Source organism: Sciurus vulgaris (assembly GCF_902686455.1).
Source record: "Sciurus vulgaris genome assembly, chromosome: 16".
Lineage (NCBI taxonomy): Eukaryota > Metazoa > Chordata > Mammalia > Rodentia > Sciuridae > Sciurus > Sciurus vulgaris.
Window position 1 is genome coordinate 41,339,522 of NC_136477.1, and position 1,153,433 is coordinate 42,492,954.

The following is a 1,153,433-nucleotide window of genomic DNA, read 5'->3' on the forward strand; positions in this document are numbered from 1 at the left end:
TCTATATACGTACATACATATTTTCCAATAATTTGTCAACTTACAATGACATATTATTGATATTTGACATCAGAAAATTCTGAAAGCTCTGTTTTCAAAGTAGGTTGATAATTGGACCATTTTTCATCTCATCTACTCTCAGTAGACACCCCTGTGCCTCCCCTGAACTTCCCTTAGCATTCTAGCTGGGCTTCCTGCTTCCTCATCTGGCCCTCACTATCCATTCTCATTGAAGTATTCACTTTTGTCTTTCCTTAACTGGTGTCTTCAATAGCATCTCCTTCTGCTGAAATCTACAAAACTCCCCATTTTATCCTTACTAAAAGCAACGTTACTTGGGATGACCTAGAAGGTTTTCAGTGATCTAGCCTCCTATTGCCCCTTCTTCTAAAACCTCTTTCCCACACTCATTTGGCACCATCCATACTGTCTCCTTACTCTTCTTTAATGCACCAGGCATTTTCCACCTGGAGGCCTGCCTGTGAACTGGCTTTTCCTTCTTCCTGGGATACTCTTTCTCTCATACCATCCTCACCTTCTGCCTTTGAATCTCTGCTCAAAATGCCCACTAAAAGGAGGTCTACCCTTGCCACCTGATTTAAAGTTACCTACCCTTTCCCCACCAGCATTTTAAATTAACATCTCTTGCATTATTTCTTCTTTATCATTCGTTATAATAAATAATAGGTACTTAATACTATTTGTTGAATGAATGAAGTAAATATATTGTTTTTCTCAGAGCCTCTTGAAACTGATGTTTAACTTGTTAGCCAGAACAAAAAAAAAATTATTTTAGGATTATGGGAGATATTTCATTCCATAAATCTAATTTATACATAAAGAGAAAAAAAACTATTTTGTTTCATTAATACCATTTTGAACAAATAAATTTATAAATGGTGAATGCTTTATTGGGCAGCTGAGATTAGATCATGCATACACAATCATTGTACTAAGTAAATTTATTGAATTCACTGGCATGGGTGTGGAGTAACAGATAAAAATATATATTTCCACACTTTGATAATGGCTTCAGTTATTTATCTTCCCTTGGGTCAGGGTGTGAACTCCATTTTAGCACATCTGAGTGAGAATCTGACTGAGATGTCCTTCCCTTCTAGATTAGCCTTAGAAATTCTTCATATCACAAAGCTTTGATAATCACTCTTTTTGTTCAGAAATGTTTGGATGCAGTTGTTCCAGAGGAAAGGGAAGTGGATTTATTGTGTTTTAATCGGACTTCACATCAGTCTTAGGAATGCCTCTAAAAGTTTATTGTTTTATTGTCTTGATTTCTATTGCTCTAAATAAATTACTGCTCTTTAATGCACAGTGAAACAAATTCTGTAGGGTTTAACAATCTTTTCCTTGTACAAAATAATTATTAACATAGTTACTAACAGAGTAACTTAAGATATGTATTGTTATAAACATTTCTAACTTGTAAAAACATTGGGATTGAAGGTAAGTGAACTCTTGAAGTTTCCAAACAGAGTTATTAATGTGCATGTTTATTTTTTAGTGCCCATGTTTGGGAGGGAGATTTGGAGGAACTGAAAGTCATTGCCAAGATGCTACAGAACAGTTTTGTGACTTGCTTTGTTTTTTTTTTTTTCCTCCATTCTGAAATGTAGTGGTGATTCTAGTGTGCAGTCATATGCAGTAAGTTACACATACGAGCAATTTAAAAAAAAAAAAACATCCAGATGTAGTAATGTCAATTCTAGCTATGAAAACTTAGCTGTGTGTGAACAAGCATAACTTTAGTCTCTCAGAATCATCATTACTTGAGCATCTGGATGTCATTACCCGTTTGGAACACCCTGGGCTTGTTTGTTAATGGTCACCTTATCAGCAACACTTGAACACCTCGCACTTCTTAACTTCCATCTGTCTGAATGTTAGAATTCTAGTCTTTTTTTTTTTTTTATGTTTTCTGCTCTCTTATTTATTCAACAGTTGTTTATTTAACACACACTCAGTTTAGGATTCCCTTAGAATTCCTACGCATTCAACTCAGTTTCTTGGTTTCTCACACACTCCTAGATGTGGTCCTTTTCATGATGGTGGCAAAGTCATGTATCTGTACTGCCCATTATGATAGCTGCTAGCCACTTTTGGCTGTTGCATTCTTGATGTATCTCTCTCCTGTTAAGCTCCCAGTCATTTTGCTTACTGTGGGCCACTGCTTGCCCTGTCATCAGTCAGCTCCTGCATCTCAGGATGGCCACATGGTATTGCCCCTGGGACCCCTGATGACCTTGGGCATTTTGCAGTCTACACTCCTTCCTGCATGACTTAGTATTTATCGCTGCCTCGTGTTTTCCCAGACTTGTTTCACTTCTGGCCTGTCTGGACAATTCAGTGTCCCAGAGTGAGGCAGGTTCTATGGAAATTTTTAAAGACCACATAATGTAGTTCCACTACCATGTCCACAAAACCAATATAGAAACCAGTTGGATGAGTTCTATTCTTCGTTTTATTACAAAATGTATTGAAAAGATTCACAGGGTGTTACCTAAAGTATTCTGTCTTCTACATTAGTTTATAAATGCTGGGCCATATCCCCTTATTTAAATTCAGTTGCTCCATGAGTATATGAGAGACTTTATCTGCACTAGAGTTACTCTGTGTAGGAGGTTTGTTTTTACACCAAATTCTTATTAAAAACTTTATTCTTTACTTCTCTCTGCTTATGTCTTTTTAGCAAGGGCAATGGATATTGGTAGAATGAGGCGTACATGTGTGGATTTTGTGAGAGGGGACTTACTAGATTTTATGGTCCCATGGGCCTTAACTAAGCTAGTGTGTATGAAGTCTGAAAAATGCTCACCCCTCTCTCTAGCCCAAAATAAAAATAAACAAAACTAAAATGTATCATATTCATCAGGGCACAATCTCTTAGCACCAACTTTTTGAAAGGAAAACGTAGTCAGAGGGCTGGTGACAGTCACCTCTCATACTGCATTCTGAATTTTTTTTTTTTTTCCAGAAAACCCATTGATTCCAGTCCATACTCCTCTCAGATTCTTTTCCTCACTTACAGGAATTTTCTTCTTCAGGGCCTCTGTTCCTTTTAGCAGCTGCCTTTGGCAACTGTATTTCCCAAAGCCCCAATTTGTATGTATTATTTTAATGTAAATTGTGAACGAAGTCTAAGGTCTTTCCCATAGGACTTGTGGGCTCCATGTAAATTGTTGTGTATTGACAGAGGTTTCACTATCCCTGCCTTGGTTATCCAGCCCTGTCTGCCTAATATAGCATCAGACCTATGACTGGTTGTATTTAACTGCACGATGGGATGACAAACCCATCAGAATGTCAGATTTGGCTAAGACAAAATCCTCTATCCTACAAAATTTTAGAGTAAACATGCACGTTACCCTGTTGCTTTGCCCCCTCCCACCTAACATTAAAGTAAACCACAAATATTGCTGTAATGACATAACTTATACATATTCTATTAAGAAGATCATAGATCTGATATAGACTGAATAGATCATACGACTGTGCCCAATATGTTTTTACTCCTTTCTTAAAGAGACAAACAATAGGGCTGGGGAGATAGCTCAGCCGGTAGAGTGCTTGCCTTGCAAGCACAAGGCCCTGAGTTCGATCCCCAGTACCGCCAAAAAAAAAAAAAAAAGAGATTAAACAATAGAGTAAAAAGAAGAGCAAATGCACCCATGAGACAGTTTCATATAACTTGACTTCCTCTATATTAAAAATAAGTTTATCTAATGGAAAAATTTTAAAAACCAGTAAAAATAAAGAATACAATTCTATAGTTTGGGTTCCTTATTAACATTTTATCCTGAATATAACCTCCATATTGAGTTTCTTTTCATTTTGTTTAATGAATCTTTCATTTGGTACTAGGACCCCTTTAGGCAAGTTCTGATAAGTTGACTGGAAATCTCTCCTTTTTTTGATAATGAAGTCTTATTTTATAGAGAATTTGAAATAAAGGTTACAAAAATGTAGAACTCCTTTCAATAATATCACAACTCCAATTGTTAGAAACAGCTCCGGCCTGGCAGTCCCTCCCTCAATGGCCTCAGCATGTAAGTGTCAAATTTGTTCAGTCACTTATTTTTTATTTTATTGGGGGATATTGTTCTGTCAGGACTGCAAGATGCAAATTCAAATTAAGTCCTGCTGACTTGTCTTCGCTCATTTCCCTTTATAGTCATTGTCAACACAAATAGGACATGAGCCTGTGAGAAAGACAGAGCTTCGCTTCAATGTTCTTGTCTCTGTTCTGCACCCTTCAATGACTGCTGCCTGCTTTTGCTCTTTCGCAAACAAGATGCTGGTGGTGTGCCGTGCTGATGGGCTTTCTCAAGCCCTAAGGTGCATGTAATGGAGGGAAGAAACGAGGTAATGAAGAGTCTCCTTAGAACTGGCAGAAGGGTTATTCTTCCTCCTCCCAGTAGCTGCACCACCTTGCTTAGTGGGGCATCATTAAATGCATATGCACCTTAAGAAAGTTGCTGCCGCGGGAGAAGATATATGTGCAATAAAGACAGGTGGTTTCTCTTGCTATAAAAAGAGAGTTTTAAAATAATGGCATTCCATTAGCCTATGACTAAACTCCATGTGGAGGCTCCTATGGAGTATATAAAATCACAAAAATATTGATGGGAGAAAGACAGGGTGGCATAATGGAAAGTACATCGGAACAGGTGCCAGTTTTGCCTCTGATATGACCTTGGGAAAAATCGCTTTATTTCTCCAAGTAACTATTTTTTACACTGTCAGATAAAGTCAATAATGCCGTATCTGGCTGGCTTATAGGACTTGTGTGTAGAGCAAATGCAGAAGTACTTTAAAAACTATAAAACACTGCAGAAAAGTATTATTAAGGTAATTACAGTCATATTTGGGGTATCTCATCTGGAGAACAAAGAGATATTGAGTGTGCAGCATCCTTTATTTTAAAATAATCTTTTAATTTGAAGGAACATAAATTTAATAAGATAGATTCTTCCAGGGAATAAATTACATCTTGAGAATTAATTGGGCATTTTGGAAGCCACATAAATTTAAACAGTAATTTTCTAGATGAGGTTCTGGTATCCTACTCTACTTGATGCAGCTCATGAATGGGTCAACTTATGATTCAATCATAATTTCTGGATGAGAGAATCTGGTACAATAATTCAAGTTCATACAGTCAATTAGTCAGCAAAATGAATGCAGTGCTCTTTAGGTTAGAATTGTATTAGACAGTAGTGAAGCACTAAAGGATAGAGTTTGCACCTAATGAAAAACGTGCTACCTCAGGAAAAGGCTTAAGTCATTTAAAAAGAAATAGATGAGGAAAAGTCAACTAATTTAATGTTGAAGATATAGGAAAATAAAATCGAGGCTTGTCAAAGCTTTTGAGGGGTGACTGTTAAAAAAATGTATTCTGATCTTTGTTGTGACCGCAAAGAAAGTTTTTTTTTTTTTCATACATGAAACCTTCTTATGATTTAGGTGGTTTTTGATTATCTACTTACTGTTTCGCGGAACTACCATGGGCATTGGGGAAGGGTAGCTTATATGGCTTGGGGAGTGTTCACCATCTATAAGATTGAACATTAGGACAATAGAGTAGTGAGGCCCTGGTTCAAGATGCTTAATCCTATTAGCTTCCTATTTACAATATTAGCCGAGACCAAGTTTGGAGCCCACTTTCCCTCATGTTCCTCCAATATAGAGAAGAACTCAACATTGACACTTCTGCAACTTACTGAGTTTTACCACATTCTAAATGTTTGTCCTAAACAGTGTTTTCCATATCAAAATAACCATGCCTGGAAATCTAACCCACAGAAATTGTTGCTTTCCTGAATAAATCTCCTCACTTTCCTAAATAAACCTCTGCTTATGCCTCTTATTGACACATTCTGAAATTCCTTTCTGCTGTGTAAAGTCAAGAATCTGTCAGGGTAGAATTAAGGTCTCCATTTGAGATACACACCACTTTGGGCAAAGATTTAAAAGAGCTATTATAAATATTACCCAAGATGAAATGAAAATAGAAACATAAGAAGAAAAAAGTAAATATATAAGAAAGGGAAGTGGTTCAGTGGCAGAGTACTTGCTTAGCATGCATGAGGCCCAGCCTGGGTTCAATTCCCAGCATTATAAAAAAACAAACAAAAATTGCTAAATTTGTGGTAATTTCATGCTCAGAGGGTGATACAGGAGGACTGCAGGTTCAAAGTTAGCCTAGGCAACCAAGTGAGACCCTGTCTCAAAATAAAATTCAAAAAAGGGATGGGGATATAGCTTAATGATAGATTGCTTGCTACCCAGCATACTCAAAATCCTGGATTCAGTGCTAAGTTCTGCAGGCAAAGAGAGTAAAGAGAGGAGAGGGAGACAGAAAGGAGAGAGGGAAAGAATGAACATGAGAAATATGAATTCCTCTATCTTTTGGCAGTACTAGGGATTATACCTGGGGTGTTCTACCACTGAGCTAAATCCCAGACCTTTATATATATATATATATATTTTTTTTTTTTTTTTTTCTTCACATAAGGAAGTTTATTAAGCAAACAGAGTGTCTCCCTGCTGGGTAAGAGAGAAAATGAGAGGAAAAGAGAAAGGAAAAGAAAGGGTGCGTGCTAGAGAGAGTGGAAAGCCAACAGGATAGACAAAAGTGAGTAGGACAGACAGAAGAAGAATCTACATTTTTTATTTTGAGATAAGGTTTTGCTAAATTGCCCAGATTGGCTTTGAATTTGGAATTCTCCTCCCTCAGCCTTCTGAGTACTGGGATTATAGGTGTGTGTTCCCATCCCCCATTCAGCAGCAACTTTCAATGTATTCCCTCAGAAGAAAATAAGAGTTTAGAACTTAACAGGAAATGTTAATATCTTACCAAAAGTCCTAGAACTTTCTGTTGAATGGATGACTCAGTTGGAAAAGACAGTAAAAAAGAAAGGGAAACCTGTAATTACCCAAAGAACCAAATCCAATAAATAAATGCTTAAATAAGTAAATCAATGTTAAAAAAAAAAAAAGAAAAAGAAAAGAAAGTGAGTTACTAAGTGTTAATTTTAAGCTACTGAGTTTGGGGGTCATTTGTTAAGCCTCAATTGATAACTCATACAGATATAAAGAAGCCCAGAAGAATACTTCTTTTTTTTGTTTCTGATAAAATTTATGTTGAACTTTTGATTACTACTTTAGGTGACTTTCATGAATTATATCAAATATGCATGGTGTTCTATACTTGAGGTACTCTTTAATATCCAAATAAGGGAATACTTTTGCTTAACAATTGGCATCGTGATAAATATTCTTTTGGAAAGCATCCTCATTTTTCTGTCGTTTTTGGACAGTTATCTCGTATTGATTTTCTAGATAGCCTGAATTCTCCAGGTCCTGGTGTCATTTACTTCTGCACATGAAATCTTTTTGTTTTCTCCAGTCATACTACCAGGCACTATCATCTTGCTCACTACATGTAGAAAATGAGTCCCAGAGTTAGTAAGTTTTAATAGAGTAAGGATCTGATCTCAGAAATGACTTGTTTTGAAGCCCAGTAGGCTGTGCTTCTCTGGGATACTGTATTTTGTGGTCCTTATAAAGCACACCTTAGCAAAGAATTTGCATGTGGCATTCAGTATGGAGAAAATTCCTGGGACACCTGCTTGTGAATTTCTATGCATAACCTGTTCAAGGGTGCCTTTTGTGATTAAAGACTTGAAGCTAATCCTAATCCTTAGATTTCTTTCTTCAGGCTTCATATATGCTATGGGGGTTGAAGTAAATTAGTGCAAGGCCTGGATGCAGATGAAATCATACTGGATTCTGTGTCTAACTTAAGACCTCAGTTATTCTGATAGTAATTTAGGAAATCTATTGACAATTCCTTTTATTTGGACTGTTTGGATGGTAAAGTGCTTGTACTTTTGATTTTTTTTTTTTTCTCCTGGTGTAAACTTTGTGTTTTCTTCCTCAAAGATATCTGTGCTCCCCCTTTCTGTGATCAGCAAAATCTTCCCTACAAACAAAATTCTGCCTTATACTTGTAGAACAACACCCTTCTATGCTATCATCTCATTGGTAGGTAAGTTCCAGAATACATGGTTTGTCCAAATCATTTTGGTTAAGTCCTTTGTTGAGAAAATACAGAAGTTGTATTAAACATAACAATAACCAGTATCCGTGTTATACATTCAGTAATCTGCATTCTGAGTATTTGATACTTCCAGAATTTATAAAATTCCTGTGTTTATAATGATAATATCAAATAATATGAAATAAAACCAACCACTGCTTTGTAATAATTTGTAATAAAATTTAATAAGTGCGACATTTGAAATTATCTCTTCTTTGTACATACGATTGCATTTTAGAAATCCTAAGGAAGGCATGGGACTGGTGTCTGGGTTAGATGTTCTATAGGGTCTATTTCCAACATTCTGGTCTTTGCTTTCCTTCCCTCAAATATAAGGCACATTATAGATTACCTCTTTGCAAACTTGTTTATTACGTGAGTGTAGTATAAGCTGCTTTTAAAATTTATCTGGCATGTAAAGATATAGCCTCTGCTGCCTGGTGCTTTTATGGGACATTATAAATGTTGTATTTATTTCAGCCAGGATTCATCGCTGGAGGGTTGAATAGTGAATTTCACATGAGCCTGCAGTTCATCATTTATGGAGCTCCCAAATTTCATGGTTTATACAGATGGTATGGATGAGGAATAGTAAGTTGAGAATGGAGAGTATAGAGCCCTATTATTAATCATAAGATTATTTCATTTCAAACATGTCAAAAAATGAATGAAAACTCAGAAAACTTGAATTATCTTCTCCCCCATTCTTTGACATTTTCTAAAGCAAACAAACTTTCCCTTTTTACTTGTTGCCTATGTGTAATCATGTTAGCAAATGTTATTAGAGTGACTGCACTTTGGTGTCTTACAGGATGATAAGGACTAAAAAAGGAGAAGATCCTTTGGCCAATTTGAGTGAGAAATTTTAAAAACCCAAACAGTTATAATATTTTTATTTAGAATAAAGTTTTCAAAACAATAGTTTTGTGAGGGTTAAATCAGAAATATCAACATGAATTTATCACCTTTAAAATTGTTTTTTGTTACTAAATGTCTATGAGAAGTGTCACTTTTTTAAAAACCACCACCGATCATATGGAACAATTTTATTTGCACTCAGATTTTGGTGTCTTATACTGACCTTTACCTGAAATGAATCAGGGTTTCTTATGGCAGGAAATTCAGGATGAGACAGGATATTCTGATTGTTTCCAGAGAGGAAATAATATTTTTAAAAATTGGTGGACATTATCAAAATCACATAAAAATCAAATCAAAAGGGGTCCCATGGGTAAAGGGGTTGTAACTTAAGCATTGTAAAGAAAATAATAATTCCTTTAGGCTGTGAGCCTCTAAAAATGCCTAGAGTTTGCCAAAATAGGTATTTTAAAGGGAACGCACAATACACTTCCAATAAACTATCATGAAAAAGTTTTAAACTCAACATTGTGTGTGTGTGTGTACTTGTGTGTATGTGTGTGTATGGTCCTGGGGCTGGAACCTGGAGTTTCACACATACCACTGATACCACTGAGCTGTACCCCCAGTTCATATACTAAATAACTTGAGGAGATACATACTACCTTCAAGTTTCATTAAACATCTGAAGTTCAAGTCTCCTTGCAAAGTTTTATAGTTTTCTGTGGCATCTTATTATTTGAAAAAACATACTGTTTCACATCAAGTGTCATCTGAAGATTAGGTCAGCTCCCTCCAATAACTATGTTACCAAATACCCAGGTCCTTTCCAGGTCATTTTATCATGAAAATGTATCAGCTTTCCTACAAGGCTGGTCAGCTCATGATTGTAAGTGACCATAAAACAGCTTCTGACTGCAATTGGAAGGAGGAGAACCTCTTGGCAGTTGCTTTCTTTGGGTCTGCTTGGGACACCTTTAACCCTGCACTTACCTATGTGACAGCGAGCACTTCCAGGAGTCTATCTTTGTTCCTATTTACTTAGACTCCTTAGGTGACACCCTTGGATTTAAAGATGGAACACATTCCCCTGACTACCTGTGAGGTTGAATTTCAGAAACAAGGAAGAATTTGATGACTGGATGACTGGTAGGTAACTAACTGTGGGCACTCCAAGCTGTAAAATGCTGTGACCCAGATGTGGTACACAAAAGACCTGGAAAGTCAAATTAAGTAACATCATGTTGTGATAGAGGATAAAGAATAAAGTTGTGAAAATAATTATAAAAGGGAGTAATGATTATGTCAGATGAATACCTAAGACCATTAGAGGATCAGAGGATACATAATGCTTAATTTGGAAGAATGGACATGGTCTTGGAAAAATCAATTATTATTAGAGCATTAGCCATAATATTCCAGTTTTATTTTAATTATTTTGAAAGGTACCTGGTTTTCTCTGTCCAAGTTATGGCACTCTGATTTGTAGTTCAAGTTTGTAATTATATCCCAGACCTCAATTTTCTACTGATCAGACTTTGTTGAATTTGAGACTGTTAATTCTGCTATCTGTGAGTATTACAGGACCTTACAATTTTAGTGAAAGTAAGGATAGACATGATGAATAAATGACCTAAACTCATTTAGTTCAATTATAATTTTATTAATAATTTTTCAAAAACATGTTTCACACATTTTTTCTATTTATTAAGATGCTTTGAATCCATAGGAAAACTGTGACTTAAATTTTTTAGGAAAATTGTGTTGAATATGTAAATCATTTACTGGTATTTAATCAATCCGATAATGGTTACAAATGATTAAGTCACATGAAACTGTCAGAGTTACAAACTCATGAAAGAGCAAAATGAGTGTTTTTAATTTTGACCAAAATATTGCTTAGGTTTATAAATAAAACAGCAAAATTTTTAAGTTTATCTTTAAGAAATTAAGTTAAACATCATTTTAAAAATCATAAAAATTGAACTGGGGTTGCAGCTCAGTGGTAGAGTATTTGCCTAGCATGTGTGAGGCACCGAGTTCAATTCTCAGCAGCATGTATAAAAATAAAAAAATAAAATAGAGCTATTGTGTCCATCTACAACTAAAAATTAAAAAATCATAAAAATCACATTTATAATTTTAAATGTAATTAAACATAGTGATTACAAAAATTACTTTCTCCTTATAAAGCTCATGCTTTGGCAAGCAATGAATAAAGAAACAGTTTAGGGAAAGAAAAAAAAAATATATATATATATTTATTTCTCTCTGAGCTAGTATAGCTAATGCTATCTATGTAACTTTGAGTTTGGATTTATGGCCTGAGGTGATAAGGAATCTGGCTATGAGTTCCTTGGTGGTATAAATTTTGGAAATCAAAGGGCATGATAGGGCCCCTGAGTAAGATAAATATCAGAAGCACCTCTTTCTTCTCTCTTTATTATATAGGTGGTGATAAGGTCAGAAAGAAGAAATTGGAAGGGGCTGAAGACTAGATTGCAAAAATGGAGCTTATAAAACCATAAATGCCTTCTTTCATTCAGTCTTGTTCCCAGGCTGTGTTGGACAGCATGGTATGGAAGATACTGTGTAGTTGAGATGTGTTCCTGTGAGTTGCCTGACTTTGGCTTCCTCTAGAGTTCTCCTGAATCCCACAGGCCCTGGGTTTGATTGATGAGAACAGGAGATGAGACTGTCGAGTCCTGATACCATTCTCATGCAGCTGTCTATACTAATAGGAAACTCACACCCATGGGTGTCCCTTGTGGCATTTCAAACTCACTCGTAGCACATGTTGAAGAGTTTAGAATGTCACATGTCTGTCAAATATCTTGTTTCTCAGTGAGAGGAGGTTGTGGGGGAAGGATGGTAAAGGCATAGATGAGGCTGAAGATCTACTCTCCATTGAAGACTGGACTCTGATAACAGATGTTCCTCTAAACCTAAGAAGCAACTCATATATCCCTAGAATGGGCCAAAGGCTTTGAAGTAGTAAGTTAATGTGGTTCTATCTCAGAGCTTGAGAAGGCTTTACACTGCTTCTACTGCAGCTCTAGTAGGATCCTTCTCTCCTGGAGTAGATGTGGATCATGCTACTGACTAGATTAATTAGGACAATTCAAGCTTTCATCAAAAGTTTTTTTCCCCCTGTAGCAGTACCCTAAAATTAATTCTTTCCCAATTCCCACCAACACTAATAATAGATGGTTTTCCTAATTGAAAGAAAATGAGAAGCTATATACAGGAGTAACAAGACTGAAAATGGTTTCATCTGAATCACTCTGGGAATTGCATAAATCTAATGGGAAGAATCAAGATACTGAGAATAGGTAGAAGTGGAATTTGAGGGATAGACTAGTTAAAGCAGTGCTTCTCAGACTTTATTGTGTGTACACATCATCTGAAGAATCCTCTTAAAATGCAGATGCTGTTTAGTAGGACTGGGGCTCTGTATGTCTAACGAGTCTCAGGTGATGCAAATACAGTGTCCAAAGTATGTGGTAAATTAGGACTTGGCTGAGACCAGAAAAGAAACAGATAGTCCCCAACTTACAATGGTTTGACTCATGACTTTTCCACTTTGTGATGATGTGAAAGCAATGCACATTCAGTAGAAAGCATACCCCAAATTTTGATCTTTTCCCACGCTAGTAATATGCAGTATGATACCTTATCTTGATGCTGGGTTGTAGCAAGTGAGCCACAGTCCCCAGTCAGTCAAGTGATCATGCTATTCTACAGTGTTGCCAGACATTTTTAGACATTGTGCTTTGTGTGTTCATATCCCACCATACCTACAAATGAAGGTGAATGTCAGTGTTCTGAGCACGTTTGAGGTAGGCTAAGCTAAGCTATGATGCTGGGTAGGTTAGGTATATTAAATGTATTTTCAACCTATGATATTTCAACTTAAGATGAATTTATTGGGCCAGAGCCCCATACTAAGTTGTGTATCCTTATGTGATTAGAGATTATACGGTGAGTGGGAGAAAGGAGACACCAGCTATTGATAACAGTGTGTAAAAATAGGGTAGCTTCTGCTTCAGGACATGGGGTATGGATCCCCCAACAGGGTGGACAGGTGTGGGCACTGGGATTCAGTATTAGATTGTAGGCCAGAGAGAAAGAAAAGAAATTTGGTTAACCTCATTTTAGGTCTAAGTGACTTCAGTAAAAGCCCAGTGTGATCTTCTACAAGTGTAATTTGGGTTACATAATTTCTGGAGCATTTCTCCTCCAACTGAATAACAATCATTTGTGGGTCATTCCTGAAAGATGCAGAATACATCTTTATATATTACTTGTTTCTCCATTTAGGTATCCTCCCATCCATCTTTCCATCCATCATCTATCGGCAACTTTGCATTGTTATTTTCTTAGCATAGAAGGCTCTATCCTTTACTTTTTAAATGACAGTCTTCATTGTCATTTAGTTGTCAGACTAAATGTCACTTTTCTTAATAGCCTTTTTCTTATCCCCTATCTGTAAGTTTCTCTGTTTTTTCTTTTCTTTTCTTTTTTTTTTTTTTTTTTTGTCACAACATCCTGTTAGTCACCACCTCAGTTCTTTGTTCCTTTTTTGGGGGGTTTGTGCTATTTAATTAATAAGTATTTATTGCACTCCAACAAACAGAAGAATGTTTGTTTTCATTTGTAGTGCTTCATTTTCCTTGTAGCTTCAATTAAAACTTGAAATCATTTGTTTTAATTTTTTGATGATTGACATATTTTATTGTAAACTCCTTGACTCTAAAAACCACAAATGTATCCACAACGTATGTTGGATAAGTTAATATTGAACGTGGAATAATAGTGAGTAATGGAGTTAAAATTTTCCCATGAAGATATACAATTATACAAGGAAATTTTAGAGTGAGGATTTTAGTGGGACACTAGCAATACCGTAAAATAAGATTTCTTATTCAAGGCTAATGGGTGGTTAATGGAAACCTTATTCAAGGAAAGTCCTGAAAAATAACAGGATGGTACAATTATAGATGTAGGGAACAGCACACTGAAAGGTCTGGAGCAAACATAAAATGTGATTCATTTGTTATTTGGGAAAAAATATGGCCTTTGCAAGGAAGGAGCTGGCATGAGATAAACCTGGGGCATGGAGAGAAGCCAGTATATGAAAACTATGCTAAGAATCATGTTAAGGACTGAGCATTAGGTCAGCAGTAGAGCACTTGCCTAGCACAAGCCAAGCCCTGAGTTCAATGCCAGAACCACAAAGAAACAACCACATTAAGAAGTCAGAATGAAAAATGGTAGAATGAGGCAGACATCATTACCCTATGTACATGTATGATTACATGAACGGTATGAATCCACATCATGCACAACCATAGAAACGAAAAAATGTACCCCATTTGTGCACAATGAATCAAAATGTAGTTTGTAAAAATAAATAATAATAATAATAATAATAATAATAATAAAGACTATGTACCAAAAAAAAAAAAAAAAAAAGAAGTCAGGTCTTGAAAATAATATTAAGACACTTATACTTTATTCTAGGATCAATAGACTGGCTGAAGACTTCTAAGTGGCGGCACTATAAGTTTAGATACATGTTTTAAAAGATCGCTCACTGGATACACTCTGAACGATGGGTTGAACAGAAGCAAAACTATAGACAAATTTGAAGGCTGTTGCAATAATCTAGGTCAAATATATCTTTAAGAACTAATAAATGAGTTCACAAAGTTATAGAAGATCAATATATAATATCAAATGTATTTCTATACATGAATAATGAAGGATTATAAAATGAAATTAAGAAAATTCACTTGCAATAGCATCAAAAAGGATAAAATACTTAGGAATAAATTTTATAAAGATATAAAATAAACGTGTAAACTATAAGATATTATTGAACAAATTAAAGAAGAACTAAATAAATGGAAAAGGGCTATACCCTTCAAATTCATGTACAGATCCAAATAGTCCCTGATAAAATCTATACTGGCCTCACTGATATAAAATTCATATGGAAATCAGAATAGTAAAACAATTTTGAAAAATATAACTAATTAGGAGAACTCACATTTTCTAATTGCAAAACTTTATAAATATAAGCCTATAGTATCCAAAATTCTTTGGAACTGGCATAAGGATATACATATAGATCAGAAGAGTAGCAGTGAAAATTTAGAAATAAACTGTCACATATATGATTCATTGATTTTCAACATGAATGTGAAGGCAATTCAATGGGAATAAGAATAGTCTTTTTTAATAAACAAATTACTGGATACATACATATAAAGGAATAAAGTTGGGATGGCATCAAGTTAAAAATTTTCTTACAGCAAAGGAAACAAATAATAGCATGAAGAGAGAACCTTAATGGGAGAAAATCTTTGCCATCTAATCCTCCCACAGAGAACTAGCATTCAGAAAACTGAAAAAAAAAAAAAAAAACCTAAAAACACTTGAAACTAAAAAAATCCTAAATAACCCAATCAAGAAATGACCAAGTGACCTAAAAACAGAACTTCTCCAAAGAAGTAAAAATGGTCTACAATTATACGAAAAAGTATTCAACATTTTTAACCATCAGGAAAATATAAATCAAAACTATACTGAGATTTCATCTAACCTCTATTAATGGCAATCATCAAGAATACAAACAACAATAAATGCTGGTGAGTATACCAGGGAAAAGGAGCTTCTCTACATATTGGTGGAAAGTAAATTAGTACAGCCACTGTGGAAATCAGCATGTGGGTACCTCGAAAGACATCATATGACCTAGCCGTCTCATTCTTTGGTATTTATCCAAAAAATTTAAAGTCAGCACACAATAGATACATGCAAACCCATCTTATAGCAGCACAATTTACAGTAGTCAAGTTATGAAACCAGCTTAAGTGTGCCTCAACAGATGAATGGATAATAAAAGTGTGGTATACATACCCAACAGAGTTTTATTAAGCTATGAAGATAAAAAATATGTCATTTGCAGGACAATGGATGGTACGTGAAAGCATCATATTAGATGAAATAAGCCAGGCTCAGAAAGTCAAGGGTTGAATGTTTCCCCTCATATGTGAAAGCTAGAGAGAAAAACGGGGAAAAAATAGGATCTCATGGGAATAGGTCAAATAGAAGAAAGACCAGCAGCGTAGTAGAAGGACACGATGTGGAGACAGAGGAGAGGGCAAGGAGAAGTATTACAGAGTGAAATTGATCAAATTATGTTAGTACTTGTACAATCATGCCACAATGAACTAGGCCTTTTGTATAATTATTATGCACCTATAAACATGTTTTAAAAAAGAACAAAGTTGGATACCTTTCTTACACTATCTACAAAAATTAACTAAACTGAATTAAAGATTATATGTAAAAACTGTTATACGTAAAAAGTATGAGATCCTTGGATGAAAATATAGGCATCAATCTCTGACTCAGATTGGCAATGCTTCCTTCATATGAGGCCAAATGCACGAACAACAAAGAAAAAGCAGATAAATGGACTTTATCAAGATTTAAAACTTGTGCTTCAAAGGACAACAATAGAGAAGTAAAAAGATAATACAGAATGAGAGAATTCTATTGCGATTCTACACATGACAATAGACTTGTATCTAGAACACATAATCAATGCTGAAAACTCAGTTACACAGAAACAAATAACCTGATTAAAATGGGGGAAAATTCTGAATAGACATCTGTCCAAATAAGATGTAAAAAATGACCAAGAAGCAGATGAAAAGATGGTCAACATCATTAGACATCAGGAAAATGCAAATCAAAATCACAATGAGAAACAACTTTGTATCCAGCCATAATAACTCTGTTGAGGATGTGGAGATATTGGGACCCTAACCCTTCACCGACAGGAGAGTAAAACTATTGAGGTATTATAGGAAACAGGTCCTCAAAACATAAAGTTATCATGTAAGATAACAGTTCCACTCCAGTTACATATCAAGGAGAAATGAAAATACATGTTCCCATAAAATGTATACATGAATATTCATAGAGAAATTATTCATAATATCCCCAAAGGGAAAACAACCCAAGGCCCATCAATTTATGAATGGATAAATAAAATGTGACATATCCATATGATTGAAGATTATTCAGCATTAAAAGGAATAAAGTACTGAAACAAGCTGCAAAATATGTGAACCTTGACAACATTAAGCTAAATGAAATAAGCTCCAGAATAGAAAACCAAAAGTTGTATAATTCTATTCATATGAAGTGTCCAGAATAGGCAAACATATAGAAAGAGGAAGTAGATTAATGTTTTTCAGGACTAAGAATATTGAGAGTGAGAATGAAGAACAATGCATTCTGAGTATGGAGGGTTTTTTTTTTTTTTTTTTTCGAGGTGAAGGATATATTCCAAATTTGATTAAGTTAACATATATATAAAGTCATTGAATTATATATTATGACATGGTGCTGTAATTATATCACAATAAAGCTGTGGCATTAAAAATGAGAACGAGGCAAAAGTGGCTACCTTGTTAATGACAAAGGGAATAAATTCAGGGAATATTTAGGGAAAAGGATCAGCTAGACTTAGATAAGAGGAAAACAGTAGTGTGTTAGTTCAGATAGTCTGAGAAGCAGAAGGAAGCATTGGATTAAAATGCAGAAGTTTCATTAAGTCAAGCACCTGTGTGAGAGAAAATAAAGAAGGAGCTGAGTAAGGTTGGGAGAGCTAGCAGATCCCTTTGCAAGTCTGACCCCAAGCAAAGGAGTGAGAATATTAGGTGGAAGTGTCCTAAATTGCTACGCAGACTGATAAATTTTCTACGAAGTTTTTTGTTAGGGAGTTCTCAAACTGAAGTTAACCATCTGAAGAGTTCCTTTCTCCATTAATGATCCTACCTGGGATCTCTGATGGGTTCTGTCATTGGCTTTTGGGTGTCATGACCTCAGTTCAAACGTGGGGATGGATTTCAAAACGTGTTATCTGTGTCCCTGTCTCTGGTGATCTGTGAGTGCCTTCTCATGGGTACCATGGATAGTACTGCACTTGATTCCCAGGTTTTTCACTTGAGCATTGGGACAGTCACACACACGGCAAATAGCTAGGGAAAAGCTTGTTCAGCCTCTGGGGAAATGTCTGGGGGCATAAGAAGTTCAGGCTTGGATATGGCTAAGGCACATATAAATAGACAATTTAGAATTAGGATATGAATATTAGACCTAGGGATATGAGACAAATGGAACACAAATGAGCAGCACAGTTTGGAGAAAAAGATTTGTTCATCACAATCAGATAGTTGGTAACTATCTGAGGTGAGTTCTGTGACAGATGAGTGGAAGGCTAGGGTGGCTAGGGTTATGGATTCCCAGGGAGATGATTCCTGAGCTTGAATGATGTAAAGATGTCAGCTAGGCAATTAGGGTAGAGCAGAAGTACTCAAGACTGCAGTATCACCCTGTGCAAGGGTGTGCATCAGGCAAGTGCATTATACGTTCAAGGCTCTCTAATTTCTTTTGGTGAAGGTACATATGAAAACACAGACTGAAATGCACTAGACTGCCAGGCATGGTGGTACACAACTGCAATCCCAATGACAATGGAGGCTGAGGCAGGAGGATCACAAGTTCAAGACCAACCTCTGCAACTTAGCAAGGCTCTGTCTTAGAAAGTAAAAAAAAAGCTGGGGTTGTAGTTCAGTGGTAAAGCACACTTGGGTTCATTCTCTAGCACCAAAAAAAGAAAAAAAAAGTGAACTAGACTAGTAGGCAATGGGAGGTCATGGGAGATCTCTAATATCTTGTTAGAAATTGGATTTAAATTATTTTAGGTAGAAGAGTGACAAAGCATTTTAGAAGGTTGTGCTGGCATTGTTGTGGATATAGGGAGTATGTAAAGATCTGGTAATCTCAAAGAACTAGAGAAGTTTGCTCTGTCTAAGAAGCCAAAGTTTACCAAAGATATGACTTTTAAAGAAAAATTGTGAATCTAAATTTTTATGGGAAGCTATTATAAAAATTAAGGCCTCTGACTCATATGACTTTTGTGTGGGACAATTTTCTATGCCTTGTACATTATGATTCGGGTAGAATACAACCCACAGGTTTCACTTTGTAGCCTCTGGAACCATAGTTTCAGGCATCAAAATTGCTCTGGTTTGTAGGGTGCTTTACACTAGCTGACTTATCTCTCTTTATGGATGCAGTTAGAATCCTGTCCTGGGTCCTCTCCATCTTCTCATCCCACTTCCCAGCAATTCAAATCCCCAGCAACGTGGATCACTTCAGTGCAGAAACACTTGTCCTTTTCGGAATTGTCATTCCCTGTTCTTTTGCCTCAGGGTCTGATAGGTCTAACCTTCCGGTCATCCTCATTCTTCTGAGGCTTCTGATTTTTGACCTTCTACTTCTAGCCCTGATGCTCAGGTCCAGCCCTAGCAGGGGTCGTAGTGGTCACAGGTGAGGGAGTAGGTGTCGGCGAGGTGGAGAACAAAGCAACACAAACTCAAGGAATGGATGCTAAGTTCTAAATTTTATTTTTCCCAGCCAGCTTTTTATACATTAAAAGGTTGACAGTTACACATGTTTTTCCAGAACAGAAAAAGATCACAAGGAAAAAAACAAAAATATTTTGTATGATCATTACTAGACTAGATAATGAAGTATTCTAATTATTCTAGTAACTGTTTACTTGTGATAACCTATAACTAAACAATAAGACATATTAATATTTAACTGATCATAAAGGTTAAAGCAAGTTCAGTAGGGTTGAATAAACGTCAGTCGTGTGACTACTGCTGTAGTTCATAAATGTTAGACATTTTAAGCTAACAAATATATGATATCATCTTATACTGTGTGAAATTAACATTGAGGAACACTTTATTTCTTCTGTTCCTGTTATTCCTTCCTGATGGGGTTGGAATTATTTGCCTACATGTTTCAGGTCATCTGAGAGTAGTCAACAGGGGACCGGCAGCTAGAATCTGTTCTCGTATTTTCTCATAGCAATCTTGGTTACTCAGAGTTTCATAGCAAATGAGTAAATCTGAAATCACTGCTCCATAAGAAGTCTGATTTTTATGTTCTAACCCTGGTTCTGTTAAGACCCCTATTTCAGGGAAAACACATAAAACATTAATAGTAAACCTACACATATTAAGCAAGCAAGGAAGGAAAGCCCGCAACCCAAATTCCCAATGAGATGAGACTTTGCAAACATCTTTTTTATTCAGTGGAATCCTTGTCAAGCACTGAGGGGAATCGCAGGTGGCGTAACACCCTGATGCCACTTCAGTCTGCCTTTCTAACTGCCTTCATCTTTTGTATGCATTTCTCCTCCTCCTCTTCCCTCTCCTCCTCCTCCTTCATTGTCTTTTCAATCACTCAGATACGTGAGTTTCCATGTCATCCAACTTATAAAAGGAAGTGGAAATCATTATGAAACTTCCATGATTTCTGGTTGGTGAACAAAACATCCATAGTAGATAATAAGATAAATTTCACGTCCACTTTTGTGTTGGAAAGATTAGAATATGTTATTAAGAGTACATTCTCTGCAATCAGTTGACTTGAATTCCAATTCCATGTTAACTACTGCTTAGTTGCTTAACTTGTACATGTTTTTATTTAAATCCTTTCAATTTCTCCTTTTGCAAAAATTGGGGACATTCTTAACAATGATCTTATAGGATCAGTTTGAGGAGCGAGAGAATTTTGTGAAGTATTTATGTCAGTGCCTACAATGATACAAATGTTCAATAAATAAAGATTGATTTTATTTTTATTATTATGATTTTCCTCTTTCAAGTTATTATAGTATGCTTCTCTTCCTGTCCCATTCTTTAGTTTTTAAATTTAGAATCATTCCAGAAACTTTGAAATATTAGAGCAGTCTTTAGCATAAATCTGATTTTTCTTCTCATGTATTTTTGTTTTTTTTTTTTGGGTGCTGGGGATCGAACCCAGGGCCTTATGCTTACAAGGCAAGTACTCTACCGACTGAGCTATCTCCCCAGCTCCTCTCATGTATTTTTTTATGGAAGGGGTGTTGGTGGGGTTAATAAGAACTTAAATTATTTCTGGATCTGTAGAACAGTGAGCTGCATTACAAACTGGTTTCCTGATAACACTGGATATGGACTTGCTAGATCCTGAATTTAGCCACAAATATTTCTTGAGGAAAGGTGTGATGTCAAAAACAGAAATAGATTAGGAATCAAGAAATGGGGTTCATACAATGTTGTTTTAGAGCAACCAATGTATACCTGCTTGCGTTAGTCCATTCTTATTTAATCTAGCTGAGTCTAGGTAAAGATAGGGCAAAACTATACTTCCTAATAAGGCATGCCCATAGCACAAGACTTTGGGGTGCCATGTCTATGAGAATATGAGCGATTCCATCAGATTAATATGGTTACATCTTCTGCAGTGCATTTTTTTTACTGAAAGATACATTATCTGAATAATGATAGTAAAATAAATATATGATCAGATTTTTAAAGTAAAATATGTGACTTCAAAGGATTTGGAATTGATATCTTTACTTCTTTCAACTAGTTCCACAGAAACATTGGAAGGAAATTTGAAAAGTCCCAAGTCTCTGTGTCTAAAATTTCTGGATGTTACAATACCTATTTTGATGGCTGTCTGCTTTTATACCTCCTTCTTCTTAATAATGCCTTTCATTGAAGAGTCCTGGTCCTCAAAAAATTAATTGTAGTGTTAGTTATTGTCATGTTATATTGTCATTTATACCCTTTTAAAATGGTTTAGTGTAAGTTGCATTTTAAAAGATGTAAAATAAAATAAATATTTAGGATATGTTATTTATTTGCATTTTGTATTTTGGGACAGAAAATATGATCTTAGATATCTTGCATCATGTAAGGCACATTCCTTTCTGTAAGGTATTTTTAAAAATCCAATTAAACAAAGTTTACCCATAAAACTATTAATTATCTTGATTATACCTTTGTACTTTTTAATGATGAACTAGTATTCATTTCCCAGTGATGCGTTAGGGGAATAGTTGTGTCATTATATTTTATAATTGCAGCTTGAATTGTTGAGTTTTGCTTTAAGCTATTAATAAAACAGGGTAGGTGAACAATTATAATTTCCCTTTTCAAAGAGTATTTGAATGTTTGTAGTCAATTCTCAAGAAAACTCATTCAGGAGGTATTGTGGACTCTGATCTTATCAATCTACATTATTTTAATTACTTTTTGGATCAAAAGAAAAGTTCTAATAGACTTCATATAATGAATAACATTTTACTTTGTGTTATTTATAAGTTGTCATATGAATTAATCTTTGGCATATTAAACATCCATTGTAACAATGTTCACCCTAAACATTTCCTTTCTTCTCAGGTAAAAAAAAAAATATTAGGAAATGATGCTACTGTTAAAAACAAAACAACAAAACAGAACAAAAGAAAACATTCAAAACCTATGATAAAAGTTGTAAATGTAACAGTAAGACTTTTGTTTTCAAAGAGATCAGCCCTTTAACCTAAATTATTTGTCGTATAAAAATGTATAGCAGCACAGAAAGAACAAAATTCTAAGTCATTTCCTGGTGATCATTTATATAACAGTGGTTGCTTTTAGTTTATGAAAGATTGTTTATTAACCACAAAACTTGTATTAGGCAATCATGAAATTTTGAAACAACTGTTCTCCAAGTACTGTGCTACCATTTTGATCTATCTATGTATATGCCTCATGATGCTTGTGTCTTCATATACAAAGTATAATTTTAGATAATTTTGGATCTTTGAGGTCTAAGAGTATCTTCTGAAATGATGGTTGCTATGAATTTCTGAAATTGTATCATTTGTTTGTTTTCTAGGTTACTTCCTGCTAGACTATAACACATAACATTTTTTATGTGAAGACGAAATGAGAAAGTGCATGTGAAGGAATTTGTGATCTGTTGGGTAAGCATATGGTTATCATTGCCTTAACTCTGCGCTAGGTCTTTGTGTGCTGATGGGCATGCAGAAATAGGCATCAAGATCCTAGAAATATGTCCTATGAAGCACATGAATTTTATTTTCATAAATTATGTGCTTAATTGCTAAAGAAATAATATATGTTACCTTCATTTACAAATTATCTTCCTTTTCTGGTTAATAATTATATGCTTTCCAATAAGGAATATATATATATATTCTCACCAGTACATTTTTATGTGTGACCTGGACCACTGAAAATGTTTTTATGTTGATATTTGAATGATTTGCCATTTGTGTAAAAATGTACCAGAGCATTTTTGGTGGACACACTGATTTTGCAATTATACTTATTCTCTTATCTCTCCACCTTGGGGGGGGGGGGAGGTTGATTGTTAAAAGAACTAAAAGTTCATTTTCCAAACAGAATTTACAGAGAATATCTATGTGTGTCAGGGTTTTAATAGTTAGGTTTGTTACTGAATGTTGAGTCAACTGTTTCAATATGAAATATATTTGAAAGTAAGAAGATTAATTTTTACAAATAAGATAATATTCAGGCAGGCAGAACCTGATTGGAGATAAAGGTCAGTAGCCATCTGTTCCTCAGTCTTATTTAGAAGAGCAGAAGGTGTGGTATGTCATACCCAAGCTGTTTTCAAATGTGTGATAACAAAAAATGTGAAATTATTTGGAAGGTGAATTCTTTGAAATTTCTCCTTGAAGAAAATTGCTCCCTAAGATAAACAAAATAATAAGTTTCTTTTCAAAAATTTCTCTCCAGAATTGACTTTAACCCAGGTGAGTGCATTATAGACTTAATCTTGTTCAACAAATTATAGCAAAGACAAATACTGAAAGACAGAAGTTTGAGCTCTGTACAGTGACCATTATACAGATTTACTGATGATTGGTTGACTTTTCATATAGAAAAGTCTGTTCATTAAATGACTTAATCATTTCTTGTTTATTCTTATTATTATCATTACTTACTAAATCTGGGTATGCATGCATCTTTCTGGAATTTTTATGAGAGCCCATGGGGGCCATACTTCTGAGTTCTGATATCAGCTGACAAACCAAACTTATTGAGGGTTCTAGGTGGGTGAGGGCCCTAAAGCATGTAAACATGACAATTCTTTTTAGCTGCATCAACTCTTTTTGGTATTCCCACAGCCGATCTCAATTTTCTCTTTTTATAACAACTCAGTAAGGGGTTTTACCAGAGCAGACAAGCATGAAATTAATTTTCCATAGAAGTTTACTGATGCTAGGAAACTTGCTGGTCAGTAATATTGGTATAAATCCTGATGCTGGCTTGCCTTTTTCATTTCTCCTTTTTAATTGCAATGAATTTTATCAGCATCGATTCTACAAAATACATACTATGCAAAAGCTTTAAGGGAAGAAATGCATTTTTTTCATATTTAACCTCTTAATTTTGAGCAAGATTTATATCAGCACAACACTCATTCTGGTTTTTATTGTTAGTAACAACACAAGTTCATAATTTGTCCTGGCACTTGCTGTATCTGACATGTAGAATGCTGGAGCGAAGAACTTACCCCAAGGCTCCACTGAGTAGTGAAAAGGGCTGAGACTCCTCTTACATTTCTGCAGTGACAACATTCTTTTTCAGAAGTAGCAAAACTTGCATACATAAACTTAATTTGGATTATTTCTATTCCACGAAATGCTTCTTGTGTGTTGGAAAACTGATGTAATTGTTGCTTCAAAGTAATTACTTATTACTTGTTTTAAGGATATGAATTTGAAATAAACAGATGTAGTCATCCCTAATTTTGTGGATCTAAGATTTTCTAGTCCTTAGCTCCTCTCATTCCAAGAGGGACTTGTAAAGTGTCACACCATCTGGGGGCTTGTGCTAAAGGTGTGCTGTTCAGCAGTCCTGGTCTGGCTAGGGGCTTCTGGAGACTGGTCATCTGGATTGCTCTTGCACAGTGCTGCCCTTTAGGGCACCTGCCTTATATTGTCACTGCCAGTTGTATTATTTGCTTGTCTTGAAAAGCTTGGCTTGGTCCTTCCCTTTGCACCAGGGATGTGAGTCCCTGCTGAGTTTCTCACTCCCTGCTGATAACATTTTAGGAAGAAAAAAATACTTCCCTTAGCTCTTTTGATGAGTGTATGTTTTGTAAATGGAGTTTCTGACTACCTTCTGCAGTGAAGGTTTTGCAGATGTATTGAATCTCCTGCTTGTCCACTCCTCCAGAGAGGTAAATGGGGTGTATTATTTGAGTTTTTGCTATTTAAATTTGTTTGGGAGCTAAGAGACTGGATGTGTAAGAAAAGGAAGATAACCCCTTTGGAAAGGTATGTCAGGTAGAAGGTGAGGTCAAAGGAGAGAGCTTTCTGATATCCACCCTCCTGGCCCTGCCTTACCCAAGGATGAGAATGGTTTATACCTTAACCAATATGTATAGAACACTTTTTAGGTACAAGGCACAGTACTAAGTTAAGAGATGCTGAAAAAAATAAGAACAACAGCAGCAAAAGTCTATGCCTTCTAACCTTAGGAAGCTCATGGACTATTCAGAAAAAGTACAGAGGCACTTGAACCAAAAAATAACATGTGAAATTATAATAGTAGCTAGGCAAAAAAACATTTATTGAAGGTTTTAAATGCTCATTACATGCTGATGACTATCTCATGTGGAAGGTGATTTTCTGGAAGTTGAAGGGAGGTTGAGTAATTTGCCCAAGGATGTGCAATTCTTAGCAGAACTGGAATTCGAACCAAGGAAAACCTGGACCTAATATCAGTATGTTTACCTATTAGCTGTATCTTCCCCTTCTCCCTTATAATGCAGAACAGCAGAAGCCCTTATGTTCATTTTTGTTTTGTTTTGTTTTTCTACTAGAGATTGAATTCAGAGGCACTTTACCACTGAACTATACACCTAATCCTTTTTATTATTTATTTTGAGACAAGATCTCCCTAAGTTGCTGAGGCTGGCCTTGAATTTGAGAACTTGTAATCCTTCTGCCGTCCATGTTTCACGGATTACAGGGTGTGCCACAGCACCTGGTCCTTGTGAATTCTTAATTAAGTGGTGAGCTGGTCATGGTGGTACACACCTGTAATCCCAGCAACTTGGGAGACTGAGGCAGGAAGATTTCAAATTCAAGGCCAGTCTCAGAATTCAAAGAGGCCCTAAGCAACTCAGTGAGACCCTGTCTCTAAATAAAATATTAAAAAGGGCTGGAGAGGTGATTCAGTGTTTAAGTGCCCCTGGGTTCAATCCCAAGTACCCCCGAAAAGAAAAAAAAGTGGGATTAATTTCGTCTAATTGTGGTATTTTGTCTAATTGTGGTTGCACAGTGGAGTGAACCAAGTTTTGAAGAGTAAATAGAATTCTCCCAACAAGACAAGAAGAATGATATGGTGGTGTTACTATTAGCGTATCATTTTCCAGATAGAGTGGCCAGAGAATGGTCAAACAGAAAGGAAATGGGGACTGAGGTTGTAGCTCAGTGGTAGTGCGCTTACCTAGCATGTGTGAGGCCCTGGGTTTGATCCTCAGCACCACATAAAAAAAATTCCAAAATGATTTTTAAGCCCAAGTATTTTGCCATTACTTTTAATAGGTAAAAATTTGCTTAATATGCGATATTAATATTTAAGATATAATGTTATCTTAACACTTAGTGGACTTTAAATGTGGTTTATTAATGGCACAGTTACTGCTTATACTATTTAGTATTATTTACAGTTCATTTACTTACAGTCAAATGGAAGTTCTTTGTATCAGATTACTTGAAGGATTTTTGTGAAAATCTATTACTGAATAAACTTCTATTTAAAAAATAAATAAAATAAAGGTATTATGTCCACCTATTATATTAAAATATACTTTAAAACATATTAAAAAAAGAAAGGAAAGGAAGTTTGACTTTCCTGTATGAAATACTTAAAGGGCAGAAAGAAGCATGAGATAAAGTTGGAGAGGGAAGCAGGGGCCAGTGGTGAAGAGGCTTGTAAATAGATGAGAAGATTAGGGTGTGCCTTAAGGAGAGCATATCAGTCAGGGTCTACCAGGAGAACTTTAGATTATGTAGAGGGAAATGAGAGGGTGGGTATGAAAAATGGTGGAATGAGATAGACATCATTACCTCATGTACATGTATGATTACACGAATGGTATGAATCTACATCGTGTGCAACCATAGAAACGAAATGATGTACCCCATTTGTGTGCAATGAATCAAAATGCAGTCTGTAAAAATAAAAAATAAATAAAGAAAAGAAGAAAATAGAAAAGACTTCAAGTGTTTACATCAGGAGGAACTTCATATGGGATTTGCCCACACTAATAATGTGGAGCTGAGAGTCAAACATAGGACAGTGAGTGAGGCAGCTCAGATAATCCCACCAACAAACTGAGAATAAGTCCCCGAGGCTGGAGGCACAAGGAATGCAGTGGGGTCACTAGACCCCAAGGCCCCACATTACTGGTGGAATCTGGGCCACTGGAGCCTGTCCCCTTGGGAGAGAACACAGCTGCTAAGAGAGATGCTGCTGAATCATGAGGGCGGGGCTTGGGGGAGCAGTTCTTCACGCTCTGACCTGTCTCCTGAAGGACAAGCAACACAAGCCTGAGAAACCCTGTCTGAGTCAGCCCTCACAGCCTCCCATATGGATCCAGCAAGAAAGAAAAGGAATGAACCTGAGGAGGCAAAAGATCTCAGACCAGCAAGGTAGGAAGGGTTTCACTGCACAATTGTAACACGTTAGACAGGAGCTGGCTGCATTTGGGAAAGAAGATTTAAGAGTAGAAAATTGTGGAGTCACAAAGGTCAGTAGGAATGCTATATTTGGAGAACTTAATAAGGGTAAGGAATTAAACCAAGCACTGGAGGAATGGAACAGTCACTCTCATTATGACTTCGTTGTAGGGAAGGATTACATAAACAAGAAACAAAAATCACTGACCATCAGTAAAATGATAATAAATGTGATAATATTACAATTGAATGTTCCATTTATCAACAGACAATGTAAAAAACTGAGATGAGAGTTACAGTCTGGGAGGAGACAATACATATAACCATTGAAGCATTAGTTTTGAGAATAACAATGCTACAAATCAATACAAAAATGAGAGCAACCAAATAGAAAAACAGACAAAAGACATGAACTTGCATTTTACAGAAGAGAAAACCTGAATGGCTAATGAACATATGAAGAAAGAAGCTCAATATCAGTAAACAAGGAAATGCAAATTAAAGCCATCCTGGGATACAGTGCACACCAAACGGATTGAAAAAATTTATAGTCCAATGACACCCAGGAGGGTGAGGATACAGAGAAATGGGAACTTTCACTCACTGATTCTGGGAGTATTCATTGACATAGCTGTCTTGGAAAACTGTGTGATATTACTTTGGAAAGCAAAAGATATCACCCAGCTGGTAATCATATTACTAAGCTCACACCCAAAAGATATCCCTGTATATATTGTCAACAAGATAGCTATAAAATAATGACCAGTAATTTTTTTGCAATCATCAAAGTAAAACAATAAAACAATCAGAAGCTACTTAGAAGCCCATTCTTAGCAGAGTAAGAAATATACTGTCATATTCAAATAATGTAATTTAATACAAGGAGAGTGAGTGAGCTATAGTTCTATAAACACAATTGAATTTTGAAAATACAGGGTTTACTAAATATACTAATCATGGAAATACATATGCAATATGTTAAAATATAGAAAACATAGAAAAAAAAAATTCCGCCTGGCCTCTATTGACAGTTTCCTTAATTGCTGAATGAAGAGCCTGGACCAGAAGTTTCCTTCCAACTTTAAAGTTAAAAGGTTGGTGATGTTGCTGTAGAGATAGATTCATCATCTGCAGTCCTTTCCACTTTTATGCATATAAATAGTTGTTTCTGTGCCTGAAATCCCTAGTCAAATCCTGTCTTTTTTGCATAACTGATAGCAGAGGGTTTTTATTCTACTCAAAACACCTTATTTCTGATTGCTGTACATCAAAGTGATGGGTCTGCTGTAATTTCCCAGCTGTCAACCTGAATGTTGAATGAGGACTTCGTGTGTCCTTGAAGTGCTTACTCTACCACCTTAGCACTGTATATAGAAAATAGAGAACATGTGGTACTTGCTTAAGAGTCTAGGGTATTTGATTTTGTTTAGCATTTAATCAAGTATTGAATCATATTATGAGCTAACAAATTTATTTTTAAAATGCATTTTATTGAAGTCTTGAAGAAATAACTCCCAAGTCCAGTCCACTTTCTGTTTCCATCTGATGCCAAAAGAGAAGATGCAAATACTCTACTTTTATGACTTTACACTGGTATTTATTACTAAATAATACTACTTATACTTTTTAAGTGTCCCTATTTTAGGGACAACAGTTTGACATCTATAATTCTTTCTGTAAGTCATAAAGATAAACTTCTTGCTAAAATAGGTCTCTCCTTTCTGCATCATTCTGTTCAGAACATTCTAATTTAGAGAAGTGAAATACCTGGTCCTGATGTGGATGCATTAGAGAAGGACATCATTAGCATCAAAAGCTGTTGAATTTGGGTACAGACAGTGGTGATGGCTGTGCACCATGAACTTAATGTCACTGAGCTATATGCTTACACATGGTGAAAATGATGCATACTCTGATCTGCATGCTTCATTACAACAAACAGTCACATCAGCAATAAAACAGCTGTGACTGACCTGCCCATGCCATTGCTCCCTGCTGTGAGGCATTTACTCTATCTCTTACATTTTGAATTGCCTGTCTTCTATTCAACAGTTTTGTTCTCTGTTTTCTTTTTTTTTTTTTTTTTTTTTTTATTTTATTGTAAACAAATGGGATACATGTTGCCTCTCTGTTTGTACATGGCGCAAAGGCATACCATTTGTGTAATCATAAATCCACATACAGTAATGTTGTTTGATTCATTCTGTTATTTTTTCCCCTTCCCCCCACCCCTCCCACCCCTCTTTACCCTCTATACAGTACTTTCTTCCTCCATACTTGCCCCCCCCAACCCTAACTCTAACCCTAACACTAACCCTTCCCTCCCCCCCATTATGTGTCATCCTCCACTTATTAGCGATATCATTCGTCCCTTGTCTTTTTGAGATTGGCTTATCTCACTTAGCATGATATTCTCCAATTTCATCCATTTGCCTGCAAATGCCATAATTTTATCATTCTTTATGGCTGAGTAATATTCCATTGTGTATATATACCACAGTTTCTTTATCCACTCATCAATTGAAGGGCATCTAGGTTGGTTCCATAGTCTGGCTATTGTGAATTGAGCAGCTATGAACATTGATGTGGCTGTATCTCTGTAGTATGCTGATGTTAGATCCTTTGGGTATAGGCCAAGGAGTGGGATAGCTGGGTCAAATGGAGGGTCCATTCCAAGTTTTCTAAGGAATCTCCACACTGCTTTCCAGAGTGGCTGCACTAATTTGCAGCCCCACCAGCAATGTATGAGTGTACCTTTCTCTCCACATCCTCGCCAACACCTGTTGCTTGTATTTTTGATAATCACCATTCTAATTGGGGTGAGATGGAATCTTAGGGTGGTTTTGATTTGCATTTCTCTTATTACTAGAGATGTTGAACATTTTTTCATATGTTTATTGATTGCTTGTACATCTTCTTCTGTGAAGTGCCTGTTCATTTCCTTAGCCCATTTGTCGATTGGATTATTTGTATTCTTGGTGTAGAGTTTTTTGAGTTCTTTATAGATTCTGGAGATTAGTGCTCTATCTGAAGTATGATTGGCAAAGATATTCGAAGTAGAAGAGGTCATCAAAAGCCTACCAACAAAGAAAAGTCCAGGACCAGATGGGTTCTCAGCCGAGTTCTACAAAATCTTTAAAGAAGAGCTCATTCCAATACTTCTCTAAGTATTCCATGAAATAGAAGAGGAGGGTACCCTCCCAAACTCATTCTATGAAACCAATATTACCCTGATACCCAAGCCAGACAGAGATAAATCGAGGAAAGAAAATTTCAGACCGATATCATTAATGAACATTGACGCAAAAATTCTCAATAAAATTTTAGCAAATCGCATACAAAAATATATTAAAAAGATAGTGCACCACGATCAAGTGGGTTTTATCCCAGGGATGCAAGGTTGGTTCAACATCCGGAAATCAATAAATGTCATTCACCATATCAATAGACTTAAAGTCAAGAATCACATGATTATTTCAATAGATGCAGAAAAAGCATTTGATAAAATACAGCACCCCTTCATGCTCAAAACACTAGAAAAAATAGGGATAGTGGGAACATTCCTTAACATTGTAAAGGCCATCTATGCTAAGCCCATGGCTAATATCATTCTAAACGGTGAAAAACTGAAAGCATTCCCCCTAAAAACTGGAATAAGACAGGGATGCCCTCTTTCACCACTCCTATTCAATATCGTTCTTGAGACTCTAGCCAGAGCAATTAGACAGACCAAGGAAATTAAAGGAATACGAATAGGAAAAGAAGAACTCAAACTATCCCTATTTGCGGATGATATGATTATATACTTAGAGGAACCAGGAAATTCCACCAGAAAACTGTTAGAACTCATAAGTGAATTCAGTAAAGTGGCAGGTTACAAGATCAATGCTCATAAATCCAATGCATTTTTATACATAAGTGAGGAATCCTCAGAAAGAGAAATTAGGAAAACTACCCCATTCACCATAGCATCGAAAAAAATAAAATACTTGGGAATCAATCTCACAAAAGAGGTGAAAGACCTCTACAATGAGAACTACAGAACACTAAAGAAAGAAATCGAAGAAAACCTTAGAAGATGGAAAGATCTCCCATGTTCTTGGATAGGCCGAATTAATATTGTCAAAATGGCCATACTACCAAAAGTGCTATACAGATTCAATGCAATCCCAATTAAAATCCCAATGATGTACCTTACAGAAATAGAGCAAGCAATCATGAAATTCATCTGGAAGAATAAGAAACCCAGAATAGCTAAAGCAATCCTTCGCAGGAAAAATGAAGCAGGGGGTATCGCAATACCCGAACTTCAACTTTATTACAAAGCAATAGTAACAAAGACGGCATGGTACTGGTACCAAAATAGACAGGTAGATCAATGGTACAGAATAGAGGACACGGACACAAACCCAAATAAATACAACTTTCTAATACTAGACAAAGGCGCCAAAAATATGCAATGGAGAAAAGATAGCCTCTTCAACAAATGGTGCTGGGAGAATTGGAAATCCATATGCAACAGAATGAAACTAAACCCATATCTCTCACCCTGCACAAAACTCAACTCAAAATGGATTAAGGACCTTGTTTTCTTGGTTTCAGTCTCATCCCTGTTTTTATAAACCAGGAAGGCTACATTGACTTCTTAGTTTCTGGAGGTCCTTGAATGTTTGTGTTTGTGGTTCTGGAAGGTTCAGTCCAGTTTTCAGAAGGGGCGTGGCTTTCAGATATGCATCCTCACATTGTTACCTGTTTTGCTTACCTGATCCCGCTGTGGTGTGTCTTGGTGTGGAAATATTCTCTATTGCTAATGCACAAGTTAGCCCTCTGATGTCAAAACAAATAGTTTTGTTTAATTTATTTTTGTTTTTATCAGACACATATGCAGGCTAGTTACAGCTACAGGAAAGTGATTAGAAGATACATATGAATGAAATTATATATTCAAAAGAAAAGCCTTTGTGATTAAAATCTATGCATTCATTCATTTATTCAACAAATATTCAGATACCATCTACTCTGTGTCAGTCATTGTGGACACTTAGAAACTGGTGAGAGTACTGGACCAATCCCCAAGACTATTCTCACAATTTGTCCAGGAGTTGGAAATAAAGATGTATTCTTTTCTGAAAGTTTCACATCAATCGGGAGTTTTAACTCCAAAGTAAATACACAGAAAGAATGAATGACAATAACTTCCCATGGGATAATTTTCCCAAAAGAAAACCATTGAGAAGTCAAGGTACCCCACCAGGATGTGGTCTCCTAATTGTTTGAACTGAATTTTAGAAGAGCAGTGATCTAAGTAGAAGCCATAAAATATGAAGACCTGAGAATATTAGCTTTGCTCAAAAAAGCATTAGAGGACTTGACTTTGCAACTGCAGGTATCTGGCAGTGAGATATAGCACTGCACTTCAGTCTACATGAGGAATTTGCATTTTATTTCTTAAGGTTTTAAAATTGTGGAGTTTGTTTCAAATCCTGAAGATGGTTGCAAGACTCAAGAGTTTGACTTCTGAAGTCATGTTGCCTGGGACCACACCTTGGCTCTGTGGCTTCGAGTGAAGTTTGCTTTGCTTAGTTAATGTCTCAGTTTCTTCGAACAGGGAAAATAGCAGTGCTGACCTCACAGGATTGTCATAGTAGAAAATGAAACAATGCAGGTGAAGTACTAGTATGGTGTCAAGGATGAAGTAAACATGCACCGAGTATTAATTACTGAGTATTAATCATCCATTACATACATTACTTTTAACCAATTAGATCATACAAGTTTAGTCTTGGAAGGGATCCACTGTGTTTTCAAGAAATTGCTGGAGAGTGATTGGGTACTCACTACTTCACCGCATTCTGTTTTCTTTTGAATGAGTTTAATCATTAGAAAATTCTTTTTTTGTTGCACCAACATCTGTGATCTCTAAGTTCCACCTATTGTTTCTGCCTCACAGAGCACATAACATCTGAGCTTTCTTCCACATGGCAGCCTTTAAGACAGTATTTAAAGACAGAGATCTCATTTTCCATGTTTTCTCATTTCCAGGATAAAGCCGCTAAATTGTTGGGATTATGTAATAATCCTCAGTTTATTTGAGAATGCTGTTGGCTGACTAATCGTATCCATTCTCAACTCCCTTTCTCCCTTACCTGCCTCCAAAATGAAATCTGAAAAGTCTTTTCATTCCTGTGGTAGCCAAGGATAGCCGTGAGACAGTTCTGACCAATGATATGTACGGAGAACTCAGACTGGAGACTTCCTGGGAAAGCATTTAATTTTGTCACAAAAGTGGTAGTCTCAAATGCCTTCATCCATTCTCCTTGTATCTCCTTTCTTCCTGTCTCCATTGAAAACATAATCATGGGGGCCGCAGTAGCCATATTACCACCTTGAGATAATGAGTTTGAGGGCATAATAGTCAGCAAGGTAAGATCACACGAGTAGAATAATAGCCTAGCACCTGTTGACCGTATTCAGCAGCTAAACATGTGCTGCAAACAATTATCTCCATCTTTTTTGTAGATTAGATAATAACTATATCATTGAAATCAGTGATTCTTAAACTTGAGCATGCATCAGAGTTACATGCAGGGATTCTGCACAGATCCCTGGGGCCTCACTCTAGAGTTCTTCCTGTTTCTGTATGTCTGGAGGGGAACTTGGGAATCTGCATTTCTATTTCTAATGTAGTGGTGGGGTTATTGGAGGACACTTTGAGACCTCCTGTTTTAAATCATTATTAACCCGATTTTCTTTGCTGTACAATTTATGCCCTTCCTTAATTAAACAAACAAAAATTCATTTGATTTTGGAATTGCTCTCTGAAAGTGTTTCATCAATGTTCAAAAAAGACTTTGTAAAACTCTTCTGCACCATATTAGGTTACTCTTATCAGACCACCTACATTTCCATACCACTTAGTGTACTTATGTGTGTTGCACTTTAGCAAATCAATTATTGTATATGGGATACTTAGTAAAATTTTATTATGCAAAGGCCATCATCATGATTCAAGAAAAAATAAGATATTGCCACTCCTTCCCAAAAGCTTATCATTCAGATGAAGTTGTTACACAAAGATACCAGACCACTCCATATTTGTATTGGAGATTACCATTCAAAAGAGTCTTGAAACGTTGGCATATTCAATACTCAAGATAATGTAACTAGAGACAATGTTATCATGACCATTTACAGAAAAATTGAGGTCCACTTGTTACATAATGAATCTAAAAAAAAAAAAACAAGTAAGAACCAATAGCAAAAATCAGACCTAATAATCACAAAATTGAATCTAACAATAACAAAATAAGATCTAGGAATTTGAACTCCTAATTTTAATACCTAATTTGATGTACAACACATTAGACAAATGCTTGTAATTGTCACTTCCATCTTCTCCCTTTTTGGGACAATGTAAAGATAAAACTAGTTTTATTATTCAATTACTAGTTTGTGGTCAAATTTATCTCTCAACCATTTTGAAAGACGACTGGCTGTTTAAAAAAAATCTCTTAAAAACTTCTACTAGTTTGTGGTCAAATTTATCTCTCAACCATTTTGAAAGACGACTGGCTGTTTAAAAAAAATCTCTTAAAAACTTCTTTAAGTGAAAATTTTCAACAGATGCGAGATACTCAGGGCTACTGGGTACATTGTGTGTAAATTTGTAGAAAGATGACCAGTTTAGGTGACATGTGGAGACAGAGATTCCAGCTGTGTGCCCTGCCATGGGGCTACATCCCTCAGAGGAAGGGGATGTAAGTCATCACTTTCAAGGCAGAGGCAGTTAGTACCTACTTGCTGCTCTTCCCCCACAGTGCCATAAAAATAACAAACTTCCCCTGGAGTTGGATGCCATCTTGAAAGGATTGTGGAACAGGGAGATAGTTTGACAGGAGAAACAATCTTAAAGGAAATCAAACTGTGGTTGGCTCCATATTTACTCAAAGGAGATTATTTGAAACTAGAAGACACTGAACTAACTTTGATTTGGAATCTGAGTATTCCACCCTTTTCTGCCTGCCGTATCTCAGGAGTTCTAAACAAGAATGCAGACACACAAGAGAAACTTTAGGCTTTTAGGAAGTAGACAAGTTATATCTTCTGTTGTCATTTCTTTGTTTTCATATTCTTAATTGCAGAGTGTAAGTTTTCTCCATACCACATATGTAAAATTTGCTACCAATTTCAAAGTATAAAAATTAATCCCAATGGTGGGAATTAATATTCAGTCCAATATGGCATGTATAAAATAAAATAAAAGTTACAGTTTTTGCCCTGGAATTGCTTGCAGTCTAACAAGACACTAACTTTGATATCAATGTTTGTGAATATAAGTAAAGCAATTCTGAATTTATTACAGTTAGTGAATATTGTTCATTTGCACAATAAAATTTATGCAATCTATTCCTCAATTATCTTTCTCTATTTTAGACATTTTAAAATTTATGAGATATAGCAACAAATACAATAAATAGTTTCCAGTTTAAAAAAAAATTTAGTTACCATGCTATAAATAAATACGGATTGAGAACCATGCAGAGCAAGAAATTTAAATAGAACAGTTGCTTTTTTTAGTATGTTATTTTAGGAAAACATTCAAAATGTAAACTTAATTTCTGTTCAGGGTTGGGATTCTAATTGAAGTAGGTTGCTGCCTATATGGTATAATTTGCATAGTAATATTTTTTTTTTCTCTTTCTGATGATTGAAAGTCAACCATTAGTGATTCATTCTTTAGGTGTAAGCATTGTGGTCTTTCTGTAGGCCTTTTAAAATGCAAATGAACATGAAAGAGTGCAACCAAATTAAGTTCTTTATAATTTAGCATGTTGCAAGTAGATGGATTTCTTTTTCAGCAGAGCAACATAAATGTTTATAAGTGTTTGGAGTGGAGTACAAAAAGAAAGGCATTAAAAGTGGGGAGGGGGGAAATTTTTCAAAAAGCCAAGTGGAGAGAAATATGCTAAAAAGCCAGCATTTCTTGCTTCACGTTTCTGCCTGCAGCTACTCTGATTTCGTTATTCCATTCATGTGTTTGTTGGTGCTCACTAATTGCTGTGGTAACCACATCATCTCCTGAGTTTATCAATAAGACACTTAACTTCATTCCAACAGGATGCTTGGCATGTGTTAGCTGTTAGATCTTGGGATCTTGTCATTTTCCATTGTTCCTCTGATTCAAATCTACAAATGATAGGGTAAGGTGGAAGAGAGAATGGGCTAATGTTTACACAAAAATCCTGGAAACCTTTTGGGGTCAATATTTGGGACAGTGTCTTCAGTTAACATGTCCTTGACCAGAAGTAATCATAGGGCATCTTATAGATGCTAAGCAGCTAGGAAAGTTGTTTTTCCACTTCCCTAGAAGGTTAAGTAGATGGCTTATGAACATACAGCATTTTTTTCTGCCACCAGTAGCTTTCCAAATTATTAATAGGACTAATCCTCTTAAGGGTGAAAAGCCTTTAATATTTGAAGTAGAACAAATATTCTACTTCACATGGCACTAGACATGATTTCCCAGGTAGGAGCAAGTCATGTAAGAGACCTACACACTTTCTTCTCTATTCTTGACCTCTGTCTACAGTAAATCAGTAAGCACCGATTGAATACCTGTTGCACCATATAAGTGTTATCATCACTGTTTTCTATGCTTGTTGACCTCATGCTTTATGTGAGACCCCATGCTTTAAAATATACAGTTAAGTACATAAGTATATTAGGAATTCTTCTCTGAGGTGATGGGATCAGTAAGTCAGTAAAAGTCGGGTAAAGCAAGGAATATATAACTGAGACGTTTTTATTTTTAGCTTAATACATATGAATGTACATTCACTCACTAATTTTTAAATGTAGGGCAAAGATCTTTCCTTCAGTGTGGGTGTTTATCATCATATCTTGCATAACTCAGGAAGCATGATTGGCGTGGAGCACACTGTACTGATCCTCCAAGAGCTACTCCACTTTTCCACGTTGCCAAGAGCCCCCCCACTCCCCAGGTATCTTTTTAGTCCCAATTGAATTGGGTGATTCTCTACTTTTCCTGTGAATAGAATTAGGCATAAGACCTGTTTCTGGAAAATGAAACACAAAAGAAACCTGGGGAGCTTCTTTGACATAATTCTTTGCTCTTAAAAGTCATTGCACAGACAGAAGTTGGGGTGCAAGAGTTCCTTTCTGTCTTTGGTACCTGATTTATTAAGATGAGTTTCCTTACACTATCACAGTGATTTCCATTCTCCAAGGATGTTTACCAGTAAACTGTAAATGGTTAGGCAGAAAGGTGGAAAGGGCATGGGATGATTTGATTAAGCTGTTGCATTTAACAACCCTGGAGCTTTTCTACCTCAGGACTTCTGGCTAACAGGAAAGATAGTTCCATTATTCCTTGTAAGCCATCTAAGTAGAATTTCTGTTACTTTAGGCCAAAACATCTTAATTAAAACACCACAATACCTAGCTTGGGTTTCTTTAATCTGCAATATGACATTAAGGACATTTATTAAGACATCCCTTGTGAGCAATTGCTTCCAGATTGTTATGATTTTTCCAGTCTTTTACAGCTGTCTCACTGGCACCTAATTCAAGAGCAGGTTTTTTGTTTGTTTTGAAACAACTGATATTTTGGAAAATTGAAAAGCATTAAATTTAGTTTTCATAGATGCAACATGTCTTTTTTCCACACTCATATTTTGTCAGTTTATGCAATTTTTAACTAATATGCGTAACTACAATAATAAGTCAACAAAATTGGCTAAGTTGTAGTGAATACATAACTCATAAGAAGAGTAATCGCAGGCACACTACAAATGGCCTTTGGTCTGTTGACAGCTTTCAGAGTCAGAGGGCATCTTGTTCTGATACGAGTAGGGAACTGAAAACTGCTGATGATTGATGATTAATCTATCCCATTGTTGAATGGTGGTCAATTAAGACACAGGTATTGGTTTTAGGAATATAAAATTGCCAGTTTTATTTCTCAAAAATGGCCAAACAGTGGCAATTTCATATGGGTCAACCTAAAGAAACTCACAACATACCTTTGATTCGCCAGGAGTTCAAAATCCAGTTAGAAAGCTAAGATACATCCCCAGAAAACGTCTTCACGCACACATGTGAATAGGCATGTTGCTGTTCTACCGATAGTCTCTCAGATCCCCACACATCTGTGATTCATTTTCATACAATCACTCTTGGACAACTAGAGTCACTTTACCCAGTTATGCAGAGAACGGGAAGTGCCTGACAATGTACACCCTCCTGGGAACCTTAATCAGTGTTGAATGGCGGGTGTGGGACTAGAAAAGTCCAGTGTCCTTGTCCAGGGTTCCCCTACAGGATGAGGCTGAAGTTACTCTCTCTACGACATCACCTACATACTTGCTTGGCTTCCTTGTCTTTTCCATTCATCCCACTCTCCTACTGACTTCTTCCAGAGAATTCCCTTAATAAATCAATTGCATACAAATTCAAAGCACTGTTAGCCCAAGGTGCTTCTGCAAAACTGGTGATCCAACAACAAGGAAAGGGGAATATAGACTGAGCTGTGTAGAGGATGTGTTCGGAAAATTTTAGAGGTGAAAGTTGTCACAACCACTGGGGCTATTAGGAATGGTCTCAAATCTAATAGAGACAGGGTTTCCTAGGTATTTATGCAGTCAGCAAATGATGTGGAGTGACTGCAACATGCCAACTATTGGTCATGGCAATGGAGGACTTGCTAGGCCAGTGGTCCTCAAATGATGGTCCCTGGGTCACTGGTGGAAACAACTGGGAATCTGTGAAAAAAGCCCATTCTTGGAGCTCAACCCACAACTACTTTATGAGCAACTCTGGGCTGAGGTCCCCTGCAGTCTGTGTTTTCACCCTCCCCTACGTTCCCTCCCCACACCCAACCTGGTCAGTTCATTCTCATCCTGCAACTTCTGATCCATTGATCAAAAAGGATCCAGTATCTCCAGAGAGAATAAGGATGTTCTGATTTGGCCATTTCTTATTTAGCATGTACTATAAGCATTTTCTACCAACTGTAGTCCCCTCCTCAATGTTGAAGCTCTAATTATTTTGAACATTTTTTGTTGCAGTTTTACATACATTTATGTATATATACATACATATATGTATATATAGCCTCTCTGGAGTTTGGCTAGTAATGGAAAAGGGCTTTTTAGGTTTCTTGTTTGCTTTTTGTCATGGAAAAGCATACTCATCAGGGCTGTCTTTCTGACACCCAGGAAGTTCTTTCTAGGGATATTTTCTGGTGTGTTAATTCTAGTGGAATAGACACACTGGTGCTGTGGTATCCCACATCCAAAACAAATGGAAGGAACTTTGTGTTAAAGATTAATCCTGAAAAATTGTTCAAAGACATCTGATCCATAGTGGAGTATAGCAATGTTTCGTGCTGAGTCCTGTGGTCAGAGGCAGGCTGGAAAGATGTTAGTAGACAGCAATCACACCCTCTAGAGTTAGAGAAGCAAGCTACATCAGTCAGACATTTACTCCAGGAGGAAAATATGTTATTGAAACAGTGCAACAACGATTCTCAAACTTGAGAATGTATCAGAATCATCTGCAGTGTTTATTAAAACAGACTGCTGAGACCTACATCCAGACTATCTGCTATGGTAGGCCAGGGCCAGAAGCCAGGAATCTGTGTTTGTAATAAGTTACCTGCTGCTGCTGCTGCTGCTGCTGATTCACTAACCACACTTTGAGAAATGTTGCCTTAAAGAGAACATCTTCCAAAAAGAAAGGTTAAAGTTAGGCAGGAACAAGAAACAGGTTTTTGGGCTTCTGATTTCTTCCATTTCAATTCTTCATAAGTTTATTTTTAGAAAACATTATTTTGTTCAGATGTGTAGTTTGCTTAAAATTTTGTCTTCATTTTCTTCTAAATAAAGCCATAGTGATTAACTGAGAATTTAAAATATTCAATCGTATTCCCAACCTGTCACCTGTATCCTTGGCAATAAGTTCATTTGCTGAACTTAAAAAAAAAACAAACAAAAAAAAAAAACTTAGACTCCATTCCTTGTGCATGTCTCTTCTCTAGAATGTTCTTATCCTCATCATTGCTTTTTTCTTTTCAAAGTCCAGTGCATTCTTCAAGACTCAAGTAAATTTCTTCTCCTTCATTAACCTTTCTCTGATACAGTGATAGCTTCCTACTATGAACTCACTGTAGATGTGTTTGTACTTCCTTCATTTTTATTCTTGGCAAAACTTTTCATTGCCACCTATTGTACTTAGAAAATAAAAAGTGAATACTTTGATAGGACTTATTTTATGGTAGACTCTTAACCCTCATATCCACTCTACAAGGTAGATACCACTGTTGTAACCATTATAGAAGTTTAACCTCTATATATTTCATTTGCTTCTCAATTTAAATTATATGATCTCAAAGATATGCTTTTAAATACATTGGTGTTCCTCCAAAGGTTCCATGCTTTCCAAAGAATATTTATGAAAGTAATTGCTGCATACCAGATAAACATCTTACAGCAATGATAAGATGCTCAATTCTAAGGTTAGGTCTGCAAACTACAAAATGCATTCAACTCTGATTATTATAAATGACTGATGGATGCAATGATAAAAAGACCTAGTTCTCTGCGATTGTTTCAGGATAACAAAAGGGTTGATCCAGCCCAGACCTCTCCAGGAATTGGCTAAGGCCTCTGTTGTTCACCTCCCTCTTTTACCCAATTTCTATGTCCTCTGTTCTCATAGGTCTAGATCCAAAAAGCTCTCTCCAATACTCTTCCAGCACACTAATTTCCATGTGTCCAGAACCTGCTTCTTAAACAACCCAATTTAAGAGAAAATGAATATGAATGGACTACATTTATTAACTGTATTTTAATGATTTAATAATGGTATTTTAGATTGGAAATTGTACATGCTTTATAACCAGAGGTGGGAACTGATGAGATGTGACTTCACATAAGTCACTTAATCTCTCTGAGCTTTATTTTCTCATCTCACAGAGGAGATCTTATTAGGGTTAAAGATGGCCCATATAAAGCATCACCATGGCATGTAACAAAATACAGGTGCTCTATACATGGAAGGCCGTAAGTGAGTAAAGTTGAATCACTGGAAGGCTAAGTGTTTAGAGCATTTCTTTTTAACTGCTTCCAGATGTGCATTGCATTCACTATGTTGTAATGTCATGCCTGGATTCGTAATTGAAGGTTCTCACTTCAAAACACCATGAGTTACAAGTTACCCAATACTGCATAAAGAAATTTCCTGCCAAGATTGAGATTTTTTTTCTTTTTTTCCAGCACAAGAGACTGGGATTTACAGATGTTCACCTCAGGCGATGGCAGCTATGTGATATGACATGACACCTGCTTCTCCATGGCTTCTGAGGCCGAGATCCTGGCTCTGTGTTCAGCTACAGCAATAGTGTTGACCATCTCTTTGATATATCTGACATTCTTCCTGTGACCCCTTTTCTTTTCCTGTGATCTGATTTTCTTGTTAGGTCTTTGTGTTTCATTATAAGTGACCCTTTTAAAAGATATTGGATGAAATATAAATTGATCTCCATAATTCTAAAGGGTTGAATTTTCTCCTCAGTTAGAACCTCCTGATCTTTGAATTTTTTTCTCACAACTTCCCTCATATTAAATATAATCTTCAATTTTATGACCTTCAAATTCACAATCTCTCTCAATGATCCCTTTCCATCACTTATCTTCAGGCTTCATTTATATTCTTTTGAACTTGGACCCTGTCTTTAGCTATCATACGTGAGCTGACGATAACTTCAAACACTAGCTACTGTGCATTTAGTCCCTGCTGTGTACCAGGCATTTTGTTACATGCTTTCCACCAGTGGTTCTCAAAGTATGGTTTTCCTGCCAAAAACTGCAGCAGCAGCACCTAGGAATTTCTAGAAATAGATTCTGGAGCCCCATCTTAGATCCAGTGAATTGGTTACTCTAGGGGAGGAACCCAGGAATCTTGCATTTTGACAATGTCAGCAAGTGATTTTGATGCATGTTTAAGTTCAAGAGCCACTACTTTACCAATATTATCTTATTTAAATCTCAAAACCTGCGACTAGAGGGTAACCAGTCTTATCCCAGCTTTCCAGATGAAAAAACAAAGGCTCAGAGAGTGTAAGTAGATTGTGCAAGTTCCCACAAACTGCAGATGGGCAGCATGGCAAAAACACACCAGATCTGTAAGTGTCCAGAGGCCATGGGATTAAATTCTAGGAAATCCCTCACTTGCTGAATGGCCTATAATTCCTACTTTGCTGTTTACTAATCTTGGGTAGAGCATGTTGTACGTTGTATGCTTTATTTACTTCTCTCTTAAATATTACAGGGCAGTGTGATAACAATGATAGTCCTCATTATAATGAGTGCATAAGTTTATCCAAAGGCAGCTTCCCATATGACAATAATTTCTTCTCATTTTTTGTTGAGTCACAAAGATATTCCTTGTTATAACTTTTTTTCAATTATTTTCATAGTTAAACTCACAGTGCTTTATCTTGTTGATAAAAAGGTAACAGCAGAAGGTCTCACGTCTGTTTTCCTGGAGATATTGGGGCAAAATAATATGTACATTTTTCACGTCCTTTCACTCCACTGTAAAACATCAATATATACTTGTTCTTTTCATTTGTTCTTGCTTATAAGAAAGGATTGCTTCCACTCTTGGTTCTCTGCTGAGAAGGATTGCTTCCACTTTGGTTACTAATGGTTCTCCATTCAGATATTGCTCAATCAATTGTCCCCTTCTGTTTCCTGAAACTTCTCTCCCACACTCTTGGCCCCTTACCCTCATCAACAAAGTGTGTTTAGACTTTACTAAGGAAGAAAAATCTTTTCTCACTACCAATCTCTTTCTCATCTTCAGTTCTTAGTCAAGTTTCTTTAAAGAGTAATCTATTGTTCCTCCTTGAATTCCTTTGCTACTCACAATCTTGATAGATCTCTAGTGCAACGTTTTCTTCAATGCAATTGGTTAACTCTTAAGTCAGATCTCCTTCTAAAACAAAATCTTTCTCAATGTGTATTCATGTTTCTCTGCATCCATCTGTAACCAGTGACTATCCTAGTAACAAAAAACTTTTTCCTAACTTGATTTCCATGATATTGAAATAACAAAACCCACTTAGCCATCTCTTCCCATTTTTTTGGTTGTGTTTTACTCTCTTTTCTAATTCTTACTTAATAATTAATCCATTATTTAAATACTTATAAATTTTTAGTATCTACTTTCTCCCAAGCATTGCATTGGGTGTTAGGGCTTTTAATGGTCAGCATGATACATACGATCTCTGCCTTCTCAGACTGAACAGGCCAATGTGATAAAAGAGGGAAGAAGCAGCACAGCATTTTACTTAATCCTCATAGCCAAACTTTATGAGAAGGGGACAGTAATACATATTTTACAGATGAGAATACCGAGGAGCAGGAAAGTCATGTGGAACAGGAAGGTCATATAATTTCATGCTTTTGTCCATAGCACTTTAAATTCATTCTCTATCCTACCTCACCAACCACTTACTTTCCAGACAACCGAATTCCATATACACACTCAGAGCTGCCAAATACAAGAGCTAACACAAGCTCTAGCATAGAATCCACTTCCTCAGAGCAAGGCTTACATTTCTAATTGTGCAAACATCTCCACCTGAACATCTCCCTCAAACCTCCAAGTACACGTCCAAAGAGAACTCATCTGATAACCTTTGCCAAACATATATAAAAATCAAACCAACCAACTCCAAGTTCTTTTTCTGAATTCTCAATTTGTAATGACATCACCATTTCCAGTTCTCCAGGCATAAACTTAGAGATATCCTGAACACATCCCTCTCTTTCATATAACTGCTGTATACTGTTAATACCATCTTGGCAATGACTTTTTCTAAAATCCTTATGTTTAATTTCCACAGCTGTTATCCTTGTTCCTGCTCCATCCTTTACTTGGGGTATTCACTTGGTCCAAATGCTTCCTACAGCTCCATTAATTTCTGGTCATAGGTCACCCTATTAACCTGTTATGCCAGAGTTTTCTTCCTGGTATATTTCTGGTAATGGTAGTCCCCTGCTCAACTCTGCTCAGGCTAGCAATCATAGCCCCACTTGACATGGCCTCTGCCAATCTTTCAAGCCAATTCTTCTACCTTCTCCGTGTGTTGCATGTCCTGGGCAGAATGGTACATGACTGCTCCCTTGTTCCCCAGCTTTTTATCTCTGCCCGAGGAAATCCTATGATGTTAAGGTTCATCTTGAACAGCCTTGCTTCCATAAAGTCTCTCCAGGTCTCTCTACATTTTGAACTTCATGGCAATGAGTTTGGTGTTCCCTTCTGGTATACATTCTGCCTAATATGACATTTGTTGGTATACTGTCAAAATTCTCTTTCAAAGCATGCATACGGGCAGATTTTGCTCATCCTAGGAAAAGTCTTTACCATGGTAAAGCCTTTGCAAGTACTTGCTGAATTGCAATGCAGAGATGAGTGACTGAATTCAGATGAAAGCATGGGTAGGGATGGGAAGAATGTGCCAAACTAAACAGTCACACTAAGTCAAAACAACACATCTTTTGGTGCATTGACTGTTTTTCTCTATTTCTTCTTCTTGGCATTTTCTCTTCTTGGTTTCCATTTTGCTAGCTTGATAAGCGATTTAACTGCTTAATACACACTTGAACAGTGCTGCAATCTGTGAAAGTCAACTTGCTCAGAGGAGGAGGACAATGCATGTCAGAGAATATTATTTACATTTTCTTTCTAAATGATGGTGTTTGTTAGGTGATCCCTGCTGATTTTTTTTTTTTTTCAGAGCTTCTCTTGAGAACAGGTAGAGTGGTGAGTTGTCAACCTCTCCACCTATGAATATTAGTATTCATAATGATGTTATTAAGAGTAATTAGCGACAACAATGAAAGACTAGCATGTATTGTATCCTTGGGGACTGTGTTCATGGTTATAAATTATTTTGGCCTCCACAGCATCTTGAAATCCCATGAAAAACAGTATCTTAGTGATTTATTTCAGATTATTGTACAAATGGCTCAACTGATATCAGAAAACAGTTTTATTTTGTTTGCTTCTTTGTGCTTCTGCAATTCAAAATGTGGTTCTTGGATCACAGCTGCTACCAAACCATTAAAAATGCAGAATCTCAGGCCCCCCTCCGAACTATTGTATTAGAATCTGAACTTTAGCAAGATCCTAAGGTGATTCCTGTGCACAGTAAAGTTTGAGAAATGTACATCTAAGTTCCAGCACAGATCAGTAGTGTTGTTGTGTCTGTGTGCACGCTGGGGGTGGATAGGAGGGAGGGGGGATATGAATGGGAGAAAAATCAGGTAAGGGAAGAAAAATCTGAGGGATTTGTAGATGCAGGACTTCCCTGTATATTTGCAGTAGCTTCATCCAATCTCTTTCAGCTGCTGCCTGAGGTTGTTGAGGTTAACTATTGAAAAACAGGGTGGGGGAGTTGTTAGGTACTGCACCCAATTCAGAAGGATAAAAGACTTAGGCACAAAAGGTAAGCCCCTTTTCTGAGCCTCCAGGAGCAGCTCACTAGGGCTCATTTTCTACATCTCTAGTTTCTGGATGCATTTCTCCTCGCATTTCCCCTTAACACTCTCGACCCACTCATTCCATTAAAGGTACTTCTCCTCTAATCCATCTCCCTCTCTCCAGCGCCCCCCAGGCCGGGCCCCTCCCTCCACGCCAGCTCGCACCTCTTCTCCACCCGGTGCACCTGGGGCTGGCGCGGGCTCAGGACGCGTGCGGAGCGCCGCGAGCGCGGCGGAGGCAGAGGCGCGCTGACTGCCACCTCCAGCCCGCGCCCCAGGGACAGCTCGCGCGGAGCAACGGGCACCATTCTCCGCGGCCGCTGCTCACCGCTTGCCGCGACCATAGCCGCCGAAGCTACCGGCAGGCAGCGTGCGTCCCCGGGACAGACAGCCCAGGAGGCTGCTCCTCCCGGATGCCAGGGCCAGGGCGCCGGGCGACCGGCAGCAGGAGGATGAAGAGCTCAGCGGGTGGAAGGAGAGAAAAGCTCCTGGGGATGCCTAAAGCTGAGCCCGGCCACGGTAAGTTGAGCGCAAAAGGAGAAGGTGTAGCCGCTTGGGCGGTAGAGTTGGCTGGGGCGCAGGGCGTGGGGCTGGGGTTGCGCCCCTGCAGGATGCGAGGCACTCAGTGTTGGGGGGCGCGTTGGGGGCGCCGAATGAATATTTGCATTACCCAGACACTGGACCACCTCCGCCGTACTGCCCACTATGGGAATGGGAGTCCTGCCTCTTGTACTCGGTGCCAAGGATGAGAGATGTGAGGTTGTGGGGCTAGAGTGGAGCTCCAGGTACTCCGTCACCATTCGCTGCTGCGGAGCACCAAGGGGCAGAAGAGACAGCGTTGGGGCGAAAGGGCCAGCCTGGCTCTGGCCAGAGTCGAGGACCGTGTAGCCAGAGACGGACGCCCTGCTGGCTGTCTCCTATTGGGTGTGTGCGGGCGCGCTCTCTCCTCGGGAATCCTGGCGAAGTTGTTGGGATAAGGAAGCACAGCGGGCCAGCTTCCTGGCCTCTTTTTTCTTCTTCTTTCTTTCTTTCTTTTTTCTTTTCCTTTTATTTTCCACTTCATTTTAACAATAACAACAGCAACAATAATAATAAAACCTGTTCAAGATGCACACGATTTGAAGGCAAGGTGAGGAGCTATTGAGTTCCAGGAAACCGCCCTTCAGGAGAATCCCTTTCACATTTGGGGTGGAGTTGGAAGGGCACCTATAAACCAGAGCCCCTGAATTTGATTGTCCTATTGGCCAACTGGTAGTTTGGACCCAGGGAACCAAGTTGGAAGAGAGTACAGGGTTGGCATACCCTTGACTTCTTGTACCAATAGAAGTTTTCTTTTAAGTGTGAATTGGGGTCAGGTGATACCCGCAGCCTCTAAAATGGTGCCCGATTTCCAATCTGTCGGGATTTCGTGTGTTTCTTTGTAGCAGTGTTTGTCTGCTTTAGCTTGAGCTGTTTGTGATTTCAAGCAAGTAATGAGAGCTCCCTGGGCTGTTGAAAATCTCCAAATTCTGGAACCTTGAAGAGACCGCTAAGAACACCCTACACGCTAGCTGTGACCAAGGACCCTGGAGCTAGCTGTGTTCTATGACATTCCTGTAGTGCTTTTTGGGGGATGTGATAGGGAAAACTGTTCTCCTCGCTGAAGCTGTTTGCTAGTTGGTCTGTTAAATGAGCCTTTCAAGTGTCCACTCAGTGTTCTGGTTCACCATTTTTTTTTTTTTTTTTTTTCCTTAAATTCACTGGAAAGGTTTCTCTCTCTCTGGCTTCTCCCCACCCCCACTTTCCCCACTCTTCCCCCTGGAAATTAAAAAAAAAAAAAAAAAAAAAAAAAATTGGCTTTTGCTCTGTAATTCAGTCACACTTCTTTGGTCTGTAAGCATGAAAGGCAAATATGGGTCATTTCAAATTATGTAGATTGATGCAGCACAGCATGTCTGGGGTTTGCAGCAATTTCTTTACATTTCTTTCCAGATGTTCCTCCGAAATGAACTTGAGCACTGTATTCATGGTGCTAAAATATAGACAAGGCGAATGGGCAAACATCTTTAGTCAATATACTTTTTCAAATTAAGAAAATGAAGGGTTGAAAGTTGTCTGTTTTAGGAGGAACACCTTTAAGTCCAAAACTAGAGCTTCGTGGAATATTTTTACTCTGATACAGCCGCTGAGGGACTTTTGGAATCATTTAATAGCACCCAACCCTTGTTCTTACTCTCTGTGCATCAAACTTTATAGCTCCCTGTTAAATGCACGACAACCCCAAAAAGGTGGTATTGTGGTTACCGTTCCCACTTTGTAGATAAGGAAAGGGAGTTTTAGAGATGTTAAATTGGAAAAGTCCCAGAGTTAGTATTTTGGAACCCAATATCTTGATACTCCAAAGCCGGTTCCATTTAATACCATATAACCTCTTCGAGCCTCATTGGAAAATTGAGAGGACTGGACCTCTAAGTCTCATGAAAAATCAGGTCAGTGATGGCATTATCATAGATCGATTTATCCACAATCATTTCGGATTTTTCATGTAACTGTATGGAACGTGAGACTTGAACTCAAACAAATATTATGTGGCGTTTATATAATTCAACCTGCCAACTCTGGACAGGGCTAAACTCTAAGATCTTGGTGTTCATCTTGATGATGATCTATGAGTTGCCTTATGCAAATCTGGGGGACTATGTCACAGCTCTTAATGATGTGTAATTTACAACATCAAACGTGTCTGATGCTAACGTCGCATTGGCATGAGTCTGCAGAGTTATCCTGAGGTGTACATGGACACTCGTATTTCATTCAGAAAGTTTATAATTAAAGCACAGAGCCTAACAGAATGTGGAATTTCTATTAAGTGTTATGAATAGCTTGTTTTAAATTGTTTTAAATTTTCAATGGTACTTTCAAAACAATTACTCCCCCTACTGTGATTTGCTATTTAACAGGTGCATCAAAAATTCAATAATGAAAAATGTTTGCAAATCAACAAAACAGTATTTCTTCTACAGCAACAGTAGCCCACTCACATGTAATTTAGGGTTTATTTTATTTGAAATTTAATTAGAAGGTTGCATTTCTCCTTGCAATGTGTATTCAGGGAGGTGAGTAGATGTCATTCTGTTATTTTTCCCTCATAATCATCAAATTCATCAACTCTTTATTCATGTGTTCCTTAGATAAGTTATATTAGTGCTTGTGTAAAGATACTGAGGTTTTAAAGCAAGGAGTGAGAACAACAAGAGAAGATACGTTTGTCCTGTTTCTTCACAAGCTATAATGATTATTGTTTGGAAGTGATAGATTGTAAGTCACAGATTTGATATGCTGGCACGTGAATTATCAAAGAAAAGATGGTCAAATACATTGGGACATTAATGCTGTTAATATTCCAAATGTGGGACCAACTTTGGAAAATAGAAAATCTAAAGTTATCAAAGATATTTTACTGTATTTCTCTGTACTTGCATGAAATCTTATTGTGCTTTAAAATAAAACTGAAATTTTCTGTCCCATTAAGCTGTTGGTTATTGCCATGGTTTCCCTTTTAGGGTTAAATTGTGTTTCTAGTAGTAACATAGCATTGCAGGAAATACAAACTTTTGTGCTCTCTCAATGTATTTGGGGTCTTAATGGGTCATATTTTGCCTACCATAAATATATTTCTAAATATGTAAAGGTTTAACAGAGGCATAAAAATAATGTGATAATATATGGAGATTTGTTTATTTTTTGGCAGTAGAAACTAGAGTACAGTATTAACTAATTGTCAAATGATAAAATTGCAAAATATTTCCTGACAATGGGAGTCTTGTAAATGTTTAACTATATCACACAGCTGTATTTTCTGTTGTGTTTTGAGAATGTTTAAGTTCCATATTTGCACAATAAGCCCAATATTTTTAGGTATTATTTGGTGATTTGAACAACCAGACCTCTAGAAGGTAATTTAAACTCTAAACATGAAACACATTGACATCACAGATTGAAGACACTAATAGTGGAAAGGGATTTGCAATTTTGAATGTTTCAAGGGTTTGAATCTCAAGGTAAATGGCACTTCTTATTTTTCTGATGAGAGTTTTAAAATGAGAGTTTGAATAAAATCTGGGTTGAAAATCAAGCAAGCACTTAAATAACACTTAGGAAGTTGAGATGAGCTTATGTAGAGTACATGCCTGAAATTTGCTAGTATAATTTATATTTCGAACAAGTAGATAACATATTGGAGATTATTTAAAATTTTTCAGCACATTAAAATGTATATATCTTCTGAGGTCTGCTAAAATTAGTGATCGTTCTCTGTTGTAGATTGAATATTTGTGTCCTCCCAAGTTTCTTACCTAACTGCCAATATAATAGTATTTGGAAGTGAAACCTTTGAAAAGTAAAGTTAGATGAGGTCATACGGGTGGCACTCCATAATGGAATTTGTGTTCTTATAAGTTGAGCGAGAAACCAGAGACCTGTCTTTCTCTGTCAGGTGAGGATACAGTAAGGCAGCAATCTACAAACCAAAAAGAGGGTCCTTACCCATCCCTGAATCTGCTGGCACATTAATCATGGTCTTTAGGGTCTTTAGAACTGTGAGAAATAAACATTAGTTATTTAAGTCACACAGGCAGCCCAGATGGATGAAGACATTCCCCTTTTGGGGAGAACTCCATTCTTAAAAAACAAACAACTTGTAATGAGAGAAAATTTAAGAACCCTAATAGGCAGAGATGAACCAAATTTCTTTACATAGCCTTTATCCTGTTTTAGATTTTTTTTTTTCAGATAATTCTGTACCACTTATAGTATATTGCCTAAGTTGGGGGTGTTTCAAACAGTCTCATTTCTATTCCTCTGATGAGTCAATAGAGACTATTGAGACAGAGTTCCAGTGTGGTAGAGTGACATTTAGACCATCGAATGTCTTTAACTCTTTATCTACAGTGTCTTCCAGCTCTGCATTTTATTGTGTGCCTTATTTGGAACACAATAGGATAGTTTGCCCCAATCTCTGTGGAAATACATCGACTCAAATAATCAAGCACACAGGATTTCTAAACTGGTCTTGTAGGTGAGAGCTTTTCAGCCGAGGATTTTCTTTCTCCATAGTAGTATAGCCCATCTTCTGGGCACAGGACCCATCTTGGCATGCTATGCTTGCCCATTAAAACCATATGCACCCACGAGATAAAGAAATACCATTATTACACTACAGCCTTCGGGAGCTCCATGTGAGGATTTTCCCAAGGGTCTTTTACAACGTGGAGTCAGACTTTGTGATCTTGTTATCTACTCCACTTCTATTATGAAGTTACTGTAATTTTTGTAGTGTATTACTACAGTTTGTTACAGATTTCTTTCTCTTTTACTCTTCCTTCTGCCCTCAAGAAAAATGAAAGAAAAAGGAATGAAATATTGACAGAGTATCTTTATTTTTGGGTGCTCCTTTTACATAGGTCTAGCATATGAAACTGCAGAAGGCATCCTGAAAAATCTAGGTTTGAAAAATGCATTTAGTTAAGTACATTTCTTTGGAGCACGTCTGCTTCCCAAAGTCATCCAGAGCACCTGGAATTGGAAGAGTAAAGGCTGCATGTGTAGTGTGGAGATCTCAGATGGCCATTGGTTTCCCATGCGTGGTAAAAAATCTGACATTAAATTCATAGAGACAAAATCATCATTAAACATGGTGTAGCATTTAAGAGTGAGCTTGAGAACTAGAATGTGTTTGGATCGAGTCACAGAATTTGGTCAGCTTACTGCATGTCTCTCTGTTGCAGTGTCCTCTTCTGGACATGGTGGTAATGAATCTCCGGGTTGAATAAAGACTTGGCAAGGTAATATATAAGAGTGCTTCAAGTAGTGCCCAGCGTGTAGTGGATAAGCCATGGGTTCTGGCTATTTTTACCATTATGTCTTAGTTTCCTGTGGTTACTGTGTTCAGTACAAATTATGTATTCCTATCCTGCGTCACCTGCACCAAGCAAATTACCACAAATATGGTCCACTTGAAACAGGAGACCTGTCTGAAAACGGCCAACAGCGGACTGAAATCAAGATGCTGGCAGGGCTGTGGTCCTTCAGGAGGCTCCAGGGACCAGTCTTCTTTCCTGGCATCTTCCAGTGTCTGTCATTCCTTGCTCTGTGGTCCTATGGTCACTGCCATCTCTGCCTTTTTCTTCTGTGTGTGTCAGCTCTCCATTTTCTCTAAGAACACTTGTGACTGCATTTAGGTTCTACCCTGATCATCCGGGATGATCCCCCCCTCAGTTCAAGATCCTTCATTTACTCACATCTCTGGAGACCCTCTTTCCAAATAAGGTAACACCTACAGGTTCTAGGGATTAGGAATGGACGTATTGTTGGCAAGGGATGGGAGCACATTGGGGGTATGTGTGCATTATTTTGTGTACCACAATCATCATCTTTGTATTTTTGCATTATGCTAGTTGTATGAAACTAGCTGTATGAAACTGAAAAATGCAGAAATGGCCGTTAAGTTTAACACATTTTAAAAATGTGTTATTGTACCTAGTATTTAAATTTTAACAAATTTTGCATCAAATACTTGCAGGGCAATCAATTATTTTACATTCTCTTAACTATAACATACTGCAGTTAATAAATATTTGAGTCATTACTGTGTTCCTGTAGAATGCTAATGCTTAGGATATCAAAGTTGACAGGAGAAAATAGACCCTATCCTTGTGCAGTGTAAAGTCTAGGGTATAAATAATAGCATCACTCAAGACAATTGCTGCCTTATTTTATTGAGATGTTCTGGTTAATTAGACTGGTTTAATCGAAAAATTAACCATTTTCTGAAATTTTGATTGTTTTTTACGTTCATTTCTAAAAAACATTAGTTGATTTTTCTGACCTTAGAGACTAGACAATGTTCACTTAATTACTTACTTTATCTTTGCAATTTTTGTATTAAAAATACACATAACAAAAATTGCCATCATAACCATTTCTAAGTGTGCTGTTCAGTGGCATTAAGTACATTCATATTGTTCTACAACCATCAATACCTCCCTCTCCAGAATTCTTTTCCTTTTGCAAAGCTGAAATGCAGTATCTATTAACCAATCACTCTCAGTCCCTTATTCCCTTCAGACCCTGGCAACCACCCATCTACTTTTCTATTTTTTTTTTTTAATTTTTTTTTAGTTGTCGATGGACATAATACCTTTATTCATTTATTTTTATTTTCTTGTGGTGTTGAGGATTGAACCCAATGTCTCACACGTGCTAGGCAAGTGCTCTGCCACTGAGCTATGATCTCAGTCCCCCTTCTACTTGCTGTCTGCATGATTTTAACTCCCATGAGTACCTCATACAGGTGAACTCACACGGGGTGTGTGTGAATGTGAGAGAGGGAGGGAAAGAAGCACATGCATGTGACAGGATTGCTTATCTCCTTCAGGCCACTCATGTTCTGTCATCCATCTGAACTACCTTCCTTGTTAAAGCCAAATGATCTTCCATTATACTGGGGTTTCTTACATGTGAATGATGCTGCTGTGAACATGTACAGTTGTCTCCTCAAGACTGCCTTCAGTTCATTTGGTAGCCCATGTCAAGTGAAATTTCTGGCTCATGTGGGGTTTCAAGTGAAATTTCTGGCTCATGTGGGGTTTCTATTTTTGACTTTTTGAGGGATGATCATCCTTTTGTTCATGTTGAACTTATCATTTTTTTTTTTACATCCATAGAACCCCAGGTTTCCACCCTCCCTACATTCTCACCAAGGTTTACTTTATTATTATTATTATTTTTTTTTATGATAACTATCCTAATGGGTGTGAGATAGTACCTCACTACCATTTTGATTTGCAGTTAAAGGTAAAGGTAATGTTGAGCTTCTCCTGTGCATAGCCATTTGTACATCTTTAGAGAAAGTTCTGTTCAAGTCCTTTGCCCATTTTTTTCAACTGGGTTTTATCCATTCAATTTTTAGATTTATATGTATTTTGTAGTTACATATGTATTTTGATAATTCCTATTAAATTTACAATTTGCAAATATTTTCTTGTACTTCATTGCTTTTTTTACTCTGGGTAGTGTGTTTTGTTGGACAACATTTTAAAATTTTCATCAAGTACAATCTGTCCATATTTTTTTCTTGTTGCTGGGCATTTGGTGTCACAGTTAAGACATCATTGTTTATTCTTAGCCTTTGGGGAGAGTAATATATATAAGATACCTTAGAAATGATTATCAGTAAATTAAAGACTAGAGTAAAAATGAATAAGCTATAATTTAGACTATGAGATGTTCATGTCATAACCATAATATTGAACAGTAAGAGCTACAAAACTCAGATAGCATGAGCCCATTTACATAAAGTTCACTGTTGAGTAAGGTCCATGTGTGAACTCGTCTCCATTACCTTTGGGCAGGTTGAGGCTCTTGGTATTGGTTACATGGGTCTATAAATTTGTAAAAATTGAGTTGTGCACATCTTATCTGTTGGGCACTACTCTGTATTTGAATTGTACTTCAGAATAGTGAAAGTTCACAGTTACTCACTGAGAAACTCACGATGATGAGAAATTTCTGTAAGAGTAGGAAAGGCAAGTAATGAAGTCCTGAAACCCATTGTCTGTGGGGCTATGCACTCACTACTCTTGGTCCATAGATGAGGCCGTGAGATTTTAAATAACCATCAGACTGAAAAAAGCAGACATAATTGAAAGTATATTTATCTAGGAAAAAAACATTCCTGGAACTGAACCTAGAGAGATTTTTTCCCATGAGTTTTCTTAAAGAAGGAACTGAATGGTCCAGGGAAGGACATTGTTAATGTAGCAAACACTTTCATAAGAATGGTTACAGAGTATACAGCAATTCATCTCCTGGAATGCCTTCTGGTCTGGCTTAACTGCAAATATTTCACAGTTTCTAGAAGCATGAGAGGGCTATGTACCCCTTAGACAATGCCCTATCAAGTTTGGTCCCTTTAATGATACTTCCCATGATGCTTGTGGGGCACTGAGCTTGAACTCACAAATTCCAAGTGCTGTTCTTCTATGTGATGGGTTAAAGGCTGGGGTCAGCTTGACTCTTCAGGGAACCTGAGAAGATAGATAAGTCCTAGGGAAGATATGCTTCTCTCTGAGATGGCAGTGGCAAGTGTAGTACAGACCCACCTTAAATAATAAGTAGGGCAGGTTGAACTCAGATTTTCCTTGATAATTCAGTCCTTACAAATCTCCTTGAGCATCAGAAATCTAGAATGTGTGCTCCATTATGACCAGAGCTGTATCTTATTAATCTGTCTCCTGCAGTGAAGAGATACCTTGAAACATTTGTCGAATGAATAAATTATTAAATTCTGCTATGTGGTAGACATAGAAGTTGTAAAAAATTGAGTTGAATAGCTATCAGAATCTAAAGACGCTCTGAAATTTGCCTTAAAAGCAGCATAATAATTACTGGATTTTGATGTGCCTTGTCATTTGTTCTCTCCTGAATAAAGTAACACAGCTCAATTACTGGTTAATTGAGAGTTTCTAGTAGGATGACTAAAGTATTTGGGATCTTATAAAAAAGACTTTGTCCTTAGAAAATTGCTTTCAAACTTCCATTTGTTAGTTCTGGTGGAATTTGATCAGCACTTTGGATTTGTAACAAGTTCTTCTTAATTAGTGGCATAATTATTTATTAATCATAGATTATCCCTGATGCCAATTATCACTCTGATGCTACATAAATAAAATATTGATGCATGTTAACCTGAAGAGGTGGTACTTGGAAAAATAAGAAATAGTTTGTCTTTTTACATCATAAATTAGAACATGTCTTAATTTAAGTTTTTAATGTTGAGAATAAGGACTCTAAAGAAAGACAAAAGAAAGAATTCATTTCTAAAAAGGTTGCCCTTAATAAAATCAAACTTACTCCAATTAGGATTGTTTTAGTATGCTAAGAAAATTTGAAAATATAATAGCATAACAAATTTGATAATGTTAGTTTTTAAAATAATGTAATTTACATTTCCAGGTCCATTTTGAGCAAAACTATATTCATCTTTTCCTACTAGTTTATGTGTGGAAAGATTACATTGCAATAGTATTTCAGAGAATGCAAAAAGTAGACATGTAATATTTGTTTCTTCCTGCAGATTAGATTGCTAGCCCTTACCACTAGGTATTTTTTTTTTTTAAAGAGGAAAAAACGCTATGAATGTCAGGTTATTTCTAAGGCAAAATAACTTGTGGGTGGTGAAGGTGGATTATGAACTAACCACATCTGAGTGAAGTCTGATGTTCTCTCTGCTGCCCTGAATAGCCCCCCCCCCTCCTCTTTTACCATCATTCCATACATTGGAATGATGCCCTGGGGGACAGGGATAGTAAATGAGTGGGACAGAGATGAGAACAATCAGTGGCAGTATGAAGGCAGCAATAATGAGACTTTAATTCGAAAGTTGCGGTGAAAGGTGCTCCAAGATGGGCTTTCTAACCATATTCCAGATGTGACGTGAAGACAGACTAATTTTATGCAAATGCTGAAGTGACTTTAGCAACTATTTTATATACCTCGATGTGGTCCTTTAGGAAAATTGTCAGGACCATTACTGTCTCTAAATTGATTAGGCTAATTTGGTACTCTAAAAGACATCTTCGTGTAAATTAATGCTGCCTTTTACATTCTGATTATAGCAAATGGCTTGCTTCCTATTCCCAAGTTTGAAAGTTTCCTATCTCTGCATTCTGTGCTTTCCCAGTTGTTGGCTTTCCTTTTTTGTTTCTTGCCACATCAGAACAATGAATCATCTTGTCCATTAGCTGAATTTGGAAATTTTGTGTTATTCAATGAATTTGTTTTTACCTCACCCTTGATGATTTGAAACCTGGGAACTTAAGTACTTTCCCAAATGTGTTTGTGATGCAACATCAACTAGTTTTGTTTTGAGCAGCAGGAGGCTGCAGTATATATATTTTTTATCCTTATAAATCAAATAACACATTTTAGTAATCGCCATTGCATTGTGTGTTTCGGAATAATGAAAGTTTGGGGATAATAATGGTGATCTCTAGAGGGGCAGCATAATCAAATCATATGAGAAGGCTCTCGATTTTTATAACCTGAAAGAAACAGAAATGTGCCAACTGAGTGATCACCCTGATTAACGGCATCTCCTAGGGATACAGGTATTCAGTTTTATTTCATGAATTACACTAAAGACTCAAAACATTCAAGTAGGAGCTTTGTTCCTTCATTTCTAACAGTCTTAAAGTATGGGGCGAACAGAGGGACATGCATATGCCAACACTTTGTGCCCTTATGCTCCCTACCGGGAACAGTGCAAACACAGGCATTGGAATTTGCTCTATTTCAAAAGAATTTTTAAGACTTCAGATTATTGCTTTGTCACTAAACAGCAATGATTCTTGGAAGTCAGCTCTTACTGATATGTCAAGAAATGGAGTCTAATACCTGATGATGGTAAGAAATTATTGAAGTTTGGTTCCACGCCATAACGTTTGTGGAGTGAGGTATGCCCTTCAACATACTGCCAAGCACTGCACAAGACAGATCATGCCTGGAACTTGAACAGTGCACTGCCCTGGTGAATATGTCTGTGTGGGTATGGAGTGGAAGGAGTAGATGCAAACTAAAAGAGTTTAGAAGTCATTGAGAGGTTAGCCTGAAGATGGCTTGGCAGACTATCGTGGAAAATCTAAAAGTAGTTTGCTCCGAAAGAGTAAGATGACCAGGCACATATTTTAAAGGAAGAAATCCTGCTCTTAAAACAGAGCAGCAAAGGTTTGCTTAGCTTCTGCTTATTAGTTCCTGAAATGTTTTAGAAAATGAAACAAGTTATAAGAATTCAACTGTGAAGACTTTCCAAGTTAACATCAGAAATATCCCCAAGGAAGATATCATGAAAGCTAGTCAAGTAGCTACAGCTGTAGTAATCCCAGCCTCCCTTGTGGCCCATAGTTCATAGCTTTTTCTCTTACTTTCCATTCAAGTCTAAAAATTGGGCCCATAAACAATATTAAAAACTCCATTATACACTAAAATTATCTTTTATTGAATATTGTGCTGCCTTAGCCCATATATTAGATTCTCTCTTTTAACGTAGATTAAAAACATAATCATGTAGCCAGGCAGCATAAGATGTCTTAACATAAATGATATGTGTGTATAATAACTCTTTTGGATTTATCTATTTCATAACTAGTTCTCTTATGGATGATTGACTGCCCCTGTAGGACATCATTTCTTATCACCTTTACTATCGTTATTTCAAAATATGTTCATCATTTCACCCCTTTTTAACATGACTCTCTTTGAGCATTAAGGCTGTGGATTTAGCATGTAGTTCAGTGGTAGGGCACTTATCTAATGTGCATGAGGCAGTGGGTTTGAGCCCCAGCAGCACAAATATCCAGGCTGTTTTTCCAGAGTTTTTCTGTACATTTTAAAAGTAGATAAAATCTTAGAGTTACAATGATTGCTTTTTTTCTTCATTATTAACAAACACAGGGGAACCTAGAGGCCCTATGTCTATATTTACAAGTTTTGGCAGATCTCAACAACGTTAAGACCAATGTCAGATTCCATCCACATGCCCAAAGTAGCCTCTGCAAACATTCCAGGAAGGCTTAACTTTAGTTTTGAGCAAGACACAAAACTTTCCTGTTTCATTTTTCCTTCTTTTACAAAACTGCTACCAACTTATTTTAAAGGAGGTATTGGAGTTTATAAAGGCAGAAAAACATGTGTTGTATAATAATTCTTGTATATATAAAGTTATCTGAATCAATTCCAGCTTCCTCCTAGCATTAACCAATCATAGATTTTTAAATGGCCACGCAGAGAAGTTGTGCCACTTCACATTTTCTTTTTGTTTCCAACGTAAGTCAAAATATTTCACCATTGTCAAGTACTCAAAGCATTTTGCTTTTTGCTTTATATTAGAAAGGGGTCTTTTGCTGGCATTTCCTGAGTGCTGGACCCGGATGTGTAACCAGAGGGCTTATAAGGTCAGAATATCCATCCATTAAATTACATAGATGGTGCCAGTAACTGGTCATGAGTGTTTTCTTTGACCATTTAAAAATTAAGCTCCAATTAAACATCCATTCTCAATGCCACTCAGCCATTCTAATCTTGAAGAGCTTCCTTACGACAGAGGCCATTCTAAATTTTGCCCTGTTTTTCATGTCCTCTTCCCAATTCCTCTCTTACATTCAGAACATTATCTGGTTACTGCTCCTCAAATGAAATAAAGACCATTAGCAGGCACGTCTCCAAAATTTACCTCTTTCATTATAAGCCACAGCTTTATTTGTAACTATCTGGATTCATCTCTCTCCATCTCCAGAGGATGACTGTCCCAATGCCCGCTTACCTATTTAATGATCCTACTTGCTGCTGGGTGCCTCCTAAACATTTCATCAGTTGCTCATCCTCTCTCTTCAAAGTTCACTCCTTCCATCTTCTCTCCCTCCAGACTTGCTGCACTGTTTTCCATATAGAGCATCTTCCTTTAAGCTGCTGTCTAAATCTCTCCTTGGGATTATTGTCAGACTTGTGAGAAGGGCTGTCTCCATTGCTTTCCGTTCATTTTCTCACCTCGATTTGTCATGCCCCTGAGATTCTTTGGGAGATTACAAGGGAACTTGAAGTGTCAAATCCAGGAGTCTCCTCTCAGTATTAACTATTCCTGAACATGCTGAAATATTTGACAGTGCTGGCAAATATTTTTATTCATTCAACAAATATTGTGTGCCCAGAAATGCATAAGGTACAAATCCTGCAACTATGGATAGGCTTCAATACTTTCTTACACAAACCTTAGTGAAAACTGGGAAAGAAAAAAGACCACTCAAAATAAGGTATATGACATGCTTGCAATGATTAGAACTGTTTACTAATATTCCTTGTTCTCCTCCCTCATTACCTGGAAGAACTACAGTTTTCCAACTTCTTGAAGTCGAATCATTCTAGAAGTTACGTTTTGGCGATAGCCAACAAAATGCAAGTGGTAGTCATGTGCTGCTTTCTGGCAGAAGACTTCAAAAGCTGATATGTGAATTGTTATCTTCCTTTCCTTCCATCTCTGGGAGGAAAATATCTGTTTAGATATTGAAAGTTTTGTGAGCCTGTGACTCAGCAAGAATAACTTGGAGCAGAGGACCTGCTGACCTAGTAAGAGATGTTGTCTGAGCAAGAAACATGTCTTGTATTCCTTAAGTTCTAAGATTTTTTGGTTTTGTTACTTTGGCATAACCTAGCATATCCTAATACAGTGCTATACCGTTCGAATGTTAAGTAAAATACCGTCAATATGTAATTCTGTACCTCCAAGCATTTCTATTTATACTTCTAAACTTCCTACTGGGTTTTTCAAACTAGATGTTCCAAAGTCACCTTATACTCACGTATCAAGAAGAATTTCTTAAAAATATTAAAATGTTTGTAAGGACAATAAGTGATAGTGGGTTTCCTTGCTTTAATTTGATAGAGGGTCCCTGGAAAAAACCAATCCACAATCCATCATATGCATTTCTTAATGCACTTATTGTAATTCGGGACTACACTGAAGTTTTTATTTCCTCCTCCACAAACTTCTTGAAACTTAAAAACAATTCCAGTTCACTTAGAGATCTGCGGATAATGATATGCTCTGGTCTATTTTTCTTCCTATCTGAAAGCTTCATTGTGTTAAGACTGGGAAAGCACTATGTAATTATGTGTGTGAACTTCTTGATAATCTCAATGATGGAATTTTCTTTTTATGTGCTAATGCTTATTCCTGCACTTTTCATATAATTAATACACTCACAATAATGTAGGTCTTATTATAACTTTCTCTCTCATTACCTATACATACTGAAGATAGGGCATTGTCTGGATAGTAAATGTTTTGCTCACTTAATGGTACCCTCTGATTTTATTACCACCCTCACCTCTCATTCTTGATATTTTATCATATTTTCTCTTTTAAATATTTCTCCAAAGACTTAACTCTGTAATATGTTGAATTTCGTGTAATTGGGAATAACTTTGAATTGACAAAATGCAGAAATACACCATTTGGAGGTCTGTGCTTGAATTGTGTTCCTGTATCTCACAGGTTCCTGTGTTCTCTTAAGGGATTAAATTCTAGTCCCCTGTGTATACATCAATCCAATTTTGATATATACAACCATTTCTTTACATTTCCTTGAAATCTTAGCTATAAAAAGATGATCATTTGGGAAACAGAATTCTAGCATAGGAAATCTGCTAGAATTTCATTAACATAGAGGTTTCTATACCCAGGAGGAAAGGATGCCTTTGTGTTTGATTTGTCCTCTTTTCTCTTGGCTTTCTCTTGGCTTCCTTTCTTCCTTTAGGCCTTCCCTCCTTGTGGTTTTATATATATATATATATATTTTTTTTTAATAGGTGAACACAATACCTTTATTTTATTTTTATATGGTGCTGAGGATTGAACCCAGGGCCCCACACGTGCTAGGCAAGTGCTCTGCCACTGAGCCACAACCCCAGCCCTCTCCCTGTGTTTTGATCTACTTCCAAGAACCCATAACCTAGCATATCCTAACTGATACATAACCCAGTACTTCCAAGAACCCAGTATAAAAGCCTTTCAGTGTGATGCCAAAAGAGCAATCACATAAAGATCATATTCGAAACATCAACATAGGCAAAATGTTACAATATCTATCAAAAAACATTTCTGTGTGTTGCTATTTCATGTATCAACCATTTCACACTCAATACTAAGGGAAAAACAGCATCAGTGATGTATAAGCATAGATGCTTTAGTATTGTAACATTTGCATAGTTTAGATTCTGGCTTTTTGCATCCAGGTAATCCCTATTAAAGTAGTTAAATCTCAAGCTTTTTAAAACATGAGCGTGTGCTCACTCAGACCAACACATACTTACTCAAGAGTTTTTTTTTTTTTTTTTATTCCACATTCTTTTTACATGTTTGATCTTAGTAAAGAAGTCTGAAGAATTTTCAGCCTATGTGCACACAAGTGCTTAGAAGATAACATGGGAATTTACTGAGTTATGTGTCTGTTTGCTGTAATGTCTTTTCTGTACTTTCATGATTTGAAAATATATTGTTACTTATTAATGGACTCAACTGTTAAATTCGTGATGTGATTGGGTAGTGAATAAAAAATACATCTTAAGTTATTTCTTAGGTCAAGGGGAAATCAATTCTTATATTTTATAGGTTATTCATTGCCTGGATTCTTATTTAGTTTCTTGAAATTTTAGATCTCTTCTTCATATCATTGTGGGGTTAACTGACTTCTTGATCTCATTGCTTTCTAGCTTTCTTCAATACTTGCCACTTTAAAATTGTCTTTAATTTTTGTACACTCCTATTTTCTATATTTTACATCCTATGCTATCATTTTTTTGGATCTGGCTGTCATTTTAGTAGAACATAACAAGTAACTGTTAGAGAAATGTGTGTGTGTGTGTGTGATATAAAATATGTCAATCTTTGCAAACAACTTGAAAGCAACATATCAAGAACTTGAAAAACATGTGTCCTTGGATCTAACAAATCAACTCCTGGGAATTTCTTCCACAGTGTATTTTTAAATAAAAATATTTCAGTTCTCTTAAGAGTTAATGATAAACTCATAGTGGCAACTGTTTTTGCAAGACAGTGGCCACTATATAAATGACCTTAAAATGCAGCTCCGCAACAGGATTGGATATGTGATGTTGCAGAATATTGCTATTGATGTTGACATATACACACTGCATTGTAAGTAAACACAGGAGTCTCAACAAATGTATGATAGATATCTGGTTCTTTCCAATTTTATAAATGTACATAATAAAGGGTGTGGACAGTGCTGTGCAGTAAAACTTTCTGCAGGAAAGGTACAGTGCTCTATATTTGAGTATTCCAATATGGTAGATACTAGTAACATGGCTATTGAGAATTCAGAATGTGATTACAGCAACCAAAGAAATAAATTTCAAATTTTTCTTAAATAACCACAGTGCCACATTCTCCAGGGTGCTAATAATAGTTGTTTCTAGTAGGACTCATTGATTATATATTTTCCTGATGTTCTCTATTCTTTTCTATGCATTTTAAATGAAGTTACAATCAAAATATTATTTTGGAGATACCCTGCTTGGTGGATATTATTACACTAAAATTATGATATTCAATCATTCATAAAGTTTTTAATAATTCATAAATTATTTTCTTTGTAGCAATATTTCCATTATATTACAGATATTGTTAAATTTGAGTTGTTTGTGTCCCTTGGATTGAATTTGGGTTTTTTAAATGATAGAAAACATTTTTAAAAACAAATAATAAAAGCTGTGTCAGGTACTACTTTATGTGTATTAATTTACCTAATACTGGCTCTATTTTAAATATGTCCGAAATAATGTTATTTTCTAAATCTTACATGTGAAAAAACAGAAAAATGTAGATATGGATAACTTACATATCTTGCCTAAGATTTCTCAGCTAGAAAATAGAGGTGGGGCGGGAGGAATCTGACTCCCAGTAAGGTAATAGAAAAAGGCAATAATCAGTGTTTCTCCTTCCACTTTCAGCAGGGGACACTAGCAAGAAGCAGGTAAAGCATTAGACTGAATAGAACTGTGGTTTGACCAATTAAGAAAGGAGACAAACCAAGGGAACAAAAATAAAAAGGACTGAGGATGCATGTGTGTTCATGATTGGAATGCTAATCCTTGGAATTTATATTGTACAAGAAGGGAAAGGAGGAACTCCAAAATATGGTGGGGGTAGTGATAATAGTTGTTCCAGTACTGATATTAGAACATGCAATCAGGAAAGATGCGGATTGGAAAATGCAGGGAGTTTGAGATTTTGGAAGGTGTTGATTTGTTCATGGATTTCATGGCATGAAGAACAGTGTGTGGCTGAGGTAGGATGGAGGATAAATAAGGTCATTCTGGGTTAAGAAGGTGAAGAATAGGACTGCAGAAGGGATATATGACTGCATGTTAAAATCACCATGAATTATGATGCAAGTGGTTTTGGAGAGAGTAATTGTGAAGCAGAATCTTAAAATCTTGAAGGTGTTCATGGATGACTGGGACAAGGATAGAGGGTGGTGCTGTAGGCCAGTGACATATGATTGATCACTGTTTTCCATTGTTTGTTGTAATGCCAGGATCTGGTACATAGTTAGCCATTGTATCAGGATGTTGTGAGTTCAAGTTGGGCATGTTTCCTGCACTTGGTGGGGTGGGGGCTGCCAAATAGTACAGAGACTAGAATAATAAATCAGGGAAGAGTGATTGTATCCGGTATGAAATTTTCTGAGTCACTGACCTAGATGACAACCTGATGCTGCTTGGGCATGGATGTGGTCCAGGAGACGTGGTGGAATTCAGAGAGGGAGTGCCAAGGGCACAGCCTGTATTTCTACTATTTGGCATGACACAGACGAGAGAATGGCCTCGTTTTCCATGACTAGGGGGCCATCCACTGGAGGAGTTTCCAGCAGCAAGAGACTGTGGCAGGCCTGATGGATTTAGGTAGGATCAAACCTCCCACACCAGGGATTTGCTTGAGGTGAGACAAGTGAGGAATAACAAATGCTGTCCTCTAATATGCTGCCCTCAGAGGAAATCAACAGAAGAAATCCATAAATACAGCAAGGGCTTGTGGGACTGTTCAAGGAACAAATAATCATTAGGAAAAGACAGCCAAATCTCCACTGGCTAGCACAGCAGGAAACATCTTTTCTCCCTCATCTTCCTTCCTCCCTCATCTCCAGTTAAGACACCATCTGGAAAAAGAGTTGTGCCTTCAGATGAGGCCTCCTTTCCCTCCAGAGCGGAAGGAAGGATGGGAGCCATTAACCAAACAGGAGACTGAAGTTTTAACCCAAGTATGAGTGACTCCTGATCATTTGAAAAGGATGGACAGATTTTAGAATTAGACCAAAATGTGATTAAACCAGCTTAAAGGAACTTTAACATTTGGTAGTAGTTTTTGGAAAACTTTGTCTTCCTACTATTACCAGCTGAATATTTGTGGAATAAATGAGCAGCTCTGACTTGCTTATAAGTCACCCTTGCTTGCTTTAAGACCTGAGGACCTTTATAGATAAGTATTTAGTTACAGGAAATTATAGAGACCTGAATGGTGGCTATATCCTCATCAGGTCCTGAGGAAGCTACTCTCTAAATATGCGTTAGAGATGAATGATATTACAGGAATCAAATATCCAAAGAAACGTTTCAACTTGAAATCTAAGACTTTTAAGGTTTATCTTCCATCTGGGGTGTGATTCACAGCTCCTCTCAGAACATGCAAACCTTGGTCACGCCATGTCATGTGCAGGGACAGAGATCTTGTGTGAATGTGAAGGTGTGGCTCTGCTCACGTGGATGGATGTGAACGCCATCTAACCACCTTGTGCTGGTTGGGTGAACTCTGCTTGTATTGTGCCTAATTGAACATGTTCACTAGTTTACTGAAGGAGGAATATGAGGAACTCCCATCAAAGATTCTTAAAGACGAAACAGGTAACTGTTATCTTACTTTTTCCTTCTCACATTTACTGTGATGTGTAGGAACAGTAAGAATTGTGAACTACCTCTGATTTGGAGGTGTTAAAGGATTCTCAGCATTGCAGAGTGGAGGACAGTCTGTGATGTTCATTGTGCTAGGGGATCATTTTTGTCTTGCCTCTGTGTAAAGGAGTGTGTGTCAGGGATGCTGGCCTCTGAGGGCCCCCGGAGGCGGGCACACCCTGGCCTGATCTTCAAGATGGCGCCTGGCGCAGTGCCAGAAAAAGCTTGAAGCTGTTAACAAGTTTCAGGAAGTACTCCTGACTGGCTGATGTACCTTGTGCTTGGCTTGTGTACAGTACATGTTTTAGGTGTTTACTTGATGTGTCCATGCATTCGCCACAGGGACAACTTTCTGATTGGTCCCTGTATTCTTTATAACCTGGAGTAGTTCCGCATTGAGAGGCCTTTTGTCCACATTAAAGAGAAGAAGCCTCACTGCACCAAAAAAGGTGTAGGTGTTATCATTTCCTCCGCGGCGGGGGGAAGTGATAAGTGTGGACTGCTCAGATGAGGAAATGTTGATGTATTCCTTTTATGGTGGCTCTGAACAATAGGAGGCAACAATACAAAAGATACATGAAAGAGGACCCCACTTAAGGGTCAGTAAGAGGGGCACAGGCAATTCTTTCCTTTCTCTTCAGGTTGGCATCATTTTCTTTCTATCTTTGGAAAGAAAGCTAGCTTAAGTTCAGCACTCATACTTAACCTGATTTTTGAATTGTATTTTTTTTTTTTTTTCCGGGCAGGGAAACAATTCAGATTTTCTGACTATGAATTCTGGCAACCCGTAACTGTACTATTACTTAGAATCTATGTTGAAGATGTAAGAGTTAATTTTAAATGTGCTTTGTGCTGATGGGCATGGACTGAACGACATGTGTATATCGTTACTGGATTGTTTGTGATGGTTTTCACTTACACTCATTATCCAAGTTCTTGGATATGTTTGTGTTTTCAGTAATTTAGTTATGGCAGCAATACTGCTTATACTACAGTTTGGATGAAAATTGGATTCAGATTTATGAGTTGCTAGAATCTGGAAAACAACCCTCAAAGTATTTCTTACCCAGTTTGGCCAGGTTCATATAATAATTGTTCTTGATAATTTTTAGTAATTGTATCTTTGAGCATGCCTTATCTGTATCACCTGCTCATTTCTGAAACAAACTACTCACTTCCAGAAGATTCTAAAGAAAAATAGTGGTCTAAGGACAAAAATAGGTGAATATTATATTGCAGTGCTTTTTAGGAAAGGGCTTTGGTTGAGTCTTAGTGACTTTAGAATGCAGTGTATTCATTTAGCTGAACTAAAATTGTTTTGTGGTAAACAACACTTCTGGCTACTTTGCATTTGTTTCATAACTTGAGTGGTTATTTTATCAGGCTAATTACACTTTTAAGTTAACTTTTTAAATTTCAAGATAATGGTAGATCTACATGCAGTTGAAAGAAGTGATACTAAATGATTTTTGCAGACATCAGTGTAGCATTGTGGGTAAGAATGGTACTAAGCCACAAGGAGGAAGTTGGCTGAACCTGCTCTGACATGTCCTACTTATAGGACATTAGGTAAGTTATGCAGATTTACCAAGATTGAGTTTCTTATCAATGCAATGTGAAAAATAAGACCTCCCAGGATGATTTTGGATGTGGCTAAGTACAGGGTGTACCTTTTCACTCAATCAGCAGTTGTCCTCTTTAACAATAATGCTAAAATGCTTAATGAATCCTGGCTACCATTTTACTCCATGGGTGTACAGATCTCCTTCATGTCATAATGCAATGGAAAATATTACCTAGTACTCATATATTCTGCATGGGCACTCTTTGAGCAAATTGATTCCAGAAGAAAGTCATAATTGCATGTGGGAAAACAATTTGAACATTGGTCTTATTTTCAAAATATATTATCTCTTTGGACTGTTGTTAATTGAGTATATGTTTATCTTCAGATGTTGGTTAAATAGAATTTTGAAGACTATGTGTTCTCAACAAATACTGGTTGAATTATGGTTGTGTCAAGAATTGCCAAGCCCCAACTCACAAAATGTCTTGGTCTGTTGCTCTGAATGCTCAGTTTGAAATTAAATCACGAATTATGGGGAATATTTTTCATGGTGAAAAATTTATTAAGCTATCATCCCAAATTTGGGCTTAAGAATGAATACTTGAACACATGAGTAATGCTAATCTAAAGGGTTAGCTGCACTAAAAAATTTTTACTGAGATATTTCCCAGTCTCACATCTTTTTTCTTTTTATAAATAGTATCGAAGTCCAAGTGAAAAAGTAATAAAATAATGCAAAATGGAGATGTAATTATAAACAACAAGACATGCTAAAATGTTTTTCTAGTGTAAACCACAAGTAGGGTAAACTAAATTTGCGTTTGAAATACTGGAGTCATGGATAAGCAGTACAGATGTATTTTGGACATTGGCAATTTGCAGGACAGGAAAGACTTTAGGAATTTCTGCTTAACGTTTTGTGATTATATCCTGACCAATTGAATTGAAACATACATAGTTACAGCACAACCAAACTTTAGTTCACATTTTACACAAGTGCATTGTTTTTGACCATTATTTAATATTCTTTGGCTTTTATCTTAGAGTTTCATGAGTGATTGCATCTTACGTTATTAACTGGTCAATATCCTGTTCTACAATTCAGAACATTAAAAGAAAAATGACAGCAGTGCCTAAAAATTCATAGAAATTAATGGTCCTCAATACAGTTTTGAATCTTCATTTTATTTTCAAAGTCAGTGTGGTTGGTTCTATACCATAAATATTGCCTTAGAAATTACATAAGAGTTCAGGTGTCCTCTTGATTTATGGTCCACTATGTTCATTATCTTTCACCTATCCTTGATCATACATGCCTTCCAGTTTTTATGAAGAAGAATTGCCAGAAACAGTAAAATGTTGGGTTTGGTCCCAGAAATGTCAAATCTCATAAAAGATGTTTCACAAAATATGTTCAATTGCATTATCTTGTTTATTTCTCATTCTTGAAGAGTATGTATGAGGTAGGGAAAGCCACTGTCACCAGTGTGGCATGATGCAGGAGAGGGGGGCAGATAACTAACATTGAAACTCCTCACTTCTCACTCCACATCCAATAGTCTCCCTACAAAATCAGTTTCTCAAAACAGGAGCCCTGAAGACCAATATCTATTCACACCATGGCAGTGAGCATGGTGAATGAGTACCTCATATTGTAATCATCCAGGTCCAACTCGATGTTCTTCCGCTCCGTCAAACGAGTTCACTTGTGTTCCACTTCATAGGTTAATTCCATTCTTACAGCACTATCTTCCAGGTGCTGTGTATGTTAAATTTAATAAATAGTAGTTTTCACCCTTGAGAAGCGTACAGACCAGAGAAAGAAACAGACTTCTGGATTTTAAGAAAATATTAATGTGAAGGAAGATTGATTAGATAAATGAAAGATAGTAAGATTAATTGCTGCTGCCATGAATGAGAGGATTTGCTCTGGTTAGAGTTCCCTGCTTTCCAAACTACCCCAAGGAACATGATATGTAGCTCTGCCATTTTGGTGGCTTGCTTTATCTGCATGCTTGTGTTAGTTTGCTAGGGTTGCCCTAACAAAGTTCAACAGACTGGGGGGGCTTGGGCAACAGAAATTTATTCTCTTAGAATTCTTGAAGGTGAAAGATCCAGTGTCTCCAGGGTTGGTTCCTTTGCGGCCCCTTTCCTTGGTTTGTCAGTGGCCGCCACTTCCCTGTGTCTGAGCTTGGTTTCTCCTTCAGAGGTGTCTCTGTCCTCATTCCCTCTCATTATGAGAAGAGCAGCATGTAAGGATGAAGCCCAATGTGATGACCTCATTTCAACCGAGTTACCTCATTTCAAGATTCTTTCTCCAGATATAGTCACAACCTGATATTAGGTACTTAGAAATTTCAAGGGGACAAAACTCAGTCCATAACTTTGCCTTTATTTTTTTTAACAATGGACTTATATTATTTATTTAAAAGCCTATTAAATAACTAGTTACTTAACTGTTTTCTTCTCATAATAAAGTCTCCAAAAGAGGCATGGACCAGGTGAAGAACATACGGTATAATTTATGCTCTAAGTATCTACTTTTTAGATTCCATACATGTTGTAATTGTCAGAATTCCAGAAACAGGTAGTACAGTTGCTGCTAGAATTTATATTTCAGTTGAAAGAAGCCAAAACAATCATATTAAAGGCCAACCTGTAGATACTGTACATTCCATTTTATCCAATGTTATTTGGTGTATTTTTTAAGAAAAGATCTTGGAATTTTATTTACTCATATGTAAAATTGAAGTTTTTATCTTTGAGATACTATATAGTCTGGTATGATGTAGTTTTGGAAAATTTTCCCATAATTTCATAGCTGAGATTTTTTTCCTTCTCATTCTTTTGTGAATCTTACCTTCTTATGACACTTATAAAACTAAGCTATCACACCATTTTCTAATCTTACAGATAATTTATCCTAATCTTTCTAATGAAACTGTCAAGTTGTAGAATCTATTTCTGGATTCTCAGAATTTGATTTTGTTGAGCACTCAGTGGCCTAAGCTTTCACTGCTATGTCTGTTGTGATACTGCATATTTTTTTCCGATATTAGCAGGCCTGCCTTAAAATTGACTCAGCACCAAGTTTGCTTTCTCTTCCTTGGGGGCTGTGGATCAAGTGCAGTTTACTACGATGATTCTTGGAGAGACTTTTTGATACTGGTTTAGAACTATATAGATCAAACCTCATGGAGAGAAATCCTTCTTCCCTGCTGTGGTCTGACCTCAAGTAACTGTGTTTCAATGTTAGCACAGTAACTTTTTTTTTTTTTTTTTGTAAAGTGTACTTTTTTCAAAGATACTTAAAAATGTCCATGATAAATTTAATTAAGCTCATCGCTTAAATGTAAATATTTGAAATATGATCAGTTATGAATAAACTACATGCTTTCAGATTGACCAAAAATGCATTATGGAAAGAATAATGAAAAAATATGACATAGCATTAAATGAGGTATTTCTCTTTCCTTATGTCATTTCCTCTTTGCAGTGTCTTAATATTTGAAATCTCACTGCTTGTTTCAACATCATACAGTTTGGAAGTTTTTCTAGTTTATATTAAAAGTCCCAAGTGGACAATTCCTCAGGTAGATTTCTGGCTTTGTGTTGCCCCACTGGAATATTAACAACATCTGACTGATCATGAATCAGGACAGAATAAAGGAGACCATTATGAGAGTGGATTATGCCACTCTGGAAAAAAGGAGATATTTCTTTTTAAAAGTAGGTGAAAGTGGCAGATAGTATTAGAAATGTACACATTTGAAAACTTTCTTGTCTTTATTTTCATGACGAGAATAAAATGCACTGGGTTCCTTTTAGGATGGGAGATGAGAGAGATTTTTTAAAAAATAAACTCATAATCTTTATGATGGTTTCCAAATGGTATAAAAGGCAAATGATGATTAAGGGTCAGGTACCAAGGACCCAGGTTTAAATAAAAATGTAAAAACGTTCTGGATTTGAATTGTTGGACACATTTATTTACACCCATTAAACCTCAGTTTTCTTCTTATTATAATGGGATAATAATTTGTAAACCTATAAAGTCATTCTTGGGAAATAACAAGTGTTAAAGTACTTCCCATAATAATGGACATGGCAAATATTCTATAAATGTAGTTTGCTAAGAGTGTCGAGTGTTATGAAGACACTTAGAATAGAGTGAGGGAAATTTCCCAGTACAGTACCTCTCATAATCCAGATTCCCTTTGCTTTGAAAACATATATCATTATTTGTGTTTCAGGCAAATATTTTTAGAGGAAGAAATGAATATTTGCAGTAAGTCTGTAGTCTTTCCTATTTTTTTTAAACAAGTGGTAGGCATGAATTCATTGAGAACCTGGCTTATAATTAAGACATTCTATAAACATAAAGGCTAACAGGAATGAGGAATATGAAATAAATTCTAGTGTGTGAGGGGAAGCCAGGATAGTCAGGAAAGCATTCAATTTCCATTTCTAGCCCATTGCAATTGGATTCCCAGACTCTAAGAGATTAGTGTGAAAGTTTATGGAGGATTAAAATTTTGGAGGAAGAGAAGAAAGCAGGATGAACTATAATCTAATCACACACATGAAAAAAAGGGTTTAGCAAACCATGGGGAAATATAGAACTCAGGGTGTCCCAAGTTGGGGCAAGAATTCACCTTTATGTCCTCTCAGTTAGTGTATTCTTGTACTCTGGGAAAGTGCTGTGATCTTGGGCCAGGGGGCTCTCCTCATGAGAAACACACTTTATTATTGCATATCAAATTATTGTCTGCCCTTCCACCAGAATGAAAACTCCCTCAGAGTGGGGAATATGCCTATCTTACCTATGTCCATTGCCTAAAATAGTGCTTAGGACACTGTGATCACTTAATGCCATAAAAATTATGAAAAAATATTTTTAAAATATTTTGAAGCATTTGTGTTGTAAACATCAAGATTTTACTTAAATAAATGAGTAATTGCATAGCTTTCAGTCATGGGACATACAGATTCATTTATTGTTGAAATCCAAATAAGGTATTTATTATTGTTTAACCAAACCAAAAAGCTGGAAACGCTAGTTTATTATCTGCACAGCAAAATGATTAGGTTAGTGGAGAGCCACTATAAAATGCAATCCACAATAAAAAACATTACCATACAATATGTAGTATGATTAATAGTATTGACTACTATTAATATTGCTCCAAGTATAATTAAAGCAATAATGTTAATGCAACTTCTTAACTTCTTAGAAATGCATAATCTCAGGCCATACCTCAGATCTGTTGAATCAGAATCTGCATTTTATCAGGACTTCTGGTGATCTTATGTACATTAAAAGTGGAGAATAACAACCTGAAGGATAGTCAGGGGCTGTTGTTGCTATTATCAAGAGGATAAGAGGATTAAGTTAATAAACCTACAGTAGAGTCGGACTGTGAAGTTCCTCCATTTCAAGACTAAGACATTAAGATTTTCATCGTCCAATAACTTATCAAAATCTTAAAGCATTTTTCACACAAGTTAGAATAGGAAAAAAAAATGCTATTGAGAAAATAATTTAAAGGAAGCACTTGAAGTGATTTCTTTTAAATTATTTTTTGTGATTGTAGATGGACAGAATTCCTTTATTTTTATGTGGTGCTGTGGATCGAACCCAGTCCATTTTATGTGCCAAGGCAAGCACTCTGCCCTTGAGCTACAGCCCCAGCCCGCTCCAGGTGATTTTGATGCATGTTTAAATCTGAGAACCACTGAACCAGGGGCACTGAAGTGATTGTTTCCTGATTTTATAAAAAGTACTTAACGTTCCTTCTTGCAAACAATAGAAACTTACTTTAGTGAGTTGAGCAGGATGGAAATTTTTTAGAATATTAGGAAGCTTACAGAATCGATGAGATGGTTAGAGAGTAAGGCCAGGGAAAGGAGCAGGAATCAAGTGTATCAGATTACCAGGGAATGTGGCCAAGGTCAAGCACAGGTACTGCCACTGATACTGTTACCATTAGGGGTGTTCTCCTCTCTGCAGGTTAGGTGTGTAGTTCTCTGTCCCTCCATTTCCAAAACTCTCAGTAGGAGTCTCTTACGAACTGAGTTGAGGTCACATGTCTCCCTCTAGCTAGACATAAAGGGAATAAAGAGAAGGCATGCCTGGACATCTTTGGCTTCCACATTGGAAAATGCCCCTAATATGGGATATGGGAATGTACATCTGTTGTTGGTTTTGTCCTGTGAATAGTTTTAAACATACTAATGATTTGAATCATTGTTCTTTATATCAACTTGTATACTAATGTTGTCAAGTAGAAATAAAATGCAAATTATACATACTTTAACGTTTCTAGCAGACACATTAAAAAAATGGGAAAACATTAATTTTAATTAAATTTATTTTAACCTATAATCTAAAAATTATTAGTAAGTTATCGGTCTAATTTTAATTGTCTGAAATCAGGCATGTATTTATTTGCATTTAACAGCACATCTGAATTTGTACTAGTCATATTTCAAGCACTTAGTTACTTGGAGCTAGTGGCTACTACTACTGAACGAGGAAGCTTTTGGTTGTTGGTTATTTTTAATTGCAATTTGGAATACTCAGGGGGCTTTGGACATAGAGTTCTCTTGAATACTTTCCAAAATGATTTAAGTATATGACCCACTGAAGACATTTCTATAAGGCTGAAGTATTATGTCCTATATTCTTTGCTTGTTGGTGACCTAACTTAATTCCTGGGAGATCGTTCTGGAGAATGCATGAGGATTGATCTCACTGATAGGTAGATGATGACACATAATGGGGGTGGGAGGGGGGCAAGAATGGAGGAAGGAGGGACTGTACAGAGGGAAAAGAGAAGTGGGAGGGGTGGGGGAGGGAAAAAATAAAAAAAAAGAATGAATCAAACAACATTACCCTATGTAAATATATGATTACACAAATGGTATACTGCCTTTACTCCATGTACAAATAGAGAAACAACATGTATCCCATTTTGTTTACAATAAAAATAATTTAAAAAAATAAATAAAAATAAAAAAAGGGGAAAGAAAAAAAGGCAGTAGTTGGCAAGTCAAAAGAATCCACTCCCTTCCCTGTTGACAGGCTCAGGTCGCCTTCCAGTCAACCAAAGCAGGCAGTGATAGCAGTAGGTTCTGGTTTTCTTCTTTCTCTTTGTAGGTATAAAACTAATATGGTCCCCTTCTTTCCTGTCCTTTTGAAATGCTATGAGTCCACACAAATAGAAAGGAGAAAGTAAAAACAGAAGCTAGAGAAAAGCAGTGAATTGTTTTTGCTGTTTGATTTCCATTAGGATCAAACATCTCTAAAGTCCATGAAAAATCTCCACTTATGAATGACTACTATTTTAGCTCTTTTGCCACTGTCGCCAAAGACCTGATAAGAACAATTATAGAGAAGGAGAAGTTGATTTGGTGCTCCAGGTTTCAGAGATCTCGGTCTATAGATGTTTGACTCCATTGCCGTGGGCCAGAGGTGAGGCAGAATATCATGGCATCTCAGGACATGGCAGTCAGGAAGCAGAGCTCTGCTCACCCGGGACAAAATATCCCAAAGACATGCCCCAAGCAACTTGTCTCCTCCAGCCACACCCTACCTGCCTGCATTTAGCATTCAGCCAGGTGAAAGCACTCATAACTCATTCGTTTTACTTCTAAACTTTCGGGCATTGTCTCACACATGAGCTTTTGGGGGACACATCATATCCCAACCATAATGACTACTACTCTAGTTGAGAATTTTGGGTAGGCACCAGTACCAAGAGAATATCTTAAATGAATTTATTTTGATAAAATATGAATCTAGTCATATTCTAGTAATGAACAGAGCATGTTAGGAATAAAAAGTCATGGAAAAAATTAAATTTTATTTCCAGATGTTGAAGTAATTCATAAAACACCATTGAAATGATTTACAAAGTGTAACTAAATGTGTAATTCTTAATGACTTTCTACTCTTTGGCATAAGGTAAATGAATGGGCTTTTATGACTCTAATTGAAGGTAAGGAAAGCTACTAGAGGTGTTCATTAAAGGTACATAAAATTTCCTTTCATACTAATACTATGGTTTTTTCCTTAGAACAAAATAAAGCACTCTTTGCACAATGGTTTCATGAATGTCACACATTCGCATTATGTCTGTAATAAAACATTTAATGCATAGGTGGCATTTTCCTTACACATTCAGGTGCTATATATTAAAGCTTAGTGTTTCAAGATTACCAACATATTATGCTAAAGTTTGTTATAAAATATGGCTTTAAGAATGCTATAATAACATGTTTTTTAAAAAATAATAGGAATGATACAGAAACACTTTTGGTATAGTTTGGTTTGATTTTACCATTCACAAGTGTGAAAATTTGATGTGTAGTAGAAATACTTGATGAGATGCTGTAGAAAATAGCTATCATGTGTGACAAGATAAAAATAGACAATTTCCTCTGCAGATCACCAGCTTAACTTTTGAAAACAGTGATTTGGATTTCTTCAGTGAAAGTCAAAGGGAATGAATAAATAGCCTGTTTCAATTGATTAAAAAACTCAGAAAGCACAAACTAACTTAGAGTTACTGCTGAATAAAGTCAGTTCCGTAAAACTATTTCTAAGATGATTTAATATTTTTAACTGCAACAAATAAATTAGGTTTGATTTATTTTTATCTTTTAATACCATTGTAGGTATCACTCTAGAAGTATAGCTCTGCTTTAAATATTATAGCTAAAGTTTAACATTACAGTTTGATGAAATTTATCTTTGGCCATGTGTTTAAAATTTCTGGATTTTATTCCTCACAGTATCTTTCCACTTGAACTATTTTATCATTTAAGCCTTGAAGACAAACACATTGTCTGAGTTTCTCTGGAGGTGAGAATGAGTTGTAATCTTTCAGATGACTGAATCTATATCAATAAATAAGCAGATTTAACCCTCAACATGTGACCCAGACATTTTTTTTAAATTAAACTGATTTATTTTAGTGGACTCTGAATACTGAGTACATTTACATTTTAGAAAAATTAGAAAATGCAAAAAGATACAACACGAAAACATAAATGGCCCCAAAGCCCAACATTTAGATACACTTAACATTTCCACTTTGGCAGAACACACCAAGGTCACCACAAGTTGAAAGAGATATTATGCTATATACACATTTACAAACAGGCTAATAAAGATTCACCAATCATAATTTATGTGTTTAATAGAAATATGGAAAATAAAAAGAAAAAATTCTCAGAAATACCTATGATAAATCTACTTGGTATTACAGTGGTTTTGCCTCCACACACATAAACATACATGTTAGTGCCCTCTAAAGACCACCAGAAATATAACTGGCATTGAACAAACAGGGTTTATTAGCTGCTGCAACAAGGGATCACGTATAACATGGATGAGGAGTCTTCGGGCATCTCTGTAAGAGGGTATTTGAAAGAACTGATTATAGAATTTAGGCTGTTGCTAGGTGACTTGAAGGAGGGTTTATGGAAGTAAGCCTTTGGTGCAAATTGGGTGGTGTAAGGAGGCAGGGCTAATTCTGTAAGTAACTCAATGAATCTATTTAGAACAAAGGTCACCTAGACCAAAGCTAATGCAATTGTTGAGGAAGCAGAAGTCAATACATTAGAAAGGGTAGAGAATGAAATGTTTGGTCACTTGGGTGTACTAATGATTTCCACGATTTTTCTCAGTTCAGACCACCATTATCACAGAATGGCCTTTTCTGGTGTTGACACTGTTCATGTTCAGTAAGGGCTCATGTCCTACAAGATCGACCTGTGAGTTCCAGGCTTTCGATTAGGAACATGGCCTTGCTATTAGATCACAGGGGCTGCTTTTCTCCTTCTCACATGTTATACTAATAACATATTCATATAAGTTATTCTCATACTCTTTGACAGCAGAATGTTGTAAGCATTCACTGCTGATCTTTTCAGGAAAATAAAACACATAACAAAGCTGCTAAAAATGTGAATTGAAAATCTTCAAAGCAACCAGGGTGGAAATCTGATTTTCAACAAAAACCATCAAATTTGAAAACAATGGGATGACACCTTCAACGTTCTGAAATAAAATGGAATTCTATATGTAAGAGAATGTTTTAAAACTATTTGTTCATATATTGAAATTATCAGACAAATAATAGAATTCATCAGCAACATATCCATGTCAAAGAATAGACTGGGGGTGTTTATCATGCCAAAGAATAATACTAGATACAGGCATAGAAATATGGGGAAAATGAACAGCAATTACAAAAAGTGTGGGTTAAATTAATCGATTTTTATGAAATTTTAGAACTTAACACATACACAAAATTTAAAAATATTTTAGGGTAAATGGTGTCAAAGTAATCTGAAATCCTTTCATTCTTAGGGTTTGAGGCTTTGATAAATCAGTAATTTCTTCCTTATTTCCCTTGTCTTTTTTTTTTTTTAACATATACAAAATTGAATTCAACAGTACTTAACTACTAAACCCCATCCCTAGCTGTTTTTAATTTTTTTTATTTTTATTGTAAACAAATGGGATACAAGTTGTTTCTGATTGTACATGGAGTAACAGCATACCATTTGCGTAATCATACATTCACATAAGGTAATGATGTTTGATTTATTCTGTTATTTTTTCCTTCCCCCCACCCATCCCACCCCTCTTTTCCTTCTATACAGTCCTTCCTTCCTCCATTCTTGCCCCCCCAACCCCCATTATATGTCATCATCTGCTTATCAGCAAGATCATTCTTCCTTTGTTTTTTTGAGATTGGCTTATCTCACTCAGCATGATATTCTCCAATTTCATCCATTTGCCTGCAGATGCCATAATTTTATCATTCTTTATAGCTGAGTAATATTCCATTGTATATATACCACAGTTTCTTTATCCATTCATCAATTGAAGGGCATCTAGGTTGGTTCCATAGTCTGTCTATTGTGAATTGAGTAGCTATGAACATTGATGTGGCTGTATCTCTGTAGTATGCTGATTTTAAGTACTTTGGGTAGAGGCCGAGGAGTGGGATAGCTGGGTCAAATGGTGGTTCCATTCCAAGCTTTCTGAGGAATCTCCATACTGCTTTCCAGAGTGGCTGCACTAATTTGCATCCCCACCAGCAATGTATGAGTGCACCCTTTTCCCCAGATCCTCGCCAACACATATTGTTGCTTGTATTCTTGATAATCGCCATTCTAATTGGGGTGAGATGGAATCTTAATGTAGTTTTGATTTGCATTTCTCTTATTACTAAAGATGTTGAACATTTTTTCATGTTTCTTGATTGCTTGTAGATCTTCTTCTGTGAAGCGTCTGTTCATATCCTTAGCCCATTTGTTGATTGGGTTATTTGTATTCTTCATGTAGAGTTTTTTGAGTTCTTTATAGATTCTGGAGATCAGTGCTCTATCTGAAGTATGAGTGGCAAAGATATTCTTCCACTCTGTAGGCTCTTTCTTCACATTGCTGATAGTTTCCTTTGCTGAGAGAAAACTTTTTAGTTTGAATCTATCCCAGTTGTTGATTCTTGCTTTTATTTCTTGTGCTATGGAAGTCCTGTTAAGGAAGTCTGATCCTAAGCCGACATGTTGAAGATTTGGACCTACTTTTTCTTCTATAAGATGCAGGATCTCTGGTCTGATTTCAAGGTCCTTGATCCATTGTGAGTTGATTTTTGTGCAGGGTGAGAAGATAGGGTTTTAGTTTCATTCTGTTGCATATGGATTTCCAGTATTCCCAGCAGCATTTGTTGAAGAGGCTATCTTTTCTCCATTGCATATTTTTGGCACTTTTGTCTAGTATGAGAAAATTGTATTTATTTGGGTTTGTGTCCATGTCCTCTATTCTGTACCATTGACCTGTTTTTAATTTTTATTTTGAGCCTGGGTCTCACTAAATTGCCGAGTCTGGCCTTGAACCTGTCACCCTCCTGCCTGCCCCTCTGCTGGGATGACAAGTGTGTGCCATCACACCCAGCTCTTGCCTTATGTTTCTGGTAGTCATCAAACACATAATAAATGAATGAAGAACTATAAATCTAAAAGAAGTGAAAAATGGGTTAAGAAAAGGAGGTAATTCAAGAAATCCAAAAATGATGAGAAAAAGTAACCTAGAGTGTCAACAAATCGAAAGTAAGAGAATTGAGATACTAGCTGCTTTAAAACCAAATAGTGATAACAATAAATGTTTGAGAACTACTACAGTAAATAAAGATTGTCTGGATTAATAAGGGACATACCTTAAGTATATGAATGTACAAGATTTAAAAAGAAATAGGTAGAGTTTCTACTCCAGGTAAGAGGAAATAAGTGGAAGAGACCCCTTGTCTTGTCTGCTGAGTATATAGCTATAAAACCCACAGAGAATGTTTGGAACAACCGTTTGAAGACTTGGACAAGTAAATGGCAATGGCAAGATTAATACAGACTGGAATTTATAGTGCCATCCAATTTATCTTCTTTTTCAACTGGCCTGGAAACACCATGGCCTGAAAACGGTGTCACTCACCAGCTCAGGTGGAGATAGCTCCAAGAGAAAGATCTCGTTCACCATCGAGGACTGTGAAAGGGGTTGTATTTCAGTGACAGCAGTTGCAACAAATAGGGATGAAAACTGGTAAAGTGAATGGAAATGTTCATGAATGAAAGAGAATTTATAAAGGAGAACCAAATGGGAAACTTTAGAACTGAAAAGTAAAATAACTAAATAATAAACTCTCTGGATGAACTAAATATCAGAATGGTAATAATAGAAGAAAAATTCAGTACAATAGGAGATAGATCAGTAATAATTATCTAACCTGAACAACATCAATTAAAAAATTGAAAAAAAAAAGTGAGCAGAGCATTAGCGACTTATTAGAATTGTGGTTGTTTCTTTCTTACATCATAAAGCACCAGAAGAAGAGAGTACAGTAAAATCTACAGGTGAAGAAATACTGGTAGAAAATTCCCTATATTGGAGAATAGCTTAAACCTGCATAATTAAGCAGCTGGGTAAAAATCAAAACAAAATAAATCGAAGGAAATTGTGCCTAGGCATCACACACTCCTGAAAACAAAAGAAAAACTTGAAAACAGCCAGAGAAAAACTGAGAGGAGGACAATAATTTGAAGTACAGTAATTTTTTTTATCTGAAATCATGGAGGTCAATGTAAAATGGCACAATATTTTTAAAACACGGGAAAGAAATCAACTTTCCAACCTGGAGTTGTATTTCTACCAAGAAATGTCCCTGTGAAATGAAGTAAAGATAATTCTGTGATGAATACAAAGGAATCTGCAGCAGACATGCTTTAAAAGAATTAAAGGAAGTTCTGCAAATAGATGGGACATGTGACCAGAAGAAAATGTGAACCATAAGGAGAAATAAATAAATAGTAAAATCTGGATAAGTAGAACAGACTTCTTCATTTAACCAGATACAGGGGACTATACATGTTTAGGTGGGTTTATTTCCAGAAACATGTAAAATTCTTAGTCTCAGACCTTTAGTTACTCCTTCATAGTATAATCATTAGCATTCCATAGCAGTTCGCTTCTACATCCTAAATCAAATTCCTGTATTTTTTTTCTCCACAGGATTTAAATTCATAATCTACAAAATGAGTTAAGGTCTATCTTACCTTCCAATTCACTGCTGTTGCAGGTTTTCCCTGTAAGCCATTCAAATTACTTTATAGTTTAGTCTTGTGATAGTGTCTTATAAACTGTTTTCCCCTGTTGTTTTCAACACATAATTCACAGCTTCCATAGATGCTTCTGTCTTTCACAGTACCAAAAGGTCTCCGAAATATTTCCACAGAAACAATTTTGTTAAATCATTTTGTCGTTGGATGTTCAGACTGTGTTCAGACTAATATTTCCTGTGTGCAAGAAAAGTGCTATGTCCATACTAGATGAAAACCTGTTCCTAGGAATTAAAACAGTAGATTTACAAGCAACCTGCTAGTAAAGTTGTAATTCTGAAATGGGATTTTATTAGCCCTCAGGTGAACTTACAGTTGTAGAGGTAGTTGGAATGAGGGAGAAGGTCAAAAATAATCAACACATTTTGAACATTTGTGTACTAGGTCCTAACGAATCTCATCTTAGTCAATGATGGGTAAATAGACTATTAAAATTTTAGGAAAAGATGCATTTTAGAAGTGGTAGATAGGAAAGTTGGCTTGATGACAAGTAAGATTGTAACTCAGGCTCAACTTATTAAAGCTTTCTTGAGTTTTGTATTTTCTGCAAATTAAGAAACTTTCCGTAAGGTACATCATTGGGATTTTAATTGGAATTGCATTGAATCTGTATAGCACTTTAGGTCATATGGCCATTTTCACAATATTAATTCTGCCTATCCAAGAATAAGGTACACTCATACATTGCTGGTGGGGTTGCAAATTAGTGCAGCCACTCTGGAAAGCAGTATGGAGATTCCTCAGAAAGCTTGGAATGGAACCACCATTTGACCCAGCTATCCCACTCCTTGGCCTATACCCAAAGGACTTAAAATCAGCATACTACAGAGATACAGCCACATCAATGTTCATTGCTGCTCAATTCACCATAGCCAGATTGTGGAACCAACCTAGATGTCCTTCAGTTGATGAATGGATAAAGAAACTGTGGCATATATATACAATGGAATATTACTCAGCTATAAAGAATGATAAAATTATGATATTTGCAGGCAAATGGATGAAATTGGAGAATATCATGCTAAGTGAGATAAACCAATCTCAAAAAGCTAAAGGACAAATGATCTCACTGATAAGTGGATGATGACATATAATGGGGGGTGGGAGGGGTTAGCATTAGGTTTAGGGTTAGGGTTAAGGAGGGTGGTAAGAATGAAGGAAGGAAGGACTGTATGGAGGGAAAAGAGGGGTGGGAGGGGTGGGGGGAAAGGGAAAAAAATAACAGAATGAATTAAACAACATTACCCTATGTAAATTTATGATTACACAAATGATATGCCTTGACTCCATGTTCAGAGAAACAACATGTATCCCATTTGTTTACAATAAAAAAAAAGAAGAAGAAACTTTCCTGAGCTTCAAATAAAATCTAATAAGTAGTATTTAAAACAATGAGATCACCAATTTTAAATCAAGGGCATGTACCAAGAGTCCATATAAATCAGTTTTCTGAACCTTATTATGGACATTATCTAAACTCAAATGAAGTTTTTAATCTGGTGATTTCAAACTCAGTCATTATTTCAGTATATAAATATTTCCTGAGCTTAGTAGAATTTTGAAAAACAGATAAAAGGAATTCTCAGTAACTTTCTAACACACATGGGGCACCTATTTCAATCATCTATAACTGATATAAATTTCATTTGTGTTTCTGACGTGCATAGAGTTTATTCTTTGTACAGAAGTTCTGTATTGAGTAGACCATTTTGCGTTTTCGAAAACAATTTAAATTTTTGTGGTATAATAGAAGCATGGGAATTGATGAATGGATAAAGGAATTGTGGTATATATATATATATATATATATACAATGGAATATTACTCAACTATAAGGAATAATAAAATTATGGCATTTGCAGGCAAATGGATGAAATTGGAGAATATCATGTTAAGTGAGATAAGCCAATCTCAAAAATCCAAAAGAGGAATGATCTCACTGATAAGTGGATGATTACACTTAATGGGGGGTGGGAGTGGGACAAGAATGGAGGAAGGAGGGACTGTATAGAGGGAAAAGAGAGGTGGGAGGGGTGGGGGGTAAGGAAAAAAATAATGGAATGAATCAAACATTATTCTATGTAAATTTATGAATATGCAAATGGTATGCTGTTACTCCATGTACAAACAAACAATATGTATCCCATTTGTTTACAATAAAAATAAATTAAAAAAAAAAGAATTTTGGAACAAAAAAAATAGAAGCATGGGTATTAATGACAAAAATATGTTTATAAGTATACACTAGATCATTTAATTTCATGAAATAATGGCAAATGATAATGGTGGTGGTTATGTATAATTACTAAATAAAAATTTGAAGTCTGGTTTCATTTGTATTGCTACATAGAAAAGTTGTTAGTGTCTATAATTGATATTAATTGCTTAGAAATACAAGTTAATTTATTAATGTTTAGAAAAATATAGACTTGTAATTCTAATTGACAGGTTTGCATGGGCAGTTTGACGCTTTCTGGGCTTTAGTATCACTCATTGCATAATCTAAGTAAAACCTTTTCATCATAAAGCATGACATGAAGTAAAATATAATAAATGGCTAGTATTAGTGAGGTCCAGAAAAAAAATGCAGTAATGCATTTGTCATAGGAATACTTAATGAGTAGTCAGCTTTTAAATCAACTTCTGCTAAAGTTGGTTCACGAAATTTAAGCTTTGATAAATCTTCTCTCCTGCAAACAATGCAATGAGATGCATTTTATGTGTATGTGTGTGTATAAATATATATAAATATTTACGTACAACTCAAAACATTTAGGAGGAAAGAGGTGCATCGTGTACTGATGTATATTAATGATTACATAATTTTATTCAAAAAATTTTAAGAGCAAAAAGACATGTGTAGCAATACAATAAGGTGAACCTACTCACAAACCAGAAAAGAGAGACATGCTAAGCCAAAATTTGGACTGATGGTTGCAGGCCTTCCAACCTCAGGATTTAAATCTGGAAAGTGATTGTTGAGTATTTCAAATGTGTGGGGTTATAGGGACAGAAAGTGCAAGAAAAGCCCGGCTCATATTCTGAAACAAGACTTTGACAGAATTCTCCATTTATTCAATAGTTCATTCAACAAATATTCTAGAGTTCTTAATATTCTGGTGCTGAGTCCACTTTTGTGCATGCACAAATCCCTGCTTACGTGAAGCTTGTATGCAGAGGATGTCATGGAGTAGATAGAAGAACCAGAGTGAGAGGAAAAGTTGGAAGAGAACATCGTGAAAAGAAGCTGGAGACATTTGACAATCATCTGCTGTAGCACAGCAGAAGGGGACCTGAAATAACATTCTGAGACTTGATTTTCAAATACGGGTTCCAGGGATGAAAGTATCCACAAAAATAACAAAAGATAAACACCTACCTAAATGATCTTGCACATGTAAATTCCAAAACATTTGAATAGTTCTGCCTATAGGTAAGACAATAAAACCAAAAACCAAGCAGCAGCCAATACAGGAATTTATTCCAGATAAAATTGATTTTATGGAACAGTCTGACAAAGGTTTAAAATAAGAATTTTTAGAATGCTTAAATGGTTGCATGCAGGCTTAATTTCTCTTTAAAGTTAAAAATGAAAGCATGAAATAAATTCAGTCGAAGTGAGACAAAAATAGTTCCTGTAAAATGCATTGATTAGACATTGTGGAAGTAAAATATGCAGTCACAGAAATAAAAAGTTCAGGAGATAGACAAATACTGAAGTAGCCTCAGTTTAAAGAAGAATCAGCAAATTTGCCACAGATCAGAAAAAAAAAAAAAAACAATTAAGAGATACAGAAAGTAGTTTTGTGGTTTATAACCTATACTTAAAAATATGATAACTGCTAACCACCTGTGTGACCAGTGAGCATTTGAAAATGTGGGTAGTTTAAATTCAGACTGACTATAAGTGCAAAATATATATATATATATATTTGATATATAAATGATATTACAATTAATACCACCTGTTTCTTTTTACTTGTAGTTACATAAGTAATTCTTATATTGCATATGTGGTCTGCATAAGATTTTTAGTGGGCAGTTTCAGTTTCTTTAATATTTACTGTGTAAGTTTCAATAAATAATACCAGATGGAGCCTGGCATAGTGGCACACACCTGTAATCCCAGTGACTTGGGAGGCTGAGGCAGGAGGATCTTGGGTTCAAAGCCAACCTCAGCAAAAGTGAGGCACTAAGCAATTCAGTGAGACCCTGTCTTTAAAATAAATGCAAAATAGGGCTGTGGATGTGGCTCAGTGGTCAGGTGCCCCTGAGTTCAATCCCTGGAACAAAATAATAATAATAATAATAATAATAATATCAGAGGGTGTGGTGGAGGAAAAACTATTTGAAGGGATATGAGTGTAACTTGTTTTGTACAGTTGAGTAAGAGATTTATATAATCATGTCAGCATGTTGTTTTGGGCAATGGTTAGCATAAATAAAACTAGTGAAGCCATACTTTAGAACTTTACAGCAAACCTAAAGAACTTCAGGTATAAATAGAACAATTTTAGAACTGTTAATCTGTACCAACAAGTGGCCTATGAGATAATAACAGTTGGTCTGATTTTAGGACAGACTGCTGGGCCACAGATAATGAAGTAATATATTTAAATTGGTAAGCAAAAATAGCTGTGAACACAAAAATGCTATACTAACCCTAACCATTACTGGAGGATAAGTTAAAAAGATGAAAGAAAATAATACTTTAGGAAAAAATCATTCAGTGGTTTATCATTCATGGATCCTCACTAAAAGAGTTGTTGAAGGACATCCATCAGCAGGGACGTGAACATGGAGGCGTTGGCATATAGGAGAGCAATGAGCACATGAAGTGATCAGATACTAGTAAATTTACTTAATTATTTTTATTATCTCCTTTTAATTTAAGAATTTAGATAAAATTGACAGATCATGGTAATGAGGTATTTGTATACTTAAAGAGTGCTAATACTAGGAATATTGAAATAATTTAATTTGTGTGAGACTGATTCATAATTAAGAATATGAATTGTGAAATTAAGACTAATCCTCTAAAAAAAATAAATGCAACAAATAGTTTCCAATATAGAAAAAAGAGGAAAAAGAACTCCATTAAAATGCATTAATTTAACAAAAGCACGAAATGAATAAAAATTAAGAGGGAGGGAAAACAAAAATTAAAGCCTACATGTATCAAACTATATATAGATAAATACTCCAATTAAAGGAAGAGATTAGGCAAACTATATGTAAATAGATTACATATTCCAATTAAAGTAAGAAGTCATCAAACAAATATAACTTACTTAAGAGGCATATGTAAACTCAGATATAATGCAAAATGAAGGTCCATGAAGAAGTCTATAGGAGAGTGCTTACCATATACTAGGCGTTCCATAAATGTTACTTATTTCACAGATTTTTTTTTCCAGATGATAGATGTTTTCATGTTCAAATTATTAGGTTCTTTATTTTACACCTCAAGTATTGAAACAGACAAAATGAAGAGAAATGCCTTCAGAAATTGCAATGTTCTCTTCTGCACAAGGTCACCATTTACAAAGCACAGGGGTGAAGGCGATAAATCACAGCTATGCAGCATCACTGAAATACGGCTCTGTTCCCCTTGCCCAGAGCTCAGTTAAAATACACATCAGGCAATTCCCATCTTCCAGGCTCCATGCAGTCAGTCACTGACTGTGCAAAATGAGAAAAGATGGCACCACCTGCCCTGTGGAGACTGCAGTCTGGGGAAGAGATTCTTAACCAGCAGAGGGACCACACTGGAGATTCCACTTCAGGCTTCAGGAAAATCTTGGGCTTTCTGAGATAATTTCTTTTTTTTAATGTGGCGAAACATACTTTTCAGTGTTATAGGTCAATAACTTTCATTATATTCTAAAAGAGATTGATGCCTCTTCAAGTTTTTTTAAGCCATTTTTAGCTGATATATAAAAATATAAAAATGGTACCTATTAATAGGATACTGTGCAATGCCTTGATGTACAACTGCACAGTGTTCAAATCAGGTTACATGTTTACCATTTCTTTATGATGAAAACTTTCAAATTTTTTTTTCCTCTAGTTTTTTGAAATGTCCCCCTACCGGTTGACTGTAGTCACCCCATTGTGCCATCGATGCCCTGACTTCTTGCTCCTATCTGCAACTCAGCCCCTGAAGTTTTAATACCCCCCCCCTCCAGGACCAGTCAGTTAGTGTAGGTCCATGGAAGTGAAAGGCGCAAACAGAATGGGAGAATTTCACACATTTTGACTTTTCCTACTTATAATTTAACTTGGGAAATTACATTTCTTCTTTTCCAGTAATTGTCATTCTGAAAGATGGTTTTCTTCCTACACTTGGAGGTAAAGCTAGCCTTACAGAATCCAACTTGTAAAGTTTAATGCTCCTGACAACCCGTTTTCAAATTGACTTTTATGGTCCATTCTCAATTATACTTGCAAATTAGTAAGAGTGGCTGAGCGATAAAAAGAAACTCTCTGATAATCTTCAGACCTCATTTCAGCCAATAATTTTTGCACTTTTCCCATTTTTTTTTTTTTACAAGTACTTAAAATAGGTTTCAAAAATAAGTCATTTGGGTTTCACTTCCATCTACTGTACCGCTCTCCCCTACAGTGAAGTGTTAATGACCCAAAGCAAAAGACCTGGAACTCTGTAAATGGCTCAAGGAGTTTAAACATGAGGTAATTTCCTATTTTTCTGGCACCCTGGATGCTTTTTATCAACTTGTTTTTGGTCTGATGATAAATGCAGACATAGGTATGAATAAGTAATATAAAATACTTTTTGTGCATTTTGATTTCTTGAATTTCTCAGAGAAAATCTAGGTAAAAGTTGACATAATAAAAACAAGTATTTAATGTTCCGTTGGAACTTCATGTGATATGGTAAGCCAAAACATCAACTGAAGGAGGTCTTCCGTTGAGCAATTACATCACCCTGTATGTGCCTCTAGGATTAGCCTCACCTTGCTAAGTCCAACTTCTGGTGATAATTTTGTTACGATACAGTTGAGTACAAGTGGAGTACCTTTTAGTGAGCACCCTGGGAATAGGCTATCTAAATTTACATCTCAGCAATCCTATTACTTGTACTTCGTGGACTGGGTCATTTATATTTTTCTAAGCCTTAATTTTCTACTCTCTGAAGTGGGCATCATTGTCATTCTCACCACCAGTACCATCAGGACTTACAAGGTCATTGTGAGGTTCAAATGAGATAACTGTGTGAACTGTGGAATATAAATTATCAAGACAGTACTATGTAATGAAAGAATTTTCCTCTTCAGTATCTGAACAGCGCCATTCCTTCCTTTTTCCCAGTTAGGGCAGCAAATACAACAATCAGTGTCCTCTTAAACATTTATGAGGATTCCTAAAAACATATTTATTGGATGCTATAAAGCAGTGAGGGTGAGCTATTTGTTACACGCAAACTAAGAATGACTGTCACACACACGCGCGCGCACATACACAATCACACAATATTGAGTGAACAGGGCCAGATAAAGAAAATTACATAGAGCCTGATTCCCTTGATATAAAATTTAAAAAAAAAAAAGACAAAAGTAATTTAGTGGTTTCCCGGAGTGAGGTAGTTAGCAGTTGGGGCAGAAGCGGATCTTACACAGGCACTGGTACTGTTACATTTCTTGATGTGGGTGCTCCTTACACGGGTGCGTTGAGTCTGTGTAGGTTTATCAAGCTGAATACTGATGATCAATCTACTTTATAGGCATATTGACTAAAAGCTTTGAAGTCAGAGGTGGTCACTTTTAAAATCAAAACTCCACTTAGGTGTTATTTGTCAAGTCCTCTTGACAACTTGTCTGCGATGGCTGTTCCATTCTTGGCTGGCTTCTTCCTGCTTCATTCTACTTTGCCCTGAATGTGAATTCAGACTACTCCCTTTTGTGTCCAGCACATGGAGTAGAACAGAATAGAATAATCATTTCCCCTTGGCATGGGAAACAACAGGAGAAAATTAAACTACGTATAGAAAATACCCATGAGATAGGAAAGAGCTAGATCACCTCTCTGCCATGCTCCTGGCTGGGTCTTTGTGTGGCAGAGCAGTGGCATCAAGCCACAGAGCCCAGACCTCTGACTGTTCAACATCACATGTTCCCGTTCCTCTAGCCTGGGTTCTGGTATGGAGAAGGGGGTTCCTCCCTCACCTTCCAGATTCAAATATATCCCAAAAGTTGGCATGATCAACATGGACAAGAACTTTGATCACAATGGAGACACCCCCGTAAATGGGATAGGAATACAGTATTTCAAATGTAAGCATTCATAAGACTTGACACAAAGTGGGTCAAGGACCTAGGCATTAGGCCAGAGACCCTGCATCCAACTCTCCTCATTTCAGCTTATGAACCAACTTCCTCAATAAGACTCTTAAAGCACAAGAAGTAAAATCAAGAATCAAATGGGATGGTACAAAACAAAAAAGCTGCTTCAGGGCAAAGGAAACAATCAAGAAAATGGAGAGAGAGCCTTCAGAATGGGAGGAAATCTTTACTACCTGCCCCTCAGAGCATAATCTACAGGTTATACAAAAAACTTAGTACCAAAAAAAAAAAAAAAAAAATTACACAACCAAATAACTCAATCAATGAATGGGCAAAGGAACTGAACAGTTCACAGAAGAAGAAATACAAATGGTCAACAAACATGAAAAACTATTCAGCATCTCTAGCAATTAGAGAAATGTGAATTAAAATCACACTGAGATTTCATCTCTAGCCAGAATGGCAATTATCACAAAATACAAGTAACAATAAATGTTGGTGAGGATGTGGGGAAAAAGGTTCACTCGTACACTGCTGGTGGGACTATAAATTGGTACAACCATTATGGAAAGCAGTATGGAAATTCCTTAGAAAACTTGGAATGGAACCACCATTTGACTCAGTTATCCAACTCCTTTTTTCTATACCCAAAGAAGTAAAAATCAGCGTACTACAGTGACACAGCCAATCAGTGTTTATAGCAACTCAATTCACAATAACCAAGCTATGAAATAGACCTACATACCCTTCAACAGATGAATGAATAAAGAAAACATGGTATGTATACACAATGAAATATTACTCAACCTTAAAGAAGAAAGACATTATGGCATTTGCCAGTAAATGGATGGAACTGGAGAATATCATGCTAAGTTAAATAAACCAATCCCCCCAAAACAGAGGCTGAATGTTCTCTCTGATATGTGAATGCTAACCTACAACAAGGGAGGTGGGGGAGGAGGAGAATAGAAGTCCATTGGATTAGTCAAAGGGGAATAGGGGAAGGAGAATAGGAATGACAGTAAATTTAACTGGACATAACTCTCCTTTCTTTGTATATGAATACATGATCAGTGTAAGTCAATATCATGTATGAGCACAAGAATAGGATCTTAATTAGAATAAGTTTTATTTTAGGTATGTACAATTCGTCAGAATATACTGTTGTGTATATCTAAAAACAAAAATATAAAGATGAAAAAAATTGTAAGCATTCATGGCCTTTCCCCTGGTTGTGAATCGAATGGAAATGCAGACTTGAGTCCAAACGCAAAGAGGGAAAATCAAGTTACATTCTTTAGAAACTGAAAGGAGAGAAGCACAGAGAGAAGGATGGGAAAGGGGGGTGACCAACCTTTACGTTTAGAAACTAGAGCTAGGAAGGAGGGAAGGGAGCCAGTGGATCTGAGAAAGGAGGGATGGTGTTACTACTATGAAGTGTAGCGCTTCCGGAGTGAGACTGATGTGATTGTGTTTAGGAACTGTGTGATGAGAAAATGCTGCCCTTTGTGTTATAGGGTAAATACCTCTTTTCACCTCTCAAGAAGTTTTGTGGGTAAGAACTAATAGACCTTCAGAAGAAAAAATGTGTTTGTTTTGTTCTCTCATAATTACAGGACTTGCCTTAAGAGAAGGCACGATAGCTCAGTTTATCACATTGTATTGTATCGCTAGGTAAAGATCAATAGCATTTTCCAGAACATATCTATTGAGACAGAAATTTGGCTTTGTTGTTGTACAACTAAATGACCAGTTAAAGGCCTCGTCTCATCCGCCTCTTCAACACGCTGAATAAGAACAAAGGGGCATCTAACATCCCCTGACCCTCTAAATGTGGATTTACCAGTCCTGAGCCTGCTGTTCTCTAACTAGTTTGTATTGCATTTCCAACTTGAAAGTTTCCTGGAAAAAAAATTTCTAGTAAAACTCGAGGTCAGAACACTTGGGTTTCCCTTCCTTCAGAATTTGTCATAGTAATAATCAGAAGTAATATTTATATTGGACTCTGTAGTGTGCCCTATACTGAGTGCTTTACATTTTAATTGATTTTATCCTCACAACAAAGCTATGAAATCGGTAGTGTTATTATAGATCTAATCCTCATTTTACCAAAGAAGAAACTTATGCACAGAGAGGCTACATGACTTGCTCAAGGTGACACAGATGGTAAGTGGTGGAGGTTACCTTGAACCCCAGACAGTTCCATTGTCCCAGGATCCTGCTTTTGATCACTATTTTTTATGTCATTTGTTCTAATTGGATGTACATGACAACAGAATGCATTTATACATTTTGATAGATCATACATAAATGGAATATAATCTCTCATTTTTCTGATTATACATACTGCAGGATCACATCTGTCATGCAGTCATACATGTACATGAGTTAATGTCTGTTTCAATCTACTAACTTTCCGTCCCCCATACCCCTTCTCCTCCCTTCACTCCCCTCTACCTAATATAAAGTAACTCTACTCTTCCCTATCACCCCTGCTTATTGTGAATTAGCATCCGCATATCAGAGAAAACATTTGGCCTTTGGTTTTGGGGGTTTGGCTTATTTCACTTAGCATGATATTCTCCAACTCCATCCATTTACCAGCAAATGCCATCATTTCGTTCTTCAAGGCTGAGTAATATTCCATCATATATATATATATATATACACACACGTACATACATATGCATACACATACACACCACATTTTCTTTATCCGTTTACCTGTTGAAGGGCATCTAGGTTGGTTCCATAGTTTAGTTATTGTAAATTGATGTGAAAAAGATACGGTCATATGGTTACTTAGAAACTAGTGATAGTAGGTCAAAAGGAACGTGAAATTTAGAAGGTAGCACGTGCCGTGAGGGAAGGTCAAGTTGTAGAGAGGCCATAAAAGTTTTCCTTGTTGAGAGGCTCCATTGTGTTTTCTTTTCCAAAGGCACTTTGGGATTAGGTTGTCAAATTCCATTTTTTAAAAATGCTGTTGAGATTTTGGTTGTAGTTTCACTGAAAATATAGATAATTTGGGAAAAACTGAAATCTTCAGAACACTGAAATAGCTCATAGGATCATGAAATACCTTTCCATTTTATTTTCTCTTACATTAGTTAATTTGTATATTCATCTGTGCTGTGAATGTTTGTTATTTAACCTAGTTTTATTTGTGTTGCTTCTCTGAATGGACTTCTAAAGTACTGTAAATCCTATTATTGGTTTATAGAATAGTCATTAAATTCCCCATATTTATTTGGCAAATGGACCTCTTACTGAAATATCTTATTAGTTCTAGTAGCTTTTTTTCCTCTTAATTGTTGTGTCTTATTGTTCTACTACTTGTGTTCACCATTAGTGATTATTTCATTTTCTGTTCAAATATTTATATACTAATTATCAATTTTATAATGTGCTGAACAGTACTGATGATAATTAATGTCCTATTAGAAACAAAATTATCTCACTGTCATGTTGCTTCTCAAATTGAGTTAGAAGTTCTTTGCCATTTTAAGGAAGTATTGTCCTTTTCTTTTGAATTATAATTATTTGTACAACCATGGGATTGTACCAATCCCATTTTTGGAGATTTTGTGATCTCTTAAAACTCTTTTCCTGTGAAAACATTTAAATGCATCCTGTCCTCACTAATGGACCCTGAGCTCATTCCTAGAATAAACTCATGTTGTGGGTGGTACATACTGAGGGTAAAATCTTTGATGTCTGGCAGATTCTATTATTCCAGCAAATATTTAGTTATGTGATCTTTGGCATATTTCCTCACCTTCCTGAGCCTTACTAATATCACATGTAAACATAGATAATACCAATTCCTTCTCCATAGGGTTAGTTGAGTAGGTAATTAATATTCACCCCTTAGCACATGTCCTGACTCATTGTAAGCACATAATACAGGTGTTGGTTTGGATATGGGGTCTTTCCCGAAACCTCCTGTGTTGCTGCAGGAATGTTCAGAGGTACAGGCACTAGATTATGAGAGTTGTAACATAATCAGTCCATCCCAGTTTGAATGGACTAAATGAGTGGTAACTATAGGCAGGAGGGTTGTGGGTAGAAGAGGTGGGTCATTGAGGGTATTCCCTGGAAGGGTCCATCTTTTCTTTCCCCTACCCCTTGATCTCTCTGCTTCCTGGCTGCCATGAGCAATGCAGGGCTCCTCCACCAGGTCCCTCTGTCTGGCTGTTCTGCTTCATCTTTGGTCCAGAGCAATGAAGTCTGCCCACCATAGACTGTATCTCTGAAATCATGAGCCAAAATAAACTCTTTGTCCTCTAAGTTGTTCTTGTCAGATATTTTGATTAGAGATGGAAAGCTGACAGCACAAGAGGTTATCTGCTATTGTATTTTATTAAGATGCAGATTCAGGTTGATATTTTATGAATAATTTTTACTATCTATGCCCTTAAATAAGATTCTGCAGGACTTGTATTTTACTTTATCTTAAAAAAGAAAACAAAAAACAACTTTGTTTTCAAGTAATGTTTAAGAATGAAACAATATTTAGTACTCACTCCATGGAAAATAAAATATTTAGCAGTCTTCAGATAATTCCACATTTGATCTTTTTTTTTTTTTTCGAATTCCAGTTTTGCACTCTAGAGATTTAAAATCTAGATGACTATTACAGCTAAATGTCTCAGCATTATGAGCTACCAGCTAGTGATCAAAGGCGGTGTGTGCGTATGTGTGTGTGCACGCGCAAAATATCTCTGCACACTGTATGCATGTGCTAAGGAATTTGAGTGACCTTCTCACCCTTTCTGTTCCATTCCCTACTCTTATCATAAGTTTTGAGGTACCTTGTGAAGATCAGCAGCATTGAGAATTTTTTTCTCAGCTATGATCATATCTATATACCAGCAACAGGGTGCCCCTGGATAGACCTTAGAAAGAGCTTGACCCATGGAAACTTATAGGCCCGGATGTGGGAATGATTGATCCCAGTCTCCCTGGAAGCCAAGAGGCCAGTGGCCTGTGCCATAAGAATACGGGAAGACTAGAATGCAAGAGAATTCTCTTGTAGAGGTCTTTTTACATATCTGCTTCATGGGGTAGGTGATGATTGCCTACGGTCTGTCATCTTCAGAAGAGTGTCTGTCTATAGGCCTACAGTTCCCAGTGAAACAAAACAACAGAAGTTAACAAAAAATGAAAATAAACAACAACAAAAAAAATCATTTAAAGTGACCTAGCAATGTGAAGAAAGCTCTCAGGAAAAAAAGAAACACCTGGCCAGAGGTACAAGCATATGGCATTCTGACTGAATAAAAGAACTTAGCTGTAAAATACTATGAACTCGAATAAAAACCAAAGGTGATTTCCAACTTAACAGGAGAAGAGTTAAAACAGCAAAATGGGTATGGATAGCATAAAGGAAAATATTTGTTTGATACTTAGTGAATGTTTGCAGTGCATATTTTATACAACCAATTTTATTTCATTAGGAAAGAATAGTATATAATAGATAAGAGACCAAAACTAAATAATAGACTAAAATATCCCTAAACTGAAGAAATATCTGTGTAGAAGAAACCCCTGGTTTGGTAAAAAGACTGTGATGAACTGGCAGAGTCACTAATGTCTATAAATATGGAGGAAACCTTATGAAATTCTGCAAATTTATTTTAAAAATTAATAGACCCACAAGAGGAGTGTAGAAATCGATAGACTGAGGAGCACTAAAGGGATTGAAAATTAAGTATTTTCAATTTTCAGTATTTTCAATATTTCAACAAGTATTTCTATTTAGCAAGGGAAAGAATGAAATGAACAGTGACTTTTTAACCTCTAAGGAAAAGGAAAAATAGGAAATAGCACTTGAAATTATAAAGTGATATTACTTGTATGGAACAAAATAAAGTATCTGTCATTAAATATAAGTAGTTCGAATTCCCCTTCCTCCATTAAAATGTGGAGACTTGTTGAAAAATAATTACATGTTGTTTGATGGGACAAAAGGTTGATTATAAGTAAAAGAACAAAGCGATGGCAAGGGTTGAGAAGTAAAATCAGCAGTGTTAATATCAAAGGAAAATGCAAAGTTAAAATACAAACAATATTAAATGCGAAATTAATGACAAAGTACAATTTTTAAAACAACTGCAAAAATCAGAATTTTGTACACCAAACCACATGGCATATTACACATAATTTGTTTTTCTTGTAATTTCAATGAAGTGTTTAATGATATTGTTGCCATTTTTGTTTGAAAAATAGTCATAATCTATACCAGATATAATCATAGTCAAAATATGCAAAAATATATTTTCATAAACAAAAATTAATGAGGTACTTAAAATTGAGAAATCATTTTCTGTAAGATCAAAAGTATTCCTTTAAAATATTTATCAAAAATTAACCAAATAATACTTAAAGAAAGCTAATACCTTAAAATCAATTTTTGAAAATTAAATTTTAAAGTATTTTAATAAAAGTGAATTTAATGTTCAGCCAGTTGGCATGATAAATGAGTAGACTCTTAAATGGATATTACTTATACACAAATGTATTTACATATGTATAAACTTAAAACTGATATGAATTATTTAATATAGTAAATATTTCCTTACTGTCTTGTAAAAAAATTGTGACTGTGTTTGGCACGATCTGTGCATTAATTTGTGAGTCTATCTGCAGTATGAACTGGAACATGAATAAAAACAAGGAAATAAGTTATGGGACACTAGGGAAGTGATCCTTTGTACAAGAGTTTATTGCACTCGTAACAACAGAAAGGAGAATATTTGAGACAAACTCACTTGTCTTTTCCTTACCAGAACACTAATTCCTCTCAAATTCTCCTTGAGCTCCAAAGAGGGGTTCATTAGCTCCAGTGTCAACAGGGTTTGTAGGGTTACCAGCTGCTAAATAACCCACAAACCCTGTTGACACTTCCAAGGGTCTTCTGTGGTCTCAGGACACAGGGTAGGACATGCACAGAAGAGTTTCCCCTTAGGAACTTACTAGGGTGATGTCAGGGTGGTGAATAAATACCGAGCTTCACATCCCACATAAAGCACATGTGTACTCTTTAAGAATATTGTGTTCACTTGTTTTGTGAAATGCAGAATTCTTCAAAAGAAAGTTGTTTTGGTCAGCTTTTTCACTGTTGTGTCTAAAAGACCCAACCAGAACAAATGTGGAGGAGGAAAAGTTTTATTTGAGGGCTCACAGTTTCAGAGATCTTAACCCATAGACAGCTGGCTTTATTCCTCAGGTCTCCAGGTCAGGCAGAACATGATGGTGGAAGAGTTTAGTGGAGGGAAGTAGCTCACATAATGATCAGGAAGCAGAGAGAGAGACTCCACTTGTCAGATGCAAATATATACCTAAAGCCACAACCCCAGTGACCCACCTCCAGCCATACCCCGCCCCAGCCTTCAGTTACCACGCAGTTAAACTCTATCAGGTAATTAAATCACTGTTTGAGTAAGGGTCTTGTAACTCGATTGTTTCTTTTATGAACTTTCTTGAATTGTCTGATGTAGGAGCTTTTGGGGGACACCTCCACATCCAAACCATAACAACAGTGGTTCCTCTTGTCTAGGTCAAAGAAAGTTTCTGATTATAGCATATATAATGACAAACATCAGAACTCTTCATAAAAAAACCTGTGGGACCTTGTAGCAGATACACTTCAACAGTATAACTGAGATGCCACCACTGATAAGTATCAGAAATTGAAATAGCTTTAAGGTCAGCTCCTTGATGTCCAAATTAAGGAAACTTGTCTACTATCTCAGTTTTGCACTTGCTGTGACGTTTTGATCACCATCTTGCCCTTGTGCTTTTGAATTAGAGAATGTTGTCCATTACTTTTCAGGATGTTATCAGATTACTTCCCAGGAGCACAATTTTTCTTAGTATGACGTTGGGAGTGAATGTCTCAGGATTCATAGGAAAGAACCCAGTCTCTAGGGAAACCTGTGCAATTCTGACAATAGGAAGCAAAAGTCTACATTTGTGCTTAATCACATTTTTCATGAATTTGCATGTCATCTTTGATCAAGGGGTTCTGCTGATCTTCTCTATCTGATTTTAGTACGTGTGCTGCGGGAATGAGCATTTGATTTTACTTCTTGGAGTCGGGGGATCTGTGGTTTCTCTCATTCTCAAAGAGATGAGGGAGGTAAAATGCTAATGTTGATGACATTTGAAGACATTCCTAGTGACCATTGTGGTCATTTGCCAATCTTTCCCTAAACTTTCAGTCTTCTTTTCTCACAAGTAATTGGCACTAATTTTGTCTCAAGTTTTATAATCATAGGAAAACTATTTTAATATGGCACATGACTTAATATTTAATGTACTAAATATTTAGTATTTTGTCTAATACTGTGTAGTAGTAGTCCATGTAATTCTAGGCATTTTAGGTCATTTATGAGGTCTTTGGTCATTTATGAGGAAAACATTCATGCTTTTAAAAAGCAAAATGTTCTACCTTTTCAGAAGTGCATTCTAGAGAACTGAAACTGAATATCTCTTCTAGCTCAAGCTATCAAATTTTCATCTACAGATGTTGTGTTGTGATGCTTTAATACATGAATTTTCATTCAAAGGAAATTTCAAATAATACTTCAAACAGTCCCTGTATTATTTGTCAATGTCTGTAAAGATCTGTACCTACAGCTAAAAGACAACTAAAAAAGTAATTTTGACCCCCCTCTTGAAAACTACTGTCACCTTCCATGCTGTCTCTACGGGCAGTTACATAGTTAAAAAGGTAGGTTTTGCTTTATGGTACTCTTTGGCATATTTTGTGGAATGGAGCAATTTATAAAAGCCTGCCCTGGCGTCATTTTAGGTAACCTCTTCGGTCGTTATGAGGAAAATATTCATGCTTTGAAAACAAAGTGTTTTACCTTTTCAAAAGTGCATTCTTCAGAATTTAACCTCTGAATATCTCTTTTCTGACTCAAGCTACCAAATTTTCCTTTTTCTCAATCACCAGTGAAATTTTCCTTTTTCTTTATCATGACCTCCGGTTCCCTAATTGTGTTTTTTCACAGTACATCTTCCGTTCATACAGTGCCTTCTTCATTGTACTTTCATACAGCACTACTTCAACAATGGTCAGTCCAATAGGCTATGATTCCTTTCTCAAACATTGGGGGTTCCTGGGGTCTTTTCATTCTAGTCTTGTGTTGCTGATAATCAGGGACCACTTAATATTTGCTTATTCCTTGCTACTTCCAAAACATCGCTGAAAAATGTCAGGCAGTGGGCCATGTTCTTCAACCACCAATTCACTCAGTGCCAGTTCTTCTTGGCTCCTCTCTCAATCAAAAACAGTTGCGCTCAACTTAAAATTGATCTCTGAATGTATTTTCCTCCTCTCCCATTCCATAATTTTCCATTTACCTCAAGCCACTGACCTCACTTTTCATCACACTGGAGACAAACTCTCTGATTCTTCATCCATCAATCAAGCACTCCTGATGTTAACTCCTGTGATGTTAGCACTCCTCCTGGTTTTCCTCCCTGCGTTGAATTTCCCTCTTCATCCATTTTCTCAATCTTGCCTCTTGCATGGATAAACAATTTCATTTCAGCCTGCTTATAGCTTGCTTTTCACTTTGGGACACTCAGTATAGTCTTTGTCTACTTCCATTTGCATCTAGCTATGTCAGTGAATCTCCACCACTGGACTTTTCAATGTTGTAATTTCCTCAGAATTCTTCCACTCAGTTAAAAAATAATAGTGTCCAAAGCATTGTTTCCATGTACCGGCACTGTACATTTTACATTAATTATTTAATTTGATTGTTACGATAGAATGGAATCCTCTATGGCAAATGCTGATGTTAATCCAATTTATGCATGAGCAAGTTGAATCTTGGAGAATCTGAATGAATGGCTCAAGATCATGCAAACCTTCACAATGGGGACTTAAATTCAGGCCAAACTCGGAAGTCAATTTCAAAGCAAATGCTTTTAGGCATCTAGTTTCTATACTATTTCTTTCCTTTTACTATCAATCTTATTAGGTCGGAAAACCTACCTCTCTTATTTCAGTTGTTTCCCTCTTGGCTCTCTGCTTCATCATATTAATGTAAATAAGTTCAAATAGTCCTACATGTGACCATTAAAGACCTTCTGCATTTAATATCCTGTCTTAGCTCAGATTTTATGATGTTTAACATTACTGTTACTGAGGCAATTCCTTCCACTTTGATTTCTACCCTACCCTGATACTGTGGTTTTCAAATGTCAGTCCTCTAACTCATTTTCTTTCTTTCTCCCCAGACAGTGTGCTCCCCTGGGTTCTGTAATTGGGTATTGTATGCTGTGTCATCTGTTCTTCTGTGCCCCTTATCTGCTTCCAAGTTCAGTGTCTCCCATTAGAGATTTCACCTTGATGTCTTTCTTAATAGCCAAACCTGAATGTCTAGATTTCCCATGGTCCTCTCTCCCTGAAGATCTTAAGGGTAATCAAAATATCCATTAAACAAATCATTACTTACCCGAGCCCTTCATTCACCCAGCCTGACTTGTCATGATTACTGGCATTGCCATCTGCTCAGCTAAGACTTTTTTTGGCTTCTACTTTATCCGCTCTAATCAATTGGTCACCAGAGTTTATTTTGTTGAAGTTCTTTGTTGTTATCTCTCCCTTTATCTCTGCCTGTACCTCTGATTTCATCATCACTTCTCATGACAACCTAGACTGCTTGCCTCTGGTTGTGCCCTTATTCATGCTTCTGCCAGGGTCACTTTCCGTGAACAGGAAGACCCAGATGGGATGGATCTATGTTGTTTTCTAACCCTCAGTCTACATCCATCTACTCTCTTGATCACTATACCACAAATTTCCATTTGCTGCACTATTCTTTCACTGTCTGGTTTATGTGGTATGGACTCTGTCTTCATCTGCAGGAGAGCACATAACCCAGGTCTGGCTAATCTCAATGGCCTGGATGATTGAGTTAGAGCTGGAAGACAGGTATAGATACACTCAGCTCTAGAGCCAGACAGACTGCAAGCAGAGCACATATTCTCAGTGGGGATAATATCATACCTAGGGGATTGGAAATGGGTTCTTGGGGGAATAAACAAATCTTAGATATTACAGTGACTCGTGGTTCTCCATCAACCCAAACCTACCTGAAACAATCTTATTCCTTAACTTCCTGGGCAAAGGACCATTGGGGAGAATAATATGTTAAAAGTCACTTATGGGGAATTGATAATGAATAGAAGACTGAGAAACACTGAGTTAGGGTAGGAGAGAGAGACACACACACATACTCACACTAACATTTCTTCAAGAATTAGACTCTAATACAAATCCAGTTGGAACATCTACAAAAGGATTTCTGAGAGCAGAGCCAAAATAAGAATGCACACCAAAGGATGAAGAGAGGAGGCTTGGTCCTGAGGACATCGTCTCCATCTCTAAATCCAGTTATTCCTGAAGTAAGAGCTAATCCTGGGCATTTTAATTATGTAAGCCAACAAACTGTCACCTTTGCTTAAGCCATTCTGTGTTTGTTAGTTTTTTTTAATTGCTATCAACTTCCTGCAGGAACAGACCTTGAGGATATTCTTACTCCATTCCATGTTTATAGATACTTCCCTGTGAGTCATCATCTCTTTAAATTTTATTATTGTGAATTAGACATTCATATCACTTTGTTTTTCATTTACATTTTTACCCCCTTAGCCATAAAGTTCTTGAGAGGTCTGCTTTCGTACACTTCCTTTTAAGACAGGTTAAAAATGACATCTATTTGATAGTCTTCAATGAATTTCTCCCACACCAGAATAAGTAGAAATTTATTCATAAGTTAATCTTAGTACTCTTCGTGTTGTATTTCTTAAGATTTTGATATCTATATCCAAGTGAGATTATGAGATTTATGCTTTTTTTCTGAACACTGTTTTAATTTTGTATCTCCAGGCTCTAATAGACTGCTTTCAAAATAGAATGTGCTCAAGAATTGATTTAATTGCATTTTCACTGGGAAATTGCTGTGCATATCTAATTGTTTTTCTCAACACTTCCAAGTAGAAGAGGGAAGTTCATTATCAGAATGGTAGCTACATAAGCTGAAGAAGGAACTCTAACCCAGAAGGAAGAGACTAAGAATTCCCTGAGTGTTGAATTAATGGAATCCCTGCATGTGCAGGCATTTTTGCTACGTTGGAGTGGGTAGTGTGAGGATTTGCAGTTCAGTGGTCAGAAGTAGAGGTTGATGCTAAGAAATGGATAACTCTAAGCTACAATGCCCAGAAGTGGTGTGTTCTTGAATAATACAGTACAGCGGAGTAAATTCGTGTCAGATTTGATCAGGTGAAAGAGTAGTATATCACTTAACAAAATTATACATGTATAGCAGTGTTGCTGGAAATACTGATTCCATAGATTAGCAGGTTATAATAGTAACAATCAATACATCATTTGTCTTTCTGAAGTTTTTACTAGGTTATATCATATTATGAGGTAGCAAACCATTAGCATTATCTCCTTATTCTCCACTGTTTTTCATGTCTTCCACCAGAATTAATATTTAAAGTATATATATATATACAAGCTGAATATGAAAATATGTAAGATATATATTTATATATTTAATTTCCTTGGTCTTCTGACCTTTTAAAATTAGAGCATTATAATTATACAGAGTAGCTGGGTTCATCCCTACACAATCATACATGTATGAAATCTAACCCAGTCCAGTTTAGACCCCACTCCTCTATCCCTCCCCACCCCTCCCCACATAACCACTCCTCTCCACCATCCTGCCCTTAGTCATCCACTTATCCAACTTACTATTTTTTTTTTTTTTTGTACCAAAGACTGACCCTTGAGGCACTTATCCACGAAGCTACATCTTGAGCCATTTTTATTTATTTTATTTAGAGACGGGGTCTCCCTGAGTGACTTAGGGCCTTGCTGAATTGCTGAGACTAGCTTTGAACTTGTGAGCCTCATGCCTCAGCTTCTAAAGCCACTGGGATTACAGGCATGTGCCACCATGTCCGACTATTTACCCAACCTTGATTGATGCTTTCTACACACACACACACACACACACACACGGGTGAAAATTGCTGCTGTATATTTACACATGTACATAGTATGATTAAAAAAAAATCATTCTGGATTTCTTCCCCATTCTCATCCCTCCTCCCTCCCTCTCAATTTCTTTGTAGTCCACTGACCTTTCCTATATCTTTATGATATTTGATCTCTGCATGCCTTCTTTCCCTTACTTTTCTCTAGCTTCCACATGTGAAAGATAACATTTGATTTTCTGAGACTGGCATATTTCACTTAGCATAATGTTCTCCATTTCCATTCATAATGACTTTCTTTTTCATGACTGAGTAAGACTCCATTGTTTATATATAACACAATTTCTTGATTCATTCATCTATTAATGGGCTTCTGGCTTCTCTATGATTTGACTATTTTTAATCATGCTGCTATAAACATTGAATTGGCTGCATTACGATGATATGTTGATTTTAGTCCTTTGGATAAGTATCAAGAGGTGGAATATTTGGGTCACATGGTGATTCCAATCCTCATTTTGTGAGGAATCTCCACACTGCTTTCCAGGGAGCTATACTAATTTGCAGTCCCACCAACAATGTATGAGGGTACTTTTCCCTCTAAATCCTTGCCAATATTTATTATTGTAGCCTTGATAATTGCCATTCTGACCAGAGTGAGATGAAATCATAATGGAGTTTTGACTTGCATTTTTCCTGAGTACTAGAGTTGCTGAACATTTTTCATATATTTGTTGAACATTTGTGTTTCCTCTTTTGAGAAATGTCTAGTTATTTTGCCCATTTATTGATTGGGTTTTTGGGGATTTTTTTTCCTTTTGATGTTAAGATTTTTGAGTTCTTTATATGTTGTGAATATTAATACCCTCTCAGAGAAGCAGTTGGCAAAAATGTTGTCACATTCTGTAAGGAAGTCAGTACCTGCAACCAGTGTATAGTGGCCTTCTTTGTCCTTCTGATAAATTTTTTATTTGCTCTGTCAGATATGAGAATAGCTATTCCTCCTCATTTTTGAACTCTATTTGCATGATTTATTATTTTCCATCCTTTTACCTTTAGTCTATGGGTGTCTTTGCCTATGGAATGAGTCTCTTGCAAATAATAGTTGGATCTTATTTGTTGATGAATTCTGCTAATTTATGTGTTTTGATTGGTGAGTTGATAAAATTTCATTCAGTGTTACTATGGATATGTGTTTGTTATTTATTGCCATTTTGATTTATTTGCTATATTTAACTGTCTTGAATTTCAGTTAGTTGGTTGCTCTTCTAGTCATCATCTATTTGGTACCTTTGTGTGCAGTTTATCTGTGAGTATTCTTCGTAGTCCTGGTTGGATGATCATTAATTCTTCTAGTTTATTCTTGTTGTGGACAGTTTTTATTTCCCCATTGATTTTGAAAGAGAACTTTGTTGGATATAGCAACCTTGACTGGTAATTGGCTTATCTTAGAGTTTCGAATATCTCATTCTAGGGCCTCCTTTATTTTAAGGTCTGAGTTGAAAAGTCAGACATGAGCCTTACTGAGTTGTCTTTCAGTGTGACCTGACATTTTTTTTTTTGTTTTCTGCCTTTTCCTCTCCTCAGCAACAGCCCCTGGTAGCCAAGCTGATACATGTCTAAGGCATTATTTTTTATTTTCAAAGTTTCCGACTTTGTGTCTCTGTTTTTTTGTGTGTGTGGTTTTTTTTTTTTTGTTGTTGTTGTTGTTTACTGTCCAGTATTAAATTTCAGTGAGTTCTCTGTAGAATTTTAAATTAAATGCTCCCTTCCGGGGGACCATTTTAACAGTAAATACCAAAATATTTAAAGATACCTGTTTTATTTGATTCAGTTCTTCTAAGACTTTAACCAGCAACTAATCAGAAATGCAACCATAGGCTTGCAACAGTAATATTTATAATAATAACCTAAATAAATGTTAAAAAATGACAAATGGTTACAAACACATGGTAATATAGCTATAAAATGTATTATATTTTCACAGATTTTAGTTGTGTAATAACAATGAGAGGTACTGTGTAAGGGCCATATACTGCGTTCTTGGCCCTTTCATATGATAGATCTTTTCATTTTCACGGACATCAGGAAAGATAATTTTTTCGTTTTATTCTTAGCGTTATTAAAATCAGAGAAGTTAAATTTCTTGCCTTGTGCTCATGCCAGTAAATTTTGAAACCTCAGCAAAAATCCAAGAGATGTTCTGTGGAGTGTACCGTTAGCGTGCGTCTATACTATACTACCATCAAATTTTTCGATGATCACAAACCAATATTGTGAAATGAAACACTGGATTATACAACACATAGTGTGAAATCCAGATCAGCAGAGTGTTTAATGGAGGTCTCATTTTTGCCTGGATCAAACTTCATCTCAGTGGAAACAATTCTGATCTCTGAAGCAGAATACCTTTCCTTCAAGAATTTTCTGGGAATTCAACGGTTTTCTCCTGCTTCGGTTGAGTCTTACAATGTTGGTTCCCAGTGAGCAGTGACAATTCCACTCTGCCGACTGTTGCTACTCTGTTCTTCTCTTGGCTATCAAGGCGAGTTCACAATGATGAAGAGACAGGGTGGGAAGTGGAAAAGAAGGGAAGCTAAAGTATGGAGAGTGACTTTTGACAGGCTAATTGTAGGGAAAAGAGGGACAACACTGTTTCCAAAAGAGTAACTACCTTTTGAGATTTACCAAAAGCAAGACATAATTCAAAAGTGAGTTTTTTCAGCATAACCGCTGTCATAATTGATCTTTCAATTTTTTTTTTTTTAAACTTTGTGCAATTTTAGTTTTGTTCTAAACCTGATCATGATATCTCTGGGAGTCGGTCTTCCACATTTCATGTTTATTTTTTCCACATTTCAACTCTTTGTATAGATTTCAGTACCTTAAGAGCATATGTGTTTGACCTTATAATTGTATTAATACTCTCTCTATACATATAGCCTAGAACAAAATGGTGTGATATCCTTATTTTCACCTTTAGAAGTGAGAAACTGGGACAAGGTCATGCCCTCTTAAATCCAAGAAGTGTTTTATTTATTCTTGCTTCTTTCCTTCCTCTGAATGCTTTATGATAGGCAGGATTAGTGCATGAATAATTAAAGTTATAAATGTATGGGGCAGAGATAAGTAAATAATTACAAGCAAAATCCCATTTTTATTTAAAGTAAAAGCAGCTGCAGAGGAGAACTGGGGTTAATGTGACCTTTCTTATGAAGGACAAATTTCTCCTTCCTTTTTGCATTTTAGTGCCCTTTTTCAATATGGTGAATGGCCTGCAGGTTTGCCCAGGGCCTGCTTTTCCCTCTTAGGTTCAGTCCATTAGTGGACTATCTTGGCACCCTCAGAGTTGGACACTATGGTTTTCTGGGTTATAATTTCCTTTCTGTATTTTAATGTAAGTACAGAAAATGGAAACATTACCTTTATGGCCTCCTATTTTACCATAGAAGTAATTCAGAGATGAATCTATTTGCAGATTTTAAAAAATTCCCTAAATTATTAAACTTTTGAAATTTATTAATGTGTAAGCTGCAGAAGGATGTTGACTCCATTCACTTGTTCTGTTGCTAAGGGAACATGGAAACATTCCATGAAGAATGGATTGGACCCAAATTCGTATTCTCTATGGTAAGGTTTTTCCAAAAATCATTGTTTAAATCTCCACATTTGATTTTCCAACACGGCTTCTCTTTGCCACTACTCCCCAATCCCCCACCCAGCTCTCGGAGCATTCTGAGTCTCACCCAAGTTCTACTTTTAGTGAATTCTAATCTTGGTGATTGTTCCTCCTATTTTCTGTTGTGGTTTCTCATATACGTCTGTACGCCCTCTGAGGTGCACCCAGTGATGATCCTGTGTTCCATTCTTAAGTAGCTTTCTACTTTTTCCATCACAAAGTTTTCTTTCTTGTTCACCGGGTACCACTTACTGGAAGTAAAGGCCTCTTTTCCTTCATCTCCTCCCGCTTTGGGCTCCCCAGTCCTCTCCTTGGTCCCCTCACCTTTACCCTCTCACCTTCTTTCTCTCTCAAAAAAGGTAGATTTTTGTGTTCTTACAATCTTTTTTTTTTTATTATTATTATAACAAATGGTTTTCTTTAAATAATTTACTAAATAAGGATGGTAATGTATACTCTTAATATTTTGGAACTGATGGGAAAAAATCATGAATTCATATGCATGAAAAGAGAGAAAATGATGATTTAGATTATAAAATTCCATTCAGAGAGATAAGTAGTCACCTAAAATAAAAGAACAAAATGCAATTTAGAGCAAGCGATTTTCTAATATAGTGATTATTCCAGCATTTTTGGCACTTAAAAGTAGATTTTCTTTGTGCTTTAAATAATGTACATTCTTTTGGAAGTTGGAGTCACTCTTGAAATCACTGGAGAGCTCTAATTCTATTTGAGTGCTTTACACTACTCTGCCTCCTGCTCTATTCTTCTGACCTGGTCATAAATGGAGCTTCCCAGTGGCCTAAAATATAATATGAAGTTTGATTATACATTGAAGAAAATCTGATTCAACTAGCTCAAAATTAAGGTTAATTTTAATTTTGTTTCACTTTGAAGAGCCTCATTTGCCTTTTACAGTTTTCCCCTTAGAAATATCAGAGATCATTGATATTACAAATCTTCCCCACAGTTAAGCAATGTTGCTTCTTTGCCTATGTGTTATATGTGATTTGCTTTAAAATTTGGCAATTTGAAATTATCTCAAGTATGTGCATATGCTTTCTTTTTAAATGGAAAGACTAAATTCTAGGCATGTGAAGAACGTGGCAGTTACAAAAAGTAAATAAATGCTTCTTAGTGCCCGTGCATATGCTTTCCATGTCTCACAAACATACACAGGTGCACACAGCTCCATTCCTTGAAAAGGTGAGTACGCCATACTCCATTTCTTTTACAATTTCCCCCAGAATACCATGTGTTACATGGATGAGCTTGGATGAATGGCATGCACGCACACATATATGTACATGCATTGTACTTATGTACTCTTCACTTTTCATCTCTGAATGTTTGGCTTTTTCATTATTATTATTATTGCATGCTGTACAAATTAATGAGCTTAACTGACATTTCCAAACATGCATTTATTAGATGATGGTGTCCACCCTCCCTTCCACTCTTTTTCCACACTACCTTCCTGTCCCCCTTCCCCTTTGTTAATAATTCTTTAAAGTCATCTTTTACTTTTTTTCTCCTCCTCCTCTTTTCTTCTTCCTTTAAAATTTTTTAGTTCCCACGTATGTGATAAAGCACACAGTATTTGCCTGTGTCTAGCTTATTTTGCCTAACATGATGTCTTCCACTTTATTCGTTTTGCTGTAAATGACGTGATTCCATTCTTTTTTATGGCTGAATAATGCTCTACCACATATCTATACCATATTTTCTTTATCCACTCAACTGTAGACTTCTTTCATACTTGGCTGTTGTGAATAGTTCCACAATAAACATGAATATAAAGGTAAATCTTTTGTATGCTGACTTCATTTTCTTTGTATCGGTACCCAGAAGTGGGATGGTTGGATTATATGGCAGTTCTATTTTTAGTTTTCTGAGCGATCTCCATACTTTCTTACAAAGTGGCTATATCAATTTACATTCTCACCAAGATTATATAAGGGATCCTTTTCCCCACAACCTTACCAGCAATTTTTTTCTTTTTTTGTCATTGCTTGTAATAGTTATTCTGACAGGAGTGAGATGGAATCTCAGAGAAGTTTTGATTTCTCTGCTGGCTAAAAATGGTGAGCATTTTTCATATACACACACACACACACACACATACCAGTATATATCGGTCATTTGTACTTATACTTTTGAGAAGTGTCTGTTCCTACAGTTTGTTCACTTGTTCATTGTATTACTTAGTCTTTTATTAGATGATTTGAATTTTTTATATGTTCCATTTGTTAATTTTCTTTCAGATGTAGAGCTGGAAAATATTTTCTCTCATTTTGTAGATTTTGTCTTTACTCTGGTGTTACCTCTGTTGTGCTTAAGCTTTTTAGTTGGATATAATCTCATTTGTCAATTCTTTCTTTTCTTTCCTGGTCTATTCAGGAGATTGTTGCCTTTGTCATTGTCTTAAAGTATTTACCCTATGCTTTTTTCCAATAGTTGTAAAGTTCCTGGTGAAGACCATGAAGATCTTTGATCCATTTTGAGTTGATTTTTTTACAACATGAGAGATAGATGTCTAGTTTCGATCTGCTAAATGTGGATATTGAGTTCTCTTTGCACCATTGTTGAAGAGGCTATCTTTTCCCCAATGTTTGTTTTGGCACCTTTGTGAAGAATTAGACGGCTATAGGTGCTTGGGTTTATTGCAGATCCTCTATTCTGTTAAATTGGTCTTACGTGTTTTTGAACTGTGGTATATTTTAAAATCTGGCTCTGTAGTAGATTTTAAAATCAGGTATGTGATGCCTCCAGCGTTGCCCCTTTTCTTCAGGATTGTCTTAACTATTCACAGTCTTATGCTTCCATATGAATTTTGGTATTTTTTTTTCCATTTCTGTCATTGGTATTTTGATGTTTGACTTTGACCCATTGCTGTCATGAAGGTTTCCAAAATCTACACCTGTCGTACAATGGCTCTCCCAAACTTCAGTTCTTTGATCAAAAGCTCCATTATATATGCTATTAAGCTTAAGGTCTTCATTGTGGCCTTCAAGGCAATCTTCTTATGACTCTAATCTATTATTGAAGACTAATCTTCATTTCTGTTCTTCCTATTCCGATTAAATAGACTCTCAAACACCTCTTCCTCATGATCCCACAAGCATTCTACTTAGGCCTCAACTTCCTGTCTGTCCCACTTTAAAGCATGAGACTTTTAACTGTCATGCTTGGGAGCCTCAGGTCTGTCCCTGAGGTTTAAAATTTAGTCTCTAGTGGAATAAATGGCATTGAGTTCAATTTTATGATTTTAGATTAAATCCTCCTCTACAGAATTACAGTGGAATATCATTTCTACCTCCTTGGAACTCAGTGCTTGTGTGTATAAGACTTCTGAAAACACTACAGGCACCCTTACATTTACTTGTGATGTTGTACTTTTTCCTCATCAGCGTGAAGATGCTTGACCACAGTAGTTTTTCTGAACTATGATATGTAATGCTGAGCTCATTGTCTTTATTTTTAAACCCCTCACCCCATAAGCAGATGATGAACAAATCCAGTTTTTCCATCTAGCACATATCACATTCATTTACCTTACACTGCAGCCATATCAGAATAAGGGACATTGTTATGGTTTAGATAGGAGCTGTCTCCTGAAAGCTCATGTGTTGAAATAATATAAGGAAGTTTTGAGGCAAAATAATTGGATTATGAAAGCCTTAACCTAATTAGTGCATTAATTCTCTCATAGGGGATAATTGGGTGGTAACTGAAAGCAGGTAGTGTGTGGCTGGAGGAGATGGGTCATTGGGGGGTAGTCTTTGGAGTATGTGTTTTGTCTCTCTGAGTGGAGTAGTCTTTGTGTGTGTGTCCCTCTCTCCCTCCTTCCTTCTCCCTCCTTTCACTCCCCCTCCTTTCCCTCCTCCTCCTTTCCCTCCCTCCCCTCTTCCTGGTATGATATTCTGAGTCGCTTTCCTGTACCACACTCTGCCACCATGAGCCCAGAGCTATGGAGTCAACCATCCACAGATGAAACCTCTGAAACCATCATCACCAAATAAACTTTTCCTTCTCTAAAATTATTCTTGTCAGGTCTTTGGGTCATAGCAGCCAAAAATCGTGCTAAACCAGGCATCTCAAGGATTTCCCACTGTGCTAAAGCATCTTTCTCCCTGCATAGCCCCAGCTGCTGCTCCTCTTGCAGCTGTCTAGATTTTTAGCTACATCTTTACTTGATTATGAGAGTAGTTACTCAATGGATCCATTGCCACCACTGACCCCTCCCCAAATAATCACGGGCACATTGAAGGACAGACAAAACAGAGGGAAAGATAGACCAGCCTTGGTGAATAAGAATGTCACCTTAATAATACATTATTCTGTTGAAGAAATGTACTCAAATTGAGTTTGCTTTAGATTCTAAAATAGGACCTAAGTGCCAAAAAAGTGAACTTTCTTAACCCCAAGAAAAGGGTGTCTGCATAGAGCTGTGCTGTGGATTCTTGTAGTGGTCCCTAGTTGTTCATGGCTATTTTTTTTTTTTTTTTTGTCTTTAATCTTTCTGGACACATTAAGGGAAATGTGCCACTAAACCTCCTTAAGTTAGGTGTGGCTTTGCAACTTGATGAGGCTACCAAGAAACAACCATCATGGCATGCATCTCTTCTGGACAAGAGCTTTCTCCTGTGCTGTGACAGCTGATTCAGGGCCCCATCATCTTGAGACTGAATGGGGATGACAAGAAGCAGAACTCATCACTGACTGTAATGCACACATGTGGTATGAGATGGAAGCCATCTCTTGCTGTTCCAAGCCACTAAGAGTTTTGAGGTTGTCTGGTACTGCATCATAACCTGACTAGTTATAGTTAGTTGGTAATCCCAAGAACAGTTAAGTTTAGTAGTCATGCAAGGACAAATGAATTTAAGGAAAGAAGTAAAAAAAGAAAAAATATAACCTATGAGAAAGCAAGATAACAAAATGGTGTAATATTCTAGTAGCCGATCAATGGCAGCATAGTAGTGGAGAAAAAAAGTAGAATTAGAAAACACATTTAGAAAGCATCTTCTCTGTTCTCAATAAAAATATAATAAACAGTAATTTATGAATAAATATGTTGCAAAAATAAAGATCAAAGGAAACTGTCTTAGATGAAGGCTGAGATCAAAAGTGAAGTGGAGGATATAAGAAAAATATTTTGAGATCAAAATGCAAAGCGAATTGAAAATCTTTACTGGATATAATAAGGAACAAAATTGATACAATAAGAAAAGGGAAATAACCCCGACTAACCATTCAATGCTTTCCTGATTAAATAAAGAAGTAAAATATATGAACAAATGATGTTACTAAAACCAAAAAGCAGTATTAAATTTAAGAACTATTGAAGGAGATGTGAAAGGAAATATAGGGAACAAAGATGGACCAATGAAGAAAATATTTGGCTACTTAACCATTCAGAAATGGGTCTTCCAATGCTAAATCATGTAGAGAGAGAGAATTAATACCTATTTTAAGCAATAAGAAAACTAATTTATTTCTAAATATGAAAAGAGAATACTATGTGTAGTTGAAAACCTTCTTATACACTAATTGCTATCCAAGAAAAGGTAAATAATCAAAATTGGTGCTAGAAAAATTGATAAGCATGACTTTATCAATAATCATAAAAGATACTAAAAATATATCAAAGAATTATCTCCAACAGGGGACTTAACCTCAAAAGGATTCAAAGGTTATTGATTTCAGTATTTCTGGTACACAATGGACATGGTGGTACATGACTGTAATCCCAGCAACTCAGGAAGTTGAGGCAGGAGAATCCCAAGTTTAAATCCAGCCTCAGCAAAAGCAAGGCACTAAGCAACTCAGTGAGACTCTTTCTCTAAATAAAATACAAAATAGGGTTGGGGATGAGGCTCAGTGGTTTAGGACTCCTGGGTTCAAACCCCAGTATCAAAAAAAAGAAAAATTCTGGTACATAGTCTACACTGAACTTTATAATATTAACACAGTATTAGAATTAATAGAAGAAAACAATAAACTGCAACCAAAATCAGGTAAAATGTAGAATCAAAAATCTTCAATAAAATACAGTAACTTGAATTCAGTAGAATATGTCAGTGAACTAAGATTATTGCTTGTAAATTTTATTTATTAAATAATAAATTTAATGTTGGAAACACATTCCTGATAAAAATGTGAAATAGGAAAATGCATACTATTGAAAAGACAAAAAAATTGCTGCTCTCAGCATTTTTATTAACAATGATACTGGAAGATCTATGAAATAAAAAGGAAGCAAGTGAGTGTCAAAAACAATGAAAGAAGAAAACCACATGGTGATTGAGGTCATACGGTTTTCTACATTAAAGATATGCTATTTATTTATATGCAACATGAAAAGACAAGATCAATGATTTGACTTTAATTATAGCAGTGTGGTTTAGTACAAAAGCAGATGAACTCTCCCAGAATAGAAAAGCTAATAAACTGGATAAGAATGTATTTTGAAAACCACTTTGTATACAGAAACAAGCTGATAAGTCAAAGAAAACCCCTCATAATCCCCCTCCCCCTCAAAAGTCAGTTAAGGAAATAATTGCAGAATGAGCATGTCTGTCTCCTGGGGACACAAGCTGGTCCCTGAGGGATGCAACTTTTGCTTTTAATATACTGTCTGTTTATGGAAATGGAATGGGAGCAGGAGACAAAATCCAGGCTGCATGCAAAGTAGGGAATTCAAATAAACCTGCCTACTGGGAGGCAATGCGTCTTGCTGAAAGGCAGACCAGGACACATGCTCTTCATCCTCAGCAATGTGAGCAGCCAACAGTCTTCATCCTTGCAGAAGAGAATGCAGCTTGGCAGGAATTAGCAGTATTTTTGTGGGGGGTCCAGCTTCGATGACTGTCAGACAATTTATATGCACAAATTGTGTTCTAATCAGAATATAATTTGGCTAGCAACATTAACAAAAAAGATTAACTGTCATGTTTAAATTTTGGAATAGATAATTAAAATATTTCATAATTAAAACTCTTAAAGAACTTAGAAGAAACTCCCTGTCATAGCTACCATAAGACATTTTATATTTTTTAGCTAGAAGAATAATAAAATTTCAATTTCACTTAAAATAAAAACAAATATTTGGTAACAATGCCTTTGATGTAAGACATGTGAGGGAAAATATTAATGGGAAAATATTACAACTAATTGGAAAGATAATTAGAAAATAGGTAACTACAGATAGATGCATGTGAAAATGATAGGAATCCTAATTCTCTCCAAGTTAATCTAAAAATTCAATGAAATCATGCCCAAAAAAGATGTTCATCCAAATTGAAATTTTTATTCTTAATACCAGTAGAAGAGCGAACAGAAAAATAGCCAAAATGGCTTTCAGATGTGAAATGAAACCATAAATCTTGAATGGAGACCCAATTATAAGTGTATTTGTAGCAAAATGGGAAACTAAAATAGGTAGGAACAAGACATTCATATTTATTCATGTATATATATAATTATTTTATGAATTATATGTCTATAGATTGATAGAAATACAAATTAAAGTCATGTTGAGAAAACAACTCATCCACAGAAATAGAAAACAAAAGACATTTAAGCTGTGACTGTATTAAGGGTTGGTTGAGGACACAGAAATAGAACCTATCCCAGATAGCTGCTGATTGGTGGGAGTTTCGAAAACAAGTTTGGAGAAAAATTTGTTCAGCAACATTAGAATTGAAAATCAGCATTGCTAAAGTTTGGAAGTGTGAGTTCAATTATATGACTTAGAAAAACTCTCATGTGTGTAAGGAGACATGAACAGAAGTTTCATACAGACATGGTTTACAAAGTATAAATGTGGAAACAACATAAATGTCAATAATTAGGGTGAATAAATAAGTTGTGCTCTGGATAAGTAATTAATATATACTAGTGAAATGAGATGAGAGCTTATGCATTAGTACAAAATAGAATCTCAAAACTACAATCTAAAGATAAAAATAGCAGAGAATACATGTAGTATGATGTCTCATGTAAGTTTTAAAGTATTCAAAAAATCATATGTTGCTAAATAATATGTATTCCTGTATAAAGCAGACTACAGTAACTTGAAGTCATGTATCCTGAATTCATAATGTGCTCCTTGGGATGCAAGGGTAAGGAATGTTGTTAAGGTAGAGATTCAACTCTATTCTTATTATTTCACTGAAGGTTGTAGGCAAGTACAAAGAAGTTTTTCTTTACCTTTTTATATGACTTCATATTTGTACACCAAAATAAGTTTTTATTAGTATTCTTTAAAATCAATTTATTTTAATCAATATAAATCATATTTTGCATGCACTATGATATTTTAAAGTATACATCGTGAAGTGACAAAGTCAAGTTAATAACACATAATAACCTTACATATTTTTTGTGGTAAGCACAAACTCAGCTAGTGATTTTTAAGAATGTAATGCGTTGTTATTAACTATACTCACCGTGCTATACAGTAAATGAATTGTTCCTGGTGTTTTGCATCTTTTGATCAACATCTCCCAAACCCCTGTCCCATCTCCACAGAGTGGTAATCTCCACTTGTAATTTGGATTTGGTTAATTTGAATTGTTAACTTGATTGGATTAAGATATGTTGGTGATTGAGAGGCTTCTGGGTGTGTCAATGAGGGTGTGTCTAGGAATGATTGGAATGTGGGATAGTGAATTGAACCCTCCCTAAGCATAGGCAGCAAAGCCCAATAGGATGGCATAAAAGTTGGAAGAACAAGTAAGCGGATGCAGATGCAAGCTCAGCTCTTTTTGAATGTAACTTTGATCCTCTGAGGATATTGGGCTCTTGCTTCTTTACTCTTCCAAAGTGAACTCTGCCAGTGATTCCCCAGGTAGTTTCCATAAACTCTGGTCTCAGACGAGGGTAGCACTGTTTATCCTTCCTGTTCTGGGGCTTCTGCCTCTTGGACTGTGTGCAGCTGCTGGTTCTTTCAGCTTTCCAGCTGCAGATGACCATTGCGGACTATCCAGCTTCTGGGACTTTAAGCCAATCTAAATAAATCCCCTTTTATAACCATACTTCCTGTTGATTCTGTTCCTCTAGAGAACCCTGACTAATACACCATTCTATATCCTAGCATTCTATGAATTCAACAGTTAGATTTTACATGAGTGAGATCATGAATAATTTATCCTTCTGTGGCCAACTTACTTGACTCCAGGTCCTCCCGAGACATCCATATTATCGCAACAGACAGAACTTCATTTCCTCCTTAAGGCCAAGTAACATTTCATTGTGTATGTACTCTTTATTCACTTGTTGATGGACACTTCGTTGATTCAATATTTTGGCTATTGTGTATTATGCTGCAAGGAAGATTGGGGGATACATCTCTCTTTAATACATTAATTTCACTTAATTTGTATAATACAAAGTTGCTCCCCGCCCTTTCTGCTACATCACAACCCAGCTTATCATTCTGAAAACTGCTCTCCCCCGCCCTTTCCGCTGCAGCCATTTCCCCGCCCCCCAACTACTTGTCAGTCTGTGAACATCCTAGCTAACTATTGGTTCATCAGTCAGCTTGCAAGTATCCTTCTCTGTTATTGGTCCCCTGTTAGCCCCGGGGAATTCAGCTGCTTAAGGATAGCTAACCTGACATCTTTTCTCTTGCTTTCTCTCTCCTACTCACTCTCTTTCTCTCTCCTCCTGGCTTTTCCACTCTCTCTAGCGTGTGCATCCTTTCTCTCTTCCTCTCATTTTCTCTCTTACCCTGCAGGGAGACACTTTGTTTGCTTAATAAACTCCCTTCTGTGATTTCCTGTGTCCGGTGTGGTTTTCCTGGGTTTCTTACAATTTGTACACATGCCCAGAGGTAGGATTGCTATACAAGAATTTCTACCACTTAGTTTTTGAGGAATCTGCATACTGTTTTTTTTTTGTAATGGTTGTACTAATTTACATTTCCACTAACAGTTTGCAAGGGTTCCCTTCTGTCCACATTCTAACCATCATTTGTTACCTTTTTTCTTTTTGATGATACCTATTCATCAGAAAAAGGTATCTGTGACTGTGAGGTGCCATCTGCAAGGGGTCTTAATTTTCATTTCCCTGATTAGTGATACTGAACATTTTTTCACATAACCTGTTGGCCATATGTATGTCTTTTGAAAAGTACTTATTCAGGTTCTTTGCTCATCTTCTAATTAGATTTCTTTTTTTTTTTTTTTTTTTTTTTTTTTTTTTTTTTTTATTTTTACTTTTGAGTTTAGTTTCTTATATATTTTAAATATTCACCCCTTATCAGATGTATCTTTTGCAAATATTTTCTCCTGGTTCCTAGGTTATCCCCTCTTCTGTGGATTGTTTCCTTTGCTGTGCAGAAGCTTTTAGGTTTGATGTATCTTGTTCATCTGTTTTTCCTTTTATTGCCTTTGCTTATAGAGTTAAAAAAAAATCATCGCTCACATAAATTATAATCTTAAGAGAAGCAATACTCATTTCCACAGAAAACATACATAGATATTGATATTTTATTAGCTATTAAATTTTTGATCAACCTGTTTAATTCTGCAGATCCAGTGAACCCTGAAAGCAATTTGAGAAGGAATGCCAGTTCATTATTGATATTCCCCTGCCATGACTCAAGCTTACAAAATTCAAATTATGGTGAAAATCACTTTTAATATGATTTAATCATAAAATGGTCTTAGATCTGCCTCTCTTCCCTCTGCCAAACTATGTTTTCTTTGAATTAAGTGGAGTCAAAGAACAAGAACACTGCAGTTATTTTTTTAAATAACTGGCTAATACAATGCAGTCATAATTGCATTGAGTGTGGTGGAAAATAAAGAGTACACGTTCATGTCCAAGTATGTTGAGGGAACATAGCATTAAGGGAGGTTAAATACTTTGTTGTACTGTTTCCCAGAGCTTTTTATCATCTTGATGCTGTGAAAATACAATCTCCAAAATGGAAATTGGGTCATTTCACAATCTTTTAATTTTAATTTTTATTTTTTTGCTTATCTTTCCTTTGGTTGTGCTTTATCCTTATTTTATTTTAGGCATACCCTTCACTCACAGTCTTTTCCACAGAACTAACTTAAGAAGTACTGATGTAGCACTCTAAGAAGAATGTGGCCTGTGAATGATCACACAGGCTGCTTTGTCCTCACTCTCCCCTATCTACATTTGGCCTTCACTTATCTGTTTAAATGGCATATTGTACAGTGTCCTTTAAGTCACCAAATATGATGGCCGTTCCTAAGTCTATATTCTCTTTGTAGTGTGCCTCTTGAAATTCTTAATGATCTTTAAAATTTTTTCAACTCTGATAGCTTACAGTTTCCTCAACTTATTTTTCTAAAGTATGGAAGACACATGAGAAGCAGCTCAGAAACACCCCCTTCCCTGATTCTTCCATCATTGTATTCCCCAGATGTGATCACTCTTAACAGATTAATCACTAGCACTATTCAATTGTCATGACCAAACAAAACTGTAGAAAGATATTTATACATGTAGAGATGTCTTTTGGGGTTTGTTTCAGTATCGATAAATATTGGACAAAGATATGCATTTTAACTTTTTAAGGATAACCTTATGTCAGATGATTATAAGTCAATAGAGATAGTTATTCCATTCACTATTTTAAATATTTGTGGATTTTAATGTTAACCTTATTATATAGGAAAATTCACAATCATTATACATTTTCCCCACTTATGTTACCTTTGGTTATTATATTGTTCCAAAGAGGAATGAAGGAAGAAGAGAACAGGAGATCAGATTACCCACTGATTGACTCTTCTTGACATTTCTTATTTCATTGCCTAGTATCACTTAGTCAATACAGACTTCTACTCTAGGCATTGCCTGTAGAACCCTCTTCTGACTGTGCCTCCTTCCTCTATAAGGTTAGAAGTTTGCAGATCAAGGAACTTGCCCTTCTATAGCCCTTCTAGACTTAGCTGTGGGTATGCATCCTGGAATTCCTCTAGGGCCTGAGTCTCTTCCCCAGGATATCCCTCCAAAAGCACACTGTGCTAGAGATCCGGCCAAAAGATGGTTTCACTCAGAAAAAGGATAGTGAAGGAAGTGGATTGATTTGGGGTGTTACTTGAGGTATGCACATATGTGTGTGATAGACCTTACTTGAGGTATCTGGGGTTTGTTATAAAGGTGCATTGACCTAGTCTGGGAGCTAGGGAGTGAAAATCACTTGAGTTCTCTGTACTTCTATATTCTGGGGTGAAAACCTGAAAATTCTAAGAATTCTAAATTTGAACCTGACCTTTTAGATCCTTAGGGGAATTATATTTGCCAAAATGGGATAGTACAGCATATTTTAATAGTATTCTAGTTTGATATGTAACTGAAATACAATCTACAGCACAAATAATTGGAAAGTATGAGGACACTAATTTATACTTGTGCTTCAGATCCTGAAAAAGATGTTGGAGTGGGGCTCTCAATACTTCGAGTGGTAATAGAATCATGTGTTCTCATGTGGACAATGGCCCTTGTGTATTCTTCTTCCTCCTAAATCTTGACTGGTCTTTTGATCTTTTTGTCCAACAGACCATAGCAGAAGTGAGTTGCTACACCTAAGGCTTACGAAGGCCTGGCAGCTTCCGCTTGTGTATTCCTGCCACCAAGCCCCTTCCAAAAGGTATTAGCAAGAAGTGCAGTTAACTGAGAGTTGCTAGGTGTGGCCATTTCTGTGACACATGACAAACTTTGCTCCAGAGCTCCACATCGGGTTGACTGGGAGTTTGTCAGGTCTGTACAGCAGTCAAAAGCTCTCCACACCCAAGTTTTTGTCCTACATTCTATCCTGTTGGTGTGAATGTGTCTTTTGTTGGTGGGAAGGCATTCCCTGCCCAATTCTGCCTCTCCTTCCCTTTTAACTTTGATAGCCATCACCTTTCCCTTTGACCTTAAGCTGCTTGCAATCCTAATGCATCTCGGCATCTTCTGGAAGACCCAGCAGAAGCAAAGTGAGGAACTAGCCATCAGCAAGAATCTATGACCCAGTCAAGTGACACTAGTTGAGTCATTACAGCCAGCGTCCAGACCTTGAAACAATTCTTAAGTGATGACACATGTCCTGCCACGCCCTGTCCAAAATGTACGATTCTAATAACAAATGATAAAGACATTGCTTTAAGTCCCATAATTTTTAGGTGTGGCTTATAGCATTAGATAACTTAAAACAGAAATTATTACCCAGAGGTGAGATTATAATAAAAATTCTAAAACCTATGATGTTGCCTTGATTTGCACCTTTATGTGTGTAGATATTTAGATATCTGATATGTGGACCTCCATTTGTACTTTTAATTAGGCCCTTCAAGAGTCATAGATGGACCTGTCTTTGGATCTTATAAAACTTTGTTATATGTCTTTCCCTTCACCTTGAAAATTCCTGTTGTCTTTCTCCTCATTCTTTTCTGTCAGCTAAATGTCAGTCCCTTTCAAAGATAAGTCTATGTATCTCTTGATCAGCAACTTCATGGGGCAGAGGGCTTGTTTTCTCTGATCACATCCTCCAAAGATCAGTCATCATTGAGAAGCTGATGGAAAATATTAGATGAAAAATGTTCAGTATGTGCCTGAAATGTCTGAGATTGGACTGCGAGTTAGGCTGACAAAGGAATTAAAGTGTGATGAATTTTCTTGTATGTTTGTGTTTTTCCACCCACCAAAGAAAGGTTCAGCTCCACCTCTGTGAACCTGGTTCCTGCTGACAACAGGAACTTCATCAAGTTTGAGTACGCTCTTGAGTGTTCTATTGTAACTTTTTGATGACTTGAGCTATACATAGACATGCATGTCTAGTTTTACTTTGCAGATATTTACCTCTATTTATTTTACATGATTTTTATTTGATGTGCTTCTTCAATAGGAGTCAGAGCTAGATCACAGCCTTTGGCTCTACTTAAGTCAGGCTCTCCCAGCAATTTCTCTCCCTGCTGTGTGAATGTTGTGCAGTCTGTTGTATATTCCGTGTATTTGCATCAAAACTAAAATTTTTTTCTAAAATGTCACCTTTATTTTATGCAAAAAGTCTATCTTAACATAGTAGAAATGTTTTAGTACTATAATTTACCCAGCCTTCGAAAGACTGCCAAGTGATTACAGTTTGTTATTCAAGTGCAGAGAAGGAATTTATTATTATCTATGTTATGTAATTCCAAACACATGTTATTGTTATTACCAGCATGATGATTTTCCCATTAATAGAAACACTGGAGTTTTCCCACACACACACACACACACAAAAATAGAAATTAATGGGCCATAAATAAACATTTCAAAACCAATTATAGTCCTACAGTGAAAGGTGTTTGTGTGTGTGTGTGTGTGTGTATATATATATATATATATATATATATATATATATATATATAAGCAGATACACATAGATAGTTATTTCCTGTCCTGTAATAGAAGCCAGGTAATTTTGGATTAATACATCGAATGCTCCTTTTACACACAAAGTATATCTAACAGGAACTGAACCTTTTTAACTTTACAGTTTAGTAATTTCATTATGAAAGCTAAAATGAATTGGATTCCTACCACTTTGACTTTTAACTTAAATTCTTGAAACAATTTAGAAATTTGCTTCAACTTCTGTTGCAAATGAGAAAGTAGAGGCTTAGAGATCTTAGGTGGTATACACATCCACACTGAGTCTGTAGCCATCAATACTAGCCTTCAAATTCACTTTCTCTACCTCTGAATTTTGTTTTCTTTTATATGATTTATTTTAAGCCTTGAAGTCTTAAATTGAAACAGTGGCCTCAATTTAACCAACCATTTATGATCAGGAAGGAAGAGAAAATGTGTTTGTGTATGTGTTAATGTGTTTGTGTATGTATTAATGTGTTTGTGTATGTATTCTGTAGTAATGAAGTAAAAAATCCATAAGAAGAGTTTTCTTCTCAGAAGAGATCCGGCAGAAAATAAGAGTTAACACTGGAGGCTCGTGGTGGGAAATTGTACAAAGAGGTAAAGTCTGGGATCTGGACTGTCCGCCAAAGGCTCATGTGTTAGTTGAAGGCCTGGTCCCCAATGTAGCCAATGATCATAGGTGGAGCTCTTGTAAGGTGATTGGATCCTGAGAGCTCCACCCTCATCAATGGATGAATTCACTCATGGGTGTGTTACTCATGTCATTTTTGAGAGGTGGTAGAAACTTTAGGAGGTAGAGTTTAGTTGGGAGCAGTAGGTCATGGGGTGTGTGTCCTTGAAGGTGATTTCTTGCCCCCAGATCCCCTCCTCTGCCTTCTGTGACACGTGGTGTGCAGTTTCCTTCTACCACCCTCTCCCCACCTCATTGCAGGCCTAGAATTGGTGGAGCCAGCTGATCACAGACTAAAACCTCTGAAAACAGGATTCCAAATAAATCTTTATTCCTTTGAATTATTTTTCTCAGGTATTTTCTCACAGCAATAAAAGGCTTACTGATAAAGGCATCAATGGGAGTAGTAAGCTGTGTAGGAAGCAAAAATTGCATCTACCTCTTATTGAGGTTTTTTTTTCTCCTGCAAGTTTTGCTTGTTATACCTGTCGAGTAGTTTTCTTCTTTGATAACACTAAGTAGTATGTAACAAAAGTGCATATCACAGCATCAAAGTTATATTTATGATGACCTTGAACATATATATCCAATACTACTTCTACAAATATTCAAGAGAATGTAATGAGGAAATTAAAAGATCAGTGCTGCAACCTAAGGAGAAATAGAATTTTCAAGTCTGGTGAGGATAACTTGTTGACCCAAAATTTAATACAGGTTAAAAAACAAATATGCAGGAAGTGGGACAAATCCAGCCAACCCCTTATATTAGTATTTGCAACCTTTAGCATTTACCAGAATCACTTGGAGGAGTTGTTAGAAAGTACTGCTGGTCTCCACCCTCAGGGTTTCTTACTCATTTGTTCTAGAAAGGGGCCCATGATTTCACATTGGTAGAAAGGTACCCAGTAATACTGATGTTGAAGTTGACGCTACTGGTCTTGGGACCTGCTTTCAGAATCACATCCAGCATGAAGATTTGAGAATGAGGGTCTTGCTAGACTATGGAATATCTGGGGAGAATATCCAGATAGCATTCATTTTACAGGAAAGATAATGTGTGGTGCCAAATATGTATATATTGACTGTGGAATGTATTTCTAGCTTACACTGAGCCTAAATGTTACATGAGGTAACTGTTAAAATCAGTCTGTATGCAGAACAATTGATGAGCAGGCATCAGTGACCAAAAATTAATCTATTGTATTGTCTCAGGGAAAAATATCAGGGGTAGTTGTTAGAAAGATTATGTCTGAAGTTTCTAAATTAAAAGTAAGATGTATAATTTATTAAAATCTTGAAAGAGAGAGAGAGACTAAAATAGGAATTCATGTGACCACTAATTGAGGTGAGCCAAGGACATGGTTGGAGTTTAATCAAAAGTAGCAAAGGTTTTCAATGTATTTCTAACTCCTGGTTGCCTTAATAATGGGACTTGCTTTCCAAGATAGTGAAATAATAATGACATATGCAAATGAATATTATAATTAGTATCACACATGAGGAATTTCTGTAGAAGCTTTTTGGAGGGATTTATAATATTCAAATGATGACGGTATAGGATTTAACTATAAAAGGGTAAAGTGAAGCATACCCATTTAAGAGAGCTTCTCAGTGCTACTTCTCAGTGCTTATAGCTTCTCCAAGTAACTGTGTTGAAAACAATGGGAGTAATGAATCATGTAGCTGCATAGATATTGTGTTACTCATAGGTATCATATCTGGTGGTAAAAAATAACCTGGGATCCTGGGGCAGAATCAGTGCAAAAATATGTTCTTTTGGAGATCTGGAACTGGGACAACTAAAGCAGCTGCTACTTAAAAATCATAGCTTTACTTTTTTCATTACTATAAACTTTTCATACCACAGAGAAGTGGAATTAGAACAGTAATTGAAGGCAAGCAGAAATGATTTTAGAGAAAGAATAGAGCTCTAGCACATTCTTCACAATCTAGAAGTACCAAATACAGAAAACAAATTGTTGATGGAAGTAAAACTCTATGACACTGTTATATTTTATGTGATGATTATATTTATTATTAATTATATTAATTGAAGACCTTTCTCACATTGATTAAAACCAGTAGATCATGAACTTGGTCATGTACAGAAAATTGTAAATTTTTCATTTTGAAACTCATCTGGCCATGTTGTTTTCAAGCAGAGGTATGCAGAATCTTTTATGCAGTTCTTGAAAATAGTGTCAGTCAAGGGCAATCAAGTACTAACTTCCATAAGCAAGAACTACCAAGAAAACGCCGAGACCAAATTATAACCTGTACTATCTTCATCTACCAAAAAAAAATTATATATATATATTATATATAATTTATATATATTTATATATATATTATATATTTATATATATAATATATATTTATATATATATTTATATATTATATATATATATGGTCTTGGACTTGGGAAAATATCAAAAGCATGAGATGAAAATATAATAATTCAAGTTTCTAGCATTTTATTTTATATGTTAAAAAAATAAAAAGTTCCTGAAAATACAACCATACAACCCCTCCAAACCAAAGCAAACTCACAGAAGAATATTGTAATTCACAATGTAATGAAGTTGGAAAATAAGGGAGGTGATAGAAAGTGCAATGAATATAACAATTATTTAGTTAGAAACCAAAATGAAGACTTCACCCAGTTCTCAGGAATAATGACAAAAATAAAAATTAAGAGTCTCCAATATTCATATCATTAGGAAAATTATAAAGCACATAGTATGTGATTGTCTTTTATGAAGAGGCCAATTCCCAAATTGATTTTATGAAATCAGCATGATTAAGATATTGAAATCTGAGAAAGATAATGAAGGAAAAGAAAATCTCACCAGTTTCACATATGAACACTAATAAACATGTAAATTAAGAGTATTTAATTCTTACATAATAAGAGCATAAAAAAGTAAGATTGATTCTAAGAATGCAAAAATGGTTCACATTACTAAATCTAGAATAAAGTATCACATAATTTGATAGAAAGTATTTCTAATAAATGAAAAAGCAAAGATGTCCATGATTACAAATCCCACAGTATTTAAAATAACAAGTTCTTCATAACACAATATGACAGTGAAGAAGTATAATATTAACTCTTGTAGAGAATAGTATACAACCATCATTATTTGTAAAATCTTTTGGCTAGTTCAATAAGATGCTCAATTATAAAAGATGTACAGGAAAGTTATTAATGTTGATATATACTACAATACAAAACTAAATAGAAAAATATTCCATTTAATAATTTACTATTAATGTACGTTGAAATAATGTTATCAAGAAATATGAAAGACTTAAATCATGTTTTAAAGTGCAAAAACTCATAAAAAAATAAGCCTTAAAGATTAGATGTTTTATAACAGTATAACATTTACCTGCATATAAAGTACATGTTTAGCACAATCACAAGGAGAGTTTCAGTTTTTTGGGGGAGGGGCATTGGGGATGCTTCACAGAGTAAATATAGAGTCCATTTAAAAGGAGAATTCAGAAAATAGTGACGACTATTTTGGCAAAGCCAAGAGTAATGAGAGTATGAGTTAGAGTGTTAAGGACTCCCACCACCCCTAATGTGATGAAGTTCCATCCCTCGATGCACTGGTATTTAGAGATGGGATCTTTGGCAGGTGATTAAGGTTAGAAGAGGTCATAAAGGTGAATCTTTCATTATGTGATGACTGCCCTCATAAAAGCACACCTGAAAGCTCACTTTCTCCCTACTCATGCACACAACAAGGAAAAGCACATAAAAATATACATATTGGTTAAGAGGCTCCCAAAGGGAGAATTACATCAGCAACATGGAATAGGAGACTTGACTCCTCTACTTACCAGTGCACACAACACACATCTGCACAGAGAACAGTTCCCTCTGAAAGAAAGTCAGAAGTGAGTTGAGGGAGACTCCTTTGCACTGGGCAACTAATACCACTATTCAAAAGTTTTTTTTTTAATATTAAAAATTTGGAAAAATCCTTAGCTAGATCCTTAAGGAAATTCAAAATCAGAAATCAAAAGTAGTGCTATTACAACTGATAAAACAAATAGAATCCTAAGAGAATACTGTATATAACTATATACCAACCAAATTGGATAAACTAGAAGAAATGAATACATCCTGAGAATACAACCTATTGATACTGAATCATGAGGAAGTCTAAAATACAAATTGACCAGTAATTAGTGATAAGATTGATTCTGTAATGAAAAATTTTCCACTAAAGAGAAGTCTGGGATTGATTTCTTCATGACTGAATTCTATCAGGTGCTTAATAAAGAACTAATGCAGGTAGCTCTATAGTATGCTGACTTCACAGTGAATCATACAGTAGTTTGGATTCAATCTCTCTATATACCAATTTCCATAGTGGTTGTACTAATTTTAATTCTTAATGATATTTAAGGATTACTTTCCCCCCACATCCTTGACAGCATTTATTGGTTTTGTACACTTAATAATAGCCATTTAGACTGGGCTACAATGGAATTTGTGTAGTTTTTTGTATTTCCTTGATGGATAAAGACGTTGAACATTTTTTCATATAATTATTGAATATTTTTACTACTTTTGAGAAATATTTGTTCATTTAGTTTGCCCATTGACTAGGTTAATTTTTATTAGTGTTACATTTTTTGAGTTCCTACTCTAGGGGGAAAAGATGACATGAAAGTAAGAGGGAAATTATAGAGAAAGAGGATTAGAGAGGGCAAGAGAGGGATAAGGGGATAAAGGGGGATATGATCAATGCATAATACCTTCAGATAAAATATGTCATAATGAAACCTATTAATCTGTATAATTAATATGTCCTAATAAAATATTTTTTCATCTTAAGAAAAAGAAGAACTAAAGCTAACCCTTCTCAAAATCTTCCATAATAGTGAAGAGGCAGAAATACTTTCAACCCATTCTACATGGCCATCTTTTCCTGATGTCAAAACTAGACAAGGAAATTAGAGGAAAATCATAGGTTAATATCTCCGGTAAACATAGATGCAAAAATCCTCCACAAAACCAAGCAAACCAAATTCAGCTGCACATTTAAAAGATAATTCTCCAAGATCAAGAGGGATTTACTCTCTGAATGCAAGGCTGGTTGAATATAAACAAGCCAACAAATATGATTTACTTTATTAACCAGAAAGAAGTACAAAAATTATATTATCTAAGCAGTTGCAAAAAAAGCATTTGCCAAAATTCAGTACCCATGAATGATTTCTAAAAGTTAGGAACAAAAGCAATGTACCCCAACATGATAAAGAGTATATATTATAAACCCAAATCTAATATCTTATTCAATGGTGAAAGTTGAAAGATACTCTCTAAAATCAGGAATAAGAAAAAAATTCCTTTTCCTACCACTTCTATTCAACATAGTAGTGGAAATGCTAGCATAATTGGGCAAGATGAATAATCTTCAGATTGGAAAGAAGTTAATTTTGTTTACTGACATCTTGACCTTACATGTAGAAAGCCCTACAGATTCTACTAAAATATCACAACAGATAAATGGGTTCAGAAGAGTTTCAGGAAACAAAATAAAAATAAAAATTCATTAGTGTTTCTATGTACCAACAATGAAGTATATGGAAAAGAAATTAAGATATTAATCCTATTTATAATAGCCAAGGAATATATAAAACATAGGGGTGAAGTTAATTGAGAAGATAAATTTATGCACTGAAAATTACATAAAATGTAATTTTCATAAAAGGAAAATGAGGCACATCAATGTGAAGACATCCCATCTTATGTTCATGGATTAGAAGAATGGACATTGATAAAATGTACTACCCCAATTTGCAAATTCAGGGTAATCTTTAACAAAACACCAATGACATCCTTTCTAGAAATAGAAAAAATATTTCTGAAATGGGTGTGGAAAAAAAAAATGACCCCTGCAAACAACCTTTCTTGAACAAAAAGAACAAAGCTGGAGACATCTGCTATCTCTGATAATTTTAATTTCAAAATATCCTACAAGCTCAGGATGACCAAAACAGGATGGTACTGGAATAGAAAGAGATCTATCTGCCAAAATAAAAGGATAGAATACCAGGAATAAAATCAAATTGATGTTTCAACAGCCAGAAGAATGGATTTGTACTTTTATACTATGTCAGAATCAATTCCAAATGGTTTAAAGATTTAAACATAATATCTGCAAGTAAAATTACTAAAGAAAAATCTGGTTTGGGCAAAATTGAGGCAACAAAAGCAAAAATACATGAGATTGCACAAACTGAAAAGTTACTGCACGTGAAAGAGATCCACAGAGGGAATTAAAAAGAATAATCTACAATCATACATATGGAAAAGGGCTAATATCCAAAATATACATAATAAGGAATTGAGACAACTAAATAGCAAGGAAACAGACCAGGTTAAAAATAGGCAAAGATTCTGACTAAATATTTCCTAGAGGAAGACGTAGAAATGAGCTACAGGTATATGAAAAAGTACTCAACATATCTAATCATGAGAGGAATGAAACTCAACTATGGACTGAGCTATCGCCTCTTATCTCTTACAGTGGCTCTTAAGAAGACAAAAGGTAACAAACACTTCTGGCAAGAATGTGGAGAAAAAGGAATTCTTGCCATACTGTTCGTGAGAATGAAAATTGGTACAACCATTAGGAAAAACAGTATGAAGTATCCATACAAAAGAAAAAAAGACATGTGATCTATCATTCACATTTTTTAATAAAGGAATTGAAATCAGTATGTTGAAGAGAGATCTGCAGTCTCATCTTCCCTGCTGAATTATTGGCAGTAGCCAGGATATGGAATACACCTAAGTGGATGAATAGATGATGAAGTTTAGTACACACACAGCAATACTATGCAACCTTAAAAATACAGCACATTCTGTTACTTAGGCCAATATGGATGAACCTGTATTGCATTAGCCTAAGTGAAATAAACCAGGCACAGAAAAACAAATTACGTATGATCTGACTTATGGGCAGAACCTAAAATTGTTGAGCTCATAGATGTAGAGAGTAGAAGAGTAATGACTAGAAATTGGTTGGAGTAGGATCAAGTTACCAAGAAAAGGGTGTTACTCAAAGGGTATAGTTTAATTTGGGTAATAGAAGAAATGAATTCTAGTGGTTTATTTTAGGGCATGGTGTTCATAGTTAATAATGTTTCATATTCCAAAGCTGTTGATTTTAAATATTCTTACCACACATAAATTAGTTGTTTGATGGATTTATTAATGAGCACAATTTAATTGTTCAACAGTGAATACATGTATTGAAACATATTTTTCTCCGTGTGTGTGTGTGTGTGTGTGTGCACGCAAAATTTATATTAATTAAACTACACAGCCTGGGGGCCTAGGTTAGTGACAAAGTACTTGCCTAACAGGTTCAAGGCCTTGGGTTCAATCCCTACCCACAAAATGAGATAGTAAAAAAATAACTCCCAGAGATTTCAAGATATAAAATACCATTGCATATTGTAAGCGGTAATAGACTTCAATATAACATATGTGTATATATATATATATATATATATTATCATTATTTCCATTTGATAATATGTTGGAGAACTTTTTTTTTTTTTTTATTAATGAAGCACTAACTTACTTTGCTTTGATAGGTGTGTACATCCTACAAATCTCTTCTCATACCCAAGTTATGCATTTGCCACATAGTGAACAGGGATATAGGCAGACCTGAGGTTGGTGGAAAACCTATTAGTATTCCCCTGAGGTGAATAAAGGAATATAAAAGGCATATACAGGTTGTGCACTGTCAGATTTTACAAGATCATCCTAAAATGTGGATAAGTGAGCTGCTCTCCAAGGGATTTGCTCATTTTAAAATTCTGGAGTTGTCTTGTATCCTTTCCTTCCCAGTCCTCCTCCAGTCACCATTGCACTGCAAGTAAGAAAGATGCAGGATAGGAATGGTACCAGGGTCTTCTTTGCACCTGGTAGTAACCAAATGATTTAGCTGATGAGGTGATTTCTTCCCTGCAGTTTGTGATCCACTGTTTTGCTTCTAGCTTTTCACAAGTGTCTAGTGTGTGATTCCTGTTTCCTTTAGTTTGGTGAGAATTTATAGGTTCATAAAATTTCATAAGTGTCTTAGGAAATAGACTTGAAATTAGGAAAGCTACCATGCTTGGGATGGTTAGAGAACTGTGGAATGTAATCTTACGGTCAACTAAACACGTGTGACATTCAGTATGAAACTTTAAACTTAAAGAACATTAAGTTTAAAGATAAGTGATAACTTAAAGAACATTATTTAGAGTTTCAAAAAGATAACAAATATTCTTTTTTTTCTTAAAGGGAATTCTTAGAATTGCATATTTGGCTGTTGTAACACAAATTGTATGCTGTGTTTAAGATGATAAATGTTTTAAAAACATTTTCTGTGCATTTTTGATATATAATACCACCCCTGAAAATGAAAGAAAATGAAGGGAACTCACTTTTTATTTTCTTTTTGATTTGACATTAGGCAGTGTGTTGGTCAGGATATTTAAATGTGCACCCGAAGTGGAGAAACATGACAAAATAACATTCCTCTTAATTCTTCCCGGCAAACCTCATTGCACCCTTGAAACTTCAGGTGTGTTCCTATTAAAATACTAAGATGTTAAGAATATCACATTAACAAGAATTTTCAATTTTCCTCTTTCAGGATTGAGTTAAATCAGAACAAAATAAGCACATATTTCAGGTCACATGTATTCACACATGTGTATGTGTATCAACATTTTAGAGATTGCCCTGGGAAAGTATTTCTTGGTACTAAACTTCTGTACCATTATATCTATATCTATAACCATCTCTGATGTTTACTTTGAGTCTGAGGGCACTCAAAATCTTTTAGTCTGCAACAATAATACCCACAACAAAATTTCACAAACAGCCTTGACGTTCTTCTTGAGTGTGAGGATAGTGAGTAAAGGATAGTGTTTGAGATAATTGAAACAAAATGGTTGTTTCCAGAACATTCAAGGATTTAGAGCTCCCCTTTGTATGAGTGGGGTTTTGTTTTTTTTTTTTTTTTTAACGTTTTGTTTGTCATATACTTTGGATGAAAGACTAGGTATTAGTACAGTTTTGTAGAAGAGAATTAGAGCTCAGTTAACTGATCTTAGAAAACATCCTTGCCGTGTTGTATTTGAAATTAATAAATAATAATGTTTAATGTCAGCTTTGCATCCCTGTGACCAAAAACTCCAACAAGAAAATCTTAGATTAGGAAAAGTGTCCTAAGAGCTCATGCTTTCAGAGGTTCAGTCCAGTGTCAGCCAATTCCATAGCTCTGGGCCCAAGATGAGGCAGAATATTATGATGGAAAGGCATGGCAAAGGAAAGCTGTTTGGATCATGACAGCCAGGAAGCAAAAGAAGAGAGCTCCACTGGCTGGGGACAAAATAGAAACCTCGAAGGCACACCTTCAGTGACCAGGTACCTCCAGCCATGCCCTACCTGCCTACAGTTACTCACTAATCCCTCAAATTGTTAATCCACCCAGTGGATTAATCCAATGATTGGGTTACAACTTTCATAAAATCTAGTAATTTTGCTCTGAACATGTCTGCATTGTCTGACAGACTCGCTTTGGCTGGGGAGGGGGGGCATCTCATATCAAAATCATAACACTCTGTTCTTGGACCCCAAGATCTCATAATCATATCACAATGAAAATATATTCCATTCCCAAGAGTCTTAACAGGTACAAGATTCCCCAAAAGTCCAAGTCCTAAATCTCATCTGAAATTCAAGAAATGAAGGCAAACTCTGAACTGTGAAGCCTTGTAAAGGTGAAGCAAGTTACATATATCCATTATAGGATGGCACAGAGTAAGTGGTTAAATTCCCAAAGGAATGAATAGGAGCATGGAAGAAATGGATAGTATCGGCATCAGATCTGCCATTTTTCTGCCACCATTATTCTGCCCTCCCCACGCACCATCCTAGATCAACCTAGATTGTTAGCATGCAGACTTCCTCAGCAGTTGTTGGTCCGATTGTTATTAGCCTGCAAACTTCCACCACTTAAGATTAGCTCCCTGTCATTCATTCTCTCTCCCCTCTCCCCTCTCTCTCCCTCTCTCCCTCTCTCCCTCTCTCCCTCTCTCCCTCTCTCTCTCTCTCTCTCTCTCTCTCTCTCTCTCTCTCTCTCTCTCTCTCTCTCTCTCTCCCTCCCTCTCTCACACCCACCCTTGATTGCAGATACTCTGCTCGTCTGCTTAATAAATCTCTTGTGTGAGATTCTGGTGTGTGGCGTGGTACTTGGCCTCTGTTCAGAAAACTTGCCATGTGTCCTTTCAGATAGGACCAAAATAAGACCAAAATCCAGGCAGGCAAACAAGTCCTGCAGCTCAACCCCTTTGGCCTTTCTAGTTACAACCTACATGAGCTCTCTTTTGGCTTGTTCTTCCTCCATTCCTGCAGCTTGCCTTGGGACATGTTCCATGTTACTGGCATCCCTCAATCCAGGGGATATCCCCTACAACTTTGGCTTTCTTCTCACATCTTCACATACCACTCTCTCAGGGGAAGTCTTTAGGGATTCTGACTTTGATAGACTTTGCCTGACCTCGAGAGTTTCTTTGAAATCTTGGTAGAAGCACCCATGATCCTAAAACTCCAACACCCTGCATTCCTGCAGAACCATCAGTATGTGGACAACGCTGAGGTCTTCTGTCATCTTCAGCAATACCCAGATGTCCGAGAATCATGGCTATAGCAGTCTCTGGTGCTTGGGTGGCTGAACATGGCAAAACAACTTCCTAACCTCCTTGGGTAAGCAGGATACCTCTATCATCTTTTCTCAAGGGAATTTTTACATTTTTACCCTTTTGAATTCCTGACATGCCTGTAAGCCATATTTCCTATTGTCTCTTTGTAAAGTATTTATTATCTCCTTAATGGATATAATCTCTTCAGCAACAACAACTTTCTTACCACCAGTTTTACATGTACTTTTCTGATCAAATTGCAAGTTTTTCAGATCTTTCCACTCTACTTTCTTCTTCCAATTATCACAGTAAACTTGGTTAAAAGCTGCCGACTGTGCCCATGCTACTGCCCAAATGCTATGCTGCCTTGAAATTTCTTCTGTCAGATGAATTAGTCCATCACCTTTAAATTGACCCTCATAGAAAGTCTCAGGTATATGGGCAAAATGTAGACAACAACTTTTCCATCATGTGACATGAATGACCTCTAGTCCATTTTCCAGTTGTCAGTTCTTCCTCCCCTATGGAACTTCATGAGAACGTTTCTGGTCTTCTGAGTTCTCACCAGGTAGCCTCTGAAGCCTGTGGTGACAGCATTCTAAGGTTTCTCCTGTATCTCCTAACTTTTCTAAACTTTTCCAAACTTCTTCCACAAAAAATTTCCAAATACTGCTGAACCACATTTTCAGGTTAGTCATAGCAGTTACCCCACACCTGCACCAGTTTATATGGCAGTCAGCTTTCTATTGTTGTGGGAATCAAGCACGAAGCAGCAAATGGCACTGGAGGAGTGGGAGAAACCAAACTTTATTTTACCCTGGTGGACCCAGAGGAGATCAGCATTCCAGATTCCGATTGCCCATTACCAGTTTTTCACAACATTTATAGGCTATCTAGTGTCATACATTTTCTAGCCTAAAATGATACATGGTTGTGCACAAGATTTCAAAAAATGATATATGATTGATTGCAATAATTTTCAAGCAGTCATCAGCAGGAAGAGTAAAGCAGGAGGTATCACAATACCAGACCTTAAACTATACTACAGAGCAATCGTAATAAAAACATCATGGTATTGGCATCAAAATAGGTAGACCAGTGGTACAGAATGAACTCACATAAATAGTTATCTCATACTAGATACAGGTTCCAAAAACATACAATAGAGAAAAGATAACCTCTTCAACAAATGGTGCTGGGAAAACTTGAAATCCATTTGCAGTAATAGGAAACTAAACCCCTGTCTCTCACCCTGCACAAAAGTCAACTCAAAATGGACCAAGCACCTACGAATTAGACCAGAGATCCTGCACCAAATAGAAGAAAAAGTAGATCAAAATCTTCATCATGTCAGCCTAGGACCAGACTTCCTTAAGAAGACTCCCAAAGGATAAGAAATAAAAGCAAGAATGAATAAATGGGATGGATTCAAACTTAAAAGGTTTTTCTCAGCAAAGGAAACAATAATGTGAAGAAAGAGCCTACAGAGTGGGAGAAAAATCTTTACCACATGTACTTCAGATAGAGCACTAATCTCCAGAATTTTTAAAGAACGCAAAAAACGTTTAACACCAAGAATACAAATAACCCAATCAATAAATGGGCTAAGGAACTGAGCAGACACTTTACAGAAGATACACAGGCAATTAACAATTATATGAATAAGTTTTCAACATCTCTAGTAGTTAGAGAAATGCAAATCAAAACTACGCTAAGATTTCTTTCATTCCAATTAAAATGGCTATTATCAAGAATATAACCAACAATAGGTGTTGCTGAGGATGTGGGGAAAAAGAGAACTCAAAAAACTCTAAAAATACAAATAATCCAGTCGACAAATGGGCTAAGGAAATGAATAGACACTTCACAGAAGAAGATCTACAAGCAATCAACAAACATATGGAAAAATGTTCAACATCTCTAGTAATAAGAGAAATGCAAATCAAAACCACCCTAAGATTCCATCTCACCCCAATTAGAATGGTGATTATCAAGAATACGAGCAACAACAGGTGTTGGAGAGGATGTGAGGAGAAAGGTACACTCATACATTGCTGGTGGGGCTGCAAATTAGTGCAGCCACTCTGGAAAGCACTGTGGAGATTCCTTAGAAAACTTGGAATGGACCCTCCATTTGACCCAGCTATCCCACTCCTTGGCCTATACCCAAAGGACTTAAAATCAGCATACTACAGAGATACAGCCATATCAATGTTCATAGCTGCTCAATTCACAATAGCCAGACTATGGAACCAACCTAGATGCCCTTCAATTGATGAGTGGATAAAGAAACTGTGGTATATATATACAATGGAATATTACTCAGCCATAAAGAATGATAAAATTATGGCATTTGCAGGCAAATGGATGAAATTGGAGAATATCATGCTAAGTGAGATAAGCCAATCTCAAAAAGCCAAAGGACGAATGATATCGCTAATAAGTGGAGGATGACACATAATGGGAGGGAGGGAAGTGTTAGTGTTAGGGTTAGAGTTAGGGTTAGGGAGGGGGGCAAGTATGGAGGAAGGAAGGACTGTATAGAGGGAAAAGAGGGGTGGGAGGGGTGGGAGGAAGGGAAAAATAACAGAATGAATCAAACAACATTATGTAAATTTATGATTACACAAATGATATGCCTTTATGCCATGTACAAACAGAGAAACAACATGTATCCCATTTGTTTACAATAAAAAAATATATATTATTAAAAAAAAAAAGAATATAACCAACAATAGGTGTTGTTGAGGATGTGGGGAAAAAGATATGCTCATACATTGGTGGAACTGCAAATTGGTGCAGCCACTCTGGAAAGCAGTATGGAAAGTCCTTAGAAAACTTGGAATGGACCCACCATTTGGCCCAGCTATCCCAAATTAACCATTACAGTCACAGTCATCCAATTGCCCATGCTCAGAGCAGAGAGGGGAGGCCGACAAGGTTTTCCATGAACCAGGACCCCCTGAGGGAGCCAGAGTGTGGATCACTGACCAAGGCAAGGAGTTGTTAACCAGGAGAAGAGGATAATTGTATGGTTTCTGTGAAACAAATTTGGCTGAGTTCCTCTAATCCCATTCTGAAAGAAAGGGAAGAGAAGTAAAAGGTTCTGGGAAGGAAAAATGAAGAGTACAGGTACAAATTCTCCAGCTTTCTACCTTGGGCACACGGTTGACTGATACAGGATCCTGAAGGAAGAATTAAAGAACTGATGGATATAAGTTCAGAATTTTCACTGGATAAAGCAAATTGGGTTGTTCAATACTTGAATTATTGGCAAGTCATTGGATCTGCCCAGGATAATGTTAGAGAACAGAAAAGGAGAGTGGGGCCTGGAAGTTTTATCCGTAGTAGAGCACATGCTTAGCATGGAAGAACAACTGGGTTCAGTCTAGAAAGAGAGAGAAGATCAGGAAACAGCATGATGATAGGGGAGAACAAAATAATTGGAGGGAAAAAATAACAAGCACCTTCATGAGATTTGGATTGTTCACTGAATCAGTTACTCAAGGTACCTAAGGATCTCACCTGTTCCTATATTAGATACTGGCTTCAGATAAGAAATACATTATTAAGGTAGTCATGATGACGATACAGAATGGTCAAAATTAGCTAGTTTTATTAATTTGTGCTTTTTAGTTTCACATTTATATCCTTAATGAATACATTTATAACTGTTTTTTCCTACTCAGTAATTTATTGAGTTGCCTAAATTCTTGGTATTGTTGTAAGCCATTGGATATAACTGTATGACTTGCTCTAATTAGTTCAGTGATGCACAGCAGAAAACATTTAAGTAAAAGGTCATAAAGTCTGGTCTGTATAGTGATGCAAGCACATAGAGTTTTAGCATAAAAGAGGGCCCCCTAGCAAATGAGCAACAATCAGGAAGTCTTCTTAGAGGAGGTGTGCATTAAAACATTTTAGAGGAACTCCTGCTGTTTTTCTGCACATTAGCCATACTGTTCTTAGGAAACGCTAACCCTTAATCCATATCAGGGCCCTCCCACATGCTTTGAACACTCGGTCTGGTCTTCCAACATCTAAGGCTTAGCCCCAATTTAAAACTCAGCAGGAATGTCGCTTCTTGAGAGAAATGTAAACTGAGTTGTAAGTGTAAAAAATGACTGTTATTTAATCAGAACCTGTTTCCTTCACATCTTGTAATTTTAAATGACAATTATAGCAATATAATTGTAAATAGCATCTGTGCTAACATTACTAATACTTTTATTTCCCTGAAATTATAAGCTTCATGAGACTGAGGCTCCTGTCTCTTTTCTTCAGTATTGTACTTTTAGCTTCTGGTTAGGAAATGATAAAAATTTGCTACATTAGTTTGACTGACATTATTTGTGGATTCAGTAATCAGCATGTGATTATTTTTGCTTTTAGCATTTTTTTCTTGACTTGCTTTCTTGAATTTGATGGGTTTATTGTTTGTGAGCTACTCCGGGCCTGTCTGAATGGGTCTCTTCCTTAAACGACAATTTTCCAGGATGAATCTCAGATTCTGGCATTCCAGAAAAAGACTCCTTTACCTATATGGGGCATGTGCAGGGCTTCTGTGCTTGCCTCTAGAAAGTACTTGAATTCCCTGTTGACAACACTTTTTGAAATATTTATCTTTCTTTGAAGTGCAATAATTATGTGCATTTATTGAATACAGTAACTGGAAGAGGTAGATCACTGGGGACGTGCCTTGGAGATTTGTAATTTGCCCCTGATGAGCATCTGATTCCTGAATGTCATGGCCCTAGTTATTTTCCTCTGACATATGCTTCTGCCCTAACCTTGACGTTCTGACTGACCTTGGGCAGAGCTACAGAGTTGCCAACCATAAAGGGAACCTCCAAAACCGTGAGTGAAGATAAACTTCTTGGCTTTTCTGTTGTTCTTATTAAGTATTTTGATCTCAAAGTTTACATCTAACATCTCATACATTTATCATTTCTTTGAGGTGAGAATATTCACTTCTACTATCTAGAGACATACCTTATTAACTGTAGCCACCTAGCTGCAGTGGAAGACCAGGTACCAACGCTTAAATTTCTCCCATCTACATGTAAATGTGTACCCACTGATCACCCTCTCCCTGCTGTCCTTTTCCACCCTACTCCTCTCAGTCTCTAATAACCACTATTCTACTCTCTACTATGAAGTCAACTCTTTTTAGACTCCACATATGGGTGAATCGTACAGTATATGTCTTTCCATTTCTGTCTGATTTTTCCTAACATGTCTGCCAGGTCCAACTACATTGTCACAAATGTCAGCACTTCATTCGCTTTATGACCGAATACTATTCTGTTGTGTTTGAATACCACATTTTCTTCATTGATTCACTGACTGTTAGACATTTAGGTTGATTTCACATCTTGGCTACTGTGAATAGCGCTCCAGTACACATGGAGTTCAGATATTTCTTCAATTTAATGATTTCATTTTCTTTGGATATGTACCCATTAGTGGGATTTCTGGATCATATGGTGATTTTATTTCAATGTTTGGAGGGATTTCTGTGTGGCTTGCCATAATGGCTATACTAATTTACAATGTCATTAAGTGTATGAGAGTTTTCCTTTCTCAATATTTTTGATAGTATTTGTTATTTTTTGATTTTTTAATACTAACCATTCTAATTGGGGTTAGATGATATTTCACTCTGGTTTTAATATAATTGTTACAGGTAACCAGTGAGACTCAGTTTTGACTTTAATAATATATCTTTTGGTCATTTGTAGTCTTGTTTTGAGGTTTGAGAAATGTCTGAATATTTGGGTTTTTGTTGTTGTTGTTGTTTTTGGTACAGGGAATGGAACTCAGGGGCACTTAACCACTGAACCACATCCCTATCCCTTTTTTATATTTTAGAGACAGGGTCTCACTAAGTTGCCTAGGGCCTCGCTAAATTGCTGAGACTGTCTTTGAACTCTGGATCCTCCCAAACTGCTGTGATTATAGGTAAGCACCACCATGCCCAGCATCTGTTCGAATCTTTATACTTTGCATATGTGGTGTCCCTCAAAAGTTCCTTTGTTAGTGTAGGAATATTCAGAGGTGAATTGATTATCTCATCCTTTGTAAGAATGAAGAGATAGGCACAAATAATTGCATAATGTAATGCAATGAAATAAGATATCTAAAAAAAAATTATGCCTGCATTTTCTAGTCTTTCTTACCAACAATGTAAAACAAAGTATTAAGAGAATGCATGTAGCTGAAATAACTGATTTTTTATAATTTCTGACAGTTTTATTTATATGATGTATTTTCAGGTACACAAACTTTAGGATAGAAAACGAAACTAAAGTTTTACCCTTTATTATTTGGTTACCATTTCTAATTCTTGGCCTTGACATCTTCACATTGATAATTTTTGTTTTCCATGAGACTATCATCCATAAGCAGCAAGGCCAAGTACTTTGATTTGGGACACTAAAATCTAGCTCTAAATACTCTGTGGCTATTTTTATCACCAGTGGTGAAATATGTAATGATTAGAAAAATCTTACATCATAGGTATAAGCACGGGTTGCATGTCATCAATTTTCAGATGCAAAACTTGCCTGAGCTTTTGTGGTTAAAGAGTTGGGGAGGACAAGGTCTAGATTGAAGAACTTACGGTTCTTACTCCTCTACCTCTTCATAAGTTTACTGTGCCAAGAACAGCATTGTCAAATCATTTGCTGGATGTATAGATGAGAAGAGTGGGTGTTATTATTCGTATGGTGGCAATTAAAGGAAAGACTTACAGGAGGGTGGATCTTCCTTAGTTAAGTTCTGAACTTGCATGCCAAGGACTGGTTCCTAGTGCATCATCCGTAGACATTCCAGAAGTATTGAAACATGTTGCAAGACACATTCAAAGTCCTTCATGATGAGGGAAGTCTCACTGTGCCAATGCCTTTATTGTCACCATTTCATGTCTTACATTTCTTTAAATACAATGAATATGCTAACTTATTGAAAGTTTGGAGTTTTGTCCTGAGTTTTTTGATACCATCAGATGTAAGGATGTGGCTTTTCTGTATTTATTTTAAGTTGATAAAAATATTATTACCTTTTCCCAGTTTCAGACATTTATGTTATCAATGTTGAAATATGATATTTTCTTAGAAAGAATATTAATCTGGGGTTATAACTCTCAAAGTGGAGAACAAAATCTACAACACCAGGATTGGTAGGGTAGGATGTTGCCTGCCTCCCCATCCAACTATCTATCTATCATCTATCTATCTATCTATCTATCTATCTATCTATCTATCTATCTATCTGTCTATCTATCTATCTATCTATCTTTGAACCTAGGGGTATTCTACCACTGAGCTACATGCCCATTCCTTTATTTATTTATTTATTTTATTTAGAGACAGAGTCTCACTAAGATGCTGAGACTCAAACTTGTGATCCTTCTTTATCATATTCCCAGGTTGCTGATAGTACAGGCATATACCAGCATGCCTGGCTGGGATGGTGTATTTCTTCAGTACAAGTGAACAGTGTTTTTAAAACACCTTAATCTTATATCAATAAATAGATTATAAACTTGAAATAATTGTTGTACTATGTAGTTACCTTGATTAAAAAAGAAGAAAGGCTTCACAGCAATTGAAGGGCTCTCAAACTCGCATGTGTTAATAGCTGGTATAGCTCTGCTTTCATTGTGTAGGTGTTGGTGAAGCAAAGGACTAGTTACACCTTTCTGATAATCTTTGATTAATATCCTTGCCCCTCTTCTGCAAAGAGCTAATCAGATCTTTAATTTGCTAGTCAGGATTAATTTTGATGACTGCCAGAGTAATCACATGAGGAACTGGAATGCAAATAATGTGTCCCCAGTTGAAAGTTTGTTTCACCACTCTAGATGAAGTGTTTTTGCGTTACTCCTAGTTATATGCGACTTAACTGTTGGAGACATGACAATGAAGTGATACTACAACTCAACTGACTAACCATGACTTTGTGACAAGTCTTGGTCCAGAGGTGAGCCTGCCTTTAGGGAGTTCCAATGTATCAGGCCCAGCCATTCACACCAAATAGCAAACAGAAAAGGAAGTGGTTAAGATGGGAAGAATTTAACATTCAGTCTAGGCCTACAGAAAGATGAGGAAATTAGTGTCCTCGGTCCTGTCTTCATGAAGGACCAACATGAGCTTCAGGTTTAAATAGGGGAAGAAACAAAAGTGGGGGGTGGGGAGGCAAAAAGTGTGCACAGTCAAGCATTCTTGGTCAAACTGTGGCCTGGCTGATCATTATCTCAGAATGGTCACCCAGGACCTTGTTAGTGATTGAATTCTCCACTGTTTAGAGGGTAGTGCTGGCTGTTGTCACCAGATGTTCATCCATCAGACCTGTTGTTCTTGGAACCCATTGTTGTCTGCAGGAGGGAATACCTCACAGAAAAGACCATGTAGAAAGGCAAGACAGTCTTAGTTCCTTCAAGTTGAGGGCAATGACTGGAGATGTCTAGGTGCTATTCCTGGAGTATGAAACAGGATGTTGGAAAAGCTGGCCTTTGACATTCTGTCAATTATGTCCCTGCCAATCTTGAAATTATCTAGGTTATTGTTATCTAGGTACCTTCCCTTTGCAGAGGGAGGATGATGAGCAGTATCCAAGGCCTATGATAGCAAAGGAGACAAATGCAAAATGAAGCAGGGATGGTGAACTTTTGTCCTGCTTTTAATTACCCCTTGAACATCTATAGTTGCAAGTGAAGAGTCAGTGCTTTTAGCCAAAGCTGTCTCTAAGAGTCTAAGACTGCTTATTGCTACAAGAGTATGGGATTCAGACTTAACAAAAGACCCTTTCAACAATACCCAACAGCAATTGCCTGAGTTTCTCTTACCCCACAGTCAGTTATAATCAACTCATTGTATACATACCTCTTTTTATTGCTTTATTCAAATTCTTTATCAAATTCAAATATAATTGGCTATATTGTTATTTTTTTCCAGACTTAAATGTTTTAAATTCTGATTATATTTTTGATAGCTCTGATATTCAAGTTTCTTAAATGTTTTCAAAGATTTCAATATTTTAATTAAAAAGAAAAAGATTTTTTAAAAAATGAATATTGTCTTTCATTCTTAGCCATGCTTTTTCTTTCTAATGGGTGATTCAAAAGAAAAGATGATCTTAAGTGCAAAGAGTTCCATTCAAGCATACCTTTTGTGAAATTTAGTAAAAGGAACACATTTGTATCATTGACTGGGAAATATTATTTTCATGTTCCATCAGCCGAACATAAGAAGCCAAATTTAACATCTTGATTACAGTGGACTCTTGACCAACCTTGGTGAAATAGTTGACACATAAATGGTAAGATGGTGAGCCATTAAAGATCCTAAGTGATTTATATGAAGTTGAACTATCCAAGCTTCCTTAGGGGCCTATACTGAATGCTTGTAGTAGTCTTGATTAAGCTTACTATCTCAATCATTATTTCCAGGCTGGCCATTTTCTATGAATCATTAATTTGTCCTCCATATGGATTATTATGAGATATGATACTGTCCTCATTGTTAGATTATAATGAAAAATGATCTCTTCTTCCATAAGTTCCATTTAAAAAGACCAAATGTTTGGTTCTAGCTTTGATAGTAGGCAGAGAAATATGTTTTTTTTTGTAATGTAATATTCTTTTCCTTTTTCCTACATTCTGAGTGAACGTATTTGTTGAGGTGGAGGTAGAGAGAAGAAAATGCAATTTAAAAATCTGTTTTTGATATGCATGTTCCAAGAGAAGGGGATAAATTAGAATCTCAGGTAAATACAAGTATTGCTTGTGTGTTGATTGTTACTGTTTAGATATGAGGTGTCCCCTAAAAGTGCATGTGAAAAACAATGCAAAAACCATTCAGAACTGGATATTTGGATTGTGAGATGGATTGATGGACACAGATTAAGTAGGTGGTTATTGTAGGCAGCTGGGGAGTGACCAGAAGAGGTGGGTCACTGGGGTTGTGACTTTGGGGTTTATCTTTTGTTTCCAGTGAGCATAACTCTTATTCCTTATTGCCATGTCCTGAGCTGCTTTCTTCCATCACATCTTCCTGCTATGATGTTCGACCTCTTTTGGGTCCCAGAGGTATGGAGTTGGCTGTGTATTGACTGTGATCCCTGAAAGCAGGAGCCAGATAAACTTTTCTTCCTCTAATTGTTCTTTTGAGGTCTTTTGGTCACAGTCATGAAAATGCTGACTAAAACATTGACTAAACCCATTATTTGGTGAGTACTACCCAAAAGCCACCAGAATATGCTTGGCCAGTGATAGTATTTAATGGTGACGAGCATCTCTACTCTCACTTTCCCTAGTTCTGTAGTAAAAATAAATGTGCACTTCAGTGGACAGCTAGTCTTTGAACATATATAGCCTGACCTAATTCTGATTCAGTGGGAACTCTTATTTAATTCCATAAATTATAGATAACTTGTGCTGGGCCAGTAGACATGACACTGAATTCCTTCTCTGTCCTGTGAACAGGGTTATTTGACCCCACTTGCCCATTCATTTCAATCTCTTGATCTATAAGTATGTTTTTGTTTTGAATTCACTTTCTAAATGACTAAAGTAAATTCTTGAGAGTATTAATTTTATGTTTATATGAGGATGATGATTTTGTCCTTCTCTGAAAATGTTATTTTATTATTTCTATCTCTAGGGCAGGTGTTTGTATCTCTGGAATTTGGTACTGGGCATTTGGGCAAGGTAATTAATGCTTAGTTACCTATGCTTAGTTGTGAGACCTATCCTGTGAGTTTTAGGATGTTTAGCAGCTTTGCTGGACTCTACCATTAGATTCTAAGCAGCACCATTTAGAAATACCTCCAGATATTCCCACCAGTCTTAGCTAAGAGTTTTTAATATCCCCCCACACCATGATATAGAACAGATGAGGATGGATACTGTAGGAATTTTCAGGAAACAGGTTCATTTAAACTATAGTAACCAGAGGGGCTAATGCCTAAAAATCTCTGGACCCGGAGTCTGGAAATTCTTTTAGATATATACTCAGTGGGGTGATTGATTACATGGCAGTGGGTGGGAACTTAAGTTACTTTTTGTCCCATATTCTAAGGCTAGACAGAGGTTTCACAAGGTTTTACCAAGAAAACAGATAGTATCTTTAGCATAGCAACAAGCTCTCTTCCAGACAGACTCTGTCACACCTTTTGTCTGCAAACCTGGCACTTATAAGAAAGACAAAGCTTCAAACCACATTAAGCTCTCTGCAGAACTGCTGTGAAATCCTGTGACATCCTTTTTAAAATCTTGGTGACAAGAAGCATAATTATGAGGAGGGTCTTTGGAGAAGCCTAGTTATGGTGTGGGTATTTTGGGTGGGAATACCTGGTCTGCTTGACTGACTGAAAAACCACTGCTTTGGCGTGTGTGTGTGTGTGTGTGTGTGCGCGCACACACACACACACACATACATACATTCTGCTTATTGTTTACTATTAATAGTTTATGTGTGTATTCTAGGTCTTTTGGATATTGTTGTAAATAAGGTCAAACACGTTTACTTTAGGAACCTTGGATCTAATTCCATTTGGTATCATATCCTGTTCGTACAGATTCTTGTTGTCCTTTTGTTTCTTGAAAACATATTTTGTTACTTCTATAATTTTTCTTTATTTTGCCCGTTTTCTTGTTTCCTCTCTCTGTTTCCATGGCTTTCTCATTTGAATACTGACCTCAGTCATGGTACAGGAGTGCACGATATGCCTAGGAAGCAGAGTCTGCAGTAGATGTGTGCCTGAAAACAGTCTTCATTACTGTCGCTCTCTGTTATCCTGATGGTTCTGAAAGCCAGTCACTGTGGCAATCCACACATGAAACACAGTCAGGCTCTGCACAATAGAGTCTTCGGCCAGAAATGGATCAAATATGTGAAAATGGTCCCATGATATTAAGATGGACCCAAACAAATCTTCTCACCTGGTGACCTCCCGGCCTCTGTAATATCTTAGTGCAGCACATCACTCATGCATTCATGGTGATGTGCTGGTGTAAACAAACTTGCAACATCAGTCATGTAGAATTGCAGCACATAGAGTTACATAGAGCAAATAATACTTGATCCTGATCGCAGACAACTGTGTTGCTGGTTAATGCATTTAATACACTATACTTTGAATCATTATTTTAGCCCAATCCTTTGACTTTTTTTTTAAGGCAAGTTTATTAGAAAAGAGGATTCTGTGTTACAACAGCAACAGCCTCATACATCTCCTTTACCACATCTCTTGATTGGATCCATTTTCTCCTGTGCTTGATTTAATGTCTGTTGTTTTACTCATTGTGGCCCCTATGTGAACAAAATGCACTGCTAATATTTCCATTAAGAGGCTGTGTCAGATCATTGACCTAGAAATAAAATTATAAGTGAGTAAGGACCACAGAGAAAATTGGTGGTGGGTCCTGTTTGCTGATCAGATGTGTCCCATTCCTCCAGAACTGTGATCTTGAACAATAACAAATGATGGAACACATTGACTGACAACAGGGAGAGTAACAAAACTTGGAGATGGACTTGTATCAGATAGAAAGAAACTTTGCAATGATCAGGATTGAAGACCAGACACAGAAGGATATCCCATTCAGCCCCATGACACTTGTGGGTAAAGCAAAATGTTTGATTGCAGTTTCGGGGAAAAAAAAAAAAAGATGCAATTAGGATGTTGAATTTTCAGGTAATTCTGGGTGGTTTAAAAAATTCAAGAATTGTTACTCATTATGAAGGGTGAAAATGAAGTGGTGAGTTTGCTGGTGCTGATGTGAAGGCAGCTAAAGCATTTTTGGAAAATCGAACACAAGCTGATGGTGGAGGAAATTACTTGCCAGAGCAAATCTGGCAGGAAGAACCTGGCAAAGCAATGCACAGCAATCCAGAAGAGCAGCAGGCTATCCTAGAGTCTTGGTGGGTAGTAGTCTATACCATTATAGTTTTCTGTATGTTCTGTGATGTTCTCACAGCCTTAAAATTACCAAACTGCATTTCTCAGAAGTCATCCGTGTGATAAAGCAAGATGTGATTGTATTGAGTGAGAAACAGAAAGAGCGCTTAGAATACACTTTGGCACATGGTTTGTAATACATGTCAGAAAAGGACAGATCCAAGATGCTATAGCTTAACATGCTGGTGAAAAAGCAAAATAGGAAATAGAATCATTTACCTCTGGTTCAAGGGAAACAAATATATAAGACTGTCAGTGTAATAAATTTTCTGACATTTATCCCAAGAGTAGAGGGGCATCTCCCACAGTAGAGAAAATATGGTAGATAAGGTCTGGGCAGTGCTCTTACCTGAACTCAAATTACAAAAATATGTCGTTGCTTCCCTTCAGTATAAAACAAGAACACAGGCCACTGCTCCCTGTGCACCTCAGTGAGCTCACTTCTGCAGGGGCATGGGTAAAGTATGTGAGTTCTCTGGGCAATGTCCTGGATTGCAAGAATTTAAACTTAAACCATAAGCAGACCTGGTACCCTCAAGGAGCTTATATCCTAAGGGAAAAGAAAGACAATAAACTACAGATGAAAAATAAGGTAATACCAGCCACTGAGAAGGGCAAAAGAAGATATAAAATGAGATAAGACATTTGAGCCTCAGGGAGTGTTTCAATGGGAAGGGATAAGGAGACAGAGGATTCTCTGAGGATAGGACATTTGAAAGAAAAGCCAAGTGATGGAAAGGAGGTAGGCTTAGGCATCAGGGAATCTTTAAGGCTTACAGAACAATAAAAGCAAAATTTTGAGATAGGAATCAAGTAGTTCAATTTCAGGAAACAAATTCTGTGGAGCATGGCTGAGGTCAACTTAGGGCATGGGTACAAAGTTATGATGAATTTAGAGATATAGGCTGGGCCAGGTGAAGTAGAGACTTGTAAGCTGTGATAAGAAATCCAAGTTTTGGTCCAAGAATAATTTCTTTCTCTCTATGCAATCAGGCATATTCTTCTTGTTTTTATGTTGAAATGAATTATGGAAACCTTTTAAAGGTTTGAATGAAAATATATGCATTGGGAAAAAAAGTATTTTCAAATGTGAAAGTGATCTACAAGATTATACGGAAAATGAAACCCAAATTTGTCTTCTTTAACATCTTTGTCTTTGACATCTTCATTTTTCCTCTCCTTCCTCCTCCTCTTCCTTCCTGTACTATAAAGGAAGGCTATTAGTGCTGTCTCTTGACTATTTCATCCCATAGAGAGTGCCCAATGTCCTAGTATGGGTGTTCCTACACTGAATGTCAATAGATATGCTTAAATAAGTGAAGAGAAGACTGCGTAGACAGGTAGATGAGAGGATCTCTGGCTTACAGCAGGGCATGTCCCAGAAAAGGACTTTGAGGATTGGGAGCCATAGGGTGGTAATCTGGCCAAGACATAAGAGTGCTATATAGACACCAAAAATGAAAACTGTCAAGAGGCAAAATGAACAAAGCATGTACCTGGGAATTATATTCCAATGGGTCCAACATGACAAAGAAGATACTATTCGTTTTGGACTTGAGAATTTCAAAGGACATCTCAAACTTAAAAAAAAAATTACAAAAGTATGCTCAATCCATTTTTAAACATATGCACACTTAAAATCAAGGTAAAATTCAGCATACCTCATAAGAGGAGGTGTAACATGAAAAATGAAAAACTAGCACAAATTATGAAAGTTTTAAATTCAAATAATGGACTTTTATATAATGAGACTTTATAGTTTCTATATGCTTCCTTACTAAATAGCAGTAGAATAGATAAATTTTATTATATCTAGAAAGTATTATAATTCAGTCTATACGATGCTACAATTTATCATGAGAAATGGGTACTGCCTCTTAATTTAAATACAAGCATATCCAACAGGGAATAAGCTCACATTAACATTTTCAAACATATTGAAAGAAAAAGTGAGAAAAAATATTGGATGATTTTAGCTAAGAAAACATATTAGTTTCTCATTATCAAAATAAGAGTCAAAAACTATTTTTGAAAGTTCTGACGTACTGTCCTAAAGTCCCTATTTGTAAAAAGTCATTTAGGTGATGGAGAACAATTTTGGATCTTTGCATGAAGTTAAAGTGGATGGAGTAAGTGACCACAGTGTTTTGTTCGTGAGCCAGAGAGGAGCCTAATGTTAGAGGAGTTTAATATTAGGCTGCAAATAAGAATTATTTGTTCTCAACTCCTTTGTTCCTTGCAGTGGGACTCATGGATCTTGATAGAGATTCACACTTGAAGAGCCCATTTCAGGTCTTCTGAGCCAGAGTCTGCATTTAAGGTGCCTAGATGATACACATCCACATTAAATTCAGACAAATGTTACTCACTACCAAAGAACACTGGAGAAAGTTCACGTTGAGTTGTCAGCACAGAATATGATAGCTGATTAGCAGATTTTAAGGAAACAATACACATGACAGCAAGCCAAGGTTTGCCACTTGGGGCTTATTGGGATTTGGGATTATCACTGAGATTCAGACAAGTGGTGGGATTAAAGAATATGGAAAGATGACTCTCTAATGTGGTGTTAGAAGTGCACATTAATTACCCTACCCCAACAAAGAATTTGCTCAGTTACATTTTATCTTTTGAGACCTTGAAGGTGGAAAAAGGTGTTTCTCTGCTTTGTCATTTAATTCCAGTTTGACCTTTTAATCTGTTCTTTTTCTTGGAATCTTTTATATCCCAAATTGAGAGCACTCTCTACCTTACCGCTCAAACTGTTTCGTACTGAACATGACCTATGGAATGTCATTCTGAAAGCTTGAGGTGGAACCTCACCTTCCTGGGCAGTATCCTAGCCCAGGCATTAATTCCTTATGAGGTATATGTTTATCTTTGCTGTCCACACCCTGATGGCTCTAATTTCTGGCCTGTATCTGCTTGGTACTTCACTCTGTAATGGTGCCTTCTGCCTTTATCCAGTCAAACATACCCTCTTCGGTTACTCTAGGAGGGCTGTTCATTGCCATGGTCCTTAGCCACCAGGGATGTCTGTGTTAGTTGTTCCCGGCATAGATTCATTCAACCATTCCTTCCCTTACATTTCACAGTTCCCAGCTATTACATTAGTCAATGGCTTTGTACTGGGATACACGAATAAATAACCCTCAGGCATGGCCCTTGGGAACTCAGAATGATTTCATGCATATAGATCTCTCATATTCTGACAATGCATAATCTGTCTCTGCTTATTTGTTTATTTACTGTTAAAAAAAAAGAAGCTGGAAAATATGTATGGACCTTTCTTTGTTTCCTCCTGAGAGGTTGTAATGTATGAAAATGAACTTTTATGATAATAGCAAATATTTATTTAGTTCTTAATATTTACCAGGTTATGTTTCTGGCTGGATTACCTACATTAACTTATTTAGTCTTCACGATAACCCATCTGCTCCCACACCCACTGTTACCTAGATGAGAAGAGTGAGAAAATAGTGGCAAAAGGCCCTGAAGCCAGTAAGTAGAAGTGTTTCAGTGCAAACAGTCCTCACAGTACTCACTGCATAGAGTTCACTCTGAAGTACATTGTAGCCTATAACATAAAGTCTTGCTCCAAATCATTTTGATAGATCAATGTAATATCTACCTTTTTATATTCTAATGCTGCTTCCTGCTCTCTTCCATACCAGAAGTCTATGAACTATGGCCTATACCAAATGTATTTTCAGAGTAAGATCTTATTAGAACACAGCCATGTCTATTTGTGCGCATATTGTCTGTGACTGCTTTTGTACTGCAATGTCACCTGGTGAGGTGTTGTGGCAGAGACCTTCTGACCTTCAGAGCCTAAAATATTCACTAGCTGACCCTTCACAGAAAAAGGTTGACCCAGCTTCTGTTTCAAGCAAAAAGAAAAGAAACTAAACAACTAATATATAGCTCATTCAAACAAAATGAGCAATGATATTTGCATACCCGAGTACAACATTTGTAATGGAAGAAAATAAAGACATTCCGTTTATTGCAGTCATATAATTTTAAAATAGCCTTGGTGAGAATCAGCTGATAAATATTTCTTTGTTTCCAAGAGCATGACTCGTTTGTGCTTTTGCTGTGTCCCTATAATGGCACCAGAATGACTCTGGTGTGGGACAGCTGGAGTGACCACTCACTCAGTAATGATAGTTGGTATTTCCTTTCATGGTTGTTTCATGCCCCAGAGCCAAATAATACATTTGTTTTAGTTTTTAGCATAATCTGAAACTTCAAAGTAAATTTACATAATCATTTGTCTGTTGTAGTACACACTTATACTGTAATTGGAAAAGGGAGAAAGAATATTTGCCGCCGTTCAGTTATTAGAATGCCAAACCTTGAACTAAACAACCCAATATTGTCAGTTTTTTTAACTTTAAAAAGAAATGTATTCAATATTTATCCTGTTCTGTCAGTGCTTTTTATTGCCTTTTATTTCACATGAAATATGAAAAGTACTCATTGAGTATATATATTTTAATACTCAAAACTTGATCTGCTTTTAATAATTTATAAATGAAATCAAAATAGAGCATTTGATTGTGTTTTCATCCTTTTAACTTGGTTGTGCATTTAGTAAATCAATTCCAAAAAAATTGCATTACAAATTAAAGTATAATTAAAATCAAAATAATGGTGTTTTAATGAAATTAAAGGGAATTTTATTCTGCTTTTGCTCATCTGGGGTTCTGAGTCATATTTCTTTCAAAAAGTTTCAATTTGATGATTCTTATTTTCATGGATGCTGTAATTTGAAAGTGGAATTCTTAAGCCTTTCAAAATAAGAAAAAATATGATTACTGTTATATGTAAATTATTTACCATCTAATGCTTGACAGAAAGTGAGTTAATATGCAGTTTTTAAAAATGTTCTTTGGTAAAAAGTAATGGAAAACAGTGCAGGTAAAAATTGGGAATTACAAGATTGGATCTTTTAGATTATGACAAGAAAAGAATATGAATTTAAATATCTAAAACTTACACTTTGTACTCTTTTAGACAGTGCATGCTATTTATTCTTTGAAGTTTGTTTAGTTAATCGGGATGGATACATAGCATCTACTTCTTCAGCAATTTTTCCTACTCACATTTGATAGTAGTTGAACCTTCTTTTCAGGCCCTTCCCTAAAGAAAGTCATGATTTAGTTTAGTTCTTTATGAAAGCATTGATTATATAAACTGAACTGTTTACATCTTACAAATTAATCAGAGGAGAGTTGCCTACTCTATTTGTGTTTTGCTTGAAAGAATGCACAGTGAGCTTCAGATGTTTGGAATACAATGTCAGAGCACCAGGTACTGTATTTGTTGAAAGTTCAGTTTGCTTTGTTTCACCTGGTTTTACAAACAGAATGAAAATGATGAATGACACTGTCTTTTCCAAGAAAAGAGAACATAGCTCTGCTTGGGTATCTGTGCATCATCACATCTTTAGGAACTTAATCCCAGATAATATTAGAGCATCTTATCAAATACAGATAAAACTAAGACCTGTGGCCAAGTAGAGTGCTGATTTGGAACATGAAATATAAATATATAGCCATTTGTAGAAATAATACATGTTGCAACCAGAGCAGGAAATTTCCATTGTACTTTTTCTAACCATTGACTGGCCAACTCTCCTAAGACTGCTACATTTTGTTTTTCTCCCTTTTTAATTTTTTTTTAAACTTTATTTTTTCATAAACTTTTTTTGAAAGTGATAGATATTTTTAATTCTTTTTTTCATAAATGTATATAGGATAACAATATCTGTCTCATTCTGTCCTTCCCATCACCACCTGTCCTACCCCTCCCCTCACTCTCCCCTGTACAATTCAAACCTCTTTCATTCTTCCCTACCCATACCGCATTATGAAGCAGCATCCGCTTATAAGACTGATGCTTTTAAACAGACCTGTCTACTTTGTAATTGTCGTTTCTTGTGTGTCTCAGTTATTTTCTCATTGTTGGTTAAGAACATCTTAATAATGTCTTCAAACGAGTATAAGATGGCACTGAGCCAGCCAGTATACTGTACATATGTGAACAAGAATTCAGATCCACCTGCCTCTTTAAACCTGCTGGTTTGGTTTAAGCTCTTATTTTGAGGGAGAAAAGCAGTTAATCTTGCTTTTATGTTTTGATCAAGAGGAATGAATTAAGAGGTATTATGAGCCAAAGTGAGCAGTTTCTCGATTTACTGTTACTTTGTACAATGGACACACTTAGGGGAAGAGAGAATGATAAGGAATTTGCGCTCCTTTCCCAAATAAGAGAGGTGGTACAATTTATTAAGGCCCAAGTGGGCAGGTTTGTTACTGTTTTTTTTTAATTTTTGTTTTTGTTTAAATTATAGCACTAAGACAGTTATGAAACAATTTGTGGGAAGTATCAGTTCTTGACAGAAATTCCAGAGGTCTAAGACATTTCTGAGTGAATTTAAGCTTGATCACTCCTTCTATGAGAAAAAAGGGGAGGCCAAGTTGGACTGTAGAGTGAGTTGGTCCCAATACAGAGAAGAAAGCAGGTATTATAATCAAAAGAAGCAAACTTCAGAGTCCTGTTACTGGGTTCAGATCATGATTTCTTCACTGACTAGCTAATGTGTAGGTGACTGACGTATCCTCTGTGTTACCCTGTTTCCCTACCTGCACAAATGGAACCTACTATACACAGACCTGAAATGAGATTGCAGATGTCAAGAATACTTAATCCTTTATTTAAAAAAAATTAGTTTAGCTACACATGACAGTAGAGTGTATTTTGACAACTTACACATACACGGGGCATAACTTACGTTAATTAGGATTCCATTCTTGTGGTTTTACATGATGTGGAGTTTCACTGGTCACATATTCATACATGAACACAGGAAAGTTAGTAGTTTTTGATAGCGCCTTCCTTTTCATGTCCATAATTTATATAATTCATATCACTCAATAAGTTTAGACTGCTGAGTCACAGGCCCTGTGTCATAATACTTTTGGTGACAAAAATTGATTAGATTGCGTGTGTTAGGTTGACGGCAACAAGGTCAATTGAATTCGATTTGCTTTTCTCTTTTAAGTAATCAACTTTGTTCCTCTGGTATGTGGCGACCTTAAAAGGCCTGGAGACTTTTAAATGTTTCTGCTCTATAAATGTTTATTATTTAGCTACAGAGAGTTCATTTAACCTCATTTGACAATAATGTTTCACAAAGAGATGTTATAATTTCATGATGATAGCTTAAGTGTGTTTATTCATTTAAAAATGATTACAGAGCTGGAAAATGACTCTTCCAATATTCTTAAATGCTCTTATTTTAAATATCACCTTTTCAGGAAGGTATTAGCAAATCAAATTATCTGTATACATTGCCCTTTACTCTCTGTCCTTGGTTGTGGGTTTTGTTTATCTTCTCATGGCACCTACTACAATTTGCAAGTCTATTCCTTAATGCTTGCTTGCATTACTAGTTTGTAAATTCCTTGAGCATTAGGGCCAGGTTTAGTTCATTATTTCTATCCCAAGAACCTAGGTCTCATCATGGCACATAGAAAGTGTTCAGTAAAATATCTCTTGGATGGGGTGGGGAGTCCATTAGCTGAGGTATTTGAAGTACAAGGAAGGCAGGAAACAGTTTGGAGCTTTGGGAAATCCTTGGCCTACTACAGAAGGCAGGTTGGAAGCATACTTGGTTTGAAGGGGCTCAACATAATTATTTGAATCTTTTCCTTCTATACGGGAAAGACAGTGGAAATGTAGATACCTGAACATAGACTTTTCATAATGAAACACTTTATATTCCTGTGGAAATTATTTTTGGGTGTGCTTCACTAAGTTATTTAAGAATTTATTAACCATTCAGTTTGTAAACTGGTTAACCACTGCAAGGATAGGGTTCTTCCTCCTGCAGATTTCAAAGTGCCATGGGTGACCCACATTTATCAATAAACATATACATGAATTATATCACTATATGTGTTAGTACATATGATGAAGAAACCATATGAAAAAAAATGTGAGAAAAGTAGAGTCTCACTGAGGTTTTTTTCTTTTTTCTTTTCTTTCTTTTTTTGTGGGGGAGGCAGCAGGGATTGAACCCAGGGTCCCTCCACCACTGAGCCACATCCCCAGCCCTATTTTGTATTTTATTTAGAGACAGGGTCTCAGTGAGTTGCTTTGTGCCTCGAATTTGCTGAGGCTGGCTTTGAGCACTTGATCTTCCTGCCTCAGCCTCCCAAACCACTGGGATTTCAGACATGTGCCATTGCACCAAGCTCACGAGGTTTCTTCTAAGGAAGAAACATGGGAGTCTTCAGTCCCACTCTGCACCAACCCATGCATTATTGGGTTCAGATCCTGACTCCTTGCTGTAAAGACACAGACCTGCCACTGACCTATTATTCTGAGTCCTAGTAGACATTCGTCTCTCCCACTGGGATTGATAGTCTCCAGCAGGACCTTACCAACTTTTTTGCTCTCACTGGTCCTTGTGTTGGTGGTCCTTTTACTTGAGGTGAAGCGCAATGTTCTTGGGGAGCAGCTGCCAGTTAATTTCCTGTAGTGGATTAATCGATGAAATACTTGACTCTGTTTGCAGCCTTGTTTCACCACAGGCTTCCTGAATTTGTGCCAGGGTGCAGTCCACCTTTACCTTGTATGTGCCTTGGGTGTGGTATCAGAATCAGATTCACCTCTTCCATCTGTCCTCTTTTGTCCTACCTTCTTCCACTCTGTTTTGTCCCCCTCTGGGCCTCCTGTGTAATTATTTGCCTTGCCCACACCTATGCATTTATGACAGTGGGAAATGAGCAAAGAAACAAAGGAAATGATTTCTCATTAGGAATATTTTTTTTCTCTTACGAATTTTAACCATTAGATGAGAGTTTGTCAGACTCGTTACTATGGTCATCTTAGGTCAGATATTTGCTGTGAGGAACTGTCCTGGACATTGTATAGCGTGTGGCAGCTCATCTGGCAATCCCTACTAGATGCCAAGAACATCTCTTGCCAGTTGTAAGAATGAAAAATGTGTTCCCACACTGCCAGTGTCTCCAAGGGTCAAAGTTGACCCTCGTTGAGAACCACTGTTTATGAATAATCAGGATACTTTCTGCTTGCTCTTTTATTCTTCTCTAAACCCATCCAACAAACCCTTATTAAGCACCTACTTGGTGTCAGAAGCTGTTCAATGCTTTGGGACTACAACTGTAATAAATAGAGACAAAACGTGTGTCCTCGTAGAGCTCGCATTTTTATACAGGGAATATATAATTAGTAAAAATGTGTAGTATAATGTCAGTTTATGAAAAGTGCAGTATATAGAAAGAAAAAAAAGCAAGAAGTCAAGAGCACTGTTTTAGATAGAGTAGCCAAGTCTCTCCAAGAAGTTAGATAGCTTTCAAGCAAAGACAGGAAGGAAGGAAGGTTGAGAATTTTTGTGAAAATTCTGGACAAAATCAATGCAGACAGATGGAGAAACACTGTGGAAATTCTCTTGAATGGGAGTAGTCAGGTTGTGATTGAGAAGCAACAAGATGGCCAGCCTGATCAGGGGTGAGGGAAGAACGACTGGATTGGAGAGGCGCAGCCCAGGTGTGATGGGAAGGCTTTGGAGGGCTGTGAGCCAGGCAGTAATGGAGTCTGATTTTTAATCTGGAGGATATGTTTTAAGTGCTGTGGATGCAATGAACAACAGCAGGGCTACCAAGAATGGAATTACAGAGACTTGTTAGGAGGTTACAAGAAGGTAAGTGTAAGAGTAAGTGTAAGGTAAGAGTAAGGGTGGCACAAACTGGGGTCATCAGCGGTGGCAAGAGGTTGGGTTAAGAGCTGTCCGTCAGAGGTAGGTCTGGCTGCACCTGCTGAAGGACAGAGTTTTGAGTGTAACAGAAAGGCCCAAGGTGACTCAGAGGCACCAGTACATAAGTGAATGTTGATACCATTTACTGAGATGGAGAAGACTTGGGAGAGGAGCTGGTGTTGAGGGAGCTTAGTTTTAGACATTAGTGGGGCTGTTGAAGTTAAGTAGTCAGTTTTATCTGAATTATCTGTTTTTGTCATCAAAACCATCCAGAAAGTATAAAAAGGTAGTTAGTAAAAGCAAGTTTGTTGAAATGAAGAAACTAAAGCTCAGAAGTCCGGAGTGAACTGTGATGTGTACTAACAATTTCAGATTCTAAATCAAGGCTCTGAAAGAGTATCATAATTTTTCATGTTCTTAGGTTACAACTGGGCAACAAAACATATTTGCTATTATGATTTGCAGTAAATAGAAAGTATGGAGACAGAAAATACATACCTGTGAGGCACTGGTATCTAGTTTTTTTCTGTTATTCCTTATTATTAAAATCGAGGATGAAATTATGGAAAAAAAATAACAATCAGACTTACCACAAGATAATCTCATCAACTTCCTCCAAAGACTACTTTTGAGTCCTGGTCTTTTTTTTTCTTGCCCATTCACTGTGAATTAGCTTCATGTGTCACTTGAAGATTTTCCTGAATTTCCCCTCATTTTAATGCCTTTGAACCCCATGACCTACAGTGTGCAGTGATGATTGACAGAATAGCTGAGGTCTCCTTCCTCAAAGCACTTCTTTACATTTTTACTAAAATGTCAGTGCCCTCTACTTTGTCTTTCTTGACTCCTGCAAAAGACAAGATGTAAAAAAGGCATGATAACCTTGAAAAATAATACCAGAGATATAAGTCAAAGAGAGAGTCACTATTGGTGAAATGCTTTTAGAATATTTGTGTTAAATACTTTTGATGACAGCATGCTAGAATTTAAAAACATATCAGCCGACAAGTCCATTCTAATAATTCTACCAGTCAGGGTGGCCGTAGGAAGCAGATGGCCCACTTGATTGGGTAATTAGACTTTAATGAAAAGAGCAGGGTTAAGAGGCATTAACCAGGGTTGGGAAACACCACAGGGCTAGAAGCATAGGAAGACATTGCCACTGTGAGACCAGAGGGCCAAGTGAGGGATGGGTTTCAGAAACTGAGAGTTCCTGTTGTTGTTGAAGAAGCCAAAAGACAGACACTATGACCTTTGGTGGAGGCACAGAGCATGCCGAAGACAACACACAGGGGCAGGTGATGATTGCTACCTTACTCTCCGGTCTCCTGTGATGTCACCTCTCTTACCCACCATTGCTTCAGTCTTGGCAAAAGACAGAGCAAGAGGCCCATGGAGACAGTTCATGAAGGTCAGACTCCGTAGCACAGGGCAGAGTAGGGACAAGGTGGAGTGGTGGTGTTTTTGCAGGGGGTAATCTGTCACATTCATTGACACTTTTTTTTTTTTTTTTTTTTTTTTTTCTTTTTTTACAATATCCTAGCTCTGAACCCCTTTGTACTGTTACGTAGATGACCTTGTCTTCTAGACAGGCAGTATTTTTAATGATAGTTTAATGCACCGGTCTTATGAGGCTAATCTAACCACCTATTCTTAATCCAGATACCAACCAGAGCATTTGGCTGTTCTGCCTTGTCTTGAATTATTTCCCATTTTCCATCTTTCGCTATGATGTTGTAGACTTTCTGAGTGATCGTCTCTCTGTCCCAACTATTTAAATATACCCCAAAGTTTCAACTTATCCTTCCACTGCACTTTGCTTTAGGAGAGGTGTGGACCAGCATTTAGCTGAGCATAATATATGAACAGATATTTAGGAAGGTTGAGCGGTAGATGTATAATCCAGAGGAAAAACACTATTAGTTAACTTAATTTCACTCACTGCCTGCACATATTAGTCAAATAATTATTCCTATTTAAATGATACTGAAATGTCACTTTTAATTTTAAGTTTCTGAACTCCATGATAAATGTTTCAATGTCATTTTCAAATACTAGTATGATTGCTAGGTCTATTAAACTTACTGCTTTACTGAAATTATTTTTGTGGAGTAATTGGTAAAACATATTTCTTTAGAATTAGAAAAATATGATTATGGTTTTATGAATTTGATAAATAAAGAAATATCACATTTGCTGTTTAAAATGAAGACTCTACCAAAAAGTTATAGTGAGTGATTTTTATTCAGGGTGAAATGTGAAGATACTTATTATTTTAAATAAAAAAATTTCCTTTTTGAGAGGAGGCAGATTGAGGTCCACTTGACTAACAAAAGTTTGTTCAGTATTAAATAGAAATTTTAAAATGCCTATTAAATTTATATTCATTTTGTTCTTTTTATAAGAAATTACAGCAAAGTGTGTGATCTATTAAGATCAATTCTCATCTAATTTTTATTTGTGGGATAAAATATGCACGATTTGAAATCAGACTATAATTTCTCTATAGGTACCGAATGTCTAAATGCAGTATGTTTGAGAAACTTCTTACATAGAGCACATTGAAAATAACCTAATTAATTGTGCCTTTGTTATTAATAGTATATGCATACTGTTTTCACACATTCACTGTGTCTATTTTCTTTGTCTTTTCCATGTCTTGACAAACCTTTTTTATGTGGATTTGGAGGTCATGACAGTAGATACGCAGATGTATAATGTTCTTTCAAGGAGTATGAGAGTGGAAAATGATTTTCATAATGGAAGTGGAATTTTTATTTGCTCTTTTTCCTGTCATTGATACTTGCACTGATAAGAAACCGTGCTGGGGCATAAACTGCTGGCACCTCAATAGGGTACTGAGGTCGGTGTACTCTTCACCACCACGTGAATCCAAACAGCAGCGGCAGCAAATGCCTTGTGATGGACACTGTGATTTATCACCATCTGATTTGTAGACAGAAAGAGATAATATTGCTCCCACCTATGTAGATTCCAAATCAGAGAAAATACAGCCCTTGATCTTGAATCGGAAAAGAACGGTTTGGAGCATGACATTGTCGGCAAAAACTCAAAAGAACTGGTAGACTAGTTCTCTAAAAACGAATCTTCATATGTCATGATAATCAAAAACCTCCCTCATTAGCGAATTTGAAATACAAACGACAAAGCATTAAAAGTGGTTGTGATACTTTGGGAAAATCTTTCTCAATGACAAAAGAACCTTTATAGATCAGTAAGGAAACCTGAGTTCCAATTAAAAAAAAAAAAAAAAAAAAAAAAAAAACCTGAGTTAATGATATGAAATTTAAACTCTCAAGAGAATAAATTCAAACCATTAATAAATACCTGTAAGACTTTAGCACTTCTTAAAGACATCTGTATTAAATGGACAATGTGATACAAAGCTTTTCTTCTCAGACTGGCATTTTAAAAAAGTGTTACACTGTACTTTTAACAGGTGCAGGTATGTAGAAATGTAAAAGATGGCGCCATTTTGGTAGCTAACAGGCAGTGTGCATCAAAAGACTTGAAAAAGCTATTGACCAAACAATCCTACCTTCCAGAATTTTTCTTAAATAAGTGAAATGTTTACAGGGAGATATTTAAAATGATTTATCCAGCACTGTTGAGAAGAGGGAAAAAAAAAAAAAAAAAAAAACAACTCAAATGTTTAAGTCTTTCAACAAATTATCCAGTATCTATAATATGAAATATATCCAGAATTAATATAATATATGTGTATATAGCCACATTAAATAACTGGGAAGAAAATACAGCTTGACAAGGAATACTATGATTCTCTTTTTGGGGGACAATCTTATAGGGCTGTAAAATGTCAGAAAGTTGCTTCAAATTATTGTTGAGTAGGCTTTGTTGTTCTTGGTGTGTTAAAGTTCATACAGAACATCTACTTGTGTATTTAGGAAAAAATGCATATTATGAAATGTTTAAATGGAAAAATAAATAGCATTAATATAAACACATAGAAGATATTCGGTAAGTTGAAAATGTGTAGCTTAAATACTTCTGATAGTGAAAGTCAAATTATTCTTTAGAAGGACTGGAGGGGACTACCAGTATGTATTTACTCTGCCTATTCAGAGAAATAAAACTAAATATATGTGTTCATATTTGCCAGTTGAGTAAGCAAATTACCAATTACTGCTTTAATTTGCATAATTATGATTACTACTAAGACTGAGAAGTTCTGAAATATTTATTGCTCATTTTCATTTCTTTAATAAATTGTATATGTCTCTTGCTCCATTTCTTTGTACAGAAAATTTTCTCTCATTGATCATAAAGGAACTGTGTGCATTAAGGCCATTAATTTTTTTCAGGTAATACACACTGTAAATATTTTCCCCAGTTAATTATGCGCTTTTTACTGTGTTCGTGTGCCCTTTTTTGACATACAAAAAAATAACTTTTATGTGGTCATAGCTACCAGCTTTACAATTTTACTTAGGGAAGAATTTAGTTTTTAATTTGGTATGTTAGATAAAAAAAAATTTCTGTGTATTTGAAATGCTTCTTTTATTTAATTTTTGTTTCTGGAGTTCTGTCTCTTGTTCTAGCCATGTCTGGCCATTCTGTGCCATTGCTTCACTGCTTCAGTAATTTTATTTTCATATGTGTTCATTCTTGTGATATTTTCCTGGTTATTCATATCTAATTATTCTTACAGTTCAAACTTTGAATTGCAGATGAAAATTTCTAAATGACCTCATTTGAGGTTTCAAGTTAAATTGCATTAAATACATAAAAATTTAGTACCAGACACTTGGAATCTTGTTGTTCGTGATTCTTCCCACACTTACCACCTTCAACATTATAATGAGGAAAATTTCTATAATCTTTATAATTGAAAATGTGGCTGATAAGAAGATGCCTTTAAAATTTACAATGACCAAGATGTTGAAGTTGGAATTGAAATTCAAATCCTGTGAACTAGTCAATTTAGCAACTTATTTTTCCCTAAGTTATCTTTTTTCTAATTGTTTTCTCAGTTAAAACTAACCATATGGTGTCAATTAACATCGATTTTCTAGTTCTAATATCAGTATCTTAGTCCTTACTGCTCTCTACCAAATTCAACCATATATTTACAACAATCTTTTGAACATCCCTTCTAAGAGTTGGTTATAACTTTTCTACTCACAAATATAATTTTTGGTGTGTATTCTTTATCTCAGTTACTTTCATCACAGTCTATCCATTGCCCTAGGGAGGACTGGTATAAAAACACCTCCTCATCCCACATCTCCCAACATCTATCAATTATCAAATTCCCGTGCACTTCAATTCAGGTTTGCATTCAGGTGCCATTAAGGCCACCTTTGTGAGAATAGATTTTAGCATGTCATGCTGGGGCTCCACGCAATCACTTGTTATTTACTGACGCTAGTAGGATAAAAAAAAGAAACCCTTTTTTAATCTGAAATGGAAGAGGTTTTTTGCAACCTTGCCAATGTGCCTCTTGATTTCATTTCTATCTTCTCAACTCAGATATGCACCTGTGCTTCAACCGCACTAAACCTGTTAAACTTATTCATACATGTCTCAGCTTTCAGTGCCTAGGCACAGATGTTATTTCTTCGTGCTGAATTGCACTTCTTTCTGTCTTGGTCTGATGCGTAAGTATTATTCTTCATTTACCAATGCCCACTTCCGCTGCTTTGCTCATGCAAAGCTCTTTGCTAAGGTAGTTAGAGAGTGTTGATAAAATGAGATAAGGCATGCTAAGGACTTAGCACAGTGCCTAGCACCCAATAATCACCAAGTAAATGGTAATTTCCCTTAACAGTAGTAATTTTCTTATGTGTACTCCCATGGATGCCACTCCTAACTTAGCATACCAATTATTCTATAATGCGACATTTAAAGCCTCCCCTCACCTGAAGGTCAGGATTTGTAGGAGGGCAGGACCTGTACCTTAAAGATCCTTCTGTTGAATAGAGGATACGGACACAAACCCAAATAAATACAATTTTCTCATACTAGACAAAGGGGCCAAAAATATGCAATGGAGAAAAGATAGCCTCTTCAACAAATGGTGCTGGGAGAATTGGCAATCCATGTGCAACAGAATGAAACGAAACCCATATCTCTCACCATGCACGAAACTAAACTCAAAATGGATTAGGACCTTGGAATCAGAACAGAGACCCCGCAGATTATAGAAGAAAAAGTAAGTCCAGATCTTCAACATGTCGGTTTAGGACCAGACTTCCTCAACAGGACTCCCATAACACAAGAAATGAAAGCAAGAATCAATAACTGGGATAGATTCAAACTAAAAAGCTTTCTCTCAGCAAAGGAAACTATCAGCAATGAGAAGAAAGAGCCTACAGAGTGGGAGAATATCTTTGCCACTCATACTTCAGATAGAGCACTAATCTCCAGAATCTATAAAGAACTCAAAAAACTCTACACCAAGAATGCAAATAATCCAATCGACAAATGGGCTAAGGAAATGAATAGACACTTCACAGAAGAAGATGTACAAGCAATCAACAAACATATGGAAAAATGCTCAACATCTCTAGTAATAAGAGAAATGCAAATCAAAACCACCCTAAGATTCCATCTCACCCCAATTAGAATGGTGATTATCAAGAATACAAGCAACAATATGTGTTGGCGAGGATGTGGGGAAAAGGGTGCACTCATACATTGCTGGTGGGACTGCAAATTAGTGCAGCCACTCTGGAAAGCAGTGTGGAGATTCCTTAGAAAACTTGGAATGGAACCACCATTTGACCCAGCTATCCCACTCCTCGGCCTATACCCAAAGGACTTAAAATCAGCATACTACAGAGACACAGCCACATCAATGTTCATAGCTGCTCAATTCACAATAGCCAGACTGTGGAACCAACCTAGATGCCCTTCAATTGATGAGTGGATAAAGAAACTGTGGTATATATATACAATGGAATATTAGCCATAAAGAATGATAAAATTATGGCATTTGCAGGCAAATGGATGAAATTGGAGAATATCATGCTAAGTGAGATAAGCCAATCTCATAAAACCAAAGGACGAATGATAACACTAATAAGTGGATGATGACACATAATGGGGGGTAGGAGGGGTTAGTGTTAGGGTTAGAGTTAGGATTAGGGAGGGGGCCAAGAATGGAGGAAGGAAGGACTGTATAGAGGGAAAAGAGGGGTGGGAGGGGTGGGGGGAAGGGAAAAAATAACAGAATGAATCAAACAACATTACCCTATGTAAATTTATGATTACACAAATGGTATGCCTTTACACCATGTACAAACAGAGAAACAGCATGTATCCCATTTGTTTACAATAAAAAAAAAAAAAAAAAAGATCCTTCTGTTGGTCTTATTTCCCCTTGGCACACAGACCACATACTCTTTTTCTGAAGAAGCACAAGAACATCAAGTAGTTTCTTTTAACCTGGGGAAAATACACTATATGGAAATAAAACTAAAGACCAGAACTCCTCCCTTCAATTTCTCTTGAAGCGAATACACAGAAGGATAAGAAACATGCAATTGAATTTTCAAGTTAGTACTCGGAAATTCCGAGGCATTCATTTACCACTTTACAGTTTGCATCCAAATGAGGAAAAACAAAAGTCTTTGAGTTTGGAAACGTGTCACCCTCCCTCTCTTCCTTCCCTGAATTCCTGATTCTCTTTTATTGATCTGAGCTAGTTTGCATTTCAGTTGCACTTTTAAAGTAACATTTATTGAATGTTTAATATGTGCCAATTACTAAGCTAAGCACTTTGTAAGCATTATCCATTCAGTTGCGATCACAGTCCTGTGAGGTAAACCTCCCAAACCCTATTTTACACAGGAGAAAACTGAACTTTAAAGAAGCTGCGTGAATTTCCCAGGTCTTGACGATATCTAAGTGACAAAAATGGAACCTGAAATAGTGTTGGGCAGATCTTAAGCACTTCTCTGAGCCATTGTGCTGTGTCAGTTCATTGTGTGCAGAGAAAGCTCTAAAGTAATTATTCTCCATGGATATGGGGTGGGAGGCATCTAGTGGGTAGAAGCCAAGAGATGTTGACTCAGGACCAAGCCCATGACAACTCCGCACAACAAAGAAGTGTTAAAATCAGCATACCACAGTGATGCAGCCACATCAGTGTTCATAGCACTCAATTCACAATAGCTAGATTGTGAAACAAACCTTAAATGCCCTTCAGTCGATGAATGGATAAAGAAACTGTGGTATATATGCATGATGGAATATTACTCAGCCATAAAGAAGAATAAAATTATGGCATTTGCAGGTAAATGGATGCAGTTGAAGAATATCATGCTAAGTGAGATAAGCCAATCCCCAAAAAACAAAGGCCAAATGATCTCTCTATAAGAGGATGATGCTACAAATGGGGAGGGTGGGAGGGAAGCAAGAATGGAGGAAGGATGGATTATATAGAGAAAAAAGAGGGGTGGGAAGGGGTGGGTGAAGGAAATATAACAGAATGAGACAAACATCATTAGCCTATGTACCTGTATAATTACACAAATGATGCAACTCTACTTTGTGTACAACCAGAGAAACAACAGTTGTACCCCATTTGTATACAATGAATCAAAATAAATTTTAAAAAAAGTACAAAAAGTGTCTAATCCCACCTGTCAGTAGTGCTGAAACTGGGAAACTCTGGTGTAAGGTGAAGGAAGAGACACTTATAAAAATAGGAAGTCCCTTACAAATACAGACGTCATTGATGGGAGGACAGAGGCAGGGTGGACACACACAATGAAGTCTGGAAAGAGATGGTGTTTGCTTTCTGTGAAGATGTCCTTAATCGGATGTGAAGGCGATCTGGCTGCGACATCTGTCACCCCATTGATCGCCAGGGTTGATTCGGCTGGGCTAGGTGGGTGTCCCCTTCCTCCCTCACCGCTCCATGCGCGTCCCTCCCGAAGCTGCGCGCTCGGTGGAAGAGGACGACCTTCCTCGATAGAGGAGGACCTTTTTTCCGTCAAGGGTACACGAGTAGCTGCGCTCACCTGCTGGAACCTCCAAACAAGCTCTCAAGATATCCTTAACCATGGAAATACTGAAAGTGGAGTGCTTACTTCACTTTTAGAACTTAAGAAAGCATCTTCCGTGGTTTAGTGAAGAAAGGTGACAACTCTTGCGTGAGGACATGAAAAGGAACGCTTTTCCAGTATCTACTTTAGGATTCCAGGTTTTCAGGGCGTATTACTTGACGTCTAGATTGTTTTAGCAAATGGATATTGTCTACATCTTTAAAGCTGAGTGGATAATTTTCTTTAATCTGAATTAATATTGATTTTGCAAGGGGCTCAAGTCTACTGCATTTTTCAGGCTTGGTATTTGCATTTTGCTAATAGGAGAAGTGATTTTTTTTTTTTTTTTTTTTTTTTTTTTGTCATTATTCTGATCCCAGGCTGCTTGAGGGGGAGGTCTTTGGAAGGATAGATCTGTGTGGAAGCCCATTTTGGTGAAGCATTGGGTACATACTTTAAAAAAAAAAAAAAATCAGTAAATTTCTTTTTTTTGTAATTTAATCTTATTTTTATTATTACAGACTGCATTTTGATTCACTGTACACAAATGGGCTACAATTTTTCATTTCTGTGGTTGTACATGATGTAGTTTCGCACCATTCATGTAATCACACATGTACGTAGGGTGATGTTGGTCTCATTCCATTATCTTTCCTTCCCCTCCCCCCTCCCTTCATTTCCCTCTACACAATACAAAGTTCCTCCATTCTTTTACCTCCCACCTATTGGCATCAGATCTGCTATTTTGCTGCCGCAATTTTCTGCCTCCCCCACACCACTTTACAACCCAGATTGTTAGCCTGTGAACCTCCTAGTCAGTCATTGATCTGTTGTTATTAGCCAGCAAAATTATTCTACTGAAGAATAGCTCCCCTGCCATTCCCCCCCCCCTTTCCCTCCCTCCCTCTCTCTCTCATTTTCTCTCTCATTTTCTTTCTCTCTCTCTCTCATCCTCACCCTGGGGGCAGGTAGTTTGCCTGTCCACTGAATAAAATCTCTTGTGTGAGTTACTGTGTCCGGAGTGGTTTCTGGGTCCTTTCTCTCCTTTTGTTATGTATCATCATCCTCTTACCAGAGAAAACATTGGCCTTTGGTTTTTTGGGATTGGCTTATCTCACTGAGCATGATATTTCCAACTCCATCCATTTACCTGCAAATGCCATAATTTTATTATTCTTTATGGCTGAATAATATTCCTTTGTGTATATATACCACAGTTTTTTTTTTTTTTTTTTTTTTAGTTTTGTTTTTTTTTTTAAACAATGCTTTTATTCCTTGAGTACATACACAAATTTATGCCACCAGGGCAGAGGCTGTGGATGACTTATATTTCCAATGTGGGGAAAGGACCCACTTGGTCTTATGGAGCCAATCAGTGAATTCGGCTCTCCATTAGAATCAGGTGAAATTTAGCATCCTTATCCTTTCTATTCCTTTCAAGATGCTTTTGAATAGCAACTGCTTTCTCAGTTAATGATAGAGATTCTCAGGAAGGTCAGGAGCAAGTCCTTTGGCCTTAAGAATTCTCAAGATTTTATTGCCAGTTACAAAACATACTTGTGCAACACCATGTGAGTCCCTCAGTATCACACTGATTCATGAGGGAGTCGGACCCTTCTTAGCCAGTTTGTACATCTGCTCCTTCATGTCATCAGATGTCAACTTCAACCAGGTATACCACAGTTTCTTTATCCATTCATCAATTGAAGGGCATTTAGGTTGGTCCCACAATCTGGCTATTGTGAATTGAGCTGCTGTAAACATTGATGTGGCTCTATCACTGTAGTATGCTGATTTTAAGTCCTTTGGGTATAAACCAAGGAATGGGTAGCTGGGTCAAATGGTGGTACCATTCCAAGTTTTCTGAGGAATCTCCATACTGCTTTCCAGAGTGGCTGCACCAATTTGCAACTCTACCAGCAATGTATGAGTGTGCCTTTTCCCCCACATTCATGCCAACACCTATTATTGCTTGTATTCTTGATAATAGCCATTCTAATTGGATGGAGATGAAATCTTAGGGTGATTTTGGTTTGCATTTCTCAATCAATAATGTGAAGAGAGCTTACAGAGTGGGAGAAAATCACTTTCATTAGTAAATTTCTTAAGGAGTTTTTGGATTCATGGATTAAAGTTTTCTTGGCAAAAAAAGGCTCAGTTTTAAAACCACATAGTTACCCCAGATGCATGCTGGGACTTTCTGCTGACAGTGCATTTTCCCCTTTGCTCATCTGGTCTCTGCAGTGTTCTGTACATACTTCACAGCCAGGGATGTCTTGATGTGTGCACCACCTACGTGCTGGCCAGGGGCTCTGTGCATAGAAGAACCTCAGGCTGTTTAATGCTCTTCTCTTCTCCTTTTGAAATTCTTAACTTTTTTTTCTTTTTTAAACTTTTTTGGTTCTGGGAATTGAACCCAGGGTTCTTAACTACTAAGCCACATTCTCAACCCTTCTTTATTTTGAGACAGGGTCTCCCTACACTGCTTAGGGTCTCACTAAGTTGCTGAGGTTGGCTTTGAACCTGTGACCCTCCTGCCTCCACCTCCTGTGAAATTCTCCACTTTGGATCCCCAGGTCCACGTTTTCATTTTGTACTGGATCCCAACATTATATTGTGGGTTCATCTGCAGCAGGTACATTTTGCTTATCTATCGTCAGGTTGAAGCTGTACAGTATTGGGGCAATATTCCAGTGTACTCTTACTGGATCAGTTAAAAGCAAAATCATTTCAATCTAAATAAATAGCATTAATATTTTTTACCAGTAAAAGAGAAGAGAGCTTGGGGAAGGTAGATACTCAGAAATATTCATAGCATATTGTGTTTGTTAATATCTAAGTTGATAAATCTGCCTTAGGATCTCCATTCAAAACAAGAATAAACAAATAAAAAGTGCTATTTAAAATTTTTAAAATGCGTTATACAGCTCATGCTGAAAATAGTGGTAATTTATCTAAGAAAAGGCTTCATTTCTTTCATTGTATCTGACATAATTGCATAGCACTGTTTTGGTACATAGGCATCAGAATTGGAGAAAATATTTCAAATGAACATATTTTTGCCTTGTTCCTACCCAAATAACAAATTTGAGTGTGCATGACTATAAATACCTGCAATTAGTCTTTATTTAAATGTGCTACATGAAGATTGAGATTGATTCCTTTTGACTAAAGTTTTCATTCTGAGTACTTGCTTTCCATAATTTGATAACATTCCCCTGGTGAAATACGTAGTGTATGTTGGTCTCAAAGCAGTGATCAATATCCTTGTAGCCTGGATGATGGAGAGTTTTTTCTGAGAAGGACAAAGCTGACAAAGGCATATACATCCATCTCTTGCTTCATTTGGTCCTAAATATAAATAGAGGCAGCACAGTGTGAGCCTCCAGTAGTTGGAAGTTGAAACTCAGCATGATTTCACATAATGCGCCTTTCCCAAAGCTTTGAGAGGGCTCGTCATAAACTCTTGCTGTTGTTGCTCTTTGGTTATTTACGGATTCATCTGTAGTTTATCAATTTCTATCTTTAGTAATTTCCAGCATAACAAATCGTCCTGCCTGACCTCATCCCTACCGTAAGAGTGCTGCAGGAGCTCTCTCCATTGCATCCTCCTTCTGACGCACGTTTCTTAGAATGAAATTCCATATTATTAGATTTCTTAAATACTGATCAGGATTATGATGCAGGAATGCCTTTGAGGTCGTGCAAAGTTCCTCAAATGCTCAGGAGGCTATCAAGTAGGTGGCACTGCTTCTGAGCTCCTGATAAGCCTATATATAATGAAGATATCTCCCTCTGGTTAGTGCCTCCTTTCTTCAGGACACAATACTGTCTGCTTTACATTTAGGATGAAAGTTGCTAATACTTGTGCCGGGGATTCTGATTGTGTGTTGCAGCATTTAAAAATCACTCCAAACCTTAATGGTGAAAACTGCAACCATTGCATTTATGCTCATAAATTCTAAGAGTAGGGATTCAGAGAAGGGATTTGGAATTAGATGTGGCTGTTCTATTCAGAGTGGACTACTAGCTGGGGAGACTCACATGGTGGGAAGGAAATTAAATACTTCGGATGAAACAGTCAGGGCTGGAGTTTCTGCTACTAAGATGGCTTTTCTACTCACATGGGGGTCAAATGTGCTAGAATCATAAATCAGATTTTTCAGGAACATCTCCCAGATTGGGCTTTTGCCAGTATGGTGCTGCCTTCTGGGAGAGCCTGTCCTGAAAGGAAGTGTCCAAGAGAGACAGGTGTACCCTTCACGACTTGATCAGACCTCCCTTGAAAAGCAGAGTCACTGCTGCTGTAGAGGTCACAGCAGTCACTGCCTAGCCTCTTCAGGGGACTTGGGCCAAGAATATGCAGTCCTGTTAAGAAACCCCTGCAGAGAGGAATTAACTCCCCTTTTAGAACTGAGGAAGAAGTGACTAAGAGAGGTTGAAAAATTTGCCTAAGTCACAGAACAAGGAAATAAAAAAAGCAGAATCAAAACTGCAAAAGCGTGTACCTCCTGAAGAGGAATGTTAGTTCAGAGGCCCCCTTTATACTTCTTTATCTTCGAACTTAGTTTTATGTATATAATTAGTTGTGAACGTTCTATGTCCTTGTCTCTACACTTCCTGAAAGGCAAGAACTGTATCTACCTCCTTCCCCTAGTATTCCCGGTGCTTGACCACGTTGACTGCCACACACTAAGACCTGAATAAATTCTAGTTCTGTGAAGGAAGGAAAGTTCAATTTCATCATGCTTAAATACAGCATAGTTTTTCTTCCCATACAACTTTGTGTCATGTACAGAGTGCATGGTCCTTATCTACCCTGCAGGTGATTGGTGATGGGTTTCTTTCCCATCAGCAGAGTGAATGATTAACTAGAATAACCTTGATTACACTGGAATACTAAATGTTGAGATTTGCCTGATGCCAGGAAGCAGAATCTTCAGAGGGCTTTTTTTTTTTTTTTTTTTAAATCAGCTTGACTAAGGACTGCCAAACAATATTATTTATTTTTTTTTTACAGACTTAAATCTCTACCACAAGCTTTATGTGAATTTATTTGTGTGTATTATATGGTAAAACTTCTGATGTAGATTCTCTGAATCTTTGGAAAATTTGCTGTGCAAATTGCCATATGAGAAAATTTTGCAAATTTTGATGTATAAGTAGCAACTGTTAAATATTGAAAAACAAATCAAAATGTTTAATTTGCATGATTTTTGAGAACTAACACTATACGGTTCTCAGAACATATCTAACAAATCTTCACCAGAATATGAATTTCAGAGTTCTCGTATTTTTTATACTCTAATTGTTAGTGTAAGTTGTCTGGAGCTTACATTAGTCATCAGCAACAATTTTTCATATAGTTTAAATATTTGGTTTACAGTTTGTCATATTTAAATGTTAAGCTTGTTATAGTTAAATGTTAAGTATGCATACTTCTGTTTTCACTTTTGCTTTTAGATGTAGTTGAAGAGAAACTGTTTCTAGTTTTTCAGTCACCTATGACATCAGTCGGTTTACCATATTAAATAGTGATCTAAAGACCTTTCAGATTGTCTTCAACTTACGGATTTATGATTTTTCAACTTTACAGTGGTGTGAAATAATGTGCATTCAGTCGAAACTGTACTTTGGATTCTGAATATTGGTCTTTCCTGTAAGTGATAATGCAGTATAGAATCTCTTGATGCTGGACAGTGAGGCATGGCTCCCAGTCAGCTGCAGGATCACAGAGATAAACCACGGATACTCTACAGTGCACTGTGCTGCAGAGTTCAGATGCTTAGTAGGTTAGTCATATTAAATGCATTTAAACTGTATTTTCAGTATACTACCAATATACTGGTATGTGACCCCATCATAAACTGAGGTACTTCTAAATTAATAAATAAAGCTGTACTTTTGGCTCAAGATATTTGAATGAAGTAACTAGCATAGTTTTACTTTCAGATGCCCAGGAATTTAAAATCAAACAGAAGACTGCTCACACTTTGTGTGTGTGTGTATAAATAAAACTGGGTGTTAAAATAAAATGTGTATAGGGTAGGGGAGCAATTTCAATTGAGTGTATACTTGAATAGAACTCTGTGTGTATGATTGACAAATGTACAATGACATTTGCTGCCAATATATCTACACAGAGATTATTAATTCTGGAAAAAAAATCATTGAAAAGTTAAGCCTGATAATGGAATCAGTATTTCTAAGGAATGATAGGCATTGTGTTTATCAGAAAAATGTGAAAAGAGCTTGAGAATAGGAGTGTTTAAGACACAATGAGAGATTTAATTGGTAGACTATCTCAAAGTCATTTCTGAAGGATTTCCTTTTTCCCTATCTTCATCTTAGGATTAAAAGTTGCAATAATCTTTTTTCAACTTTGATCATAAGGTAGAAAAATCAAAGCTGCTAAAGCTTTCATTTGGACTGATTTAATGTGAAAGTCAAGCAGTTGAGATACTAAATCTAATACTATGTCAAATCTAATGTCATAAAGTTAAAAAATACTATATCATTTCATTTAGTTTTATAATAAAACTCAGTTGTAGTATTTGAAATAAGGGAATACATACCTTTGTAGCACATCACTGTGGTTACGAGTATGGTTCTCACTTGTTGACTGGTTTTCCTTTGGTTAAGGTACCTGCATAGATTTTGAGTGACACCTACACAGTCACTTACTTCACCTCTGCTGATGTTGAGAAAGGTGTTTATAACATGCTAGAAAAATTACTTAAACTGAAGGAAGTTACATGCTTCAGAGTAGAGAAGTTAGCAAAAAAATGTAGTCTTTCTGAAATATGGACTGAAAAATAATTTTGCTATTAATCACAGAAATGCATAGATATGGTCAAGAGAGATTCTACAGGAAGACAGAAGTGAAAATAAGTTTCTTATTGAGTGAACCATTAAAATAATTATAACTGAAAGCTTGAGTAAAGTGTGACATGTAAAGTATTCCCTCATTTCTGTGGTTCTATGAACCTGATCCAACCATCTATTACTGTTTAGATTTCCTGGCCATATGCTGTATCTCAGGAGGTAAAGGTAATGACAGGCTGGTTTTGTGGTAATCACTGAAATGGGTTGAAATTGAGACTCCCTTCTTCATAGAGAGCTCAGATGGAGATATGACATTTAATCTAAATCACTTTTGAATTCTCCTGGAAATGGTTCAGAGTGATTATTACTTGATTAGAGTGGTTCTTTGTGTTGACTTCAATTACAATTCCTTCAAATTTGTGGCAGACTCAGGAAGTCTGTCATCCCATCTATTAAGACAGGTGAGACTAAATATTTTCCACATAAACTTCTTTAAAAATTTTTTTAAGTGAGGAGGAAAGGAACGATTGGTTGAATCATCTTCTGCACAGTTCCCAATAAATTCTTAATAGTTATGCAACGCCCATCCCTCTATTGTCTGTGGTGGCAAGCTGTTAAATCTGAAACGGTTTTGTCATTTTAAAGTTAAAATGTTTTAATTGGATGATTTTAAGATGACAGTTAAAGAAAAGAGGAAGTGCTTTCTCCTTTATTTTGGTTTATCCTGTCCTCTAGAAGTCACATAGCTGAGTCATATAGCACTGCCTCCAAATATTTTGGGAACACACTGGTTGATAGAGAGTTTGCTGCAGTGAAACCAGTGGTATTCTTTTCTTGGAAGGCAAGAATCACAGCTGGACCAGCCCCAGGATACTCATGACATGCAGTAGGAATGTCAGGGCCAGAACATTAGTGAAATAAACCAGTATATACATCCCATCTCTTTTTATAATAACATTTCTTTAGTTAAAAAGGAATGTACATCAACAATATGTATAATCAGAGAAATGAGATTTTTAACCTCTATTTATGTATGATCTATCAAAATGTATAAATGCATTCTACTATCATGTACAACTAATTAGAACAAATAAAATTTAAAAATTAAAAAAATAAAATATGTGCATATGTTGATCATAAACCACACTGTGTGCCTAATAGTAATAGTAAACTGAAAGAAAAGAAAACAAATATAAAATTACTCAAACTTATTTATTTGTACTTTCTTCCAAAACACTGGATCCTCACAATTTTCATGAAGGTGATACGTAAATATTTCTAGTTTGCTACTAAAAAAGAACTTAAGAGAAGACAGATCATCTTCTTACTTAGAAGTCATTTCTTCAGTTCTTTGGCAATTCTGATGAAAATGAAGAGAACTTAAAAAGAATAAGGCAGGCCATGTTGGACCTGGAGAAAGCCAAGGCTACAGATCCTCTAGCACAAATTTAGAAAATCACAGCTGATCTTGAGACCTTGGGAAACTCAGTGATCTTATGTTTGTCTAGCTGAATTTCCTGCCAACCCAAGATGTGTATATATAATATATGAATGTTAGATAAACTAAGGAAATGTCCAAAACATTTCCTAAAATTAACAGCTGCTTCTGGAATATTTTTAGTACTTGCTCTTACTTTCAAATATACCTGTGAAGCATGAAATATCTACTTTCAAAATGTTTGATGAAATAGTAAATTGACTATAGGGTTGCAGACTGTGAAGTCTTTTGTATTTAAGGGGTATTAAACACAGTTTTGAATCCCATCCTATTTCAGACTTACCAGTTGTACTTTGGGAGCTGATGTCTCTGAAAGGGGAATTAAATATTAATCATCTAAGCATCTCAATTAGATTTGATGATCCCAATTTAAAGTAGTAAGGATTTTGCTTTGACTGGAATATGTGTTAAGAAGCAAAAGATGAAGAATTTCTACTTCCTGTATTAATAATAAAAATAGGCTTTGTGTTTATTATACTTTGCTTTTCTGATTTTAAAATTTTCCATTTTTTTCATGTTCAGTTATCTAGTACCACTTTGCTTCAAAGCTAAGTAGGAATATCTCTTGAAACTCTTCAAAGACTAACAGTTTCAAGACAAACCACAAGTCTAAGGCTGTTATAACAAAGCCACACATTATGGCAAACCACAGGTTTTACAAACCCTGGAGCAAACGTTTAATAATGGTTAATTTATTTTTTCCTTGAAGAAAGTTCTTACACATAGTACTAATAATTTTTGGAACTATGGGTTTTGTAGAGGTTCCCTGCCTTCAAGAGGAAATAAAAGATACCTCAAGGTTTTTTAGTACTATTTTCTGTTGAGTGCTAAGTCGGTGAAGAGACTTACTAAATTGAAAGGTTGACTGTTGGCATGGACTATAAATTTCTAGTCATTATTATTAGAAATATATAATAAATTTCCAAGGTGTTCTTGCCTATCTCAGCTTAAGTGCCATTATTTTTGAGTTGCCCATTGGATGTCTCATTTGATGGAGCACTGAGCAGCAAGCTGGATTTGTTCACAGTACTAAACATCTGTTTTCATGTCTAAACCAATCATCTTCAGTACATCTTAACCCCACTTCCCCATTCCTGAGAAGAGGATCCACTATTTTTTCAGGCTCAGTACCTGAGATTTGGCTTCCCCCTTCTCTTTCAAACAATTCAATTAGTTTCTGCTTTTAGGTTTTTCTTGCCTTTCACATCCTCTGAAACCTTTGGACTTTGAATTCTACTTCCTCCATCTTGTCCCAATTCATGGTATTTCCAATGTCATAATAGTAGACTAATTATTCTCCCTGTTTTCTGATGCAATTCTACTTTCAAAAACATAGCTTTTATTGTCTTACTCCCTAGACTGAGAGATATTCAATAGCTTCCTATTGCTACAGGATATAACTACATTTTTAGTATCAAAACATTCAAGTTTGACACTTGACAGTTCACTGTTTCTCCCTGGAAAATAATGATTTATCTACTGCTATTTGATTTATAGCATGGACATAGGTGTAGATACATAGGCAGTTTGGGCATGTTTGATCATGTTCGGTGACTACTAAATGCCTTTATTTGATGATCTAAATTAGGGGAAGGTCACTGTGAGTAACATAAACAGATTGATGTATTATTCAGTACTTCCTGTGATGAGGGGCTCTTTATATGATAATTCCTCGAGCTGGATTGGATGATGTAGTCATGTGGAGTGGACATGTGGCTGGCCAGAATTGAACAGAGAATCTTGACAACTCAGTAATACTTAAGGCTCAGATTTATTTAATGAAGAGATACAATCGTAGATGTACATTCAGGGATTTATGGGAATGCATACTCATATACCACATTAATGCAGTTTTCCCCAGTACAGCAATGAGCTACATCCATTGCTAATGAGGTATAACACATTGAGTATATCTTGCCATATAATTGAATTTACATATTATCAAATAATGTACAGAAGTGATTTATTATTTTTCCTCTGTTTACATACATTTTGGGTATAGCTTAGAATAATCTTTGTCTTTCACCCAGTTATCAAGTTTTTCTTTCCTTTTTTCCTCAAAATTTGTTTTCTCTATGAAATCTTCCTGAGTGACTCAGCCTCGATTAATGCACTACACTTCTGCAGAACTTACTGCTTCATTTGTGGTGGGATATTTCCAAGTAATAACTAATAAATGTGATGTCTGCCCTATTGGTTTTAATTATTTTCTTCATTTGTACTTGCCAGCGCTCCCCACTTCCTCACCATGCTTTAGAGAGTTAGGTAGGAGTCTCCAAGAACTTTTCCAGATGGCAGTCATTGTAGGACCACAGAATTTAAAGTACCAGTTCTCAGCTCTTAATTATAAATGCTGACAACTTAAGGGTCAGACTGAAAGAAATGAGTAGACATTTGGAACATGAGTTTTACTTTTCTCTGTGTATTCAATACTCTGAGGGCTAGAGGAGAAGGGAAAGACTAACCATGCAGAGAACAATGAGAACATCACCAAAATTCTTCCTCAGTACTGTCTCGAGGGGTCCTTCTTTGAAAGCCGCCAGCTTGCTACCTACTGACCATCAGGAGGCCTGAGGCCAGTTTGTATCATGAGATTTTCTCAGTACGCTGTACTTTGAGGGCAGCCTGTCTTCCAGAGGCCAAGAAGTCTAGAGTTATGTTTCTGGAAACATCTGTAGTGAAGGACCAGTTATTGACTGATGTTTTTATTTCCGTCTGATACTTTTGTAAAACATCATAAAACTAATGACAACCAAAATGGAATGAAAAAACAAAGACATCAAAAAAGCACATCCAAATACATTAGAAGAATCAATACCCAGGTATAATATTATCTTATTGGGTTACTGTACAAGTTTCTAAGTGCTAATGAGCCTGGTCTAATTCTCTATTACAGTAGTGCGGGGAAATGTGTGTCTGTCTGTATTCTTAGCTTTACATTTGTTCTAAGGTAAATAGAGCACAAAGTCTAGAAAGTAAACTACTATGTCATTGGCCTCTGTTTGTACAAGTTCTTAAGTTTCAGTGTTGCTCCTGACTTTGCTGGTTTCTAGATGTCTTTTTCAAGGCTGGACTGTCTGGAGCCGGCAGGTCATGCCCCCTGCCTTGCCTCATGCTGAGCTAAGATGGGGCCTGCCGGATGCTGGTGGGGCGTGCCTCTACCTGCACACACAACTGTCGGACTATACCAGGTGCATCAGACTAGATTGTGTGGTGCTTCAAGATTGGCCAACTACACTTCCTTATTCGAGTTCTGGCATGAGACTAGTCTTGCCTTCGCGCGCTTTCCCCTGATTGGTTTTTGTACTTTATATTAACTGTGTTTATTCCCCTAATAAACGAGACTTGATCAGGCTTTTGTCTTTTCTCCATTTCCCGTGTCTCTTGTCTCTCTCAATCCCCGCTCCCCCATCCAGGTTCCCGTTCGCGCGCTTTCCCCCGATTGGTTTTTGTACTTTATATTAACTGTGTTTATTCCCCTAATAAACGAGACTTGATCAGGCTTTTGTCTTGTCTCCATTTCCCATGTCTCTTGTCTCCCCAAATCCCTGCTCCCCCATCCAGGTTCCCGTTGAAGTCCTGTGGGTCGGGACAATTGCTCCCGCGCTGATCAGTAGTGGGATCGCACCTGTGACCGGACGGTACATATGAATGGTGCCTGTTAAAGAAGATGTGATTATCCACACACCTGGGTGTAGTGGGGATATTTTCTGAAGGGTTATGGAAAATAATATTCCTACAAGACAGCTCCCACAGAAAAACAGAGGGATAGTGTGACTCGGGAGAAGGAAGGGGAAATTAACCAAACATTAAACTTCTTCCAGTACATCCTTTCTGAGTAACCACGAGCCCTGAGGAACAAAGCAAACTTTCATCACTTCCCAGGTTCATCCCCAGAGTCTCCACCAAAAGCAAACATTTACCCCTTCTACCTTAGTAGATCTTGAAAGAAGGAGGCAAATACTGAATCACTGAGCCCTTGACTTTGACCTTTTCCCCTTGCAGATGGGTCCTGGAAGGAGAAAAGCAAATAGTGAAGCTCTAGGTAACAATGGGTCCTGGAGGAAGGAAGACAAGCAGTGAACACTGAGGTGTGAGCTTTTCCCAGTTGACAAGAGTTTCAAACTTTTTACAACTACCTTCCTGAGTTAAAACTTTAACCACCACAGCTAGGTCCCTGACTGTCCAAACTGCACGTCCACAATCTGCAATGATTAATTTGCCCTCATTGTAAACTGTAAAACTTAGACTCCTTCTGTAGTCTGGGTGCCATCTCCATACCCAGAAAATGAACCCTCTTGGGTTTGATCGATTAACTTTAATGCAGAATAAAGGAAAGCTTGCTGATAGAAGGTTTGCTTCCCATCTCCTGCCTCCTTCATTTGTGGGCCATGAGCTTAAATTCTCTACTCCTTTCCAACTTGCTGGGTCACAGTGTGAGTTCTTGCTGTTTTTTTTCTAACTGGAATCTACATCCTAAATGCTCATTGCTTCTTTGCCCTGAAACTTTGATATCCACAGCCAACTCCTTTAGATTCTGCAACTCTGTCACTGCCTTTGTTTTAACTTGAATTCAGAGCTCTTGATTTACACATTTTCTTATGCTGTGAATTGTTTCTTTTGCTAATTACCCATTGTTCTTTTGGATGAGGAAGCACAGCATTTTTACAGGGGTTGGCAAAAGCCAGGGGTTGGGAAAATTAGAATTTGGCTGGTCATAAATATTCATTTCACAGAAACACAACATGTTTATTTTCTTAACTGACAAGTAGAATGCTTCTCTGTGGAGAGGACCAGCTCACTGCCTTAGTACATTTTGGGTAATAACCCAATGTTTATTAACTATTTGCCCTGGTCTGCAAGATCAGTCATCTTATGAACTTTATTTTAAAATACCTTCTGATATTGTACAACAAAATCTTAAATCAGCCATATAAAGAGATTTCCTGACATTTATTAATAGGCAACACTTCTAATACAAATTCTGAGTTTTTTCTTCTCTTTTTTAAAGTTGTTAGGCTTATAGTTAGCCCAGAGTTTCTGTGCATCTCTTCCCTAGCTTTTTTTATATGCACATCTTACATAATCTTGATTTCTCAAAACTAAAATATTAAAAATTGGTATAATATTACTAACTAGCATAGATATTGTACACATTTTATTTTCCATGTTGTCCTGTTGCAAGAGCCAATCTAAGATGCCATATTGTATCTCTTCAATCTATAGCAACTCCTCAATCTTTCCTTGTTTTCACGCCCTTGACATTTTTCAGAAGTACTGATTAGGTATTTTGTAAACTGTTCTGTGTTTTGAGTTTGATATTTTCCCGTAATTAGACTGGAATCATTGACTTTGGGGAAACTTCTGAGGCCAAGATGGCTTTCCATGGCTTCATATTGAGATTGACATGATATCAGGAGAGCTTATTATTGGTGATTTACACCTTGATCATTGGGTTAAGGTGATGCCTGCCAAGTTCTCCACTGTGAAATAATTTGAATTTTTCCCCTTTTCACAGTACGTTTGTTATAAGTGAAGCACTAATCCAGCCCTTACTCAAGGGCAGGTGAATTTACCTCCACCTCCTGCAGGAAGGAAGATCAAAGAATTTAAGACACATGTTGAAGTCACCATACTAATTAATAAGTACCTTGGGGAGACATGCTAGAGCTAAGCAAACAATCTGCTCCTCCTCAGAGCTTTGCCCACTAGTTTTAGCAATCACCCATGGATTTTGCCTCCAGCAATTGTTCTTAGGGTGATCCAATAATGTTTCTATTCTATTTTGCCTCATTTCTTACCCATTTGTTATTTGGAATTCTTTTTAAATGGGATTCATTCCTTCTACATTTATTTTTATTTGTTCTTTATAGTTATATGTGACAGTACAATGTGTTTTGACATGTTATATATACATGGAGTATCACTACCAATTCTCGTGATTGTACATGATAGAGTTACGATGGTCGTGTATTCCTATATGACCATAAGCAAGTTACATCCAATTAATTCTTCTGCCTTTTCTATTCTCACTCCCAGCCCCCTTCCTTTCATTCCCTTTTGTCTAATCCAATGAACTTCTGTTCTGCACCTCCCCCAACTTATTATGTGTTAGCATCCACATGTCAGAGAAAACATTCTAAAGCCTTTGGTTTTGGAGGACAGGCTTGTTTCACTTAGCATGGTAGTCTCCACTTCCATCCATTTACCTGAAAATGTCATAATTTCATTCTTCCTTATGGATAGTGATGTTCCATTGTGAATATATAGAACACATTTTCTTTATGCATTTGTCTGTTGAAGGTCACCTGGGTTGGTCCCATAACTAGCTATTGTGAACTGAGCTGCTGTAAACATATGCGGATTTTAAGTCTTTGGGGTACATGCTGAGGAGTGGAATAACTGGGTCATATGGTGGGTCCATTCCAAATTTTGTGAGGACTCTCCATTCTTCTTCCCATAGTGGTTGCATCAATTTGCAGTCCCACTGGCAATGCATTAGCATACCTTTTTCCCACATCCATGCCAACATTTATTGTTACTTGTATTCTTGATAATTGCTATTCTGACTAGAGTGAGATGAAATCTCAGTGTAGTTTTAATTAGTATTTCTCTAATTGCTGGAGATGTTGAACATTTTTTCAGATGTTTGTTGATCGTATTTCTTCTTTGAACAGTCCTTGTCCATTTCCATGTACTTTCTGCTTCTATCATTTACTTACTAAGATAAGTGTATGCATGTTGATACTTACTTGTTAGAGACTATACCATGATCATTGGTTTAATTGCCCCAATTTTTCTAGCCTTGTACACCACGACACCTTTTATGTTGGCACACCCTTGTCCTTTTTTGTTAGTTTTTTCATCTACACTCTTCCTCACTTTCTGACACTTTAAGATGTTCCGTGCTCATCTGCTTATTTTCTTTTTCAGCTCACCGAGCCTTAGAATGAGCCATTTCTCTAAAGAGTACCAGGACCACCTTCTTTTTCTTTTTTTTCGAGAAGTATATTTAGAAAATAAGATCTGTGCTGAGGTACTTAACAATGTCATTGCTTTTCATTTTACTCAATTTCCTGAGCTAATAAATACATTTATGTCCATTAAATCAACTACCTGTACACTCGCACATGTGAGATGTGTGTGTGTATGTATGTGTACGTAGAACTACCATACACACAGATGTGTGTATGTATGTGTATGTAGAACTACCATTAAATCAACTACCTGTCACAGATGTGTGAATGTGTGTGTATGTAGAACTACCATTAAATCAACTACCTGTATACCTGCACATGTGCACACGTACACAGATGTGTGAATGTATGTGTATGTAGAACTACTATCTACGTTAATCTAAAAATAATGTCATAGTTACCTCTGTGAGTCTCCTTTGGTTCCACAGAGCTTATTCCAGCCCTCCGCCTTTGCACATTGGTAACTTCTTTCTTTGGCAGCAGTGAAACATGTCTTCCTTTACTACTATTTACATAACAATTTTTCACCCTGATATAAGTAGTAATTTCGTAACAACTAATGCTTACATTGTCTACATACAAATCATTTTATCTTTAACCTTACAGTATTCCAGGCAAAATGCCATTCTCCAAAACTACTTAGGTCGTCTCCTGTTTGCTCCATCAGCTTTGGTTGGGGTAAATAACACATCTTCAGTACACTTAGGCTCATCTGAAACCATCTACCTTCCATCCTGGAATCCCCTGCCATCTTGCTTGATTTTACTTTTTCACATTTGAATAGGACAAAGTTCTTTCTTCTTGATGTGTAGTTCTAAGGGTTTTGACAAATCATTGCACACCCTAAAAATTCTTTTGTGTGGCCACATGGTAGTTAATCCCGTTCTCCCAAATTCTGGCAACTGCTGACCTGTTTTCACTATAATTTTCCCCATTCCAGATGTCATATAAAATAAAATAGACAACATGCACCTTTTGGGTCTGGCTTCGTTCACTTAGCAAAATGTATTTAAGATTCATTGGTGTTATTGCACCAACTAATAGTATCGCCAGGATATATAGTAAATGTATGCTTTACTTTTTTAGAAAAGAACCTTAAAAATTGCTTTTAAAAATAGTTATATTGTGCATTCTCGTCAATAGTGAACAGAGGGTTAATAATGCAATAACACAAGTCCCTGTGGTTCTGCAATATTACCATTTTTGTATTACCAGTTTTTACTGGCTTATTTTTAAGCAATTCTGATACAACTGCAATCATATATAATTTGCACTTTAGACTAGCTAATGAAGCCAAACAACTTTTTATATGCTTATTTTTCATTGATTTACCCTCTCTGGTAAAGCATCCGTGTAGATTTTTTTATTAGGTTTTCTATTCAGATATGTGTTCTTTATATATTCTGGCTATAAGTATTTAATATAATTTGCAAATGTTTTCTTCTAGTCTATAAGTTGTTTTTCTATGCTTCTAATTGCATGTTCCATGGAGCAAAAAAATTTTAATTTGGGGAAAGTTCAATTTGTGAAATTTTCTCCTCTTAAGTCTTGTTCTTGGTGTCATCTAAAGTCCTAAGGTTACATTAATGTCTTGTTTTCTTCTCATAGTTTTATATTTTCACATTTTACATATAAATCCAAGATGTGTTTTTGGTAAGTTTTGTATATGATGCGAGGAATGTGTTAGGGTCCATCTTCTTACTGTGAATGTCCAGTTGTCCTAGGATCATTTGTTGAAAAGATGACACTTTCTCCATTGAATTTGTACCTGTGTTTATATAACTGAGAAGCAGTACTTAGAGGGAAATTTATTGCATGGAGCGCATTTAATAAAAGAAGTAAAACTCAACAAATAAACAACCTAACACTACAGCTCAAAGCCTTAGAAAAAGAAGAACAGAACAGCACCAAAAGTAGTAGAAGACAGGAAATAGTTAAACTCAGAGCTGAAATCAATGAAATTGAAACAATACAAAAAATTGACAAAATAAATAGTTGGTTCTTCGAAAAAATAAACAAAATTGATAAACCTTTAGCCACACTAACAAAGACGAGAGAAAACCCAAATCACTAAAATTCGGAATGAACAAGGAAATATCACAACAGACAGGATGGAAATACAAAACATAATTAGAAGCTATTTTGAAAATCTATACTCCAACAAAATAGAAAATTTCGAAGACATCAACAGGTTTCTAGAGACATATGAATTGCCTAAACTGAATGAGGAGGACATAAACAATTTAAATAGACCAATTTCAAGTACTGAAATAGAAGAAGTCATCAAAAGCCTACCAACAAAGAAAAGTCCGGGACCAGATGGGTTCTCAGCCGAGTTCTACAAAACCTTTAAGAAGAGCTCATTCCAATACTTCTCAAAGTATTCCATAAAATAGAAGAGGAGGGAACCCTCCCAAACTCATTCTATGAAGCCAATATCACACTGATACCTAAACCAGACAGAGACTCATCAAGGAAAGAAAATTTCAGACCAATATCCTTAATGAACATCGACGCAAAAATTCTCAACAAAATTTTAGCAAATCGCATACAAAAACATATTAAAAAGATAGTGCACCATGATCAAGTGGGTTTCATCCCAGGGATGCAAGGTTGGTTCAACATCAGGAAATCAATAAACGTAATTCACCATATTAATAGACTTAAAGTCAAGAATCACATGATTATTTCAATAGATGCAGAAAAAGCATTTGATAAAATACAGCACCCCTTCATGCTCAAAACACTAGAAAAAATAGGGATAGTGGGAACATTCCTTAACATTGTAAAGGCCATTTATGCTAAGCCCATGGCTAATATCATTCTAAATGGTGAAAAACTGAAAGCATTCCCCCTAAAAACTGGAACAAGGCAGGGATGCCCTCTTTCACCACTTCTATTCAACATCGTTCTTGAGACTCTGGCCAGAGCAATTAGACAAACCAAAGAAATTAAAGGGATACGAATTGGAAAAGAAGAACTCAAACTATCCCTGTTCGCTGATGACATGATTATATATTTAGAGGAACCTGGAAATTCCACCAGAAAACTCTTAGAACTCATAAGTGATTTCAGTAAAGTAGCAGGTTACAAGATCAATGCCCATAAATCCAACGCATTTTTATACATAAGTGATGAATCTTCAGAAAGAGAAATTAGGAAAACTACCCCATTCACAATAGCCTCGAAAAAAATAAAATACTTGGGAATCAATCTCACAAAAGAGGTGAAAGACCTCTACAATGAGAATTATACAACACTAAAGAAAGAAATTAAAGAACACCTTAGAAGATGGAAAGATCTTCCATGTTCTTGGATAGGAAGAATTAATATTGTCAAAATGGCCATACTACCTAAAGTGCTATACAAATTCAATGCAATTCCAATTAAAATCCCAATTGTGTACCTTACAGAAATAGAGCAAGCAATTATGAAATTCATCTGGAAGAATAAGAAACCCAGAATAGCTAAAGCAATCCTTAGCAGGAAGAGTGAAACAGGGGGTATTGCAATACCAGATCTTCAACTCTACTACAAAGCAATAGTAACAAAAACGGCATGGTATTGGTACCAAAATAGAAAGGTAGATCAATGGTACAGAATAGAGGACACGGACACAAACCCAAATAAATACAATTTTCTCATACTAGAGAAAGGGGCCAAAAATATGCAATGGAGAAAAGATAGCCTCTTCAACAAATGGTGCTGGGAGAATTGGAAATCCATATGCAACAGAATGAAACTAAACCCATATCTCTCACCATGCACGAAACTAAACTCAAAATGGATTAAGGACCTCGGAATCAGACCAGAGACCCTGCAGATTATAGAAGAAAAAGTAGGTCCAAATCTTCACCTTGTTGGTCTAGGACCAGACTTCCTTAACAGGACTCCCATAGCACAAGAAATAAAAGCTAGAATCAACCACTGGGATAGATTCAAACTAAAAAGCTTTCTCTCAGCAAAGGAAACTATCAGCAATGCGAAGAAAGAGCCTACAGAGTGGGAGAATATCTTTGCCAATCATACCTCAGATAGAGCACTAATCTCCAGAATCTATAAAGAACTCAAAAAACTCTACTCCAAGAATTCAAATAGTCCAGTCAACAAATGGGCTAAGGAAATGAATAGACATTTCACAGAAGAAGATCTACAAGCAATCAACAAACATATGGAAAAATGTTCAACATCTCTAGTAATAAGAGAAATGCAAATCAAAACCACCCTAAGATTCCATCTCACCCCAATTAGAATGGCGATTATCAAGAATACGAGCAACAACAGGTGTTGGCGAGGATGTGGGGAGAAAGGTACACTCATACACTGCTGGTGGGGCTGCAAATTAGTGCAGCCACTATGGAAAGCAGTGTGGAGATTCCTTAGAAAACTTGGAATGGAACCACCATTTGACCCAGCTATCCCACTCCTTGGCCTATACCCAAAGGACTTAAAATCTGCATACTACAGAAATACAGCCACATCAATGTTCATAGCTGCTCAATTCACAATAGCCAGACTGTGGAACCAACCTAGATGCCCTTCAATTGATGAGTGGATAAAGAAACTGTGGTATATATATACAATGGAATATTACTCAGCCATAAAGAATGATAAAATTATGACATTTGCAGGCAAATGGATGAAATTGGAGAATATCATGCTAAGTGAGATAGGCCGATCTCAAAAAGCCAAAGGACGAATGATATCGCTGATAAGTGGAGGATGACACATAATGGGGGGGAGGGAAGGGTTAGAGTTAGGGTTAGGGAGGGGGGCAAGTATGGAGGAAGGAACTACTGTATAGAGGGTAAAGAGGGGTGGGAGGGGTGGGGGGAAGGGAAAAATAACAGAATGAATCAAACAACATTGCTCTATGTAAATTTATGATTACACAAATGGTATGCCTTTACGCCATGTACAAACAGAGAAACAACATGTATCCCATTTGTTTACAATAAGAAAAAAAAAAAAGAGAAGCAGTCTCTTCAATGCACAGTGAATTGTTACTGTTTCCATCCTAAATTTTAACTACTCACCTATTAAAATTCACAAATAGCCCACTTTCTAAGTAGTGAATATTTAGAATAATTGTCCCTGTTTAAAGCTCCTTCATAATAAATATTACCATAGTAAAATATCAGAATATGTCCTATATTCAGAATAACACTATTCGGGGAGGGATCTGAATATGGTGTTGCAATCTCAAATCATGGACTTTGCCTTGTAGAACACTATTTTTTTCCCCTAAAGTAAAATGTTTTCTTTAAAATCCCTCTCTTCAGCCTCAGCTGAGTTATACCAATATGGAAGCACTTTGGTCTCCCCTCCAGAATAATATGAATCTGGAAGATAAAATCGTGTCCTGAGTCCAAAAGTCAATGAATTCATTAAGGGCCAGAGGGCTACAAGCTTTGAAATAATAAATCCAAACCTGAAATAGGCAAAATTCAAATGTATACTAGAGTCTAAACAGAGCACAGAAACAATCTTGACCATGATTTGGAAGCTGGGTCAGAGGATGAAGCCAGCCCAATACTTAATCATCCAGACAAGAGAACAGTGCAGGTAAGGGACTAAGAGCCTGAGTAGACTGAGATCAAAGGTAACAGAATTGACAGGAAGGGTAGGATGTGAAATTAGGAAGGATGACTGTGGAGGGACAGTGCCCATACAGGTTGGTGCTATTTATGAGGACCGACTCTGCTCCAAGGTTGCTACCATATTCATCTCTCCTTCCCAGTGTTGTGCATGATATTCTGAGAACATTATTTGGCTCTTATTATGATGAAAGGGGGAAAAATAAAATGTCTCAGAGGTCTTGGAAGGAGAGTTTATCCATTTATTCATCCATTAAACATAGACGGACGATTTATCACCTAGGAGCTCTTCAAAATGCATAAGTGTTCAAAATGCACACATTTATTTATTGAACAGACATTGACTTGTTGCCTGAAGTGTACCTGGGGTTGTGAAAAAGCAGGCATGCTAAATCTGATAGAAACAATGGATCCAGAAGCAACCAAATTGTACTTCATTTTGACCAGTAGTAATAGAAGCACATACTTACAAGGGAGGCGCTGGAGACAAGGAAATGATTAGGTCTGTGGAGGTAAAGGAGGGACCAGAAAAGTATTTTGTGAAAAGATGCCACCATATAGTCTGGTTAGTGATTGGCTCATTTTTTTTTTTTTTTTTTTTTTGGTATTCCAGATTATAGTCTGCAGACATATATTTACTGTTCAAAGTGACACAATGGAGAGCCTTAGAAAATAAATAGAAATTCAGAAGAGTGGGCAAGGAGAGAAGGGATAGGATGGGGTGGGGGAGAAGAGAAAGGGAAGGATAAAGACAACTAGGAAGAAAGGAAAATAGAACAATGATTGAAATGAAATCCATCACAATTTGAAAATCATAAACTCTGGGTTACTGGATTGTAGATTTCAAGCCTCCTATGTTTTTCTACTTTGAAGTGGAAAAGTATTAAAAGTTCTCGAAAGTTCGCAGAAAATGGGGCAGAAGATCCAGCAAAAAACCTTCTAAGGTAGCAGAGAAAAAGGGAATTTTCATAGTGTATAAAAGTTCCAGAGGCTGCCAGTAAGAAGGCAGTGGGGGGCTGTAATATTTCTTTACAAGAACACACACCCCCATGAATGAACTCTTACACTATAAATACATGCATGAGCTCCAACCACTAAGCTCTAACCACTATGCAAACCTTCAAATGTATTATTATGATGGAGATAATAGAATGATTTTTTTTAAAATCTGTGGGAGTGCTTATTAGTTTATAGAGTATAATTTTAGAGAAATAGAAATGATAAAATCTGATATAAATGGCTATTAAAATTCCTCAGTAAAGGACTAGTGTCAAGTGAGGAAATTAAAAGGCAATAACCATTTCCGCTTTCTCATTTGGAGAGCCAGAGACTGGACAAGCTGAATGTTATTTTGCATTCATTCAGTGTGTTTTGAAATCAGGAAGCATGCCAAACTCCTGATGCTGTGTAACTTTAGACTAGACAATTGTTTTGCTCAATTTTTCTTCTTGGATCTGTCTTCCTTGTGCCTCTTGTTGGTTGGTATGTATATTTAGATGGAGGGCTTCCAGTTTTGGTTTGAATAAAATAATCTGACCATAAATTGAAGTATCCTTAGAGTAGTATGGTGATTTGTGAATCTGGAAGGAAACATTTCAGGGTAAGGGCAGAATTTTACTCGTTTGGTTATTTTATCTTCTTACAACACATTCTCCTTTATGAATTCTTTAGTCAAAGTTTAAAATTTGGAGAATTTTTTGTAGATTTTTTCCTCTTAGCAAAGGGAAATTAATGCTAATAGCTTTTTTTGGCTCAGAAAAAAATGGGGATACACTTAAACTTACAGTAGACGAGGATGTTTTGGGCAAAAAGGAAAACAGTTACTCAAATAACATACTTGAAATCACTACTTACAAGTTTTTAAAATGCTGAAAATAACTAGTGTTAAGTTGTTGCCATTTTTTGAGTGCCAAGTGATTTATTATTCAAAATTAAATATTCTCAATAAAATACAGATATATAATATTGTGAGGGTCTGCATAAATATTATTTATCACTTTGAAAAAGTAGAATACAGAAATATGATGAGAAGAAAGTAGAAATCTGTAGGATCCTAATGCAACTCTTAATGACATTGTCTAGAATTTATTGAGCACTTATCCTGTGGCAAGCACTGATTGATGTGCTCTCTGTGTATCTTTTAAAATTTCTTCTAGTAACTTCATAAGTATAAAACAACTATCAAAAAACCCATTTGTAAGTTAAGAAACAAGTACGATAAAATATATTTTCAAGAAAACACAGCAAGTTGCCTAAGATGTCACAACTAAAGTATCAAAGGAATTTAAACTCTAGAAAATTCCAGCATCCCTCTAATGATCCATCACCATCCTATATCTTTTTCCAACCACCTCTATGCTCAACATTTTTGTATATTCCCTTCTAGGTTTCTTTCTGCATCTACACATGTATTTAAACAAATGATATTATAGTTTATATATAGCATTTTGTTTCCTTTTTCAGCTTAATATTCTCAAATTCTTTCTGTGTGATTGACTTTTTGGAAAACAATTTTGAGTCTGTTATATGGCTAAACTACCGCTTATGCAATCATTCTCATTTAGATAGGCATTTGTGAAACTTCATATACTTGTTAACATACTCTTTTGAATTTATAATCAGCGCAGGTAAATATTTGTTCACTTCTTTCTTTGTCAAGAATCGCAAATGGATGAAATTGGAGTATATCATGCTAAGTGAGATAAGCCAATCTCAAAAAACTAAAAGACGAATGATCTCGCTGATAAGCGGATGAGGACATATAATGGGGGATAGGAAGGGTTAGGGTTAGGGTTAGGTTTAGGGTTAGGGATAAGGAGGGTGGTAGGAATGGAGGAAGAAAGGACTGTATAGAGGGAAAAGAGGGGTGGGAGGGGTGGGGGGGAAGGGAAAAAAATAACAATCAAACAACATTGCCCTATGTACATTTATGATTACACAAATGATATGCCTTGACTCCATGTACAAATAGAGAAACAGCATGTATCCCATTTGTTTAAAAAAAAAAAAAAAGAATCCATACATCTCAAACTTACACACTTGGAAGGATATTGTCAAATTGTCCTCTGGAATGGGTGTATCTTCCCATGGAACTATTCAAGAGTATTAGCCTATAAACTCTTGACACCATTGCCAACTGTTCTTGAAATTTCATATAGAGAAATAGTTTAGTATTCTGATTGAAATATCTTTGATATTAGTGGGATTATTTATAGTTTTATTATCTAATGGTAAATTCTATTTTGTTAAATTCTTTGCATTTCTCATTTTTCTTTTTGATATGTAAATCTGTATAAACTGTGTTTCAAATGGTTTCTTCAGATTTTTAGTTTATAATTTTTGTTATTTTTAAAGTTAAATTGTATAATGCTGTTTGCTAAGATTTTTGGAAATGAAGACATGATGCAGTGCCAGCCCAAGTTCAAATTATTTTCGTATAATTCACCAATTCCCTCTTCCCTATTAATTCTTCGTACTTCTTTGATCATCTGCTTCTTGAGTTAAGGTGAAGATGATGATCATGTTCAGATGGAAGCATTAGTCTTTTCAAAGGTGTTTGAATTGCACCAGTTTATAAACATTAAGTGTAGGAGTATTGGATTATTAACTCTTTAGCTGGAGTGATTAAAGACATTTTGCATTAGTGAAATCATCAGTAGTATGTCTTTGCAGTAGCATTGTTCTGGCATCCTGTCTATAAAGCTGATATTCTTGAGGTCTGTTTTACTGTAAGCTATTTAATGGACACATCTACAAAGAGACACATTGAAATCAAGGTTTTCATCTGTTATATCTTCCTATACAGGATTTGCATTTCACACTGTCAGTAGATTCTAGGAGTCTTTGTAGTTTTCATTTTGCCACACTCTCCCTTCCTCTCAGGTACTATTCATGTTCTTCCTTAAAGTCACTCATCAGAGAGACAATTTGTCTTTTTCATGAAGTAGGGACAATTCTCTTTTGCAAATAAATTGTCCACTTTTGATGAACAAAACGAATGTGCAAAATTTACAAACATTGATTCTTTTAATTATGGGATTTCACGTTGGAGTAATGAAAATCTTGTGAAATTAGGTAATGACTATTTTTCTTTGGTAAGTGAATAGCTGCAAACTTGATTTTTTACCTTTTGACTTGGAGTATTCTAGAACATTGTTTATTTGAATTTTTTCTTTTTAGAAATAAATTCCCAGCATAACACATCATTTGCACATTTTTTTTCTTACAACTGTCATGTTTTGCAAAAGCTCTTTAAGAAAACTCGTTAGCATAAGACTTGGATATTCTGTTACTGGTTGTCATCTTGGTATTGTTTTGGGTATTTTGGACATGCTGAAGACTGTAATATTTTGGTTCTATTAATATTTTGTGGTTTCTGTTTTTTCATATTAAATATCATTCTTCCTCTTTTTCTCCTGAGTAGCTCTTAATTTTGTCTTCCTTGAGGATTACAAATTCACACTTAGTTTCCTATAGGTTTCTTTTTCACATTTTAATCATTATTCTGGTGTGAAGTCAGAAAAAATCTGTACAAAATATTCACTCTTTTTTGAGAAAACAGTATGCTAAGTCCCTGATTTCAGATCAGACTGAAGGCAAGGCTCTAGATTGCTATAAAAAAAATAGTTTTCATTCTTTGCTATAGTAGCACACATCCTCTCTCTGTAAATACATGTACATATTTTCCTTTAATCAACTTAATGATTTTTTTTTTTTTTTTTTTGCTAAAAAATGTCTGCTTTGGGTTTTGACTTATGCCTTTGTGGTTAAAAACCTTTTTGTCAATACCTAAAAGCATCCTTTCAGGTAGTTAATATTTGGTATACAAAATGAAAGGAAGAAAACATACTCACTTATTTGGTATCACAAACATATTGACTTGGAGGTATTTTGTTTGGCAGTTGTCAAAAATAATCTTGAAGACATTGGAGATCTAAGGATTATGCAAGATTTGGTGAAGTGTCATTTGGTTTCCATTTTTTATTGAGAACCTACAATATGCAGGTCCATGTTAAGACTACAAAGAAGAGGTTGCCAGGGGCTGAATATTCAAACTGCCTTGAGCGCATTGGGATGATCTTGGTGGCTTAATGGGCTGGTGAGTGCGACAACCGGGTGATAAATCTGATGGCAGTGCATTGAGGTGATGCAGTTAGAGTCCTAGAGTGAAGGAGACCAGCTGTTTTGATAAGAAAGTAGGTAAGAGTCTGAGATGGACATATGAGGAATACTGAGTAAAACATAAATTTGAAAATAAATCCAAATAATGCACTTGTAAAACCTCGTGTATGTTGGTGTGAATGGGGAGAAAAATTGGTTCTGAAATTGATGATTGGAATGACTGTAAAATAGAAGCTAAATAGGCGATTTCAGATTTGAGACAGTTGTTTTCACCTGTGTGAACTTTGGGGAGAAATTCTGGCATACAGATTGGGAGATAAGCAAGTGGAGAATGTGATCTTAACACAAAGCAGAGAGAGAGAGACTGGAGACTAATTGAAGTCTTAAGAAAGAAATTATAATTTGTGATCAAGGTGATGGGTGTTAAATGGAACCAATAAGTTGCTTCTAAATATCCAAATAAGAGTAGAGGAATGAGACTTAAGGGAAGAGATATAGAAGCAGTGTTAAAATAAGAAAGAATTTAATTCACTATTCTCTAGAAGTCAAAAGAGGGAAAAATTGGAAGAAAGTAGAGACTAGAGGAACTCTTTGTGACTCTCATTAGAGAGGTTTTACAAAAGTGGTGAGGCCGAAGCTACGTAGGTCCTGGGGGTTAATAATACAGTTGTGGCATCATGTATGCAATACATGGTGAATATTTCTTTTCTTTTTCTTTTTTCTTTTTTTTCCCACAGTGCTAGAGATTGAACCCAGGACCTTGTTTGAACACAGGATCTTGATTGAACATAGTGCCTTGCACTGTGTTATATCTCCAGTTCCTATGGTGAATATTTCTTGAATCATTTCTATTCAGGCCTAAGTGCCAGGTGATATTATTCACCCATTTTTTTTTGGGGGGGGGGCTTTCTTACTTATTTTAAAAATTTATTTTTTTCTAATTGGTGTACGTGACAGCAGAATGCATTTATACATTTTGATAGATCATATATAAATAGAGTGTAATCTAACATCGGTCATGCAGTTATACATGTACATGAGGTAATAATGTCTGTTTCACTGCACTGTCATTCCCTCCCCCACACCCCTTTCCCTCCCTTCACTCCCCTCTACCTAACATGTACCCATTTTAAGTATGCAGTTCAATGAGTTTTGTTGTATGCAGACACCAATGGTATGGCCATCACTCTCAAGACATCCTTCCTCCAGACGGCCTTTTTATGACCCTGCTCAGTTCAGTTCTCTCACTTGTTGCCACAGGCAACCACCGATAGGCTTTCTTTCACTACAGATGAGTCTTTTTCTAGAATTTCTTACAAGTGGAATCACACGGTACCTGCCCTTCTGTGTTTGGCTCTTTGACCTCAGCATGATTTTGAGATTCATTCAGATTCCTTAATCTGTTTTCTTTTGCTCAGGAATATGCAGAATATGCTTTTGAGCAGGATTTTTTTTAAAGCAAGGTAGAGATTATGAGAGACGCATATAAACCATTTCTTTATCTTTCTTGCTTTCTTGTTTTTAAGATAGCAAACATCTGAAGGTCTGAATAAGCAAATAAAAGCACACCCCCCCATCCTGCAAAGCAAAACTGAGGACACTGAAAAGATATAATCTATAGTACAATATTCCTGGAGGATCCTGTGTCGTAAGAATAAAATCAGAGTAGAAATAGGAAATTTAGCCTTGGGGCTTAAACTAAAACCAAAGACCTGTTTCTTCAATCCAAGTGAAAAAGTTGAGGTGAATTAAAAAGGCTCTCATAAAAGTGAATCTTGAGGATGTAAAGAATGTGTGAGGAACTGTGGTGCCGAAATTGTACATCAAAGAGCCTAGAGTGCCTCTGTAGGAAGATGAGGCCAAGGTCTGAGAAATAGAACTTGGGGGGCTTGGGTTAGAAATTTGAGGAAAAGGGATAATAATGTTTTATTATCATGACACAACATCAGCTAGTTATATCTAGTATACCAGCAACGTTCTTGGTTATCCTATCAACATTGGAGAGGTATTCACAGAGAATTCTGTATTGGGGAAGTGTGTAATGGGCAGAGTATGAGGTCAGGAAGTGAGGGAATTCAGTGTGCTTGAGCATCATTTTAACCTTACCTCTGGGGTTGAGATGGAGAAGGGGAGAGGTTTTTGGTTGAGGAGAATAAGAAGAGAAATGGATAAGGGGGAAAAGTGGTCAACCTGAAAACACCTAGTCCATTGAATCTTGGTAAGTGCAATGAACCATACATCAGAGACCAGCATTTCTTCTCTCAAGATACATTTCTTGGTAACTGATGCTCTCCTGTATTGGAATGGAATTCTCTGAAGGCCCTTTGGACTAAGTGACAAGGGCCACTTGTTCTGCAGAAAACCTGGGTGCTGTCCAGCATGTAGTCCTCTCCCTTTTCCTTTGGAGCTCCCAGAATGTCCTTCTAGGATGGTCCAGATCTTTGTATTTCTCTGTGAGTACCTGGTCATTTCTGCTCCACCACTTGACCCTGAGCCAGTACCAATTATCCTTGGGAGGAAAATGTTAAACTTGTGGATTTTTTCTAGCACATTAGCATCTTTGTTACCTTGAGAAGATTTTATATACCTATGAGTAATGGAACCTCTTATTAAATACAAGTTCTGATTCAACAGCTCTGGGATCATTCTCAGATGAGAATGAGCATTTCTAGCGAAGTACAGGAATATGCTGAATGTGCTTGATTCACACTGTATCAAGAATGTAGCCTGCACTTGTGCACATTAGCCTTTGTGGGCAGGGACATGTCAAGGAAGAATGAGCTCAAAGCTATGGCTGAAGGACTGGGGATATAGCTTAGTTGGTAGAGTGCTTATCCTGCATGCACAGAGCCCTGGGTTCAATCCCCAGCACCACAAAAAAACTGTGACTGAAGATTGAATGGAGAGAATATCAAGGGCATAGGAGTTGCCAGCCTTGCACCACTAGTTAGGAAAATCAACACAGGTGCTAATAATGCCGTACAGTCAAATGACAGATGATGCGGTAGAGAGAAGCAAGACAAGTGGAGAGGAGGAAAGAAGGCAGTAGAAATAAAAACATGACTGACAGGTACGTGGAGTGGATGCTGTAAATGGATGAGCTAGACTTCAAATGAGTGAAGGTTGAAAGCTTGCCTAGGGAAAGAAAATCATAGCAACATATATTCTAAACCAATGAAGCTCCTGTTCTGCCCAGTGACTTTAATCATGGGCTCCTAAACAAATAAAACATAATTATTACACGTGTGCTGCCAAGGTTACTGTTTTCACAGTTTAAGTGTTTTCTCACTTATAGACTGGAGAACAAAACAGCTGAGCTTTGGAAGATAACTTTTTGAAGGCTCTATAAAACAATCTCCTAGAGATCAGAGAATCCGGGGCTATTTTCCGCTGAGCTCTCTTTGCTGGCACTGTGTCGCCCTCTCAAATGGCAGTCCTTCCCATTGTCTGTTTATGATTCTAAGAGCTCACCAGGCTGTCATGCTGAGGCCCCATGCTTCCCAGCGCCTTTATCACTGCTGAGAGCTTGCTTATGATTTTTGCGTCCAGCTGTGGTAAAAGTGAATACTCTCAAAAAAGGAATTGAGGATTTTTTTTTTTCCTTTCTGTAGGATCCAACTTGGAAAAGGGAACATCAATATAAAATGAGCAGCACTTACCCAACTTGTTTTTTCAAGTCCCATTTACTTGGGAGGAGATAAGATTCTTTTCCACTTACATTTTCTTTCTGCATTGAGTCCTGCCGTGAAGGTACAATGCTGTGCATATGGAAGTAGTCAGTGGGGTGTTAATTTCAGTAGGAATCAAAGGTGGGTTAAGGTCGAGGGAGTGGCTTGAAGAACTCTTCCTCTGGTCTTTGTCATGCAGCATCAATTACTGAGAAGAGGAGTATGTGCGCAAGTCCAGCTGAACTACATATGCCAAATGTGTTAGCACTAACAAATTAGGAATTCTGGCAAAGATCACTGGATAAATATGAACAAGATCACTTCCATTTATTACCATATCTGGGACACCCATGGACATTTGATATCACTCTGTGTTAGTTGGGGTTCCCTTAGAGTTAGACTCTGTGACAAAGATGAGAGGTTAAATAGTTCATTTGGATACTGAGACCAGCAAATATGGGTAGAGAATCGTAGAAAAAAGAGAAACGTAGAAGTGGGACAGGGTATTACCATGAAGCTAACTGGATGAAACCACAGGAGCCAGGGTAGAGCACATTACCTCCCAAAGCTCACTGTTAACTCCACACCTGCCTCACCACAAGCACATCCATATTAAGGGACAGGGAGCCCTGCATACTCATCAGCCTTTGGATGAAGGCTGCTTTCAGTGGGGAGGGAAGATTTAATTCTCTGGCACTTCTGGTCTTCCATGTGGGTGCAGGCAGGGCTAGGGTCACAAGAGCACTTTAGGCAAAGAAATGCAGCAGTAGCTGGACCCAAGGCCAGTGCACAGTGACAGAGTCAGGGCCAAGGGACAGAAAACCAGTTCCATGTGCCACTTACCTCTTACAGGTTTATGCACAATTGTGTTAGAATGTTAAGAAGGAAAGTAAAGAGGGCAAGTGATTACTACAGAAAGTCAGGAATTTAAAGATACAATAGTGTGACAAAGAGCTTTCTGAACATGATTGTACCTGTGATTGTAAGTGCACATCCATTATTAATATAATTAGGGTTTTATCAGACTTCTTTTTTTTTTTTTTTTTTGAGAGTAAGAGCTACCGGAAACATGACTTTTCTGAAATAAGATTTTACGATTATATGTTTTTATTCTCTGAGAATATAAGAATATTTAGAAATAGGTATTCCTGTGTGGGGATGAACTGAGTTTGTAATCCATTCTTGTGAACAGAGGTGCATAGGTGACTCCCAGGGTGGGCTGCGCTGCCCATTTAGTAGGTTTTCAGCCTTCTGGAACCAGAGGACCTTGCTTCACCTGTCTGTGAGTAAGGAGATCACCATAATGGGAAGTTGTTCAACTTTGGACCTCGCCATCACTTGCTGAAAGGGGTCTCTCTCACCCTCCTGCCATCCCTGTGATGTTTCTTTAGTCCCCGGCTTGGACATCACTGTGTCTCAGCTATGTTTCCCACGGGCCTGCGACCATGTCATTATCTTTTGCCAGTCAAGTTTTCTTGCATAGACGCCATAGGTTGTCCACTATGCCTTCAGGTTTAGAAGAAAAATCATCACGAGGGTCTTGAAGGTACAGAGAGAGCACCTGGGATGAAATGGAGAGTGTTGGATTCAAGGAAAGACTTTTGCACTCACATATTTTGGACACCCAAATAAAAAACACGTGTGGGTTATACTAAGCTGGTGAGTGGCATGTTGGTGACTTACATTAAAATTCTAAAATAAAAAGGTTTTAAAAAAAACAGTAGGAGACCTTAAAAGAAGAACTCATTCCAATACTTCTCAAAGTAATCCAGAAAATAGAAAAGGAGGGTACCCTACCAAACTCATTCTATGAAGCTAATATCACCCTCATACCCAAACCACGCAAAGACACATCAAGGAAAGAAAATTTTAGACCAATATCCTTGATGAATATAGATGCAAAGATCCTTAACAAAATATTGGCAAACTGTATCCAAAAACATATTAAGAAAATTGTGCACTGCGATCAAGTAGGGTTCATCCCTGGAATGCAAGGATGGTTTAACATCTGTAAATCAATAAACAATCCATCATGTCAATAGACTTAAGGATAAGAATCATATGGTTATTTCCATTGACGCAGAGAAAGCTTTCGACAAAATACAAGACCCCTTCATGCTCAAAACACTAGAAAAAATAGGGATAGAAGGAACATGCCTGAACATTGTAAAGGCTATTTATGCTAAGCCCATGGCCAACATCATTCTTAATGGAGAAAAACTGAAACCATTCCCTTAAAAAATGGGAACAAGATAGGGATGTCCTCTTCTACCACTTCTTTTCAACATTGTCCTCGAAACTCTAGCCAGAGCAATTAGGCAGACTAAAGAAACTAAAGGAATACGAATAGGAAAAGAGGAACTTAAGCTGTCACTATTTGCCGATGACATGATTCTATATTTAGAGGATCCAAAAAACTCCTCCAGAAAACTTCTAGACCTCATCAATGAATTCAGCAAAAGAGCAGGCTATAAAATCAACACGCATAAATCTAAAGCATTTTTATATGCAAGCGACGAAAAGCAAGCCACGAAACAGCTGAAAGGGAAATGAGGAAAACAACTCCATTTGCAATAGCCTCAAAAAAAATAAAATACTTGGGCATCAATCTAACCAAAGAGGTAAAAGATCTCTACAATGAAAACATCAAAACATTGAAGAAAGAAATTGAGGAAGACCTTAGAAGATGGAAAGATCTCCCATGTTCTTGGATAGGCAGAATTAATATGGTCAAAATGGCCATACTACCAAAAGGGCTATAAAGATTCAATGCAATTCCAATTAAAATCCCAATAATGTACCTTACAGAAATAGAGCAAGTAATTATGAAATTCATCTGGAAGACTAAGAAACCCAGAATAGCTAAAGAAATCCTTAGCAGGAAGAACGAAGCAGGGGGTATCACAATACCAGATCTTCAACTATACTACAAAGAAATAGTAACAAAAACAACATGGTATTGGCACCAAAATAGACAGGTAGATCAATGGTACAGAATAGAGGACACGGACACAAACCCAAATAAATACAATTTTCTTATACTAGACAAAGGGGCCAAAAATATGCAATGGAGAAAAGATAGCCTCTTCAACAAATGGTGCTGGGAAAACTGGAAATCCATATGCAACAGAATGAAACTAAACCCCTATCTCTCACCCTGCACAAGAATCAACTCACAGTGGATCAAGGACCTTGAAATCAGACCAGAGACCCTGCATCTCATAGAAGAAAAAGTAGGTCCAAATCTTCAACTCGTTGGCTTAGGATCAGACTTCCTTACAGGACTCCCATAGCACAAGAAATAAAAGCAAGAATCAATAACTGGGATAGATTCAAACTAAATAGCTTTCTCTCAGCAAAGGAAACTATCAGCAATGTGAAGAGAGAGCCTACAGAGTGGGAGAATATCTTTGCCACTCATACTTCAGATAGAGCACTAATTTCCAGAATATATAAAGAACTCAAAAAACTCTACATGAAGAATACAAATAACCCAATTAACAAATGGGCTAAGGAAATGAACAGACACTTCACAGAAGAAGATGTACAAGCAATCAACAGATATATGAAAAAAATGTTCAACATCTCTAGTAATAAGAGAAATGCAAATCAAAACTATACTAAGCTTCCATCTCACCCCAATTAGAATGGCGATTATCAAGAATACAAGCAACAATAGGTTGGAGAGGATGTGGAGAAAAAGGTACACTCATACATTGCTGGTGGGACTGCAAATTAGTGCAGCCTCTCTGGAAAGCAGTGTGGAGATTCCTTAGAAAATTTGGAATGGACCCACCATTTGACCCAGCTATCCCACTCCTTGGCCTATTCCCAAAGGACTTAAAATCAGCATACTACAGAGATACAGCCACATCAATGTTCATAGCAGCTCAATTCACAATAGCCAGACTGTGGAACCAACCTAGATGCCCTTCAATTGATGAATGGATAAAGAAACTGTGGTATATATATATACAATGGAATATTACTCAGCTATAAAGAATAATAAAATTATGGCATTTGCAGGCAAATGGATGAAATTGGAGAATATCATGCTAAATGAGATAAGCCGATCTCAAAAAACCAAAGGATGAATGATCTCGCTGATAAGCAGATGATGACACATAATGGGGGGTGGGAGGGGGCAAGAATGGAGGAAGGAGGGACTATATAGAGGGAAAAGAGGGGTGGTAGGGATGGAGGGGAAGGAAAAAATAACAGAATGAATCAAATATCATTACCCTATGTAAATGTATGATTACGCAAATGGTATGCTGTTATTCCATGTACAAACAAACAACATGTATTCCATTTGTTTACAATAAAAATAAATTTTAAAAAAGAATTTCAATTGAATTATCTTTTCATGATTGAAATACCATCCCCCCCTGAATTCTGCTATTGTTGAGTATATTTGTATTTCATTTTCTCATTATAAATGTCCTTTCTCCTTATTGTTGCTTTTGAGGATAAAGTTTATAATCAGTTTATCTTTAATTGCCTCAAAATATTTAATCAAGTGTCTTTCATATATTTGGGATGAGTGGGAATTTATTCATTTTCTAATGCACTCATTCATGATACAAGTATTGATGGAATTAAACCATGATCCAGGAATCAAATGCTGGGGATCGGCAGTGTATAATGGTGAATGAAATGAGGAAGTTTTTTGACTTTATGAAATTTTATTCTTTAGTGGCTAATAATAATAATAATCCAATCAACAGACTCATTAGAATGCTTTAGGAGTTAAATACAAATGTATACCATCTTGTGTAATTTCACCAATAATAAATAAAAATAATAATAATAATAAAAATCGTAACAATCATTTAGCATTCAAAATTGTTCAATACCCCATTTCATATGGACAGATTCTTAGACATCATCATTTCTTGCTTTCTTGCATCTGACTTGTTCAAAATTGTTACATTTAGCATTAAACATGGTAGCTGGCACATAGTGTGCTTTCAGAAAACACTATTGCTGTTAAATACTTTATATTCTGCTAATGGTCAGGGACCTTACTGAATACTTTTGAAGCAACCCTATATAATTCTCATAATGATCCAATTATATTATCACTTTTGTAACTCCAATTTATCGATAAGGAACTGGAGGTTCAGAAAAATGAAATCATATGCTCAATGCCATACCATTCCACAAGTAAGTAACAAAGTGCAAAAATAATTCTGTTTCATTTCAGAGCCCACATTCTTAAACTCTATGTAGTAATTTGTAGTAGCTTAGTTGTTAAGAAGTCATGATTCCACCTATGAAAATTGCTGATAATACACATAAGAAACAATCCAGGGGTAGAAAACATGAAGGGAAGGAAATAAGCACAGTATATTAAATCTCTCATTGCTTATCTCTCTGCTTTTCCACTTTAAGAGGGACTGAACACACTCATAATTAAAGCCTAATTATATTTGCTTCTGAAAATTGAAGGAGAGCTAATGAGAAACCAGAGACCTGAAATACAATTATCATAGTTCTTACATTCAAAACTTTAGTTGATATTGTACCTAAATTTATAGGATGGTGAACCTGAATCTCTAATGTCAGTTTTCCAGCACCGTAACCAATTCCTGAGGTAAGTCAACTTATAAAGAGAAATGATTTATTCTGGTTCCCAGTTTTGGAGATTTCACTGCATGTTTGATTGACCTGTTGCTTAGGTCCTGAAGAGAAGCAGAACAGCCTGGCAGATTCCATGGAGGAAGGTCACTCACCTCAAGGCCACAAGGAAACAAAGGATGAAGGAAGAGCCAGGGTCTCACTATCCCCTTTGAGGGCACAACCCCTCCAAGACTTAAGACAACCCACTTGGGCCCTTTCTTAATGGTTCCAACATCAGCTAATTGAACTACATTGAGAACCAAGCCTTAGCCAGCTGGAACATTGGGAGACTTTAAGTTCCACGTGATAGCATGTAATGTTTTAAAATGACATAACTAATTGAACTAAGTTGGGAAAAAGGGTGGTTGCATGAGGAATTACTTCAGAGGTAATTTTTAATGATTTTAAAAAGCCACACCAAAATGACAAAAATGTGTTAGCGTAGTTATATAACACCAACACAATGTCTAATATTGGGATTAGTGCTATCAGCAAAAATGACTTTAACAGTCTTAATATTTTCATTGTCATTTAAGAACATCTTCTGTGGTTCTTCTTTTGATAGCAATACAGAGCAACATTGTTATCCTTTAATCTCTTTTAGTTGCTGCATACTCCAAATTGCCTAATAATAAATAGAAGTTCACAATTTACTTAGGGTTTTATAACTTTAAAAAGCACATTATTATCCATTCTTTCTGCTTTTTACAATTTGGAAAGTAGGTTTTTGTTCCTGTATTATGCACGAAGCTACTGAAGTTCAGACTGGTAAGTTGTTTGAGCATCCTTATGTAACTAGTTCAATATGCTCCTAGTCCCTGTCACACAAGCCCAGTTTGATTCCAAAGATTTTAAGCAAAATCCGAATGAAGTTGACTGTTACTCCTTACTGGTATTGTTCTTGTGGAGATAAACAAAACAATGACCTTTACTTGAAGGCTCTTAATTTGAATATCTTTGACTTCAGAAGTTTTCTTTTTAAAAACAAAGTCTTTTAAAATAAATGGATACAAATTTTGTTCATTCACTAGACTATAATCCTGGACTCTCTTTTTTTTTTAAAGATTTGGGTCTGGATAGTGAGGACTGTGTGGACATTATGGTCAGTGGAATTGAGTTAATTAAATCTGTACATAGAGTTTTCAAAATAATCCTAGAAAATGTATAGTTTCTCTGTATGTTCATTGAGGGCATTGACTGCACAGTCAGGGAGATACAGTTTTGATGAATAAGGAAGACAAGGCTTAAACTGAATCAATCACATAAAGATGAATTACATTTAAATTCAAATTTTTCAATACTAACACCAGCTTCTTGTGCAAATACTCTCTAATTTAGTTATTGTCAGTCATGGAAACTACCCACTACTAGGATGTCTATATTAACAAGCTGAAAAGAACAAATCATCTTTTTTATTAAAAAGATAAAAAATACTCAGCTACAAAAATATTTATTTTCTATAAACTCTGAAGTACTTAAGAGTTATATAAAATACAGCAAAGTTAAATTAAAACATCTTTTCTTAAATTGCCTCTGCATTTGAAAATTAGTGAAGATTTTTGTCTTAAGAACACTTAAACAATGCTTGTCAAACTTTAACATACATAGAGATGATCATATTTATAATTGAAATGGCATGATACCTGAGATAGATTTTGAAATAAATGAGGTTGGATATTGTGTATTTTAGGGGTGTGGATGCATGATGATTGGCTGTAAATTGATAATTGCTAAAAATTGGCAGCATATACATAGGGTTTATTAAAACAAACTTTCTTCCTTTATGTGAAAAGTTAAAAAAAAAACCTGAAGTTTATCCTCCTACTGGTGTTTATATAAACATTAATTGCACATGTGTATGGGTTGTATTTATATGCAGAAAATACTTTTATGCTTCTGTGTGTGCATGCATCACTTCCAGTTAGGTAGCATGAATAAATGAATAAATGCTTTGTACGTGGTTGTATTCTGTTGCTGCAGTGCTCTAGAAAAAAAATAAAAGTAAAGAAAGGAGACTTTATTTTTCTTTCTAGAGAATGACTTAATTGTCTATGTGAGAATTAATTCTTTCTAAGGGAAAGTGGAAAAAAATGAAAACCATTTTCCAAATAATATCTTTAGGGAATATATATCATACAGGTGGTAGTAGAACAAAAATTATTAAAAATTAAGATGTTTTTAAGAACAGAATATCCACAGTAGCGTAGTAGAAAAAAATAGTTGGTGAAAGTGATGGCGCATCACTTAAAGTTTAACAGGCATTGTTTTCAAGTGTTAAGTGGTTCTATGTGTGGATGAAGGTAAGGTTTAGAGGTACAGAGATTTAACACAGAGAGACCATAATAGTTGATGTGACCAGGGTTAAAGAGGAATTCTGTTTAGAAGCTTGTGATGCATAAGAGGACCCATAACTTTGAAAGAGAATGATATATGTAGAATATTCTAAAACTAGACTGATATGATGTAGGAATAGTGTGTATATTAAACAACAACAATGAAATGTACAAGAGAAAGATCCAGGCGATGAGGGATTGTATTCTGTCTCTGGATTCCATTAATGGTTTTTAAATAAAAAGTGATATTACCAGTTGAGTTTTAGATGGTTACTGTTGGAATTATTGCTATGAAATTCTGATTGCATATTGGAATGAACAGGGTCAGCAATAACCCTGAGGAAGTCACCATAACTTTCCAGGTGAGAAAGACAGAGCTCTAATTAAGGCATTGATACCACTGGAGAAATCGAAGGGACACGTATGAGTACACAAATGGTGTGAATCGCCAGTGTGCACAACCGTAGGAATGAAAAGTCGTACCCCATGTGTGTACAATGAATCAAAATGCATTCTGTAAAAATATATAAAAAAAAAAATTAGTCCAAACTAATATAACTGTATGCTAAAGAAAGAAAGACAGGAGTTATCTCATCTTCTCATTATGGTGAGAAAAGAGGAGGGATGTATGAAAAAAAATAGTTCTTTCAGGTTCCTAATATGAGAAAAGGAGTATAGAGATTGGGTCCATAAATCACTCAAAATTCCAAACTCTCAAAGGAGCAAAATATTCGTAGGGTTGTTACCACGACTTTCTTATTGTCAAACCATTACTTGAAATGATTCAAGACTGTTCACAATCTTTATTTCAGTTTCTCTGTTTTCTCGTGTTTAGTGTAGAAATGTTAATGTGTCTAATTATAAGCCATTGCTCTAGAGGGAACTTAGAGTGTTGTGTGCAACTCATTATCTTTACGAAATCCAAGGAAGGACAGCTAGTCCCAAGGGTTTCAGATGGAGATTATGGATCTGTGCTGCTATTTAATAAGATCTCATAAGGTGCTTTTCACTCTCTTAAAAGATAAAATAACTCTATGAAATTCAAGCATGACCTTTCTAGTAATTCCCTGGAGAACTGGTTGTAAAATGTGTATTGTCAGGGCAAAATGATCAATGATTGGCTCAAATGTGGACTCAAAAGAATAGACTTTGAACTTCCCTATTTCTAGTACTCAGTTTATTCACATTCCCCTGACCGGAATACACATGAATACATAGAACAGAGGGGAGTTATGAGATAGAAATATGAACAAAGACTAAAATATCAGAGGCACCACTAAGAGAGCATTGGAAGAACAATTTCTACAGAATTTGTTGCAAATCACCAAAAAATAACTCTTTCTCATAATTAACTCTGGTATATTTTAAAGAGAGAAAAAAAATCTGTCTCTGCCAAAAAGAGTTACAATGAATAACAGATCATCACCACAGAGTTCAACTGAGTTAGGTAAATGATTTGCTTTACTTGAAGTTTATGCTTTGAGAATAGTCTATTGTAATTTCTATGAATAGAGGAATTGCTGTATCATGAAATATTTGTGCAATATAATTTTATGCAGTATGAACAGAGGGATTGAGGAAGATTAACTGACATGGAGTGATACAAAAAGTCTGTTTTTTAATGGAAGAAGTGAGGCCTCTGCTAATGGATGCCCGGAGAGCTCAGATCAACCTTCTGTTACGGACAAATGAAAATTTGAACAAAATCAGTGTTTAAAAAAATTCTGCTCAAAGGCAATAAAAACCTACCAAGTCAGTAAAAACTTACACTGCCAAGAGATAGGAGAAAAGAATCTGTAATGGTCAGACAATTACTGGAACTCATAGCCTGTTGAGAATAGAACTGAAAAGAATCTCTTGGAAAAAACAGGAGAGGCACAAGAAAGATTCCAATATTGTCACTTAAGCTCAACACCACACCGAAGGAGCTGATCTGGGCAATAAGTAAGTAATAAGTAATAAAACCAAAGAAATAAAAAGACCATAATTGTAAGTATGATTGTCTATATAGTAAGTCCATGGGGTCGTCACATAAATTACTGAAACAGGATTGTAGAATGAAAAGTTAATTTTAAAAAATTGATTATATTTGTCAGAAATGGGAAAAATGTTAATATACCATTTATAAAAATATGTCAAAGTAGCCAGGCATGGTGGTGCATGCCTGTAGTACCAGCAGGTCACAAAGCTGAGGCAAGAGGATCATAAGTGTGAGGCCAACCTCTGCAATTTAGCCAAACCTTACTTCAGAATTAAAAAAAATAAAAATAAAAAAGGGTTGGGAATGTTACTCAGTGGTAGAACCACCCTGGGTTCAATCTGTAGTACTGTGTACATACACAGTAAGAGTAAATACTAGGACTAAATTTAGTCAACAGAGGAGGAGTCTAGGATGCTGAGAAATAAACAGTGAAAGAAAATTCAAGAAGATACATACACCCAATACTTCATAGATGAGATAACTCAGTAATGCAAAGGTGTTAATTCTTGCAGATCATTCTACAGATTGAAGGAACTCCTATATCAAAATTCACATAAGATATCTGTGGAATTTGTAATCTGGATTTAAAGATTTATTTGGAGTCTTAAACAACCAAAATTAGCCAAGATGCACTTGCTTAAGAAGAAGGTGAAAGAACTTGCTATACTAAAGGTTGGTTTGCAGTAAAAGCTGTCATTATTAACACAAAATGGTCAAAATGATAGTGGTACTTGGCAAACAGAAATGAAATAACAGAATTGGTCCCATGAATAAAGGGATACTGGATTTATGACAAGGATGACATGGTAGAAAACAATAGAAAAAGAACAACTTTTGGGAAAAAAAAAAAAAAAAAAACTGGGTCAACAGGATACCTCTGTAAGAAAATTTGAAATTTGGCTCACATTAGACATTAAAGTCAACTCCAGCTTTATTAAGAATCCAAATGTGAAAGATGAGCATTTATCCCCTTTAGAAGACCTGAGGGCTAAAACCCAAACCAATGTCCATAGAGAAAAATATTGATCAGTTGGACTGGATTAAAATGTAAAAGTAGTGTCATCACAACTGAGATGACAAGTAACAGCATGACCAAGAAAAGGACTCTAATGTAATGTATGTAGACATTTCTGAAAATAATAAGGTAACACATAGATGGACAAATGAGCTAAACAGACACTTCTCAAAGATAGAAATGCAAATGACCAAAAAATATGTAAAGTGTTGCTCAGCCTCTTTAGCAGTCGGAATTGCAAATCAAAGTACACCAGAATTTCATCTCACTTCAGTTAGGGCAATCAGGATGAATACGAATGACAGTAAATGCTGGTAAGGATGCACTTATACCCTGCTGGTGGGATTGTAAATTAGTAGAACTGCTATGAAAACCACTATAGAGCTTCCTCGAGATACTAGGATTGTAACCACCCTATAACCCAGTTATACCACTCCTTGGTATTTATCCAAAAGATTTCAAGTCCTCACACTGTAATGTTACGGGCATACCCATATTTATAGCAGTGCAATTCACAGAAGCCAAGATGTGGAACCAGCCTAAGTGTCTCTCAACAGATGAATCAATAAAGAAAATGTGGTATATGTACACAGTGGAGCTTTGTTCAGTCATAAAGAAGAAACAAATTATTATCTGTAGAAAAATAGATGGAACTTGAGAGCATGTTCTTTAAGCAAAATAAGACAAGTCAAGGGTCATATGTGTTTTGTCATTTGGAGAACCTAGAAAGAAAACACGGGGAAAAACTGGGGTGTGGGGTTCTCATTAGAATAGAAGGGAGAAGGGAACCAAAGGGAGGCAGAAGGAAAAGGAAAGGTAAGTTCTGGGGAATGAAATAGACAAAATTATATTATGTGTGTGTATAAATATGTCACAAGGAATCCCACGATCATGTATAATTATAATGATCCAATGAAATTATTTTAAAAGATAAGAATTTCTTCTTTCTGGCAAAAAAAAAAAAAAAAAAAAAAAAAAGGTAACCCATTTGTAAAATACTGCAGAGACTTGAAAATGTTCTTCCCAAACAAAAAGATAGTTAAAAACAAAATGGTCTGTATATTTGAAAAAAGTCTTTTTCATTATTAATTGAAGGAATTAAAATTAGTACAGATTAGGTATTAAGATAAAAATGCTGTATCTCTTCTTACCCTTTAGAATGACTGAAAAACTGATACCTCCAGATGCTGTAAAACTTGAGAACCAGTGGGGCCTGCAATACTGTTGGTCGGTGTAGATATGAACTTGCCATACTACCTATTAAATACATTATTATTATCTTTCTGTGACTGAGCTGTTTCCATGAATAGGTAGAGACCCACAGAAATGCATTGATAGGCTCATATGCTCACCAAAAGATATATGCAAGAATGGTCTAGGTAGCATTATTTGTAGAGGCTTAGAACTGAAACTAAAGCAAATGCACTTGAACTGTTTAACAGATAAATTGATGATAGCCATGCTCTGGGTTGTAATACAATGGAATAAACCAAAGCTACAAACAGCACTACCACCTCAGAAAAATGTTGAAGGAAGGAATTCAGACGTAAAAACTTTAAAGTTACAGGATAGATGTATATACATGAAATGAAAATGGTTAACTTTGGAAGCAGGGAGAGATCTGCAATGTGAGAGGGGATACCACGTGGCACTGTGAGTGCTGGCAACATTCCATCTTTTAACTTGGGTGATGTGCGAGGTAGTTTTAAAACAGTAATTTGTGTTTAATGCCACTTTTGCTAGGTGACCGTAGGGGTGATGGAAGCCACTGAGGTCAAACATACCTCTACGGAGTTTGAACACAATTTTTTCCATGACGTGGGGGAGTAAGAAAAAAGCTGCTTTTAAAAAAAGAGCTTTGCTATGCATGTGACTTCTGTGTATGTATTTAAAACTAAACAAATACTATACGATGATTAAACTCTTCAGTTTTGTTGCTGAAAGTGTACATAATATAGTTTTCTGCCATCAACCCCTAAAATCTGAGTCAGTTTAAGCTTTTCATCAGTGCTGAGTTGAGTGACTCAAGTCTGTAATCCCAGCAACCGCAGAGACTGAGGCAGAAGTATCACAATAAAAAGGGCTAAGGATGTGGCTCAGTGGTAGAAAATGCCCTGGGTTCAATACCTAATGCTGACAATAATTTTTTTTTCACTAGGATTATTTGGGATTGCATAATAGTCAAAATTGTTTTATATTCACACATTTATAATATAAGCAAGTATGCATTTAATGTTGTAGTCTCTCCATTTCCCCCATGCTATTATAAAGTTGTGATAAACATAAGTTTATGACTCATAACACAGGATATACCAGTTTGATGTTAGAAATTGATAGTACCGTATTTTTCATCATTATAAATAATGCCGTGATTAAGTATTTTTATATGAGCAATTTAAGTTTATCTTTTTATAAGACTCACTGAAGTAGAATTATATCATAAAATGATATAAATATTTTAAGATTCTTAATATGAAAATTGTTTTGATAAGATTCTTTTTCCTTTTTTTCTATTTTTTTAAAGCTATTAATACTTTGACCATCCACATATAAAAGGACCAATTTCTCCTTCAGCATTAAAATTTATGTTTTTATTTTGGTTATTATAATAGGCAAAAATACATTCCATTTCTTTTTCAGTTTGATTACTTAATAAGGTCGGACATTACCCCATTTTTAAATTTTATTTCATTGTTTTTATCAGTTGGTATCATTTATCTATTTATCTACTGGAGAATCATTTTCGTACTGAGATTGATAAAGCTATCCCCTTATAAATAAATAAAAATTATGTGTGTTTAAAAATGGGGCAAATAAAAGCTATATGTATACCAGAATTAAATGTGTGTACTGGCCGGGGATTAAGAATTGCTGTCATCTATGTGCAGTGTTGCACACCTGTAATCCCAGCAGCTTGGGTGGCTGAGGCAGGAGGATTGCAAGTTCAAAGCCAGCCTCAGCAACTTAATGAGATCCTAGGCAACTTAGTGCGAGACCCCATCTTTAAATAAACAGTTAAAGGGCCAGGGATGTGGCTCACTGGTTGAGCACCCCTGGGTTTAATCTGTGGTACCAGAATTATTAGCAGTTTTAAAGAGCTGCAAATAAAAACAAACATAGAGCTAAAACAGAAGGATATACAACAGTGTATGTGGCTCCCAAGCCCTATGTGGCCATTTAGAGAAGACATTTGTCCACCCTGCCTAATTTCCTATAATTAGATCTCCTTGAAAAGCATTCTTTCCATATGAAAGGCATGTTCTGAAAGGACTGTGACTTATTTTTTCTTTAGATTAACTTACATTTTATTTAGCAGAGGCTGAAATAAAAAGGAACTGAATATTATTCTCTACCTTGAAATAAATGCACACTAAACATTATGTTTAAACATTGATTCATCAGTTCCAAACTACTGCATTCTATGTGCTTTTCACTTGAGTAAATGTAATTATTTTGGGTGCACCATCTTAACCCAGTGTCTTGCAGTTAAGTATTGCCTAGTGATTTCATCTCAGTAAGACCATATACAAGAGAACATGTGAAGGTGTTTCACTTAAAGAGTTCTAAACTAGCTATAGCTTTGCCCTAATAATTGTTTTTCTAATTATAAAAGGAAAGCAAACTTTATGCATTACTTAACCCTAGATGAGTTTTTCTTTGCCTTTGCATTTTCCCACCTAAATTATCTTTATACTGACATTAAGAATGGCCTTTTGACTTACCTAAAACAGTCACTTGAAAGAAGAAACATATTAAGGCTGATTTGTTTAATGATGAGGGCATGAAGCCTGACATTTTAGAGACATATTAGTTCCAGGAAAAGAGAATCTCTTAAGAGAAATATCACTAATGTGCTTCCAAAAGGTCAACAATTTATTACCTTATAACAGGTGAATCAGAGCCACTTGATCTGGGCTAATCAATTTCTTTCTTCCTGCAGTCTTCTTGATTAAAAAAAAAAAAAACATTGCAGTAAGATACGTACATATGATAATGTAGCAAGATAGCATGAAGAAATACAAGTACAGATGTTCTTTCTTTGTTTTGGTTCTTTTGTGGGACAAGGAATGATAGACGGGTGAAGGGGCTGGGTTCAATAGGTGAAGTGATGTAGTATCTTCTGGTTCATCTCTTTCTACCTCCTATCATGTCTTTCTCTTCCTCATTCTTCTGTATTCCACTGGTAATAACTGAGTGAGGAACTGCTGAATCTTGTTTTCATCTGCATAAGAGAATAGATGTTGGTGAAGAAGAAAGCTAGGCATAGTGATGCTTCCAAAGTACTACTTTTCTTTTGCCACAACATTTTAGGGAGTTGCCATTCGTGCACTTATAATGACTTATATCCAGTGATTGTTTGCAGGGCTAAGAGAATCGGGATAAGTGTTCTGGATGGAACATTTTGCTTAGGCATCTCCTACCAAGCCAGGGATCATGTGATTGGCTAAGAAATAGTCAAACTAGAATTATAAAGGAAGAGGGAGATCAAGGAATTTCCTGAAAGTATATAGGATGATCTACAGAGTCAAGAGAGAAAGAGATTCAGTCAAGTTCCAGTTGTTGAGTACTCAAAAAATACAGGACACCAAGAACCTTTCTTGCCCTCTGCCACTCTCTGCCTGCTATCTTTCACCATTCTCTTGTTTTTCTACCCTCTCTCTGGGTCTTTTCCTCTATAAGGCAGCATTCTACTTTCTTTCCTGCATCAGGTGCATAAACAGCCCTCAGAGTTGCCTTATTTGTATCACCAGCTAGTTCAACCACACTAATGAACCTTTAAATCTAGTTCCTGAATCTAGGCTCCAAAGGCTAATGTAGGAGACTGTGATGGTTTGTTTCTGGGCTAGTGAACCCCTCATAACACAAATGAGATGTGTGATCTCTGGGTTGAGGTTATATCATATATTGGCCATTCAAAAGTTCGCGAGGAACCAGGTTTTCTTCAATGGTGGGAGACCAGGGTAAAAAAAGTGGCTACTGACAGAGTCAGGAAGTTCATTTGGTTTCTCAGACTGTCCTTGTGAATGTTGAGGAAAATTCATTCTTCCATCAAAGACTTTCTTTGAATACTTGGTGTGTGTGTTGCAGATATCATGATGAATAAGACACAGTTCCTACTTTCATGGACTTCACAGTCTACTGAGTTTGACAAACAACTCCAGCAACACCTTAGTTCTACTGAAATCAGTAAATGAGTACAAAGGCTCATAAAAGGAGTTGGGGGAAACTCAGAATTTTTTGAAAAGCAGGTGAGAGATAAACTATCCATTGAAAGATGAAGGGGAGTGGGCCAGATGAAGAAAGTTAAGGGAGACTACAAAGGGACTGATAAATTCAGGATGTGAGTCCACTTAATTAAGATCAGTTGTCAAAAAGTCATTCACCAAAGGATCAGTTCACCAAATCTGCCTGGTACCAAAACTTGGTTTAAAGAAAGTCATCCTTTCAGTACTATTCTTGAGTGCATTGCTTATGGGTACATACTTAGTTTCAAATTTCTTTTAAGTGGATCATTTGTCACCCAGTGCATTTGGCTTCAGGTAAATTGGCCTGTTGCAGGTGCAGAGATCCAGAGTTCTGAGAGAAGTTGTTCTTGGTCCGTAAGACTAGAGCATGAAGCATAGATGGGATGAAGGGAGGTGGTTTGTGCTGGAGAGAGAGACTAATATATCTTGGAGTAGGCTTTTGTGTATTGTCAAGAATTGTTTTCTGAAAAGTCCTCGTAATATAAATGTAGTGCCAGAAATATCCTCCTTATATTGATTTTATATTTATCCATATCCATTTTTATTCCAATGGTTTCTGGGCTCTTTAAGACCAGAAATATTTGCTTTTTTTTTCCCCATCTAAATCATCTCTTTTTTGATGTATGTGGTATACTCATTTTCTTTCCTTTCAGCTTCGTGTGTTCTATTGGTCAGTAGAAAACATATTTTATATGACTGAACCCTTATACTCATTGATGCTAAATATAATTAGGCATATCTGATTCCTAATCCACTTCTGGATTGCTCTTTTGCTTCTGAAATACACGTATTGGACTATTATACAAATTATTTTTTCGTGCTTTCTGAAATAAAAAAAGTTCCTGTTTAAAACATTAGCTACTTAAAACATTAGTCATGATAAAAGTAGCATAAGTGTTTAATATTTGGAGGTACATCTTACTGATTATGAATGAAGGTAGCTAAATGAGAATTAAGCACAGGAGTGCAATATTGTCTCAGAGAGTCCTTTCCTTGCACCCCACAGACATCTTAGGATTTCGCTGATGTAAATTGCATAAATCTAGCTCTTAAGTTTCCTACAAATTTCATTTATTCAAAACATTCTTAGTATATAGCAAAATGTAATCTTGTATATAGCTAAATATAATTATCGAGAAAAGTGTTGTTGAGGTATCTAGAAAGTAACATCAGAACTTCACCTATAGCCTATTACTAAGGTAAACAGTCTATCATATAAAATGAATTTTTACTTATAGCCTCCCAATGGGAAGGCTGAATTTACAATTCCCTTATAATCTCCATGTCTCCCCTGAGTTGTCTTTCGTATATATATTTGTACTAAGTCAAGTCAAACAGAATGAAATGATTGTCATTAATGTTTAAATCATAGATTAAAGCCAAGTAAATAAATGGACCAGAGAGGATGGTGGTAGGGTCAAAAACAACTTGGTTTTTTCTTTTTTTTTTTTTTTGACTAGAATTCTCAAACATAAATGTTAAAAAGTAATTTCAGGAATGCATATGATAAATTGTCTGGGAAAAACAAAAAAATTATCAGTACACAGAACAAAAATAAATTGTTTGTGTTTTTACTTGTTCTCCCAAAGTCAACTTTAGTATAAAAATGTGTAAATAGCCCAACACCAGGTATAGAATACAGGACTTTAAAATCAACACTGAAATATACATAATGTTTTACCAAATAGAAATATCTTCATAATAATGGTAGACTCTACAATTGAATAAACGTCTATTGTGCTCATCAGTCTCTTTTATTAGTTTCCACTATTCAGTTTATTTTAATAGCTTGTTTAATTTGTATTTATGAAACAAAACCTGAATGTGAGGACTTCTGAATGTCTATAAGATTTCTATTTTGTAAGTTTAAGCTTTTCAAGGGAAACTGTCATATCTGGTCTTCTTTTTGCAACTCTCCAAAGATTAGGTATATATCACATTGTTTTGTTCCCAGTGTGCCTTGAGTAAATATTATGGGCTAGTAGGATGAATCTGAGCAGTGGGATGCTTTTATAACCTGTGATTCTCCACTATAATGCCATTGTCAATGACTCCAGGTGGTGATATCAAAGACCAAGACACTTAACATTTATAGTCACATAAAGTTGGGATCACCTTGGAATCTGCAAGTGCAACTATAAACTGGCAACAAAGATTTCCTGCTAATCCTGATTCTCTAGGAGCCTTTTCAGCTCTAAGGACTATGATTCAACACTCCCACTCCTCTGCCTTTGTTTTCGCCAGCTTATAAATTTTGGAAAAGACTGAGTACTCCTCATCAGGGGACTGATCACACCTCTCAGAAAGCTGTTGTGCATAATGAGTATTTCAACCCATCCTGACCCTGTTGTTGCTCACCTCACCCTACCCAGGCAAAGTTCCTGTATTGCACTAGGAGTTTTTGCTACAATTTCTTGTCATCTCTTTTAAAAATTTCTCCACTTGCTCCTAGGGTGAAGGAGGCAGGACTGAATCATAATTCTTCCTTGTAGAGCCCTAACAACTTTTCTCAGACACCATTTATAAGATCAGTATCTCAAACCAAAACCATGAATTCAGTAAAGCTTATTGGTAGATTCTGCTCAGAACCTTTATGTGCTATGCTATATTTTAATTCATTAAGTCCTTATATCATCCTAGTAAACTGACAATAGTTAACCATCATTGTTTAGTTGCAGGGTGGGGGAAGAAAGTGGTAAATTATCAGGCATGTCCTTGAGGTTCTGTTAGCTGATCTCAAAAAGAAAATTAAAACTTCTGGTATAAAAGCTACTATTGGAACATTCAAATAAATTTTTAAGACTTAAATTTAATAAGTTATCTAATATACCCACTTTTTTGCTGCTACTGTTTTAGTCTCAAGTAGACAAATGATTTTTTCAACAGTTAAGTTCAGCGAGAGAGTGAGAAAACAATTCAGCTTTTGTCCAAATCATCAAATGAAAATGATTTTAATATTTCTTTTATCATGATACTCAGTTCCCCTTTGAAAAAAAAAAAAAAAAAAAAAAAAGTAAAATTTATTATTTCAACATTTTATCTCTGATTCTCTTTTCCTGCTATAAATAAAGTTGAATAAAAAAGTGAATAAGGAGGAGGAGGGGAAAGATGGTGAAGGAGAGAAAGAAAGCAGGCCAGCAGCTCCTCAGTGCCAGATTTACAAATCAGGAAAACTGCACCTCAGTGAAATAATGAAGGAACAAAGCAACCTCACCCAAACTTAATACTGAAGTGTTAAAAAAAAAATGCTAAAGAAAGTCAGTAATTAGAGCATAAGAAATACCTTAGGGACGTACCAACTCTGGCCGTCACGAGCAACAGGGAGTACAGACAAAACAGAAGTGTGGCGTGCAGATTAAAAAAAAAATTAAAAATAAAGAAAAATGGAGTTGGGGAAACCTGTGGTCTGCAGAGACAGCTGAATGCAATGGACAAAGAATTGATAGAGAAGGTTTCTCAGTGAAAACAAAAAACAATCCCTTGGAGTGGCAAGCTCTCTGTGGGTATGACACAGGCTGGCAGATGGGGAAAATGTTTACATGTGCCTAAAGGTGTCCTCATGAAGCTTTGAACAGAGACAAAGAATTGGAAACCCACAAAGGAAGTTATCAGCAGCTGATGAAAAAATTCCAGAGGGTGCCTGACCCAGGGTCAGTGAACACTACATAAGAAACTGACCAGACTTCCTAGAAATGAAAGATATAATAAATTAAAAATGTATTTGAAAACATCACCAAGAAATTAGATGGCATCAAAAACAGGACTTTAGTCCTGAAGACAGAACATCCAAGCATGAGGATGGGGACTATGAACTTGAGTATACAGAATACAACAAAGGAAAAAATTCTAGAACATTACCAGAATACAAGAACTCTGGGAAAAAAAATCAAGACACAAAACCTGAGAATTACTTAGATCGAAGAGAACATGGAGATAAAAGCTAAAGGCATTAAGAACATTTTCAATGACATAGTTACAGAAAACTTTTCCCATATCAGAAATGAGACAAGATATCTACATACAGGAGGCATCCAGAACCCCAAATAGACCTGATGAAAAGCCCTTCATGGCACATAATCAAAAGGCCTAAGAGAATTTTAGGAAAGAGTATTAAAAAGTACAAGAAACATCTTGTCACAAATAGAGGCAAACCCCTAAGGCTCACATGTGATTTCCTAATTCAGACCCTAAAATTGAGGAGGTCCTAGAATGAGGTATTCCAAGCTCTGAAAGAGAAAAACTGCCCCCCAATGCTGCTACACTCAGCAAAGCTCAGTTCCAAATTTGAGGGGGAAATAAAACACTTCCTATGATAAGAATAAGCTAAAAGAATTCATGACCACCAAGCCAGGACGGTAATGAAAACTGAAAGATAACTGTACACAGAGGAACCCAAAAACAAATCCCAAAGCTCCAAAATAAAGGAAGGTTAATAGAAGAGAAATCTAGTAAGTGAGAATGAAGACAGTATTACATATAGCAAAACATTTAAATGGCCGGAGAACGCAAACGTGCATGCATTATTCACACTGAATGTAATGGTGTCAACTCCCCAATTAAAAGACATAGCTTATCAGACTGGATCAAAAAAACAAGAGACTCATCTTAAAGGCAAAGATACACAAATAGATTCTGAAAATGAGTAGGATTAGCTACTCCAGATCTGACAAAGCAGATATCAAGCAAAAATTAATTCAAAGAGACAGAGGAGGCCACTACATGCTGTTAAAGGAAATAATCCAACAAGAAGTGATCCCCAATTGTCAGCACAACATGCAAAAAACAATAATACTCCATGACATTAAATCCCATATTGATTCCAACACAATAATACTGGGTGATTTCACCATACCTTTTTTACCAATAGACTGGCAATCAAAACAAAATCAATAAAGATATTTCCAGTTTAAATGAAATCATAAGTCAAATGGACCTAACAGATGTCTACAGAAAATGTCACCCTAAAACCGCCGAATTTATCCTCTTCTCAGAAACTCATGGAACTTTTTTCCAATTATGATGTATTCTAGATCACACAGTAAAGCTTTAAGAAATACAAAAAAAAAAAATTGTTTTGCATTGTAGCTATCAGGTCACAAAAGAATACAATTATAAAGAGCAAGAAAAATTAATCACATAAATATGTGAAGATTGGATGATACTCTTTTAAGTGAAGACTGGATCAAAGAAGAAATGAGAGTAGAAATCAATAAATTCTTAAAAACAAATGAGAACACAAATATAACAGATGAAACTCTCGAACAGTATGAAAGCACTTGTAAAAGGAAAATTTATAGCATTGATAGCCTACATTAAAAAAATAGATCTCAAATAAGTAACCTTATGCTCCATCTCAAGTCCTTAGAATAAGAACAACAAATTAATACCAAAATCAGTTGAAGACAGAAAACAAGATCATAGCTGAAATTAATGAAACAGTAAAAATTAATATACAGGATCAAGTCAATAAAGAGTTAGTTCTTTAAAAAGGTTAATGATATTGATAAACCCTTAACCAAATAAACCAAAAGAACCCAAATCAACAAAATTAGAGTTAGAAAAAAGGGATATTACCACAAACACTTGAAATTTTGTGGCTCATCAGAAAAAACTTAGAAAACTTATATTTCAAAACTGGAAAATCTGGAGGATATTGTCAAACTTCTAGATACATATAACCTGCCCAAAATGACCAGGAAGATATAGAAAACCTAAACCAACCAATATGAAGTAATGAAATTGAGCCAACAACTACAGTCCTTCCAAAAAAGCAAGGCATAGGACCAAATGGATTCTCAGATGAGTTTTACCAGATCTTTGAAGAAGAACTAACACTAATCTTTCTTATTCTGATCCTTGAAATTTAAAGAGAACATTCTCAAATACATTGTGTGAAGCCAGTATAACCTGATACCAAAGCCAGACAAAGACATATCAAGGAAATAAAACCAAAATACAATATCTGTGATGAAAATCGATGCAAAAATCCATAATATTATCAAATTACATTAAAAAACACATCAAGAAGACCATACATCATGATCAAGCAGGTTGTATTTCAAGGATCCAGGGATGGTTCAACATACTCAAGTCAATACATAAAATTCATCACTTTGATTTAGGAACAAGAATCACATCTCAGTAAGTTGCATAAAAGGCCTTTGGTAAAATCCAACACCTATTCATGTTAAAAATGCTGAAGAAACTAAGGATTGAAGGAACTTACCTCAACATCATAAAGGTTATTTATGATAAACCCAAAGTAAACTCATACTGAATGTTGAAAAACTAAAATAATTTCCTCTAAAACCGGGAAAAAAACAATTTGTCCACTCTCATCCCTCCTATTCAATACAGTCTTTGAAACATTAGCTAGAGTGATCAGGAAAGAGAAGGAATCAGAGGGATACAAATAGGAAAAGAAGTCATCAAACTGTTGGCCAATGACATGATCCTGTATCTATAAGACCCAAAAGCTCCACCAGAAGTTTATAAATGAGTTCATCAAAATAGCAGGATGTAAGATCAACACCCATAAGTCAGTAGCTTACTCCAACAGTGATTCATCTGAGCAAGAAATCAGGAAAACCATGTCATTCACAATAACCTCACAATGAACAAGTAGTCACAAAACTTGGGAATCAATCTAACCAAGGAGGTAAAAGAGCTCTACAATAAAAATTATCAAACACTAATGAAAGAAGTTGAAAGAGACCTTATAAGATGGAGAGACCTCCTATGTTCTAGGATAGGCAGCATTAATATTGCAAAATGTTCATACATCCAAAAAGCAATATACAGGTTCAGTGAAATCCCAATCATAATACCAATGGCATTCTTCACAAAATTAAAATAAACAATTTTTAAATTCATTTGGAATATGAGAATAGCAAAACCAATACTAAGCAAGAATACTGATGTTGGAATCATCACAATAAGTGTTCTGAAATTATACTACAGGGCTAAAGTAACAAAAACAGCACGGAATTGGCATCAAAATAGACATGAAGACCAGTGGAACAGAGTAGAAGACACACAGAGGAATCCACATACACTCATCTGATACTTGACAAGGGTGCAAAAAAAATATTGTGACGGAAAAAACAGCCTTTTAAACAAATGGTGTTGAAAAAACTGGATAGCTATATGTAGAAAAATGAAACTGTATCCCTATCTCTCACCCTGCACAAAAGTAGAATCAAAATGGATCAAAGACTTAAGAGTTAGATCAGAATCCTCGCAACTGCTAGAAAAAAATTATCAAATTATTTGGTAGGGTTAACATTCCATCAGACAGGCCCTGGCACTGGCTTCCTTAACAAGACCTCCAAAGCTCAAGAAATGAAGCCTAGAATCAACAAGTGTGATGCCATCAAATTAAAAAGCTTTGGCACAGCAAAGGAAACAAGAGTGTGAAGAGAAAGACATGCAGAATGCAGGGGATTTATGAGAGGGGATTCATATCTATAATATACAAAGAACTCAAACATAACACACATGCACACCATATACAAAACAAATAACCCAATCAGTCCATCAGTACATGGGCAAAAGAGCTAAACAGAAACTTCTCAAAAGAAGAAACACAAATAGCCAACAAATAGATGGACAAAAAGTTCAACACCTCTAGCAGTCAGCGCCATGCAGTTCAGAACTACATAATATTTCACCTCATTCCATTCATATTGGCAATGATCAACAATACTAACAATAATATACTGCAGAGGATGTGGGGGAAAAGGTATATTCGTATATTGTTGGAGAGACTGCAGACTAGTGTAACCATTCTAGAAAGCAGTAGAAAGATTCCTCAAAAAACTAGAGTTGGGAATGATCCTGTAACCAGTTATTCCACTCTTCTCAAAGGAACTAAAATCATCATACTATAGTGATACAGCCACCTCATGGTTTAGAGCAACACATTTCACAATAGCTAGATTATGGAATCAATCCAGATGCCTGTGAACAGATGAATGGATTAAGAAATTGTGGTATATATACACAAGGGAGTTCAATTAAGACATAAAGAAGAATGAAATAATGGTCTTTGCTGGTAAATGGATAGAAATGGAGAACATCATGCTAAGTGAAATAAGCCGGACTCCAGATTCAAAGATCAAATTTTTTCTCTCATATACAGAAGCTAGAGTAAAATAAAGGAAAAAAGGAAGAAAGGATAGGAGGATATAATAAAGATATAGGGAAGACCAGTGGTGTAGAAGAGGAGGAGGTCAAGTGGACCTGTGGAGGGTTTGGAAGAGGCAGGCAATGCAGAAGGAATTCTTAAATATTACACCACAGGGAATTTCACTTTTACGTTTAAGTTTAAAAAAAATCAAATATAAATAAATAGAAGAGTGACAGGAAGTCTAGCAGAGTAGAGGAAGGGGAATGGGGGAGGGGATTGAATCATGCACGTATGATTTTGTTGGGGGTTAGCTCAACTACTGTGTATAACTGTAATGCTCTAATATAAAATGAATGAATTGATCTTCTACTTATTAGCTAATCAAACTTATCACACACATTCTCCTAGGACAGGGTGGTGTAATGGTTGAGGCAGGGATTCTGAAAGACCCTTTCCCCTCTTGGACAGCTTCCAATGGTATGATCTTGATCTTTCTTGAGACCTTCTGACACAGTTTCCCTTGGGCCTATTTCACAGGGTTTCTTTGATTATTCAGGGAGATAAATAAAGGCTTAGAGTTTCTAGCCTGTAGTAACCATTTATAATGCTAATTGTTATTATTTTGGGTCTTTCGGTGAAATTCCACACTTTATTCCATTTCATTTTTAAAGTATAATCCATAAATTATATCTCCACACCACATGTATGTGTATCTTTGACCGACGATATACTAATTATCTTCAGTTGTTTTCCATTCCTCATTGAAGTTGAAGCTTTGACTTTTAAAATGATGTCTTTAGGATATTCACTTGACATGTTGTATTGCAGTTCTCCCATCTAAACAAAAAAAGATAACAATAAGACATGTCTTTCAGGATTAACATAGTTTATCTCTAATAGTCAGAATCCATATGTGCTGTTATCCTTTTTTTCTCAAGTTTACAGCCTAGAGTTTTACAGTAATGACAAAACTGAAGTCTGAAAGACTAATTTCTTGACTATAATAGAGCCACCAAATACAGCTTTAAACTTTGACTATTTCCATGCCTCGCATTGTGTTATTTTTCAGGGGCAAACACTCCCCTTTTGGATAGCTTTTGCATTCAGCCCTATTGTCAATCAGTGTTCCTAATGATGCTGACTTTTTAAGTATGCATTGAATAAAACATTCAAATCTTGTTATTTATATCTTCTGCGTTTCTTTCCACAGTTGGCCCTGATGTGAGATGCAGAATGTAATCTACATTGGGCAGACAGACATAGCGAAACAAAGAGACAGAGGAGCAATAGAAAACAAAAACTTCAGACCTTAAGAAGGAGAAGGATGTGTAGATGGGATTTGGGGTTGTGGTTTTTGTTTCTTTGTGTGTATGTGTATGTGTGTGTGTTCAAATGTCAGAGCTAATAAATTATGGGATGTGCAGAATCACCAGAAGATAACTAAGGTGTTTGAGATCTAGCCACTGCTAGTTAAATCTGTAAAGACCAATAATTGTGAGATACATGGGAAAGCAGTAGAGAGTGTAGAATTTATATTTTTGCAGATGGATTGAAATATACAGATTGAAATGCTACTTGAGCCATTTGTGGCACAGAGACAATGTGGTGAATTTAAAAAAACAGTCTCTGAGAAACCTCCATACTGTTCTACGTTATCCTTATTAGTTTATATTCCTGTCAACAGTTTATATTCCTGTCAACAGTGTGCAAGGAAGATTCCCTTTTCTCCACATCTTCACCAGTACTTGTTATCTTCTGCCTCTTTGATTATAGCTTATTTTAACTGGAATGAGATGATGTTTCATTGTGGCTTTAATTTGCATTTCCCTGCTGTTGAATTACATTGAGTACTTCTTCATGTACTTATTGGCTATTTTTATATTTTCTTTTGATTAATGACTTTTTAGAACTGCTGCTCATTTTTAATACGGTCATTTGGGTGTTATGTTATTGAGTTTTGGAGAGTTTCTTACATATTTGGGGTACAGCCCTTTGCCAGATACATAGTTTCTAAACATTTTCTCCCATTCTGTATGTTGTGACATTGATCTGATGATTGTTTCCTGTGCTGTGTAGGTTTTTAGTCTGACGTAATCCCATTTGGCTATTTTTGCTTTTGCTTCCTGTTCATTCAGGGTCTTGACCAAAACTTTTTTACCACTTCCATGTCCTGAAGCATTTCCTAGAATAATTTTGTAGTTTCAGGGTCTTTTATTTATGCCTTGAATTCATTTTGAGTTGATTTCTGTTACTGGTAAGAGATGGGGGTCATTAAGTATAATTATGTGAATTAGGCACAGGAAGACAAGTACTGTGTGATCTCACTCATATATGAAATTAAAAAAAAAAAAGTTGATCCCATAGAAGCTTGAGAGTACAACAGTAGATACAAAATACTGAGTAAAGTGGGAGAAAAGGATGGGAAGAGGTTGATCAGTGAGTACTGAGTTATAGTTGGAGAGGAGCAAGAAGTTGTGGGGTGCTCTTGCACAGTGGGGTGAATATAGATAATGATAATATACAGCATATTTCAGAAAGCTAAAAGAAAGGATTTTGAGTGTTTGTACCATAAACAAATGATAAGTATTTGAAGTGATAGATTTGTGTAACCCGATTTAAGCATTAAACAATGCATGCATGCAACAAAACATCACATGGTACCCCATAAATATTTATTAATTTTTCTACGTATGTCAAAAAGTTTTTGAAGTTTGTGTTTAAAACAAATGGTGAAATGGAACTAAAGAGAAAAACAATTTTTGCTGTGATAAGTTCTCACATATGAAGACTATGGGACAGTTATTTGTTCATTTGTTCAGTTTTGTATGAAATGTGTATTTGTTGTCATGCCTGACTTTCACATACACATTTTAATGACAGTAATTCAAATACATAGCAATTTGTTTAAATTTTGTGTTAGCCTAAAACATAAGGAAAAGGTGTTCAAAAGGTTTAAAAGGAGATTCTAAATGTGTTAAAGCAATACTTTTGTTGAGATAGATTTTTTAAAATTTTTCTTGGCTTTTCAGATACATTCAGTTCAATACTTCAAGAAAATATAATCTGTCTTTTCCATATCTATTCCCTGAAAGCTTATTTATACAAGTAAACACTCATCATTTATCTCAGATGTATAAAAGATGTAGTGTTCACTCTCACAATATGCTTTGAACCTCATCCTTAATTATCCTAAAGCTATCTTTCATGTAATATTCTCTCACGATTCAAAGCTAATGTATATTTGCTACAAATATCAGTGGTTGCCTCAACACCATAAATTCACATTGTCCTTTTCTAAATATAAAATATCTTTTTTTAAAACTTAATCTTAGCTTACCTTTCTGGGGGCGGGTGGGTACTAGAGATTGAACCCAGGGGCACTCAACCACTGAGCTACATCCCCGGCCCTATTTTATATTTTATTTAGAGACAGGATCTCACTCAGATGCTTAATGCCTCACTTCCGCTGAGGCTGGCTTTGAACTCTGGATCCTCCTGCCTCGGCCTTTTCCTTACCTTTTAAACTTACCTTTTAAATTGTCCAATGCAGTTGTTAGGCATTCTTTGTTCCCTTTGGTTCTCTTTTCTATATTGTTACTTAAATATGTACCTTTCATCATGATTCTGAACACAATTTCTGCAACTGTTCTCCAGCAGTTAATCTTGGATTATTAAACCTTTTACTTTCCTTTATAATTTTTATCAAACTAGTTCAAGAATACCTCCTTGTGGAAAAGTAATACAGCGAGTTGAAAGTGAAAGGAGGCATCCACTTCTGATTTGGATAGGGTGGTTTGTATGAAGCAAAACCATAAAATAACAACCAAAAGCTGTTTGATGTTTGAACACTGCAAAGAAAGGCAAGACTTGTGGAGGCAAGATGCCAGAGGAAAGGAAATCAAAATGAAGTGAGGTAGATATTTTAAGCAGTTTTCATTGGTCAGGGTATTTATCTAATCCTAAATGGTACACGGATGTGTATCTCCGATAGTGAAGAAAGAGGCTGAGATTCTAAGAGCTTCTGGCATACTCATGGAGCAGGAACACAAACTTTAGCATTGCTGTTCTGGAGAAGTAGTTTAAGCAGAACACTTGACTTCCATCTGAGACTCCTGAAAAGCACATGCTTAGGAGTAAGGGCTATCTGCCTTGCCTCTGAGAAATCCAAGGGCTCTTTGCCAATTCTGGTCAAAGCCCAGTAAAAAAAAAAAAAAAAAAAAGTAATCCTCTCTGAAGGAAAAAAGCATTTTTGGACCCTCTATACATTTTTATATACATTTTCCACATTCAATCAATATTTCAAACCCATCAGAAAAAAATGATCAAAAACTAAAAGAAAAAACAAGCCTTACAGTTGATAGTTGGATCAGATATGTGATTAATATATGGCCAAAAAAGAAAAAAAAAAAAAAGGTATCATATAGAATTTTACCAGAGGGCTGGAATGTATAAAATATGAATCTAATTGTAGAGCTGAAATGTGCAATCTTTCACAAAGGGCTCTTGAATGAAGCACTGATAGGCAATAAAAATGTGGAAATACAGAAGGAAAAGGATGGAGGCATTGTGTTCACCTTGAAAAGTTCTAACAGAGGTCTAATTATAGTTATAGAAGTAGAGAGGAAAGAACCTAGAGAAGAAGTAATAGCCAAAGAAATGCCCAACAACTCTCTGCAGTGGACAAAAAAAAAAAAAAAAAAAAGAAGTCAAATTGCAAGTTCAAAAATACCAAGCAGGATAAATTCAGTAAAATAAAATCACACCTTTATGGAGGCATAGAAGAGATGGTTGGACAAAAAGAAAAACCTCTAAGCCTTTGCATGGAGTGGCCTCAGAGGACAGCAGTACCTGAGTCAGGACTTGGAGAGAGCCATGAAGAGAAGACACTGGATGGGGTGTGAGCCTACTTCTGCTCACTAGAGGCTTCTCCTTTCCCCAGCCCATCTAAAACTTCACATGAGAACTAGGACTCCCAGATATTTCACTGGACTCTGACTCCCTGGATGGTTCCTGTCCCTATAGTATGGAATTCTTTTCGTAGCTCCATATAAGTGGAATCATATGGTACAGACCTTTTAATCCTATTTTTTTTTTTTTTTTACTGGATAACATTTTCAATCATCATGTATGCTATAGCACATATCAGTAGCATTTCCTTTTCATTGCATAGTAGTACTGCCTCATGTGAACACACCAACACATTTATATATGAGTTGTAAAAGGACATTTGCATTGGTTCTGGATTGGGGCTATAAGAACTAAAAGAGCTATGGATGTTGGTGAGCAGGTATTTTTACAGGCGTATGTTTTCTTTCTTGTTCTTTATTTTTTGGTGGGGGGTACTAAGGATTGAACTCAGCAGTGCTTAACCACCGAGCCACATCCATAGCTCTTTTTATTTATTTGTTTTTTATTTTGATACAGGATCTCACTAAGTTGCTAAGGCTGGCCTCAAACTTGTCATCCTCCTGCCTCAGCCTCTGAAGCCACTAGTATTACAGGTACACTTTAGCATGCCTGACAAATGCTAATATGAATTGAGAAACTTCAAAAAGGAAAAGATACCTTTTGAAAAATGTTAAAAAGGAAAGTTAAGTGGAAAATCTTAAAACTTTAAAACAACAAAATATTGTGAAAAGAATTACGTGAAAATTGACTTTTCAACAGAAAACAACAGAAGTGGAATGACATTTACAAATTGGCGAATAAAAATACCAGCTGCTGTAGATTGTGCTTTGACTGTATATCCACTGATATACAATCAGTGATATTTTGATTGTCCTTCAAAAATGAACATAATATAAAGACATTTTAAGAAAAGAAAATGTGTGAGAATTTGCCACAAGCAGACCTATGCAATATTAAGGGAAATCTCTACTGAGGATGAAAAATCTTAGTTCCAAGAATGTAAGTACATTTAGAAACAAACCATCAAAATAGTCAAGGTGTGGAAAACATAAGAAAACAGTAACTCTTCAAAATAAAAATAATGTCTTGAGATTTGAACAATTGCAAAATTATAAGAAATTGCAAATATACAAAGTAGAAATGAATCAGACCAATTAAAGTATTTGTTGGAAGGTTCTTGAATTTTTAAATAGGAGGTAAAATTAGTAGCATATAATGGTCTCTTAAATCTAATATAGATGTAATCTTTGGGATTAGGAATAAATGAATAATAAAACAATACTATCAATTAGATAATAGGATAAATGCAATAAAAATAGGATAGATTAATGGAAGAAAGTCAAAAGATTAAAAGAAGGGAAAATTGAGATGCAAATAGTAAGGAGGCAGATTTCAATTAAAATATGAATTATCTTATTGGTCATTAATGGACTAAATAGTACAGGCATTTGACAAATTCAACTCTATTTTTACAAAACACATGTTCTAAATATAAGCATGCAGAAAGATAAAAAGTAAAAGCCAGGTGTAGTGGTGCAAGGAAAGAGGCTGAGGCAGGAGCATTGAAAGTTAAAGGCCAGAATCCAAGATGGTGGACTAAAGGGAGGCTGTGTTCCTTGTCACTCCGTAACTTCAGTTTCAAGCAGAGGATATCTGTGTTTTGGTAAGAGGGTTGTTACTGCTTATCGATCCCCTGCTGTTTACCCCATTTGTCTGCTGTGATCACCTGCAGTCTGCCAGCATATCGATGCCTTCCTTGAGTGCAGGTCGCTCACTGTCAGGCACCTATCATCCGCCATTTGCCAGCCTCTCGCCTGTCCATCGCCTGCCTTACACCTATCCATCACCCAACGCACAAGGTTCACCTTCCAATCATCCAACAACAGTCAGCAAACTGATCACCGGGTGCCAGTGGAGGACCAGCTGCCTGCTGTTGCCTGAAAGTTCACTGTTACAGTACCTGCAGGTTTGATTATACATGGCTGCCGCCATTTTGAGACAACAGCCAGGCCCCGTAGGACCCCTGACCAGACTGACTGAGCCCCATCTACAGGAGACCTCAGCCCGAACAGTCACTCCCTGCCTCTGGGACTCTCACATCGACTGATTGCTCCCTGCCACCAGGACCCCCAGACCAACTGACTACGCCCTATCACCAGGACCCCAGACCGACAGATTGCAACTGGCCTCCAGGATCCCACAACCACACCAAACACACCCGACCTCCAGGACCTCCTGCTGACCACGGCAACTCCCCATTTGCCAACATATTTGGAAGCCAGAGTGGCCATCTTGGATAATCCTGGAAGCTGTAGCTCTGATCTTTAGGTGGGGCAAAATCCATCCTGAGACGCCTGCTGGAGGCTTGAAGCTCATTGTCAGGTACCTCTCATGCATCAGGCCACTGAACTCTGGGAGGTTTCATTACTATATGACTGTTATACTGTAGATTTTATTTTTTCTCCTTATTGAAAAAGTTTAAGTTTTTATATCTTTACTTTTCTTGCTCTCTTTTCCTTTTGTTTACCTGTTCCCTCAGAGTCTCTTTCTCCCTTTTTGGCATGGTAACATCCGATTTCTTTTGATTACACTCTCACCCTTTCTATTATCTGGAACTTCTGTATATTCTTTTCTTATCCCATTAACAGCCACGTTCTACATCCCTCTGCATCCTCTTTGTCCTACATTTGAAACTGCAGACCTTATTGCCAATCTGTTTGTTTTACTGAAGATAATATTTGAACTCATTCTGATTATTATGACAATTTTGTTATTGTACTCATAGGGGCTATTTGGTCTAGGATTGCATAGTGTCTGAATTGGGCACTGATAATATTGATCTCCCCCTTAAAGAAAGGGTTTTGGAAACCTATAGGGCCACTATAAGCCTATAGGGGGAAATCTGCAATACCCCAAATCTGCACTGCTAGAGGGGAAGATACATGAACAACATGAAAAAACAAGGGAAGAAAATGATCCAAACAAATCTAGATTCTTTATTAATAGAATCCAATGACAGTATGTTAGAAGAAATGTCAGAAAAGGACTTCAGATTATACATGATCAAGATGATTCGCGAAGCAAAGGATGAGATAAGAGAGCAAATGCAGACAATGAATGATAATACCAATAAGCTGAAAGAGCAAGTGCAGGAAGCAAAAGATCATTTCAACAAAGAGATAGAGATTCTCAAAAAAATCCAAACGGAAAGTTAAAGGCCAACCTCAGCAACTAAGCAAGCCCTCAGCAACTTAGTGAGACCATGCCTCAAAGGAAAAAAATAAAAAGGCTGAGGATGTAGCTTATTGTAGAGTACCCCATGACCAAAAATAAAATAAAAAAAGTTGAAGGATATTCTATACCAGGGGTGTATGAAACAAAGCTGGTATAGCAATAAGAAAGTAGATTAGAAGACTTCAATACTATATCCACAGTCACAAATTACCATTTCCCCCTCAATCAACTAGCAGAAAAAATTTTAAATTTAAAATACAGTACTTAATACTATGAAACTGGCCTTCTCATGCCTTGATAATAGTGTGAAAATGGGAATAATCTTCCTAAAAATACTGAGAATATTGAAAAACCATGTTCACGTTTGGATCATATATGTCAAAATATAAAACTATAACATTTTTATTAGAATAATAGGAAAAATATCTCTGTGAAATGAGTCAGGAAAAGTGATTTTACAATGCCATCAAAAGCCTAATCCATTAAAAAAGTCTTTGTTCTTTGAAAAAGCCCTATTAAGAACGAAAAGACATGCTACCTACTGGGAGAAGATATTTACTAAGCACTTATGTAACAGTCCTGGTGACATATGTGAGATCTAGTGCAAAAATGAAAATGCAGGCCCCCTTACTCACAAGCAGGAAGAACGTGTCATTCAGTGTTCTCGTCTGCATATTTACAGTTTCTATCTGGAGGACTGACTCACCATAAGTGGACTCACAGCAGGGAAGTCCAGTCTCTAAATGTCTCAGGCCCACCAGCCTTAGCCATGACAGATGGGTAGCACTCAGCAGATTGTCACCTCTACTTGGTGCCTGGACCGGGGATAAATGATGGTCACACCTGTGCTGAGTCACCGAATGTGCTGCAGCACTGGGAGCCCAGAAGTAGGGATGACCACCAGCATTTCCCATCCTGTGACACGACAGGGCACCTGGGATCAACCCTGACCTAGACCCGCCCCCACCTGCCTGTGCCAGGTTTTCAACGGGGACAGAAGGAAGAATGCAGTTATCCCCCACCAGTCCAGCCCAGCCACTGCCCTTCGTAGATCCAGACTGCAACGGCAGCTTGGGGTCAGGCAGGGTGAGACCACGAGTTGTAGGACATTTCAAAATGTAATAGAAGGAGAACAGAAAAGGGTGTACCCCTGTGATTGTGGTACCCTTTTGATAGTTATTATTATTTTTTAACTCTGAAGAAAACTTTTGAGATCCTTCCAAGTTACTATGTATCCATAGTTAATTGCTTTTAGCCAAGGTTTTCCATGATGTGAACATACATATGTATTACTATTTTTTATATTTTTATATACTTGTCATATTTATTCAATTCTTGGAGGACATTTGGATTTTTCCAATTTTTGGTTATTACAAATGGAGGTTCCAGAAGCATTTCTGAACAGGTTTTTGCATAAATTTTTATTTGGGGTAAACACCTAGGAGTAATATTACAGAAAGTATATGCTTAGATTTTATAAGAAACTGCAAACCACTTTCCAAGAAAACTGCATCATTTCCAAATCCTATTAGCAATTTATGAGAGTTCAAATTATTCCAAAATCATTGTCAGCACTTGGTACTGCCAGTATTTTATTTTAAATTTTAGCCATCCTAATGGGTGTTTAATGGAATCCCATGAAGATTTCAATCGTGTTTATCTAATGGCTAATGATACCCCAAATTTTCTTGTGTCTGTCACATGAATATCCTCTTTGGTGAAATGACTACTAAAGTGTATTGACTGGAGAGTGCATGTGTGTGTGAGTGTGTGTGTAGATATGCATAGATAGCACAAGTTCAAAAGCTTTGCGATAAGAGGTTAGCAAAGAAGAAAGTTCCCCACATTATATATTCCTCATTTGTGCAAGTCACAATAAAAACCTATTCATTAAAGAAATTCTGCAAGAAATGATTCCGCCTAACTTTAACTCAGATTTTTCCAAACTCATTTGTCATTAGACCTTGTGGTTCCCATGCAATACTCGTTAATATTTTATTTAATGATTTGGGGGAAAGCAGTCTTAAAATAATTGGACTAACTAAAATTTTAATGTTTTTCTCTACTTCAAAATTGATAAGATTGTATTACTTCATAATAGAAAATTACATAAGAAAAAAATGACTAAGCTCAAATTACTGCCCTCAAAATTTCATAATCTATCAGGGAAAGTCATTTCTAATTAATAAAGGCTACACCAAGAAATGGTGATGGTAGCCTTTGAGTGAACTTTTAAATAAGCAAAGTGCTAGAAAAATTAATTCTACCCAGAGGGGAAACTGTTGAAGAAAGGTGTTAAGTAAAGGGCTTCCTGAATGTAGGTGAGATATGAAATATCCATAAGGAAGCAGTTTTCAGTTTCTAGCAATTAGAATTTAATTTGTGATAATTGATAATTTCCTTTGAATGAAAAATGGTATAAACAGTTATTCTGCCTGTTCTGAAACCAAGCCCTATTTAGATATATGGAAATATGAACTGTAGAGTCTCAGTGGAAAGAACTTGGATGTTGGTGTTAAATAGCAGTGTCTCAAACCCATTTTTAAGTCAGATGCACTGGCACACGCCTATCATCCTACCTACTAGGGAGAATGAGGCAGGAAGATTACAAGTTTGGCAACTTAGACACTGTCTGAAAAATATAAAATATGAAAAGGGGTAGGGATGTACCTCAATGGTAATATGCCCCTGGGTTCAATCCCAATTCAGAAAAATAAAAAGTGAAACCCAGTTTCATTTCTTGGTCAGGTTACTTAAGCTCTCAGTGTGATTTGACCATAATAATGATGGTACATTTGGCAGAGTTGTTCAAGGATTAGAGAGAATAGCTATTAAGCCTTTAACACAGTGCCCAGTTCTTTAGAAGTGTCATTGAATGGTAGCTATCATTAGTATAGGGAAGGCAAAATTGCACTTCCATCTTCTTAGGGTCCTGACCGCTGTGGGAATTAAATGAACATAAAACAGATTAACAGGAGAAAAGCATACACATTTATTTAGTATCCATTTTACTTGGCATAGGAGACCTCATAAGAAAATAAGAATACAAAGAAACTGCGTCAATCACTTCTATACTGAATTAGACAAAGGGTAGTAAGCTCCGAAAATATAGTAAGGCCTTGGCACTTGGGCTAGGGTAGTTAAGTGGGAAGAGCAGTGGCCTGAAAGGTAAGGGTTAGTGTAATAGACTTTGTACAGATTTCATTTTTCCTCAGCTTTCAATCCGTGAAAATAATAATGCAGCTTTATATTTTTCCAGTGTATTCCCATGAGAATTCCATATTTTGCTTTTAAGAAACTGCAGAATAAAGGTGACCTTCCAATACCTGCTGTTTTTTCAAGTGCCTTTAACTTAGCATGCCAGAGTGGCATATTCATTAGCATCAGCAGCAGCAACCCCCTCAGTATTCTTTCAGTTACAAGTGGCTTAAAACCAAATCAAGTATTTCAAGTTAGCAAGATAATAGGAAATTTAAGGACAGTTACAAATGGGAAGATTGCTTAGAGTTAAAGAAAAGCATATAGTAAAGCAAGACTCAAACTCTGCTGAAGTTCTGCAAGAATTCTCTTCTTTGCGGCTCTCATGAACTTTGGTGTTACCAAAAAACTTAGCATTGTAAAGAAGCAGTTAAGCAAAGTGTTTTTTACTCAGGTTTTCTCATGAGGTTGCAGTCAAAATGTTGGCCATGACATCAGCAGTCTCAGCAGCCCAGTTGGAGTGGCAAGATGCATTGTCAAGGTGGTGCGCAGGCACAGTCTTGCCTGAGTGTCCTCACAACATAGCAGCTGGTTTCCTTCAGAACTGATGGTACAGCAGAATGAAAGGAGTCTCATGATGGCTTTTGGAGTCACACACCACTGTTTTTTTTTTTGTTTGTTTGTTTTTTGTTTTTTGTTTTTTTGTAATATCTGCTCCTGGTTCCATGAGCCCTCTTCCTTATGGAAGGAGAGTCTACAGCAGCATAGATGCCAAAAGGTGCAATCACTGGGGACACTGGCAAGCTAGCTGGCACAGCATCTTTTTCCCAGACTCTGACAGGATTTCTTCACTTGGGGAGAAGCAGTGGCTTTTGGGCAGTTCGACACTGGCATCATAACTTGCAATTCAGGGAAAGGAAAGCATCTCTGTCCTGGTATGTGAACATTGTTCAGAAGTTCTCTGGTACAGTGTCAGGTTGTATGTCCTGTATTGGTACACAGCACCATGATTTGATAGTGCTAGAGTCATGTTTGTAACCTGAGGTCAGGGCAGAGTACTGTGATTGACAGGCTCAGCTGAGTCCTCTAAGCGAAGTGGAAAGCTGACGAAAGAATGGAAGCATTTCTGTGTAAAAGAAAATTGCATCCTGATCATCACACCAGTTCCTGTATAGGATGGAGTTGGGAAGGATCTTGCTCTGTTGCCTGGATCTGTACATTGCTTCTGGTTTTTTAAAGCTTTTAAAAAATATTGACAATTGAGAGAAATTCTGTAAGCATTTGTGGTAAGATATTGGCACATTTTGCTTATATTTCTCATGTCCAGTATTTTAAAATGCTTAAATTACTTATTTCTTGATCATATTATTCCTTCACTGATTTACTTTATTTCCGGTTTTTTATGGAATTATATTTCTTACAAATATGCATCAAAGTATCCATTTTAATTGCTATTTTGATAGTTCTACACATTATATAGTATCTCCTAATTTTTTGAAAAATGACTATCAGATTTAAGATCAAAAGAAATAGACCCCTATTAAAAAGAAAATGCTCATATTTTATAATACTTATTCTATACCTAGAATTAACTATAGAAAAATCTGTCCTAGGAACACGTGTAAGTGATAGCTTTAGGCAAAATAATACTAAAATATCAGTAGGATACTCAATTTAAAAATGTATTTAACTAGACCCATAATAATTATCTAACCCAATTAACAATATCAAAAACAATTTCTGCTTTATTATCAAGAGAATAAAGAGAACATTGTATTTAACTTAATTCACCATTAAGTCTAAGTGAACAATTGAAAAAACTACTGATGATTTCTTTAAAATTGAACCCATTTCTCTTCTTTTCTTCCTTTTTTTTTTTTTTCTTTCTTTTCTTTTTTGGTACCAGGAATTCAACCCAGTGGTACTTAACCACTGAGCAACAACCACAGTTCTTTTAAAAAATGTTTTATTTAGAGACAGGGTCTGACTGAGCTGCTTAGGCCTTGCTAAGTTGCCAAGGCTGGCTTTGAACTTTGATCCTCCTGCCTCAGCCTCCAGAGCCACAGGGATTACAGGTGTGCCTCACTACACCCCTCCAGGCATATTTCTTATATACAAGTAATAAGAGTCATGTTGATCTGAGAAGAAAAAAAATTGCCTGATGAATTTTAGGAATTTTTCTGGCAGTTTTTATAAATTTCACAAGTTTTCAGAGTATCATTGATAAATAGTCATCAAAAACGTGGTAGATCGTAAGACTTATTTTAAACCACCTTGACTCAAAATGACAGAAATGGAAAGCTGTTCAGTGTAGAGAGGAAAAAAAGCCCATTTCTATGTCTTATACATATTGATATTTAATTTACTTCTGTACTATATAATCCAGATGGTTCTAGTGGGTTTGTTCTGGATCACAAGGTTACTGTTCTTTGTGACCTTGATGCTTAGGCCTTACGTTGTTAGCAATTGCTGTATAAACTTGGGGCCACTAGCCCTTTTACTCAGTGACCATAGTATGTTCCTTAACACATGTATTTGGTCAAGTTCCGTCTAGATGGTTAAAAAAACAAAAAACAACTTTTAACTCATTTAAAATGAAATTAAGATTACTAACACATGAACTTAAAGAAATGAAGAACAAGAAAGAATTAGCCTCAAAACACCTATTTATTATAACTTGTAAACACAGCTCTTATCACAGAGAACACGAGTCAAAATAACACGAATCCATGGTGCAGCATCCACACCTGGGGGACCTGCCTTATGGACAGAATATCAGTTTTAACTTCAGATTTCTCATCTTGTAGATTTGGTTTACAGCCTTGACTATATTTGAATATTATTAATATATTTGCCCACAAGTAATTGTTTTAGAAATGACTTCTCAGCAGCAATTTAAAAATCTCAAACTGTGATGGCAACACTTACCAAGAATACTGTTTTTTATTGCTTCATTACACCCACTGGGCCATTTTTATTGCTGAATTTAATTGGTAAGTGTTCATTTTCCAAATAATGCAAACACATCAGGGCAAAAGTGTGTTAGAATGAGTGAAGAAGAACAGATGGTGCATGAGGGTTAGCATACAGATAGCTCTGTAAGTAGAGCTCACTTTCCGGGGTATCCTAATACTGTTTGGAAGGCGGTACCTGTGCTTGATGAACAACGGGACCCTTGCAGCGGGATGCAAGGCAATGTGGAGGCAATCTGCTTAGGACCCAGGTCTATGTCTGTTAATTGCTGCTTTTGTGATATGCCGAGGAAAATAACTTTGAGCAATTTAAATTTGGCTTATGATCATCATCTGAAAAGAGACACCCAAAATAAGTGTCCCAAATGTAGGAATTCTGGTGGTAAGTGGGAGAATAAAAACTTGTGTTCCTATAATGTGTCTCTCTAGATAATTTCAGTCACTTACCAATGCTTGGTACTAATAGATTACATTCATAGGTCTGCAAATCTGTGGTCTTGTACAAATTGGCCCATTTTCATTGCAACTCCTCCTTTTCCTCTCTCCCTTCTTTTGAGTACCCTTGCTCCTGATTTTTACCTTCCAACAGTTATCACTGCGACTTCTAAACCAAGATTTTCATATAGTACTATGAATTAGTACAAGTCTGTGAAATTAATGTTATTTTAAGCTCTCAAAGCTGCGGATTGAAGACAGCAAAATCTGTGCTTGCCTGAGGTCTTTTCAATGGGCTTGCTTCATCTGAACCACCCATGAGATGGTTCAAGTGGCATTTTCTCAGTTATTTCATGCATAGTTCATTATCTAGTTACCATTCTGAATATATAAGGAGTGAGTTCTGTACTTAGAGTTGATACCATAGGACATTAGGAGTGTGATAGATCCTCTTTCAGAATCCCAGGCAGAAAGGTTGGTAGTGAGAAGGGGTGGTGCCCTTGGGTTCTATTATAATGTATGAATAACACTGAACCCTAAGACAGTAAAAGAGACTGTAGAAATGTTGCGGTTACCAGGGAAGGAATGTTTTATACAACCGTTGGAGAAATACAAAATTCCTGGATTTTCTGTTAAACCTAGAAGCATATTGAACCTTCCAGCAGAGCTTCATCTAAGTCAGCATACATTCCAGACATCAGCAATCCAGCTGGACTGTATCTAATGCCATTCACTTATGTATTTTTCATCTTTGTAGCCAGGGTTGGCTATGCTGGGGATGTAGCTCAGTGGTAGAACAACTGCCCAGCATGTGCAAGGCCCTGTGTTCCAGCCCCTTCAGCATTGGTTGGGGTGGGGATGGGGCTCCAACTGCAGTGAGAGCCTTTTCAAGATATGTGAAAATATTTTTTAAAGTATCCATATATTTGTATACTAAAACATTTATGTGCATTCATGACCTAAAATATATAGCAAAACTGTGTATTACTTCTTCCAGTGCATAATGCATAGATGAAGTAAGACTTTTATATGTAGGACTTTGCAGGAATTATTGTCTCATTTGCGAAGGGTCTCTCTACTTCAAGCCCCTCTTCATAATGCTGCCAGCAGTATCTTATAAAACCACAGTGATGTCCTTTTATCTGCTAAGATAAATCCAATGCTTCTATTTTGTTCATAGAATAAACTTGAAAAATTTGGCTTCTGCCTCTTAGGGCTCTTTCATTCTCCTATTGATCTCTGTTTATGTTTCCCTTTTTTTAATTGAAAAATGGAGTTTGGGATTTGAATTACAACTTCATCCATTCTAGTAAGGTGTTAGCAAATCAGTAATAACTTTTTAAAATAATAATTACTAGATTTTTATAAATATAATAGCTTTCCTGAAGGTATGTGTATCTGTAGAGTAGTGCCAGCTGCTGTAACAAATAAACCCAAATGTCAAGGGGCTAATACAATAAGAATATGTCTTGTTCATAAAAGAGTTCAATGGGTAACTTTCTCCCAAGTGGAAGTTAGGGATGTAGGTTTCTTCCATAGTATGGCTTCTTCTTTCTAGGGCTCCAGGGCATGAGATTTTCTGTAATCTGGTAATTGAATGGGGAAGAGTCAGGAGCACAGGATGTGAGAGGAGGAAAGAGACACAGGGAGAATCTAGTCACTGCAAGAGAGTTTTTATATTTTATAAATTGATTTTTATAAGTCAATTATGGTCTCAAATACTTTAAACTACCCAAAGTGCCCCATTAGTTAGCATGAACTTGAGAAATAGGTATGTATTACCAGTTAATTGAAAAACATATGGTGTTGATTAGTGTTTAGCACTCTTATTTTAATAGACTTCAATTAAATAGATGACTGCAATGTATTCCCAGACTACATGAAGCCAGTTAAACATTGGTGCTAGAAAAAGATACTTAACTAAGAAAAGAGGACATTGCAGTAAAGAATAGTCATAGACTTGCTGGAGAAATCACTCATGCCTTTGTCTATATGGATGGATTTTGGACTGAGGGTCCTCCTCAGTCATTATAACATAGACTGCTAGTATTAGGTTCTAACGCTGAGCCGGAGTCCGAGTTCAAAACCCAACTCTACCACTTCAAATGAGTATCTCAGTTTCCTTCTCTGTATATTGGGAATAATTATAGCACCTCTCTCATTGACAATGTTTAGAGAATCCAATGAATTAATATTCACAATGTGTTTGAACAGTGTATGACACATAGTAAATACCACGTTAGTGCTTCTAAATTATTACTGTTGTGAAAACATTGAAAGAACTTTTTATTAGTACCATTCAACTAATTGTGAACACATCTCAACAATGGCATTGATGCCAATTAAGCTAAACACTTGTATTGAACAAGCCTCCCCACAGAGTGGGGGGGGCATTCAGATCATCCAGTAAGAGTATTAAATGTCAGGATTATAGCAAGAAATCACTGCAAAGGGACCAACAGCTAATCACATCCTATAATCAGTTCATTTTATCATGTACACAGATCTATGAGAAAAGTTAGACAAAATCAGATACTTGCTTGATGGTCATGAAATCAGGGAAATCGAATGAACCAAGAATTTTGTAATTGCAGGACATGGCAGCCTGTAACATGTGTCAGAGAAGAGATGATTATACCAATGGCCAGGTCTTGTCTACAGTGCGGGTCTCCCAGGAGTGTTCAGTATGCCTTCCTGACACTTTTGTGTTCTTCTGTGGTTAACCCATTCCTTGAAGTCTCTATTTCTTCTTGTCTCTAAATGTCTTCATTCAAGATTCATATTACTTCCAAACTGCTGCTCTGGGAGCGTCCCCCCGGCCCTTTGAGGAAACTTTGCAAATCCCTCTTCTGACCCATAATGTATTTATATTAAAGATTAGTTCTTCAGAGACCTTTCCTATTTGGAAATTCCTGAAGAAGAAATCTGACTTTCTAACCCCAATGTACATTAACTACTCTTGCTTGATTGAGCAATCAGAATGTATATCAGAAATAACTTGAATTTTGACATAATATTTAGGTGAGTGCAACTCTTTGCCCAAGAAAGTTCCAGTTTGTGCCTATTTTCAATGTTAGTGAAGCATTATTATTAAAAGTTGCAGTATAAGAAGCCAGCATGATTTTAGTATGGATCTGCTCTTTCATATCCAGCTTGCCTTTGTCTTATAAAATGAGCTCTCAGGGTAATACCTGGTTAGATCAAAAAGACAGTCAGCAGTAACTGCCCTTTCTACAAAGTCTCAGGCACAACATAACTAACACTTCTCCTTCCAGGTTGCTTTTTCCAGGTCAGACAGGAATTCTTTCTTAACAAGAAAAAAAAAAAAAAAAAAAAAAAAAAGAAGATGAACATTGAGTAGTTTTCAACATATTTTTATATTGGTATATTGTTTTAAAAGAAAATTGAACTTTGTCTCATGGAATTGGAGTTTAGCTTGCACTATGTCTGCAATAAAAGTTGTTTTATTTATAAGTATTATTGACAGAAATGAATATGACATTGAGAATACTTTGGATGTTTTTCTGCGGTGCTATTTCATTTGGCATAAATTGGGTCTCAGTATTCCATTTCTGTCCCAGATGATGGTTGATCTATAAATTTATTCCCGAATATTCACAATTTTAAGTTTCCACAGGGTTTCCATTTTCATTGCTGGCATTTTGACTTAGATAAAGTAGATCATGTTCATTTTTGTATCTAGATTATATATATAATGAACCGACATTGACAGTAAGTAATGTTTTCCTATTTATAACAGTATATCTGCTGACATAATTTTTGGAAATGTAGATGCATTGCTTGAAACATACTTTAAATATTCTTCAAAACAAATCAGGATGAAAAAAAATTTTAAGCATAGAGAACAAATAAATTAAAAAATAAAAATTAAAAAGTTATAAAATTAAAAACAGTCACATGGCACTATCATCAATATAAAAAATACAGATCTATGGAACTATAAAAGTACAAAATTTTGGAAAGTGAAGGAACTGAATGGTAATCTAGTCCATCTGCCCCCTGTTGACTCTTCTGCCATCAGGTCATTGCTGGAGTACTTTAATTTGATTGAAATGCAGTCTTACCAATTAATAGGTTGCTGAAGATTTGAGATCAAATAAAATCAGAGGAAAGTTAAATGTTTGGGTGAACATTGTCTATCAACACTTAAAACCAGAATACAAGATTTAAAAAACATTAGAGACAAAATACCATGCAACTCCAAAGTTAGAGATGGCATGAACAGGAGCATAAACTTCATGTCCCCAATATAAGGGTTGTAGCATTAGAAGTATCAGAGATCACTTGATCACCTCCGTCATTTTTCAAAGCAGCCAGCAGGGTGGAGGTTTGGCTGGAGGCCACCCAACTGGAAGATGTTAGGATCAGTGTGCACTTTGATGAGCCTTGCTTTTTATACAACTATAAGAAACTCGTGATCAGAACTTCCTGAAGTGATCTTGAAGTTCACTAAAGAGCAGACTTGATTAAAACCCATACATTGAGAAAGGAAAACTTGTGGTTTTGCACCTCAACTTTCCTAAAAAGAATCTTAACCTCAAGGAAAAATGGTACTTTTATTTTCAAATCATAAAAGATGTATATTGTTGAAAACTGAACTAAAGACTTGGAATTTACAAGGAAGGTGAAAAAAATCACTAACAGCTCTGAGATTGTTTTGGTAAATTCCATTTCAATTAAAAAGCAACAAAGGGGGAATTGTAGTTTATTAAGCTGATTTTTACAATCAAAATATATTTATTAGTGGTAAAATACAATCATGCTTACATAAATGACTTTTCATTTCTGAAGACTTGTTGAAGCTTCTCATCATGAAGATACAAGATCTTGAGAAAAGCTGATTCATGCTTTCATTTTCAAAATGAATTAATATTAACTACCCCAGATGCATGAACATCTATTAAAAAGCAAAATTTTAAAAACAAGCCCACCCAAGGAATGTCCTTTCCTAGCGGCAATACTGTATTTAACCTAAATTATTCATGCTGTAGTTTAAACTCATTGTTTTTCTTTCATTAATAGAAAAGGACACAAGCTAAAAACAACCTTTACTTCAATATCTCTTTCTATACTTTAACATTGTTTCTTAAAATTGCAATTATTTTATTTTTAACTGATACATGAAAACATAAAAGTTATGCATATTAGTGGGGTACCACATAATGTTTGATACATGTAAACATTGCAGAATTTTAAAATTAAACATTTATCTCAAACATTTGCCATTCCTTTGTGATAAAAACTTGCAAAATTCTTAAAGCTTTATTAAATATATAGTACATAACTGCTTTCTACAGTCATCAAACTGTGCAGTAGTATCCCAGAGATTTTTGCTCCTATATAGTGATAACTTAGTCCTCACTCATCAGCCTGTATCCATTCCTCCCCAAACTGTTTCCATCATTCTACCCTAAGTTTCAGTACAATCACTTTTTTACGTTTCACATTTTGAGATCATGTGGAACTTGTCTTTCCTTGCTTGACTTACTTCATTTAACATAATGATCACAAATTCCATCCAGGTGTCACAAATGACAGGTTTTCTTTCTTTCTTTTTTATTTATTTTGTAATTTTTTACAGACTGCATTTTGATTCATTGAACACAAATGGGGTACATCATTTAATTTCTGTGGTTGTATACAATGTAGATTCATACCATTTGTATAATCATACATGTGCATAGGGTAATGATGTCTCTAATTCCACCATTTTTCACACCCCCTCCCTCTCATTTCCTTCTACATAATCTAAAGTTCCCCCATTCTTCTCTCACTCCCCACTCCCCCACCCCCATTATATATCATTCTCCACTTACCAGGGAGAACATTCAGCTTTTGGTTTTTTGGGCTTGGCTTATTTCACTTAGCATGGTATTCTCCAATTCCATCCATTTATTTGCAAGTGCCATAATATTATTCTTCTCTATGGCTGAATAGTATTCCATTGTGTATATATACCAGAGTTTCTTTATCTGTTCATCTGTTGAAGGGCATCTGGGAGTACAGATGACTTTTGAACGAACTGATATCTTTGGGTGTTAGACCCAGTAATGGAATTGCTGGATCATATGGTAGTTCCATGTTTATTTTTTTGAGGAACCTCCATACTGTTTTCCATAATGGCTGTAGTAATTTACATTTCCACCAACAGAGTGCAAGTGTTCCCTTCTCTCCACAGCCTCACCAGCACTTGTTACCTCTTTTATTCTTTTTTCTCCCCCAACTATGTTTTTTCAAATAACCTGTCTTTGAGTTCAGTAATTCATTATTCTTTTAGATCTACCCTGACATAGATGCCTTTTATCACATTTTTAATTTTGCTGAATGTATGTTTTAGCTCAAGAATTTGATTATTTTAATTGCTTCCATCTCTTTATTAAGTTTCTCTGTTAGAATATTGCAGTATTTCTGTTTTTTCATTGTCCATCCTTAAAACAGCTCTGAGAATTCTCCCATTACTGATTACTGCCTCTTCAATTTATTTTGAGCACTAGGCTACATCAGTGGTTTTCTGAAATCTCTTTATGCTTGTAGGCATGTGATTTCATCTGGGCCTTGAAGGATCAGGTATTTAGTCTTCCAAATATGGCTTTAATTGTGCCTGCCTTTCCAGAGATTCTCAACCTGTGGTCATTGCCACTATTTCAGCACTGTGTGGCACTCAGGTCCAGATTTTCTAGAAAACTGCTGTTGAAGTGTTTTCACTCTTTCAGTAGTAGAGGGCGATTTAAGTCCAGGTTTTACCCAAACATTCTTGGTAAATTATTCAGAAGGAAAAATGAAGTACCTAGAGGGAGTGATCCCCTTGTCCTAAGTCTTTCTCTGAAGCTAGAGTGGGCCCAGACTCCTCTTCTCCAGCTATTGGTCTGTGGTCAAAGGATTTTGCTTGGATTTGGGGAGAGCTACCATGGATGAACAAGCTTCTAAGTCACACCTGTGGTGTGACTTCAAGCCATGTCACATCCTGAGCCCACATTGCAATAAGACCAGCACAATGCTGGGCCAAGGTCCACATTGCTATAGATTGCCTATTGCTGAAGTGAACATGTAACACAAGATCATTCCAACCTGTCATAGGTGATGCTAACTGGAATAGAATCAGGACACTTTTATGCCATATATCATCCCTGGCATTGTTCAAGTGGCTGTGTCTGTAGGTAGGCCTGAGACTGGGAACCAGTACAATCTTCCATTGTTAGGTTTTGTCAGCCCAGCACTAAATACCAGGATAAGTCCTGTACCCTGTCATTTCTCCAACAAATGCGATCTTGCACCATGCTATGCTGCCCAAGTTTGGGATAATATTGGTGAAGGCGGAACGTTGGCCACCTAACCTAATGCTACCTACACAGTCTTAGGAGTTCACAGAGGCTCATGTTGCAGCTGGTCGTGATGCAGTCTAAAATATGAGTCTGTTCCATGGGACTACAAGTCTCTTCTGGGTGCCAGGGCAGTTCTGAAGTCCTGCCTGCAAACACTGACCTGGCAGTAACTGTGTTGCCTAAGATTAGGAGATGCAGGAGCTAGTCCCTTGGTCACCCAGCCTGATACAAATTGTATTATGCCTGAGTCTCATAGTAAGAAGGATCTGTGTAGCCTCAGTAGGAGGGAAGGGATGGCTCAGGACCACTTTGAGGATGGAACTGATGCATCTGAAACTCAGTTCTGTCTTACAGGTACACAAATCATTGCAAGCTATAAGCTATTCTGGAGATTCTGTCTGTGAACTTTGACCTGCATACAGTACTTTCAGGTTTTACTGTTTGTGTGGTCTTAGCATGGTTGGTCTGGTCCTGGAATCTGAGAAAAAGCCCAATACTATCTTTCCTGCCTTGTACTTCGCACAGTGTAGAGTCCAGCTCCCGAATCTGCTGCCTGAGTGAGATATGATAGAAGCTATCACCTGTCTACCTGGGCGAGGGCATTTGCAGAGGTTCGGTCCACAGGTATTGCGTTAGTAGTTGGGGTTGTGCACATTTGCCGAGCAGTTGCACTATGGTAGGCCTAGTACTGGGTTTCAAGTCTAAGACCTGGACCTAATCCTTTCCTCCTTCCCAAAGCATGAAGGGCCTCTTTCCAGGCTGACTGCTTGGAGTTGGAAGTGTTAACATAGGCAACTCTTCTTTCCTGCCTTTTTTTAATGTATCTAAAGATTTTATTATATTGAAAGCAGATGTCATGGTCTCTCACCGGATTTCCTTAGCTCTTGTGCTGGCAGTTTGGTGTGTGAATAGCTTTCTAACTTGGTGTGTCCATGGTGAGAGCTCCCTGGAGTACCTTAGTCTCCATCATGCTCTGCCCATCTTTTATATACATTAAGACTGCTATTGATGGTCTTTTTGTTCTTCTTTTTAGGTCTAAGACATACAGTTTTTACGATTTAAATTTATAAATCTGCTGTCTACTATTTAATGATCCTTCACATTTTTTTTTCCTTAGACCTATGTTCATATTTATCATTTTCTCCACTGGGCTCATAAATATGAATATGATTTATTTGAGAAATATAAATATAATGAAATCCTTACTAAAGTCTACTACATCTGAAAAAAAATCTATTATATGTGTGTGTTAATTGTCTATCTTAAATTTGTCACCCTGAATTACTTTTTAATTTACAATGGCTACTATAATGTAACAGTCATTTTTTATTTTGATTCTTTTTATAAGGTCTGGAGTTATTGAGTTCTGCAGACTTAATAAACATTCAAGCTTATCATTCAGGTAATAGAAAAAATACGTTACAGGGTACTGTAGTGGAAAACAACTAGTACATAGTTTCATCTTTTGTTCCTGGATTTCTACACCTAAAGTCAAATTTAACAGTAATGTGTTAGACATTTATCTAGTTTAGGGAATATATTTCAGTATATATGGCAAATAGAATAATTTGTGAATCCCTACATGATGAGTTGTGTGTGTGTGGAACCAAATCCAGGGTGTGAAGGAGAGGTTGCCATAATTGATCAGTGATGCACTGTGGATAGGCATTGGGTGATATAGGTCTTCTTAGGGGAAATAATTAATTCATTTCTCTACCTGTTTCCCTCAGGTTTGTTTAGGATTAGGTATACAGGTGGGAGGTTTTAACCCATTTCACTTAAGGAAAAATGGTTATGGTTAGAGAGGTAAGTTGTTGGATACTTTTTCTTGATGAATACATTTCCTTGAAATTTTAGGTTAATTCTTAATTTTACTATTAATTAACACAGAGGAGTTAGTTTGTGTAGTAGTTATCTGCTACTCAACAGTATTATTACAGAAAATTCAATGACCTTAAAATATCAGGCTTACTATCTCACAGTTTCTAAGGACCAAGAGTCTAGACTAGGTCCTCTTCTAGGCCACAACAAAGATACCACTAGGGTTGAAGTCTTGCCTATGGGAAGGAGCCACTTCCTCACTCAGATGGCTCTCCTCTGTAGGGGAGTTCATTACTTGATAGCTTGATTCTTCAAAGCTGTCAAAGAAGAGAGTCTGCCTCCCCTTACAAAATGGGCATTGCATTCTTATGTAACATAATCATCCTGTGTAATCATGTATATCCCATCCACCACCTTTATGTAGTCGATGGATAGAAACTACTTACAGATTCTACTTACATTCCAGGAGAGTGTGGAAAGGTCTGACTACCTCCAGTTGGGAATCATAGAAGCCATCCTAGAGAGTATGTAGCATGTGTGAAAGGAACGTGAAACGCAGGCAGGCAACTCAGAAACTAGGCAGAGAGATACATACACGGAAAGTTTATTTGCCAGTCAGAGTCTGACAAAGGCCATTATTCAAGAAGGTGAGAGAGGGCAAGGAAAATCTAACTCTGGAACATTTTATAGGGTTATTTGCATAGGCTTGTATGAACAGTCCATGTGAAGTCCATAGAGGGCTTTTCCTAGTAAAGCTTTGGGTGGACAATTCCTAGGAATTGCTTGTGTAAAGCCTTGCAGTTAGCTCTTCCTAGTATGAGGTGCATGTGTGAAGCTTTGTGGTAAGCCCCTAGGAGAACAAAGGGATGTTTCAGCTAAGTTGGTTAACAGGTGATAAGGGGGACCAGGTGCTATATGCTAACTTTCATTTTCTCTGCCAACACCTATCTAGGGCAGGAAAGCAAAATTTGGACCGGGAGCTACCTGCTAACTTTCATTTTCTTTGCAAGTACCGCTCTGTAACAGGAAGATGAAACTTATTTTATAGAATGACAATAAGGACTTAAAATGATTGCACAGTTGTTAAGCTATGGACCTTATAATGTGTAATTGATTACCAGAAGTAATCCCCATGCTGGGTACAGTGGCACATACCTATAATCCCTGGGGCTTACCAGGCTGAGGCAAAAAGATCACTAGTTAAATTAAGCCAACCTCAGCAACTTAGTGAGACCCTAAGTAACTCAGCAAGACCCTGTATCTAAATCAAATAGAAAAAAAGGACTGGGTATGGTTCAGTGGTTAAGCACCCCTGAATTCAATCCCTGGTACCAAAAAAATAAAAGGATCCCTAATCATCGTAACCTACATTTTCCTATATTTTCATCTTCTTCTTGAATTCTGCAAGGAGGAATGATATATTGGCTGATTGAGTATGCTAATATCCCAAGTAGCTGAAGAGGTAGTGGCACAGGGGAGGGCTTAAAATTTGTCATACCACTTTGTAAAAATCTTCAGGGAGCCTAGTTCTTTCCTTGGCGTATTTTTTCACCAGAGGGAAGCCAAAACAGTGTTTCTGATAGGTCTTCAGAAATTTTTCTGGGACGAGCCATTCTTAAGTTTTATATAAGCTGTTTAAGATGCAGAACAGGGTAGCGCTCCCTGGAAGCACAGATATTTGGTGCATTTTTAGTGGAAAAGGATTAATATTTAAGGTAGCTTTATAAAAAATGTGTCCTGGGACTTCAAGAACGGGCCTCATGGTCTTCGCATCCCTGATGGAGTGGTGGAGCCTTGTGGGGTTCAACTTTCGAGCGTCATGTTATGACAGAGAGGCCCTGAGGGCATGGCTGATTTAAAAAGAGGTTGTTCACATCAGCAGAACAGGCCAAAATGTGGACAGAGATTGTGTTTTAGTCAGCTTTCTTTATGCTGTGACCAAAGAGATTTGACGAGCAATTTTAGAAGAGGAAAAGTTCATTTGGGGGCTCACGGTTCCTAAGGTCTTACTCCACAGATGTCATTCCTCCGGCATCTGAAGTGAGGTGGGAACATCCAGGCGGAAGTGTGTGGAGGTGGAAAGCAGATGGGATTAGGGTCCCCAAGAAGCAGAGAGTTCTACTCAACAAGGACAAAATATAAACCCAAAGGAATGTCCCCCAGGGACATTTATGCCCTCATTAACCACCAAATTAGGCGATTAATGCACCAATTAGGTTGAACCTTTTATAACTCAGTCATCTAAACTTTCTTGCCTTATCTCTCACATGAGTGTTTGGAACACCTTACATCTGAAACATAACAGATCTGTATGTTGCAATACTGTTTTTATAGGATTTCAAAACTTTAAGGGATAACATTACATTTAATAGCAATACCATGTTTTTTATAGAGCTTCAAAACTTTAAGGGATAATATAACATTTAATTTTAAGCTATAACTTACATATTGTTGAATAAAGAATATAGTTGAAGCATGTACCTTTCTGTCAAAATGAAATATTAATAGTCTTTTATATTTTTTGTGATCAAGTTATAAGCTCCTATTTGGCCTCAAGGATATTCTGGTGATTGCATAGTGAATCACTTGAAGAATAAGGTACGATTTCCTTCATGTGAGATTTGAAATAGAAATTCTGATTTGTATTTTGTAATTTCTAGAAGTTGGTGCTTAAAAGCAGGGAGATAATACACTGGCAATTTCAATCTCTAATTCCTACTGCTACTCTGGCATTTACTTTTTGTAGGTGAACCCTTGAATCGTCAGTAAGAGTTACATCACCTTGTGAAATCCATAACCATTCTGAGACTGACACGTTGATGCTGCGATGTGATGAAAACTATAATTGAAATCCAATCCATTAACCTTGATTTGTCTTATGGAATCCCCTATAATATCATTTCCTATCATAAAAGTAAGGAATTCTCTAATTAAAAAGCCCGCATTTTATAGTTCCAAAGTGATATTTAAGCTAAGAGACTATGTAATGCTTATTTTTGAAAGAACATACCATAACAGATGACAAATGATTTAGGGGTCTGTTCTTCTGGTGACTTGGCCCTGATTTATCTTTAAAGACTGATTTTTACACCTAAATTTTGCTAAGCTTACAAAGAATTCATTTGTATTATATTGTGTACCATATAGGTCACTTAAATGTAATATTATAAGGAAATATGTGTGTATTAGTTAAATACAAAATTACAGTGCTGCTGCTTTTTATGCTTTGTGTTACAGGAATTTTCAGATACCTGTAGTTTTAATTTTAAATTCATACTGCACTCTAGTGGAGAATGAGATCAAGGCAAAATTGTTTCAGTGTTAGTACTTCGTAGCAGTGTGAAGTATTTATAATTTTAATTGGGAAATGTAGAAGACTGTTGGGGTTATTTATGATAATCCTCATACAGGATGAAATGATATAAATATAACGTATGTGTACTATAATAAATACACATTCAATATTTTACCATGACGGTAAAACTTGACTTTTATCTGAATCGGTCTTGAAAATCAGAGAGCATTCAGTACTGAAGTAGTTCATGTGATTTTTTTTTTTTACAGCATTTTTGGAATAAGCACAAACATAAACACAAATAGATATGCAATACAGATATAACTGATACCATATAAAACCTATTATAAGGAAATACTCAATACAATTCAGTTCCTCATTTTTCCTTCACCAACAAGGGCATGAGAATGAGATTTTAAAATAATTGTTTATAATGTTTAATTTCTCCTCTTAATTTTATGTAACAATTTTTCAGTAATCCTGTATGGGATCCATGACGGCAATATCCTTATCACTCCTACCGCCATATTTTGAGTCATCTAACTTTTTTTATGTTTTTATAAGTTTTGTGAAATTAAGTTGAATGCTTTTGCAATCCATATGTGTTACTGCCTCTAGAAATTTTATTCCATGTGTAAGTGTCCAGTTTCATAACATTAGTATTGTATTTTTCCTGTTTCAGTCTGTAAATTCTTGTTCATGGTTTCCAAAATGTTTTACTAGTTTCCAAGATGGCCTTTGAATGTTTTCTCCAATGAATCTTACAGTTACAATTGTATAATCACATCCTCACAAATGATTACTAAATCTGTTGTATTTACCCTTCTTTTTTACTGAGTCAAGATAAGCTGCCCAAGACCTGAAAACTCTGTGAGAAATTGTCTAATTCATTCAGATTGCAACTCCCTTTCTGTGAAATGATCTGCCACCATGTTTTCTCTCTATAGTACTTTTCCCCCAACATAAAGCAATTGAGAAAAACTCTTTGTAATATAATGAACTCTGAAAAGAATTCCTTATTGATAGAATAATTTTTTCAGAAGGGTAGTTTTTTAGAATTAGCCTTTTGTTACACATAAAAAATACTTTGACATTTAATTTTATTTCATCAGTAAAACCAATAAAACTGATGACTTTAAAAGGAATGACTGAAATTGATCACCTATTATGTATTGTATAAATACAATTAAATCTATAAATTAAAGCTGATGATCAAATGAACTTATTTTTTTAACTAAAATTACTGGCTATCGTCACGTAATTTGTCATATTTCAATTTTATCACCGTAAAGAATCTATAAATCAAACTTTTACTTTTGTTCCATTTTAGTTTGACCAAAAATGATTCGCAGATACAGTATCGAAATAAGATTTTTGAAATACACTTACCTCATACTAGACAAAGGCACCATAAACATATATCAGAGAAAAAATAGCCTCTTCAACAAATGAAATTTTCAGTATTCACAGTACACTCTATCACCCTTTATAGAAGCATGTCTCTGCTAAATGTGTGCTTCTACCTGGTTTAAAAAATATGTATGGGGAGCAAGCGATAGTAATGGCAAGAATATTTTAGTTTGGTTACACCACTTATGGTTGTATTGTTGGTCATTTGTAGAACTACTTACAATATGGTTTATTGTGCTCTGAACTGCCTGTTAGCAGATACTATCTACTATCATTTTATATTATCTTAGTAAAAGGTGAAAAAACTATATTGAAGAGAAACCACAGAATGTCACATGATTTTAGAACGTGCAGATTCTTGGAGATTTTTGAGGCATTTCATTTTGACGTAATAGCAGATCTGAGAACATAGGATAAAACCAGTAGTAGACAAAACAATGAAACCTGATTTATTAAAATAAAAACCTCTCACATTATTTGTAGAAAAAGTTTTCCACTCAAAAAACTGGGTTTAGTAGTTACTCTTTTAAATACTTTAATTATAAATTATTGATTATGGTGAGTCATCATAGAGAGAAAAAGTAGTTTATGAATTCTTAATTATATGGAGTTGTATGTGTGTATAAAAGCCCATCTTTCATCTTGATTAGAACCATCTGTAGTCACAAGAACTCAGTTGAGTTGTATTAAGTTTTCTCTTAGAGGTTTGTGGAGTAAGAAGAAAAAGCTGAATCTGAGAAAATGGCTTGGAAACATGCCCCATTTTGGACTTTCCACCATTTCTTCTTTGAATTGAATGTAACTGTACAGATATAGGCAAGGCAGCTGGAGAATTCTGGGCCTTCCACTAAGGGATGGGAAGCCTTCATGTTGTGAATTCATATATGGCAACTGAGAAGACTAATAGAATATACAGAGCCAAGATGGCGGGTCACACAAGAAGCAGTGGTCTTTGCCTGCATCTTTCTGGTCACATAACTTACTTCACCCACTCTAGATTGAATGAGTAATGAATACAGAGATACACAGTTTTTCCTCAGGTCTTTCACAGAGCATGCAAGTTCTCAAGAACTTCCTGTTTTATGGGCAAGGAAAGAGAGAATGAATCCTCTATTTCCCCACTTGATATATTCCCCCACTTTTAAAAATTTTTAAATAAAACTTTTGTTTCAGGATAACGTTAGTTTTTCAAAAAAAGTTGGCAAGTTATTTTTCATATTCCTTCCATCCAGTTCCCTCTAGTCCTGACATTAGTATGGTTCATTTGTCATAACTAATGGACCAATAAGAAAGCCTAATTATAATGAAACTCCATACTGTATTTGTATTTCATTAATTTTTCTTCCATTGTTCTTGCTCTGTTTCAGAATTCAATCCAGCATATCGCATTTCATTCCATTAATATTTTCCTAAGTTTCTCTGGGCTGTGACAATTTCTCAGGCTTGCTGGGTTTTGATGATCTTGACAGTTTTGAGGAATATTGGTCAGGTCTTCTGTAGAATGTTGCTTAATTTGTGATTGTTGGATGTTTTTCTCATGGTTTGACTTGGGCAATATGTCCTTGCAAGGAAGACCCCAGAGGTGATGTATCATTCTTTCTAAATCATATCAAGGATTCATGCTTTCAACACAGCATCACTGTCAATGTTAACCTGATGATATGACTTTTTGAAGGCAAGTTATTACAATAATCTACACTAAATGGGTGAGGAGTTGTGGATTTTATACTTTGGGTTATAACCAATTACTTGTTATTTAGGCGGTTCAAGTTGCATCTTCAGGCATTTTTGAGCTCTTTCAATTGGCATCTGAACTTTTTATTTTTTTCTATTTTTTTTTTTTTAGTTCTACATGACAATAGAATATACTATAGCATAATTATAGAAGCGTGGAATATAATTTGTTCTAATTCAGTTCCTGGCATTTCCCCCTCCCCTCCCTTTCTCCTGCTCTCTATCCCTTCCTTCTGCTTTATTGATCTTTCTGCTATCTACTTGTAGTGGTTGTTCTTTTTAAATTAATGTCTTGTGGATGTACATGATGGTGAAATTCACTGTGGTATAGTCATATATATATACATAGGAAAGTTACGTCACTTTTACTCCACTGACTTTCCTTATCCCCATCCCTCCTCCTTTCTTTCATTGCTCTTTATTTACGCCTCTGATCTTCTATTCTTCTTGGTTTTTTTTTTTTTTTTTTTTTTTTTTTTTTAATCATCCACCCCACTTATTTTGGAGCAGTTTCCACAGAAAATATTTTACCTTTGATTTTTTAGAATTGGCTTCTTTCACTTAGAGTGATATTCTCCAGATCCATCCATATACCAGCAAATGTCTTAAAGTCATTTTTTTTATATCTGAGTAATACTTTGTGTCCATACCAAGTTTTTTTTTATCCATTCATCTATTAAATTCATCCATCAGTTCTAGATGTCTTCTGGTACATAGTTTTTGGGTCTTCTCAAAATAGGATCATGTCATTGGCAAACAGATAATTGAAGCTCTTCTTTTCTTGTGTGCATTCCTTAATTTCCTTCTCTTATTACCTCTTGCTCATGCCTCTGGCTATAGTTTCAAGGACCATGTTGAATAGGAGTAGTGAAATTAGGCATTCATATCTCTTTCCTGTTTTTAAAGGGAATACTTTCAGTTTTTCTCCATTCAGAACAATATCAATCTGAATTTGTATATAGAATTTTTAATGTTAGGTAGGTTCCTTCTATCCCTAGTTTTCTAGTGTTTTAAATATCACTGGGTGCTGTACTTTGTCATATTCTTTTTCTGCCATCGATTGAGATAATCATGTGGTTCTTATCGTTGTCTGTTTATGTGATGAATGAGGCTTATTGATTTCTGTATGTTGAACCAACCTTAAATCACTAGAATTAACCCTGTTGGTCATGGTACACTATCTGTTTAATGTGTTTTGTGTGAAATTTACCAGTATTAAGAATTTTTGCATCTCTGTTCCTGAAGGATATTGGTCCAAAGTTTTCTTTCCTTGGTCTGTTTTTCTCTGGTTTGGTATCAGTGTGATACTAGCTTCATAGAATGAGTTTGTCAGTGTTTCCTCCTTTTCTATTTCATGGAAAAATTTGAGGTGGATTGGTGTTCTTCTTTTAAGGTCTGGTAGAACTCAGCTCAGAATCCATTTGATCCTGGAATTTTCTTTTTGGTGGTTGCTTCAGTTATGTTACTAGAAATTTGTTTGTTTAACTTTTCTATGTCCACCTGGTTCAGTTTGGGTAGGTCATATCTCTCTAGGAATTTGTCAATATCTTCAAAATTTTCTATATTATTGGAGTCTAGGTTTTCAAAGTAGTTTCTGATGATTCTCCAGATTCTAGTAGTGTTCATGACAATATTTCCTTTTCCATCTTGGATTTTGATAATTGTTTTTTCTCTTGGTTTGGCTAAGGGTTTATCAATTTTATTTATTATTTGAAAAAAAAACTGTTTCATAGATATGTTGCAATTTTACTGATTTTGGCTCTGATTTTAATTATTTCCTTTTTTTTTTTTTTTGCTGATTTTCATGCTGGTTTGTTCTTTTTGGGGGGGACTTAAACTGTAACCTTAGGTTATTTTTCTGGTATTTTTCCATTCTCTTAATGTGTAAGGTCGATGCTATCAACTTTACTCCTAGAACTGCCTTCATACTGTTTCAGATATCTGATATGTTTGATTATTGTTCTCATTTATCTCTGAGTACTTATTAAATTTCTCCCCCATTTCTTCTTAGCTGCTCATCATTCAAGAATATATTATTAAATCTCCAGACGTTAGAGTGGTTTCTATCTTTTATGTTAACATTGGATTTCTAATTTCATTCTATTATTATCTGATAGAATGCAAGGCATTATCTCTATTTCTTATTGTTTGCTAAGATTTGCTTTGGAACCTAAAATATGGTTTATTTTAGAAAATATTTTATTTGCTGATAAGAAGAAAGTGAATTCAGTAATTGATGGATGAAATGTTCTAATGGTATCTGTTAGCTTCAAAGTATTGATTGTAATTTTTAGTTCTATAGAATCCTTAATTAGTTATAATTTGAATGATCTATCCAGTGATGAGAGAAGCATGTTAAATATCCCCAGTATTATTGAATTGTGGTCTATTTGATTCTTAATATTGAGAAAGGTTTGTTTAATGTAAATAGATACTCCAATATTTGGGGCATAAATATTTACAATCCTTCTGTTTTGTTCATATGTGATTCCCTTAAGCAGTATAAAATGCCTTCTCTGTCTTTTCTATTTAATTTTGGCTTGAAGGTCACTTTGTCTGATATAAAAATGCTAACCCATGCATGTTTACAAAATTCATGTGAGTGGTGTGTTTTTTCTCCCATCTTTTTTCCATCCATCTGTGGATGTATTTGCCTGTGAGGTGAGTCTCTTGCAGACACTGTATTGTTGTTCTTGTGTTTTAATCCAATATGCCAACCTTTGTCTTTTTATTGAAGAGTGTAGACATTTATATTCAATGTTATCATTGAGGGATGATTTTTATTTCCCTTCATTTTGATTTATTTCTAGTGTTTAAATTGAATTTTATTCTCCCTTGATTGAATATTCAAATAGTGTAATGCATCTCTATGCTGATTTTTATTTTTATTCTTCAGTACTTTATGATATATTTTATTGAGTATGTTTTGTAGTGCAGGCTTTCTAGTTAATGCTTTTATTTATTATGGAAGATTTTTATTTCATCTCCAATTTTGAAGCTTAATTTTGCTTGGTTATAGTATTCTTGGTTGGTATCCATTAGCTTTCAGAGTTTTGCATTTATTATTTCAAGCCCTCCTTGCTTTTAGGGTCTGGGCTGAAAAATCAGTTGAAATCCAGATTGGTTTACATTTAAATGTGATGAGTCATTTTTCTCTTGCAGCTTTTAAATTCTATCCTTATTCTGTATGTTTTCATACAGAATAATAATAATAATTTTCATAATAATGCATCTTGGAGTGGATCTAAGGTGATTTTGTATATTAAAACTAGGGATAGCAAGAACATATCTCAAAATCATAAAAGCCATATATGCTAAATCCAAGGCCAACATAATTCTAAATGGAGAAAAATTGAAAGCATTCCCTTTAAACATTGGACCAAGACATGGATGTACTCCTTCATCACTTTTGTTCAACATTGTCCTTGGAACTCTAGCCAGAGCAGTTAGAAGAAAGAAATTAAAGGTATACAAATAGGTAAAGAAGGACTTAAACTATCACTGTTTGCTGACGATGTGAGTCTATATTTGGAAGATTCAAAAAATTCCACCAAATACCTAGGACTAATAAGTGAGCTCAGCAAAGTAGCAGGATATAAAATCAGTACCCATAAATTAAGTGCATTCCTATACATTAGTAATGAATCAACTGAAAGAGAAATAAAGAGTACTACCCCATTCACAATCACCTTAAAAAAATAAAAAAAACAAACACACACACACTTCGGAGTCTACAATGAAAACTATAGAACTCTACAGAAAGAAATTGAAAAAGAACTTAGAAGATGGAAAGACTCCCCATACTCCTGGATAGACAGGATAAATATTGTCAAAATTAACATACTACCAAAAGTTTTATACATATTTAATGCAATTTCTATTACTATCCTAATGATTTATCTCATAGAACTAGAAAAAGCAAGCTTGAAATACATTTGAAAAAATAAGAGACCCAGAGTAGCCAACACAATCTTTAGAAAGAAAAGTGAAGCAGGAGGCATCACAATACCAGACCTCAAACTATACTATAGAGCTATAGTAATAAAAACAGCATGGTATTGGCACCAAAACAGACATGTAGTCCAATGATACAGAATAAAAGACTTGGAGACAAACCCACATAAATATAGGTATCTCTTATGAGACAAAGGTGTCAAAAACATTCACTGGAGAAAAGAGCCTATTTAGAAAATGGTGCTGGGAATAATGGAAAACCACTTATAACAAAGTGAAGTTAAACCTTTGTCTCTCACCTAGCATGACACTTAGCTCACAGTGGATCAAATTTTGGGTACTAAAACAGAGACCCTGTGAATAATAGAAGAAAATGTAGGCTTGGCTCTTCACTGTGTTGGCCTAAGACCTGACTTCATTAATAAGACTCCTAAAGCACAAGAAATTGAATCAAGAATCAACCAATGGGATGGATTGAAACTGAAAAGCTTCTCAGCAAAATAAATAATCAATAATGTGAAGAGAGAGCCTATAGATTGGGAGAATTTCCATTTCATTCATTTTTTTAAATATTTATTTTTATTGTAAACAAATGGGATACATGTTGTTTCTGTTTCTACATGAATTACAGACATACCACTTGTGTAATCATACATCTACATCGGGTAATGGGGTGTGATTCATTCTGTTATTTTTTTCTCCCTCCCACCCCTCCCACCCCTCTTTTCCCTTCGTATAGTCCTTCCTTCCTCCCTTCTTCCTCCCTTCTTCCTCCCTTCTTCCTCCCTTCTGTCCCCCCATTATGTATCATCATCCGCTTATCAGCAAGATCATTTGTCCTTTGGTTTTTTTGAGATTGGCTTATCTCACTTAGCACGATATTCTCCAATTTCATCCATTTGCCTGCAAATGCCATAATTTTATTATTCTTTATAGCTGAGTAATATTCCATTGTATATATACATGCCACAGTTTCTTTATCCATTCATCAATTGAAGGTCATCTAGGTTGGTTCCACATTGTGAATTGAGCAGCTATGAACATTGATGTGGCTGTATCTCTGTAGTATGCTGATTTTAAGTCCTTTGGGTATAGGCCGAGGAGTGGGATAGCTGGGTCAAATGGAGGGTCCATTCCACACTTTCTAAGGAATCTCCACACTGCTTTCCAGAGTGGCTGCACTAATTTGCAACCCCACCAGCAATGTTTGAGTGTACCTTTTTCCCCGCATCCTCGCCAACACCTATTGTTGCTTGTGTTCTTGACAATCGCCATTCTAATTGGGGTGAGATGGAATCTTAGTGTAGTTTTGATTTGCATTTCTCTTATTACTAGAGATGTTGAACATTTTTTCATATATATGTTGATTGCTTGTAGATCTTCTGTGAAGTTTCTGTTCATTTCCTTAGCCCATTTGTTGATTGGATTATTTGTATTCTTGGTGTAGAGTTTTTTGAGTTCTTTATAGATTCTGGAAATTAGTGCTCTATCTGAAGTATGAGTGGCAAAGATTTTCTCCCACTCTGTAGGTTCTCTCTTCACATTGCTGATATTTTCCTTAGCTGATAGAAAGCTATTTAGTTTGAATCTATCCCAGTTATTGATTCTTGCCTTTATTTCTTGTGCTATGGGTGTCCTGTTAAGGAAGTCTGATCCTAAGCTGACATGTTGAAGATTTGGACCTACTTTTTCTTCTGTGAGATGCAGGGTCTCTGGTCTGATTCTGAGGTCCTTGATCCATTTTGAGTTGAGTTTTGTGCAGGGAGAGAGATAGGGGTTTAGTTTCATTCTGCTGCATATGGATTTCCATTTTATTCTTAAAGTTGGGAAATTTTTCTGATACTTCACTGAGAAGATTGTGTGTTTAGTTTGTGTTTCAGAGCCTTCATCTATCTCAGTAAATCTAAAATTTGGCCCTTTCATATTATCTTAATTTTGTTTTTGAATATTCTGTTTGTGGTGTCTTGACATTTTTTTCTCTGTGATTGACTTTATTTTCAAGATTGGATATTTTTTCTTTGAGGCCTGAAAATCTGTCCTCAAAGTGGGTTAATCTATTGGCAATGATTTCCATTGCATTTTTAATTTAATTTTTTGATTCCTTTATTTTGAGGATTTTTGTTTGATTCTTTTTCAGAATCTGTATGTCTGTTAAAGTGGTATTTTTTTCCTGTATTTTCTCTCTAAATTTACTCCTTACTACTACAACAGTTTATGAATTTTCTAAATCCCTTCTCTGACATTCCCTCCACTGTGGTGTCAATGAAGTCTGTTGTTGTAGCAATATAGGTTACTTGGGATGCTTTGTTCCATTGCTTTTTCATATATTTTTTTTTTTGTCTACCCATCTATCAGTGTATTTATGCCTTCTTTTGTGAAGGACTACTATGTGAGCTTTTTCTTAAGTGACCTTGGTTTGGTGGATATCTAGATTATGATACTTTTCTTCAGTGTTGACCTCTCCTGATCCCAGTATCAGCTGTACTTTAAAAGATGCTACTGAGCACTATTTACTGTAGTCACTTCTCAACTAATTTTTGTAATATTCAACCTTGTATGAACAAAAACATGTTGCAATGGTACTCTGCTCTCAAATTCAAGTACAAACCTGAATAAAGTTCTGGAACAAGTCAAAAACCTAAGTAGTTAAATTTAGTAAACTTCCTATATTCTTAAATGAGTGCTAAAAGATGGGAGGAAGAAACTTTGTACAAGTAGTAAAAGGAAAAAGGACAGAAAGAAAGAGAAAGAATGAGAAGCTATAAAAGCACAATTTAAACCAATGTAGAAAGAAAGAATAGATGAATTGGTTTTACTGGAGGTAGTAGTGGATAGTGTAAGAGGATGGTAAGAGAAGCAGGTATAAATTAGACCTAGGAAAACAAAGACAGAAAGATTGATTCCAATTAATGCTTTAAACCATTGGAAGAAGTACATTCAAATGGTTTGGAGATATAATGTTGGCTATTGGGTGGTTAACAGTCATCATTCAAGCTAAGGATTTATTTATGTGATCAGAGTTGACATTAGAGTTGTTTATAGTCTCAGAGGGTACATTGTTTTGAGTTGGCTGATTCTAATGTTGCAGAAGTTTACGATGCCAGCTCTGATGTGCCCCTGTGTTTGCTGTGGGTCACCATCACTGGGGTACCTGTTCCCCTGTACTGGATCTTTTTGGCAGTAGTAAAGATCCTAGTAGCTGTCTGTGTGTGCAGGAACACTGGTTGTATGTTTTCTGCAGGTGTGTTGCAGTAATATTCCCCCTGCTGCCTCTGCTCTCTGTGGTGCTGGATTGAAGGGTCTCTGGTGGTCACCTGGACTCTAGTTTTCACTGCCCCAGGTTGTGAATGGTGGATGTTGCTTCCCTCTGCTTAATCTGGTGCAATGTCCTGTCCTACAAGTATCCAAAAGATGCCCTGTTATTTTCTAGTTGTGATCACAGCTAAATCTGGTAAACACCCCTTTGTTTAGCATGGCCTCTGGAACCTTCATGCTGGGTCTATATGTCACTGGATATTCAGGCCCCTTCCTTCTGGTGCAGAACTGTGATCATGAGAAGTATCTTTAGGCTTCTCATGGCACCTCCCCCTGGTGCCAGTGGGTGGGGACTGGTGAACCCACTTTCCTTTGTTTGGGGCCAAAGATGCTTCTTTGTGGCTTCTGTCTGACTCCACTGAGCCTGCACAGAGATTTTTGAACCTGTCTGGGTCATAGACGCTGAGTAGGGCTAGACCTGTTCTTCCCTTAGCTCAGGTTCCCTCTAGCCAGCTCCGTTCTTCTTGTTCTTGGTGAGAGGTGGGAGAGGGAGGAGGGTTTCAGAGATTTATGCAAGTAGTGTCTTTCTGGAAGTTCTTTATATCTGGATTCTTGAGAGGGCCCACTGCAGGGGGCTTCCCTCTGGTTTCATTAGCAGCTGTCTGGGTGTGGGAAGATGCCATGATGATTTTGGAAGGTGACTGGTTGGCTGTGGGCTCGGCAAGATGGCTGTAGTTTGGGCTGTTGTAAGGAGCCTTCTGCATTAAAAATTTTGTCTTTTCAACAGTTTTTAATTGGGTGAACTTAAGAGAATATCCTCCCCGCATCCTTCCTTTCCGATGCCACTCTCCCCATCATTCACAGGTTTGGGTTAGGCACTGACCTAGGTCTTTTCTGCTCTGGTAAACTGTCTTTCAGTCTTTCCAGGTCTCAGATTATATAGTATCAAGCTATAGAATATTTATTTTGTCACTTACCTCTCAATTCTGCTTTGATTCACTGCTTCCTTTCTGTGGTATGAGGAGATGGGAACTCGCTGCCCAGTTTGTGTCTGCCATCTTCAAAACACAGCTCTTGATTCTTAATTGATTGGGTGAAATCACATTTAGGAACCACCAGGAGTATTACCTGTTGCCTTGGGGGCAGCATTCCTTAGAGAAGAGAAGTACTTTCCAGGGCAATCTTGATACCAACTGTTAGCGTTTGGGTACAAGAGGTAACATTTCAGCCTTTATCAAAACAATGGACTAAATATCTGCAAGAATGGGGGAGGGGGAGACTCTTAGCAGTTTTATTTTGCCTCAAATTATGCTCAAATATATTGCTTAATGTAGCTTGCTAAACATGAGTTCCCTTATGTGTGACTTTTTTCAATTACTCCTGTGAATGTGTAGAATTAAATCAGTCTCCACACAGAGAAAATTAAAATTTAACACAAGCAGATATCCAATTGCTACAATTATCACCCCTAGCATAACATTGGTCCTTGAACCTATTACATGATTTAGCATAGACCCACATTACTGTGTCAAGCCAAGTACCTTCTTAGTGTCCGAATGATTCTGGTGAATGAGGATTAGGTAGAAAAAGTATGGAAAAATTTGATTAAATGTTTTAGATTGCAAGACAGTTGCCTAAAACATATGTATGACCACCGAAGTGTGTTCTCAAGGGAACTCAAATGAGACAAACTTAAATTCTAGAATTTCAACATGACATGGACTGAGAAAAAAATTCACTTACGCATATTGCCTCCAACATAAGAGTGTCATTTGAGACGTTGTAACTTAGTGCAAAAATCTATAGATATTTTATGATGTCATATGCAGTACCAGGATTTTATTTGTTTGGAGTTCCCTTTACCCCCACAGTATCTATACCCCAAGCAACATGTCTTATTTTCTATTTCCTTTGAGGATTGTTATCCTTGCCCCACCTCCCACTTCCCCCCACTGTTCCCGAATCCCAACAAAACCAATTGTTGACACTAGTGACATAGCCTTTACTTTCTCCTTTGTGCAGAAAAACCCTCTTGATAAGCAAATAAATATCATAGCCTTGAAAAGAAATTCTTCTGTAGTGTTTACCCCTGCTAAATGGTCAAGGTAGAAATGTGGATCAAGGGAGAAAGTGTTTCCTTCCAAACGTATGCATATGTTTAGCAAAATGATGTGTTATAAGGGCTCACCTCCTGTGACCATCTATGCAGCATGGCCTAGTTCTGACACACCTAAACTTGTTCATTCCAAAGAATACCAGCACTTTTATGTTTTGCTTATTTCTTTGAAATATGTATATTTTTCATAATAATTATAATAAACCACCATCATGTAAAATTTTAAAAATACAAAAATACCAAAGGAAAACCCCCAACTCTAGTCTCACCATTGAGATACTAATAGTGCTACTATTTTTACTATGTCTACTTTTTGTTTTACATTTCATGCACATATGTAAAACTACATTTTATATTTTTATCACATACACAAGAATTTCCCATGTTAAAATTTTCCCCAGTCTCCTTTTAATGATTGTACAAATTTGGGAGTAATTAGGTACATTATCATTTGATTAATTTTTTCACTACTGAAACATGAGGTAAGAATTTAAAAGTATTGTCTAAAAGAATAATTTTTAGATATTCTTAATGTAGTCTGGAATAGATACTTGAATTGCTTTATTTATATAAAAAATCAATGTATTTATATTTTAACTAAAATCATATACTGATTTTGTAAAGCATATGGGCTTTCTTTTAAATATGACCCTTCAAAGAGTATATTTAATATTATAATAGTGCTATTTAAGTAACAAAGATAAAACTTCCTTTTTATAAAAATGTGTTTTAAATAAGTCTATGCTGCTCTTGAATGAAATACTTAAAAATTTTCTAGTTTGGAAATTTGAGAATGCCTTCAACATATTTAAATAGATTTAAGTATCGGGTGTTGTACATTAGTTCGAATTTCTTCACAATTTTTCTGGCCAACTAGTGGACTTACTTTGGCGTGTGTTATCTCATTTCTCTGATAACTAAAGTCCTTACCTTTCCCATCCTCACCAGTTAGTTTGCATAGTGGCAAGGACCATCTTCTTCATGCTTGCCAGTTTAGCTCCAGGTCTGGGAGAGTGCCACCTCATTATAGGCAATTAATAAGTAAACATTAAAACATTGACAGCTTTCTGCTGCCAATATTTCCAAAATAAGATTACTCCTTAAAATGTACAGAATTGGAGTGCAGAAAACATATCTAGACCAAAAGAGCTTTGCAGAGGCCTATTCATTGGAAGCACAGAAAAGTTTTGGGAAAGAGCTATTATTATTATAAATGATTTTAAAATTAATAGTAGATATGCCTTGTAGTAATTCTTTATTGACATCTTAGGACCAGAGGTGTTGAAATTGTGAGTTTCCTGTTTATCTTTGTTTTGGGTGAACAAAAGATATGTTTATCCACTAATAATATTTTCCAATGCAACCTGTAGATCAGTCACTCTTTTTTGCCCCCTGGTCTTTGAGGTTGTCTTGGGCTTCCAGGGTACCTTTGTATTTCAGTTTTCAAATACAGAATTTGGAGATTTGAAAGAGTTATAACGTGTGTATGTGTAGAATGTATCCAGCCAGATGTCAGTCACTGTATTTAACCGGTAAGGTGTTTAAAAAGTAAGGAATTTTAATTAGCTCTATCAAAAGGAAAATATCTGATGCATTAATACTTGCAAGAGAATGTAGTGATTGAGAACTGGGGTTTTGGAGATCAAAATGCATGCTTATTGTAACTATACCACTTACTAACTATGTGATTTTAGACAAGCTTTTTAACTTCTCTAATTTCCTCAACCAGTAAACCATGGACCCTCTTCCATCTTTACAGTGATGAAATGAGTTAATGGGTGCTAGATACCTAGAAACTTAGCCCTGGGTTCAGCATAGAAGAAAAACAAGGAATGTTTGCTTCTTGTTCCACGAAGAAGGCTGCCTACTGTTTGGATTCTTTGAATGCAACCAGCTAAAATGGGAGAAAGTAAAAATTTTAAATTCTTGAGTTTTCCTAGAGCAATGTTTATTTGCTACCTGATTTAATTAATACAGAGCAATGCAGAAATCTTTGTTGTGCTGGCTTATAACTGTCTTTACACCTTCAGATTTCACATGTGCACAAGATGGGGAGAGTGAGACTGAGTTAATACCTGATGACTTTGAAGAAAAATCAGAAAGAGAAAAGAAACATACCAACTTCACTTTGTGCAACGTGTGTAACATTCAGCTGAATTCAGCCGCTCAAGCACAAATCCACTACAATGGCAAATCACATCAAAAGAGATTGAAGCAACTCAGCAATGGGATGCTGAAAAACGACAATGGTAAGATTTTCTAAAAATCCATTCTTAATTTTATATCACCAACTTAAGTTTTTTTATGTACCTGCAGATATGAAGATAAAAGAATAGATTTGTTTTTTTTAAACCAGAAAAAAACATGATATAAAATCTTTATCAGCACAATATGTAAAAATATATCATTTCTCTTTGGGAGAGGAGAAGCATTGTCTGTTGTGTGCAGCTAACTGTATTAGGATTGCAACCATCAGGAAATTTTTGATAACTTGGAAAAGTTGCTTTTATAGTTTTTGGATGTTCACCTGTTAGATATGAAAATGGACACCCTTTCACAGTATGTGTGTGTGTGTGTGTGTATGTGTGTATGTGTGTGTGTATTATATATATATATAAGATGTTTAAGAAACTGTGGCCAGTTAGCATGGACAGATTGTTTATATTTGCTGGTAAAAATTCATGGTTTGTTTGCTCACTTTAGAGTAAAGTAGGTGTTGCTTATGTGAAAGCAGGTTTTAAAAATAGCTCAAAACTCTTTTGAAACAAATGCAAGCTTCTTAGGAAATACAGAGAAGTGAGGAGAGGTGGATGGACTTGTGCAGAGGGGACTCTGGAAAGGTAAGGCACAGCAACCAGAAAGGGTTGCAGTACTGTAATTGGTCATGTTCATGTTGGGTAAGTAAAACATTTTAACTATATTTTGCTGACTTAAAAATTAAACCAATTTTTAAAATCTATTCTTATACTTAACATTATAAAGATATTTAACCTTATAATTTATTCAAGGCTATCAAATATGAGAAGAAAAACAGAACATGTTTTAAACTGAAATTTCTTCTGCCTTGCACTGTGTGTGTGTGTGTGTGTGTGTGTGTGTGTGTGACAAAGAGAGAGAGAGGGAATGAGAATGAGCAAGAACAATGCAAAGAATTTCAAATTTCTCTTTCAAATGTATGGCATTCAACTTGCCATGTATGTTATTTGTCAAAGATCTATAAGATCAAAAGTTGTCATCAGAAAGTAATTGAGAACTATTAAGTTCCACAAGTGTGATATGAACCTCAAAAAAAAAAAAATGTACTTAAGTCATGGTAAAAAAAAAAAAAGTTATCTATATTGAAAAAAATCAGTATTTCACGTATTTCACAGTCTCTACTTGGAACTTCCTAAGAAAAATATTTTCTTATTAATTCTAGCTGAAACACCTTAAATTGAATCACATGAGTCAAGTTTTTTTGTGTTTAAGTTGATGTTGGTGGTCATGGTAGTTTGAGCTTTGGCATTGTAATTCACCTGTCTTGATTGCCACAAATCTCTTTGGAGGAGTAATATGTGATATTATAGAATGAACCCAGAAGAGAGATATGCCTGGTTTATAAACTCAAACCAGAACTAGTCCAAGGAAAACTTATAGTGACCAAAGAACATCAAACTACAATAATTGGAATGACTTTCTTCAAATTGAATATTTTAAAATAATCATGTCAATATCCTTATTATGGGCTAGTATTGAACTAAAGACTGTATGTATGTTTTCATATTCAGTTTTTCCTTAAAACTAACCAGAAAGGTATTGTCATTATCTTCCTTTTATAGATGTGGAAATTGAGGTTAACATTGATTGAATGATGTTCTGCAGGTCACAAAGCTATTAAGTGTTCAAACTGGCAATCAAAACCTTATCTTACTCATTTCAGTATCTGCACTTCTACCATCTAATGTATCCACAAATTAATATTCTATGGAAACGGTGTCTTTGTTCAGAGAGAAATTATTTTAGGAGAATGTAAAAATTAAAATTAAAATTCTACAAAATGTTTTGATCAATACAGTGCTCAAAAAATATTTATCACTACATTTTCTATTTAGATAATTTTTCCAAGTACTTTTAAAAATATTAAAACATATTAAATATGTTGGTAAATAGGTCACTAAAAACAACTGTGATTAATGGGAGCCCTTGGGTAAGGTTATAATTACTTGGCTTGAAATTATAGTTTAAAGGCTAGCATGGGTCTGAGACAGCCAGGAATGACAGAATCAGGGTCAAGTGTTGGGGATTAATGAAAAAGTAGAGATTCCGAAGCCAACAGTGTCAGTCATTTTATCTGAGAAGTTGTGTTAAACTTGGCCTTAATTTGGGATGTGTCTGTTAATGTTGAGGAGGGTGTTGCTAAGAGTTCAAGAGCACAAATGTCAGTGACATTCAGTGCCATGATCTCCTAAGAAAAGAACTGCAATGTATGGTGGAAACTGAGGTGAAATCACAATGTCAAGGTTTAGTCAGCCTCTTAAGTTAGGTTAGAAGAATGGATGTGTTTGCATATGAGATAAACCAAATTCTTTTCAAACCCTAACATTTGAGATGATAAAGGTTCCTAAAACACTGCCAGGTGCCCTCAGTAGGAATACAGATGAAGATGTCTCCCTAGACTCTTTGGTGATGTGTTCCTTATCTTACTTGCCTCCAGTCAGCCTGCACATCATTTGTACCTTATCTGCTACCTCAGTGTTTCTTGCAAGGGGAGGTTGTGCTGTTACTTGACCATCAGACAAGGACTTGATATAGAGCAGGCTACCCTGCTTCTTTCGTACATTATTTTTCAGAAAGCTTTGGGTTCACAGCAAAATCAAGCATACAGTACAAGGAACACCCATATACGTCCCATCTCCTCTACACACAGCCTCCCCCCGGATTAGCATTCCATAGTGGTACATTTGTTGCAGTTGATTGACTTACATTGACATCAATCACCCAAAGCCCATGGGGTTTGCACTGGGGTTCACTCTTGGTGTTGTCTGTTCTGTGGTTTTGGACAAATATGTCATGACACTTCTCTAGAATCATGAGATCGTTTGATGTCTTTTCATTGCCCAGGAAACCTCTATGCTTCATCTTTTCAACCCTCTCTCCTAACTGGCATCTGCTAGTCCTTTCACTGTCTCACATTTTGTTTTTTTTTTTTTTTCAGAATGTCATATAGTTGGAATCATAGAGCATGCTGCTCTTCCAGGTTGGCCTCTTTCCCTTGCTAAAATGTGTTTAAGTTTATTCCATGTGTTCTCATGACTTGATAGCTCATTTCTTTTTAGCACTGAACTGTTCTGTTTTTTAATAAAAACTCTCCTGACCCTTTATTTTCCCAACACTGCCGTATTAGGTGCTATGATTATGTCAGACTTTCTTGAAGGTTTTGACTTAAGCATTATACGACAGAGGTTAAGACTTCTTGTCTGCTTGAGGTGATTTTTGCCCCAGAGAAAGACCATAAGTTGGTTCACTTTTCTAAAAAATTTCCTTTGGGCACATTATAAATGCTAATCTGTATCTTCTATCCTCCTCGGTTTTTCAGATCTTCTGAAAAACACTCCTTATTAAATCTGTAGTGTGTCATAGGAGGGCCTCACCTTTAAGTACAGATAGGACTAACCATAGCCCTTCAGTCTCACAAATAAGTTTGTACTTTACATTAATATAGAAGCATATTATTAACTTTATATACAGTCCATCATCCATGATAAATCTGTGCCTTTGCAGGCCTGATGGGAGGGAAAATATGAAACTTCAATGCCTATTATATAGTCCTTCACATATGCAGAGAAGACACTAACATGGGATTCACACTAATATTGGATCCTTGACATTCTTTAAGCATCATATGTTTAGGTTATTTAGAGAAAAATATGGGAGTTGTTTTATTCTTCTCCTTGAACATGCACACGTACAGATACGGTCACTGGAATTCTTCCATCGTGGGAAAATTCCTATCTCAAAGTAGATTTCGAATACTGGATATTATTACCTGAAGTCATCCAACCATATACATATCTGTTTGTTTGCAAGAGTACAAATAAAATAAATTGACATGCAAGTGATTTTTAGTATTAACTCAGAATTTTATAAATGAGAAAATTATGTGATTTGTATCTTAGATGATTATAGTTAGTTCGTTCTGTAATTATATGCCTTGAGGCATACCTTACTACCTAGTACAAAATAAAAAACAAGTATTAGAGGGCATTGCCATTTCTAAAATATGACTTCTGTATCTGAGAAAATATGGCTTTTCATATGTCATCACATTTATTAGAAGAAGCCATCTTCTGGAGATGACAGTGGAAAAATAACCTGACCTGTACAAATTAATTAGGAGGCTATCGTTCTCACAGCTAAGACTTCACTTTCTGGCTGATGTACTTGTTGCTAAAATAAAGTTATGTCAAACACATGTTCACCTAAGACTACCTTCTGAGACACCAGCCTCCCTCCTACTCAGTGGTGAAAGTTGTCTGCCATCCCCATCTCAAGCATTGACCTCAGCTGATGGGCATTCCTTCTTCCAAGCCACACCCTCTCTTAGGGCAGGCTGCATCCTGAGATTGGGCAATGCTGGAGTACAAAGATCTAGTCCCTCCCTTCAAAAGTGACTGGGCATCTCTGGCCACTCCCTCTTCTGAGTGGCTGAGATCTCTTTCGCAGTTCTCTCAGGGTTCAACCCCACCCTCTGCTAAGTCCTGCTTTGCAGATGTAGAACTCCATGCCTCCAGTTGTACACAGAATCATCCTAACCTCTCTTTGTCAGCAGTCCATCTGAGACACTGCCAAATGCATTTCAAGTCCTAATAAGTAACAGCCACAATATGTTTCATGGTACAAAAGCAACAAAATTGGATACTGGTTCTCTGTGCTTATTTTCTGTCTGACGCTTGTGATTTGTGAGTTACCAGTGCAAAAGGAATGAAAAGGGAACTAATATCAGTTGTTCTGCGTACCTTACAAATATCACCACTTGAATCCTAATCAGTGATTGTGCAAAGTAGGTGTTACTACCTCAGTTTTACAAATTACATAGCCAAAGGTCCAATAGAGTCAAAGATTTGCCAGTATGCTTCTTGGCCCTAAAACTATGCATGTCTACATAATATACCTCCTTGCTGGACTTGTATTTCATCATCAACAGAATTATACCATGGATTTGGGTGTATAACTTTTGTTATTTTTGTGTTTATAAAATCACAAATTTTTATGAGTTTTTAATTTTTAAAAACTCATTTAACTTCCATTATTACAAAAAGCCAATGTTGCCTTTAAAGTTTCATCAATAAATCAACTGCTAAAATATTTTGTATAAACAGGTCTTTTGCAGTTAATCACTATATTTTCAATCATTTCATACGTGCACCTTGATAAGTGAGCACACCTTTCCGAAGTGCAGTGAGATAAAGTAGCAGAAGGGAATTCTGTAATTGAAAGTTGTTTAAACAGGTAAACTTGATGATATTCTGGAGATTCATGTGTCTCCCTCTCATGGTGACTATAGATCTAAGAAATGACAACACAGATGGCCTGCTAAGTTTCTTTTTGGGAAAAGGCTTTTGATGCCAATGAGTTTCACAAATAATGCTTATTTTTTTCTGACAATAAAAATAATACATAGAGTCTAACCTAGGCTTCACACAAATGTCCAGAATTGAATTAAAAATCACCAACAGTTCTGAAAGGTTAACTAGTTGTAACATTTTTGTCAGAGTTCAACAGGTATACAAATAAATATGAGTAAGTAGCATATGTATAATTCTACATGTATTATGATTCAATGCCATTTGCATATGAATACCTTTTATGATTCACATTTTATAATTATCATAGGACAATATCATTTCTGACTAGATGTCAATATTTTACTCACATTTTTAAATTGTTTTCTGTGACACACTTTATAATGGAAAAACTTTATAACCAAGCATAAAATGAAGTATTACAATATTGTAAGGAATTTTATCTAAAATTTGAAGATGAGAACAAAATGATTCTTACTTATAAGAACATATTGAAGTACATACCACAAAGGGTACAATTTTTAGGAAGTTTAAAATCTCCGTGACTGACAAATTTAACTCAACTTCATGTGCCCACTGTGTTTAAGCTGTGCTAATGCTTGTTGAAGTATTGAGTAACAAGTTGACCTGTCATGGCAGTTTTATTTTATTCCCACTATCTTTGTCATATTTGAGTTGTTTTATTAAGCCTAGTTTTCTATTTTTATTGGGCTGAAACTGCCATCAAATAATTCAATTTTATCTTCCAGTATTCTAGAGTCTTTGCGATGCTCATTGTTTTGTAGCACATAAATCTAGAGTATTGCTACCTTTATCTACCTTTTAGCATTAAATTTTCTTTCATTTAGCAGAAAAGCTAAATAAAATTTTAGTTTCTAGTTCTCACTGATCTCTTTTCTTTTTATCTTTCTATTGATTACCCCCGTTGATCTTTAAAGTGTCGGGAGATTTTCAATTTATATGTTTTTCTTCTTTTTGCAACAGAGATTCTTTTTGTTTTGTTCTTTTGCAGTGCTGGGGATCAAACCCAGGGCCTTGTGCTTGCAAGGCAAGCACTCTATCGACTGAGCTATCTCCACAGCCCGCAACAGAGATTCTTAATGAAAACAAAATGGCTTTGTAGAATTTTCTACTATTTCAGGCTTCCATTTTGTAGTATAAATTCATCATTGACATAAAAATGTCTCTCAACTTTTTACCTTCAAAGAATGTTTGTTCTTTTATAGACTGTCAGTAGTCAAATTAGAAATTGTCATCACATTTGTGGATTCATAGTGACCTCTTTTGGGGCAATTTTATTCAGTAATGACAACTGCATTCTTAATGGATCCTCATCAGTATTAGTATTTGATGTATTGCAGTATGACAGTAAGGGCTATCCATTTGCTCATACATTGTTCTACCAACCATATCCTCTAGAAAGTTTAGCCAGGGAGAGGCATTGAAGAACTGCTGGTAAATTACCCAAAATTATGCAGTAACACATTTTGTTTTCATTGGGTGAACTAAATTTTTTTTCATTAAAAAATAAAGATGAACAAAATGATGGATGCCAATTTCATTGTGTTCAAATTTTTTAAGTTTTGAACTTTAGTTGCTGATTTTTATTTTTTCCTTGAAGATAAAACATTATGATTGTTTCAAGAGGGATGAGGTTCCAGTTAATGACTACTTGCTTCATGTGGACTTACTATGCATTTCATTGAATTTGTTGAATTTTCAACACAGGGAATTGTTTATCCCATCTGTTCCCTTTTACTAGGACAGTGGGAGGGTTTTGCATTCAGAAACTGTTACTTCATCTGGCTGCTGACCATCTAGTAGACCTCTGTGCCCAACATTAGGTGTACTCTGGATCTTCATGACCATTGTTCATGTAAAGTTAGATGATGTGAACATTAAGGGAAGCCTTAAGAGAAAAACAGTAGGATAAATGCATGCCATTTAGTTTGAGAATTGAATTTATTTGGGATAGCAAAGATTTTTGTGTTTCTGTGTGTACGTGTGGGAGTGGTGTGCTTAAGGAAGTTTAAAGAACTTTAGGAATTTGGAACTTAAGGTAGTAGTAGGATAAACTGAGGGTATGGGATGTCGAACTTGAAATTTATGTAGCACAAGCAGAATTACCACTTCCTCCTTCACCATTGGTCTCTTTCAAGCACTGACCACATCTTAGAGCAACATCTTCCAATCCTAGTGTTTCTCAATCACCACTCTTAGGAAAATAATCCATTTTCCATTATTCTGGGTTTGAAAGTATCACCTTTTATACTCTTATTCTCTGTACGTTTCATCTCAAAGTTATTTTTCATAGGTAACAGAGCTAGCAGTAATAGAGGTGGGATCCTTTCATGTATTGAATTTCCCTTTCATGATTTATGCCCTGAAAAAATTATGTTGGGTATAGAGCCCGTGCCTCTTTAAACGAGCTTCCAGTTTCTGCAACTCCATGCCATCTTGTCATGCTTCCTCTTAGTTGTCTTTTTTTTTTTTTTTTTTTTTTTTTTTATGTTCCTCAAAAATGTTAAGCACTGGGGTGAGTGTGTGTGTTTAAGATGGCACCACAGATTCAATTCACTAAGTACAGTTTTTTTAAAATTAGTCTTCAAAAGAGAGATCAGACAGTAATTTTTTAAAATAGTAACCTAGACACATGTGTTTTCTTTTTCTGCTTACAAAATTGCCGCAGTATGATGATAATTCTGCAAATAAAAGACATACATCCACAGCAACACTGTCCACTTGGGAAGAGTCAAATGATGACAACTTTCTGGAAGGTATAATGGAAACGAGGTGAAACTCTGAATGTACATGCAAGTTAGGAAAGCACGGAGATGGAATCAAAGGACCTTATTATAACCTAGATTTCCAACAAAATCGACGAAAGCCCTCAGATTACAGTAACCTTAACAATGGTGTTCATTGTTTGAGAAAGATGGAGGCGAATTTAACATACCCTGCTTTGCAGTTAGAACCTGGGACAAACCTCACTTGCCTACCCTAATAGGGGTGAGTCAGGAGCTAATGAATCTGGGGACTCTGAGCCAGTAAATTCTGAAAGAACATGTCCTGCTGGGGTCAAGGATAAAACAGAATAGAGGAAACAGGCCTACCATAAATGTTTATTTTTTGACTTTATAATGCTGCGATTCCATCTTCTTTCTCACCTATGGAATCTTCAGCAATGTGATTTTGCTTGCTGACTCTTGCTGTAGGATTCGTGAGTCCTTCTTGGGGCACCGCCATGGGTACTAGCTCTCTTCCCAGGCTGATGTTGACATTCTCCACATAGCAGACAGACAAGGGTAGACTGCATATGCACTACATGTTTATAACTGCTTATGTCAGAGGGAGTATTAAAATTAAAGTCATGAACAAGACATGCACATTACTTAGAGTTTGCTGGCCCTGAGAAGTGAATGCATGTATATAATGTCAGTTCCATAATGAGAAAATGTGATTTTATTTGAAAGTTTTATTTCAGTAACTCAAGAGCTGTACTGAAACACAGGGAACATGTGAACTGATCAATGAGGGAAACGTTAAAAGGCTGTGGCTTCAAATGGGGAATAAAAACAAAATTAATAAATTTACTTTCCTTTGTGCACATTCAGTACTTACTGTATGCAATAGGAATTGTGGCCCGGGTCTCATCCTTGCTGGCAGAAGATTGAAAACTGAGGGAATTATAAAATAGCCAAAAGTAAAAAGAGAAGGGGAGAGGTCCTTAAAGTTTAATTCTTGCCTTGTAGGAACAAGAGAAAGGATCTCTTCAGGGAATGATGGCGTCAGAAATATAAATGATAAGTGATGTTTGTTGTGACTTTACTTTGTAATTTGATTTAGTTAAGTAATTATTTTTTATAAAATAGGTATAATTTTAACATCTATTCTATAGACCAGTAAACTCAGAGGTACAGTAATTTGCTCTACGTTCCCTAGCTAAAGAGAGATAGAGTCAGACTCTGAGTCCTGGCCATTTGGCTCCAGAGTCATCATTGATGCTCATGATGTTGCTTCACCTCTCAGTCCTAGAGAACCCCTGGACTTACTCCAGGGCTGAGACGCCAAAGGATGGAAAAAGTCAGAAAAAGAAGAGATTGACAAATAGGTCCTGTGTACTTTTTTCCAGACAGGTCAAGAAAGACAGCCTCTTCTAGAACTATAAAATCTGTTGTATGACAGTTACCTCTGAGAAATTGTTTCAGTGAAATAGGAAAAGCAAAATTAAATTTTGAGAGTTTGAAACGTTGGCTTAGTTGCCTGATTCAGAATCATCCTGGGTTATTTTTTAAAAGTTTAAGTTCCCTGGATATACATTCCATGTTCCTTATAATGGGATTCTCTAGTGATGTTTAGTTAGGAAGAACAGAAAATCAATTAGGGGAAAAGAAGGAGAACGAGAAATGACCCAATATACACACCTCAACCATCTATTTGAGTTCTGATATGTACTGGGGAAAGACTAATTACCAGCTCAAGAGACTAATCAAAGTGTTTTCTTCTTGTTATATTTTCAGCTAAGCTTTAGGGACTTGCATTAAACCACCTGTCATAAAGCCATGTAGCTGCCCTCTAAATCCAAGTGTGGTGATTGTGAACAAGGACCCGAGCATGGTGGACAGTCTCGGGAGTAGATGATCTGTCTGTGCAGGGACAGGAGGGTTATGTTCCCTATCACATCTGATTTTTCATGACATTCTGAACATCAAGTGTCAGAACATCATTATGAAAGAGTGTCTAGGTTGTAGGGTGGTTTATCCCACACTAATTTCTTCAGTCTTGTTTTGTGATTTTCTTGTTTCTTTACTCATTCTACCTGTTGAGGATGTCTTCATATGGTAATGACTTGTTTTCCAGAGATACATTTATATTTTTAAACTCATCAAGTGCTTATGGTATAATTATCAAAAAATACCTCATTGCCTGGTATTCTGTGCGATGTTTAACTCAGTTCCTATCCACTCACATACGTACTGGAGTTGCTACCTGTGGGATATCTTGGTACGTGGGATTGTTGCTAGGACAGGGTTTTCCAATATTTTCCTGTTCGTGTCATTCATCTGTCAAAACTCAAAGCCTGTACATGATAAATTGATCTTTATGCTGGGATATGTCAGTACTGTTTTTGAATATTGCCATCTTTCATTGTAATTCATTCATTACTGGATGTAAGACAGGTGCTAAATGAAAAATATTAGCAACAAAGTATATTTTATTTCAACAAAAATGAAGAACTGCTGTTACTTATTGTTTTCTATCAAAACATAAGAGATTTAACTATTAGACTTATATTTTCTAATTTTAATGTTTAATTCTTTAATACAGAAAAATCAGGTTTTTTGAAGTAGGAAAATTTTTCTCTTTATTATTGAAATTGTGTACTCTGGAGTTCCTAAGTTTGGAACAGTAAATTAGAAGAATGCCAAAAAACCTGACCCATTTTACAGGTGTTCAATATATTGTAAATTGTGATTATAATCCTGTCAGTCATATTTCATTTATTAATCAGACTTAATTTACCTATATCACTTAAACCATTGTCTTCATGTGTATAATTCATGCTGTCAGATTTTTATTTCCATTCCCATAAAATATTTCCCTTGCTTTTCTAAATATGATTTCCTTAAGATAACTCTTCGGTTCCAGAAAAATCTTAATAGCAGAAAATATGCTCACTAGCATGAAAATTATTTTAATTTTTATTTCTAAAGTGGGTAAAAATATGTGGAGACCTCACATCTCATTTGCCTGATCTTGAAATATTTTCCCCACAATATCAATAATGTTGTCATTATTCATCATAGAAAGAGATGGACTTACTCGATGATGCTTTAAAAATGCTTTTTCTATCTTACACTCTTTAATGACTACTTATATTGATTTAAATAGAAACTTAACCACCCAGCCTTAGCAACTTAGACCCCATATCAAAAATAAATAAATAAATAAAATTAAAAATTAAATAAGGCTGGAGACATGGCTCAGTGGTTAAGCGTTCCTGGATTTAGTCCCGCCAACCAACCAAACAAACAAAAAATCCAAAACCATCAAACCATCGTTCTTCTTGAGATTCAGTTATCATGAATTTTCAACTAACATGACTCTTTTGAGGTCAAATTATTATCAAATGATGTAGCTCAAACGGCATACTTCTTTTGTATCAGTGGAAAATGAAAATTCTGTCCTATCGAGTTTTGTTAGAAAGCAACACTTGAAGATTTTTAAAAGTTAAAGCACAAAGGACTTAAAATCAACATACTACAGAGATACAGCCACATCAATGTTCATAGCTGCTCAATTCACTATAGCCAGATTGTGGAACCAACCTAGATGCCCTTCAGTTGATGAATGGATAAAGAAACTGTGGCATATATATACAATGGAATATTACTCCACCATGAAGAATGATAAAATTATGGCATTTGCAGGCAAATGGATGAAATTGGAGGATATCATGCTAAGTGAGATAAGCCAATCTCAAAAAACTAAAGGACGAATGATCTCGCTGATAAGCGGATGAGGACATATGAGGGGGTGTAGGAGGGGTTAGCGTTAGGGTTAGGGTTAGGTTTAGGGTTAGGGATAAGGAGGGTGGTAAGAATGGAGGAAGGAAGGACTGTATAGAGGGAAAAGAGGGGTGGGAGGGGTGGGGGGAAAGGGGAAAAAAATAACAGAATGAATCAAACAACATTGCCCTATGTAAATTTATGATTTTTAATTAAAATAAATTTTAAAAAGTTAAAGCATGATGAAATAATTTGAAATGTTCTTGAATTATTTACTATTATGAACAGTACCAGAAATTTGCTTATTATATATGATTTTGGAGAAGTGTTAAAAGTTGAGGTGGGCAAAGGAGAAGGCTTGAAGTGACACATTAAGTCCCAGGAAAGCATAATACATTAAAATGTTTTACCACAACATCAAACCATGAAGAAGTTTTTTGTCTCAGATCTCATTTAGAACTCCAAGACAATTCTATTTTGTCTAGGGGGCTTCTGCAAAATGCCATGATCAGATGAAGAAAGTTTGGGTTGCACCTGCTGGCTTTCCTTACTTTCCGTTTGGTAGAAAGGAGAGTTCAAACATTGCTCTAGCTCCCTAAGTGTTAAAGTCCTGTGTACTTGAGTTGAGAAAACTCTGTTCTGCTCTGGTACTTGGCATAGTGGGAGACAAGGAAAACACACCTTCTCACCTGGGTTGGTTCAGTAATATGGCAGCAACTAAGAGTGGGTTCATCAGCATGAGTAAGTTTAGGATCAGGTTAGCCAACCAATATTCTGGTTCCAACTTTAGTTCTAGCACCAGAACTTCAGGAATAGAATCCCTAGAACTAACCAGATACAGAGATGAAGACCCTTGTAGTTGAGTTGACAGACATTTGTATTGGGGGTTTCGATATTGGTAATTCTAATTAGCATCACCTTAGTTTTTGGTAAAGAGTACATGGGGCCAACCCCAAATTTATTGAATCAAGAGCTCTGGGTATGTGCTAAACAATCTGTGTCCTAAGAGTGACTACATTTGAGTTCAAGTTTAAGAATTACTACCCTAGTAATAAATGCCATCTCAGCAATAATTTTAAGATTAGAGACTTTAATATATTTAATGCACGTGCCTACTTAACCCTCAAAATAAGTGTTAGCTAAAATTGCATCATCTTTATTAAATACTATAATCAGCTGGAAGAAAAATCAGAGTTGGGAAATGAACATATATATAGATACAGACCTTTAGGGTTTCGCATATCCCCAAAGAAATAGGTCAGGATCATCCTCTCATCTTGACATGCATGCACATCATCTGGGGATTTATAATGTGGTTTCCGATTCAGACATGTTTGTGCAGGACATGAAATTTTGCATTGCATTTCTAATCATCCTAGCAAAGCAAAAGGGTAGAGAGTATCAAGCAAATTGGGACTTTCTGGACTTTGGTATCTCCTTGAGTTAAAACTTCTATCCATCTTCCTTTAGGAAGCAGCTTACACTACTAAAATTTGGAGAGCTCAGAGAGTAGCCATAAATTCCTAAAATTCTATGGTCACTTCCCATTTATGACATGCCTTTGGAGGGAGGCAAATAGTAATGATGAACTCTATAAAAGATGAGACAGATCAATCAGACGCTCAGACGCCATGTACATAACTACCATCATGGAGATCTTATTTGCAAAACTGTTTAGTAGAGTTCTTGTTACTGCTTTACCCGGTAAACCTATTTCTTTTCAAAGGGACATCTCTTGAAGTTGTACTTAGTTCTCATTGTTTACTTAGATACAGAGATTCTTGATGGGTAAGCTATACAGCTAAAACCAAGTGGGATTCTGAAAAACTTATGTTTAAATAGTGGTCAGCTCTAAATTCAGCAGTTTCACAGGTTTAAAAGTATGTTGTATACTTCAGTAGAGGAAGTTGGGTGGTCTCGAGTAGGTGGTTCTGTCCGTATACACACACAGTTTAGTGTTTAAAAATGGTGGTTTGATGGAGTTAAAGTCACATAACTTGCTAAAATGGATTCTACTAAAGGGTTGAGACTTCTCACTGCTTCTACACTCTTTTGTCAATTCTGGTAAATTTGTATTTAGCAGCTGTATTTGAGCACTCATTACACATGGCTAAAGAGAAGTTTCAAAAGCACAAATTTTAATTTGGTAGTTTCCTTGAATTATATGGTTCTACATTTGAGGTGTTGTAAAAATATGATACAATTGGAATTCTATTTATGAAATTCTTAATGTAGTATTAGACACTAACAATAAGCCATAATCAAACTACATTTTTATTGTAAAGAATCATAGAACAATTATCATAGAAATGAAATATTTTCTGAGTATCAGCTGCAAGAAACATTGTTCCTAAATCCCATTCCCTCAAGTCTACTTTCTTCTGCATTGAAGCCAGCAGCTCTAGGCTTCTATTTCCCCAACCCTAAGCCCAGTAGAAGAGATCATTTCTTTCCTAGTTATTACAACAAAAAAACTTCATTTATCATTGAAGTATATAGCAAATGCAGCACTGGGGAAATAGTTAGAAGGTTCTAGAGTATCCCCCAATCTCTCACTGTGAACAAAATATTTTCCAAACAGATGTACCTGAAAATTACAACTTATAAAAAAAAATATAGTAATTTAAAGGGTATCAAACATTAAATAAGCTCCTTTATGGTACAGGAATAAAATGTCCTTTGCCAAACAGGAAAAATCATATACTCTCTAAAACTTAAAAAGGAGGCACTTCAGCCTGTAATAGATTTTGAAGGTGCATCCTAAAGCATCAGGTTGCAGTCTCTGGTTTTTTTCCCTCCTCATGTAAAGGATTTGATTTGTGATTTGCATTTACAAATAATTCGAAACTGTTCATAAAATTAATTTTATGAACATAGCAACATTTTCTTGCCTGTTATCATTTTATAAGTTTAGTTCTTAAATTGAGCACTTAGAAGAATCCTTCATGAGTACTCTACTATTAGGTAGCCTTAGTTTTCAGTTACATGTTATACCACAACAAGAGAATAAACATACCCTAATACCTTTAGAAATCTTATGCCAGATTCTGATAAAGAGTATTTGCACACATTTTATTCGTTAATGCAACTACTAGTTTTCTTTCAGTTATATATTTTTCATTGTCATCATTTTAAGCTTGTCTTAGGGAATTGTTAAAAATAAGTAATTTAAAAGTTAACTTGATTTTCCTGGTATCCTAACATCAAGACTGGAGCATTTTAAAGAATAATTGTGCATATACTTTTTAAAAATTAACACACATCTCCTACCACTGCATAGAGCTTCCAAACAAAAACTGAACAAAGAAACCATAGAACTCAGTAACACAATCAGTAATTTAGACTTAACAGACATTTATAGAATATGCCATTCATCAACAAGCAAAGACACTTTTTTCTCAGCAGCACATGGATCCTTCTCTAAAATAGACCATATATTATACCATGAAGCAACTCTTAGCAAATACAAAAAAAAAAATAGAGATTCTACCTTGCATTCCATTACTAGATAATAATGAAATGAAATTAGAAATCAATGATTAAATGAAAACAGAAACTACTCCAACACCTGGAGACTAAACAATATGTGATTGAATGACTCATGGATAGCAGAAGACATTAGTGAGGAGGTTAAAAAAAAACTCTTAGAGGTAATGAGAAAACTGATATAACATGTCAAAAATCTCTGGAACATTATGAAAGCAGTAGTAAGAGGAAAGTTCATTGCTTTGATCTCATTCAATAGAAGAATAAAAAGTCAACAACTAAATGACCTCACATTACATCTCAAAGCCCTAGAAAAAGAAGAACAACAGATCAATACCAAAAGTAGTAGAAGACAGGAAATAATTAAAATTAGAACTGAAATCAATGAAATTGAAACAAAAAAAAAGTTGAAAAAAATTGAGAAAACAAAAAAGTTGGTTCTTTGAAAAAATAAAGTTGATAAACACTTAGCCACACTAATGAAGAGAAGGAGAGAGAAAACTCAGATTACTAAAATCTGTGATGAAAAAGCAAATATTGTGATGGATACTATTGAAATGCAAAGCATAAGGACCCTGGCTCAACCACACCCATGACTTGGCACCTGCTGCCTACGTGAACAAATCTACCAACTCATTTGGAAGTGGGTGCAGCCATCTTTGATTATCCCCCAAGTGGAAGCTGCCATGTTTACGTGGGGCATCCTGAGATGCATACTGGAGACTGGAAGCTCATTTTCAGGAGAGGTACTGGAAACTTGCAGGGTTACTATAAGCCTATAGGGAAGAAACTGCAATACCTCAGATCCACACTGCTAGAGGGGAACATACATGAACAACATGGAAAAACAAGGGAAGAAAGTGTCCTAAATAAACCGAGATTCTCTATCAATAGAATCCAGTGATAGCATGGTAGAATAAATGTCATAATTAAAATGATCCATGAAGCAAATGATGATATAAGAGAGCAAATGCAGGCAATGAATGATCACGCCAATAAACAGTTAAAACAGCAAATGCAGGAAGCAAAAGATCATTTCGATAAAGAGATAGAGATTCTCTAAAAAAAAAAAAAAACCTTGAAATGAAGGAAATAATAAACCAAATTAAAAACTCAATAGAAAGCATCACAGACTATATCATTTGGAAGACAGAACCTTAGACAATGAAGACAAAATATTTAATCTTGAAAATAAATTTGACCAAACAGACAATATGGTAAGAAATCATGAATGGAATCTCCAAGAACTATGGGTTATCATGAAAAGAACAAATTTAAGAATTACTGGGATTGAGGAAGGCACAGAGATACAAACCAAAGGAGTGAAAAACCTATTCAATGAAATAACATCAGAAAATTGCCCAAACCTGAAGAATGAAATGGAAAATCAAATATAAGAGGCTTATAAAACACCAAATGTATAAAATTATAACAGATCCACACCAAGGCACATTATAATGAAAATGCCTAACATCCAAAATATAGATAGAGTTTTAAATGCTATGCAAGAAAAGCGTCAGATTATAAATAGGGGGAAACCAATGAGGATATCAGAAGATTTCTCAGCCCAGACCCTAAAAGCTAGAAGGACCAGGAGCAACATAATTCAAGCTCTGAAATAACATGATTGTCAATCAAGAATCTTACACCCAGCAAAACTAACCTTCAGATTTGATGACAAAATAAAATCCTTCCATGATAAACAAAAGTTTAAAGAATTTACAAATAGAAAGTCAGCACTGCAGAACATTCTCAGCAAAATATTCCATAAGGAGGAAATGAAAAACAACAATGAAAGTCAGCAAAGGTAGGAACTACTCTAAAGGAAAAACCAATTAAAGGAAAAACCAGGCCAACTTAAAAACCGAAAATAAACCAAAATGATCAGGAATACAAATCATATCTCAATAATAACCCTGAATGTAAAGGGCCTAAACTCATTAATTAAAAGACATAAACTGGCAAATTAGGTTAAAAAGAAAGACCCAACAACATGCTGCCTTCAAGAGACTCATCTCATAGAAAAAGACATCCACAAACTAAAAGTGAAAGGATGGGAGAAAACATACCATGCACACGGACTCAGTAAAACAGCAGGGGTTGCCATACTCATATCAGATAAAGTGGATTTAAAGTCAAAGCTAATAAAAAAGGATAAAGAAGAAAATTTCATACAGCTTAAGGGAACTATTAATGAGCAAGGCATAATGATGGTAAATATTTATGTTCCAAACCATGGTGCATCCATGTATGTCAAACAAATCCTTCTCAATTCCAGGAACCAAATAGATGACAACAAAATAATACGGGATGGCTTTAACACACCACACTCACCACTGGATAGATCATCCAAACAAAAACTGAACAAAGAAACCATAGAACTCAATAACACAGTCAATAACTTAGATTTAACAGATATATATAGAATATTCCATCAATCAATGAGAGGATATACTTTCAGTAGCACATAGATCCTTCTGTAGAACAGACCATATGTTATGCAACAAAGAAGCCCTTTGTAAATACAGAAAAACAGAGATACTACCCTATATTCTATCAGATCATAATGGAATGAAATTAGAAATCAAAGATAAAAAACAAACTACTCCAACACCTGTTGACTAAATAATAAGCTATTGAATGATGCATGGATAACAGAAGACATCAGGGAGGAGATAAAGTCTTAGAGGTAAACCAGAACAATGATGCAACATATCAAAATCTCTAGGACACTATGAAAGTAGTACTAAAAAAATTCATTGCATGGAGAACATTCAAGAACAGAATAAAAAGTCAACAACAAATGACCTAATATAACATCTCAAAATCCTAGTAAAAGAACAGAACAACACCAAAAGTAGTAGAAGAGAGGAAATAATTAAAATCAGAGCTGAAATCAATGAAATTGAAACAAAAGAAATAATTTTAAAAAATGGACAAAAACAAAAAGTTGGCTCTTTGAAAAAGTAAACAAAATTGATAAACCCTTAGCCACACTAATGAAGGAGAGAACTCAAATTATTAAAATTTGTGATGAAAAAGGAAATATCATGATAGACACCACTGAAATACACAATATAATTAGAAGCTACTTGGAAAATCTATACTCCAACAAAATAGAAAATGTCAAAGATATCAACAAATTTTTAGAGACATGTGATCCTCCCAAACGGAATCAGGAGAACATACACAATGTAAACAAATCAATTTCAAGCAATGAAATAAAAGAAGTCATCAAAAGCCTACCAACCAAGAAAAGCCTAGGACCAGATGAATTCTACAAGACCTTCAAAGAAGAATTAATTCCAATACTCCTCAATGTATTCCTTGAAATAGAGAAGAAGGGAACCTTTGCAAAGTCATTCTATGAAGCTAATATCACCATGATACTAAAACCAGACAAAGATGCATCAAGGAAAGAAAACTTCAGACCAGTATCCCTGACGAACATAGACACAGAAACCCTAAACAAAATTATGGCAAATCACATACAAAAACATGTTAAAAAGATAGTGCACCATGATCAAGTGGGGTTCATCCCACAGATGCAACGTTGGTTCGAGATCCAGTAATCAATAAATGTACTTCATCACATCAGTAGGCTTAAAAATCATATGATTATTTCAATAGATGCAGAAAAAGAATTTGACAAAATATAGCACCCCTTCATGCTCAAAACACTAGAAAAAATAGGAATAGTAGGAACATACCTCAACATTGTTGGCCCATGGCCAACATCATTCTAAATGAAGAAAAAAATGAAAGCCTTCCCCTAAAAACAGGAACAATACAGGGATGTCCTCTTTCACCACTGTTATTGAACATTTTCCTTGAAACACTAACCATAGCAATTAAACAGTCCAATGAAATTAAAAGGATAGGGGTAGGAAAAGAAGAACTCAAGATGTCACTTTTTTCCAACGACATGATTATATTTTTAGAGGATCCAAAAAACTCCACAAGAAAACATCTAGAACTAATAAATGAATTCAACAAAGTACCAGTGATGAATTCTGTTAAGGAAAAATTGGGAAAACTACTCCATTCACAATACCTCAAAAAAAAAAAAAAAAAAAAAAAAACTTGGGAATCAGTCTAACAAAAGATGTGAAAGAGCTTTACAGTGAAAACTACGGAACACTAAAGAAAGAAATTAAAGAAAACCTTAGAAGATGAAAAGATCTCCCTTGTTCTTGGATAGACAGAATTAACATTGTCAAAATGACCATACTACCAAAGGCACTATACGAATTTGATGCAATTCTTATTAAAATGCCAATAACATTCCTCGTAGAAATACAGAAAGCATCATGAAATTCATCTAGATGAGTAAGCGACCCAGAATAGCCAAACCAATCCCAAGCAGGAAGAGTGATGCAGGAGGTATCACAATACCAGATCTTAAACTATACTACAGAGCAATAGTATCAAAAATGGCAAGGAATTGGTACCAAAATAGACAGGTAGACCAGTGGTACAAATAGAAGACAGAGAGACATACCCACATAAGAACAGTTATCTCATACTAGACAAAGGTGCCAACAAATGGCGCTGGGAAAACCGGAAATCCATATGCAGTAAAATAAAATTAAACCCCTGTCTCTCACTCTGCACAAAACTCAAGTCAAAATGGATCAAGGACCATTAGACCAGAGAACCTATACCAAATAGAAGAAAAGGTAGGCCCAAATCTTCATCATGTTGGCTTAGGACCAGACTTCCATATCAAGACTCCCAGAGCATAAGATATAAAATCAAGAATCAATAAATGGGATGGACTCAAACTAAAAAGCTTTTTCTCAGCAAAGGAAACAATAACGTGAAGAGGCTACAGAGTGGGGAAAATCTTTACCACATGCACTTCAGATAGAGCACTAATCTCCAGAACTGATAAAGAACTCAAAAAACTTAACACTAGAAGTAAAAATAACCCAATCAATAAATGGGCTAAGAACCTGGGCAGACACTTCACAGATGATATACAAGTAATCAGCAAATAAATCAAAAAGTGTTCACCTTTTCTAGTAATTTGAGAAATGCAAATCAAACCCACCCTAAGATTTCATCTCACTCTAATTAGAATGGCTATTATCAAGAATACAAACAATTTTGGCATGGATGTGGGAAAAAAAGGCACATTTGTACATTGCTGGTGGAGTTGCAAATTGGTGCAGCAGTTCTGGAAAGCATTATGGAGATTCCTCAGAGAATTTGGAATGGACCCACCATTTGACCTTGTTATCCCTCTCCTGGGTTTATATCTAAAGGACTTAAAATCAACATACTACAGTAATGCAGCCAGTCAATGCACAATAGCTAACTTGTGGAGCCAACCTAGATGCCCTTCAATAGATGAATGGATACAGAAACTCTGGTATATATACACAATGGACTATTATTCAGCCATAAATAAGAATAAAATTATGGCATTAGTAGGTAAATGGATGGAGTTGGAGAATGTCATGCTAAGTGAAATAAACCAATACCCAAAAATGAAGGCCAAATGTTTTCTCTGGTAAGTGGATGCTGATACATAATGGTGCGGTGTTGGGGAGGAGGTAAGGGAAGAATGGTGGAACTTTGGAATTTGTAGAGGGAAATAAGAAGGAGTTGTGGGAGCAGGGATAGAAAAGATGGTGGAATTACACAGACATCATTACCCTATGTACATTGTGATTACACGAATGACTGGACTACATCATGTTCAACCAGAAAAATGTAAAGTTGTCCTCCATTTGTGTACAATGAATCAAAATGCATTCTGCTGTCATATATAACTAAGTAAAACAAAAAATCTAAAAAATTACAAAGAAAAACATGACTTACAAATAAAATTTTATTCTCCAGATAGTAATTTGAAGATGTTTTATTTCAAAAAAGATACACATAATCTATACCTTCTAAAAATCTGTCATGTTAACATACCTCATTATTTGTATTACTGTTTTATTACTATGTTCTATTACATTTTTTATAGTTGCATGTCTAAAAATCAAACTGACTTAAAAAAGAGAATTTATGGGCTCATTTAATGAAAAGTTGGGCTTGGGCTAAGAGAGTAAAGTGTGGCTTTAAATTCAGGTCATTCTGTCCTGGATCCATTGCTTACTATTTCTTTGATATTGCACACATTGCTTAAAGCCTTTGGGCCTCAGTTTCTAGGACTGTATCATGTCTATAATAAATGATATTCTTTAGGGTCTGTTGTAGTAATACTCATGTGGTATGCAGAATGAGACCCCTTCTAGACCATCAGTATGTTGTTGCCAAATCCTGTTTTCTCATTAGGGCTTTCCTCTGTTTTCACATCATCCTCACCAGCAACTCTAGAATTCCATTTATGTAACACCAGTGGCAGCAAAGGCAAATATCTCTTTCTGGGTTATTATAGCAAAATCCTCAGAATTGCATTCCTGGACTGATTTGAGTCATGACCAATCGCCATGGCTAGAAAGACAGGTGTGATTGACATGCCCACCCTTGGAACTATCTTTGACTCCACACAGTCTCAGCATAGGAGAAGGGAGGATTTCTAAGGACAACTGAAGTCCTCTTACCGGAAGAGAATGGAGTGAGTCTAGGTGGGCAAGAACAACAGTTATTTATTTTTAAAGTCCTTTTAATATTTATTCTCACACCTTTGCTATACCCTTAACGTTTGCTCTCAATTATTTGGTCTCTAATTATAAGCACTGATAGAATGCCAATAGCCCTATTTAGTACTATAACTTTAGTTCAGTATTGCCATCACTAACAATAGCAGGTAGCTTTTTCTTACCAAAATATTGTCCCATTTACAAAACTCGATCTGTTGTTTTTGTGCTCCATCACCTATTAAAAGTGAAAAACAAGTTTCCAACAAAAACAAAATAAAGCAGAACACTTTAGCAATATGCTTCTTTATTTAGAAGAGATGCTAAACATGTGGGCTTACAGATTTCCTTGCTTTATTTTTATGACAGTATCACTGAAGTGTATTATTTCGGGCTGTTTTGCAACCTAGTGTGTAATTCATCCAATTTATGTTGTGGAGATTTTCTTCCCCAAAAGCAAATAGAGGTTGACAGTCATCAAGAAGACTAGATTATCAGAATCCACATGATCTGAGTGTGATCATAATGAAAACACATCATGTAATGTGCTCATTCATTCGTGGATTCAACAAATATTACAGCAAACCTCTTATTTTCCTAGCAAAGATTCTTGCCTTCATGAAGTTTCTAATTTAACAAGTGTAGTCAGATAATACAACAAAGCACCCTGAAAAAGTAAAAGATATTATAATAATATTTAGTATAGTATGATAAAACATGCTATACATTTTATTTAGACACTCAGTTTGAATCATTTCAGCTGTAAGACAAGGGTAAAGTAAGCAAAAACGTACCTAATATTTTATTCTGTACTACCTGTTCTTTTTTTTCAGATTTTTTTTAATTAGAGCTTTATAATCACCATAGTAGTTCATCCCAACCAAGTCATACATGCATGTAAAGCTGTTTCAGTTCATGATTTCCCTTTTTCCCTCCCACTTTTCCTTCCTGTCCTCCCTTTTCTTTCCTCTAGTCTACTAGTCTCCTTCCTCTAGTTGTCTTTTTTGCTCATCTGTTGATGGGTATTTGATTGTTTCTTTATGAAATCATCCCTCCCTTTCTTTATTTTACTTCCACATATGAGATAAAACATTTAACCTTGAGTTTGACTAATTTCATTTAGGATGATATTCTCCATTTCCATCAATTTACCACCAAATACCATTACTTCATTTTTTTCAGTGACCGAGTAGAACTCCATTGTGCACAGATAGCACAATCCATTCATCTATTAATGGGCATCTGGGTTCCATAATTCAGCTATTGTGAATTGTGCTGCTGAAAAACGTTGATGTGGCTCTATCACTGTAGAATGTCAATTTTTGATCTAAGGGGAAAAGACCCAAGAGTGGGATAGCTGGCTCATTTGGTGGTTCCATCCCTAGTTTTTTAAGGAACCTCCCAACTGCTTTCCAGAATGTATGTAACTCATTCTTTTACTCTTCTGGTTTACAATATTAGTGGTGTTAATGGAGGAATACCTGTGGAAGGCTTATACATTTAGCAAGCTTCATTAATAGGAAGCAAAATCATTCTAACTTAAGCTATTTATCAAATAAGTGTTACTCTATATTTCCGTTTAATGAAACATTATTAAAATGTTTTGTTAAATCCTATAAATAAAAATGAAGTAGACCAGATGGTTCTCTTTCCGTCTTCTTCATCTTACTCTTATGCGCCTTTTTTTCGTGCTTATTGTGGCCTACCCTTTACCTTGTTCCAGAGTCATGTGTTTGAGTCCTGGTCATCAGCCCAATAGGTGACTCTTCTATCTCACTTTTTCTGAATAGCCAGCCTCTAGAGACATTGGCTTTTATTGCTGTATTCTCGTTGCTCAGCTGGAATGGGGGAAACTCTTCTCTCCTTTCGCATTCCCAGCTGTCTGTAGGTACATGCCCCTGTAACTTCCACAGTGATCTGGACCAGTGGCCACAGTGGTAAGCAGCTAAGACTTGAGACGTTGAGAAACCACTGAGCTCTCAACTCCACTCAGGCTAACTCTGCACAAGCATCATCTGCAGAATGCTGGATCTGTATTTATTCTTATAAAGATACTCTTAGCCTCTGTTCTTCCTTGATGGCTTCTTATCCTCACCCAAATCAAGGCTACTTTTTTGAAACTCAAAACCTGTAATCTTGCTTTTCTTTATTTATTCTTTTGCTCTTCAAAGGTATTCTTTTATTTAGGCATAAATTGGGAGATACCACCTGGGGGTAGACACGTATGCACTGAAAAGAAATCCAGAATAATACTTTAAAAATAATGTTCTAGGTATTTGTGAAAAGCTTTCCCATTACATGCATTCATCAGCAAAGAGTTTGTTTAATGAGGAGAGAGCATGGGGTAGTTTAAAGCATAGGAGCTTTGAAGACAAGAGGACTCACATTCCAATAAAGGAAGGTCTTGATTGCAAACTCTCTGGCCTTCGGCATTTTAATTTCTTATCCTCTGTCTGTTCAGGGTTAGGTCACAAAATTACAACTATATTCTATGATGGTTGTGAGGAAAAAAGAAAATACATAAGGAACATAAATAGAACATTCACTAGTAAAAATATGTTATAGTTGCTAACATTCAAAGAAAATATTCTAGTAATAGCTTGGCTTTCATACTTACAAATATATCTTTAACACTCCATTTGTATGGTTAGCTCTCTCTTGAGTGTGGTTGTTTATTAAATAAGGAAAATTTTCAGTGCATAAACGTGTTTTTTGTGATACTCAGGATTGAACTTGGGCCTTGCACATCCTAGGCAAGTGCTCTACCACTGAGCTACATCCCCAGTCTGCATTAGTAAACATTTTATGTTATCTATCAAACAAACAACCTTATTTAACCATAATTCCATAAGTCAGATTTTTTTTATTAATAAAGTTGAAAGAAAAATTCCATTTATTTATTATCTTTTTTGCGATTATTGACTTGCCTCCTTATTTACTTGAATAATATGCATATAATAAATGTACAAAGAGAAGCTACAGGGACTACAAATGCCATAATTAACAGAAATAAGTAATATTTATTGTATGCGACAGAATCAAATTTATTTATATAATTTTGTTTATAACTGCAGTATAACTATCTTGTGTTCTGATTTGGTGTTCCCATGTTCAACTTCATTATACATCACCAGTTTCAATTTGGCCTTTCTCACATAGCTGTGGAGAGAAAAATAGACAAGCAATTGTCCAATTTCAAATGAAATCCAAAGAGTCATTTATTAAACATATACATTTCTGCTAAAAGTCTAGGCCAAAATAAAAAGATATAGCAATACATTTTTTTTTTTTTTTTTTTAGAAAAAAATACTAGTAAAACACTAACTGAAAAAAAAAAAATATAACAGTAAAACAACAACAAAGAAACCCCACAATAATATAGTGGCTAAACATTTTACCCAAAATAGAGATGTCTCCTGAGGTTGGCTTGGATGATTTCCAAGTTTCTTTCAAGCTCTAAGTCGCTTTGCCTGAGAATTACAAAATCCTCCCATGTTCCAGTTACTCTGAATAAGCTGTCAACCCGAAGATCTTTTTTACCTATCTGTAAAGTTGACTCTCATTAAACGGTAAGCTATGTGGATCAATGGTAAAATTCAGTGCCAGCCAGTGTCTCTTCCTATGCACATGCTTAAGAAGCAAGAGAAGAGTAGCAGCTTTGGGCATGTGGAAGTCTGGATTCCACTTTGCTAATTGTGTATCCTTGTCACGTTATTTATTGTCTCTAAGGATCAGTTTCCTCAACTTTAAAATTGTGAAATGTTTGACAGCTTCATTGGGCCACTGTAAAATCACTGAGATGACACACAATAAGTATGACACACACATAGTATTTGCTGGAGATGGGTCACTTCTCTCCTTTCGGTGTATTTGTTCCCTTCCTCTTCCTGCCCCAGGGATCTTTGTTTTCCATTGTTAGCTTCATTCATGTGTCCACAAGGTGAGGCGTGAGCTGCAGGCCACTAGAGTACTGCAGGTCCCTCTGCAGAGGCTCTGGAGTTGTGGGATTCGTCAGGCTAATATTTCTAGGACAGTGCTGCCCTCCAAAGGGGCAAATAAGTGATAGCTGGCCTCCTAAATCTCAGAAGGGTCAGCATCTTATGGTTAAGATGCCTGCTTTGTCTTTTCCCAAGATGGAGACAAAATCAAGATTTTAGAAGGATGGGAAACTTAATTCATATGCTTTTAAAGTATGTAGTTTTAAATAGTAGTTATACTTTTTTGGTTGTCTCTTTATCAATGAAGGAATTTAAAGAGTAACTGTTTTTTGATTGCCACTTAATTTTTTTCAATAATGAAATATTGCTTTGAGAATGTTACTGGCCACCCTATATAGAACTAGTGAGTCCTTGGGGCTATGGATGTTGCTTCGTAGTGGAGCGCATGCCTAGCATGCACCAGGTCCTGGATTCAATCCCCAGCACTGAAAAAAGTCAAAAAACAAATACCTAATGAATCTTTATATTTGTACATAAAGCATCGTTGGAAATAAGTTTTAAATTGTCACACGTTTTAAAAATTTCTTCAGCTGTTACATAAACCTCTCTTGTATTTCTAAATACTGAAATATGTCATTCTTTAAATTGTTGACTTCCAAGCAGTTTACAGTAAATCTCTTAATCTCTGAATATTTATCATGCTCTCAATTCTTCCAGACACAAATCCTAGGCATTGATGTAAAATTTGTATTTAAGTTCAGCAATTATGTCAGCTTCAGTGTACCTTACTCTGTGTAGCTGTAAAGGTCAGTAACTCTGAAATCTGGATCATTTAAAACATAGGGTATGGCCCCATTTTTTCTTATACATATATGTAACCAACTCTAGCACAAACTTTCCTTGCTATTGTCCTTGGAGAAAATAATCTTAGAAATGGCAATATCCTGAGAGCGTATACTGATTAAATTTACTACATTTATTAATTTTATTTTTTCATATACATTATATCTGTCTTTTAAAAATTAATTTCAGATGCATAAGATGTTACAAAAATAATAGATTCCATATATTTCACCTAGGTTTCCACAGAGATAACATTTGATCGTACCAGAAAATTGGCATTGGTAGACTGCTACTAAACTGTGGACTGATTCAGATTGTACCAGTTTTTACATGCACTCTGTGTGTGTGTGTGTGTGTGTGTGTTGTGGGGTCGTGTATAGTTCTGTGAAATTTTATCACATGGATATGTTTGTATAACCATATTCACAACCAGTATACACAGTTGTTATGTCACAACAAAGAATCTGCCAACTTCCTACAACACTAATATGTAACTCTTTTCCCAGCTACAAACCTGTTACCCATCACTATAATTTATATTTTACATTAAGAGTTTTGATCCATTTTCAATTAATTTTTGTATAGGTGGGAGGTTTATTTAAGGCTAGTTTTATTATTTTGCCCATGAGTAGATGTTCAACTGTCTCAACTCCATTTATTGAAAGTCTAACCTCTCTATTATTTGTGCAGCTTTATCAATTATCAGTTGACTGTATTTATGTGAGGCTATTTTCCGACTTTTTATTTTCTTCTTTTGGTTATTGTGCATATTCTTTTGCCATTACCATAGTGGCCAATTACTCTAGCAATTAGTAAGACTTTAGATTGGATAATGTGTTGAATCAAAATTTATTCTTCCAAATAATTTTAGCGACTTAGTTTCTTTCCTGTAAGCTGTGGAATCAGCTCATCTTTGTCTCCAAAAGTATTGTGAGAATTTTGATAGGAATGCATTAAGCCTATAGGTAGTTTGGGAAGACTGACATTTTTACTATGTTGAGTCTTCTATTAACATGAAAATTCTATGTAAGTTTACACTTACTGTAATTTTTGCAATGATCACAAATTGTAAGTTTCAGTTTTCAATTGTTATAGCTTATACATAGAAATAAGATAGGTTTGTGTGTGTTTACTTTATATCTTGTGACATTGCTAACACTCTTATTGTAGGAATTTTCTTATGTATTTTTTTGTAAATTTTATGTAGCCAATTATATCTGCAGGTAGGGATGGTTTATATCTTCATTTTTAAATCACTGTGTCTTTGCTTTCACTGCCTGTTTCCCTGACTAGGAATTATAGTATGATGTGGAATGAGAGTATAAAAACAGTATTTGAACGTTTGCCTGTTTTTTTGTTTCTAAAATTTCTAGTATGATTACTCTATGATTGTAGGATACCCTTTGTATGATTATAAATTATTTTTAGTTTGTGGAGGTTTGTTTTATGGGTCAAGATATGGCCTCTCTTAACAATTGTTCTGTGCATTCTTGAAAATAGTTATGTATTATGCAACTACTTCAGAGGAATGTTCTGTAATTATCAAAGAGATATAATTGGTTGATGGTGGTGTTTTGGTTTCCTTTACCCCCCACCTTTTTTTTTTTAGATATACATGACAGTAGGGTGTATTTGTATATACATATATATATAAATATATATGTAAATATATAAATATACATATAAATATATGTATATATATGGAGTATAACTAATTCTAATTAGGGTCCCATTCTTTGGTTGTACATGTATCCTTGTTGATTATCTGTTTGGTAGTTCTAATCATTACTGAGAGCAAGATTTTGAAGTCTCCAACAATATCTTTCAGTTCTGTCTTTTTTACCTCATGTATTTTGAAGCTCTTCACTGGGTATCTATCCAGTTAGCTTTTTAGATCTTGTTGGTTAATTGAATCTTGGCATTTCGTTCTGAAACATACTGTCTCATGTTAATAAAGCATTCTAGTTTTTGTTGATCGGTGTTGATACCCAATTTCTTTTCCTATCTTTTCTTTTTAAATCTACCTATGTCATAAGCAAAGTGTATTTCTCAGTGATTTTATATGTATTTCAGTTTTTATGCATTCTGACAATCTTTTTGTGTTTTAGACAATTTATATTTAATAAAACCATTGATACATTGCACATTTTGGATTTGATTGTTGTTGTTGTTGTTTTCACTGACTTCCTGTAGGTTACTGAGCATTCTGTTCACTTTGTTATTTGGTCTCTCATGCATCGGCTTGAATGTTCATACCCAGATTAAAAAATTCCTTTCTTTAGCAATTTTTTTCTCCCACAATCCTCCCTTCACCCACTATGTGGGCAGGGAAAGGTGCTAACCTTTGCTCTTCTTTGATGGTGCACAGTGAGGATATCAACTAGGCTTCTCCAGTCTCTGCAGAGACATGTCTGTTGTGAAGTGGAGCCACCTCTGCTGTGTTAGTGCAGGGTTGAGAATGGATGAAAAGCTCATTCCCCAAGTACCCAAGGCCCTGCACAATTGACCTTCCTTTCTCCATCTTTCATTCTTCTGAGAGCAGCTTTATGTAACTTGTCCAGGGTTTTAAGTTATACTTAGCAGGAGGAATAAGGAGACATGTGTATCAAAATTTCTTAGTCATTCCTATGATTTTAATATAACCATAATGCTGTGATTTAATTGGGCATAAAAGAAACTACCAATGTTTTGGAATGTTTCTGAGAACAGTTTTTATCTCTCCTTCCTGTCTTCTCTCCCTTTCAGAGACACAGTGTGTGCATATGCATGTGCACACAGAGTTCATGTTCCATATTCTCCATAGTCTGATGAAATTTGCATTTGGTGAAATTGGCATCAAAGACTTGATTTTATTGAGCAGGATATAAATGAAATTTTATTTCTCAAATTAAAAAAGAGAAAGGATTTTGAAGAAATGTAGTATTTCACAAAGCCAAACAGTATTTAAGAGTTTGAATCTGTTTATCTCTGCCAGGGTGGGACTATTTAAAGGCCTACTTATTAAAAGTCATTTATATAAAACTAATGTTTTATTAAAAAAGATAAATTATCTGTACTTTTAGTAGTATTTCTTTTGAGGCTTCCTAAACATCTAGCATTTTACTCCTTGTACTAAATGTCAGGTATCTCTAAACTAAAAGTATGAAATTCAAAACACTTCAAATTCCAAAATTTTTGAGTGTTCACATAATGCTTCAAGTGAAAAATTCCCAGCATGAAATTTTATTCAGTGCACAAAATTATTAAAATATTTTAGAATTTATCTTCAAACTGTGTGTATAAGGTATATATGAAACAAATGAATTTTGTTTCATGTTTAGACTGGAAAGTCCAAGCTATATCATCACATATATGCAAATACTCCAAAATATGAAACACTTCTGGAGGATTTTGCATAAGGGATACTCAACTTGTTCAGAGATATTCTAGTCTGAGTTTTCATTCTGTAAAAGAGTAATCTAAGAAAATTTCATAGTATTTAATTATTCTGTGTATGCCGAGTTACATTTTTGTTAACAGAAGTTTCAGTGAATAACAAACTACTAATCTCCTCCTTAAATGTTGAAAGATCTTTAGGACTTCCTGTACAATTTACCTTATGGAATTTAATGATCAAAAGAAATTATATAGTTTTAGTGCCTTTTGGATAAGTTAATCTTAATAACATATAAGTAAATTACTGAATTTCTAAAGTATTAAGATTTTCCTAGGCACTAGGACTTTAGGACACAGAATTTTGCGATATTCATAAATTAAAAAAGAGTTATTACCATTCATTAATGTTTCTGCAATTCATCCATAGGAATGTTCTTATAAAATATACTTGGTAGAACACTGTAGGGAGATATGTGTTGAAATAAATTTGGGTTTAACAGTCCCATTATATTGATATTACCTTCTGTCCTTATCTTATTCTAAGCTCTTTCCTTATGCTGCTAAAATTGTTCTATCATTTGTCTTAGTTCCTTTGGGCTGCTATACCAAAATGCCATATGCCAGGTAGATTATAAACAAAAATTGATTTCTCACAGATCTGGAAACTAGGAAGTCCAAGATCAGAGCACTGGTATATCGCACATCTGATGAGGGTCTGTTTCCTGGTTCATATAAAGCACCTTCTTACTGTGTCCTTATATGTTGGAAGGGGCAAGGATCTTTTTAGAGCTTCTTTTATAAGGACACCAATTCCATTCACGAAGCTTCATCTTCATGACCTGAACACCTTCTACAGGTCGACTTCCCAATAACATTTTCTGGGGATATATGTTCAACATACAGTTGATATAATATGAAAGCATACTATTGGGAAGTAACACGTACAACTTGATACTCTATAAATTCAGAATCAATTATAATAGGACAAACCTGTAGCATTTTTTACAGTAAAAAAATGAATTTTTTTTTGGTCTTTAGGGATTATGCCTTGCCAGTGATCTATCATTTTTCATTATTAAAAAAAAAACATTACACATTTAACAACGTTCCCTATGTTTTAAGCCCATGAGCAGGACAACCACTGTGTATTATCACTGTTTGTTTTGCGGTTGTGCATGGAGCTTTTTGTGCATTGTCCCCACTGTTTATCTTGCCATGCAGGCTCACCAACTCAAAGCATTTTCCTTTCTCATTTTAACAGGTTACCATTTTGAGATTCTTTAATCAATACTTTTTTTTCCATTTACATCATATTAAGAGGCAATTTAAAAGTTTAATCAAAGACTTCAGCAATTGTTGCTGATTATGCATGCCGAATTAAATCTGGGGGCTGCAGACTGTGAATTGATTCATGGATGAGGTCCTCTGTGGTAGGAAACTAAGGGAAGCAGGGCTTCTCTGCCAGCCATAAATGCTTGCGGGAGCAATATTGATCTATTTGCCTCTGTGCTACAGTGCTTGGCTGGTCAATTATTTACAGATGGCTGAGACAGTGAGTGTTCAGGAGCAGGTGAAAGAGGGAGATTGAAATTGCTATTCTTAGAGTTGGACTTTAATGATGAAGATGATAAAATAAAAACATTGTTTTGAAAAACAGGTCACAGGGAACATCAACCAAGTAGCTTATCAGGGTTTCTTTAAGTAAAAATAATTTTGATATAAAACAACCATGCATTTCTTTGTTGTTTTCAGTGGTCTTTCAGATACGGAACGTGGATTGGTCAAAAGGAAAAGAGCAAACTTGTTGTTTTATTTTTGTTTATTTATGTGTGCTAAAACATAGCCTCATAACTCCCTTCTAACTTTAAGTCATTGTTTTGAATATTGCACATTTTCTAAAATAGTTTTTAAGGGTATATTTGTTTTGATTCCTATACAGTGTACTATGGATATAAAAAAAATAAATAAAGCATTTTGGAACTCCACTCCACTTTTTATTTCTTGAGGAACTGCATCATAGTCTTGTTTACAATATTAAATGAGATGAACAGTGGCAGTGTGAGTTAGAGTTCATTATAATTGAAATGTAGGAGCTAAATCAGTTCAGTTTTTCTTCAAATGATCTGTGAACTATCACATAGCTGTGAGGGGTGGGGTGGAATTCAAATTATGACTGCCTGAATTCAAGGCTGAAACATGGAAGTTGCTGTATATTTGGAGCTAAATTGTGTCCCCTCTATATTTCTACGTTGAAACCATAATCCCCAATGTAACTGTATTTGGTGATAAGGTCAGTGAAGAAATAATTGATATTAAATGAGGTCATATGGTGGAGTCCTAATCCAGTCTGACAGGTGAGCTCATAAGAAGAGGATGAGATACAACATATGGGACAAATGTGTGAGGACTCAGCAAGAAGACAGTCATTTGTAAGCCAAGGAAAGAGGCCACTAGAGAAACAAAACCTCTGGTACCTTAGTCTTAGACTTCCATCCTGCATAACTGTTTGGAATAAACGCCTGCTGTTAAAGCCACTCAGTCTCTGGCATTTTGTTATGGTGGCTGTAGCAGACTAAGGTACTCTACTTTCCCCAAGTGCATTGAGTCCCTCATATATTTTTTTTTTTTTCAATTTGTCACAGTATCTAGAATGAGGTAATGCTGAGTAAATACTCATTAATGAAGTCTCCTTAAATATTCCGCAAAGCACTCAGCAAGAGATAGTAGCCAGTCCTGTGACAGAAAATCCACTGGAGGGATGATAAGCAGCCTGCTTTCCAAGCCATCACTGTGCAAGGGACTCCAGCGCAGGCTCCACATGGTGCCATTTGCAGCAGCAGAGCAAATGATCAGAAGGTATGCATGGAGAAGGTGCTTCAAACAGAACCACAGCTCTAAAAATGCAGAAGAGGAGACCACTGTGGAAGCAGAACCAATTGAAGTATGTAATGGATTGAATAAAGCATCATGAGAAGTATTAATAAAAATATCAAGCATACTCTCCCCAAAATGATCCTGTCCAAATAAATAATATTTTAAAAGATTAAAATGAATGGAAATTACTCTAGAATCAGTTTCAGTTCACATGCCAAGAAAATATGATTTTGGAGAGGATTTAAGTGGGACATAGGTTGGTGCCTTCCATTTTTGTTTAATATTTGTCCTGACTTAGCTTTACAGCAATGAAGATGTTGACTTGTATCCTTAATCCATGTTGAGAAGCTGACTATGTATTTATCTTATATTAAGTTGCAAGCAAATCCCTTCTGCAGAGCCAGGGGCAGAGTTCTTCTGACAGGTGGTATTCTTGGCATACCACGCTGGTGGCTCATTATTGGGCTCTGTGCTTCCTCTGGAACAGTTAATCTGGACTTCATTCCTTGGTATAACAGATAATACCTATCTATTCCTTTATTTTAGAATTGGTTAATCCTTGAAGAACAACACATAGCAGGCGACAGTTTCCTCTGCCTTCAGTTACATGTTAAAAAACTAAAAATTGTTTTCACCTCGTTGACGATGTTACTTTTTGTAACTTTTCCCAAAACATTTACTTCACAGTTAAAAAAAAAAAAAAAAGCAGTAACAAAGTCCAGGTGGAATGCTCATATTTGTATATGAGCACCTTGAAATGAACCAAGAAGCAGTATTAAAATAGTGCTTACATCATGTTCCTGTGAAATTTCAAACCCAGAACAGTGACTGATGTCTGCAGATGTGTTGTGTCAGACACTGAGGACATTGTGCTTCAGACACCATACCTATCAGCTCTCTGCTTGTCTTAACCGAAGGTAAGACCACTTCCACAACAGGACCAGCAAATCTCCTTAACCTCCTAGTGATGTCATTGAGAAGAAAAATGTTTGATTACTTCAATTTACAGTGCAAGTCCCAATGGTATAATTTGCATGTATACAATCATTTTAAAAATCTTAAACACACAGCACCCTTTGGAGATGGTGTACATCTGTACAACCAAATGTAGTACCCCGTGCCTGCTCTCCACCCTCTCCCCCCACAAACACATCCTCTTCAGTTGAGCACCATGCTTGAACTTCCATTTGTATTTTCAGTTCTTAAGTATTCTTTGCTTCTGATCCAGAAACGATGTATCAATTAACAACAAAACACTTTATCATTTGGAAGGATTACTAACATGAAGTCCTTTGCTTCCCTATAGTCACCTGATAATAGTAAATTCAGGGAAATAATAGCATACTTGACAATCATAGGATTTTGGAAGTGAGAGGGACATTAGCAATTCCATAGATCATAATACAGTATGTAAAATGTGCTCCATTTAATTTACTTTGCAGTTATTGAAGTTGTCTATATCTAATAATCCATGACATTTAACATGAACTCTACCTGGAGAAAACAGCACTGTTGCTTATTTTATGGTGGGACTTTACTTATCCCAGGCTTCATTTAAACAAAATCCCTTTTGTTGACTCTTCTTAAACTGATGTATTTATTTTTCTTGCTACTTATATAATATCCATGAGAGGGCAGTAGAGTACCTGGTTCAGTTGTTAAGAAATTGTGCTACATGAAATTCTTTAAAAAAGAAACAACCCACAACCTTTGAGTGACTATTATATTAAACATTAAAGAAATGTTACTATTACCTTTGTCACCTAAAATGCTGTCATACAGAAAAGCTAGCATGTGTTCTCAATTTCTTTTATTGGTAATAATGATGGACATTCTTAAATCATTTTTATTCAATGATAATGCAATATTATCTACAATGTTGATCAAGTTCAAGGTTAATGGTCATTAAGCTATTCAAAAGAAAATAACTGAAATACTCAATTTGGGCCTGTTTTTTAAATTTAAGAAAACAAACATTTTGTCAAAAAATCCAGTGGGATAAATTAGTGTGAATTCAGAAGATGCCTTTTCTATATAACCTGTTATATAATCATTTAATACCACTTTTCATTAGTAAGATGCCTGGGTTTTATCCCTTCTTCCTGTAGCCAGAAAAATAAGCATTTTCTTAATTTAAAAATCATTGTTTTTGTAATCAGCTCCCAAAATTTGGTTAGCTCTAGCTAACATGCCCATGTAACACGTTTCCTCATTCAGTACAGGGAACCCATTCTGTAATCTGCTTATCTTGGAAAATTAAGAAGCTGCATAGCTCAAAGGATGGCTTATGAGTGGTTTACTGCATTCCTGTTCAGTCTCCTAGAGAGCACAACTCTCATGATATCTAAAGCATATGTCCCTGTTATAACTTAAAGTATCTCCATAAGCTCCGTATTGCTGGGCTTTTCTGTTTATAAACATCAGTATGGTTTAGATATCATGGCATAGGACTTCACCATTTGGAACACCTGAAACCAGCATCTTAGTGCATGAATTCAGAGTCAAAGTTTGAGTCCTAGCTAAGCCTCTGACAGATAAGGGATAATATATTTAATTTTCCTGAGTCATTTTCCTGATCTGTTGAAAGAGGATAATAAATTTTACCTATTTTACAGGGTGATTCCTAAATGATCTGAATATTTAGTAAAGTGACTGGCACATGGTAACATTTTGATACGTGTTTTTATTAGTTCTAGTGCTGCTGGTAATTTCTATAGGAAAAAAGTATTGGCGATACTTACCAGCTCTCTCACTCTGAGTATCTATTTATTGTAAAGATTCTCTGATAAGGAGTATCATTCTAGCATAGCATGGTTAAAGTCATATTTATGTGTAAATGCTGTTAGTTCCCAATGCTTGGATGTTTTTATATGAACACAAGAAAATGCAGGAATTAACAGTGCTTCTGAGATGTTAAAGTTTACTGCAAATTGGCAACTGTTAACCCTCTGGTCTTAACCAGGAAGTAGCCATGGCTATGCCCTCTGACAACTTTTGACACAGGTTTCAGCTCACTTTACAGTATTAACAAGGCTCTGTGTTGAAATGTAACTTCATTTTGAAAGAGCTAAAGCCTCTTTATCAGGTTGAACCCTACCACTAGAGGTTTCTCTTGCTAATTATCAAATTACCCAGATGTTCCAGAGGTCCCATGACTACAACTGCAATATTTGAATTTATTTTAGGAAACCTACTCTAGACTACATTTTGGGTTTTGCAGAAAAGTTAGGTAAGCATCCGAACTTCTCTAAATGACTCAGAAGGAACTTGAGATTCAGCTCCAGCAAAGTCTCTTCAGCTTTCTCTGATGTTACTGACAACATATAACCAGTTTTCATTGCTGCCACTTATAATGACTTGCCATACAGCAGTTATTGTTTCATCATTTGAACTACTTTAGGAATGGCTATTTTCCTTCCATTACTGGCAAAATTAAAGTCAGCAATAATCTGACGCAGAACACTTGGGATTCAGGTGTTAGAGTGATTAAAAAAAAAGAAGAAATTCAAAGGATATATCTATGTTTTCTTTCTACTTTGCATGCAAACTTCATGTTTATTTATTTCTTATTTTGTTATAATTATTGACTTCCATGGTTGGTTTACTTCTTCTACTGGAAACGTGGTGAAGGTAGAATCTTTTTATCTGTGAAATGTCTAGTGTTCTCCCAGGCTATTGCAGTATTGTTGGCGCCCTAAGCACATCCACTGGGTGCTTACCTTCTGCTAATCACTTTTTGTTGCCAGTTCCTCTACTGTTTTGCCTAAAGACTTATTTCGACCAGGGAAGGATATACAATGAGCTCTGTAGAAGTCAGTGGTTTTGACAAGCCAGGATGAGCCCAGCCTTAGTACATTAGTACTGTGATGATAAAATACCTAAACTGGGTAATATACAAAGCACAGATTCTGATTTCTTTCAGTTCTGGAAGTAGGGATGTCTAAGATAAGGCAGTTGCATATGGCATGTGATGAGGGCCTTCTTGTTGTCTCTTACGTGGTAGAAGAAAGGAGAGGAAAAGGATCCTAACACTGGAGGAAGGCTTTTATATGGGCCTGTTCCATACCTGGCCAAGTCCTCAAGGCCCTGCCTCTTACCACTGTTGAATTGGAGATTAAGTTACAGTTCCAATTTTAGAGGGATGCAAAAAAAGCTTAGTAAGCCCTTAATATCTATTTGGAGTCAATAAGAAAATATCCCAGCAGCTCCTTTGCTGTTTCTTTGGAGAACTCTGAGGGACAGGGACCACCTGGTGGCCACCAGTGGGATTGAACCCAATTTGCTCACCAGCAAACTGCTCATTAATGTACCTTCTATCGTCTCCCTTTTACTCACTGTTTCTCTTCCCCAGTACCCTAGGTTTATTCATGGAATCACTTCCCAGATTTGCTCTCAAATGTTAACCTATTACTTCAGAGAATCACAAAGTAAAACACGGGTGCATGCCACGATTAGAATTCATATTTGTTGTAATGGTGGGTGGAAGTGTGGGTATGGATTAATCAACACTTTTTTCAAACTATCAAATGTTCCTTAAAACAAAAAGAAAACTTTAACTAGATAGGGGTCAACTAGCCAAGTGGGCATTCTAAAAATTACCTGTTTTTTTCAAAGTTTTCTACCTTGATTCATATAGTACCAACATAAGCTAACTTGGTAGCTACATAAAATGTCCTTTTCATAATAAGAGGAGGAGAAATATAAATGCTCCTTCATGTATAGAAAACACCAGTGTGATTACTTTGCCCAGACAGTTATTTAGAAATGATCCTACACTTTGAATTGAATTCAGGGCAAAAAGTCAATCTGTCAAGTTCTTGTCACTGTAAGCTATAATCATATTAATCCAATGTAATTGCTATTATTAGAAGGGAAATCAAATATAGATGAAGATGAAAAGGTGCCTCTGTTATTTTCATCCTTGCTGAGTTTTATTTAAGGAAAAATTTTAATGGGGTTATTTTTTATTTTTTGAATGATGAACATTTTTTTCACTGAAAGTCCTATACAATGATTTTACAATTTAGTCATGTTTTCCATGATTTATTGACAATAGATATCCTTGCTGTTATTGAATTAATAACCTTAAAAATTCTAGCACAATAGTTTTAATATGAGAAAGTTCCAGTTATATGAATATATTAAAACTTGAAAATCACATTTCAGTGCAAAATAAGCAATGTATAACCTGGTATGTCTTTAAAAAATATCTTGACATTAAGTGACCACAGTTGAAGTCTTGAATGTCAAGAATAACATCAGGTTAAACAATTTAAAAGCCATCTTCCCTGTGTTATAACAGTAATAATATATTTCCAGAAAAATTTAATTTTTTCAGGCATTAATTCTTGGTTTCTCAAGTACCATGTCGTAAGGGTTATTAGCCCTAGAGCCTGATAATAGAAAAATTGTCATTTTAGTGATTTATTGCTTAACCATCCTGTGTGATAATTCTAATGGTTATATTTGAAGTCTGTATCCTTAGGTAGTTAAGAGTTTTTAAAAACAATTTCCATTTATTCTCCTTTCTCAATTAATCATTCTTTTTTCTTTTCCTGGATCACAGCATTAAAATATAGTCTGAACAACTGAAAATTTTTTTTTAGGAAATGACTATCCCCTACCTTAGTACAAAAGAATATCAAATACATGAAATGAATACCAACTTGTACTGCTGTGACTGTGGCAACATTAATAATGGGAGTGTTCTTTCCTACCAAAAGCAAAGTATTTTTTAATTCCTTCTCACTCTGTGTCTCCCGGAAGTTTCTACCAATGAAACCGATTTGATAAGAAAGGTAAATCCATATTGCAATTTCAGATACAGAAAGACCAAAATAATGTGTTAAAACTGCATATTTATGTATAAATATGTATAAAATGTATATCCACATACATGTACACATACAAATATTGAATGTATTACTATCCATATAACTACCCCTTTAATATATGCAAATGATATGTCATTCTATAAAGACTCATATTTTGCCAACACAAATATTTACATAAGTTCTGACCTGTACAAAATGTCTGATAGAAATAAGTATACAAAGGAAAATAAGTGTTTTCTCTTGACCTCTACCAGATATTTGAAATTTAGATGGTGTTTTTTATTTTCATCCAAATACTAATCAACATTTCCCTTAAATGGTCAAAAAGCAAATGATTACTTTATTCTCATTTCCTTTGTTAAATGTGTACTAATGCATTTTAATACCATTAATAACTAATATTAATTTAAAAAGTATATCACTATTCTCAAATTGATGATATAAAAGATAAATGAAAATCCTTAATCAGTGCCATTTCTGAAATTGGTGATTCTGGTTCTAATGAGTGGACTCTAGTATTCATAATTATTTCTTTTGATCTACATTAACAAGATAGAACCAGGCACTTTGATTTGAGTAGTGCAAATGATCCCTGCTGGTTCGTTCAGTCTTGAAAATGAGACAACTTTTCTTACTTCCTTTAGTGGGGCAGACCCTGAATAACACTTTGAGTACAACCAAGGTTGTTCAGTGTCTGTGGATCATTTACTCAGTCTCCCACCACCCCTCCATACACGTCCTAGTGTTTGGATACAAGATGAATCATATGGTCTGCTGTTCTTGGGGATGCCCAATGTCTCCTTTAGTCTGTGCTGCCTTCTTGTGGGTAATAACCCATAAATGAAGGACTTTCCTCCTTTTTACTTCTACAACTATATTCATCATAGATCTAATTTATAACAAGATTTTCTGCCATAGGTTAGCTAAATCGATTATTTCATTGCACCAAAGTATTGATGACTAGCAATAGTCCCATCTAATGATAGCTTCCATCATCGTTGCCTTGACCAAAAGAAGGAACAACTAGAGAAATTCAAGTCATGTATGAGGCAATGCAATCAAAGGTGATTTTTAAAGTACTGAGAACTTTCCTGAAACCTGTTATCTATTGCCTTTATATTAGCATAGATAGATTTAGAATGAGAAATTACTTAGCAATAAACCAGTTAGTGAGTAGCAAGCAGATAAGAAGCATTTGAACTTCCAAAGCCTCTTACCCAGCCCCCTTCTTACTTGTTGAGCTCATAATCTATTTCAGAATGGTGCACCAAGCAGCTTCTTCCTGCCTGTCGCTGTTGGCACTTGATGTGGATTTGTCATTTTGGGTCTAATTCACCCCTTCATACCCAGCGAGGATAATGGGGTTGACCAAGGAACACAGCTAGTGTGCTGAGATGGAGGCTGAAATTTCATACTTCTCCAGCACTTCATCTATCCATGTGCTACTCTCTCACTCTTTCATCTCTCAATTCGTTGAAGACCATGTGAACTTGGTAGAAAATTGTTCTGTTTCCCTCCATGGGAAAAGTAACAGTTCAGTGCCTGAGAGAAGCAGAGGCTTAACCAAGAATGGAATTGGCAGTTCCTGAGACTCATTCAAACATTTCTGCCTTTCCTGAAAATGGAACTCAAGGTACTTGATCACCGGTGAGTGATCAAGGCTTTCTCCCTATTCTACCTAGGTTCATTGTCCCAAATTACATATGCACATCCAGCCCTAATTTATTTATAGAGTAAAATGATATAATACTAAATGTGAAAGTATGCTCACTAAGTCGCAGCACTTATATAACTGATATAAACTGATAATCATAAAAGTAAACTAATATAAGATGTATATACATGGATAACATTGGTGAATATAATTTTGCTTACTAACAGGAAATTAAGAATTAGTATGATTTATTAAAGCCACCACTCACTGCTTTCATTCTTTTTATATCCTCTAAAATTTCTATGCTATGTAATATTTTTGTGCATTAGTTCTTCTGGTTTCTGATGGTGTTTTGGAGGAAAATGATGGGTCTAAAATAATTGATTGCTGCAAAGATTTCTTGTTGATATCCATTAATTATTTTAATTTCCCAGACTATAAAATTTAGAAATCATTTTATTTGTAATTTATGCAAAAGGGGAAGACCTGATTTTTGAGTTAAAGCTAATCAAGTATGGGAGTAATAAATAATACCCTATTAAACAATAGCCTTAAAAGTGTCTAAGTTCAGGGAAATGCCACTTTGCTTGCATTTACATATTAATTTATTTGCTTTTGCTGTAGCATCTTGATATCTATCAAAGTTCAAATTAAAGTTTGATCCCAAACCTTTGAAGTTAGGGCAGAGAAGAGTAAAACATCTGGTTAATATACCTGTATTATTGCAACAAACTTTGCTTTTTAAATGCTCTGAATACATTTGACAGAAGTTGAAAAGTCAGTATTAATACAAAATGTAGACTCTCCTATGCCTTTTGCTTTTCAGCAGTGGATTTTCTGTCCTGTAAGTCCAGGCTGTGTCTCTCAGTCCTGTGCTTTATAAAGCCAAAAGGACCGTGAGGTATCCCCATTTTTCACTGTTCAGATTTTCATGATCATCCTGAACAGAAGATTTTTGAAAATGGCCAGAAGAAATGAAAGAGAAAATAAGTTTAATCTGATGGTCTTCTGCTTTCTCTGGTTTAAGTCTGACATGGAGCAACACAGTATTAGTCTAACAACCAAACCATTTGTTCAATTCACTGAGTCAGTGAAAGGAGATATACAGGAAGTCAGCCCAAGCTGAACGAAATGCCAAGATGGTAAATTAGGAAGAGCACTGAACAGTGCCTAATCCAACAGTTTTCTATCCCATCAGTGTGACTTTTTCTGAGTGTGAACACGGTGACATTTAATGATCACATCGCCATGTGTGTTCCCCAGCAGTATGTGATTCCCTGCAGTGGAACCCTTTCTGTTGTGTCCAATTCAAGTGTCCTCAGTCTGGGTCCTGTTCTGCTAGCATCTGTTTGAACTGACAAAAATTGAAGCTCTCATACATATTTAGTAAATTTGCATTTACCAAATTCACATTTAGGCCTTCTAGATATTTCTCCTTATGTCCTGAATCATTCCTAAGTGAATAGAGCAGTGTACAGATTCATTTTCAGATTCAGACCACAGAGAAGTCTCCAGAAAGTATAGTAAAGCTGACGCGATGCCCCAGTATGTCATAGTTTATTTCAGATGTTCATCCATTTTAGGCTGAATTTTTAGAATCTTCTTAATTTCAGTGTTTGAATTTATAACATTGTAATCTACCTTTAACAGTGATGCCAGATGGCCTTTCTCAACATCATAAACCTACATACCATGGCCTGAGTGTCTTCAGTATACTATTCTTCAAAAACATCAATAGAATCCATTTCCCATTTCTTGTCTTAATGGAGACTCTAATGTAGCAAAGTCCCACTTTATCACCTACTACAGAGGGCTCACTGGGACCTCAGACACCATGCTGCACCCTTCTGTACTTTCACTTCTTCAACTGGGAAAAATCTCCTATTACTCTGCCCCCAGCCCCATTAACCTGGCAAATACATGTTCATTTCTTAGATTTGTTTCAAACATCATTTGTCCTAAAAGTCTTCTCTCCAGTCCCTAGGAAGATGTTATGTCATCCTCAGATAGTTCAAGTTTGACCATGAACATGCTTCTGTAGTGGCAGCTATGACACTCTGGGGCCTTGTATTGTGTGTTCATATTCTTATCATATCTGGTGCAGTAATGATTAATAAATGATTAAGTGATGATAAATAATTACTGAGTAAATGAGTGGTTGGATGGATGGATTAATGAATGTGTAGGGGTGGAACTCTGCTTGGGCCATTGACTTCTCACATGGCATGTGATCAGTAGGAGTTGGTTTCAGTTTTCTGTAGCTTGGAGGAATAGGAGTCAAAGAAAGTTTCCTAATCAGCAATGAAGAGGTGATATTAAGGATGGTGTTATGGTTTGGGTATGAAGTGTTCCCCCAAAAACCTCATATATTGAAAGTGTGATATCCAATGTAGTAATATTCAGTTATGAAATAATTACATTGACAACTGTGAACTAATCACTGGGTTAATCCATTGATGGATAAATAATTAAAATGGATTACTGTAGCCAGTTTTGGGTACGGCTGGAGGATGTAGGTCTCTGGGGGTGTGCCCTTGCAGGTTATATTTTGTCCCCTGCTCCTTATGTGCCCTCTCTACCTCTTGTTTGCCATTAGGTAAACATCTTTCCCCCACCATGGCTTTCCACCACCATGGCTTTCCACCATGATGCTCTGCTTCACCTGGGCTCAGAGCAATGGAGTTGGCTAACCAACTGAACCTCTGTAACCATGAGCCCAAAACAAACTCTTCCTCCTCTAAATTATTCTTGTCAAACATTCTTGTCATAGCAATGAAAAGCTGACCAACACAGATGGAGATAAATAACAACTTCTGTATGTTGAGTCTTTACCCCATGCAAGCATCATTGCCAAGTGTTTTTCATAACATCTCTGGACTTTATAACAACTCTGTGAAACCATTATAAGTTACGTTCATTTCACAGATGAGAGAATTGAACTCTTTCAGGTTAAATAGCTTTCCTTAGGCCACTCTGATAATGAATGGAAAAGCTTGACCTTGGAACCTTGATCATCCAAATGGAAAAGCCTTAGTTTGCAAGCAGTATGCTCATTTGGCAATCATTTCACAGTTATTGAGATTACTAATGTGTTCAGTCATTCAAATTTTGGCATCTCTGTCCCCAAGGAACTGTAACTTCATTTCACACCCTTACTTCTTCCCTTTGAGGAAGTTTAGGTCTTGAAAGACCTCACAAGAGAACTTCCATTACATGTATAGACACTGTTAAAAGAAAAACACCACACACCTGACCACAAAAACTGTGAATTAAAATGAAAGAGAAGTTGCTACTAAAAATAAAACAGGGTAAAAAAATGGTATTCTCTCTGAATAAATATGTGTATAAATGCAACCATGCACATATTTCAGTTTCACTTAGTCCCTTTTGTAGTACATGACAGAATACCTGAAACTGGAAATTTATTGCCCATGTTTCTGGAGATTGGAAAGTCCCAGATCAAGGCACTAGTATCTAGGGAAGTTCTTCTTGCCAGGCCTTCAGGGTGGAATGTGGAAGAGCTACTGTGAAGCCTTTTTGTATTAGTCCAATTCATGGAAGAGAAGCCCTCATTGCCTAACCATCTCTTAAAGGACCTTCTCTTAATATTGCCACATTGCAACATCTGAATTTTAGACACATTTAAATCTTAGCATTCTGTGTATAAATATCTACATAAATCAGCATTATTAATATTGTACTACATATGTACATAGAATGTATGTATAGACAAATATACACACATATATACATATATGTACATATTTGTATATGTATATATGTGTGTATATATGTATATATGCTTATATATGTATATATATGTAGTTGACAGCACATGACTAGAAGGAATTATAGCAATCATTAGCAATAATCAGTGGGATCACTCAGTATTTTAATGCATGTTTTATATGCTTTCCTACCATAGACATATATTCTTTTCTAATTAAAGTAATGCAATTTGTAGTCTTTAAGTAGCTCACATCATGTTGGGTTACTTTGTGCCATAAAAAGTAGTATTAAATACCCCATTTTATTTCAAAAAAAATTTTTTTTAGAATTCGACAATTTCCGTATTTCTTTGTCTACCTTCTACTTCTCATATTCTTTCCCATGTATCTATTTCTTTTATAACTTCCACTCTCAGAAGGAATCTGGAAGATTTAACTTAATTTGCTGACAAGACAGAAATAGTCTTTACAAAACCACAATTGCAGATTTTTTGCATAAACAGATAAGGTGGTGCTATCAATGGGAGCAGAGAGCTGTTTTGAGAGAGAGGTGCAGCTCACAGAACTGGCAGGAGTGGAGTCAGAGTTATGGACCCCTCCTGTGGAGTGAGTGTCCAATCGCCATGTTCCAGGCATAGCAACTTAGTGAAATCCATGTGATACTGATCAACTGGTCAGGCTTCATAGCCTTAGGTATTAGAGCAAGTTAGAGATCTAGATGGCTCATATGAGGCCATTTGAGGAAATTCTGGAAGACAGGTGTCTCTATCAGGGTTAAGATCAGTAAGTACTGGTGAGAGATCTGGTCTTCAGCCAACTGGGCTCAGGTGCAAATCTGAGCTTCTAGGTACTGATGAGAGGGAGACCCAGCTGACTGCTGGGCCATTAGAGCAGAAAGCAACATCAAATATGTGAGAGGGCAACACACACTTTGTAGACATTTGTTGAAATGAAGCAGAGGGCCTGAACAGCCTGCCCATTTAGGTTCTTTCCTGCATGAGACTGGGCCTGCAGGAGGTAGGTCAGTTTTTACTCCTTTTAGTGTTACCTAGGAGGACGGTTTCTCACAAGCCGACTCCATCTCAGTTTTCTTATGTGTCCATTGTGAGCAATAACTGTCCCTAGAATAAACCATATGTTTAGTATCTAGGTTTGGATATAGGGAAAAACTCTTTTATTTTGGATGATCACTTCTCTTATAAGCAAATGTTCATTCTAATAATTTCCAGCTCAGAGACTCTGGAGATTTTTGGAACTTCAAATAGCCAGGGTCCAGTACTCTCCTATCAAATCATAATTCCTCAGGTTGAAATATGAGGAGACATGGCTCTCCAAGAAGGAGTCACTTGTCCTAGAAAGACTAAGTGGTTGTGACATTATTTCATATGCTAAAAATAATTTATGACTTCTGAAAATAACAAATATAAAACAGATGTATACTGTTAAATTAGATGAGTTCACAGGTTTAGAATTGAACTATTAAACTAATAGATGGTTAATTTTAAATGTTAGTTTGACTGAGTCGCAGGATGGCCAAATATCCAGTTAGACATTATTTCTGGGTGCCTGTGAGAATGTTTCTGGAAGAGATTAATATTTGCATTGGTAGACTGAGTAAATCGTATGACCCTCCCCAGTGTCAGTGGGCATCACCTGTTCATCAAGAACTGAAGAAAACAAGATGGTGGAGGAAGGTTGAATTCATTGTCTGCTTGATTGGTTGGACTAGGTCTTCTATCATATCCTGCCCTTGGTCCTCCTGGCTCACAGTCCTTCAGACCAGGACTGGGATCTACACCATCAGACTTCCAGCATTCAGGCTTTTGAGCTCTACCACCAGCTTTACTGGGTCTCAAACTTGCAGATAAACTGCGATTTTTCCATCTCAATAATTGTATAGGCCAGTAACTTTGGTAAGTCAATCAATAAAATTCTCTCTTTCTCCCTTCCTCCTTCTCACCCTTTCATTCTTATTTGGATAACCAGTGGTTGTGCTTACATGGAGAACCATGTCTAATACAACCCATCCATGAAGAAGCCAAGGTAATTTGTAATCATCACTGAGTTGATCCTGCATGTGTTAACTGTACAGTGTTTGGCACTTGTATTCTCAGTAGAGAAAAGTGTCATTTTAGCGACAGTATTTCATGATTCTGATACACAGGAGATCATAATTCCTTCTGCCTACTTCCCTCAGTCTTTGCACATGGAAATAAGTGTGTGAATAAATAAGTAAATAAGAAGTAGTGCCTAAGGGTAGACTATAAAGTGAATGCTTATCCTCATTCCTAAATCTCTTTCTAAAGGGATTTCCTTTCTTTTCATGGCTGAAATAGTGTTCGATTTCAAACACATCAGCACTTTGAGTCTTCTAAACCCCTCTGATTCTCTCATAACACTGGGTCAGTGTAAAGATGCAGTGGTAAGGAGCAGCAGACTTTAGTAAAACATTGACCGTCTTCAGAGCTCTCTTTAGTTGCAGCGGCCGCCACTGGACTCCCTGGGGAAATGTGTTTTGCGTTAATTCACTCAAGTTCAGAGACTCTTTCTTTTATTTCAGACAATGTACTTCCAGGCAGCATACCTTATGGCACGGAAAAAGATTCATACTTGCTAGATGGTGCAATTTATCTCCCATAACAATTCTTTATTTTCTACTGCTTTGGATTGGAGCCATTTTTCTTTCTGCTATGGGTAGGAAAAGACTAACAACTTTGGGCTCGTTCTTATGCCACTGTTTCATGTTGTAGTTTTTATGTAGAAGGCAATAGAAATTCATAATTTTAAAAAATGAAGAAACGGAAATATCACTAAGAAGTACATATCCCAACAGGAAATGTCTGCCAAACTCAGGAGGCTGTAAAATATTGAATGAAACATTTACAGTTAGTAAAAGAAATAGCTGTGCTTAAAAAAAAAAAAAATGAGCCCAGGCATCAAAGTACTACCTGCAGAAGGACGCCATTATTCTTCCTCTAAAGTAGGGCCATGACAAGCATCGACAAAGTAGATTATGGCAAACGAGTAATAAAGCACCCCCCCCCCGCCCCAGTGGTCTTTGATAGCAGGAGGCACACACAGTGAATTCTAGTGCATGTGAAAGGAGAGAGTGATGGCACTCTTCAGAGGATGTCGTAGGTGGGAAGCCAGCCAGTTTCCACAGATATACGTGGCAGAGTCCACCCTGGAGTTGATGGTGATTGTTGGAGCATAAATGCATCTTCCAAAGAGCTGGCCCAGCTTTTCTCCAAGTCGAATAAGGTGTGCACACCTTTCAAAGGGAAAAAAGGTTCCCGCATATCTCCCTCCCTCCCCCAGGCTGGCGGATGGTTTTCACAATGTGAGACAGACACACACACATGCCTTCATCTATACACATACCTATGTGTACATATATACCATGTTAAATATGAGACGAAAAATGATGTTCCCGATGATGCTAGCTGTTATAAAACTAAAGTCAAAACGTATTTACTGACAACACTAGAATGTAAAAAGCCATACCGTTTAAATTTATTGTGTTCATTTAAGAAGATGGATGTGAATGTTTTCTCAAGATGAGATTGTTCCCTTTCACTGTGACATTACTCCTCCCGATGATAGTGAGGCATGGCTTGCTCTTTTGACACGAGCCATGTGAGGACTCGGTTGTCTTACTAATCTTTGATTATTCCTTTACTGAACCACTTATCTTTGGTTATACTATCTTAAGATTTTTATTTCATCAAAGCTATCGACAACCTTCTTGTAGTGCCAGCACAACCCTAGGTACCTCCCCAAATGTGGGTGAATGGTGTAGCAGATCAGGACTCAGTTTTAATTTCATGGATCATTCCAAGTGGTCCATAACATGATATTGGTCTTCCAGATTGCCAAAATGCAAACAACCCCTTTAAAATTAAGTTATGGAAGAGAATTTTGCCATAGCTGGTTTGAGAAACACAGAGCTAGACCAAGAACACAATTCAGTGAAATTGTCAAATAGTACCTGTCACTGGCATGGCAGCATGGAGGACTTGGGCAGGATGTGGGGCAAATGTTCTGCTTTGTAATAATGTGGTGTAATTCTTGTTTTTGTCCTCCCCAAATTACTGAACACTTATGTTCCAGGCATAGTGGAGAGCACTGGTGAGCCATCGAGGGTTTAGACATGGCCCTTGTCCTCAAGAAATTCAGAGTTTGTCAGGAGGCAAACACATATTCGGAAAAATGGCGCCCTGAGGATAGTAATAAGTTCTGTTTCAGGGGTCACAGAAGTATGCATAAAGTTCAGAGGGCAGATGTAGAAAGGAACATGACTTTTCTTTAATCTTATAGCTAGAAGGGAAATTGAAAATGAGTTTAAAAGAAAAAAAGGAAGAGCCTTCTCAGTTTAAAGAAGGATTAAAGTCTCACTTCTTTTCCTTTGTTCTCTGTCCCAGTTGTCAGTGTTTCCTGTTGCCTGTTCCTTGTGTGACCAATGACACTGAAGAAGTTGCTCCTTTACCTGGGGGTTTCTCAGTACTAAAGAGTGCACCATAGAAATGAAATGAAGTGTCCCATTTGTGTACAAGGAATCAAAATACAGTCTGTTAAAAAAAAAAATAACAACTAATCTCTTGGGTTCTGGAATAAATCCTGAGCAAAACTACTAAATATTGATACTCAATTCTATGGGAATTTGAATTTGGGAATTGGTTGAACATTGATATGAAATTCAGGACCTGTTGACTCAATGCATTGACTCAGATTCCAAATTTGACTATCCAAGCAATCATGGACTAATTCTTTCTATTTTAGTTTCTTTTGCTTTCCAAATAATGATATAAATAATTGTACTTAAGTCATATGGTAACTAGAAAGATGAAATGAAATTACTGTGAGTACTTAGCAATGTCTGGCAAAGAGCAAGTGCTCAGTAAATGTTGATGGATGCTCAGAGATATCCCAGACCTCAGTCACACAGAGGATAAGAATAGTCGTCCTGGGAGAGAACACAAGCATCCATCTCTGTTCCAGCTGTCAGTCGCAGGGCATTTTGAGTTCCAAAGGGAAATTTTTCATAGTCAGTGCCTTTCTTTCCTATCAGGACTCCATTTTCCCCAAGAAATCACTTTAAAAATTTTTTTTATTCTATCATGAAAAATTTGATGTGTTATAATGGAGAGGTAGCAGGATACTTGGTCCCATCAAACTTTATCTGTATAGGAGGAGCCCACTATGTCTATTGACTAGTTCTGTTTTTGGAGTAAATCATTTTGCCTCTCTGGGTTTTTGTGTACATATTTGTAAAACGAGGAACATATTCAGCAGATGACCCTGCGTTCATTCTAAGATTTCTAAGAAGTGTATAATTTTTACTCTTGATTTGTCATTTGGAGTTCACAGTTCATGGATGTAAGAACACTGTTGAGTTAGTAGTTTTTTTGTTTTGTTTTGTTTTGTTTTGTTTTGCCAGAGAATCCTTTCTGTGGTTTGTAGCCAACCTGATACATTGCAGAATTTTTATGTTCTCATTGTTCTTTTAGTAGCTGTAGTTGGCAAAATTAAGTATGTCAGTTTCTACTCTCAGCATGGTATTAATTGAACACATAGGGAAATAGTTTACTGTGGGAGTAACAGTGTGCCACTGGATAGTCATTTGTATTGATGTTTAAAACTTACTTTTGCTTACTATTAGGATTATGACAGTGGACATGGTATTTCATTTCTCTGAAGATACTCTTCCACAGATTGCACATCTCACCTGGTCAGTGAACGAACATACCTTTTCTTTGCTTTGTGCCAGCATCTCTTCTTATACACTCAGAGATGGTTTTATACACACACACTCACCTCTATTTCAAAAATTCTATCTATGTTTACTTATATATCTTTTTCTTGTGTACTTTACTATAAGGTAAACATGTAATTCGTTACTTCATGGGAAATTTTGAAGCTTTTTATCTCCAAAATGCATTTTGAATTCTAATAGAAAAGAGGAGGTTATTGATTTTTATCAAAATCTTAGTCCAAATAGAACCTTATTATTTATGAACATTAGGATTCAACAGAATCTCATTTTCTCTAAATTTCTATTAACTTCAAGCTAATGTACCTCAGAAACCATATCATTAGAAGCTATCTGGGTAACCCATTTAAAACAGGCCCCATATATCACAATATGAGCCTGTTTGTATTCAATAACATGTTCCCTAACTTTACATTTGCCATTTCATTTACTTATAAAATCTCTAGCACAACTCTGAAACTCTTATCATTTCTTGAAATATATTTTAAAATGTCATTTAATAATAAAAAAATTTTGATAAAAGACGCTTGGCAGAATCTGTGCATTGGCGTGGCATCCTTAGGATTCAACAACCAGGCTCAAATTGGTTTATTCTCAGGTCGTAGTTCCTACTCTCTGGTAGTGTGAGCACTTGTCTTCTGCCTTTCCAAAGATCTCCATCAGAACATGCCCACTGCTGGTGGCATCAGGTCCTCCTACTTTCTCTCTGTCCCATTCCTCCTATGCTTCAAGGTCCACTAAATCCCTGGATGACTGCATACCTGTGAGTTAGCATGTGTTCTCCATGGACACATGACGAATCTGAATCAATCAGGTTTCTCACTTCAGTTAACTTGTCACTTATCCACAGTTTTCTTATAAATTCTGATCTCCTGGATAAATCCCAGTTATCCCCATTTCTCAGTTCTTATCAAGTCTTAGAAACAAGCTGGAAAACATTGCTTATTGCAGTTGACTGTTACCACTATCATTCTGATCACTAATTGTTATGTGTTCTCAAAGCACATCAAGAAATTCTTTACATGATTCATACCTGGTCTGCTTCCTTTCCCAGAGAGCACACAACTGTTTGAAACCTTCAGCCCTTTCCTAAACTTAAGTGTGCAGAGTATGTGCACATCAACGTGAATGTACACACACACACCTCAGTGTGCTAACAGTAGCATAACACTGGGCACATTATTTTGTAGTTTGTTGTTTCACTTAAAAATTTATCACAGACATTTCCCCATGTCAACTGACAAAGTCATATCAGTATTTTAATTGGTTCTTTAGTGTTCTTTTATTTAGGAATATCATGCTTTATTTAAGCAGTTCCCAACTTTGAACAAGCAGATTGTTATTTTTTCTTTCCTATCTTTATTACAAATATCCACATGACAATTGTGCATAACTCTCATTAGGTTTATAGTATATATAAAGTGTTACAACGGAAATTCCTGAATTAAATAATACGCAAGTTTTAAAACTTTGGATAAGTAGTACCAAATATTCTTCCAGAGAGTTTCTACTTAAGCTTTTTCTTAAATATTCTCATTTTCTGCTCTGTCACTAATGCTGTATGCAATCTTTTTGTTTTTGTCTTTGTTTACTTGATAGTTTAACAATAGTTGTATTTGACTATAAAGGGGTTTAAGAGCTTTTCATGTGCTTACTCAACATGTGACTTTTCCTGTCCTGCAAAGGGATTGTTCATGCCAGGTGCACACAGGGCTACATGGTAAGTCACGGCTTCCAAAATAGGAACTTTCAAAATGCTGGCTATTCAATAAAAATAGAAACCTTAAAACCCCTTATTTGCTGTGTTTTAAGATGCCCCTTCACAGAGGGACAGTAAAGGGTGGTTAAACACCCAACACTTACAAATTGTTTTTTAGATGTTCTCATATATTTGGTGTGTTTTCTTGTCATGAATAAGAGGAGAACTTTCTGCCTGGCATGGTGGTGCATGCCTGTGATCCCAGCAGCTCAGGTGGCTGAAACAGGAGGATTGTGAGTTCAAACCCAGCCTCAGCAACTTGGCCAGGCACTAAACAACTCGGTGAGACCCTGTCTCTAAATAAAATACAAAATACGGCTGGGGATGTGGCTCAGTGGTTGAGTGCTCCTGAGTTCAATCCCCAGTACGAAAAAAAAAGAGAGAGGGAGAGAGAACTTTCCCCTGTATCAAATGCTTTTTTTCTCTGAAACACTGAATTGACCAAGTATTTTAAAAACCACTCTCTGAACCTTAAACAACAATTCATGCACACCAAGTTCTTGTACTTTCCTAAGTAGTTGAATCCCAGATCAATCAAGTCAACTCAATGGTCACTTTCTCTGTACCCATGTTTTATGGGGGTTTTGGATATTCATTTTTTTTTCCATGATGCAAGATTGAGTCATATCATGAAGTGTTAGTCATAGCAGATTCAATTCACTTTGAGCTCAATTCCCTAGCTAGCTAGGAGGAAATTTCATTTCAGTTATGTTTTATGGATATTTCCGCCCCCAACTACTACACCTGCAACCCTGGGTATTGCCCTTGCCGTGATACTTCTGGGACCTCTGGTTTTCAGTAAGCATTTATCGCCATTGGTAGCTCCTCATCTAAAGCCTCCATGAGTTTGTAAATGAGGGCACCTCTGCAGCTTGAGTATTACTGTGTGTCAGGGATGTGACTCCTCTTCTGTTAAGGCCATAGGGACTCTTAAGTCTCTCTGCCACTTAGAGGAAACTGCAGTTCCTAGTGCCCACAGTTCTTTTTTCCTTGTCACAGGGAATGTACAAATATATTGTGAGTCTCCATGCTTCCACTTCTCTGAGCACACATTTCTTTCCACTCCAGGGTGATCCTGCAAGATTTCCCATATGTGGACATATGAAAATCACAAGACTTGTCTGTCTTTTCTGAAAGTTAGCAGTGAAGACATAGGCAAATCCTAGTTCTCCTTTTCTTATCATTGACAGAGAAAGTTTGATGGTCTTTCAGTTTACCACTTGGAAAGCTCCTTAGCTAGATCCTGAGCTCATTAGGACTATTTCCTACTTTGTACATTACCAGTAGTAGTAGTGTCGTCAGCTTCTCTGATTGCCTCCAACTTCCAATAACATTTTCCATATCTTTATTTATGCATTAACTAACAGCCTCCCTCCCACTGCCTGCCCCTGTGGAAGGCTCTTGGGTTCCCAATTGGACCTGCTTAAGGCCCTCTGAGTTTCAGTCCACCATCCAGCCACAAACCCAATGCCATAAGTTCTAGGTGTTTTTTATGGAAGACCACACTTCCAGGCACCAAAACCTCCTCCAGTTATCTACTGCTGTATATCAGATCACTTCAAAATACAGTGATATGAAAGAATAGATATCATTCACTTTGCCAATAAGTCTGTAACTTAGGGCTCAGCAAGAACCACATGTCTGCACTTTATGCAGTGTTACCTGGTGTTGCTCAACTGCAGATAGATAATTTATTTCATGTGACTCATATGGCTAGAAATTAACACTGCCACTTCCTTTCAAAGAGGGTCTGTTCTTGGGATAGCTTGGGCCTCCTCACAGAATGGTGGCCATGTTCCAGCAGTGAACATTCCAAGAGATGGGAAATGAAGGTTTTCTATCTTCTTTAGACCTGGACCTTGAGAGTGATATTTGGTCACTTCAGCTGTTTTCCTGTTGGCCAGTCACTCACAGAGCACAGATGCAAAGGATGAAGGGCACAGATCTTATTTCTGAATGGAGGAGCATCAAAGAATTGTAAAACCATCTTTTAAAACTTCACAGACATTAATACCAGTCATTTTCTTTTTGTAGTAAATGCATCCTCTTCCTTGAGGAGGAGAAGTACAGCAGACTGGGTGGGGAGTGAGCATAGAAATAGTGGTTCATCCTGACTGCCCCAGAAAGAAGAGTGTGCATGCACGACATGGGACTGTCTTCTTGATTTCTTTATAAACAAAACACCCACAGCTGCCCAATAAAATTGCTTGAATGAAGAAAGAAATGGCTTAGCAGAAATGGCAATGGCAAGATGCAAGAAGGTCTGGAAGGCATCTCTTTAAGAAAACCTGTTCCACTCAGCAGTGAGGACACACAGCTGACAACCTACAGCTTCACTATCTTCATGCATGATAGTCACACATTTCCTAGTGTGGCCGTCTCAGTGACCCACTAAGCATGGTGGGAACAGTCACATCTGGCTGTTTTCTCCAGACCCAGAACTCCTCTGTGGGCTGTCTTTGAACCAGAGCCATTCATTGGGTTGGGTGACATGTTCTCAGCACCACACCTCAATCTGAGTTCTACCTTTCCACTCCTCCTTCCCTCCTTCCATCTCTCCTTTTGCACATAACAAATCTGTGTCTCACGTTTGAAAATTTTCCCTGGATAATTCTGATTGTCTTTTCTCCTTTCTCTGTCATAGACCTTATCCCAATAAATGTCTGGTACTCCTAAGTCTACACCCCCAGCCATTTTTATTTTCTGTTTTGAGACAGTGTCTCACTAAGTTGCTGAGGCTGGCCTTGAATTTGTGATCCTCCCGTCTCAGCCTCCCAAGTTGCTGGAATTATAGGTGTGTGATCCAAGCCCAGTTCAATGTATATAAATTTCTTAGGAAAAAAATGCAACTTGAGAACAAAATACATAGTTTTTGTTCGAGTATAAAGCTACGTATTCTGAAATATTGAATAAATCAAGACAACAGAAGAATTTCTGAAAAAGCAGTAGTACTTGACAGTAAAATACAGACAACCAAAAGAGTAAAAGGAACATTGGTAAGAAGGATCCACAGAATACTGAATGCCAGAATGCATTAGGGTAATGACTTTCCATGTTCAAGACACAGATATCCCAGAAACCCACTTTCAAAAATGAAAGAACTGGGAATTGCACAGTAGTGAATATTTTAGTGTAAAAACTTGACAGTAAAATCCAGTCAACTTGTTTATTAACACAAGCAAGCATTAAACTGATATTAGTTTAGAAATTAAGGTGCTAGTTTCTCTGGAAGGTGGATGGAACAAAATAGGTGGAGAGCTACAGAGTATTGTTGACATTGTGTTTCTTGACCTGGCTATGGTTGTGTGGGTGTTCTTAGTTGGTAAAAATTCACCAAGCCTAGAAGTATGTATGTACTGATCTGTGTATATATCATACCTCAGTTCAAAAATTTCCAAGAATCCATATCAATGAGAACTAAATCTAAGTAACTACAAGAATTTCAGTTCCTCATCACAATCTAAATTTTAATAAGCCTTCACCCTCAAAACTATAATAAAGTGAGTAAATGAGTTCTGAAACTGGGAATTAGGGAAAGCATGGTTAGGAAGACATAGCTGAATATTTGCCTCCAACCTGTTGACAGTTTTCAAATATTTTTACTCATAAATGGACTGTTTAATAAGTGCCCTATATGGAAGAAAAATTGTTCAACAATTGTATTTCACTTTGGAGGAAAGAAGGGAAAGTAGGAAGAACTTAATGCATTTAACATAATTTATTCAAATTGATCTTTAATTATTTATAACTACCCTTCATGCATCTAAAATAGTATCTCCTTGTATTTGTATCTAGATTTTAATATTTAGGTCAGTTTACATGTATTTAAAGACTGTACTTTCTGAGCATTTTAGATATTGAGTGGTTTGCTCATTTAAAAAAAAAAACTATGTGTCATTTTTATAAAGAAAGGTAAATGCATTAATCTTAAAACTAAGTGATTTAGATGCAGCTTAACTCCATTTTGTTCTGTTCCTGGAGATTAAACCCAGGGCCACTCTACCACTAAGCTACATTCCCATCCCTTTTTACTTTTTCATTTTGAAACAATGATAAGTTGTCAGGCCAGCCTTGAATTTGCAATCCAACTACTTTAGCCTCCCAAGTTGTTGAGATTACAGGCATGTACCGCCACACCTGGCTTTTTTTTCTTAGAGTTTGTCTAACTTTTTGTTACGTGTATCGATTGTTTCATTTGACCCCATTGCTTGACCTCTCCCAATACCTATTCTCCTTTTCCTGTGAATTAACATTATTGTTCCCTTTAGGGGTAGAGGCAGGGGCTCAGATCTTTTTGCCTCTAGACATTGAGCTCAGTTATGTGACAAGTTGTTGGCAATGGAACATTAATGGATGTGATCCAGGTAGACATATGGTATGAGTTTGTGCATCAATGTTGCTATGACCCTACCTGCCAAGTCCCCGGCAGACAAGTGGTCAACTAATGCTCGTGTACGTGCTTTGTTTGTTTGTTTTCATTGCTGGGGATTGAACTACTGTCCTTGCAGATGTTAGCCAAGCATACTACAACTTAGCTACACCCCTAGCCTAATGTTGGGTTCTCTTATAGTACTGAAATTTAAGATTTGTGTGTGTGTGTGTGTGTGCGCGCGCACCCCAGGGATTGAACTCAGAGGCACTCCAACACTAAGCCACATCACCCCCAGCCCTATTGTGTGTTTTATTTAGAGATAGGGTCTCACTGAGTTGCTTCATGCTTTTCTTTTGCTGAGACTGGCGTTGAACTTGAGATCTTCCGGCCTCAGCCTCCTGAGCCACAGGGTCTAGAAGCACAAGCCACTGCGCCCAGCTTGAGACTTTTTAAAATGCTTCATTATTGTGGCAATAAAGAACAGATAAGTTATATTCCTATATATTGTGTACTCTTTTTAAATTTTTCACTATTTTAGTTGTAGATAGACACAGTACCTTTTGTTTATTTATTCTTAAGTGGTGCTGAGGATGGAACCCAGTGCCTCCTGCTTTTGGGGCAAGGGCTCCACCACTTAGCCATATCTCCAGGCCTCTTGTGAACTCTTCAACTGCATATAAATAGTTGACTCATTTTGGGGTGAAGAAGTAAATTGTAGAAATTCCTTCTACAAGCAATCTAGAATTCTGGCAAATTATACTGTTCCTTTGCTGCCCACGTGCTGCCTATTCTCTGTTCCATTTCCTTTTTAATTCCACTTGTGCCTTCATTTGTGCATCCAATCATGACACCTCCTGAACTTCTAGCATTTCTTCTCTCTTATTTCTAATAATGAAATGTGAAGAATTTCAATGTGAAGAATCTTGTAACTAAGTAGGCGAACTACTGAGATTCTGAGATTCTTATCCTCAGACCCCAAATAGGATAGACCCTTAAAATTTCACAGGTGAACGAAAAGAGGAATGAATGAAATAATGAATAAAAGCATTGAACACTTTTCTCAGTAGTCTTTACTGATTCTTCATCGTAGAAACAAGTGAAGTACACATTATGATTAAAAATGTAAAAATAAGGTGTCTCTAAAATTTTTTAAAAGATAGTTGCTATGATTGTTCTTGATTTATCCTTTTGTTTAAATCTTTGAAATACTAACTTGTACTTAAAATCAGATACAATGATGTTTGGACAAACCAGCAAATAATAAAGAGCTTTTATTTCATGCCTCTCTGGTCAGGCTATTATCAAAGAGCAAAGAGTACTGTCATATACTTTAATTACTTTTTTTATGTGCATTCAAATTTTCTCTATGTTTTAATATCTGGCGTTTATAGAATAATGCCTGTAACAAACTTTCTTAAAAATCTACTTTCAGAGCTGGGCATGGTGGTGCACACCTGTAATCCCAACTACTACAGGAGGCTGAGGCAGGAGGATTGCAAGTTCACAGCCAGCCTGGGCAACATAACAAAATAAAAAATTAAAAAAAAAAAAAATGACTGAGGGTGTAGCTCAGTGGTAGAGTGCCCCTGGGTGTAATTCCCAGTATAGGAAAAACAAAACCAAAAAACTCGATAGTCAGGATTTTCCTTTTTTTTAATGGTGAAAATAAGGATGCTCATATCTAGCAAAATTTTGCAATGTTCCTAATTTTCTTAATGGTAACTTTTAGTAAATAAGAGGTGCTTTACATAGTCTTTGTACTTTTGATCTATTCTGTCTGAAGAATACAACTTATAGACCTTTATTTCAATAGAAAATAAAATGAAATTTAAGACATAGAATACTTAAGTTTCCTTATTTTAAAAATGTAAATTGTCTTTTATTTCTTCCTCCTGAAATGCACTTGGTAAAAATATTTAGAATTGACAGTAACATGTCGTATAGTGTTTACATGAAATTAAGATACATTGTTCAGTGTTTTAAATGGTGATTTATGTAAGATGATAGAATAGAAGCAAGCAGAAAAGTCAATGATTTTAAGTTTAGAAGTAGAAATTATACAAGGGAATTATAAAGATCTAATTTTACAAAATGTTACCTAGTCTCTTCACATTTAGTCTTCCATAAGTTTTACTTATGGAAGCTTTGAGAGTATATTAGGCAGTTGGTAAAATGATTGAAAGAAATTTTTCAGAATAAGAAAATAAGAATTAAAATGTTCTTTGTCTACCATTATATAAACATTGCTTGATCTGAAACTATCGATAATTAGAAATTTAAAGAAATGTGTTACCAATCAAAATATACTTCGTTAAATAAAATAGCATATATATGTGTATAAGATATTAAATTTGACGTTTGGATGAAAATACCAAGATGTAATAGAAGATGTGTATACAAAAAGGAAATGTCAGACCAAAACATCAGACTATCAAACCATACACAGTTTTAGGATCCCTAGACCCCTCACTCAAAAATCCTAAACTAGACAAAACAAAAGTTCCTCAGAAATGGCTACAAACACGAAAGGAGGACTGTTTTATGAGAAATACTTTTGGAAGAGTTACCAGAGTAATTAATGAGAATTCCATCTTCTTCCAGAACTGGAGTGAAGGGGTCGGAGTATATTTCTTCTCTTTGGATGTTATTGTGTAAAGCTTCAGTTTTTGGAAAGTTGTATCATGGTGTAAAGTGTTGAGAGAACTTTTTATTTTCAAAAAATCACTCAGTACGCCAAGGAACCTACTGGGTATCAAGATTTCATCCTGGGTTTATGGGAAGATAGAATTACACTGACGTTTAAAGAACACACACACACACACAAACATGCAGACAAAACCAAAGTTATATTTCATTTCTATATACACATGCATAGACAAAACCAAAGTTATATTTTGTTTATATCTGATTCATCAAGTTTGTTTACACTTTCTGTGAGAATTACATATGTAAAACATTAGCTCTTAATTTTAAGTCCCTTCCAATATTTTGTCTTTAGTCACCTTTTAATGCATTTGCTATTTACATCAATAATAGAAAAACATTGAATCTTGCACATTATTCATATACAGGCATTTTTGTATCCTTAAGTTTTTATAGATCTACTGCATTTAAGTAGCATTCAAGAAAAATTTTACATCTAATTTGCTTTAGTAATTTCAGGAACAGATGAATTGTAAATGATGAAGAACTGAAAAATTAATGATTCTTAGACACAAAATAAGTCAGACCCTGGCTTTAGTAATTTTCTCTCGCCACCAACTCAAGATACCCCAAATTTAAATATATATTCAGTCAGGATCCAAAAGATGAGCCCACAGGGTAACGTGATAATCAGTGCCCTCATTTCACATGTCAAGATCTCATTCTGTCCCAACTGATGTCCTCCATTTCACAGGGGAGAGTCTTGCCGTCCTGTGAACTTAACTGTTGTGCTAGCAACACACAATTAAATATTGTGTTAAATTTTCAGCAACATTATCTCTGTCGCTACAATAAATATACGATTCTTTTATGGTTCTCATGGTAGCTCTCTGACCCTCAGGCAGTGACTTCAGCTGAGAGCTTGTCATATTTTTTCTGAAAAGTGCTCCAGTGCACTAGGAAAAACCTACCCCACACAGCAGTCCTCGTAATCATCAAGACTGCTGTAATGGTCAAGAGCATCTGCCACTCAAGCTCTCTAGGTCGCTTGCTTCCATTTTCTCAGCATCACGGTGTACCACAGGTGATAGACTGACGAACTGCGATTTCACTGCGTGCCATGTGTTCCTAGCATCCCATTTCCATCAGGAAGAAGCTCCCAGAATGCCACGTTTGCAGATCTGTCTTCCAGGACCATTGCCGGAGCAGAAATCATACAGTTCTTTGAATAGGAAGAGTTAGTGTAAGGAATTAAATCATACAGTTCTTTGAATAGGAAGAGTTAGTGTAAGGAATTACTAGTAACAATAATGGATTGGAGTAATGGGGATTGGCTAGTGATTATTAAAGAAGACTCTAAAGAACATAGGAAGAGCATCTCCAGGGAGCAACTCTTAATTCTTGGGCTGTAATTGTGTGCCCAGGGGAGGATCATGAGCTGGAACATGCACACACACACACACACACACACACACACACACACACACTCCCCAAGGCTGAGATCCAAATGCTCAATGGATGGCAAAAAGCTGACTGAGGCTCTGAAGTCCCCAGGGAGCTATTCCGTGCTGCCACTAGACACTGCTAAAAGCACTTGCAGAATACATGCACTCGACAGGACTCAGGTGTTGCAGAAACTCCCTGTACTGCAAGGGCCTGCCTTCAAGAATTTCTGGCACTCCTAAATTCTCTCCCAGCCCTTTCCTCCACCAGTATCCCTTTAGCACCCTCTACTGACGAAGCTTAACACATGGAGCTGATCAAGGAGAAATAATTGCAGGGTCCCTTGACATTATTACAGAACACACAGTGACAGGTAATTTGGACGACTCTGTAACTGTCACAGAATGCCTTCAAATTAAGATTGTACTTGCTGGTAATTTTACTCAGCAAGTATAAACATATGTTCTAAGATGCTATTCATAATGTAGGAGAGTGAGTCTTGTTTTTTTCTGATCATGAATGATGGTAAATGACTCATTTGTTGAGCTATATAGGATCAAAGTAATAACAAATAACAAAAATAATGATAATAATAATAGAAGAGAGAATTTTTGAGAGGGGCAACCTATGCAATGCACTGGTAGCCCACCCCAAATGCCATTTTATCAGATATTTAGAAGAATAAAAAGAAGATATAGATCATCTGAACTTAAATTGATAAAATTTTTCTCTGAAGCTCCAGGTAGGAAGCTCTGAAGAACTCATTCAGCCTCGTCCTAATGTTTCACGTTAATATAGATGTTAATCTTTTCCATGTCTCAGAAGTATGAAGATATCCACATATAAACTATTTTAATCTTTTCTGAAAATATTTTATTATAAAGCACTTTGGTTCAACTTTTAAAGAAATGTGGCATGACTTCTCTTTGAACATTGTAAATATAGTGATTGAGCTAGTTATCTCACACAGCACTTAAGTGCATAAAGAAAATGTACATTTTTAAAAAATAATTTTAGCTAATAGAATTGTTCTTTCTTATGATCCCTACCTACCGGGTAAAGGAAAAATACAACATGTAATTTTACAATTTACATTCTGTAATTATATCATTTTAAACGTCCTTCTAGATAAACTCAGTTCTTTTGCGTGTATTGCTCAGTCCTCTTGAGCTCCTGTTTATTGTTCTCTTGACGGCATCACCATGCAAGGCAATTTAGATGAAGTAGAGAATGGATCCCAGTTTTCACTTGTCACTATTTATTACACTCTTTGGATCTTGCTGTAGTGGTGTCTGGTTTTCTCCTTCTGCTAAGGTCTCCTCTTATTTTCTGGGCTATTTGCAGATGGCTTGTTTTGGGGGTGCAGCAATGGCTTCCACCACTGGAACCCATGACCTCTGACACAGAGTCTCCATCTGAGCTTCCTGCACATGAAGGTTGCTGTTCTGCCTCTACCCTGTGCCATTACACCAGATCTCTCATGATTGCTGCTCATACTTAGGAATGCAGAGCAGTTTAAGTCTCTCTCCTTTTTTTTGTTTTTTTGAATTGGAATGATTTTTAATATTTAAATATAAAAAGTGAACACTGACTTTTTACTACACACAGATCTAATAGCTAAAATGTGCAGAGGAAACGATCCTCTGCTTTGTCCTCCACATACGTTGTCCCCATTTTGCAGCTGAAGCTGTGACCAGCTTCCCTTCTCCCCAGTATACACGGGGCATCCACGTGCTTTACCAGACAGGTGTGGTGTACTTTGTACTTTGTCAGTTTCATAATATGTGCATGTGATGTCCCCAACATCTCCATTCTTAAAAAAAAAAAAAAAGTCACTCATGGTCAGGGATCCTTCCCTCTTATTGTGGGACATCAGTTTCTACCCCACAATGTAGGGTAGTGAGATCTTCCAGTTGGGAGCAATTTACTAGAAGGGGTAAGGTGGCCAGAGCTAGAAATAACCATCTGCATCACTGCACTCTGGTGTCAGAGTGAGGACAGCATGGAGGGCACAGTTGAAAGTTGGGACTCTGTGAGACAATGAGGGGAGAATTCTTTCTACTGAGTTTGGAACAATATGCCACAGTTTAAAAAAAAAAAAAAAAGTTTTTTTTTTTCTCCCCCAAATAGCAGTTCGAACACAATCGAATTTCAAATTTCTCTTATCAAGACGGCTCAAAGATAGCAGTAGCAACCTCGATCTTTCCAGGAAGTGAAGGCAGAGCCCCTGGCATTCCTCCTGACAGCCCGGTGTTAGGCCCTAGAAGCATCTGCTGCTGCTGTGGTGGCTGCTGTTGCTCCCTTTGTAACTTCTCAGTCTCAAAGACAACAGGAAGAACCAGTATCACAAAGGAAGTGGCCCCAATCCACAAAGCCACCCTGGAAAACCTGTACATTTTTTGAGCCACAAAGAGGGAGAGATCAAAAGTGGCCCCCGCAGCGGACCGGACCCTCCCCGGGAACATCTCCGTCAGACCCCAGGGTCTCTCTGACAGGGTCTCATCTAGCTCCTCCTCATCATCCTCTTCCAACTCTTCCTCAGGTTTCTCCGAGTCCCCTCTTGGGAGCAATTCATTGAGGGACTTAGGTTCCCTGGCGCTGGCAGCAGGGGTGGCAGCAGCCATGGTTATAGGGGACCAGTTTAAGTCTCTTACCTAACAATTTCAGGTGATAGGAAACCAGTTGTCTGGCCTCAGGTTGATCCACATGCATCTTTGTTCAAGACTCTGTTGCATGGCATGGAACTGAAGCAACGCCTGAAAGTTGCTATAGATTACAACATAGCAAGCGGCTCACTAGACCCAGTGTGGCCCTTTATAGATTTTAGTATGTTTCTAAGGCTGTCTTCTATAAAGAGCAAGATGGGAAGAAAATTTTCATGGTACTCTCATATATTATCTCATGTTTTTTCCTCCTTCCTCTCTCATAGTCCCTGGGCCCAGAAGGTTTGGATTTTCTCTCTGCTGCATTTGTACTTTGTATCCACGTGAACATGCTTGCAGCCTAGCATCATGGGCAGAGGGGTATCTCTGCAGTATGCAGGAAAATCTATGGTATCTGTCCTCCTTTCCCTGCTTTGTTCTGATTTATTAAGTTAATTAAATGTGTAAGATTCTCTTGTTTTAGACAAAGCCCTGCCCCAATGCTAGCTACAGACTCCTATTTTGAATGTCGGTAGCTGATTACCAACATTCTTTCTCTTCACATTTCAGCTGTAGCAACCCTGAACCTTTCCCAGTTAAATCAATAGTGTTGGCAGAATATCAGAATGTTGATAAAGGAAATATGAGAAAGAAGAGCCACTAATATGGTTCAAAAATATTATTCTTCCAACTGGCTTTTGGATAATCACTGCTATACTCCTTTTTTCTTTTTTATTCTCACCAGTGTATTTTTGTTTTCTCATTATTACTGAATCACTTATTTCTAAGATTAACTTTAGACTTAATAAACCGCCACCCAAAAAAATTAAAAGCTTAACAACGTTCAATTTATTCCTCTTGTACAAAAGTAGGCAATCCTGAGGTCATGTAAGAGCTCACTTATTACCAAAGACTCAGGTTCCTGTCTTGCAAAGCATCATCCCTAATAATTAATTTGCACCTTGAGGTTCAAGAAAAAGCTCCCTAGTTCTAGCTCCATGTTACCTTTCCACAAAAGGCAAAGGGGTTGAGGGTGGGGAAGCATTGTCTTCCATTTGGTGTCATTTCCTGGAATTGCCTAACTCATTTGACTTACTTCATTGGGCAGAACATAGTCACAAAATATATCTCTTTGCAGGTGAGATTAGATGATGCAATCTTTTTCTGTTCGGTGTTCAAACACTTACCATTAACCAACCAGATAATCCAAGGACATAGGGAGATGGATATTGGCAGAAAATGAATAGTCTGTCCCATGCATATTTTCACATGGTCATATTAAGGGAAAAATACCACATTGTTTTATTTTGCTTTCTTGCTTAAAATATAAGACTTAACAATATTCAAAGAAAAATCTGTGGTATCAACTTATACTGTTGTTTCAGAGATCCCATAATTCCATATTCTTTTCATTAACATCCACCAATCAGAAAATTCAATTAATTGCCGTTCCAAACCATTTGTTTGGGTTGTCAGATTAAAAACATAAAGCAACCACAACATGAACAAGTTATTTCTTTTAGGGCTATTGGGGATGGGAAAGCAGTTACTTTAAGACAAAATGAGATCACTGTGTAAAGTAATCCTACATGCTGCAACCAGCAAATAATACAATTTCAGTGGATCTGCAGTTTATTTCTTTGAAAAGACCTGATAGTAAATATTTCAGGGTTTTGGAGGCATATGCATATCTCTGTCACAACCACTCAATTCTGTCATTGAGTGCAAAAAATGACCACGAATAATGCATGCACGAATGGGTGTGTCTGAGTTCCAATAAATAATGTCTCCTTAAGCAGGTAGCTGACAGAATTTGTCCCTGGTTTACTGTAACAACAGGGGATTGACTTCTGGAACACTTGATCTTCTAGAACATTCATTCCTTCCGAATACCAATCTCTTTAAATACTCAACTTCTAGAATACTCAGTCTTCTAGAACACTAATCTTCTATAAAAGAGTAGGCTACCACTTCCCTAAAGCAGAAGAGGAATATTCTTTGGGAAATGGTCAACTTACCTCTGCCATTATCATAACAAATCCTTAGTTTTTATATTATTTCACAGTTTTCAAAATGTATTTACTGTATCTATGTGTTCCACTATAATCAGTGATTGGATATTAATACCATCTGTGGTTAGGGATGAAGGCTGGGTAATTGCTCAAAGGAATAAAGCTATTAAATGTGAGAAAAAAATTTAAGCTCATGATCCCTAACTACTTCTTTAAACTCTACTCCCAAAATGTGATTAGAACATACAAATACATGAAACTTTGGAGGAAAACAAAAACAACAACAAAAAAAAACAACACTTTTTTTTTTTTTTTTTAAACAATTCAGTAAGCTACCTGAAGTGAACAATAACCATCCAACAAAAATCATTGATTGAGCATCCGTTATATGTTACAGGGCAATGTGGTGTGTATATATAAGAGATACAAAGATAAATGAATTAGATTCATCAACCTCAAGGATGTCTCATTTAGTTGGAGATGCAGAAAAATGTGTTCTGGAGTTGTGGAGGCTATGAAAGTTGCCCACAGATTTGGTGTCTGGTGAGACTCTGTTTCCTGGTTCATCGATGGTGCCTTCTCCCTGTGTCCTCACATGGTAGAAGAGTCTGACTCTCCTATGGTCTCTCAGAAGGCCACTAATTACCTAATAATACTGTCAATGTGGGGGTTTAAATTCAACATATGAATTTTAGGGTGGCACAAACATTCAGAACATGATAATACAAACACGTGCTCTTGTCTAATTGGTAATTACCATAGGTATATATGTATATGTGTGTGTGTGTGTGTGTGTATTCACATACACAAAAATTGATATTGAAATATATTTTATATATAAAATACAAACTTTAATATATATAATCTATAGCTGTATAGGTGTAATACAAAATGCATAAAATAATAATTGTGGTATTATATATCCAGTGGTAAATAATTGTTACAGCTTTGAATTACAAGTATTTTAATTTTCCTCAAAACTTGAAATTCTGTTAAGATGTGGGATGAATGAGGATTTATTTTTTAATCTGTCAACTCTGGACTTCAGCTTCTGTGAGGAGAAAGGCAGAATGAGTTTTCTTAGCTTGAGAATTTACAGCAAATGTGTTACTGCCAGTTGTCCATGAAGTTGGGGCTCCAGGGCTCCCTGACCTCAGCCTTCCTTAGCTTTGGCATTGTTTGGCTCTGCCAAGTCAGTAACACTCTACTTCTGTGATAAAACAGAGTGGTTTTTCAGGATCCATGACCTGTCAGGAGATAGACAAGACACATTTTATAACTTCCTCAGTAATTACATGACAAACTATAATGGCAAAAGCATCTTAGGAAATAATCCCTGATCCTTTTGTGTCTTCTTCATTAACATGTGTAGGGGTAAGGAGCCTGCCAGTCAGTGTATAAGATTTGTTGTTCTAAGGTACACTCATACATTGCTGGTGGGGCTGCAAATTAGTGCAGCCGTTCTAGAAAGTAGTGTGGAGATTCCTTAGACAGCTTAGAATGGAACTACCATTTCACCCAGCTATCCCACTCCTTGGCCTATACCCAAGGGACTTAAAATCAGCATACTACAGAGATACAGCCACATCAATGTTCATAGCTGCTCAATTCACAATAACCAGACTGTGGAACCAACCTAGATGCCCTTCAATTGATAAATGGATAAAGAAACTGATTGATATATATATGTGTGTGTGTTTGTGTGTGTGTATGTGTGTGTGTGTATATATGTGTATATATATATATATATACACACAATGGAATATTAGTCATAAAGAATAATAAAATTATGGCATTTGCAGGCAAATGGATGAAATTGGAGAATGTCATGTTAAGTGAGATAAGCCAATCTCAAAAAATCAAAGGACGAGTGCTCTCTTTGATAAGCAGATGATGACACATAATGGGGGGTATGAGGGGGGCAAGATGGAGGAAGGAGGGACTGTATAGAAGGATAGGAGGGGTGGGGGAGAATAAAAAAATTAAAAGAATGAATCAAAAACTATTACCCTAGGTAAATGTATGATTACACAAATGGTATGCCTCTACTTCACGTACAAACAGAAACAAGATGTATCCATTTACAATAAAAATGAATTGAAACAAAAAAGATTTGTTGTTCTTTCCCAAATGTATATTTATAATGATTGTATCAATATATTTAATATATATTTAATATATGTGAATATATAGTAATACTATTACATTTAATATATGATTACATAATTACAATTGCATTATATAAAATCATTTTGATATATGTATATAAATGTATTTTAGGAATTTTATTTTAATATATGCAAAGATTCAAATCAGCTCTACGCATTTCACACACGTACATTATTGCCCATAGTTCCTATTCTTCATTTCTCAATATGTGTACTATTTGTATAATTTGAATAATCAAAGGCTTAAGGCATCCTCCCAAGAGGAAGTTGATTAGGTATCCAATAATATGACTGGATACCCTAGGCTATTAATGAAAACAGAAATTATCTTCTGGAGGGCAGTAGCTCCTTGATATAGTAGGATACTGGCATCACTGAGTAACGACAGTTCTCCTCCCTGCCTTGCAGAACTGTGAGGGAGCACTTGCTAGCTTGTGTTCTTGTCTACTAATTGGTAATTACCATTAATTTGCTTCAGAATTCTCTCCTTAGTCTGTTTTCCAGGAACAGACCTTATTGAACTCTCATATTCAGAAGTACAGAAAAGACCTTCCAAAGAATGTTTCCTCATTAAATATTATAGTTGGCCAATTTATACTTGGTAAATAGTTTTCTGTGAAAGGGATTTAATTATGTAATTCATTTAACAGAACTTACCTGATTTTTCTGCAGTCACAGCTTTTACTCTGATGGCTTATTTATAAAATATGATCCAGAGTAGGGATTGTTTTTTCAGTTTGTTGTGAATAGTTTTTTTTTTTTTTTTCCACCAGCTAATTTCATTTTGGTGGTAGAGGAAGTGTAGCAGCAATTTGCACACCATGGTGCTCAGGCTTAGGGTGTGTAAGTCCAGCTTCCTGGCCCTCCATGACTCAGTTATCCATTTATTCCTTCTTGATCCAGGCTCTGTTTACATTTCTCTAACAGTAGGATTCTGCTTCTGTTTCCTGCATCTTCCACTTAAGTTCTGGTTATTTTAAAAACACAGACTTTAGTCTTTTAAAAAATTAGATGAGATCAGGACACAGTGCCCGGTGCCTATAGTCCCAGATACTAGGAAGGTCTGAGTAGGAGAATTGCTTGGGATCAGGAATTCAAGACCAACCTGAACAATGGTACTGAACAAAACAAGCATGAAGAATATGTTCCCCACTCTGGATCATATTTTATAAATAAGCCATCAGAGTAAAAGCTGTGACTGCAGAAAAATCAGGTAAGTTCTGTTAAATGAATTACATAATTAAATCCCTTTCATAGAAAACTATTTACCAAGTATAAATTGGCCAACTATAATATTTAATGAGGAAACATTCTTAACACATTTAAAGTAAAAGGAAATCGGTTCATATGGACATTTTTAAAACTCTACTTTTTTAGAAATATGATTGTATTCAAAATTTTCGGCAAAAGGGTGTATATATTGAGCTTTATGGAACTCATCCTTGCTTATATGTCTGTATTATTTTGAAGTTTGATTCTATATAGATTTATTTCCTAAATCCTTCAAAGTTATGACATTTATTTCTGCAACTGCCACCGTTTATGATACAAGTTCCTGACAGCCGTGCCTGAGAAGTAGGTTGAACTCGTGCTGATGGCTGTCACCTGTCACTATTAGAGATTTCTGTTTTGAAGATAACGTCAACGAAGTGACCAGGCATTTTTCTTTCTGCTGCCGAGTTCCCTTGCCTTGCTAAACAGTCTGCCTTCCAAGATGTTCCTCATAAAGTCCTGAAAAAACTCTCATGTGTGAACTTGGAGACAGAAATGTCTCAATAGCATGTCCTTATTCACTCATCTTTTGGCAGGAATAAAAGAAATAAATGAGGAGGACACCCATGCACTTGATAGAAGAAGTGCACAGGAGGCCTGTTTTCTCCTGGTGAGCCTGGGCAGCAGCATCTAAGATGATCACCAAATTATGGTGTCCATAAATTTGCCTCATGTTATGGTGCAACATTATGGAATGGTTCAGCCTTTCAGTTTGTTAACACTCATTTAAAATTATAGTCACCAAGAAACGACCACATAAAAATTCAGTTGTATCTTTTGAAAAATGTGTATGGTTTGGTCATGTTTGAAATAGGAGTTTGGTAAAGATTCTGAGCATTGCATGTTCAGCTGTATTGATAACTTCAGATAACCACCCTAGGACATTCTCTGGCGTTTGTACCATTCATGGAATGGGACCCCGAGAAACTAATAGGGTGTCCATAAATTTGAGGGGATATTTAAGTTAGATCATTTTCAGTCTGATCTAATCAAAATACGTGAGCTTGTTTGACTGACCCTTTCTTTTTTTCTTTTGTCATGGGCTTTCTCAATTGTCCGTTTGTGCAAACACTTCAGAGCCAGGATTCAGGTTACCAAAAGTTGAATGAGAATTTTCTGCAAAAATAAGAAGCCACCCTGAGTGCAATGAATAAATAGCAACTAACCTGTCACTGATGAACTATTACTTGGGATGATGCTTTGGACTAACATTCTGTTCTTCCCATTTTCATTGTTGTCGTTGGAAACAGCCCCTTATGGAGAAATTATGTAGGCGGCGAGGATTTCACTTGGAAACTTCTGTGAGGAGGAATCTATGTATCAAAGGATCATTAAATGCTAACTAAAACAATAACAAACATGTGCCAAAAAACATAAAATACTTGATTTTTTGCATCAAGGGAAGTGTTAAATGAGAAATCTGTTTTGCATTTAGATGCAGGCCTTTACCCTCAGTGGGCCTTTAATAAGACAAAATCAGACCACTTTCTGAAATAATCTGTTGATAAGAAACCTAATCTATTTAGTCATGGCAGAACCTGATCAGTTCACATCAATACTGATGATGTATTCTGTTAATTATTAATATTGCATGATTTTATTTTATCTGTCATGCCTGAGTTATTTTTTAATTGTTTCACCTCTATCCCAAAAAGATGCTCTTTGGAGGAAAATGAAAAAAATAGGCAAGGCAGGGGCAGAATTTAAGTTAAAATTGTTTATGGGAACAGACTCTACTCCAGGTGAATTTATTCTTGGTCAAATATATACTGATGAAGGAAGGAAAACACTCATACAAATTGTAAAAGAAAACCAGATATCAGTACAAAAATATAGCAAAATCTATGTTGATAGTTTTATTACTTACTTTTGTTTGCCCATAAATATGGTTGTTATTAAAGGTGAGTGAGATCTTGATCTATTCCTGAATAAAACTTATATGTATTTGAAACTCTTAGGCCTCTAACCTAAGAGAGCTAAGAACTTGAAGGTGGCTCTTGTATATTAACATCAAGTTACTCAGAAGTAGATAGAAGCAGTTTGATTCTTATCTACTTACAGTTAAATTTATATATTTTTAGAATTTTCTTATGATTGCAAATAACATTAAAATATCCTATGAAGAACAGGATCATGAGCTTCAAATATGTTTTCAAGAATAGTCACTATATTTTTCGACTTGCTATTAGGAAAAAGTAATTGTTGATTTTCATTATAAAAATCATACACATAAAATGTTGAATACTTCCTTTGGTTCATGTGTTTTGACAGATGTAAGGAATAGAACTGAAAAAAAAAATCAAAGAAACAAACCTGCCATGTCCTTGTGCTTATATTATAGTTGGGCTAAGAAAAAAAAAAAAAAAAAAGCAGTTACAGACACATGTTCTTACAATTTATAATCCCACAATGACAAACTTGTTATTGTTAGTGCAATACAGCACTAACTCTGGAAGACCAGTTTTAAGTAGTTTGAGTGTGGGAAACATCTTTCCATAATAAAGTGTCAAGCTGACATCCACAGAATTAAAAACTTAGCCAGCTATTACAGTAGCCAATTGGGAATGGAGTGGGGGATGTCTCTAACAGACAGCAGGTGTATATAACAGAAAATCAGTAAGACTTGGACTGAAGTGAGCAAAGATGGGGATAGAAGGTAGGGCATGAGAAGTTAGAGGGATGAATAAATACCAGGTCACAATAATGCAGGGTAAGAAGTTGTGCCTTTGACATGAATGAAATGAGAAACTAATGAAGGGTATCCAGTGGCAGAGTTATAAGATTCTATATAGGTTTTCAATTTTTTTTTTTTTTTTTTTTTTTTTTTTTTGGCAGTTCAGAGGAGAGTAGAGTAAAAGGGGACCAAGCTAGAAGTCAGAAGTGAGATTTAAAAGCATCAGTGGAGACGAGAAATCATAGTGGTTTAGTCTCATGTGGTAATGGTGGTGTTCAGAGGTGAATGAGTTTCAGATATATTGTAAAGTTTGAATTTATAGGACTTGGTGTTCTTTGGGCAGTGGGGAATTAAAGAAGGGACAAATGTTCCCACTACAGTCAGCTCAAGGAACCAGGTGGATGTACTTACTAAATCAGGGAAGCCTAGGAGTGTTGCAGGTAAAAACATGGGTTTGTCCCTGTGAAAATGGAGATGCCTCTGAGATTTGCAAGAGAGAAACCAAAGCTCTGAAGCTCAGAGAAAAGTCTAGGATATATTTGAGGTATTGAATTCAATGACATTCAAAGCCAAGAGAATGGGTCAAATCATCTTTGGAAAGAGAATGAAAGAAGGAAAAGAGAATTAGACATAAGCCTTGAGGCTCTCCAGACCTTACCAGTTGAATAGTGAAGGATGATCTGACCAAAGATGAATAGAAACATGAAGTCATCCAGGAGAGGGAGATCAAGGACATGGAGTGTCGTGAAATCCAAAGAAGAAAATGAGTTAGGGAGACAGAAGAAAGTGAAAGTCATTCAAGAGGGCAGAGAAGCATTTGGGTTTGGCAAGATGGAGTTCATTGGCAATTTTTGATGGATAACTTTCAATGAAGTGTTGAGAATTGAATTCAGATTGAATTACATTGAAGAATTAGTGGGAGACAAGGGAGGTGAGGTGATTGTTTTTATCAGTTTCATCATTGCTGTGACCAAAAAGCCTGACAAGGACAACACAGAGGTTGACAGTTTCAAAGGTCTCCAGTCCACAGGTGGTTGACTCCATTGCTCTGGCCCTTACGTGAAGCCGAACATCATGGTGGAAGAGCATGGTGGAAGAAAGCTGCTCAGAACATAATAACAAGGAAGCAAAGAGAGAGGGACAGAATACAAACCCCCAAATGCATGTACCCAGTGACATGCCTCCTCCAGCCACACCCTACCTATCTAAAGTTACTTCCCAGTTAATCCATACTGGTGTGTTAATGCAGTGATTGGTTAAGACTCTCCAAACTCAATCATTTCACCTTTTAAAGTTCTTGCATTGTTTCACACATGAGCTTTTGGGGTGTACCTTGTATCTAAACCATTACAGTGATTGTGTATGTTTTCAGATACATACTATCTAGAGGGGAATGTTCAGGGAATCTGAGGGGGAAGTATTTTCAAAGCTAAGTAATTTTAGTGTACATAATTTTACTGGTATAATATAGTGCTAGAATGAGACTGACAATACAGGGGAGATATATGCATAATTATCCTGAACCCTGGCATCATGGTGGAATCATTTGGAAAGTTTTAAAAAAGTGCCAATATCCAGGCCAATCGTAGAACTGTTAATCATAATCTCTGGGAATGGGGTCTTGGGATTGGTATTTTTGTATTGGTGCATTGTGATTAAACATAACACTGGGATTCACTGTGACCTATTAATACATGCATTTAACATAATTTTATTCCCTAGCACCTCTCCTTTCTCTCTCCTCCTCCTTTTCCCTGATGCCCTTTCTATCCTCTACTGGTTTCCCTTCTATTTTCATGAAATCTCTTTTTAAATGTATTTTCTCTCTAGCTTCCACAGATGAGGCTTATTTCCCTCAATACAAGTTTGTTCTTCGTGACTGAGTAAAACTCAATGCATTGTGCGCATGGACCTCATTTTGATTCCCCACTGGCTCTCAGGGGTTCTCAATCTTTTACAGTCCATGAGAATCACCCCTCCCACCCAAGAGTTTGATTCAGGTTCCTGGGAGATGCTAACTTTGTTCATCTCAGAACCACTATTAAGAAAAGGAACAAAGTCTGTATGAAGATATGAAAGGAAGGGTCCAGCACTCAGTAGAAGGATGCACCTTTGGCAGACAAAAGCTCTCTTCCTGTTATCCTGAGAAGGAAATATGATGGTGGGAAGAGTGAGATCCCTCCGTGCTGGGAAGGCAGGGCTTGCCACCCTTCCTGCTGAGTGTCAGTCAGTGCAGTGGTCAAACAGAAGAAAAAGAAAGGCTCTCATATTGTGGACGTTAAGCAAACTATGAAAATAAAATATTAGTATTTTATTGAGGATTGAATCAGGAATTTTAAAAATGGCAAACAGCCCTTATGTAATTTTCTCTTACAGCAATCAGAAGTTATGTAGTATGTATAAGATTCATACCCAGCTATCATTTATTAGTAATTTTCTCATATTAGGCAGTGGGCTAGATGGTTTTTTTTTTTTTTTTAGATCTATCCACAAAAATTTGAGAGCTGGATTCTCTGCCAAGGGCTAGATGCTAGCAATGGATAGAATAACAGCTATTGAAATGTTTGAAAGACTGTTTAGGGTAACTATGTATCTAATTATTTTTGCATTGACATAATCAATGCCTTCCTTCCAGCTGATTGTTGTGGGATCAGCCTGTTTTTGCCTTTTCTCTCCAGAGCAAATGAGCTGGCACAGGCAAGCAAATTGCACAGCTGTTGACACTTGTTTCTGTAAAACCCATTGGGAACATTTTTCTAAACATCTTCATCTTATAGGTACACAGCAACAGAAAAAAAAATAGCTAGAAAAATATTAATGGCTACAAAGGGTAACTTAGGGTACAGAATGCTCTGAAGCCAAAATTTAAGTTCCCTAGAAATTTGCAGGAAACATTAAATCAACAGAATTTTGTGCAAGCTTAGGAGGGGAAGAAAGCTGATAGATTTCTAATAATGATGTCCCTTTCAATACATGAAGATAAACTGCCTTTTTAAAGGACAAGGAGCTACTTAAGAATGACATAAATCAGTCTTGTTTGTTAAAAAAAAAGGAAAAGAGAGAATCATTGTCATTACAAATAAATATACTGCCTTTAAGAAGTAAATGCATACGTTTGGGTTGGGGATGTAGCTCAGTTGGTAGTGTTTGCCTAGCATGCAGAAGGCCCTGGGTTCAATCCCCAGTACCAGAAAGTAAATAAATTAATTAAAATAAAAGAAGTATATGCATAGGTTTGGCAGTTAACTTACTCTTACACCAAACCAGGAATTTAAAAAGGGAAAACGGGCCCTGTAATTTTTATGACACTAAAAATAGTGTTCTTCCAAGTATATTCTCCTTAGAACACCATTCTTCTTAAGCCTGACTGAGGAAGCTCCCTGCTCTTTTAATTCCCACTGCAAACTTGTAAAATAGGGCAGGTGATATTATGCTCCTATCATAGGTAAAGGAATCAAAAAAAAAATTATTCATATCGTTTCACAATTGGTGGCAGAAATGAAGCTAGAACGTTTGCTTTTTACTTCCTTGCCAAGATTTTTTCTCCCCTAGAAAGGCTGTGGAGAATGGCCTTTTATACTTTTTTAAAAATAAAACAATTATTGAATTTCAGGATTGATTAAGTTTCTGGAAACTTAAACTACTTTTACCCTAAGGAACAAGAGTAATAACAATGGAGAAATAATGGCACTCTACCCTCTCTCCTTCCTCTGTTTCTGAGGAAATTATGCTTATTTTTCTTCTTTCCCTGCTAATCTCTTCTTAATAGAAAACTAATTTTAACTTAAAGTACTTTGGAAAATGAAAAACAGAGATGTGAATGGAAAAGTATTGTTGGATTTGTTGGCATTCATGATCTTCATTAATTATTTGGTATTGAAAGACAAAGGTCTGGATTTTGACCAGAATCCAGCTCTCTGTCCAGCAGCTGCTTTCCGAGGGCACCTTCAGCCTTTCCAGCTCTGCTAGGCTCTCTCGAAAGGGAGCTGCTTTTTGTTTTTTGTTTTTTGTTGTTGTTTTTTTTTTTCCCCCCCGCTACTGAAGAGCTTTCTAGTTCACTGGTGATTTCAGGTGCTTGGAGCCAGAAGTCTGAACTTCTGACAGGAATGACAGTGCCTGGAAGCCATCTGAGAGGCAAGCCAGTCCTGGTGGCCTCTCTCCACGGTGTGCTCAAAGCAAGTGCTTTTATCTTGGCTGCTGAGTCTTCCAGGGAACCTCGATTTGGAATCAAACAGCACCGCCACAGGGAAGGATATGTATTCTGTGTGGCACTAGAAATCTAACCCAGACCTTTTCTTTTGTTCTCTGTGTCCTTATTTGCTCTCCATTTACCTCCTTTCCTCCCCTCCCCCAACCTTTAATGTTTCCCTTTCCTCCTTGTCTGGTGTGTCTTTCATTTCTCTCCCTTCTTCAGCTTTGCCTCCTTGACTTCTGTTCAATCTTGATTTGTTTGTATTAAAGAAATCTTAGATTTAAAAACCATTTTGCTTTTAAAAAGTTGCAATTCTGTAACCATCACCCATGGAAGACAGTTGAGGGAGTGTGATACTATTTTAAGTGCCTGCTCTCCAGAAAGTAGCTGTTCATCTTGGATCTAGTGATCCTGATGGGACTGTTCAGAAAATGCTTGATTTTGCTTAAAGGAGCAGAAGAAACCACTTATATAAACAAAATCTCGATGAGTTTAGTAAGACATCACACTCTTCCTTGTTTTTTAAACCCTATAACTTCCAAGGAGTATATAATGCCAAAATATATAATGCCATTTTATCTGTTGCACACTGCTTACATGGCTTTTGCCCATGTGTAGATAAGGAATTCTCCGTGTCCAATTAAGAAATTTTACCCTTTCTCAGACTCCATTCACCAAAGGATGGCTTCAGTCACTTTCTGTCATGCTAATTTGCAATAAAGGGAGCTAATTTACAGTTCTGTGATTTATGCAATGCTTGGTTTCATCATGGTCACTAAGATACAGAAATGAAAATAATATTAGAGTTAAGCGACCATGAGCAATACAGGTACAAATCATCACCCTTCTTAAGAAAAAAACTTTGCATCTTGCTTTTCTCTGAACTGGATACTTCCTGCAGATCCCTTGGGAATAGAATCAGCTGCTGAAGGAAGACCTTGGAGTTCCAGTGCATTGACAGGCCTTGACATCTGCTGAGGGAACTTGCAATGAGGCTGTCCTCAAATGCACCCAGTACTAAAGGCAGAGCAGGAACAGTGTGGACATGAGGATTAGGTCGTTAACTCACATCCAGAGAGAGAAACAGACTTGGAGCTTTCCCTGATCTTCTCAGGGTCCTCAGATAAAAGGCACATTGCCTATGTCAGCCTCATCAGTCAACCCCAGAGAATGTGAGCCTACTCAAACACAAGCAGGGACATCTCTCAGTACACTGTACTGTTGAGCTAACCCATCATAAAGTGCTTATTATCTGTAGTAGTAGAGGGGAAATGAAAGACATGTAGAGGAATGAATAGAATTATCTTTAAAGATGGCTCTGGGAGAGCCCATGGAGAGGGAGTGAAGACAGGTTTGAAATGGATTTAATAACCAAAGGCACAGCTGAGAGAGGAATGCCAGCAATTCTCTTCAGTCATCCAGTGACCTGTAGTATACAACTAGATGCCTTTTTTTTTTTTTTTTTTTTAAAGCCAGATTTGTCTGCCCTTTCTTTCTTTGAGAAGAATATTGGGTGTCCACTGACCTGATAGGTTGCCATCTGCCATGAATGTTGCTGGGATTCCCACTTTGGGTAGAAGTTTAATGAAGAGGACCTAGAGATACTGAGGACGGGGGATGGAAACTTTGAAACGTTATTTGTCAAGTATTATGAATTCAGCTTTTAAAGCAAACAGGAGAGGAAAGGAAGATGCCATGTTGAAACAGTCAACCTTCTGAAAATCCAGCCAAACTAAAATTGTTATCCAGGACTGAGTACCTCATAAATATGATATTACCTTTTTGTTTAAGAGTGTTTGGTCCGTTGACATTGTATTCTGTTCATTGATTTAGTAAATGAGCAGGTGGAAAGATTTAAATTTCAGACTATACAAGGATGAATTCAATTTTTTCTTAATATAACTTAATTTCTTTCTTTCTTTATCATTTTTTTTTTTTTTTTTTTTTTTGGTGCTGGTAAGTAACTCCACCAACCGAGCTCTGTCCCCAGCCCAGCTTAATATCTATGCTGTTAAAACTATTTCTTAGCGGTCTCAGGGTAGTCTTTCCAAAGAGACATGAGAAAGAGAGCTTAATAAAAGCAATTAATTGAATGTAGTTGAAATTGTAAGCTGTGTATAAATCATATCATTACAGAGCTCTTTGCTCATTCATTCCATGCTTTCCTGCAAAACTCAAGATGTAGATTCCTTTCACCTTTAACAAAGTGTCAATATTAGAGATTTCTAATTTTATTTGAAATACCTTTCTTCACCATTTCTGTTCTGTATTTTCTCATGCCTTTAACCCTTGAGTGACTGTGGGGCCTCCTATGACCACATCATCTGTTGTTGATTTGAAATTAACTTCACCCTTATCTATATTTTTGTTATAATGTGTCCAGAGATGGCATTGAAGGACAGTTTAATGGAAACCATTTCATTTTTCTGGGTGTAAATTTAAGATAATGAACAGTGTATACAACTCTTTCTTATCAATTGCGACAGAAATAATGAGCCCCTCAGGGTTATATCAAATATAAATTTTATAGTGAGAAGCAGTGCATTTGGAAATCAGGATCTTTCACAGATACCAATTTCTCTTCAGTATGTATTACTTGTCCTTTTAAGAAAAATATAAGTAACTATAGATGAGCCCGTGTAAAAAAATAAATAGACCTGAATTAAAAATAAGTAGACCTGTTTTTGTCCTGGACCTGTATCATCCTTAAAAGTATGAGATAACTGGTTATTTTTTCAAGTATGAGTAGATAATATTTATGAAAAATGAGCTTGCTAAAGTTCCAAGTGAATCAAAATTCGTGGAAAATTATTAAATGAAGGAGGAAATGAATGTGAGTTCAATTCTAAGCAAGAATCATTATCAATGTGACACTAAAAAAAAAGTAAAATAATAAAAATAAAATAAAGAACAAAGCAGTAAGCATAGTGGAGTGACAAAAGGCCTTGACTAACTCGTCTTAGCTCGCTCTTGTGTCGAAGTGCTGCTGAGAGCTTAGCACTGTCCCATCCAGCCCATATTTGACAGCATCAGCAGAAGAGCAATGGGGGACATGGGGGAGCCAAGTGCCTACCTGAAGGGAGTCTTCCTAAGCAACCAGCTGGCTTGGTTGATCCAAGACACAAATGCAGAAGTAGAGACATGGGGAGGAGTCCTACCTACCTACCTAGCACACCTGTTACCTGCATGGTAAGGGGACCATGGCAAAGAGGCTTACTTCTTCTTAGAAGCCAGGATTCCAAGAGATTCCATTCTAAAACACATACTGGCTTTTGACACTCTTCTGCTTAGGATTATTCTAGTAGTTTCAGTTTTCAATAGCATCAAGTCCATAATTTCAGCATGGCATTTTTGTTGTTTATTGGACCACAACATTACCACTGTGCTATATTTTCCAGCCCTCTTAGAGTTTTGTTCTATCTTTACCATATCACTGTGTTAGTCAGCTTTTTATCACTATGATCAAAATACCCAACGAGAACAACTTAGACGAGGGAAAGTTTATTTGGGTTCATGGTTTCAGAAGTTCAGTCCACTGTGGGCCAACTCCATTGCTGTGGGCCTGTGGTGAGGCAGAACATCATGGTGGAAAGGCATGGTGGAGGAGATGCAACCAGGAAGCAGAGAGAGTAGAGCAGAGGATAAAATATAACCCTCAAAGGCACAATGTCCCCAGTGACCTACTTCCTCCAGCCACATTCCACCTGCCTGCAGTCACCCAGTAATCCATTCAAATTAATCCATCCAATGGAAAAATCCACTGATGAGGTTATGACTCTCATAAATCTAATCATCCTACCCCTGGACATTCCTGCATTGTCTAACATGAGCTGTGGGAGGATACCTCATGCCTAAACCATCTGAATCACATTTCCTCTTCCTCCACCCCAAGGCTAATGCCTCTGACCACCTATTTCAGAAGCATTCTATATCATATTGCACACATATATTCCTTTTCTTCTTTAGAACCTTGATTTGCCCTTGATGTGAGGGTATACATAAACCATTCATCCAGTTCCAAGAGACTATCTGTGATTAACCTGAGCCAGTCACTTTGATCTCATTTTCTCAGATTCTGTTGGATCTAGGATTAGACATTTAGCTCAGTACTGACCAATGAGAAGTAAGAAGAGGGCAGTTGAGAAATAATCTGTTAAAACTATTTTATTTTTATAAGGGACATCTGTACCTAGCCTTATTCTTTACCCCTTCCTATTAGCTGAACATGGTTGTAATTTCTGGTAACATGGCAGCCATCTTGTGACAATGCAACAGCCACATAAGAGTAAAAGATTAAAGATGAGGTTGATGTGGATTCGAGGTAGGGCCTGGGTGTGTAATACCATTGTGAAGCATCTGCACCAACACTGAGAAACCTTTCCTGATGTCTACTGTTAACTTCAAGTGCCACTGTGACCTGAGCTTCTGTCCTTAGACTCTGTCACTTGTGCCTGGGGCCATTTCCTTCAGGCTTATGCAAATGCCAACCCATCTGCAGTGTCCTCTATCACATGTCAGCAGCAGAAACTTCGGTTATCCATCGTATCAGTATCATTCAGAGTTCAATTGGGGTTCGGTTAGGAGCATGGGAAATTAAGGAATTTTTATTATAGGAATGAGGCCAAACACAAAGGAGTGAGGAAAAAGTGGCAAAGGAGATTCAAAAAGGATCAAAGACGCTCACTGAGCAGAAAGTGAGTGAATGGCAGGGTACCAGCGGGAGGTCAGGCACATCCAGTGCATCCTCAAAAGAATGCAACAAAAATTATTTTATTAGATTAGTTGTAGTCAAATTGATAGAGATGAAGAGGGGAAGAGAGGGAAGGTGGGAGGAAAAAGGAAATACTCAGTTTCCCAGTTATCACACTTGGACATTGGCCTGAAGGCTGGCGTCTCTTGGGCTTTGATGCCTGTGATCGCCCAGGGAGGGAAGCACAGTAGCTCAGAGCCTTGAGCTGGAACTGAAACTTCCACAAAGAATCCACCTCTGTGAAGAAGCGGAGTTCCTAGGTGCAAAGGAATAAAATTAGCACAGTGTCTAGAAATAAGACCACTCTCTGACAGATGATCGAAAAAGAACTGTTTAAACAAATACAAGAAAGGAAATACACCTTAATAAAGGAACACTACCTTGTTAAAGTTAATAAATTTTAAATTTTATTTAGCTCGTTTCTACTTAAATAAAATCAGGTCACTAGCAACTACTGCCTTGGACAGAAGTGTTCTTAGGTTATTTTCTGTTTTCTAAAGAGTTGTGGAATAATTGCGTCTTTGACTTACATTACTTGAAGTTCAGGGAGAAGGATATTCTCTCCCTTTGAAAGTTGATGTGTTTGCATAATCGCATACATCAAGTTATGAAAATTGAAGCCTACCATCTCCATCTCCGAGGGTAACTTTAGTGTTATGAATCATTAGAAAGAGAGAAAATGAGAAATGTGCTCATTTTGTCATAGCTCAAAAGATGTCGTCTAAGGCCATTCCAAAGCTGCTGCCAACTCAGACACCATATTATACAAATCTGTAACGGCTTCATTATCTGTTACCTGTTATTGCCCTGCTGAGCTAAAATAAACTGTTGTATTATGTGACCTATAAAATGGTATTAGGCATTTTATTACTTGCTTGCTGTCAACTTGAACATAAGACAGTTATTAAAGATTACACCACGAAGATTCAGAGTACGACAAATGTTATTCTACAGAGATGACAGGTTGCCCTTAATGTCTCTAGTCATAAAAGAAAAGAAACTGGATAAATCCGAAGCCAGGGATATAAACTCAACAGGCAGCGTGATGAATAAAACCCAGACGTGCGCAATCTTCCTTTCCACATTCCCTTTATTTTCCTAATGCCTGTGCTGTTACTTTAACAGCTTCTAACTGATGCAAATTGGAAACCAAGAACATTAAAACAGTAATTCCACTGAAGAAAAGATCGCTTCTTTATAGTCACATTAGGGGCCTGGGTGCGATCCAGACTTTCATAATCCAGTGCCAAATTGATGGATGTTGGAAACCGGGAAACTAAGCCAGTCTAGGGCAATTCTGATGGCAGGCATCATTGGTTTTGATGAAGCATTCAGAGCAGGTGAAACTTATTTAGCAACCTGGATTATGTTTTCAAAAAATGTACATTTTCATTTTCTTCTTCGTGTGACTCACTGTCTTCCTTGAACAGATACGTTTCAGATCCTCAACAACCTGCTGGAGGACTTCCAGAAAACACAAATAGGCAAGGGCACACCACTTTCCTACCCAGCAGCCCTTTTGACTCTCTCCTTGCTACTACCTGCACCAAGCTGCCCTGATACTATGGCGCCTCCTGCTGCCCAGACATGGAACCATCGCACCCTGCTGCGTTTTAAATCCCTTTTATCTTGACACAGAAGCATCCTTCCTTCTCCTTCTTCACCTTTGACCTTGCAGAACCACACAAATTGTTTCATAATCACTCTCCTTATCATCCGGGCATTTCTTTTAACTCTAAACCCATTATTGAATTAGCTTGGATTATAATCTGCCACAAGAAAAAAACAAAATATTTTCTCCCACCATTTCTTTCAACCCTTCTCTCCCTGCTCCCTGAAAACCTTCTGGAAGATTCGGTAGCTCTTTGATCACTTTAAGTTAACAGAACTGTCTTATTTTGGGACGATTCTCACTTTTAGGAACAATCCTTTGTGATCTGAGCCTAAATTGATCCTCAAAGTTTCTCCCACTCCACTTGGCCCATTTAGATGGGGCTGTGATCTCTTCTTTCATTTTCTCTCTCTCTCTCTGTTTTCCCTTCTGACTTTTTCAGAGTCAACATGGGGAGAGTGGGGATTAGAAGGAAGAAGAGAACATCTTTTATGACTGGTACACTTTGTGGCTACTGGTGGCCTTCAGGTGTGATAGGCATTTATATGCTGCTTTTTTTTTAATGAAGTGTATTTTATGTTCTTTGGGAATGCTAATAGCGCTTTCCCTCACAAACACGCACACACACACACACACACACACACACACACTCGTGCATCCTGAGATTTATGGTCCAGTGTGTTTGTGTAATTGGAGCTGGTGTGTTCCGTGCTGGAACTTGGCACTCGAGAGTTCCACACACCCATTCTGTTCCTCAACAAGTCAGTTCTTCACAATCCCCCAAGCAGAAAGCCCCCTTGGATTGTGGTCTCATCAAGTTGGCTCACACATGGATGCTACTGGGAACCCACCTGGCATAAGGGGAACTCACTTCTCCCTGACCCAACAGCATGAGCGTGCAGGTCACAGTTCTCACTGCCCCTGCTCTGTACCCTGATGTCTAAAGTTGTTCCAGCTGCCTCCCCCCATCACTATTTTCTAGAGAAGTGGGCACCAGTCTGTGCAGTCAGAGAGCCAACCTCTCCCTGGGGATCCCAGCAGACATCTGAGTTCTGGTCTAGATGTGACTGGGTCTGCAGTTCTACAGTGTCTGTCTAGCTGGGGGGAGACGTCCCTCTTGCTATTCTAAACACCCTCACCTTCTGTCAGTGCCTCCTAGGCACATCGCATCCCTTGAGGAGAGCAAAAGAGCAGCTTAACAATTCCTTCACTGAGTTGGAGACTTACTAACTCTACAACTTCCAAAGTGAATTCATCTCCTGTATTCATTTTCTGTTTCATTTTACACATATATTTCTATGTTTAGACATATATATTCACTTATATATATTTTTATATTTATGATATATTTGTTGAATGAAGTACAAAGACAGAAGATACAGTTTGATCACTTCTCAAAAGATCTTACGAGAGCTGACATGGAGGTGCTTTTATCTATCATTATCATGTTTCTTCTTTGTCTTTTAAGATGGCTCACTGCAAACCTCAGAAATCTTTCAGTGTTTACACTTTCTGCATTTATAATAAAAATAACCAGCAAAAATGAAGGTTTTAAGATGTGTCTGACACACAATTGGATGTGTATTCTTTTATTTAGTGATTACAGTAATTTTAAAAGGTGAACATAGTGTGTTCTCCCATTATACAGGTATGAAAATTAAAGCTATGAAGGATTAATTTATTTAAGAATTTAAAGCTCTTAAGTGGCAAAACTGAGATTTTAATGTGCATTTCTAAAATTCTACAGTCCATTAGGACACTGAACTATCATAACACAATTTGTGCATGCCTAAGTGAGTCATGCTCCTGATATGCTAACATTAAGGCAATGTATTTTTTATAAGTATACAACACATTATTATTTATTATCAACATGGGGTGCAACAGATTGCTAAAGCTCATTCCCCCTATCTAACTGAAACGTTGTACTCTCTGACCACCCTCTCCTCTTTCCCCATTTGCCTTCCTCTGCCGGTCTCTGGTACCCACCATTCTATATTCTCATTCCGTGACTTCTGCTTTTTCGACTGCACATGGGAGGTCATGTGACACTTGTATTTCTGTGCCTGACTTATTTCATTTAGCACAGTGTCCTTCAGGTTCATCCAGGTTGTCACAGATGACAGGGTTTGCACCTCTTACTGGCTGCATAGTACCCCATTGTGTCTTTGTAATGCATTTTCTTTTCTAGCCATTTGTGGCAGGGCACTTAGATTCCATATCTTGACCTTTAGGAACAGTGCTGCCATGAACTGGGGAGTTCAGATATCTCTTCTGCCTACTGATTCCAATTCCTTGGCCCAAATACCCAGGAATGGAATAGATTATTTAAAAGAAATGCATATAAGCAACCCATGCTCTCCTTTTTTAATAGTTCTTGAAAGTGACCCCAAATCACCATCCAAATTATCACAAAAATAATGGCTCCATTGTACTCTTCTATTTAAAATTCCTGTACCTTAGTAACATCTTTCCACCATTTGGAGGGAATGGACCCACTCTGCCTGAGGCCAGGGTAATGGCATCCCCTGAGCTGTCACATGACAAAGCTGAGTCTCCTTGGGACCTACCCTGCTACTACTTTTTACTTCTCATTATAACTGGACTCAAGTCCCAGCAGGCCCCAAGAATTGACGTATAAGAAATGACCCATGAAGCACACAATCTCAAAAATGTAATAATTTGAATTCCCCGGGAAGCAGAGTCTGAGATGGAGATTTGCTATCAGAAAGTGTTTTGGACATGGGTTCATAATTGTGAGCTACAGGAAAGGAAGGAAGAGCGGGCAGAGGGAAGTCAGGCTGCTCTGGCATCACAACAAAGGCCTGAACCAGCTGGTGAGAAGCTCTGGAGCTGGGGTGGCTCTAGAGTTGTACTGAGCTGGACCTTGACAGCTCCGCATAACTGGTGGGTAGACACAGGCTGCCCAGAGGAAGAGCGTGTGACTTTGGGCAAGGCAGCTATCTTCAAGTGAGTATGATTCCTGGAGGGGGCAGATGTTGAGAGCTATCAGTACACAGCATGCCCAGCAGCTGGAGCATAAATCCTTCCCTCCCTGAAGGGGATCTGAGCTCAGCGTCTTGTACAAATACATTGCCATATTGTTATTGTTACTTTCAATTTGACTACTTTGAGGGACTTTATAGAATTTAGTAGGCTTTAGTGGGCTCTCCGAGTGTTATATTCATTTTATATGGAGGTTTTTATGAGAAAATCTATTGCAGATTCCAGATAAACAGTTTCTGCAGTAAATCTTAGATCATGATGCATTTAGAAATTAGGCTCTTTATAACTCTCAAGTTTTACTCCATTTTTATCATGATAAGAGTAAAGACAATGATATAATATGTTGTTGTCTTCTTCTGATGGATGAAAAAGTAAGTAAACCAAAATCAGCCAGACAATGTTCTGGGCATTATTCACATATGATAAATGGCTTAGCATTCACAGTAACCCTTGCTATAGGTAATGTCTCCATTATTCAGAAAAAGCATCCAAGTTTGAGAGAGGTTAAATGAATTAACCCAAAGTACACATTAAATGACTAATTAGAAATTTCCACTTTTGGTCAAAAAGGTACATTATAGGTCTGTCTGTGTTAGTTTGACAGTTCTGCATAACACATTGCCCCCTAAATAAGTGGTTAAGTAGTAAATGTCTCACGTAACTCCTGTGGGTCAGGAGTCTAGGAGTGGTTCATTTTGGTGGTTCTGGCTCAGAATTTCTGAGTTATAGGTGAGATGCCACCAGGCTGCAGTCACTTGAAGCTTCAGCCAGGCCGGAGGGTCTGCTTTCATGGTGACTCACTGACATGACTGTGTCACAGTGTCCTAGTGCAGGGCCATTTCTGTGTGGCTGTTTGAATGTACCCCAGGGACAAAGCAAGCCAGAAGCTGTCATGTCTTTTATGACCTTGTCTCACAAAGCACACTGTCACCTCTGCCACATTCTCCTCCTGAAAGACAAGTCACTATGTCTGGCCCAGCCTTAACAGTAAGTAGAAATGGAGTATAACTTTGAGGGATCAAGGCAGGACGGTGAAGAATTTAAGAAATCGTGGACATATTTTACATCACAACATTAATTCTTTTAACGTAGTGTGTATGCTTATTTTCCAAATTTTTCAAAATGTGCAGTACCTATTATTTAAAATAAACTTACTGAGTGCTGCCCAAAGCAGGTCCTTTATAAGCCTACATTGTCTTGGTTATGAAGATAGAATTGCTCTTTTAAAAGGTTCTAAAGTGGAATGCATATTCATTCTTCTAGTTAGATGAAAGTTTTCAAAATCCAGCAATACATATTTTCTTGTTTAAGATTATTTCATTTATTAATATATTTAGTAAATATTGAGAATATGCTGTTCACCAGTACTGTTTTAGGTGCTGAGGATAAAGCAACAAATAAAAATTAAAATAAGCCAGGCACAGTAGCACATGCCTGAAATCCCAGAGGCTCAGGAAGCTGAGGCAGGAGCATTATGAGGCAAAGCCAGCCTCAACAACTCACCAAAGTCCTAAGAAACTCAGTGAGACCCTGTCTCTAAATAAAATACAAAATAGCGCTGGGTATGTGACTCAGTGGTCAAGTGCCCCTGAGTTAAATCCTTGGTACCCGCCCCCGCCCACACACAAATAAAGGTAAAATATACCTTCGTACATTACAGTAAACAAGTACCCAGATGAGTGAAGAAAGGCAGGTCAGACTGTAAAACGTGATGAGTCAGGATCAGGCAGTAACAGTACATGGACACCAGGGCAGTGATAGGGAAGGGACATATGATTGATATGATGGACACTGAAAGACTCTCTGGTAAGATAATGCTTGATATGTTCTAGGATCAACACTCATATGGAGAAAATGTTGGAAGACAGTGATAAGAAATGAGGTGGGGTTCTCTCTTCAGCAGTACATATCCTAAAATTGGAATAATCAGAGAAGATTAGCATGGCCCCTGGGCAAGGATGCCATTCAGATTCATGAAATGTTCCCTATTTTGTGCAGTCCTTGACAACTGCAAGCTCTTCAAGAAGACAGAATCAAGGTACAATGGACAGGTACAGTTGACAGCATCCTATAGTGAAATTGAGACTTTGATACAAAAAAATTCATTTTTTAAAAATGCAATTGGAAATGTAACTGGGGATCAGATTTTTGAGAGTCTGAGGAGTCATAGGAATGAAACACTTTGGTTTTCCTTTAAGTGATTTTTAGCCACAGAGGCCAGAGAAATATGGCCTGATGCATGTTTAAAAGCAAGATCCCAGCTGCTTGTTGCACAGCTTGAGAGAGGTAAAACACAGCAGGGATGTGATGGCAGTAATCTAAAGATGACAGTATCTTGGAACAGGTGGGAGCAGAGGGGAAAGAAGGAGTTAGACTCAGGCATTTAGACAGGAGACAAAAAAGAAAGGACAACCCAAACATTTGTGGCCTGATCATACCAGTAACTTCATATAGCAGTGACTACTTCTCTTTACACTTTATGCTTACTGTTGAAATTCTTTCAGACTTTTTTTTTTCTCCCCAGAAGAAATTCTGGAAAACAAACTTAGTGTAGGAAAGTGATTCTTTACAACTATCAAGTGACTGTATGAACATGTTCTCTATAATCCAAGCAATAGTCACATTAAGACTGCCCTCAGAGAATGAGGAAATCAGTAAAAGCTTTAAATATCCATGATCATCAGTTCATTATACGTTTATATAAGTTACTTAGTAGAAATGCCATTACTTAATTTTAAATTAATATGAAATTACATTTATTATCAGTTTACAGTTTCTTTTGATGACATTTTTTTTCTGATCAACTACAAGAGCCAAAATATTCTCCATCCAGTAATTGAATAAAAAAGTAATTACTACCAAAGCTCAAAACTCTTTTAAATTAATAGTAACTATTTTTGTTAAAAAAAATCACAAGTGAATGACTTTTATTAGATTATCTTACTTTCTAATTGAATAGTGCTAACCTAATGTTATTCATTGGTCTTCGATTTTTCCAATGCAAACTTTCTTTCCTCATGCTCTGAGATCACTAGATTCCATGACTGTTAACCTGTCTTAAATGAGACCCAAACATGAGCCAAGTTCCAAAGGAAAACCCTCAGAATTTTCTAGAGTACTTAGTATATTAATGTGCATTTTCAACTTCCAGAAAGGAGATACAATTCATGAAATTAAAATTTATTGATGAAATAATAGCTTAATTTCCCCTTTGGGAAAAACCTTGCCTTCTCTATTTCTTATCATTAATATTACTCTGTTCATGTAATTATGAAAAATAGAATCTATATTGATGCTTGATTGAAATTCAGTTTGAATTTAGTTGCAGTCATTATTTCTTCAGTAAATTCTTATGGAGCACTTTATGAGTCAGGGTTGTTCAGAGAACTAGAACCAATAGATATACAGAGACGTGTAAGATTTATTATGCAAACTGGCTCACGGGATTTTCGAGGCTGAGAAGTCCCACCATCTGCCTGCCTTTTGCAGGTTGGAGACCCAGGAAATCCAGTGATAGGATTCAGTCCAAAACCAAAGTCCTGAGAATAGGGATGGGGACACTGGTATAAGTTCCAGAGTTCAGAGGTCTGTGAACTAGGAACTCCTGACATCTAAGAACAGGAGAAGGTGAATGTCCCAGACTCGGGGGAGATAGAATTTTCCAGTCTCTACTTTTGTTCCATCTGTGTTCCATCTTTGATTATGAAATGCCTGCCCTCATTGGCAAAGGTGAGTCCTCATTACTCAGTTCACTGATTCAAATGCTTACCTCTTTCATAAACACCCTCACAGGCACCCATAAATAATGTTTCACCAGCAATCTAAGTATCCCTTAGCCTGGTGAAGTTGACACAATCGTTAACCATCATTAGTTCCTATTATTGGTACGCAGGGCCTAGTGAACAAAACTGACAAAATTTTTGTTTGGAACTTAAATATATGTGGTCTTCAAAAGAGGATCCACACACCCATTAGAGGACCTGCAGACATTCCAAGAAGACATTGAATTTCATAGGACTTAGCAATAGCTCATTCAGCCTGATGGATTAATGACTGAATTCTACCAAACATTAAAAACAAAACAAAACAAAAAAATACACCCCTTGTCTCAAATTATTGAAGAGGAAGGAATTTTTCCAAGCTCATTCTGCAAAACCAACATCATCCTTATATAAAACCAAAGACACAAAAACAACAAAGAAAGAAAAGGAAAAGGAAAAAAGAAAGTTATAGGCAGTATGCCTGAAACCCTCCATAAAATGCCAGCAAGTGATTATTTACCATGACCAAATGGGATTCATCCCAGGGAAGGAAGGATAGCTCAACACACATTTGTCAATAACCATGACACACTGCATCAGCAGAATGAAGGATAAAACCCATATAATCATCTCTCTAAATACAGAAAAAAACATTTGATATAATTTCCCATTCCTTCATGATAAAATCTCTGAGAAATTCAGATATAGCAGAAACTTAACATAATAAGCACCATCTACAACAAGCCCACATTATGTTGCATGGGAAAGTGCCAAAGCCTTCTCTAAGATCTGGCACCAAGATACTAAGATAAGGATGCACATTTTCATTGCTTTTATTCAAATATAGCACTGGAGGTCCTAGCCAAACCAGTCACACATGAGAAGGTAAGAAGAGCATCCAAATTAGGAGGAAGTCAAATTGTCAATTTGGTAGATGACATGGTTTTATGTAGAGAAAACCCACAAGACTTCACCAAAAATAATTGTTAGAACCAATAAATGAATAAAGCAAAGTTCCAGGATACAAAACAGGCAGAAAACAGTAGTATTTTTATGTGTAGTAGTGATTATCTGAAAAAATAAAAAATAGAAATAACTTTACCAAAGAGGTAAAAGATTGCTATAAAACAGATGAAAAAAAAAAAAAAATGAAACGTACTGGAAGAGTTAATGTTGCTAAAATGTCTATATTATCCAAAGTAATCCAAAGATTCAGTACAAATCCTATCAAATTTCTAGTGATCTTTTTCACCAAACTAGAAAAGAACGATCAAAAAATTCCTGTCTATCCACAAAAGATTCAGACTAACTAAAACAATCTTGAACAAGAATAAGAAAACAGGAAGCATCACAATATTTGAATTCAAAATATACTACAAAGCTATAGTAAGCAAAACAACAGGGACTGGCATAAAAAGAGGCATGTGGACCAATAAAACAGAATAGAAGCCCAGAAATAAATCCAGACATTTATAGTCAGTTAATTTTTGACAGATACCAAGAATACAAAGTGGGAAAGGGCAAGCTCTTTAATAAATTATTCTGGAAAAGTGAATATTCATATGCAGAAAATAAAATTATACCCTTTCCTCATCCTACATAAAAAAAAAAAATCAACTTGTGGTACAAGACATACAAATATCCTGAAACTGTAAAAATTCTGGAAGAAAATATAAGGGAAGAACTCCATGACATTGGTAATAAATTTAAAAATTGGCCCAATTTAAAAAATTGCCAAAGAATCTGAAGATATATTTCTCATAAGAAGACATATCGATGGCCAAAAGGTATATGGAAAAAATAACAATACTAATCACCATGGAAATGAAAATTAAAACATAATGAGCTATCATCTCACAACTGTTAGAATTATCTACTAGCAAAAGGTGAAAGATAGGTGTGGGCAGGGATGTGAAGAAGGGTTCAAAGGGAGCCCTGGTATGCTGTTGGTGAAAGGTAAATTAGTACCACCATTGTGGAAAGCAGTATGGAGATTTCTCAAAGAAAGTAGTACTACCACATGATCCAGCAACCCTAATAGGTATATATATTAAGGATATGAAATCAGTGCATCAAAGTGGTGTTTGTACTCCATGTTCGTTACAGAATTACAATAGCCAAGACATGAAATACACCTACATGTTTATAGAATAAAGAAAAGGCAGTGTGTGTGCAGGGTGGAATACTCTTCAACTTTAAAATAGAAGGGAATCTTGTCACTCTAACATGGATGAACCTGGAGGACATTAGGTTAAGGGAATTAAGCCAGGCACATAAAAGGCAAAAACCCATATGATCTCACTTAGGTGTAGAATTCCAAAAAGTAGCAATCAGAAGCAGAGGGTAGAATGTGGGTTACTGGAGAGGGGTCTGGGCAGATGGGGTCCATGGATACAAATTTCAGGAGGAATGGGTTAAAGTGATCTATTGTATATCATGGTGACTATAGTCAAAAACAATAAATTGTATACTTGAACATTGCTTAAGGAGTATTAAGTCTCACCACAAAAAATATAGTTATGTAAAGCATACTTTAGTGTGATTTAACTATTCCAAAATGTACACAAATAAAGAACAAATTGTACACTGTAAATATGTAACTTGTACTTATCAAACTTATCAATGTAAAAGTCAAAAGCCTTCACTATTGGTGTAGAGAAATCAGGTGAATCATTAGCTTATGGTCAAGTTACTGTCTAATTTATCTTTTAAATTCTCCAGTGTTGGTCATCTGAACATTAATACAAATTAACTGTGTTTTGTATTATGTTAAAATTAGATGTGATCTAATCCAGACATGTATTTATCACTTATCTACTTAATCGTATGTAATCTGTTTTTAGTTTTTTTATGGTTTTAACTTTTATTTTGCTCCATGTAAATATGGAATTCCTTTTAAAAAATAGATTATGTTTACAAATACAATTTGGTTTAGAAAGTGCCTGTCACTGATTTTTTGTGACTTTTTCTCCAAATAAGGACTGAAGGCGAGGGAGCATTCAACTGTACCTAGCATAGCTGGAATCTCTCTGTTGTTGGATGGATTAGTGAAAAGATATTGAATTTCATAGGAGTTAACAATAGCTCATTCAGTAAATCTCAGTGCATTTTAAATCACTTATGTGAATGAAGATAAAAATGATGTTTAATTAAAACCACCCTAAGATTTCATCTAATTCCAATTAGAATGGCTATTATCAAGAACACGAGCAATAATAAGTGTTGGCGTGGATGTGGGGAAAAAGGTACACTCATACATTGCTGGCGGAGTCGCAAATTGGTGCAGTCACTCTGGAAAGCAGTATAGAGCGTCCTCAGAAAACCTGGAATGGACCCACCTTTTGACCCAGCTATCCCATTCCTTGGTTTACGCCCAAAAAACTAAAAGTCAGCATACTACAGTGATGCAGCCACATCAATGTCATAGCAGCGCAATTCACAATAGCTAGGAACCAACCTAGATGCCTTGCAATTGACGAATGGATAAAGAAACTGTGGTATATATACACAATGGAATATTACTCAGCCATAAAGACGAAGAAAATTATGGCATTTGCTGGTAAATGGATGAAGTTGGAAAATATCATGCTAAGCAAAATAGGCCAAGCTCAAAAAACCAAAGGCAGAATATTTTCTCTGATAAATGGATGATAATATATAACAAGGTGGGGTGGCAGGAGGAAGAGAAGAATGAAGGATCTTTGGATGGTGTAGAGGAAAATGGGGTGGGGGACAGAAAGTAGAATGAAATAGACAGTATTACCCTATGTATATGTATGATTACATGAATGGTGTGAATCTACATTGTGTACAACCACAGAAATGAAAAGTTGTACCCCATTTATGTACAATGAATCAAAATGCAGTGTGTAAAAATAAAAAAAATGTAATGTTTGATTAATATCAGTAGCAGAAGGAATTTGCTGTCCTTCAGTGATAGTTCTTTAAAGATTCCAAATAATAAAAGTGTGGGGGGAAACTACCTGTGGCTTGTCCATTTTGATTAAATATCAATAAACCTCTTTAAGGGGAATTTTAATCAACCCGCAGTGTCTTCTTTTAACACACGTAGGATAATGGGCTGTCCAGGCATTGTCTTTTTTAGAGAATGACCCTATGGAGTGTTGTGAGATGGTGACAGAGATAGGGAAAGATCAGAGGCCTGAAAACATACTGCTTGGTTAATGAAACTGCAATGAAAAAGAGCAGTTTTGGAAAAAAGGAAGTTTAGTCTGCAAAAACATGTACCGGTGCTTTGAACTGACACCTACCTGAACATTTGCCTCTGACATTTTCCTCTTAGTGGCCATTTGTTTATTCCACTTAGCAGGTCCCCTGCTGCCCGCTCTGCTGTCGTTTTGGTTGGAACAGTTGTGCCGAGCCAGTCATCAATTTTCTTCCCAGTTGAATCTGCCAAGGTTGACAATTACTAGACTAACAAGTGCCTCTTCAGTGATGTTCAGTCGTTCTCATTCCCTCCCTCATTATTTTTCTTCCCTGGAGGCAGTGGGTATGAATTGTCCCAAGCTCTTCACCTGGGGCTTAGCGATGGAGAGATTTGTTTAGATCTCAGTCATAATTCTTTCTCTGATTAATTGCAAAGAGACTTGAGTCTCACTTCACAGGAGCGGCTGGGGTCGCAACCAGTCACAGATAGATCGGCTCATCATGATCTCAGTGTTTTCCACCTTGGGTGGTGTGAGGAAACAGTCAGGAATATAAAATAGAGAGGAAAAACTGTGGGAACATAACATTATGACAAATCCTTGAAAATGGTTATGCATATTAGACACAAAAATTATTTTTCAATATCACCTTCCCTCACCACTCGCGATGACAATGGAACACATAGGAAAGTTCTTACATTGTGGAGTGATGTTAGAGTGAAAGATGTCACTTGAAGAACTTTCAGCTCTGAATTTCTAATTGTATCAGTAGCAACTGGAAATGGAGAAGAAACTGGAAAAGAGGTTGGAGCTTATAAGATCCCCTTCTTATCTTTACAATGAAAGAAAGCATAGGAGTGCTGTGGAAGGACCCAGCACCCCATTTCTCAAGAACCCCATCCTCTGTCTCTTTTTCCCATCTGGAAGAATTCTGAATTCATTTTATTTTATACTGTATTATCTCATGGCTTTTTTTTTTTTGTAGCTTCTCCCATTCCACACCAGACTTCCAATACCATTTATAGCAAGCCATTATAAAAACAAAACAAAAACTCCACATTCATGACCTCTTTCCCTTACAGAGAAACAGTTCATTTTTCTCTCCTCCTACAATTCCAACTATTCAACTCATGCTCTTTTATTTCCTTATTCTGAGAATATTGGAGATCTTAGAAGAAAAGCCCTTTACCACCAGTCCAACTGTGTATGATCTCCCCTTCTCCATCTTCCTTCCCATCAAAACAAGTTAACCAAATGGTCCTTAGCAAAGACCTGACCTGTGCAACATATCCAACTTCTCCTCCTCCTGAAAATCTTTTCTTCCAGATCCGTTTTCTTTCTTCCCCACATCTAAGACTATATTGCAGTATTCCCTGTCTTTGTGGAAACATTGTTCTTCCTTCCAGATTTCATGTCATATGATCACTATATGCTTTTTGTTTCTTTTGATGGCAAAATTTTCTTTGAAGATTGGAGAATATTTGTTGTAACCATTTCCAATTTGTTTCTTTCCTTGGAACCCACTCCAATATGGCTTTTGGCCTCACTGAAATTGCTCCTGTCAAAGTTCCCATTACCTCTTGTTGCCAAATTCAATTGTCAAAACCTCCATCCTTATTGTAAGAAATCCTTACATTCTCAACAGCATTTGACAAAGTTGATCACTTTTTGATTGACTTCAGAACTAGGTACTGGCTCAGTGTTACTCCTATTCTGGACATTCCTTGTTTATTTTTGTCTTAAGGCTCATTTTTAAAAACTGTTTTTCATTACCACATATAATAACATTGTGGTAGCAGAATATTAAATTCACTAATCAATCATTCCCAACCAGAATTGCCTCCATAGTGATCAAATGTAAATATGTGAGCCAGTGATACAAGTAGGTTGTCACAGAGAGTCCAACATTCATCAGAAAAGGGAGGGTCCTAGGAAGTTAAACCTCATTGATGAGCGACAAAAATCCCAGACAACAGAGACTGGGCTACCTGTATGTCTGCATTCATCATCAATTGCTACAGAATAATTACCGTAATACCTGATGAATAAAATGGATTTATCTGTCTCACAATTTCTGCAGGTAGAAAACCAGCATGGATCCATGGTTCCTCTGCCTTAGTGTTAGATCAATGGAAGATCTGTTTCCAAGTTTACTCATGTGGTTGGTGGAAGAATTCAGATTCAATTGCTCCAGAGTTTTTGCACTAAGGACTTCAGGTCTTTGCTACCTTGTGGCTGGGGATCTCGCTCATTTTCTTACTACATGGGCTTATTTTTAGGGCAACTCATAGTATGGCAACTGGCTTTCAGTTGGTAGTTGAAAGAAAGGAACCAGTAGAGTCACGGAAAGAGGGAGAGAGAGATTGCAAGCAAGATATTATTCTTCTACAGTCCCATGTTGGGAGTAATACCTTGTCATGCTTTGTCACGTTAGAAGCAAATCACTGATCCAGTCCACATAGGAGAGGGTGAATATTAGGAGGTAAGTTTACTGCTTGTGGGGGTGCATCGCACACACTCTTTTTCTGCTAGAGCAGAAGGCAGGGACCATGAAATCTTTGCTTAGAACATAATAATTAAGAAATAAAGGATGTAAGCTGAGTGATTTCTCTTGTCGTTTTTGACAGAGACAAGTAAATACATTTAACAAATGTTTTCATTAAATGTTTATATCTTCAAATAAATCAAGTTTAAATTTCAACTCAAATTGGCCCCTATGCCTGTTTTTTGTAGTCTGCTTGTTTCAGTATATTCTAAAAAAATAGTTTAGAATCTGGGTCGCAGATCTCAAATGTGAGAAGCATAATAATTCAGTATTAACCTTAGAAAATGTTTAAATTGTACATTAAGTGCTCCTAATTTACCATATTCTTTTTTAAGGCTTGAAAGCTGTGATGACATGATCAATGAGTTTGGTGCCGTTACTTTGTTTTCATAGCATTTGGTATAAATAACCTAAGATTTTTTTTTTTTTTTTTTTGCTCCATTCCTTCTGTATTTCTATAGCAAATGGCAGTGGCTTTGTCCTGTGTGTGGTAAAGATGTCGAGGAGATGATGATATGGCAGAGTCAGCCATGGTGGACTCCTTAGCTTGGAGTCCTTTTCTTCTCTGCAGATTTGCAGTCCATGACCTTACTAATGGGCTTCAGGAATGAGAAGGATCAGATCTGGTTCTTGTTGGGGAAATTAGCATGTCAGGTGCCTCCCTTGATGTGAGATTGCAAAGCTCCTGCATGATAGAGTAGAACAAAAAGTGAAGAGATCACACTCTGTGATCTTTCAAGGAGAAGCAAACAAGTCAAGACTCCAGATTTTGTTTTGGTTATGAAACTACATAAAAATCCTTATGTTCTTCTATTAGGCCTTCACATAATATCTGATGAGGTATTTATTGAATTCTGGCCAATGTCTTTTCCCAGAAGATCCAAATGTTTGATTCTTTAGAGAAGTGAAATGTTGGAAGACCATCCTTGAGATTTTTTTTGTGGATTTTGCCAGCAGGTCTTTATAGTGCTGCCAAGAACTGAACCTGATGATGAACTCTAGGAAATAGCGTCTAAGAGGATTCTCATCTCATCTGCTGCAGAACAGTAACTTAAGACCCTCAAGTGACCATGTTTTGTCACACAAAAGAGATTTTTTTAAAAGTTCTGTCACAATGAGGTGAAGCAGTCCAACCATACAGATTAGAAAGTTATGTATTCATGTTCAACAGTATGGTAATAATAAAGGCTGATAATGAGCACTTAATATGGCCCCTAAACTAATTTAAGAATACCATAGGTATTTATAACTTAATACTCATCTTTAAAATGCATAGACTATTATCTTTATTTAAAAGACAGAGAAATAAGACTTGCAAAGGATAAGAAATTCTTCTACCATCTCATAACTGGTAAACAATAGAAAAAGAGTTGGGATTTAGATAGTAGGATTATTCCAAACTGGAAGTACCTAAGGCTGATTCTAATCCAGTGTTTTAACTGAGCCTGATAATCCTTTCAGTAGCATAAATAAGAAGTAGTTACCCAACCTCTTAATATGAACAGAGGTGGAAAGGAAGGCTACTGACTTCCATGTTTCTCCTATTTAGACACGTTTCCAACTTCTACAAAGCATTGAAATGTAGCAGAGTTTACATTTACTGGTTTAATGCAGTCACCTAGAATTACTTTGTATGAATGTACTTCGTTTTCCACATGAAACTTTCATTATTAGATCACAGATTTTATAACCTCTTTGACTTGTTGATTATCTCACATGAATATCCCTACTTATGTCTTCTACCATTCCTCAAATGGTATGTCTTCTGGGCACATTCATAATGCAGTGGAAGCCAGCTCTTTGTATCTCTCTTAAGATGTGATATCCAACATTCATAATTAGATTTCAGGTGTAATCTGAGAAGGGCAGATTGACATAAATATTGCACCTATTACAGTATTGAAATTATTCAGAGCCTGTCACAGTATCTAAACCACCCTCTTGGTTCATATCATGGTGTCATTTAAAACACCAAGGCCTTTTTTTAATATTAATAGAGCTACAGTTAAACTATGTCTTCCACTTTCTATATTTTTGAAATTATTTTATTATAGTCAGTGTGCATTTTCATTATGTTTTTCCCTGGTGTACCTCTTACACTTCTTTAAATGACTTCTTTCTTTGCAGTACTTTACTTCTCCAAATTGCCATTCATGTGAGTATGTGGAGTTAACTTCATCTCTGTGAGGAGACTGGAATTGATTCTGGCCAATCAGAGCACCACAGAATTATGCCTTCAGTTCAGTGTGGGAAGCTGGTTTCAGAGTAAATAATGTGTAACCCCAGGTCGTTTCTAGAGATTTTTGCAAAGGTTTTCTCTTCTACTATACCTGAACATGAAAAGTAAAATATCAACCCTTGTGATGGCAGGAACTCTCTCAGCTGGTAACACAGAAGAAAACAGAGATGAGAATCACAGAAAGGGAGAACCTACCTAATGAATTTTTTTTAGATTCCTTCATTTATTTATACTTAATATCTATCTTTAGAATCTACAGTTGCTTAAGTTTTTTAAAAAGATACTGTCCCATTTGAATTCAATCTCTGCCTCTAGTAAACAAGACATTGACTATTACAAACATAGTATAATGTGCCATTTATTGCCATTAATTTTACTTCATTAGCCTTATCTATTTTTTCTAGTCCTGTCAACATTTTTGAAATTGTTTTCTTTCAGTTTTCTATCTGAAAGTAGTTCTGCATCATCAACACATTTAATTCCCAGTCTGTTTTTTTCTGTTCCTTAATTTGTTGGCACAAATCTGCATCATTAAATGGCAAGTCTCCTAAGGTGTGTTTAAGACCTGTGCCCATAGTTCTTTGCTATGCCCTCCAAAATACCATATGAGATAATCTACACATTTAACAATCCATCCTGAAAACCTGTGATCTACTTATTTCTTTACATTAGTGTGAAAAGTTTCTGAAATTTAATTTTTCTCCATTTTAGAAAATCCAGATAGTTTCTAATCAGGCGTCAAAACCTTAGCCTTTGAAGTCATACTGTAGGGATTCCAGCCCTAGATCTGCAACACATAATTTGGTTAATCTTGGGAAAGTTAATTAACCTTTCTGAGCTTCAGGTGCCTTATTCATAGAATGAAGATAATATTGAAGCTTCCTTAAATAGTTGAAGAATTTAAATGGGACAATGACTATAAAAACTTGAGCCCGGTGTCAGTTAGGATTCCAGAAGAAAACAAATGACATACCAAGTTAGGATAATTTGGGAATGGTTTAATGAAGGGAACATTAACTCAAGTATAGGAAGCAGGTAGAGAAATCACAAGGGCAATGGATTTGATCTTGCTGGAGACTGAAGTGATGAGAGAAGGAAGGAGTTGCAAGAGCTCAGAAAGAAAAGCTAGGCATACCCAGAAACATTGACAAGAGCAGTGGTGGTTCATGGGTTTTTTAATGGTCTGGCTGTCGGGTGTCCCCCAAAAGCTCATTTGTGATACAATGCCAGAATGCTTGAAGGTGAAATTACTAGATTATAAAATGTATAACTTAATTGGTGGTTTAATCCAATGATATAGAGTAACTGAGTGGTCACTGTAGTCAGGTAGAGCATGTCTGGAGGAAGTAGTTCACTGGAGTCATGACTTTGGAGTTTCTATTTTGTCCCTGGTGAGTTGAGTGCTCTCTGTTTCCTGGTTGTCATATCCTGAGGTACTTTGCTCTGTTGCACTCTTCTGCCATGATGTTTTGCCTCACTTCAAGCCTAGAGCTAGAGTTGACCTTTCATGGACTGAACTTCTGAAATGGTGAACCCAAATAAACTTCTTCTTCTAAGTTGTTCTTGATAGATATTTGTTCACATCAGTGAAAATCTAACTAAAACATAGATGCATTGCCAACCTTAGAAACACCACATGAAAGGAGCAAGAGACCAAATACCCAGCCGGGATTCTGCTAATTTCCTGGGAGATTTCAATGGCTAACTCCCTTTGAAATCTAGAGGACAAGGAATCAATTGTAGTCAATGTAAATTAGCCTCCCAGTCACAGAAAGTAGGGGAGAAGGATGGAGAGTATACTCAAGTGTTAAGGAGACATCTAGCAAAAGCTCAGTTCCTAAAATAGTATGCTATAATGAAAGATTCTTTTTTAACCAGTAGTTATTACTATATGGAGATAAGGGTCCTGGGGTGTAAACTTCAGTGAATTTAACATGAAGACTGTGGCTTCTCCTTTCTTACATATGTATTAGATGGAACCATATGGAACTGTCATTTTGTAAGACAAAAACAGCTTAATAGCTATGCTTTCATTTGTTCTAAAGTAATATCTAGAGCTTGAGTCTCTTGGGACTTGTGTTTAGGGTACAGTTTGAATGAAGGAAGAGTGAAAGAAAATTTGGCTAGAATAGTGGACCTGAGAGAAGGTAAGGACATTGGGTCTTATGCTGTGAAGTTCTAAATTTACCGACTACTCATTAAGGAGCCACTGGAGATGTTAAAAATGGGTGTGGCGCTATGGGGATTGATTTTGGGAAATTAACATTTTTTAGGAATAGCATGCCTCTTAACAATGAGAGTGTTTATACATATTCTTTCTTTGAATTGTGTGTCATCTGTTATTGCTGTGACTCAAATCCCCGACAGCAACACCTTGGGGAAGGGAAGGTTTGTTTTGGCTCAGGGTTTCAGAGGATTCTCCTCAGGGTCCACAGGCTGCATTAGACTGGATCTGTGGTCAGGCAGAACATCATAGTGGAAGGGCATGTTGGAGAGAAGCGTCTCAGCTTGAGGTAGGTGAAAAGAAGAGAGAGAGGAAAAGGAAAGAAAGATAAACCCTTCTAGGGTGCTCCGCCAATGACTTACTTCTTCCAACTAGATCCCACCTTCCAGTAGTCCATCTGGTCTTGCATGGATTAATCCATCAGATGATCAGAATCCTAAAAGCCACACCTCTAAACTTTGCCAAATAAAAAGATTTTATTGTTATTAGTACTTTTTGCAAGCTTCCATTCATTATTTACATCAGTCATAGTGACATTCTTAGAGCTTTCTCGCTATTTTTTGCAGTAGTAGCTTTGCTATGCGCTCCTATATCTGGCTCATTTATAGGTTCTACGTGTGGATCTTTTGTTGGCATTTCAGAATGAGATCCCATTACCTCTCTAGACCACTATTGAAATGAAAAATATTACTATTTGATTGTGGGCTGGGGAGATAGCTCAGCTGGTAGAGTGCTTGCCTCATAAGCACAAGGCCCAGAGTTCGATCCCCAGTACCACAAAAAAAAAAAAAAATTACTATTTGATTGTAATTTAAAGTGTCTCTTCACAGGATCACATCTGATCACACCTATTGTAACTATTTTTGATATGTAGGCTATATCCATCACTAGAGTGTACATTTTTCAAATTTGGTTAAGTATAGAACTTTGGGCATATATCCTTTTACTTAATACTGTGGGTCTAAAATGCCTAGTATTCATTATCAAAAAGTGAAATTCTTGATACCAATATAATCACTGTTTTCTTTTCTTTTTTCTTTTTTTTTTTTTTTTTTGGTGGATTGGATACAAAAGAATTACAATCAAATCCACAAGTAATGCCAATTTTCCCAAACATTTTATTGAGTAAGTCATCGTGACAAATGAATGTGTTGAAGACTCTGCTTTTAATAGAATAAAACTGACTCTACTCTTTAGATGGTAATGATATTAACACTGATACCGTTAACATTGGTCAGCGTTAACTCGGCTCTAGGGCTCCATTCTAACAGTTCTATGTGAATTATCTCATCAAGTTGTCTTCATTAACTGGTGGTTCTATCATCTCTGTTTTACTGGAATCAACGGGCCAGGAGACATTAGGTGGCAAATTCAAGGGCTTGGGCTGGGGAGATAGCTCAGTCAGTAGAGTGCTTACCTTGCAAGCATAAGGCCCTGGGTTCGATCCCCAGCACTGCAAAAAAAAAAAAAAAAAAAAAAAATTCAAGGGCTTACAGATACTAAATGGAAGGGCCAGTGTTCTAAGCTCATTTGAGTACAAGGATCATGAATTTAACCACAAATGTATAAAGTCTTCCCAAGTGATTTAAGGAGTCCATTAGCACCACATTTTTGTTTTCTCAAACTTGTTGTTGTTATTTCAAACAAGAATACCTTCTCCCCTTTATTATTCATCTTGTCACTTCCTCTACATCCTAAGTCAACACCTTGCTTTTAGTTGGTACCCAATATATCCAGATGAAGTTCAATTTCATAGGCTATGTACTCATATCACGACTGCTTTTTTCCTTCTTCCTTTCTTGTTCAAAGCATTTCCCATGTTTTCACTCCTGCTTGTGTATGTGAACTTCTCTGTGGTTCAGTACCCTTGCCTATGTTCCCTTGCTTTTCCTACTGAATTCATTTCCTATATAGAAGATATATTAAACTGGTTATTCTTATTGTACCAAAACTTGGGAGACATCTGTAACTGTAACCAGTATGTTTTAAAATACAGTCATTTGGTTGATTAATTGTGCTCTACCATGGAAGTAAAGTGACCATTACCTGTATTCTTCCCTGTTGTTTATTTCAGAGAGAATTGAGTACCTTGTTTCTGATGGATGCTCTCCCTTTCACCCCTGGTCCTCAATTGATTTTGTTCCTACTGTTTTATCTGAATCCTTTTCCCTACCTCCTGAACACCACTGAATGACATGAATGTGATTTTAAATGCTCATGTAGAACTGAGAGTCCTGCCAGGCTGTCCTTGCCTTCACAGTGGGTACCTTACCACACATCGTTTTAAATACGAGTGTCACAGCCCTGAAAAAAAAATACATATCTTACTTTGACTCTTCACTTTCTCTATATGATTTTCTCTTTTTAACTATGTCTTTCCCTAGAACTAAAAAAAAAAAATATGTACCGTTTGTGTCCCTGATTACTCACAGCAAGTCGCCAGCAAAACACTTGCAGCTTTTTTCCTGGAACTCCTAACAGTGTTCCACAGCATTTCAGGGATGCTGGGATCCCCTTTATTTCTCTATGGAGGGGTCATTAACTTTGGAGTCTATATTCTGTATCTTAAAATGAACCACAATCACTTGTTCCTGGCAAAGCTCCCCTTAGAAATATCCATGGTCCAGTGTTACTTGTACTGGAGGGGGTGGAATGATAAGTATAGGATTTTTGTTTTAAATGGAATTGGAATTATGCTTAGATTTCAAGTGGCATGTTGCTTAACATCCATGATATCTGGGAAAAAAAAAGGTGATATTTTCTTGGTGAGCACTGGGAACAAAGCGTACTGGTTTTGCTTCTCATGATTACATAAATTATATTATTTGGACCTGTGAGGAAAGCGTTGCAGTTTTGCCTGTCCTTCTAGTATTCTCACTACACAAGTTGTCTGGAACTTGATTATTTTGAAATAGAGAAGAAAGTAAAGAAAGGATATGAAAGAGTTAACACACTTCATGCAGAATGCTCTGTTTGCATTTTACAGTCCATTGATACCCAGATGTAGGCTGAAATGAGATCATCCGGTGTTCAGTGGTATTCTTGCCAGATGACTGTATATAAATCTACAGTGTTGGATTCATATGTGAATCTTTGGTGTAACTTAAAAATAATATAAAAGAAATTATTTATTTTACATGTAAATGGTACCGTTTTTTAGAATTTCCAGTTGAACACATATTTAAAATATTTGACATGTAAATCCTGAAATACTACTGTAGTATGGGATAAATTCAACAGATGTCTAGATTGACTTTCACATTTTTTTCAGTTGCAGATTTTTTTTTCACTTACAACATCAATAGTAACATTTAAATGTACAATATTTTATTCTCCTGATTACTGCTTTTACATTTAATACATGTGCAATATTTTATTTCCCTGACTATTGCTTTTAACATGTTTAATACTACTTATTTTAACATGTCTTTGGTTGTTTTTAAATTATTATTTAAAGTATTCTTGAAAACAGCATGTCAATAAGAAAACTGGTATGATTAGCATTCTGTGGTACCACTAGTGAACTCACTTGATCATTAAGCACAATGTTCAAAATCTGATACTTTTTTTTCATCTACAGTTGATTTCTTTCTTTCCTCTTCATTTTAAATTACTTTGTTAATAATTTTTGGCCAGTTAATATCCCATTTTTGAGATCAAATTCACAATATCGATGATGAAGTTTGCTTTTGTCTGGGCTTTTCTAACAAAGTATAGGAGACTGAGTGACTTATAAACAGCAGAAATTTATGTCTCAGAGTTTTGGAGGTTGGATGTTTGAGTTCAGTGTGCCAGCATGGTCAGGTTCTGGTGCTGGCCCTCTCCTAGACTGTACTTCTCGTTTTGTTTTCATATGTGTGCTAGCAGAGAGAGGAAGCATGCTTTCTAATGACTCTTACAAGGGCACTGATCCCGTTCATGATGACTCAACCCTGAAGACCTTATCTCATTCTAATTACCTGGTAAAGGGCCCAAAGTCCCACCTCTTAATACAATCACATTAAGGGGTAGGGTTTCCACAGATACATTTTGAGAGTATATAAACATTCATACCTTAAGAGAGTGTTAATATAATATATTATCCTGATAAAATGGCCAGCCATCTTGGTTCCCCCAGGATTGACAGGGTTCTCTGACAGCAGAACTTTCATTTTTAAACTTAGAACTATCCTGGGAAAACCATTTCAATTTGTCTGGAGATAGAAAGCTTTCCTAGGATATAGGATTCTTTAATATTAAAACAAGAAAAGTTGAATGGATGTTATGGTTCAACTATGTGGTGTCCCCTCAAAAGATCATTTGTGGAACAGTAGAAGAATATTCAGAGGTCCATGATTAAATTATGAGCACTTGATCCAAATCAGTGGAAGAATCCACTGATATGGATTAATTAGGTGACAGCTGTAGGCAGGCAGGGTGTGGCTGGAAGAAGTAGGTCACCAGGGGTATGCCTTTGGGGTTTGTATTTTGTCCGTGGTAAGCAGAGCTTGGTGCTTCCTGGCCACCATTTCCTGAGCTGCTTTCCTCTACCTTGCCCTTCCGCCATCATGTTCTGCTCACCTCCAGACGTGTGGACAGAAGCTCTGAAACCATGAGCCAAAAGTAAACCTTTCTTCCTTTCCGTTATTCTTGTCAGGTCTTTTAAGAGATGAAAGAGTTAATGAAAAAAATTGGTATCTACATTCTGATTATTGTAGGTTTTAATTTAGAGCATTTTTTTTTTTTGTCATGGTGCTTAGTAACTGAAGTGGATATTAAAGATAATCTAGTGTAGCCTAATAGAGTCAGACTGCTCAAATAAGCATACCATGGAAATTGATTTTTATATTTTTAATTTCTTCTTGCTCACAGATTGTTCAAGGAAGCGTAGTAGACCTTTTCCCTGTTATAATCACCTTGACTTCTTTGATAATCACCCATGGAGTGATTTCAGGTTGGGTTTAATCATCAGAATGCTTTCCTCCTGTGGAGCTACATTGCACAGTGATTGTTGGGGTTTCCTTCTTTTGCATAAGCGTGGCATCAGTGAAACTTGATGTCTTTTAAAAATATATTCTGTTCCCTTTCCTCCTAGGGTGTTCCCAACCTCTGTCTCCAACTTGTCACATGGTCCATCCTTTATTCTGGGACCTTATGCAATGTGATTAACATGATGTAGGTAGGCACTTAACTGCTGAATCTCCCCTCTGTCTCCTTCCTGTGTGTGTGCAGTGTAGCATGGTAACTAAGAGCAGAATTTCATACAGTTGTGAAATGATCGAAACTTTCATTCTACTCTTTGCCAGCTGTGGGACTTTGGGAAAGTCATGTCACTTCTTTGTGACTCAGTATTCTCTACTGCTTAATTAAGATGGTGGTAGGATCTTTGACTCCTAGGGTTATTGTGAAGATAAAAATTAATGTGTCTATAGCAGAATAGAGTCCACAGTATATTCTAAGTATCTGGTAAACATTTATATTATTAGTGCTCATTTAGTTTAGCTAATTCCTATAGTTAGTTACTACTTTCCTGAATGACCCTGCCCCTGGACCCCTGCTTTTATTTGTTTGATTAATGCTTATCATTATGTATATTAATTTGGCATAGTTCTGTCAAAATCAAAGTGTCGAGAAGTAGGAAAGTCACCTCTGTTATCAATTCGGAACTGTGCTTAGAATGTTGTATACCCTGAGTTCATTAATGAATGTAATGTCCTGGCTTCATCCCATAGCACTATACCAGGTGATGGGGCACTCTTCCAAGTTTCAAGTCTTTGACTATAATAAATTGCACCCTTTACCAATGTAGGTTTCACTTTACTTGACCTACAGTGTATTGCATTCATGATAGAATAAGGTAATTTCTGTTGAGATTCACCAAATCATCAGTCGGATATAAAATATATTGCTTTGTTTCCAAACTACATTTAGAATGGTTTTTTGTTTGTTTTGATCAAATTCTCTCCGTTTGCCCTCAGCCCAAATCAGCTTTGTAATTTATCTAAATGTGCAGAGAGAAGAAACACTGTCACAACGACTCCTTTTCACTCTCAGTGAAGATGGGTTTCGATGTAAAACTTTAATTCGAAAGGAGAAATCAGATTTAGTTTCTCAGTGTGATCCTTTTTAGTGTTCTATGCCGCTGGGTTTTCAAATGTTCATGTAAAAGTGATATGTGCATGATAATAACATTAGAAGTATGCTCTTGGAGTTGAAAGTACATGAACTCTAAAGAGACTGAGCTGATTGGAAGCATTAAGCCTACCAGAGAGTGCAGGTGATTCCTGTCCAGGCTCAGTTGCCACTCTGCTTCCTCTTGTCCTCACTTCTGCTTTATGCCCCATTATGTCCTTCCATAATTCATTCCAGCATCATTACTTCAGTTTAACCATATTAAGGCATGGGCCAGGAAGACCAACACAAGATAGGTCAGTGAGGCCGGAAGCACTTGTAAGGAGTAGACTGGACTGCATGCTATTTTTAAGGTGCTGAGAAGTCTTTTTATTTTCTCCTTACTTCCCTTCTCCAGACTCCCCAGTTTTCTATTCAGGCCTCTCCTCTTCTCTGTGTGTAATCCAGTGCTGCCTTCCACTCCCAATAAATGTGAGTGCCTCTGTGATGGAAGGGATATGTGCCGGCTTCGACTGAGAGTCATATTTACATAGTCCTGCTGGTGACTATTTTGCATAAGTTACTTTAAAGAATAGCTATTGTGCTTTTATAGCACTTTTTAAATTATTGAGTGTTCTTGAAATATTTTTTTCTTCCTCAGTTTCTGTTTTCTATTTCTTTTTCATTCTTTACAACAAACAAGATTTATATAAAGTAGAGCATGGTGGGTTTACTTAGGACAAATACTTCTTTCCAGAGCTATTGTTTTCTGATAGGATTTGGGGTATGTTGTCATACCATACATGCTGTTTATTTGCCAATCTTAGAAATTTATGATGTGTCATTTCTCTTTTATTGATTTCCTTCAGAGTGTATTTGTTTTAGGAACAAAGAGCTGAACTAGGATCATAGAGTGGCCTGTTATTTCTTGATGCTATCAGTTTTTCTCTGAAGTTTTGAGGCACAGAGAGTAGAAAATTCATAGAGGAACCCAAGTTGAATTATCAGGGTTCGTCGTTACAACATTCAAAATCAATATTGAAGTCTGTAAATTAACATGGAAATGTGAGTATGAAACATCAATTCAATAATTAATGTAAAATATTGGTGAATTAAAATAATAATAATATGATAAAAGTTGACATTCTTAACATGCTTACTCATGCACCAGTCACTGAACTTTGTGTTTTCTCATTTAGTTTTAGTAAAACCTCTGAGTTTTATAAACATTGGTCCCTTACCTAAAGAAAAGTACTCTAAAATATTAGAAAAAGTAAGTTGTCCAACATTGCAGAACTAGTCAGTGATTAAAATTTTATTTATACTCAGATTTGGCTTCTTAATCCAGTGCTGTTAACCAAACATACAGTCCTGATACACATCTCTCCCTGGGGATGTTATAAAAGGGGAAACAGATTTCATGAGTTTCACCACTTTCTAGAACAAGGTAAAGCAGTCTTACCTGGAGATTCTTGTAAACAATTCCAACCCCAGTCCACACCCTTAATTAATTGAAATCATAATCCAAGGCAAGGCATCAGTTATTTCTGTAACTCTCCACAAGATTCTGATGTGTACCCAAGCTTGGGAAACATTGAGCTGGAGGAAAGCATCATGCTCTCCTCATTCCTGAGCCAGTGTCCACTCTTCTGAACAACCCCAATGGGCTGATGATTCCTTCAGGAATCTTTCTGCTTCAACTTCTGACTACTCATTACGGACTTGGCATGGAAATAAGCATTTTACCTGGATTGTCTCACTCATTCCTCTTATAAAGTACATGGGAAAACTAAATCCAAGAGAATTGAAACAACTATATGTAAAGTCTTACATATAGTTAGTACATATAGTTAGTTAACTATAGTCTTACATATAGTTAGTTGTGGCCAGTTCAAAATTGAGGTCAACTTGTCTCAGAACCCAAGATGCTGTGATCTAGTAATAATATTGATCACCTCCAGTTTGGAATAAGTTTTTTTTGCTCCTATCCTTAAAGTGTTTAGGGGCCTATTTGTGTCCTGGGTTTCTGACATTTCTGTTTGCTGACCCCAGTTTGAGCTCTGGAGCCATTAAGCATAAGTCTTTTTCCTATGTTGAAAGTCTTAATCATGCTAACTGCTGTGTTTAGAGTCTTATCTATATTTAGGTTCCAGCTGTTCTTGCTGATGAAATTGCTGGAGCACAGAAATTATCTCCATCTTGTGTTCCCCATGTGGTTCAACTAAAAAAAAAATAAGAAAAAAAAAAAAGATTAGCTTCCACCTAATACTTAAAATGTATGTATGAAGCATTGCCTCTGGTCTTCTCTCAGTTGATACTTTGTGGTTCTCCTTCATGTTATGTCAGAACTCTGTAACTCCCAATACTTTTGGAATTCCTCACCATGTGTTTCAGAACAAATCATCCATCATTACAATAGAATAATAGAAGTTTTAAGAATGCACTAATAAAATCCACTAAGCGTTCACTAATGAATTCTTCATAGAGAAACAAAATATTTGTATTGCATTTTTGGGTCTTTATGTATTTTATTTTAAAAATTAACAGGCATAGTGGCACATGTCTATAATCCTGGTGACTCAGGAGGCTGAAGCAGGAAGACTGCAAGTTTAAGGCTAGCCTGGAGAACTTAAGGAGAACTTGTCTCAAAAAACAGAAAAGGGTTGGAAAAGTAGCTTATTGGTAGATCACCCCTGGATTTAATCCTCAGTCTCAGGAAAAAAAAAAAAAAAAAAACAGATTAACTAGTCTTCGTTTAACATTTATGCTATAGTTTCATTATAAAATGTTCTCTTCTTCTGTTTAGTTTCTGTCACAGAATTTTGAACATAGGAAATTAGTAAACACGTTGGATAAATAATTGAAGTAGGTTCACTGAATCTTATAAGCATTATTCACAAAAGCAAAGCCTGCTTCATGGGTATATGACTTATGGAGACACATAGCTCATTTAAAGAAGGGTCCTATGCTCATTTTAATACTCTGCTGTCTTTCTTGAAATTCTCAATGATTAAGGACTTCTTATTTGAAAATTCACATTTGCATTCTTTCTCCTAGTTCCCCCAGCACAGTCTTATTTAGTTGGTCCTGCAGAGAAGGCACACATTTAGTTAGAAAATCGAGTCTCTAAAATGGTTAAGCAGGATTTGCAGGGGTGAACATTTAAACTCCTGGTAACAAACATATTGATTCAGACACCTTAAGAAACCTTTTGGTTATTTTAGTGAATATAAGAATTAAATCATTGCCTGTGGTATTAGGCTGATCATCATCTGTTTTGCATATACGTATTCACATTTTTAAGATATATAGAGGTGATTAATAAAACACAGCTTGTAGGTTCTCTTCTGAACTCCTAAATGCTAGAAGTTTAGGTGTTGCCATATGAAACGGGTTAGATAGGAAATTCAGTATTTAAAAGTCCTTGATGTAATTGATGGCTTGTCAGGAAACATCACTGAATGAATTCAAAAGAACTTTTTCATCTCTGTACATAGAGATAAAAGTATAGGAAAATGTACCAAAAATTTTAAGTTTTTAAAATTTAAAAACATAAGCTTAAAGGAAGTGCCTGTGTTCTAGTTACAGGGTGAGAAACCTTTCTGTGGCAGATTTCAGATCAGAGAGAGGCCTTTCCTATGCTGTAGGGCCTTGTCTTGCCCACCCAAGCACAGGAAACAAGAGATTGGACTAGAAGTTTCTGCAGGAAGCCAAGAACTGTAGGAACAGCTCCTTCATAAAAAGGAGATTCAAATAATTACAGATGAAAGTGGGAAGCAGCAGGGAAGTTATATGTAGAGGAGTTGTAAGAAGTAATACTGGAAGAATACATTGGAATAGTAAAATCAAGGAAAAGATCAGGACCAGGATTAGATGGGTTATATCATCCAGCAGTTATTGACGAAGCTGTTCACAACTCACATTTCTAAGTACAGAGATGTGGGTGTCAGGGTGACAGACTGGATGAATGGACGGGAATGGGTCTAAGAGTTCCCAGGCACAAAATTCATATACAAGATTGGAAACTGATGTCTGTGAGATGCAAGCTGCCTAAGGAGGTGGGCAAGAAAGGAGAGCATCAATTCAAAGACATGAAAAACCTAGATATTTCCCTTCAAGTTGTCCTAGATGTTAATGATACTAAAGTGTGTATGTTTTTATATGATGCATTATGGAGCCTAGGAAAATAAAAATCACAGTGCAATATGCCTGTTTGCAATCTGTTCGGCTATTATCAGTATTTATATGCTAATTCATGGTGTAGTAAATTGATAAAGTGCTGCTATAAAATGCATGGACTGGCATCATGTTTAATGCTTGACACTAAACCTATTTGATTTAAATTGAATCCTGTTATTGCCAAGGAAATAATTCTTTAGCATCTTCCTCAATAAATTATTTGCTTAGGTAAATAATAAACATGGGAAACCCATCCTATGGGAACAACTGTTTAATTAAAAAAAAAAAGAATCATGTATTGATATCTACTCCTTGTAAACAATGCAAACAATGAAGACTTTAAAAATGTGAATTCTCTCTTCTGCCTCTAACCCACTCCCCAGATCTCTTTAACAGCCACTTTAAAATCTAATCAGTTTCCAATAGTTTGTAAGTAATCTGTACTTTTAGTTTTTTATTTGCGTGCCATCTTTCTGAAGGATTACTTTTTGTCAGTCATTTCTTGATATTCATTTTTATTGAATCATGCATTCGTTTTATGAGTATTTACATAGACATTCCATTATTAGGAACTATACTGTCCATCACTATCCTTAGCAGTTTCCTTTACTCATTCTTATTGCTTATCCTTCAAGTCTTCATTTTCCCTTCATTTCTTTAGTTGGCTCACACATCATATTTCTTTCTTAATATTCCATGACTAGTGATTTTCTGAGTATTTGTGAATATAAAAATTTCTCTATTTGAAATATTTTGGGTTTCTTGTTCAAAACGTTCTTACTGCACCACATTTCACAGATTGCTGCGTGTGTATCTTGTGTTTCTGTTTGATTAGAGAATTCCTTATTACAAATAAATTTAGTTCTTGTTTCCTCATAGGTATCTTTTTTTTATAATGACTTATGGGACTATTATCCTTGCAGATTTCACTCTTCAAAAGTGTGGGGAGTGGGATTGTATCAATACTCTCTGTCTTTGTTCTGGAAGAATCTCTTCCCTTGAGTTAAGCTTCTAATACACTGATTCAGTCTTTTGTTGTTGAGCAAGTCTCTACTTCCGCTGAGTCTCTGTCAATTTCTTTCTTTTTTCCCTTTTAAAAATTTTAGCAACGTTTCTTTTAATTTCCAAGAATTTGGAGTTTTTTTTTTTTTTTTTTTTAATACAGGATCTATAACAATATCTTTAAATATTGTCTACAACAATATCTTTAAATTCTCTGAAGCTATAAATAATACATTTATTTTTCCTCAAAGATTTCTTCATATTCCTGACTTAGCTATTTGTTTTTGTTTTTGTTTTAGATTACTTTTTGTTTAGACATTCCTTTCTAATACTGATTTTCCCCAAATACAGAGTGACTTGGACAGTTTGCTTAGGTGTATGTAAATGAGTGTCCTGTTTGATTAAAGCTGCTGATCCCGGTCTCCACTCAGCAGTCTTGAAGGCTTATATAATTAATTGATGCCACTTCTGGGAAACTACAGTCCAGTCCCTTTGTTTGCCTGAGATTGTGGAACACCTGTGTTTTGAGACTGGGGTCTCCCGCTAGCATGACAAGATGTTCTCTCAGGTACTCACCAGCTTCACCTTCTTTGTGAGTCTCCCGTGGTAGACTTTGTGAGTCACCCACTTTATTTAATAAGGTGTAATTAAAATTTTAGCCTGGCTGTACCTTCTTAGCTAAGCAGTTCCTTAATTAAGCTTTCTACCTCTTGACCCCAAGGGCTGAGTCTTCTTCCTACCCTGCTGCCTCAACTATTAGAGCTATCTTGAAGAGTCACTGAAAATATTTATAATTTTCATGTACTTTTCAGGAGACCCTAACTCAAATATGGGACACATTAAAGTCTTCCCACATCAATGCTAAATGCAACTATTCTGGAGTATATAAATATCAAAACATTAATTTAAAAAATTATTTGGACTACCATAACTCATTGAATATTGTTGGCCCAAATTTCTCAGTGGTCAACATAATGTGTAGGAATTCATGCTAAGTGAGAGTTTTTAATTTCATTATCGAATGTTAATAGATTTTTTAAATGTACAATATGTATAATGAGTAAGACAATCATTACAGTTTTAAGTGCAGAGATTGTTTAAGCAAATATTGTGTTCATTGCAGTTTTTACTTTTTTGGTTTTGAAGCCTTTGTGTGTGTGTGTGTGTGTGTGTGTGTGTGTGTGTGTGTGTGCATGTTTCAATTTTTAAACAGTTTTGTAGATCTTAAGTACTGACCTCAGTGGTTTGCACATTTCTTAGCTCTTTTGAGTTTTACGTTCTGTTCGAATTTGCTTTAAATCTGTCATAAATTTCTGAAATTTGTATTTTGCTAATGATCCTCTTCTGCTTTTTAATGTTAATGTTGATGTAATTGTATAATTCTTGTATCATTTTAATAGGATTTAAGAAGAAAGAAACACTAAATATATTTGAATTATCTGTCTGTGACCAAGAGCCTATAATCACTTGATTGAGAAACTCTGTTTTACCTTGTGCATTTTTAATAAATAAAATCCAGGGATAGGGATGTATGTAGCTCAGTGATAGTACTTGGCTAACATGTGGGAGACCCTGGGTTCATTCCCTAGCACTGCAATTAAATTAATTAATTTAAAGCATCTATTGTCAGTACTTAGATTTGGCCAGAAGTTGAGACCCAGTTCTTAAGAATTCTCTAAGGAGATTTTTCTTAATCCTATACTGTAACACTGGGAGGAGCATCACTGGGAAACTCAGAATGACTCCAAAGACGGGATTAAGTCATCATCCCAGATAAGTGAGAGTATAGGTGAAGCCCCTCTGAAAAGCATAGACCAACGAACTGTTGTATCACATCTTCCATGCTATTTCATAATTATTTTAAATCATTTAAGATACTTGTTTGGACATACACCTAGTTTCCTCAGTAGATTATAATCTAGAGTTTATCATTTAATCAACTTAATTTCTGGGAAAGAAATTATGAACAATGTCTAACAACTGCAAAAACAAATTCACTTACTGGTATTAAGGTATATTTGTGGAATGTACTCAGTATGTTATCTTTTTAGGATTGACCAGGCTTTTGATGTTGTTAATGGATTTCACACTTGGGTGAAGTTCAGAAAGTGCTATGCATTTCAATCTTAGCTTGAGAATGTTAAGGTTTCATGCCAATAATTTTGAAAATGTCAAGAAGGAGGTGTGTCTTCTATCATTTAAAGAATTCCAAGTTCAAAACAAGGCTCTCGACCTTAGAGAAATGAAAACCACTTTGCAAATAGCGGTTCCAGGAGGGCTGTGAGTTCCCTGGATCCCATCTATGAATCACAAATCATGGACATTTGTGGCTTAATGTTGATAAAATACCCTGTCTGCCTATATCATGCACATGTGTTGATTATTTTGTGTACATTTAGAACCATAATGTTTGAAAGAAATAAAAGTAGAAAGTAAGAAAGGAAAGGGGAAGAAAATCTGCTTCTGGCTTGGGTCCTTATTAGAAATGTTTGATTTGTTTATACTGCTATATATACGATATGTTATGGGGCATGATCCCTTCTGGGGGTTCCGATAGAATTTCAGTTCTACAACTTGCACCAATTTGTAGTCTTTGGTAAATTACTGCCATTTATTTGAGTAACTTTATCCTTAAGATGGAATAAAGTTTCCTACCCTTCCTCCCAGGTTTCTTGGAAATATTAAAGGATAGCTTTTTTTAAAATTTATTTTTATTGTACACAAATGGGATACATACTCTTTCTCTGTTTGTACATGAAGTAAAGGCGTACCATTTGTGTAGTCATACTTTTACATAGGATAATAGTATTTGATTCATTCCGTTATTTTTTCCTTCCCCCCACCCCTCCCACCCCTCTTTTCCCTCTACACAGTTCCTCTTTCCTCCTTTTATTATTTTATTATTAAGTGTTTACAACAATGCCCATTAATACAAGAACTTTCCTAATTTAATGTTATTTAGATTACAACATTTTCCTTTGATTTTCCACAGCCTTATTCATAAAGCTAAAATGTTCTAAGGAATATCAAACTGTGTTATCTCTACTTACCCATTAAATCTAATGATCATAAGAGCTGTTCTTGCTTTGCATTAACTCTGCCAACCTCATCCATGGGAAGGAACAAAGTCAGGTGAGGAATAACCTGGAACTAGGTTCACTCTGGGGGCAGATTGGTACTATTTTAATGATAGATATATTTGGAAACAGAAGATAATGCCCTGAGGAAATAAAAGCATGACTTTCTATTTGATAAATACGTATATTCTTTGACATTTTAGATGCCTTAAAATAACCATGTATCTATATATTGTATTTATTTTCATAAAAAAAATCTACATGAATACATGTACTTATTTTAGACACAAACACAATGGAATTTGCTAATGAATTACTGTAGTTGTGTGAAAAAATAAATCAAGCTCCAAGAAATTATTTATCATGCTTCTGGGAACAATTTAGGAATGATTCATTAGCAAAAGTTGTAGAAATTCATTTCTCAGGTCCTCAGTGGCTGACACTAGCAATGAAACCTTTTTAATTATGATCTGTTGAAATTTTCTGTCTAGAATTATATTCATGTACCTTTGGTTCTGAACAGATGATGTTTTCACTGGGGCGGGTGATGGAGATGAGACACAAGGAAGAAAGAAAAAATGTTCAGTCAGGATTTATTAACGTATCTTTCTTTACATGATTGTTCCTGTTCAAAATACAAACAGCCCAAAGCAACATCTGTCAAAATAATTATTTATACAAAAGTTCAGAAATTCTTAAATTCTTATGATGAGATAATGAGACATCTGGGAAAAAATATGCCTGTTCTCTTCTGACTATGGGGTGAGGTGATTGTGTAGAATCCAGTTGTAGCATAGAGTCCATGGAATCTCCTGTCCTTCCAGAGCCTATCAGGAAGATTGAGGCAGGATTTCTAAGCTCAAAATGTAGTTATTTTTAATTTCATCATATTGGACACCCAGTCTCTAAACTGGAGAAGATGCAGGTCTAAGCTTAAAAAGAGAAAATTCCTTAGACTTCTGTTGATTTATTTATTTATTTTTTGATCAGTTAACTCAAGGGCTTGTTTAGAGGTAGACTGGTACAGGGATAAATGATTCGTTTTGGAGATAATATTAATTTGAAAGGCAGAAAAGATGGTGTTGGTGAACTGTATGTGTATACCTCTTATGAATATTGCTCTGCATAAAAGTTAGTTGATTTCCTAGGTATTTTGGGTTTGGTGAGACAGGCTGATAAGGCTTGTATGGTAGTAACTACCAAACAGCTCCCAATCATGTCAATCCGCCTTTTATTGTTCTGCCTCTCACATTCCCCCTGCTTTGACATATAACCTACTTTTCCAAATAAACATTTTCCCCTTTTTATTCATCAAAATCATCTGATCTTCGAACCTTTTAGAGTTTTTCCTTCTTTGTAAGAGGCTGCTGTGGGTAAGTGCAGTCTGGTACATGAGAGGCCTAACTGGAGGACTGACAGCATTGGGGAGCTGAGTGTGTTCATCTTTCTCTCTCCTTTGCTGTTCTGTGCTCCTTGCCTCCTTTCCACTGTTCCTAACCCTAGGGTTGTTTCTATTTCTGGGTTCCCTTTCCGTTCCTCCTGTGTATTTTTTGTTTTCTGATATTTTGATTTTGCGGCCGGCTCACTTCCTTTGGCTGAGTGTTCCACTCCTCCACCTCTCACCCAACTTGAGAACTTGCCTCACTTTGTAATGTTGCCATACAATTCATGTCACTTTATCATTTCTTTTCCTTCCATTTATTTTATTTATTTTTCCTTATTCTGTGACTTTCCTATGTGATCTTGTAAGGCCCCCCAAAAAGGAAACCCCAACTCTGTCCCATGGATGGATGGCAACCCCAATCAACCGCAGGAGGCGTCACTTGATGCAAACCGCAAGAGGTGTTTATTCCAGCGCGCTGGGACCCAACTCCAGGAGTCGAGTCCCTAGCAGAAAATCTTGTAGGTATATAAAAGCAGAAACCACACATCGGGAGGGGTCACACATGAAAGGGGGAAAAGGGGGAACAAAGCTGCCAGGAAATTTGAAAGGGGGTCTGGGTTTGCTGACAACATGTTTCACAATGTTTTACAACAGGCTGTAGATTCTGGTCAATAGTTTCTGGTAATCCTACTGTTTGAGCACTATCTGGCTATCAGGCTCAATTTACTCTTTTACTCTCTGTTTGGGAACAGAGAACAGCTTTAAGGGCTTTGTTCCCATTACTGGGAGGGAAACCTTAGGGAGTTGAGATAAAACAGACAGCTTAAAAAAATGTCCATTCTTTCAATCTTATATGGTTCACATGTCTCATTCATTTTCAGTATTTGAAGATTTCTTTTTTAGTTGAAGATGGACACAATTCCTTTATTATATTTATTTGTTTTTATGTGGTGCTGAGAATTGAACCCACTGCCTCACGTGATAGGCAAGCACTCTGCCACTGAGCCATAACCCCAGCCCCCAGACTTTGAGCATTTTTAATGTAAGCATTTAGGTTTATAATTTTTTATACACACAGATTTAGCTAATTTCCACTTGTCTTGATTGGCAGTATTTTTATAATTATTTGGTTTTTAAGTATTTCTCAGCTTTAATTTTTATGGCTTGAAGTTTATGTGAAATTTCCATACATGGTGTTTTTAATTATGTTTTGCTTTTATTTTCCAACTTGATTGCAATGTGCTTAGAAAAACTTGGTCTGGATAAAAATGATCCTTTGGAGCTGGCGAGCTTTTAGTCTTAAGTTCTAGGACTACCTTCTCCAAACTCACACCAATGAAAGCAAATTTATTGTCATCTTGCTTTGCTGATAACTGAATATTTTCTTTTCAGTTTACCTTGTTTTGAAAATGTAGCATTTGGAGGTTTGGATTTTATGAGGTGTCTCAGTATTAATGCTCATCTAAATAAATGAAGGTAGAGTTTTAAAAAATAAATATTGATGACTCAACTAAATAATCACTTAAGAAAACATTAACTTGGATCTTACTTCTCACCAAGCACCAGAATAGTCTAGATGTATCAGAAATTCAGGTGTGAACAGGGCAGGAATTAAAGACAGGTGAACTCATTTAAAAACTATGAATAAAAGAGCCTACTAGGTTGAAAGCTAATAGGTTGAAAGAATTATTTTTTAAAAAACTTTCTGTGTGAGAAAACCCATAAATAAAATAAAAATAAATGATAAACTAGAAAAAATGAATGCATACATAAGCATACAGATGTCTATATGTGTGTGTGCGTGCATATATATATGTGTATATTGTTTATATATATAAACAGTTCAGGCTAATCATACAAATGGTTCTCATACAAGCAATAATTAACTTCATTCAATTTTAAAAACACAAACTAAAATAATACTAAAATATCATTTCTCACCCATCAGATTGGCGTAAATTGAAGTTAGGTTGTATATTGATGAAATGGTAATATATCACTAATAGGAATGCATAATCCATCTGGGGAGGAATTCAGCCATATATTTTAAACCAAAAGAAGAATTTCACACTGAGCCACCCATAAATGCCATTCATAACTCTCTACCCTGAGTTTACATCTCCACACATACCAAACTGCTTACACATAAGATGCTTGATTAACCAATTTATAATAGCAAACTATTTCTTAAAAATCTAAATAAATATTTATAAAAGCTTGATTTGAATAAAACAGAGGGGACTTACACAAAAGACTTTTATTTTCAGATTTAAAAAAAAATGAATAAGATCTCTAATACACCATGGCATGACTTCCAGAATGTATTGTTGCATGGAATAAAAGAAATACATAGGGGAGCATTGCTTGTTTTTCCAAGAGAAAACACACAAAAGATGAACCAGAATCTAAAGATAATGGGTACAAGTAGGAATCAGTGAAAAAAAGTAGGGTTATGGATGGGATTGGAATTTCTCTGATTATATCTTTTGCTCTTGTGTGTTCTTTACCAACCATATTCACAGATTACCTTTTGAACATGTTAATAAATTAGTATTTTTAAAAATTTAAATTGAATCTAACTCTGTATCATAATGATGACGTAATTCACTTCATGCATTACATATGCCCAAGGCCTTGCTATCAACCTTGAGTGACTTTTAAAACCCAGTCCTTCTTGGTTTCTGAGGTTGCTATACTAGTTCTGCATCAGTTTATACTTACTACTCCTTTTTGTTTTTTTTTTTAATTTAATTTGTATATTTTAAAGGATATGTTTTGTTTTACCCACTATTATTATGTTTTGTAGAACTTATTTTCTGAAAAGCTAAACTTTTAAAAAACAAAAGGCATTGTTTTTTTATGTCTCTTCTCCTTTTTCTCATCTCTTTTCCTCACCATTTCATAATAATCTTTTTAAGTCTTACTGAAAATTTTCCATTTTCTTTCTGTAATTTCACTTCTTATTAATTTTTATCACTATTCTCCATTTGCTACTATAGTAAAAAAGAAAATCAGACAATTATCCAGAATCCTTAAATATGATCGTGAAAGACCACACCTCAAAAATCATCTCTGGAACTAAAAAAAAAAATTCATAATATGGACCTAATAGACATCTATAGAATATTTTATCCTTCAATGACTGAATTTTCAAACACATAGAGATAATGCATTCTATTGGATCATAATAGAATGAAATTAGAAATAAAAAATAAGGTAAAAAACTGAGACCTCCCTAACACCTAGAGATTTAATAATACACTTTTGAATAATGAATGAATAGCAGAAGAAATCAGGGGAGAACTTTTTAAAAATCTTATAAGTAAATGAAAAAAGTGATACAATATATCAAAATCTCATGACAGTATGAAGGCAGTTCTAAGTTCATAGCATTGAATTCATACGTCAAAAGAATAGATATGCACTAATCTAACAATACATCTCAAGGCACTAGAAAAAGAAGAACAAACCAACATCAAAACCAGTAGAAGAGGAAATACTTAAAATCAGAGCCAAAATTGGTAAAATTGAAAATAAAAAAATACAAAGGATCAATGAAAAAAAACAGTTGTTTTTTGAAAAGATAAACAATATTGATAAACCCTTAGCCAAACTATTCAAAATAAAGAAAGAAAATACTCAAATAACAAAACTAAAGATGAAAAAGGAAATATCTCCCCAGTCACTACTGATATCCAGAAAATGTTCATAAGTTATTTTGAAAATCTATGCTCCAATAAGTTAGAAAATCTTGAAGATATGGAAAAATTCATAGATACATATGGCCCACCCAAATTGATCCATGAAGAAATAGAAAACTTATATAGATCAATATGAAGTAACGAAATTGAAGTAGGTATCAAAAACCTTCCATAAAGAAAAGCCTAGGACTCGATGAATTCCCAGCCAAGTTCTCTCAGTCCTTTAGAGAAGAACTAACACCTATCTTTCTCAAATTATTCCGTGAAACAGGAAAGGAGGTAACACAGCCAAACTCATTCTATGAAGTCAGTATCACCCTGATACCCAAACTAGACAAAGACACATCAAGGAGGAAGACTTCAGGCCAATATCCTTGATGAGCATAGATGCAAAAATTCTTAATAAAATACTAGCAAACACACATTAAAAAACAAAAAAACCAGTGCACCATGGTCAAGAGGTGTTTGTCCCAGGAATGCAAGGTTGGTTCCACATATAGAAATCAAGAAATATACTCCACCACATAAACAGACTCAAAAAATCATGTGATTACCTCAAAAGATGCAGAAAAAGTATATGGCAAAGTACTGCACCCATTCATGTTTCAAACACTAGAAAAACTAGGGAGAGAATGAACATACTTCAACACTGTAAGGTTATATAAGAAAAACTCAAAGACAACATGGGTCTGATTAGACAAAAAAATAAAAACATTTCTTCTAAAAACAGGAAGAACAGAAGGATGCCCACTTTCATCACTCCTATTCAACATAGTCCTTGAAACTCTAGTCAAAGCAATAAGGCAAGAAGAGGAAACTAAAAGGATACAAATGGCAAATGAAGAGCTCAAATAATCTGTTTGCCAACAACATGATCCTATCTTTATATTCCTAAAAATCTCCACCAGAAGACTTCTAGAGTTCATAAGTGAATTTAGCAATGTAGCAGGATACAAAGCCAACACCAGTAAATCAATTACATTCCTATATTCCAATGATGAATCTGCTGAAAAAGAAATCGGGAAAACTACCCATTCACACTAGCACTGCCCCTCCTCAAAAAAAAAAAAAGAAAACAAAAACAAACAAACAACAACAACAAAACCTTGGAAATCAATCTAACAAAAGAGAGGAAATGAAAACTCAAGAAAAGAAGTTGAAATAGACCTTTGAAATGGAAAGACCTCCCATGTTCTTGGATAGGCAGAATTAATACCATCAAAATAGCCACACCTTCAAAATCACTATATAGAGCCAATACAATTCCCATCAAAGTTCCAATGACATTCTTCAGAGAAATAGAAAAAGCAGTCATGAAATTCATTGGGAAAAATAAGAGACCCAGAATAGATTTGGCAAAGAAAGTGAAACTGGAGGTATCACCATACCAGACCTCAAATTAGTCTACAGAAGTACAGTAACAAAGCAGCATGGTTCTGGGACCAAAACAGGCATGAAGACCAATGGAAAAGAATAGAGGACACAGAGACAAACTCACATAAATATAGTTATCTGATTCTAGACTAACTGTGAAAAACATACATTGGAGAAAAGATAGCCTCTTTAACAAATAGTGCTGGGAAAACTGGAAATCCACACGTAAGGATTCCATATGTAGCAAAATGAAATTTTACACCCCTTTCTCACCCTGTATAAAAGTCAAACTGGATCAAAGACCTAGGATTTAGACCAGAATCTCTATAACTCCTAAAAGAAAATGTAGGCACAACTCTCCACCATGTTGACACAAGAACCAACTTGCTTAACAAGATTCCTAAAGCACTGGTAACAGAACAAAAAAACAGTATGTGGGATGGCTGTACAGCAAAGGAAACAATCAAAAGCATAAACACAGAACCTGCAAAATTGAAGATCTTTTCCACCTGCTCCTTAGATAAGGCATTAATACCTAGACTATACACAGAACTCAAAAAACACCAGAAAAACCCAAATAAACTTATCAATAGATGACCTAAGGAACTGAACAGACATTTCATAGAAGAAGAAATAAAATCGATCAACAACTAATATATGAATAAGTGTTCAATGTCTCTAGCAATTACGGAAACACAAATCAAAGCTACATGGAGATTTCAACTCATCCCAGTCAGAATAGCAGTTATCAAGAATACAAAAAATAATAGATATTGGTGAGGATGGAGGAGAAAAGTAGACTCATACATTGTTGGTGGGACTGCAAATTAGTGCAAACACTCTGGAAAGCAGTATGGAGATAAAACTAGGAATGGACTCCCATATGTCCCAGATACCCCAGTCTTGGTATATGTCCAAAAGAATTAAAATCGGCATACTACAGTGATACAGCCACATCACACAATAGCAGCACAATTCAATAGCCAAGCTATGGGACAAACCTAGGTGCCCTTCAACAGATGAATGGATAAAGAAAATGTTGTATATATACATAATGGAGTATTACTTGGCCATAAAGAAGAATGAAATTATGACATTTGCAAGTAAATGAATGGAACTGGAGACTATCGTGCTAAGTAAAGTAAGCCAGTCCCAAAAAGTAAAAAATTGAATGTTTTTTTGTGCTGGGAACAAATTAGAGCAAATGATATTCCATGCTTTTGTGATTATGAGAATGTTTCTTAATGTTACAAATAACTCAAAAGAACCAATTAAATAAATCATCTATAAAAATACTTATATTTCCTAGAGTTATACATTCAAAATAGTTTATCATGGCTATTTTTAATTTTACAAGCATTACATTAAGGGAAAAACTTGTGGAAAGAGACTCAGATTATAGTTCAACTAAGAAGGGCCTAAACCATTGACCACTGACTTTTTTGTAATGGATATCAAGAATGACATTTTGTTTTAGACTAGACCTTCTAATTAGTTAAATTCCTTCCCCTCTTCAAAAAAAAAAAAAAAAAGTTAAGCAACTCACAAATTTGTCTAAATTGTGTTCATTTTCCTCTTTTTTTTTTTAAATATATATCTGAAGATCAAAGAACTATCCAAGCCCCAAAGATCATGTGGAATAAGCCAGAGGATGTTTCCTTGGGCTGTATTAAATGCATAAAAACTGATGTTCTTTCCCTTTACATTTATAGTCAAAGTTCACACATGCACATTCAAGAGAGAAAAATTTTTAAAAAGCTTTTAAAACTCTAAATATCTCTGAAAAGTCTGCCCTTAGAGATACAGATTACAAAATAATGACCTTTAGTATATTTCTTCTGCTGCTTTTAAATATTCTAAAGTTCATTCATATTTCTACAAATGCCTATTGGAACAAAAGCATGGAAATTTTCAATAAAACAGTAGCACTTATTATTTCACACTTAGTGTTCTAAAAATTGTCTAATGGGCCTGTTCTTCATAATGTTTAATTTTCAGAGAGCATATTATAGAGAATAACTTTGGGAGTGAGTAGAGGGCAGAGGAGGGCATATGGGGGTGAGTGTTGAGTTACAACTACTGAAATTCACTTTTTATGAGAATAATCTATTTTTAAAGGTTGAGCAATTAGGTGAATGAGTGGGTGCTCAGTGTCATACATTTATTTCCTAGGGATAATTTTAGCTCACATTAGCACATATTATTATTAGCAACTTACATAAAAAATTTTTGAAATGATTTCTCATTCAAAAATACTCCCTTTATCATAGAAATTCTAATTTTTTTTAACCAAGAATAGAACACTTCCTAAAATTTATAAATTTGATCTTACTCTTAGTTTTAAGGATGTCTTTTCTATCTAAGAGTAACAAGTCTTAGCAGATGTGTACATGTTTCTGTTTGAAAAAAAAAATTGAGATTTATTACTTTTTGAAGTAAATAACCAAGATCTTTTACGTTGGCAATGCTGTCCGCTGATAACAATAGGTTTTGTTGCCAAACCTCAAAATTGAATTTTGGTTTCACGAGAGAGTAAAGCAATGCTATTTAAAGTTTATCCTTTAATGAAATCATCCAAGGAAGAACATTTTTTAAAAAATTGTGATTTGGTTAATTGGACGTTTTTCTTTTAAATGTAGCTATCCTTGTGGGAGGGAGGTTGGGTGGGGGGTGGTATAAAGGGGAGAGGAATTATGGAGGAAGAGAGAGAGAAAGAAATGAGGCAGGGTGAGCAATATGGGAAGGAAGAGGAAGAGTGAGAGAATACGAATGTCTGGCAAAAGAAAAACAGGAAAATGATATGTTCTTGGTAACACTGCAATGTAATTAGTTTACTAATACCTATTTGTATTTTAATATTTGAGGTGTTTAAAACCTGAAGTTTTGAAGTTGAAAGTCTTAGAACTGTAAAGACTTAAATAGACTCACACACACACACACACACACACACACACACACTCACAAACACACACACACACTCGCAGGAGAATTTTTGCATTACTTTGTACAAACTGTATTATAGCAGAAATTTTCTTTTGTGAAGCATGCCCCTTGAAAATGAAAGATCAGGGGTTCTGACTCCAGATTACCGGCATCCATTTGAAATGGATGACTTACTTGGCTCTCTGGGTTTAGCCTTTTTAAAAGGGCTTGCTGCACCTCCTCAGTCCCGTCTGCTGCTACCCAACATACTCATTTCGAGTTCTATTTTAGCAATGCAGACGTCCAGCCATGCACATCAGTCAGGCGCACTGAGCTGCAGGGTTTCCCTTGAGGTTCTGTTGTTGTTTTTATCAATAAAAGCCAAGGGCATTACGCTGCATTAAAATGTCACATAGCAAAGATATTTTCTAAGGTTTTCACTGACAAAAAATTTCTGTGAAGTTAGCTTGATGTCTTAACTGTTGTTGCTTTTTTCTGAACGGGTATCTAAGCCAAGACAGAATTAGTTCTTTGTTTTTCCTTGTCAGAGCTGCAGATAACATGGACATGTTTTAATACAGGTGTATGAAATTACAATATTTGATATTGTCAGTGTGCTTTAAATAATTTATTAGTCCAGCTCTTCAAAATTAAGAGAAGAATAATGAGCCATCACCAACAGTCTTGGATCTCCCATTTTCTCTCACAGATGTCATCAAATTAAATACCTTCACAGTATTGCAGAAGGCAGATCAGAATCCATGGAATCAGTCTGACTAATTTGCACATATGATACTATCCTCACTTTTACTCTTTGACCTTGAGTCTGTTAACTAATATTTCTCACAATTCGTTTTCTTATTTAGTGACAATTATAGAAGATATAGCACATGAATATTTTAATGTTTAAATGAAATGTTTATATGCATCTATACACCCATGTATACATTTATACTTATGTATAGGGAGAGAATTGCAAAACATCTGGAACATAGTAAGTGTATACAGTAAGTGTAAGATAAGTGCAGATATCAGACATGATTTTCAAATCCTTGATTTTAGCCTTGCTTTTCCTTCTGCATTTCCAACTACCCAGAAAGAATGAAAAATTCTTTAAGGAACTCAAACAAAATAAGTTTAAAGCGACTACTTTCCTTTCAAAAAGCAGTTCTACTTCCCCATTTCTTAAATCTATACAAGTATTTTGACACACTTTCCATTTTTAACACCCTGGAGCACTCTCAATCTATCCATTTCCCTTTGTCATGCATCTAATCTGTTGGTTAATACTGTTAAACATATTATGTAAGTCTATATGTATTTGCATAATCCACTGACCTCATCAGTGACCTTGGATGTCTAAGAACAAACACACTTGGAGTCAAAGTTGAGCTTATTTAGGTTGATGCTTCAAGATGAACAAGCCCCCAGAAGAGACCTTGAGAAAGGCTCAGGAAGAGGATGTGTGGAGGGGGTTGGTATAGGCATGGTTTTATGATGAATGAATCTTAGGGTGTCTTGGAAACCATCAAACCATTCAAGATGGGGTACTAGAAAGGCATACATGAAGCAGTCAGCAACTAGGCACCTCAGTGTTGGGAAACTTCACTGAAAAGGTAAGCTGAATGCTTGCTTTGGCATTGGTTGAACAAAAATTACCCCAAAAAGGAAGCAGTGTTAGTTATTTTTCAGCTCTGGAGAAACTGAACCATTGTGTAAGTGAAGTGGGCAGTGTCCCAGAAATGTTGTTTTTATTTTGGTGGGAACATTGTGTTGTGATTACCAGCAAAGCTTGACTTCAACTTTCTCACTACACAGCTCTGGTGAAAAAAAAAAAAAAAAAAAAAAGTAATGCACCACATGTTTTCAGTCATTTTCTTAAAGTGTCCCATAGCACCTACTCAAGTACATTATTAACAAATCATAAATGAACATATCATTTACTCAAATAATGAAAAATTGATTAAAATCCTGAGTCAGTAAGTTTTTGTGGAAATTGTTAATTAAATGTGTTTTTGGTTTATGAGACTTTTTGCTATGTGTTGGGTCTGTGGAATCTAACAGATCATGAGATGATGTACTAGTACCTCATCATATAGATGAGACAGAAAGAAATAAATCATAGTTTCTCCATGGTGTATTACAACATAATGGCATGTGTATACATCAGAGATGGTGACAAACTTTATTTAGACAAGTTGAGAATACTTCCCAAATATTCTAACAATAAGATTTTGTTAAGGGAAAAGCAAATGCAAGGAAGAAGATTGAGGGGTGGGGCTAGATATGAGTGTTAAAATATTGTCCACATGTGTTGTTTATGGTATGAAACACTTTACTCCCTAGATAGTCCAGAGAAAATAGAAATACAGATTAAATCAGTGGGATTTTTTAAAAAATCTGGCACACTGATGAGAGACTTTTAGTAAAAGATATATTAGCAATATTTATATTGACTCAGATGCAGTGAAATGAGGAAGCTCAGAAGTTGCTGAAGGAAGAACAAATTGCCTAGTGTTTCTGATGGATGATTTGGCAGTTTGCATTAAGGATTTTAGAAATGCTCAAATCCTTTGGTGACTCCACTTCTTATAATTTATACAAAGAAAGTAATCAGTTATATACATTGATATTAATAGATGAAGATGTTTATTACAAATAAGTTACAATGTCTAAGGAACTGGAAACAACATAAATATTCAAGACAGAAAGGATTAAATCAATTATGGTATAGCCATAGACTAGAACACTTTGCAGACTTTAGAAGTCACATTTGCTAAGAACATTTAATGATTTGGGGACATCATCATAAGATGACATGGATAACAATAAAATATAATAATCTGAAGTTTAGCCTCAGACCTGAGTTCTTGCCATATTTTCATCACCAACCATATTAATCTGGTAAAAATTTCCTAAGTGGCCTTAGCCACTTCATCTATTAATAGGGCAAACAGTAGGGCTGTCATCAGGATCGATTGGTGTGACACCTAAAGGGTTTAGCACCTTTCTCATTAGTAAGGACTGATTAAAAAGTATTCAAGATGGATGATGATATGATTTCAAACTGATGTTTTTCTTCTGGCTCAGAAATGGTTCTTTTGCCTCCGCTGACTGCTGTCTTAGTTTTATGTCTTCTGTCTTATTGAACATGAACATGAGCTATTATTTGGATAATAGGTAGAGCGCAGTTTCTTGCTTTGCCTGCATAATAAATACTAAAGTTTTACAGATAGCCACTGTGATTCAACCCCTTAGCATTTTTCTGATCTTTGACACTTACTGAATATCTGCCTTCAGGAAAGTTGGATCTTATATTATACATTAGGCAATATATGTAGCTGGGTTAGAGGAAAGGTGGAAATAAAGGCAAATAACCTATATGGTAAGTGCCAGACATAATACATTTATACACAAGTTAACTCATTTAACTTACATGGCATCTACATGAGGTATGACTGTTGTTGTTATCATTCCGCTGTGAGTATACTGGAAAAAAAAAGTAGTCAACTTGCCTCAGGTCACACAGGGATAAGCACTTGATCAATCCCAGGTGTCCTGTTCCTGGAGTCCACAATCCATCAGCCCAGTGACTTTTAAAGAAACTGGAATGTAAAATCCATGTAGATAGGCACTGTAACTGACTCATCTACCACCGAAACTCCACTCCTGAACATCAGTTGGAAGTCACACTGAAAGAATCTTACACAAAGCATAGCCTGACAACTGAACAGCAAAGAAGATGAGCATTTCACATTCCAACTGCAATATTTTGCATGAGACCTTCCAGATTATCATTCTGCAGCTGCTTTTACCTCCCGGGCTGTCAGTGCCTACCATTGAGGCTGCACCATTATACAATTTTTCGTTTTATTAGCTGTCATACTAGCACAGTCCTAATTGTAATGAAAACATTATTTTCCCAACCATTTGGCCAATTAGTTCCAAATCATGGGGAACAATCAACAGAAAACAATAAGATGATTGCCAAATTATTTTTCTTATTTTAGATGCATAATTGTTGCAGTTTTACCACACACACACACACACACACACACACACACACACACACACACGTGTGCGCTCGCTTCAAATGTTTGCTAACAGAACAAATGTGTTTTTTATCCTACTTTGTACTTAGAAAATTCACGGCTTTGTAGTGGCATGTGGCTCCAGATCTCAAAGCTGAGAGCATGATTTTGGCTCTTGTTTTTGGGTTTGCTTGAGTGAATAGTTTATTATAACTACATTTTAAAATTCCTTGGAAACACGAAACAGTCTTTGCCAGGAGTACAACTGCTTTCTATCTAAAATGCCAGCATTTCAGTGTGTCTTGCAACATTTTAATTAGTTTTCTTATGGAACCAAACACATGCATAAAACACTGAAGGAAAAGAAAAGTCTCTCTCACCATAATTACTTTTTGCAATAGATTACTTACATTTTCATGATTAGCCCAGTGTTTTTGTATGGGGAATCTTACAGTTTAAATGGAAAATTATACCTCCATAAAAGCCAGTGCAAATTAGCAGCTTTAATATAGCATTCTATTTCTCAGTATAGTGTACCATTGATACTGCTGTCAAACCACACACTGGTTGTTTAGAAAGATAGATTTGCTGCATTAACCTGTTAAATTTGAGTTATTGCCGGAAGATGTGTTGTCCTTCAGCGTAGCATTCTGCTTCCAAAGGTAGCCTAAGCTGTGCCATTTTTAATAGTTAAAGAAGCTCAGAATTTCCCCCACCTGGTTAAGCAATGAGTTTTTCCACTCATAATATTTCTCTGTAGAAATATTATGGGCTGACTGGTTGTGGGGGATAGGAAGAAGAAGAAGGGTAAAGAATCAATAAGATTTCTTCTACATTTGAGCCAACTGACAACTTTATCTATTACTTTTAGTATTTGGTGTGGCAGATAGATTTTCTACTTCAAGATAATAGGTAAGTTATGTTATTAAGTACAAGTATGATTGACTAATGAGTATATGTTCATGTAATTGAATAGAAGAGAAAGGCAAGATAACTCTTAAAATTAATTTTAAGGAATAAAATAAGCCAAAATTAAAATAAAGACCAACTCCAATCTCATCACCCCAAGAAAGGCAGTTAACATTATTAGCTCTTGCTAGGAAGTTAACGAATTTCATATCCTGGTAATATACAAAGTGGAACATGATTTCTGACTTTGAATTTGTGAAGAGTTCCTTGCTGATCCCAATTAATCACTGTTGACCAAGCTTCCCTAGAGGAATCATGAGAAAAAGAAAGCACCAGCTTTATACCACCATCATAGACCTTTAAGATGACAGTAATTGCATTAGCAAGTCAGAAATGTGAGCTTTAAATGCCCTTTTTTTTTTTTTTCAAAGAAGTAAGCACCTATAACTACTATTCAGAAATGACCCATTGGGCTGGGGATATAACTCAGTTGGTAGAGTGCTTGCATTGCAAGCACAGGGCCCTGGGTTCAAATCCCCAGCACCACCACAAAAAAGTGACCCATCCCCAGAAATCTGTAAGGAAGGTAATTTGGCAAAAATCAAGTAAAAGAATAGGAGAATTTGGGGTCAGGGTGAAATGCACTTTTTTTTTTTTTTTAAATAACTTCTTTTTTAAGATTTGCCTTCAATTACAGCTGAACATGAAAAGGAGGTAAGAAATTGTTGTGTTCACGTCTTGGAAAGGTTATATAAAAAGCTTTGCCTTAGATGGTGCACTTGTGTGAAAGCTCCAGGGAAGAAAGAAGCAGAAATAAATTCTCACTCTGCAGCTTGACATATATCGTTAACAGAAATGCAGAAATGGCAAAAGTTGTGCCAGAAAGGATAGCAAGTTATCAAGAAGCTAATCTATGTCACCTGGGTCAATTGAAGCATTTTTATCGGGATTAAATGAGGACAGCACTCCAAGGTAATTACATTCAGACTGAATGATTTTTGTGCCTTTAACACACACACACACACACACACACACACACACACACACAGAGAGAGAGAGAGAGAGAGAGAGAGAGAGAGAGAGAGAGAGAGAGAAAGAACGAACATGTGTTCTGAGAACATCCACCCAGTGTTTCTAATGATCAGAACAAAATAACCTTTTGCAGTTAGGATTGTGTAAGACATTTGAAGCATATTTCATCATTTATTCACATATTTGTTTCAAGTCCAAAACCCAAATCCCCTTTGGAAGGGGGAATGACCATTTGCTAATAATTTTCTCCTACATGTCTAAACCAAAAGATAATGCATAAATAATGAGCTTCCAACTGTTGTATCAGAGCAGTATGTCAGAAAATCATGACTCTATTTCCATGTGATTTGAAGAAGAGCAAATTTGGAAAATAAAAGCATTCAACAAATGCTTTCCAGGGAGCATAATCCAAATCAGTAAGGGATCAAGTTTCTAATTGTGAGCTGCACTTAGTGACTCATTTCAAATACAGTACATTAAACCATAAGGAGTGTCTACCTTTGATTGACAACAGCAGCAGCTTCATGTGGTTCACCCCAATAATAAGTTGTTTTTATAAATGCCGTGGCACTGTTTTTGACTTCAACATCCCACATCTGTGTAATAAATGATCCCCAAATTTTAGATGCTTAAAATAGCAAAAATTTATGTCACAGTTTCTGTGTCAGAAATTGGAAAGTAGCCCAGCTGGATGGTTCTAGTCCAGGGTTCCTCATGAGGTGTCAGTCAACTTAATCAATCAGGGCTGAGGTTACTGGAAGTCTGAACTGAACCTAGAGGACCTACTGACAGAAAGGCTCACATGTCACCAGGGCCTTTCAGTAAGTCTGGTTGAGTGATCCTTAAGTATGACCATTCATTTGACATAGGGTATAAGATAGAAAGGAATGCCCACCCTCTAGCCTCTTACGGCTGAGTCTTGGAAACCAGGTAGCATCTCTCCTGCTATGTTTTGTAGATTTGAAATGAGTCACTAAGTGCAGCTCACAATTAGAAAGATCAGAGTTAGGTTCTGGCTTTTGGATAAAAGAGTACCAAATAATTTGCAGGTGTATTTTAAAAGTACCATACAAGTTTCTTTAATCTGAGGCCTTGCACCTGTGGTGCCTTCTTTCTCTTCTCATCACCTCATATCTTCCTGTGAAGACTTCATTTCTTAGCATTTCTGTTGAGGTGGAACAAGTGGAAAGCAGTAGTCCTTTATTTGTGGTTTTAAGGACCTATGAGACAACTGTGAGTCAACCTTCCATGTTAGCCAGTAAATGGTGTACTATTTATGTTAATCCTCCAAATCACAAATTTTGGAGGGAGCTACCCCAAAAAAATTTGTCAGGGGAAATCCTCCTTATTGTGTACCAGAGTAACTGAGTTATTTTAGCTCAGTTACTAATTACCTGTGAAATGTTGGTAAAGCAGCTCATTTTGACACCTCAGTGTTCTTTATTTCTGCAGTTGGGTTGCCCCTGAGGTTTCACTTAATGGTGCATAGTATTATATAATTCTTATTAATAGTAATGTGTGGAATTAAATGACCCTGGTAAAAGAAGTCAGAACTTGATTTTTTTTCTCCCCTTCTGTTTGATGCGCTTGTACAGGGTAATGACAAAATACCTCCTGCTCTCGGAAAGACCATTTTGAAAGAAGACTGGCTTATACCAGAGTCAGTCACTATTTTTCCCTATTCTCTGTCAACCTTGGCCTGTGGGTAGCCCGCTGAAGCCAGTGAGCCTAGATTCCTGTAAGCTGTATACAGATCAGATGAGCTTATGAACTCCAATTTCACACAGTAACATGAAGCAAACATGTTTTTTCATAAATTTTGCTCTCCTAATTTATGTGATTCTTTTTAGTAGAAGTGAGGTCAGAAAGATTTTTGGCCATACTGAAGACCTCAAGATAACTTTTCACAGGCCATCCAGACACACTCACCAAGGAGACTGTTTTAGGTGTCATTTGCCAATTTGTGATCATCTCGATTACATTTGCAGTGAGCTATCTAGAGACACAATTAATAGAAATGCCTTGCACTCATCAAAGATTAATTGGATAAGAAGATATGTGGAAATTTTTACTAATGTTCAGTCTAGTCTGGAGACAACAGCAGATTGGTCTGATCATAAACATATGTGTCAGATCACAGACAAAACCTCCAATCTCCGAGAAAATTTAGCAAGAGCTTCAGTTATACCAGGGCACACACATCTAGTCTATGCTTGCCAGTGGTGGCACAGTTCCTGGGGTATTTTCCAGGAAAAGGAAAAAAAAAGGCAAAGGCAAAACATGTAGCATATATAATACTCTACAATATTGGCTCCAATTTATATCCTGATTTAGATCATGCTAGTTAGAAACAACCAACATTTGTTCAGTACTTACTTTTTCACAGATGCCAATGAAGGAAATGAACATAAACAACTAGGAAACAGACCCTGCTCAGAGCCTTAGAATCAAGAGACTAATCAAGAGAACAAGAGAATAGATAAAGAGGCTCCAAGGAAGCTTAGGACATCTTCCTTCTAGAGATAGCAAAAGAGAGAGGGAAAGGAGAGGGATAGAAGTGAAAAAATAATAATTTGAATATTTACATGAAAAAGGAAGACTGAAAAATTTTCAACTTATTTTTTATGAACTCCATAATAGTGCCATTATTAAATATCTGGTGTTTCAGATGCTTGCCTTTGGCAACACAAATTATCCCTAAGTTTCCCAAACTGTTAGAAAAGTAGTGCTATAGTTTCCTTGCCTGTAAGTAGCCTCCTTTCTTCTCATGTCTTTAGAGATACTTAGAGATACTCAGTGTTCTTTGAGGTGTGTCTGCAAACACACACCATCTCTCACAATCTACTACTACTAGTAAAATTTTCTTACCTTCTCTCTGATTCTTTGCATTCCTTGCAAGCCCAAAGTAACCAGTAACCAAAGGAACTTCGTTACCCATAGGAAATATAAGTGACTGACATTAGCTACTCTAAAACTACCACCACCACAATCGAGCTTTAATTTTTTAATCTTTCCAGGTTTTCTGGGTACTGAAAGAGCAAAGTATATTCCATGCATTTGTGATTATGTCAAAATGAACCCCACTATTATGTATAGGTGTAAGGCATTAATAAAAACATTTTAAAAATTTGTGTGTAGCATGCATTGATTTACTGGATTTTCACAAAACAAACATAAACACCATTGAATCAAGAAGAATATTACCAGTATCCACAGCAGTCCCTATAGTGTTATTCCCTAGTAATTAACCCACTCTCATAATGTCATAAATTGTCTTAATCCAATTTTTAGTTTTTCATAGATGGTCATGAACATGCACTCTTGCATCTGACCTTTCTTATGTGATATTTGATGTATTCATTAGTGTTGTGCATAGTAGTGAGTGGCTCATTTTTCTCAAGACTAAATAGTTTTCCATTATAAGAACACACTAAAAAATGTGCCTGCTCTCGTGTTGATGAAAAGTTTTGGACTCTTATAAATAATGCAGCCATGGACAATGTAGTACATGAATTTTGTGATTATCTGTCACATATATGTCTCATGCTCTGTACATCTATTAATAGAAAATATCTGGAATTAAAGACATTTTTATTTATCTTGCAGCTCATGGTCTGCTCTTTAGCTGCCTTCCATCTCTTATGGTAGCTAAGAAGTTTAATGTATTTTTCAGATAAAAATTTCTCTTTGAACACCTTATTTTGTTAAAGTCTCTACCTGGCCACCTGTTTGCTTAAAGTTCTTAATCACAGTTATTTGAAATTTCCTTCTGATGAGTCTACTATTTGTATTACCTGTGGATGTATTGCTGCTGGGTTTTTTCTTCTAGTTCTATTAATTTTCAATTTCTTCTTTGACCCCTTTGTTATTCAAAAATACATTATCTAATTTTCATGTATTTGTGAATTTCCACAAATTCCTCCTGTTATTAATTTTTAGCTTCATATGATTATGGTCAGCAAATATACCTGGTATGCTCTTAAACATTTGTTAATATTATTTTGTAGCTTTCCATATGATCTGTGCTAGAGAATGTTCCATGTGCATTGGAGAGAAATGTGCAGCCCATTTTTGTTGGGTGGAATGTTTTGTACATATCTTGTAGGACTGATGCTTCTTGCTGATTTCTGTCTGAATTGTCTATCCATTGCTGCAAGTGGGGGGTATTGAAGTCCCCTTCTATTACTGTATTATTATTTATAACTCCCTTCAGGTCTATTGATATTGGCTATGTATATTTAGGTGCTCCTCTGTTGAGTGCATATATGTATATGGTTGTCATATTCTTAATGAATTTATCATTATATAATGAGCTTCCTTGTTTCATTTTACAGTATTCTTCAACCATATTTGGCTTCTTTTTGCACATTTTTTGTTTGCTTCTGTGCATTCTGTCCTATGTAGCTTAATAAGATAATGGCTCAACTAGATAATGGCTCTTTCATGCCAGTCTCATTTCTTTGATCCTCATTTATCACTGGAATCTTGGTCAATCAAACCCTGGATGCCTTGACAGGCCAGAACTTCAATTTTTGTGAAATCCTTGAAAATTCCAAAAGCTCTTCTGTGTTTTAGGACTCTACCTATCTAACTTACATCTTGGCATAAGTCAGGAATTGTCAAATGCCTCATCAAGGAAACCAGTGTGCAGAAAATTTAGCTCACCTAAGTAAGTTTTTGTTCTCACCAAGATCTGACCCTTCAGTATTAAGTATTTCAGTAGCACTGATGTGTTTTGAAATCTATTGTCTAAAATTTCTTCCAGATGTTTTACTATTAGAAGACTTACTTAACAAGATGTATCCCATTTGTTTACAATAAAATAAATTAAAAAAAAAAAAAGACTTACTGGTCTACAATAAGATACTCAGGTGAAAGCAAAGTTCAAGGCTTGACCATTTTTATCCTATTTAAAAAAAGAAAAACTCAAACAGTTATAAAAGAGAAAGCTGTTTTCAACATACAGAACAGTAAATTTGGGAGAAATTGTTTGCCTTAAATTATGAGATTTTAAAGAATTTGAGTTAAACAGACCAGATATTCTTTCCCTGTCCAGTGGGGGGAAATAGATTAAATGCAGCCAACAGCACCCAAATAAAACAATTAAAATAAGAAGAATCTAGATTTTATATTTTACAAGTACTGTTTTTCACAAGTTAAAATTGAAATTTTTGATTATTTGAAATAATAGTTTTTATCATACTGTAGAAAATTTTAATCTGTTCATATGTATTTGGGTTTATATTCATTTTTTTTTACTTTAAAACTTGCACAAACTCATGTATTAACTAACATGTATGTGCATGCATATTTACTCTAAAATAACCAAAAGTAAATCTGCTAGTTGACCCCAGTGCATTTATGTGTGACTCTGTTGATTCAGGAAATCAGGAAGTGAATACAATGAACTCTGCAGTGGTAGAGTCCATGCTGTTAATAAATCTGATCTAATCCAAGAAGTGTTTAAACAATCAAACTGAAAGCCACACCTGCATCTTTGCTATCTAAAGCTCCTCTTATCTCTCAGTTGTTATAGGGCATGAAGGTGAGATTGGTTTCTTAGTTTTTAAATGTCACCATGATCTTTAGAATTTGCTACAAGCTGAATTTGTTTTCCAAACAAAACACCAGTTTTAGCAGTTGTGCAAAGTGTTTAGGGACATTTTCCAACTCATTTAAGCCACAACATAACTCTACCTAAAGTTCTGTATTGTGAATTATCGATTTCCTCAAATCCATTGAGGTAGAACTGCACTACTCAATACAGAACAAGTACTAGACCATGTTTGTTTCTATTGCTGAAATTCTAAAGGCAATCTGCAAAATTTACTCCAGAGAGGCAGTAAAGAAAGAAGGGAAAGGGGATGTAAATACTTGTTTAAAACTTTCTTCCATTCTAAAGTACTTTTATGGTTTTATATGATTTCATATGGAAAATATAAAAGAGTAATTCAAGGAACTTGTAACTAACTTTACCAAAATACATTCAGTATTTGCATTTTTCTCATTTGCTTTATTGCTGTCTCCACCACCCCCCTTCCAGTCTTCTTTTCCTTCTTCATTCCATATTTTTGCACCATTTGAGGGTTATTGGGAACATTTTGCTCTTTGCCCTCTAAATACATCGGTGTGTCTTTCACTTTACCATTGAATTATTAGGAAAATCAAAAAATTGAATATTTATATCATGTTTACCTAATCCACAGTTTGTATTCAAATTCATTAATTGAGTAACATCATTTCTGGCTAGCTACTTTTCCCTTTCCAAGATAAAATTTAGGATCATGTACTGCATGATAATTTTCCTGTTATTTTAGTATTTTATTGTGAAACTCACCTTCAGACTTTGACTTTCTTGTAATATTTTTGAAAGTACAAGCCAGTGATTCTGGAGGATATTCCTAATTTGTATTCCTGGGAGTATGGCTTCTAAATTCATTTGTTTACTTAGATGCTTTCTTCTTGTCTAGAAGAACATTTCTAGCAAATGTCTCTGTCTTATGTTTCCCATGATTAGGATAGTGACTTGAAACAGTGGGTGCTCAATACTTGACTTTTCAATAGATAAGTACTAACATATGGCATTAGATTTATATATATGGTTTCATCTTTAATTCTTATTACAAATTTGAAGTCAATTATTCTTAATCTCATTTTCCCAATAAAAAATTTTAGGATCATTGTCTGTGGATCACAAGTTACACGAGATACTAAGTAGCAGTACTCGTATCAGAAGCCATCTCTCAGTTAAAACTACTTTTCCCTCATGCTTTTCTCACCGTCTTTGAGTACAGTTTTTCCCATTTTCTGGAGACAGTACTTTCAGGTTCTAATATCAACTTTAGAATTTATCATGATGGGGATTGATTTAGGGATAACTAAATGAATGAGGTAAACCTAAAACTAATATATTATTTTTAATCTGCTGATTATGTAAATACAGACATTCTCAGTTCAGTAATTTCTCTGGCTGTTTCAGAGTCTCCTAGTGCTAGTCTCCAAATATAGCCTATAATAAAAAAAGGAAGTCACCTTTGAACATAAAAGTATTCTGTAACTTCAAAACCTTTGAAAGTGAAGGTTCTTTTCTTTCTTTCTTTCTTTCTTTTCTTTCTTTCTTTCTTTCTCTCTCTCTCTCTCTCTCTCTCTTTCTTTCTTTCTTTCTTTCTTTCTTTCTTTCTTTTCTCCTCTCTCCCCTGCTCCCTTCCCTCTTCCCTCTCTTTCCCCTCCCTCCCCTTTCTACCTACCTCCTTCTCTTTGGCTCTGTCTCTTTCTCCTTTCCCTCCCTCTGTCTTTCTCTTTTATTTTCTTTCAACTACTATGGAGAAAATACTTAAGGATTCTTTGAAGGAAGTGTTTAGGAAGAGCCCTAGAGGCCTTCCCCCCTTTATTTTTTATTTTTTGCCTTTGTAAAACTATTTTCACCTTGTTACACATGCAGTGGTACCCATTTATAGTTTTGTGAATGAAAGACATAATGACATAGAAAATTATATTTCATATTTGAAAGAGTTTAAACTTACCTTGATTTTTAAAAATTCTGACTCATGAAATTTTGTTCCTTCTCAGGATTATAAATTGATTTGTGAGCCAAGTGGACTATTGTATGAAATTGAATTAAATGAGTTAAATAAGAGCTAACTGGTGCTATTGTTGAGATATGAGGTGTTCCCCAATGGCTCATGCATGAAACATGCAAGGAACCTTAGAAAGGATTAGGTAATGAGATCCTTAACCTAATCAATGCATTAATCCTCTGATAGGAATTAGCTGTGTGGTAACTGTAGACAGGTAGGGAGTAGCTAGAAGAAGTGGATTAATTGGGGGCATGTCTTTGGGGTATATATTTTGTCTGTGGTAAGGGGAATATATCTCTGCTTCCTGGTGTCTTGTTTTGAGCTACTTTCCTCTGCCACACCCTTCTGCCATGGTGTTCTGCCTCACCTTAGGCCCAGAACAAAGGAACCAGCTATCTTTGGACTGACAGTTCTGAAACTATGGCCCAAAGTAAATTTCTCCTCCTTTAAAATTATTCTCATCAATTCTTTTGGTCATTCCACTGGAAAAACTGACAAAACAGAAATTGTTACTGAGAAGAAGGGTTTTGCTATGACTAATATGACCATGTGATTCAGAAGTTTTGGAAATTTTTGGAATTTGTGGTAGCAGTTTTGGAAAGTTTAGTGATGCAAGCTGGAAAAACTCTAGAATATTGTAAGTGGACCTTAACAGGTGTTCTGGGGAGAGATCAGCAGACCAGAATGTTGGTAGGAATGTGGACAGTAAAGATTGGGCTCATGACATTTTAGAGGAGAAGAAGGACTCTATTGGTAATTGGACTAAAGTCCACTTGTGTTGTGTTCTGCCTAAAAAGTTGTCTACATTTTGCCCATGTCCTGAGATTTCTGAGAGACTGAATTTAAAGGTGACGGTTTTCTTAATCTGCCAGAAAAAAATTCTAGGCAGTGGAAGTGGCATGAATAATGTTGGTGGCTTTTTAGCCAAGTATATTATGATAATCAGGAGCAGAAATGAAAGCAGAAAATCTGGAAAACTGCAAGTTTTTCAGAAAACTATTACTAGTTCTAGGAAAGTTATAGTAGTTAAAGAGAATATAAGCACTAAAGAGATGCTGCTAAGTACTTTACACAGAAATAAAAGCAAAGATGGCTACAGGGAATCACCAGAATTGGCAAAACCAAACCTATTTCAGGCTCAAAGGAGTACAGAAAAAAATTCCTTTGAGAAGAGACCATGGAGGTACTTGGCTTTCCAGAGGGGCTTAGAAAATTTCACCTTGTTCAGTCATCCAGGCACCCTGAACACTTGGCATCAAGCAAATGTTGTTGGTTCAGCAGGAAGTTGGAGTTGGGGTCATGGAGGCTTTCACCAAGATTTCAAAGGAAGGCCTGGGAGGCTAGGCAGAGTGCAACAGGATTGGAGACCTTGCAGGCAGCCCCTGAGAGGGCAATGTTTGGAGATGTGAGGAGGAAGCCAAATATGCAGTGGGGGCCCTTGTGTTTAAGAGATGCCAGTACTGTGGAACATCCACCAAGGAAAGCTACAGGAATTGAGTAGAAATAATCCAAGAGAGGCCATATGCACTGCAACCAGGAAGGTCATAAAGCAGAACTACACAAGTTCTTTGGAGAAGACATCAGGTTGCCTTGTACCCCAGATACTGGATGTGGAGTTATAATACTTGTTTGCCAGTTGAATTTCATTCTCGCTTTTGTCCCTTTCCTTCTTTCTGGGCCCCTGTTTCTTCCTTTTGAAATGATTATGTATACTCTGTGACTTTATATATTGGGTATATGTAAATTGCTTTTGATTTTTACAGGGGCTCAGGCTGAGAATTTGCTCTGTCTCAGAGGAATCTTTAGTCAGGGACTTTTAGCAATCCTGGAACTGTTAAGACTGTAGGGAATCTTGGAAATAGACTAAATGTGTTTTTACATTATGAAATGGGTATGAGCTTTTGGGGCCATTGGGCAGAATGTTATGATTTAGATGTGAGGTATCCCCCAAAAGCTCATGTGTAAGACAATGCAAGAAAGCATAGATGTGAAAGGACTGGATTATGAAAATCTTAACCTAATCAATGTACTAATTCTCTGAAATGGATTACCTGTGTGATAACCATGGGCAGGTGGGGTGTGGCTGGAGGAGGTGGGTCATTGGGAATGTACCTTTTGGGTATTTATTTCGTCCATGCTGAGGGGAGTCCCTCTCTGCTTCCTGGTGTCCTGTGTTGAACTATTTCTCTTTATCACCTCTTTCTGCCACGGTCTTATGCCTTACCTTGGGTCCAAAACAAAGGTCCTGGCAATCTATGAACCAAGATCTCTGAAACTGTGAGCCCCCAAATAAACTTCTCCTCCTCTAGAACTTTTCTTGTCAGGTCTGACTAAAATGGCTAGCATTTGGTGACCATTTATTATATATGCAGAACATTTTACCTGTAATTAAATTAATATGGTTTATTATTATTTTGGGTAATATTTAGTCCCTTTTATATTGATTCATTCTTAATATTCTGTGTCCAAAAATAATATATAACTTTAATATTAGTGGTCATTCTAACATTGCTCTGAATTTGTTCTTATATTTTTGCTGTGAATTTGCCCATTATTTGATCATTATCATTGCCAGAAGCCTTTGTTTAGTTTATGTATATATTTTAAATGTGTACCACTGGAATCCTGGACATGCGGACATTTTAAACAGCAAAGAGGAGAAACATATAAAGTTATCCCAAAGAGATTTCTTGGGTACCTTTAAAGGTATGATGGATAGAGAAATTATTAGACTATTAGAGGTAAAATTCATTTTGTGTTTTACAAATGGCACTGAGTGTTTATGTTGGTACAGTTTTTCAGAATAAAGTTTCGGGTTAAAATGCTTTTTGTATGAATAACTAGGTCTAGCATCTTAAGTACTTCAGGGTGTTAATTTAGTAAGAATGAGGAACAGTGAGTAGGAGAAGCAGTAGGAATTCTTCTCCTTCCCTGCCCTTAACTACTTGTGTGCAAACCACCAACACTATTCAAATACCCTACTACAGACTCAGCACCACTCTAAGGACGAAAGATGACTACAGATGAGACATTTCTTCTGAATGATCACTGCAACATAGTTATTAGTGACATACACTAGTTTGTTCCAACAATAATGTAATGAATGCTTTTCAGTATTTACAAACAAGTTCAATGGAATCCTTTGAGAGAGGACACTTGCAATCATTTTGGTGTTTTGAATTAAAATGGGTGTTAAAGAAAAGATACTTCTGAGAACAAAACTAATGTCTGACAAAGTGTTGGCCAAAGAGTAATTCATAATATACTCACTCTCAGAGATGACCTTCCAAAGAGTGTACCATGTGCACAGGGAGATTATCCTTACTGCCATGCCCCTCACAGGTTAGACTAATTGTGAGCCTAAGATGTCTTGTAACATGGAAGTCAATTTATCTTTGTGTAGTGAAATATTTCCCATGTATACATGAATATACTTTCATCAGGAAAAACAATGTTAAAACCACAGAAAGTATGAAATAATATGCTAGGCAAAGAAACTATAGAATGGGGAAAAAAATGTATCATCTGGTACCAAAAACTAACTTTCCACAGAGAGTAGGACATGTTACCAGCTCAGAGTACTGGTCAGCAGTCAATGCAAATTTTGATCACATGTCCTTCTGGCAATTGAGTTGCTGCTGTCTTATCTGAAAGAAACCAGTATTTCTAGGTCTTCTGTTCTTGAAAGAGTTGTAAGGAACCTATTTGCCTCTACTGAGTATTTAAAATCCAGGCCAAACATCTTTGTGAACATCATGTTACTATTTCTAAACAACCAACTTGACACTTTTTCTATGATGCTGGGAGGGCACATCAAGATCAGCATCTCCAAAAAGAAACTCATACAGATCTTTCTCCATAAATGTGCTTCCTGCACTGCTACCCTCTCATGGAGTAGCCCCACCATCCACACACTTATGTCAATTGATAGCTCAGAATTTGCCTTGGACCCCTCTTGTGCACATAACATTCACTACCTCACCTACTGATCTTATCTCTGAAATCCCCATTTATCTATTTTTCTTTGCATTCTGCACCAGGACTTTAGTTAAATGAAAATCAGCTTCTCCCAGAAAGAGCTGTTTAAACATTCGCTGCCTGTAATTACATTGCCTACTTCTTGGTGGCCCTAAATTTGCCCTTCATGCTTCAGTGAAAGGGATCTTTGAAAAACACACATAAGCAATTGGCCAAATTGACGACAAGTCTTCGTTTCTAAGCTCATGTTCATTCATTTGCTCATTTAATAATTAATTGATAAGACCTTTGGTAAGGTAGGCGCTCTTCTGGAGACTGATAAACCAGAACCTACCAAGACAGAGATAGCTTCTGCCCCTTTTGGATCTGCTGGTGCTGTGCAAGTACCTTTATCTTTCTGGGTCAGATTGTCTACTTTGCCTTGGGATGTGGGGTGCATTTAAATAAAAGCCCCCCTTCCTGGTGTCCTAGGTAGCCTCATGGGCCACAGACTCTTTTTCTATACCCAGCTGTGGGCCAGTTCTATATTCATAAAAGGAGGCAGTTGACAACAGGTCTCCATTCCTGTGTTGAGAGGCTTTCTGGTTGCATTCCCTCCTATGACAGGGGTCAGGGTGAGAACCTCTCAGGGTAGTTTTCAGCACCCTGAAAAATATCACATTGAAATGAAAATGTTGATTGCTTGTGTTCTCAGCTGGAGGGGAAAGAGATTAGATTTTTTTGACTTTGATCAGAAGCACTATGATGTTTTACAACTTTATGAATTATTTTCTCTTATCATTTCTGGCCTGACAGATGGGGAAAAAAAATTCTTGCAGGAGCTATTGTGTTTCTTTAACTGCATTCAGCATCTTCATTTGTTTTTATTTGACAATACCTTCGGTCCTGTTACTTGGAGTACGCTTTCCTGTTAGAAGCACTACACTTGATTCTGATTTGCTAATTTAAATAGATTTCTGAATGAAGGAAAACACAGGGATCTTAAATGGCAATATTCTGGGTTTCTGCCTGGATATTATGTGTTATTTGTGATACTCTAAAAGCAAAAGCATTTGTGTTACTGAACTATTGGTTGTAAAATCACTTTAAAAGTAACTTTATTAGCTACATGGAATAAAACAACAAATCCGAGAAGCCTGTATTTTATGTTGCAATCCCAGTAGGTATTATTTTGTAATGCTGCATTATGAAATCTCAGGGCCTTAAAGGAAGAACATTATGGTTTTTATTTTTTTCCCCTTACAGAAAATGTAATAGTGTTTCATTTGCCTTGAATGGATTTTTCCCTTGGATTATTTGTAATGAAAAAAATATATACTTGCATATTGTTCTGCTCGGAGAGGAAAAACAATATTGTGAAGACTCATGGTTTATATTTAGGAAATTCTCTGATTGCTGATCCCAAGCCATTCCTCTCTAGCTTAATATTTATTGGAATTTTTATTTCAGTTGTAAAACTCTGCAATAATTTGGAAAAATAGGTTATCCAGTTATTATACAATTTGACAATAGAATCTAGTTCTACCCTGGGATTATATTGCAGGTAAAAATGTTCATTTTCATTGACTTGAAGCAATTGTTTCATTTGCATTAGGAACATAGCATTTTTGTCAGTAACAAATGAGAATCATAGCATCAATAGTATGAGAACTCCCATTTATTAATCCCACAACATGTGCCCAGCAAGGTGGCACCGTATACATTCCAGCAAGTTGAAAGCAATGAAATTTGAACTTTGATCTGTCTAACAACAGTGTTCATGCTCTGAATCTCTATTTTCACTATCCACTGTCACTAGCTGTAAAATATAGGACTTCTTATTATGATCATTTCCAAAACTGATATTGCACTTTATTTGTGGAAGTTAATATTTCATAAGTATAGAATTTGACCTACAAGGCTTAGTTATGCTGAATTTGAAAAGAACAGAGGAAACAGGTTTTTCAAGCTGGACAGTGATTGGCTTGCATGTGTCCATTCCAAAGAATTCTGAAAGCCTTATTAAAAGGGGGTATCTGGGTACATCTGTATGTTGCAGCACTAGGGCAAACTAAAGATGACCTGAAAAGCAGGGAGCTGATTTAAACAAACTGTTTCACCAACTAGTATCTGCCACTGAACCCCTCTCTTGGTGGTATATTAGCACACTGAATGAAACTGGTGTATCTACTACTGGGACATTTTATTTAGCAGTTAGAGTAGTAGTGGGTATTGGAGGGAAGACCTATGGGCTAGATAATAGAGAAAAAAGAGGAGAAATCAAAGCACAATGTTGGGTAGCCAACTAACATCCTCAGATTCCAAGGAAAAAGGGAACATCCATATGGGAAGGAATGGAAATAAGAGGGGTCCAGATGGTGACATTCAGAGGCAGAAGACTGCCTGCAGTAATTGCTAAGCCAAGCAGCACACTCTTCCAGCAAGATCTCATGCATGCGCTCTGGGATCTGGGGAGACTTGTGCTATGTGAGCTTATAGAGGTGGAAAGAGAGCAATTTTACATTTAAGGCTGCTCTGTAGGATTATAGCCTAGAGATTTGTTTCCTTGAAGAATGTTCTCCCTTTGCAGACATGGGTGAGAGCTGTTACAACACGGAGGGATTTCATCATTCAAGTAGGAAGATTTATGAAGCTCAGTATTGGGATGGGACCTGGTGTTTTGGAATCAGGAAGCAATAAATTTGTCGTGGACTCATTACCAGAACAAAATTTTGAAACAGAACTGGAATTTTAAGGAAAAGTATAGTTGAGAAGTGCAACTGAGTCAGGTGATTTGTGAGGTAAAGACAGACCTCTTTTTTTTTTTTTTTTATGGACACAATACCTTTACTTTGCTAATGTATTTACATTTGTGCTGAGGATCAAACCCAGTGCCTCACGCATGCTAGGTGAGCACTCTACCACTGAGCCAAAACCCCAGCCCCAAGGACAGTCTTAATGCAGGAAGCACTTGGAATCCTAAGGCTAAACACAGAGAATATCCAGAGGTTAAAATCTTTAGATCAAGACTAAATAGGGTTGCCTATTGAAAAGGGACTGTGGATAAGTATATAAAATAGAGTAGACTGTTTCTTGCTTGAGGCATGCTTCTGTTGAAGATCTGGGATTGGTTTTTGCACTAATGCATCCTCTTTCTGAAAACAGAATTATTATTCTGAGATCATTTGTATGACTATTTTGAAGGATCCTGTTTAGCATAATAGTTCCTTAATTTACCAGAATTATACATCATTTTTTATCATTGCACACATAAACCTGAAAGGAGAAGGTACATCCATCACTGTGAACAAGTCTTCCTAACTTATCAATTGCTTTAAGTATGTTGCTCTGGTGACCAAGAACTCATTCCCAATTACTGAAAAGCTAAGTATAATGGAAAGTATTTAGTTTTGCCAAGGTCACTTCTTAGTCCTCTCTCTTTAAATACTTACAACTGAATCACTACAGAGGGTCACTTCTTCCTCTCCTTTTCCCACTCAAACATTATCATTCTTAAACCTGCCTTCATCTTCTTACTACTATAATACAATTAGAAACTGTGCAAGGATATCACATGTGTAAAAGAAGCCACACATAAAATTTTACAAAATCAGTGCCAATTCTTAGCTTAAAAGTAGAAACAACTTCATAACAATATGGAAGTTTTTCTCTCCAAATACTAGGAAAATAAATAAACTGAATAAGGTTTCATCATACACCTGTAGCTGTTTGCATTGATTCTTAAAGCAATGGTTTTATAAGACTAAGTGGTATGTTAACATTTGATTCTGACACATTTATAATACTTTCAAGATAAAATCCTATAGAAAATCAAAATTTCTTTCTAGACAAAGAAGAATAATCAACCTTTTGTAAGTTTATGAGTCAAATTCAATTATTGCAGTTTATCTCAGTGTTTTAATAAGCACCTTTCATAAATACTATTTCTTTTGTTTGGAATCTTAATGCTTATCTATAGGTTGAAAGACATTCAAACAAGGTACTGTAAATTGATAATAGCCATATCGAGAATGTCTGAAGTCTGCATACAGTTTGAAATACTAGATGGCAAATAGAAGAAAAAAAAAAAAGAAAGAAACAAGAAAAATAGTCTACCTGGAACCCAAATGATGTGGCATATGTATTTCAATGATTATCAAAAGACCTGAATCTTTCACACATACTGTTCAGAGCAGATGTAATCATTTTCTTGAGCTCTTGCATTCTGCCAACTATGTAAATATGCCTATAAACTATTCTCACCATTCACTTTATCTTTGATAAATGGACACTAATAATGAGCTATATCATTTTAACAAATGGAGCACTTCCTCACCACCCCTCATGTTATCAGCATAGCTGAAAAGAACAAAATTAAATTAATAGAGTCTTTCACTTTTGTAGTGTGCCTATTTTATTTGGATTTGGCCTGTATGTTGCTTGCCTTTGAGGTCAGTGGAGAAAAGACTTTTGTTAAACTTAATTGTCTAATACTTCTTGTTACCATGGACACTAATAATAATTGATTTTTTAAAAAATGAGCTCATCCAAATAAAAGTTGCAAGCTGTAAGTTTTTGTTTTTGTTTTTTACTTATAACTAGTCAGTACTAGGCCATAAATTCAAATGCTAACTGTTAAAATACAATAATGTAATAAACACATAAATAAATATTGAGGAATGCCACTTGTCTTATTATTGTCACATCACTGTGGTTTTAATAACTGTAAAGCACTAATAGAAAGCTTTGTTTCCTACTGTATTGTGGTTTTTTTTCTATGATGGAATATATTTTAGTGTAAAATTAACTTGTTTAAATATAGACCCACTGAAATTAAATTGCATATTTATTTGACAGTAATGAGAGGAAAATTTGAACTGTATCAATATCTATATGTTTGACATTGGTACATGTTGTTAGAAATCCACTTAATAGTATGAAGGATTTCTATTGTGGTCACAAAAAGTCTAAATTTCCTCTCTGTGTTCTAGTCAGTTTATTTAGCAAAGAGAAAAAGTAAAAGGCATAAAGATCAGAAAATTGGAACTTAAACTTGGCAATATTACTATGATGCTACAAAGAGCTCTAGAAATGTATTGAATAATTATTGAGTATAAAGTAAATATTGGAAAATGATTTTTTTTTTCTAGACCTATTTCAGACCCATTTAAGTATATTTTAGGGTGGTATTGGACAATCCCTTCTCCTTGTTGGAACCTTTCTCTGGCATGACTGGAAGATTCAACCAGGCTGTCTGAGTTCTCCAAGCTGCCTTGGACCTGGGGGAGAATCAGCCAATCTCAAGGATATTAGAAGAGTGAACTTGGTCATTTACTTGTGAGAAACCTAAAAAAATATTTCCTTCTCTGAATTGTAGAAGGATTACATCTCCAAGTCATTCTCATAGTCTTTAGCAGGTGCCACTTACAGAAGTGACATGTAGTGGATATTTAATAGATGATAAAGTGAACACTTCAACCACCACAACTTGATGAGTCGGTCCAAAACATTCAGTCTTATAAAATGAGGGTTAATTAAAAGTTAGGATGAGCCTCTGCAGCTGGCTGATTGGGAATTTAGGAGTAGACTGAAAAAGGTAGGGAAGTCCAAGTTCTTGCTTAGTTGGGCACCACCTAGTAATCTTTTCTTTCCCAGGTTTAGCTATTGATACAGATGATGCTGGATCCAGCGTTAAGCCAAGGACTTCCGAGACAGCCCCAGATGATTAAGAAATCACATGATTAGGCCATACTTGCTGATATGGAGAAATGGAGAGGGAGAATATTAGAGACTAGAAGAACCATCCCTCTCCCTCCCCATTTCTTGGGGTGGTTGTCTGCATTTTCCGTCTGGTTTTGTTCTCCATTTCATGCCCTGCCCTACACCTCATAGGAAGCCAGGAGCTCTGACTGTCATCTCCTGTATCACTTTCCTCCCCTGTGCCATGTTGAAAACAGAGCAAGCAAGAAGGGCAGGAAGTCAGTTCCCATAGTGTTGCGTCCCAACCTGTGTCATTGTGCTGTGCGTTGTTGGAGGAAGGAGGGGCTCTATCTAGTTCTCCTTTTTCTCGAGGGAAGAGCTTGTCATAGCTTTCCACAATGACGCTGCACTTAGAGGAGTAAGAGGGAACAGACATGTGAGTGATGGGAGCAAGAGGTCATGAGAATCATTCTGTAAAATGGGCCTGCTGCGCTGAACCCCACGCGCTTTTCTTTTACAAGAAGCAGTTTGTCTACAGCTCCACCTGGCTTACCTGGTGGTAATGTCACATTCCTCAGGAAACTACCTGTTACCTGTAGGAGAAATGCAGGCCTGAAATAACTTCAGTAAGAGGACAAAAGTGACCCTGAAGCGGGAGACCTTTGTGACCCTTTCAATAGACCACATCCCAGAACTCAGGGAAATAAGAATAATTCCTCCTAACCATGAAATCTATAAGGATTTATGGTTAAGAACCCATTTAAAATCTGTCAGCAAGGTCCAAAGTGACCTATAGTTGTCAAGGCAGTGGGGACTTGAAATCATCCTGCTATGGCTCAAAAATCAAGAGGTGGACCTGGGTGGGACTCTCTGGAAACTTCTCTGGGATCCCCAATAAAACTGATTTACAGAAAAGGCACATTGTCCCTCTCCTCTCTGAGCAGACCCACTCTCTTCCTCAAACAAGCTCATGCCTGCTACTCTGAGTGACATGTCTGAAATCTTTCTGACTCAATCATAAGAATCAGGGTTTGAAGGGGGGGTGCTCTTTGTTCTGCCTCAGTTTCTCAGAAGGCCCCAGCTCTGTAACAGTAGGATACAAAAACTTCTGTTAAAGACCATACAGTAACTTCACTTTTCATGATAAAAGACAGTTGCTTAAAGGTCTTGGTTCTCATACCCTGCATGTGGGAGGCAGTTGAAAGGGTTTTGGTGAATCCACAGGGGCATCGCTGGATGTTTGGAATGTTTTCAAGGCTGCACTGCTTGTCAAACACTGCACAAATAACTTGCTTGTGTAAGTTTACACTTTCAACATTCAGTCATGCTACCATCCCTTTCATGATGCCATTTTCTCCAAAATCTTTGGTAGTTGATGTGATAAAAAAGAAGTACCCTACAGAGGTCAGTGAGGGACAGAACATGAGGGTGGAGAATTCCAGTCTACTCCAAAGTTTGAGAAATTTCATCAGGTCAACTGGTACATGCATCTCATTAGTGAGTAATTGTGATAATTTGAGAAGGAAACAAAAAATGATGTTTTACTTTCAATTAATATACTGCATATTATTTAATCATGTAGTTTTTAGAACCATAGGTATTTGTTGAGTTGTTTGGACCTAACCACTTAATAAACAGGACTCAGATATTTCTTTTGGCCTAGGTCATGACAATAAATTGTTATGACAGCAAAAATGCCATAAAACGAGCTAGTGGGAAAACATTTGGATTGAGATGTTACTGTGGTTTTAACGCTTCTTAGATTCCTGTGAATCTAAGAAAAAACTGAGAAGTCCCATCCTGCAAATGTATCAAAAACTGCAATTTGGAACAAACTGGTCCCTGTATGGTTACTTGTAGCAATATATAGATAGATATACATTAAGATAAATTCCATCTGCTATGGATTAAGCATATCCCAGTAGGAGTGTGTGAGGACAGAATATTCAGCTTTTGAAGTTGTCCTTGTTTTTGAAACAGTGCCATAGAGCAAAGAAGGAGGTACCAGGTATTTATTTACAAAGCAAAGCACTGAAAGATCGTGATTCAAACCAGGCTTTCCTGATGCACATTCTCAAACCTTTACTGTCTTCTAAAAATGGGGGTGGAGGGCAGCTCTTACCCCAGCATTAAATAAACTAGACTCTAGTCTGACTTGTTACCTTAAATAATTCAATCAGAACTAATTTGTGAATCCTCCTGTCCTTGTTTGAGATTTTGGCTCACTCCTGTTTGTCCATGATTTTACCAATGTGGGTCAGCACAACTCATTGAAAAGAGTTGTATTTTAAACAGTTTTCTGCAATTCTTGTGCAGAAGATCACATGTGCTTTCAGTGTGTGTGTGTGTGTGTGTGTGTGTGTGTGTGTGTGTGTCTGTGTTTACTACTCTAATGAGAAACTGCCCACTCTCATTTCTTCTTACACAAATGCTGCAGTGGTATCTTTACGCAAGCCTAGATAGATTGTTCTCGCAGCCCTCATATTCATTTCAGTTACGTGGATATTAAGAAAATGAATGACTGTAGTTGATGAATGCTAAGAAAATGACTGGTGAGGTGTAGTAGTTACTGATGTTAAATGAAAGGGCAAAATGCTCTGTTGTCCTTGAATGGGAAAAGTTTCTGTAGAACCAAAAATGTGAATTTATGCCTTTTTCCTGGAAATTATGTTAATTGATGATACTCTGTAACAACCAAAGGTATTGAGTCTGCTGAGTTTCAGTCATTTGGTGAAACTTTTAAAAAGTTTCACATGGAGGTAATGATTTAGTCTACTGAGGTGACTCAGGAGGTTTCAAGTATGTCATAATGAATATAGTCATAAAAGATGAGTCATGGGATAGTGATGTAATGAGAAAGCGGAATGAAACTCGAAGAGCCAGTCATTTCCACTTTTTTCCAAGATACTTTACTGCTACCCCAAATCTAAATAGTTCCCCATTGAGCTCACTGTGACTTTTCAAAGGGGGAAAAAGAAAAAGGGACTATTCTCAGTCTCTAGTCTATAGGTTGAGCTGCTTGGAGTGTATGCTTCCCACATGACCTGTACAAATGTTTTATTACATTTCGTTAGACAGAGACAGGGAGGAAAGGAGACACCTGAGGAAACTCTCGACCGCAAAGGAGATAATACTGTAGAGTACTCAGGTTTGATAATTGTGGTAGTTTGTAGCCCAATAAAGAACATGAAGTTGGAAAATAAAGAAGCCAGCCACCTATGATCTTGATTTTGCACTTGCTAAATACGTGCAGGGAGGAGAGAGGAAGAGAAAGTGTTTAAGGAGTCATGAGAAATCTCTTTGAAAGTCTGAGAAATGAGCTATAGACAGTCCAACCTTTCCTTATAACTAGCAATTTTATCTTTGGATTCCAAAATTTCTTTCCTTAGCATTTACTTTAGCCTGGCATATGATAGGTAATGGATAGGTTCCATTTTTTAAAAAATTTTGAAACTATCATACAAATCATCAAGCATCAGATGCATGTTTCATACTACTGTATAACAAAATTTTGATGCCAATCCTCAAAATGTAATTTATAATTATAAATCATATGAGTCAGCTATTTTGAGGGATTATTTTGTGCCAAATTGATCGAGAGCTTCAGTTAGAACTATTTAATCATTCTAATTATCTGTATTTTAAAATAAGAAAGCCGAGGTCCAGGGAGTTTCCAAAATCAACCAGCATGAAGCAATGAATTCAGGACTTGAGCTCTTTGACCTTAGAGCCATCCTTTTTCCATTTTCCTTCACATTTTAGTAACTTTTCCATCGGGCTGTAGCTCAAAATTAATGTAAATATTTTTGCCTTATGTTTCTATTTATTAATGCCTTCCCCCAGTGAAGCTTTTTATGAAACCTATGATGTACCTTAAAATCAAGGAGGTTGTCTCAGAGAGAATAAAATAAAGACCTCCCGATCTTGGGAATGGGAATGGAAGTGGGGTAGCAACCACCCAAGGGAACAGAGATCAGTGAAAAACCAAAAATCAAAAAAACCAACCCACTGAATATTTGATGAGGGGTCAGACCAGTATCTTAAGCCCTAAAGGAGGAGTGGATTCCATTGTAACTATACTATCTAAGGATTAAAAGCCACCTCATGAACCTGTTATGTGACTGCTGGCACATGGTTGGTTAAAATAAATACTGTTGCTGGTTACTCAGGGAAGACTTCTGTTCAGTCCACTGAGGGTTTTGTGTAACAGGATCCCTCAAAGATAGTAGTTCTTTATCAACTTCAGCTGCTTAGAGATAATTATGAAAAGCATGACATTGTTTTGCTATAGCAAGTGCTATAGAAATGAAATAGTTCTTTTTCATTTTATGGGGGCTAAAGGAGTATAAATTTGAGAGGTAGGAAGCTACATCTAAGCCAAGAATTTGAAAAAGGCAGTATACACATAAAACACGTCAGCATTCAGAGGGTGTTCGTTTTTGTTTTTGTTTTTTTTTTTTTTTTTTTTCAGAGATAGTACAGGGAGAACCTGAATAAAGATTATGGAAGCTATTAAGAACTTCACTTTTTAAAATAAGTGAATAGTTGGACAAAAATTAGTGGATAGCAGAGAAAGATTGACTAGATGTGAAGGCTTAACTGGGAGAGCAGCCATTTAAAGTCTGTAGCATTCAATGCAGATGCCCTATACTGACAGACCCAACAGTAAACATGGCGCCCCCAACTGACGGTCAGAAGATGTAGTCCATCAGGGAGCCTGATAGAACTCTATATGTGAGGGCTAGTCAAAAGTTTCTAAGCCCTAGTGAAAAATCCAGAAGCAGATTTGTGGTAATTTTCTAAAAATATTATTTCCTAAGAATTCTTATGATGGAAGACAATTAGGATTCCAACAGGATCTGGAGCAGATAATAGAGTTAAATCACAAAACAAATGGATATCATGAGTAATTAAATGCAAATTAAAACAGAAAAAAGATAATTTTTTTCAGAAATTAAATAAGAACAGGAAATAATGCAATGTTGTGAAAAATATGGAAAAATAGACCTTCTCACTCCCTCACAGAGGAATTGTAAATGGGCAGAGCCTTCCAGGAGAGCAATTTTCCCAACATAATTAGCTGATAATTAGCTGAACTGTCATGCCAGTTACATTTTAAAATTCTTCTTTATTTTGTCCTGAAAGCCCATACAAAGTTTCTAGACAGATTTCTTATTTTCCTCATAATAAATGTAATTATTTCTCATTTATAATATTATGGTTAATTTATATTATCATTTTTCTCCTCTACATCTTTCAAATTTTCCAAAGTGAACTATGGAATTGAAGAAAGAATGACGAAGAATGAAATAAACATTTTACTCATGAAACTGGGAAGCAAAACATGGAGAAAGTATAAAAATTATAATAGAAGTTAAAGAATTAGCAAAATAAAAATAAAAGTATATGTGTGTGTATGTGTATATATATATATATATATATATATTCTAATCCATGTACATAAATCTAGTATTTTTTGAATATAAATGGAAGACACAAATATGCAATATTAAAAATGAGCATTGCCAGGCATGGTGGCTCACGCCTGTAATCCTAGTGGCTTGGGAGGCTGAGGCAGGAAGATCACATGTTCATAGCCAGCCTCAGCAATTTAGTAAGGCCCTAAACAACTCAGCAAGATCCTGCCTCTAAATAAAATATAAAAAATAGCTGGAGATGTGGCTCACTGGTAAAGCGCCCCTGGGCTCAATCCTTGGTACTAAAAAAATTAAAAATGAAAACAAATAAATTAAAAAAAATGAAAACTGGAGTAGTTGTATGAATAGATGAATCTGAAAACCTCAGAGAATATTGAATTTTTCTTTAAAAAATTGTCAACTTTCAAGGGGACTAAGAAATTTGTTAAAAATCAATATTAAAAAATTAAAAGAATTGTCAAGAAAGAAAGAAAATGGAACAAAACAAAACAAAACCAAAAAAATAAATAATTAAATAAAACCCTGTCTCCTAAAACAGTTTGACCAGGAAATTTCATGTGTTTTTCATTTTACATTATAGTCGCTATTAAAAACTTTGTTGTTTTTTTAAATTTATCCCAATAACGTTTTTAAAAAATTGGGAACATATATAAAATTTACTGAATTAGGACATGAAAAGTCAAGCCAGTTTTAAAAAAGAGTAACAAGGGAAGATTGAACTACTACAGAATATAAGGCTTTAATAATTATAATAATAGTGTGATATTAACATGGCAAAAGGTAGATATTAGTGAAATATATTAGATAATACAAACACAAATGTGTATGAAAATTCATTATAAAATCAACAATTCAAATCAGCAGGGTTTATTTCAAATAGTATCAGAACAAAAAATCAATTATACCAACAATTAGAAGTAGTATAGCTATCTACGTCATATGATAACACAAAACCCAAGTCAAATAGTGGTTCACAAATAAAAAAAGTTCTAAAGTAAAAGATTAACAAATATGTAATCCAGACTTTACAAAGGTTAACCTAAGCATAACACTGAAGCCATAATGTAAAATGTTGCTAGGTTTCATGCATTAACAAAAGTGTAAAGGATAGAGAGAGATAACATGATAGCATTATAGAAAAAGAAATTCATGAAAGTGAGCAATTTGAAAATAATTTGTAAAACACATGAAAGCGCTTTGTTCTATAGTTGTGTAATGTAAATTTGCTGATAATTATAAATAAGCAATTCAAAATGTTTAAATTAATAATTTACTATTGTATATCTGTCATTTGATGTTACCTGTGTAGTAATATATTCTGGCATTGTTATATATAAATGCAACATGAATTATTAAAAAATTTCATGAGGTCCATCTGACACATTCTTAGCACCTTTGGCCCAACAATTTCAGTTTGAAAAATTTGTGTTAAGAAATAAATCATACAGATTCATAAAATATTTCTTGGGCTTGCTTACATTAACATTTTATCAGCAGTGTTAAATAGCCATGATCACCTATATCCAAGTCAGTTAATTGAATTTAAAGAATGACTGTAGATCTACACGATTGCAATACCATATGCCTTCTTTACAATGCTTTCATAGAAGATTCTTTACAAAGCTAAGAAGTAATTCTTAACACAGTGTAAAGTGAAAATGGACTAGCCTATAGGAAATTTGTATTTTAAAATGTACATAAGAAAATTAAGTTCAAAGCCACCGTTGAATAACTTTTCATGTTTAGGACATAATACATGCAATTTGAACATTGAGGATACCTGTAAAGTAATAGGGGATTCAATGTAGACTACATTATATGTTGATTTCCCTTGTATATAATGCGAAGAACTGAATAGTTACAGAAATATTCTATGTTTATAATGTAAAACTATTTACCTAACAAACTATTGCAATATTCACTATCCCTAATTGTTTCATTTTAAAGAAAGCATGGAAATAGTTAAGTTAAAAGAGAAATGTTGGCAAATCAAGGAACTAGTGGTTTTCCAGAAGAAGAGATCCTAATTTTTTGGTTCACTGGTGTCTGACTTTGAAGAAATACATAAATATATTTGGTGCATTGATCCATGACCTGAGCGGGGGTCACCTAAATCAGCTAATTTTCCATGTGAATATGCACACTGCATTAAGTAAAATTAAGAGATGATTACTGGGTTCAACTTAAATTCATAGTACTGTGAACTCACTTCTTAATTTTTAGAGAGTCCTGAAATTGAGCAGCATAATTCAAAATGTGAAATTGATTCCTATTACTGTGAATTCCTTAAAGAGGAAATGAAGCATAGTTACTAATGTTTCTGGAATAAACACATAGAACCAGGTCATCAACTTAATATTTCAGGGCATAAATTTAAATGCCTTCTCCTTGAGGGTATTTTCATAAAATTTAGTAATTTGGTGATATCACTTAATATGAGCATTCTAGTTATGTGTGTGATTAAGATGGTATATCATTTAAGCATGGGATCATTTGAACACACATATTCTAATACACGAGATCATTGAGCAAACTGATACTCCAATGCAAGCACAAAATATGCCTTTGAAGAGAGATGTTAGCCATCATGTAAAATTCCAGCAAAAATAACATTTGTTCAGCCTACTCTTTTACATGATTAAAATAGTTGAATCTTGATAGCCTTCCAATTAGCTGCTTTTATTTATGTTTTAAAGAAATTTAAATCAAGTTTTCAAACAAGGTGGTGTTTGCTCTTCCAGGCAGAAAACATACAACTAACATGAATCTCCCCATGCACGTGCATTTTCACACTTGGACAACCATGTGAGAGACTAGAACTATTTCAAAGTCCAGATAATATTGGAGGATAGAAATATATTCACAAATTTTAATAAGCCAGATACTACTCTATTGTGTCAGCCAGTGCTGGAATGACAGAAAATTCTCTCTTGCCTTCTGTGTGTGTGTGCGTGTACCTGTGTGCATATATACAGAATCACAGTCATCTAGTCTATGCAGTCAACATTTTACAAATACTAACATCATGCTCTGTAGTTCCTAAATCTTCTGGTGCTTAAATTGAAAAAATAAGAATTTCAAATTGTTCATAATTATGCTGCATTTGTAATGTTTTCTACATAAACGAGAATTCCCCAGTTCACTGTGGCATACCCATCTCTACACATCTGTAAAATGAAGATGAAGGTCATGATCTCACAAGTGCCCTTATTTTTGTGTATCTTTAATTTTATAATCCTTGTTATCAATGAATCTGCTTCTTTATTTGAAAAAAAGCTTAAATGTGTTCAGAAGATATTATAAGATAATAATCTGAATTTGACTTTCAAATAATTTCCTAGGGGTAGCTTGGAAGACATCGCTCCTACTTCACCCCATTAAAACTTAATGAGCATTCTCTTGTCAAAGATGGGAGTTAAGAAATTTCACATTTCTGAGTGATTCTGTAAGCCCAGTTGTTCTCCCACCCGGCAGCTGAACTGCTTTGGAAATACAATGTGCAAAGCTGCAGATTAACAGTACTTAGATGCACAGGGTTGATGTAATTTCAGGCTGCTTGAATTAACTCTCTCTGACAAGCCTTCCCTTGCAAACCACCAGCAGCAAAGAGTCTCTTTGTCTACAGTCATAAGCCAGGATCCAGTCTCTGGGAGTTTCACATTGTTTCTAATATATTGGTGCTTGGACAAAGTCGAATCGTCCCCATGAAAGCTTGCCTGCCCAAAGGGTATAAACCCAATTGCCAGTGGTTTATTCAGCTTTGACAGTTCTCAGTGTGATCCTAACAGCCTTTGGTAAAACAAGAAGGCAAGAGAAAAGCTCCAGAGACTTCCTTCTATTCATTTCTGTAATAGTTTTCTTGCCACAGGAGACTTAAGAAGATTTGTACAGCCTGCTCTCTTTTCATTAGCAGCAAGTGCAATGCTGTTGGGTAAGTTAATGTGTGAGACTATAAAAAAGAAGAGTGCTGTGTATATGAATTTTCATTCCATTTTTAAAAAATGGTCCTTTTACTTAAGTACAACACAGCTAAACCATGAATAAAGAGTAAATATATTTTGTATTTTCTAAATCATAGACTTAGTGTCTGGTTTCATTCTGTTTGTGGTATGCAATACCATGGTTCACTGGGTTTTTGGTATGAACATGTTAGAATTATCATTATTGGACTGACAAGGAAATTTGATTGAATTTTCAATGCAATCATAGTTCTTGTCATGGAATGTAACAGTATTTAATGATTTCTTTGTATTTCCATATGCATCAGAATGCATCAGCATATTCAGGCTTAGTTTGGCCATTCCATTAAACTGCCAAAACTAAATTACTGTTCACATCCTTCTTTCCTTCTTTGCTAGAAATTGCTAGAAAAAGTGCATCTGGTTCCTAAGATTTCTAACCCCTGTTGAGAAAAATATACATGTTTATGTTTGTCATAGCATAACCTATGAATTAATTCTTCAAGTGTTTTTACATCTGTGTGAACTATTTTTTAATGGCTTATGAAGTCATATGTAGTTTGTTACATGTTGTCCTTAATTTTCCTTTCTCAGTATGTTCAATATTGTATCATGTGAACTAATTCCTTAATGAAAGGATTGGTGAAATATGCTTTATGTAGTAAAGTCAGCAGATATGTCATTCATTATTCATGAAGTTATCATGACACAAATCATTGATAGTTTATCAATATTTGATATATTGGAACACAGGAAGAGAGATTAGGAAATAAAATTTTAAAATAGTTACTACTTCACATTTTTTTCCTGTGGAGTAGGTGGAATAAATTATTATTTTCCTCATTTTAGGTCTTCCCATATAAATATTTAACTATAGCCTTATAAAGTCAACGTGTCTTACAGCTCTTATTTTTTTTTTAAATTTAATTTTATTTGTTCTGATTAATTGTACTTGACAATAGAATGCATTTATATATTTTGATAGATCATATATAGAGCATAATCTCTCATTTTTCTGATTATACATATTGCAGGATCACATCAGTCATGCAGTCACACATGTACATGAGGTAATAATGTCTGTTTTGTCTTAAGGCTCTTCCAATACAGCTTTTGCTATTAGAAATGTAAGTTCTTATGTGCAGTGATATTACCTTATGTGCTGACATGAAGATTCCATTGCTAACCTTGAATGGTTAAGTTGTAATGTTCTCATGAGACAAAATAAAGGATGACATATTAAGACTGATTAACTTGGCATTCAGTTTTTGGATAAACCTTCGTTGTTTTTTTTTTTTCCCCAAAGAAGTGGCAGAACTGTATGTATTCTCATCTACCAGTGATTACGGATTTCTTAAACAGAGGCTTGATTAAAGGACTGTAGATAGAAGTGTCCTTTCCTCTCCCGCATCTTTCAGGTTCTTTTCCCCTGACAGTATGTGATGATGCGTTGACATTTTGAAATATCAAAGCGGAGAATAACCATTGATACAGCTGTCTGACTTACCGTGGTTCCTTATTATAGCCATCATGTTACCACGGGCCATACTTCTGTCAACAGCACTTCATCACAGATGCCCCAATTGCCCATATATGCATGGAAGCTTGGAGCATTGCCTGCCAAAGATGCAATAAATCAAGGAGCAAATTATGTGGCTGCTTCTGCAGTGCATAGGTTTTCTTGTGTCCTCATGACCATGAGCTTGTATCCAAAGTTAGGAAATCTCTAGACTATGCCTTAGCTGGAGGATGAGTCCCTGCATTGTTTGTATCGTGTTTTACAGACTCGAGGATGACTCACCAGAAATCAGAATGTGGATCCTAATGTTAAAGAGTTCCTCATTTGTGCAGTTTTAGGAAAGGGTCACAAAGCAATTATTTGCTTATTCTCCCTTGGCTGCTAAAAAAAAAAAAAAAAAAAAAAGTACATTTTATTTCACATATAAGCTCCTTGAGTACCAAATGGGTCTGATTCCTCTGAAAACGAAAATCTATTATTGTTTCATAAATTAAAGAAAAATGGCATGAGATTATTAACTAATTCGTTACTGTGAAGTTAGATTACTATTTTATCACATAATTAGCTGTAATATATACATGTACTTATGTGTGTTGTGTGTGTATTCTTGAAGAAAGAAAAAAGTTCAGAAAAGAAGAATTTATTAAATTCAAAGAGGATAATTCTATATATTACCTGATGGTTTCTAATTATGCCACTTTGTAAGAGAAACTAAGGCTATAAACAAGGGAGACAAAAATTTTTAAAAAAATTTTTCTTTCTACCCATAAAGCTGAAAAATTTAGTTACCTCAAGTTAAACATAGAGCAAAGTGTCTCACACTATTTAAAAAGAGGGAGTTATGGAATTAGAAGTAAAAAAGAATGTAGAAAATATCCAGCCTTGATAGAAGGGTATTTGCTTCTCTTATTTTAGCAAAGCAGGAGATTTTATTATAGATGACATTTGAGTCAGCTTAGTATATGCATGTTATGCTGCTTTATTTCAAAATAGATAACAGTTTTGCCAGAGAATGTATTGGTATTCTCAAAATGACTGGCATCATCAACAAAGTGACATGTAAAGTTATATAAGTGAGGTCCCACAGCTGAGGAAAGCCAGAGATTGGGAACCCAGAAGTTTTATCTCCAGAGTTTTTCTTTTAAGAACCATACAAGAGATACATGGGCACTTCATTTTCTTTAATAGTTTGTTCTTGAAAGAACATAAATTAGATATTTAAAAGCATCTGTATCCTATTTCCCAATCTTCTGAAATGTTACTTTCAAAGATAATTTGCTAAGGTTTCTTATTGATCTTAATTAGTCGTTGGTTTCAAATTCTTTATACTTAAAATTCTTTGTCTTTGAGTCTTTGGTAAAATATTAAGTACTGAAAAGCATTTGGGTTGATTCTCTGTGATGCACTTTTATTTGAAGTAACTTCATATAAAGTGACAGTATTTTTGCATGATTCAAAGCCATTTCTGAATCATTGATTTATTGACATTTTATATTGCATATTTTACATTTATTTGTTTCATTGGTGACTAATAAGTTTTGAGACTTCCCTGACCACCCTATTTAAACTATCTGTATCCTGAGCCCCTCACTCTTCTCACCTTGTCTTGTTATTTTCTTTGTATTTTACTATAGTGGAAACTCTATTATGTACTTATTATCTAATTGTTATCTATCTCCCTGACTGGGGAGACCTCGCCATTCCATTAGATGACTGCTCCACATGCTTGAAACAATTAAAAAACCCTCATATACTAAATTTCAAAGTTGTAATTGAAGGAAAGATGGTTTGGATGGCCTGAAATTGGATAAAGAATAGTGGAAGCGAACTTGATCTTATTTTTGGACAAGATCCAAAAGTGATGGACACGAAATTGAATAAACATAAAAAGATGGAAATTTCAGATAGAGGCGTAGGGGTGCACATTAGTTTTAGGATAACGTGCACATAAATCACAGGAAGGTGTCAATGTGGTATGTGAAGTGGTGACTATAGGTGTGACTGATATGGCAGTTAAGTTGTATAGGTGCTTAAAATGTAAACGGTAACTCATTGAGAGGTACCAGAGAGCAAGGAAAAGTCACAGGCATATCATCTGGAGTAGCATGTGCTCAGAGATTCCCTGTCTGAGGTCTAATTCATGTATGGCTACTGGGCAGGCAATAAAAATCGGCCAGTAATGCTCAGTCTACTCTTCCTTCTCTTCAGCCACTGCCCTCCTAGGCTCCTGTAGTCCACATAACATCAGAGGAGCTGCCTTCGGGGTAGACCCTGATACACTGCTGTGCTATTCCTTAGGGATTCTGAGTGCCCTCACCTACCAGGGTCACCAGGGTTGGTCACAAAACTTCTGTCTTGGTTGATATTCAGATTTTGGCCTGATTGGTAGCAGGCCCTTGTAAGTCAAAACCCACTGAAGTGAGTCGGTTACAAAACTGAGTATGTTTAAATAAATATATGAAATTGTATATTTACATAAATATGTATTTATACACACACATATGTACATATACTGGGTATTTAACCCAGGGACACTTGTACCACTGAGCTACACCCCCAGTCCTTTGTATTTATTTAATTATTTTATTTTGAGATAGAGTCTCACGAAGTTGCTGAGGGCCTTGCTCATTTGCTGAGGCTGGCCTCGAAATGATGATCCTCCTACCTTAGCCTCCACATTGCTAGAATTACAGGTCTGAAACTTAGTTCAATAGACAAAATGTAAAATTACATGCAAAATGAAACCACAACTGCTCTGATATGTATTGGAATAGTTTTGTATTGAATGTTACTAGAGGCAAATAAACACTTAGATCTTCTTTGTTACATAGATACTTGGCATCACTTCTCTGGAGATTACTTACCTGGTATGTGGGAGAGTTTTGGACACTCTTTGCAAGGAGAGAGATTTCTTAAGAATATTATTTTCTCCTTTTGGTTTCTTTTGCTTGAAATATTGTGATTAAAGATGTGCTTATTTTATGGAGACTAAACTGGATCCATGTTCTTATTTACATTGGCTATATTTTAAGAGTGTAGATTGATAAGACTTGAATACAGCAGTTAAAATTATTGCTGTACCTTTGTTTATCAGTGAAAGTAAAATACTGTTTTTTTCTTCATTCCATGCTGCAGGAACACTTATAAAGAGGGCATCTTCTTTAATTTCAAGACACAAATAAGATTATAAAGTACAAGTATGCTTTATGATGTTATTTTTAAACACAAATGGAAAGATAAACTTGTAAAATTCAAACACTAGTGAGAAAGTGAAAGCAGTTGACAATACTTCAACGTCGACATCAAATCATCTTTTATGTTTCTGGATTAGAATTTACGAAGACTTATTAGTGTAGCTAAAATACCTCCAGCATAAACAGTTATTAATGCAATGTCAAATAGGTCTGCAGGTGAACTCAATTACAGTGGCACAATGGGGCAAATAACTGTAAAAGTCATTGGTGTTCTCGTTCTCCGAAGGTCAAAGGCACTGATGTGGAGAAGGTGAAATTAGATGACAGAGCAGAATAAGGGACTGTGATTGAAGATGTTCTGGATCACAGAACTTTATTGTACTTTGATTTTTTTAAAAAAACCTTACTTTATTTGGGTCTTTCATCTGTGAAAAAAAAATTAGTGTATGCTGTACTAGATACTTTGATTGAAATATTTGAAGTTTTATGAACACACTTTTTTTTTATATATCTTAAGAAGGTTTTTTTTCCCCCTCTTTCCTGTCTCACTCCAGCTGTGAGACTGGCTTCTACTAGTTACCATGCAACTCCCTCTGATCAGAGCCATGCTCTTTCAATGCTTATTACTGTACAACAGCATAGCCTGTTATATTCTTAATTATTTTACATCCGAGAATCTGAATGGTTGAAATGTTAATAGAGTTTCACCATTCGGAAGAGGAATATTTTAAATTTGGCAGTTCGCTGCTAACCTAGTTACAGCTCTTCCCAACCTTTGCTTTTTCATAAAATCCCGGGAAATTCACAGACTTTGATTTTATTTATTTTTAGCACAGTAAGTGGCATCACCCAGGTGTCAACCTCAGGTTTTGAGGCTCTGAGATTTATGATAAAAATTATAGATTTGAATGAGGTGGTGAAACTGGAATCATTTATTTACTCATCTTCTGCCATACAATATGCCATTCCTGATTAAATATTACTGCAAATGAGATCAAGATTTTATTGTGAAGATTTCAGTCCAGTGGAGTCAACATTTAACAAGTAAACATATCCATGAATATGTCATTGTAAATTATGATAAATGCTATAAAGAAAGGAATATGTGTTCTATGAAGAAGAAATAGGCTACTTGCAGTAAGGGATACAATATTAATAATTTTTTAAAAAAGCTTCTAGATGTATAGAGACCAGTGGTGATACAATAAAAAAATACTAGACATCCAAGCTAAGTCCTACGTTAAGAAGCTTGAGAATTTCAGCCTCATTATCAAGCAATGATTGAAATAACCTTATTCATGTTGTTGAAACATCATAGTCATCATCCGTCTTACAACTATACGCCACCTTCCCCCTTCTTCTTCCCTTCTCCCCCCAAACAAGATTTCTCTCTTCTGATAATATGAATGAAACTGTGTTCTTGGGATTGCCCAGGCTGGAAGATCTGAAATCTCCTTAGACATGTTCCACCCGCCCTTCTCTTCCCTCCCTGACATTAACCATGTTAGCTGTCTAACTGGCATCTCTGACTTTGCCTTATCCCCATTCCCTTGGCATCTTTCCACAGACTGGTTGTTCTTAGGCATGGCTTTTGTCTGTCACTTCTCTCCTTAAGAGCCTTCGGTGGTCCCCTATGGCATTTAGAATATCTCCGTCTTAACAGTCAAGATACCTTAAAACCTAATGCTACTCAAATATAGCACACTGTTTACATAATGGAATAAACTTTAAAATATCATAGCATGGGTTCTGGGAACACATCAGTTGTGGTTATTCTTATGATATATACCCAAAAAACACAAGGAGAAAAATAAAAGCTTTGATTCAGCTCCAGTATCTACATTTAGTCTATTTATCTTAAGCTGTCCTTGAACAGCAGATTTTTAAGGGAAACTGAGTCTGCCCATAATCGTCGTTCTGTTTTACTAAGAGAAGGTCACTTCCAAACAAGAAAGTCAATTTTAGTCTTTTCAACAAAGTACAACTATAGGGAATTGTGTATGGTTGACAAAATTCTAAATGTACATCACTGAAATGAACTCTAGGGAGATTGGACTAAAGGAACTGACTGGTGTTGTGGGTGTGTCATGTGATCTGACTGTGTAGATTCAAACTCACTTCCTGGCTCTGTCCATGAACTACTATTCATGCTCACGTCTAAGTTGCTGCATTGTCAAAATGGGTATAATACCCAATTTTATTGACTACTTAGAGGGCTAAATAGGTTAATAAAGCACTTAAAACAATAATTATACCAGGCTCATTGGTGCACGCTCATAAACCCAGCAACTATGGAGGCTGACACACAAGGATCACAAGGCCAACCTCAGGAACTTAGTGAGTCCCTAAGCAACTTAAGAAGACCCCATTTCAAAGTGAAAAATAAAACTGGCAGGGGTTGTGGCTCAGTGGAAAAGGAACCCTGGGTTCAATCCTGAGTACCAAAAAAAAGTTTTAATGAAAATAATTGAAAATAAAACAACGATTATGTGTTTGTTACACAAAATAATAAATGAATCAATATTTTATTGAAATAAGGTTTTTGTGAACATTATTTTAAGGCATGCATAAGGCTAAAACTTGACTTGTTAATCACTGATACATATACTTTGATGATTAGAGAACAGATATTCCTCCATGTCTTCTCCTATGTAATTCCTTACAATTAACTTTATAAATCATGTATAAAGGAGTCATTTGGGCAAGTCAGGTGTATTAATTGTGGTATGGTATTAAGGAGCATCCTTAACAGTGACATGATGCTTAGGGCTAACAACATGCCAAGTGCCGTGGGACATTGAAGTGGAAGCAGTGTTTGCTTAACTTATCCTGTTAAGAAAGATACAGCCAATATGTATGTGACTAGTCTTCTGTGTGTTAATGGAGATGAAAATGATGTAGTAAATAAAAAGGTGAAGAAACAATGTGCAAAACCAAAATTAATTATATTTAGCAGATTTGTTTACTCATTTACTTGCAAAACAAGTTCATCTGTTAGTACAGCTAAGCTGCCAGCCAGCACAGCTTTCCTCAGGGCTGGGGTTGTTTAATTAGCCTTCACTGGTGCAATTTGGTCCCCAAATTTTAACTCTCTCATTATATCACTAGAAATCCTTCCATGCTGTATTATCAATGTGTAGTCAACTTTTGATCATAATATATTGCTAATCTATCTAATATGTACAAAATAAGTGGTTTGAGTCTTAGAAGCTATAGACACATCTTTGTTTTGCATATGTAATTGCTAGAAGCTGTCATCTGGTAAAAATCCAAGATCTTTATGCCCTGAATATTTAGGAACATAATTATTACAAATCTGTGAATATACAACTTATGATGGATGCTTGTAATTACAAAGGCAGAGACATTGATTTCTTTGGAACTCAAAGTCTCTATTGGCAGTTATTTCTAGCAAATTCTAAATCCTTTTTATTGGGAAGTAAAACATGAGAGTTTAAAGCACATTCCAGCCAAATGTGGACCCTGGTATATCAGGTTTTGTGGCCTTTTCTTCCCTGTCAAGATCTCCTCATCTGAAAAAAGACACAAACACCAACAATAGAGATTTTAAGTTAAGTTCCAAAATAACATTTAATTAATCTAGTAATATATACTTTGTGCTTCCCAGAACTAAAGAAAATATGCAACATATTGAATAATCCTTTTTTCTTGTCTAAAAAAAATGCTTAAATCTTTTTAATACTAAAAAATTGCTGTCTCAATTTCAATTTTTCAGCACTTTTTCTGCCAAAGTTGATTTTAATGTTACTAGTGAATTGCTATGTAAATCAGAGCTGGTTAATTGACAGCCAACAGTGTGCTAGTCAACTTTGCTGAGTTCCTTATATGTATTTTCTTATTCAATATTCCTGGCAATCCTACCATGTAAGAATAATTAATTCCTTTTTAGACTTAAGAAAAAGGAGGCAAGGAATTCAAATGCTTTAATGAACAAGGAGATATCAGTAGTTCAGATTTTTCAATTTGTAGTCATCTTGGAATTGACTTGAAAACATTTTGACTTTTGCAATAAGATTTAATTGATCTGAAGACTCACAGGTAGAGTCATATTTAAATAGGACTGATTTATTGGTATATATCATAATACATAGAAATTTACGAAGGTTCTCCTTCACCCAAATGAATACAAAATATTCTATTTTTGTTTAGCATTGATGCCAATTAATAGCAGGTTATGACTGTGAACATAAAAAGCAGATTCAGACATTTTGATCCTGAGAAATTCAGGAAATTTTATCTATGAAGCATTGACCTTAGTGCAAATGGATAGAATTCTAAACATTAATAGTATTTTCTTGAATCAATATTGTTAATCTCATTATGTATTTTTAAGAGAGCTCACAGTTACATGATTTCAAATGTACTGTGAGTTAGGGAATGTGTGTTCAATAGTAAAATCCGGACAAACTTAGAGAACTTCCTTCTGAGGACAGTGCTTTGAGTCACAGCTCTTGAGGAAGTAAAGGGATGAAGAGAGAAGAAAAAAGGTAGCATAAAACAATCTGCAGTAAAAAGGAATTGAGCTGAGCATGTTTTGTTGGTCTTTAAACTTACAAGCCACCAAATGGAGGCAGGCTTTAATATTTTAAGGTCCATATTGGGAAATGCTACACAGAAAACAGACCAGGGCTGCAAAATTCACGAAGGTTTGGTACATCAGTGTCCCCTTGGAGAAACCTTTGTGCAGCCTGATTTGGGGAAAGCCTTATTCTCTGACTCTAACCTTCTGCCCCCAGCCAATTTCAGTAAATACTTTGTGATAGACTCACATAGCAATTCATAGGTGGTAGTTGTGATGCTGGTTAATAAAAGTAACATCTTAACCCTGGCCTGAAAAGGAACAAACATATTACAAAAACACATACTGTGCTTGAATTGTGTTACAACCCTTGGTGGCAGATAGGATTGAGTGTTTGCCTTTTTAGAATCTGCTCACCGATTCTGCTTGAAAGTCAAGCAACAAGGACGGATGGCCTTCTGTTCTGCACGTGTTTTCAAGCTTCTTAACTTTCTCAAGAAGAGAGTAATCCTGACACCTGTTCAACTGACTGTTGAAGCTCATGACTCCCCACCTAATCAGCCACAGAGAGTAACTGCTCTCCAGACTTGTCAAGGATTATAATGTCAAACTCACTGCTGCTCGATGTGTCATCAAAAGCTGGGTAGAGAGAGAGAATTCCTGTGGTAGATAGCCTAAAGGCTGTGCTTCCCATGGCTTAAATGTGGAAACTCTACCCCTGTATCAAGCCACAATTGGAGTACTATGTCATGTACTGAAAACACACTTAATAATTGCATTTTGACCTTTTCCCCCTTAGTCCTATATCTAGGGACACTTAAAAAAGCAGGCAAATACCGTGCGTACTGTAAGGGGGTTATTTAGATTGTTTCCTACATCACAAATGGCTTCTATTTTCTTTTTTCATTTACCTTCACCACCTCATGTTTTGTTAACAACTTTATCGAATCATGATTTACATTGCATAAATTCACCTATTTGAGTGCCAATGATTTTTGGTAAATTTACAGAGCTGTACAAACATCATTACCATCTACTTTTGAACGTTTGCATCATCCCCAAAGTACCACTTTTAGTGTGTTGAAATTTCTGCTCTTACCCAGTGCAAGGCATTTATTAATCCATTTCCTGTCTCCATAAATTTCTTATAAATGAAATTGTACCATGTCTAGGCCTTTACATCTGTTAAGTTTCAATAGCATACTCTTTGTTGGGGGGGCTTCATCCATGTTATAGCATGATCTTATTGCCTAATCATGTTCCACCATACATACATGCCATATTAAGGTTTGGATGTGAGATGTCCCACATCAGAAGCTCACGTGTGAGACAGTGCAAGAAAGTTTCAAGGAGAAATGATCGAGTTATGCAAGCCTTAACCCATTATTGAATGATCGCGTGAGGGGATTAACTGAGTGGCAACTAAAGGCAGGTAGAGTGTGCCTGGAGAAGGTGGGTCACTGGGGATATGCGTTTACTCTTCTGTCATGATGTTCAGCCTCAGCTCAAGACCCAAAGAATGGAAACTATTGTCTCTGGATTGAGACCTCTGAATCTCCAAACCCCAAATAAACTTTTCCTTCTCTACAGTTGTTCTGGTCAGATATTTTAGTTGCAGAAGCAAAACAAACCACATTTTGTTTATCCATTCACCAGTTAATATAAAATTTGAATTGCTTCCACTTTCAGTTATTATTGGTAATATTATAATGTACAATAGCATGGGCATCATTGTGTGGAGATAATTTTCATTTCTCTTAGACACCTATGACTAAAGTTATGGACACGTGCTAAGTTCATCTATAATTTTTAAATTGTTTTCTGATATGATTATATATATTTTATTTTATATTCCCACCAGCTATGCCTACGGATTCTAGTGTCTCCTTACTCTCTGTGACACTTTTTATTGTATGGTGTTGATTATAGCTGTTCTAACAGATAAAAGATTATATCTCAATGTGGTTTTAATTTTCATTTCCCTAATTACTAATGATGTCAAGCATTCTTCATGTGCTTATTATTAGCCATTTGTATGTCATCTTTGGATGTTCAAATTCTTTGTCCATTTTTTAATTGAATTTATTTATCTTTTCATTGTGAGTTCTAACATTTCTTTGTGTTCTGCATACAAGACCTTTAGTAAATACAATTTACATGTATTTTCTATCCTTACGAGGCCTGATTTTTCATTGTCTTTAAAGTTTCTTTTAAAGCACAGTGTATATTTTAATGAAGTCAACATCATAAAGTTTAATTTCTGGTCACAGTTCTGTCCGTCGCCTCTTCATATGCCGGTATCACAATGCCTTGATTATTGTAGCATTATAGTAAAGTTTGAAATTGATCCACTTTGTACTTGTGCAAGATTATTTTGGATATTCTAGGTCCTTTGAATTTTTACACCATTCTTTCATGCTAGAGATTCCCTTTGAAGCACAATTTAAAATTTTTGAAGAAGACCAGTTTATTCATATTTTTAAATTCTTTGCCACTGCTTTTGGTGTCTTAGCTAAGAATCAGTTGTCTCATCCAAGATGACAAATACTCCTAAGTTTTCTTCAAAAGATTTTGTAGTTATGGACCTTATATTTAAGCCAGTGATCCACTTCCAACCAAGTATGTAGTACTGAATAAGGAAGAGGTACAACTTTATTCCTTTGCACGTGGATACCTTGTAGTCCCAGTACCATTTCTTGAAAAGATTATTTATATCTCTTCAATTTTCTCAACCTCCTTGCTGAAAATGAATGGCCATCAATGTAAGAATTTACTTTGCAAATCTCAAATTTCATTCTTTGGTCTATATCTATCTACCTTTATGTTAGTAATACATTATCTTGATTATTATGACTTTGTGATAAGTTTTGACATTGGGAAGAGTGAGTTCTTCACCTTTATTCTTCTTTTTAAATATTGTTTGTTTATTTTGGGTCCCTTGCATTTCCCTTTTAATTTTAGGATGAGCCCTGGCATCATTATCATAAAAGAAGCAACCTTTAGTATAAAGATTAATTTCCGGTCTCAATTCTGTCCATTGCCTATCCTTATGGCAGTATCCCATCACCTTGATCATTTCACCTTTATAGTAAATTTGCATATTAATGAATATAAGTTTTCCAATTTGTACTTTTAAAAAGATTATTTTGGGCCAGGTGTGGTGGTGCACGCATGTCATCCCAGCAGGAGGCAGGAGGATCAGGATGGTGAGTTCAAAGCCAGCCTCAGCAAAAGCAAGGTGCTAAGTAACTCAGTGAGACCCTGTCTCTAAAGAAAATCCAAAATAGAACTGAAGATGTGTCTCAGTGGTTAAGTGCCCCTGAGTTCAAAATTTTACCAGTATTTAAAATTATTTTCGAAGAGCAAAACTGTCATGAAGAATGTTCCATGCATGCTTGTAAAATACGTGCCCTCAGCTGCTGCTCAGTGGCATGTTCTGTAGACATTCTTTCAGGTCTGGTTGGTGAAGGTGTAATTTTAGAATGCTGCCTCCTCACTGAATTCCCGTGCTATAGGTTATTAAGAGTGGTGTATTAAAGTCTCTAAATCATTCATAGCTTCGGTTCTGTGGATCTCTATGGTTAGGTGCATATTTATTTGAAAACATATTATTTCCTCTTAAAGTGGCCCCTTTTTTTTTAATTGTAAACAAATGGGATACATGTTGTTTCTCTGTTTGTACATGGCGTAAAGGCATACCATTTGTGTAATCATAAATTTACGTAGGGTAATGTTGTTTGATTCATTCTGTTATTTTTTCCCTTCCCCCACCCCTCCCACCCCTCTTTTCCCTCTATACAGTCCTTCCTTCCTCCATTCTTGCCCCCCTCCCTAACCCTAACTCTAACCCTAACACTAACTCCTCCCTCCCCTCATAAGTGGCCCTTTTTCTTTGTAAAAAAGCACTGATCGTCTCCAGTTAACATTTGCATCCTGAAGTCTATTTTGTTTGATATCAGTGTAGGCTGTCCTGCTCTATTATGGTAATTCTTTGCACAGCACATTGTTCTCCATACTTTTTAAAGTGCATTTATTTTTTTGAAGTAAATCTACAGTTGGATATTTCTTATCTGCTCTAACAATCTGTTGCTTTGATTATATTATGTAATTATATTATGTAATTTCATGTAATTATTGATAAGGTTGGATGTATACATGCCATATTGTTTTGTTTGCCATAAGTTCCATTTATTTTTGTTTGTATGATCTTCTACTACATTCTTTTGTATTAAATAGATACTTTTAGTACAACTTTTTAATTACTTTGTTATTTTTTCTTACTATATTAACTTATTTTAATAACTATTCTAGGCATAGTCTACGCAGCTTAATTCATCACAAATATTTACAGTTAATACTAACAATAAAAACTTGGCCTTAATATGGTTTTATATAACTACATATATAAAATACATATAATAAAAATTATTCCTGTGGTAATACGTAAATATATTTTAATATGTAGCTACATATATAGTTATATTTCTTCGTATGGTCTTTTCGCCAGTGTTATTTATTCAGTGGTTTCAGGTTCGTTTCTGGTGCAATTTGCTTTCTAGCTAAAGGACAGATTTTAGTGTTTCTTACAAACACTGTTTTAAAAAATCCTTTCAGCTTTTGTTTATCTATAAATAACTTCATTTCACCTTAAGTTTTCTTACTGGAATTTTTATTTTGAGCTCATTATAGATTCACATAAGGTCGTAAGGTATTCAGAAAGATCTTATGCGTGACGTATTTTGTTCCCTTATTGGTAACATCGGAAAAACCATAGAACAATATCACTAGCTTAATATTAAAATCAACACTGTCAGGATGCACATCAGTTTCATTAGCACAAACCGTCCACATTCAGCCTTAATAGACAAGCCAGCTTTCCTCCCAGTGTCCACCCCCTCATCCTTAACTCTTAGCAACCAACTATCTGTTTTCCATTTCTTTAATTTTGCATTTCACAAGATGTTATATAAATGAAGTCATACACTCTATGTACCTTTTAGGAGAAGTTTTTCTCAATCAGAATTCTCTGGAGATCCATAAATGTCAGTGCATATATCAACATTTTATTCCCTTTATCATTGTTCTCCAGTGTGCGTGCACTAGAGGTTATTTGGTCATTTCCTAGTTCATGAACATGCGAGTCATTTCCAGTTTTTGTCAGTTATGAATAAGGTGGCCAAAGATGATAGCACACTGGTTTTTATATGAGCATGATTTCCCATTTCTTTGGAGTAAGTACCCAGTATCATGTGTTAGTTGTATGTTTGGTTTATTAAGGATTTTCTAAAATTTTCCAAAGTGGCTATACAATTTTGCATTCCTATTATCCATACCTAAGAAATTCGGATTTTCTTTATCCTCACCAGCATTTGGTGGTGTCAGTGTTTTTTCCTTAGCCATACTGATAGTTTCATAATGATATCTCGGTCTGGTATCAATTTGAGTAACTCTGATAGCTAATCATGCTAAATGTATTTTCATTTGCTAATTTGCTGTCTGTATATCCCTTTGGCAAAATGTCTGTTTGTGACCTTTTGCCCATTTCTAATCACACTCTGTGCTTTTTGATTATTGAGTTTTGAGAGTTCCTTGTATTTTCTAGATTTAACACTTTGTTGGAGACCTGGTTTGTAAATATTTCGTCTCAGTTTGTAGCTTGTCTGTTCATTCTCTTTATGGGTCTTTCACTGAGTAAATATTTGTAGGTTTGATGAATTCTAACAAGTCTAACATATTTTTTTCTTTTCTTCTTTTTAGAAATTGTGCTTTCTTTGTACTCCCCAAATGTTTTTACATAACCATAGATTTGTAAGCTTTTCTCCTTAAATTGACACTGATTCCTCCCAGCTTATTTTCTTTATGAAATTTGTTTTGTCTTATTTATTCTAGTCCTTTGTCTCCCCATATCTTTCAAAATAATTGCATTTGTATGCACAAAAAGTCTTGGGACTTTGATAGTAATTGTATTGAATCTGAATATCAGTTTCAGCAAAGTTAAAACCCTTATTATGGCTCATTTGTCCATTTACTTAGATCTTCTTAGTTTCCATCATAGTTTACAGTGTTTGGCCCACAAGACCTGTGCATCTCCTTAGATTTGATTGGCTTCCTCTGCACTGTTTTAGCAGGGGAAGGACAGGCTGCCACCTCTTCACTATCAGGTAACAGGGAAATGTCCGGGTTTCCAAATGGGTCTCGGTAGGGAGAGACTTCCTTAATTGTGCGTGGAGTGCTGGGTCCTATAAGCCTTTGCTGAGAACACCATGGTTGGGAGGGGCAAATATTCCTCATTATCACTCCCCATTGTTCTCCACTAATTCCATGAAAATGGTACTTACTATGCTGGACACTGACCCAGGGAAGCTGGAATTTTGTGGTTTGGATGAGATTGGGGCAAGAGTTTTTCCTGTGGTGTTGACCTGGAGGATAGCCATTATTGCCTCAAGGTTTCTTATCTTACAGGTTGCCCTCTATTTCCTGGTCCTTTGGCTAGTAAGGACAAGATTCTTTCATTGAGGTTTTTTTTTTTTTTTTTCATTTGTTTTCAATCTGCACCCTTTGGCGGATATGGATTGTTGGCTTCTTTGACTGCAAGTGTGGGATCTGGGATAGACAAATTAAAAGAAACCCAGGAAGTTGACCACTGTGTGGCTCTTGAAACCATAAAGTAACACAGGAGTGAGCTTTCTGAATTTATCTTCTGTCTTTGAGAATCTTGTCTTTGTCTTATATACAATCCTCATGGTTTTAATTGGGTACTTAGTGGGAGGTATAGGGAAAACACCTGTTCCATCTTCCAGGATGCAGAAATCACTACATCCTGTAGTTTTTAAATGATTGAGTTGTTTCTTTTTGTTTCTGACTGAGTTACTTTATTATCTCACTGACAATGCTCTCTGTGGTTCTTACCACAAATGAAAGAATACTTTTGATTATTTTGGTACAGAAATAATATTCTTGACTTCTTATTCTATATATCTATATAGGCCTTATCTTTTAGGTATTTCCTCCACCCATTGCATTTTTACAGGTCTTGAAAATAAAATCCCAAGTCTTACTTTTTTCAGAAAGATAAACATAGCTCTGTTTGTTGCTTTGATATCACACAGTTCATTTCTAGATACTTCAAAAACAACCTCCATCCTTTATCTTTTCCATGAGTAATGTGACAGATCATGCTGTAGGTGTGGGATAAAGTGGATTAGACAGCTCCATTAATATATTTGCAGTCCTTTAATTTCTTGAGTTAATGATTACACATCACTGTGGATGCAGATAAATCCTCTCAGCATTATGTGATTTGCAGCAGGTAGGGGAGGGGATTGTTGAGCATGCATTCCATTCATGGAATGCTTCACGTTTCAGTATTTGTTTTCCTTAAATTCTCAGAGATTTTTAAATTTTTCGAAACTTGCATATTAAAGTTAAGCTTCAATGAGTGTTTTAGATAAGTTTTCATGGTTATTGTCATGACAGGGAAGTAACTCTAATCCCTTCAAATTTCTCACTTTCTTGGCTTTGGTTGTAAAAACTGTCCCTGTGGTGACAATTGCTTAACTTAACCAGTTACACCTCCTCTCCTCACCATTCCCCTCAAAATCATAGCACCCTGGAGCCTGAAGGAAAAAACAGTTCTGTTTAATCTTCTCTATAGCTTAGTGTCTTTTACCCTCTTCCCATACTTCCAGGGTGATCTCATTCTTTCTCGGGGCTTAAATCTATCTTGATTATTCATTTTTCTATCAAGAAACTGAAGTTTCTTGAAGCCCAGACCTAATGAACCAGTTAATATCTGTATATTGGTAGATGAGATGTAATAAGTACATAAAATGTAACATACTCAGAATATCACAGTTGTAACATTGACCTCAAAGCACTGGAGTGATGGCAGGCAATTTTTTCCCTCTTTCAATCTTTTTTAAAAAATTCTCCTCTTCAAAGATATTTATTGTGCATAACTGTACTTGTGGCACTAAGTTTTGTTAGATCCTGGTCATAGTGTCCAGATGCAGTACCTTCCTCAAGGAGCTGGATTCTACATATAAAGTCACATTAAATCAACCACAGAGCTATCTATTTTCCATATGTGCCCTTTTTTATATTAAAAAAAAAATCCTTAACTATAATGGCACATAGTTAAGAATTGGGGAGGCAACACCAATAGTCTCTATTGCATATTCTCCTTTGGAGATATTATTTTCTTTCTAATCAAATAATTTTACATTTTGCAAATTTAAAAAGTACTATTACAAAACAGATATGATCCACAAGACATAGTTCCTAAAAATGATTGCAAAACAAGGTAATGGTGGTCTTAATAAGAAATTCTTTTCTTTTTCTTTTTCTTTTTTTTTTTTTTTTTGGTGTTTCAGAAATGCCTATAGAGGGACCTTGGAGGAAGGCACCTGAAGTCTTTGACAAGAAATGTAGCGAACACATGTTGGATGAGTTTTCCAAGAGTATAATTCCAGGTTTCACACACCAAAGATTGGAGTGGAAGATGCTAGGAAAGTTACTGAGAAATGATCAAATTTAGACTCCCTAAAATGTGCTGGGGGAAATGCTAGTTTTGTAGGTTGAGAGTACATGCTACTTTGAAAACAGAAAGAAGAGGTTCTGTGGTTAAATCTAGGAAATGCATTTTTAGTCTCAAGTCTTCCTGCAGCATCTGTTTTTATTCATGTGCATTATGGAATCTCAAAGGTGCCAAGGGGAATGATGAACAATGATATCCCATTCCCCCTCCCACTAGGTTATTTTTAAGCTTTTCTATTGAGGTACAATTTACATAAGGTGAATTGCATGGGTCTTCAGTGTACAGTTTTATAAATACTGGCAAATAGCTACATCTCTATAGCCCATAGCAATATCAGGATATAGAACATTCCCTCCTAGATAAGCAGGAAATCCTTAAGATCATTTTATTGGCTATACACGAACCTAGTGCCAAAAGATTCAGGTCATATTTTAGTGCAGACTTGGTCCTGCCATCCACATAAACTCCAGCACAACAGCCATTCTTCTCAACAGATTTGCATAGTTATTCACCTCTGCATGGAGGTAGCTGTGAGGACCGCATGCCTTGTTTCTTGGAGAACCAGTGCTTTTCTGGAAGGAGGGACTTTTATATTTGAGGACTCAATTAATTCCATGTCATTTATATTGAAAAATAATAATGAGATGTTATTGACGTGTCCTGAAAACCATGTGTCCTTGGGCAGTTTGTTTGAGAACGCCCAGTGCTTTACTGAAAGAATACCATGGCAGAGACTCCAGGCTCCAGGATTCACAGTGTACTGGTATTGTTGGGACTGAACAGTACATGTGAAATCAGACTGAATTGTGGTAATACCTCATTCTTTCTCATGGGTTAGAATTCAAGTTAAAGCACCATCCATCAGAATCCAACCAATTGAAGTTGAAGCACTTTAAACTTTGTGAAATGTGTTATCTAAGGTTCTAATAATGTTTTCCCAGATGAGTCACTGAGTGATCTCTATGTTTACACACTGATCTCCGATACCATCTCTGTTGCATGTCAAGCATGTGTCTTTCTAGCTCTCCATTCCGCCATTATTAGTCTATTTTATGCTTATTAGTCTATTTTATGCCACTGCTACATATTCTAAATTCTGCACCTTTAACCCTGGCTCTCTCATATGGCTAGGGCTTTCATTTTTTCCATTTCGAAGCCTGTCTTTATGTTTCTTTGCCTTTTTCTCTTCCATATAAATTTTGCTGTCATCTTCTTACATGCCAAAAAGTACTTTGGGGGATATTCATAGAAAGTAAATTACTTCTATTTTTTAACTCTGAGAGATTTGATATATACATCTCTGATATGTCAGTAATAACATATATTTGATATAGGTTGCCTTTCATTTATGTAGGTCTTCTTCAAGGTATTGCAATACTGCTTTCTCAAAACTGATCCTGTACAGTGTTTGTTATAGGTTTATTGATGGGCACCTTATATTTCAGTTGCTATCTTTTCATATAACACTTTCTTTTTTAATTGTTCTTTTCAATTCTGTTACACAGGACTAGAATTGATTTTCCTATATTGATTGTGAACTTAGATGCATTGCTGAATATTTCTATTATTTAAGTAACTTAGAGATTCTTAGGGATTTCTAGAGAACGTTGGCAAGTACTGCTGTCTGAATTTCATTTCTTTCATAAATCTTTATTATTTTAAAAATTGTAGTTATCATTGTTTCATTGTAACAAGAAGGATCTTCATGTTGACCAGAGATAAGAGCTGTGGCTTTAGCTGTCTCATTCTTGATTTAAAGGTAATGCTACTGTGTTTAAATCTAATGTCTTCATCTCAGTGTTGTCTTGCCCATAGTTGATGTTCAATAAATATTCATGGAGTGAAGGAGTCTGAAATGGATTTTTGGAGGGGAAGATATATTTTATTCTGAATGACTCAATTTCTCAGAAGTTTCTTTGCTTATATTCTTTTGCAATTTACAGATTATAAAACTAAAAGTATTCACTTTCACATTTTATGTTCAGTTAAAGGCCTGTTCCTTTGCCCTCATACATTTCTTTGGGTTCCCTCTTGTTAATATCTACTCTTTCTTCCATGACTACATCTAAAAAATGTAGGGGGTTTATTGCTACCATTAGAATCTTTTCTGGAATAACCATGCAGGTAAAAAAAAAAAAGAACAACAAAAACAACAACAACAAAACACTTAAAAATAAATCCTAAACTTTAATAAAGAATTTACATACAGTTTCTAAAGTTCTCAAAATCATTTTTACTTCACGTAAAGAAATAAAAATTGTTTGGGATAAAGATTTTATTTTGATTTTGAATATGTATATTTCCAAAAAGAACATATACTGTGGACACTTGGGACTTCTTATCAATTAACAACTTTAAATGCTTTAATATTTAAAAACTATATTTTCTATTTTTAAAACTGATTCTTGGTCAGCTTAGATAATTTGCAGAGAACAGAAAGACCACAATGACATATTACCCTCAATGATGCTGAGAAGAAGATGTAGTTGTCTTTTTGTACAATTCTTTGCAGCCTTTTTTTGTTGAGGAGTATTAAGCAGGAAGATTTTCCCGTGTCATTGAGTATTTTGCAAAACCAATATAATATTTTTATTGCTGCACATTATTCCATGGTATAGACTACAGGTTAGCAAACTGTAAACTGTAGTCCAAAGTTGGACCGCAGTCTGCTTTTTTTACTTTGTATAGCTCATGAGCTAAAAAGGGCTTTTATATTTTGAAGTCATTAAAATATACTAATTGCTACAGTAACAAAAATGGCATAGTATTGGCACCAAATAGACAGACAGACCAATGGTACAGAATAGAAGACACAGAGAGACAAACCCGTATAAGTACAGTTACTTCATACTAGACAAAGGTGCCAAAAACATACATTGGAGAAAAGATAGCCTCTTCAATAAATGGTGCTGGGAAAACTGGAAATCCATATGCAGCAAAATGAAATTAAATCCCTATCTCTCACCCTACACAAAACTTAACTTGAAGTGAATCAAGGACCTAGGAATTAGACCAGAGAATCTGTGCCTAATAGGAAAAAAAGCAGGTCCAAATCTTCTTCATGTTGTCTTAGGACCTGACTTCCTTAACAAGACTCCTAAAGCACAAGATATAGACTCAAGAATCAACAAATGGGATGGATTCAAACTAAAAAGCTTCTTTTCGGCAAAGAAAACAATCAGTAAGGTAAAGAAAGCACCTACAGAGTGGGAGAAAATCTTTACCACACACACCTCAGATAGAGCACTAATCTCCAGGATATATAAAGAACTCAAAAAACTCTACACCAAAAACACATATAACCCAGTCAACAAATGGGCTAAAGAACTGAGCAGACACTTGACAAAAGAAGATATACAATAGATCAACAAACATATGAAATTATGTTCATCATGTCTTGTAATTAGAGAAATGCAAATCAAAACTGCTCTAACATATCATCTCACTCTAGTTCAGAATCTCAATGATCAAGAATACAAGCAACCATAGGTGTTGGTGAGGATGTGGGCAAAAAGATCCACTCATACATTGCTGGTAGAATTTCAAATTAGTGAAACCACTCTAGAAAACAGTATGGAGTGTACCCACCATTTGACCCAGTTCTCCCACTCCTCAGTCTATACCCAAAAGACTTAAAATTTGCATACTACAGTGATGCAGTCACATCAATGTTTATAGCAGCTCAATTACAATAGCTAAGTTATAGAACCAACCTAGATGCCTTTCAATAGATTAATGGATCAAGAAACTGGTATATATACACAATGGAATATTACTCAACCTTAAGGAAGAATAAAACTATGGCATTGCAGGTAAATGAATGGAGTTGGAGAATATCATGTTAAGTGAAATAAGGAAATACCAAAACACCAAAAGTCAAATCTTTTTTCCTATATGTGGATGCTGATCCATAATGAACAGGGGAGATGAATGGAGGAACTTTGGATTGGGCAGAGAGAGGTGAGGGAATGGAAGTGCGCAGGACAGTGGGAAAGATGGTGGAATGAGACGAACATTATTACCCTAGATACCTGTATGATTGCAGGAATGGTATGACTCTATATCATGTAGAACCAGAGAAATGAATAGTTGTGCTCCGTTCATGTACAATGAATCAAAATGCATTCCTCTGTCATGTATAACTAATTAGAACAAATAAAAATTTAAAAAAATAAATACTAATTAGTATTTTATAGCATGAAAATTACGTGAACTACAAATTTGGGTTTCTGTAAATTAAATTTTGTGAGAACACAGCATGCTCACTTATATTGCCTAAGGCCACTTTCTTGCTACAACTGCAGAGTTGAGTAGTCATAAGAAAGACTGTTGACCCCAAAAGACTAAAGTATTTGCTATCTAACTCTTTATAGGGAAAAAAAAATCATATTCTCAGCGTTGGCTCACATAATACAAAGATCAAAGTGTATACTCTGAACCTTTACAGAAATGTCTGCAGAACCCTGATATAGGCTGATGATAGTTTATATTGCTGTGTTTGCTCATCAGCCAATTCCGTTCTTATTTTAAATAGATTGTTCACCACTGATCCATTTTGCATCTCTGTGCTGTTGTTATGTGTCCTCTGTCTAAAAAGCTGCCTCTCCCCTTCTCTTCTTGGAGGCTGATTCCTCCTTTTCCCTAAAGTCACAGCTTAACTCTCCTTTCTGCAAATCCTTCATATCAGAAGAGAGTTAAGCCCTTCAAGGTACAGTATTTTACGTGGCTATATATCATTGTCTCATACACAGCAGAAATGTTAGTAAAGATAACGATTCATATTTATTAAGTGTTTGTTATGCTAAACCCTTTATGTGAGTATATCATTTCACCCTCTCAACAACTCCAGGAATCCACCTTAAGGAGTTAGGTACAGTTAAAATTCCTATTCTACATATTCAACCACTGACTGACTTAGGTGAGTTCATTTCTCTCACTTCGTGCAGCTAGTAAATAGATGAGACAGAAGATCTGCCACTGGGGTCACGCCTTTCAAATTTCCTTTTTTCTGTGTCTGCAACTGGGATGTCAAACTCTCTGAGGCAAGGCAACAAGTGTTTTATACCTTTGAACACCCAGTGTCAAACTTGGTTCCAGATTCATGATACTTGACCATAATACTTTGTTGTTCAATAATGAATGCATGGATAAAGGAAGACTGAAGGCTGACATTGTTTTTCAAGGTCTTGAAATCCCTTGGCAATATTTACATTGAAACTATCAAAGAAAAGAGATGAGAGACAACTGTTCAAACAAATGTTATTAGAGAGGACCATCTCCGATACTATTTAATCCATTATGAAACCATCTGATAGCAAGGGAAGAGATTACAAATTAAAGCTGTCTTTATTTGATAGGAGTAGGAAGGATTTGATTATTTCCTCTTAGATGTTGGGATTTAGGGCAAGCATTTAAAATGACCTTGGAGCTAATGAATAATAAAGGCTGAATTTGAGAAGAAAGACATTGATGAATATCACAACTGCCTGTCAAGTTGAATATCACAACTCCTGTCAAGGAGTTAGTTATTTCAATCTGATAACTTAAATGATTAAAAAGAGGAAGATCAAATGAAGCACTCCACCTTTCAACCATTAAAAAGCTAACTACAATAGATTGTAGAATTACAAAATGATAATGGAATAAATAGGGAGAGAGGGAAAAAAGTCAAAAAGAATGGATAGTGTTTTCTTCCTTAAACCTGAAACAGTGTCATGTTATTTCCATTGAAGAATGCTGGTCACCAAAACTATTGACGTTGGTGTCGACATGAAAATTATGAATGTTGAAAACACACTCTCCAACGTGAAGAATAAAAATGCTTATGTGTCATTGGTGTAAACTATCTAAAATTTTCTGAAATATCAAGGAAGGGGACTCACATCCAGTGACAGAACTTCCTTCCTCTAGGCCCAACCTACTAAAAGTCACCCTACCTGAAAATGACGCCACACACTGACCAACAAGCCTTTAGCCTATGGGCCTTGGGTGGTCATTTAAAATCCCAACCATAAACTGTTTTCTTTTAATGTATTAATTAAGCAAAGACTTAAGAAGAAAAGATGACAATAACAATGACCTTGGGAGTATGGGAAAGCTAATAGTAATACAAACCCAGAAGTGGAATAAAAGTTGGCATATCTTCCCAGGGGGTAATCTGACAATGTAAATCGAAATTTAAATCTGAGTTTCCCATTGCATCTGGTACTTCTAGGAATATTTGGTATGTGAATATATCTGATGTGGATGTTAAGCCAAGCATTTTAAAGCAATCTAAATATCAAAAGGGGAATGGGAAAATAAATTATGGTAGATCTTTCCAATAATGAGTATGATTTAATTGAAATAGCTTTGGTAGAAGATACTTAAGTACTTGGAAAGACTAATGGTAGAGTTTTAGAATTTAAGTTGCAAGGCAGCATATAGGCTATACTATAAAATATTATGCAAAAGGGTATTAGCAGTACATTTTTAGTACTCAAAATATCCACTTCTGGGTAGAGGAATATGTGCCGTTTTTGTTCTTCTTTTTGTTTATTCAATCTCCAAAGCCTATAATGGGTGTAAATTGTGTATAGATTGCATTTTAAGCATAAACGCACAAACAAAACTATGTATCACAAGCATCAAAGTACAGTATTAATACCACAGAAAATCAAATCAGTAATTTGGAGGATTGGCCTGAGGAATTAACAAAAACTAAAGAAAGATTCGAATACCAGGAAAAAGCATAGAGAATATTTACTGTTTAAGTAGATAGCATTTGCCTAGAAAAGTTTAACTGCTTTTCAAACATCCTAATTTTTGCCTGGTGTAAGAAAAAATGACTTGGAGTTTTTACCTCTGGATGTGCATTATGCTCTTAATGGGGCCGAACAGGGCTGTCAACATTCATGGACATTTTGAAAGAATCATTTCTGATTTTAGAATAAATGTTCAAAATCTGTCTGCTGAAATTAAGTCTGTGTGTTATTAATCACTTTTCTGATTTTATGCTAGAGTTTTATTAAACCATTTTGTCTTTCAAAATCGCTATGGGCCAGTGTGAAAAAGGCCACAGCACAGTAATCTCAGCAGGGAAAACTCATTTTTGAGTCATTTTTAGTGTGTTTGGTGAAGCTCAGATTGGGATGAAAACCTAGCTAGCCTATAAGTTGTCTTGAATTCCATAAAAGGTATAAGATAAGGTACCGTCTGCCTTCTGATTCCTTTCTACATAAAGTCCTCAACTTTCAATCTGTTCTTGGTACTATACCCTGTTAATGCTCTATTCACCTGACCCTTTACTGCTTTTGAAAAGAAAATATAACACTGTTGGGAACTTCTTTTTTCATGTTTTTTGTTGTTCTTTTCTTGTTATCCTTTTTTTCTAATTTTTAATTGACACAAAAATTTATGCACATTTATGGAGTACTACATGTTGTGTCAAAACATGTATCTGATGCTTAATATTCATATCAGGGTAAACATATCTATCTCCTCAAAAAGTTATCATTTCTTTGTGGTGAAAACATTGAGAATATGTTCTTCTGGCTTTTTGAAATATGTAGTACTTTATTGGAAATGCACACCAGCTTTTAGAAATATATATTTTTGTTATCTATAGTCACCCTACTGTGTACTAAAACACCAGAACTTATTTTCCCAGTCTAACCTTTCCCCATTTCTTCTTCCCTACAGTACTCCCCAGTCTCTGGTAACTACCATTCTGCTCTTAACTTCTATAAAATCACCTTTTTCAGATTCCATCCTAGTGAAATCAAGCAGTATTTGTCTTTTAGTGCCTGGCTTATTTCACATAGCATAATACCTTCCAGTTCCATTCATGTTGCTACCATTGATGGAATTTCATTCCTTTTATGGCTGAATAATATTCCGTTGTGTACATGTATCACATTTTCTTGATCCGTCCATCACTTGATGGACACTTACGTTATTTGAATTCCCTGGTTCTTGTCAATAGTGCAGTGTGGCCGTAAACTTAGGAGTGCTGAAGTCTCTTTGATATACCAGTCTCCTTTCTGATGGCTATTATACCCAGGAGTGGGATGACTGGATCATAGGGTAGTTCTATTTTTTAATTTCTTGGGAAACCATCGTAGGATTTTCTATATTGACTAGACTGATTTACATTTTCACTGACAGTGGAACTTACCTTTTCTCCATCCCCTAGCCAGCACTTTGTGTGTGGTTAGTACATGAAGGGAGGAGCTCCAGGTCTCTTGAATGCAGCCATTGTGTTTCTGTAATTGCTGCTATCAGAGCATCAATACAGACAGGATTAGAAAGAAACATTAATTCACCCATTTTACCTGACAACAGAAAAATGTTGAAATAGGAACATTAAAAGAATTGAAACGAAAACATCTATATTAAAAAGTATTGGTGAGGATGTGGGGAGAAAGGTACACTCATACATTGCTGGTGGGGCTGCAAATTAGTGCAGCCACTCTGGAAAGCAGTGTGGAGATTCCTTAGAAAACTTGGAATGGAACCACCATTTGACCCAGCTATCCCACTCTTTGGCCTATACCCAAAGGACTTAAAATCAGCATACTACAGAGATACAGCCACATCAATGTTCATAGCTGCTCAATTCACCATAGCCAGATTGTGGAACCAACCTAGATGCCCTTCAATTGATGAATGGATAAAGAAACTGTGGTATATATATATATATATATATATACAATGGAATATTACTCTGCCATAAAGAATGATACAATTTATGGCATTTGCAGGCAAATGGATGAAATTGGAGAATATCATGCTAAGTGAGATAAGCCAATCTCAAAAAAGCAAAGTACGAATGATCTCGCTGATAAGTGGATGATGACACATAATGGGGGTTGGGAGGGGTTAGTGTTAGGGTTAGGGTTAGGGTTAGGGAGGGGGACAAGAATGGAGGAAGGAAGGACTGTAGAGAGGGAAAAGAGGGATGGGAGGGGTGGGGGGAAGGGAAAAAATAACAGAATGAATCAAACAACATTACCCTATGTAAATGTATGATTACACAAATGGTATGCCTTTACTCCGTGTACAAACAGAGAAACAACATGTATCCCATTTGTTTACAATTAAAAAAAGTCAAAAAAAAAAAAAGAAGTACAGCAGCATTTCCATAGTTATACACTGCTGTTAGAGGTTTTATGCTCTCAATTCAATTTACATTGACTAGAACTAGCAAATCACTACCACCACCACCACCACCACCATCATCATCCTCATCATCATCATCTTCTTTTAAAAAGAACCTCAACTCAAGATGCTTTTAGGGAAATGAAGAGCATAGTGTCTCCAGTTATATAGTGTATTGTGTCTTTTTCCCAGATAGCCTCAGCGCCGTTGAGTGACATCTCCTAGAGTCCCCCAGTGGTGAGAAAACATGCTGTGTAATTGAAATGTCAAGTGTGCAGGGCGTTAACAAGTATGTGGTTCTCTTTTTGTTGATCTCCCCTTAATAATTAGATTAATTTTCACCTTCTTTCTGCTGAATGTGATTTTAAGGACTCAAAGCAAATCAAGTCTCAAACTTCCCCTCCTGTTTGTAGTATTCTCATAGTAATTTTAGATTTTTTTTTATCAAAATTATTTAGAGCATAATTTTTTTTTATATCCAAAGCTTTCTGAGTAAAACATCAGAATAATTTACAACAGTATTGTTAGATTTGATCTTAACTTTTGGTAAAGAAGGTCTTTGTCTCTCTGCTTTTCAACCAAAGGACATTTCAGACAGTTTAAGTGATTTTTTGTTGTTGTTGTTGTTGTTTTAAAGATGGTCTGTATTCCTAATTTTGTAGGAATCCCTTCTCAATAGCAATATAGAGTTATTTGTTTTCATTGTAACTTCTAACACAATGGAATAATGCAATGTAAATAAGATGCTTTTCATCATAATTTCCTTTTTCTGGAAATGTTCATAATTTAAATAATTATGTATCTTGACTACATGCCAATTAAGTTTGCTCATCAAGGGATTGAATTTTAATGAGGATTTTGAATGAGTTTTCACTGATATGATCTTTTGGCAGGAACACAATCAAATGAGAAAAGGTTTAATCTCACATAGTTTCATTTCTTCAGTATTTGAAAGGGAGAGATAAGAACCCAAAAGGTAAAAAAAAAAAAAAAAAAAAAAAGGCAAACAGAGCAATGAACAGAAGATGGGCTAGAGGCTGAATAGCTTAAATATGTTCAAAGATTATTTACCAACACTTGAATTCAGTGTGATTTATTTATCTTACAAATATAATATGAAGACACCCCCTTCAGCAAAATTAATGTAAGAAATAGTGACCATGCTCAGTAGCTCTTGAAGAAGTCAGCTAGTTTTAGGTTCCCTGTCCACCAAAATTTGGGAGCCAGCTCTATTTAAAAAAAATAAAATAAAATAAGAAAGAGTGACTTAAGATGCTTCCGACATTAACCTGTAGGCTACGTTTCCCTGTGAATGGACAAATCTCAGTTCCCCAGAGGAAGAGGTTTTATTAACTAAATGCCTAACACCTGCCTCACAAGCATGAGCCTAGATCCACGCAACAAGCTGCGAATCTGCACACCCTGCATGCATGTCCACATAACACAAACCAATTACTTCAGGGTTTGCATTAATGTGACTGCAAATAAAAATAACCAACCAACAAATCCTTGCCTAATTTTAACTACCGATGAGGAAATGTAGGCAGATGGATCATTAAGATCCTCAGGTCTAAAGTTTCAGCATTGGCATGGAAGGGTGGAATGTGGCTGCCAGGATTTCCCAGGGATGGCATGACTGATCCACCAAGTGAGAGTTCTAATCTCTCTTTGGAAAGCCAAGCATTTGGTAATTTCATCTGGAGTAGATAGAAACTCAGTAACCTTTGTGTGAACACAAGGAAACAGCAAACAACTTTTGATTTGCATTTTAATAATAACCACATTTTTGATGTAGCTGCTTTCTGGAAATAAACACAAAAACCAAAATGATGTGGGTACCTGTTTGTTGAAATTTACCTTTTATATTGGAATGGTAAATGCTATCATTTTAAGAATGGTCATAATACCTGAAATAAAACAGTGAATGCTTCTGAATGAATTATAGATTTAATACAAAACAAAACCCAGAAATTCATGGAGGTGGTTTCCTTCTAACCTCAGGTGTGAGAAATGAAATATGGTAAATTTTTTGTCAATGGGTTATTTTATACAGCAGCAGATATACATCCAGAGAAAACAGTTATATATGGAATGGGTATAGTATTTTATTCTATAAATTAAAATTCAAGAGTCAAAACTAAGACACATGACAGTGCTCTATGGTGAGTCTGTTCCGCCTGACCTTGCCTTTCCCACTGTGCACATACCCATTGGTCACCAGGACTCAGGAGGAACATGGCTCCTGTTTAAAAATTTGATCTGATAAATCACTCTTTGCCCAGAGTGATTATCCACTAGTCCCCAAAAGTGAAAACCCCACCCAAAAGCAGTGAACAATTAATTTACTCATTTCTTATCTTGAATACAATTTTATTTCCAAACTTCTCAAACCACAATATGAGTGTCATTACTATTTCAATTTCTTAGATGTTGAGACCAAGATAATTTGAGATTTTTCTATGTATTCTTGGTAGAGACACAAATGTCATTTCAGAAAAGAATTTTTCAAGAGAAAAGGGGCAAATAATAGACTGAGGATGCCAGTCTACCTAATCAATAGTTTTTCTACAGAGGCTCAAAGGAAGCATAATTTACTGTCAGTGTTTTATAGCACATAATATTTAATTGGGTTTTCTTCTAGTTTACATTCCAGAAGGATGAGGGCAGGTCTGATGATCCCCATTGAATATACACAGTTACCTAATATGGCATTGTATTTTCTACTGATGTGTAATTAGATAGCTGTCTCCTAACTTGTATGCACTAGAGAATAATCCACTCCATTTAAGTGGTCCACAGCTTCTGGCTCAAAGCACGAGAATGTGTTTAGCTTCCTCTGCACATGTTCAGATTTATCTGTGTATCAAGGGGAAGAAAATGTATTTTTCCTTCAAGGACCATTCATATTTAGTCACTCTAAATACCATAAGAGGCTGCCATCTTGAAAACTGATGCTGTCAACTCTCCAACAGACAACCAGAAAAGTCTACGTATGAAGTGAAGCTAAGTTTATTAGATCTACTGCAACAAGGGATTACACCATGTACAATTAATAATGTCTCAAAATGGCAAATTAGGACTGGGCATTTAAACAGTGTTACAATCTGGGCCAAATAATTTTGACACAGATCTTTCAAGGTTGAGAAATGGTTGTGACTGAATGGAGTTCATGACCTGATAGTTCTGGATTGATGTGGTAACAAATGAAGTTTTTTGAAGTGATCTGAACAAGTAAGCTGTTTACCTTGGTAAATAATCTCTCTGGTTGTTTCACAGCCTTAGATTCCAGGAGCAAATATTTCTTGGAACAAGAAACCAGGTTAATTTTGTTGAGTCCAACTGTTATTTAAAACAGATTTAGAGTTTTATATTGGTTTTAGTTCTCATTAATTTCATTTTCAAAGTACTAAATTACTCTCAAATTTAATTTTAGTTTGATAACCATCCATAGTACCATAGTCTATAACTTTTTGAAAATTTAATAAAAATGATCATACCATGAAGGCTTTTAAAAGATGTATCTTGTAAAATACTACTTCCCTCTAAACCTTAAAATGACTTTGAAGGTTTTTTGTTCATATACACATGGTAAATCACTTACATCTCTCCCATTTGAATAAGTTTAAATAGAGAAATTATCTAATGAAGTTTAATGATAATAAAAATTATACAACTTATGCAATACTGCTCTCATTTCTCATTAACAATACTGAATATTTCCAACATATACTGTCAGGTAACATATGAGTATCAAAGCAGCCTGAAGTAAAGTAGTTCAGTTACTGTTTAGACAGAAGAAAGACAACAGGCAATTTGTATGTGTGTTGGGAGCATGTAGTTTAATCCATAGGTAACTGTGTCTATACATACTGAAATGCAACAGTTAGTACAGGTATCAGGAAAGCATTTAATCTCTTTTCTCCAATCACCTTTTGTTGTATGTTGTCAAAATGAGAAAAGCATTTTATTTCATTTTTTATTATTATTTTTTATTTAGCTTTTAATGTTTTACAGACTGCATTTTGATGCATTGTACACAAATGGGGTACATCATTTCATTTCTATGGTTGTGCATGATGTAGATCCATACCATTCATGTAATCATACATGTACATAGGGTAATGATGTCTGTCTTAATAGTGATGCATTGTTCATAAAGGTGAGTTTATAATGGTTTGTGTTTTACAAAAGAGTTATGGTATTTGTATACTCTTGTTTCTCTAGTTTGCCTAATAGAGTTTCATTATAGTCCCCTTTTCCATTCAAGAAAAGAGAGACCCATTAAACTTCAGTGGTTTTTATGAAGCATTGTCAGAATTAAACATCTCAGATTTGTCTTTTTAGTTCAGAGACAGCATTTTTTGTCTCTTCCAATAACTACAAAACTGGTACTATTCCTGTTAAATTTCCTTGGGAAATGGGCTGGTGACTTTGGAGCTATTCATTCATTGCCTTGCACTGGAGATTCTGAGTTTGTATGCATAACCATTAACCTTTTTTCTATTTCCAGATTTGCACATGAAACTATGTTCAGCTATATTTAAAGCTAAAACAATTGTTACAAAGATTTTTTTGACCATTAATGATTAGCTGATCTGCACATAAGCTGTGAGACTGAACTTCTCCATTGCGGATATCAGGAAAGTTTGGTCCCTTTTCATTCTTACCCATATACAATGGAAAATGAAGCATTGCAAATTTCCCAGCCACCAGAGTTATTTTGTGTTTTTGAAGGAACTCTTCTGCATGAAAAAGAAAAAGGAGAGGGGAAGCTTGTATTTTGTGCAGTGACAGAGTTCTGTCAAGTTGTTCCAAAAACAGAATGTGATTGCCTCCACATGCGATCTATGTTATACTCAGATGAACTTCTATCTCACAGGACACACCATTCTGTAGGAAGAGAAGTTATTTAAAGGAATGGAACATCTGTGTTTTTATCACTAGCCCTATCAGTGAGCAATTAACTCTTTGTTTAGACACTGAGACCTTTAGAAAAAAAGTAAATAGTGGGCACTGAATTTTGTTTTATCAGGTTTAAAAACATACTAATTTGGGTTTTTGCATCATTCACTAACAAGACTGAAAACTTGTGATTATTACTACGTGAAATAAAACTTCACGCATGGACAAAATAACTCCTGTTCTGCAGACATGCCAGGCACTTTCTCACAGCTGAAGTGGTCATAAAATGGGTATGTGGGTGGGCACGCTCAACATTTGCATGTTTTGCAGGCAAAGATTTTTTAAAGAACTATAATTATCTTTCAAATGTTAAAAACCAGTATACTAAGGATTCTGGGAAAAAAAAAACAAAAAAAAAAAAAAAAAAAAAAAAAAAAAACAGTGCAGGACATTGAATTAGAGAACTTGTCATTTCCTTTCCCCAGAATTCCTTCTCTCATCACTCCAAAGTTCCCTCAAATCTTCCTCACTCCACTGCCCCCCCCAACACTGGGTTACAGAGACATCCTAGAAAGGAAGATCTACCTTGCCCTGTGGATTGCCTGCCTTCATTCCTACTCCTGTGGCCCTACACCCCAGCCTCACTTGGAGAACTCAGCTTGCATGCTTTCCAGTCTGCCTCCCCTGAGCAAGGTGAGCTCTTTATAAACTGTGATTTTCATTATTTATCTTCAAAGGCTGACATGCACAGTGGGTGCCCCAAATTGTTTGTTAGAATGAATGAATAATCTAGAGCATAACATCACTCTCAACAGCCACCACCACAGAAGGTTTCTGCTCCTAGGCATCATGTGAGCTCCTTCCTGTTCCCAATGCGGCTTGACATTCTGCAATTGCATTTCTTCTTCCAACTTTTCTTATCCATTTAACTGCAACCTCTTCCACTTGCATCTTGACCTCATCTTTTGTGTGTCCTGGAGTCCTTTTCTTTTTATTGTCATATACATTGAGAAAATAAACAACTTTTTCTCCCCTCACTTTCTATCACTAATATGTTAAACCTAGGTTTTCCTCTTTATGTGGAGTAAAATGCTCTCTGTTCTTTAATGTTTTACCCTTTCACTCTTTTTGTTTGTTTATTTTCATGGCTTGCTTGTGCTTCCATGAGAAAAGGTTTTCCTGGGCCTGCTGTTTCCAAGGGCAAGTTTGCAATTCACCTTGGCCTCCCTCAGCTTCTATTTGGATACTAAGAGAGTTCTGACCTCACAGCTTATGTGGGAAGGTGCCATGAGGTGCCTAACCCATAGCAACAGTTACTATTACTAGGAATGATGATAGCACTTCCATCTCTTTCAGCATCAGGCATTGTGGAAAGTTAATAATCCTGAACATGGAAGGGAGTACTGGGAATATGCTGGTGGAAAAGTGAGCTGAAGAACAGCCTTCATGAAGGGCAATGTGTAATCTGAGTCTCATAATGCATCCTATTTTAACTGATTCCATGTTTAGGTACTAATCTGACTAGTGCACATTTATGGTCAAAACGTTCATTGTGGTGCTATTTATAATAGTGAAAAAAATGGAAACTATCTAAATTCTAGCCATAACAAATTATCCATTCAGCTGTGTTCATCTGTATAATGAAATGCAGTTTACCTATTAAAAATTATAACAAAACTATGCATATTGACATGTAAAAGGATTTTCTCCTGCAGAACAAGGAGACTTCAAAGGAAAATCAATGTTATTTTGGGAGATGACAATGTATATTTATGTACCCTACAGGTAAAAGTATGAAGTAACTTACTACTTTGCTTACATAGAAGTGTGTATTTCTGAATGAAAGAGTTATACTATATTTATTATGTTACAGATATATAGATAGATAGATAATTATTTCAATAAAATGAGATTTATTATATAGCTAAAGAAAAATAAAAGAACAACTAAGATTAAGAGACCATTAAGAGATCTATGGAGGAGGTGCTAGCTCTGTTAAACATGTTTGATTAGTAGGAAGTTAATCTATTTTCAAATACCAGTTACAAGCAATCAGTATCATTACTAGAGATCAGTATCAACAAGAGTCATGGGTGGATATAGCTTGGCATGGTAGCACTTCAAAAAGTATGACCTCATGGCCAGCATTTGAGCAACGAGAAACACGGCAGGGCCCAACTCCAGAAACAATGCAAAGTTCAAATTTATCTACCAGTGGTCTTTCAAAAGTATAGAAGCTAAAGATTGAAGGCTGTGAATACAAGAACTTGAGATATGCCCTCTTTGATCAGCAGGTAATTTCTCTCAGCTGCTCATACCAGTGGTAGCTAGAAAGCAGAGTAATATGGCACCCAGTCAAGAGCCCCAGGACTTAAGAACAGTGATAGCATCTAGGAGCTAAACCATGGGGAATAACTGTTGAACAGCCCCAGTGTCTGGATAAATCTGTGATTTGGGAACCAAGGCTGAGCATGTGATGCTGGCCCATGGCTGTGGGAAAGGAGCCCAGAGAAACTGAATATAGGATTGTAGGCACTGGTCAGGGCACAAATGAAACCATTAATGAAAGGAGGAGGCAGAGGAAAGAACTGGACTCACCCTGAAATTACTGTCTTCTGCAAGTCACAGGTGGATGGTGAAGCTTAGTAAGGTTCCTACAATTGTGGTCTGTGTATGGCTCCGATCTTTCAAGCTGACGGATTTTCAACTAACCAAGACACAGACCCGCTTGGCTGCTACAACTAAGAACCTACAAGCCACTGAGAAATTACTGTGCATCTTTCAATACCCATCCTATCTCAGTGCTGGGCTTGTTTGATCTGAAAGAGACTCACAATAGAGGTGAACCTGAGAACAAGTGGGTGACAGTCATGACATTACTTCTATACAAAACGACAGATGCTTTAGAGAAGGACAAATTATTTCAAGGAGATAATGATTCATGGGGAAATACTGACAACCTTGGTAAGGAAATGGTGTTTTGGTTGTGTCTGGGGAGTAAGTGGGGCTGTGTATGTGGAGATGAAGTTCTTTCACACAGAGGGATCTGTGTAGACTGAGTTACCTCCCTCACAAAGGACTTGAATCCACTTTCCAGGTGTTTCTTTGTTGGTTTTTCTCTTGAGCTGCCATGGATTCAGGTAATCTTCAGTTATATACTTCAACCCTTTCATTTTAGCCTTCTTTATTAAAGTAACAGTTTACATTGGCTATCTTGATCCTCTGGTTCAAATATGATTCTTGAAAAGTGAAATCATGATTGTCAAGCAGATGTGCACAAATATGTGAAAGCTTTTATATAGTTAATTGACATGTTCAGAGACCATTTAAGAAATTAGGTATTCCTAGTCATTTGACAAAGAACTATTAGGTTAAGACAGCTTAACTGCATTTAAAAAAATTTATATCTAAAAACAATGTATGCCTGGCATGGTGGTGCATGCCTGTAATCCCAACAGCTCAGGAGACTGAAACAGGAGGATCCCAAGTTTAAAGCCAGCCTCAACAATTTAGTGAGGCCCTAAGCAATTTAGCAAAACCCTGTCTTAAAATTAATTAAAAAAAAAAAAAAAAGTGGGGTTGGTGCTAGTTGTAGAGAATCCCTGGGTTCAATCTCTGATATCAAAAGAAAAAAAAAAAAAAAAGCCCAAAATAATTTTTGCTTTGTGTTGTGTCAAAATTAAATTTATTTGCTCCTTTATCAGACAAATGTTAGCAAACAGCTTTACTACATTTGGTACTACTAGTAAATATAGGTTAGACTGAATATATACCTAAAGATTAGCTCAAGGTGACATTTGACCCCAGTGACATTAAAGGGTCTATCACCTACTTTTACACCTTGTGTCCAAATTTTAGATAATTTTTCGGATCCCGTGAACTTGTATCATTTGTTTCATTTTGTCCTCCAGACTTCCCTGGGAAAATCCATTACTCTTTCAGAACTTCTTAGGTTAAGAAATGTACCCAGGTTTAAAATTGAGAATGATTGCCTGATGCTGACAAGTTAAAGTAAATGAATCAATGCAGCCTTGGATAAAATGTAGACTTTGTGTGATAAGCGAAAACCCCTGCTGCTATCTCTGAGTATTTATCTCTAAAATATTAATCACAGCTTGGGTTATACATGCAAAGTGACAGCTGTGTGAAGTGGTTTCTCTACCTTTTCCTTCATAAAACTAAATAAGGCCGTTTTGGGTTTGTAATGTGATTTCTTTATTCTTTCCTCTTCAGTAAACTTTTTTTTCTTCCTAATATTTTCCCAAAAACCCCACGTTGTAGAACATTCCTTCCATCAACTCCAGCCTGCTAAGAAGCAGCTGATACATATTAAATGTCTACCATGTATCTCCATGAGATAATTAGAAATTTTCCTGACTCCCTTCAGTGCCGTTCTTTCTTCAAATCTAGCATCACAAAGGAAAAGAAAGCATTAGGTGAGAACAAAAAGAATTTCCACTTTGTAGAAATGTGCTTCTGGTTCATGATTTAACTGAGACAAATATGAGATGTTGGAAATGTCACTAGGCTTAGCATTTTTTTTTTTTTTTTTTTACGAAAACAAAAATAGCAAATCAATGCTATAATCTGGCCAACTCAGCACAATCAGAAGGTGTGAACTTTGTTTTGCCTTTCAGTATGCAAACATTTCATATTTAGAAAATTAGCCTGCATAGTCAGAGTTCCTTTTTGATTAGTTCTTTTTAATTATACATAACAGTAAGATTCATCAATTATAAAAGCATGGAATATAACTTGCTGTGATTCAGTCCCCAGTAGTTCCCCTTTCCTTCCCTTCCTTCCTGTCACACACTGTTCCCTTCCCTCTATCCTATGGATCGTTCTGCTATTTACTTATAGTTTTTTTGTTTGTTTGTTTGTTTGTTTGTTTTTTAATTAGTGTCTTGTGGAAGTGCATGATGGTGAGATTCACTGTGGCATGTGTGGTATATTAATATGTGTACACAGGTCAGATTCATTCTGTTACCATTCCCTATCCCATCTTCTTCCCTTCCCTTCATTTCCCTTTGTTTACTCCATTTTTTTTTTCTTCTGTTTTTTACCCCCCACCCTTATTTTGGATTAGCTTCTGCGTATCACAGGAAACATTCGACCTTTGATTTTTCTTAATTACATTTTCAACGATGCTTGGGGAATTTTGCTGCACTTTATTTTCTTGAAACAAGAACAAAAAAGATGCATGCTTTCCCGTTAATACTCATACTGAACTTGAGCTGTACCAGTTCTGGTGATAAGCTGCTTGGGGGTGGAGAGGAGGGAGGCAAACATTTGGAAAGTCACTAAAGAAGTCCACATTCTGATTGCTTTGGGAAAGGGAAAAACAAACCCCAGGCCTTCCTGTGGAGCGACTGCTTTTGTCCTGGAGTGTGAGATTAAGTTCTCAGTAGAAGTTTCATGATCACCCCCAGTTTCTCAGAAGAAAGTCTTTCTGCTCCTCACTGCACAGAGTCTTAAATGCTATATTTAATCTTTATTAGTGTTCATCTGGAGCCGACTTCATGGTTGGTATTGCTTTTGCCAGAGGGACATGTGTTCTGGCTCTACATGGACAGCTGTCATTTTTTTAAATCCACTTTATTGAGGTATAATTCCCACATAATGAAATGCACCCATTTTAAGCATACAGTTCAGTGAATTTTGAGAAATGTTTAACCAGTGTAATCACCACCCTAATCAAAATACAGAACATTTCCATCAACCTATTAAGTTCAGTAGCAGCCGTTAATTTTGATTCTTGCATAATGTGTGTTTAGACACTTGGCCTTTCGCCTGCCTGAGATGATGCTGTCCGTCTGATAAGCCAGCCTACCAGACTCGGAGGATTCTTTTTTAAAATAGAGCACAGGTGTGAATGTGACACAATAGAGTTTGGGTCACTATTTTAAGTGACTGATTTATTGCATCAAATCTTGCTTCTACCCCTGCCGGTGGTTCCTATTTGAAGTGCGTCTCCTCATACTCATCTGATTCTGTAACACACTGTTTGAAGGAAATGCCTCTCCAAACTTCCAGTGATCAGTTTCTGCCTTAGGGCTAAAGAGCCTGTGCATGTTACTGGTTATTAAAATGTGTCAGCCTTTTTTAGAAAGATGACATGGAGGTTTGGTTGATTTTGATGGTCTTAAGACCCTGTGTCATGCTGTGAACAGGTGCAGTGTTTCATAGGTGTGGGGTTGCAAGGCTAGCCCTGCAGAGATTGTTTACTTACACAACACCATGCCAGAAGTCAGTTCTCCTTCCATGAAGCCAGTGGTGAAGAGTGAGTCATGCTGTCAAAGACTGGAGAAACCAGCCTGCAGCTGAGGTTATGGAAAGGGCGAAGACCACTGTATATCCATAAAGAAGGAACTCTTTAGTAAAGCAGCTAGTCAAAATAATAACCTAAGGGAAGCCATGTTCAATGACCACATTCTGTTGGTTACTGGAAAAGCCTCATTAATTCCTATTCCTAAGGAGTAATTTCCTCTCTTTTATCTGTTTATTTGTTCATTGAAAACAACTGTATTTTGTGAAAGGAAGGAAAGGAATAGGAGAAAACAAAGCCATATAACTTGATCTATTCCCTTTGGATATTCTTCTGTTTCCTGCTGACCCATCACCTGGGCAAAGTTAGGACAGCTCCCTGGATCTCTGTATTTGTGAAAGAGGGGGGTAGACCAGATAAAGCCCGATGGCATTTCCAACACCAACACAGAGCACCAGTTGTACTTATTTCACTTAAATCATGGATTAGAAACTCTGTATTAACTGCTGGAGGCCTTTATGAGCCATGGAGGCCATTACAAAAACTGCGTACCCTTGAAGGTCTTGTTTTTTGTTGTTGTTGTTGTTGTTGTTGTTTGTTTTTTTTAATGCAGGTAGGTACTATATGCTTCTACAAATATGATGATATAAATTAAAGGAACTTACCTAATTATAGTCTAACACTGGATTTCATTCATAAGGAACTTGAAGTTGAGTGCCATGGTTTCCCCTGACACTAGAGAGTAAAGAATAAAAGCCTAACGCCTAGTGGGAAAGCAGGGGAACTTCCCTGCCCTTCTTGGAAGTGGATGGTGGTAAACAGATGAGCTACCTGTGGAAGTTTTCATGTCAGGTTGTGGACTCATCTGTGTCTTCCCTCCCTTTGCTAAGACTCTTCGCCCAGGTCCAAGTGTCCCTGGGCCCCTTGGTCTTCCTGGGTCCTTCACCTCTCAGTGTGGGTCTTCCTGTGGCGGCTGGTCTGCTACTTGTCACTCCTTGCTTTCTACAAAGCTGCTGGTTTTGCAGTCTGACACACTGGTTGAACAAGGGCGCTTTGAAGCTAAAGAGGGAGTAAAATCCCAACACTGCTGGTCGGGAGCTTATTTAATCATCCTGAGCTCCGATCCTCTTTACTGCGAAATGAGGACAACGATGAACCATGGAGGATTGTTGTGATGAGTGAAGGGCAGTAAGCTGTTAAAACTCCTAGTACCGTGCGTCACGTCTAGTATGCCTGCAGTGACTGTCAGGCGTTGTCATCACTCCTGGAATGATCTTACTCCTGTGCTAGTACATCCTGGCCAAAAGTATGTGATAGCAGTTACTTAGGGCCTTTTTTTTTTTTTTTTTTTTTTTTTTTTTGATACTAGGGATCAGCCACTGAGTCACATCTCCAACCCTATCATATATTTTATTTAGGTACAGGGTTTCACTGAGTTGCTTTGTGCCCCACTGTTGCTGAAGCTGGCTTTGAACTCTTGATCCTCCTGTCTCAGCCTCCGGAGCTGCTGGAATTGCAGGCGCGGGCCCAGCACTGAGCATCCTTTTGGAGAGGAAGCCAGAATTAAAGACAGGCAGTTAGTGTAGAATAGGTAATCAGGTTGAATCAAGAAAAATGAGGACTATGTGAGTCCAGGAAGTTGGAGACCACTCCTGGGAGACTGGAATGTTCATGTCTCCAAAGCTCTTTGATACCACCCCTTCCGAAAAGATAGTTAGTGAAGCAATTCCTGAGCAGACAGAGAGCTACTAATCAATACCCCCTGGGCTGCTGCTCCCTTCCTGCCCAGCACTCCTCCTCGGCCCTTCCAGCCCACCTGCTCACCCCCTGGCCATCCCACCAGCATCTCCTGGGCCTAGTCACATAGGCAAGAAGGAGAAAGATAAGCGGGGAGACAGCAGCAGAACAAAGGAAACTTTAACCTATACAAGGGGCAGGGCACTCTCCCTTCTTGGTATACCAGAATACCAGCCATGGCCCACTTCTCCCTGCTGGGAGAAGTCTGTGTTACTACCTTTAAGTAAAACCTGCCTTTATGCTTGCCTCAGGGTGCTTCTCTAATGTTCAGACTTCAGCATTTGAGGAAGCAAAACTCATCACCGATAACAGGTGGTATCAAGTGGAAGCTTCTAAAGGCAATTTAATCCCCACTTTAACACTATTTTAAATTTCAGAAACTAAACCACTAGTAAAACTAGTAAATCTGATGATAAAGATTCCATTTGCACCAGAGTTTTGAGTTGGGTGGTGTGGGTAGAAATTAAGAGTGAATCAAAGGAGACCCCGCGTTCCCATTGGTTCCCTTACAAAGCACAAATACCTCTTTTCCTTTGGTCAGATGGCAGTTAGTGGAAAATTTGTATCTCCCTTTGCTAGTTATTCATTCTTCCCTCCTGTTTAAAAAGAAAAAAAGTTGCTTTTAGGAAGAAAATAGGAGAAAGTGGTTTATGTATGGATTTAGGAATGAGGGAGACCTGGGTTTAATAGTTCTATGACCTTGAACATAGCCTCTTAATTTTATCTTCTACAAATGGGAGCAGATAACAGTATTATACTGAGAATTAAATGGGATAATGCAGGCAATTTGCTCAGCACAGCACTTGGTACTCAGTAAATGTTGGCCATTAATGTTATGATGTTTATTATCATCCAAGGGCAACACCAAAATTACAGTAGGAGGAGCACAGGCTGATTCCAGGCAGGACTGGGCTGCTCACTTCACCTTTCTGAAATGCAGTCTGCCTCTCTTAAAGGATTATGCTGCTTTCCCAACAGGCTGTTTTATAAACTAATTCATATGATGTCCATAAGAAGCACCAGGTCCAGGGACAGCCAGTCCTTATCCATTAGAGACTTTTGCCAGACTGCAAATTACACATAGAGTGTACAGACCATGATGAATTTTGACTCTCTTTACATACATGTAGACATGCACATGTCTTTTATGATAACACCACCAAATGAAACTATTTTTATTTTTTCATTTAATTTCTTGATTATTTCATATTATGTATGTCTTATTTTATTCTTATATTACTTACTGTTATTTTTCCTTTAAGCCTAAATTAGTACTTACAATGTATGCATTAGCATATTAACTACTTGTCTGATTTACTTAAATAAATGTTTTCCAAGATCTCTTCCTTTGTATTATCCTCGTAAGCAAGGGTATATTACCATCTTTGTCAATACCATTATTACAGAACAGTCAAAATGATGTTCTCTTGTTTCCAAGCTGGGTAGGTTATCATTTTTCCATAACTCTAGTAAAGATCCCGTTTTATTTCTGTTTGATTTTTTTCCCATAATTTGACTTGCCTTTTTCGTTCGATTTTGTTATTCATCTGGAGTTAAATTTTCCAAACAGTGTGAGAAGTGGTTCCAATTGCTTTCCAATTAAATTGCCAACATACACTGTCTCCCTGTTTTGCTTTTATCTTTGTCAAAACACAGGAAGTATGCCATGGTGGTTTCAGTTGGTGTTTCTTTTTTAGATTGAACATTTTCTTGTTATTTCACTGCAATTTGTATTTTTTGCTTGGTAATAGCCTACTCGAGCTCTGAGTACTGTTTTTCAAATGCTATTTCTAAGCAAAGTGTCAAGATATATTTCTTGCCAGATGCCCATCATCCAACTTAAAGTGTACCACATGATATGGAGGCTGGTTGTTTGGGATCTTAGAAGAAATTTTCCTGATCTGATTTCCTTTAATGTGGTTTAATTTTTGGAGGTCTTTATAAAGAAGTTTCATCTTCATGATTTTCTGTTTTGCCATACTAATGCCATTGAAGGGCAGGGTAGGAAGTAAATTTAACCTTAGGGAAGTCATGTATCTTTAATAAATGTATTTAGTAGAAACCAGCCACCTGGGAACTAAAGCAACTGCAACTTTTTGAAGCACTACCACAAACATACCAGATCAGAATGTCTGTAAGTAGAGACCAGAAATCTGTGCTTAACAAGTTCTCAAACTCTGATGCTTCCTAACATCTGTGAAGCACTGATCTAATAGATTCTTTTCCCCTGTGGGAGAAACTATTGATTCCTTGTGGATAGAGATATTAATATTGTTCAGCTATCATAGGGCAATCCTGCAAGGGAAGGTAAACTGTATTCTAGGACAGAGTGCCAACTTTGGCACTGTTGATATTTTAGATGAGATTTATTTGGGGTGGAAGGGCGACCTCGTACACTGTAGGATACACAACAGTATCCCTGGTATCTACTCACGAGATGTCAATATCACCCCTCTTATAGATTGTGACAACCAGAGATACCTTCAGGAATCATTGCCAAATGTCCCTCTGGGGCTGGGCAGCACCCCCGCTTCTCCCGATGGGAGCTACTGCTCTAGGGGATGTCTCATACTTGAATACTTATTCTAATTTGATCATCATAATTTCATTCCTAATTGCTTGTGATGGGATTAAAGGCATATGACTCAGTTCTGGTCAGTGAGCCCAGAGGGGACATCTTCAGAGGAACTCTCAGAACATTTTTCTTATCCAGTGAAAATGGAGATCTAGGGGAGGAGGATGCCTTTTCTTTCTTGTCTTTGAACATCATCTTTGCCATTATGGCACTCATAGTTATGGTACCCTTTGCACCATCAAAGGAAAGCCTAGGAGACGAAAGAAAACCTGTCATCATTGAGCTACTGCGCCAATCAGTTCAAGAAACAACCACCATGAGGTGGTGTTACTTGAGGAAATAACCTGTTGGATTTGACTCTTTAGTTGGTTTGTGTTACTTACAGCTAACTCATCCCACATGTACATTCATTATTGACTAGAGATATTACATTTAGAAATTCTGGTAAATGTGAAGTTACCATCTATCTTAGTTCTTTTAAAATAGCTAAAATACAGCAAAGGGAAAATATGAATGATATGAAATATTAGTGAAGTATACAGGGAAGAAATCTGGAAGTAATTTATGCATAAAACACATTTTCTCATTTTCTTATCTGTTATGTATGGAGTTTGTCTCCCAATAGCAGTGAAAACCAAACTCTCCAGAAGTCACATTCACATATTTGTATTAGGAAAATTCCATCACAATGAGCTGGTTCAGTATAGAGAAGTGTCACTGTTAGATCTCAGGGGGATGGAGGGGTTTTTTAGTGAACATGTGCCCAGGGATCTTTGCTCTTCGGTGATAATGAAATTTTTGGGTGATATTGAACATCACTGAAATGTAATTTCGTTTCTTTACTATATATTGTACCTTTTCTTTTTCTCTTAAAATAATTGACTTCAAAAGGTGACTTCAATGCTAGAGGAATGGAAAGTTGTACATTTTGATTCACATACCTCATAGCAACATTTGAATGAACAAAAGGCAGTCTCATTGTTCATGATTCTGTTATTTTTCCATGTTGATAGAAAGAACATCTGGGTAGATAAAAATGAACAGTAAGTCTTGGTGATAAAAAGACAGGACTTAGATGCCTCAGCTTATCTAAAACTAGAAAATGACACAACAGAAATAATAAGTTGATGTGTGGTTTGTATTGTAATGATTAACACATGTTAATGCTACAGATTAAGGAGATTCCCTGTGATATTCCCATACATGCCTATGTCCATACATTGAAAGTATCTGCCTGTGTTGCTTCTGGCCTTGCCTTCCCTCACCATTCCTCCCAGGCCCCTTCTCAACCATTTTAATTTCTATTCTACTTACTGGTCATTTAGTTTTCCTTTAAGTCTCCACATATGAGAAAAAACGTGTAATACTTACCTTTCTGGATCTGGCTTATTCCACATAACATGATTTTTCTGCAAACAATGGAATTTCCTTTTCTCATCCTTTTGTATATAGTTTTCTTCATCCATTAATCTTTGCCTGGGTACCTAGTCTGATGCCATATATTAGCTACTATGAATACTGCAAGAATAAACCAGGTTATGCAGGTATCACTTTTGTGTGATGATTTCATTTCTTCTGGATCTATACCTGAGTGGTATAACCGGAACATATAGTAATTCTGTTTTTATTTTTTTGAGGAAAATTTGATAATGCTCAGTAGTGAACTTGGTAATAATCAATAGTGAAGCTATTTGATTCTGGACCTTTCTTTGAAAGAATCAGAATTTTTACTCTGAGTCATTGTTTTGTTTTTGGTCTATTCATTTTTTTTAATATCCTCTTAGTTCAATTTGGGTAGGTTGTGTTTGTCCAAAAATTTGGCCATTTCTTTAATACTTTCCAGTTTGTTAACATATGGTTTTTAAAAATAATCTATAATAATTCCTTGAATATCTCTATTATCAATTACTTACAATACCTTCTTTTTTACCTTTAATTTTTTTTATTCAAATCTCCATTTTGGGAGGTTATCTACATAAAGACTTGTCAATTTTGCTTGTCTGTCCAAAAACTGACCCTTTTTTCATTTATCCTTTTTTATATTTTTTAAATTTCTCTCCTGACTTCCTCAGTGACCCACTGCGTGTTTGAAAGTGTATTCAGTCACCATCTGTTTGAGTGATTTCCAAAGTTTCTCCAATTATTGATTTCCAGTTTCATTCAGGTGTGATCAGAAAAGATAGAGGACATTATTTCAATTTTCAAAAATTCATTAAAGCTTATTCTGTCTCCTAATATGTCATCTATTTTAGAGAAATTTTCTTGTGCTGACAAAAAGAATATGTACTCTGCAACTGTTAGATGTAATGCTCTGTAAATGTCCATTATGTCCATTTGTTCTGTAAGTATCTGTTAAGTAGCTTAACTCTGATGCTTCTTAATTGACCCTTTTGTCTCTATGACCTAGCCATTGGTTAGAGGAAGGTATTGAGACCCCTTACTATTACTGTAGGAGCCTATTTCTCTGGTTAGGTCTAATACTGTTTGTTTGATAAAACTGGATGCTCCATTTTAGGTGTATTATATATTTATAATCTCTGTATCTTCTTGATGAATTGATCCCTTAATCATTGTATAATGTCCATCCTTAATTTTTCTTACTTTTTTATCTTTAAGTCTATTTTGTTCCTCCATGTTTCAAGTTCCATTTTCTTGGAATAGTATTTTCTATCCATTCACTTTCAGTCTGTGCCTGTTGTGACTGGTGAGGTGAGTTTCTTACAGGCAGTATGTGGTAGGGCCTTATTTTTTAATCTATTCAGCCAGTTTTCATCTTTCAAGTAAAGATTTAAGACCATTTATATTCTAAGATATAAGTATATAAGTATACTTATATCTTATATATACTTATAAGTATATAAGTATAAGATATCTTATATCTTATATATACTTATAAGTATATAAGTATACTTTTCTAAGGAAAAGTATGGGTTTGTTCCTATCCTTTTGTTCATTTTTTCTTGTTTTGTAAAAAATACTCTTCATTCAGTTCTTTCTTATTCATCTTTGTGGTTTGATGGTTGACTGTAACAATAATGTTCAATATTTTTCTGTTTTTCATTTGTGTATCAATTCTAGTGGCATTTATACTTTCACATGCTATCATTATGGTGGTTATCTTTCTTCCACTTCTGCCTATAGGACTCCCTTAAACTTCTTTGGTATGGTTGGTTTGGTAGTCATGTTGTTATCTTGGAAGATCTTTATTTCTGCTTTGATTTTGAAAGACAACTTTAGTGGGCAAAGTAATCTTGGCTGGCCGTAATTTTCTTGCAGGACTTGAAATATGTCAGTCCTTGCACTGTTAGCATGTAGGGTTTCTGCTGATAAGTTGACTGTTGCTCTAATGAGGTTGCCCTTAACTGTGGTTTGGAATCTTTCTCTTGCAAATCATTTAAATGTGTCCCAATTGTTTTGTATGCTCTCTTCATTCTATTATTATTACCACTATCTAAATGTGATATTTTAAAAGATTCACCTTCAAGCTTTGATAGTCTATCTTTTGCTTGATGGTATCTGTTCCGAAGGCTTTCAGCTGATTTTTTTTTTTATCTGACATATTGGGCTCTTCAGTTGCAAGTTTTCCAATTGATTCTTTCAAAATCTCTACCTCCTTCTTGAATTTCACATTCATATGGTGCATTATTCTAATTTCATTTAACTAATTATCTGTATTCTGTTGGATATCACTGAGGTTTTTTTCAGTGCCCTTCTTTGGTATTTTTCACCAGGCATTTCATCCACTTTGATAATTTGGAATCTGTTATTGGAGAATGATGAACTTTAGAAGGTGTCACATGACCTTGTTTTCTTATATTCCTTTTGTTCCTGTTTTGAGATTCGTGTATCTGGTGAAATGGATATCTCTAACACTTTTATGGGATAGCCTCTATAAGTGACTTCCTTCTGAAAATGTACCTTGAGGCATACATTTGTTATGCAATATTGAGTTTATTTCCAGCTGGGTACTATAGTAAAATCTCACAGTAGCTTTTTTGGACTGTGATTAGTGAGTTTGGCATAGCACATGCTGTATCAGAGTTGGAGAGACCCACTGTCTCTGCAATTTGTGCAAGAGTGGGGGCTCACTGGAATTTCAGACAGGAGTGGTATAGACAGCAAAGTGCATGGGTTGAACCCACTGTGATTGGTACAGTGGGAATAGTGACCCCTATCAGGGGATGGGAATCCAGAACTGTTGATATTGGCTCTGTTACTTGAAAGTGTCTCTCGTTAGGGACCTGAAGCACTTTCCTTCTAACTAGACACTGGTGCAGGTCCAGGTGCTTTGCAGAGAGCAGTGGGGGCAGGAATCATAGTACCCCCACCCCGTAACCTTCATACCCATTCTTGTCAGCAATGTGCCATCTGAAAGATGTGATGGCGACAGATACAATGGGCCTGCATTGATGTGGAGGTGGAAAACGTTGTGTTATTCCTCCCTGCTGCTACTGTGAGCATGTCTGCACAATAGGGGAACCTCAGACCCCCTCACCCTTTGATTGTCTGACTGTGCACATCTGGGATCGGGGCAATGACCAGGGCTGGGGGTGGGCACTTCTTAGCCCTTCTTTTGGGTATAGTACCTGCCAGGAATTGAGTTGGAGTAGGTCAAGGAGGCAAAAGTTCTCTCAGCTGAGGTACTCACAAGAGTAAATGAATAGAACATAGTCATCAATAAATAGAATTTCTTTTAGAACCTTCTTCAGCTGTGCCTTGAGGGTGATAGTCTGTATACTGCAGCATTGCTAGAAATTGCATCAGCATGCCTCTGCAGGTAACAGAGCTCCCTTCTACCAGGTAGCAAGTACACATGCACAGTGCTGGGAGAGGGGTAGTAGGAATCATGTGAACCACTGCCCTCAATCCTGGACTCATGCAAAATCACATGTGACTGGCCATGCCCTTGGTCTCAGAGAGGCAGGTTCTTCTTTTCCCAGGTTCTTGTGGACTGCCACTCACTGAACCAGTACCGTGGAATGTCTGTGGTGTCCCAGGTTTTGGACTATGCAGGAATTTCAAATTCAATGGGTCACCTCTTAAGATTTCTCCTGGCTATAGTACCCTGGGAGTTGCAGGGAGATGAAATGAATTCCTTTTCCAAATCCAGATTACTATGTAGACTTCTTATCTATGTAGGCTGCAAACTTGAAAGGGTCATGAAACTTTCCAGAGTTTGCTGAGATTCTTTCTTTCACCTATCCCTTGCAGAGGGGAGACCATTTATCTCCTTGTCTATGGAGTCAGAGTGGCAGATGATGGGAAATATTGTCTCTCGCTCTGCTGTCCTAGGTCTCTGGATTTTACAAGTTCATTTCTTTACTGTTGAATTCCAGTGTTTTCCCCTAATGACTCCCCTGGATATGAAGTTATGCACCTGTTGCTTTGGTCCATATTTTTGGAAAAGCTGGTCAGTGCCAAGCACCTCTATTTAGGTTTTTTGCCTCTCTCTTCATGCTGTGTATTGATTAGGTTTAGCTGGTCTCTATACTACCTACCATAAAAAGCGCTATGGTCAGCCTTAGTTAAATTAACATGGTGGACAGATATTGGATCTCCTAACTCTGATATGTGGAAAGAATACATATCAAAGTATGTAATATTGTAAAGAACTCTATTTTCAGTCAACAATGAAGCAATGTATTAAGCCCTCTTTTGTCTGCTTCTCAGTAACACAAGAGACTTGAAATTGCCATGTGGCAGACTCAGGGTCATTATTGTACTCCTGGTCTAAGCAGAGCCCAGGGTGGGATGTCTCTGGTAGCCTCCACCTTATGAGCCAGTCTTGCGTTCAGTGGGTTCTTCATCCCATGTGTCCTTGGTTGGTCACCTCAGTGTCTGTTTCATAACTGTTTTTCATGGAGCAACAGTGTTTTGTCCTCTATCAGTAAGAGGCTCCTCACTGCCTGCAAAGCCCCCCAACTAGAAAACCAATTCCAGTGTCTTTTTTCCTTAAGGTTTTCAGTTGCCTGCCAATGACTTCTATGAGCAATTTTTGTCATCTGACAGAATTCTCCACTGCAGACAACAGATTCACCTCTATTTTAAGCTCTGTTTATTTAAAAAAAAAATGTATTAAGAAGGTACTAGAGAAAGAAAAAGACCATGGGTTCAATGTTAAGAACACTTTCACATATTATATCACAAACATCCCCCATACCTGCCACTCCAAGAAAGGAGCTGCAGCTCCGGGTCATAATCATGCACCATTGCATCAGAAATGTGGTAACATAGTTGTCAGCTCTAAATTCACACACTCTTTGCCACAATCAAGAAGACACTAAGTATGAAGCTGTTTCCATAGCTCTTGGAGTCTGGGACAGCAGCACTAAAGATAAAAGGATGCCCCAGGTACTTCCTCATCCCCACTACAGCCTCATAAAATGCAGTTCAAAAATCAATGACTCAGCTGAGCTCCATGGCACCTGCCTGTAATCCCAGCAGCTAGGGAAGCTGAGGCAGAAGTGTTGCAAGTTCAAAGATAGACTCCCCTCAGCAAAAGCAAGGCACTAAACAACTCAGTGAGACCCTGTCTAAATAAAATACAAAATAGGGCTGAGGATGTGACTCAGTAGTTAAGTGCCCCTAGTTCGATCCCTGGTAGCAAAATAATAATAATAATAATAATAATAATAAAATAAAACAAAAACAATGTCTCCTACATATATGTTTGTAGAACTCAAATAACAAATATGTGCCTTAGTATTAGGGGAGGATGAGAAAAAATAATTTTGTTTTGCTTTCATTCAACTTTGTAAAAGAAGTATCTGCACCTTTCAAAATCTGGAGATTGAGGCAGTCATGAATAGCATGTATCCAAAGCATCAGAACATTTCAAAGGTCATCCATTGCCTACTCAAACTTACTGTGTAAACTCTTTAGGTGTTGGAGTTATAGGTTTCCTGAGCATCTCTTTTTCTGGTTTCCATTAATATTCTTGCCAGTGGACACTTAATACCCCAAAATTTCTTTTATTGGAATGGGAGCAGAGATGTCTCAGGAATATCACTGATTCCAAATATTAAGGAGTGGAATCCTTACCCGTGTCCAAAACTTAATTTTAATATGACCCAAATAACAATTTTTTCTCTATGTAATTGTCATATGAAATTGCAGAAATTTCTGATGACATCGTTAAAATTTCTACCTATGAGACACTATTTGGAATTCAACATACCAGACTTCTAGGAGATATGAGACACCTATCATTCCTTTCTCTGGCGTACAACTGACCTTAACTCTATATGATCATTTCCATCTCCTAAACTGTAGTTCACTTCCTTACTATCATTAAGTTCATTCCTAAAAATCACCCAGATGAGTATCTGGAACTTGGTTTCATTTCTGCTTCAATCTCTCCTGCACACTCTTTCCCCTTTCCTAAATGGAATTCTGTCATTATTTAACACACTTCAGCATTTCATCCATATCAAAACGTATTGTGGCACTACCTGTTGGGGGTCTTGTGCCCTGCATGTTCTGACTCCCTTCTTAGTTCATACAAACAGCCAGGTTAACGCTAATCCATCAAACAAAAGTACTTAATCTTCTATATATGCAAAACTATTTTATGAATCTGAGCTTTTGATCATGATGCTCTCTTTGCTTATAATGTCTTTTCTTCCAAACCACAGCTTCTTACTTAAGATCTGTTGAGAAGCATCCCTGGTGTATCTGCTGTTTGCTCTCCAGTGTCTCTTCTCCTCTTTGTGTGTGCCACCATTATTTTGCTCACTGCCTTTCAATTTGTGATGCTTGTTATTTGTAAACATCTGTGTCTCCTTTCCAAAATGAGCTCCTAGACAGTGATTGCCTTGTATCTTGAATCCATAGAGGTTAGTATGATGTCTGGCCTGTGTCAAACTCTACATTTCCTGCTAAATGAACAGATGCAGAATTGATGCTGATGTGCTCTCCTAATAATTACTTACAAGATAAAACTTAGAGCTTTTATTTTTACTTTTTTGGATACTGGGGATTGAACTCAGAGATACTCAACCACTAAGCCACATCCCCAGCCCTAGTTTGTATTTCATTTAGACAAAAGGTCTCACTTAGTTACTTAGCACCTCACTTTTGCTGAGGCTGGCTTTGAACTTGAGATTCTCCTGCCTCAGCCTGCTGAACTGCTGGGATAACAGGTGGGGGCCACCATGCCCAGACAAAATTAGAGATTTTTAAACATTGCTGATCATTGCTTAAGCTGCTTGGTTTAAGATAGCCATTTCAGGTTTGTGGATGCTAAATTAGCCACTGGAGGGAGCTCATATACCATGAATTTAAAATATCATTACCACTCACAAATTATATTAATTAAAAATAATTTTAAATCAAGTCTTTAAGTTTAAAATAAGGTGAGTTTTCCATTCCAAAGTAATAACTATACTTGTCTATCAGCTGAGATAAATAAGAAGTCTTAGACTGTACTTTAATTATAAATACAAGGTATGTTATATAAGATAAAGGGGAGAGAAAATGGGACAGAAATATGAAGCCCCAAATTAGGGATGTTTTTGATTTCAAACATTGGTTCAACTATTTTGCTTAGTATTTATGCCCATAAAATATTTTAAAAATATTTTTTAAATCATGTCTTCCAACAGGTTATATTAGATGAAAAGATTAGTTATGACATACTCATTCATAAGATAATATTAGTGATGGTTTCGAAAGGTTGGTTGTTACCTTAGTGGCCTGAATATATTTAAGCTCATTTTCTATAAAGATAATGCTGTTATTGTATTATTCAAAGGAAAAATAAATCAGAAATTCTCTAGCTTAAGGCAATTTTAAAATATAATTTGGTATCCATGATTATGCAAGTCAAAAAAATTGAAGTTTTAAGAAATGCAAAACATACCTTCCTGCTTGTAAACACACATATATTCTATCATTGGATATTTTTGAGCTTGCTAAAATCCAGGGGTAAGTTTTGAATGTATTAAAAGTTGCTTTTGTAAACTATCAGAGACAGTGATTATCTTTAGATTAAGCTGTATAGCTTATACAATCAAAATAAATGATTTTGGATGATAAAATCAAAAAACCGAATTCAGTCTCAAGTGATACTATTAAGTCTGCAGAGTTGATTGCCTAACTCAGGTACTTAGATAAAAATGTGAGTAAAATATGGAAGGTTTCATTATGAATTCTCAAAGACAGCTAGGCATGTCAAGAAGGGAATTTTTATTGTTGCCAGCTCTCAATTTCAAAGTTCTCTATAAAGTAAATTTTAACCTTCAGAATACCATGATACTCTCTCAGCACAGCTAAAATTTCAGATGGACTTCTCAAGATAACTAATTTGAGTGAGTTCAGTGGGAAAACATTCAAGGAACTAAATTATTTGAGGACACAGTAAAATGTGTAGAGTTTCATATTTCACATAAATGGTAGTTATTTATGAGTTAGCCTTTTAAAATATTATTCATGGAGATCATGACTCATCTTTGTGTATCTCATGTACTGGCTCCCAGACCACAGTCCAGCACAGTAAAACAGGTTGGGGACGTGGGTGCCAATTAAGAGTCAGCTGTCTCACTGCAATGTGCAAGGCACACTTTTTTTTTGTGGTATTATTTTTACCATTTAAAAAAAATTCGTGCCACATCTCGCTCCCTTCCAGAAATATTGAATTGGTATTTGGGATGAAGTACCTCTGTAATGAAAGCAAATATATAAGATGACCATCTAATTTGTTCCACTTTATGTTTTTTTATTTACCTTTTAACTCATATTACTTTTTAACTGATGCATAAAAGTCATACCTGTTGATGGGATACCATATTATATTTTGGTACTTAAATAACACATTCAAGTCAGGGAAAATATGTCTATCTAAAATATTGTTTCTACTCTTAACATCTAGGGGATCAACTTTTTTTATATTCCACATGTTAATGTGGTACTTATCTTTTTGTGCTTGACTTGTTTCACATAACATGGTGTCTTCCATCCAGCTCCATCCATATTGTCGCAAATCACAGAATTTCACCCTTTTAATTTTATATTAATATTTATATTAAATGTTATTTACATTTATAATTTATATTTCTTTATATATAAATAATACATGTTACATTATTATCTGTGATCACCCTATTGTGTAATCGAACACTGGAACTTACAACTCCTAACTTGGGTGTGTCAACGGTGCTGCAATAAACCTGGGCCCTCAGATGTCTCTTAGACATAGATTTCCTTCCTTTGGATAGGTACCCAGTAATGGGATTGATAGATCATGTGATAGTTCTATTTTTAATATTTAAGGAATTTCCAAACAAGTTTCCATAATGGTTACACTAATTTACATTCTCACCAATTGCATGCAGAGTTTCTGTTTTCTTCACATCCTTGCCAGCATTTGCTATCTTTGGTCTCTGTGATAAAAAGCACTCTACCTGGGGTAAGTAGATATCTCATTGTTTCCATTTGCATTTCTGTGATGATTAATGATGTTGAACATCTTTTCACATGCCTGTTGTTCACTTGTATGTCTTGCCTTGAGAAATGTCTGTTAAGCTATATCCCATTTATGAATCAGATTATTTAGATTTTTGATACTGAATTATTTGAGTTTCTTATATATTCTTGATATTAACCCCTTGTTAAGTGTATAGTTTACAAATGTTTTCTCCTGTTAAACATATTGTCTCTTGACTCTGTTGATTATTTTGTTTGCTGTGCAGAAGTGTTGTAGTTTGTTGCAATCCATTGGTCTACTTTTGCTCTCATATTTGGGGGGGGGGGGGTATTTCCAAAAAGTATTGGCCATTTTAAAAATATTCTAAAGCATTTACCTGTTTTCTGTTTTAGTGTTTCCAGTTTTATATTTGTATCTTTAATCCATTTTGAGTTAAATGGCAAAAGATAGTGATTCAGTTTCATTCTACTGCCTGTGAATATTTGATCTTCCCTGAATAAATTTTTGTAAATACTTTTCTTCCTCCAGTGCATTATCTCAACACCTTTGTCCAAGGTCTGTGTGTTTACTTCTAGGCTCTCTGATCTGTTCCATTGGTCTTGTGTCTGTTTTTTTATGCCAATATCATTGTTATTCCTTTTACTAAAACTTTGTTGTATATTTTGAGGTCAGTTAGTGGAATGCCCCTAGTTTTCTTCTTTCCTGAGTGTGATTGATTTGGGGTATGTCTGTGCCCACAGGTGCATGTGTGCTTCCACGTGAATTTTAGGCTTTTTTTTTTCCCCCTAATTTTGTGAAAGAAGTCATTGGTAGTTTGAAAGGAATTGTGTTGAATCTGTAGATCACTTTGTGCAGCCTAGGCATTTTAACAGTCTTCTTCAGGTTATTTCATTCAGTGTTTTGTGCTTTTTATTGGAGAAATTTTTATCTCTTTGGTTAAATTTATTCCTAGATTCTTATTTTATTTTTGTAGCTACTGCTAATAGAATTTAAAAAAAAAAATTTCTCTTTCAGATAATTTTTTGTTGGTATATAGCTACTGATCTTTCTATGTTAATTCTATATCCTGTAACTTTGCTGAACTAAAAAAAAAAATAGTTCTAGGGGACTGGGGTTGTGGCTCAGTGGTAGAACACTCGCCTCGCATGGGTAAGGCACTGGGTTTGAGCTTCCGCACCACATAAAAATAAATAAATAGAATAATGTGTGGTATTCATCAACTAAGAATTTTTTCTAACAGTTCTAGTAGTTTTTTGGTGGAGTTTTTGGGGTTTACTACACATAAAATTTTGTGAACTACAGTGACAATTTGGTTTCCTTCTTTCCAGTTTAGATGCCCTTTATTTCTTTGTCTTGCCTGATTCCTTTGAAAAGAACTTTGAGTACTATGTTGAAAAACAAGTGGTGAAAATGGGTATTCCTGTATTTCTGCAGATGACAGAAAGAAAGTCCTTAGCATTTCCCCATTTGATACAATAGTAACTATTAGATTGTTATATATGGCCTTTATTATGTTAAAGTACATTCTTTCTATAACTAGTTTTTCAGTTTTATCATGAAGGATGTGGATTTTAGTCAAAAGATTTTTCCACATGTTTTCACTCTTCTAATTTACCACCTGGAATCACCACCACCATTTTAGATGAAAAACTGGGGGCTCTGCAAGATTAAGTGACTCACTGAACATCACACAGGGAGTATTACAGCCAGCTTCAGATTAGGCCTGTTTGTCTCTAAATTTGATTCTCCTCTGCTCCTATGTTTTTCAAATTTTTCTAATTAGAATGCCTTCCAAAAGTCATATTGTATTGAGACCCAATACAGAAACACACACATTATATTTTTTTTCAAAAAAATACTATTTTTTCCAATAAGTGATTGTTCTGTTATTTTGCATTTTATTCCATTCTACTTCATTTTGAAAAACATAAGACAACAGACCGATTTCACAATTTAGTAATTGAGTACTATCTGTAATTAAAAAAATACTAATCTTTACTTCTGGGCTTCATGTTGACATGCAGTAATTTTGGAAAATTGACTTTGGAGGGTTATGGACATTTGAGGTAAAGGAGTAAGTAGGAAAGTTGATGTGGTCAGTGTCTAATTTAAGTTAAACTTAAAATCCATTCAAGACCTATGTTTACCTCCTTAGACCATAAATAGGACTTGTCTTGGGAGGAAACAAATAAATGTTAATTTTGATATTTCTTCTAGAGTGCTTTGAGAGAAGTCATGATTAACAAGAGTTTTACCAAACCAAATCACTAAAGATAATAATGATTTTAAATCTAATGAGCGCAAAGCACAAGCAAGTCTCTTTGGAAAAGTAAAATTGAGTTAAGGAGTACAGTACATTTTAAGAATGATTTTTTTTTTTTTTTTTTTCCTGGATCGTTACCGCCTCCAACATTTTTGAGGAATTTATTTGGGTGATCCTGAGGCAGTCATTACTACCATTTTTCCCTGGAGGTTTCTGTGCTGAGCCAGGAAATTCCTAACACTGTAGAAATTTTTTGGGTACTGGGAATTAAACCAGGGATTGGGCATTTAACCACTGAGTCACATCCCCAGTCTTTTTTTATTTTTTATTCTGAGACAGGGTCTTGCTGAGTTGCATAGGGCCTCAATCAGTGGGTGAGGCTGGCCTCAAATTTGCAATCCACTTGCCTTAGCCTCCAAGTTGCTGAGATTACAGGTGTGCACCCTGCCTGGCACGTTTTTAAAACCAAAATTCAGGTGAGTATTTCTCTCACCTCATTCTAAAAATTTGATGTATTTTATCTCAGTCATTAATAGAAAACTTGATTTTAAGGTATGAATATTTCCGATGCTGTTTTAATTCATAATGCCTTCAAAGAAAATATTAGAAGTTAATTTTGAATTAAAATTTTATTTGCCCTTGAAATGAACACATATGTAAACTATAAATTAAAAAGAATAGTTTGCATGCCCACATGAAGACCAATGTTTATCTCACTGTTGACATTATTCCTTTGATTTAATAATTCATGACCAGTTGGATCTCTATTTCAAAGATTTCTTCAGAATTTGAGGAATTAGCATACAAATTGTTTAAACTCATTTTGTCTTTGAAATTTTAGAAATTTATTTTTCATTAATAATGATAAGGAATACTACCTTGCTCACTAATATCTGAGATATTCAAATTTCAAGGCCTCTTATCCTGAGTTCAAACTGACTCAACTGTTTGGATTAGAATGTTAGCTGGATATTTTTCTACTTGTATGAAATCATAGCATTTATTCTTTCAATGAACACTTTGAGTATTTCCTGTGTGCTAGATTCTGTTCTAATCACTGGACAGACACATGAGAATGAAGAACAACCCTTGTGTTACATTGTTTACCTTTTAACTAGGAAGAAAGATAATAATAACCATATAATATAGTATCTGGTAAAGATAAGAACATTTGGGAAAAATGGAATCAAGAGTTAAAAAAAGTTGAAAAGTTAAAGTCGTGGTCAGAATGGCTTGAGAGACATTTGAAATAGTCAAGCTCTGTTTTGTAAGCCAAGCTTCAGAATATCAGTATGAATTTCTTTGTCCTTTCCTCCAGTTCACTTCCTGGGTAGCCCCTTGATCATTCTGTCCAGTAGATTTAGATTATCATGCACTGTAACCCATTACATCACTTTGTCTCATTTGTGAAATACCTAAAAAACCAAAATTGACCTACAAATATACAACTTGTGGTCACTTTGAAATAAATATGATTTAGAGTTGGGCTTTTTTTGAGAAAAGCAATAGCTGAATAATTAGTGATGATATTCATTAATGTTATCAATTATTAATGTGATTAATGATAATAAATTAGCTCTAGATTACAGTTTCCAATCTATTCTAATGCACCTTTGTCAATCTCATGGAAATATTTGCAGAATTATAAACTTGGGATTTAGTGTGTTAATGCTGGCCAATGGCCTGACTTTAGACATTCCTAGTCCGAAAGATCTTCCGTTTATGTTTATTTCTATAGAAATTGACTGAGGTAGTAGGATATATGTCAGCACTAATGTTTGGTAGGCTTTCTATTTTATCTGTTTATTAGTCACATTTAAGCCAAATTGATTCTGCTAGAATAATGAAGTTTTTATTTGGAAAAGAGTTTGTATTTTTTGACTTGTAAGCATACTTTAATGAACTATTTTGTTTTGGTTGGTTGTTTTTATTTTATTTATTTCTGTTATACTGGGGATGGAACCCGGAGCTTCACACGTGGTAGGTAGGCACTTTTTCACTGAGTTACATCCCCAGACTGTTTTTTTTTCTTTAGATAGAAGATTGCCCAGGTATTGTTTAAATCATGTGTTTTTCCTACTCTTCTACCCCTGACAGGTGGAGCCCATATGATTGATAGCAAAAGGAAGTAGAGACATTTATTAATACTTATAGGGAAGGGGTTGGGGAAATAGCTCAGTTGGTAGAGTTGCTTGCCTCTCATACACTAGGCCCTGTGTTCAATCCCCAGCATCACAAAAATAAATAAATAAATGTTTATAGGGAAAAGAAAGCGTGGTAGGACAATAAATTTGGTGAACCTGTTGTTTGTTAAAGGCTTCCAGATGCAACTGCAGTAGGTAAACCCCGAGGTGATTCCCAGTAAATGGATTATGTAAATTTCTGCGTTAGCAGGATGGAGCTAGAGACTCTGATTATGGGCTTGATAGTGTGAGTGGCCATGTTGGAGGAAATCCCATGGCAAGGAACTTGGGGTGGTTTATAAGAACCAAAGGGATGCCAGGATCTGATGTAACCTTTAGCCACTACCCTGCAATATGCCTTAGACCATACAGCCTCAAGGAAGTGAATTCTGCCAACACATTTAGATTGGAAGTGGGATTGAAATAAACAGATATATAAACTACAGTTAAAAATAACAAAAATGGAAAAAGTTAAAAATAATAAAAATGTATTTTGGATACTTTCTGTGTATCAGGCAATATATTAGATAAACACCTTCTCTTTATCATTCCATTTACCTTCACAAAAATCTTGTGAAGCGTAGGATTCCTGACGTATGTAAAAATGGTGGAAATGTAACTTGCTGGAAGATCTGTATGTGTGCTGCCCACTCATGTCAGAGGTCAAGTTCAAACCTACACCCATTCAGCTCAAAGTAGCTTTGGCCTTTCTGTCAAGCTGATTCAAACTTCCACTTTCTCTCCTTCCACAAACACTTCATTGCTTTTGGGGACAAGAAAAATACGAAAAAACAAACACAAAAACCACACCACCAGTGTGGTTGGAGGCCACGGAAAGTTCATGTTTTCTGTTCTCTTCTGGCTTCTCTGTACCATGAGTCAATCTTTATTTGTCTTTGACTATTTCTTATTACCCCTCTGCAGCAGCTCTCCTGCTGCTCCCTTTGAAGTGTTGACCCAACCCACTCTGCTGTCCCTCTGCATCACTAAGAAGAGATAGTTAGAACCTGAGTTTTCTCACACCCACCTGTGCACACCATAATTGTTCTCGTACTACCGGAGCCTACCCGTTTTTCTTTCTTTCTAATCTTAAAAAGCATACATTTTTCCCATTTTGATTCTCATCTATTATGCCCTTTCCTTTATTTTATATATCCATTATTCCCTCTCTTGCTTATACAACCTGCATCCTCAAAAATTAGGATTTGTAGCATGTTATGACAAAAACAGATCCAGTTTGAACAACCTCTTGCTCATTTATATCCATCCTTTACCTCTTTGCTTGGCCAGATTCCTTGAATTTCTTTTTCCTGAAAAAGTAGTGAGACTTCCTTGGTCCATTTATTCCACTGACTCCTCCCCCTGTAGCTCTGTCTTCTGTTTGCACAGCAACATTGAAAACTGTTACCCTGAAGAACCCTTGATTGTTCTCTCCAATATTCAGGCCTCAGTTCTGACCACTGCCTGGCATTTGTGAAACTCTGTGAACCACTGTGAACCCCTCCTTCCTTTCTTCTTTAGATACCTCCCCCTGCATTCTCAGACACTTTCCATCTCCTCCTAGAACATCACTCTTCTTCCAAACTTCATTAAATGCTAGTGGTCTCCAGTCTCTTCCTTGAACCCCTTTTCATTTCTCCCCTTGCAAATTAACCTACTATCAGAGTAATTTTTCCTCTAATCACTGCCAAATCTAAAGATCCATCCTAGCTCACTTTCCTAAAGTTCACACATCTATTTAACCATCCAGTGAACACTTTTGAAGCTGTACAATTTGAACTATTATGCTGCATAGGAAATTTTGCAATTGAGACAATTGAGGAAGAATTATACAGAATTGAAAACATGTAGGAGATTTTCTTCCAGTAAAGAGGGGAGCAGTTATTTAGTTTGAATAGAAGAGAAGAAAGGGAAATAGATTCTTAATCATTTAATCACTTCATATTAAAATAATTTAATTTGTAGCGATGTGATTTTATTCAGCAAAAACTTGAGTTAATATATTAATAATCTTCCAGTTGAAATGTGATATCCATTTAGAAACCAGTTTTTGCCACATTTTTTTCTTCTCTTCAATTCCTTGTCTTGGGTGACATAGGAAAAAATGGTAAACATCTAGGAGAATCTTTTTAGAAATCATCAGAGTTCTTGGCTAAGTATTTTTTAAAAATATTATATACATTTGTTAAAACTGTTTAAAGCTATCTTTAAATTTTTTTTTATTCTAATTAGTTATACATGACAGTAGAATACATTTTGACACATCATAAATAAATGAAGTATAACTTTTCATTCTTCTGGTTATACATGATGTAGAGTTATACAGGTTGTGTAATCATATATGCACATAGCTTAATAATGTCCAGTTCATTGTACTATCGTTCCTACTTCCATCCCCCCTCCCCTTCCTTCACTCCCCTCTGTCTAATCCAAAGTACCTTTATTCTTCCTTAGTTGCCCCCCATTATTGTAAATTAGCATCTGCATATCAAAGAAAACATTTGGCCTTCGGCTTTTTGGGATTGGCTAATTTCAGTTAGTATGATAGTCTTCAGCTCCATCCATTTACCTGCAAATTCTTGGCTAAGTCTTAGCCACTTTATTAGCCGATTTTAAATTTGTTTCCTTGTTTCTTAGGCAAAATTTTTGTTACTCATATGTTTTATTTTTGCTTTTCTCATGCTGTCTATGCCCTACACAACTACACAAATTCCTGGAGAGCAAATATTACACAGGATGCTAGTTTTTGCCTCTCCAACACTCAGAAGCTGATATATTATTATTATAAAAATGTGTTAAAAACTTAAGCAGAATTCTAATTTTGTTTAATTCTATAGTATTTATCAACCTGCTAGTCTTGGAAAATATCTGGGTTTTAGTCGTCGTGGTTTCTTTTTTTTTCTCTTCTAAATTCTTTATTCACAGGTATTCTCTCATCATTCCATAAATACAATTTTATAAACTATGCCATTAGGCAGCAGAGTTAGATTTCCTTGAATGATTTCTGAAAATGTTAGAATTAATTATTGGGAGTAGATAACTAAGTGGCATACTTAGAAACAAACTCTGGTATTAAAGTGTAAATCTACAAAATTCAAACATCTTTTATAACACTTCAAGGTGTGAAATAAATTGTTATTTCAAGTTAAAGTTCTATGTGCATAAGTTTCCCAAAGGTAAAATGTTTATGGGAGCTCCCAGAGACAGGGGACCTTTTATTTTCTCCTGTGGGGCGCACGGAGGGGCAACCTGAAGCATCCATCAGAAAGGATCAATAAATGCTTCTTTCAGAGGGACGTCTTTGGAGAGGTGAGGAAGGAAAGGGACTTTTGCCAAGTTTCTTGGGAAGTCTGGCACTGAATGGGGTGACAGATGTTGTAGCCAGGTGGCCCACACCTGTAAATTAAGGATGTGATGGGGGGAATCCACAGGGACATGGCCAATCCAATAATGTCCATAGCTGAAGACCAAGTTAATGTGATTAGGTAGAAAGAACTATTAAAATGTACTCAGCTTATAGTTAAATTTGCTATGCAGGGGCAATGCTAATCATGCATTTGAACTCAGATCTTATCAGCTTATTATGGTGTTTGCTGAGTGTGAACCAAAAGGAACTCCATAAATATGCACATCAGCTATCCATGCCTCCAGTTCTTCATGTAGATATAACATAAGTCCCTAGAGATAAGAAAGCATCCTAAGATTTGACAAGACCAGGCATACCCAGGTCTCATAGTTATCATCTTAACTGTGGTTCCTCTGAGCCATCCATCCTGTATCCACCTGAGGTCTTACTTCTTCCAGGAGAATAAAAGCCAGAGCTAGTGACAGGAACTTCTGTTAGGGATGATGTGCAGAGAGGAGAGTGATACTCAGAAATGGTGGTGAGAGGGTGTCAAATGCAGATAACTCAGTTCAAATGATTGCTCAGTTTTGAACTAAGAAAAGAGATGCAAGTTTCCTGTATCATCATCTCTACTTCATTCATCTGTCACACACAGACCCAGTTTCTGAATCAGCAACTTTTGTGCAGCAAATTGAACACAAAACCCTACCCATCTATGACTCAGATGAGAGATCTTTTTTAGTATTTTCTGACACTCACGACACAGCAGCAAACTGAACAGCATGAATGAAATATGCAGACCACTTGAAGATAGGCAAGAGTTGGGTCTGGGCCCGTTCTGTGTGCACTCTTCATCTTTAACTGGTATTTCAGGAAACGTAATATACATAAAGACTGATTTTATGTGTCCAGTTGACTCGGCCATGAAGTAGTACCGATATTTGATCGAGTATTGTTCTGGATATTTCTATGAAGGTATTTTTTGGAAGAGGTTGATATTTACATAAGTGGACTTGGTGTAAAGCAGTTCTCCTGATACAATGTTGGAATTCATTCTTTTAATTGAGGACCTTAATAGAATCAAGAGGGACCTCCTCTGAGCAATAAGGAATTCCTGTGGATTATAACTACAACTCTTCTTGCATTTCCTGTTTTCTAGCTTATCCTGCATATTTTATACTCAGGAACACTCACAAGTGTGTGAGCCAATTCCTTTAAATCCCACCCCTTCTAAATACACACACACATACACAATTCATTCTGTTTTCTAGGAGAACTCTAGTACAATATGCAAAAGTTTCTCACATGCATCACTGATGAAAAATTGTATGATACCGATTTTAAAAATAATAAAATATAAAAACTCTTCATTATACATTCCTAATAATCCTCTCATAATGCTTTCTTGCTTTCTGGGTTGTTGACAAAATGCTTTATCTGGAGATAACTTATGTTTGCAATTTAGCCATGATTTGACAAATGGAGTCATAGCTCAATCTGCTAACTCTTTTCCCAATAAACATATCATCATAAAATCTGATATGTGTACTTGTGGAATCCACTTTCACTTTTATAAAGTTCTATTGCTAAAAATGTGTCACAAAAGCAGAGTATGAAGAAGTGTTTGATTCACCAACAGCCCACGTTGTTGTGAACAGGTACAGTTCAACATGAACATCAGTTGATACTTTCATTAGTAAGTAAAGCAAGAGTAGAAGAACAAATGTGGTTTGCAACCTCATTTGATTTTCTTACTGTACTAGATAATAGTTTGAGAATACTGGAAGAAAATTCCCTTTTTTGTGTTTGTGTTCTTCTCAGTGTAGATATTTTGTACACTTCCAAGTTTAATTTAAATGATTTAACTTTTTTACCACTATTTTTTTTTTTAATCTAGAAAAGAAGAACTTTTTGTTTAAATGACCAGATATAAACTTAAACACTTTGTGGATCATATAGTATCTGAATCACAGCACTGAATTCTGCTATTAAAACACAAAAATAGTCGTGGACAGTATAAATGAGCTTGGTTTTGTTCTAATAAAACTTTACTTACAAAACCAGACACAGACGGGGCACAGTGGCACCTGCCTGTAATCCCAGTGGCTTGGGAGGCTGAGGCAGGAGGATCACGAGTTCAAAGCTAGCCTCAGCAAAAGCGAGGCACTAAGCAACCCAGGTAGACCCTGTCTCTAACTAAAATACAAAATATGGCTGGGGATGTGGCTCACTGGTAGAGTGCCCCCAAGTTCAGTCCCTGGTACAAAAAAACAAAAAAATCAGATGTAGCCAGTTATAGGTCTAAGATCATACTTTTCTGGCCCCTAGTCTAGAAATAACAATGAGATAAATCAAGCCTTGATTTGTAAAGTTTACTGGCTTTTGTCGTCTAACTATTCTTATTGTGGTCAGTTGCACACTACCAGTCACTGAACCACAAGTTGGAGTGTGCGGTACAACACCACTGTAAAGACAATACACCAAAGTCAACTCAAGAGAATAGATTACAGTAAAATGTCGTAAAATAATTAGGAACAGCTGAATTCTGATTGGTTATTATCTCTGTTTTTAATATAATTTAATTGTAGGCATATATAATGTAATTTTTACATATTGGCTGTGTTGAACAACTGGCTTGCAAAATTTCTGAAAAGTTAGAAATTATCTTGTATGAGCCTGTGTAAACTGACTCCCACACACCAGTAGCCAGAGTCAAGAGCTAACTTGGAGCTGGGCGAAGTGGTTCATACGTGTAATCTCAGTAGCTAGGGAGGCTAAGGCAGGAAGATTACAAGTTCAAAGCCAGCCTCAGCAAAGCAAGGCACTAAGCAACTCATTGAAACCCTGTCTCTAAATAAAGTACAAAATAGGGCTGGGGCTGCGGTTTTGTGGCCAAGTACCCTTGAATTCAATACCTGGAACCAAAAAAAGAAAGAGCCAACGTGTAGCTGGGTCAAAGCCCTTGGGACTGTTGCAGGAGATAGCTACAGGACAGAAAATTTAAAGACATGAGGAGGGCACTGGGATAACAGTAATAAAGAAACAAGGAACGGATAATGTTTTAATGGGGCAAAGCTACTTTCTGGGTTGTGATGAATTCCTAGGCATTTTCTGTACCATATTCTGATAATTCCAGTTTAGTAACATTTTGGTTTCTCAAGGATTTTCTTAAGTGGATAAAATAATTATCATTATGAAAGTGGTTTCAATGGGAAAATAACTCTCAGGTTTCAACCAGCTAACTTAAGAAGGACCTTTATAGAATACTGTCTTCAAAGTTTGTAGACTGCCTGTCCATAGGCACAAATGACAAGTTCACTTCTGCATAGATAAATTATATTTTGCTAAAATGGGATTATAAAAGTCATAATAATACTTTTACCAAGCACATAATTTAGAGATGATAATTTATTATTTTGCCAAAGCAAATACAACTTGCCCTATATTTTCCTTAGCTTTCTGTGAATCCCTGGCATCACAACTGTGTGTCTTGTGTTACACATCAACTCTAAAAGTTTTTGCATCCCCCTATTAGCAGTTCCTAAGGATTCTGTAAAATGGATCTCAGATTTCTTTTATTTGGAAGACAAAAAATTTGACTTAGTAGGTATGATTTCCTGCTGAGGACAGTTTCAGAGATGAGATGGTGTAGCATGTCTCTATCTGAAACCAGTTGTTGTTACATGTGGTTCAGCCTGTGTTAGCTGCTTAAAGAAAAAGCTGCTTTGCTTGAATAAATAATCATATTTTCCATATGCATAAATTCTAGCCTTATATGTGCAACAATTTCACCATGTTTTACTTGTTGTGCAGAAAGTATCGTGTGTCACCAAAACCTATTTCTCATCCTTTTCAGTAGAATTTATTCAAACCTATGTTCATGTCAAGTTTCAGGAATCTTGGGAATGTCTGTTGAACTCTGTGTTTATTCATATTAAGAAATAGCATGACCAAGAATGAATGGTAGATTCAGGTAATCATAAATTTTTGTATTTGAATGTTTATTATAAACCTCACAATCATGCACAACGTCTTCATTTTATAGATGTGGAGAAGGAGAACAAAGGACTAGAATATGTAAGTGACCTGGTAAGTTAGATGAGAAATTTTACTTTGATTTGATAAAAAAAAAAAAAAAAAATTTAAAGTTTTCATTTGGAGAAGTTTGTTGATTTGTATTTCATGATTAAGAATAAAAAATTTTAAAGACATTAGTATATGTTTCTTACTTCAAAATCAATTCAACTTTTCCCCATGCACTAATTCTTGTAGATAAAATGCTTTAAACAATACAACACTTGATGAGAACCCACGCTACCAAGATATTGTCATAAATCTAGATAAAATGATCAGATAATAATCTTATCTACATAACAACTAACCTATCGACAATGCATGGTGCTTTTCTGAGATACTTCTTTATTGTGGTAGGAGACAAAACATAAATCTGTCACCTCCAAATAACCATCATAGTTTTTTTTTTTTTTTTTTTTTCAGAATCGTCTTTTTATGAGGGTTTTGGTAAATAGTGAACAGATTTAAATTGTACACAATTCTCCGAAGTAAATATTCTGAATGCAAACACTATTAGCCTGATCTTCCTAATCACATTTTACTTTAATCTAAAGACTCTCACACATTTTTTGGAGAACAGAGTAAAGAAACTGGGCAAGTTTCCAAGTGGCTGTGCTCTTTATGAGAAAGTCTACATAATTAGGTAAGAAGAACACAGTGTTGCAACTGTTCTTGTAGCTGGCTTAATGAAAATTAAAATTAAAATCATTGCACACTGCACAGTAGGGCCTTCCTCACACTTTAATGTTTGAGAATCCCGGGGTCTTGATAAAAATGCAGATGCTGATTTAAGGGTTCTGGAATAGGGTCCAGGCTTCTGCCTTTCTAACACGAGAGACACCCTTAGCTAAGCCTGATCCGGACCACACCATTTTGAGTACCAAATCACTCTTCAATAGTGTTTTAGTTTGGTTGCTTTGTGGTACTGGGGATTAAACCATCTAAGGGCACTCTACCACTAAGTTACACCTCAGGCCCTTTTATATTTATTGATTGGTACAAGGTCTCCTGAAGCTACTCAGGCTGACCTTCAACTCATTATCCTGTTTCTTGGCCTCCCAAGTATCTTGGATTATAGCCATGCATCACTTTGGGAAAATTCACTCCTCTGTAGTCACTTTTGTATTTGAATCTTTAAAGAAGACTTGAGTAGGAGGCCACAACACCATTTGAAGCAATCGATTTGGCTTGGTTTGCATGCTATTTGCATATCCATACTATTTGTACATATTTTCAAATGATATAATTTATTAGCTTTATTACCTCCATGCAGAGCCAAATGGTGACCAAATTCTAATTTGTGGACTGACTTAACAATTCAAGGTTATGTGGAAGAAGAGTTTGCTTCTCGTTGCAGGTTCTTTTCCTTGAAAGTGAAACTATTAAAGGAAGAGTGTCAACTCTCTCTCTCTTTCTTTCCATTGTAAGATTAAAGCAGGACATTGTGAAGCCAATTGAAGTCATGTAATTATGAGTCCTCTGATGATGCTGAAGTTTGAAAGTAACTCTCCAAGTGAAGACTCTCTGGTGCCCTTTTAAATGTGGCACTGGGTGACTCAGAGACAGCTACTTTTATTACGTGTAGTTATTGCTAAGCTGTGTGACTATCTTTTAACTGAAGTTCTGGGGCATATTACAGCAGCTGTAAGGAAAGTGTCATATTTGGAGCATGTGAGGACTTGAGACTGAAGATAATAAATTCATCTTACATGCTCCCTGCCTTTGAAGAAGGAAGTTTATAGCAGATCAGCCAGTACACAAAAGCCTATGCCACTTCAAGACTGCAGTCCTGCTACTCATCTTAGGTGTTTTGGTGACATAACCATTGTGAATGCTAAACAACTCTATTAAGAACAAAGACAAGAAGTGTCTGCAAGGGTACTGCTGAGAGACAGCGCTCAAATCCCAGAGATGGCAGTGAATGGATCATGCATGTCCTCTCCCAAGCAGATGTACTGTCACTTAGACAACTTTACAGTTTGCAGAAGTCATTTATGAAAACACTTTGGAGTCAAGAGGACTAAACTCATTGTGCTGAAAGAACATGACAGGCACATTTCCCCCCCATTCATGATTCTTTTTTTTTTTTTTTTTCCCCAATGAAAGTTAAAATTATTGTATCTTTTGATTCTTACTGTCATTCATGACAAACAAAACATCAGCATCTTGATGTGTTTTACATATTTGACAGGCATTTAAATGATCAAAAATGACAAAGGCACATCTTTTTTTTTTTTTTTCTTTTTTTCTGGTAGCATGTCACAGAAGAACTTGGCAGCAAGTACTGTCCTACTCTCCTGCTCTCTCCATGTGCAGGATTCTTTTATAAAATATTTCTAAAGGCAGGACACAATGGCACATGCTTGCATCCCCAGCGATTCTAGAGCCTGAGGCAGGAGGATTGCAAGTTCAGGGGCAGCCTCAGCAATTTAGGAAGGCCTAAGCAACTTAGTGAGACTCTGTCTCAAAAAACAGAAATACAACTGGGGATGTACATCGATGGTTAAGTGCCCCAGGAAAAAAAAAAAAAAAAAAAAAAAAATTCTGAAGTATGCATGAAAAATGATATTATAAGGTGTTACCATATAATGTGGAGAAACATTTCAAATGAGTTTGAAAAATAATACAAAGTTGTAAGTAACTTGTTGATCTTAGACATAATATGCAATACAAGTTTTGTGATTGTAGCTAAAATATATATAGTTTCTATATAGAAAATAGAAGCAGATCCAGGACCCAGAAACTCCACTTCTTGGAAGTAACCTAGTAAATCAGTTGTAAGGTTGAGCACATTTAAATATGTTGCATTATAGTGCTAATTAATTATAATAATGTGCACCTGAAAATCACATGTCCATTCATGTCATGGAATTCTCTGCCGTGTTTAAGAGGAAAGTTAAAGGGCTGGGAATATAGCTCAGTTGGTAGAGTGCTTGCCTTGCAAGCATATAGGCCCTGGGTTCAATCCCCAGCACTGCCAAAAAAAGAAATTTAAAAAGTCAAAATGACTTCATGCAAATTTGTTTTTTTCATAGTATTATACTTATCATAATTATTTTCTATAAACATACACAAAACAATTTATTTTGTTTCATGCACATCAGTGTTTCCTTCATACTAATGGGACATCCATGAAACTGACAATGGTGGTTCCTTATAAGACCAATCATATGTAAGTGAGTCTATGAGAAAATATTTCATGGCAATTAAGAATTTGATTCAAATCCCAACTGTCCTCTTTTCTAGCTCTAGCTCCTTGGACAAGTTTCTTGATATTTTTCTGTGCCTTTATTTCATTCATTGTCTCTAAGATGAGTGTAATGACAGTAACTCCTTTAGTAAACTTATTAGAGGTTTCTATTGTTTACTAACCCTAATATCTCAGAGATTCTAAGACCCGCTATTATGAAATACCATCAACTTCAAATAAGTCATAAGGGAAAATGTGAGCATCTTAAAAAGGAAGAGCACTTTATGTATAAAGCACTTATAGAGGGCACTTAATATAATGCTGCTTGTCATTACATCCCCAAATCTTTATTTTAATGCTAATAAAATTAATAAAACCATTGTTTAAATTAGAGAGTGGTAACTGGCTTATTTAATCCATCTATAGCTTCAAAGGTATATTTGTTTTGGGAAACAATAAAATAGGCTCTGTTTCTGTTAGTTATGTCCACAGGCAAGTACCCTGAAACCTCAGCTCTAAAACTGAGTCAGCATTGGTGGGGTTAATTTTCTCAGGTTCATCCGTTACAAATCCCAATTCCATCAGCATCTGACACGGCAGCTCATGCATTCCACTGGAGGCCCCTTAAGAAAATCAGCATTATTAACCAAGTACTAAAAATAGGTTATAATCCAGAGCAAACAAGAACTGTTACACAGCACAGCTGTGTTTTCCTTGAACCGTTTCAGAGGCTCTCCAGAATCAATTATCACTAGTAGTCTATTGTACCTTTTAGTTATATGGAAAGGTCAGGTTAAATTAATTGACTTTAAGTAACTACCAAAGTCTGTGTGACACCTCTGTCATCCTTCTAACCGAACACGTTTCTGGGGTATGTCTGCTCCCTAGAGTCATAGGCTCAGAGAATGGGTTCCACATTGGGGGCATCTGCTCTTGAACAGATTTCCTTAGTGGATCAAAATTCCAGGCCACTGTGCTTTTGAGGCTACTTCGGGGAGTCAATAGATGTTTGAGTGCTTGCTGGATTGATGCTTTATCATAGACAGTCAAAGCAGGGTAATTATTAAAATGCCTTTTCCTTTCCACACAGAGAAAGCATCCAAAAGGACCTTGTTTAATAGACCTGAGTGTTTTGATGTTCCACATGATAAGCCCTGCCTTCTTGCTGAATAGGTCACTTAGGACAGGAAAATAAACCGATCCCATGGTATTTAACACCACCCCCCCACCCCGCCCCAGGAGCTCCCAGTCATGGTGTTTTTACTGCAAATACAAATGGATCATAGAAATTAAATTGAGCTTTAATTGTGTTAATAGTTGCTCTTAATCCTTCCTTGGAATGTGGAAAAGGTGGTAAGAAGTGTTTCGCTGGTTAATGGGCAGAGGCATAATGTAAACAATGATTCTTTGTAAGAAGAGCAATCCTAAGGAAAGCAATTAGAGAAAGAAAGAACATTTAGACAGAAGCTAATGCTTAGTAGCTTGCAGCAGAGTAAAGCTGTGAAGAACTTTATTTCCACATTAGATGGAATCCTTTCAAAGCTTTTGTACTACCAAACAGAAAAATTGAGTTTTGGATGATTCCAAATGTTAAAGGGGAAAAAAAAAGTAAAGTATAAGAAAGTGTATTCTAAGTCCTATCCTATTTTCAGCTATAAAGTCAGGGATGAAATGCTATTTTGTTCTCCATACATATCCAAAATTTAGCACAAGGCCTCCAATGTAATAAGTATTCAATAACATGTTAAATGTCCATTGCTTGAAGGGATAAATGAATGAGAAAGTCCATGGGAAGAATAAATATATGTTTATTCTTTCATTTCCTTGAAGATAAATACTTGGTTAATTTGTATCAGTAGATCAAACTTTCAGAGGCAGCTAGTGGCTCCTTAGTGATCCAAAAATAGTCTCCAAAGTATTTATCTAATACATTTTGACCAGGCTGTGCATATGGGGATAATCACTATGAAGTTCCTCTATTATGTAAGCAATACTGGAAAAAGAAGTGATGAATCATCAGATTTGGACTAAAATTTTTTTAACCACTTACAAGGTACTTTTTTTTTTTTTTTTTTTTTTTTTTGGGTACTGGGGATTGAACTCAGGGGCACTCAACCCCTGAGTCACATCCCCAACACTCTTCTGTATTTTGTTTAGAGACAGGGTCTCACTGAATTGCTTAGCACCTCACTTCTGCTGAGGCTGACTTTGGCTTCATGATCCTCCTGCCTCAGCCTCCTGAACTACTGGAATTACAGGTGTGCACCACTGCTTATTCTCAATGTTATCAGAGGTCTGGCTCTGGGGGTTCTCTAAAGAAGCCACTTTCCCCCAAAAATCCAGACAGCAGAGAGAGAATTGGAGGTAAAACAGAAAAGGAATTTATTTTGGTGTGGCCCAAAACAGCAGTGTAGCAACCTAAGATCTGACTTTGAGGTACTGATGATAACTTCTAGATTACACAGATGAAGAACAAGATCAGAGGGAGGGAAGTATGCGCAGTCTTAGTCAAACTGCTGCAGTCTGGCTGGTCATTGTCTCAAGCCTGGTTGTGCAGGGCTCTCCTGGTACCAAAAGGGTCATCACTGCTTGATTAGGGCAAAGCGATTTTTGTGTCCATCATCAGATGATGCCTGTAGAATTTAAGATAAGCTGCCAGAAGAAATGATCCGAAGAAAGAAAAGGTCAGAGGAAGAAAATGGAGTTAATTAAGGCAATGATTGGGTCCTCCTTCAGGTTGGGGCAGTGACAGCAGACTTCAATGGGCCAGTCCAGTGGTCTGGAACAGGACACTGGGAGAGCTGGCGATAATCTATTGATCATGACATCCCTGTCAATCTAGAAAACACCTTCGTTACTCTCTATCTCAGTGTGTTCAGTATTGAAGGGGTAGGAGCTAGATTAGGTAAAAGTAGGGCCAGTCTGACACACATACTCCTGAAGTGAGGAACACAGGTACAGAGTTGAAGGAGAAATCTGGCCCAAAGTTCAAAGTAGCAAAGGAAATGCAATGCTTCCTGTCCTGTTTGTAGTCCTTCACTGGCTATCTGCAGGCCCAAGTGAAGACTCAATGCTTTCAGTAAAAGCAGCTCCTAAGCCCCTGAGAAACAACCTGCCCAGCCATGACCATCATAACCCCTGCACCAGAAGTGTTCTCAACAGCTAAGCTATTAATAGATTAAAAAAAAAAAAAAAAACTGAAAAAAAAATACACAAAATCCACAGTAGCGAAAAGAAAAAAAAAAAAAAAATAGATAATGGGTCAGCCGCATGACCTGCGGAAGGAATAATTGTTAAAGCCCACTAAAAGGAAGTGAAACTGGAGGGTCTCCTTAGGTTTTCCCTTGATTACATCAATTTCATTCTTTATCTTCTTGTGAGGTTGTAGGAAACCATTTGCTGGGAAGTCTCGTTCTGCCACATCACCTCTTTGAGTAGCACCGCTGGAAGAGGTTTTATCTATAAACCTACAGCTAAAATGGTCACAAAACAATGACAGAAGCAGTGACAAATGACACTGCTGCTACCACTTGGAGCGGCCCAGAGATAGGTTTCAAAGACTGAATTGGCTCTGAGCTAGTTGAGGAGGAAGCAGGAATACACATAAAATGCCTGAGCAAGCTGAGTGCGGTGGTGCATGCCTGTCATCCCAGGAGCTAGGGAGGCTGAGGCAGGAGGATGGCAAGTCCAAAGCCAGCCTCAGCAAAAGCAAAGCGCTGAGCAATTCAGTGAGACCCTGTTTCTAAATAAAAATACAAAATAGTGCTGGGGATTTGGTTCACTGGTTGAATGCCCCTGAGTTGAATCCCCTGTACAAAAAAAAAAAAAAGCCTGAGACAAAGAGACATGGAAATCCTATGGCAGCATTAGGAGCAATCTGTACTGAAGCAGATATGATAAATTCAGAAAATAAGCACGGGGGACGAGGTCTTGCGGAATATTGTGGTTTTAAGAATAAACAGTTCTTTAAAGTGTTTAGGGATGCTCCATTTGGCCCCTTCAGGTGAGATACATTAGAGCAGCCATGCTGTTTAATATTTAAATATTTAAGAGAAGAGTTTAAAAAGAACTTCAACTAACTGGTGGGAAGGGTGGTGCATGCCTGTGATCCCAGCTACTCTGTTGAGGTCAACTTCAGCAAGTTAGTGAGACCAAGTCTCATCATCAATAGAAATTTTTTTCAAAGGCAGGGTTGAGGATGTAGTTCAGTGATTGAGTGCCCCTGGTTTCCTTCACCAATACCACAAAATAAACAAACTAGCCAAAAAAGAGCCCAAGCTAAAGTGACTGAAGTGAGATCCCAAGGGAATAGAAATACAATGCAGAAAGATCTGACAGAAATCATGATTACAGTTAGGAAAAGCAAAGAGTGAAAGATTACGCCGCTATCAAAGTAAGTCCAGGGCCGAGGTTTTGGCTCAGTGGTAGATCATTTGCCTCGCATGCGTGAGGCACTGGGTTCAATTCTCAGCACCACATATAAAAATAAATGAATAAAATAAAGGTCCATCAACAACTAAAAAAATATTTTAAAAAGAGTTTCAAAAAATAAGAACAAGAAGCTCAGGTAGAAAAAATGAAGTAAAAACATCCAAATAAAAATGGAAGAAATCAAATTATTTCTGTTCATAATTGATATGATGTAATATGCACAAGATTTTATATACCACACACAGGAATTATGTTGGGATTAACAACTGAATTCAGAAAAGTTGAAGGGCATACAAAATCCTACCACAAAAAACAGGTTAGGAATGCTGCATTTGGCACCATCGTGACATAAATTGAAATAATGCAATTTCGTATCCATAATGTTAAATTTAAAAAATAATCCCATTTAGTGGTACATATACAGAATGGAATGTTACTCAGCTATAAAGAAGAAGAATGAAATTATGGTATTTGCTGGTAAATGAATGAAACTGGAGACTATCATGCTAAGTGAAATAAGACAATCTCAAAAAAAACAAAGGCCAAATATTAGAGAGAATGTGTGATATCTGACATGCCGACACTGACTCACAATAGGCAGGTGTGTGGGGAGGAGTGGAGGTTTACCAAATTGGACAGGGGAATGTGGGGGAGAAGGGGATATGGGAATGGGAACGACAGTAGAATGAATGGGACCAATGTATCTCTATATCATGTGCAACCACAAAAGTGGAAAGTTATTCTTCATGGAAGTATGATATGTCAAAATACTTTCTAGTATCATGTATAACTAAAACGAACAAATAAAAAAAATTTTGAAAATAATAAATAATTCCATTTAAATTAGCATATGTTTTAGTTAATCTGAACTATCAACTTGATTGAATTGAGAGATGCCTAGGATTAAGACACTTGTGGATGTGTTGGTGAGGGTGTTTCCAGAGATGGCTGACATGTGGAACAGCCAACTGAGGAAGGAGACCCACTGTCCAATAGGCTGGGGGCCCCAACATAATAAAAGGTAGAAGATGGAGGGAGCAGAGATGGATGCAATCTCCCTTCTTCTTGAACTGGTGCTTCAATTGCTACTACCGTTGCTCCAGGACATAGGACTCCAATTCCTTCCCTTGTCCAGGTGGATTCTGACCAGTGATTCTCCAGGGAGCTTCCAAGCTTGGGCTGGCTGCATCATTGATCACTCTTGTTCTGAGGCTTCAGTTTTTGGACTGAGCTACTACTGGTTCTTCTGGCTCTCAATCTTATAGGTGGCCTTACAGGACTATCCAGCTTCCAATTGTGTTAGCCAATCTAATAAATCCCCTTTAAAAATCATGCATATCTCATCAGTTCTGTTCCTGTAGAGAACCCTGACTAACACAGTATCAAATAGAATACACTTTTTACAAACAAAGGTTTACATACTGAAAATTACAGAGCATTGCTAAAAGAAATTAAAGAAAAAACAAAAGGAAAAACATCCCCTGCTCATGAATAAGAGGAGTTAATATTTTAAAAGGTTTATACTAGCTGGAAGGAGATAAAATGAAAGACCTATCAAAATCCCAATGGCATTGTTTTAATGGAAACTGAAAACACAGTCCAAAAATTCACACATTACCACTAAAGACCACAATAACCCAAAACATCTTGGAAAGGAACAAGCTGGAGGGATCACACATCCTCATTTCAAAATGTGTTAAAGAACTACAGTAATCAAAACAGCATGAAAATTTCTGTATAGATGTACAGATTAATGGAAAAGAACAGACAGTCCACACATAAAGCTGTGACTACATTAAGTGAAATTTTCTCCATCCAAGAAAACAGTGGACTGTGAAATGGTAATTTAAAAAGTGAGAGAAGATAGTTGCAAATTTTATGTCTGGTAAGGAGTTAATATCAAAAAAGCAAAAGAACTTCAGTAACTCAAAAACACAAAACCAATTGCCTATTTAAGAGATGGGCCAAGGACTTGAACAGACACTTCTACAAAGAAGATACACAGACTTCCAACAGGTGTATTGAAAGGATGCCCAGCATCACTAACCATGAAGGAAATGTGAATCAAAAAATATAATAAGATATCACTTGTGATTGTTTTAATGACCATTAATTTAGAAAGGAAGAAGAAAAAAAAACGTTGGCGAGGACATGGATAAATTGGAAAACTTGTACACCATTAGTGGGAATGAAAAATGGTGCATTTACTTTGGAAACAACATGAAGGTTACACAAAAGATTTAAAAATAGAACTGTCAAGTGATCCAGGATTCCTACTTCAGGATATGTATCTAAAAACAAAACAAACTAGGATTTTATTAAAAAAAAATTTTTTTTAGTTGTCGATGGACCTTTATTTTATTTATTTATTTATATGTGGTGCTGAGAATCAAACCCAGTGCCTCACACATGCTAGGCAAGTGTCCTACCACTGAGCTACAATTCGAGCCTGAAACTAGGATTTTGAAGACAGATTTTTATAGCCATATTTGTTATTGCATTATTCATGAAAGCCAAGAGGTGGAAACAACCAAATGTCTAAGGAAGGGTGAATCGATAAAGAAGTCTACCATACACATACAACAAAGTATTTTTCAATCATAGAGATGAGGACATTCTTGCAATATGTGACAGCATGTTTGAACTTTGAAAACATCATTCTAAGTGAAAGAAACCAGTCACAAGAGGACAAATAATGCATCATTCCACTTATATAATTAATCTGAAGTAGTCAAACTCATTGAAGCTGAAAGGGAAATGCTGGTTGCCAGGCCCTAACTATAGGGAGAACTGGGAAGTTATTGATCAATGGGTATAAATTCCACCACAGGAGATGAAAAAGTTCCAGAGGTCTGTAGAACATTATACTTATATTTAAGAATAATGTACTATGTGCTATAAAAAATTGAAGAGAGCAATTCTTATGTGTTTTGCCATAAAAATACAATAATTATTGATGAATAGAAATATAGGAAGTAGTACAGTACATTATATGTGAAAACAAAGAGTTGAAGCTGCATCTGGGTTTTGGCACTGAGAAGCTATGACCTTTGGGAAATCAGCTTCAATTTTGTGAGATTAGTTTACCTGTAATCTAACTTTAAACATTCCCCCATCAGACCACTGTGATATTGAATATTACAACATGTGATATACACATACACATATCATATGTTAATCATTAAATAGCCCATTGAATAGTGAACGAACACACATACATCCTCGTATATCCACATAACAATAGCAGTACCTTTCTATTATATAGCTATCTACCTGCAATAGATACCATTTTTTTATTCTGAAGATATTTAATGTTTATAAAGGTCATTTTATTCAAAGGAACGTGAACCTTAAAAGAAGAGATTAGACTTAATTTGTGTGGTGCAGTGAACTTGATTTGACCTGGGTGTATATTTTCTTACTGTACAAATCATCTGGCAGGAAATAGCAGTAATATTTGTGTCATCCAGTCTTGGAAGCACAATACAGCCATCCAAGCGTAAATACAAGATAAAACAGTTTTGGGGAGTGCCCTCTGTTATTAATATTAACATCAGCTGCACACTCTCAATACTTCTTATCATGTGTATCTAATTATATCTTGAGAGAAAATGTGTGATCCAGACCATGTAGCACTGGCTGCAAAATTTACTGTTTAAGTGGGCAGTTGGGTTTGTTCCTATCCCTTCAGAAGCTCAGCAAACTCTTTCTCTCAGTTCATTTTGCTGCCTAGTGCATAGTAACATTTCATTAGATGTCAGGGTCTTAATAGTAAGACTTCACCGAGGCATAGTAACTAAGTTTATAAGGGTGACACAGAAAACCATCCTCTTTGAAGATTTCTAGATTAAGTGCTATAAATTTTAAACTTTAATGCTGTTATGGCATAAGTGCAACACCATATCCTTGTTTGCTTCTCTAGATGGCTTCAGTATCTTCAGTTCAATAGATTTCATTCTTTAAAGATGTATATAGCTTGAGTTCCAGTTCTGCATAGCACTAGGAATATACGTATAGTAAAAGGTGGTTCTTTCCCTTGAAGAGTTTATAACATCATATGGAAAATATAACTACAGGCATACTCAAATAGAAATAAGCCTTTTACTGTCATATGTCATAAAGTCATTCTTCTTAATAACTTCATAATACTCCATTGTGTATATAGACACCACATTTTCTTTATTCATTCATCTGTTGAAGGACACCTAGCCGGGCTCCATAGCTTAGCTATTGTGAATTGATATTTGCCAGTAAATGGATGGATCTGGAGACTACAATGCTAAGTGAAATAAGCCAGTCACAAAAATCCAATGGTCAGATTTTTTCACTGATATGTGGAAGGTAAATGACAAGAGGCGGAATAGAAATTCAGTAAATGAAACAAAAGGGAATGAAGGGAAAGCAGGGGGAATAGGAAAAGGAAAGACAGTGGAATGATTCTGATATAATTTTTCTATGTGAATACACCATAGTGAATCCCACCATTGTATACATCCACAAGAATGGAGTCCTAATGAGAATAAGGTATATTCCATGCTTGTATATGAAAATGGATTCTACTGCCATGTATAACTGAAAGAAATCAATAAAAAAAGACACAATATGCACAATGTACGAGAAGTGGAACATGGCTGTCAATATTTTCTTCTTCACATTTAAAAAAATTTTTTTAGTGTAAATAAATGGGATACATGTTGTTTCTCTGTACATGGAGAAGAGGCATACCATTTGTTTAAATCATAAATTTACATAGGGTAATGTTGTTTGATTCATTCTGTTATTTTTCCCTTCCCCTCCACCACTCCCACCCCTCTTTTCCCTCTATACAGTCCTTCCTTCCTCCGTTCTTGCTCCCCTCGCTAACCCTAACCCAAACCTTAACCCTAACACCAACCCCACCCATGCTCCATTATGTGTCATCATCCACTTATCAGCGAGATCATCCGTCCTTTAGTTCTTTGAGATTGGCTTATCTCACTTAGCATGATATTCTCCAATTTCATCCATTTGCCTGCAAATACCATAATTTTATCATTCTTCATGGCAGAGTAATATTCCATTGTGAATATATACCACAGTTTCTTTATCCATTCATCAATTGAAGGACATCTAGGTTGGTTCCACAATCTGGCTATTGTGAATTGAGCAACTATGAACATTGATGTGGCTGTATCTCTGTAGTATGCTGATTTTAAGTCCTTTGGGTATAGGCCAAGGCGTGGGATAGCCGGGTCAAATGGTGGTTCCATTCCAAACTTTCTGAGGAATCTCCATACTACTTTCCAGAGTGGCTGAACTAATTTGCAGCCCCACCAGCAATTTGAGTGTACCTTTTTCCCCACATCCTCGCAAACACCTATTGTTGCTTGTGTTTTTGATAATCGCCATTCTAATTGGGGTGAGATGGAATCTTAGGGTAGTTTTGATTTGCATTTCTTTTATTATGAGAGATGTTGAACATTTTTTCATACATCTGCTGATTGCTTGTACATCTTCTTCTGTGAAGTGTCTGTTCATTTCCTTAGCCCATTTGTTCATTGGATAATTTGTGTTCTTGGTGTAGAGGTTTTTGAGTTCTTTATAGATTCGAGAAATTAGTGCTCTACCTGAAATATGAGTGGTAAAGATTTTCTCCCTCTCTGTAGGCTCTTCCTTCACATCGATGATAGTTTCCTTTGCTGAGAGAAAGCTTTTTAGTTTGAATCTATCCCAGATGTTGATTCTTGCTTTTATTTCTTGTGCTATGGGAGTCCTGTTAAGGAAGTCTGATCGAAAGTCAACATGTTGAAGATTTGGACCTACTTTTTCATCTATAAAATGAAGGGTCTCTGGTCTGATGCTGAGGTCCTTGATCCATTTTGAGTTAAGTTTTTCGCAGGGTGAGAGATAGGGGTTTAATTTCATTCTGTTGCATATGGTTTTCCAGTTTTCCCAGCACCATTTGTTGAAGAGGCTATCTTTTCTCCATTGCATATTTTTGGCACCTTTGTCTAGTATGAGAAAATTGTATTTATTTGGGTTTGTGTCTGTGTCCTCTATTCTGTACCAGTCATCTCCCTGTCTATTTTGGTACCAATACCATGCTGTTTTTGTAACTATTGCTTTGTAGTAGAGTTGAAGATCTGGTATTGCGATACCCCCTGGTTTGCTCTTTCTGCTAAGGATTGCTTTAGCTATTCTGGGTTTCTTATTCTTCCAGATGAATTTCATAATTGCTTGCTCTATTTCTGTAAGGTACGTCATTGGGATTTTAATTGGGATTGCATTGAATCTGTATAGCACTTTTGGTAGTATGGCCATTTTGACAATATTAATTCTTCCTATCCAAGAACATGGGAGATCTTTCCATCTTCTAAGGTTTTCTTTAATTTCTTTCTCTGTTCTGTAGTTCTCATTGTAGAGGTCTTTCACCTCTTTTGTTAGATTGATTCCCATGTATTTTATTTTTTTCGAGGCTATCGTGAATGGGGTAGTTTTCCCAACTTCTCTTTCTGAAGATTCATCACTTACGTATAATAATGCCTTGGATTTACGAGCATTGATCTTGTAACCTGCTACTTTACTGAATTCACTTATGAGTTCTAAAAGATTTCTAGTGGAATTTCCAGGTTCCTCTAAATATATAATCATGTTATCAGTGAACAGGGATAGTTTGAGTTCTTCTTTTCCTATTCGTATCCCTTTAATTTCTTTGGTTTGTCTAATTGCTCTGGCTAGTGTTTCAAGGACGATGTTGAATAGAAGTGGTGAAAGAGGGCATCCCTGCCTTGTTCCAGTTTTTAGGGGGAATGCTTTCAGTTTTTCACCATTTAGAATGATATTAGCCATGGGCTTAGCATAGATGGCCTTTACAATGTTAAGGAATGTCCCCACTATCCCTATTTTTTCTAGTGTTTTGATCATGAACGGGTGCTGTATTTTATCAAATGCTTTTTCTGCATCTATTGAAATAATCATGTGATTCTTGACTTTAAGTCAATTGATATGGTGAATTGCATTTATTGATTTCCTGATGTTGAACCAACCTTGCATCCCTGGAATGAAACCCACTTGATCATGGTGCACTATCTTTTTAATATGTTTTTGTATGCGATTTGCTAAAATTTTGTTGAGAATTTTTGTGTCGATGTTCATTAAGGATATTGGTCTGAAATTTTCTTTTCTCGATGTGTCTCTGTCTGGTTTAGGTATCAGGGTGATAATGGCTTCATAGAATGAGTTTGGGAGGTTCCCTCCTCTTCTGTTTTATGGAATACTTTGAGGAGTATTGGAATGTGCTCTTCTTTAGAGGTTTTGTAGAACTCAGCTGAGAACCCGTCTGTTCCCAGACTTTTCTTTGTTGGTAGGCTTTTGATGACCTCTTCTATTTCATTGCTTAAAATTGATTTATTTAAGTTGTATATGTCCTCCTCGTTCAGTTTAGGTAATTCATATGTCTCTAGAAACTTGTTGATGTCTTTGAGGTTTTCTGTTTTGGTGGAGTATAGATTTTCAAAATAGCTTCTAATTATGTTTTGTATTTCACTCGTGTCTATAGTGGTATTTCTTTGTTCATTCCAAATTTTAGTAATTTGAATTTTCTCCCTCTTTCTCTTTGTTAGTGCGGCTAAGGGTTTAACAATTTTGTTTAATTTTTCAAAGAACCAACTATTTATTTTGTCAATTTTTTGTATTGTTTCTTTTGTTTCAATTTCATTGATTTCAGTTCTGATTTTAACTATTTCCTGTCTTCTACTACTTTTGATATTGGTCTGCTCTTCTGTTTCTAGGGCTTCAAGCTGGTAGCATTAAGTCGTTTATTTGTTGATTTTTACTTCTTTTGTTGAATGCCCTCCATGAAATAAATCTTCCTCTAAGTACTGTTTTCATAGTGTCCCAGAGATTTTGATATGATGTGTCTTTGTTCTCGTTTACTTCTAAGAATTTTTTATTTCCCTCTTGAAATCCATTCATCATATAATAGGGTATTATTTAATCTCCAGGTATTGGAGAAATTTCTGTTTTTTATTCTGTCATTTATTTCTAATTTCAATCCATTATGATCTGATAGAATACAAGGTAGTATCTCTATCTTCTATTTGCTATCAATAGCTTTGTGGCATAAAATATGGTCTATTTTAGAGAAGGATCCATGTGCTACTGAGAAGAAAGTGTATTTGTTCTTTTTTGGATGGTATATTCTGTATATGTCAAGTCTAAATTGTTGATTGTGTTATTGAGGTCTATGGTTTCTTTATTCAATTTTTGTTTGGAAGCTCTAGCCAGTGGTGAAAGAGGTGTGTTAAAATCGCCTAGTATTATTGTGTTGTGGTCTATTTGATTTCTGGAATTGAGAAGGATTTGCTTGACGTACATGGATGAACCAATGTTCGAGGCATAGATATTTATGATTGTTATGTCTTGCTCATTTATGCTTTTTTAAGCAGTATGTAATGTCCTTCTTTATCCTTTCTGCCTAGTTTTGGCTTGATGTCCACATTATCTGAAATGAGGATGGATACTCCAGCTTTTTTGCTGTGTCCATGTGCCTGGTGTGTTTTTTTCCCATCCTTTCACCTTTAGTCTGTGGGTATCTCTTTCTATGAGATGAGTCTCTTGCAGGCAGCATATTGTTGGATTTTTCTTTTTAATCCAATCTGCCAGTCTATGTCTTTTGATTGATGAGTTCAGGCCGTTAACATCCAGGGTTACTATTTGTATTCCCAGTCATTTGACTCATTTTTGTTTTTTGACATGATTTTGTTTCTCCTTTATTTGGCTATTACTTTAGGTTAGTTCCTCCCGTTGCTGATTTGCATTGTTGTTTTTCATCTCTTCCTCATGGAATATTTTCTGAGAGTGTTCTGTAATGCCGGCTTTCTTTTTGTAAATTCTTTTAGCTTTTGTTTATCATGGAAGGATTTTATTTCGTCATCAAATCTGAGGCTAAGTTTTGCTGGGTGTAAGATTCTTGATTGGCATCCGTTTTCTTTCAGGGCTTGGTAAATGTTGTTTAGGCCCTTCTAGCTTTTAGGGTCTGGATTGAAAAATCTGCTGATATCCATATTAGTTTCCCCCTGAATGTAATTTGATTATTTTCTCTCACAGCCTTTAAAATTCTGTCTTTATTTTGTATGTTAGGTATTTTCATAATAATGTGCCTTCGTGTGGGTCTGTTGTAATTTTGTATATTTGGAGTCCCATAAGCCTCTTGTACCTGGTTTTCCACTTCATTCTTCAGATTTGGGAAATTTTCTGATATTATTTCATTGAATAGATTGTTCATTCATTTGGTTTGTTTCTCTGTGCCTTCCTCAATCCCAATAATTCTCACATTTGGCCTTTTCATGATATCCCATAATTCTTGTAGATTCTCCTCATGATTTCTTACCATCTTCTCTGTTTAGTCAATTTTGTTTTCAAGATTAAATATTTTGTCTTCAATGTCTGAGGTTCTGTCTTCCAGGTGTTCTGTCCTATTGGTTATGCTTTCTATGGAGTTTTTAACTTGGTTTATTATTTCCTTCATTTCAAGGATTTCTGTTTGTTTGTTTTTCTTCCTCAGTATCTCTAACTCTTTATTGAAATGATCTCTTGCTTCCTGTGTTTGCTCTTTTAACTGTTGATTGGTGCGATCATTTAATGCCTGCATTTGCTCTTTCATCTCCTCGTTTGCTTCCCTGATTGTTTAAATTATGTACATTCTGAACTCCCTTTCTGACATTTCTTCTGCTGTGCTGTCATTGGGTTTTATTCATATAGTATCTAGGTTTGTTTGGGACATTTTCTTCCCTTGTTTTCTCATATTGGTCAGATATCAGTGGGACAATGAGATATTGCAGATTTCCTCTCTTGGCTTATAGTGTCCCTGTAGATTTCCAGTATATCACCTCCCAGACTTCAGTAGCCTGAAGTCTTGAAGGAACTTGATAATGCAGTGCTTCCGAAGAAAGCTACCCCTAGTCCGCTACTGGGTCCAGGGCTGGGAGCTGGTTCTGCATGGAAGTCCTCTCACTGGGTAGTCCTGTTCCCAGAAGCTGTCTGTAGACAGGGCCTGCCCCTGCCTGAGGGAGCCAGACTGCTCAGGGAAAGTCTCTCCCTGTCCTGCCTTGGACCCAGAAGCTGCTTGTGGGCCGGGGCCCACCGCTGGGACCGGGGTTTGGGGTTGGCTCTGTGCTGAAACGCTCTCGCTGCCCTGTCCTGCTCTGAGAAGCTGCTCTCTGTTCGGGCCTGCCGCCCAGGCCGAGCTTCACCCAATGGGAGAGACTCACCCCCTGCTCTATGTTGGTCCGAGTCTCTCAGCACCTCCCCTTCTTGAATCCTGAGTTCTGGAGTGACGGGAGATGCAGTCACCCTGTAGTCCGCCATCTTGTATCCTTTGCTGTCAATATTTTTTTAAAAAAGAAAAGAAATAAGCCTTTTAAAGTTGTTATTGCTACACATATTTAGTAATCTTTCTATATCAGTCATTTACTATTCTGTACTTATGAGTATGTTTATGAATTTATAGCTTATATGTGATATACTCTAATACTAATGTGCGTATATAAATGTAGACAGTAAATAGTATGACAAAAATGTAAAACACATTTTAAATACATGTCATATATATTCATTACCAAAGAAAACATTTTATCAATCATTATCGGGAATCAAAACTGTGGAGTGATTTCAAAGTCTGAGATGGTGCACACCTGTAATCCCAGCTGTGGGAGGCTGAGGGAGGAGGCTCACAAGTTCAAGGCAGGGCTCAGAAACATGGTAAGACCCTGTCTCAAAATTATGAAAAAAAGGAGTGGAGATGTCGCTCAGTGGTAGAGTAACCCTGAATTTAATCTCTTATAGTGCCAAAAAAATATTTTAATTGACATCTTAAATCCCTCACCAGAATAGATCCAATACAAGATACAACCATGTACTAGACTACTAAATCATTACACTCATTTATTCTTTGACACATTGATTTGTTCAACCATTATTTATTGAGTATCTACAATCTGCCAGGTGCTATTGAAAACTAAAAGAACAGAGCGATGGATATGGCAGAGTTACTGCCCTCAAACTTACACTTTAGGTGGACTGAGCTGACAAGAAACACATGCTTACATATTCAGTAACATTCGAGGTAGTGATAAGTGCTGGCATAAAAAGTTATAGAGGGAAAAGAGGAGTGGGAGGGGTGGGGGGAGGGAAAAAATAACAGAATGAATCAAACAACATTACTCTATGTAATTTATGATTATACAAATGGTATGCCTTTTACCCATGTACAAACAGAGAAACAACATGTATCCCATTTGTTTACAATAAAAAAAAAAGAAGTTAAGCAAGAGAGACAAAAGTAGGGTGCTGTGTGGTGAGGGTGTAGTGATGATAGATCTTGAATAAGGTGATACTGGGGAAGATGTCAGAAGAAAATGAAAGCCTTATAAATCTACTTCTAGCTAGAGAGGCCATGTGTGCAAAGGACCTTGCACCAAAAGGTCAAACACTAGAGATGGCCCAATGTTGCTAGCATAGGAATCAAAAGATTTGTACTCTTGGCTGAGGTCATGGAGTTCAGAAGAATCTCCAGGCAGATTACCTAAGGTCTGAAAACAGTGCTTATTCTGATGATGAGAGTAAGCCATTCATTTTTAGCAGGGAGGTGGTGTAATCCATTGTGTATTTTAAATGATAAATAATAAAGAGTAGTCTGTCTACTCTTCAGAGAGTGAACAATTATATTAAGAGTGGAAGGAGGAAGACCTGTTAGGTAAGGATGTAACTTTTACAGATTGAATGATAGTGATGGAGAAAGGAGGTCTGGTCCAGTTCTGAATATAGGGTGAAAGAGAAGGAGTGTACATAAATACTACTCTGAGAAGCTGTGTTATATCAGCGAATACTAATGGCAGCTCACAGAGGGGAAATTGTGTGTGTGTGTGTGTGTGTGTGTGTGTGTGTGCGCGCACTATGTGCATACACACATGGGCATGCAAATATGTTTCTGATGCACAATAATGTTTGAAAATAGCAATGCTATGTTTCAACAAAAAAACTGTGTTGCTATTGCCCTAGTAATTAAGACACCATGGATAAAGACGTTATTTATAATAAAGAAGAACCCATATTGCAAGTTCTAAAGTCACAGGCCAGATAGAGTAGTTCTGCTTCTTACCTGAATCATACTTAGTACCTGCTGTAGAGTAAGTAGCAGCAACGATTTATTTGTTCAGTGATAGCTCAAATAACCATACTGTGAAGAAGTGTATGCCTGTTTTGAATCAAGTCTTACTGTTAGCATATTGAAACCAAAGCAAGGGCTTCCCCTTCACCTCAGGGCTCAAACTAAAAATAGGATTACAAGGTGACTTAGCCATCCCACTTTTGGGTATTATCAAAAGGAATTGATATCAGTATATAAAAAATAACATCTGTACTCCCGTGTCCATTTCAGCATTATTGACAATTACCAAAATAAGGAAGCAACCTAACCCATCAGTGGACAAATGGGTAAAGAAAACATGGATAGAATTATGTTAAATGACATAAGCCAGGCACAGAAAGACCAGTCGTACATAATCTCACTGGAAGCTGCAAAAGGTTGATTTCATGGTAGAGAATAGAAGGATGGTTACTAAAGGTTAGGAGGGAAAAGGGAACAGGTATGAAGGGTGGTTGAATACCAGGTACCCAAATACTGTTACATAGTAGCAGTAAGTTTTAAGGTGCTACAGCTTAGGGTGATTTTAGTTTACAACAGTTTATTATATGTTTTATAAATAACTAGAATAGATGGCTGTAAAAGTTCCCAATACAAATAAATCACAAATGTTAAGTGTTTAAGGAGATGGAAATGCTAATTATCCTGATTTGATCATTACACATTGTATGCATGTATTAAATCAAATTATCACACTACACCCCATAAATATTTATGTGTCAATTTAAAAGATTCAAAGAAAGTGTGGTATATTCACCCCAGTGGAAGAAAATTCTGTCATTGGAGACAACGTGGATGGAACTAGAAGATATCATCCAAAGTGAAATAAGTCAAGCACAGAAAAACAAATGTCATGTGATCTCACTTTTGTGTGGAAATTAAAAATGTCAGTCTTGTAGAAGGAGAGCAAAAACGTGGTTTCCTGAGCCTGGGGAATAAAGGGAAAGACCAGGAAGGGAAGGTGCGAAGTATCAATTAGACCAGAAGAATGTACTTCTGTGATCTATTACACTGCAGATTGATCACGGTTAATAATAACATACTGTGTATTTCAACATTGCTGAAACATATTTTTAACGTTCTCATACAGAAATTGACAATTTGGTGAAATGGTAGATATGTCAATTAACCTGATTGAATCTTTCTGTAATGTACACATAGATGAAAACATCATGTTATACTGCATCAATACACAAGATTTGTTAATAAAAATAAAGTTAAAAGTTAAAAGATTTATTTTCTGAACACCCTGATTTGATGTTTAAAATTATAACTGATAAAAAGGAGTTAAAATTTTTCAGGTGTGGCTTATTGACAAATGGAATATTGATCAGAAACAATATAAACTGGGAGGAAAATAATTACTGTAGAAATATTTAGTTATTGATCACTGAAATGTCCCCTAAATCTGAAGCTATAATTTATTTAATGTGTATTTTTGGAATGATATTTCAGAGTTAACAATGGGAATATATATTTTGTACATTTGATAGTTTCACAGCAAGATATAAAAATCTATCTTGCATTTCGCAATTTTTATGTATAAAATTTTTTAAATTTTGAGTTTATAAGTTTTCATTTAAGTCAAAGGAAACTTTGCCCTATTGCTAATTTACAATTTTGTAAGAAATCCACACCTATTTTATTTATAAGTAATTAAATGCAATCTTAGATGAACTCTAAGCTTAGTTTTCTGTCTTATGGTGTAAAACTCTAAACTATTTTTAAAATAGGTGGCATTAACAGATGAGTATAAAGCATAAATTTTTTTCTTATATAGCAGTAAAAGCCACATTCTGCATGCCTCCAAGCGCATCACTCAGGATATGGGATACTTTTTTAAGCTGCATTTAACTTGCTGATTATTCATTATTGATCCCTCAGAATATAGTTCCCTGGTGCTTGCACAAATCAGTAGATTTTGCCAATCTTCTGCTCTCAGCAGTTTGTTGCATTGTGTCTGTATCAGGGTGGCTCTGGAAATAGGGTCACACATGCCTTCCTCTGGGATGAGGAATCACATGTTGCAAAATATTAGATTTAAAAGGTTTCTGATAGTTTCTGTACAGCACTGTAGTCAATAATAACAAATAAAATAATGCAGAAACCTATTCTGATGAGTATGAATTTGGAATGTTGGTGATGGAATACTTCTGTCGGCCTCTGAACAAGATTTTGAGTCCCATCCTGATGTTTTACTGTTCAACATTGTACTTCCACCCCGTCAAAATCTGCCAAGCCTTTAGCCCTGGAGAGATGGCCTTAATCTAGGTGTTAATGAGTTTGTATAATGTTGCTTCTGGGTTCCTCAAAGCATTATTATGCAGCAAACAACTTTTGTAGAAGGGAAAACAGGCATGAAAGATGAAAAATAATAATAAACATGGAGTGAAACAGAGGTGAAATGAATCTTGTTTTTTTTCCATAATTCCTGCTAACTGATGTTGCCTTATCATAATGTTCCATGTTTTAGGTAATCTATAGAATAAGAGGCAGCATAAAATTTTACCTCTAAAAATAGGGTCTAATTCAGAAAGGCACAATTTGCCTCAAGTGTCCACATAACAGATGGATAACATGCCACATGTTAAGTATTACAGTAATTGAGAATACCATGCTCTATTTAGAGAAAAAAAACACTATCATCCATGAACCCATGGAGATGCTGGAAAATAGTTTTTACTTTCTTTCTGATTTACATGTGTGAAATAATACAGACTTCACCCTGCTATGATATTCTCAAATGTATATTTTAGATTAATAGCAATATTTTTAGAACTTACATGTACAGTAACTGTTGTCTAAAAGATTTGCCAAGCCATCCCTGAAAATGGAAACAGGTATATTTAAAAGGAATACTAAGAAGAAGAAGAAAAAAATTAAGAGGAAGAGAAGAAACAAGTATTTTGTTAATATACTGAAGTGACAAGAATGTACTGAAGATAATCTTTTATTTTTTAAAGGAAGATGATTGGGCATGGTGGCACATGCCGATAATCGCAGCAACTCAGGAGGCTGAGGCAGGAGGATTTCAAGTTTGAGGCCAGACACTGAAAAAAAAAAAGGAAAGGAAAATAGAAAAATTGGTGTATGTGCCATGGGCTTCTAATATCCAATGGGAGTGGTGGTGTTACTATTCCATTTCAGTCACTGTCTGTTTCTGCTGTGTTGAATTCTATGTGATTTGGAGCAATTCTGCACCAAAGAAGCTCTTGTCCCAGTAGTTACTTACTGACCGTATAAGTGCCCCTCCATTCACTGTCGTCCCAAAAGCTTTCATGTAATGTGCTATATACTTCTACCATAAAAATTCTAAGATTTCTATGCTCACTGTATACATTTCACATAGTTTGAGATAATTCCATGTAAAGACTAGATAATCTTTGACCCCACTCATTTTTTTCTAATGACAGGTGTGTCATTTTGACCTACTTACTTTTTTGTAAACCAAGAGGTCCACATGACAACAGACTCTGACACTGCTTCCTGTGTAAGACTGTAGTCCTGTATGTGGGTCCTTCTGTAGGATGTGAACCTTCACAGCCTAATTACATGTACAGGTTTGTTCCTTACTTTTAGTTCCCTTGACTTCTATCTTGAAGGGTTTATAGAAAACTTTTGAAATTAACCCCTTGGGATTACTTTGAGTCGTTCAAAGAGTGTACTTTTGCTTTTCCTACTTGATAATACCTTGCAGTACAAAAGCAAAAAAGAAACTATTTTTTTTTCCTTCTACTTTTGTCTCCTGACAGGAGACTAATAACATTCTGGGCAAAAAGAGACATTCATGCAGGTGACCATTAATTGGACTGAATTGAATTCCAGTGACATGTGACCTCCAGTTTCTCTGGACTCCTAACTATTCAATTTCTACCTTACCTAAGTCAATTTTTATAAAAGTCATTTATGTATCTGATGTATCCTTCCTCAGACTCTTTAGTTTTCTGGAAAGAATCATGCCATCTTCTGTTTCCACCGCAGTACCCTAAACTCATTATATTTTTAATTACTGTTAGATGGATTAATAAACACATATGACAGGTTAGTGTTTCATAATGATGGCATCCCCCAATACAAGTGTTTAATTGCTATGTAATAACTCTCTACTCTGTCAGTAGTTGGAACCAGGAATGATACCACAAAATTGCAACTTAAAATCACATTAACATAGCATAAATAAATAATAACAAATAGATTCTTTACTATTTACTTAATATTATATTATTTAATATTAAACCTTTATTGGAATAAATGATAGTAAAAGAACAATGTTCTCTGAACAGATGACAGGGAAGAAAATGGGAGGGAAGTGTTCCATGTTAAGGCTAATTTGTGTCAAGAAGTTGCCTCAATTGGTCCCAATAAAATGATAATCAGAATTGGGGAAGTAAATGTTCAAGCAAGAATTTGTACTGGAAACATTACCCTTACTCTATTAATTTCTCATCTGTAAGATTATAGGATTATCCTGAATAGGGATCTTAAGATGTGCTTCAGGGCCAAACCCTGCCTGCTGCCCATGTTGCATGTATGTTTTCCTGGGTTGCTAGCCATGTTCATTCATACGTGGATTGCCTGAAGGTGCTGTCACCGTAACAGAAGAGTTAAGAAGTCACAGGATAAAGTCCGTGGTCCGTAAGTTCTCGATACTACTTCATCCATGGAGCTCTACAGAAGAATCCTGCCAACTGCTCATCATGCAAATCAAATGGAAAAAAAAAATACATGTATATTCCTTTACCCAGCACATGGCACATAGTAAATCTTCATAGGTGTGAAAAATTACCACTACTATGACATGCCAGTTTTGTGCTGAATTCAGTGTATTGCCTAAGGTTCTACCATATGAAATAGTACCTACTTATCACATGTACCCCCTTAAATATAAATAAGAGTTAAAGATAATTTAAAGTTCAACTCATGAGGCACCTTTAAAGTATTCAGAGTTTCATGTGGCTAGTGTACTGGACTGAGAAAAATCTTAAGATGTTTTTTATCACATCAGAAATTTCTGTTGGACGTGTCTGACCTAAGGTGTCAAAACTGACAAATTGTTTTGCTGGTTGTTTTTTTTTTTTTTTTTTTTTTTTTTTTTTTGGTGGGGAATGGAACCCAGGGTCTCCTACATCCTAGGTAAGCACTTTACCACTGGTCTGGGTCTTTTTCATACAGAAATATATTGCCTCTTGGCATTAAGTAAGAAATAAAAAGTCATGAAATAAGCTAATAAACTTGCAAATCATTTAAATATAGACATCAAAATGCATGTAATTCAAACAAAGCATTTTAAAATACTTTAAACCTAGAAATTTCTATTTAAATGAAGTACAAATAATGAGGTATGATCAAATGTTGTTTTGAGAGACAAGAAGAAAAGAAAGAGATTTCTTTCATTATTATGATCCTTATAGGCACAGAACAAGAAAACCAGCTTTGGAATACAGACTTCTGAAGCCACAGTTGACAAAGACTGATTAGTTCTCAACTTTGACTGACGATGGAATTACCTGGAGGTCTATCTAGTGAGGCTTGATGTCCATACCTAGAGATTGTGATTTAATTGTGTCTAATGTCTGAATGTGCCCCCAGATCATGTGTTAGATACTTTCTTATCCCCAGTGCAATGGTGTTGGGGTCTGACCTAATGGGAGTTGTTGAGTTCATGAGGACTTATAAGAAGGGATGAAGAAGATGGGCCGCCGTGTCACACACCTGTAATTCCCGCTCCTTAGAGGTAACACAGGAGGAGCACTAGTACAAGGATAGCCCAAGCTATTGTACTTGTACTTAGCAAGACCTTGTCATGAAATAGAATTTAGAAAGGGTTGGAGATATAGCTCCGTGGTAGAGTGCTTGCCTAGCATGTATGAGGCCCTAAGTTCTATCCCCAGTATCTCCAAAAGTGAGAGGGCTAAAGAATGGGTTCTCTGTTTTCTGCAGTGTGGTGAGGATCCAGTGTTCATCCTCTTCCTCTCTTTGTCCTTGTGCCTTTCACCATAGAATGATGCAAAAAGTAAACCTTCACCAGAAATGGGATGCCAGGACCTTGACCTTGGACTTCCTAGCCTCCAGAAATATGAGGAATAAATTTCTCATCTTTATAAATATCCAGTCACAGATCCTCTGTTATAGCAACATGAATAGACAATTGTGATACAGCCTAGGCTTTGGGGCTCTTAAAGGATCCCTTAAAGATCCTAATAGTCCTCAAAGTTTGAAAAGCACTGATGTAGAACCATTGTCCTCACCTTAAGCCTAAAGTTGTAGGACTCAAGTATTCACATTTAATTCAATATCCAGATGATTCTAATTATTGACTTAAATAGTAATAGAATGGTAATAAATTCTGTAGTTATTTGTTATGATGGGAGAAAAGGGGGCAAAACAGAACATCTGGCTTCTGTTGATGCCAAATAAAAGCGAAGTGGTGTCCTGCAATAGATCCAAGTGTAGTACCAGGATCAGCAGCAGCAGCATCACCTGAACTTGTTAGAAAATTAACCTGGGTTCCAGGACCTGTATTCCAGCAGGTCATCTTTTAACAAGCCCTTCCTCCAATTGAGTCTGATGGATACATAAGTTCAGAAACCAACACTATAGATGCTTAGTGTTACCCTCATAAAATCTGGTGGTACTTTTTTTAACTACCATATTTATAAAACCAAAACAAAATCACTTTTCTGTTCTTCCCTAGTATTTGTTACATCATCAGTGTGTGTTTGTGCATACTAATGTTATAAACACATTCGTGTTAAAGTATGCCATAATATTATATGTATAAATTTAAATGATGACACAACCCAATATTATTTCTCAAGCTAATGTTTAGTAGCCTTATTAAACTCCATGCTTTAAGTTTCTCTGAGTGTCCTTTGCCCTGTCATTACATCTGTTAACCTAAACAGAATAAATCCTCTCTAAGCTGCAAATGTGATATTTATATTTGCACTTCAATTTTGTTCATATCAAAGTAGAAGAGAGTACATATGTGAATAAAGTGACTGGATCATTTACATGGTGCTTGAATTTTCAAGTACCTTGGTATTGAACAAAATAATTTTGGTGGGAATGAAATTCAGTCTGTAAATGAAAACTCAAGTTCTTTCACAAACTAAGTCCCTCAAGCTATAAGACATTCTAATGTAATAGTTTACCTAACAGTGTTTATCTTTCTACCTGCCTAAAGCGAGTTCTCAAAAACGCTACACTGAATGACTCTTTATCTTATTTTGTAATTTTCAAGAATACACATTAAAAATATTGTTAGGGAAGATCAGCAAGTTCTGCTTTAATGGAACTGATAGCTGATGATTAACACACTGTATCCCCCTAGACCTATTTAAAAAGCCTTAATAATAATGCACTCTTTAAAAATGGTAAATGACCTTGTTAAATTGCTTAATAAGAATTTTTTTCCATCCGCAAATTATGCAAAAGCAAAGTTGAGTCAGACCTGTGTCTCATAAATCACAAATTTTAAACAAAACTAGCATGGAATGGGTTATTGAGGTTTCAGTGTGTATTGATTCCATCTATTTATAAGTTTGTATAGCAGATTCATGATATTTCCTAAGGGCTCCAGAAGCCCATTATGTGTAGTAAATGCTCTAATTACTTCTATAGCCTAATCTTACAAATAATGACTTTGAAAAAAACAAAACAAAAACATTTGGTATTACACCAAATGAAAGCAGATATAGCAAGTGGTAGACTCCTTTTTAAAATCAAAAGTGCCTTTCCTCACCCCACAAAGCATTTGCTGCAAAAGCAAAGACAAGCATTGTTCCAAAGGTAGAAAGGTTCCTCTGGGCCTTTATAATCACACTAACAATGTTTGACTATTTGGTCAGTAGCACTATAAACTCTGAAGGCTTCATTTCACACACCACTTGTATTTACTTGACCTACATTTCTGAGTTATTGGCATAATAAAGAACAATATTTTATGAGGACATTTTTAGCCTTGAATACTAAGCCTCTTAGTAAGAAGGAACAATGAATAGAATTAATGTGACAGAAAGGAATAAATAATGGAATAGAAAGCTTCTAGTTATCTTCGGGCATACCTGCTGCCAGAAGTCTGATCTTGGAGTCATAATGATAATAATAAACCTGTGTAGTCTTTTAGAAAATGAATAATCATATCTGGTCATTTTACTATTATTTAAAATACTGTCATTTATGGAATGCTCCTGATGTGCCAAAGATTGTGATAAGCACTTTACAAGTATTAGCCTGCTTAATCTTCAAATGTGTGTATTTTATCCATAATTTGGAAGTAGAGAAAGCAAGTCTTTTAGTGATTAGACAAGTTTGCTGTCTCACAACAAGGATTTAAGAAAGGTGAGGCAAATAGTTCCAGTTCACAGAAGATGTAATTGACGCTCAGTAGAACTTTAAGACTCTTAATCCAGGGCAGTCCTCTTTCACCAGGGGATGGATATGAAAGGAATGCCTATCTAGTCAACCAATGAGAGCTCAGGATAAGAATCAAATGAAACATACCATTATTATTATTATTATTATTATTATACCAGGAATTGAACCCAGGGGCACTTAACCACTAAGATACATCCCCAGCCCTTTTTTATTTTATTTTGAGACAGGGTCTTGCTAAGTTGCTTAGGGCCTCACTAAATTGCTGAGGCTGGCTTTGAATTTAGGATCCTCCTGCCTAACCTCCCAAGCTACCGGGATCATACCTTTCTTTCAAAAGATACAGAGTGTGGAAATTAGGTTTTCAGAATGGCAATACAAGGACTAGTTGAGAACTAACCATGATGAACTGAGTGTATATGCACGAATGTATGTGCACATAACACATATGTATACACACATAAGAAAAATGCACACAAAAGCATATATACTAGCAAAAATATTGCCCTTACCTGGATTCCTTTGTGAGGAATTGTGAGGAAACTTTCTTTTCTACTCAATGTATGATCCATGAACCAGCATCACATGTATCATATAAAAGCTTGATTTAAATGTAGCATCTCCCCCAACATATCCTGGATTGGAATCTGCATTTTGAAACAAACAAACAAACGAAAATCCCAGGTTATTCCAGTGTGCATTAAGGTTTGAGAAACTCACTATGTTCATACTTTATTAAGGTCTGGGTCAAGGATGGCCTCTTCTTTGTGTCTGTGCAGATACACTAATAGTTGTTAGTTTTCTTTCTTTACTGGAAACATGAGTTCAGGATTTTAAATTCCAGTCTGTCTGCATGAGTTATGATGGCATACATCAACTGTGTTTCTTTGCAAGTTCTTGTCCTTTTTATGAGTAAAATCTTTGTTGAATACCTCTCTTCCACTACTCAATAGGTTCCTATTTCTCATTATTAAAATTGCCCAACTCTTGAGAAAAGTGTCATCAAGTTAAACACTGACTTGCACTGGGAAATATAGGAACCAATAATTTTTGACCATTCTGTGTGTTATGTGATCATATTAGTTTTATTACTTATAGCTAGTGCTCAGAGAATGAAGACAAATATTCAATATGAATATTTTGACATTTATTAATTTACGCTTCCTTCTTTGCACCCAACAAATCATGAGTGTCTACGGTGATCAAGGAAAGAGAAAATATGGTACAAAATAAAATCAAACACTGACATTTTAAAAAGAATGTCAATGATTTTTAACATGTATTTTGATAAAATTGAATTACATGAGGCAAATGGTGAAATTCAGAAAGTGTTAATTAAAGGGTTAGTGAATATATTTTTGGCTAATGAAGTTTCTAATGTAGTATTGTGGGTTATTTTGCTTAGATAAGAACTGTGATATTGTTTCCCAGCATGATTTTGTGCTATTGGCTTCTGGGATTTTGAGGAAAGTGGGATCTATAAATATTTACATGTGTATTTTCAATTACCTAAACCCCTTTATAAGCATAGTAATTGCATATTTTTCACATGTTTGTATACAAAGTGAGGTCTAGTCAGGAAACAGAAAAAGTGAGCATTTCACAATAAATTTAGTGGAGTAGGCTGTAGGATGCTTTAGTCTACCTTCATTAGGCTTTGGAAATCCTGAAATCGATAGAGACTACTTGTAATTGAGCTAACAGTTCAGTCTGTCATGAAGTTAGGTGTGTCTTAGGTCATTAGAGCTGTTGGCCCAACAGTCTCGGGTCTGTGGTGGCAGATGTAGCAGGATCCATCAAGCGGGAAGAAAATCTCTGGGAGGAGCCTAGGGGAAGGCAGCTGCTTGCCTGTACAGAGCCACCTGAGCCCAGGATGACTGCCTCCAAGGCCTGTTGGCTCCTTCTAATCTAATTGCCTCCCTTCAGCAAAAATCCTTGTGCTACAATCCCACACACATGGCATAAGGGTGACATGAAAAGTACTCCTTGCTCCAATGTGGCACATGATGTGTCAATAGGGGGAGTTACCAGTGGTCGCCCTAATAATAGTAGGACCCTTGTCTGATACAAGATTCTCAAATTAGCCCGTATTCCATGATGATTCTTACCACTGCTGTCATGTTTCCAGTATCAAATTTGTTACAACTATTGCATACTTCTTAGACTTCTAATCTGAGCTTCAGAAGCAGTGGAAATACACTGTATCTGGTACTCAGAACTCATCAACGATGCTTCAGTGGTGGCACTGTTTCTGTTCCTAATTACTTGCACAGAGAAGTATGAGTTAAGGAATTCTGCATTCTTAGGAATTTTAGGAATTTTTTTCTTTCTTTCTTTGGTGCTGAAGATTGAACCCAGGGCCTCACACAATACTTTATTCCTTTAGGAAAAGGACTTACTCTCAATATAGAAAAGAATTGGCATTTCTTAATATGAGTGAGTCACTTAGCTATTTGTTATAGAGTTTACTCTTCTGTACATTTTAAAATAACTTTAAAATATAGGTTACACTTGTAAAACAGTAAAGGGCTTATTTAGCACATGTGACCAGAGGGTCCAAGTTTAGCTTTAGGGTTCCTTTGATTTAACTGTATAATGATGTCTCAAAGGCATGGCATGGCTTTCTTGAGGCGCGAGTAATCACTTTCTCATAGAGCTAGTAGAACTTTCCTTACATCTCAGTGGCCGTGAGTGTGTGGGGAATGTTGTGCACTCTCTGGCACGGAACCAGTTACCTCAAACTGTGCCCAAGGGAAGGCAATTCTTTGGGTTAGACAAATCAAATTCCCACAACCCCCAAACTCTCACATTTCATAAAATGGGAGAAAGGACAGCTCCTGGGAATGCCACTGCGTTCCTTCTCCTGTTCTACCTTCTACATTCTACCTTCTCCTGTTCTACTGAAGCCACATCAACCTTTGGCCATTGGAAGGATTTTTCTAAAGTATGCCACCTCATTTACTCAGGTTGGGCTTACAAAACAACACTGCCTGATCAATGATTTCAGTGTTCAACTGGTTTATATCAATTATATATTGGTCAAGTTCTCACGACACATTTTAATTAATTGTGCTCATCTAAGTTCCTATGTGTAGGGATTTGCCTGTTTTCAAGGTCATATTAGAAATGTTATCAAATGTAGAGCACATTAAGTGATATGAAAGGAGAAGACAAGGGATGGGATTGTGACTAGGTAGATCACGGCTTGCTTGGCATGTATGGGGCACTGGGTTCGATTCTCAGCACCACATATAAAAAAATAAAGGTCCATTAACAACTAAAAAACTATTTGAAAAAAATAAAAAAATGAATGTATATTCATGAGCAACAACTGAAGCCTCTAAATGAAAATTCCCACTAACTTCTGAACATAGCAAAATTATAATTTTTCTGAATTTTCCAGTTTATGATGACAGAATGTACTGATACAATTGAAACACCTGTACTGTAGCATGGCAAAAAAAAAAAAAAAAAAAAAAATGAAAGCAGTTTTGAAAGCAGTCTGTTCCTTTGCTTTCCCAGATGCATTGAGGATGAAAAACAGGAGGCTGTTCTGGGAAGGGACTAGCGAGTTAGCCAACCTCATTGGCTTGGCTGGATGAAGTGAAATATTTTGTTTGACCTTGAACCCTTGGGGTTTAACTGCTCTTCTTGGCTGTCACATGCTGTGTATTTTAAGCATTGCAAGGTATAGAGGTATCTTAATCAAACCTATACCATAAATCAGCCATAAAAATAAGCACTGGCAGATGTGCCCAGAGACGAACAGAAATTAGGACAACTAAATGAGAATCAGGTAGCAAATCTAAATGGATGTTATTACGTTCTGCCCCTTTTCATTTGGTTTGACAAGAATCCCTGAGCAGAAACTTGGAGTGCAGTTGCCACAGACAGATGTTCAAATCCCCTTCTCCTGGCCTTCCCTGGAGCAGCAGAAAGCCTTTGAGGTAGAATTGCCTTGGGTACCAGTGGCTGAAATTAATATGTGATTTGAGGTAGAAGTTGTAGAAAATGCGAGTAGGCCTGGCTTTGAAAACTATTAATAAGATTTTATTAAATCTGACGATGGAAATGTTAAACCTAATACAGTCAGAATGCTTGATCTGTTTCCATTCCCAGGAGCACTTTGATGTTGGCAGCAGAGATGTCTCCCTTTTTAATTGATGTTGATGTGGAGACATCTGTACTTAGCCAACTGATGAAAAAGGCCAGGAATTAATAAGTGGAATAATCAACTTATAAAAGTAGGCAGCATTGTATGCTTTTAAATTTTTAACTTGCCTAATAAAATTATTAATTAATCTGTAACATATAACATATATCAGGCAGTCAAACTACAGCCAGAAGGCCACATTCCTTTGACTACTTATCTTTGCCAATAAACTTTAATTGTAATACAGTCCTGGCCATTTGTTTACAGATTGCTATTTTGGCACCTCAAGAACAGAGTTGGGTAGTTATGGCAAAAATCATGTTACCTAATGCTTTAGTAGTTGGTATTTTATAAAAAAAAAAAAATGTGTATTGAACCTTCATCACTATCAATCTCTTTCATATTTTTTGCATAAAAATGCATTCCTGTAGTTGTTAACATACTGCGTTCTCGTTCATTTAATTTCTAATTTTTAACCCCCAAAGACCCTCCAAATTTTAGTGAATGTTTCTGGGTCCCAATAAAGCGTGTTCCAAGTTTTTCCTTTTCTTTTCTTTTCTGAAGTTTTGATACTTTTCAAGTCAAACTCTGTCTGAAATTATTTCCCCATTTCAGCAGGATGCGGAGCGTGACATCCTCCGTGTCCCAGGGAAGTGCAGCATACATAATGCATGAATCTTCGGGAAGATCTGAGCCTTTGAATACACAATTAAACTTTGGGCTTAAAATGGAAAGTGCCACGTTTGGAAGCAACTTAAAGTTTCCCAAAATATTTGTTTGCAGTTCTAATTTCAATAATTAACATATGGATTAAAACATTTTTTCTTATCTTCTTGTTCCAGCAGTGAGGTCAGCACCTCATTGCTACAAGAGGAAAAAAGGAAAAAAAATGTCTTTGGAGCTTCCCAAGTCAAAGCTAGCAATCATCTTTCAGCAGCAGCCCTGTGCAGGGAGGAGAACTCTGCAGGCTGCTGAGCTGACGGGCTTGCTCCTTGACATGGCGTGAGATGTGAATGCCCTATTGCACGGGCCTCTGACGAGAGCAAAGGGAGGAGAAGCAGAATGTTCTTTTCATCTACGTGACCATTGAAATGGGGCAACTCTGGTTCTCCCTTTATTGTTCTTAGTCATTTTCTATTTATCTTTCCAAACCCAACTAGTTGAGAGGAAAGATAAATGCACACATGCATAACCCCAGACTCCAACTTCGGGGCCCTCCTCAGGCTGCTTTTTGCCCTAGACTTTCTTCCTGAAGCAGAAGTGAATGTGCAGACAGAGTATAAAGTGCAGTTTTACTGAGGGAAGTTCTTTGAACTTTTGCGATCCCTTGGAGCAAAAAAGATTTGGTAGCTGTTTTTTTTTCATTTTTCATCTCTCACCTCTGTTCCCTTACTATTTACAGAAATGATAAATTTTAGTTCCAGGTGGCATTGCTACTTAAAAGAAGTCTTTCCTTAAGATACGAAAGCTAAGGCTTCCCTTTCCTGCCCCCGCTAATATGTAGGGGAGCCATGGCTATGATGTCTGCTATTCTAGCTTCATGATACCAAATCAGTTCTTAGATCTCTTGAGATGAAACAGAGCGGGTATACAATCAAGGAAAACACAGGCTGTGTGGTGTTTACAGATTGGCCCCATTAACTGATCGGTTTTCACTGTGAAGAAAGCAGCAGAGAGCTGCACCATGACTGGATGCGGAATGAACGATGCAGTCCAGGGATGCCACCTAGTTAAACGGAGGAATTACAGGAAGAACGCCTATTGAACTGGATAGTCTAGGAACATGAATATCTCCCTTATCCGGGCTGTCTTAGTCAGTTAGGGCTGCTTTGACAAAAATGTCATGAATTGAGTGGCTTATAACCAACCAACACTGATTTCTTACAGTCATGGCGGATGGTAAGTTCAAGATTAAGAGGATTAACAGACACAGTCTCCACTGAGAGCCCATTTCTCATACACAGTGCCTTCTCTCTCTGTCCTCACCCAGTGGAGGGGCCAAACAAGCTCCCCCAGCCTCTTTTATCATGGCCCTAATCCCACTGACAAGGGCTCCAGTTTTCTGACCTAATTAGTTCTCAAAGGCCCTACCCCTTTACCTCTGTCAATCACACTGGGGATTAGGTTTCAACATATACATTGGGTTGAGGGTGCGAGAAAACGAGCACTCAGATAATAGAACATGGGAACATGCATTTGAATCTGTCTGTAGGGTCTAGTGTGGATAGAACCCCTCGTTAGTACCTGATGATGGAGCATTCAAAGTTTCTTCCTTAAACTTAATCCCTCTCAGGTTTGCCTCTCCTGAGCTTTATTTTAAGTTCTCTGAGATAAAGTCTTTTGGATTCTATTTCGAGGTTTCCTTTGAAAACGTATTTTAAGGCTATAGCCTCACATTTTTTTTCATGAAGTTCCTACGTGCAGGTTCTTCTCCAGTCCCACCCTTCCTTCTCTGCTTCCTCGGGAAGCTGAGCTTGAGCCTGAGCTGCTGGGCTCCATTCACCTCTGCCTTCCATTGGGTTTGGCCAGTGAGCAGCCCTGACAGGTGAGCCAGGGTAGGACCCACTGCCTCACTGTTGCTGTAGACTATATGATTGGGCCCTTCTCTCTCCCTCCAGGCCTGCCACTTCCTCCAGGAGCTGACTCCATGATGTTTTCGGCATTCGCTGAGCTCCCATCCCTCTTTAACCTCCTGCTCTTCTCTTAGGACCTCAAGTTGTAGCTAATTTCTGGGTGCCCCCAAATACCTTATTGATTTCCTGAATTCTATCCACACTTCCCTTCATACAGAAAAACAAAAGTTCTTACCGTTTGAATAAAATTCCATTTTCCTCTGGAATCTGAACAACACAACTTAAAATGTTGTAGGCACCTTTCTCAGCCTGGAGTATCCTGTGAACTACATCAAAGACCCTTGCTGTTGTGTTCCGGTGCTGTAATACAGGAGAGAAACAATACATAGAAGCAAGTAACTAGACGTAAAATGTTTTGGTGCCATGGAGTGACATACCTAAATAAATGCAATGGTTATGATACCATAAAGTGACAAACAATATTAAGGCGAGAGTGAACATTGGTGAGGGCTAAGATCAGATTACTGTAGTGTTTTGGTTTGGTTTCACTTTGATTTTGATACTGGGAATTGAACCCCGGGATGCTTTATTACTGAGTTACTTCCCTTTTTATTTTTGGGGGGAGTTTGTATTGAGATAGGGTCTGGCGAAGTTGCTGAGGCTGACCTTGAATTTGTGACCCTCCTGCCTCAGTCCTCCTGCCCAAATTCAGATTACTATAGTTTTAAATGTTGCCTTGAGAGAGAATTCTGTGAGAACATGACATGTGACCCAAATATTGTATTTCCTCTATAACTAGAGTCCTTGTTAGGTGGAATCACATGAGAACATGAGAGAACTACCTCACTTACCTTAGCTCCATTTAGCACTACCTCCCCTGAGTTTTAATTCCAAGCTGACCATTTCTATTTCTTAGTGTTTTGTAATATTTCTGAAAGTCATTTGAGTTAATTTCTAAGTTTCCTTTGAACCATATTTTAAGGACACTGTTTCACATGGGTCCAATAGTTCTTCACTGAGCATCTGTGAGCTTGTTCTTCCTCATTTGTCCTCTCATATGTTTGGGGACACTAGGAAAAATAGGTCTACTAGTTGAGAATACCCTTCTCTCATCAAGGCAGAAGACGGTGGTGACTTGGACTAGGGAGCAATGGTGAATAGGAGTAAGTGGTCATAGTTTGAATTTATTCTGAATTTAGAGTAAACGGAATTCCTGAAGGACTATATGAAAGACAGAGAGAATATAGGGGAGGATAAACTCCAAGAATTGTGTTCTGAGCAGTAGAAAGGATGAGATAGGTTACAATGACAGTGGACTTGAAGAGAAAATCAGAAGTTCACATTATACATGTTAATTCTAAAGTGTTTATTGATATTCAAGTGGAGAAGCCCTAGAGATAATTGAGTTTGGAGTTCAGAGAAAGGGTCTGGAAAGAAGAAGAAAATTGGAGAATGTTACTTAAAGCCAAGGGACTAACTGAGGATACAGGAAGAATGAATGTGGGTGGAAAAATACAGAGAATTGTGAACATAATCCTGGATACTGCAATGTGAACATAATCCTGGATACTGCAAGTGTTTCAATATCTGAAACAAACCCAGCACAGAAGGCTCTGAGGAAATGATAAATGAGAGAGTAATACTGGGAGAGATTACTGTTAACAAATGCAATAAAGTACCTCTCTCTGTTCTGTTGTTGTAACATAATACCTGAGACTGAATAATTTATAAAGAAAAGAAGTTTATTTGGACTCAAAGTTCTGGATGCTGAGAAGTCCAGCCTCATGCTGCTTCAGCCCTTGTTAGAAAGCAGGTGGTTAGTCAGGTGCCTGTGAATGACACAAAATGACCTCACTTACCTTAGCAGCCTCACTTCATAACAACCAGTTCTCAAGAGCAATAATCTAGACCTGAAAGAGATGAGATACACTCCTGTGAGAACAGCATTAACCCCTCTTGAGGGCCTAATCACCTCTTAAAGATCTCAGCATTATTCAGCTGTTGTATTGGGAATCAAATTTCAACATGAGCTTTGGTGTGAGCAAACCATACCCAAACAATTTCGCACCTCACGTAAATAATTTATCCTGAAGATGACAGAGTCTGTCTTCTCAGATAATGAAGACTCAATTCATGCTTCAACTAGCAGGAATCACAGAACCAAGTGATGCATACATGCATACAGGTTAACTACATATGGAAATATATTGACATACACAAATATTCCTTATGTATCTGTACACATGTACATATGCTTACATGGTATATGCTGTGTAAGTATGAGGATCAGTAGAAACTGGATGAGAAACTTCATCCAGTTCTGAGTTTAGTGACACCTTCTTATGAGCTACCTGCTCCCAAAACCACAGCAAGATGTAAATAAAATAAATTAACATCAGAATGTATTATATCATTTATTACTGTAAATATTCAAACTTTAGATAAAGTATAATTAATGATCTTATTCAAGAAACATGGTTTTACTATATGATAGATTAAATAAAAAGAAAAACAGTTCCCAGCAAGGTAAAGGGCACCATTCTCTGTTCAGTTTTCATCTCCCTGAAAGAATACGTCATTAAGTTTCTATTGAAATTACCCCTTTCAGGAATGCTAATGTTAGTTATTAACAGTGGAATGTTTTTGTTGTTACTAACAGAGAACAGAGGAATCAGCTTATAGTTAATATTTATTCTATTTCATGTGCTCAATGATGGACTAAAACTCTAACCAGATATAGGAAGAATACAAATTGTACTTATGATTAACCTATTTATTTATTAAGTGGGAAAAATATCCTTAAAATTAATCATAAACACTAAGAAAGCAATGAAGACCAAACACCACATGCTCAGAGGAATACACGCTCATAGATAACTTTTAGAGAATTTGTATACTAAGAGAAATCACAGGCTCCTTACAAATTTGAGCAAATCATGATTGCTTATTTGTGATTTCATCTAAGTATTAATATTAAACTTTATTTTATGTTATTTTGAGTCCCAACATCATGAAATCTCCCCAGTATTCCCTATAACCTAAATCTAAGGATATATTGATTATTAGTATTAAAAGCAACTGCACTTGGAGACATGCCACACCTATGGCCCCCAAGAGGGAGGATGATCTTTGAACAGAACCATGTCAAGTGTTGGAGTGCTAGGAAATAGATGCGGCAACCAACCAAATAATACTTGAAGGAAGGGTAAATTATTTTGAGGCTAGATTGCAAGAAAATCCTTAGAGAAAATTACAGTGCTAAATCACTTTTAAGGATGGGTAGGGAGAATGGGTAATGGGGTGAGGTAACAAAGCTCCTGGTAACATCACTGCCACATTATATATGTTGAAGCCACCGAAAAAGACTGAGGACTGATAACAGAAGTGGGCATGGGTTAAAAATTGGGACTTTTCCAACAGTTTCCTTGTAGAGAGGGTTTGCTTCTAAAAGGAAAAGCATGTTCCATGTGTCTATCACCACTACCCCAAGTTTCTCCTGTCTTTTGTGCCTTATTGCACTAACAAGGAATAAATTGCCTGGTGACTTGCCTAAGAATGATTTCATGGAGATAGAAGATGAATACAGGCTTTTTTCTTTTTTCTTTTTTCTGTTTTTTTACAGACTGCATTTTGATTCATTGTGCACAAATGGGATATATCTTTTCGTTTCTATGGTTGTGCACAATGTAGATTCATATCATTCATGTAATCATATATGTACATAGATAGGGTAATGATGTCTGTCTCGCTCCACCATCTTTCATAACCCCCTCATTTCCCACTATGTAATCTAAAGTTCCTCCTTTCTTCTCTCACCCCCCCCCCACCTCACACCCCCATTATGTGTCATCATTCACTTATCAGGGAAAACATTTGGCCTTTGAGTTTTTGGGTTTCACTTATTTCACTTAGCATGATATTCTCATTTAACTATAAATGCCATAATATTATTATTCTTTTTGACTGAATAATATTCCATTGTGTATATATATCACAGTTTCTTTATCTATTCATCTGTTGAAGTGCATCTAGGTTGGTTCCACAATCTAGCTATTGTGAATTGAGTTACTATAAACATTGATGCAGCTGTGTTACTACAGTATGCTGATTTTAAGACCTTTGGGTATAAACCCAGGGATAACTGGGTCAAAAGGTGGGTCTATTCTAAGTTTTCTGAGAATTCTCCACACTGCTTTCCAGAGTGTCTGAACCAATTTGCAACTCCACCAGCAATGTAAATGTGTGCCTTTTTCCCCACATCCACGCCAACATCTTTTATTGTAGCCATTTTATCTTGATAGTAGCCATTCTAATTGGAGTAAGATGAAATATTATAGTTTTTTAAATTTGCATTTCTCTAATTACTAGAGATAGTGAACACTTTTTCATACATTTATTAATCACCTGTATATCTTCTTCTATAAATTGTCCAGTTCCTTTGCCCATTTATTGATTGGGTTCTTTGTATTTTTAGTGTTAAGTTTTGTAAGTTCTTTATAAATTTGGAGATTAGTGCTCTATCTGAAGTGCATGTGGAAAATATTTTTTTCCCATTCTGTAGGCTCTCTTTTCACATTATTGATTGTGTCCTTTGCTGAGAAAAAGCTTTTTAGTTTGAATCCATTGCCATTTATTGATTCTTGCGTTCATTTCTTATGCTTTGAGAGTCTTGTTAAGGAAGTCTGATCCTAAGTCAACATAATGAAGATTCAGGCCTACTTTTTCTTCTATTTGGTTCAGGGTCTCTGGTCTAATTCCTAGGTCCTTGATCCACTTTGAGTTGAGTTTTGTGCAGGGTGAGAGATAGAGGTTTAATTTCATTTTACTGCATATGGATTTCTAGTTTTGCCAGCACCATTCATTGAACAGGCTATCTTTTATCCATTGTATGTTTTTAGCTCCTTTGTCTAGTATGAGGTAGTATGTGGTTTTGTCTCTGTGTCTTCTGTACATTGGTCTGCCTATTTTGGTGACAATATCATGCTGTTATTGTTACTATTGCTCTGTAGTATAGTTTAGGATCTGGTATTGTGATACTTCCTGTTTTACTTTTCCTGCTCAGGATTGTTTTGACTATTTGAGGTCTCTTACTCTTCCAGATGAAGTTCATGATTGCTTTCTCTATTTCTATGAGGAAAGTCATTGGGATTTTAATTGGAATTGCATTAAAACTATATAGCACCTTAGGTAGAATGGCCATTTTGACAATATTAGTTCTCCCTATCCAAGAACATGGGAGAGCTTTCCATCTTCTAAGGTTTTCTTCAATTTATTTCTTCAGTGTTCTGTAATTTTCATTATAGAGATCTTTCACCTCTTTTGTGAACAGAGTGATTTTCCTAATTTCTCTTTCAGAGGAGTCATCACTTATGAATTGAAATGCATTAGATTTATACATATTGATTTTATATCCTGCTACTTTGCTGAATTCATTTAATAGTTCTGGAAATTTTTTAGTGGAGTTTTTTGGATCCTCCAAATATAGAATCATGTCATTGGCAAACAGTGACGTCTTGAGTTCTTCTTTTTCTATTCTTATCCTTTTAATTTAATTGCTCTGGCTAGTGTTTCAAGGATGATGGTTGAATAGAAGTGGTGAAAGAGGGCATCCCTGTCTTGTTCCAGTTTTTAGAGGGAATGCTTTCAGTTTTTCTCCATTTAGATGTTGACTGTGGACTTAGCATAGATAGCCTTTACAATGTTGTGGTATGTTCCTACTATCTCTATTTTTGTAGTGTTTTAAGCATGAAGAGGTGCTGTATTTTATCAAATGCTTTCTCAGCATCTATTGAAATAATCATATGGTTCTTTATATGATAAATTACATTTATTGATTTCTGGATGTTGAACCAACCTTGCATCCCTGGGATAAACCCCACTCGGTCATGGTGCACTCTTTTTAATATATTTTTGTATGCATTTTTCCAGAATTTTGTTAAGGATTTTTTCATCTATGTTCACCAGGGATATTGGTCTAAAGTTTTCTTTCTTTGATGCATCTTTGTGTGGTTTTGGTATCAGAGTGATACTAGCTTCATAGAATGAGTTTGGAAGAGTTCCCTCCTTTTCTATTTCCTGAAATACTTTGAGGAGTATTGGTATTAGTTCTTCTTTAAGGGTCTTGGAGTATTTGGCTGAGAATCCATCTGGTCCTGGGCTTTTCTTGGTTGGTAGGCTTTTGATGACTTCTTCTATTTTAGTGCTTGAAATTGATTTGGTTAAATTGTGTACATCTTCCTGATTCAGTTTGGGAGGATCATATGTCTCTAAAAATTTGTCAATGTCTTCAATATTTTCTATTTTGTTGGAGTATAGATTTTCAAAGTAGCTTCTAATCATTTTATGTATTTCAGTGGTGTCTGTCATGATATTTCCTTTTTCATCATGAATTCTAGTAATTTGAGTTTTCTCTCTTCTGTTAGTGTACCTTTTGTTTACTTTTGCAGAGAACCAACTTTTTGTTTTGTCAATTTTTTGAATTGTTTCTCTTGTTTCCATTTTATTGATTTTAGCTATGAATTTAATTATTTTCGGTCTTCTACTGTTGTTTGTTTCTTTGTTTCAATATTAGAGAGTGAATTTGAAAAAAAAAAATATATGGTCTAATGCCCAAACCTCACTGATTCTGCCTAACTCTAGTTTCTGTTTCTCCTGACCTTCAAGGGACAGATAGGTTGCACCGAGGCCATCATCCCTATTGCTTCAGCCCAGGTCTGTGGGGAGCACCTCAGGAGGAAAAGGATGGATGTGATGGCTTCCTGTCACAGAGTTGGTACTTAATGTGTGTTGAATGACTTTACAAATCAGGTTAATGAAAAAAAAAACTACAGTTTTTAGTTTACGGCTGAAATCTAGGTGTCATTTTGTTAATTTGCCATATCACTCTCTTACCCAGTCACATTTATTAACTGAATTATTAATTCATCCAATGAGTCCATCATTTAGTTATCTATAAGTCAACACATAGTTGTTCACTAAGTTCTAAAAGTCGTGCCCTTTTTGGGAATACTGTAGTCATGTAGTAATCATGTTACAAGTGTTCTTGATAAAGGAATCGGGCAAGAACTAATAAATCATAATCAAAAAGATGCTGGTAGAGGTACAACAAAATCTCAAAGGGCTGGACTGGGTACATAATTTCAGAGTCCAGTGTGAAAAACAAAGCAAAACAAAACACAATCATGAATGTTCCTTTGTGGAAAACATGTTACGAATTTCAAGGTGGCTACAGAAGAGCATTACACCAAGCACCCTGAAAAGGAGAATGATCTGATGATCTCTATTGCTATATGAAGTTACCAGAATGAGTGGCATGTGAGCTCTGTTTTGAGGGGAGACTTGGAGTTTGCTTGACAAGTTTGAAATAGGATGAACATGAGCCCAGCTACAGATGTTACCATTTCTTTTCAACTGTTGAGAGACAAATAGAGTAGCCAGGAAATGAGGTTTGTTCCCAGATTGATGGAAGGAGAAGCAGAAAGGGCAGAGAATAGAAAAGGAGAGTCAGGAACAGGTCTTGGCTGCCTGTTTGGTCCTACTAAGCAAAGAGGACAGACATCACTGAAATACTATCTTCTCTTTGTTTTGTTGAGATTTTATTTACAAAAAATTGCTCAAATTTTAAGTGTACATCTGGGTGATTTTCCACATGTGCATACATATGCCCTTGAATCTCTCACCTGTAGAAAACCCAGGACATTTTACCACCCCAAAATCTCCCCCTATGGTCCTTTCCAGCCAGTAGCCTCCTCCCCCATTATCCCTGTTCTGATTTCTGTTACTCTACATTAATCTGGGCTTTCTTGGACTTCATGAAATTATAAAGCATGCTGTCTTCCTTTTGTTTTTCACATTATATTTTGAGGAATAACTTCCCAGTTATTTTTTCATGTGATCCTTACAGTGATCCTATAAGAAGATAAGTTTTAGCCCTCCTTTTTATGTATCAGTCAATAAGCCCTCATAGTTAGGAAATAACATGAGTCACAGGGTTCGTAAATGAAACCAAAGCACAGAATCCATTCTTCCGACTCTAAATTTCCCCTTCATATTTTTGTAGTTCCCCTTATTTTGTCTTGTGGTTTCTTTTTAATTTTTTTATTTTTCCTCAACTGCCTACTTGGGCATTTATATTAAGGCAAAGTGACATTCCATGACTCAAAAAGAACAAGACTTCAACTTTTGAAAAGTTAAAAACACTTGAAAAACTTTACCATTACTAATTATATTGACCTTGATCATCATCCTGCTCCAAAAAGGAAAGTGAATTAACTTATTGAACATAATATTTCTATTAATGAACACTATCTTTTTAAAAAAATTATGGCTTTAATACATTTTAAACCTTCAATTATTTTCACTGAAAATAATTAGGGGAATTTCTCACCAACCATAAGAAAAAAAAATTATCACTTAAAGTAGATAAGAATATACAACTTTGGTCACACCTGATTTTAACATATATTTGCTGGGATTTTTTTTTTTTAATTACTCTGTATTTTTTTGTTATTTGTTCAGTTTTATCACAAACCATTCTCAATTTCTTTGGAAGCCCCTTTCTTGAAATGTAGGCAAGACATAGTTGGCCTTAACTAATGGGGAAGGAGATCTCAGAAACAGGTTCAAAGGGAATTAATGGAAGAAATTAAAACTGAATTAAGGTGTTTCACAATATTTCTAAGCTTGGATATTCAGTGGATTTTCTTCATGTGATAATTCTGTTGTACTTCATGATGACTTAATCAAGGGTTTTAGAGAAACATTTTCTCTACAGATACAACTTCCTTCTTCTACTACCTTCCAATACCTTAACCCCTGCTCTCTTTCTCCTTCCATTTAGGTTCAATTACTTCATACTGACCTTTATCCCTTGAAGTAGATCCTCAATTTGTATCTTCTCATCTTACCTTCAATTTTGTTCTTAATCAATTCTTAATGATTACAGAATCATCTTGTCCTAAATAGCACTGTAGAAATAACAGAATTCACAGCTCAGTTCAGGACAGTAATTACTGACTAATCTCATCCTATTTATTCAGAACAACAACATTTCTTCCAAATTCTTCTGAGAAAATAATCCTCTATCAATTATCCATTTAGCATGATATTCATTGTGTTTCTGACTTTGATGCCTTGAAAGTAAAAACAATGTAAAATCAATAAAGCCACAGGTCTAGAGGTGACAGTTTTCAAATGAATGCTGTCTATTACATTCACTTAGGGAGTCTCTTTTATGACTAAGACTTAGGAAGAGTGTTGAAATGTCATAAGGGAAAGTACTATGCAATTAATTGAACTTGCAGAAATTTCTACCTTCTGCAAATTGTTGCACAAAGATTGCTTAGAGATGGACAGCCAAGTGAGAGATGAACCAACTTTATCCTGTAGTGTTAGGAACCAGTAAATTCATATTGGAAAATGGGGTGATTTTTAGTTATTCATAGTAATACTGAAAGGTCTTCTAAAAACTGATGCTTATATAACTGATGCTTATAACAGTTATTTAGTGTTCATTTATTTACTCACTCATCCATTCAGAAAATGTTTTCAGAACACAACAGTCACAGGTCTAGGCATTAGAGAGAGAGAGAGACAGAGACAGAGATGGAGATTGAAGGAGAAGGAGAAGAAGGGGGAGGAGGAAGAGGAGGACGAGAAGGTGTTGTGGTGGTGGGAGGGGGACAAGAATTTTAATTTTGTTCTCATGAAGCTTATCAAAACAGGAAAATGGGTAACAGTATCAGGCAGAGAGTGTGGAACAGAGCAGTAAGACAAGGAGTGACAAGGGACCGCGTTAGGTTGAGCAACCAGGAGACAAAGTGTAAGGCAAACGCAGGCTCCATGCATTCGTTAAACAGGAGGATGTTTACATCTGAATCCTTGTGATAGAAAAAAACAGAGTAGAACAAAATGAGAGAAGAGACTGCTCTGTGTTTGAACTGTATTCTGATTGCAGTGACAACATGTGGAGGGCTTTGAAGGAATAGCATTGGAGGAAAATAAAAGCAAAGCTGATTTTTTCATGCCCAAAGTCAAGTAAATAAATCCCAAGAGGCAAAAGGTAAGAATGGAGAGATGTTAGAGCGGCGGCCTTCAGGGCAGGGGTGCCACCCTTGGTGGTCTCTTCTGCAGGGTACTCTGTGGCATGGGTGGTTTTAAGGGAATCAACTTGCAATGTCTCAAATTCCATATGTGTCATTTTCTTTTCTGAAATACTTCTTCCTGAAAATACCCTACGCATCTTCTGTGTTCTCCTGTTCTAGCTCATCATTTACTAGAGAGAAGGACTCACTTCTTACAGACTTAGAATCTATGATGGTACATTGCTCTGGAAAAATCCCCTAGGACACCCAACCAAAGGACATTAAGAAATACCTGTTTGGTTGCTAAAAAAAGTAAATGACGCTAGTGTGTTCATTAGCCTCCCAGCACTGTGACAAAATACCTGGGAAAATCATCCTACAAGAGGAAAAGTTTGTTTTTGGCTCATTGTTTCTGAGGTTTTAGTTCATGGTCACTTGTCATCTTTCGATTCTGGGCATATGGTGAGGCAGATCATGGCAAGGATTATATTGTTAGCAAAGCTGCTCATCTCATAGTGCTAGGAAGGAGAGGCGGGAAGAGGGAGGAAGGGGAGACAGGAGGAGAGAGGAGGAGAGGAGAGAAAGGAAAGAAGAAAAAGAATGAGAATACTCCAAGACAAAATATACCTTTCATGGGCAACCCCCAGTGACATGCATGGTCCATACAGGCCTGCCTCCTATAGCTTCTACCACCTTACAACAGCAGCGGGACCAAGACATTTAAAATCTAAACCACGATATTGAGTTACAGAATAACAAATTTTTGCAAATCAGGTAATTCCAAATTCTTTAGCAACATTGTTACAAAGTATATTTAAATAGGTCACAATGTGATTATTGGCATATAGAGAGGCACGATAATTGAGTAATGCTGCTATGTCAGATCTCCATTTTCTTACTCATTTATCCACATACACATTTGAATATAATGCTCAGTTGTCAATCTATAAACAAAAAAAGAATTTACTAATTAATTTATGACATTGACAATATTCTGTGTTATTTGATCAGCTCTTATTAATAATAATCAAAAGAAAATTTTAATACATGGAGTCTTATGACTTCAAGAGATTTTTTTCCCCTTTCTTTTGCTGTTTGGGATTCCATTTAAGTGAATATGCTATGATTTGTTTTTCCATCAGTTGTTTAAGGACGCTTGAGGAATTTCTGGTTTTTAGTATTTTAAATAAAGATTCTATAAACATCCACACTAACTCTTTTTGTAGAGACATATTTTTATTTCCCTTGTGTAAATACTGAAGAGTAGAATGTCATATAAATTAAGTATATATTTAACTTTGTAAGAAGCTGCCAAACTGAAGTAACTGTGAAGTTTACACTCTCACTAACAATGTGATAGAATCCTGGTTGTTCTACTTTCTTACTAATCTTTTTTATTTTCAGAAGTCTTAATTTTAGCCATTCTTAGTACAGGGTGATACGTCTCATTATCCTTTCAATTTGCATTTTCTTGATGACCACTGGGTTTGAGAATCTCCTCATGTAGCCACTTACACACATAATTTTGTGAAGTGTGTGTTGAAATCTTTTGCCACTATTTTTTTGCTTGTTTATATTTTTATGTTTTATTCTAATTAGTTAGACATGAGAGTCGAATACATTTTGACGCATCATACATAAATGGAGTATAACTTCTTATTCTTATGGTTGTACATGATGTAGGGCTACACAGGTAGTATAATCATATATGCACATAGGGTAATAATGTCCAATTGATCCTACTGTCCTTCCTACCCCCATACCCTTTCCACTGGCTTCAGTCCCCTCTGTGTAATCCAAAGTAACTCTATTCTTCCCTAGCTCCACCCCCTTTATTGTGAATTAGCATTCACATCTCAGAGAAAACATTTGACCTTTGGTTTTTTGGAATTGGCTTATTTCACTTAGCATATTTTTCTCCAGCTCCACCCATTATACAGCAAATGCCACAATTTCATTCTTCTTTAAGGCTGAGTAATATTCCATTCTGTATATATACCCTATTTTCTTTATCCTTTCATCTGTTGAAGGGCACCTAGGTTGGTTCCATAGTTGACCTATTATGAGTTAAGCTGCTGTAAACCTTGATGTGGTGTCACTGTAACATCTTGATTTTAATGCCTTTGGGTATAAACCAAGGAGTGGGAAAACTGGCTCAAATGGTGGACGCTGTTAAAATTCCAATGACATTCTTCATAGAAATAGAAAAAGCAATCATGAAATTAATTTGGAAAACTAAGAGAATCAGAATAGACAAAGCGATCCTTAGCAAAAAAAGTGAAGCAAAAAGCATCACATTAAATTACAGACGTTAAATTACAGAGCCATACTGACAAAATCAACATGGTATTGGAAACAGAACAGATATGTAGACCAGAGGTACAGAATAGAAGACACAGAGACAAACCCATATAAATACAGTTATCTCATACTAGACCAAGGATCTAAAAACATGAAGTGGACAAAAGACAGCCTCTTGAACAAATTATGTTGAGAAAAATGGAAAGTCACATGTAGCACAATGAAATTAAACCTCTACCTCTCACCCTGCACAAAACTCAACTAAAATGGATCAAGGACCTAGGGCTCTAGGGCTATATATATATATATATATATATATATATATATATATATATATATATATTTTTTTTTTTTTTTTTTTTAAGAGTTGTAAGATTCTTGATGAATTTTAGGTAAAGTTTTTAGGTATATGCATTTGAAATATTTTTGTGGCTTCATTTTTATTTTCTGAAGGAGAAATTTCATAAAGCAAAATTTCAAATTAAATACAGCTTATCATGTTTTCCTTCTGTGATGAATGTCTTTTGTGTCCTAAGGACTCTTTGCCATATTTTCTTCAAAAAGTTTTGTCATTTTTCTTTTGAACTTGCATCTTCAGCACATAGGTGTATGGCATAATGTAAGAATCCAGGCTCAATTTTTAAAATATCTCTTCTCATATAATAACATTGGCATTTTGAAAATTGATTCATCGTTTATGTGTGGACCTATTTGGGGGTTTTCTTTTCTGTTCCAAAGACTGAAATATAACTACATACATTTTCCAAATCAAAAATACCACATTGTCTTCATTAATATAGTAAATACATATAAATCCTGTTGTGATTTTTCAAAAAGTTTTGACTAATTCATGATTTTTTTGCACTTCTGTTTAAATCTTAGAATGAATTGTTGATTTCTACTAAGAAGCATGTATGTATTTTCAAAGCAGTGGCAGTATCTCTACAGATCACTTTCAGGAGGATTTCCATTTTAATAGTACTGAGTCTTCTATCCCTTTATATAGCTTGTTCCATGTTTTGGGGAGCTTCTTTAGTTTTCTAAGCAATATTTTGTTCTTTTTAGCACAAAGTTCTTGCATATCGTTGTTACATCAATCCCTATTGTAAACTTTTAAAACTTCTTAATGATTGGAAATGATGTTTTTAAAATAGTTTGTTCATTGATGATACCATTTTTATAGCTATCATTATCATCTAATATTGCTAAACTGCTTCTTAGTTCTAGTGACCTTTTGTACATTTATCAGTTTTTTTTTTTTTTTTTTTTTTTACTAATATAACTGTGTCCTCTCCAAGTATCATTTTACCTCCTGTTTTCTTATTTTTTTTTCCCCTCTCTCTTTATTTCTTGCCTTGTTACACTGTCCAGGACTTCCAGGATAATGTTAAGCAGAATTGACGTTTTGAAATCTTGATTTTTAAATTCTGGAACTTGTTTTATGACCCATAATTTTCAATTATGGTGTGTGCTTCCATTGTCCTTAAAGTGAACATACTTTCTCCCCCTGTTAGTAGAGTTCTACAAATGTCATTTGCTACAAATGTCATAGGTTTCTTCCAATTTTACACATCAGATTTATCATCACAAATATTGATCTTTATCTCTGGTAATAGTTTCAAACTTTTTTAGGTTTACTTGCGTGCTCTCTTTTTCTATCCATATGTTTTTAACCTTCCTCAGTTTTTGCATTTAAAGTGAATTATATGTGAAGGGTTTGTATAGTTTCTACTTTTAAAACACATGTTACAGCGTCTGCATTTAAATTTGTGTGCTTAGAAGTTTAATAAGGGACAAATCTAGATTTAAGTCTACCACCTTGCTCTTGGTTTTCTTTTTGTCCATCTATTCTGTTCCTTTCCCCTGTTTTTGTATTTTTGAATTGATTTTGATATGATTGGATTGAAGGTATGTTGCCTTGGGTAGTCAGAACTTTTATACAATATTGGGTGTTCTCATCCATGAACCCAGATGTCTTTCCATATCATTTGTCTTCTTTAATTTCTTTCATTAATGTTTTGTAGTTTTCAGTGCACATGTCCTTAACCTTTTTATTGTTCATTAGTATTTTATTATTTTATATTATTGTAAACAGCATTATTTTGCCAGAAGCCTTTTCAGAAATCCTGTTGTCAGTGTACAGAAATGCAACTGATTTTTGTGTGTGGATTTTGTGTCCTGTAACATTACTGAATTCATTTATTATTTTATTGGGCTGTTTGTGGAATCTTTAGGAATTTCTGCATGTGAGATAAGCTACGGTTTTAGATTTTTAATATCATGATAATAGGTCATAGGCTCCTTCTTGTCATTTTGTCAAACTTTGCGGGGTCTGAAGCAGAGGAACCCCAGTAACAGCTGTTTTGAATATAGAAAATGGGGGGGTTCCAAACAACTAAAAAAGCCTATTACATATAGTGCCTTTTTTATTCATTTAGGGTCCCTGGGAAATGAGTCATAAAAATATAAATTCTTCTATGTTTCTGGTGAAAAATAGTTTTAACAGCTGGATTTTCAGAAGTGAAATCTTTGGCAGCTGATGTGGGATTAGAATGTAGAAATAGCTTTAACAGGAAAAGTCAAGGTTGGCGTCCTCTTTCATAGAGAAATCTGCTTGGGGCTTGAGAAGATCTGGGTTCTTACTTTTGCTTTACCTCTTACTATTTTTATAATTTTTGTTAAGTCATAAGTTGCCAGGGTTGTGAAAATCGGTTGCAACACTAATTCTCTATACTTCCCCCTACAACCCATGCCTCCATATCTTTGTTTGTAGGGTTCCTTTGGGTCTGCAGCCTCTGTGGTTTTTAGCTACAATTTGGACCAGGTTCTTGCTTCTTTAGGTATATCACTAAGTCCCTACTAAACCACTACTTTGATCCTTGTCCAAATCTGGAGTATATATTAGGGATAGCTTATGCTGAGGAGTTCAGCTTGGGGACCCAGGGACATGATTGTCACTTTCCATTCTCCCTGCCATCACAATGCTACACTGTTGCCCCTGCCCTTCTAGCAAGGTGTCACTATCTTACCAATAAATTCTTAGTTTTTCATATGCCTGGAAGAAACAGATGGTTCCTCTCTTAATTGTGGCAGAAGTCCTAAAGCAATACGTTGCAAACTCTCATTACCTGCTTAAACTCAAATAATTTCATAATTCAGTAATTTTCTCTTTGTACCAGTTTACGAGAAAGTACATTTTAAATCTGTAAAACCCTGTCCCAACATTAAGAGACTTTTGAAAAAGACATGACCTATACTGGTGAAGGGTTGGGGAGACGTGTAAGGATGAAAATGTAAAAGGTTATGGGATGTATTAATTAGAACTGAGCATCTAGAGAAATCCAGACCTAGGGGTCATCTCTCCAATACTTTTTCAGATTCTTCCACTCTGTTGTCTTGACCCCATTTCTCCCTATCATTCCGATGGAACTAGGAAGCCTTTTGAAACAAAGGCTGATGGGTAATTGCACTTCTTTTCCCAACTCTGTGTGTCAGGCTACATGTTCATTCAGATTCTGGAGCAGAAAATTTCTCTGCTTGTTGTTAGCAGACTCCCCAGCCTTCAGAACCATAATGTAAGTCTCAGCTGTTACATGCTTTGGGTACATTATGATTACTATTATCAATAAGATTTATTTATTTTTACTCTAATAGCTTCCTTTTTGTGTGGGAAGCTCTGAATATTTTTCTGTATTCAGGTGTGCATTCATGAGCTGACATTGATGAAGAAATTGCAGTCAAACCCTCACCTGTAAAAGTCAAAGACGCTGATTCTTAGAAGTTCTCATTAACCCCGAAAATCCTGCCTCTAATGATAGGTTTTTTAAGCCTTCTCAGGGATCATTGTGATGGCAAATGTGGCTGAGGTTATTCAGATGTCCTTTGGAGAGGGTGTGTTTATACATCAGAAAGCACTCACAGGACTGAAGAAAACAAACAAACAAAAAAAGTCCTTTCTAATGTGGGGGTTGAGGGACAAATTTCAATATCAAAAGACTTTCTGGATTAAATGGGAACCAGCACACTTTGTTCAGTTGATCTTTCTGAAATTCAACATTGAATGAACAAGTTTATTTTTGCTTAGGGAAATCTTCATAATAGTTTGTGGATAGATTTTCTAATTGCAAAGGTATTTAAAGCAGAGACCAAAAGAAAAAGGAAGAACAAGAGGAGGACGAGGAAGAAAAACCTGACAGTACTAGTTTTAGGAGCTACCATACACTTGGTGCATTGATGCCTACGTTCATGCCGCAACCAGAATTATCATCCCTGTTATATTCCATTACCCCCAGAATTTATATTTGTGCAGAAAATACTGCCACTGAGAGGTATTTTTTCTTTTCATTTTAATCTCAGGAAGGTCCATTTTATTACAGACAGCAAATGTGTAGCTTAGTTAGGCAGCCTGTGATGGGGCATTCTTAGACCTAGGCTGAAAAACAATTGCTAGTAATAGTTGCAGCCATTCTAACTCTGAAGTGATTCTCTTGAAGAAAAAAGCTCCATTGTAACATCCAGACCCGTATGAACATTAGCAAATTCTATTTCTGTGTCTTTTTTCTTTTGCTTCTGTTCATGATTTAGCAGTACATCAACACATGCTTTAAAGTGTTAGGAATGCAGCAGTACTGGAAGTGAAACTGACATCTATAAAACCAATTCTGAAGTCCACAAGGATCTCTTAAATTATCTCAGTATATGCTATACACTGATATTTATGTTTGCGAGGTTGAGCAAGGCTGCTTTGAAAAATTACAGTAAAATTGATCTTTTCTACCCTTCTAAGCTAAATGAAAATACTAGCTCTGAGTGGAATGTGAACAATTTAGTGATAGTGCAATTTTGCTGATTGTGACAAATTCCCCATAGGCCTCAATATTTCAGAGTTTGAACATCTTGCATCAGGATGAATTTTAAACATGACATTATGGACTTGAATCTGGAATGAATGTCCACCATGTGAAACTTAACACCTTGCCTTTCTGTGTGGTGATTTCTCACTTTAAAAAAGACTTTCCCACTTGATGTTTATCAGCAGGGCATATTTTATAACCCCCAACCGAAACGTGGGGAAAACAAGTTTCATATGACTTCAGCATCCAGGTTGTCCATCAGAAATGCAAAAAAAAAAAAAAAAAATTAATATCTCATCAGTCACTGAGCTAGAATAAAGCTAATGGTACTCTCAGGATGAATTCCTTCCAAGAAGAACATTCTTTATGAAACTTCGTTTTGGATAATGGAACAAAACTATAATAATAAAATAACAAAACCACATCTCTCTTGGTTTGACTTTCCTCCTTTGTAAAAGAGTGATGCTAAATCTTCCAATACTCTGTACTAACTCATGGGTTTTTTAAGGTTAAAATTAAATAACATAATTTTAATGGCTTCAGATGTTTGTTAAGTGTTTTCAAATCCCTCAACTCTGGTCTCCAACAACCATACATACTCTCTCTACACTCCAACACAGTTCCCAGAACACGGATGTGGGCTTCCTGTGTGTTGTATTAATTTTTATCAGATTTAGCCTATGGCATATCTCCCTAATGGAGGTCCTTCATTTGACTACCCATATCTGTTTCGAGCTTGTTCCTTCAGCAGGAAATATAATGTCTTCAATAGAGTTGGTGATCCCTGGAGTAAAAAGTAGAATGACTATTTCCCCCTTTTCCTGGAAGATCCCAGACCTCCTGGTTCTATGAGGGACCCTCAGAATTATTTATTTCCTGTCACTTTATATAGAATAACTCTTTAGGATTTACCATCTTCTTGGTGCTCCTTCTTTCTCAGAAATTATAATGCCTGATTATTCTTATCATCTTCCAGTTTTAATGCATGCCCACCATTAGATGGATTTATTCATCTGTGCCAAACATAGTATTCAAAGTGCCAAACTTAGTATCTTGTGTAACTTAAGGACTCCGTAAGTTTTAGTTGAATTAGCAAATAGATAGATGTCCATATGGCTGCCAGCCATGAATTAGGGTCTGTCTCTCACTTCAGAGCCTGATAAGTATAAATGTCTTTATATTCCTCAAGCCCACTTTTCTAAAACAGACAACAGGCTTGCATATCTCTTTTGCTGAAATATGTCTTTGAAGATGAACCAAATGGCCAGGATAACTTTGAACCACCAATGCCACATTGATGATCTTCTTAACTAGGCCCATTTTAAGACTGTGGTCAAAGGATAAAGAAAAAAAAAAAAAGAGCTAAGATGAATTTCCTGAGTGCTTTCACTTTGCCAGTTCTGAAACCCCTTTCCCTCCACCTGAGGAGGGTTCAGTGTCTCTACACTTTCTTCTAACTGCTCAGAACTCCCCATACAAGGGTGGTCCTGTTCACTTTGTTCTAAAATGTGACCAAGATCATTTCTAGAAGTTTCCCAGGAACTACTCTACAGGATAAACTACACTTTGCAATAAAAGCTAACCCCAGCTCCTAAAGAATCTGTTCTTAAAAGCTTTTCCTCTAAACTATTTCAAACAAGGATCGAGCATTCTGCAGAAAATTTAATGCAGTAAGGTTTGAAAGAAACCAGACTTTCAAAAGTCACCCAACAACGTTTGGCAGAACAACTATTTATTTGACATTAATGGGGGAGACCATAATGTTCTTGTTTTGAATTCTGTCTTCAGAAATGGCCTTATCAAAATAATCCTCCTGCCTCAGCTTAACTGCTGTTTGACAGCTGATCAAATGTGGAGGTAGCCAAAGCTGAAAATACTGTATTTCTGTACCATTTTGGCATTCAAAAGTTGATGGATCGACTGTGTTGCTGAATCAAACATAAGAGGCTTCTCTTCCACGTACAAAGTTCTACAACTGAAAAATAGGCCTTTGGATATAAATTCATCCCAAAGATCCAATTGCAAGAATTAATATTAATTAATACGAACAAGTACCCCTTGTGAGCATCAACAGTGGCTCCAGAGAGCCTATGATTGACTGAGTTTCAAGTCATCTTTTATGCCTACCAATTGCTGCCTGGCCTTTCACAAACAGGCCAGATTTAATTCATTTTAATTGTGTGTGGGGAATCCACAAATACGACAGGCATTGGATCTGTTAAGAAGCAGGTCACAGGTTCACGTCCTTTCTCTTTCCCATCTTGCCCCTTTTTCAACCAATATCCTATCAGTGCATACATCCAAAATGAGAGATAATCCACAGTTTATCCCTGTTGTTCCAGGAGAGTAACTGCTCAATCATTTTGGACCTCAGAGTACAGTCCCAGCTGAATTGCACTAATGAGAAAAGATTGTAAATTTAATTATTACTGATATCATAATCAGTTATCTCTCCTTGGTCTTTTGTCTGAAAGAGAAAATAACCCTGAAATGATTTACAGTATAAGATAAACAAAAGATGTAAATTTTGGAAGTGATAAACTTTTATTTTAGAAAAATAAAATTGTGAGGGAGTTTCTAGAGGAGATCAAGAACCAAAAAAATAAATAAATAAAATATATGAAGGTAAGGGATAATGTGTATGCATTTATAAAAATTAAAAAATATATATAACAAAGCACATCATAAGTCAATAAAACCAAAATCTTCATAAACAAATTCAAAAGGCTAACAAAAGGAAAAGTCTGTATATTTGAAAGAATTATGTACCCTTATGTTTACACTTACGTTAATTACCCAAGCATACAAAATAACCCCTACACACAAGAAAAAGACAAGGTAGAAATGGTTAACAGATGTTAACAAACTAATCACAGAAAAGTAAACATTTTCGACTTCATCAGTGGTCAGGATAATACAAATTACAGTGAAAAGATATTGTGCTCATAAAATTAGCAAAATGCAGTAAGATTTGTTGCCTACAGTGCTGGGTTAGAAGATAAATTGATAAATCCGTCTGGCAAAAAAAGAAACTTCAATAAATTATTCTTTGACTCAAATAACTATTAAAATAGTTATGCAGAGATGGATATTTCCCAATAATATTTGTAGTAGAAAAATTCTGAAAGTGATCTGAATATCCATTAATAGAAGAAAAATCCAACAAATAATGTGCATCTATTGTTGAGATTACTATGAGCCTACTAAAAGAATAAGTTGGGTCACTGGTCTGTCAGGTACTCATGGTGCCTAGGTAGGTGAAGGGCACAACTGTAGAGAAGATTGGACAGTTGGTGCCATCCCTGCTTACCTGCCTATGACTGTGCTTCTCCCTTTCACTTGCAAACCATTTTTCATCCACCTGTCTTGTCTAATTTTTACGCATCCCTAAATATTCAGCAGGAGCCTCAGCTTATCAGTGAAACTCAACTGATGACCCCAGGTTCATCACTCACCTGTCCATCCATCACCTGTGCCTTTGGGTTATCCTGAGAAGATCTCAGGTATAGCTCTTTATTCAATTCTTGGTTTCTGTTAGACAGCAAACTCTTCAAAGCCAGGGACTTCCATATTTCATCTCAGCATCTCAAGATATGTAGATTTAGTAATTGACCTTAAAGGTTAGTTTATCAAACTTTGTTCAAGGGATGAAAAAGTAATGTTTCGGTCATATTCCAAAAGTTAATATCCATCACTGAAGAGCATCATTGGTTAGAAACTGGAATGTTGAAGCAGTGCATTCCAGCTTGTAGGTTATAAAATTCTGAGTACCTTTGTGTACGGACATTAGCTAAAAATAAACATTTGTTTGGAAAGTTCCCCAAGTTTCCTGTAAAGGAAGTACACAAACTTGGGAATTTTGTACACAGTCATTCTTATCTTTGCTGAAGTCTCAAGCATGATTGGATTAGACAAAAGGAAGGAATGAAAGAAATGTCTACATGAACATGTGTGGGGATGGAGAGCAGTTGAACTTCCATGCAGAGTTCACTGCCTTAAGTGGAAAAGGTAAAAGTGACCCCACTCCCCTGCAGTTCTCCTCTGTTGTGTTTTAATTTTAGGTCTTTGAATCCTGGATTTGTTTTAATTTTTTTGTCTGACGACTTAGTGAGTCCCATCTTACCCCACGTCTGACATCTTTAATTATCTCATAAACTTACCACCTCAGTAATGCAACATTCCACGTAAGGAACATTTCATACCTATCTACTAATTTCAAGTGCACACCTGCCCTCAGTCATCACTGAAATGCCAATTCAGTTAAAAGCATCATTGAATTCATTTAGACTTTTCATCATGTGCACTTTCTCAAACAATGGATACAACATGCAATTGACTATCAAAAAAGATCCTTGTCTTCTTTCTTCCAGTTCTAGAGTGGTCCTTACACTTGAAACTCTTGGAAAGTACTTATCTAATGATAAAATAGTATAGAAAGAGATAACAAACAATGTTTTTCTGAATAGCATTGAGAGAGTTTCTCAGCCACAGGTAATGCTTTTTAAGTGTACCACACCAAGCAAATTCTAACCCCTTTGACAGACAGAGGCCTGGAGACCAGTTCTGGCTAGTAATATGTAGAAGTGATGAAGGTTGGGTCCAGGTCAGGCATTTAATTGCTGGTATGTAATTCTCCAGGGTTCATTTTACCCATTGCCACAGCCTCTGGGAAATGTGCCAAATAATGTCTGCTCTGTCAGCTGGGTCTAGGAGTGAAGTGAAGTGATAAAGAGCAGAGTCCTCCCTGACCCACAAAGGACATGGTGTAGGGCAAGAGAGAAATCTTTGTTCTTGGATGTTACTGTGATTGTTGCCTTCTTAGTTACCATAGAGAAATCTAGTTTCTCTAGACTAGTATAGTCTCCTCTACTTGAGTTGTCCTTGGGTGATAGTGAATTATATCAAATAGATTTAAAATTGTACCTTGGAACCAGACATAGTTTAGGTAAGTGAAGGGTTTTAGATGAGCATTTGGGACCAGGGAATGGCTATTCTGGTTTCATCATGTTTTATGATGAATTCCTAATACATAGAGATCTTTTTGGGGAGTCAAAACTGTTTTTGTTGCTGATGCTTAATTTAGCTAGCTCAACACATATTCTAAAAGAAGGATAACATGAGATTTTAAAATTTGGCTGATTGATTAACTGGTTTTAATGTTCTCTGATACTAAAAAATATAGAAACAGTTTTCAGGAAAAGTCATAGTGATCAAGGGTTTGACTTTGCATTTAGACTCCAGCTTTGCCTTTGCTAACCATCTGACCTGGAGCAGGTGACTTAATCTCTTTAGCCACTATTGCTTCATCCATCTATTAGGAATAATAATATTAAAAACTACCTTATAGACTGTTACAGGCACTGACAGAAAGAACTGTAAAAAATGTCCCTGTGGTTATTACTGAGTGCACGGTATTATTGTAACTAGAAAATTGCCTCCCCTGTCAGAAGCATGTTTTCTCACTTCTTACCTCTGAATCCAGAATGCATCTAAACATTGGTGATACATTATAATTATAGGTACTGAATGGTAAATAAACCACCATATCAGGTAATTATTTTTATTGACTGGGCTTCTGGATGGGGCTCAATTGAGCATCATGGACGAATGGAATGTTTTGTCATCCTTCAGGAGTATGGTGACTTGTAGAACTTCTAATTCCCATAACTTCAACTATTAAAACTTAGAGTGACACTTGTCTCCTAGCTGTCGTTAAAATTTTCCTTCTGGTGTCCTCAAGAGTTAGTGTGATATTCCAACCAATAAGGCTGACCTCTTCATTGTTGACTCCTGCCTGAGTTCACTGTGACAATTTTGGGGAACTCTTCCTAAGCAGGATTCTGACTGTGACCATAACCAAAACTTTCCTATTATCTTTGCCTCTACAATCTATAAAACATGACTATATCTTTCTTCCATCAGATCACCCAAGTACCTGTCCTAAAAGCTTTTCATAATGTGTTTGAAACTCTCAGTAGCATTATGCTTACACTCATTGTCTGCATTTTTTCCGTAGACAAACTAATTTTCCACTTTACCAGACATAAGAACCAACACAAACCAGTTTTATGACAGTAGGTATTCTTATAAATGCTATACATTTGAGCTATTCTGAAAATTCATTGTGAAGTTTTTAATAAGGTTATTGCTGTTAATATGTAGTTATGAACATCAAAGAAGCCACGAACCCTGAGATAAGTATGATATGGTAGATTGTGTGGTGCTACAAATTCCTCTCCTCCCTTGCATCCATTTACAGTTAGGTCAATTTACTACTCCCAAGGGGGAGTCTGTTTCTCCAACCTGTTAACTCCAGCGTATATTTTTGGTATTGTTTTGAACAACAGCATATGGAGAACATGATGTAATTCAAATTCTGGAACCTGAGCTTTGAGAGTTCTTACAGTTACTACCTGCATGCTGAGCCTCCCATACCATGAAGAAGTCTGAGAATGGAAAGAGAGGTCTCACCATTCCAACTGTCGTTGTTGAGTCCAGCCAATTATTTACACATGGACTGAACACAGCTGCATGAGCAAACCCAGGAAAGACTAGCAGAATACCACAGTCAACTCATCATACTGCTGGACATAATAAATTACCATTATTTGAAGACACTAAATTTAGAGAGGTTTTTACACACCCAGCATTGACAGAAGGGAGCCAAAGGTTTTCAACAGTTCAAATACATTTCTCTGAATTACTAAAAGGAGGATGATAGGAAGAAACTTGACAATGAAATATGAAAAAGAGTTCGCCTTTTTTTTCTAAACTATAACATTTTCAACGTGTGGAAAAATGTATACTTTATATAGGGGTAAAGATGTATATTTGAGTTTTATAGCTCTTTCATAAATCCAAATATGCTTTTAATTTTTAAATTAATGTTAATTGACACATTGTGTGTATTTGTGGGACAAATTGTGTTATTTTATTTTATGGATTTTATTTTTATTTTTGCAGTGCTGCAGATTAAACTCAATGCCTCACACATGTTAGCAAGCATTCTACCACTGAGCTACACCCCGTCCTAAAATATATACAATAATACATGTATATTACGATAAGTATATTACATGTAATGATAAAATCGGACCAGTGAGCATATTCATCATCTAAAACATGTATAATTTGTGTTGGAAATGTTCAAAATCCTTTCTTCTAGTCAGTTTGAAACCTATAGTAAATTATTGATGAATATAATCATCCCACTTGTGCTAGAGAATACTAGAAATTATTCCTTCTACCTCTACTTTTGTTCACAAACACCAGCTTCTCTCCCTCACCTCCTTTCCCTACACTTACACTCTTCATCTCTGCCTTACATGAGACAACTTATATAACTTCCACGTGAGATCATACAGTAGTTGTGTTTCTGTGGTTGGCTTATTTCACTTAGCAGAGTATCTTCCAGTTCTGTCCATGTTGCTACAAATGACTGGATTTCATTTTTTTTTCTGATGAACAATATTCCATTGTATGCACATGCTATATGTTCTTTATCAATTTATCTGTCACTGATAGAAACTTAGGTTGATGCCACATCTTGGCTTTTATGTATAGTGACACAATACACAAGAGAGTGCAAATGCCTCTGTAACACACACTGATTTCCTTTCCTTTGGATATATACCCATTCCTTGGGCTCATACAGTAGTTCTATCTTTAGCTTTCTGAGGAACTTCCATACTGGTTTCCATAATGTCTACACTAATTTACATTCCCATCACCAATATTTAACATTCCTTTTCCTGCATCCTCACCAGAATTTATTTTTTGTCTTTTTTTTTTTTTATGATAGCCATTCTTACTGGAGAGAGGTGATTTCTCCTTGGCGTTTTGATTTTCATTTTCCTGATAATTAGTAATGCTCAGCATTTTTCCATGTACCTGTTGTCTGTATGTCATCTTTTGAGAAATGTCTGTTCAGGTCTTTTGACCATATTAAAATGAGATAATGATACTAGTAATAATAATTGCTATTGAGTTGTTTGAGCTACTTATATATTCTGAATGTTAAATCCTTCACAGATACTTTACAGATTCTTCCATTCTGCAGGTAGTTTCTGTACTCTGTTGATTGTTTTCATTACTGTGCAGAAGCTCTTTAATTTGATACAATCTCATTTGTCTATCTTTCTACCTTTGGTTTTTATTTTTTTTTTCTATTATTTTTGACTCTTATCCAAAATGCCTATTTTCCTATCACTTTCCTGTAGAGTTTCCTCTGTTTTCTTATACCATTAACATTCTTCACAGAAATAGGGAAAAAAATCCTCAAATTATGGAAACACAAAAGATCCAGAATTGACAAAGCAGTCCTGAGCAAAATGAATGAAACTGGATGCATCATACTACTGGAATTCCAAATGTACTATAAAGATATGCTACCCAAAATAGCATGGTACTAGAAAAGGGCGGGGAGAGCATACATGCAAAGATCAGTGGAACAGGATATAGAAAGCAGAAATAAATCCCTATACTTACAACCAACTGATTTTTGAGGAAGGAGCAAACCACACATATTGGAGAATGGACAGTCTGTTCAATAAATGGGGAAAACTGGATATCCATATGTAGGAGAATGAAACTTCTGTATTAGTCAGCTTTTTGTCGCTATAACCAAACACTTGAGAAAAGCAAACTGTTTAGGAGGTTTCAATGTAAGGTCGACACTTGATTGCTTTGGCCTGGGGTGACACAGAACATCATGGCAGAAGCCATGGCAGAGCAATGCTGCTCACATCATGGTAGCTGGAAAGCAGAGAAAGGAAGTGGCTGGGGACAAGATACAGTCCCCAAGGGCACACCCCTAAGGACCCACTCAATTCAACCCACTTCTGCCTCCTCCAGTTTCCTCCCTTCCCAATAGTCCATTCAAATTATGAATCCATCAGTGGATTAATCCACTAATGAGGATAGAGTCCTCATGATCTAGTCACTTCCTAAAAGTTCCACCTCTGAACATGGCTACATTGGGACCAGGCCTTTAACATTCAACAAAAATTAACTCAAAATGGACCAACTTAACACCTGAAACAATAAAACTACAGTAAAAAGTAAATGGTGCATTTTAAGCAAGTCTCATGTTCCTCCTTAAAGGTCTCTCATATTGTGATATGTGGAGGTGGCAGAGGTAGGAAGGAGAAGAAACCTAGAATAAGCTGAACTATTTCTAGTTTTCACCAATCCAAGACACATAAGATAGGTTGGGCTTCAACATTGAACTCCATCCTCAGTCTTATTTATTTATATGTTTATTTTGAGACAGGATCTCACTGACTCTGAAGGTCTCACTCATGACTGAGGTTGGCCTTCAACTTTCAATACTCCTGTCTCGGCCTCCCAAGTCACTGGGAATACAGGCATGCAACACCATACACAACAGTTCTTGTACATCTATGGCCTAAGACTGGTTTCTACATGTTTCAAATTTTTGAAAGAGAAAATAAGAATTATTATTTTAGAGTATGGGAACATTATATAAAACTCATATTTCAGAGTCTGAAGATTTATGGAGCCTAGCCACGCTCCTTTGCTTACATATTGTTTGTGGCTACTTTTTCACTACAATGGCAGAGTTCAGTAATAGTGATAGAGGTTTTGTGCAACCTAAAATATTTAGTATCTGGCCCCTTATACACAGAGCTTTCCAACTCTTGGTGCAGGATGCACCAAGATTTGAGAATTTCTTTTCTTTTTTGATTCCTGCATATGTGTCATATACATAGCAGTGTTTGTGAACCTGCAGATAAACATGCTCTGCTGACTCTCCACCTGACCCTCACAGTCTCACCTCTTATTGCTCTCACATGCAGAAGTGTAGAAGAATTTATGTCCTGTTTGGTTAGAGAAAGAGATGCAGGAGGAGATGGAGCTAGAGAACAGCAGATAAGAGATTAACTGTTTGATGATAGTTTAATTGAAAATGTGACACTAATGTAACTTATCCTCACTCCTTATTTGTCTTTCCCTTTGTTTATAGATCAAACTTTCTTTAAAAGAGCTGAAATAACAAACAACTAATGGCATTAGTCCTAAAAAAAATACCTCTTTTTTTTTTTTCCAATTATATCTATCCTCTGTAATAAGAAGTTTTTCAAGACTCATTGTGACAGTTTTCCTTACCTACCTGTCCAGCTTTCCAGACATCCATAGACTCTGTCTCCTCCCAGACCCCACTAGAAAAAGTGCTTCTGAAGCACCTAATTATTTTCTAAATTTTATTCAGAATCCATTAATATATGTTGCTTCTACACATGAGAGATTATGGAATATAATCTCAGGATACCAAATTGAAAGATTTATTTAATTAGAGGTACAATGATTGTTAAGCTTGGAAGAAAACAATTTGTTTTTTCCAAAAATAACACAACATCAGTTATGAATGGGTAAGGGAAAACAAGTTCTCTTTCCTTGTAGCAGTGAAGTTTCAAGAAGAATTTTTGACTTACAAAGAACCTTTTCAAATAACATATAGGATCTCCCAACTTTCAGGCCTCTCTCTCCATGGTTTTCAACTTTTCCCACGAGATGATATGCTACTATTTATTGCATGTGCCTTTTACCTTGGTGAACATATGCATTTGGTTTAGGTATTTTTTTAATGTAGTCTTGCTTTGATCTACCCCCCTCCCCCATCACATTGCATTCACCACATTCCTGAGAGGACTGAGGGTTTCAGCAGGAAACATTATCCAACCAGAGAATTTTTGAGGCAACATATGTTCTCATAAACAGTTTTCTAGAGGGAAAAATACGTCCTAGGCAAATTTTACAATGAAAGTGTTATGAGCCAATTGCTACGTAGTCCACAGTATCTATTTACATAGAACTGGAAACTGACTCTTTTTTGCTTCTTTTCCCAGGATGTAAAAAAGAAAAAAAAATGCAAGCTATAAATACCCTCACTAGTCTTTCTTTCTTAGTCATTAAGTATCTCTTGTCTTCTTGTCAGTTCTCACATAGGATACTACCTTAAGTAGATCCGAATTTAAAAAATAAGTGAATTCCAGTGAATATGTGTTTATGTGGGCCATGTCGCTTTGCCAGTGAACAAGTATGTTCATTTAGAGCCAAAGCTATGTCTAGCATACTGGGTCACTCGTCACTTAGGATACTTGCAAGAAACTGAGTATGTATTTCAAAACTAACTTTAAAAAAAAATGGAGGGTTTTATTGGTTTGTTTAACTGGGAATACAAGGTAGGATGAAGTTTGTCTTGGCTGTTTCAATGGATTGTTAATGGGAACCACCATCCCTGCATTCTGCAGTCCACAGTGCCGCCTTCTTCCTAAAATGTCACTGGATGGAGCAATACCATTCTTCCTTATTCATTTTGTGTGAGAGGAAAAGAATACCCCTAGAATCTTTCCACAATAAACAGAACTAAGAGGCTTTCAACAAATTGAATTCCTGTTGTCTCCTTGGTCAAATCATGGCAAATGGCTATTCCTGATTCTTTTTAAAATGTATGGAGATTTGCTGCTTAGACTAGGGGAATGAGGGTAACTCTGAGACTTCTGAACTGTGTGACTATTTGGAATTAATTGGGGTACTTTAGAAAAGGAGAAGGGAAATGGATGCACACCTGCTAGCTCTGTGTCTGTGAGATGGACGAGAACTTGCCCATCCCCCTCCTTCTAAAATTTTTGCTTGTTGTAGCTACCAAAAATCATAAATAGATGAAATATTTTGTATGTACTGACTTTATTGTCCATAAGTGTCATTAAAGTTAGTTTTCATATTCTCAGTGGAAGAAGTCTTCTAAAATAACTCATCTTTGAAAAATTTTAACAAATGACTGATAGCTAGCATATTCACGTGTATGCCATTACTGTATACTTCCTGTGGTCTAGGTTCGTCCTTCAAACAAATTAAGTCTTTTAAGCTAATGATTAAATGAGAAGAAGCAGGTAGTTTCCCGTTTTACTGATGAGTCAAATGAGAGCCAGGTAATTTAGGTGATCTGGCTAGTGTTCTTCATTTACTAGATAAGTAATTTGAGAGTTTTCTTAAGCCCTGATTTTCTATATTGTTTGGATTCCTGGAGCAGTTGTAACAAACGACAGCAAACTGAGTGGTTTAAAACAGTAGAAATGTATTGTCTCATAATTCTGAAGGACAGAAGTCCAAAATCAAGACACTCTCCTTGGAGGCTTAGGGGAGAAATCATCCTTTGCCTCTTCTAGTTTCTGGTGATTTGGGCATTCCTTGGCTTAATTCAACATCTGTGTCTGCTCTATATTCATATGACCTTCTCCTCTATATGTGTAATACTAACCCCCAACACACATACAACTACCATCTGCCTTCGCTCTTAAAAGGATATGTGTGATAAATAAAGATCTCCTCTAAAGATCCTTATTTTAATCACATATTTTATCATATAAGGTAATACTCTTCTGCCATATAATAATTATAGGTTCCAGAGACTATGGTGTCAACACGTATTTGGTCTACTTTGTAGCCCACTGGTTATACCACCCTAAAAACCTTACTGAAAGAAAACTCACTGAGCTGGAAATGTTGCTCAGTGATAGAGCACTAGCAAGTACAATTCCCAGCACTGCAGAAGAGAAGAGGGGAAAAAAAAAAAAAAATCAGTGATTCAGGATTATTACCTGTCTCGATCTCTGCAGTATCCCTAGTATACAGCATAGCACAATGTCTGATTGAGTAGGTGTTCAATAAACATTTGTTGAATGGGGCAAGGGTTAATACATTAGGATTTTGGAGTGGAAAGAGTCATGAAATAAGAAGGATGTGCCCAATTACTGAAGTTGTGGATGAAGATCCAAGCCAAGAAAATGAGATAGCTTTTACATAAGGTATTTGGATAATCTTATTAAAAAAAAATCATTGGCCAAAAAGATGTCCTTAAGTGGACTCAGAGATATAACTGAATATCTGGTTGTGGATCATTTCCTGTTATGGGTATTTAAAACAAAAACAGAAAGAAAGAACGAAAGAAATGAAGAAGAGCAGCACTCATAGAGTCTGGTAATCTTCAAGTTTCAAAGGACCAAACATATCATCTAGTCCAACTTCCTACCCAGTGACAGTTGATCACACAAATGAAACAATGATAGCCTTCATTTTAATGCCTCCTTCCCCAGTGCTGAGGATCAACCACCTTGCCATTCACCACATGCTGTCATTGGACTGATCCAAGAATGTGAAATCATATAACACAGATCTTCAAAAGTATCGGCCAGTTTTACACAGGCATGTGTGGGGACAGTTATGACTTTTCCATTGTGGGAGAGGCCCCTAGCAAAGGAAGAGTAACTCCCCTGCCTGAGCCTAGAATCCAGTTTGTGGTTGGGAGGAGCATATTCTTCTCTGGTCCTAGAGATTATGGAACCCTATTAAACAGAAGGCAATTTCTACTCAGAAATTACAACTAAGCACAAGTGATTTTCAAATTATTTATTAAAGAGGTTCATTGTTGTATAAACCTAACACTATGTGAGTGAGTCTAATATATAAAATGTTAACATGCAGACATTATGAAGAGGTATTGCTTTCTTATAAGGATTGACATATTTGAGAAAAATGCATAATTCTTTTTCTTTTTGGATTGAATTTTTTTAATGAAAGTAGACAAGAGAAAGGAATCAGAAAGTCATGGTATATTAATATAATCAGTGTTATAAAATTTATTCACAAGAAAACATGAGGTTGAGGGGAGGACAAGGAAAAGAGATGACTTTAACTACATTGTTCCAAAAATTTATTGGGATGATTTTTAATGTTTTTATAAATTAATCTGTAATGATGCTATCCATCCGGCTACAGGGATAGAATTTTTTTTGTTGTTGTTGTGTTTTTTGTTGGTTTGTTTGTTTTTTTGTTTTTTGTTTTTTGTTTTTTGTTTTGGCCATGCTGGGCTTGATCACCGGGCATTGTGATTGCTAGGCAAGCACTATACCACTGAGCTATTCCCACAGCCCTAGAATAGCGCACTTTAATGTGAAACGTTTCTATGTTTTAAAAAGCACACTCATTACTCTTCTCTCACAGGATGTTAAAGTATAAATAGTGTGAAAATTTCTTTTAATATTTTCAATTTGTATGTTATCTTGGCATGAGCATAAGGTCATGCGACTTAAAGATTAAAATCATTGAAATTCATTGTGGTGAAATCTACCATAAAAACCCAGAATTGATCCAATTCAGTTGTCTGACCCCAGTGTTAGAACTTCGGTTTTATGAGAGAGTCCTGCACAATTGACATCCAACAGGAGGGAAAGCAATACACCTCAGCCATGGAGAGAAGAAAAAAGGTGAGGGTTCCAATTACCTTTTATCTCAGGTTCCACCCATAGATAGAATGGGGCAATTAAAACCAGACTTCAGCCTGGTAAATATTTATTGTGTGAACAAGTAGCTACCTGGGGTGGATGACCTTTGCATTAGGTGTGGAAAGGTCTGAGTTTGTTAAACTACTCCTAGTTTGGAATGAAGCAGATGTTTCTCATTCCCACTCCAACCTGACCACAAAGATGTCCTTAAGTGACTCAATGAACTACCAAAGGATTCAAAATACATAAAAGAAAATAAATAACACTTCTGAGCACCTACTATGTTCCTGCCACATTACTTCATGTATGTTTTCTGTCAAAGCATTTTAGCAAGTAAATAGGACTTCTCTTCCTCTTACCTGCAAGTCAGGTAAATAGAGGCAGAGTCTTGAAACATGTAAAATTTAAAGAAAATGATAGAGTATAAGAATAAGGGCATTCCAGGTAGCAGAGGAGAGGAATTTCTTAAGTAAAATGTTTTTACAGAGCTATCAAATTGTGCCTCTAAAAACAACCTCGAGTGTTGATTTGTTTTGAAAAGAAATGTCAAGAAAACATTTCCTTTCATGCTTAGATTCAGTTTCCAGTCTCACTGTGTACATAAATTCTGAAGTCCTGGAATCTGACCCATTCTGTTTTCTTTCCTTTACTCTTGAAACCCAAACACCAATTTTTAAGAGAATATTTTATTCAATGGCTTTTGAAGTCAACTAATACCGTGGCATCCTTCAATGAATTGGGTTGAATAAATGGGATCAGTGGCATAAATGTTTTCCTTGGGATCCGCTCCAGGGGTTCTGTCTATCCCAAGGCAATGACCAACATAGACATGCTTATTTTTTGTTTTTGTTCCCCAGAAGTACAAGGTTTCTTTGTACACTGTTAATAAAATTTCCAGACACAAACATTTGCTAAGGAAAAGAAATCATAACAAGAAACACCTTAAAATTTGACATGCACATCCCACAGCTCTCCTAATAAAGATACTATGAGCAAGATGTTGGCTGCATTGGGGACAGGCAGGGGTCAGGAAGGAAAGAAAACACTAGGTAAGAGTGGCTAAGCAAATATAGTTTTAGCTACAAAATTGAGTCAACATCAAACAACCATCATGACAAATTATATGTAAAGACCTCTCCCAGCATAGCCATGAGGGCTATCAATTACGATAATATCAAGTAATTTTGTAACAGAGAAATGAAGTGCAGGATATAGGATGTCCTAGAGGTGGTTATGGCTACATCAGTGCTGCTGAAATAACTGATCATTTCAATCAATTTGGACAAACAACTGGTCAATCCTATTAAACAAATATCAGTTAAGTCACCTGTTTAGCCAAATAAACTAGAAAACAATCCACAAATACTCATGTCCATTATATATGTACAGAGTAGACACAATTCCCAGTTGGAAAATACACAGAGGAATTTTTTTGTGTAATTGGAGGCTTATACGCAAGTCTTTGTGGAGAATATATTCCAAGAACTTCTTAGCATGTCCACCACGAAAATCCATGACATCATCTCTTCCACTACGTGGACTATGCGACTGCTCCTCCCAACCTGCCTCACTACCACCAGCATGACCCTTTATAGTTCACAGTTTTTAACAACAACCAAAGTTATCTTTTCAAAGTATAAGCCATGTCATACCTTCCCATTGTTTTGATTTCTCCTTTGCTTTCTCTTCTAGGTCAGCAAAATTGAAGCTTCTTATTCTGTACTCTGTTAGTCTTTCTCTAAGCTGCTACAGTGGCCTTTTGCTGCAAAACACCCAGGGTTGTTAACAGCGTTGGCTCTTTGCCCTTACTGATCCTTCCACCCAGAGAGCTCTTTCCCCCTTATCATTCAGATCTCAAGTCTTACATCTCAGTGATGTCCTCTCCTCATCTCTGATAAAAATAATCACTCCATCTTTCACACTCATTCTCTTCTTGCCTTTAAAAATTTTTTCACAGTATGTAATAATTCCTGAAATCACGTCACTTATTAGTTTTACAGATTTGTTTATGTATTTACTGTCTTCCCCCCTAAAATGTAAACCTCATAAAAGCAGGTATAGGAAACGTTGGCATCCTGATCCTTGGAAATTGTGACCATCTGTTTCTTGTGACAAATGGGACTTTGAAGATGTGATTGAGTTAAGGACCTTCAGGTGGTTTTTTTGTATTATTCTGCTAAGTCCAATGGAATCATAAGGGTTTTTATAAGAGGGTCAAAGTCATTAAAATGAGAGTGTGGAACCAGAAGTTGGAGCAAAGTCCCTTGAACTTGGAGAGAGGGGAAAGGAGCCCAGGAAGACAGGTAACCTCTAGTACTGGAAAAAGCAAAGAAACCAATTCTCTTGGAGAGCCTCCAGAAAGAACCCGTCTTGACAAACCCTTGAGTTCAATCCAGGGAAACTAATTTCAAGCATCTGACTTCCTGAACTGTTAAGAAAATTAATTGGTTATTTTCAGCTAATAAGTTAGTGGTAATTCATTAGGGCAGCAATAGGCATTTAATAGAGGTGGGTTGTTTTGTTCTCTTCTGAATCCATGATATCCATATGCCTGACACATAGATGGTACTGAATAAATATTTATAGAACAAACAAATGGTAAGTCCCATGCCAAAACTTCCTTATGGGAAGACATGACTGTCAAGAGGTTTTAGGCTCTAAGTCCTCTAAGACTGCAGTTACAAATCCCACATATTTAAAAATTGACACTTCTTTTTGTTTGTTTTTTTGATGAGCACGAAGCATATTGATTATATTCTTCAGAAGTCATCTAAATATGCTGAATTCTAAGTTTATTGAAGACTGCCTGTGAACACCTGGAACTGTCATTCAAGGGTATATATGTTACTATGTAACTGCAGACCTCCCCTCAACACAAGTGAATGAATTGGTTTAAAGGGAATTTTGTTTGGGAAATGTGGTTCTGGTTGTTGGAAATTATAACCCAATTTTATATGCATACATTTCTCCCTTTGTAAAATCCGGTTTTCATTTTTGGTTTGTATTTATGATTAGTATGTTGATATAAACTTCCCATGGGCTTAGTTGTAAATACTAGGTACAGAAGAGAGGGAAAAGTAACCAGAAGAAAATGCATGAACTTTAAGTCATTTTCCTTAATATCTAATACAACTGACTCATAATGGTACTTATTCCATGTAAACTAGGTTAAGATTAATTGCGCTCAATATGTTGAACCCTCTACCAGTGCTCTTTCAACAGAAAAGAAACATAAGCTACGAATTCAGCATGTTTCTTTCTGATCTGTATATTTAGTGAAAGGCAAACTTCAAAAGGATCTGCATTTGAATGAAGAGCCAAATGTCATGCACATTTTTTAGAGCTCTTTTTCAGAGTTGTGACTCTCGGGAGAATTCTTCTTTTGGTAATTTGTCATCTTTTAGCATTCCAAGTGAGCTTGGAATGCTTCCAAATAGAGATATATGAATATATCTATTAATATCTTAGATATATTTTAGATTTTAAATCTAAGATTAAATATATAAGATTAAATCAAATATATTAATATCTTAGGTATTAAAGATGTTAATGTATTAATATAAGTGAATATTGGAGTGATTACTAATCTTGCCTTATGAAATCTGGATGAGAACTATACTATTTAGAATGGCAAATTTAATTCAACACGTGTTTTTTCTGATCTATTATAGCATGTGGCATCTTGACACACAAGTGAACTTAAAACAACCTTTCACTGTAGCAGGTGTTGCTTGCCCACAGTGTCAGTTGATCACTCAAAAAGTATGTAAAGGAATCCTTATAAGCAAGAACTGTGAAAAAATAAGTAGCTTAAACGAATTCAGTTAACCGTGTGTATCTGTATATGCATGTTCATATACACATGCACAAATGTGCGTATGCATGTGAGTGCATATGCATTTATGAATAATTGCTCAGCAGTAGAGTTCATTTTAGTCAGCATTTTCACCGCTGTGACCAACAGACCTGACTACGACAATTTTAAAGTAGGAAGAGTTTATTTGGGGGCTCACAGTTTCAGAGGTCTCCATCCATAGACAGCTGGCTCCATTGCTTAGGGCTCCAGTAGAGACTGAATATCACGGTGGAGTGTGTGGCAGAGGGCAGAAGCTCACATCATGATCAGAAAGCAGAGAGAGACTCCACTTGCCACACCCCAATTCTGATCTCTTCCAGCCACACCCTACCACTTCAGTTACCACTCAGTTATTCCCTATCAGGGAATTAATTCACTGATTGGGTTAAGGCTATTATAACCCAATCAGTTCTTCTTGCATATGAACTTTTGGGGGACACCACATCTAAACCATAACAGGTTAGAAGCATAATATAAAAGATCTAGGGAGGTTGTGTATTTATTCAGTCTCTTTGTGAAGGTCCATCAAATCCTGAGGCAGGGATGGCTTAAGAGTGTTATTGGTGGTGACAGAAGCTAAGGTATTGAATACTTAGGGTGGGTCAGTTAGTGTTGAAAGTGTGGTGCATGTATTACTCTAGGCCAATTCTCACAACTATGTGAGATGGGTAATATTAGAATCCCCACCATGTAGATATGGAAACAGTTGTACAGATTCAAGAAGTGAGTTGCTAAAGACTGAGCAGCAGAGTCAAGTTCTGGGCTCAGACAGTGTGACCTTTAAGCCCTGTCCTTCAGAGTGGGTACCTACAGAAGAGGACTCTGTGACCACTTTCACACTTGTCCTGATGAAGAGTTTGTTTTTTTAATTTTCCTGATTCTCTGTCAGTTCCCCCATTTCTTCTCTGTCTGTGCTAATTATGTTGACATCTCTAGCCTTCTCTCTGCAGTTATTGTGTGAGGATGCCTTCCGTTGTACCACATGTTCTGTGTTGCTATCGCCCCAGCTCCTCTTCTTTTTCTGTCTTTGTGAACAGTGGAAGAAGTACTCGAATCATTCATATTTTCTGAAGAAAGAGATTAACTTGTGAATAGGCTCCCACTTCCCTACTCTGCCACTGTTCAGATGCAAGTGACTATATTTATTACCCTCTGCTTTGCTTCTCAAATGTTTCCTCTGTTCAGTGCCACCTACTGGAATTTTCCCAGGAATCTGTGGGCTATTAGACTACCAGCACTGAACAGTGACCACACCATGGGGACATGATTTCTTTCATTTCAAGGTTCTTTCTTAAACTTCCCATCTTATTGTTAGAGTCAGCATCCTACAAGAGGGACTACCAGGTCAGAAATTCACCCAGTTTCATCTGCTCCTGGAAGTGCTCATAGGACCTATTTCTGGTCAAAGGGACATTAGGAAAATTCTGCTGAAGTACTCTTAACAAAAATTAGTCTGAACAATTGGACAGAGGACAGGGAGAGAGGTGGGTAAGATTATCTCATTAATTAATTCTTCTTTTTCTTACTGCCACTTCCTCCTGTCCTGCTTTAAAATGTTGCACTGAGAAGATAGGGTGCTGGAATTCTTAGAGCCATTTTGTGTCCATCAGAAAAGACAATGCTAATGAAGTGAGGGACAAAGAGTAAAATTAAAGAGGTGAGTCTTTCACAAGCATCATAAGCCATGATACTACCCTGAAACCACCTAATTCCATACTTTTTGTTCTTTGCCAACAGTTTAAAGCATTTAAGCCCGTTTTGGTTTCCTATTCTGTTTTTTGCAGCTAAATGTAGTTTTGTCCTTGGAAGAAGTCCCAGGAGTTCCCAGAGAGGTCAGGGACACAACTCAAGAAAATCGGGGTTTTGTGGTATACATGATGGAAAAGAATCTTGGTATGTGCCATTCAGAGATATAGAGATTTATTTAAGAACGGAGAATGCAGACCCTCTAGAAAGTGAGAGATATGCTCTTGGGGCCCCCAACTCTACTTTTAAAGGAAACTTGGTGAGGGATTGGTATGGGATTGGTATGATCATGAGATGGTTTATGGTAGCCTGGTCATTCTCAGGATCCTTAGGTGGACATGTCTTCATTATCTGATCAGTAAATGATGCTGGAAGATCCCCTAAATTGTAGGTTTCTTAAAATACCATACCTTTCTTTGCTTCATCTGATTACTGCATGGGCTAATTAACAGTGTGCAGGTGATTTTCACAAGTGAGTGAATTTATGGTAATGTCAAGATTTATAGATTTAACAGAAACTTGGGAGTGCCTGGTCTAGGAGAGAGACTGACTCAGGGATTGACAGTCCTGGTAAAGTGTGTGAAGCTTTGAGTTAACATTTTTCTTTCTTGTCCTTCCTTTTTTTTTTTTTTTTTTTTTTTTTTTTTTTTATTTCAATCAGGCTTCGTAAGGCTTTGTTTTCATAAAAAAATTGTACAATTGCCTTCTAAATTGGATAATTGCAATTCTTTTTTCTTTTTTTAACTCAAATTTTTAATTTCTTTAAAATTTTTTACAGACTTCATTTTGATTCATTGGACACAAATGGGGTACTCCATTTCATCTCTATGTTTGTGCATGATGTAGATTCGTCCTTCCTTTCTGTCTGCTTTCAATCTATTTTTAAATTTCTTCTGTCTTCCTTCATTTATATATATAAATGAAGGAAGACATATATATATATATATATATATATATATATGGGCACAAAGCACAAATGCTAGAAGTAGTTTGAGAAAAATACAAAATAGTGTGTACTGGGGTGGCCAAAGAGTTCTGGTAATAAATGATATCTAAGAGGAAAGAAATAAAGCCTGGGCTGGATACAAGCTTTGGGGGGCACATACGGTTTCACCTGAATTTCACCTGAATCCCAAGATCCTTTTGACATTTTAGTTAGGGATGCTCACCCTTTTAAAATATGCTTTGGGAGGAAACATCACGTTGTTTCCTGGTTTGTGTTGATGTGTGTATTCACTAAAATATTCTCAGGGAAAATGAAAATTAAGCCGTAGAAGAAAATTGCTCTTTGCAAACGACCTGTATGTGGTGCTGGTACTTAAGAACTTTGAAGAAATTTTAAATAATCAGATCAATATTTAGATGATATGGGAGTTTCTGTTACCATATTAAAATATGAGTTTCCGTACAAGCCTTTTTATGTAACGTTTTTACCAAAGTAATTTTGTTTGAAATGCCATATTATCATATTATAGTTGCAATCAGCATTACAGTGCAAAGAGCAACCCTGTATTTCTCCACTGCTTCCTTAGGCTGTTAAAACAATCATCAGGTCTTCTCAGCTGGGAATTGTAAGATGATTTCTAGCTTTTCCTTAAACACTGGAAAGCATTTACCAAAATATTAAACCATTCTATTTTCATCCATAGGTAATATTTCTCACACACTGAAATTCCCACTTGACCTTGCTACCAATTAGAATCATTTCAGGATTATTCTTTCAGTTTCATGCAATTTCAGTTTTGAACCCAGGGCCTTGCCCCTGCTAGGCAATTGCTCTCCACTGAGCCATGTCCCCAGCCCTTGTTTGCGCTTTGCCTAGCCTCTCCTCAAATTCATGACTATTCTTGTTATCTTTTTCTCATCACCATTTGGTATCTAGTTGTTCAAAGCAAGTCTAGGCTGTAGATCTAACTGCATAAATGCATGTGTGTATAGTTAGATAGATGTAACTATATACATAGTCTTATAGAGGATCAGAAGATTAGATCTGTAATAGTACCTGGTGAGATACGTATTAAGTGCACATGTACAGTACATGTGTGTCTGTGTGAGAGAGTCAGACATGGAGAGTGTTTGACTTGTGCTTACGCTTAGATTGTTGTACTCGTGTATATGGACAAATGTGTGTCCCAGCTTTCGTGTTTATTAAAGTGCCATTGCAATATAGTCTTTGAAATAAAAATTCTCAAAGGCATAGGCACATTGTTTTGAAGGTAAAGCTAATGTAAACAATGCAGAAGGGTAAGCCTTCACTGTTTTAGGGCAGAAATCTCAAGGCCTTGGGTGATGCACTGTGCTGTGATATAACGCATTTTGAAAGAAGTCATGTTTTAATTAGTCACCTTTTGTCATCTCTCTCCAGTTTCAGATTTGCACAGATGGCCATGCTGTGTTTGGGCAACTGACAAAAATGCACCATTTTCATAAAATGCACAGGCTATATATCTGAAATGTTTTTCTTCATAGTTGCATTTTACTTTCATGCATCATTAAATAGGATAATAATTGAAAGATTTCTCAATAAAATGGCAACTTTTCCTGAGGTTTGATGTACAACTCTGTGTAATCCATTAACATAAATTGACATTCGATAAACCTAAGCATTAGGGACTTCCTTGGCAGTTATAGAGGCAGAGGTTTGTTTCTTTTTTTCTTCTGTTGCAACTTTATCTGACAGTGTGACACAGTCTACTTTGATCATATGTAGATAGTATGTGCTCCATTTGCATTTACTGGTGTGATATTTGGGAAACATACCCTCTGTGGTTAAGGAGTTCTCTACTCTGATATTGCTATTGAATTTTGTTTCACTGGTTGAGTTTTCTGGTTCACTTCTGGGATATTACTATTGACTGTGTGCAAAATTATCTCCTTGGGCCAGAAAATTCATCTGAGCATAGCAACGCTTGACTTCATCCCCAGAGAGAGCCTGTAATGTCTGATGAAAAGAGAAGTGAATTAAAAGAAAATGTGTTTATATACTGCAAAAAAATAGTGTAAATTGGGCTTAGAGGATGCTCATGTGCATTGGACATGTAATAAATGCAAAGTTCAATAAATCAGTAGTTAGGATACAAATGGGAATTGCCAACACCCCAAATTTACCATAGTGAAGATTTGGCTACAATAATTTAAAGTGGTCTCAACTAGTATATTATTAATTTGTATAACTTACCAAATGTAAATATGAGCAACTTGGTTACCTGTAATGCTGAAATTCTGAATATCCACTCTGCAGTTTAAAAACTAGAAAATTATTATGTCTTTGAAGGTCCCCTTTGATATCAATCTCTTCTGTTACCTCCCCAGGTAACATTCTCCTGAATTTTAAATAAACCATTTCCTTTCTTTTGTTTACAACTTTATAATCTATGCACACATCTCTAAGTAGTGTGTTTTGTGCGGTTTTGCCTGCTTGCTTTGATGTTTATATAAATGTATGTTTCCCCTTGTATTATTTTGTCACTTCCTTTTTCACTGGACCTTGTTGCTGAGAGTCATCCCTGTTGATGCATGTCACCGTAGTTCATTCTTTTCCTGCTTTGTAACAATCTGTAAGTATACCACAGTTCACAAAAGCCATTTTACTGTAGCTATACATTTGGCTTGTTTCCAGAGTTTGTTCTTTTAATAACGCCACTGTCATGTTTGTGCACATTTTGTAAACTGTACACCTTAGAATAGAATCACTGGGTTGTAAGATACATATTTAACTTTTCTAGGTAATGACAAAGTGCTTTGCACAATGAAGCAATGTTAAATCCCAAGAGCAAGGTGTGGGGGTTCCTGTCAATTCATTATCATTTAGCTTTGGCAGACTTTTACATTTTTGACGGTCTGATGAGTGTGCAGTGGCATCCCCTTGTGTTTTACTTTGTATCTTCCTGATTGCCAATGAAGTTTTATATCTTTGCAGAAGTGTGATAATTTTTTTTTTCTTCTCTGAGATGTTATTATGTCATTCAAATCTTTTGCTAATTTAAAATGAATAGGTTTTATGTTAAATTGTTAAATAGGATGTTTGCTATAGTTTTTTTTTTTTAATAGGCCAAAAAGAATTTCCTTCAAATTTTATTAGGTTGGAGTTTTTATTATGAAAGTCTTTTCAAACAATTTGTCAGATTGTGAAATATTTTACAATGTGAGGATGATCATATGTATATTCTACCCGAGCCAGCCATGGACTAGTGAGTCAAAGCCACCTTACTACAATGGTTTACATTTTTAAGTATCCTGCTGATTTGGTTTGTTCATCCATGTTGAAGATTATTTCATCTACACTGAAGAGTGAGGTTGTCTTGATATTTAACTGCCTTCTGTTGTCCTTGTCTTATGAAATTAGAATAGTTTCCCTATAAAATGTCATGTATGGATGGAACTTATATGATTGCAATTATCTGTTCCTTGAAGTTTGGTAAATACCTCTGGAAAACCATGTGTGCCTGTTGAGTGTATTAATTAATGATTTGATTTAGTTCATTCTTGTGGGATTCTTGAGATTTTTAAGGCTTTTCATTGAATTACCCTTGTCATTAATATTTTTCTGGGAGTTTGCTCTTTTTAATAAGGTTTGCATGTTTCCATACCTTATTTGTTCAGGGTCCTTTTAATACAAATTGAGGCAATATTTATGTTCCTCCTTTTCATCTATTCTCAATATTATTCATTTGCATTATTCCTCTATTTTTCTTTCAAAGGTTTGAAAAATTTGTGCATCTTTTCAAAAAGTCAACTTTATTTTTTATTTTAGTTTTATTATTTTATTTTTTCTATGTTCCAGTTTGGAATATTTTGATTTACTTTATTTTTCCATTCATAAATTTTTATATGAATGTTTATATATCTTTTTCAGATTTAAAAATGTAAGCAATTAGATGATAAATTCCCCTCTTTGATCAAATTTTGTTACAAACCTCATGTTTCGATTTTAACTATTTTAAGGTTTGGTATTGCCTTCTTTAATTCATGAATTATTTAGAAGTATTGCTTTTTTTCATGCTTCTTATTTTTTTCTGTTCATCTCTATTGATTTCTAATTTTATTGCTTTGCGTTCACAAGTATGTGCTGATGCTTATTTTTCACAATATGTTAAATAGCTTTATCAACTGGAGTGATATGAAATTTTAATATTTCAAGTATATTTGAAATTTATTTTCCAGCTTAGAAATAAAGCATAACATAAAGTGTAATAAATATGTCTATTAGAGAAAGCAGCTTATTAAATGTGATATTTACATAGTCCACATTCTTACTAGTTTTTATTGATATATTTACTTTTGGTACTGGGATTTAAAGCCAGGGCACTTTACCACTGAACTACACACATTGTCTTCTTTTTAACTTTTGTTTTTTTGTTTTTTTAAATTTTGAGACAGGGTCTCACTGTGATGCTAAGTCTGGCTTCAAACCTGGATCCTCCTGCCTGAAAACCCTGAGTCACTGGAATTCCAGGCATATGCCACCATGCTCAGCTTCTTTCTAGTTTTTATGTGCTCATATTATTACTAAAACCCTGAATTACAGTGATCATTGACTTCTTGTAATTATTTCAAAATTCACTTTATAACTTCAAAGTAATGTATAATATACACACAAACACATACATATATGAATTTATTTCCTAGAGAATGAAGTCTATTAGTATTATGCAAAATATTTTTCTATTAAGTTTTCCCTTACAGCATAATTTTTCTCATTTATCTGCCAATCCTAGATTTTCCTTGTACAGTCATCAACTATGTCCACAGGGGAAGTGTTCCACGATCCAGTGAATGCCTAAAACTGTCAGTCAAACAGAATCCTATATTTACTATATTTTTTTATATACTTACATATCTACGATAAACTTTTTCAATCAGGCATAGTAAGAAATTAACAATAGCAATCAGAAAAATTATAACAGTATACTGTACTAAAAGTTATGTGTATGTGGTGTTTTTCTTGAAACATGGTATTAGACAGTAATAACCCTTGTTATAACCATGATTTGAGATGATGCAGTTCCTACAGAATGAGATGGAACAAAATGAATGATGTAGGCGTTTTTAACCTCCTGACACAATTGTTGCCTTCATTTATAAAGCTGAGAACTTCATGTGACAACTTTTCTTCTGCATGTACCAAGTGCCAGCATCAATCTCTTGCATCTGGAATTATTACAAAGTCAAATAAGGGTTCCTTCAACACAGATACCATGATGCTGCAGAGCCTGATAGGTTAACTGAACCTTTTGCTGACTGCCTGGTTATGCTGGACCAAGGCCTGAGGGCTTCTCCAAGCAGGGCAGAGTAGGGGTGCTGCTCAGAACAGTGCACAGCTGAAACTGATAAATTGTTAATTTAATATATTCAGACTCTGATTGACCACTAATAACTAAAACCACAGAAAGTAAAATCACAGATAATGGGGGACTGCTGTCAGTATTAGACTGATATATATTTTCCTATTGTTTTACTTTCAAGCGTTTTTGCATAATTTTGTTTTGAATTTGAATTTTTGGTAAAGAGTGTATAGCTTCTCTGTTCTCCAATCTCACTTGAGAATTATTTTTCTTTCAATTACAGAGCTTAACTATATATATTGATTATAGTTATTGATATAATGAGTTCATTTTTAACATCTTGTGTGCTTTTTGTTCTGACTTGTATTTCTTTTCTCTTTTTGCCTTCTATTTTTATACCATTTTATTAATAGATTTTGTTTATATTTAAACATTTAATAGTATATTTATTATAACCAAGTATAAATTTTAAAAATATCTTTCTCATTCCAGAAAAACTCATTAATGTCAGTCACCTTCTAATAACTTATATTCCAGCCTTTCCTATAACTTTATTGTTTTATTTTTAACATGAAAAATTTAATACATTGGTTGTTTTACATAATTAATATTAATTTAGATTCATTCATGTGTTTCTCAATTTCTTTGTTCATCACTTCACCGTAATATCCTTTCTTCCTTCTGGCATTTTTTTAAGAGGTGACTTTTTCTATTAATATGGAAATTTTGTAAATATATACAGAAAGAATAAAATTATATAATGAATGTTCATCACCCTTCATCTGCAATTTTTACCGTATGGCCTATAGAGGTCATAAATATTATTTCAATGTACCTTTCCTCCAGTTTCTTCATTGCCACCATGCCCTAATGGGTCATTTTAAGAAAATTCCAGTTATTATTGATTTCATCTATAAACATTTCAGAATGTATCTTGAGGGATTAGGACTCTATGTAAAAATCAACACACTATTATAATCACACCAAAATATTTTTAAACATCATTCCTTACTACTATTATCCAGGTAATACTCAAAACTTCCCCTATTGTTCTATAAATAAATCTTTACATTTAAATCAAGTCTTAAAATTGAAATGACTTCTAGTGTTTGTGTGGCACAGCACAGGTATATTGAGAAGGGTTTTATTCCAAAGTTTCCTCTATAAGTAAAGTATGTTTGGGAGACTTTTTTTTGTTTGCTCATTTATTTATTTATTCATTTACTTCTGTTTTTAAAAATGTGTACAAGCTATCTGTACAATATGTATATTGATCAGATTAAGCTAATAAACATTTTCATCTTTTCAGCCATTAAATGTATTTCATACTCTTCTCATCATCTTTAAATACATCATAGATTGTTTTTCCCAAAAGCCACGCTATTATGCTAAAGAAGAACCAGGAGTAATTTCCATTCTAACTGTGGGCATATATTATGTATGTAACTAAATCCTTGTATGTCTCTTCCAATATGTTTATTTATTGTATTTTAAAGAATTATAATACTCGTTTTCTTATGTGTATGACCTGGTCAGTTCAGGTTGCTGTCACAAATACCCATAGACTAGGTGGATTACAGATAGCAGAAATTTATTTCTCATAGTTCTGTAGACTGGAAGTCAGAGATCAGGGTACTAGTATGTTCAGGTTCTCATGAAGACCCTTTGCTGAGTGCCTATTACCATCTTCTTGTACCCTTCCATAGTGAAAAGGTAAATAGCTGGCCCTCTGGTCTCTTATATAAGGGCATTAATCCCATTTACAAGGGTTCCACTCTCATGACCTAATTATTTCCCAGTGGCTTCACCTCCACATACCATCACATTAAGGTTAGGATTTTATTGTAGAAATTTGGAAAAATACAAACATTCAATCCCTTACAAAACATAAGCATGAGGAATAGATGAACATTTTGAATCTTTTAAAGATTTTTTTTATTAATGTATTATAGTTAAACTTAATAGTGGGGTTCATTTTCACATATCCATTCATGCATGGAATATAATTTGCTCTATTTTAATCCCCAGTAGCTTCACTTTCCCTCTGCTTCTGCATCCTTCTCCAATGCCTTGACTCGACTGATCTTCCCTCTCTATATTTACTATTTTTTTAAATTGGTGCTTTATATATAATCCACATATATATATGTGTATATATATATATATATGTATAAATGGAATTAACTGTGCCATATAAAAACAGTTCAGTGTCTTAATACATTTTATGTTTCACATTTTCATATGTGATAAATTTGTTTCATAATAGACTTGCTTTTTATGTGTGCAACTATTAGTTTTCTACAAATATTTTCCCTCACCCATGAAAATTCTTTATAACATGAATTATTTATTTTGGAGAAAAACCTAGTAAGTTGTAGGAAAGTCATCTTCAGAAATGCATATTAAAATTGTTGATTGACAGCATCTCTCATCTTCCTTGTGGAATCTTACATCTGATAAAGCTTTTGTGTCAGGAACAGATGGACAATTTTATGTTTTCTTATAAGTCAAGGGAAGACAATGTGCTTGGAATGCAATAGCCATCACAAATGACTTTCTAGGCAATGAGAATTTCAGAATGAGCTATGGAATAGACAATTTTAAAAGAGCAGATTTAAAAATCAATTTAAAGAGTTTATATATTATATGTAAGAAATTACTTTCTGTTCCTTATCAGCACAATGCAGCTCCTATTTGTGGACACTGTAGAAAGTTTCTGACAGCATTTGGAGACATTTTGAGGCAGAGTGAACTGCTTTCTGGTTTTCTCAACTCACTGCCTTAGCAAAGTCATGATGACCCTGTTAATAGGTTTAATCCCCATGGACAAATCTTTCAGAACTTTCTAATAATTGATTTCAATCTATAATTTCATCATGCCATGTGTTAGTAAGATTTGAGCTAATGTCCATCAGTAAAATTATACTAGCAATGGAGATTTTTTTAAATGCAAAATAGAGAATTAGGGGGATTTTTTAGTGTTTTTGTCTATTTGAGGCAGCTGTCATGAAGAGGAGAGAATATTATTATCACTGGACTGCCTCCATCTTCTGAAAAAGGATGTGGAAAATATATTCAGATAAATTCTTCCATTTTTTTTCAAACTTCCTTCATATTTTCAGAAAATATTCCTAATGGACTAATCTTAGCTTCATGTGAAAGAAGTCAGAATATTGTTCACTGTAGTCCACTGTCATATGCACCAAAACTTAAAAATTTTCCTATGTGGTATTATTTATCCAAGTCTGAGACTTGCACACTCATTTGATTATCAGATAGAAGCTTGAGAAAATTATTGGGAGTTCTGTTTTATTTTTCTTCCTTCCTCATAATATGTCTGGACAGGGGTAGTTCAAGGCTGGTGCAGGAACAGTAATTCTTCATCCACTCAGGCATCCAAGATGATTCTGATTTTGCACCATCCTTAAAGTGAGCCACTCTTCATGCCTTAAGTGGAGATGATGAGCTGATCGTTCTTCAGATACCTACTCTTTGGTCTGAGCAAGAAAAGCAAGTGTGACCTATGGTGAACAAAGAGATCAGCTATCCAGGTCTTTTCTACTGTAAAGTGTTTAATTAAATGTCCAAAAGAAGCTTCTGCTTACCTTCAGTTGGTTGTCACCCTGTCACATGGGCAGCTCTAACTGCACAGTAGTCTGGGAAGTACTGACCCCCCAACTTAACTGGGATTTTATACATAAAGGAAACTGGGAGACTGGAGAGTGAAAGTTAGCCAGAAGTATGTGTTTCTCTGTTCAAAGTGACATATTTGAATTGTTTTCATATTACTATGTGATATAATTGTAGCTTTTCTAATCACAAAATGTGTATATGGAAAAGGAAACATATGCTACAATAACAGAAGGAAAATGTCATCACCATTCATTATGCATACCAGTTTTGATTAATAATTTTTTTATTCTTGGCCTTGACCTTTTACAATCCTGCTTTTGGTTTCCTACTTCTTGACCAGTGCAGGATCCATGCTGAACCATGGAACTATGATAAAAAAAAAAAAATCTAGACTATATAGCAAGTAGGATCCATGCTGAACCCAGGGAGCTATGATAAAAAAGAAAATCTAGACTACATAGCAACTCTGTTTTCAAACACATTTGGCCACATGTGTAGTTAGAACCAACACAAAAGTAAGGTCTGAACTATTGGCATGGTGCAAATTTCCAGGGAATATTTTTCTGCTGTAAATTTAGCGAATGTCCTCACAGTGGTAACTATGACACTAAAAGGATTTCCTAAGATTTTTGTCAAATTCAGAGAGTAAATTTTTCTTCATATAACATCAAGAAAATAGATCAACATTGGGAGTCTTTGTCCTGATATTTGACCTAGTTTACATTCTTACTTTATTTTCATAAAAACTACAGAAAACTGGGACCTAAGCATTATCGCTATTATTTTCTTTAAAGCACAGATTCTCAGGCCTCTCTCTTTGAGATTTTTATTCCAGGTCAAGGAGAGTATTCAAGAATGTGTACTTTCAACAAGAGTCTCAGGTGAGTTTTCCGACAAGGAAAGTTTGGAAACTACTAATAGAGGGAGATACAAACAAAACTCTTGGTGAGTTGATTAGAAAATGATATTGGCCAAATTATATTGCTATATGGTGTTGTATGCACAAATATGTAACAAGGGATCTGACCATTGTGTGCACATATGATGCACATTTAAAAAATAAAGACAAAACATAACATTTCATTATTATGTAGCATATGCTTCTTTGCACTCACAAAAAAAAATCCAAAAAAATAGGTATGTGTAGTTCTGAAGAAGTTCTAGAATGACGTTCTTTTCTATTCCTTTATAACAATAGCACTAGCTTTATGTACACATTACTTATGATCTCAGTAACCATACAATTTACTCTCTCTAGTTTATATAGTTGCTTCTGGTCTTAATTAACTGCTATAAAATGGTAGTTTTTATTTACTGGTGGAAGTGGATGTAGAAAAACAAAATGGCAGGAAAGAGCATTAGGTAGGTAGGAATTATTGTGGAGGGGGTTTTGACACCCATGATCTTAGGAGTATTTTGGAATGAGAGTGAGCAGGAGTCCTGATAAAATGGTGTTGGCTTGTTACTTTATCCTTGTCTCATGGCATTCTTTGTTCAGGTACTAGATGTAAAAGGTGCTCAGATTGGTATTAGGAAAAAAAGGAAGGGAAGGAAGAAAGGGAGGGCAGGAAGGGAGGAAGGAAGGAAAGAGGCAGACCCCCCAAGTACTGGACAAAGGAGCACACTTTGCTGTTTGGCTGACGTGATATCAATTGACTGGGGCAAATGAGAACAAGGCTATGTACAAGGCTGTTGATTCAAATACTGTCTATTTATAGACATTGTATTTTTATGGTATCCAAAACACTCTGAAAGTGACCTCCCCTAGATCTCCATCCTGTGGTCTGTTGGAGGTAAGTAGAAGAGACATGCAATAGCATTTCAGCCAAATGCTAATTATTCAGGGGGAAATGGTTCATTTTTCATGAGATCACATACCCCAACTTCCAAAAGGCTGACCATTCTTTCTCCATGTCTGCGTTCTGGCCAGCTCACTGCTCATTAGCATCTCCATTTGATGGAGAGGAGAAGGGAAAGTGGAATCCAATCTTGTCAGTGTTACATATTCCTGGCAACTCCGAGGAAATTTGGACAGGGTAAGAAGGAAGTCAGATGTCAGAGACGGTATGGTCAGAGATTGCTGGACTTGGTTATTTTTTAAATGACATAATCTGTCCTCCAGGGAGCCATAGGTCAAAATTATATAATCAGAGCCAAATTGTTGAATTCTAAATAGAGTGGTCTTTTGTTCTTTCCCCTAGTTACAAGGAGACTGTTTGACTTAAGTTGGATTTTAGACACTATTCATTTGATTCCTATGATCATGAATCATTAAGGGTAAACAGCATTCATTCTAAGAGTCTGATTTACATTTAAGCCCACACAGGGAAAACTGCCTGTTTCCATACCTAAACACCCACATTTGCAGCCTGTTTCCATATGAGCACCCATATTTACAATAAATGTATAGATATCATTACATGCATTTTATGTGCATTCTCTCCCTGCCCCTTTCCCCACACACCACATATACACACCCACCTTAATTCAAATTAGTCTAATTTAGATAGATCACCCCATTCTTCAGTGCCACTCAGCAGACAACCTGCTCTTAAATTAACTGCATGTGGTACTGCTTTCCCACATCATTCGTATCAATGGGAGGAGATGGTCTAAGCAGCAAAAGGCTGATGATTAGAGTCTCTTCCCTTAATGGCTTGAAAATAGAAACCACTTAGAGATGTGAGCCACACCTCACCATTATTGGTTTGGTCTTTTTCTGCACTCCACCTGCAGGGTTCAATAGAAATCAAACTTTCTCCCATCCAGGGACATTTGGATGCCGCCCTAGGCATAAGAAATAACGATTATTATTAAATTTTCATTCTTAAACTCAATTTTCCAAGCAACACTCTTTCTAATAATAGTGATAGAAGTTAATAGTGTGAGAAAGTGGAAGTAATGCAAATAGAATAACCTTGAAGTACACTAGCCCCACCTTTGTCTTATGTGATCTGCGAAAAAAGTTGCTTGGCCTCTCTGACCTTCAGTTTTCTCATCTGTAGATTGAAGTTAATAGTATAAATGAAAATCAATAACTATTTATATTAAGTAGTATATTAAGTAGTATAATATACTACTTAATAGGCTAAAATGAACTACCCAGGTGGAAGGGGAGTTTAAACCTTTGTCTTCCTGTTGTACAAATGTACTTTCCATACACATTAGGGGAAAGGGGACACATGGAAAGAAAGGTCACTGTACTTTTGAATCCTCTCTTCTATGTGGGAATTCTGCGTCCCCCAGTGAAGCACTCTCTTGAGATATTTATTTCACTTTTCATCTGATTGATTTCTTGAAAATCTCAGTCTCCTCTAGTAATGACCACCACCACACAGGTATTCATTTTAATTATAGTTTGCAAACAGAGACTTATTTAGCCTTTTCAATTCTAGAAGGAAGTTACATTCCATCAAATAAGAAAACAAATTAAAGATTCATAAAGGGCAGTGAATGAGAACAAAAGGAATGTGGTATAAATAAATCCTGTTCTGTTTGATGAAACAACCATATCAGACAGATTTTAATTTGCGGGTTATTGTATCCAAATGGTTTTGCAATAGCTGAAAAATCTACAAAGATTTTAGTTTGCCCTGTGGCAGTGCTGATTTCTTAACCTAAATGATTATTTATACCTTTAAAAAATCATTTTGGTTTTGGATGAGGTGAGACATGTAAAGGCTTCTTTTTTTTTATTTTTATATTTTTATTTTTTTTAATTGTAAACAAATGGGATACATGTTGTTTCTCTGTTTGTACATGGCGTAAAGGCATACCATTTGTGTAATCATAAATTTACATAGAGTAATGTTGTTTGATTCATTCTGTTATTTTTTCCCTTCCCCCCACCCCTCCCACCCCTCTTTACCCTCTATACAGTCCTTCCTTCCTCCATACTTGCCCCCCTCCCTAACCCTAAATCTAACCCTAACACTAACCCTTCCCTCCCCCCCATTATGTGTCATCCTCCACTTATTAGCGATATCATTCGTCCTTTGGCTTTTTGAGATTGGCTTATCTCACTTAGCATGATATTCTCCAATTTCATCCATTTGCCTGCAAATGTTGTCTAAACATGAGATGGAACTCTACAGCATTTGGCAATATTCCTATTGAATCAAATGTTGAATGTCTTACTTATGAATGGCCTGCTACCAACCAGGGGAGTTCCAAAATGAGCAGTGATCAGTTGTCCCGTGGAAACCTGGGGAGACCTTTTCCTCTTGTTCCGGTTTGCTTTCTAAGATTCTTGGGGGGTGCGGGGGAGAATGGCTCAAAGCAAACTACATTGTGTATGGAGATACTCAATAGGTACTTGTATTTGTTCAGTTTTCAGAAGTCTAAAAAATGGTGATGCCTGAGAAAAATGTCTTGTCTCCATGGATTGTCCTGAGAAATTACAAGTCATTTGAATTTTGGCAGGGATCACATCTATGTAACTTTTAAGAAAACATTTTCTTTACCGTAAAATGAAACTGAAAATGGAATCGTTTTGAAAAGGTGTTCATAGAGGAAGGCTTTCTTCTCAGTTCTAGAATCTTGATTAGTTGTCAGTTATGAAAGCATCCTTATTAAATAGCAATGACTCTATCTATGCTAACATAGCAGGGGAGTGGGAAAGAAACTCTGTGTCCAGATCATTGTTTTAGAAAACTTTAAGAAATGAAAATCCAAGAGGAAAATTAAGTATCAAGGAAGATGATTATCGTGATCATTCTTGGCACTGTATTCAGATCCTGTGTGACCAGATTTATCATTTTTAGTGCACAAGATCTTACTCCCTCCCTTTGATTCTAAGGTGCCACCTACATGTACATTACCTACATCTCTCTGTGAAGGACTGCCTATGTGCTCCTGAAGTAGCTTTACTCATTCATACAGAGAGGTGGAAGTGCCTAGAAGAGTTTATATCTCCCCAGGGGGAGCAGGGAGCACCTTAGCAATGACTTGCAGACATCTCATTCCAAGGCCAGACAGACTGTGATATAACTCAAACTCCAAATCTCTTTCCAGGATAAGCCTGAGGCTGAAATTTCACCAGAAGTCCCATTCTTCCCTCTCTTCACCCCTTCACTGTCCTATTTCCAAACATCCATCCCCATTTTTTTAAAGGGACCCCTTCTTCAATCATCTGAACACAGATCCTCAAACACTTACATTGGCTTAAGCGGAGTAACTTTCAGAGCATTTTACAAACATTTTTTTTTTGTTTTTAGCCTGCACAGGTAGATAGATTTACAGATGAACATTTTTATTCTTATGTTGAAGGCAATAAGACCAAACCTCAAAAGATCAAATGATTTACCAGTTTATGCAGATAATAACATCAGACTCCCAGAACAGTTTCAATAGAGTATGTTGCAGAGTAAAAAAAAAAAAAAATCATCATCTAATATAGTTGTTCAGAGTGAACTGCCCTGCCTATTACTCATGAGCACATCATTTATGTTGTACCTGATACACTTTACAAATCAAAATAATCCATTCTGAAAATAAGATTCCCTTTATGCAAGATAAGGTACTAGTTTACGTATTTCAGATAATTTATTTGAAGATGTCTCTTATATAAACACAAAATAACTTGCTTCACTCCTTTTTTACTCCTTTTGAAGGAGCTCATAGTTTTCTGCTTCAGAGATCTTAACCAAAAAAACAAAGATGTTTTTGAAACAATAATGAAAATTCTCTCTAAAAGAATAATGTTGAATGCATTGAATTTATTAAATAAATTACTCATCTCCATGATTAAAGTGCAAAGTCATTCTTATTTTGTATTCTTTCTGGAAACAATATTTAAATATATACTAAATCATTCATAAGAATAAACTCCTACACAATATCAGGATTATAATCTATAATAGATAATACATACCATTTGCATAAGACATGAATTAGATTTTGTGCAAAATTTCCTCACCTTTAAGGAAATGTATATATAGACATTTCTATAGTCTGTCCTTGCCCAGTATGTGATATAGTTTAAGACTTGCTGGTGGAGTTCCAAATTGGTGCATCCACTCTGGAAAGCAGTATCAAGATTCCTCAGAAAACTTGGAATGGACCCTCCATTTGACCCAGTTACCCACTCCTCACCTTATACCCTAAGGACTTAAAATCAGCATACTGCAGTAACACAGCAGCATCAATGTTTATAGCAGCTCAATTCACAATAGCTTGATTGTGGAACCAACCTAGATGCCCTTCAACAGATGAATAGATAAAGAAAATGTGGTACATATACACAATGGAATATTATTCAGCCATAAAGAAGAATAAAATTATGACATTTACAGGTAAATGGGTGGAGCTGGAGAATATCATGCTAAGGAAAATAAGCCAAAAAAAAAAAAAAAAAAAAAAGGCCGAATGTTCTCTCTGATAAGTGGATGATGATACATAACGGGGGTGGGGTGGCAAGGGGGTAAGAGAAGAATGGAGGAACTTTGGATTGTGTAGAGTGAAATGAGGGTGGGAGAGGGGATGAGGGAAGGAAAGATGTGGAATGAAACAAACAGCATTACTCTATGTATATGTATGATTACACAAATGGTGCAAATCTACATGGTATACAATCACAGAAATGAAAAGTTGTACCTCATTTGTGTACAATGAATCAAAATCTAGTCTGTAAAAATAAAAATAAATAAAATTTAAAAAAAAAAGAAATCTGCCCAATCTCCCATCAAAGTTAAAAACTATATGTTTCCCCTTTGTAAAATGGTTACTATTTCTTAATTGGCTATTTTATTTTTGATGTTTGGGGGACACCATTTCTTTATATATGACTTATCTTTTTAATCATCCATATTTCAATACATCTAAGATAACAATAAGAACAATTTTCTACAATTTTCACTTCCCAAATTTTCTCCTGTGTTATTTTCAAGGAGTTTTATAGAGTTTTTGTTTTGTTTTGTTTATTTTGAATTTTCAAATCGGATCCATTTTCAGATCATTTTTATGAATGATCTGGGTCTACATCAAAGTTTGTTTTTTTTGCTTGTTGGTGATGTCCACTTATTGCAGTACCATTAAAAAAAAAAAAAAAGATTGTTTTTTTCTCATTTAAATGCTTTTGTTCCTTTGTCGAAGATCAGTTGACCATGTTTGTGTGGGTCTATTTCTGTGCTCTCCGTTCTTGTCCTATATTGTATATTTCTGTTCTTTATTACCATATTGTCTTGATTATTATAGCTTTAGAGTAAGTTTTGAATTATTATCAGTCTTCCATCTCTGTTCTTCTTCAATATATGTTAGCCATTTTGGTATTTTTCCTCTCCACAGAAACTTTATAATCCTGTAAACTTTGTGGATAGTTTTCTGTGGTTTTAATTGCAATATTATTGAATGTATAGTTCAATTTAGGAAGAACTGACATTCTGACGGTGTGGAGTCTCCCTTTCCATGAACATGGAATAGCTCTCCACTTCATTTGTTGAATTATTCTTATTTCTTTCATCATTGTTGTAGTTTTCCTCATATAAACCATATATATATATATATATTGCTAGATTGGTGCCTAAGTATTTATTTTGAAGGGTGAGGGTGTAAACGTAAATGTTAAATTTCAAACTTTGCATGGTTCATTTACTGTTTCTACTAAAGCAATTGAGTATTTTTATATTACCCTTAAATAGCTGACCTTGTTAGAATCACTCATTACTAACAGAGCATTATTGTTAGTTCTTTGTGATTTTTCTGTATAGACAATCTTTTTTACTTCAAGGACAGTTTTATCTCTTTCTTCTCAATCTGTGTATCTTTTATTTTCTTTCCTTTCTTATCAAATTGCAGTTCAATGATGAGGAAGAATAGTGAAAGGGAACCCTTGCCTTGTTCCTGATCTTAGGGGCAAGTTCCAGTTTCCCATCAGGAAGTATATGAGCTACGGGTTATTTTGTGAATATACTTTGTGATATGATTTTTTTTTTCTTTAACAGATTGATAAGTAGATAAATCCCACTTAGCAGTGGTGCTTATTTTTGAACTGAATGTGTTAATATTTTATTGAGAAATTTTGCATCTCTGTTCACGAGTGATACTGGTTTATAGTTTTTTCTTGTAATGTCTTGGTATTTTTGGTGTTAGAGTAATACTGACTTCATAGGCTGGGTTAGGATATATAGGTTATTTAAGCTGTTCAATTTTTGTAATTTTTAATATAGTAATAGATAGTTAAAGCCATTGGATGGATATTCCAATAGAAAATTGTACTCTGACTCTAGAGTACATCTAAAGAACAAGAGAAATTTTCCAGAATTTGATTCTAAGCAACAACAACAAAGCAGCCATGCACAGTATTTACATCCAGATGCCAAATGCATGAAGAAACTTAGAGTTATATAGACTTTGCTACAATGGTATTGCTGAACATCCATTTGTATAGAGTGACTGACCGTAGACTACTAGCTCTCCCAAACATATTTCTTAAAGGCATTTAAGTGCCACTGTAGCTAACTGTAGTTTTTACATTCTAGTTCTTGAATTAGAATTCTTTTGCTTTGTCAAAAAGAATATTTTTGCACCAATTAAAAATGTGGGGAAAAAAATCAAGAAAAAATATTTCGTTTGCCACTGAGAGTGTCTTTCCTTTTACATGCAGTTTGATAATTTCCTTATCACCTTATTTAATGCCTATACTTTGAATAGGAAGCAGTGACAAAAGTTTTTTTCTTTTTTCTTTAGTACTGGGAACTGAACCCAGGAATACTTAACCACTGAGCCACATCCCCAGCCCTTTTTTATATTTTATTTTGAGACAGGATCTTGCTAAGTTTCTTAGAGCCTTGTTAGGTTGCTGAGACTGGCTTTGAATTTGCATTCCTCTTCCTGCTTAGCCTCACAAGTTGCTATGATTACAGGGGTGTACCACTGGGTCCAGCTCCTTTTCTTCTTTTTAAAATTTTGCCAAGTAGCCACCATCAGAATTCTTTTTCCCAAATTTACTGAGTCTCACGTACCTGTGAATGTATAGATCCCTGCTTTATTTTCCTCTTCCTGGGAGACAACCTGACCTTCCTCTAGGATGGAAATAACACAATAACTTGGGCTTATTTTTTCCTGTTGCAAGAGCCATGGGAAAGAACTTTCTATTTCATTTTCAGCTTTTTATTTACCCTGAATGATATCAGAAGTGCATTGTCTCCCTGACTGACCGTTATTTTCAGACCCAGCTTTCCTTAAGTACACAGCGACCACTCCACCCAAGTGGAACAGACACTAATGGCCATGTGCTCTGTCCTCAGCTAAGTGGCTGGCAGTGGTCACTAATAAAACCATCTGTTACTGAGGTGAGTCCATAACTCGTCCCTGCTGTAATTTGGGGAGGCATAGAATTTCCAGGCTTCTGGGTTATTAAAGAACCAATAGGGCCCCTGGGGCCTCTGGCGACTGTGTACATAATTATGTGAAAAAGACTTTAATGGCTTGTCCATTCACATTGGGTGATCTTAGAGCAGGCAAATGCTGTGTTTAGATGAGTAAACCTGAAGGGTGATTCAAGGACAACCAGGGCTGGAGCACTCAAACTTAAGCACTCAGTTCTTTTCCTTTAAAAAAAAATTTTTTTTTTTTCATTTTGTTATATTTAAGGGTCATCATGAGTAGTTGACAGAATACCATACACAGTGAATGTTGACTACCAGTAGGGGCTAACAAATCAAGCCTTCGTGGAGGAAAAAGAAAAAAATGATAGTCTAAGAAATGGCTGTCATGGACATCTATAATTTGTTCATATTTAATAATTGTTATTTCATTTGTCATAATAACTCTGTGATATGTGACAGTATTTTCAGTCTTCAGATGAAACTAAGAGAGGTGAATCATATTGCATGAGATCACAGTCAAGATAAGTAGCAGAACTTGGGTTTATATTCAGTCTCCTCCCAACCCCAGCAAACTCTTTATATTATACTCCAGAGTGAGCAGGGGCAGCAGCTTCAAAGACTACATTTTTTTTTTTCAATGTCATCACATCTTAGGATACTCTTCCTTCTGCTGCTGTAGGCCACACTCAGGATTTAATTAACTTGAGTGCCTTTACCTCCCTCCAAACTAGCTTGCCCCTTCTAACCAGGTGGAAACACAGCAAAAATGTGCCATCTTTTAACCAAGAAATAACCTTTACCAAAAACTGAAACTACCAGTTCTTTTATCTCAGACTTCTAGCTTCCATAACTACATAGAATACATTTCTTTTGTCTGTGCGCTGTCTGGTCAACGGTACTTTAGTTAGAGCAGCTTAAAGAAGCTAAGATATTCTCAATCACTCTGTTATCCTTCCCTTGAGTGACACTTTGGCATCTTTCAGGAGATGTCCCAGTCTAGAAATCTTCAGGAATGGTCTCATTAGAACAGAAGTTCCCAATAGTCTAAAGCACACTCATTTTCCCCTCTGCTTTTAGGCTCTTTTTAATTTAGAACTTGTCCTTTTATTCTGGCCCACCCCCCTTAATTCTTACCACATACTCCTATTCCCCACAGTGGAAAATTGCATCCACTGATAGAGAACGGGAAGGTAGAGACAGGAAGCTATGTCCTGATGGTTTTTCCACGACCCCATGACTTCATAATAATAGATGGCAGTTCTTTGTGAGTTTCAGCGACTGGTCAAGCTGTGTCTAAGCTTCCCCACAGCATGTTTGCTTATTTAATGATGTGCCCGTCTTTCAGTAGGCAGTAAGTGTCTTGAGCACACAACTATTCCAAAAACATTCCTAAAATCTTAGATCCATTTTACTCCCATCTTCGTGAAATTTGACTTGTAAAAACCTCAGCATGTCCCGTAATCTCCATGGGCCTCAATTTCTTCATCTGAAGGAGATCAGATGAAGAAATGGTTGGTACTTTGCAGAGAGAACTTATGTGGAAATAGTCCTCAAACTTCATCAGGAGCATTTACTACCTGGGAATCTCATTATTGCATATTCTGAGGCAGAAGGCCTGGGTCAATACCTGAGAACCTGCATTTCTAGCAAGCTTCCAGGAGATGCTGATGATGCTATTCCCAGGTACACATTTTTAATACCATTAAAAAATATCTTGTGGTACTTTGTACTTTCCATCTGTGAAATGGTTTCTCAGAATCACAGGAAAATGGGCAGACGTGAGGATTATAAAATCTTTTCTTAAACAATACGTCATTTCATTCTTATCACAGTCTGTGAAATAGACAGAACACTTATTTTCATTACTTAGTAAATGAGGAACTCAAACAGAGCCCTTCCGTGGCCTGCTGTGGCTGGTTAGTGTCAGAGACAATGTATGTACTAGTTTTCTGGCTCCTCATCTGATATTCTCTCTGCAATATTATACTTCATCCATTTCTATACTATGGTAGTGCAATTACTAGATAAATTATCTCACTTAGAAACTGTGCTTGGCTACATGTTATGAAATTGTAGACCAGTGTCAATCACCTGCTGCATCCCTTAAAAAATCTTCTTTGTATCTGTAAGCACATTTTCCTTAGGAGAATCCCTAGCTTTAATAAAACTTTCAAAAAGTTCAGTGACCAACCCAAAATATTGAGAACTGGCCAGAGATCAGTTAACATGTATTAACCAATTCAAAGAGAACTGAGAGCACAAAAATAACTCCAGCATATAATAGGTGAATGTCCCAGATAAAAGCTTTCCTGATGGTCTTACGAATCTGGATATCAAGCTTTACTCTGTTGGCAGTAGAGGTCTACCTTTGAGGAATGTGCTGGAAGGATGTGATGGAAAGGGAATCTGGGGCCTTCCCCTGGCTGTGTTTGCATGTCCCCTTGTTTCCCACCCTGCACATCTACTTGGGGTTCTCCTCACTCCCAGAGGAAATGGAGGTATTTAGCAATTCAAAGATCCTGAAGAGCAGGAATCTACAAGGCTCTTTCTGGAAAGAGCCAGTTGCTAGTAAACATGGAGGATTTTGCTTGTGATGCAGTCTCTAGCCCCATTGTTTAGTTGCACCAGGATAGACTGAAAGCCACCACACCCTTAAGCAAACAAACAGGTGCAGCTGTCTTCCAATAAAAGATTATTTTAAAAGACTGGAGACTGGCCAGATTTGGTCATTTGAGGGCTGTAGTGGGGGTTGGGAGAGGATTCCTTAGAAGTTTACTTTCCCAGAGGCTACAAGAGGTTACCAAATCTTATTTTAATGGAGGGAGAACAGTGCTCTACAGACAGGACACAGCATGTCCTTGTCATTGAATTTTAAAGTCAAGAGGGGCATTGGAGGGAATCTGTACCATCACTTCATTTTAAAGATATGAAAACTAAGGCCCAGAGAAATTAACTGCTCAAAAAAGAAAATCAAAAGTACAACTAAAGCATGAAAGAAGCCCCCTAATTTGGGGCCCTTCTTTTTTGATTATCTTTTTTATTATTGCTATCATCGAGTATCATTTGCAGGAAAGGACAAAGAGACTATGAATATTACTAAATCTAGGACCAAAAAGTAGACTGTGAGTTGTTAATGCTTAAACTTTCTAAACTTGTAGTTTTCATTCAGATGATAATGTTAGAAATCATTAAATAATGAAAACCATTAGAGCTGCTAATGTTTTGTAAAATATCCCCTGGGGGACTACGGTCTCTAAGCACCAGCAGAGTTTCAGATTTTTGTCCCCAAAGCACCATGGGAAGTTGAAGAAACCAGACTTTTTCTTCAGGGAAGGGATTTTTCCTGAAATCTTCAACTGAACACCCTATATTTAAGGTGCCCATTCTCAGCAGCGAAGGTATTTTTGTGATCCCTCCTCCTTATGTCACGGTTGGTCACGGGGAGATGTGTTTCGTTCTCTCCTGTCCATCCCACAGCCCCACAGAACCCATATCTGTTTCTTAGTTTGAGACACTAAAGGAATGCTTGTTTTTGTTTAAAAAAAAAAAAAATGGACCCATGATGAGATCAAAAGTACTTACTGAGTTGGAAGCAAAGCAATTGCTCTACCTAGTCATGTTGCAGAAAAGACATAAAAGGAAAAAAAAAAAAAAAAAAAAAAAACAACTTCTATCATGTTCCTTTACATACCTAAGGAAAGGACAGAAAACACACAATCAAGCTTATAGATTCTGCATTGACCTTTAAAAAGGCGTTTTCTTTCCTTGAAAACTGCTTGTGATTTTGTAGAACTATAACCTCTGGTAAATGGAGAATGAAGTTGTTCATTATTCTGAAATGGTGTTCTGCCTGCTTGGCTCAAGTGCAACTATTCCTATGTATTATCTTTGTATTGGCTGATACCTCTTTGTTTTTTTAGCCCTGTTCTAACATCTCTGGTAACGGGGGGAAGCAGAGTGAAAAAAATAAATAGGCCTGAAGGATAAGCTAAAAAAAAATCCAAGCTATCACATTCCACGTTCTATAATTTACAATCTTTACAGAGAAAAAAATTAACTTCCATAGTGGGGGAATTCCTTAAGAAAATCTGAGCATATGCCTGATTCACATATTGGAGAGAGAAAAGTCAAGCATAAAGAGACACAGTCTGCCAAGGTTTAAATAGCAAACCATGCCTCGACAGCAACAATTTTCCTTGAGAAAATCTCCCATCTGCTTGGTATGAAGTCCATCTGCAAAAGTAATACCCAGATGCTCACCTCCTCTTCCCAGAAGCTGCATTTGACTGCACATCTTTGGTGCCCCAGAGAACTGATAAAGCAATGACATTTTCTCTTCTTTCTGCTTTTTTTTAAAATTTTTTTTTATTTAAAGAGGAATAAAAGTTTAACTGAAGAAAAGGCATATGTTTCAAAAAACACTACCATGAAGAAAAAGAAGTCACCCCAAATCTTACCACCAACCAATATTATATGTAAAATTAGCATCTAAGAGATACCCAAACAGTTTTGGATGAAATCAGAATCTCTCCTCTGAAAATCCTGTCCACCCCACATCTGTCTGCTCAGTCACAAGCATAGACATCTGTGTGCATTAATGTGTATGCATATGTACCAGAGGAGCCACAGGATACATGCTGTTCTCTTCAATTTGGTCCTTTATGTTTCATTTTAAGGTCTGAGTATTCATAGCCAATTCTCTTGAAGAAGCTTTAGTCTTCTTAGTACTTTTGTCATATTCTGACAACACTGCCAAGTTAAAAGAAGCCAAGAAGTCACATGCATGAAGATCAGAGAGTCTGCATTAATTATGCCCCCAAACATGCCATAGTATACGTGATACATGCAATGAAAATATGACAAATTTGCTGAATACTTTAAGCATTTTACATCTATGGATTGTACTTAATTTCCTTCCTTGCTTTGTTCTTCTTTTTTATATAAACATGTAAATCAATACTTTTCTGAAAACAGAAAAATGAGGCTCTTTTTTTGACCTTGTGAATCAGTGATCCTACCTTTATTCTTCAGATTTATTTGAAGTAATGCAGTTAAAAAGTATCCATTAAGGTCTTTGGTTTTTATTAACTTATACATTTAACAAACTCAGCTCATAGTTTTAAAAGTCAAATAGTGCTTCAAGATTTAGAGCAACATTGGACAAAACCAACATTCTGCCCTAAATTCCTCATTCTGGAGTCCTGCTCACCAAAAGCTGCCACTTTCTGTCTCATAAATATATATATATATATATATATATATATATATATATATATATATATATTTCTTGATTTTATCATGTTTTTACTCATCAGCGGAGTTTATTTCTCTTGGTTGGTTGCATCTTAAATGCCTAAGTCACAATACCACACACACCTTTCCCCATCCTCCAAAGATAATTATATTATAGATTTATTTATTTTGGATTTTCTTTTTTATATCTTTAAACCTCCTCCTTATGGTAGAACCAAACATTGGGCTATGATTACTTTTTTGTTGTTGTTGTGTAATATCTTTTTTTTTTGTCGGAATTAGATATTGTTTTAATTTTTTTCGTTTGATTAGGGTTTGGGGAATTCTTTTTCCATGCCTTTTAATAACATGTGGTCAAGTCTGTTGGAAAATCTATCTGATCCATTCTTTTTTCTGTTTATCCTTTCTGATGGCCTTGACCTTCTGCCTACTCTGGATCATGAGCCCTTAAAGCCTTATCTGTGTGCATCTGTTACCAATAGCATACCATTAGCCATTCCCTGGGAAATTTTCAAGCTTCTAGCAGATGTTGAATCCCAAGATGTATGGGTCTTGCATTCTATGTTGTTCCTAATTTGATTATGGTCCCTTTAGGATGACACAAGTCTTTTGGTAAAGAAAAAGATGAGGGGGGGTGTTTATTCTTTGAAAAATGCAGTATCTTAAAATGTTTTGATTCTAGCATGATGTGCTTTAGTGGGAAACCTCTTTTTCCTTTTTAAATTTATTTTATATGTCCCATCTTCTTTTCTGAAATTTGTCCTTTGGTAACTTGTTATCTTTGTTTCTGGATCTCCCATTGGACAAATAGGAAAATTGTGCAAATTGTGTTCATCAGTCCTCTAATTCTGGTATCATTTCTCAATTCTGTGTCACTGTCTTTTAATTTCTGCTTTTTAGGATATATCTTCAGCTTTACCTTCTAATGCCTCTATTGGATATTTGATTATTCCTATCATAATTTTAATTTCCTAGTTCTCTTCTTAACTCATTTTCACTGCATTTTTTAAAATGGGTATATTGTAGTTTCTGCTTCTTTGAAGTTATTAATTATTACTTTTTTATAATAGATTTCTCTTCTGATTCTGTCAGTGTCTCTTTGAAATACATCCTCAGTTGTCTTGGTCTCTGATTTTCATAATGAAGACTTTCCTCAAACTTGCAGTAGCGTTTCCCTGCATTCACATTTAGGAATCAGGTGTTAAAAATTTGATGAAATAACTTGTGGACAGGCTGGGGTTGTAACTCAAGGGTAGAGGCACTGGGTTCGATCGAAAGTCCTCAGCACCACATAAAGATAAATAAAACAAAGGTGTCGTGTCCATCCACAACTAAAAAAAAAAAAAAAAAAAAAACAAAACAGATTATAAAAAGGTGTCAGGGATCTGTATGGTGTTTCTGGGGGGTCTGTCTCTCCTGAGGAGGAGCTTCTGTGGTCCCCTCACATGTGGTTGGTGCTGTGCTGGAGCCTTGTGTCTTGATAATGAGCAGCAGCAGAGGTCTTAGAGGTCGGCATTCTCATTTGATTTGTAGACTTTCAGTAAGTACACCTGTTTTTATTTCAGCTCCTCATTCTTCATCCCTGTGCCATTGTGCCCACTCATTGGTATTTGAGGTCCATTTTCTCCATTAGGTCTCCTTCCTTCTGCATAAGATAGAGACCGATAGAGCGCTGCTTGTACCTCACACCTGAGACTCCTGAGCCTTTTGAGGGTCTAGGTGTTTAACAAGCTGATCTCATTAGTAAACCCCTGGATACTTGCTTTCAGCTTCTGCTACTATGCTTGATCCGGTGTTTTCCCTCCGTTCTCTCTCTTTTTGTTTGTTTTTTTCTTCCAAAAACAAGTAGCCATCATTTATAAACTGTTGTCTGCCTTCTTTATTTTTTTACCCTTATGGATTAATAATTTTAATCCCATGCTGTGATTTAAGTCTAGTTTCAGGGGAAAGTGAAGATAAATGCACATGATCAATTCTTTACATTTTTAGGTTTAAATAAATGAACATTATTTTTCTTTTTTTTTTTTTTTCTTTTCCTTTTTGGTAGATAATTTCTAAAACAGGGTTAAGAAAATATATTTGGAGACAGCATGGGATTTGTTTTGCTTTACAAGAGAAGGTTTGTGGATATAAAAAAAAGATTGTGCTGATTTCATTCATTAGCATATGTCCACAGACATGCCAGAGCTTAATGCTAAAAAAATTACATAGATACAACATGGTTTTATGAATTACCAAACAGAAAAGTATAAATGGTCTTATTATTCTGCCACCACTAATGCTGTTCTGTTCCAGATCATAGTTTGTGCACGATGGGAGGTATTCCGAAGTTGTTTTTCTCACTGATGGCCCTGCATAGATTTATTCAGAGATAATATACTAAGATATGTGGTTTCAGGGCACTGGGAATGAGAGCAAAATTTCTGATTAAAGCCTTTTGAATAATTCTTGCTGGAGGCACTATATCCCATTTGCTGTGAATCGTATATGTTTAAAATCTGAAATATGCCAAAGCAAACAATGAAGATTAAAAAAAACTAACTTCCCCAGAGAAGTGCCGTATTTATTGTCAGTCCTTCGTTAGCTTTCTTGGACTGAGAATGTCAAAAACATTTCTGGTCATGACATTGGCTGGGCAGCTGTGCTTAAACATGGTGCCCAGAACTTTCCCTGTGTAGACAGTAGTACAAGTATCATGGGGAGCCATACAAAAGCTCTTTGTAAGAAATCCTGGAGTAGGAGAGTAAGAGGGAGCCGAGTGTGAATCCCACTTCTCCTGTTCATGTTTGTGATGTTGAGAGGATTGTGGACCTGGGAGAGTCTTTTCTTTAGAAAAATGCAGACATCAATAACACATGTGGATTTTTCGCTGGTGAAGTTCCACGTGGACATCCTGGAGAAACAGCTCTTAGGATAGATGATATACTCAACATTCCTAGTTTTTTTTCTTCCCAATCTGGCATCCAGGTCTGGCTTGGTTCTTACCCTCTATCCCAGTGCAGCCTCTACGAGAAGGAAATATTAAATGAATGTGAGTGAAGGCCACCAGGGGATCGTCCCACTTAGTCTAATTAGTCAAAAGGTTTTGTGTGTCATGGGGGCCATGTGGGTCATGAACTCAGGGAAACAGAAGTGCCATATCTCCCTTCAAATTTTTTTGTAGCAAGGTTTCAGAAAACTGAAGCAGGTATGTAATAGCTGTTTGCTGAATTAAATTTGGATTGTGTTGTGAAACCCAGGCCAGAGAGGGGATGACAATGTTTTCTTGCGGTTAAAATACTGGGTTGATCTCAATTGCAAGTGGAATCTACTATCAAAAGCATAGAAGCAGTAAGAGAACGGTGGGTTGCCAGAGGCTGGAGAGAGAGGGAAACAGGGAGGCTGTAGTTAATGGGTTCAAAGTTGCAGTCACACAAATCCCTATGCATCTAATGTACAACACTGCCCTTAACCATACTGCATTGTGGATTGTGCTAGAAATTTGCTAAATCTACCAGTATTTGGTGTTCACACCAAATGTACTCACACGCACAGATGGTAACTGGAAGGTAATGAATGTCAAGGAGCTTGATTTTGATGTGTACACCTAAATGATAAGCTTGTATACCTTAAGCATATATAGTCTTCAGTGGTTAATTATTCCTCAGTTAAAGCTAGGGAAAAAGAGAGGGACCAGGAATGACAAGACCTGGGTTCCCAATCTATCCACTGACTTAATAGAGCAAGTTATTAAAGCATCGTGACTGTCAGTTTCCAAGTTCTCACTTCCTCTGTCAGAGCAGAGGACCAGGTGGGAAGCTACATGTCAAGCATACGACATGGAGTTCAGGTTCACGTGTGGACCGCTCTCAGGAACTGGAGAAGGTGAGCAGGGAGTGTTTGCCATGGTCCAGTGTTCAAAGGGTCACCAAGAGCCTCAGGAACCAAGAAAAACAACATTTGAATTTGAATTTCAAGACATTAAAATGCATTCTATCATCTCAGATGTTTGTGGTTTCTTTGCATTGGAAACTTAAACACTCCTCTTTATTTAAAAATATTCCATTAATTGTTGTCAATGACCCTTATCCTACTGTGCTATAGGACTATTGATTATTATATATTGTTTATCTGTATTGATAACGTCACACATATATTGGCATATGCCCCATAAGTATGTGAAATTAGTAGGTGTCAACAAAAAGTTGAAGCAAGTTAAAATGAGAAAAATTTCACAATAAACAAAACATCAAAGTCTAAGTTACAGTCACAGTCAGTAATCATGCCATGCAGAATCTAAGGCAAGAAGAGAATACTGATCATTTCCTTACTTAAAAATGCAATGGCTGCAGAGGATATAACTCATGCAGCAGAGTGCTTGCCAAGTATGAGCAAGGGCCGGGGTTCGAATCCTCAGCCCCTCAGGGAAAAAAAAATTACAAAAAATGTCATTTTTTTTACTCCAATATGTTCTTTTCAGCATTAATTTTTATTTTTGGGGGGAAGGAGGGGATACCAGGGATTGAACCCAGAGGTACTTAACCACTGAGCCATATCCCCAGCCCTTTTTATTTTAAGACAGGGTCTTCCTAAATTGCTTAAGGTCTCCCTAAGTTGCTGAGGCTGGGTTTGAACTTGCAATCCTAATGCCTCAGCCTCCCACGCTGCTGGGAGGACAGGTGTGCCCCACCAGGCCTGGCTAAAATTTTGACTTTTTGAGAATAAGTATTCGAATACTATATATCCCAAGCATCAAATTGTATGCCTTTAGTTTGTACAATAAAACTAATTATTAATTAAAACATTATTCATGATCATTACAACATGACCTCACTTTAATGTGTGGAATCAGTCAGATGCTTAGAGGCCATGAGCAGAATAGTGGATTCCCACATGTGTCCCACATTCATAAGAAAAAAAGATCCATTGGCTTTGCCTGGAGCTGCTTTTTTTATTTTATTAATTTATACTTTTGTAAAAAGGCTCTTTTAGCATTTGTGCTTCTGTAGTGATTCTTTAGTTGCTGCCCCTTCAATTTTGTGCCTGAGTGGAATCTCACTGTCTTCACATAGTTCATGCCCTGATTCTCTATTAGTATTTATGTGAGCACATTTACACAGTACTTAAAAGCAGACTATTGGAAACTTCTCTGAGACTTCCATTTCTCTGAAATTTGCATGTTAAGTAAATAAGTAAATATGCCTGCAGAGAATAGGTGCTACCGACCTTAAAAATTTTGAGGTGCCACCAAAATTGTTGATTTGATTGTGCTGGTATCTTTAAAATAAGACAGAAAGACAGGTGTTTAGATAAGTAAAATGAGTAGCCAACACTGAGGATTGGTCAGGAAGAGACATTTCCACTTATAAGATACCCACCCAATGTCCTATTATAGTTTCCTGATAGAGATATGAATTTTGAAGCTATAACAACATTCTCCTTCTTTATTGGTTGGTTTTTAAAGTTTTATTCTTAGCAGAATTTTCTCCTAGTAATTCCGTCCTAATACCCATAGTGCACTAAATGACAAACTTCTTTCAGGAGACTGATAAGCATGTGTGTGAGAGAACCTCACTGTCTGCTGCATTAGTCTGGCATTGCTGATAACACCACACTGCAGTAGGAAAAAAAAAAAAAATCACTGCCCCAACTTTCTTTCTGGAAGAATTTGCTTGCATGCTATATTTTTAGGCTCATCATAGGAAGTGGGTGTCGATCAAGATATTTTAGGAAAAGCTTAACTTTCGCTAGCTGTAGTGCAAGCTTTTGAAGTTTTCTTATTCAAATAAATGTCCCACATTCATACTGGGAAAGATCAGCTGGCTTTTGCATGTGGCTGCTGTTTGATTTTATTAGCTTATGTTTTGCAAAGAGCATTTTTAGCATTTGTACATCTGTAGTACTTCTCCTTATGTACCCAGAAAGGTCATGTAAGGAGCCAGACACTGGGTGGGGAAAGACAGAAATTTGTTGGTTCCAAATGCAGTGAGACAAAAAGGACTCTCCAATGGCTCACTTCTATCACACTAAACTGTGCTGTGAGTACTTTGATTTTCTCAATGCATACTCTAGGTGGACAGTTGACCCAAAAGTAAGCCTGTTTGGAAATATTTTTGCTAAATGGTAAAGCATAAACCCTTTCAATGTCTTCTTCAACATTGTGTTCTCATTGTTGTAATGATCTTGAAATATTGAGTCAAAATTCAGAGAGAGAGAGAGAGAGAGAGAGAGGGTGTTGGGGGAGACAGAGAGTGAGAGAGTGAGTAAGCGTGCACAAGCCCAAACACAGTGATCAGCTACCATACATGAAGATCTAGCAAGAACCTCAGGGTGAAGGTCAGGACTATGAGAAGAAGATGCACTTAAGGTGCAGCTATTGTAGTTAAGTCATGTGTGCTTCTCCAAGTGTTAATACAATTAGAAATGCATAAGGAAATATCAGGTAGGTAAACCTAATTGTCCAGGATGTGGTGTGACCAGGTTAAATCAAGTTAAATTAAGTTCCTGCTCCACCTCCCACATTATCCCATGATCAAACATACCATGACCTACATTTTCATTACTCCAGTGCATTTTAGTTTGTCACCGTCACCTGAAGAATAATGGTAGGGAATTAACATTTATCAGATTCTTATTGTATAAGTAATAGACTATATTTTCCAAATGTCTAATTTAATTCTCCAAACAGTCCTTACACTAGTACTGTAGGTTGTGGTGCAAATTTTTATTTATAAGGAAATAATTTCAGAGAAGTTATGAAACCTGCTCAGTCATAGAGACACAAATCTGGAGAGTATTAAAGGTCAACAAAGTTTAGAAAAGGAGACACAAATTAACCTGGTAACTACCTACTATGTGGCAATTAAAATGATCAGAATCTAAAAAGTACTCTGAGTTAGAAACTCACTTGTTTGTCTTGGGTCAACTGAAACCTTGAGTGACCTCTTAATTTTTCTCCAAGACTCAGTTTCTTTACTTGCCAAAGTATTTAGGTTCTCTGTCCCCTGAATTTCCTCCAGGTGGCAGGTCACTTCTCTCAGTTCAAAACCTGGAGATTTTCTGTTGATGTCTTACAAAGATAAGTGCTTACAGTGTGCCCTCTAGTTGGCAGGCACTACTAAATATTGTCCATCTTCTCCTTTGCTCAGGAGACTAAAACTGACAGGCACACACACACAGCTCTTGCAGGAGTGGTAATTGACCTCCCTCCATAGAAAGCAGGACAGCATCTTTGGATGAGCAATGCTATAGGTGCACTAGCTGACAAGAGAGCTTCAGTCTGTCCCAAAGTCATGAAATGAGCCCCTTATCATCACAGTGGAGGAGCAGAGAGTGCTGGGTAAGTGGTACAGATGCATCTTCACCATGGTGGAGACAGAGACAGCTCTGAAAGTGTAGTGCTCTTTTATTGATAGAGGCAATTTTCATCAGTCTGAGGAGTGATGAAAGTTGCTAGTCTTCCATCCCCAGTTAGCCCTCCCCACTTTCAGTTTATTGCTACAGCATCTTTCTAGGTCAAATGTCCTTGCTGGAGAGGTCAGTTATTTGATTCATCTTAACCTGTGGGCCAGAGGTCTACTAGTAAGAACTTTTCTGTGTCCAAATCTGGTGAAGAGATGAGGCTCCAGAACCCATGCTGCTTAGATATTTATAACCTCTGATGTTATGAGTTGCAGAGTCATAAGAAGACTTAAGTGTTTATTCAAGGTGTCTGGCTTATGTCGTCAAGAACAGCAAGAAATCCTTAGTCATTCTCTGACCTGAATTTAGATGAGGCATTATTGGAGTCAGGATTCATGAAACACTTATCCCAAATGACTTGTAAAGGAGCCATTTTTCAAAACGGTTTCCTAGATTTTGATACATTTAATATTGGCTGTACACAATTTGCTTCCAGGGGAAGTTGAAATAATGTCGGAATTTGGGGCCTTTTTTATATATTGTCTCATTTTAGATATAAAAAGGCTACCTATCCTACGCAAACAAGAGAGGTTTAGATTTCTGCCTCTTCTTTCTGACAATTATTTATTTTTTCTGAAAATGTTTTTTTTTCCTCTTTCCAAAGTTCATTCTTGCCCCTCTTCTTTTTCTTTCAATGAAAGAGATATCTACTTAATTCATAGACTTCATATTTATCTTGTATGGTTTTTTTTTCTCCTGAAATTATAGTATGACTGACTTTACCTATCTCTCTTGAGTTACTTCTCTTGCTTTTAATCTCCTAGTTACTGCATCCTCACATGGGGGAATCTATTAAGGCCATTGCCTCCAAACTTCTCAATTATGATGGATCTAGACCTTATTTACTTCAAATGCTGATGTAATTGCTATGTCAGCATTGGAAATAACAACCTGCTGTCCCACTTGATGGATTCCACAAGAAGTCTTTGGTTTTGTTGTTGCTGTTCTAAATATTTGAATACTTATTGGCCACCTGATGGAAATGGTTCAAAAATAATTCTTTCTTGGGGGTAAGTTGGAGAAAAAGAATTTATTTGAGGATAATGCGGGAGCCTTCTGCAGACCCTCTGGGTTCACCTATTAGAATGTAGTGAGGGACAGTAATGTATAAACAGACCTAGTCCATTGAAAGATCCTGCGTGTTCTTGTGGCACATTCACATGTGAACTAGTAAGGTTCCCTGACATGTAAGAATTCTAGCAGGAGAGGAGAAGTGAATACTCATCACTCTTAAAACTAGAAACCAAGCATATTCATATTTTTCAGTAAATACTACCAATAAATAATACAAAGGTATACTGCACCTTATATAAAGGAGACATTGAGAAAGAGGAATATGTAGACCAAGTGGCAGAAACAAAAGAAGGATAAATCCCCTGGTAGAAACAGCAATGACAGTGTACCCAGCATCTGGTGCTCACTTTGGCCATGAGCTCTTTGTTAATCTGTTATTTTCCTTTGAAATGTGTGACACGTGTCTCATAGGATGGTTAAGAACGTGAAAGTAGTTAACACAAGGAAAGTGTTTAAAAAACAGTCCCTGGCAAGTGGTGCTGTGTGTTTGTTGATATTTGTTCTATTGTTGGCTCTCCAGAAGTGTTTATTCCCTGTGTCAATTGTTGTGGGTATGAACTATTCAGTAATACATGAGTTAACTCCTGGAAATCACTTTTCATGTAACACCATACATAACCCAATCTTTCTTTACACCTCTGTGAGCAGAATAGCCCTAAAGAAAATGCCCCCAAATTACATTTACAGCCAGAGTTTCTTCTGAAATAGTTATTGTTTAAATCAAATTAATTTTTGAACTAAGTCTAAGGAAATACATAGTGAGAACAAAAAAAATTTTAATAAATAAAATGCACTTGAATTTGGAGTAAAGGGTTAGTAGATCCCTGAACTTTTCCACAGAATATGGACTCTGTTAAATTTGAGACCCTTTTCAGAAACTCTAGGACTTTGCAATTCTATTTTTTTCTTTTGCATAGGTCTTTATTCTCATATATTAAGCAAACTTACATATGTAAAGTGTGTGGCATTCACAAGGTGTTCAGTAGATATTAATTCACTATCCCTTCTTTTTCTCCAAGATATAAACTATCTAAAAAATTAATTTTTATTCCTAATGTTTTTCATTGTATAAACTCAATGTACTGACCTCATTATGATAGATTTTTAGATTGCCTTTTCATTACTCCTACAATATAGTACACTAAATATAATGCTTTAAGTCATACAATATGGAAAAGCAAAAATCAACCCCCTAGCATGGATTTTTCCTTACATTTTTAAAAAGGCAGAAAAATTAAGTATATCGTTCCTCCACATGGTCTATTTAGATGTATTCCAGCATGCAAATCTTTAAGCCATTTGGGGCTTTTGATCATTGAGCTAGAAATTGATTTGACTTTAATAGTTTGCTCAAGTTTGTTTCACAGAGTGTACTGCACTTGGAAGTTTCCAATCCTGAAATGCCCAGTGGTGCTTCAAGAGACTAGGCTCCTGACTTTGTCATTAGAGTGAAGGATGTCAAGTTTGCAGGTGGTGAATCCCTCCAGGCAGTCATCCATGTTCCAGCCCACCTGCAGTGGGTCTTCTCCTTCTCTGACCTAGAAGCAGTTGGCCCCCTTGCCCACCTGCCACCAGATCGCCATTTCCTGAGGGCTGCTTGCTCCCAACCAGGCTCTCCGAGGAGGAAGATTGAGTTCTGCCCACTGAAATAATCTAGGTTTGTTGTCTTTAGAAAAACACAGCTATTAATAGGATCTGATCCTCATATAGTAATGTTCCAGACTATGTGCCAGATGGTAATTTTGTTTCACTAAAATAGTATTTTCATCACAATATTTTTCCTTGAGTTTCCTTACTGTTTATAAAACACAAGTGGCTTATGGATTTGGCCAAACAAAATCACAGCACTATGGTCTGGACATATTGGATTTGAATTTTTATAATTATTTTCATTAGATTATAAGAAATCTTCACCTTTTTGGTATGATGAGAAATCAGAAATGCTTTGATGATAAACGATGTGATTTTACCACTGCTTATTAGAGGCGTGTATATATATGTGTGTGTGTTTTCTGCAATTGTAGATTTTGTTTTTCACCAGCCATGCCCTGAATCAGAATTGTTTCTCTGCATCTTTCAAGGGCCGGTAGTGAGAGCTTGCCTGATTGACTACTGAGTGCTTCAGAGCTTAGATTACCCCTGTGAGATGAATAGGAAATGGAAGGCTTGCTTTATTTCTGAGCTCAGGCATTGCCACTTTTCACTCAGGCTCTTTGCATCTCTGTAGGTAGGGAAAAAGTGAAGTAGCTGGGAGGAGCTTTGAAGAGAGATGGCAAGGTGTAATGAATGAAAAAAGAAAGTGTGTTTTTGGTGAGAAATGCTTCTTTAAAAGCCAATAAACAAAGCTTCCAGTGGGAAGCACATCTCAGGAATTGTAAATAAGAAACGGGGAAAATTGAATGTGATTCCCACTCCTCATCAAGGGTCCTGATCGGCTTCCTTCCTAACTGGGGAACTTTTTAAAGTTTTGTATTGATGGTGTAAAGTTTAAGTTATTGTAAGTTCTAAGGGTATTACATGAGTTTGCTATTGCTCTTTAACAAACCCTGACAGACTTGAGACAGCAATAGCTCATTAGCTTTACATTGTGCTAATTATCGGATATATGCTGCTTCATCCTCTGGGTTTCAGTTGATCTAGGCTTGGCTTTGCAGGATGAGTTCGCTTTCAGTTGCCATTGATGGGAACTCTTCTTCTCAAGGTAGGTTTTAGCTAGGTGGGTGTATCTGTTTCACATCTCTCTCAATCTCCTTTGACCAGCAGGCTTGCCCAGGGTAAGTTCTTAGAGCGATGCCAGAGACATACGAAAGAAAGGCTAGAATACAACACACTTTATTCTATTAATCAAACTGGTCACAATGCTAAGGCCACACTAAGGCAGGGGTTAAAAAAATACGATGCCTGTTAGGAGGCAGAATTACAAAGTCATATGGAAAGGGCAGGTATGTGAAGAGGTGTGAAAATTTGGGGCCAATGATGCAACTTCACAAATTATAATGAATCTGTGTGAAGTCCAAACAGTATCTCAAATGACTCCTCTCTCTTTGTCTGATCGTTTTGAAAACCTTTCTTTCAATACACTGAGAACACTCTGTCAGAACTTGGTTAATACCAATCAGCTTTTGTGGTGCTGGAATGACCCCTGAAAATGAAGCTTTGCTTATCTCCTCTCCCCATCCTTCCCTAACCAGGGCAAAGCGAGAGGGTATTTAGGAAGGGTGTGGAATAAAGGGGAAGGTTCTTAGTGCAAAATTTTGCAAGTAGATATTTATTTTTTAAAAGTGTAAATTCCTGGTACTGTGAGGAAAATGAGTTCTTGACAAAGATCAAAAAAGAGTTTGGGGCTGGGATTGTGGTTCAGTGGTAGAGCACTTGCCTAGCATGTGTGAGGCACTGGGTTGGATTCTCAGCACCACATATAAATAAATGAACAAAAGAATGTCTGTCAACATCTAAAACATATATTTTTTTTTAAAAAAAAGTGTTTGAAGTGAGAGTAGATTTATCAAAATGCAAATATTTTAAACAAAACAGAACTTCACAATTGCATACAGAAGCTGTACTCTCAAGGCCTACTGGGGACATTTTCTAGTTTACATAATGTAATTAAATTCAAGCCTGATGAATTCAAATTTATCCCAAAGACATTATTGACAACATGATCCCATGTGGGGGAAAGGCTGAGGAAATAGCATGTTTGGGGATGAGGAGAGAATTAGAAAATCATATCTAAAACTCACAGCAATTGTTCATAAGGATTCCTCTGCAGCACTGCTCAGCAGTGATGGGAATGAACTGGGAACCTTTCTGGAACTAGTCTCCACTCTAATATCCAACTGTGTGCTTGGACAAATAAAAAAAAAAAAAAAAAAAAAAAACTTCACTTTCTGCCACAGGAATAGCAAATATGCTTCTCTTGGGATCCTAACAGCTATGAGGGATAATGTTCCTCTTTGCTTTGGCTAATCATGGCTTGTAAACATCATATCTATCTATCCCAGGTTTAGTTTTATTTTGCTTTTCATGGGAATTGTGGATGTTCCATTTAGAAATTCTATTTTTTTAAAATGTTTATTTTTAAGTATACTCCCTAAAATTTTATTTGTTTGAACTCAAAGATTTATTATTTCAGTTATCTCTAGATTATGTCAGATTTCTTAGGTAAGGCAAAATATTAAATGTCAATTTTAAAAATGAAGGAATTATATCAAAAGAAACACAGACGCACAGATCGTTCCTCCAAAAGCCACGAACTTATCTTCAAGGAAAATAAATACATAAATTCCATTCTGCAAATGCCAACAGATTGAATACGACCCTCAACACACACACACACACACACACACACACACACACACACTCCTTTTTTCTTAAGCTAACTATTCCATGTTGGTAATGATGCAGTGAAAACAGAACTACATTCAGTGCTGACGTGATTGTGAATTGGCACAGTCTTTTGGGAGAGCAGTCATACAATAAGAACCAAAAGTCTTTGCTGCAATTTTACCCTTAACCCAGCAATTGCATTTCTAGGACTTTATCCAAGGAAACAATGAGTAATAAGCACAGAAACTAATGGAAGAGGATGTCCATTGCCATTACATTCATAATAATAGAAGCTTGGGAACCATTTCAGGGTCCAGCAATGAAACAATTTTAAACTAAATATAGTGTATGCATATCAGAGAATATTTTTAATTAAAAATCTGTTTTGCCACATTTTAATGACACAGGGAAAATATTGGTACAATAATATTCAACCAAATTTCAGAATATGAATACTGTGAAATACTTAATATGGAAACAATATATGCCATAATGTATAAAAGCTGTACAGTTGACTATGTGAAAGGAAATGTTATTAGTTTTTTAAAAGTGGGGTTTTTAGTACTTACTTTCTTCTTTTTATTTTTATAAAATTCTCAAGTTTTTCTTTTTAATAGTGTGTGTTTGAGTTCATGATTAGTGAGAAGTACTATTTATAAAAATGATCTAAATATAGAAATGAAAACTAACTATAGGTAAGATAGTCCAAAAATGTACTCTAGAAGCATATACTTAAATCAATAAGAAAAAAAAAATCACTCCTTGTCATTGAATACTTCATATATTTCAGTGTAAAAATTTAATTTTGTAAGCACTTCCGGAGGAATAATGATTCACAGTTAACCAAAACAGTTAGGTAAATTATGAAAGACTTAGATTCCAAAATTAGATACAATATTAGTTTCCCAGTTGCTTAAAGAGAGAGCTAGAGAAAGTTTAACTTCAGATCAGATTCAAATAGGTTCTTTGAGAATTTAGACTTCTTTGGGAATACTGGAGCCATAAAAACAGTATATACCATACCCCCTATTGTAAGTTGAAGCTCTTCTTTACCTATTCATGTTCAGAGGGCCTTGGAAAATAGCAGGTGATGCAGGTGCCAAGAATGAGTGCTCTAGTTGGTTCAGGGAACAGACACCAATTCCTTCTGCAAATGCCATGCAACCTGACAATAAAGAGTTAATCAAGGAAGAAATCCAAGTGACACAGGTAGAGAGGATATTCAAAATTTATCCTCAGTCCAGAGAAGTACATTCTACTTCCCCTGAGTTCTTTATACATTTGACTATTTCCTGCTTCTTTTTTTTTTTTTTTTTTTTTTTTTTTTTTTTTTTTTTAAGTATACCACATAGAAGATGCTACTGGAGAATAAAATGAAATTAATTGTGCAACAGAATGCTATGAGAATTTAGCAAGTTTTTTAAATTTTATTATTATTTTTTACATGAGTGTAGAATATAATTTGAAATATTATACATACATAGTATAACTTGTTCCAATTAGGATGCCATTATTGTGATTTTACATGATCTGGATTGACATTGGTTGTGTATTTATATATGAGGATAGAAAATATATGTCTGATTCATTCTACTGTCTTTCCTATTACCATCCCCCATCACGTCCCTTCATTCCCCTTTGTCTAGTCCAATGAACTTCTAATCTTCTCCTCCCTTGTTGTGGGTTAACATCCACATATCATAGAGAATATTCTGACTTTTGGGGGAGGAACTGGCTTATTCCACTTAGCATGATATTCTCCATTTCTATCCATTTACCTGCAAATGCCATAGTTGAATTCTTTCTGTTTGAATAATATTCCATTGTGGATATATACCACATTTTCTTTATCCATTCATTTGTTGTAGGGCAACTAGGGTGGTTGCATAGCTTGGCTATTGTGAATTGAGCTGCTGTAAACATCCATGTGGCTGTGTCACTGTAGTATGTTGATTTTAAGTCCTTTGGGTATAAACCAAGGAGTGGGATAACAGGGTCAACTCCATTCCAAGTTTTCTGAGGAATCTCCATATTGCTTTCCACAGTGGTTGTACCAATTTGCAGTCCCACTAGTAATGTATAAGTGAACCTCTTTCCCCACATCTTTGTCAACACATATCGTTGCTTGTATTCTTGATAATTGCCATTCTTATTGGAGTGAGATGAATTCTCAGTGTAATTTCCCCTTGTATTTCTCTAGTTGCTAGAGATGTTGAGCATTTAACTGAAAGCATTTCCTCTAAAACCTGGAGCAAGACAGGGATGTCCTCTTTCACCACTCCTATTCAAAATAGTCCTGGAAGCCCGAGCCAGAACAATTAGAAAAAAAAAAAAAAAAAAAAGAAATTAAAAGGATATGAATAGGAAAAGAAGAACTCAAACTATCCCTATTTGCTTAAGACATGATTCTATATTTAGAAGACCAAAAACACTCCACCAGAAAGCTTCTAGAACTCATAAATGAATTCAGCAAAGTGGTATGATATAAAATTAACACCCACAAATCAGTTGTTTTCCTATACAACAATGATGGATCAGCTGAAAGAGAAATCAGGAAAATTATCTCATTCATACTAGCCTCCAAAAAAATATTTAGGAATCAGCCTAACACAAGGGACAAAACACCTCTACAATGAAAACTACAGAACTCTAAAGAAAGAAATTAAAGAAGACCTTAGACAATTGAATGATCACCCATTTTCTTGGATAGGCAGAATTAATATTGTCAAAATGCTATACAGGTTTAATGTGATTTCTATTAAAATTCCAATGATGTTCTTCATAGAAACAGAAAAAGCAATCATGAAATTCATTTGGAAAAATAAAAGGCCCAGAATAGCCAAAGCAATACTTAACGAGAAAAGGGATGCAGGAGGTATCACAGTACCAGACCTCAAATTATATTACAGAGCAATAAGCAACAAAAATGGCATGGTATTGACACAAAAACAGACATGAAGACCAACGCGGCAGATCTGAAGATATAGAGTCATACCCACATAAATACAGTTTTATCATACTACACAAAGGCGCCATAAACATACATTGGAGAAAAGATAGCCTCTTCAACAAATGGTGCTGGGAAAACTGGAAATCCATATATAGCAGCATGAAATTGAACCCCTATCTCTCACCCTGCAACTCAACTCAAAGTGGATCAAGGACCTAGACATTAGACCCGAGACTCTGCACCTACTCAAAATAAAAAGTAGGCCCAACTCTCCATTATGTCTACTTAAGAATCGACTTCCTCAAAATGACTGCTAAAGCACAAGAAATAAGAATCAATAAATGGGATGGTTTCCAACTAAAAAGCTTTTCACAGCAAAGTCAGCAATCAAGAATGTGAACAGAGAGCCTACAGAATGGGAGAAAATGTTTACCACATGTACCTCAGATACAGCATTAATCTCCAGAATAGACAAAGAAATCAAAAAAACTTAACACCAAAACTTTCAAGTAACACAATCAACACATGAGCTAAGGAATGGAACAGGCACTTCAAAGAAGAAATACGAATGGTCAAAAAATATATGAAAATGTATTTCCTGCTTCTGAGTCACCCTTCTGTGATGGAACTGGCTTGTACCCCCCTCAAGGGTCAATTATGTTCACCTCTTCTTAAGCTCTATTGGTTATACTTGCACAATGAAATAAGTGTGCTGGTGGGAGTCAGGGCTTTGTTTCCCTGGAAAGCCAGTTGTTAAACATTGCCCAGCATATCACACCCTGTACCTGTCCTCTCAGTTTTAGGTTCTTCATTCAACTGCTCTTTGTCATTTCATCTCCCTGTTACAAAAGTATCATAAACATCCTATCCAAACTAGCTAACTTCTCCAGTAAACTGGGCATCTTCAAAGTCCTCCAAGTCCCATGTCAGTGACAGGTACTGACCTGGGAAAACCAGTGATTCTTAATCACATTTACTCCTTCATCAACTCCATCATAACCATCACCATCTGCATAGGTAGTTAGCAAAATCTCTTCACTACTTCTCATATCAATCCACTCTGCAATTACCATAATATCCTCCATGAAGATTTTTAATTAATATTAAATATATTTTTTCTTGTTGAGCCTTGTGATTTGATGGAATGGAGACTCAACTCCCTTTCCCCCTTTCCTGACTTCATCAGAATACCCCATGGACTTGCTTCCATTTGACCTTTATTTCCTTTTTAATATATTTTTTATTAGAGCATCATGAATATGCATAGTAATTGGCTTGATTTTGCCAAAATCATACATGCAAGGAATTTGATTAATACATCATTCCCTCCCTGCTTTTCCCCTCCTCCCTTCTCCTATTCTCCCTCCTCTGCTGTAATAAATTTCCTTTATACATAAAAATGAAATTCCCCTTGGTATCTTTATATATGAAAGCCATTTCTGGGAAGAGAAGAAAAGAGAAATTTAAAGTTGCCAGACATAAAAGTAGAAAATGATCATTGTTTTTATTTTTCCAATTTTATTTTGATTCTCTTAAGGTACATAAAACAAAAAATGTACCGTCTTAATCATTTTAAATATAGAGCTCAGTGGTCTTAAATATATTCATAATGTTATACAACCATCACCACCTTACATCTCCACAACTCTTTCCATATTATAAAACTGAAATTCTGAGTTCACTCATTAACCCCCCATTCCATACTCCATCCCTAGAAACCACCTTTGTAGTTTCATCGGTATGATTCCAGCTGCTCTAAATACTCTCAATACCTCATAAAAGTAGAATCACACAGTATTTGTCTTTTTGTAACTGTCTTATTTTTCATAGCATGTAGCGCATGACAGAAGCTACTTTTCTTTTAAGGTTGAAGAATATCCCATTATTATGTATGTCCCACATTTTGCTATTCCAGTCATCTGCCCATGGACACGTGGGTTGCTTTTACATTTTAGCTATCATGTATAATATTGCTATGTAAATCTCAGTTGAGACTCCAAGGGGGGATATATATACTCAGAAGTGGAATTTCTGAATCACATAATAACTCTAATTTTGTTTTTTTGAGGAATTTTATCTAATTTTCTTCAATAGTTTTACCATTTTACATCCCCACTAACTTGTGTAAGAATTCCAAATTCTCCACACCCTCATCAATGTTTACTTTCTGTTTTTCTCCATCATAATGGTTGTGCAGTGATATCTCACTATAGTTTTTATTTGCATTTCCCCAATGATTAGTGATATTGAACATCTTTTTATGTGCATTGGCCATTTGTTTCCATTTGTTTATCATCTTTGGAGATATGTTTATTTAATTTCTATACTCATTTTTTATCATATTTGGGCTTTATCAGATAAACTTTATGAGACTGATGTTTTAGGTATTCTGTATATATTCTTATATACATTATCAGATATGTTTTGCAAATATTTTCTTCTGTGGTTTGCCTTCTTATTTTGTTAGGAATTTGTGTTGGTGCAAAAATTTTTTAAATTTTCATGAAGTTAAATTTCCCTATTTTTTCTTTGTTGCTTGTGATTTTGGTGTCATAACCAAGAAATAATTGCCAACCATGTTGTAAGATTTTGTTCTGTATTTTCTTCTAAGAGTTTTACAATTTTAGTTCTTATATGTAGGTCTTTGATCATTTGAGTTGATTTTCATATGTGGTGCTAGATAAGGGTCCAACTACATTTGCATATTTGGTTATAATATTTCTCAGTGTTCTTTTCTCTGAATTTATCTTAGAGTTTATTGATGTGCTTATATGTATTTCACCAAATGTGGAAAACTTTCAGCTATTATTTCTTCAAATAGTTTCTCTATCCCATTTCTTATCTCTTCTTCTTTTGGGGCTCCCACATGGGTATGTTGGTTTGCTTGATGGCATCCATGTCTCCCTTAGGCTCTGGTCACTTTCTTTCTTTTTTTAAAGTTGTCAATGAACCTTCATTTTATTTATTTATGTGTAGTACTGAGAATCAAACCTAGTGCCTCACACATGCTAGGCAAGCACTCTACCAGTGAGCCACAACCCCAGCCCTGGTCACTTTCATTCAATCTTTTCTTTCCTTTTTAACCCTCAGACTAGATAATTTTCATTGTGCTATTTTCAAGTTCACTGATTCTTTCCTTTGCCTGCTCAATCTTCCTTTGAATACACATGCTGAATTTTTTGTTTTGATTATTATATTTTTTAGCTCCCAGATTTCTTTGGTTCAAATATTATGTTTTGGATTTTCATATTGTCCTTCAAGTTTTTGAGCATCTTTATGACAGTTGTTTTAACATCTTTGCTAGGGCAATTGCCATAAGGAAGTTTTCAGAAATCATTTCTTATTGTTTTACTTTTGTTTCTTTTGAATGTACCATAATTTCTTATCTCTTTGAGTGCCTTCTGATAATTTTGTTAAAAATTGAATGTTCGGATGTAGTAAGGTTATGCTCTGAAAATCAGATTCTCTTCCTTCTCCAAAGTTTGCTACTTTTTGTTATTTTTGTTATTGTTTATTGCTTTCATTGTTCTGGTGGTTGTGTCTGTGCCAATGAACAACCTGAGGCAATAACTAATCTTTTCTCAGGTTATTTCTGAGCCTCTGCCTTCCCATAAGTGTACATGGTCACTTTCTGATTTTCTCATATGTGCAATTCTTTTTTAATATTCTAGTCTTTAGTGTCTGGGTTCCAAAAGAGGGGGAAAAAGTCAAGGAGGGTGGGGGAGGACGCTGGCCCTTTAACTCCTCTGCAACTGACTTCAGTGAGGGTGTGGGCTCAATGGAAGGAGGTACAATAAAAATGCTTGCCCACCTCTGTGTTGAGAAAGAGCAGTGAGCTAGTATCAGTTTACAGACTTCTCAGACTTGGAGGGAAGGGCCTTTTTTTGCCCCACTCTGGCTCCTGCAAGTTGTGTGCAAGCTCTTTTGGGAGCAGATAAAAGCTGCTTAACTTGGACTAGGGGAGGTTATGGGTAGATGCTACTTTACTAAGAGCTGAAATTGATCAAACTTAACTGCATTTGATTGCCCAAGTGTTCCTCCTGGAAGTTGCAAGCCTTGGATAAATCCCATATTTCCAAAACTGTTAGTTCAGGCAGGTGTTGTCATTGTCCTGTAGGTGGGAAGGTAGGATCCTGATGCTTCCTACCATGCCATTTTCCCAGAATCCTGTCATATTAGTATAATTACTTAAATTTAGAGATTAATTTTCTGCTGTTAAGGGATGATTAATAATGTTGATTACCATCATTTATTAAGAACCTATTTGAGCTGATTGTTTAAAACCACAAAGGAAAGTGGGGAGTATTCACCCTGTTTTACATATGGGGAGAGGGAATCTCAAAACGGTTAAGTGACTTTTATGGAGTCACACATTTGCTGAGTGGCAATGCTTAGATTCAATCCTAGGTCCATATTAATCCAGACTGATGGTCTCTCCATTATACCATTCTACCTACCAGCAAACCCAAGAGCTTTTTGTAAGAACCTTGGTTCAATTCTGTTAGACATTTAAGATTCATTTTTATTTTTTCATTCTCTGACCACATCTCACAGTTAACTCTGACCCTTGAATGGGATTTGCCCAATCTGATTCTATCTTAACACTCAACAATAATCAGGTTTGGGGAGCAGTTTCAGAAGACTTTTGTGGTTAAAAAATAATAAATGATTGCTTCAAACAGGGCAATATCTCTTCAGTACTGTTCAGATGTGTGGGATGATAAATTTTAATAATGCTGATATTAAGAACTTAAGACAGGTTTTTTTTTTTTTTTTTTCTCAAAGACTTCCATTAGACTTGGATAAACCCCCAACTCTTCCTTCATTCTAATGTTTTGTGATCCAAGAATAAACAACTAACCAATGAACATTTTTTTTCCTTCAGGTTAAATGATATCAGGGAGAGGAAAATGTCTTAGGGGACAATGTCATGCCAGTCACTGGAAAAAGAGCTTTCCAATTTAAGATAATAAATTATTGGTTTTGATATAAACAAAGCAAAAGAGCATGGCCAAAATCCATGCTAAAATATTAATTTGCCATTTTCCCAGAGATTTATCAGAGAAAGTATACATCCATCTACTCTCATAGTCAATACCAACTCTTCCTCTTTTTGTATTCACTCATTCATTCACACAAACACACATTCATTCATCCAACAAACACCTATTGAGAACTCATTATGTACCAGATGCTATTGCAGGTTCCAGGGGTATGGATGAGATAAATATAGAGAAAAGAATCTGTGTATTCAGGCAATGTACAGTCAAGTGAAGGGCAAGTATATAAACAAGAATGGACCACACACTGTGGTCAGTGCTTCAAGAGAATTGGGTTTAGTTTTAAATTGATGAGGAAATGTGAGAGAACTTCTCCTTGAGGGGAGGATGTTTTCAGTTATATTTCTTTAGATTTTCATTCCATCTGGTGATCTTGCCTGATGTGGGCAAAACTTTTCATTGCACCTTGCTCTGGCTCTTGAAAGGGAGAGGAATTCATTCAGTAGTGAATTCACCATAGAATTTGCCTTCAAGAAGAAATAGAAGCTAGTGAGTAAAAACTGTGGTATTTCTGTTCAAGAATAGTTCTTATTAATTTGCCAGTGTCCTGTTTTGTATATTTAAGGTTAGAATATCACATTTTAAAAACATTTAATGCTAGTTAAAAAAGGGGTCATTACTCTATTTTAAAAAAGATCTGACCTTTGTAACCAGAGTGCAGGAATAGTCCATAGTATGGAAGACCCCAGGGAATCTCCTTCCCTGCAAGCGGCCATTTCCATGTCCCACGAATGTATTTTATCTCATATTCATTAGTATGTACAACAGTGCCAGAAATGAGAAACAAGTACATGTTTTTCATAATTCCTCTGTGCTTAGAATATACTTAGATGGGTAATTACAGCAAATTATAACAATGTAAAAATATGAGTAGTCTTTTAATTTTGGGCGAGGATACATGATAAAAGGCTATTTTGTTTGAATATGCTATGGATGTTCATGGTAATATGAAAATATTACATATGCATATTTTGAGGTTGTGCCTTAACCTGACATTTTAAAGTTCACTTTGATCACTAAAATATTCAAAAATAAAGTTCACATTTGTCCCTTATCAAATATCTTTAACTACCACTTACACCGTCTATATAATCCTTTCTCTTCCTCCTCTCTCAACCCTCTCTCTCTCCCTCCTCCTCAACTGTCTCTCCATTCACTATCCGTCCACCCACCTGTATATAGGTATATATTGGGTACCTACTGTGAATTCCACACATATCCCTGGAGATGGAGCAGAGAATATGCCATGGAATCTGCCTTCAAGGATCTTGTAGTCTAATAAAGAAACTAAAGCACTATGAAGGCAATTATAATAAATTGTATATTGGTACGAGACGGTGATGAGACAGCACACAGGAGGTTTATCAAAAGTCACGAAAAGCTCTAGAAGTTAGAGTAATTAAGTTTGAGTGTAAAGGATGTGTGAAATTTGTCAGATGCAGGAGGGAGTAGTCCAGAAAAGAGGTATGCAATTTGTAGGATAATTGTACAAACCTGAGGAACATGTATGGCCTCAGTCTCTTTGCAAGATGGCTATCTCATACTGTCCTCATATTTCTCTATGAATTGTGGTTTCTGAAAGAATTTCAACTGATTAAGTTTTACTACCAAATTTTGTTTCAATTTAAACTTCCACAGCAGTAGCTAGAGTGTGGTTGTGCATGAGTGTATGTGTACATGTGGAAGGAGGGTACTTATACACAGAGTTTAACCTTTTCATGAGCAAAAAGAACAGTTAGATTTGAAAATTTCTTATATATGATAGCTACAAGTAACTATGGTCATTGAGCCCACAGCTTGAGTCAAGAGTTGGATTAAGTAGGATTTATAAGAATAGAACTTCATTTAGCTGCCTTCTTTACCTATCCTTTCAAGTACAAATCCTTTCAAGTACATTAGTTCATATACAGAAGATTTTCCCAGTAAATACAATTTTAACCATTTGTTCTTGATTTCAAGGGTCTCCACTACTTTGGCCTTCCTTTTAACTCATCATATCCTCTTATTCTACTTTCACTCCCTTTGAAATATCTTCTTTTTTATCTATTTTATCTTCTTCTTGCCTTTATTACTTATTTCTCTGTTATCCTCCATGCCAAACTGGTTTCTATGGTGGACATTTCATGATGGTATAATAATATTTTATCTGTCCTCACACAAAATCTCTCTCAAGATTTGTATCTTATAGCAGATACACAGTGAGCTATCAGAAATTGAGGTAAAGGGGAAAAAAAAAATCAGTGAATCCATGATTCTCCTTCCCTGAAAACACAAACTAATGTCCAGAAGGCATGCTGAGCATGACTCAATACATGGACAAAGTCAAGATTTGGGATTATAACACATCAATAAACGTCTCTCCCACACATAACAGATAGGAGATCATCTGGTGTCAGTGTCTTTATCACTCAAAGAAAACACTTGTTTATCAGAAGACCTACATAAAGGCATAAGAGATCCAGGCTGCATGTTGAGACTAAGCATTAGAAACCTTTACTCTCATAATTTACATGCAAATATTCACTAATTAGTGGACGTTCAAGGTTAGACCATAATGGTTCTTTCATCTGGAGAACTGAATGCCATTATTTGTTCCTTAAAGAAATCATTATCATTAATCCCATAACCATTATCTCTTCACCTCCTAATTACTTTTGATTCCCCCAAGCATAACGTACTCTTCCTTTTCTCCCTCAGCTGCCGTCTTTCCTTTCTTCACAATGCTGCCATCTTGTTTTCCCTGGTCTAGGAGTGGTAGTTAGAAGGCCAGTTTAAAATACTCAGTAATACTTCCTCCTAGTGCCAGTGTACTGAATCTTTCCACTTAATCTGAGTCTGTTCCACTAGGGAGGAACAGAAACATAATAAATTTGCTTCAGGAGAAGTATACACTTATTGAAAAGGTATATGTGAAAAAAAACCATTTAACCATCTAACCAAAACTTAGTTTTAAGAATAGGCCTCCACCTCTCTCTATCAAGTCTCCAGTTCTCTCCCCCATCCCCCCCCCCCACACTTCTTCTTCTTTCTATCTTCCTGTGCTTATCTGTCTTCTGCGTGAATCACTGTCTTGAGTCTATATGACCTACTGGCTCCAGGGTCCATCGTCAATCGATGAGTTCCTTCTTCATCTCTTAGTTTATGTTTTTGAGAACAAATATGATTATATCTGTTCATCTTTTCAAGTCAGGCCACACTGGTTTGACCTAGGTCATAGGTCTCGAGAAAATCCTTTTCAGAGGTCATCCTAATCAATTCACTTATGTGCAGGATTGAGTAAGCCCTTTATATTTCATATTGAAAAGGAATTTCCCCAGAAAAGAGCATGGCTTGCAGTTGCTCAGAAATATGTTAGAATTCCCTATACCCCTCCCATCTCAATATTGACGCCTTATTTATATTTCTAGGAAAGTGAGCTTGTGAAATCTATCACACACATACACACACACACACACACACACTTTCACATGTTCATATGTATACATATGTATGAATATGCACACATGCATATGATCATATGTATACACACACATGTGTACACACACACACATGTGTACATGGGTGATATCCATGCATCTTTTAGAAGCTGCTGCTTGTATATTTCCAAAATAAATCAAAGAACCAGCTTGTTTCATCAGAATAACATCACAACTAGAAAAACCTAACTTTATAAAACTTTAAAGAAAAAACTAAGACATTTCTAGCCACTCTAGGTATCCAAAACTTATTCACTTGAGGCAACTAGAGATAATTTCCATCTAAGAATGTTCCTCAGTACTTGAGGATCTTCAAAACAAGGCCATCCTGGGTGCAATGGAAGTTACCTAGGAAAGTTGTAGGGAAGAGAAAAGCAGTCAACTGAAAAGCAATTGAGCTTAGGAGCCGGAAATGTAAGCTCATACCACAACCTTCATGTAAACATAAAAAAATGAATGGTATTGCCTTAAAGTGTCATTCCTCCCATGCAGTTCATTCCCTGGATTTGCAGTGCCAACATACATGTGGCACAAAGTTCAGTCCACACAACACATCAGAATCCACCATTAGAAGACTAAACTGGTTCAACTGTCGGAAAATCAGCTGTTCCATTTTCATTCTTGAATTCCACGCTTGGCTCTTGTGACAACTAAAAAGAATTGATTTACCCCCAAAACTAGTTAAGTTTGTGATTGTCAACTAGACAGCTCATCCATGGAGATGATTCTTCTCCTCCTTCCCCTCCTCCCCCTCTTCTTCCTTCTCCCCTTCTCCTTTCTTGCTGTGTTTCATGGGATGGCACGAAGACAGAAAACCTGAGCAAGAAAAACTGGCTAGTACTGGATATTACAGCATAATCACATATGCTTACGTCAAAAAAAATTACATGATTACATAGATTACATAAGAGCTTCATTTCCACAAATTGCCCAGTGGCTAACTGTTCTATAGTTTACGTCTATAATCATGAGATTTTCCAGTCTGTGTTGTAGATTCATGATTTCCCCCAAACTCCCTGCCCATGGTTCTCTCTCCCCTGCCTCTCCTTACTGAACATCATTTAGCTTTTGTCTGCATTTTCCTTCTTGACCTTTGCATATATTGGTGACTGTACATTGCCATTCTTCCCTTATTGTTGTCTGACTAATCCCATTCTTCAATTTAGATGTCAAATTCTCAAAAGCCCTTCTCTAAACCCCCTATCTCTCCACTTTTCTCTAACCCCCTATCTCTCCACTTTTCTTTCTCTTTGCTGCCCATTTCAACAGATTGGTGAAGCCATTGATCCACCTCTCATCCCAGTGCACCATTCTCTGGAAACCTGTAAACTGCCAAAAATCTATCTTGATCACACCTGTATCCCTGGACTCTAGCACAATGCTTGAGAAATGAGCATTCAGTGAACATTTGTAAAATAGCAAATGATTATGGAAATTAAGTGAATGGTTATGGAAATTAAACACTGAACCTGAAAATAGACAGCAATTAAGGAGGACTTATTGTTGATATTTCCTTTAGAATAGACTACACATTTCTGTGTGCAAATGTTTTCTAAGGCAAAGTTCTTGGTTTCTTTTTCCCCTTTCCAGAATGAATGATCTTGTTATTTAACCAAATCAATGTAATTTTAAAGATGTGCATTGTATACTATCGGCACTAAATCTTATGATAAATTACACATTTGAAAAGATTTGCCAAGAAATTTCACACTTCAAAATTATAGAAAATCCCTATAAGGTAATGTGTTTTGTTATGCTCAAATTAATTAGGGTCTTTTTCTTCTTCATTTTTTTTCCCCCTCAAAGGTGAAGAGAAAACTTTCCATTTCATAGAAACCCTTGTGAGATTGTGTCTTTTCAAAGTAATGACACCTCTGGAAAAGATGAAATGCTGAGTGATTACCTTTGTTAAAAAGAAAGGGAAGAGATCATGATTACACACCTCCTGGGAGACTCAACAGCTCTGAGCCATCACAGTGAGGCAGGCAAAGTATACCATCAGGGCAGCCACTGAAATTCTGGGCTTTCCTTTTCTCCTGATAATTCCTAAATCAACAGCTCTCAGTAGAAGAAGTGAGTTTTCCTCCTAAATTATCCAATAAATTCAAGGATTTTGTAGAGAGTAACCATACTCTCCAATCAGGAAATTAGTCGGATTTGTCTGTAGGTACTTGGAACTTCAATCTATTCCACTAAGCATTTTTATGAGTATCTTATCAATTATAGGATTGCAAACTCTGGTGAGGGTGAGTAGACAGGATGCTGATGATGGAGTGCTCTGGGTCAGCTCTGTAGAAGGAAGGAAAGGAAGGAATTTGGGAGACAAGGAATTAAGCTGTGATGCAGGAGCCAAGGTTACTTTAGATGTTCTAGTCTGACCTTTTCATTCCTGTTGATCATTGGTTATAGTCTGCTATTGAGTCAGGAGACTCCTAAGATAATACCTAAAGGGCTGTCACTTGACGGCTACCTCCAGCCTTCCCAGAAACTGAAAAATCTGTCATCTTAGGGGGATCTGGGTGATGTATTACACACAAGCATTGTGAAAATGCTAAGTGACAATGAAATAAATGAATCATTAATTTCACCCAAAGAGATTTCACATTATGAACAGGGAGGCAGACCCAGTAAAAGTCAAGGCATAAAAAGCATTAGTTTCAAGGCAAAGAAAAAATAGTAACTGATTAAGACTGTAGGAAAAAAAAGAAAGACCTCCTAGCAGAGGTGCCATGTATGGATTACTCAATGATAAGCAGCCTTTCAACAAATAGAGAAAGTATAAGACAGGGAAGGCACCATCCCAGGAAAGGAGAAATGATATCCGTAATTGAAAGGTAAACATCTGACCATGAGATAGAGAAGGGCACAGATAGTCATGGAAGGGAAGAATGGATGGAGCAGTGAATGTGATCAACGTTGTTTCAAAATCAGTTATAGCCAAGCACAGCAGCACACACCTGTAATCCTAGTGGACCGGGAGGCTGAGGCAGGAGGATTACAAGTTCAAAGTCACCCTCAAAAACCAAGTGAGACCCTGAGCAACTTAGCAAGACCCTGTATCAAAAAAAAAAAAAAAAAAAAAAAAAAAAAAAAAAAAACAGCCAGCGGCAGTGGCATATGCCTGTAATCCCAGCAGCTCAGGAGGCTGAGGCAGGAGGATCTCAAGTTCAAAGCCAGCCTCAGCAATACTCAGTGATACTCTGTCTCTAAATAAAATACAAAAAAAAGAGGGGATGAACTCAGTGTGCCCCTGAGTTCAATCCCCAATATAAACAAACAAACAAACAAGAAAACTGGCTGCCATGTGGCTCAGTGGTTAAGTGCCTCTGGGTTCCATCCCGGGTACCAAAATAATAATAATAAAAATAAATAAATAGGGCTGGTGATATAGCTCAGTTGGTAGAGTGCTTGCCAAAAATAAATAAATAAATAAATAAATAAATAATAAATAATTTTAAACCCCCATGGCTTCAAATTGAAGTTAGATGAATGTTTTTATTATTTAGGTAATGTTTTAGTGATGAAAACTAAAAACTAGGGGGGAAAAAAAAAAAAGAAAAAGAATCTGGTGGTAACATTGGGCCCATCCTCCCTCATTATGTACTATCAGTTGAAGCTAAGTACCAGCAATTTTGTGGTAGTGGACACACTTTCTTAATTCCGCCAGTGTCTCCATTACTCTTTTTGAGGAAATGTGAGAGAACTTCTTGAGAAGTAGCTGGGCTACTTCCCTCATGTTATGGTTTGGATGTGAGGTGTCCCCAAATGCTCACATGTGAGACAATGCAAGAAGGTTCAGAGAAGTGATTGGAGTGTGAGACTCTTAACCCAATGAGTGAATTCATCTCCTGATAGGGATTAACGGAGCAGTAACTGACATGGTTGGATGTAGCTGGAAGAGGTGGGAATTGGGACATGGCTTGGGGTATATATTTGTATCTGGAGAGTAAAGTCTCTCTCTCTGCTTCCTGGCCACCATATAAGCTGCTTCTTTCTGCCATACTCTTCTGCCATGATGTTCTGCCTCACTTTAAGCCCCAAGTAATGGAACTAGCCTTCTGTGGACTAAGATCTCAGACACTGTGAGCCCTCAAAATACACTCAAATAAACTTTTCCTCCTTTAAAATTATTCCCGTCAGATTTTTTAGTCACAACAGTGAAAAAGCTGACTAAAATACGTCACCTGTCCCTAAAAGGTGTCAAGTTGATTGCTGACACCCACTCATTCCAACATCATCCTTTCATGGATTCAGAAACCAGACCCAAAGGGGAGATATGTGATCTCCCCAAGATCCTATATCTATCTCAGCTGAGTTCTGGATGACATCACAAATTTAAATTATAAATAGAAAATTTCATTGTTGCAATCAGACTATAACATTTCATGACCTTTTCATTGTAGTGTAAAGTTGTCATCCCAAAGAGGTGCTTCTTGGAATAGGGGTGGTCCTGACTTGGGGTCTGTCATGAAGTTGCATTTCAGATGTTGGCCATGACTGCGGCATCTGAAGACTTGATACAGGCTGCCAGATGCACTTGTAAGGTGGTTTATTCACATACTTGACAAGTTGATGCTGGCTGTTGGCCAGAATTTTCTGTTCTGCATCACATGTACCTCTTCAGAGAGTTTCCTTAGTGTCTTGTACCATGGCTGCTGGCTTCCCCAAGAGAGAAGCAGAAGCAACTGGGAAGTAATAGTCATTTCAAAATATCCTGTGGGTTACACAGATCAGCCTAGTCAGCCTGGGGAGGGACTGCATGAGGATATGAGCACAAGGTAACGAGAATCACTTGAGACCATTTGAAGGTTGCTTCCACACATGAAGAAAGGGGCTACATTACTTTTCTTGATTTCTTCTTCACCTCAAGTTATTGGTGAGCTCGTTTAGTTCTCTATGACTATCCCATAGCTATGAATTCTTTCATATAGTTAAAATATGATGATGTTTTCTAAAACCATTCCAAAATGTTTTTAGTAAACTAGATTATGGTGAACATTAAAAATGCAAAAAAAGAAAATATATAAATAAAACTTTGTTTACAATATGAACATAAATCAGTCTTTCAAAACTATGACTGCTATTCAATTATCTCTTTCTCATATCAGTTAAATCCAAATGTTAACTAGTGTGCTTTTCAGTGATCAGTAAAAATGTCCAGATTTTTAGGAGTTATATTCTGTTTAGTAAGTACTGTTCCTGATAGTGCACTAAAGCATCAGTATTCCAAAAAATATGTAAAAAAAAGTGTAACCTTCTCTTTCAAGCATATAATCTGTGAATAGAGTTTAAAGCAGCTTCTCAGTTGCAGACTGAATATTTATGTCTTCTGTAATTTTATAATCTTAAATATGAAATGTGAGGGTTACCTCCATATTAGAATAGCAGCTATAGTGCCCATCTGCATAACAGCTCCCTACCGCAAAGGTGAGTCTTTGTTTACCTTTGGAAAATACTTTCACTGGAGGCTGTGGGTAGCCATTTCCAATAAGGAGAAGGCAGGTTGATCAGATAGCAGCAAAACTAATGAAAAGCATCATGGAAGTGACAGCAAGATTAATTAAGTTCCTCCGGTTGTATTCATGTGTGGCTGCGCAGAGTTCCTTTGGGTACCACTGCAGTTAAATGGTATTCATGGTGACAAATACTGTAGATTTCCAGAACTGACACTTTTGAGTCAAGGGTAAAAAATCATATCCGGTCATTGTATCCACCAAAAAGATCCAAGATGAGCCCTTTGGATCATTAATGTGTTTGAGCAAAGTCAAGATGAGATGGAGATATAATTAACGGAACGCTGAAACTGTAGTATTTTGTTTCTGATTACATACTTCCAAGTGTATTTTAGACATTTTGACAGAGGAAGCCAAAGAAATTTCCACCTACTGTATTTGACTGGAGGCACAGAATTATGCACACTTGGAAACACTTTCAATTACTTTGTGAATTCCTGCAACATTGGGGTGCATTTTCACTGTCTGCCTGCTCGCTCGATATAGTTATTATCACAGTGTATATAAAAATGGAATGTCCATGACCTAAAGCATCCAGATTTACTAGCGCTGTACTCAATTTATCTTGAAAGATCTGTGTGTGTTTTTATTTTTAAGGCAAAAGAAGAAATTCAATATAATTCTGTTTACTTCTTCCATTTTGTTTGCAAGCACATTTGTTGGAGAGTTGGGATGGGGAGGGCTAATTCTCAAATAGCTGCCCAGGGACCATAAATGAATTTTATTTTCAGAAAAATTGGAAACCTCTGGAGTGTATAAGATCTTTCAACCTGCTCCACAAGATGTATTAACTCATGTTATTGTGTCACCAAATGTCTTCGGAGGCATATTAATACATTTTTGTCCTTGGAAACACTTAGAAGTTTATTCATGTATTCATTCAGCAAATGCTTCCTATGTTATTTGTCAAATAAAATTCAAACCCTTTAACATGGAATGTGAGATCACATCCAGTATGACCTCTGTGTTTTCCTGTTCAACCTTACTTTGATTGAAGATCTTTTTAAAAATTTACTTTTTCAAACTTTAAAAATTTTTTAAAATTTACTTTTTAAAACTTTTTTTTATTGTAAACAAATGGGATACATGTTGTTTCTCTGTTTGTACATGGAGTAAAGGCATACCATTTGTGTAATCATACATTTACATAGGGTGATGTTGTTCAATCCATTCTGTTATTTTTTTCCTTCCCCCCCACCCCTCTCACCCCTCTTTTCCCTCTATACAGTCCTTCCTTCCTTCATTCTTGCCATCCTCCTTAACCCTAACCCTAAACCTAACCCTAACCCTAATGCTAACCCCTCCCACCCCCATTATATGTCATCATCCGAGAAAGCTTGGAATGGAACCACCATTTGACCCAGCTATCCCACTCCTTGGCCTATACCCAAAGGACTTAAAATCAGCAAACTATAGTAACACAGCCACATCAATGTCCATAGCTGCTCAATTCACAATAGCCAGCTTGTGGAACCAGCTTAGATGTCCTTCAGTTGATGAATGGATAAAGAAACTGTGGCATATATATACAATGGAATATTACTCTACCATAAAGAAGAATAAAATTATGGCATTTGCAGGCAAATGGATGAAATTGGAGAATATCATGCTAAGTGAGATAAGCCAATCTCAAAAAACCAAAGGACGAAAACTCTTGTTTTTGATTTCCCAGACACACAGCATCCACCACCCCACTCTTGTTTCCTACCAATGTGGGTCAATATTAAAGGCAGGGTTCTGCCTCTTCCCTGCAGCTTTCCAAGACTGCCCAAAAACCACTATATCATCTTTTACAAAGTCTGTGGCCATCCTCTCTGCCACATCCCGCGTGGAGGAGAAAAGGGTTAACTGCTGGAGGAGGGTGTTTGCGGTTTTTCTACCTATTACCCAGAAAACTTATCTACTCAGTGAACATACAAGAGCCAGTACTCTTTTTATGAGAGGGGGCATGATGAGTCTGGCCATACCAGCTCTGACCTCTTACAACAACACAGAATTGCCCAACTCTCCTTTATTTATAATATACAGGTAAAGGGGGCAAGGACTGGGAGGAGCTTCTTCTGTGATGGACAGGATAGGGTGGAGTTAGGGGAGCCATTCTCTTAGGGGGAAAAATTCCAGAAGGAGACAGGGAACCACTCCCACACAGTGCCACATGCATCCTGGCAGTTCCTAGAAGCCAGACCTCTGCATCACATGGCTCAACCTATTCTAATTCTACTAAATAAGGACAGCTTCCCACGGAAGTCCTTAGACATGTCCTAGTGTATTCATTTGTCACTTGATATTACCTTTGTTTTTGCTTTTGAATATGTGCTCCATTTCTTCAACTGAGATATCTAGTGTTTTAAGAAATTGAAATGTAGCTTATACATTCAAGTTCAATGACTTTTTTTCCTGCAGATGATGATTGTAATTTGATTTCTTATATGTGAAGCACAAAACTTTGGGGCCACCAAAATTAAGACTAGGTGCTCACCTGTTTTTGGAGACAAGGGTCTACATAGGTATAAAGCAAGGGTCTAGAATCTACCACGTTAAAATTTAATAAAACTAAGTACAACTTACTGAAGGGCTTTGGAGGGGAAGAGAGGAAAGAAAAAGAACAAGAGATATAAAAGAACCATCAGTATTTGAGAACCACCCAAAAGGAAGTTTGAAATGCTTCTTATTGTAAGAGGATCAGGACTATTAATCCAGGCAAAAGCACTTATAAAAGTCCACCTGTGAGAACATCTAGGGTTGATTAGCTTCCCTGAATCACTCTCTTCCTGAACTGTTCATTCTCCACTCTGATTCTTGGCTCCCACATTAGACTCCTGGTGTGCTCTACCCACAACTTTCGAATCTGTTTCTTGCCGGATGTTAGGCCAGCACTCAGGTTCCTGGTTGGTTTTTCTCTAGAGCTTTGAACCTTCTTTTTCTACCCTAAAATTACTTGTGGAGTCTGCTCTTTGAGATTATTATCTCTTCAGCAGCAAGTATTGCTGCTTCTGAAATCAGATACCATGTCTGGTGTTCATGGCATGCTTCATTGCTAATCCAAAAGGCAGTGCTTCTAACCCAAAATGCAGTGCTCTTTGGATCCATTCCAGTTATGTTCTGGGGTATGTTAAGATAGTCAAAGAACTAACATTTATCAAACATTTTCCATGATCCTAAAGAGGCTTTATTCTACTGGGGAGATACTGATAACTGAACAAGCCATTGAAACGTAACCTGATCAATACTGCAGTAGGGTTATACAAAGAATGATCAGGAGTAAATTAAGGGGACACATGAAACATCTTAGAAGAAATCTTGGAAAATGAATATCTGAGCAGTGTTGGGTGACTGAAAAATAAATAGATAGACAGATAAAGGGGAATAGAAAAGGGCATTCCTGGAAGAAAATATCTACAATTTTACTGTCTCCATTTTCAGTTATCCACCATTCAAAAATATTCAATGGAAAGTCCAGAAATAATTTATGAAATTTAAATGGCGTACCATCTTGAATAATATGATGAAATTCAATACCATCCTCCATCCTTCTTGGGACAAGGACCATCCTTTTGGTATATTTACACTGTATATACTACTCACCTGTTAGTCACTCAGTAGCTGTCCTGGTTACCAGATTGTCATGGTATCATACCACTTGTGTTCGATTAAGCTGTATTTCACCTAATATTGTCCCAAAGTAAAGGCTTTTATTGCAGTGTTGCTATGATTTGGATGTATTTTGTCTGCACACTTTTATTCCAGCATTTCTATGACTTGTATATCATTTGAGTATGTCCCCCAAGGTTAAATTGGTTGAAATTTAGTCCCTATTGTGAGGTATTAAGAAGACAAAAATTTAATCTGACATTGATGTTTATAATTGCCACCTTCAGGAGGTGATTAGGAGTAATGGGGTCACTAGGGGGGTCCACATGTGTGAATCCTCATGCCTCCCTATGAAGAAGGGAAAGATGAGAAGAAACACAAATATGTATACTTCCAATCTCATGCCATGTGATGCCTGGGACTGTCTCAGGACTCTGCCAGGAAGAAAGTCATCACCAAATACAACCCCTCTTGACATTTCAGAATCATGAGCCAAAATAAACCATTTCTCTTAATAACTTACTCAGTCTTTGGTACTGTGTTATTGGCAATAGAAAACAGAGTACCAAAAGTATTTGCCTTTAGTTGTTCAATTTTATGATTATTCTTGTTAATCTTCCTCAGTGTCTAGTTCATAAAATAAACCTTATCATAGGTATTATGTACAGGAAAAAAAGTAGGCTATATAAAGTTTGGTACCATCTGTGATTTCAAGCATACACTGGGATTCTTGGCATGTATCTCTCGTGCATAAGGGAGATCAATTTTAACTATATGTAACTCTATATTCTTGGTAGGATAGGAGGGAGTATAACATAGAGGTAGAAGACTTTTGAGAGATTTATTCACTCAGTATGTATTTATCACATGCCCCCTATGTTTTTGGCACAATATTAGGCACTAGGTCTTTTCCTATATGTGATTAATTTTTCAGATTAAGGCTCCCAGACATTTAATTTCCATAAGAACATCAAGTGAAAATTTGAGAATAAAAATGATTTATGAGTATATAACATTGTGTACATAATCTAAAAATTTCTGATTAAAACTGCATAGATCAAATAAACTCAGTATTCATTCTCATATAGACAAATTATTTCCCCATTTTTCAAACTATTTTGACATCAGATGGTGGTGTATCAGAGGCAAATTTATGCTTAAATAACCTTCCATCACATGTCGTTCGTGTGACATGTCAACAAATATTCATTCAACAAGTTATTAAAGTTTCAACAAATATTCCATCATCAAATGCCTGTGAACTTGTCTTCTTGCTCATATAATTTCCCAGGGCTCAATATTGACCCTCTTCTCCTGCTTCCTTCTGCCGTTTCTTGAAGATATCATCCTATCTCATGGATTTAATTGCATCTATAAAATGGTGATTTCCAAATTTAAATATGAAACCCCAACATCTCCTCTGAATTTCAGACCATATAACCAAGCTGCTATGGAACTTTCCCACTTATTCATAATAGGGATATCAAATTAAATATGTCCCATGATGACCACCCCTGAATATTCACCTATGCTTGTTCTTACAGTCTTCTTTGTATCATTAGGGGACAGATCATCCTTTCAATTGCTCAGCCCTCAAATTTTAAATAATCCATTACTCTTTGCTTTCTCTTTCATCATTTACCCAAACAAGTCATCACAAAATTAAACTGACCCATTTTGACATATGTCTTATTCAGCTTTTTGTTGCTGTGACCAAATACCTGCCAAGAACAACTTAAAGGAGGAAAAGTTTATTTTGGCTCATGGTACAGAGTTTCAGTTCATGATTGACCAACTCCATAGCTCTGGACTGGAGGTGAGGCAAAACATCATGGCAGAAGGTGTGGTGGAGTAAAGCAGCTGAGGACAGGAAGACCAGGAAGCAGAGAGATGATTCTTCTTATCAGGGACAAACTATAATACCCAAAAACACTCCCCTCAGTGACCTACTTCCTCCAACCACACCCTGCCTGCCTATAGTTACCACCCAGTTAATCTGTATCAGGGAGTAGGTTTAAAGCTCTTATAATCCAATCATTTCACTCTAAACATTCTTACATTGTCTCACACATGAACTTCTGGGAGACACTTCATATCTAAACCACAATAAAATATTTGTAGAATATGACCACATTTTACCACCTCCACTACTCTTACTCTATCCTAGCCACCATCTCTTTTCTTAGTTATTAAATGGCCTTCTAACTGGTCACCCAGCATCTGTCCTTGCTTCCTTTAGTCCATTCTTCACACATCACACGTAGTGAAACTTTTAGCATGTCAAATGTTGTTACTTTAAAGGCATACCACATAAACCATAACAAAAGTCAAAGTCTTTAAGCCATGATAAAAGTTCAAGTCTTCATAACAATCTGTAAAGTCTTACTGAATTTGGCTCCATGTTTCCCATTGACTTCAACTCTTAGCTCATTATTCAGTACCTACCGTGCTCTGCGGTCATGGCTACTTTTCCTGGAACCCAGAAGGCATTCCTGCCCCTCTCCCCTCTTGCCCTTTTCACTTTCTGCAATGTTCTTTATCCAACACGGAGAACAATGTCTGGAACATAATGGGCAATAATAAGGTATTGAATGTAGTCAAAAAATACTGAATGGATTAATATATTATGAATACATTAAATGACTGATTTGTTTTAGATCATGACTGTAACAGAGAACATCCTCTTTGATTTGAATGACAGACATGTAAAGGCAAATCACTACACTATGTTTAAATGCTAGAGTAGGAATAAGTACATTATGCTCTATGAAAAAAAAAAAAAGCAGTTCTTCATTTGATCTCATAGATAGGAAAAGTCTTCTCAGGAGATGTCATGCTTGAACGGAGACCCAAAGTTTGAGTAGGAGCTGTCCCAATAGAGAGAGCAGGTGGGAGAGAATATAGGCTTCAGGGAAATTCTAGTCCTACCATAGAGGCAGAGTGAAGAGTGTGAAGGGTAAAGCATTAACAAATGGAGAGTAAATAAAGGCTGGGTTATGGAAGGTCTTATATACTACTGTAGGTGAATCATGGGAAGGGTGAAGAGTACTGAAGGAGGAAGTAAGGCAACCACATTTTTTTGAAGGAGATAACAATGGATCTAATAAGGAGAATGGATTGGACCCTGGCAAACCTGCAGTCAGCAACACCGGCAAAAATTTTATTGTTATCATATAGATGAGATAAAGGTGAACGAAACTAAAGCTCAGGGGAAGGTATTGGAAGACAACTGGGCTACACTAAGTCAATGCTAAATTACTGCTGCATGCAGCGATAAAAAATTTGAAAGGACAAACAAGCTCACACACTGTGGCCTGCAGTACCACCTGGCATCTGTATTGCATGGGATTTAAGAACAGCTGCTGCTAAGCATGGACAAATTCAATTTGTGTAAACGCTTTGCACAAAACACTATCAACCTCAAAGAAATGACTGTAGGCACATAGAAAAGTCTGATGTTTTACACACAATACAGCTGTAGTTAGTTGGTGTTCTTTTTCATTCATTCATTCAGTTACTCACACATACTTACTGGGTAGTAGCAAGTGTAACATGCCCTTCTAAGGACTGTGGGTACACCATTGAACAGATGAAAATCTCTGCCCTCAAGAAGATTACATTCTAGTGTGGAGCAATAAAAATATGTATATTTACAATAGAGTGTCAGATGTAGATTGCTGTGGAGAAAAGTAAGGGAGGGATAAGGGCAGCTTAAAACTGTAAAAAAAGGGTAGTAAATGAATATACTGATGAACTTTTGAGTTAGACTTGGAGAGGAGAAATCAAAGCAGGCAGCTACCTGGATCTTATAGTGGAGAGAAAATTCTTAACTAACCATGATATGGGTTTTTTTTTTTTTTTTTTTGCTAAGGGGATTACCAGGGATTGAACTCAGGTGCACTCAACCGCTGAACCACACCCCCAGTCCTGTTTTATATTTTATTTAGAGACAGGGTCTCACTGAGTTGCTTAGTGCTTCACTGTTGCTGAGGCTGGCTTTGAACTCTTGATCCTCCTGTCTCAGCCTCCCACGCTGCTGGGATTACAGGCATGTGCCACCATGCCCGGCTTAACCATGATGTTTTAACACACAACAGGTAACTGTTTTGAGGACCTCCTGTGTTTTAATAGTGTAAGGTGTATTTCTGTCTGATAAGCAGGTTAATGCTATGACTGGTCCCAGAGGAAGTGACCTGATTCTCCCTCAGACATTCCCAGATTCTGAGAGTTTCTTCGAGACAGGGTCAGGTAAATGTCAGAGATGTAAACCAGGTCCTTCTCTGGAGGCTGAAGATCACCCCCTTGAGGTGACATATAGGAGCATCTCTAGGGTACAGTTGGGGTATTCACAACCCAACGTGAAGCAAACATGAGCTGTGGTTTCATTTGGATGTTATCATATGTCAAAATATAACAGTATGTTGAAGAGATGTCTTCATAGCCACCTTCACTAAAGTATTATTAACAACATTCATGAAATCAGTCTATGTCCAACAACAGTAGAAAGTGGATATATATGCGATGGAATACTATTCAGCCTTTAAAAAGGAGGAAATTCTGTCATATGCAAAAATTAGAGGACATTATGTTCAATGAAATAAACCAGACACAGAAAGACAAATTTGCATGATCTCATTTACATGTACAGTGTAAAAAAGTTGATCTCAAAGAAATATAGAGTAAAATGGTGTTCACTGGAGCCTGGAGGATGAGAGGATTAGAGAGCTGTCAAAGGGAAAAATATATTTGAAAATGTAATGCAAATAAAGTAACTTTAAGTGAAATGGGAAAAGTATACAATTAAAACAACAATGACTTGTTTTCATGTAAATATGAGAAAGTTTATGTCTGAGGCCTTGACATTCCAGATAAGCCACAAATAGATGGAAGGAGGGGCACATGCCTTAAAATAAAACAGGATACCTTCATTTTTCCATTGTATGGATATAACATGCAGTTGCTCCTTGGAAGCCATGCTCTCCCAGTGGCTATATGTTGCTTTTGGGGGTATAATCCTCTGTAGACCAGGCAGAGGTTGGCATATTGTTTTACCAGATACTCTATGCCTATAAATTCATGACCATATAGATAAATTTGTTTCTAGAACATGCTGTGGCATACTTTTACTGGGGAAAACTTTCACCTGAGCCATAATAAATGGCATATTTATTTGAGTAAGGAAAACTGTTGGAGGACCCTAACAAATTCAACACACAAATATTAGGACAATAGTCCTTTAATAACTTCACCATTCAGAAATTTGTTTAACATCTCCAAGCCTCAAGTTTTTCACTTGTGACTTTGATAGCATCCACCTTTCTATATCTCAACTTGTTACTAATGAAAGATGACATACGTGCAAATATCTTGTAACTATAAAACACCATGCAAATGAAAGGTGTTATTAATGATGACGACAGTCCTTTCATCTTTCAAAGCCTCCTGTTTTAAACTCAACTCTGAATGCTTGCATCTTCCAACTACAGGAACTCCAGAGGACCAAAAACTTTAACATTAAACTACAGTGCCCCCTAGCCTCTGTAGGAGGTAAGGCAGCTGATTGGCTTTCTGAAAAAGCTTCACCACAGATGGCTCCTTTGCCTGAGGGAAGGGCCATTAATTGTACTTTTGGATGATTTCCATGTGTCCAAAAGGGAAAACACTTATGTATTTTCTTCAGTATTTGCCTGTAACATTGTTTTTGTTTTTAATTTTAAAAAAGGAGTGAAAAAGTAAATACCCTTTACTATATTTAAATTTTCCTTTTCCAAATTACTTTAAATGAAGGACATTTCTTTACAAGAATAGCACTGGATTTTTCTCAAGATACTCTGTGAATCTGATTTGTATTTGATTATCTATTCACATTCACCAAATTCTTTACTATACAGTGTTAAAGAAGATTATCCGTCATTGCACTCTTCTGACAGAGGGGACATCCGGGGTGAAAGCTTTATTTATTTATTTTTGCAAGATGGCACAGAAAGCTGTCCTTATGAGCCTCAGCCCCCTAGTACCAAAGTACATTAAACTCACCAACAGATAAAAATAATTGTTTAAGGAAACATCATTGAGTATTTTTATATCAAAAGGTAGAACTATTTGCTAACATGGCTTATGAAAGTCCAGATTAAAAATATATCAGTTGCCTCTTTACAGAAGTTGCAGTCACTTATCACCAGTTCTTAATTTCAGAGAAATTTCTAAGTTTGAATGGTCCAGGGGGTAAACTGAGTCCAGGAGCGATGAGTCCTTTGGAAGTGAAATGTTCTGTATGGGTTTATTTTCCATGCCGTGCTGAGTATTCATCAGCACAGCTTTCAGGGTTTTCTTTCTAACATCCTTTTCTATGTAAGATAATGATTGCAATTCCTTATACCATTGGAGGAGCCAGAGACTTTGCTAAGCTTTGAGATGATACCCTTCATCTCAAATTATGTGTATGTGCGTGCACGCGCGCACATGCACACACACACACATACACACACACACACACACACACTATATTGGTGACTGGTCTTGAATTATGACACAATCTTGGTTGCCTTTGAAGCTAAAAGTCTCTCCCATTTAAGGTTCAAAGATCAATTCAGCCTCAGTGTGCTTTATACTTCCTACTAAGGGAGGCAGCAAATATGTTGTGTGAAAATGGGAGGTGATTTTTATTACCAGTTATTTTTCTTTATATCTGTCGATCAACCTAACTCAGCAAACACTCAAGAAATTAAAAAAAAATCTACCAAAAATACAAAATACTCTTCACTGGCAACTGGCTTGGTTCTGATCACTTCTAAGTCAAAACCTCTACCACCCAAGGAATGATCTCTTGAGTTCCTCTTATTCCTCTCGTGAATAAACATGCACAAATCACCACCACCACCAACCCTCAAGCTCATAGCGAAGAGCATGCAGGCACACACCACCATCCTCCTCGCCGCCTTTTCAACTTGGTAGGGGCAGCTAAATTTTGGCAAGGATGATGGCATTCGTAGGAGGGGCGAGATCAAAGTGTGTCTAATCACACGTTAATGGCAGAACTCGCCTTAACCAGGTTCCCTCTGGTACACCGGGTGAATTTCCTCTGCGTGGCTCCCCTGTGGATCCAGAGACCCTTCTCTCTTTAAGAGAACCTCCGCGCCCCTCACTCCGCCCCCTCCCAGGGCTCTGGGCTCACGAAAGCTTCCGGAGAGCCATGGTTGGTCCAGGCAGGCAATCGGAGCACCTCATGGAGAGGCTGCTAACCAGGGGTGGGGTGAGGTGGGGTGGGGGGGTCTGTTTGTAGTACTCTCAGTCCTGATGTCACAGTCTCGGCAAGGACATCGCAAGGAGGAGTCGGATTACAGTAAGGATGGGCAGTGCAGCAGGCAGCCCGAGCGCACGCTCCAGCCGCCGGGGACCATAGCCCTGGACAGGCAGCCGGTGAGGCGCTCATCCCGCGGAGGAGGCACGCTGGGCGCTCTCTGCTCGCCTCGCCGGGGACGTTTCCGCCGAGTGTAGCATGAAACGGCTCTGCTCTGCGTGTCAGCCTGGGGTGCGAGCTGATGCTGAAGACGCCGCGGTGGGGTTCCAGCTGTCTGATTAATGAGAAACATAATGTATTTTGGTGAGTGTTCGCTCTGATGATGCAATTCGGGGGGTGCCTGTCTCTTCATCAGGCAGACAAGCCCTTAATTTTTTTCTTTTTAAGCTGCGAGAAGAATATATTACATGAAACCTACCTCCACTTGGCAACTGGGGGACCACGCCGGTGCAGCTTGCAAAGCTTCCTTTGTGCTACAGTTAGGGCTGTGAGCTGTGGATGAGTTTAAGTTGGAAAAGAAAAGAGACAAGGGTGGGGGTGGATAAACTTTGCCTTGATTTGTCGGCATGAAGTTGGCTTTTTTAGCTAGGTGAGGAAGGAGAAATGGTGCAGCGTGGGAAGTCATGGGCTAACTTAATGGAATGTGAAACAAAGTTCCTATACTATTGATGCTGTGAATGCTTAGTCAATAGGAATGTTTCATTAAGCAGTTGGTTTTTTTCTAATTTCTGAGGAAAACATTCTCTAGTGAGCGGTGGTTGGGTAGCTAAGAACACTCCTCCATACCGTCTCAGTGCTCATCTGGCTAGAAGCAGCCTAGCACAAAATGCATATTATTTTAAACCTTTAGAGGTCTCTGAGCTGTTAAATATTTGTGTGGTTTAGTTTTGTGCCGCTGGTGGAAACCTCCCTTAGGTTTTCAGCTGAGCTGCTTGCATTTCCAGAAAGCATGTGGAGGCTTAGATCTGGGCTATCAGTTGAGCACTGTAAGTGGGCTGAGAGCTGTACATTTGCACTGTAACGCTTCAACTTACTGCTAGGGAAGAAGGCAAAAGCCCTTCACTAAATAAGAAGAAGCCAAGGACCGAATATCTTTTCCTCCTCCCTGAAGTTATGCTTTCCTTCTGTAAGTCCCATCCGGCGTCATCATTTAAGGGCATCTATGTCATGTTAAAAGGTTTGTGAGAGCGACTGAAGAGGGGCGAGGGGATGATTCTAAGATGCAAATGCTCCGGGTGATTTCTTGGCTTGCTTTAAATAGTAAATCTAGAGTCTGCTTTCAGATTAAAGAAATATTTAGATATCCTTGGGTTGGGGTGCAGTTAGTTTGTTGGGCATTTATATCTGTATACTATTTGCTTTGTTTTGTTTTCTTGAGCCTTGGAAACATTAAAATGAGAAAAACAAAGTATGGTAGGAACCCAAGTTGCAAAAGCTAAATACCTTTAGTTGTCTTGACAGCATTTTTGATTTCCCTATAATTTGTGTCATTTTAAAAAAGGTGTCTTAAAATAACCGACATTCATTTGAGAGAAACAGTTCTCATTTCAAAGCCAAATTTTAGCAGATTCCAGAATTAAACAACACCTCTTTCCTGGGAGTAGTGATGAAAGCAGTAAACTGGTTTATTGGCAATTAATAGAACAGCATCTATCATGTGTTTATTTTTGATAAATGGAAAAGCTTGTAAAGATAATATGTCTTTTGGACAAAATAAAATTTTAGCATCTGTAATGATATCAAAGAGTAATGAAGAAGATGATAATTTTAGTTTAAGTTTCCAGGCTCTTGCAAAAATTCCTTATGTGATTGTAGTGAGGATTTAGGGCTAACCAGAGAAGCAGCAGAGTCTAAAAGTAGTGGTCCGAGGCCATCCATGCTCTATTGGATTATGATGTGGCTCTTGGAGAAATATTCACTGGGCTAGCTCATGTTATTCACTGTATGCTAGTCCAGCTGTCTTATAAAGCAGGGTGATTCACAGGGTAATTAGTTTCATTGTGTAATGCAAGTTTTTAATAGTTCAGATTGAAATGTGATGTCCTACTTACTTCAGATGAAAATATACTCTTGGAAAGGCAAAGCTAAAGTTGCCCTCTGTGTCATGAATATGGTTCCGTCTCACCATAATTCCAGCATGAGAAAATGTTTTCCTGTTCCTGGAGGAAATCGTGTATATTCAGGAATGCTGTTTCTTTCAGGTTATGCTGTGCAGTCACTCATTCAAGCTTTTAGACATCCCCAACTCAGGAGCCCAACTGTCTCTAAGAAAACGTGTGGTACATGAGCTAGGGCAAAAGGAATTGAGCAGAACACCCCAGGCATGTTAAATGGCATTCTGATGTTTCCAAGTTCCCAGGACTTGTGTGTGTGTGTGTGTGTGTGTGTGTGTGTGTGTGTGTGTGCGTGTGCGTGCCGCTCGTGCACACATGCATACATATATACATGTGTATATAAGTACATCTATGTGCATATATGTGTATATGTAAAATTTCATCTGTTTCAGGTCATTTTATTTATTTATTTTTTTACAATGATGCTTTCACTTTGCAAATTGGTTGACCATTAGTTTCTTCATTTTTCAAGTATAAGTGGTTTATCAAGTCAGGGTTAATATGCACAAAGACAAAGTAGTACTGCATACTTGGGCTTTTCTGGTGATTTGTGGGAATGGGTAGAGGTGTCAGAAGTCTTTTATTCGTGTCCCTGGCAGGGAGTGATGCAAAGCGATGTAACACTTTGGCACTAGGTGAATTGATATCAAAAAGATATTTATTTCTCTTATAAATAGTCTGATTTGTCATGTCATCCCCCCTTCAAATATAACTGAGGACTCTTTGCCCAAAGGGGCTGGCTCAGCCTATCTGCTTCTCTTTTACCCTTTTCCTCCTTAGGGACTGAACACTTAGACCTTGTCCTATCTCAGTGGAGTCAGTCGTGTGTGTGCAAGTTGGTGGAATGCATACTATTTCCAGTTCTTCAGAAGAGCTCATGTTTTGAGTGTGCTGTTTCACACTTACAAGACTAATGGACCCTCTTAACGACTTAAGCCTCACTTTTATCTCCTATTGAGATTTTAGTGCAGTGTTTTCAATAATCGTTCATTTGCACTTACTGCGCAGTGATTTAAGAGTTTGCTGTTCAGTCACCGTGGATACTTTTGTTACTTATTCTATCGATCTTGCATTCATTACTTAAGAGTTAAATGTAAGGTTCACAGAAGAGAAAAGGAGCCAGGAAAATCCTAATCAGCAATCCAAGTGATATTTACTGGAAAAGCAAGGAAGAAATAATAAATACAGAGGAAGTTACCCTCCCCACCCCCATAGATATTTTACGTAGTTAAAAATTACATGTGTGAAGGATGAATAGCCATTATTTTATCCAGAAATAAAAGCAAGGCAGCTAGGAGATGTCTCCCCAGATTAAGGAAGAGGAACTGTGGGAGGTTGTCAGTATAACAGAGCATCAGGTTGAAGTTAGGTGAAGAAGAATATGCTGGTTTGAAGGACAGGGTCTTTGCTTGAGTGTGTCTTGTAGCCTCTCGGTGTCTGGCAGAAGGTTGTAACTGTGCACTTTCTTAGCTCTCAGCACTGTGTGTCTCAATCTTGCCCCCTTCCCCTCTGGCCTGACTCCTTTCTCTACTGCTGGAATGTTCACGCCAACCACATAAGTTATCCATGTTTGACCAGAAAGGTACCATGTCTCGCTCTTTACCATCAGGGCAAAAAATGGGAGGGCTGGCTCCTAGGAAATTCGATATAGCAAAAAATCAGTGCATTTTCAGGCAAGAGTCAGCCAGATGGAGCCTCTGGGGAGCTTGCAGCCCAGGGGTGGCTGGGACTTGCTCCAGGAGAGTACTCCTAAATAATGAAATGATGTACCTCATACAAATGAGCGGAACTGAGAGACAAATATTAGTGCTCACTGTAAATGTTACTATTAATAGCATATTAATTAAACCTAGAGAAAAGGGCAAGCAAAATTTAGAAAGTGTGAATAAGCCATTCAAGTTCAACTTGGTGTTAATTGTGGATCGGCTGCCTCCTTTAAAATGCCTAAGAAATGGGAAAAATACTTGGTGGCATGCCTATCAGAATTTAAAAAAAAAATACTTCACTGAGAAAGCTTATATTAATACAATAGCTAGGAAAATTCTAAATCAGAATCTTATTCCCTGGCCTATAATGAACATGTTTGTACAGTGTCAGGAAGGACTTTTCTCTTTCTCCTGGGATGCTTAGGACATTCTCAAGTCTGCATTTATAATTTTGGTTGTGGCTGGACCATCAAGTTTCTCCTCCAAAACAGTATGTTAGAAGCACAGTTTAATGGCAAGTTTTTGAGGAAGGAAATGATCAGAAAACAGCAGGCAAACAGAAAAACATTCCTCTTTTTTAGTGTCTTCAGTGGAAACATTTAACTCCTCCTAATTAGTTTGTAGTGAGCGATCTGTTGTGGGGAATTAGGTCCCCCAGAGTTTTTCTATGCATCTAGGAGTTGTTCCTGTCTTCCCTGAGCCCTGACAGGGGGAAAGAATAATTGAGGAAGGAACTGGGGTGTCTAAATACCCCTTTTAAACTTGGAAGTTATTACCATTATGTTTTATCACAAATCAATCTCAGTGACATGCAGTAAATTGTGATGTAAATACTGTCAGAATGTTCATACAAAGGAACCTGAAATCTAAGAACTTCAAAACCATAAAGATTTCTTCTTTAAGACATTTCTCTCTTAAATTCAGATCAAGTTCTCATTTGAAGAAGTCAAATTCCAAATTTGATCACTATGCCAGTAACTCAGGTTCCTTAATACAGCCTTAAATTAAAAAAAAAAAAAAAAAAAAAATATATATATATATATATATATATATTTAGTTGTAGATGGACACAATACCTTCATTTTGTTTATTTAGTTTTTTTATGTGGTGTTGGGGATCAAACTCAGTGCCTGGCGTGCCCCAGGCAAGTGCCCCACCACTGAGCCACAACTCCAACCCCAACAACCTTAAATTCTGAGCTAATTTTTCTTCTTCTTATTCTCTCTTTTATTTATATTTTTTAATAAGGATCTCTTGGGTTGCTCTAATTATATGATTATATGGAAATGAGTTTATTTAAGAGATAAGTTCCAAAATTCAGGAGATAATGAGGACTTACAAAGTTACCATTTTATGGGTGGCATAATTTATTCCCCCCAAAAAACAAATGAAAATTTAAATTAGTGATTTCCGATTTCCATTCCACAAGACCTGGTCACAGCTGCTTTTGACTGAAGGCTCCCTTGGACGACTAGCTGTGTGCAGGCATGCGTGGGCATGTATGTGTGTGCACGCGCAAATGCGCACTGGAACATGGATACTTAAATATTATTCCTCAGGCATAGTTTTTACATGTTCCTGAACATGTTCACCCCACTTGAACTATAACACCTAAGAACTGATTTAGTAAGATAGATATTGAAGTATTTTTGAGCACAGTGGACTTTCAAGTTTCTCAACTATTAAACACATCGTAGGTCTTAACAATAAATAATAAGGATAATTCTCAAGGCTTTTCCTGACTAAGAAAAGAGTGATGTTGTACAAGCAGAAACCCATTTCTACTTTGACCTTGAGAGAGGGATTGTTTCTATTTGTATTACACTCTGAAAAACATGTCAAAAACCAACAAAGGTCATAGTTGCTGCCCTCTTTCTGCCTGTCTCTCTTTAAAGAAGCCATTACATATCATTTCCCACAAAGATCAGTTTTGCAACAGAATTTCACACATGATTGGTGGCATTAAGAGAAAATACAGCCTAAGAGGTGGTTAGAAATATCAAAGCTTAAAGTGGTTGAGATCATGCTTGAACCAAATTGCTAGGGTAGAAAATAGGAAGACGCTTTGCTCTGTGACAGCGTTAAAATCGTTATGAAGCTGCTGGAGGTCGGCCCTTGTTGAATGTGAACTCCAGGTTTGCACAGCTTTAAGCTGGGAGGTATTTCCATGAAATATCAAATCCCTTCACTTCCAAAACCTCAGATGCACTTGAAATTCTGTAGGAGTAAGGGTGGGGGGTGTTTATGTGCAGTGAACCCTTTCTTCTTATCAAGACTTTCAGTTTTCTCTCCCCCCCCCCCCCCCCCCCACTTGCAGTGTCACATTTCTATAAGTTGAAAGAAAAGAGAAAAGTGACCTGGCCAAGGTCAGAAAGGAAATCGGCAGCAGTACGAGAATTGATGCTCAGAAGGAATGTTGCTGCCCCAAGGCCTTGTACCTGTGGAGAGTGGGGTCAGTGGGGTTGGTGGGCTGAGTGTTTAATGGATGAATGCCATTTAATCTATATCCTTAGCACCCTGTTCTGTACCAAGCATTGAGACATCTGTGCTGGGTGTGCTAGATTGAAAGTGAACTGGAAATCAGAGAACTCATCCCTTGAGGCTGAGTTCTCTATGAAAGCCAGAACTTTTGCCTTGACAGGAGAAATAATCCTTTTGCTCCTGAAACATCAGTTGCTTTCTCTGTTTTTTGTTTTGTTTTGTTTTGTTTTAACCCATAGAAATAAAGGCTGGTCTTTACAATTCAGATCATAATTCCAATGTAATGAATTCCACAACTTTTTTTTTCTGTTTCCGGTCAGTTATTTAATCATAGAACCAAAGAAAAGAGTGAACTTTATAAACTAATAAGACCATTGTAAAAATTGTCTGAAAAACCCCTAAAAATCCTCATGTAGGATAGGAAAATTATAATTATAACAACTTGCCTGATCAGTTTCAGTTCTCAGCTTCACTTTGCTTGATGGTTGGATTGGCTTTCTCTCACTAGCAGGCTGGGGTGGTCAGCAAGAGACCCTATGTAAAGGCAGCTGAAGATGTCTGGGAAGGTCACCAGTTTTCAAGGTTACCATTTGTGGTGGCAGAAGAAAATGGAGTTCATTTTGACAACTATTTGGGAGGCTTTTGCAAAATTGTTCTTTACACTTACTGTTTTTATGTTCATGCATTTTGCTGATGAGGGAAAGCACTTGTGGCAGATTGCTCTGAGGATAAAAATGCAATAATGAATATAAATGTACTTTAATAAACACCATCTCTCACACTTGTAGAGCAATTTGTATTTTTCACAAAGGATCAACATTATGGTTTTTATTATCTTCAAAATGACCCATTGCAGGAGGTAAACAAAATACAATTATTCCTATTTTTAGGTGAGGAATTTGAACCTCGGAAGATTGAAGCCACTTTCTCAAGGTCTCACAGTAAATGCTAAGGGGTAGGCTCTTAATTCAGTACTTGGAGGTTTACCTTAGTGCTCTTTCCAGCAGAGCATGGAGGTTTGGGAGATATTTTTTATGAATGGAAGTAAATGAGATAGTAATGCTAGAAAAATAGCTAATAGTTAAGGAAATGAATATAAATAGTTAAGATCTAAGATATGTTTGTATTTTGACTTTGTAGAATCATAATTACAGGGGTCTGAACACAACTCAATTTTATTTATTTTGCTTTGCTTTTTGCATCAAATAATAATCAGAGAGAATGAATATTGCTTAAAGGGCATGAATTAGCATCAGGGACTGAATGCTTGTGCCCTATTTGGATTCCCATGTTGATCAAATTTGTTTGCTGAAGACCTAATCCCTATTATGATGGTGTCGGGAGGTAGGGTCTTTGGGCAGTAATTAGGTTTCCATGAAGTCATGGAGATTATGGGGGTAAAGCCCCTGTGACAGGTCATTGTCCTTATGCATTAGAAGAGGAAGACTTGCCACGGCTTCTCCTCTTCCACTGTGTGATGCTGTAGCCAAAGGCCCTCTGCAGACCACGGAAAGAGGGAACCAAGCCAGGCTGGTACCTTGATCTTAGACTGCGCAGACTCCAGGACTGTGAGAGAAAAGCATCTGTCTGTCGTTTGGGCCACGTGGTTGATGGTGTTTTTTTCATGGCAACTTGAGCTGATGATGACAGTTGGCCTCCAGCAGGATCTAGGTTTTCTCTGCTGTCTTGGCTTTTCCAGAATAGTATCCTATATTAAACCTTAGGCGAATTTTGTGTTTGATATTTCTGCTCTCTGCCTATTTAACACAATGCTTGAACGAAACACAAGCTATTGATGCCACAAACTCTTTGCTATTTACAACAAATTCATCTCTCCTGTTGTTCAAGATGGCGTCTCAACCTAGTCTTTATTCCATGAATGAAAGAAAGAGAAAGAAGCAGCCTACTCTTCAAACTTAGCTATTCCACTTACTTTGCTTAGTGACCTTGGAGAAGTCACCTTGCAGCTTTGATTCTTTGTGTAAAAGAATGATAATAATATTTTCCACAGTTCTATTTTGAGAATTTAAATATACAGTGGATGTAAAAGTGTCTAGCCTTAGGAAGTACATGACAAATTGGATTTTTGGTTATTTTTTTTTTTTCTTTCATTTAACCTATTCACGGAAATTGAGAAAAGTCATTATATCTGTTGGAGTCAAAACAGGAAACCAGAACCGTGCTAAGTAATGCACATATAAGGACTTCAGTGCGGATGCCTTATTTGTGTAGATGATCAAAAGATTGAGAAGGTGCATAGAGAAAGTTGAGATGAATCAGGGAGTGTAGTAATAGCAAGAAATTGGTAAGTATGGATGGAGAGAAAAGAGAAAGTCCTGAAGGAAGGCCCAGGGCCTTCTGGTAGGAATTGTAATCATGCCTGTCCTAAGAAATTGATGCATGGAGAAGACCTAGACTTCCTTTCAGAGAGAGAAATATCCTGGCTTCTCCGTTTGTCTCGCCCTCCAGTCTATTGCCATTTTCAATGGTGGAACAGAGCCAGAGGCCAAATGACAAGGCATCCTTGAAAATACATCCTGCAGGTGTTAGATACCCCAGGGCAAGAATGGACCTCAGGGCAAAAAGGCTGGAGACCTATAGGGAGGTCTTACAGCAGATACAAGTAGATGAGGGAGTGTTCTTGCAAAGGCAGCTCAAGTGTCAAGTGAGAGTTTGTGGAAGATAGAAGGAATAGGGAAAGAAGTGTGGTTGAAGAACTTTGGGGCAACTCCTCCCAGTTTGGGTACCTACCTTGTCACTTTCTGGTAGTGTGACCTTGGACAAAGTAGTAAATTTCCCTCTGCATCATTCTTTTGCTTTTATGAATGGGTTAAAGAGTCCCCTCTGACAGTGAAGTTCAGTGAGGTTTGACTGTAAGCTTCATAATATGCAGAACATTGTTTCCCTGGGCCCTGGGAGATGCATGAGAAAAACCAAGTGAATGAGCAAGAGAAGAGGGAAACCAGAACCTTACAACATCTTGGAAATACCTGTCTAGCTGTGCCTCGAGCATTCCAGCCAAGAGTTTTGAGTGCACTGAGGAAGGGAGCATTTGGTTACTCCCTCAAATTGTCCCTTTATTGTGGCTTTAAATGTACCCTGGAGACCACATAATCTGTTCTTTGTCATTTTTCTACAACAAAGGGAAAATGCAGAAGCATAGGCTGGGGTGAGCCAGTGAGTGGGGAGGGGATCCTTAGATTCCATGCCACATATTCTTTCCTCTCCAGCATTCTGATGGGGATAGAAGCATTGAAAGCTGAGAGAGTTTATTAATAGTTGCTTGGGAAGGGAAGAGGGATTTGGTATTGATTTTTATCTATCCCTCCATGTGTTGCTGGATGCTTAAAGACAGATTTCTTTGGCTGACTGGACCTACTAAAAAAAAAAAAAAAAAAAAAAAAAAAACAAAAAACGCAAAACAGTCTGCCCTTTTTGTATGGAACTATTAGCATCTCTCTCACGGCCTGCTTGTAAAGCCCGGTGACAGTTCATAACTTACAGTGCCCTTGTTTTGAGGTAAGGTGTTAACTGCTGGGAAGTCTTTTCCTTGCAGTGCACAATATGGAAGGCGATGATTACCAGCAGGTGTTTTAATTAGCTGCTCTGAGGAATGGCAGGCTATAACTTAACGTTCTATGGGGATTCTATGGGGATTCTTAGGATTTGTGTCATAAGGAAGATTTATCATTTTAAAAAAAAATACATTGGAAGGCAGATTGCTTGAAATAGTTCCCCTTAAAGAAAAAAAGTCATAGGATTCTAAGTAAATACTAGTCTTTTGGTGGTGAATTGCTTCTTGTTTTTTTTGTTTGTTTGTTTGTTTGTTTGTTTTATTGTTTTTTTGGTATTGTTGCCTGGTTTTTCCTTATTTTAAAATTTCTTATTAAGTATGCATATTTTAGTGAGAAGCTCAAGTCACTGGCCTTATGGACCTCTTTTTTTTTCCTTTGAAAATTTTTGACTCCCCTTTGTGAACTGCCTTGATGCTGGCAGGTGATAGGGCCTTGCTCACAGGGATGAGGAATTTAACAGAGGCCGGTTGTTTCTTTGTGCCAGGGGCTGCCATGAGCTATTTCGATGACACTTCCCTCATCAAACTTAAGATGAAGATCAGTGGATCTAAACCCCAGAAGTACAGAAGAATCACCTGGGGAACTTTGAAATGATAACTCAAGTCAAAGCCTCACTGCTGTCCAATAAAATCCAACTCTCTGGCACCTGCACTTTCTTTTTAAAACCCACAATTGATCCTGCAGGACAGCCAGAAGGAGAACCACTGAGATGGACAGTTTTAACCATTTGATGGAGAACATCTTGAGGCCCTAGGTGTTCCCGGTTTCCCCTTGGATCATTGGACAGCAGTTGGCAGGGTTAGAATTTCAATCCAGGTCAATCTAAGTTCAAAGCCAGGCTTCTTTCCCAGAATGCCTTGTGTCTTCTCAGGGAGATCAATCTGTAGCATGAAGTGTGGGCCTGCTTACCAACTGCCTTGCGCCCACCCTGGTTTCCAGAGTGAAAGTCCCTAAAGAATGGGAGCCCCTGCTTTCTACTCAGGACCCTTTATAGAGCTGAAACCCCAGAGAGGCTTTTATTATACAAGTTGACTCGGGAGCTATGGTTCTGGAAAGGATTTTAGAACTGTGCTTCTCAAAATTTAATGTTCCTGCAAATCACTTGAGGATCATATTAAAATGCAGATCCTGATTTAGCGGGTCTGAAGTGTGGCTCAGGATTTTGCCTTCTTAACAAGCTCTGAGGTGATGTCAATGCTGCTGGTCCACCTACCAATCCCACTTTTAGTACGAAGGCTTTAGAGATCATGTCCCTGAGCTCCTGCTTTCTGCAAATCCAGGAAATCATCCTCCAACCTTCAGCCCTATTTCTATGGTACAATATACTGAGTGGTCCATGTTGCATTCTCATTAGGGAAAATCCCATTTTCCCTGAAATCGACTGGGTGCCCATATTGGGGGACTTTCAGTGCTAAAACTGAGAAAGTCTCATGCAGACTGGGATGGAGTGGTCACACTAGTTCCAGTAGACTGATCAGTGGAGAGAAGTTGAGCATCGAACTTGATCTATTTGAGCTTCAGTTCCCTTATCTATTAAGGAGTAATAACAAATGCTACTCCAAAAACTAATTGTAAGAATTGAATTTGGCAGCATATAGAAAGCGCTAGAAACACCGTCATGATGTTCACCCTCACTGAATGCTGGCAGTGGCTTACAGTCACTTATTCATAAACCTGACTCAGCACAGATCTCTATTACTGCAAAGAAGAATCATCCCAAAGATCAAGTGCCGGTAGCCATGGATCATCTTTCCCGCATCATTTCTGTGCAAAGAAGGCAGCTTAAAAATGACCCACTGCCTGAGATACACCAGACAAGCCCGAGTGAGGTCATTTTTGGTTCAATGAACAGTTTGCCCACCCCAAACATCAATACTAATGTTTTTGTTTGCTGTTTAGGGAAAGAAAGGCCTGGCTAAAGCTTTGCTACCTTGGGACATTCTGAACTGGCCCCTCGTGTTCCTGTCGACCTTGTTTATCCATTAGTGTTTCTCTGAGCTCCGTAACAACTGATGAGGGCGGCTGCAGCTAATGACTGTGCCTTCCATCTCCTGACCCGACTTTGTGCTAACAATCGATATCCTTTAAAACAATACACACCCAGCAAGGCAGCCTGTCTACCACACATGCTGCTAGAAATGCCCATGGAGAGAAAAACAGACTTTTAACTCATGCACTTCCTAGCACAGAGCCTGGCACAAGGACACTGGATTCATTAGTGGCTCTTGGTGCCATGCCAAGCCATGGCACTCTCTGATACAGGTAACTTTCTAATAGAGACTTAAGCCTCTGCTTTCTCTTGCTCTTGGCTGGTGTTGAGAGAGTGAGGCCAGCTTTCCCAGGCCTTACCTAGGAAAGCCAATGCACTCACCTCCTGTCAAATGCCATCTGCTTGTCAGAGCATTTAGTCTGCTGGATATGTGACTGTTGTGTGAGATGTGAAGTGCACTTTTGTTTTTCTATTATGTCCAGTAAGTGGGGCAGCTACGAGCAGCAAATTATTCCACAGTAGGGGTTACCTGGGCTGAGCTGCTGCCGAGTAGTATTTTAGACAAGAAAACAAATGAACAACAAAGCAGAAGCTGCTCTCGCTTTCCTAGAGCATAAAAAGCGATTGCAGACAGGGCCCCGGTATAATCACGCTTCTGCTCGTGTCCAGTTTAGAGGCAACATTGGGAGACTTTTGCCTCTGTTCTCATTCTCTATTTACTCTAGTCATAGCTATGCCATTCTGAAAAAGGGTATTAAATAGAAGGGGTCAAATCAAAGTCACCATGGCATAGACAGAAAAATAGAGGCTAAGTGATTATTGGTAAAGCCAGATTGGTGCATTTCATACTCTGAATCTTAAAACCCAAGTCCTGGTCCAGTGGTATAGATCCGGTCAACTGCCTGAATCTCACCTTCCAAATCAGTGAATTCAGATAATAATCCACCCTACCTTACAAGGCAGAGCTGTAACTACTAATGATAGTAAAATTTAGAAAGTGCTGCATCCTTGCCAGCCACCTTTTAATCCCTTCCTCACAACAGACATGTAAGTGAAGAACTACAGTAGGCCTGTTTTACAGGTGAGAAAACTTAGGTGCAGAGGGGTTAAGTAATGAGACTCAGAGGCCAGGCTGGACCAGACCCAGGATGTCTGCCTCCCTAGCACAGGCTTCCTCCTACCCCCACTGGTTGGGTGACCTTGAGCAAATCTCAGCTTCTGAAAACCAAAGCCCCCAAGCAAGCATAGTCTCACTATTCAAATAGAGCGGAGGTCTTTGAAGAAGGCAACACGTGAGCAGACAGACAAACATACAAACAAAGCTCCTCTCTCTATATGAGCCAGGCAGTCGCCTGGTTGTGGTGGAGCCCAAGGCTGAGATCAGGGAAGGATCACAGTTCCCTTCTAGAAGTTCCGCACAAGGCAGGAAATAGAAAATCTTGTTCCTAGAGCATGCAGCATAAACCTCAGCAATTCTTCCAAATTGTGACTGGTAATGCCAATCACAATGATAGCTGCCTTCTTTAAAATGCTTGCTGAGTACCAGGAGATATGTTATAACCTTTCCTTGTGTGAGCTTGTTCCTGATATAGGGACCATGTTCTTCCAAATGCAACGGATTTCATTTTGTGTGTTCTTCCTGTGCACATCAGGCGATGTGCCATGTGTGGAGTGATTCTCTTAACAGATAATAATTTTAATTTCTTTTAAACTCTTGGCACACAAAAAAATTTAGAGACCTGGAACTCTTTTATATCATCGTCTGAAGAATATTTTTGAACAGGCAATGCACAGTTGGACATGTTGGTGCGCATCTATAATACCAGCCATTCTGGAGGCTGAGGCAGGACAATGGCAAGTTTGAGGCTAGCCTCAGCAACATAGTGAGGCCCTATCTCGAAATAAAAAATAAAAAGGGCTAGGGATGTGGCTCCTGAGTTCAACTCCTGGTATAAAAAAAAAAAAAAAAAAAAAAAAAAAAAAAAGAGAGAGAGATAATACACCAACAATTTTAAAGTTGAATATTATAGAAGTATAAATTTCCCCTCTCACCAGTGTATTTTGTTGCATTTTCAAGACTAAATTCTATGGAAGAGAATATGTATATATTTCCTTCTTGTTTTTATATGAAATGGAAGCATACTACATACCTTGTTTTATATATTGCATTATTTATCGTATATTGATGCTCGTCATTCTTTTTATTTTATGGCTACACAGTATTCTAACTCAGGGACATATTAGGACTTACTTTACCATCCCTTTTGAAAGAAATTATTTCTTTCCATTTTTTCTAGTAAAAATCCTTTTGCTCATGGAGTCTTGTATTCACAGGGCAAATTCTTAGAAATGAAATTGCTGATTCATATTCAGTTCTTCTGGATCCTGTCAAAGGATCTCATGAAAAGTTTTGATTGATAACTTTCTACTTTTTTTTTTTAAGTGCAGAATAATGACTTTAAAACAGGCAAACCATTTACGTGAAAACTACCTTGCAGACATCTCAGGGTGATACCAGTGTTGAGACTAAGGGCCATGTCCCCTTATTCCCCTGGTGTTGAAGATTGAACACTGGAGAAATGCCCAGGCAAGAGCAAAAAGTCTTATTTTAAATAAGGATACAACAGAGGGGGTGGGTGGGTTCAGAGGCTCCTCTGCAGAGAGGGGTTTCAAGGTGGTGCCCAAGAAAGTGGGGATATCCTGTGCCTTTTATAGATTTCAAATTTCCTTTCTTCTCATGCCTCTTCCTTCCTTTATCTTGCCTATGTGGTCAAAGGTGGGCCAAAAGGTGGAAAAGAAACCTTCCAGTTCTATAAGCAGGAAGAGAGCCACCCAGGGGGAATTCATTAATAACTCCCAGTGCAGGGAGGAACAATTCCCTGGAGGCAGGTAACCTTGGCAACAGCTGAGAAGGGGAAGTGTCCTGAGGGTATTAGCATTTTGTTGCCTTTCCTTTGGAACCAGACCCCATCTTCCCAATCTGACCCAACCTTCATTACCTGTGTGGACTGTCCCCGCCCCCCTCCACCCAGGCCTATTTATTTACTTTATTTCTATTATTCTAATTATATGTGGATGTTAGGTTTTACATTAAAAAAAAAAAAAAAAAGCCAGGGCGCCATTAAATTGAGAGCTGCCCTATGCTTTAAGCACCAGGATAAATGCAATGGGGAAAATGTTATGTTGTAAGTGAGATTTTACCTTTTGGCTTCAAAACCAGAAGGCTCATCTTCGAAAGATCTCTTAAGTCAATTAAGTCTAAAGCCAAACATAGTCCCAGATACAGCTGGAAGTTTCACATGTTTGTAGTTGCGGGCATTAAAAAGTACAAGCACATTTACATCATCCCCATACTTCAGTGGTTTCTTTGTCTCCTTCTAACACCATGTTCTTTCAGTTTTTTCAGCATCTGTTTAGCAACCTTAGGCTCAGAAATAATCTGGAATGTCTATAGCATTCCTGTGGGGTAGAAAGGAAAAGGCCACATTTATTGAAGAAAGGAAATCTCCAAGCAGAGATTAGGGTCATCTTCCATTGTGCTCTTTAGCTATTTATAAGCATAAGTTAATTTACTCCTTAAAGCAGTGCTATTGTTTTAATGAACTGGATGTCATTATCTCTTTAAGAGGAAAAGGAAATTTATAAAGCTAAGTTTCCTGCCCTAGGTCAAATAGATTGAAAATGGCGAGTACTTATTCACACTGGAACTTTTTGAGAAGATATCTTAGGTACTAAAATGTTGCGGCTACCCTTTGATATTTTCTGTTGGGTGCATGACTCTTGAGCTGCCACCCTCTGGGTAATCTCTAGGTAGTAGGAGACATTTACAAAAAGTGGGAGGACTCCATTTCCTGACCCTTGCTGCCAAAGAATCTTGAGACAATTGTAGTAGATCCCAGCATAGGTGTGAACAGTTCGGAAAGCCCTACCTCTAGTCCAGAGGAGGGACAGGGACAACCACTTAGCTTTTGTGTCTGAGAAATATCCAGTGTTACTGCTATCTCTTTGAACAACACCTTGCATTTCCTAGTGACAATTAAGTGAAGGAAGATAGTAAATCATTGTACCTAATGATAGGCTCATTAGCAGTGCTAGGTAGAAGTCATAGTCTAGTTCCCTCATTTATTTCCTCTCTGTGCATTCAGCCATAAAATTCTCGCCCATCCTAGTGATCACACAAGCCTTGCGTAATATATGGTGGAAAAATGTCGGATGTGGACGGGAACTTGGAATCTCTTCTGACACCCGTAACTTTAATCCAAAAATTTAAGGATGTTACCTTATATTGCCCACCTTATATTTAAGGTGAGAAAAAGAAAGTTTAGTAGATTTAATTATCTAACACAAAACAGCCAGTAGTGAGTGTCTATTGACTTCTTCCCCATGCCATTTGTTCTCTGAGGGGTGTGAGGGACCGTCATGATCTCATTCTTTCTTCATGGTAAATCTAAGAGATTTTGCAGAAGAGAAAACTAACATGAATTGCTTTCCCAATGTTATACAGAGAATGGAGGAGCGAAGAGCTCATTCTGTACTCCTTGGATACAAAGCTTCTGTTTGCGCTAGGTTTGAATGAGAGTGGATCCCTGCATTTGGTCAGGTCTAAATGAATCCAGAGATCTCTCCCTGCCCCCTGATTCCCTGGTCCTCTGGTTACTGTGGAGATGGGAGGGTGGAACTTGGAGCAATAAATCACTGCAGCCCACAGGAGTCCCAGAGGCACAATCAAGTCTCCCTCGTCCCATACGTCACTGTCAGCTGGGCACATCATTTATCTCCAACGTGAACTGCTATAATCGTCCCTAATGAGTTTCCTGACTTGTCTCCCTACGCTTCCAACTGTACCAGCGTTCTGCTGTCCCAAGACATAGCTTAGTCATGATAACCCCCTCCACGTTCACCCATGCAGCTGCCTCCCACAGTTCTTATTTCCTGAGATGGGGGATCCAGGCTTCTTGTCTAGGTGATCAGTACCCACCCGCCACATTCTTGCTCTGGTTTACCTGGAAGTTTTATTTTTACAAATCTTCTCTTTTATCATTCTGAGTTCCAGTCCTACAGAACCTCTTACTGATTCTTATCCTTCCGAGCCTTTGCCTCCTGTTGTTCTCATTACCTAATCCATACTTTGTTTTAGCTGTGTGTCTCCATAAACCTGCACATTCCTTTTCTTCACTTTTAGTCTCTTTTGTCTTTCAACATTTTGTGTAAGAACATAAGTCTGGCAAATTCTTCAAGAAGGCCTATTATAGCAGGGCACGGTGGTGCATGCCTGTAATCTCAGTGGCTTGGGAGGCTGAGGCAGGAGGATCATGAGTTCAGAGCCAGCCTCAGCAACAGCAAGATGCTAAGCAACTCAGTGAGACCCTGTCTCTAAATAAAGAAAAACAATATAGGGCTGGGAATGTGGCTCAATGGTCAAGTGCCCGAGTTCAATCCCTGGTACCTCACCCCCCCCCCAAAAAAAAAAAAAAAAAGAAGGCCCTTCTGTAAAATGTACCTTCTTTTTAGCAAGATCATCTTTTTTTTTTTTTTTTTTTTTTTTTTTTTTTTTTTTTTTTGGTGCCAGGGATAGAAATCAGGGGCACTCAACAACTGAGCTACATCCCCAAGCCCTTTTATTTTTTATTTTGAGACAGAGTTTCACTAAGTTGCTTACGGCCCTACTAAGTTGCTGAAGCTGGTCTCGAACCTGTAATCCTCCTGCCTCAATAGCTGGGATTACAGGCATGTGCCACTGTGCCTGGTCATTCAGTTCTTTATGTAAGGAGTAAATGCTAATTTCTCTGTATAGTATTTACCAATTGTATCTGAGCAAAAGCCTGGAGTATTTGAAAAGTTCTGTTCACCAGAGGAGAGTTGGTATTATCCAAAACTCCACCCCACCACCACATTTTTTATCATTTTTCTTTTTAAAATTATTTTTATTTATTTATTCATTTTGATTCATTGTACACAAATGGGGCACAACTGTTGTTTCTCTGGTTGTACACAAAGTAGAGTTGCAACATTTGTGTAATCATACATGTACGGAGTGTAATGATGTTTGTCTCATTCTGTTAATTATCCTTTCCCCCACCCCATCCCCACCTCTTGTTTTCCTCTGTACAATCCTCCTTTCTCCATTCTTGCCTCCTTCCCACCCCCTTTGGTTTTTTAGGAGTGGCTTATCTCACTTTGCATGATATTCTCCAACTGCATCCATTTACCAGCAAATGCCATAATTTTATTCTTCTTTATGGCTGAGTAATATTCCATTGTGTATATATACCACAGTTCCTTTATCCATTCTTCAATTGAAGGGTATCTCGGTTGGTTCCACAATCTGGCTATTGTGAATTGAGCAGCTATGAACATTGATGTGGCTGCATTAATGTAGTATGCTGATTTTAGGTCCTTTGGGTATAGGCCAAGGAGTGGGATAGCTGGGTCAAATGATGGTTCCATTCCAAGTTTTCTGAGGAATCTCCACACTGCTTTCCAGAGTGGCTGCACTAATTTGCAACCCCACCAGCAATGAATGAGAGTGTACCTTTTTCCCCACATCCTCACCAACACCTATTTTTGCTTGTATTCTTGATAATTGCCATTCTAATTAGGGTGAGATGGAATCTTAGGGTAGTTTTGACTTGCATTTCTATTATTACTAGAGATGTTGAACATTTTTTCATATATCTGTTGATTGCTTGTAGATCTTCTTCTGTGAAGTGTCTGCTCATTTCCTTAGCCCATTTATTGACTGTGTTATTTGTATTCTTGGTGTAAAGTTTTTTGAGTTCTTTATATATTCTGGAGATTAGTGCTCTATCTGAAGTATGTGTGACAAAGATTTTCTCCCACTTCATAGGCTCTCTCTTCACATTGTTGATAGTTTCCTTTGCTGAGAGAAAACTTTTTAGTTTGAATCTATCCCAGCTGTTGATTCTTGCTTTTATTTTTTGTGCTTTTGGAGTCCTGTTAAGGAAGTCTGGTCCTAAGCTGACATGTTGAAGATTTGGACCTCCTTTTTTTTCTATAAGGTGCAGGGTCTCTGGTCTGATCCTGAGGTCCTTGATTCATTTTGAGTTGAATTTTGTGCAGGATGTGAGATAGGAATTTAGTTTCATTTTGCTGCATATGGATTTCCAGTTTTCCCAGCACCATTTGTTGAAGAGACTATCTTTTCTCCATTGTATGTTTTTGGCTCCTTTGTCTAGTATGAGATAACTGTATTTATGTGAGTTTGTCTCTGTGTCCTCTATTCTGTTCATTGGTCTACCTGCCCATTTTGATGCCAGTACCATGCCATTTTTGTTTCTATTGCTCTGTAATATAGTTTAAGGTTTTCTATTGTGATATCCCCTGCTTCACTCTTCCTGCTAAGGATTGCTTTGACCATTCTGGGTCTCTAATTCTTCTAGATAAATTTCATGATTGCTTGCTCTATTTCTGTAAGGTACGTCATTGGGATTTTAATTGGAATTGCATTGAATCTGTATAGCACTTTTGGTAGTAGGCCATTTTGACAGTATTAATTCTGCCTATCCAAGAACATGGGAGATCTTTCCATCATCTAAGGTTTTCTTTAATTTCTTTCTTTAGTGTTCTGTAGTTTTCATTGTAGAGGTCTTTCACCTTTTTTGGTAGATTGATTCCCAAGTATTTTATTTTTTTAGAGGCTATTGCCCATCACCACATTTAATACCGCAAAACTGTTAGCTCTCCATGAATCGAACTACAAATGTAATGTGATTGTACCTAAAATACTAATAGAGTTTGATTTTGAACTAGACAAACCAATAGTGAAATTTATCTGAAAGAAGAAACCTAAGTGAATGTTCCAGTAAATTATGGTCTGACAGAGAAAGTTATCCTAAAATATGTCATAAAATTATAATGATGAATTAATTTGATCCAGTGAAATAGGCAGGTAATAAAAACAGATTTGAATATCAAGAAGTAAACATTAGTATTTTCTGAAAATACTAACTAAAGTATTATGCAAGAATAAGATTTCTAACTGAAGGTTTATGCAATAATAAGAATGACATTTAATTGTTAAAAACAGAAACAAATTAGTGATTTGGGGACAGCTGGATAAACATTTAGTCAAATAGACAAATAAATAAAGTGGATTCCTATTGTATTTCTTACTCCAAAAAAATTTCCAGTTTGAACAATGATTCAGAAACAAAAATTGAAGCCAATATATATATATATAAAAGAAAGCCAGGTTGAACAAATTTTTACAGTTGAAATAGAAAAGGTCCTTATAATCTGTATAGAAACCCAGGATACCCAAGGGGAGCAATGATAAATTTAACTACATAAAATCAGTAAGTCAGTAACTTGTGTTTGGGAAAAATAATCCAGAAACTAAATAAAAACAAATGAAAAAGTAGGAAGCAGTGTCATAACTCCAATATCAGATAAATGGCTCAATTCCCTAATTAATAAAAGACTAATAAAAATCAATAATGAGTCAGAAATGGTGACTTACACCGGTAGTCCCAGCAACTCAGGAGTCTGAGGTAGGAGGATTATAATTTTGAGGCTAGTCTCAGCAATTTAGTGAGGACCTAAGCAATTAGGAGACCTTGTCCTCAAAGTAAAAAAAAAAAGCTAGGGATGTGGCCCAGTGATTGAGTGCCCCAGGAATCAATCCCCTGTTGCAAATAAAATAAAATAAAATAATAATTACAAAATCAGTAATGGAAGATTAACACCTAAGAAAAATTATTGTAGAAAATGAACAAACTTGGGAAAAAAATCATTATTCTAAAATACTTTATTCTAAAAGGATCTGTAAAAAACAAAAGACCCAGAATAGCCAAGAAAATATTGAAGAAGAACAAAGTTTGAGCACTAACAGCACCATGCTTCAAAACTTTAAGGCTATTATAATCAAGACAGTGTGACATTAGTGAAAGAACAGACAAGAGATCAGTAGAACAGAACAGAGTGCCCAGAAATAGAGTCATATAAACGAAATGAACATATCTTCGACAGAGGAGGAAAGGAAATACAATGAGAAAAGAGAGTCTTTTTTTTAAAAAATGAAGCAGTACAACTAGATATCTATGTGCAAAAATAGAGAACCTAGGTGCAGACCTTATTTCTTTCATGAGAATTAACATGAAAAAATGGATCATAGACCTAATTAAAATGCAAAACTCTGAAACTCCTGGAAGATAGCATAAGAGAAAACCTAGAAAACCTGAGTATGGTGATGGTTTTTAAGATAAAACATCAAAAGCGTGCTTTATGGAAGAAAAAAATTGATAGGCTGAACTTCATTTAAATTAAAATTTTCCTTTCTGCAAAAGACACTTTTAAGAGATTGAGAAGTTATGTCACAGCTGGGAAAAAAATAATTGCAAAAGACGTGGCTGATAAAGGACTGTAATTCAAAAGTATTCTTCAAACTCAAGAATAAGAAAACAAATACCTGATTTTAAAAATGGGCCAATGACCTTAACCGACATTTAACCAAAGAAGATAAAGAGATGGAAAATAGGCAAAACAAGATGCCCCACATCACATGTCATTGGGGCATTCAAATTAAAATGAGGTACCACTACTCAGCTATCAGAATTGCCAGAAATCCGAGGCCCTGACAATGCCAGATGCTAGCAAGCATGGGGAGCTGTCGTTCATTGCTGGGAATACAAAATGGTAGAGGCACTGGGGAAGACAGTTTGGCTGTTTCTTACAAAGCTAAATAAGCTGTTAACATATGATCCAGCAGTCACACTCCTCATGCCTACCCAAAGGATCTGAAAACTTATGGCTACACAAAAATCTACTCTTGGATATTTACAACAGCTTTATTTATAATTGCCCAAGCTTGGAAGGAGCCAGGATCTTCTTCAGTAGGTGCGTGGATAAACTGTGGAACTTCCAGATGATCTCAAACTGGTGGCACTCATAAATGGGCTATCAAGCCAATAAAAGATGGAGAGGAATCTTAAATGTATATGACTAAGTAAAATAAGCCAATATGAAAAGGCTCCATTGTCTGTGACTCCATCTATGTGACATTCTGGAAAAGGCAAAAATGTGAAGACGGTAGTAGAGTCAGCAGTTACCAGGAGTTGGAGAGAAGAAGGGGTGAACAGGTAGAGCACCGAGGACGTTTAGGGCAGGGACGCTTCTGTGTGATACTGTGCAGGGACGCTTCTGTGTGATACTGTGAAGGTGGATGTGTGCCCTTATGCATTTATCCAAATCTACAGAATGTACACCACCAAGAAGGACCCCTCATGCAAATTATGGCTATTACAGTGTGTCATGGTGGGTTCATCAGTTATAACAAATGTACCACTCTGATGGGGATGTCGATAATGGGGATGTGTATGTAGGCGTGGGGGTAGAGGATCTATGGGACATCTCTGTGCTTTCCTGTTCACTATTGCCTGAACCCAGAACTGTGATAAAACTAAAATCTGTGACAAGCATTTACATGTTACACACACATATACACACACGCCTGTACCCCAAACCAATGAAAATACACTCAACTGCACTCATAATTAATAAAATATACATCTAAATAATGGAACACATATATATAGTTTTTCACTTAGTAGATTGGTCAACTTTTAAGGGTGGAACCATTTTTACCATGTGGGTGGAGGAAGGTTCTTTCTTAGACACAATTGTGTGAAGTGAGTACATCTTTATGAATTCTGCAAAAGTGACTTGATAAGATTCATGTATCCGTGTATACTTTTTAGACAAGTACTCATTGTCCTAATAAGCTATTTACTAGGAATATACTGTTTATTTCCCAAAGGTTACTCAGACACTCAGATAGACCATTAAGGAACGTAAAGGCAACACTGGTCTTTGAAGCACACACTGCAGACAACAAAAGTGAGTGTCAGCGGGAGAAGCATTAAATAGATTTGTGGTGCATCTGACATGTTGGAATAGTGTTGCTGTGAGGAAAAAAGCATGTCTGTAGTCTGTAACATGGAGAAATATCTAGAATGCCATAGCAGGTAGAGAAAGCAAGGCTCCGAGGTTAAAACAAAGTCCCTTGATTATAAAAATTTAGGATGGCTCTTTGATAGCTATTCTGGTATAACTACATGTGTTTTCTTTTCTTTTCTTTTTTTTTTTTCCTTTTTTCTTTTTGGTGTCAGGGATTGAACCCAGGAGCACTTCACCACTGAGCCACATCCCCAGCCCTTTTTATTTTTATTTATTTATTTTTTTTTATTTTGAGACAGGGTCTTGCTAAGTTGCTTAGGGTGTCGCTAAGTTTCTGAGGCTAACTTTGAACTTGTGATCCTCTCTTAGCTTCCTGAGCCTCTGGGATTACAGGCGTGTGCCACCGTGCCCAGCCATGGTGCATTTTCAAAAAACAGCCAAGAACTCTCTAGCACTTGTTAGATTTTGGAGGAGAACTTGAAATGTTGTCATAGTTTAGTGCAGATTGAATGCACTTAGACGGGGAGCTTTAGTCTCTTCTCTGCTGCTCTGGCCTCAGCATTAAACAGGGTCTGACACCTACTAGGTGCTCAAAACTGCCTGTGGAATGACCATTTTACCATTTTTCCCTCCTCATGAGTGGGAGTCTGAGTCACTTTCTTTGTTCTATTTATTCTGTGCATTAACATGGAAAATAAACTTATTCCTTTAAAATAATATGAAATGTCTGTAAAAGTTTTCCAGGTGGTTCTTTTAATCAGCCAGGGTTGGAGAGCACTGCCAGGCACCCTCATTTTCCCTCTTGGGAACGGACTTGTTGAGATTGCAGGATGGATGGTTTGTGTCTAGGAATCATCTGTTTTTAGGCTGCTGACCTGTGCAGATAGAGTCCTTTCTGGTACAGTGCCAGGAAATGAGTTGGATCCTGTGTCCTACAGTCAGTAGGACCTCTTAGTTCCCACCTCTTGTGCCAACTAGCTGGGTGTCGTTCACTAAATCCCTTGGCGTCTCTGTTTCTTCATGGGGTTCTTCTTAAGTGAGATCATGCATGTAGTATACATAATTCAGTGTCCTTAGAGTTAAATGTTAGCATTTGGTTATTTAGCAGGAGCAGTGTAGTCAGTAAACAATTAATGAATGAAGAATGAATGAACACAGGAGTGAAGCTTCTGCGTGGTGATTGGAGACCAGGGGCAGGCTACCCCTGCATGTCAGTAGCTCTGGGGGAAATTTAGTGAAAAATCAATTGGTGATTTACTTCAAACTGGATTCATCATTAATCCCCTTCTAGCTGTGTGAAGATCTCCATCTTCCCTCCCTGTTCCTTGACTGAGTCAGTGTTACAGTTCTGCCTTCTGGCAGGTGTGGCGCGTGGTGTCCTCTCCAGGACTGGTTAAGGTATTTTCTCCTTAATGCACCGGGCTATTGCTATTCTTGCTGTTGCTGTGTTTCCTTTTTGAGTCAGATTTCCCACCCAGTCAATCCACAGCCCAATTCAGGATTGATTCTGAGAGATTACAGAAACTCATCCTGGTAAGGTGCTGGGTGAGCCTGAGACCTTATCTTTAAAGCACCTTTTAGGGAAAGAGAAGCTTCAGTCCCCCCGGAGTTCCTTAGAGTTGACAGAATTGCCAAAGTCCTTGAGTCACACTGCCTTCCACTGCCTGTGGAAATGACAGTTTTATCTTCAAAGACAGTGGAGTGGGAAGATAATCCATTTTCACTGTGGGTTATAAAATAAGTGCTACCTCTTCTTAATCTTAAAATAGCTTGACGAAAGGCCTTTCAGCCAGTGACTAGCAAACCAATATTTAAAGAAATATGCTTTAATGAGCAATTGGTTTTTAAGTTGTCATTGTTTTCAAATTTTTCATTGCTTATAAGTCTTTATACTTCAAGGTGTAAAGTCATACTTGAATGCTTGTAACTTTGATTTTTCTCATCAGTGAAACCAGAAGGGTGGGAGAAGACCTCCTGCTCACCCTTCCTTAATCTTTGTTAAAAAGAGTGGCTCAGCATGGAATGAAATAGGGTTTCTATTTCTGCACTCAGAATAGAGGTATTGTAGAGCAGTTGTTCAGAGTGTAGGCAGTAGAGACATCCCGACAATTTATTAGTGGTTCTTTGCATAGAGGCTGAGTTCTGCCATGTTCCTGGCACGGTTCTGGACACTAGGGGTCCATTAGGGATCAAAATAAAGATCTTGACCCTTGAAGAATTTAGGTTTCCTTAAGAATTTACAGATATTGAATAGTAAATGTAATTAACACAGGAAGTGTGCAGCACGTTTGAATATAAGAAGGGACATGGGTGGGAAGTGCAGAGAAAATGGGCAAAGCCCTAGAGGAGCTGGCTAACCTTCTGGGGCGAGCATCATTGTGAAGGTCATCTTTGAGCTCAGATTGAATGAGTTAAATCCTTCCTTTGACAGGAGGCAGCTGAGGGAGTTGGGCAAGCCCACTACCAATGGAAGCTGAGGTTGGAAACTGGCAAAAATGTGTAACTCATTGTGCTGTGTTAGGAATTAACCAGATGGTCTTTGGTAAAGCAACAGGCATATGGTGGTTCCTCAGAAAGTTGTGGGGTTTCTTTTGTTTGCTTTATTATTACAACTTCATGTGTGTTACGGTTTGAATAGGAGGTGTCCCTCAGAGGCTCCCATGTGAGTCAGTGCTTCCTGGTTCAGAGGAGAAATGATTGGGTTGTGAGAGTCTTAACCCAATCAGTGAATTAATCCCCTGATAGGGATTAACTGAGTGGTAACTAAAGTAGGGTGTGGCTGGAGGAGATTGGAATTGGGGTGTGACTTTGGGGTATATATTTTGTATCTGGAGAGTGGAGACTATCTCTGCTTCCTGACCAAAATGTAAGCTGCTTCCTTCCGCCCTATTCATCTGCCATGATGTTTAGCCTCACCGGGAGCCCTGAGGATTGAAGCTGGCCTTCTGTGGACTAACCCTCTGAAACCGTGAGCCCTCAAATAAAGTTTTTCTCCTCTTTAATTGTTCTGGCCAGATCTTTTAGTCACAGCAGTGAAAAAGCTGATTAAAACAATGTGTTTTAAACTTTTGTTTAAAAACGATAGAAGAGTTCTTTAGCTGGATGTATACATTTATTTATTTTTAAGTAAGGTTCTCTGATGGTGTTACCCCGGACTCAAGGCTATGTATTCCGGTAGATCTTTCCTTTCTATTATCAAAAAACCTGAGCCTAGGAAACAAAAGGCCACCATTGTGGTTGGGTGGGTATCAGGTCTTTTTCTACCTTCGCCTTATGAGATGTAGGGGAAACCACCTGGGTCCAAAGAACAGCTTTGACTGTGAGGCATTAAGAGCAGAAAGTGGCATATAACTAGGTAGATGGAAGGGTGAGTCTGGACCTAGGGAACTAAGGGAGGGCCAGATGATAGAACCAGGTGGAACATGCTCACAACGTATGCAGAATGACAGAGAAAGAAGACAGGGGAATCCAGTGACTGAGGCCAAATACCCTGTTGTGTGGGGACAGTTAGGGTCGCTTGCAGATTTTTTGGACCTTTATTCAGTGTCATCAGAACTGGTTGGGAGCATGAAGAAAAAGATCTGCTCTCCTTGCTGTGAAGGTTAGCAGGCAACTTCAGGTTACATGAGGGCAGCAAACAGTTTGAGATGAATGACTTGGAGCCTTAATGAGCACAGGGAGGAAGTGGGAGGAGGAAAATCAGTGCTGTGACTAGGAGACCACACTGGAACCTGGGCCTCATCCCAGGACCACCTGGGAGTAAGATGGAGTCTAAGTTCCACCGGGAGGAGGGATGGACCCCTTAGCAGTAGGCCTGGGCCTGCCTTGTGGGTGCCATTCCATTTAATGTTACAGAGGAAGAGAGAAGAAAAGAGAAGGTAAATGGACAGGGCCTCAGCACCAGGTTGATTTTCAGGGGTAAGAGGGAAAGAAGGAGAGAGAGAGGAAGTGTTACAGTTTGGATGTGAAGTGTCCCCCATAAGCTCAAGAGTGAGACAATGCAAGAAGGTTCAGAGGAGAAATGATTGGATTGTGAGAATCTTAACCCAATCAGTGAATTAACCCTCTGATAGGGATTAACTTAGTGATAACTGAAGGCGGGTAGGATGTGACTAGAGAAAGTGGGTCCCTGGGGGCTTTGGAGTTTATATCTGGAGAGTGGAGTCTGTCTCTGCTTTCTGATCAACATGTGAGCTGCTTCTCCTGCCATGATGTTCTGCCTCACTTCAAGCCCCAAGGAATGGAGCCAGCCTTCTTTGGGCTAAGACCTCTGAAACTGTGAGCTATCAAATCAACTTTTTCTCCTTTAAAATAGTTCTGGTCAAATCTTTTAGTCACAGCAGTGAAAAATCTGTCTAAAACAGGAAGGAATAAATATATATATATATATATATATTTTTTTTTTTTTTTTCCTATAAAATACCTTCTGTTTATACATTGTGGTATCCAAGACAGACTTCTTATCCAGAGCAACTTGCCGATTTGCCCAACCACAAGGGAGGGAAAAAGCTATGGTACAGAATGTCTGTTAGAAACAGCAGCTTTGCTGGAGCTGCCATTGACTCATGGTACTGTCCCCTTTGGGGACTGGGCACCACCCCTTTCTTCCTGCTGGTTTGTGTGCACATATCTCTTGAAGATAGGGTACTATTACAATTCAGATAGAAAATGCCAGGCTTGGCTCCAGATGCCATGCTGATCTTTAAAAAATATGGTTGAGAGCTTTGTGTATTTATAAAGGCAACTTTTCCATGGAGTGTAACATTTCACTTGCATAACTTAAAATAGTCTGAATTAATATTAGTATCATTGCTCAAAGATTTAAGGATCAAAAAAATTTTAAAATAACTTGTGTACTGTCCCAAATAGGATTTTCTTGTCCTCGTTTTTGATTATAAAATCTCAAAGAAACTCCAGGTGCAAAAAAATTATTTCTTTATATTTAAAGATGGGGATTTTCCTCAGTTTTTGTGGAGTCTTTTTTTTTTTTTTTTTTTTTTTAAGGTTCTGCCAAATGTTCATGCTCTTTACTGGGGACTACTTCTTTTTATAGACATGGGAAGGACATTTCAGACCATTGAAGGACAAAGCCTGAACAAAGAATTGCAGTTGGCCTTTCTTCCTATCAAATGAAACATCCCAATAATATTCAGATCTCACCCACTTGGCTTCAACTCTCCACCTCAAAGTGGGCATCTTCAATTGTCTAACTGGTCCTGGATCTTATAACTGGCAGAATAAGTGCCAGTATCAGCTAAGACCTCGTAGGGTATTTACAGGTGGAAGTTGGGTGTCAGGTTGGGGAGAGTCACTCCCCTTTCCAAGAAGATGGACCACAGGAGTATATTTACATGCAAAATCTTCCCATTAAAAAAAAAAAGTCTGTTACTACTCTCTCTCTTGACAATAAGGGATATATTAAAAGAAGAAGAAATTCTTACAAAGAATTTTTTGTTACATGGGCATTTACAATTCAAATGTAACAAGATTATCAAATAATTGCATGGTGGCAAGAGATATGTTTTTACATCACATGAAAACCTTCCTGAGAACCTCCCTTTTCTTCCCATGCTTCACCTCTAACCTAAAATAGATCTTCCATTTAAATGTCATGGGATTCATGGGGCAAAGGTATCATTCACATTCCCATTCAGAAGTATGTGCTAAAATTACAGGTATCCAAAAAGAAAGAGACCAGGTCACACTTCTCAGACTGGAGCGTGCACACGCAAAATCACTAGGAGGACTTGTTAGACACAGATTACTGTCCCACCCACTCCCCAACCAGGTGATGCTGATGCTGCTGGTCTAGGGACCACCCTTTAAATAACTCTTACTCTAGGCTAGCAGTTCTCTTTCTTGGCTGCACATTTGAATCACCTGGAGAAAGTTTTTAAATCCCAGTGCCCAAGCTATACACCCCACCCAACCAATTTAATTTAGGTTCTCTGGTGGTGAGAACTGGGGATCAGTGTTCATTTAGGATCCTCTACCACTAAGTCACATTCCCAACCCTTTTATCTTTCTTATTTTGAGTCAGGATCTCTCTAAATTGCTCAGGCTGGCCTTCACTTGCAGTCCTCCTGACTCAGCCTCCCAAATAGCTGGGATTACAGGTATGCACTACCATGCCAGCTCTCTTTATTTTTCAAATAGAGCATGCAGGCCATGAAATCACCAAAGTCAGACAGCCAGCTGTAATAGAGATGATTCACCCAGTATCTGGTCCAGGGCACTTTTGCTGCATGACACATTATATGCCAGGGTTTAAATTTTAGCTAGTGTATAATGTGACTGCCTGGTATCTCACTATAATTCAGATTCTTATTCAGCGGTTCTTGGGTAGAGTCTGAGGTCCTGCTTTCCTAACAAGCTCCCGGGTTTTGTTCATAGAGCTGGCTCAGACTACACTTTGAGTACCGAGGTTGAAATGTACCTTTGCCTGAACTTTTATCAACTGTTTGCAAACTTAACAGAAGCCATGGCTTCAAATTCAAGATAATAGCTATTACAAGCAAAATTAGCATATTGTAAGTAATTATATTAGACCAATTTGTAGTCATTTAACATTTTAGAAGCTTTGAATAGTATGCCTTCCTTCTTTTTTTGAGGGGGCAAAGGGGTTAGAATTTTAACAATTTGAAAATGTTTAACTTTTGCCAAAAATACAACTTCTTCCTCTAAAAGTTGATTTGGTGACAAACCCTCAAGGTTAATTGTTTTTTAAAATGGATCCAGTTGTCTTTTTTAGTTCTGCCTGAATATTCCCAAATTATGTTGAGAAGCAAAAACTCTTGTTTTAGTTTCTCTATCTCTGGATTTCATCTTTAGGAGAAGGTAGTTACAGCATCATGGTTATGATTTTGGCCTGACTGAGCTCCACTCCAGGCATTGCCACTAGCAAGCCGTGTAATTATAAGTTCAATGCTAATCTTGATGGGTTCAATTTTTCCATCTATAGAATGGAGATAATAATGATACTTGTCTCATAGGGTTTTTGAGAGGATTCAATAATGTAATTCATGTAAAGTTCTTAGCAAATATCTAGACACTTAGTAAGCGCTTAGATAAATATTGGCTTTCATTGTTACCTTGCCTGGTTGGCCGGTGGCTACAGCTGGCTGGCTGATGTAGATACCAGTGGTTCCCAAAACTTAAGTCTCTGACTTGGCTTTCAGGAATGTCCCTGGAAGGGTTTCTCGGGAGACCACATAAGAAGGATTCCTTATATCAACCCCATGGGATCAGACTGCAGATTGGAGCTGTCTTAGTAGAAATCCTGGAAGAATTGGTGGGAGCATTCCAAGAATGCTCCCAGTCCGCTTGCCTACAGGGTCCCACAATGTTTATTTCTGAAATAAGTCATGTAGATTCATTTGTGGGGAATATGTGGCAAGTAAATGTATTCACCTTTTAGCTCTGTGGTTTGTAGAGTGCAGGTTCAGTTCCAGCAGTCACAGAACCACCAGGAAACATGGAAGAAATGTAAGTTCTCCGGTTCTCTCCTAGACCTGGTCAGTTTGAAAGTTTGGGCTAGAACCCAGCAGCAGTCTGCGTTTGAAGGAGCTTTTCATGGGATTCTGATGCAGGTGATGCAGTGAAAATTTGGCAAGTACTGCTGTAGGCATAGGTGATTCTAAAGAATTTTAACCAGAGGAGCAATATGATGGGAAGATTAGCTTGGCAAAACAGTGGAGCACTGATTCCAATCTCAATCATGAACCACAGAAGGACCAGGAAGTCATCATGAGGAATCTAAAAATTCTATATGGCTGCAAATACATTCTGCATGTTGAAAATTCTGGAAGGACTCAAAATATCCTCTATTTTAATCTTCTTTGAATGTGCTAAATGATTTTTAAAAAAGGAGAATTCACTGAAAATCATAATTGTATCCATAAGGACCTTTACCTTATATTTTCTCAACTGACACTTGGGGAAAAGCATTTATTCATTTATTCACGTAAGTGATTAGTGAGCATTCGCTATATGTGCAGAACTTTTCTGAACGCTGAGGGCAGAGCAATGAAGAAAAGGAAAAGAAAATCCTACACTAATGGAACTTACCTTCTACTGGAAATCTAGCCATGTAAGGAGATAAGTAACAAAAATGTTCCCCATGCTGTATAGAAATAATCTTTTAAGAAGAAAATGAAGTAGTGAAGAATGAAGAGAATTGTTGAATGATGAGAGATTAAAGGGAGGGAGAACTTTGAGTAATATAGATAAGAAACTGAGAAGTCAACCAAGGTAGATATCTGAGCAAAAAGTATTCCACTCATAGGGAACAGCAAATATAAAGGTTCTAAGAGAGAACACGCCTGGCATGTCAGAGCAGTAACACCAGCATGACTGACCAGCATGAGGGGTGCAGAAAATGCTGAGGGGAGATAACAGAGTGATCTTATGGGTTGAGCTTTAAGATATGACAGCATCTTGGTTTTTACTGTGTGACATGAGAAGGCAATGGCACACTCTGACCTGGTTCAATAGTGTCATGCTGTCTGCTGTATTGACAACAGCTTGAATGGCGACTGTTTTAGTCAACTTTTTCACTGCTGTGACCAAAAATCCTGACAAGAACAATGATAAGAAGGAAGAGTTTATTTGGGGGCTCACAGCTTCAGATGTCTCAGTTCATAGATGACTGACTCCATTGCTCTGGACCTGGGATGAGGCAGAAAGTCATGGTGGAAGTGTGGTGCAGGAAAGCAGTGGGGGCATAGCACCAGGAAGCAGAGAAAGAGCTCTACTCAACAAGGACAAAATATATACCCCAAAGGCATGCTCCAGGCCACACCCTGCCTGCCTACAGTTACCAGTCAGTTAATCTCTATCAGAGTATTCATTCACTGATTGGGTTAAGGCTCTCATAACCTGATCATTTCACCCCTAAGCTTTCTTTCATTGTCTCATACATCAACTTTTGCAGGGACACTTCCTATTGAAACCATAAAATGAACAAAAGTGAAAGTGAGGAAACCAGCTATAAAACTTTGAAAATAGTTCAAAGGAAACATGAGGATATGTATACTGGATCAGGTTGGGCCCAACAGAGGTGGTGAGACATGTCTACTCTGAAAATATGGTTGACAGGATTTTCTGAGTGACCGGATGTGGAGAATTAAGGATGATAAAGTTTCAGGGCTGGAGAAATTAATAGGAAGGATGGAGCTCCCAATTTCTGAGTAATTCTAGACAACATTTTCAAGGAGCTTTGTTGTATAAGTAATGAAAGAATGAAGTGTTAGCTGGAGATGGACGTAGGATCAGGAAAAGCTTTTTGCATGTATTTGTTTTGAAATATCTTGTTTAAAAATTAATAGGACTGATACAATAGGGAGGGAAATCTGATGCAGAAAAGAGAGAGGAAAATAAAGGAGTGATATTTCTGTGTAAGCTTTGGGACATGGTTTCAAGAGGAGAGATGAGATTTAGCTTGGGATAAAGACAATTCTTTCAAAGAAGCAATTAAGGGCTAGGAACTTGAGGTTGCGTGCATGGGTGTTATTATAAAGATTGACTTAATAATTAAATCTAGTTATGGAGAGAAGGTCATGAATGGGGTGAAGAATTGACAAAGTGGTGGGATCATCAGATTATAGGTTTCTTTGTGTTAAAAGAGTGATATTCGTGTAATAGGAGTTATCCTTGCATAATTTCTATTGGTGTTTAGAGAACAGAATGTTTGCAACTGTGAAGATCGTCAAATTCATGTTATTGGTAATGGCAAGGTACAGCCTGTGATCACAAGAAAATGTGACTTAGGTAGGGTGGAAGGCAAGACTGTGGGAGAAAAGAAGGGCAGATATCAGATACTCCAGTGAACTGCAGCTACAGGCCATTGGATATATAGAAATCATCAAAATTTGTATCCAAGATGGTGTAGGAGACAGTGAGTGACAGGTGCTCAAACCATTCCAAAAGGGAGTATCCTTGGGTCAATAGTGACAGCCTCAAGGGAGTCAGAGTGAACTTGGAGCCAGGAGGGAGGAGCAGCAATGGAGAATGGCCTGGAGATGGTGATGAGGAACCCGGAGAGCAAAAATCCCCACCAAGCTCAGTGGTGCAAAGGAGTGTTTGAGTCGGCTTTTTCCCTGCTGTGACCAGAAGACCTGACAAGAACAATTAGAGGAGGAAAAGTGTATTTGGGGGCGCACGGTTTTAGAGGTCTTAGTCCGTAGATGGCTGACTCCATTGCTCCATTCCTCAGGTCCTGAGGTGAGGCAGAACATCATGGCAGAAGGATGTGGTGGAGGAAGACATCTGGGTATATCACACCAGGAAGCAAAGAGAAAGAGGAAGGAGGGTGGAGGGGGAAGGGGAGAGAGAGGGAGTGTTCTGCTCAACAAGGACAAAATACACACCCCAAAGTCACACCTCCAGGGATTTCCCTCCTCCAGCCATATCCTACCTGCCTACAGTCAACATCCCAATTAATGGGGAATTTAATGGACTGATTAGGTTAAAACTCCCATAACCTGATAATTTCCCCTCTAAACTTTCTTGCATTGTCTCACATATGAGCTTTTGTGGGACACCTCATGTCTAACCCATAACAAAGGGTTAGAAGAGAAAATGGCCACCCCATGGGTGCATTAAAAGGGGAATGTGACCCTCCCCAATGCCAAGATAGTGAAAGGAAGCCAGGGGAGAGGCTTGTAGGAGGACTTACTTTTGGAGGGGGTCCCCCTTGACTTCCTGCAATGGGCAAGTGCAAGTCTTTGGAGATGCAAGTCTTCTAGTTGGAGATTTCCTTTGTACTCTCCAGATTTCCCTTGTACCTTCTTTGAGGCCTGTGGAAAGGGACTTTGAATTCAGGTGTGTGGGTTTATCCTTGGCTGCTGAGAGTGGAACCATCTTAGTTTAAGCATATGGGTCCTTTCTCTGCAATCTGTTGGAGGACCAAGTATGACCAAGTTGACAGACAGAGTGGGCAAGTGAAGAAAATTGCTTTTTTAATTTATTTTTATTTCTTAATGGTACTGAGGATGGAACCCAGGGGCACTTTACCACTGTGCTACTTTTTTTTTTTTAATTTTGAGATGAGTCTTGCTAAGTTGCCGAGGCTGGCCTAGAATTTGTGATCCTCCTGCCTCAGCTTCCCAAGTTGCTAGGAGTACAGGCATGCACCATTGCACCCTGCAGACGATTATTTTTACATTGAAAAGTGACTCATATTAAAAACAGCTGGCACTATTGGCAGGTTGGAGATAGCAAGGTGTTTATATGTGTGCATTTCTAGTATTCGTGTGTGTGGTGGGTTGAGACAGAAAACATCAAACCCATTTAGAAGTTCATTGCAGTGTTTTAGAAGATAGAGAATGAATTAATTCACTGCCAGTAGAGTCTGAAAGGATAGGATAGATTCAAGAAAAAAATTATTCTTGATTGAGTAGAGAAAACTATATTTTTTCAGAGTAGATAAAGACAACCAACAGGTTATATGTATTCAAACAATAGTAAAATCCATCTTGTCAAGTACTTACATATTTGCAAACTAGAATAATCTCCATATGAACCATTCTCATTTCTTTCTGCATGAATTTTTCACATTAGATACCAGTGTGCATAGACAGTGAAATTTCTCAAGTTAGACGTTATATTTAGTAGAATTTTGCAAGGTTGTTTAAATGACTGAGGATTTTTAAAAGCTGTATTTTTCTGCTATTTAAAATAAAATTATTTTATGATGACTTAAACCAAGAAATTGCAATTGATTACTGAAATATGGGCATGGGAGTGACTTGTCACATAATGAAGTAAGAAAAGACCATGAGGTCAAATGGCCATTGAGCTATGCTAGGACAGGTGGATGAGGAGGTTCATTAGAGAATAAGGAGTCAAAATCTCTGACCTTCCTGGGCAGAGACCCTGCTCTATAATGTGGTTACATATGCCTGTCATGATGCATTAGAAGCAAATGTATCCAAGGGAGAAGAGGATTATGGGAATTCATAGTAGATTTTATTTTCATAGTGGATTTTTGAAAGGGAAGGGTATATTATGGCAGAAAGAACACAGTGACCAGAGGTGAAAAGGTGTGAGTCATTATTTGTCCTAGGCTAGTAAGTTTGTCAAGTTGTTATTTGCTCATTGCCATAGAGGAAATGGGGTCATAGTGGTAGGGGTGGCAGAAGAGCCCAGAAATGGTGGATGGAGTACACCATTTATAAGGGTCTCAAATGCTCCATTAAGTGCAAGTTCAGTTAATATTATTCAATCAGCTCTAGAAAATTATCAAAGATTTTAATTAGCAAAATGGCATTCACGTAATTGTATGTTTTTAAGACATAGTGTTTAGGTCCGTAATTCTATACCTTCCATTCTGTAGGATAGTCATGTCCAGTGATATAGAAAAGGCAGAACAATGGGTTTCCCAGATGGAGTTGCATCCCTAGGGCTCTTGTCCATCTTCCTGAGTCTCAGAATTCTCTCTCATAGCTCTTGGAGTGCATAGCTCATTCTTTTTCCTTTTTAATATCTTTTGAAATGCATATGTCAGTAAATCTAAATATAAACACAAAAATTACTTGGATGCATTTAAAAAATGAAAAAGCAGAGTGAGTGTTTTTTAAGGAAAATAAATCTCTGTCAATTTATTTTCTATGTGGCAGCAACAGACTGCATGTTGATGACGTACAGGCCCTGGGGCTATCAGAACTGCGTTACTTATAACAGAATCACCCTCTAATTTAGGTTGTTTAAAAAAAGTCATGAGGTAAGAGGTAAATGGTTTCCAAATATCCTAATCATTTCTCTAATCTTAACAAATATTAATATAAGAAATTATATTCCCCAAGGGAAGAGTTTATGTATTTTGTTTATACACACCCCAAAAGCAAAGGCAAAGATCACCTGGCTGTGGTATAGGAAGGAGGCAGGGAAAGTCAGAGAGGCTTTAGGTTAGCAAATCGACTTGGCCATTCTGGTTCATGAAGAATGACGGATTTTAGGAAGAACTTCCTAACTTCATGGTCATGGAAGAATTAATCAGACTGGCTTATGTAGTAGTGAATTTCCACACCTACATGTGGTGAAGATTCCACCATCTTTCCACCATCTTTTCTTCCCCCTGTCACACCCTTCCCCTCATTTCCCTCTACACAATCCAGTGTTCCTCCATCCTATCAATAATTCAGTGAGAGGCTAAATAACTTCCTGGAGGAAGCAGTATGTTGGAGATATTCCAACATTCATGGTCCAAAGACCTTAAATATTGCTTCCAATCTGAGTGTCTGAGAATTTACATAGATTCTTTCTTCATTTGTAATTGAACAGATCAGGTTCCAAACATGCCTGAGTGTGGGTAAAAATGATGCAGGATCAAAAACCAGGACTGTGACATAGTGACGTAAGATGCAGTACCCACCAGCGTGCCTGGTGGTTTGGAATGAGTCTCAGGTTATTTGAAGTTTATGATGAAGCTAGAAGGAAGTCACCAATATACCTACCTGGTGGAGTCAAATGATTCCCAGTTTAATGGAAGCTTATGATGAAGGAAAAAAACAAAAGTCAAAACACCTAATAGGAACTTGGGAAAACCCATAGAGTTGGTTGGATCTTATGAAAAACAAAGTGGTTTTCAGGAATTTGATAGGAAACCTTAACACACTATTCTACCTTCATCTCACCAGATTATTGGATATGGTAGACCCAAATGACTTTACAATTATTATTAATTTTTATTGTTTCTTCTATTTAGTTACACAAGACAGAATGCATTTAGATTCATTATACACAAATGGGCTAAAACTTTCCATTTCTCTGGTTGTACATTATGTAGAGTCACACCATTCATGTAACCATACATGTACCTAGGGTAATGATGTTTGTTACATTCTACCATCTTTCCTTCTCCCTACCTCCTCCCTCCCTTCATTTCCTTCTACACAATTCAGTGTTCCTCATTCTTCCCTTACCCCTACCCCCGTTATGTGTCAGCATCTACCTATCAGAGAAAACATTTGGCCTTTGGTTTTTTTGGGATTGGCTTATTTCACTTAGCATGATATTCTTCAACTCCATCCATTTACCTACAAATGCCATCATTTTATTCTTCTTCATGACTGAGTGATATTCCACTGTATATATCAAGAATACAAGCAATAACAGATGTTGGAGAAGATTGGAGAAAAAGGTATACTTGTACATTGCTGGTGGAGTTGCATATTGGTGCAGCCACTCTGGAAAGCAGTATAGAGATTCCTCAGAAAACGTAGAATGGAATCACCATTTGACCCAGCTATCCCACTCCTTGGCCTATACCCAAAGGACTTAAAATCAGCATACTACAGTGATGTCACCACATCAATGTTTATAGCAGCTCAATTCATAATAGCTAAACTATAGAACCAACATAGGTTCCCTTGAAAAGATGAATGGATAAAGAATCTGGTATATAGACAAATTTATTTATTTATTTATCTAGTTTTATAAAGGCATACTTTCTCACTTTTAGTTTTTATTTCTACAAATTTTGACGGATGTATACTCACGTATGCAGTACCACAATCAGAACATAGAACTGTGCCATCTGCTCCTCAGATTCCTCAATGTCTCCTCACAGTAAAACTCTTGTACTGCTTCTATGCCCAACTCCTGGAAGCAGTCGTCTGATTTATGTCCCCATATTTTCACCTTTCCTGAAATGTCAATAAGTGAAACTTTAGAGTATGTAGTCTTTTGAGCCCCTCGCTTAGTCTAAAACCTGTGAGTTTCATCCATGTTTTGTATGTCAATGACTTGTGCCTTTTTGTTGCTGCCTAATATTCTACATACAGGCGTGCTGCCGTTTGTCAGTCCATTCACCTCTTGGAGGACAGTTCCATTTTTTTTTCTAGTTTCTGGTAATTACAAAAACAGAACAAAACAGAGGAATGTTTAATCTATTCCAAAGAGGTTTCTGTGTGAAGTTTTTTACTTTCCTTTGGAATATACATAGGAGTGGGAGAGCTTGGTTACGCGATGAGCATACATGTTTTAACTGGAAAATAGTCATTTACTTCAAAACGAAGTGTTGAGAAAGTCTGCACAGTACTCCCTCTCATCTGTGAGTTGCCTTTGATTAAGTCTAGTGTGTGAAGAATGTTTTATCATATAGTCTATGCAACCTTGAGGTTTTGTGCAGAAGTCCTTTCTAATCAAAAGAATTAGCAGATGAGGTAACTGAATTCAGGAAAAGAAAGGTGAAGGAAAAAGATGTGGATCTTTTCCAGAGAAGCCTGGTCAGAGACGAAGTCATGTGAGGGTCTCTGGTTTTGTTATGAGCATAGTAAATTCCTTGTATGTTCTGGAGGTCAATCCCATGTCAGGTGAATAGATTGCCCATATTTCTCCTCTTCTGCTGGTTGTGTCTTCACTCTCTGGATTGTTTCCTGTCCTGTCAGAAGCTCCATAGTTGTATATGGCTATTGTTTTTGTTGTTGTCTGTGTTTGGGGCTCTTATCCAGACATTGTTTGTCCAAACAATTTCTTGAATGTCTTTAATGTCTTGAAGCATTTCCCCTGTGTTTTCTTCTAGTAGTTTCTGAGTTTCAGGTCTTACACTTCAGTCTTTTATCTATTTTAAGTTGATCTTTATGTATGGAGCAAGAGAGAAAGGTCTAGCTCCATTTTTCTGCTTACAGAAATACAGTTGTCCCAGCACCATTATCGAAGAGACTGTCCTATTTCTAATGTACATTTTTTGGCACATTTGTCAAAATTCAGTTGACTATAAATACATGAATTTATTTCTGGATTTTCTATCCTGTTCCATTGGCCTCGTATTCCATAGCATAGTAGGATGACTATAGACAATTTATTATATAACTCAAAACAAGGAGAGAGAAGTTCAAAGGTTCTGGACACAAATAAATGCTAATTATCAGATTTGATCATTATACATTGTATACTTGTATTCCGTCATATGATACCCCATAAATATGTAGTTGTTAAGCACCAATTAAACATTTTTAAAGTTTATGTTAAAAGGATGATAAGTGCACTGAGGATTAGAGAAGTTTACTGGAAATTCATGAGGATAATTATATTGATGATAAGCAGGTACAGAGAGTTGTGGGTTATAACATCAGTCATTAAACATTTCGAAGGGGGATATGACACCGAAAGCAAGCACTGTACCTGTCTTTTGGTGTATTAACTTATTTCATCAAAGCAAAATTAATTTATGTCCACCATTGTTATTTGAGATATGTGAGATCCTAAAAGAGGTAGAAAATGGAAATAAACAGCTTGGTATCCATTACCACTAATGCAAAATGTTCGTTACTGCCATGCATTATATTTGTGGTCTGTGTGCATTTGACTTAAGAAATAGGAAGGGAAGTACCAGCCTGAGATTTCCAATCACAGCCTAGTTCCAGTCTACCCCTGTGTCTTCATTCTCTTGCTATGGATTCTCCTACCATGTTAGCTTTGGAAGCAAAGCTTCACCTTCAAGAAGGAACTGCTTTGTGATATTTAAATCCTAGTAAGGATAATAAAACCAGTTCACTTTGTGTCTAGTTTGCGGGCATTCTGGATGTTTTAATCATTGACTAAACTAAACAGGTGTATTATAAAAAGGAAAAAGAGCTGGCAAATGCTATTGACATAAACTCGTTGAAATCTTTAGACAATTAAACATATTGCTTTTTGAAAGATGGTGATAACAGGTAAATATTATACTTGAGGGGACTTGAACCAAGGTCTAATAGAATATGGTCTAATAGAATCATTTTTAATGTTTAATATAAAAAATCAATGAAAACACATAAAAAGAAATCAGAAAGAAGGAGTAAAAACATCTTATTAAATTCTGAATAATGTAACAGAATAGTACTAAATTTATTTCCACACTCGGGGGCTTGGAATGAACCATTTCGTTAGAGTACTGGTAAAATATAAAGGTGATTTAAATGCCTATGAGTGAGCAATGACATTGGCTGGAACATTTGGGAATCACATATGACATGAGGAGGTGACAGTGGCTCAGAGCGGTGGCATTAGGCAAGAGTAAGCTGGGTTTCCCTGAGTGTAAATCCTTCTTACGGACTGTGCTGTCCTGGCTGTTACTTTTCTCTGCTGGAGAGGAGATAACCACCCCCTTATAAGGTTGCTGCAAGCATTCCATGAGACACTGCTGGCCAGGTTCTTAGCTCAGTGCCTATAACATAGTAAGTGCTCAGTAATTATTACTGCTGCTGGTGGGAGTGTGTGAATAGCAGCATCCAAAATCAACCCAAAGGGACTTTGTTTTACTTTTTCCATTTTTATTTTTTTTTTCTTACAATCATCAGCACATTTAAAATGATGCACAGGATCTTTGGCCTCATATTAGAATTTGCCTCCTCATGGAGTTTTGGAGCTAAAAGGAAGTACAAATATGACCTCCAACTGCTCTGACAGAAAAGGAAACTGAGTCACACAAGACGTTACTTTCTAAGACCCTACATGTCTCTAGTGCCAGACTGAGTTGAAACCCCAGTTACCTGTTCCCCGTTCAGAGCTCCTTCTGGATCACCATGGTATGGCTTCCTTCAGGCCTTGGAGGACGGACACACGTGTGTCCTTTGGGGCATACTGACTCCACATCTGATGATATTTAAAAAGAGCTGATATGTCATCTTCTACAGTTTGTATTTTTTTCCAGTCTTTGAAGGCTGATGATGGGACTGGATTTTATTGCCTGGAAACATTAACCAAGACACAGTGAAAGGGACCAGTACATTCTCAGATGACTTCACCTTCAGAAGAAATTTATAGCTGTATTCAAATCGACCATGCCCTTTCCAAATGCTACCCTCCCAGGGGAATCCATTTCAGTTTTGCCCAGATTAGCCTATACTTCTTCAATCTGCAATCTTTTTTTTTTTTTTTTTTTCCTTCCCAAAGCGTTTAGGGTTTAAATGTTTTCTAATTATAGATATCTTTCTTTCCCTTTTAAGGTTCTAACCAAAGAAATTCTTGCAACATTGCTTAAGGAGATACCCTAATGGTGGCTGAGTCTAAAACTTGATCTGCATTGAAAATTGCTTCATATTTTAAGACTCCTTGTAATGATCCTAGCATTTCAGAGATAAACGGTACTCACTGCACCATGAAATATAAATGAAAGCTTGACTTCCTACTGTACCAAGACTGTAAGCAACCCCACACCTGTGCACAATTTATAGTAAATCAAGCATTCGGAATTTTGTCTCATGTTGCATATTTTAAGTGCCTTTAATACAGATGATGTGATTTGTAAGTCACATAATGAAGCCAATCTAAATAGGAGTTATTTAAAAAAGAATAATAACTATTTAACTAAGCATCTCTCTACCCCAGCAGTGTGATTCAGATTATCAGTTTGCTTGGTTTTTCTTTAATAACAAGTACCCTCGGCAAGGAAGGCCCGCTCAAGTTTGAAGCACATCTGGGTTTGATTAAAGGTGAGCTCCCGAAAGCTTTTGAACTGAAACTTCATCAAGCTTTTCAAATGGTCTCTATGGATAGTTCTACACATATCCGTGTAGGAACATGGGCTGAGACAGCTTCTTGAAGGAGGAAGTAAACAAAATAACTCACCAGGTTCCCAAACCAATTTTTTTTTCTCTGTGATTAAAGTCAGTATCTCTGTCCAGCTGTCTATCATCAGCTATTTAAATGCCCTCCCTCAGAAGCAGGATATAGCATTCTGCTGCCTGCCTTCCTGGTGCTTGGTGTATGCACCGAGATGAGTTTCTGGTGTTGATCTTAATTATAATTGACTCTTTGGCACTTAAAAAGATTAGAAATTATAACAACACCTTGTGGTTCCATGATTGCTTCTAGTGATAGGATTATAATATAGATGTGAGTTTGGGGAACATGTTTCTGGAGGCACAAGTTCTGCCTCTACACAAGGGGCCAGCTATAACTTAGAAGAAAAATAATATCCAGAGATTTTCTCTTTTGTTTCCTGAAGTCAAATATGCTGTGACTTGTGAAAAATTAATTCTTTGCCTCCATTTTTTTATCAAAAGATAAAATTTCTTGTAAAATCTTTTTTTTTTAATTGGGTCAAGCATAAGAAGTAATGAGTGAACTGTCCTAAGTTGTCTTTAAAAATTGAATTGTATGATATGGGAATTATATCTTCATCAAACTTTGAGGGAAAAAAAACCCCAGGCTAATTAAAAGGGTAAATTAGGAGTTTTATCAGTCTATGTGTAATCATGTATGGTCTTGTTGAAATCTGTTCTGTTCTTTGGGACAGTTTTTCAGTTATTATGTCTTATACAAATGAGTAACTTTTGTAAGGTCAAGTCATCATGTGGGAGTGAGTTAGATTCTTAGAGGAGGTGAGACACTGGATCAGATGTTCCATAGTAGACAGGGATGGTAAATTTCCACTTCCCACCCCCACCTCTGCCATCATTGATCAAGTCATGCTTTCTCCCTGGTGACTGAGCTCATCTGGGCACATGTCCCAGGCTGAGGTTTTGGCAACCAGGGCTTGGTGTGGGAGTGGCAGGAATTGAGCCATTGGGTACTGCAGGGTCAGAAAGCAAGGCATAGTCCAGAGTGAGACCCAAACATGTGAATGGTACAGCAAGATCTACATCCACTGTGAAGGGTCTGGACCAGAGGAGAGGCACAATGGAGAAAGTGGATTCAGGGAGTTGTAGAAAGAGGCAGTGGAGCACAGAGGATCTCTCTTTCCTGGTCTGCAGCCACCTGACCTCAGGCAAGTCTCTTATTCTCTTGGCTACAACATGAAGACGCTAGGCATGACTTTTGAGGAACACCTCCTACCTTTATACTCTGTGACCTCCCATGCCCATTCAGGAAACAGAACCACATTACACATCAAAAGTCAGAGGGTCATTGAGATCATTGACTTTTCAGCAGAGTAGAATTTGCTTATGACCAGGTTTCAAATTAGTTTGTAATTTCTGATTAGTTGGTTTGTCTCAGACCCTTTGGAACCTCTGTAACAAGACTTTTTTCTATCTTTGTTTTTAGTAATCATATCAAGAGATTATGTTTGATGTTTTCAAAAGAGCTGGTCATCATCAATCCAGGGCGTTGGTATTTACTGTTTGCCTTCTTTTATGGGGGCATGTTTTAGGGCAAATGTGTAGGGCAGAGTTGTCAAGCTGCTAGCCTACCCACCACGTGTGCATGCAGACATTTCATTTGAGTCACATAATAATTTTTATTCCTGATGAATTTTTACAGTGGAAAATTTTAATGTAGAAAAATTACCATTTTTGTTTTGCTCTAAGTACGGGAAGATCTGGTAACAGTAATTCTGCATTTTCAGATGATAATTCTGTAGTTATGCCCCAGCTGCCCCTGCTGGATGGCTTGGGCTTTCTCTGGTTCTTCACTATAGTGGGGTGAAGCTACTCAACTTTCTGGTGAACATTTAGTAAGTACTTCCGTTTCTAATGCTATGTTAGAAATGTGGGTTTGTAACAGCTTATTCTTTCATGTAACAGAGTTCTTTAAAGGACCTATTATGTGTTAGGTACTGGGTGTACTAGGAGGAATAAAAAATGATTCGATGGAATTTGCACTTTGGTGGAAGAAAAAGATAATGAGGAAGCAAATAAATAATATCAGATGTTGGTAAAGACTGTGAAATAAAGAAGAGTTAGAAGACAGTAATTGAAGAATGGCATCCAAGAGGAAGACAGGTAACACAGCATTGGCACTGACGTGCCCTCAGGACTCCAGGAGAGTACACACAGTAATTCTAGGTACTTAAGTGGGACTCTTCATCCAGAGTACAGGGCTTAGTGACAGCTATTGGTAGGAGATTGCATCTGAAAAGAATCTTGAAGAACAGAGAGGAACTTTGGTGGGTGGCTGAGCAGGCAAACCTGCCACTCGCTAAATTAAAACAGCAGTGCAATGTCACCTCACAAATAAGAAGAGTTGCCTCAGGGTATTCACAGGGTATGAGAAGTCATAGAAAAATGTGTTCTAGGTTTTCAATGTGTGAATTCTGTCTTTTATGGTTTTGTGTTTTCTTTGATTTGTGTATGAACAAGGGGCACAACAGTTTCTTTCCAGTACTTATGGTTGGTGAAGCAGGTAGGACCACATACTGTGTGCAAGACACTGAACCTGAAGGGAGTTGGGCATGATCAGAGATCTGAAAGGAGTCCCTTTTCAGCACTAGAGTGTCTGATTCTGGGAAGGAGGTGAGGAGAGTTGAGCATGCAAAAGTGACTCCTTGCTAAGTACATAATGGGGCTCAGTTTAAGCCCAAAGGTCACATTGATAGCAGAAGCTACTTTTATAAGGTTGCAGGTACTGTTTTCTCATTTGAATAGTTTATTCTGCCCACACTTAGTCTTTGACAGTAAGGGACACAGGAAGAAACGGATGGCATTCTGAAACTGTATAATTGTGAAGAATTTAACAGAGGAGTTATTTTCAAACATTGGGTAAGGTTTAATGAAACCAAAGACAGGACAATGCCCAGAGCAAGAACAGTCATCTTGGAACTCGGTGGTGATGTGGAGAATGCAGTTGTACAGGAGGTTTGGTGTGGGGTTACAGACAACACATGGTAACCCGTCAGGGAATAAAACTCCCAAACTTGTATTCATTCTGCTTTCAGATAATTTCTTGTCTCATAATGGCCAAACACACAAGAAGCTGGAAGGCAGTGAAGCCCACTGATATAGAGAAGCTACCAGGGCACAGCAAAGGGTGGAAAGAACTAAGAGTACACCTGGAAAGAAAATATCCACAATGGATATTTTAGAGATTTTTGTTTGTTTGTTTTAAATCCAAAAGAATTCCTTTCAACATAACGCATTTATAGAAAGTTGCAACAGGGATGAACGAGGCTTGTTTTGGACACCTGACTTGTATGTGTCAGTGATGACATTAGTTGCTGTGTACCACTTGAGTGTTCCACTGTGATTCTTCTTCTTTCCTTGCAATATATAATTTAAATAGCTTTACAAAGTGTTACGCCATCTCTTTACAGAAGGTAGTAAAGATATTCTTGTTTATCTTTCCCTGCCATCTTGTACATCAGTAAACAAGGATCAGAAAGACCAAGTGAGTTACTTAATGTCACAAGATTGCAAAATTTGTCCGATCCAAAGGATGTAAGTAGGTCTGTGTCCTGTCCAGCTGCTTCTGCATAATCCCCACTGATGGGTTAATCCTGGCTGTCCTTCTCAGAAAAAGGAAAAACTATTTTTAAAAATTAGTCACGTGGTAGAAACGCTTATCTGTAACTGCCAGTTCAGACTTTTGGGACTGAAAAATCATGAAAACTAAAGTTTACTCCTTCATCATATGTCTGATCCCTTTTGAGTTATATAGCATAAATTATTTCATTTACCATTGACTGTGTCTCAGTCTGGAATGCCTCTTCCTCCAGAAACCCATGTGACTTAGTCCTTCACTTCTCTCTGATGCCTCACAAGTGTGAATTTCAGGGAAAGGCCTCCTTGACCATCCATTCCACGTATCCTTCGAGCTAGGCCCCCATCACTAGCCTACTGCTGCCGAAGAGAAATATAACATGAACCACAAATGAAAGTCATGTATGTTGTTTTAAATTTACTTGTAGTATATTTGAAAAAAAAAAAGAATGAAAATTAAATCATTTGAAAAATATATGGAAAATATAATTTCGACACCTTATCAATGCAAAATATTCATGACATTTTATAGTATCTTTTTCCTACCAAGTATTTAAAAGTTAGTACTGACATTTAGAACATTTGATAAATATACTAAGTACCTTTATACTTAGTATAAATCTTAGTTTGGTTCAGCAATATTTTAAGAGTTCAATCTCCACATGGGACTTGTAGTTACCATATTGGACAGTACAGCCCTGTGTCTTTTAATCTACCTTCCTTTCTATGACTTAGTATTAAGCTTGTAAAGACCAAATGAGTTACTCAAAGCAACTCAAGAAATTTACTTTACCATTGTCAGAATTAAAGACAGAGTTCAACTTATCACTGTTGACATGCTATATGTTGATTTGCCTTTCTTCACATGATTATAAACCTTTTAAAGGCAGGAAAATTATTCTGTTATTCAGTGTTGTATCTATAATGTATGGAAGGGTATCACCCATGGTTACTATTGGAATCCATGCCAAATGAATAGCAATATCTTGAAGAAGGTTAAGCTTTTCCCAGCCCCATTTTAAAGAGGAGGAGCAGAGGTACAGTAGGGTAGATACCTCTCCAGGGCACAAAGCCAGCTCATGGTCTCTACCCAGCAGGCTCTCAGAGAACACATCCTTAACCCAAGCATTCTGCCAAACTAAAAGATAAGCACTGGTCAAAATTTTTTATTATGATTTTCTTTCCTTCCAAATAGTATTAAAACAATCCAAGAAATACTGAAGAGACATTAACTCATATCTTAAACCCTAACTTTAGGTCCCTTATCACCCGTCAAAGAGGACTGGTTCACTGGCAGAGTGCTTATTCCTTTCAGGTCTCAGCCATTGCATGCTCTACTGATTTAAGGAGACGCTAACTTAGGCGTAGGTTGTTCCCCACAATGAAGCATTACTTGTTGAGTATTTACTGGAAATGCTTTTGTACAGGCATTATGGACACTGATCAGTTTTCAAAGACATGTAATTTGAGGGACATGGATATGTTAAGTTGGACACATAATTATTCTGATTAGATCAGAAAGACTATTATTCATTGATGAAGTGATAGAGGAGAGAGATATTTAAATGCTCTGGATGATGGCTGTATTTCCTGTCTTGGTTGTACTCATATGGGCCAGATTCTACATGAGTGTCCATAGGGACATAAGTCAAGTGACAGCATAATGAATATCATTTTAACAACTGATAATTACTGTGTGTTTTCTTTGTGCCAGGTATTTAAGGGACCAGGGATTATCTCAAATATGCTCTACCTCCATTTCACAGAAACACTAACTGAGGCATGCAGAGATTTAATAAACTCTCCCAAGTGGAATGCCTAAGACCAGCACCTTGACCTGAATGATCGGATTCTGCAGTCCACACTCAACCTCTCTGTTGTCCCATTTACACTTTAAGCTTCCTAACTCAGCAGTCCTCAGTCTGTTCTCTTCTCTGGGAAGGCACTTCAGAGGCAGTGCATGCACTCTGATGACTTCAGAGCCAAGCAGAAATGATTCCCTGTCCAGCTCTGACCCCTGTTAGCTGTAGGAAACTGGATGGAATGATTTGCCTGCCTGGCACTTCCTTATTAGTAAATTGGGGCAGTAATACCACCAGCACTGTCATGATGAGAAGTTGTATTGTAAGTGGCTTAGCAAGGGGTCCGCCATTGAGAAGATACCATTTTGGCAATTATCTCTATAATTACAAAGTACCTTAGGGGAATAAAATAGTACTCTTCTTTATGCTACATCTTTTCACCCTAACAAGAGGTAGCAGCAATTATAATGAAAAGGGAAGGCCTTTTAAGGGAAGAAAATGAAATATCTCCGTGAACTCTATATGTGTATAACATATATTTAATGGCCACCTGCAGTTTGACTAGCAAGGATAAAATTATTATGAGGGCTATAAGATCTCAGGCTCCTGGGCATAGCTCGATGACTAGCTGAGGTCAAGAATAAATTCTGTCTATGGTGTCATAGAGCCTGGTGAGGAATATTAGATGCACTTTACTTACATGGAAGAGCCCAGGCATTAGCAGGATGAGCCATTGCTCGGTTCTACTTAGGCTGTAATACATGTCAGTTCCTGCAGCGATGCTTGCTTAAAGTCACGCACGTCTGCCACCTTTGAACTAGAAAGTGCTGCACTGGGGAGCACCCTTTCGATGGGACACATTTTGGAAACCTTGATTATTATCATCCACCAAGGACTGGCTTTACTTTCACTCAGCTCTTGAAAATCACCTGTCTCCAGAGGCATTTGAAGATTAATTTAAAAGGGGAAAGAAAAAGTAATTTCCAGAAGGTACTTTAAAAGAGAAAAATAACTCCATTACGCTGTTCTCCTTCTGATGTCCTTTTGGAAGACTGCCCATCCGCTTTTCACATTGCGCCTTTGTATTCTGGCAGGTGACAAGATGCTGACACGATGATGGTGACGACACATATGACGTCCATTTATGTACATCTCCCACGTTTCAGGCACTTTATGTACTGTATATCTGATCTTCAATATAATACTCCCATTATACAGAGAAGTCAAATGACTTCTTAAATCACAGATGCACTTCTGGGTAGAGTGAGGCTCCAACTCCAGGTCTGGTTCCCTTCAAAAGCCAAACTTCTGCCTCTTCCCTTCTTCCCTTCCTCCCTACTTCCCTTTTGTTCCCTTCCCTCCCCTTTCCTTTCCTTTAAAAACAATAATTTCTGGGGGATTGTTTCATTTGCCCACAAGCATTCCTTTCCCTCTGGATATGGGTAGCACCTTTAATAAATGCAAATTCGAAATTGTATGCAAACTCAGCTTCCCATAGGTATCTCTTACTTAGGCGTCAGAAATCCTCTGAGCAAGAGATTGTCATGGTAGCTGAGGAAAGGAGTCGTCTAGTTACATCTGTGTGGTGTGGTCTTTCACAAGAATAGCTGGAAAGAGTGATGGCGAGATTATGTGGAAGCTGTAAGAAAAGTCCCAGACTGGGTGAGGTGGTGCATACCTGTAATCCCAGGGATTTGGGAAGTTAAGGCACGAGGATCACAAATTCAAGGATAGCCTGGGCAATTCATGTCTCAAACTGAAAAGGACTAGGGATCTAGTTCAGTGGTAGAGTGTTACTGGGTTCAATGCCCAGAATGGGGGGAGGGAGAAAAGAAAAATAAGTGTCCAAAGAGAAGAACATGGCAAGGAGGATGCGGGGAGGAGAGTGAAGACATGCACAACTCTGGAGTGATGAGCGCCCTGTGTGATTCTGAATAGAGTGCAGCAGGGGTGTCCTCAGCAGGTGAGGTGGGAGAAATACATAGGTGCTGAATTATGAAGGCAGGAAGCGATCAGTACTGAGGAGAAAGACAGGGGCAAAGCAGCACTTGAGATAGCTCCAGTAGTAATCTTTGATGGTCAAAGGCGGGAGAGTTGGGGAAGTAAATCAAAACTGAGAAACCAGTTATTCTTACTATTGAACAGACTGGGCATGATTTTAGAAAGGAGTGATCAGTGAGGGAGAAAGCTCAAGTGTGGGTAGAAAAAGTGGATGAGAGTCTGGGAAAAGCCAGAAACATAAACATAGGAGGTTTTAGATCTGACTCCTCCACCTGCTTAAGAGCTGTGCAAGTGTGAACAAGTTTCTTGATTTGTCTAAACCTCCAGATCTTCATTGGAAAATGGAGCTAAGAATGGACATCACAGAAAATTGCTATAAGAGGAAACAATTATAATGTCCATAGAAAGATGAATGGAATTAAAAAATGGGGCATATACATGCCATGGGCATTATTCAGCCTTTGGAAAAAAAAATGACACAAGAGCTTAACTATGGAACCAACCTAGATGCCCTCCAACAGATGAATGGTTAAAGAAAATGTGATACACACACACACACACAATGGAATATTACTCAGCTTTAAAGAAGAATGAAATTCTGGTATTTGCTGGTGAACGGAAGGATTTCGAGAATATCATGCTAAGTGAAGTAAGCCAAATCCAAAAAACCAAAGGCTGAATGTTTTCTCTGATAATGCAGATGCTATTTCACAATAAAGGGGTGGGGGATAAGGAAGAATAGTGTTACTTTATATGTGAAGGGAGGGAGGATATGGAGAGGGAATGATAGTGAAGTGAAACAGACATTATTACTTCATGTACATGTATGACTGCATGACCAATGTGATCCTGCAATACGTATACTCAGAAAAATGAGAGCTTACACTCTTGTGTGTGATCTATCAAGATGTATGAATACATTCTACTGTCATGTACAACTAATTAGAACAAATAAAATTTAAAAAATAAAGAATGAAGTTCAGATACTTGCTAATCTATGGGTGGACCTTGAGAAAATGATGCTAAGCGGAATAAAAGTGTAAACATTGTGTCATTTCAATTATATGCAGTATTAGAATTGTCAAAGTCACAGAGACAAAGTAGAGTGGTGATTAGGAGCCAGTGAGGAGGAGGAATGGAGAGTTACTATTTAATGGGTACAGTGTTTCAGTTTGGAATGGTGAGAACCTTCTGGGGTGGACTGTGGCAATACTTGCACAGTCATGTGAATGCTTTTAATGCCACTAAGCTATATTTAAAAATGCCTAAAATGATAGATTTTATGTGATGTATGTTTTTACCACCCTAAAAAAATAAAATGTCTTGACAGTTAATGCAGATAGTGACTAGAAGCCATATTGTTTCACAACAAATGATCATCAGAATTGTCAGTAGCCTGGCATTAAGATGCCTTTGTGGGATCAAAGGAAAGGACAGTGCATAGAATTGCTTAGGACAGGAGGTCAAGATACCTCTTCTTAGAAGAAGAAAGGAGGCAAAGATAGGCACAAAGTTTTCAGGAGCTCTGGCTAGTGACTTTCTTCTTTTGGTAAAGGGGAAGGAAGGGTGAAGGTGAGGTTGGGGGCATGGGGCAAGTTGCCAAGCTGTCTAACAGCTGCTGTGGGTGGGAAAGGAAGTAGACTGGGGAAGAATAAAAGAATTGCCAAGTGGCAGACAGGAACCAGCTGAAGCTGGATATAATAAATTTGTAATGGAGCCAGTGAGCACGGCTCTATCATTTTCTCTAGCGGTCTTTGGCAACACAGAAACAACCTGGGGAAACAGGCAGCTGGATTGATTTACAGGATGGCATTAGCAAGACAGTTGTGGTCAAAAGTTAAAGAGTTGGGGGAATTAAGGGTACCCATGAGAATACAATTTAATTGGTTGACCATGTGGTCCAAGCTAGAGAGGGAGGACAGGAAAGAAGAAGGGGTTGAGAGACTGAGAGGAGACTGGGCAGCATTCAGGGACCATAGACATAATGAAGAGAAAAGGTAATAAATATGGATTGTGATCAGAGACCAGGTTTAGGAGGAGGAGCAGTTGCAGATATTGATCAGGTAAGTGCCTAGGTTCTGTGGCAGGTGGCAGGTAGATGTGAATGACAAAATAGAACTGTGGCTCTCAAATTTTAACATGCACTAGAATCACTGAAAACTCTTTAAAACACACATTGCTGGTCCTAACATCCACAGGTACTGATTTATAGGTCCAGGGAGGGGCCAGTGAATTTTAATGTCTTACACATTAACATTTGATGCCGATGCTGCTGGCCCAAGGACCACACTTTGAGAACCCTTGGAATAGAGCCTAGATAAAAGTCTGTGGCTGGGTAGTGGGCAGGTGGATCTTCAAGACACATGTTATAACACAGCAGAATCTAAATGAAAGAGGATTCCATTCTAGGGCCCAGTGTTCTCAAAGAACATGAGGAAACAGGTTTGAAAATGATGATCAGAAGAATGAAAAGTTAGAGCTCGAGATATAGCTTAGTTGGTAGAGTGCTTGCCTAATAAACACAAAGCCCTGGGTTCAATCCCCAGTACTGCAAAAAAAAAAAAAAAAAAAAAAAAAAAAAGAAGAATGAAAAGTTAAGAAGTTAACAGGGTGTGGGGTGTATGTGTGATCTCTGATAGGTTCACCAGTTAGCCATCTGATCTGGATTTTACATTATATCCAAAACTTAGTTTATCACTGAGTCTGTAGACTCAGATAACCCTCATCACCACTAGGTAAGGCCATATTGGATTATACATACAGTCTAGACGATCTAACAATGTAGTGCTCCTTCAAGTCAGTATTCTGTGAATTTTTGTTATGTGGACTTATATGCATGTGTTCATATATATGTATATATGTATGTGTGCTTACCCATGGATGTGTATATACATACATGCACTCATGCAACATACACACATGTGTATCTACATACGTAGACATACTAATTTTACATTAGAGATTTCATATTAGCTTATTGGGAATAAAAATGGAGTTTTACTAATGATAACAATGTTAGAAATATAAATATTTAATGTGCATTTTATATCTAGAAAAATTTTTACTTGTTCTTCATACATTTTAACGTATCATTAATGTGTTAAAATCTTTGATATCACTGTTATTTTATCACTGACACTCATTAAGGCACTTGTAAAATAACATTCAAAATTTGTATAGAAGTTCTCATCACTTTAAAAAAAAAACACTTTAAAAAAATTTTTTTTGATTCAGTCAGCTTCTTGGAAGACATTTCACAGGGATTAACATTTAGATTTTTTAAAGCAATGAAAATAATCACCTTGTTGCTAGGAAGTAGAACCATGGCAAGGGCTATTCGGCCTTAGAATTTCAGCGGAGGATGTCTAGCATTTCCAGGCAACTGTCAATTCACTGATCTCAGGATTGGTAGCTAGTTCTGCCATCTGAGACTTGGGTGGGGCTTATGCTGCCCCTATTTATTAGAAATAAGTTGGTAAAAATGAAGTGGTCTCTTCAATTTCTAATGGCATCTGACAGACTTTACAAGCTTCCTTAGAAATCCTTCATACCTCTGTCTTTCTAGCTGCTTGGCTTCTTGCTCTGCTTTCTTTGCCACTATAGTCAAGTTACTAACTCTGGGCCTCAAGTGTGTCCAGCCCTGGAGTCCAGAAGTCCAGTGGCTTCTTTCTAGGCTGCTGCTGAATAGCTAGTTCAGTTTGCACTAAGCCCTGAGTTTCTGGCTCTCCAGAAACTTCCAGACCTGGAAGAGGTGCCATGCCTCTTGAAGAGTAGAATGTGATTTCCCTTAAGGGTTTCAGATGATGTAACCTGAAAGGGCAGGGGAGTTCAGTTCCTGTGAGGCTCACTTACACCCTTGGGGGAAAGAAGACAGAAGCAGCAAAATCCCCCCGCCCCTTCTCTCTCTGATGAGCTGCCCTAAGTACAGGGTCTCTGCAGAGCCTTTCTGTAAGTGTCACATGGGGCCCTGCAGAGTTGGTGGTGTCTCTTTACAACTCGTCCTGAAGCAGTAGCGGCCTTGGCCATGCATGCTTTCCATCCTTCCCCTCACTCTCAGGACCCTGGCTGTGCACCTCCTCATAAATGCAGCAGCGCATTTTTGTCTCAGTCTGATTCCCATGGAGCCAGGTCTTACATATCACTCAAGATTGAATGGGCACCACTTTGGTAAGAGCAGGAGCACTTTCATTTCACTGGCTCTGTAAAGAAACATGTTTGGAAATGAGTAGAAAGTTCCATAACACTCCCAGTTTACTCCAAGGGTATTTGAGTCAGCAATTCTCAATGGTCCTTATCCTCAATAGCATCAGTATCACCTGGGAATTTCATTTAAAATTTTTTCCACATTTTTTATTGGTTCACTATAGTTGTATATAAGGGTGGGAAATTGTTACCTATTTGCACCTGTGCACCGTGAACAATATAATTTGACCAATATCATTCCCTAGTATTGACCTATTCCTTTCCCTTCTCTCTCCCTGGGTCCCTTTCCTCCGTACTACTGATCTCACTTCAAATTTTATGAGATTTACCCACTCCCCACACCTTTCTTTTCTTTTTTCCTCTTTAGTTTCTACATCTGAGAGATGTTTCTACATATGACCCTTGTGAGTTTGGCTTATTTTGCTTAACATCACTTGGGCTTTTCTACGCAATGAAATTCTCAGATGGCGAGATCTGTGGTTTTTAAAGTCCTCCAGTACATTCTGATTTTGTTTGCAAATAATTTTTAGAACTTCTTATATGTAAGTTCACATCTCAGGCAACTGACCTCCCCATAAATCTGATATAAGAAGAAAGAAGCAGGGTTTCAAAGGTTGATGTCTATGAAGTAAATGCACATGAAATTTAAACCTATATCTAATATATTCTTGATGGGATATGGAATTTCTGATGACTGAAGTTTATAACTGCTCCTCAATTCACCCTTTCCAGTTTGCCAAGGAGACCAGATCAACCTGCAGGTTGTTTGATGGGGTGGCAAAAAAGGGAAGTGGATCATTGGGTGGGAGGGTACTTCATCTAGATATTTTAAGTTCAGTCAAGCTTATGAACCCCACAACAGAACACCCACTGAACATTAGTGGTTCCTTAGAGTGGGTAATGCTCTCCTCTGGGCAGCACTAGATAAACAACACCATTCCTTCTCTCTGATCTATCCCTTTTGAATATTGCATTAGAATACACTCAGCTTGGCTTCAGTGCTCTGAGATTCGTTCATTCCATCTTGAAATGAAGTAGTATGTTTCCAGAAAGTAGGGCAGTCTGGATGATTGTGAATATTTGACCACCAGAAAAACTGTGAGATTTTGGGATGGTTTGGTCTCGCATGTAGGATCATGTAAGATTTATATATCTAAGTTCCTTTCTGTGTCACAGAGTATTTTGTCTTAATGTATTTGTTTAACTAAATGGCAAATCTTTCTGGCTAAGCACGCTCGCTCTCTCTCAATATATACTGAAGCGTGTTGTTAAGAACACAAGCACATTATAATCATCTAACAGCATATACATACTATTTTCAGACACCCTGGTGTGCTCTTAATTGATTTTCCGAACATATGGTATGGCCCGAAGCTGTTGAGTGGGAAAATGAAACATTCCTCTGTGTTGTTTTAAAAATTCTATAGCTTGGTATTTAGTTTTCATGTTGTATTCCTGGAGTTATTAATTAAATGCACATTAGAATTTTATCAGATGATAGTAGTTATTGCAGAATTCAGAGTTTCAGAAACAGTTTATTGGATATCCATGCACTATAGAAGTAGAGACATTGATAAAAAACACTTCAAGTGTCTGGAGCTTAGAGAAAAATGCAACTGATGCCTAGCTGTGTTAAAGACTTGCTTCTGAACTTTTGTTAAAGATAATTAATGAATGATATGTTTTTCCAGTGGTATACTTTATATTCCTCCTCCTCATTGTATTGATTGCCTTCACATTCTGTTTCATTTGAGACAACTTGTGATTATAAAATTACTATGTATCAACTTTATTTCTAGTGACAAAAAAAAGTTATTCGATGAATAGAAAAAGAGGGAACCCTTCCAAACTCATTCTATGAGGCGAGTATCACCCTGACACTAAAATCAGACAAAGGCACATCGAGGAAAGAAGACTTCAGACCTATATCCCTGATGGACAGAAACACAAAAATTCTCAATAAAATTCTGGCAAATCTCATACAAAAACATATTAAGAAGATAGTGCACCACAATAGTGGGGTTCATGCCTGGGATGCAAGGTTGGTTCGACGTGTGGAGATCGATAAATGTAATCACATCACATTGATAGACATAAAGACAAGACTCATATAATCATCTCAATAGATGCAGAAAAAGCATTTGACAAAATACAGCACCTCTTCATATTCAAAACACTAGAAAAACCAGGAATAGTAGGAACATACCTCAACATTGTAAAAGCTATCTATGCTAAACCCAAGGCCAGCATCATTCTCAGTGGAGAAAAATTGAAAGCATTCCCACTGAAAACTAGAACAAGGCAGGGATGCCCTCTTTCACCACTTCTATTCAATACAGTCCTTGAAACTCTAGCCAGAGTAATCAGACAGATGAAAGAAATTAAAGGGATATGAATAGGAAAAGAAGAACTCAAACTGTCACTATTTGCTGATGGCATGATTCTGTATTTACAAGATCCAAAAAATTCCTCCAGAAAACTTCTGGAACTCTTAAATGAATTCAGCAAAGTAGTAGAATATAAAATCAATACACGTAAATTAAATGCATTTTTATACATGAGCAATGGATCCACTGCAAGAGAAATTAGGAAAACTAACCCATTCACACTAGCCTCACAAAAAGAATAAAATACTTGGTAATCAATCTAACCAAAGAGATGAAAGACCACTACAGTGAAAACTACAGAACACTAAAGACAGAAATTGAAGAAGACCTTACAAGATGGAAAGATCTCCCTTGTTCTTGGATAGGCAGAATAATATTGTCAAAATGGCCATACTACCAAAAGTGCTATGCATATTCAATGTAATTCCTATTAAAATTCCAGTGTCCTTCTTCATAAAACTAGAAAAAGAAATAATAAATTTATTGGAAAAATAAGAGACCCAGGATAGCCTTAGCAAGAAGAGTGAAGCAGCAGGCATCACAATACCAGGCCTTAAACTATACTACAGAGCAATAGTAACAAAAACAGCATGGGATAGGCATCAAAACAGATATGTGGACCAGTGGTACAGAATAGAAGAAACAGAGACAAACTCATGTAAATACAGTTATCTCATACTAGACAAAGCCACCAAAAACATACATTGGAGAAGAGATAGCCTCTTCAACAAAGGGTGCTGGGAGAACTGGAAATCCATATGTAGCAAAATGAAATTAAACCCCTATCTCTCACCCTGCACAAAAATCAACTCAAAGTGGATCAAAGACAGGTACTAGAGCAGAGACCCTGTACCTAACAGAAGAAAAAGCAGGCCCAAATCTTCATCATGTGGGCTTAGGACCTGACTTCCTTAACAAGACTCCTATAAGTAAAGAAGTAAAATTAAGAATCAATAAATGAACATGTATGATTACACAAATGGTTTGAATCTACATCATGCACAACCATAGAGACGAAAAGATGTACTCCATTTGTGTACAATAATCAAAATGCAGTCTGTAAAAATGAAAAAATAAAATCAAAAAATCAAATAAATTAAAAAAAGAATAAATGGGATGGATTCAAACTAAAGAGCTTCTTCTCAGTAAAGGAAACAATAACATGAGAAAAGAGCCTACAGATTGGAAAAAAATCTTTAGCACAGGCACCTCAGAGCACTAACCTCTAGGATATATAGAGAACCCAGAAAACACCAAAAAACAAATAACCCAATCAATAAATGGGCTAAGGAACTGAACAGACGCTTCACAGAAGAAGAAATACAATTGTACAACAAACTTATGAAACAGTGTTAAGCATCTCTAGCAATTAGAGAAATGCAAATCAAAACTACTCTAAGATTCCATCTCACTCCAGTCAGAATGGTGATTATCAAGAATACAAGCAATAAGTGTTGGCAAGGATGTGGGGGAAAAGGCGCACTCGTACATTGCTGGTGGGACTGCAAATTGGTGCAGCCACTCTGGAAAGCAGTGTGGAGACACCTCAGAAAACTTGGAATGAAACCACCATTTGACCTAGCTATCCCATTCCTCAGTTTATACCCAAAGGACTTAAAATCAGCATACTACAGTGTCGTAGCCACATCAATGTTTATAGCAGCTCAATTCACAATAGCTAAACTGTGGAACCAGCCTAGAAGCCCTTCAACAGATGAATGGATAAAGAAAATGTGGTACATATACACAATGGAATATTACTCAGTCTTAAAGAAGAATGAAATTATGGCATTTGCAGGCAAATGGATGAAACTAGAGAATATCATGCAAAGTGAAATAAACCAATCCCAAAAAAACAAAGGCAGAATGTTTTCTTTGATAAGTGGATGCTTATCCATAGTGGGAGTGGGTAGGGAAGAATGAAGGAACTTTGGATTATGCAGAGGGGATTGAGAGGAGGTGTAGGGTGGTGGGGATGGTAAGGATGGTAGAATGAGACAGGCATTATTACCCTATTTACATGTATGATTACACTACTGGTGTGACTCAGCACCATGTATAGCCAGTGGAATGAGCAGTTATGCTCCATTAGTGTACAATGTGTGAAAATGCATTCTGTCATGTATAACCAATTAGAACAAATAAAAATAGAAATTTAAAAGTAAATCAGTGTGTATCAACTTTATTTCTAGTGGCAAAAAATTTATGTCTGTAATGACATAAACATCAGTTATGGTATATCCCTCTGTCTCTAAATAAAATACAAAATAGAACTGCGGATATGGCTCAGTGGTTGAGTGCCTCTGACTTCAATCCCCAGTATCTCCCCCCCAAACAAAATTTAAAAGGATGTTTTGCTAAGATTGTATTTACTAAAGTGTGTAGCAGTTCTCAGTAGAACAAAGGCACTTTCAAGTGAGTATGCTTTTTTAAAAAACTATGTTTGCGTCCCTCAAATACTTCGTAAAGGGTTAGAGACACCAAAAATCACAGGTGACTTCTGGTAGTAAGATTGCAGCAAGTTTTTTTTTTTTTTTTTTAATTCTATTCTTATATTATCCAGCTTTTTCACAGTAAACATATAGCTTTAAGCCAGTTAGCTAGTTCTCAAATTGAACAAATCAAAATTGTGCATGATTATCATTGCTGAGCTATTATTTTACCTTTTTGTGTTTCTATTCTGTAAATTGAGAAGCACATTTTGCTTTACCCTCAAAATGTATTACAAATGCTTTTCCAAGCAGAGAATCATCTCTTTATATATTTGTCTAAACCCATTCTGCACCCAGAATGAACTTTAATGTAAACTGTGACCTCTAGGTAATAATGATGTGTCAATTAGTGTAGCTTCATCACTGGTAACAAATGTACCACTCTGGTGAGGGAGGGCTGTTGATAAAGGAGGAGTCTATGCATATGTGGTGGCAGAGGGCGTAATGGTAAATCACTGTGCTTTCCTGTCCAATAATACCGTGACGATCCTAAAGCCATGTCAAAAAATAGAGTCTATTAATGAAAATATTCTTGTGGATTTTGCATAATAATTTTATCTGTTGCTGTCTAAACTAACCAACTCCAATACCAACTAGCTTACAATAGTGACACTATATTATCTTTTATTATATTTTGGGCTTTTTTTTTTTTTTTTTGAGAACTTTCTCTACATGTTTTGTTTGACTCTTTCATGCAGCAGCATTTATCTGAAGGATTACCTGGAGTGTGAGGTCCAAGATGACTTTGTGTTTCTGGAGGTTGGTACTGGCTGTTGACTGGACCCTAGTTCCCTGGTTCCTAGAAGCTAGACTGTCCTCCTTATTTAAGGGTCTCTAGGCTTTCTTACCTCGTGCTATCAGGGACTGAGGGCAGGAGCTGCTAGGCCTCTTGTCACTTTGTGACATTCTGTTGGTCACAGCAAGTTGTGACTCCTGGAATGAGGATATGACCTCTACTTCAGGATTGGAGAATCAGCCATCCTTAGTGGCATGTCTAATTTTCCACAGGGAATGACCAAAGGCAGGATCCCAAGGTTACGAACAAGAAGTGTTTGATGGATGTCAAGTTTTAAGAATATGAGTATTTTCAATGTCCTATTGAAACAACATTAAAACTAAAATGTGTTGGATATTGATTGTCAAGTAGCAGCATATGTCATTTTCTATGCATTATATCATATCATGTGTATACTAATTCTTGGGGTAAAATAGGAAAAAAAAAACCCCACATTATTTTACTCGTTTTTACAGGGAAGGCAAATTAGATTGAGAAATATTAATGACATTGCCTAGGACACAGCTAGTTATTGGTAAAGACAGTATTGAAACTCAGTTGAGAGTTTGTGACTGAAAAACGTGACTTATAACTTATGTGCCAGAATTGCCAAGCAGAATTAACCACCAGCTCCATTGTGACTACTGCACAAATAAAATTGGCTAGTCTGAATTAAGTTGTGCTGTAAATATAAAATGCCTGCTGTTTTTCAGACTTTGTACACAAAAGGAGTATAAAATAGTTTTATTCTTTTTGTTTTGCTTACATGCTAAAATTCTTTATATATATATATATTTATATCAGATTGAATAAAATATATTGTTCAATTAATTTTACCTGTTTCTTTTAACTTTTTGTTATGGCTACTAGGGAATTAAAAATTACATACATGCCTTACCTTTGCCTCACATTTTATTGCAATTGGCCGGTGTGTTCTATGGACTATGCCAGCAAATGGTTATTTTTTTCAATTACATGGCTGCAGATCATAACTAATTTCAAAATGCAAATATTTAAATTTCTGTGTATAATCTGCAATTGCCCAAAACAAAATTTATAGCAACTTTGAAATCCAAAACCAATAATAATTTGGGCATTGTACTCGTGGAGAGACTGAGGAATTATTACAAATGAAGTATTCATTTCTGCACATTATTAAAATACTTACAAGTACCAAATTGTCTGACATTTCTCTAAAGGTTACTTTCTTCATTTTTATTGTGTTGCTCTCTCTTTTTTCTCTATTATCTATCCTTAATTACTCTCATGCTGGAATGGGGTTCCGCTGGCCCTCATCTCTTCTCTTTTGGGAAAGCCAAGCAGGACATCTGTCTGCAAAACCTGCCTGTCCCTGGGACTCAGCTTTGTTCTCCTTCTCCTTTCTTGGCTGATCCATTCTCCCTGCTCTGATTGTCTCAGTTGAGGAATCATTGCTCAGGGGGATTCACCTGTGTTGCTTTTGTGCTTGGCTTCTTGTGTTTCTTGGTCAACACCTCCTAGGAGTTATATCTCCTGCTCTTCATTTCTAAATGAGGAAAGGCAGGTGCTTGCTCCAAACAAGAAAGGATTTTCATGATTCTTAGATCATTACTAATTAGACGATGCCAGTTACTAATTCCGTCATTTCAATGGGTTTGCACTGTGCTTTTTATGAGACGCTGTTTGCAGCCCTTGAAATTTGGCTGGAGCAGTCAGTATGAACACCCATCAGGCGGAGCAACCTCTTGGAACCAACACCTCCTCTTGTTGGAGCAAGATTGCATGTGCCAGCTTGTCTGGTCTGTGAAGTTCATCACGAAGGTGAGAGAAACTTATGGAATAAAACCCAGAGGGGCAGAAATTTGAAAATCGAATGCTTTAAAGTCTCTCATTTTGCTGTCTTTTTTGAACTGTTAGTCTTTGCCATTTTGTATGTTTGCTTCTTTTTTCTTTTTGTTTTTTGTTTTTTTCCTTTAAGATAAAATATTTTGAAAATATGGTTCAAAGAGAGGGTGAATTCTTATCATGGAAGTAATTAATGTCTCTAAGTAGTCAGACATTCAGGGACACTCCTTGGCATTTCTTGAATATTAAAACAAACGAAGTTTATTTTTCTATAGTCAACAAGTAGAAATCTAGAATCTCTCTTGCTAGACAAAATGGGAAGGTAATTTTTTGAGATAACAAAGTTTAATTTCTGTATGACCAGGGTTTTTCAATATTTCTTAGAAGTGTTATAAAAATGTATGTTCCTCCCTTTCCATACAAATTAGAAAAGCCTATTGCCAGTACCTACTGGATTCCTAATAAAGCTTACAGACTACAGAGCATTTTCCTTGCTAACTGGAATTATCTTAAAAATTAGAATTTTCTAAATTGCCATACAAGTTTGCTGAACTAGCAGAACACATCCCTGTCATTGATTTTCCTAAGTCATACTCCAGCTTCATTTAAAATGAAGACATTCCTTTGAACAAAATTAATAGTTAATTTTTTTCAAAGCAGCCCCTTAAAAATGTGATATTCTTAAGTAGCGCATATATTCAAAATGAAAATGGAAAATGCTTTGGAAATCTGTTTGCAACCTAGCTTTACTCTGATTAATAACCCTTGCAAATGTGTGCTTATTATACCATAAACATGACCTTTTATAAGAACATTAGAAAAATCAAACTATGGATATGCCATGTCAGAGACTTTTTAAATGTCAGAAAATGCAATGCTTTTAAATTAATGTGATTTTGTAATACTTAACTGTTGAAGGTATTTTTTTGAACTTTTTATGAGTTGGGGCATATATAGGTTCTGTAAAGGGTTTTGTCATTGAAACGGTCTGGGTTGGTTCCCGTTTGATACTGAAGAATTTAAAGCTACTTGGAAAGAAAGGATGAAGAGTTAACCGTTTAGGTGTAGTACGACTCAGTTTTGCCAAACATGTGAACAATTTATTGCCTCAGTTTTCTCTGAGCTTCTGACCAGAACAGAGGAGTGAGCAATTGGAGACTCTTTTAAAATTCAAAGAGAGGTAACTCCTAAACATGGTGCTTGAAAGGACTAAGGGGGTAGTGATTAGCAAGGCATGCCTTAAGGTTGATACAGCTGATCATGATATTTGGCTGTAAGCATGTATTTGGTGCAGCTGGAAATCTATAAGTCGAAGGTGTGCTGTATTAATTCCTAGAATCTCTGTAACATCAGTCACAGTTCCTGGTATTATACGTCTGAAGTTTAGCACTGTATGTATGTTCTCTGCTCAGGACATGATAAGGCTGAAATCAAGATATTGGTTGGACTGAGTTCTTATTTGGAGAATATGGAGGAATCTCTTTTTCTTAACTGCATTTTTGGCAGAATTTATTTTTTGTGGTTGTAGGACCGAGTTCTCTGTTTCCTGACTGTCAGCCTGGCATTTTTAACACATGTCCTCTGTCTTCAAGCCAGCAAGGGAAGGACACTTTAAATCCTTCTGTTGCTTCTGCAACCAGTTTGAGAGTGTGCTTCCTTTTGAAAGTCTCATGTGCTTTGTTAGCTTACACTCCCTGGGATAATCTTCCATTATTGAGGTCATAATGTCCACAAATTTACAGTCCTGGGGCTGATGCAGGGTGTGTATATCAAGAGGCAGGAACTCTTGGGGCCATCTTAGAATTTTGCTGAACACACCAGATATAAACATACCCATATCTGGGCCTTGGGTTTATCATTTCTATTTTCTGTCTTCAGTGTTGGCAATGCATGATCCCTGCACCAAAAGCTTTCACTGTGACAGGTTAACACATTTGACTCCATGGAAATGTTATAGGCCAGGCTATATGGGCAATGACTAAACAGACTCCATTTTACCCTGAGACTCCATGTTATGTAGGAAATGCTTCTCCCGTGGGAAACCCCCCCTCGCCCATACCCATCAACAGTTGCTGAGCATAGCATGTTTAGCAACACAAAATGGCAAATACTATACAATGTAAAATTGTTCTTTTTGATTCTTATTTTTCTTAGTGTACCATGTCAACAGTGACTGTCTAGATGTTAGTAGCCATTCTTTATCTTGTACCCAACTAAGGTCATTTTGACCCATTTCCCCTTCTGCTTATGATGTTAGTTTGTAGTTTTAAATCATAGCAACAGCCACTTATGATTTGATGTACTGACTCATGGTATGAAGCAACCCTATAACTGGGGCTATTCTCCCAAGTCATTTTGGGGTATTGTGTGAGACAGTCAGCCAGCCGCCTAATAAAGACTCTCAAATTTGGACTTCTCAGTGGTGATAGGTCTGTTCTTAAGTTGCACCCCACAACATCATTATCTAGGAACTTCTAAGAAATGCAAATTAGTAGACCCCCCCTACCCCTCAAGAATCAATCAGAAGCTCTAGGGAAAGTAGTCCTCAGCGGTGCGCATTATAACCAACCCCCAAGGCATTTGTGGTGTTCACTAAAGTGTGAGAACCTGTGTTCTAGAATAGGGTCTACAAACTGCTGTCAGAGAGCTAAATCTGGCTGATGACTACTTTAGTAAATGAAATTTTATTGAAATACAGGCATAACCATTTGCTTACATATATATATATATAAAATCCATGACTGTTTTCACACTACAACAGAGTTAGAAGTTGGAATGCAGAACTTATCACCCACAAAGCATAATATGTTACCTGGCCCTTTCATTAAAACGGTTTACCTGTCCTTGCTCAGGAAGTACATTACACCATTCCTTAGGTTCCATCCAATTCTAAATTGTTCTGATTTTGCACATCTTCCTTGTGAATCCTACGTAGTTGCATATGAGACTTAGTGTCTTACTCTCCTAATAAGGATCTACACTTGTCATCTATACTAGAGGCCCTGGAAGTGTGTCCTTTTTTCCATGATTTTTTACATGATTGCAAATACAACAACTTCTTTATCCTTCTACACTTTCAGTCCTCTGTTGGCTTTCTCTCTCAACTGGAACATCTGTGTGCCATCTTGCCTGTGTTAGAGAGGAGTTGAAGGCTATTAAAACACCTGGAGTATCTCCCCTTGAGGAAAACATTGCTAGTACTATTAGCTGTACCCCATTCCTTCCTTTTTCCTATTTGCCTACCCTTTAATCGTATCTGCTTCCATTTTGCATATCTTCGAGGTGTGTACATCTTCCATGACTTATTAGACTCTGAACATACTTAGCCAATCTGGCATCTACGTTGAACCAAAACAAAATGCCCAAATTCTAAAATACGCCAAGATTCAGCAATTTATTTTTGCTAGGGTCCCATGTTCTGCACATCTTCAAATCTTATCTTTGCTTGAAGTCCACTAAATGTGACCTACACTTCTTATTTTATACTCATTTTTATACAAAATCAGCCCAACAGTTAGACTTCCTTTGGTTAACTCTTCTTTTTTGAAGCTGGCCTCAACGATGTCAGGCATTTGGCAGGATGGATGTTTTCACTGGCCTCTGATATTTTTCATTGGCTGACCAGTTGATTGTGCATACTCTAGGTGCTCAGTTATAAATTGGCATTCCTGTTCTCATTTCTGTCATGTGCAATACTTGACAAATCAATGAGTAAATCAATCAGTTAAATATAATTTTTCTTCTTTTTATCACATCGAGTTGATCCCTAGTCATTTTCTCTGTGGCATTAAAAACATAATTGTTTGCTGTTTTTGGTCTTTTTTGTGTTTATCATTCTTAGTCTGTTTTCTTCCTGAATTGTGTCTGTGTCTCAAATATATGTACACCTGCTATTTTGTCCACTTCATGTTTGTGTTTTTGGTGTTACGGATTTCTTTGAAGGATAGCCAGCTTTCCCAAGCTTGCCCCCTGGAGGTGTGCCCTGCCATTTACTTCAGCAGATTAAAGTCTGCTTATTTGAAATATCTCATTACTGAAATAATCACTTTTAATTTACCAATTGTGCAGCCTTTACCTTTCCAGAAACAAAATGAATAACATAATTTGCTCCATGCCAATCAAATTTACATCCCACATGCCAAAATTGTAGGTTTGTACTCAGAGTGTGTTCACATGACTTTCTGAATATATAACGTATTTAAAATGGAAATAATGTTTTTTAAGAAGACTTATCTTACCATATTCTTATGGTATCAGGGAAGGACTGCAGGTATCTTGTAGCAGAATACCCTTAAATGCAAGGGAAGTCTGAGTGTCTTGAAACTATACTGCTATGCTCACATCTATAACTGAAGTTCATCAGTCACTTGAGACCCAGCTCAGACTAACTAAATGAAAATCTAGTCCAGGACTATTCAAAGTAGATGAGAAAATTTTTAAAAATGAAATTCAAAATAACTTCCTGGGTTTGTGGCAGTGACTGCTGAGAGACTGAATAAAAACATGGTGGCTGGGGGAGGAAAGGGACAGTAATATCATGAGCTTGCATATGGTGATAGAGAAGAATGGATATTTCTGGGTCAAATTGTATGGGACTTTGAATTCATAGGGTAGTTGGAAAAAAAAGTAGCCAACCAAAATTTTTGCTGGACTAATTGACTTTTCCAACTTTAGGCACAACTGCCATATATAATTAGGGTTTGCTCAGTGCCAATATCTCACTTAAAACTCATACAATTTAGTGACCAATAATTCTAGTGCATGTGAATAGTAGAATGTGTCACCTTTAGGTGAAATGTCAATCATCATACAGAATACTGTTGATCAAAACTTGTATGGCTATTTGGTGAGTGAAGTGGGCTTTAATCTATTTGAAAATACAGGGAAAAGGACAAATTGAGTTCAACCAACATCATCCTTTTGTTAATATATGCTATTAACAAATAACGCTTATTCTTACTCAGTCGTTTAGAGAAGGGGTTCATCTTATTAAATAAGAGGAATCTATAATTCCAAAGGAGAAGCTGGAGAGAAGAGGAATGGAAGGAAATTCTTTGCTTCTTTCCTTGCTATTGTTTTTTTTATCTTGATATAAAGGGTTTGGGATTATACTTAATTTTACTGAAACTCACCTAGTGCACCCATAGAGTGGACAATGAATAAATACTTCATTAATGTTCAAGAAAGAAAGCAAATGCAATAACTATGAATTAAACCTGAAAGGAGAGAAGGGCGAGGAGCACCTGAGAGAATAGGTGAGATGGAGGTAGGTAAAGGAGAACCAAGCTCTTTCCATCCCAGATTCCAACTCGGTAAGCTACCATGGTTTGAGTATCCACTCTGTATTAGGCACTAAAGAATATCTGTCCCGTACAATGTCACACCAGATAATGAGGCTCTTACTGGTTACTTTCCAATTTAAAAATAGAAATACTTCTGTAATATATCATGAGATCTTTTGAGGGTGGGTATTATCCTACAGAGGATGCCTTTGAGGTATTTGGCATAGTTTTGTAGGCTGCTTCAGGAGCAGTTCTAATGAGTCATCTGAATATCAGATTTAGACATGATCATTCCCCTAAATTGTTTTTCTTTTTCTTCCCTGACCCTTCCTTTTGCTTCTGTTCAATTTTTCTTTTTAATATTTTTCTATACCTACCACCTGTAAGGCTCACATGTAGAAAACAGGTGCCAATGGATATCTCACCTTAATATGGAACAATTTCATAGTACTAAAGAAGTCACATGTGGCTTGTCATTTCCCTTTCTTCTCTCAAGATTAACTTCAGATCAACAGTGCCTAATTTGTTCATTCATTTATTCTCTGAAGATCACTGGAGGGCCTACAATTTTCAAAGACCTTCACTAAGAACCATGGGGGTGGGGAATAGATAAGGTGATAAAGACTTGGACACAGTTTGAAAAAAAATTAAACCACACAGAATCAAATAACTCTACTACTAAACAAAAGCAAGAACTATCAGACACTCTGGTTAGTGATCTAAACAATAATGCTAATAAAATAGCTTCCATTTACTTCATTTTGATAAAATAATATTGAATAAAGAAAACAAGAAGTTACTAGAATTTTTAGTATTTATTTTCCCATGTAAGCCTTACCGAAATTCTGGGATTTGGTTATTATTCTTTATTGAAGGAGAAGCTAAATAATTGCTAAGTTCCTGAGGACATGAAAACCCTAGACTTTGGATGCGGATTTATGAAGGTAAAGCCTCTGTTCTCAACCCCTTAAAATATTCTGTGAAAGTCTGTAAAAATTTGTGATGTCCAATGGGTGGGAAACCAGGGTGCCTCAGCGGAATGTTGAAGGGCAGGGAGAAGTTGAAAAAAGGACCCAAAGGTACAAAAATGGGGGGGCGGGTAGCTTTTCTGTGTCTTCACATTCTGAGGACACCAAATGATATGAATGAGTAAGAGAAGGTCACAGTGACATTGATAACATGGGAGGCAGAGATTTAGCCGTTGGAAGGCATAATGACTTCTGAAAACTATATGCAGGACTGATCAGAATCATTCAGGAAAATACCAGGCCAATTTCAGAAGCCTTGCTTCTTGCAGAATTTCTCTCTTCTCAGCAGGCATTCCTGCTCAAAGCAATTTGACTCATTCTGTTTTGTTCTTCCTTTGGGATTAATGTCCTTTCGAAAGCACAAAATAATCTTTATAATTTAGGGCAAAACAGGCCCATGGATTTGAGAAGCCTGACTCTAGTTCTTGAGACTATGTTCAGAATCCCTTCTCAGGTTTCCTTTTAGGGCTCCTAGGTGTTTTGTTTCCACCAAGCTTTTGGGATTACAGTGATTAGGTCACTCAGAAAACTTCCACCTGACATTTCAATGAAGAATAGTTAGGAGGGAGCTGTATATTCTCAAACCTTTCCCTCACAATTGAAATTGGGAGGGAATCTCAGAAAATGTTTATTTTGCCAACACTAGTTGTTGCAGAAAGCCTAGGAATGGAAGTCTCTTAGCTAAGTTGGAGCTTTTCATCACTGTGACCAAGATGCCTGACAAAAACAACTTGGAGGAGAGGTTTATTTGGCTAACCGTTTGAGAGTTTTCAGTCCATGGTGGGCTGACTCTATTGTTTTGGGCCTGAGTTGAGGCAGAAACCTCATGGCACCTACAAAGCCACACCTGCCTACGGTTTCCACTTCATCCCCATAGTCCGTTCAAATGATTAATCCATTAAATGGATTTATCCACAGATGAGGTTAGAGCTCTCATCATCTGGTCACTTTCCAAAAGGCTGCCTCTGGACATTGCTGGACTGAGAACCACGTCTTCAACACATGAGCTTTGAGGGGACATTAAAGATCCAAACCATAATAAGGAACAAGTGCAGATGTTTAGTTATGCTAATAACCTGGACAAGCATTTGACAAAATGGTCAGATTTTTTTCCCCTCACAAGATTCTGATCAAAAGGTAGCTAAACCTTTTGCCAAATGGCTTGGTCCAAGAGTACCATCAGCATTAATTCACATATCTGTTTCCCAAACTTTAGAGAGGATTTCCTTGCATCTTCTAACCTGATGGATGGTAAGAGTTTAGGAGGCACTAAAGTTATCATGTTTAGGTCATTTGGGTTATTTATGCTGGTCATAGCAAAGTCTGTTCGACTAGACTAGATACTGGAATGTGGTGTTAAGCAAGATTCAAAGATTGAAAACAGGATTAATTGCTAACATATGTTCTCAGTACTAGAAAATAGTGATATTGATATCTTTGTAGCATGGGGACAATGGAAAGAATGTGATTTGAAATCATTCGACCTGTGTTTCCATACTTAAGTATTAGCTGTTACAAAATACTTAAGGTCATAGTCTCCGTTTCTACAACTAAACAGCTAAATTATTAAAAGCTAACATAAATGTTGTGAAAATTAAAAGTCGGTATATGTATAAAGTGCTAAAAATTGGTATTGTTTCTTTTTAATAGATTATCATTATTTGAAATTAGAACTGTTTTGAATAATTCAGTCTATATGGTTCAACATATGCCAGGAAAGTGTTTCATTTAAGTACCAGAATATTTTACTCTTATTTCTAAATTAAATTTTTCTCTTAGAAATTTTCTGAAGCCTGTGCTTTCCTGGACTTCCAAATTCTAAGGAATGGTAAAAGTATGAGCTTCGAGTAAATTTACAGTAAAAGAAAAATTGGAGGCAATTTCTGTGACATCCTATATTGGTTAGTTATTTCTGGCTCACTTTGAGTTGAGTAAAATGGAATTAGTTGTCCAGGTCAAGGTGAGTATGTATCTCATGCCAAGTCAAGGATTTCTACATTTGAGACTCCAATTCACAAGAGAGACAGATAACATCTGGTTGACGTGATAAAGTCAACCAGAAATACCTGTGTTCCCTCGTTAACCTTTTCCTCTGATCTTGTGGTCAGTGCCGGGATTCTTAGAGCTCAGGGGCCCTCCAAAAGGCCATCTCTAATTTAGCCTGTAGTGCTCATCATCTCTCCTAACATGACCCACAATGAGGACCACTCTTCTTGACTCTTTAATTCTCTTTCATTTTAGTTGAGCTTGAATTTATGTTTAATTGCATTGTTTTATGAAGTCCTTTATTTTATCATAATGTGGATATCCTTTGATGTTGTATTGCTTTTTGGTGATGGTTCCATAACTGGTATGAGGACTATCTTCTTCCTAGCACTATAAGCAGTTTCTCTTTTTTTCTGGATTTGTACATCCTGGACTTGATGCCTCCTGGGCTATTTGAATGTGAAAATCTAGGTTTCTTCCTTGGGTGCCATTTCTGTTGCGTTCAATTGCTCTTTCAATTTGGTGGGAATCAGAACTTGGTAGGTATGAGGAGGAGAGAGGTTTAATATCAAAGAATGTAGGCTGTGAAACCAGACATATCAGGTTTCTAATTCTTCTTTAGCTCTTACCTTTTGACGAGGTGATTTATCTTCAGTAAAACGATCTCACTAAGCCTGCTTCTTCACCTGTAAAATAAGAACAAGGATATCTTCATTATTTACATAAGTAATATATGTAAAGCTGATGAGCACAGAACCTAGAATATAAAGAGGGCTCAAAATGACAGGATTTGTAAAAAGTACAGTAGGTTGTGTATACCTTAAGGCTTGCTTACAATCATTTAATGTTCATGTTATTTCTGTTAAATCATTTTTGACATTCCACAATTACTACAACTCCATTAGTAACTTTTTTTTTTTTTCTTTTTACATCTTTTCCCAAGGACTAAATGTTTCAGAATTGAAACAAAATAGTTAGGTTTGTTTTAAGTACAACCTGGCAGAAGAAACAATCACATTGAGACTAAACAGAGCACATGTCAGCTCCACAGGGAATGTTCTTGAGGACACTGAAATCAGAATTTCTTTCTGCTATTACAAAGTTTGTAAGAATGTTCACCAAAGCAATGGAAACCAGAACTCGCAGTTCCTCAGCATTGGAAGGCACTGGGTGCTACAGATGCTAGGGGCGGGCTAAGTAAAGGCCTTTAAGGCAGTGCAGTCTTTGCTGTTCTTAATACATTAAATTCGATGACAGTGATAGTTATTTCCAGTAGTCACCATATGCCAACAAGTCAGTTGTCCTAGGAATTTTATATTGTGTCATTGTGAAAGAAAATTGGATTTCCATGTGAAAAGAATCACACTGAAACATGGAATGAAAATCTTCATGATCAGATGAATGCTTCGGGAGACATGACCAGTAAGTTCAATTAGAATTAGTGACGATGATTGTGAATTTAGTTTCCGCTTTGCTCTTATGAACTATGCAGACAAAGTGAAAGGAAAAATTGAGCCAATAATCAATTAATGCATTTAATGTGCATGTTATTTCTCTTAAATCATTCCACAATTACTACAACTCCATTAGTAACTTATTTTTACATTTTTTTTTCCCAAGGACTAAATGTTTCAGAATTGAAACAGAGTAGTTAGGTTTGTTTTAAGTACAACCTGCCTGAAGAAACAATCACATTGAGACCATATAGAATAAAGAGCTGATACCTTTGGACAAATGCATGGAATCTGGTAGACATTATACAGGTGTAATTTACAATATGCTGGATTATAAACCTTAGCAGAGGCAAGAAATGGGTAAAATTGCTTCTAGAATAATCTAGTGCCTAATAAGCAAGTGCCTTTTAGTATATATTAATTTGATTTTATTTGGCAAAGTTTAATTGAAACCAGCTTTGTGTTTAGGTTTTTATTTTGATTGCCTTTCATTAAATAAAACATAAATAGAAGAGCTAAGGCTCTAAAAAATAATGTTTGGTGTTGAATCATGGCTCAATCACTTACTATTTGTATGATATTGAGCTATCTTGAACAATTGTTTAAACTACTCTGCTCTGTTTCTATTCACAAGGCTATTAAAGGCTCAGAGGAGTTCTCTATGTAGTACCCAGCATGCTGCCCAGTGTACAGGAGCAGAAATGTTATCTTGTATGCCTGTGGAGGCAAGGGGTCTTATTTACAAGATAGAATATATTCAAACTTGGCATGGTGACATATATCTCTAGTCCAGAAGCAATTTGAGGAAGGAGGATCAAAAGTTTGAGGGCAACCTAGGCAATATAATTGATAGCCTCTCAGAAAAAATCTAATAAAATGGGACTGGAGTTGTAGCTTAGCTTAGTGGTAAAGTCCCCAATACAAAAGAAATATAATGACTTCACACCTTCAACTGAAATCCATGTTTTAAGAAACTTGCATGAGAAAAAATTAATGTAAACCCTTAAAATTTTTATATTTATGTTTGGACCATCTGTAACAGTCAGTGGAAGCTTAATTGGTTTGAAAAATATTAAAATGTTCCCCGCCGTTCAGCAGTGTACTCCAATAGAAGCTCTCTGTTGATTCCTCTTCTCATTTCTAGTTCTTGAAGGAAGTTGCTAATTTTGAAATGGACACCATTGTTAATTTGGGTACAACAGGAGAGGGTCTCAAAATCTCAGCAGACATTGGTTCAATTTCATTTGTTCTTTATCTGTTTCCAACTGTTTACCCATTCCTAAAACAAGCGTTCAAGTCATTAAATAGGTACCAGGAACTCCCTCACCCCACTCCAAATAGAGAGGCATCTTCATAAAGGGAGGCTGACGCAGAAGCAAATACATCTAGTCCCATCCAGTCAGTGGAAGCCTGTGTAAGGTAGAGCTGGACACCAGAGAGAAACTGGTATTCATATGTCCAGGGCATACTTAATAGAGGAAGTCATACTTGAGCTGCATCCTGAAAGTAGATGGGTTTTTGATGTAGGTTTCAATTAGGTTACATCCTAGATAAACAAGGGTCAGTGTGCTGCCATGGGTCAAGGCACATTCTGGGCTGAAATGCTCATAGAAATGCAACATTTCCAAAAGTAAGTTATAGAAAGCGAGTCAATGCAGAATACTTACCACCTGTAACTGATACTTATTTACCCATATCTCTACTGTCGTGTGTGTGTGCGCGCGCGCGCGCGCACGTGTGCTTTTGGGGATGGAACTCAGGGCCTCATAGGTGCCAGGCACTCTACCACTGAGCCATATTCCTAGCTCTGGTGTCTTATTCTTTTACTTGTTGGTAAAAAGTTTCAAAAGAGTTGTCTCCACTAGTCTCCTTTATGAAATCCTCGTCTAGTCCTTACCCTTCTTCAAAAATGACTACACTTAAATAACTCACTGAGGTCATCAGAAATCTCTGAAATTAAATCCTTCTGTAGCCCTTGGTCCTTCTGTAGCCCTGGATGAGACTGGTCAGCAATTTTTTCCTTTTGCACAGCCCCTGGCATGGGAAAGTTCCTGCAGGCAAGTCCCAGTTGAGAGGCACAGATCATGGATAGATGACAAAAAACACTGAAACATCTCTTTTTTTAAAGGTGGCATGACCAAAGCCTAGATATCCTGAGTAAAATTACTGAGGGACAGATGTAGCAAGGCAGCTGGACACGTACATCAACTTGATTTAAACACTTAGCTTACTGAATTTTTATTGGGTAAAATGAAAGTTTTCTGGTAAGTCTTAAGAGTTACTAGATAGTAATAAATACCCATTTTTTCCCTACTAGGATTTACCCCTTTCTGTTTCTTTGGTTTGAAGATATGGCATCAATTTTATTCAAAGAACTCATTTATTATTTTGACTTTTTTTTTTTTTTTTTTAATTTAGATTGCCTTTCAAGTGATCATCATTGATCATGCATGAAGATTCTTAGCTGGCCATTGTCACCTCTAGAGTAGGCAAATAATGTTTCCTGATGTATTGCCAGCAGTTGTCTGGCTTTTGACAGTGGCCACATTTGGCTCAGAGAAAGTACCCCTTCTCAATCCCAAAAGATGAAGGACCCAGGTGAAAGTAGGAGTTTCTATCATATCAGCAGTATATTCTGAAATAGGCTGTATCAAGCAGCTTATCTGTAAATTATGTGTTTTCTGAGAATTTTGGGTTTTGAACCCGAGTTACTATGTTTAACAGACCCTTCTGTGATGATGGAAATGTTTTTGTGTGTGCAATGTACCCCACAGTAGTCTCTAGCAACATGTGGTTATTGAGCATTTGAAATGTGGCTAGTCGGACTGAGAAGCTGAATTTTTAATTTTACTTAATTTAATTAATTTGAATATAAAATAACCTCATGCAGCTAATAACTACTACATTGTACATCCCAGCACTAGAGTACCTCTTTCATTAGTTACAATTGATTGTCCGAAATGAAATCTTTGGAAACTTCTCTTGAGGAAATTTTACGTCTTTATATTCTATGCCACTACCTGATGACCAGGTAGAAATTTTCCAAGCAGAACTTTGATTTCTTGTGAGGCAAGTGCCTGTCCTGGATTATACAATACCTAATGGAGGGTCTGAGATACAGAAGGATATTTGGAGTTCATTGCTTAAAATTCCTTACTCTAGAAGTGCTAACAGGTAATCCAGAAATTATCATGAATTAGCTAAATAAATGAGTTTCCATTTTTCTTACAGTGAAGATTCAACTTGGGATATTGGCAGCTGGACAATGTCAGTATTTTGATTTAGAGGATGGCCTTCAATGACAGTGACAGATAATACTGGTTCTTTCCTAGCTTCCGTCCAGAATGAATTTTGAGGTGAATTACTGGAATACTTAACTTAAAATGAATTAAGAATTCAGGCAAAGGGAAAACACACATCACTCACATGTGTTTCTTTTCATGGGTAAATATCAAAATGCTGACCATGGACTCGGGCAAGTGTTCCTGAGTCACTGTTTCCAGGATGGTGTTCTGTTTTGCCCTGACTGATCCTTGATTCTCACCTCATTCCTCCCTGTGATCAAGAGCAGGCTGTGTGAGACAGCAGCCACCCTCCTGTGTGGGTTAGTGCTGCCAGCTTGTCCTAGCAGAATCTTACTTGGTTTTGACATTTGAGTTGACCTGCCAAGAGCAGATCACTTCAGGCCAACAAAGAGCTTCATCCTGAGGTAGAAAGTGCTGGGTCATCTTTCCAAAACCTAGCAGGTGAATCAACAGTCCCAAACGGGCAAATAACCAAAGCCATGTGAGGAAAAATGGTGACCCTTTCACAATAAATTCAAATTCTCTCAGGTCAAGTTTACAGTTTTGCTGTTTGGTTGAGAACATTTAAACAAAGAGGAATTGAATGAGGGTTTGGGTCATTGAGGTTTGAGGAGACATAGTAAACATATTTCTTCCAGACAAAAAGTAAAAATCAATCTCAATGTCAAAACCACCCATTATAATCCCCAACCAACAACCTTGAGTGTTTGAAAGACAGCTGCACAAGGGAATACAGCAAATGCATATTTGTTTTTCTGATTAGGCAAGGAAATAATGAAGAAAGTGAATGTGAGAGCTTTTGAAACAAATTTGATATCATATGACCCTTCTTCAAATACAGGGCAAAGCCAGCATGTTTCCATGGTAGATAAGTAACAGTGATCAATACTGGATATTCTTTTATCATCTTTTTATCTCTTAAAGGAAATGCTCTATTTTTTTTTTTTTTTTTCCCTACAAGATTGCTGGTTTTAAAACATGTTGTTCTGGCTGCAAGGGAATTGGCTCATTCAATTTTAACAAAACCACTTGAGTAGATTATTCTTTTTGTGTTGTTTTTGTTAACTTAAAAGCTATTTGCATCAGTGCATTGAAAATTGTTCAAGTTCCTCAGGTTCTTTCAGTAAGACACTTTGCTTCTTAGAGCCTTGGCTTTTGAACGTGTAAATTAGATATTATCATAGACACCTGGCAGAATGTTGTGTTTTAAAGATATTAAGGGGATACCAAGCTAATCTGTTAATTACTCATTAGACTTATCACTTCTACCCTGACTGACCAATTCCACTAATTACAGCACTCTGCCACCAATGTTTCATCAAACACAAGTTTTGCCTTGATGTCCCCAACACATCATTTCTTTTTCCTATTAGAAATTTCAGATCTGAATTTGTGTTCACTATTGCATCATGAACACAAAAGATTTCTTCTTTTTGCCCAATGGCAGCAGAAAATTCCAACTGAAATATTTAGAAATGTATACAAATAGTTGTATCATCTTAAATTCTTATCAAAAGAAAAAATTACTTAAAATGCTACATTATACAAAATGTATAAGAACAGACTAATCACCACCGAGAAGTCCAAATTGGAGAATCTTTATTAGCTGGCTAGCTGACTTTCTCACACAACACCCCAAAAATGGCTATTCGGAGAACAGCCCCAAGCGTAGGGTAGCAGGAGTTGTAATGTCATCAGTCAATTCATCAGTCATAAGTGACTGTTGCTGTGATTTAAAACTACAGACTAACATCATGAGATCTAAACTCAGAAAGGGAAGTGGGTCAAAATGACCTTAGTTGGGTACAAGTTAAAGAATGATTACTAACATCTAGTCTTGCTGACATGGCACATTGTCTAAGAAAAATAAGAGCCAATTATAGAACAACTTTACATTATATAAGAATTGTCATTTTGTTGCCAAACATGCTATGCTAAGCAACTGTTGGTGGGTATAGAGGGGGTGTTCCCACGGGAGAAGCATTTCCTACATGACATGGAGTCTCGGGGTAAAATGGAGTCTGTTTAGTCATTGCCCATATAGCCTGGCCTATAACGTTTCCATGGAGTCAAATACGTCAACTCATCACATTCTAGATGGTTTCCAGTTATGTATTTTGAGCAGTTTATTGTTTTAATCATCGTTTATGGAAATGTCTTAATTTTAAAAACATTGGCACATAAAATTGTACACATTTACTTGGTATTCTGACATTTCAATATATGTATTACATAAAGCTCAATTTGGTATATTTATCCTCAGTTAACATTTTTTTGTGGTTAAAAACATTCAAAAACTTTTTTCAAAATAAACAAGTTATCTGTTATTTTTATCTTTATTCTACTGTGCAGTAGAATTTCAGAATTTTATTCCCCAACTACATCTTAGTATCCAGTGACCATCCTCTCAAATATATAGATAAGTATATGTATTTCAATATAGATAAACATATACATAGTTCAAGAATGCATATATCCACGTGTGTGTGTATACACTCCTATATTTGTGTATGTGTGTATATATATTTACAGTTCCCAATCGTATGTTAGTATGAATATTGAGTGGCAACAATCATTTTGAACCTCATTTGTCATCTGGAGAAATCAAAGGTTAAATCAGAAGTAGAAGTCAAAATTGAGATGAAGGTTAAGGTTCAGCTGTCAGATAGGATGTCTGTGACTATGTGATGAACTCTGGGTCAAGTACAGCCTTTTAGGGTTAAACCTTGCTGTATTCTAGAAAGCACACAACCTCACTCTGGAGAATCTCTTACTGTGAGCATTCCTCTGGAGGAACAAAAATAAAGATAAGAATTTGAAGGTACTCTTAAAAGTATCTTGATTGACTGCTTTCAGAAGGCTTGAACGGCTTCCTTGGAGGTTATTATGTTCATTAAAAAAGATATGCCTCACTTAGTGAGCATCTGTTGGCCAGGAGCTGTGCTAGGTTCTTCATATTCTTTAATAAAGTAAGCTTCAACTCAAAACCACTGGTTTAGAAATCCTGTTTATCTGTGTGAATTATTAAAATGAACACTGTTCAATTTACATTTTAAACTTGATTTATGAATATGTAAACTCCTGAAGTGAATGTTACCTAAACTTTGGTCCTTGTCCCTGATGCCAATCCAATAATGAGGGCAAAGTTTTGAGAAAAAGTAAAAAGTTTACTGCTTTTTTAGCAAAGGAGAAGCACAGGGACCTCCTATCCCAGAGGTTGTGATTCTGCCCATGAGGAAACCAAGGACTTTTAAAGAAGCTATTCAAAGGCTACCTTCCAGATTTGTTCTGCAGGGGTCCCAGGTGAGCCCTGATAGCATGTTGGAATTTTCTTAATTTGGGAGGTAGTCACTTCCTAGATCATCCTGTGATATCTCCTTCAGGTGTCGGACAAATAACTCAAAGTAGTCTTGTTCCCTGCCCCCAGGTTAGGGAAGGGGGGAGAGGGAAAAGAGGAAAAGAAAAATAAGTCCCTTTTAAAATAAGTGCTATATTCAGAGGTGAGGTGGGCCACTGTTAACAATGTCTATCTCAGTCTCTGTTAACAAATGCTTAGGGTTTGGTTACTCCAGTATTTTTTTTGTTTGTTTGTTTCAACTTCACTGATAATACTTGGGTGAACATACAGCTTCTTGTGAGTGGATCAGAGTGAATCTAGTTTGTTTGCTTTGTGCTTCAGTCTTTGCAACTCCAGTTGTAAATACAGGCTAACAAACTGGCATCATAAAGGAAGAATTTGGTGAGCTTTTAACAGTCACTATTTTTATTACCCAATACCTGACTCAGTGTTAACAAGTATTCTGTACTCAGTGAATGTTTTTAATTTGTTGACTTCAATTTTATTTTTTTTAAATCTCCCTGGTTCTAAAATTTATTGGAGAAATAAAAAGGAAGTAAAAAAATTATTCCTTCTTACCCCATTCCTTGAATGCCTGATGTTTTTTTTTATTTTATTTTATTTTTACAGTCTGCATTTTGATTCACTGTACACAAATGGGTACAACTTTTCGTTTCTATGCTTGTACATGATGTAGGTTCACACCATTTGTGTAATCGTACATGTATATGGGTTAATGTCTATCTCAATCCACCATCTTCCCAAATTTAGCATGTTAAGATAGAAACCATTCTCAAATCAGAATATTTAAAATTTATTTTTGTTCAAACTGTATAAATTACAATTGATAGGCAATGAAATATGTGGTACTAGGCATAGCGTTTCAGATGTAAAGTACATGATTCAATGTGTATCTGCATCTCTGCTCCATGGGAACTTTAAAATGCCTTCCTCAAATTGAGAATATTAATATCTGCAGAAGTGAAAATGAAAATGATGCTGTTGGCAAACATGAACAACTCTTCACCTATAGGAATACCATGATACATGTTTATTGTCAATAAGTTTACAATTGTAAAAAAAAAAAAATACTTATAAAAAGTTTCTATTGACAAAATGAAGGGAAAGAATAATATGTTTTGCAGATGAAACATATTTGCACTATTGGCAAATCATGTTCCTGTTGTGGAACATGCAGAGATTGACTCGAGCAGAATATTTTAGGACTGATACCCGATTTTAAGAGTGCAAATGTCAGTTACAATTAATTTTTAAGAGCTAGCTTCAACTTTGTGCTTCCTTTTCACTGCTATAGATTTGGAGGTGAACATCAATTTTAGAATAAAGTAATTCAGCATTTCACTTAGTTCATGAATGTTATACCCTGGTATCATGGTTCAAGTTCTCGAAGTAGATTCTCAGACTCTACTGGAGTGATCAGTGAGGGATACAGAAGCAGCATGAAGAAACTGGACTGAGGTCCAGTCACAAGGGGAACCTCAGACCATCCATCCCACTGCCAGTGTTAGAGGCTTCTGAGTTTCCTGCCTTGAGGCAATGGGCATAGTTATTAAGTCTGTCCTCATCTGTCATTGCATGGGGACACCAATCCACTTGATCTGGAGGTCTACCTTGGTTCCCTTTAGTCCAGAGAAAAGAGGATCTTGAGTGAGGGCCATCAACCACCAACAAATACCCCAAGCAGCTGTGGAGCCCAAGAGGGGCTCTGTGAATCATGCCACAGGGTGTAACATCTGTATTTGCATAGGAAGGGATCAGGAAGAATCCATAGCCACCTGTCCTCGGCTTTCTTAGTCTTACAAATTTCTCCCTTCAAACAGGTGAGAGAAGATAGGCTGTTGTAGTTTTTCTAGCTTTCCAAGGCTATGAGTCTTGTTTGATGTTTTCTTCCCCTATGAAGTAAATTCCACTCACAATATTGAGAGAGGACCTTAAACTCTATGTATAGGTCTCAATTCTTACCCTGGAGGAGATGAGAGATAGATTAAATTAGTTTAAATTAAATCAACATTTTCATTCTCTGTTCCTCACATTATCCTAGATAAAAACAAACAAACAAACAAACAAACAAAAAAAAACTATTAACTTCTTTGAATATTGTGAACTAGGGGCAGGCTTAAAATGTAGTAATTACTGAATATATTCCTGCTAAAATGAATTCTTATTATTTTAGGGTTGGATTGCTTCTGTGGAATCAATATAAAAGATAACTTAGTTTTTCTCTAAGAAAAGATGTTAGCCCTTACCTTATTTGGGAGATGTTAAAAATCAAACAAGGGAATGAGTGTGTGTGTGTGTGTGTGTGTGTATATATAATTTTTTTTTGACTCATGACATAAAGGAAAATAATTTAAAATTATTTATCGAAGCTCACTATTAGCGGATGTGTTAAATCACACCATCATTTTCAACCAAAACTTGTTTTTTCAGTCTTCGGAGGATGTATCAACCAAAAATTTCTTCAGTTTAAATTTTTGTTAGAGAAACTTGTAAAAGGTAATCTAAACTCACAACAGCTCCAAGACTCAAGTTTTATAGATGCCCTCTCTAGAAAAGGGCATGTACCACCGTCACTATGCTACCAGGTGGACAGTAAAATAAGTTTACAGTGTGCTCTGGAGAGTGTTGACTTGCTGTATTTTGTTTTTATCTCTGTTTATTTTAGCATCTGTCGTCCATTTCCTTCCTTGTACTGTTTTTTTTTTTGTTTGTTTTTTTTTTTTGTTTTGGGTTTTTAATTAGTTTGCTGATTTGAACTTCAGTTGTTGGCCTTCACTCTGGTTGAAGAATATTTTAAGAGGGAAGTTAAAACGGTGAGAAAAAATACTGTTTTTGTTAATTTGGCTCCAGCTGATCTTTATACCTGGAAGCAGGGTACTGATGGTTCTTGTATATGGTTAATTAAATCCTGCGCTGATGGCTTTTGTTACAGGTATTAACTCATCCACCTTGTTAGTGGAGCCTCTGCCTAGTAGGGTACGGCTTCTCACTAGGGAGTCCGTTCAGAATATTGACTTTGTGCTCAGGTGACTGACTGAAGGCAGGAAGATGGTCCATGTCCACCTGTCTGGTTGTGAAATTTGAAAAGATCATCAGTGTGGGGCCTTGCCTGACCATCTTAAAAACAAGATGGCAGGCAGTAAGCAGCACAGACAGGAGCTTGTCCTCTTACCCAGGCTCCTAGAATTCTTTTCTGTGAGGAAAGGAAAAATCTCACTGCGTTTTGTTTTCCTAATGCTTCTTGGATTCCCACCAGTGGGTTTTTATACAGTCTGTTGCTTGCTTCTCAGATTAGAAGAATGCTGGCATATTTTAACAGTTTCCTAGGATTCAGACAGCCTTTAATTAACAGCAAATTGATGTTTTGGAATGTTATCAAAACTTGGGAGACTGAACACGGAGCGTGAGCTTCCATCCTTCCTACTTCTGAGTGGCGTGGAGTTCTAAAACGGGGCAAAGGTGCATGCACCCTTGCAAGCAGCTGGCTGCCCACTGGTATGCCAAGGGGGTGTCTTTGTTGATATAATATTCCCATTGCTCATTGGTGCCCATGTAAATTCCACCTACTCATGCCTGTGTGGAGGCAGGCAGTTGTTGAATACTCAGAGCTATAGGGGTGCTGGGCAGCTCAGCTCGTAGCACTGGGTTTGCTGGTTTTTAATCCTCCAGTTGCCAGGGCAGTAAGGTATGGCTGCCTGTGTTCACAGTTAAGTTTCTTTCCCATGCCAGATTCATGTCGTCTTACTGCCAGAGTTTTGGATTGGTGGAAAAGAGCAGTTCTGCTGAAATACCTGCTCTGAGCTGAAGCTACCGCTGAGTAGCAGGTTGGTGGTCAAAGAGGAAAAGGCAAGCAAGCAATGAAGCTGGTTTCTTTTTGAATTCGGAGGTCTTGGATTTGTTGCTGACCCATTCCAGAGCTCTAGGCAGGAAAAGAAAAAATGGGTTGGAGAGTTTGAAATATTGACCAATACTTGCATAACCAGATAATTATAATCCAAAGAAAAGGAGAACTGGACATGTTCCTGCTGCCCAATGGCAGATCTGCTCACTAGCCAGTCCTAAATGAGGTCAGCAGACTCTGTGTCTTTGTTTTTTCCAGTGATCCAGGAAACTGGCTCTTTCAAGAGTGATGGTGGTATTCTTTCCATGCCTGGGGTCCCTGATCATTGTTTCTCATCTCCACAGGTGGTACATGCCAGAGTCCTGCTCTCCCAGCCCTGGTCCGTCCACCAGCCCCTCCTTTGCAGCCATCGCTGGATATTAAACCATTTCTTCCCTTTCCTCTTGACACTGCGGCTGCAGTCAACCTCTTCCCCAATTTTAATGCAGTAAGTACCACAACAAGATTTGCACTTGCCAGAGTGATAGGTGTTAGAAAAACTTAAGGACTGGGGATGATTGAGTTTACAGCCTTTTTTTTTTTTTTTTTTTTTTTTGCTATATAGTTGATTCCGTGAATTGTCCAAAAGCCATGGTAAACTTAGCTGTTGGCCTGGTTATGTCAAATCCCCAGAGATAGGCTCTTCCATGGGGAAAAAAGAAAAGACATTCAATGTGATCGTGTCTCTCCTGGATAACGCCAACAAGTCTATTTTGTTGTTGAGATATGTCAAATTGAAATTCAACATATATAATCAGAATTATCAGCTAGGTATCTAAAATAAATTAAGTAGGCTTTTCTTGTGTCTTGGTCTTCTGCTTTAATGTTCAAATCTAATACTTCTTTTTTAATTTAATAGAGAGAGCTCTGATAATGACAATAGTATTACATTTCACATATACAACACTTTTTTCCTTCTTAAGATAAAGCAACTCGGGGCTCTGGTAGCAAGAGTTTTAATATCATTTTCCTTCCTGCCCAGCCAAGTTAAGTCTTTCTTAAATTACTTTGCTTCTTTGGGCTTTGTCAACAGCTTTCTCAGCACAAGTTCAATTATTTTCTTGTTTCTGTTTTCACTTTTAAGATGTCTTTATAAGTTGGTAGATCCATTGCATACCTCATAACTCTTATTTTGTGTAAGCTGTTCAGAGTATGCTTAGGATGGAAACTGGAGGAAGGGTTGAAAAGGTTAGAAACAAGTAAGTGACATATTTTTCAAATATCATCTGATTAGGATTTCAGCAGTTGTTATAATGCAGGTCTGAGCTTATCAATGACAGGATATGTCAATACAGCCAAAGCAAAGAGGATTAAAATGAGAGGTTCCTGAGTGCCCAGTGATATAAATAATACTTCTTTTTGCTACAGCTTGCCCTCAGCATGGAGTTTAAAAAAAAAAAAAAAAAAAAAAATCTGCCCACAATTAAATAATTCTTCCTCAGGGGAAAGAAGCAGGTATTATGTTTCTTAATAGAACTTGGTCAGAGGGACTTTGGACCTGCCAATAAGGTACTACAGAAATGAGTTTGTCATTGCTAAGTGGCAAAGGGGAATAAAATGATGGGGAGAGGTGAATTTTCCATAAGAACCTTGTTTTGAAATGGATAAGGCAAAAACAGAACAGCATAAAGATCACATTTACAAAACACAGGTTTGTAATCCTAGGTGTTTCAGGAACAGTGAAGAAAAACTTGCATGGCGTCAAATTTCCTTATGCCGAAATGACTACACTGCGGTCCCTCGGGTCCCCTTCCATGTGCTCCTTGTCTCCTCTTCACTTAAGTGGCTTCCTGGCACAGCCTTGTCCCCAGACACCTGGAGGATGAGCCACCGATGTGCTCTGCCTTGGCTACCTCTTGGCACCCCGTCATACGCGTCCCTCATGAATGTTAGAGTAGCTGAGGTAAAAATCCTGCAAGGTTATCAAACGCTAAGTTTACAACTTCTGATTTGCCTTTTGGGAGCCATTAAAAGCCAAGTGATGAATCTGACCGACAATGAATATTGTTTGTCATGAAACAAAGATGAGTGACATGCTGAGCTGTGTGGCACCCAGCAAATCTCTTTACCTTCTTCGCTGCTATTTCCCCTTGTTAATAAGAGATTATTAGGTCCACTCTTTTATATCATTGAGAGATTTGAGTGTTTTTGTTGTTTTGTGGGCAAAGGCAGTATTGTGTGGGGGTCACGTACTGCCTCTTAAACTATTCCCTGTGTACCTCAGTATCTTCATCCATGAAATGAGACTAATACAGCAGACTTTATAGGCACATGGAAGTGTTAATTTTAAATCATTTTGAACAGTGTCATGGAGTGAATGGTCTCATGTTCATAAGTTAACTTGTAAACCCTTCTGAGTATGAATGTGAGTTCACTGATTGATTACAAAAGTTTGACTTATTTTCCATCTCTTGGCTTTTGACTTCTGTAGTGTGTGTCCCTTAAAGTAGGAGGCCCTCTGTTCCTATTGCTTATTCCTTGGTTATTCCCTTCCAAGATTGGCCATGCTCCAGCCAGCTGAGGATTATGATGCTCCTTCATTCCAATGGAGGGAATTGTTGGAAAGCCTATAATCCACGTGACCGGAAATCCAGAATTAAGCCACAATCTGAATTCTTGATTTTAAAGCAGATGTGAATCTCATTCCACAAATTTGGAATGTACAAAATACAGTGTTTTATTGCTATTACTTGATTTCTGGTTCAAGAGGGCTCATTCCATCAGACTGGAGGGAAATTCAGGGTCTGCTAAGGTTCTGGAACATGTTATCTATGCAACTTTTGGTGTCAGACTTCACTGAAATTATTTTTCCACATAGGCATTCATGAGATGGACAGCATTTGGTTAGCATGGCCCTTTGTGCACTTGGATTTTTCTGTAACACACTTAAGACCCATAGACAAGGGTCAGTCGTCCCTCCTGTATAGATCCACCATACAGCTATTATTTCTTTGCAAGAAAGTGATGAACCATTTTGCTACCCAACAACTTTATCTAATATTTTCAGAATGAAGTCCACAATGATCAGACACTGTTACCTTTGTCTCGTAATGGAATATGAATACACACACAAACACATACACACTCTAACCCCAATACATAGATGTTCCATATATGATTCTTTCATATATTATATATTTATATATAGGATATGTAGATATATATAGGTATTTATATATAGATATATAGGTTTTTATATATTTATATTTATATCTATATATGGAGATGAGTGTGTTTGCATGTGTGTGTGTGTGTGTAGTGTAGCCATCTCTGAAATAGGGTATGGTTGGAAGGTAAAAGAAAAATTTAAAAATTCTTGCAAGATCAAATGTATATAAAATATAGGTAGCTTTCTCTGATTATTTTTCTGATGCAAGAGCATAAACCACTAGTTTTGCCTGTGTGCAGAGCAGGAAGGATGATGAAGAATCTGGGGTAGGGATTCCTACCCTACCCCAGATAGTAGAGTGCAACAGACAGTATTACTTCATGTACATATGACTGTATGACTGATGTGATCCTACAATATGTATAATCAGAAAAATGAGAGATTACTCTCCATTTATGTATGATCTACCAAAATGTATAAATGCATTCTACTGTCATGTACAACAAATTAGAATAAATAAAAAAATTAAAAATTTTAAAAACATCCACAAAAAAATCTGAAAATAAAGCACTAACAGGAGGGAAAGGAAACGAATGTAGAATCAGAGCTGAGATATAGAAGTAAATGAGGACATTCAGCGAAACAATGATCCTTTAGTCTCCTCAAAGCCAACATTAGGGATTTGAAATGGAAGCAGTTCCCCCGCCTGGGGATTATTGTATCTCTAGATGTTCTAAGAGCTTTAACACTAAAGAAAGCTCTCCTTGAATTCCTCCTGTACCACTACCTGCCTTTAAAACATGGGGATTTAAGTGCTCAGAAACATTTTGATTCCAGTGACCACCCTGAGTCTGCATTTCTTGAACAGACCCAGTCCTGGAAGTGGGTCCATGACATTTAGGAAAGAGAATGAGCTTAGTCCATTCAGTCAACTACTCTTTATTAAGAAACTGCTATATGCCAGGAGTAGTGACAACAAAGAGTATGTCATGGCTCCTGCTATGAAAATAATGTAGTTTATAAAGGGAAACTTGACAAATAAGGAAATATTCATAAATATGGCTACTTTGATAACGATGTATGGGATAAAACATAAGCTTGGGGACAAGAATGTATTTATGGTTGTCTTAGTGGAGGTTTGTGAGAAAAATAGAAACTATTCTTGGAATTCAAGCAGGAAGGGATTTAATGTAAGACTTTAAGTGCTTACAAAATCTTTATGGATGCTGGGCAGAAAACGGAAAGCTGTTGCTGACTTTTTTTTTCCTGCTTGCTTTCATGGAGTCAAGGAGTTGCAGAAACACAAGACACCCAGTAAGTCCAGTTAAATCCCATGAAATGCCTCTGGTTAGAGGAATCTGCTCAATTTGCATATGTTGGCAGGGATCTGTGGGCATGCAGACCTTGGGCTCTTGTGATGTGGGGGCACTGTGTAGAGCTTCCTCTCCAGGGCATAGTGCAGTGAGCTGTGTAGTGCAGGAATCGGAGAAGCCCATCTATAAGGAAATACTGAAGGCTAAGTTCATTAATGAGGCTAAATATCTCAGGTTCATTATCAGAGGTGCAGATGGATTTTAAAATGGTGGAGATTGACACTGAGATTGGGCTTGGGCAAGATGTCGCAATACCATCCAGAAGGGGAGCTAATGAACACAAAAAGGATTGTCCCTTGACAGTTTCTTCCCAGGATCTCACAGTATGCCCATTGTTTCCATTTCTCTACCATATTTTCTTCATATTTGGATCCATGGTTCCGGCAACGTTGAACCTTTAAAATGGAGAATATGTTTGTGGGAATTGATTGAACCTGATTCCACACCCTGTTTCCCATGGCTGTATCTCCTATTGGCATGAGGAGAAATGGGAACATGGAGCTGAGGCATCTGCATATGCCAGCTACTCAGTTAATACTGAGCCCTTCTTCCTTCCTGGAGAAGATGCAGAAGGAAGAATAATGAGGTCATCCAGAGAGGGCAAAGAGGCAGAAAAGAAGGTGAATAAAGGAGAGTGGCTGTTATGTTTTAGTTAGCTCTGGCTTTAACATTGAGCTGGACCTCAATGAGCATAGAAAAGTTGACTCTGTCCCAGTTATTGATTCTTGCTTTTATTTCTTGTGCTATGGGCGTCCTGTTGAGGAAGTCTGGTCCTAGGCCGACATGTTGAAGATCGGGACCTACTTTTTCTTCTATAATCTGCAGGGTCTCTGGTCTGATTCCAAGGTCCTTAATCCATTTTGAGTTGAGTTTCGTGCAGGGTGAGAGATATGGGTTTAGTTTCATTCTGTTGCATATGGATTTCCAATTCTCCCAGCACCATTTGTTGAAGAGGCTATCTTTTCTCCATTGCATATTTTTGGCGCCTTTGTCTAGTATTAGAAAGTTGTATTTATTTGGGTTTGTGTCCGTGTCCTCTATTCTGTACCATTGATCTACCTGTCTATTTTGGTACCAGTACCATGCCGTCTTTGTTACTATTGCTTTGTAATAAAGTTGTATTGCGATACCCCCTGCTTCATTTTTCCTGCGAAGGATTGCTTTAGCTATTCTGGGTTTCTTATTCTTCCAGATGAATTTCATGATTGCTTGCTCTATTTCTGTAAGGTACGTCATTGGGATTTTAATTGGGATTGCATTGAATCTGTATAGCACTTTTGGTAGTATGGCCATTTTGACAATATTAATTCTTCCTATCCAAGAACATGGAAGATCTTTCCATCTTCTAAGGTTTTCTTCGATTTCTTTCTTTAGTGTTCTGTAGTTCTCATTGTAGAGGTCTTTTACCTCTTTTGTGAGATTGATTCCCAAGTATTTTATCAGTAATGTGAAGAAAGAGCCTACAGAGTGGGAGAATATCTTTGCCAATCATACTTCAGATAGAGCACTAATCTCCAGAATCTATAAAGAACTCAAAAAACTCTACACCAAGAATACAAATAATCCAGTTGACAAATGGGCTAAGGAAATGAACAGACACTTCACAGAAGAAGATGTACAAGCAATCAATAAACATATGAAAAAATGTTCAACATCTCTAGTAATAAGAGAAATGCAAGTCAAAACCACCCTGAGATTCCATCTCACCCCAATTAGAATGGTGATTATCAAAAATACAAGCAACAGGTGTTGGCGAGGATGTGGGGAGAAAGGTACACTCATACATTGCTGGTGGGGCTGCAAATTAGTGCAGCCACTCTGGAAAGCAGTGTGGAGATTCCTTAGAAAACTTGGAATGGACCCTCCATTTGACCCAGCTATCCCACTCCTTGGCCTATACCCAAAGGATCTAAAATCAGCATACTACAGAGATACAGCCACATCAATGTTCATAGCTGCTCAATTCACAATAGCCAGACTATGGAACCAACCTAGATGCCCTTCAATTGATGAGTGGATAAAGAAACTGGTATATATACACAATGGAATATTACTCAGCCATAAAGAATGACAAAATTATGGCATTTGCAGGCAAATGGATGAAATTGGAGAATATCATGCTAAGTGAGATAAGCCAATCTCAAAAAGCCAAGGGACAAATGATATCGCTAATAAGTGGAGGATGACACATAAAGGGGGGGAGGGAAGGGTTAATGTTAGGGTTAGAGTTAGGGTTAGGGAGGGGGGCAAGTATGGAGGAAGAAAGTACTGTATAGAGGGTAAAGAGGGGTGGGAGGGGTGGGGGGGAAGGGAAAAAATAACAATGAATCAAACAACATTACTGTATGTGGATTTATGATTACACAAATGGTATGCCTTTGCGCCATGTACAAACAGAGAGGCAACATGTATCCCATTTGTTTACAATAAAAAAAAAAAAAAGTTGACTCTGGGTTCTGTGCTGCTCCTCCGTATGGTATGATTTCATTATGAAAGAGAAAACTGGGGAGGTGGGTAGCCAGGGAGCTCAAACCCAGCACCTGATTCCACTCTAGTTCTATTTCTCAAAAGTACAAACTGTTGAAAATGTAAGTACAGTGTGAGTTTGGGTTCCGCTCAGCGATTTTGTAAGTTTTATCAATTTGGTAGCAGAAAAGTGGTGCTTTTGTTGTTTATGGCCATGCTTCTTATATGTATCAAGGAAATCGTGTTAAAATTTAGTTTCTGAGTCAGTTGTTCTGGGGTGGGACCTGAGATTGTGAACATAAGTAGGAGGGGAGGGAAAATCAGGAAAAATATTAAAAGCATTGGATAATTCTTCATTGTACAACTATGCATTGACCACATATTATGTGCTGGGCCCTGAGAATTCAGTAGTAAAACTAATACGTCAAATGCCTGAAGTTTAGAACTTACTTTCTTGTGTTTCGTGCAGTGGGGAGTTTGGAAGAGCAGAAATAGGGAGATTTGAAGTGTCTGCAAGGTTCAGCTGTATTTTAATCATGATCTTCTCTAATCGTATTTTAGCCTCCAGAAGTACTGTGAACCTCTTTTGTAGGATGTTGTTCAGGACTTGGTTCCAGCTGCCATTTATTAAATGCTTACTCCATATTGGGTATCCGGAATGTCTCTTGCATTCCAACTGGTTAAAAGCCAAGATTTAAAAAATATATATATTTTTAAAGAATTTATATATGGTATGAAAAGTATTGCTGAGAAAAATACATGAGTTTTTGATTCATTTCTTCGATGACTTGTTTCTTTTATAAACTTAGAGTTCTATGGAATAATTCTTAAAGTTGGAAATTGTGCCTATTAAATAATTGCATCCAAAAGCATAGACTAGTAAATATATTGAATAATGTGAGGAGGAAGAGAAGGTTAATCTTTTAGTGATTAATTTATTGGGCATTTATTAAGTCCTGACTTTATCTGACTATAATAAACACTAGAATTAAAACAGAAATAATAGAAGAAGGAAGAGGAGATGGAGAAACAGGAGAAGAGGAGGAGGAAGAATACTTCCTGTTACTTATGGAGTTGACACTATTGGTTAGTCACTCCTTAAAACACTCTTCTCTAAGAAACTGTTCAAATATCAAGATGCTAAGACACCAGTTGAGATAGTAAGTTCTATGCAAGCAGTAACCCTAGTTTTAATATGCCTTATTTGTTGAAAGTATGGAATAGGTAACTATCATTCTATGATAGCTACACTTAAATGCTCAAAGTTCTTTGAAAGTTATTGAAACCAAAGTTCAAGAGAAGGACAGGTCTCTTGGAGGATCTGAAGTCAGTGCCATATTTGTTACGGTAATCTTAATACAGGACCTCAAACGTAACAAGACTCCGTGCGCACTTCTTGGATGACTAGAGAATAGGTAGACATAGATGAACTGACAGAAGGAAAAACACATGGCAAATAAATTAAAAGAAATGACCATAATAGTTGTACTATAGAAGATATAATTGATGGTCGTGAAAAAGTAAAAATTGAGTCCTCACTGTTGTAGATTGGACTTCTAACCAAAATTAGGTATTAGGAAACATAAGTATAGCATTAAGCCATCCCCTTAATTCACATTCAGTTTTTTATTGGCTTGTGTATATTTACTGCTTATTTAAAAGAAAGCAATGTAAAAATCTCAGTGGTTGCCTATAGAATGTACTCTAAAATCAGTCCTTTATAGTATTCCTCAATTATTTCCTGAGAGCCCAGAAGGGCTGCATAATAATAATAAAAGCATTGGTGAGGGGCTTTTAGCCTCTAAAAGGACAGATCAAATGAACTTTACATAGAAAGTATTTAAGACCTGAAGCTTAGGTGTACATTTATAATGTTACAGGTAACAATATAGGGCTCAAAACAGGAAATTTCCCATTCCTGATTTTGTTATCCTCAGAGATAACACATTTCAGGATCTTCATTTCCTCCATCCTTTAAAATAGAAATGCAGGTTGAGTTTCCCTAACCCCAAAACCCCATGTCCCAAATGCTTTGAAATCAGAAAGGTTTTGAGCACTGACATGACATCACAAGTAGAAAATTGCACGTGACATAGTGTATGTGTCACCATCAGTAAGCAGGAACGGTAAAAGTACTGGATAAAACTGCGTTCAGGCTGGTGTTTAAGGTATACATCAAAGAAAAATGAATCTCATGCTTACCTTCAGTTCCATTTCTGAGAGATGTCATGCATATGCACATATTCCAAAATCTGAAAAGATTACAAATCAGGAACACTTTTCGTACCACCCGTTTTGTCCAGGGGATACTGAACCCACACCACTGTTATTTATTTGCATTCTTTGTCGTCTTTCTTGAAAAAATACAAAACAAACTGTGGATCTTGTTACCTGCTCCAGTCCTGGTGCTGTCCCCACCCCCATCCCTCTGTCCTTGACTGGAGTTAGAGAAATAGCTGTTCAACACACTTGCATTTATTTTGTTCAAAGAGATATTAATTAAGTTCAGTTTACACATTAATAGCTGCTCTTACCAAGTTTCCCTAAGTGCTGCTGTCACTAAAATAGGTAGGCAGCAGGGGTGAAATTATGGGTAGAAAAACAAGCTTGTCTTTCTGAGTCATGGCTGATAAAAGGGTGGTGGAAGTTTTTCAGCTAAAAAAAAAAAAAAAAAAAAAAAAAGCCTTGGTAAACATGGTATTGGTTACCCAGTTCCTTGTTCTTTGAAGACAGATGTAATAGATTGATGCTTGGTTTTGTTCATTAACTGTGTAGTATTTGGATAGCAGAAGACTCTTAAACATCTGCTTATGAAGTCTTCCTTCATCATATGTTTCATTCTGAAATGAATATCTAAGCATGTTTGCTGATCCCTGTAGCTTCCTGTGAAAAGTTTTGTAAAAATTGAGACAACTTAAGATTGTGAAGCACAAAATGCCTTAAATGTAGAATATCAGACTTGGAAATAAAAGCCTAAAGAACTATACTATGCACATAGTTTTCTTTTTGAATAGGTGTTTACTCTTTGAGTAGCTAACACATTTTCTTATGATTCAAAATTCAAACAGAACAAAAAAATGTGCCCTTACTGCTTTTCCCCTGCCACTGAGTCCTTCTCTTAGAAGGATGATCAGTGTGGTAAGTTGATATTTTATTTGTCCTTCTAGAGAAAAAGATTGAGGCACAATACACCCACATAAGTACTTTGAGTGATCACTGTTGTCATAATGAGATAAAACTTTGCAAAGACTATGTTTGATCTGTTTCTTACTCATTTTTACTATGACTCTGGGCAAATAAGGGGACCTGAATTAAAAAAAAAATATATATACATGTAAGCTCATAGCTCATTTGGTGATCTAATTGCTCTTTTGGAGGTTGCTTCTCCCCACTTGAATGTAGACATTTTAGAAATGAAAGGAAGGTTTTAGAGTTAATTTGTTTCTACTCCAGCTCACTTGTTTAAAATTATTGAGTGATGTCTGGTTGCACGGTTAGCAAGTGGCAAGGCTGAGAGAAAACTGAAGCTCCTGACTTCTGTTTCTTATAAGAATGCGTGTTCAATCGTGCCACGTTGAAGTCCTGACTCCCAGTGAATTAGAATGTGACCTTATTTGAAACTAGGGTCACTAAATATGTGATTAGTTAGGATGAGGTCATTAGGGTGGACCCTGATCCATTATGACTTGTGTGCTCATAAAAGTGGAAAATCTGGACTCAGAGGCACATGGAGAGGCAAGACCACATCAAGAGACACAGGGGAAATGCTGTGTTCAAGCCAAGGAGAAAAGCCTAGAACACACAGCCCTCAGAAGAAACCAATCCTGCCAACACCGTGGTTTTGAATTTCTTGCTTCCAGAAATGAGAAGCAATAAATTGATTTTTTTTTTTTTTTTTTTTTTTTTAAATTCCATCCAACGTGTGATAGTTTTACAGCAGGTCCAGTGGAAGACTTTTCTAGAACCAACCTGCACTCCTAGGCATCTTGTCTACAATGTTTCTGACAACTGGAAATCTACTTTTTGCCAAAGCAACTTTACCTCATAGTCACCTACACTAGGAGGTTCTCTATTTGGAGCCAGTTCAGGCTCCCTGTAATTCCCAGAAAGTGAGGAAGAAGTGAATAATACACCAGATCTTGCCTGTTTATAAAAATGTATTTATTGATCAAATGACCAGGGCTGGAAGAAAAGCCCTTTTATACTCATTATCTTTAAATCTAATTTCATAAGATATTTACATGTTATAGGTATTATCTGAATTATGTAGATATGGAAACTGAACTCAGAACAGGATTGACCTCAAATTACATGGGTAGAGAATCACTGAATTCTGGTTAGATTTTCAAGGCCAGGGGACCAAGTCCACTGAAATTTTGTTGGTAACATAGCTAGAGGTTCTCTTGTCTATACATGGCAGGAATTTCTTCAATCAACTGAGAACTTTAGTACACTGTAAGAGCAAATCGACTAAATCTGAACTACCTCAGAAATTTTTAGCACCAAGAAAGTAAGCTGTTTCTTAAACAAGATTCTGGCTGTGACTGGATCGTTACCGATAACTTCTAGGGCATCAGTTGATGTGATGTCAATGACAGAAATGCTTATGTTGATCATGGGCTATCATTGTCAGATAAACAAATAGCTTTTAATGATGATAAATAAAAAAATCCATTACTATTCCTGTTGTAATTTAGGCTTTTTAAGACACACCTGCACAACAGGACCTAAGTAAGAAAAAAAACAAAACCCTACTGAACTTAGAATCTAAAGGATTTGAGTTCCATGTTTAATATTTTATTTATTGCCTAAGGCAAATTCCCAAGTCTGTACTTTTTCATTTGTGAAACTAAAATATTGACCTCATACAAATGTCTAAAGTTGTTAAAGATTAAAAGTGCTACATAAATAGTAGGTGTTGAGGAAGTCTATGTGGAATCAGTCTCTGGTCCTGGGAGGCTAGTGATCATTTTTTTGGTAAGCAATCCAAGTTGATTTTTTTTTTTTTTTTTTACCTTATCATTTTGGGGAGACTCTGTCCCTCTCTGTGACCAGAATTGGTGGGAAAATCCATTTGCATAGCTAAATACAGGTAAAAGATTGACCTTTCCAGACCCTCATGTGAGGATTCTTGTCTCTTCCACACACTGGCTAACACAAATATAAAGGGCAGCCTTCCTACTCTTATTACCCATGATCAAAGGAATGAGAACTTTTTGCCAGCAAGTGTTTTTGTTTCATGACTCAGTGCTTCTCAGTGTGGTCCACAGATATGTTTCATTCGAAGAATGTTTATCTGTGATGAGGTAAGTACAGAAATCCAGACTGAACAATTGGAAGATTTTATAGCAACTTGGAGCAATTTTATAGGTGTGGAAACCAAGAAAGAATGTTAGTTATAGTTTGTGTGTCTGCTTCATTTTGTTCTCATAACTTACATTCATTTTATAGAAGTAGTGATCTATGACTGATGCATACAGAACTGGTCCTTCAGTAAACAGTTGAGGAGCGCTGGTTTGTTATATGTTAAAGATTACAGGATTGCATCTATGTGTAGTAAGTGAAGGGGACTTTGAAGCTGCCATTATCTGGTAATATGCACAAGGTATGGTTGACAGCCACACATATATTTTGATTCAGATTTCCTTCACTCTACGTAATGTCCCTTGTCTTGGAGAGGTGTGGCAATGCTGAATGGCTCTCTGTAGCTCCTAAGTCAAGACAGTAGTAGAGTCAAAAATAAGATAAATATGCGTTTATCTTTCTCTGAAGCATAACCTCTTCTCCCACATTTTATCTTGAGTTTGGGCACTCAAGAAGTGAAATGGTAGAATTAGTGGTTAATTCTGGAGTTTCCTTTCTTGAAACTTCTAAAATGGAATTTATTTCAAGAACCTTGTTGGGATTTTTAAGGAACTAAACATGGATATTATATGATTAAGAAATTTGTTAGCTTGATCTCTATATCCAGGTTATTTAAGTAGAAATGGTATTCAATTATACAAAAGGTTGGGGCATTTTTAAAGTAAGTTCTTCCAGGAAATTATAAAGAAATGTTAGTGTTACCAAAATATTCTATGATTTTTGGGACACACACACACACACACACACACACACACACATATATATATATATATATATATATATATATATATATATATATATATACTGTTGGTGTTATTGATTCTGCCATGCACTACATGGCAAAGCCACTGTGCCTGCTTCCATAGGAACCTGTGATGGGGAAGTTGGATAAGAGGTACTCAACCATTTCCAGCACTTTCTACATACGTGGAATTTATTAACTCAGAGGTACTTGTTTTTGATGGGCTCCATAAGAAAACTTTTTTGTTTTTGTTTTCAGATAATCCTACTTGTCTTTTTTGTTAAATTTTTTCATAAAATACTAATTTTCAGAATTGGCTCTTATATTACCTGTAGGGTTCTTTGACATACCCTGGTTTGAAGATCCTCTTTTGGAATCAGGTGGAGGAATGAAGAATTATATTCAGATTAGAATTTGTTTTTAATTTCACCTACCTAAAATCATAATTAAAATTTAGTAGGTTGAACAGTGGAAAAGATATATATTTGTACACATATATGGATACATATGTTCACTTTTCTGTGGCTCAATCATTGCTTAGAATAATAAACTTGGGTATGTAGACACCTCTGTGTATGTGTATCAAAATATATTAAAATATTAAAATGTCATTAGCAAAAAATTAATACAATCCATATTATCAATGGGGGTTTGTGTAAAATTATAAAGTGTACTTTCAGAGCTTTATGAAAGAGTATTTTTATGTGGAAATACCACAAAAGGTTAATGTTAGATGGAGGAGGAAGCACAAGTTGAAAAATGTGTATAGAATTATGGAAGATGCGAACGTGTGTATTTTAAAATCACATCATGATGAGGGAATGGATCAAAATTCATTTACAGTGTATAGCACTGTAAATGTATGGACTGGAAGACCATACATCAAACCCTTATTTACAAGTAGTTTAGAGTGATGAGTTGAGAGGCAATTGAACAGGTGAGGGGAATAAAGGAAATGTCAACATTTCTATAACATTCAAGTTCTGTTGTTTTAAAGACATACCTGAAACAAAAAAGAAGAGCTGTTGATACCTCCACAGATGATCATCAGTACCTGCCTATTTATCATTTATCCATGAAAAAGCTCATCAAATTTTCTAAATACTTAATTGTAACCTGTGCCACCTATAATATACTATTAGTTAGGGCCCAGCTTCTATTCATACTCAGATGATAATTTCAGACATTACTTTGTTTTCTGATCAGCATGCCTATAACTGCAATTGTTTCCATTGCAGTTATGATTTGACATGTGAAAGGCTTTATGGTAGAACCATTTAAATTAGTATCCAGTATTAATGCATTGATACCTGTAACCTTCTACTAGTTAGAAGTGGTTGCAATGTCAATTAGAGAAAGTGTTGACCATGTTTGGCTCCCCAACTCCAGAAATAAAATTAAAATTTACTTATTAAAGAGATTTTTCACTTACTTAAACACTTGTATATTCAATGAAGGTTAAAAAAGAAAGTTAGTAAAATTATTGGTATTTACTGATTCCTGAGTACATTAGTATCAACTGTAATGGAGCCTAATTGGGGTGCTACTCAAGTTTCAGAGGAGAGTAGGGATGGCATTTTAGAATCTTGGGATAATTAACATCACTATTCAAGCTTTGCCCTTTGATTATTTCTCAGAAGTGGTCAACTTTATTTATACTTTCCTAAAAGAGTTGATCCAAACAGCAAATTTAAAATGTCAAGTTGATACTTTAATTTCCTATTGAAAGGTCTGTATTTTTTTTTTTTAAAGTGATTGCCATTATTTTTAGATTAAGCACTGGACTCTTAGGAAAATCTTAAGTTTAAAGAAAGGATTCTTGAATTCATCATAATATATCTATCATAGGACTCCTGAATTAAGTTGAAAAGTTTACCTTTACATTTAAAGTTAGTTGGATGGACTTGTCTGAATATTCAATTTGCTATATAAATATCAGTATTCTAAATAGTTCTAGCAATCCTGGAGGAACTATCCCCTCTACCTCCACACCCACTCACACCAATTCTAGTCTGTTGTGCTGCATACGAGCAAAAGCGCCCCACCCGACCCCCTTGTAATCACAGGCATACTATGCTCTGCAGCTAATGAATATATTCAATTTGGCTGAATAAAAGTAATGAAAATAACCTTCATCAGAACATAAGTGAGACATTTTATATCCTGTTAGCTTATCTTCACCTTTTTAAAAAAGATTTCAGGTTAAAATAATTGAAAGATCCTGCAAAATGAATTTTTGCTGAAACCCAAAATGTAGACGCTGACATACTCCTGGAAAAAAGGAAAAGAGCACCCTCTAACAGCACTGAGGAGCTTGAACTCAGTTAACTCCATTAGGTGTTGCATAATGACTCCGACTATTCAGAGTCGGATGCACTTCTCAGACACCACCCGTCAGTGTGAAACGAAGAGTAAGATCTCAATCAAAACTCGATTGTATTTTAATACGCTGATTTTTAACTTCATTGTGAAAGTGTTGGGAATCCATGGGAGAATTGAAGAGCCTACATAACTCTCAGAATTCTTTGGAAAGCTCAAGACGTTATAGCCGTCATTCTAAATTGCACATTCTTTGCTGAGGCCTGTGAACTATTTGAAGGAGCTTATTTGAAAAATTGTTTTAATATTTTTCTTGCCTAATAAAAATGAATGACATACCTTTCTTACCTGTGTATCATACTGCCTGTGTTAACTGGCTCAGAAGGCCTTCACTCTTGTTGGCAGGGAGAAGCAGGTATTAACTTTACTCTTTATGGAGTCAAGAAAAAAAAAAAAAAACCACCTGAAATGAAATATCACAGGAGCAAAAGAAAATAACTCCAAATTGAATTTTGACCCCTGAAATCATTCTAGGAATTCACTGTTGTCAAAGTGTGAATTATGTTAATATTTAATATGGGATTCCACAGATTTATGAAAATGTTAACTACATATGTAATTCCTCATATCATGCTATTATTTTAGTCACTTTTCCTGTATCTTGAGTTTTTACAATACTAACCCTGCAGTATAGCCTCTCTTTCCATCATATGCTTGACTCTTCTTGGTCAAATTCAATGTTTGTATAGATAGCAATTAGTTCTATCATCATTTTGATTCCATGAAATAGTATATTTTTCTTTCAACATGTTTACTTTTTTATATGAATGGATTGGATGGTCTATAGCCATCATAACTGATATTGGCAGCCTGTATTTTCAAGTAGTGAAAAAGAGTGGTTCTAGATTTCTTTTTCCGTCCCAAATCATATCTACATTTTCTTTCTCATTTTAAAAATGATGAATAAGTAGTCTTTACAATGTCAAGGTAAGTTCTTTCTGTCATCAGTTTCTTCAGTGTTTCTCATGAAGTGGTGTTGAATTCTGTCAAAGCTTTTTTCTACATCTCTTGAGATGATTGTATGATTTTTGTTCTTGGTTCTATTAGGTGGTACCTTTTTTTTTTTTTTTTTTTTGGTGTTGGGGAATTGAACCCATGGCCTTGTGCTTGCAAGGCAAGCACTTTACCAACTGAGCTATCTCCCCAGCCCTTCAGGTGGTATCTTAAACTTATTGTTTTGCTTAGGTTGAACCATTCTTGCATCTCCAGAATGAAATTAACTTGGTAGTGGCATATGATCTTTTCAATATAATGCAGAGCTTTATTTACTAATATTTTATTAAGAATTTTTGCTCTTTCTAGACTTTACAGCTTATTGAAATAGAAAAGTTTTTGAAATAGTCCCTAATGATCAATCCTCTGAATTTCAGTGGTGTCTGTTGTGATATCTCATTTTTTTATTCTTTTTTTTAGTTCTAGTTAGTTATACATGACAGTAGAATGCATTTTGACACACTGTACACAAATGAAGCACAACTTCTCATTCCTCTGGCTGTATGTCATGCAGTTACACAGTGTAATCATACATGTATATAGAGTGATAATGTCCCATATTCTACCATCTTTCCCATCCCCACACCTCCCTCACACTCTCTGCATTACCCAACGTTTCTTCGTTCTTCCCTACCACCCCCCCACCTACAGCCCATTATGTATCAGCATCCACTTATCAGAAAACACTAGACTTTGTTTTTTTTTTTTACTTATTTTGTTTAGCATGACATTCTCCAGCTCCATCCATTTAACTGCAAATGCCATAATTTTGTTCTTTATGGCTGAAAAATATTCCATTGTGTATATGTACCACATTTTCTTCATCCATCTGTTGAAGGGCATCTAGGTTGGTTCCACAATCTAGCTGTTGTGCATTGAGCTGCTATGAACATGGATGTGCCTGCAACATTGTAGTATGCTGATTTCAAGTCCTTGGGTATAAATTGAGGAGCGGGATAGCTGGGTCAAATGGTGATTTCATTCCAAGTTTTCTGAGGAATCTCCACCCTGCTTTCCAGAGTGGTTGCACCAATCTGCAGTCCCACCAGCAAAGTACGAATGTACCTTTTTTCCCACATCCTCACCGACACTTATTGCTTGTTTTCTTGATAATTGCCAATCTGACTGGAGTGAAGTGAAATCTTAGAGTGGTTTTGACTTCCATTTCTCTAATTGCAAGAGATGATCATTTTTTCATAAGTTTGTTGATTGATTGTATTTCTTCTGTGAAGTCTGTTCAGTTCCTTAGCCCATTTATTGATTGGGTTGTTTATTTATTTATTTGGTATTTTGGGTTCTTTATATATCCTGGAGATTAGTGCTCTGAGGTGTGTGCGGTGAAGATTATTTCCCTATTTGTAGGCTCTTTTTTCATATTATTGATTGATTGCTTTGCTGAGGAGAACCTCTTTTGTTTGAAACCATCCCATTTACTGATTCTTATTTCTTGCACTATAGGAGTCTTGTTGAAGTCAGGTTCTAAGCCCACGTGTTGAAGATTTGGGCCTGCTCTATCTTCTGTCGTAGGCAGAGGGTCTAGTGCCCAAGTCTTTGATCTACTTTATTTTGTGCTGGGTGAGAGAGAGGGAGGTTTAATTTCATTTTGCTACATATGGATTTCGAGTTTCCCAGCACCATTTGTTGAAGAGGCTTTCTTTTCTCCTGTTGAGACATCTGTTGAACTTGCACACTATTATTATGTTGGAACCTTTCTAATACTTCAAATTATACTGCAGAGTTATAGTAACAAAAGTAGCATAGTATTGGTATGAAAACAGACATGTAGATGAATGGAACAGAATAGAAGACAGACAAACTCACGCAGCTATAGTAATCTGATTCTTAACATAGGTACTTAAAATGTACATTGTATAAAAGGTAGCCTCTTCAACAAATGGTCCTGGGAAAATTGGGTAGCGATATTTAAAAGAATGAAACTAGATTCCTGTCTTCCACCCTATACAAATATCAACTCATAGTGGATGAAGGATCTAGATATAAGACCATAAACTTTAACTGTTAGAAAACTTAGGGGAAATAATTCAACATTAGGCAGGGGAAGTGACTTTTTGAATAAGATTCCTGAAGCTCAGAAAATAAGAAGAAGAATCAATGAATTGTATAGTACCAAATTAAAAACAATTAACAGCATGAAGAGATAGCCCACAGAATGGGAGAAAATCTTCCAGTTATTCTTCCAACAGAGAATTAATATCTATTGTGTATAAAGAATTCAAAAGCTCAACATCAAAATAAACTTCATTCAATAAATGGGCCAATGAACTAAATAGGCACTTCTCAAAGAAAGAAATACAAAGGGACAATTATATGAAAAATGTTTAATATCTTTGTTGATCAGGGATATTGAAATCAAGACAATGTGATCCCATCTCACTGTAGTCAAGAATATGAACAAGAATAAATGCTAGAGAGGATATGAGGAAAAAGGAACACACTTTTCTTGGGAATGCAGATGAGTATGGCTACTATGGAAATCAGTACCGAGGTTCCTCAAAAAAGTTTTAAGAAAAAAATTGAACTACCATATGAACCAGCTATATCACTTGTTCATCCAAAAGAATCAAAGTTAGCATACTTAAGGGATACATGCATGCCCATGTTAAGTTATGAAATTGTCCTATATCACTTGTCCATCCAAAAGATTTAAAGTCAGCGTACTTACGGGATATATGCATGCCCATGTTAAGTTATGAAATTGTCCTATATCACTTGTTCATCCAAAAGAATTAAAGTCAGCGTACTTACGGGATACATGCATGCCCATGTTAAGTTATGAAATTGTCCTGTATCACTTGTCCATCCAAAAGATTTAAAGTCAGTGTACTTAAGGGATACATGCATGCCCATGTTAAGTTATGAAATTGTCTTCGATGTCTGCTTACACGTGAATGGATAAAGAAAATGTGTATATGTACACAATAGTTTTATTCAACCACGAATAAGAATGAGATTGTTCTTTGTAGGGAAATGAATTGAACTGAAGAGCATCATGCTAAATAAAATGAACCAGACACAAAGTCAGGTTTTTCCTCAAATATGAAAGCTAGAAGGAAAAAGGGAAAGAACAAAAGGCATGTCATGAAAATGGAAGGGAAGTCATTAGGGTAGAGGAAGGGGAGCTTTGGAAGGGAAGAGGGGAAGTTAAGGGGAGGTATTTGAGAGTAATAGTTTCCAAATCATGTTTTATACACATGTATGAACAGTACAATGAAATGTACTATTCTGTACAGTTAATATAAATAAATAAATGTCAGAGGCCCAAAAGGAAGTAATTAAGACATAAATAAAAATATTTGAATGTGGAATTATCTTAAAATACCCAGATATAATTAAACCTGGACTTAAGTTTATATTAAAATAAAAAAAAAAAAAAAAGGATTTCAATGGAACACTGGTGTTCGAGGGCCTAGTCCAAGGAAATTTACTATTAGTGTTTCGTAAGTGTTAGCTTTGTGCACATAGATGACTCTTGATAAGTTAAAAATTAACTCTGGGAAATAAAAGGAACAATTCATAAGTTTATAAATATCAGTTTGTTTACTACTAAATGCTGGCCTGTGAACTTGTAGGAAATGGATACAAACTGAAAACCTGGACATTAGCGAGATTAATTTAATTGAATAGGTGTTTAAGATAGGAGTTTAGTTAACTTATATTTTAAAATGTGAGATATTGAGTCTAAATTTTCACCTTCAGAATGTACACTATTTCTTTATTTGCTAGAATTAATTTATTTCCTAGTGCCCTTCAAAAAAGTAAATTTTTATGACCTCCTATTCATTAATTTAATAAATATTGTTTTATTGGAAATGTCGTATTTATGGAAGATAACCAAGACTTAGTCTCTCCTTTCAAGGAGCTTACAGTCTTGATCTAGAGAGCCTGAACAAGTTTTTTTCTGAATCATTAATTAATAAGCTTTCACTTATTGTGTAACTAATATAGCTCTAAACCATGCTAGGCACTCTGAGATACAAATAAGAGAAAAAGTGCAGATGTTTGTTTAATGTCATGGAATAAATGAAGGATAATGCTCATAATCTAGCTGAGGGAGAAGGCATAAGAAATCTCCACATTATAAATAATTTAAGTAGTAAATTCAAGACTACTAATTTGACATATTGATTCTCTTTAATGAATTCACTCCTATGTGGACCAAATCAAAAATATTGGAAAAAATGAATTCTAGCTTATCCTGCTGATTTTTAGCTGACTTGCATTTATGATAAATGAGCTATATGCAGTTTTGCATTCAATATTAGCAATTAAATAGTACCTTGAGCTATTTAAAACTTTGAGTAAGAGACTAGAGTTTTACATGCATTCTAACTATGAAGAATTGCTTTGCCAGAATTTATTTTTGTGAATGAAAACTCATGGAAGACCTTTTTTTATTGTAGTCTCAGAAGAGATAGTTGGTGTGTTTTAGTAAAAGAAAAAAAAATTTGTGATTGCACAACATTTCACCTTCAGAATGTACATTATTTGTTGTAATTAACATATTAACTATGAAATGTTAATTTCAAAAAAATTAATATGTTAAATTTCATATTTGTTGGAATTAGGATGTCATAGTGCTCTCAAATTTCACTGTGCTATCCAGTGAAATTATGGCCTATCACTTCTAAGTCACAGGTAAAGCTGATTGATGTGTCTCTAGATTACATACTGAATAGCAAAGATAAAGACTTTAAAGACCAAGGTGTTTGAAATCAAGGGTCTTAGCTTTGCATTATAGATTCACTTATTAAATATATAATATTGGAAAAGTTACTTTGTTCCTCCACATCTCAATTTCCTCATCTGTGAAATGGGTGTAGTACTGACTCAATTTTTGGTTGGATTAAATAAGGTAACACATACTTTATTTCCTGGAACACAGTTTCTTAGGGTAGTTGTGAAAGAGGCTACAATGATTGCTCCATTGATTATTTCTTGGTAAATCCTTTCCATTTTTTGTCACACACTAACGTCTTGTCTGTCAAATTGTTAGGGGTCCTCTTATTCAAGTAATCGTAGGAGAGTCTTACAGAATCACAGATTTTAATTGACATTTGTTCCTTTCTCCAGTCATTATCAAGCTTTATAGAAAATTAAAACTCCAAATAAGACTATGATTACCCTATCTTCCTACCTTGATTTGTGCAAGGAGCAACTAGTGCAGTAGATCTCTAAGAAGTAACTGTCTACAGATCCCACCTCTCTAGCATGCCCAAGCTTCTCTGGAATCTCAGTTCCTCAAATTATTCTTTAAATGCAAGTAATCCTCATAAAGGAGAGTCAATGAAGTGCTCCCCAGATTTGTCAAGTCTTAATGAGTAAAAACTGCTTTAAAATAAATTTTAATAAAGCATGGTAAGTAATATTTTAATGAGTCAAAGTTTATACTCTTTTTACTTAATAAGATTCATATGAAAAAGATCAATGATTATTCTAAGTCTATAAAATTGTTAATGGATGACATATAATATTATAGCACATAAAATCTACAGTTAAATTTAGGCAGTTGATAACCTGTTTTTTAAAAGCTACAGTTAAAATGAAAAGTGATGTACTTTAAGAAATTATTTATTTAAGCTATCAGAAATAGAAAGGGAGAAACATATCTTACAAGCATGATTAATTCTGTGTGTAAAAGAAACAGACATATGGATAATGAAAGTGGAACAAAGTTTTATTTTATGGAGTGAACTGTGTGGATGGGTATTATATAATTAGTTATATCACCTGACATTCTTCAGACCCAAAGTTCTCTTGAAAAATAAGCATAGGTTTTTTTTGTTGTTGTTTTTTGTCACTGTGATGGTAAGTAAATGGAAGGAAGGAAAAAAAAGAATAGGGAGAGGAGAGAGAGGAATTTTCGTTGCTACTTTAGAATATTCTTCTAAAGAAATACAGTTCCAGAAATAATTACTAGTCATCCAATCATGAAACTCTCAAATCGAGGTTTTGTGGTTTTATTCCTTGTTATTTAGGAAACTTGTTTAACATATTAATAGAAAGTAACTACAATTCACTAAAAACAAATCATGTCTATATTTGAATTATAAGAATCATTCTAGATATAGGGATTGTCTATAAATAAAATATTGAAAAATTAACTCCATCTATACCTGCTGTTTCATTGGCATTATTTTTTGCCTAGACACAAGAAACTGCATACATCTTTAGGAAATGGATTACCAGTTGAAAAGGTCACTGGCAGCTTATTATAAGTGGCAGATTAGAAAAGCACTTTGGATTGGCTCTCTATTCTGTCTACCTTTGAGTGCAGGGAGCCATAGCTGAGACAGGCTGTGCACAGCTGCCATTAGAGGAGCCACCTGCACTTTGCACTGCTCTCTCCATGGCCTGACACACTGAAGGTTATGGCTGTGAAAGCAGGCCCCGTACGTTCTTGGATGATGAAAGGAAGGGAAGTAAGTGGGAGGGCCTATGCAGGCCTCTGATGGTACAGAAGGAAAGAAAGGCCTGTTTCTCTCTAACTGCCTCTGAAGTGGGTGGAAATGAAGAGCTGTCGCAACGATCAGACTTTCTTTGGGTATGACATGTTTTCAAAGTTGACTCTTGGACACCTTCCCACAGAGGTGGTCAGCTCATAATAGGCGCTCAGTATTTATCGAGTGCATTAGTCTCCATTACTACTGAAAATAGCCTGTGGCCTAGGAGTTCTTTTTCACAATTGTAGCTGAGCTTTGGAGAGGAAGAGAAGAGTTCAGATCTGAGCATTGCCACTTAGTGGCTGTGGCTCTTGGTCCATTTACTTCACCTGCCTTGACATCTAATTCTTCATCTATAAGATAAAGGTAAAAATGTATAGCCCAGAGGTGAGCTCTGTCTGTGGAGATCTTATGAGATGTTTATATGGCACCACGCACATCCCAGATATGTGAGTGCCCAGGTCCTTTTCTTTGTTTTCTTAAACATAATCAACTCCAGGACTGTGTTTACTTCCGTGTTCTGTTTCCATAACCCAACATGATATAAATCCCTCTTTCTTAATTTTTGAAAAAAAAAAAAAAAAAAAAAAAAAAAACTGAGAACAATTGCCTGAAGTTTTCCTTCTTCACAACAGTTACATGACACTGTGACCTTAGCCGCCTCTCTCCTTTAGGTATCCTCCTGTAAATGAGGGCTAAACTTCTCAGAAATAGCTTTTTTACACAACGCTCACTTGGAATCAGTTCTTGGAGTTGGCTGCCTTTCAGGGTAGAAGTTAAACTTGAAGTTCATGTACATTAAACTCTTCAGCTTGTACAAAAATGAAAACCTTTCTGGTGAAGGAGATGTTTCTTAACCTTTATTAATAGACAGTTTTTGTCTGTATGTTATGCTGAACATGGACCCAGCAAAGCTAAACTTTAAAAAAAAAAAACCTTGGAGATGAGAAACTGCTCGTTGTAACTAAGTCATTTTGTATTCATCAGTTACATCTTGCATCTCTCCTTCCCTTGCACATGACTGTCGGCATTGAGCTTGATGGTGAGCAGTGGTGACTGCCCCAGAAGTAACTGGAGACTGCAGGTCCTTGGTGTACCAAACAAAGAATTAAGCAAGACACAAGTAATAGGCCAAGTACAGATGAATTGAAAATGGAGGTCAGAGTAGCACTCTAAGGTAGAGCAGGGTGGACTGAGTAAGAAAGACAGGCTCGAGGCCCCAATAGCTGGAAATGAGTCTTTTATATGCTGAGCTGTGAGGTATTCTCTTTCCTATATGGATCAAATTGAAGACCTTACTTCATTGGCTCCCATTGGTTACCATATGACACCGATTAGAATATTGTCCAATTTCCCCCCAGTGGTTAGTCTAGAAAACCTAATTAGAATACTGTCCACTGTGTCCCCATTGGTCATTGTAAAATACCGAACCTGTGGTGGGAGTTGGCATGGTGAAAGTTATCATGGTAATAGGGCTTATAGTAAACAGGAACATGATGACTAGTCTCCCTGTCTTGTCCTCCAGTGGTATCTTCTTTACACCTTGCCTCTGCCATCTTCGCATCCAGGGACTCCTACCTAATACAGTGAATCTGAGCTTCTCCAGAACTCAGCTCATAACAACATCTATAGAAGTTGTACCAATTAGTTAACCTAACAGTTCTATTTCTCTCTTTTTCCCACCCTACCTTTAAAACCCATAGTTTGGCCTGTTAGTGATTTTAGAAGTCTTCATTTCCTTTCCAAGCTTTGCTTTCACCCCCCCAAAAGGGAGCCTGTCCCTTAGGAATAATACCTCTGAAGCTTCTCTGTTCATTAACCTTTTCTTTCTCCACCAAATCTACTGTAGTTAAGATCCCCCACCATTAGGACCATTGTGGACCAAAGGATTAATAGGTTAGTTAGGTTTGTGTCTGCAAATATGCAAGTTGAAGGGGTCTCAAATGACCTCTTTGTTTGCTTTTTCACACTCCAGGTCCCTGATGCTGTTGAGATCACACCAGCTTGCGACCCATCCCCCAACAACTGCTTATTTTATCAATGACCCGAACAACCTTGGCTGCAATTTGCTTTGGATGACTGTTGACTGATGAGTGTGAATTTGACAGTATGACTGTCAGTTCCAGTAATGTTATTGAGGGCAAGACCCTGATGTGAGATAGTCTTCAATTAGGAATTCACAAAACTTATCCAGGGAACATTGTACCAAACGGACACTGAGTTTTCTGCCTTAGAAGACTTCAAGGTCTTTGGGCTCTTCTTGACTACTTAAAGTTAGCTTTGAAAATTTTTTATTTTTTCTTGTACTGGACATTGAATCCAGGGATGCTCTACCACTGAGGTACATCCATGGTCACTGGTTTTTGTATTTCATTTTGAGACAGTATCTCACTTAGTGGCTGAGGCTCGCCTGGAACCTGAGATCCTACGTTAGACTCTTGGGTAGCTGGGATTATAGGAACAATCCCTCACTCCCGACAGGTTTGTTATTTTTAAATAAAGTTTTGCTGCTTCTCAGATGATCACTTTTGTTTTGCATGTTTGTAACAAGATGGCAGAGGAGTAATAAAAGCCACCTACATTTAATGTCATATGTAAACTGGGATAGTACACCAGGCAGTTTGCTTGGCATTTCACATAGGTGACAACCAGAATGAAATATAGTTTTAAAAGGTAACTTTCACACAGTGATGTGGCCTGTTTCACCTCAGAAGTGTGATTGATGAGTGATGTGGTGCAAATTTTAATCTATAGTGGTAAGTGTGTAGGAAACTTAACATTTTCCCCCTAAAACTGAGCTCAGTTTTTATTTTGTACTTCCTTTGTATGTGTGGTTAATAAAAGTGCAGTTTTAATAGATTCATTTTCTTTGCTTTCCAGGTGTATATCAAGTTATGCAGGCTTTAAGAATATCAGGTTTCAGGAGACACCTTTGCTTTTCTGTTCATGGTGAGAAAGAATAGGATGAACTCTGGTCTATACCATTTGATTCTTTGTTTTCCATCCATGTAAGTTGCTATTGTAGCCCTGTAGCCCTTTATTTATCTATTTATTTTTGTACTGGGCATTGAATCTAGGGGTGCTTCACCACTGAGCCCCATCCCCAGCCCTTTTTATAATTTGTTTAGAGACCTAGGTCTCACTGAGTTGATTAGGGTCTAACTATCACTGTCTTTAAACTTGTGATCCTCCTGTCTCCCAAGTCACTGTGATTATAGGTAATTACCACCACCCTGGCTGGATTGTAGCCCTTAGTTCTTAAATGGTCACCGTTCAATAGAACTTTTTCCAGTGTTGTAACTATTTTCTGTCTGTACTGTTCAATTGGGCAGCCACTGACAATATGTGACTTCTGAGCACCTGAAATGTGGCTAATGTGACTGAGTATCTAAATGTTTAATTTTATTTCATTTATTTTTACTTACATAGCCATATATGGCGGGATGTCTACTCTATTGGATAGCACAGTTCTAAACAATACTGTGTCTACAGGTCATCTGGCTTCTAATCATTTGTACCTATCATTCAGGGGCTCAAAATATATTTATTCATTTCTCCCATCATACTTTGGATGCTTTGAAAACTGAAGAGGCTCTCTAGAGCAATAATAACCTCAAAGCTACTCCTAAAATAGTACATGAAAAGTCATTTTAGTGAATGAATGTCACTGGAACTTTCTGGAATTGTGTAATTGTGACCCAAATTCATTTGGTTAGATTCTCCTCTCTTCTCTCTCTCCCTCTCTCATACACACACACACACACACACACACACACACATATACACACATAAAACTTCTCCCCCTTAATTACTGTGGGCAAAAGGAAATTCTGGGCCCTTGCTGTTTTATCAGACCATCCTGGTGTCAGGAGCTGGGGATGGAATGCAACATTTTTCCTTTCTCTGCCTTCCCAAAACTGCATGTGATTGTCTGTTATCAATTATTCACCTTGACTCTTGCTTTCCAGCCTGTACTAGGTTTTTGTGTTCTCCTCTGACTCTCTGCTTCTTTCCCCACCCCAAGTATTGGTGCTATCCTTTGAGAAAAGATAGCTTTTACACAAGTAGGCCTCTTGTCTTTTCATGTCTACTTCATACACTGTGGCCGAAAAGCCCAACTCTTAGAATTCAAAATGTTGGCTTTTGAAAATCAAGGGTATTTTCTCACTTTTTGTTGTGGCTTAACGTAAAATTCATATATATATATATATTTTTTTTTTTTTTTTTTTACCATTTTTAAGTGTACAGTTTGAAATTTTACTCTGTTGTGCATTCATCACTATGATCTGTCTCCGGAAAGTCTTCATCTTCCAGATTAAACTCTGTACCTGTCGAAAAAGCACCCCTGTCCTCCTCTCCCTCAGCTGTGGCAATCACCAATCTACTTTGTCTCCATGAAAGTGACTATTCTAGGTACCTCTTATAGAGGGAATCCTATGAAGTTTTTCCTTTTATGTTTGATTTCTTTAATTTTGTGTAACATCCTTAGCATTCTACTTAGGATATGTCAGAATTTCCTTCTGACACTGAGTAAATAATATTCTCCTCTGTGTATATACCACATTTTGTTTATCCCTGCATTTGTCAGTGGACATTCAGGTTATTTACACCTGTGGTTGTTGGGAATAATCCTACTGTGAACATTGGTTTATAAATATCTGCTTGATCACCACTTTCGATTCTCTCTCTTTCTTTCTTTATTTTTTTGCACCAGACTTGGGGGCACTCAACCACTGAGCCACATCCCCGGCCCTATATTGTATTTTATTTAGAGACAGGGTCTCACTGAATTGAGTACCTTGCTTTTGCAAAGGATGACTTTGAACTCTTGATCCTCCTGTCTCAGCCTCCTGAGCTGCTGGGATTACAGGTGTGAGTCACTGTGCCTGACCACTTTCAGTTTCTTAGAGAATGTGATCTAGAAGTCTGATTTATCATTATTAATGAATGCTACTGACTCAATGGGAGTAGGGCGAGAATAACTCCAAGTGAATCTTGATTTATTAAAGGTTGTGGAAAGTGGGGGTGTTTGTGAGAGATGTAATAATGGTTTAAAATGGAAGAAGCTGCTTTATATGGCAGGAGGACCAGACGAATATAAACCCATGAAATTCCCTCTGATATCAGATTAAAAATAAGTAGTTGTTGTGTTTTCCTCTTTTCCCCTATCACTCTTTCTTCTCCCCTCCCCTGACTTCTCCTCCTCTTCTTCTTTACCAATTTCTCTTTCTCTTCACTAACCCGCGTGGTACTCTTGTTTATTTTTTTATATTAAAATTTGCAATCCCAGTGACTTGAAGCAGGAGGGAACCAAGTTTGAGGCTAGCCTGGGCAACCCTTAGTGAGACCCTTAGTGAGTCAAAATGTAAATAAAAAGGGCTAGGGATGTAACTCGTTGATAAAGCACCCTGAGTTCAATTACCAGTATCACAAAAATAAAATCAGGTTTGCACTGGGGACCCCTAGTACCTGAGACTACTAGGAATGCTGAAGATGGTGTCAAAAACAAGCAGACCAGTGAGAAAAGCAGGTCCTGCCAGGACAGCAGTCACAGCAGGAACATCTCAGGAAAATTCCAACTCCACTTCCAGCCTTTGGGATGTTGAATTTGGAATATTTGGGATATTTCAACACATTAAGACGAGCATCGGGATCTTCTTGTTTCTGAATGAGTGGTCTGAATGACTTGATCTCAGTTACATGTGCAGTTAGAACAATTTTAGGTGGTTAAATTATCCCCACCTTATAAAAGAAGAAATGAGGTGTAAAGTCAGTAATTAATTTGCCTATGTTCACAAAGCTGTTTGCAGGAAGTAACAGCATCATAATTCAGGCCATGCTTTTTTTGATGATCCAGTCAGAAGCAGCTACCTGCAGAGTAACTGTGAAGCAGAGTCATCAAGTATGTGCATTTATAGTAGGTGTATTTGGCAGATATTATTACATTTTGGTGTATGTACGTACATGCCAATATTCCCTCGTACATTCCAACTCTAGAATGCTATAAATGTTTTTATAGATGATGATCGTAGAGTCAGAGTAATAAGGTAAATTACCTGTGCTTAGTCAACTTGCCAGAATAGAAGCCAATAAAAGCTGACAGCCAGCAAACTAAAGCCTGTGTGCAAATTCAGCCCACCTCTTGTTTTTCTAGGTAGAACTTTATTGGAATACAACCATGCTCATCACCATAATAGGTTCTATGACTGCTTTCATGCCATCAGGGCAGATTTGAGCAGTTCCAATCAACACTATGAACCTGAGACCTAAAATACTGACTTTCTGGCCCTTGATGTGGGAAAAATTTTTTCAACTCCTGACCTCAACTAAGTCCTGTTTCCATTCTCTTTGTATAATAGTAGTCTATGTGTGATAATTGCTTTGCATGTTCTTGGCTCTCTGTAGCCAGTTTATAGACCACTGAATGTAGCTAGTGCTAATATGAAATATTTTGTTCTGTAGCAAGAAACCAGGTAGGGCCAAACCTCACTAGTCCTTGTCACGAAAAGGTTCTAACTTCCCAAGGAGTTCTTCTCAGAGCTTGTTGGAAGGCAATGGTATCCTTTGACTGAGAGGGTTATCATACCATGCTACTCCTTCATGTGTCTCCTAGTGGGCTAAGTGGATTCTCAATGTGCACTTACACATTCCAAATGATGCCTTCACAGAATTTCTGGGACATTGATATAGTTATTTAGTTGGTGAATCCCAATCATAATAGTTGACCTTATGTAGTATCACATTTCAAAGTGACCGGAAAAAATATAAATTTGGAAAACATTAAGTATCTTAGTCTTCTTTGACTGCTTTAACAAAAAATACCAGAGTTGTTGGGGGCTTAAGCAATAGACCTTTAGTTGTCATATTTTTGAAATCTGGAAACTTGGGATCAAGGTGCTTTCAGATTCTGTGTCTGGTGAAGGGAGGGCCGTCTTCCTTGCTTATAGATGGCATTTCTCATTGTAACCACACCTGGCACAGAAGGCTCTCTGGTGCCTCTGACATAACACAGGTACCAATCCCATCATTGCTCATCTAAAACTACTTGCCTCTCAAAGGTCCACTCTTAATACCATTACATTAGGATCAGTTCAACATAAAAATTTGGGAGGGGGTGGTTCACAAACACTCCATAGCAGTAAGCATCTGAATTTCAAGACTGGTGAATCTGAGATATTTCCTTATTTGAAGACAGACATGAGGAGTATAGGTGGTCTAGATGCTCTTTAACTCTTTTCTTCAGCCATAGCCATGATTTTATCAGAATGTGAGGGGAAGAAAGCAGGGAGACCCTGGCTTTTATTCAGTGTTTTGATATAAAAGATCCTATCTTAGACTTCTATGAATATTAATGTTTGGTCATTGTTTATACATTATGTTCAAACCAACTCCTATATGCACAATTTATACATGAAAACCAATTGTGCCACAGACCAGCTGTGCTTTACAAAAGTTTGGACAAAGCGTATTTATATTAGCTGTAGATTTCTTTTTAAATTTTAAAAATGTTCATTTTATTCTCCTGAAGAAAAATTCCTTCACCATGCTATTACAGATGAGAGAAAAGAAAATTGAAACCAATCATCTCAGACGTAGTTTTATTGTATAATAGATAGTCCACATATCCTTTAAGTCTCTCAAATGATCTTTCTGTATTATTCTTCCTCCTCATCCAACTGCCCAAGTAAATAAAATTTTAAGGTTTTAGTTTGAAATTATCTTGGGTTTTAAAATCGGAGTTCTTTCTCCCCTTAAAGTTTTTGTTTACCTCATTTCCCCAAGTTTTTGAAAAAGTTTGGAATCCACTTTTTACTATGAGAACTTGGATTTTTATCCCAGTTCCCACAATCTTTATAATTCACACATTACACTGTTACTAACAGGTGGAAAGTAGGCCTTCCACTTGAGAACACACACATATTCTATACTCATGTATACTTAAATAATCAGTAATTTGCCTCATAGTATCTACAGGGGACTGGTTGTAGGAAACCCTTCCCCCATGGTTACCACAATCTGTAAGATATCCAAGTCCCACATATAAAATGGAATAGTATTTGCATACAACTTACGCATATCCTTTTGGAAAGTTTGAATTATCACTAGATTACTTATAATATAGAATGCAAAGTAAATGATATGTAAATAGTTGTTATCCTGTATTGTTTAGGGAATAATGATAAGAAAAAACTCTGCACACATTCAGTGCAGATGCATTTTTTAAAATATTTATGATCTGAGTTGAGTTGAATATGTGAATGCAGGACCCGTGGTACAGAGAGCTGACTGTACTTACTATCTTAATAGTTGTGGAAAAAAATCAAAAAATAAGTAATTGCTCTCCAGGTTCTGAAATCCTAGATTGATCATAGATAGGTCATTGGATTAGATGTAATATGAAGTTTGCTCATTTTGAAATTGGAGTATGTGTGTCTGTGTCTATCTGGTGAATTTGAAAAACTGCCTTTTATACTATGTATCAGAATTGCCATTTCTTTAGGGTTTATATTAGTGAATCTATGTGTATAATTCAATTACTAGGGAAATTTCTCTGGATAAAATGTTCATATATGATCACCCTTGGGTCATTTCTTGTCAAGTTCAAGTACAAATTTGTATTTCATTCTGAGTTACTTCAGAAACCTTGAGGATTACAAGACATAGAAATTTAAAGGATGACTAAAGTAGCTTTTTTCTTTGGAAAACCAGCTAACTTCTTGATTGGAAAATGTCAAAAACAGTCCAGTATTTGAGACTTCACTTATGAGCTCATATATCAGGTTGCCCCAGTTTTTTAGATGCTGGTAGAAGACGTGAGACTCCTAGGTCAGAGACGAGTGACTTTATACAGGCATGTCAATAGGCACCTGGACTTTATATTCACATCAATTCCCTTTGCTTCCTTAATCCCACAGTGATGGAGGAGTGAGCTCAGGGGTAGTGGGTTTGTGTCACAGCTGGGGAACTCTGAACTTAGAAAAGACAAGTCTTTTAAAAGAGGCTTCTAGCATACCTTCCCAAATTGTGTCTCAGAGAAAGACATTATCTATAATGTCTGGCCAGGAAACAAATCTGTCCTCTGCCCGGAGGGAGACACGATTTAATTTCCAAGGCTGTTTGCTATATAAACATCCTTGAAAAGATAGTCTAGAACAAAGCTGTTGAAGCCCTTTTCTTAGAAGTGCACAAACATACGACCCATAGAGATTTGTCTCCCAATATTTGAATATTGCATATTAAAATTTTGTGATATTTGTATTTTCTTAAATTTCATCTTTTTGCTTATATTTATTCATATTTGTTAGTGTGTGCAGGAAAAATACTGAATAAAATTGTTTTCTTAATATAATGACCAGTATTTTTTTTTTTTCTAGGTTTGTTTTCATTTTCTCTGAGTATTATTTGGAATTTACTTGGATATGTTCAGTAAAAGATTGGGATCAGAAAGTACAGGGGAAATGCGTTAGAACTTACATTTAGATTCAGCTTAGATCAAGTTGGGGGTTGAGGTTTTAGATTTGTGGGAATAATTAGTTTCTTTAAATTTTATTTCCTCCTCTAATGAAGAAGCAGTTTTCCCCAACCCACCTGCAAATCACCTGTTGAAATTCACCTTAAAATTTAGTATCTGGGTTTTGTGGGGAGAGAGATGGAGAGGAAAAGTAGAAGAACGTGAACAACTAAAACACTTCAAGACCACTTGTTTGAAAATCACTTTGAAATTTATTCAGCCAATATGGATTGGTATTGGTGGCCTCGCCAGGTCTATTGCTAAAGAGATTCTGGCAATGTTTTAGAGGGAAGACTGGAGCTAGACCACCTGAGCTGGAATCCCATCCCCACCCCACTACTAGCAACATAGTTCAGGGCAAGTCACTTAAATTCATGTATCTGAATTTCCTCATCTACTTGATAAAGAAACCTTGTAGGCCTGCTATGATGATTAAATTAGTTAATATATATGAAGTCCTCCGAACGGAGATGCGTACAGGATGGGTACTCATACACTGTGACATCATTTAATGATGGTTTTTGCTTGTTTTAGAGAACAATGGCATTTTCTGAATCCTTTTCATTTTACAAGGACAGGAGACAAGTCTGGCTTGTCCACCATCACATTATTAGGTATCCACAAAGCTTCATGCAAAGTAGATGCTTGATCAATATTTATTACATTGGTGAGTAAAAGGAGTCTTCCTGTGATACTCTTCTGCTCATCTATGTATTTGTGTGTCTGGTTTCTGTGTGTATAAAGATCAGCTTTGACTTTTACGGAAGTGCCTCTTGATAGCACAGTTGGATGTGAAGCAAAAACCACAGTTTGCTCCTATTAAAATCAGAAGCTAATTGACACAAGTTACTTGGATATGTATGAATAAATTCATTTTCTAGACTCTTATTTTAAATTCTATTTCTTCTAAAGGACAGTTTTTGTCTCTGCATAAAATGAAATCCCAAAGAAAAACTTTCACAATCAACAAAAACAAAAACAAAACCACTAAGTCTTCAGTTGTATACTAGTCATTGTATTAACTGGAATAAATGGGAATTGTATTTTGGCAAGTACTTCTCAAATTTAATACTAAAAATGTACTAAATGTTTTTGAAAATAACATGTATAGCCTATAGAGTTATTTATAACTTCAGCATTATGCATTTCCTTTATGGTAGATTTTATGGTTTACTTTCACTTTGGAAAAGAAAAGCCAGTTTTCCCTTTATTGGCTTTATTTAGCCACCAATGTCACTGGTTTAAAACATTAACAAAGATGGTATTGAAGTATAAGATCATAGATGTATTATGTTAATACATTATGAATAATGCAATATGTGCATTATAGAGAGAGAGAGTTGGAAGAAATACTCTGTTTTGTACGTGGTTATTATCTTCCTGTTTAGTAGAATCATTAAATGAATATGATGCTCAAACCTGCATCTGGCAGAATCTTAATGACTTTATTATCTAATAACAGGATACAATTCAAAGCTTCCCCACTGAAGTCCATACAGTCCATAATAAATATTTAGAATATCCAGAAAATAATTATTTTTCTGAAAGTCTTTCTCATTCTGTAATAAGAATTAATTCATCATTTATCCAAGCACAATAGCTGAATGTAACTTTATTAAGATTTGTTTGTTCCTGCCTCACCTATTTATCCTTTGTTGCCTTTCATTTCATTTTATTGCTAATTTGTTTTCTTTATCCATATTTGCATTCAGACTCTCCTTCAAAGATCCATCATTTTGACATACACATTCATTTGACTTCGTATAATCTGAGTGCTATAGCCAGCTGTTTTTTAAGATAATTGAATGATTTGAACATAAATAGTAAAGTAAAATAAAAACAGCTCCACCGCTAATGACTTAATTTTACTCTCATAAGGACCAAAATGAGTGAATTTTTATTCCCTTTTATACCTTTAACTGCCAGACTATGATAGGTAACACATTGACAGTTTTCTTGTTAAATCTCTACAACATACTGACATTTAGATTTTGTGTATGGGTTTTGGTTTCAACCAAGTTTAAAAAATTCCATCTTAATAACATCCTTTGTTAAATAAATGTTGTGGAGTCAATGTATAAGAAGAATTTTCCTGGGCTGGGGTTGTGGCTCAGTGATAGAGTGCTTGCCTAGCATGTGTGAGGCACTGGGTTTGATTCTCCGTACCACATAAAAATGAATAAATGGAATAAAGGTATTGTGTCCATCTAAAAAAAATTAGAAGAGTAACTTTCTTGTAAATGAATTCATCAAATAAATAAATACAAAGCCAATGATTCAGTTATTCATATTATGATATTAAACTAAGATATATAAAAAATTTCTCAGGGCTTCAAATTGCTTGATGACAATGTAACTTGATTCCAATTTTCACACAAAGCAATGACGTCTATTTCATATCCCCAAACTTTGTCACATTCAATCCAACAGAGATGATGTATGCTCTACCACAAATTAGGAAGAAGCAACAGTCCGTGTCAACTGAATCTGAAAATAGATTTGTTATGTCTCCTTTCTCTGATTTCCTTCATTAAAGAATACACTCTGTGGGTCCAATTCATACGGTACATTATTGTTCAATCTCCCAGAGCAAAATGCTATTATATTGCCTTTCCCCCCACTTTAACTACATTCTTTTGAAAATTAACTTCATGCATTTCATGCAGAATTGTTTTGAATTGACAAAAATCAGCATGAGAAGTAAGTAAAAATTTAATATATTTCTCAAGGGTTTAAACTAATGGTGTAAACTCAGTAAATGAACAAATGAAAAAAGCAAGTCTAAAATTGGTCATGTTTAATTAAAACCTAGCAGCTTCCATTACATTACCAGTATGCCTTGCTTTCTCTCCAGTATTATTTTTCGACATGATACTTGGTGAAATCCGACATGGTTTTGCATATTTATTTGCTTAGTGTCTCTCTGCCACTGGGTGTAAGCTCTTTGAGGGTAGGAATGGTGTTATTTGTAATTGACTGTCTCTTCCATGACTAGCTTACAATCTTGGTGATGAAATATTTGTGCCTTATTCACCACTATGACCCTAGTGCCTAGAATAGGGCCTGCCACATCATTGGAATTCAAAAATACTGGTTAGATGAGTGGAATCTCTATTGGATATCCCAAAATGGATGTACACATCATATCAATACACATTCAGATTTGGATTCCAAATAAACTCCAGATTAATAAGGATCCACCTCTGGGAATCTGAAAGGCTTTTGTTTCCAGGAACATGATAAGATTATGCTCTTAAAACTCAACTCCAGTGCTTTATGAGGAATACTTTATTTTATACTCAAGTTCTGGCATCGGTAAACTTAGCATCTCCATCTCAATTCCTGACTTAGTTTAAAAAGGAAAGAAATGAATACAAAGGTTTTAGAGCCAGAAATGTCTTTCATTATGTGCCTTTAAACCTGACAACACTGGTTCAGAAAGACTTGAGATTGCCCAAAAACACCACAGACATTATAGTCAATATGTGCAATTATACCAAAAATGAAAATACAGGTTGTATTTTTGGAGAATCCTGATTTTCAATGCTGGTTCCAACACTTACCAGCTAAATTATGGTAAGGAAATTCTGGGTACATTTCTTTGTGCCAGATGGTTATAAGAGTTATAAAATCTACTCCATAGCATAGATGGGAAAAAAATATATATGGGAAGGACTTTTTCTATGGGTTCTCCTAGAGAAAATACTGTAAACATGTATATTTAATCATAGCCTTGCAGCAAATATCATAATGGCTTCCCTAATTCTTATTTGGTAGAGCTCAATGAGATATCAGAATCCCCTCAAAACACTCCTTGAGTAAGACAGTATAGTGTGTTCTAGGTTTTGAATCTTTTTGCTTAATCCATGACTTAAGTCATTCAAAATCTAGAGGAACTTGGGATATTTATTGCCTCTTAATTCGTCCTTCATAGTAAATGGTGGAAACCAGTTGAATACAGAGCTGAAAAGTTTAGACCATTTGGGGGGTTCCCCATTCTTTGGTGGGATTTGAGGCCACTCTTTTAGAAGGAAGCCTGAGAACATGGTGGTGGTAGAAAGGAAGGAGGGAGGGTCTACAAGGGCAGGCAGAAATATGTGCCTAATTAAGTAGTCATCGCCAACAGTTCATGTCACAAAAGCAAGCAGTCATTTTCCATGTTTTATTTCTTTCAGTCTCAAAGAGCAAAAGGAACATGGAGTATAGAACCTGTACCTATTTTAAGTTTCTTCTCTTTTAAAGCATGCACTTTCTTACCTGGGAATAGGCAAATAGTTCTGGAGAGAAAAAGATGGGAATCAGAAGTACATTTACATAGGGTGCTGCATGGGGAGCCCTGAACCTCTCTGCAGAGTTCTAGGCAGGCTTGGCTAGAGATCTGATGCCAATGATGAACACCACCATTTTCTTGACTCTGGCCCAGAGCAGATGTCTTTGACACAACACCAGTTTTAGTTAGGTCTCCAGGAAAGGATGAGTGTGCAACTGTCTAAAAGACAGACTCATTCACCCCAGAGTTGCCTGGGAACAGACCACAAGAATAGGACTTTAGTCTGATTTTCTGCATTTTAGCCAACTGAAGCATACTGAATATGTGTTAACTGTATTGTACAGTGCTAGTTGCCAAGGGAACTTATTAAAAGAAATGACTGGTCCTGTTCTAAATAGATATTTCCTAGGCCAAATATGAGTGGGAAGGTCTTTGGAGTCATAAAATTGTGGATTTGGAAAGAATATGACAGGCTATGTTTGAGGACACATACTTACCTTAGTAGGATCTTTGGCCCATCACAAGTGCTATGGAAATTCAGCAACTTCTGTTATCATTTTCAGTAGTACCACTATTCTTGCTTTTGTTTCTGTGCCAGTATCACCTGTGGTGCTTACAATAATTCAGTTTCCATGGCTCCTCCCCAGACCTGAAGTCAGAATTGTATGGCTTCCAGGGATTCTGTATTATGAAGACCTACTCCAATTTTGTCAGCCAGACACTGCATCACAAAATGAAATTTGGCAGTCACCAACAAACTCACCTGCCTTTAGTTCAAGGGAGCAAATTGAAAGTTGGAGAAATTGACAACTTTTTTTAAAAATTTTACTAGCTTTTTTATTATTATTATTATTATTATTATTATTTGCAGGGCTGGGAACTTTTTTATTTCTTTTATCTAAGTTGCTGAAATGAATAATCTCAAAGACTTTCTCTCCAAGAGTACCCTATAGAAGATGAATAAAATGCCTTCCCTTTGATGACATAATTTTCAGTGGCAGAAGCAGAAAAAATGCCTCCTTTTTTCCTATTGTCAGTGAAGTTCTCCCCCGTTGAAACCCAGAGTTCTATCTCACTTAAGGCCACTGACCCTAAAAGCAGGATTGTTGCATCTGAGCAGTTAAACTGAATGCCATCTGCCAATGAAAAGCCACCTCAAAGCCCATGGAGTCAGAATGAAGGTTTCTTGCAACAGACTTTTACTCAGTGCCAGCTTCAGGATTCCTGAATGCATTGCCACCTTGGCATGCTTTTTGGACTTCTGAAAACTGGTGACCAGTCACTGGGTAATAGGCCTTTGTCCAAGTGTTAGAGCAGAATGGCAACAGCACTTGTTGATATGAATAGGAAAATCTTTTCAGGTATTGCCCAATTCTGTCTTGCAAATCTGACAAAAAAGGATTATTAATACATTTGCACAGAAAGTATGTGACATTGTTTTGGTCTACTCTGCTTGTTTTCTGCATAACTAAATTTAAACTCTAGACCAGATTATATTTGTGGTGCATATCAAAATATCCCCAAATCATTGTTGAATTAAAAGTCAGATAGATGTCTGACAAACCTCCTTGCTCCTAAGTGATCATAAGTATAATAGAAAATTTTCTTCAGCTCCAGAATAATAGACAATTTGTGGGCAATACTCCAGCTGCACACATTTTGGTGTGCTGGTTCATTGGAAAACCATGTCTGTCTAGTACTCTTATGTATTTTCAAATTCACCTGCATTTTTAATCTTTTCTTGCACTTTTATTTTCCTCTAATTCCATTCAATTGTTTGTACTGACAGTATAGAAACCCTAATAAAGGGAGGAGTGTAGGATTTTAGAAATGGGATGAATGAGCAGTGAGAAATATTAACACCTGATCTGATTGATAGGCCTGATTTTCACTGCATTGCTTTTGTTATTTGTTTTGTAAATTTTCAAATTCTTCATATAAAATGCCATACAGGTTATAGGGTTGTTCTGAGAAGGGTTCAGGATCCAGTGTAAGTTGGGACATACAACCTTAGTGTAAATACCCAGGCTGGACTGAGCTTTTCCCTGGCATTGACTCATAGCATTGTTCCTGGACTTTACCTTCACAAACCAGTAGTAATAAGTAGTATTCTTGGTCCCACCCACCCTCCACCCCTCCATGTCTCTCTCTCTCACATACACACACCCCTACCATTTTGAACTAGAATAGGATTACCAGTATTTAATTTTGCCAAAGGTGTTGAAACAGCCTAGCTTCTACTATTAATGTCACTTCATCTAAAAATACCTTTACAACCAAAAGACCACCTCAAAGGGAAAAAGCAGTGGTTGTAATTATTTAATTTTATGAAGTTAAAAATCTTCCTGAATTTTTTTTAACCATAACACATGAACAATCTCATCATTAATAAATGCCAACTCCCTACTTGACATTTTCTTTTTCTTCCTAAAGTTCTTCAATACCCAGATCTTTTGTACAGACCTGACAGCACCACATGTAAATGCAGTGATGATGATAATAATACATAGTCCATCAGCCATGGCCCAGAACCCTGACATTTACTCACATCACTCTCTAATGTTAAATTCTAGACCTCTTGTCTACTTCTCTTTTTTTCTCTGGTTCTCTCTCCCCATTCTGCTTTAGACATTAATTTTAGATTTCCTTGCACTGGCACTGGTTGGGGCTGAAAAGCTTCCGACTTTACACTTCCCAGCACAGCCAGGCATCTCAAGGAAAGCTGATAGTCAGTCAGGTTACCTATTGAACCTCCCTTCAGGGAAGCAACTACCACAGTGTCCAAGGTTGCCTCAAGTCTGGGGTAGTGATAAAGCAATAAAACTCCCCAGGGTCTTATCAATTTGCCACAGCTGCCAGGAAATCTACTTGAAATTAGATAGAAGTCTCTTACAAGGAGCCAAAGGGAATGTCACAGATCAAAACCCAATTTTACTTCAAGAGACAACATTTTATCTACTAGAATAAATAAGACATTTTATAACTTAGGGAAAATGGTGATCATTGAGTTTCTTTCTGTTTACATCTTATGGGGTTTCTGTGAAGATTATGTTAATGTCTGTGATGTAGTTCCTGGCACAATGGTATCTCAGTTCATATTAATTTTCTTCCTTCTCCTGTCTTTTATTTTTTGCCCAAAGGACACTTGAGGGGCATCTGGGTGGGTTTGTTGTATAAATTCTGCCTCTGAAATATCTTGGGGCAGTGGGTATAAGCTCCAGAAGATTCAGAGCATTGTGCATAGAGCAAGGGCTGTGAACTCGGCAGACCTGGGGCTCAGTCCCTTGGACAATTTGCTTAACCTCACTTGAGTTCAGTTTCTTCACCTGTGAAACAGGAACTGAATCATCTCATTGGTTGGTTCTGAGAATTATATGGAGATAAAATGTGAAAAGTATCTGACCGAGAGTAAGCTTCAAATAAAAAGGTAGAAATCTGAAAGGACAGAAAAGCAGGCATGGTAACCTCATGTTGCAACAATGAGTGTCTTATTTCTGTCCCATGTTGTGCCTCACTGCATGCCACCACTGAATTCATGATGTATGGAACTGAATTTTTTTGGTTTCAATTAATTTAAATCTGAACAGTCACATTTAAGTAGTGCCTGTGGTTTTGAACAGCCCAAGAATCGAAGCTGGGGTCCCTTTTATGTGTCCTGATTGCTCAGTCATCAAAATGGATAAAAACGAGTACTTAGCTCTTTGCTATTTACCATAGGGCTGAACAGGGAACCAGTCAAGCCTCTCTTTCCTAATGAAGTCAAGTAACATTATGCTCTTGAATTGTTCCACTTTTTAAGTGAATGTGTGTGTTTCTATAGCTACCAGTGAAGGGATAGGAAAACGTGTCTGTGCATTCTTGTTGAAGAGAGCTGGATGCAGGCTGTGCATTGGTGGATGGTTTTGTCATTGAAAAAAGCTTTAACACAGCTGATTAAGAGACTTTCCATTTGAGTGTGCCCTGCAGAAGTTTTGTTTAGTCCTTTGTGGTTGTTGCTCAGGTAGATCACTACATATGCTATCAATGAGGAGGGCAACAACGTGTAGGACACCTACATCCAAAAGAATGGAACCTTGAAAAGACTCAAAGCACCTGGCCCTAAATTAGGACTCATTGGGAATGTTTACTCCACTTCTTACTTATAAACCTAATTAAATGACGCGTTCATCACTGAGGAGATTCACGTCTACCACCAAATATTTTAAACTGTTTTCTAAGAAGTAATTTTGGACTATCTCCTTATAACTTATGTATACTTAAAACTGGGCCTAAGAAAGTATTTTGACAGATAGGAATTATGAAAATAATTTCATATGTTATGAAAATATTCATGCACACATGAATGCTTATGAAGTTCATTGTCTTATGGAGTCTTTATCCTTTCTTTCAAAGCCTGAATTTTTGGGGTTGGGGATAAAGTGCATCTGCAGGATGCTCTAAGGGGAAGGAAATTTTTACTTCTGCTCTCCAATGGAGTCCAGCCTGGCTTCAACTGGGCAACAGGAAACCATTTGGCAACTGTAGTGGGACTGCAGATGAAATGAGATGTTCTTTCCTCCCATTCTGGAATTCAGATTGCCACTGGTTTCTGGTTTTCCGGGAATACTGAGCACTGAGCTTCATGATGCTCTAGGTGGATCTTGTGAGGTTGCTTGGGGTGAGTTGGTCATTGTCCTACATGGTGGGTAGTGACTCAAGGTTTCTTTGAGTTGTCCTGAAGCCAGCAGTTTCCCCGCTGCCTGGCTTTCTACCAGTCCATTTCTCGCCAGTAGTCATTTTAAGGACTTAGAGTATGATTATTTTCCAGATTTCTGTTATTTTAAAAGAAACAAAAATCTCTTCCAATTCAGGTAACATCTTTTTCATCCTTTTTATGTATCAGTCTGGCTGAAAATAGCATTATTTTTATTTCAGTACTTTTTGCAAAAAAAAAAAAAAAAAAAAAAAAAAAACTTCCTTGAATGCCAATATTTAATATTGGGCTAATTTTGTAGGTCACCCTTAAATGACAGGGATCTCCTCCAGGCATCAGGAAGTGAGACCCACTCAGTGTTTGCAGCCAACCTGGGAAGCTCCCAGTTTGGTGAACAATTTCCAGAACTGTTGTGATGGTAATCAAGAGCACTGTAATGAAGAAAAGAGTCATCTCTCAAAATAGTGCTGTTGGTTTCCACAAATTAAATAATGTTGATTGCTTGTATGTGAAATGGGGGTATGATGCCGAATTGAACACTAGCATTTTCTTCACTGGTCCAGCTTGGCTAACTCTATGGAAATCTATTTATCTCTCAGAAGAAACAAACAGCCAAAAGTCATTTGGAAGCCACTCTTTTCGTTCCTCAGTTGATCTGATCATTTTAATGTGTTTCTGCTTCTGACTTAAATCCCATCGTTATGCATAATTCTGTGCTAATTTTTATCAATGTTCTATTGCTTTACCAAAAATGAATCTTTACACGGATAGTCATGACAAACTGGGGAGAATGATTTAAAATCACTATCACTGGTCCATGTATTGTAATAAGCAAAGTAAAACTGTTGTGATATTTGTACAAATACTGTAGTAATGTTTTAGGATCATGTGCTATGTCATGTGTTTGCTTTCCCTTACTCGATATTAATGTGCAGTAAAATTGTTATTTATATATGGTATAATTTTATGATCAATAGTAAGATACTAGGAACTTGCACATATTAAGCACATTCTAGGTTATAGGTATGCTTCATAAGTGCTTGGCCTGCATTGTCTCTTTGGATCTATGGAATGACCCAGTGGGATAGTGTTGTCTTCAAACACAGATGCGGAACCTAATCCAAAGATCATTCAGCCAGTAAAGAGCAGAGCTCTAATGTGAATGAAGGTAGTATAAGATCTGACTCCATATTCTCAAACATAAGTGATATTGCCTCTAATTATATACAATGATAGTTGTTTAAAAATTTTTTTCATCATCACTTTTCTTTGACATTGAGATAAAAAATGGTTAATAAACATTTTCTTTTTCACTTGGGGGCTAGCCTTTAAAAATTGTGATTTCCCCTTTACCACTGTATTTTGCTTGGAGCATCCACACAAATCATTTTGAAAGAACAAATGAATTAGTTAGCAATGTGAGTTTAGTTAAATTGGACATAGGCTACAGAATTATAATAGCCATGATCAAATAAAGTGAGGATTAAAGAAAACATCATTTTTTTTTTAATTAAAAGGCTAAATAATAATCATGCCCAAGAGAAAGTAAAAGGAAGACTCCTTGAGCTATACAGATGGGCTGAATTTAACAGAGAATTAATTTACATATATGAACACTCTCCCATCTGAAATCTCATGTGAAAAATTTAACATCTTAATAACTCCTTAGGAAGAAAGAAGATTCTTTGGATGGGTGAAATACAGGATCCCTTTCCTCTAAGTGGCAAAGCTGCAATTTTAATCTTGATCTTTCCACTCAAAATTTTTTCTATCACTTGACCTCTCATAGTATTAACCTTTCTTTTGCTTTCTGAGATTCCATGTGAATCTAACAGAAAAAAGCAAGTCCTTCCAATCTGGAAAGTTTGCAAACACAGGATCTCTTTGGACTATGTGTTAAATGTTTGGGTCAATGTGTATTTCTGATACTGAAATTTTGAGGGCAATTGCTCTCAACTATTTTCTTTTAAAGTTTATTTTTTCAATGCCTTTTTTTTTTTTTTTTTTTTTTTTTTTTTTTTTTTTTTTTGGCGGTGCGGGAATCGAACCCAGGGCTTTGTGCTTGTGAGGCAAGCACTCTACCAACTGAGCCATCTCCACAGCCCCAAGTGCTTTTTTTCTCAATCACTTTTCCTTGGTAATAAATTTATCTTTCATCTAGCTAAGACCTCCAGGTGATTTTTATGGCATCAGATTATCAATTTGTAAGTCATGAAAAAGTGAGTGGAAGGTCATGGTGGCTTATGTAAGAGAAACTGCTCCCCTTATTAGCAAATTCATTTTCTTCTGAACTGTAAAGCAATGAGAATGTGTTTCTGCTGAAGAAATAAAAGAAAAATGAAACTGCAAAAAAAAAGAATATTAAAATCCTGAGGAAGAATAGTGCATTTCCCCTTTGCACACAAAGTTTCAACGCACGCACACACACGCACACGCACACACAGGGGTAAAGGGCTGGAAGGGACAATTCTGAGAAGAGCAGACATAAAATTAGTAATCAAAATTGGGAGCTTTCTGTGATGAGAGTAACCAGTGTGCTTGAGTATCTGAGAAGATAGCATGTTACCTGCATTTTTTCCTGGTTTGCTAATTTAACTCTCCTGTGTCACAGTCACATGGTTCTGTTCTCTCATTAGCTGAGATCAGCATTTCCCATAGAAAGGTCATCCTTAGTAGTGGTCATTTGCTACTGTGTAGAGCAAATATCACAACACACACACACACAAATAGGTTTTGCTTTACTGATGTCAGCAAATTGTTGGTTGCTTGCTCACACCCTTGTTCAACAGTGTGTGGTCATCCCTTGCAGCCACGGCTGTGGCCTACCTTAATGAATCTACTTAGAATTTACCACGGCTGCTACTAAGGGATGGGTTATTTTTTTTCCCCACCACAAACTATTCTTTACAGAAGAATGTTAATTAGTACTGATAGATACAAAGATTGCCAGCGACAGCCCATTAATTCCATTTACTTTAATAGGACTTAGAACTTAGCTTGCAGTACAGCTGTATTCAGACTGGATTATAAATGTAATTTTTTGCATCATTAACTTCTCTGATTAATCTTAGACAGCACATGCATAATTATCGGGGGGAACAGACACCCAGTATTTGCAACAAGGAGCCCGGTTTTGAAAGTCCTGCTTTTGCACCCTTCTTATTAACGTCATCGTAAATAGGACAGGTTTTATAACGAAACAAATGCTTCTTATTGCTTAATGGTTAACCCATGCCAGATACTTACTGTTTTTGAAGATAAATTGTGTGTGCACATAACTGGCACAGCATGCATGTGTGTGCATGCGTACACACACACACACACACACACCCAGGCAGTTTTATTTGCCTACAGTGTTTGATTTGTGATGAGTTCACATACAGTGGATTTGCATTAGTGATGACACACTGTGGGTAGTTTGCATATGTAGTTTTCAGTTTGGAGCTGAGAGCCCCTTGCCAATTCTGCCTCTTGAGTTCTTTGTGGAAACTTGCTTTTTGCTGAGCCATTGCAGGGGCATAGTATACTGACAAGCATCATATCAAAGCCACCCTTGTTCCTTGGGTGTATGACTCAGGATTTAGCATATTGAGCCAAACTGAAAGGCAGAATCAAATAGGCTAAGAGTATTCAAATGAGAAAACCAGTGGGTTGTGATTAAAATGCCTTGCTTGCCTTTTAGTGCTGCCTGATGCTAAAAGGACTGGCCTTGGTGCTAAAAGGAAAATGCCCTGGCTGGCATACCAGTAGCCTGAAATTCAATGCTCTACTAAAGGACTGCTTTAGAGGAGACTAATCGTTGACTAGTTAGTGTAAAATGGCACTTCATTAGCATAATGCATCCTGCTAAGGAAGATAGAGACAGTATCACCCATCTACTCACTGGAAAGAGCTCTTAAGAGGGGATTTAGGGGATAAGGGCAGAGCAGAAGAAGGTTTTAAAAAGTGTCAAAAGGAAGAGTCTTCTGTAATGAGTTGCAATGATTCATTTGAAGAGTAATCATCCCTTCTTCCTGGACGGAAAGGATGGGGAGACCCAATGTGTAGATCCTTTCTGGTTTCAAATTAAAATGTAAACAGCAATCTATTCTACAGATTGCTTCCCCGACCCCTGTGGTGCTAAGGATTGAACCCAAGACCTTGTGCATGCAAAGCAGGCACTCTACCAACCAAGCCACATGCCCAGCTAGGTTGCTTTGTTTTCAAACATGTTAGTGTTAGAAAGGATCTTTGCAGTGTAGGGGAGTGGCCAAGGACATTAATTCCTGGGTCAAATTTGTTTTATACTCACTTGCTGTTTTGACCGTATGCAGGATTCTTACCTCTGCCATGCCTTGGGTGTGTACATCTTTAGAGCAAAAACCTCTTAATGTTGAGTTGAGAATGAAGAGAACCAGTGTATTTAAAGCACAGGGAACTATCCAGGTCACAGGAGCAGTCTGAAACTTTAGCTATCATTAGCAAATATCTGGTCTAACTACCTTATTTTACAGATGCACACAGGAGGTCCTGAGAGTTTTCAAACCCTCAAGGTCCTAAAGCCAGTTAGTAACACAGGTAGGGCTCAAAGCCAACTCTCTTGACCATGGTCTGGTTCTTCATATCCAACACCCATGTCATATTGATTTCTTGCTGGGAAAACTTTGGCATGAAGAACTTAGGTGGTGGTTCTGATCATATGAGAATTGAGCCACCCTGCTATCAATTTTATTACCTGAAAGCTTAGAAATGAAAATTCAGTATACTTAGTTGCTAGAGAAGACAGAATTCTCTATTACTTAACACATTAAGACTCGTTTGTAGAAATTGTTATTGATGACACAGGTTTCAAGGACAAAGAGGAGACATCTGAAATCCAGGCTTTTCTTCTTGCAAAGAAGAAAAATATCAGGTTTGTATTTTAAGATACTCGGTAAGAAAATCATTGTGTACTTGTGATTTAGGCAGATGTGGTACCTTTTGATATTTCCAAGGCCTTTTAAAAAATAATTGAGAAAGATTAATAATGAATTGTGTATTTGCTGCTATAAAGAACTCTAGTGAAGGTTCTTAGGTGACAATGTGCACATTTCTTCTATTAGACCTCACAGTTACAGCTTCAAAGTGACCTGTGTTAGTAATTTCTGTTTCAATTATCAAAAGCATACAAATATAAAAGATGTTGTCCTGTGCATTTAGACAGCATATACTGCAGTAAATGAGTGTTATTTCCAGACCTGTTTACTATTGGTTGGGGACATTTTAACTACCTACCTATGAAGTATAACTAGAGATATGAAATAAGCAGAACATGAGTCGTTTTCAAATTTTACCTTGAAGTAATTTTGTAATGAACTAATTAGATTTAAAGTTAGATGGAAAGGCTAGAGAAGAAACATTTGTGATTTGCAAGACTTAATATGCCCTGTTTTGTAGAGGTCATCTTAGGAATGAAAGTGTGTTTTGCAGTGACTAGTTATTTAGCATAATAGAAGAAGGTCCCCTGGCCTCCTCCAAAAACTCTTCTGCAAGGAAATTGATTTTCTGATGGAAGGTACTGAAGGGTATCTTTAGCATCAGTGGAGAAGCAACTAATTTAGCACTATCAGTGAGTCAGATGTCTGTATATTCCCCGCAGTAAACAAGAATTAAGCCATTCCTTGCCCTGTTTCGATTACCCGGCATCCTTTGCAAGGAGACAGAATGAATTGTGGCCATCCTGAATTCCCAGGGCATCGGATGCCAAGAGTTCTCACCTCTTCAGTTGACCTCTGTTTTCATCACATCCTGCCTTTTGTGTGATCACAGTAGAAGGACTTTTGTTTTTTAAGTCTTTCATTTTAGTCATTTATTTTTTAGTCTTAGGGAGAAGGTAGTCTTAAAGTAGTTTCTTTTAAAATTGAAATTCTAATAGATCTCAACTTATTTAAATGGAGCCAACTTGATGACTGATTACAGTCTTTCTTTTCCTGTTTTCCATGAATTAATTCTATTCCTTAATTTTTTTTTTCTATTCATTAATTCTGATTAGCCTTTCAGAAAGTTGTGTAGGTAAACAGAACTGCTCAGATTCACGAAGCTGCATGGAGATTCACTTGCGATGCCTTTTCCCATTTTCACTGAATAATGAGGTCTTTTGAAATAGGTTCATTTGTATACTCTAAAAATACACACACTCATTCCACACTTAAGATACAGTAGACCTCAGAGACAACTTTGCCACCTGAAACCCTAACCATCAATGAAAAGGACACCTGCAATAATAACAAAATTATACTCTTTAGAAGTTTAAAAAATTAAAGAGTAGAGGAAATAACTAGGGGAGGGTCAAGAGTATTAGGTCTGAGAGAAGGTGACAGAAGTTACAGCCTTTGTGACACCTGGAGCTACATTTCAAATAGATGTCCACAGATTTGAATACAGTACTGTGGCCCAGACTTACCTGCCCATCACAACTGTGTCCTACTTTCCCTTGTGTGAGCTTCTGCTGGGAGATGGCTACCCCAGGTACCCTGGCTTCCCAGCTTGCTTGTGAGCACAGCCACATGTCTTGAGTTCTAGCTACAGGAATGTAAATGGAAGTGATAATCCCCTGCTTCAGGCCTGACTGAAAAAAATTACCCTATTGTCATGTTCCTCTGTGTTCCTGTCCTCTTCTGTGTGACTGCAATCAAGAGAAATCCTAAGGTGACTAAGGGAGTAAAGTGTGTCCCTTCAAAGTCCGTGTGTTGAAGATCTGACTCCTAAGACCTTAGAATGTGTGACTATGTTTAGAGACAGGGCCTCTGAAGAGGTCAGACAGTTCAACCTGGGGTGGGCCCTTATTTAAGTGGAATAGTGTCCTTAGGAGAAGAGACTAGGACATAAAAAGAGACACCAGAGGCCCGTGTACACACAGAAAGGCCATGTGAGGACACAGCAGGAATAGCCCTCTACAAGCCAAGAAAAGAGTCCTCAGGAGAGACAGACAGTGCTCACACCTTGATCTTTGACTTTGTCTCCAGAACAGCAAGAAATAAATTTCTGTGGCTTAAACCTCCCAGTCTGTGGAATTTGGTATGGCAGTCTTAGCAAAGTAATGCAATGACCTTAGAAACCACATGTAAAAATGTCATCTAGGGTCCCTAGTTGACCACATAGCTAGGTCTGACTTCAGACCCACTCACCCACCGACACTTGTGCACAAGAATTAGACCTTTTCTGCGTTTGAGTCATACTTACATCCTAATTGTTACATTGTCCCAGCTAGTAGAGGTCATTTCTGTACACAGTTAGTTACCTTAACATATAGGGGCAGGAATTGTTTGCCCAATTAAATGGGAGTTGATTTGAATGCAAATGAGCTGAGGAGCAAGAGTGTCTACTTCCTCATAAAGCAGTGTCTCTAGGATTCATTTGCTTGCTCAGTTCAACTTTCCACCTGCCTTAGTGTTTCCAGCATTAAGAGTTGGAAAGGTGTTTGTTGCATATATAAACAAAAGTTCCTCTAATTACAGATGATTGTTGTGTTGCTGCTATCTTCTTTGCCTTCAGTTTTGCTGGAGTCCATTTTTGACCAGTAGTCCTGGTTTTCCAGGAGACATGGAGAGAAAGTTCTGATCCTCTTCCATGGATTCAAAGATATACTCTGATGTCATAGGGAAGCAGGTGTGTAAGGCTTCATAGGCTTTCTAGATGGTTTTTGTTAAAACCATTATACTTTTAAGCGATATTTAAGGGGAAGTATATCTTTGTAAATTAAATGCTAGTATGTCTTTACAGCTCATATAATGGTATCATTTTTCTGAAATTAGTCTACTTGTGAGTACATGATTGTGCAGTTTGTTTTCTTTTTGATTGGAGAGACTTTATCAGTTGACTGTCTTGTTTTCAGAGTGTGTTCTTAGGTACCCTGGTAGGAAAAGATGCTGCCTGAGGTTGTTTGATTCTGGACCATTACTGAATCAGAGTCCAAGGTTGTGTCTAGATACCCAGGATGGTGGCAATTCCTTTCATGGATACTGTTTTATTGTTACAGACATGTTAATTATTTGTGATCCCAATAAATGTATTGTGGTAAAAAGAGCAGGAGACATGGCACCCTTTTTACAGAGGAAAGGCGGAAGGTTAAACTATAGAACCTAATAAGTTAGTTGACACAGACACTGGGCTTTCTTTTCTTCACAGTAGGGCCAGATGCAGGGTAGGTGACTTTCAAGTCCTGAGCCAGTGTTTTCTCTTTCAAGATTCTGTGGAAATTAAACTGACCTCCCATTGCTTTTGTATATCTGTGAGACGGATAGATTAGGAAAACTCACTACTGCTTGATGATTTGATAACTGAATGAATGCCACCTTGCTGTCATCGTCTAAATACACATGTCTCTTATGTGTCCACTTGAAAAAGTCTTAGGCTTGAATTCAGCATTGAGCAAGTTATATAACCTCCATGGCTCTTAGTTTCTCAATCTGAAAATAGTTCATCATGACTCCTTCATGAGCTTGCTGAGGGTTAGAGGAAATAATACCTCGGAACTGCCTCCAAGGATGGTAATTTCAGGAGATGCTCAGAAAATGTGTATTTCCTTCATTTTCCCATTTATTATAGACATATCTTAGCCTTTACAGAAGTATCATTGGGAATGACAAGTGAAAGAACCTGGGTGATTTTGTGCAAACTTGTCCATCCTGATTACAAAGTTGGGGTACTCATGGCCTGTGTCTGGGTTATGGAGAAACATCAGTGCATCTATTTTCACTTCCTCTGCCAAACAGGCTGAAGGTGGCATTGTTCTTACATAAGATAATGATTCATTGACCCTTGACTTTGTGATTGCATGGAATTACAGCAACATATATTGTAAAGATGGTGCCTAATAGTTTGGAGTAAATACAATATAGTTTATAACATGATTTTTGTTCTGTATCATAAGGACATGGGATGATATTTTTAACACAATGTGCTTGTACTGTCAAAGAATATTCATACATGTTATGTCTTTCAGCAATCAGGAAAAAAACAGCAATGTCTAGTCCTTTCTAGTTTATGGCAGAAAGATAAACCTGAAGATCGGAGAGGTTAAGACTTTTGCTGTAGCTCACAGAGTAAAGGTTATATCTCAGACTGGTATGGAATTCACCACATGTAGTCTAATTTTCCTTTTGCCCTTAAGGAGCCTCATAGTGGTAAAAGTCTAGATATGGAGCACAGCTCTGCAACTTAACTTCTGTGTGCATTAGTATTCTCATCTATAAAATGGAAGGCAACCTAGGGTGGCTCCCAGGAACCCCACCTTGTGGTATTCAGTCTTGTCCAATCCCTTCTGCTCCACTGTGGGCAGGATCTGTGGCATGCTCTAACTAGCAGAATCAACCAAAGGGGTTGGGGACAGACATGATCACATGCAGGAGATTAGGTGACTTTATCACCAGGAATTTGTTCCCTGCTGACTTTGAAAAAGCAGGTTGCCATGTTCTGAGTTGTTTCTTTCTAAAAAGGCAATAGGACAAGGAATAGGGGCAGCCCCAGGCCAGCAGTCAGCCAGAGAAATAAGTCCTATGTCGTTGGACATGCACAGGGAACTGGATGCTACTAACAGCCAGGAGAGTGAGCAGATCCTTTCCCAGCGTTGCTTTAGATGAGGCCACATTCCAGGCTGACAGGTTGCCTGCCACCTTGCATAGACCCTGGCTAAGCTGTGTCTGGACACCTGACCCACAGAGACCATGTGATAACAAAACATACAATGTTTTAAGTCACTCAGTTTGCAGTAATTTGTTGTTCCTCAGTAGGTAACTGGTACACCCAAAGAGAGCTAGATCAAATCTAGTTGAAAAGTGTTTATATTGATGTCAAATTAAGAACATGATTGATCAAAGTGATGTCTAAAACAGTGATGTCTAAAATTTTTCTGGCAATCACGTTCTTAATTGATGGAAAGTGTTTATATTGATGTCAGACACATTCTAATAATTGAACAAAAGTCAGTGTCATCAGCATACTGTCCTCCTTCATTCAGAAATGTGAGAGTTTGAGTCATGTCCTCATATTTGTGTTCTTTTGTAGTTGACTCCAAGCTGCTTATGTTTTGTTGTAATACAATCTCATGGAAGTTCACTGTGAGGACCCTGGGTGTGTATGTATGTGTGTGTGTGTGTGTGTGAGAGAGAGAGAGAGAGAGACAGACAGACACAATGGCCTAAATTTTCCATACCATTCCGGGTCATTGAAATGAATCAATCTTAAAAATATTTAAAGAACATAATTCTGGTCTAGTGGCTTATTCATCAAGATGTTTTGATTACATGTGTGGAAATCCAAGTTGGATAACTTGAAGAGCAGTGGGGAACTTACTTGCCTGCATAATTGGGAATGGTAAGAGTAAAGCTAAGGACAGATGGAAAGAGGGATTTAAGTGCCAGCAGGCCTCTCTGTTCTTCTTTATTTGCATCTCATCTCTCTCTGCATGTTGACTTTATTTGTCTATGTGTGGCTTTGAAAAGCAAGCCAGTGTAGCTTATATATTAACAGTTTCATGACCAGAATGTGGAGGAGAACATGCATTCATAATGTTGTCTCCTTTTTTAAACTCTAGTTTATTCTCACATTTTTATTGGTGCATTATAGTTGTATATATTGATGGCATTTGTTGCTACATATTTGTACATGCACACAATATAATATGATTTGGCCGATACCACTCCCCAGCTAACTTAACTGCTTCCAGAAAAGAAAAGAATTCTGGAGATGAATATTATTGGCTTCTGTTAGGTTTCTCACTGACACTCTGGACCAGTGACTAGCCCACCATAGATCAAGATGGCTCCAAGAGCCCCAGCATCATTTTTTTTTTGTTTTTGTTTTTACTTTTGTGCTGGGGATTGAACCCAGGGCCTTGTGCTTGTGAGGCAGGTACTCTACCAACTGAGCTATCTCCCCAGCCCTCCAGCATAATTCTTGAGCACACTCCTGGGAAAGGGATGGGTCTAGTCTTAGAAAGAAGGTTGAAAGACATAACTAGGCAAAACAGTGATGTCTAAAATTTTTCTGGCAATCATGTTCTTAAGTTCCTGGGATTTAAATATTTACTGCTGGAAAAGCCGATTTGGATAACATGCTTTATAAATGAGCCATTTGGCTTGCCAATAGATGATGATTATGAAGCATAAATTGACTATACACTTCAGAGCACTTTTTTTCTTCTTCTTTTAATTAGTGATTCTGGAATGAAAAGCCCAGAGATGGAAATCTGAAAACAATTAATGGTAATTCTATCTATAGCTGACCCTAATTATTTAGCTCAATTGGCTAGAGCTATGTGTTAATGAGGCAGATGTGGTGTGTAAATCCCTGAGTGGACCAGTTGGCTTTACTCTCTTCTAGAATATGGACTCGACTTATTTTAACCTTCTTCTGAAAACACCTGCTTTCAGATGTAGGGCAGAGCAAGTGAAGTTATTTAGCACAATTTTGCTTTGCTGCAGCTGGGCAAACAACTCCAAGGTAACTCCTTGTTGAAGTGGCTGATAGTCATTTATATTTATGAAAGAGGACATGACTATTTTCATATTAGGTGTTTGATTTCATCTCAAGGTTATCTGACTTATCATTGACAAGATGTTTAGAAAGAATTTTCCTCCTTTTCTCAGAGGAAGTCTCTTCGTCTCAACCCATTCTTAGGAGAATGAATGAAACTTCATGGGAATTTAAATGAAGATGAAGAGGAATGAATGTTAATGACTGCAACAGGCTTTGCTTTCATTTCACAACAGGATTTGTAACTACATTCATTTGTATGTGGAATTTTGAATCTTCTACAGGAAACTAGACATGAAGCTTTATCTAGACAGTCACTGTGGAGATGATCATACTTACACAAACAGTGGATGCTTTGGGGACTCATCCTGTAGGTCAGGAGTGGGTAACAGCTTTTCATATATAAATTTAATATGATTTAACAACAAACTATTTAGGTAACTTATTTTCCATATTCTACAGCAAAGGAAATAGGAGAATAGATAAATATATCTTGTTTGATATTTCAGTGATGAAAAGGTTCGAGCCCAGGTAATCTGAAGCCAGAGCCCATATTTTTAACCTCTGGTAATTCTACAGTTTTAGTGATCTGACATTCCATTTATGTTCATGGTTTAATACAAAGTAAGGCATAGAATTTTTGTTCTTAATAGCATTACTGAAAATGATATAATTATCAGGAAAAAAATGTATTTTTCTATTATGCTTACTTGAAGTGTTAGCTTTTCATAACTGAGACTAAAATACCTGGAACAGCAATGTAGGAGAGGCAGCTTAGTTTGGCTCACAGTTTCAGAGGTTTAGTCCATGGTTAGCTAACTCCATCACTCTTGGCTGGAGATGAGGAAGAGCATCATGGCAGGGGAAAGGTGCTCTGTTCATGGCATCTAGGAAGCAGAGGGAGAGCTCAAGGAGCCAGGGATATAACATAAACCTTAAATGCATGCCTCCAGTGGCCTGGCTTCCTACATCCATACTCTACTTGCCTACAGTTACCACCCAGTTAGTCCATTCAAATTATTATTATTATTATTTTTGGGTACAGGGGATTGAATCCAGGGCCTTGTGCTTGCGAGGCAGGCACTCTACCAACTGAGCTATACCCCCAGCCCCAGTCCATTCAAATTATTAATCCATGAAATGAATTAATGTACCAATTAGGTAATAGATCTCATTAATCCAATCTTGTTACCTGTAAACATTGCTGAACTGGGAGCTTTTGGGTGACACCTCGTATCCAAACCATAGCATTTGGCTAAAGGTAACACTGTATTATTCTAAGTTTCTTATATACATTAGTGAAAGAGGTCATTTGTTGGAAGAATAAAGGGGCATCTCAGGAACTCAGGTAGGAAGGACAATTAAACCTCTTAGAAGAAAAGAAAGCAATCGGGATCCTGGGTAACCCTCCTCTCCAGAACCAGGTGGTCTCTCATCTCTGCTCCTCTCTGGAGCTGAGCATTTGTTCTCCTCTGTCTCCATAGCTAGCTTTCCTGTATTAACAGTAGTGTCCTCCACCAACATTTTCATCAGTTGTTTTCATCCAGGCACCAAAAGAACCTAAACTACTATCTCCCAAGGCCCAAACCTAACTTCCCAGTAGATAGAAAGGGTGTTCTCTCTTCAAGGACCAGCAGACAGCAGGGTTTTCCAAGAAGATAATGTGGGTACTAGAAAGAAATGAGTGACAGAGGACATTGTGTGGCCTCATCAATCAATGTAAGTAGACTCTGTAGTCAGGTTGATGATGGAATAGATACAGAACACCAGGAAAGTGTCTAGTTTTAGATAGAAAATTCTGGGTTCAAATTGGCACTTGGCTGTGCTAGCTTTAGTTTAGGTTTTTTTTTTTTTTTTTTCTTTTCATATGTTTTAATTTTGTCATTCATTAACTGACTAATAATAAATGCCACTTACAGTTGTTGGAGGGTGACATGAAGACATTAATGCAAGTTTCCTCCACTGAACAAGAAGTAAGCATGCATCATTCCTTTTGTAGATTAAAGTAATTAATTTCTTGTTTCTCACTCTGTGTGTATATATGTCTGTGTATATAACTGTTGGTGCATCTGTATTTATGTGAAATGTCATTGATCATTGTACATATAATCAATTTTAAGAATAATTTTTGGCCAGCGATTTGGGAGGCTAAGGCAGGAGGATTGTGAGTTGAAAGCCAACCTCATTTACTTAGCAAGGCCCTCAGCAACTCAATGAGACCCTGTCTCTAAATAAAATAAAAAAGGAACTGGGAGGTGGCTCAGTGGTTAAGTGCCTCTGGGTTCAATCCCCTATCCCAAAAAAATTTTTTAAATAAATTAAAAAGAATAATTTTTGAGGAGAACAAATTACAGTTAGAAAGTCAATTTTGATTAATGTTAATTTTGATTAATGTGGATACATTCTCTCCCCTGTAAAGGTATCAAAATTGAAGAGGTGGTTTAATTAGAAGACTGCATTCCTCACCTTTGCCTGATAGCACATGATTTGCTGTGAGGATGCAAGAGACCTAGAGGAAACAAGATATTCTTTACCCTACAAGAATCAGATGTAGGAACTTCATCCGTTCGCTTCAGAATTGATCAGATGAAAATAGAAACGCTGCTTTTCAAAAGCTAACAGCTTTCTGCCTCAACGTAGAGGTCAAATCCTCATTATCTCCACAGAGAGAGATGGTGGGACTGTTCTGTCAGTGGGGTGGAAAGGTCTGGCAGTGGAATGTGTTTAATAGAAGCCATGGTCACTGTCGCGCAGATGCTTCCTATAGTCAAAACCTGTTTTCCAGTTCAGGTCTACTTCTGAGAGAGACTGAATGATGGAGTACAGATTGTCTGTTCTGGGAGTCAGGAGACCTGGCCCTCTGCCTCTGATCTTGCTGGATTTGCAGACTCTGAGCCAATTCACTTTGTCAGGCCTTAGTTTCTTCATCTATTTCAAATGCAGACTGAAGTTACCTATGGATCTAAAATCTAATGGTGTTCCTTTGTGTACATAAAATGTATGACATTTCACACACTCTCTATGGGTCACTCAGGGTACTGGAAAAAGGGTATTCAAGAGGTTTATTAGAGGAGAGTTCATAAAAGAACTAAGCTCAGAGGTGAGGATTGGGCTGAAGGAACCAGTAAGTCCTGTCGAGGCACCCAGAGGTGCCACACTTCTCAGTGTGGTGTGAACTTTTAGAGAAGATGTACTCTGACACCCTCACCTCTGTCCCTCAGTCTTCCCGTCCATGTGTGTGTTGGTTAAACATAATAAAATGAGGTGGAAGGGACACAGGTGATGGAGTCCATGAAGAGGGTCTCCCAGGGAATAGAGGCAAGAGAAATGCCGTGGGTGGAAGGAGGTGACAAAAAGAGAATGCAAGCATAGGCTGTACATTCCAAGGTGTGTATTATGTCATTTTCATATATGCAGTATACATGAATTATTTTGCATTTGATGCATCAACTATTGGATAGTGTTGAACAGACATAGACTGTTAAACAGACTGTTTTACATTAAAATGTGTTAATCCATCATTAAAGATCAAATTGCAGTGGTTTGTATGTTATTGGTCCCCCAATGGTTCATGGCTTCCCACATGTCACATTAAGAGGTGGTAGAACTTGTACAAGGAAGGTGACTCTGGGTCACTGTCCTTGGAAGGGATTAATGTGGGTCTCTTGAGGCTGCCTCAAGTACATGGCTTCTTTTGCCCTTGGCCTTTTCCCTTTCTGCTTCTCTGTCATGTTGTGATGCATCCAAAGGTCAAATGGGGATGTCGGGACTCCCAGCCTCCAAAACTATTAACTCAATAAATTTCTTTTCTTTACGATTACCTGGTCTCAGGTATTTTCTAATAGTGATGGAAAATGGACAAATACACATGGCAAGAAGCTTTCATGGTCCTTCATATATATCCTTAAAATTAAAAATACCTTACTGAACAGATGATAGTGATGATTAAGCTATTTATAACAAGGAATCTTCATACTATGCTATTGTTATCTCCATTTTATAGATGGAGAAAATGATGCATGGAGAGGTTGTAAGTGCTTTCCTCACTTTGTCCCCTGGCTGCTGTGCCTTACTGGAGAGGGCTACCAAACGCTTGTATGGGGTGTACTACACAGCCTTTCTTTTTGTAACTGAACCCTCATCCGTGCTCAGATCTCCTTGTGTTTCTTCCTTCCTAACTTCCAGTTTGTTCATTGGAAATAAAGGCCCCCCACAAGACTCCCTCCAAGATCTCACCTCCAACTCTGCAGACCCCAGGTCCCCACCCTCTCCATGAAAAAAATCTTTTGTTCCTTCTGCTGAGACTGGGACTATTTAATTGCCCTTTAAGTTCTTTCTTCCTCACTTCAGAATCTTTCAGTGGTTCCTGCATTTTCTCAGGCCTCTCTCATGACAGAGGTGTACTTGGAGCTTCTCTGCTTGAGCACTTGGATTTTTTTCAACGGGTAACGTGTGAAATAGCCACGATATGCTATTAGTCACCACCCTCTAGTGTCCTTTCTGTCTTCCTGGTGTCCACAGATATTTCATTATTTGTCCTATTTAAGAAAACAACAACAACAGCAACAAAAAAGGCTAACAAAATCAACAACTGGTCATTAACTCCTTAAAATTGTCCTCAGACTGCTCCCTTTCTCTCCTTGCTTCTCGTTGCACATCCCTTTGAAGAGTTTGCTGCACTAAGTGACCCCATTTCCTTACCACCTACTCACCATTCAAACTCCTTCAACCTAGTTTCTTTCCACCTTACCTTACTAATTACTTTCTCTAAGCTGTTAATCACCAGAACCATTATTCTGAAGCATCACCTCATTTCACCTCCTTGAATTTCACATCGGGAACCACCCATCCCTTCTTCCCATACCTTTTTTCTGCAGATTCTGGAACACAAAATACTCCTACTTTTCTCCTACTCCTTTCTGTTTTCTTTGCAGATTCGTCATCTTCCTTTTCTAAAACTATTTAGCCCTCTTCACATAGCACTGCCAGGCCACTCTTCCCAACCAGTTGGAATTCCTGAGCGTCTATCATGCCTCTTCCCAGCTTGAAAAAACAAAGCCAGAGCCAAGCAAACAAAAAGCTTTTGGTGGCGTCATCTTAATCCAAACAAAGGGAAAGTGACTCTTGACTCTGGCAGTCAGTTCTATGTGTCTCAACACCAGGCCACTTTTTAAGCATCTTCTGAGTCACTGCACAGTAGACACTCATCGTGATCAACGCAAGTCTCCCTTTTAAAACTCTTTCCTGTCATCTTATTTCCTCCACCAGAATTATGTATATTAGGCCATGTTTGCTTATCCTAACAAACACCCTCAAGTTTCAGTGGTTGCACAAAGGGAAAGTTTATTTTTACTCTTGAGGGTGAATGTGACACAGCAGGACACCTGTTCTCCTGGGAGTTACTCAGCAGTCCAGCCCACTTCAAGCTTACTTCATCAACTCAGCACAAGTACTTCTCTATGACTGAGTCAGATTATATAATGGCTTTTCACTGCCTCAGCATGGAGCTGAGGGAAGTCACCTCTGCTCCCATTTCATTGGCCAGAACTGATCATGTGGCCAAGCCTGAGCAGAGTCCACTCTCCACACAGAATTCCGCCAGCAACTCCAAGGGATGAAGCACTACCTCCTCTTCAAGGCCAGTCTACAACATCACTCTTATTTTTAATCAGTACTGCCCACCCACAGGTATACATCCTATAGGTAATATCCTTAGACTTTTAAAATCCTCATTGATTTAATAGATAAGTAATTACAAATATGATAGTTGTGTGCAAGTTAAAATATAAAATATTAAAGATTTAGAAAAGGAAAAGTCAATACCAGTACTTATCTCACAACTCTAATTCCATTTCCTAAAGATAATTGGTCAGGGTTTGTTCTTTTTCAACCAAACGTTCATAATGGTAATGCATAGAAGTCATATATATGTATGTATAAATAAATGGAATAATTAGATATACAGTTCTGCAAGTAGCTATTTTCATTTATTTTTGCGCCCCCCCCCCCCCAAATTCTGTCTCTATAGATATAACAATTTATATAACCAGCATCCTTTAGATGAGTGCTTGTTTAACCAGGTTTGAACTCTTTCAGAAATAGCTACAGTCATCATTAATGTACTTAAGGGCAGGAGAATATGTTTATGATGTGAGTGGAAACAGAATCACTGGGTCTGAAGGGACATGTGCTTGTAAGTAGGAGAGACGTTGCCAAATCCTGCCTCTATAGCAAAAAACAGTAAAACAAAACTAAACTGTGGCACTGATTTATGTCCCTTCCAACATTGCGTAAGAGTGGCTATTTCTCAACTTATCAGTAGATGTACCAGTCTTTTAATAGCCTTGTGAAATTGTATGCTTCTTCAAGAGAAGCTGTTATTCACATATACATGAATATATACAAGATGAATACCATATATATATACACATATATACATACATACATACATACATATATATTTCTATGTAGCTTTGTACATAGAAAGTGTTCAGTGTTATATAATTTCATTTAAAAAAAATTGGTAAGGGAATGTCATGGAATTGAGACTGGATGCCAAATGATAGTAGGTTTTCAATGAAGATAAAGGCAGGGGATTCCTGATGTGAACTTAGGGCACTGAGACATCAGAAGGGGCACACGGGGTTTGTCATAACAGTAAACCAATCTTTTTTTTTTTTTTTTAATTCATTCTGAAGGGGTCAGAGTAATTTGGAGAAAAATTTAAAAATAGCTTATAATCATATTTTTGCGGCTTTTGAATGTGGGCTAATGAGTTCTGTTTTTAATACTTTAGAAAAAGCAATCATCAGGGAAGTAGGAGACCCAAGTTTTCGTACTTCTGGTTTTGCTTTTAACTGACTCTGGACTAGTATTTGGGTTTCCTGTATGTCTTGTCTTCATTTGCAAAATGAGGAGTTCTGATCCCCTGTTCCTTTATTCTTTGCATCAGAAGTCACCTACCTGCCAAAGTGTGCCAGAAAATCTATTAATAGCTTTGGGGCAAAAGGATGAACAAAATAGCCTGGTTGTTAATTATCTCTGAACATAAAGTACGTGGAGACCAGAGACAAAATTGGAGAAACCTGTGACTTATGCTCCATGTGAAGGCATGTCGGGGGCCAGGGCCTCTTAGTTGGAGGATCTCATCAGTAGGGCATGAACAGGCATGCTCAGGCTGCCATGCCACCCATCCATTAAAATCTGCTTTCCTTAAATGACTTCATATTTAGGAACCTTAGCAAAGTGAAGTGGTTGCTCTGAACCAGTCTAACCTCAGAGTTAGCTGGTAGCTGCTTTTTTTTTTTTTTTTTTTTTTTAATGAAGGTTTTCGTTTGCAAAGAAGGCCAGATGTCTCAGCTCCCCAGTGTCTCCCTTTCCCAGGGGTTTTCTCCATCTTGGGAGAGCAACCTCCATTCTTGTATGTTCCTTTTCCTCTTGAGGTTTTCTTGTAACACTTTGTTCTAATCAATTGGAAGTGTTCATGCTAATGAATTTGCACAAATGGCCTCATTAGCTGGTGTTTTTATCTTTCTGGAGGTTTTGAATGTTTTACTTCATTCATGCAAATGAGTCAGCAGCAAGAATTCAGATGTGTCTTGGTGTACGGCTTATCTTCTGCCTTATAAAGGGAAAAACCTTCTGGGTTCATCCTAAAGAACTGATTGGAAATGTGCACTAAGTAACTTGGTAAAGTGATGGGGTAAATTACTTGCTTTGCAAAATTGCAAGTTCTCAAAAATGTGCTTTTCGATTTTTATCGGTGGATCCCACATGCATGGGAAAAGTAATGATAAAAAGCTTAAAAATACAAACAATAATAATAATTGTTCCATGGACTTCCTCTTACTACTTTCTATGAGAATTTTCTCAGGATTCTTTTTATTATTTTCCCTGCCTCTCATTAGTCAGATGTGGCCTCTCTAGATTAACCTGTATTTTCCTTATATTTTCATCTATTGTTCATTCTTTTGTTTTTTGCTTTTCATTTGGAGGCTGTTTGCTCTAGTTTGTCCTTAAAATAGTTTGCTGGATTTTTGGTGTGTGTACTCTGATCTTTATTATTTGATGAAGATTTATTTTTACCTTTTGGACATTTCCTTTTTTGCAGCGTCCTCTTCTAGTTTCATGCATAAATATATCCTTTAATCTACTGTAGAAATTAATTTTTATGTTCCTTCCACTGTCCCTGTTTCCTCTGCATTTCCTCTGTGTGTGTGTGTGTGTGTGTGTGTACCTGCGCACATTGTTTTTGTTTAGATCTCTGTTTCCATGTTTGTGGTTTTCCTAAAATGACTCTTGATATCAACTTTAATTTCATATTTGAGACAGAGTCACAAATAGGCTTATTTAATAGTTTGTGTGTGAATGATGGTAATAGGATCAAGCGATGTAGGGAGATTGGCTTACAGTTTTTCATCAGAAAACTCATTAATGAGTATATTGGTCGTCTTTTGGGGCTTTCAAATATTATTATTTAACTCTTTCTGGTGGTATAACAGATTGCTTGGTTCTTTAGTGCTGTCCAGTAGATCTGTCTGTGATGATGAAGGTATCCTATACTTGTGCAGTCCAGTGCAGTGACCCTTGAGCTGCATGTGGCTCTTGAACACTGAGAGTGGATAATGCAAGTGAGGAATGGGGCTTTTACTTAGCTTTCATTTCACAGCCACATCTGACTAAGTTGATCCTGTTGATCCATACAGTTGTAGATATTAGAAGGACAAAGTAAGCTGGGAAATTGTGCTGGTTATTTTACTGACCTTTCATAAACTTCCATTTAGTTGAGTACCCCACCCCAAATCACTGCTGTAATTGATATCTTCTAGTCTTGAACATATCTAAAGAATATACCTTTGCTTTGCTTGGGAATTATTCAAGAATGAACACAATGTAAAGTTTAACCACTCCTTATGAAGACTTAAAGGACTCGCCCCCAAGTGAGTGTCAGCTGCAAGCTATTTGATGCCAGCCCTAAGCTATTTGATATCCCCACTTCCTAATGCTCATAATGATTCAGAAGCATCAGTTGGTTTGGTTGTCTTTGTTCTCTCTTTCTTGCACTTACTATAGTTTGGATATTAGTGTCCCCCAAAGATCCATGTGCTGAAGACTTGATCTCAGCATGTGGTGCTAATGGGAGGTGGTAGAACTTCTATGAGGTAGGATCTAGTTGGAGGTCTTTAAGTCATTGGGGCTGTGCCCTCAAAAAGAAGGTAGTGGAACCCCAGCCTCTTCTTCTTTCACTTTTGAGCTATGAGTTGGTCAGTGTTGTTCTGCTACACATTCCTGCCATGATGTACTATTCCAACATAGGCCCCAAAGCAACAAGGCTAACTACTCATGGACTGGAACCTCCAAGACTATGAGACAAATGAACATTTTTTTCATTATAAGTTCATTATATCAGATATTTGTTATAGTAATTGAGAGTTGACTAGCACACTAATCACTCATTCTTTTATTATTGTGTTCTACACCTGTGGTACAGTTTTAAACGCCCCCTATTTATCATCCTGTATCACAAGTTTGGTTCTGGTTCATTTTTTTCAAATGATAAAGCATAAATTTATTTATTCCCTATCTTACGATAGTTTTGCTTCAACTTTTATTTGCATTTGTTGTGATCCCACAAGATAATACTTTGTTCTTTGACTTTCTTTACTTATTCCGATTAAAATTTTGCCAGCCAACATAGAAATTCAAGTTTTTAAAGATTTTAATAGCACTATTCTTAAAAATTTGTCCATTAGTAATCTATTTCACAGATATCCAAAGTGTTATTCCACACCTCTCCAGAATAATAGTCTATAATTGGGTAGAAAATTTTACTTGATTACCATGTTTTTATTTTTTCCTTTAAGAAAGCAAAAAATAAATGGTTATTGTATCTTCATAGATCATTTTTATGAGTAGAAATAATTTAGCTTATTTTGAACTCAGCATTTAAAAATTTTACATTAAAATTAAAATAAGGATACTGAAGGCAGTGATGTGCCTTTTTAAAATTAATATATTGATATGATTTTTTCATATCAGTTGGTTTTATTTAATTGATGATGCAGTTGGTTATAGCATCTTGAAGAAGAAATAAAATTAAGTTAGAAGACTTTATTTGGAAATTTAAAATATTTTAAAAGGCATGCATATTTATGAAAATGGATTGCTTCCTATTGGAAATTTTTAAATCATCAGAATATTCTTCTATTTTTCTTTGATTAAAATACTTTGTGTTCAGTTTTCTTATACTATAGACCCTGTGATTTTAAGGAAACAACTTCTCTGAGCATCATATAATAATAATGCCAAACTTCCAAGTTTGTTCAATGGATCAGTATTGCAGTTAGCAAAAGGTTAGCACAGGGCAGATTCTCAGTAAATAATAAATTCCATTTAACCTGGAAACATTGTCTTCTAGGTAAACCTTGGAGGAAATGCTTAGGCAACTTAGAAAAAAAATTTTTTTAAATCTTTAAAAGCATAAAATGCAAATTCTTCATGTTTAACTGTTCTGTTTCTTGATGCTCCACAAAACTAATCCATTCAATAATATACATTTAATATTTTATATTTTCTATAAGCACTTTGCTTTTCCTTTCAGAGGATCTTTGCAACTCTCTCATCTTTACATATACAGTAATGATATTTCAGCCAAATGATAAAATGGTTTGCAATCTTCTTGCTGTGAGTGAAATGGATGTTTTTCTGTAAACAAGAAGGCTAGTCTATAATAGGAGCTAGCATTTACTTTTCAGTGACCTCCTGTAAAAATGTTTATTTGATTCACATTGAAAATAAGTTTCATTCTAAAAGAGAAAAGAAAAGGTGAGTTGAAGTTCATTTGAAAGGTACTACTGCTTTAGTGGAGTTCTCTTCCAACATATTTATAAATACAACTGTATTAGCTTCTTGTTACTGTGACCAAAATACTTGACATAAATAACTTAAAAGGAGGAAAATATTATGTTGGCTCATGGTTTCAGTCCATAGTTGGCTGGCTCCCTTACTTTGGACCTGAGGCAAGTCAGAACCACCATGGTTGAAGGAAATGTTAAAGAAAAACTACTCAGCTTCATGGCAGCTGAGAGTCAGAAAGAGGAAAGAGCAGGGACAAGAGGTAGTCTGTAAGGGCATATCCCAAGTGACCTACTTCCTTCAACCATGCTCCACCTCCCTACAGTTTCCATTTCCTCCCAGTAGTTCATTCAAATGATTAATCCATCAAATGGATTAATTCACAGATGAAGTTAGATTCCTCATGATCCAATCATTACTTAAACGCTCCACCTCTGGACATTGCTGCACTTGGCACTAAGCCTTCAACACAAATCTAAACCAAGACAAGAAACCATGGACAGTTTAAAGCATGGAAGGTAGACTTAAGGAAGCCCTATTGCTCTGCTAAACTCCAACATGTTGATTCCCCACTTAACATTTTTCCATCATTAGTGAACATATCTGGAATCACTAAAGGAACTGAAGAAATGTGATTTTGAAATTGAATACAGATATATTTGACTAAGTGGCCATAAGAAACTGGATGGCAACACTGGATGTTCTATATTAAGCGTTAGCATTCACTTTTCATGTCTCTGGATATTTATTTACTTTATTTCCATATAGTTATTTACCTAAGTCATAGTACCTAATTTGTGCTTTAAACAAAAATAATTCCTTCAGATATGAATGTTTGCTTCAGATCTTGAGTTTTTTTTTTTTTTTTTTTCCTTTCTGGATCCAAACCAACAGACATTGAGACTCTAACCCACTGTCTGTTGGGAAAATTTCCACTTTGTTCAGTTTTGAGCAATGACATTGCTTCACTGTCATTAAACCCAATTATAGTATTTGGTCCAGTAATATTATTCATTCACATACAAATGGTCCACAGGGGAATACATTATGTAGTGCTTGCCAGTTCTTTCTCCTAAAGTTCTTCTTAATGACAAGCTTCAAAATGCTTCTGTATTTTCTAAAATCATTATTGCATATTTTTCTCCTGTTAGGCTGAAAGCTATGTACATATGGTTCTCTACTATTTTCTGTTTTTACCTTTTAGAAGTACTATTTGAAATCTAGAACTTTCAAAAAATAATTGAGAAATGAGATGTGTACACATAATTTTATCCTTACATATATTATTATAAAAAATATTCTTTTTAAAATTTTATTAGAGATTGAACCCAGGAATGCTTAACCAATGAGTCACATCCCCAGTCCTTTGTTTATCTATTTTTTATTTTGAGATGAGGCTTGGCTTCGAACTTGAAATTCTCTTGCCTCAGCCTCCCAAGGTGCTGGGATTACAGGCATGTGCCACCATGCCTGGCTTGAAATAATATATTCTTAAAGGTATTAAGTTTGAAAATGATGAAGAAATTCAGCATTTATTTTCAGCACTACTTTCTCTAAGATGCTTATGGTTGTCTTCAATCATAGATGATCAAGTCCTATAGGATTTATTAGGAATTTATTTGCTAATAGTTATTCTGTAAAGTAATAGGTTCTCTTAAAGTAAGATATCTTACTAATTCCATTTAAATCTTCCTTTTCCTCACTTCAGCCTTCCTTCTTCCTTCTTTTTTTTTTTTTTAAACTGGGGATTGAACTCAGGGGCACTGAGCCACATCCCCAGCACTTTTTAGTATTTTATTTAGAGACAGGGTCTCATTGAGTTACTTAGGACCTCACTAAGTTGCTGAGGCTGGCTTTGGACTCATGATCCTCCTGCCTCAGCCTCCAGAGCCCCTGGGATTATAGGTGTACATCACTGCATCCAGTCATCCTTCCCTTTGTCTTTTGCTTTTCATCACTCATGAGGTGCTGTCTGGATTATTGATAGGTAACAGATCTCTGCATCCTTTCCTTCCCCCCTCCCCTTCAGCCATCCCTCCACCTGAGTGATGGATTAAACCTTCTAAGGTCTGTCTGTGAGGCCATTTCCCACCCATTCAAGAATGCATTCAAGGCCTTTGGTGAGCTGCTCTTCAAACAACCTTTCTGGCCTATCTCCCACTCCTAAGTCACAAAAACTCTCTGATGACTGAAAATGTATTTCTGCATCCATGCTTTCCACATTTCATCTGTTTGGATGTGCAGTAGCTTTGTCTGATGTTCCTCTTAGAGCTATTTTCTATGGTCCTACCCAACCCTGAGCTTGGAGCTTCCAAACTGCTTTCCACTGAGTTCTTCCTTTTCACACTAGTCAGAAATCGCTCTTTTCCTTTCTCTCCTTTCCTTCTGAACTCCTATGCCATTTTACTTGTATGCCATTTGTTATTCTTTGAGTCTTGCTGGACTAAAGTGTCTCATTTGTCTTTGGATGTTTTTTGTTTTTTGATTTTTGTTTTTTGTATAATTAGTTACTAGTTTTCCTAAGTTAGATACAATTGCAGGAACTTTTCTTGCTCCATTTAATATGTAGTGTAGGACTTCTTGAATCACATGCTACCACTACTTGAAAATAAACTCTGTGCGTGTCCCCACCAGGGAAGAAAATGAAGCCTCTAATTAATTAGGTTATAAATTTTAATGAATTGATTAAGCCTTAGATGAAATCATGGCTTACTTTTTAAAGCAAATCCTACTTAAACTTAAAATGTTTTGTTTTTAGGTTGGTGGTCAGTACTTCTTCAAACTTACAAATACACCAACTATTGGCTAGAACATGATCTGGTATTGATATTTCTGACCTAAAGTGATACCCAGAAAAACACTGAAAAAGTCAGCGTAACTAATATAAAAGTAAAACATACAGCTCCTCGGAGTATATTGGCAGAGAGGGGTGCATTTTTAGGCTAAGTTAATTGTTTTCAGGTGTACATGTGAGGGGAGAAGTCAGTGTATCATGAAGCTGGACCTTCCTTTACTCTCCGTCATTAACCTTGACATTGTCTCTTTGCTACGAGGAGAAAAGGGGAATATAGCAATGACCCAAATCTTCAGGAACCTGAAGGAAAATTAAAACTACTTACAGTAGCACCCCTGATGGTGCTAAGCCTGACCTTCCATCTCCCCGTAGCATCACCTCAAAAAATGAGAAAGGATATTTGACAGATGAAAAATTTGTCTTCTATCTCTATGTGAAGATAAGAATAGGAATCTCTGAAAAAAACAGTGAGTTCTCATTCTTATAAGGCTCTCCAGCTCTGTAACCTGGATACCATGGGTTGTGACTTTTAAATCCTGTCTTTGTGATTATATTCATATTTTTAATTCTGATATAAAATTGCTGAAATGTTTGGTGGTCAGTACTTGCCACTGAAATGGCCACCTTCCCTTCTTGTAGTGCTAAACCTGAAATTCAGAACTTTGATAAGGTCCCGTATTATGTTTTTGTTTTAATTAAAAGGTGATGGAGAGAGAATTCCTTTACACAATTCTGCACCTCAACGTTCATTTTGTTTCAGATGAAGCTGTTCACTTGTCGGTCTTGTGGACTGAAAAGTAAAAATTCTTTCCCATTGTGAAATTGCACTGATACCTCTGCATCTAGATTAATTATTTTTAGAAGAGACTCAATTCATAATTGGTAACCATCACCAAATGAAGGATTGGAGACTGAAGGATGATGCACTTTGGTGTTTAGGAAGGATCACTCTTAAGACTTTCATGCCTATCTGCCTTGTTTTTCTTGTTGTAGAGAGTTTATGTCTGAAAACATTTTAACTTCACTTTACTAAGATACTTCTCACATTATCTCTGCTTCTCAAAAATTATACTGGTGAAAGGTCAATCAGTTAAGAACAATGCATTTCTCTAGAGTAAATCAAGTGCTGTCCTTGACTGAATCACATTGAATATAAAGTCTGGGATGGAAGACAAGACTGAAGAAATTGGCAACTGAGGATTAGTCAATTTCAATTTTCTAGAGGTATTTTGGCATTCAGCACGATTATGTCGTTAGAGGTATAATTTTTTCCCATTTTATACATGATAAATAGGACTTAGAGGATGAAGCAAATGACTGAATAAAGGTCAAAGTCTTCATGTCAATCATTGCAATAATGGACCACTGCAGGTAATAGGACTGGAAAAACAAAGAGCCAAGGTTATAGATGTGCTGTTCTCTTGTCCCTGGAGCAAATATATATCCATTCATTTTTAAAAATGTGTCTATAATTATCATTATGGGTTGGTAGTTAATTACAAAGGACAAGTGTATCCTGGATCATGTATTTACCTTCATCTTCTTTTCGTGGGTCATGGCCAGAAGATCTGAACATTATTAAAGTAAGTAGGATTCAGCTGATTGCAAAGCTTACAAATAATTTGTTAGACATAAGGCAAGATGGAGGAAACCCTAGAAATTAAGATGGTTTATATTGGTTTATATTTTTCTCCAGTTCTTATTCATGTAAGACTGATAATCATGGCTGCTGAAAGGGGCCTGTAGTGGACAATGCCAGTCTCTGCACAGGTTTCCTCAATCCCCTTTTCATAGCTGTGTGTCCTTCCCAGCTTTGATGTGCTTCTGTTTCCCACACCCTCTGCTTTTGACTCTTCTTTCCAAGAGCTATTGGGCTTTCAGAGCCACTTTGCCAACCTAGGCAAGATGCCAGATGTCTCTGGAAGCTTAAGATATCCTAGGGACATCCTTAGCAGTGATTGACAGATGTGGGAATATGCATGACTTGCTGCCTTACCTCTGGTCTGGACAAACTAAGATAGACAGCATTCCAGACACCCCTCATGGGATCAGGCTGAAATCACACCATTGCTGGCTCCTTCCCTGTCCTTGTCCTGCTTCCTCACAAGTACGCTGGGCTCACCTCAGAGCACTTTGATATAAAGCTCACTTGTTCAATGTTCTCTTTGACTCAGAGTCTGCTTCTGGAAGGTGGATCTATGATAGGGTTGTTCTAAAGTACAAGGACACAGACTTTATCTGTTAGCTAGCTCTATTCCCATTTGTCATTGCACACTTTCTTGAGGATGCTACAGTCATGGGACATCTAGTGGACAGATGCAAATAATTATGCAAATAACTGAAAATAATTATGAAGGATCTTGGTACTGCAGATGTGAAGTATTACACAGAACCCTCCGTGGTTTTAATTGATACAAGAGCAACTTGAAAAAGCCCTGCCTGCTGTAATTGCTTCTTGCTTTCTGTTCCCATTGTTCTTCTGGATTTGTAATTCTGATGGAAGGCTGTCTGTCTGCCTTCACCTTGGGGTTATAGTGCTTGGACTATTTCATGTCCACTCCCCTGTAGATTGAGCTCTACTCCAGAAATCCAGGGCAAAGACTTTTGGGCACAGTAAGGGTGAGCCTTTACGCTGGAATGGATCCCTCAGAAAACACTTAGCTGTGGCCCATGCCCTGGCCCTTTCCCACTTTAAATAATTTTTCCTATTTTTCTCTAGTCTCTTAGGACTAGTTGATCTTTTGAACTTATCTCTCCTCATTGCCAGTGGTTTCAGATCATTCTTTCTTTCTTATCATCCATTGTATTTTTAAACAAAATCTGTGACCTATACCTAGGGATCCAAACCTGAGATCCTTTCAAGTCTTAAAAATTCCTTGTCTGTACTTCTGTGCATATGTGTGTGTGCATATAAGTTTGGAACAGTGTGACATTGTGTTTAAAAATATTTACTGCTCACAGTAAAAGCCAGAGATAGGAAAAGGCTCTGCTTTCCTTATATATCTCTACCCCATCCTTCTCTTTTTCAGTTAAACTTGTAGAGAAAAGGTGTCAGTTATGGAACTTTGTTCACAAAGGAGGAAGTAAGAGTCTTTTACCTTTCAGGCGTTTTTTGTTTGTTTGTTTATTTATTTATTTTTTTTTCAGTTGGGTCTGGGCCAAGGATGATGACAGGGAAAAACAAAATTGTCGGAAGTGAGATGATGAAATGGAAACTGGTTCCTTTGCACAGAACAACTCCAGTGCTGAGCTGGGAGAGGCTGGGAGGATGGAAAAATGCCATACCCTCCGTTAATCCACAAGGTCTTCTTTTAGAGACAGATAATCAGAGTTCCCATAATACAAAACAATAAGCAAATTGGGTTGAGAGTTCTCAAGCTGGGACTGGTTGGGAGTGACCAGAAAGAAAGGGGGTCAAGCAGAAGCATGCCTCAGAGCAGCAGGGGGAGAGGCACCAGTGACCTGTGACTGTTTTTCCTTTGTGGCTGTAGATGTGTAGGGACACTCTGAGGTCATACAAGGGTCCGCCCTGCATGGTGTCACTTCTTATTTGGTCAGGAGCTTGCTGTGCAGGCTCTCTTTTAGCCCCCCTTATTCCTCAGCCTGGGAAGGGAACAGAGCACCTTAAGAAAAGAGCCTGCCTGAGACATCCACCTTTTCATTTGATTTAGATCAGTGAGTGGCTTTGTGTTCTAGAATGCTTTTCCCTTGTGGAAGTTTTATACTTTGATTGACAGATTCTAACTGCTTTCTACTTAGAAGAAAATGGAATAGGTTTTATTCTTGAAAGCTACCTGTTGCTGGGATTCACAGTCTTAAAATAGAAGTTGCCATTTCCTTCACATCTAAAAGATTTGATTTGAGAACAGGAATTTGAGCAAACCAAAGATTTACTGCAGATAGATTTTTTAAAAATATGTTTTCTTCTCCAAAGAGCAGAAAATTACACATAATGCCATCATTGTTTTTTACTGTGAAGACAGGATTACTGAGGAGGGAAGTCTCTGTGAGAAAATATAAATCCTATCATAGAGAACACAATTAGAAGACATCAATCTATTACCATCTGTGGCAATCATTAACTTGTTTCTGTTGGTGTTTGTTTGTTTTAACAAGAAGTATACTTCTACAAGGACACAAAATCATAATAGATAAATAAGTTGTGAGATTGCAATACAGATGGCATACTAGAGAAGGGTGTCATTTGAGGAATGGGCAGAGGAACAGAGTCTTGTAAAGAAGTTTATAGAGACGCAGTTAAACTTTGGAAACAAAGCAGGAAATCTACACAGGCATTTCATTTACTTAGACAAGTCAAGGAAACGTCATAAGTGATAATTTCAAGAATTTCTTATGGACCAGAAGCTGTAATAATTAAGCCTGTTTGCAAATATGATCTCTCTTAGTCCCTGTAACATACCTAGTGTCCTGCGTTTTCTCATTTATAAATAATCAGGCTTAAAGAGATTTATTAACACTATCACATCATCAGTAACAGGAGTTGATACTTGAAGAGGTGTCAGGCTTGAGCAGCAGCTGGTAAAGATAAATTGTAACAGTAATATGATTCAATAATAAAAATAAATAATAATAAAAAGAGCTAAAATTTATTCCGATTATTTGGGAATTTTTAAGAACAAATATGATGGAAGAACACCAGAGCAAACAAGGTGTCAGGGCCATTGGTAAGAAAGACCAAGGTATCTAGGCTGGATGTTGGGAGATGGAATTACAGCCAGGAAGAACTGACCTGAACGAGGTTTAAGTGTGAGTGGGCAGGTGGAGTGGAACTCAGAGACCCTTGTGGGGCAGAGTGAGTGATGCACTTAGGATTCAGAGGTTGGGCAGTTCCTGGTAAATTGAATTTCAGGTCATGACCCCAAGAATATGTTAATGCCAGATTAACTGGGCGTTTTTTTTTTTTTTTTTTTTTTTTTTTTTTTTTTTTTATGAGGACAATGTAGAAAACATCCATGAGTAACTATAAGACAATTTATGTTCAATTATAACATAACAATTTATAAATAACAATTTATGTTATTGGACTTAATAAAATTAAAAGTAAGCATTAATTATAACATTTATTTAGGTAATCAACTCTGTAAAGGTAAGTCTTGGTGAATAATGATTTTGGAAAACTTAAACTTCTCTTTTGCTTTATTCTTTCATGCTAACTTTTCAGCGTGTTTTCTCTCCCAAGAGGTATTTAGGTAATAGAGGAACAAATGGACTTTTCATTAGGTAGAAGAGAACATTATAAACTAGTTTTGATTATTGAAGAGGCAAAGGATCACTTGTGAGAAAAAAACCAGATTTATTTAGTTTACGATAATTCAAAGAGAATAAGAGGGACCTCGATATGCACATTTTTCCTGTTTGGTTTTTTTTGAGTTGCCATGCCTAGCATGTTTTATTACTAGGCTACATACATATTTATTCATTTATTTATTTGATTTACTTAATTTTTAGTAAGCAGTGACTCATGCGTGCTAGGCAAATGTGCAACCACTGAGACACAACCCCAGCAACATACTTAAAATTATTATTTGTTTTCCCAAAAATGCAGCGGAGTTGAGGTTAATTTGCATATTTTCATTATGGTTTTTCTCCTTGATTAGATAGATATAGGTAGGCATTCCAGATCTGGAGGGGGAAGCCTACCATTGCTGCTATATCCTGTCTACTTATTACTCATATCTTACCACCAAATGAAAATGGATAAAAAACAAGGAATAATAGCTGTCTCCACTTAGTTAATTTTCATTCTCTTAAATTATTGGTAGCCTGAGTCATCTTTTAGTGATTCCCTATGGGTAAAAAATTCATAAAAGCATAAAGATAAAAGCAATGCAATTATTCAATTTTTTTCATGGTGCATTTTTTAGAGGCTTACAATACATTTATTTCATTAGCTCTCTTTGGCTTTTTTAAAATGAAATATTTGATGTCTACAAATATATGGACTATGAGTGTAAATTGCAAAGCATAATATAAAAACTACATGTTTCCTATCCAGCTTAAGAAATTGAATCTGATCTTTGAATTTTAAAGTAACTTGTGCTTCCTGCCTCCCTGTCAAAAGTAATTCAAATAAAAAAGTTTTATTCATTAACTCCATGTTTTCTTAAAAGTACCTAGGTATGTACCCTTATGTAGATAATTGATTGATTTTTGGCATAACAGAAATGATTTAGTAATATAATTAGTGAACTTCTAATGCCTGTTTTTCCACTGATTGCTGTGTATCTGTGATTCATCCATATTGACACATTTAGCAGTACTTCATCTCTTATGCTGTATAGTTAATGTATTTATGAATGGACTATAGGGTATAGTTCTGCTCTGTGTAGATGGGTATCTGGATCCATGTTTTTTCCATTTCATAGACTGCTATTAGCAACTTTCATTCTGTGCTCAGTGGCATGAGTTTCTGTAGGGTTATTATCTAGGAGTTGAATATTGCTGAAAATACCCTCCAGGACTAGTGTCTTACCTTCCATAGAAATTATCAAAAAGTGGTACTATCCCTGGATATATAAGTTCATTTTATTCTACTTACTCATGGATGGTTAGTAATGTTGCACATTTTTAAAACTTTGTCAGTCTGTCAAATGAAAAATGGAATCCCAAAGTAACTGTGATTTTTTTAATCAAATTTTTATTAATGATTTCCTGATTACTAATGTCAATCTGTTTTCCTTTTGGTGATTGACACAAACTTTTCCTTTGCTGTGGAATGTCCATTTTCTATCAGATTATGATTTTTTCATACCGAATTGTTGGCATTCGTTATTTGTGAAAGGTATTAATTCTTTGTCAGTTTAGGGACTTGTCTTTTCACTTTACTGTAACTTTTATTGAATTAATGTTCTGACCTGGAGTTGCTTGAGCCTTAATTTTTTTTTTTGTCTTACATAAACAATGTTCACCTTAAGGCCATTAAAATATTTTGTCTGCATTTACGTTTCACAATTAAATCTGCAATGTATTGGGAATTGATTTTTGTGTATTACAGTAGGTATAAAACTAACTTCATGCTTGGTGAGGTGGCACATGCCAGTGACTTCAATGACTGGAGACTGAGCCAGGAGGATTGCAAGTTTGAGGCCGGCCTTCAGAACTTAGTGAGACCCTGTCTCCACATAAAAATAAAAAGGGATAGGAATGTGGCTCAGGGGTAATGTGCCCATGGGTTCAATCCCCAATATTCAAAAAACAAAAACAAAAGCATCAAAAAAGTAATAAAATTAACTTCACTGCTTTCTATAATGGTAAAGAGATTCCCCTCTCATCAGTTGATTTGTCATTCCTTTCTCACGGAATGAGTGACATATCTGCCTCAGCTGTGCTCTGACTTCAGGGTCATTGTACCTGCTTGACCTCCTTCCTCAGGTGGAGCAGGTGACAGCAGCTCCTTCAGAATTTCTCTCTAAAGTCATTTTTTTCATTGAGGTGATATTTCACTGTTTGTTGAAAACCCAAAACTTCCCTAAACTTTTACAATCCTCCTCCTCTACTGTGTCTTTTTCCGCCCTCTTAGGAAGATTTGAATTTGTATATATTGTCTTGTTGGTTTATTGTATATTGTTTGCACTATGACATAAGCACAAGGAGTAAAGGAGTTGTTTTTTTTTTTTTAACCTGAAACCCCAGAGCCTAGAAAAATGTCTAGCGCATAATCAGTGCTAACCAATACACATTGAGTGAATAAATGGACATATTTCATTTTGAAAATGGATGTGCTTAAGGGTTTTGGGTATTTTTCAGTGTTGTATTTTTCTCTGGGTGAAAATTATAACTTTCGTGTTCTCATTCTCTAAGGGTGATTTGTCTATTCTTAATAATATCCTCTCCCATGTAAATATTAAAATTATCCTATCAAGTCTCATGTAAAAAAACCCTTGCTATTTGGTGCCCACTCTATTGACTTGGTTCAGTTTGGAGAGTACAAAGAGACATTTGTTATTTAGAGTCTTTCCATCTGTAAATATGATCTCTCTCACTTATTTAGTTCTTTTTATTAGTATCTTTAAATTATGTTTTACAACGTATCTCTTAGGTTATGCACTGCTTGAGAAATGCTTACTGTTCCTGCAGACAAGGCTGTTATTCAGGTTTCTTCAATTAAATCAGGAAGCCCTTGGCTTGGAATATTGACAATATGTATTCTAAAAATTCATAAAAATGAATTTTGAGGTAAGTTTTTAAAGGAAACCAGTAATTGTAATTCATCAGATATTTTTCATTTAGTTATGAGGTGAAAAATCTTAAAAAAGGAACCTAATTAAACTACTGAGAAGACATAAGGATAAAAACACTTTGCTGCTCACTCAGTGTTCCACTATGAAATCCTATGTGACCCATCCGCCCCCCAAAAAATCATTAGCTTTTCCATTGTGTTTATGACTATAAACTGCTTCACAGCAATTACCATAGCATTGTGTTGTGTGGTGATTATACATATGTCTTCCCCACTAGCTAGCATACTCATGAAGACCAGAACTTTACCTTGTCTCTGTCTCCCCAGGGTTGGTCATGGTGCCTACCATGAAGAACATGGATACAGGGAGCTGTTAAAATGAGGCATGCAGAGGAGTGAATAGAATCTACTTTCAGTAAAGTCTTCAGAAACTACACAGAAATTAGCCCATAATATTATCTCTTTCCTCTCAATCCTCTGTCCCCTTAGATACCAATGTCCCATCCTCTCCTAATTCTCTTCCAAATTCTCTCACCTTGCTGGTTTCATTGCAACATCTGTTTTATTTGCAATCCAGGAGACATTAGTGCTATGCCAGAAATCTGTTTAGTCCACTCTTTTCCATCTTCATTCAAATTGCCTTTGCATAGCCTGCACTACCAAGTCTTCAGTGACAACATGAATATTTTAATTTATAATGTCAACACTGAACACACTTTTAAACTCTTGAACCTTATTTCTAATTCCCTACATGTCTATTATATATCTCATAAAACCTGCCTTTGGCACATAATATTCAGTAGGTTCCCAGTGTAAACTCAAGAATTTCCTTCTTTGCCTACCATTCCAAAATTTCCTATTCTTTATTCATGTGATGATCGATGTTGTTTTTACCCCTTCAGTGACCCAAATGAGAAGAATCACCTTTCCTTGGGTCTAACTTCAAGCACATAATGCTATTAAAAGTCTTCCCTGGTCTTTTCTTAAATTTCCCATTGCCACTGTCTGAATTGTGACCTATGTTTTCCATCTCAACTATGGCCATCACCTCCCAATTTTCTTCTTGGCTCCAGATTGAACTTCTTTCTTCACATTCTTGTCCAAATTACTATTTTTTAAAATATAAATACCTTAAAATGTACTTTAGAGTTGAATGGTTCTCATAGCATAATATTGCTCCAAAGATAAAAGTCCAAATTTTTAAGTAAATCACCCAGGACACTTGATGGACATGTCCGCATCTGTCTCAGGACTTTTATATCTTACAAATAATACTGCTCTCCATATCTAAATTTTACATTGTTTTATGCCTTTATGAAGGGATCTGTTTTTCTATCTGAATTAGTTTGCACTCCTCCAACTCAAATATCACTGTTCATCCAAAGTAATCCAGAATATCCCTGAGCTGAATAATGGATGGACTTATCTTTTCTGGTACTATGACAATTTGCTTACATCTTCATTTCAACACTTGCTGTATCTGAACTTAAAAATTATATGTGTGTTTTTCCTTCATTTTTCTGAGTTCTTTCCCAGAGCTCAGAACTATTTGTTTTTGGTTGGTTGAGTGCCCCAGAGGTTAGATTGCACATTCATTCTCAAACAGACTCCAAAGAGATCCAGCAAACACTTTGTCTATCTGGTGGACACCCTTTCTTTCTTGTCCACCCTGATTGAATCCTTTGTTCTTCAAGATGACATGTTCAGACTCTTCCCTTAAACACTGCTAAGCTTTCGAGTCCCCCCCAAATTCTCTTTAATTGTTTTAAGTTCCCAACCACTAACTACTCTTACTCAACAATCAAACAATACAAAATAATTTAAATGATTCTGTATTTCATCATGATCTTAAGCATTAAAGATAACAACCCAAAAGTCCTATAATTTCTCCCACCTCTCTCGCCCTCAGTATTTGAAGGGTGATCTTCTCTGAAAACCTAATATCCTTATGGATCCTGAACAAGCCTGGTTCTGTTTCAAGCTTTGTGTGTATTATCTCTTTTAATTAAGATGAAAAAAAAAATTAGTAGCTGACTATTGTGGAAGATCAACCCAGACCCATCTACCTGAACATTTGTATTTCCAGGTACTTTGCTTCTTTAGAACAAGTATCTTCTCTCCATTTTCCATTCTTGGCTATCCATTTCAACCAACAGTTTGAACCCTCTGTTAACTTGACTTGACTTCTGTATTTATATGATAAAGTACAAATGTTTATAGGAACTCTTGCCAGGCTGTGTCATGCAGTTCATGGTCTGTTCCTGTTGAATGTTTTGGAATTGTTTGAAATTCAGCTTAGCAGCCTGACACTTGATCAGTGGTGTGTTTTCCTTAAGAGTTACCCACAGTGCCCCAGAAGCGTCAGGCAGCCAAATAATTTTGTCAGGTAATTAGCAGAAGTCTTCAATACTACTTAGTAAATACATTTTCTTTATTGTGATCCCCTTTTATTTTATTTTATTTTTAAATTAAGGAATTCTTTACAAAAGAAAATTGTTATCCAGAAAGATCTGGAGAATTAGTTTAGAAAATTGACTTAAAATACAAAGTAAATTCAGCAACAGAGGAGGATGAAAATGGAGTTTTAGCTGTCATGTATTATTTTCATGATGGAAGGAATTGCATATTCCAAGAAGAGGAAAAACAACTCTTTAAGAGTTCCCAGAAGATTTCAGAGGAAGCAGTACAATCCTAAATCATGTGCTCACTGTTAAAATATTATTTAGAAGGTCGATTATTTAAATGGAATAGTTTTATGGTCAAATAAGAGCCATGATAATCCTTTACCTGCAAATTTTAATTTATGGAGCTTAGACACTAAGGTATTTTGGATGAGTATTCATTTTTGTTAGCCAAGATTGCTTTTCTTTGGATTTATGATTTGAAACACATTTAGAAATATAGTTAGTTTTATTTCAAACTGACATGAAGATCATACATACACAATTCCTTTTCTCCTGAGATTTCTTTGAGATAAATGTAAAGAAATACAAAAAGGAGACCTAGGTATAAGCAGGCAGAGGTATTTTTGGTCCACACAAGATGAAAGCTTTAAACATTTCCTGGGAACCAGAGGGAGGGTGGGAATGCCTGGGGAAGAAAAATAAAGAAGAATATGAGGTCAGAACCCTGGAGAAGGTGTGGAATTAGGGTCGTCTGTAGGTGGAATGGTAGGTGAATAAATCAGAAGGTAGCCAGAAAATGTGGAGACTGATCAAAAACAGGAAAAGTTGTTTTATATTGAGATAAAAATGCATTATTTGTTAAAAAAAAAAAAAGTGAAGGCAAAAAAGAAACAATGGCAAAGTGTGGTTTATATTAAAGTAAAAAATAGGGAGTTTCAAGTAGTTCATGGATAAAAGGAAATTATAAGCTACTTAGCACAGAGCTAAAATTTTCTCTTTTGAATGAGCCAAGATTTATACTGTTGGAGCCATAGACAGAGAAATCTTATCCTATCACATTTCCAGGCGTAAGACAACAAGGTTGATAAAGTCACAGCAATGGTGATATTTTTTATTTTCAAGTTTTAGGATCCCTCACAAACAGTGCCTGTAAGGATTTAGAACCTATGACCACTTGGCCATGACCACTTGGGCTTTATCATAATTGATTCAAGCTTTTAATTCAGTTCAACTGCATTTTAGTTCCTTTCACAATTTCTGTTAGAAAATTGTGTGTAGTTTTAGAGAATTGTAAGAATTAGAAATTGAGGGACATAAAAATATTAAAGTATAATCATGCATACTTGTAAAATAATAATAGCATGTTATCAATTGTCAAACTTATAGAATTTTGAAAGTTTACGTAGAGGAATGTAGAAAGAAAAATAAAAGTGATAATGTATTCATGTTAAATCCTTATCTTAGTGCGCAGAGGTTTAAATATATTAGCATATTACCTACAGTGATGTCAATTGGCAGGAAAAAAAACTCCCATAATAATAATGGTGATAATAAAAACTATTCAAACACTTGTCACTGGGCTGAGAATTTCAGAGTGGAAAGTTTTGCTTCTCATTTGAAGCTGTTTTGTACTATGTGATTTATTACCATGTTTGCATTATTCGATGAAGATAACAATAGAAAAGAAATTATAGTACAATATATTCCAAGAGTCCCTATGGGAGAAGACCTTCAAGTGCATGGGAAATATAAAATGTGCTAGGTAGTATTCAAACTGAGAGAATAATTTCTTAAACCACTGGTTCTCATATTTATGTCCATGGGAAAGGATCTAGGATCCACTAGCCTCTTTGGGTCAAGAGAAGAGTGGCTTAAATAGTTTTTATGTTCTATTTCATGCAGTTTTTACTCTTATTTATAGTAAGTGTGGTAAGCCATGATAGTCCAGCAACACTGAATTGTGGCTATTTCAAAATCTTTCCTCTCTATTTCTCCATGGTAGAAACCTTCATGGTTAAGAGAGCTTCCTAGGGTAATGGGCCACCTTTACCTGGAGTTCAGATGGACTCCATCTTTAGAATTTCTTCAATTTCTAGATAGCCTTGACTTCAACTTGATCAATTCAGAATATCTTATTGACTACTGGCCTTCATCGTAATGGATTCCAGCTTCTAATTCAGTTCAACTTCATATTAGTTCCATTAACTTACATTCTTAAGAAAAGTGTGTGAGTGAAACACAGGCTAGAGAAAAATAGAGAAATGAAAGAGTGCTTCAGTCACTCTTGGGAGGACTAAAAATAGCCTTCAGGGCCATGAAAGCCTGTCAGTGTTTGGAGATCCTTTACAGCAGCTTGTTTACTTTGCTGTGTTTTGGTTGAGTTTTCTCTGTCAGTATTGTCCTTGTTTTCATAATGTGCTTGCATTTCTGTCTGCTGGTGTGCTAATCCACAAGGAACCCAGATGCATATCAGGTTTTAGATCAAGTTCAAAAGTTCAGTTACCTGCTCACAAGTTTGAGAATCAGCGTGATTTATAGGAAGAACACTGGATTTCAGTACACCTGGCTTTAAATCTTGGAGGTTGCTGGCAATAAACAGGTGACTATGGAAAATCATTGGCCCTGGCTATTCCTCAGTTTCCACTTCTGTAAAATGAGGATACTACTATATGCTTGATAGGATTATTTTCCTAAAAAGTTCATCAGTGGGAAAGAAGACATTGCTTTCCTCAGTGAAAACATGTTAAGCAAGGAATGTGATTCTATTACTAGGATTTTCTCCTGTGTTTCCTACTCATCCCCAAGGACCGCTTTAAACATTTCGTGAATTTGCCTTGTTTGGGACTGTTTCTAGACTTCAAATAAACTCCCAGGTCATTCTCTGTGTATAACTAGGGTTGCAAATAATCAGCTTAAATACATGGTACTTTAGAAGATTATTAGTGTTGCTCTGTAGATATGCTGTTTTATTTTAAATATTTACATCCAAGCCCAAACATGACTAACCTCAGATGACAAGAGGTTCTTGCACAAAGATAAGCAATATAGCTTCCTCCAAGAATTACATCTTGGATTAGCTTTTCCTCCTTAAAATGATTGACAGTCACTTGAGGTGGCTATTTTCTTGCATTTCTAATTACTTTCTTCAATAGTGAACTGTTACTTGGCACTGAATGTAGTCAGGTATTTGTTTTTCAAAGCTAGAGAAAACATATTACCTCTTGTGCAGTTTAGGGAGGGGAGAACTCTGAGCATGTTGAGCAGCAGGTGGTAGATGTCATGACAGAATATACAGGATATGGCAAGGACTCGTGGAAGAGGGACGCAACCCAGCCTACTCACACCAGTGGTGTCCTCTTGCATTTGGAGGGGTAGATAGGAATTATACATATAGAAAACATGTAATAGAGGTAAGAGTCTTAAGAAAAAAACGAGACAGCAAACTATTCTGGATTGTGCAGGAGGTTGCCAGCAGGTCTCCATTAGTGGAGCCGAGTGTCTGGGGCAGGGAAGAAGGCAAAAGTGAATGCTGAGACGGAGCTGGCTCCTTCAGAAAAGCATCCTTTGCTCAAAAGAAATGCCCCTGGGGTCTGAATTCCATGTCACTAGTCACAAGAAACAGGTTTGTAGGTCATCTATGGGAGAAGATAGAGCTCTTAATTAGTGAATGAATACTTTATGCAATAAGAAATAGAATAGTTCAAGAAAATTTCAACTCTTACCTGAACACAGAATCCAAGAGATTGATGCCAAATTTTGTAAGTACCGAGAAACTTTTTCCAAGGAGTTGAACACTCGCATATAAATAGACACATAAATAATATACCTTCAGATACACATGGGCATATGCATTTGCATTTCGAACAAAACATCAAACTAAGCAAGGTATGTTATTGTATATATGTATTGTATGTACATATGTATATATGTATATATGTATTGTATATGAATTGTATATATGTATGTTATCTTGGAATTTCTATGCTGGAAGAAATGTAGATTTCCTACAGAGAAGGCTTTTGTGTAAGAAGAGTCATTCCACACATCAGTATGATTTCTCACAGGCATTATACAGTGACCTAAACAAAGAAATAAATATGCAGAGAAGCAAGAAAAAGATGGACAGTTAAAAACATTTAGCTCAAAATTTGTCTTTTATGATCTAATTGAACAACTAAAACTGATAGTATTATTTCTAGAACTCCTACCAATGTACCATTACTTAATTACTCTTTTTTAATAACTTTCCTTTCTGACAATTCAAAGACAAGTTCTATGCAGGTTGTTTAGTAAAGATCTGTGTTCAAGTGGTGCACAGCTTCTTTCATTTCTATTCTTATATATCAATTCCTTGAGCCTATTTCTTCTTCCTAGACCCCTAAGGATCACAGAATTCATTGAGGCTAAAATTGATCATGCTGGCAAGAGGGTCAGGCAAGGGATAGTCTTAGTGCTCCATTGATTGTTCAAGCTTTGCTCTTCAATCATAGACAAGAAAACTGATTTTAATTTGCAGTTTTCCTTTGACCAGGATATCTTTAAAAAGTGCCTGAGTAAAATTTTACGGTTTTTCCTAGACTTCTACAATGTATTCCTTTTAGTAAGAACTGACTTGTCTCTCAAAAAGATGTTGAAGTTCTAACCTCTCATCTATCAGAAAGCAATCTTATCTAGAAGTAGAGTTAGTTAGTTAGTTACTAACCTACGAGCATACTTTTTTTTTTTTTTTTCTGGGGATTGAACCCAGGGCTTCATGCATGTTGACAAATATTCTACCACTGAGCTACATCCCCTTTCCTTAATATTTTGACACAGGGTCTTGCTAAATTGCAAAGGCTGACCTCAAACTTGTAATCTTCCTGCTTCAACCTCCCAAGTCCCTGAGGTTATAGGTCTGTGCCATTGTGTTCTGCTGACAGTAGGGTATTTTAGAGGTGCTCAGGTGCTCAGGTTAAAATGAGATCATTAGGATGATTTATATCCTTAATAAAAGGAAACATTGTGGACACAGAGACAGACATATACAGGAAAATACAATGTAAAGTCAGAGAAATGGAGAGCTATGGCTACAAGTCAAAGAAAGCTAGAGATTGCTGACAAAATACCAGAAGACTGGAAAAGACAAGGAGAGGATCTCCACCACAGGGTTCAAGGAAACATGACTTTGCCAACACCTTGATTTTAAACATCAAACATTGTGAAGAACCTCAAGAATTGTGCGATAATTAGTATCTTTTGTTCTAAGACACCAAGTTTGTGGGACTTTGTTTTAGCAAAACTGGAAAACTAATATATGGTTCAAAGTTTGTTTCTTTTTTTTTTTTAATAAACATTAATGGCCAATTAACAGATGGCTGTCGCATTATAATTTTTTCAAGTCAAATTTAAACAGATAATAAGTCCCTAAATCTAACAGTACTGTGATTTCGTAAAACAAAGTTAACGATAGAAACACATAAAAACTTATTTCAAAATTAGAGAAAAATACTTAAAATTCATCCATCTGGAACTTATGTACAAACATATGTTGTCTTTTATTTTCACTTCAGGGCACAGCAGATTTCAAAATCTGACCCACATTTCCGTGACCTACCCAGGAACCAGGTTCATTTTGGACTTTTGATTCACATGATAATAGAATGGATTTATGGAATAGTTTCTCCTGCTAATTGAATAATGCCATGTTCTTTGGAACATTTCATCTAAATGAAGTCCCAACTCTGGAGTTGTTGGCATTAATTACTTTAGAGCATATTCTGAGACTAATCCTGAAGACCATTGAGACCCCTGAGTTCTTTTTTTTTTTTTTTTTAATTTTTTTTAGTTGTTGATGGACCTTTATTTTATTTATTTACATGTGCTGAGAATCACACCAGTACCTCACACATTCTAGGCAAGCACTGTAGCCTACAAGATTCTTGACTTCTTGTTGTATAGGCAGGTGGGGTAGCCCTTCATTGCCTTGAAGGAGATTTTACAAAGTAAGTCCACAAGAAATGGGATTTTGGTCGAAACATTTGCCTCAAAATAATACCCTGTGTGTACTGATAATAAGATTTCAAAAGTGTCTAATTTGAACCCTGGAGTCTACTCCACAGAACTTTTAGGACAATCAGGTAAATTTCATTCTTAAAAAACAAAATTTTGTCAAAAACAAAATCTTACTGCTATATTACTGAATAAGAAAATCCATTATTATAATAAAAAAAACTTTATACCTTCCAGTTTTCTCAATTTTTTTTTTTTAAATTCCAGAATGTAACTTTTCTCACTTGACAGGTGAGAAGTATCAGTGAATACTCTCTGGATCCCAGGGAGAGCAGTGAGACACAGGAGATGTGAAAATAAATGAGGTATTGTCCCTGTTCACTGGAATTCTCACCCAGAGATGATGTCTAAGGTTGTGTCCAGGGTTGAAATGACACACGTGTGTTGGTGATGATTCTGGGTCTAGATAAAAATCTTAGAGTGCAAGTATTTCTGGGCATTCCATGACAAGGACATAATATGTTGGTCAAACACAATTTGCATAAATACATAGATTATTATAAGATAAATATTGTCTTAAGATGCCCTCAAGCTCATTTTTCCTTTGAACTTGCTATGTTTGACTTTATGAATCTACTTAGAGAACACTAGGGGACATAGCCATGGCAGAAAACTGCTGAACATGAGTTTTTTCTTGCATTTGACATGTCTTGAGTACTGGGAGAATCTCCAATGTCTTTGCTCATTTGAGTTCAAGCTCTGGTTTTTATGAAATAAATCATCTTCTCCTTAACTGATCAAGGACATGCTCTGGGTGGCAACTTCTGTTCAAGAAAATATTTTATAGGAAACAAAAATCTGATTTTGGCACCTGCAGTATAAATGACAAAAAATCTATAATCCATTGATTAGATAACGATATGTGGACTCTGGTTGGTGATTGTGAGTAGAGATTCTACTCTCAGAATTTTTATTTTGCATCCAATATTATATTGTGGAGTAACAGGCCTTTGCTCTACCTTCTTAGCCTAAGTTTCTTTGTGAACACAGGTTTTCCCACTGCTATTGTTAACACTATCATAAGGCTGATATTGTTTTGATACTGGCCTTTGGTGTGTTCCATTTATTTAGCAACTCAGTCAACAGATATCTAACACTTGGTTAAGTGTGAACTACTGTGCTAATGGCCAGGAACAAAACGATGAGAGCCAACCTGCCTTTGACTTCACACTGTTAGGAGAGACGAGTCAAGAGACATCTTCAGATGGACTATTGTATGCAGTGGGTGGGAGGACCTAGCTCCGTTGAAGGCGGTCAGGTAACAGTCCTGCAAGAACATTCTGCTTGAGACCTGAATGCCCACGGATGATGGACGAGGAAGTGTGTGGCCCAAGACTGCCCAGTTAGAGGAAGTGGAATGCACAAGAGGCTCGAAGGTAAAAGTGAGCTTCCTTGGAAAATTTGTTTTTTTCCCCTTCATGTATGTGCGTGATTTATACATGTCATATTTGCTCCTGAAGTGTATCCCGTCATTAGATTTGGGCTTGAACTGACTAGTGAAATTGATGGAAATGACCTTCCCCTATCTGAAAGAATGTGTTTGTTAAACTCCCACACGTCCTTTGCTGCTGGACAGAAGCACAAAACCCATGAGACTTGGTGTATACTGCCATGAAACACCACCTCGTGCAGAGCTGTCTTGTTCTTGGTTGACTGGTATTCTCATTAAATCCCCTACCAATTCAAATCCCACTGAAAAGAGAATAAAAGTATCTTCCCAAATTATTTTTCCTCATGTATGATAGTGAATGATTGACACTTTGCTTTCAGATGTAAAATTGTTCTTGTGTGACAAATATTATAACAAAACCCACGTTCATATTACTCAGAATTTTATAATTGTTAATATTTTGTCATTTTTGCTTCTAGTTGTTTTATGTATTTTTTTAAATGAACCACAGATGTATTTATAGACCTCTTTAGCTACTGCACTAATCCTAATCTTAGACTCCGCAAAGGCAACAATTATTAGGAACTGGGCATATACCATTCCTTATACACTAATCTCATACCTTTTATATATAAATGTCCTTTTATATTTTAAAGTGTACATCCACAATTAATGAAATTTTAGTATGTGTGTTTATTACTGGCTTTTTATTATAAAATATCCCAAACATGTAGGAATAGAAGAGGATAATAAATAGCTACATGTCTATGACTTGTTTCATCTGTATTCCCCAGTTGCTTACTCTGTAAATTTTCCAATTATTTTGAACCAAATCCCAGTTGTAATATCATTTCCTTGGTATATATTTCATGTTATTTTTTTTCCAGGTGATAGTGACTTTTAAAACATAACTATTTATCATGCTTAAAAACTAGAATACAATTCCCTTTTATAAAAATCTAATTTTATGTTCCTCCAGTTGTCTGCTAATATTTATTGTGTACTTCATTAGTATCAGGATCCCTAGAAGGCTCAAGTTTTGGAGTTGGTTGGAATATCTTTTTTAAGTATCTTTAAAGTTACATATCTTCTCCCAACTAATTTTTAGCACTTTATTAATTTAAAAAAAAAATAACTTGCCATTTGTTCTGTAGTTTCCGAGAGTTATAACTTCTGAGCTTATTGATGCAGAGACTTTTAACTTGTCTTTGTGTTCCTCTCTTTCCTGCCAGCAGATCCTCACACCTGGAGTCTTGTCACATTCATGTTGAACCTTTTTTGACAGGACTTCCTTCTGGTGGTCTGGCTATTCCTTAGGAGATGCCTGCTCTCTGTTCTCTTTCTGTTCCTGAGCAGTAATTGATGGTCATTGCTTAGACACACTATTTCTTTGAGTGGTGAAATGTTTCCAGACTGACTTCCTGCTGTTTTTTGATGATGTGTGCATGATTGCTTTATTGTCTGTTATCACATAAATATTCTTATGCACCTTTTTTTTTTTTTTTTTTTCATTTCTCTAAGCTGGCCAATGAATACTTCACAAGTTCCTTGTAACTTCTGTGTGGTATTCTATCTCACCAGGTTTTGACCACACATCATCTCTTCTGTGGTGGGCTGGATTTTTTTTTTTTTTTTTTTTTTTTTTTTTTTGGTTTTCAGTTGTTCTTTGTTCACACAAACAAAACTCGGGGAACCTCCTTATGATCTATGTTTGCAGATGAGCTGGTTTCTCTAGAAGCATAATGTTTAGGTCATATTTTTGGTTCATTTTCAGTGTCCCTAGGTGCTGCCAAATTTTTTCCACTTGTCTCAAGTCCTTGTCTATACCTAAGGTTTTCAGGCTTATTTTTGCCACCTGTATGGATAAGAATGTGAATAAGAACTATGTCCTTGTTATTTTAGTTTTTGCAGTCATGATACATTTACTTCTACTGCTCATTCATATCTTCTCCTCTACCAGTTTTATAGGAAGCACTGACCATTTCTTTTGCCATTGGTATTTATCTTTTACATGGTGATTTCTGAAATACCTCCATATGTCTGGAGTACATGATCTTTGATTTATTTAGATGCTGCAGACATTTCCATCTTGTTGAGGCAAATTTTCTTTATCTGCTCACGAATGGAAATGAAGCATAACGGTTAAGATTACAGGCAGTTGAGTTAGGATTCTTGGAGTTAAATCACAGTTTTGGAAGCTCTTCACCCCTGTGGCCAATAATAGCCTTGCCAATAGAAGGAAAGGACAAAATAGGATCATTGTGATTCCTAATCCAGTTACCTTCATGTCTCTGGGCTTACAACTCCTATGCAAAAAGGGATTCAAATCAGTAACCAGCTCCCAGGGATGTTGTGGAGACCTAATGAGATACAGCACAGAGGTCCTCCTGGACGGGCCTCATACATTGCAAGTGCCTGGTTTCAGTTAGCTAGCATCATTTTCTACAAATTTCACTTGAACTTTAATGTAGTTGAGCTCATTCATCTCTTCCTGGAAAGCTGTGGATCACATGGGCCCTTTGAGCCATCTGTCTACTCTATCTATATTTCTGCTAGAAAGAAACCGTGGTGACTGCTCTCATTGCTGTGAAATAACAGTAACAGAAGCAACTTCATGAATGAGTTCTTTCTGTGTCCCCAGACAGCACTGGCTCCATCAGCTCTCAACGGAATTCATCATCCACAGCCCAGCAGTGGTCATCGCCACCCCACTGTAGAGTGGAAGAAACACAAAGATGAAAACAAAAGGATGAACTAGTAAAACTCGAGACGTTTCAATCTACAACTTAACCATTTGTTACTTTCTATTTTGGGGGAAAGAAGAATGGTTATATAAAGTATCTCGTATTATTCTGGCCAGGACCAAGCATTAGGAGGTGGGGGAGTTGGCTTGCTATCACTTTTCTGCTCCCATCTCTTCACCTGTGTGGCCATCAGTGGCCTTGCCAATAGAATGAAAGGACAAAATAGGATCATTGTGATTCCATCCGGCTCTAAGATGCCGTGGTTCTCAGGAAGCCGTACACATAGGGACGATCTACACGGTGCTGTTTAAAATTGCAACAACCTAAACCTCTGGCGTCAGGAAGTGGTTAAGTGAGTTAAGGTACAATCATTTAGGAAACCAGCCTGTCATGATTTAATTGGTTAATATGAAAAAGTTAAATGAAAGTGTTATTTTTAATATTAATAAGTGAAAAGGAAATATAATTTCTGCATTATGCTTATACCGCTATAAAATTATGCATTTGAGGATACAAGGATGTATTACTGTTTATAATAAAGAATCTTGAGCCCAGCCTGGTGGTGCTTGCCTATAATCCCAGTGGCTTGGGAAGCTGAGGTAGAGGATGGCAGGTTTGAAGCCAGCCTCAGCAACTTAGTGAGACTGTAAGCAACCTACTGACACCCTGTCTCAAAAAAAAAAAAAAAAAGGTACTGGGGATATGGCTCAGTGGTTAAGTGCCCCTGAGTTCAACCCCTGGTACCAAAAAAGCTGTATCATTTTGGTCATTAGTTTCTGGGAGGTAATTTCTAACACTGGAATTTTATAAGTAACAGGAGCATCTTTGTTTTCATGGTGAACTGCTTGGATCATATCTGACTTTACACTAATGATATGACTCAGGATGAGACCTTGTCACCAGAAAGACTAACAGTGTGAAGAGACGACTCGGGCCCTGAGTCAAGCAATAGCAGTCCAACCCACAGGGAGTGAGGGTGGCTGAGACTGAGTTCATTCAAGTGCCCAGTGAGTGATGCAATCCATTGTGTTTACGTAGTAAACCCCAATAAAAACTCTGGGCAGCAAGACATGGAGGAGTTTTCTGGTCTGGAAAGTTTAGGGAGAATGATCTTCCTGATTCCACAAGGAGAGAATCTGGAACTCTGCCTTTGGGACCCTCAAAGTTCTTGTCCTGTGGGTCTTTTTGTCTAGTTCTGATTTGTATCCTTAATAGTAAAACTACAGTTTTGAGGTCTGCAAGTCATTTAGCAAGTGATTGAAACTGCCTGGAACATTAGAACTCCCAAATTTGGGGCCAGTGTGTCACAAATGCTTGGGGACCCCTAAACTTGTGGTTGGCATCTGAGGTGGGGACGGTCTTACTGAGGAATATATCCTTCACCTGTGGAATGTACACTGTCAGTAGTTAGTGCCAGAAGCCCATTGCAGTATTGCAGCATGCATTTTAGAAACCTCTTCAACACTCTGTGAAAACTTCACCTCTGCATATTTTGCAACATAGAAATTTAATTTCTGGAAATGCATCTCAGGGAAATGACTGCTATATTCCAACAAACACATGCTCAGAAATATTTGTGGTAACTTACTCCTAAGGATTCCAACAGGAAACATCCCACATGTACATAAACAATAGAATTGGCAAGTGATTGTTATACTATCATAGAGTAGAATACTAAATAGCAGTGAAAATGAAAAAATTACTTACACCACATTGAATGAAAAAAAAAAGTCAAAAAACTACATGCTCTATAATTTACATTTTTATGAAGTGCAAAAGCAAGCAAGCAAAAATAATATATGGTAAGATCTCATGATGATGATTATAGTTCTGGCCAGGAACAGAGTGCACTCACTAAAATGCTGGAAATTTTCTGTTGAGAGAGAAAAAGCACATTAGAATATGCATATGTTTTTAAAATGTTGATATATGGTATTCTTAGCAGTTGTGCGTTTTCTTGTAAGTTACATATCCATTTAAAAAGAACAAAAATCACAATTTTCTCAAAAGGACAAATTTATATGAGATTTGAAATTTTTTCATTTGTGTTGTCTAGTGAGTTAATGTAAGTCATATAAATACAAATTTTACTCAGTGGAAGTTGCTATAATCAATAACCAGTCAATATCCAGGCTCTCTACTCAATGTCACTCAATACCAGAGAGTTGCAAATATCCATACATACCTGTATTTGGCAAGTTATCAAACTTGTATATGGGTCATGAGGTCCTGAAAATTTGTAGCCAGTTATATACATCACAAAGTTTCATCACGGCACCCAAGAGAGTTGGGAACGGGAGGTAGGGTGGGAGGCTTTTGAGTGTGAGATAGCTCTGCCACTTACTAGTTGTGTGATAGTCACACAAAAGGAGCTTCTCAGTTAGGATAGAAATAATGCTTATAAACATCAAACACACAGTATCTGTAAGCATAACCTTTAGAATTATTGGTATTAGCCATTATTATATAGAAATACCAGCTGGAAGAGACAACCTTTACATTTGTGGACTTCTAAAACTTCCTGGCATTTAAGTTCTTCTTCTTTGATTTAAAAACTGAAAGACACAATAATAACTGGACAGAGAAAGAGAGGAAGTCTCCTAGAGCAGGAAATGCAAACTCAGGGTTAAGCTCCCTTCTTTCCAAAAATTGCAACCGGCACCATACAGAAGGAACTCTGGAGCTGGGCTGCTTCCCCTGAGATGTGCCCCTTGCATGCTCATTTATAAATCCATTTAGCAGAATGCCCAGAGGGAGGTGGTGAAAACCTCAGCCTCAGATAGAAATGCAAAGGTCCTTAAGCCTGAAATGAAGAAAAACATATTCATTTGGCTTTAAATAAGGCCATAGGCTGAGTTTGAAATTGAATTTTAGTCTTGAGTTTGGGTAGGCATATCAATCTGTGGTGTATCATTCTTTGCTTTTGTTTTGAGAAGGTGGAACATGGATGTAGATATTCTACCCTTCAAAATACCCCAATTCAGAACTCAGACCAATGTATGTTATAAAAGACCGTATCAATTTTTGCCATTTCTTTATTTTTTAATGCAGTGCTAAGCTATAGTAGAATGTGGTTGAAGAGTTTTATGTACCTGATTTCTATGTATTGCAATTTTAGCTTAGTGTTTTCACACCGAAGCCTTTACCTTTGATTTGCATTTTTTAAATGATTTTTGTTTTTCACAAATCACCATTTTCTAAACTTACCTTTATGGAAAAAACATACAGAATTTAAAAACAACTAAAACAGAAAAATAATCTCTATCGGTTATATATTATTTTATAAGCTATATTAGCACAATTTCATTGTAGGATGTCTCAGATTTTAATATTGTTATGCACTGTGAATTTCTGGGCTAGTATTTTAATTTTCTACAACTTGTTTGATCCAAGAACTCCTTCGTTCTTCATTACCACATATTGTGGCCTCTATTAAGACTGATTTTGCCGAAAACCTGGTAATAGTGAGATCTTGTTTTAACAGAACAGATCTATTGGTTTGTGGGGAGAAAAACCAACATATATGATATTCTATTAAGCAGAAAGTTTATAGGGTAAATAATTAAAACATTAGGTGAAAGATCTAAATGGCTGTTGTGTATATCTGTAGATTTGATAGATTACTTTTAGTAGCATAGCATGTAATATCACTTAATTCAGTATTTAACATTGACTAGTATTTAGACTTTCATAATTACTCAGTGTAATTTGTTATATATGTGTACTTATTAAAACATATAGTAGAAAGATTGTTTGCTTTTTTTGATAAAGGTGTTAACTTTTATCATTTTGTTGCACTAGATTTCTAAAATGATAAAAGATAATTGCTTTTGGTGGTTTAGTTGTAGTTTATGAAATCTACCTTTGAAGTATAATTCTGTTAAGTGTTTTTTTCTTCCCTTGAGTATACTGGGAAATAAAATTGTCTCTGAAGAAGAATATACCACTTTGCATTTTGAAATCTGATTTTATAGCCACAGTGATCAGAACATCATTCATTTCAAACAAAAGAATTTAATCTAGAGAATATGCCACATTTGCATGAAGTGTCTAGTTCCAAAATACCTCCTACACAGATTTGGATTGAATATAGTCACAGGTTCCCCAGTGTTATCAAAAGACCAAAATAATACCTTGCTTACCAATATATGATAAAACTCGGCAGTAGGTATTTTCAGAGTTCATCTTTGTTATAAATATGCAGTACTTTTATATTTCAAAGCATCATTATGAGACATTAATATTCCTTAATGGATCACAGGCATAATTCACCTTATCCTCTGAAAGAAAAGGGGCCTGTTTAGACCCAGAACAACCCCAACAGCACTCAGTGAGAACTCCCTCTAAGCTGGTGTTCTTTTTCTTCTTTTGGCTTTTCTTTCAGCTGAGGGGTAAATCATCTCTGGTGGTTGTTCTGGTGATGACACGTGAAAGGTGGTGTAAGAGTAACCCCAGGGAGTGGGAGCGAAGCCCCTGAGACCAGCCATTCACACCCTTACATAACTACTATCTCACACTCTGTGCATTGTTAATATTAACAGGGTGGAAGCAGGGATGAGGTGGAGTTGAGGAAAGTTTGGAAGCTTGACTGGGATGGGAAACTTGGCAGTAAGTGTAAAGAATAATCCCTGTGGCCTTTCACCCTCAAACCTGTAGCTAAGGGAAAGATTTACTGTCATTTTAAATTGATATTTTTTGTCATTTTAAATTGATATTTTTTGGGGTACTGGGGATTGAACTAGGGGACACTCGACCTCTGAGCCACATCCCCAGCCTAAACTGAACGAGGAGGACATACACAATTTAAATAGACCAATTTCAAGTGCTGAAATAGAAGAAGTCATCAAAAGCCTACCAACAAAGAAAAGTCCGGGACCAGATGGGTTCTCAGCCGAGTTCTACAAAACCTTTAAAGAAGAACTCATTCCAATACTTCTCAAAGTATTCCATAAAATAGAAGAGGAGGGAACCCTCCCAAACTCATTCTATGAAGCCAATATCACACTGATACCTAAACCAGACAGAGACTCATCAAGGAAAGAAAATTTCAGACCAATATCCTTAATGAACATCGACGCAAAAATTCTCAACAAAATTTTAGCAAATCGCATACAAAAACATATTAAAAAGATAGTGCACCATGATCAAGTTGGTTTCATCCCAGGGATGCAAGGTTGGTTCAACATCAGGAAATCAATAAACGTAATTCACCATATTAATAGACTTAAAGTCAAGAATCACATGATTATTTCAATAGATGCAGAAAAAGCATTTGATAAAATACAGCACCCCTTCATGCTCAAAACACTAGAAAAAAAAGGGATAGTGGGAACATTCCTTAACATTGTAAAGGCCATTTATGCTAAACCCATGGCTAATATCATTCTAAATGGTGAAAAACTGAAAGCATTCCCCCTAAAAACTGGAACAAGGCAGGGATGCCCTCTTTCACCACTTCTATTCAACATCGTTCTTGAGACTCTGGCCAGAGCAATTAGACAAACCAAAGAAATTAAAGGGATACGAATTGGGAAAGAAGAACTCAAACTATCCCTGTTCGCTGATGACATGATTATATATTTAGAGGAACCTGGAAATTCCACCAGAAAACTCTTAGAACTCATAAGTGAATTCAGTAAAGTAGCAGGTTACAAGATCAATGCCCATAAATCCAACGCATTTTTATACATAAGTGATGAATCTTCAGAAAGAGAAATTAGGAAAACTACCCCATTCACAATAGCCTCGAAAAAAATAAAATACTTGGGAATCAATCTCACAAAAGAGGTGAAAGACCTCTACAATGAGAACTATACAACACTAAAGAAAGAAATTAAAGAACACCTTAGAAGATGGAAAGATCTTCCATGTTCTTGGATAGGCCGAATTAATATTGTCAAAATGGCCATACTACCTAAAGTGCTATACAAATTCAATGCAATTCCAATTAAAATCCCAATGACGTACCTTACAGAAATAGAGCAAGCAATTATGAAATTCATCTGGAAGAATAAGAAACCCAGAATAGCTAAAGCAATCCTTAGCAGGAAGAGTGAAACAGGGGGTATTGCAATACCAGATCTTCAACTCTACTACAAAGCAATAGTAACAAAAACGGCATGGTATTGGTACCAAAATAGAAAGGTAGATCAATGGTACAGAATAGAGGACACGGACACAAACCGAAATAAATACAATTTTCTCATACTAGACAAAGGGGCCAAAAATATGCAATGGAGAAAAGATAGCCTCTTCAACAAATGGTGCTGGGAGAATTGGAAATCCATATGCAACAGAATGAAACTAAACCCATATCTCTCACCATGCACGAAACTAAACTCAAAATGGATTAAGGACCTCGGAATCAGACCAGAGACCCTGCAGATTATAGAAGAAAAAGTAGGTCCAAATCTTCACCTTGTTGGTCTAGGATCAGACTTCCTTGTTTTGTATTTGATTAAGAGACAGGGTCTCACTGAGTGGCTTAGTGCCTCACTTTTGCTGAGGCTGGCTTTGAACTCGTGATTCTCCTGCCTCAGCCTCCTGAGTCCCTGGGATTACAGGTGTGCACCACCACCCTCGACTTTAAACTGATTTTTTAAAGTTGAGATTACAACACTGGACTGAATTTAAACTGATGAAGTATAGCTAACTTCAACTCATTAAAAAGACAGTATGATAGAATTCAGTAAGTGAGGGAGGGTATCCTATTATTTGTATATACCTGGAAGTGACTAGAAAAATGATAGGGGCAGCCTGAGTTTCACCCAGAATCTGGGCAAGGATTGATATGAGATGATAAATTCAAAGGGGAAGTGGACAATAAAAATGATCAGACCCATGAGTTCTTGGTCACTGTAACTGGTAAATAGATAGCCTCATGCTTCCCACCTGTAGGCATTTAATAAATGCTGAATGCCATCATTTTTGTTATTGCTGTGGTTTACAAGTGTACATCAAAAGTGCCTCAGCGGGCTGGGGATATAGCTCAGTTGGTAGAGTGCTTGCCTTGCAAGCACAAGGCCCTGGGTTCAATCCCCAGCACCACAAGAAAAAAAAAAAAAGGTGCCTCAGCAATCTAATGAGGAGGTGTGAATGCAGAAGAGACAGAAACTTTCTTCTACCTACCAGTAGAGAGAGCCTGGGAGCCAAAGAGTCCCAGTGACTGGAAATGCACAAAACCAACTGGAACTTATCAATGCCCTTTCTGGGGGAATTAATGAACTTAATGTGGAGCACAAGCTAAGTATCAGTCATCATTTCTCAGACATATTCTTAGCTTTTCAGTGTATGTGTCAAGTTATTTCTGGGTTATTTCTGGGCTGTCTCAAGTTTTGTCTCATTATAACTTTGAATCAGATAAAAATTTCATAATTTTGTAGGCCTTCAACAGAAGTCACGGAGGTAGGTAGGTAGGTAGGTAGTAGGTAGGTAGGTCAGTAGGTAGATAGAATTGGAATGTTTTTGCCCCTATATGAAATGGGTATGTTGCCAACAATGACTGTAGGAGTGTGAGGCTCATGTTAACTTTTATCTTCACATGCGTTGCGACACATAAAACATAGTAGTCAACATCTATTGATTACTTAATGCATACAGAACTGATTGTGTTAAGTAAGTTTCATGAATTATCACATTTAAACCTCATCACAACTTTGAGAGACTGACACAAGAGGATTGCACGTTCAAGTCTAGCCTGGGCAACTTAGCAAGACCCTGTCTCAAAATAAAAAAAATAAAATGAACTGGGGATGTAGCTCAATGGTTGTGCACCCATGGGTTCAATCCCCAGGAACCAAAATAAAAAAAAAAAAATTTAAGAAAGAGGATCAAAGAGGTTGCAGAAAAATTAAGAATTAAATATTTTGACATGACTCTAACTCTTAAGAATCACAGAAGTGAACCATAAGATAGAGCTTAATGAATGGACATTAAGTTTTATCAGAAGTGGATTACAGACATTACATTTTGTTGCTTGTCCTATTTTGGGATGGAATGGAGTGAGAGAACAGGCATCTGACAAAACACTCTAAACTACCAAAATAAGTCCATAGGATATCAGTATATATTAGATGGTCAATAAATGATTGCTGAATACCTTAAATAACTCCATATGCATCAATTCTTGGAAAGTAGATTTGTATGCTTATACATTTGGAGGCTGAAAGATTCAAAGCATAGCATAAGATTAAAGTTGAATAATACTATATTTATTTTCATAGTTGCTCAACAGACCAAGTCTGTTTTAAAGTCCATTCGGGGGCAATGGAATAGGTTGCTGACATTAACAAGAACTCTAGTTTTGATAAACCTTTAATTACACTTAAGAACTATCTAACTGCAAAAATTGTTAATCCTAAATGAGAAAAGCACTTAGTATGCAGACTCTAATGGGTACATTTTTCATTTCCTTATCATACTGAGCTTCAGGCTTATTGTTATCTATTTTCCAAGAGAGTAGAAATGCCTTTTCTTAGAATAAAAATGGTCTTTATAATGTGAACAGTAGATGGAAGCTGTACAGATTGGCTCTTTAATGAAATAGGCAACATTCCAATGGAACTGACAAGCTTTATTTCTATTTGTTGTATTTTTCTCATTACAGATGGACCCGATTCAGAAAGCTGTAATAAATCATACATTCGGGGTTCCTCTTCCTCATCGAAGAAAGCAAATCATATCATGCAACATTTGCCAGTTGAGATTTAATTCCGATGTAAGTTTATCATTTAGTATTCACTAAAAAAGAAATGTATTATGCACTTCTAATCTTCCAGGAGAAAATATTTCTTAAACATTTTTCTCCAGTAACTTGGCATGTCAAAATCCAAAGATGACATTTAACTCCATATGTGCCTTAATTTGGGGGGTCATTATATTTGGTTGTTCTCTATAGAGAAATCATACATATACAGTCTTATATACTTGATTTGGAATGATAAATGTAGATAATAGGTTTGTTTTGGGAGAACAGTCAAATTTTGGACCAATGAAGTATTCAGTAGATGACACCTCTGAAATAAGATACATACCAAAACATATTTCAAGGCCAAGAATTTATCTGTAAGCTCTCTTAGCCTGCCATAGAGGCCCCCAATTCCAGATTAGTTCTGCATTCTGGATTATATTTTTTAGAGCTCTCTGATTAGTATCCTAGGAGCATTAGCAATTTAATTGGGAATTCTAAAGACCTCAAGTCACTAAAGCCCCCAAAGAATAAAATGTAAGTAGAAAACGGAAGGGAAACATCTGAGAACCTGACCAGTGATTCACAAGTTATTCACACCACGTCTACTTTTGATAAGAACCAGGTGGATTCTGAATCCATCACAGCTATACTAATTTCAACTTGTGGCCAGTATAAAAAATCTTCACGATCCCTTTTGCACCCTAAAACCTGCTTGGGTGTGAAGTTGGCCTTAAAAAATGCGGAAGAGACAAAGAATGTTAGTTTGCAAGGAATGGGAATTGGACACCATCCAGACCCCATGCTATAAAAATGGATCCCCTATCACCTTGTCCTAAGTCGACAGACATTGTGGAGATGTCCAAATAGATCAGAATGCCAGAGATTATTAAAACTATCAGGATTTAATCTCTATAGACAAACAGGTCTTTTAGATGCTCAGGTGATGAAATAGAATATGAGATAATAGGGTATCGGAAATAGATATAGCACATAAAAAGTGGCTCATTTCTTCTGTGAGAACATTTCATTCTGTTTTAAGGATTGCTTTTGTCTTACTCAAAGCTATAGTGCAGTCAAAACATTCCTTCTGTTGACTTTAAAAAGAGAAGATTGCTTGCATGGTACCTGTCTTAGTCCATTTGGGCTGTTAGAACTAAATATAAACTGTAGAAATTATTTCTCACAGTTTTAGAGAAGTCCAAGATGAAAGTGCTGGCAATTGGTGTCTGACAAGGGCCTGCTGCCTAGTTTATAGATGGCGCATTTTCACTATATTGTAACATGGTGGAAGGGTAAGGAGCATTCAGGACCCTGTTCATAGAGGTCCCCATCTTATTTGTGAGAGTTCTGCCCGCTTCCTCAAAAGCCCACCTTCTAACATCACCTTGGAGGTTAGGATTTCAACATATGAGCTTTATTTACAACAAATAAACATTATAAACAAGAATGTAATATGACATAAAAAATACTAATATATATATGCTCGTCTTATTTCCTTGAAAAGAAGGAGTAGCAACTTCTTTGGCTTATGAAATTTTAAGGTGGCTCAGGGCTCCATAGGTATGTGTTAGGGACAATGGGCTTCTGTCCTCACAACTTTGCTTTCATAACTGCCTGGCATGTGGTCAAATTTTTCTTTCACCCCAATACCTGAGTACCCGGTCAAGTTATTCAGGAGATTTGGACTAATTGATTTGAGTCATAATTGCTTCAAAAAATACAGACACACCCCTATACATATTACAGCCTTTGACCCTTGACTGCATGGATACCATGTCTCTCTCTGCCGTACCAAATCACTACACTCTTAGTGTCTTGGAAAAACACCAATTTATTAACTTGTGGTTCTGGAGGTGAGAAGTCTGAAATAGATCTCAGTGATAAAATCAGGGTGTTGGCAGGGCCCGTTCCTTCTGGAGGCTCAAGGGGAGAATCTTCTCCCCTTGTGTTTCCATCTTCTAGAGGCCTCACGCGTTCCTTGGCTTATGAGCCCTCCAAGACTGCAATGATGGGTTTCCACCCTCACCTGTCTTCATTCTGCCTCTCACTCTTCTGCCTCTCTCTCCCACATTTACAGACTTGTCCTCACGGTGGGCCCACCTGGATGATCAAGGATAATTTCCCTATTTAAAATTCATCAGATTGGGGGCTGGGGAGATAACTCAGTCGGTAGAGTGCTTGCCTTGTAAGCATAAGGCCCTGGGTTTGATCCCCAGCACCAAAAAAAAAAAAAAAAACAAAAAACAAAAAACATCGGATTAGCTACCCCAGTTTCATCTGCCAGTCTAACCCAGCCCTTGTCCCATAACATATCCTATTCACAAATCAGGGAGTTCATTATTCAGCCTACCACAGATACTTCATTTAGATGTTTGAGTTAGATTTGAACTGAATGTCATGACCACTTGAAATTGTCAGGAAATGACTCAGTTCATCTTCTTTGGGCTATATTGTACACACTGGACACATGAATTAATCATCCTTATGATTTTCTCTGTCTTGAACCTTGGATATAAATTCATCATGGAGTGCTTTTTTAAAGTTATGGTATTTTTTAATAGGAAGATCCAATGTTGAATTTTTCAATGATTAGCAACATTTCAGTTGTCTTGCAAAGAAGGCATGATCATTACAATATAAGATAGATGAATGGAAACTTGGAGTAAAAATACCCTGGTATCATCATTATGTAATAAGAACTAATGAACTAGACATAATAGATCAGTTTACTTATTGACTAGTTATGTCTATAAATACTAATTGTATAAAATATTTAGATACTTAATGCCAAGATAAATTTTCAATTTATCTATATATAGGAAAATTATCCCTAAATAAAGGAAGATCAAAATCTAAATAGACATAAATATCAGATTATTCTAATACCAAGAAGTCTTTTAATCTCAAAACAAATGTCCTTTTGTTCTTTTCAGGTAAATCTGGATTTTGTTGTCTTGTTTATATTTTTAAACCTAGAATCAGTTTGGAAAAAAAAACAACCTCTATGCTTGGTTTAACCCTCTATGACATAGGAATTTATTTTGCCTTATAAACTTTTTACATTTCAAAGTTTGTTCCCCTTCCAATAAAAATAGTAGCTTGTATTCTTTTCATTTCTGAATCATGAAAAATCAATTTCTTTTCCCTCTAAGCCTTTATTTATTTTTTAACCCTTCACATTATAAACTCTGTAGTTTGGTGTTTTGCCATAGCTGTATCCTGTATGGTACAGTTTCCATTTTTGACCCTGCAATTAGCTTTTAAAATGTTATAATTTATACTTAATGCATTTAAATCAGATTGCCTTCTGATACAGGCTTTTCTTGAATAAAAAATTTTTCCAACTTGCATTTGAAACCTACATTGGGTTATAAAACAAACCTTTCAATTAATGACTGAAAAATAGTAATTTGTCCCATTATTTTATCAGCATCTTAAAATAAGTATAAGTTACTGTGTTAGTAGATGTGCTTTGAAGGACAACTTATAGCAAGGCCAACATGAATATAAGATTATTAAGTGAAATACAGAGAATGAATATTTAATCATTTTTTTATAGAGTATAAAGTAAGATCTCAGGCTCCAAACTAAGAAATATAAAATTCTACCTCCTGTTGTTAACCTCCAGAATTTGGTAATTTTGGGGAGGCAAAAGAGACCTTTTGCCAATTTCACCTGCACAAGTTGAAGTGCAGAATGTAGAGGAGTTGTACAAGGCCAAGTGTCCAGTAGCTGGCTGGGCAGCTGGACACTGGTTTATTTCTCCACTGTTACGGCTCATTTGGTCAAAGTAGCGAGATGCATCCATTCTGAATTTCCAGAGGATGTTACAACCACGGCACAGATAGAGATCTGTGTTTTTTCTATTCAGTCCCACTGTCCTGCAGAGAGGCCCTGAGTGCTTCTTCCCATATGGAACTAAGGTCAGAGCTGTTGGATGAGGTCAGAGCTGTTAGGATGAGCATATGGATGAGGTCAGAGCTGTTAGGGAAGGCAATTCATTGGCTAGGGCTTACTTGCAAGGTGTCTTGTCTCCTCTCAAATGATTCACTCATATTCAATCACACAATTGAAGCACAAACATGTTGAGAGTTTAAATATAAACTCAAATTACTGAACTACATATATGGTAATAATATATTTATTGCCGAGGACTATCAAACATTGATTTCTTCTGGGAACTCTTTGATAAAGCAGAAGGCAAAAACCTTACTGGAAGAGAACCTCACTGGGAAGTCTCTGACACTTCTAAAGGGAGGTCTTTGGAATCGTCACCAGTATTATTAATTTTCCAAGGATATTATAAACTAGAAGCCATTATTGTTTTATAATTTTGAACTCAGACATTGAAACTAAGCAATGTATCTGAATTTAATTCACACCTCTTAATTTATAACAACTAAACAAGTGGTTCAGTTGGAATGAAGATGCTGGTAGCATTTTTTTTTTTTTTTCTTTTCAAATGACCAAATAAGAGAATTAAACTTTCTTATGATAATGTCTTAAGACATCTTTTAATACTTCAATCACTATTATTTGTGGGGTTGATATTTAAAGAAAATGCTACTTAAATGGGGAAAAACCAAAAAATAATGGTGTTTGTTTAGAATTAAAGAACTATTCTCTTCTTCATATTTTTTTTAAAAATTTCCTTTCTGAGCGTGATTGAATTTCATAAAGCAAAATAGGAATTGTTGCATCTACAATTTTTTTAGTTTTTTTCCTTTATTATTTTATTATTTTTTATTATTTTTATTTAGCTTTTAATTTTTTAGACTGCATTTTGATTCATTGTACACAAATGGGGTACATAATTTCATTTCTATGGTTGTACTGTTACAGTTTTTAAATTGCATATTTTTTTCCTCAAGTTATAAATTGTTTTTAAGGTGTACTGCAATTTTCTGAATATTTCTTGCTCATGTCTGGCAGTGTCTGCAGTGTAAGAAAATGCCCATGCTAGTGCATTTTTCTCACTTTTTATTTAATATCCTAGGTAAAAGGTTCCCAAAAATGTGTGTGTGGAAAGTGCATGTGATTTCACATCTGGAGGGCAGGCAGATAATCCATCAGGATTGGACAGTTTATTGCCTGGAACTGCCTTTTGATTGGTCATATGTCTCTGGGTTCTTCTTTGAACTTACTGGTTCCACAATCTTCTAAGTTAAACTGACTATCCATACCTTTCAGTGATGCTGTAAGAATCAAAGAAAATAAAAATGACATGTAGGCTATCGATTATAAACTATGTCATCAATGAATATACAAGATCATTTTTATTGAGTGAGATAACCTTAGTTATTTTTTCTTTGAGATTAAGTTTTTAAGAAATATCAAAGTCTGAAAGTATCTTTTTTTTTTTTTTTTTTTAAGAATTTCCAGGGATCTACTCTGTGTTTAATGTGTTTGTATTTAGTATGTGTTTCTGTTGATATGAGATACCCTTTCCTGGTATGTCTTTACTTTTTCAAATGTGTAGGGACAGATAATCCCTGGGAAAGATATATCTGTTAAAAACTCTCAGCATCTTTAAGTCCAGGGTTTGTGGTGTTATGTCCCAAAAGGTCTTCTGAGGGACCCAGTTATAAATTAAATTTTTAGGCATCTTTGAAACATCTTTTTCCTAATAGAGTATGCTCTGTTAGTTCACAGGACTCAGTTATTGGAAAGTTCAGCCTGTACATCATGGCCTTCCTGCTAGGGAAGCAGGTCCATTCACTTGCTTGAGAGAAGAACACATCTGAGAATCTGAGGTTGTGGATCCCCCATCCCACCTGGGGGTTAGTTTAGGAGAGTTTGCTGAGGCACTATAGGCTATGGATGTTTGGACTATGTGACTGGGAGGTCTCTGTTGAAGGCCTTATCCTCTAAATGTGAATTTGCACACGTTTTGTCCTTCAACCACACCAGCTTCTCCTTGAGCAGAAGCTACAATTGGGTCAGAGAGTCTTAGAAAACAAAATTTGCACAGATCAAGCAAGAAAATTGGGACTGGCTATTAAAGCTTTCATGGGAAAGTATGAGCCAGCCAAGAACACAGGTATCTATAGAAATAGTATGCTTCTTTGGCAGGATTTTAAAAATAAAACTCCAACTACTGGAATATTTCAGGAATCTCTGATTCAGGAATTACGACTCCGGAGACTGATCTGGGGATTGAACAAAAGGAAAAGAAAGCGTGAGAAAAGAGAAATCCATACATTTTTTCCTTATTCTCAAAGGAAAACAAAATTCACTTTTCTATCAATTTCTAGACATGGAAAATTGAACTTCGAATGCCAGGAAAGTTGAGTTTACATATAAGGAATGAATGTGTGTGTATAGAACCTCTGGTAAGCAAAGGGATACCTGCATTTCTACTGAGTACTGTGAGAAAGTCAAAGAGCTGTTTATAGTAATGCATACAGATGTCTTTCTGTTCATTTTAGATTTTACAGATGGAGAAATCAAAGACCATAATATTTTGTTTACCTTTTCAAGGTCCCTAGGCTGTTGAAACATCCAGGGGGATAAGAAGCATGGCTCAGAATTCCCAGCCTAGAGCTTTTGTTTGTCATTTCAGGTGGCATGCCTTAGGGGGAAATTTGATACCTGCATTTGACATCAGCTGATAATTTTCAATGGGCACAGTTTAGCCACTTATGTTCTTCATACACTATAGAAATTAGTCAAGGGTGGATTCCTAAGTACACAAACATTTCAAAATTGAAAGTCACTTAAAAAGCATTATTATAGTAGGTGTTGAAGGGGGCAGGAGAGAATCTTTGTTGCTGCATGCAGGAGTTTCAGAAGATGGTTAAGATGGAGAAAACAGAAGGTAGTAGTGAAGCAGTAGGTGTGTTTCCAGTGTGCACTGAAAGTTGTCCCTAGGAATTCTCCACAAGTCTCAGATATCACTCAGTAAATGGTGAGCGGATAAGTGAATGAAGCACTCCAGACGAGAAACATTTTTCCTTATTGCTATGACAAGAAAATGAAGGTAGAAACAAGAATATCTAAAATGATGTTTCAGCTTCACTGAGAATCACTTAAAATAATTGCTACATTTTGATAAAAATGAAGCTTAGGGTTTCTTTTCCTTGAAGCCTTATCCCTCTGAAAGTCAGGATTCACATCTTAAGAACTGATGTCCTGAAAACTAAATGTAAAAATTCCCATCTTGAAATGGAAATGAAGAAGTGGGGTTAGATTGGAGCGTGGCCTATAAATTGATTCTTACAATTCTGAAAGCTTGCTTTATAGCAACCTCTGAGTCTTAGGTTATTTTGAGGGGGGTGGAATTCACTTTAGCCAAACATCCCAAATTTTAACTTTATGACTAGATTTCAGTGTGTGCCACCAAATGCATCACTGATTGACAGATGTAGTCTTTATTAACCATGGGATAAAATTCCTGATGTAACTCAGTGTGCACAAATCTTTTGTTATACATATCTACTAAAAGTTTACTGTGTCATGTTGTATCTCTTTTGAAAACTATATGAATTTCTCCAAGAATTACTAGACACTAACAAAACATATGGAGATCAAAAGAAAAACTGGATTATTGGTCACCAATGACTGGAAGTCACAGGGATAAACTTCTCTCATTTCTTTCTATAAATTATCAGTTTATCAAGACTCTTTGCCCTTTTTGTTATATTTCATTTTAATTTACTTGAGCATCCTATAAATCGCCAGTTTCACCATAGCCCTGAAACCTAGGACATTGGAGAGATTTATTCCTGGGAAGAGGAGCAAAGGAATTTGAGAAAAAGGCAACTGATATCAGTGTCTGCTCTTATGTCATTTTGATTTTGTGGCCATTTGTGTTCTTCCCTTCCTAACAGTTGCTATTCCGTATTGCCTCTCTTCTGTTGAATCCTCTCCTCTGTATTAATTAACTAGAGTAATTATGATAAAATGCCTGTACCCTTTCCAAGTATCCACATGGCCAAAAATCTCTATATAGATTAAATGAACCTATCCCTTTATTTAACCTTCTTCACCTTCTTATGGTGATTGGTTTAGGAGTGGTGATTTGGATTGATACCGGGCTTAACGACAATGAAATTGTACCAGACAGGCTATAAGTTGCTCTCTGTGTGTGGATTACATTGCCAGGATTTCTTGTATGGCTTCAGATCCAGAACAAGACAAATGCAGGCATCCCTTCACTTTCTAGGATCTCTGCATAAGCTAGGTATGATTTTAGAATGCTGTATTTACACCATACCTTCTGGCCCAGATTCACCTTTGTGAAGCCTGCCAAATCTTATTTTCAATGCAAAATACTGCCCCTGGGGTCTGTTGTCTTGGTCCAAATCTCTGTTTCCCTATGAATTGAATCCGTAGCAGTAAAGGTTGCAATCATTTGGGGAACTCATTCCTCAGGTGGAGGGAATGGAGGAGGGCAGACAGGAGCCTGGTATGCTGTGAAAGTTCAATTCTCCGTGTTCAAGTGTGATTTTCAGTGATACTTTGAGACGCAGAGAGATCTTTTCATAATCACATACGTAACATTCGGCCTATGTGGTTACTCTTTGTAGGACATAGAAGAGCTTTTAAATTTCTTATATAGGAAATCTGTGGAGATTGATGTATGGTAAATTCGTTCTTATCGGCTTTATCGGTGTATCGGGGCGATCTGCACAACTTTTAACCTTCTCCTAGACTCTTTTATAAATAAGGTTTCAGAAGGTAGTCTCTGAACAGGTTTTATTCATTTCCCAAGCAGAGCTTATTTTCTCTGCATCAGTGAACTTGTCATGATAATCAACTTTTTTGTCCCAACCATCAATCACTCTTGATTACAGCTGGGGAGAAGTTCTGTTCTGTTGATCAGCTCATCAGTGCACATAATATTACACCTGGAGGCCAGTACAAATCATCCCTCCATGGGAAAAGCATTTTCCTTCAAGGTTTTTGTCAAGGGTCTTATCATTTACATTTGGGCCTCATTGAGTTGTCATGTCTATCTTTGACTCCATCTCCTCTCATTTAAAATATTCTCCCAAAATAGCTCTCGCCATTTGCTTGATTATTTATACCATATTGTTATTATTCTGCTCTTGCCTTCTTAATTCAAAAGAGTAGCTCATAATCGATTTTATCCTTATTATCATATTAACTTTCTCCAACCTTTAATGCAGATATTGTAGAAATTAAAATCATAGGAATGAGAATCCAATGAATATTCAGTACTTCTGTAAAAGCAGTTTAGCATATGTTTTACTAGACTGTTTGCAAGTCTAATTTTGTTGATTTTTAATGGTTTCTTAAGTTAGGTTTTTGTTTTATATTTTGGCTTGGGCAAGGGAATATTTATCTTTTAATTTTCATTTTATTTTAAGTAACACTAACTAGCTAGCTTCATGGTTTTAAGAGACATTGAGAAGTAAATATTTTAAAATCAATTACTCAAAGTCTGCACTGCTCTTACACCATCTATCATGTTACATATAGTAAAAATATTTCCTATTTCTCTAAGCCACCTCATGTTAAAGCAGTAGCACTTTCAGAGTAGCTACAAAAGCAATGATAAAACATTACCAATGTAAAATATTTATTGCATTCATAATGTATTTAAAATACATATATAATCAAAAGCATTTAATATGTCCTTTGTATAGTCCATAAAGATCTTATTTTTCTCTCCATTGCATTTTGTGATATTTTTATTACTTTATAAACTCTGAAACAATAATTTAGAGAATCATGAAAGATAGTTTAATATTTAGAGTGCAAAGTATAAAGAAAACAGCATAACATGAAATTACAGAGTAATGTGGACTTGATTAGAAATCATGTGTTTCCATTAAAAGGCTTAATTATAAAAACCTAATGTTTCTTTTATGGTTGCACTTCTATGGCAGTGATCTACTTCTTTTTTCAAGTAAAATAAATAGGTCAACAAAAATAGTGCTTTGTTTTCATTTAGCAGTGGTGTTTAGATATTATTGGTTCTTTAATCTATGAAACAAAACTAGGGCAAGTGGCAACAATGAATGAGAAAGCGATTCTTATAGAAATGAGTAAACCACACAGCACTGAGTAGGATTTCAGTGTTTAGAAAAGCTGGGCTAAAAACTCAAATGAGTTCACTGATATCTCCATGGTGTTGAATCTTTCCAGGATCGGAGTTGATCAGTTTGGTCAAGGGGTGCCTTTGTCTTTATGTGGGTTTAAAAATTAACTAGAATATTTGATTGCACCCACTTCTGTTGATCCTCATTAGCATTCAATTGACTGGATCTTCACAAAACAGAATGGTTCCATCTTTCACCCCAGAGAGGTAAATGCAGTAGTTTGCCACAGGAACTTGTCAGCATAGCCTAGAGTACAGTTCTTACACTTTTAAACAATAGCTAACCGTTACCTCTTAATACTAAACTTCAGAAATCAAACCAACAGAAGTCGCAATGTTTGTATATTTATAAAACACTAAGGAAAGATATAGAAGGAATTGGACATTACTTTCCTCTGTGCATATATGATTATACAACCAGTGTAATTGTGCATCATGTACAACTGGAAAAAATGAGGTTATAATCCATATGTGTATAATGTCAAAATACATTCTATTATCATGTATCATTAGAATGAATAAAACCACTCTAATTCTCATTTTAAAAAACAGACTGGCTGAAAATTTTTACAACACATTATAGAAAGTCTGATATGAAATGACAGGTCTTTATTTTAAATAAATAACTCAGACGACTCTCTTTCCCTCTTGCAACTTTTTTCCTTCTGCAGATGTTAAGTTCACATGGTAACTCCATTAGCAGAAAATGTGTGGCAGATTTTGGGTCGGATCTAGTCACTAGAAGTTTGACCTTGCCATCTCTTCTAACTTGAAAAAGGTTGTCAATCTTTAAACTGAAAAATACCAAGAATTAAAACCTGAATTTTAAAGGTTTCAAAGTCTGAAACACAGACTTTATCAAAGGTTATTTGTCATACAGAACAATTTTTGTTTTTAAACAACTCATACAGCACTGAAAAATGTTAAAAGAATGAAAGCTTATATGTCTCATGAAGGGATGTGTTCTCTGAAAAAAGGGTTCCCAACTCTGGTTTACAGAAGAAATACTTCAGTACAGGGAGATGGTAACGGATGGAGCTAAGTTATCAATGTAAGTATCCAAATAACTTCCGCATTTGTATTTTTGTCTGAAATGTCCCCAATTCCATACTCAATCATTTCCCTGCTCTCTCTCTGTCTTTACTTGATTAGCTGATACCTCAAACCTAAAATGTTCAAAGTTCATGCTTGTGTTTTACTCTTCCAAAATTTATCTGTAAATAGTGTTCTTCTAATGGTCACTGTGATTGTGAGGAGTCCAGGAGATTGGCCTTGTCCTAATTGAAACCTTTCCATCTCTGCCACATATTCATGTCGGTTAGTGATATAGGCAGCTTTGTATTTAAGAAAACTGGGGATGGCCTATGATGAGACTGGGTCAGAGAAGAGCAGAATGAAGCAGCAAGCATGATGGGTGGTACCATCTTGTTTTTCCTTTGTATACGTTGGCTCAGTAACAGGCAAAAGTGACTAAGGGGCCTCACGTTCGAGCTTGTAGACGAATACCCAAAGTTAAATTACTCAGACTACAAGTTTTTCTCTGCTGTGTACAAAACGAAGATGAAAAGTCTCCAAGTAGGTAAAACTTCCCTTTTTAATACTTCAGTCATGGGAATGATTTCCTCTTACTCTTTTTGATAATTCCTTTGTGGATTTGAAATTCTATTGCAGTCTCCATGTCTAACAAAACAACAACAGACAGAAACACTTTTCTATTACCATACCTCTGGCAATTATCACGAGATGAGGTCTTGATAGATAATGCTCAAAGCCCAGGTTTCTTCAGAAAATAAGCTCGTAACAAGCAGGACTGAGTATTTTCTAATATTTCATTCAATTGAAGAGAGAAGAATTAAAGGTGTTCACTGATTCAATGAAGTCTTAGGTGCTTCTTCCCAGACATCACAAAGAGTTCTAGATATGTAATTATATCTCATTACAAAGTGCTTCAGTGAATTGAGAATTGGTGTGAACCCAGATACTCAGAAGATATCACCTGAAACATAACCTTCATATTTATCTCATACCACTTTTACTTAGTTAGAAAGGAGAATTGAGGAAGATTTAAACGCCTAAACCCTCTTTCTAGAGGTCACCAAAACCCCCAACAGGGGCAGTTGCTCCAAAGGAAACAAACCCAACTGGCAGCTAAATTTTTCTTTCTCCATAATACTAGAGGGCATCAGGAGTTCCATTTGTGAACTATTGCTTCAAAAGCCATCCATCACTGCAACAGTTTTCCCATAGATTAAGGACCAGATTTGCATTCTAAATGATTTCTTCCAACAGCTGCTGTAAGAAAACTTGGCTGTAAGTTAGGAGTTTGCATTTGATCATCTGCCAGTGAAGATCATAAAATTCAGCTTGGCAATGAAATTTAGGGAAAGAGGTCTCCTCAGCCCAGCTGTGCTTATCGGAGCTAGCAGCATGTGTAAAAGTAGTGTTCCCGCTCCCTATTTATCTGGGCAGCACGGGAGTGATTTGCTGCTGATGGAAGTTGACTTTACATCCAGGTTTTTTTTTTTTTTTTTTTTTTTTTTTAATGAGAAGAGCTGAACCACCTTTTGTTGGGTATTTGAGTCAGGGGAGGGAGGCATATTAAAACCTGTTATAGTAGCCATCTTAGAGTGTTGAGGGAGAATAATCTTTTTGAATCTTTGGATGATCCTTGGATAAATCGCCATGACCAATGCTTCAGTTTTTTACTGCTTAGTCCATCGTGCAAATTCAGATGAGAATGGAGTTATTTTGAGCTTACTGTTTGCACCATTTTCATGAAATAAACAAAGAATCTTGTATTAGGATTCAGCACTTAATGTGTGATTTTGAATAAGTTTCTTTTTTCAAACTTCTACCAGTCTGGTTCTTGTACAATGAAGAAGATAATACTATAAGATGGTTCTGAGTATTAAAGAGGGCAAAGCAGCAGATTCACAGTGGGCATTCAATGTTAATTTTCTTTCCTCCTTATGTTTGATATTGGCATGAAAATAGGAAGTGTTTTCATATTCAGTATCTTTCCAAAATTGCAGAGAACCACAATTCTTTTTTCCTCAATAGTATAATTGAGGATTAATCGAGTTCTGTCAATGTATTCCATCCTTTTGGCCAATTTGACCTTCCAGGAGAATTTTAAACATACACATTGAGTTACTTTTTTAAAACATAAATGATATGAGTTAATTCTGGAAGCAATTTATAGCTTTACTTGGTAACTGACAGAATGATTCTGGGCTTTCTCTTTCTTCTTTTCTAATCCTAAACCAAAAGATCTCTTGTAATGCAGGCTTGACCTAACATTTTTTTGAAAATGGTATTCAGTGAATTGCTGTTGAGCTACCAGACAGTTGGCATTTTGAGTCATATAGTGGATAACAGATGCGCAGCTATAGGTATAAATAAATTTATATGCCATTAACTGATTCACCCAAGGTTTACCTCTCCAGGATTCATGTATGATGGGAGTTCAAATGTGTAGTGTACCCAAAGTTCCTCAAAGGGAACTGGCCTTTATTTTCAAAAAAGATGGTTAGCATGGGCCAAAAAAACATTTCCCAACTGTTAGGCAGCTGCTTGGTACTTGTGATTTTCTAAGTGGGGAAAAGTTTCTTGTGTCAGCAGTTCATTCGACAGGTCAATGATGAAGTGACTTCCTCCACCCATGTTAAACAGTGAAGTGCTTATTTCCTAGTCCACTAGAAAGATTTAGAGCCACAGCCAGCAGTGCAAGGGCCACCTGCTCTTTTACTTACTGGTGTTTTAGAAGTACATCAGTAATTTCAGGGACCTGTGATGGCTTGTGGCCTTGTTTGTCACTGTAACTTTATGCATAACTTGTCAATTTATGGCAGCGATTATATCCATCTTCACAGAATACAAACCCAGGGTTTGAATCTTTAACCCTCAGATTTCTGGACCTGGCTGAGACAGTTGCATGAACTCTCTCCAAAATCAGAGCCAAGTGGTAACTTTGACTGCTGGATAATGAATTTTCTAGGCTGTTTGCCTTTGTAAAATCCTTTGACTTGCTACCTGAAGTATGTTTTTTAAATGTAGCACTGCCTAGAATCTTGTCTGACCATCAGCAAGTGCTGAATGAACTCAATATTTGCTGAAATGAATTGACAAGGGACAAATAAAAATGTGAGAAAGATAACTGTGGAAGCTGCTGGATATGTTTTCATTTTTAGTATTTATTCAGCCTACTATATTTTAGATAACTGACACATAAACTTTTATACATATGCTGTTTGCATTTGTTTGGGGTATTGGATTTAGATGATTCCATTTTTAAGTATTTTTTGTCAGGCTTTTAGAATTCATACAGGAGGTACAGCAAGAAGCAAACCAAAATATTTCATTTTTAAGAATATCTTAAGATCTCATTATCAGAAACCCTCAGTTTTTCAGGTAAATGTGAGTTTGAATAGACCAAAATTTTGCAACCTGAGTCATTTTTTATTCTGCATTCTCCTTGCACACATTCATCTTTTTGGGTACCTCTGCCCCAACTGCTGATACCTTATGATGGACATAGCAAATATCTAGGTTTCTTTGTTGCATAAACAATAATAATACAGAAGTCTAAAGGTAGGATGGCTCTAGGGTTAATAAAAAGAATTATCTAGAAATCCTCTAAAAGTATCACAACCTCCATCAAGATTGTTCTATGTGACATAATAATAGCAAAATCATCAGCAATAATAGCTGAAATTATCATGTATTGTGAGCATAATTCTGTTAAATTCATGTTTCCTTTAATCCTTATGACGCCTAGCTCCCTGTGGCTAGGAATTGGATCTCTTTTGTTTTTATCTTTTTAACCCCTAGTATCTAGCAGTATTGAGAAAATGGCATGGGATTCTAGCAATATTTGATGCAATAATGAATATGCATTGTTTCTTCTTTGCCAATGGGAAACTTGGTATTTAGAAATATCTGTATTTCCCCACGTCACAAAGTGGAGCTAGGATTGGAGCCCAGGTCTTCTAACCACAAATTCCATGTATTTTATTAAATAAAGCCATAACTCTATAACCACCACAAAAGGAAAGATATATCTTTTGGCAATTGGAACTGCGGTTTAGTTTCCTGTTTCTGAAATGCCTAGAGAAAATGTGACATGAATCTGAATTGCAGAGAAAATGAAGAAGTGAGAGTTAATACTGTGTTGACAGTCAAACCAACATATAATTTAAAAAATAAAATCAACCAGAAGTTTTGCTTATTTTCTGACAAAAATATAGATCTTGCATATATTTTTAAAATAATAAATCTATGCCATGTCTTTATAGGGAATGTTAATAAGAATTAAAATATTCAAGAAGGGGATAAAAGCATTTCTCCAGCACTGTATATCTCAGACCCTATTCTTTAGAATGTCCTATGATAGAGACATATGATATTTCAATGGAAAAGACCTCAAAGAAAATCCCTTTCTCCATATTTTCCTCTGAAGTCTTAAGCATCTCCAGAAATGCCCTCTGTAACCATCTGAAGAGGGACCACCCAGTAATCCTTGAGCAGAAGGATCAAGAAGTTGAGAATCAATTTCCTTTCTCCTTCTAGCCCTACTTTATAGCAGAGCACCTTTCTTTATTCTGTTAGAGGTAAGAATCATTTCTTTGCAAGCCCTTTTAAGAACTAAGCTATGCCCATAATATTAGTTTGGAAAGATCTAATGCCTTGACAGGAAGGAAGTCTTGTGTTAGGTAAGCACATACCACAAGTTTAACTGCCTCCAGAGGCAATTCATTTAATTGCAATTCATTTAATTGCATTCATAAAGTTTTCCTTCAGTCACTTTGGATGGGAAACAGGAAACCCTTCCTTCCCTATCTCTTCTTGACTTCCCGTTTTACTCTTCTTTTGGGCTATTAAATCCCCCAAGAGTGGTTCTCTCTGAGCTTCTTCCAGAGCTGACTCTGAATTGCTGCCTTTCTTTTAGGTGGAACTGGAGCAGGACTTTAGATCATGTATCTGCTGGACTCTGGAGAGAGGACAGCATTCTTAAGTTCTTAGAATGAATGAAATACCCACAAAGCAAACTTGTCTTGTTCATGCTGAGGGTCTCTTTTAGCATAACTCTTACATATATATATAATAATTTCTTAATCCTATCTTTCAAGAATACCAATATTTCTCCTTCCATTAATGTTGCAGCTGATTAAGAGAAGTAGTTGAGGTTATCCAAAGCCCATGTGTCTGGAAAATCAGTAGAGAAAAAGCTATTCCTTCCACAAGTGTTCAAACAGGATAAAAGGTAGGTCAATCAAAGACCTAGGACTTTTCACTCACATTTGGTTTTTGCTCAAGCAGCTGAGATTTTGCTTCCCTAATTTAATTTTCACAAATAACTTTCCTATTATTATTTTGCAAATGAAGAAACTGAGGTTTGGCAAATAAGTAAACTTGCTCAAGTCTGTGGGTGGACAGCCAAAACCAAGCCTCAGGATCATTAAATCCAAACCTAGTTTCACTTCATTTTACTTAAAATAAGACTTATGAGCTAATGCTCACCTCAGCTTGTAGACCTGGGATAATTATCCTCTAAATTGTGTAAAGATTTATATAAAGATTTATACCTTCTTTGTATTTACACTCCTATTTCAAGGAAATGTCTCATCTTTTTCACTTGAAAATAGAAAAAAAAATGAATGTTTACCAAAGGGACTTAAGATCCATAGATAAAATTCATGTAAGATTGGAAAAAAATAACCACAAGATCAACTCTATGTCTTCTGAAAAAAAAAATATAAATGTAAGTATAAAACATATATAATATATATATATATGTTTAAGGGAGTAGAGGGGAAGGGGTATGTGGGTAGGAAGGATAGAAGAGTGAAACAGACATTGTTACCTCATGTACACATATGACTGCATAACCAATGTGATCCTCCAACATGTATAATCATAAAAATGAGAAATTATACTCCATGTATGTATGATTTATCAAAATGCATCAATAAATTCTACTGTAATGTACAATTAGAACAAATAAAAAATTTAAAAACATACTGTATATAAACATATATGTAAGTATAAAACAGTGTACTCATAAATATATATATTTTTAAAAAGGTATGAGTGAACTTTTTTTTTCCTAAATGTAAAATGAGAAAGGATAGACAGGAAAAGTGAAGAAGTCTCAGAAAGCTGTAGATTTGAAGGATTCCTGAAATAAAAGTAGTACTTATTTTATGACATGCATTATATTAAGACCTTGAGGCATTTCCATCAATCATTTGCTGGTTTCCTTAGCAGGATCATTTGATTTATTTTGTCAAAGTCAAATAGGACACCAGAAACTGAAATCCTATTGTGCTGTTGCAAGAAACCTTAACTGGCTTTCATACAATGCTGAAAAAACCCAGCAGTCACATTCTGCCTCTGGTTTCAGGTAGAGCATTTGGAAAACTGGTTATGCAAACCATACCAAGAAATGATAGTTATCAAGAATTTACAAGGGATTATATAGAAAAACAATTTGGGTCTGTCCAGATCTGTGGACTAACACCTCTTCTAAGTATTATTTCACTACAGGCTATTGAAAAACATATGCAGAAAAACCCGAAGAAAGATATGTTGCATTCTTGCTTTTCTTGATACCATGAAACTTGTAGATTTTCAGAGTACTTTGATGGTCCATTTAGACAATGAATAGCTACATTTAAGTTTCACAGACATGATTGTGCCCATCTGCTGCCCTCTCTCTCTTCTTTGCCTTGATTGGGAACTCTTTGTTTATGTAGTTTTAGAGCATAATGGTGGGTAGATGCCATTGTTAATATCAGGTAATTCATTCTACTGTACAAATCAATCAAAAGATATATTATGGCTATAGCAAGCTAGATATTTAAATTTTGCTCAGCTAATATACAAATTAAGTGTTCTTGATCTATTTGTATATCACTTCTACATGGTGATTCGGGGATGCATGCCACTCTACTTTGTGGGGTTGGTTGGTTGATTTTAGAGATGATATGTAGCTAGTATTTCTGGACTTGTCTGGAGCTCCCGGGCTCATGTGTTCCTCGCATCTCAGCCTCACAAGTGCCACCACGCCCCACTTACCTTGTCCTTTTAACATTTTTAATGTGGAGCATCCAAGGATACTATACCAAGAAAACTGTGCTTAGAGATTTTTAGTGAATCAGGACTGGGCATGATGCAGAGTATTTCCACTGACAATCACAAAGCCATGTAACTGTAAGAGAAGCATGTGGTGTGGCTGAGTGCCAAGGAAGAAGAGGAATTTTTTCCATATATTATTGATATTATACTCCAGAAATTAGACTGTTATGAAAAAATTTCCATTTAGTCTCTAGGGTAAAAGGTGACCTTTGGAGATATAGTCTATGAACATATATCCACAGTTACTGCATTTAAAACATCTTTCACCTTTTTGGGTCTTACTTTTCATTTGCTGCATATCTGCATTGAAGACAAATATTTGAAAATGTCTTCATGATACAGTAAACCCTGGAGACAAAGAGACCTACTTTCAACTCTTGTCTATGTGTTCTTCTGTGTACCTCAAGCTAGTTACTTGAACACTGCAAACCTTAGTTTCCATGTCTTTGAAATGGGCATAATAAAATCTAAATTGGGGGGAAACTTCAAATTACATAAAGCCCTTTCAAAAGTATATAGAATATATATTAGTTGGTAAATCTCTAGGAGATATTAGTATCATTATTAAAGCAGTTTACATTCTTCAGTATCCAAGTGAAAAGTCTATGAAAAGGATTTATATTAGCTGCTATAACAAATAGACCACAAACTGGGGAGAGGCTTAAAGAACTAGAATTAGAGGTTCATGTGTTCTCTTTTCCATACTTTCTGCAGTGAGCATTCTAATTTTCAGGCAGTTCTACTCCTTGTGTTTTTGGGGGTTTAGCAAGTCATGGTCATTACAGACACTGAAGACCAGAAGGGAGCCAGTCTTAAAATATTAATCTGTAGAGGAAAGCCTGAAGTTAATTATAGTTCTATGTTACTCTTAGTTTTTATATAACTAATTATTTTTGAAGTAACTAATAATTCGTTCTTCCAATAACCTGATGGTAACTTTTCAGTAACATTCCTATTTTTGGAAAGAGGAAATTGCAGACTGGAAGTAAAATTATTTATGTTAGATATATAAACAAAATTAGAGGCCTGATTGAAAGCTATGCCTTCTTATTGATGATTCATTGACAACTGTACCAGGGTATATTTCCTTTCTTTAACATAGGATCATAAGGATGTGAACCAAGAAATCTTACTCACCTGGAAAAATTTCAAAGCTATATTAATAAGTAAAAGCAGTAAATTCTGTGATCTAATTTTTCGTATAATTGTCATTCAACAAATAGATATCAAATGCCTCTAATTCACCTCCTCATGGAAAAATAAAATCCCTGAAAGTCTGAAAAAAAAAAAAATGCTGGATGATTAGTTCATAGGTAATTGTCTATTCTTAACCTTTTAAGGTTTTCTATACCATGAATTTTATTTTAAAAGTTAAAGTATTTAATATAACTCATTAATGTCTTTACAAAGGTTAACTCCTCTTTACTTTTACAAACGATAGAATCAAACGAGTCTGTTTCTAAGGACTCACTTATAATATGGAAGTACATGTTAGTAGAACTAAATTAAGGTAATGGTGCTTAATTCAGAAAGGGAATGGAGGAGAAATGAAAGCTGGAAATCACTCCAGCTAGCAACTCCATGACCAAGCACTGAGATCCTCCATTTATTCTAGGCCTTACCTAAATTCATTGTTGCAATGAAGGGTTCAGCATTAAGAAATGGTCCTTTCCTATATCACATTCACAAATAACGTGCAGTATTGCAAAATCTAATAGACCCTTCTGGCTTTCCTCTTAACTGAGTGACAGAAGCAGTCTGTAGCAATAAGCATTTCCTTCCAGAAACTCTTATCTCTCTTGATTTCCATGATACCAGGTTCTTTATGTTGCTGTGATATCTCCATGTCTACATCTTCTTTGTCTCCTTTGCTTGCTGTGCTTCTGCCTCAACCATCTATATATCGAAATGCGCTAGGGGAGAAATGTCTGTTTGAACACCTAATATTTAGACGAACAGATATAAAAACAAAAGTAAATCCATTCTTCAACCAAAAGGAGTTCCACGGATAGTTCAAGTTTCATGAAGTAGGAGGGCAAAGAGCCAGAGGCACCTGTGGAGCCTTTCTGCTTAAAAATTTGTACAGCAGTCCTGCAAAGGTGAATTTGCTACTTCAAAGAAAGAGGGATCTGCAAGTCTTCACTGAAAACCAAATTTTGGAAGAATTTTTACAAATTTTGCACTTGATTTTTCTCTTAGCTTTCATGCAGCTTGAATCACTGAATCATTCTTGAAGTTCTTTTGTTGTTTTAACACATTAAATTAGCTCATTACAGCTGAATATGTAGTGGAAAATAGCATCTGTTTACATTGTAATAATATAAAAATTACTTACCAGTAACAGAATAAAGAGCAATTTGCAAAAAGCTAATCATATTTGTGCACTTGTCTGCAAAAAGTAAATTGTTAATATATGCCCAAGGGGGAAAATCACTTGCTGGTTTAAGCAGTAGAAGCTGTGATATTAACGAGCATCACTTAGAAAACTCTGGTATTTAAGATTGAAATGTCCCAACTTGTCATGAAAATTCATTTATCGATCTTGTTAATGATAAACTCAAAAATTTAGAGATTCAGGTAATAACACAGAAAATTAGATGTCCTAAATGTTTCTTGATACTCGGGAACTCAAAATTTGAATACTTATTTAGAGAAACTTTTATTTTACTTTTTCAGTGCTGATCGAAAGAACTTGATGTATTGGAAAAACACAGTAAACATGGTCCCTGTTTTGTCGTCACAAAGCATCGAGTACAACTTTAACAGATTAATTTAGGAAATTAATCTATTAAAAATGTAGACCATAAAAATGCAGCTTTTGGCTGGCTTGCTTTGCATGCAGGAGGCTAAGGTGCTTAAATTTTATAATCGGTGAGACTGATGGAGCTCAGAAGACTACCTCAAATATGGTGCCTTGACTCGATGACTCTTTCAGCTGAAGGAAAGGGACTCAGAATCTTGGCCTTAATGACCTTGTCCTTCCCTAATCCTTTCTCCCAAAGGCATGCCATAGAAACTAGAATTCCTCTTCCTGATGGAAAGTCATGGAAACTAGAAAACATTTCCACCAAAGCAGCCTAAAACAGAAATATTACTCAAATGTCCCCCGACTTTTCTTTGTAGCAGCTGACAAATTTTCTGGCCTACCTTGGGTGATAATAGACCCTAAGACCTTCATTCCAGAAGGGGTCCAGGCCCATACCTAGGAGGGCAAGGAAACATGGACAGACAGGTCTTGCTGGATTTCCCATTCTGTATCTGATCATTAGGTCATGTCCTTTTGTCTAATCATGTTTCTAAGTGACTGTCTGTTTCTTCTTTGAGTCTAAAATGACAGTTCCCCCTGGGTCTTTGGGTTTTCATTTGGAAGACTCCTGTATCATGTGAAGCTTTGGCTAAATCAATCTTTCATGTGTTTCTCTTGTTAACCTGTCTTTTGTTATAGGAGTGCCCAATGTGACCCTTATGATGGGCAAGGAAAGGTATCACCTTTTCATCCCTTTAAGACTTTTATATATTTATAAATTTTTTAGAAATATGATTTACTGAATAGGCCATTTCTCCTTTGGCCATAACAGACAGAAGAAGATGGCATCTTCAAAAATAAGATCAAGTGGTGTTATATGTTTTTCCTTGTATATTTATCAGGGTAAGAAAAAGAACTTTGCATGCAGTTAATCTGCAAATTTCCTTTTTCAAGATACCAGGATGAAACGTATTCAACTAGCATAGTCTTCCTTCAGACATGTTAATAATATTCATTATGACATTGCTCTTTTACATTCAGCCAGCCTTTGATTAGTACTCCCATTCTGCCTTCCTGCTTTTGCCCTGCCCTTTCATAAGGTTCCTGTGAAAGGCTAATTCCATCCACTACAATTTTAACTCGGAACAACCTTACTGCCAGGTTTTGAGGAGACCTTACTATAGCTCTCTGCAGCTGGGTTTTACTATTCTCCCCTATGGTATTCTGTGATGGTACTTGTAACATTATGAATTTAGCCTCTAGAGACCAGTGATGAGATGAAATATTCTATATGGCAGAGAGAAATGTGTTCTTTCTTTCTGGTTAACTTACTCTGGTGTGAGGATAAGAAAAGATTCTCTCTGTGGTTGAAATGTGGAGCTCGTAAGCACTTTAAGAAACACCTTTTTGTTTTCTGATGCTAAGTGATGAAGTATACCATGGCTTGATAAAGAATGTGTAAATATGTTATTCTGTCCACTGTCAATGGGATTCTTAGTTCATTCACTCAAATGTTGTAGCTGACTGAGGATTGCATTTCCCTGTTTAAATGGAAAAATATCTTTAATTTGTCTTACAAATGGCATTTCTCAGTGACTTCAGTTACCATCTGTTGCTGATTAATTCCCCAATTTAGCTGCAGTCTCGACTTCATCTATAATCACCAGACCACGTGCTACAATTATGTCTGGCCCACAGTAACTGTTCAGTGAATCCTTTGTGAATAAATGAACAGAGAGAAAATGTGAAGATGGGTGGGCTCTACCTACAGGTATTCAGGTTCAGAGATTATTTATGGTCTCATTCTCCATCATTTCCTAATACACCTAAAATACAGACAGCTGTCACGCTGTTTAATGCTGACAGGACATCTGGATCAAATATAAATCATTATTTTGTGGACCCAATGGATCTCCTTAATAATTGCACATTTTAGAGGAGCTCTTTGGGATAAAATCATTAAAGTAACAATTCTTGGATTTTTTAATTACCGATTAGGAATCTTACAAAGCTATAGATGGAAGTCCTATAGTGGTTTATGAAGAAGTAGGAAATTTTGTCTTTTCTCTCAGTGCTTTTCTTCCGACAATACAGGGTATATATTACATAGATTTGTATGGAAGAAAATGAGTTAATGATGATATAATTTCTCCATATTTGTAGAGCATAATATATTTCATTTTAAAGTTTACAAGTAGTAGTAACACCAGTAGTATTTCCCAAGTACTGGGAATTTCTATATGTATTTAAAAGATTTGATCTTTTACATAAGCCTTAAAACAGAGTCATCATTGAAATCATCCATTGTATATCCTGGATTTATAAAAGGAAAACTGTTATTCATTAAAAATTTTAAAAAGTGAAACGTTTTCCTTAATATTCCTTTCCTATATCCCATGTGACGAGAGTTCCCATAAATAGCACAATTTGTGGTTGATGATAAGCTTCCTCCCAGAGAAAAAAATAATAGTTTGTGTTTGTGCCAGATGCTTTTCCTGCATTAAGTGCCATAAAAATCCCCTGAAGTGTGTTCAACAGATAGGGCGAAGTGCCAAAGAATGGCAGAGAATTAAGTTGAACCCTGTTCACACACAAAATCTGTTGAGACACCATATGCATATTTCCATTTAAAAATCAAAATGTGAAATTAATTCAACATGCATTTAATAGGCATCTATTCAGAGCTGCATAGTAGATCCTAGGGACAGAATGATGAGTATTATCAGGTCTTGCATTCTCTGTGGTGGAATTTGCTCTCTGTTTGGAGGCACAGACACTTAACCCTTCTGTGGCAGTGCCATAATACAGGCACACCCAATACCAGAACCAGGTGACATTAAAACATTACCAGGCAACAAAGGCACTCCAGGCAGAGGGAACTAGTCATTAAAGGACTTGAAAAGATTTCTTCTTGTGGCATTGTTCTTACCAGAATGAGAGAGAGGGGTGTGGCTCATTTATCTATGCTGCTAGCAGATCTTGCTAGACAGCAGACATTGTGACTGGGGGTAGGGGCACAGTGACTAGTTGAGGATCAGAGGAAATATGCATGTCATTCCATTTTCTCTCCTGCTGACACCAACACCCATGACAACTTGACCCTCAGACCTAATTAGATTCAACATTTCTAATTCCTCCCAACACTCTATAAATGGTATGTGACAAGCACAGACTGAGAGAAGTGTTAAGCTGTGGGCATTATGAAGGGATTTTGTGCACTGGGTGAGTAGTTCCAGTGGTTTTCCTGACTTTGCTCAGTTCTGTACAAACCTGAAATGTTTGCAATTATATCACTAGAGTTAAAACTCATTTGAGGTGTCTGGTTTACATCCCAAAAAAAAAAAAAAAAAAAAAAAGTCTGCACAAATTCAGCCAGAGTCCACATCCTTTTTAGCTGGATTAAACCTTGTGTGACAGTTTCCAAATCCCACTGTTGTCCCATGTCCCCCAGACAGGTCTCCATCATTAGCATTCAAGGAGGCAGCTATTTAGGTTCCACATATACAAAAGCAGTGGTAGCTTCCATGACAGGAACCAGGCAAAAACTCTCAAATTAGTTTTTCTCACTCCAGTAAAGCTCCCACCATTTTATTATTCACATTAGATACTTGAAGACGTGAAATGCTTCGTGTTTGGGAATCACGAAGTTTGTAGACAACTTCAGAAGCTTTGAAAAGATAAGTGAACCCATCTAGATGATTTCTCCTAACTATATTAGTACTTAGTGAAAAAGTATTTTCTTTGCTTATAAAAATTAGAGTTACCTAATGTATCTGAGAAAATGTGACATGCCTCCCTTTTCTCTTTGTTTAGATGTTTTTTTTTTTTTTTTCCCACTGGTATAGGAAAATCACTCTACTTTGGGGTATTATCTTTTTTTTTTTTTCCTGTTCCCATGGCTGTTACTGTTCATTACTGTACTGAAGAGCACAGAAGACAAAAAAAAAAAAAAAAAATTCAAAGTAAAGCATCAATCACTTGAGCTCACAAAGAATAGTCTTAATTGAATCATGTTTTCTTACATTGGGATACAATGAAGTCAATTTTCATTTTATTCTTAATGTAGTCTGCTACTTACAATTTATACAATCACAAGATAAAAAAATATTAAATGTTCTACACGGGACATATTATTAAGTAATAAAAATATCTATGCCATTTAGAACAATGAATTATTCTACCTTTAAATTTCTTCCTTAAATATTTTGGTAATTATAGTAGCAGAAAAAGTGCTCTTAGCTAGTTAATCAGAGAGACCTTTGTCTGTGTGCTGTCCAATGCCTTCCCTAAAGAAGAGGTACGTAAAGAATGCACCCAGAACACCAAATCAGTTTAATGCAAATAAAACAGTGAATTTACATACTTCTAAATAATGAAGTTTTGAATATTGTGACACAGGGCTTAGTATTTTCTTATTATTATTGGACTTATTACAGACCTGGGGTTCCTCCAACCCCTGAAGATTGAACTGTTACAAGGCACTCAATTTAGAGTTAAAAGTAATAGTGTCAGAGTTCATACTGCAACAATAATTACCTTGGAGAGAAAAGGTAAAAGCAGGGAAGAGAAAATCACAAGGACTTGGCAATCACTTCTGTGTGGTTCTAGAATTTTAAGGAGGTTTCCAAGGTTAATTTGCTGTTTTGAGTTCACCCCTCTTGGATAGAAGTTCCCCAATTACATATAACTTTGGGTTATTTTTGACTGTTCTTTTGGACTTGTTCGTAAGGAAGTAAACTTGATAATTTCTATTGGGTGACACATTGCACACATTTAGACATGTAAATATTTAAAGTTGCCTCTTAGACAAATATGTGTATGTGTGCTTCAAAATGGAAAAAAAAAAAAAACCCTCTCAACTGTTAAGTCATTTGTGGATTTATTTTATCTACTTAAATAGTTGTGTTTAAGCAAAGTGCCATTTTGAAATATGGAGGTTAAAATTTGAAGACTGAAAAGTCTGACTGGCTGACAGGACATGGCAATGACATCTACAATGGCATCATTCTATTGTATAAGAATGCATGTGCCTGTCTCTACAATCAACATTTGCCTCTGGGATGACTGGCTAGATGTCATGATGCCATGTGCTCTTTCAAGATTAGTATAGTGATTTTTATTACATGGCACCCTGATATCCCACTTATTCCTCAAGGGTCAGTGGTTAGAGCCTACTTCTTATTGTCTGGATCACTTCTAAGTGAGATGCAGTATAATATTGGCATGCTTGCTTATTTAACCAAGAAAACATTCCTGTGGAAAACGACCATTTGCAGTGTCTGGATGGTCCCCACGTTTCTGTGAATGACTTGATTCAGAGACTGACTAAAGAATCAGAAACAATCTCAGGAGAAACATATTTATTATGCTAGCAGAAGATACGGTCTCGGTCTCTCTGTACATTTATGCCCAAAGATGAGGCAGAAGGGGCCCAAATGGATGTCTCTGACCAACTGCTACTTTTAAAAAAATCTCTCCACAGAGCTCCTAGTTAGGTTTCAGCTTTGGAGTCAGAGAAAGATTAGATGTCACTGAATGATCTGTCCACTCTAACCAGGTGGCCTAAGGGAGAGCTGTCTGGGTTTTCTGCCTTCACACAGAAGCACACCTTTATACAACATACCGGAATCAAGGCGAACCTGTGCACTCTGGGTTCAATATACATATATTAGAAACATTTGGAGTAGGATAACTCAAGAACAGTCTACACATTCTAAAATCATAAAATAAAAAATGCAGAAATTTTTAAATATCGAGAAGGGTTCTCTGCCTACATCAGGTTTCAAATTTGGATGTCACCTCTACCCACAACACAAGCCCCCGCACAATCAAACCTGCACAATCAAAATCACACTGGTCTCCTGCTGCTGCCACCCCACTATCCTCCATCCCCCTGGCATTCTGTGTGCCCTGGTCTTTCCATAGCACTTTGAACCTTTCTAGCATTTGACTTTTTTTTTTTTTTCCCCAAAATTTGAAGGAGCCAGTCACTTTAAAAAAAAAAAAAAATCAGGTATTGTGTGATTAAACTGGTCAGCAGGTACTTTGAGCCTATCATTTGATGAACGAATGTGAGTGTGCAGTTCATTTTGTTTGAGATTTCAAAATATTGGGTGTCTCCATTGTGAGCACACCAACTATGGTCATTTTGTCACTGGCTTCTCCCCAGGACTCCGTTGCTGGAGAGCCCTGGTCTGTTTGTACCTGTGCAGGATGGGGTTTTTGCTTCTTTATGGAATTTGCTTCTTTTTGGTCATTCTGGGTGTTCTTTTGAAATGTCAAAATGGTCTTGTCTAATTGGAAATAAAACCGAGAGTGTAGATTTGTTAGGAACCTTTAAAGTTTATATTCTGGATGTGTAAGTTGAGACAGCACTGGTATTGGACACCAATCTTTTCATATATATTATAGAAACATTGACTTCTGTCACCAGATCAGCAGGTACCAGCAGAGAGGAGAGGAACTCTGGTTTTAAGGGAAGCGCTATAGCCAGTTGCCTAGGAAAGATGACCAACTATCTTGACCATAGGATCTAGCTCCCAAAAGATTTGGTTTATTAAGAAGGAAAACTGAGCAGGAAAAAAAGACATGAAACCCTGTCCATCAAAGTGACTTTCCCCATATAGAATCAAACCAATCTAAACTTATCACTGGTTTCTCAATTAACTACAGCATGTCTTAACTTCTATTTTGGCTCACACTATGTCTTTCTGGTGTTCTGTGTTGTTGGAAAACTTGTAACTGATGCATGAGTGTGCTCTCTGTTCAAATTGTTTCTAATATATAATTTCCTTGTCCAGTGTTCTTTCAATAAGGGTACCTAGTCCTGTGAGATATCCTGTTGGAATGATGCAAATGAAGGTGCAGACTATTTATTTATCTACCAAAAGATATTATACTGCAGCATCCTGACCACTGCAGTTACTAGAATAAAGAGAAGAATATGATTATCGTTTTGTTTTGTTTTGTTTGGCAAAATGAAACATTTAGTTTAAATAAGCAATGGGAAGTAATGGCTGATCTAACAGAAATAGTCTTCCACTGAGATTTCTTTTCTGGGAAATGAGTTTTTGTGAAGGTTTTGGCCTGAAAAACCTTCTGATCTAAGTATCTCCCTGCCCACCCTCACAGACGTCCTCTTCTCCACCTCTCCCCAGCACACAAAGTCTTTTTTTTTCTTTTGAATAAGCATTAATATCTTTCTATTTCTTTAAAGATGATATTCTATCCCAATTAGTATGTCTCTCTAGTAAACCCACCCCCCAAAAAAATAGTGTGATGAAATATGAACTTGGGAAATATTATCACTGTTTAAAAAATAATAATCTTTGTGGGCAAAAGAATTGCATCGGTCCCTTTAGGTAGTCAAAACACCTTGGAGCCTTCAGACACTAGACTGAGGGATGAAAGATCCCCTTGTTGAGTGACCCTACCTTGAATTTCTCAGGTATCCTTAGTAGAGAAAGAAGGAATTAGAAATTTGCCCAGCTTCCATGCGACTCCATCTGTACCTCAGCAATGCATTCACTTTTGAATTCTCAAGCTTCGTCCTCCGTCTCCAGGGTGCCCACTTCCCTTGTTATGTTTGAATATTTTCTTGTAGACACCTGTTGGGGACTGTATTAATAAGATACACTGTAGAAAAAGAAAACAGAAATCCTGAGCCAAGGAGATGAGAGCCACTCTTTTCTAGGGCCCTTGTTCATCTTTGGGAGCCCAGAAATCTTCAGTGGCAGAACAAAAGCAACACAGGTGTAAATTCTTAATTTTTTTTTTTTCCCCACTCCGCAAAGACAATGTCATGGATGTGTTAGTGTTTAGCTGCATTTCTCTTCAGAGAAGCCATGAAATGTTCTTGCTTCTATGCTAAGGCTTTAGAACTCGATTCCCATTGCTTTCTAGCATCATTCTAAATAGAATCCCACTGCTTGGCCACAGCCATAATGGTACCTGTTATTGAAAGGGAGTCTGTATTTGCAGTAATACAGAGAATGCCAGTTTAGAAATGAGCCTGATTGCATGGTTCATTTTGTTCTCCTTTGTAGAGCCAGGCTGCGGCCCACTACAAAGGCACGAAACATGCCAAGAAGCTCAAAGCACTGGAAGCCATGAAAAATAAGCAGAAATCTGTAACTGCCAAGGACAGCGCAAAGACTACCTTCACCACCATCACTACCAATACCATCAATACCAGCTCTGACAAAACAGGTTAAGCGATGATCTTTGTTGTTGTTGTCGTCATTGTTGTTTGGGGGTTCCCTCCCTTGTCTAACCCCGTGTCTGTTTAATGATGTGCCTGCCACATTAATTCACGCTTGAACCATCCTTCTGTACACTGGTAATTATTTCCTCTCATTTTTTCCAATATCCTTAGTTATAGTCCGCATTGTGCATGGTGAAATAGTCCTGTGGCTTTTAGAGGAACATCGTAGTCCTAAAGGCCCTGGAAACCATGTCCACAATATCCCTTTTTTGAAGTGAACCTTTTCAGTGTATCCTTAGCATCTTGCACACAATACCTTAGCTTATTTCTGCATGGCAGATTTGATTTAACCGTGAGCACACAGCAAACTATGCCAAATGAATCGAGAAGGCCCGATTAAGAGCATTATTACTGACAGGCTTCATTCTCATAAATTCCAAACATTGCATTGTCTTAACTAGTGGCTGTGTGATTCTGGACTCGTTATGGCTGGGTAACTTTACCTCTGCATATACAGGTAAGTGTTATTGATACCAATTACCCTTTTTAATAGAGTCTTCATGGTGAAATAATGGCCCCTGAATGGACCCCTGGGATAGTTCCTGTAAAAGACCAGCTTATTCACACATAGCAGGGGAAGCCAGTGGGCTCTCCCTAAGCTGGCATTTTACAAAACATAAGGCCACTGGTCTTCCAGTTTTATATAGAAGGAAGTCCTATGTGATGCCTGGATCTATCTTTAGTAAATCACTGTCTAGAACACAAGGACTAGTACAGGTTGGTTTCTTTCCAGGCTATACAGAGCACAGTGGTGAGTAACAGGAAATATGTCCTTACTGATGAGACTGTCTTAACTAGAAGAGAATCTTTTGCCACAACTGATGAAAATATAGCATGCTGGGCAGTAAACAAATAGAACAAATTAAAACCACTTCTTTATACTTGGAGTGTCCACTGGACACATATAAGCCCCTCCAGGATCTGAGGTGATGTTTGCTGCCTTCGTGACTCTGAAAGAGATCTTGCCACTCTCCCTCAGCGCCTGTGGCACACTGCCATGTGTTTTTCCTGAGTAATACTGGCAGAAGATGCATGATGCCCCTTTCCCGAGATCCTTAAGCACTCCCTGAGCCCAGACGCTCCTGTCATCTCTATGCTCTGACACCTGGTCTGATATGTTGAACGGCCTTCCGTAAAATGTCTCCTGAAATGAACGAGCTGCTTTGACCCCTTTGGTTCTCTGACCTCTCCAATTTCTGCCACCACACTCTAAAAGGGAGAGGGGGCAGTGCTTGTCAGATTCATTTCTGGCATACAGAAAAAGAACCGGTTTATGCCATTTTATTAATTTAGATGTAAAAAGTTACAGGAAAAGCACATGTCTTTTGTCTCATAATTGAAGGCTCATTGCATTATTTTGGTGGCTCTAGGGAAACGAATGGTAACAAAGTAGGTGAGTTTAATTTCTGTTTCCAAATATTGGGGCACAAATGGGGACCCCCAAAAGCTACTCTTGCCATAGAGAACTTCAGATGCATTTCTAATGTGAACACCTTAGTGGGAAGGGAGAATAAAGAGATGAACGTGCTATCCAGGGTCAGAGTATTATTTTTGCTTGTTCCCTAATTTTTGTTTCCCTAGACCTATTTGTTTATTTGTTCATTTTTACCAGTAATGGCTATTTGGGCCAGTTTGACTCCTTTTTAAAATGCAGAGATTTTTATTATGTTAAAAATGCACATCATTAAAAAACATACGTTCCCATGGTGGGTCGAACTGCTGGCTTGGATCAGGAAACTCCCTAAACCCCCCACGTGTATGCTGTCTCTGTTATTGAAGGGAGTTATGACATGTACTTTCAACCCGTAATGTGAAGACTGGAATGTGGAGGGTGGTAGTCGCAAAGGCTCTGTCCTTCTAGAACTGGAATAGTAACAAGCTGTGGAAGAGAATCTACATAAAATAAACATGTCAAAACTTACCTAGCAGTGGAAAGGGTATTCAAATGGTGAGATACTCTTTCCCGTCCGGAGGCATAGAAAATTCCAGAAGGGCAGGACGGCTATCAGAAGTCTGTAGAGGTGTATTACAAACACCTGAAGGTCAAAGGAAGAAAGTATTGGGCATTACAACTAATTCACAGGGACAGATACCTAGGGGGAAAAAATCATACGGAATGAGACAATAAAGATTCCGGCTTATTCACAGATGTTTGAAACCTAATTTTAACTTTAAAATTGAATTTCCATGAAACTCTCCAGGAGAACTGTCTACAGAGTCCAAGAAAACTCGATCCATTTCATAGGCCCTTATCCATTTCGACTCCTTTATAAACCAGAGGTACCTGGGCTGACAAATATGAATTTTCTTAAAATAATAACTTCTCCTTTTTATCACTACTTGTTCCCTACAATGATTAAGACTACAACCCTGGAAACCAAATGAGTCTCTGAACTAATTTTCTAGGACAGTTAAATACTTGGCAGAAGGAGAGGAAGATAAGGCTCAAGAATCAAAGATGGTGTGTTTGTTAGTAATACGAAAGTGGAACTCTTCTGCTTAATGTACAAGGATGTTTTGTCATCTAGAAACTTACCTATACATATGAAAGACAGACACGTTAAATCACATTTTACTGATTTCACCAAATGATCTCAATAAAATAATCCAATTATATGAAAAAAACTCTTCCAATTATATGAGGAAAAACAAAAAATACTAAGTTTGCAAAGCATTGGTATGTGAGAACCCTCAGTTGGAATAAAAATAGTAAAAAGGATAAGAAGTGGTCTGAATTTGAATTAGAAAATTGACTTGAGGATTTTTCTCTAAACTTCAAAATTAGGATATTCACAAAATACAAGTTTTGATTATTAACTTACTTGATAAAAGAGAGAATTTTGACAGATATTTCCTCTTAAATTCCTAAATTATGTGTTGCTTGTTGATGTACGGGAATCTTAATTGCTGCCTGGGGGGGTCATAATTTTTCTAAATGACCTGCGGGTTAGTTTCTCTTAGTTAATGATCTTGTTTTCATTTTTTTCCACTACTTATCTCAGTCTGCGTGCTAGAATTGTGAACACATAGTAGTATTCAGTGATCAACCACCAATTGCTCATAGAAAGCCTAGTTTATCCATGTCTAGGCAAGAAGAAACTCCCTAACATTAATGCATAATTCTAATTCTTGTGATACAATGAGAAGTGTTAGACCGTTGAATTCATACACACACACACACACACACACACACACACACACACACACATATTTAGGCAAATGTAATATTTTAAAAAAATTGAATACTCAATAGTTTGCATATAAAAGTGAATAGTATTCCTTATGGAATATTATATAGAATGAGCATTTTTCCAAAAGTACAGCCTGATTCAGTATTTTTAGTGTTTTTTTATATATATATAAAAAGAAAGTAATGGCAGAAATCAAGAAATTATAGTCAAAATAACTTAGCAAATGTAACTAAATTGTGTTCTCTTTTATGAAATGCCAAATTCGGAATTGCCTGATAAAGTTCTGTGTGATGCTGTCATTTGATTTTTCTTTACTTTTGAATTTGAGGATTCTCTTTCATTCCCATGGTTTACATCAGATTGGGCTGGGTTATTTAGTAGTAATAAACAGTCTCCAAATCCATATAGTTTTGCAACAACTAATTATTTATTACTCACATTAGATATGAGCTGTGTTTCTTCTTTCCATGTGAATTTAACACCATGGCCAAGTTGTTGAAGCAGCCACTATCTGGACATGGCCAATTCTATGGTGGAGGGGAAAAAAAAGCAAGCTCTTACAGCTAATTTTTTTTAGTGAAAGCAACACATAACATTCCTCTTACTTTTCAGTGGAAAGTCACATGGCCAAGCCTTATCACAACAGAGCAGAAAAATTCCCTTGACCGGGAAGCAGAGCAATAGTATAACTTTGCACTGTGGCTTCAACCACCATTTGTGTTTATTATGTCTTGACATTCTCCATGCCTATCCTTCTCCCAAGTCCAGATCTGCTTTTCCATCAATGGCCTGTTGGTCACACACTTAGTTTGCCAATATCAGTATTTAACAGGTTAAAGGAAAAAATGGTCCTCATCTTGACCATGATCCCCAACTTCCTTCCTACTCTATTTTTACTCTTTTCTAGTGCTGCAGTTCACAGATTTGAAAGCTTCATGTTGTCTGTTCCTCTTCTCTCTCTGTCTCCACATTGATACATTTATTGGAACTTACTTCCCTCCCATTCCTGAAAAATGGCTTCCATATTTGACATATTGTTACCCATATCCTGGCCTTCTGTACCTTGCCCATCAGTTTCCCTAGTCTCCACACAGGTCCAGCTGCTTCTACTCTTGTGCCTTGACAACCACACCATTGAATCTATTTTCCATTTTTACTATGTAATGCATAGAATTAGAAACCTTCAGTCTGCCTTTGTGCTGGGTCTCATGGCCGTCCTTGGTGTGATCAGAGTCTACTCTTCCAAAGTTCTCTTCTGCTCACCTGTAATATTCTCCATCATGGATACATCATGTTACCCCCATCACTTTTTCCTCATGTTCTTTTCTAAATCCCTCTCTTTATAGTCAATCACTTTTCTGTTCTTCCTCTTGCCCACGAAGTCCTATAAGAATACATTCCTTCAGAACTATATAATATTCTTGTTGAAATATAATTTTCATCTGCTTTACCTTCTCCTACATGACATGCCTCTTGGGAGTACATATTTGAGTAATCATTTTATTGTTTTCTTTACAAAGTATTTTTATATTAAATGTGATAAGTAAGTGGATTTAAAACTTGAAGCAGTCAGTTCTGTGCTTTTATTCTTGAACTGAAGCATAGCAAAGCTTTAGACTTCCTTTTTTTCTGGTATAGGTGCTTCTCTGAAAGAACAATGGTTCTTAGTAATCTAAGGGATTGCGTGATATTGGTCATCAAATTTCAGTGTTGCGAGTTTTAATAAATGTCATCAGGTATACATGATGGCTAAAGAAGATTTTTGTTTTATTTTTTGAGATTCTCTAGTTGTACAGGTAAAGAACACCTGACATTTCTAATGGCCCTTTAGTAACTATCAATCAGGAGTTAATTAGCCTATTGAGTATATGGATTTACCTTAGTCATCTAATTGGTAAGTCTTAGAATATTTCTCCCTGGTTTTATTATATAATCCTCTTTATCAAGTTGTCTCAGTGAATTGCAAATATATTCATCAGATAATGTTACTAAATTACAATTTAAATTTGCACTTTTCACTCTCATGACTCAGTCATCTTGTATTCATTTTCATGCCTCCTTTTTTTCTTTTTTTAAATTTAAAATTGTAATCCAGGGATGTTGTACTCATCAAACTCAAAAGTGCCAAAAGTAAAGTACTTTTAAATCTTTGGTTGAGAAAGTCCGTGAATGCAAAGGAACATTTATTTACTCTGCATTATAATTTTGCTCTAAGTGTTGACTGGAATTATAAAATATGTTCCAGGGACTCAATGATAAAGAGACTTTTCTCATGATAAAATAATACTCAGTGACTGTAAATAATTGCATTGGGGAACAAAGCATCCTGGGAAAGTCAGTTCATCATAAGGCCACAAGTCTGGGTTTTGTCCCTTCCTGAGCATTACCCTTTTGAATCAACTGTTTATCCCAAGTCCAGTACTAGACAAAGTTAAGTACACCTTTTTTTTTTTCTTTTGGATTTAGATAGAATGCTAAATTTGTGATAAAGGTGAAAAAAGAATAGTTTATAAGGAAAGTCCAACCTCAGTGTCACTTAGGAAACAGTTTTCAGTAGAGGACAAGTGTGAATTAGCTTTCATTTCTGTTGTCATAAGGATGGTGAGAAGTTTGTCTTGTTTGACTTATGCTTCCAAGGTCAGAAAATACTGAAAATAATAAATACAACCTGGGCTTGACTTCAGAAAGCTGTGTGTCTCTTATATTTATTTGTATGTATTGTATACTTGTATATATGATATTTCCCCTGGAGCTCTTTGGGGTGATGGCCCCAGCTCTGGGAGTCCTAATAGACTAGATTCTGACACCTGTCCCAAGACCAGTTGAAGAGACAAGTGTGGTGAAGTCAGGAAAGGAACTTTAATCATTACTGTGACAAGGAGAATAGCATACTCAGCCCTGTCTTCTGGGTACTAACATGACCGTCAGGTTTAAGTAAAGAAAAAATTGGGGCACAGAGTGGGAGGTATGCATAATTAAGTAGTTTGGGGCAAACTGTGATCTGGAGGATTGTTATTTGAAGACAGTGCTGCAAGGTGACCCCAGAGAAGTCTTACTGCTTAAGGGAGTGATCTGGTTCCCCTGAGATGATTCCCCCTAGGGAAACAGCCTCAGTTTCTGTCATGTGGTAATTGCAATCTCATCATAAGGTGATCTGCATGCAAGGCTAGGCAGAACTTTTATCCTGCCCTATTTACCCATTGGCCATGTTCAGGTCCAAATGCAGAGTCCATGCCACTTAACAAAAGCAATCACTAAGTCCCTGTTATAATATGGTGCATTGTATACTAGATATAAATACAAATACTATGCACAGAGAGTTATTTATACATAAGATGCTTGACCCTGAACTGTTGCTGTGTACTAGGTCTTCATAATCAATGTTGGTTTCTTTGAGAAGAGAAATTATTTTGTGGATTATGAATCTAGAGCTTTGTTGAAATTTAAGAGGCAATATAAAGTGATTTGGAAAGGGACCCATTTCCACTAACTCCTATAAATCTGGTACAGTGTTGTACAAATGTCCCTCTTAGCATGTGGAAATTATGCTGGCTCCTGGAGTCTTTCTTTTCTGACCTGATCTCCCAAACAAAGGCTCCCTGGGACAATAACTCCCATGATGAAGGATCCCATTGCCTGCATCTAAGCACAGGAGCTGAAGCACCATTGTGAGACCATTTAAGCCTGAAGTGCATTTTCTTTTCTTAGCACTGGCTCAAGATTGGTCAAAGAAAGAGATTTTATCAAGTGTTTCCTTCTGAGAAGATGTGCGATAAGTGCCAGCAGAATGTGCTAGAAGCAGATCTCTAGAGAGATTGAAAAAGAAAATGAAAGGAAACTCAGAAGAAGGATTAAAAAAAGACAGCAAACATTTATTTAAATATTGTGGTTCCAAGATCTTCGTATGTGAATAGGTGATGACAAATTGTACATTAAGGGTGACATGAAAATAACAGAAAATATTCTATTATCTTCTTTTTCATGCATGAAGAAATCAAGATGAATGGTGTTTTGCTGGTTCTGTTTGGCTGATAAAAGTTTTGACCTAAATAAATTACATAAAACTGCTTCCTGAATCACAGGAAAATTTCATGATGAATTCTTTATCTTGACAAGAACATGTTGTCTTCCTCAACATAATGAATGAGTGAAGCTGTAAGAATCTGAACCTCCTAAAGGATCTGTCATCCGACTTTGTTTAGGCGCTGGTGTATGGTACACATGATAAAGGGGAATTAAGAAATTGACAAGTGAGTGCATAATTTTGTGTTTGAGTCTAAAAACAACTGGGTTCCTTTCCCGTGTGTGTTTGCATGTGTATGCTGTAGGAGAGGAAATACTTGTGCCTTCTGAGGGCTTGTTAGTTGAGACTTTGAAATTAGCTGACAGAAGGCAGATTAACAGGAGAAAAGTCATGCAAGTGTGTTATGTGCCCAAGGGTATCACAGGACAGAAAAATATATACACCAGCACCCAGTGAGATGTAGAAGCTTTAACACCACCTTCATAGGGGTTAGGGGAGAGAGGATGTAAGGGAGACCTAGAGAAGGATAAATTATTTTGGGGGAAAGATGACTATTCCCTCAGAAGAATAGGTGATAGCCTGTGACAGAATTTCTCTGAGTGTGGCACTGACTTTTTCTCCTCTTCTAGGATAGAAGCCAGTCTTCCCTGATTGACCAGATTCCTGGAGAGGGAATAGTTAGCAACTGAGTTCCCTTTAGAGGATCTGTCCCTAGGCAGATAAGGAGAGTCTAGAGAAAGCTCTTCCCTTCATTTCCTATCCCCTAGTTGCCCTCAATATGAAGTCATCAGCAAATCACAGGGGCATAATTTGAGTTGGCATTTCTCAAACTCCTTCAGTGCATAAGCACATGTGTACATGCATATGCACTGTATGTATGTGGCTATCTGCTTTTACCAAAAATATCAGATCTATAAAGCAAATGATAAGCTGAACACCTAAGTAGTATCTAAGATATATCAGACATTTGGATGGAATTTAAAAATGATATTAAAACTCCCAGTGGCTTTGTCTAGATACCATATTCTTGGAAACATCTGTGTCTCTGTGTGAGCATGGAAGGGCTTTTTGCCCCCATGTTAATGCCACTTTTAGAAAAATTTCAGCTATAAAATAGAAATCACAAATATAACAAAGGAATTAAAAAATGATCAGATATAACAGAATGTCAGATGAGCACCTATCAAAACATGTGGACATTTAGAGAACTTCATCCCTAATGTGGGAAAGTGAAGAGGTTGGTATCTAATAGTAATGGACATGGAATGTGCAACAAGCCAATTCTTGTAGCCAGGAGACATTAAGCCTCTAGTGAGGGCTTCATAGAAACAAAACACAAATGAAAGCAGATATTTGAAGGAAGAATTTGGCTTGGATTCATCTTCTATGAATTCTAAACTCCTGGTGTCAGAGCTTCATTGTGATCTAGCCTTTGCCCATCATTTCTTTCAGTCCTCCATGTCTCTTATCTCCAACCCAACAAAATCACTTGAGGATCAGATATGCGATTTATCGGTGCCTCTGCTGTAACAGTCCTCCATTATATCTCACCCCAACCCATGCATTACATTCCAATGCAAAGAAGACTGGACGAGTTGTATGGTAATGCATGTTCACATGGGTACACACAAGCATGTATATGTCCAGTCACACTCCTGGCCGGCCATGTCCTACTTCTAGGTGTCTGGGTCAGCTCAGTCCTTGGATGTATTAAAGCTTTGTCTTCTTTGTCCAACCAATGGCAGCTTTTTCAGCTTTTTGATGGAATGCACACCTTTATTTCATACATCTTTGTCCTAACAGCTAGCATAGTTTTGCATTCAAAAAATATCAACATATCAGTAAATAGTGTTGCATTTTTTTTTTTTCAGGAAGATCACCTCAAGAACTCTATTCAAAGTAAAAGCAACACATTCCAAGTATACAGTAACAGTTTGAATGCATGTAGTTCATATGTTTTAGTAGCTGAACTCTACTACATTTAGCTGCTTCAAGATACAAATTGAAGGTATTAACCAGGTTAATACAGAATTTGAAGGTGCAACCCTGGGCTGAGTATTTCCCAGAGACAGCATAAAATTAAGTTGCTATTTTAATTATCATAATTGCATTCAGATTCATCATTAAATTACTGTGCTACTTCAGTTTCTAATGAGAGTTTAAGAACATTTTTAAAAAGCTCTGTTGAGTCACATTGACAATGTATTGAACATTAAGTTGTGACATTGGTATCAGGTTAAACTTGAGGGCAGAGAGCACATTAACTCCATGGGATGGAGTTGGTGCCACTCCGCCAGTACACAGCCATCTCTAATTTGCTCTGCTTTTGTTGTGACTGAATTTGGGGACGCCTTGACAATATTTCACTTTCATGTGATTGCTCAAATCAATCACTCTCAGACTAACAGTTGGTGCCTTGCCAAAGTCCCAGGTGAAGGTCGTGATGCAGAATGTTAGGAGTAATGATACTGACCCATTTGGACATTGTTTTATTTTTTGACTGACCTCTGTTTCCCTGCCAGGACTATTAAGTGAAACTATGGGGAAAAGTAAGGCTTTTCTTCCTTGTTACCTCTAAAGTAGAAGAGTTTGTGAAAAAGAAAACCTTCCCTACCCTTCACTGAAATGATCACAGATCTGTAAATCTGGTCCATGAATTCTAGATAATTTATCTGTCCTTTTATCCATGCATATTCATATTCTTAGATCTACATGTATTTTTTTTTCTTGCGATATATCAGGTATTGCAGCAATAAAAACCAAGACCCTGATTAGAAGCACTACCACTCACCAAATGTCTTCAGTCTGATTGGGAAAACAAGGCATAACCACAAAATTTAATTCAAGTAGAAAATGATTTATTGAGATAAAATAGCAGGAATAGTGCCATGAAATTCTAAAGCAACTGAAATGACCCCTTCATATGAGAGAGATAGGAGGGGATGCAAATAAATATTTTAGGTTAAACTTAATGCCAAAACTATATAATCCACTGGGTGCAGTGATGCATGCCTGTAATTCCAGTGGCTCAAGAGGATGAGGCAGGAGGATTTCAAGTTCAAAGCCAGCCTCAACAACGGTGAGGTTCTGAGCAACTCAGTGAGACCCTGTCTCTAAATAAAATACAAGATGGGGCTGGGGATGTGGCTCTGTGGTCCAGTGCCCCTGAGTTCAATCCCTAGTACCAAAAATTAAATAAATAAATAAATAAATAAATAGTATATAAAAGTATATAATAAAGTATATAATCCCTAAAATAATTTATTGGTGTAATGGTTCATTTAATCAACCTATGAATACTCAATATTTGCTGGTCCTTAGATAAAGCTTCTGTCCCCGAGTGGCTCATAATAATAAAGACAGAAGAAAAAGCTATAATAAAGTAGTATAAAAGTTCAGTGCTTTTAAAGACCATGTTTGTGAAAGAGAGGTTGACAAAGGTTGTGGAGATACCTAGCAGTAGATATTCTTAAATTTACAGATACAGAAATCCAGTTGTTTGTTAAGAAATTAGACTGGGGTCCACAAGTCCACGAAAGCAGCAGTATACTTTGAACTGAATTCTGACTCTTCTCAGGGCCTTGAGCCTTGCTGTCTCCTGTTAGGCAGCAAAACACAATCTTGCCACAGTCCTCGTTGGCACGAACTCCTCTAACTCCAACCTTGGCTACTAGCAAATAATACCATTTCTGTCATCTTACTCAGGGTAGATCTTTTCATTTAGCAAAACCATCAATCATGCCTCAGGGGGTTGCAGAAAATATGTTTTTACATATAAGACCTGAACCTATTAAAAGAGCCTGAAGTGTGTATCTGCCCATGATGTATACCTTCTACGTTTTCAACTGCATGGAAGCTGGTGAGAGAATACAAGGTACAGGGCCAAACCTTTACATTGGTCCACTTTTTTTGTTCATAAAATCATACTATGATTTTTATTATTTTGCCAGATAGTAAAGTTTGTTATTCGAAAGTAACATTTTTTATCTTGTTGTGTAAAATATGGTAATTTAGGATTTGCATATGAAACCATTTCAGCCTTTTTTTTTTTTTTTTAGGTCTGTTTATGTTTGATTTTGTAATGCTACTTAGCCAATGACAGAATTCTCTGGAAGAAAAAAACTCAAGTCAAATACAAAATAGAAAATAGTCTTTTTTTAGTCAAATGTTTTTTTTTTTTTCTATGTGAATATGCAAAATTATCAAATAAAAATATAAGATTACATATATTGAAAAGGACCAGGGTCTTGCAGGATATGTGTGGTCTCTTGGGAATTGTGATTTTGAAAACACGTTTTAATTCTTTTGGGCAACTGAGGTGATATGTAGTGCAGTGAGTTTGGTAATTGAAACTCCAGTAACCTAGAAAGAATTGGTTCATGGCCCATGAATCCATGCTTTCTCCTGTGACTAAGACATTTTAGATAAGTATAACACCAAATACAGTGTAAATACTATGTAAATTGTTGTTACACTATGTAATAATGACAAGGAAAGAGAAGTCTATGCATATTTCGCACAAATAGCAATTTTAAAAGAAAATTTTTTTTGATTGGCAGTTGGCTGAATTCATGGACCAGGAACCTATGGACATAGAGAAGGCAACAGTAATGTCTTGAGTTTAGAGGTCATAAATAGTTTTCCCTACAAAGCTGTCAATTTCCTAGCAGGAAAAAAGTTTCATTTTTACTTACACAGCTCTTCCAAATTTTTAATATGTCATCATATAAAATATTACACTTTATCCTCATATAAAACAAAATGATGCAAACCTCAGAAGAGTTATTTCTAAGTTATTGACATCCTAATTTTAAAGAGCTTGCTTTACAGAAGACTGTGAGTATCCAAAATGGAAGAGAAATCATAGTTATTTCTGTTAGTAGGAACATATAAATCTCTCATTTGTCAAACAGTATGAAAAAATGTTAGTGATATAGTATCTTTCTTCTAGTTATTTCCAGATACTGGTGTGTATCAACTTTCATGTCTTAGTCAGGGGGAGTACTCATCATCCTGAAAGATGGATAGATCTTTAAAAAGTTTTTGATAAAAAGTACCTCACTCTAGCAACTATAGATGAAGACATTTTTTTCCCCTGTGTAGTGCAAGATTCTAACCAGATTATAATGTCTTTGTGTTAAAGGAAAAACTGATCTAATAACTAGGGTTGGAGCAATAGTGAAATAATTTACTTGTCATGGCTGTCAAGTTCATTGAGTACTTCTGTCCACTGTTATTCTCTTTCTTCAATAGGTGACATCTTTCATCAAAATTGCAATTAATAGAGGAGAATCAGATAGTTTTCTGAGTTGTATCCTTTATGAATTTCTTGTGTAGGTGCTCCCAAATGTTGAACTGTTTATGTAGGCAAAATAAACAATGCAAATTTTATATTTATAACACAAAGAATAATGAAAGAAAGAAATCAAGCATGACATGACTGACAAAGGTGTTTTTCTCACAAAGAACACACTTAGACTCTGTCAAGTAAGCCGATTCAGTTTGTGAGTACTCTGTCACCGAATGATTCAGTTTAGCTGTAGGTTTTTAAAAAATATTTGTCTTTAGTTAGAAAACTTTGCTTTATGTTCCTCAAAATCCTTCCCAAGGCAAGCTTCTATACAATCGGGAGTTTCTGTCTTCTTATCCAGAAAGAAAATTGAAATATTTATTATGGTGTACCATACTCCCTGGTTTGGTCAACCAACATATTTGCTTTTGAGCATCTCCATTGGTACCGAGTTCAACATTAGCATCATGCAGATCACAAGTGTGGCTATTTAGGATCTCCATGGTGTATTTCAACTCCATGAAAGCTTTACCCAAGTGTATGTGTGTATAGCTTTACCATTCATGCATAAATTAAAAGTAAAATTGTACATAACTGGATTAGGTTACAAAATGGTAAATATCCACTGTCAAAAGTAGAAAAGTCATCAGTTTGTCTTTTTTTTTTTTTTTTTCCCCTGCAAGGGACCGAGCAGTATTTTAGCCTCTGTCACAAGTACTTACTCTGACCCTGCTGCATGAAAGCAGCCATTGACAATACATAAATAAATCAGTCAGCAGACCTGATTTGACCAGCCAACCCTACTCTGCGAATTCCTTGTCTGGATGCCACCAAATACTGAGCTACTTTACAGTTGAACCAATTATCTATATACGAAAAATAATGCAATCTAAACTTTGTAGTGGAAAAGTATTTGCAGTAGTATTTCTCTTGATGGTGGTGGTTAACTGATATTAAGTAGGCTATTCTTCCATAGGCAGGGAGCATGGGTGCATCTTCTGTGTCAGAGTGGCACAGCAGCTTGCATGGACCCATTGACATGGCAGACTGTTGATGCTCCTGGTTGGCTGCGACCACAGTCAGTGCTGGATGCCAGAGCACCTACCTGTGGTCTCTCCATATGGATGACCTGGGATTTTTCATAGCTTGGCATCTGGGCTACAAAAAACAGATATGGTCTGAAGCTGTATTTCCTTTTTACAGCTGTGCCCCTAAAGTCACAACACCCTTTCACTCTATTCTTTGTTGAGACAGGCAAACAGGGAGGAAGGCTAGATTCCACCTAATGATGGTAGAGTAACAAAGTCACATTTTACATTGTACGAAGAGCACGTGAGATGGAACTATCTTTGGAAAGTGAAATCTACCACCGTGATATTTTGTTTATTATTTATGTGGAGTGGGACAACAGCAATGGAAAAAGCAAAACAACAAGATTTGGGAGAGTGATTTAGAGAGCACCAAGGGAGAAATTGGGATGATAGGAGGGACACGCTAAAAGTGGTGGCTAGGTCACTCAGGATCCAAAACCAGACATGTGTAAAGTTAAAACATCAGAGTCATGTGTTTGAAACGGCAACTGTAAAAGGAACACCTATAAAAAATGAATGGATAATCTGAAGAGGTCAGACGAAGGTCATGAGTCCAGACAAACAGAGAGGGAGTCAGAAAGTGGTCTCCAAACCAGAAGGACAGGAGGCCATTGACACTGAGGCCATTCTCACAACAACAAGGATCTCCATGATGTTCTGGAGGTCTGGATCCTACCGCACATCAAGGACAGTCTGTAGCAAAGGATGTGGCAGATAAATGAATATTTCCAGCCTGAGAAGCATAAGTCTTGACTAGTGAAGCTGAAACCTGACAGGTGTCACAGACGCAAAAAATTTCACCGAAATGACTACATCGACTGGTTGGTTTGACATCACACATCCAAAAATAGATAGAAACAGCCCATCTGGGAGGCTAAAGACTGAAGAAAGTCTTCAAACTCCATCCCCTAACTTCTCTCATTTTTGCACTCAATAAGCCATTCTCTGTGTTAGAGCCCTCAGAAGACCCCTTCAGAGCATGCACCTTGATACGAGAGCCCTGAGACATCTGTTGTGCCATTTTAATCCTCCCTCCTCTGTACCCGGCTTTCTCTGTCTGCGGACCAAATGTGCCTATTTTTTGCTCTGCTGATTTAATAGCCCCAGGAAAGTTGATAATGTAATCATAGAAGTTCTATCTGAGTGGAACGCCTCGAGTTTCATCTCCAGCCTTTCCCTGGGACTCCCTGGACTCTGTGGACACTACGTTTTGCTGTATTTCAGCTGCCTTTGGTGCACAGCTTATTGGAATACTTCTTCCTCTCGGGTGTTTGTGTTCCTGTCCTTCTATTACCCACAAGAAAAAAACAGCATTATTATTTAGCAGCGTTTTAACAGTTTTCAGTCCATTAAAAGCAAAAGAAAGCATTAAGTGGCATCCTTCAGCTTTTAACTGGGAGCTTTCATCAGTTTATTGAGACACTGTCTGCAAATGTGCTTGTTCCCTGTTAGAGCTTCAGGCCAACTCTGAAGAGCAGCAACAGAGTCCTTTGGGACTAGAAACCCAATTCTAAATATTACCTTTAGGTAAGCTTTTGGACTGTTTTGGAGAGATTAAACAAATAAATGCCAAAACTTAGCTTTCCAGAGAGTTGAAACCAACTGGACTTATTCATTCTCTAAAAACCCTGGTCTAAGAAAACAGCCAAGACTGAAGTAGCAGACCACCCAGTGAGCCCGAGTTTATTCCACTTGCCATGTTCTTAATGGGAATTCCACCCTGTTGCTACAGAGTAGTGACATTGGGTAGGTAGAAGGCTAGGAATAAGGACAAATAGAGTCATGCAGTTTTGAATTCTTACATAGAAAGTCAAATGTACTACAAGAAGATGAGTTATTTTGCCTTTGTGGTTGTCAGGTGAGAGGTTCTATTCAAGATACGTAGATGCATGTGGGCACCAGAAATGCTAAGTTAACACTATCTTTCTGAAGAACTGGCATACTTCCTCCCTTCTTGATGAGAGCTGTGTTTCCCTTTTTGCCCTGACTGCCAAGAGGATTGGAATAAATACTATGAACAGTCGTCACCCTCATTGAAGTTAATGGAAGAGTTAGATCAAGCACAAAAGTGAAGAGATAACTTTATCCATGTCACATAGAGTTAAGGGGGAAAACACATTAGAAGGATACAATTCTACCTGGAGAGATTGTGCTGATAGAAACATGTAAGTTCAGTGTTAAAGTACATCCTACCGTCTTCCTTCCAGTGCAGTATGGTGGAGACTGTTAGGGAAAACTGGCTTGATTCTAGCAAATAAAGAAATCTCATTTTCAGAGAAATCTCACTCTATTTATGTATGATCTATCAAAATGTATCAATGTATTCTGTCATGTACAGCTAATTAGAACAAATAAAAATTTAAAAAATCTCATTTTCAGTGCATATCCAGTTGTGATAATAACAATTGCTCACACATCTGAAGCACTTGAGTCAAGCCATGTAGTGTTTTACATGGATTGATGCATTTAATCCTTGCAGCAGCTCAACAACCATTATCTCTTGTTTTCATTTTGTGAATGAAGATACTAAGGAACAGAGAGGTTAAGTTCTTGCCCTTGGTAATAATTTTGCAGAAACCAGGATTTGAATCTAGCAAATGTATTTCCAAAGAGCTGATCTTGAGCCCTATGCATGTTGCTTTTGTTATCCAGGTTGTGACCTGGTAAATGTTATATTGTCACAAAGGAAATTCGAGCCTTACCTGTAGTCAAGTTTTCTCCATTCCCTTACTATATTAATGTTGTTATTTATATGTATCTCTTCTATGGTGTGGTTATGTGTGCACATGTGTGTGCATGTCTGTTTGTCATTACATTTGGAAGCATCAGTAAATGTTTAGAATTGACAATGAGAAAGATGATAGCATTATTAGATCTACTGGTATAATGTCAAGTGAGATTTGGAATTCGCAATAGAGCACTCCCCAACTATCCATTACTCCTTTCCATTTTCAAGTTCCTTTTGTATTTTAATTTGGGCCAGATAGTGAATTCCAGCCCATGTATTTATGAGTAAAAGTGGCATATGACAAACCACTATATTTACAAAGAAAAAAAAAAACTAGCTTGTGGTAACAGAGTAGTAAATGGATGGTAAATGACAAGACTTTGTAAAAAGTTAAAGTGTTGGAAAAAATTAGAGGCATTTGTGCTAGAGAAGTCTGAGGAAAGGTGTGAACTATGCTCAAATATCTGGTGTGTCCCATGTGAGAGAATTAAAAGGCATGTTCTGTACAGCCTGAGAGAATACAACAGGGCTAATTGGCAAAAGACACAGAGGAACTTACTAAGGTCAATACAAAAAAAAAGGACTTATTTTTGATGCATTTCGGATATTCTAGCACATGTGTAAATACTTTATTTATTAATGAGTTTTGCCTATTTTCTTCCACTTCTAGTAGAATGGAAGCTCCTTAAGACTAGGGATATGTCTGTTTTGTTTATGGCTATTTTCCCGGTGCTTTGCACATTCCTAGAGCATCATAAAAAGCATGATGTCACCGAATACATCTATGAATGAATGAATGACAAAAGAAGTTTCTCTCAAATAGAGCACTCCAGACACATTCCTGACTTTGGAGCAATTCCAGTGCAGGCCTGTGACAGGTTATTAGGCATGTTTTGGAGCAAGCTCCAGCTCTGGATCATGGTTATAGTAGATGTTATCTAATGTCTATCCCAATGTTCACACTTTCAATTTTTATCTCTCTTTACATTTGAACTTTCCTGATGGTGTTAACTTTTATCTTTTTATTCCCTACCAGATAGGAAATCCAGTCAAGATGTCTGTTGCAAAACCACAGAGAAATATTGCAGGCATTTTTTTTTTAAGCCCTTCCTGTTTGTGAAGGCATTTATCATCTTTTGATAACATGTCATCATGTTCAGAGAAATAGACAACATGTACTTTGTAATCAGGACAGGAGACTGTGGCATGACTGATGTAAGTGAGCCTCTATCAGGTATCATCATCAAATATGAGTCTCTGAAATATGTGCATTTGAAAGGCTTGTACTTGGCATTTTTGATGCTTGGCTCCCATTTCTTCATATGTAGTTATAAATTAAAGTGTGCAGTGGCACCTCATTTCAAGTTGGGTGCTCATATCTATGCTCGGCCAAGTCTTGATCATCGGTCAGATTAGCCTCATTATTCACCAAGCATCCGTTCCATTCAGATGGTCATTGGCTGGATTGGTGTCTCTCTAGATAGATTCTTTCAGTCTTTCTGCTAAGCCAGTTTCCAGAGAGGGATAACCCTCAAATGGACAGCTATAAAAATCAGTGTGTAACCACTCAACATCCAACACAGGATTATTCTTTGTCAGGTAGCTATCTTAGGATAATTCATTGCTATCAAGAAGCTTTCAGTGTTGTTTAGTAGATAAAACCAAAATGTAAATACTAAGGTACAGGCCTAACAGTACAGGTGAAGGAGGTATACAGCAGTGGTGTCAGGGGTAGGGTACAGGTGAGTCTTTGGTTTGGAAAAAGGTGAGTTCTGGAATTAGACTCTAGGTTCCTAATCTCTGCTGTACCGTTTAATTTTCTTCATCTCTCATATAATAACTTACAATGAGGATGATCAATAGCACAGTTAAGGCAACTACTGTATTGTCCGGCATGTAATAGGTATTCTGAAATGTTAGAAAGTTAGTGTTTATTATGGTCACACTACTATTATTGTGTATTGTCATTTTGAGATAGAAGTGGGATATTCCCCTTCTCTGTGAGTTTCACAAATGGAAAAAAATAAATAAATGATTTTGGACCAGGAAATTAAAAAGATGTTTTCTATATAAAGGAAACCCAATGCAGGAAACTGAGAGCCAACTAGGAAGGGCAGAAATAGTTGTAAAGTGACAAATCACATCAAGGCATTCTGGGACATGCCTGATAAGTGGGAGTCAGTGGCATCAGTATGCATTTGCTCCCTTCCGCTGGCAATTTAGGACAACTGATATTCTTTCCTTAGGTCAGCTCCAGTGTTTTGTAGAGTCTACTCCTCATAATTAACATGGATGCCTCCTCTTTCAAGTCCATATGATGACCTGTCTCCAGCTTTGTCAAGTATGTAAGCCCTGTGGATCAAGACATACATCTTTTTAGAAGAGATCTCAACTAGTCAATTGATCATGGTAATAGACCTTGGTATGTGGTTAAAGCAAATAATTCAAACAGGCTCTGGGGTGTTTCTGGGTCCAGTGAAGGTAGAGTAAGCACATTCTACCTTATTGCTGCTGATAACTTCAACCATGAAGCCTGGAGAGGATTCATAAAGCAACCATCAGGAGACTACTCTGAGAGGGAGAGAATGGGGCAGAAAGGGCTGAATGGGGACCTCAGGACCTGAGCGATTATCCAGTGGGAGGCTCCTCATTCTGCACCTGTTTGTTTCTTTGGGTTTGTTTTGTTTGCCTCCTACATATGCCAACCTTGAGCTCCAGAGAAGTCTATAACCTAGAACTGTCACTGACTGCAGACAAAACAACCCCAAGAAATCCTGCTCTTTCTAGTCCTCTTATAGATGTGGAAAAGGCAGCTCTAGAGAACAGGACCTTCTTGGCAATGCCACTGTACTCCAGGCTACACCACTGAGAAGTCATGCCTTGCCTTCTCTGCCACCCTGACTTCAGAAACAGGGGGAGTCCTGCTGATCTTCTGTGCTCAACTCTCAAGCAAGTAGAGGCAGTAAAACAAAATGAACTTGAAAAAAATATGCTAAATCTCACCAAAAACAGAAATTTCAGGTCTACGCATACTCAAGGGGAAGGAAATCACAGAAAAACATGAACACCATCAACCAATGATCATGGAGGGTCTGGTCAGGAGTCTGTCCATTTCATATAAGTATCAGTATCAGTCTTGGGTCAAAAACAGTTCTGGATAATATAGTGACTCAAGTCATATGTGATTTATATCAGGGTTTCAAATTACTGATCCTGGGCCAAACATCTGGTGTTTAAATAAAGTTTTATCAGTACACATCTGAAACAAACATGCACTAAGAGAATTGCAAGGTACAGTACTGTTGATTACCTCTGGCAGAATGGATCTGAACCCTTTTATATCTTTCTTTGACAAGCTGGCATGATGTTAACCTTTATAAGTAGTCAGTGATAGGCAGTGCAGAAGGAAGGAGTCTTTTTTCCTGATTTTGTGTTCTCTCTGGCCGAACTCCTACAGTGGAAGGTGGCCATAAGCAGTTACATGCCAGCAGCTTCTCCCAACACATCCCTAAAGCAGTTTTGTAGCACTGTAGCTCCAAAGATACTGCTTTGTGAGCAGATTCCCCTGGTAGCTAGAGAACAGATTTCCAGCAAGTTCCACCTAGAAGTCCCATAGAAACCTCTCTAGCATTCAGTGGGTTATGGCCACACCCTCTCCATTGGGCTCTGGGTTGAGGGATCCCTGGACACATGATCTGATCCTTGTATCTGCTAACTATATATTATTTGGAGATGTCTTTTTCTCTTACCTGTCAATTGTCATTCAGCGATCCGATTACAGTTAATATTAAACTTTCCATGTTCAAGTTACTATGCAATATTCCTATTCTCATTGGACTCTGCTAAAGAATGACACCAAAGGCATGATCCATAAAAGAGAACAAAATGATAAGTTACACTTCACCAAGATTAAAAACTTTGTGTTCGGGCATGGTGGCATACAACTATAACCCCAGTGACTTGGGAGACTGAGACAAGAGGATTGCAAGTTTGAGACTAGCCTCAACAACTTAAACCCTATCTCAAAATACATAAATAAAAAGGGCTGAGAACGTGACTAAGTAGTTAAGCCCCCTGGGTTCAATCCTCAGTATGGGGCAGCAGGGATGGGAAACAATTTTGTGGAAGTCAAACCTTATAGAAAATATTTTCAACTTATATATCTGGCAAAGATATTGTATCCAGAATATATAAAGAACACTTAACACTCAATAATTTTTTAAAAAAAGGATGCAATGCAATTTGAAAATAGGCACAAGGCTTGAATAGACATTCTTCTGAAGAATGCACAGATGGCAAATAAGCCATGGAAAGATATTCAATACCATTAGCTACTAGGAAAATGCAAATTAAAGGCATGATAAGACATTACTACACACCTGTTAGAGAGGCCAAAATAAAATAAACACTGACAATTTTAAGTACTGATGAGAATGAGGAGCAACTGGGACTTTGTATATACTGCTGGGGAAACACAACTAATACAGCTATTGAGAAAAACATTTTAGTAGTTTCTTTTAAAGATAAAAATATTTGCCAGATAACCCAGGGATCTTACACGTAGGTATTTATCCAAGAGGAATGAAAACTATATTCACACAAAAATTTAAATATAGATGTCTATAACAGTTTAATGAACCCTTGGAAAATACTGGAAATGACCCCAAATTTTTTTATTGGTTAAATGAATTAACAAAGTGTCATAAATTGATAGAATGGAATGATACTCAGCATCTCAGAGGAATAAACTATTGACATATGTAACATCTTGGGTGGATTTTAAGTAAACAAAACCAGTCTCAAAGGGTCTATCCTTTTATTATTTAGGTAGTATTTTTCAAATTATGCTGATGGAGAAGTTAGCAGAATTTAGGGTTGGAAGGAAACTATAATGGGGCAGCATGGGAGGAAGGTTTTGTATGTGGGGTCACCGTCCATTCTTGATCATGACAGTGATTATAAAATTGGATACAAGTAATAAAACTTCATAGAAATAGAAGTATAAAGATTGCATGTTTAAAACTGGTGGAATCCAAATCAGATCTCTCTTTTATGAATACTGTACAATGTCAATTTTCTGATTTTGATGTTTCTGTGGTTATGTAGGATGTGTCATTGAAGGGGTCTGGGTGAAGGCTACATGGCAACTCTACACAGTTTTCGCACCTTCCACGCAGATCTCAAATTGTTCCAAAGTAAAACGTTACCAGACAACCACCCCCAACAATCACAACAGAAACAGAAGCCGTTTCCCAATAAATGAAAGGGCACTGTGGTAGAAGGGAAGGACTGAGCCAACCTAGCAGCTGATGCCGTGGATTATTCAAAATCACACTCTTGAGACCTAATTTGAGGCCCAGGAATTGTCATGTTTTTTAAAGATTTCACAGACCCTTCTACTGATGATAAGATATGGGAAAATACTGACTGAAAGGCATTTAAGGGTAAAAGCTTTGCCTAGAAAGGAATAGTAGCATCCTAGATATTTCTTAGGTTTCTTGGTTGTGTGGTATTTGGAAGTATTAGAAGTCTTGCTTTTCTTGACCCAGTTTTTATTTTTTTATTATTTAGTTATTTATTGGTAGTTCTAGGACCATCAAGCCCAGAGCCTTGTGCATTGCTAGGCAAGTATTCTGCCACAGAGCAACACCTGCCCAGCAGCCTGTTCTTAAATAATCCTGGGCAAGGATGACTTAGTCAAGAATTGGCAGACTTTACCTGCAGAGGACCACATGGAAATATTTTAACCTTTGCAAGTCAAACAATCCCTGTCAAAGCTACTCCCTCATTTCTGGCATTGTTGTGCCAAACGACCTAGAAAATTTATATATTATTGAATAATGGTGACTGTGTTCCAATAAAACTTCATTTAGAAAAGCAGAGTGTGAGTGGATATGGCCCGCAGTCCACAATTTGCTGACCCGCAGATTTAGAGAACTGACCACACATAGTACGAGTCAACCATGCAATGACCTTAGCCTGTAGGGTTTTTTAATCCTCAGAGCTAACAAACAGACTGATACTCATATCAAACAGTTACTTCAGTTACTGGACTTAGTCTTGTCTTCTTACTTACAAGAAAGTTTATGAAATGGTGCAAGGCCAGAACAAAATTCACTGGGTCGTGAAGGGTCGGGAAACAACATCATGGGAAAGAACCTGAGGGATCTGAACTGGCAAACCTCAGGGAAATATCAGCGGCAGTGTCAAATGAATATTAACAGAAGGGGTAGCATTATTTATCCTTTCATTCTCATTTATCCAACAACTTATATATGAACACCTATTGAATTCACATGCTGTTGTGACCCCCAAAGATTCTCATGAACCAGTCAATCAGACAGTGAATGGAAGTTTCAGAAAGGTAGATTTTTGAGTTGGTAAGAAAAGCTTCTTTAAAAAACTAAAAGCTATCTGAGAGTAGACTTGTCTACATTGTGTCAAGATGAGTTCTTAGTCTTGGGGTTGTACTGTAGTCTAGAGGACAGAATAGGCTGACTTGGGGTGATTGGGAGCAGAGTGTGAATGGGGTAGGCTTTGCTGTCCACTCCATCCTCCATTGAGCTCTGTAAGGGACCATGAAAAGCAGTTCAGAACTCTGAATTGCTCAACCCTATTTTAATATCTGTATCTATTTGCTAAGAATTGGACTTCTGTATAATGTTTTTCTGAAGAAGCTGTCCCTTGGCTGAAATATACATTTTAAAATCCTGAGATAAAGACTTTGATCAAATGCTTTGTGAGACATATCCCTTCTAAACATGATACTATTTTAAAAAAAAAAAAAAAAAAGAAGAAGAAAGTGGAGCATTTCAAAATTATAGATGATCAGACATTTATAAATTAGAAAGGAGACTTTATAGGAGGAACCCCAAAGTTTATATTTGACAATAGGAAAGAACATCTATTTTGGGAGTTTCTATAGTGTCTTTATATATTACACCAGTCTGTACGGTATCACCGAATAATGTACTTGTGAATCAGGTCATGTGTTATGCTTTGTAGTGCTCATTAAATTACAAAGATCCTTCTTTAGCTTGACTTTTCCTTATTGCAATGAGCTGCTGATCTGACTTTATGTGATAAGGGTAAGGGAAAAGATACGTACAAGAACTTGTGGATAGTGATTTGACATTGAATAAGACCCATCAACTCAACTTCCTGAGGTTCCCTTTATTCTTTGTACAAGTGAGAAGCTTACCCTTTTAAAATTTTTTTTTTCTTTTCTCTCTATAAATATGCAGATCCACCATATTTAATCAGATTTAATGTTTCTGTATATGGCTGTTTTCATATGGGGAAATGATATTAATAAATAATGTTTTTTAAAAGCAGATAGTTCTGATTTCTGGTGACTGGAGATTTTATTTTCATTTTTTAAAAACAGACCAGAAGGAATAGTCTGTGTATTTAAATAGCAATAATTATGGTAGGTTCTGCTTGCATTAATACTGTCTGAGAACATTTTGAAGCATTTGTCATAGCTAATGCATTTCTGTCAAATCAAGTAATATTAGAGAGGGGCTTTTGTAATGAATATTAATGTAAGAGACAGCTGTAAGTGAAGCGAATTATAGAGGCAGGTAAATGTAGAATTAGTGGCAATTGCGAAGTAGCCTTTCATTACAAATTAAGTTCTTCTTATGATGTTAATAAAAATTTAAGACTTCTCAGTAGTCATCAGGAGCCTGCTGAACACTGATAGGACTTTGGAAGTACTTTTCTTGTACTCTAATTCCAAATCAAGAGTCTTAAATAATTTTGTCATACAAAGGAATATTTGCATGTCTTATTTTTTTACTCTTACCCTTAAATTTTCTTTCAAAGAAATCTTTAGTGGAGTTAATTTATTTTAAGTCCAAGGATAGTTCCAGATGCATATGTTTAGAGAATAAATTAAGTAAATAGAGCACTTTGTGTTCATTGAAGCTAGATGCTGTATAAATAAGAGATCATTAACACATCATTACATGTGTTAATTACACATGCTAAATTATGGATCAGATATGAGAAGAAATTTTTCCACAAAAGTTACAGAAAGTCAAGATAATTTCTCAAGTGGTATCCTAGATGAAATTATACAGAGAAAAATGCATTTCCTGCCTGAGCACTGAATGAAATTAAGCTATACCTCTAAAATCTTCTAAAGCTGTCAATACAGAAAACCAGTTAAAATAGAAAAATATTAATTTGTGTTTTGATCTGAAATGGTTAATTTCATTTAAATGTTTCTACTCAATAATTATAAGAACTTTACAGTTGTTATTTTTTCCTGACGTATTTCCCTGTCATTACTGCTGTTTTAATTATACATAAAACAAATTCATTATGCACGTTTTAAAAGATTTATATGACCCAAATTTTTTAAAACATTCTGTATTCCCTTTTCCTCAATAATTTCTTGCTACTAAATTTGGATAAAAATAAAGAGAAAAAAAATGAATCTTCTCCCTTTGCCCCCACCCCCTTTCCTCAGTCTATTTTCTGTATTATCTGGGACCAGTGTTTCTATATTGAAGATCACTGTACGTTTAAATAACAGGACTGCCCTTTCTGTCTTTCAGAAGCAACAGCCAGTAGTAGGTAATATTCCTTCATATATTTGATTCTGTCTGTATCTGACAGTTCAGGTGAAATTCTGTTGTAGTAGTCCCAATCTCACTCTTACAGAAAGGTTTGTTCTTTGCCTTTGCTCTGCCAACTGTTTTTTTTCTTTCTGAATAATCAGTGGAGCAGGTGTATTGAGGCATTGTTTGCCTTAAGCTCAGGAAAGAGAAAGAACTGTGTTTTAGTCAGCCTTTTTGCTGCTGTGACTAAAGGACACAATCAGAACAATTGTAGGGGAGGAAAAGTTAATTTGGGGGCTCACAGTTTCAGAGGTCTCAGTCCACAGACAGCTGGCTCCATTCCTCAGGGCTCAAGGTGAGGCTGAACATCATGGCAAAAGGCAGTGGTGGAGAGAAGCAGCTCACATGATGATCAGAAGGCAGAATGACTCCCCTCTCCAGATACAAAATATATACCCAAAAGCCATGCCCCCAATGCCCATCTCCTCCAGCTACACCCTACCAGCCTTCAGTTACCACTCAGTTCATCCCATCAGGGGATTAATTCCTTGGTTGAATTGAGACTCTCACAACCCAATCATTTCTCCTCTGAACCTTCTTACATTGCCTCATATGTGAGATTTTGGAGGCTATCTCACATCCAAAACATAATATTCTGCCCCTGGCCCCCCAAAACTCACAACCATCTCACAATGCAAAGTATATTTTGTCCCTTTCCAAGAGTCACCACAGTCTCAAAAATTCCAAGATTACCTAAAAGTTCAAGTCCAAAGTCTCCTCTGAGACTTGGGGCAAACTCGTATTGTGAGCTCCTGTAAAAATCGAAAGCTATTTACAAGTATCCAATATATAAAGGTACAGAGTAAACATTTCCATTAACAAAAATAGGGGCACAGAAAGAAGGGATAGAACCAAAGCAAGACTGAAATCCAGCTGGACAAACAAGTCCTGTAGTTCTGTGTCTAGCATCTGGAGCGCATGCCATCATGATGTTCTCTCCAAAGGGTTTGTGTAGATCTGCTCCTGTGGCTTTGCTAGGAGCAGCCCAAGTGGCCTTTCTGTTGGCTTGTCTCTGCTTGATTCCTGCAACTTTCCTAGGACAGTGTCCCACAAGACCATTATTTTTTAATCTAGGGGATTCCACTGTAGCTTCAGCTTCCTCCTCATATCTCCATGCTTTGCCCTCTCGGGGACTGCCCAGAATGACTTCCACTCTGCTGCACCTTGGCTGGCCTCGCAGGTCTTCCTTTGAAATCTTGGTGGAAGCCTCCATGAATCCCTAATTCCAACATCCTGCATTCCTGCAAGAACCAGCACTATGTGGTTGGTGCCAAGTCTGCCACCATCTTGAGCAGTAGCCAAGCCTCCAAGGACCCTGACTGCATTAGTCTCCAAGTGCCTGGGTGGCTGAACACTTTGAAAAAACTTCCTAGACTCACTTGTGCAAAAAGGATTCCCCACTGGTCTCTTCTCAAGATAATTTTCACTTTTACTTCCTTGAGCCTGAGGTGGGTATGCTAGCTCCTGAGATGCCCTCAAGCCATCTGTTTTATTGTCTCTTGGCAAAGTCTTTAGCATTTCTTTAGTGGTGGTAATGTCTAACAACTGCTACTTCCTTAGCCCCAGTTTTCCTCCTGCTTTCCAAGTCCAAGTTTTTCAAATCTTTTTGCTCTGCTTTCTGTTCCTGAATATCTCAATAAATTTGGCTAAAAGCCACCAGCAATATCCATGCCACTGCCTGAATACTATGCTGCCTAGACATTTCTTCTGCCAGAATAAGAAGTCTGTTACTTTTTTTAAAATCAGCTTCACAGAAAGTCTCAGGACGGGGCAACATGCAGACAACTTCTCAGCCAGAACATAACATTAATGGCCTCTACCTCAAATTCCAGTAGCATTCTCCCTTTCCTCTAAACCCTCTTGAGACCTGTCACTTTCCATAGTCCTGTTGGTATTCTGGTCTTCTGAGCTCCCACCAGAATTGACCATTAAGCTTTACTTACAAAAGTCTGAAGCAACACTACACATCCCAAAATTCCTCCCACCATTCCGCAAAGCTCCTAAAATCTTCTGAACAATATGGTCGGGTTAGTCAAAGTAACAACCCCATTCTCCATACCAATTTCTGTTCTAATTGGCTCTTTTGCTGCTGTGACTAAAAGGACTCACTCAGAACAACTGTAGGGATGAAAAGTTTATTTGAAGGCTCACAGTTTCAGAAGTCTCAGTCCATAGAAGTCCAGCACCATTCCTTGGGGATCTAGGTAAGGCTGAGCATCATGGCAGAAGATTGTAGCAGAGGAAAGCAGCTCACATGATGTTCAGAAAGCAAAAAGAGAGATCCCCACTTGCCAGATACAAATATATACCCCAAAGCTATGACCCTAATGCCCTACTTCCTCCAGCCACACACCACCTGCCTTTAGTTACCTCTCAATCAATCCCATTAGGGTATTAATTCATGGATTGGATTAAGACTCTCACAACCCAATCATTTCTTCTCTGAATTTTCTACCATTTTCTCACATGTGAGCTTTTGTGGGGAACATCTCACATCCAAACCATAACAGGGAGGACCCAGTTTATCTGTTAAAATCTCCTCCTGCCAGGAGGTAGCATGGGTCATTGTGTTTTAAATGGCCCCCATGGATGGCATGGCGAGGCCTCATGTCAGTGAGGTGCAGGCACTTAATATTCTGTAGTTGAGAAGGGCACTGTAGAGAAAGACTAGCTATTTTGAACGGTGATACTAACATTCACACTAATATTTGTTTATATACTACACATTTTGGAATATCTAATATCCACTGAAATTTGAACTAGTGTATAGGCTGGAGTGATGCATAGCATAGACATATCTTTTATTTTGCATTGATTGAAATTTTATACTACTTTCGAAGAGATCCTCATTTGGGATGAAGGAGGAATAATCAATATAAGTACATTTTTAGGCACCTTCCAGAGATTCTGATCAACTCCAGAAAGAGACCCTTTCCACCCAAACTGGACCAGTAGATTTGTGCTCTTTATAACTGTAGGTAGGAGCCATGGGACAGAAAATTGGGGTGTGTGTGTGTGTGTGTGTGTGTGTGTTTATTGATTTGTTTACTGGTTTTGGCTTCCAGGGTTGAGGCTACATGAAATAATTTGAAGAAAGTATTTGCTTTGGCACAGATTTTTGGAAGTCAGAGGAAAGGCAAGCCTGGTAGAAGAGACCATGAGAAAATACAGAGAGGCAGAAATGGACATGATATTGGGTGATGTGTGAGTTGGAATACCAGAGTTGGATAAGGAGGATGGAGCTCCAGTCAGCAAGGACAGTAGGTGAGGGTGGGTGTGGGAAGACAAACACGACAATAGCATGTTTAGAATCCAGCAGTGACATGAAGAAGAAAGTATGTTAGGGAGATTTTTATGAAGTCATAATGACCTTGTCAGATCTGTTTTAAGGACTGAGTGAACAGTTACTTGAAGAGCAGCTTTCCGTGGTAGCATTGTTTACATCCAGCCTAAGATGATAACTGAAGTGAGTGTCATAGTTCACTATGTCTACTGTTGCTATCAAAGAGTACATGAGGCTAGGTATGTTGTTCAGAGGCTTATTCAGCTCACACTTTGGGAGGCTGAAAGTCTCAGATCAGGCGTCTCCGGTCAGTTTGGCCTCCCATGAAGGCCTCTGTGGCTGCATCTCAATATGGTAGATAGCATCATGATGGGAACCTGTATGAAAGGAAGAGAGCAATCACATGGCAAGACTGGAAGCCAGAGAGATTTAGGGGCCAGACCAGCCCTTTTTGGTAACAACTCACTCTCAAAAGAGCTAAGCCAGATCTTATGAGAGTTAGATGAATACCTCTCAGGGATGGCATCCCCCACCCAATGACAACCATCTTCAGCACATGAACCTTTAAGGCGATACACTCAAACCATCCCCAAACCATAGCAAGTGATGTAAATTTATATTTAAATCCCATATTTCAGTACAGCAGAGCTGCCACAAGCGTTATATCATAGCTTGCAACTTCTCTGTCCAAACAAATTTCAGTTTTCTAAAAAAACTAACATGGCAGTTCAAAGTTGAGGAGTAAAGACAGAACCCTTCTCAAATAATCAGGGATATTTAACTGTGCTTTCTCTTAATCTGAGTGACCAGCCATAGATGAGAGAGCAACATGCTGATGTACCTGCTGACTTGCTGGGCACGCAAAATACATAGAGATACACACGAGGTGTATCTAAAACACGAGGTCTTCTTTTGTACAAAACATGCTAGAAATTGTTTTATATTAAACTAGAGAAGTCAAGAGAAAAAAAAAATACATCTTCCTATGTGTGCTAGCAGCATCTTCTTTAAAATTCTTTAGTATCTATAAAGATAATGTTTTTCCCTCCTTCTATTTACTTTGCAATTGTAGGGTATGTTTCACTTGTTTTCTTGGAAGATGGAAAGAGTTAATAGACCTGATGATTTGAATGTGCATGATGAGGACTTCAAGCAGAATGGAGCTCTTTGGCTCATAAGAAAGACTGAAGTGCCTTGAAACTTTGAATAATTTTGGAATATTGGAATTGAGAGGATCTTTTCTTGTGGCTCTTTTCAATATGAAAGAAGTCAGTTGAGATAGTGGATTTGGGTTTTAAGAAAAGAAGAACTTTTTGCTTTAGTAACTGTCAAAAAAATTGAAAATATGTCCGGAATACCTAATGTTTTTGAAAACAAAGGTCAGAAGAGCCATTAAACATTTGTAAATGAAGATATATTCTTATTCTATACATGAAATGTAAACATCAAAAACTGCAGTTGACTGATCCAGATCTGAAATAGATGCCTTGAGACATTTTATTATAGAGTATGTGGATATTATAATATCAAATTACCAGTCTAATTATTACATTGTCTAATACAAACACCAATTCAAAAAACCAGTAGTGGCACACAGAATAAAACAAAATAACTGTGATCTCCCCACCCTTATTTCTTGTAATATCTTTCTTTTATGTACTTAAGTATCCTAGTAACATTTTTCAGTTTGTAAACCATATGAAAAGTAAATAACATGTCAGGAATTTAGCTGCAAAACTAAACAAAATGCATTTTTTCTTATTACCTATTTTCTATATAAACAGCTAGAAAAAGGGGTCCTCATCAATTACACCAAATATATCTTAATCATAATTAAAACAATAAACTACCTATTCAAGAAAAATATGTCATGAGGAATGTAATCCTCAACATGAGGAATTTATCACTTATGTGTAATTTTGCTAGCAAAGCTAGAGCTGGCTTTCAAGCACTAAAATCATTTTGGCTTGTGAAAGGGTTTTGATTAGAAAATATTCTATACATTTTAAAAGTATCCAAAGTGGTTATTCAGTTTTATCTCTCAGAATTTAAAATAAACGAAATAAATTTCTAACCTCAAAAGGAAAATGGGAGACATTTCAGCAATGTGACTGCTTGAACTGTTAAGTGCATGGCATAAAGGAAAGGCTAATTTCTGTGTAGCCAATGGCACTGGACCTAGAATCACCTGCAAATGATAGATTTGACCTTGGAAGAGTGATTTAACCTCCCAGAAACTGTTATTATTCTCAGATAAAAAGAATGTGAACGATTCATTTGCTAAACATTTATTTCTTGGGCACCTACTCAACATCTAGAGACCTTGTTAGGTGCTAGGGAGATGGAACCTTACACATTGTCTTTGCCTCATAATCCCTGACAGGTGTATAATTCAATGCTTTGCCTCGACACTGTGACCCGAGGGAATTTCCTGCACCACTGTGAATAGAGACTTGTCACTAGGTTTTTCTGGTTAGGCCATGTCCAGTGAAAATCAATGGAAAAAGAATAGGATGATTGAAAAGTTGGACAATTACTTGAAGCAAAATGGGTTTAGTTAAAAAAAATATTCATACCAGGCACTCTCCAAGGTACTGCTGAGCAAATGGCAGACCTCACAATTTAGTTGGTGTGGTAAGCAGGTATATATATATATATATATATATATATATATATATATATATATATATATATATATATATATACACACACACACATATATGTCTTTATGAAAAATTTTCCATTGTTTTATGATATGTTATAGCTTATGTTAACCACTATTGAACTAAAGGCAGAGGGTTTAATAGGAGAAAATAGGGGAATACCTAAATTGGGTTGATTAACTATGGGAAATATCTCTGAAAAGTTAGCATTTATGTCAAGAACCGAAGATAGCAGAAGGAGCCAAATGAAGCCCAAATCATTTGAGGCATAAAGTATGTGCAGAGATCTTAAGACAAGAAAAAAATATTGTTACACTAGAGAAACTGAAAATAAATAGATCATTCAAGGTTCACCAGTAGGGTTTAGAATCTACCTGAGTTTGTTGTAGTAGAGAGGATAAAATGATTGTAGGTTTATTTAGGAAAGCTAAAGGAAGAAAACCCTGAGAACTAAGATACAGTTAGACCAGCAAGGAGCCACTTCTGTTGTTAGGGAGACAGACTCCACTGAGATAACACCACAGACAGGAAAATCCCCATATACATCAGACCCTTCTTGAAACAATTTGCCAGGATAAAAGAAAGGTGGGAATAAAAGAGATGAAAGTGTCTAAATCCCTTATTCTAATCTCAAGCAATTTAACTGGTATTAACTAGACTGTAGCCAGGACCCACGTAGATGAACCCAGCAAATAAGAGTTTTTATCTTTCCAGCCTCTCACATGAATGCTGAGCCAAGCCACCACATCCTCCACAGAAGAGGAGAGGATAACCCCAAAGCAGGCAGTAACCAAATCATCCAGGCATTTTGCAAACTGTGATGAGCAGATGAACTCTTAAGGCAGTGGAGGGTTTTAAGTAGGAGTTATCATTTTCATTTTTAAAAAATATTTGCTGTAATTACAATGGATGGAGTAGATCCGAAATTAGGAGTGGGATCAGGGAGACAGAGGGCAGAGGATTACACCATTCTAGGCAAGAGGTGACGTTGGCTTGGAACAGTGTGGGCATAGGATTTGTGGGTGGATTTAACATATTTTGATATTTTTCAAAGAAAGCCCTTAGACAAATGAGAGTCAGCAGAGTTTATTTGAGGAACAATGGGGGGGAAAGTCATGAATCAACAAACTCTCAGAACCACGAGAGGTTCAGAGAACTCCACCCAGTGATGTGGGCAGATAGTATTTAATGACAGAAAAAGAAGATGACATATAGAAACAGTTTGACTAATTGGCTGGGTGTTCACCTTATTTGGACATGATGAGGCATTTGCCTGGCAGCAGCATGATCAGAGCAGCTGGAAACCTGTGATTGGCTGAAAGTTGGCTGCTATGATTGGCTGAGGTTCAACCAAGCATTACAAAAAAATACTCTTAAATTAAGTGGCAGATGCTACACTGAGGCTGACTTGGGTTACATTTACTTTAATAATACAGAAATGAGATCTTGTGCGTGAGGGGATGAAGTTTAGGGGCAAGTTATTGATTGCTCTTGAAAGATCCTTTAATGGTAGCTCCATTTAAGACTGAGAGCCGTATTTTCAAAACTGAAGCTAATCATGTTCTCTTTCCACTGTTTGCTACTGTTCTCTTAGGTCCCCATGCATAGTCATTGGGTGCAGTTCTGTTTCCTTCTCTTAGTTTTAAATCCTTTAAGAAGAGGAGATTTCTTGTCATGCTTTTAATTTTTTTTTTTTTTTGGTATCACTTTTTGGTGTAACACCATTCTTAAAGTCAGTGAATGTTGGGAGAGGATTGAATGTTCCTTCCATCTTCACCCTTTCAACCTTTGACAACATTTTATTATAAACATAAAAAAATATTAACTAAGGATGTAACTCAGTGGTAAAGTACTTGCCTATTTTATGTGAGGGCCTGGGTTCAGTCCCCGGCAAAAGAAGCAAGGAAGAAAGGGGGTAGGTGGGGGTAATATCTCTTTAAAAGCTTTTGCAAAGAGTTGAGCATCCCATTTCTTTGCAAAGTATAACATGAGATAAAGTTTTAGTACCCAGGTCACTGTGTTGAACATATTTCAGGATAACAATATTACCAATGGGCCCTCAGATAAACACAAAATTTCTCCCTAATTTAAGCAAAGTAATTTAGCAAACTTAGCATTTTGTTTATTTTTCCAAACCCATGTATGTAATGAAATGGGGAAAAGTAATTATATTTCCCCTCCAGTGGTGGCGGTGTGGATAACCAGCAAACAATAATTGATTTTCTTTGTCTTTTTGAGGTTTTCCATGCGCTAAGATATTTAGAAAGACCCTGTAAATATACTCAGAAAGAAATCATTTTTCTAATTGTATCAAAACTGAAGAGTCTTAAGGGAAATATTACCTTACCTACCACAGGCTGTTTTGAATATGACAAAACTGATGATAATAAAAATATGGTGATGCTGTAACTTGAGAGGTAAGAACTATTTCTCTGTACTCTATCCTCTGGGAGATTTTGATCATTTGAAGATTTTATATAATAGATTAATTAGCATTTCTAGCATAAATATACCATACTGACATTATGCTTGAAGAGGAATGAGTTATTTGCTTGGAGTTCTTTAGTGAAAATACCAGTGGTGCCTTAGGGGTTATATATATGCAGAACCACTGCAGTATTAGCAGACTATGGCTTTGAGGTTTGTTCATGGAAATAATGTCCATGCATGAGTAGATCCAACTAAGAAATGATTAAATTTCGTTTTTAAAAAACTGGTATATAAATGCAGAGAGAGGAAAGGTTAGGGAGAACGAATGAATATACTACAATGAAATGAACTCTTAACTCAGAACTCCAGAAAGTCAGAGGTAACCTTGGCATGATGGGAGGTGTGTGTATGTGGGGTAAACCATTTATATTTTATGAACCCCTATTTTTCCACATTTAAATGGAGAAATCTAGAACATGAGACCTACCATCTGTCTCTAAAATTCAACGATTATATGAACAATCATTGGCCTTTATTTTTCTTAAGTCACAATTAGATATAGAATATGAATTTGGGGTCTTGGTGCCTCTTTAGTCTTCTGTCAGACTCTAGTCACCCCATTGGGTTAAAATGAATTGCCAACCTTCACAAAGTGTGTCCCATGTTTATAACGACATATCATTTGTGCCTAAGGGTGGCTGAAGGTTGAGAATGATCATGCAAACCCAGCTGCACCACTAACAGGACTTTGCATCTGTCCTGTGTTGCTTTCCCCTCCACAGTCAACCCTAGAGGGCACTTGTGTCTGAAGGAACAGTTTCACACTGTGAATCTGGCTTATTTAGGATCTGTGATAGGATAATCAGGAGCACACACTAACTGAATGCTAGGAAAATGTCTTGTTTTTGCTTTCCCTGAAAAATTAAAGACATAAACCATTTTAGATATACACCATATTTAGTTTGACCTTTTCTTTATATATTTATGTCATCAAATTATTTTGAATGATGCCTTTTGCTACTAATTCTATGAAACAATGTTTCAAAGTTACAGAAAGCTTTATTTGTAAGTTTATACTGTGTTTTCTCATTTTTTACTCTGACAGTTTTATAGAAATTTGGGGACAATGTAGGCAGAATACAGAATACACCCACCCCATCACATTTTAGAACAATAGTAGTGAATCTGGGCTGAAAACTCTAAAACTTGGCAGCTGCCTACTCCCCCGATGATACCTAGAGACTTTACTTAGGATCCAGTTCATTTTTAATATGGAGGATTTTCATAATATGCTCTTAATTCTTTAGCTCTTTCAGCACATGTTTGTTGAAAAGTTGGTCTGCAAAGCATTGTCCTAGACAAAGCAAAAAATAAAAAGATAAATGTGTGATGCATTCTCTTACCATAATTATACAAGGAAGTTGTACTTTCAAAGGGGAAAAAAAGTGCTATAAGTGCCTAATATGATGAAAAGCAGTTATACTTAGCTGATATGACTTCCATTTTATCAAACTTTTATATTCAACACATCCCATTAGCAGCTGTTTTCTTAGTCCTCTTACCCATCAATTCCTCTTAATGTACCTGTTTTGTGCAATAGTTTGAAAGCAATGAGCGATGACTTTAGATCTCCAGTATTAAACTTCTAGACCACAGAACAGTTATTGACATATTTTTCTCCTTAGGTCTCCTTTTGATGGTTGTTTAAATTCTTTTTGCGATAATTTTTTTTTCATGAGTTTTAAGTGGCTGTGCCTATGCCCAATTACTTGTTATACTAAAGTAAGGAAGAGAATATTTAAAACTTTTCTAAAGTAATTCAACTGCCATCTATCTGGGTAGTCATTAGAAAGAGAGAAAGGAAATTGAGCAGCAATGGAACAACTTATAATCATGAAAAACTAAAACTTTTCCCAGAATGTAAATACAATTCTCTTCTTTCCTCTGATACATGTTGAGTGTGTATCTATTGTTATAGTTGGAAAACAGTCCACTTGTTTTGATATGCAGTACACTTCTTAACTTCCCTCCAAAAAAAAAAAAAGCAAGCTGTTTAAAAAGAAGGACTAATACAAAGTAAGTTTGTTTTTCCCCTGAAGAAAAGACAGCGTGTACTCAAGTGTGTGCAAGGAAACATGAGAGCTTCCTGAGATGAACTTCAACTTAGGGCAGATTATGGAAGGGCTCACAGCAGTGTTTATCTTGGTGAGATCCCAGGGCTACCATGATTATTTCCCAGGTTCATAAAACAAAAGTCTCTTCCCATTTTCCATGGACAGCCTAAATTTGTAGGAAGGAAAAAATACCAGTGACTGTACTGTTTTAGGGATGGTACTGTTTTTGTATAATTTATATACAAAAAGTACACAGATTTTAAATGGATAGTTCAGTGGGTTTAGACAGATATGTCCACCAGTGTATCAGTCGCCCTAGTCAAGATAGAGGACCTTTTGAAAGTCCTAGAAAGTTCACTCTTGCCCCTGTCCCATCAGCCCCCTCCCCACCCAGAGGCAATCACCAACTTGCACTGTCACAGTAGCTTCTTTTTGCTTTTCTAGAATGTAATACACATGCAGTCATACTTTTGTATTCTTTCATACCTGACATCTTGTGCTCAACATAGGATTTTTAAGATTCATCAGTACTGTTTTTTGCATCAGTTTTTCTTTTTAGTGCTGAGTCATGGTTCATCTTATAAATGTAACACAGTCTACCCATTTACCTGGTGATGGACAGTTGAGTTTGCCTCCTGTTGTGCAAATTAAATTTTAGCCCCTGTAGTGTGTAGGGTTTCATATTGTGGTTAGTGTTCCCCTTGTGCTGACAAGTAAACTGTGGTTCAGAAGTGTCATTTTATTCAGTTTCCCATGACACAAGTGGCAGAGCCAGCATTTTGAATGTGCTCTAAATTACAATGCGTAGCATTATGTTTTAGTTAGTTTTGCGTCACTGTAACCAAAATACCTGAGAAGAACAACTTCAAGGAGGATAAGTTTATTTGGGGCTTACAGTCCATACATAGATGGCCTACTTCATTGCTCTGGGCCTAAGTTGAGGCAGAATATCATGGTGGAAAGCCACTCCCTTCATGGAAGTAAAGAAGCAGACAGAGGGAGATGGGAAGAGGCCACAGGGAAGAACACCCCTTCCAGGGCACATCCTCAGTGATCCACCTTCTTTAGCTGTGCCCCATAGTTACCTTCCAGTCAGTCCAGTCAGCCAGGGTGGACAGATTTGGTAACAGCTCTCATAATCTAATCATTTCACCTCTGAATATTCCTGCATTAACAGGCTATGGGGGGGGGGGGCACCTGACAACCAAACTAAAACACCTTACAAGTGGAATTTCTGAATCCTGAATAATGTGGTATCCAGATTACCCTCAAATGATCACTGAGAGGAAGTATAGATTTGCTGGGACAGAATCAAGATATTACCAGAGAAACCACCCCCCCAAAAGATGCCACTGTCACGTCGTAGCTTAAGACCAGGACGAAGCACAGTGTTACCAGTGAACTAAAATTAGCATGTTTGTTAGCTTCAGCCTTTCTCCTATTGCCAGGTTAGACTAAAAGGGAGTTGCTTAATTTTGGCAGAAATACCACAAATTATTTTTGTAAATGATGTTCCCCCAAATGTATTAAATGTGCACACACTGGTAATAACATCTCAGAGAAACTATCTTACTTTGCCTTCCAATTTATTTGCATTTAGAATCAGAATACAATATTGGCAACAAAATATTTAATACTGATGAAATTTTATAAGCCCTTAATAACAGCAGCAATTACAGCAAAAAAAAAAAAAAATATTCTTAGCTTTCACTGTTTGAAAAAGTTCAGTCAATAGGAACATAAATTCAAGCAACAGAAAAATAAATATACTGTGTTCAGGTTTTGACACACGGTTTTACTGAGTTAAGCTTCCTTCTTAATTTTACTTCCATATGTTCTTATATAAGCACACTGATGCAGGGACATTAATGAAATAATCTACCTACACCATTAGTATTTGGCCAGTGGCCCAAGAACCTTGTTTAAGGGAGTTGATGAGAAATCCTGGTCATTGGTAAATGTCATGGTGCAGTGGAAAGAACATAAACCAAGAAATGAGAAGATTTGGAGTCAGATACAGAGCCTGACTGCTTCTCTTCTTCTCAGTCTTCTGAGTCAAGGTGTCTCAACTTTCTTTGGCCTGTGCACCCTTGTTTATTCAGGGGTGCTACAGTATAGATGCTTTCCTCTGCTCCCAATCTTCTGAGTATGCTGTACCTATCCATCCCTGCCTGTGGGTTGTGGAGACCTGAGGCAAGGAGAGGGAGGATTGGGCAGTCAAGTGATGACTTGGAGTTACAGGAGATGGCAAACAGCTTTTCACTTGTTTAACAAACTTTTTGTGCTTAATAAGTGCCTTGAGCAGGAATCATAAGTAGAAATCATGGAGGACCAGACAAATATGTTTCCATTTCTTATGGAGCGTTCAAGCTAATGAGGCATGCAACTAAGTAGGGAGGAAATTGAGATACAGAGTTAAAGTCAGGCATAGTGGCTCATGCCTGTAATCCCACCAAATTGTGGGGCTGAGGCTAGAGGATGGTAAGTTCAAAGCCAGCCTCAACAACTTAGCAAGGCCCTGTCTCAAAATTAAAAAAAAAAAAAAAAAGAAAAAAACATTAAAAGAACTGGAGATGTAACCCAGTAGTGAAGCACCCCTGGGTTCAAGCCCTAGTACCAAAAATGAAAATAAAATGAGGAAGGGAATGGGAGAGAGATATATAGAGAGCCAACCCCCACATGCACTAGTAGGGGAAACAAACAGATGTTAAATGTCATCACGGTGGTGAGAGACATAGAAGATTTAGTAAAAGCATGCAGAAGGAAGACCAACCCATTTCAGGCAATCCTTGAATGCATCTTTGAAAATAACTCTCAGCTGAGAGATAAATAGGTAGGTGTTAACCAACTGATAAGAAGGAATGACCTTAAAGGCAAGGGTGCCATAATGACTTGGCAAGAAAGATGCTGAAGGAAAATGAAAGGTCAGTATGACAAGAGCAAAGAGGTTATATGGAGAAGGGGGAAAGGTGAAAGATGGATCCAGAAAGTTAAGCAGGGACCAGACCCTTGAGGGCCTTATAAACCACATTAAGGTCAATGGATTTCACTTCCCAAAATGTTGTTCGTATTACAAGGTACAGATTGCTAGTGCATTTGCACATTAGAATGGATCAGGGTAATATAAAGGAGGATGTGACAACATCATTTACAGGGCAGTTTCACTGAGCCCAGTGAGAAGTACTGAACTCTGAACTCTGCCATTAGAAATGAAGATGGAAACCCAACTTGGTAAGACTCTTGGAAACCCTGGTGGAGATACCCGGCACTGTCTTAGGCCATCTTAGAAGACCATCTTTCTTGGTGTTTACAGCAGTCTCTGTAGCCTGCAGTGTGAGGGGTAATAAGTGTTATGTAGCCTGAGAGAGTGGATCAACCTGCAGGCAGTGCATCTGGTTATGTGCCAAATCCTAACAGCCAGTGCCTGGCTTATGTCTACTGTGCAATGAATCACAAACATAAAATGGGCGATAAAGAAACAAATTATAGAAATGTTGTAAAATTCACACAGGTGGATTTTTCACAGTAAAGCAAAGAACCAAGGTCAGGAAAGAAAATAAGACACTCTGCGATTTGCACAGATGCAAGACAAGAATGCCAAGGAAAATGAATAACTATAATACGTTCTTGGAGGAATTGTTTAAAATCTGAGGCATATGCCTTAGTGATAATTGACAGTTTGGCTTGTGATTCATTCATTCATTTAGGGCTTTTCCTGGATTTAAAATGTTTTGTCTTGTGTTCTCCACTCTTGCCAGAAGATGAGAAGCTTTGGTCATCTGGAGCAAAGGGGGTTGGTGAGGCAGAGGGGGCAGCAGGGAAGGACTTGTGGATGTTTGGATAAAAAAAGAAAGCCCTCTAGATCTAAGCATGCACAAAACATTTCAATACGACCAGAAAAGAGAAAGCACTTCAAATCACTAATATTTCTATATATTTTATGAGACAAAAATATTCAGTGAATAACCCTTAAAAATTAGACACTTTACAGTGTTTTGCCTTAGACACTTTACAGAACACATAAAAATCTGTAGTCTAAAAACCAAACAATTTGAAAAGACTAGATATGTGTGTTTGCCTACACAGAAATAAAAGGTAGGTTTCAGGTGGCCAAGGGGCTAGCGAAAACTTACCTGCAAAAAGTATTTAATAGTCAAGTTTCCATATAGAGACCAATGGCTCTGGTAATCTGTTAAGCATAAGATGCAGATTACTCAGCTGTAAAATCTTCTTGTGAAGATGACTAAGTATTTAATGAGGAAGAAATTTATAGCTTCTTATTTTGTAGCAGTCTTTGGCCAGTCAAAGGGTCACATGACGGCCTCATAAACTTGCTTGGATCTCTCTGCCTGCATCCCCACCGAGAAGTCAGAGAGTAGGCCGTGTAAGGTGTGGTAAGCAAGGGTCCTGTCTCTTTCACGTGTGTTCTAATTCCGTGAATGTTTTCATATGCTACACAACTGCTGTGATCTTTTTTCTCTTATTCAGAAATTATTGTAGGAGTGGTGTTCATGAATTGTGAGTGAGGGAGGGAGGGGGAGAGAAAGTAAGAGTGTGTGTGTGTGTGTGTGTGTGTGTGTGTGTGTGTGTATTCCAGCAGCTGTAAATAATTGCGTATGTGAGTCTGTGTTTTTTCACAAAAACATTTTTGGAGACTGAGTTGAAAACATGGCATAAACATATTAACTTTGGACAGCAGCTTCTAACAGCTGTGGTTTAAAAATTGCAATTCTAGAGCCTACTCTGTTTGGAAAGGGGTTGACTGTGTTGTTTCTGAAGCTAATATAATGTTCCAGACAGAGAAAGTTGCAGCTATTTGAGTGTTTGAGATCTTCTGTGTGTGTGTGTGTGTGTGTGTGTGTGTGTGTGTGTGTGTGTATGTCTGTGAGAGGGAAGGAGACAGAACAATGGGGAGACAGCATAGGAACATATTTCTGGTTTTATTTTTAATATAAAAGTGCGTGTATTGTCAGTAAGATTCATTTGCTTCAGGTAAGTAGACTCGTTCTCAGATAACCATTTAAAAAAAGGCTTTTCCCTTTCCTTTTGAGAATATAAGATTATGTAGTTTACCCAAAAAAAGTGTGTGTGTGATGCGTTCCTCTATATTAAACTTGTAGTCAGTAATTACAAATTATTTTGAAATCTCTGCAGTTTACTTTATCAAACATCTGCTTTATATGGTTGAAGCATTGCTTTATCAAATACCCTGAGAATATGGTAATTGGTGAAATATTTGCTTTGGGGAGAGATTAAATGAGTTTAAGTCTTATTGTAGTCTTTGCTTCCTTCGGTAAAGCCAAGAATTGTATAGTGTTTACCTCAGCTGAACTCCCTTCAGTGAGCTGCTCTGTTTCATTTATGAATGTGTGGCAGTTCCCATAAATAAGAAAATATGGGACATATGCTCTTGTTCCTGTTGCACAGAGAGAAACTGAGGCTAAATGACTCTCCTAAGGGTGCACTATGTATAAAGAAGACATCATCTCAAATCACTGGGAAAAAGAAGTAGTCAATAAATGTTATAGGGATAAATAAAGTAATATGCCTGTCTTACCTCCTATGCCATGATAACATGTACTAAAGATATTTTTTAAAATAACACAAGTATTAAATAATAAAAAGAAAACTTGAAAATTTTTTCTTTACAAATCTGATGTTAGCAAGAACTATCTAACCTTTCATGACTCAAAATCTCCAAGTCATAAATTATTTCACTGGCACCTTTTGTTACATAAAAATCAATTTTTTGGGCTGGGGATATAGCTCAGTTGGTACAGTGCTTGCCTCCTAAGCACAAGGCCCTGGGTTCAATCCCCAGCACCACCACCAAAAAAAAAAAAAGTCAATTTTTTATGGAAAGAAGCATCATCATAAACTTTTAAAAAAGACAACTGAAGGAGATATTTACAGCTCATATAACAAAGAGCTATCCTGCCTAACATGTAAATTGACAAAAAAACCCTTTGGAAGCATAGAAAAAGGAAATAAAATTTGCTATTAATAAACAACACGATAGTTAACTGCACTCATTAAAATTCAATTTCTATATGTATCTGAGTGTCCTTATTTCTGGGCATTCAGTTTTGCTAATAGACCAGTATGATACTCTTAAATTATTTAGGCTTTTAAAAATGCCTCAATGTAAGTTTTAGTGCTGATCCCACTTCTGTGTTTATTTTTTTCACTAAATTTAACCATCAGGTGATATAGCTTAAAACTGTTTTCATTGAGATTTTGTTAAATTTACAAATTAATTTCCACAATAACATGGTCCTTCTATTTGTAGGAAGGTTCTTTTTTTTTCTTTTTCTTTTTTTGCCTTCAGTGGTATTTTAATTTTAATTTTTAATTATAAATGTAAATGTCTCACATTTTTATTAATATAAATCTTTTTACTATTATATATGAAATCTTTTCTTCCATTAACTCTTCCAAAAGAGTGTTTGAATATATGTAAACTACTGATTTTTGTATGTTGATTTTTGTGCTTGGTAATCTAATTGAGCTACCTTATTACTGTTTGTAGTAGCTGTTAATAAAATATCTCGAATCTTTAAAAAAAAAAAAGTGCACTATGTGATAGCAACAATCTGGAGAAGAAAACCGTAGCTCTATATCAGGAAAATATTAAACCATACCCAAATCTTGGGTTTCCTGTAGTAAATTTTGTCATTGAAAAGTAAAGGGATCTTAAATCTGAAAGGGTTTTCCTTGAGTCCCCTAAATATGGACTGTCACACTATCCCCCTGGGAAGAAGTGAGTTTTCATGTCCACAGGCCTCAGTGGCAAAGGCTAACCAGCTTGGGGACGTGGTGAGAGAAAGCTAGCCAGCCCTGAGGCAGTGTTCAGAACTCCTGGCTGCCTGGATATGCTGCTGTGGGGTCTCAGCCTGAGCCCTGTGGGACCACCCTCTGCACCCCTGTTCACATTTTTCTTCTCTTCCTTATTTTAAGCAATTAAGAGCTTTGCTAATCGCAAAAGCAATAAATGATAAATGGTTTTAAACACAGGACAAAAAAGACCATGTGAATACTCCACAGTATTCATTTAAAAACATGTCAAAAAACGTATAAAAGTGAGATCACATGGCATATAACGTCTTTTTTATGTGATTAGGTAGTTTCTGCCTCACTTTTATTTTACTTCAATTTATTTTTAAGGCTTTCATGTTGACTATTTTTTAATGACCTCATCTAATAAAATTTTATGTAATGTACTTAACATCATTTTAACTTAGTCTATGTATTTTTAAAATCTCTTGTCTACTTTTTTAAAAAGTTAATTACAGTATTTTAAATACTTTTTTCTCTGGCATTGCCTCTTTAGGGCATCAGTATACTATTGTGGCAGATTTTAGTATAACCATATATATACATATAATGTGAACATAGTAGCTTTTAAATTTTATTCTATTATTTTGTTATTAATTTTGTCTTTTAGCCTCATGATGTTTTTCTATTTTCAGAGTACTAAAGTTTGCTTTCATTTCTGATGTTATGCTAAACATATTCCAATGTGTATTTTAGCCTTAAAATAATTTTAGGAATTTACCTACCTCTCTAGCCAGCTATCTCTTTGTAAAAATTATACTTCTTTTCTTGACCTGTGTAATTATAAAAAAATATCCATCCTGACTCACAAAGATGTAGCCTGAAAAAGCCTAATCACCACAGAATTCCATGTGCCCTAACCCTGGTGGGTGTGAAGGGGGGGCATAGAAAGGAAATTAAATTAAAGTAGCAATTGTAGTATTTAAATTTTAAAGTAGTGTCTCCAGCCACCAAACCATTACTGGAGTCTTGACATTCCTAGTCTCAGAGATTTTAGACTATACCTTTTGCTGCTTATTAAAGGCAATGATAATGTGGAGGACTGTCAAATTCCAGCCATGACCCAGAAGAGTGGCCCAGCTCTGACCCCTCCTATATCTGGGCTGCTCTCAACTTCCTCATATTTTACTGCCCAGGATCTTAGAAAAAAAGGGAACAGAAAGCACAAAAAAAAAATTGGGGAAGTGGCACTTAAAATTATATGAATATCAAAAAAGCAGATACAAAAAATCAGGGCTTTTCTTGTGATACAGGTCTTTTCCTGTGATGCAGATCCAGATCTGGAGATCTGGAGGAAATTTGAGCAAGTGAGCGTCTCCCTATTTGAGCCCCTCCCACCTTTGAATCACAAAAATACAACTAAAGGACAACAAAAGACAGTAAAAATAAAAAGACATCCCAGGCTTCCATAGTTCCATCAAGCAGATGGGGATCCCTCTGACCTTCATACCCAGCTGCTGAGAGCCGGAGGGTCTGAGTGGGAAACTGCATTGGATCTTCTTCAGAATCTTGCTGAAACTTTGTCCTGCACAGTCTGAACTACGATGCTAGCATCTGCTTGGATTTGCTTTTTAGGGTCTAGATGGCAGCACAGGCTAGAATGGTCCTTGGAAAGATGACAGGCCCACTGGAGGGCATCCTGCCAAGGTCTCCAGGATTGCAACTCTTGGTCCCTTCTTTCAGATAACTGACCCTCCCAGGCACAGCCAGTACTGGAAAACTGTGCCCAGAACACCAGCACCCAAGGAACTCAGGAGTGCATGCGACCCCTCCCTCCCTGAAGATCTGAGTCCAGGTCTTGGCAGCTTCCCTTTCAATCCCTCAGTACAGGAAGGGTTCTAACACTTTCCCACTGTTCCTCCAAGGTGCCACCTGCCATTCTGGTGACCCTCGCAAGTGTGGAAATAGCATTTTTAGTGACTTCAAGGCGACCTTCGAGTGCTCCCCAGATACAGTCCACTGGTTCATCTCAGCACTTACTATCACAAAGGTGAATTTAAAACCTGTAAAACAGCCCTGCTCTGACGTCTCAGGAATGGAAATGGGAATGGATTTAGCCGGGCCTGGCTGTCTCTGTGTCATGGCCCTGGCTTCTGGGTTTTCTCCCCACATGATTTCACCTTCTCTTTCATAAGGAGTCCCACCTCTGTCCCCCCAATTTTTCCCTTACAAACAGAGTCTCATAGGGCCAGGGAGAAGAATCACAGGTGCCAGAGGGGCTTAAGGGATATTTCCCTCTTCACCAGCCAGTCCTGGTTAGGCATCTTTTTTCTAAACAGCTTCTCTGAAGAGAGAGGCCCATGTCTCCCCCTTACCTCCTGACAAGTGGGTGTTGTAAACAGCCCCTTTCTGAAAGCAGCAGGCCCCCTCCAGGCCTTGCATTTTCAAACCCCAGAGGGGAGTCAGGAAGGAGGTTGAGGCTTGACTGACCTCTAGTCAGAAGATGATTATAGGGCCACTTGAGGGATAGAGCCTGGTAACCATGGGTGGCATCAGGAACTTGGCCTGGTGACAGCAAAGGGGACAAACAGCATCTGTACCCTATTACTAATTCAGCAATGAGGGGAAAGTCTCCAAACCTTGAACTTTTTATCCCTTCATAGCTTTGGGGATTTCTTGATTTGTTTTAGTTTTAGTTTTGTTTTTGCGGTACTAGTGACTGAACCCAGGGCCTTGTGTGTTCATACTAGGCGAGAACTCTGCCACTGATCTACACCCCTGCCCTCTTTGTGCTTTTGAATACAGTAGTTTCTCTCTTATCTGCAGCTCAGTCACTTGCAGTCAACCGTGATCTGAAAACATCAAATGGAAAATTCCATAAATTTAAATTTTAAAACAAAATGTAGCCATGAAAGTGTTATAAGTGACCCCAGACACACACACACACACACACACACACACACACACACACACACACACACACAATTAAGTTGCTCTTGAAATTTTATTAGGTAACCATTACGTTGCCTAACATTTTAGTAGGTACTGCTAGGTGTCTACTTTTAGCTATTTAAAAACTAGAAAGTCACAGGAAGGCCGTAAGCCAGACACTTAAGCACTCAGAGGTTAAAAATAATGTGATTATGGCTGCAGATGTGTCTTTGTCCTGATTTGCACTGGCAAACAGCTTTACTGGACATTTGCAGTTATCCAGTGAGCAAACTCTCAAAAGAACATCTGCCCCCTTTCCATGAGCATTTGAAATCTACAACTACAAGTTGATCGTGTGTGATTTCAACTGGCTAGAGGCCTAATTAGAAGCTGTGCAAATTTGAAGGCAATTAGGTTACCATTTAACACTTGGCCCAACATGAGTAATTTGAATTTCTAACATCTTTACTAGAATGACTCTCTTAAACAGTCTGCTCCAAAATTAAAACTTAATTTTAAAGAAGATTCTAAATATTTTATAAAATCACATATTTTAAATGTACAGACCAGCAAGAACAACAACAACAACAATAACAAAAAAAAAAAAATCAAACTTCAAAATGATTTGAAAGATGAAAGGCAGCCTTCTTTCATTTTAACCTCCCTTCCTGGATGCAGCTCCCTAGGATTCTTTCCGTGGTAGGGGGATGTCTGTGGTGGTCTCTGAGCTGCAGGGAAGCACTTGTGTCTTACACTGAGTCAATTCAAGTCTCTGAATTTCAGTTTCCACATTTTAAAAGAAACCAAAACAATACCTGCTTTGATTTTAAAGACTTTAAAAGAATGAATGGGCCTTAAAGCATTTAGCATTTTGTATACTGCTTAACAAATCCTAGATACTATCAAGGCAATCAATTTAATATTTTTGTTATGACAGAGAAAGATGAATCTTAAGACTTCCAGGGACTAGACCACAAATCCACCTGCCTAAGTAATTGCCCTTTTCTTTAGAAAATTCTAAATCATGAATCCAAATCAAATTAGGAAACCATCAATTTTAGAGATTATAACTGCTCTAGTAAATAACTTGGTTGTATCTCCTTTCCTTAAAAAAAAATTGTAGCAGATGGAAAAGGATATAAAATATAATTTCTTCTTACATATACAATGCAAAGAGCACACAGGTGAACACTTGAGTGTTCATTAAAGGAGCCATTCATTATAACTTTATCATAAGATTATATAGAAAGGTTTAATTTTAAGAGTGCATGCAATATAACATTTTAAAAATAACAGTTGCTTTATTCTTTTTGTTCCTGTTGATATACACAATTTAAAATAACATGTTGTTAAGACTTTATACTGAATATAATTTGGTATTGCCAAAAATACATGATAAATATCCAATATCCACCAGCTGCTCTTTGGCTGTCCAGACTATTTCTCACATGACCTGATATCTATGGAATGAATGCAAAGCATTAGACTAGCACATATAAATTTCAGACAAATAGAGACACCCATAGCAGTCTTTTCTAAATTTGCATCAGTTATGCAAGCCAGGGCATGTGACACTAAACAACATTTGAATTTTATTTTTTTCTGTAGCACTGGAAAGAAAAAATAAAAGTGGTATTACTGGAAAAACATCTGAGCATGAAACTGAGGTCAAGCCTGAGTGTCCGGGGAATCCTTGTATAAACAACATCAATAAACATGAACACAAAAGAGCAAGAACAGCGTTCAGAATAAATCAACTGCAAATTCAGAAAATTTGACAGGTGATTTAGCAGCCACCGATGGCATTAGTGACACGGGCTGATGCCTATTGTACCCTAGGTCGTGAAACTCAATTTAATAGTCCCACACTTGGAGAGTGCAGTCCCACCCACATGGGAGCTGGGTCTGAAGTCTTCATATAAGGTGAAAATTGTTGCCTTATCTACACTTGAACGTGGCTTAGGTGGCAGTTTGGAACAGACATTCCATCTCTCTTGAAAGCCTGACCTGGATCACTTTTCATCAAGTAACACAGTAGAATGTGGGATATAAGGTAGCTGGCTTGTGTTTCTAGGACATCTTGCTCTAAACTTAAAGACATTCCAGCATGGTGGGATGCTGTCCTGAAAGAGATTAAGAAGGCATGGAAGGTAGAACTTGTCTTCTAAATAATCCACATTTTTGTCCGCTTTATTTAATTTGTGATTGCCTATGCCAGTGAAATTATTTTATGCTCCTTTTGCATTTATACAGTATTAGTTCACTTCTCTCTCCTCATCTTTCCCTTGTAAAATGGGGATGCCAGCGGAGATTCAATCCTTTATCCAACTGCCAAATGATGAGCACTTCATTGAGAATGTACCATGTGTCAGATATTTCCCTTTTGAGACTCACAATCTGGGGGAAAGATGATTAATTTTAAAAAGTACAATAATATGTTATTACAATAATATGATCAATCACAAAATAATAATACAGACGAGGTGTTATGGTGTTTGGAGAATCACTGGGCTTTTATCATGGCTTTTGTGCACACCTTTAGTCTATTTCTATGAGATGAGTCTCTTGCAGGCAAAAAAATTGTTGGATCTTTCTTTTTAATCCAATCTTTCAGTCTGTGTCTTTTGATTGGTGAGTTCGGGCCATTAACATTCAGGGTTATTATTGATCTATGATTTGTATTCCAAGTCATTTGGCTCATTTTTTTTTTTTTTTGACATGACTTGGTTTCTCCTTTATTTGGCTGTTCCTTTAGGGTAGTTCCTCCCTTTGCTGATTTACATCATTGTTTTTCATCTCTTCCTCATGGAATATTTTGCTGAGAATGTTCTGTAATGCTGGCTTTCTTTTTGTAAATTCTTTTAGCTTTTATTTATCATTGGAAGGATTTTATTTCATCATCAAATCTGCAGGTAAGTTTTGCTGGGTATAAGATTGTTGGTTGGCATCTGTTTTCTTTCAGGGCTTGAAAAATGTTGTTCAGCCCTTCTAGCTTTTAGGGTCTGACTCTAAAAACCTGCTGATATCCATATCAGTTTCCCCCTGAATGTAATTTGTTTCTTTTCTCTCGCAGTCTTTAAAACTCTGTCTTTATTTTGTATGTTAGGTATTTTCATTATATTGGTGTGGGTCTGTTGTAATTTTGTGTATTTTGAAGTCCTATATGCCTCTTGTACTTGATTTTCCATTTCATTCTTCAGATTTGGGAAATTTTCTGATATTATTTCATTGAATAGATTATTCATTCCTTTGGTTTGTTTCTCTAAGCCTTCCTTAATCCCAATAATTCTTAAATTTGGCCTTTTCATGATATCCCATAATTCTTGTAGGTTCTGTTCATGATTTCTTAACCATCTTCTCTGTTTGGTCAACTTTGTTTTCAAGATTAAATATTTTGTCTTCAATATCTGAAGTTCTGTCTTCCAGGTGTTCTATCCTATTGGTTATGTTTTCTATGGAGTTTTTAATTTGGTTTATTGTTTCCTTCATTTCAAGGATTTCTGTTTGGTTTTTTTTCAGTATCTCTAACTCTTTATTGAAATGATCTTTTGCTTCCTGTATTTGCTCTTTTAACTGTCGATTGGTGTGATCATTCAATGCCTGCATTTGATCTTTCATTTCCTCATTTTCTTCCCTGATCATTTTAATTATGTACATTCTGAACTCCCTTTCTGACATTTCTTCTGCCATGCTGTCATTGGATTTTATTGCTATACCATCTAGGTTTGTTTGGGACATTTTCTTCCCTTGTTTTCTCATATTGCTCAGGTATCTACCCCTCTAGTAGTGAATCTCTGTGATATTGCAGATTTTCCCTATTGACTAATATCATCTCTGTAGATTTCCAATAACTCACCTCTTAGCCTTGTAACCTGAAGTCTTGTAGGAACTTGATAATGGGGTGCTCCACTAGGAAGCTGCCCCTCTAGGGGTGGTGGCCTTCAGGTGGGGTATATTCCCTGTTAGTGGGCAGAGGCACCTCCACTTGTTGACTGATGGTCAGTCAAAGGGGGACCAGACTACAGAGTGGGGCACATCTAATCTGGGTCTGTGCCTCTGGTTCTACTGCCCTGGTGGGAAAGCCTCACCTAGTGGGGAAGACTTACTGGTGGGAAAGTTTTGCTGGGCAGCTCTCCTCCGAGAAGTTCCCTTCAGTCCATAACTACCACCTGGACTGGGAAGCCCTCCTCTGCAATGTTCCCAGGGGTCCTGATCTACTGCCTGGGCTGGGGAGCCTGGCCCTGTGAGGGATTCCCTTGCTGAGCGGCCCTCCTCTGCTTTGTTCCCTGGGGACTGGAACTACCGCCTGGTCCTTGGACCCTCACTCTGCATCGAAGCCTCTCACTGTGCAGCCCTCCTCTGCAATGCTCCCAGTTGACTGGGTTCTCGGCTCCTGCAGGGGAGTTTCACTAGGCCACTCTACTCCACGAAGTTCCCTGAGTTTCAGGACTGCTGCCCCATCCAGGGAGCCCGACCAGTGGGAGAAATTCACCTGGTGGCTCTGAGTTGGTCCTGACTCTCTCAGTACCTCCTCTTCTTGGCTCCTGGGTCCTGTCTAAGGTCCTCTAGCCTCCTGTAGGTGTCTCAGGGAGGGAGCTGCCCTTCCAATGATGATGGCCACGCCCTCAGGAGGAATTCAAAATGCCTGCCCCAGCCTATAAAGAAGCCTCTGGCTAGCTCGCGATGCAAGTGGGCTGGTCTGCCGGCTTGCTCCGTGATGGCGACAGACCTTGGCGTGGTGGTCAGGTGAGGTCACTCAGTGATGCCGTCTGTCTTCAGCCTGGTGGTTGGACAAGTTGGCTGCCTGCCGCCTAGCTCTGCAAGGCAGGAGGGTTGGGCACCCACCTGCTCCCTATGTGATGCAGGTGGCCTGACTCACCCACCAACTTGCTCCGGGACTGCGACCAACCAGTGATGGCGCCGTCCTGGGTGCAGGGGTCAGGCGGGGTCGCTCAGTAATGGCATCTGTCTTCAGCCTGGTGGTTGCGGGGGTTGACTGCCCGCGGCCTAGAAAGGCAGGCAGGTTGGATGCCCACTGGTTACCTCCTCCATGCAGGCATCCTGACTCACCCGCCAGCTTGCTCTGCAACTGCGACTGACCCACCTCCTTTTTTGTTAACAAAAACTTCTTAACCTGTTTCCTAACTTTGAGTCACATTTCCCAGGTTTTACAGAGCTGGTCACTACTTGAGAGTTCAAATTTTCCCACAGTCTTTTTCACATGAATTTCTAGTTTTTATCTTAATCTCTTTTTCAGCTGTATGAAGTTTTGGGGTTTTGTTTTCCTTAAAAGTCTCAGCAACTTTCCTTCTGGACTGAACCACTCCTTTCTTTCTGATCTAGTAAAATGAATAAAACAAACAAACAAAAAAGGACTTGGCAATTATGTCCTGTTATAATTCCTGGCATAACTTTCCAAGTGCAGAAAATAGTTTTCCACATTTACCCTGTCGACTTTAGCTGTTGGTCTCTGCAAATGGAAGGGCTGGTAAGGAATTACTCATAATTTTTAATTTATTAATCACTTCTTTAGAAACTCTGTAGATGTTGCAGCTGAGTTTTTATAAACATCCTGTTTGAGAGAACATCATATTAGCTAAGAGTTGGAAGGGACTGAAGAAATCATGTAACATAATTACTCATTTAAAAAAAATTATAACCACTTTTCTTAAATCACTTAATTAAATAATACTTGAATTAAAGCAAAAATTTCAAACAGTTGAAGAATGATTTAATCACAAATGCAATGGCACGCTGGTGCTGGGTCTTTTTCTGCCTCCTGCCTGCTAGTCATTCTTCCCTCCCAAACATAGCTTCATTTGGTTGTTTTGTTCATTCACTCAAGAAACACTTAAGTAGCCCTTAAGTTTCAGTCACCATTCTAGATGCTAAGGACCACCAGAGAACAAATTCTCTGCACTTGTGCAACTTTCAAGGGGACAGATAAAAATAGATTGTTATATATTATATATCATATTTGAATGTGATAAATGCTGTAGAGAAAATGTAAGCGGAAAGAGAAAGAAGATTTACTAGCATGAATGAGCAGAGACCCCATTATCCAGGATAAAGAGAGAAAGTCTTGGTGAGAAAGTGATACAGGCTTGACAATGATGAGGGGGTGGATAGTAAGTCTCTCTGGGGAAGAACATTCTAGATAAAGGAACAGCAAACCTGATGTTTCGAAGATGGTTGGGTGCTTGAAGTACTTGAAGAAAGCAAGGCCAAGGCCACAGTTTGTTTTGTTACAGAGGGAACAAAGGACAGTGGGGAGACAGAGAAAATCAAACAGATACTGGAGGACCAGATCACATAGGGCCTTTGACCATTTCAAGGATGCTGTTGTTAGAAAAAAAAAAAATACAGATAAAAATTTACCTAATATAACTCAATATTTTCACTATTCTAAAGTGTATAATTAAGAAGCTACTAACATATTCACAAGGTTGTGCAATCAGTACAACTATCTAATTCCTTGACATTTTTTTCATCACCAAAAGAAGCCATGTGCCTACTATTGCTCCCTTCCCAAAACTACTGATCTAGTTTCTAACTCTACGGGTTTTCTTATTTGAACAATTCATATGAATAGAATCATACGATTTTTGTGACTGCTTTTTATTTTTTTAACTTAGTATTGTGTTCTCAAGATTCAGCCATGTTGTAGCATAGTTACAACTTGGTTCTTTATTTGGTACTGAAAAGTATTCCATTTAAATATGTACCACATTTTATTTAACCATTCATCACTTTATGGACATCATGGTCATTAGAAGCTTTTGATGATTATAAGTAGTGCTTGCTTCCATGAACCTTTATTGTATGAATTGCATGAAAACATGTAGTTTTGATTATTTTGGGTACATGCCTAAGAACCAAATTTCAGAGTAATATAGTGACTCTTAACTTTTTGAGGAACTTTCGAGGTTTTCTAATGATTGCACCATTTTGTATTCCTGCCAGCAACGTGTAAGCATTCCAATCTCTTTACATCCTTGCCCACACTTATTTTCTGTTACAAATTTAAATTTTTGTATTATGACACTCATCCTTTTTGATATGAAATGGCATCTCCTAATGATTATCATTTGCATTTCTTTACTGCCTAAAGTTGAGTATCTTTTTATATCTCTAGTGGCCTTTTGTCTATTCAAATCTTATGCCCAATTTTTAACTGGGTTGTTTGTTCTTTACTGTTCAATTGCATGATTTCTTTATTCTTGTTTAGGTGATTATTAACTATGTCAGTTACAAATATTTTCTCCTATTCAGTGTGTTGTTTTCTTACTTTTTTTTTTTTTTTTTTTTTTGGTTGTTCCTGTGCTTTTGATATTGTTTTGAAGAAACCATTGCCTAATCCAAGGTCACTGATATTTACACATTTATTTCTTTCTAAGAATATTATTGTTTTAGGTCTTATATTTTAGAACATTGATCCATTTTGTGTGGCCTATAGTGTGAGGAAGAGGTCCAGATTAATTCTTTTGCATGTGAATATCCATTTGTCCCAACACGGTTGTTGAAGTCTCTTCTTCACAGGGCAAATTAGCTGAAATATAGTTGGCCATAGATGCACATGTAGGTTCATTTTCTTCCTGGACCATGTTTCATTTATCTATAATGTCTATCATTATACCACAGTGTTTTGATTACTATAACTTTTTAATAAGTTTTGAAATCAAGAAATGTGAGTCCTCCAACATTGTTCTTTTCAGTATTGTTTTAGCTATTAGGCCTCCTTCATTTCTACATGAAATTTAGGTAAGTTTGTCCATTTCTACAAAAAAAAAAAAAATACACACACACACACGTAGAATGTTGATAGGGATTACATAGAATATGTGGAATAACTTGGGTAGTCTTACCCTGTTAGTATTAAGTCTTCTAATCCATGAACATGGGATGTCTTTCCATTTATTTAAGTATTCTTTAATTTCTTTCAACATTATTATATTGTTTTAGTATATGAATCTTGCACTTCTTTAAATTTATTCCTAAGTTTTTAATTCTTTTTCATGCTACTGTATTTTCTTTTTTTTTTTTTTTTTTTCTGATTGTTCATTGCTGGTACAACTGATTTTTGTAGGTTGATCTTGTATACTCTGACCTTGTTGTGACTATTGGCCCTTTTCTGATAGATTCTTTAGGGTTTTTGATGTATAAGAACATGGCATCTAAGAATTAGAAATAGTTTTACTTCCTCCTTTCTAATCTGCAAACTTTCTTCCCCTTGCTTAATAATCCCAGTGAGAATCTTCAGTACAATGATGAATGGCATTGGCAACAGCCAACATCTTTGGCTTTTCCCTGGTCTAAGGAGGAAGACATTCAGTTGGACATCAGGTTTTACATGGCACATAGTAGGGAGCCATTGTGGCAATTTATAGAGAAGGGCAATGTGATTTAAACTCTACCTTAAAAGCATATCTCTGCCCTTTTAATGCTTTAAATGATCACAGTTTCTAAACAGAAGGGCAGAAACCATGGCAAATATGATAAGTAGATATTTGAAATTTGATGTGGTACATTAAATTTAAATACTATATCACTGCACAAAATATTTAGTACAAGTTTCTATTCTAAATACTATAAAATTAGTTCAAAATTAAATATATAATGTTTGGTAGTGATACACATTGTCCTTAGCAATATTTTTGTAGAAATAATTATTGCCAAGTGTATTGAAGCATGCCTGTAATCCCAACAACTTTGGAGGCTAAGGCAAGAGCATCACAAGGTGATGTTGCCAGCCTCAGCAACTTAGGAACATCACTTCTCAAGATAATAAAAATTAAAAAGACTGGTAATAGAGCTCAGTGAAAAAGTGCCCGAGTTCAAATTTATATAATTATATAAAATATAATAAAATATATATATATAAATATGTGTATTTTATTCATAAATGTATTTGTGACTATAGGACTGCCACAGTGTCCTATTGATACTACACAATATTTTTATACTTAGCTCTTTATGATCCAAAAAAAAAATTCTTTTTGCCAGGTGACAACAATAAACCTTAAATAACTTTGATGCTTTTAATAACTTTGCTAGTTAATAGCTGTATGATTCTAGCAAGGGACGTGTATGCAAAATTTTTTGAAAACTAAAAAGGACTAAACAAATGTAAGTCACACCTTTCAAAATTTTCTTTATCACATATTTGTTTAATTTTGTAATTCTTTAGGTTTGCCTTTGAGGGAATGTTTTGTGATACCTGAGAGCTGATTCATGCAGCAGTAATGTCATTTAAAATAAAGATTTATAAATCTATACAGCTAGGTTGGTGGACTAGGTAGAGAGCCTCTCTGTGTCACACAAATTTTAACAGAGTAAAAAATAAAAGTAGTTGAAGAAGAAATTTTCTCTCATTTCAAGTGATCATAAGCTATCAATTTCAGTTTATTGTATAACCTTCCATAGTTGATTGTATACTTCCCTGGCATTTGCCATTCATTTGTATATTTCAGTGATATTGATATCAGAATTTATAAGCATAGCTATTGATACCTTTTCCACTAGCAATTCAGAAACTTTAACAGAATGTATCCTTCAATAGAAATGGAGCATCTGTGATAGTGGGATCTTCAAAGATCAAAAGAGATGAATTTCATCCAAATTCTGTGGATTGGTTCAGCATCTCGATTCATCTAGACTGATAAAAATATTCTTTAAGAGGGGAATCCCACAAAACTTCTCTCCCTATAAAATATGTAATTTCGGAGGGCACCTGATACATCCCTTCTGATTTTTATGTTTTCATGCTCTGCCTTTTCTTGCCCCCCCCAAAAAAATAAAAACCCAGTTGATAAACAAATACAAATAATTCTATCTCATGTAGGTCTGTTTGACTTAAGTTAGTAGAACCTCCAGTCCAAGAAATATTGACTAACCCTGATTGACATGGCAGGCAGAAAGGAAACTGTGATTTTGGAATTGAGCTCTAAAAGTTAAGTCACACTGAATTTTTTCTGAATTGTTACGTAAGAGCAAATGATTACCGAAATGATGACATTTCAGTGCTAAAAATTCATAGACGTTATGTGTTATATGAAAAGGAGATGATTGTATGAAAACAGAATACATTTTTTTCAATGTCCAAGCATCCTTCAGAAATTCTCCCAATGCCTAGAGTCGTGTGTGCCCTTGAATTATACAGATGAATCTATTCTAGGCTTCAATTTTGGTACAGTGCATTATATTTTTGTAAAACTGAACCCTAAGCAGCCTTCTGAAAATAAAAGACTTCACTCAATCAGACCATGCATCTCATCTCCATCAGCTAGCTGAGCTGCCCAATGCTTGGTCACTTTTTCTCTTCCCCCCAACAAACCCAGAAAGTTTCTAATTTTCTTCCTGTAGAAATGCCCTCAAATGAGGGGTGACTTATGAGAACAAAGTGGAATCAGAAAAAGAAACATGCATACATATATATGTGTGTTATTTTTGATGCAGTAGGAAGAAAATTTGAGCAAACACGGAATTAACCAAGGAGCTTGAGCCCTGGTGGCTGTTTCAGCTTTGGCGGTAGTGCTGTCCATGGGTATAAAGCATAGAATCTCTAGACTCATAGCTTCCCTTCATTCCTTTGCCTCTTCTCTCTGCAAGGTGCAGGTAATGACCACAAGGATCGTCCTCAATAAAACCGTGACACAGCTGTCCAAGAGGTGAGGCCTTCAAGCTAAAAATAGCCTGACAAGGTTGTCACCTTGTCTGCCTGCCATGGTCTTGAGTCATGTCCTTAAATACCCGAGGACCTGTTTCTTCTCACCCAGCTTGCCTTCTGGCTCTGACTTTTCTCCCCAGCCCTGTGAATTGGCTGCTATGGCCTGACTGTGATCTTGGCTCTTGGCAGCGGCCTTCCAAGTACCAGGCTTGGATGTGGTTTCTGCCTTGCACCCTCCCTGAACACTCAGACCTGGATGCGGTTCTTGGCTGGCTTCCACCTGAGGCAAGAGGAGCCTGCAGTCAGTACATGAAAACAGCTAGTCACATGTCCATGGTAAGGTTTTTCCAGTGCTAGAGAAAAATCTACAAAAGACACCAGGATGCACAAAAAAGAAGAAATGTGGATACCAAGAAAACTTACCTGTTTTTAAAACGTGATCTCTAAAAGTGATTTGCCCACTTAATTTTAACGTTGCCTCTTAATTTTAACTTTCCCAGTTGGGTTTTATTTAAAAGTAGCAAAAATACTGATAATTAAAAACGGATACACATACGTGTATCCTAAATAAAATAACGACCTTTCCTAAAACTCAAGAGTTGTATTTTAAATATTATTCTTACCTAAATTAATGGTGACATTTTATAATTTCTATTCTTATTACCAATAGGATGTTCTAATTTGACTCATGAAACAAGATCCCAGCAGATGAAATGAAATAGATATGTCAGCATCCTTTGACAGGTCAGGTCACATGGGACCAGATTTCTGTTCTTTTGTGGCTATAAAAATATTTAGCATTCCATAGGATCATAATGACAAGTACTGACAGTTTTACAGGTACCAGATGGTATATCCTTTATTAACACAGCTCTGCCTTAAAAATATATTATAGTGTTGAAGTAAATATTGGTTGATAGATCTACCCAACAAGCCCTTTTGTTCTCAATATATACTCAAAATAAATAATTGGATTCTAAACAACTTGCTGCTTAAAAAAAAGGATCTTAATGAGGCCTAAGGAAAATCATTTTACTTTTTCTGCATCATTTAAAAAAAAAAAAGCAAAGATTGATTTTTAAACAACATTTCATTTAATGTTTTAGTGAAATGATGATATCACAAATATTCTCAAAAGTGCAATGAAGAATACAGTGGGGAGATTTTTGCAGAAGGCAATCTGTTGTACTTTAAAATTTCTGGAAGTTTGTGATAGCTTATGGAAATAATAGGAAAGATAATTTTACACCTGATATTTCATGAAAAACCATATGGTTTCTGTAGATAATAAGATGACTGTTAGAAACAAGACATTTGGCTTTGCTGGGAAAAAGGGCCTTGATTCCATAATTTTATTATGTTCCAAGTAGCCACCTTTCATTAACTACGGAGTAGAATTTTGATTTCTCCTGTTTTATTGCAATTTGCACATTTTCTGTAACTTTTATATGTCCCCTCACCTCCCAAAATCATGTTGACTGACCTATGTTCACACTACATTAACACTATATGGAAACAACTACTTTGAAGAGCGTCTATCAGTTAGTTGTGTTACATGATAACCTCCATCTTTCTCCCCTCCTTACTGAGGGAAAAATAATTTTAATCTGCTATTTTGATTAAAATGACTGGTAGTTTGAGTCTTTCAACAAACCAGTCACAATTGAAAAGAAATGGTCAGCAGTTGTTGAAAATTTTTGGTTAAAAAGTGTTTTGTGATTTTTGTAAATGTCCTTTCTTTTTGTCTATTTCCTTCATCTCTGCAAACCAGCTCCTATAAATTCCAGTGGAATTTTCTCCTTGAATGCTCCTTTCCTACTCCCCTGAAATTGAAAAAAAAAAAAAAAAAAGCCCTGTAATCTAGATGTCTGTGTAATGGATGGTGGCAAGTGCTCATCAGTTACATCATGGTATCTTTTGGGTGATTAAAATGTTTCTGCATAGTTAATCCATGAAACACTAACATTGTAATGAAAAACATTAAGTAATTCTTGCACATACAATAAAACGCCTGAGACCCAGATGGGATAATGCTCTAAATTATATCCCTACTAAATATTTTATCATTGTGCCCTCCATTAGGAGAGCCTATTTTCTTACCTTAAAGACAGCTCTATGGTACCAAAAATAAATATTGAAAAGCTGACAATTATTACATCATTTTTATTATATGGGCTGCCCAACAGGATTCTAGACCAAGGATTTGTATCCTAAATGACTTAGCGTGACTGCTTCCACATTTTAAATTCTCCACACATTCTAAATTCACTAGGCAGAAGCCAAGATCACGCTCATTTTGAGTTCAATTTCAATTAGCAAAAACTTTCAACTTTCGTGATTTATCATGTCATAATTCTTAACAGTTAGATATTATAGAAGTTACGGATACAAGGCAAACCCTTATGTGTAACCTAAAGCACATGCCAAGAAGAAAAATGTTGATTGCCCTCTATATTAAATAGATAGCTACCAAAGGCAGTGGCTGTATAAACCACTTTGACTTTTTGCCAGGTTTCACATCAAGATTTTCGATACCGAGTTCTTCTCTTTAGTGAAATGGGAACTGTTGTTGCAGTATGCAGTACTTTTTATTTTTTTCTTCTCTGAAAGCTCTTGGAACAGGGGAACTACCATTCATAGATTTTGGAAGATTCTTTTTTTTTTTTTTCCCTTCTGCCTCACTGAGGGGAAAAAATAAAAATCTCTATGAGGAACTCCCTTACTGAGGGGAAAAAATTAGAATCTCTATGATAAGCTTGAAAAGTCAGCTTTCTAATCTAGTGGCATCCAAGCAATTTAAAATAGCTTTGAAATACATTGATTTTTCTTTCTGTCCTCCTTTTCCTTCTGTAATATTGTCAGGACCATCACAAGTTCTGACAAAACACCTAAGTTTAGGTGCTAATCACCTGCTATACAATGGCCAGATCCACTCAGCTGATCCAAGGCCTAACCACCTTTTCTTCTGATTAATTTACTTTGGATTAATTTACTTTTGGAGAGAACCAACTCTGCTTTCTACTAAACCTCTGTGAGCCAAATAGAAAATGAATTCTCTCAGAAATACACATACAATTAGGGAGAGAGGACCCTATTCTCAAAAAAGAGCAACCCTGGTTTAACTGCTAAATGGAAACTTCATTGAGTTCCCCAAATTATTGTGAGATCTTCACAAAGATCTCAATGTGTTTTCACCCCTTCTTCATTTATCACATATATCTGAAAAACTGTATCTCACCATAGAAATATTGATAGTTTGCTAAGGATTTTTTTTTTTTTTTAAGAGAGTGCTACCATTGCCTGAAGAATGTACACTATTTTTAGTTTGCAAAATCCCAGTTCAAACTGGAGAGCCTTTTCAAGGTCAAGGACATTTTTTTAATGTAAGGTTTGAGGATGTTAAGTAGATCTCAACTTGCTTGACCAACTATTGGATCCTGCTTAAATCCTGGTGGGGGATCTGGACCTCCCTGCAGAGACCAGAGACCTTCTCTGCTTCTCCTTCTGTGTGGCTTCTTCTTTCCTTCTGATTCTTGTTAGCTTGTCATTTGCTGTCCTTCAGTGAAGCCTTCTTTGATCTGATCATGATCATCATCTCCTTGTTAGGTCTTCTATAGAGTTGGGAAAGCTTATTCTCTCATCTGCTTACCTTAAAAATTTGAGTGACAAGAGTAGCCTAAACTTTGGATAAATTCTCCCTAGGAAGAAAGCTACCTAGGATAATACATAGGATAATTTATCATTGGATAATTTATAAGACTGCCTTAACAAATCATGCTATTATCCTAGAAAATGGCCAATCCCTATGAAACTAATTGGGTTCTGGCCTCAAGAAGGAAATCCAGAAGTTGAACCTTTCTTTTCTTTTTCTTTCTTAATTTAAGTAAGCTCTGAATACTTTTGCCTGAGAATTATTTATATTCTGATCTGCATATGACATCCCTGGAACAGTGAGTTCAACTGATAAACAATATCTATGTGTACATATCTATTCTTGAAGTAATTGCCTCAAAAATTGAAGTTCAATTATTTTTTTTTTTTACCAATTTTTTAGCTTTTCTACAATTTCTAATATATACAAGATTCAGGAAGTGCAGTTTAAAGAATGGAAAGGCAGAGAGGATTGCTCACCTGATTCCTTAGAACATGAAGAGTTTTGTTATAAGTTATGATGGGACAGAAATTGCCAAATAAAAAAACACCAGATCACTTTTTGCTTCTTACTTCCAAATCATTGACCATTACAGGTGCATATAAATTGGAATTTGAAGTACAACTCACTTTTCTAATATTTTCTAATAACACCTGCACATCTTCCTCAAAGAGAATTATTCCCTCTACTTTTGTTAGAGTCCTATTACTCTTTTGTTTACAATATATATTACATTGATTTCTCTACCCCCCAGTGATTAGCACAGTGTCTGACACAGGACAGGGTTCAATCAGACACACTCCAGAAGTTTCCAGGGCCAGGACCAGAGTAGAAATAGGAACAATATGTCATACATCTAAATGTTTATCATGTGTCACCCAGCAGCCCAATTACCTGTTCCTCAGGGATTGTCCTATGACATGGAGACTTAAGAATCATCTTGCCTGTCTCCGCTGTGAGTCCTACCAAGCCACAAAACAGATCTGCAGAAGTTGTGCACAAAGCCAGAAGCTCAAATGGGTGTCTGACTTTACCCAAATCAGGTTGCCCACAGGTGGAAGGATTTGTTTAATTCCTGTCCAGCCTCCTTTTGTGGACTCAAGATTACCAGGCAGTTTTAATCACATCCTATAGCTTATACCATTCTAGCAGAGTGTGTGTTGTTGTTGACTCTGTCCCTTTTACATTACATTTTGATGACTGGAATGCTTTTGCCAGATTAATGCACAAGCAACCACTCTTTCTCTGACTTACAGAATTAAGTTGTGATTTTCTCTGACTGCTAAATACACACACACACACACACACACACACACTCACACAAAACCCTTATGAACTCTTGATGTATCTGTACTGTGACTTTTGGGGTACCCAATTCAACTCTTGATTTCCTTTTCATAATTTCCACTGTTTGCTCAACTGGTTCCAAAAATTTTTTTAAAGTTTTTCTTTCTTTCTTTCTTTTTTTTTTAAATAAGACCAAAAATACAAAAGTAAAGAGGTTTTGTTTCAGTGGCTGGTGCTCTGTGGTGCACTCCTTAGTGCAAAGTAAAGCCCAATGCCAGGTCCATTCCTTTCCAGGTCTAATTGTGTGGCACCATGTTTGATATATGTTGGTTAAATTGAATAAAATCAATAGGAAAGAAACCTCCAGTAATAATTTCTAAAGGTTATGATTTTCTTCTTTTTATACTTCAGAGTGTCAGCATATTTAAGAGGAAGCAGCTGTTGTACTCACTTGCTTAGCAAGTCTGAGTGAGACTTAAATTCACACAGGAAAGAAGAAAATAAATCGTGTGTAATTCTGAGTCTTCCATCTATAGGAAAACATAATGAGTGTCTTTGGGTCGTAACATTCTTCCCTGTTTCCTAGGAGAAAACTGAAATAACTCAGCTATGGTTTTCCCACTTGGGTTATGAAGTCTGTAACTAGAAGAATTTTTTTTTTTTATTTCTTACCCAGACCCTGTAACTTGGCTGCTCTATTTTATTATCCAGAATTCAAGTTGTTGATATTTTCTGGAATTCTTCCTTATGCTGTATGGATTTTTTTTTTTTTAAAAAAAAAAAGAGAATTTACCGTGTTTTTATACAAAATGAGGGTCACAAATGGGCCACTCTGAATACTGACATGCTTCCTTTCATTCTCAGCTAAAACCCCATTCCACAAAGTATTAGCAATCTGTTTTGATGCCAAAGCCAAATAGTGACAGTTGCAATAATGATTATTTGCTACAGGGCACTGGCAGAAAAATGGCAGAGAAATACAAGCCCAGACCATCCAACCCTTTTTCTTCCCATTGAATCTCACCCATTATTTCCAACTCCCTGTCACATACATTGTTCCCAGAATCCTTGGTTGAATACTGCAAAGAAATCTGAATCAGCCTTTGGGAAACACTGAGAAAAGTGAATCATTATACTACTTTATCATCTTTTGGACTGGGGAGAAGGCTGTGATTTATTCTTACCATTCTGCACAAGAGGTTATTTGAGAACTGTAGGTTTTCCTTTTCTCCTCTTTCTAAATGGATTTAAGCAACATGTAGTACTTGAGCATAAATGCAGGATTGGACATATTTTATTGACTCTGGTTCAGACCATGTTTTGTATTTTTTTTTTCTTTTTTAAGTTGAGCCTTTAAGATGCTACCTTTCAGCTTGCATAATAAATAATGACCACCTGAAAGTCTGATATACAAAGTCTAAATTTTAGCAATACACAAGGAAATGAAGAGCATGTGCTACTGAACCAGTCTGAGTTCAAGTCACTGTGCTGCTTATTGCCACCTCTGGTGTTCACGTGTTCCCAAATTTCTATATACCTCCATTACTTTGCTCAGATGGGGATAAAAATGATTTGCATATTTTCATTTTTATGAGGACTGAATGAATTAGTAAGTATAAAGACTTTAAAGGTGCTTTCACAATGATTATTGTTCTTTCATTCATTCACTAGTTTCTTTCAATAAATATTTATTGAGTGCCTAGTTGATGGGTGAGTGCAAGGATATGGTCATGAGAAAAACAGATTAAGTTTATAATTATCATTATTCAAGTCATTTTGGAATGTCTCGTGAACTGTTTCACTGCTAAGTACGTAGTCTATGTGGCCTTATTGCCAGCGACTTGGCAAAGAACGTGGCAAGAAATAACTGCTTAATAAATGTTGATGAAATGAAGTTTGAGTACATGAGTCCGTTAGTGTAGCATAACAAGCTCTAGGTTTGGAATTGGGCTATGTGTGTCAATCCTACTTTCTACCTTAGGGTATAGTGTGACCTTGAAAAACTTAGTGAAACTTTCATAGCAAAAAAATCAAGAAAGCCATACTATAAAACTACCAAGTTCCCTTCTGACTCTGATTCTTCAGTCATTGGGAAGATATTTTATTTGACTAGTTTTACTTCTATTTTTCTTAAATTTAATAAACTTTCATTTTAGAATAGTTTTAGTTTTACAGAAAAGTGCAAGAATCTGAGTTTCTATACACCCTGCACTTAATTTTCTTCATAGTTAACATCTCTCATTACTGCAGTATATTCTTAACAACTAATGAACCAATACTGATAAATTATTATTAACTCACGCTCATACTTTACTAAATTTTTGGGGGGAATGGGGTTCTGGGAATTGAACTCAACGTCACTTTACCACTGAATGGCAACTTTTTTTGTTTTTTTTTTTTAATAAGTTCTCACTAACTTGCTGAGGGTCTTGCTCATTTGCTGAGACTGACCTTGAACTTGTGATCTTCCTGCCTCAGCCTCCCAAATTGCTTGGATTATAGGTATAAACCACCATGCCCAGCTTCACACTTAAGTTTTTGCCAAATGTCCCTTTTTGTTTAACCCCAGGATCTGATCCCATGTAACATTTAATAGTCCTTTCTCCTTAGGGTTCCCTATGCAGAGACAATTTCTCAGACTCCTTGTTTTCATGACCTTGGTAGTTTTGAGGAGCACTGGTCAGGAATGTGGTAGAGTGCATTGAAATTTAGGTTTGTTTTATATTTTTCTCATAGCTACACAGGGGTTATAGATTCACAGGAGGGAGGAACACAGAGGTAATTCTCATCACATGTTTTTAACATGATCATTCATTCAAGACTTAATGAATACATACAAATTATATATACTTGGTAATTTGGTTACCATGTTAAGGAAAATCTGATATGATTTTGTATGCAAAGTATAGAGTAATTGAAGCTCTTTGAATAAGGCATAATCTTAAAATATATTTACTTTAATTTCTTTTAAAAGTCCCCTTTATTTCAGATAAAACAAAGATGAGTAAAAAATCAATATCTTTTATAAATTATTAGCAACCCTACCTTTATGGAATCAATATCTGTATGTTAAATTTTAAATGAAAATTATAATTTTGTTTCTTTCAAATGAACTGCAAGATTAGAAAAATAATATGTCTGTGCTCAGCTATGCAGTCAAAAGTAAGCCACGTAATAGAAGTGCGGGAAATTAAGCATTCACTATTAATTCCCCTGAGCCTTCTCAAGCAAGGAATTTGCCAAAGAAATGTTCATACTTCACTAAGCCCTAAACATAGAGAATCTAGTGCATCTAATCTTATAGTGTCTTTAGTATAAATGGGCATTATCTTCTGGGGTCAGAGGAAATACTGATGTAGCTGTCACAAATTGAAAAAAAAAAATAAGAAAGTTACCTTTGGATGAGTAGGATCTGTGCTATGTGTCATTTCAGATCAAGATATAAAATAAATATGTCAATGTACACAGAAATTTATTTAGAAGGAGCGTATTATTAAAAAATCTTTATCATCATTGATATCAATGAAGTAAATACCCACAAGATCCCACTCTGGCTTCAGTGTGTGGCCAGAGTTTAAATATAATAGCTACATTTATGTATGTCATTCCTCACAGAGCTGATTGTAAGAATAATGTAATGCAGTTACTGCTGGTGATCTTACTATGAACCATCATAGACACGGCTGATATTATCAGTCAGAGCATCCCCCCCACCCCCGCAAAAAAAGCCCTGATTTCCTCATTCCATGAAACAGTTTTCCCTGGTTCAATACAGTCTACTTGTGTGATCTTGGAAATTTTCCTTAACTTCTGGAATTTTCTATAGCTTTATGTGAAGGTTAAGTGAAATTGCTTTCTAGGTTTATAAAATTATTTTAAGTATATAAAACACTTAGCAAATTGACCACAAATGCTTTCAGACAATCATTCCTAATTTATTAAGGGGACAATGAACGGCTACAGGACCATGTTAGGGTTGTTTTATGCCGTTTGTAGATTCTCAAAGATAAGTTCAGGTTGTTGCCTGATATTTAATAACATGGCCTTAAAAACTAATCAGAAAGTGGATCTCTCAATGTTCAAGGGAATGAAAGTGTTCTAATGGCAAAAACTGGTGTTGAGTGATTTTATTTATTTTCCTTTATCCATGGTGCACTAATTTGCAGTGTGATGTATTTTAAAACATAATTGGTGAATATTTTCCATTCCACTGAGAGAGACTTAACAATCTGAGTTGCTAAATATGTGATTAAAAGTGTGTGAAGTGTCAGGCAAAGGAAACAAGATCCAGATGAATACTGCTATAGAACAGTCCTTAACAAGGGGTGGTTTTTCATCTCATTGGCTAGTGTTTCTGATGCCATATTTAGGAAAGTAGCAATAAACAACTTCAGCCCTTGTTTTCACCCTTACACGTGGATCCTGCGGATGTTCAAGTTAAAAGGCATGCTGCGCTGCAGTCAACTCTGATGGTTGAGTTAATAAAAAGTAAATACGTATGTAGGCAGCACACCATCACCTGCAGATCACTCTCCCCTGTACACACTGCCCAGTCATGAACTTATCAGTATGGTATTAAAGAGCAACCACAGCGTCATGTGGAATGATATATGGAATGGCAGCTCTTGAGAGCAGCTGTAACCACAGAGGCCGCCTGGGAATATGGAATGAAGAGGTACAAGAATAGATAGAATATGAGTATAGAGCTCATTTGCAGATCGTTATAGGGCATGGCAAGCATTGCTAATATCATGCTGATAGGCATATTTGGGAGAAGAGCTATGTATACCACAGTGAAGTTAGGACAAGGTAATTTTGCTTTGAAGGTTGATCTGTCCAGATTTAGTATCAGACTTTGGAGCCAAAAGGGTTCTTGGGTTACAGTGCATCCACACTTTCATCGTCATCACACTCTTAAAATGATGTGACTAATGCATGGTGTGACTCGTCTGTGAATTCCTCATCAAGAGTGGCTATTGATGTTTGAATACTTGTGCCACAGACTTCTTCTCAGAGCTTGCATTTAGTAAACATGATGGACTAGAATATCTCTTATTTTGATGTTGATGTTTTTGTACTAGGTGTTGAATGATAACTGTAAACAGAGCAATGGTGTTCTGAACCGATAATCTAGACAAAGCAAGTGTGACATCAGGGTTCCATATTTATTTTTCCAAAACACCTAGGAAATACAGAAGGGAAATAGTCAAGTAGTAAGAAAAAAATAGAAAACTATTTTAAAACCTTTTTCTTTCTATTTTAATTTTTAGAAAGTCCTCTGTGTAGAAATACATGTATACAGAGTACAACAGTGTAAATATTATACTCAGATAATATGGTAAGAGAAATGTGTTAGTTTCTTTTTTTTTGGCCCATAGAATATTTTTAAATTGTGTGAATATTTTTAAATCTGTAATTTTGTAGACTCTTCTAAATGTTTTCTTTCAACATACACAATTAAGTGCGGTCATCTCTGCCAATTTCCTCATGAGTGGATTGATGCCTAACTGACAAGCAGCAGTTGCTAGCTGCTCTTGTGGTTATTAGCAGAATGTAATATTAGTGATATGTTTCCAAATAGGGAAAGATAATACTGCACTCACCCACTTCCTATGGTATTTCGAATGCAGACAGTACCACAGGGACACCAGCAATCTCAACGACGACAAGTGTGGAAATCCGCAAAAGCAGTGTTATGACAACTGAGATCACCTCTAAAGTGGAGAAGAGCCCCACCACAGCCACTGGCAACAGCTCGTGTCCTTCCACAGAGACCGAGGAAGAAAAGGCCAAACGGCTTCTTTACTGTTCGCTATGCAAGGTCGCTGTCAACTCTGCCTCACAGCTGGAGGCGCACAACAGTGGTGAGATGCAGCCATTTCTTTTCTGTCTCAACAGCTCTGCAATTATCTTCCTCTGAATAGATTAGATCTTTTGCAGCAGGAGACAAAGGAGTGGCAGAAAACTGGCAATTATTACATGGTATTCATTAACCATTAGGAAATTAAAATGGCAGGCAAAAAGTCATTCGTATGGATGCAAGGGAGGGTTTACAGGTCTTGCAGGCCATTTGTGTGTGTGTGTGTGTGTGTGTGTGTGTGTGTGTGTGTGTCTGTTAAACATGAGGAGATAAAACAATCCTAAAATATGAATATGTCCTGCATTTTTATGATTGCTTATGCACTTCCATGCATTTGCTTCTAAAATAAACTTTTCTAAAATCATACCTATACTATGATTGCAAAATGTGGTTCCACAACTCCATTTACTTTTCATTAAAACCCCTCTATTAATGGTTTTTATGGCAAATCATGCTATTTGGGCTATATCTGTGTGATTTGGACAATGAAACAAAGCATGAATTATGTGCAGCCACTGAGATTTGATCTTCACTCTTCACACAACTTAAATATATTATTCTCTCCATTTGAGGCTCAGAGAAGGAAAAGCATGTGACCACTTAAGTGACAGAACTGTGATCCAAACCCAAGTCCCTCTTACTTGAATATAACACTTAAAAGCAGAAAAGAAAATACTGACGCTTTAGAACAAAAATGCTCTCTGGGTCTATTTTGGTTCCATCCAGCTGCTGTGTGTATGTAATGTGTACATCCCCTTTTCTCTCTTTCTCTCCCTCTCTCCCTCCCTCCCTCCCTCCCTCTCTTTCTCTCTCTTTTTGTGTATGTGTGTACACACAAATATCAGCTTTTCTCTAAAAACTGGGTTGATTGCCAAGATCAACGTTTCTTTAGAAGACTGGGTTCATTGCCAGGATTCTGTCAGCAACTATAATAGAAGTAGAATCATTGGTGAATCATGCCCTGAGTTAATATTGCAGCTGTATGTTGAGTCACTGACCAAACCGTTGTACTGCACGGGTCATATTCAAGTATTGGCTTCAGGACTCTAAGGAGTAATTGCAGATGGAGAACAATTGCTGAGCACATATCCTCCTTCTGCATACATTAACTGCACTCAGAAAAAGTTCAGGAGTTCAGGAGCTGGGAAACACAGGAAAGAATCTGGCCCCAAGTCAGAATCTACTCCATGTAGTTTTACCATATGTTTACTCATGCAAATATATTTTTTTCTTAGATGTTAGATACTTAGGAGAGTGTAAACATCATGGAAAGTCCATTTGTTGCTCAAAAATTCTTGATCATTCCACATAGTGACAGAAATACATATTTAGTTTGAGGGGGGAAATCAATTTTGACAGGTAAACGGTGCATGCCCTTTGAGGTTGGAGCTTGCTTATAGGAATTTCAGAGTCTTTTTGTAAATTATTATCAGAAATATCTGATGAAGAAGCAGGAGGCACTTGTTTGATTACATCACACCAGGTCAACATTTTTCATATTCCAGTTCAATAGTCCTTCTGTCTGCTTTGTGTGTCAAAATTACCCACAAAGTGTTAAAAGTATATTTTCCCAGGCAATCCACCTGGGGATTCTAATGACTTATATCCAGGGCTTGGAAAGCAGTAGTTTTGGAAAAAAGAAAAAGAAAATACCTCCATGGCATTTTGCAGACAGAGCTGAGAATGACTCTAACAATCTCCTCTGACAGTTTGAGGAGGTGAACCTAGTTGTCACCCCTTACCTGAGTCCCTGTAGAGTAGAGTTCTGTCTAGAATATCAGCCTGGTCTGAAGACTTCAGTCACACCCCAACTTCCAGTTGCTTCTTAGGATCCCTCATCCCTGTTTTCCCCTTTCTGAATGACAGATCTTTTTTTTTTTTTTTTCCCCTGCTTCTAAAGCACCCAGCCCCAAGTCCCCAGCCTAATGTTTACTGTAGACTTTGTCCTAGACTTGGACTAGCCAGTGGTGTCAGGCCTGGAGGTGGCATAGGAAGAAGAAAACTACTGGAGTCAGTAGTTTCTGACCCCCTTTGTCCACTATGTGAGATCTGCAGACTCTGCTCTATCGTGGGTAACTGCGGGTATGCTGAGAGGCGTAGCATGCCCGGGACTTCCTCCAGCTGTAGGTGTATGTGAACGCTGTCCTGTCTGTGTCCAAACAGTAGCCACTTGCACAGGGGCTGCTCTGCATCTTTCCCTTGGGTCTGCTATAGGGAAACCTACGAGGCGTGTGTAAAGAAGAGAAGTTACGTAGGTAGCTAGTGCCTTTCCAGGATAAGAGGAGCAGTTGTAGAATTCCACAGATGATCGTTGCAGTGTGCTTTAGTTTGGATTCCCACAGAAGTAGATTCTGAGACAAGGTTTTAAGGGCAAATAGTTTTTAGGGAGGTGAAGGATACCAGTTAGGGCAATGGAGAAAAGAAAGAGGAAAGGCACAATAGCTGACTCACCAGCTGGAACTCACCAGACAACACGATTAGCTCCTCAGGTCACACTCTGCTGCATTGTTTAAACACAGGTATTTCAATTGTTCTGAGAGAATGACAGGATCAAATTCATTATTTCTTCATCTTTATAACCATTGTGCTATCATTATTTATGATCTTTACATTTTTGAAATGTACCACGGGGATCAAATGTTTGAACTGTGACCTTAGTGAGTTCAGTCTTTGGAACTGTTAAATGAATTTACTGATGAAACCAAAAGTTACAACTGAATTTGTGTGTATCCAGGGCTAATGTGATGTCTATTTGTAGGATAAGCAAGAGCAATATGGTAATTTATTATATATTAAATCTTAATAGTAACCACATCAATTATTTAACATACAGACTAACAATATTTTTCAGGTGTAGTCCTTCATCACTGACATGATTTAGAGTTGACAGCTCATGGTGCCAGTAGAAACAGGCTGCCTTGTTCCTTGAATCCATTTAATTATGGTTTTCTGAATTCTCTTTAAATGCACCCTCTCATTGTCTGCACTCAGGGAAGACCACAACCACTGCTCCATCTTTAGGACTTCCCTGCCCACTACTCCTCCAAAATCACTTCAAAAGACGTCTCGGCGTTTTTTCTAGAGTCAGGAAATTAGAAAAATATGGTTAAAATTAGGTTTGAAAATCAATTCTGGTCAGACAGAGCCAGGTTTCAGGGCAGGGCAATGTTTCTCATATATCCAATGCATAATTGTCTTTCTTTCCCTGTTGGAAGTATATTACACCCAAACATACAACTGTGTCCACAACATTTAAGTGTGGGAATATGCATCTCTGGGCTGCTCACCGGAAGCCAATGACCTTTCAAAATAGTTTTCATCTTGGAAAACTTAATCCTAAGCAACCAATTACAGGTAGTATATGAAGGGTACAGTTTTCATCAAACCCTGCCTGTGGTGTGGTTCAGTAGACAGAATGAAGTAGAAGTGATTTAGCTTAATTGTTACCTGCAGGTATGCAGGTCACCTTAGTTGAACCTGGGCAAGGACATTGTCTTCCATGGCCTCTTTCTAGCTCTTTCTTCCCCCTGTCTTCAGTGGAATTCCAGGCCCACACGGCGCCTCTTAAGGATCTAATAGTAAGGCACAACAATGAGCGTGACCCCTGCGTACTCAGGGGTCAAGTGTGTTTTCCCATTTGCTTTTTCTTCTTATTTCTCATTATGGTGTAACCATTTGAAGTCGCAGTTGTTTGATTTGTACTCCATAGTATATGCTCACAGGATTTGAATAGAAGCACTCCTGCCTTGATATTTTTTAGAACATGGGCAGAGAATATGCAGTTCAAAAGCAAAAACTCTTCTGAGTTGCCTAGTAGGGTTCACAGGGCAGTCTGTGAATGCTAAAACCACCTTGAGAGGGGACCCTAGTCTCTTCAAGAGAGCTGGGCACTGCCTTTCAACTTGTGTGTTACCATCCAAATTATTACAAAAGATGTGTTTTCTTTTTTTCCCCTTAAGAAAATATCCCCCAAATATCTTATTTGTTTAGCTAATTTTTATGGTTTCCTTTATGTAATAGAGGAAAAAAGTTTGATGTGTTTTATAGTTAATGCTTATTACTAATTTGGGCAGATTTTTCTGGTAATTACTTGAAGCACTAACTACTTAATAGTTTTCAGTAAGCTCATTCCAGTTTTTATATCCCTTAACAGAGATTATTCTATCCCTCACTAAGTTTTAATGTACAGAAAATATCACTATCAGAGGACAGACTCTACTAAATTTTAAAATGCTTGGAGATTTCTAAACTTTTACCTAGACAAAACAATGGTGTTATGAAGGAGAAAGAAATGAATTTAGTGAGTACATGGAGTGCCCAAAATATCTTTTTTTGTTTTTTAGGTTGTTTGGTTTTCTTTCGGTATCTGAGATTGAGCCCGGCTATGCTTAATCCCTGAGCTACATCACCTGCCCATTTTGGTATTTTATTTAGAGACACGGTCTTGTTGAGTTTCTTAAGACCTTGCTAAATTGCTGAGGCTGGTTTTGAACTCATGATTCTCCTGCCTCCATCTCCCAAGTCACTGGGATTATAGGCGTGCACCACCATATCCAGACTAAAATTATCTTTAGAACAATAATTATCTTTTAGAATAATAAATGATCTGCTTAATAATTCATTTTGCAAATGAAAAATAATAATTTCAGCATTTATTTATTCATCTGTACTAATATCTAATACCCAAACTAATTTTCATTGATGATCTAAAATACGTTAAGCACACCCTGGTCTCTTTCTCCTCCTGGTCATCAGGTAAGAAGTCATGCCTTACCAAGTGTTCCCACCATGATGCTCAGCCTCACCAGAGGCTCCAAAGAACAGGGACAACCAGTCATAGATGGAATTTCCGAAACTATGAGCCCCAAAAGCTCTTTTCTAAGTTGATTATCTCAGGTATTTCATTGTGCTGATGGAAAACTGACGAACACAGACCTCCTGTTTTTCTTCCCGCCCATAAAAGGCATATTGGAATACTAGAGCTGAATTACCTTGTATGGTAATCATTAGCTTCAGGAAGCATTTAAATTTAAATTAATTTCAAGTTCAGTTTATCAGTTGCAGTGGCCTTATTTCAAATGTCCAAAGGACACACATAGCTAATTATTCATTTTCTGCATAAATTCAGAATATCCTCCTCATCACAGAACTTTCTATTAGATTATATACTAAAGCTAGACTTCAGAAATACTATATTTGGGGATTGTGATAGTGAATTACCTGGTGAGTATTCAGGGTTTAGTGAGTTCACATTTGTTGACCTTGCATGGTTGATAAACAGAATGAGTGATTTCAGAAATGTGTCAATGTACATTTTCTGACTATGCAGCTTTATATGACTGCTCTTATTAAAAGAGGTAGCAGGTTGAAACCATTGGAATGTCCAACTGCTATTATTTACCTGGCACATGCCTCACATGAGGTCATTGATATTTAGAACACTTGAAAATTTATACCCCAAAATGTGTACCTACTGTTGGCATGCAGCTGGGCAGGCTCATGTCTTCTACACTTCTGTGCTCTTTAAATTTTCCATCAAGAGCATCTGTTAAATTTCACTTAAAAGGTAGAAAATGAATAAAACTAGTTTACATAAAAATAAACAAATACTGCTGCTTTTGCAAATAACTGTCATCTCAGTTACATTGTGACAGTGTGACTGATTTGTCTGTCGATTTGGGTGTGGATTATGTGAACACATTCTTGCTAGGCTCCCAAGTGGAGTAGATGTTAAAACAGCGTGGCATCTGCTCTACTATAAGGAGATGAGATGGAGACACATGAAGATGGATCTGTGTCTTCCTAGTGCTCCTGTAATCAGAATTTGAGGGCACTCGGGGTAAGAGACTTCCCAATGCCTGATACTCCTTTTCTCCTGCTGTGATTTCAAGGGTTACTGCTGTGTGGATTCCATGATTTCGCATCTCCTTCACAGACCCAGCCATGTACTTTTGTCCACTGGATCCCATGGTCTCCAGAACTCTTCCCTGGCTTTCTTTGGTCACTAGGTCCTTGTGTAGCTTCTCTCCCTTCTCAACTTTGTAGCTTTCCCTGTAAGGTGTTCCCTGATGCCAAAAACACAGTTCTTCTTCCTGTGCTTTAGACTTTGCCTTTTCTTTGTCTCTGCTCTCACCTCTGCATATTGGAGTTTGGGTGTATTACTGATAAATCAGCAAATTACTTTCAAACAAGGAACTAACAGAAATAATAAGATTTTCTAATTACTTGAGGCATTACTTGGCCAGCTGATATGATGGATGCCCATCTAGGGGCTTCATGTTTGTGGCTATGCTGATAAGGTAGCCAAAGCATTTGTTTTCCTCTAAGACAGAATTCAGATGCAATTAACATGGAAATTACATACTATATAGGGGGTCAGGGTAATAAAAGGTTAAGTTCAGATTTAAAGGTATAAAGGAGAGGACATGGAAGCTCATGGGGCTAATTTTTCAAGTGTAGGTTCAAGAGAGCTCTACCTTAGGAAACACAAAAGTTGGTGTAGGATGCTATTATTCTAAATAGCATAAACAAACATAAAAAAAAAAAAAAAAAAAAAAACCTTTGCACTTTCCTGCTTGTATGGATATTGACCACTTTCCTGCTCACAATGTTGGCAATTGAATGGGTTAGTTAGGGATCCAGTCAAATACTATTAAATATAAGTGCATTCATGGGCATTCTGGAGAACTAAACTTTAAGGTACTGAAAGGTATTTTATAGAGGGGCAAATTTTATAGATGATACTAAGATAGTCTTTCCTATAGAATAAATTTCTCTGAAAATAACATTGTAATGCTTATAAAGTTTGTATCAAGAGCCTTAAAAATAGTCATATCCTTCATCCCTATAGTCCTGCTTACGAAATCTAACCTAAGGAAACGATCAGATAATGTGATCAAAGATTTAACAAGTCTGATGCAAATACAAATAAGGAAAGGAAAGGAGAAAGGGAAATAATACAAAGGTCAAGTCTTAGCTAAGTGGTTAAATATATATGTGTTGCAAATTCTATGTTAATATTAATAATGATGTTCATTTCTAAAATGTATATAATATATATTCCATACATATAATATATATATTCCATATATAATATATATTCCATATATATTATATCTAAAATATATATAATATATATTCCATATATATATTCCATATATAATTCCATAGGAATATTTATGCAATGCCACTTTAGCTAAGTTATCCAAACTTTATTAATGTTTTTATATAGCTCTAGTTGGTAGAATTGTGTTTTCTTTTTTAAAAGTTTTTCTGTTTTCCTAATGCCATAATCATTCCTAAGGAGTGATTTATTTATTAATTAAAAGCCATTTGTCCATGTTCCTTCTTCTCAACCTTTTCTTTATACCAGTATGTCATTTAAGGGCTTTTTTAAAAAGTCTTAAGCTGATGGGGCATGAAGCATAAGCCATGCCCCTTCCTCTGCTGTGACTTTGATTTGTACAAATGTGAGATCAGTAAGTGTCTTGCCCCAACTAAGCAAAAAGTGAAATAAATGTGGAATTTCTTGAAGCCTCATGACTTGCCGAATTTAAACCAGAGTCCAAATATAGTTTCTCCTTTCAGAAATCATGAAGCTTCAAATGAAGGTTACTGTCAGTGTCAACCTTTTAAAAGTAATAGGAGGAAAGCAGTCCACTTGGCTTCTTGCAGATTCTCTTCTCAGAGCAGGAATGAGGCAAGTGCTGATGCAGACTTGCAAGTGACCACAGAGGAGGGCACCAGCTTTGCAAGATGTTCACAGTATGTTGAAGCCCGAGGTGCTGCCACAGGCCAGCACAGAGCCAGAGCCTTTTCAAGCATCATGATCCACGGAGCTCTGCCTAGCACTGCAAGGAGGGGGGAAAAAAAAAAACCAATGGTGGTAGTGGGGTGGGGAGTTCAAAAGACCCAAATTAAAAACCAGTGTTAAAGATGATCTGCACATGAAAAATAGAAAATTAAAGGTGCTGAAAAAGATTTGTATGTGACTGCATCAGGAGAACTTGGAAGTCCTTCGTAGCTTCCTAAAGACTTAGCCAGGAATCCACTTTCTGTTTAACCAGGAACTTCAAGTAATGCTTGCTTTGTGATCACATGTAAGTAACTTCACCTATCTGAATCTGTTTGCTGTCCCTGAAATGGGAAGGCTAATAGCACTTAACTCACAGGGCAGCTGTGAGCAAGAAAAAAAAAAAGTTGACACAGCATCTGAAATGTATCAAAGACTCTATAAATATGAATTTAAACAATATATGTGTACTATTAATGCACATTTTATCTCAAAAAAAAAGAGTGCTTTAAAATTGAGTACACTCTTACTGAATTTTAGCTGTGTTTGGAGGAAATACATGTATCCTTACAGCCTATTCAAGCTTTCACATCTTATAAAGCTATCTAATAGCCAATTAATTACAGTTGACAATATGTTATTAAGTGCATGAGGCTATAGTGTCCAAAAGTTTCACTCTATCTAATGATGAACAGTAGCTCCTCCACCTCCCATCTTGCAGCATTTTAAATCCTGTAATCTTGTGTGCATGCCCATGGGTGTGCTGTTCCCACCGAACACCAGCTCCAAATCAAATGATATGAACCTAAAGTGAACCAGGAGTCCCTCAAGAAAGTCAAGATGAGAATTTGTCGATTTTTATAGTCATTCATGGCCCATGAATGCTTCTCATTTTGCAAAAAGCAGCATGGGAAAAAAGTTTTGTTTATAAATTCATCAGTTGGCATAAAGAAGTTTGGAGAGTTATCTCCAAACTTGATCTCTCGGACTTTTTTTTTTTTTTCTTTCTTTCTTTTGGTCCTACTCGGACCATCTTCAGACACACTGGGAAGCAGTCGTGCTTACTAGATCACAAGGGAGATGGCCCAAAGCAAACCTCAGTGAGGTACCACCATCCCTTGATGGAGCAGTCTTGTGGCTCCATGCTCCTGTTCCTCTAGGCTTGCATGACGTTGACTTCTTTTCCTTTGCTTGATGTGTCAAGATCTGTACTTTTTAATAACCATGCATAAGAGCATAGATATTCCAAGTGAGCTACCTAAGTTATATGAATGAACATTTTTATATTGAATTTGGTCAAGTTATAATCAGATGTATATACTTTATATGGGCCTAAATGAAGTTGTGATTAATTTGAATGAGGGAAATATGGCTATAAAGTTCATTCATGCATTTGCCTACCATTTAACATGACATGATCTGCACTTACCTAGAGTATCCTCGGTGTGGCTTCCTTGTTATTATTGAATGATTTTGGAAAGCTGGTGCGTAACTTAGATGTTAAGAATCTCTATGTTTGCAAAATTGACCAGTAACCTAATAAATACAAAGGAGACACTATTAAAATTTTTAAAAATCAGAACAGCAGAAACAATACAAATGATTATAAATGAAAAGCCATAGCAAAAACACATCACCAAGTGAGAAAAATAAAGAAGACTTAGTTTAAAATGAAATTTAGAACAATTTTTTGAAGGAAAGCTGCCATCCTGAACTAAACATATAAGTACAGTAATCTCAAAAACAAAATGTTCATAGTTGATACGTGTAGTTACATTAATTGGGTGTGACAGTCTAAAGATGTCACTGGTTTGGTAAAAAGAAACGCTTGTTTGTAGTGTGTCTGCATAGTCTGGGTCCACCCTTCAACTGTTTGGTCACTTGTTCACATCTGAAATTACATAGCCCATCAGTGAGGGCTTTTTGTCAGTCATTAAGATCTTTTTACTATTGCTCTTCCTCTTGGAACCTACAATATATAGCTAAGAAAACTTATTTGTATTCTGTTTAGAAAGTGGATACTTAATTAGTGCCACCTCTGTAAACATACCCTGTTTAAAGTGATTACGTTTGTTACACATCACCTGGAACTCCACCTTTAGCAACCAAATCACTCTTCCTCAACAGCTATCATTTACGTATTATTAGCACTGAGAGGAAATGAAACTCGGCCCCGCCCATTTCATTTTGCCTCAGGGATTTGAAGTTTATTTTCTATATTGATAGTGCTTATTTCTAACGTGGGACATTTAAAAATGAGTCATATTATACAATAAATTATATAACATGTAATTTAATATTATATATGCATGGCATGAACGTATTTCAGCCATAATCCCTGGAAGAAAGGGCACTTAAGCAAGTCCTGTGATTTTGTTTTTACTTTGTTTCTTGAAGCATACTAGCTAAGCCTCTGTCCCTCTTTTTATTTCTTTTCTTTTTTTTTTTTTTTTTTTTTCCCTAAACATTCCTGGCAGGTACTAAGCACAAAACCATGCTAGAAGCCCGAAACGGAAGTGGGACTATCAAAGCCTTTCCTAGGGCAGGAGTGAAAGGCAAAGGACCTGTCAATAAGGGAAACACGGGACTCCAGAACAAAACGTTTCACTGTGAAATCTGCGATGTGCATGTCAACTCAGAAACACAACTTAAACAGGTAGGCGGCAGCATGTTCAAGGAATGAAAGCAAATGGGACACTTATTAATAACATGTGTGTGCTGCTTTTCTGTCTCTGTGCCATCCATCTGTCCATCCATCCATCCACCCACACACTTATCTTCTATTTGTGGTCCTTGGTTATGTATGTTCATTTTAATTGCCAAGGGAATGCTAAAGTGCAGTGGCTTCTAGGACCTTTGGGAAATTGTTGGCAGTGGGTTTGTACTATTTTTGCATGTGAACAGTGGGAGGACAAAGGATATAAGGTCTTTACCGGGTTTCCCACTCAAAAGTATAGATTTCTGTTAAAGGTCAGTTTGCAAAATTCCATTTTTACTTGTTCAGATCTTTACATGCTGTCACTAATTTTATACTGTGCCATTCTTTTATTGTATGTACTTTATTACATGGTATTGTACTATATTTCCAAATCTTGCAGCCACCTGCTAAAGAGGTGTCTAATCATGTTGCATTCGTTTGTACTCTGAATAGCCTTTTAAAGAGATCAGTTGTTCATTGCCAACTGAAGAATGAACCCTCATGTTGTGCTATGTTTTTTATGTACATATATGATATTTTGCTGATTTTATGCACCTTAGTTATTTATCTTCAGAATTTAAGGAGTTGACATTTTGCTATACAAATGTGAGGATAAATATTGGTATGGAAATAAATTCATGCCTGACTGGGCATCTTTGTTTATTTGCACATAAAATTCTTCAGACATTTCCTTTCCTTTGTAAACACTTCAAAAAAAGGGGGGGGGGGAATGTATGCAGTGATAAGGCAAAAAACTGGGGAAAATGTAAGACCTTTCTATTTGTTAGAAATACACTAAAATAGCATAAAAATGTAGATCCTCAGGGTATCAGAATCCAAGGGCAAAAGTGCATGTTCTTTTAATTTTGTATTTCTGAAACTTGCATGAAATAATTATTATCTTTCTCCAGGTTAAAACAATATTTGTGAATGATTTGGGGGGATGAATTTTTTAAAGCTGTAATTTTTAATTGCCTTTAATAGCACATTAGCAGTAGAAGGCACAAAGACAGAGCTGCTGGGAAGCCCCCCAAACCTAAGTACAGTCCTTACAACAAACTACAAAAGGCAGCACATCCACTGGGGGTAAGTATCATTTCTGCCTCCCCAAAGATAGTGTGATGTATTTAATGTCGCACATTCTGTTGAATATGTGTATACATTTTTGGGGAGGGGGGATCAGTTACTAAATAGAATAATTGATTTTATACTCCAACTTCTACTCCACCAGTGGACTTACTGGGCTCATGATTTTTTTCAGGATTTTGCCACCTTTAGCCACAGCTCAATATTCCCATCTATTTGTGTTGAGCTCAGGTTTATCTTTAGAACACAGGCAAGGGATCAAAGTTTGACTCAGTTTTGAGTCCAGTGAGTAGTCCTATGACATGTGGTCATGGTGTGAATGAATACTTTTAGGAAAGAATGTTCATGAAAAACAAATTATGAAATTGCCTTTTTAACATGTTCAGGAGAGAAAGCATTGGTATTGATAGTCTTGATAATTTTTGATTTTTTAAAACATAAACTCAAGGGTATAGTTTAATTTTATTTTTCATCCAAGGACACTGTAAAAGGTCAGGGGAAATGTATCCAGGGAAATGCCCTCTCCCTATTACTCCAAGTATACTTTTTAGATTAGAAAACACAGTAGGGTAATGTTCTGACCTGGATTGCTTGGTAGGGCTTTAAGGGGAATCTGCGAAATTCTCTGACATTGTAGGCTATTTTAGGCTACCCCAGTATGGGTTCACCTAAAGAATTTAGTAGGATTGCTCATTTTATACAAATGAAATCACTTTACTCTTTTGTGCAGAAACAATTTTAGCTGCCTTAGGAGACTGAATTCTGTGCACAGTTGATATTTCAACACTGCTAGTCACAACCTTCAGTGCCATCTCCAGCCAGCACAGATGGCAGCTTTGACAGGCAAGAAAATGGTTCTTTCACAGAGTAGTCATAATCATGTTACTATTAGTATCTAAACCCTTCTTTTAACCATGACTGTGTTACCGTTTCCATAAGTGGGAACAGTCTATCCAGTGAGAACAGGTATCTTTCTGATGTTGCTTGTCACACAGCAAAGATGACAAGGGGTGCAGTGTGGGAGTCAAAGTTCAGGGAAGATAAGTTTACTTCTTTATTGAAGGTAAATTTTTTTTTAATTTTCCTTGAATAGTACCTCACCCAACAAGAGCCACATTTCCTGTGCCGCCTGGTTTACATGCACACTTGGATAGTCTGGTAGCACTGGCAGCAGCAATGACTCTCTTTAAAAATGTCCATTCCTTGATATTTTATGTGTGTCAAAAGGGTGGCCTAAAATTTTCCAATTTTTGGGTTTCTCAAGATGAATACTTTCCCCCGAATATTTTCCAACTAAAATAAAATAAGGCTGCTGAATATTTGTCTGGGGGACTCTTAAACACCCTTGGCTGGCTGTTTTCAGCTCTCTTCCAGTCTCTTCTGAAGGGCAAATATTCTACACTTTCCATTTCCTTTATTGTCAATTCACAAATGCATGTTCCTCTTTGTAGGTTGTTCAGTACTATGTTTTTATAAAGCTGCCTGCCAGTTTGGATTCTAAGAACAGACTCACGAAGTTTTGTTCATGTCCTTTTCTCTTCCTTGCAGGTAAAATTAGTATTTTCAAAAGAACCTTCAAAGCCATTGGCTCCCCGAATTCTACCTAACCCACTGGCCGCTGCGGCAGCTGCTGCAGCTGTGGCCGTGAATTCTCCCTTCAGTCTCCGAACTACGCCAGCGGCCACGCTCTTCCAGACCTCTGCACTCCCTCCAGCGCTCCTGCGACCAGCGCCAGGACCCATTAGGACCGCCCACACTCCTGTGCTGTTTGCTCCCTACTGAATTCCAAACAGGAGTCGTTGTACTGCAATAATTTTTCAAAAACAACAACAAAACAAAGCAAAACAAAAGAGAACTATGCAGTGTTTATTTATAGTTTAAAGTATATCTGAAGAGCCAGGACTTTTGATAGTGAAATGAAAAGATTATTTAAAAAAAAAAAAAAAAAAAGGGGGCGGGAGGGGTTTGTGGGGGGAGGGAGGGTGTGGTATTTTCTCCAAATTAAAGCATTCCTCTTGAACATTGATTGTTTTAGACGTGATCTCCAGCATTGACTCATAGTGGTATCTAGAACTTCTGAAGCCTCTGTGACTGTGCTTTTGGGCACCCATTCCCCCCCCCCCCCCCCCCCCCCGCATTGTCTTTTCTGCTTTACGAAACAACTATACATTGTCTAAGGGCATTAACTGGTTCCAATGTATATATAATAATTTACTCTGTAGATTAAAATAATATAAAAAAAAGGGAAAAAAATCATAAAAAACAAAAGCAACACTGTGAATAGTAGTACCCCGTGCTGGTCCTCTTGCTATTGACAGCAGTTACTGGGTATTTATCCCAACAAAAGTAGATGCAGTAGATGTCTTGTAAAAACAATAGTGCTGTGTCTCAATCTATGCCATTAGGTTTTAAAGAATTGCAAAAGGTAGAACGAGCAACTATTTCATACCAATAAGCAGTAAAACAATAAACACCAGATGGTGTCAAGAGGGCCTCTCTGGTTAGCATTCTCCCCACACCTCTCCAGTTTGTAGTTAGAACAGGGCTATGCTTAGAGGTGGGAAAGGCATTCATAAAGATAATTTCTTACCAAACACTAATTCCCCACTCTAAAGAGGTATTGCTGGAAACCGGGAAGCATTTGTAATGAGTCTCTATCTGAACACAGATAAACCCATGTATCATGGGTGTTTTAGAAAGAAATCAGTACAACTATTCTGCTTCAAGGACAAGAAGCAATCTCAACCTCAGATAATAATGCTAAGTAAAGTTGTTCATGTTAGTGCATATCTGATAAAAACAGAGAATATTGCATCTCTGCAATATCCCTTTTATATCATACCAGTAGGGTTGTCTCAAAGATTTCTGCTTTAAGTATTGATGGTAGAATTAAGCATTAGCTCTTGTTATGGGTTTATTATTGTTTTTTAGATTTCCTACTGACATGATATAAACTATTAATATATATTTAAATGTTAGTAACAACAATAAAAATGAGTCCGAGTTAATTGCACAATGATGATATAATGTTAAAAAATACTGGTAAGGTCCACTAGACCACCATTTCTCCAGTGGAGTTGTGAAATTCTGACAGCCTTTGAGATTCACCATAAAGTTGAAAGAAGTTGATGTTTTACCTTTAAAACAAGATTTATCAGGGGTATATATAAATATATGTATATTGTATATATGTTAGAAAGATTAAGAGAATAACTTATAAAAAGAAAATCTATATAAAATAATTCTATAATCATTCAGTGTTACATGTTATCATTAAATTGGTAACAAATGGCATAAAATAGCTGTGCCTTTAATTTGTGATAAAGGCTATTTGCTTTTTCCCATAGAAAGCTGACATATACCTATCAATATGGTGGGATTTGATGCAGCCAATCTGTTGCATTGAGAAGAACAATGGCACTCAATCTTACAGCAAGGACAAAACATGTACAAATCAATCCTATGTGATTTAGGTTTAGAGAAAAAAATTATTTTTGAAAAGGTTTTGTAAAGACTATTTAAAAATATAGGGAAGGGCTGGGTGTGGCCTTCTTGAAACTGCTCTTATCTAACCTAGTAACTTTAAAGAGAGGTATAAAGAAACAACCAACATGAAACCATTGGAGAGATAGGTATTTAGCATTTGTCATTTTATATTTAAGAAACATCCATAGCGTGCGTGCTTGGTGCTCAACATTAAACATGGTCTTTGGAGTATATCTCCATCATCTAGCTGTAGAAATTTGTCATATAAATGTATCATTAGAGCTGTTGTTATATATTATTTTGTTAAACAACTAAAAAAAAGAAAGGAAGGGCAGGGAATAAGAAAATGTACTACATCAGTCTTCTGGTAAAGAGAATTTCAAGCCATGCCCCTCTGGCTAAACATATTGGATAGCATTAAAATTTGTTTTTGAAAGTATCTGGTGATTTCGCATTTACCAATATCTCTACTCTCTAGTTTTATACCAAGTGTTTGTTTTTTTGCCTACAGACCCTGCTAATTCAGCCAGGTGAACAGTTAGTCACTCAAAAGTTGGTTACTTTGGGCTCTGTGTCTATCCCATGTGACCTGCTTCTAACCGTCCTGGACTGTGGTCTCCTTTTTCCGCTCTTTCAAATACTTTGATCTTCCCTATAGTGATGCTGAATCTCAATCCAACTATATTTATATCCGATAAGGCCTCTCTGTTGGAGAATTTCATGTTAATCAATGCCGTCTTGCTGCAATGTACTTTTGCTGTTCTTCCCCATTTTCACCAAAGTGAATGAGCCAGTCCACTAGAAGCCAGGGCCTGTGGGATACACAGAGTCCTGGTTTATCGAGTGTCACTAACTTCAATGATTTGCTGGGAACAAACAAATCAGCCATATTTTTCTCCATCAGCCATATGAGAAAACTGAGAAATACCTGGATCCCTTCTGCCTCTCTTCGCCATAGAACCATTTTTGTTTAAATGGTCTCTTAAATTGGAGTTGTAAGCATCAGTTGTCTTTTATTCACTACCTAATAAAGGATGAAGCCTAAACATAGAACTCATGGCGGATTCTCTGTGAATTGTTTCCCCCCACTCCACCTGTTTATCAACATCATATCATCTATTGTAGTTCAGGTTACTGTAGAGCTGTATCTTTTTCCCTTAGTATTTTTCATGAATAAAGATGGACAATTCAGATTGGTCAGCATTGGTGCTGTGAAAATCCCCAAAGGTGGTCTGACTATGGTTCTACATCCCTTCCCATGCATCACCCATATGGCAAGGAAGATGATTGAGTACGCATCTTTGATTTCATTTGAAACAAATATAAATGCATTGCAAGAGCCAAATGCTGCTGGAAAAAGCATTGTTGCACCTCATCCAGACAAATGGAAAACAGTTGTTGGGGGAGGTACTGTATTTCTCTTCTGAGAAAACAGGTGATTACCCGTGACAAATTGCACCTCTCACTCGTTCTAAACTTTGAAGAGTAGTTGTTTTAGTCACATAAGCAAACACAGTTGGCTTTTGGCAAGTTATTGTACCACTGCTTCATCTAAAAGGATTGCTATCTTTAGGTCCAGTAGGGCTCTCTCCACCCCCCACTATTGCAGTAGTTCACTGGCATTATCAAAGATATAATTTCATTGACAAGGAGATATTTAAGAAGTATTTATATACATTTGGATATTTAAAAAAACAGGAAATGTTAAGGATTGAAAGGTAATGAAATTTTAAAGAGGAAATTTTAAAGACCATATTGTGGTTATGCTCCTACAAGTTTTTAAGGCACAAGACAAATACATAGTAGATATGGGTATTAGTTTCACTTATAATTAAATTTTAATATCTGTCTCTGCACCCATGTCACGTTTCAACATTTCTGATGTCAGATCACAAGATAATTGAAGTAATCTTCCTTAAGAAGTGAATTGTAAGTAAGCTTCTTCCTTTGAAAATGAATTGATGTATACCTACATTAAGTGTGGATGGAATTGTAAAAGTAACTACACAAAAAAGCAACATGAAGTGGCATGAAAGGGAAAGCAGTGAGACTTGAAGAAGTCAGTCTACTGCAACCTTTCTCTCTGACCAGCCAAGTCAGTTTAAATGGTCAGTGAATATCTTACTCGTAATTTCTTCATCAGTAATAAAATGGGTAAAAGGGACTAAAGTCTGAACTGGTTGAATGTCTTAACACTTAAGACTATTTCTCTCATCATCTGAGGAATAAAACTGCTCTCTTGGAGGTAACAAAACACTTTCGAATACTTTCTTGTAACCAGAGAACAGTGTTGTACTCCTTTCTAGGTGTACGAAACAGAACGGATTATTCATCTCAATCAGATGTAGATTTAAGCACTTAATATTGGAAGAGTTACTAATTCACTTATTTTTCACTTATTATTGGACTTATGCCAAAGTTGTGTAAGATGTTCTGCCTGTCTTTTCCCAGTCTGGATTCATTAATTTAGAGCAAAACCAATCCTGATAAGAGCAGTCAGAAGCCAGCAAAGTGTTATGGAAGGAAGAAATGGGATTTTTATACCTCATCCTATAACTTTTCTTGTACTTTCTCTCAAGTGGAAACAGGTCCCATAACAAATTCTCCCCTGAGCGTGCATGTATTTAGGCTAATGGCCACCTTTTTAAAACCATTTATTCCACAGGGGGAAATATCAGGTATAAAATCTGGTCCTTGTCACAAGAATTATTTGAACTGAGTCCTGACAGGAAATATTTTACATAATAATTGCTGTTGGTTTTTGTTAAACAGGGAGATTTATTTCAGAGCATGTCTCTTGGTGTTGGTGTGGTATGCTTTAATAGCTAGAGAAGTTTCTATCAGGAGGTGACATGGATCATTTAGGTGGCGGGTCTCCATCGCCTACTTGCTAGTTCTGAGAGTGGTTTCAGGCTTACAGAGAAAGATAGGTAGGTGGATAAATCATTCTGAATGGCCTACAAGATTGTTACTTCCTGGAATGGATTTATAGCTCACCAGAATGATGAATGGTGATGGAAGGAAGGTTCTACACTGGGAAAACCTCCATGTACTACTGGATTAGTAGGTCATGAAGGGTAACAGAATTTAAAGAATAACTTGAAGGGGTCATCAGTGCACAGATGTGAAAGAACAGAGAAATACCTCCCATTTTCAGGCCTTTTATTCTCCTCAGTAATCGAAACTCATTCTTCTTAAGTGATTGAATTGTCCCTGGAAACGGACAAACATATTTGAAGTCAAATTTGATCTTTAATATATATGATGGAGTTGAGTATCTTAGAGTGTGATCAAGTTTACTGAAACTATATAGCATGAGGTCGAGTTCATTTTATGAACAAAATTTCAGTTCTAAAGAAAATTTCAAAGACCAGGACTAAAGTAACCTGTGAATGAGGAAGTAGAAATAAAAATAAATTTATAGTCACCAATTCTGAAGTTAATGCATACACACAGAATTTTAAAATTATGACTCAGTATCTCTTATACCTGTCATTTTTTTCAGTTATGACATTTTTTTCAATGATTAGGTTGGTTTCACACTAAGAAGAAAAAGTTTAATTTCATACGTGGAATCTTAAATCATTTTAGAACATTGGAGATATTAAAAGTAGATATAATGTCAAGGTGCTTTGTTGTCCTACAAGATAATTATGCTAGCAATTTGAGTTGGAAAATGTAATTGTGTCATTTTATATAAGCTACAGAGTTTGAGTTGTAGAATCTGAATCCTTATATCTTCAATTAATGGTGAATGCGGGACATGATAAATAGGAGTAAAGAAAATTAGTAAAGAGATTATCAGGGATTCAGATTATATTTATGGAAGAAAACATTTTTTTAAAGTCTTTCAGAGATTGAATTGTTCAATGAAAATTCATTGAGAAGCAATGTTATGGAATTTTAAAGCCATAATGAGAATATATGGAATTTTATTTACCAAAAACAGCAGGTGGGTTTAATGAGCATTTGTCAACCCAACATAAAAGTATTTTATTGAATAATCTCAATATAGGACACCAGAGTTGGGAAAGGCTAATATTGGATAAAGACCCCTCATGAATTGCTTTGTGTCTATTGTGACTTTGAACTAAAATTGTGAAAAAAAGAAATTAAGTTCTCAAGATTCTGGAAAGTATCGCTTTTATCAAATAGGAAGAGTTTCTTGTGATGACATCTGGTTTAAACAAGGATGACAGAAAAATGTGTGGAAGTGTTGGATAGAAGGGGAAAGCCTGGTGGCCAAGGGATCTGGGCACAAGACAGAACATCACAGAACAAGGAACATAGTTGCTGGCTTTGCCACAAATTATCTGAGGCAGCTGAGCCCACGATTCTCTTCTGAAAAAAGCAGGGATAATAATCAATCATTTGACAGAGATCTCCTAAAAAACAAACTAAACTTCATGGAAGCAAGTCATTTGCCACTTAAATTAGTTTCCAGAATCAAAATTTCATTTGTATAAATTTGAATAAGATTGTTTTAAAATGCAATTTATAGGTTCAAATTCCCACATTTGAAATGAAACTCATCTGATACCAAAGATACAGCATATGAAGCTGTATTAGGTACTCTGTTTTGTCCTGTAAGAACTTAATGGAGTATTTTTTAAAAATATTTATATGCATATGGAGCTATACACTAAAAACATTGTTCTTCTTGGGGAATTTATGTCATGTTATTTTCATTACTTTTATTGGTTTCTTGTCAGTATCTCATGTCAGTTTCAACGAATTGAAGTAAATCATTTGTGCTGATATTTAATTTATTAGAATTTAATAATTTTAATTTCCCATGGATGGTCAGAGGAAAATTTAATATTAGTCCAAGTATGATGAAATATTCAGTTGTTACAAAACTAGATGTTTGGCTATTTTAAAATGGTTATTCATAATAACATTCTTACAGGACGTGTCAAATGGATCGAGTGATAACTACTTTATTGACGTGAGCCAATTTTGAACATTAGTCTCAAGACATAAAAATAGCTCAAACTACGTGAATTTAGTGCTACAAATTGAAGGCATTATTTATTTTTTCTTTTTTTCTGACAACATAGCTTCTTAATGGAAACTTTGGCATTAATGTTCAAAAAGGAATAATATTAAAAAAAAGCTGTGATTTGTTCAACATGTTTTTAACTCTGCAAAAAAAAAAAAAAAAAAAAAACAAGGGGAAAACATTCATGTGAATTGTTTCCTCCTGTATATCCCTGTAACCTAGAAAATGCAATCAGGGCTCTGTCCATTAGTAGACTCTTGGCAAAAGTTTTGATAATGTTTTACCTGATAGCAATAATTCTTCATATTTGAAAGAGTATTGCTACAAATTTTGGAGAGAGGCATGGTAGACATGACCATCTTAAGTTTGCAAAAACAACCAAACAAACACACAAAAGAGAGCATCAAAGAAATTGACTTACACAGATATGGGATTCTGATGCATTGGTCAGCTATAACAAGGTCACCTTAGTATAGAACTTTCATGTTCCATTCTCATCTGCACATTTTGGAGTTTACCAGAAGCCAAAAATGCTCAGGATGCACATTTGTGTCACTTTATCTGCCAATGTATTTATCATAAATTGCTTTATTCTTTATGTCTTGCCAATAATCTTCATCAGAGGTTCTTGATGTCCCCATGTGGACATGGAAACTTGAGGTGGGATTTTGTGTGTGTGTGTGTGTGTGTGTGTGTGTGTGTGTTGTACACTACTGTGGTTGAAAGAATGATGATTATGTTATTGTCACAATCATTTTAATTATAAACTCAAGGAATTGTCCCTTGTATACCAGTAAAATGCTAAATTCAAAAAGTAGTGATAATAATCAGGGCAATTCACATAACTTGTTCTATGCTGGTCTTCTGTTTTAAGTCATGTAATAAAATCTGCTTGTATGTCAATTGCTCCCCCCATATATCATGTAACAAAATCCCCCATATGTCAATAATTTCCCCAGTATGAAATGAAGCTGCTATCAGTTTTGTTGACTCAGAAATGTAAAATATAGCACATTTTATCTTGTCTGTGGTCCTGTACATGCTATATTTGCAGTTGTGAGCAAAATTAATCTTTATTTTTATCAGGAATTCTTGAAGAACTTTTCAGTTTCAATAAAATAAAGACATTAGTAATATTTTTACGTGACAAATGCTCCCTGGTTCCTTCAGCAGCTCTAGAAACATCCTGAGCCATTATCTCCTCTCTGTGACAATATCAAAATTGTCCAGGTAAATGCTGCATTGCCTGTAGTTTCAGGAAATTGGTGCATTTATATATTTATTCTTCACTTAGTTCATGAAATGAAGACAGTTGCTTATTTTCCTCACCCTGTAAGTAATCCATAGGCAATATATCCATTTGGGGAAGTAATTTTCCTTCTTGGCTTAAGTCATAAGACTCGTTGGAAGAATATTACAACAAATTATGTATTCTACGTGTTCCAGACTACTTTTTTTGAACATCCTCCCTTCCAGAAGTACAGCAAACCTACCTATTACAGTTGTTCCAGGTGCCAAGTAAGACACAGTGACTCACAGAACGTGCATCTAATGATTACATCTCGAAAGAAATGTGTTGTTTGAAGAGGAAAAGGTAAAATATTTTGTTTTTATTTGGTTCTGACTATGCCTGATCCATTGTCTCTTTCCTCTCATTTTTAAATGGACCGCTTCATGACTCATTGTTCCTCAGTTAAGTATAAGGCAGAATAATCATGTTACTTAACAACTTTGAAACATTGTGGCTGACTTTTGCTGAAATAAAATTTTAGTGCAGATAAGTTTAAAGATGATATTCTAATTTTCCACTGGGCTAAAAAATTTAATTTTAATTAGCTCCCAAAAATCTAAAAACAAAAAAGCTCTGTGTGTGTGTGTGTGTGTGTGCGCGCGCGTATACAATATAAAAAAGAGAATTTCTAATTTTGTTATTTCGTTTTGGGGAACAAAAAATTCTGAGTGCCCTAGACCTTGTAATATTCAGTTTGCAAACCCTTCCATGGTTTATTGGTTCTCAGCCATCACATCTGTTTTCCCACCTAGTTTTTAGAATTCTCCCCATCCCTCAACCATACCTCCCAATGAAGTATTGCTTGGTCCATCTTGGAATGCCTTTGATTCTCATGTTGGAGAGGCAACTTCTACAAGGGGAAATGTTTTGCAAACTTTCACTGCAGTCAAGGTTTCGTTCACCAGAATTTGACCTGTGACAAACCAATGACTGGAACATGTGGGAGTATCTTAGAGTTGGTGCCCAGAAAATATTTGGTTCAGGCAATGGGTATTTGTATTCCAGAAAGAGATTCTGGCATTTTCTTTGAATTTCCCTGCAAGAGGGTTTGGCTTCTGATAATGGCAGAACTTAGATATTAAGTTCTAAGCATATTTCAGGAAAATGAGTCCTTATCTTCTTTATTCTTTTGTTAAATATAAAGAGAATTTCAGAAATAATACCACTTCAAAACATAAATTTGCTAAATACATTTTGATTTTTGAGAGGTCTTCTGATCCTTTCCCCACATACAAAAGAATTTCCTTAATTTGTGAAATAACCTACATCCTTCCTCACATTTAGGAATAGCATTTAAAATTTAGAATTATCTGTAGCATGCTATTTACTTTTTCATCTGCCTGGGCAATAAACTGACCCAATACCATTAACATGATAGTAGCATCTATAATTTTGAAGTTTCTAATCATATATCAAAGGTCTCTTTCATATTGTTTTGCTTAGAAATAAAAATTCAGGGCTGTTCATAAGATTCTGTTGAGTATTCCAAGCCAGGAGCCCTTGCCAAAGCTAGATTTGGAAACTTGAACAACATACAACTTCACATTTTTCAAAGTCTGTAATCCAGGCATTGTGAATAATTTCTGGCCAAGCCCTAGGAAATTGTCCATGGTCTTTCTAAACATAGCCTGGGAATTGTTATGCTGAAGCTAAAACCAAATGTCAGCTAAGGTCTGATGCTGGGGAAAACAATTAGAACATTACTGAATTACCCTCCTGTTAAACAGTTCACCTTCAAAAGCTAATTATCAGTTTATCATGTTTTATTCATTAATTGAAATTATTTTCAAGAGTGTCAGAGCATTTCAGGTGGGTTGAGGTATACTGGGAAAGACTGCATAAACATACCTTCTGCAAGTTTGTGATTTATTTAGCCACAGATACAGGACTTCATGGAAGCAAATGCTATGTAGGATAGCAGAAAATGAAGCCTGCTTGGGTCACTGATTCCTGTTTCCTTTCCTCTAGATTCTTTCTGGGTGACTGGTGGGAGAGAGAGTCACAGCTGCCAGGGACACTTGGTATAGATATGGTTCTTCAGATTGATTAAGAAAAAGCCCAGTTTATGCTAAATCACTAACATTGTGTACTAAGGTACACCAGTTCCCTTGGGTTACCAAAACATATTATGATAAAAGTGGATAGCTTGAAGAAAAAAAGAAATTCATCATCTCATAGTTCTGGAGGCCAGAAGTCCAATGTCATAGACTCTTTTATGAGTCTCTTCTAGCTTCTGGGGGTTGCTGATAATTCTTTGCTTTCCGTGGCTTATAGATCCATGCTTCAATCTCTACATTTGTCTTCATTTTGGGATCACAGTTTCAGAGGTTCAGTCCGTCATCATCCAACTCTGTTGCTCTGGGTCTGGGCTGAGGCACAGCATCATGATAGGAAGAAGTGATGTAGGAAAGCAGCTCAGCTTATGGTAGCCAGGAATCACAAGGAGAAAGGAATAAGATATTGTTCAAGGGCACACCCCCAAAAACCCACTTTTTTGAGCCAAGTCCCATCTGCCTACAGTTACCACCCAGTAGTCCATTCAAATTGTTAATTCATCAAATGAATTAACCTGCTAATGAGGTTACAGCTTTCATAATTTATTCATTTCATCTCCTCCATTTCCTACCACATGAACTTCTTAAGATTTGCACCATAATACCATAGCATCTTCCGTCTGAATGTCTGTCTCTTGTTCTTATAAGGAAACCAGCCATGTTGGATTTAGAATCCAATCTACTCCAGTGTGTCCTCATTTTAATTTAAGCAATTACACCTGCAAATACCCTATTTTAAATATCGTCACATTCTTAGGTTGCAGAATTAGCTCTTCAATACATTTTCTTGGGGAGATAAACCAACTTGTGACATTGGGCTTATCTCACCTTTTCCAGAGAAATTTCACTCAAAACTGTTATCTTTCCCTTTTGGAAGGATATTTATAATCTCTGGACTTGGATAGTTCATGAGCCAAACTAGTACCACAACAGATACCACCTTTATCACCTAAGTTTAGGGTGAACAGGCAAGCAGAACAGAGCCCTGAAAACTATCTTTGTCTCTAATGATCTCTTCTATTTCTCAAAAATCCTGTCTTTTGTCCACACCAAATCCCATTTTCTTAACTTACATCCTATACAAACAGAGGCTTAAATGGGGTTCTTTTTAATTTTTTTTTTCTTTTAGTTGTTGATGGACCTTTATTTTATTTATTTACATGCAGTGTGTTGAGACTCAAACCCAGTGCCTCACATATACCAGACAAGTGCTCTATCCCTGAGACACAACCCCAGCCCTTACAAGGGGTTCTTGTGAAAGTTCTGCGTTACTGAGGCAGTACTCTCAAGTGAAAAGGAATAAGGGGAGCAGAACAGGATGAGGGAAGAAAGCTAAGGGTTATTTTTGGATTAGTCTCATGGGAAGTTCTAGATATTTTCAATAATTCTATAAAACTATAAATGATCATTAGTAGAAACAAAGGATGAGATATTAAAAGAAACAGCCTCATTAGGGGGAAAAAAGAGAGACAACAATTCTTGGCACCTTTGGCAAGCCATGGGTCACCTTTAGGTGGGTTGATGAGTCAGCTTAGGTTTCCTGGATTGCTTTCACTTCATACCTGTTACACTGGTACATCACTATTAGTGTTCCATTGCAAGTTAAAAAATGTCCTGGTTTGATTGACAAATTGTAAATCGACCTTATTTTTGACTTTCCTTTTCTCAATTTATTAAATGTAAATGAAGAGATTGAAATAGGTGGGTTGGGGCTACAGCTCAGTGGCAGAGCACTTACCTAGCATGTGTGAGGCACTGGGTTCTATCCTTAACACCACATGAAAATAAACAAAATAAGGGCATTCTGTCCATTTACAACTACAATTTTTTTTAACATAAAAAGGTTGAAGGGACAATGCTTTTTTTCTGTAGTAGTAGTTAATGTTTTAAGTTACAAATAAACTGATTGAATTTCTTATTTGTCAATTCATCTGTCCCCACCCCCATTCAGGCATCATTTGTATTATGCAGTTGTAAATATACCCTATGCTGTATTGGACAATTGTGGGGAAGGTAACTAAGACATAGTCAGAGCAGGCTCTGCAATAAATATAGATTTTATTTCATCCTCTCAATAGTAGTAAAAGATTACTGTGCCCCATTACAAATGCAAAAGTCAGATTACAGAGGTGAAACCATTACCCCAATAATGTGAACTTTGGTGACAATATTTAAATTGAGAACCTCAATGACTAATTTTTTTTTTCCTACCCTAAAACGGCAAATTTTCAATCCAGATGTTTCATGGAGAAAAGAGCAAAATTTCATCAACTCTAGCTAGAGAATAGATAACTAGAAATCATTGATAATACAGACTGAAGGGTGAAGCTCTGAATTAAATTTGTTGAGGAAGAAGAGAGGTGGTGATTACAATAACAATGATGGCAGTAATGATAACGAGCTCATGTCAGGTTGTAAACATCTCACCGTTAGTTGCCATCTTTTCCTCTGCAGTGGAGAAGTCTAAGATATTCAGACCAATGTGCAAATTCTATGCTCAGTTACCAACACTTCACTGCTCTTGCCAATACCCATTCTGTTCAAATGTTGTCTTCAGCACATTGCACTTGCTTTAATAAAATGATGAGATTGATGTTAGAAGGGTCACCAATTGCACACCAGCAATGAGAAGCCCTGCTGAATATGTATTCTTTAATAGAAGTAAGAAATCACAGAACCCAGGGCTTTGGGACAAAGCATTCTGCCTACACCTACTGTCTGTGAGCAAGTCCTTCAACCCACACAGATGAAATTGAACAGAATTGAATTGAATTGAATTCTTTGAGTGGTAGAAACAATTACAAGGCCAAATTTGCCTTCCTGATAACATCTCGAAAGCTCAGACAAATAAAATGTCTCTACCACTTAATGAAGAATGCTTTTGTAAATCATGGCATTTTTGAGATTTGTTGCCTTACAATTTCTCATGTGAGAAGGTCTGAACATCTTAAGATCTAGGGTAATTGCATAAGCAGCAAGAGATAATTTCTATAATGCTTGACATTTTTAAAACATTAAAACAATGATATTAACTGTTAACAAAAGAGGGCCCTGAGCAGTGTTTGTCCACATGTAGTGCCAAGGCCACTCCCACTGGAAAACCTAGGAGAAATTTTTCTGTTAATTCTTGCATTCTACCTATGGAGAATCAGAATCTTTAAAGAAAATGTCCTGGAAACTTCCTGTTGTCAAGGCTTAGTGATTGCTACTACATTAAATGACTTTTTAGAAGAGCTGCTAGATCTGATATCTTTTAATGGCCTTTATTCCTCATCTTTGGCATGATACCCAACACCAGAATATGGTCACAACTATGACTACATGTTATATATATATCTTCTGTAAATATATATGCATATACATATATATGTTCTATAAAATATACACATATACATTTATACATATGCACATGCATATGTGTATAAATATATATATACATATATATATATGTATTCTGTAGTGGACAAATCTTCTAGAAAATACATTATTTTGGAATTTGATATTAACTTTTAGCAAACCTCTCCCATAGATCAACAAACAAATGGATCAACAAACGTGGCGGTACATACACATTTGTTTTTTTCAGGGATGACTGTAAGTCTCTGTAATAAAGGACTGGTACATGGTACTTAGTAGACATAGCATTATGTAGCCAAGCCAGAATAAATGTGAGAGGGTTTAGTTACCAGTTCATAAAATCATACAGCTGAGGTAGTCTTAAGAGTTTACACGCTCCAGAAAATCCCTGAATTCCACCTGAGGTACGAACCATATATAAGATATTATGAGGCCAAATTCAAATAGCTCCTTCAGTGCTACCCCCACCTGCTACCCAACATGATTGGAAGTCTTATAATTTTGTATACCAGTAGATCTGAACAATAGAAGGACACCATTCACTTGAATGTGGATCTGAAGACTTCTGTTCAAATCATGCATATCCTACAGACTAGCAGAATATGCACCCATGGGTCAGTCTTGCTTTCCACAATGTTTAGCTCATAGAGTTGGGCATATACTGTTCTGTAAATTTGAAATAACTTCTGTTCAACCATCTGTTTGAAAGTGAGGTAACTGACTTTATTGTTGCCTTAATGAACTTGCCTAACTCTTGCTCTGTTTCCTAACTGTGTGAGCTTGGGTAAGTTATTAGTCTGTGCTTATATCCTCATCTATTGAGTGGGCATAATACGGACATGTGAATGTGAACATCTCATCATAGTGTTCTTGGGTCAATTTATTAGCTTAATATTGTAATATGCTTAAGGTAGCACCTGGCCCATAATTTTATATGATATTAACATTATTATTACTATTATCTTTATTCTTCAGTATGTCTTATACCAGCAACCAAGGGTTCTAGGACAAAACAGGCATTTTTAAGGAACAACAGACATTTTGCAATCATGATTTTGTGCACGTGTGTGGGGTTGTGTACATGTGCATATGTGAGCTATCTTACATTGGTTTGAAAGTTAGTGTTAGTGGAGGAATGTCTATGCATGTGTTTGTGTGTGCTGGGAGGTATTTAATAATGTTTATTTAAAAACAAGAATATATTGTAAAATGTAGAGAGCTTCATAGTCAGATTTTTAAATAAAGTAACTACCATTTTGTGGGCCCTTATAATTGACCAAATGTTTTACATACATAATCTTAATTTATTGGACCATTTGCATACATAATTTTATTTATTTTTATGAAGTTCCTTGAAGTAAACTTTATTAGACACAGCATTTAAAAAAGAGCTTATGGTGTAAGTTAATAAGGGAAAGACTAAATGGTAGTGTAGTAGATTTCTTCTTGCCTCAAAATCAATTGCTCTTTCAATATATTTAATTATTTTTTTAACTAATGAATGTTTAATTATTGAGCTTTAAAGGTAGTGATAACAAAGTTTTTAAAATCAGGGCTCATCTTTAATTCACCCACCCAGAGGAGAGTCAAGATGGCAGATTAGAGGAAGTTTGCATATTCATTTGCTCCATGGCTCAGGATTCAAGCAACAAGAGTACTGCTTCTCAACAAGGTGGGTGAAAGAGAATGCACCAAAATTCAATATCAGAGTCAAATCTCTTAGAGACTCAGAAATTCAGGTACCATTGAACAAAGAATGGTGAGGAGTACATTAGAGCCAAGCAGGTTACAGTAGAGTGGAGGGATAAAAAATATAGAAAGATAAATATAGTGGACAAATTTGGCATGGAAAAACTTACAGAACAGAAAAAGTAGCCTAAACACAGCTGATCCAGAGGCTGCACACTGAACTGGTGTTTGAAAAGTGCTCTTGTGTTTCTCAAGGGGCCAGTGGAGAGCTGAGGCGGAAGCCATCTTGAGAAGGTCATGCTGCAGCTTGCTGGTGCAGAAGCACGGGAGACCACAGCAAATGTTGTCAGACTGTTCCAGCAACTTCCTACCATATAGCCTAGGTTGTAGCTAGCAGAACATGAATGGAACCGACACAGAGAAAGTTGTGCCCAGAGGGATTCAAGCCAGAGATACAGAGGGGAGTATAATTTGCTTTCCTTTTCAGTCTGTAGGCTCACATGACCAGCTGAAAAGCATCAAGAAATTGAACATGGCAGGTGTGAATACACTCAGAAACTAAGGTTGGGAAGGCTGTTTGTGGGCCATGGAGTGCATGAGACATGTGGAGGATGGCTCTCCCACCTGAGAGTCGAAACATCTAGTCTTTCCTCATTTTTAGCACTTGTTTATAAGGGTTATTTTTCTGTACCCTACCTTTTGAGGGTTAGGTTTTTTTGTTTATTTTTGTATGATTTTTTTCTTGTTTGTTTCTCTTTCTCTCCTTTCTTCACCCTCTAATAGCCAAATTGTTCTCTCTTTTTCTCTTTGCTTATTTAGATTTTTAATTTATTTTTTTTTTCATCTTCTTTCTTTATAGCCATAATGATATATCCTTACTACTTTCTCTCTGTTCACATATGAAAGCTTCTAAAAATTCCTATACCACCTAGCCCACTTTCTTTTCTATTAGTAAACTGTATTTTTACTGTGTTTTAGAACTAATGAACTTTAGGAATAAATAAAAATGACAGGTATTAATAAATATCTCTCTATAATGACATTGAATGTAAATGCACTCAACTCTCCAATTCAAAGAAACAGTTTGGCAGAATTAATTGAACAGTAAGATCAAACTTACATTGTTTGAAAAAGACTCATCTTAGTGGCATAGAGAGACACAGGCTGAAACTGAAAGAATGAAAATTGATATGCCATGCAAATGTTTTGGAGCCCAAAAATCAAGCAGACAAAGCATACTTCAAGCAAAAATTAATCAAAAGAAACAAAACAGATCCCTTCATACTGGTAAAGAGAACAATCCAAGAAGAAGATGTATTGAGAGCAAATATTTAGGCCCCATACATTGATAATCTAATTACGTAAAACAGGCACTACTCAAATTAAAGCACATATACCTTCTTATGATAACACTGGGTGATTTCAACACATCTCTCTCACTAATAGATAGGTCATTCATATATAAAATAAGTAAAGACTCTTCATACCTTAAGAAAAAATTATAAACCAAATGGACTTAAATTGACACCTATAGAAGATTTCATCTAATAACAGTTCAATTCATGTTCTTCTTAGATGTTCATGGATCTTTCTTCAAAAGAAATCTTATTTTAAGGCACAGAGCAACCCCTACCATATACCAAAAAAAAAAAAAAAAAAAAAAAAAATCAGTATAATTCCTAGCATCTTATTGATCATAATGGAACAAAATTAGAAAGCAACATCAAAACAAACTACAGAAGCTATATGAACACATGGAGATTGAATGATACACTTTTGAATGATGAATGGGTGATAAAAGAAATTAGGAAAGAAATTTAAAAGTTCTTAGAATCAAATGAGAATACTGATACAACATATCAGAACCTCTGAGACACTATGAAGGAAGTTCTAACAGAAAAGTTAACCACTATGAGATCTTTCATTTGAAAATATGAAATATCCTGAATAGAAAACCTAATGCTACATCTCAAGATCCTTGAAAAACAAAAACGAATCTATTTCAAAATCAGTAGAAGGAAGGAAATAATTAAGATCAGAATTGAAATCTATGAAATTGAGTATAAAAAAATGATACAGAGCTTCAATGATGTGAAAGATTTTTTTCTTAAAAAAGATAAACCCTTAGCCAGACTAAAATAAAAGTAGAAAATAAAAGTAGAAAAGGCCCAAAATTTTATTCTACCAAAATAAACGTAGAAAAGACCCAAATTAGTAAAATTAGAAATGAAAAAGGAGGGGCTTGGGTTGTGGCTCAGTGGTAGAGCACTTGCCTACACATGTGAGTTACTGGGTTCAATCCTCAGCACCACATACAAAAATAAAAAAATAAAAGTTATAAAAAAATTGAAATGAAAAAGGAGAAATCACCACAGACATCACTGAAGTCTAGAGGATCACTTGGGATTATTTTTAAATATCATACTTCAGTAAATTGAAAAACCTAGAAGAAATGGCTGTGTTTCTGAGCACACATGACATGCCAAAATTTAATCAAGAGCACATAGAAAACCCAAACAAACCAATAACTAGCAATGAGATAGAAGCAGTAATAAAAGTCTTCCAACAAAGAAAACCATGGGACCAGATGGCTTCTCAGCTGAAATCAACCAGAAATTTAAAGAACAGCTAATGCCAATGCTTTTCAAATTATTTCATGAACTAGAAAGGGATGAAAGACTTTCGAATTCATTCTAAAAACCTGTATTATCCTCATACTAGATAAGGACATATCGAGGAAAGAAATCTATAGACTATATTGCTGATAAAATTGGATGTAAAAATCCTTAACAACACATTAGCGAATAATATTAAACAACACATTAAGAAGATTGTACATCATGATCAAGTAGGTTTTATCCCAGGAATGCAAGGATGATTTGACACATGTGAATCAATTCATGTAATTCACCACCTAACTAGAACTAAGGACAAAAATCACACAGTCATCTCAATAGAAGTAGAGAAAGCCTTTGACACAATTCAGCACCCATTTGTGATAAAAACTAGAGGAACTAGTGCTAGAAGGAACTTACCTCAACATCGTAAAGGCTATATATGACAAACCTAAAGTCAATATAGTGAAAGGAGAAAAACTAGAAAGAATTTTCTTTAAAATCCAGAAGAAGACAAAGATATCTACCTTTACCACTCCTATTCAATATAGTACTAGAAAATCTAGCCAGAGCAATAAAGCAAGAGAAGGAAATTAAAGGGAGACAAATAGGAAAGGAAGAAGTCAAACTATTGTTGCTTGCAGATAGTATGATCTTATTCTTAGATGTTCTTAAAAGTTCCACCAGAAAACTGATAGAGCTAATAAATAAATTCAGCAAAGTAGGTTACAAAATCAACATACAAAAATTAATAACTTTTCTGTATACTGATGATAACTTTTTTTTTCTGCTGAGAAAGAAATCATAGAAACAATCCCATTCACAAAAGCCTCAAACAAACAAACAAGCAAATCTCTGGGAATAAATCTAACCCAGGAAGTGAAAGTCCTCTACAATGAAAAAAACTACAGAATGTTGAAGAAATAAAATGAAGAAGACAGCAGAAGATGGAAAGACCTCTCATGTTCTTAGGTAGGCAGAATGATTATTGTCAAAATGACCACATTACCGAAAGCAATATACACACTCAATGCAGTCTTCATAAAAATACTAATGGCATTCTTCACAGAAGTAGAAAAAAAAAAAGTCTTAAAGTTCACTGGAAAGGAGAAAAGACCCAGAATAGCCAGAGCAAGTCTAAGCTAAAAAGTAATTCGAGAGACAATACCTGACTTGAAATATTCTATAAAACCATAGTGACAAAAACTGTATGGTACTGGCATAAAAGCAGATACAAGGACCACTGGAACAGAATAAAAGACACAGACACAAACTGGCACAGATAATCTGATCCTTAACAAAGGAGCCTAAAGCATACAATGGGAAAATGACAGGCTTTTAAACAAATGGTTCTGGGAAACCTGGTTATCTATATATAGAAAAATAAGACTTGATCATTATATCTCACCCTATAAAAAAGTCACCTCAAAATTGATCAAAGATGTAGAAATTAGATCAGAAACCATACAACTCCCAGAAGTAAACAGAGTCAACACTTCAACACATAGGTGCAGTATGAGAAAAATGTATTTATTTGGGTTTGTGTCCATGTCCTCTATTCTGTACCATTGATCTACCTGTCTATTTTGGTGCCAATACCATGCCCTTTTTGTTACTATTGCTTTGTTGAAGTTCTGGTATTGTGATACCCCCTGCTTCACTCTTCCTGCTAAGGATTGCTTTAGCTATTCTGGGTTTCTTATTCTTCCAGATGAATTTCATGATTGCTTGCTCTATTTCTGTGACATACGTCATTGGGATTTTATATGGAATTGCATTGAATCTGTATAGCACTTTTGGTAGTATGTCCATTTTGACAATATTAGTTCTGCCTATCCAAGAATATGGGAGATCTTTCCGTCTTCTAAGGGTTTCTTTAATTTCTTTCTTTAGTGTTCTGTAGTTCTCATTGTAGAGGTCTTTCACCTCTTTTGTGTGATTGATTCCCAAGTATTTTATTTTTTTCGAGGCTATTGTGAATGGGGTAGTTTTCTTAACTTCTCTTTCTTTTCTTTTCACTTATGTATAAAAATGCATTAGATTTATAAGCATTGATCTTATATCCTGCTACTTTACTGAATTCACTTATGAGTTCTAAGTTTTCTGGTGGAATTTTCCTGTTTCTCTAAATATATAATCATGTCATCAGCAATACTAGGCAAAGATGCCAAAAACATGTAATGGATAAAAGATAGCCTCTTCAACAAATGGTGCTGGGAAAACTGGAAATCCATATGCAACAGAATGAAACTAAACCCCTATCTCTCACCCTGCACAAAAATCAACTCAAAATGGATCAAGGACCTTGGAATCAGACCAGAGACCCTGCATGTTACAGAAGAAAAAGTAGGTCCAAATCTTCAACATGTCAGCTTAGGATCAGAGTTCCTTAACATGACTCCCATAGCACAAGAAATAAAAGCAAGAATCAATAAGTGGGATAGATTCAAACTAAATAGCTTTCTCTCAGCAAAGGAAACTATCAGTAATGTGAAGAGAGAGCCTACAGAGTGGGAGAAAATCTTTGCCACTCATACTTCAGATAGAGCACTAATTTCCAGAATTTATAAAGAACTCAAAAAACTCTACACCAAAAAACTTGTTGATTGGATTATTTGTATAATAATCAACAAATGGGCTAAGGAAATGAACAGACACTTCACAGAAGAAGATCTATAAGCAATCAACAGATATATGAAAAAATGTTCAACATCTCTAGTAATAAGAGAAATGCAAATCAAAACTACCCTAAGATTCTATCTCACCCCAATTAGAATGACGATTATCAAGAATACAAGCAACAATAGGTATTGGAGAGGATGTGGGGAAAAAGGTACACTCATACATTGATGGTGGGTTTGCAAATTAGTGCAGCCACTCTGGAAAGCAGTATAGAGATTCCTCAGAAAGCTTGGAATGGAACCACCATTTGACCCAGCTATCCCACTCCTTGGCCTATACCAAAAGGACTTAAAATCAGCATACTACAGAGATGCAGCCACACCAATGTTCATAGCTGCTCAATTCACAATATCCAGACTATGGAACCAACCTAGATGCCTTTCAATGGATGAATGGATAAAGAAACTGTGGTGTGTGTGTATATATATATATATACACACACACACACACAATGGAATATTACTCAGCCATAAAGAATAATAAAATTATAGCATTTGCAGGTAAATGGATGAAATTGGAGAATATCATGTGAGATAAGCCATTCTCAAAAAACCAAAGGATGAATGATCTCACTGATAAGCAGATTGTAATACATAATGCGGGGTGTGAGGGAGGCAAGAATGGAGGAAGGAGGGACTGTATAGAGGAAAAAGAGAAGTGGGAGGGATGGGGGGGAGAAAAAATAACAGAATGAATCAAACACCATTACCCTATGTAAATGTATGATTACACAAATGGTATGCCTTTACTTCATGTACAACCAGAGAAACAAGTTGTAGCCCATTTATTTATAAATATTTATTTATTTATAATATAAATAAATAAATAAATAAATAAAGGACCTCTTCATCTTCTCTCCCAAACTTGGTTCTATTTCAGTAAATGTCACTGCCTGTTTATCTAAGTCAGAAATTAGCTCTTCATTTTGACTCCCCCAAATAAAAAGGTGCTACTAAATATATATATATATATATATATGTGCAAGCAACAACTTTTTATCAATAGGACCCTTAAAGTTCAATAAATAATGCTAACAATTAACAAATGGGATGGCATCAAATTAAAAAGCTTCCACACAGCAAACAGTTACAAATGTGAAGAAAGAACCTCCAGAATGGGAGAAAATCTTTGTTAGCTTCTCTCTGACAGGATTAATACCTAGAATAATAAAAAGAACTCAAATACCAAAAAAAGCAAATAACTCAATAAATTGATACATGAACTGTATAGACACTTCTCAAGAAAAGAAATGCAAATATATGGAAAAATATTAAACATCATTAGCAATTAGAAAAATGCTAATCAAAATTACACTGAGATTTCATCTTACTTCAGCTGCAATTATGACCATCAAGAACACAAATAATGATAAATGCTAGGGAAAATTTTGAGAAAATGGAACACTTTTACACTTAGGTGCAATTATAAATTTGTATAAGCACTATGAAAATCAGTATGAAGTTTCCTCAAAGGACTAGGCATGGAATTACCATCTGACCCAGCTATACTACTTCTCAGTATTTATCTTAAAAAAATTACAGTCAGCATACTATAGCAATATATTCATACTCATGTTTATGGTAGCACAATTCACAATAACCAAACTATGTAACCAGACTAGGTGTCTATCAATGAATGTATAGATAAAGAGAACATGGTATGTATACACAACGGGATTTTATTCAGTCATAAAGAATGACAGTATGTAATTTTCAGGAAAAGTGGATGGAATTTGAGAAAATTGTGCTAAGTTAAATAAGCCACTCAGAGAAAGTCAAGGGTCGTATGTTCTCTCTCATCTGTTAAACTGGAGACTTAAAGGGGGAAAAAAAAGGTGGAGAGAAATCTCATGAAGTTGGAAGGAAGATTGACAGGATAGAGCAAAGAGTCCAGGGTGAGAGAGGAGGAAGGGAAGGGGTACATATTGAGGAATGATATTGGCTAAGTTATATTGCTATGTTTTGTGCATGTACGGATATTTAACAATGAATCCCACCATTATGTACAATGCACCAATCAAAAAATATTTATCCAGTCAGCTAACCATCCACCCAATACACATATATTGAAAGAGTCCTTTGGTAGATGATTGGTTTATTTATTTATTTATTTTATATTTTATTTTTACAGACTGAATTCACAATAGCTAGATTGTGGAACCAACCTAAATGTCCTTCAATAGATAAATGAACAAAGAAACTGTGGTATATATACACAATGGAATATCTTTCAGCCATAAAGAAGAATAAAATTACGGCATTTGCAGGTAAATGGATGGAGTTGAAGATTATCATGCTAAGTGAAATAATCCAATCCCCCAAAACCAAGCGCCAAATGTTTTCTCTGATAAGTGGATGATGATACCTAGTGAGGGTGGGGGGGCAGGGGTAAGAGAAGAATAGACAATTGGATTTTCAAAAAACCTTATAGTATACCTTAAGAAACTAACACTTTAGAAGGTAAATGTGAAAACAGGTAAATATGGATTATGTTACAGAGATGTACAATGTGTTATGAGAAGAAAAAAATGGGGATTCTAACCTCCATGTGGAAAGGGAAAAGGGAAGTCAGAGAGAGATGGATATTGTCTTGAGCCTCACGGGAACCATGATTTTTCTGAGGTTTGATGTTCTGGTCTGCAAGGCTGGGTAAGTACTTTTCAGGTAGACAGAAGCATTGGACTATGAAGGAGTCTTCACTTACGTTTGATCCACTCATCGCCCTGGGAAACAGATGTGGATTGGACAAGGGGTGAGTGAACTTCAAGATTTTCAGCATTCCAAAAGAGATTGCTTGGAACTTATCCTGAATTTTATTGGTTCAATTCCATGATTCCTCATTTAATTATGCATGTAAAATTTATCTAATGTTCTCTCCCATAGAATTTTTTTTTTCCTGTTCCTCCAATCCACCATCATCTCTTTCCCATTTAATTGCAAGATTCTTAAAAAACACTCAGACTATGAGTTGACTGGGAATGAAATCAGAACATTTCCTTGCCAATTGGTATTCTAGCAGGGGATTCAAAAGTGATATCTGACAAACCTTCATTCTTTTAAATCAAGCTCTCACCCTGACATTGCTTCCCTAATAACTCTGGAGAAATCTGAAAAACAATGTTTCTCCGTTCTCTGAAAAGCAAAGCATTTTCCACTTGTGATGATAATTTACCAAGTGTGTGTGGTTTTTAGATTCAACTCAGGAAGAACAGAACATCAAGTGCTATTCAGACTGAGACAAGAACCTGAAATCTCTCCTCAGCGAATAAAGTTATTTGGAGAACGATTTATTTATTAAAAATGTGCATGTTGCTATGATACAATTTTGCAGACATGCACCTTCTTTAAAGTCTCTGATCGCTGGAAAGCGGTCCCAATCTGTTATGATTATGTGGTACCCTTAGCTGCCATCTCCTCTGGCACAGAGTAAAATATAAGCCTATATGTCTCATCCTCTGGAGGTCAAGAAGAATACAGAAATTACTCTTCTCAGCTGGGTGCAGTGGCACACACCTGTAATCCCAGCAACTCAGGAGGCTGGGGCAGGAGGATTGCGAGTTCAAAGCCAGCCTCAGCAAAATTGAGGTCTAAGCAACTCAGTGAGACCCTATCTCTAAATAAAATACCAAATAGGGCTGGAATGTTGCTCAATTCCCATTATCCCTACCAAGAAAAAAAAAAAAAAAAAAAGAAGGAAAGAAAGAAAGAAATGACTCTTCTCAGATAATTCCCAGGTTCAATGTGTTGCCTTTTAATTATTGTTATTGTTATTACTTTCCATCATAAAAACTTCTGCTAAGTATATCTGTATATATCAAATTTAAGACCCATTTTTGGTCAAATGCCTGAGGAAATGTGTATTTTCTTGTTTTAGGTCATGTACATTTGTATATTTTCCCCAAATGTCTTTAACAAATTATTTATGATGGAAAGGTGGTGAAGTAAGGGGAAGTTGGGATGGTCATGGATGTGGAGGGATGTGGGACATTTGATGGGAAGAGGGAAAATTTCTATGGTCAGTGACATGTAAACTATTAAAATCTATAAGGAAGATCAAGGGGCTGAAGCTTTATGGGCAGAGTTTCTAACCATTAATGTTGTCCAACAATAGAATCCATGTAAAATGTCTGCTGAGAAGTTCTGCTTCAGAGACATATGCTTGATTAGAAAACTGGTTCAGTCACTACTCCTTCTTGTCCTTAAGAAAATCACATTGTCTGTGTACCTCATATTTCATATTTACAATATAAAAAGATTTCCATAGTACATAACTCAAAAAATTTACCAAGAGGGGTAGCTTAAAGAATATATGTAAATGACAGAACGCATGGCCTTGCATACAATTAAAAATAGCTAACAATGTGGGTAACACTTATTGAACACTTCTTGTGGGCACTCACAGTCCTGGAATTTTTATGTGTGTATATATATATATATATATATATATATATACTACCTCATCTAATTCTCCAAATTACCGTGTATTTTAGGGAATGTTATGAATCCCCACTATATAAATGGGACAACAGGTGTATTAGAGCATAGAGGTGCAAGGTCTCCTAAAGTTGGAGTAGGGATCCAAATTCAGGCTGTCTGACTCCAAAGTCCTTGGTTATAGCCACTGATCATATTTTGGGCTGGGGAATATATCTGGCACATTGCAAGCATTACATAAATAGTAGCTGTTCTTCCTTTCATTATTAATAACAGAGTAGATGCCTTGGAAGGCAAGGACCTGGAACCACTCAGAGGTTGGTTAATCACCCTCTCAAGGATTTCAGATGAAGAATGACTGCATTTTGTAATAAATTATTCATTGGCTTTGAATGACCCTTTCAACTCTCCATTGTCTTTGGGAACAAGATAATGTATATTAAAATACTGACTCTGTCACTTTCTACTTATGTGACCCTGGATAAGATGTGTAACATCCATGGGTACCTCAACTGCCTGCAAAATCAAGACAATGCTTTGCATATTGTAAAGACTCTGTGGAAATAACCCACATAAAATTTAGCTAGACAAATCACAGGTTCTTGGCAGGTGATACTAACACTTCCTAATATTGCTATGCTATTTATTGTTTATTGAGATTTTTCCTTCTCCAGTCTATTCTACTCTCCAGTCTCACCTTTTTATGTTGGACTGCTTCATATCTTAGAGGAAACACAGTTTTTTAGATGGTTCTGCTACTGTCAATGGAAAAGAGCAGAATGTGATTTAGAGAATTATGTTGAGGAAAGATATAACTTGAAGGAGCCATTAGAAGTGGTATAAGTAGAACAAAGAACAAAGGAGGGAGGAGATATAATAGATGGCATGGCTGACTTCTCATTTTGGTCTAAATCCATTGTCACTGGTAAGCACGATATGAGATGAGTAGAATCTCCTATGGTCCGACAAGGATACCAGATCTAGTTACATCTTCAGAGGCAATTACTCTAAGCCCCCTCCAGCTGTCCCTGGCTCCACTGTGACAGGACCATGGTTGTGCATCTGCCTCTATGACATGGCTGTGATGATATGTAGAAAACAGAATCTCCTAATAGAGATCAGTGACCCTCATGAAAATAAATCAAGGAGAATCCACACGTCCCCACATGCAATATGTTTGCTAATCATCTTGGGCTCAAATTATATATTTCTCTCTTTCAAGAGGAACTGGAATTCACATTTTTATAGAATAATTTACCTGAATCCAGATAAATTTAACGTTCTTTCTCACAAGGAAAAAAATAAAAATAAAAGGGATGATTAGTGAGTCTGCTTTCATTTGGAAGGGTTTCTACCCCTGACATGTTTCAGGCTATGCCATGGGTGGGAGGGAGGAGGGCATTCTAGGGAGAACTTAGTACCCAACAGAGAATAAGCAGAAGCAGGAAATTCAGGCTCCATGTGCTTCTCACACTATAGTTAGGCTGTCACTAATGTGGCTATTAACTTTTCATGTTCAGATTTATTATGTTGTCATTATAGCACTTTTCTTTGCTGAAGTATCAAACCACTATTACATATTTGTTGGCATCTCATCTATTTAAGGGAAACAAGTGATTACTAGTTGCCAAGGAGACTAATAAGGAGTGTGCAAGCAAAGGACTGCAGAGTTCTCCTTGGAAGATAACAAGTCACTTGTATTTTATCTTCGATTAAATCATGTTCTACCTCATTGTTTGAAGAAAAAAAAATCAACTTCTCCCTCCCTTTAAAAACACAACAACAACAACAAACCAGGGCCTGGGATGTATTTACAGACTTTAAAAAATCAGAACAGATGCTTATGACTGACCAAACACGTTTTGGAAACTAAATTACCAATAAGGTTTCCCTGGAAAGAAAAAGTTATTTCTTAGATTTTTGATCTCTAGCAGAGAACTACAGAATCAAAATATGAGCCATGTATTTCTGCACAAGACAGGACATGAGGCTGTGAGTGTGAATTGCCCATCAGCACACTCTCTGTGACACACACATCCAGAAGGTAATGTAGGCTTTAGAGTCAGGCAGATCTAGTCTGTCAACCTTGCCTAAATTACTTGCCATCTCATACACTCTTCCTAGATTAAAAAAAACAGAGAAAATGATGCATACCACGAGAATCGTTGCGATAATTAATGAGGCAACATTTGTAAATAGCCTAAATTATAAACTGTGTAGCTGCATACTTCAGTTCACCATTCATTGAATTCAAGCATTTATTGAATAAATTCATTTACTTGGGAATACAAATATGAGTACTCAAGAATACGATAGCATTCTACTATTTAATCCAGCAATATAACATGATAATTTGAATACTATACTTTGACTATGGTATGGATTTTAATTGTTTAAGTAATATTAAAGTTGTAACAAATACAGTCCCAAATCTCATTGGTTTAGCCATTTCCCCCCAGTTTCAACATATGTGTTCCCAACGGGCAGATGGATGGCCTCCTCTATGTCATTTAGTACCCAGGAAGGATCCTCTCATGGGTACTGGTATGATTCAGCCACATTCGCCGAATGTGTTTGCTTAACCTGCAGTGTAGCATGCAGACAGGGTGAAGGACTACACTGAAGAGATTCCCCAAGGCCAGAACTGGAAAAGTGACCTGACACCAACCACCTGCATTCTAGACTACATAGCTGCACCCAGCTGCAAGGAAGACTGGCATATGCCCTCCAGCCGTGAGGCCAGGAAGAAGAAGGAAGTGGCTCATGAGCATCCAAATGCTTCTGCAACCCAGAGTTAAGCAGATTCACAGGGAACACAGAGCAGGACCCTAAAGTTCAGTGTGGGCTGTTTGGTAAGAGAGGTGTGAGAGAAAACTTCCTGGAGGAGATAATAATTGATATCTGTTGATCAATGAGGAAACATTATGTATGTAACAAAGAACATGAGCAGAGCATCTGAGACAGCAGGAACAATATAAGTAAAGACATAGAATAAGAGGCACAGTATATGCAGGGTACCATGAGTAGTTCAGTGTTATTGGAGCCAAAATATGAGGTGGAATGTGGTGGGTGAGAAGCAGGTGTGGTATAATATACTGCACTACTACTAGTAAATAATTGTATTGTCACTTACTATGCGCTGGTCCTATTATAAGTAGTTCATATATATTAACTAATTTTGGTCCTCCTAGCAATTCTTTGAGCATGGTATCATCATTATTCAAATTCCATGGGTGAGGAATTTAAGTAATTTTTCCATGGAAACTGAGTGAATAATTCCAGAGATGGGATTTTAAACTGAGGCTGTAGAATCCAAATCTTGACCCGTAAACTTTTTACCACTTCTCCTATTATACTTAGTGATACTCATGTTGGCTATGGACAGCTGATAGGATCATGTTGAGTAGGTAAGAGATGCACAAGCCAAGCTGGGTTTCAGATGTTCCACTAATTGGCAGATGTGGATTGGAACAGTGTTTTCAAATCTGATTGTGTATTAAGGTCACCTTTAAGATTTGACAAAGCATTTTGCTAGGGTGTGCCACCAAAGTTGTATTAATTGTCCTGGAGTGGAGTCCTCCATGCACACTTCTAAGAAATTGTTGCATAGGAGGGGCATAATATCTTGTTTCCTGGCTCATTGTCACAAAATTGGCATTTTTTACTCCATTTTCTGAATTCAACGTATGATATATTTGTTGATTGGTAGTAACTAACAATTTTTTATTGGAACCATCGTCAGCTTCTCCAAGATTTAATTATGTACTACATGGTAAACTCTGTGCTAATTTTCTAGGGCTGTCATAGCAAAATACAGATCAGTTGATTTAAACAACTAACATTTATTTTCTCAGTGTTTGCGAGCTGGAAGTTCAAGATCAAAGTATTAGCAGATTTGGTTTCTTCTGAAGCCTCTTTCCTTGACTAGCAGACCGCTGTCTTCTTCCTTTGTTCTCACATGCTCTTTACAAAGTGCATTCACATCCTTGGTGTCTCTTCATCCTCTGACAAGGACAACCATCATGTTGGATTAGTTTAGAGTCCACAGGCGTGACCTCATTTAATCTTCATTACCTTTTTAAAGGTCCTATTTCCAAATGAAGTTCCATTCTGAGGTAATGGGAGTTGAGACTTCAACATCTGAATGGTGGACAGGGGACATAATTCAGTACCTAACACCTACACAACCTGCCATTTGCTAATTTAATACTAATGAAGTATTTGGTTAAGTTTTTGGTGTCTAACAACAGTAAGACAGGGGATGCTCTAGTTTTGCCAGTTCTTGGCCCTACTGTCTCATCAAATATCTCATCAACTAAGGTAAATTTTCTTGTCTGACAGCTAAGCAAAGATCCAAATACTGGACAACGTACTCTGTTGGTCAGACTGTGGGAAAATAAGGAGCGGATACGTGGGTTGGTAGTCAGTATCCTAAATGGCATAATTTCCTGTGATGGAAAGTTGGCCAATGCTACCAAACACACATGGCATTTTCCTTTTCACTCAGAAATATCACTTCTAGAAATAGGTTCCAACAATACACCACCAAAAGTATAAACATAGTTATCAGGACAACCAATTGCCCCACTCTTGTATACTGTTATTTTATGAATACATCAATACTAAAAATAACTAAAAAATAATTACATGGGACAACGAAATAAGCCACCATGTATTCACACAGTACAGAATTATGCAACTGATAAGAGGTATGAAGACCATATCCATGGATTGCTATGACTCAGTGGGGAAAAAAAAGAAGGTAGAAGAAATTGTTTATGGAATTCTACTACTCATTTAAGAAATTAAATAAATACTTAACTCTCTGTAGAAGGAGGAGATATAGAGTAAATAAATAGGAATAAAGCAGAATTTCTGAAAATACATTATGTATTTAATTTTTAAAAACGTCATTGGGGTTTAACTGACATCCAAACTACTGTATGTACATCTTCAAAACCATGACCACAATTGTGGTAATATACATATCCAGCACCCTCTAAAGTTTCATTTGTATTATCTCCCTCCCTTCCCTTCCCATGTTTCCCACTTCTCCAGATGACTGATTCAGTTATGCTTTCTGTCACTGGTATTTGCAGAGACATGTTTAAGCAGCTCTAAGATGGTGGCTGGTGTTGAGCCAAGAGGTGGTGCATTATTAGTGTTAATACCGTGCGATCTCGTATGACCTTTTGCCTAATTAGTTACTGTCTCCTCTGTGCTAGTGGTCAACAGATGTTCCTCATTCTTGATTGATACCGTGGCACATGCTCCAACCGTGCTACTTAATCCTAAGCTGATTGGCTGCCTTAGGGTATATAAGACATTCTCTTCGCCTGGGAGGAGATCGCAGAACGGGGGACTAAGCACACACTTCCAGGTTGCAGGTCGCAGATCGCAGATCGCAGATCACAGAACGGAGAACTAAGAACTCACCTCTAGGTCGCAGGTCGCAGGTTGCAGGACGCAGGCCCTACACCTTCCCACGCACCCCCGCACCTCCAAGAAGCGACTCACCTCTAAGAAGCAGACCTCTGAAAGTGTAGCCTCTCTGAAAGCGTAGCACCTCTAAAATTAAGCAAAGCCTGTCTTCCTCTAAGCAAAGCCTCTCTTCCTCTCAAAGCCTCTCTTCCTCTAAGCAAAGCCTGTCTTCCTTTCAAAGCACCTCTTCCTCTATAAACTAGCGAATAAGCGAGCAAGCAAGGAAGTAGTCCAGATAAAGATAATAAAAGTAGTTCATTCCCAATCCACCTCTATAAATTCCCACAGGATTGTTGCTGCAGGTGGCAACAGGTATTTTGTATTTTATTCACTTTTATTTAAATCAAACCCTTTGATATACACTCTTGTCTTGCTTGTTTCACTAAAAGTAATTACTTTGAGGTGCTGGAGGTGTAGTTATGTAATTTAGCATACACAAGACCCTAGATTAGTCTGTAGCATGAAAAAAATAAAAACAAAAGCTAAAATAATACAGAAAAAAGAATAGTTTTTTGAGATTCAACTATGTTGGTCCATGTTTCAATGTCATTCTTTTTTTTTGCTGAGTAGTATTCCATTTTATTGGCATATCACAGTTTATTCATCCATCTGTTTATGGATATTTGGGTAGCTTCCAGTTTTGGGCTATTAAAAATAAAACTATTATGAACATTTACCACAAGTGGATTCAATGATCAGGTCCCATGTTAGATATATATGTCATCTTTTAAGAAACTGCCCTACTATTTTCCAAAGTAATTGTGCCAAGCTGGCTGGGTATGGCAATTCCCTTTGGTTGACATTCTCACCTCTGCTAAATATAATTAGTCCATTGTAATAGAGGGGCAGTTTATCTTATTGTGGTTTAGTTGGCTCATTCTAAAGACCAATGATGTAAGAATTTTTTTGTACTTACTTTTTATCTACAAATCTTCTTTGGTAAAGTGTGACCTCAAATATTATAACTCATTTCTTCAGTAATTTTTCTTTATTATTATGAGTCACTGAGAATTCCTTTATATATTTTGAAACCATGTTCTTTGTCAGAGAGATGTTTTGCAAAGATCGTTTTTTCCCATCTGTGGCTCCCCCTACCCCAACCCATTCCACTAAAAACATAACTCAAAAAAGCAGAAATTCTTATTATAATGATATTTATCAATTTTAATTTTATGAGTCATGGCTTTGGTGCTGAATCTAAGAAATCATTGCCTGTGAAGTAAATGTTTACAACTGTTTCTCTTAGAAGTATTACACCTGTAAGTTCTGCATTTGGATCTTTGGATGAGTGGTTTAAATGTTTGTATATGGTGTCTGTTTTTGCACATGTTTATTCTATTGTTTGAAATTGCTAGAATTTTTCTATTACTTGTCCTTGCACTCTTGTTGAAGATCAGTTGACAACACAAGTGTGAGTCTCTACCTGAGATTTCTATGAATGTGTTCTGTTCAATACTTATCTATCTTGGTGTCAAGACCCTACTGCCTTGAGTACTCTTATTTTTATAATATCTTGATACCAGGTAGTTTTAGTCCTCTGATTTTGATCCTCTTTTTAATAGGCTCTCTGCATCTCCATATGGACTTTACATTCAGGTTGCCGATTTCTACAAAATAGACTGCTAGAGTTTTGATTGGAATTTTGTTGAATCTATAGATACATTTTGGGAGAACAGATACAAAACCAACATATCATTCTACTTATTTTCCTCTTATTTTGTCTCAGAAATGTTAGAGTTTTCACATTGTGATAGATTTTTTACATATTTTTTTCAGTGTTTCCCCTATGCATCTCATATATTTATGCTATTCTACATGGTATCTTTAAAATTTAAATATCTAGTTGGTTGTTGTCAGTATATAGAAATAGAATTGATTTTTAAAAATTTCTTTATTAGTTCTAATTAGTTGTACATGACAGTAGAATGCATTTATACATTTTGATAGATTATACATAAATGTAGCGTAATCACTCATTTTTTCATTATACATATTGTAGGATCACATCAGTCATGCAGTCATATGTGTGCATGAGGTAATAATGTCTGTTTCACTCTACTATCACTCCTACCCCCATACCCATTCACCTCCCTTCACTCCCCTCTACTTGTCTATTCTTCCCTCTCTCTCTTGCACTTATTATGAATTAGCATCTGCATATCAGAGAAAATATTTGACCTTTGTTTTTTTTTTTTTTTATTTTGCTCATTTCACTTAGCATGATATACTCTAACTCCATCCATTTACCAACAAATGCCAGAAGATTTTTTAATGTTCATTTTGTATCCTGAAATCTTGGCAAGCTCATTGCTAATTGGGTAAAAATTTTGGTAGATATTATCAAATTTTCTACATACACAAGCGTGCAATCTATAAATATTGACCATTTTATTTATTTTTTCATTATCTGAATACTCTTTTTTCTTGCATTATTGCACTGGCAAAATTATAATGACTGCTTTCAGTTTTTGAATATTAAAAACTTTAACACTTTATCTTAAAGGAAAATCTTTAGTCTTTCATGATTAGGTATGATACTAGCTATCTCTGAATTTATTGAGATGATAATCTGATTTTTCTCCTGTGGAATGGTAAATATGGTGAATTCTATTTATTGATTTCTTAATGGTAAATCAATATTACATTTTTTGCAGCAAATGTTACCAAGTAATGATATATCATCATTTTAAATATTGCTTGACTTATAAGACTTGTGGTAATAAGTTTTCATTGATATTAGTGGAAAATTTGAGTTGTAGTTAACTTTAATGTTAACATCTTAGATTTTTGTGTTAGGCTAAATCATGCTTCATAGATTGAAGTGGGGAGTATGCCAATTTTTACAATATGGAAGTTGTGCATCAATTATTTCTTGCTTAAATGTTTCAGTGTATTCTCAAATATGTTCATCACGTCTGGGAATCTTCTTTGTGGTAACATTTTTCATTTCAGCAGTAGATATAGAATTCATTTATCTAATTCTTCAAGGAGCTTTCAAAGTGTATGTGTTTAAGGAATTCTCTCCTTTCATTTAAATTATCAAATATGCTGGTATAAAATTGTTTATAATATTCTTGTATTATCCTTTTTTGTATCTGTTGAATCCACACCAATATCATATTTATATATAAATTATATATATATATATATATTTTTTTTTGGTACTGGGGATCAAACCCAGGGTCCACTTGAGAGGCAAGCACTTTACCAACTGAGCTATCTCCCCAGCCCATCATATTATATTTGATATTCTATTTCTTTTTTCGTGATCACCATGGCTATCTTTATTGATCTCAAAAATACACTTTTGAATTCATTGATTTTCTCTATTATTTTCCTGATTTGTATTAATTTCTGATTGTTTATTTGTGCATATTTCCCTCTTCTGTTTATTTTGCTATTTTTGATTTCTAATAGTGTTAGCTCATTTAAGTTCTTAAAGACAATGATTTATTTATTTTTAACATAAGAATATATACTTAGTACTACATATTTCTCTATCAGTATTTCATTAGCTTCATTCTACGCATTATGTATGCTTTATCATGTTTTTACTTTCATTCAAATCAAAATATTTCCTAATTTCTCTAGTGACTTGTTCACCTATGCATTATTCAGAAGTTTGGTGTTTACAGAATATTTGTGAATTTCCAAAATAACCCTCTCTTATGTTATCTAAATTTCATTGTGAATAGAGAGTATACTTTTTATCATTAGAACAATTTAAAATACATTAATGTTTATGGTCTACTTTGGTCAAATGCCCATGTGTCCTGGAGTATGTGTTCTGCTGGCTTTGGTTGCAGTGCTCAATAAATGTCCTGAGACAAGTTGACTAGTATTCAGTTCTTTTACATCTTTACTGAATTTCTATTTACTTTCTCATATTAATTATTAAGAGATGCTTTAAAATCTCCCATGACAATGATGAATACATCTTCTCTTTTCATTACTATAAGTTTTTGCATTTTAAAGTTTCAATGTAAAAAGGCATTTAGGATTCTTGCATCCTCTGGAAGAATTTACCTCTTATCCATTCTTTTTTTTTTTTTTTTTTTTTTTTTTTTTGGGATTAAGTGTAGATTTTTATTTTAACACAACCATTTCCTAAGCTAGAAGATGGTCTTCACACTGTTATTCATTTGAAGTCAACTTATGAAAGCATAATTTGTATAAAATAAAATACACCCACTTTACATATACAGTTTGATGAGGTTTTTTGAGACGGAGTCTTGCTATGTTGCCCAGGCTGACCTGAGACCCCTGAGCTCAAGGGATCCACCTGCCTCAGGTAGTTGCTGGGACTCCAAGCAAGCATCATCCGGCCCAGCCAGTTTGATGGCTTGGACAAATGGATACACCTGTGTAACTGTCACCCCAGTAGAGACGCGGATTGTTTCCATTAGGGGCTCTTTGCATTTGGTCCCCGGTGGATACCTCTCAGGCATCCATTGATGGTTTTCTGTCACTCTGGATTGGTTTTGCCTGCTTGGGACCTAATGAACATGCAATATTAAGTACGCAGTCCTTCATAGCTGGCTTCTTTTGCTCAGCATGTCTTTGAGATTCATCTATGGTGTTATGTGTCAGTAGCTGCCTTTCGGTATTAGACAGTGTTTATTGTTTGGCTAGACTACAATTTTTCCATTCAATGCTTGATGGACATTTAGGATCTACCAGTTTTTGTCTATCGTGAATACTGTTATCATGGACGTTTGAGTACATGTTTTTGTGTGAACCCATTTTTATTTTCTTGGGTGAATACCTAGGAGTGAACACATGGAGCCATGTGGATAGTGTATGTTCAACTGCACAACAAACCTCCACTGTTTTCCAAAGTGGTAGTTTCATTTTGCATTGCCACAACCACCAATATAGAAGAGTCCCATTTACCCTGGGTATGGTCAAATTAAAATTTCAACCATTCTAGTGAGTGCACAGTGTATTTCATTGTGATTTTAATTTACATTTCCTTAATAGTTTTGGAGGCTGATCATCTTTTTTAGAGAAGGATCCATGTGCTGCTGAGAAGAAAGTGTATTCACTCTTGGTTGGATGGAATATTCTATAAATGTCCGTTAAGTCTAAATTATTGATTGTGTTGTTGAGATTTATGGTTTCTTTGTTCAATTTTTGTCTAGAAGATCTGTCCAGTGGTGAGAGCGGCGTGTTAAAATCTCCTAGTATTATTGTGTTGTGGTCTATTTGGTTTCTGAAATTGAGAAGGATTTGTTTGACATACATGGATGAGCCACTGTTTGGGGCATAGATGTTTATGATTGTTATATCTTGCTGATTTATGCTTCCCTTAAGCAGTATGAAATGACCTTCTTTATCCCTTCTGACTAACTTTGGCTTGAAGTCCACATTATCGGAAATGAGGATGGATACTCCAGCTTTTTTGCTGAGCCCATGTGCATGGTATGTTTTTCCCCATCCTTTCACCTTTAATCTATGGGTATCTTTTTCTATGAGGTGAGTCTCTTGCAGGCAACATATTGTTGGATCTTTCTTTTTAATCCAGTCTGCCAGTCTATGTCTTTTGATTGATGAATTCAGGCCATTAACATTCAGGGTTATTATAGAGAAATGATTTGGTTTCCCGGTCATTTGGTTCATTTTTAAAATTTTGTTTATTTATTTGTTTGACACAACTTGTTTCCTCCTTTATTTGACAATTCCTTTAGGATAATTCCTCCCTTTGCTGATTTGCTTCTTTGTTTTTCATCTCCTCCTCATGGAATATTTTGTTGAGAATGTTCTGTAATGCTGGCTTTCTTTTTGTAAATTCTTTTAGCTTTTGTTTATCATGGAAGGATTTTATTTCATCGTCAAATTTGAAGGTAAGTTTTGCTGGGTATAAGATTCTTGGTTGGCATCCATTTTCTTTCAGGGCTTGAAAAATGTTGTTCCAGGACCTTCTAGCTTTTAGGGTCTGGATTGAAAAATCTGCTGATATGCGTATTGGTTTCCCCCTGAATGTAATTTGGTTCTTTTCTCTCACAGCCTTTAAAATTCTGTCTTTATTTTGTATGTTAGGTATTTTCATTATAATGTGCCTTGGTGTGGGTCTGTTGTAATTTTGTGTATTTGGAGTCCTGTAAGCCTCTTGAACTTGATTTTCCATTTCATTCTTCAGATTTGGGAAATTTTCTGATATTATTTCATTGAATAGGTTGTTCATTCCTTTGGCTTGTTTCTCTAGGCCTTCCTCAATCCCAATAATTCTTAAGTTTGGCCTTTTCATGATATCCCATAGTTCTTGTAGATTCTGTTCATGATTTCTTACCATCTTCTCTGTTTGTTCAGCTTTGTTTTCAAGGTTAAATATTTTGTCTTCAATGTCTGAGGTTCTGTCTTCCAGGTGTTCTATCCTATTGGATATGCTTTCTATGGAGTTCTTAATTTGGTTTATTGTTTCCTTCATGTCAAGGATTTCTGTTTGGTTTTTTTTCAATATCTCTAACTCTTTATTGAAATGATCTTTTGCTTCCTGTATTTGCTCTTTTAACTGTCGATTGGTGCGATCAATCAATGCTTGCATTTGCTCTTTCATCTCATCATTCAATGCTTGCATTTGCTCTTTCATCTCATCGTTTGCTTCTCTGATCATTTTAATTATGTACATTCTGAACTCCTTTTCTGTCATTTCTTCTGCCATGCTGTCATTGGGTTTTATTGATGTAACATCTAGATTTGTTTGCAGCATTTTCTTTCCTTGTTTTCTCATGTTGTTCAGATATCAGTGGACCGCTGAGATATTGCAGATTTACTCTGTTGATTTACAATGTCCCTGAAGATTTCTATATATATCCCCTCTTAGCCTTCAGTAGGCTGAAGTCTTGGAGGAAGTTGATAATGCGGTGCTCCACAAGGAAGCTGCCTCTCTAGGAGTGGTGGCCTTCAGGTGGGGTATATTCCCTGCTAGTGGGCAGAGGTGCCTCCACTTGTTGACCAATGGTCATCCAAAGGGGAACTAGACTGTGGGCTGAGGCAAGGCCTGTTTGGGCCTGTGTCTCTGGTTTTACCGTCCTTGTGGGGAAACCTCACCAGGCAGGGAAGACTCACCCAGTGGGGAGGTCTCGCTGGTCAGTTTCCTCCTAGAGGTTCCCCTCAATTTACAGCTACTGCCTGGGCTGGGCTGCCTTCCTCTGCAAAGTTTCCAGGGGCCCGGCCCTACCTCCTGGGCCTGGGAGCCTCACCCTTCGCAGATGAATCTCCTTAGGCTGCCCCTCCTCAGAGAATTTGCCCATAGGCCTGGAACCTTCGCTCCGCCCTAAGCCTGTCTCTGTGCGGCTCTTCCACCCAGAAGCCTCCTAGATCCTGGGACCCTGTTCTGCACCTAATCGCCTGGCTGCGTGGCCCCTCCTCTGAGCAGCCACCTGTGGCCCCGAACAATCGCTCTGAGTCCCAGAGACCCGCCACAGGCCTCTTCCTCCACACAGCCGCCCAGTATGCCGGTGCGGTCACTAGGAGTCCAAGAAACTCACTTCGTGCCTCCTCCTCCCACCAACCACCCGTAGCCCGGGCAATCAATCACTCCGAGTCGAAGTGACCCTCCCCGTTCCTCCTCCTTCTCCAGATAACCCCCCGGGTGTTCAGGAGCAGTCCCTCTGAGTGGCTCTGAATCCACGTGACCCGCTGCACGGGTCCTCTGGGCACCGCCCGGAGCTCTGGTGCGGCCCCTCAAGACCAAGCGTCCCACCACGCTTCTCCTCCAGGCAGCCCCCCTGTGTTCAGGAGCTGTCACTTTAAGACCAAACAACTCACCACTCGCCTTCTCCTCTGAGCAGCCGCCTGGAGCGCTAATGCAGTCACTGCGAGTCCAAAGGACCCGCCGCGCTCCTTCTCCTCCTTCTCCTACTCCTCCGGGCAGGCCCCGGGGTTCAGAAGTGGTCAGAGTCCAAGCAGCTCGCCACGCAGCCCCTTCTCTGGCAACCGCCTGTAGCTCCCGTGTAGTCACCCGAATCCAAGCGGCTGCTCCTCTTCCTCCTCGTCCTCAGGGCAGGCCCCGGTGTTCAGAAGCGTCGTTCTGATTCCAAACAGCTCGCCGCGCGGCTTCTCCTCTGGCAACCGCCTGCAGCTCTGGCGCAGTCTCTCCGAATCCAAGTGGCCACGCTCCTCTCCTCCTCCTCAGGGCAGGCCCCGGTGTCCTGAGTCCACACAGTTCTCCCCGCCACTCCTCCCCCGGGCAGCCGCCGGAGCCCCAGTGGCTGCTCCGAGTCCCAGCGCTGTGCCGAGCGGCCTCCTCTACGGCGCTCCAGCGGGGGGAGGGGCGTCTCGCCGGCAGTTCTACTTCACAAAGTTTCCTGCGTTCCGGGACCCCCGTCCCATCCGGGATGCCCCCCCAGGGGGTGACAGTCACCTGGCTACTTTGAGTTGGTCCCAAGCGTCTCAATATCTCCTCTCTTGAATCCTGAGTTCTGGAGCAACACGTAATGCAGCCACCCTCTAGGCCGCCATCTTGAAAAATCCCTTATCCATTCTTAATGTTCTTTTTCTTTTTCTTTTCTTTTTTTTTCCTCTCAGAGAGGATCCCAAAATGTTATACAGGCTGGCCTTGAACTTATGATACTCCTGCCTCAGCCTCCTGAGCTGCTGGGATTACAGGTCATTGTGCCCTGCTCCATGGTAATATTCTTTGTTCTAATGTCTGTTTATTAATTAATATAAATACTCCAGATTTTTCATTATTGTTATCATGGTGCATTTCCCACATTTTTTACTTTTACTATTGCCAATTTTTGTTTTTAAAGTGAATTTCATCTACGTAGCATGACGTTGAGTACTGCTGTTTTATCTAGTTTCATATTCTCTGCTTTTCAATTATGTCTTTGGACTATTTACACTTAATGTGATCATCCAATTTTTATATTTAAATTTATTACTTTGTTACTTGTTTTCTACTTGTTCATCTGTTCTTTTCTCCTTTTTCTCTCCATATGTGTTTTTAGAAATTTGAATACTGGAGAGATAGTTGATATCAAAGATTTACCATCTATCTTTGGATCAAATATTACAATTATAGTTATGTTAAAAATATATCTCTTGCATTTCAAAGATATATACTGAAATATTTATGGTTGAAATGATATTTGAGATTTTTTCCTTAAAATTATTTAAGAAAGTTAAATGAATGGGTCTATGACTGAAAACAGATTAGTTAAAAGAAAATACGAGTGCTTGAGGTGACTATTCTACCTTATTGGATAATTTCTAAAATAAAAATTTTTAAAAATTTCAAAACAGATGTATCCTAGTTATTATTGTCCATCACACTAACAGATCCAAAGACTTGTATCAGATCTCTGTAATGTATACTTCATGAACTTTTAATGGTTTAGAAAATTTTCTGAGCCTAACCTAAACCCAATTTTTAGCAGAAGTTAAAATTTGTGAGCTTCCTCCTGAAGGGCACAGACCTCAATAAGTAACTAGGAAATATATTTAGTAAACACTTGGCATTCAGTCCTCAGAATTCCCTGTTTCTCTACATATAGCTTCTTTTGATGTTCCAAGTCTTCTAACTTTTTTTTTCTCTTCCACTAAATTCCTCTTCCATTCTTGACTCAATTCCTTTGCAATGTGAATAAGAAACATTATAAGGAAATTATTTTCTAATAGCTGTCGAGAATTTTTAATATTCCAAGGCAGAGACAATATCCCAAGGGACATTCTACCCAAAACATCAAACTAAATCTCAATATATTTAGTCTAACATATTAGTGTTCTTACTTATGAATTTATTTGCATGAAACAGTTAGAAATAGATGGAAGTGAACATTTAATTATGCAATTACATTGTCTTTAATAATCATACTTTTATTTTGTGTGTGTACTGGAGAATTTTGTACAGGCTTTATAGATATTATTTCTAACATTTATAGAAATGGTAAGAGATTTCTTTATGAAAAAAAAAACCCTGAAATTTTAAACAACTTTAATACCATCCAGAATCTCAATACTAAGTTAATGGAAGTTAATGGAAGACTCATCTGAAGTCTACCACACTGCTCAAACCACAATTCTTCAATGAGACCAGCTATTTCAGAATTGTTATATATTGAGATTACTTTAGTGAAGTGTAGACTATTAATTCAGTTCATTGGGAAGTCTGACATGCATGTGATTTAACTGACTTCTTACAATGACTTCACCATTTTCAGATAGTAGATGCCCTATAACATTCATATCATATTATGTTATTTGAAAAATACATTTATGACTCCTTATAAAACTGGTGGGATAAAGAAAAATTTCTATTAATTTCCCTACTCTCACTTTGTACCAAATGTACACAATAATTAAAAAATAGACATTGAGAAAAATAGATTTTGTCATTACTATGCCTGAGGAATAGTTTATTTTATCACCAATACAGAGCAATGTCTGCTCTATGTTGATACAATTGTTTTAAAAGTAGACCTCAAGAGTCAAAGTCAGGTTTATCCTTGGTCTTAGTCTACTTTGTGCTACAATTATAGAATTTCTGAGTACAGTAATTTATAAAGAACAGAGATTTATTTCTTATGGTTCTGGAGGTTGGAAAGTTGAAGCCAGCATTTGGCAAGGTCCTTTTTACTGTATTATAACATGGTGGAGAGCATCATCTCCTAACGTATTAAACCTGATCCAGCTGAATGCTATCAGAAATCTACTTCAGCCATAAGTAGGTTAAAAAGAAAAAGATATATTATGCAAACATTTGACAATACAATGCAGGAGTAGCTATGTTAGTAATTTAAAAAGTAGTCTTTAGAATACAAAAAGATATACAATGATAAAAGAGAGATGTACTTTATAAAATAACATAAGGGGTCAATTCAATATGAAGCTAAAGCAAATAAAGTAAATATGTATAAAGCAAAATAAATATGTATCTACCAGACAAGCGGTCAAACCCATAGAACTGAACAGAGGAATAAAAAAAAAAAAAAAAACCTAATGTTCTAGTTGGAGGATTTAATACTACTCTGACATTAGTTGAGCTACTACACAGAAAATTAACAAGGTATATAGAACCATTAGCTAAACACTACTTCAAAAATGTCCATGGAACATCCATCAAGATAAGCTATGTCCTGTGCCAAAAACCAGCCTCAGCAAATTTAGAACATATGTAATCATAAAATTTGCATTCTTTGATAAATAAAATTATATTATATAAAATTAAATTATAAAATAACAGATACATAGCTGGAAATTATTGAAATAGTTGGGAACTAAACAAGACACTTCTAAATAAAAGTTGAGTCAAAGAGGAAGACTCATAGAAAATTACAATTACATTGAGACTGAAAAAAATAAAAAATACAATGCAGCCGTATTTGTGAACATAACTATAGCAGTGCTATGAGAGGAACTCTATATGTTTAAATGTGCACACTTAAAATAATAAAAGTCTCGTTCAAAATAATAATCCATTCTCAGATGTCAAGACCAAGAGAGCAAAATAATTGTACAGTGATCAGAAGGAAATTGTACAGATCATAGCTGAAATCAATAAAAATGAAAATAGAAAAATTATAGATAAAATCAGTGATGAAAGATCTGATTGTCAATAAAATTGTCAAACCTTTAGCAAAATGTAAAAAAGAGAGAAAAGCACAAATTATAAGAATTAGGACTAAAATGGAAAATTACAAGAGATTGTGCCAATATAAAAAAGTAATGAAAGTACTACAAACAACTCTACCCTCAAAAATTTGACAATTTAAACAAAATACTTTCTCGATGAACAAAAACTACTAAACTCATACAACATTACATGACTTAAAATGACCTATAGCTATGAATGAAATTAAATTTGTAAGTCAGAAACTTCCCAAAAGTAAACCTCCAAATTCAGATGGTTTCATTGGAGAATCCTGCCAAATGTTGAAAGAATTAACCTGTCACTTCCAGAAACTTGAAATGAAGGAATACTTCCCAATTCATTTTATGAATTTATTATTACCCTGATACCAAAAGCAGACAAAAACAGAATGAAAACGGAAAACCACAGACAGGATATCTCTCCTGAATATGCATGCAAAAATTCTTAATAAAATGTTAGCAAATAGAATTCAGCATTATGAAAAAAGAATTTCACATTATGCTCGAGTAGAAACCTGACAATGGAACTAAATGATGAAAATAAGAACAAAAAAAATTCATGAAATCATTGAAAATGGAGCAATGTATCTATAAACACACATATTCTCAGTTTACATTATGAAACATACTCAGTCTTGAGTTATCTGATAAAAACTCCCCCAAAATTGATTTAACGAGGTTGACATACAAAAAGGTTGGGTAAAGTTATAACGTTAAAATGCAAACAAAAAGGAACTGGGATTCTGGCTAGTATTCAATAGAATTTCAAGTTAAAATAACTAAAGGACACGTACCATACATCGATATTCACTATCTAATACTCAATACAGTTTGAGGTTAAAGTAACTGAAGTTTATATTGAAGCAATTATTGTCATTAACCATTGTACATCTTGCAATCAAATATATAAAGCAAAACCTTTAAGAAACAGCAATAAATTGAAAGAGAAGTTCGCAAGATTTTAATCTTGATTATTTCTTTATTAAGCCAAGTAAATATAGAGAATTTTGTTGTAAGTCTTGTGGATACAAATGAAAGCTAAATTGACTAAAACTTGAGTAGAACTTAAATAAATAAAACTTAAACATATCCAAGAAAGGATCCATTGATGAAAGTCTAAACATAACATTCAGAGACGAATTTTCAATGATTTTATTTCTTGCTCTATTACTTTTCTTTCTTTACCTCCAGGGTCTGCATTCCTCTATTTTGTTCTTTTGTTTGGTTCTTTGCATATTTATATCATTCATTTAATTCCTGACATAAATATACAGAGGCCTTCTATTTTCTAATTGTTCTAGCAAATATATGTGACTGTATTTGCCTGATTTGTATCCAGTGAGCTATGATCAGTCTCTGTATTTGGGTACAGAATATTATGATTCGTTGGTACCAGGACACATTACTCTGGGTCATTCTTATTGAAATTACATGCATAGGGGATTCCCAAGGGAAACTAAGGTTTAGCTTTTATAAGAAAACCTTACTGCAATCCAGGAAAGTTTTTTAAAGATTTTTTTTTTCTTCTAATAGTTCTAGAATCTCTTTGGGAAAGTGGTTTTAACAGAGGTAATTTGAACTTGTGAAATTTAAGTTGGATTCCAAATAATTTAGTTTTAGCAAAACGGTTTTGAGATAGAGGAGAAAATTTTTCTTTCCTCAAACTCTAAAATATTATTCTTCCTCAGACTCTGAAAAAGTTTATAATAGGCCAACATTTTATTTCCTGACTGACATCCATGAGCGCCACCTTACAAACACATGAAAAATCTATCTTCTTTTATTTTAATAAAATAGGAAATATCATTAAATGCTTCTACACATTTTGAGAAAATAAAAAAGTGATAGGTTTTCATTATGAAGTTTTCAATGTGACAGGAAGAAATAACATCCCTTTATAACAGTGCTCTATACAGGCAAGTAGGACATTTAATATGTAAGATCTTTTCATTTTCTTTAGTAAGTAGTTTAAAGACTAAATGGAATGTGCTAAAATTTACATTTGCCCTGTTAACCAAATATTCATGTTGATAAGCAGAATCCAGATTGTATTTGGAAAATGTATCAGCAACAACTTTGATTAGTATTTATTGAAGTTTTATTAAAATCTTTACAGAAATCAAGAAAATGATTTCAAATTCTACATTTGTAATCAAAATACTTAAAGAGTTAGGGATAACAGGTTTATTTGGGTTTTGGTTCTGGCCATGATTCAGTTCATCATTTGATACAGTGTAGAAAGTTTTGGTTATTAGTAAGTTCTGGCAGAATCAGCTATGTACTATAGGGACCAATAGATCCCTTTTCAAATTTCTCCTTTTATTTACACAGAAGACATTTTAGTTGTAACCTCTGAATCAGAAATGGACTTTTACTCCATTCTATAGAGAATGACTCAATATTAAGTATCCATTTGTAATGAGTGACCCAAATTCAGTGGTTACTATTTTTGATTTGTGTACTGAGATCTTTTTAGGAGATGAAAAACTTTATTGACTTAAAATTTATTGCATGTCTTCATATACGCTTTTATATGTCTTCCACTCTTTTCATTTCAAATTATTTCTTGCATATTGTATAATATTCTAACATTACTTAACATTTAATATTAAACATCACTTTATTACAATATCAATCATTAAATATTAATATATTAGCAATTAACACAATATTCAATATTATTATTTTAAAATTTCATATTTTAATGTATTATATATTTTAATATGTTGTTTTGATCATTTTCCTCCCAATCCAGTTATATGTGCACTTCCATTAATCAATACATTAATTAAACAATAAATTAATCAATTAATCAATAAATTACACATTTATCTGCTTTTTTTGGTGATATCTGGGTCATGCTAGCATTGATTTTGTAATCTTTCTCATTTTCATTATTGAAACTCTTAGAAAACATGGCCATACTATTCACAGTATTAAAAATTAAATTTGCACTAGTCATGATGCAAGGCACAAAAGTTAGTCCATAGGCAAAGTAAAAAAAAAAAAAAAAAGTTTGTTAAAACTCATAATTACAACACCCTTAAGCTGCATTATTATATTGTCTCATTGTTCAGGCCTCACTACCCCAAATACCACAATATCTACATTTTTATTATAGTTATTTTATGTTTGACGAGATAAATTGTTCATTTGGGTAGTTTTATAATATCCAGTAACCTCTCTGCTCACCATTGTCTTCACATCTTCAACTCTTGCAATGTAGAAACAGTTCACACCCTTGAATGTCAGGTTTTTCATTTCCTGCCATTCCAATGAACTCTTTCAACTTTGAGTCAGGATTTGAGGCCTCACATTTTCTCTTCACTTTGCAAACCAAAAATACATCTGGAAATTCTGTAGGTGGTGAACTATCAGATAGAGTATACCTGGAATTAAACTGATCACACTCAATCCCTTTAAAATAAATGATGGCACCACCAAAATGGGCACATAGAAAATAAAGGCATTAATAAAATATAAGAATCATGGGATAATTTCATCCTGGTCAATCATAGAAAGAGAAGAGAGGCATATTCTAGTTAGATTCAGAGTAGATAAAGTACAAGGGATTTCAGACAACTCTCTCTGACTTTGTATGAGCAGGAACAAGTTTATAAATTTCCCCCATGGAATAGTAATGAGAATTTCAAAAGCTCCTCCTGGCTAAATGTGTTTTACATAAATACATAATGCAAAAGCTGAAGTCACAGACAGGTACATCCTAGTGACACTCAAAGGCCAAATCAGGTGGCTTTTGAAGATCTATAAATATATACAAGGTGTGCGCATGCTCTCTTGTCCCTTTCCTCTCTTTCTTCTTTTATTCCCCCCTCCCTCCCTTCTTTTCTCACTCCCCCCTCCTTTTTTAGTATTCTAATGTGTACTTTCTTTCTTATGTGGCTGCAGGGAGAGGAAGATTCCAAATTTTGCCTCCTCAACATATATGGAGACACAGTCCAATCTGTAAAAGTCGAACTGGGTATTCACTTCTCATTGTACATGGGACAGTTCTATAGGCTATGTGTGCATATTCCAACAACTATGGCATTGTCGCTCTGATTTGCAGATAAGGAATCATTTTCAGAATCTTCAGAGGGCAGTGTGAGAACTCCTTAGAATAAGGAGATAGGAAACAGGTCATCTTGTAAGATTATGCTTCCAAACTGTGTACAGTTGTAATCCTTGCCCCACTTAATGCCTAGCACAATAGTCGCTACATAAAAAAAAAAAAAAAAATTGTGGAATTACAATGAATACCTGCAGCCCAGGAGGCTGGGGCAGGAGGATCAAGAGTTCAAAGCCACAGGGAGATGCTAAGCAGTCTCTAAATAAAATACAAAAAGGGCTGGGGATGTGGCTTAGTGGTTGAGTTCAATCCCTGGTACTAAAAAAAAAAAAAAAAATCACAATACTGAAAGAGAGCCATGTGTGTTCAGCACAGAGTAGGATTCAAAGGAGGAAAAAGCAATAAGCAATGGCTTTTAAAAATGGAACAAAATGTCTGATGGTGACAGGATTTTTTTTTCACCATTGTTAAAATGTAGACTGCATTTCCCAGCAAAGGGAAGCACTCTGTGTGATACATTTACTATTACCATTTTATACGTAAGGAAATTGAGGCTGAGTATAGTAAGCTTGCCTAAGACCTTAAAATCAGGGAGCGAAAGAAAACTCAAATCTGTTTTTCTCCTAAACATGTTTTCTTAGTCTTGGGGTATCATTTTATCTAATTTAATGCTTTTTCAATTCATGGTCTGAATTTGACTTTGTCTGATTATTGGGATTGTAATCGCTGCTTTTCTTTGTTTCTTTACCCTTTTGAAATACTTTATTTTCAGCCTTTTTGAGTGACAATACTTTAGGTATGTCTCTTGTGTACCTATGAATGTAGATTTTGCTTTATAAGCCAATTTGAAATGTGTTTCCTTTTTTAAAAATGTTTTAAAAAGTGCATTATACATACCAGTGGCTTCATTTTGACATTCATACATGTATGTAATATAATTTGCTCCATTATAATCCTCAGTACTTCTACTTTCCCTCCCCTAAACCCTTCCCCTTCTCCCTTTCCTCAAATCCATTGGTCTTCCTATTTTTTGGTTTTTTTTTTTAATTGGTGCTTTATACATGTACATAAAGTCATTTTGGTACATTCATATATGTACATTGCATAATTTGATCAGTTTCATTCTGCTGGTCTCCTTTTCCTGTATTACCTCTCTCCCCCTGGATTCCTTTCTTCTTCTTCACCAATTGTCCACCTATTTTTAATGGGATCCACTCCTTTCCCCCACTTTTCCCCTTATTTTGCTCAAAGTTCTACTTGAGAGAAAATATTTAACCCATGACTTTCTGAATTTGGCTTATTTCACCTAGCATGATGTTCTCCAGTTCCATCCCTTTACCAACAAATTCCATAGTTTCATTCTTCGTTATAGCTGAGTAAAACTCCATTGTGTATATACACCACATTTTCTGTATGCATTCATCTGTCCATGGGCAACTGGGATGATTGCCTAACTTGGCTATTGTGAATTGTGCTGCTGTAAACATTGATGTACCTGTATCTCTACAGTATGCTGACTTTAGTTCTTTGGGGTAAATATCAAGGAGTGGGAGAGCTGTGTCACATGGTGGTTCTATTCCTAGTCTTTTGAGGAATCTCCCTACTGCTTTCCAAAGTGGTTGTACTAATTTGTAGTCCCACCAACTATGTATTAAGGTCTGTTTTTCCCACACATCATTGTTAGCATTATTACTATTTGTAATCTTGATGATTGCTAGTCTAATCAGAGTGAGATAAAATCTCATTGTAGCTTTAATTTGCATTCCCCTGATTGCTAGGAATGTTGAACATTTATTTTCAACATTTATGTTTCCTAATTTGAGAAATATCTTTTGCCCATTTATTGACTGAGTTTCATGTTTTAATGTGATTTTTTTCCATTCTGTATATAATCTGAATATTAAATCTCTATTGGAAGAGTAGTTAGCAAAGACTTTCTCCCATTCTGAAGGCTCTGTCTTCACACACTTGTTTCTTTTGCTGTGCATATTTTCAATTTGATGCTGCACCACTTATTAATTCTTGGTTTTATTTCTTGACCTGTAGGGGTTCTTGTTAAGGAAGTGGGTGACTATGCCAATATGTTGGAGTTTTGACCCTGTTTTCTTTTAGTAATTGTAGAGCTTCTGGTCAAATTCCTAGGTCTTCGAGCCACTTGGGATTGACATTTGTGATAGGGCTATAATTTCATTTCTTCTACAAATGGATATCCAGTTTTTCTATCATCATTTGCAAAAAGGCTATCTTTTCTCCATCATATGTTTTTGGCACTTTTGTCCATGATTAGATGACTGAATATATGAGTTTCTCTCTGTGTATCCTATTCTATTCTATTGGTCTTCATGTCTGTTTCTTGTGCCAGTACCATGCCATTTTGTTACCATAACTCTGTAGGTATAAGATCAGTTACAGTGATGTTCCAAGCTCTGCTCTTCTTGCTCAATATTGCTTTGCCTATTCTGTATCTTTCATTCTTCCAAATGAATTTTAGGATGGTTCTTCTACTTCTGTGATTATTGGTATTATTATTATTATTATTGGTATTTATAGATTATTATTGGTATTTTGATGAGGACTGCCTTAAATCTGTATAATACTTTTGATAATATGACCATTTTGTCAATACTAATTATGCCCATCCAAGCATGTAGGAGGTCTTTCCATCTTCTTTGTTCTGTGTTCCATAACTTCCATTGTAGAGGTCTTTCACCTCATTGGTTAGATTTATTCCCAAGTATTTTTTGAGGACATTGTGAATAGGACAAGTATTCCTGATTTCTCCTTCAGCAGATTTATTGGTAGAGTACAGGAAAGCTATTAATTTATAAATGGTGATCTTGTAATCCTGCTACTTTGCTGAATTTGTTCATCAGCTCGAGAAGTCTTCTGATGGAGATTTTTGTGTCTTTTAGAGACAGGACTATGTCATCAGCAAGCAGAGATAATATGACTTATTTCCCATTTGTATCCCTTTACTTTCCTTCTTTTGTCCAATAGCTCTGGCTATAATTTCAAGAACTATATTGAACAAGAATGATGAGAGTGGGCATCGTTGTCTTGGTTCCTGATTTTAGAGGAAATGCTTTCAGATTTTCTTCATTCACTGTGATGTTGACTTTGGGTTTGTCATATGTAGCTTTTATAATGTTGACCTAAGTTTCTTCTTTCCCTGGTTTCTACGGCATATTTAATATAAAAAAAGTGCTGGATTTTATCTAAGTCTTTTTTCCCTGTATCTATTGAGATAATCATCTGATTCTTGGACTGAATTCTATTTATGTGATAAATGACATTTCTTGATTTGTATTGAACCAGTCATGCTTCCCTGGGATGAAACCCACTTGATCCTGGCATATTATCTTCTTAATATGTTTTTGAATGTGATTTGGTAGTATTTTAGTAACAATTTTTGCTTCTATGTTCATCAGAGATATTGTTCTGTAGTTTTCTGTTTTAGTCAGGTTTTTCACTGCTGACCAGAAGACCCAACAAGAACAATTAGAGAAGGAAAAGTTTATTTGGAGCTCACAGTTTCAGAAGTCTCAGTCCATAGATGGTGTATTCCATTCTGTTATGGGGCGCAACTTAAGAACAGACTGATCACCAAGGAGAAGTCCAAATTTGAGAGTCTTTATTGAGCCGGCCAGCTGACTGTATCACACGATGCCCCAAAAAATGGCTTTTGGGAGAACATCCCTGATCGTAGGGTTGTAGGGGTTCTTATATCACAAATCACATCAATCGTAAGTGTCTGTTGCTATGATTTGAAATTACAAACTAACGTCATGAGATGATCAACAGAGGGAGAAGTGGGTTAAAACAATCCTTACCTAGGTACAAACTAAAGAATGGTTACCAACATCCACACAATCACTGTTCACAGAGTACATTCTTTAGGAGCAATAGGAATCAAAAGAGAGCAATTTTTCATTACATAAGAATTGTCATTTTGTATTGTGAAATATGTCATGCTAAGTAACTGATGATGGGTACAGAGGCGGGGTGTTCCCATGGGAGAAGATTATTTCCTATATAACATGGAGTCCCAGAGCAAAATGAAGGCTGTGTAGTCATTTGCCTTATAGTCTGGCCTACAACATTCTCATGCAGCCAGATCTGTCAGCTCATTGCACATTCCTCAGGGCCTGGGATGAGGCAGAACATCATGGTAGAAGAGTGCAGTGGAGGAAAGCAGCTGGTAGTATGGCATCAGGAAGCAGAGAGAACTCCACCCAACAAGGACAAAATATATGCCCCAAAGGCATGCCCCAGGGACCTACCTCCTACAGCCACACCAAACCTGCCTACATTTAAAATTTGGTTAATCCCTTTCAGGGGATGAATTCACTTGGTGGGTTAAAACTCTTCAAACCCAATCATTTCACTTCTAAAACATCTTGTATTTTCTCACACAGGAACTTTTGTGGTACACCTCATATTTAAACCTAACATGTTCCTTTCTTGATGTGGTCTTTGGTTTTGGTATCAGGGTTATATTGACTTCATAGAATGAATTTTGGAGTATTCCCTCTTTTTCTATATCATAAAATAATTTGATGAAGATTGGTATTATTTCTTTTTTAAAGATCTGGTAGAACTTGACTGAAATCCATCTGGTCCTGGAATTTTCTTTGTTGGAAGGATGTTAATTGCTGCTTCATTCTCAGTGTTTGATATTGGTCTGCTAGATTTTCTGTATTTTCATGATTCAATTTGGGTGGGCATATCATATGTGTATAGAAATTTGTCAATGTCTTTTACATTTTCCAGTTTATTGAAGCATACATTTTCAATATAGTTTCTAATGGATCTCTGGATTTTAGAAGTTTCTGTGGTGACAGTGCCTTTTCAATCTCTAATTTTGTTGATTTGGGTCTTCTCTTTCTTCCTTTTGTTTAGTTTGGCTGAAATTATCTTGCTTGCTTGCTTGTTTGTTTGTTTGTTTATTGTACCAGGGATTGAACCCAGTGATGCTTAACCACTGAGTCACATCCACAAACCTTTTTATGTGTTTATTTTTATATTTTTAAATTTGCTCTAATTAGTTATACATAACAGCAGAATGCATTTTGACACATTGTACACAAATGGAGCACAAATTCTCATTCTTCTGGCTGTATGTGGTGCTCACCCCAGCAGTGTAATCATACAAGTATATAGGGTAATATTGTCCATCTCATTCCATCAATCTTGTTTATCTTTTCAAAGAAGCAACTGTTAGTTGCATTGATTATTCATATTTTTATTCTCAATTTTATTCATTTCAGCTCTGATCTTAATTATTTCTTGTCCTCTACTGATTTTAGAATTAGTTTGCTATTCCTTTTCAGCGGTGTTGAGATATAACATTAGATTATTTATTTGGGATCTTTCTGCTTGTTTTTTCCCAACGTAGGCATTCAATGCTAGAAACTTTCCTCTTAGCACTGTCTTCATGCTGTCCCAAAGATTTTGATATGTTGTATCTCTATTTCCAATTCTAAGAATTTTCTGATTTTTTCTCTCATTTCTTCTATAATTCATTACTCATTTAAAAGAGTATTGTTCAATCTCCATGTGTTATTTGCTTTCTATAATTTTTCTTGCTGTTGATTTCTAATTTTATTCCATTATGCTCTGATAAGATGTATGGGATTTACTAAATTTTTTTTGTTGTTATTTGCTAAGACTTACATTGTGATGTAGAATATGGTCTATTATTGAAAATGTTCCATAGGTTGCTGAGAATAAAGTTAATTCAGCTCTCCATGGACGGAGTATTCTGTAGATATCATTAGGTTTATTTGTTTTATGGTACTTAGGCTGGAAATATTTTTATTGATTTTATGTCAGGATGTTCTGTGTATTAGTGATAGGGGTGTGTTGAAATCAGTCAGTATTATTGTATTGGGGTATTGGACTTAATGTCAAGAAGTATAGGTTTTATATAATTAGGTTGAGTGACATTTGGAGAATAAATATTTACTATCATTATATCTTCTTGTTGGGTTGTTCCCTTTACCAGTATGTAGTAACCTTCTTTATCTCTTCTGATTAATTTGCTTGAAATCTGCTTTGTAAAATATGAGAATAGCTATTCTTGCTTGTTTTCAGACTCAATTTGCATGGACTATCATTTTTTATCTTTTTACCTTAACTGTACATTCCTTTTCCTATACGATGGGTCTCTTGCAAATAGGATATAGTTGAATCTTACTTTTTAAATCCATTTTGTCAATCTATGTCTTTTAATTGGATAGTAGAGACCATTTACATTCAGTGTTATTATGGATATTTATTATTTCCTGCCATTTTAATTTGCTTCCTATATTTAATTTGGTCATATTTTTCATTTAGTTAATTGCTCTTCTAAACACTTTCATTCCTTTGATAGCTGTGGGGGTTTGTTTTTGAGTCCATGTGTAGTATATCTTTATGTATATTTTATAGTGCTGGCTTCAGTGTTCATGATTTTTTGTTGTTGTTGTTTATTTTTATCTTAGAAACTTATTTCTTCTTTGAGACTGAAAAAATAGTTTTGCTGGTTATATCTATCTTGGCTGGCAATTGTTTTGTTTCAGTGCATGGGATATCTTATTCAAGGCCTTCCTTGATTTTAGAGTCTAAATTGAGAAGTCAGAGGTGAGTCTTATTGGTTTTCTCCTTAATGTAATATGACACTTTTTCTCTTGCAACTTTTAGTACAGTGTCCTTATTTTCTGTTAGGTATTTTGGTGAGGGTGTGTCTTGGAGAGGTTCTGTTCTGATCTTGTCTATTTAAGGTTCTATCTGCTTCCTGTATGTGGATATCTAATTTCTATGGTTAGGAATTTTTTTTCTTCTATTATTTTACTGAACATGTTCTTAATACCATTAGCCTACATCTCCATATTCTCTTCTAATACAATAACTTTTAAATTACGTCTTCTGATGTTGTCTCAGAGTTCTTTTAAATTAAGATCAGGACCTTTTCCCCCCTTATCGCATACAGAGTATTCAAGTTTATATACTCTGTCTTTAAGGCCTGAAATTCTCCTTCAAGGTCTAAAGTTCTATTTTCTATATAATCTAATATGTTGGTGATACTTTCAAGTGAAATTTTAATTTGACTATTTGTATCTTTTATTTTCAGGAGTTTTGTTGGATTTCCTTCAGTATTTCTATTTCTGTATTATCTTTCCCTTCCTTTATTTTCTCTCAACTCATTCCTTATATTTTCTTTTATTTCATTAGATATTGTGTTAACCAATATTATATAGTCTTTGATATTTTATCTACTTCTATATCTGTGAGTTCTTTTGTTGGGGGTTTTAAATTTTGATAGGAAACTTGTTTGCCTGTTTTCTCTGTTTTCAGAGATCTTGGACTTGGACATCTATTGACATGGAGTTCACCTTCCTCTATTAGGTGTCTCTTTATAGGTGTGTAGTTACATATTTTGTAATAAGTCCTGTGTTGTTGGTATCTTTTAGTTACGCCACTGGGCTCAGCATAATGCAAGTGTTGATTTTAGCCTCCAATTTTGCTCAGATTGCTACTGTAGAACTACTGACTTAGTTCACTCTTGTTAAGCTGCTATAATACTGTGGCTTCCTCTGAGCTGTCCTTTTGGGACTTCTCTATGTTTTTGCTGTGAATAGATGTCCAGGAGTGGGACCTGGGTTCTTGCTCTAGCTGTACCTATTTAAGACCTGGTCATTGTTTTGGGTTTTCTCTCCCTTGTTCTATGCATTGGAGCTTGAGTGCATAGAGTGACCATTTGGCTGAGTCCTGTCAGTCAGCAGCAGGATTACTACCCTAGTGAACTTGTAGTGTCCCAATCAATTCACAGCCTCTCTTAGAAAAACAGAGAGCAAGCAATAACAATAATAGTAGGAACTAATAATATACACCTTTAAAATTGATATCTGGTGCCCTCTATGACATCTATAACACTAACTGTCATACAAAGAGGAGTGATATGGTCAGCATTTAACATTTTCCATAATAAATAGACATGAACTAGATCTAGCATTAAACAGCAGGTGTCAACTATATCACCCACCATACTCATCACCAAAACAACATAAATAGTATGGGGCGGGGAGGAATTACATAAACTAAATAAATCTAACAGATAGTAAAATTATAGTCCTTTAATGAAGAGAAAATGAGGTAGGAAGGCAAGATAAAATTTGGAATATTTTAAAAATTCACAGTGAGGAATCAGAAGAAAAGTAACAGGTCATGGCTATAAATAAAGAGGAATAAAAAAATAACTCAAAGTAGTAAAATAAATAGAGAAAAAGAGAACAAAAGAATTTGACTATTAGAAGGCAAGAAAGTGAAGGTAAGAAGAACAAAAGCAAAGCTAAGAACAAATTTTTAAAACTCAAACCAAAACAAACCCACAAAAAGTTCTAACCCTCCAAATTAAAATACAGGACTAAATAAATGGTGAACAAAACATGATTAAAATGAAGGAAAAATTATATATGTATATATGCAATTATACACACACACACACATTTTTTAACCAATCAGCACAGGGCACAGTAAAAACATACACACACACACACACACACACACACACACACACACATCACAGAATGGATAAAGTTTAAAAAAAAAAAAGAAGACAGAAAGAAATAGGAAAAAATACCTTAATGAAAAATGAAGGGTTTGTTTCCATGGAGGGGTCAAAATTGTTTACTGTCTATGTTGAATGTGCACTGCCTATGCTATTGTGCCCTTCTGTGAATTTCTTTTTGGGCTATGGGCCCCTTGGATAAGGACTAGGGGTTGTTAAATCTGACCTCTTTGTGTTTCTCACTAAGCTGCCAGCTCATATGGCTTGGAAACAAAACTGGTTGTAGCAGCTCTGGGCTTCCCATTTAACAGGGGAGAGGAGAACTGACAACTGAGGTTGTGTCTGGCTAGGCTATGTCAATGCACTCCCAGGTCAGGGCTGATGCAGTGTTCTAAGTGGGAAATTCCAGCAGCCGAGGGTCAGTTCTGATTGTCTTTGGAAATTTGTCAGGAAGTTATTTACTCCAGAGAGAATAGTTCCACACTCCCTGTTGCTGAGATAATGCCAATCTCTAATGGGGGTCTAGGTCTCAGGGACCTCCTGTAAATTCCACTCATAGTTAGGGACGTAACACTCTACACATGTCACATATTCCCTGTCGTGAATATAAACTGCCCAGAATCAGACCTGGAGTACAGATGTGCCTGTCTCACCAGTTTCTGGCCTTTCCCCAGCTGGTGGCATGGGCCACCAGAAATGAAAGAAATTTTAGTCTCTCTCCTTTCAATATCCACACTCTGGATCCCACTGGACACAATCCTTTCTGTATGCCTGTTTCAGTAGCCCTGAACCAGGCACATTCTGAACAGGCATTTGCTGGGACAGGCTGTTAATGTTTTTTTTTTTTTTTTTTTTTATAAATTCCTGAGCTGCTGCCACTGAAATCTGCCTTGTGGCCACTTGCAAATGGCTCCTACCTCAACTCCCCATTCACCTTCTGAAAGATTCTCAAGACTTTTCAATCATCAGATTGCCCTGCCATCTCTCAGTCAGTTAATATCAGCCTTTCTCTCTCTGTTTCGCAGGTTCTGCCGTGCCAAATGTATTCAGAGTGCTTTTCTCTCTTCCGGGGTTACCCCTCCCCTCTGCAGTGAACTGGCAGTGCTGACATTGCTGCTGCCAGCAAAGTTGGTATGTCTCGAACGTATTAGTCCTTGTTCTGTGTTCAAAGCTTCTAAATTTCCATGTCTCTGATTATTTTACTGTCCGATATTGAATTGCAGTGAATTCCCTCAGTCACCTACCTCGCTGAGGAGCAATGCTCCTGTTGCTTGAATCTTGAATTGTGGAGCAACTGAGAAGTGCTCCCTTGCTCTTATCCAGCATCTTTCCATTGCTGAAAATGCCTTTCCTTTAAATGAACCGTACTGTCCCAACATTTTTCGTAACCGATATGTTTGATTGGACTTGCATTTTATTATTTAATGATTACTGTGTATATTATATCAGGTTTGCTAGGTTTCTTTCTGTATTGGTATGTCTGCCCGCCTTTAAAACTTTGGGTATTTATGAAGATTCAAGGTTTGTTTATTCTAGAGCTTACATTTATACCTTTTCAAGTGCTCTTAATACCCGCTTCTTTTATTCCTTGATGATTACTATCTGGCTGGACAGTCTTAACTGTTCTCCCTACAAAACAATTTATGGCATTCTATTTTCTATTTCCCTTTCAACTTGGTTGGATTCTTCTATTTTATAGGAACATATTATGTATACATATTATTCTTCTATCTTTTAATTCAGACTCAGTGGTACAAGTAAGCGTAGGAAATACTATTGTTTTGAGTTATTGTTTTGATAAATATCCCGCAAAGCCTCATGCACTAAAGGCTTGATCTCTAGTCTGTGGTGCTATTGGGAGGTTGTAAAAGCTTGAAGAGGCAGGGCCAAGTGGGAGAACGATAGGTCACCGAAGGTGTCCCCTTTAAGGAAATATTGTGAGTATGGCCTCTTCTTCTCTGTCTTTGCTTCCCAGTCATCCTATGGTGAATAGCTTCCTCTGCTATGTACTCCTGCCATGATGTCTGTTTTACCACAGAACCAATAGGGTCAACCAATCATGAACTGAAATCTTAAGTCACAATAAACCTTTCCTCTTATTAAGTTTACTTATTTCAAGTATTTTGTCATAGTAATGGAAAACTGACTAACGTAGTCTATGTGCCAAAGATTTCCCAGTCATGTCTTGGTTAGATAATGCTTAACCTCTGATAGATTATTCAAGGAACTAATAATAATGATGATGAAAATGATGATGGTGAATAAAAGCAATAATAATCTTTGAGCTCCTACAATTCAAATTGTTTTCCAATAATTTTGATAATAGGAAATCTTTTGTTCAATTTTTACCTTTGTTTTATTTTACTTTTTAGAAATGTTATACCATTGTTGATTTGATTTATATCTGTTGGTTTTGAAGAGTACGATGCCACTGTAATGATCTTCTCCTTATAAGTTATTTATATTTTTGTCTGGAGATACTGAGGACATTTTCTTTGTCTTTAAATTCTAACCATTTTTCTGTGATATATCTCAAACTTAGTTTTGTTTTCAGAAACTTGGATATCCTTCTGGTTATTCTACTGACATCTAGAAAGTTTTCTTTGTTCCTAATTTTAACATGGGTTCTGTCTGAATCTTTTCATTTTATTTTCTAGCATATTTCATTCTACATCTTTTCCTTTTTAAATATCAATCACTTTCTTTCTGACTCTTTCTACTCTTTATTTTAATTCTCTATCTGTTGCTTAAAATATTTCTTATTTAATTTTATTTTATGATTTTTCTCCCTTGAGTATCTGAAATTTTCTCTTCAGGTATGATTTTATATTTCCCTATTCTATATCTTTTTAAATTCAATTAATGCATTTGATTCTTTTCTGATTTTATTTCGGTGTCTAAATTGTGAACAATAGATTCAAATTATTTTACATATTCTGTGGGCATGCGATAGGATATTTAATTCTTAGAGTGACTATATTAGATTGAGGACTGATTTCCAGCAATATCCATGTCCTAATCCCTGAAATTTGAAAATGTTACATTATCTGGAAAAATGGACCTTGCATATGTGGCTAAATTAAGGCTTTTGAGATGAAGAGATTATCCTGGATTATCTGGGTATGCCCCAATTCTAATTAATCATAATCCTAAAATAAAACCAGAGGAAGATTTGACTGTGGAAGAGGTAGCAAGAGATGTGATAATAAAAGCAAGAGATTAGAGAGTGATTGAGAACAGTCAAGAAATACGTGCATCCTCCCGAAGTTATTATATGTATATGTATGACATACATATAACATATATATAAATACACACCCATATGTACACACACACACACACACACACATATATAGATATATAGTCTCAAGTCACCAAGTTCGTGACAATTTGTCACAAAAGCCATAGAAAACTGACACAGTAATGTGACAGGTTTATTATATTTTTGGATGATGTCAAAAAATTTTTTCATTACTTAAAACATTTTGTATCAAGTTTTTTTCTTCAGAATTATATTTTACAGATGCAGTATGCTTTTTGCCCCTATCATTAGTCACTTTGGGGACTGAGGTTGGTATTTAAATTGGGGTATAAATTTAAAAATATTTGAATATTAATTCTAATCCACTATTTTAATTTTCTTTTTCAGGAATTTCAATTATATGTGTTTGATCTTCTCTAGTAAGAATGTACCCTTGTTATCCTTGTGTGGGTGTCAAATACCACACTTATTCTGCTTTTCTGCCACAGTGTCAATTGGAAATTAGTATTTATTCCTTTTTCTCCTCTTTTTTCCTCCTCTTACTCCCACGTTCTTTCCTCTCCTTCAATTCTTCATATTTTTCTTTCTTCAAATCTAACAGTTTCTGTTTTCTCCTGGTGCACTATTACAGTGTTCATACAATATAATACTGTGCAAGGAAAGGGCAAAAGTTGTTACTTGGTTTAAAAACATTTTTTTTGAGATACTCTGAAATGGTTTCTCCTTCAAATAGATCAAATGATCCTGATCTGTCATTTCAGCTTAGAGTATGTATGCCAAAATGTCTGCATGCTTTTTTCCTGTCCAATCTATGTCACTTAGTGTTGTGGTCAAGTCAGACAGACCTGAGTTTGAGATTTCCAACACTTCAACTGATTCATCTTTTCTCAATGTTGGCTTTGTCATTTCCAAATAAAAGTGATGATGGTATCCATGTTTAAGGTTTAATTGTAAGGACTCAAAGTAATAATGCTTATAAAGCACTTAAATACGAAGTGGCAGTAATGTCTACTTCACGAGAGATTTTATGAGAATTAAGTGAGTTAATTTATGTAAAGCCCTCAGTGAACGGCCATGCCAGCATGCTTGCCACCTTGATGTCTGATTCTTTGTTACTTAAAATAATCAACCTTGCATAAAGAAATGTCATCTGGCACAGCCTGAGCTCAACTCAATTTTAAAATTCCAAAACTTTGTACATTATTAAGAACAGTAGCTAGAATTGGTGGTGCACTCCGTCATCCCAGCAGCTGGAGAGGCTGAGATAGGAGGATCACAAGTTCAAGGTCAGCCTTAGCAATTTAGTGAGGCCCCTTTATTTAAAAAAAAAAAAAATTAAAAAGGGCTGGGGATGTGGCTCAATGGTTAAATGCCCCTGGGTTTAATCCCTGATACCAAAACAAAAAATCCAAACCAAACCAACCAACCAAACAAACAAAAGCAGTAGGCACCATATGATACAAATGACTACTGTTCATTGTAAACTAAATAAGGAACCTGCTAACACTGTGGGACTTTTCATGTAATTTCAGACTGTCTTTAGTCACATTTCAGACTTCAAAAATAATGATATACTTTCTTTCCTATTGATTATATATATGTTTGTAGGTATTCTATATAATAATTGTATATGTAATAATTGTATATATAACAATTCATACACACACACACACACACACACACACACACACACACACAAGCCAGGTACAGTGGCAGTGGTGCATACCTGTAATCCCAGCAGCTCGGGAGGCTGAAGCAGGAGGATTGTAAATTCAAAGCCAGCCTCAGAAAATTAGCAAGGTCCTAGGCAACTTACAAAGATTCTGTGTCAAAATAAAAAATAAAAGGTCTGGGGATGTGGCTCAGTAATTAAGTGCCCCTGGGTTCAATCCTTCGTTAAAATAAAATAATAAAATAAAATAAACTAATAAAATAAAAAAACAAACCAAACATAGAATTCATTGTCATAAAACCAGTTTCATTTTATTAGATATCCTTTGACTCTTCTTTACTGCATGGATCTAAAGGCGCATGAACAAAGTTGCATTTTAAAAGGACACATTCAGCCTTAACCTATTATTTATATATAAAGTATAAAACCAGAGACATAATCATGTGCACATGGAGTCAATGTGTTTGATATTCAAATATGAAAATTAACAGCTTCTATTCCTTTTTCTTCATGTCAGCAGTGTCTGATTGGCAACACCCTTGTAAAGAGGTTTTCAAGCATATAGAGCCCGTTTGCACTTTTAGTCAATTTATAATTCACAGCAACCTTCGGATGCAGCATTGTTTTTCTTCTTTTACACATAACAAGAATGGATCTCCGAGGGTCATGTGGCTTGCACAAGTTCAGCTTGGATGGGGAAGAAGCCATGATTTCTGAGATTTAGTCCGACACATTTTCCATTACTTCACAGAACTTGCTGCTGGGATTTACCCTTGGCTCTTTGGGAGTCCTGAAAAACTTAGAACACTTCCTAGCATAACAAAAATGCATCAAAGTCTTAGGCTGTGTGAAGTTATCCACAGACACAAATAAAACCTTCTGTAAGGCAGCAGGTTAGGCAGAGGGTCAAAAATGTCACAGGATGGCAGAAAAATCAGAGAAATTAAGTTGACATAAGCATGGAAATTACTCGCTTGATAGCTTATCCCCATATCCCTGCACTTTCCTCATTCACAGTCTCTTATTTCTTTCTTCCAATGCAGCCTTGGATATTTATATAAACTAAAATGGCATAGAGGTGTTTTGTTTTGCATTTTCAGGTTCCCCAATCTGGCCTGCAAGTATGGTTCAAAAATTTTAAATCTATGTTTCATCTTCTGTGCAACCCAAAAATAATATTTGAAGTTTGATAACAGCCCATTGGGTTAAGTTGTGGTTTAGGAATCCTGGAAGTATGTTTATACAACTAATGCATAGTTGAAATGAAACCAAAAGAAATGCCCTTTTAAAAGTGTTCTGTAAAAATAGTATATGATAGCTTAAAGTTAAAATAATTTATCTGTTTAAATATACTCCTTTGAGATACAGTCACTTGTGTGAGTCTTGGAAATTGACTTAGTTACAAGAAAAATCAAGCTTAAAAATTTCAATTAGAACTCTTTGCTGTCAAAGAAAGTTGGGTATCAATACTTGCAACTAATAGAACAACTACTCTTGGCTTAATTTTTTTTTTTTTTTTTTGGCCAATTTATGGATGTTTGATGTAGATCTTTTGTTTGTTTCAAACTCAAAATACTTCCAAGTAACAATGTTTCTAAAAATACTGCCTTAGGTTTACACAACGATTTGTATCACCACATAATTCCCATTTCCCTCAGGAACTAGCTACAAATGAGAACAGGTTCACATATAATTTTATCTTCTGACTTTATCCTTTCAACAGCCATCCAATTTGGACTCAGTCTACTTTTCAGTAATCTGAGATTCAGAGAATTTTCATGACTTGCTCAGTCTCATATTAGTGTGGAGAGGAGAAAAAAATAGCTGAGGTTTTAATGTTGGGCTACTCTTCACTGTGATGCCTTGGAATTTTTGGAAGCCCCAGCCAGTGTTTACTGAATGGTGTGCATTTAGAAACATCATGTCCTTTCAAGATGGTAGCAGGGCGAAGCGAGATTTTTCACACAACTACACTCTATGCCCCACTGAGTGCTTACATTCATTCTTATGGAGACAGTGATTCACTCAAAGTAGAGTTGGGGCTGGAGTAAGGCCAGGGTGGTGGATGGGAGGGTTTTACTGGCATCAGTGAAGAGCTCACAGATCTTACAGAGGAGGTGTGCAGTTTTTACTAAGCAGGTGCTTCACAAATGAAATTAAACAGCATGGCCCTTATGTTCTACTGAATGGGAAAGCATGGTCAACAGACTGTGGGGCTAAATCTAAAAAGCAAATTTTAAAAAAATCAAGTGGCAAAAAGATCTAATTTATTAAAAGACAGTGGTATATAAAGATTAACTTGGAATGCCTTATACATAAATTTGAATGCTGTAGAGTTGCTCCAGTGATTAAGAGAAGAACAGTTTGGGGGAGAGGGCGTAGCTGTGACCCACCTTCCCCCAAGATACCTTGATAAAAATATTACCTTGATGTAGCTTGGTGAAGGCCAATGCTGGGGAACAGGGCTGGATGTGCCACATTCTGTGCACACCAGTGATTTAAACACATTCTCACATATTAACCTCTTGTATTCCTGACTTAAAATCAGCTTCCCCTTGCAGGAGTTCACATTTACCTCTGTACCTAAGCTTTTACACCTTTTTTTGCCTCATAACATGTTAGGGCATCTACAATAATCTAACAGTATTTTACATTTCATGAAGAATTACATTTTCATGGCTTTGTCTTTGAACATTATTGTTCAATCCTCAGAGAAGATTCTTATTCTATCCTGATCTCAACAGAATCCACTCTCCCCTCCCTGACCTCAGAAACTGCTTCTTCTCTCCACTTTGTCATTTCTGTCAAGCTTTTTAGCCAAGTTGGAGTTTGGACAATGGACATCCAATTTTTCCTCACTCTAGGGTACTAAGTATGAAGTCCCTTATGGTCACTGAAAGATATCTTTAGAATCTTCCATTTCCATGGTATTGGTTTTCAACTATTCATGTAAGTAATGCTCAGGGAATTGAATTAGAAATCTTTCTGGTCTCTGTGTCCAGGGATGAAAACCTTCAGATCTTCTAATCGAAGTCATTACCCAGAATATCGGCCCCACTATTCCATTTGGATCACAAGGACATTCTAATATTCCTTGACTAATCTGAAATGAAAGCATAGATTTTTCTGAATTATCTGTCTATATATCTACACACACACACACACACACACACATACACATACACACGTATATGTTAGAATTAACATAATTTCTAAATGGCAATGTAAAGTTTTAATAAAAGTAGTATAATTTATAATAAAATCATAGATTTTTTCCACATTCAAATCTGTGGTACTGTTTTATGAGATGAAGTAAGTAGTTTGATATTTTTATCAAGTTGTAGATTCCTTGACATGTGCCAGCTACAAGCACATATTAGTACATACTTGTGTACTGAAGGCCCAAATATGAACAGCTTTGCTGGCAAAATGTCTAAAATCATTACACAAAATTTCTTACAAAGCAAAAGATTCATAGTAGTTGTGTCACTGGAGAAGTGATACCACCGGAAGAAGGTCCTAAAGAATTTCCCCCAAAAGGGGAAACTCCACTCAGGAACATTGGGTCCTCAAAATATGTGACAGAACTAAGAATTTTAGCTTCTAAGTACAGGCACAGAGATTTATTTAGGAAAGCAAGGGGTACATATTTTTTTTTTTTACAGAATATAGATACTTTTTATTTGTTTGAACTATTTACAGGGATAGAATCTTGAATATGATAGAAATAAAATTGTAACATTATTATTAAAATATTTTGAAGGGAACAATATTAATGTCTAATTCAAATTAATAGCAAAATTTATCATAATTTATTAACCAAATATATTAATTTATATTTTTATTTTTTATTATTTGCTCTATTTAGTTATACATGATAGTAGAATGTATTTTGATTCATTGTACATAAGTGGGGTACAACTTTTCTTTTCTCTGGATGTGAATGATGTAGAATCACACCATTCATGTAATCTTACATGTACACAGGGTAGGTATGCATTTGAGGGGAGAATAGGGGCCATCTTAAGAATGACAGAGGTATTTTGAGAGTTCCCAGCTCCTCCTTTAGAAGAAAACTTTATGAAGCATGGCCTGGGTCCAATGTGCGTATAATGGATTCAAGTTTTTGGACTGACCACTTTCTTGAATCAATCTTGATTGATTTTAAATTATGTTGATATTTTCTTTCAGTTGTTTTTTGTTTTGCATTGTTGTTTTGTTTTTAAGATATACTGTGTTGCCCAGGCTGCCCTCAAACTCCTGGGTTCAAGTGATCTTCCCATCTCAGCATCCTGTCAAAATGGAACTACAGGTGTGCACCATGATACTAGCTCTGTAAATCTTTCCTGAGCCTCCTAGTTTAGCGTTCAGTCACACTGTCAAGAATTTCTTTCTTTTGTCTAACCTAAATTTCTCTCACTTTAGCTAGCACTGTTCCTCCTGTGAATTAAAAGTTATCTGTGTCATCTTAAAATGTTCATACCCACATTAGAAGGCAGGTTCATCTCTGAGCTTTTATTCACCAAAGAAAGGACATGGCGGTATGCTGGCAGCCCATCTTAACAGGTGGGCCATCTTCACTAGTATTATCAGGTTAGTAAGCAATAATTTTTAAATTTAATTATATTTAAAAATCTGTTTGTTATTTTTATGTCAGCTCAGCTCACTAACTGGCCTGCGTCTTTTAGTTCTATTCTCAGCTATTGAGAATGAGATAAAGATGTTGCTCCATACTCCACAGGGAACAGAACATTACTGGGTACATATTATCTCCTCAGGGTTGATACAAGGTGGTCAACCAGTTGACCATCACTAATGCAAATGTCTATGTAACAGATAACAGTTGGAAAGGAAGATTTTGAAGACATACTTAGAATCCAAGTATTGTGTCTAGACAGAGATCCTGTGACTTTCCTCTTCACTCCACAGTAGGACAATTTATAATTTTGTTTCTGGACATGGTAAAAGTCTATGGTATTCCTGTGGGTTGAGTACCTTGAAATATTTAATTGTGACTACCCAGATCACACAGGGATTGAGTGGTACTAGGGGGTACTACTAATGGAAGAAGTAGCAGAATGGGCCCAAAAGATGGGGTGATGCTCAAAAAAAAATCCTTACTTAGAGTGATTGTAAATTTCAAGAATTAAAAAAAAAAAAAAAAAAAAAAGCACAAAACAACATGACTGAAGGAGGTTTGGAGAACAACTAAACATTTTTGTGTTTGAACACCTTTAAGTTCAAACTGTTTATACATTTGTCTTACATAGATTTTGACATTGGTATAAAAGTTGATAGCAGACTTTTGTGTGAAATATGAGGGTTTTTACTTCAGCAAAGTATTTTTGTTATACACTTGTTTTCACTGAGTCAACACGAATCTATGTTTTATACTAAAGTTCATGTACTCTTTACTGCAGAATATCACACTTGTCAAAAATTACATTGCTGAACTGTGATATATAAAAATGCCTACATCATCCTGGCAAGTTTGGGGAAATATAAAATTATCTATTGTTTTGTGTTCAAATTCATGGTAATTTTTGTCTACCTGGTTTTTTTTTTCACTTAACGTAATACCCTTCAGGTTCATTTATGTTATTGCAAATGGCAAGATTTAATAATGTTCTATTACTCTGCTGTTCACACACACACATGCACACACACAATGAAATAATTTTCAACCATTAATTGAATAATATTAATGCACACTGAGGTTGCTTCCACATGTTATCTATTATAAACAATGCTGCAAGAAACAGGGAGTACAGACATCTCTGGAACATACTTTCTTTCTTTTTTTTTTTTTTTTTTTGATAAATACTCAGAAGTGGAATTACTGGATCATATTGGTAGTTCTTTTAATTTTTAGAGGAGCCTCTACCCTATCTTTCATGAAGGCTGTGCTAATTTACATTCCCACTAACTGTTCCCTTTTCTCCATACCCTCACTAATGTGATGTTTTCCCTTTCTCTCTTTAATAATAACCTTTCAAACTTGTGTGAGGTAATATCTTATTGTGCTTTAAATTTGCATCTTCCTGACTGATGATGTTGAGTATTTTTTCACTCACATGTTGGTTATTTGTATGTCTTTTAAGAAATGTCTATCCAGGTGTTTTGCCCATTGTAAAAATCAGGCTATTTTTTTTTCTTGCTATGATGTTCTTTGAGTTCCTTATAGCTTTTGGATGTTAACTATTTATCAGATGTATGCTTTTCAAATATTTTCTCTGATTCCATAAGTTGTTGCTTCACTGTTTTGACTGTGCAGGACCTTTTCAGTTTGATGCAATCACATTTGGTTTAATTGCTTTTGGAGTCATATCCAAAGAAATAATTGCTTAGATCAATATCAACAAGCTTTTTCTCTGTATTTTCTTCTAGTTGTTTCAGTTGCAGGGATTACATTTAAATTTTCAATCCATTTTGAGTTATTATATATGGTATGAAGTAAGAATCTGATTTTATTCTTCTGTTTGTGGATATTTGGTTTTGCCAGTACCAATTATTGACGACATTCTCCTTTCCCCAGTGTGTGTTATTGGCATCTTTGTTAAAGATCCATTGGCTATAAATGCACAAACTTGTTTCTGGCTTTCTATTCTATTTTGTTAGGCCATTTGTCTGTTTTCATGTCATTGTTCTGTGGTTTTGATTACTGGCTTTGTAACATATTTTGAAATTAGTATGGTGTCTCCAGTTTGTGTTTCTATTTGTATGTTTTTCTCAATATTACATTAGATGTTCATGGTTTTTAATAATTCCATGGGAATTTTAGAAATTTTTTTTCTATTTCTGTGAAAAATATGATTGGAATTTTGATGGGGATTGCACTGAATTTCTAGATCACTTTGGGTAGTATAGACATTTTAACATTACTCCTTCTAATTCATGAATACAGGATATCTTCCCATTTATTTTTGTATTCTTCAATTTTCATTTCTTGAATTTTATTTTCTTGCATAATTTCTCTGCCTGGGACTTCCAGTACTGTATTGAATACAGTAGAAATGGGCGTCCTTGTCTTCTTGTGGATCTGAGGAGAAAGTATTCAGGTTTTTACCCTTGAATATGACGTTAGCTGTCATAGATGACCTTTTGTATTGAGAAGATCATATGACTCTCATTTTTCATTCTATTAATGTGGTGTACCATATTTATTTATTTGCACATATTGAACCATCCTTACATTCCTGGGTTAAATTATTCTTTACATAGTGTGTTATCCTTTTAACATGCTGTTGAATTCAGTTGGTGAATAGTATTTTCTTTAGGATTTTTGCATCTGTGCTCATCAGGGATATTGGTCTATACTTTCTTTTCTCTTTCTCTCTCTCTCTCTTTGTAGTTTTCTTATTTGACTTTGGTATCAGGAACACTGACTTCATAAAATGAACTTGGACATATTCCCTAATCTTTGAAATTTTGAAGAGTTTGAGAAAGATTCCCATTAATTCTTCTTTAAATGTTTGTTAGAATTCACCACTAAAGTCATCAGGTGATGAGATTATCTTTGTTAGGAAATTTTTGACTCAGTCTCCTTCATTATAATTGATCTTGGATTTTCTAGTTCTTCATGATTCAGTCCCAGTAGGTTTTGTGTACTTAGGAATTTAGTCATTTCTTCAAATGTATCTCACTTATTACATAATTGTTAATAGTAGCCTTTTATTATCCTTGGTAATTCTGTGGTATCAGTTGCAATGTCTTCTATTTTATTTATATTTTTATTTGATTCTTTTTGCCTTAATTTAACTATAGTTTTACCAGTTTTAATCATTTTAGAAAATCAGCTTTTAGTTTCATTGACCTTTTCTATTTTTTTTCCTAGTCTCTATTTTTAAAAAAACGTTCTCAGTTTTGTTGACTTTGAACTTAGTTCCTTTTCTAGTTCTGCTAGGTATAATATTATGTTGCTTATTTCAGATATTTTTTCTTACTATAAGCACTTACCACTGTTAACTTTTCTCCTAAACATGCTTTGGCCGTGCATCTATGGGTATGTTGCGTTTCCATTTTCATCATCTCAAGATTTTTTTATTTACCTTTTGATTTCCTCTCTGTCCTCTTGGTTTTTATGGAGTGTGTTTTTTCATGTATTTGTGAATTTTCCATATTCATCCAGTTATTGATTTTTGGTTTCATACAGTTGTGGTCAGAAAAGATACTTGACATGATTTAAATCTTAAATTTGTAAGGTTTGTTTTCTAAACTCACATATGATATGCCCTGTGGAATGTTTCATATGTGCTTGAAAAGAATGTGTCTTCTGCTGCAGATGAAATGTTTTGTATAAGTCTTCTAGGTCCATCCAATCTGTGGTGTTCTTCAGGTGTGCCATTTCCTAAAGATTTTTCTGTCTGAATGATCTGTCTATTGTTGAAAGGAGGATATTGAAATTCCCTGCCCTTATTTTACTGCAGTGTTTCTCCTTTCATTTCTGTTATTATTTGCTTCATTTATTTATTTAGTTGCTCTGATGTACAATGCTTGTATATTCATCGTCATATCATTTTGATGAACAGACACCCTTATCTTTATACAATGACCTTCTTTTTCTCTTCTGTCAATTTTGACCTAAGTCTATTTTGTGTAATATCAGTTTAACCTCTTCTGATCACTTTCTGCTAGAGTTTGCATGGAATATCTTCTACCAGCCCAACACTTTTAGTCTGTATGTGTCCCTAAAGCAAAGTCTCTTGGAGACAATATATAAGATCTTGTTTTTTAAAAAAGTATCCACTTATCTGTTCTATCTCTTGATTATTGAACTTGACATTTTACATTTGAAGCAATCATGGTAGGTTAAGGGCTTACTCCTGTCATTTTGTTAATTATTTTCCGATTGCTTTATATTTCCTTCACTTCATCATTCCTCTCTTGTTCTTGTCCTTTTTGATTTGATGATTTTTCATTTCTTCATCTTTTTTGTATCCATTATTTTTTCCCCTCATCTTTACTATGAGCTCTGCTCCTTCTTCATTCACACACACCTTCATTCTGGTCATACTAGGTTATTGGGTGTATCACAGATATTCTTGAAAGCTTTGGAAGTACAGGGGATTTGTACTGGGAAAAAATGCAATTTAAAACTTAGTATTTAAAACTCGTTTTGAATATCTTCAAATATTCTGCCAGCCTGCTCTTCCTTCACTCTGATTCCTCTAACCCTGCCTTTTCAGAAGTCAAAGAAAGACAAACAATAGTTCAACCAAATGGAAGTATCTTTTTCACAGAAAGAACACTTCAGCACACTATAGAACTTAACCCTAAAATTATTTTTGAACTCTTTTATTCATAAAAAGAGTTATTCCTTCTCGATTTTATTGTGTACATCCTCCTTCCCCCACATGTGATTACTACCAATATTGGCAGGAGCCACAAGAGCAGTATATTTTATTTCATTCTGGACATATTAGGCTACCATGCTATCCTCACAGCAAAAATCACTTTCGCTTTAAGTATTATTATTTTTTCCTTCATCATCATGGGTACCCCTTGTTGAATTAAAAAAATGATTAAGCTTTGAAAATTGTCAGTTAATATTCCTTATTTGCAAATGACAGCAATTCTACTCACACTATTTTAAGTAGAAATTGATCTTTTGATTTTTAAATGTCCATAGTACACTTTAACCTTAAAAGCCTCCTCCCACATTTTCTAGTTCCAGAAAATTTTCTAAAAAAATAATTGCTATTGCTCTTCTTGGTCCTGGTTTTCTCATTTACAAAGTCAAAAATTTAGATCATCAAGATTTTTCACTTCTCTTTGTGACACTGTGATTAATATCTACCACCAGTAAAAGACTCTGCAGTTGGTATAGTGTACGTGTCATATGGCAAAGTATTTATGGGGAATGTGTCTAGGGGTCAAAGGTAACTCTTCTTTTATAAAGACTGACTGCAAAAATGTCCAGCTATTCCCTTTGTCCTTGAGTAGAGCTTGTGGAAGTCCCACAGTCTGTGCTCTTGAAGGGCTTCATGTTTGTCATGATGATTGTGACTCTGGCTCCCTCTCTTTTCCCTTTTTAATTATCACATCATCCAAAACACAAGGCATTTCCTCTCATTCATCACTCAAGGGTCATAAACGTCATGCCAAGGCTGGCATGTACTAATTATCATTTCCTTTATTTGTGTTAATTAGGTTAAACATCAAGGCATAAAACAAACATTTAAACATTATTTTGAAAATGTTCTGCATTTCATGGCCAGGATGAAATAATAAACCCTTTATACCTACAGGCAAGCAAAGACAAAGCTAATTATTTGTCTCCATCTTTCTGCAGTTATTTGTTGATGCATTTGTTTCATAAATAATGTCTACCGTATATCCATTTATTGCTGGGAACCTTTTGATACAGCTTAAAATAGACACAAATGTTTGAAGCATGCTTGAAACAATTCCCTGAGGATTAGATTTTAAAGGTATGTACAGAACCTGCTCTCGACTTGCACAAAAGCAATGAGGACAATATTTGTTTACAAACCTGTGGCTTTTCATATGGTATTTCCTTCCTTTGCATCTCCTTGTAGCAGGCTGTGCATCTTATAGTTTTTTGATGACCTCATCTCCTATGAATGCCAATATGCCACGGATATGAGTTGAATATTCCTCACTGGTATTTCCCACTTCCTTGTAACTCTATCAGATCACAGAGTTCAAAAGGCATTGAAGGGTAGCACTAAATATTTGACTATCACTGCTATTATTTTCTGACAACTCAGTTTGTTCTCCTATTTAAATCCCGTTATGATTTCAGTTAAGAAATGTAGGTAAGAATTCTCTTTAGCTTACATGTAAGATGATAATCTGTATTACATATTCTGGGATGATACTCAAGAGAGCAACTTTTGGTATATTACAGATCCTGATCAATCAAAACAGAGCACCCTATAATTCCCACCTCCTCCAGTCACTCCTACCATTTCAATTAATCCCATCAGGGAATAATTTACTGATTGGGTTAAGACTCTTACAGCCCAATCATTTCTCCTCTGAAACTTCCTGCATTATCTCACAAGTGAGCTTTTGGGGGATACTTCACATTCAAACCATAACAGAAACTAAATTTTATGCCTATTTATTTTGTATATATCACAACATCAGGTAATACTGGGGATGATGAATTTTTATTAAGTAGAGGAATGAATGAAGGAGTGGATATATGTGTGCCTGTTCATGAATCAGGTGGTGCATATTATTGCGTATCATGTATTCTATATTATAAAATAATTGAGTCAGAGCACAGGATGCAGTGATTATAATGATGAGAAGCAAAGAGACTGAATTCTCAAATTTGAATTCTCTGCCATATTGTTAACCTTTTTTAACAATTAAAAATATATGTAAAAGTTTTATATGTGAAAGGCACTACATTGCTATCTGCTTCATTCATTCATATTCATTCTTTTATTTATTCATTTGTTTTTTTAAAAATTCATATCACTGATATGCAGTAAATCTATTTTTCCTTGTAATGATTATTCATTTGATAAATTTTTGATAGCTAAGGTCTCAACATCACTATTTGAGTTGTAAAATGAGATGGATAAGTAAAAAAAAAAACTATCTGAATATTTCAGGAACATTTCAATCTCAATGGCTGTAAAGCAATTACCAAGATAATTCCCTCGATTTTCATTATAAACACTGTTGTTTGTCAATGATGTTATATCTACCATTCAGCTCTTGATTATTTTGGATTCTCTTTTTAAGTGACACACACAGTAAACCCTAGAGTTAATCTTACCAACTTTTCATTATCTACTGAGTTCAATTACTCTTAATGAAGATACCTAATTTGGACTTTTCGCAGGTAATGATTAGCTATGTGGCAAGTCTGCCACTTTTTATTTGGGACAAACTGCCTCTGTGTGAAGGCACACCTAAATTTGGCCATAGGAGAGAAAGTAGTTGACTGTTTCCAGCATGATTTACACCTGACACAAAGATTCTAGAATAAACCCAAACCTCCTTTGCTTAGTCAAATCCATCAAAGTCAGGAATGCCCACATGCCTTTGATGTTCTCTCATGTCAAATATTGCTGAAAATAGATGGGCTGATGATTAGGTCTTGGAAATGACTTTGCAATGCATGACCTCAGGTTCTACTGACATTTGTGGGGGTTATAATCTGTCCATTTAATTTTTTGGCAAGATTTGTTCTAAGTTTCAGGTTTCTCTGATAACTATATTTACCATGCAAATTATTAGTCCAATTTTAAAGGTTCAAGTGGTTTCAAAATAATAACTAAGACTAAATGTGAATACACAAAGACAGAAGTGAATTACCAAAAACAAGGCAAGAGAATTTTCATTTCCGATAACAAATGTCACATGCCTCATATTCCATTTGCTGGAGGGAAAAATGACTTTTCTGGGAAAGAATATGAAAAGGAAAATGAACAAAGGAATGGAATGCTCATGGCTAATCCCGAAATCACACAAGTTTTAGGAAATACATAATAGGAGTGAGATTTACCTCCCAAATGTAGAACTGTCTTGCCTTAATGTGGTAACAAGAATAGAAAGCTAGTTAATACCTCTGTCTCCCTCCTCCTGTTACTGCTGGGTTGCTATATATTCTCATTCTTGGGATCACAGTTGTAGGATATTTTAATCCTCTTCTTTCCTTGGTTCATTTAACAGCAGCTGGCAGTGGATACCTATTTCAGTTACCTGGGTCTATCCACCTGTATCAGTCACTAACGCCAGCACTGAGAAGACAATCACTTAACCAGACATTGCATTGGCCAGTCAGTCAAAATAAAGGATTTTTCCAATTTAGAAGAAATCAGTTCTTGAGGGAATTGGTTGTTTAAAGAGACAGCACCTTGCGCCTTAAACACATATGGACACACACACCCCTGATTTTCCACTGCTTCTATTGCTCTTGGGCTCAAGGTGAAATGGCACCATTGGAAGAAGGAAAAGGAATAATACATTCCTCAAATGGGAAATGAGTCATGAATGAAAGAGTAAATCTCGAAATTGGCAAGTACATGGCATCCCTGGAATACATCTTTAGGAAACCTGGGACCTCATGGTCAGGGAGTTGATGACTGTGGATTAGATGCTTTATTACAATCCATGCACAGCTGCCAGCAACATTCCCATTCTCTGCATTTAAGCACTGAAAGAACTGAAATGGGCACATCTATGACTCTGTCCTAAAGGCAGAAAAGTCAGAGTGAGGTTGTGAAGCTCTAATGGTAGATGTACTTTTAGCAATAACAATTATTCAATGTGTCATCTCAAAGGAAGATGTAAAATATAGTTTCATCATCAGAATTATTACAGTGTCTAGCAAGAAAGTCTATAGCACCATTAAAATGATAAATGCAAAAAAGACATCCTAGCTAAGTTTGAAAATCATCTCATTGACACCAGAATTTCCTATGATGTACCATGCTCTCAGACTTAGCATTGAGAGGTTCATTAAAATATTTCTTTCCAATTAAAAAGCATTGCATATTAATTGTGGAGTATCCACAAAATACAAAAAGCACAAGGGGAAAATCTTCAAAATTTCTTAAGCCTAGAACTGGCTAAAATTCATAGGGGCATTTCCTTTCAGATCTCTCTCTCTTTTCCTCTCTCTTTCTCTCTCCATCCTTTCTTCAGATCTTTCTTCTTTCTTACTCAACATTACGTTAAGACATTTTATTATTTTATTATTAATTTTCTTTCATAATAATAAATATTTCTCAAAATCACACTGATGTATAGAATATTATACATCAGAATATTCATTCTATCTTAAGGATGGAAACCACTTAATCATGTCTTGACTTTGGACAATATTGCAGGTCAAATTTCTTAGGAAACCTGTTCCTTAGAGAATGCCCTATGTATTTACACTAATATGGAACAGAAAGAAATCAGAAATAAACAGAGTAAGATATTTTGTCCCCAGTGAAATCCTAACAGAAGTCCCAGATAAGGACAGAGCACTATGTAGCTGGTTAGATAATGTCAGAGTCATCCCAAAGTTAGCCAGAGAGTCTGGTCATTTATACTATGGGAAACCAGATGCAGGATCTAGAAAAGTGGTGAGAATTTTGGATGAAACGATTCTCTTAAGTGGAAGGAAACTAGATACCAGCCTTGGTAGACAACTTTAGAAAGTCCATGTTGTAATGGTCAGATAACTAAAGCCTACTGATGTGACCAATCCCTGCCCATCATCCCAGTACTCTTAGCAGCTAGGAAAATAGGTCAGCTCATTCTAAAGGGAATCTGTATGTTGCATCATATACACAGCTCTTTCATTGCTCAAATACATTTCTTTGTACAAGTTCTGGAAGCATCTCTTTTGGAATTATAGTGTTCCAAATTTTCAAGAGTGAATTTTGTAACAGGTAGATTAGTATTGTAAATGACAGCTCCTGCTTCTACAGCTGTTCTCCACTGATACCCAGTAATTCCCTTCTCTATTACCCATTCTAGTTTTGTTCACCCCTGGATACCCTTTCTACTAGTTGGACTCAGATCTTCCTTCACTCAATAGTGAAGTCTCTTGTTGCCATGCCCATCTAATCTCTTGGTTGTTGTGCTTGCCCATTTACTATCAGATTTAGGCAAGAGGCTACCAACAGGTGCCTAAAGGGGATCATCTGAATGCTAAACATATTCAGTCATACTTCCATTGAGTAAAAGCACTCCTACCTCCTCCATTGATTAGGGTCAAATATTCCTGTTAATACCCAACAGACACTTAGCATAAGTTATCGAAAGTGCCTGGAGGCAGTTAGACCTTAATGGTCCATGAGACACTCTCTGTGCACCTTGGTGAAAGCATTCCCACATCAGAACTAGAACCTGCAAATCCACCAAGCCTGTATTTGTGAGGATGGGAGACAAAAATTCCCTGAGAGAAATACTGAAAGTGATAGCGTATTTCTGCCCTTATTTTCACTCTTTGGTTTATGAGACTTTGCATTATGAACTCTGTACCTGGGAACAAGCATGATATCATATCACAAGTATCCATTTAGAGTGTCTTCTGCATAAGACACCATCTTTATGGAGTATTACTATCTTTAAGCTGGTGCCTCAGTCATGGCCTCTGTGTAGAGTAAGGGAAGGAGGTATTTGTGAGGAAAGGTAGAAAAGCAAGATTGCCCTAGTGGAAATGATGATCTGCAATACAACTAAGTTACAATGCAGGCTTCAGAGGGTCCAGCTGGGAAACGCCACACCTCAGATAGCCTTTCAGCGTTGCCTTAGAAATAGCAAAGAGCAGTGACTATGTACCCCTATGTCACCAATCGGGGGGAATGAGAGGGTATGGTATTGAGAAAGGCCATTCTCTTCAGATGAGGGCAAGTTCTGGAAAGGTCCAACAGCTGGCAGTATCGCAAGGAGCTGAGAGAACAGGTCTCTTTCCTAATTAGAGCATCTGAATGGTGCAACCCACTGTTCACTACATACAAGTAAGCTATCATCAATTTTGATAAATATTCGTAGACAGATAACTTAGTGTCATGAGTATTTTATTTGTATGACTTTGCCAAGTTTCATTGTTTTTAGTTTAAAAATACCTGTTTGTATCCCTCTATAAATGAAATATTGTATCAGCAGATATTTTTATATTTAAATGCTGCCCTTCATCTAATGTCCGAATTATCAAATTCTAAATGTGTCGATCATGCGTCTACCTGAAATGGGCTATGCATTTTAATTGGTCCCCATTCTAGGGGGAAAAAAAATCTAGAATAGGCAATAAATGACTGTTTCAAAACAAAATTGTTGCTAGTATTGGTTTAGTGTGAATCTGTTCCCTTGGCTGTTGATTCACCAGTTGCTTAACAATAATCTGTGATCATTTACATTCATCTATAATGCCTGTACACAGCTTCATTTCCATGTCCAACTTCTGTAAAATCACTGGTTTTACACTTTTTATGTAGATTTTTATCACCTTCTACTTTGACCTATATCATTTAGATCTTTTATCAGATAAATATTCTTATCTTCACATGAGCTTATCATAACCTAAAGAAAAAATTATCCAGGTAGATTCATTGCTTTTTCACAGGAAAGATCCCGCCACATTTCCAGAATCATTTTCAAATCAATCAGAAACTGAAAGATAAACTACTAGAACAGAGAAGAAATGAATTCTTGCCTTGTCTCTGTCTCATGCTGTCTACCCTCTGAAATTCAATGAGGAAAACCAAGACCATGAATGAGATCAGCAGATAAATTACCTCTTTTACCAATTTCTTTTAGTCAAATATGATTCTTTTAGAAAATACGATCTTTGGTTTCTGCAATTGCTTTTGGCATGGGTGGTCATTATTATTATATATGGCATTCTTGTCAATTCATTATAAATGTATGTTCTGATTTCATTGCTAGATTCTATAAAGATGCTATATAAGAAAGTGTGCACAGGTGTGCAATTGCTCATGCACACACACACACACACACACACACACACACAAGGTCTGTGTGGTATTCAAGTCTGGCTTTTAACAAGGTCCCATGAGGGCAGAGGATCCCATCTGGCTCATTCATGTGACTAATTGTTTAATATAGTGTCTGATACATAACAGGTTCTTAAAACATTTGTTGGCCTGAATGATTAACATAAAGATTTGTAAAAATATGACCTCTTCCAAGATATGGAATGGGACCATCTGTGATATAATCTCACCAGTTTTTCTCCCTCAATTTCAGACATGATAGAATTAGAAGACATGATTTGAGTGTCTATCTGCATCTGCCTGTGTGTGAGCTTATGAAACTGGTATTCTTACAAGAACAGTCTTCCTGTAAAACTGGTCAATTGGAAATTGTGAAAGTATACTAAAATGTTTGCAAAAGAGATAAGTTGTATATTTGCTTCATATGATATTGTTCAATTATTAAACAAAACGTTAATGATACTGCTTCACTTTCAACAATGAACTTGAAGTTGGGGAGGTCTATAGCCACAATGAAATTTTGTAACTTCTATAGGTTTTGTTTTTTCTCCCTTTAAGTTCTCGTGATTACACTTTTAAAAAAGCTTTGAAATGGTTTTCTGGGTCTGAACTTGTGAAAATTTGCTCTGTTAGCAAATTCCAGGACATGGCAAGTTCTTTTGATCTGCAAATTTACTACAGATTTCTTCTATTGTATTTCAAATGTTTCGTGAATTTTGCTGTCCTTTGTCTTCAACAGCTATCATTTTAGGTATAATAACTTCCATGCCTTCTATACTGTTTTGTTTTCTATTGTTTTCCCTAATCCACCCAACATATCACTGATTACATTTTGTTTTATTGATTTTGTTGTATTTTATAGTGTTTACTTTCTAAAAAAATTTATATCCTTTGTTTTTTAAATATCTTATTTAAATAAGTAGTTCCACTTTTCCTTGTTTAGAGAGATTATATTTTCATAAATTTCTTGGAGAAAAATGAAGAAATATTTAAATGTTTTCTGATCCTTAAATAAGTCTCTTAGGATATCTTGCATATTTTTCTTTTTTCTTTTCTTTTCCCCCTAGCTTTCTGCCACCAGAAATTCCGTGTGATTTAAAATATGATCTAGTTCCCTTTTCATCAAATGCTTGCTTGCTTTCCTTTTTTTTTTTCCTTATTCACTTTCTTTTTTTTTTTTTCTTCTCTTGTCCATAATAACTTCCAAAAAGGATAATGTGAGACATTCAGAGATCCCAAATGACACAATCTCTAACACTGATGAATATAAATTATTCTCTTGCTATTTTGGCTACAGTGGTAGTTTATCTCGTTTGCAAAAGAAACAGCCTTGAAGCTAGATCAGGTGATGGAAGGCTTTCCCTCAAATCATACCCCTAAATGGCCATATCACTATGATCATGATTATAGGCAGGAAACCTTATTGTATATCAGTGAAGGCCATGATTTCCAGCAGTCAGGCTGTGCCTGCAAAATGTGGTCTCACATCTGTTTGGAGTATGCAATGCAGTGTGTGCTTTGGTTTGTAATTGCAGGTGTAAATAGCAATCTGGTCTTGCAGTTTGGCATCTGAACACCCAATTTGCCATTTTACGATTCTGCTTGTGTTTGTGTTCAGGTGCCGTAGTAAATGTGCCTCCAAGAGGCAGGCACTCTGAGCATCACCGTATTTTCTAGATTTCAGGCTCTAATTTGGAGAATGTGAGAAATCAGCAAGGCTGATGAATCTCTATAATTAAATTTATTTGTTGATTAGTAAAGATCAAATGATATGTGTATATTAAAATTATAGCTGTTTTATAGTCTTAGTAACATTTTTCAATGTGTTGTTAAAAGTTAGTCTAGAGGATTAAAACCAGTTCTCTTTAAAAGAAAGCAAAGAGAATCTAATCCACATTTTTCAGAATAAAAATGTAGTTTTGTCCTATAGACAAATCTGAGAAGTAATTAAAATAATATACATCTATTTAAAGACTTGCCAAAAAGCCTTAGCAAAGAAAACTAGGAAATAGGCATTATGTATGATAATAAAAAGGATTTAGTTTGGTAAGGATGAAGTAAATTATCTATCTCTGTCTCTTTATGTATTTCTCTATCTGTACATTCACACACACACACACACACACACGCACACACACACATATAGTGAACCCTCCATCTTTAGTTTCCATACCCACAAATTTAGCCAATCATAGATGGAAAATATTTGGAAAAAAATTGTATGTGTACACTTTTGTTCTTAACATTTTTCCCCCAGTAATGTGGTACAATGAATATTTCCATGGTATTTGCATTGTATTATGACTTATGAGTAATTGAAAGATGATTTAAAATATGCTGGAGGATGTGTGTAGGTTATATGTCGTACTATGCCTTTTTATATGAGGTACTTGAGCAGTCAGAAACTTTAGTATCCCTGAGCAGGGGCTGGAACCAATTCTTCACAGAGACTGATGGATAACTGTATCTCTCTCTCTCTCTCTCTCTCACTCACTCACTCACACACACACACACACACGAGAGAGAGAGAGAGAGAGAGAGAGAGAGAGAGAGAGAGAGAAAGTAAAAGGGAGAAATATTAGGTTCAAAGGCAGATTCAAAGTCTTTTTGTAATAGAACATTCTTAATTCTAGTAACAACCATTATTCCTACTTTGTGAAGCATTCCACCAGCTAAGCTCTATCCCCAGCCCTTACTCTCTACTTTTATAAACATTTTTATATTTCACACAAGAGTGAAACTATGTGGTATCAGTTTTTTTGTGCCTGAAAGACTGCATGCAGTCTCAAGAGTCACCTATTTGATAACAAGTGACAGGAATCCCCTTGCCCTTTATATGATGGAAGAGTAGTCCAGTGTGTATATATTCCACATTTTCTTTATTCACTCATCTATTAATGGACATCTAATGGATTCCATATCTTGGCTATTGGGACTAGCGCTACCATGAACATGGTAATGCAGATGTCTCTTCCTTCCCTTTGGATATGTACCCAGAAGTGGCACTACATACATGGTACTTCTATTCTTAACTTTATGAGGCATCTTAATACTGTTTTCCATCATGGCTATACTAATTTACATTTCCATTAACAGTATGCAGAGATACCCTCTTCTCCGCATCCTTGCTCACACTTATCTTTTGTTTTCTTGATAATCGTTGTCCTAATATTTGTGAAGTAGGATTTCATTCTGGCTTTAATTTGCCTTTCTCTGTTGATTGGTAAATTTGAGCATTTTTTTCCACATACTTCTTAGCCATTTATTTGTTTTATTTTGAGAAATGTTTTTTCAGATCTTTTCCCCACTATTAGCCAAATTATTTGTTTTTGTGCTATTGACCTGTTTGAGTACCTTATCTATTTTGGATATTAAACCTCTTATCATATGTATCATTTGCAAACATTTTCTTTCCTTCTGTAAGTTGCTTTGTTGTTTCATTTGCTATGCAAAGTCTTTTCAGTTTGGTGTCATCCTCTCTGCTTATTTTTGCTTTGGTAGCCTGTACTCTGGAAGTCATATGCAAAAAAAGAAACATAGCTCTGATAATTTTATGGAGCTTCTCTGTGATGTTCCTTTTGGTAGTTTTACAGTTTCAGGTCCTACAGTTAAATGTTTGATAGGTTTGGAGTTGGATTTTTTATGTGATGTGATGTGAGACTGGGGTCCAATTTAATTCTATCTGGGAATATCCAGTTTACCCAGCACCATTTATTGAAGAGACTGTCAATTCCCTCATTGTATATTCCTTGGTATCGACTGGAAATAAACATGTGACTTCATTTCTGGGCTTCCTGCACAGTTTCATCGGTCAGTATATCTGTTTTCATGCCACACCATGATGTTTTGATTAAAATTGCTTTGACATATGTTTTAAAATCAGCAGGATGTCTCCAGCTTTCTTCTTTTTTATTCAAGATTGTTTTGACCATTGGGGGTCTTTTGTGATTCAGACAAATTTAGGGACTATTTTATCTAATTCTAAGAAAGATGATTCAATAGGTATTGCACTGAATTTGTAGCATGACCATTTTATCAATAGTAATTCTTCTAGTATATAAACCCTAGATATTTCCCCTTTATTTGTATTTTTTTTCAATTTCTTTCATCAATGTTTTATAGATTTCATTATACAAGTTATCCTCTTTGGTTAAATTTATGCCTAAGAATTTAATTGTTTTGTTGATATTAAAAATGGAATTGATTTAAACTTTTTTCAGATAGTCTGTTATTAGTAAATAGAAACAGTACTGATTTTTGTATGTTGATTTTGTGTCCTACAACTTTAATAAATTTCTGTATTAACTCTAACATCTTTAGTGCAGTCTTAGAATATGTGTACATATGGATAATATGATAGATAATATAGATATGATAGATAATATGATAGATAATATATTCACACTATTGCATGTATTATATCATCAACAAATAGGACAATAGAACAATTTCATTTGTTCTTTTCCTATCAAGATGCCTTTTATTTCTACCTATTGCCTAATTTTTCTGTTGTGTGCTTTTAGTACTATTTTGAAGGGAAGTAGTAAGAGTAGCATTCTTATCTTCTCCCCAATCCTAGAGGAAAGTTTTCAACTTCTAGTGGTTGAGAATTGTTAGCTATGGGTTTGTCATATATAACCTTATTCCCTGTCTACCTAATCTGTTATCAGTTTTTATCACAAAAGAATCTTGAATTTCATCAAATGCTATTTTACACTTGTTGAGATGATCATATGATTTTTATCATTTATTTTGTTCTTGTCATGTGTACCTTTATTGATTTGCATTTATTGAATTATCCTTAAATTTCAGAGATATTTTCTATTTGATCATATGTCAATGATTATTTTAATGTGTTATTAAATTCACTTTGTTAATGTTTTGTTAGGTTTTGCATCATTGTTCATTGGAGATATTGGTCTATAATTTTCTTTTCTTGTAGTGTCTTTATCTGGTATAGATATCAGTAATGTTAGCTTCATAAAATGAGTTTGGAAGTATTTCCTCCACTTTGAGTGATTTGAAAATGTTTTGGTGGTATTAAATGTTTAGTAGAATTTAGCAGCGAAACTGTCCAGTCCTGGACTTTCCTTTGATATGGACAATTTTTTATTAAAAATTCCATGACTTTATTCATATAGATCTGTTCAGATTTTCAATTTCTTCATGATTTGTCTTGGTAGATGATGTTTAGGAACTTAATCATTTCTTTTAGATTATTCAGTTTGTTGGCATGTAATTTTGGTAGTAGTATCTAACAATCCTTTGAATAGCTGTAGTGCTATTGTAATATCTCATCTTGCATTTTTTATTTATTCATAAACTTCTTTTTATATATAGCATTTACCAGTATAAATTTCCCTTCAGCACTGCCTTCACTATATCTCATAAGTTTTTGTGTGTTGTGCTTCCATTTTACTGTCTCAGTGTATTTTATTTTACTTCTTCTCAAATTTCTTCAGTGATCCATTGTTTCTTTAGAAGCAAGTTGTTTAATTTCCACATATTTGTACATTTTCTAAGATTTATCCTATTATTGATTTCTAGTGTCATGCTGTTGTGATTTAAAAAGATACTTGATATCATTTCAACCCTCTTAAATTTGTTGTGTGGCCTAACATATGGTCTATCCTGGAGAATGTTCCATGTGCTCTTGAGAAGTATGCATTCTGCTTCTGTTGAATGCAATATTTTGTATACGTGCCTTAGGTCCATTTGCTCTGAGGTATAATTCAAGTTCAATGTTTCCTTATTGATTTTCTGTCCAGATAACCCCTCTCATTGTTGAAAGTGGGATATTATGGTCCTTTATCATTATAATATTGAAGTCTGTCTCCCTCTTCAGATCACTTAATGATTTATTTATGTATTTATATGCTCCAGGATTGGGTGCTTATATATTTATAATTTTAATGTATTTTTGGTGACTCCCTTATCATTATGTAATGATCTTTGTGATTTTTTTTTTGTAAGTTTTGACTTAAAGTCAGTTTTGTTTGATATGAATGTATCTACCCTTGCTCTCTGTTTTCATTTGTGTGGAATATCTTTTTCCATTCCATCACTTTCATTCCATGTGAATCATTAGAGGTGAAGTGAATCTCCTGTAGGCATATGGTTGGATTATTTTTAAAATTCATTCAGTCACATTGTGTCTTTTTACTGGAACATTTAATCCTTTTATATTCAAGGTAGTTATTGATAGATAAGGACTTGCTATTGCCATTTTATAATTTGTTTTCTGATTGTTTTGCAGGCCTTTCATTTATTTTTTCCTTTCTTGCTATTTTGCTTTGTGCTTTGATTATTTCCTGTGGTGTTATGCTTTGAATTCTTTCTTTTTGTATTTTTGTGCAACTACTATACAGTTTTGCTTTGAAGTTACCATAAGGATTGTGTAAAACATCTTATTCTTGTAACTGGCCACTTTAACTTGATAACAACTTTAATTACATATAAAATTCTACTTCTTTAATTCCTTCCCTCCACCTTTTATGATTTTAATAACAAAATTTATGTTTTGTACTTTATTTCCCTTAATGGTTGATTTTAGTAAAATTTGTTTTTAATAATTTTGCTTTTATTAGGACAATAAGGGAAAAATTGCTTTATTTGCCAACATATATTATTACAGAATTCTGAATATGACTACTTATACCACAGAGATTTTAATTTTCATATATGTGAAAGGCTAATCACAACTATATATACATATACTCACTTTTAGTAGTCTTTTATAAAAGCTGAAAGAACTTCCTATAAAAATTCCTTTAAGGCCTAGAGGTGATAATTTCCCTTAATTTTTGCTTGTCTAGAAAATATTTATTTTTTCCTCACTTCTGAAGGACAACTTTGCTGGATAAAGTCTTGAATGACAGGTTTTTGTATTATCCAACACTTTAAATGTTTCATCCTACACTTTCCTGGCCTGTGAATTTCTGGGCTAAAGCTTCTAGTATTTCTGAACAGTTAGGCCTTGTTGTCACATTCTTCAGCTGGGCTTGGATCAGAGGTTGATTGATTCTAACTAGGCTCCATGATCTAGTAAGACCAAAGACTGGACTCTGCCATCAGCCAGCACTTCTGGCTAGAACCGGTGATTGTCTTTTACTGGGCAAGGGTATAGGTTGTATTCTTTGGACAATAGTGAAGTTTGCAGTCTATAATTGGACAGGGTTTTGTACTGGGTTCCAAGGCCTGATAGGATCTCTGAGGTTCCTCTTCTTCTACACAGGGTTGGCAGAGAGAGAGCCAGAGGCTATGATCAACAAGTACATATGGACTTGGGTTTGCCTCTTAGTTGAAGATAGTTTTAATCAGAACACCAAGGATTGGTGAAGTCACTGCTCAGCAGCTGGGGTTGGGGAGAGGCAGATGTACCTTGTAGCTTTATCCCATTCTGGTAAAGACTCAAAAAGACCACAGGGGCTGAGTGGGAAGACTAGCTAGGGTCTTAAACCTGGTAGATCTATGCTATAGGTGTTTCCTGTAGCACGATGCTATTGACTGGTCTCTGTTGTGTCTCCTCTGTTGTACAGAACAGATAATGGCCAGGATCCATGCACTGTTAGCTATGGGCCCTAGCCTTGTTCTTTGTTTCTAACTGATCCCTTGTGATCTAGCCTTGAAGTTACTCCCAATGTTTCTCATGAGATGAGAGACAAAGTGACCCTCCAAGAAAGAGTCCCAGAGAAGTGGGGAATCTGAATATCTAACCCCAACTCATTTTTTTCATTGTAGAAACTATGGGTCCAAAAGTTCACTAGTTCAAAAGCAGAAGGATGTAGTCCAAGAGAACTGTTCCTCTTATCATTCAAACACAACTTTTCTCAGTTCTGTGCCCCAAGGAGGTGTATCTCACCCTCACTCCTGAATTATGGGATATTAAAAAAAAATCCTTATTTGTGCATAGTTGCTGGTTGGATTTCTTTCAGGAGTAGAGGAATCAGGAAACTCCTATTCCACCATCATCTGTTCTTAATGACTTTAAAGGCTTGAGAAGGGCTGGTTCAGGTTGTTGTAGAATGTCCCCGAATTGGGATTTATTTAATGTATTTCTCTTGATTTGACTGGATTTATGGGGTTGGGAAGGAAAACTACAAGGGAAAAGTCTAATCTATTCTGCAATCCACTCTAAAGAGTGTCATGCATACATCACCACCTTAAAAATGAAATACTCTATACATCAATTCTTGTTATTTATTCAATTATTTTTATGTAGGAATGGATACCTTGATATTTATTTTATACTTTGGGTTATAATCAAATAACACTTTATTGATCACATCATTAGGAGTTCTTTTAGTTGACTGGTATTTGCTTTTGACATATTCTATTTTTTTCTTTCTTGGGGGAGTGCCAGGGATTGAACCCAAAAGTTCTTAACCCCTGAGCCGCATCTCCAGACCTTTTTAAATTTTTTGTTTTGAGATAGGATTTCACTAAGTTGCTTAGGACCTTGCTAAGTTGCTGAGGCTGCTGAGGCTGCTCTTGAACTTCTGATCCTCCCAGGTCTTGAACTTGTGAGCCTCTCAAGTCACTGGGATTACAGGCATGTACCACTACACCTGGTTTACTAGAATATCTTTTGAGCAACACCCCCATCATTTATTTTTGAGTTACTGTGTGTTTTGTAGTGAGTACAGTGTTCTAACTTCCTCTAGCCTTAGAGCCATCAGCATTTCTGAAAAAAAAAAAATGTTTTTAAACATCTGCACTATAGGACAATATTCACATCCTTCATAACATATCGCTTTCCGGGTAATAGTATAATGCACAAGAAAAATCACAAGTTCAAAGATAAACAATAATAGGGATGGCAGAGCCTAAAAATTCCTCTTGTTATCTTACCATCTTACCTCAAAATCAAGCATTGAAGGCAATGGACTTTCATAAGTATCTGTTTTTCTTTCTAATCTGGTCCGACCCTCAGAAGCCTTTTAGAAGGCACATAATCCACATCCTCACAGAGGAAGTGAGTGTGAATGCTGGCCACAGAGCTAAGCACATGTCATCTCATTTGTTGACTTGCGAGACTGACAGAACACCTTATATTAGTTCACTTATCCCACATGGAGAGCAAATTTATATTCTTATCTATTATATTCTTATCTATTAGAAGAAGAAATGATCAAACACCTCCATTTTTTTTTTCTTTTTAAATTGAGAGTGATATAATGGCTACAACAGAATCAATTGCTTTGAAAGTAATGGGGTGAGGCTCTCCGCACCATTACTTTCAGCTCCGGCTTCTTGCCAAATCCACTCAGCAGACATTGTAACTGGGTTCAGTGATTTGCACATTGTATCTGCAAGTTCACAGAAATTTTTTAACCTCCCTTTTGCAGTCTTCTACACTTATGCACAGCCATATACAAGCACACACCCACACTCACACACCCACATGCACACTTAAGAAATAAGGGCTGGCTAGATCTCAGCACTCTCCAGAGGAAGGAATTCAGACTTAACTCTACGTTTTGAAGTTCACAAGTGCTAGTTCTAATCTTGTGCAGTTTTTGTACCTTTTCACAAAAATCCTCATTTCACAAATAACTGCCTCTTACAAAGGCTTTTTGAGAGCTGTCTGGAGAACTGGGTCTCCTATTGCGCTGGTGGGTCACTCATCAGGACTGAGGCGTAATTACCACTCCATGGAAAATGCCATCAATGGAAAAAAAAAAAAAAGACCCTGCTAATTTGATTTAATCAGGAATGGGTCTGTAGAATGCAAATAAGGAGGTTAGTGTCTAATTATTTTTCCATTTTTATCTCCATCAAAGCACATTAATTCTAAAAAGTATTCTTAAAGATGAATACTGATTTTCAAATGGGGATCGGAAGTATGCATGGGCTTTTGCTCTTCCCAACAACATAGCTTGAAGAGAGGCTTTACTTTATGAAAAGCAGGCATTTATTTTTAAACCTAATTTAAATATATGTATATGTGTGTGTGTGTGTGTTTGTGTGTTTGCCTTTCATTTATATTTTAAAACTAAATATAACAAAATGTTTATAGCAATCCAACCTCTACAGAAAAAAATGCTCCATGTGGTAAACTTTTCAGAGATGGGGATGTGATGATAGATGAGTGGGAACTCTGACCCAGGAAGGATATAGGAAGAAATGTCAAATCTCTGTTGTTTCTGAAATTGCCCAGGTATGAAAAGCAAAGTTTTTCAGGAGAGGAGAGAATGCTGATCACACAGAGCTTATTCTGTAGCTGATAAAGTGACTTCAAACCTTATTTAGGTCGATTTAATGAAAATTTGAAGGCAATTATTGTATTATCTTTCTGTTTTGACTTATTTTTAATACTTCACACTTGAAAGTTTTTCAATGTTCACACATCCTTAAAACATCTTGAGAGATAAACTCTGGGCCAATCAGCATCTGTCTTTCTTCTGGTTCTAAGAATATCTTAGGAAAAATAAATGAACAACAGCAACAATCAAAAGGTAAGAATAGCAAGAGAAAAGTGACTATTGGGTGGTACAAGATAAGACCCAACCGTTATCATTTTGAGTTCAACAGATAGAAACAGAAAACCTTGAACTAGTCTTTTCAAGGTAGAGTTTAGAGGTCAGGATAAACTCTTCATATTGACAAACCTCTCCATAAAGTCAGCAGAGCTTAATTCTGAAGGGTTCTCAGAAAACTTCTTTCGTAGTCTTCAAACTTTTCATCATCTGGAATTCATATTTTTAACAGAGTTTATTCACCAAATTATATTTAACAATGAGTAATAATTCTTTGTGATGGTTAATTTAATGTGTCAACTTGGCTAGGCTGGGATACCCAGGTATTTGGTCAAACTAGTCTGGAGAATCCTAATACATTGATTTATTTAACCACTTTTGTCCACTGAAATAATATAATGAGCCACTATTCACCAAAGATAAATGAGTTATGAAATAAAGATAATGTATTGTCAGCAACTTCTATATTAGTTTGTAAAGGAAAAATGAAACTAAAGCAATGTAGGGTGGAAAGGGCATAATAAAGTTTCAATAAATAATAGCTAAATAGCTTTGCATAGCATATACTTTGCTCCAGAAAGAGAGAGCAGAAAAAATCTGTATCTATATCATATCTCCCCCCACCCAATCCTTGCCCAGGAGTTTAGTCCATGTGTTACCATGGTTCATAAACTGCTTGGTCTGGGAGAAATCATTGGACTCACTATCCATTCTGGTAGGGATGAGATCAAAGTGTGGGATGGGCTTAGACATGGGCTGGGATTGGGGAGAGGAACGTGACTTTGCAACTCTCTTCGTTGAAATCAGATGACTTCAGCTGATCTTTGCCTTCTGACCGCCATAGAATTATCACACTTACCTATTAAATAAATGTAAATTTAGCTAAAAGAAAAAATAAAAGATTAGCTAACTGAGCAAGTTTGTTCCCGATACAAAGACAATTTTCATTAGGAGTTTTGAAACATGGACAGTGCATAGAAATTTAGGATGTACAGGTTAGCAATCATTTGTCCAGTTTAACATCACTTGACTTACAAATGGGAAAGTAAAGGACCTAAAGAAAGCCAGTGCCTTTGACTAGCTTGGAGTAAAAGTCACTAAAGAATACTAAGAATAATTTGGGGGTTTTAGAATTTTAAGTTTTAGAATTTTTCAGATATTTTCTAGAATTTATACACTGATTCTGTAAGGGATGTCTCAGTTCCTAATAAGAAGACACAGATCCACAAGAATGATTTGCTCTCAAGATCCCTATTGAGTTGATCAAAATTGCTTGGGAAAGTTTTTGAAGGGGAGATGTATTCTGCTTTAAAATAAGCTCCTTGACAGTATACTTGAGACAGATTATCTTTGTGGCAAGGAGAGACCAATTACATCACCGCCACCTGCCAAATCTACTGGTAGATTGGTTTCGTCTTTCTTCAACTGCTTCCCGTGGAGATTGCTAACCAGCAAACACCTTCTTGGGAAGGAAATATGAGAATGTGCCATAAATTGAACCTTGTAGCTGAAGCAACCAGCGACCAGCCCCAGAGGATGTGATTTGTTCCTGAGATCAAAAGTGAAAAAAATCTCTATCAAAATTCTTTTTCTTCTCTCCTGTTTAAAAACAATTCTAAAGCAATGGATTAATTTGGGAATTAGAGGCCAGGCTGTGACTAAGACAATGGTCTAATCACGCCGGAAAGGATAGCCAGAACATTTATTTGTGTTCAATGAGCTGAGATAATTTTACCCTTGTTTTCATATCTTCCAGAAAAAGATTTTTTTTTAGGGCCATTCAAAAATGGAATGCCTTTAACACTCACCCTTTATTTTAAGGACTTAGAAGGAATGTTTGAGTCATCTTAATTTCACAGAAATTTTCCTGAAAGGGGAGGAATGTGTCTCTTTGCTTTGCATGTCCTTGGCCTTAAATGTACTGAGTGAATAGGAGAATTTGACAGCTTTTGTTCTAAACTTAGCCTTCATTCTCTATTTCAGACTCAATAGGGGAAAGACTGAACTTTGTAATTAATACCCAGGAAATTAGCAATCAGCAATAGGAGAAAGATAAAATGAGCATGTGGACCAATCTCAACCTCCCCTGACAGGCAAAGGCCAGTGAGCGGCAGTGAGAAGCTCCCAATAGCAGAGCTAGGAATAGCAGCAGCAGACGCAGCAGCACCTCTTTTTAGCTGGAATTGGTTCTTTTAAATGCACTGTATCAATTGTCCCAGAACCGTAAATGCGGGTCTTATTTTTGCCAGAGCGCCTCTCGTTATTTACCTTGAAGCTGGTTTTTCTAGTTTTCTCTTTTCTTTTCTATATTTACATATATTTTTAAAGTGAATGGCTGTTTCTGTTTCAGTTAGAACTATTCTGACCAAAGTTAGCTTCTTCATCAGGATTCAAGAATTCCCTTCTCTTGCATAGAAATAAGGGGATACGAGATTTGGCTTTTGATCCAGCTGCCCTAAAAGAGGGCAAGTTCTTTTGGAGAGTTCATGAACAGGTTTCAATAGGGATCCCGTCCCTTAGAGACCATGGACATTGTCAACTGTTTGAAGAATTTATCCTGGTTGAGGAAAGCAGTAAATTATTGACTTCATCATCTACAGATGTGAGAAAGGGTGTATAATTTTACATTCCAAAGGAATTGCTTCTGCATAATCATGGTGGTAAAGGCTTTTAATAGTATAAGTGTATATGTTTAGATATTTGTAGATATATTTCTCTCTGTGTGTGCACTCAGAGATATGGGGGAAAATTCAATATATATTCACTTTAAACTCCAGAGCAAACAAGTCAGGGTTTGTTTCAGCTATGTTCCGTTCATGTGTTCCATTCAGCTAGAGGTTTGAGACCTTTCTTCTTTTTACCCAATTCTACTCTTGATTCAGCAACCCTTTGGCAAACATCCCCTGTCCACCATAAGCAGAGTGAGACATGCGAGATTTTTTTTTTTTCCTCCAAAAGCAGTTTATGAACTCCATAAGATCTTTTGTTTTTCTTTCTATTAGTATGTAAACTTTAACTATGATGGTCATGGCCTCTACTCTTTCTCAGACCTCAAGGCTGAAGGCAGCTTATTTCACTCTGTGTTCTTGGGAAAATAATTTATTTCTCTGTTTCTTACTTTTTTCTCCTCTTCAAATGAGAGTGTTAGATGGGATGTGATTAAATATTAGAATGCATAAAGTCCACCCAATTTATTAAAAATGTGTATCCCCAGACCTTGATCTTAAAACTTTATATGTTTCCGTCATGGTGGGATTAAAGTATATAAAAGGATGAATTCAGTACCCCCTTGTCCTTTGTTGCTCCTCTACCTTCCACCATGTGATAAGGCAGCAAGAAGGACCTCTTCAGACTCTAGCACCTTGTTTTTGACTTCCCAGACCCCAGAACTGCAAGAAGACATTTTTTTATTCTTTATACATTATCCACTTTCAGGTATTATGATATAGCATCACAAACAGACCCAGACAAATGTCAGGTAATTTTAATCAAACATACTTTGAGAAATAATATTTGAGATGATTTCTATGATAGATTGTATTTTATGAAGATAACTCCCAGATTTTACATCATGCCATGTATTCTTCTTGTAATGTGATGTTTACATATCTCCAATATGAAGTGGGGTTTATACAACTTCCCTTTGAATATGGGTGAGCTGTGACTATATGGTGTAACTTCTAGTGCTAGGCAGTAAAAGACAACATAACCTCCTTTGGGTGTTTTTGGGATGCTTGCTTTTGGAGACCACTTGCTGTACATATATGGGAGCCATGGTTAGCCCATGCAGAGAGGCTGCTTGAGGATGCTAGATGCATTTTGGCCAACAATTCCATGTAAGCACTCAACTGACAGCTAGAACCTACTTGCCAGCCATGTAAGTGAGTCATAGTGAAATAAATCCTAGAGCCCCAGACAACTCATTTGTACAGTGCTGTGTAGAACTGAGAAAACTCTGCCAAGACTTGCCTAAATATTAGACTTACCAATTAAATAAGCAATTGTTGTTTTCTCTTTTTTTCCACTTTTTTTATTGGCACATTATAATTGTAGATAATAGTGGGATATGTTGTCACATATTTACACACAAACGACAATAAAATTTGGTTAATATTATTTCCCAGAGTTTTCCCTTTCCTTCCCCTCCCCACTCCTCCTGGTTCCCTTCCTCTATTCTACTGATCTTTGGTTTTTATGAGACCCTCTACAACTATCTTTTCCTTTTTCCTCTGTAGCTTCCACATATGAGAGAAAACATATAACCCTTGACTTTTTGAGTTTGGCTTATTTCATTAACAGAATGTGCTAAAGTTCCATCCAATTGCCTACAAATGATATAATGAAGGAAAAAAAAAGGAAAATTGTGGTTTTAAGTAACCATGTTTCAGGGTGGTTTAAGCCACCATATTTTGGGGTGGTTTGTTGCACAGTTGTAGATAACTCAAAACATCTCTGATACTTATTTAGTCTGAAATTAGCCAGATCTAAGGGTGAATGCATTAGAAACTTTGAAATCAGATAGACCTGAGCTTATATGGTGTCTCCACAATAAGTTACTGAGTGATTATGGTCAAGCCATTAAAACTCTCTGAGGCTCAGATTTTATTATAACATAATAATAATAACATTACTTACTGTGATAGTTAATCTGGATTGTCAACTAGACTGGATTAAACAATACCTAAAATTAAGAAACGTCTGGGTGTGTCCAGGAGGGTGTTTCCAGATATGATTGTCATGTGGGACAGCAGGACTGAGTGGAGATCTGACCTGAATGTGGGCAGCAAAGACCAATAATAGGCTGGACATCCTAGATGGAACAAAAGTTGGAAGATGAAGAAACCGACACAGATGCAAGATTAATTTTTTCTTTTCTTTTCTTTTTTTTTCTGGTATGGGAGATTGAACCCAGGAGCGCTTCACCACTGAGTCACATCCGCAGACGTTTTTGTATTTTATTTAGACATCGTTCACTGAGTTCATAGGACTTCACTAAGTTGCTGAGGCTGGCTTTGAACTTTTGATCCTCCTGCCTCAGCCTCCCAAACCGCTTAGGATTACAGGTATGCTCCACTACGCCGGTACAAGATCAATTCTTAAGTAGGTGTTTCTATTGCTGCTGCAATCACCTGAGGACATTGAACTCCAGCTCCTTCACTCTTCCAAAGTAGATTGACAACTTTCCAGGCCTCCAGCCTCAGACTGGGGCTTCATTAGAGGTCTCTCTTATCTGAGGCTCCAGTTTCTTGGGCTGAGCAGTTACTTGTTCCTCCAGCTTTGCAGCCGGCAGATGGCCATTGAGGATTATCCAGTTTCTGAATGTGTAAGTCAATCTAATAAATCCCCCTTTTATAATCATACATAGACATATCCTGTTGATTCTGTACTTCTAAGAAGCCCGACTAATATACATACCACCTGGGTCTGTTTTGAGAATTATATGAGGTAGAGAATGGAAATTTCTTTTTTCTGTCATATCATTGTTTCTAATCCTAAGAATTTTATTGAGGCATACAAGCAAGATACATACACAACTTTCAGGATTTGGAGATAAATGTCTTATTTTCAGTGACTCTTCCTACTTGGCATACTAGATATATGGATATTAAATGTTTCTTAAACATTATTCCAGTAAGGAGATTTTATTTCCTGATATAAGAAAGAGAACTAGATTGAATTTTGCTCGTGGAAGGAGTTTATGAATTTTTTTTTTTTATTCAACACAAAACATATCTTTTTTTAGAGTGGAACTGAGGTTAGCAAATCTATGGAGTTATATGAATTGGAAAAGAAATAAATCTATTTGCAGATGAAAGGATATGGCATGGCCAAGATAATCCATGATAGAGCTAACACTGATGATGGAAAAATTAAGAAGGGGATAAAATATAAATTAAAATAACCCAATGGAGACTTTCCTGTATTAAAAAATAACCAGTTTTAAAACTTTTCTATACTTCTTCTAAGACCTTGAATGCTTCTTTTTTTCTGTCTTGTGTATAAGTCCTTGTCTTGGTGTAGACTATGAAGTGAAAGATACAGACATGGAGGTGACACTGCTCTGAGGTACATACATGCTTCATGAAATTTTTTAATTTTTAGTTTTATTTATTTTTACAAATTTAATTTTACCTTTAGCCCCTTTGTTAAGATGTGACTGTCATCAAAAATACTGCAAATATTTAAATATCCGATTTAAAGTAACCATCAGATAAGTGTTCACTGTCACTCTAGATTGGTCTGCTATTTCTAGAATTAAGTGAAGTCACAGAGTTACACTCTTTTTTTTTTTTTTTTAATTTTTTTTGGCGGTGCTAGGGATTGAACCCAGGACCTTGTGCTTGCAAGGCTGGCACTCTTACCAACTGAGCTATCTCCTCAGCCTGATTCACACTCTTTTTATGGCTTATTGCCATGCACTTTGCTTTTATGTGTATCATGATATACACTGCATTGTGTCATGCCAACAATAATGTATGGTGGAACTGTAATGATTTCAAAATCACTATTATATGACTACGCCGTAATATTTGATCTGACAAGAGGCACTTAGTGCTAAAATCTTCAGGCGCAAAGTTGTTGGGAAGAAGAATATTGCTTCTCCTGAAGTGTTATGCCATGTACCCTTCAGGCTTCTTATTACTATTAAAGGGAGAAAGATCCTTGTATAAAGAGGCGATGTGGTAAACGCCACCAAAACTCAGAGACCAAACTCAGCACCATTTATGGAGTAAATTGGTACTAGGCATATCTGATACAAAGAAAATAACATAAATGAATATATATGGTTTACATTATTATAATATATATTATGTAATACAGTTATACTATATATATATATATCTCATATATATGGTATCTTGCCAAAAAGTGTTTCTACTCTATGTAATCATGAAAAAAATAATCATGCAAACCCTTATATGAGATATTTTACAAGGCAGCTAGCTATACTGTACTCTTTAAAAATACAAAATATGGGGCTGAAGATATAGCTCAGTTGTGCTATATCTGTGCTAGCCTTGCAAGCATCAAAGCCCTCAGTTCAATTCCCAGCACCGCAAAAAAAAAAAAAAAAAAAAAATAAGATACAAAACATAAACACAAAGGAGAGAGTGCGAAAGAGATAAAAAGGAAAAGTAGAATGTGACAAATTTTGACTATTGTTGAATCTGACTGGTAAAGAAGGTTTAAGGTATGGCTATCCTTTCAACTTCTCAGGAGGTTTGAATTTTTTTTTTCAAAATTAAAGATTTTTTTTCTCCCCCTGAAAGGGAGTGGGGAATTCTGATTACATTCCTGAAAGAAAGTTCTTGATTCTGAACTTTACCTCTCATTTATCTTATAATATGAAAGGTGGAAAACCCTTACTTAAGCATATAAATAATACCAGAAATTTCATATTTTCCACTTAGGGTGTCACAGAATATCTGAAAATCATGTTGAAATATACATATTTAATTAATGATATGCACTGGAGATCATTACATAATCATTTGAAATCTTATTTTTCTCATCTGTGATAATGTCACTTCATAAGTCTGTTGTAATCATGTAAAACTTCATAGAAAACACCTACCATAGTGTCTAACACAGAGTAGATGCATACTCAAGAGTAGCTTCCTTCCCCTGGACACTTTAGGTGCATGTAGGTACTGAACCATCTCTGGTCACTGTAGTATTCCATGATTGCCCTCAAGCCTCTGGCTAAATACTCAACCCAGTTACCCCTCCTATTGATTCCTTATATAGTTCATGCACATCTGTCAATAGCTCAATGAACTGGATTATTTTCCCTAAAGTTTATCCATCTCTGTTTTCCTCCAAAGTATATAGCTCAGCATCTTTTAGTTAGCAAGAACTTAGTGAATATTCTAGACTGATAGAATTATGAAGTCTTGGGACACAACTTGATATCCTACCTTTCCCAATACTAGTGACCCTTCATTTGGAACACTTGAGCTGCCATGGCTTTTTACTCAATAATGTGACTCTATTTAGCCTAGAAAATCTTCTGACTTCTAGCATAGACCGTGAAAGGAAATGAAAAGGAAAGCAAAGAAAAGAAAGTCATTTATCAATACACTTGTCCTCTTTTTCTGGCCTTAATAAAATTAATCCCTGTTTTGGGCTAACTTTTTAGGCTTATTTTTTTCTAACCATTTTCTCTTGAGAAGAAAAATGTGTTCCTGATGTTCAACATATAACATCTCATTTCTTCCCCCCTCAGCTATATAGCGAACTTTTCTCATGTTTTGAAACCTTGGCACAGTAACCAATTGCCACCTGGAATTTAGCACTCTGTATAGAGAAAATCATCAATAAAGGAGAGCATTTCATTACCAAGTTAGACAAAAGTAAATGGAGAGAGTAAAAGAAAAGCAAAACTCTTTTTTAGTTTTTACAGGGTAAAAATGAGCACACAGTCCTCTATATAATAAGCCCCAACTTCAGAGTTGATATTCTTTAAGGAAGCTTATATAGAATTAGAAATATAAATCACATGGAAGAAGAATCACAATCTAAACATCTATTCAGCCAATGGTAAGGTTGAATTTTCAGCAATGGAACCTTTCTCAGAAATGAACATACGCCCGATTAGAGAGATACTACTATAATAACTACATTTGAACTAATTTTTCTATATATTTTGACTCTAAACAGCTGTGATAAAAATCATACCATCATTTGAAATCTATTATCATCACTTTATTTTTCCAAGAGAAAAGGGAAGATCCTGAGCACATTTGAACCCAATGTAAAGTCCTCAAATGCCTTGAATGAATGGGAGAAGTGGCACTGACTAGGGACATTTTTTGCAGCCCTTACTGGTATAAAGTCAAAAGTGTTTGATGGGAAAAGCAGCTCATTCCATGTTGCCAACATGGAAATCAGAATGCCAAGGAAGGCCTGAACAGAACTGCCAAGGGAGGCACTAAACTCACAGTGCTCATCCACCTGGGATCAGACTGTGCCAGGTAAGATTCAGTACCATGATGATCAACTTTCTGACAGTAAACTTGCATAGACGGAATTTGTGCCTATTGAGAGCTAACAAACAGCGAATGATTATGTCCTTTATTAGACCTGATTGTCAATCTCATCTCTCCACTCTTTTCTGTGTTGAGACTTCCTCTTCAAGAAGGGAATTTAGATGAAGTAGTATGTGTGACCACCTTTAAATGCGGCTGGTCTGCAACCAATCACTATTCCTTTTATGTTTCTCAGGTTAATGAAAATATTCTTTGGAGAAAATAATAGCTTAAGGACATAAAACCATTTATATGAGTGTAAATGTGTTGCAGATGCTTTTCTGATAAAAGAGAGGATATTGAGACATAAAAATCTTCAAGTTTTAGCAATGAAGAAAATGCACCATAAATGAGATGGCAAATATTCAAATGCTTATTTTTGGACTTCATAAAAAGTAGATATATTTTATCTTTACTCTTATGGAATACTAGCCTACTAGCTCAGCCTGGGACTATACATACCTTGCAACCAAGTGCCTTATTTAATAACTTTTGTGAGTTTAGGGGACAACAGAGGATTGTCAGTAAATCTGGTAAAATGAATGACTGAATGTAACATTAGTCAATTGGTATTTGTCAATATACTTCCGTACTAGGTTCATTTGATACCTATATCCTAGAAAATTCCTCTTTAGGTGCTTGCTGAGTTATCAGAGTGGATAGTTAATGACCTCCAGTCATGGTAGCTATGAACACCCTTCAATATGTACAACTCCATAATTGTGGACATGATCTTCAGTTCTTTCCATATTTTTTTATAGCTATTTGATCAATTATGTTGAAAAAGAATCAACATGCATCCCTAAGAGGGGGCACACTAGCTATTTTGCTACCCAAATTACGAAACTAACTTAAATTCAATATAATAGTAGATTGCATTCTAATGCCATAGTTGAAAACTTCACACATAAGTCCCTCTTTGTGTCTTGCCTAATATTGTGATTTTTAAATATGTCAACGTTAAGTTTTCCTGGAATTTGCTTTGACAATGCAAATTTGGAATCAGTGTGAATTGTGAGAAGCAAAGGAAAACAGGCTGTTCATTTGCAAACAAAATCCTGCAATGATTTATGTGTTTGGCTTCAACTTTGGATTATCATTGCTGAAACATTTGAACCACAATAAGTTGGCTGAACCTTAATGTCTTATCAAAGACTTTTAAATTAACCAGACCTCTAGCCATTTTCCAAACCATGGAAAATATCCAAGAAAAGAGGACAAGAGTAGTAGGGGAATTTTTGAATCACTAAATCACAATATTAACAGAAAATAATAATACAAACATATTGATTTTATAACTTTGACTTGAAATTCAGGAATATAGTTGTCCTTTAGTCACTACACGTATGTTTTAATGCTTCTCTGGATTTCTGCAAAGGATTTGCAAGGGCCATAATAATCATGTTTATAAAGACAGAATTGTTTTGAAGATATTATTTTCTATGTACTTCATAGATAATGTGTTGGTGATATCAATTGTTGAGTCTTATTTCACTCCATGAATCATTATTATTGCATAGTATTTGAGCATGTATATTTAAAAGTGTGCTGAACTATTGGAGAAAGAAAACACCTTGAATATGAACTGTAATATATACCATCAACACATAACACTGAGATAGTTATCACCATCTATGGAGCAAGATGTTGACTCTCAGAAACAGACTATATAATAGGATCAAAGTATCCCTTATATTGACTTCACAAGCAAAAGTGGTGACTAGAACATCTAGATAATACAAGATACTATAGATAAAATTTTTAAAAACGCAAACACTAAGGTATGAGCAAGCTAACATTAAACCATATGCATGGCTTTAAAATAGCTAGAATTGTCATTAATGTGTTCTTTCATTCATTCATTCATTCGTCTTCTGTATATCCAAGGGATATGGAAATGCTGTCCTGCCCCTCAGTGGTGAAAAAACAGATCTTCCTCCTAAAAGATATAGACAAAACAAAAGTCTCAGATATAAAGTAAATGATATAAAATGCAAGACAAGATTTCATAATGGGTTGGGTAGTGGGAAAAATAAATAATTTGAGTTAAGGTTTGGTGGAACTAGGCAGAGCGGGATGAAGGGATAGAAGGGATTATGGGTGTAGGAAAGACACTAGAATGAATTGGACTTTATTACCCTACGTGCATATATGACTATAGGACTGGTGTGTTTCTACATCATGTACAAGAAAAGAATGAGAAGGTGTACTCCATTTATGTGTAATGTGTCAAAATGCATTCTCCTGTCATGTATAATTAATTAGAACAAATAAGAAAATTTAAAAAGAAAAAATAAGTGCAGGGAAAACAGAAAAACACATTTCAACGGATAATGGGTTTAGAAAAAAAGATTATATATGACATTCGCATGATTCAAAGAACAGTCTGATTTGAAAAAATGCGTTGCCTTATAAGAGAATTATGCAGGTTACAATTTGAATTTTGTGTCAGTTAGTATATTTATATGAAATAAAACATATCATGAATTTAGGCAGAAAGATGTTCAAAGTTTGATCAGTAACAGAGAACAATAAGGAGGCGGGAGGAAGCTCAACACTGGTTGCTAGGTATCTGATCCTAAGAGCAGATGTTCAGGATGAGACAAACACTAAGGAAGTGCCACAGGGTGGACCCATGCTTTGAAGGCCTTGAATGAATGTGCTTAATTGCTTTCTTACGTTCAACTGAATTGAGTGATATCATGATAAGTTGATCCCTCAGTCTCATCTGTGGAATGGAGAGAACTTGACTCCAGGGCCTTTGTGCTTAATTATCTGGCATAAGGAAAATGACCAGTTGGGCTACAAGCTTGTTACTTTTATCTGCCATGTGTGGATGCCTTTCCCTACTACTTTAGGAATCCTGTAAGTATCTCCAATAGGACTTATTCTTCTCTACAGCTGGTTTCTTCTGATGCCTCCACAAAATTGCCCTTAATGCTCCATTTGTGGAAATTTAGGCTTTGCCTAGTGGTTTGACTGTTCTTCCAACTGTTAAACACACAGTTACCCTATAACCTAGCAATTCCATTCCCATGTAGAAGTGAAGAGAAATGAAAACATACATTCTCCTCAAATTTGTACTTGAATATGCATTCCAGCTGCTTTGCACTGAATTCGTTCCACCTCAAAGAAAAAGAAAATCCCTTTATATGTTGAAGCCCCAATCCACTGGCACCTTGGTATTGGACTTTGCAACGTCCACAACTGTGAGAGATAATTTCTGTTGTTTAAATTGCCCAGTTTATAGTATTTGTTATAGTAGTCCCAAAAGATTAATCTAACTGTTATTCATAATGGCCAAAATATGGAAATAACCCAGCTGCCCATCAACTAATGAATGAATTAATGAAATACAGTATATTCATACAAAGGAATATTATTTGGCCATAAAAAATGAAATACTAATACATACTATAACAAATGAATGTTGAATACATGTTGAGTGAAAATAGTTATTCATAAAACAGATTATTCCATTCCATTCATATGCAATGCTATGTATGCTCATAATATGCACTCTACAGTATAAATATAGTGATTTCCTCAGGATAAAGAGATATGAGAGGTAAGTGGGGAATGACTACTAATGTGTTTGGATTTTTTAAAATGGTATGGAATATTCTAAATTTAGATTGTGTTGCTGGTTGTACAACTATTTTATTTTAACTATTCAGTGTAACTATTTTAGAAATCATTCAATTACAAACTTTAAGTGGTGAAATATACAGTATGTACATTATATATCAAAAAGTATTTAGCAATTATTTTATTAAAGTAGCTCTATATTTTTCTATCCCAAGTGTTGTTACTTGAGCTCTGTATCCAGTCACACCTAAGGAATCTTGATTCAGGCTCCTGCGTTCAATGAGACAATACATATTTTCCTATGAATAAGAAAGTTCAACCTAAAAATAAGGAAGAATGTCACTTTTCTAATCAAACTTATTTACACTTGCATTTTTACACATTTTAATGTTTTAAAAAGCAACATGTATACATAATTTATTTAAAATAGTATGCATCTATCAAATGTGTACAGTTTCAAGCTTGACTGATGTGTGTGTAGGTGTGTGTGTGTGAATCCTCTACTATAGTCAAGATACTGAACATTTTCATGAGTCAAAAGTGCTTCCTTATGCCCCTTTACATTGAAACTCCCACCAACAGCTCCAGGTAGCTGTCAATCTTCTTTCTGTCATTATAGATTAGAAGAAATATAAAACACTGGAAGAGATGCTGAACATAAGTCATCAGGGAAAGGCAAATTGAAAAACAGTAAGGTACTCCATGCACATTCAATATAATAGCTAACACACACACACACACAAATACACACAAACACACAAACACATGCGCATGCACAGAGACTGTTCTAGTTGTTGATTGGATGAATATAGAAAAACTGGACACAGCACTCTGATGCGAATCAAAAATAGTACCTCAGTTTGCCCGTTTCTAGTAAAGTTAAACAAAATTACCATAAGAACCAGAAATTCTACTTGTATTTTACTCAACAGAAATGAAAACATATGTCCACAAAAAAACTTAAACTTAAATTTGTCTTGTGTCTATTTTTGTGCTAGTGCCACAGTGCTTGAATTAATTTAGTTTTGGAATATATTTTTTAAAATTTTATTGGGGAAAACCACTGCTTATTGTTGCTTAATGGAAGTCTCTGGACATTTAACATATATTTTCCCAAAGCTTCAATATTATTTCGTCAATCACCAAAAAACAATTTTTTATGTTTTTCCATAATTAAGGAAAAACAGTCATATATATATAACATTGAATCTTAACAAAAATCAAGCAGAACTTTCCACTTGTTCAACTATTTTTAATGATTCAAACGTAGGTTTTTGTACTTTCATGCATGTTTCTTAATTGTTTTAAAAATCAACAGTAAGATCCAGACTCCTTAAGAGAGTTAACAATATAAACATTAACAATAAGTAATGAAGCCAGGCACAGTGGCACAGGCCTGTAATCCCAATGGCTCTAGAGGCTGTAGGACAGGAGGGTCACAAATTCAAACCTAGCCTCAGCTACTCAGTGAGACCCTGTCTCAGAATTTAAGAAAGTAGACAAAGGGCTATGTTGCTCAGTGGTTAAGCAGCCCAGGTTCAATCCCTGGTACAAAAAAAAAAAAAAAAAAAAAAATATATATATATATATATATAGTGATGAAGAAGAGTGATGGAGAAGAGACCTGGTTTGCACAGCATATTATAACCCGATTCTTACACATTTTGAAAGAGTAGATATATTTGTACACAATGAAGGTATATTTTGAGAAGGCATCTGTTGAGGCAGATTAATGTGATATAAAATACAGAACCAGGAAGAACTATTAATATAGGAACTCTGTATTATAGTTTGGGCATAAGCAAAGAATTGTGTTACTCTTGATAAGTCCTTTAATTTCTCTGAATCTCATATGTCTAACTTGTATAGTACAGGTTGAGTTCAATCATTTCTATTTTTTCTACTAGATACAATGTCCTGTGAATCAGAAAATTGCTTTCTCTCAATTTCTGTCACAGGACAAAGTTGGTTCCATAGTTTCAGAATGTGCAAGCGAAGAGCAACTGAATAAAGTTATGTGTAGATAAAGGTATGAAAAAGACATTATCAAGGAAATGAAGAGAAAGACTTAATAGTGGTCTTGAGGAGAAAGGAGATCATTATCTTTTCAGTGCCCAATGCACTTATTTTCCTAAAAATAGAAGCAGAACCTTGGGAGTATTATTAAACAATATGAGTTACTTCTTTTGCATTTATTTTTAATTAAATCAATCAAAGAATATGAATCCTAAATCTAGTCCTACAATCATGTTACTAGACTATCAGTTTGAAATCTTTTTTTTTTCCTGCCTACAACCTTTGTAGAGCTTGCATTTTATTTATAAAGCTAAGTAACGATTGCATAGGTGAAGGCAGTTTGTAAAATTACTATTGGAATGAATGAATTTATAGAACGTTCCAAGTCAAATGTGTGCAAAGGGAATGCTGTGAGGGAATTGGGGAACCAAATTTATCCACGTTGGATGTGATAACTTATCAGGCTAAAGAATGTTGCTGGTGAGTTATTTTTTCTCTTGGCATCTATTATACACCTGGCTTTAAGTCATGGTTAAATACAGTTTCTCAAACAATTGGAATCCATCTGATCCCAAAACAGAACTCCTTCCAAACTGAAGATATTTTAGGACACACTAAGAAAGACAACAAACAAGAAACAAAGGAACATGAGATATTTCCAAGAAGTTATTATATTCTTGAAGGAGAAAAATACTACCTAATAATTTAATTAAGAGATCAAAGATTATTTCTCCCTTGGCAACTCTTAACTAAACACCATCACTTTGCTGAGAAAGACACTACCTCAGAATAACTGTCTAAAATAAAATGGGCAAGCCCTTCTTGGTACAATATTTTGTAAAACAAGCTTTGTTTCTCTTTGTGTTTTTTCAACTTTTTATATTGAGGTTACTTTAGTTCTGCAGAAGAGTTGTAAAAATAGCACAGAGTTCCTGTTCTCCTCATCCAGACTTTTGTAATGTTATCAACTTGTATAACTACTATACAATTAGCAAAACTATTCACCCTATTGCAATGCATTATTAACTGAACTACAGGTCTTTTTCATATTTCATCAGCTTTTTCACTCTGCTCTGTCTTTTTCTGTTCTAGAATGTATTCTGAAATCTATCACTGCATTCAGTTTTCATGTCTCCTTGGTCTCCTTTCATTGGTGATGGTTACTTAGTCCTTCCTGCCTTTCATGACCTTGAGATTTTGGAAGGGTACTGAATGGTGTCTGTGGTGTGTCCATGGTGTGTCTGTCCGATGTTTTCTTATAACTATATTGTGATTCTGCCTTATGGAAGGAAATATTACATTGGTGCTGGACTTTTCTCTGTAGATTGTGAAGTCAAAACGTCTTATTGTTGGTGATGTTAACCATTACACTGCAAGAGTTCCTCTCCTATAGAGCTACGATTTTTCTCCTTGCAGTTAATAGATATTCAGACTAGATGTTTTGTGTTATGGTTTAACATGAGGTGTCACCCAAAAATTTGTGTGAGACAATGCAAGTGATAAAGTGATTGGATTAGGGAAGGTATGATCTAATCAGTCAATTAATTCACTTTTATGATTAACTGGGTGATGACTGTAGGCAGGTAATCTGTGACTGGAGGAAGTAGGTCACTAAGGGTGTATCTTTGGGATTTATATTTTGCCCCTGGGAGCAGAAATCTGTCTGCCAGGAGCTGAGCAACTTTCTTGCACTATGCCTTCTTTGGTGAAGTTCTACCTCATCTTGGGCCCAGATCTATGGTATCAGTTGAAACTATGCAAATATCCTGTTTTGCTCAAATTATATCTACTACGTTATCATCTATCAACAGCATGCCTACAGCACCATTACTAGAGTGTCCTAATGACAGCTCTCTATTTCCCTCACTACTGCTCTATTCATTCATTTGTTTTATTGTTAGGGCTAATACAAATTATCATTATTTTATTTTGGCTCAAATTGTTCCACCTGTGACCATAATGTGATTTGATTTTTTTTGTTTTTAAAAATTCATTCTTAGAATAGTTTTTTAAATGTGTAGAAAACTCAATAAAACAGTAAGTAGCATTTCCATATACTTTAGTTTCCCTGTTGTTAGTATCTTACATTATATGACACATTTGTTATAATTAATGAGTTGTATTGATACGGTACTGTTTACCAATGTGCATTTATAAGGATTTGTTAGTTGTTGCCTAATTTCCATTTCCTGTTCCAAAATGTAAAGCGTAGGCATATTACATTTATTTCTTATTTCTCTTTAGGCTCCTCTTGGCTGTGACAAGTTTTCAAATTTTCCTTGATTTTGATGACCTTGACATTGTTGAGGAGTACTTGCCAGACATTTTGTAAGATGCCCTTTTATTGGTATTTGTGTGATGTTCTTATAATTAGAGTGTAGTTATAAGATTTGGGGAGCAGCAAGTGCCATTAGCATAATTTATAACTGTTGATGTTAACCTTGATTACTTGCATGAGGTAGAGTCTGTCCGTTTTCTCCACTGGAAATACACTTTTCCCCTCCTCTCTTTTTCTATTGCACTCTTTGGAAGGAAATCTCTATGCACAGTCCACACTGAAAAAATGGGGACTGTGCATTAAGGGAGAGGTAGCTACATAAATTATTCCAAATTCTTTTGTGTGGAAAATTGTTCTATTTTTCCCCAGTAATTTATTTATTTATGTCATTATAGAATCATGGATATTTATTTTATTCTGAGAGTTAGTTATAGTATATTGTTATACGCTCAAATTATTCCAGCTTTGGCCATTGGGAACGCTGAAACCGAAAGTGGTGTGTATGTATATATGAGATATATATATATCCTTTTGATTTATTCTGTTAATGCATTTTGTTTTTATTTCAGAACTTCCTTACTTTGTAGCACTATAAGATACTTATGTATTTCCCCAGTGCTAGAATCAGCCATTTCTCCAAGGAGACGCTATGGTTCCTTTTTAGTAGAAGTTATTGTCTGGGTTGGGTGTGCTTTGGGAGTGTCACTGCTTTTAAGACCTTTCATCTAACAGAATAAGAAAATTTCTGCATCCTAAGTCATGTACGTGAACATGCCTATCAATATTTCTATACTCACCCATCACATCTCTTTTAAGCTGAACATGAATTCATGCTGATGTCTCAGATCCTACTTCATTATTACATGGACCATTCTAACCTCTTTTGGCTTAACTGCAGCCTCACATTCCATCACACAGAAACCTGGCTCAAGCCATACTCCACTCATTTATTTAACTGCATTTATTTAACTGCTTAATTATAGAGTCCATCAGAGTACATATCCCCTGGAAAAATTTTTGTCAATGGAAGTAGAGTATTTGTATGTAGTTTTGTCTTTAGTCTTACAGATTTCAGGCACATGCAGTTGGTCAGCACCATTTCCCTGGCATCCTTTAGTGAGACCATTTCACACATTTTTAATAGAGTTAGATTTTCTTGGCATAGTCTGTACTTCTTGAATTCACTCAACTACTACTTAGTGATTTAAAAAAAAATCACATATATTAAGATTTACTCTTTATGTTATAAAGGTCTATGGGTTTTGACAAATATATAATATCGTTTATCCACCATTATAGTAACATGAAGAATAATTTTACCACTCAATAAATTCCTTGTGATTCACCTATTTGATCTTTCATCCTACTTCCCTTCTCTGGGAAACCATTGATCTTTATACAATCTCTAGAGATTTGTCTTTCCCAGAATATCATATAATTATAATTACGTGGCTTTATTCAGCCTTCTTTCATTTAGCAACATATACGTATGTATATATTTTTGCAGTCCTGGGGATTGAACGCAGGGGGCACTCTATCACTGAATCTCATCCTTAGTCCTTTATTATTTATTTATTTATTTATTTATTTATTTTGAGGCAGGGTCTTGCAAAATTGCCAAGGCTCTGGGACCCTCCTGCCTCAGTCTCTGGAGTTGCTGGGAATACAGGTGTGTGCCACTGCTTCTGACAGCAATACATATTCAAGTTTCATCCTTGTTGTGGGCTGGAAGCTGCTTTCTTTTTACCACTGAATAATAATTTGTGGATATACCACAATTTGTTTATCCATTAACCTATTGAAAGACATTTAACTGTGCCATTTTGCATTCCCACCAGCAATGAATGAGTTCCTGTGGCACTGTATCCTCACCAACCTTTATTTTTTATTCTAGTCTTTCTAATAAGTGTGTGGTGGTATCTCAATGATGTTTTAATTTGTAATTAACTAATGACAAATGATGTGAACATCTTTCCATATGTTGATTGGCCCAATGTTGATCTGTTCAGATAATTCAGCCACTTTTAAAAATTGGTTTTTTTTTTTATTGTTGGATCTTAAGAGTGCTTGTATACTTTGAGCACAATGTATACAAGATATGTATTTTGTCAGATATGTATTTTGCAAATATTTTCTCCAATTCTGTGACTTGATTTTCTATTCTTTCAATAGTACATTTTATTGGAAATAAATTTTTAATTTTTAATGATTCTAATTTATTAATTTCTCGGTACAGGTTGTATTATGGGGATTATACGTAAAGCCTATTGCCAAAAACAAGGTCATTTAGATTTCCCCTATATTTCTTTTAAAATTTAAAGTTTTATTTTTTTATTTGTATCTGTGATTCATTTTGTGCTCCACCAAGCCTGTATTTGTGAGGATGGGAGACAAAAATTCCCTGAGAGAAATACTGAAAGTGATAGCGTATTTCTGCCCTTATTTTCACTCTTTGGTTTATGAGACTTTGCATTATGAACTCTGTACCTGGGAACAAGCATGATATCATATCACAAGTATCCATTTAGAGTGTCTTCTGCATAAGACACCATCTTTATGGAGTATTACTATCTTTAAGCTGGTGCCTCAGTCATGGCCTCTGTGTAGAGTAAGGGAAGGAGGTATTTGTGAGGAAAGGTAGAAAAGCAAGATTGCCCTAGTGGAAATGATGATCTGCATACAACTAAGTTACAATGCAGGCTTCAGAGGGTCCAGCTGGGAAACGCCACACCTCAGATAGCCTTTCAGCGTTGCCTTAGAAATAGCAAAGAGCAGTGACTATGTACCCCTATGTCACCAATCGGGGGGAATGAGAGGGTATGGTATTGAGAAAGGCCATTCTCTTCAGATGAGGGCAAGTTCTGGAAAGGTCCAACAGCTGGCAGTATCGCAAGGAGCTGAGAGAACAGGTCTCTTTCCTAATTAGAGCATCTGAATGGTGCAACCCACTGTTCACTACATACAAGTAAGCTATCATCAATTTTGATAAATATTCGTAGACAGATAACTTAGTGTCATGAGTATTTTATTTGTATGACTTTGCCAAGTTTCATTGTTTTTAGTTTAAAAATACCTGTTTGTATCCCTCTATAAATGAAATATTGTATCAGCAGATATTTTTATTTTAAATGCTGCCCTTCATCTAATGTCCGAATTATCAAATTCTAAATGTGTCGATCATGCGTCTACCTGAAATGGGCTATGCATTTTAATTGGTCCCCATTCTAGGGGGAAAAAAAATCTAGAATAGGCAATAAATGACTGTTTCAAAACAAAATTGTTGCTAGTATTGGTTTAGTGTGAATCTGTTCCCTTGGCTGTTGATTCACCAGTTGCTTAACAATAATCTGTGATCATTTACATTCATCTATAATGCCTGTACACAGCTTCATTTCCATGTCCAACTTCTGTAAAATCACTGGTTTTACACTTTTTATGTAGATTTTTATCACCTTCTACTTTGACCTATATCATTTAGATCTTTTATCAGATAAATATTCTTATCTTCACATGAGCTTATCATAACCTAAAGAAAAAATTATCCAGGTAGATTCATTGCTTTTTCACAGGAAAGATCCCGCCACATTTCCAGAATCATTTTCAAATCAATCAGAAACTGAAAGATAAACTACTAGAACAGAGAAGAAATGAATTCTTGCCTTGTCTCTGTCTCATGCTGTCTACCCTCTGAAATTCAATGAGGAAAACCAAGACCATGAATGAGATCAGCAGATAAATTACCTCTTTTACCAATTTCTTTTAGTCAAATATGATTCTTTTAGAAAATACGATCTTTGGTTTCTGCAATTGCTTTTGGCATGGGTGGTCATTATTATTATATATGGCATTCTTGTCAATTCATTATAAATGTATGTTCTGATTTCATTGCTAGATTCTATAAAGATGCTATATAAGAAAGTGTGCACAGGTGTGCAATTGCTCATGCACACACACACACACACACACACACACACAAGGTCTGTGTGGTATTCAAGTCTGGCTTTTAACAAGGTCCCATGAGGGCAGAGGATCCCATCTGGCTCATTCATGTGACTAATTGTTTAATATAGTGTCTGATACATAACAGGTTCTTAAAACATTTGTTGGCCTGAATGATTAACATAAAGATTTGTAAAAATATGACCTCTTCCAAGATATGGAATGGGACCATCTGTGATATAATCTCACCAGTTTTTCTCCCTCAATTTCAGACATGATAGAATTAGAAGACATGATTTGAGTGTCTATCTGCATCTGCCTGTGTGTGAGCTTATGAAACTGGTATTCTTACAAGAACAGTCTTCCTGTAAAACTGGTCAATTGGAAATTGTGAAAGTATACTAAAATGTTTGCAAAAGAGATAAGTTGTATATTTGCTTCATATGATATTGTTCAATTATTAAACAAAACGTTAATGATACTGCTTCACTTTCAACAATGAACTTGAAGTTGGGGAGGTCTATAGCCACAATGAAATTTTGTAACTTCTATAGGTTTTGTTTTTTCTCCCTTTAAGTTCTCGTGATTACACTTTTAAAAAAGCTTTGAAATGGTTTTCTGGGTCTGAACTTGTGAAAATTTGCTCTGTTAGCAAATTCCAGGACATGGCAAGTTCTTTTTTGATCTGCCAAATTTACTACAGATTGCTTCTATTGTATTCAAATGTTTCGTGAATTTTGCTGTCCTTTTGTCTTCCCACAACAGCTATTCATTTAGGTATAATAACTTCCATGCATTCTTATACTGTTTTGTTTTCTATTGTTTTTCCCTAATCCACCAACATATCACTGATTACATTTTGTTTTATTGATTTTGTTGTATTTTTATAGTGTTTGACCTTTCTACTAAAAAATTTATATCCTTTGTTTTTAAATATCTTATTTAAATAAGTAGTTCCACTTTTCCTTGTTTAGAGAGATTATATTTTCATAAATTTCTTGGAGAAAATGAAGAAATATTTAAATGTTTCTCTGATCCTTAAATAAGTCTCTTAGGATATCTTGCATATTTTTCTTTTTTCTTTTCTTTTCCCCCTAGCTTCTGCCACCAGAATTCCCTGTGTGATTTTTAAAAATATGATCTAGTTCCCCTGTTCATCACAATGCTGCCTGTTGCTTTCCCTTTTTTTTTTTTCCCTTATTCACTTTCTTTTTTTTTTTTTCTTCTCTTGTCCATAATAAACTTTCCAAAAAGGATAATGTGAGGACATTCAGAGATCCAAATGACACAATCTCTAACACTGATGAATATAAATTATTCTCTTGCTATTTTGGCTACAGTGGTAGTTTATCTCGTTTGCCAAAGAAACAGCCTTGAAGCTAGATCAGGTGATGAAGGCTTTCCCTCAAATCATACCCCTAAATGGCCATATCACTATGATCATGATTATAGGCACGGAAACCTTATTGTATATCAGTGAAGGCCATGATTTTCCAGCCAGTCCCGGCTGTGCCTGCAAAATGTGGTCTCCACATCTGTTTGGAGTATGCAATGCCAGCTGTGTGCTTTGGTTTGTAATTGCAGTGTGTCTAAATAGCAATCTGGTCTTGCAGTTTGGCATCTGAACACCCAATTTGCCATTTTACGATTCTGCTTGTGTTTGTGTTCAGGTCGCCGTAGTAAATGTGCCTCCAAGAGGCAGGCACTCTGAGCATCACCGTATTTTCTAGATTTCAGGCTCTAATTTGGCAGAATGTGAGAAATCAGCAAGGCTGATGAATCTCTATAATTAAATTTATTGTTGATTAGTAAGATCAAATGATATGTGTATATTAAAATTATAGCTGTTTTATAGTCTTAGTAAACATTTTTCAATGTGTTGTTAAAAGTAGTCTAGAGGATTAAAACCAGTTCTCTTTAAAGAAAGCAAAGAGAATCTAATCCACATTTTTCAGAATAAAAATGTAGTTTTGTCCTATAGACAAATCTGAGAAGTAATTAAAATAATATACATCTATTTAAAGACTTGCCAAAAAGCCTTAGCAAAGAAAACTAGGAAATTAGGCATTATGTATGATAATAAAAAGGATTTAGTTTGGTAAGGTATGAAAGAAATTATCTATCTCTGTCTCTTTATGTATTTCTCTATCTGTACATTCACACACAACACACACACACACGCACACCACACATATAGTGAACCCTCCATCTTTAGTTTCCATACCCACAAATTTAGCCAACATAGATGGAAAATATTTGGAAAAAAATGTATGTGTACACTTTTTGTTCTTAACATTTTTCCCCCAGTAATGTGGTACAATGAATATTTCCATGGTATTTGCATTGTATTATGACTTATGAGTAATTGAAAGATTGATTTAAAATATGCTGGAGGATGTGTGTAGGTTATATGTCGTACTATGCCTTTTTATATGAGGTACTTGAGCAGTCAGAAACTTTAGTATCCCTGAGCAGGGGCTGGAACCAATTTTCACAGAGACTGATGGATAACTGATCTCTCTCTCTCTCTCTCTCTCACCTCACTCACTCACACACACACACACACACGAGAGAGAGAGAGGAGAGAGAGAGAGAGAGAGAGAGAGAGAAAGTAAAAGGGAGAAATATTAGGTTCAAAGGCAGATTCAAAGTCTTTTTGTAATAGAACATTCTTAATTCTAGTAACAACCATTATTCCTACTTTGTGAAGCATTCCACCAGCTAAGCTCTATCCCCAGCCCTTACTCTCTACTTTTATAAACATTTTTATATTTCACACAAGAGTGAAACTATGTGGTATCAGTTTTTTTGTGCCTGAAAGACTGCATGCAGTCTCAAGAGTCACCTATTTGATAACAAGTGACAGGAATCCCCTTGCCCTTTATATGATGGAAGAGTAGTCCAGTGTGTATATATTCCACATTTTCTTTATTCACTCATCTATTAATGGACATCTAATGGATTCCATATCTTGGCTATTGGGACTAGCGCTACCATGAACATGGTAATGCAGATGTCTCTTCCTTCCCTTTGGATATGTACCCAGAAGTGGCACTACATACATGGTACTTCTATTCTTAACTTTATGAGGCATCTTAATACTGTTTTCCATCATGGCTATACTAATTTACATTTCCATTAACAGTATGCAGAGATACCCTCTTCTCCGCATCCTTGCTCACACTTATCTTTTGTTTTCTTGATAATCGTTGTCCTAATATTTGTGAAGTAGGATTTCATTCTGGCTTTAATTTGCCTTTCTCTGTTGATTGGTAAATTTGAGCATTTTTTTTCCACATACTTCTTAGCCATTTATTTGTTTTATTTTGAGAAATGTTTTTTCAGATCTTTTCCCCACTATTAGCCAAATTATTTGTTTTTGTGCTATTGACCTGTTTGAGTACCTTATCTATTTTGGATATTAAACCTCTTATCATATGTATCATTTGCAAACATTTTCTTTCCTTCTGTAAGTTGCTTTGTTGTTTCATTTGCTATGCAAAGTCTTTTCAGTTTGGTGTCATCCTCTCTGCTTATTTTTGCTTTGGTAGCCTGTACTCTGGAAGTCATATGCAAAAAAAGAAACATAGCTCTGATAATTTTATGGAGCTTCTCTGTGATGTTCCTTTTGGTAGTTTTACAGTTTCAGGTCCTACAGTTAAATGTTTGATAGGTTTGGAGTTGGATTTTTTATGTGATGTGATGTGAGACTGGGGTCCAATTTAATTCTATCTGGGAATATCCAGTTTACCCAGCACCATTTATTGAAGAGACTGTCAATTCCCTCATTGTATATTCCTTGGTATCGACTGGAAATAAACATGTGACTTCATTTCTGGGCTTCCTGCACAGTTTCATCGGTCAGTATATCTGTTTTCATGCCACACCATGATGTTTTGATTAAAATTGCTTTGACATATGTTTTAAAATCAGCAGGATGTCTCCAGCTTTCTTCTTTTTTATTCAAGATTGTTTTGACCATTGGGGGTCTTTTGTGATTCAGACAAATTTAGGGACTATTTTATCTAATTCTAAGAAAGATGATTCAATAGGTATTGCACTGAATTTGTAGCATGACCATTTTATCAATAGTAATTCTTCTAGTATATAAACCCTAGATATTTCCCCTTTATTTGTATTTTTTTTCAATTTCTTTCATCAATGTTTTATAGATTTCATTATACAAGTTATCCTCTTTGGTTAAATTTATGCCTAAGAATTTAATTGTTTTGTTGATATTAAAAATGGAATTGATTTAAACTTTTTTCAGATAGTCTGTTATTAGTAAATAGAAACAGTACTGATTTTTGTATGTTGATTTTGTGTCCTACAACTTTAATAAATTTCTGTATTAACTCTAACATCTTTAGTGCAGTCTTAGAATATGTGTACATATGGATAATATGATAGATAATATAGATATGATAGATAATATGATAGATAATATATTCACACTATTGCATGTATTATATCATCAACAAATAGGACAATAGAACAATTTCATTTGTTCTTTTCCTATCAAGATGCCTTTTATTTCTACCTATTGCCTAATTTTTCTGTTGTGTGCTTTTAGTACTATTTTGAAGGGAAGTAGTAAGAGTAGCATTCTTATCTTCTCCCCAATCCTAGAGGAAAGTTTTCAACTTCTAGTGGTTGAGAATTGTTAGCTATGGGTTTGTCATATATAACCTTATTCCCTGTCTACCTAATCTGTTATCAGTTTTTATCACAAAAGAATCTTGAATTTCATCAAATGCTATTTTACACTTGTTGAGATGATCATATGATTTTTATCATTTATTTTGTTCTTGTCATGTGTACCTTTATTGATTTGCATTTATTGAATTATCCTTAAATTTCAGAGATATTTTCTATTTGATCATATGTCAATGATTATTTTAATGTGTTATTAAATTCACTTTGTTAATGTTTTGTTAGGTTTTGCATCATTGTTCATTGGAGATATTGGTCTATAATTTTCTTTTCTTGTAGTGTCTTTATCTGGTATAGATATCAGTAATGTTAGCTTCATAAAATGAGTTTGGAAGTATTTCCTCCACTTTGAGTGATTTGAAAATGTTTTGGTGGTATTAAATGTTTAGTAGAATTTAGCAGCGAAACTGTCCAGTCCTGGACTTTCCTTTGATATGGACAATTTTTTATTAAAAATTCCATGACTTTATTCATATAGATCTGTTCAGATTTTCAATTTCTTCATGATTTGTCTTGGTAGATGATGTTTAGGAACTTAATCATTTCTTTTAGATTATTCAGTTTGTTGGCATGTAATTTTGGTAGTAGTATCTAACAATCCTTTGAATAGCTGTAGTGCTATTGTAATATCTCATCTTGCATTTTTTATTTATTCATAAACTTCTTTTTATATATAGCATTTACCAGTATAAATTTCCCTTCAGCACTGCCTTCACTATATCTCATAAGTTTTTGTGTGTTGTGCTTCCATTTTACTGTCTCAGTGTATTTTATTTTACTTCTTCTCAAATTTCTTCAGTGATCCATTGTTTCTTTAGAAGCAAGTTGTTTAATTTCCACATATTTGTACATTTTCTAAGATTTATCCTATTATTGATTTCTAGTGTCATGCTGTTGTGATTTAAAAAGATACTTGATATCATTTCAACCCTCTTAAATTTGTTGTGTGGCCTAACATATGGTCTATCCTGGAGAATGTTCCATGTGCTCTTGAGAAGTATGCATTCTGCTTCTGTTGAATGCAATATTTTGTATACGTGCCTTAGGTCCATTTGCTCTGAGGTATAATTCAAGTTCAATGTTTCCTTATTGATTTTCTGTCCAGATAACCCCTCTCATTGTTGAAAGTGGGATATTATGGTCCTTTATCATTATAATATTGAAGTCTGTCTCCCTCTTCAGATCACTTAATGATTTATTTATGTATTTATATGCTCCAGGATTGGGTGCTTATATATTTATAATTTTAATGTATTTTTGGTGACTCCCTTATCATTATGTAATGATCTTTGTGATTTTTTTTTTGTAAGTTTTGACTTAAAGTCAGTTTTGTTTGATATGAATGTATCTACCCTTGCTCTCTGTTTTCATTTGTGTGGAATATCTTTTTCCATTCCATCACTTTCATTCCATGTGAATCATTAGAGGTGAAGTGAATCTCCTGTAGGCATATGGTTGGATTATTTTTAAAATTCATTCAGTCACATTGTGTCTTTTTACTGGAACATTTAATCCTTTTATATTCAAGGTAGTTATTGATAGATAAGGACTTGCTATTGCCATTTTATAATTTGTTTTCTGATTGTTTTGCAGGCCTTTCATTTATTTTTTCCTTTCTTGCTATTTTGCTTTGTGCTTTGATTATTTCCTGTGGTGTTATGCTTTGAATTCTTTCTTTTTGTATTTTTGTGCAACTACTATACAGTTTTGCTTTGAAGTTACCATAAGGATTGTGTAAAACATCTTATTCTTGTAACTGGCCACTTTAACTTGATAACAACTTTAATTACATATAAAATTCTACTTCTTTAATTCCTTCCCTCCACCTTTTATGATTTTAATAACAAAATTTATGTTTTGTACTTTATTTCCCTTAATGGTTGATTTTAGTAAAATTTGTTTTTAATAATTTTGCTTTTATTAGGACAATAAGGGAAAAATTGCTTTATTTGCCAACATATATTATTACAGAATTCTGAATATGACTACTTATACCACAGAGATTTTAATTTTCATATATGTGAAAGGCTAATCACAACTATATATACATATACTCACTTTTAGTAGTCTTTTATAAAAGCTGAAAGAACTTCCTATAAAAATTCCTTTAAGGCCTAGAGGTGATAATTTCCCTTAATTTTTGCTTGTCTAGAAAATATTTATTTTTTCCTCACTTCTGAAGGACAACTTTGCTGGATAAAGTCTTGAATGACAGGTTTTTGTATTATCCAACACTTTAAATGTTTCATCCTACACTTTCCTGGCCTGTGAATTTCTGGGCTAAAGCTTCTAGTATTTCTGAACAGTTAGGCCTTGTTGTCACATTCTTCAGCTGGGCTTGGATCAGAGGTTGATTGATTCTAACTAGGCTCCATGATCTAGTAAGACCAAAGACTGGACTCTGCCATCAGCCAGCACTTCTGGCTAGAACCGGTGATTGTCTTTTACTGGGCAAGGGTATAGGTTGTATTCTTTGGACAATAGTGAAGTTTGCAGTCTATAATTGGACAGGGTTTTGTACTGGGTTCCAAGGCCTGATAGGATCTCTGAGGTTCCTCTTCTTCTACACAGGGTTGGCAGAGAGAGAGCCAGAGGCTATGATCAACAAGTACATATGGACTTGGGTTTGCCTCTTAGTTGAAGATAGTTTTAATCAGAACACCAAGGATTGGTGAAGTCACTGCTCAGCAGCTGGGGTTGGGGAGAGGCAGATGTACCTTGTAGCTTTATCCCATTCTGGTAAAGACTCAAAAAGACCACAGGGGCTGAGTGGGAAGACTAGCTAGGGTCTTAAACCTGGTAGATCTATGCTATAGGTGTTTCCTGTAGCACGATGCTATTGACTGGTCTCTGTTGTGTCTCCTCTGTTGTACAGAACAGATAATGGCCAGGATCCATGCACTGTTAGCTATGGGCCCTAGCCTTGTTCTTTGTTTCTAACTGATCCCTTGTGATCTAGCCTTGAAGTTACTCCCAATGTTTCTCATGAGATGAGAGACAAAGTGACCCTCCAAGAAAGAGTCCCAGAGAAGTGGGGAATCTGAATATCTAACCCCAACTCATTTTTTTCATTGTAGAAACTATGGGTCCAAAAGTTCACTAGTTCAAAAGCAGAAGGATGTAGTCCAAGAGAACTGTTCCTCTTATCATTCAAACACAACTTTTCTCAGTTCTGTGCCCCAAGGAGGTGTATCTCACCCTCACTCCTGAATTATGGGATATTAAAAAAAAAATCCTTATTTGTGCATAGTTGCTGGTTGGATTTCTTTCAGGAGTAGAGGAATCAGGAAACTCCTATTCCACCATCATCTGTTCTTAATGACTTTAAAGGCTTGAGAAGGGCTGGTTCAGGTTGTTGTAGAATGTCCCCGAATTGGGATTTATTTAATGTATTTCTCTTGATTTGACTGGATTTATGGGGTTGGGAAGGAAAACTACAAGGGAAAAGTCTAATCTATTCTGCAATCCACTCTAAAGAGTGTCATGCATACATCACCACCTTAAAAATGAAATACTCTATACATCAATTCTTGTTATTTATTCAATTATTTTTATGTAGGAATGGATACCTTGATATTTATTTTATACTTTGGGTTATAATCAAATAACACTTTATTGATCACATCATTAGGAGTTCTTTTAGTTGACTGGTATTTGCTTTTGACATATTCTATTTTTTTCTTTCTTGGGGGAGTGCCAGGGATTGAACCCAAAAGTTCTTAACCCCTGAGCCGCATCTCCAGACCTTTTTAAATTTTTTGTTTTGAGATAGGATTTCACTAAGTTGCTTAGGACCTTGCTAAGTTGCTGAGGCTGCTGAGGCTGCTCTTGAACTTCTGATCCTCCCAGGTCTTGAACTTGTGAGCCTCTCAAGTCACTGGGATTACAGGCATGTACCACTACACCTGGTTTACTAGAATATCTTTTGAGCAACACCCCCATCATTTATTTTTGAGTTACTGTGTGTTTTGTAGTGAGTACAGTGTTCTAACTTCCTCTAGCCTTAGAGCCATCAGCATTTCTGAAAAAAAAAAAATGTTTTTAAACATCTGCACTATAGGACAATATTCACATCCTTCATAACATATCGCTTTCCGGGTAATAGTATAATGCACAAGAAAAATCACAAGTTCAAAGATAAACAATAATAGGGATGGCAGAGCCTAAAAATTCCTCTTGTTATCTTACCATCTTACCTCAAAATCAAGCATTGAAGGCAATGGACTTTCATAAGTATCTGTTTTTCTTTCTAATCTGGTCCGACCCTCAGAAGCCTTTTAGAAGGCACATAATCCACATCCTCACAGAGGAAGTGAGTGTGAATGCTGGCCACAGAGCTAAGCACATGTCATCTCATTTGTTGACTTGCGAGACTGACAGAACACCTTATATTTAGTTCACTTATCCCACATGGAGAGCAAATTTATATTCTTATCTATTATATTCTTATCTATTAGAAGAAGAAATGATCAAACACCTCCATTTTTTTTTTCTTTTTAAATTGAGAGTGATATAATGGCTACAACAGAATCAATTGCTTTGAAAGTAATGGGGTGAGGCTCTCCGCACCATTACTTTCAGCTCCGGCTTCTTGCCAAATCCACTCAGCAGACATTGTAACTGGGTTCAGTGATTTGCACATTGTATCTGCAAGTTCACAGAAATTTTTTAACCTCCCTTTTGCAGTCTTCTACACTTATGCACAGCCATATACAAGCACACACCCACACTCACACACCCACATGCACACTTAAGAAATAAGGGCTGGCTAGATCTCAGCACTCTCCAGAGGAAGGAATTCAGACTTAACTCTACGTTTTGAAGTTCACAAGTGCTAGTTCTAATCTTGTGCAGTTTTTGTACCTTTTCACAAAAATCCTCATTTCACAAATAACTGCCTCTTACAAAGGCTTTTTGAGAGCTGTCTGGAGAACTGGGTCTCCTATTGCGCTGGTGGGTCACTCATCAGGACTGAGGCGTAATTACCACTCCATGGAAAATGCCATCAATGGAAAAAAAAAAAAAAGACCCTGCTAATTTGATTTAATCAGGAATGGGTCTGTAGAATGCAAATAAGGAGGTTAGTGTCTAATTATTTTTCCATTTTTATCTCCATCAAAGCACATTAATTCTAAAAAGTATTCTTAAAGATGAATACTGATTTTCAAATGGGGATCGGAAGTATGCATGGGCTTTTGCTCTTCCCAACAACATAGCTTGAAGAGAGGCTTTACTTTATGAAAAGCAGGCATTTATTTTTAAACCTAATTTAAATATATGTATATGTGTGTGTGTGTGTGTTTGTGTGTTTGCCTTTCATTTATATTTTAAAACTAAATATAACAAAATGTTTATAGCAATCCAACCTCTACAGAAAAAAATGCTCCATGTGGTAAACTTTTCAGAGATGGGGATGTGATGATAGATGAGTGGGAACTCTGACCCAGGAAGGATATAGGAAGAAATGTCAAATCTCTGTTGTTTCTGAAATTGCCCAGGTATGAAAAGCAAAGTTTTTCAGGAGAGGAGAGAATGCTGATCACACAGAGCTTATTCTGTAGCTGATAAAGTGACTTCAAACCTTATTTAGGTCGATTTAATGAAAATTTGAAGGCAATTATTGTATTATCTTTCTGTTTTGACTTATTTTTAATACTTCACACTTGAAAGTTTTTCAATGTTCACACATCCTTAAAACATCTTGAGAGATAAACTCTGGGCCAATCAGCATCTGTCTTTCTTCTGGTTCTAAGAATATCTTAGGAAAAATAAATGAACAACAGCAACAATCAAAAGGTAAGAATAGCAAGAGAAAAGTGACTATTGGGTGGTACAAGATAAGACCCAACCGTTATCATTTTGAGTTCAACAGATAGAAACAGAAAACCTTGAACTAGTCTTTTCAAGGTAGAGTTTAGAGGTCAGGATAAACTCTTCATATTGACAAACCTCTCCATAAAGTCAGCAGAGCTTAATTCTGAAGGGTTCTCAGAAAACTTCTTTCGTAGTCTTCAAACTTTTCATCATCTGGAATTCATATTTTTAACAGAGTTTATTCACCAAATTATATTTAACAATGAGTAATAATTCTTTGTGATGGTTAATTTAATGTGTCAACTTGGCTAGGCTGGGATACCCAGGTATTTGGTCAAACTAGTCTGGAGAATCCTAATACATTGATTTATTTAACCACTTTTGTCCACTGAAATAATATAATGAGCCACTATTCACCAAAGATAAATGAGTTATGAAATAAAGATAATGTATTGTCAGCAACTTCTATATTAGTTTGTAAAGGAAAAATGAAACTAAAGCAATGTAGGGTGGAAAGGGCATAATAAAGTTTCAATAAATAATAGCTAAATAGCTTTGCATAGCATATACTTTGCTCCAGAAAGAGAGAGCAGAAAAAATCTGTATCTATATCATATCTCCCCCCACCCAATCCTTGCCCAGGAGTTTAGTCCATGTGTTACCATGGTTCATAAACTGCTTGGTCTGGGAGAAATCATTGGACTCACTATCCATTCTGGTAGGGATGAGATCAAAGTGTGGGATGGGCTTAGACATGGGCTGGGATTGGGGAGAGGAACGTGACTTTGCAACTCTCTTCGTTGAAATCAGATGACTTCAGCTGATCTTTGCCTTCTGACCGCCATAGAATTATCACACTTACCTATTAAAATAAATGTAAATTTAGCTAAAAGAAAAAATAAAAAGATTAGCTAACTGAGCAAGTTTGTTCCCGATACAAAGACAATTTTCATTAGGAGTTTTGAAACATGGACAGTGCATAGAAATTTAGGATGTACAGGTTAGCAATCATTTGTCCAGTTTAACATCACTTGACTTACAAATGGGAAAGTAAAGGACCTAAAGAAAGCCAGTGCCTTTGACTAGCTTGGAGTAAAAGTCACTAAAGAATACTAAGAATAATTTGGGGGTTTTAGAATTTTAAGTTTTAGAATTTTTCAGATATTTTCTAGAATTTATACACTGATTCTGTAAGGGATGTCTCAGTTCCTAATAAGAAGACACAGATCCACAAGAATGATTTGCTCTCAAGATCCCTATTGAGTTGATCAAAATTGCTTGGGAAAGTTTTTGAAGGGGAGATGTATTCTGCTTTAAAATAAGCTCCTTGACAGTATACTTGAGACAGATTATCTTTGTGGCAAGGAGAGACCAATTACATCACCGCCACCTGCCAAATCTACTGGTAGATTGGTTTCGTCTTTCTTCAACTGCTTCCCGTGGAGATTGCTAACCAGCAAACACCTTCTTGGGAAGGAAATATGAGAATGTGCCATAAATTGAACCTTGTAGCTGAAGCAACCAGCGACCAGCCCCAGAGGATGTGATTTGTTCCTGAGATCAAAAGTGAAAAAAATCTCTATCAAAATTCTTTTTCTTCTCTCCTGTTTAAAAACAATTCTAAAGCAATGGATTAATTTGGGAATTAGAGGCCAGGCTGTGACTAAGACAATGGTCTAATCACGCCGGAAAGGATAGCCAGAACATTTATTTGTGTTCAATGAGCTGAGATAATTTTACCCTTGTTTTCATATCTTCCAGAAAAAGATTTTTTTTTAGGGCCATTCAAAAATGGAATGCCTTTAACACTCACCCTTTATTTTAAGGACTTAGAAGGAATGTTTGAGTCATCTTAATTTCACAGAAATTTTCCTGAAAGGGGAGGAATGTGTCTCTTTGCTTTGCATGTCCTTGGCCTTAAATGTACTGAGTGAATAGGAGAATTTGACAGCTTTTGTTCTAAACTTAGCCTTCATTCTCTATTTCAGACTCAATAGGGGAAAGACTGAACTTTGTAATTAATACCCAGGAAATTAGCAATCAGCAATAGGAGAAAGATAAAATGAGCATGTGGACCAATCTCAACCTCCCCTGACAGGCAAAGGCCAGTGAGCGGCAGTGAGAAGCTCCCAATAGCAGAGCTAGGAATAGCAGCAGCAGACGCAGCAGCACCTCTTTTTAGCTGGAATTGGTTCTTTTAAATGCACTGTATCAATTGTCCCAGAACCGTAAATGCGGGTCTTATTTTTGCCAGAGCGCCTCTCGTTATTTACCTTGAAGCTGGTTTTTCTAGTTTTCTCTTTTCTTTTCTATATTTACATATATTTTTAAAGTGAATGGCTGTTTCTGTTTCAGTTAGAACTATTCTGACCAAAGTTAGCTTCTTCATCAGGATTCAAGAATTCCCTTCTCTTGCATAGAAATAAGGGGATACGAGATTTGGCTTTTGATCCAGCTGCCCTAAAAGAGGGCAAGTTCTTTTGGAGAGTTCATGAACAGGTTTCAATAGGGATCCCGTCCCTTAGAGACCATGGACATTGTCAACTGTTTGAAGAATTTATCCTGGTTGAGGAAAGCAGTAAATTATTGACTTCATCATCTACAGATGTGAGAAAGGGTGTATAATTTTACATTCCAAAGGAATTGCTTCTGCATAATCATGGTGGTAAAGGCTTTTAATAGTATAAGTGTATATGTTTAGATATTTGTAGATATATTTCTCTCTGTGTGTGCACTCAGAGATATGGGGGAAAATTCAATATATATTCACTTTAAACTCCAGAGCAAACAAGTCAGGGTTTGTTTCAGCTATGTTCCGTTCATGTGTTCCATTCAGCTAGAGGTTTGAGACCTTTCTTCTTTTTACCCAATTCTACTCTTGATTCAGCAACCCTTTGGCAAACATCCCCTGTCCACCATAAGCAGAGTGAGACATGCGAGATTTTTTTTTTTTCCTCCAAAAGCAGTTTATGAACTCCATAAGATCTTTTGTTTTTCTTTCTATTAGTATGTAAACTTTAACTATGATGGTCATGGCCTCTACTCTTTCTCAGACCTCAAGGCTGAAGGCAGCTTATTTCACTCTGTGTTCTTGGGAAAATAATTTATTTCTCTGTTTCTTACTTTTTTCTCCTCTTCAAATGAGAGTGTTAGATGGGATGTGATTAAATATTAGAATGCATAAAGTCCACCCAATTTATTAAAAATGTGTATCCCCAGACCTTGATCTTAAAACTTTATATGTTTCCGTCATGGTGGGATTAAAGTATATAAAAGGATGAATTCAGTACCCCCTTGTCCTTTGTTGCTCCTCTACCTTCCACCATGTGATAAGGCAGCAAGAAGGACCTCTTCAGACTCTAGCACCTTGTTTTTGACTTCCCAGACCCCAGAACTGCAAGAAGACATTTTTTTATTCTTTATACATTATCCACTTTCAGGTATTATGATATAGCATCACAAACAGACCCAGACAAATGTCAGGTAATTTTAATCAAACATACTTTGAGAAATAATATTTGAGATGATTTCTATGATAGATTGTATTTTATGAAGATAACTCCCAGATTTTACATCATGCCATGTATTCTTCTTGTAATGTGATGTTTACATATCTCCAATATGAAGTGGGGTTTATACAACTTCCCTTTGAATATGGGTGAGCTGTGACTATATGGTGTAACTTCTAGTGCTAGGCAGTAAAAGACAACATAACCTCCTTTGGGTGTTTTTGGGATGCTTGCTTTTGGAGACCACTTGCTGTACATATATGGGAGCCATGGTTAGCCCATGCAGAGAGGCTGCTTGAGGATGCTAGATGCATTTTGGCCAACAATTCCATGTAAGCACTCAACTGACAGCTAGAACCTACTTGCCAGCCATGTAAGTGAGTCATAGTGAAATAAATCCTAGAGCCCCAGACAACTCATTTGTACAGTGCTGTGTAGAACTGAGAAAACTCTGCCAAGACTTGCCTAAATATTAGACTTACCAATTAAATAAGCAATTGTTGTTTTCTCTTTTTTTCCACTTTTTTTATTGGCACATTATAATTGTAGATAATAGTGGGATATGTTGTCACATATTTACACACAAACGACAATAAAATTTGGTTAATATTATTTCCCAGAGTTTTCCCTTTCCTTCCCCTCCCCACTCCTCCTGGTTCCCTTCCTCTATTCTACTGATCTTTGGTTTTTATGAGACCCTCTACAACTATCTTTTCCTTTTTCCTCTGTAGCTTCCACATATGAGAGAAAACATATAACCCTTGACTTTTTGAGTTTGGCTTATTTCATTTAACAGAATGTGCTAAAGTTCCATCCAATTGCCTACAAATGATATAATGAAGGAAAAAAAAAGGAAAATTGTGGTTTTAAGTAACCATGTTTCAGGGTGGTTTAAGCCACCATATTTTGGGGTGGTTTGTTGCACAGTTGTAGATAACTCAAAACATCTCTGATACTTATTTAGTCTGAAATTAGCCAGATCTAAGGGTGAATGCATTAGAAACTTTGAAATCAGATAGACCTGAGCTTATATGGTGTCTCCACAATAAGTTACTGAGTGATTATGGTCAAGCCATTAAAACTCTCTGAGGCTCAGATTTTATTTATAACATAATAATAATAACATTACTTACTGTGATAGTTAATCTGGATTGTCAACTAGACTGGATTAAACAATACCTAAAATTAAGAAACGTCTGGGTGTGTCCAGGAGGGTGTTTCCAGATATGATTGTCATGTGGGACAGCAGACTGAGTGGAGATCTGACCTGAATGTGGGCAGCAAAGACCAATAATAGGCTGGACATCCTAGATGGAACAAAAGTTGGAAGATGAAGAAACCGACACAGATGCAAGATTAATTTTTTCTTTTCTTTTCTTTTTTTTTCTGGTATGGGAGATTGAACCCAGGAGCGCTTCACCACTGAGTCACATCCGCAGACCGTTTTTGTATTTTATTTAGACATCGTCTCACTGAGTTTCATAGGACTTCACTAAGTTGCTGAGGCTGGCTTTGAACTTTTGATCCTCCTGCCTCAGCCTCCCAAACCGCTTAGGATTACAGGTATGCTCCACTACGCCTGGTACAAGATCAATTCTTAAGTAGGTGTTTCTATTGCTGCTGCAATCACCTGAGGACATTGAACTCCAGCTCCTTCACTCTTCCAAAGTAGATTGACAACTTTCCAGGCCTCCAGCCTCAGACTGGGGCTTCATTAGAGGTCTCTCTTATCTGAGGCTCCAGTTTCTTGGGCTGAGCAGTTACTTGTTCCTCCAGCTTTGCAGCCGGCAGATGGCCATTGAGGATTATCCAGTTTCTGAATGTGTAAGTCAATCTAATAAATCCCCCTTTTATAATCATACATAGACATATCCTGTTGATTCTGTACTTCTAAAGAAGCCCGACTAATATACATACCACCTGGGTCTGTTTTGAGAATTATATGAGGTAGAGAATGGAAATTTCTTTTTCTGTCATATCATTGTTTCTAATCCTAAGAATTTTATTGAGGCATACAAGCAAGATACATACACAACTTTCAGGATTTGGAGATAAATGTCTTATTTTCAGTGACTCTTCCTACTTGGCATACTAGATATATGGATATTTAAATGTTCTTAAACATTATTCCAGTAAGGAGATTTTATTTCCTGATATAAAGAAAGAGAACTAGATTGAATTTTGCTCGTGGAAGGAGTTTATGAATTTTTTTTTTTATTCAACACAAAACATATCTTTTTTTAGAGTGGAACTGAGGTTAGCAAATCTAATGGAGTTATATGAATTGGAAAAGAAATAAATCTATTTGCAGATGAAAGGATATGGCATGGCCAAGATAATCCATGATAGAGCTAACACTGATGATGGAAAAATTAAGAAGGGGATAAAATATAAAATTAAAATAACCCAATGGAGACTTTCCTGTATTAAAAAATAACCAGTTTTAAAACTTTTCTATACTTCTTCTAAGACTTGAATGCTTCTTTTTTTCTGTCTTGTGTATAAGTCCTTGTCTTGTGTAGACTATGAAGTGAAAGATACAGACATGGAGGTGACACTGCTCTGAGGTACATACATGCTTCCATGAAATTTTTTAATTTTTAGTTTTATTTATTTTTACAAATTTAATTTTACCTTTAGCCCCTTTGTTAAGATGTGACTGTCATCAAAAATACTGCAAATATTTAAATATCCGATTTAAAGTATACCATCAGATAAGTGTTCACTGTCACTCTAGATTGGTCTGCTATTTCTAGAATTAAGTGAAGTCACAGAGTTACACTCTTTTTTTTTTTTTTTAATTTTTTTTGGCGGTGCTAGGGATTGAACCCAGGACCTTGTGCTTGCAAGGCTGGCACTCTACCAACTGAGCTATCTCCTCAGCCTGATTCACACTCTTTTTTATGGCTTATTGCCATGCACTTTGCTTTTATGTGTATCATGATATACACTGCATTGTGTCATGCCAACAATAATGTATGGTGGAACTGTAATGATTTCAAAATCACTATTATATGACTACGCCGTAATATTTGATCATGACAAGAGGCACTTAGTGCTAAAATCTTCAGGCGCAAAGTTGTTGGGAAGAAGAATATTTGCTTCTCCTGAAGTGTTATGCCATGTACCCTTCAGGCTTCTTATTACTTATAAAGGGAGAAAGATCCTTGTATAAAGAGGCGATGTGGTAAACGCCACCAAAACTCAGAGACCAAACTCAGCACCATTTATGGAGTAAATTGGTACTAGGCATATCTGATACAAAGAAAATAACATAATATAATATATATGGTATTACATTATATAATATATATTATGTAATACAGTTATATATATATATATATATATCTCATATATATGGTATCTTGCCAAAAAGTGTTTCTACTCTATGTAATCATGAAAAAAATAATCATGCAAACCCTTATTATGAGATATTTTACAAGGCAGCTAGCTATACTGTACTCTTTAAAAATACAAAATATGGGGCTGAAGATATAGCTCAGTTGTGCTATATCTGTGCTAGCCTTGCAAGCATCAAAGCCCTCAGTTCAATTCCCAGCACCGCAAAAAAAAAAAAAAAAAAAAAAATAAGATACAAAACATAAACACAAAGGAGAGAGTGCGAAAGAGATAAAAAGAAAAGTAGAATGTGACAAATTTTGACTATTGTTGAATCTGAATGGTAAAGAAAGGTTTAAGGTATGGCTATCCTTTCAACTTCTCAGGAGGTTTGAATTTTTTTTTTCAAAATTAAAGATTTTTTTCTCCCCCTGAAAGGGAGTGGGGAATTCTGATTACATTCCTGAAAGAAAGTTCTTGATTCTGAACTTTACCTCTCATTTATCTTATAATATGAAAGGTGGAAAACCCTTACTTAAGCATATAATATAATAACCAGAAATTTCATATTTTCCACTTAGGGTGTCACAGAATATCTGAAAATCATGTTGAAATATACATATTTTAATTAATGATATGCACTGGAGATCATTACATAATCATTTGAAATCTTATTTTTCTCATCTGTGATAATGTCACTTCATAAGTCTGTTGTAATCATGTAAAACTTCATAGAAAACACCTACCATAGTGTCTAACACAGAGTAGATGCATACTCAAGAGTAGCTTCCTTCCCCTGGACACTTTAGGTGCATGTAGGTACTGAACCATCTCTGGTCACTGTAGTATTCCATGATTGCCCTCAAGCCTCTGGCTAAATACTCAACCCAGTTACCCCTCCTATTGATTCCTTATATAGTTCATGCACATCTGTCAATAGCTCAATGAACTGGATTATTTTCCCTAAAGTTTATCCATCTCTGTTTTCCTCCAAAGTATATAGCTCAGCATCTTTTAGTTAGCAAGAACTTAGTGAATATTCTAGACTGATAGAATTATGAAGTCTTGGGACACAACTTGATATCCTACCTTTCCCAATACTAGTGACCCTTCATTTGGAACACTTGGAGCTGCCATGGCTTTTTACTCAATAATGTGACTCTATTTAGCCTAGAAAATCTTCTGACTTCTAGCATAGACCGTGAAAGGAAATGAAAAGGAAAGCAAAGAAAAGAAAGTCATTTATCAATACACTTGTCATCTTTTTCTGAGCCTTAATTAAAATTAATCTCTGTTTTGGGCTAACTTTTAGGCTTATTTTTTTCTAACCATTTTCTCTTTGATGAAGAAAAATGTGTTCCTGATGTTCAAATATAACATCTCATTTCTTCCCCCCTCAGCCTATTATAGAGAACTTTTCTCATGTTTTGAAACCTTGGCACAGTAAACAATTGCCACCTGGAATTTAGCACTCTGTATAGAGAAACATCATCAATAAAGGAGAGCATTTCATTACCAAGTTAGACAAAAGTAAATGGAGAGAGTACAAAGAAAATGCAAACTCTTTTTTAGTTTTTACAGGGTAAAAATGAGCACACAGTCCTCTATATAATAAGCCCCCAACTTCAGAGTTGATATTCTTTAAGAAGCTTATATAGAATTAGAAATATAAATCACATGGAAGAAGAATCACAATCTAAACATCTATTCAGCCAATGGTAAGGTTGAATTTTCAGCAATGGAACCTTTCTCAGAAATGAACCATACGCCCGATTAGAGAGATACTACTATAATAACTACATTTGAACTAATTTTTCTATATATTTTGACTCTAAACAGCTGTGATAAAAATCATACCATCATTTGAAATCTATTATCACTTTATTTTTCCAAGAGAAAAGGGAAGATCCTGAGCACATTTGAACCCAATGTAAAGTCCTCAAATGCCTTGAATGAATGTGGAGAAGTGGCAATGACTAGGGACATTTTTGCAGCCCTTACTGGTATAAAAGTCAAAAGTGTTGATGGGAAAAGCAGCTCATTCCATGTTGCCAACATGGAAATCAGAATGCCAAGGAAGGCCTGAACAGAACTGCCAAGGGAGGCACTAAACTCACAGTGCTCATCCACCTGGGATTCAGACTGTGCCAGGTAAGATTCAGTACCATGATTGATCAACTTTCTGACAGTAAACTTGCATAGACGGAATTTGTGCCTATTGAGAGCTAACAACAGCGAATGATTATGTCCTTTATTAGACCTGATTGTCAATCTCATCTCTCCACTCTTTTCTGTGTTGAGACTTCCTCTTCAAGAAGGGAATTTAGATGAAGTAGTATGTGTGACCACCTTTAAATGCGGCTGGTCTGCAACCAATCACTATTCCTTTTATGTTTCTCAGGTTAATGAAAATATTCTTTGGAGAAAATAATAGCTTAAGGAACATAAAACCATTTATTATGAGTGTAAATGTGTTGCAGATGCTTTTCTGATAAAAGAGAGGATATTGAGACATAAAAATCTTCAAGTTTTAGCAATGAAGAAAATGCACCATAAATGAGATGGAAAATATTCAAATGCTTATTTTTGGACTTCATAAAAATTAGATATATTTTATCTTTACTCTTATGGAATACTAGCCTACTAGCTCAGCCTGGGACTATACATACCTTGCAACCAAGTGCCTTATTTTAATAACTTTTGTGAGTTTAGGGGACACAGAGGATGTTCAGTAAATCTTGGTAAAATGAATGAATGAATGTAACATTAGTCAATTGGTATTTGTCAATATACTTCCGTACTAGGTTCATTTGATACCTATATCCTAGAAAATTTCCTCTTTAGGTGCTTGCTGAGTTATCAGAGTGGATAGTTAACTGACCTCCAGTCATGGTAGCTATGAACACCTTCAATATGTACAACTCCATAATTGTGGACATGATCTTCAGTTCTTTCCATATTTTTTTATAGCTATTTGATCAATTATGTTGAAAAAGAATCAACATGCATCCCTAAGAGGGGGCACACTAGCTATTTTGCTACCCAAATTACGAAACTAACTTAAATTCAATATTAATAGTAGATTGCATTCTAATGCCATAGTTGAAAACTTCACACATAAGTCCCTCTTTGTGTCTTGCCTAATATTTGATTTTTTAAATATGTCAACGTTAAGTTTTCCTGGAATTTGCTTTGACAATGCAAATTTGGAATCAGTGTGAATTGTGAGAAGCCAAGGAAAACAGGCTGTCATTTTGCAAACAAAATCCTGCAATGATTTATGTGTTTGGCTTCAACTTTGGATTATCATTGCTGAAACATTTGAACCACAATAAGTTGGCTGAACCTTTAATGTCTTATCAAAGACTTTAAATTATTAACCAGACCTCTAGCCATTTTCCAAAACCATGGAAAATTATCCAAGAAAAGAGGACAAGAGTAGTAGGGGAATTTTTGAATCACTAAATCACAATATTAACAGAAAATAATAATACAAACATATTGATTTTATAACTTTGACTTGAAATTCAGGAATATAGTTGTCCTTTAGTCACTACACGTATGTTTTAATGCTTCTCTGGATTTCTGCAAAGGATTTGCAAGGGCCATAATAATCATGTTTATAAAGACAGAATTGTTTTGAAGATATTATTTTCTATGTACTTCATAGATAATGTGTTGGTGATATCAATTGTTGAGTCTTATTTCACTCCATGAATCATTATTATTGCATAGTATTTGAGCATGTATATTTAAAAGTGTGCTGAACTATTGGAGAAAGAAAACACCTTGAATATGAACTGTAATATATACCATCATCAACACATAACACTGAGATAGTTATCACCATCTATGGAGCAAGATGTTGACTCTCAGAAACAGACTATATAATAGGATCAAAGTATCCCTTATATTGACTTCACAAGCAAAAGTGGTGACTAGAACATCTAGATAATACAAGATACTATAGATAAAATTTTTAAAAACGCAAACACTAAGGTATGAGCAAGCTAACATTAAACCATATGCATGGCTTTAAAATAGCTAGAATTGTCATTAATGTGTTCTTTCATTCATTCATTCATTCGTCTTCTGTATATCCAAGGGATATGGAAATGCTGTCCTGCCCCTCAGTGGTGAAAAAACAGATCTTCCTCCTAAAAGATATAGACAAAACAAAAAGTCTCAGATATAAAGTAAATGATATAAAATGCAAGACAAGATTTCATAATGGGTTGGGTAGTGGGAAAAATAAATAATTTGAGTTAAGGTTTGGTGGAACTAGGCAGAGCGGGATGAAGGGATAGAAGGGATTATGGGTGTAGGAAAGACACTAGAATGAATTGGACTTTATTACCCTACGTGCATATATGACTATAGGACTGGTGTGTTTCTACATCATGTACAAGAAAAAGAATGAGAAGGTGTACTCCATTTATGTGTAATGTGTCAAAATGCATTCTCCTGTCATGTATAATTAATTAGAACAAATAAGAAAATTTAAAAAGAAAAAATAAGTGCAGGGAAAACAGAAAAACACATTTCAACGGATAATGGGTTTAGAAAAAAAGATTATATATGACATTCGCATGATTCAAAGAACAGTCTGATTTGAAAAAATGCGTTGCCTTATAAGAGAATTATGCAGGTTACAATTTGAATTTTGTGTCAGTTAGTATATTTATATGAAATAAAACATATCATGAATTTAGGCAGAAAGATGTTCAAAGTTTGATCAGTAACAGAGAACAATAAGGAGGCGGGAGGAAGCTCAACACTGGTTGCTAGGTATCTGATCCTAAGAGCAGATGTTCAGGATGAGACAAACACTAAGGAAGTGCCACAGGGTGGACCCATGCTTTGAAGGCCTTGAATGAATGTGCTTAATTGCTTTCTTACGTTCAACTGAATTGAGTGATATCATGATAAGTTGATCCCTCAGTCTCATCTGTGGAATGGAGAGAACTTGACTCCAGGGCCTTTGTGCTTAATTATCTGGCATAAGGAAAATGACCAGTTGGGCTACAAGCTTGTTACTTTTATCTGCCATGTGTGGATGCCTTTCCCTACTACTTTAGGAATCCTGTAAGTAATCTCCAATAGGACTTATTCTTCTCTACAGCTGGTTTCTTCTGATGCCTCCACAAAATTGCCCTTAATGCTCCATTTGTGGAAATTTAGGCTTTGCCTAGTGGTTTGACTGTTCTTCCAACTGTTAAACACACAGTTACCCTATAACCTAGCAATTCCATTCCCATGTAGAAGTGAAGAGAAATGAAAACATACATTCTCCTCAAATTTGTACTTGAATATGCATTCCAGCTGCTTTGCACTGAATTCGTTCCACCTCAAAGAAAAAGAAAATCCCTTTATATGTTGAAGCCCCAATCCACTGGCACCTTGGTATTGGACTTTGCAACGTCCACAACTGTGAGAGATAATTTCTGTTGTTTAAATTGCCCAGTTTATAGTATTTTGTTATAGTAGTCCCAAAAGATTAATCTAACAATGTTATTCATAATGGCCAAAATATGGAAATAACCCAGCTGCCCATCAACTAATGAATGAATTAATGAAATACAGTATATTCATACAAAGGAATATTATTTGGCCATAAAAAATGAAATACTAATACATACTATAACAAATGAATGTTGAATACATGTTGAGTGAAAATAGTTATTCATAAAACAGATTATTCCATTCCATTCATATGCAATGCTATGTATGCTCATAATATGCACTCTACAGTATAAATATAGTGATTTCCTCAGGATAAAGAGATATGAGAGGTAAGTGGGGAATGACTACTAATGTGTTTGGATTTTTTAAAATGGTATGGAATATTCTAAATTTAGATTGTGTTGCTGGTTGTACAACTATTTTATTTTAACTATTCAGTGTAACTATTTTAGAAATCATTCAATTACAAACTTTAAGTGGTGAAATATACAGTATGTACATTATATATCAAAAAGTATTTAGCAATTATTTTATTAAAGTAGCTCTATATTTTTCTATCCCAAGTGTTGTTACTTGAGCTCTGTATCCAGTCACACCTAAGGAATCTTGATTCAGGCTCCTGCGTTCAATGAGACAATACATATTTTCCTATGAATAAGAAAGTTCAACCTAAAAATAAGGAAGAATGTCACTTTTCTAATCAAACTTATTTACACTTGCATTTTTACACATTTTAATGTTTTAAAAAGCAACATGTATACATAATTTATTTAAAATAGTATGCATCTATCAAATGTGTACAGTTTCAAGCTTGACTGATGTGTGTGTAGGTGTGTGTGTGTGTGAATCCTCTACTATAGTCAAGATACTGAACATTTTCATGAGTCAAAAGTGCTTCCTTATGCCCCTTTACATTGAAACTCCCACCAACAGCTCCAGGTAGCTGTCAATCTTCTTTCTGTCATTATAGATTAGAAGAAATATAAAACACTGGAAGAGATGCTGAACATAAGTCATCAGGGAAAGGCAAATTGAAACAACAGTAAGGTACTCCATGCACATTCAATATAATAGCTAACACACACACACACACACAAATACACACAAACACACAAACACATGCGCATGCACAGAGACTGTTCTAGTTGTTGATTGGATGAATATAGAAAAACTGGACACAGCACTCTGATGCGAATCAAAAATAGTACCTCAGTTTGCCCGTTTCTAGTAAAGTTAAACAAAATTACCATAAGAACCAGAAATTCTACTTGTATTTTACTCAACAGAAATGAAAACATATGTCCACAAAAAAACTTAAACTTAAATTTGTCTTGTGTCTATTTTTGTGCTAGTGCCACAGTGCTTGAATTAATTTAGTTTTGGAATATATTTTTTAAAATTTTATTGGGGAAAACCACTGCTTATTGTTGCTTAATGGAAGTCTCTGGACATTTAACATTATATATTTTCCCAAAGCTTCAATATTATTTCGTCAATCACCAAAAAACAATTTTTTATGTTTTTCCATAATTAAGGAAAAACAGTCATATATATATAACATTGAATCTTAACAAAAATCAAGCAGAACTTTCCACTTGTTCAACTATTTTTAATGATTCAAACGTAGGTTTTTGTACTTTCATGCATGTTTCTTAATTGTTTTAAAAATCAACAGTAAGATCCAGACTCCTTAAGAGAGTTAACAATATAAACATTAACAATAAGTAATGAAGCCAGGCACAGTGGCACAGGCCTGTAATCCCAATGGCTCTAGAGGCTGTAGGACAGGAGGGTCACAAATTCAAACCTAGCCTCAGCTACTCAGTGAGACCCTGTCTCAGAATTTAAGAAAGTAGACAAAGGGCTATGTTGCTCAGTGGTTAAGCAGCCCAGGTTCAATCCCTGGTACAAAAAAAAAAAAAAAAAAAAAAAAATATATATATATATATATATAGTGATGAAGAAGAGTGATGGAGAAGAGACCTGGTTTGCACAGCATATTATAACCCGATTCTTACACATTTTGAAAGAGTAGATATATTTGTACACAATGAAGGTATATTTTGAGAAGGCATCTGTTGAGGCAGATTAATGTGATATAAAATACAGAACCAGGAAGAACTATTAATATAGGAACTCTGTATTATAGTTTGGGCATAAGCAAAGAATTGTGTTACTCTTGATAAGTCCTTTAATTTCTCTGAATCTCATATGTCTAACTTGTATAGTACAGGTTGAGTTCAATCATTTCTATTTTTTCTACTAGATACAATGTCCTGTGAATCAGAAAATTGCTTTCTCTCAATTTCTGTCACAGGACAAAGTTGGTTCCATAGTTTCAGAATGTGCAAGCGAAGAGCAACTGAATAAAGTTATGTGTAGATAAAGGTATGAAAAAGACATTATCAAGGAAATGAAGAGAAAGACTTAATAGTGGTCTTGAGGAGAAAGGAGATCATTATCTTTTCAGTGCCCAATGCACTTATTTTCCTCAAAAATAGAAGCAGAACCTTGGGAGTATTATTAAACAATATGAGTTACTTCTTTTGCATTTATTTTTTAATTAAATCAATCAAAGAATATGAATCCTAAATCTAGTCCTACAATCATGTTACTAGACTATCAGTTTGAAATCTGTTTTTTTTTTCCTGCCTACAACCTTTGTAGAGCTTGCATTTTATTTATAAAGCTAAGTAACGATTGCATAGGTGAAGGCAGTTTGTAAAATTACTATTGGAATGAATGAATTTATAGAACGTTCCAAGTCAAATGTGTGCAAAGGGAATGCTGTGAGGGAATTGGGGAACCAAATTTATCCACGTTGGATGTGATAACTTATCAGGCTAAAGAATGTTGCTGGTGAGTTATTTTTTCTCTTGGCATCTATTATACACCTGGCTTTAAGTCATGGTTAAATACAGTTTCTCAAACAATTGGAATCCATCTGATCCCAAAACAGAACTCCTTCCAAACTGAAGATATTTTAGGACACACTAAGAAAGACAACAAACAAGAAACAAAGGAACATGAGATATTTCCAAGAAGTTATTATATTCTTGAAGGAGAAAAATACTACCTAATAATTTAATTAAGAGATCAAAGATTATTTCTCCCTTGGCAACTCTTAACTAAACACCATCACTTTGCTGAGAAAGACACTACCTCAGAATAACTGTCTAAAATAAAATGGGCAAGCCCTTCTTGGTACAAATATTTTGTAAAACAAGCTTTGTTTCTCTTTGTGTTTTTTCAACTTTTTATATTGAGGTTACTTTAGTTCTGCAGAAGAGTTGTAAAAATAGCACAGAGTTCCTGTTCTCCTCATCCAGACTTTTGTAATGTTATCAACTTGTATAACTACTATACAATTAGCAAAACTATTCACCCTATTGCAATGCATTATTAACTGAACTACAGGTCTTTTTCATATTTCATCAGCTTTTTCACTCTGCTCTGTCTTTTTCTGTTCTAGAATGTATTCTGAAATCTATCACTGCATTCAGTTTTCATGTCTCCTTGGTCTCCTTTCATTGGTGATGGTTACTTAGTCCTTCCTGCCTTTCATGACCTTGAGATTTTGGAAGGGTACTGAATGGTGTCTGTGGTGTGTCCATGGTGTGTCTGTCCGATGTTTTCTTATAACTATATTGTGATTCTGCCTTATTGGAAGGAATATTACATTGGTGCTGGACTTTTCTCTGTAGATTGTGAAGTCAAAACGTCTTATTGTTGGTGATGTTAACCATTACACTGCAAGAGTTCCTCTCCTATAGAGCTACGATTTTTCTCCTTGCAGTTAATAGATATTCAGACTAGATGTTTTGTGTTATGGTTTAAACATGAGGTGTCACCCAAAAATTTATGTGTGAGACAATGCAAGTGATAAAGTGATTGGATTAGGGAAGGTATGATCTAATCAGTCAATTAATTCACTTTTATGATTTAACTGGGTGATGACTGTAGGCAGGTAATCTGTGACTGGAGGAAGTAGGTCACTAAGGGTGTATCTTTGGGATTTATATTTTGCCCCTGGGAGCAGAAATCTGTCTGCCAGGAGCTGAGCAACTTTCTTGCACTATGCCCTTCTTTGGTGAAGTTCTACCTCATCTTGGGCCCAGATCTATGGTATCAGTTGAAACTATGCAAATATCCTGTTTTGCTCAAATGTATATCTACTACTGTTATCATCTATCAACAGCATGCCTACAGCAACCATTACTAGAGTGTCCTAATGACAGCTCTCTATTTCCCTCACTACTGCTCTATTCATTCATTTGTTTTATTGTTAGGGCTAAATACAACATTATCATTATTTATTTTGTGGCTCAAATTGTTCCACCTGTGACCATAATGTGATTTGATTTTTTTTGTTTTAAATAAAATTCATTCCTTAGAATAGTTTTTAAATGTGTAGAAAACTCAATAAAACAGTAAGTAGCATTTCCATATACTTTAGTTTCCCTGTTGTTAGTATCTTACATTTATATGACACATTTGTTATAATTAATGAGTTGTATTGATACGGTACTGTTTACCAATGTGCATAGTTTATAAGGATTTGTTTAGTTGTTGCCTAATTTCCATTTCCTGTTCCAAAATGTAAAGCAGGATAGGCATATTACATTTATTTCTTATTTCTCTTTAGGCTCCTCTTGGCTGTGACAAGTTTTCAAATTTTCCTTGATTTTGATGACCTTGACATTGTTGAGGAGTACTTGCCAGACATTTTGTAAGATGCCCTTTTATTGGTATTTGTGTGATGTTCTTATAATTAGAGTGTAGTTATAAGATTTGGGGAGCAGCAAGTGCCATTAGCATAATTTATAACTGTTGATGTTAACCTTGATTACTTGCATGAGGTAGAGTCTGTCCGTTTTCTCCACTGGAAATACACTTTTCCCCTCCTCTCTTTTTCTATTGCACTCTTTGGAAGGAAATCTCTATGCACAGTCCACACTGAAAAAATGGGGACTGTGCATTAAGGGAGAGGTAGCTACATAAATTATTCCAAATTCTTTTGTGTGGAAAATTGTTCTATTTTTCCCCAGTAATTTATTTATTTATGTCATTATAGAATCATGGATATTTATTTTATTCTGAGTTAGTTATAGTATATTGTTATACGCTCAAATTATTCCAGCTTTGGCCATTGGGAACGCTGAAACCGAAAGTGGTGTGTATGTATATATATGAGATATATATATATCCTTTTGATTTATTCTGTTAATGCATTTTGTTTTTATTTCAGAACTTCCTTACTTTGTAGCACTATAAGATACTTATGTATTTCCCCAGTGCTAGAATCAGCCATTTCTCCAAGGAGACGCTATGGTTCCTTTTTAGTAGAAGTTATTGTCTGGGTTGGGTGTGCTTTGGGAGTGTCACTGCTTTTAAGACCTTTCATCTAACAGAATAAGAAAATATTTCTGCATCCTAAGTCATGTACGTGAACATGCCTATCAATATTTCTATACTCACCCATCACATCTCTTTTAAGCTGAACATGAATTCATGCTGATGTCTCAGATCCTACTTCATTATTACATGGACCATTCTAACCTCTTTTGGCTTAACTGCAGCCTCACATTCCATCACACAGAAACCTGGCTCAAGCCATACTCCACTCATTTATTTAACTGCATTTATTTAACTGCTTAATTATAGAGTCCATCAGAGTACATATCCCCTGGAAAAATTTTTGTCAATGGAAGTAGAGTATTTGTATGTAGTCCTTTTTGTCTTTAGTCTTACAGATTTCAGGCACATGCAGTTGGTCAGCACCATTTCCCTGGCATCCTTTAGTGAGACCATTTCACACATTTTTAATAGAGTTAGATTTTCTTGGCATAGTCTGTACTTCTTGAATTCACTCAACTACTACTTAGTGATTTAAAAAAAAATCACATATATTAAGATTTACTCTTTATGTTATAAAGGTCTATGGGTTTTGACAAATATATAATATCGTTTATCCACCATTATAGTAACATGAAGAATAATTTTACCACTCAATAAATTCCTTGTGATTCACCTATTTGATCTTTCATCCTACTTCCCTTCTCTGGGAAACCATTGATCTTTATACAATCTCTAGAGATTTGTCTTTCCCAGAATATCATATAATTATAATTACGTGGCTTTATTCAGCCTTCTTTCATTTAGCAACATATACGTATGTATATATTTTTGCAGTCCTGGGGATTGAACGCAGGGGGCACTCTATCACTGAATCTCATCCTTAGTCCTTTATTATTTATTTATTTATTTATTTATTTATTTATTTTGAGGCAGGGTCTTGCAAAATTGCCAAGGCTCTGGGACCCTCCTGCCTCAGTCTCTGGAGTTGCTGGGAATACAGGTGTGTGCCACTGCTTCTGACAGCAATACATATTCAAGTTTCATCCTTGTTGTGGGCTGGAAGCTGCTTTCTTTTTACCACTGAATAATAATTTGTGGATATACCACAATTTGTTTATCCATTAACCTATTGAAAGACATTTAACTGTGCCATTTTGCATTCCCACCAGCAATGAATGAGTTCCTGTGGCACTGTATCCTCACCAACCTTTATTTTTTATTCTAGTCTTTCTAATAAGTGTGTGGTGGTATCTCAATGATGTTTTAATTTGTAATTAACTAATGACAAATGATGTGAACATCTTTCCATATGTTGATTGGCCCAATGTTGATCTGTTCAGATAATTCAGCCACTTTTAAAAATTGGTTTTTTTTTTTATTGTTGGATCTTAAGAGTGCTTGTATACTTTGAGCACAATGTATACAAGATATGTATTTTGTCAGATATGTATTTTGCAAATATTTTCTCCAATTCTGTGACTTGATTTTCTATTCTTTCAATAGTACATTTTATTGGAAATAAATTTTTAATTTTTAATGATTCTAATTTATTAATTTCTCGGTACAGGTTGTATTATGGGGATTATACGTAAAGCCTATTGCCAAAAACAAGGTCATTTAGATTTCCCCTATATTTCTTTTAAAATTTAAAGTTTTATATTTTTTATTTGTATCTGTGATTCATTTTGTGCTTATTCCTATAAAAAATTTAAGATCTTTGTTTTTACATAGAGACATGTAATTGTTTCAGCACCATTTTTCAAAAAGACTCTCCTTTGTGCATTGAATTGCTTTTCTTCCTTTGTCGAAGAAAACTTGGCTATATTTATGTGGACGTGTTTCTGGTCTATTTTGTTCCATGAATCTATTTATCTATTTTTTTGTTTGATTACCAATGCTCCACTGATTTGATGACTGATATTTTGGTAAGTTCTAATGTCTATTAGTTCTAGTTCTTCCTTAAACCTTCTTTTTCTTCAATTTCATATTTATTATTTGGAGTCTTTTCCCTTTCCACCTCAGAATCATTTTGTCAATATCTGTAAAAGAACTTTCTGGGATTTTGATTCAGATTGTGTTGTATGTACAAATAAAGTTGGGAAGAATTGACATTTAAAAAAATCTAAACCTTCCAATTCATGAACACATAATATCCCTATATTTATTTATATATTCTTTCATATTTTTTGTCAAATTTTCTATTTTTTTCTGTCTGGTAATCTGTCTGGTAATCTGCTGCATATTTTATGGGATTTATATTTCATGTTTAGTGGTATTGTAAGTAGTGCTGTTTTTAGTTTTAAATTCCAGGAGTTCACTGCTGACAGATGTAAAAGCAATGTGTATTAATCTACTATCCTCCAACCTTGCTACAGTTGCCAATTAGTTTTAGGAATGTGTTTGTTAATTCGTTAGGCAATTTCTACAGAGTCAATAATGTCTTCTATGAACAAAATTATTTTTATTTCCTTCTTCTCAATCGCTTAATCTTCCATTGGACCCTTAGTACAATGATGGATTACTTTAATGAGTGGAGACATTCTCACCTTCTCAATCTTTGGCATCTAGTTCTCATCATTAAGTATATTGTGAACTCTACATTTTAATGATAATTTTTACCCAGTTGAGCAGTTTCCCACTGAAGTGATTTTTTTAATGAAGTGTTATTGCCATCTTTGAAAATAAACTACTATAGGAAGTTACTCTGACGAGGTTTAGTGCAAATTACTCCAGTATTATGAGAAGGAATAAACAAATTCTGAACACTTTTTTTTAAGTCCTAGATCACTGCCCTCTTACTTCATGAAGTGCCTTTTTACATCTGAAATGATCATCTGGCTAGATCACAGAACCTCCTGTTTTTGTTAGATCATGCCTCTATCATATTTATTAGAGGTAATCATGGTCTTCACTTTTCTGGTGTCCCCATGAAAGAAACTTTCCTTTAACTTTTTTTTTTTTTTTTTCTCCTACCTGTAGGGAGATAAAGTACTTACTTGGAGAATTGAATGAGAGGTTTCCTTCAAAGGAAGAGAAAAAAAAAAAAAAAGGAAACGACGTTCAGAATTTATTCATTAGTATCATTAATCTGTTTAATATGAATTCATTTTAAAGAGATAGAGATGGTCTCGAATGCCCAGAAGTGAGGCTTCTGGACTCTCAAAGACAAAGAAACTTTTTTTTTTTTTTTTCTAATTGTAAACAAATGGGATACATGTTGTTTCTCTGTTTGTACATGGCGTAAAGGCATACCATTTGTGTAATCATAAATTTACATAGAGTAATGTTGTTTGATTCATTCTGTTATTTTTTCCCTTCCCCCCACCCCTCCCACCCCTCTTTACCCTCTATACAGTACTTCCTTCCTCCATACTTGCCCCCCTCCCTAACCCTAACTCTAACCCTAACACTAACCCTTCCCTCCCCCCCATTATGTGTCATCCTCCACTTATTAGCGATATCATTCGTCCTTTGGCTTTTTGAGACTGGCTTATCTCACTTAGCATGATATTCTCCAATTTCATCCATTTGCCTGCAAATGCCATAATTTTATCATTCTTTATGGCTGAGTAATATTCCATTGTATATATATACCACAGTTTCTTTATCCACTCATCAATTGAAGGGCATCTAGGTTGGTTCCACAGTCTGGCTATTGTGAATTGAGCAGCTATGAACATTGATGTGGCTGTATCTCTGTAGTATGCTGCTTTTAAGTCCTTTGGGTATAGGCCAAGGAGTGGGATAGCTGGGTCAAATGGAGGGTCCATTCCGAGTTTTCTAAGGAATCTCCACACTGCTTTCCAGAGTGGCTGCACTAATTTGCAGCCCCACCAGCAATGTATGAGTGTACCTTTCTCCCCACATCCTCGCCAGCACCTGTTGTTGCTTGTATTCTTGATAATCGCCATTCTAATTGGGGTGAGATGGAATCTTAGGGTGGTTTTGATTTGCATTTCTCTTATTACTAGAGATGTTGAACATTTTTCCATATGTTTGTTGATTGCTTGTAGATCTTCTTCTGTGAAGTGTCTATTCATTTCCTTAGCCCATTTGTCAACTGGATTATTTGAATTCTTGGAGTAAAGTTTTTTGAGTTCTTTATAGATTCTGGAGATTAGTGCTCTATCTGAAGTATGATTGGCAAAGATATTCTCCCACTCTGTAGGCTCTTTCTTCTCATTGTTGATAGTTTCCTTTGCTGAGAGAAAGCTTTTTAGTTTGAATCTATCCCAGTGGTTGATTCTAGCTTTTATTTCTTGTGCTATGGGAGTCCTGTTAGGGGGTATTGCAATACCAGATCTTCAACTCTACTACAAAGCAATAGTAACAAAAACGGCATGGTATTGGTACCAAAATAGAAAGGTAGATCAATAGTACAGAATAGAGGACACGGACACAAACCCAAATAAATACAATTTTCTCATACTAGACAAAGGTGCCAAAAATATGCAATGGAGAAAAGATAGCCTCTTCAACAAATGGTGCTGGGAGAATTGGAAATCCATATGCAACAGAATGAAACTAAACTCATATCTCTCACCATGCACGAAACTAAACTCAAAATGGATTAAGGACCTCGGAATCAGACCAGAGACCCTGCAGATTATAGAAGAAAAAGTAGGTCCAAATCTTCACCTTGTTGGTCTAGGATCAGACTTCCTTAACAGGACTCCCATAGCACAAGAAACTTTTTGAAAAATTCATTATTCTTTCATATCTCTTATATGATTTTCTTGAAAATCCAGATCAGGAGGCAATGTTTTTTCAAACAGGAGTTGCTGAACAGTGAGACATGTTTAAGGGTGTTTGCTCTGTGAAATAGATGAAATAGAATTGAAAGAGAATTTCAATTTACTGAGGTGAAGTAGAGAAGGAGGAGTGGGAAAATAAACTACTGAGACACAATGAAGCTGCAAAGGCAGATTGGAGCCTTAGGATAAAGGCACTTACCTATGATGCCATGGACAATGAACAATGTGAAGCTCTTCTAGGGGAGCTTACACTAAGGATTGGTGTGGCCAATGCTTCATTTATCTACTGCTACATGACAAGTAGCATTAAAATGTATAGGTTTTAATCAACCATCATGCATACTGAAAATGTGGTTTATTGGGCCCACCAAAGTATAACACTGTGACTAATTTCTGGTTTGGAAATAAATCTGGGGCACCCGGGACGAAGAGTGGACCCAGCCAGACAGAAACCCAGAGTGGGAGGCCATTTCTTGGGGTATCAAGACACATTGCACAGGTAGAAAGCTGCCTAAAATTTTAAGCCTAGATTGACAAGTATAGTCCTGAGAGAATCTCATGAAATGAAGAAAGCAATAACAGGAGGGTATTTATTTTATTCAAACATGAGCCAAGTCATCTTTCCTTCCCTGTCCTTTAAAAGTACAAGGAATCAGGATTGTAAAGAGAACTGGATAAAGAGGCTGAAAAATATATTTTACATAGAAAATCTTCAATTTTCTCCAAGATACTGGTGTTTTTTTTAATTGTTGTTTTGCTTTACTCATTGCTTTCTCCATTGTCTTTGCACCCTTAACTGAACCAAGGAAGTATACATTGACTTCAAGACCAAAGTTCTTTAAAAGTCGACAGACTATATGAGCAATGATCACAATGTTTTCTTTTTTTTTCAACATGTTCACAGTTTTATCTGTGAATCTTCCTTAGTAATCAATCACTAGACTAGATGAAGAAGAATTTATAGTCCTCTGAAGTGTATGTAAAAGTTCTCCTAAGCACCGAGTGCCTAGGGTTGAACACATTCAAACCAAACTCTGCTAATAAGAATCTAGGTGATTTGTGGCCAGTTACCTTACCACATTGGCTAAGTAGAAGCTCTCTTCATTTACAGAGTCAATGAATTGGACTTGATATTTGAAATCTCTTCCAGGTTTTATATTATATCTTTTGTAAACATTGACCCTCCTTGGAAACTTAGGTAATGTCTTTCCCATGTGTTCATTTCATGTATTTTGATTCATTTTCCTTCTAAAATAAAAGACTTGTCTTGTTGGTATTAAAGTCAATAAGATCCAGATTTCACATACAAATGGGGCCAAAAACCAGAAATCAGGAAGAACTGAAAATCTCATAAGATGCTCAGATTAATGTCAAAGATGTTGTGGTTACCCACAATCAGGAAGTATTTTGGATGGACTCAAGGGGCCAATACTTATAGGATTTGGAATCCCTGCTATTATTCTAAATAAAAATTTCATAATAAATTGGTTCTATCAATTTTATGGTAATGATTTTACTTTGTATTACAGATAGTAAATTGCAGATATTGTTTTAAAAGTTTAAAACTATAATGGTAATAATTTCATTAGTACTGCATATAGAGCTGTAAAGATATTACTTGTTTTCAAAATTTAAAGTTACATTTATGTATACTAGAAGAAGCACTCATAAGGAGTCTCAGAATAGTATGGGTAGTATCAAGGTTTGGTATGAATAGAACACCAGGTGTATGATAAAGAATTTATGTATTTATATATTCCCTCCTTTGTTTATACAACACACACTTCTTGGATGTTTATCCTGTGCCAGACAATGCACTGATTGGTGAAATTAGAAAGTTATGTTCTTCCCTTAGAAATAATGAGATTGTCACTGTATAGAGGGTAAAGAGGGGTGGGAGTGGTGGGGGGAAGGGAAAAAATAACAGAATGAATCAAACAACATTACTCTATGTAAATTTATGATTACACAAATGGTATGCCTTCATGTACAAACAGAGAAACAACATGTATCCCATTTGTTTACAATAAAAAAAAAAGAAAAAGAAAAAAAGAAATAATGAGATTGTAGGAGCAGACACAGAAATTAGAAAATACCATGATAAGTGCAACAGATATTATGGGGCACCTAGAGAGAATGCCTCATTGTGTTCTAGAATATTAATACAGTTGTCTAGAGAAGTTACATCTTAGTGGAGGGAAATTGGTAGGTGATACAATATTCCCTGGAGGTGAAATTAAACAAAAGTTGAAAGGCCAAGGGAGATAATGATAAATTTCAGTGTAAGCTAAGAATAGGGTAGAATGTGGGGAATGATGGGGAACTGGGGGGGGCGGGGAACTGTTAACAAGGCAGACCCAGGAGAACATTTGATTGAGAACATTCATTCTGAAGATCCTAGGAAGTTACTGGAGGTCTTTGGGTGGTCATTGACATACAGTAGAACATTTACTATGGCTGAAGTACAAAGTATAGAATGGAAATGGGACAATCCTTGAAAGAGTCACACACAACATACATAGAGAGGAAGGAAGATACCTAGTGGAGGTGGCTCAATATTGGGCTGTGACAAGTGGCATTCAGAAGGAGAGGAAGAATTTGAATCATATGGGAACCTAGAATCAGCAGTACTTGATGATGGATTTGATGAGGACAAAAACACAAAGTTATCAGGTTCAATGTTTAAGTTTCCACCTTAAGCACTGGGGTTGTTGTTGTCTCTCACTAAGCCATGGATTCCAGAAGGAAGAACAAATTGGGTCTGCTAGATGAGAATAGGGATTCAGTTTTAGAAATGTTAAGTGTTTGGAGTTTATATGATCTCTGAGTAGAAACACCAAATATCCAGTTGGATATGTTAGTTATGGAACTCAGGGGAGAACTTTGAACTGAAGGAATTGATTGGTTAACCACCCACATAAAGACAATAATGATAAGGACACTAAGTGCTTATTGGAACTTATTATGCTCTAGTCTTTTTTATGTAGATACTGTGGTTATTCTTATTTTTTAGATGAGAAGAAAAAGGCATAAAGAGATTAGTAAATAAAGAACCAAGGTTGAACCCAGGCAACCTGACCCCAGAGTCTATGTGTTAAACATTAAGGCAACTAGAGGACTGATCTGTGACCCAAGGAATATACATACAATAACAATAGAAGGATCCTCACAGAGCAACCTGGAGAAAACCAGTATTTTAGAGATTGGAAGAAAAATAAATACATGCACTAGAAATTTGAAAGTAAAAAAGTTGAGGAAAACAATATCTGTCTTATGACCCAAAGAAGAAGTACTAAGTCAAAAGGAGTAGTCAGTGCTACCAAATTTGACCAGAAGTCAATGATCAAATGTGTTTATTGGACTTGAAACATATAATGAGCCCAAATGTACATTGTGCTGCAGGTTTTGACTCTTGTTCTATGGTCCATAACAACTGTCTGCCTCTATTTTATGCCTCAGGACACGTTGCATGCATCTTAGAATGCAGATTCCTGTGTGTTCAACCCAGACTCAATGACCTAGAAACTCTTGGGATGAAAGGAAAGCATGAACACACTGTTAAAGCATTTCAAAAAATTTTGGTGCCCATATAATCAGCATTTATGGTCATTGGGGCATCAGTGATCACCATGGGGCAATGATATTGTCACATACATATCTAAGAAAACTTTCTTTGATGGTTGTGTAATGTCGGGGAAAGGAATAGAGACCAGACTGTAGCTAAGAGATCTAGACTTCTCTATCAGATCATTTCCTAACTTAGTTATAGCTACTCTTTGAAATTCTCATGCTTATTTCTATTTCTTCCCTCCCTCCCTCCCTCCCTCCCTCCCTCCCTCCCTCCCTCCCTCCCTCCCTTCCTTCCTTCCTTCCTTCCTTCCTTCCTTCCTTCCTTCCTTCCTTCCTTCCTTCCTTCTTCTTTCCTGTTGAGGATCAAACCCAGGGCCTTATGCATGCTAAGCAAGTGTTCTACTCCTGAGTTACACCCTCAGCCCTCACAGTTGTCATTTTTTAAGGAGGATTCTACCATGCACCTAATCCCTGAACCACCGCTGAATTTGCAACATGAAAAAGTCTGTCATGGTGAGGTTGAGAATGACTGAGTTTGACAGTTATGAAGTTCAGTAAGAAATTTCAGCAAGTCTGTGAAATAGGTGTAAACAAAGGGCTTCCCTACACTATGCTGTTTAGTCAGAAATGAGTTATGTTTTCTGTTACTTAGAAATGATATTTTAATAAGTCTAATTCTAAAAACATTGGGGGTTTCAATAGAAAGTGTTGTATTGTTGGGTTTATTTATTTATTTATTTATTTATTACAAAGAAATATAGAAAATAGAGGAAGAATGTTTTGTTTTCTTTCTTTTCGCCTGCTTTTTTTTTTTTTTTAAGCTTAATTGAGCACAGCTGTGATGTGGCACAGACTTAAAACAGGAAATGAGTGTTTCAGTAATACTCTGCTTCCAAAGCCCTTAAACATCATGGGTGAAAACACCAACAACAGTACCTTTGGAGATTAACTATGAAGGATAGGGTTTCATTCGCCCAACTAGTTCAGAAGAGCCTGTTTTCACAAAGATCCTAAAAAGGATCTTTTTCCTCTCAGCTATCAGGATATACCAAAAATAAAAATAAAAGCCAGCAGCAAGAGAAAAAAAAAAAAAAAAAAAAAAAAAAAAAAAAAAAAAAAGCAAGTGTACAAAATACAGGAAAAGGCTGCTGTTCCAAGCAGAAATTTTCTTCTTTCCTGTGCTGTGGCTGCCAAGTACAATTTCACATTTTTTGATTTAAGAGCAATCTTCCCAGGATCACTTCTTCAGTGGGAATATGGCCAATGATGAAGTGCCTGGGCTCTTGGACAAGGTTCTTAAGCACTTTGCAATGATCCAGTTCACAGGAAGATTTTTTTTTTAAAGACTTCCAATGTCAACAAATGTTAAAGCTAATGGGAGCTCTATGTCACACACACCCTCTCCCACCAGCACCCCATTCAGCCCAAGATTTATTTGTATTACTGACAGATAATTCTGACTCGGTGACCTTGTTGCTTGTAACATAAGGAAATCCTTGCTTTATATCATTTGACTATAATGTTCTTGGTCACAGACATTGGGTTTGGTGAGTTGCCAAGTGTGATCAAAATAATAATATTTGTGTTCCCTATTCTTCAAGTATACTTTATCAAGAAGATAAGAGGAAATTTCAGAGAACACAAGGACAAAAATATATAATGGAAACATTAACATATATAAACGTATAATAGGTAGTTTTATCTAGCTATGGAAAAAAAAATTGAGCCACATGAAATTGCCAATAGTTGACCCTTATTTGATGGTGACTTCATATGATCTCACCTTTGTGTTAAGTCCCAACCTAATGCATCAAATTTGGAGAATTGTATACTTACTATCATGTCAAATATAAATGCACAGATAAGGTAATTAATCAATTATACCAAGGAGTATTTCATCAAAAGATGAAATATTTTATAAGCAGATAGAGAAGAGTAGGAGGTGGAGAGAATCCTATTAGGTAAAACAGCAAAAATTGTGACACCAACCCCCAGCAGGGCTGAAACACTGGGGGCAATTAGAGGATGTAATGAGTAAAGTGGGGCCAGAGTCTCCAGGGACTCGGACAACTTGCTAAAGAGTTTAGATTTTATCCTATGAGCTATATAACAGGCAGAACACTTAAGCAGAGAAGTATCAAGATTCATTGTACAATCTTGAAAACTAGCTATGCTCACTTCAGCTATTCCATATGGTACTTATGAGCAAATTAGAAAATGGTATTGCTTCTTATGTCATATTCCTGCCATACATCAGAAAAGTCATTTTAATATGCTGATTTTGTTAGAACAAAGCACTTTACTGTCATCTACTAGAAATTTGCCATAATAAAATGTAAAAACCTACAATGTCTGTCATGTAAATGGTGCATCCTTGGTACTAATTATAAATATAGCAATGGTATCTCTGTAAACAATACAAGGTTAAGAGGGAAGAAAAGAGGAACACTGAGATATATTGAGCAGTTTTTCTAATATCTCCAGGAAAAGGCAAAAGATGGAGGAGCATTAGGAGCTGGAGGTGATGGATATTATAAGTACATAGCTCTATGAGGTGTTAAGTGAAAAGATGAAGAGAAATAGGATTTATACATAACTTTAAGAATTGTATCTGAGACAACCATATGAGGAACATTGCCCTTGATTGAGCAGAAACACATGAAGAGTGACATATCTAGATGGAATTTGGAGAATTTAATTTTGGATATGTTACACTTGGAATAAATGTGAAACACAGGTGATTGCCAATGGAGGTCTAGAACTCAAGAGAGGGAACAATAGCATGCTCATAATTGCTCAGGATATGAAAGCAGGAGAAAAACCGAGAGCAGAGGCAAGAATTCAGAATGATAAATGGAAATCAGTGGTGAACAAAACATGCAACATTTAAGTGAAACTTCTGGAAGAAAACCAGATGGAAGTGATACTGTAGACTCACAAAGAATGTTCCAGGAGCAGTAAACTTCAAGATAGTATTCATTCATCTGAGGGTAAACCTGATGGCCAAGGGATTAGGAGGTCAACGTTTACTTTGTAAGAGCAGTTTGAAGGGAGTGATAAAGATAGAATACAGACTTCTTTGTGCCAAGGAAAGATGAAAAAATGAATATTAGAAGGTTGTGAATATAAAATACTTTTGTCATTATCATTTCAAAACATCTGACTTCAGAATAAAGGAGCTAAATTAGTGTGGAAGGAAAGTTTGTTTTGGGTAAGGACTGGAGAGAAATGATAATTAAGAAGATTAAATATGCAACAAATAATGACATGAATGCATAATATATGAAAGATGAATGAAAAAAAAATCTTTCAAAGGTTTAAAGACCAACAGAAGAATGTGTGAAGATACATAACTACTCATGTCTAATTGCCCAATGGAGTGGGGCAGGAGCCATTACTAGTTTAGGCATTATTAGGATTTTCCTTGGTTTTTCTGTCTGAGCATCTCTAACCACTTTACACAGCTGTAGGAATTTAGAAATTTCAGGAAAAGGAAGGCGAAATAATATTTTCCATAAAGCCTGGAGATATTCAGAGGAGACTGAACCAAAGACCTGCCATAGTTCATTTTTTCTAAAACTACCTCCATATGAGAGGGAAAAAAATACCTATGCTGCTTTTCAACTATATCTTGGTCTGAAAAATAAAGGAAAACCTGAAAAATGAAATCATTCATCCTAAATGTTAAAGTTCTTGATCAACACATGGATTCTGGAACTCAGTATACTAAAGTTTAAATCTTTTAGTAAATTGTTGTTGGTTCTCTTCTCCTTCCTGAACCTTTCCACCATTAACATCGTAGTCACTGGGATTAATTGGGTCTGCTTACATTTCCAAGGCAGAGGATTTGTTCTGAGGACAGCTATATAAGCACATTTCTCTTCTGTGATTAAATGGGACCAGTGTTTCTTCTGACATTTGGGGACAGAAGCTTTCTCCTTCTGAGATGGATCGATAGGAATAATCTTCTGAATTGAGTGTCACTCGGGCTACTCCTCATTTGTGCAAGACAACAATCTCCCTCTGAATCTCAAAGTGGATGACTCCATGCATTATCGCAGCACATGGACAAAGCTGAATCATTTTGAGTTCATCTAGGCTCTGATTAGACACAATGATACATTCAGGAGGAACACATCAGAGACCACATGGCATCTATCATCCTAGGCTTTTCAAATATACCTAATATAGAATCAAACAATGTAGTCTCTAAATCTTACTAGACCATTGAAATCCCTTAGCCTTCCATGGCGGTAAAGAGCCTGCCAGCTATATACAAAAAAGTCAAGGCATCCAGGGTGAAAATTCCTAAAATTTCATCAGACAAATAAAATGGGGCAAACGTAAGCTTTTGGTGATAAAGTATGAAGAGTCGAAGAGTTGAAACTACAGTGTGAAATTTCCAAAATCTATCTGGCTGGTAGAAGTTTGGAACTGAGTTTCACCAAGGTTTTGATTATCTGGACTTTAAGTCATGACGGAGGAACCAGGATGTACATCAATGCATAACTTTAATGGCACCTCCAAAAATACAGAATAAAACCATGGAACACAAGGGATGAATTGTGTTAGGTACTAAACTGTAACATGCTGTAGATGTTTTAAAGAGAAAAGTTGATGGACTAGCAGATTTCAGTCAGTACAGTGTTCTTTTATTTTCCAAAATAAACTCTTTTTTTTTTGGGGGGGGGGGGTATTTTAAGAATTACTGTTATTTGCATATCTGTTGAATTTTTTTAATTTTTATTTTTTTAATGATGTATTTTTTTAATTTTTACAAACTGCATTTTTATTCATTTGGGGGTACAATGAATCAAAATAAATTTTTTAACCACTTTCTTAAAATTGCAAATTTTCTGGGCTGGGGATATAGCTTAGTTGGTAGAGTGCTTGCCTCACAAGCACAAGGCCCTGGGTTCAATCCCCAGAACTGCAAAAAAAATAAATAAATAAAAATAAAAAATTGCAAATTTCTCAGAAGACTAAATGTTTTTATATATTTTTCATTCCCAATAGGTTGGTATATTGCAAAACTGTACCAGCACATCTCTGTTAGAAATGATTGAGCCAGTTTCAGTGGCTCACACCTGTGATTCCAGCAACTCAGGAGCCTGAGACAGGAGGATTACAGGTTTGAGGCCAGCATCAGCAGCTAAGCAAGACTCTGTCTAAACATTAAAAAATAGAAATAGCTATGGATATAGCTCAGTGATAAAGCACTTCTGAGTTTAATACACAGTTCAAAAAAACAAACAAACAAACAAAAAAGAAGTGATTGAAGTTGTCACTTCCAAGGACTGGAATAACAGTTTATACTATAGAAAGAAAATTTGTGAAATTTGAATTGGGATAACATCCTTGCCCTTATTAAAAAAAAAAAAAATTACAAATATTTCTATCTTTTAGAAACAGCTTAACAATAGATTTTTTTTTTTAATGTGCAATAGGCCCAGATCACCTAATATGCTAACAAGTCATTCTGTTACCGTTGATTCCTGTCTTATCTGTTACTCACACACTGAGGGTGTCTGGATTTGGGCCAGGGCCTATGGTTTCCTTGGTTTGACAATTGCAGATTTTTAGAAAGCAACTTTCTGATTTGGACTTGCTCAGTTTGCCTCATATCCTTCTTTTTTTTGCACTGGTCTCAACAAAAGCATGTATGTGATTGCATTCTTACATGAAAAAGTGCAAGAGAAAGAAAAAAAAATATTCTCCCTATGCTGCATGACACCAACTTTGGAACAAGGCTGAAATGTATTGTTCGAAAATGGTCCATTAAGTCAAGTGTCAAAGTTTATATTTGGATTTCATTTCCTATCCTGTGAAATAATCAGTGCTTTCTGTCTTATGGAGATAAAAAAGACATATTTTAACAAGGTTCTTTACAGATACCAACGAACAGGTAAGTGACCTTACTTTATAAATGAATATTATTCAAATTAACACCCCTCTGGACTCAAAACCATGTGATCTAGTTGCTAGTAAGATGATAGTAAAATAAAGAAGATGAAAACAATGTGTTTCAAGAATTGTGATTTTTTTTTTTTTTTTTTTTTTTTGTACTCCCAGGATTTTACTTGTGATTTGGAGGACTGGAACTTTACAGGGTTTTGAACCCAGGAGCACTTCATCATAGAGCTACACTCCCAGTCCTTTTTCTTTTTATTTTGAGACAGGGTCTCACTAAGTGATCTAGACCAGCCTCCAACTTGTGATCCTCCTGCCTCAGTCTCCCAACAGTCTCTGGGATTATAGGCACATGCAACCATGCCTGGCTACTGCTGGATTTTGAGGGATAGCAATACATATAAAGACAAAACTTTATTAGATGAAATAGTTTAGATGATGTCAGGGACTGTTCTCTGAAAAGAGATTTCAAAATATTATCATTTTTAAAAAACCAAAAGGAGAGAAAATGTTTTAAAGAACGGAACTGCAGCAAAGATGCAGTCTTGGCCATAAACACTGATATTCCCCAATTGACTTATACTTGGCTATATCCTATAAGTAATGTTTATGAAATTAATGTAAATTATTTATTGGAATTCTCATGCCTCCCTGTTAGCTTCCCCTTGTCAGAGAAGAATGGATCCCCACAGAACTCTACTCTGAGCTTTCTGTCAGGAACATTTTAAATGAGTCATTGAATGCTGTTCATTTCCTCATAGGAACAACTATAGCCTCAAAACATCCCGTAGTGAATAAACACTGTGTGTACATATCTTCCTCTGATAGCCATTCCCTTCAACTGACTCACTGTCTTGATTGGACTGTTGTCCTAGAAGAGCAGATGGGGCACTTGAGATGAGGAGTTGTGTGTTTCTTTTCTTTCTTTGTCTTTCTTTCTTTCTTTCTTTGTCTTTCTTTCTTTCTTTCTTTCTTTCTTTCTTTCTTTCTTTCTTTCTTTCTTTCTTTCTTTCTTTCTTTCTTTCTTTCTTTGTCTTTCTTTCTTTCTTTCTTTTCTTTTCTTTTTCTTTTTGGTACTGGGGATTGAACCCAGGGACAGTTAACCGCTGACACACATCCCCAGCCCTTTTTATTTTATTTTTTTATTTTGAGCAGGGTCTCACTAAGTTTCTCAGGGTCTCTCGAAATTACTGAGGCTGCTTTGAACCTGCAAACCTCCTGTCTCAGCCTCCTGAGCCCCTGGGATTACAGGCTTGCACCATTGTGGGTGACAGAGATGTGTGTTTCTGACTGGTAAGTGTTGAGCCTTATTCATTTCTCTTTTCTTCTCTCTCATCTTGCTCTTGAGATCTCATTCTTGATCTCCTCACCTTCATCTTAGAGTATTATATAAGAGGTGAACATAAAGACCAACTGGTTCTTCTCAGTGGGTCTCTATCATTGATGTTTTAAGCAAAATGAAAAATACCCCATCATTATTTGATAATCAACTAGACGCTGCTACTATTTGATGTGACACCGAAGACTTTATGCATTTGTAGCTCTAAGGCAGGGACATCATGGAAAAAGAAAGAAAAAATACTTTCAAATTAGTCATTACTCTTTAAAATATAAATATTCAAATTTCAAATGAAAAGAATTTGTGAGATTTAATTTTAAAAAAATCCATATTGCAAAATTTAAGTACAACAAATGAGCAGGAAAAATGTTAAAATTTTAAATATCATTAATTATAAAGTGTTAGTTTTATCCATTAGTTCAGTAAACCCTAACATAATTACAAGTAAAATTTTCCTTTTCAAATCTCTGGTTGCATTGAAAAGTTGTGATCAATCACGGTTTTAATTGCAGTTTTATTATTTGTTTAGCTAGTAAATTGCTGGAAGAAATATGAAACTTGCTGTTGAATGTCTACTTGGAAGGAACTCTTATCTGATTTAAGGTCATTTAATTTATAGACCTCCTGTCTGTAAGTCCCAATGCATTGTGGGACTTGTGTTTGAAGTTATTGTACCTGTACAGTGGAAGTGGGCAAGAGCATTATGTGTCTTCTAGATGTTTCTCAATGTTTCTTCTTGTCATTTTCAGGGTTAATGACTCCGCTTGACTCAGCAATTTGACTTTTCAGAATCTAGTAAACTTTGAAACAGATCCCTAGAAGCAGAGATCTCTTATTTGAGGAAGGAGGAGCCAAAGGGAATAAATACCCCAGAGATTTTCAATTTCTTTGCCCTGCTTTTCCCTTCAACTTTTATGGATGTTAGAATTAATCCAGAATAAGGACGATGTTGACAACAAACAGACAGCATAAATAATATTGTTTAACTTCCCATCATCTTTCTGAAGATAAGAGTAAGAATCCCAAGAAATTAAAATATTTGAGGAGTCAAATGGATTCCTATATTTTGATTAAATGGAGTTTGAGAAACATTTTCAGTTTTAGAAGAAAGAAATTGGATAGACCTTCAAGTCAGATAAATTTTAACATACCAGGTCTAGTGTTAAGTAGTTTCACAACTGTGGAAAATACTTTGCTCTTTGAGTTTCTGCATCTTAGTACCCAAAAGAGAGTTGAAAATAAACTGCTCCACAGAGCTATAGAATCATTACATGAGAGTAATATAAAAAGACTTGACACATAGTAAATTCTCAATAAACATCATTCAGTTAAAACTTATGAAATATATTGTTTAAACACTTTCTAAATGATGCCTTCAGATGATGAACTATATTATAAAATAGTAGTTCACATGATAAATTTATAGCAATTAGTATTCTGTCTCTGTGTAGTTCCTTTTGCAACTGTGATGGATAGTTGGGAGAATTTTAAAAAGATAGTTTAGATTGAGGAATTAAATAAATAAAATTAATATTTATCTAGTATATATTGCCACATTATTTCAAACAACCTTTTAAAACAATTCTGTATACTATTTCATTTATTTCTCATATCAATTCCAAAAACTGGGTGCCCCATCTTTATAAATGAAGAAACAGAAGTTTCAAGGCAACCCCATTTCAAGAAAAGCTTTGCTTCCCTTTCAGATCTGGTATGATGCTTATGTATTTATTTTTGCTAATGAGAAAAATTGAACTGATTGGGAGTCTCCCTCATCTAAGAAACATGTAGAATGAGAATCTTCATGTCCAAAATCCTGCTGATTGGATTTAGGTGGAAACTGAGGATGCTCATGATAAATGCCTTCTCCAACTTGTACTAATTTTGCTGTATTCTGAGAACAAAATTGAATTGCTATGATGATTCTGTGTAGAGAGCAATGCCAGAAATTCATGCCTAGAAGATTCCGTCTTTGCAAAGCAATAAGTTTCAGAAGAGTTTTGGCAGCATAAGGTATAAAGTTAAGTATCAAAAGTTGTAAGTCACATTTTAATGTTATGCTTTGTGAGGTAGACTTGTATTTATATATGCATCGAAGTCTCAAATTCCTGTCTAAATAACTGAAAATGTATAAGCTAACTTCCTCACTCTATTGCTAGTGGAACTGGATTGAGGAATGCCAAGTAAAATACCCAAAGTCAGACCCAATATTCCTTACCATCTCTGCGAGTCCGTCAATGAGTTAAAACTGGAAACCTCTGGCTCTCTGGTTAGTTATTACCACATTACGTGAAGAATTTCTCAGTTTCCAGGTTGGAAGACTCATTGAACTCTCCCTAATCCCACAGTGACACCTCCGTTGCCTTCTTTCTGGCTTAAAGCTGCTGGCTGCTGGCTGAGAAGCTGCGGGAAGGCGGGTCAGGCTGCAGAAGGAATCCCTCTGCTGCCCTGTGCAAGGAAAGGGAAACGCCTGTAAGATTCTCCAATTCTAGCACAGAGGCATGGAGGGAAGATGGAAGAAGCTTATTTTAAAATTAATACTAGCCTGAATATCTGGTATGAACCAGTTACACTCAAGGAATATTCTAGGTAAGAAATGGAATGGTGCAACATCTAATATTCTGGGGTATAATATTTAAAATCAGTCTACTGATATTTTAAGCTCCCAAATCCTTTGATGTTTCTCTCATTCGGATTCAAAAAACAGAGAATGAATTGACATAATTTCTCTTTGTCTATTGCTTGTTGTCAAACTGTGTTTCCTTTACTATGGTAACTGACAGCTAAGCAAATTTACATAATTATAAGGTACAATATTTTTAAGAGGGGCAGAAAATATTATGTAGAGTACCATCATGCACTAACCTTTTTTTTTTTTTCAAGAAAAAATTAAGAGGCTGGGGTTTAGCTCAGTAGATGTAGCTTAAAAACGTTAGCCTGTTATGTGTGAAGCCCTGGGTTCAATCACCACGCCAAAAAACAAAACAAAACAAAACCCTGCAAAACAAAACAATGTTAAAGAATGATTAAACAAGTCCACAACATTGGTAGGGGAAGATCCCTGAACACTAGACTTGATTTCTACATTGACGTCATCTAGCTAAGAACACAAGTCACTTAGCTTTCTAAATCAGTACTGTCCAATCAAGTATAAAGCAAGCCACAATTGTGGCTTATATATTTTTTTATTAGCTACATTTGAAAATTTAAAAGAAGTAGGTGAAGTTAATGTTTAAAATATATTTATTTAAACCATAATATATATAATAAATATATAATATATATAAAACATTTTCATGTTGACATGAAATCATTTAAAAATTATTATGCTATTACACATTCTGTTTTCCACACTATATATTCTATTCAAAATGTCATGTCCATTTTACACTTAGAACATGTGTCCATTCAGATGAGACACATTTCAGATGCTCAGTAGCCACATGTGGCTCATGACCACTGAAATGGGCAATGTGATTTTAAGCTCTCAGGTTTCTCATCCATAAAGGAGTTGAATAAACCCTCCATCCGTGCCCATTAAACCTCCCATTTAATTCTGTAGTGCTGCTTTTTGAACCATAAAATGGCCTTACATGCAATAGTTTCAAGCATGACCAGATGCTTCTGTCTTTTAAAATAAAACTAAACATGTCACATAAACATGCTAAGATGGAGTTTTTACATGGAAAGTGGAAATACTAACTTCCCTAAAAAAAAAAAATGTTAAAACTTAGTGTATATGAAAGCACCTAACATGATACATGTTTTCTCTCTATATATGTTTTTTTCCTGTTTAAATTAAAGCATGCTTAATATGAAGGCCCAGACAATGGAGATGTCTTTGTGGTTGAAAAGTGTGTATCTCTAGAACTATAGAACATGGCTTTTATTTCACTTGCCAGTTAACCAAAACTGATGTCTACTATTTGTTGCTACCAGAAGAACACCGGAATTTTTTTTTTTTTTTTTTAGAAACTGTAATGGTAATATAAGAACGTGAATTTCTCTGAATAAGGAGTGGTACATGATCCAATCTTGATCACCTACATTTGGAGTTTGAATATGAGGGAGGAGGTCCCAGAAGGGAGCATGCGTGGAAGGGTCTCATTCTAATGGGGCATTCTGCAAGAGCAATCCATTTGCTCATTTCTCATTGCCCATTTGTCTGGACCATCACTAGATGCTGTCCTTCTGAAGCCTAGCTACTCAGCAATTCCTTTGATTCTGAAATATTCCCTGTAGTTTTCATATAAATTCCTCATTTTTGCTTGATACAGACAGATTTAGTTTCTGTCAAACATCTTGACTGGTCTAGGTAAAAAAAAAATTATACTTCCAATCATCACAAACCATCCTAATATGACCTCATATCCTGTGCAAATATCCATTTCAACACTTTGGACATATTCTTTTAATGTAAATGTGAGCTAAATTGTCACTTGCATTTTTATTGACTTTCACCAGGAGTTTTTTGATCTTTTATGCTACTGTGTCCAATCTGGTAGACACTAGCTACACGTGTCTTTAAATTAAAAGCAATTGAAATTCAATTCAATTCAATTTAAAATTCAAGTTCTTATTTACACTAACCAAATTTTAAGAGCTCAATAACTACCTGCAGCAGTGGCTACTGTATTGTACAACATGGAAAAGCAACATTTCCATCATCTCAGAAATTTGTTTGATAGCACTAGCCTGAGGAGTTCACAGAACACTTGTTAAAATACTCATTAAAGGTTGAGATAATTTTTGTCAAAGATCATTGAGTCAAAATGAAAGAAGGTGTGTAGAAGGAAACAGAATTACTATTCGAAGAAATAGTAATTGAATATATCCTCCACAAGAATAAAACAAATGAAGTTAAAGAAAAAAAATTACATGGAGGATAGTCACAGTACATTGAAAAAGTGCATGTGGAAATTAACAGACATTCAATATTTCAAGTTTTTCTTTGGGGATTAGAATCTCTTTTTCTAATGTTTTTCTCCTTTGTTGTATAGCTGTTAAACTACTGATTTAGTTTTCTCAGCAACTTTAGTGAGTCTCTGGACATTTTAGAGATGAGAGGATTATCTGGAGAGCATATGTCACATTCTGGGTAACAAAGCTCAACTACCTACTTGAAAGAATGGAACAACCCAAGTCCTGAAGTTCCAATCCAAGTAGCAATTTTCTGTTGGACCAGGTACACTCAGGACTGTTACCTAAAAGTCATTTCTGCAGTATACTTTAACTGGCGTAATCCTAACCAGTCATCCTGAACTGTTTTTCCAAGGGCCAAGAAAAGGTGAGTCATGAAGCTAAGACTGACCCTGAACCTTCTAAATCTCATCCTATGAAGTTTGCAAGTCCTCATCCATTTTCCCAAGCAGCTTAGGGAAATAAGACATCTTTTTTTTTTTTTTTTAGAGAAATGGGAAAGGGAGAAACTGTGGAATGAAATTGATGAAATTCTGTCATGTACATACATGAACACACCACAATGAATTTGACCTTTATGTGTATCTGCATGTGTATTTTCTCTAGGTAAGGGTCTTCAGAGCTAAACTAATATGTGTTGAGGAAGAAGGAAAAGAAATGTATTTGTAAAATTCTTTGGGATGTATATCACAAGCCAGAGCAACCAGAGGGAACATTTCCTACTATTAAATGGAAGATGTATGTGAGGAAGAGCAAAACTGTCAAGCATATAAATCTGCATTAAATTAGGTCAGCTTCCAAAGAATCATATTCATGCATATGTAAATAAATATAAACTTTCATCCTTGGTGCCTGAGCCTGCCAGGTCTCAAATTCCGGGACTTACTTAGGACAGTCTTACATTTTACATTTCCTTAAGTGGTTTAGTATTGGCTTGGCCAAAGTCTTCCTGCCTGCCTGCCAAGTCTCCCTGAATGTTATATATTTGATAGTTTCCTTCTGGGGGTGGCTGACTTTTGTTGTCTGACAAATGAATTAGCAATACGACATCACTGGAGTGATTTCTAGATAATTAATGTTCATTTGACAATTCAGTGAGTTTGTGCATTGAAAGACATTTGTTTTTAATGTATATTCCTATCCTCAGCTTTGCTTGAAATGTTTTACAGCTACTCTTTACAACCTTTTTGGAATAACAATAGTGTTTCCACTCCCAGGCTAAATCAAATTCCATGTATTTTGCTTTCCTCCATTCACCATTCTTTGTCTCCTTTCCTGACATAACCGTTGACTCTAAAATGGTCCACCACTGGCCCTTAAGGAATCTGATCCATTGCTAGACTCTTCATTGACTAAGCTGGGAATGGTCAGCAGTGTGATGGAGTAGAAGTCTCCCTACAGGAGACTGGAGATCTGAACTTTAGGCGAGAACCTTATTACAGGGATAATTTACTTTTTGAAGATTGATAGAACCAGACTTAACACTACCTTTCTACTGAGGTCTGCTGATGCTGTTTCCAATCTCTTCAGAAGAGAATGCGTATATATTATATAAGTAGAAAAGGCAAATGTATTTCTTTCTTTTAATTTATTTTTATTGTAAACAAATAGAATACATCTTGTTTCTCTGTACATGAAGTAAAGGCATACCATTTGTGAAATCATACATTTACATAGGGTAATAGTGTTTGATTCATTCTGCTATTTTTTCCTCCCTCCCACCCCTCCCACCCCTCTTTTCCCTCTATACAGTCCCTCCTTCCTCCATTCTTGCCCCTCTCCCACCCCCTCATCATCCACTTATCAGTGAGATCATTCGTCCTTTGGTTTTTTGAGATTGGCTTATCGGCTTATCTCACTTAGCATGGTATTCTCCAATTTCATCCATTTGCCTGCAAATGCCATAATTTTATTATTCTTTATGGCTGAGTAATATTCCATGGTATATATATATACCACAGTTTCTTTATCTATTCATCATTTGAGGGGCATCAAGTTTGGTTATACAATCTGGGTATTGTGAATTGAGCAGCTATAAACATTGATGTGGCTGCATCACTGTAGTATGCTGATTTTAAGTCCTTTGGGTATAGGCCAAGGAGCGGGATAGCTGGGTCAAATGGTGGTTCCATTCCAAGATTTCTGAGGAATCTCCACACTGCTTTCCAGAGTGGCTGCACTAATTTGCAGCCCCACCAGCAATGTATGAGTGTACCTTTTTCCCCACATCCTTGCCAACACCTATTGTTGCTTGTGTTCTTGATAATTGCCATTCTAATTGGGGTGAGATGGAATCTTAGAGTAGTTTTGATTTGCATTTCTCTTATTACTACAGATATTGAACATTTTTTCATATATCTGTTGATTGCTTGTAGATCTTCTTCTGTGAAGTGTCTGTTCATTTCCTTAGCCCATTTGTTGATTGGATTATTTGTATTCTTGGAGTAGAGTTTTTTGAGTTCTTTATATATTCTGGAGATTAGTGCTCTATCTGAAGTATGAGTGGCAAAGATATTCTCCCACTCTGTAGACTCTCTCTTCACAATGCTGATAGTTTCCTTTGCTGAGAGAAAGCTTTTTAGTTTGAATCTATCCCAATTGTAGGCAAATGTATTTCTATGACTTCTAAAATTTCAGGATACAGATTCATATTGCTTGGATTCTAAATCCTAGGTGTTACTTTGCCTTTCTGCTTTAGAATGATAAACTAGGAATAAACTAGGAGTTATATTAGTACAACCTTTATAAGATGTTGCAAGTATTGAACATGAAAATATAAACCCAGTGCCACAGCACACACTTGTAATCCAGATATTTTGGAGGCTGAGGCAGGAGGATCTCAAGTTAGAGGGTATCCTGAGCAACTTAACAAGCCTCTGTCTCAAAATAAAAATCAAAAAAGAACTGGGGATGTAACTCAGTGGAAGAGCACCCCTGGATTCAATCCCTAGTATCAAAAAATTAAATTAAATTAAAGAAAAAACAAAGAACTTAGAAAGGTTAATTAAATATTTTATCATTATGAAATTTATTATGGTAATTTTTATGAAATATGAGAAGCCATTCATATCTTAATAACCTTGCCTAGTAGCCTAATTAAAGCAATTTTTATTTGTCTTCCTAGGATCAAAGGAGTTACAATGAAGCAGGTTCTTGCTCATCTGGCATTTGGGAAGCCTGGACAACCAGGAATTCATTTACTATTTTGCCTTGATAAATACAGGGATGTGAATCAGGTGATGTAGACATCTCTAAGAATTCAAACTCTTATGAGTGTATGCAAGTAAATTCTTCTTATTAGAATATTCCTTAGGATACTAGGTGAGCAGCCAAGTCAAATGAGCACATAAAAATGGTTTAAAAGACAGACATTCATTTCTCTTTCCTATAACATTATAATCATAAGTAGCTATGGACCAATAAATATATGATGTGGTGACACTATTCAACTCTCACTATGACAAACATATACTAGCTGCAAGGAAGAAGAGAAAAGGACATAGGAGATCACACCTATTCTCCTTAAGGGTATAAACTGAATGCTGGCTGCTTTTTCTTCAGACACCATTGGTCACAATTTAAATGGTTACACCTATCTGCAAAGGAGGCTGTGGCAGATCTTTAGCTGGGCAACCATGCAAATTCACATTCCAGCTAAAATTTAGTGCTTCTGTTCCTAAGGTGGAAATGGAAGAAGATGCATATATGTGGACAACAAGCAGTGTCTTCCAGAGCTCACCCTTCTCATATCTATTTGCAACTTCTTTGAAGTTAAAACCATAGTGCTTTCCTTTAAGTCTGTGTATGTCTTTCTGCCCTTCCATTTAGAAGATAAAATACAAGTATTTTGTGTCTCTCTCCACCTTCACTATACACATCCAGTGTAGAATCATGGAGAGTGGGGTGTGCACAGAGTATGTGCAATAAAAACTCCTCTTTAAAGAAGGTAGGAATGGATAACACAGAGCACTTGCTCTTCTTGGCTATTATTAAATCTTGCTGAGCGAGGGCTATAAACATTCTCAGCCATGCCTGTGAATTAAGTTCCTGGTTTAGTACATCTACCAGTTGCTAGTTTTCTAAGTCCATTTTCAATGGTTCAGGGATTTTTCTCTTGCAGATTCTCCTTTATGTTTTATCCTCCATAGCCACATCAGAATGAACATTAGAATTTTCTTCTTGAGGACTGTGGAGCCCTGCAGTTGCTTTAGGAGTCCCAAGAGCCACAGACTCAGAATGCCAGGCTTGTGGTTTCTTGAACATTAAAATACCCCAGATCATTTGGTAGGCTTCTATTGAATGGACTTTTGGTCAGTTCTAGTGCCAGAAACAATCACCAAAGCTATCATGTAAGTATAACTTTTTCATACTTGAAAATTTTTTGTTTTATTTTCTAACCTCAATGGTCTATTTTTCTTGCCCTTTTTCAACTGAAAGGATCAGTGGATCCCACTGTAATAAAAATTTGGATGATATCTTCAGTCATATACCCAGTAAGGAAAACGAGAAACAAGTGCTCATGTGAACATGATTCCTCAGCAAGTGTTATCAGGAAAACCCCATAAGGAAGTGGGAAAGTGGAACCAGAAAGTTAAGAATGGCAAGCCACACCAGCAGAGGGTAACATTACCTCAATTGCCCTAGGGACCTTTGAAGATGTCCTAGTAGTGTAAATCTCACCTATAATGCTCTATTCAAGTGACAGAGGAGCTGGAGCATTTATATTTCTGTACCTTGTGATCATTGTGTAGGGGTACCCCAGGTTAAATGAAAGAATTTAACTTTGCAGGTGTTTCTGGCTCTCCCACTTTGAGGCAAAGCAGTTCCAGCAGCTCAAGGGCAGTATTCCAAACAAGGGAAGCAGGGGTTGCCTGCGAGGGAGCGTGGGTATGAGCTGGAGCTATAAAGGGCTCACAGTGAATACTGGCAGAATACTGGCAGGATCTGGTTGGGATGGGGAGGGACAACCCTTACTTAATCTGATCACTAACTTCTGATGGGAAGAAAAGGGAAGGAGCACCGGCTGATGAACTGCTTGGACAGCCTGTCTGGAGGAACTCCACATGAATAATGTGAGCTAAATCTTTTATCTTAGAGCACTTTAATGAAAAGCAGAAACAAAAAAATGAGAATTGGGCAACCAATACCAACAGTTTGAATTTTCCAGCACATTTCGCTGTGATAAAATCTGTCTTGGGTTCGAAGATAATGCAGCTAGAAATTTAGCCAAAAAGTTTGTGATAATATCACAAGGTCACAGCTTCCCAACTTGTTTGTATCCTGTCAACCATTTACTAAGTCATTTAAAATGTCATTTATTTTAAGTTCTCTTATAGAAGCACCTTACTTGTAAATACCAAATTCTGGATTATTTCTGACGTAGGATCAGATATAGAAAAAACAACCAAAAACAAAACAAAACAAAAACAAAAAAAAACAAATGCACAATCTTTAAAATGACAGAAAAATGAAAAAAATTTCTTTTTCTTTCTTTAATTTAATTTTTTTTTTTTTTTTTTTGGTACTGGGGATTGAACCCAGTAGCACTTTAGCACTGAGGAACATTCCCAGCACTTTTTTTTTTGAATTTTGAGACAGAGTCTCCCTAAGATATTGAGGGCCTCACTAAGTTGCTAAGGCTGGCCCAAATGTGGGGATCCTCCTGTCTCAGCCTCTTGAGTTGCTGGGATTATAAGAATGTACCACTGTGCTGGGTGCATTAAGACAAATATTTGTCTTAATCTAAAAAAAATTAATCATTTTTATTGCATTCAATTCTGTTTGTAAAAGTGAGATATAATATATGGGCCTAGATTTTGTGCTGTTTTGCCCAACAATCTATCAAGAACATTTTGGGAATAAATGAGGATATTAGAATATGGTTTACTAAACGAGATTAAAAATTTCTGAAATGCAAAGGTGAGTTGATTGATTGACAAAAGCAGGTTACGAAGGCAAATTAAAATGCATATATAACTGGGTGTGGTGGCACAGGCCTGCATCTCAGAAATTTGGGAGGCTGAGGCAAAGGGATTATAAATTTGAGGCCAAACTCAGTAATTTACTGAGACCCTGTCTCAAAATAAATTTAAAAAGGGATATATATATATATATATATATATATATAAAATATATATATATATAAAACCCCAAAGCGTGTGTGTGTGTATGTATATGTGTATAGTATATGTATAATATATATATATATGGAAAAAAATCCATAGATACATGATACATGAAGGACAACTTTAACAGACATTAGCCCAGGTTGTGAAAATGTTAATATTTTTTATTGTTTTTGCTCTAAGTTTTTACGATGTACTGAAGTTATTTAGATGATAAGAGAACTTTTTAAAAGGTAACTTTTTCCTATTATTTACAGGCATACAAAAAATTTGAAAAATATTATGCCCTGTGTCTGACAAGTGATTATATTTATTATTTTAAAAGGGGTTGGAAGTCAACATAAAGGAAAATGATCAAATCATAAATGAATTATTGAAACATTTGAGACTTCAAAGAAAAGACAAACTTACTTGTACAAAAAAGTATTTATCTATACATAGACACTTAAAATGTTCATACCTTTGACATGGCAGAAAATTGTATTAAGAATTTCAAACGTACAATGGAAAATTGCTACATAAGTATATTTACAGCAGTGGATATTTATAATAGCATCAGATTGTCAGTAGCCTAATTTGCTATGGTGTGGATTTTGTCAGATAAATGTACTGTTATATTATTCAAATATCGTTTCTTGAGAGTTATTTCTATTTTTGGTTTGCAAAGTAATTCTTTATATTTATGTTGCCTCAGAAAGATAATGATGTGATACATTTAGTGAAATCTCCTACTGTTTCCCATCCCCTTAGTATTAGTCCAGAGTCCAAATTCCCTACCATCCCACCCAACCCTAGGTAGATAGGGTTAAAACTTATTTGGAGTCCTAAAAATATTCATTCAATCATGTAAGTAAGGATTTGTGTTTTTCTCTTTACATACACAGTATGTGGTAACTATTCACATCATTTTACACTATACTTTTATTGCTTAATAATATTTCTTTAAGTTTTTTCACATAAATGCCCAGAAAGATTTCCCATACTTTATTGCTTTTATACATCATATTTCTATTGTATATTTAGCCAGAATCCTATTAATAAACATTTGGTTTATATTTACCTCTTTTTATTACATAAAATACCACACAAATAAACTTGCCTGTACATAATTTTACAATCATGCAAATATATCTGCAAAATAGTTCTCTAGAAATGTGATCATTGGGTAAAGAAAATGTCTTTGAAATGTAACTAGATATTGCCAAATTGCCTTCTACCAAGAGTTTTATCAATTTATGCTCTCATCAGCAGCATAAGAGATATATTTTTCCCCACAGTCTTACAACCAAAGAAAATTGTGAAACTTTTGGATTTATATCAATTCCATTAGTGAAAATGGTATGTCATTGTATCAGATTATCCATTGCTATCTGACAACTCCCTCCCTGCCAAACATTACACTGACTTAAAATTGCCATTATTTATTTCTCACCGTTTTGTGGGTTGGCTGGGCAGTTCTCTGCAGTTTTCTTGGGTTTACTCATTTGGCTACACTCAATTGGTGGGACAGCAAGGAAAGCTAGTCACATGTCTTTACGCAGGTTTTATCTTTAAAGAGGCCACACTGAGTATTCTTACAGAGTGACAGCAGAATTCCAGGAGGCAAGCCCCAATGTGCAAGCTTGCTCTTAACTGCAAGTCAAGTCACATGGTCCAGCCCAGGGTCAAGACAGGGTCTTTCCTTTGCAAGAAACAAGAGCATTAGCACTAAGCCATGATTTACTGTGGGCCATTTTGGCAACCATCTATTAATAATCAATGCAATTTAAATTTGCATGTCTGTTATTATTAATAAATTTGAGAAATCTGAGTAGCATTTTGCATGCTTATCAATATTTGTTATATTTTTCACAGATATTTGCTATGTCTTAAGCTGATTCTAATTAATTGTCCATAGATTTATTGGTCTTTTTCTTCCAGATTTTCAGGAATTCTCTGTTTACTTGGGAAGTTGGAAACATTTCTGTAATCAGAATTACAGATATTTTATCTTTTTAATGGATACAGTAAATTATTTTTTAAAAAACAAAATCCAGTCTGTGGTGACACTTTTCTAGAGGGAAATGTTCTCCCTTTTATTTTTTTTTTCCATTGTATTTGATGCATTTTTGTAGATGTTGTGGGAGTACTGTTTTTTCCTTTGGAAGAAATAATCACTGAATTAAATGGATTTTTCCAAACTTTTTTAGGCCTTTCTGCAAAATTTGGTCACAACATTTAATTGATCCATAGTAATTTTTTTATGATTAATATTCTTTAGTTATGTAAATATGTTGGCCTTTTCTACATTTTTAGAAAACCATCTTTGTGTTGACATTGAGCCAATTTTCTTTTGATTGCTTTTAATTTAGATGAATATTTTAGTCAGCTGTTTCTGTCACTGTGACCAAAAGACCTGACAAGAACAATTTTAGAGGAGGAAGTTTATTTGACATTCCCAGTTTCAGAGGTCTCAGTCCATAGACAGCCAGCTCTATCGCTCTGGGCTCAAGGTGAGGCAAAACATCATGGTGAAAGAGTGTGATGGAGGAAACAGCTCAGGACAGAGCCAGCAGGAAACACAGAGAGGGCTTTGTTCACCAGGGTCAAAATATATGCCCCAAAGGCACATCCACATCCCCAGAGACTTACCTCCTCCAACCATACCCTGCCTGCCTGCAGTTCCAGTTAATCTGTTCAAATGTAGTAACGCACTGATTAGGTTAATGCTCTCATAATTCACACATTAGCTTTTGGAGAACATCTCGTATCTAAACCATAACAATGAATTTCACAGCGCTCATTATTTGTTGGAGTTTCTTGGAGTGTGGGACAATGGCAGAGAGACTGCCAGAATAACCTCAATGACAGCACAACAGAGTCTTGTCTTCTACCTGCTGCCACCGATTCAGATTGCTTCTTGCAAATATGGCTTTCTGAATGATTTATTGAATGCATATTGACCAGTACAAATATGGCATTTACATTTTTAAAAACCTCTTTCAAAAGGAAATGTATATATATTTTTTCTGACAATATCTGAGATCCAGTGATACTTGGTCATCTTGCAACTACTGTTCTTTATCTCTTCATCTCTTCCTGTATGGTCATCTGCTTTCTCAAACACTCTTATTAGTCTTCAGATATATTCCATATGCTCCTAGTTTCACTGAAAAATGAATCTTCTGGAATGTGTCTTTCATTCTTCATTTTGCATTTATTCAATTTAGGCATGATTTTTATCGACAAAACCATATTTATAATAGTATTGATAAATTTAAGTCTTACAGAAAAAACTCATTTTATAAGTAGGTTACAACCACATTTCAGAAAAGTTTAAATAGGAAAGACTGAATGAGTATGAAGTGGAAACTAATGGACAAAACAGGGAGTTTCTGACTTAAGACACTTGGATTCATATCTGTGTTCATCAATTTTCTAGAACATGTAAAACTTCATTTTCTTTATTTGTAAAATAACAGTAATGCTTTCTTTGGTGCACTAGTAGGATGATTAAATGGAATATATATAAGTCATCTAGAAATAGCCTGTCTTCAATATGTGTGTGTTCTCTTTTCTATTACATATTTAAAAATAATTATTTGACTCAAAGAGTAATAGGACAATGGCTGGGAATAAATAGCTTAGAAATTACCCACCAGGTAGAAAAAAATTAATATAGAAGTTTTTTAAGATGTGTGAAGTAAAGACCTGTTGTTTGAATAATGGGATAATGTTTTTAATTTTGAAAATATTGAACCTTGCCATACTCACTTAAAATCCAAATAGGTCATAGTGTTCTGATGGAAACTTTTATGTGTCAATTTGACTAGGCTAAGTTTCAAAGTTGTCTGTTCAAAAAAAATTAGTCTAGATGCTGCTGTGAAAGTATTTTTTTGAATGCAGTTAGCATGTAAATTAATAGACTCGAGTAAAGGAAATTACCTTCCAAAATTGTCTCGATCAATGAATGGAAGGCTTAAGATCAAAAACTGAGGTTCCACAAGTACGAGGAATTCTGCCTTCAGATTGCTACATAAAAATTCTACCCTGGTTTCCAGCCTTTGGACTCAATACTGCAAAATCAGCTCTTGCTGGAATTTCGAGCCTGCTGAATTGCCCTAATACTTCAGAGATGCCAACACCTACAATTATGGGAACCAATGATTCTATATCTCTGTAGACCTAATTCAGATAGGGATATATATAAAATACTTCATAGAAGGATTCTTATCTTTGAAAAGAATATAATTTCAGGACAGGTATATAGAGGAAGAATGAAGATGAGTATTCAGGATACCACCTAAAAATTTTAAAAATATAGAGATATGTTTAACTTCTTTGAAGTTGAAAGCACCTGTACTTCCTTTAATCTCCCCTCTAAAGAAAATAAAATGATTCATATTGGAAACATAATTATTGAAGGTATGAGAGCCTTTACTATGTAAAATGTAAAGTTAATAACAGTGGCACCGCACTCAATCAATTAAAGACAGGGACATGGATGGGTTGTTATTAATGAGAAGATACCAGTAACTAGTAAAACTTTGACAGAAAAAGGAAGTTACAAGGCAGATTACTGCCTGCAGAATTGAGGACTGAAAGGCAAACACAAAGAATCACAAGGTACCAGAACAGAAACCCATGAACAACGACAACTGCAGGAATCAGTACTCAGTAAGGAAACCTGAACTGGAATTGGCAAGTTGCTTCAGACCGTGTGCACAAGTCTGAATATAAAGCTCCAGAGGGACCAGTCGGTCAGGGGGCTGCCACACTTCAGTGTTACCTCCTGGAGTTCTACAAAGTTCCCCCAGTGAAGATCAGAGAAAAATCCCTTGTGCTTCTTGTGGGGTATGAAGAAAAGGAATGACTTTGAGATACACCAAGACACTGCCCTTCTTAACTTCTGCCAGAGAGGTTTTATCATGGTGCACATGACCTAGGGAAAGGAAAATATTACACTCCAGCTCCCTCTAGTTTTCACGTGGAAAAAAGGAAATATCTAATCTGGCTCACTCTCAATATCCTATCCTGACTAAAGGGAGTGGGGGGCAGCATGTGTAATGTTAGCAATCCTGAAAGTCTGAGAACTAATCACAGGACTACAGAATGTCACTCCTTCCCCAACCTACCATCCCATTACTAAAGTACTTTTACCTGGCACATCATCACTGTAGATATTATGAGCATTGAAAGGATAATAGAGGAATACGCTCAACAACTCTATACCTAAAAATTTGATAACCAATAGAATATAGACCAATTTCTTGAAGGATGTGGTCTCACAAAATTTACAAAAAGAGATAGACAAGTTATACAGGTTTATATATTTTTTTAAAAAATTGAATTGATAATTTATAACCTTCTTACAGAAAACACCAGGCCCAAATGCATTCACTAATGAATTCTACCGAAGATTTCAGAAAGAAATGACACCAACTTTCTACAATATCTTTGAGAAGATAGAAGCAGAGGGAACCCTTCCTTAGTCATTCTGTAAAGCCAGCACTCACTATGACCAAAGCTAGACAAGATAAGAAAACTACAAATCAATATTCTCTTGAATATTGATGCAAAATTCTTCAACCAAATATTAGTGTATTGAAGTCAATAAAATATAAAAAGAATTCTACTCCACAAATAGTGTTTGTCCTAGAAATTCCAGGCCATTTAAACATTTGAAAATCAGTTAATGTAATCCATCACATTGGCAGGCTAAAGAAGAAAAATTATATGATCATATCAATAGATGCAGAAAAGGCCTTGGCAAAATCCAAGTCATGATTAAAACTTTCAGTCTACTAGAAGTAGAAGGAAATTTACTCAAATTAATAAAGAATAGGTACAAAAAACCCTACAACTAACAATACACTTAAGGGTAAGAAACTTTAAATTTTCCTGCTAAGATCAATAACAAGACAAGTATGTTCCCTCTTATAGGTGCTTTTCTGAAGTCCTAATCAATAAGACAATGATCAATCTTCAATAATTAATGGTCAATAAACAAAGGAAATAAAAAGTAACCAGATCGAGAACAAAAATAAAATTTTTTTTCTTTGCAAATAACATTATCACCTATACAGAAAATCTGAAAGAATATATATATTAAGAAAAAAACCCTTGAAACTAATGAGGCATTGTAGCAAAGTTTTAGAATACTTTAGATTAGTATGTAAAAGTTAATTGCAGTATTCCAAATATTCTGAGTTATAAATCTAGCAAAATATGTACAAGATCTGAATGAGAAAAATCACAAATCTCTTAAGGAAAAAAATTAAAGAACTAAATAAATGGAGAGATATGCTGTTTCTGGATAAACAGATCAATGAGAGCTGGGAAATAGACCCATTTAATATTGTCTACTTGTCTTTGACAAATGAATAAAGGTGACATAATGAAGAATAGTCTTTTAAACATATGATATTGGAATAAGTGAACATCCATAAGATAAAAAATGTTAACCCAAACCCTATACTCTTCACATATATTATATCAAAATAGACCACAAACCTACAGTCAAAACACAAATCTACAAAACCCTTAGAAGATAGCACAGGAGAAAACTAGGTGAACTTGTACTTGGCACTGACTTTGGATACGGTATCAATGTCGTAGTCCATAGAAGAATCAATAAGCTGGACTACATTAAGATTAAAATTTGTGCTTTCTGAAAGATTCTGTCACGAGGATAAAAAAACAAGCCACAGATTGGAAGAAAATATTTGTAAAATCCACAGATGATCCTTATTCAAAATACATAAACAGTGCTTAGAACTTGTTTTCGGGACTGGGGTTGTATCTCAGTGGTAGAGCACTTGCCTAGCATGTGTGAGACACAGGGTTTGATCTTCAACACCACATAAAAATAAATACATAAGATAAAGGTATGGGGTCTATCTACAACTAAAAATAATAATAATAATAATAAAAGAACTTGTCTTACTTAGTTTTTCATCATTGTGACCAAACTACCCAACAAGAACAACTTAGAGGAGGCAATTTTTGGGGGGACTTGCAGTTTCAGAGGTTTTAGTCCATAGATGACAGGATCCATTCCTCTGGGACTGAGGTGAGACAGCATATCCTGGGGGAAGGGCCCAGTGAAGGAAAACTGATCATTTCATGGTGGGGTGAAGCATGAAGAAGGACAGAGAGAGAGAGATTGAGAGAGAGAGAGAGAGAGAGGGAGAGAAAGTGGAAAGAGAAAGGCCAAAGGGAATATGTACCCTTCCAGGGCATACTTCCAGCCATGCCCCCACCTGCCTACATGCAGTCTGTCCACTCTAACTGGGATAGACTGATTGAGTCACAGCTCTCCATATCCAATCATTTCATCTCTGAATATTTCTGCATTAACAGGACTTTGGGGAGACACCTAATATCCAAACCATAACAACTGAGTTAAAAAAAAAAAAAAAAAAAAAACCTGATTAAAACCTGGGTCAAAAACCTTGTCACTTCACCAAAGAAGTTCAACAGATGTCAATGAAACATATGAAAAAATGCTCCACATTATGAGTCATCAGAGAAATGCAAATTGAAACAACAGTGCAATGCTACTACATTGATAACACCAAATCCTGGCATGCATGTGAAATAACATGAACTCTCATTTATTACAAAACAAAACACTCTCTTATCATATGATTTGGTAACTCCCAAAGGAGTTGAAAACTATGTCCACACAAGGTCCAACACACAGATGATTATAGTGATTTTATTCATAACTGCCAAAACTTACAACCAGCTCATATGTCATTCAGTAAGTGAATGGAGTAAACAAACTGTGGTACATTCAGACAATGGAATATTATTTAGCAATAAGATGAAATGAGCTATAAAGCCATAAAAAGACATGGAGGAAATTTAAATGCATATTACTAAGTGAATGAAGCTCTTCTGAAAGGCTACCTCTGTATGATTCTACTATATGACTTTCTGGAAAAGGCAAAACCATGGCTACAGAAAAAGATCAGTGGTTTTCAGGGAGTGGGGAAGAGAAAAAGATTAAAAGGAGAAGGACAAAGGTATTTGAGGCTGTGAAACTATTCAGTATGGTACCATCTTGGTTTAACATAGTCATTTTTCTTTCAGTTTTCTTTTTCTTTATTGTCTACAGTCAGCTGAATTCAGATGTAGTGCCTGAATGAGCCAGATATACAAAAACCTCACTCTTTCCCATTGTTTTTAAAAATAAAATCTTCACTTATAAAACTGAAACACTAAAGCATTAAAACACAGAAAGCTCATTTAACTCACTTCACAAAAACATTAACAGATGACGTATCCCTTCTTAAACTATTTAAAGACAAACTTAATCCACACAAACACCAAGTGTAAATAGACAGAGGGATTCCGAAGGGCAAGAATGCAAAACTCTACCCAGACAAGGTTTTAATGGTAACTAACAAACCATTGAAGACACAGAGTCCCAAACATGGCTAAATATGGGTTACAACACTGGTCCCAGGAGGAACCACTTCACCTCCCACACAGCAGGATAGACAGATGGGGGTGCCTGGAGGGCTGGCTGACATGATAACTAGTCATTTTAATTTTTACAAAACCATAGAACATATAACATCAAGAGTGAATCCTAGAGGCTGGGATTGTGACTTAGTAGTAGAGCACTTGCCTAACATGTGTGAGGCACTGGGTTGGAGTCTCAGCACCACATACAAATAAATAAATAAAGGCTCATCAACAACTAATAAAAATATTTAAAATATTTTTAAAAAAAGAGTGAATTCTAATGTAAACTCTAGATGTTGGGCAACAATGTTGTGTTAATTTAGTTTTCTGATTGCAACTAATCGGAGCTGGAGATGATAATGGGGGAAGTTATGTATAGAGGGGACCAGGAGGTATAGAGGAAATCTCTGTACCCTCTGCTCAACTGTGAACCTGAAATTGCACTAAAAAAAGTCTACTAAAAAAAGTTAATATCTTCTGATTCTGTATTAATATTTCTGAATTTTATTATAAGAAGATAACTTCAAAATCTAGAAAAAATATTAGTACTTAAAAACTTGATTTCAGATATAATGGTGAAGAATCAAAAACAATATGAATGTTCAATTATAGTGAAATAATTAGTTCATGTATCACTATCTTTCAGGGAACAATATATTCATTAAATCATGACTATAAGACTGTAATTAATAAATGTCAAGATTTTAGATTAGAAACAGAGAAAAGTAAAATGTCTTTTGACATTTATATAAAATATATACATGTGATAAAATATCAGAGAGAATAATTTAAACTGATAATAGTTAGTGGCAAAACATTCAAATGAGCACAAACACTTCTGTTTTAGTCATTTCTTCACACATTTCTTTGAATTTTTTCATTTAATTTTTCTTTTAAAAACATATAAACATAAGACATTCAGACATATAAACATAAATAATTTTCTAGCAACACATTTGTCATTAAGGATTTGCTTAACATCCAGCTATGTTGAGTTCTGTATTTGTGAAAATTATGCCAACATAACTCTTTTATTTCAATAAGAAAGCTTATAATTTATGTCTACTTCATAGTAGACAAGGCCATAATCAAACGAGTAAAAAGAAACCCCAAAACTTGAAAATCATGACTGTGGATAAAATATAAATTAAAAAGCTGGTAGAGTGCTTCAAACAATTAAATGATATATTAAAAAAGTTAATGAAAATATTGTATATGATCAACTACATAGATAGTAAAAGTAATTTCCTTTATGCATATAACCTTGAAATAATTCCAACCTATTATTTTTTGGAAAATATGCAAAGTAAGCATATACTAATCAACCTCACTTGGGGTGATGGTGTTCCCTAAGTGGACAACTTCTTACAAAATTAATGTAAAAGAGATAGAGTCTGGACCAAGGTCAGAAATACAGGAATCTCCATAGAGCAACCTGGTGTAAGCAGCTGAGGAATTAATTATATCTGAATTTGAGAAAAGGATGAAGGTCAATTGCTATTTCGGTTATTTAACCTCAGAGTATTATCTCCAATTCAGAGAATTTTGGAAACTCATTAAAAGACCTAGTGGATTAGTATCTTGTCTGAAATTTAGGCTGGAAATAATGGACTAACAAGCAGAAGTTATGACATGGCAAACCCTAATTAAAGGAATTGTTTCCATGATGGGAACTAGAGAATTGATTTTGAAACTACTTGGTCTTGTTAAACACATGGAGGTGATGAATTCTTTTTTTTTTCTCCTGCTCCCTAACTAGAAAACTATGAGATAGTATTCTGGGAAGCTTTCAACATCTTTAACAGGCATGGATGAGCTAAAAATAGATGCTAGAATCAAACATCTTTATTTTTGTGAAATCTATGAGCTTACAAAGAAATGGAACATACAGAGCTTCTTTGTAAGGACACTGTATTAGTTGGAAGCCTCAACATAATTTATGCATAATCCTATCTATACTATTTAACTAAGTATAGGTTTCTTTGTAATCCCTGTCAAAGAGATAGAACATTCAGTCATTCATGAATGCTGGGATTAACCTTGATTCTTTATACAGGAATAAAACTGAGGTCTAAAATAATCTGCATTTATCTTCAAGATAAAAAAATATGAAATAGCTGGATAATGTCGAATCAGAACCAATTCTGTTCTGCCTGTACCTCTCCCAGCATTGAATCTGCCACACTGGCAGCTCCTTGCCCCCCAAAATATATGCTTTACCACAATGTTACCTGGTAATAATGATGTCTCATTAAGAGGATGACCTACGGAATAGATACCAATTATAATATTATTAGAAACATCTTTAGTGTTACTGACAATATATCATTATATATTTGCTTTAAAAATCTGAATGTCCCATTTGGGCACAAGTCTACCTCTGGGTACAGAGGCAATGACCAAGAGATCAGGACAAAGTGTGGACATGGTTTCTGTTCTCTAGATATCATTCTGAAGGTATGAGGTCCCCGGTAAAGTATTCTTCTCAAGGAGTTGCCAGCTTCAGTCTTAGAAGTTGGGAGAAGTATGGGTGGAAAGAAAAAGGAAAGGAAGTCTCTGGGATGTGAATGGGGGATACATTACACAACTGATATTTATGAAGAAGAAAAAAGAAGACAGTGGATACATTATCAAAGTTAAAATTGTGATTTTGTGTTTAGGTGCAGTAGTTGGAAAAGTAGGAGGTACTGAAATCTGAAAAAAGTTAAATATTATGACAATCACATGTATCCACTCCACTGTAGACAATGGAAATTAAGAATTCAGCAAGGGAAAAAACTTCAGTTGGAGGAATTATTCTCTTGTCTCTATGTGACTGCTTGGACCCAGGAAAGGACTGTCACTAAATGTATTACCTAAGGGTCATGGCAGACATATTTGATCCTCATTCAATGTCTATGTCTTCCCCATCTTCCTTATATGTGTGACAGGTCACATGACTATCTCTGGCCCAGGAACTTTGATTTGAAGAGACTGTTTTCCAGGCTGACTTATTGATAGGCTGTAACTCTCCAGTTCTTTCTTCCTATAGGTCCCAGTGGAGAGAGTAGCAGCCACATCATGGGAACAGTTTAAATTTCTGAGTTACCCTTTAGAAAGTTGTGACACTAGAGAGATCTTCTTAACAAGCCTTGTATGAATCACAAATTAAAAAACATACATGTGTTTGCTACGTGTCCAAGGTTTAGAAGTACATTACCAGTCCAGTGAATTTTAAAACAGAGCATGCCTGGAAATCCTCTGGAGGACTTACTAAAACATGGATGGCTGCTCCCCAATCCCAGAGTTTCTGATTCAGTCAGTTTCCAATGGAGTTGTAAATATTTCATGTGCAATAAGTTCTCAGGAAATGCTGATCTTACAGATCAGGGAAACATACTTTAAGATAAACTAGGGAAAATCAGGGACCTCCTGAAAAACGTAGTTTATTTCTGAATTAGAGTAATAACAATAGAATTTTTTAAAGAAAAAACATAAGGGATGTTAAAGAGGAAGAAATTATACATCTTATAGCAAAATTATATATATTGGGGCTAACTAGGTAAACAAAATCTCTGTGATACCACCACAGATATTTTGAGCCATGTTAACATTGGATATTCTTCCTCTTTTTTAACTCCATGACTATGTCTTTTTTTTTTCTTCTTCTTCTTCTTCATCTTTCCACTTTGGAAACTCATTTTCTACAGTTTCCTCTTGGATTCAAACTAAGTAACAACTGATATTAGTTGGATCTTTTTTAAAAGAAAACTACAGGGGCATGATCATACTGGGCTCCACTTCTTATTTTAATATCTCATTATTTTCAGGAATAACTAAATATATACTATTGACTATACGTTCCTAATATGGTTTCTTATTTCCCTTTAATGACTTATACTAAGCAAGGGTAAATGAAGATATGGTCATTTTGCAGAGTAATTAAGAATCCTGGGTTTCTTGTGCTTTCTGCCAACAATTGAAAGTCGGTTGCTGCCTGAACTTGAAACCATGACTAGCCAGGAGCGTCCTGCTTTTACTAAATAGACACCAATTTTTCAACATATGTCAGTCCTTGTTTTAGACCCTTTTGACACCTGCATAAACACTGCTTATCCATCATTAATTATAATCATGGTTGTCTCTATTGAGAATTCTGGGTTGCCAGGCTAGGAAGGGTGATAAACTATAATGCAAGTTAATGGCTAAGGCAGGAGAAATCACTCAAAATAGAATCTCTACACTAGAATGAACACAATAGGTCTTTTCAAGCAGAGAAACTCTACTTCTGGAGAATCTCTCACCTTGTTAGGTGGTGACTAGACCTTAGTCCACTGTTCTAACTCAGTCATCTCTTGGACTAGCTGAAGCAGAGTGCTGAAGCTAGGCATGAGTGTGACCTTAAATAGCACAAAGGGCTCTCTGTCACATTAACAGTGAGGAAGCTGAGCCCTAGAGATTGCCTCAAATGCCACCCTTCGTTGCATCCATCTGTCATTCTCATACGATTATTCTGTAATTAATTGTAGGTGCTGGATGTATTCTTCCATGTGGAAGTGGATTGAAAAAGAGCACTAAGGCTCTGCATTGCTTTCTCCCATCACTACATGTTACTAAAAGATACATTCAATATATTTTATTCTCCTTGATCAGGTCGTCATTATCTGAAGATGACTTCAATTATTTAGAGGCCAATAAAATAAAATATCAATTGACATGTCTTTGGAGAGTGTTTTTTTTTAATGTGTTCAATAAAAAGGGACGTGTCTTCAGATGTAAAGAGATCTGAAATAAGATGTTAAGGAGTCAAAATGTTGAACCTTATTTTATGAAAGGATTCATTTCTAAAATCCAGTCTTGGGGCTAGCACTGAATATCATTAAAATTACATTTGAAATATTCTGCAGAATCCCATGAAGAGTAGTGTACATGATTTTATGTATATATTCTTAATGCAGGAAAAAGTGGGGAACATATTGGAACTGAGGCAAAAAGAAAGACACCGTTCATCATGTCTGTACACTGAAGCCGTCCTGACATTAAGACAAAATTAGGGCTTAATCTAACCTGTTCAATGTTAAACTCCTATTACCATAATTGAGGGTCTTACAAAGGAAATGGAAAAACTTTCTTACCTATCCTATAGTCTCCTGAATGAGCCCACAGCAACAGAAGAATATTTCTACTTCAATGCCTACTCTTGAATAAGTTCCCACTTCAGCTAAAATCTTATCATCATCTTGCAGTGTGGATGCCAAACTTGGGTAGTCATTGGAAATACCTGGGAAATATCTTTGAGACCCACTTTTTCTTGTAACCTACTCTGAGAAATTCTTACTCACAAAACCAAAAGAGGAGGTCAAGAATACATTTTTAAAGAAAGATCCCCGCCATGAATATAGTCATTTGCCAGATCAACAGCACTGATGTTGGAGATGCAGGAAACAAGGGATAGGGCATTATAACAGATGCCTATTCTTTTAAGGCTCTCAGCCTCAAAACACAGCTTCTCCCACCCAAAGTCCTCCATCAGCAGACTTCTCCTTGTGCTGTCACCAAATTTCCAGATTGTCAAGACTTGATAGGAAGAGACACATGCCTAATTAGTCCTTGACTGTCTTCCAAATAGAAGATGACCCACAAACCCAGCCCTGAACAACAGGCTATGTGCTCATTTTATTCATCCAGTATGTGACTAACACACAAGCATTTCCGCGGGGGAGAGGTGGGGAAGAAAAAAATTGGCAGGCGACTATAAAATTAATTCTCTTTGAGCTGTGTAGCTCCCTGCCTGGAATATTTCACCATTCATCAGACAGCTGAAATTATTTTGATATTCCCTTTTTGGCAATGAAAACTCAGAAGGAAAGGAAAGTTTTACCTTTCTTTTTTCTCATCATCTCCTTTGCCTGATTTTTGTTCTCCTAGGGATGGGCAGACTACCCTGACCACACACAGAAGCTGTTTGCTTAAGGTCTCTACCAGCGACATGCAACTTTAGGACCTCTTAATCTCTCAGAATATAACATTTATGGATCCTATTGGTAGATAAGGCCTTCTGGGTGTGTTCAAAATATATGTGCACACCCTTTGCAGCTGGGCCTAAACCAGATGTGAGAAAGAAGATATGATTCCCATATAGTACAGGCAACAAGCTCAACCTCAGGTCAAACATGAAAGTAGGAATAGTTTCTTCTCTTCTGCCCCAATTTCCCTTGGTTTCATTCTGTGCCCACTGTACTCACCAATCCTCCAATTCCTTCCTGGCTAGTGGCATCTTGTCAGGAAACCTTTACTGAGAAACCACACCTACAGATGTCAAGTCATTTCTATGAAGTTGGTGCTTGACTATGTTCCACTGTGACCAAGGCACTCTAAGGCAAATAAAAGGAAACTCATTTTCATCATTCCCTGCTGGTGGGTTTGTGGTTTAGCTCTTTTGGCTTAGTGCAGGCTCAGAGAAGGTATCCAATACGTGGGCATTGAATAAAGGAAGGAACACATTTCCTTTCAAACTGAAGACCTCTGGAAATGCTACTTTAATCCTAGAAGATAATTGATTATTCTTGAGGTCTTCATCTGACCCTAATTCTGATATGACTTCTCATCCTACTTACACATGAGGTGACTTCAAGTAAGAACTGAAATTGAAATAGAAACGATGAATTTTTAGCAAAGTGTCAGGATATAGCCCAATTTCATCTCAATCTTCTATGGCCTCCATGAGAGAAAGTCTTATCTAAGAAAAGAGGATGGAAAAATGAAAAAGAAAATATACCAGAATAAATTCAAGAAGGTCATGGTTTGGCCCTTCAGACATCTTTCTGCATGCACATTTCTAGCTCAAGAAGATTCTGAGAAGACCCGTGACACAAATTTGCCCTTATGATCTTCAAAAGAAAGATGGTAATAGAAAGATGATTGCTAAAGTAATCGCTAAGGAATTCTAGAGTAGTTATTCCCCAAATAATGACTTTAAATACTCAGCTATTTAAGAACCCCGTCTTGTCTCCCAACCTATCTGTATAACTTACTAAAAAAATTCTGTGCACTTTATTGTTCTCTACTTTCCCTAGGTACCATTTCATTTGATGATACACATGTCATTCACAATCTTTCCCTTTCTTGCCCTTATTAAAAGTTCATTCATTCTTCAAAATCCCTATTTTCTTTCTATTCATTCTTTTTCTTTTTCTCTTTTTATGAGGTGCTGGGGATTGAGCTCAGGGCCTTGTGTGTGCCAGGTAAATGCTTTGCCACTGAGCCATACACCCCACTCAATCCGTTTTCTTTTTAAGTAAAGTCCTTCAATGTCTCTGGTCTTTACTCACTTATTTTCACCTCATGGCTTTGATACTTCCTGTCTTAAGTTGTTTTAATTGTCTCATATTGTTTTGTAACTATTTCAAATGCTTTTTAAATTATCAAGCTGAGAAAGATTTTCATCTTAAATATTTTGTATATCATTTCTACAGTTTTAGTTCTGAGCGTCCTCAAAGGTCCATCCATTAAAGGGGTGATTCCCAATGTGGCATCATTGGCAGTTGGTGGAATCTTTAAAGAGATAGGGCACAGTGGAACTTTTTAGATAATTGTGTGCCTTCAAAGGGGTCTGTGGGACCCTGATCTCTTTCTCTCTCTTTTTTATGTCTTGGTCATTAGGTGAATGGTTTTATTCTGCCACACACTGCTGGCCATGATGTGCTGCCTCACCACAGGATGAAAACCCACAGGGCAAAAGTTGCCATGGACTGAAACCTCTGAATTCATAAGTCAAGCTAAACCTTTCTTCTGTATAACTTGTCTCAGGTATGGACCTGAAGGAAAGCTGACTAATAATACTGAAGGAAAATACTTCATGATTAGTAAATATATTTGTTGAGTAGGATGGCATCAAACAGAGCATTTCAACTCACTAATCTCATAAGCAAATAAAATCATTGCAGAGCATATGATTTGGGATGATTTGGGGAGAAAGAGAAAAGGCTTTCTTTTTACATGTCCCCCATGTTGGGCCTATGAGATCAGATATTTTCGTGAACCTCCAGAAGTTCCAGTGGGTAATCACATGTCCATGAGTAAACAAAGAAGTCTCTGGGTACTGCTAAGGTGACTGCTTGGCCAACTGGTATAACTCAAATTTTCATTGGTGAAGGGGAAATTGTATATTTTGAACATTCAGAGATCCCCTGAGAGGCCTTTTGTGAACAAATAAAAGTGTATCAAATTACTCAATTAATGTGGCCAAATATTCCATATTAGTCTATTTTTTCCTATATTATCTCTTTCAAGTGGACTACACATATCATTTGGGTTATTATCCTGCATAATTACTCAAATGTTGGCTAATAAAAGATATCTGAACCATGATATCTTTTTATCAGAAAATGAAGAGTGTTTTAGATCTGAATATTTTATACAAATGCGCAATCTCCTCTGCCAAGAATAAGCCCCCCTATGTGTCCTCGGTAGAATTGCTCAAGATTTCTATTTTCTTGAAATGGTTGATGACCCCTAAGGCTTTCCTAACAAAGGGAGAGTGCTTTGTGTCTTCTTCCAGTCCATCATGATTAGAGTGGGTGAATTAAAAACATCCAGCCTGCACTAGACTTCAGCTGCATGAGTCAGCCGGCTGGGAAGGTCTCAGGGCAGCTCTCCATTGCATTAACCCCATCAGCTGCTCTTGGTTAGTAAATGCATTCACTTTCCTAGGGCAGTACCTGGATCTGCCACAGAAGCCTGGCAGCAGTTTGGAGTGTCATTTAACCCTTCCCTGGAAATAAACCATCTTTCCAAGGATATCTTAGACCATTCTGGCTGCTAAAACAAAATACCAAAAACAAGGTGGTTAACAAATGACAGGATTTATTTTTCACAGTTCTGGAAGCCAAGAAGTCCAAGATCAAGGTGCCAACAGGTTTAGTCTGTTGAGGGCCAGTTTCCTTGTTCATAGATGGTACCTTCTATGTGTGCTCTCACAGAATGGAAGTGGCAAATGAACCTAAGGGCCTATTAGATAAGGGTGCTAATCTCACTCACAAGGGCTTGATCCTTAGGACTCAGACACCTCCCAAAAGGTCCCACCCCTTATTACCATTACCTTGGGGTCAGTTTTCAATATCTGAATTTTGGGGGACATGACTATTCAGACTATAGCACGGCAGCCAGTATCTTCACTCAGGAGGTTGAAGAACACAGGGGCCTTGAAGACAGTTTTCGGCTTGGTTTTCCATTTGCCAACCAGTGTGCAGATGGAGGGGTGTGGGCAGGGAGGACAGTGGGTGTTTTCATGTGAACGTTTTGGATGGCAGTAAATGGGGATGCTAATAAACACATTTATTCCTAACTTCACTGCAGCTTTGTGGCTACCCGACTGACAATTTAGCATCTGGTAGAGTACTGTGTGGGTCAACTGCAGATATCATGTCTTCACAGAAAAATTGGGTAGAACTAGGGAGAGCCAGATTCCATCTGTGGGCACTGTTATGCAGTTCCCTCTCCCCTTGCTATCCTAGGTCACCTTGTTACAATCACATTGTGTTCAGATTTTTTTTCCAAAACAATTGACTGGTTTCAATGTAAGGCTGTGTGTGTGTGTGTGTGTGTGTGTGTGTGTGTATGTTTCCCTCAGTAGGAAAGAGGTTAAATAGAATTATCCTGAGATGTCACTATCATTTGGAGATGAGGTCTTCTAGCATTTTGTTTTATACACTGTTGTTAGTTTATTCTTCTCACTTTAATTTCATAACCGAAAGTAGTTTGCAAGGGTTGGGGTTGTGGTTCAGCAGTAGAGCACTTGCCCGGCATGTTTGAGGCCCTGGGTTCGATCCTCAGCACCACATATAAATAAATAAATTGATTAATTAACTAAAGGTCTATTGCCAACTAAAAAAAAATATTTAGAAAAAACAAGTAGTTCTCCACATTCACCTAGTGTATGCCAATATATCTTGGCAGAAATTTATGTTCAAGTCAATGTTTGTGTGAACAATCACATTTCTTAAAAAAAAGGGGGGAGTTTAAATGCTACAATGCATACTACTTTCAAATACAAGGTAAATTTTCACGTAAGGTATCTGTTGTTTTCATTTTACTCATGGAAACTTGAGTTGGAGTCCCAGTAGAGTTATAAGAACTGTGTGGTTTTGGGAAAGTTGCCTGGCTTTTCTGGGTTCCAAAGTACTTATCTATAACAAAAAGTTCTGGGGTGAGCAGGGGAGTTGAACAAGACAAATTTCAAGGCCCCTTTCCAATTTTACGTTTTATGATTTAAAGAATAAGAACTTAAGGAATGCCAAATTGTGTCCGTTGATGGTCCCAAGTCAAGTTTGTAAAATGTAATGGATATTAGAGGGAGAATCCTTTCACATACCCTTTCCTCCTTATTAATTCAATTGTTTGGCTGAAGCATCCAGGCTGTGGAGAAGACTTAATAGTTTTCTGAGTTCATGAACATTTGCAAAGACTCATTGGTTTTTCAGGGCAATTGCACAAGGCCTGTGCTCTCATGCTTTTTTTTTTTTTTTCTTTCTTTCTTTCTTTTTTTTTTTTTTTTTTTGCCAGAGCAATTGCAACTACTCCCAAACTCAATGACCTGCTTTCTCAGGTTGATACAGATCTTCTTTGCCTTAAGAAAGAGATTCTTGAGCAAAATTTACATTCAAGTACTGTTTCTTAAAAAACAAATTTTTGTTGATTATGCTTTCACTTATTATTTCTTTCACCAAACTGTTAGGCACAACTAGATTCTGGGCATTCTGGGAACTGCAAAGATGAGTATAATCTGCTCCAAGCCATTTGTAATCTGAATGAAGCAGAGGGAGATGGAGTATCCAGGAATTCACAAATCTTCCCACAGCATAGAACCTTTTATAACACCTTGATAGATTATTGAGGAAAGGGATACTGAGAAAATACCTTGTAATTAATATGTCCTTTTAAAATTCATGTCTTTTGTCCAAGAAGATAGGATGGACCAAAATCCTATGAGTACTCTGTATGGAAGCAAAATATCAGGGTGAACAAAGGGCACATTTAAAAATGCTAGGTAAATTTGTACTTTTCTACATCTAGCTGCAACCATTTATCCACCCATTTATTTAAAGACAACTCACTAAACACATGTTACCTGCCAAAAATTGTGCTGGAGGAGAAGATTAACAGTTTCTTACTCTAAGAGCTTACATTTTAGAGAGTAGGATGGTACTTAAGATAGAGAATTCTTTCTGTTATGGTATGTTGAGATTTGGAGAACCAGAAATCAAGGATATCTTTTTGGATGAAGGAAAATATATTTTAAAATCTGAAGTATGAGAAGGAATATTTGGGTAAGGTGCAGGGTGAGGACTGAAGCAAAAGAGGAAGAGGGGTATGTGCCATTCAAAAGAAGGAATCAGGATGCACCAATGCATCCTGAAAGCTGGAAATGAAATTAACTCAGTTTTATTGAAGTGTTGACCTCCAGAGAAAAGTATGAAATGAGGTTTGTAATGTAAGCAGAGAGAAATTTTACAGGGTCTAATAAGGGTTGTAGGCAAAGATGATGTGTTTAGAATCTGTATGTTAAGGTAATCACTCAAAATGCAATGTGAAAAATGCTCTGAACACAGTGAAACCAATTAGGAGACTAATGTAGTTACTTAATTGTTGTTACAAGGGAGATAATGACTTGAACTGGAAAACATCAGTGGGTCTTGGAAGGGAGGCGATTTTGAGAAGTTGTTAGTAAGTTCGTCATGACTTGTTGATTAGATGTGGGAATAAAAGAGAACTTTGAGTTTCTGCCTGGATTATGATGTCATCCACTGGCTGAGATGGAATCACAGTTATGGAGGATAAAGGGCATTGCTGAGGGGGAGAGGATGACTTCAGTTTCCAGCATTTGGAATTCCATATGCCAATGGTATATCCAAGTGCATTTCTCCAGTGGGCATTCAATTATAATGAAAATAATTGAAGACAGGGGGACCTATGGGGAGTATATGAAATCCTCCACTGAGTGGAAATAGAAGGACTGGTACTGGACATTGAATAATTTCATTATTTAATATTTTTATTAATGTCCTTAAAACCCACCCAAGCAGTAGTTTTAAGAATGGCAACATTGTCTTCTATAGGTGTGCTCCTGAGTTGTGATAAAACTTCCTACTCCCTAATTTATCCTCCCTAGAGACAGTAGAAGTTTCCTGGAGTTACTTCCTATGCTTTCTATTCTTGCTTTCTGTTCTTGCTCCTTCAGTCCTTCAAACACTTCAAATTCCTAAACATAGCTTGCAAGACTGAATGATTTTTCTCTGGATAAGTAGTCATTGTATTCCCTCCTTTAAAACCAACACTCCAATAGATTTGGGGTTTTCTTAATTCTTACATTTTTGTAAACAGGTTCCTCGAATTACAACTCTTCATTTGAAACACTTGGCAGAGTTCTTGTGTTCCTGTTGGCCTGTTCAGAGTTCTCGATGAAGAGAGGGGACTGGCATTCCTTCATGAGAAAGTGACCAGGAATTTTGGGAAGAACCACTTCAGTGTAAAGCTGGGGCAAAGTCAGACTGTTAGAGGTTGTGAAGATTGAACTTTGATTCATGAATCAGGAACAAAGATTTTCTAGAACTTTGACCATGGAAAGGAGGAGAGAGGGAGAAGGCAGGTAGAATAAGTGTTCTAGGCTTATGTTATCAAACATGGTAGCCAATAGTCACATGTAGTTATTAAGTACTTGAACTGTGGCTAATCTGAATTAAGATAAGCTTACTGTATTCCAAAGACATAGTATTAATGCAAATATCTTTATGATTTTATACTGATGATGTGTTGGCATGGAAATGTAGTAGATGTGCACTAGAGATATAAAACTCACATGTAGTAGATATAGCATTATATCTACTAGTGGATTGATATATATTAGTGGATTGATATATATTAGTAGATATATTATATTACTATATATTATGAGATATATCCAATAAAAATAATATTAAAATTCATTTACCTTTGTTTAATATAATGGTATATTTGGGCTGCTACAACAAAATATCATGAACTACGTGACTTATCAACAACAGAAATTGATTTCTCACTGTCCTGGAACCTGGCAAGTTCAAGCTCAAAACACTGGCAGATTCAGTATTTGGAGAGGGCCTGTTCCTGGTTCATAAATGGCCATTATCTTGCTTATGCTCAAGAGGTGGAAGGTGAGGGTGAGGGAACTCTCTGAGATCTCTTGTAAGGTTTCTAATCTCATTCATGAAGTTTCTTTCCTCATGACCTAATCACCTCCCACTTCCAAAAAATGAAAACTGTAACCCAGTGGATTAATTCTTTTGATGGATTAGCCATTTGAATGGACTACTGATTGGTAACTGGAGGTGGGTGGGGTGTGGCTTAAGGAAGTAGGTTTGGGATGTGTGCCCTTGTGAATTATATTTTGTCACTACTCCTTCCTCTCTTCTGTTTCCTAGCTGCCATGAACTGAGCAGCTTTCCTCCTCAAGCATGCTCTTCCACCATGATGTTCTGCTTCATTTCAGGTCCAGAGAAATGGAGCCAGTTGACCCTGGACTGAACCTCTGAAACTATGATCCCAAAATAAAATTTTCCTTCTCAATGTTCTTCTTCTCGGTTATCTCAGTCACAACAATGAAAAACTGAGTAACGTGGCTTTTATTTGGAAAGAGGAGATGTCATCACCCTTGATGAAAAATGTTTACTTATATTGCTGGGTTGCCAAAGCCAAGAGACATTGCTGCATGCACTGATGGTGTAGCCAAACCTCCTTACCCTAAACATTTTCCAGAAAGCCACAAATAGCAGGTCTAGTGCTGCTGATGTTGGATACCACTCTTCCAGCTTTCATCACCAATCAAGCATTTAAATCCAAACGTCAACTGCTCATGACACTACAAATTCCATGTACTAGAGACTATCCTGAAGGTGGAGGCAGCAGTTAAGGTATCAAGGTCTGGCTCCATGAAAACCAATGATAGACTTACCTAGAGTAGCCAAATTTCCTTCACCCATAAATAGTGATGAAATCTATCACACAGGGTCAAATAAGTGAATAAACTTTAAAAACAAGGAAGCTTTATGGAAATATGCATATAGTGCATTTTCGATGACAGAGGTTTCATTTTTATGCACAGATATTCCCCTCCAGCCTGCAGAGGAAATGTGAATATTTCCAGAAGTGAAATTTAATGACTAACTTCCTATGCTGCGGGTAAAATGGAGCTCTGAGCAAAAGGATATATTAATTAGGCTTCTGATACCTGCCCATAGTGAATATGTAAGGTATGCCTCTGTGTGTGGGGGGGAGGAATGGGTGGGGATGTGTGCATCAGAGTCAAATTGTAGAAAGGGAGCATCAGAGCCTGAAAAAGCCACACTTGACTGATTTGAAACAACAGTTTCTACAATTAACCCAGCTGATCTGTTTATAAACCCAGAATAGTACAAACACACACTGTTGCTCTCATTAATTTTTGATAAGTAACAAGACTTACAAATATTTTACTTCCAAGCATATGCTATCTGCATTTGGCTTCAGCAGCAACCATATGCTTTGACATACGATGCTCTGTCTTGTACCAAATGCACATGACTCATGTCTAAAACAATGGTTGAACTTCATGTGGGTATCTCATGGGCTGAATGCTTGGCTGATTGATACTCAGTGGGATTGTGGGTTTTTGTTTTTGTTTTTTTCCAGTAAGGCAGAGGGAACAAATACCCAAAGCTGGGATACTTCACATCCATGAATATGTATCTTACCTTATCTATTCTTAAAACAGTCATCAAAAGTAATGAGTTGAGGGTCTACATATTATAATTTGAGTTTGTAAAGACTGTTTTTCCCCTGCAATACTCCATTTGTCCTTATCTAACCCCACAACAATTTGATACATTGGACTCTACCTTGGAAATGTAATTATCAAAGTCATTCTTTTTTGATTTAGGCAAACCAACCAGATTGACTCTCTTCTACACAGTCAGCACAACACTTGGCACAATACTTTGTACATCAAAAGATACACATAGCAACCCAGGAATTGAGCAGTTGAGATTCACACATGAAACAAGTCACTAATCATATCTAAATATAAAATTCTATACTATCCATTGAAAATTAGCATGATTTGCTGCCAATCTTTGTTAACATGTGAACCCTTGAAGCGTTGAAGTGTATGAGAAATGTAGAATGAGGAAATGAATAACAGAGAATAAACCACAGGCAGGTGATGGGCACCAGCAGGAAGGCTTGTGCTACCAGAGCAGAAGATGCGGTTTGTTGAGGGGGGTGGGGAGGGATTTGTGATGGAGGAATCTGCTTCTAAAAAACTTGAGGTATAGGAGGAAGATATGAAAATTGATGAGTAGACATTGGGGAGTCTTTTTGGTTCCTTATTAGGGACCACTAGGAACAGAACAAGGCTAAACTTAGGCAGCATTGATGAGAATTAAAGGTAAGACTAAAGACAAGGAGACAGAAAGTGTTCATTTCAGTAATTCCAGTGTGTAGTAACAAGGGTTTGGACTTAGGTAACACTGGGAATATAAAGAACCAATGGAATAAAAAGAACAGTTAGGAAAGGTGGCCACTGTCCACTCTCCTTTCTTTCTCATCTGCTTCTTGATCCCCTGTTCTTCACCTTTCCTCCGTCACTCCACTCTTACCACATGCCAGGCACTGTGCTTCCCTTTGCATATATGACCTCTTGATTTGCATGTCAATTGTGGGTGGTTATTTTTATGTCTGCTGTTTAGATGAGTAAATGGAAGCTTCCAGGTGAAGAACCTGGCCAACTCTCCCAGGCAAGTCTGGATTCTAATCCATGTCTGCCTAAAACCAAAGCCAAGCACATAGCTGATGAACCATCATCAGACCTAATATCTTTTGTTTTTTCCTGAAAATTAAGCAAGTGTTCTTTATATCAAAAAAGGAATGACTGCCAGATTCCCCTTTGTACTAATATAGTTTTGTTGGTGCACAGTATTTATACAAGGTGGTGGTGCACACAACATAATTTGATCTGTTTCCCTGTCCATTATCTCCCCTACCCTCCCTGCTCCCTCCTGCTAATCCTCTTCCTCTACCCTCAAGCTTCTGCTTCTGTTTTCATGATACAGAAGCAGAATCTTCCACAATGTGAAAGAAAACTTCTGATGCTTGTCTTTCTGAGTCTGGCATCTTGTGCTTAACATGATGACATCCTTTTGAAGAAATTCAAACTTTCTTTTGAAGAAGTTCAGGAATTGCCACCCTAAAACATACTTCGGTATGCTGATTACTTCAAATTGAGGGCACATGGGCATTGAGGGATTCACATACAGAGAGACAGAGCACCAGGGTGTTCAACAGGAAGCAAGATTTATTTGGCACCAGCACCAACTCTGCAGAATCACATTCAAAGGCTGAGCCCCCAAACACAGTGGCGCTTCACCTTATCTAGACCCTGCAAGTCCCTCTCACTCCTTCCTTGCTACATACTAGCCCCTTTATCTCCCCTATATGGAAAAATACATTTCATGCAGGTTTTCTATACTATAAATTCGTAAGGGAGTTGTGGCAGAGCTACACAGGTGCAATTGTTTGGGTGGGTGGGTCAGCAGTGTTGTGCATGTGCCTAAGGATGCCCCATCACCTTCTCTTTGTCTAGGGAATGCAGGTGCACATGGTCAATGAGGAGGTACAGGAGCACACACAGGCATTGTCTGGGCCATTTGAATGTAGTCGTGTATGCACACGCAGGTGCTGGTTGTACCATGTTGCTCGATAGAGTCATACATGTGCACACAAACACTGACTGCACCATCTAGTCTTCTCTTTGAAGAGGACTCCTACCACGCTCCCCACTTTGATGCTCAGATCCCTTCAGGATCAAAGAGTATCATCCTGACTTAATGGCTTATATTTCCATAACATCATGACATGCACAGATGTCTTTTGATGACAGCCTCCATGAGGCTGGAGACAGATTTTATGACCAAGGGTAACAAGAAAGGTAGGAGCAGACAGGCCCCCAGCATTAAGCCCACAACACTTATGAAAGCTTTGAATCCCCCAAAAGTTGAAAATCATCCTCCAAATAATTCCCTGGGATTCCAGTCCTTCCAGGTCTGGATTGGGATGTGGGTGATTGTTCTCATATGATCTGTAATTTCTTATATGACCTTGCCTTCACCATCGGTCTGTAAGCAACAGTTGCTCAGGTTGAATTTCTCATATAGTTCACCTTAGAAGCAAGAAGTAGTCCAAAGCAAAGTGGTTTTAAAGGATAGCAACTCATATTTGAGTACTTTGACCAATAAGTTGAGGGCTTGAGTGGTCTGATTAGTTATAATTTCAACAACAGCCTGTAGCCTAATGATACAATTCAACATGTAGATGAAGGTCCAGTATTCCTAGGACCCATCTATGGGGGCTTGCCATTCATTTTCTATGGTGGCATTATCCCAGACCTGTTTGAGATTAGAGAAATTTGACAAGGGGTGGGGATTTGATTCTGTGTGACTTAAGGATCCTCCTGCCACTGGTTTTACTGGGTGGTTACATTATAGAATTTTTGGCCCAGACATGTTAAGGTCCCAATTGAGATGTTAAACTGTCTTCCCTCTTGGGCAAGACAATGTTTTCAAAAAATTGAGGTTTTTGAAAAACTAAACACTAGTAGTTGATTGGGGAGAGATTGTACCATTATAGGGCTCATGGGGGTCTAGTTCTTTAGCCTCCCAGGGTCATTGATCCTCCATATTAATTCCTCCACACACATAGCATGAAGAGAAGTTCCAAGATTGACCTATAGCCTCTGTCAAAGTTAGGAATAGGTTTCTGGTTGTGATGGAGATAGGAGGTGGGGTTTTCTCCATTTCCTCATAAAAAGAATGAAAGATCTGGTGGGAAGAAGATTTAACTGAAGTTATGACCCTTTTGAAGTAGAGTGTGGTTCCTGAGTCAGTACTTCATCCAGCTATATGTAGGCCAATTTGGCAGTCTGTTTTCCATCCTGAGTCTTCAGGGTCAAGAATAGTAAAATTAATGGGATGATAGTCTCCCATTTTGTAGTCAAGTGTAGTGACAACCTTTGGAAGTAGGGCAGTTTTGCTCTCACTCTGCCAAGTGACCCATGTAACACAATTCCAAGAGGGACAAAAAAACCCCATCACAATTAGTACACATGGACCACATATAGGCTGTTAGCACATATTCTTGTCATTGACCTTAAGCCTCTTCTTTTCAGATAAGTCTCCACATTATATGGCAGACATACAGTGATTCACAGCAAGTGTCCAAGTCTCACTCATGATCCCACATGCCCCAGAGGATACTGGCACTGATCATTTTAGATTAGTAAGCTGAACTTTGTAAATTAACAGGTCCTGTTCCAAATCATCTTCCCATGATCTTCAGACTTCCATTCATTCTCCATTGGGGAATATTGTGAATCAAAACAAGCACACTGACTCCCCTGTTATAGATAGAATAGGTTGTCGTCTTATACCACAGGTCCCCCAAACCATTCCCTGACAGGAGAAATGGGTGTGATAAAGTAGGGTTATGGTAACACCTTGGCCTGATGGAGTCATGCAAAGGTGTGGGTCACAGGATGAGGGGCTTAAGTCTGCACATGGGAGCCAGATCAGACTCAGCCAATAACAACAATATATCCTATTGAAAGGATAAAAGATTGCTAATAGAAACTTTGCAACCCAGTGCCAGTCAGCCAGAGCAGTCTCTGCTAATCCTACAGTGAAAAATAAGGCTAGAACCATGACATGGGTAAGAGAGGGGTAAGGGGCAAGAGTGCCAAAGCATTACAGTGGAAAGACTAATATAGGAGACAAGAATAGTCCATTTATCTTGGCAGGCGGTCGATTCCTCAAGCTTCTGCTGGGTGTAAATTAGTCAGCTTCCAGGGTAACTGAAGCAGAGCTGTTGTCCTCAGGGTCCTATCAGGGTACAGCTTGCTTATTTCAGATGGTCAACTTTCATGATCAGCTGGATCTGTAATGCCTTCCCAGTTATGAAAAGCTGGTTTCATTCTGCTGATGGTGGTCCCCTGGATTCACATTCACTGCAGTAGGGGTGGATAAAATGACAGCAAATGGACCCCTCCACAAAGGCTTTGGGGGTTGGATATTCCATTCTTTTATCCAAACGGCATCTCCAGTGGTCAGATTCACAGGCAGCTATTTCCCAACCCAATGGTGTATAGTGGTCAGGGCTGAGCCAAGAACCTGCATCTGCTGCCTAAGTGTAATGTTGCCCAATTTCTTTAGATCTCCTTGTATGACCCTTATAATGGAAGGAGGACATCCATAAAGAATCTCATAAGGGAAGAACCCTGTCTTTTTAGTAGGGCTGGACCTAATTCTTAACAAAGCAATTGGCAACACCAGGTCCTAATGTAGGTGGGTTTCCTGACACAGTTTGCTTAGTTGTAACTTTAGAGTTTGGTTCATTCACTTCACCTTTCTGGAGTTCTAGGGATGATAGGCAGTAGGTAAATTCCAGGTGATCTTCAATCCCTTTGTCACAATTGCACCTCCTCAGCCGTTATCTAATCCCATGGTGATTGGGATTCCAAATCAGGGAATGATTTCCTTTAGGAGAGATTGGGTCACTCCATATACCTTCCTCTGGCAAGTAGAGAAGGCCTCTACCCAGGCTGAGAAAATACACACAAAGACCAACATATATTTATAGCCAGAGGAGCTCAATGAAGTCCACAGCTGCATCTTCAAATGGAATCCTCCAACCTTTGTACCCCAGGGGATGCCCGAGGCACATGTTTCACATTGTTTGCACATCACTCAGGCTGTGCTGGGCAAAGTAGAAATGTCACTCTCACTTGGCCTCAAGAGCCATCTGGCCAATGTGGGTGTCCTGGTGGAACTTCTTGGCAAAGGCTGGGGCTCCGGCCTCAGGAATTGCTATTTGGTCATCTTCCAATCTTCACCATCTGCCTGGGGGTAACTTCCATGTTCAGTTTTAAATCAGGTGTTCTGGGTTTGTCAGTAATTGGGGTCCCCTTCTGCCAAAGGACTAATGAATAGGGCAACAGTCAGGGTCATTGGTTCTGTTGCCCCCTTGAAGACTGCAAACTTTGCCTCTTGGTCTTTCTTGCCATTTCCCTAAGCAACCATCGCATTTCCTCTTTGATGTCCCCGACAATGCATGACTGCCACCCTTTAAGGAGCCCATACAGCATCTAAGAATTCAAGGATTTCATTGCTGTACTTTATGTCTTTCCTTCCTGAATTTATTAGGCCCTTTTCTTTATATAAACCTCTGTGTACATGGAGGGTGGTAAAGGCGTGTTTAGAATCTGTATATATCAACACATACCGCTGCTGCCAGCTGAAGGACTCTGGTTAGTGTGATAAGTTTGGCCTTTTAAGCTGAAGTTCCTTTTGGTAGAGGTTTTGACTCAAGGGTAGAATTTAGGGTCACTATATATAGTACCCAGTGAGGTGTTCTCCCTCTTCCACTAAAATGTTACCATTGGTGAAGGACTCAGCATTGGGATTTTTGAGAGGTTGGTCCATTAAGTACAGTTGTCTGGAAAATACCTCATCCATAACTTTGATACAGTCATGAGCTGGTGGACCTGACGCAACAGGCAGTAAAGGTACAGGGTTTAAAGTCCTCATACTTCTAAGTGTATGCACAGATTTTCAGACAACATTCCCTGATATCTGACCATCCAGGTATTTGTCAGCCAATATTGTCCCTTATACTCCATTAGTGTCAGTACTGAGTGTTGCGCTCAGACAATTAATTTTGTTCCATACTCAGCCTGCCTCTGATACCAAGGGTTCCATGGCCGCAAGTGCTTGTAGGCAGGGTGGCCACCCTTGAGCAAGAGTCAAGTTGCTTGGAGAGGTATGCCATTGGACGATGCCATGACCCCAACGTCTGGGTCAGGACTCGCACTGCAATGCTTGAACCTATCTGGGTGTCCCAAGACTGGTGCGTTGGTGAGACCTTGCTTGATTTCCTCAAAGGCCTTTTGTTGGATAGGTTCCCATAACATATTCTACAGAACCCTCCGGTAATTCCTTAACCTGGTGTTGGGTTAACAGAACTGGAATTGAGCAGAAAGCCTCTTTTCTCTTTAGGCCAAGTTGACATTGTGCTTGGGATAGGTAAAAACCAAGGTATTTGACAGTTTCTTGACATATTTAGGACTTTTCCTGGAAACTTGTAACCAGTTTCCCATATGAGGGTTAGGAATTGTCATGTCTCTTCCATACAACCCTCTGGTGACTGTCTGGCCAGCAGGTAATCCACATACTGGAGCGACATACAGCTATGTTTGTCTGCTGAGAAGCCTTTTAAATCAGAGGCTAACACAGTATCAAAAATGGTTGGAGAATCTTTAAATCCTCAAGACAATCTGTTTCATGTTAGTTGGCTTTTGTCCCTGTTCTCCGTATTTTCCCATTGGAAGGCGAAGACTGGACCAGGCAGATACAGAAGACATCCTTGAGGTTCAGACATGCAAAGAAGGCAACTTCATCAGAGATAAGGTTTAAAAGAGTATAGGCCTTAGGGACGACTGGATGTGAGTTAAGAGTGGCCTGGTTTACTGCTCTTAAGTCCAGAAGCCAATGGTAGTTTTCTGTTCCCTAGCTTCTGGACTGGCAGGAGAGGTGTGTTCCAGGATAACCAGCAGGGTGAAAGGATTCCATGCTTGATAAGTCTCTCCAGGTGCCCCTGGATCCCAATCTTGAGAGGAATGAAATATTGTTTTCAGAGGGCAGGCCCAGCCCCTGGCTTTAGTTCTACTACAATTGAGGGTATGTTTCAGGCCATTCCAGAAGGTTTATGCTCAGCCCACACCCCAAACACCTTTAAAGGATGCTCAGTTCCCTGTTGTGGCCCTTTTACAAGACTGTAGGGGCATCACTCTTCTCCTTGAGAGTCCATGAGAGTCAGGATCTTTGTATCTGGATTTCCTAGTGTCAGGGTGGCTTGGCTGCAAGAGTGGAAAGTTATCTGGGCCTTCAGTTTTCCCAATAGGTTCTGACCCAATAAAGTCACGGGATGGTCTGAGAATTATAGGAGTTCATGAATAACTTCATGGCCATCTAAATTGCATTGTTGAGACAGCAAAAAGTGAGACAAGCTAGGCTACCTGTGATTTGTCTCATCAAGAGACAGTTCACAGGTTGGGTCACTATGGAATGTTCTGCACTGGTATCAACCACAAAGATCATGGGCTGACCTCCACATTCATTCAGACCATAGGCTCCTGGGGGCTTAACAAAATGGAGGCCAGTCTGTCCTAATCTTCTTCATACTTTCCTGAAGTATGGTCAAGCCAATAAAATTATTCTCAGGGGCTTCATAGGGTTGCTACAGTGGTTGGCATTATCTTTGAATTACTCAGCCTTTCATCCTTCATCTAGGAACTAAGTGATATCCTCTGACTCTTGGGGGCATTTGTTCTTCCAGTGACCTTCTTGACAGCTACAAGCACACTGGTTCCATTGTAATCTCACCTATGGATGAGATGGTTCTTCTTGCTGGCTCCTTCTTTGGCCTCAGCTCTGGTTTGACAGGACACCTCTCTGTGGGTGTTCCAACTACTCCACTAGGGCATTGGCAAACAGATCTACCTTCCTCTTCATTCTGTGGTCTCCCTCATGCTGGGCCTCTTGATTTTTGCTGATGAATACTTTCATCGCACCCTCCAATAGTTGGCTCACCTTCATTTTAGCAAAACCCTCTAAGTTTTGCTATTGACACCAATATCTCCCTGGGTCTGACTGATGAAAGCTGCATTAACCATCTCCTGATTCTTGACTGTTTCTGGGTTGAAAGGGGTGTAAAGATGGAATGCTTCACCTAGCCTCTTATAGAATTGATGTGGGCTCTCTTCTGGTCCCTAGAGCACCTCTGAGGTCTTGCTCATGTTCATAGCACTCTTCCCTTCTTCCTTCATACTACCCCAAACAGCTTCTTGACAATGTTCAAGCATCTTAAATCGGGTCACCATTAGGGTCCTACTGAGGATCTTTCTCCTGGTATTGACTCTGGGCATAAGCCTAGGCATTCACGGTTCCTGCCTGGGTATGTTCCTCCAATCACTTTTACATGACCTGGATGATTTGGCGGCATTCTTCAGTATTTAAAGAGAGTCAGGAATAGCTGTCAGCAATCAGTCCAAGTGGGTTTGTGGGTCTGAATGATTGATGGCCTTAAATCAATCATAGCCTGAGGCTTGTCAGTGAAGGAGGGGGTATGGTTCTCCAACTCAGGAGATCAGTGGTGGTAAAAGATTGATATATGAAGGTGCATTGTCCACCTTGCACCTGAGAATCTAGATCATAGTAGATGGGCCCCTGGGTTTCACTCAGTGGTGTCTGTAGTGCACCTCAGCATCTATTGGGAGGGGGGCTCCCAGCAGGGTGCTCCTGGTGCTTCCCAGCCAGAGTATATGGGGTTAAAACTGGTAGCTCTGGGGTGTCTATGACCTCTTGAACGGGTCCATGGGAGGAGTGGCCACAGGGGCATGAGCAGCCTCTGTTGGGGTTTCGGCTGCAGTAGGTTCAGGGAGTGCATTCAGCAGCAGGGATACAGCGGTGCACAAGGTGGGGGAATCTCCTGTGGCTCCCCAGAGAGAATGGGCTTCTTGGAATCTAGAGGAAGCTGTCACCTGGACCATCATAACTTTACAGTTCTCCTCCACATAAGCTTTTAGTTAAAATGGCCAATAGAAGACCATGTTTTTCCAGCAATCAATGTAAGGAAACTGATCAGGGTGCCCAGGGTCCCCTATAATGGCTCTAAACACATTGCTAACTAGCTTTTTGTCTAAGGACCACTAAAGGAACCAACCTACCCTGAATGAAGACAATCAATTTCACAATAAATCAATTTCTGGGACTAACCACATCATCTCCAGAATATCCCCTTTCATACACTCTAGGGATGTATGTTTGTTTGGCACCCACTTTGTCCCCTTGAAAGATGACACCTATATACTCCAGAAGGGGAAGAAGGGAAAAGAGTGTAAAATTGTTTTACCTGTCTCTGGTCAGTCTCCTTTCAGGGATATTTCAGAAGCCTCTTTACATTGGCAGATTGGTATAAACCCCCAACCTGGACCAGGCTCATACACTTTGTGGAGAGTCTGACCAGAAACCATAGTAGGATCACCACAGAACCACAAATAGGGACTCCCCACTTGGTCCAGGCTTAGTCCGCCAATTGCCATTGACTTTCCTTCAAACAGTCTCCAACCCTCCACCAAGCACCTTAGGATTTTGGCTTCATCTCGTACAATCAAGACTACTGGGGTCACTTTGAGAGTTGATCAGGCTCTCCTTTTACCACTTAGGGCAGGTCTGCTCCTTGAACCTGGGTTCCTACCTATCTGATGGGCAGAGCTCCCTGAGCTAGTTCCTGTAGCCCCACCAGGTTCCCTTGTGCTACTGAGCTCAATCCACCAGCACACCAGGAGGATTGCACATCAATTGATCCTCTGGTTCCAGGCAAGCTCACCTCCTCTAGTGTCCTGGGGCCCACAGTCCAGTGACAAAGGAGGTTTAATCACCTCCTCTGAATCCTGGACATGTCAAGAAATGTTTTGGGATTCGCCTACAGAGAGACAGGGCACTGGGTTTCCACGGGAAGAAGTGTTTATTTCATGCCAGCCCAGACTTGGCAGAATCATATACAAAGGCTAAGCCCTGCAGTGGGGTTCACCTTATATAGACTCTGCTAGTCCCCTTCTTCTCCTACCTGCTACATGCCAGCCCCTTTGTCTCCCCTATATGGAAAAATACATTTTGTGTGGGCTTTTGATACGATACATTCATAAGGAAGTTGTGGCAGAGATGAGAAGTCACGCTGGGAGTTCAGCAGAATTGCTGCATGTGTCCAGAGTGCTCCATATCATCTTCTCTTTTTCTAGGGAACACAAGTGCACATGGTCACTGGAGAGGCGCACGTGTGCACTCGGTTGCGCCATGTTGCTTGACAGAGTTGCACATGTGCACATAAATAGTGGCCACACCAAATGGTTTTTCTTGTTGGAAGAGGGCTCCTACCAAATGGGGGGTGAGAAAAGGAGTGGAGAAGCTATCCCTGAACTTTCTTATCTGCTAAAGACCTGATCCTCCAAAGGGTACTTAAATGTCACAAATTCCGTCCCTGAGAATTTTAGCTACCAGGGAAGATCAAGTTAACTCAGTGGAGAGGAAACTGACAGTTGATGGCACATCCAGGTAGATCACCACAGAACATCACCTGTTCTCCTTAGGGTCCGTTTATCTTTCCCCAAATCTCCATTTGCTCTCCCCTAAATTACCCACATCCCCTCCTTTCTCTTCTATAAAGAGGGTATATAAGCTTTTAGATTTCACTGGGGTTGAGGGTGTTCACTTTTTTCCATGTCATACCCCTGTGTGCAAAACAAACTTCTATACTTCTTCGCCTGCTAACCTGTCTACTGTGAGCTTACGTCATAGGCGCCATTATTGAACCCCAAGAAGACAGGAGGAGAGTTCTCCCTTCCCTGTCTTACATTATCATGGGGTGTGAAGTCTATCTTTGATTATTTCTATGCTCTGTTTTCCTTTATTTTACTTTAAAAAGCTTTTATTAATTTAGATTTAAAAGTAAAGTATGCATATAAAAAAACAACCCAAGCCTAGCAGAAGTACACAAAGTAGAAGGTTAATGTTCTTATCCACCACTACATTCCTCCCCGTAGCTAATTTATATTCCTTCCATGGAATGATAGCAGCTTGGAGTACAGTTTTTTATATTTGTTTTGATGGCGGGGCAATATTTTCCCCTTAAGACATTATCCTGCTTTGGATTCATGTTAATACAGGAGTCAATTTCTATCTTCTCATTCCCTTTGGTGTAGGTAGAGGGTTGGGGGAGGGGAACAGCATACTTTAAAAAATGGCCTATACAATAGGGTAAGTAACTTTTTCTTTTTTTTTTTCCTCTCTTTTTACAAATGATGTCTATTTTTTCTTCTCACCCAGTTTAAGAATCCATAATTATCAAACAAATTCAACCTGTGCACTTACTTTAGCAGAAGCATTATTAATTAAGAGCCTATGATAATTCAAAACATCTATAAAACAAGGTCTCAATCATATTCATAGGCTGTACAGGACACACATGCAAAATATACAAAAAAGAACACAATAAATGGAGTATGCACATGGAATAATGAAGATCCTTTGAAACCAGATAAAGTGATTCTGGTTACTTATTTATTTATTTTTTGCCATACACATTTATATATTTTATTTTTTTATTATCTTTTTTTATTTTTTACAGGCTGCATTTTGATTCATTGTACACAAATAGGGTACAACTTTTCATTTCTCTTGTTGTGCATGATGCAGATTCATACCATTTGTGTAATCACACATGTAATTACGATAATGATGTCTGTCTCATTCCACCATATTTCATATCCGCACCCCCTTCTCCCTCTCATTTCCCTCTATGCAATCTAAAGTTCCTCCATTCTTCTCTCACCCCCCCACCCCCACCCCCATTATATATCATCATCCACTTATCAGGGAGAATATTTGGCCTTTGTTTTTTTTGGGATTGGCTTATTTCACTTAGCATGATATTCTCCAATTCCATCCAATTGTCTGCAAATGCCATATTATTCTTGTTTATGGCTAAAAAATATTCCATTGTGTATATATACCACAGTTTCTTTATCCATTCATCTGTTGAAGGGCATCTAGGTTGGTTCCACAATCTAGCTATTATGAATTGAGCTGCTATAAACATTGATGTGGCTGCATTACTGTAGTATGCTAATTTTAAGTCCTTTGGTTATAAACCGAGGAGTGGGATAACTGGGTCAAAAGGTGGGTCCATTCCAAGTTTTCTGAGGATTCTCCACACTGCTTTCCAGAGTGGCTGCACTAAATTTGCAACTCCGCCAGCAAAGTAAAAGTGTGCCTTTTTCCCCACATTCATGCCAACACATAGTATTGCTTGTGTTCTTGATAATAGCCATTCTAATTGGAGTAAGATGAAATCTTAGGGTTGTTTTAATTTGCATTTCTCTAATTACTAGGGATGTCGTTGCTTATTGTTCATAACCAACTACCTCAAAAGTCTAGTGTTTTAAAACAATGCATGAGCATCTCTCATGCTTTCCTGATTAGTCTGGGCTCAGTTGGACTATGCTTGCTTGCAGTCTTGTATTCTAGTGCATTCAGTAACAGCTGAGACCAGAGTCAATGGTTTGGATATGGTTTTTTCCTCCAAGGTTTTGTGTGTTGCAAGCTTGATCCCCAGTGTGGCAATATTAAGAGGTAGTGGGACCTTTAAGATGTGGATCCTAGTGGGAAATCATTGGGTTGCTGCCCTTGGAAGAGATTAAGGTAGCTCCTATGAGCCCCTGTGTTAGATATAAGGGCAAAGTGTTACAATAACGCAAGCTGTCCCCTGCATGATCTCTGGCATTTTATCTTTCCACGTTACCTCTTCCTTTCACATGAACTTTCACTATTCTGATGTCATCTATCATGTGACACAGACAGGAAGGCAGTCAATAGACCCATCACCATTGGTGTTTGCACTTATAGCCACAAAACTGTGAGCTAAGCAAACCTCTTTTCTTTCCAAGTCATCCAGTCTCAGATACTTTATTATAGTAATGAAAAACAGATTAATACAGGCAGTTGTCTGAAGATTCCACCAGGCTGCATATCAAAGATGGTTTCTTCACTCATATGTCCAACATCACAGTGCTTGTCTACACTGCATCTTTGTCCACTAGAGTAGGCTGGAATTTTCACATAGGTCAAAACTGTGAGAGGCGGGAAGTCAAATAACAGACCAATTAAAGGCTGTGCCCATACTCATTATAATGTCATTTCTGCTGTATTCTACTGGTCCTGAGCAGATCCAAGGGAGTGGGAAAGAATTTCTACTTTTTGATGGGGGAATGACAATGCAGTGTCCAAAGGCACAAGAGCACATGGTGGGGGATTCTCTTGCAGTTATCTCTGGAAGAGACAGTCTGCGACAAGCAGTAAAGGGAATAGAATAAGTCAGTGTTTGGGAGAAAGAGGCAGCATTAAAGGGAAGGCAAGAGATGAATCAAATTTTGAAGAATCCAAGTTTCAAAGGATGAGAAGCAGGTCAGGAGAAGCATATTCTAAGTAGAGTGAGTTGTGGTCCAAATATACCAAGGGCTGAAACTAAATGCATGCTTGATAGGTGTACATATGTGTGTGTGTGTGTGCATATATATGTGCAGGATCATATATATACATCTATGTGTATAATACACATATGTGCATATATATGCATATGTGTGTGTCCATATGTACCTATTTGTATACACATACTAACACATACATATAATTGTGTATACGATCAGGAGTATACACAAACACACACGTATGCACAATTCATATGCATATGCACACAAGCACAATTGTCTCTCAGTGTCCTCAAGGGATCAGTTCCAGAAAGCCTTTTGTTCAAGCCACTTATATAAAATGGCAGAGTATTTGCACATAACTTACACACATCCTCTGAAATACTTCAAACAATCTCTAGATTGCTTCTAATAGCTATAACAATATAAATGCTATGTAAATAGTTGTGATACTCTATGGTTTAGGGAATAACAACAAGAAACATCTGTACATGTTCAACTATAGGAATTCAATACAGTTGCAATGTTTAAAAAAACCTTTTAGATCCAAGTTTGGTTGAATCTGCCAATGCAGAACTGTGGATACAGAGGACCAACCAGGTGGACCAAATACATATACATATGTATACATATACATATATATACAATATCAAGCTTTGACAAATGGGATTGAAGGGCTAGACGTGGATGACATAATAAAGGGTCTTGTATTTAAGTGGTAGAAAATCTGTGGACAATTCAAAGCAAAAGCAAATGAACTATAGGGTCCGAGTTTCTTTTAAGAAAGTTCATTCCAGCCAGGTGCAGTGGTGCAAGCCTCTAATCTCAGCAGCTTGGGAGGCTGAGGCAGGAGGATCACATGTTCAAAGTCAGTCTCAGTAACTTAGTCAGGCCCTAAGCAACCCTGTTTCAAAATAAGGAGTAAAAGCAAAGATCAATTAGTAGAGTGCTCTTTCACCAAGAGGCAGCATGTCTTCATGGATTTGAAATCAGTCTACCTGGGCTTGAACCCTCAAATGATGTTTGCTGTGTGAGCTTGTGCAGATTACCTAGCCTCTCTGTGCCTCATTTCCTTTTTCTGAAAGATAGACTAATAATGAACGTGATCGTTAGAAGGATTGCATGAGCTAATCGATATGAGGCAGTATGAAGCAGAATAGTGCTTAGCATATATTAAAGCTGGTATTTTCTGGAATTAGTTTAAACTCACATATTTCACCTTGCTTTTGCAACTGGAGTTTATCATGTCTGCCACAGTAGGTAATTATATTAATAACCCAGTGAGATAGGTACCATTAATCAGTCCCTTTGACACATGAGGATGCTGAGAGATAGAGAGGGACTGTGTAACTTTCCCAAGGCCAACCACTTGCAATGGAGACCAAATTTAACAAAGACAGAGTAAAATTATGTGAATTTTAAAAGCAAAATTAAAAATTTCCATTTTAGATTCTACATTTTTAAAAGGTAGAGAACACATACACACATACTTAATTAAAGAGCTGAAACATTTCTTTGCAGTGATGATTGTTATTTTTTAAAGCATTACCTCTCAATTAAATGATCCAAACTTTTGTTTGAGTACAAGGCTCATGGTTGCTAAGAATTAAATTTATTCAGAATGGCAAATCACCACTTGCTGAGACAGAGAGATCAATTAGTCTTCTTATCAGTTTAAGGGAAAATAGCTGACAAATCACCATGGCAGGAAGCATCCGAGCTCTGAGCTTGCCTTCTCCGCTAGCAGTGCTACAGCATACTTCTTGATTCAGTCCAGTAGATTCTCCTATTCAACCACTCTGATATGCTGGCAGCTTATTTAGCCCTCCCAGAATATGTAGCCTGGAGTAGATGAATTTGAATTTGCAGACATGAAAGCTGAAGTAACAGGGAGTCTGAGTTTCTAAGAGGTGATAACTTATTGTATTTTATTTTCCTCTTTCTGTAGCTATTATTTTGTATCTTGCTGTGATACAGAAGACACTTTGGTGAGACCAGGAAAAAAGCTTCAGGAGACATACCTAGTGAAAAAAAAAAAAAAAAAAAAAAAAAGTACAATGAAGAAAGAAGGAAAGAATAAAAAGAAAATGGATCCAGGCTAACAACTAGTGTTTGTGAGGTAAACCCTTCTCTTCCTCTCTCTCTCTTTGAGATATGGTTTGTGGGACAAACTGAAAAGACATGATCAAAAGCCTTTCATGCTCACAACAGGAAGCCCTGGGCTAGAGAGGGAGCTCTTGTGAACTCCTGGGGCAGGCCCTGTTGGAGGGCACCCCTTAAATGCTGGTTGCTTCTTAGCAGACTCACATCTATTATCCATGGGAGAAGGAATCTGTGGGAAACTTGTTGTGTTCTTTTCACTTGGCCTCTAACCAACTGTTTCATGAGCTGTTTTATTTGATAGATATTGCACCCATAAGAGTTAGCTGGAAGGTTGGTTTTCATTCAAAACAGCTTGGAAACCATGGGAATCAAACTGGCTAAAAATTCCTCGCTTGAGAGAAAAAAATTTAAAAAAAATTTAAAAAAAACTCTTCCTTTCCTATCCTTTCTCTTTTCCTCTGGTTTTATTCTAACCAGATGGATTCAGTAACCAAAACCCAACAAACTATAAACTAAAATGGTAACTTTTTTTTTTTTTAACCATGATGTGAAGTTTTTGCTGGAGACGAGAGAAGAGTTATCCCTTGGTGTTCCAATCTAGGGTGCTAATTGGCTTCTAGGGAGGAATATTTGCCATCATGAGTAGGTGCTTACTGAGCAATGTGGAGGGTGGATGCAGGGTGAAATTGTTACCAGGTAGGTGTGCTGGGTTCGTTGAGTCTGTTCAGCAAAGAATTGAAGAACAGGACATAAAGACAGCAAGCAAGCAGCAAAAGTGACAGAGATAGACTTCTCTTAAAAAGGCGGGTGGGGACCCAAGAGCTGGGAATCCAGTGGGGAAGTTTTGGCTTGTTCTTTTTATGGTCTCTGGAATTTTCTTCTTTTCTTTATTCTCCTCCTCTGTCTATGCTCTCCTTGCTATTATTGATTGGTGCTACCTGTGTGCACACATCTGTTTTAGTTTTTCTATTGGGTCCCCTGCTTAGGAGCATGAGTATGGAAGTGTATGTGTGTTGGGTCCCCCGTTGTGTCCATGAGCACTTTCCTCAACCACGAAGTTGACCTCATTCCGAAACCATCTCTGTGCTCCTTTATTCTGGCCCTGCCCCTGCTTCCTCACACGCCATCTTGCCCTGGCTGCCTAAGCCCTTTTCTAACTCCCTCAAAATGAAGGCTATCTTTGGCCACATCTCTGGTTTTTGAAGACATTAGCTTTGCATCAATGACTCTTGAAGTTCAAATCAAGGAAATACCATTCTTCTCCTGCTCTGAAATCAGAAAAACTGAATTACTTTAGGATTACTTAGAATTATTATTATGGTTCTCACTTTTAGGGACACTCAAATCAGGAAACTGTTATTAGCAGTGGAATATAATTCCCAGTTTTTCTCTGCTTTGACTCTGTGTTGTCTAAGCCATGTAAAATGTCTGGATCCATTTCTTAGAGGTTAGAATAGGCTAAATGTATGGACCAGAGGTCAAAAAAATCACAGAGAGGATATCATAAATCACTCAAATGCATTTCAGGGCCATATTTTTAGTGGTGCTAAGCATATTGTTTGTGCTTTTCACAATGAGGTTGAATATCAAGGTCTTATGAGAGAGGTAATTATATGAATGCAAGAGATATCTAGACTAAAGGCAGAGGAAAGAGCTGACAGCAAAAGAAGGTAGAAAGACAAGATCTTGTGCAATTATATTTGAGCTCAGATAGAGTCCTGAGGGGAAATTGGAAAAGACAGAGAAAGTCAGAGGAGAAGCTAACTGTCTCCATCCAGTAAAGCTTAAATAAGCAGGTGGCATACCTAGTGTTTAACTTACATTCAGGGGTCAGCTTCACTCATTTGACATCTGTGTAGAAATGACAGATTCTTCCAGATAAGGGAGAATCTACCCAACATCTCATTGTTCTGGGCCTGGAATGACTAAATCTGAATGTAACCAGTGCAGGAAGAAAAAGTGACAAATCCAAATGTCTAAGATTACGTTCTCTAAGAGATTATAGTGAAAGCTCTCAACAAATACTAGATTAAGGGGCTGTTATCAATCCTTAGTTTTTAATGTTGATAGATACATTTGGAGCAAAGGTCCTATTTCACAGACAAAAGTGAATATTCTCAATGTTCCAAGTTTTAGTCTTTTGAGTAGAAATTTAAAAAAATATTTTTTGAAATTTTCCACCTAAGTTTTTGATGAAGTGCTATCTGTTTTCAATCAATGATTTTGAGACTCATTCTAGAAACACATTTTGAGAACTTACCTGGATATTCTCACAGGAGATTTTAAAAAGTATGTGAAGAATGAGAAGGGCTGATGCTTCTAATGCATGGTGTGCTCTGTGACAAGAGCATCGTCCTCAACAAAGCTGTCAGCTCAGGGAAGTGAAGCCGGCCAGTCCCCATCAGGCCCACAGTCATCAGGGGGTCATTCAGCACTGAGCCCTTTTACTGTTAAATTTGAGAAGGTGACTTAGCTCTCCATATGTGAAGAACCTGAACAACTAGGCCCTTGGTGGCCTGTCTGTGTGGGGACCTGGGGTAACAGAAATCCAGAGACCTGTCACAATAGGGAGCTGAGATAAAGTGACCACAAACTCAGGGAGCACATGGCAAAGCTCCTTTGCTAGTGGGCAGTCTATAATTTGGGCTTGAAAAATAGAAGCTTTGTGCTAAGCAGCCTGGGTCCAGTCTTGGGAATGGGAAAGATTTTTAATTAAGAGCTACAAGAAGGTGAAGAGACCATGCTATCAATAATATCGTTTATGAGCATTGATTTATGTTATGTTGACTGAAGAACTTGACAAGTATCTACACATCAGACTCTGAGGTCACATGAAGCATATAGATATCATTCCTGAATACATTTATTCACTTATGCAAAAAATATGTTGGTACCACATGAAAATAAACTTTAAAAATAAAGATATTTTGTCCATCTACAACTGAAAATAATTTTAAAAATATATATGTTGGGCACTTGTACTGAGCTTATTTAAAGTACTAAAAACGATGAAAGATAGAAAGTACACTGAGTAATCGAGGAAAAATTCAGATAAAATAACTCCCACACCCATGTTTGTGAATTCTAGCCTATAACTTCAATTTGCTCTTCACAAGGGAATCATGAATAAAATTTTAATTTGGTTAGAACAAAATTTGATTTACATGTTATAGCAGACAAATTAACCACTACTTTAATTAATTCAAGGAATATTTAGGACTACCCTCCCCACCCCCCAAAAATAGTTATAATCAGGAAAACTTACAGATAGTGTGAATAATCTTTTAAAACAAAACAAGAATGACAAATATTTTTGGTTTTGTTTTGATTTTTCTGATCCTGGACATGATTTAAAAAAAAAATCATTGACTACATACTAAGTGAAATGTTGAAATTAATACACAGTTGTATAAATTAAATATTTTCTGTTTCCAAGGGCTTGATTCCTCCTCCTTTATATTCATTCTCCTTTAAAACTGCTGTGACACACCACCACTACCACCATCATCATATCATTATAGATGAACTTTTTATATGTACCAAACTCTGTCCTTATTAATTAATGAATACTACTTACTTATGTCCATCCTGCTACTCCTTGAGAATGTTACCCTTATTATCCCCAATGTTCAGATAAAAGTTTTAAAAATCTGGGATCCAGAAAAGGATTAAAATAGGACAAGTCTTTAAGGCAGGGAACAAATTAAGTTCTCTTTTCAAATTTCAATTTCAGCTTCCAGGAAATCACTGACTTAGCTAAAATAAATCATAAAATTGATGCTTGCTCACTTAAGAACTTTTCCAACCCTAAAAGGCTAAAGGAAGTTGTGACTGCTTTAGAATAAGCTTCTGTTAACATAAAAGGAGGTACTGAAGAGGAAAACCTCTGCTTAACTACTGTCTTGTCACCCCATTGGTTTCCTGAGCTCACGTAAGATATGCAATTTCAATCACTCATCTGGTGCTTAGCACAGGATCATTCATTTATTCATTTATTTACACAGATAGCTCATATAATTGAATATGTCTAAGCCATAACCTTCCTGAGGCTAGACTGTCAACTTCTAGCCACACAAATAGTGGGTGCTCAAATCATTTATTTATTCATTGTTACGTGTATGCAGTAGCAAACAAAATTTTGCTCTTTTTTTTTGTTTTGTTTTCAATAAATTCCAAGCTCTTATTTTGTGCCGGGGAATCTCCTATTTGGGGTTATTTAGTGATGAATAAAATACAATTCTTATTCAAAAAGAAGAGAACTCCAGGAAAGGGTCACAGTAAAGACAAAGACCCTGAGGTGGAAATAAGCTTTGTTTGGTACAAATCAAAATGGAGAGGAGGTGAGGGTGGAAGCAGGGAAATGGATTAGGAGACAGTTGTAATTACAGAGAAATACTTGGTGCCTTCAACTGTGGCAATGGTGACATCTGAGCATATTTTTCAGGTCTTCTAAAATCAATGTGATTGTTTGCTGATGTGGATTTACTGTGACTCCTATGGGCTTTTAGTGGCTGGGCAGAAGCTGTGGTCATTGGCTAATGGGAGAAGCAGACTTCCTGTGGAATAAGGGCGTCAACTGTTTTCTGTGGACCCTGTTAAGCATGAGACGCCTATTAAGTTGAAATGTCACACAGTCCATTGCACATACTCATCTAGTACCCAAGAGCGAAGTCAGGGCCAGGTTGAGCTACATGCATAAGACCCGAACATGAGTAAGTATAGTCTCTGTTCTCAAGGGCCTCGCAACCTACTGCGCTTTGTTGGAAATGATCTTGGCTGCTAGAAGCCAAGCTTTTGTTTCTTTCTCCACTAGTCATTTATCTTCATGAGGGCAAGAATCTTTTTTTCTCCTTCTCTCTCTCTGAAACTTCATTCTTTACCACGTAGCAGATGCTCACTGTATTTTTGTTAAGTTTGGCTGAATATAATCAATCCAAGCAGAGAACTACTAGACAGAGACATCAACAGATTCATAGACTGGAGAAAAATTACATGAAGAATGATTTCTGCTTTTTAGGGTTTAAACTTTAGATGAGGCAACCGAATAGATCTTTGAAAAAAGTAAAATTTTGGAGATCATTTAGTAAGGGTCAAACAAATACAGAGAAAAGACTTACAGGGGATGAGTAGTGAGAAAGCTATTTGAAGGGTGGTGTGGTCAGGGATGGATTCAAGGAGGCAGTTCATGTGAACCTTGGGAGTCAGACAGAATTAAGAGGACTAATGAAAAAGCCACCGGATAGCACATATCAGATCAATTTTTAAAAATGTAGACCATATAGGACTTCAATCTTATCAGAAATTTTTGACCTGGTTGAGTAGGGCTTTAAACATTAGGTTTAAGCATGAAACTTATCCCATTCACAAGACCACTTAGTTGGAAGTTCTCTCCAAGATTTGTATAGCCATTACTTAGAGACCAACAACTCTCTGGCTCAAACTTTGTATAAAAAAATTCTAATGATTCTGTAGTGGAGTAAATGGCTGCCAAAAGGGTCAGGACTCAAGGGGCCATGGAAAATCATGCTCACACCCAAAGAACTCCTCCCTTAATACCAGTACTATAAAATGATCATTCCTTTAAACCCTGGCAGCTCTTTTACCTTTCATGTCTGTATTCTAATGCATTTGACTCTAATGCTTTAAAGGACAGAGTTTCATGATTATAAAATATTCAACACAGGATGAGTAAGAGAAATTCCAAAAGCTGAGGGGGAAGTTGAAAGAGATGACAAAACAATTTTCTCATCCACTTGTTTCTGGGATGAATTTTCTGCACTCTTTCTCAGTGTTATACACATATTCTGTCACAATTAGAGAGAAAATCTCCTTTAAAAAAAAATACCAGATAGCTACCCAAATAATGTCTGCATCGTATATTTTAAGGGGAGTTTTTTTCTATTCTTGTTTCTGTTTTTAAACAAGTCATGAAAAGAGTTAGAAACAGAGTAGATTCCCTCTTGCAGAAAAACACAATATAACACAACATGACAACAACAACAACAACAACAACACCAAGACACCAAGTGTCCCTGGTCAGTGGCCACTCCTGTCAGAATACTACATGCTCTTTTCTTGACTAAGAATTCTCTTGTTCATTTTCCTGTCACTATTTTTTTTTTTTTTTTTTTTTGCTTCCATATCTCCCTCTGTATATCCAACATATACAGGATCCTACATATGTAGGGTCTCCCGGCATTGTTTTTAAATTATTCACTAAGGGAACTTGCTGATTCTGCTCTTCATACCTGAAATGTCAGAGTTAAAGCAAGAGACTTTTAGAAATAAAATTGGAGGAATATAATGAATCAAATGCTGGCCACCTCTTGTTCTCTTAACTCATCCATTGTGTATGGCCATAGTTGCTAAACTTTTCGTAAAGTTCCTCTAGTTCTGTTCTGATGTCAAAATATATCTAGATTACTAATGAAGAACTCACTCAAAAAGGATGATGATTTGAGGAACCAGTGAGCTTAATAGAGTGTTCCCTTTAGTGAGAATATTGAAGAAAGTATTCCTTTTTATTTTATTTTATTTTTGCTGGTTGCTTTTCTCAAGTCTTGGAAGATTCAAAGAATATTTTAAATAAATTAGTTTATATTATACAAGTGCTGATTGTCTTTGGCACAAAGTGTACTCCCTCTCCTATTGAGCTCAACAAAAATATCAGGCATTTATTATCAGGCATTTATTTTGCCTTATTTATCATATAAAGCCCACTCTTATTTTCCCCTTCATATTAACCCTTTTTAGAATGCTTATCATATTGGACTTTGAGTGCCTGTCTATACATTTGTATCCTTCAGTAGACTATAAAAATCTATTAATGCAGGAATTGAGTTCTGAATTCAGTTGTGAATTTAGGAAGTACCTTAGAAAGTCAAACTTGGGGATTTAACATCATCAGACTTGAATAAGCACAAGAAAGAGCTATCAAACTTGAAGACAGATTACCTGAAATTATCAAGTCAGAAGAGATAAAATTTAAGTATAATGAAACAAAATGAAAGGAGACTAAAAGATTCATTGGTACCATAAACATTACTGGACTTCTAGAAGATGAGAGAAGGGTTCCAAGGGTCAATTTGAAGATGACTAAGCATCTTCTCAAATTTTGGGAAAGAAGTGGATATACAAATTCAAAAAACTATACAAACTTCATATAGGATAGATTCAAATTAACTCACACTTATGCACATTATAATTCAACCATCAAATGTCAGAAGAATAGATCTTGAAAATAGCAATAGAATAAAAGATTCATCACATAACAAGAAAGCACCTACAAAATTATCAGTAGATTCTGAGCAAAAACCTCGCAGGTCAGAAGGGAGCAGAACTATTTATTCTCAGTGATGAAAGAACAGCCTGCCAAGCAAGAATATTGTACCCAGCAAAACTGTCATTCAATAATGAAGGAGAAATTAAAACTTCCCAAGATAAGGAAAGTTTGAGGGAGTTCATAACCAAAAGTTCTCCCTACAATAAAAGGCTAAAGGGAGTCCTTCAAGTTTAAATGAAAAGACACTGTAGGATCACATGAAAATATATGCAAATGCAAAGCTCTGCAGTAAAGACAAATATAATAGACTCAGTATAAAATTCTGCAATTATGTAATAGTAGTGTGTAAAATATTTTAAATTATGCTGTAGACTTTAGAAGACAATAGCACACAGAAAATTATAAATCTGTGCATGTTAATATGCAATATCAGAATATGTAATTATTCACATCAAAACATAATGTTTTTACATTATTTTTTTAAAAGAATAATTTTCCTTTTTGGCTAGATTTATGTTGTTATTTTTAAAAATAGATTTCTATAGACTTAAGATGTTTTGATAATTCCCATAGTAACCACAAAGAAAATACTGGAAGAAGATACAAAAAAGAAAATGAGAAAGGAATTAAACATGTTGCAACAAAATAAATAAATAAAACAAAAAAGTAAATAAGAATGGAAAAGACATGGATATGTCTCATATCCATGAGACATACAAAAAGCAGTTAAAACTTTGGTAATAAAAGTCCTTTCCTATCAGCAATTACTTTAACAGTAAATGGATTAAACTCTGTAATCAAAAGGCACAGATTGAATGAATAAAAAAAACAAGATCCAAGTGTATGCTGACTACATAAAACTCAGTTTAGATGTAATGACACACATGGGCTGAAAGATAAAGGATGAAATATATATTCCATATCACAAAAGAGATCAGGGTGATCATATTTAACATTAGACAAAAACACTTCAATTCAAAAACTGTCACAAGAGAGACTTAAGGACATTATAGAATCATTAAAGGGCCAATTCACCAGCAAGGTATAATTATAAACATGCATGGCTTAACATATCAACTTTTAAATACATAAAGCAAATATTGACAAAGTTGAAAAGAGAAGAACTTAGAAATACAATAGTCATAGAAAACATTAATACAAGCCTTTTTAATAGTGGTTAGAACAACTAGTAAAAGGAAACAGAGGACTTGTGCAACACTATGGTTCAATTGAACCAAACAAACATTCAGAAAATTACACCCAACAACCTTCAGAATATTATACCCAACAACAACAGAATGTACACTCTTCTCAAGCATGAAATAAGACATTTTTTAGGATAGTTCATATGTTAGGCAACAAATTAAGACTTAAAATTTTAAAAGATTGAAATAATACTAAGTATCTACTCTGACCTCAATGCAATGATACCAGAGATCAATAACAGAAGGAAAGCTGAAATCCCCAAATTTATGGAAAATTAAACAACGCACTCTTAAATAAGCAATGGATCAAAGAAAAAATTACAGGGGAAATTAGAAATTAATTTTAAAGGAATGAAAAAATCACAATAATCATAATTTATGGGATACAGTAAAAGAGGAAAATTAATAGCTATAAATACTTACATTAGAAAAGAAGGAGAATACAAAAATAACCCAAATCTATATGTCAAGGAACTATAAAAAGAAGAACAAATCAAACCCCAGGTTAGCAAAGGAAGGAAATAGTAGGCTTAGGACAGAAATAATTGAAATAAAAAATAGAAAAACAATAAAACAAGTGGATAAAACTGAGTCCTTTTAAATAAAAAGATCAACAAAATTTAAAAAAAAGAGAACTCAAACAACTGACAGAACTGATACCACAGAAATAAAAAGAAATATGAGACTACTATGAAAAATTATGCATGAACAAATTGGTTAGCTTTGAAGAAATGGATAAATTCCTGGAAACATACAACCTGCCAAGACAGAATAATGAACAGAAAGTCAGAACTAACCTATGTCTCCTAAGCAGATTGAATCAATAAGCAAAAACTTCCTAACTAGGAAAGACCAGGACCATATGGCTTCACTGGTGAATTCTACCCACCATTTAAAAGAAGAATTAATGCTAATTCTCCTCAAACTCCTCCAAAAATGGAAGAAGAGGGAGTACTTCCAGACTCATTTTATGAGGCCAGCACTACTGTGATACCAAAGCCAAAGATATTGCAAGAAATCTACAGATCGATGTCCCTGATGAATATTGATGCAAAAATCCTCAACGAAATAGTTGCAAACTAAATTCAACAGCCCATTAAAAGGATTATACACTATGACCCAATGGGATTTATCTAAGATTCAAGGAGGTTTCAACCTACTAAAATCAATCAATGTAATACACCATATTAACAAAATGAAGAACAAAAACCACATCGTCTTTGCACTTGATGCAGTTAAAGCATTGGACAAAATTCAATATCCTTTTCATGAATCAAAACATCCAACAAACTAGGGATACAAGGAAGCTACTTCAAGATAGTAAGGGCCATCCAAAAAGCCTGCAGTTAACATAATACTCAATGGTGAATGACTGAAAGTATTTCAAATTTTGCCCCTACATACTTCTTAGCTTGAGAAACAGTTTACTAGAATATTGTGCTGGTCAGAGAACCTAACCCTGAAAAGTCTAAGTAAGAAAGATGTTAGAGAATTTTCAGGCAAGAACTGTGTTCCCCCTTTAACAGGGCCAATATTGCTACCCACTCCAGTCCTTCTTTATGCAGGTGAATTTCAAGTGGTTTTGATTGCTTCCAGGTCAGAAGGGATAGCTGCCAAAATTCTAGAGCCGCTACTTATTCCTCTAATTAGTTCCTAATTGGGGATGCTATTATGCTGCTCCTTAAAATGCAAAGAAGTCTGCTGCAGCTGTAAAGGTCTGTGTTCACTATTCAAAACCTTTCTGGCCTGAAAGGATGATAAACTCTTCAGTGTTTTCCCTGAAGAGAGGGATTGGTTTCCTGTTTGTAGTCTATTGTGCTGTTGGTAAATCCTAGGTTTTTCTTTCATGTACATAAGTCAGAATTGGAGAGAGATTTGCTTCTAGTTCAATCAGTAATTCTCCTGTAAGGTAGAAGGGGACCCTGGAGAGCTGTTAATCCAATCTGCTGGGTAGTATATAGCACCAGTGAAGAAGCAGGTTACTAAAACAATAGCCAAGAGTGGTGGGACTGGATAATATATAGACTTTACCTGCTGTGGAACCAAAGCCTATAATAAAGTTTACAGTTTATAAAACACAGTCTTAAAATATTTATGTGGCTCTGTAGGTGAATTGGATCTGTTTTTTCAACTCTGCATGCAATCACGCTGTACAAAAAGCATTGACCTTTATAAGGAAAAAAACAGAGCTTGTACTAAGCTGTTCAATGAATTTGAAGTTCTACTTGAATGGAAATTTCTTGTTTTGGGGAGAGATTGGAAGGAACAGAGAAAGGTAAAAAAGGGGCTTACGCCACCCAATATAAACAGAGAAATGGACCTGTGCATTTTCATAAAATGTTGACTATTCTCTAAAGCAGAACCCTCCAAATGGAAATTTAAGGAATGGTGAAAATATTTTCCATCTGTATTGTCTAACATGGTAGCCATTCAGGTAAATGTGGCTACCGAGCACTTGAAACATGTCCAGTGTGACAAAGACATTGGATTCTTTCCATTTTATTAAATTTCAATTAATTTAAGCAGCCACATGTGGTCACTGATTATATTCTTAAGCAGGGCAGCTTTAAACATTGATTTTAATATGTTTGCATTTGCTGAATTCTTTATGAATGTGTTAAAAACTATGCAACACTTCTACTTAGGAAAATACTTAGTACACACACTTTCTAAGTGTCCACAGATGCTCTGAGACTCACTTGTGGATTTGTAGTTGTTTCTTTAGTTGTTTGTTTACACTGAGACCTTATATTATAGGGAGACACACTTAGGGTTTGACTTACGGTCATGACAAATTTCATGAATCAAATTAGATAATAACCTTGAAATGTGTTTCCTCATTTGTAAAATGGGCCTGTTAATAATGCCTACCTCATAAACATGTTGTGAGAAACAGAAAAAAATCTTTTAAGTTAACAACTAAGTCTTTGAAAGAAATTATAGAAGCATTTCATATTATAACTGGACGGAACTTAGGAGTATCATTATCTGTATCATTTAGGATTCACTTAGGAGAACAGAGCTATTGGTGAGTATATGGCAACTGGGTATGCATGACAGGAATAGAAGTCCACATGAATATGGGGGAAGGTGAAGAGGTCTAGAAGAAGAAGTAGGAAGATTTGAGAAATAGTTCCTAACTGTGTTGGTTTAAAGCACTGGTATGTATGGACAAGGTAGAGCTTTCAGAAAAATTCTAGAAGCAGAGTACCTCTGGAAATCTAAGTGGGGAGTGAAGGAAGAACTCTAGGGGAGGTCTGTACTAAGTGCCCTTTCCCAGGAAGCTGGTGCTCATGGATAAGGAGGGCCTCTACACACATAAAGTCAAGTGTCTGGTGGTGGGCTTAGGGTTGTTGTTGGGTGACAGAGGCAGGAATTAAGCAGGCAAAATGAACTCAGAGGGAGGAGAATGAAGATAAGCTGGAGTTCCCTGGACACTTCTGGTCTACTGTCCTAATGTCTGACTACACATTTCCTTCCAAGAGTAATGACTCTAGATTCATTTCTCTCTTCCAAATTTTACACACTTTTCTTTCTTGGCCAACACTATTCTGTAACCACACAGGGCAAGGGGTTCTGGGAAATACAGCTCCCAGTTTTAAGCATAGCTGACAAAATACATAGACCAAGCACATGGTCCACCCTTCTCTATAAATGATTTTGATTTTTGTCATTTATAAATAACCATGGTTTAAAATATTTATAAATGACTTTATAAATAATTAGAGAGATCTAGCCTCCTTATTTTATAAATGATGTTTCAAATGCACTACAAGTGATTGACATAAAACACCCAGTGGGAGGTCATGGTTAGAACAGAAGTTTTGTCTGATATACTCATTCTGCCTCTATAGGAGCAAAGATGCCCTGAAGCATTTCCATTGCTCCTGCTCTTAGCTGATGAGAGAGGATAAAGGGCTGAATAACATCTAAGGACAGTTCACTTTTCCATTCAAAGATAGTGACTCAAGTGGATGCTGCCAAATGATCACTGGGGTACACGAGAAGCTCAAGTCTCAGTTACTCATAGGGCTTTTTATGTCTCTGTGGATCATTGGCCTTTGGCTAAAATTCAGGCATATTTTTATGAAATAAAAGATTAGTATTACCTTTCTGGCAAGCAGGGCTGAAGGAGTACATTGTACTCACATTTACACATGGTGCCAGCAAAGAAGATAAATCAATCACCATTCTTTTTTGTGACAAACTTATAGGAATAATGGTGTGTAAGCAAATGAAATGCAAATGAATTATTTATATAATGGAGACATCTGTCCTCATAAATTGTCAAATTATAAATAGCTGCCGACATGTTGGATTTTCCTAAGGCTGTGCGCTTTGCTTTTATCAACTCTATATATGATTTATGAAGGCAGATGCATCAGATTGAAAAACAGTAAAGAAAATGTGATTTGCCTACTGACAGAATCCAGAGATAAGCTTGAGTTTTAAAATGTACTGAAGGAATTCCTTTTCTATCATAAGGAATAATAATATAAAATATATCCATTTGCACCAAAAAATCAAAATTAGCATGCAAAATACTCAAAGTTTATCACAAAATTTTATGGAGATGATATTACAATAATGATTTTTTTGCACGAGAAAATAAATTGAGACCTAAGAAAATGCAGGCACTTGTTCATATTGTTGTCCAAGCCAGTGGTGAGGGTGAGATGAGTTTGCCTTGGTCCCAGTCTATAAATAAATTTAATCTTAAGTTTGCCTAAAAATATATTCACCCTTAAACTAGACTAAAGTTTAGTATATTCCCAACCCGCATATGTATATTCTCACTCCTGTCAATCTAACCCTCCAGGAGAGTTCCAAAGGGCATATGGCTTTCTGACTTCCCTGTCATTTAAGTTCCAGGCTGCTCCTTGAGAAAAGTGTAGAGGACCGGTAAGAGCACGGGCCTCTCAGGATATGGGCCACAACACTTATATTTACCACTTGTGCAACATTAGGACACATTATGAAGCTTTTGAGATTTTGAACACGTGAGGAATATAGTTACTTTACAGGATTGGTGGAATATAATCATAGTATAGTTAGAACTTTTTAAACTGTAAACTAATATATCTTCACACACATGCACAAACTCACACAACTTTAAAATATTAGCATTTTCTCTTGCCAACTTCTTAATAAATTAGTCATATCGCTGGGACTAATGGCCTATGCCTGTAATATCAGCAACCTGAGAGGCTGAGGCAGGAGAATCACATGATGGAGTCCAGTCTGGGTAATTTAGTGAGACCCTCAGCAATTTAGCAAGACCCTGTCTCAAAAGAAAAAGGACTGGAGATGTTCCTCCATGGTAAAGAGCTCCTGGGTTCAATTTCCAGTACTGCAAAAGAAGCAATAGAACAAAAAAAAATCAGTCATATTATTTCCAAATACCCATGTAATAGGCTAGTATTAATTCAGAGAAGATGTGTCATGCATATACATATATAAATATACTATAAAATATTATACACACATAGCCATGCATTTGCTGCTGGTCAGAATTTGCAAGAAAAGAAGGACCACCTGAGAGCCACATTGATGGGTTTAGAATATGAACTCATAGTAGGTCTAGAGAAAAATTAGATCAGTTAATGAACCCCAAGTGATAATTTACTCTAGCAGCAAAAGGCACACCTTAAGTCACTTTCTATTCAACTTAGATCCTTCAGTGTTTCTACCTATCCAGCATGTGCTAGACTCAATGAATCACCAAAATGCCTGTCAAATATTACTCTGTCACCACTAATTGCTTCATATCTTTTTGAAGCCCCCTTTCTTTTGAGCTGATTGACTTTTGGTTTTTCACAGCCTATGTCTTACCAAGGTTGCTCAATATGAGGCCTACAAATCATCCTCTTTCCTGGGAATGCCAGTTGTATGTGCTTATTAGTTCTTTTTTCAGATTTACTTTTAATTGACACATATATAAGTATATGGGGTACTGTGTATTGTTTTAGTGCATGTATATCTTGTGCAATAATGAAATTAGGATAATTATCATATCCATCACTTCAAACATCAGTTAGGCATCCTAATATACACAGAAACAGACGACAACTTCCAGATCACACCAAATAGATATCACACATCTAGACACACTCAGAGGAGTCAAGCTACTACTCATTGCCTTTATGTGTGTTTGGAACACAAAGAAAGTACTAGATTTAGAAGTGTTCATAACAGCTGGGATGTATAGCTCCATCATAAAGGAATAATCTATAATATTAAAAATAATATTTAGACTTCATGGTCCTAAAGATAACCCCAAGTCACCAATTACTCTAAAGGTTAACATTTATATATAAAATGTACAGTGTACTTTTGGCAATTATTGCTTTTAATTTGTCAGTTTGAAGTTTTAACATAACCTGTATCCAATCCAGTAAGCATTGACTCAAGGGTGCCAAAGGGTAAGAAAGAGACAGGGAATTCAGCTTCTGACTCCAAGCCAATCATTCCATATTTCTTTCTCATTTAATCTATGCACTTATCCCTTGCACAACAGGTATTTTCACCATGTTGTATATGAGGAACTTGTGAATTCAATGATGTGAGTAACTCACTCAGGGTCTAGATTTCAGAACCAGGACAAGTAGAGTTCAAAACTTTTCTCTTTTCCACTTCTATCAAAATTGGCTCTGCTTAAGAGAACCTATAGGCAAAGAAATAAAGGAAATAAACGAGAGAGTTAATGAAAAGATAGTACACAGTGAGATTCACTTAAGTACCACTGACATTATACACTAAAAACTTACTAAGGAAAAAAAATCCAAGAATATCGGAAAAGGTGTGCAATTCACAGTATTGGCATAAATGAAGTTGTACTTATTTAAATTAGAAAGCCTGGTGCACATTTGTCTGTGTGTGTGTGTGTATGCACATGTGTGTATTGCATTGATTTCTTATGGCTACTGTAACAAATTACCACAAATTTGGTGTCTTAAAACAAGGGAAAATTATTGTTTGAGAGTACTGGTCAAAGTATTTGCAGGGATAGTCTCCCTCCATAGGATCTAGGGGAGAATCCATTTCAGGCCCTTCTGGTCTCTGGTGGTTGCCAGCATGCCTTGATTTGCTACCACATCACTTCAATCTCTGCCTCCGCAGTCACTATTCTATGTCTTCTGTATAAAATTTCCTCCTGCTTCTCATAAGGACACATGAAATTACATTGAGTCAATTGAATAATTCATTTGAAAAATCTTTAATCTCATTTGCAAAGACCTTTCCCTCCACTTTCCTAAATTAGGTAAAACTTTCAGGTTTCTGAAAGTAGACTTTTTTAGGGGTAGGGGCATTATCTATGTCTACCCATGGTGTATTCTTGACAAAAACTGAAGAACTCTTTAACAGTATAAAAGGGAAGAAAAGTCTGAACCTGTAGTGCATTGTATTGTATCCACACTGAGGGCCTTTAACCAGGCCAGTGGACCTTCCCAGCTGTGAGAGGACTGGGTACTAACTGCTCATAGCAGCCTCCTCTAGGACAAAATCCTCAGCTAATAGGAGATGTCTCACTCCCAGCCTGAGCCAATGAGTGGTTGGTGCAGGGGAACAACAGGCGAGCTCAGCTTCACACATTATAATAATTTAAAAACTTCAACTTAAATATTTGCTCTTATTTAGCAATTTTTTAAAAAATAAGAACCAAAAGTCTGCATCTAGCAAATATAAATATAATAACCTACATTTTTTTGCCGATTGAAGTTTTAAACACAAATAAAAATTCCAAATGATCACATTAAATTACAGAATTGAAATAAATCAATTTCTGTTTTTTTTTTTCCTCTATTGCCACCACTGTGCTATTATTATTTCAAATTTACTGTTTAAATGCAGGACTAGGTAACCCCATAATGGTAGAGATTCTCCCCTAATCAAATACAAACAAGTCTACCCTTTAAAAACTAGTTTTCAAAATGAATATGTATACTTGATTCTATATGTGTGGGGAGCCACTATATATTGAATATTTGAAATTAACTTCCATGTAGAATAAAATAGTTATTAAAAAGGAACTAATAAAGAGGTATAGAATTTAAGGTTATACACATATTATAAAGAAAATAATTACCTAGACATAGAATTCAGACCAATTGAAGATTTTGGGGGTGAGAATTACATAGTTGCTTCATTATTCTTTTAAATTATTTTCAAACAGTGCACCACTTACTGCCTGCACCCAGGACAGAATACTTCTTTCACTCCATTCTCATCCTTGATATTTTTCAGTTGAATAAGTAGATCGAAGAATTTTGAATTGTTACCTGTTTCATTTATCCAATGAAATGTGAATCATAATAATTTTTAATTAAACATGATCAAAAATATGTTATCTGGTAGACAAAAAGGAAGTAAAAGCAATTTTAAAGTTCTTTTTAAAACTACAGAATTCCTCAGATGTTTAGCATGCAAACATACATTGTAAGACTTCAACAAAAAGTTTCACAAAATTCTTCTTCTTTCTTTTCTTTTTAAACATGGTATTTTCTCTCCCAGAGCATCTGTTGAAACTAATGTTTCTAGTATAACACTTTGGAAAACACAGCTGTAGTAGAATTCAATCTAGTTTATAAATAATACAATAAAGTTTGCTAGTGCCATTTCTATTTAACAATTTTCTGTAACTTCTAGTCAAAATCCAAAAGAAGAGATACACACACAGAGAGACAAGAAGAAAAAAGAATTATGTCTAGTAGAAAGAGCAAAACAAAATTCTTATAAGGATGACATTATATCAGTATTTTTAAAGCCCCAGCATTACCAACTGTTAAGAGTTAATAACAAAGTCCAGTAAAACAGTTAATTAGAAAAGATCAGTTAGAATTTAAAATGAAATGTCCTTAATAAAAAGCAGTGTAAGTATATAAAATATATAGAACTTACAAATTCTAAGGGGAAATAACTGGAATTCACATAAGAAAAGCTGTAACTCCCTGTACGAGCTATGAAAATTTAAACAAATGAAAAAACAGCATTTTCACAGGTGGGAAGATGGAGTATGGAAATAGGTTATTTATGTCCCAAATCATTTTGCATTAGCTATTATAGCATTAAAAATTCTAATGGGGAATTATTTGGAATTTGGCAAAATGATTTTAAGTCACTCGGAAGAATTATTTTGAAAAAGGGAAATAAGGAACTTGCACCATCAGAAACATAAGTAAAATGTATCAATTACAAATGAAAGGAGTGATTTAGAGTTATGGGATGAATCCGTGAATTAATATGAAGATATCTCAGACTACAGAATATATAAAAATGAAAAACAAGAATGTACAAAAATATAACGTGTATGATAATATCTGTGGTATGATAAAATAAGTATTGTAAAACAACACACTAGAGAAATAGAGCATTTACAATCATAGCTGGAACACTTACTTGCCTGTACTTTCTGACCAGCAGACAGATATACTTATATACTTGTATAGTTATCTACTTGGGGGTGGTCTAACTTTCATACAGAAAAGAGTGGTTATACTTAGGTTATTGTAAATACTTTGAGAAAACGGGAAAAATAATCTCAATTTATGAAAACATATACAATCAGATATACTGTCAGTTTTTAGATTATATAGCTCTTCCATATAGTCTTTCTTTCTCAACAATGTTGGAGGATACAATATACATATACCAACATACCCCATAGACTTTTTCCAGATTTACTGAAGTATAATTGATAAATAAAACTGAATATCTTTAAAGAGTATAACATGATGTTTTGATTAATGCATACATTGTGAAATGATTATCATAATCAAGCTAATTAACATAGCCATCGAGATATATCCATCTTCCGCAGTATCGTTAGCCATTCATCTGTCAATGGACAGATTCTATATCTTTGCTACTGTGAATAATATTGCAATGAAAATGGGAATATTGATCAGACTTTCTTTGACATACTGATTTATTTTTCTTAGGCTGTATACCCAGAAGTTGGATTGCTGAATCATGGTGTTTTCCAAAGTGGCTATACTAACTGATGCTCCTACCAACATGGAAAATTGTTCCATTTCTTTTCCCACATCTTCACCAACACCATTTTTCTTTTGATAATAGCCTTGCTAACAGGTATGACGTGATATCTCACTGTGGTTTTAATTTGCATTTCTTGATGCTTGGTGATGTAAAGTACCTTACCATATACCTGTTAGCATTTGTATGTCCACTTTTTTTAAAAGCCCATTGAAGTCCTTTGTCAATTTTTTAATTGGGTTGTTTTGTGGTTGTTGTTATTTTCATTGTTGTTCTTATTATGTTTTGGATACCAATCCCTTATTTACATGGTTTACAAATGTCTTCTACTTCTATGAATTGCCTTTTAATTTTGTTGATCCCTTTCTTTTGTATGCAAAACTTATTCAGTTCATTGTAGTCCTGCTTGTTTGTTTTTGTTTCTGTTGACTGTGCTTTTAGAGCCATATTCAAAAGTCCATTTCAAGACCGATTACATGGAACTTTCCCCTTAAGTTTTCTTTTAAAAGTTTTATGGAGCAAACTGATCGCCGACCACCAGTGGAACAGCAGCTGCCTGCTGTTGTCTGGAAGTTCACTGTTACAGTATCTGCAGGTTTGATTACACATGGCTGCCACCATTTTGAGACAACAGCCAGGCCCTGTAGGACCCCTGGCTGGACTGACTGAGCCCCGTCTCCAGGATCCCTCAGCCCGACCCATCACTCCCTGCCTCTGGGGCCCTCACATCAACTGACTGCTCCCTGCCGCCAGGACCCCCAGACCAACTGACTGCACCCTATCACTGGGACCCATAATCGACTGATTGCACCCGACCTCCAGGATCCCACAACCACACCAAACACACCCGACCTCTAGGACCCCTGCCAGACCAACTGCATCCCGTCTCCAGGACCTCCAGCTGACCACGTCCACCCCTGAGCTGCAGCTCCCCATTTGCCAACACATTTCGAAGCCAGAGCGGCCATCTTGGATAATCCTGGAAGCCGTAGCTCCGATCTTTAGGTGGGGCAACTCCCATCCTGAGATGCCTGCTAGAGGCTTGAAGCTCATTGTCAGGTACCTCTCATGCATCAGGCTACTGAACACTGGGAGGTTTCATTACTAAATAACTGTTATACTGTAGATTTTCTTTTTTCTCCTTATTGAAAAAATTTAAGTTTTTATTTCTTTACTTTTCTTGCTCTCTTTTCCTTTTGTTTACCTGTTCCCTCAGAGTCTCTTTCTCCCTTTTTTGCATGCTAACATCCAATTTCTTTTGATTACACTCTCACCCTTTCTATTATCTAGAACTTCTGCATAATCTTTTCTTATCCCATTAACAGCCACATTCTACATCCCTCTGCATCCTCTTTGTCCTCCATTAGAAACTGCAGACCTTATTGCAAATCTATTTGTTTTATTGAAGATAATATTTGAACTCATTATGTTTATTATGACAATTTTGTTATTGTCCTCATAGGGGCTATTTGGTCTAGGATTGCATAGTGTCTGAATTGGGCACTGCTAATATTGATCTCCCCTTAAACAAAGGGTTTTGGAAACCTATAGGGCCACTATAAGCCTATAGGGGGAAATCTGCAGTACCCCAGATCTGCACTGCTAGAGGGGAAGATACATGAACAACATGAAAAAACAAGGGAAGAAAATGATCCAAACAAATCTAGATTCTATAGTAATAGAATCCAATGACAGTATGTTAAAAGAAATGTCAGAAAAGGACTTCAGATTATACATTATTAAGATGATTCATGAAGCAAAGGATGAGATAAGAGAGCAAATGCAGGCAATGAATGATAATACCAATAAGCTGAAAGAGCACCTGTAGGATACAAAAGATCATTTTAACAAAGAGATAGAGATTCTCAAAAAAAAAAAAAAACAAAAAACAAATGGAAATCCTTGAAATGAAGACGACAATAAACCAAATAAAAAACTCAATGGAAAGCATCACCAAAAGACTAGACCACTTGGAAGACAGAACCTCAGACAATGAAGACAAAATATTTAATCTTGAAAATAAAGTCGCCCAAACAGAGAAGATGGTAAGAAATCATGAACAGAATCTCCAAGAACTATGGGACATCATGAAAAGACCAAATTTAAGAATTATTGGGATTGAGGAAGGCACAGAGATACAAACCAAATGAATGAACAACGATTCAATGAAGTAACAGCAGAAAATTTCCCAAGCCTGAAGAATGAAATGGAAAATCAAATACAACACGCTTACAGAACACCAAATGCACAGAATCACAACAGATCCACACCAAGGCATATTATAATGAAATGCCTTATATTCAAAATAAACATAGGATTTTGAAGGCCGCGAGAGAAAAGCATCAGATTATATAGGGGGAGACCAATACAGATAGCAGGCGACTTCTCAACCCAGACTTTAAAAGCTAGAAGGGCCTGGACCAACATATTTCAATCTCTGAAAGAAAATGGTTGCCAACCAAGAATCCCAGCAAAACTAACCTTCAGATTTGAAGATGAAATAAAATCCTTCCATGATAAACAAAAGTTAAAAGAATTTACAAATAGAAAGCCTGCACTACAGAATGTTCTCAACAAAATATTCCATGAGGAGAAAATTGAAAACAACAATGGAGGTCAGCAAAAGGAGGAACTACCTTAGAGAAAAACCACTCGAAGGAGAAACAAAGCCAACTTAAAAACCAAAAATAAGCCAAATGAATGGGAATACGAATCATATCTCAATAATAACCCTGAACGTTAATGGCCTAAACTCATCAATCGAAAGACATAGACTGGCAGATGAATTAAAAAGAAAGACCCAACAATATGCTGCCTGCAAGAGACTCATCTCATAGAAAAAGACATCCACAGACTAAAGGTGAAAGGATGGGAAAAAACCTACCATGCACATGGACTCAGTAAAAAAGCGGGGGTTTCCGTTCTTATATCAGATAAAGTAGACTTCAAGCCAAAGTTAGTCAGAAGGGATAAAGAAGGACATTTCATACTGCTTTAGGGAACCATAAATCAGGAAGACATAACGATAGTAAATATTTATACCCCAAACAATGGTGCATCCCTGTACATCAAACAAATCCTTATCAATTTCAAGAATCACATAGACCACAACACAATAATTCTGTGTGACTTTAACGCACTGCTGTCACCACTAGATAGATGTTCCAAACAAAATCCAACCAAAGAAACCATAGAACTCAATAACACAATCAATAACCTAGACTTAATAGGCATACATAGAATATTCCATCCATCAACGAGTGGATACACTTTCTTCTCAGCAGCACATGGAACCTTCTCAAAAATAGACCATATGTAATGCCACAAAGCAGCCCTTAGGAAATGCAAAAAAATAGAGATACTGCCTTGTGTTCTATCAGATCATAATGGACTGAGAGTAGAAATCAATGACAAAATAAAAAAGAGAAATTACTCCAACACCTGGAGACTAAATAATATGCTATTGAATGAAACATGGATAACAAGAAACATCAGGGAGGAGATTAAAAAATTCTTAGAGGTCAATGAGAACAATGATACAACATATCAAAATCTCTGGGACACTATGAAAGCGGTACTAAGAGGAAAATTCATTGCATGGAGCACATTCCAGAAAAGAATGAAAAGTCAACAACTAAATGACCTAACAGTACAGCTCAAAGCCCTAGAAAATGAATAACAGAATAACAGCAAAAGTAGTAGAAAACAGGAAATCATTAAAATCAGAGCTGAAATCAATGAAATTGAAACAAAAGAAATAATTCAAAAAATTGACAAAACAAAAAGTTGGTTCCTTGAGAAAGTAAACAAAATAGAGAAACCCGTAGCCACACAAAGGAGAGAGAAGACTCAAATTACTAAAATACATGCTGCAAAAGGAAATATCACGACAGACACCACTGAGATACAGAACATAATGAGAAGCTACTGTGCAAACCTGTATTCCAACAAAATAGAAAGTACCAAAGACATTGACAAATTTCTAGAGACATATGATCCTCCCAAACTGAACCAAGAGGACATACATATTTAAACAGATCAATATCAAGCAATGAAATAGAAGAAGCCATTAAAAATCTACCATCCAAGAAAAGCCCAGGACCAGACGGATTCTCAGCCGAGTTCTACAAGACCTTCAAAGAAGAACTCATTCCAATACTTCTCAAAGTATTCCAGGAAATAGAAAAGTAGGGGACCCTACCGAACTCATTCTATGAAGCTAATATCACTCTCATACCCAAACCAGGAAAAGACACATCAAGGAAAGAAAATTTTAGACCAATATCCTTGATGAATATAGAAGCAAAGATCCTTAACAAAATATTGGCAAACCGTATCCAAAAACATATTAAGAAAATTGTGCACCAGGATCAAGTGGGGTTCATTCCTGGAATGCAAGGATGGTTCAACATTCGTAAATCAATAAACGTAATCCATCATATCAATAGACTTAAGGATGAGAATCATATGGTTATTTCAATTGACACAGAAAAAGCATTTGACAAAATACAATACCCCTTCATGATCAAAGCACTAGAAAAAATAGGGATAGTAGGAACATACTTGAACATTGTAAAGGCTATTTATGCTAAGCCCATGGCCAACATCATTCTTAATGGAGAAAAACTGATACCATTCTCCTTAAAAATGGGAACAAGACAGGGATGTCCTCTTTCACCACTTCTATTCAATATTGTCCTCGAACCTCTAGCCAGAGCAATTAGGCAGACCAAAGAAATTAAAGGGATACGAATACAAAAAGAGGAACTTAAGCTGTCACTATTTGCGGATGACATGATTCTATATTTAGAGGATCCAAAAACCTCCTCCAGAAAACTTCTAGACCTCATCAATGAATTCAGCAAAATAGCAGCTATAAAATCAATACCATAATTCTACAGCATTTTTATACGCAAGCGATGAAACAGCTGAAAGGGAAATGAGGAAAACAAGCCCATTTGCAATAGCCTCAAAAAAAATAAAATACTTGGGTATCAATCTAACCAAAGAGGTAAAAGATCTCTACAATGAAAACTACAAAACACTGAAAAAAGAAATTAAGGAAGTCCTTAGAAGATGGAAAGATCTCCCATGTTCTTGGATAGGAAGAATTAATATTGTCAAAATGGCCATACTACCTAAAGTGCTATACAGATTCAATGCAATTCCAATTAAAATCCCAATGACGTGCCTCACAGAAATAGAGCAAGCAATCATGAAATTCATCTGGAAGAATTAGAAACCCAGAATAGCTAAAGCAATCCTTAGCAGGAAGAGTGAACCAGGGGGTATTGCAATACCAGAACTTCAACTATACTACGAAGCAATATTAACAAAAATGGCATGATATTGACACCAAAATAGACAGGTAGCAATGGTACAGAATAGAGGACATGGACACAAACCCAAATAAATACAGTTTTCTAGTACTAGACAAAGGTGCCACAAATATGCAATGGAGAAAAGATAGCCTCTTCAACAAATGGTGCTGGGAAAACTGGAAATCCATATGCAAGAGAATGAAACTAAATCCCTATCTCTCACCCTGCACAAAAATCAACTCACAATGGATCAAGGACCTTGAAATCAGACCAGAGACCCTGCATCTTATAGAAGAAAAATTAGGTCCCAATCTTCACCTTGTTGGCTTAGGATCAGACTTCCTTAACAGGACTCCCATAGCACAAGAAATAAAAGCAAGAATCAATAAGTGGGATAGATTCAAACTAAATAGCTTCCTCTCAGCAAAAGAAACTACCAGCAATGTGAAGAGAGAGCCTACAGAGTGGGAGAATATCTTTGCCACTCATACTTCAGATCGAGCACTAATTTCCAGAATATATAAAGAACTCAAAAAACTCTACACAAAGAATACAAATAACCCAATCAACAAATGGGCTTAGGAAATGAACAGACACTTCACAGAAGAAGATCTACAAGCAATCAACAAATGAAAAAATGTTCACCATCTTTAGTAATAAGAGAAATGCAAATCAAAATTACACTAAGATTCCATCCCACCCCCATTAGAATGGCAATTATCAAGAATACAAGCAACAACAGGTGTTGGAGAGGATGTGGGGAAAAAGGTACACTCATACATTGCTGGTGGGGCTGCAAATTAATGCAGCCACTCTGGAAAGCAGTGTGGAGATTCCTTAGAAAACTTGGAATGGACCTACCATTTGACCCAGCTATCCCACTCCTCAGCCGATACCCAAAGGACTTAAAATCAGCACACTACAGAGATACAACCACATCAATGTTCATAGCTGCTCAATTCACAATAGCCAGACTGTGGAACCAACCTAGATGCCCTTCAGTTGATGAATGGATAAAGAAACTGTGGTATATATATACAATGGAATATTACTCAGCTATAAAGAATAATAAAATTATGGCATTTGCAGGGAAATGGATGAAATTGGAGAATATCCTGTTAAGTGAGATAATCCAACCTCAAAAATCCAAAAGGGAATGATCTCACTGATAATCGGATGATGACACATAATTGTGAGAGAAGGTTCCAACTTCATTGTTTTGCATGTGAATACTCAGTTTGCCCAACACTATTTATCAAAGAAACTGTCCTTTCTCCATTGTTTATTCTTGGTGCTTTTATTGAAAATTTGTTTACTGTAGATATGTGGGTTTATTTTTAGTCTTTCTACTCCTTTTAATTAGTCTATGTATCTCTTTTTATGTCATTACTATGCTGTTAAGTTACTATAGCTTTGCAGGGTGTTTTAAGATGCCTCTACCTTCATTCTTTATGCTCAGGATTGCTTTGTCTATTTTGGGTCCTTTGTGGTTCCACATGAATTCAGGATTATTTTTTCTATTTCTTGAAAAATTTAGAAAGGCATTGCATTGAACTTGTTGATCACTTGGTGTAGCATACACATGTTGACAGCATGAATTCTTCTGATCCATGAACACATATCTTTCAACTTCTTTCATCAATGTTTGATATTTTCAGTACACAGATCTTTCACCTCCTTAACTAAATTGTTCTGAAGTATTTTAGTACTTTTATGTTTTTGTAAATGGTGTTATTTTCTTCTTAATGTTTGATAGTTCACTGCTGATCTATTAAAATGCAAGTGATTTTTGTACTTTGGTTTTTGTATCCTGCAACTTTATTAAATTTCAAATTAAATCTTGATGTAGTAAGATATGCTGAAATACTGAAATGAATTTAGGAATCAAAGAGTTAACATTAAAAATAGAAGAAAATGCAAGTAAGCATGTAAATGATTATGTCATGAGTATAGAGTTTTAAGCATGAAATAGGTCAAGAATTTATTGTTGCACAACTCTAAAGCAGCAATAAAAATATGGGGAAGATAAAAAGAATTTATAGTTGTAGAAAAATGAAAATATGAATAAAACAAAATAGAATATGTATCTCTCAAAATATACTGCTCTATATCAGTATCATGAAAAAAATATGATAGATTAGAAAATCAATATAAAAAATATCAATGGCTAACAAAGAGAAAAAAAAAATCCAGCTTGTAGACAGAGTAGGGAAAAACACAAGAAACAAAATGGGATTCCTCTTTTCATCTATCAAATTGACACAGGATAGAAACACTAATGGTAATCAAAACTGGCTAGGCCAAGTTAAGAGTAGCCAGCCACTGATGACAGTGTGGATTGCTATAGGCAACACCAAGGGTGATCTAGCAATATGTATGGAGAGCCTTCCAAAGCACTTGTGCACTTAGATGTAGTGATCTTACTTTAGAAATCTTTGGAAAGAAAATAATATGTGCAAATATGGATGCATTATAAGAAAATTTATCCAAGTGGATTTTTTCCTTCTTTGTGTGTGTGAATGTGTGATTGTGTGTGTGCCCTTATAGAACAAAAAATTTTGGAAACATCCAAACGGTTCAAAAAGAAAATAATCATTTAAAAATATATGATATGTCAGATTCATTCGACTGTTTTTCCCATTTCTATTTTCCCTCCCTTCCCTTCTTGATCTTTTGTCTAATCTACCAAAACTTTTCTTTTTCCCCTTCTCTCCACTTTATTGCATTTTAGCTTCCACATATCAGCAAAAACATTCTACCAATAAAACATTGCAAGAAAAAGCACAGCAGGTTCATTAGTATATAAAGAGAAAAAAAGAGGAAGAAAAAGCAAATATATTTAAAAATATTTTGGCGTCCTTATAATTTTATTTGTAAGTTTTATAGGATAAGCTCATAATAATTTTATAATCCCAAACCAAATATTCTTTTTAATATAGTAAACATTTGCCTATAGTTATTTAAAGGAATTTGGAAATTAAAATTTTAAAACAATTCTCTGTATGTGGTCTTATATTTTTATCACCAGATACCTAGTAGTAGTGTGGAAGGATGATTTTTAAAAAGACAAACTCCCCTCCCCACAAACCAAGCAGAAACCATACTACTAACAAATAGATAAATATCTTTAAAAACTTCATTATATAAAAGTGTGTATTGAAAAATAGAATTATAGTCAATTTACACATGGAACTTTTAACCAAACTATATTCTAGCCTAATGATTGAAACATTGCCTCAGCGACTCAGTGTTACATTTTGAAATTCTTTTACAAATTGAAGCTGTGGATTTTGTCAATCTGACTTTGAAATGTGATCTTCATTACCATCACCTACAAACATATCATTTATCCCTGCCAAGGTTGGTAATGATACACTAAATACTGATTGAGAAATATGATTGATGTCTTTCTGTTGCTTTAATCCAAAACTGTTTTAAGACAGGTAAGTGGATGTATAAGCCTCTTTTCATATTTAACAATTACCTTTTTATTTTTCTCTATGTCATATTATAAGAGGAAGACGCTTCCTGAGTAGAGCATTAGGTGATATGGAAGCAAAAAAGGCAAGAACTTGACCAATTCTAAGAGCACACTGTTTCATTGCTGAAACAGGCTCCAGATTTATTTGCATTGCGCTAAGCAAGCCCTTCTTCACCCAGAACCTTAATTACCACAATCACTCATCTGATAACAACTCTTTATTTCCCTGACTTCTTTTCTCCTTCCAGTCTTCAATTTGTAATGTCACCTCCATGAGGATTCATTATTTAATGTTCTGCACCCTGGCAGAGGGGATTTCTCTCTTCAAGCTCCAGTTTCCATGCATTGATACGTCTCTAGACACTCTTGCCTGAAATATATTGTGGCAGTCCTGTGTTTATGAGGAGGCTAGCATCCCTATGAAAAAAATGGAACCATATTCTATGAAGAAGATTTAAGTCAAAGGTTATGTCTTTCAGAATGAGATGTGATTTCCCATTAAAATGGATTCTTTCATTTCAAATGTTTTAATGTGGTGGTCCTGAGCACTGTCAAATTTTTTAAATATTACTTTATATTTGTTCTTTTTAGATATTCATGACAATAGAGTGTATTTTGACATACATACATGGAGTATAACTTATTCTAATTAAGATCCTATTCTGTGACTGATCATGAAGTGGAGTCACACTGGTTGTATACTCATATATGAACATAGGAAAGTTATTTCTGATTCATTCTACTGTCTTTCCTATTCACATCCGTCCTCCTTTCCCTCCAAATTTATATGCATGTTTACCATACATAAATTTCATTTTTTTGTTTTGTTTTAGATTTGCCTTTAATATTTCAAAACCTAGTAACCCTCTGCACTTATCCCTAACTATCTAAGCTGGGAGTAGTACCTTTGAGATGGACCATTCAAATCTGACCCAAAGTTATCCTCTCTCTTTGTGCTCTGTTAAGTCCCAATATTTGCAGTCCTACCTGACTTATTAAAGCTTCCATCCCTCAACATCTTACTTTCCACATTAAAATAGCTTCATAATTCAAAATATATATACATCTAGATAAAAAAGAAGAAAAATAAGAGAAAAAATATGTATATGATCATATCATAACCACATGAAACATCATTTAATAGTTTCTTGAGTTAATCAGGGTAAAGCTAGCTAGTTGAAGTAACACCAAAAAAATTTAAAACATCAATAAGACGACAGAATAAAATTTGATTTCTCACTTGTGTATTCATCCAGTGTCAGGGTTATGATTTAAGAACTCAGGTTCTTGGAGACTCTGCCATCTTCTACATGGAGAATTTCATGGTTGTCCTTGGTATCTCTGTTGCACAGGAGATGAAAGGCAGAGAAGACTTTTTTCACTACCTTGACCTAGTAGTGATTCATGGCCCAGCTGTTTATATTCAATTACTGAAAACTGATCACTTTCTAGATTTGTCAAAGACTAAAGCATATAGTTTCTGGCAGTGATTGGCAATTATTCCATATTACGGAAAGGGATCTTACATCTTTGGTGGTTAGTTTTTTTTTTTTTTTTTTCCCTGACATAATTTCTATCACCAGATTTCTTTGTAAGGGTACAAGTTCCTGATTTATCTTTGGACTGATATTCTACCCTTTTCTCATGCTTTCTCTTTTCAGAGCATACAACTCAACACCCCCTAAAAATGCAGTTCTAGAATTTCTCTCTTAAAATCACCTCTGCAAAGCTTCTTTCCTTTCCTTTCTTTTCTTTTCTTCCTTCCTTCCTTCCTTCCTTCCTTCCTTCCTTCCTTCCTTCCTTCCTTCCTTCCTTCCTTCCTTCCTTCCTTTCTTTCTTTCTTTCTTCTTTCCTTCTTTCTTTCTTTCTTTTGTTTTGAGTGTGGGGTTGGATTTCCTTTTCTGTTTTAAATAGTTTCCTGAATCCCAAAGGCAGTTATCAAATAGAGAAGTTTTTTATGTAGCAATTAATACATAAGATACATTTGATACGTGACTGTTGCATACCTACTTCATAGTGAATTTCTTGAGAGAGGAGATCATTATTGCTACCAAGTTCCTTCAGGGTACAAAGAAATGTTTGGTTGGCTAGTCAGTGTATTCCAATTTTCTAGCAGATGTCTGGGAACATAATATATGTTTAATAAGTATTTGTTGAACATGTGAATGCATGAACCTTTGCATTTCTAGTACCTATTGTTGATGACAGCAGACCCAAAGATTGTTTGTGAAAGGAAGAAAGAAAAAGTAGGAAGGTGAAAAGGAAAGAGGGGAGAGGAACTTGCTGAGTTTGGCAACACAGCATCCCTTATTTCAAAGGTAATCTTCAGTAATTGTTAGTTTGAAGTCATAATTAATACTATCTAAGTAAAATAAATGAGTAAGAAAATAAGTTTATATCATTATCAGAGACTGCTTCGTGAACAGGAAAGGAAGGCAATGACTTTCTTTAATTGAGACCTAGCTCTCAATTTCTAAGTTTCAATAACCATTAGCTTGGGAGGGGGGTGTCAAAGAATGTCATGATTTAATGGTAGTAGGTGTATATGACATAACAGAAATATTTTCAATCTCAGACTGAGATGACTTAGAGAATACAGAAAACTTTTACAACTATAGTTTGTTCAACACAGAGAATATGTTGAAAGAGACTACAGAAATTCATGGGGAAGGACTAATAGCTCACAGTTACAGAGCTATCTAGAAAGTACCTGAGTGCCAAAATAAAACTTATGAGAATCTATTTAGGATTCCTTTAAATATTTGGAAATGCTCCGAGAAATGTTTCCAAAAGTGTCATTAATAGGAAAGATTTTTTTTCTCTCTTGTCTTAATGCTGGTTGTCCTAGGATGTGTTCAGCCAAGGGGCACTTAAGAAGCTCAGTGAATGACTTTATTATTATACAGAGTAATGAGCTTAACTGTTCCAGACTGGGACCATTTGCAAGAGAAATTTCTTCACTCACTCAAACTCCTTTCTCTGTAGAAAACTTGATGCCTTTGCTCAAGTAGTCATTCAAAGATTGAAATGGAAATTATTGAAAGGAAAAAATAGATTTTCATCTGGGATCTTTAATTATCAAGCACTGAACATTACAGAGGAAAATTTTCCTTCTCTTTTTCAAACAATCACTTAAATTCATAACCCTGATTTCTAATTAATGTATTCAAGATCTGAATCTAATTTTCTCTATTATGAGTAGAATTCCTTAATTTTATCTAATGCCTCTTAAGACAAGAGCCTTCTGAAATCCTATAAACTCCGACTCTTTTATCAACCCTAAAATCTAGATTTAACTGCTCTTTTGCCATTTATTTAAATCAGAAAGTGTGTAGGAGAAATGGGAATGAAGAGTATTACTGGTAGAGAATTAACTCTGTGGTCTCCACAAAATAATGGCAAATCAATCCAAGATCTCCATGTAGCACAAGGCTTGGTGTAATTGGTTCCCATAGGAATCAGATTCTGAGACAGGTGTGCAGGGTTTGACATAGTATGATCCAACCTTTGGAAGGAAGAGGACTCTGTAGGGGGTTCAAGTGATGGAATAGCCCTTTGAAGTTTCCCCATCTTGTAGGTGAGAAAACTGAGCCTCGGGCTTTTGATTAGTCATTGGCTATAGGCTGCCTCAGGGAGGGGACATGACTTTAGATAAGGTGGCTCTCTGTACCAAGGCAGTATGTAGAGGGGACTGTAAACTGGGACTCTGACTGCGAGAGACTAAAGCCTTCATTCCTGAAAGATGATTTGGGCAGCAAGTCAAAGCATCCACCACAGGGTCCTAACTCTACTTGAGTAAAGTAGTGTGGAGAGTCTAAGAGCCACGGAGATGTGACTAAGTGGTTGAAATTTGTGTTAAGAGCAGTTGTTGAAAGTGATTGATGTCAAGCAATGGAGGGAAACATAACATTTGTCACTGGAAAACTTTGGAAATATTATATAGTTGCACTTGTTTTCTCATTTGGAAAGCTGATAAATGAATGCATTCCTCACAATGTCATGGGGAACATGATTGAAATCCTTCCCTTGATCAAATGAACCATAGCTCCTAATTGATTTCAAGCCCTGGAAGGAAATAGAGGAAGCACAGGAGTACCAAGCAGAGTGCTCCCATGAGATAGTTACTACCGCAAGCTGGTGTGATTCACAACCTATTGATAGGATTTCTTACTAGTTTCTATGCCGTTTTTGTTCATTGGGTACATACTGGAGCAACCAGCTACTCTTTCCCTGCTGAGACTGGGGGTCAACAAAGTCATGGTATTTCTCTTCTCTAAGGTGACCAAGAGGACATTTTACCTGTTATTGTGATTCTGCATGTTTCAACAGGTCTTTATCTCATCACCCTTCTTATAATTACTCTTCCGTAAAGGAAGCAGAATCCCTCCTTCCATCCTTGCCCTGATTCAAACTTGGGAAACGTTCAGCAAACTCATGGTGACCTGAGCAAATAAAATCCACTCCATAAAACTTGTGGCACATTGCAATATCCATTGCTTCTCGATATTTAAATCCAAAGGCAATGCTAACTATATCTTCTCATATAAATAAAATAAGATTAGTGCAATGGATGTAAAACCTGCATTTATTTAAATATACATATACAAAGTCATTTGCAACACAAAGTGAATACAAAAGAACTCCTGACAGAATGTATTGTATCATTAAAATTGTGCTGTGAATGACTTTAAGAATAATAAAAATTCACTTCATAATCCAGATTCTATTAACAATAAATGCCCAGTTACACTATTACACTTTTACTAATCCATTAAGCTGATGTTTTAAAATTACTTATACTGAAATGTTAGCATGGGATATAATAAAATACCATACTGTCGCTATAACATGTTGGATTTTAATTACTATTCTTATAAAATATGAATTAACATGGTGGCAATTCACTTGAAATCTAATTAACTTGCCTTAGTTATCTTGTTCAATGCCTGCAATACGCAAATAATCTTTACAAAGTTAACATATTAATAAGAATATGATTATGCATTTTCCCCAATTTAATTTCTATTTAATTACATTACTAAACTTGGTTTGTCTCCCAGCAAAGTATCAATTTTGTAAAGAGTTTCTGTAACAGTCACTTGATCATCAGTCTTAAAACCAACCCAATGTTTTATTAATATTGGGTAAATCATTGAAAGTACCCATGCTTAATATCCAAGCTCCAATTTTCTGCCACTCTGCACTCAGTACTACTGTTTCACAGAGTTCTTCCTAAATGAAAGAAATATCATGTGGAATCATAACTGACCCATGCCCTGAGCAACTGCCCTGATAAATAGACTGGAATAGTAAAGGTAGAAAGAAAGAGTCAGAGGAAAGGGATTCCATGGCAAGAGCAGGTGCTAAGGTTAGCTGATAGTTCCTGGGTAAAATAGGATACTATTTGTAAAGTTTAATATTGCATATTTTAAAAAATCACTGATGATATGCTGAATTGCATTCACTATTTAATATTTATGCAAAGCAGCTCAAAATTTCCTGCTAATAAAGGGAAGAATATATCATGGGACAGAGAATTAGAAATTTTTGCAGGTCTGTTAACTAAACAGAGGTCAATGCCAATTCTGCACACCTTCAGAATCCTGGATCCTGGATTTAATTGACACAATGTTAGGGGCTTACTGGGTCCAGTGGTGCACGCCTATAATTCCAGTGGCTGTGGAGGCTGAGGCAGGAGGATCATGAGTTCAAAGTCGGCCTCAGCAAAAGCAAGGCATTAAGCAACTCAGTGAGACCCTGTCTCTAAATAAAATACAAAATAGGGTTGGGGGTACGACTCAGTGGTCCAGTGCCCCCTGAGTTCAATCCTTAGTACCAAAAAAGAAACGTTAGGAGTTTATTATTTTTATTGTGGGGCTGCACATACCATGGGAATGACTAATATCCCTTCTTGTGTCCTATTCTGAGAGATTTTTGTAAGATTCTAAATCACAGCACTTTCCCAGGCCTTGTTGATCAATCTTCTCCCACTCACTTGCATGTTGAGGTGAGGGGAGAGATGCAAGGGGACACAGATGGAAACGTTTCAGGTAAATCATCAGCACTTGCCAGTTTTGCATCTCACTTGTGAAATTTCTGATTCTATCTCATACATCTGAACTTCAGGCATTTTATGATATTTAAATATTTTCCCAAAGGAGCCTCAGATGACCATGACAACTTCCAAAGCCCTCAGTTTATATTTTCGGTGACTTTATATAATCTAAGGTATGAAGATTTTTGCTCTATTAGCTCATTAGCTAAGAAGAAAAGGATAAAGAAATGCAGATGTGGTCTTCTGGCCCTTAGAAGCCATCTAGTCTTGAAAGTATTTGTCAGATAGTTAGGGGAAATATGGCAGAACTTTTGCTTTATTTTTAAGATCTCAAACATTTAAAAAAATTAGCATCAGGCCTTTAAGTAAGTATTCATTTTACAATTCAGTAACATTACCTCTTCTAATTGAACATGGTCATTACATGGAAGATAAAGAGATAAATGACAGAGAATAAAAAACATAAATCAGAAAATCCCTTCCCTTCTCTCAGGCTACATAGAAAAATTCACAGATTAAAATATGAGTAAGTGGGTGGAAACAATAATAATATTTTAAATTTTACATTGAGATCATAGTTTCTCTCAATTATTCTCATCAGTATATCATTTGAGTCCAATAGAATCATTTAGGGAGGCAGGCATTGTAATTACCATTTTATAGATGAGGAAACTGAAGCTCTAAAGGAATTAAGCGATCTGCCCAAGTTGCCCTAGCTACTAAATTATGCTACTAAATTTAGATTCAAAACTTTGAACTCCAAGACAGTTAAAGATTCTTTCTATTTTCCTTTACAAAAGGTTCTGGAAGCAGATTTAGAGAAACCCACTTCAGAGATCATAACTCATTTCTTCCTCAGTTGTTACTTCTAGGGGTCTGTTCCATTAAAATCGGTGTGAGTCTCACAACCTTTGGGTTCAACACTCTTCCGGCATTTGTGTTAACACTATAAAAAATGATATTTGACTTTCCACACAGATGAGTGCCCTTCCCACACTAAAGGGACTGCTGTTCCTTGTTCAGACCTAATACTGACATCCCTGGGTAGCGCTGGAATCTGGAAGCCAGGAAGGCAGTACCACGCACCGGAAAGCTGGGATTGGCCTCTGGTGATACAGGAGTAAGGCATGTGACAGGCAAGTTCTTGTTTCAGCTTCTTGTCTGCCCTGTAAAGGATTCATGGATTTGAGCATGTGATATAGGCCCACAAAAGCATATAAACATCAACAAAGACAATGATAAGAATATTCATCATGAACTCTATTCCAGGCAATGTGCAAAAACATTGACATCCCATCACATAGGTCCTTTAAGGAGCTATTTCTAGATTAACAATGAAAACCCTGAGGCCTAGCAGGTCTAAATAACTTGTTCAAGATCAAAGATCTCTCACAATGAGAGTGGGAGGACTTGAAAGTATGCTATTTAACTGCAGAGCCCACGCTCTGAGTCACTAGATCATGCTGCCTTCACAGTATTGGAGGAAGCAATATGGAAAAGGGGTTTGGTGCACATGACTTTTAATGGCTCATAAAAAAAAAAAATCTGTGTACAACAATACAATGGGCATATCCAAAGTACATTAAAATCTGCTATAGAAATTCTAGACTATAGGTCAGGTTTCACTTTTTCTTTATTTTATTTATTTTATTCTGGGAACTCTAGAGAATGATTTTCAAGAGGAGGGGTGATATCACCTCCAAGGTTGTGAAAATTGGTTCTTGAGGAAACAAAAGAACCTTACTCTTTTTATGCATAAAACCCAGATATACATACTGTGCCTAAGGAGCCAGCCCATCCCATATATCCACAGTGTTAATATTTCATGAGGGGGCCATTTAGGAAAACTAATGTCTAGAAATGCTTCCTTAGGGAGAGATAAAAGGAAAATGAAGATTAAGAAATATTAATCTGGATAAACAATTTTAAAAATTTAAATCTGGGGCCACTTTGATAGAATTCAATGGAGACTACATTTTCAATCCTATATAAAAATGGTTCATGGGGCTGGGGAGATAGCTCAGTCGGTAGAGTGCTTGCCTTGCATGCACAGGGCCCTGGGTTCGATCCCCAGCACCACAAAAAAAAAAAATAAATAAATAAATGGTTAATGAATCATGCCCCACCCTCCGTCACTCTTGTGAAAGAGTCTACATTTTTTTTTCTTATCCTTGTGACCTGAAACCTGGCTAAGTTTGCTGTGGCAAAGCAGACAACCTGACGGCCTGGGTAAAATCTTTTACAACTCTCTCATAATGGTCTCTGCATGCTACACAGTCTTCTCAACCCTTTTCCAGGGAGGAAAGGCCAGATGACTAGTACTGAGGCCATCAGACTCAGAGCAGAGGTAACAAATGTCTTTGCTAGGACAAAGCAACTCAAGAGCAGGTGATAATACTCCAGCTTCTCTTTCTTTGTACAGAAGGGCAAAGATGTGCCAGTTGGTGCACAACCTCCCTCAGCCCAGACCACTGTGGAGCAATGTGGAGAAGAGAGCCCTGCTCACCTGTATGAGAAACACAGCTGAGGTCAGAGACCAGCTCGGGCTGTGCACAGTCACTGGTGTAAATCCTAGGGTCAATTTGTTACCCTCTCATTGTCTAGCCGATCCTGAAGAAGACAATTTGAGAGGTGGAGTTGATATTAGGGTTCCAAATAGCTTATTCCCTGCAGCAACTTTACAGCCTATGTAAAACATACCATTGTGTAAAGCTCTAGCTTTGTGCACCACAGGTACAGGCTTCAGGAATTTCCTAATAGAAAACCCCAGTTCTTCCCCTGAAGCACCATGTTCTTTACTAACTATCATTAGTTAAAGAATTCACTGTAGTGCCCTCAAAGCTGAATCTGTATAACAGAGTCAACTCTTAAGAGGGAGCACACAGGATTAAACATGAAAACACCACAGAGCAAATATTACCAATGAGTGTAGAATTATTTTTTATTTATATTAAAATATGCTTGCCTCCAGCATTCCTTTTAAGCCTACTCTAATTTCTTTTAACTCCTAGGCCAGTGGGCCAGTGCTTATTTGCATGCTAAATACCAGCTAAAGGCACTTTATGCTGATGTAAGGTCTTTAACTAATTAATGAACCAGGGAAAGAGGGTCTTTCCTTGGAGGTGAATTGCTTGCTTTCATCACCATTACCAGCGAATGGCTCTCCTCCTACCCATTGCCTCACACTTCAGGTTCTTTCTTGAATATATAAGTCAAAAATTAAGTAGCTGTCGTTGGAAGCTGCTGAGTAGATCAATAAAAACGTGTTAAGTTTTAACATACTTAGAAAACATGTTAAGTACTGTTCATAGGTAACTGACACTAAATGGGCAAAAGGCAGGTCTAAAAATGTTCTTCCTAGCCAAGCATAGAAGCATATGCCCGTAATCCTGGCAGCTTGGGAGACTTAGGCAGGAGGATCCTGAGTTCAAGGCCAGCCTCAGCAACTAAGCGAAATCCTAAGCAGCTTAGCAAGGCCCCATCCCTGTCTCAAAATAAAAAAATAAAAAGGGCTGGGGATGTGGTTCAGTGCTTAAGTGCCCCTAGGTTCAATTTCTAGGACCAAAACATAAAAATAAAAATGGTCTTCCTGCCATGCTAGACACTTCTTGGAAGTGACTGTCTTCCTCCATAGATCTTAGATAGGGCTCTCTGTAATGCCTTGATTATAGAATTGTTAATGCTATATTTAGAGACGCAGCATAAAAGTAAGATGGGGAGTCTAGTGCTAGGGAAAAAGCAAGTAAAGCAGGGTCAAGCACAAAATAGAGTCCACTGAAGAATGAAAACTGACGTGGCTCACGATGCTTTGGCGGAGGATCTAAGCATTTTGTCTCTGTATTTTGTAAAAAGGTCCCATATAATTGGGGAAGCATTTTAAATCTGTAACAGTTTCAATAACTTGGAATCTACATAAATACACAGGAACTCCTTCAACTTCAGTATTCCCTAATTTCAACCACAAAAGCCACTTATCTATCTTGCTTTTTTCCCCCTCAAGGAGTTGATCTTATTCATTAGGGGCACAGTTCTAGTTCTCAGTACAAGTGATTGTTAAAATCCACACTGGTAGAAATGAACACCGTTTCTCTACGTCATGCACGTACTGAGGATCATGACACCGAGGTGTCTGATGTTTACCGGTGTTGACACATGCAGGGACAACATGCTATCTCAGACACTCCCTCCTCCACGTATTCTGTCGTCTCACTCTATCCCTTTGTTCACGAATGAAGCTGAGCTGCAAAAGTGCTCGTATGCGTGCAGAAATGTAGGCTTGCCTTTTCTTTCTTTCTTTTGTTTTTTTTTTTTTGATCTTCTTCTCAGAATGAACTGATTTGCTTCAGAACACTTGCCTGCCTTTGTGGGAAGAAGATCCAAAAACAATGTATTATTTGAGTTTGATAAGCTAAGACGTCTTAATAGTTTAGACTCTCTACATAACAAAGTCTCTGTTTTGTTCATTCGATAGATGCATGTTTATTTGTTTTTGTTATTATTATTATTATTTAGATTTAAGGGAACCCTCTAACAAAGCTGCTTTCTTTGACCATCAGTGCTTCCTGGGAACTAAGAGAGACTGAAAAGTGACTGAAAACCGGACCTGCCTCACCATGCTCCATGGGGTCCTCTGTTTTAGTCAGCTGCCATCCCATCCACAACACTGACTGCCCCAGAGAGGGCACTCAATTAAATTTGTTGCATGGATGAAAGAATGAAAGAATGCCTAAGTTCACTCTCAAAAGCCCCAACCAAGAAAGGAGCCCTGCTGAGTCCCTTCATTCCATCACAATCCATCGAAGTTCTGGATGCGAGCAGACACATGGGAGGGTAATCTAAGTTCTCCCCTATTTTGCCATTTTCTGTCTGCTTTCTTTCTGTTCTGAGCAGAGGAATCTTTTTAAAACATCTTATAAAAACAACCTGGGTCACCTTACATAAAACTCTTTGCTATTCCATCTACCAAGTATAGCTCTCAATCACTTAAGAAGAGATAATGGGATTTACTGCATTCCTTCTTTCCCCACATCTTGTTTTTTGTAATCTAGCATCATGCTAAACAAGTCAATACCAGACCACTCCACTGTCTATGTTAGGAGATAAGTCTCTCAACTGAATCTCAAAGGAAGACAGCCGATTTAAAGGAAGTATGTAGGCAGAGTAAATGCATAGACTTACTTGCAAAATATTCTCTATGTTTTCACTAGGAATTATAGGAGCATTTAGAATGGCCATTAAAATCATGACTAGGGCTGCTGTTTTTATAGCTTTTTATTCTTTTCAGATACACATGACAGTAGAGTTTATTTTGTCATATCAAACATACATGGAGTAGAACTCATTCTAATTAGGATCCCATTCTTGTGGTTGTACATGAAGTACAGTTTCATTGGCAGCAAATTCATATATGAACATAGGAAAGTCATGTCTGATTCATTCTACTGTTTTCCCTTTTCCCATTCCCCCTCCCTTCCCTTTGTTCCCTTTGTCCTATTCAATGAACATCTATTCTTCCCTCCCCACCTATTGTGTGTTAGCATCCACATTCAAGAGAGAACATTCAACCTTTGGTTTTGGGGATTGACTTATTTCACTTAGCATGATAGTCTCCAGTTCTATCCATTTACTGGCAAATACTGTAATTTCATTCTTCTTTGTGGTTGAGTAATATTCCACGTGTATGTACACTACATTTTCTTTATCCATTCATCTGTTGATAGGTACCTAGGTTGGTTTCATAGCTTTGATATTATGAATTGAGTTGCTATAAGCATTGAGGTGGCCATGTCACTGTAGTATGCTGAAAATGGTGGTTCCATTCCAAGTTTTCTGAGGTATTTCCATACTGCTTTCCAGAGTGGTTGTACCAATTAGCTGTCCCACCAGCAATGTATGAGTGTACCTTGTCCTCCATATCCTCACCAACATTTATCATTATCTGTATTATTGATAATTGCCATTCTGACTAGAGTGAGATGGAATCTCAGTGTAGTTTTAATTTGTATTTCTCTAATTGCTAGAGAAGTGAACATTTTTTTCAAATATTTGTTGACCATTTGTATTTCTACTTTGGTGAAGTGCCTATTTAGTTTCTTTGTAGGCTCTTTTAAATGGAAGTTCACAGTTCATTAGAAAATGACCTGGGTGGGGATGGGGAAGAAAGGTTTGGTGTAAATTTGGCCAGGACTGTCTTTACACTAGTCTTTGGCTAGCTGGTGTTCTCTCTTTAGTGCATGCCAAAGGCTAATGCCCATGCTGGTCATCAGTTTACTCAGAACAGTGAAACTGGGCTACTCAATAATATCCACTAGTGAGAACCTGGTTTTGCTTTTGTAGGATGTTCCTGCCGTGCTGAGGGTTCTGTTAGTCACCAGTATTAAATACCCTGATGTTTTCATCATATTCTCAATCCTAAAGAAGTATCCTAAAATACATACTGAAGGAGAATGGTCAATGAAGAATGGCATGCCTGTTATGGCTTTCAGCCTACTTGCCTAAGACACAAGATGTAGAGTTAATTAAATAATATATGCTCCAATTGTAGCTATGATACAGGAAGCTATTCAGCTGAGTGCTATGGATTCTATCCTTGGTTACACATAAGTATCTCTCAGGAAATTTCTAGAAAATATTTATTTTTAGAACTCCCCCACCCCCAGAAATTCTAATTTCATTTTTCTAGGTTGGAACCTGGATACTGATTTTTTTCCACAACTCCCCAGGTACTTATTATAGGAAGCTTTGGAGGCAGGATTTGGAACTGCTGGCGTAGTGAAATGAGCATTTATTTGATTTAGGGCAACTCTGTCACCATTGTCTGATCCTAAGCATGCCACATCATTTCCTGTAAAAGTAGGGCATAATAATGCTAAACCTACAGCTATTTTGAAGAATGTTTTTGGTGGTGCAATGAAAATCTGGAAGCTCCGAAGTGCTATATGAATGTTAGGTATCTTAATATCTGACTCTTAAATGATTATACAGACTCTTTAAGTGATTTGATTTAGAAAATCTAAATAATAATAATAGTAATAAAAATAATAATAAATGCTCTGCCAAACCTGGGAGGGCTTATCACAACTTCTATGCTTTCTGTGACCTCAGTGAAACACTGAAATGATGGAATTGTTTGTTTTAGTACTCTATGAATTGCTTTCCAGAGACTGTAGGTAATAAAACTGAATTTTATTTTAAATTTATTTTACCTAGGTAACTGTTATTCCTCTGTCTTCCTTGTCCTATTTCTTCTGTTCAAAATGGAGTTTTCAAATACTGGGGGTTCTCAGAGTGAAGCTTGCAGATGGAATGCAAAATGTGTTTGTTAGACCCATTGCTTGTTTAAGAAGCTAAAGTGCAGCAGGGAGCCATTGGCATGTGCTGCTCTTTGCAACAATGAACTGTAGAAACATGAAGAGCAAGAGAAACTACCCTAGAGCAGGGGAGGGGAGGGCCAGAAGACAGGATACATTTGAGGCACTGCCTTCCAGCACAAATAGCCTGAAGACTGCTGAACTTTGGATGGAAGGCGATGACCCAAAGGGCAAAAAAGGGAGAAAAGCAGCACTAGCCAAGGAAATGGAGAGTGTGCCTGAATGTCACCAAGAAGAGGGGATCTGATTATGTTGTGAGGGCTTGATATACAGGTTGAGATGTACAGTCTTTCAGACACTGGCCTGAGAAACACCTATACCCTGTGGCACAACTTATGCCTACTCCTTTTGAATAGTTCTGCCTCCAAGCCAATGAACTCTAAACTGGTTCTAAATTCTTATCCCAGGACACAGATTTGAAGCTGGATCCTACATATGTTCCATACATACCACAGCAGATGGAACACAGAGAATGCCATTTTGCTGTAAAAACAAAATGGAAGACTTGGCAGTTGAGCCAAAGGTGTCCTGTTGACCTCTCTTTGTGATTGAAAGACATTCGTAACACATTACTCCTTTCCAAAGAAGCTTTGGTTGGGAGAGTCACATGTCACTTAAACTCTGACTCCAATAAAGAATCAAGGACCAAATATTATCCTTCAGTGACCTCATGTTAAAGACATCAATCATTACTAGGATAATCTTGGCATGTTTAGAACTTGACATTGTGTGCTTTTGAGTGAGCATCCTCCCCTTTCTTAGTGAATGTCATTCTAATTTTAGGGCCAATAAAATATATTTATGTATGAACAATCATAGAAGAATAAAGGCACGTGATCTTGAAACTATGTATGCAATAAATAGCCCCTTTGAATGAATCATCCCAGGAAATAGAGTGTTATTTCTATTCCGGGACTTTGCTGATGCACATTTGCTTTAAGCTACATATTTCAACATCGCTGACATCTAGAAATGCAGTGAATAAGCTGTAGCTCTTGCATCTGCCTCATCTCACTTTCACTCTTTGCCTCATTTCTAAGGCATGACATACATTTCACTCCAAATGTTACACAGGTTCTTTTGATTATCCTGTGGTCAGATGACCATACTTGGTGTCAGAAAAAGCATTTCAGAAACCTCAGTAAATAGGCCTTCAAAAGGGATGCCAGTGTTAGAAAATGATGAAGCAAAGATGTGACTTCTTGCCAAACTCCAAAGAGTTGAAATCCTTTCTGAAAAGATGATGAAGAGCAGGTCCTTCTGTCTCTCTCGGGTTGTTCTAGTGCCAGCCAGATGCTCAGTGGAGCCAGGCTGTTAGGATGTGTCTTGCCAGGGAACTTTGGAGAGGAACACAGAAACACATCCAGAGCTTCTTCCAAAATGATGTTCTTTGGCAGAGGGCCGGGTGGGTTGGGGGGATTAGAAAAATCCTCATGATGTTCAAATAGTGTGTATTTTATGCACAGTCTAAATTAATAAAATGACAGGGACAAAACCAGATTTTACTTTTTATTTAAACCACCAAGTATTCCAGATTTTTTTTTCTAAGCAATTGTTCAGACAAACCTAGGATACTAGCCTTCCACTTATCTGCTGACTTAAGAATGGAGACAGTGTAGACAATTAAATGTATTTACAAGGTTGAATGCAGGAAAAGCTGAAAACAAATGTCCTAGTCTGTTTTTGTTGCTATAACAAAACACCTGATGCTGGAGGATGTATTAAAAGGTTTATTTGGCTTCTGATTCTGGTGGCTGGGGAGACCAAATAGCACAGTACCAGCCATATCATAACATGGCTGAGAAATGGAGAGGGAATTGTGTAGAAGAGGGTTCAGGGGAGCTGCCAGGCTCCATTATAACAACTTATTTTTGTGAGAAATACCCGGTCCAGTTAAAAAACTACATTAATCAATTCTGATGATGATCACTCCAATGAAATTAACTTCCCCCCACCAGGCCACCAATATGCCCTACCTCATAAAAGTTCTACCACTTCTAAACACCACCACCCTGGGGATCAAGATTCCAGGGGTTTGTTCTCAACAACCTTTCTGTACCTGTGAAGACTTGGATGTTAATTACATCCTGCCACCAACTAAACAAATGGTCCTGTCAAATTGTTCCTCTGCAGAGAGGTCAGTTTGGTTTCTTAGCTTTTCTCTCCAAATTCTCCATAATATTTAGTGACTCCCTTATTCCTTTCGTTTTCTTTCCTTCCATTCAGTGTTCCCTTCCTTCAGGTCTACGTTCTGCCAAAAGTGTTTAGGGATCTGTCCCAACTCAGGCTTCCCATTCTCTGTCGTCAGTGATTCTCAAAGTGTGGTTCACATGTTGCTGAAACACAGAATCCTCATGTTCCACTCAGACCTGCTGAATTCAAAACTCGGGTGGAACCTAGGAATCTGAATTTTGTCCAGTCTCCCAGGTGGTTCTGATACACTCTACAGTTTGAGATCCACTGCTCTAGGCTACCCCTTCGTTCTCCCGAGTAACCTCCGCTTAGTACAGTCCTCTGAGACCAAATACCTCAGAATAACTTACTGATAAAACAGCAGAAAGTCAAGAGTAGCCAGGAGGATCTGGAATAGGACATTGGTTCAGCCGTTGTGCAAAGTCAAAGTCATGTGATCTGATCTAAGCCATTATTCTCTGTCAATCTATAAAATGGTGATAATAATAGTGTCTACTTTATGAGGCTATGTGAAAATTATAGGTCATATTATTTGTATCTGAAAAATAACAGGAAGTCAACAAAAGGGAACTATTATTCTTGGATTTCTTGGGTGTTTTGATAGTGTTACTTACTGTGTTACCTGGAAAATAAAAAGGAGAGCAATGTGAAAATTGGGGAATTACTGAGTCTGGAAGGCAGAATGAATACTCATTGAAGATATCTTTTCCTTAAACCCCTGGAATCCATGAATATGTTGCTTTACAGGGAAAAGGGGAGTTTGCAATTGCAATTAAGAGTGCAGTCCTTGAGATGGGGACATTATGCTAGATTTTTCTGGATGGATACATTTTAACACATAAGATGATCCTTAGCAGTGGAGAAGCTTTCACAGCTGTTGTCAAAGAGAGAAGTGGTGATAAAAGAGGAGTCAGAGAGATACTATGCTGCTGGCTTTGAAAAATAGGAGGCCAAGTCAAGGAAAATGGAGGAAATCTAGTCATTAGAACAAGCAAGAAAATGGGTGCATTTTGTTCAAACAAAACTTCTCATTCTGTTCTACCTTTTACTGGTGAGAAGGAAAGTTGTGAGTTATTTTAACTATTTTCAATTCTAGGCCACTCTAGCTGGCAGCCTGGTGAGTAATACAAGAAGAGAAAGGGGTTAACAGCCCCTAGCCCTTGCACATGCTCCTCTCTCAGTATGTAGCTCAAAATGAAACAGAAAGGACAGTCAGTCATAGGCAGTGACAACCCATCCTTGCGGACAGTTTTGACCACGTCCATGAAAACAGTTCTTTTCATTTATACTCACTTTCCATAAAGCAAGTTTTTTTAGGAACTAACCTAGATGCTCTTCAACAGATGAATGGACAAAGAAACTGTGGTATATATACACAATAGAATATTATTCAGCCATAAAGAAGAATAATATTATGGCATATGCAGATAAATGTATGGAATTGGAGAATATCATGCTAAGTGAAATAAACCAATCCCAAGAAACCAAAGACCAAATGTTTTCCCTGATAAGTGGATGATGATATATAATAGGGGTGAGATAAGAATGGAAGAACTTTAGATTACAAAGAGGAAAATGAGAAGGAGGTGGGGTATGAAAAATGGAGGAATTGAGACAGACAACATTACCCTATGTACCTGTATGATTACACAAATTGTATCAATCTACATCATGCACAACCATAGAAATGAAATGATGTACTCCATTTGTGTACAATGAATCAAAAAGCAGTCTGTAAAAAAATGGCATTCTTGCTGTGCTAATTAGTTCATAGATATATCAATATATGTATAACTATTTTTTTAAAATCATTTTTAATAATTATTTTTCCTAATTTGGGGTTTTGCACTTATTTCATTTTGTTCCTTTCTCTTTTTCTCCTTTTTTCCTCTGGCTAACTGCCATATTCTCTTGTTCTCTCTTTCTCTCTCCCTGTGCTTTTTCTTCTATGATTCTCCTCTTTCTTTATAGACACCACTTGCTACATCTCTTTTGCATTCTCTCCATTCACATTTTGAACATTCTAAATGTTCTGTTACCTTCCTATCACATTGTCTTTTCTCTTCGTAAACTATATTTTACCATCTTGTAGAACTATTTGGTTTATATAACTCTTGCCCCCACCCTTCAAGATGTTGCTGTTATTAGTCCCAGGGGGATGGCCTACTTGACACCTGCTGTTAACTTCATCCACATCTGGTTCCTGGCTACTTAATGTTTTCACTGTTGGTAATTGCTGACTCCACTCTTCCTGCTTTTTTGGTAATTAGTGTTGTATAGGTAGTTATTGGACATTTCTTTTAATGCTGAATGTTGTTTGTCTTGGTTCTTGCTGTTGTATATTTCTCCCTTTCCTGTGAGGTGCTGGGAATCTACAGGGACACTACAAGTACACATGATAGTGGCTCTATTTCTGAACTAAACACAAACAAGAGACAGCACAACTAACTCCACAAATAAATAAACTGCAAAATTCAGTGATACTTTAATGAAAAGAATAAAAGGGACAACAACAACAACAGGCTAATGACCAGCCTCCAAACAGAAATAGTTGGGCAGGAGTGGGGGGGTACCATATTGCAGGTTCCACTCAGGGACAACCACTCCAATAGCAAAAACAGAGAAAATTATCTCAATGCCTGTACATACACCTACAGGAAGTCTTAATCAAGATCCCTCTAGGACATATTGACAAATAAAGGTTGTGCCCTATAAAACTCTACATATAAGAATAAAAAAGAAAGTCATTGCAATAGATGCACAAAACCCAACACAGGAATACAAAAAGTATGAAAGGCAAGGTAAAATGATGCAGCCTAAAGTTTATAATTCACCAGCAGCTGACTCCAAAGATATTGAAGTGGATGGAATATCAGTTAAAGAATTCAAAAGAATGATTATAAAAATGATCAATGAATTCCTAGTGAACAAAGAAAAACAACTGAATGAATTAAAGAAGTCAGTACAGGATAAGAACAAGAAAATCAATAAAGAGAGAGAGAGAGATATTGAAAAGTAACCAAACAAAAATCTTGGAAATGGAAGACACAATAAATAAAATGTTCAGTTGAATATCTAATAGATGAGACCATGATGTAGACAGGCTCTCAGAGCTGGAATACAAAGCTGTCAACCTTGCATATTCAGATGATATTAAAGGAATGAAAAGAACTAACCAAATCAGAATGTACAAGAATGGCGGGACAGCATTAAAAGACCAACTTTAAGAATCACTGGAAACAAAGAAGGTTGTGAGATGCAGGTTAGTGGTATGGATAATCTTTTCAGGGAAATAATAATAGAAAATTTTCTAAACAGCCTGATACTGCAGACATTCAGTATCCCAAATACACAAGATCAAAAAAGAATAACTCCATATCTTATTATTATTAAGGTATCTAACATACATACAGGACAAGGAAAGAATTTTAAAAGACTCAAGCAAAAAATATCAGGTCATGTTTAGGGTCAAGCCAATCAGGACTATTTCTGATTTCTCAGCACAAACTCTAAAATCCCCAAGGAATTGGAATGAAGTATTCCAAGTCCTCAAAGAAAATAATCCTCAACAAAGATTGCTGTTATCTAGTTAAGCTACACTTTAGAACTGAAGAAAAAATTTAAAAAAAAAAAAAAACTTTCATAGATAATCAGAAACTCAAAGAAATCATGACTACCAAGCTGCTCCTACAGAAAATCCTTAAAGAAATACTCCACACAGAAGAAATAAAAAACAAACCCATTTATAATAGTTTTGATGGAGGGGCAGGGAGATAAAGAAAAAAAGAAGGAAGGGAACCCCAGGAATAAATATAACCAAGGAGGTAAAAGAAATCTACAATGAAACAATACAATACTGAAGAAAGAAATTGAGGAAGACCCAAAAAGATGGCAGAACTTTCCGTGTTCATAGATAGGCAGAATTAATATTGTTAAATGGCCATATTACCAGAAGCAACAAACAGATACAATGCAATCTCCATCAAAATATCAATGACATTCTTCTTAGAACTAAAAAGAAATAACCCTAAAATTCATTTGGAAGAATAAAAGACCCAGAATAATGAAAGCAATTCTAAGCCAAACAAAACAAAACAAAACAAAACAAAAAAAAAATGCTGGAGGCATCACCATACCTGATTTTTTAAATTATACTACTGAACTATACTAAAAAAACACTACATGGTTACAAGCATTAAAAAAGATATATGGAACAATCATACAGAATAGAAGACTCAGGGACAAACCCACACAAATACAGTCATCTGATCCTTGATAAAGGTGCCAAAAATTTGCACTGGAGAAACGGCAGCCTTTTAAACAAATGGTGCTGGGAAAACCATTTATCCATATGCAGAATAAGACTAGATCCTTCTCTCTCATATTAGACGCAAAATAAACTCAAAATGAGTCAAAAACCTAGGAAATATACCAGAAACTTTGCATCTCCTAGAAGAAAACATAGGGTCAACCCTCCAACATATAGGCACAGATAACAACTTCCTCAGCAAGATCCCTAACATTCAGGAAATCATGCCGAGAGTTAATAGATGGGAAAAAATTAAGAAGCTTCTGCACAGCAAAGAAAACCATTAGGAATGTGAGGAGAGAACCTACGGATTGGGACAAAATCTTTGCTAGCTACTTTTTTTACAGAACATTGATATAAAAAATATATAAAGAACTTAGCAAATTTAATACCAATAATCAAATAACCCAATTAACAAATGGGCAAAAGAACTAAACAGACACTTCTCAAAAGAAGAAATACAAATGGCCAACAATTACATGAAAACATGTTCAACATCATTAGCAATTAGGGAAATGCAAATCAAATTACACTGAGATTTCATCTCACTCCAATTAGAATGGCAGCCATCAAGAACACAAGCAATAATAAATGCTGGAGAGGATATGGAGAAAAAATTAGACTTTTACACTGTCAGTGAGATTGTAAATTAGTACAACCACTATGAAAATCAGTATGGAGATCCTCAAAAGATTAGGAATGGAACCATCTGTATGACTCAATTATATCACTCCTTGGTACTTACCCTAAAGAATTAAAGTCAGCATACTATAGTAATACGTGCATACCCATTGTTATGATTTAGATATGAGATGTCCCCAAAAAGCTCATGTGTGAGACAATACAAGGAGATTTAGAGGTGAAATGTTTTGGGTTGTAAGCCTTAACACAATCAGTGAATTAACCCCCTGATAGGGATTAACAGAATGATAACTGAAGGAAGGAAGGTGTGGCTGGAGGTGGTGGGTCATTAGGGGCTTTCCTGTGGGGTATATATTTTGTTCTTGGCAAGTGGAGTCTTTCTCTCTGCTTCTTGGTGCCATGTCCCCAGCTGCTTTCCTCTGCCACGTACTACTGCCATGATCTCCTGCCTCATCTCAGGCCCTGAGGAGGAATGGAGTAGCCATCTATAGACTGAGACCTCTGAAACTCTGATCCCCAAAATAAACTTTTCCTACTTAAAATTGTTCTTGTTAGGTCTTTTGGGTCACAGCAATGAAAAAACTGACTAAAACACCCACGTTTAAAGCAGCACAATTCCTAATAGTCAAACTACTGGACCAGACTAGGTCCATGAATAGATAAAGCAAATATGATACACACACACACACACACACACACACACACACACACACACACACAATGCAGTTTTATTCATCTATAAGGAAGAATAGCATCATGCCATTTGGAAGAGAATGAATGGAACTTGAGAACATTATGTTAAGTGAAATAAGTGAAACTTAGAAGGTCAAGGGTCATATGTTTTCCATATTTCTAAGGTAGGGAGGAAAAAAGGAAAAGAAGGGGAGGAATCTCATAAAAATGGAAAGGACCAGTAGAATAGAGGAAAGGGACCAGGGGAAGATAAGAGGGGAGAGAAAAGGGAAATACTGGGGAATGATATTGGCCAAATTATACTAATTATACTGTGTGCCTCTACAAATCTGTTACCAGGAGTCCCACCACTGTATACAACTATAAACTTTTAAAAAATGGGAGTGGGGGAAGCACGGAAATGGATTATCTTCTACAGGCTCCAGAAAAAAATGTAGACCTAACTAAACTTTGATTTTAGTTCAGTGAGACCTGTGTGAGACTTCTGACCTACAGAATTATAAAATAATAAATTATGTTAAGTCACTATGTTTGTAGTAATTTGTCAAGGCAGCAATAGAAACTAATATACTGAGTCACCAGAATGACATTTGGATAGGTTTTCTTTAATTTATGCTGTAAAACAGCTGCCTAAAATGTCTCTGATGTACGACCTACCTTGTCCTTAGATCATTTCAAATTTCCTCTGGCTAATAGTTTTGACTCCTTCCTACACTAAAAATGCCTCTAAGGCACTTTCAGCTTTATCTCCTCATTCTTTCTCCATCTACTCAATGAAAGAGGAACTAATGAGACTTGAATTGATAATAGGAGAAGCAAAGGACTTGGGTAATCCATAAAATGGATAAGCAGCCACTGAATAATTAATTGCTATTTAACTATGGTTAGGGATCCTTATTTAAAACAAAGGAATAGTATATTCCAGGATACTTAAGGCTGTAAAGAAATATACTCCATTTCAAAATTATTCTTGGAAGTGTTAGTGAAAGATGTCCTGGATATGTTATAATTTATGTGTAATTTTTAGAATATAAAAT

The 1,153,433-nt window shown here is 36.5% G+C and overlaps 2 protein-coding genes and 2 long non-coding RNA genes across 8 annotated transcripts; 2 read left to right on the forward strand and 2 right to left on the reverse strand.

Annotated features, from left to right (window-relative positions):
- The first annotated feature begins 46,054 nt into the window (after positions 1 to 46,054).
- Positions 46,055 to 903,273, forward strand: ZNF385D (zinc finger protein 385D). 5 transcript variants are annotated; one of them, XM_079114281.1, is made up of 10 exons: positions 46,055 to 46,167; positions 46,326 to 46,720; positions 259,310 to 259,528; positions 698,273 to 698,415; positions 793,862 to 793,972; positions 822,939 to 823,101; positions 889,538 to 889,771; positions 900,037 to 900,215; positions 901,242 to 901,343; positions 902,892 to 903,273. In XM_079114281.1, the coding sequence occupies exons 2-10, from the start codon at positions 46,615 to 46,617 to the stop codon at positions 903,123 to 903,125; spliced, it is 1,491 nt and encodes a 496-aa protein (XP_078970407.1). In that variant the 5' UTR covers positions 46,055 to 46,167; positions 46,326 to 46,614; the 3' UTR covers positions 903,126 to 903,273. The 5 variants fall into 5 exon arrangements, with proteins under 5 accessions (XP_078970407.1, XP_078970408.1, XP_078970410.1 ...); XM_079114282.1 differs by lacking the exon at positions 793,862 to 793,972; XM_079114284.1 differs by lacking the exons at positions 46,055 to 46,167; positions 46,326 to 46,720; positions 259,310 to 259,528 and adding an exon at positions 617,274 to 617,592.
- On the reverse strand, positions 321,661 to 323,094 carry LOC306646009 (mitochondrial import receptor subunit TOM22 homolog). Its single transcript, XM_079114343.1, has one exon. The coding sequence runs from the start codon at positions 322,284 to 322,286 to the stop codon at positions 321,828 to 321,830; it is 459 nt and encodes a 152-aa protein (XP_078970469.1). The 5' UTR covers positions 322,287 to 323,094; the 3' UTR covers positions 321,661 to 321,827.
- LOC306646015 lies at positions 359,499 to 362,286 on the reverse strand. Its single transcript, XR_013759793.1, has 2 exons — positions 359,701 to 362,286; positions 359,499 to 359,594 (listed from the first exon to the last, which is right to left on the reverse strand). It is a non-coding gene; the product is annotated as an uncharacterized lncRNA (long non-coding RNA).
- LOC306646014 lies at positions 365,738 to 367,806 on the forward strand. The gene is made up of 2 exons (XR_013759792.1): positions 365,738 to 366,868; positions 366,906 to 367,806. It is a non-coding gene; the product is annotated as an uncharacterized lncRNA (long non-coding RNA).
- Positions 903,274 to 1,153,433: the final 250,160 nt, after the last annotated feature.

Excerpts from the sequence above, each read along its gene's own strand:
- ZNF385D (XM_079114281.1), top strand. The coding sequence starts at position 46,615 with ATGCCAGGGCCAGGGCGCCGGGCGACCGGCAGCAGGAGGATGAAGAGC. Across the intron at positions 46,721-259,309 it reads TAAAGCTGAGCCCGGCCACG|ATTTCACATGTGCACAAGAT; the intron begins GTAAGTTGAGCG and ends TTACACCTTCAG. Across the intron at positions 823,102-889,537 it reads TACCAGCTCTGACAAAACAG|ACAGTACCACAGGGACACCA; the intron begins GTTAAGCGATGA and ends TTTCGAATGCAG.
- LOC306646009 (XM_079114343.1), bottom strand. The coding sequence starts at position 322,286 with ATGGCTGCTGCCACCCCTGCTGCCAGCGCCAGGGAACCTAAGTCCCTC.